Source organism: Siphateles boraxobius, unplaced genomic scaffold, assembly GCF_051911475.1.
Source record: "Siphateles boraxobius isolate OS27281-9 unplaced genomic scaffold, OSU_SipBor_1 52, whole genome shotgun sequence".
Taxonomy (NCBI): Eukaryota; Metazoa; Chordata; class Actinopteri; order Cypriniformes; family Leuciscidae; genus Siphateles; species Siphateles boraxobius.
In genome coordinates, this window is record NW_027509164.1 from 1 (window position 1) to 1,148,531 (window position 1,148,531).

General features: G+C 43.8%; 4 protein-coding genes, 5 long non-coding RNA genes, 193 other non-coding genes and 59 pseudogenes across 204 annotated transcripts; 41 read left to right on the top strand and 220 right to left on the bottom strand.

Moving 5' to 3' along the window:
- Positions 1–187: 187 nt before the first annotated feature.
- LOC143713786 (U2 spliceosomal RNA) lies at positions 188–355 on the bottom strand (annotated as a pseudogene).
- Positions 356–6,317: 5,962 nt separating this feature from the next.
- LOC143713621 (U1 spliceosomal RNA) lies at positions 6,318–6,481 on the bottom strand. The gene has a single exon (XR_013195177.1). It is a non-coding gene; the product is annotated as a U1 spliceosomal RNA (small nuclear RNA).
- A 2,836-nt stretch (positions 6,482–9,317) lies between these two features.
- Positions 9,318–9,481, bottom strand: LOC143713695 (U1 spliceosomal RNA). The gene has a single exon (XR_013195245.1). It is a non-coding gene; the product is annotated as a U1 spliceosomal RNA (small nuclear RNA).
- Positions 9,482–9,886: 405 nt separating this feature from the next.
- Positions 9,887–10,062, bottom strand: LOC143713776 (U2 spliceosomal RNA; annotated as a pseudogene).
- A 6,600-nt stretch (positions 10,063–16,662) lies between these two features.
- Positions 16,663–16,826, bottom strand: LOC143713799 (U1 spliceosomal RNA). Its single transcript, XR_013195289.1, has one exon. It is a non-coding gene; the product is annotated as a U1 spliceosomal RNA (small nuclear RNA).
- Positions 16,827–17,260: 434 nt separating this feature from the next.
- LOC143713715 (U2 spliceosomal RNA) lies at positions 17,261–17,451 on the bottom strand. Its single transcript, XR_013195266.1, has one exon. It is a non-coding gene; the product is annotated as a U2 spliceosomal RNA (small nuclear RNA).
- Positions 17,452–18,579: 1,128 nt separating this feature from the next.
- LOC143713810 (U1 spliceosomal RNA) lies at positions 18,580–18,743 on the bottom strand. The gene has a single exon (XR_013195300.1). It is a non-coding gene; the product is annotated as a U1 spliceosomal RNA (small nuclear RNA).
- Positions 18,744–19,177: 434 nt separating this feature from the next.
- Positions 19,178–19,368, bottom strand: LOC143713717 (U2 spliceosomal RNA). Its single transcript, XR_013195269.1, has one exon. It is a non-coding gene; the product is annotated as a U2 spliceosomal RNA (small nuclear RNA).
- Positions 19,369–20,496: 1,128 nt separating this feature from the next.
- On the bottom strand, positions 20,497–20,660 carry LOC143713822 (U1 spliceosomal RNA). The gene has a single exon (XR_013195312.1). It is a non-coding gene; the product is annotated as a U1 spliceosomal RNA (small nuclear RNA).
- Positions 20,661–21,094: 434 nt separating this feature from the next.
- On the bottom strand, positions 21,095–21,285 carry LOC143713706 (U2 spliceosomal RNA). Its single transcript, XR_013195258.1, has one exon. It is a non-coding gene; the product is annotated as a U2 spliceosomal RNA (small nuclear RNA).
- A 1,128-nt stretch (positions 21,286–22,413) lies between these two features.
- Positions 22,414–22,577, bottom strand: LOC143713584 (U1 spliceosomal RNA). Its single transcript, XR_013195141.1, has one exon. It is a non-coding gene; the product is annotated as a U1 spliceosomal RNA (small nuclear RNA).
- A 434-nt stretch (positions 22,578–23,011) lies between these two features.
- LOC143713721 (U2 spliceosomal RNA) lies at positions 23,012–23,187 on the bottom strand (annotated as a pseudogene).
- Positions 23,188–29,787: 6,600 nt separating this feature from the next.
- LOC143713597 (U1 spliceosomal RNA) lies at positions 29,788–29,951 on the bottom strand. Its single transcript, XR_013195153.1, has one exon. It is a non-coding gene; the product is annotated as a U1 spliceosomal RNA (small nuclear RNA).
- A 434-nt stretch (positions 29,952–30,385) lies between these two features.
- Positions 30,386–30,553, bottom strand: LOC143713789 (U2 spliceosomal RNA; annotated as a pseudogene).
- Positions 30,554–36,513: 5,960 nt separating this feature from the next.
- On the bottom strand, positions 36,514–36,677 carry LOC143713608 (U1 spliceosomal RNA). The gene has a single exon (XR_013195164.1). It is a non-coding gene; the product is annotated as a U1 spliceosomal RNA (small nuclear RNA).
- Positions 36,678–37,111: 434 nt separating this feature from the next.
- Positions 37,112–37,302, bottom strand: LOC143713700 (U2 spliceosomal RNA). The gene has a single exon (XR_013195249.1). It is a non-coding gene; the product is annotated as a U2 spliceosomal RNA (small nuclear RNA).
- A 1,127-nt stretch (positions 37,303–38,429) lies between these two features.
- Positions 38,430–38,593, bottom strand: LOC143713619 (U1 spliceosomal RNA). The gene has a single exon (XR_013195175.1). It is a non-coding gene; the product is annotated as a U1 spliceosomal RNA (small nuclear RNA).
- Positions 38,594–39,027: 434 nt separating this feature from the next.
- On the bottom strand, positions 39,028–39,218 carry LOC143713701 (U2 spliceosomal RNA). The gene has a single exon (XR_013195251.1). It is a non-coding gene; the product is annotated as a U2 spliceosomal RNA (small nuclear RNA).
- Positions 39,219–40,345: 1,127 nt separating this feature from the next.
- Positions 40,346–40,509, bottom strand: LOC143713630 (U1 spliceosomal RNA). Its single transcript, XR_013195186.1, has one exon. It is a non-coding gene; the product is annotated as a U1 spliceosomal RNA (small nuclear RNA).
- A 434-nt stretch (positions 40,510–40,943) lies between these two features.
- On the bottom strand, positions 40,944–41,119 carry LOC143713751 (U2 spliceosomal RNA; annotated as a pseudogene).
- Positions 41,120–47,719: 6,600 nt separating this feature from the next.
- LOC143713651 (U1 spliceosomal RNA) lies at positions 47,720–47,884 on the bottom strand. The gene has a single exon (XR_013195205.1). It is a non-coding gene; the product is annotated as a U1 spliceosomal RNA (small nuclear RNA).
- A 434-nt stretch (positions 47,885–48,318) lies between these two features.
- Positions 48,319–48,495, bottom strand: LOC143713782 (U2 spliceosomal RNA; annotated as a pseudogene).
- Positions 48,496–55,100: 6,605 nt separating this feature from the next.
- On the bottom strand, positions 55,101–55,264 carry LOC143713618 (U1 spliceosomal RNA). The gene has a single exon (XR_013195174.1). It is a non-coding gene; the product is annotated as a U1 spliceosomal RNA (small nuclear RNA).
- Positions 55,265–55,698: 434 nt separating this feature from the next.
- On the bottom strand, positions 55,699–55,875 carry LOC143713754 (U2 spliceosomal RNA; annotated as a pseudogene).
- A 6,599-nt stretch (positions 55,876–62,474) lies between these two features.
- On the bottom strand, positions 62,475–62,638 carry LOC143713642 (U1 spliceosomal RNA). Its single transcript, XR_013195197.1, has one exon. It is a non-coding gene; the product is annotated as a U1 spliceosomal RNA (small nuclear RNA).
- Positions 62,639–63,072: 434 nt separating this feature from the next.
- Positions 63,073–63,263, bottom strand: LOC143713658 (U2 spliceosomal RNA). The gene has a single exon (XR_013195210.1). It is a non-coding gene; the product is annotated as a U2 spliceosomal RNA (small nuclear RNA).
- A 1,127-nt stretch (positions 63,264–64,390) lies between these two features.
- LOC143713654 (U1 spliceosomal RNA) lies at positions 64,391–64,554 on the bottom strand. The gene has a single exon (XR_013195208.1). It is a non-coding gene; the product is annotated as a U1 spliceosomal RNA (small nuclear RNA).
- Positions 64,555–64,988: 434 nt separating this feature from the next.
- LOC143713755 (U2 spliceosomal RNA) lies at positions 64,989–65,165 on the bottom strand (annotated as a pseudogene).
- Positions 65,166–71,764: 6,599 nt separating this feature from the next.
- On the bottom strand, positions 71,765–71,928 carry LOC143713620 (U1 spliceosomal RNA). Its single transcript, XR_013195176.1, has one exon. It is a non-coding gene; the product is annotated as a U1 spliceosomal RNA (small nuclear RNA).
- Positions 71,929–72,362: 434 nt separating this feature from the next.
- LOC143713756 (U2 spliceosomal RNA) lies at positions 72,363–72,539 on the bottom strand (annotated as a pseudogene).
- A 6,599-nt stretch (positions 72,540–79,138) lies between these two features.
- Positions 79,139–79,302, bottom strand: LOC143713637 (U1 spliceosomal RNA). The gene has a single exon (XR_013195192.1). It is a non-coding gene; the product is annotated as a U1 spliceosomal RNA (small nuclear RNA).
- A 36,063-nt stretch (positions 79,303–115,365) lies between these two features.
- LOC143713647 (U1 spliceosomal RNA) lies at positions 115,366–115,529 on the bottom strand. The gene has a single exon (XR_013195202.1). It is a non-coding gene; the product is annotated as a U1 spliceosomal RNA (small nuclear RNA).
- Positions 115,530–115,963: 434 nt separating this feature from the next.
- Positions 115,964–116,154, bottom strand: LOC143713699 (U2 spliceosomal RNA). Its single transcript, XR_013195248.1, has one exon. It is a non-coding gene; the product is annotated as a U2 spliceosomal RNA (small nuclear RNA).
- Positions 116,155–117,280: 1,126 nt separating this feature from the next.
- On the bottom strand, positions 117,281–117,444 carry LOC143713649 (U1 spliceosomal RNA). The gene has a single exon (XR_013195203.1). It is a non-coding gene; the product is annotated as a U1 spliceosomal RNA (small nuclear RNA).
- A 434-nt stretch (positions 117,445–117,878) lies between these two features.
- On the bottom strand, positions 117,879–118,053 carry LOC143713766 (U2 spliceosomal RNA; annotated as a pseudogene).
- A 6,659-nt stretch (positions 118,054–124,712) lies between these two features.
- Positions 124,713–124,876, bottom strand: LOC143713666 (U1 spliceosomal RNA). Its single transcript, XR_013195217.1, has one exon. It is a non-coding gene; the product is annotated as a U1 spliceosomal RNA (small nuclear RNA).
- Positions 124,877–125,302: 426 nt separating this feature from the next.
- LOC143713753 (U2 spliceosomal RNA) lies at positions 125,303–125,475 on the bottom strand (annotated as a pseudogene).
- Positions 125,476–132,073: 6,598 nt separating this feature from the next.
- Positions 132,074–132,237, bottom strand: LOC143713677 (U1 spliceosomal RNA). Its single transcript, XR_013195228.1, has one exon. It is a non-coding gene; the product is annotated as a U1 spliceosomal RNA (small nuclear RNA).
- A 434-nt stretch (positions 132,238–132,671) lies between these two features.
- LOC143713740 (U2 spliceosomal RNA) lies at positions 132,672–132,849 on the bottom strand (annotated as a pseudogene).
- Positions 132,850–139,444: 6,595 nt separating this feature from the next.
- Positions 139,445–139,608, bottom strand: LOC143713689 (U1 spliceosomal RNA). The gene has a single exon (XR_013195239.1). It is a non-coding gene; the product is annotated as a U1 spliceosomal RNA (small nuclear RNA).
- Positions 139,609–140,022: 414 nt separating this feature from the next.
- LOC143713659 (U2 spliceosomal RNA) lies at positions 140,023–140,213 on the bottom strand. Its single transcript, XR_013195211.1, has one exon. It is a non-coding gene; the product is annotated as a U2 spliceosomal RNA (small nuclear RNA).
- Positions 140,214–150,112: 9,899 nt separating this feature from the next.
- LOC143713653 (U1 spliceosomal RNA) lies at positions 150,113–150,268 on the bottom strand. Its single transcript, XR_013195207.1, has one exon. It is a non-coding gene; the product is annotated as a U1 spliceosomal RNA (small nuclear RNA).
- Positions 150,269–150,702: 434 nt separating this feature from the next.
- On the bottom strand, positions 150,703–150,887 carry LOC143713790 (U2 spliceosomal RNA). Its single transcript, XR_013195285.1, has one exon. It is a non-coding gene; the product is annotated as a U2 spliceosomal RNA (small nuclear RNA).
- A 6,254-nt stretch (positions 150,888–157,141) lies between these two features.
- Positions 157,142–157,305, bottom strand: LOC143713702 (U1 spliceosomal RNA). Its single transcript, XR_013195252.1, has one exon. It is a non-coding gene; the product is annotated as a U1 spliceosomal RNA (small nuclear RNA).
- A 434-nt stretch (positions 157,306–157,739) lies between these two features.
- On the bottom strand, positions 157,740–157,916 carry LOC143713757 (U2 spliceosomal RNA; annotated as a pseudogene).
- A 6,600-nt stretch (positions 157,917–164,516) lies between these two features.
- On the bottom strand, positions 164,517–164,680 carry LOC143713714 (U1 spliceosomal RNA). Its single transcript, XR_013195265.1, has one exon. It is a non-coding gene; the product is annotated as a U1 spliceosomal RNA (small nuclear RNA).
- Positions 164,681–165,114: 434 nt separating this feature from the next.
- Positions 165,115–165,291, bottom strand: LOC143713758 (U2 spliceosomal RNA; annotated as a pseudogene).
- A 6,595-nt stretch (positions 165,292–171,886) lies between these two features.
- On the bottom strand, positions 171,887–172,050 carry LOC143713726 (U1 spliceosomal RNA). Its single transcript, XR_013195270.1, has one exon. It is a non-coding gene; the product is annotated as a U1 spliceosomal RNA (small nuclear RNA).
- A 434-nt stretch (positions 172,051–172,484) lies between these two features.
- Positions 172,485–172,675, bottom strand: LOC143713660 (U2 spliceosomal RNA). Its single transcript, XR_013195212.1, has one exon. It is a non-coding gene; the product is annotated as a U2 spliceosomal RNA (small nuclear RNA).
- A 1,129-nt stretch (positions 172,676–173,804) lies between these two features.
- On the bottom strand, positions 173,805–173,968 carry LOC143713737 (U1 spliceosomal RNA). Its single transcript, XR_013195271.1, has one exon. It is a non-coding gene; the product is annotated as a U1 spliceosomal RNA (small nuclear RNA).
- Positions 173,969–174,402: 434 nt separating this feature from the next.
- Positions 174,403–174,579, bottom strand: LOC143713745 (U2 spliceosomal RNA; annotated as a pseudogene).
- Positions 174,580–181,174: 6,595 nt separating this feature from the next.
- Positions 181,175–181,338, bottom strand: LOC143713749 (U1 spliceosomal RNA). Its single transcript, XR_013195273.1, has one exon. It is a non-coding gene; the product is annotated as a U1 spliceosomal RNA (small nuclear RNA).
- A 434-nt stretch (positions 181,339–181,772) lies between these two features.
- LOC143713661 (U2 spliceosomal RNA) lies at positions 181,773–181,963 on the bottom strand. The gene has a single exon (XR_013195213.1). It is a non-coding gene; the product is annotated as a U2 spliceosomal RNA (small nuclear RNA).
- Positions 181,964–183,091: 1,128 nt separating this feature from the next.
- On the bottom strand, positions 183,092–183,255 carry LOC143713763 (U1 spliceosomal RNA). The gene has a single exon (XR_013195275.1). It is a non-coding gene; the product is annotated as a U1 spliceosomal RNA (small nuclear RNA).
- Positions 183,256–183,689: 434 nt separating this feature from the next.
- LOC143713759 (U2 spliceosomal RNA) lies at positions 183,690–183,866 on the bottom strand (annotated as a pseudogene).
- A 6,595-nt stretch (positions 183,867–190,461) lies between these two features.
- Positions 190,462–190,625, bottom strand: LOC143713775 (U1 spliceosomal RNA). The gene has a single exon (XR_013195277.1). It is a non-coding gene; the product is annotated as a U1 spliceosomal RNA (small nuclear RNA).
- Positions 190,626–191,059: 434 nt separating this feature from the next.
- LOC143713662 (U2 spliceosomal RNA) lies at positions 191,060–191,250 on the bottom strand. The gene has a single exon (XR_013195214.1). It is a non-coding gene; the product is annotated as a U2 spliceosomal RNA (small nuclear RNA).
- A 1,128-nt stretch (positions 191,251–192,378) lies between these two features.
- On the bottom strand, positions 192,379–192,542 carry LOC143713787 (U1 spliceosomal RNA). Its single transcript, XR_013195283.1, has one exon. It is a non-coding gene; the product is annotated as a U1 spliceosomal RNA (small nuclear RNA).
- A 434-nt stretch (positions 192,543–192,976) lies between these two features.
- LOC143713663 (U2 spliceosomal RNA) lies at positions 192,977–193,167 on the bottom strand. The gene has a single exon (XR_013195215.1). It is a non-coding gene; the product is annotated as a U2 spliceosomal RNA (small nuclear RNA).
- Positions 193,168–194,296: 1,129 nt separating this feature from the next.
- Positions 194,297–194,460, bottom strand: LOC143713797 (U1 spliceosomal RNA). The gene has a single exon (XR_013195287.1). It is a non-coding gene; the product is annotated as a U1 spliceosomal RNA (small nuclear RNA).
- A 434-nt stretch (positions 194,461–194,894) lies between these two features.
- Positions 194,895–195,085, bottom strand: LOC143713665 (U2 spliceosomal RNA). Its single transcript, XR_013195216.1, has one exon. It is a non-coding gene; the product is annotated as a U2 spliceosomal RNA (small nuclear RNA).
- A 1,128-nt stretch (positions 195,086–196,213) lies between these two features.
- On the bottom strand, positions 196,214–196,377 carry LOC143713798 (U1 spliceosomal RNA). The gene has a single exon (XR_013195288.1). It is a non-coding gene; the product is annotated as a U1 spliceosomal RNA (small nuclear RNA).
- A 434-nt stretch (positions 196,378–196,811) lies between these two features.
- LOC143713760 (U2 spliceosomal RNA) lies at positions 196,812–196,988 on the bottom strand (annotated as a pseudogene).
- Positions 196,989–203,583: 6,595 nt separating this feature from the next.
- LOC143713800 (U1 spliceosomal RNA) lies at positions 203,584–203,747 on the bottom strand. The gene has a single exon (XR_013195290.1). It is a non-coding gene; the product is annotated as a U1 spliceosomal RNA (small nuclear RNA).
- Positions 203,748–204,181: 434 nt separating this feature from the next.
- On the bottom strand, positions 204,182–204,372 carry LOC143713667 (U2 spliceosomal RNA). Its single transcript, XR_013195218.1, has one exon. It is a non-coding gene; the product is annotated as a U2 spliceosomal RNA (small nuclear RNA).
- Positions 204,373–205,501: 1,129 nt separating this feature from the next.
- On the bottom strand, positions 205,502–205,665 carry LOC143713801 (U1 spliceosomal RNA). The gene has a single exon (XR_013195291.1). It is a non-coding gene; the product is annotated as a U1 spliceosomal RNA (small nuclear RNA).
- A 434-nt stretch (positions 205,666–206,099) lies between these two features.
- LOC143713746 (U2 spliceosomal RNA) lies at positions 206,100–206,276 on the bottom strand (annotated as a pseudogene).
- A 6,595-nt stretch (positions 206,277–212,871) lies between these two features.
- On the bottom strand, positions 212,872–213,035 carry LOC143713802 (U1 spliceosomal RNA). The gene has a single exon (XR_013195292.1). It is a non-coding gene; the product is annotated as a U1 spliceosomal RNA (small nuclear RNA).
- Positions 213,036–213,470: 435 nt separating this feature from the next.
- LOC143713722 (U2 spliceosomal RNA) lies at positions 213,471–213,646 on the bottom strand (annotated as a pseudogene).
- An 825-nt stretch (positions 213,647–214,471) lies between these two features.
- LOC143713803 (U1 spliceosomal RNA) lies at positions 214,472–214,635 on the bottom strand. The gene has a single exon (XR_013195293.1). It is a non-coding gene; the product is annotated as a U1 spliceosomal RNA (small nuclear RNA).
- Positions 214,636–215,069: 434 nt separating this feature from the next.
- LOC143713724 (U2 spliceosomal RNA) lies at positions 215,070–215,245 on the bottom strand (annotated as a pseudogene).
- Positions 215,246–216,070: 825 nt separating this feature from the next.
- LOC143713804 (U1 spliceosomal RNA) lies at positions 216,071–216,234 on the bottom strand. The gene has a single exon (XR_013195294.1). It is a non-coding gene; the product is annotated as a U1 spliceosomal RNA (small nuclear RNA).
- A 434-nt stretch (positions 216,235–216,668) lies between these two features.
- LOC143713747 (U2 spliceosomal RNA) lies at positions 216,669–216,845 on the bottom strand (annotated as a pseudogene).
- A 6,595-nt stretch (positions 216,846–223,440) lies between these two features.
- On the bottom strand, positions 223,441–223,604 carry LOC143713805 (U1 spliceosomal RNA). The gene has a single exon (XR_013195295.1). It is a non-coding gene; the product is annotated as a U1 spliceosomal RNA (small nuclear RNA).
- A 435-nt stretch (positions 223,605–224,039) lies between these two features.
- LOC143713725 (U2 spliceosomal RNA) lies at positions 224,040–224,215 on the bottom strand (annotated as a pseudogene).
- An 825-nt stretch (positions 224,216–225,040) lies between these two features.
- Positions 225,041–225,204, bottom strand: LOC143713806 (U1 spliceosomal RNA). Its single transcript, XR_013195296.1, has one exon. It is a non-coding gene; the product is annotated as a U1 spliceosomal RNA (small nuclear RNA).
- A 434-nt stretch (positions 225,205–225,638) lies between these two features.
- On the bottom strand, positions 225,639–225,814 carry LOC143713727 (U2 spliceosomal RNA; annotated as a pseudogene).
- A 6,599-nt stretch (positions 225,815–232,413) lies between these two features.
- LOC143713807 (U1 spliceosomal RNA) lies at positions 232,414–232,577 on the bottom strand. The gene has a single exon (XR_013195297.1). It is a non-coding gene; the product is annotated as a U1 spliceosomal RNA (small nuclear RNA).
- A 434-nt stretch (positions 232,578–233,011) lies between these two features.
- LOC143713668 (U2 spliceosomal RNA) lies at positions 233,012–233,202 on the bottom strand. Its single transcript, XR_013195219.1, has one exon. It is a non-coding gene; the product is annotated as a U2 spliceosomal RNA (small nuclear RNA).
- Positions 233,203–234,331: 1,129 nt separating this feature from the next.
- On the bottom strand, positions 234,332–234,495 carry LOC143713808 (U1 spliceosomal RNA). The gene has a single exon (XR_013195298.1). It is a non-coding gene; the product is annotated as a U1 spliceosomal RNA (small nuclear RNA).
- A 434-nt stretch (positions 234,496–234,929) lies between these two features.
- Positions 234,930–235,120, bottom strand: LOC143713703 (U2 spliceosomal RNA). Its single transcript, XR_013195253.1, has one exon. It is a non-coding gene; the product is annotated as a U2 spliceosomal RNA (small nuclear RNA).
- A 1,105-nt stretch (positions 235,121–236,225) lies between these two features.
- Positions 236,226–236,389, bottom strand: LOC143713809 (U1 spliceosomal RNA). Its single transcript, XR_013195299.1, has one exon. It is a non-coding gene; the product is annotated as a U1 spliceosomal RNA (small nuclear RNA).
- Positions 236,390–236,823: 434 nt separating this feature from the next.
- On the bottom strand, positions 236,824–236,999 carry LOC143713728 (U2 spliceosomal RNA; annotated as a pseudogene).
- A 6,553-nt stretch (positions 237,000–243,552) lies between these two features.
- LOC143713641 (U1 spliceosomal RNA) lies at positions 243,553–243,716 on the bottom strand. The gene has a single exon (XR_013195196.1). It is a non-coding gene; the product is annotated as a U1 spliceosomal RNA (small nuclear RNA).
- A 434-nt stretch (positions 243,717–244,150) lies between these two features.
- Positions 244,151–244,326, bottom strand: LOC143713729 (U2 spliceosomal RNA; annotated as a pseudogene).
- A 6,577-nt stretch (positions 244,327–250,903) lies between these two features.
- LOC143713812 (U1 spliceosomal RNA) lies at positions 250,904–251,067 on the bottom strand. Its single transcript, XR_013195301.1, has one exon. It is a non-coding gene; the product is annotated as a U1 spliceosomal RNA (small nuclear RNA).
- A 434-nt stretch (positions 251,068–251,501) lies between these two features.
- Positions 251,502–251,692, bottom strand: LOC143713669 (U2 spliceosomal RNA). Its single transcript, XR_013195220.1, has one exon. It is a non-coding gene; the product is annotated as a U2 spliceosomal RNA (small nuclear RNA).
- A 1,120-nt stretch (positions 251,693–252,812) lies between these two features.
- Positions 252,813–252,976, bottom strand: LOC143713813 (U1 spliceosomal RNA). Its single transcript, XR_013195302.1, has one exon. It is a non-coding gene; the product is annotated as a U1 spliceosomal RNA (small nuclear RNA).
- A 434-nt stretch (positions 252,977–253,410) lies between these two features.
- On the bottom strand, positions 253,411–253,586 carry LOC143713730 (U2 spliceosomal RNA; annotated as a pseudogene).
- A 6,596-nt stretch (positions 253,587–260,182) lies between these two features.
- Positions 260,183–260,346, bottom strand: LOC143713814 (U1 spliceosomal RNA). Its single transcript, XR_013195303.1, has one exon. It is a non-coding gene; the product is annotated as a U1 spliceosomal RNA (small nuclear RNA).
- Positions 260,347–260,780: 434 nt separating this feature from the next.
- LOC143713670 (U2 spliceosomal RNA) lies at positions 260,781–260,971 on the bottom strand. The gene has a single exon (XR_013195221.1). It is a non-coding gene; the product is annotated as a U2 spliceosomal RNA (small nuclear RNA).
- A 1,120-nt stretch (positions 260,972–262,091) lies between these two features.
- On the bottom strand, positions 262,092–262,255 carry LOC143713815 (U1 spliceosomal RNA). Its single transcript, XR_013195304.1, has one exon. It is a non-coding gene; the product is annotated as a U1 spliceosomal RNA (small nuclear RNA).
- A 434-nt stretch (positions 262,256–262,689) lies between these two features.
- On the bottom strand, positions 262,690–262,880 carry LOC143713671 (U2 spliceosomal RNA). The gene has a single exon (XR_013195222.1). It is a non-coding gene; the product is annotated as a U2 spliceosomal RNA (small nuclear RNA).
- Positions 262,881–264,000: 1,120 nt separating this feature from the next.
- Positions 264,001–264,164, bottom strand: LOC143713816 (U1 spliceosomal RNA). The gene has a single exon (XR_013195306.1). It is a non-coding gene; the product is annotated as a U1 spliceosomal RNA (small nuclear RNA).
- A 434-nt stretch (positions 264,165–264,598) lies between these two features.
- LOC143713672 (U2 spliceosomal RNA) lies at positions 264,599–264,789 on the bottom strand. The gene has a single exon (XR_013195223.1). It is a non-coding gene; the product is annotated as a U2 spliceosomal RNA (small nuclear RNA).
- A 1,120-nt stretch (positions 264,790–265,909) lies between these two features.
- LOC143713817 (U1 spliceosomal RNA) lies at positions 265,910–266,073 on the bottom strand. Its single transcript, XR_013195307.1, has one exon. It is a non-coding gene; the product is annotated as a U1 spliceosomal RNA (small nuclear RNA).
- A 434-nt stretch (positions 266,074–266,507) lies between these two features.
- Positions 266,508–266,698, bottom strand: LOC143713673 (U2 spliceosomal RNA). The gene has a single exon (XR_013195224.1). It is a non-coding gene; the product is annotated as a U2 spliceosomal RNA (small nuclear RNA).
- A 1,120-nt stretch (positions 266,699–267,818) lies between these two features.
- On the bottom strand, positions 267,819–267,982 carry LOC143713818 (U1 spliceosomal RNA). The gene has a single exon (XR_013195308.1). It is a non-coding gene; the product is annotated as a U1 spliceosomal RNA (small nuclear RNA).
- A 434-nt stretch (positions 267,983–268,416) lies between these two features.
- Positions 268,417–268,607, bottom strand: LOC143713674 (U2 spliceosomal RNA). The gene has a single exon (XR_013195225.1). It is a non-coding gene; the product is annotated as a U2 spliceosomal RNA (small nuclear RNA).
- Positions 268,608–269,736: 1,129 nt separating this feature from the next.
- LOC143713819 (U1 spliceosomal RNA) lies at positions 269,737–269,900 on the bottom strand. The gene has a single exon (XR_013195309.1). It is a non-coding gene; the product is annotated as a U1 spliceosomal RNA (small nuclear RNA).
- A 434-nt stretch (positions 269,901–270,334) lies between these two features.
- Positions 270,335–270,520, bottom strand: LOC143713779 (U2 spliceosomal RNA). Its single transcript, XR_013195279.1, has one exon. It is a non-coding gene; the product is annotated as a U2 spliceosomal RNA (small nuclear RNA).
- A 6,652-nt stretch (positions 270,521–277,172) lies between these two features.
- LOC143713820 (U1 spliceosomal RNA) lies at positions 277,173–277,336 on the bottom strand. The gene has a single exon (XR_013195310.1). It is a non-coding gene; the product is annotated as a U1 spliceosomal RNA (small nuclear RNA).
- Positions 277,337–277,770: 434 nt separating this feature from the next.
- LOC143713767 (U2 spliceosomal RNA) lies at positions 277,771–277,944 on the bottom strand (annotated as a pseudogene).
- Positions 277,945–281,940: 3,996 nt separating this feature from the next.
- LOC143713526 (uncharacterized) lies at positions 281,941–295,922 on the bottom strand. The gene is made up of 5 exons (XM_077204858.1): positions 292,577–295,922; positions 286,903–288,255; positions 283,259–283,395; positions 282,577–283,210; positions 281,941–281,993 (listed from the first exon to the last, which is right to left on the bottom strand). The coding sequence occupies exons 1-5, from the start codon at positions 295,920–295,922 to the stop codon at positions 281,941–281,943; spliced, it is 5,523 nt and encodes a 1,840-aa protein (XP_077060973.1).
- Positions 289,409–289,572, bottom strand: LOC143713821 (U1 spliceosomal RNA). Its single transcript, XR_013195311.1, has one exon. It is a non-coding gene; the product is annotated as a U1 spliceosomal RNA (small nuclear RNA).
- On the bottom strand, positions 290,007–290,197 carry LOC143713675 (U2 spliceosomal RNA). The gene has a single exon (XR_013195226.1). It is a non-coding gene; the product is annotated as a U2 spliceosomal RNA (small nuclear RNA).
- LOC143713823 (U1 spliceosomal RNA) lies at positions 291,318–291,481 on the bottom strand. The gene has a single exon (XR_013195313.1). It is a non-coding gene; the product is annotated as a U1 spliceosomal RNA (small nuclear RNA).
- Positions 291,916–292,091, bottom strand: LOC143713731 (U2 spliceosomal RNA; annotated as a pseudogene).
- Positions 295,923–298,686: 2,764 nt separating the features above from the next.
- Positions 298,687–298,850, bottom strand: LOC143713623 (U1 spliceosomal RNA). The gene has a single exon (XR_013195179.1). It is a non-coding gene; the product is annotated as a U1 spliceosomal RNA (small nuclear RNA).
- A 434-nt stretch (positions 298,851–299,284) lies between these two features.
- On the bottom strand, positions 299,285–299,475 carry LOC143713676 (U2 spliceosomal RNA). The gene has a single exon (XR_013195227.1). It is a non-coding gene; the product is annotated as a U2 spliceosomal RNA (small nuclear RNA).
- Positions 299,476–300,594: 1,119 nt separating this feature from the next.
- Positions 300,595–300,758, bottom strand: LOC143713624 (U1 spliceosomal RNA). Its single transcript, XR_013195180.1, has one exon. It is a non-coding gene; the product is annotated as a U1 spliceosomal RNA (small nuclear RNA).
- A 434-nt stretch (positions 300,759–301,192) lies between these two features.
- On the bottom strand, positions 301,193–301,383 carry LOC143713678 (U2 spliceosomal RNA). The gene has a single exon (XR_013195229.1). It is a non-coding gene; the product is annotated as a U2 spliceosomal RNA (small nuclear RNA).
- Positions 301,384–302,512: 1,129 nt separating this feature from the next.
- On the bottom strand, positions 302,513–302,676 carry LOC143713824 (U1 spliceosomal RNA). Its single transcript, XR_013195314.1, has one exon. It is a non-coding gene; the product is annotated as a U1 spliceosomal RNA (small nuclear RNA).
- A 434-nt stretch (positions 302,677–303,110) lies between these two features.
- LOC143713707 (U2 spliceosomal RNA) lies at positions 303,111–303,301 on the bottom strand. Its single transcript, XR_013195259.1, has one exon. It is a non-coding gene; the product is annotated as a U2 spliceosomal RNA (small nuclear RNA).
- A 1,120-nt stretch (positions 303,302–304,421) lies between these two features.
- LOC143713625 (U1 spliceosomal RNA) lies at positions 304,422–304,585 on the bottom strand. The gene has a single exon (XR_013195181.1). It is a non-coding gene; the product is annotated as a U1 spliceosomal RNA (small nuclear RNA).
- A 434-nt stretch (positions 304,586–305,019) lies between these two features.
- On the bottom strand, positions 305,020–305,210 carry LOC143713679 (U2 spliceosomal RNA). Its single transcript, XR_013195230.1, has one exon. It is a non-coding gene; the product is annotated as a U2 spliceosomal RNA (small nuclear RNA).
- Positions 305,211–306,339: 1,129 nt separating this feature from the next.
- Positions 306,340–306,503, bottom strand: LOC143713825 (U1 spliceosomal RNA). Its single transcript, XR_013195315.1, has one exon. It is a non-coding gene; the product is annotated as a U1 spliceosomal RNA (small nuclear RNA).
- A 434-nt stretch (positions 306,504–306,937) lies between these two features.
- Positions 306,938–307,128, bottom strand: LOC143713708 (U2 spliceosomal RNA). Its single transcript, XR_013195260.1, has one exon. It is a non-coding gene; the product is annotated as a U2 spliceosomal RNA (small nuclear RNA).
- A 1,120-nt stretch (positions 307,129–308,248) lies between these two features.
- On the bottom strand, positions 308,249–308,412 carry LOC143713826 (U1 spliceosomal RNA). Its single transcript, XR_013195316.1, has one exon. It is a non-coding gene; the product is annotated as a U1 spliceosomal RNA (small nuclear RNA).
- Positions 308,413–308,846: 434 nt separating this feature from the next.
- On the bottom strand, positions 308,847–309,037 carry LOC143713709 (U2 spliceosomal RNA). Its single transcript, XR_013195261.1, has one exon. It is a non-coding gene; the product is annotated as a U2 spliceosomal RNA (small nuclear RNA).
- A 1,120-nt stretch (positions 309,038–310,157) lies between these two features.
- LOC143713828 (U1 spliceosomal RNA) lies at positions 310,158–310,321 on the bottom strand. Its single transcript, XR_013195317.1, has one exon. It is a non-coding gene; the product is annotated as a U1 spliceosomal RNA (small nuclear RNA).
- A 434-nt stretch (positions 310,322–310,755) lies between these two features.
- LOC143713681 (U2 spliceosomal RNA) lies at positions 310,756–310,946 on the bottom strand. Its single transcript, XR_013195231.1, has one exon. It is a non-coding gene; the product is annotated as a U2 spliceosomal RNA (small nuclear RNA).
- A 1,120-nt stretch (positions 310,947–312,066) lies between these two features.
- On the bottom strand, positions 312,067–312,230 carry LOC143713579 (U1 spliceosomal RNA). The gene has a single exon (XR_013195136.1). It is a non-coding gene; the product is annotated as a U1 spliceosomal RNA (small nuclear RNA).
- Positions 312,231–312,664: 434 nt separating this feature from the next.
- Positions 312,665–312,855, bottom strand: LOC143713682 (U2 spliceosomal RNA). The gene has a single exon (XR_013195232.1). It is a non-coding gene; the product is annotated as a U2 spliceosomal RNA (small nuclear RNA).
- Positions 312,856–313,983: 1,128 nt separating this feature from the next.
- Positions 313,984–314,147, bottom strand: LOC143713626 (U1 spliceosomal RNA). Its single transcript, XR_013195182.1, has one exon. It is a non-coding gene; the product is annotated as a U1 spliceosomal RNA (small nuclear RNA).
- A 434-nt stretch (positions 314,148–314,581) lies between these two features.
- On the bottom strand, positions 314,582–314,772 carry LOC143713683 (U2 spliceosomal RNA). The gene has a single exon (XR_013195233.1). It is a non-coding gene; the product is annotated as a U2 spliceosomal RNA (small nuclear RNA).
- A 1,128-nt stretch (positions 314,773–315,900) lies between these two features.
- LOC143713627 (U1 spliceosomal RNA) lies at positions 315,901–316,064 on the bottom strand. The gene has a single exon (XR_013195183.1). It is a non-coding gene; the product is annotated as a U1 spliceosomal RNA (small nuclear RNA).
- Positions 316,065–316,498: 434 nt separating this feature from the next.
- LOC143713748 (U2 spliceosomal RNA) lies at positions 316,499–316,676 on the bottom strand (annotated as a pseudogene).
- Positions 316,677–323,270: 6,594 nt separating this feature from the next.
- On the bottom strand, positions 323,271–323,434 carry LOC143713580 (U1 spliceosomal RNA). Its single transcript, XR_013195137.1, has one exon. It is a non-coding gene; the product is annotated as a U1 spliceosomal RNA (small nuclear RNA).
- Positions 323,435–323,868: 434 nt separating this feature from the next.
- Positions 323,869–324,059, bottom strand: LOC143713710 (U2 spliceosomal RNA). Its single transcript, XR_013195262.1, has one exon. It is a non-coding gene; the product is annotated as a U2 spliceosomal RNA (small nuclear RNA).
- A 1,120-nt stretch (positions 324,060–325,179) lies between these two features.
- Positions 325,180–325,343, bottom strand: LOC143713581 (U1 spliceosomal RNA). Its single transcript, XR_013195138.1, has one exon. It is a non-coding gene; the product is annotated as a U1 spliceosomal RNA (small nuclear RNA).
- Positions 325,344–325,777: 434 nt separating this feature from the next.
- Positions 325,778–325,968, bottom strand: LOC143713684 (U2 spliceosomal RNA). The gene has a single exon (XR_013195234.1). It is a non-coding gene; the product is annotated as a U2 spliceosomal RNA (small nuclear RNA).
- Positions 325,969–327,088: 1,120 nt separating this feature from the next.
- LOC143713582 (U1 spliceosomal RNA) lies at positions 327,089–327,252 on the bottom strand. The gene has a single exon (XR_013195139.1). It is a non-coding gene; the product is annotated as a U1 spliceosomal RNA (small nuclear RNA).
- Positions 327,253–327,686: 434 nt separating this feature from the next.
- LOC143713764 (U2 spliceosomal RNA) lies at positions 327,687–327,863 on the bottom strand (annotated as a pseudogene).
- Positions 327,864–334,464: 6,601 nt separating this feature from the next.
- On the bottom strand, positions 334,465–334,628 carry LOC143713644 (U1 spliceosomal RNA). The gene has a single exon (XR_013195199.1). It is a non-coding gene; the product is annotated as a U1 spliceosomal RNA (small nuclear RNA).
- A 434-nt stretch (positions 334,629–335,062) lies between these two features.
- LOC143713704 (U2 spliceosomal RNA) lies at positions 335,063–335,253 on the bottom strand. The gene has a single exon (XR_013195254.1). It is a non-coding gene; the product is annotated as a U2 spliceosomal RNA (small nuclear RNA).
- A 1,129-nt stretch (positions 335,254–336,382) lies between these two features.
- Positions 336,383–336,546, bottom strand: LOC143713583 (U1 spliceosomal RNA). Its single transcript, XR_013195140.1, has one exon. It is a non-coding gene; the product is annotated as a U1 spliceosomal RNA (small nuclear RNA).
- A 433-nt stretch (positions 336,547–336,979) lies between these two features.
- LOC143713780 (U2 spliceosomal RNA) lies at positions 336,980–337,165 on the bottom strand. The gene has a single exon (XR_013195280.1). It is a non-coding gene; the product is annotated as a U2 spliceosomal RNA (small nuclear RNA).
- A 6,656-nt stretch (positions 337,166–343,821) lies between these two features.
- LOC143713586 (U1 spliceosomal RNA) lies at positions 343,822–343,985 on the bottom strand. Its single transcript, XR_013195142.1, has one exon. It is a non-coding gene; the product is annotated as a U1 spliceosomal RNA (small nuclear RNA).
- Positions 343,986–344,419: 434 nt separating this feature from the next.
- LOC143713768 (U2 spliceosomal RNA) lies at positions 344,420–344,593 on the bottom strand (annotated as a pseudogene).
- Positions 344,594–349,509: 4,916 nt separating this feature from the next.
- Positions 349,510–369,933, bottom strand: LOC143713527 (uncharacterized). Its single transcript, XM_077204859.1, has 5 exons — positions 366,588–369,933; positions 353,552–354,904; positions 349,908–350,044; positions 349,644–349,859; positions 349,510–349,518 (listed from the first exon to the last, which is right to left on the bottom strand). Exons 1-5 carry the CDS (start codon positions 369,931–369,933, stop codon positions 349,510–349,512), a joined length of 5,061 nt encoding a protein of 1,686 aa, XP_077060974.1.
- LOC143713587 (U1 spliceosomal RNA) lies at positions 356,058–356,221 on the bottom strand. Its single transcript, XR_013195143.1, has one exon. It is a non-coding gene; the product is annotated as a U1 spliceosomal RNA (small nuclear RNA).
- Positions 356,656–356,833, bottom strand: LOC143713741 (U2 spliceosomal RNA; annotated as a pseudogene).
- Positions 363,420–363,583, bottom strand: LOC143713588 (U1 spliceosomal RNA). The gene has a single exon (XR_013195144.1). It is a non-coding gene; the product is annotated as a U1 spliceosomal RNA (small nuclear RNA).
- On the bottom strand, positions 364,018–364,208 carry LOC143713685 (U2 spliceosomal RNA). Its single transcript, XR_013195235.1, has one exon. It is a non-coding gene; the product is annotated as a U2 spliceosomal RNA (small nuclear RNA).
- LOC143713589 (U1 spliceosomal RNA) lies at positions 365,329–365,492 on the bottom strand. The gene has a single exon (XR_013195145.1). It is a non-coding gene; the product is annotated as a U1 spliceosomal RNA (small nuclear RNA).
- On the bottom strand, positions 365,927–366,102 carry LOC143713732 (U2 spliceosomal RNA; annotated as a pseudogene).
- Positions 369,934–372,697: 2,764 nt separating the features above from the next.
- On the bottom strand, positions 372,698–372,861 carry LOC143713628 (U1 spliceosomal RNA). The gene has a single exon (XR_013195184.1). It is a non-coding gene; the product is annotated as a U1 spliceosomal RNA (small nuclear RNA).
- A 434-nt stretch (positions 372,862–373,295) lies between these two features.
- Positions 373,296–373,486, bottom strand: LOC143713686 (U2 spliceosomal RNA). The gene has a single exon (XR_013195236.1). It is a non-coding gene; the product is annotated as a U2 spliceosomal RNA (small nuclear RNA).
- A 1,119-nt stretch (positions 373,487–374,605) lies between these two features.
- On the bottom strand, positions 374,606–374,769 carry LOC143713629 (U1 spliceosomal RNA). The gene has a single exon (XR_013195185.1). It is a non-coding gene; the product is annotated as a U1 spliceosomal RNA (small nuclear RNA).
- A 434-nt stretch (positions 374,770–375,203) lies between these two features.
- LOC143713687 (U2 spliceosomal RNA) lies at positions 375,204–375,394 on the bottom strand. Its single transcript, XR_013195237.1, has one exon. It is a non-coding gene; the product is annotated as a U2 spliceosomal RNA (small nuclear RNA).
- Positions 375,395–376,523: 1,129 nt separating this feature from the next.
- LOC143713631 (U1 spliceosomal RNA) lies at positions 376,524–376,687 on the bottom strand. Its single transcript, XR_013195187.1, has one exon. It is a non-coding gene; the product is annotated as a U1 spliceosomal RNA (small nuclear RNA).
- Positions 376,688–377,121: 434 nt separating this feature from the next.
- On the bottom strand, positions 377,122–377,312 carry LOC143713688 (U2 spliceosomal RNA). Its single transcript, XR_013195238.1, has one exon. It is a non-coding gene; the product is annotated as a U2 spliceosomal RNA (small nuclear RNA).
- Positions 377,313–378,441: 1,129 nt separating this feature from the next.
- LOC143713590 (U1 spliceosomal RNA) lies at positions 378,442–378,605 on the bottom strand. The gene has a single exon (XR_013195147.1). It is a non-coding gene; the product is annotated as a U1 spliceosomal RNA (small nuclear RNA).
- Positions 378,606–379,039: 434 nt separating this feature from the next.
- LOC143713711 (U2 spliceosomal RNA) lies at positions 379,040–379,230 on the bottom strand. Its single transcript, XR_013195263.1, has one exon. It is a non-coding gene; the product is annotated as a U2 spliceosomal RNA (small nuclear RNA).
- A 1,120-nt stretch (positions 379,231–380,350) lies between these two features.
- On the bottom strand, positions 380,351–380,514 carry LOC143713591 (U1 spliceosomal RNA). The gene has a single exon (XR_013195148.1). It is a non-coding gene; the product is annotated as a U1 spliceosomal RNA (small nuclear RNA).
- Positions 380,515–380,948: 434 nt separating this feature from the next.
- Positions 380,949–381,139, bottom strand: LOC143713713 (U2 spliceosomal RNA). Its single transcript, XR_013195264.1, has one exon. It is a non-coding gene; the product is annotated as a U2 spliceosomal RNA (small nuclear RNA).
- Positions 381,140–382,259: 1,120 nt separating this feature from the next.
- Positions 382,260–382,423, bottom strand: LOC143713592 (U1 spliceosomal RNA). The gene has a single exon (XR_013195149.1). It is a non-coding gene; the product is annotated as a U1 spliceosomal RNA (small nuclear RNA).
- A 434-nt stretch (positions 382,424–382,857) lies between these two features.
- On the bottom strand, positions 382,858–383,034 carry LOC143713765 (U2 spliceosomal RNA; annotated as a pseudogene).
- A 6,601-nt stretch (positions 383,035–389,635) lies between these two features.
- Positions 389,636–389,799, bottom strand: LOC143713645 (U1 spliceosomal RNA). The gene has a single exon (XR_013195200.1). It is a non-coding gene; the product is annotated as a U1 spliceosomal RNA (small nuclear RNA).
- A 434-nt stretch (positions 389,800–390,233) lies between these two features.
- Positions 390,234–390,424, bottom strand: LOC143713705 (U2 spliceosomal RNA). The gene has a single exon (XR_013195255.1). It is a non-coding gene; the product is annotated as a U2 spliceosomal RNA (small nuclear RNA).
- A 1,129-nt stretch (positions 390,425–391,553) lies between these two features.
- Positions 391,554–391,717, bottom strand: LOC143713593 (U1 spliceosomal RNA). Its single transcript, XR_013195150.1, has one exon. It is a non-coding gene; the product is annotated as a U1 spliceosomal RNA (small nuclear RNA).
- Positions 391,718–392,150: 433 nt separating this feature from the next.
- On the bottom strand, positions 392,151–392,336 carry LOC143713781 (U2 spliceosomal RNA). The gene has a single exon (XR_013195281.1). It is a non-coding gene; the product is annotated as a U2 spliceosomal RNA (small nuclear RNA).
- A 6,662-nt stretch (positions 392,337–398,998) lies between these two features.
- On the bottom strand, positions 398,999–399,162 carry LOC143713594 (U1 spliceosomal RNA). The gene has a single exon (XR_013195151.1). It is a non-coding gene; the product is annotated as a U1 spliceosomal RNA (small nuclear RNA).
- Positions 399,163–399,596: 434 nt separating this feature from the next.
- LOC143713769 (U2 spliceosomal RNA) lies at positions 399,597–399,770 on the bottom strand (annotated as a pseudogene).
- Positions 399,771–403,766: 3,996 nt separating this feature from the next.
- LOC143713529 (uncharacterized) lies at positions 403,767–428,918 on the bottom strand. Its single transcript, XM_077204860.1, has 5 exons — positions 425,573–428,918; positions 408,729–410,081; positions 405,085–405,221; positions 404,403–405,036; positions 403,767–403,819 (listed from the first exon to the last, which is right to left on the bottom strand). The coding sequence occupies exons 1-5, from the start codon at positions 428,916–428,918 to the stop codon at positions 403,767–403,769; spliced, it is 5,523 nt and encodes a 1,840-aa protein (XP_077060975.1).
- Positions 411,235–411,398, bottom strand: LOC143713595 (U1 spliceosomal RNA). Its single transcript, XR_013195152.1, has one exon. It is a non-coding gene; the product is annotated as a U1 spliceosomal RNA (small nuclear RNA).
- Positions 411,833–412,010, bottom strand: LOC143713742 (U2 spliceosomal RNA; annotated as a pseudogene).
- On the bottom strand, positions 418,598–418,761 carry LOC143713598 (U1 spliceosomal RNA). Its single transcript, XR_013195154.1, has one exon. It is a non-coding gene; the product is annotated as a U1 spliceosomal RNA (small nuclear RNA).
- LOC143713698 (U2 spliceosomal RNA) lies at positions 419,196–419,386 on the bottom strand. The gene has a single exon (XR_013195247.1). It is a non-coding gene; the product is annotated as a U2 spliceosomal RNA (small nuclear RNA).
- On the bottom strand, positions 420,498–420,661 carry LOC143713633 (U1 spliceosomal RNA). The gene has a single exon (XR_013195188.1). It is a non-coding gene; the product is annotated as a U1 spliceosomal RNA (small nuclear RNA).
- On the bottom strand, positions 421,096–421,286 carry LOC143713690 (U2 spliceosomal RNA). Its single transcript, XR_013195240.1, has one exon. It is a non-coding gene; the product is annotated as a U2 spliceosomal RNA (small nuclear RNA).
- On the bottom strand, positions 422,406–422,569 carry LOC143713599 (U1 spliceosomal RNA). The gene has a single exon (XR_013195155.1). It is a non-coding gene; the product is annotated as a U1 spliceosomal RNA (small nuclear RNA).
- Positions 423,004–423,194, bottom strand: LOC143713691 (U2 spliceosomal RNA). The gene has a single exon (XR_013195241.1). It is a non-coding gene; the product is annotated as a U2 spliceosomal RNA (small nuclear RNA).
- LOC143713634 (U1 spliceosomal RNA) lies at positions 424,314–424,477 on the bottom strand. The gene has a single exon (XR_013195189.1). It is a non-coding gene; the product is annotated as a U1 spliceosomal RNA (small nuclear RNA).
- Positions 424,912–425,087, bottom strand: LOC143713733 (U2 spliceosomal RNA; annotated as a pseudogene).
- Positions 428,919–431,682: 2,764 nt separating the features above from the next.
- On the bottom strand, positions 431,683–431,846 carry LOC143713635 (U1 spliceosomal RNA). The gene has a single exon (XR_013195190.1). It is a non-coding gene; the product is annotated as a U1 spliceosomal RNA (small nuclear RNA).
- Positions 431,847–432,280: 434 nt separating this feature from the next.
- On the bottom strand, positions 432,281–432,458 carry LOC143713743 (U2 spliceosomal RNA; annotated as a pseudogene).
- A 6,597-nt stretch (positions 432,459–439,055) lies between these two features.
- LOC143713636 (U1 spliceosomal RNA) lies at positions 439,056–439,219 on the bottom strand. Its single transcript, XR_013195191.1, has one exon. It is a non-coding gene; the product is annotated as a U1 spliceosomal RNA (small nuclear RNA).
- Positions 439,220–439,653: 434 nt separating this feature from the next.
- On the bottom strand, positions 439,654–439,829 carry LOC143713734 (U2 spliceosomal RNA; annotated as a pseudogene).
- A 6,596-nt stretch (positions 439,830–446,425) lies between these two features.
- LOC143713600 (U1 spliceosomal RNA) lies at positions 446,426–446,589 on the bottom strand. The gene has a single exon (XR_013195156.1). It is a non-coding gene; the product is annotated as a U1 spliceosomal RNA (small nuclear RNA).
- Positions 446,590–447,023: 434 nt separating this feature from the next.
- Positions 447,024–447,214, bottom strand: LOC143713692 (U2 spliceosomal RNA). Its single transcript, XR_013195242.1, has one exon. It is a non-coding gene; the product is annotated as a U2 spliceosomal RNA (small nuclear RNA).
- Positions 447,215–448,334: 1,120 nt separating this feature from the next.
- On the bottom strand, positions 448,335–448,498 carry LOC143713601 (U1 spliceosomal RNA). Its single transcript, XR_013195157.1, has one exon. It is a non-coding gene; the product is annotated as a U1 spliceosomal RNA (small nuclear RNA).
- A 434-nt stretch (positions 448,499–448,932) lies between these two features.
- LOC143713770 (U2 spliceosomal RNA) lies at positions 448,933–449,105 on the bottom strand (annotated as a pseudogene).
- Positions 449,106–455,703: 6,598 nt separating this feature from the next.
- LOC143713602 (U1 spliceosomal RNA) lies at positions 455,704–455,867 on the bottom strand. Its single transcript, XR_013195158.1, has one exon. It is a non-coding gene; the product is annotated as a U1 spliceosomal RNA (small nuclear RNA).
- A 434-nt stretch (positions 455,868–456,301) lies between these two features.
- On the bottom strand, positions 456,302–456,492 carry LOC143713693 (U2 spliceosomal RNA). The gene has a single exon (XR_013195243.1). It is a non-coding gene; the product is annotated as a U2 spliceosomal RNA (small nuclear RNA).
- Positions 456,493–457,612: 1,120 nt separating this feature from the next.
- On the bottom strand, positions 457,613–457,776 carry LOC143713603 (U1 spliceosomal RNA). The gene has a single exon (XR_013195159.1). It is a non-coding gene; the product is annotated as a U1 spliceosomal RNA (small nuclear RNA).
- Positions 457,777–458,210: 434 nt separating this feature from the next.
- On the bottom strand, positions 458,211–458,383 carry LOC143713771 (U2 spliceosomal RNA; annotated as a pseudogene).
- Positions 458,384–464,981: 6,598 nt separating this feature from the next.
- Positions 464,982–465,145, bottom strand: LOC143713604 (U1 spliceosomal RNA). Its single transcript, XR_013195160.1, has one exon. It is a non-coding gene; the product is annotated as a U1 spliceosomal RNA (small nuclear RNA).
- A 434-nt stretch (positions 465,146–465,579) lies between these two features.
- Positions 465,580–465,755, bottom strand: LOC143713735 (U2 spliceosomal RNA; annotated as a pseudogene).
- Positions 465,756–472,346: 6,591 nt separating this feature from the next.
- Positions 472,347–472,510, bottom strand: LOC143713605 (U1 spliceosomal RNA). The gene has a single exon (XR_013195161.1). It is a non-coding gene; the product is annotated as a U1 spliceosomal RNA (small nuclear RNA).
- Positions 472,511–472,944: 434 nt separating this feature from the next.
- LOC143713772 (U2 spliceosomal RNA) lies at positions 472,945–473,117 on the bottom strand (annotated as a pseudogene).
- Positions 473,118–479,715: 6,598 nt separating this feature from the next.
- Positions 479,716–479,879, bottom strand: LOC143713606 (U1 spliceosomal RNA). Its single transcript, XR_013195162.1, has one exon. It is a non-coding gene; the product is annotated as a U1 spliceosomal RNA (small nuclear RNA).
- Positions 479,880–480,313: 434 nt separating this feature from the next.
- LOC143713736 (U2 spliceosomal RNA) lies at positions 480,314–480,489 on the bottom strand (annotated as a pseudogene).
- Positions 480,490–487,080: 6,591 nt separating this feature from the next.
- LOC143713607 (U1 spliceosomal RNA) lies at positions 487,081–487,244 on the bottom strand. The gene has a single exon (XR_013195163.1). It is a non-coding gene; the product is annotated as a U1 spliceosomal RNA (small nuclear RNA).
- A 434-nt stretch (positions 487,245–487,678) lies between these two features.
- On the bottom strand, positions 487,679–487,869 carry LOC143713694 (U2 spliceosomal RNA). The gene has a single exon (XR_013195244.1). It is a non-coding gene; the product is annotated as a U2 spliceosomal RNA (small nuclear RNA).
- A 1,129-nt stretch (positions 487,870–488,998) lies between these two features.
- LOC143713609 (U1 spliceosomal RNA) lies at positions 488,999–489,162 on the bottom strand. Its single transcript, XR_013195165.1, has one exon. It is a non-coding gene; the product is annotated as a U1 spliceosomal RNA (small nuclear RNA).
- Positions 489,163–489,596: 434 nt separating this feature from the next.
- LOC143713744 (U2 spliceosomal RNA) lies at positions 489,597–489,773 on the bottom strand (annotated as a pseudogene).
- A 6,638-nt stretch (positions 489,774–496,411) lies between these two features.
- Positions 496,412–496,576, bottom strand: LOC143713640 (U1 spliceosomal RNA). The gene has a single exon (XR_013195195.1). It is a non-coding gene; the product is annotated as a U1 spliceosomal RNA (small nuclear RNA).
- Positions 496,577–497,010: 434 nt separating this feature from the next.
- Positions 497,011–497,183, bottom strand: LOC143713752 (U2 spliceosomal RNA; annotated as a pseudogene).
- A 4,461-nt stretch (positions 497,184–501,644) lies between these two features.
- On the top strand, positions 501,645–501,768 carry LOC143713794 (U2 spliceosomal RNA; annotated as a pseudogene).
- Positions 501,769–502,202: 434 nt separating this feature from the next.
- Positions 502,203–502,366, top strand: LOC143713610 (U1 spliceosomal RNA). The gene has a single exon (XR_013195166.1). It is a non-coding gene; the product is annotated as a U1 spliceosomal RNA (small nuclear RNA).
- A 10,021-nt stretch (positions 502,367–512,387) lies between these two features.
- On the top strand, positions 512,388–512,563 carry LOC143713738 (U2 spliceosomal RNA; annotated as a pseudogene).
- A 434-nt stretch (positions 512,564–512,997) lies between these two features.
- On the top strand, positions 512,998–513,161 carry LOC143713611 (U1 spliceosomal RNA). Its single transcript, XR_013195167.1, has one exon. It is a non-coding gene; the product is annotated as a U1 spliceosomal RNA (small nuclear RNA).
- Positions 513,162–519,815: 6,654 nt separating this feature from the next.
- LOC143713785 (U2 spliceosomal RNA) lies at positions 519,816–519,990 on the top strand (annotated as a pseudogene).
- A 434-nt stretch (positions 519,991–520,424) lies between these two features.
- Positions 520,425–520,588, top strand: LOC143713612 (U1 spliceosomal RNA). Its single transcript, XR_013195168.1, has one exon. It is a non-coding gene; the product is annotated as a U1 spliceosomal RNA (small nuclear RNA).
- Positions 520,589–521,716: 1,128 nt separating this feature from the next.
- On the top strand, positions 521,717–521,907 carry LOC143713716 (U2 spliceosomal RNA). Its single transcript, XR_013195267.1, has one exon. It is a non-coding gene; the product is annotated as a U2 spliceosomal RNA (small nuclear RNA).
- A 434-nt stretch (positions 521,908–522,341) lies between these two features.
- Positions 522,342–522,506, top strand: LOC143713655 (U1 spliceosomal RNA). Its single transcript, XR_013195209.1, has one exon. It is a non-coding gene; the product is annotated as a U1 spliceosomal RNA (small nuclear RNA).
- A 9,896-nt stretch (positions 522,507–532,402) lies between these two features.
- LOC143713697 (U2 spliceosomal RNA) lies at positions 532,403–532,593 on the top strand. Its single transcript, XR_013195246.1, has one exon. It is a non-coding gene; the product is annotated as a U2 spliceosomal RNA (small nuclear RNA).
- A 434-nt stretch (positions 532,594–533,027) lies between these two features.
- On the top strand, positions 533,028–533,191 carry LOC143713613 (U1 spliceosomal RNA). Its single transcript, XR_013195169.1, has one exon. It is a non-coding gene; the product is annotated as a U1 spliceosomal RNA (small nuclear RNA).
- Positions 533,192–539,791: 6,600 nt separating this feature from the next.
- Positions 539,792–539,963, top strand: LOC143713777 (U2 spliceosomal RNA; annotated as a pseudogene).
- Positions 539,964–540,397: 434 nt separating this feature from the next.
- On the top strand, positions 540,398–540,561 carry LOC143713614 (U1 spliceosomal RNA). The gene has a single exon (XR_013195170.1). It is a non-coding gene; the product is annotated as a U1 spliceosomal RNA (small nuclear RNA).
- Positions 540,562–552,178: 11,617 nt separating this feature from the next.
- Positions 552,179–552,367, top strand: LOC143713783 (U2 spliceosomal RNA). Its single transcript, XR_013195282.1, has one exon. It is a non-coding gene; the product is annotated as a U2 spliceosomal RNA (small nuclear RNA).
- Positions 552,368–552,801: 434 nt separating this feature from the next.
- LOC143713639 (U1 spliceosomal RNA) lies at positions 552,802–552,965 on the top strand. Its single transcript, XR_013195194.1, has one exon. It is a non-coding gene; the product is annotated as a U1 spliceosomal RNA (small nuclear RNA).
- A 4,959-nt stretch (positions 552,966–557,924) lies between these two features.
- On the bottom strand, positions 557,925–558,088 carry LOC143713615 (U1 spliceosomal RNA). Its single transcript, XR_013195171.1, has one exon. It is a non-coding gene; the product is annotated as a U1 spliceosomal RNA (small nuclear RNA).
- Positions 558,089–558,522: 434 nt separating this feature from the next.
- LOC143713788 (U2 spliceosomal RNA) lies at positions 558,523–558,695 on the bottom strand (annotated as a pseudogene).
- A 27,372-nt stretch (positions 558,696–586,067) lies between these two features.
- LOC143713656 (U1 spliceosomal RNA) lies at positions 586,068–586,220 on the bottom strand (annotated as a pseudogene).
- A 434-nt stretch (positions 586,221–586,654) lies between these two features.
- On the bottom strand, positions 586,655–586,830 carry LOC143713778 (U2 spliceosomal RNA; annotated as a pseudogene).
- Positions 586,831–594,338: 7,508 nt separating this feature from the next.
- LOC143713720 (U2 spliceosomal RNA) lies at positions 594,339–594,511 on the top strand (annotated as a pseudogene).
- A 22,366-nt stretch (positions 594,512–616,877) lies between these two features.
- Positions 616,878–617,053, top strand: LOC143713718 (U2 spliceosomal RNA; annotated as a pseudogene).
- Positions 617,054–617,486: 433 nt separating this feature from the next.
- Positions 617,487–617,650, top strand: LOC143713616 (U1 spliceosomal RNA). The gene has a single exon (XR_013195172.1). It is a non-coding gene; the product is annotated as a U1 spliceosomal RNA (small nuclear RNA).
- Positions 617,651–632,387: 14,737 nt separating this feature from the next.
- LOC143713792 (U2 spliceosomal RNA) lies at positions 632,388–632,568 on the top strand (annotated as a pseudogene).
- A 444-nt stretch (positions 632,569–633,012) lies between these two features.
- Positions 633,013–633,176, top strand: LOC143713643 (U1 spliceosomal RNA). The gene has a single exon (XR_013195198.1). It is a non-coding gene; the product is annotated as a U1 spliceosomal RNA (small nuclear RNA).
- Positions 633,177–639,888: 6,712 nt separating this feature from the next.
- Positions 639,889–640,052, top strand: LOC143713646 (U1 spliceosomal RNA). Its single transcript, XR_013195201.1, has one exon. It is a non-coding gene; the product is annotated as a U1 spliceosomal RNA (small nuclear RNA).
- A 798-nt stretch (positions 640,053–640,850) lies between these two features.
- LOC143713535 (uncharacterized) lies at positions 640,851–642,719 on the top strand. The gene is made up of 4 exons (XM_077204862.1): positions 640,851–641,300; positions 641,857–642,481; positions 642,599–642,639; positions 642,699–642,719. The coding sequence occupies exons 1-4, from the start codon at positions 640,926–640,928 to the stop codon at positions 642,717–642,719; spliced, it is 1,062 nt and encodes a 353-aa protein (XP_077060977.1). The 5' UTR covers positions 640,851–640,925.
- Positions 642,720–643,381: 662 nt separating this feature from the next.
- On the top strand, positions 643,382–644,774 carry LOC143713563 (uncharacterized). The gene is made up of 3 exons (XR_013195123.1): positions 643,382–643,522; positions 643,907–644,031; positions 644,264–644,774. It is a non-coding gene; the product is annotated as an uncharacterized LOC143713563 (long non-coding RNA).
- A 6,639-nt stretch (positions 644,775–651,413) lies between these two features.
- LOC143713796 (U2 spliceosomal RNA) lies at positions 651,414–651,614 on the bottom strand (annotated as a pseudogene).
- Positions 651,615–652,742: 1,128 nt separating this feature from the next.
- LOC143713617 (U1 spliceosomal RNA) lies at positions 652,743–652,906 on the bottom strand. Its single transcript, XR_013195173.1, has one exon. It is a non-coding gene; the product is annotated as a U1 spliceosomal RNA (small nuclear RNA).
- A 46,597-nt stretch (positions 652,907–699,503) lies between these two features.
- Positions 699,504–756,573, top strand: LOC143713536 (uncharacterized; annotated as a pseudogene).
- Positions 756,574–864,546: 107,973 nt separating this feature from the next.
- On the top strand, positions 864,547–866,946 carry LOC143713564 (uncharacterized). Of its 3 annotated transcripts, none has more exons than XR_013195124.1 (7): positions 864,547–864,619; positions 864,995–865,092; positions 865,169–865,239; positions 865,333–865,431; positions 865,867–865,937; positions 866,373–866,471; positions 866,554–866,946. It is a non-coding gene; the product is annotated as an uncharacterized LOC143713564 (long non-coding RNA). The 3 variants fall into 3 exon arrangements; XR_013195126.1 differs by lacking the exon at positions 864,547–864,619 and adding an exon at positions 864,738–864,850; XR_013195125.1 differs by lacking the exons at positions 866,373–866,471; positions 866,554–866,946 and adding an exon at positions 866,031–866,120.
- Positions 866,947–901,639: 34,693 nt separating this feature from the next.
- On the top strand, positions 901,640–901,712 carry trnar-acg (transfer RNA arginine (anticodon ACG)). Its single transcript has one exon. It is a non-coding gene; the product is annotated as a tRNA-Arg (tRNA).
- Positions 901,713–902,106: 394 nt separating this feature from the next.
- trnae-uuc (transfer RNA glutamic acid (anticodon UUC)) lies at positions 902,107–902,178 on the top strand. Its single transcript has one exon. It is a non-coding gene; the product is annotated as a tRNA-Glu (tRNA).
- A 119-nt stretch (positions 902,179–902,297) lies between these two features.
- Positions 902,298–902,384, top strand: trnay-gua (transfer RNA tyrosine (anticodon GUA)). Its single transcript is given in 2 exon segments — positions 902,298–902,334; positions 902,349–902,384. It is a non-coding gene; the product is annotated as a tRNA-Tyr (tRNA).
- A 4,635-nt stretch (positions 902,385–907,019) lies between these two features.
- trnae-uuc (transfer RNA glutamic acid (anticodon UUC)) lies at positions 907,020–907,091 on the top strand. Its single transcript has one exon. It is a non-coding gene; the product is annotated as a tRNA-Glu (tRNA).
- Positions 907,092–907,557: 466 nt separating this feature from the next.
- trnae-cuc (transfer RNA glutamic acid (anticodon CUC)) lies at positions 907,558–907,629 on the bottom strand. The gene has a single exon. It is a non-coding gene; the product is annotated as a tRNA-Glu (tRNA).
- A 595-nt stretch (positions 907,630–908,224) lies between these two features.
- Positions 908,225–908,296, top strand: trnae-uuc (transfer RNA glutamic acid (anticodon UUC)). Its single transcript has one exon. It is a non-coding gene; the product is annotated as a tRNA-Glu (tRNA).
- Positions 908,297–909,463: 1,167 nt separating this feature from the next.
- On the bottom strand, positions 909,464–909,535 carry trnae-cuc (transfer RNA glutamic acid (anticodon CUC)). Its single transcript has one exon. It is a non-coding gene; the product is annotated as a tRNA-Glu (tRNA).
- Positions 909,536–922,755: 13,220 nt separating this feature from the next.
- On the top strand, positions 922,756–922,842 carry trnay-gua (transfer RNA tyrosine (anticodon GUA)). The gene is given in 2 exon segments: positions 922,756–922,792; positions 922,807–922,842. It is a non-coding gene; the product is annotated as a tRNA-Tyr (tRNA).
- Positions 922,843–922,957: 115 nt separating this feature from the next.
- trnae-cuc (transfer RNA glutamic acid (anticodon CUC)) lies at positions 922,958–923,029 on the bottom strand. Its single transcript has one exon. It is a non-coding gene; the product is annotated as a tRNA-Glu (tRNA).
- Positions 923,030–923,786: 757 nt separating this feature from the next.
- Positions 923,787–923,858, top strand: trnae-uuc (transfer RNA glutamic acid (anticodon UUC)). The gene has a single exon. It is a non-coding gene; the product is annotated as a tRNA-Glu (tRNA).
- Positions 923,859–923,977: 119 nt separating this feature from the next.
- On the top strand, positions 923,978–924,064 carry trnay-gua (transfer RNA tyrosine (anticodon GUA)). Its single transcript is given in 2 exon segments — positions 923,978–924,014; positions 924,029–924,064. It is a non-coding gene; the product is annotated as a tRNA-Tyr (tRNA).
- Positions 924,065–924,323: 259 nt separating this feature from the next.
- Positions 924,324–924,395, bottom strand: trnae-cuc (transfer RNA glutamic acid (anticodon CUC)). Its single transcript has one exon. It is a non-coding gene; the product is annotated as a tRNA-Glu (tRNA).
- A 756-nt stretch (positions 924,396–925,151) lies between these two features.
- On the top strand, positions 925,152–925,223 carry trnae-uuc (transfer RNA glutamic acid (anticodon UUC)). The gene has a single exon. It is a non-coding gene; the product is annotated as a tRNA-Glu (tRNA).
- A 119-nt stretch (positions 925,224–925,342) lies between these two features.
- On the top strand, positions 925,343–925,429 carry trnay-gua (transfer RNA tyrosine (anticodon GUA)). Its single transcript is given in 2 exon segments — positions 925,343–925,379; positions 925,394–925,429. It is a non-coding gene; the product is annotated as a tRNA-Tyr (tRNA).
- A 7,162-nt stretch (positions 925,430–932,591) lies between these two features.
- Positions 932,592–933,936, bottom strand: LOC143713565 (uncharacterized). The gene is made up of 3 exons (XR_013195127.1): positions 933,855–933,936; positions 933,184–933,457; positions 932,592–932,811 (listed from the first exon to the last, which is right to left on the bottom strand). It is a non-coding gene; the product is annotated as an uncharacterized LOC143713565 (long non-coding RNA).
- Positions 933,937–996,923: 62,987 nt separating this feature from the next.
- Positions 996,924–998,000, top strand: LOC143713548 (trace amine-associated receptor 13c-like; annotated as a pseudogene).
- Positions 998,001–1,031,599: 33,599 nt separating this feature from the next.
- Positions 1,031,600–1,033,572, top strand: LOC143713549 (uncharacterized). Its single transcript, XR_013195112.1, has 3 exons — positions 1,031,600–1,031,898; positions 1,033,024–1,033,122; positions 1,033,244–1,033,572. It is a non-coding gene; the product is annotated as an uncharacterized LOC143713549 (long non-coding RNA).
- An 89,139-nt stretch (positions 1,033,573–1,122,711) lies between these two features.
- Positions 1,122,712–1,122,783, top strand: trnae-cuc (transfer RNA glutamic acid (anticodon CUC)). Its single transcript has one exon. It is a non-coding gene; the product is annotated as a tRNA-Glu (tRNA).
- Positions 1,122,784–1,122,898: 115 nt separating this feature from the next.
- Positions 1,122,899–1,122,985, bottom strand: trnay-gua (transfer RNA tyrosine (anticodon GUA)). The gene is given in 2 exon segments: positions 1,122,899–1,122,934; positions 1,122,949–1,122,985. It is a non-coding gene; the product is annotated as a tRNA-Tyr (tRNA).
- Positions 1,122,986–1,129,956: 6,971 nt separating this feature from the next.
- Positions 1,129,957–1,130,028, bottom strand: trnae-uuc (transfer RNA glutamic acid (anticodon UUC)). Its single transcript has one exon. It is a non-coding gene; the product is annotated as a tRNA-Glu (tRNA).
- Positions 1,130,029–1,130,143: 115 nt separating this feature from the next.
- Positions 1,130,144–1,130,216, bottom strand: trnar-acg (transfer RNA arginine (anticodon ACG)). The gene has a single exon. It is a non-coding gene; the product is annotated as a tRNA-Arg (tRNA).
- Positions 1,130,217–1,132,402: 2,186 nt separating this feature from the next.
- trnae-cuc (transfer RNA glutamic acid (anticodon CUC)) lies at positions 1,132,403–1,132,474 on the top strand. The gene has a single exon. It is a non-coding gene; the product is annotated as a tRNA-Glu (tRNA).
- A 115-nt stretch (positions 1,132,475–1,132,589) lies between these two features.
- On the bottom strand, positions 1,132,590–1,132,676 carry trnay-gua (transfer RNA tyrosine (anticodon GUA)). Its single transcript is given in 2 exon segments — positions 1,132,590–1,132,625; positions 1,132,640–1,132,676. It is a non-coding gene; the product is annotated as a tRNA-Tyr (tRNA).
- Positions 1,132,677–1,132,795: 119 nt separating this feature from the next.
- trnae-uuc (transfer RNA glutamic acid (anticodon UUC)) lies at positions 1,132,796–1,132,867 on the bottom strand. Its single transcript has one exon. It is a non-coding gene; the product is annotated as a tRNA-Glu (tRNA).
- Positions 1,132,868–1,133,955: 1,088 nt separating this feature from the next.
- trnay-gua (transfer RNA tyrosine (anticodon GUA)) lies at positions 1,133,956–1,134,042 on the bottom strand. Its single transcript is given in 2 exon segments — positions 1,133,956–1,133,991; positions 1,134,006–1,134,042. It is a non-coding gene; the product is annotated as a tRNA-Tyr (tRNA).
- A 787-nt stretch (positions 1,134,043–1,134,829) lies between these two features.
- Positions 1,134,830–1,134,901, top strand: trnae-cuc (transfer RNA glutamic acid (anticodon CUC)). Its single transcript has one exon. It is a non-coding gene; the product is annotated as a tRNA-Glu (tRNA).
- A 990-nt stretch (positions 1,134,902–1,135,891) lies between these two features.
- On the top strand, positions 1,135,892–1,135,963 carry trnae-cuc (transfer RNA glutamic acid (anticodon CUC)). Its single transcript has one exon. It is a non-coding gene; the product is annotated as a tRNA-Glu (tRNA).
- Positions 1,135,964–1,136,285: 322 nt separating this feature from the next.
- On the bottom strand, positions 1,136,286–1,136,357 carry trnae-uuc (transfer RNA glutamic acid (anticodon UUC)). Its single transcript has one exon. It is a non-coding gene; the product is annotated as a tRNA-Glu (tRNA).
- A 3,831-nt stretch (positions 1,136,358–1,140,188) lies between these two features.
- Positions 1,140,189–1,140,275, bottom strand: trnay-gua (transfer RNA tyrosine (anticodon GUA)). The gene is given in 2 exon segments: positions 1,140,189–1,140,224; positions 1,140,239–1,140,275. It is a non-coding gene; the product is annotated as a tRNA-Tyr (tRNA).
- Positions 1,140,276–1,140,394: 119 nt separating this feature from the next.
- On the bottom strand, positions 1,140,395–1,140,466 carry trnae-uuc (transfer RNA glutamic acid (anticodon UUC)). Its single transcript has one exon. It is a non-coding gene; the product is annotated as a tRNA-Glu (tRNA).
- Positions 1,140,467–1,144,070: 3,604 nt separating this feature from the next.
- On the top strand, positions 1,144,071–1,144,815 carry LOC143713550 (uncharacterized). The gene is made up of 4 exons (XR_013195114.1): positions 1,144,071–1,144,121; positions 1,144,197–1,144,350; positions 1,144,437–1,144,547; positions 1,144,767–1,144,815. It is a non-coding gene; the product is annotated as an uncharacterized LOC143713550 (long non-coding RNA).
- The last annotated feature ends 3,716 nt before the right edge of the window (positions 1,144,816–1,148,531 follow it).

Consider the following 1,148,531-nt stretch of genomic DNA (forward strand, 5'->3'; position numbering starts at 1 on the left):
GAATCAGATGTTAAACGAGATAAGAACAGAGTTGTTGTTTTTTTTTCCCTCTCACACCACCATTACCTGTATAGCATATGATCACCTACAACACCTTTAAAGCACCCATACACAGCAATATACGTTACTTCCATTAACACCTGCTGCCACACAAGACTAAAACATCTCTTTCATTGAACACAGTTTTTGGGGGTGCACCGTTCCCAGAAGTACTGCAATACCGGGTCGATGCGTGGAGTGGACGGAGCAAGCCCCTCTTCCATCTCCCAGTTCCAAAAATCAATTTAATATATGGTGCCCGGGTAGGGCACGTATCAGATATTAAACTGATAAGAACAGATTTTTATTTATTTATTTTTTTATTTTTTTTTTATTATATTATTTCTCATACATTCTACATATATCCATCACATTACAATTCAAACAAATTTTTCCACCTTTCTCTAGCAGCATGTTTGCCCCACCTTTGACAATCCCACCTAATCCTTCCCCTTAATTCAGCCTCCACACCCCGTATTACTCCCTCTGCCGAATTTTTCCCCTTCCCCCTACTTATACATTTCCTTTCTTCCCACAGTCCTTTCTTTATCAAACTCATTATTAACCAAAGCAAAAAGATATCTTTCCCTTCACCCCTCTTGCACCTAATGCCCTCCATTATATTCTCACTAGAAACCTTAAAGCTACCTGAAATCATTCTTAATAACCTCTCTCCCTTTGTCCACACTCTCTGAGCAAAGGCACACTCCCAAAATGCGTGCCTGATAGTCTCTTCTCCAGAACACCCCTCTCTAGGACAACTTCCATCCTTAGCTAACCCATGCCTGTACATAATCTCTTTCACTGGTAGACGCCTCAAAAAACATAACCAATTAAGATCTTTTAAACTATTCTCAAGGTTTTTTGGCTGAATATTCGTCCACACCAACTGCGGAACCCCAACCTGAACTACACTGGACACCCTTTCTCTTACCATCCCATACAACTTCCTCTGCTCCAAACAAACTTCCACCTCCTTACTCTCAGGATATTTACTCATCCACCTAGCGGCATGCTTGTAGTGCCAAGGCTGCACCTCTGCTCTTGGACCATCGTTGGACCACCTCATTACATGCCTCGCCTGATAGGAAAAAAACAACCTAAGAAAAAACCATGATGGATGCTTCAATGGCTCAGCTAACTGTGCTAGAATGGAAGACACAAACAAGCAGTCAAGTTTTAAAGGTATATGAGGCACATCCCGTCCTCCTTTGCTAACAGGGTTGAACATTTCAGACCTCTTCACGTATTCATACCTACCACCCCAAACAAAATTAAATAGTAACCTCATTACCACCTTCCTCATACATGCTGGTAAAGGATAAATGTAAGCTAAATACTGAAACACGGGCAACACATCCATCTTCAATATCAAAACCTTCCCCATCAATGTTAACCTCCGCCCCTTCCATCTAGCCAGCCTCATCTGTACTGATGCAATACGGCCAATCCAGTTCAGAGTTGCTGACCCTTCATTCTGAAAATGTATGCCCAAAATTTTAACAGGGCCCTCACACACCTGCAGACCACCAATTCCATCTAGTCTCTGTTTAAACCTTCCAAAGAACTTGACAGATGACTTTGAAATGTTTAAGCAAGCCCCAGACGCTAAAGAAAACTCCCCAAATAAGTACAAGGCTCTTTCAAGACACTTATCTGACTCCAACAGCAACGTAGTGTCATCCGCATACTGTGATAACTTAACTACAGTACCCTTGCTGCCAGGTATCGTCAAGCCCTTTATCCTACCATCTATTCTGATTGCCTCTGCCACCGGCTCCATATAAAGAATAAAGAGTAATGGTGAGAGAGGACACCCCTGCCTCACTCCCTCCCTTATCTCAAAACCCTGGCCTAACCTCCCATTCACCTGGACCAAACAACTAGCTTCTTTATACAGCGTTCTAATCCATCCTATGAAGACTTCCCCAAATCCCATCCTCTCCATAACCTTGAACATAAACCATCTATTCACCCTATCAAATGCTTTAGCTAGATCTAGACTAACCACCATCAATGGAAGGTCCCTATCTTCAGCCCACGCAATGGCATCCCTAATAAGCTGCAAGTTCCATTTAGTACTGCGACCCACTACCCCACATGTTTGATCGACATGCACTACATGAGGTAGGGCTTTCTTCAGTCTGTCTGCCAAAAGTTTTGCTATGATCTTGTAGTCCACAGTTAGCATTGTAAGCGGCCTATAATTAGCAATATCTGCCCTTTCACCTTTTTTATAAAGAAGGGTCATAACCCCGATTGACATTGAGCCTTTTATTTTTTTGTTCTCCAACACCTCTCTAACCATCTCCACCAAATAAGGGCCTAATATATTGAAAAATCTGACATAAAATTCAACCGGTAAGCCATCAACCCCTGGTACTTTACCTTTACCCATCCGCTTCAATACTCCCTCGACCTCTTCGATTGTTATAGGGGAGCTCAACTCTTCCTTTACATCCTCCGGAACTGTATTTGCCAGAAATTTAACAAACATTTCACTTTTCTCCACAACTATATTTCTCTCACTAAAAAACTGTTTGAAATGCTCTTCTACATATCCACTTATTTTCTCTATTTTCGTCAAAATCACTCCCTCCTTATCTTTTAACTCAACAATTGCTTGCTTCTCTTTACGATCCCTCACAGATCTAAAAAGGGCTGCATTACAACTTTCCCCGTTCTCTCGAGTCTCCTGTCTTCTTTTAAACAAAAACCTTTTAGCTTGGTCTTCATAAATCAACCTTATCTGTCTCTTCAGGGAATGAACCATGTCCCAGTCAAAAGTACCCCCAACATTGTACTCTTCAAACTTCAACTCTAAATCTCTTTGCAAAGTTCCTGCCTGTCTCCAAATCTTCCTCATCCTTCTTTTACAGTATTTAACAATCCATTCCTTTGAGCGACTCTTAACCATTTCCCACCATCCCCCGACATCGCTATACAGGACCTTTAACCCCTCCAACCCCCTAAAAAAGAATACATACTCATCACAAAATTGTTTCTCCTTCAATACCTCAATATTCATCCTCCAGTACCCCTTACCAAACATTAAATTATTCCCTTTAACTACAAACCAAACCATTTCATGATCAGAAAAAAACACAGGCCTTACTCCACCCCTTTCCAAAACAAAAGTCTTAGAAAAAAAAACATAATCTAACCTTTTCTCCACCCCTCTAGAGTTCCTCCACGTTGTTACACAAACCTTTGGATTAACCCCTTGGCCCCCATCTACCAACCCATGCCCTTGCAGAACCCCTTCCAACACCGTCAGACTGCTGTCCTCTATATCTTTCAATTGCAAATTAAAATCCCCTCCCATTATAATTTGCTTATTGGTGGCACAAACTGTTAACAACATTTCAAACATTTCCTTTCTCTCATCAACAGTTTGAGGAGCGTAAACTGAAAGCAATCTATATTCTCCCCCCCTCCACTTTACATCAGCCCCAATCACCCTCCCCGGAGAAACAATGAAATGATTTATGACTTCAATCTCTTTATCCCAAAACAAAATCCCGACCCCTGAAGAATAAACCCCCCCCCCCACACTCCATACTGCTCCACCTCTCCCCCACTCTTTTGTAAATTTCCTAGAATCCTCTAGACTCTTTAAATGAACTTCTTGTAAAAAAAACACATTACACCTATAATTTCCTAAAAAAGAAAAAACAGCTTTACGCTTCACCGAGTCCCTAATACCTCTAACATTTATGGACCCCACAGTCAATTCATCACTGCAGAACATTTATTCTGCCAGTGGAGTACCCTTTGTCTCTTGTCCCTCCAAACTTGTGGACCCAGTGTCACTGACAACCAAATCCGACCAGCGAATAGGAACCTCGCTAAGGCCCACTGAATCATCCATCTGATCCTCATCTTCGCTGCTAACTTTCCCCTCTGTCAGCAGAAATAAGGGCCTAGCATTGTCCATCTCAAGCCCCTCTTGACTGTCTGTGGACGAGGATTCCTCCGAAAAGCTTAACTTTAGCATCTTTTCAGCTCTCGCCCTCTTGCCTGGTCTCTCCTTTATCTTTTCTGCCTTCCTAACCAGCTGACTTTCTTCTCCTCTCGATCCCTCTAGGAGGCCTTGTCCCTCCACCTCTATCACGCTTTCCACGTCATTTGGGCGCTGCTCTGCGACTCTGAAATGTTCCCCGTTCAATGCCTCCAAGAAAGCAACCATCACATCTTCCACTTCCTCAGTCGCATTACCTTCCACCGCCGCTTTGGCCCCCTCCTTTCCCTCCACAACCGCCATCTTCTCCTTTACATGTTGCACCATGACATCTTGTTGGCCAACCTCCTCCATCTGTCTCTCTGTTTCTCCCACACCCCATCCTCTGCCATGCTGCCTCCGACCCACCTTACAATCCTTCATCAAGTGGTCTAATGAGCCGCAGCTGTGGCAAGTCTTAGGAACGCTGCAATCTTTTGCCGTGTGACCTAGCTTGGAACACCGCCGACATCTTTCTTCACCACACCTGCCATCAACGTGCCCGTACCGTCTACACCTCCTACAAAAAGGGGGCTGCCGAGAGTAGAACAGAAAACCTTTATCAGCCCCAATGTTGAAATATGCAGGAGGGTGCATCAACCCCTCAAAACCACTCTCGTCAGTTCTTAGAAGAACTTGGAATTGTCTTTTCCCAGTCCATAAACCAACACCATCTTTTAAATATCTTGCAGGTGTGAGGACTTCAGCATAATTAGCAAGGAACGTCATCAATGCTTCATCAGTAACGTATGGATTGAACATGTGCAAAGTGATGACTCTGAAATTGGGTCTGTCAAGGCTTACCACATTGAATTTCCCCATGATACCTTCTTTGCCAATCTTTCCAACTTTATCCATCACATCTTTGTACATTTCCACAGTACTCAGCGTTACATCAAAGCATTTTTCCATTCTGTTGGTCTGCAAGCAGTACACGTCCTCCACTTTCAACTTCATCTTGTCCAAAAGTATAACCCGTGCAAACACTTCTCTTTCCATCATCTCCATCACAGGCTCCTTCATTTGGAAACGCAACGTATTTCTCAGTCCCGCCCTTGGGACTGAAGGCGCAGCTGCACCTGCCATCATTCCTTCTCCAAAGATCAAAAAGACAACCACTTGATCTTAGCCAAAAGGCCGAGAAGCGATGACACAATGACGCAGAGGCGGGGGAGCCGTCAAAGGCCACGCCCACCTGGGCCGTGGCGAGAGGGTCTAAAGGTCGCCAACAAACAAGCTCAGCTCACAGCAATACAAGCTCAGCTTGACTGTTGACACCGAAAATGGATCACAGCAGAGCGCACAACACGACACTTTGGAGTGCAACCTGGGATTTTGGACCAACAAACATTCTGCCCTAAAAGTGAGCGGGCAGACCAAAGCGTACGTCGTAGAGACTTGAAACTCTTGAGGGATGGTAGTACCCGCCCGGTCTACAACATCACCAAGGCTCGGCCCAATCGGCCCCAAGGTGGCGCTGCAGCGGTCAGAAGTACGAAATGCCTCGTAACTCCTGAACCGTCCGTCGCAGACCCAAGTGTCTTACATCACCGGAATCCTTGGCTCGGGCCGAACAAGACGCAGGCCTCGGATTCGATGGTTGCGCTGGCGAGATTTTCGGGTATTTGGGATTTTGTGAAAAAGCTACTTTTGCACACTAGTCCTAGGTCTTTCGCCCGATCTGACCCAAACCGGTGCAGAAAGATTCCCTGGAGTCTGATTGCCGACAGCGATGGGGAAAAAAGTCGGAATTTCGATTCACGTTGGCGACGGGACGCCAAAACGTTGGGAGTGGGCGAGGCGGGCTTTACTTAAATGGCCATAACTCTCCAACGGAATGAGACAATTACACCCAAGTCGGTACACCTGTGCACGGGCTCAGCCTGTGCTCAGGTGAAAAGGGATGTGGCGACTGGCCACTTGGTGGCGCTGTAAACGGTAAAAACAACAACATGAATACGGCCATAGGCGACTGTATGTCAGGTGATTTTTCACACATGCACAAGGTATTCATACCACATGATAGAACTCCTCATTCGGAACAACTTTGCTTCTAGGACCACTGCTGCCAATAAAAGCGCTGGTTGAATAATGGAGATTATTTGAAGAATGATGAAAAAAAAAAACTAAAAAACAGCCCTACTTTTGCAGACTGGTCCTAGGTTGAGAGTTTTACATCTCTCGATCAACCACTGCAGTTCAATTCTCTGGACTTCCTAGGTCGTTAACTACCAGAAGAAGAGGAACTCGAACAATCTGCTCTTTTAACCAGTGTGTCCAGGGGAGAGCGCGAACGCAGTCCCCCACTACCATAAATTATGCAGTCGAGATTCCCACATTTGGGGAATTCGCAGGGGTCAGCACAACCGGAGTGCAATGGCCGAGCATCGCCCTGGGTGAACCACCTTCCTGATCATGGTGTCTCCCCTGCCAGGTAAGTATGAATTCCCAGGCTTCCCGTCAGAGGCACCGTGTCCCTCTACGCAATCCTCACCAACGGTCGGACAATCAAACACACACCTGATTCAACTCATCAGCTCATTCGTAAAAACTCCAAGAGATAAGAGAGAGACATCAAAGAGTCGGGCTCTTTTGCTGTTGTTGTTGTGGATGATGTTGTTTTCATGCTCCGGATCCAGAAAATGTTAAGATCCTTACCTAAAAAAGTCAGATTTGCTAAAATTGCCCGCCCGTCCCTCACCACAGTGCTGCCCTTCACCAAAAGGTTGGGATTTTTTATTAAAATAGCAACACCGTCATTTTTGTTAAAATTGGACCCACTCCAAATGAAAAAAATCCTGGGGTCCAAATCTCCTCCCACTTCCTGTAATTTGTTAAAAAGGGCAAACCACATTCTTGCAATAAAAACACATCTGACTTAAAAGTTTTTAAAAAGGATAACACACTCTGTGCTCGCAAAGTAGACCTCACACTTCTCACATTGATTGTAGAGATAGTGAGGGCCATGAGCAGTATGGTTAAAAATACAAGCATTAATAGAAGGATAAAACCAAAAGACTGCAGAAAGTTACATTAAAATCATGTTATGTCATGTAGCACTTGCTTCTCCTTTTCCCCAGAAAAACTGGGATCAGGAGGGCAAATGCTCGCCGCCTCAGAGTCCACAGAGAGAACCTCTTGTGGCTCCTTCGGTGACGATGTTCTAAGCTTAACGTGCAAAAAGGAGACTTCATTGGGAGATTCTGCGGGCCACATACGGTCTAGATCTAACGAAGAGGAACTATCTAGCCGATGCGATGCCCGCAGCCTTTTCTCCTCTGTTTGAAGCAGAGGAGATCTCGCAGACCTTTTTTGCACCTGAGCATTGGGGAGTGAACCCTCGGATTCACCCCCACTATCCACCACACTAACCTCCGATACGGTGTAGAGTGAGGAAGCCGTTGCATCCTCCTCCTCCTCCTCCATTTTGTTTTCACTTCTCTCTTGTTGGGGAACGGCTTCCTCACTCTGTTCGCTGTTAAAACTTGACTCCGCCCCTGTGGCCGCCCCACTTCCTTCCTCCTGCCCACTCCCTGAGGCTGGCTGGGAAATAGAATTTCCCGCCAAAACCTCAGGGACCGCCTCCTCCTTCCTTTGCTCTTTTGTTTGTTCCACATGTGGGGCGGCCATTTTGTTGCCTTTCAGTTTGTTGGCAAAACTTTTAGGGCAATCTCTGTAGAGATGGGATGACTCCCCACAGAGGTTGCACCGCCTGCCATTGGTACACTCTTCAAAAGTATGACCAATTTCTCTGCATTTCCCACATATCATTTCCTGGCATGCTTCAGCTAAGTGCCCAAACTTTCCACATTTTCTACATAATTTGGGCATACCCTGGTAGTGAATGTAGCCTCTGTTCTCACCCAACACAATCATAGAAGGCAGATGCTTCAGGCCCTGGTAGCCCCCAGCGTCTTCCCATTGTTTAATGGGAATTCGCCAGGAGCATGTCCAAATAAATAATAAATAAATAGATAAAAAGGTCTTACCTTAAAACAGAACCGGAATAAAAGCAGCTGGATCAATGTACCTCTCAAAAGTTTGGGGCTCAAGTCACTGAAGGACCCAAGCCGGAAAAACCTCCAAGAGGCGATCGCTGTCTCTACCCTAGGACCAGACACTTGATCTTAGCCAAAAGGCCGAGAAGCGATGACACAATGACGCAGAGGCGGGGGAGCCGTCAAAGGCCACGCCCACCTGGGCCGTGGCGAGAGGGTCTAAAGGTCGCCAACAAACAAGCTCAGCTCACAGCAATACAAGCTCAGCTTGACTGTTGACACCGAAAATGGATCACAGCAGAGCGCACAACACGACACTTTGGAGTGCAACCTGGGATTTTGGACCAACAAACATTCTGCCCTAAAAGTGAGCGGGCAGACCAAAGCATACGTCGTAGAGACTTGAAACTCTTGAGGGATGGTAGTACCCGCCCGGTCTACAACATCACCAAGGCTCGGCCCAATCGGCCCCAAGGTGGCGCTGCAGCGATCAGAAGTACGAAATGCCTCGTAACTCCTGAACCGTCCGTCGCAGACCCAAGTGTCTTACATCACCGGAATCCTTGGCTCGGGCCGAACAAGACGCAGGCCTCGGATTCGATGGTTGCGCTGGCGAGATTTTCGGGTATTTGGGATTTTGTGAAAAAGCTACGTTTGCACACTAGTCCTAGGTCTTTCGCCCGATCTGACCCAAACCGGTGCAGAAAGATTCCCTGGAGTCTGATTGCCGACAGCGATGGGGAAAAAAGTCGGAATTTCGATTCACGTTGGCGACGGGACGCCAAAACGTTGGGAGTGGGCGAGGCGGGCTTTACTTAAATGGCCATAACTCTCCAACGGAATGAGACAATTACACCCAAGTCGGTACACCTGTGCACGGGCTCAGCCTGTGCTCAGGTGAAAAGGGATGTGGCGACTGGCCACTTGGTGGCGCTGTAAACGGTAAAAACAACAACATGAATACGGCCATAGGCGACTGTATGTCAGGTGATTTTTCACACATGCACAAGGTATTCATACCACATGATAGAACTCCTCATTCGGAACAACTTTGCTTCTAGGACCACTGCTGCCAATAAAAGCGCTGGTTGAATAATGGAGATTATTTGAAGAATGATGAAAAAAAAACTAAAAAACAGCCCTACTTTTGCAGACTGGTCCTAGGTTGAGAGTTTTACATCTCTCGATCAACCACTGCAGTTCAATTCTCTGGACTTCCTAGGTCGTTAACTACCAGAAGAAGAGGAACTCGAACAATCTGCTCTTTTAACCAGTGTGTCCAGGGGAGAGCGCGAACGCAGTCCCCCACTACCATAAATTATGCAGTCGAGATTCCCACATTTGGGGAATTCGCAGGGGTCAGCACAACCGGAGTGCAATGGCCGAGCCTCGCCCTGGGTGAACCACCTTCCTGATCATGGTGTCTCCCCTGCCAGGTAAGTATGAATTCCCAGGCTTCCCGTCAGAGGGACCGTGTCCCTCTACGCAATCCTCACCAACGGTCGGACAATCAAACACACACCTGATTCAACTCATCAGCTCATTCGTAAAAACTCCAAGAGATAAGAGAGAGACATCAAAGAGTCGGGCTCTTTTGCTGTTGTTGTTGTGGATGATGTTGAGCCAAAAATCAATTTCATACGCGGTCACCGGATAGTGGACAAATCAGATGTTAAACGAGATAAGAACAGAGTTGTTGTTTTTTTTTCCCTCTCACACCACCATTACCTGTATAGCATATGATCACCTACAACACCTTTAAAGCACCCATACACAGCAATATACGTTACTTCCATTAACACCTGCTGCCACACAAGACTAAAACATCTCTTTCATTGAACACAGTTTTTGGGGGTGCACCGTTCCCTGAAGTACTGCAATACCGGGTCGATGCGTGGAGTGGACGGAGCAAGCCCCTCTTCCATCTCCCAGTTCCAAAAATCAATTTAATATATGGTGCCCGGGTAGGGCACGTATCAGATATTAAACTGATAAGAACAGATTTTTCTTTCGAAAAAAGTTTATTGTCACATTGTTTCATTCCATTCTTTCAATATCCATTTTTTCCTTATAAAATCACATTTTTGCACATATCTTAAAACAACAAAAAGGACATAAGTTACAGTTAAAAATCAGTTATGTTGATGTGTTGTGTAAAAGTCCATGTATGTTGTGTGTTGTTTTAAAGTAAAGGTAAAATGGATTAAAATAAAATAGGAATGCAAATATAAAACAATAAAACAATAAAATATGCCAAATAAAACATCTCTTGTACAGGATCGAGGGTGAGTCCCTATCAAGAATGTCCATTCACTCCAGGTCTCCAGAACAGGCCCCAGACTCCTCGCTTCCAGTGCCCAGCGGAGATCCCCTCTCCTCCGGCCCGCTGGCCCGCTGTTCCCGTAGCCAGAGTGGTGAGGGTGCATCTACGGGCGGCCAGGTACGGTGGCGGCCGGGACCTTCTCCGTGTGACCTCGGCCCCCCCATCCGAATAACGACGTGCGGCCCACCCTGCAGCGTTGATGTTATCCTCTGCTCGCACGCGTGGAGGGGGACCGTCACGCGTTTCCCCACCAGCAGGTTTCTGGTGACCCAGATGGCATCCTTGATGTGGTTGAGGGTGAGCCAGAGCGAGGCAAACGTTGGTGGTGTCAACTCCTTCAAGCCCTGACCCACCCCCAGGATGGCGAGCTTATAGTCCACCTGGGCCCCACCCGCTGGCAGGCACGGGAAAAACAGGGGGCCTGTCTTGGCCCACAGGTCCCGCGCAGCGCCGCACTCCCAGAGCAGATGTTGAACGGTCTCCGGGGAACCACATCCGGACCGTGGGCAGGTGGAGTTTTTGGCCATGCCTCTGGAGTGCATGACCGCCCTGACCGGGAGGATCTCATGAGCCACCATCCACGACAGGTCCTTAAGCCTGTTCTGGAGAGCTGGGTGGGCTGCGTTCCTCCAAACGTCTTTGGCCTCACCTAGTGTGAGGCCTGGAACTGGACTCACCGATTCTCGATCCTGCACAAGAGAGACGAGAGACTTGTGATTAGTTAAAACAGTGGCATCATTTGTTTCTAAAAGATATTTCTTTAAAAATTTCTTAATAAAACTATGCTCTTTTGACAAATTAAAAGACACTGGACTTTTAAGATCAATGGGTAAAATTTTCAAACTTCTTAGGTATGACCCCATCCAGAATCGGGTCATGGCTGCTGTCTTGTGTTCTCTGGATGGGGTCAGTGCATACTGGATATGGAGGGCGGCAAAGCGGCTGCCTAAAAACAGGTGGGGGTCTGGGAGGCCTTTCCCGCCATTCTCTTTTTTCTTTTTAACCACCTCCCTCTTGATTCGTTCCCACTTGGACCCCCACAGGAAATAAAATACCGCCCTCTCCAACTTGGCCAGGAATCGTCTTGGGGGACTAAAAACAGAACAGACAAGTAAAATTAGTGGTAAAATCACTGCTTTAAAAATTAAAATCTTGCCTTCTAACGTCAGTTGTCTTAGTCCCCAAAAGCCCAGTCTTTGTCTGACTTTCCCTAACATGTCAGTCCAGTTTCCTGGTCCTCCACCCTCCCTGTCAAATTTTACTCCTAAAATTTTCAAATCCTTTTCTTTAAAATCCAAATCTAGTCCTCCTGTGTCCACGTCGCCCCACGGCCCGAAGAGCAGGGCCTCGGACTTACTCCTGTTAAGCTTGGCGCCCGAGGCCCGACCGTACCAGTCAGTCAAGTCCATTGCTCTTCGTACTGATAAAAAGTCAGTCGCTAAAAGGGTCACGTCATCCATATATAAAACGCAGGTCGCCGTCAGTCCACCAGTTCCTGGGATATCTAGTCCTTTAATCCATTTATCCCTTCTCAAGATCTGTGCCAGTGGCTCAATACAAGCCACATACAGAAGGGGAGATAAAGGACACCCCTGACGGACACCGCTGTGGATATTTACAGCTTTGGAAAGATGCCCATTTGCAAGAAATTTGCTGCTTAAGCCCTCATACAGCAGTCCCACCCAAGCTATAAACCTCTCTGGAAACCCCATTTTTTGCAGTACCTGAAGGAGGTACTGGTGCGAGACCCGATCAAAAGCTTTTTCAAAGTCTAAATTTAGGACTACAAGCCTAATGTTTCTGTCTCTCGCATAACAGATGGCGTCTCTGATCAGTACCAGGCTGTCCGTGATCTTCCTGCCGGGCACAGCGCAAGCTTGATCCAGGTGGATTACGTCCTCTAAAACAGTCGACATGCGTGTAGCTAAAATCTTACTAAAAAGTTTACAATCATAATTTAAAAGAGTGATTGGTCGCCAGTTTCTCAAGTCAGTCTTGTCTCCTTTTTTGTACAGTAATGTAACTATCCCTACTCTAAAGCTGTCTGGAAGTCTGTCAAGAGTCTCAAATTCTTTAAAAACTGTAAGTAAGGCATGTGCTAAAATGTCCCAGAAAGTCAGATAAAACTCAAAGGGGAGTCCGTCCATGCCCGGGGACTTCCCCTTCTTAAAACCCTTTAAAGCTTTTTCCAATTCTAAAAGATTAAAATCCTGGGATAAAAGCACATCTGGACTCTTAACTTTTTTATCTAAAAACCCTAAAACTTCCTCTAAGATGCCATTGTGTACCTCTTTAGTGCCGTATAAATTACTGTAAAAACTTTCAATTTCCCCTAAAATCAGGTCAGTTGTATTTACTTCCCCCCCTCTAAAAGTTTTTAAAATATTGATCGACCCTCCCCGAGCTATTGTCTTTTTAAAAAAATACCTGGTACACTTCTCTCCTTCCTCTAACTCCCTTTCTCTACATCTTAAAATGACACCTTTGCTCTTTGTTTCAGACAGATCTGACATTTCTTTCGTTACTTCTTTTATTTCATTTGTAAAATCCAATCCATTGTTTAAAAGGTTAAAATATCTCTGCAGTCTTTTTTGCAACCCCATCATGCGTCTTTTTTCTTTATTCTTTTTTTCCTTTCCAATTTGTTTAAAAAACCGTCCTGTCCTTTGTTTCACCATCTCCCACCACTGTGCACGTGAGTCGTAAAAGTCCTGGAGGGTCTGCCATTGGCTGAACTGCTCCCTATACTCACTAACCAGTTCCTCGTCCTCTAATAGGGAACAGTTCAGCTTCCACAGCCCTCTCCCTGCAGTCACACCCGTGGGGAGTGAAAGAGTGCAAGACAGCATCATATGGTCGGAAAAAAAGAGGGGGGTCAATGTAGCATCGGTCGGCGGGAGGTCCCTGGTAAAAATATAGTCAATTCGAGAGGCTCTGGCACCGTCACCACTGAACCAGGTGAAGCCTTCCTCTCTTTGATGCATTGTTTTAAAACAGTCAACTAACTTAAAATCTTTGACTATATTTTGTAATAAAACCGATGTCTTGTCGACCTTAAAATCCTCTCCTACCCTCATTCTGTCCTTTTTTGATAATACACAATTAAAATCCCCTGCTACCACTAGGGGAGCCCTGCCTAGCATGTGGGGTTGCAAGTCTTCTAAAAGCTCATACCTGTTATTTTTTTCAGTAAAACCATACATATTTAAAATGTTAAGATCCTTACCTAAAAAAGTCAGATTTGCTAAAATTGCCCGCCCGTCCCTCACCACAGTGCTGCCCTTCACCAAAAGGTTGGGATTTTTTATTAAAATAGCAACACCGTCATTTTTGTTAAAATTGGACCCACTCCAAATGGAAAATCCTGGGGTCCAAATCTCCTCCCACTTCCTGTAATTTGTTAAAAAGGGCAAACCACATTCTTGCAATAAAAACACATCTGACTTAAAAGTTTTTAAAAAGGATAACACACTCTGTGCTGGCAAAGTACACCTCACACTTCTCACATTGATTGTAGAGATAGTGAGGGCCATGAGCAGTATGGTTAAAAATACAAGCATTAATAGAAGGATAAAACCAAAAGACTGCAGAAAGTTACATTAAAACCATGTTATGTCATGTAGCACTTGCTTCTCCTTTTCCCCAGAAAAACTGGGATCAGGAGGGCAAATGCTCGCCGCCTCAGAGTCCACAGAGAGAACCTCTTGTGGCTCCTTCGGTGACGATGTTCTAAGCTTAACGTGCAAAAAGGAGACTTCATTGGGAGATTCTGCGGGCCACATACGGTCTAGATCTAACGAAGAGGAACTATCTAGCCGATGCGATGCCCGCAGCCTTTTCTCCTCTGTTTGAAGCAGAGGAGATCTCGCAGACCTTTTTTGCACCTGAGCATTGGGGAGTGAACCCTCGGATTCACACCCACTATCCACCACACTAACCTCCGATACGGTGTAGAGTGAGGAAGCCGTTGCATCCTCCTCCTCCTCCTCCATTTTGTTTTCACTTCTCTCTTGTTGGGGAACGGCTTCCTCACTCTGTTCGCTGTTAAAACTTGACTCCGCCCCTGTGGCCGCCCCACTTCCTTCCTCCTGCCCACTCCCTGAGGCTGGCTGGGAAATAGAATTTCCCGCCAAAACCTCAGGGACCGCCTCCTCCTTCCTTTGCTCTTTTGTTTGTTCCACATGTGGGGCGGCCATTTTGTTGCCTTTCAGTTTGTTGGCAAAACTTTTAGGGCAATCTCTGTAGAGATGGGATGACTCCCCACAGAGGTTGCACCGCCTGCCATTGGTACACTCTTCAAAAGTATGACCAATTTCTCTGCATTTCCCACATATCATTTCCTGGCATGCTTCAGCTAAGTGCCCAAACTTTCCACATTTTCTACATAATTTGGGCATACCCTGGTAGTGAATGTAGCCTCTGTTCTCACCCAACACAATCATAGAAGGCAGATGCTTCAGGCCCTGGTAGCCCCCAGCGTCTTCCCATTGTTTAATGGGAATTCGCCAGGAGCATGTCCAAATACCATCCTCATCTAAAACCTTGACTGGCTGGCTTCGAACTGTGCAAAATCTGCCCAGCCAGACACAAATGTCCTCCCCAGTCACTGTCTCATTAAACATTCTAACAATCACAGTTTTAAGTGTGTTGTCAGAGAGCTTTTCAACAGTAAACATGGACAGCTGGGATTTAGCTACTTCAAATCTGTGCCAGAAATCATTCAGGTGGGAAACCGCTCTAAAACTAACATCAAATCCTTTGTTCAGGGGCAGAGTCACGATGCAATTCAGATCATCAGGTTTAAAATTTAGAGTTTTTTGGATCAGCTTCCTGGAGAAGTCAAGACGTGACATCCCCAGGAGCTTCACCTCAACTTCTTTGAATAAAAAACGCACGCTGTGGTGCCTCCTCATGCCGGCACGGGCAGCCGACATGGTGGAGACACCAACAGCCTAAAACTTTAAAAAACAATAAATAAATAAATAATAAATAAATAGATAAAAAGGTCTTACCTTAAAACAGAACCGGAATAAAAGCAGCTGGATCAATGTACCTCTCAAAAGTTTGGGGCTCAAGTCACTGAAGGACCCAAGCCGGAAAAACCTCCAAGAGGCGATCGCTGTCTCTACCCTAGGACCAGACACTTGATCTTAGCCAAAAGGCCGAGAAGCGATGACACAATGACGCAGAGGCGGGGGAGCCGTCAAAGGCCACGCCCACCTGGGCCGTGGCGAGAGGGTCTAAAGGTCGCCAACAAACAAGCTCAGCTCACAGCAATACAAGCTCAGCTTGACTGTTGACACCGAAAATGGATCACAGCAGAGCGCACAACACGACACTTTGGAGTGCAACCTGGGATTTTGGACCAACAAACATTCTGCCCTAAAAGTGAGCGGGCAGACCAAAGCGTACGTCGTAGAGACTTGAAACTCTTGAGGGATGGTAGTACCCGCCCGGTCTACAACATCACCAAGGCTCGGCCCAATCGGCCCCAAGGTGGCGCTGCAGCGATCAGAAGTACGAAATGCCTCATAACTCCTGAACCGTCCGTCGCAGACCCAAGTGTCTTACATCACCGGAATCCTTGGCTCGGGCCGAACAAGACGCAGGCCTCGGATTCGATGGTTGCGCTGGCGAGATTTTCGGGTATTTGGGATTTTGTGAAAAAGCTACTTTTGCACACTAGTCCTAGGTCTTTCGCCCGATCTGACCCAAACCGGTGCAGAAAGATTCCCTGGAGTCTGATTGCCGACAGCGATGGGGAAAAAAGTCGGAATTTCGATTCACGTTGGCGACGGGACGCCAAAACGTTGGGAGTGGGCGAGGCGGGCTTTACTTAAATGGCCATAACTCTCCAACGGAATGAGACAATTACACCCAAGTCGGTACACCTGTGCACGGGCTCAGCCTGTGCTCAGGTGAAAAGGGATGTGGCGACTGGCCACTTGGTGGCGCTGTAAACAGTAAAAACAACAACATGAATACGGCCATAGGCGACTGTATGTCAGGTGATTTTTCACACATGCACAAGGTATTCATACCACATGATAGAACTCCTCATTCGGAACAACTTTGCTTCTAGGACCACTGCTGCCAATAAAAGCGCTGGTTGAATAATGGAGATTATTTGAAGAATGATGAAAAAAAAAACTAAAAAACAGCCCTACTTTTGCAGACTGGTCCTAGGTTGAGAGTTTTACATCTCGCGATCAACCACTGCAGTTCAATTCTCTGGACTTCCTAGGTCGTTAACTACCAGAAGAAGAGGAACTCGAACAATCTGCTCTTTTAACCAGTGTGTCCAGGGGAGAGCGCGAACGCAGTCCCCCACTACCATAAATTATGCAGTCGAGATTCCCACATTTGGGGAATTCGCAGGGGTCAGCACAACCGGAGTGCAATGGCCGAGCCTCGCCCTGGGTGAACCACCTTCCTGATCATGGTGTCTCCCCTGCCAGGTAAGTATGAATTCCCAGGCCTCCCGTCAGAGGCACCGTGTCCCTCTCCGCAATCCTCACCAACGGTCGGACAATCAAACACACACCTGATTCAACTCATCAGCTCATTCGTAAAAACTCCAAGAGATAAGAGAGAGACATCAAAAACCTGCAGAGTCGGGCTCTTTTGCTGTTGTTGTTGTGGATGATGTTGTTTTCATGCTCCGGATCCATGAGCCAAAAATCAATTTCATACGCGGTCACCGGATAGTGGACGAATCAGATGTTAAACGAGATAAGAACAGAGTTGTTGTTTTTTTTTCACTCTCACACCACCATTACCTGTATAGCATATGATCACCTACAACACCTTTAAAGCACCCATACACAGCAATATACGTTACTTCCATTAACACCTGCTGCCACACAAGACTAAAACATCTCTTTCATTGAACACAGTTTTTGGGGGTGCACCGTTCCCTGAAGTACTGCAATACCGGGTCGATGCGTGGAGTGGACGGAGCAAGCCCCTCTTCCATCTCCCAGTTCCAAAAATCTATTTAATATATGGTGCCCGGGTAGGGCACGTATCAGATATTAAACTGATAAGAACAGATACTACACATGATCTTAGCCAAAAGGCCGAGAAGCGATGACACAATGACGCAGAGGCGGGGGAGCCGTCAAAGGCCACGCCCACCTGGGCCGTGGCGAGAGGGTCTAAAGGTCGCCAACAAACAAGCTCAGCTCACAGCAATACAAGCTCAGCTTGACTGTTGACACCGAAAATGGATCACAGCAGAGCGCACAACACGACACTTTGGAGTGCAACCTGGGATTTTGGACCAACAAACATTCTGCCCTAAAAGTGAGCGGGCAGACCAAAGCGTACGTCGTAGAGACTTGAAACTCTTGAGGGATGGTAGTACCCGCCCGGTCTACAACATCACCAAGGCTCGGCCCAATCGGCCCCAAGGTGGCGCTGCAGCGATCAGAAGTACGAAATGCCTCGTAACTCCTGAACCGTCCGTCGCAGACCCAAGTGTCTTACATCACCGGAATCCTTGGCTCGGGCCGAACAAGACGCAGGCCTCTGATTCGATGGTTGCTCTGGCGAGATTTTCGGGTATTTGGGATTTTGTGAAAAAGCTACTTTTGCACACTAGTCCTAGGTCTTTCGCCCGATCTGACCCAAACCGGTGCAGAAAGATTCCCTGGAGTCTGATTGCCGACAGCGATGGGGAAAAAAGTCGGAATTTCGATTCACGTTGGCGACGGGACGCCAAAACGTTGGGAGTGGGCGAGGCGGGCTTTACTTAAATGGCCATAACTCTCCAACGGAATGAGACAATTACACCCAAGTCGGTACACCTGTGCACGGGCTCAGCCTGTGCTCAGGTGAAAAGGGATGTGGCGACTGGCCACTTGGTGGCGCTGTAAACAGTAAAAACAACAACATGAATACGGCCATAGGCGACTGTATGTCAGGTGATTTTTCACACATGCACAAGGTATTCATACCACATGATAGAACTCCTCATTCGGAACAACTTTGCTTCTAGGACCACTGCTGCCAATAAAAGCGCTGGTTGAATAATGGAGATTATTTGAAGAATGATGAAAAAAAAAACTAAAAAACAGCCCTACTTTTGCAGACTGGTCCTAGGTTGAGAGTTTTACATCTCGCGATCAACCACTGCAGTTCAATTCTCTGGACTTCCTAGGTCGTTAACTACCAGAAGAAGAGGAACTCGAACAATCTGCTCTTTTAACCAGTGTGTCCAGGGGAGAGCGCGAACGCAGTCCCCCACTACCATAAATTATGCAGTCGAGATTCCCACATTTGGGGAATTCGCAGGGGTCAGCACAACCGGAGTGCAATGGCCGAGCCTCGCCCTGGGTGAACCACCTTCCTGATCATGGTGTCTCCCCTGCCAGGTAAGTATGAATTCCCAGGCCTCCCGTCAGAGGCACCGTGTCCCTCTCCGCAATCCTCACCAACGGTCGGACAATCAAACACACACCTGATTCAACTCATCAGCTCATTCGTAAAAACTCCAAGAGATAAGAGAGAGACATCAAAAACCTGCAGAGTCGGGCTCTTTTGCTGTTGTTGTTGTGGATGATGTTGTTTTCATGCTCCGGATCCATGAGCCAAAAATCTATTTCATACGCGGTCACCGGATAGTGGACGAATCAGATGTTAAACGAGATAAGAACAGAGTTGTTGTTTTTTTTTCACTCTCACACCACCATTACCTGTATAGCATATGATCACCTACAACACCTTTAAAGCACCCATACACAGCAATATACGTTACTTCCATTAACACCTGCTGCCACACAAGACTAAAACATCTCTTTCATTGAACACAGTTTTTGGGGGTGCACCGTTCCCTGAAGTACTGCAATAACGGGTCGATGCGTGGAGTGGACGGAGCAAGCCCCTCTTCCATCTCCCAGTTCCAAAAATCTATTTAATATATGGTGCCCGGGTAGGGCACGTATCAGATATTAAACTGATAAGAACAGATACTACACATGATCTTAGCCAAAAGGCCGAGAAGCGATGACACAATGACGCAGAGGCGGGGGAGCCGTCAAAGGCCACGCCCACCTGGGCCGTGGCGAGAGGGTCTAAAGGTCGCCAACAAACAAGCTCAGCTCACAGCAATACAAGCTCAGCTTGACTGTTGACACCGAAAATGGATCACAGCAGAGCGCACAACACGACACTTTGGAGTGCAACCTGGGATTTTGGACCAACAAACATTCTGCCCTAAAAGTGAGCGGGCAGACCAAAGCGTACGTCGTAGAGACTTGAAACTCTTGAGGGATGGTAGTACCCGCCCGGTCTACAACATCACCAAGGCTCGGCCCAATCGGCCCCAAGGTGGCGCTGCAGCGATCAGAAGTACGAAATGCCTCGTAACTCCTGAACCGTCCGTCGCAGACCCAAGTGTCTTACATCACCGGAATCCTTGGCTCGGGCCGAACAAGACGCAGGCCTCTGATTCGATGGTTGCTCTGGCGAGATTTTCGGGTATTTGGGATTTTGTGAAAAAGCTACTTTTGCACACTAGTCCTAGGTCTTTCGCCCGATCTGACCCAAACCGGTGCAGAAAGATTCCCTGGAGTCTGATTGCCGACAGCGATGGGGAAAAAAGTCGGAATTTCGATTCACGTTGGCGACGGGACGCCAAAACGTTGGGAGTGGGCGAGGCGGGCTTTACTTAAATGGCCATAACTCTCCAACGGAATGAGACAATTACACCCAAGTCGGTACACCTGTGCACGGGCTCAGCCTGTGCTCAGGTGAAAAGGGATGTGGCGACTGGCCACTTGGTGGCGCTGTAAACAGTAAAAACAACAACATGAATACGGCCATAGGCGACTGTATGTCAGGTGATTTTTCACACATGCACAAGGTATTCATACCACATGATAGAACTCCTCATTCGGAACAACTTTGCTTCTAGGACCACTGCTGCCAATAAAAGCGCTGGTTGAATAATGGAGATTATTTGAAGAATGATGAAAAAAAAAACTAAAAAACAGCCCTACTTTTGCAGACTGGTCCTAGGTTGAGAGTTTTACATCTCGCGATCAACCACTGCAGTTCAATTCTCTGGACTTCCTAGGTCGTTAACTACCAGAAGAAGAGGAACTCGAACAATCTGCTCTTTTAACCAGTGTGTCCAGGGGAGAGCGCGAACGCAGTCCCCCACTACCATAAATTATGCAGTCGAGATTCCCACATTTGGGGAATTCGCAGGGGTCAGCACAACCGGAGTGCAATGGCCGAGCCTCGCCCTGGGTGAACCACCTTCCTGATCATGGTGTCTCCCCTGCCAGGTAAGTATGAATTCCCAGGCCTCCCGTCAGAGCCACCGTGTCCCTCTCCGCAATCCTCACCAACGGTCGGACAATCAAACACACACCTGATTCAACTCATCAGCTCATTCGTAAAAACTCCAAGAGATAAGAGAGAGACATCAAAAACCTGCAGAGTCGGGCTCTTTTGCTGTTGTTGTTGTGGATGATGTTGTTTTCATGCTCCGGATCCATGAGCCAAAAATCAATTTCATACGCGGTCACCGGATAGTGGACGAATCAGATGTTAAACGAGATAAGAACAGAGTTGTTGTTTTTTTTTCCCTCTCACACCACCATTACCTGTATAGCATATGATCACCTACAACACCTTTAAAGCACCCATACACAGCAATATACGTTACTTCCATTAACACCTGCTGCCACACAAGACTAAAACATCTCTTTCATTGAACACAGTTTTTGGGGGTGCACCGTTCCCAGAAGTACTGCAATACCGGGTCGATGCGTGGAGTGGACGGAGCAAGCCCCTCTTCCATCTCCCAGTTCCAAAAAACAATTTAATATATGGTGCCCGGGTAGGGCACGTATCAGATATTAAACTGATAAGAACAGATACTACACATGATCTTAGCCAAAAGGCCGAGAAGCGATGACACAATGACGCAGAGGCGGGGGAGCCGTCAAAGGCCACGCCCACCTGGGCCGTGGCGAGAGGGTCTAAAGGTCGCCAACAAACAAGCTCAGCTCACAGCAATACAAGCTCAGCTTGACTGTTGACACCGAAAATGGATCACAGCAGAGCGCACAACACGACACTTTGGAGTGCAACCTGGGATTTTGGACCAACAAACATTCTGCCCTAAAAGTGAGCGGGCAGACCAAAGCGTACGTCGTAGAGACTTGAAACTCTTGAGGGATGGTAGTACCCGCCCGGTCTACAACATCACCAAGGCTCGGCCCAATCGGCCCCAAGGTGGCGCTGCAGCGATCAGAAGTACGAAATGCCTCGTAACTCCTGAACCGTCCGTCGCAGACCCAAGTGTCTTACATCACCGGAATCCTTGGCTCGGGCCGAACAAGACGCAGGCCTCGGATTTGATGGTTGCGCTGGCGAGATTTTCGGGTATTTGGGATTTTGTGAAAAAGCTACTTTTGCACACTAGTCCTAGGTCTTTCGCCCGATCTGACCCAAACCGGTGCAGAAAGATTCCCTGGAGTCTGATTGCCGACAGCGATGGGGAAAAAAGTCGGAATTTCGATTCACGTTGGCGACGGGACGCCAAAACGTTGGGAGTGGGCGAGGCGGGCTTTACTTAAATGGCCATAACTCTCCAACGGAATGAGACAATTACACCCAAGTCGGTACACCTGTGCACGGGCTCAGCCTGTGCTCAGGTGAAAAGGGATGTGGCGACTGGCCACTTGGTGGCGCTGTAAACAGTAAAAACAACAACATGAATACGGCCATAGGCGACTGTATGTCAGGTGATTTTTCACACATGCACAAGGTATTCATACCACATGATAGAACTCCTCATTCGGAACAACTTTGCTTCTAGGACCACTGCTGCCAATAAAAGCGCTGGTTGAATAATGGAGATTATTTGAAGAATGATGAAAAAAAAAACTAAAAAACAGCCCTACTTTTGCAGACTGGTCCTAGGTTGAGAGTTTTACATCTCTCGATCAACCACTGCAGTTCAATTCTCTGGACTTCCTAGGTCGTTAACTACCAGAAGAAGAGGAACTCGAACAATCTGCTCTTTTAACCAGTGTGTCCAGGGGAGAGCGCGAACGCAGTCCCCCACTACCATAAATTATGCAGTCGAGATTCCCACATTTGGGGAATTCGCAGGGGTCAGCACAACCGGAGTGCAATGGCCGAGCCTCGCCCTGGGTGAACCACCTTCCTGATCATGGTGTCTCCCCTGCCAGGTAAGTATGAATTCCCAGGCCTCCCGTCAGAGGCACCGTGTCCCTCTCCGCAATCCTCACCAACGGTCGGACAATCAAACACACACCTGATTCAACTCATCAGCTCATTCGTAAAAACTCCAAGAGATAAGAGAGAGACATCAAAAACCTGCAGAGTCGGGCTCTTTTGCTGTTGTTGTTGTGGATGATGTTGTTTTCATGCTCCGGATCCATGAGCCAAAAATCAATTTCATACGCGGTCACCGGATAGTGGACGAATCAGATGTTAAACGAGATAAGAACAGAGTTGTTGTTTTTTTTTCACTCTCACACCACCATTACCTGTATAGCATATGATCACCTACAACACCTTTAAAGCACCCATACACAGCAATATACGTTACTTCCATTATCACCTGCTGCCACACAAGACTAAAACATCTCTTTCATTGAACACAGTTTTTGGGGGTGCACCGTTCCCAGAAGTACTGCAATACCGGGTCGATGCGTGGAGTGGACGGAGCAAGCCCCTCTTCCATCTCCCAGTTCCAAAAATCAATTTAATATATGGTGCCCGGGTAGGGCACGTATCAGATATTAAACTGATAAGAACAGATTTTTCTTTCGAAAAAAGTTTATTGTCACATTGTTTCATTCCATTCTTTCAATATCCATTTTTTCCTTATAAAATCACATTTTTGCACATATCTTAAAACAACAAAAAGGACATAAGTTACAGTTAAAAATCAGTTATGTTGATGTGTTGTGTAAAAGTCCATGTATGTTGTGTGTTGTTTTAAAGTAAAGGTAAAATGGATTAAAATAAAATAGGAATGCAAATATAAAACAATAAAACAATAAAATATGCCAAATAAAACATCTCTTGTACAGGATCGAGGGTGAGTCCCTATCAAGAATGTCCATTCACTCCAGGTCTCCAGAACAGGCCCCAGACTCCTCGCTTCCAGTGCCCAGCGGAGATCCCCTCTCCTCCGGCCCGCTGGCCCGCTGTTCCCGTAGCCAGAGTGGTGAGGGTGCATCTACGGGCGGCCAGGTACGGTGGCGGCCGGGACCTTCTCCGTGTGACCTCGGCCCCCCCATCCGAATAACGACGTGCGGCCCACCCTGCAGCGTTGATGTTATCCTCTGCTCGCACGCGTGGAGGGGGACCGTCACGCGTTTCCCCACCAGCAGGTTTCTGGTGACCCAGATGGCATCCTTGATGTGGTTGAGGGTGAGCCAGAGCGAGGCAAACGTTGGTGGTGTCAACTCCTTCAAGCCCTGACCCACCCCCAGGATGGCGAGCTTATAGTCCACCTGGGCCCCACCCGCTGGCAGGCACGGGAAAAACAGGGGGCCTGTCTTGGCCCACAGGTCCCGCGCAGCGCCGCACTCCCAGAGCAGATGTTGAACGGTCTCCGGGGAACCACATCCGGACCGTGGGCAGGTGGAGTTTTTGGCCATGCCTCTGGAGTGCATGACCGCCCTGACCGGGAGGATCTCATGAGCCACCATCCACGACAGGTCCTTAAGCCTGTTCTGGAGAGCTGGGTGGGCTGCGTTCCTCCAAACGTCTTTGGCCTCACCTAGTGTGAGGCCTGGAACTGGACTCACCGATTCTCGATCCTGCACAAGAGAGACGAGAGACTTGTGATTAGTTAAAACAGTGGCATCATTTGTTTCTAAAAGATATTTCTTTAAAAATTTCTTAATAAAACTATGCTCTTTTGACAAATTAAAAGACACTGGACTTTTAAGATCAATGGGTAAAATTTTCAAACTTCTTAGGTATGACCCCATCCAGAATCGGGTCATGGCTGCTGTCTTGTGTTCTCTGGATGGGGTCAGTGCATACTGGATATGGAGGGCGGCAAAGCGGCTGCCTAAAAACAGGTGGGGGTCTGGGAGGCCTTTCCCGCCATTCTCTTTTTTCTTTTTAACCACCTCCCTCTTGATTCGTTCCCACTTGGACCCCCACAGGAAATAAAATACCGCCCTCTCCAACTTGGCCAGGAATCGTCTTGGGGGACTAAAAACAGAACAGACAAGTAAAATTAGTGGTAAAATCACTGCTTTAAAAATTAAAATCTTGCCTTCTAACGTCAGTTGTCTTAGTCCCCAAAAGCCCAGTCTTTGTCTGACTTTCCCTAACATGTCAGTCCAGTTTCCTGGTCCTCCACCCTCCCTGTCAAATTTTACTCCTAAAATTTTCAAATCCTTTTCTTTAAAATCCAAATCTAGTCCTCCTGTGTCCACGTCGCCCCACGGCCCGAAGAGCAGGGCCTCGGACTTACTCCTGTTAAGCTTGGCGCCCGAGGCCCGACCGTACCAGTCAGTCAAGTCCATTGCTCTTCGTACTGATAAAAAGTCAGTCGCTAAAAGGGTCACGTCATCCATATATAAAACGCAGGTCGCCGTCAGTCCACCAGTTCCTGGGATATCTAGTCCTTTAATCCATTTATCCCTTCTCAAGATCTGTGCCAGTGGCTCAATACAAGCCACATACAGAAGGGGAGATAAAGGACACCCCTGACGGACACCGCTGTGGATATTTACAGCTTTGGAAAGATGCCCATTTGCAAGAAATTTGCTGCTTAAGCCCTCATACAGCAGTCCCACCCAAGCTATAAACCTCTCTGGAAACCCCATTTTTTGCAGTACCTGAAGGAGGTACTGGTGCGAGACCCGATCAAAAGCTTTTTCAAAGTCTAAATTTAGGACTACAAGCCTAATGTTTCTGTCTCTCGCATAACAGATGGCGTCTCTGATCAGTACCAGGCTGTCCGTGATCTTCCTGCCGGGCACAGCGCAAGCTTGATCCAGGTGGATTACGTCCTCTAAAACAGTCGACATGCGTGTAGCTAAAATCTTACTAAAAAGTTTACAATCATAATTTAAAAGAGTGATTGGTCGCCAGTTTCTCAAGTCAGTCTTGTCTCCTTTTTTGTACAGTAATGTAACTATCCCTACTCTAAAGCTGTCTGGAAGTCTGTCAAGAGTCTCAAATTCTTTAAAAACTGTAAGTAAGGCATGTGCTAAAATGTCCCAGAAAGTCAGATAAAACTCAAAGGGGAGTCCGTCCATGCCCGGGGACTTCCCCTTCTTAAAACCCTTTAAAGCTTTTTCCAATTCTAAAAGATTAAAATCCTGGGATAAAAGCACATCTGGACTCTTAACTTTTTTATCTAAAAACCCTAAAACTTCCTCTAAGATGCCATTGTGTACCTCTTTAGTGCCGTATAAATTACTGTAAAAACTTTCAATTTCCCCTAAAATCAGGTCAGTTGTATTTACTTCCCCCCCTCTAAAAGTTTTTAAAATATTGATCGACCCTCCCCGAGCTATTGTCTTTTTAAAAAAATACCTGGTACACTTCTCTCCTTCCTCTAACTCCCTTTCTCTACATCTTAAAATGACACCTTTGCTCTTTGTTTCAGACAGATCTGACATTTCTTTCTTTACTTCTTTTATTTCATTTGTAAAATCCAATCCATTGTTTAAAAGGTTAAAATATCTCTGCAGTCTTTTTTGCAACCCCATCATGCGTCTTTTTTCTTTATTCTTTATTCTTTTTTTCCTTTCCAATTTGTTTAAAAAACCGTCCTGTCCTTTGTTTCACCATCTCCCACCACTGTGCACGTGAGTCGTAAAAGTCCTGGAGGGTCTGCCATTGGCTGAACTGCTCCCTATACTCACTAACCAGTTCCTCGTCCTCTAATAGGGAACAGTTCAGCTTCCACAGCCCTCCCCCTGCAGTCACACCCGTGGGGAGTGAAAGAGTGCAAGACAGCATCATATGGTCGGAAAAAAAGAGGGGGGTCAATGTAGCATCGGTCGGCGGGAGGTCCCTGGTAAAAATATAGTCAATTCGAGAGGCTCTGGCACCGTCACCACTGAACCAGGTGAAGCCTTCCTCTCTTTGATGCATTGTTTTAAAACAGTCAACTAACTTAAAATCTTTGACTATATTTTGTAATAAAACCGATGTCTTGTCGACCTTAAAATCCTCTCCTACCCTCCTTCTGTCCTTTTTTGATAATACACAATTAAAATCCCCTGCTACCACTAGGGGAGCCCTGCCTAGCATGTGGGGTTGCAAGTCTTCTAAAAGCTCATACCTGTTATTTTTTTCAGTAAAACCATACATATTTAAAATGTTAAGATCCTTACCTAAAAAAGTCAGATTTGCTAAAATTGCCCGCCCGTCCCTCACCACAGTGCTGCCCTTCACCAAAAGGTTGGGATTTTTTATTAAAATAGCAACACCGTCATTTTTGTTAAAATTGGACCCACTCCAAATGGAAAATCCTGGGGTCCAAATCTCCTCCCACTTCCTGTAATTTGTTAAAAAGGGCAAACCACATTCTTGCAATAAAAACACATCTGACTTAAAAGTTTTTAAAAAGGATAACACACTCTGTGCTCGCAAAGTACACCTCACACTTCTCACATTGATTGTAGAGATAGTGAGGGCCATGAGCAGTATGGTTAAAAATACAAGCATTAATAGAAGGATAAAACCAAAAGACTGCAGAAAGTTACATTAAAACCATGTTATGTCATGTAGCACTTGCTTCTCCTTTTCCCCAGAAAAACTGGGATCAGGAGGGCAAATGCTCGCCGCCTCAGAGTCCACAGAGAGAACCTCTTGTGGCTCCTTCGGTGACGATGTTCTAAGCTTAACATGCAAAAAGGAGACTTCATTGGGAGATTCTGCGGGCCACATACGGTCTAGATCTAACGAAGAGGAACTATCTAGCCGATGCGATGCCCGCAGCCTTTTCTCCTCTGTTTGAAGCAGAGGAGATCTCGCAGACCTTTTTTGCACCTGAGCATTGGGGAGTGAACCCTCGGATTCACCCCCACTATCCACCACACTAACCTCCGATACGGTGTAGAGTGAGGAAGCCGTTGCATCCTCCTCCTCCTCCTCCATTTTGTTTTCACTTCTCTCTTGTTGGGGAACGGCTTCCTCACTCTGTTCGCTGTTAAAACTTGACTCCGCCCCTGTGGCCGCCCCACTTCCTTCCTCCTGCCCACTCCCTGAGGCTGGCTGGGAAATAGAATTTCCCGCCAAAACCTCAGGGACCGCCTCCTCCTTCCTTTGCTCTTTTGTTTGTTCCACATGTGGGGCGGCCATTTTGTTGCCTTTCAGTTTGTTGGCAAAACTTTTAGGGCAATCTCTGTAGAGATGGGATGACTCCCCACAGAGGTTGCACCGCCTGCCATTGGTACACTCTTCAAAAGTATGACCAATTTCTCTGCATTTCCCACATATCATTTCCTGGCATGCTTCAGCTAAGTGCCCAAACTTTCCACATTTTCTACATAATTTGGGCATACCCTGGTAGTGAATGTAGCCTCTGTTCTCACCCAACACAATCATAGAAGGCAGATGCTTCAGGCCCTGGTAGCCCCCAGCGTCTTCCCATTGTTTAATGGGAATTCGCCAGGAGCATGTCCAAATACCATCCTCATCTAAAACCTTGACTGGCTGGCTTCGAACTGTGCAAAATCTGCCCAGCCAGACACAAATGTCCTCCCCAGTCACTGTCTCATTAAACATTCTAACAATCACAGTTTTAAGTGTGTTGTCAGAGAGCTTTTCAACAGTAAACATGGACAGCTGGGATTTAGCTACTTCAAATCTGTGCCAGAAATCATTCAGGTGGGAAACCGCTCTAAAACTAACATCAAATCCTTTGTTCAGGGGCAGAGTCACGATGCAATTCAGATCATCAGGTTTAAAATTTAGAGTTTTTTGGATCAGCTTCCTGGAGAAGTCAAGACGTGACATCCCCAGGAGCTTCCCCTCAACTTCTTTGAATAAAAAACGCACGCTGTGGTGCCTCCTCATGCCGGCACGGGCAGCCGACATGGTGGAGACACCAACAGCCTAAAACTTTAAAAAACAATAAATAAATAAATAAATAGATAAAAAGGTCTTACCTTAAAACAGAACCGGAATAAAAGCAGCTGGATCAATGTACCTCTCAAAAGTTTGGGGCTCAAGTCACTGAAGGACCCAAGCCGGAAAAACCTCCAAGAGGCGATCGCTGTCTCTACCCTAGGACCAGACACTTGATCTTAGCCAAAAGGCCGAGAAGCGATGACACAATGACGCAGAGGCGGGGGAGCCGTCAAAGGCCACGCCCACCTGGGCCGTGGCGAGAGGGTCTAAAGGTCGCCAACAAACAAGCTCAGCTCACAGCAATACAAGCTCAGCTTGACTGTTGACACCGAAAATGGATCACAGCAGAGCGCACAACACGACACTTTGGAGGGCAACCTGGGATTTTGGACCAACAAACATTCTGCCCTAAAAGTGAGCGGGCAGACCAAAGCGTACGTCGTAGAGACTTGAAACTCTTGAGGGATGGTAGTACCCGCCCGGTCTACAACATCACCAAGGCTCGGCCCAATCGGCCCCAAGGTGGCGCTGCAGCGATCAGAAGTACGAAATGCCTCGTAACTCCTGAACCGTCCGTCGCAGACCCAAGTGTCTTACATCACCGGAATCCTTGGCTCGGGCCGAACAAGACGCAGGCCTCGGATTCGATGGTTGCGCTGGCGAGATTTTCGGGTATTTGGGATTTTGTGAAAAAGCTACTTTTGCACACTAGTCCTAGGTCTTTCGCCCGATCTGACCCAAACCGGTGCAGAAAGATTCCCTGGAGTCTGATTGCCGACAGCGATGGGGAAAAAAGTCGGAATTTCGATTCACGTTGGCGACGGGACGCCAAAACGTTGGGAGTGGGCGAGGCGGGCTTTACTTAAATGGCCATAACTCTCCAACGGAATGAGACAATTACACCCAAGTCGGTACACCTGTGCACGGGCTCAGCCTGTGCTCAGGTGAAAAGGGATGTGGCGACTGGCCACTTGGTGGCGCTGTAAACAGTAAAAACAACAACATGAATACGGCCATAGGCGACTGTATGTCAGGTGATTTTTCACACATGCACAAGGTATTCATACCACATGATAGAACTCCTCATTCGGAACAACTTTGCTTCTAGGACCACTGCTGCCAATAAAAGCGCTGGTTGAATAATGGAGATTATTTGAAGAATGATGAAAAAAAAAACTAAAAAACAGCCCTACTTTTGCAGACTGGTCCTAGGTTGAGAGTTTTACATCTCTCGATCAACCACTGCAGTTCAATTCTCTGGACTTCCTAGGTCGTTAACTACCAGAAGAAGAGGAACTCGAACAATCTGCTCTTTTAACCAGTGTGTCCAGGGGAGAGCGCGAACGCAGTCCCCCACTACCATAAATTATGCAGTCGAGATTCCCACATTTGGGGAATTCGCAGGGGTCAGCACAACCGGAGTGCAATGGCCGAGCCTCGCCCTGGGTGAACCACCTTCCTGATCATGGTGTCTCCCCTGCCAGGTAAGTATGAATTCCCAGGCCTCCCGTCAGAGCCACCGTGTCCCTCTCCGCAATCCTCACCAACGGTCGGACAATCAAACACACACCTGATTCAACTCATCAGCTCATTCGTAAAAACTCCAAGAGATAAGAGAGAGACATCAAAAACCTGCAGAGTCGGGCTCTTTTGCTGTTGTTGTTGTGGATGATGTTGTTTTCATGCTCCGGATCCATGAGCCAAAAATCAATTTCATACGCGGTCACCGGATAGTGGACGAATCAGATGTTAAACGAGATAAGAACAGAGTTGTTGTTTTTTTTTCCCTCTCACACCACCATTACCTGTATAGCATATGATCACCTACAACACCTTTAAAGCACCCATACACAGCAATATACGTTACTTCCATTAACACCTGCTGCCACACAAGACTAAAACATCTCTTTCATTGAACACAGTTTTTGGGGGTGCACCGTTCCCAGAAGTACTGCAATACCGGGTCGATGCGTGGAGTGGACGGAGCAAGCCCCTCTTCCATCTCCCAGTTCCAAAAATCAATTTAATATATGGTGCCCGGGTAGGGCACGTATCAGATATTAAACTGATAAGAACAGATTTTTTTATTTTTATTTTTTTTATTTTTTTTTATTATATTATTTCTCATACATTCTACATATATCCATCACATTACAATTCAAACAAATTTTTCCACCTTTCTCTAGCAGCATGTTTGCCCCACCTTTGACAATCCCACCTAATCCTTCCCCTTAATTCAGCCTCCACACCCCGTATTACTCCCTCTGCCGAATTTTTCCCCTTCCCCCTACTTATACATTTCCTTTCTTCCCACAGTCCTTTCTTTATCAAACTCATTATTAACCAAAGCAAAAAGATATCTTTCCCTTCACCCCTCTTGCACCTAATGCCCTCCATTATATTCTCACTAGAAACCTTAAAGCTACCTGAAATCATTCTTAATAACCTCTCTCCCTTTGTCCACACTCTCTGAGCAAAGGCACACTCCCAAAATGCGTGCCTGATAGTCTCTTCTCCAGAACACCCCTCTCTAGGACAACTTCCATCCTTAGCTAACCCATGCCTGTACATAATCTCTTTCACTGGTAGACGCCTCAAAAAACATAACCAATTAAGATCTTTTAAACTATTCTCAAGGTTTTTTGGCTGAATATTCGTCCACACCAACTGCGGAACCCCAACCTGAACTACACTGGACACCCTTTCTCTTACCATCCCATACAACTTCCTCTGCTCCAAACAAACTTCCACCTCCTTACTCTCAGGATATTTACTCATCCACCTAGCGGCATGCTTGTAGTGCCAAGGCTGCACCTCTGCTCTTGGACCATCGTTGGACCACCTCATTACATGCCTCGCCTGATAGGAAAAAAACAACCTAAGAAAAAACCATGATGGATGCTTCAATGGCTCAGCTAACTGTGCTAGAATGGAAGACACAAACAAGCAGTCAAGTTTTAAAGGTATATGAGGCACATCCCGTCCTCCTTTGCTAACAGGGTTGAACATTTCAGACCTCTTCACGTATTCATACCTACCACCCCAAACAAAATTAAATAGTAACCTCATTACCACCTTCCTCATACATGCTGGTAAAGGATAAATGTAAGCTAAATACTGAAACACGGGCAACACATCCATCTTCAATATCAAAACCTTCCCCATCAATGTTAACCTCCGCCCCTTCCATCTAGCCAGCCTCATCTGTACTGATGCAATACGGCCAATCCAGTTCAGAGTTGCTGACCCTTCATTCTGAAAATGTATGCCCAAAATTTTAACAGGGCCCTCACACACCTGCAGACCACCAATTCCATCTAGTCTCTGTTTAAACCTTCCAAAGAACTTGACAGATGACTTTGAAATGTTTAAGCAAGCCCCAGACGCTAAAGAAAACTCCCCAAATAAGTACAAGGCTCTTTCAAGACACTTATCTGACTCCAACAGCAACGTAGTGTCATCCGCATACTGTGATAACTTAACTACAGTACCCTTGCTGCCAGGTATCGTCAAGCCCTTTATCCTACCATCTATTCTGATTGCCTCTGCCACCGGCTCCATATAAAGAATAAAGAGTAATGGTGAGAGAGGACACCCCTGCCTCACTCCCTCCCTTATCTCAAAACCCTGGCCTAACCTCCCATTCACCTGGACCAAACAACTAGCTTCTTTATACAGCGTTCTAATCCATCCTATGAAGACTTCCCCAAATCCCATCCTCTCCATAACCTTGAACATAAACCATCTATTCACCCTATCAAATGCTTTAGCTAGATCTAGACTAACCACCATCAATGGAAGGTCCCTATCTTCAGCCCACGCAATGGCATCCCTAATAAGCTGCAAGTTCCATTTAGTACTGCGACCCACTACCCCACATGTTTGATCGACATGCACTACATGAGGTAGGGCTTTCTTCAGTCTGTCTGCCAAAAGTTTTGCTATGATCTTGTAGTCCACAGTTAGCATTGTAAGCGGCCTATAATTAGCAATATCTGCCCTTTCACCTTTTTTATAAAGAAGGGTCATAACCCCGATTGACATTGAGCCTTTTATTTTTTTGTTCTCCAACACCTCTCTAACCATCTCCACCAAATAAGGGCCTAATATATTGAAAAATCTGACATAAAATTCAACCGGTAAGCCATCAACCCCTGGTACTTTACCTTTACCCATCCGCTTCAATACTCCCTCGACCTCTTCGATTGTTATAGGGGAGCTCAACTCTTCCTTTACATCCTCCGGAACTGTATTTGCCAGAAATTTAACAAACATTTCACTTTTCTCCACAACTATATTTCTCTCACTAAAAAACTGTTTGAAATGCTCTTCTACATATCCACTTATTTTCTCTATTTTCGTCAAAATCACTCCCTCCTTATCTTTTAACTCAACAATTGCTTGCTTCTCTTTACGATCCCTCACAGATCTAAAAAGGGCTGCATTACAACTTTCCCCGTTCTCTCGAGTCTCCTGTCTTCTTTTAAACAAAAACCTTTTAGCTTGGTCTTCATAAATCAACCTTATCTGTCTCTTCAGGGAATGAACCATGTCCCAGTCAAAAGTACCCCCAACATTGTACTCTTCAAACTTCAACTCTAAATCTCTTTGCAAAGTTCCTGCCTGTCTCCAAATCTTCCTCATCCTTCTTTTACAGTATTTAACAATCCATTCCTTTGAGCGACTCTTAACCATTTCCCACCATCCCCCGACATCGCTATACAGGACCTTTAACCCCTCCAACCCCCTAAAAAAGAATACATACTCATCACAAAATTGTTTCTCCTTCAATACCTCAATATTCATCCTCCAGTACCCCTTACCAAACATTAAATTATTCCCTTTAACTACAAACCAAACCATTTCATGATCAGAAAAAAACACAGGCCTTACTCCACCCCTTTCCAAAACAAAAGTCTTAGAAAAAAAAACATAATCTAACCTTTTCTCCACCCCTCTAGAGTTCCTCCACGTTGTTACACAAACCTTTGGATTAACCCCTTGGCCCCCATCTACCAACCCATGCCCTTGCAGAACCCCTTCCAACACCGTCAGACTGCTGTCCTCTATATCTTTCAATTGCAAATTAAAATCCCCTCCCATTATAATTTGCTTATTGGTGGCACAAACTGTTAACAACATTTCAAACATTTCCTTTCTCTCATCAACAGTTTGAGGAGCGTAAACTGAAAGCAATCTATATTCTCCCCCCCTCCACTTTACATCAGCCCCAATCACCCTCCCCGGAGAAACAATGAAATGATTTATGACTTCAATCTCTTTATCCCAAAACAAAATCCCAACCCCTGAAGAATAAACCCCCCCCCCCACACTCCATACTGCTCCACCTCTCCCCCACTCTTTTGTAAATTTCCTAGAATCCTCTAGACTCTTTAAATGAACTTCTTGTAAAAAAAACACATTACACCTATAATTTCCTAAAAAAGAAAAAACAGCTTTACGCTTCACCGAGTCCCTAATACCTCTAACATTTATGGACCCCACAGTCAATTCATCACTGCAGAACATTTATTCTGCCAGTGGAGTACCCTTTGTCTCTTGTCCCTCCAAACTTGTGGACCCAGTGTCACTGACAACCAAATCCGACCAGCGAATAGGAACCTCGCTAAGGCCCACTGAATCATCCATCTGATCCTCATCTTCGCTGCTAACTTTCCCCTCTGTCAGCAGAAATAAGGGCCTAGCATTGTCCATCTCAAGCCCCTCTTGACTGTCTGTGGACGAGGATTCCTCCGAAAAGCTTAACTTTAGCATCTTTTCAGCTCTCGCCCTCTTGCCTGGTCTCTCCTTTATCTTTTCTGCCTTCCTAACCAGCTGACTTTCTTCTCCTCTCGATCCCTCTAGGAGGCCTTATCCCTCCACCTCCATCACGCTTTCCACGTCATTTGGGCGCTGCTCTGCGACTCTGAAATGTTCCCCGTTCAATGCCTCCAAGAAAGCAACCATCACATCTTCCACTTCCTCAGTCGCATTACCTTCCACCGCCGCTTTGGCCCCCTCCTTTCCCTCCACAACCGCCATCTTCTCCTTTACATGTTGCACCATGACATCTTGTTGGCCAACCTCCTCCATCTGTCTCTCTGTTTCTCCCACACCCCATCCTCTGCCATGCTGCCTCCGACCCACCTTACAATCCTTCATCAAGTGGTCTAATGAGCCGCAGCTGTGGCAAGTCTTAGGAACGCTGCAATCTTTTGCCGTGTGACCTAGCTTGAAACACCGCCGACATCTTTCTTCACCACACCTGCCATCAACGTGCCCGTACCGTCTACACCTCCTACAAAAAGGGGGCTGCCGAGAGTAGAACAGAAAACCTTTATCAGCCCCAATGTTGAAATATGCAGGAGGGTGCATCAACCCCTCAAAACCACTCTCGTCAGTTCTTAGAAGAACTTGGAATTGTCTTTTCCCAGTCCATAAACCAACACCATCTTTTAAATATCTTGCAGGTGTGAGGACTTCAGCATAATTAGCAAGGAACGTCATCAATGCTTCATCAGTAACGTATGGATTGAACATGTGCAAAGTGATGACTCTGAAATTGGGTCTGTCAAGGCTTACCACATTGAATTTCCCCATGATACCTTCTTTGCCAATCTTTCCAACTTTATCCATCACATCTTTGTACATTTCCACAGTACTCAGCGTTACATCAAAACATTTTTCCATTCTGTTGGTCTGCAAGCAGTACACGTCCTCCACTTTCAACTTCATCTTGTCCAAAAGTATAACCCGTGCAAACACTTCTCTTTCCATCATCTCCATCACAGGCTCCTTCATTTGGAAACGCAACGTATTTCTCAGTCCCGCCCTTGGGACTGAAGGCGCAGCTGCACCTGCCATCATTCCTTCTCCAAAGATCAAAAAGACAACCACTTGATCTTAGCCAAAAGGCCGAGAAGCGATGACACAATGACGCAGAGGCGGGGGAGCCGTCAAAGGCCACGCCCACCTGGGCCCTGGCGAGAGGGTCTAAAGGTCGCCAACAAACAAGCTCAGCTCACAGCAATACAAGCTCAGCTTGACTGTTGACACCGAAAATGGATCACAGCAGAGCGCACAACACGACACTTTGGAGTGCAACCTGGGATTTTGGACCAACAAACATTCTGCCCTAAAAGTGAGCGGGCAGACCAAAGCGTACGTCGTAGAGACTTGAAACTCTTGAGGGATGGTAGTACCCGCCCGGTCTACAACATCACCAAGGCTCGGCCCAATCGGCCCCAAGGTGGCGCTGCAGCGATCAGAAGTACGAAATGCCTCGTAACTCCTGAACCGTCCGTCGCAGACCCAAGTGTCTTACATCACCGGAATCCTTGGCTCGGGCCGAACAAGACGCAGGCCTCGGATTCGATGGTTGCGCTGGCGAGATTTTCGGGTATTTGGGATTTTGTGAAAAAGCTACTTTTGCACACTAGTCTTAGGTCTTTCGCCCGATCTGACCCAAACCGGTGCAGAAAGATTCCCTGGAGTCTGATTGCCGACAGCGATGGGGAAAAAAGTCGGAATTTCGATTCACGTTGGCGACGGGACGCCAAAACGTTGGGAGTGGGCGAGGCGGGCTTTACTTAAATGGCCATAACTCTCCAACGGAATGAGACAATTACACCCAAGTCGGTACACCTGTGCACGGGCTCAGCCTGTGCTCAGGTGAAAAGGGATGTGGCGACTGGCCACTTGGTGGCGCTGTAAACAGTAAAAACAACAACATGAATACGGCCATAGGCGACTGTATGTCAGGTGATTTTTCACACATGCACAAGGTATTCATACCACATGATAGAACTCCTCATTCGGAACAAATTTGCTTCTAGGACCACTGCTGCCAATCAAAGCGCTGGTTGAATAATGGAGATTATTTGAAGAATGATGAAAAAAAAACTAAAAAACAGCCCTACTTTTGCAGACTGGTCCTAGGTTGAGAGTTTTACATGTCTCGATCAACCACTGCAGTTCAATTCTCTGGACTTCCTAGGTCGTTAACTACCAGAAGAAGAGGAACTCGAACAATCTGCTCTTTTAACCAGTGTGTCCAGGGGAGAGCGCGAACGCAGTCCCCCACTACCATAAATTATGCAGTCGAGATTCCCACATTTGGGGAATTCGCAGGGGTCAGCACAACCGGAGTGCAATGGCCGAGCCTCGCCCTGGGTGAACCACCTTCCTGATCATGGTGTCTCCCCTGCCAGGTAAGTATGAATTCCCAGGCCTCCCGTCAGAGGCACCGTGTCCCTCTCCGCAATCCTCACCAACGGTCGGACAATCAAACACACACCTGATTCAACTCATCAGCTCATTCGTAAAAACTCCAAGAGATAAGAGAGAGACATCAAAAACCTGCAGAGTCGGGCTCTTTTGCTGTTGTTGTTGTGGATGATGTTGTTTTCATGCTCCGGATCCATGAGCCAAAAATCAATTTCATACGCGGTCACCGGATAGTGGACGAATCAGATGTTAAACGAGATAAGAACAGAGTTGTTGTTTTTTTTTCCCTCTCACACCACCATTACCTGTATAGCATATGATCACCTACAACACCTTTAAAGCACCCATACACAGCAATATACGTTACTTCCATTAACACCTGCTGCCACACAAGACTAAAACATCTCTTTCATTGAACACAGTTTTTGGGGGTGCACCGTTCCCAGAAGTACTGCAATACCGGGTCGATGCGTGGAGTGGACGAGGCAAGCCCCTCTTCCATCTCCCAGTTCCAAAAATCAATTTAATATATGGTGCCCGGGTAGGGCACGTATCAGATATTAAACTGATAAGAACAGATACTACACTTGATCTTAGCCAAAAGGCCGAGAAGCGATGACACAATGACGCAGAGGCGGGGGAGCCGTCAAAGGCCACGCCCACCTGGGCCGTGGCGAGAGGGTCTAAAGGTCGCCAACAAACAAGCTCAGCTCACAGCAATACAAGCTCAGCATGACTGTTGACACCGAAAATGGATCACAGCAGAGCGCACAACACGACACTTTGGAGTGCAACCTGGGATTTTGGACCAACAAACATTCTGCCCTAAAAGTGAGCGGGCAGACCAAAGCGTACGTCGTAGAGACTTGAAACTCTTGAGGGATGGTAGTACCCGCCCGGTCTACAACATCACCAAGGCTCGGCCCAATCGGCCCCAAGGTGGCGCTGCAGCGATCAGAAGTACGAAATGCCTCGTAACTCCTGAACCGTCCGTCGCAGACCCAAGTGTCTTACATCACCGGAATCCTTGGCTCGGGCCGAACAAGACGCAGGCCTCGGATTCGATGGTTGCGCTGGCGAGATTTTCGGGTATTTGGGATTTTGTGAAAAAGCTACTTTTGCACACTAGTCCTAGGTCTTTCGCCCGATCTGACCCAAACCGGTGCAGAAAGATTCCCTGGAGTCTGATTGCCGACAGCGATGGGGAAAAAAGTCGGAATTTCGATTCACGTTGGCGACGGGACGCCAAAACGTTGGGAGTGGGCGAGGCGGGCTTTACTTAAATGGCCATAACTCTCCAACGGAATGAGACAATTACACCCAAGTCGGTACACCTGTGCACGGGCTCAGCCTGTGCTCAGGTGAAAAGGGATGTGGCGACTGGCCACTTGGTGGCGCTGTAAACAGTAAAAACAACAACATGAATACGGCCATAGGCGACTGTATGTCAGGTGATTTTTCACACATGCACAAGGTATTCATACCACATGATAGAACTCCTCATTCGGAACAAATTTGCTTCTAGGACCACTGCTGCCAATCAAAGCGCTGGTTGAATAATGGAGATTATTTGAAGAATGATGAAAAAAAAACTAAAAAACAGCCCTACTTTTGCAGACTGGTCCTAGGTTGAGAGTTTTACATGTCTCGATCAACCACTGCAGTTCAATTCTCTGGACTTCCTAGGTCGTTAACTACCAGAAGAAGAGGAACTCGAACAATCTGCTCTTTTAACCAGTGTGTCCAGGGGAGAGCGCGAACGCAGTCCCCCACTACCATAAATTATGCAGTCGAGATTCCCACATTTGGGGAATTCGCAGGGGTCAGCACAACCGGAGTGCAATGGCCGAGCCTCGCCCTGGGTGAACCACCTTCCTGATCATGGTGTCTCCCCTGCCAGGTAAGTATGAATTCCCAGGCCTCCCGTCAGAGGCACCGTGTCCCTCTCCGCAATCCTCACCAACGGTCGGACAATCAAACACACACCTGATTCAACTCATCAGCTCATTCGTAAAAACTCCAAGAGATAAGAGAGAGACATCAAAAACCTGCAGAGTCGGGCTCTTTTGCTGTTGTTGTTGTGGATGATGTTGTTTTCATGCTCCGGATCCATGAGCCAAAAATCAATTTCATACGCGGTCACCGGATAGTGGACGAATCAGATGTTAAACGAGATAAGAACAGAGTTGTTGTTTTTTTTTCCCTCTCACACCACCATTACCTGTATAGCATATGATCACCTACAACACCTTTAAAGCACCCATACACAGCAATATACGTTACTTCCATTAACACCTGCTGCCACACAAGACTAAAACATCTCTTTCATTGAACACAGTTTTTGGGGGTGCACCGTTCCCAGAAGTACTGCAATACCGGGTCGATGCGTGGAGTGGACGAGGCAAGCCCCTCTTCCATCTCCCAGTTCCAAAAATCAATTTAATATATGGTGCCCGGGTAGGGCACGTATCAGATATTAAACTGATAAGAACAGATACTACACTTGATCTTAGCCAAAAGGCCGAGAAGCGATGACACAATGACGCAGAGGCGGGGGAGCCGTCAAAGGCCACGCCCACCTGGGCCGTGGCGAGAGGGTCTAAAGGTCGCCAACAAACAAGCTCAGCTCACAGCAATACAAGCTCAGCATGACTGTTGACACCGAAAATGGATCACAGCAGAGCGCACAACACGACACTTTGGAGTGCAACCTGGGATTTTGGACCAACAAACATTCTGCCCTAAAAGTGAGCGGGCAGACCAAAGCGTACGTCGTAGAGACTTGAAACTCTTGAGGGATGGTAGTACCCGCCCGGTCTACAACATCACCAAGGCTCGGCCCAATCGGCCCCAAGGTGGCGCTGCAGCGATCAGAAGTACGAAATGCCTCGTAACTCCTGAACCGTCCGTCGCAGACCCAAGTGTCTTACATCACCGGAATCCTTGGCTCGGGCCGAACAAGACGCAGGCCTCGGATTCGATGGTTGCGCTGGCGAGATTTTCGGGTATTTGGGATTTTGTGAAAAAGCTACTTTTGCACACTAGTCCTAGGTCTTTCGCCCGATCTGACCCAAACCGGTGCAGAAAGATTCCCTGGAGTCTGATTGCCGACAGCGATGGGGAAAAAAGTCGGAATTTCGATTCACGTTGGCGACGGGACGCCAAAACGTTGGGAGTGGGCGAGGCGGGCTTTACTTAAATGGCCATAACTCTCCAACGGAATGAGACAATTACACCCAAGTCGGTACACCTGTGCACGGGCTCAGCCTGTGCTCAGGTGAAAAGGGATGTGGCGACTGGCCACTTGGTGGCGCTGTAAACAGTAAAAACAACAACATGAATACGGCCATAGGCGACTGTATGTCAGGTGATTTTTCACACATGCACAAGGTATTCATACCACATGATAGAACTCCTCATTCGGAACAACTTTGCTTCTAGGACCACTGCTGCCAATCAAAGCGCTGGTTGAATAATGGAGATTATTTGAAGAATGATGAAAAAAAAACTAAAAAACAGCCCTACTTTTGCAGACTGGTCCTAGGTTGAGAGTTTTACATGTCTCGATCAACCACTGCAGTTCAATTCTCTGGACTTCCTAGGTCGTTAACTACCAGAAGAAGAGGAACTCGAACAATCTGCTCTTTTAACCAGTGTGTCCAGGGGAGAGCGCGAACGCAGTCCCCCACTACCATAAATTATGCAGTCGAGATTCCCACATTTGGGGAATTCGCAGGGGTCAGCACAACCGGAGTGCAATGGCCGAGCCTCGCCCTGGGTGAACCACCTTCCTGATCATGGTGTCTCCCCTGCCAGGTAAGTATGAATTCCCAGGCCTCCCGTCAGAGGGACCGTGTCCCTCTCCGCAATCCTCACCAACGGTCGGACAATCAAACACACACCTGATTCAACTCATCAGCTCATTCGTAAAAACTCCAAGAGATAAGAGAGAGACATCAAAAACCTGCAGAGTCGGGCTCTTTTGCTGTTGTTGTTGTGGATGATGTTGTTTTCATGCTCCGGATCCATGAGCCAAAAATCAATTTCATACGCGGTCACCGGATAGTGGACGAATCAGATGTTAAACGAGATAAGAACAGAGTTGTTGTTTTTTTTTCCCTCTCACACCACCATTACCTGTATAGCATATGATCACCTACAACACCTTTAAAGCACCCATACACAGCAATATACCTTACTTCCATTAACACCTGCTGCCACACAAGACTAAAACATCTCTTTCATTGAACACAGTTTTTGGGGGTGCACCGTTCCCAGAAGTACTGCAATACCGGGTCGATGCGTGGAGTGGACGAGGCAAGCCCCTCTTCCATCTCCCAGTTCCAAAAATCAATTTAATATATGGTGCCCGGGTAGGGCACGTATCAGATATTAAACTGATAAGAACAGATTTTTCTTTCGAAAAAAGTTTATTGTCACATTGTTTCATTCCATTCTTTCAATATCCATTTTTTCCTTATAAAATCACATTTTTGCACATATCTTAAAACAACAAAAAGGACATAAGTTACAGTTAAAAATCAGTTATGTTGATGTGTTGTGTAAAAGTCCATGTATGTTGTGTGTTGTTTTAAAGTAAAGGTAAAATGGATTAAAATAAAATAGGAATGCAAATATAAAACAATAAAACAATAAAATATGCCAAATAAAACATCTCTTGTACAGGATCGAGGGTGAGTCCCTATCAAGAATGTCCATTCACTCCAGGTCTCCAGAACAGGCCCCAGACTCCTCGCTTCCAGTGCCCAGCGAAGATCCCCTCTCCTCCGGCCCGCTGGCCCGCTGTTCCCGTAGCCAGAGTGGTGAGGGTGCATCTACGGGCGGCCAGGTACGGTGGCGGCCGGGACCTTCTCCGTGTGACCTCGGCCCCCCCATCCGAATAACGACGTGCGGCCCACCCTGCAGCGTTGATGTTATCCTCTGCTCGCACGCGTGGAGGGGGACCGTCACGCGTTTCCCCACCAGCAGGTTTCTGGTGACCCAGATGGCATCCTTGATGTGGTTGAGGGTGAGCCAGAGCGAGGCAAACGTTGGTGGTGTCAACTCCTTCAAGCCCTGACCCACCCCCAGGATGGCGAGCTTATAGTCCACCTGGGCCCCACCCGCTGGCAGGCACGGGAAAAACAGGGGGCCTGTCTTGGCCCACAGGTCCCGCGCAGCGCCGCACTCCCAGAGCAGATGTTGAACGGTCTCCGGGGAACCACATCCGGACCGTGGGCAGGTGGAGTTTTTGGCCATGCCTCTGGAGTGCATGACCGCCCTGACCGGGAGGATCTCATGAGCCACCATCCACGACAGGTCCTTAAGCCTGTTCTGGAGAGCTGGGTGGGCTGCGTTCCTCCAAACGTCTTTGGCCTCACCTAGTGTGAGGCCTGGAACTGGACTCACCGATTCTCGATCCTGCACAAGAGAGACGAGAGACTTGTGATTAGTTAAAACAGTGGCATCATTTGTTTCTAAAAGATATTTCTTTAAAAATTTCTTAATAAAACTATGCTCTTTTGACAAATTAAAAGACACTGGACTTTTAAGATCAATGGGTAAAATTTTCAAACTTCTTAGGTATGACCCCATCCAGAATCGGGTCATGGCTGCTGTCTTGTGTTCTCTGGATGGGGTCAGTGCATACTGGATATGGAGGGCGGCAAAGCGGCTGCCTAAAAACAGGTGGGGGTCTGGGAGGCCTTTCCCGCCATTCTCTTTTTTCTTTTTAACCACCTCCCTCTTGATTCGTTCCCACTTGGACCCCCACAGGAAATAAAATACCGCCCTCTCCAACTTGGCCAGGAATCGTCTTGGGGGACTAAAAACAGAACAGACAAGTAAAATTAGTGGTAAAATCACTGCTTTAAAAATTAAAATCTTGCCTTCTAACGTCAGTTGTCTTAGTCCCCAAAAGCCCAGTCTTTGTCTGACTTTCCCTAACATGTCAGTCCAGTTTCCTGGTCCTCCACCCTCCCTGTCAAATTTTACTCCTAAAATTTTCAAATCCTTTTCTTTAAAATCCAAATCTAGTCCTCCTGTGTCCACGTCGCCCCACGGCCCGAAGAGCAGGGCCTCGGACTTACTCCTGTTAAGCTTGGCGCCCGAGGCCCGACCGTACCAGTCAGTCAAGTCCATTGCTCTTCGTACTGATAAAAAGTCAGTCGCTAAAAGGGTCACGTCATCCATATATAAAACGCAGGTCGCCGTCAGTCCACCAGTTCCTGGGATATCTAGTCCTTTAATCCATTTATCCCTTCTCAAGATCTGTGCCAGTGGCTCAATACAAGCCACATACAGAAGGGGAGATAAAGGACACCCCTGACGGACACCGCTGTGGATATTTACAGCTTTGGAAAGATGCCCATTTGCAAGAAATTTGCTGCTTAAGCCCTCATACAGCAGTCCCACCCAAGCTATAAACCTCTCTGGAAACCCCATTTTTTGCAGTACCTGAAGGAGGTACTGGTGCGAGACCCGATCAAAAGCTTTTTCAAAGTCTAAATTTAGGACTACAAGCCTAATGTTTCTGTCTCTCGCATAACAGATGGCGTCTCTGATCAGTACCAGGCTGTCCGTGATCTTCCTGCCGGGCACAGCGCAAGCTTGATCCAGGTGGATTACGTCCTCTAAAACAGTCGACATGCGTGTAGCTAAAATCTTACTAAAAAGTTTACAATCATAATTTAAAAGAGTGATTGGTCGCCAGTTTCTCAAGTCAGTCTTGTCTCCTTTTTTGTACAGTAATGTAACTATCCCTACTCTAAAGCTGTCTGGAAGTCTGTCAAGAGTCTCAAATTCTTTAAAAACTGTAAGTAAGTCATGTGCTAAAATGTCCCAGAAAGTCAGATAAAACTCAAAGGGGAGTCCGTCCATGCCCGGGGACTTCCCCTTCTTAAAACCCTTTAAAGCTTTTTCCAATTCTAAAAGATTAAAATCCTGGGATAAAAGCACATCTGGACTCTTAACTTTTTTATCTAAAAACCCTAAAACTTCCTCTAAGATGCCATTGTGTACCTCTTTAGTGCCGTATAAATTACTGTAAAAACTTTCAATTTCCCCTAAAATCAGGTCAGTTGTATTTACTTCCCCCCCTCTAAAAGTTTTTAAAATATTGATCGACCCTCCCCGAGCTATTGTCTTTTTAAAAAAATACCTGGTACACTTCTCTCCTTCCTCTAACTCCCTTTCTCTACATCTTAAAATGACACCTTTGCTCTTTGTTTCAGACAGATCTGACATTTCTTTCTTTACTTCTTTTATTTCATTTGTAAAATCCAATCCATTGTTTAAAAGGTTAAAATATCTCTGCAGTCTTTTTTGCAACCCCATCATGCGTCTTTTTTCTTTATTCTTTTTTTCCTTTCCAATTTGTTTAAAAAACCGTCCTGTCCTTTGTTTCACCATCTCCCACCACTGTGCACGTGAGTCGTAAAAGTCCTGGAGGGTCTGCCATTGGCTGAACTGCTCCCTATACTCACTAACCAGTTCCTCGTCCTCTAATAGGGAACAGTTCAGCTTCCACAGCCCTCTCCCTGCAGTCACACCCGTGGGGAGTGAAAGAGTGCAAGACAGCATCATATGGTCGGAAAAAAAGAGGGGGGTCAATGTAGCATCGGTCGGCGGGAGGTCCCTGGTAAAAATATAGTCAATTCGAGAGGCTCTGGCACCGTCACCACTGAACCAGGTGAAGCCTTCCTCTCTTTGATGCATTGTTTTAAAACAGTCAACTAACTTAAAATCTTTGACTATATTTTGTAATAAAACCGATGTCTTGTCGACCTTAAAATCCTCTCCTACCCTCCTTCTGTCCTTTTTTGATAATACACAATTAAAATCCCCTGCTACCACTAGGGGAGCCCTGCCTAGCATGTGGGGTTGCAAGTCTTCTAAAAGCTCATACCTGTTATTTTTTTCAGTAAAACCATACATATTTAAAATGTTAAGATCCTTACCTAAAAAAGTCAGATTTGCTAAAATTGCCCGCCCGTCCCTCACCACAGTGCTGCCCTTCACCAAAAGGTTGGGATTTTTTATTAAAATAGCAACACCGTCATTTTTGTTAAAATTGGACCCACTCCAAATGGAAAATCCTGGGGTCCAAATCTCCTCCCACTTCCTGTAATTTGTTAAAAAGGGCAAACCACATTCTTGCAATAAAAACACATCTGACTTAAAAGTTTTTAAAAAGGATAACACACTCTGTGCTCGCAAAGTACACCTCACACTTCTCACATTGATTGTAGAGATAGTGAGGGCCATGAGCAGTATGGTTAAAAATACAAGCATTAATAGAAGGATAAAACCAAAAGACTGCAGAAAGTTACATTAAAATCATGTTATGTCATGTAGCACTTGCTTCTCCTTTTCCCCAGAAAAACTGGGATCAGGAGGGCAAATGCTCGCCGCCTCAGAGTCCACAGAGAGAACCTCTTGTGGCTCCTTCGGTGACGATGTTCTAAGCTTAACGTGCAAAAAGGAGACTTCATTGGGAGATTCTGCGGGCCACATACGGTCTAGATCTAACGAAGAGGAACTATCTAGCCGATGCGATGCCCGCAGCCTTTTCTCCTCTGTTTGAAGCAGAGGAGATCTCGCAGACCTTTTTTGCACCTGAGCATTGGGGAGTGAACCCTCGGATTCACCCCCACTATCCACCACACTAACCTCCGATACGGTGTAGAGTGAGGAAGCCGTTGCATCCTCCTCCTCCTCCTCCATTTTGTTTTCACTTCTCTCTTGTTGGGGAACGGCTTCCTCACTCTGTTCGCTGTTAAAACTTGACTCCGCCCCTGTGGCCGCCCCACTTCCTTCCTCCTGCCCACTCCCTGAGGCTGGCTGGGAAATAGAATTTCCCGCCAAAACCTCAGGGACCGCCTCCTCCTTCCTTTGCTCTTTTGTTTGTTCCACATGTGGGGCGGCCATTTTGTTGCCTTTCAGTTTGTTGGCAAAACTTTTAGGGCAATCTCTGTAGAGATGGGATGACTCCCCACAGAGGTTACACCGCCTGCCATTGGTACACTCTTCAAAAGTATGACCAATTTCTCTGCATTTCCCACATATCATTTCCTGGCATGCTTCAGCTAAGTGCCCAAACTTTCCACATTTTCTACATAATTTGGGCATACCCTGGTAGTGAATGTAGCCTCTGTTCTCACCCAACACAATCATAGAAGGCAGATGCTTCAGGCCCTGGTAGCCCCCAGCGTCTTCCCATTGTTTAATGGGAATTCGCCAGGAGCATGTCCAAATACCATCCTCATCTAAAACCTTGACTGGCTGGCTTCGAACTGTGCAAAATCTGCCCAGCCAGACACAAATGTCCTCCCCAGTCACTGTCTCATTAAACATTCTAACAATCACAGTTTTAAGTGTGTTGTCAGAGAGCTTTTCAACAGTAAACATGGACAGCTGGGATTTAGCTACTTCAAATCTGTGCCAGAAATCATTCAGGTGGGAAACCGCTCTAAAACTAACATCAAATCCTTTGTTCAGGGGCAGAGTCACGATGCAATTCAGATCATCAGGTTTAAAATTTAGAGTTTTTTGGATCAGCTTCCTGGAGAAGTCAAGACGTGACATCCCCAGGAGCTTCCCCTCAACTTCTTTGAATAAAAAACGCACGCTGTGGTGCCTCCTCATGCCGGCACGGGCAGCCGACATGGTGGAGACACCAACAGCCTAAAACTTTAAAAAACAATAAATAAATAAATAATAAATAAATAGATAAAAAGGTCTTACCTTAAAACAGAACCGGAATAAAAGCAGCTGGATCAATGTACCTCTCAAAAGTTTGGGGCTCAAGTCACTGAAGGACCCAAGCCGGAAAAACCTCCAAGAGGCGATCGCTGTCTCTACCCTAGGACCAGACACTTGATCTTAGCCAAAAGGCCGAGAAGCGATGACACAATGACGCAGAGGCGGGGGAGCCGTCAAAGGCCACGCCCACCTGGGCCGTGGCGAGAGGGTCTAAAGGTCGCCAACAAACAAGCTCAGCTCACAGCAATACAAGCTCAGCTTGACTGTTGACACCGAAAATGGATCACAGCAGAGCGCACAACACGACACTTTGGAGTGCAACCTGGGATTTTGGACCAACAAACATTCTGCCCTAAAAGTGAGCGGGCAGACCAAAGCGTACGTCGTAGAGACTTGAAACTCTTGAGGGATGGTAGTACCCGCCCGGTCTACAACATCACCAAGGCTCGGCCCAATCGGCCCCAAGGTGGCGCTGCAGCGATCAGAAGTACGAAGTGCCTCGTAACTCCTGAACCGTCCGTCGCAGACCCAAGTGTCTTACATCACCGGAATCCTTGGCTCGGGCCGAACAAGACGCAGGCCTCGGATTCGATGGTTGCGCTGGCGAGATTTTCGGGTATTTGGGATTTTGTGAAAAAGCTACTTTTGCACACTAGTCCTAGGTCTTTCGCCCGATCTGACCCAAACCGGTGCAGAAAGATTCCCTGGAGTCTGATTGCCGACAGCGATGGGGAAAAAAGTCGGAATTTCGATTCACGTTGGCGACGGGACGCCAAAACGTTGGGAGTGGGCGAGGCGGGCTTTACTTAAATGGCCATAACTCTCCAACGGAATGAGACAATTACACCCAAGTCGGTACACCTGTGCACGGGCTCAGCCTGTGCTCAGGTGAAAAGGGATGTGGCGACTGGCCACTTGGTGGCGCTGTAAACAGTAAAAACAACAACATGAATACGGCCATAGGCGACTGTATGTCAGGTGATTTTTCACACATGCACAAGGTATTCATACCACATGATAGAACTCCTCATTCGGAACAACTTTGCTTCTAGGACCACTGCTGCCAATAAAAGCGCTGGTTGAATAATGGAGATTATTTGAAGAATGATGAAAAAAAAAACTAAAAAACAGCCCTACTTTTGCAGACTGGTCCTAGGTTGAGAGTTTTACATCTCTCAATCAACCACTGCAGTTCAATTCTCTGGACTTCCCAGGTCGTTAACTACCAGAAGAAGAGGAACTCGAACAATCTGCTCTTTTAACCAGTGTGTCCAGGGGAGAGCGCGAACGCAGTCCCCCACTACCATAAATTATGCAGTCGAGATTCCCACATTTGGGGAATTCGCAGGGGTCAGCACAACCGGAGTGAAATTGGCCGAGCCTCGCCCTGGGTGAACCACCTTCCTGATCATGGTGTCTCCCCTGCCAGGTAAGTATGAATTCCCAGGCCTCCCGTCAGAGGCACCGTGTCCCTCTCCGCAATCCTCACCAACGGTCGGACAATCAAACACACACCTGATTCAACTCATCAGCTCATTCGTAAAAACTCCAAGAGATAAGAGAGAGACATCAAAAACCTGCAGAGTCGGGCTCTTTTGCTGTTGTTGTTGTGGATGATGTTGTTTTCATGCTCCGGATCCATGAGCCAAAAATCAATTTCATACGCGGCCACCGGATAGTGGACGAATCAGATGTTAAACGAGATAAGAACAGAGTTGTTGTTTTTTTTTCCCTCTCACACCACCATTACCTGTATAGCATATGATCACCTACAACACCTTTAAAGCACCCATACACAGCAATATACATTATTTCCATTAACACCTGCTGCCACACAAGACTAAAACATCTCTTTCATTGAACACAGTTTTTGGGGGTGCACCGTTCCCAGAAGTACTGCAATACCGGGTCGATGCGTGGGGTGGACGGAGCAAGCCCCTCTTCCATCTCCCAGTTCCAAAAATCAATTTAATATATGGTGCCCGGGTAGGGCACGTATCAGATATTAAACTGATAAGAACAGATTTTTTTTCTTTCGAAAAAAGTTTATTGTCACATTGTTTCATTCCATTCTTTCAATATCCATTTTTTCCTTATAAAATCACATTTTTGCACATATCTTAAAACAACAAAAAGGACATAAGTTACAGTTAAAAATCAGTTATGTTGATGTGTTGTGTAAAAGTCCATGTATGTTGTGTGTTGTTTTAAAGTAAAGGTAAAATGGATTAAAATAAAATAGGAATGCAAATATAAAACAATAAAACAATAAAATATGCCAAATAAAACATCTCTTGTACAGGATCGAGGGTGAGTCCCTATCAAGATTGTCCATTCACTCCAGGTCTCCAGAACAGGCCCCAGACTCCCCGCTTCTGGTGCCCAGCGGAGATCCCCTCTCCTCCGGCCCGCTGGCCCGCTGTTCCCGTAGCCGGTGTGGTGAGGGTGCATCTACGGGCGGCCAGGGTCGGTGGCGGCCGGGACCTTCTACGTGTGACCCCGGCCCCCCCATCCGAATAACGACGTGCGGCCCACCCTGCAGCGTTGATCTTATTTTCTGCTCGCACGCGTGGAGGGGGACCGTCACGCGTTTCCCCACCAGCAGATTTCTGGTGACGCAGATGGCATCCTTGATCACGTTTAGGGTGAGCCAGAGCGAGGAAAATTTTGGTTGTGTCAGCTCCTTCAAGCCCTGACCCACCCCCAGGATGGCGAGCTTGTAGTCCACCTGGGCCCCACCCGCTGGCAGGCACGGGAAAAACAGGGGGCCGGTCTTGGCCCACAGGTCCCGCGCTTCGCCGCACTCCCAGAGCAGATGTCGAACGGTCTCCGGGGAACCACATCCGGACCGTGGGCAGGTGGAGTTTTTGGCCATGCCTCTGGAGTGCATAACCGCCCTGACCGGGAGGATCTCATGAGCCACCATCCACGACAAGTCTTTAAGCCTGTTCTGGAGAGCTGGGTGGGCTGCGTTCCTCCAAACATCTTTGGCCTCACCTAGTGTGAGGCCTGGAACCGGGCTCACCGATTCTCGATCCTGCACAAGAGAGATAAGAGACTTATGGTTAGTTAAAATGGTGGCATCATTTGTCTCTAAAAGATATTTCTTTAAAAATTTCTTAATAAAACTATGCTCTTTTGACAAATTAAAAGACACAGGACTTTTAAGATCAATGGGTAAAATTTTCAAAGTTCTTAGGTATGACCCCATCCAGAATCGGGTCATGGCTGCTGTCTTGTGTTCTCTGGATGGGGTCAGTGCGTACTGGATGTGGAGGGCGGCAAAGCGGCTGCCTAAAAACAGGTGGGGGTCTGGGAGGCCTTTCCCGCCATTCTCTTTTTTCTTTTTGACGACCTCCCTCTTTAGTCGTTCCCACTTGGACCCCCACAGGAAATAAAATACCGCCCTCTCCAGGTTGGTCAGGAATCGTCTTGGGGGACTAAAAACAGAACAGACAAGTAAAATCAGTGGTAAAATCACAGCTTTAAAAATTAAAATCTTGCCTTCAAACGTCAATTGTCTCAGTCCCCAAAAGCCCAGTCTTTGCCTGACTTTCCCTAACATGTCAGTCCAGTTTCCTTGTCCTCCACCCTCTCTGTCAAATTTTACACCTAAAATTTTCAAATCATTGTCTTTAAAATCCAAATCTAGTCCAACTGTGTCCACGTTCCCCCACGGCCCGAAGAGCTGGGCCTCGGACTTACTCCTATTGAGCTTGGCGCCCGAGGCCCGACCGTGCCAGTCAGTCAAGTCCATTGCTCTTCGTACTGATAAAAGGTCAGTCGCTAAAAGGGTCACGTCATCCATATATAAAACACAGGTCGCCGTCAGTCCACCAGTCCCTGGGATGTCTAGTCCTTTAATCCATTTATCCCTTCTCAAGATTTGTGCCAGTGGCTCAATACAAGCCACATACAGAAGGGGAGATAAAGGACACCCCTGACGGACGCCGCTGTAGAGTTTTACAGCTTTGGATAAATGCCCGTTAACCAAAATTCTGCTAGACAGATCGTTGTACAGCAGTCCCACCCAGGCTATAAACCTCCCAGGAAACCCCATTTTTTCCAGTACCTGGAACAGGTACTGGTGCGAGACGCGATCAAAGGCTTTTTCGAAATCTAAATTTAGGACTACTAGCCGAATGTTTCTGTCTCTCGCAAAACAGATGGCGTCTCTGATCAGTACCAGGCTGTCCGTGATCTTCCTGCCGGGCACAGCGCATGCTTGATCCAGGTGGATTACGTCCTCTAAAACAGTCGACATACGTGTAGCTAAAATCTTACTAAAAAGTTTACAATCATAATTTAAAAGAGTGATTGGTCGCCAGTTTCTCAGGTCAGTCTTGTCCCCTTTTTTGTATAGTAATGTAACTATCCCTACTCTAAAGCTGTCTGGAAGTCTGTCAAGAGTCTCAAGTTCTTTAAAAACTGTCAATAAGTCGTGTGCTAAAATGTCCCAGAAAGTCAGATAAAACTCAAAGGGGAGTCCATCCAAGCCTGGGGACTTCCCCTTTTTAAAACCTTTTAGCGCTTTGTGCATTTCTAAAAGAGTAAAATCTTGGGATAAAAGCACATCTGGACTCTTTACCTTTTTGTCTAAAAACCCTAAAACTTCCTCTAAGATGCCATTGTGTACCTCTTTAGTGCTGTATAAATTATTGTAAAAACTTTCAATTTCCCCTAAAATCAGATCTGTTGTATTTACCTCCCCACCTGTAAAAGTTTTTAAAGTATTAATTGACCCTCCCCGTGTTATTGTCTTTTTAAAAAAATATCTAGTACACTTTTCCCCTTCTTCTATTTCTCTCTCCTTACATCTTAAAATGACACCTTTAGTCTTTGTTTCGGACAAATCTGACATTTCTTTCTTTACTTCTTTAATTTCTTCTGTAAAATCCAATCCACTGTTTAAAAGGTTAAAATATCTCTGCAGTCTTTTTTGCAGCCCCATCATGCGTCTTTTTTCTTTATTCTTTTTTTCTTTTCCAATTTGTTTAAAAAACCGTCCTGTCCTTTGTTTCACCATCTCCCACCACTGTGCACGTGAGTCGAAAAAGTCTTGGAGGGTCTGCCATTGGCTGAACTGCTCCCTATATTCACTAATCACTTCCTCATCCTCTAATAGGGAGCAGTTCAGCTTCCACAGCCCTCCCCCTACGGTCACACCCGTGGGTAGTGAAAGGGTGCAGGAGAGCATCATGTGATCAGAAAAGAAGAGGGGGCTCAATGTAGCATCGGTCGGCGGGCAGTCCCTTGTAAAAACATAGTCAATTCGAGAGGCTCTGGCGCCATCACCACTGAACCAGGTGAAGCCCTCCTCTCTTTGATGCATTGTTTTAAAGCAGTCAACTAACTTAAAATCTTTGACTATATTTTGTAATAAAACCGATGTCTTGTCGACCTTAAAATCCTCTCCTACCCTCTTTCTATCCTGTCTTGATAAAACACAATTAAAATCCCCTGCTACCACTAGGGGAGCCCTCCCGAGCATGTGGGGCTGCAGGTCTTCTAAAAGCTCATACCTGTTGTTTTTACCTGTAAAACCATACACATTTAAAATGTTAAAATCCTTACCTAAAAAAGTCAGATTAGCTAAAATTGCCCGCCCATCCCTCACCACAGTGCTGCCCTTCACCAAAACATGGGGATTTTTTACTAAAATAGCAACACCGTCATTTTTGTTAAAATTGGACCCACTCCAGATGGAAAGTCCTGGGGTCCAAATCTCCTCCCACTTCCTGTAATTTGTTAAAAAAGGCAGACCACATTCTTGCAATAAAAACACATCTGACTTAAAAGATTTTAAAAAGGATAACACACTCTGTGCTCGTATATTGCTCTTCACACTTCTCACATTGATTGTGGAGATAGTGAGAGCCATGAGCAGTATGGTTAAAAGGGTGTGAGACATTTAAAAGCAACCAAGGGACTACAGAGGTATAATTAAAATCATGTTATTTCTTGTTGCACTTGCCTTCCCTTTTCCCCAGATGAGCTGGGATCAGGGGGGCAAGTGCTTGACGCCTCAGGGCTCGCAGAGAAGGCCTCTTGCGAATCCTTTGGCGATGATGTTCTTAGCTTGAAATGCAGAAAAGAGACTTCATTAGGAGATTCTGCGGGCCACATACGGTCTAGATCTTCCATGGGGGAACTATCTAGCCGATGCGCTACCCGCAGCTTTTTCTCCTCTGTTTGAACCAGAGGAGATCTCGCAGTTCTTTTCTGCACTTGAGCATTGGGGAGCGAAACATCTGTTTCACTCCCACTCGTGGACACACTAACCTCAGACACGGTTACTAGGGAGGAAGCCATTTCCTCCTCTTCATCCTCCATACTGTCTTCTTTTTCAATTTCATTTTGAGGATTGGCTTCCTCCCCCTCACCAACTGCCAGAATTGACTCCGCCCCTGTGGCCGCCCCACTTCCTCCTTCCTGTCCAATCCCTGAGGCTGGCTGGGGGTTTGAATTTCCCGCCGAAACCTCGGGGCCCGCCTCCTCAATTGTTTGTTCTTTGGGTGGGGCGGCCATTTTGTTGCTTTTTAACTTGTTGGCAAAACTTTTAGGGCAGTCTCTGTAGAGATGGGATGATTCTCCACAGAGGTTGCACTTTCTGCCATTTTGGCACTCTTCAAAAATGTGCCCAATTTCTCTGCACTTCCTACACACTACTTCTTGGCATGCCTCGGCGAGATGTCCAAGTTTGCCACACTTGCGGCATAGCTTGGGCATCCCTTGGTAATGGATGTAGCCTCTATTCTCTCCCAACACAATCATAGAAGGTATTTGACTCAGGCCATGGTAGCTGTTGGGATCTGCCCATTGTTTAATGGGCACTCTCCACGCACAGCTCCAGATACCGTCTTCATCTAAAACCTTGACTGGTTGTCCACGAATAGAGCAATATCTTGCCAACCATACAGAAATATCTTCTCCACTAACTGTTTCATTAAACATCCTGACAATCACAACTTTCAGTGAATTATCAGTCAGTTTTTCCACAGTGAACATGGAGAAATTGGCTTTACACATTTCAAATCGAGTCCAAAAAGTACTTAGCAAGGAAGCAGAAGCAAAACTTACATCAAAGCCATGATTCAGGGGCAGAGTCAACAGGCAGTTTATGTCCACAACCTTAAAACCGAGTAACTGTTGGATGCACTTCCTAGAAAAGTCCAGCCTGGACATGACCCGGAGAGTGCCATCCTCTTTTGGTTTAAATTTAAAACGCACGCTGTGGTGCCTCCTCATGCCGGCACGAGCAGCCGACATGTTGGAGGCACCACTAGCCTGCTGCGGCTAAAACCCAACAATAAATATACAATAAATAAATTAAAACCTGCTTACCTTAAAACCAGAAGATTCCTCGTAGAACGAGTCGTCAATTAAAAGCCGCTTGTCAATGTACCTCCTGAAGGGTGTGTGTCCCGTGTGACAAGCAACACACGAGACCAAGTCCAACAAGAGGCGATCGCTGTCTCTACCTTAGGACCAGACACTTGATCTTAGCCAAAAGGCCGAGAAGCGATGACACAATGACGCAGAGGCGGGGGAGCCGTCAAAGGCCACGCCCACCTGGGCCGTGGCGAGAGGGTCTAAAGGTCGCCAACAAACAAGCTCAGCTCACAGCAAACAAGCTCAGCTTGACTGTTGACACCGAAAATGGATCACAGCAGAGCGCACAACACGACACTTTGGAGTGCAAACTGGGATTTTGGACCAACAAACATTCTGCCCTAAAAGTGAGCGGGCAGACCAAAGCGTACGTCGTAGAGACTTGAAACTCTTGAGGGATGGTAGTACCCGCCCGGTCTACAACATCACCAAGGCTCGGCCCAATCGGCCCCAAGGTGGCGCTGCAGCGATCAGAAGTACGAAATGCCTCGTAACTCCTGAACCGTCCGTCGCAGACCCAAGTGTCTTACATCACCGGAATCCTTGGCTCGGGCCGAACAAGACGCATGCCTCGGATTCGATGGTTGCGCTGGCGAGATTTTCGGGTATTTGGGATTTTGTGAAAAAGCTACTTTTGCACACTAGTCCTAGGTCTTTCGCCCGATCTGACCCAAACCGGTGCAGAAAGATTCCCTGGAGTCTGATTGCCGACAGCGATGGGGAAAAAAGTCGGAATTTCGATTCACGTTGGCGACGGGACGCCAAAACGTTGGGAGTGGGCGAGGCGGGCTTTACTTAAATGGCCATAACTCTCCAACGGAATGAGACAATTACACCCAAGTCGGTACACCTGTGCACGGGCTCAGCCTGTGCTCAGGTGAAAAGGGATGTGGCGACTGGCCACTTGGTGGCGCTGTAAACAGTAAAAACAACAACATGAATACGGCCATAGGCGACTGTATGTCAGGTGATTTTTCACACATGCACAAGGTATTCATACCACATGATAGAACTCCTCATTCGGAACAACTTTCCTTCTAGGACCACTGCTGCCAATAAAAGCGCTGGTTGAATAATGGAGATTATTTGAAGAATGATGAAAAAAAAAACTAAAAAACAGCCCTACTTTTGCAGACTGGTCCTAGGTTGAGAGTTTTACATCTCTCGATCAACCACTGCAGTTCAATTCTCTGGACTTCCTAGGTCGTTAACTACCAGAAGAAGAGGAACTCTGACAATCTGCTCTTTTAACCAGTGTGTCCAGGGGAGAGCGCGAACGCAGTCCCCCACTACCATAAATTATGCAGTCGAGATTCCCACATTTTGGGAATTCGCAGGGGTCAGCACAACCGGAGTGCAATGGCCGAGCCTCGCCCTGGGTGAACCACCTTCCTGATCATGGTGTCTCCCCTGCCAGGTAAGTATGAATTCCCAGGCCTCCCGTCAGAGGCACCGTGTCCCTCTCCGCAATCCTCACCAACGGTCGGACAATCAAACACACACCTGATTCAACTCATCAGCTCATTCGTAAAAACTCCAAGAGATAAGAGAGAGACATCAAAAACCTGCAGAGTCGGGCTCTTTTGCTGTTGTTGTTGTGGATGATGTTGTTTTCATGCTCCGGATCCATGAGCCAAAAATCAATTTCATACGCGGTCACCGGATAGTGGACGAATCAGATGTTAAACGAGATAAGAACAGAGTTGTTGTTTTTTTTTCCCTCTCACACCACCATTACCTGTATAGCATATGATCACCTACAACACCTTTAAAGCACCCATACACAGCAATATACGTTACTTCCATTAACACCTGCTGCCACACAAGACTAAAACATCTCTTTCATTGAACACAGTTTTTGGGGGTGCACCGTTCCCAGAAGTACTGCAATACCGGGTCGATGCGTGGAGTGGACGGAGCAAGCCCCTCTTCCATCTCCCAGTTCCAAAAATCAATTTAATATATGGTGCCCGGGTAGGGCACGTATCAGATATTAAACTGATAAGAACAGATTTTTTCTTTCGAAAAAAGTTTATTGTCACATTGTTTCATTCCATTCTTTCAATATCCATTTTTTCCTTATAAAATCACATTTTTGCACATATCTTAAAACAACAAAAAGGACATAAGTTACAGTTAAAAATCAGTTATGTTGATGTGTTGTGTAAAAGTCCATGTATGTTGTGTGTTGTTTTAAAGTAAAGGTAAAATGGATTAAAATAAAATAGGAATGCAAATATAAAACAATAAAACAATAAAATATGCCAAATAAAACATCTCTTGTACAGGATCGAGGGTGAGTCCCTATCAAGAATGTCCATTCACTCCAGGTCTCCAGAACAGGCCCCAGACTCCTCGCTTCCAGTGCCCAGCGGAGATCCCCTCTCCTCCGGCCCGCTGGCCCGCTGTTCCCGTAGCCAGAGTGGTGAGGGTGCATCTACGGGCGGCCAGGTACGGTGGCGGCCGGGACCTTCTCCGTGTGACCTCGGCCCCCCCATCCGAATAACGACGTGCGGCCCACCCTGCAGCGTTGATGTTATCCTCTGCTCGCACGCGTGGAGGGGGACCGTCACGCGTTTCCCCACCAGCAGGTTTCTGGTGACCCAGATGGCATCCTTGATGTGGTTGAGGGTGAGCCAGAGCGAGGCAAACGTTGGTGGTGTCAACTCCTTCAAGCCCTGACCCACCCCCAGGATGGCGAGCTTATAGTCCACCTGGGCCCCACCCGCTGGCAGGCACGGGAAAAACAGGGGGCCTGTCTTGGCCCACAGGTCCCGCGCAGCGCCGCACTCCCAGAGCAGATGTTGAACGGTCTCCGGGGAACCACATCCGGACCGTGGGCAGGTGGAGTTTTTGGCCATGCCTCTGGAGTGCATGACCGCCCTGACCGGGAGGATCTCATGAGCCACCATCCACGACAGGTCCTTAAGCCTGTTCTGGAGAGCTGGGTGGGCTGCGTTCCTCCAAACGTCTTTGGCCTCACCTAGTGTGAGGCCTGGAACTGGACTCACCGATTCTCGATCCTGCACAAGAGAGACGAGAGACTTGTGATTAGTTAAAACAGTGGCATCATTTGTTTCTAAAAGATATTTCTTTAAAAATTTCTTAATAAAACTATGCTCTTTTGACAAATTAAAAGACAATGGACTTTTAAGATCAATGGGTAAAATTTTCAAACTTCTTAGGTATGACCCCATCCAGAATCGGGTCATGGCTGCTGTCTTGTGTTCTCTGGATGGGGTCAGTGCATACTGGATATGGAGGGCGGCAAAGCGGCTGCCTAAAAACAGGTGAAGTCTGGGAGGCCTTTCCCGCCATTCTCTTTTTTCTTTTTAACCACCTCCCTCTTGATTCGTTCCCACTTGGACCCCCACAGGAAATAAAATACCGCCCTCTCCAACTTGGCCAGGAATCGTCTTGGGGGACTAAAAACAGAACAGACAAGTAAAATTAGTGGTAAAATCACTGCTTTAAAAATTAAAATCTTGCCTTCTAACGTCAGTTGTCTTAGTCCCCAAAAGCCCAGTCTTTGTCTGACTTTCCCTAACATGTCAGTCCAGTTTCCTGGTCCTCCACCCTCCCTGTCAAATTTTACTCCTAAAATTTTCAAATCCTTTTCTTTAAAATCCAAATCTAGTCCTCCTGTGTCCACGTCGCCCCACGGCCCGAAGAGCAGGGCCTCGGACTTACTCCTGTTAAGCTTGGCGCCCGAGGCCCGACCGTACCAGTCAGTCAAGTCCATTGCTCTTCGTACTGATAAAAAGTCAGTCGCTAAAAGGGTCACGTCATCCATATATAAAACGCAGGTCGCCGTCAGTCCACCAGTTCCTGGGATATCTAGTCCTTTAATCCATTTATCCCTTCTCAAGATCTGTGCCAGTGGCTCAATACAAGCCACATACAGAAGGGGAGATAAAGGACACCCCTGACGGACACCGCTGTGGATATTTACAGCTTTGGAAAGATGCCCATTTGCAAGAAATTTGCTGCTTAAGCCCTCATACAGCAGTCCCACCCAAGCTATAAACCTCTCTGGAAACCCCATTTTTTGCAGTACCTGAAGGAGGTACTGGTGCGAGACCCGATCAAAAGCTTTTTCAAAGTCTAAATTTAGGACTACAAGCCTAATGTTTCTGTCTCTCGCATAACAGATGGCGTCTCTGATCAGTACCAGGCTGTCCGTGATCTTCCTGCCGGGCACAGCGCAAGCTTGATCCAGGTGGATTACGTCCTCTAAAACAGTCGACATGCGTGTAGCTAAAATCTTACTAAAAAGTTTACAATCATAATTTAAAAGAGTGATTGGTCGCCAGTTTCTCAAGTCAGTCTTGTCTCCTTTTTTGTACAGTAATGTAACTATCCCTACTCTAAAGCTGTCTGGAAGTCTGTCAAGAGTCTCAAATTCTTTAAAAACTGTAAGTAAGTCATGTGCTAAAATGTCCCAGAAAGTCAGATAAAACTCAAAGGGGAGTCCGTCCATGCCCGGGGACTTCCCCTTCTTAAAACCCTTTAAAGCTTTTTCCAATTCTAAAAGATTAAAATCCTGGGATAAAAGCACATCTGGACTCTTAACTTTTTTATCTAAAAACCCTAAAACTTCCTCTAAGATGCCATTGTGTACCTCTTTAGTGCCGTATAAATTACTGTAAAAACTTTCAATTTCCCCTAAAATCAGGTCAGTTGTATTTACTTCCCCCCCTCTAAAAGTTTTTAAAATATTGATCGACCCTCCCCGAGCTATTGTCTTTTTAAAAAAATACCTGGTACACTTCTCTCCTTCCTCTAACTCCCTTTCTCTACATCTTAAAATGACACCTTTGCTCTTTGTTTCAGACAGATCTGACATTTCTTTCTTTACTTCTTTTATTTCATTTGTAAAATCCAATCCATTGTTTAAAAGGTTAAAATATCTCTGCAGTCTTTTTTGCAACCCCATCATGCGTCTTTTTTCTTTATTCTTTTTTTCCTTTCCAATTTGTTTAAAAAACCGTCCTGTCCTTTGTTTCACCATCTCCCACCACTGTGCACGTGAGTCGTAAAAGTCCTGGAGGGTCTGCCATTGGCTGAACTGCTCCCTATACTCACTAACCAGTTCCTCGTCCTCTAATAGGGAACAGTTCAGCTTCCACAGCCCTCTCCCTGCAGTCACACCCGTGGGGAGTGAAAGAGTGCAAGACAGCATCATATGGTCGGAAAAAAAGAGGGGGGTCAATGTAGCATCGGTCGGCGGGAGGTCCCTGGTAAAAATATAGTCAATTCGAGAGGCTCTGGCACCGTCACCACTGAACCAGGTGAAGCCTTCCTCTCTTTGATGCATTGTTTTAAAACAGTCAACTAACTTAAAATCTTTGACTATATTTTGTAATAAAACCGATGTCTTGTCGACCTTAAAATCCTCTCCTACCCTCCTTCTGTCCTTTTTTGATAAAACACAATTAAAATCCCCTGCTACCACTAGGGGAGCCCTGCCTAGCATGTGGGGTTGCAAGTCTTCTAAAAGCTCATACCTGTTATTTTTTTCAGTAAAACCATACATATTTAAAATGTTAAGATCCTTACCTAAAAAAGTCAGATTTGCTAAAATTGCCCGCCCGTCCCTCACCACAGTGCTGCCCTTCACCAAAAGGTTGGGATTTTTTATTAAAATAGCAACACCGTCATTTTTGTTAAAATTGGACCCACTCCAAATGGAAAATCCTGGGGTCCAAATCTCCTCCCACTTCCTGTAATTTGTTAAAAAGGGCAAACCACATTCTTGCAATAAAAACACATCTGACTTAAAAGTTTTTAAAAAGGATAACACACTCTGTGCTCGCAAAGTACACCTCACACTTCTCACATTGATTGTAGAGATAGTGAGGGCCATGAGCAGTATGGTTAAAAATACAAGCATTAATAGAAGGATAAAACCAAAAGACTGCAGAAAGTTACATTAAAATCATGTTATGTCATGTAGCACTTGCTTCTCCTTTTCCCCAGAAAAACTGGGATCAGGAGGGCAAATGCTCGCCGCCTCAGAGTCCACAGAGAGAACCTCTTGTGGCTCCTTCGGTGACGATGTTCTAAGCTTAACGTGCAAAAAGGAGACTTCATTGGGAGATTCTGCGGGCCACATACGGTCTAGATCTAACGAAGAGGAACTATCTAGCCGATGCGATGCCCGCAGCCTTTTCTCCTCTGTTTGAAGCAGAGGAGATCTCGCAGACCTTTTTTGCACCTGAGCATTGGGGAGTGAACCCTCGGATTCACCCCCACTATCCACCACACTAACCTCCGATACGGTGTAGAGTGAGGAAGCCGTTGCATCCTCCTCCTCCTCCTCCATTTTGTTTTCACTTCTCTCTTGTTGGGGAACGGCTTCCTCACTCTGTTCGCTGTTAAAACTTGACTCCGCCCCTGTGGCCGCCCCACTTCCTTCCTCCTGCCCACTCCCTGAGGCTGGCTGGGAAATAGAATTTCCCGCCAAAACCTCAGGGACCGCCTCCTCCTTCCTTTGCTCTTTTGTTTGTTCCACATGTGGGGCGGCCATTTTGTTGCCTTTCAGTTTGTTGGCAAAACTTTTAGGGCAATCTCTGTAGAGATGGGATGACTCCCCACAGAGGTTACACCGCCTGCCATTGGTACACTCTTCAAAAGTATGACCAATTTCTCTGCATTTCCCACATATCATTTCCTGGCATGCTTCAGCTAAGTGCCCAAACTTTCCACATTTTCTACATAATTTGGGCATACCCTGGTAGTGAATGTAGCCTCTGTTCTCACCCAACACAATCATAGAAGGCAGATGCTTCAGGCCCTGGTAGCCCCCAGCGTCTTCCCATTGTTTAATGGGAATTCGCCAGGAGCATGTCCAAATACCATCCTCATCTAAAACCTTGACTGGCTGGCTTCGAACTGTGCAAAATCTGCCCAGCCAGACACAAATGTCCTCCCCAGTCACTGTCTCATTAAACATTCTAACAATCACAGTTTTAAGTGTGTTGTCAGAGAGCTTTTCAACAGTAAACATGGACAGCTGGGATTTAGCTACTTCAAATCTGTGCCAGAAATCATTCAGGTGGGAAACCGCTCTAAAACTAACATCAAATCCTTTGTTCAGGGGCAGAGTCACGATGCAATTCAGATCATCAGGTTTAAAATTTAGAGTTTTTTGGATCAGCTTCCTGGAGAAGTCAAGACGTGACATCCCCAGGAGCTTCCCCTCAACTTCTTTGAATAAAAAACGCACGCTGTGGTGCCTCCTCATGCCGGCACGGGCAGCCGACATGGTGGAGACACCAACAGCCTAAAACTTTAAAAAACAATAAATAAATAAATAATAAATAAATAGATAAAAAGGTCTTACCTTAAAACAGAACCGGAATAAAAGCAGCTGGATCAATGTACCTCTCAAAAGTTTGGGGCTCAAGTCACTGAAGGACCCAAGCCGGAAAAACCTCCAAGAGGCGATCGCTGTCTCTACCCTAGGACCAGACACTTGATCTTAGCCAAAAGGCCGAGAAGCGATGACACAATGACGCAGAGGCGGGGGAGCCGTCAAAGGCCACGCCCACCTGGGCCGTGGCGAGAGGGTCTAAAGGTCGCCAACAAACAAGCTCAGCTCACAGCAATACAAGCTCAGCTTGACTGTTGACACCGAAAATGGATCACAGCAGAGCGCACAACACGACACTTTGGAGTGCAACCTGGGATTTTGGACCAACAAACATTCTGCCCTAAAAGTGAGCGGGCAGACCAAAGCGTACGTCGTAGAGACTTGAAACTCTTGAGGGATGGTAGTACCCGCCCGGTCTACAACATCACCAAGGCTCGGCCCAATCGGCCCCAAGGTGGCGCTGCAGCGATCAGAAGTACGAAGTGCCTCGTAACTCCTGAACCGTCCGTCGCAGACCCAAGTGTCTTACATCACCGGAATCCTTGGCTCGGGCCGAACAAGACGCAGGCCTCGGATTCGATGGTTGCGCTGGCGAGATTTTCGGGTATTTGGGATTTTGTGAAAAAGCTACTTTTGCACACTAGTCCTAGGTCTTTCGCCCGATCTGACCCAAACCGGTGCAGAAAGATTCCCTGGAGTCTGATTGCCGACAGCGATGGGGAAAAAAGTCGGAATTTCGATTCACGTTGGCGACGGGACGCCAAAACGTTGGGAGTGGGCGAGGCGGGCTTTACTTAAATGGCCATAACTCTCCAACGGAATGAGACAATTACACCCAAGTCGGTACACCTGTGCACGGGCTCAGCCTGTGCTCAGGTGAAAAGGGATGTGGCGACTGGCCACTTGGTGGCGCTGTAAACAGTAAAAACAACAACATGAATACGGCCATAGGCGACTGTATGTCAGGTGATTTTTCACACATGCACAAGGTATTCATACCACATGATAGAACTCCTCATTCGGAACAACTTTGCTTCTAGGACCACTGCTGCCAATAAAAGCGCTGGTTGAATAATGGAGATTATTTGAAGAATGATGAAAAAAAAAACTAAAAAACAGCCCTACTTTTGCAGACTGGTCCTAGGTTGAGAGTTTTACATCTCTCAATCAACCACTGCAGTTCAATTCTCTGGACTTCCCAGGTCGTTAACTACCAGAAGAAGAGGAACTCGAACAATCTGCTCTTTTAACCAGTGTGTCCAGGGGAGAGCGCGAACGCAGTCCCCCACTACCATAAATTATGCAGTCGAGATTCCCACATTTGGGGAATTCGCAGGGGTCAGCACAACCGGAGTGCAATGGCCGAGCCTCGCCCTGGGTGAACCACCTTCCTGATCATGGTGTCTCCCCTGCCAGGTAAGTATGAATTCCCAGGCCTCCCGTCAGAGGCACCGTGTCCCTCTCCGCAATCCTCACCAACGGTCGGACAATCAAACACACACCTGATTCAACTCATCAGCTCATTCGTAAAAACTCCAAGAGATAAGAGAGAGACATCAAAAACCTGCAGAGTCGGGCTCTTTTGCTGTTGTTGTTGTGGATGATGTTGTTTTCATGCTCCGGATCCATGAGCCAAAAATCAATTTCATACGCGGCCACCGGATAGTGGACGAATCAGATGTTAAACGAGATAAGAACAGAGTTGTTGTTTTTTTTTCCCTCTCACACCACCATTACCTGTATAGCATATGATCACCTACAACACCTTTAAAGCACCCATACACAGCAATATACGTTACTTCCATTAACACCTGCTGCCACACAAGACTAAAACATCTCTTTCATTGAACACAGTTTTTGGGGGTGCACCGTTCCCAGAAGTACTGCAATACCGGGTCGATGCGTGGAGTGGACGGAGCAAGCCCCTCTTCCATCTCCCAGTTCCAAAAATCAATTTAATATATGGTGCCCGGGTAGGGCACGTATCAGATATTAAACTGATAAGAACAGATACTACACTTGATCTTAGCCAAAAGGCCGAGAAGCGATGACACAATGACGCAGAGGCGGGGTAGCCGTCAAAGGCCACGCCCACCTGGGCCGTGGCGAGGGGGTCTAAAGGTCGCCAACAAACAAGCTCAGCTCATAGCAAACAAGCTCAGCTTGACTGTTGACACCGAAAATGGATCACAGCAGAGCGCACAACACGACACTTTGGAGTGCAAACTGGGATTTTGGACCAACAAACATTCTGCCCTAAAAGTGAGCGGGCAGACCAAAGCGTACGTCGTAGAGACTTGAAACTCTTGAGGGATGGTAGTACCCGCCCGGTCTACAACATCACCAAGGCTCGGCCCAATCGGCCCCAAGGTGGCGCTGCAGCGATCAGAAGTACGAAATGCCTCGTAACTCCTGAACCGTCCGTCGCAGACCCAAGTGTCTTACATCACCGGAATCCTTGGCTCGGGCCGAACAAGACGCATGCCTCGGATTCGATGGTTGCGCTGGCGAGATTTTCGGGTATTTGGGATTTTGTGAAAAAGCTACTTTTGCACACTAGTCCTAGGTCTTTCGCCCGATCTGACCCAAACCGGTGCAGAAAGATTCCCTGGAGTCTGATTGCCGACAGCGATGGGGAAAAAAGTCGGAATTTCGATTCACGTTGGCGACGGGACGCCAAAACGTTGGGAGTGGGCGAGGCGGGCTTTACTTAAATGGCCATAACTCTCCAACGGAATGAGACAATTACACCCAAGTCGGTACACCTGTGCACGGGCTCAGCCTGTGCTCAGGTGAAAAGGGATGTGGCGACTGGCCACTTGGTGGCGCTGTAAACAGTAAAAACAACAACATGAATACGGCCATAGGCGACTGTATGTCAGGTGATTTTTCACACATGCACAAGGTATTCATACCACATGATAGAACTCCTCATTCGGAACAACTTTGCTTCTAGGACCACTGCTGCCAATAAAAGCGCTGGTTGAATAATGGAGATTATTTGAAGAATGATGAAAAAAAAAACTAAAAAACAGCCCTACTTTTGCAGACTGGTCCTAGGTTGAGAGTTTTACATCTCTCAATCAACCACTGCAGTTCAATTCTCTGGACTTCCCAGGTCGTTAACTACCAGAAGAAGAGGAACTCGAACAATCTGCTCTTTTAACCAGTGTGTCCAGGGGAGAGCGCGAACGCAGTCCCCCACTACCATAAATTATGCAGTCGAGATTCCCACATTTGGGGAATTCGCAGGGGTCAGCACAACCGGAGTGCAATGGCCGAGCCTCGCCCTGGGTGAACCACCTTCCTGATCATGGTGTCTCCCCTGCCAGGTAAGTATGAATTCCCAGGCCTCCCGTCAGAGGCACCGTGTCCCTCTCCGCAATCCTCACCAACGGTCGGACAATCAAACACACACCTGATTCAACTCATCAGCTCATTCGTAAAAACTCCAAGAGATAAGAGAGAGACATCAAAAACCTGCAGAGTCGGGCTCTTTTGCTGTTGTTGTTGTGGATGATGTTGTTTTCATGCTCCGGATCCATGAGCCAAAAATCAATTTCATACGCGGCCACCGGATAGTGGACGAATCAGATGTTAAACGAGATAAGAACAGAGTTGTTGTTTTTTTTTCCCTCTCACACCACCATTACCTGTATAGCATATGATCACCTACAACACCTTTAAAGCACCCATACACAGCAATATACGTTACTTCCATTAACACCTGCTGCCACACAAGACTAAAACATCTCTTTCATTGAACACAGTTTTTGGGGGTGCACCGTTCCCAGAAGTACTGCAATACCGGGTCGATGCGTGGAGTGGACGGAGCAAGCCCCTCTTCCATCTCCCAGTTCCAAAAATCAATTTAATATATGGTGCCCGGGTAGGGCACGTATCAGATATTAAACTGATAAGAACAGATTTTTTCTTTCGAAAAAAGTTTATTGTCACATTGTTTCATTCCATTCTTTCAATATCCATTTTTTCCTTATAAAATCACATTTTTGCACATATCTTAAAACAACAAAAAGGACATAAGTTACAGTTAAAAATCAGTTATGTTGATGTGTTGTGTAAAAGTCCATGTATGTTGTGTGTTGTTTTAAAGTAAAGGTAAAATGGATTAAAATAAAATAGGAATGCAAATATAAAACAATAAAACAATAAAATATGCCAAATAAAACATCTCTTGTACAGGATCGAGGGTGAGTCCCTATCAAGAATGTCCATTCACTCCAGGTCTCCAGAACAGGCCCCAGACTCCTCGCTTCCAGTGCCCAGCGGAGATCCCCTCTCCTCCGGCCCGCTGGCCCGCTGTTCCCGTAGCCAGAGTGGTGAGGGTGCATCTACGGGCGGCCAGGTACGGTGGCGGCCGGGACCTTCTCCGTGTGACCTCGGCCCCCCCATCCGAATAACGACGTGCGGCCCACCCTGCAGCGTTGATGTTATCCTCTGCTCGCACGCGTGGAGGGGGACCGTCACGCGTTTCCCCACCAGCAGGTTTCTGGTGACCCAGATGGCATCCTTGATGTGGTTGAGGGTGAGCCAGAGCGAGGCAAACGTTGGTGGTGTCAACTCCTTCAAGCCCTGACCCACCCCCAGGATGGCGAGCTTATAGTCCACCTGAGCCCCACCCGCTGGCAGGCACGGGAAAAACAGGGGGCCTGTCTTGGCCCACAGGTCCCGCGCAGCACCGCACTCCCAGAGCAGATGTTGAACGGTCTCCGGGGAACCACATCCGGACCGTGGGCAGGTGGAGTTTTTGGCCATGCCTCTGGAGTGCATGACCGCCCTGACCGGGAGGATCTCATGAGCCACCATCCACGACAGGTCCTTAAGCCTGTTCTGGAGAGCTGGGTGGGCTGCGTTCCTCCAAACGTCTTTGGCCTCACCTAGTGTGAGGCCTGGAACTGGACTCACCGATTCTCGATCCTGCACAAGAGAGACGAGAGACTTGTGATTAGTTAAAACAGTGGCATCATTTGTTTCTAAAAGATATTTCTTTAAACATTTCTTAATAAAACTATGCTCTTTTGACAAATTAAAAGACACTGGACTTTTAAGATCAATGGGTAAAATTTTCAAACTTCTTAGGTATGACCCCATCCAGAATCGGGTCATGGCTGCTGTCTTGTGTTCTCTGGATGGGGTCAGTGCATACTGGATATGGAGGGCGGCAAAGCGGCTGCCTAAAAACAGGTGGGGGTCTGGGAGGCCTTTCCCGCCATTCTCTTTTTTCTTTTTAACCACCTCCCTCTTGATTCGTTCCCACTTGGACCCCCACAGGAAATAAAATACCGCCCTCTCCAACTTGGCCAGGAATCGTCTTGGGGGACTAAAAACAGAACAGACAAGTAAAATTAGTGGTAAAATCACTGCTTTAAAAATTAAAATCTTGCCTTCTAACGTCAGTTGTCTTAGTCCCCAAAAGCCCAGTCTTTGTCTGACTTTCCCTAACATGTCAGTCCAGTTTCCTGGTCCTCCACCCTCCCTGTCAAATTTTACTCCTAAAATTTTCAAATCCTTTTCTTTAAAATCCAAATCTAGTCCTCCTGTGTCCACGTCGCCCCACGGCCCGAAGAGCAGGGCCTCGGACTTACTCCTGTTAAGCTTGGCGCCCGAGGCCCGACCGTACCAGTCAGTCAAGTCCATTGCTCTTCGTACTGATAAAAAGTCAGTCGCTAAAAGGGTCACGTCATCCATATATAAAACGCAGGTCGCCGTCAGTCCACCAGTTCCTGGGATATCTAGTCCTTTAATCCATTTATCCCTTCTCAAGATCTGTGCCAGTGGCTCAATACAAGCCACATACAGAAGGGGAGATAAAGGACACCCCTGACGGACACCGGTGTGGATATTTACAGCTTTGGAAAGATGCCCATTTGCAAGAAATTTGCTGCTTAAGCCCTCATACAGCAGTCCCACCCAAGCTATAAACCTCTCTGGAAACCCCATTTTTTGCAGTACCTGAAGGAGGTACTGGTGCGAGACCCGATCAAAAGCTTTTTTAAAGTCTAAATTTAGGACTACAAGCCTAATGTTTCTGTCTCTCGCATAACAGATGGCGTCTCTGATCAGTACCAGGCTGTCCGTGATCTTCCTGCCGGGCACAGCGCAAGCTTGATCCAGGTGGATTACGTCCTCTAAAACAGTCGACATGCGTGTAGCTAAAATCTTACTAAAAAGTTTACAATCATAATTTAAAAGAGTGATTGGTCGCCAGTTTCTCAAGTCAGTCTTGTCTCCTTTTTTGTACAGTAATGTAACTATCCCTACTCTAAAGCTGTCTGGAAGTCTGTCAAGAGTCTCAAATTCTTTAAAAACTGTAAGTAAGTCATGTGCTAAAATGTCCCAGAAAGTCAGATAAAACTCAAAGGGGAGTCCGTCCATGCCCGGGGACTTCCCCTTCTTAAAACCCTTTAAAGCTTTTTCCAATTCTAAAAGATTAAAATCCTGGGATAAAAGCACATCTGGACTCTTAACTTTTTTATCTAAAAACCCTAAAACTTCCTCTAAGATGCCATTGTGTACCTCTTTAGTGCCGTATAAATTACTGTAAAAACTTTCAATTTCCCCTAAAATCAGGTCAGTTGTATTTACTTCCCCCCCTCTAAAAGTTTTTAAAATATTGATCGACCCTCCCCGAGCTATTGTCTTTTTAAAAAAATACCTGGTACACTTCTCTCCTTCCTCTAACTCCCTTTCTCTACATCTTAAAATGACACCTTTGCTCTTTGTTTCAGACAGATCTGACATTTCTTTCTTTACTTCTTTTATTTCATTTGTAAAATCCAATCCATTGTTTAAAAGGTTAAAATATCTCTGCAGTCTTTTTTGCAACCCCATCATGCGTCTTTTTTCTTTATTCTTTTTTTCCTTTCCAATTTGTTTAAAAAACCGTCCTGTCCTTTGTTTCACCATCTCCCACCACTGTGCACGTGAGTCGTAAAAGTCCTGGAGGGTCTGCCATTGGCTGAACTGCTCCCTATACTCACTAACCAGTTCCTCGTCCTCTAATAGGGAACAGTTCAGCTTCCACAGCCCTCTCCCTGCAGTCACACCCGTGGGGAGTGAAAGAGTGCAAGACAGCATCATATGGTCGGAAAAAAAGAGGGGGGTCAATGTAGCATCGGTCGGCGGGAGGTCCCTGGTAAAAATATAGTCAATTCGAGAGGCTCTGGCACCGTCACCACTGAACCAGGTGAAGCCTTCCTCTCTTTGATGCATTGTTTTAAAACAGTCAACTAACTTAAAATCTTTGACTATATTTTGTAATAAAACCGATGTCTTGTCGACCTTAAAATCCTCTCCTACCCTCCTTCTGTCCTTTTTTGATAATACACAATTAAAATCCCCTGCTACCACTAGGGGAGCCCTGCCTAGCATGTGGGGTTGCAAGTCTTCTAAAAGCTCATACCTGTTATTTTTTTCAGTAAAACCATACATATTTAAAATGTTAAGATCCTTACCTAAAAAAGTCAGATTTGCTAAAATTGCCCGCCCGTCCCTCACCACAGTGCTGCCCTTCACCAAAAGGTTGGGATTTTTTATTAAAATAGCAACACCGTCATTTTTGTTAAAATTGGACCCACTCCAAATGGAAAATCCTGGGGTCCAAATCTCCTCCCACTTCCTGTAATTTGTTAAAAAGGGCAAACCACATTCTTGCAATAAAAACACATCTGACTTAAAAGTTTTTAAAAAGGATAACACACTCTGTGCTCGCAAAGTACACCTCACACTTCTCACATTGATTGTAGAGATAGTGAGGGCCATGAGCAGTATGGTTAAAAATACAAGCATTAATAGAAGGATAAAACCAAAAGACTGCAGAAAGTTATATTAAAATCATGTTATGTCATGTAGCACTTGCTTCTCCTTTTCCCCAGAAAAACTGGGATCAGGAGGGCAAATGCTCGCCGCCTCAGAGTCCACAGAGAGAACCTCTTGTGGCTCCTTCGGTGACGATGTTCTAAGCTTAACGTGCAAAAAGGAGACTTCATTGGGAGATTCTGCGGGCCACATACGGTCTAGATCTAACGAAGAGGAACTATCTAGCCGATGCGATGCCCGCAGCCTTTTCTCCTCTGTTTGAAGCAGAGGAGATCTCGCAGACCTTTTTTGCACCTGAGCATTGGGGAGTGAACCCTCGGATTCACCCCCACTATCCACCACACTAACCTCCGATACGGTGTAGAGTGAGGAAGCCGTTGCATCCTCCTCCTCCTCCTCCATTTTGTTTTCACTTCTCTCTTGTTGGGGAACGGCTTCCTCACTCTGTTCGCTGTTAAAACTTGACTCCGCCCCTGTGGCCGCCCCACTTCCTTCCTCCTGCCCACTCCCTGAGGCTGGCTGGGAAATAGAATTTCCCGCCAAAACCTCAGGGACCGCCTCCTCCTTCCTTTGCTCTTTTGTTTGTTCCACATGTGGGGCGGCCATTTTGTTGCCTTTCAGTTTGTTGGCAAAACTTTTAGGGCAATCTCTGTAGAGATGGGATGACTCCCCACAGAGGTTGCACCGCCTGCCATTGGTACACTCTTCAAAAGTATGACCAATTTCTCTGCATTTCCCACATATCATTTCCTGGCATGCTTCAGCTAAGTGCCCAAACTTTCCACATTTTCTACATAATTTGGGCATACCCTGGTAGTGAATGTAGCCTCTGTTCTCACCCAACACAATCATAGAAGGCAGATGCTTCAGGCCCTGGTAGCCCCCAGCGTCTTCCCATTGTTTAATGGGAATTCGCCAGGAGCATGTCCAAATACCATCCTCATCTAAAACCTTGACTGGCTGGCTTCGAACTGTGCAAAATCTGCCCAGCCAGACACAAATGTCCTCCCCAGTCACTGTCTCATTAAACATTCTAACAATCACAGTTTTAAGTGTGTTGTCAGAGAGCTTTTCAACAGTAAACATGGACAGCTGGGATTTAGCTACTTCAAATCTGTGCCAGAAATCATTCAGGTGGGAAACCGCTCTAAAACTAACATCAAATCCTTTGTTCAGGGGCAGAGTCACGATGCAATTCAGATCATCAGGTTTAAAATTTAGAGTTTTTTGGATCAGCTTCCTGGAGAAGTCAAGACGTGACATCCCCAGGAGCTTCCCCTCAACTTCTTTGAATAAAAAACGCACGCTGTGGTGCCTCCTCATGCCGGCACGGGCAGCCGACATGGTGGAGACACCAACAGCCTAAAACTTTAAAAAACAATAAATAAATAAATAATAAATAAATAGATAAAAAGGTCTTACCTTAAAACAGAACCGGAATAAAAGCAGCTGGATCAATGTACCTCTCAAAAGTTTGGGGCTCAAGTCACTGAAGGACCCAAGCCGGAAAAACCTCCAAGAGGCGTTCGCTGTCTCTACCCTAGGACCAGACACTTGATCTTAGCCAAAAGGCCGAGAAGCGATGACACAATGACGCAGAGGCGGGGGAGCCGTCAAAGGCCACGCCCACCTGGGCCGTGGCGAGAGGGTCTAAAGGTCGCCAACAAACAAGCTCAGCTCACAGCAAACAAGCTCAGCTTGACTGTTGACACCGAAAATGGATCACAGCAGAGCGCACAACACGACACTTTGGAGTGCAAACTGGGATTTTGGACCAACAAACATTCTGCCCTAAAAGTGAGCGGGCAGACCAAAGCGTACGTCGTAGAGACTTGAAACTCTTGAGGGATGGTAGTACCCGCCCGGTCTACAACATCACCAAGGCTCGGCCCAATCGGCCCCAAGGTGGCGCTGCAGCGATCAGAAGTACGAAATGCCTCGTAACTCCTGAACCGTCCGTCGCAGACCCAAGTGTCTTACATCACCGGAATCCTTGGCTCGGGCCGAACAAGACGCAGGCCTCGGATTCGATGGTTGCGCTGGCGAGATTTTCGGGTATTTGGGATTTTGTGAAAAAGCTACTTTTGCACACTAGTCCTAGGTCTTTCGCCCGATCTGACCCAAACCGGTGCAGAAAGATTCCCTGGAGTCTGATTGCCGACAGCGATGGGGAAAAAAGTCGGAATTTCGATTCACGTTGGCGACGGGACGCCAAAACGTTGGGAGTGGGCGAGGCGGGCTTTACTTAAATGGCCATAACTCTCCAACGGAATGAGACAATTACACCCAAGTCGGTACACCTGTGCACGGGCTCAGCCTGTGCTCAGGTGAAAAGGGATGTGGCGACTGGCCACTTGGTGGCGCTGTAAACAGTAAAAACAACAACATGAATACGGCCATAGGCGACTGTATGTCAGGTGATTTTTCACACATGCACAAGGTATTCATACCACATGATAGAACTCCTCATTCGGAACAACTTTGCTTCTAGGACCACTGCTGCCAATAAAAGCGCTGGTTGAATAATGGAGATTATTTGAAGAATGATGAAAAAAAAAACTAAAAAACAGCCCTACTTTTGCAGACTGGTCCTAGGTTGAGAGTTTTACATCTCTCAATCAACCACTGCAGTTCAATTCTCTGGACTTCCCAGGTCGTTAACTACCAGAAGAAGAGGAACTCGAACAATCTGCTCTTTTAACCAGTGTGTCCAGGGGAGAGCGTGAACGCAGTCCCCCACTACCATAAATTATGCAGTCGAGATTCCCACATTTGGGGAATTCGCAGGGGTCAGCACAACCGGAGTGCAATGGCCGAGCCTCGCCCTGGGTGAACCACCTTCCTGATCATGGTGTCTCCCCTGCCAGGTAAGTATGAATTCCCAGGCCTCCCGTCAGAGGCACCGTGTCCCTCTCCGCAATCCTCACCAACGGTCGGACAATCAAACACACACCTGATTCAACTCATCAGCTCATTCGTAAAAACTCCAAGAGATAAGAGAGAGACATCAAAAACCTGCAGAGTCGGGCTCTTTTGCTGTTGTTGTTGTGGATGATGTTGTTTTCATGCTCCGGATCCATGAGCCAAAAATCAATTTCATACGCGGCCACCGGATAGTGGACGAATCAGATGTTAAACGAGATAAGAACAGAGTTGTTGTTTTTTTTTCCCTCTCACACCACCATTACCTGTATAGCATATGATCACCTACAACACCTTTAAAGCACCCATACACAGCAATATACGTTACTTCCATTAACACCTGCTGCCACACAAGACTAAAACATCTCTTTCATTGAACACAGTTTTTGGGGGTGCACCGTTCCCAGAAGTACTGCAATACCGGGTCGATGCGTGGAGTGGACGGAGCAAGCCCCTCTTCCATCTCCCAGTTCCAAAAATCAATTTAATATATGGTGCCCGGGTAGGGCACGTATCAGATATTAAACTGATAAGAACAGATTTTTTCTTTCGAAAAAAGTTTATTGTCACATTGTTTCATTCCATTCTTTCAATATCCATTTTTTCCTTATAAAATCACATTTTTGCACATATCTTAAAACAACAAAAAGGACATAAGTTACAGTTAAAAATCAGTTATGTTGATGTGTTGTGTAAAAGTCCATGTATGTTGTGTGTTGTTTTAAAGTAAAGGTAAAATGGATTAAAATAAAATAGGAATGCAAATATAAAACAATAAAACAATAAAATATGCCAAATAAAACATCTCTTGTACAGGATCGAGGGTGAGTCCCTATCAAGAATGTCCATTCACTCCAGGTCTCCAGAACAGGCCCCAGACTCCTCGCTTCCAGTGCCCAGCGGAGATCCCCTCTCCTCCGGCCCGCTGGCCCGCTGTTCCCGTAGCCAGAGTGGTGAGGGTGCATCTACGGGCGGCCAGGTACGGTGGCGGCCGGGACCTTCTCCGTGTGACCTCGGCCCCCCCATCCGAATAACGACGTGCGGCCCACCCTGCAGCGTTGATGTTATCCTCTGCTCGCACGCGTGGAGGGGGACCGTCACGCGTTTCCCCACCAGCAGGTTTCTGGTGACCCAGATGGCATCCTTGATGTGGTTGAGGGTGAGCCAGAGCGAGGCAAACGTTGGTGGTGTCAACTCCTTCAAGCCCTGACCCACCCCCAGGATGGCGAGCTTATAGTCCACCTGAGCCCCACCCGCTGGCAGGCACGGGAAAAACAGGGGGCCTGTCTTGGCCCACAGGTCCCGCGCAGCACCGCACTCCCAGAGCAGATGTTGAACGGTCTCCGGGGAACCACATCCGGACCGTGGGCAGGTGGAGTTTTTGGCCATGCCTCTGGAGTGCATGACCGCCCTGACCGGGAGGATCTCATGAGCCACCATCCACGACAGGTCCTTAAGCCTGTTCTGGAGAGCTGGGTGGGCTGCGTTCCTCCAAACGTCTTTGGCCTCACCTAGTGTGAGGCCTGGAACTGGACTCACCGATTCTCGATCCTGCACAAGAGAGACGAGAGACTTGTGATTAGTTAAAACAGTGGCATCATTTGTTTCTAAAAGATATTTCTTTAAACATTTCTTAATAAAACTATGCTCTTTTGACAAATTAAAAGACACTGGACTTTTAAGATCAATGGGTAAAATTTTCAAACTTCTTAGGTATGACCCCATCCAGAATCGGGTCATGGCTGCTGTCTTGTGTTCTCTGGATGGGGTCAGTGCATACTGGATATGGAGGGCGGCAAAGCGGCTGCCTAAAAACAGGTGGGGGTCTGGGAGGCCTTTCCCGCCATTCTCTTTTTTCTTTTTAACCACCTCCCTCTTGATTCGTTCCCACTTGGACCCCCACAGGAAATAAAATACCGCCCTCTCCAACTTGGCCAGGAATCGTCTTGGGGGACTAAAAACAGAACAGACAAGTAAAATTAGTGGTAAAATCACTGCTTTAAAAATTAAAATCTTGCCTTCTAACGTCAGTTGTCTTAGTCCCCAAAAGCCCAGTCTTTGTCTGACTTTCCCTAACATGTCAGTCCAGTTTCCTGGTCCTCCACCCTCCCTGTCAAATTTTACTCCTAAAATTTTCAAATCCTTTTCTTTAAAATCCAAATCTAGTCCTCCTGTGTCCACGTCGCCCCACGGCCCGAAGAGCAGGGCCTCGGACTTACTCCTGTTAAGCTTGGCGCCCGAGGCCCGACCGTACCAGTCAGTCAAGTCCATTGCTCTTCGTACTGATAAAAAGTCAGTCGCTAAAAGGGTCACGTCATCCATATATAAAACGCAGGTCGCCGTCAGTCCACCAGTTCCTGGGATATCTAGTCCTTTAATCCATTTATCCCTTCTCAAGATCTGTGCCAGTGGCTCAATACAAGCCACATACAGAAGGGGAGATAAAGGACACCCCTGACGGACACCGGTGTGGATATTTACAGCTTTGGAAAGATGCCCATTTGCAAGAAATTTGCTGCTTAAGCCCTCATACAGCAGTCCCACCCAAGCTATAAACCTCTCTGGAAACCCCATTTTTTGCAGTACCTGAAGGAGGTACTGGTGCGAGACCCGATCAAAAGCTTTTTTAAAGTCTAAATTTAGGACTACAAGCCTAATGTTTCTGTCTCTCGCATAACAGATGGCGTCTCTGATCAGTACCAGGCTGTCCGTGATCTTCCTGCCGGGCACAGCGCAAGCTTGATCCAGGTGGATTACGTCCTCTAAAACAGTCGACATGCGTGTAGCTAAAATCTTACTAAAAAGTTTACAATCATAATTTAAAAGAGTGATTGGTCGCCAGTTTCTCAAGTCAGTCTTGTCTCCTTTTTTGTACAGTAATGTAACTATCCCTACTCTAAAGCTGTCTGGAAGTCTGTCAAGAGTCTCAAATTCTTTAAAAACTGTAAGTAAGTCATGTGCTAAAATGTCCCAGAAAGTCAGATAAAACTCAAAGGGGAGTCCGTCCATGCCCGGGGACTTCCCCTTCTTAAAACCCTTTAAAGCTTTTTCCAATTCTAAAAGATTAAAATCCTGGGATAAAAGCACATCTGGACTCTTAACTTTTTTATCTAAAAACCCTAAAACTTCCTCTAAGATGCCATTGTGTACCTCTTTAGTGCCGTATAAATTACTGTAAAAACTTTCAATTTCCCCTAAAATCAGGTCAGTTGTATTTACTTCCCCCCCTCTAAAAGTTTTTAAAATATTGATCGACCCTCCCCGAGCTATTGTCTTTTTAAAAAAATACCTGGTACACTTCTCTCCTTCCTCTAACTCCCTTTCTCTACATCTTAAAATGACACCTTTGCTCTTTGTTTCAGACAGATCTGACATTTCTTTCTTTACTTCTTTTATTTCATTTGTAAAATCCAATCCATTGTTTAAAAGGTTAAAATATCTCTGCAGTCTTTTTTGCAACCCCATCATGCGTCTTTTTTCTTTATTCTTTTTTTCCTTTCCAATTTGTTTAAAAAACCGTCCTGTCCTTTGTTTCACCATCTCCCACCACTGTGCACGTGAGTCGTAAAAGTCCTGGAGGGTCTGCCATTGGCTGAACTGCTCCCTATACTCACTAACCAGTTCCTCGTCCTCTAATAGGGAACAGTTCAGCTTCCACAGCCCTCTCCCTGCAGTCACACCCGTGGGGAGTGAAAGAGTGCAAGACAGCATCATATGGTCGGAAAAAAAGAGGGGGGTCAATGTAGCATCGGTCGGCGGGAGGTCCCTGGTAAAAATATAGTCAATTCGAGAGGCTCTGGCACCGTCACCACTGAACCAGGTGAAGCCTTCCTCTCTTTGATGCATTGTTTTAAAACAGTCAACTAACTTAAAATCTTTGACTATATTTTGTAATAAAACCGATGTCTTGTCGACCTTAAAATCCTCTCCTACCCTCCTTCTGTCCTTTTTTGATAATACACAATTAAAATCCCCTGCTACCACTAGGGGAGCCCTGCCTAGCATGTGGGGTTGCAAGTCTTCTAAAAGCTCATACCTGTTATTTTTTTCAGTAAAACCATACATATTTAAAATGTTAAGATCCTTACCTAAAAAAGTCAGATTTGCTAAAATTGCCCGCCCGTCCCTCACCACAGTGCTGCCCTTCACCAAAAGGTTGGGATTTTTTATTAAAATAGCAACACCGTCATTTTTGTTAAAATTGGACCCACTCCAAATGGAAAATCCTGGGGTCCAAATCTCCTCCCACTTCCTGTAATTTGTTAAAAAGGGCAAACCACATTCTTGCAATAAAAACACATCTGACTTAAAAGTTTTTAAAAAGGATAACACACTCTGTGCTCGCAAAGTACACCTCACACTTCTCACATTGATTGTAGAGATAGTGAGGGCCATGAGCAGTATGGTTAAAAATACAAGCATTAATAGAAGGATAAAACCAAAAGACTGCAGAAAGTTATATTAAAATCATGTTATGTCATGTAGCACTTGCTTCTCCTTTTCCCCAGAAAAACTGGGATCAGGAGGGCAAATGCTCGCCGCCTCAGAGTCCACAGAGAGAACCTCTTGTGGCTCCTTCGGTGACGATGTTCTAAGCTTAACGTGCAAAAAGGAGACTTCATTGGGAGATTCTGCGGGCCACATACGGTCTAGATCTAACGAAGAGGAACTATCTAGCCGATGCGATGCCCGCAGCCTTTTCTCCTCTGTTTGAAGCAGAGGAGATCTCGCAGACCTTTTTTGCACCTGAGCATTGGGGAGTGAACCCTCGGATTCACCCCCACTATCCACCACACTAACCTCCGATACGGTGTAGAGTGAGGAAGCCGTTGCATCCTCCTCCTCCTCCTCCATTTTGTTTTCACTTCTCTCTTGTTGGGGAACGGCTTCCTCACTCTGTTCGCTGTTAAAACTTGACTCCGCCCCTGTGGCCGCCCCACTTCCTTCCTCCTGCCCACTCCCTGAGGCTGGCTGGGAAATAGAATTTCCCGCCAAAACCTCAGGGACCGCCTCCTCCTTCCTTTGCTCTTTTGTTTGTTCCACATGTGGGGCGGCCATTTTGTTGCCTTTCAGTTTGTTGGCAAAACTTTTAGGGCAATCTCTGTAGAGATGGGATGACTCCCCACAGAGGTTGCACCGCCTGCCATTGGTACACTCTTCAAAAGTATGACCAATTTCTCTGCATTTCCCACATATCATTTCCTGGCATGCTTCAGCTAAGTGCCCAAACTTTCCACATTTTCTACATAATTTGGGCATACCCTGGTAGTGAATGTAGCCTCTGTTCTCACCCAACACAATCATAGAAGGCAGATGCTTCAGGCCCTGGTAGCCCCCAGCGTCTTCCCATTGTTTAATGGGAATTCGCCAGGAGCATGTCCAAATACCATCCTCATCTAAAACCTTGACTGGCTGGCTTCGAACTGTGCAAAATCTGCCCAGCCAGACACAAATGTCCTCCCCAGTCACTGTCTCATTAAACATTCTAACAATCACAGTTTTAAGTGTGTTGTCAGAGAGCTTTTCAACAGTAAACATGGACAGCTGGGATTTAGCTACTTCAAATCTGTGCCAGAAATCATTCAGGTGGGAAACCGCTCTAAAACTAACATCAAATCCTTTGTTCAGGGGCAGAGTCACGATGCAATTCAGATCATCAGGTTTAAAATTTAGAGTTTTTTGGATCAGCTTCCTGGAGAAGTCAAGACGTGACATCCCCAGGAGCTTCCCCTCAACTTCTTTGAATAAAAAACGCACGCTGTGGTGCCTCCTCATGCCGGCACGGGCAGCCGACATGGTGGAGACACCAACAGCCTAAAACTTTAAAAAACAATAAATAAATAAATAATAAATAAATAGATAAAAAGGTCTTACCTTAAAACAGAACCGGAATAAAAGCAGCTGGATCAATGTACCTCTCAAAAGTTTGGGGCTCAAGTCACTGAAGGACCCAAGCCGGAAAAACCTCCAAGAGGCGTTCGCTGTCTCTACCCTAGGACCAGACACTTGATCTTAGCCAAAAGGCCGAGAAGCGATGACACAATGACGCAGAGGCGGGGGAGCCGTCAAAGGCCACGCCCACCTGGGCCGTGGCGAGAGGGTCTAAAGGTCGCCAACAAACAAGCTCAGCTCACAGCAAACAAGCTCAGCTTGACTGTTGACACCGAAAATGGATCACAGCAGAGCGCACAACACGACACTTTGGAGTGCAAACTGGGATTTTGGACCAACAAACATTCTGCCCTAAAAGTGAGCGGGCAGACCAAAGCGTACGTCGTAGAGACTTGAAACTCTTGAGGGATGGTAGTACCCGCCCGGTCTACAACATCACCAAGGCTCGGCCCAATCGGCCCCAAGGTGGCGCTGCAGCGATCAGAAGTACGAAATGCCTCGTAACTCCTGAACCGTCCGTCGCAGACCCAAGTGTCTTACATCACCGGAATCCTTGGCTCGGGCCGAACAAGACGCAGGCCTCGGATTCGATGGTTGCGCTGGCGAGATTTTCGGGTATTTGGGATTTTGTGAAAAAGCTACTTTTGCACACTAGTCCTAGGTCTTTCGCCCGATCTGACCCAAACCGGTGCAGAAAGATTCCCTGGAGTCTGATTGCCGACAGCGATGGGGAAAAAAGTCGGAATTTCGATTCACGTTGGCGACGGGACGCCAAAACGTTGGGAGTGGGCGAGGCGGGCTTTACTTAAATGGCCATAACTCTCCAACGGAATGAGACAATTACACCCAAGTCGGTACACCTGTGCACGGGCTCAGCCTGTGCTCAGGTGAAAAGGGATGTGGCGACTGGCCACTTGGTGGCGCTGTAAACAGTAAAAACAACAACATGAATACGGCCATAGGCGACTGTATGTCAGGTGATTTTTCACACATGCACAAGGTATTCATACCACATGATAGAACTCCTCATTCGGAACAACTTTGCTTCTAGGACCACTGCTGCCAATAAAAGCGCTGGTTGAATAATGGAGATTATTTGAAGAATGATGAAAAAAAAAACTAAAAAACAGCCCTACTTTTGCAGACTGGTCCTAGGTTGAGAGTTTTACATCTCTCGATCAACCACTGCAGTTCAATTCTCTGGACTTCCTAGGTCGTTAACTACCAGAAGAAGAGGAACTCTGACAATCTGCTCTTTTAACCAGTGTGTCCAGGGGAGAGCGCGAACGCAGTCCCCCACTACCATGAATTATGCAGTCGAGATTCCCACATTTGGGGAATTCGCAGGGGTCAGCACAACCGGAGTGCAATGGCCGAGCCTCGCCCTGGGTGAACCACCTTCCTGATCATGGTGTCTCCCCTGCCAGGTAAGTATGAATTCCCAGGCCTCCCGTCAGAGGCACCGTGTCCCTCTCCGCAATCCTCACCAACGGTCGGACAATCAAACACACACCTGATTCAACTCATCAGCTCATTCGTAAAAACTCCAAGAGATAAGAGAGAGACATCAAAAACCTGCAGAGTCGGGCTCTTTTGCTGTTGTTGTTGTGGATGATGTTGTTTTCATGCTCCGGATCCATGAGCCAAAAATCAATTTCATACGCGGTCACCGGATAGTGGACGAATCAGATGTTAAACGAGATAAGAACAGAGTTGTTGTTTTTTTTTCCCTCTCACACCACCATTACCTGTATAGCATATGATCACCTACAACACCTTTAAAGCACCCATACACAGCAATATACGTTACTTCCATTAACACCTGCTGCCACACAAGACTAAAACATCTCTTTCATTGAACACTTGACACTTGACACTTGAACACACTTTTTTTCTTTTGACATATTTTTATTGTGCCATTTCATTCATTTATACATCATATCATTTTTACAGAATGTTCACATGCTTTTTTGTTCTTTGTTCTTTTGTTTTTGAAGCGATAAAACAGTTCCATTTGCCCATGTACATATATATATATATATATATATACATACACATACACACACATATATATATAAATACATACACGTATACATATATACATATACAGTACATATACTTTTTTTAAGTAAAAGAAAAGCATTCTGTTAAAAATAAAAAATTAAGTAAGGTATGAATAAAAAAGGTAATAAATAGAATAAATATACAGATAAAACAATAAAAAAAATAAAATAAAAAAAAAACAGTTTAAAAGCTCTCTCTTCCATTGTACAGGAGTGGGTATGTCCTTATAACCATTTTAAACCTCCACTCAGCTCTTCAGAACCAGTCCCAAGGACCCGACCCTTCTGGGCCCGGAGGAGATCCTCTTGAACCGAGGCGCCGCTGCTCCACCTAAGATGTTGGGGGGCATCTACGGGCAGTCAGGGCTCGTGGCTATGGGGACCTTTTCCTGTGAAGCTCTGACCCCCACATCCGAATGGCGACATGCGGTGTAATCCTGCAGCCTTGACTTAGCCAGCTGGATGGTGGCGTGGAGGGACACCTGCATGCGCTTCCCTACCAGTAGGTTTCTGGAGGTCCAAATGGCGTCTTTGATACAGAGGATGGTGAGCCATAGCTTTGATGGTGTTTTAGCTGGTGTTTCATCTTGGCTCACCCCTCCTCTCCCCATAGGGTAGTCTGGGACCCCCCCTACTGGCAGGTACGGGAATTGCTGGGGGCCAGCTGTTGCCCACAGGTCCCTCACAGCACTGCACTCCCAGAGGGCGTGCCTCACGGTCTCGGGCGCGCCACACCCGGGCCGCGGGCAGATGGGATTCTCTGACATGCCTCGGGAGTGCATCACGGCCCTGGCCGGGAGGATCTCATGGGCAGCCATCCAAGCCAGGTCTCGGTGTCGGTTATGAAGAGCTGAGTGGGATACATTTCGCCAAACCTTTTGGGCTTCACCTAGAGTGAGCCCGCGCACTGGACACACTTGTTCCCGTTCCTGCACAAGGGAGAGGATAGAGCGGTGGTTGGTTAAAACAGTCACTCTTTCTTTTTCCAAATTAAAATTCTTTAAAAACTTTTTTATATGAGTGTATGCAGGGGGTTGGTCAAATGCAAGTGGTGTTGTCAAGTCTGTTGGTAAAATATTGATGGATCTTAAAAAAGACCCCACCCAGAACCGGGCCATGGCTGCTGTTTTGTCTTGTCTGGATGGGGTCAGGGCATACTTTAGGTGTAGTGCAGTGTATTTGGCTCCTAAAAACAAGTGAGGGTCCGGTACGCCTTTTCCTCCATTTTTTGGTGCTTTCTTCATAATTCCTCTTTTTAGCCTCTCCCACTTGGACCCCCACAGGAAATAAAACATGGACCGGTCCAGAGATACAAGAAAGAATCTAGGGGGGAAAAAACAGAACATAACAATAAGAACAGTGGTAAAATCACCGCTTTTAGAATTAAAACCTTCCCTTCAACTGTCAGCTGTCTCAGTCCCCAGAACCCCAATTTTTTCCTCACTTTTCCCATCACATCATGCCAATTTCCACTCCCTCCCCCGTCTCTGTCAAATTTTATGCCCAGTATTTTTAAGTCTGTCTTTTTAATAGTGATGTCCAGTCCAACAGTCTTGCTAGGTTCCCATGGGCCATAGAACTGTGCCTGGGTCTTTTCTCTGTTCAGTCTAGCTCCAGACGCTTTCCCAAACCAGTCTGTCAAGTCCATGGTCCTCTGTATTGATAAAACGTCAGTGCATAAAAGGTTAACATCATCCATATATAAAACAGTCTTTGCAGTCAGTCCTCCGGTCCCGGGTATGGTCAGTCCCGTTATCCACTTGTCCGTTCTCAAGACCTGCGCTAGGGGTTCGATGCAAGCCACATACAGGAGAGGAGATAACGGACAGCCCTGACGGACACCGCTGCGTATATCTATCGCTTTTGAAAGGTTCCCATTAACTAGGATTCTGCTGGTTATGTCCCTGTACAGCAATCCCACCCAAGCTAAGAATCTCCCAGGAAAGCCCATTTTCCCCAATACTTGAAACAAGTAATGGTGCGAGACTCTGTCAAATGCTTTTTCAAAATCTAGGTTTAAAACTATCAGCCGAATATTTCTGTCTCTCGCATAACAGATGGCATCTCTTATCAGTACGAGGCTGTCCGTGATCTTTCTCCCAGGGACGGCGCAGGCTTGATCCGGGTTGATCAATTCTGCTAAAACTCTTGACATTCGTGTTGATAAAAGTTTACTAAAAAGTTTACAGTCAAAGTTTAAAAGGGTTATAGGACGCCAGTTTTTTAAATCTGTCTTGTCGTCTTTTTTGTGTAAAAGTGTCATTATACCCATTCTAAAACTGTCTGGAAGTCGGTCGAGGTTATCAAAGTAATTAAAAACAGCCAGTAAGTCTTGTCTTAAAATGTCCCAAAAGGTCAGATAAAATTCTAGAGGGAGTCCGTCATCTCCAGGGGATTTCCCCTTTTTAAAATTTTTTAAGCTTTTGTCCATCTCAAGGAGGTTAAAATCATTTGTCAGACCTGCACTATCTTTTACAGTTTTCTCTATAAACGTTAGTGTTTCATTTAAAATACCATCATCAATTACCTTTTTTCCATAGAGTTCCTCATAAAAACTTTCTACTACTGTTAAAATACCATTTGTGTCTGTCATCATTTCTCTTTCTTTGTTTCTCAATTTCACCATTGCTCCACCTCTATTAAGTATTTTCTTAAAAAAGTATCGTGTACATTTCTCTCCCTGCTCTATTTCCTTTTCTTTACTTCTCAGAATAATTCCTCTACTTTTAACTTCTGCCAATTCAGACATTTCCTTTTTGACGTCTTTTATTTCATCCTTAAAGTCGAACCCCTGATTAAAAAGATGAAAGTAGCGTTGTAGCCTCTTTTGCAGTCCCACCATTTGTCTATATTCTTTTCCTTTTTTCTTTTTCCCTGCCCATCTAAAAAAAGTCTTGGTCTTTCCCTTCACCATCTCCCACCACTGTGCTCTTGAATCATAGAAGTCTTGTAGGGTCTGCCAATTGCTGTACTGCTCCCTGTATTCTTTTACTATCTCCAGGTCTTCCAACAGGGAGCAGTTTAGCTTCCACAGACCTCTACCTGTTGTCAAACCGGGAGGAAGTGATAGGGTGCAAGATAGCATAGTGTGATCAGAAAAGAAAAGTGGGGTTAATCTGGCATCCAATAAAGACCAGTCTCTGGTAAAAATATAATCAATGCGGGAAGCTCTGGTGCCATCACCACTGAACCAGGTGTGGCCCACATTGTTGGGATGCATGGATTTGAAAACGTCAGTCAGTCTAAAATCTTTTATTATATTTTGCAGTAAAACTGTAGTCTTGTCCTTTTTAAAATCCTCCCCTGCCCCTTTCCTATCTTTCCTCTGTAAAACACAATTAAAATCTCCTGCGAAAATTAAAGGAGTCTTTCCTAGTAAGTGGGACTGCATATCTATTAAAAGGCTGTATCTGTCATTTTTTTCTGTGTTCCCGTAAAAGTTTAAAACATTAAAATCCCTCCCTAAAAAAGTCAAATTGGCTAAAAGGGCCCGTCCGTCTCTTAATATTGTGCTCCCTTTCACCAATATTTGTGTGTTTTTTATCAGGATGGCTACTCCGTCTGCTTTATTTTGATTTGAACCACTCCATAAGGAGGGTCCTTGCTGCCATTGGTCTTCCCACTTCTTGTAGTCTTTTAAAAAGGGTAAGGCACATTCCTGTAGTAAAAAGACATCAGAGGGTTGTGTACTTAAAAAATTTAAAACTGTTTGTGCTCTCATTTGTGACATCACACTTCTCACGTTTAAAGTGGAGATAGTGATGGTCGTGAGCATTAAAATGAGTATAAAAGAAGACAGATACAACATTTTAAAAATTTAAAAACAACTATCCATTAAAAAACAGATTTCCTTGTAAAACAAACTCTTCCTGCGTTCCCACCAAAGGGGAGGCAGGGGAATGAGTTTCTTTCCCTTCTGAATCACAGGGTGAGCTCCTGGGTGTGGATGATTTCAGCTCAATCGATAAGAAAGAAATCTCATTTGCTGTATGACTTGGGAATAATCTATTCAGGTCGTCTGACGAGGAGGAGTCAGAGAATCTTCCTATTTTATCTTTATCGGTTTCTTTCAAGAGAGGGGAATGTGCCGCTCTCTTTTTATTTATCGATTGAGCACAGGGGAGTTGCTCACTTAATTGACTTTTTGTTTGTAACTCGTCTGTATCCTCCCCTGCATTTTCACTTACCTCTGTGTTGTCTTCATCTGTCCCTTCCATTTGATCTTCCTCACCTTGTTTTACTTCACTCCTTTGCTCCACCCCTTCGTTACCTCTGTCATCTGCTTTCTCTCCACCAATCACAGGGTTTGGCGGGAGATTTGAATCTGGCTCCGCCTCCTCGTTATCCTGTTGCACTCTCTCCTCAACCGCCATTTTGTGTGCTTTAACTTTGTTGGCAAACGATTTGGGGCAATCTCTGTAGAGATGGGAAAAGTCTCCACAAAGATTACACCTTCTGCCATTGGGACATTCGTCAAAAGAGTGTCCAATTTCTCTACACTTGTTACTGTCGTGGAAAAATTATAATAGACAAAGTCAATCATGTCACTAAACATAAAGTTCTGATTTTATATTATAATCAGTAAAGCTAATCATATTACTAACGTTCTGATTTCGTATTTCTATCAGATATCATGATTTCAATATTTCTCTCATGTGACACATCTATCATGCTTCCTACTTCTCTGTCTGAAGACGACTAAAACTTTCCATTTCTTATTCTAACAATAAAACATAATGAGACTTACTTCCTTTATTTCAGGATGTAGCCATCAGGCGTTCTTTCCACATGATCTAACCATCTAACAAATATTTGACCCAAATATAACCTTGGTCAGGTTGAAGTTTGACAATGAACTAAACGTTCTGTTCCTTGAACATATGCTGATGTCACTAACAAAGGAGGGGGGCTTGCTTTAACAAATGTGACAAAATCATGTGGGTAGAGCGGGACAATGATTTTTTGCTTAGTGATGATGATTCTATTTTTGATGTGTCTGGCTTTTCCACTATAAAGCCTGTTGTATTCTTTGATTAATTTTGAGACTTCTCTGAGTACTGCTCGAGAGGACTCCCAGCTGAAATAAAGAGCATCTAAAGGACAATAACTGAAGTCTGTCTGTCATTTAAGCTGCGCAGCATAAGGAGTTGTCAGGTAAAGGAAAAACTCGAAGCTAAGACGTCGATTGGGGACGTAAGAGAGCTTGAGTAGAGTAGTTTAGCAAACTCGAAGCTAAGATGTCGACTGTAGACGCAAGAGAGCTTGAGTAGGGTAGGATTAGAAGAAAAACTCAGCGGTTGTCGATTGTAGACGCAGGGAGCTGGAGTATTACAGAGTGAGCATTTTAGGGAAAGCAGATAGTCAGATTATAGGTTAGCATTAGAAAAGAAAAATTCCACTACAGTTTGGCGAACCAGCCAGGAGCCCAAGGATTGGTCCCTCCATCGGCGAAGGACGTTCCGGAAAAACGGACGACAAGATATAGGTTCTGAAAAAAAGGGAACTTGCATCTCTTATTATTTTGATTTCAAAAATCCTGCCAACTTGCAGCAGATTCAACACCGAAGGAGGGACCACATCTTAGACGGGCGAGAAAAGGAAAAGAACCTAAGGTAGGACACACAGACTTCAGTTTTCTGTTTCTTTTTTTTTTTTGATGCGTAAATTAAAAATTTTTTGTGCGTATGAAAATTTTTTTTAAATAAGAATTTGGAACGTGGTGTTTGTTCTGTTCTGATGATTGTAATTGAAAATTTCCAAATTTGAAAGATCTGAAAGAGGGATTTTGGAAGAGTTAAATTGAATTGGGAAATTATTAACCATTAAAAAAAAAAAAAAAAAAAAAAAAAAAACTGGCTGCACTGGAGGCACCTAGATTTAAACACAGTATCCCGTTATCTTATGGGGAGGATGAAAGACAATTAAATTTGCCACAACGATATAATTTCTATTTGACAAGATATACGTATCTACGACGACGTATAGGATTGAGATTAAGTGGCCAGATAGAACAAATATTTAAGGAAGATCCTGCCGTGTTGGGGATTGGATGCACCAGGGCGTGGCAGCAACCCCAACCAGGACTAGAATTATTAATAGGGCAAACATCTCTTTATTTAATCACCAGGCCTAATTTAAGACCTTACATAGACAGAGCAACAGGTGAATTAGGACTAATTCCTATTGCAAAAAAACTAGGGTATCCACAAATCTGGGCTTGGAGATACACATCTAACATATACCCAGTAAACTGAATTTATAAGATTGTTTCCTTGTGTTTGTAAATTGTTTTCTCTTTTTCTATTTCATTTTGTTTTTGCTTTCTGCAATTGAAGAACTGCTTCTAACAAAAAGATGGGGAATTGTTGTGATAAGGGAAAAACTGAAAAAACTGAAATTCAGGGTGCGTTTAAAGAGTTGATCAGGAAGTGGAAATTGGGAGATGAGCAAATCGCTCAAATCAAACTGTGGTCAAAATTAACAAAGGGGCAGTTTGCTGATTGTGGGACTTTGAGTGTGTCAGTTTTAGGAGAGACACGACGTCTCCTTGAAAATTTGCCCCCAAGGAAACGGAAGAGGATTGACTGGACACTTTTCCGAAGATGGGAACGAGAGGCTGAGGCACGCTTTGAAAGCCAAAAAGAAGGTGAGCGAGCTGCAGATTCTCTGATTGCTTTGCAGACAAAAAAGAGGAAGCAGGAATTGGATGAGATTCGGCCGCCGCCCGTGTCAAGGCCCCCTCCCTACAGAGCAGATGCTGCAAAAGCTGAAGAAGGGGAAGTTCGCCACACGTTAAGAGATGGCGACTCTGCAGAACCACTCCGGAAAGAAGAGGAAGTTGAAACGGAGGATGAAAGTTCGGATGAGGATAAGGGTGAAGCAGGGGGCATCTACAGAGAGGTGAGGAAACTTTTAAATGAAGCAATGACACCAGAACTGAAAACACCACTCAAACGAGTGTTTAAAAGTGTCAAAAGAAAGGCAGCTGGGAAACCACCTCTCCCACACCCAATGAAAACCCGGGCAATTTCTGCAACTGGGGAAGGATCCCAAGAAGCTTATAATCTGCCTATGCTCCAGTTTCCAGGTGCAGACGGTCCGGTGTGGCTGGAAAGGCCATGGGATCTGGAGGAACTACGAAATGTGACAGCTGCCCTTCCGAATCCAGAAAAGGGAGTGGAACGTTTTATTGTCGCAGTAACGAATGTTGATGTGACTTATAAACCCACAGGTCGAGATTGGGCTGCCATTTTCAGTGGAAAAATGGGCCTGAAATGGACTGAAATCCGAGGAGTTCCTCCTGCCCCTACATTCAACCCCGCCCTTCCGCGCTTGGAGGAAGGAGGAACTGAAACTCAAGAATGGAGAGAGCAGTGGACAGCATTGATCGAACGCCTGAGGCTGGCCTTTCCCATTAAACCTGATTGGGCAGCTATCACCAACACAAAGCAATTGAAAGGTGAGACGGTCTCTGCTTATCTTGCACGACTAAAGACTGTTGTTGATGAATGTGCGGGGCTTCCAGAAGGAACGGATAATTCCAGTGTCCTGAAACATCACTTTGTCAACGGCCTCCTTCCAAGCATTCAGGGAGCTGTGCGACTGACCTGCATTGCGTGGGAGGCACAGGATCTTGAAGTGGTGACGCAACACGCGAAGCATGCTGAACAGAATGACGATAAGAAGAACACAGAGAAAGAAAATAAGTTGCAGACTGCTCAGTACATGTTTTACCAAGCTCAATCCAACAACCAGCCGCCAAGAAATGGCATGATGGGATCGAGGTGCAGGAACTGTGGACAAAGAGGACACTGGGCTAAAGATTGTCCCAACAATCTTTCCCAACGACAACAACGTCACCCCCAACAACGCTATCCTCAGCAACAGCAGCAAAGCTACCAGCAGAGAAAGCAGAACTACAGAGAGCAGAGAGCTTCCTCATACCAGCCCCCCCCACCAGCGCCTTATAGGACTGCATAGCATGAGGAGAAAGAGACTCAGACAGCCACTCAACTGAGAAAAGAGACAAACTCGAACCAAACACAACTGCTACAACTGACAAAGGACCCAAACTCAAACCCAATGATGACAATTACTATAAAAGGACTTCCAGTTTCTTTTCTTGTCGATACCGGTGCGATTTTTTCAACTATCACGACTAAGACTGCATCCAGGTTTGACAAATTGCAAATTTCTGATCAAACTCGTACTATTTATGGTATTTCAGGCTTACCACAAATTGATAAACTCTCAGAACCATTGACAGTGATAGATGGAAACAGAACATGTACACACTCATTTTTGATTTCTGAATCATGCCCTTTGAATTTGTTAGGTAGAGATTTGATGGCTAAATTAGAAATGACAATTGATGTTTCATGTGAAGGAATAACAGTAACACCAAAGAATGGAAATTTTGCTCAAATGTCGCCAAATTGGTATTATAACTGGGCTATAACTCCTGCATTTGACCCATATTCAGAGTATGAGTTTTTACCAGCAGACTATGAGAAGCCGCCTCATTTCCATTGTACCTCGCGGTTCGTGGGCCCCGAGAGGGACAGTGAGTATGAGGAAAAATGGTTAAATGAGCAGATGGGTGAGGAATTAGCTCTTGAATACCTTCTAATATCACAACAGTTCTCTGCATTTACTGTAAAATTAACAAACTCTCAATCTGCTTTCTTTCAACAGTTGCAAGTCCAACCTCATGTCTCAGTGGGGAAAAAGGGAAGCTCTTGGGCGGAAGTAGGAGAGTGGCTCACAGAGCAGGTGGAGTCAGGAGGTTGGACTTGGAATGGTGAGGGGTACTATCAAAACGACATAGGGGTAAGAGCATATCCAGCAATGCAAACGGTAATAGTTCACAGGTTGTGCAGTGAGGAGAGAAAATTTATTCCTGATAAGATTGATAATGATTTTGATTTATTATCAGGAATTCCAGAAACCCTTTGGGCTAAAGATAAATTTGACATTGGAAAAATGAAAGATGTAATGCCTCTTCTTATCACACCAAAGACACAATATAGGCCATTTAGGCCTCAATACCCTCTCAGCAAAGAAGCTATAGAAGGAATTTCGAAAGTACACGCTGCGTTGGTTGAAAAGGGTGCTATTGTGCCCTGTCAAAATTCACCCATAAATTCACCTATACTTCCTGTGCGGAAGGCATCAGGTGAATGGCGTTTCGTGCAGGATTTAAGACAGGTAAATGAGGCCATTCAACCGCGCTCGCCGATTGTGCCTAATCCATCGACAATTCTATCGGAAATACCAAACAACGCTACCCATTTTACTGTGATAGATTTGGCAAATGCATTTTTCTCAATTCCAGTACATCCAGATAGTCAATATTGGTTGGCGTTTACGTTCAAAAATAAACGCTGGACCTGGACTGTAATGCCGCAGGGCTATACAGAGTCTCCAAGTGTGTTTACAGAAGAACTTTCTAGAAATTTGGAAAGTTTCGTCCCACCAAAGGGGAGTACATTAATTCAAGATGTCGATGATTTATTAATCTGTTCTCCAGATAAAGCCTCCTGTGAATGTGATACACGTGCATTGTTGAATTTTTTGTCACAGAATGGACACAAAGTGTCTAAAAATAAGCTGCAGTTAGTCAAAGAGGAAGTGAGATATCTGGGCCACCTAATCTCAGCAAATGGCAGAGCATTAGGCCTAGATCGAATTGAGGCGATCCGAAAAATTCCGAAACCAATTACAAAATCACAAACGATGTCATTTCTAGGAATAACGGGATACTGTAGACCATGGATCCAAGATTATGCTGAAATTTCAAATCCTCTCCTCATTGCAGCACATGAGGTTCAGAAAATGACTGATCCAGTAACCTGGACAGAGGAACGTAAAATAGCATTTGAAAAACTAAAATTGTCACTTGCTACTGCACCTAGCCTAGGGTTAGCTGATTATACAAAAATTTTTGAATTATTTGTATCTGAAAAAAAAGGGTTTATGTCTGCTGTTCTAACACAACCTCATGGCGATCGTCGGCGTCCAGTAGCGTACTATTCGAAACGATTGGACACTGTCGCACAAGGAATGCCACAGTGCCTACGATCCGTAGCCTCTGCAGTCGAAGCAGTATTGGCATGTTCAGATTTGGTGGCTTTCCATCAACTAATAGTGCATGTTCCTCACGCAGTACACGCTCTGTTAGTGCAGTCAAGGACAGCTCACCTCAGTGCTGCCCGATCACTGCACTGGCAGAACGTCCTACTCACAATGTCAAATGTCACATTGAAAAGATGCACTGTGTTAAACCCATCTACATTGCTACCGACTGACGAAGACGGGGAACCCCATGATTGTACTCAGGTGGTAGAAATAATGACAAAACCGCGACTTGATTTACTAGACACACCATTGCCAAATCCTGAATTGGTTTATTATGTGGACGGATCGTGTCTCCGAAATCCACATACAGGATTGCTTTCAACTGCATATGCAGTTTGCACAAAATCTGAGATCATTGAGACCGAGTGTTTACCACAAAATCATTCAGCTCAAGCAGCAGAACTTGTAGCACTTGCACGTGCATGCGAATTGGCTAAGGGTCATTCGGTAACTATATATACTGATTCACGTTATGCATTTGGTGCGTGTCATGACCATGGAGCAGTTTGGAAAAATCGGGGTTTCCTCACTGCTAATGGAAAACCGGTGGCACATTCAAAATTGATTGATAAATTACTCGAGAATTTATTAATGCCAAAAGAAATTGCTATTTGCAAATGCGCAGCACATATGAGGACCAACGATGAAGTATCAAAAGGTAACAATTTCGCTGACTCTGTAGCAAAAAACACAGCGCTGACAGGATGTAAACTGACTGACTTTATAGGTTTTGCATCCCTTTCTACCGACAGTACCCCAGTGCCACCATCATTAACTGAAATTCAAAGGCTGGGTACTAATCAGGAATTAAAGTACTGGTCAGTAAAGGGTGTAAAAAATGACGAAGGTGTCTGGATAGATACCAAAACCGACAAACCATTTTTACCCAAACAATTGTATCCTAATTTTGCAAATTGGGCCCACGGATTAGACCATGCCTCAAAAATGGCTATGAATGATCTGATAAGTACATCCTGGGTGGCTCCAGGATTTACATCAGTGGCAGAAAAATTTTGCCGAAATTGCCATATTTGCGCAGCAAATAATGTGGGAAGACAGAGTAAAAAAGCTATTTACTCTGCCCACCCCACACCTGACCTTCCTTTTCAGCATCTACAGATGGATTTCATTGAGTTGACACCATGTCAAGGGTATAAATACTGTCTTGTGATTGTTGATATGTTTTCAAAGTGGGTTGAGTGTTTCCCAAGCAGGAAAGCTGATGCTACGGCTGTAGCGAAAGCTTTGATAAGAGAGGTAATTCCTAGATGGGGAGTACCTGAGAAATTGTCTAGTGACAATGGAACTCATTTTGTAAATAAAGTCATAACTGAATTGGCAAAAGGGCTTCAAATAAATTTGAGAAAACATTGCTCCTATAGGCCGCAATCGGCAGGAGCAGTTGAGAGGTCAAACCAGACAATAAAGAACAAATTATGTAAAGTTATGGCTGAGACTGAAATGACTTGGGTTCAGGCTCTGCCCATTGTCTTAATGGCCACGAGAGCCCGAAAAGGGACGAGGACAACCCTCAGCCCACATGAAATTCTTACAGGTCGTCCCATGCGAGTAGGAATCGAACCTCCTCCCCAGGAGGGTTTGGCGGGGGTAGACGAGCAAATGAGGAAATATATATTGTCACTAACCAAAACTATCAAAACAATTCATTCCCAGGTCAAAGCTGCTTTGCCGGTTCCAGGTACAGAGACACAGCACTCTTACGAGCCAGGACAGTGGGTCTGGATCAAGGATCACAGACGCAAGGCGTGGTACAACCCGAGGTGGCTGGGTCCGTATGAGATCATTCTAACAACGAATACAGCAATCAAAGTTTCCGAGCGTGACGCTTGGGTTCACGTGTCACACTGCAAGCCCCACCAACCGCCATCCAGAGGAAAGTAGGGGAAGAAAAACAAAAGGACGTGCTGGTAACGTACCTCCTCTACCTACGAGGGAAAGACCTTGCTATTGCTCGCAAAGAGCAATCAAGGTGAACATGGAACGTTTCAGACGTCTGTGGGGCCAACGCGACGACCAGCACACCTGGGAACGAATGTGGTCTGAAAAAGTGTTTAAATGCAGCATATGTGTTATTATATCTGCCAGTGTGGTGATGTTGATTATATTGCTGTTCCTGTTTGAATTTCCTCCAGGATGCGACCAGGGTAGAAAGAAAAGGGAAGTTATGCCTGTTCATCATGACTATTCATCCGACACAGAAAGAAATCACTATGAGTTAAATTTGTTCTGGAAATATGCTAATTATGCAGCTAAAAAACTAGCACCCAACAAAGATTGTTATGTCTGTGCACACTCCTCCTTCTCTGCCGCTTATCCATATCCTCTGTTACCAGAGCCAGTAGAGGGTCATCAATTGAAGTGTATTCTGTCTCAGGTCGCTGGGCCAGGGTCATCATGTGCCCGGAAAATTTTCCGTAGGAAATTCCCTCCTGAGTGTTATAACGTAACTGTCCCACCACCGATTCTCTCACTCTCTATCGAGGGGAAGAAAAGGATCTGGCCTTTGCCAGATCAGAAATTTAAAGAGTGTTACAGGTCAAAAAGGGGAACTCAATTTATGGGGATACTTAAGGGATGTGAGACAATCCATAATGTTAGCTGTGATGATCCCACAGGTATGAGTGATCACCTGGCAGGAGGGGCTTACCTCATCCTGGACCACTACTGGTTGTGCGGTCATACTGCATATCCCAGCTTGCCTGTATCATGGCGTGGTCTCTGTACTTTAGTGCAGCTCAGAGCAAGAATTAGAGTTGGTTATGTAGGGAAGAAAAGAAGGGAAACAAGGGCTTTGAGAAAAACTAGTGATGACACTTGGTGGCGACATGACATTTCTGACATCCCTGAGGAGAGCCGTGTAATTGCCAGAACATCTCAGTTTTGGAAGGCTTTCCTCATCCATAATGCTGTAACTGACTCAATGAACTGGATTAATCGAATCCATTATGAATTATTTCGATTTGCAAACGACACCCAATTGGCTTTAGAACTCTTAAAAAATGAAGTGGGGGCTCTTAGACAAATGACTCTGGAAAACAGAATGGTATTGGACGGAATTCTCGCGGAGGAAGGGGGAGTGTGTGTAAAACTTGGAAAAGAATGTTGTACTTTCATTCCAGCTTATGATGAGGATGGGAGTTCCATCCCAAAAGTGCTGGACGATATGACAAGGGTGCGGGATGATCTGTGGCAGGATGAGCAGGCAAAGAACAAACCAATGGGGTGGGACTTAGATTGGATAGCTGATGCCTTCCGCAATGCTTTTGGTAATATCTTCGGACCCATACTTAAGCTCTTGTTACCAGTAATTGCTGCCTTGCTCATGGCAGTAATTATTATTGGGTGTTTGATCAAATGTATCCGAGCTTGTCTAGGAAGGTTCATCAGAAGCATTGTCTGGGGAGGTATTGGAAGTAGGAGAGATGAGGAAGAAGAAGAAGAAGACTCTCACTATGAGCGGTTGCATCCGGCTGTCCGTGGGCCATTGCCCCCGATCGGCCGGATGCGGTTGAGCCCGATTGAGCAATCAGAAATCCAATACCGTAATTTTGCTATTGCACGGGGTCTGCCAGATGTAGTTGTGGCCAATCAGTCTGATAGCGAATCAGTAAATTGATAATTTTTCAAAATCAATAATGTGATGTACTAACCAGATCAGATTTTTGGTCATAGAAATTTATGACCAGAGGGTGGAAATGTCGTGGAAAAATTATAATAGACAAAGTCAATCATGTCACTAAACATAAAGTTCTGATTTTATATTATAATCAGTAAAGTTAATCATATTACTAACGTTCTGATTTCGTATTTCTATCAGATATCATGATTTCAATATTTCTCTCATGTGACACATCTATCATGCTTCCTATTTTCTCTGTCTGAAGACGACTAAAACTTTCCATTTCTTATTCTAACAATAAAACATAATGAGACTTACTTCCTTTATTTCAGGATGTAGCCATCAGGCGTTCTTTCCACATGATCTAACCATCTAACAAATATTTGACCCAAATATAACCTTGGTCAGGTTGAAGTTTGACAATGAACTAAACGTTCTGTTCCTTGAACATATGCTGATGTCACTAACAAAGGAGGGGGGCTTGCTTTAACAAATGTGACAAAATCATGTGGGTAGAGCGGGACAATGATTTTTTGCTTAGTGATGATGATTCTATTTTTGATGTGTCTGGCTTTTCCACTATAAAGCCTGTTGTATTCTTTGATTAATTTTGAGACTTCTCTGAGTACTGCTCGAGAGGACTCCCAGCTGAAATAAAGAGCATCTAAAGGACAATAACTGAAGTCTGTCTGTCATTTAAGCTGCGCAGCATAAGGAGTTGTCAGGTAAAGGAAAAACTCGAAGCTAAGACGTCGATTGGGGACGTAAGAGAGCTTGAGTAGAGTAGTTTAGCAAACTCGAAGCTAAGATGTCGACTGTAGACGCAAGAGAGCTTGAGTAGGGTAGGATTAGAAGAAAAACTCAGCGGTTGTCGATTGTAGACGCAGGGAGCTGGAGTATTACAGAGTGAGCATTTTAGGGAAAGCAGATAGTCAGATTATAGGTTAGCATTAGAAAAGAAAAATTCCACTACAGTTTGGCGAACCAGCCAGGAGCCCAAGGATTGGTCCCTCCATCGGCGAAGGACGTTCCGGAAAAACGGACGAGAAGATATAGGTTCTGAAAAAAAGGGAACTTGCATCTCTTATTATTTTGATTTCAAAAATCCTGCCAACTTGCAGCAGATTCAACACCGAAGGAGGGACCACATCTTAGACGGGCGAGAAAAGGAAAAGAACCTAAGGTAGGACACACAGACTTCAGTTTTCTGTTTCTTTTTTTTTTTTGATGCGTAAATTAAAAAATTTTTGTGCGTATGAAATTTTTTTTTAAATAAGAATTTGGAACGTGGTGTTTGTTCTGTTCTGATGATTGTAATTGAAAATTTCCAAATTTGAAAGATCTGAAAGAGGGATTTTGGAAGAGTTAAATTGAATTGGGAAATTATTAACCATTAAAAAAAAAAAAAAAAAAAAAAAAAAAAAGTGGCTGCACTGGAGGCACCTAGATTTAAACACAGTATCCCGTTATCTTATGGGGAGGATGAAAGACAATTAAATTTGCCACAACGATATAATTTCTATTTGACAAGATATACGTATCTACGACGACGTATAGGATTGAGATTAAGTGGCCAGATAGAACAAATATTTAAGGAAGATCCTGCCGTGTTGGGGATTGGATGCACCAGGGCGTGGCAGCAACCCCAACCAGGACTAGAATTATTAATAGGGCAAACATCTCTTTATTTAATCACCAGGCCTAATTTAAGACCTTACATAGACAGAGCAACAGGTGAATTAGGACTAATTCCTATTGCAAAAAAACTAGGGTATCCACAAATCTGGGCTTGGAGATACACATCTAACATATACCCAGTAAACTGAATTTATAAGATTGTTTCCTTGTGTTTGTAAATTGTTTTCTCTTTTTCTATTTCATTTTGTTTTTGCTTTCTGCAATTGAAGAACTGCTTCTAACAAAAAGATGGGGAATTGTTGTGATAAGGGAAAAACTGAAAAAACTGAAATTCAGGGTGCGTTTAAAGAGTTGATCAGGAAGTGGAAATTGGGAGATGAGCAAATCGCTCAAATCAAACTGTGGTCAAAATTAACAAAGGGGCAGTTTGCTGATTGTGGGACTTTGAGTGTGTCAGTTTTAGGAGAGACACGACGTCTCCTTGAAAATTTGCCCCCAAGGAAACGGAAGAGGATTGACTGGACACTTTTCCGAAGATGGGAACGAGAGGCTGAGGCACGCTTTGAAAGCCAAAAAGAAGGTGAGCGAGCTGCAGATTCTCTGATTGCTTTGCAGACAAAAAAGAGGAAGCAGGAATTGGATGAGATTCGGCCGCCGCCCGTGTCAAGGCCCCCTCCCTACAGAGCAGATGCTGCAAAAGCTGAAGAAGGGGAAGTTCGCCACACGTTAAGAGATGGCGACTCTGCAGAACCACTCCGGAAAGAAGAGGAAGTTGAAACGGAGGATGAAAGTTCGGATGAGGATAAGGGTGAAGCAGGGGGCATCTACAGAGAGGTGAGGAAACTTTTAAATGAAGCAATGACACCAGAACTGAAAACACCACTCAAACGAGTGTTTAAAAGTGTCAAAAGAAAGGCAGCTGGGAAACCACCTCTCCCACACCCAATGAAAACCCGGGCAATTTCTGCAACTGGGGAAGGATCCCAAGAAGCTTATAATCTGCCTATGCTCCAGTTTCCAGGTGCAGACGGTCCGGTGTGGCTGGAAAGGCCATGGGATCTGGAGGAACTACGAAATGTGACAGCTGCCCTTCCGAATCCAGAAAAGGGAGTGGAACGTTTTATTGTCGCAGTAACGAATGTTGATGTGACTTATAAACCCACAGGTCGAGATTGGGCTGCCATTTTCAGTGGAAAAATGGGCCTGAAATGGACTGAAATCCGAGGAGTTCCTCCTGCCCCTGCATTCAACCCCGCCCTTCCGCGCTTGGAGGAAGGAGGAACTGAAACTCAAGAATGGAGAGAGCAGTGGACAGCATTGATCGAACGCCTGAGGCTGGCCTTTCCCATTAAACCTGATTGGGCAGCTATCACCAACACAAAGCAATTGAAAGGTGAGACGGTCTCTGCTTATCTTGCACGACTAAAGACTGTTGTTGATGAATGTGCGGGGCTTCCAGAAGGAACGGATAATTCCAGTGTCCTGAAACATCACTTTGTCAACGGCCTCCTTCCAAGCATTCAGGGAGCTGTGCGACTGACCTGCATTGCGTGGGAGGCACAGGATCTTGAAGTGGTGACGCAACACGCGAAGCATGCTGAACAGAATGACGATAAGAAGAACACAGAGAAAGAAAATAAGTTGCAGACTGCTCAGTACATGTTTTACCAAGCTCAATCCAACAACCAGCCGCCAAGAAATGGCATGATGGGATCGAGGTGCAGGAACTGTGGACAGAGAGGACACTGGGCTAAAGATTGTCCCAACAATCTTTCCCAACGACAACAACGTCACCCCCAACAACGCTATCCTCAGCAACAGCAGCAAAGCTACCAGCAGAGAAAGCAGAACTACAGAGAGCAGAGAGCTTCCTCATACCAGCCCCCCCCACCAGCGCCTTATAGGACTGCATAGCATGAGGAGAAAGAGACTCAGACAGCCACTCAACTGAGAAAAGAGACAAACTCGAACCAAACACAACTGCTACAACTGACAAAGGACCCAAACTCAAACCCAATGATGACAATTACTATAAAAGGACTTCCAGTTTCTTTTCTTGTCGATACCGGTGCGATTTTTTCAACTATCACGACTAAGACTGCATCCAGGTTTGACAAATTGCAAATTTCTGATCAAACTCGTACTATTTATGGTATTTCAGGGTTACCACAAATTGATAAACTCTCAGAACCATTGACAGTGATAGATGGAAACAGAACATGTACACACTCATTTTTGATTTCTGAATCATGCCCTTTGAATTTGTTAGGTAGAGATTTGATGGCTAAATTAGAAATGACAATTGATGTTTCATGTGAAGGAATAACAGTAACACCAAAGAATGGAAATTTTGCTCAAATGTCGCCAAATTGGTATTATAACTGGGCTATAACTCCTGCATTTGACCCATATTCAGAGTATGAGTTTTTACCAGCAGACTATGAGAAGCCGCCTCATTTCCATTGTACCTCGCGGTTCGTGGGCCCCGAGAGGGACAGTGAGTATGAGGAAAAATGGTTAAATGAGCAGATGGGTGAGGAATTAGCTCTTGAATACCTTCTAATATCACAACAGTTCTCTGCATTTACTGTAAAATTAACAAACTCTCAATCTGCTTTCTTTCAACAGTTGCAAGTCCAACCTCATGTCTCAGTGGGGAAAAAGGGAAGCTCTTGGGCGGAAGTAGGAGAGTGGCTCACAGAGCAGGTGGAGTCAGGAGGTTGGACTTGGAATGGTGAGGGGTACTATCAAAACGACATAGGGGTAAGAGCATATCCAGCAATGCAAACGGTAATAGTTCACAGGTTGTGCAGTGAGGAGAGAAAATTTATTCCTGATAAGATTGATAATGATTTTGATTTATTATCAGGAATTCCAGAAACCCTTTGGGCTAAAGATAAATTTGACATTGGAAAAATGAAAGATGTAATGCCTCTTCTTATCACACCAAAGACACAATATAGGCCATTTAGGCCTCAATACCCTCTCAGCAAAGAAGCTATAGAAGGAATTTCGAAAGTACACGCTGCGTTGGTTGAAAAGGGTGCTATTGTGCCCTGTCAAAATTCACCCATAAATTCACCTATACTTCCTGTGCGGAAGGCATCAGGTGAATGGCGTTTCGTGCAGGATTTAAGACAGGTAAATGAGGCCATTCAACCGCGCTCGCCGATTGTGCCTAATCCATCGACAATTCTATCGGAAATACCAAACAACGCTACCCATTTTACTGTGATAGATTTGGCAAATGCATTTTTCTCAATTCCAGTACATCCAGATAGTCAATATTGGTTGGCGTTTACGTTCAAAAATAAACGCTGGACCTGGACTGTAATGCCGCAGGGCTATACAGAGTCTCCAAGTGTGTTTACAGAAGAACTTTCTAGAAATTTGGAAAGTTTCGTCCCACCAAAGGGGAGTACATTAATTCAAGATGTCGATGATTTATTAATCTGTTCTCCAGATAAAGCCTCCTGTGAATGTGATACACGTGCATTGTTGAATTTTTTGTCACAGAATGGACACAAAGTGTCTAAAAATAAGCTGCAGTTAGTCAAAGAGGAAGTGAGATATCTGGGCCACCTAATCTCAGCAAATGGCAGAGCATTAGGCCTAGATCGAATTGAGGCGATCCGAAAAATTCCGAAACCAATTACAAAATCACAAACGATGTCATTTCTAGGAATAACGGGATACTGTAGACCATGGATCCAAGATTATGCTGAAATTTCAAATCCTCTCCTCATTGCAGCACATGAGGTTCAGAAAATGACTGATCCAGTAACCTGGACAGAGGAACGTAAAATAGCATTTGAAAAACTAAAATTGTCACTTGCTACTGCACCTAGCCTAGGGTTAGCTGATTATACAAAAATTTTTGAATTATTTGTATCTGAAAAAAAAGGGTTTATGTCTGCTGTTCTAACACAACCTCATGGCGATCGTCGGCGTCCAGTAGCGTACTATTCGAAACGATTGGACACTGTCGCACAAGGAATGCCACAGTGCCTACGATCCGTAGCCTCTGCAGTCGAAGCAGTATTGGCATGTTCAGATTTGGTGGCTTTCCATCAACTAATAGTGCATGTTCCTCACGCAGTACACGCTCTGTTAGTGCAGTCAAGGACAGCTCACCTCAGTGCTGCCCGATCACTGCACTGGCAGAACGTCCTACTCACAATGTCAAATGTCACATTGAAAAGATGCACTGTGTTAAACCCATCTACATTGCTACCGACTGACGAAGACGGGGAACCCCATGATTGTACTCAGGTGGTAGAAATAATGACAAAACCGCGACTTGATTTACTAGACACACCATTGCCAAATCCTGAATTGGTTTATTATGTGGACGGATCGTGTCTCCGAAATCCACATACAGGATTGCTTTCAACTGCATATGCAGTTTGCACAAAATCTGAGATCATTGAGACCGAGTGTTTACCACAAAATCATTCAGCTCAAGCAGCAGAACTTGTAGCACTTGCACGTGCATGCGAATTGGCTAAGGGTCATTCGGTAACTATATATACTGATTCACGTTATGCATTTGGTGCGTGTCATGACCATGGAGCAGTTTGGAAAAATCGGGGTTTCCTCACTGCTAATGGAAAACCGGTGGCACATTCAAAATTGATTGATAAATTACTCGAGAATTTATTAATGCCAAAAGAAATTGCTATTTGCAAATGCGCAGCACATATGAGGACCAACGATGAAGTATCAAAAGGTAACAATTTCGCTGACTCTGTAGCAAAAAACACAGCGCTGACAGGATGTAAACTGACTGACTTTATAGGTTTTGCATCCCTTTCTACCGACAGTACCCCAGTGCCACCATCATTAACTGAAATTCAAAGGCTGGGTACTAATCAGGAATTAAAGTACTGGTCAGTAAAGGGTGTAAAAAATGACGAAGGTGTCTGGATAGATACCAAAACCGACAAACCATTTTTACCCAAACAATTGTATCCTAATTTTGCAAATTGGGCCCACGGATTAGACCATGCCTCAAAAATGGCTATGAATGATCTGATAAGTACATCCTGGGTGGCTCCAGGATTTACATCAGTGGCAGAAAAATTTTGCCGAAATTGCCATATTTGCGCAGCAAATAATGTGGGAAGACAGAGTAAAAAAGCTATTTACTCTGCCCACCCCACACCTGACCTTCCTTTTCAGCATCTACAGATGGATTTCATTGAGTTGACACCATGTCAAGGGTATAAATACTGTCTTGTGATTGTTGATATGTTTTCAAAGTGGGTTGAGTGTTTCCCAAGCAGGAAAGCTGATGCTACGGCTGTAGCGAAAGCTTTGATAAGAGAGGTAATTCCTAGATGGGGAGTACCTGAGAAATTGTCTAGTGACAATGGAACTCATTTTGTAAATAAAGTCATAACTGAATTGGCAAAAGGGCTTCAAATAAATTTGAGAAAACATTGCTCCTATAGGCCGCAATCGGCAGGAGCAGTTGAGAGGTCAAACCAGACAATAAAGAACAAATTATGTAAAGTTATGGCTGAGACTGAAATGACTTGGGTTCAGGCTCTGCCCATTGTCTTAATGGCCACGAGAGCCCGAAAAGGGACGAGGACAACCCTCAGCCCACATGAAATTCTTACAGGTCGTCCCATGCGAGTAGGAATCGAACCTCCTCCCCAGGAGGGTTTGGCGGGGGTAGACGAGCAAATGAGGAAATATATATTGTCACTAACCAAAACTATCAAAACAATTCATTCCCAGGTCAAAGCTGCTTTGCCGGTTCCAGGTACAGAGACACAGCACTCTTACGAGCCAGGACAGTGGGTCTGGATCAAGGATCACAGACGCAAGGCGTGGTACAACCCGAGGTGGCTGGGTCCGTATGAGATCATTCTAACAACGAATACAGCAATCAAAGTTTCCGAGCGTGACGCTTGGGTTCACGTGTCACACTGCAAGCCCCACCAACCGCCATCCAGAGGAAAGTAGGGGAAGAAAAACAAAAGGACGTGCTGGTAACGTACCTCCTCTACCTACGAGGGAAAGACCTTGCTATTGCTCGCAAAGAGCAATCAAGGTGAACATGGAACGTTTCAGACGTCTGTGGGGCCAACGCGACGACCAGCACACCTGGGAACGAATGTGGTCTGAAAAAGTGTTTAAATGCAGCATATGTGTTATTATATCTGCCAGTGTGGTGATGTTGATTATATTGCTGTTCCTGTTTGAATTTCCTCCAGGATGCGACCAGGGTAGAAAGAAAAGGGAAGTTATGCCTGTTCATCATGACTATTCATCCGACACAGAAAGAAATCACTATGAGTTAAATTTGTTCTGGAAATATGCTAATTATGCAGCTAAAAAACTAGCACCCAACAAAGATTGTTATGTCTGTGCACACTCCTCCTTCTCTGCCGCTTATCCATATCCTCTGTTACCAGAGCCAGTAGAGGGTCATCAATTGAAGTGTATTCTGTCTCAGGTCGCTGGGCCAGGGTCATCATGTGCCCGGAAAATTTTCCGTAGGAAATTCCCTCCTGAGTGTTATAACGTAACTGTCCCACCACCGATTCTCTCACTCTCTATCGAGGGGAAGAAAAGGATCTGGCCTTTGCCAGATCAGAAATTTAAAGAGTGTTACAGGTCAAAAAGGGGAACTCAATTTATGGGGATACTTAAGGGATGTGAGACAATCCATAATGTTAGCTGTGATGATCCCACAGGTATGAGTGATCACCTGGCAGGAGGGGCTTACCTCATCCTGGACCACTACTGGTTGTGCGGTCATACTGCATATCCCAGCTTGCCTGTATCATGGCGTGGTCTCTGTACTTTAGTGCAGCTCAGAGCAAGAATTAGAGTTGGTTATGTAGGGAAGAAAAGAAGGGAAACAAGGGCTTTGAGAAAAACTAGTGATGACACTTGGTGGCGACATGACATTTCTGACATCCCTGAGGAGAGCCGTGTAATTGCCAGAACATCTCAGTTTTGGAAGGCTTTCCTCATCCATAATGCTGTAACTGACTCAATGAACTGGATTAATCGAATCCATTATGAATTATTTCGATTTGCAAACGACACCCAATTGGCTTTAGAACTCTTAAAAAATGAAGTGGGGGCTCTTAGACAAATGACTCTGGAAAACAGAATGGTATTGGACGGAATTCTCGCGGAGGAAGGGGGAGTGTGTGTAAAACTTGGAAAAGAATGTTGTACTTTCATTCCAGCTTATGATGAGGATGGGAGTTCCATCCCAAAAGTGCTGGACGATATGACAAGGGTGCGGGATGATCTGTGGCAGGATGAGCAGGCAAAGAACAAACCAATGGGGTGGGACTTAGATTGGATAGCTGATGCCTTCCGCAATGCTTTTGGTAATATCTTCGGACCCATACTTAAGCTCTTGTTACCAGTAATTGCTGCCTTGCTCATGGCAGTAATTATTATTGGGTGTTTGATCAAATGTATCCGAGCTTGTCTAGGAAGGTTCATCAGAAGCATTGTCTGGGGAGGTATTGGAAGTAGGAGAGATGAGGAAGAAGAAGAAGAAGACTCTCACTATGAGCGGTTGCATCCGGCTGTCCGTGGGCCATTGCCCCCGATCGGCCGGATGCGGTTGAGCCCGATTGAGCAATCAGAAATCCAATACCGTAATTTTGCTATTGCACGGGGTCTGCCAGATGTAGTTGTGGCCAATCAGTCTGATAGCGAATCAGTAAATTGATAATTTTTCAAAATCAATAATGTGATGTACTAACCAGATCAGATTTTTGGTCATAGAAATTTATGACCAGAGGGTGGAAATGTCGTGGAAAAATTATAATAGACAAAGTCAATCATGTCACTAAACATAAAGTTCTGATTTTATATTATAATCAGTAAAGTTAATCATATTACTAACGTTCTGATTTCGTATTTCTATCAGATATCATGATTTCAATATTTCTCTCATGTGACACATCTATCATGCTTCCTATTTTCTCTGTCTGAAGACGACTAAAACTTTCCATTTCTTATTCTAACAATAAAACATAATGAGACTTACTTCCTTTATTTCAGGATGTAGCCATCAGGCGTTCTTTCCACATGATCTAACCATCTAACAAATATTTGACCCAAATATAACCTTGGTCAGGTTGAAGTTTGACAATGAACTAAACGTTCTGTTCCTTGAACATATGCTGATGTCACTAACAAAGGAGGGGGGCTTGCTTTAACAAATGTGACAAAATCATGTGGGTAGAGCGGGACAATGATTTTTTGCTTAGTGATGATGATTCTATTTTTGATGTGTCTGGCTTTTCCACTATAAAGCCTGTTGTATTCTTTGATTAATTTTGAGACTTCTCTGAGTACTGCTCGAGAGGACTCCCAGCTGAAATAAAGAGCATCTAAAGGACAATAACTGAAGTCTGTCTGTCATTTAAGCTGCGCAGCATAAGGAGTTGTCAGGTAAAGGAAAAACTCGAAGCTAAGACGTCGATTGGGGACGTAAGAGAGCTTGAGTAGAGTAGTTTAGCAAACTCGAAGCTAAGATGTCGACTGTAGACGCAAGAGAGCTTGAGTAGGGTAGGATTAGAAGAAAAACTCAGCGGTTGTCGATTGTAGACGCAGGGAGCTGGAGTATTACAGAGTGAGCATTTTAGGGAAAGCAGATAGTCAGATTATAGGTTAGCATTAGAAAAGAAAAATTCCACTACAGTTTGGCGAACCAGCCAGGAGCCCAAGGATTGGTCCCTCCATCGGCGAAGGACGTTCCGGAAAAACGGACGAGAAGATATAGGTTCTGAAAAAAAGGGAACTTGCATCTCTTATTATTTTGATTTCAAAAATCCTGCCAACTTGCAGCAGATTCAACACCGAAGGAGGGACCACATCTTAGACGGGCGAGAAAAGGAAAAGAACCTAAGGTAGGACACACAGACTTCAGTTTTCTGTTTCTTTTTTTTTTTTGATGCGTAAATTAAAAAATTTTTGTGCGTATGAAATTTTTTTTTAAATAAGAATTTGGAACGTGGTGTTTGTTCTGTTCTGATGATTGTAATTGAAAATTTCCAAATTTGAAAGATCTGAAAGAGGGATTTTGGAAGAGTTAAATTGAATTGGGAAATTATTAACCATTAAAAAAAAAAAAAAAAAAAAAAAAAAAAGTGGCTGCACTGGAGGCACCTAGATTTAAACACAGTATCCCGTTATCTTATGGGGAGGATGAAAGACAATTAAATTTGCCACAACGATATAATTTCTATTTGACAAGATATACGTATCTACGACGACGTATAGGATTGAGATTAAGTGGCCAGATAGAACAAATATTTAAGGAAGATCCTGCCGTGTTGGGGATTGGATGCACCAGGGCGTGGCAGCAACCCCAACCAGGACTAGAATTATTAATAGGGCAAACATCTCTTTATTTAATCACCAGGCCTAATTTAAGACCTTACATAGACAGAGCAACAGGTGAATTAGGACTAATTCCTATTGCAAAAAAACTAGGGTATCCACAAATCTGGGCTTGGAGATACACATCTAACATATACCCAGTAAACTGAATTTATAAGATTGTTTCCTTGTGTTTGTAAATTGTTTTCTCTTTTTCTATTTCATTTTGTTTTTGCTTTCTGCAATTGAAGAACTGCTTCTAACAAAAAGATGGGGAATTGTTGTGATAAGGGAAAAACTGAAAAAACTGAAATTCAGGGTGCGTTTAAAGAGTTGATCAGGAAGTGGAAATTGGGAGATGAGCAAATCGCTCAAATCAAACTGTGGTCAAAATTAACAAAGGGGCAGTTTGCTGATTGTGGGACTTTGAGTGTGTCAGTTTTAGGAGAGACACGACGTCTCCTTGAAAATTTGCCCCCAAGGAAACGGAAGAGGATTGACTGGACACTTTTCCGAAGATGGGAACGAGAGGCTGAGGCACGCTTTGAAAGCCAAAAAGAAGGTGAGCGAGCTGCAGATTCTCTGATTGCTTTGCAGACAAAAAAGAGGAAGCAGGAATTGGATGAGATTCGGCCGCCGCCCGTGTCAAGGCCCCCTCCCTACAGAGCAGATGCTGCAAAAGCTGAAGAAGGGGAAGTTCGCCACACGTTAAGAGATGGCGACTCTGCAGAACCACTCCGGAAAGAAGAGGAAGTTGAAACGGAGGATGAAAGTTCGGATGAGGATAAGGGTGAAGCAGGGGGCATCTACAGAGAGGTGAGGAAACTTTTAAATGAAGCAATGACACCAGAACTGAAAACACCACTCAAACGAGTGTTTAAAAGTGTCAAAAGAAAGGCAGCTGGGAAACCACCTCTCCCACACCCAATGAAAACCCGGGCAATTTCTGCAACTGGGGAAGGATCCCAAGAAGCTTATAATCTGCCTATGCTCCAGTTTCCAGGTGCAGACGGTCCGGTGTGGCTGGAAAGGCCATGGGATCTGGAGGAACTACGAAATGTGACAGCTGCCCTTCCGAATCCAGAAAAGGGAGTGGAACGTTTTATTGTCGCAGTAACGAATGTTGATGTGACTTATAAACCCACAGGTCGAGATTGGGCTGCCATTTTCAGTGGAAAAATGGGCCTGAAATGGACTGAAATCCGAGGAGTTCCTCCTGCCCCTGCATTCAACCCCGCCCTTCCGCGCTTGGAGGAAGGAGGAACTGAAACTCAAGAATGGAGAGAGCAGTGGACAGCATTGATCGAACGCCTGAGGCTGGCCTTTCCCATTAAACCTGATTGGGCAGCTATCACCAACACAAAGCAATTGAAAGGTGAGACGGTCTCTGCTTATCTTGCACGACTAAAGACTGTTGTTGATGAATGTGCGGGGCTTCCAGAAGGAACGGATAATTCCAGTGTCCTGAAACATCACTTTGTCAACGGCCTCCTTCCAAGCATTCAGGGAGCTGTGCGACTGACCTGCATTGCGTGGGAGGCACAGGATCTTGAAGTGGTGACGCAACACGCGAAGCATGCTGAACAGAATGACGATAAGAAGAACACAGAGAAAGAAAATAAGTTGCAGACTGCTCAGTACATGTTTTACCAAGCTCAATCCAACAACCAGCCGCCAAGAAATGGCATGATGGGATCGAGGTGCAGGAACTGTGGACAGAGAGGACACTGGGCTAAAGATTGTCCCAACAATCTTTCCCAACGACAACAACGTCACCCCCAACAACGCTATCCTCAGCAACAGCAGCAAAGCTACCAGCAGAGAAAGCAGAACTACAGAGAGCAGAGAGCTTCCTCATACCAGCCCCCCCCACCAGCGCCTTATAGGACTGCATAGCATGAGGAGAAAGAGACTCAGACAGCCACTCAACTGAGAAAAGAGACAAACTCGAACCAAACACAACTGCTACAACTGACAAAGGACCCAAACTCAAACCCAATGATGACAATTACTATAAAAGGACTTCCAGTTTCTTTTCTTGTCGATACCGGTGCGATTTTTTCAACTATCACGACTAAGACTGCATCCAGGTTTGACAAATTGCAAATTTCTGATCAAACTCGTACTATTTATGGTATTTCAGGGTTACCACAAATTGATAAACTCTCAGAACCATTGACAGTGATAGATGGAAACAGAACATGTACACACTCATTTTTGATTTCTGAATCATGCCCTTTGAATTTGTTAGGTAGAGATTTGATGGCTAAATTAGAAATGACAATTGATGTTTCATGTGAAGGAATAACAGTAACACCAAAGAATGGAAATTTTGCTCAAATGTCGCCAAATTGGTATTATAACTGGGCTATAACTCCTGCATTTGACCCATATTCAGAGTATGAGTTTTTACCAGCAGACTATGAGAAGCCGCCTCATTTCCATTGTACCTCGCGGTTCGTGGGCCCCGAGAGGGACAGTGAGTATGAGGAAAAATGGTTAAATGAGCAGATGGGTGAGGAATTAGCTCTTGAATACCTTCTAATATCACAACAGTTCTCTGCATTTACTGTAAAATTAACAAACTCTCAATCTGCTTTCTTTCAACAGTTGCAAGTCCAACCTCATGTCTCAGTGGGGAAAAAGGGAAGCTCTTGGGCGGAAGTAGGAGAGTGGCTCACAGAGCAGGTGGAGTCAGGAGGTTGGACTTGGAATGGTGAGGGGTACTATCAAAACGACATAGGGGTAAGAGCATATCCAGCAATGCAAACGGTAATAGTTCACAGGTTGTGCAGTGAGGAGAGAAAATTTATTCCTGATAAGATTGATAATGATTTTGATTTATTATCAGGAATTCCAGAAACCCTTTGGGCTAAAGATAAATTTGACATTGGAAAAATGAAAGATGTAATGCCTCTTCTTATCACACCAAAGACACAATATAGGCCATTTAGGCCTCAATACCCTCTCAGCAAAGAAGCTATAGAAGGAATTTCGAAAGTACACGCTGCGTTGGTTGAAAAGGGTGCTATTGTGCCCTGTCAAAATTCACCCATAAATTCACCTATACTTCCTGTGCGGAAGGCATCAGGTGAATGGCGTTTCGTGCAGGATTTAAGACAGGTAAATGAGGCCATTCAACCGCGCTCGCCGATTGTGCCTAATCCATCGACAATTCTATCGGAAATACCAAACAACGCTACCCATTTTACTGTGATAGATTTGGCAAATGCATTTTTCTCAATTCCAGTACATCCAGATAGTCAATATTGGTTGGCGTTTACGTTCAAAAATAAACGCTGGACCTGGACTGTAATGCCGCAGGGCTATACAGAGTCTCCAAGTGTGTTTACAGAAGAACTTTCTAGAAATTTGGAAAGTTTCGTCCCACCAAAGGGGAGTACATTAATTCAATATGTCGATGATTTATTAATCTGTTCTCCAGATAAAGCCTCCTGTGAATGTGATACACGTGCATTGTTGAATTTTTTGTCACAGAATGGACACAAAGTGTCTAAAAATAAGCTGCAGTTAGTCAAAGAGGAAGCGAGATATCTGGGCCACCTAATCTCAGCAAATGGCAGAGCATTAGGCCTAGATCGAATTGAGGCGATCCGAAAAATTCCGAAACCAATTACAAAATCACAAACGATGTCATTTCTAGGAATAACGGGATACTGTAGACCATGGATCCAAGATTATGCTGAAATTTCAAATCCTCTCCTCATTGCAGCACATGAGGTTCAGAAAATGACTGATCCAGTAACCTGGACAGAGGAACGTAAAATAGCATTTGAAAAACTAAAATTGTCACTTGCTACTGCACCTAGCCTAGGGTTAGCTGATTATACAAAAATTTTTGAATTATTTGTATCTGAAAAAAAAGGGTTTATGTCTGCTGTTCTAACACAACCTCATGGCGATCGTCGGCGTCCAGTAGCGTACTATTCGAAACGATTGGACACTGTCGCACAAGGAATGCCACAGTGCCTACGATCCGTAGCCTCTGCAGTCGAAGCAGTATTGGCATGTTCAGATTTGGTGGCTTTCCATCAACTAATAGTGCATGTTCCTCACGCAGTACACGCTCTGTTAGTGCAGTCAAGGACAGCTCACCTCAGTGCTGCCCGATCACTGCACTGGCAGAACGTCCTACTCACAATGTCAAATGTCACATTGAAAAGATGCACTGTGTTAAACCCATCTACATTGCTACCGACTGACGAAGACGGGGAACCCCATGATTGTACTCAGGTGGTAGAAATAATGACAAAACCGCGACTTGATTTACTAGACACACCATTGCCAAATCCTGAATTGGTTTATTATGTGGACGGATCGTGTCTCCGAAATCCACATACAGGATTGCTTTCAACTGCATATGCAGTTTGCACAAAATCTGAGATCATTGAGACCGAGTGTTTACCACAAAATCATTCAGCTCAAGCAGCAGAACTTGTAGCACTTGCACGTGCATGCGAATTGGCTAAGGGTCATTCGGTAACTATATATACTGATTCACGTTATGCATTTGGTGCGTGTCATGACCATGGAGCAGTTTGGAAAAATCGGGGTTTCCTCACTGCTAATGGAAAACCGGTGGCACATTCAAAATTGATTGATAAATTACTCGAGAATTTATTAATGCCAAAAGAAATTGCTATTTGCAAATGCGCAGCACATATGAGGACCAACGATGAAGTATCAAAAGGTAACAATTTCGCTGACTCTGTAGCAAAAAACACAGCGCTGACAGGATGTAAACTGACTGACTTTATAGGTTTTGCATCCCTTTCTACCGACAGTACCCCAGTGCCACCATCATTAACTGAAATTCAAAGGCTGGGTACTAATCAGGAATTAAAGTACTGGTCAGTAAAGGGTGTAAAAAATGACGAAGGTGTCTGGATAGATACCAAAACCGACAAACCATTTTTACCCAAACAATTGTATCCTAATTTTGCAAATTGGGCCCACGGATTAGACCATGCCTCAAAAATGGCTATGAATGATCTGATAAGTACATCCTGGGTGGCTCCAGGATTTACATCAGTGGCAGAAAAATTTTGCCGAAATTGCCATATTTGCGCAGCAAATAATGTGGGAAGACAGAGTAAAAAAGCTATTTACTCTGCCCACCCCACACCTGACCTTCCTTTTCAGCATCTACAGATGGATTTCATTGAGTTGACACCATGTCAAGGGTATAAATACTGTCTTGTGATTGTTGATATGTTTTCAAAGTGGGTTGAGTGTTTCCCAAGCAGGAAAGCTGATGCTACGGCTGTAGCGAAAGCTTTGATAAGAGAGGTAATTCCTAGATGGGGAGTACCTGAGAAATTGTCTAGTGACAATGGAACTCATTTTGTAAATAAAGTCATAACTGAATTGGCAAAAGGGCTTCAAATAAATTTGAGAAAACATTGCTCCTATAGGCCGCAATCGGCAGGAGCAGTTGAGAGGTCAAACCAGACAATAAAGAACAAATTATGTAAAGTTATGGCTGAGACTGAAATGACTTGGGTTCAGGCTCTGCCCATTGTCTTAATGGCCACGAGAGCCCGAAAAGGGACGAGGACAACCCTCAGCCCACATGAAATTCTTACAGGTCGTCCCATGCGAGTAGGAATCGAACCTCCTCCCCAGGAGGGTTTGGCGGGGGTAGACGAGCAAATGAGGAAATATATATTGTCACTAACCAAAACTATCAAAACAATTCATTCCCAGGTCAAAGCTGCTTTGCCGGTTCCAGGTACAGAGACACAGCACTCTTACGAGCCAGGACAGTGGGTCTGGATCAAGGATCACAGACGCAAGGCGTGGTACAACCCGAGGTGGCTGGGTCCGTATGAGATCATTCTAACAACGAATACAGCAATCAAAGTTTCCGAGCGTGACGCTTGGGTTCACGTGTCACACTGCAAGCCCCACCAACCGCCATCCAGAGGAAAGTAGGGGAAGAAAAACAAAAGGACGTGCTGGTAACGTACCTCCTCTACCTACGAGGGAAAGACCTTGCTATTGCTCGCAAAGAGCAATCAAGGTGAACATGGAACGTTTCAGACGTCTGTGGGGCCAACGCGACGACCAGCACACCTGGGAACGAATGTGGTCTGAAAAAGTGTTTAAATGCAGCATATGTGTTATTATATCTGCCAGTGTGGTGATGTTGATTATATTGCTGTTCCTGTTTGAATTTCCTCCAGGATGCGACCAGGGTAGAAAGAAAAGGGAAGTTATGCCTGTTCATCATGACTATTCATCCGACACAGAAAGAAATCACTATGAGTTAAATTTGTTCTGGAAATATGCTAATTATGCAGCTAAAAAACTAGCACCCAACAAAGATTGTTATGTCTGTGCACACTCCTCCTTCTCTGCCGCTTATCCATATCCTCTGTTACCAGAGCCAGTAGAGGGTCATCAATTGAAGTGTATTCTGTCTCAGGTCGCTGGGCCAGGGTCATCATGTGCCCGGAAAATTTTCCGTAGGAAATTCCCTCCTGAGTGTTATAACGTAACTGTCCCACCACCGATTCTCTCACTCTCTATCGAGGGGAAGAAAAGGATCTGGCCTTTGCCAGATCAGAAATTTAAAGAGTGTTACAGGTCAAAAAGGGGAACTCAATTTATGGGGATACTTAAGGGATGTGAGACAATCCATAATGTTAGCTGTGATGATCCCACAGGTATGAGTGATCACCTGGCAGGAGGGGCTTACCTCATCCTGGACCACTACTGGTTGTGCGGTCATACTGCATATCCCAGCTTGCCTGTATCATGGCGTGGTCTCTGTACTTTAGTGCAGCTCAGAGCAAGAATTAGAGTGGGTTATGTAGGGAAGAAAAGAAGGGAAACAAGGGCTTTGAGAAAAACTAGTGATGACACTTGGTGGCGACATGACATTTCTGACATCCCTGAGGAGAGCCGTGTAATTGCCAGAACATCTCAGTTTTGGAAGGCTTTCCTCATCCATAATGCTGTAACTGACTCAATGAACTGGATTAATCGAATCCATTATGAATTATTTCGATTTGCAAACGACACCCAATTGGCTTTAGAACTCTTAAAAAATGAAGTGGGGGCTCTTAGACAAATGACTCTGGAAAACAGAATGGTATTGGACGGAATTCTCGCGGAGGAAGGGGGAGTGTGTGTAAAACTTGGAAAAGAATGTTGTACTTTCATTCCAGCTTATGATGAGGATGGGAGTTCCATCCCAAAAGTGCTGGACGATATGACAAGGGTGCGGGATGATCTGTGGCAGGATGAGCAGGCAAAGAACAAACCAATGGGGTGGGACTTAGATTGGATAGCTGATGCCTTCCGCAATGCTTTTGGTAATATCTTCGGACCCATACTTAAGCTCTTGTTACCAGTAATTGCTGCCTTGCTCATGGCAGTAATTATTATTGGGTGTTTGATCAAATGTATCCGAGCTTGTCTAGGAAGGTTCATCAGAAGCATTGTCTGGGGAGGTATTGGAAGTAGGAGAGATGAGGAAGAAGAAGAAGAAGACTCTCACTATGAGCGGTTGCATCCGGCTGTCCGTGGGCCATTGCCCCCGATCGGCCGGATGCGGTTGAGCCCGATTGAGCAATCAGAAATCCAATACCGTAATTTTGCTATTGCACGGGGTCTGCCAGATGTAGTTGTGGCCAATCAGTCTGATAGCGAATCAGTAAATTGATAATTTTTCAAAATCAATAATGTGATGTACTAACCAGATCAGATTTTTGGTCATAGAAATTTATGACCAGAGGGTGGAAATGTCGTGGAAAAATTATAATAGACAAAGTCAATCATGTCACTAAACATAAAGTTCTGATTTTATATTATAATCAGTAAAGTTAATCATATTACTAACGTTCTGATTTCGTATTTCTATCAGATATCATGATTTCAATATTTCTCTCATGTGACACATCTATCATGCTTCCTACTTCTCTGTCTGAAGACGACTAAAACTTTCCATTTCTTATTCTAACAATAAAACATAATGAGACTTACTTCCTTTATTTCAGGATGTAGCCATCAGGCGTTCTTTCCACATGATCTAACCATCTAACAAATATTTGACCCAAATATAACCTTGGTCAGGTTGAAGTTTGACAATGAACTAAACGTTCTGTTCCTTGAACATATGCTGATGTCACTAACAAAGGAGGGGGGCTTGCTTTAACAAATGTGACAAAATCATGTGGGTAGAGTGGGACAATGATTTTTTGCTTAGTGATGATGATTCTATTTTTGATGTGTCTGGCTTTTCCACTATAAAGCCTGTTGTATTCTTTGATTAATTTTGAGACTTCTCTGAGTACTGCTCGAGAGGACTCCCAGCTGAAATAAAGAGCATCTAAAGGACAATAACTGAAGTCTGTCTGTCATTTAAGCTGCGCAGCATAAGGAGTTGTCAGGTAAAGGAAAAACTCGAAGCTAAGACGTCGATTGGGGACGTAAGAGAGCTTGAGTAGAGTAGTTTAGCAAACTCGAAGCTAAGATGTCGACTGTAGACGCAAGAGAGCTTGAGTAGGGTAGGATTAGAAGAAAAACTCAGCGGTTGTCGATTGTAGACGCAGGGAGCTGGAGTATTACAGAGTGAGCATTTTAGGGAAAGCAGATAGTCAGATTATAGGTTAGCATTAGAAAAGAAAAATTCCACTACATTACAAAAGACTTTCTGGCATGCTTCAACAAGGTGCCCCAACTCCCCACATCGCCGGCAGAGTTTGGGCATCCCCTGATAGTGGATGTAGCCCCTGTTTTCTCCCAGAACTATCATTTGTGGCAAATGCCTCAGACCTTGGAAGCCCTGGGGGTCTTCCCATTGCTTAATGGGGACCCTCCAGGCACAATTCCAAATACCGTCTTCATCATAAACCTTCATAGCCTGGCCCCTCACAGTGCAAAATCTTCCCAACCATGTACAAACATCTTCTCCATTTACAGTCTCATTGAACATCCTAACAATAACCACTTTTTGTGTGTTATCAGTTAGTTTCTCCACTTTAAACATGGAGAACTGGGTCTTATGTGTGTCAAAGAGTTGCCAGAAGTCATTTAACAGTGCTGCATTCTTAAAACTCACATCAAAGCCTTTGTTAAAAGGCAGGGTCAGAATGCAATTCAAATCCACGGGGGTAAACCCTAAACATTTCTGCATCAGTTTCCTAGAAAAATCTAGTCTGGACATTTCCAACTTCTTTCCATCTTTTTCTAAAAAACTAAAACGCACGCTGTGGTGCCTCCGCACGCCGGCACGGGCAGCCGACATGTTGGAGGCACCAACAGCCTAAAAATAAACAATAAAATAAAATACAAATAAATAATAATTCAAATAACAATAAATAAATAAATAGATAAAAAATCTTACCTTAATACAGTACAGAAGTAAAAGCAACTGGATCAATGTACCTCCTAAAAGTTGTATGGCTCAGGATACAGGGTGATCTTGAGCCAAGAAACCTCCAAGAGGCGATCGCTGTCTCAACCAGTGACCAGACACTTGATCTTAGCCAAAAGGCCGAGAAGCGATGACACAATGACGCAGAGGCGGGGGAGCCGTCAAAGGCCACGCCCACCTGGGCCGTGGCGAGAGGGTCTAAAGGTCGCCAACAAACAAGCTCAGCTCACAGCAATACAAGCTCAGCTTGACTGTTGACACCGAAAATGGATCACAGCAGAGCGCACAACACGACACTTTGGAGTGCAACCTGGGATTTTGGACCAACAAACATTCTGCCCTAAAAGTGAGCGGGCAGACCAAAGCGTACGTCGTAGAGACTTGAAACTCTTGAGGGATGGTAGTACCCGCCCGGTCTACAACATCACCAAGGCTCGGCCCCAAGGTGGCGCTGCAGCGATCAGAAGTACGAAATGCCTCGTAACTCCTGAACCGTCCGTCGCAGACCCAAGTGTCTTACATCACCGGAATCCTTGGCTCGGGCCGAACAAGACGCAGGCCTCGGATTCGATGGTTGCGCTGGCCAGATTTTCGGGTATTTGGGATTTTGTGAAAAAGCTACGTTTGCACACTAGTCCTAGGTCTTTCGCCCGATCTACCCCAAACCGGTGCAGAAAGATTCCCTGGAGTCTGATTGCCGACAGCGATGGGGAAAAAAGTCGGAATTTCGATTCACGTTGGCGACGGGACGCCAAAACGTTGGGAGTGGGCGAGGCGGGCTTTACTTAAATGGCCATAACTCTCCAACGGAATGAGACAATTACACCCAAGTCGGTACACCTGTGCACGGGCTCAGCCTGTGCTCAGGTGAAAAGGGATGTGGCGACTGGCCACTTGGTGGCGCTGTAAACAGTAAAAACAACAACATGAATACGGCCATAGGCGACTGTATGTCAGGTGATTTTTCACACATGCACAAGGTATTCATACCACATGATAGAACTCCTCATTCGGAACAACTTTGCTTCTAGGACCACTGCTGCCAATAAAAGCGCTGGTTGAATAATGGACATTATTTGAAGAATGATGAAAAAAAAAACTAAAAAACAGCCCTACTTTTGCAGACTGGTCCTAGGTTGAGAGTTTTACATCTCTCGATCAACCACTGCAGTTCAATTCTCTGGACTTCCTAGGTCGTTAACTACCAGAAGAAGAGGAACTCGAACAATCTGCTCTTTTAACCAGTGTGTCCAGGGGAGAGCGCGAACGCAGTCCCCCACTACCATAAATTATGCAGTCGAGATTCCCACATTTGGGGAATTCGCAGGGGTCAGCACAACCGGAGTCCAGTGGCAGAGCCTCGCCCGGGGTGAACCACCTTCCTGATCATGGTGTCTCCCCTGCCAGGTAAGTATGAATTCCCAGGCCTCCCGTCAGAGGCACCGTGTCCCTCTCCGCAATCCTCACCAACGGTCGGACAATCAAACACACACCTGATTCAACTCATCAGCTCATTCGTAAAAACTCCAAGAGATAAGAGAGAGACATCAAAAACCTGCAGAGTCGGGCTCTTTTGCTGTTGTTGTTGTGGATGATGTTGTTTTCATGCTCCGGATCCATGAGCCAAAAATCAATTTCATACGCGGTCACCGGATAGTGGACGAATCAGATGTTAAACGAGATAAGAACAGAGTTGTTGTTTTTTTTTCCCTCTCACACCACCATTACCTGTATAGCATATGATCACCTACAACACCTTTAAAGCACCCATACACAGCAATATACGTTACTTCCATTAACACCTGCTGCCACACAAGACTAAAACATCTCTTTCATTGAACACAGTTTTTGGGGGTGCACCGTTCCCAGAAGTACTGCAATACCGGGTCGATGCGTGGAGTGGACGGAGCAAGCCCCTCTTCCATCTCCCAGTTCCAAAAATCATTTTAATATATGGTGCCCGGGTAGGGCACGTATCAGATATTAAACTGATAAGAACAGATACTACACTTGATCTTAGCCAAAAGGCCGAGAAGCGATGACACAATGACGCAGAGGCGGGGGAGCCGTCAAAGGCCACGCCCACCTGGGCCGTGGCGAGAGGGTCTAAAGGTCGCCAACAAACAAGCTCAGCTCACAGCAATACAAGCTCAGCTTGACTGTTGACACCGAAAATGGATCACAGCAGAGCGCACAACACGACACTTTGGAGTGCAACCTGGGATTTTGGACCAACAAACATTCTGCCCTAAAAGTGAGCGGGCAGACCAAAGCGTACGTCGTAGAGACTTGAAACTCTTGAGGGATGGTAGTACCCGCCCGGTCTACAACATCACCAAGGCTCGGCCCAATCGGCCCCAAGGTGGCGCTGCAGCGATCAGAAGTACGAAATGCCTCGTAACTCCTGAACCGTCCGTCGCAGACCCAAGTGTCTTACATCACCGGAATCCTTGGCTCGGGCCGAACAAGACGCAGGCCTCGGATTCGATGGTTGCGCTGGCGAGATTTTCGGGTATTTGGGATTTTGTGAAAAAGCTACTTTTGCACACTAGTCCTAGGTCTTTCGCCCGATCTGACCCAAACCGGTGCAGAAAGATTCCCTGGAGTCTGATTGCCGACAGCGATGGGGAAAAAAGTCGGAATTTCGATTCACGTTGGCGACGGGACGCCAAAACGTTGGGAGTGGGCGAGGCGGGCTTTACTTAAATGGCCATAACTCTCCAACGGAATGAGACAAGTACACCCAAGTCGGTACACCTGTGCACGCTCAGCCTGTGCTCAGGTGAAAAGGGATGTGGCAACTGGCCACTTGGTGGCGCTGTAAACAGTAAAAACAACAACATGAATACGGCCATAGGCGACTGTATGTCAGGTGATTTTTCACACATGCACAAGGTATTCATACCACATGATAGAACTCCTCATTCGGAACAACTTTGCTTCTAGGACCACTGCTGCCAATAAAAGCGCTGGTTGAATAATGGACATTATTTGAAGAATGATGAAAAAAAAAACTAAAAAACAGCCCTACTTTTGCAGACTGGTCCTAGGTTGAGAGTTTTACATCTCTCGATCAACCACTGCAGTTCAATTCTCTGGACTTCCTAGGTCGTTAACTACCAGAAGAAGAGGAACTCGAACAATCTGCTCTTTTAACCAGTGTGTCCAGGGGAGAGCGCGAACGCAGTCCCCCACTACCATAAATTATGCAGTCGAGATTCCCACATTTGGGGAATTCGCAGGGGTCAGCACAACCGGAGTCCAGTGGCAGAGCCTCGCCCGGGGTGAACCACCTTCCTGATCATGGTGTCTCCCCTGCCAGGTAAGTATGAATTCCCAGGCCTCCCGTCAGAGGCACCGTGTCCCTCTCCGCAATCCTCACCAACGGTCGGACAATCAAACACACACCTGATTCAACTCATCAGCTCATTCGTAAAAACTCCAAGAGATAAGAGAGAGACATCAAAAACCTGCAGAGTCGGGCTCTTTTGCTGTTGTTGTTGTGGATGATGTTGTTTTCATGCTCCGGATCCATGAGCCAAAAATCAATTTCATACGCGGTCACCGGATAGTGGACGAATCAGATGTTAAACGAGATAAGAACAGAGTTGTTGTTTTTTTTTCCCTCTCACACCACCATTACCTGTATAGCATATGATCACCTACAACACCTTTAAAGCACCCATACACAGCAATATACGTTACTTCCATTAACACCTGCTGCCACACAAGACTAAAACATCTCTTTCATTGAACACAGTTTTTGGGGGTGCACCGTTCCCAGAAGTACTGCAATACCGGGTCGATGCGTGGAGTGGACGGAGCAAGCCCCTCTTCCATCTCCCAGTTCCAAAAATCATTTTAATATATGGTGCCCGGGTAGGGCACGTATCAGATATTAAACTGATAAGAACAGATTTTTTCTTTCGAAAAAGTTTTATTGTCACAAGTTTTCATTCCATGTTTTCCATTTACATTTTTTTTTTTTTTTTTTTTTAAATCAAGTATTTATTTACACATCTTAAAACAACAAAACAAACAAATAAAAGGACACACTTTATAGTTAAAAATCAATTATTGATTGTGTGTTGTGTAAAAGTCCATGTATGTTAATATTTGTGTTGTTTTAAAGGAAACGTAAATGGATTAAAATAAATAGGAATAAAACATAAAAACAATAGAACAATAAAACATGCCAAATAAAACATCTCTTGTACAGGATCGAGGGTGAGTCCCTATCAAGATTGTCCATTCACTCCAGGTCTCCAGAACAGGCCCCAGACTCCCCGCTTCTGGTGCCCAGCGGAGATCCCCTCTCCTCCGGCCCGCTGGCCCGCTGTTCCCGTAGCCGGTGTGGTGAGGGTGCATCTACGGGCGGCCAGGGTCGGTGGCGGCCGGGACCTTCTACGTGTGACCCCGGCCCCCCCATCCGAATAACGACGTGCGGCCCACCCTGCAGCGTTGATCTTATTTTCTGCTCGCACGCGTGGAGGGGGACCGTCACGCGTTTCCCCACCAGCAGATTTCTGGTGACCCAGATGGCATCCTTGATCACGTTTAGGGTGAGCCAGAGCGAGGAAAATTTTGGTTGTGTCAGCTCCTTCAAGCCCTGACCCACCCCCAGGATGGCGAGCTTGTAGTCCACCTGGGCCCCACCCGCTGGCAGGCACGGGAAAAACAGGGGGCCGGTCTTGGCCCACAGGTCCCGCGCAGCGCCGCACTCCCAGAGCAGATGTCGAACGGTCTCCGGGGAACCACATCCGGACCGTGGGCAGGTGGAGTTTTTGGCCATGCCTCTGGAGTGCATAACCGCCCTGACCGGGAGGATCTCATGAGCCACCATCCACGACAAGTCTTTAAGCCTGTTCTGGAGAGCTGGGTGGGCTGCGTTCCTCCAAACATCTTTGGCCTCACCTAGTGTGAGGCCTGGAACCGGGCTCACCGATTCTCGATCCTGCACAAGAGAGATAAGAGACTTATGGTTAGTTAAAATGGTGGCATCATTTGTCTCTAAAAGATATTTCTTTAAAAATTTCTTAATAAAACTATGCTCTTTTGACAAATTAAAAGACACAGGACTTTTAAGATCAATGGGTAAAATTTTCAAAGTTCTTAGGTATGACCCCATCCAGAATCGGGTCATGGCTGCTGTCTTGTGTTCTCTGGATGGGGTCAGTGCGTACTGGATGTGGAGGGCGGCAAAGCGGCTGCCTAAAAACAGGTGGGGGTCTGGGAGGCCTTTCCCGCCATTCTCTTTTTTCTTTTTGACGACCTCCCTCTTTAGTCGTTCCCACTTGGACCCCCACAGGAAATAAAATACCGCCCTCTCCAGGTTGGCCAGGAATCGTCTTGGGGGACTAAAAACAGAGCAGACAAGTAAAATCAGTGGTAAAATCACAGCTTTAAAAATTAAAATCTTGCCTTCAAACGTCAATTGTCTCAGTCCCCAAAAGCCCAGTCTTTGCCTGACTTTCCCTAACATGTCAGTCCAGTTTCCTTGTCCTCCACCCTCTCTGTCAAATTTTACACCTAAAATTTTCAAATCATTGTCTTTAAAATCCAAATCTAGTCCAACTGTGTCCACGTTCCCCCACGGCCCGAAGAGCTGGGCCTCGGACTTACTCCTATTGAGCTTGGCGCCCGAGGCCCGACCGTACCAGTCAGTCAAGTCCATTGCTCTTCGTACTGATAAAAGGTCAGTCGCTAAAAGGGTCACGTCATCCATATATAAAACACAGGTCGCCGTCAGTCCACCAGTCCCTGGGATGTCTAGTCCTTTAATCCATTTATCCCTTCTCAAGATTTGTGCCAGTGGCTCAATACAAGCCACATACAGAAGGGGAGATAAAGGACACCCCTGACGGACGCCGCTGTAGAGTTTTACAGCTTTGGATAAATGCCCGTTAACCAAAATTCTGCTAGACAGATCGTTGTACAGCAGTCCCACCCAGGCTATAAACCTCCCAGGAAACCCCATTTTTTCCAGTACCTTAAACAGGAACTGGTGCGAGATACGGTCGAATGCCTTTTCAAAGTCTAAATTTAGGACTACTAGCTGAATGTTTCTGTCTCTCGCAAAACAGATGGCGTCTCTGATCAGTACCAGGCTGTCCGTGATCTTCCTTCCGGGCACGGCGCATGCTTGATCCAAGTGGATTACGTCTGCTAAAACTGTCGACATACGCGTGGCTAAAATTTTGCTAAAAAGTTTGCAGTCAACGTTTAAAAGAGTGATGGGTCGCCAATTCTTTAAGTCAGTCTTGTCGCCTTTCTTATGTAATAGCGTCACTATCCCTATTCTGAAGCTGTCTGGAAGTCTGTTCACATTGTCAAATTCTTTAAAAACAGTCAGTAAGTCATGTGCTAAAATGTCCCCAAAGGTCAAGTAAAATTCAAGTGGTAGTCCGTCTAGTCCTGGGGACTTCCCACGCTTAAAACCTTTCAGAGCTTTTTGTATTTCTAAAATCGTAAAATCCTGTCTTAAAAGTGCACATTGACTCTGGAGCTTTTTGTCTAAAAAATTTAAAACTTCCATTAAGGTATCGTCGTGTACTTGTTTTAGGCCATATAAATCACTATAAAAGTTTTCCACCCCTCTTAAAATCTCTTCTGTTTCATTTACCACCCTCCCATCCGATTTCAAAGTTGTCAAAGCCCCTCCCCGTGTTATAATTTTTTTAAAAAAATATCTTGTACACTTTTCCCCTTCTTCAATATCTTGTTCTCTACTCCTTAAAATGACACCTTTACTTTGAATTTGGGCTAAAACTGACATTTCTTGTTTTACTTCTTTTATTTCTTCACTAAAATCAAACCCAATTTTTAAAAGATTAAAATACCTCTGTAGTCGTTTTTGCAACCCCATCATGCGTCTCTTTTCTTTTTTCTTTTTCTCCTTTCCTATTTTCTTAAAAAACTGTCTCGTCCGTTCCTTTACCATTTCCCACCACTGTGCACGTGAATCATAAAAGTCTTGGAGGGTCTGCCATCGGCTGAACTGCTCCCTGTACTCACTAAATACTTCCTCATCCTCCAACAGGGAGCAGTTCAACTTCCACAGCCCTCCTCCTACTGTCACACCAGAGGCCAGTGAAAGGGTGCAGGATAGCATCATGTGATCAGAAAAAAAGAGGGGGGATAATGTAGCATCGGTTGGCAAGCAGTCCCGTGTAAAAATGTAGTCAATGCGAGAGGCTCTGGTGCCATCACCACTGAACCAGGTGAAGCCCTCCTCTCTCTGATGCATTTTTTTAAAGCAGTCGACTAAATTAAAATCTCTGACTAAATTTTGCAATAAAACCGATGTTTTGTCAAATTTAAAACCTTCTACCCTCTTCCTATCTTTCGGAGTTAAGACACAGTTAAAATCCCCTGCCACCACCAAAGGGGCCCTCCCTAACATGTGGGGCTGCAGGTCTTCTAAAAGCTCATATCTTTCATTCTTATCATTAAAACCATACACATTAAGAACATTAAAATCCTTATCTAAAAAAGTCAAGTTTGCTAAAATTGCTCGCCCATCCCTTACCACCGTGCTGCCCTTCACCAAGATGTTTGGATTGTTGATTAAAATAGCAACACCGTCATTTTTGTTAAAATTGGACCCACTCCAGATAGAATGTCCAGGGGTCCAAAGCTCCTCCCACTTTCTGTAATTGGATAAAAAGGGCAAAGCACATTCTTGCAATAAAAACACATCTGACTTACAGGATTTTAAAAAGGATAAAACGCTCTGTGCTCGTATATCACTTCTCACACTTCTCACATTTATTGTAGAGATTGTGAGGGCCATGAGCAGTATAGTTAAAATGATATGAACTTTTAATAGAAGACTAATAAAAGACATACAGAGGCATCTTTAAAATTATGTTATTTCTTGTTCCTCATGCCTCTCCCTTCTCCCATGGGGGCTGGGTTCAGGAGGGCAAGAGGTTGACACTTCCGAAGCCACAGAGCTGAACTCTTGCGACTCTTTCGGTGTCGATGTTCTTAGCTTAAAATGCAGAAAGGAAACTTCATTAGGGGATTCTGAGGGCCACATGCGGTCTGGATCCTCCGGGGAGAAACTATCCAGCCCTTGTGTAGCCCTCATTCTTTTCTCCACTACTACACACAACGGAGATCCCGCAGTTCTCTTCTGCACTTGAGCATTTGGGAGTGAAAGGTCAGTTTCACTCCCACTGGAGGGCATACTCACCTCCGAGACGGTGTTGAGGGAGGAAACCGTTTCATCCTCTCCGTCTTCTGTTTCCTTTCCTTTATCTTGTCCGGGAGTGGTTTCCTCCCCCTGTTCGGTTTCAAGCTGTGACTCCGCCCCTGTGGCCGCCCCACTTCCTTTTTCCTGACAAATCCCTGAGGCTGGCTGGGAATTTGAAATTCCCGCCAAAATCTCAGGGACCACCTCCTTCTCTCTTTGTTCTTTTGTTTGTTCCACATGTGGGGCGGCCATTTTGTTCCCTTTCAATTTGTTGGCAAAACTTTTAGGGCAATCTCTGTAGAGATGGTCAGTTTCACCACAAAGATTACACCTTCTGCCAATGGTACATTCTTCAAAGATGTGACCAATTCCTCTACACTTCCCACATGTTAATTCCTTGCATGCATCAGCTAAATGCCCCATCCTCCCAAACTTCCTGCACAGTTTGGGCATTCCTTGGTAGTGAATGTAGCCCCTGTTCTCTCCCAACACAATCATTGAAGGCAGATGCTTCAGGCCCTGGTAGCCCCCGGCGTCCTCCCATTGTTTAATGGGAATTCGCCAGGAGCAATTCCAGATACCATCTTCATCTAACACTTTGATTGGTTGACCCCGAACAGTGCAAAATCTGCCCAGCCAGACACAAATGTCCTCCCCATTCACTGTTTCATTAAACATCCTAACAATCACAGTTTTTAATGAATTGTCAGAAAGTTTCTCCACAGTAAACATAGCGAATTGGGCTTTGCATGCATCAAACCTTTGCCAGAATTCAATTAACAGGGAAGCACTTTTGAAACTTAAATCAAAACCTTTGTTCAGGGGGAGAGTTACTAGGCAGTTCAAGTCCTCGGGTCTAAAATTTAGGGCTTTCTGGATCAGCTTCCTGGAGAAGTCAAGACGTGACAACCCCAGGAGCTTACCATCCACCTCTTTAAATAAAAAACGCACGCTGTGGTGCCTCCGCATGCCGGCACGAGCAGCCGACATGGTGGAGACACCAACAGCTATTTAAAACACAACCTTAAAACCGTAATAAATAAATAAATAAATAAATAACTTACCTTAAGAACAAAAGATTCCTTGGAAAACCAAGTCGTCCGGATAAAAAAAAAAAAAAAAAAAAAAAAAAAAAAAGGCACTGCCAATATACCTCTCAGAAGTTTGAGGCTCAAGCCACTGAACGACCCAAGCCGGAAAAACCTCCAAGAGGCGATCGCTGCCTCTACCCTCGGACCAGATACTAGATCTTAGCCAAAAGGCCGAGAAGCGATGACACAATGACGCAGAGGCGGGGGAGCCGTCAAAGGCCACGCCCACCTGGGCCGTGGCGAGAGGGTCTAAAGGTCGCCAACAAACAAGCTCAGCTCACAGCAATACAAGCTCAGCTTGACTGTTGACACCGAAAATGGATCACAGCAGAGCGCACAACACGACACTTTGGAGTGCAACCTGGGATTTTGGACCAACAAACATTCTGCCCTAAAAGTGAGCGGGCAGACCAAAGCGTACGTCGTAGAGACTTGAAACTCTTGAGGGATGGTAGTACCCGCCCGGTCTACAACATCACCAAGGCTCGGCCCAATCGGCCCCAAGGTGGCGCTGCAGCGATCAGAAGTACGAAATGCCTCGTAACTCCTGAACCGTCCGTCGCAGACCCAAGTGTCTTACATCACCGGAATCCTTGGCTCGGGCCGAACAAGACGCAGGCCTCGGATTCGATGGTTGCGCTGGCGAGATTTTCGGGTATTTGGGATTTTGTGAAAAAGCTACTTTTGCACACTAGTCCTAGGTCTTTCGCCCGATCTGACCCAAACCGGTGCAGAAAGATTCCCTGGAGTCTGATTGCCGACAGCGATGGGGAAAAAAGTCGGAATTTCGATTCACGTTGGCGACGGGACGCCAAAACGTTGGGAGTGGGCGAGGCGGGCTTTACTTAAATGGCCATAACTCTCCAACGGAATGAGACAAGTACACCCAAGTCGGTACACCTGTGCACGCTCAGCCTGTGCTCAGGTGAAAAGGGATGTGGCAACTGGCCACTTGGTGGCGCTGTAAACAGTAAAAACAACAACATGAATACGGCCATAGGCGACTGTATGTCAGGTGATTTTTCACACATGCACAAGGTATTCATACCACATGATAGAACTCCTCATTCGGAACAACTTTGCTTCTAGGACCACTACTGCCAATAAAAGCGCTGGTTGAATAATGGAGATTATTTGAAGAATGATGAAAAAAATAAACTAAAAAACAGCCCTACTTTTGCAGACTGGTCCTAGGTTGAGAGTTTTACATCTCTCGATCAACCACTGCAGTTCAATTCTCTGGACTTCCTAGGTCGTTAACTACCAGAAGAAGAGGAACTCGAACAATCTGCTCTTTTAACCAGTGTGTCCAGGGGAGAGCGCGAACGCAGTCCCCCACTACCATAAATTATGCAGTCGAGATTCCCACATTTGGGGAATTCGCAGGGGTCAGCACAACCGGAGTGCAATGGCCGAGCCTCGCCCTGGGTGAACCACCTTCCTGATCATGGTGTCTCCCCTGCCAGGTAAGTATGAATTCCCAGGCCTCCCGTCAGAGTCACCGTGTCCCTCTCCGCAATCCTCACCAACGGTCGGACAATCAAACACACACCTGATTCAACTCATCAGCTCATTCGTAAAAACTCCAAGAGATAAGAGAGAGACATCAAAAACCTGCAGAGTCGGGCTCTTTTGCTGTTGTTGTTGTGGATGATGTTGTTTTCATGCTCCGGATCCATGAGCCAAAAATCAATTTCATACGCGGTCACCGGATAGTGGACGAATCAGATGTTAAAGAACAGAGTTGTTGTTTTTTTTTCCCTCTCACACCACCATTACCTGTATAGCATATGATCACCTACAACACCTTTAAAGCACCCATACACAGCAATATACGTTACTTCCATTAACACCTGCTGCCACACAAGACTAAAACATCTCTTTCATTGAACACAGTTTTTGGGGGTGCACCGTTCCCAGAAGTACTGCAATACCGGGTCGATGCGTGGAGTGGACGGAGCAAGCCCCTCTTCCATCTCCCAGTTCCAAAAATCAATTTAATATATGGTGCCCGGGTAGGGCACGTATCAGATATTAAACTGATAAGAACAGATTTTCTTTCGAAAAAGTTTTATTGTCACAGGTTTTCATTCCATGTTTTCCATTTACATTTTTTTATAAATCAAGTATTTATTTACACATCTTAAAACAACAAAAACAAATAAAAAAGACACACTTTATAGTTAAAAATCAATTATTGATTGTGTGTTGTGTAAAAGTCCATGTATGTTAATATTTGAGTTGTATTAAAGGAAACGTAAATGGATTAAAATAAATAGGAATAAAACATAAAAACAATAAAACAATAAAACTTGCCAAATAAAACATCTCTTGTAAAGGATCGAGGGTGAGTCCCTATCAAGATTGTCCATTCACTCCAGGTCTCCAGAACAGGCCCCAGACTCCCCGCTTCTGGTGCCCAGCGGAGATCCCCTCTCCTCCGGCCCGCTGGCCCGCTGTTCCCGTAGCCGGTGTGGTGAGGGTGCATTCTACGTGTGACCCCGGCCCCCCCATCCGAATAACGACGTGCGGCCCACCCTGCAGCGTTGATCTTATTTTCTGCTCGCACGCGTGGAGGGGGACCGTCACGCGTTTCCCCACCAGCAGATTTCTGGTGACCCAGATGGCATCCTTGATCACGTTTAGGGTGAGCCAGAGCGAGGAAAATTTTGGTTGTGTCAGCTCCTTCAAGCCCTGACCCACCCCCAGGATGGCGAGCTTGTAGTCCACCTGGGCCCCACCCGCTGGCAGGCACGGGAAAAACAGGGGGCCGGTCTTGGCCCACAGGTCCCGCGCAGCGCCGCACTCCCAGAGCAGATGTCGAACGGTCTCCGGGGAACCACATCCGGACCGTGGGCAGGTGGAGTTTTTGGCCATGCCTCTGGAGTGCATAACCGCCCTGACCGGGAGGATCTCATGAGCCACCATCCACGACAAGTCTTTAAGCCTGTTCTGGAGAGCTGGGTGGGCTGCGTTCCTCCAAACATCTTTGGCCTCACCTAGTGTGAGGCCTGGAACCGGGCTCACCGATTCTCGATCCTGCACAAGAGAGATAAGAGACTTATGGTTAGTTAAAATGGTGGCATCATTTGTCTCTAAAAGATATTTCTTTAAAAATTTCTTAATAAAACTATGCTCTTTTGACAAATTAAAAGACACAGGACTTTTAAGATCAATGGGTAAAATTTTCAAAGTTCTTAGGTATGACCCCATCCAGAATCGGGTCATGGCTGCTGTCTTGTGTTCTCTGGATGGGGTCAGTGCGTACTGGATGTGGAGGGCGGCAAAGCGGCTGCCTAAAAACAGGTGGGGGTCTGGGAGGCCTTTCCCGCCATTCTCTTTTTTCTTTTTGACGACCTCCCTCTTTAGTCGTTCCCACTTGGACCCCCACAGGAAATAAAATACCGCCCTCTCCAGGTTTGCCAGGAATCGTCTTGGGGGACTAAAAACAGAACAGACAAGTAAAATCAGTGGTAAAATCACAGCTTTAAAAATTAAAATCTTGCCTTCAAACGTCAATTGTCTCAGTCCCCAAAAGCCCAGTCTTTGCCTGACTTTCCCTAACATGTCAGTCCAGTTTCCTTGTCCTCCACCCTCTCTGTCAAATTTTACACCTAAAATTTTCAAATCATTGTCTTTAAAATCCAAATCTAGTCCAACTGTGTCCACGTTCCCCCACGGCCCGAAGAGCTGGGCCTCGGACTTACTCCTATTGAGCTTGGCGCCCGAGGCCCGACCGTACCAGTCAGTCAAGTCCATTGCTCTTCGTACTGATAAAAGGTCAGTCGCTAAAAGGGTCACGTCATCCATATATAAAACACAGGTCGCCGTCAGTCCACCAGTCCCTGGGATGTCTAGTCCTTTAATCCATTTATCCCTTCTCAAGATTTGTGCCAGTGGCTCAATACAAGCCACATACAGAAGGGGAGATAAAGGACACCCCTGACGGACGCCGCTGTGGAGTTTTACAGCTTTGGATAAATGCCCGTTAACCAAAATTCTGCTAGACAGCTCGTTGTACAGCAGTCCCACCCAGGCTATAAACCTCCCAGGAAACCCCATTTTTTCCAGTACCTTAAACAGGAACTGGTGCGAGATACGGTCGAATGCCTTTTCAAAGTCTAAATTTAGGACTACTAGCTGAATGTTTCTGTCTCTCGCAAAACAGATGGCGTCTCTGATCAGTACCAGGCTGTCCGTGATCTTCCTTCCGGGCACGGCGCATGCTTGATCCAAGTGGATTACGTCTGCTAAAACTGTCGACATACGCGTGGCTAAAATTTTGCTAAAAAGTTTGCAGTCAACGTTTAAAAGAGTGATGGGTCGCCAATTCTTTAAGTCAGTCTTGTCGCCTTTCTTATGTAATAGCGTCACTATCCCTATTCTGAAGCTGTCTGGAAGTCTGTTCACATTGTCAAATTCTTTAAAAACAGTCAGTAAGTCATGTGCTAAAATGTCCCCAAAGGTCAAGTAAAATTCAAGTGGTAGTCCGTCTAGTCCTGGGGACTTCCCACGCTTAAAACCTTTCAGAGCTTTTTGTATTTCTAAAATCGTAAAATCCTGTCTTAAAAGTGCACATTGACTCTGGAGCTTTTTGTCTAAAAAATTTAAAACTTCCATTAAGGTATCGTCGTGTACTTGTTTTAGGCCATATAAATCACTATAAAAGTTTTCCACCCCTCTTAAAATCTCTTCTGTTTCATTTACCACCCTCCCATCCGATTTCAAAGTTGTCAAAGCCCCTCCCCGTGTTATAATTTTTTAAAAAAAATATCTTGTACACTTTTCCCCTTCTTCAATATCTTGTTCTCTACTCCTTAAAATGACACCTTTACTTTGAATTTGGGCTAAAACTGACATTTCTTGTTTTACTTCTTTTATTTCTTCACTAAAATCAAACCCAATTTTTAAAAGATTAAAATACCTCTGTAGTCGTTTTTGCAACCCCATCATGCGTCTCTTTTCTTTTTTCTTTTTCTCCTTTCCTATTTTCTTAAAAAACTGTCTCGTCCGTTCCTTTACCATTTCCCACCACTGTGCACGTGAATCATAAAAGTCTTGGAGGGTCTGCCATCGGCTGAACTGCTCCCTGTACTCACTAAATACTTCCTCATCCTCCAACAGGGAGCAGTTCAACTTCCACAGCCCTCCTCCTACTGTCACACCAGAGGCCAGTGAAAGGGTGCAGGATAGCATCATGTGATCAGAAAAAAAGAGGGGGGATAATGTAGCATCGGTTGGCAAGCAGTCCCGTGTAAAAATGTAGTCAATGCGAGAGGCTCTGGTGCCATCACCACTGAACCAGGTGAAGCCCTCCTCTCTCTGATGCATTTTTTTAAAGCAGTCGACTAAATTAAAATCTCTGACTAAATTTTGCAATAAAACCGATGTTTTGTCAAATTTAAAACCTTCTACCCTCTTCCTATCTTTCGGAGTTAAGACACAGTTAAAATCCCCTGCCACCACCAAAGGGGCCCTCCCTAACATGTGGGGCTGCAGGTCTTCTAAAAGCTCATATCTTTCATTCTTATCATTAAAACCATACACATTAAGAACATTAAAATCCTTATCTAAAAAAGTCAAGTTTGCTAAAATTGCTCGCCCATCCCTTACCACCGTGCTGCCCTTCACCAAGATGTTTGGATTGTTGATTAAAATAGCAACACCGTCATTTTTGTTAAAATTGGACCCACTCCAGATAGAATGTCCAGGGGTCCAAAGCTCCTCCCACTTTCTGTAATTGGATAAAAAGGGCAAAGCACATTCTTGCAATAAAAACACATCTGACTTACAGGATTTTAAAAAGGATAAAACGCTCTGTGCTCGTATATCACTTCTCACACTTCTCACATTTATTGTAGAGATTGTGAGGGCCATGAGCAGTATAGTTAAAATGATATGAACTTTTAAAAGAAGACTAATAAAAGACATACAGAGGCATCTTTAAAATTATGCTATTTCTTGTTCCTCATGCCTCTCCCTTCTCCCATGGGGGCTGGGTTCAGGAGGGCAAGAGGTTGACACTTCCGAAGCCACAGAGCTGAACTCTTGCGACTCTTTCGGTGTTGATGTTCTTAGCTTAAAATGCAGAAAGGAAACTTCATTAGGGGATTCTGAGGGCCACATGCGGTCTGGATCCTCCGGGGAGAAACTATCCAGCCCTTGTGTAGCCCTCATTCTTTTCTCCACTACTACACACAACGGAGATCCCGCAGTTCTCTTCTGCACTTGAGCATTTGGGAGTGAAAGGTCAGTTTCACTCCCACTGGAGGGCATACTCACCTCCGAGACGGTGTTGAGGGAGGAAACCGTTTCATCCTCTCCGTCTTCTGTTTCCTTTCCTTTATCTTGTCCGGGAGTGGTTTCCTCCCCCTGTTCGGTTTCAAGCTGTGACTCCGCCCCTGTGGCCGCCCCACTTCCTTTTTCCTGACAAATCCCTGAGGCTGGCTGGGAATTTGAAATTCCCGCCAAAATCTCAGGGACCACCTCCTTCTCTCTTTGTTCTTTTGTTTGTTCCACATGTGGGGCGGCCATTTTGTTCCCTTTCAATTTGTTGGCAAAACTTTTAGGGCAATCTCTGTAGAGATGGTCAGTTTCACCACAAAGATTACACCTTCTGCCAATGGTACATTCTTCAAAGATGTGACCAATTCCTCTACACTTCCCACATGTTAATTCCTTGCATGCATCAGCTAAATGCCCCATCCTCCCACACTTCCTGCACAGTTTGGGCATTCCTTGGTAGTGAATGTAGCCCCTGTTCTCTCCCAACACAATCATTGAAGGCAGATGCTTCAGGCCCTGGTAGCCCCCGGCGTCCTCCCATTGTTTAATGGGAATTCGCCAGGAGCAATTCCAGATACCATCTTCATCTAACACTTTGGTTGGTTGACCCCGAACAGTGCAAAATCTGCCCAGCCAGACACAAATGTCCTCCCCATTCACTGTTTCATTAAACATCCTAACAATCACAGTTTTTAATGAATTGTCAGAAAGTTTCTCCACAGTAAACATAGCGAATTGGGCTTTGCATGCATCAAACCTTTGCCAGAATTCAATTAACAGGGAAGCACTTTTGAAACTTAAATCAAAACCTTTGTTCAGGGGGAGAGTTACTAGGCAGTTCAAGTCCTCGGGTCTAAAATTTAGGGCTTTCTGGATCAGCTTCCTGGAGAAGTCAAGACGTGACAACCCCAGGAGCTTACCATCCACCTCTTTAAATAAAAAACGCACGCTGTGGTGCCTCCGCATGCCGGCACGAGCAGCCGACATGGTGGAGACACCAACAGCTATTTAAAACACAACCTTAAAACCGTAATAAATAAATAAATAAATAAATAAATAACTTACCTTAAGAACAAAAGATTCCTTGGAAAACCAAGTCGTCCGGATAAAAAAAAAAAAAGGCACTGCCAATATACCTCTCAGAAGTTTGAGGCTCAAGCCACTGAACGACCCAAGCCGGAAAAACCTCCAAGAGGCGATCGCTGCCTCTACCCTCGGACCAGATACTAGATCTTAGCCAAAAGGCCGAGAAGCGATGACACAATGACGCAGAGGCGGGGGAGCCATCAAAGGCCACGCCCACCTGGGCCGTGGCGAGAGGGTCTAAAGGTCGCCAACAAACAAGCTCAGCTCACAGCAATACAAGCTCAGCTTGACTGTTGACACCGAAAATGGATCACAGCAGAGCGCACAACACGACACTTTGGAGTGCAACCTGGGATTTTGGACCAACAAACATTCTGCCCTAAAAGTGAGCGGGCAGACCAAAGCGTACGTCGTAGAGACTTGAAACTCTTGAGGGATGGTAGTACCCGCCCGGTCTACAACATCACCAAGGCTCGGCCCAATCGGCCCCAAGGTGGCGCTGCAGCGATCAGAAGTACGAAATGCCTCGTAACTCCTGAACCGTCCGTCGCAGACCCAAGTGTCTTACATCACCGGAATCCTTGGCTCGGGCCGAACAAGACGCAGGCCTCGGATTCGATGGTTGCGCTGGCGAGATTTTCGGGTATTTGGGATTTTGTGAAAAAGCTACTTTTGCACACTAGTCCTAGGTCTTTCGCCCGATCTGACCCAAACCGGTGCAGAAAGATTCCCTGGAGTCTGATTGCCGACAGCGATGGGGAAAAAAGTCGGAATTTCGATTCACGTTGGCGACGGGACGCCAAAACGTTGGGAGTGGGCGAGGCGGGCTTTACTTAAATGGCCATAACTCTCCAACGGAATGAGACAATTACACCCAAGTCGGTACACCTGTGCACGGGCTCAGCCTGTGCTCAGGTGAAAAGGGATGTGGCGACTGGCCACTTGGTGGCGCTGTAAACAGTAAAAACAACAACATGAATACGGCCATAGGCGACTGTATGTCAGGTGATTTTTCACACATGCACAAGGTATTCATACCACATGATAGAACTCCTCATTCGGAACAACTTTGCTTCTAGGACCACTACTGCCAATAAAAGCGCTGGTTGAATAATGGAGATTATTTGAAGAATGATGAAAAAAATAAACTAAAAAACAGCCCTACTTTTGCAGACTGGTCCTAGGTTGAGAGTTTTACATCTCTCGATCAACCACTGCAGTTCAATTCTCTGGACTTCCTAGGTCGTTAACTACCAGAAGAAGAGGAACTCGAACAATCTGCTCTTTTAACCAGTGTGTCCAGGGGAGAGCGCGAACGCAGTCCCCCACTACCATAAATTATGCAGTCGAGATTCCCACATTTGGGGAATTCGCAGGGGTCAGCACAACCGGAGTGCAATGGCCGAGCCTCGCCCTGGGTGAACCACCTTCCTGATCATGGTGTCTCCCCTGCCAGGTAAGTATGAATTCCCAGGCCTCCCGTCAGAGGCACCGTGTCCCTCTCCGCAATCCTCACCAACGGTCGGACAATCAAACACACACCTGATTCAACTCATCAGCTCATTCGTAAAAACTCCAAGAGATAAGAGAGAGACATCAAAAACCTGCAGAGTCGGGCTCTTTTGCTGTTGTTGTTGTGGATGATGTTGTTTTCATGCTCCGGATCCATGAGCCAAAAATCAATTTCATACGCGGTCACCGGATAGTGGACGAATCAGATGTTAAACGAGATAAGAACAGAGTTGTTGTTTTTTTTTCCCTCTCACACCACCATTACCTGTATAGCATATGATCACCTACAACACCTTTAAAGCACCCATACACAGCAATATACGTTACTTCCATTAACACCTGCTGCCACACAAGACTAAAACATCTCTTTCATTGAACACAGTTTTTGGGGGTGCACCGTTCCCAGAAGTACTGCAATACCGGGTCGATGCGTGGAGTGGACGGAGCAAGCCCCTCTTCCATCTCCCAGTTCCAAAAATCAATTTAATATATGGTGCCCGGGTAGGGCACGTATCAGATATTAAACTGATAAGAACAGATTTTTTTTTCTTTCGAAAAAAGTTTATTGTCACATTGTTTCATTCCATTCTTTCAATATCCATTTTTTCCTTATAAAATCACATTTTTGCACATATCTTAAAACAACAAAAAGGACATAAGTTACAGTTAAAAATCAGTTATGTTGATGTGTTGTGTAAAAGTCCATGTATGTTGTGTGTTGTTTTAAAGTAAAGGTAAAATGGATTAAAATAAAATAGGAATGCAAATATAAAACAATAAAACAATAAAATATGCCAAATAAAACATCTCTTGTACAGGATCGAGGGTGAGTCCCTATCAAGAATGTCCATTCACTCCAGGTCTCCAGAACAGGCCCCAGACTCCTCGCTTCCAGTGCCCAGCGGAGATCCCCTCTCCTCCGGCCCGCTGGCCCGCTGTTCCCGTAGCCAGAGTGGTGAGGGTGCATCTACGGGCGGCCAGGTACGGTGGCGGCCGGGACCTTCTCCGTGTGACCTCGGCCCCCCCATCCGAATAACGACGTGCGGCCCACCCTGCAGCGTTGATGTTATCCTCTGCTCGCACGCGTGGAGGGGGACCGTCACGCGTTTCCCCACCAGCAGGTTTCTGGTGACCCAGATGGCATCCTTGATGTGGTTGAGGGTGAGCCAGAGCGAGGCAAACGTTGGTGGTGTCAACTCCTTCAAGCCCTGACCCACCCCCAGGATGGCGAGCTTATAGTCCACCTGGGCCCCACCCGCTGGCAGGCACGGGAAAAACAGGGGGCCTGTCTTGGCCCACAGGTCCCGCGCAGCGCCGCACTCCCAGAGCAGATGTTGAACGGTCTCCGGGGAACCACATCCGGACCGTGGGCAGGTGGAGTTTTTGGCCATGCCTCTGGAGTGCATGACCGCCCTGACCGGGAGGATCTCATGAGCCACCATCCACGACAGGTCCTTAAGCCTGTTCTGGAGAGCTGGGTGGGCTGCGTTCCTCCAAACGTCTTTGGCCTCACCTAGTGTGAGGCCTGGAACTGGACTCACCGATTCTCGATCCTGCACAAGAGAGACGAGAGACTTGTGATTAGTTAAAACAGTGGCATCATTTGTTTCTAAAAGATATTTCTTTAAAAATTTCTTAATAAAACTATGCTCTTTTGACAAATTAAAAGACACTGGACTTTTAAGATCAATGGGTAAAATTTTCAAACTTCTTAGGTATGACCCCATCCAGAATCGGGTCATGGCTGCTGTCTTGTGTTCTCTGGATGGGGTCAGTGCATACTGGATATGGAGGGCGGCAAAGCGGCTGCCTAAAAACAGGTGGGGGTCTGGGAGGCCTTTCCCGCCATTCTCTTTTTTCTTTTTAACCACCTCCCTCTTGATTCGTTCCCACTTGGACCCCCACAGGAAATAAAATACCGCCCTCTCCAACTTAGCCAGGAATCGTCTTGGGGGACTAAAAACAGAACAGACAAGTAAAATTAGTGGTAAAATCACTGCTTTAAAAATTAAAATCTTGCCTTCTAACGTCAGTTGTCTTAGTCCCCAAAAGCCCAGTCTTTGTCTGACTTTCCCTAACATGTCAGTCCAGTTTCCTGGTCCTCCACCCTCCCTGTCAAATTTTACTCCTAAAATTTTCAAATCCTTTTCTTTAAAATCCAAATCTAGTCCTCCTGTGTCCACGTCGCCCCACGGCCCGAAGAGCAGGGCCTCGGACTTACTCCTGTTAAGCTTGGCGCCCGAGGCCCGACCGTACCAGTCAGTCAAGTCCATTGCTCTTCGTACTGATAAAAAGTCAGTCGCTAAAAGGGTCACGTCATCCATATATAAAACGCAGGTCGCCGTCAGTCCACCAGTTCCTGGGATATCTAGTCCTTTAATCCATTTATCCCTTCTCAAGATCTGTGCCAGTGGCTCAATACAAGCCACATACAGAAGGGGAGATAAAGGACACCCCTGACGGACACCGCTGTGGATATTTACAGCTTTGGAAAGATGCCCATTTGCAAGAAATTTGCTGCTTAAGCCCTCATACAGCAGTCCCACCCAAGCTATAAACCTCTCTGGAAAGCCCATTTTTTGCAGTACCTGAAGGAGGTACTGGTGCGAGACCCGATCAAAAGCTTTTTCAAAGTCTAAATTTAGGACTACAAGCCTAATGTTTCTGTCTCTCGCATAACAGATGGCGTCTCTGATCAGTACCAGGCTGTCCGTGATCTTCCTGCCGGGCACAGCGCAAGCTTGATCCAGGTGGATTACGTCCTCTAAAACAGTCGACATGCGTGTAGCTAAAATCTTACTAAAAAGTTTACAATCATAATTTAAAAGAGTGATTGGTCGCCAGTTTCTCAAGTCAGTCTTGTCTCCTTTTTTGTACAGTAATGTAACTATCCCTACTCTAAAGCTGTCTGGAAGTCTGTCAAGAGTCTCAAATTCTTTAAAAACTGTAAGTAAGTCATGTGCTAAAATGTCCCAGAAAGTCAGATAAAACTCAAAGGGGAGTCCGTCCATGCCCGGGGACTTCCCCTTCTTAAAACCCTTTAAAGCTTTTTCCAATTCTAAAAGATTAAAATCCTGGGATAAAAGCACATCTGGACTCTTAACTTTTTTATCTAAAAACCCTAAAACTTCCTCTAAGATGCCATTGTGTACCTCTTTAGTGCCGTATAAATTACTGTAAAAACTTTCAATTTCCCCTAAAATCAGGTCAGTTGTATTTACTTCCCCCCCTCTAAAAGTTTTTAAAATATTGATCGACCCTCCCCGAGCTATTGTCTTTTTAAAAAAATACCTGGTACACTTCTCTCCTTCCTCTAACTCCCTTTCTCTACATCTTAAAATGACACCTTTGCTCTTTGTTTCAGACAGATCTGACATTTCTTTCTTTACTTCTTTTATTTCATTTGTAAAATCCAATCCATTGTTTAAAAGGTTAAAATATCTCTGCAGTCTTTTTTGCAACCCCATCATGCGTCTTTTTTCTTTATTCTTTTTTTCTTTTCCAATTTGTTTAAAAAACCGTCCTGTCCTTTGTTTCACCATCTCCCACCACTGTGCACGTGAGTCGTAAAAGTCCTGGAGTGTCTGCCATTGGCTGAACTGCTCCCTATACTCACTAACCACTTCCTCGTCCTCTAATAGGGAACAGTTCAGCTTCCACAGCCCTCCCCCTGCAGTCACACCCGTGGGGAGTGAAAGAGTGCAAGACAGCATCATGTGGTCGGAAAAAAAGAGGGGGGTCAATGTAGCATCGGTCGGCGGGAGGTCCCTGGTAAAAATATAGTCAATTCGAGAGGCTCTGGCACCGTCACCACTGAACCAGGTGAAGCCTTCCTCTCTTTGATGCATTGTTTTAAAACAGTCAACTAACTTAAAATCTTTGACTATATTTTGTAATAAAACCGATGTCTTGTCGACCTTAAAATCCTCTCCTACCCTCCTTCTGTCCTTTTTTGATAATACACAATTAAAATCCCCTGCTACCACTAGGGGAGCCCTGCCTAGCATGTGGGGTTGCAAGTCTTCTAAAAGCTCATACCTGTTATTTTTTTCAGTAAAACCATACATATTTAAAATGTTAAGATCCTTACCTAAAAAAGTCAGATTTGCTAAAATTGCCCGCCCGTCCCTCACCACAGTGCTGCCCTTCACCAAAAGGTTGGGATTTTTTATTAAAATAGCAACACCGTCATTTTTGTTAAAATTGGACCCACTCCAAATGGAAAATCCTGGGGTCCAAATCTCCTCCCACTTCCTGTAATTTGTTAAAAAGGGCAAACCACATTCTTGCAATAAAAACACATCTGACTTAAAAGTTTTTAAAAAGGATAACACACTCTGTGCTCGCAAAGTAGACCTCACACTTCTCACATTGATTGTAGAGATAGTGAGGGCCATGAGCAGTATGGTTAAAAATACAAGCATTAATAGAAGGATAAAACCAAAAGACTGCAGAAAGTTACATTAAAATCATGTTATGTCATGTAGCACTTGCTTCTCCCTTTCCCCAGAAAAACTGGGATCAGGAGGGCAAATGCTCGCCGCCTCAGAGTCCACAGAGAGAACCTCTTGTGGCTCCTTCGGTGACGATGTTCTAAGCTTAACGTGCAAAAAGGAGACTTCATTGGGAGATTCTGCGGGCCACATACGGTCTAGATCTAACGAAGAGGAACTATCTAGCCGATGCGATGCCCGCAGCCTTTTCTCCTCTGTTTGAAGCAGAGGAGATCTCGCAGACCTTTTTTGCACCTGAGCATTGGGGAGTGAACCCTCGGATTCACCCCCACTATCCACCACACTAACCTCCGATACGGTGTAGAGTGAGGAAGCCGTTGCATCCTCCTCCTCCTCCTCCATTTTGTTTTCACTTCTCTCTTGTTGGGGAACGGCTTCCTCACTCTGTTCGCTGTTAAAACTTGACTCCGCCCCTGTGGCCGCCCCACTTCCTTCCTCCTGCCCACTCCCTGAGGCTGGCTGGGAAATAGAATTTCCCGCCAAAACCTCAGGGACCGCCTCCTCCTTCCTTTGCTCTTTTGTTTGTTCCACATGTGGGGCGGCCATTTTGTTGCCTTTCAGTTTGTTGGCAAAACTTTTAGGGCAATCTCTGTAGAGATGGGATGACTCCCCACAGAGGTTGCACCGCCTGCCATTGGTACACTCTTCAAAAGTATGACCAATTTCTCTGCATTTCCCACATATCATTTCCTGGCATGCTTCAGCTAAGTGCCCAAACTTTCCACATTTTCTACATAATTTGGGCATACCCTGGTAGTGAATGTAGCCTCTGTTCTCACCCAACACAATCATAGAAGGCAGATGCTTCAGGCCCTGGTAGCCCCCAGCGTCTTCCCATTGTTTAATGGGAATTCGCCAGGAGCATGTCCAAATACCATCCTCATCTAAAACCTTGACTGGCTGGCTTCGAACTGTGCAAAATCTGCCCAGCCAGACACAAATGTCCTCCCCAGTCACTGTCTCATTAAACATTCTAACAATCACAGTTTTAAGTGTGTTGTCAGAGAGGTTTTCAACAGTAAACATGGACAGCTGGGATTTAGCTACTTCAAATCTGTGCCAGAAATCATTCAGGTGGGAAACCGCTCTAAAACTAACATCAAATCCTTTGTTCAGGGGCAGAGTCACGATGCAATTCAGATCATCAGGTTTAAAATTTAGAGTTTTTTGGATCAGCTTCCTGGAGAAGTCAAGACGTGACATCCCCAGGAGCTTCCCCTCAACTTCTTTGAATAAAAAACGCACGCTGTGGTGCCTCCTCATGCCGGCACGGGCAGCCGACATGGTGGAGACACCAACAGCCTAAAACTTTAAAAAACAATAAATAAATAAATAAATAGATAAAAAGGTCTTACCTTAAAACAGAACCGGAATAAAAGCAGCTGGATCAATGTACCTCTCAAAAGTTTGGGGCTCAAGTCACTGAAGGACCCAAGCCGGAAAAACCTCCAAGAGGCGATCGCTGTCTCTACCCTAGGACCAGACACTTGATCTTAGCCAAAAGGCCGAGAAGCGATGACACAATGACGCAGAGGCGGGGGAGCCGTCAAAGGCCACGCCCACCTGGGCCGTGGCGAGAGGGTCTAAAGGTCGCCAACAAACAAGCTCAGCTCACAGCAATACAAGCTCAGCTTGACTGTTGACACCGAAAATGGATCACAGCAGAGCGCACAACACGACACTTTGGAGTGCAACCTGGGATTTTGGACCAACAAACATTCTGCCCTAAAAGTGAGCGGGCAGACCAAAGCGTACGTCGTAGAGACTTGAAACTCTTGAGGGATGGTAGTACCCGCCCGGTCTACAACATCACCAAGGCTCGGCCCAATCGGCCCCAAGGTGGCGCTGCAGCGATCAGAAGTACGAAATGCCTCGTAACTCCTGAACCGTCCGTCGCAGACCCAAGTGTCTTACATCACCGGAATCCTTGGCTCGGGCCAAACAAGACGCAGGCCTCGGATTCGATGGTTGCGCTGGCGAGATTTTCGGGTATTTGGGATTTTGTGAAAAAGCTACGTTTGCACACTAGTCCTAGGTCTTTCGCCCGATCTACCCCAAACCGGTGCAGAAAGATTCCCTGGAGTCTGATTGCCGACAGCGATGGGGAAAAAAGTCGGAATTTCGATTCACGTTGGCGACGGGACGCCAAAACGTTGGGAGTGGGCGAGGCGGGCTTTACTTAAATGGCCATAACTCTCCAACGGAATGAGACAATTACACCCAAGTCGGTACACCTGTGCACGGGCTCAGCCTGTGCTCAGGTGAAAAGGGATGTGGCGACTGGCCACTTGGTGGCGCTGTAAACAGTAAAAACAACAACATGAATACGGCCATAGGCGACTGTATGTCAGGTGATTTTTCACACATGCACAAGGTATTCATACCACATGATAGAACTCCTCATTCGGAACAACTTTGCTTCTAGGACCACTGCTGCCAATAAAAGCGCTGGTTGAATAATGGAGATTATTTGAAGAATGATGAAAAAAAAAACTAAAAAACAGCCCTACTTTTGCAGACTGGTCCTAGGTTGAGAGTTTTACATCTCTCGATCAACCACTGCAGTTCAATTCTCTGGACTTCCTAGGTCGTTAACTACCAGAAGAAGAGGAACTCGAACAATCTGCTCTTTTAACCAGTGTGTCCAGGGGAGAGCGCGAACGCAGTCCCCCACTACCATAAATTATGCAGTCGAGATTCCCACATTTGGGGAATTCGCAGGGGTCAGCACAACCGGAGTGCAATGGCCGAGCCTCGCCCTGGGTGAACCACCTTCCTGATCATGGTGTCTCCCCTGCCAGGTAAGTATGAATTCCCAGGCCTCCCGTCAGAGGCACCGTGTCCCTCTCCGCAATCCTCACCAACGGTCGGACAATCAAACACACACCTGATTCAACTCATCAGCTCATTCGTAAAAACTCCAAGAGATAAGAGAGAGACATCAAAAACCTGCAGAGTCGGGCTCTTTTGCTGTTGTTGTTGTGGATGATGTTGTTTTCATGCTCCGGATCCATGAGCCAAAAATCAATTTCATACGCGGTCACCGGATAGTGGACGAATCAGATGTTAAACGAGATAAGAACAGAGTTGTTGTTTTTTTTTCCCTCTCACACCACCATTACCTGTATAGCATATGATCACCTACAACACCTTTAAAGCACCCATACACAGCAACACAGCTGCCACACAAGACTAAAACATCTCTTTCATTGAACACAGTTTTTGGGGGTGCACCGTTCCCAGAAGTACTGCAATACCGGGTCGATGCGTGGAGTGGACGGAGCAAGCCCCTCTTCCATCTCCCAGTTCCAAAAATCAATTTAATATATGGTGCCCGGGTAGGGCACGTATCAGATATTAAACTGATAAGAACAGATACTACACTTGATCTTAGCCAAAAGGCCGAGAAGCGATGACACAATGACGCAGAGGCGGGGGAGCCGTCAAAGGCCACGCCCACCTGGGCCGTGGCGAGAGGGTCTAAAGGTCGCCAACAAACAAGCTCAGCTCACAGCAATACAAGCTCAGCTTGACTGTTGACACCGAAAATGGATCACAGCAGAGCGCACAACACGACACTTTGGAGTGCAACCTGGGATTTTGGACCAACAAACATTCTGCCCTAAAAGTGAGCGGGCAGACCAAAGCGTACGTCGTAGAGACTTGAAACTCTTGAGGGATGGTAGTACCCGCCCGGTCTACAACATCACCAAGGCTCGGCCCAATCGGCCCCAAGGTGGCGCTGCAGCGATCAGAAGTACGAAATGCCTCGTAACTCCTGAACCGTCCGTCGCAGACCCAAGTGTCTTACATCACCGGAATCCTTGGCTCGGGCCGAACAAGACGCAGGCCTCGGATTTGATGGTTGCGCTGGCGAGATTTTCGGGTATTTGGGATTTTGTGAAAAAGCTACGTTTGCACACTAGTCCTAGGTCTTTCGCCCGATCTACCCCAAACCGGTGCAGAAAGATTCCCTGGAGTCTGATTGCCGACAGCGATGGGGAAAAAAGTCGGAATTTCGATTCACGTTGGCGACGGGACGCCAAAACGTTGGGAGTGGGCGAGGCGGGCTTTACTTAAATGGCCATAACTCTCCAACGGAATGAGACAATTACACCCAAGTCGGTACACCTGTGCACGGGCTCAGCCTGTGCTCAGGTGAAAAGGGATGTGGCGACTGGCCACTTGGTGGCGCTGTAAACAGTAAAAACAACAACATGAATACGGCCATAGGCGACTGTATGTCAGGTGATTTTTCACACATGCACAAGGTATTCATACCACATGATAGAACTCCTCATTCGGAACAACTTTGCTTCTAGGACCACTGCTGCCAATAAAAGCGCTGGTTGAATAATGGAGATTATTTGAAGAATGATGAAAAAAAAAACTAAAAAACAGCCCTACTTTTGCAGACTGGTCCTAGGTTGAGAGTTTTACATCTCTCGATCAACCACTGCAGTTCAATTCTCTGGACTTCCTAGGTCGTTAACTACCAGAAGAAGAGGAACTCGAACAATCTGCTCTTTTAACCAGTGTGTCCAGGGGAGAGCGCGAACGCAGTCCCCCACTACCATAAATTATGCAGTCGAGATTCCCACATTTGGGGAATTCGCAGACGTTCTCTCTAGCGAAGTGCAATGTCTACGTTGAACGTAGACAGTTACGGCCCCTCATTGGCCCAGAGTCTACGTTCACTGTAGACTCTAGGCCAATCAGAGAGCCGATCTGTCTACGTTCAGCCGGCGAACCGTTATTGGCTCAGAGTCTACGTTCACTGTAGACTCTAGGCCAATCAGAGAGCCGAACTGTCTACGTTCAGCCGCGAGCGTAGACTTTCAATCAGAGCGAACAGGTGATGGAGATCGGAATAAACCTTTTCAGAATTTGAAGGTAAGTGACAATGATATATTATCGTGTAAAAAATGATAAATATGATTGTATTATGTGTCAAAGTACAAGCCAAACGTGACGCATGACTATACTTAACTGTTTATTACGTGATGTGTGAGAACGCTAGCATTACCGTTTCATTCAATCTATAATTATGTTAGATTGAAGTCTTTGATTGTATTACTTTGTTATTCATTATATATGTTAGATTGCTGTCTTCGATTGTATTGCTTACTACTGAATTTCCATATATGAACGATTAGCTCACACAAGGTAAACAATAATAAACGCCTGCAAACGATTACACATTTAAGAATATGTTTACGATCTGCTGATCCTTCATGCTTATAAAATATCACGTGAAAAGTTAAGGTGAACTACATTATATTGGGCATTCAAGGTAAGCATGATGTCATCAATTTTGGGGGGTTTATATGTGTGAATGTTTACATACACTTAGTTATTGTGAACAGGTTATGTGTATACAATTGTGGAGGACCATTAATCAAATGATCACAGTATGATTAGATTTAGTATTCATCTCTAAGGCTGTGTGGAGGACCATTATCTTTTTGACTTACTATTTAATGTATCCAACGTCATTTTCCACAATTGTATACACATCACCTGGTCACAATAACTAAGGTTATGTAAACATTCACACATATGAGCCCCAAAAATTGATGACATCATGCTATGGGGTTTATATGTGTGAATGTTTACATACACTTAGTTATTGTGAACAGGTTATGTGTATACAATTGTGGAGGACCATTAATCAAATGATCACAGTATGATTAGATTTAGTTTTCATCTCTAAGGCTGTGTGGAGGACCATTATCTTTTTGACTCAAATGATCACAGTATGATTAGATTTAGTAGTCATCTCTAAGGCTGTGTTAAGGTCAACACTTTTAAGGTCTGCCCACTGAATGTATACCATACCATGTAAGGTTCCCTCAATCAGACTAAATTTGGAAGACTTGCAGCATCAGATAGACACTGGGGTAGGTGAGATGTTGCAAACATTACCTTTCTGGAGTTTTTATAACACTTTGAGTATACTGTTTTTTATTTATTTTTAGACAATTGACCAGACATGGACCCCTTATTGTGTATCCTCGACAAAAGTGTGCCAAAGGAAAGGCAACAATGCCTTCTTAAGGCAACAAAGGAGGCCAAGGCGTATAAACCGTGCCAAACTACGGACGACGGCGACCTGAGGGATGAAAAGAAGGCTTATAACAAAGGTAATACCTTGGGATGTTTTTTCCACCTTATGATTCCAACGCAGTCATGATAACCTACTGTTGTGCACTAGAGAATATGTGCTTGCGTGTTATCAAGGGCCGAACAATTTCTGTTTTCAGCTAAAGAGAGATGCCGGCTGGTCACGTCCACTCCAACGGAGGTGCAGTGTTTGGGTCAGCTAATAATCACGTTTGGGAAATACAACGGGAAAAATTTCAAATGGCTGGTGGAAAACGACGTTGGATACATTAAATAGTAAGCATGTTGCACTAGACAGAATCCAACTATGTTCAGTATGTTTTTCATAAATTAATTATGCTTTGTCACATTTTAGTGTCCTTGATCGCCACGTCAAAGAAAGCCTGCATCCTGATAAAAGAGCCATCAATGACCGGTGGATAAAGGACTACCTCCTGAGGTATGCGCAGCTGCTTCCACAGGTCTCCTGCCACCTCGAGATGAACGTGGACAGGGCCATTTACGGGCAGGGGCGGTTCAGGTCGTTCACGTTCATCGAGATGTGGCAGTGGTACAGTCTGCACAAGCTGCTTCAGGCTGTCCCGCAATCTGGGACCGACTACGAGCGAAAGATGGCTCAGGAGGCGTACTGCTCTGTGCGGCATTGGCTGGTGATGAATGAGGAGGACATCACCACCAAATCCCTGAAGCGCTTCAGGCAGTACATTCTCGATAGAGAGGTAGGTTAAGGTGACTTTTAAACAGCCGTGATTGTTACTACACATGCTATGTTGACAAACTTCAAGAGCACAAAGCTGTAATTCACAGAAGCCTTCATCTGATGCCACTCCTGCTGCCGCCACTTCCAGCTCTTCAAGAAGAGAACCTGAAAGAGCTTTATCGCCAGGTATGTTTTGCACATACAATGAATTTGTTTTGGTGACAGAAGCTTCTACAGCACAAACAGAATAACAGTGACAGGACACAGATAATACAAATAATAAAACTAGAATTAGTATGCAACAATGAAAAACATTTATTACAAAAAAGAAATACACAAAATACAAAAATGTTTTTTTTTAAAGAAAATATACAAAAAAGTAGACAACAGATGGTATGTACAGGTATGCATGTACAAATGCAAGGGAATGTAAATAAAAATAATGTAAATTAGAAGTGTGGTGTGTTAAATCAAGGTTTAATAAATCAAGGTTCCCCAGCAGCAGCTGACACCTCCCACTCGTCGTGGTCCGATGACGTTCTGGACGACTCCGTCTTGGTGGATGCCCTCGACACCTTCGAGAGCCAAGAGGTGCCCATGTCCACCAGCCAGCCAGCAACTGCAGAGCGTCCCGAGCAGTCTCCTCTGTCTACCCGCAAGAAGGCAAAGCACAAGAAGCAGCATAAGGCCATGCTGTACTCGCTTCACTCCACCAGCAAGGCTGCCTCTAATGTGCGTCCCGAGCAGCAGATGCTCCTCCCGTCCTCAGCGCCTGGTCAGTCACCCTCTGATGCTCGCCCCAAGGAACTGCCGTCGACCTCCAACAGCCAGCCTGCGCCTGCCACCCCTTTGCCGCAGAGTGACTCTCCTGTAAGTGTAAAATCATAACATGCACAAGCAATGTTAATGCATTTCAGAAAGTCCCTAACTAAATGTTGAATGTTGTATGTCTTGTGTCTTGCAGGTGGAGCTGGAAGGCTGGGTGCGGCTGTGGGAAGACTCCCATGGCATCCCGTCAGCAGACATCCCCTGGCTGAAGGAGGACAGCGAGAGAGGCCTCTTTACGCCTGTCCAAATCTACAAGGACATCAAGGGCGTCATTAGAAGGCGGCGCGTCCTGAAGTCAGACAGGATGTGGTTTTATCCCCCCGAGCCACCCGGCTTCGTTAGCGGCGGCATCCCCACTCCACAGGCCTTTTTCCGAGGCCGTTTTTTCTTCTGGCGCCCCATCGGAGTGTGGCGGTGCTCCCTGAAGTGTCCGCGTGGAGATAAGTGCCCTGGGGCCGGAGGCAACACACATCTCTCCAAGTCTGGTTACCATACCCGGGTAAGGCTCAGTCTCTTCAGACCTTTGTTTAGAGTAATACATACATAATCATTGACTACTTAACACACATGAATTCTGACTGAGGCATCATGTACCTATTTATTTTTGTTTTTTAAGAGGGGGCACAGTGTCCACAACACACAGAAACATGTGCTCGCACTTACACCATCGGCCTCCTGCCATCCTCCTATATGACTGCTAACTACAGTAACATAAGTAGAAGATAAATTATTAGATAATAGTCATCCATGCATGAAAAAGTCCCATTTGTTTTCATGAGTAAATGCTTTGGGAATTTTAAACAATTAAATATTTTTCTTACAGCATTTACTAACTTTCTTAATGTTATTTACAATTTTCTATTGTTATTGTTAGTTTATGATGCAATAATAATGTTAATATGTATCATGTTATTCTTGAAATACATTTTTAATTTATCAATAATTGTCAATCAAAATGTTAATCTGAAATGTTAATCAAAATGTTGCTGAAAATGAAATGTCCATCAACATGAATTTTAAACTCCTGAGACATTATTATTATTATTATTTTTAATCAAAGCATTCACATTTTACATTCACAATGTAAAATGCTACAAACATTATAATGCTCTGATTTATAGCCTTGAAACCCGCAATATACAAGACGTCTCTGAATGCTGCTCTGTGACTGATGTGTGATCTCGCTCGCTCTCTCTCTCATCCTCTCTCCGATGTGTGTTTTAGGTACGTCACATCTGTGACGTGTCCGGTTGGTACACCATGGCAACAGAGGTGGTCTCCTGTGGACCGTGCCTCAAGGCTGCCAGGGGTGGAGCGAGTTGTCCCATGGGTCGGTGGCTGGCCTGGGACGATGTAATATTGCAGCAGCTGAGCGAGGCTCATCGGGCCATGTTTCCGGCCGTGCTGACCGCAAAGCGTGGGGTGGACAAAACAGTAGTTCGCCTCCTGCGTGACCGCACGGAGGGAAACACCATGATCAAGGTGTGGCGGCAGGTGCAGGAGAACCACATGGAGGACTACCATCAAAGGAAGGATCTCTACACCACGCTCCTCATGGCCTTGGTGGAACCCGGAGGAATCGTCTCTGCGTTGGGCCACGGGGAGTTCCAGGCGGCACCTCTACCCAGAGAGCTACCCTGCGCGCGGCTCCTGCGGCACGCCTTCCTCCTGGCAGAGGCGGACAACGTACAGGACTACCGGAGCCAGATCCTCTCCACGTTCGGCACAGTCCTGAAAATGGATTCCACAAAGAAGGCAAGTGTGTTGACATACAAGTACTCACAGGGAAACGCAACATTATGCAAAACTAAACTAAACTGTTTTGTATTTGTTTGTTTGTTTTGTTGTAGGTGGTGAAGAAATTGTCTGGGGAGGGCAAGGGCTCGGCCGAGTGGTTCACCAGCATCGGCAACGAGTACTCACAGATCGTGTCTTTTGTCCTCACCTGCGAGGAGTCTGTAGAGAAGCTGGGTCCCATGTGCCGTGGCGTGGTGGAGCGGTTTCGGCTCGCCAATCAACCGGCACCCAAGATCCTGTATATCGACCGGGGATGCTGCAAGGCACAGGGTCCGACGGCCCTGGAGACGCTCTTCCAGCCTTGGGTGGACGACGGGATGGTGATGAGGCTGGATATTTTCCATTGGATTCACCGCTTTGATGCTGCTCTGCGTACCGAGGCCCACTCTAAGTACGCCGCCTTCAAGTCTGCGCTGGTCGGGGCAGTGTTGGCCTACAACCGTGAGGACCTCCAGCTCCTCATCACGGCTGTCAGGGCCAGAGACCCGGCCATAATGGAGGTGGTGACGGACGAGGATGTTGTCCGGCGTTACATCTCCCGGGACCAGCTCCAGCATCATGTACGGCGTCTCACCCTCGGTGCCCAGGAGACATTTCGTCTTGTCCACCTGGTAATTGAAGAGCTCAAGGGTCCCGCAGGGCTCGACGAGAGCGGGGTCAGCCTCTTCAAGTCCCCTGGTAAGAAAAAACACCTCACGCACACACACAATATGTGCAAAATGACAAGAGCTCATCATGCATGTCTGTGGATTTTTGTGTTTACAGCAGCAATTGATGAGATGTGGGCCAGCCAGCAGCGACACCTGGAATGCATCCAAGACCCACCAGGCATGGCCATGTATCGGGTTGCCCGCACCACGACCATCAACGGTGTGGACCTCCCGTATTATAAGGGCCTGCGTGGGAGCAACAGCCTGGAGGGGTTCCACAAGTCGCTGCCCCATATGATTCCAGGTAATCTAAGGGAGAAAAATACTTGTTTAACAGCAAACAACACGTGTCCCTTTTGTATCATTCTGATAATACCTGTTGTTGTGATGTTCAGGTCCCCACTGTGCGGCACGCCCTTACCAGGTCTACCTCATCAGTGGGATCGCCAGGTGGAACTCCGACCGCAGCTCGGACGCCGTGTTTGGGGGCAGAGGCCGGCACAACAGAGTATACTCTGCACCGCTCATTGACCGCCTCAACTCCCGCTGCCAGCAGCTGTTTGGTGAGACGGTGGAAGAGAACTTCAGGGCCCCGGCCGCCGTCCAGTCAGACGAGCTGCTTGGCCTTGAATATCTTTTCAGCCAAAGCACGGGGGAGGCCTTCTCTCTTGAGGGCATTGTCAATGACGGTCCTGGGCCGGAGGAGGAGGTCATTCAGCCTGGGCAGGCTGACTCAGACGACGAAGCAGACGAGGCGTACCAAAGCGACGAGGACCATCCTGCTGTCCAGCCCCACATTACTCTTACCAGCAGTGAGACTGCTACTGTCAACCCTCCTGCCTTTGTGAGTAGAGTACCGACTTGTCTCATAGAAGAGAATACAGTAATCAATGTTGAAAAACAAGATATTGTATGCATTGGAACTTACCTAATTTTCTGTGTGTGTGTGTGTCTCTGTGTATGTTTTACAGGAGGATGTCTGCAGTGACAATCCTCTGCCGGGGTTTCAAAAGCTGGAGGCATTCTGTGCTGCACTGGTAGAGGTCGGCTTGACAGACGAGAAGCTGCTCCTCAACACCGCGCAAAGGAACAGGGTCCTCGAGGCCTGGAATGCGGTTGAGGAGCACGACAAGCAGCCACAAAAGTACCACCAGCTGTACCGCACACATTGGGGAAACACGCTGTACTGCCGTACTAAGAGGGATGACCTTGCTGACGCCGCCTTGGTCCAGAAAGTGAAGATGGCAAAAAGGTATGCGCCAGCACAGCAGGACATCAGCCCGCAGCACAACCGCCTCATGTATGTGCTTGTCAAGCTGCTGTGGCTGCGCTCCCCTAAGGCCTCTCGCTCCAACCCCGAGAAGGCCAGCATCCTCAAGGCCTATGACAGGATCCAGCACCGGGTCTTGGTGGATGACCCAATCCTGTGCAAGGCAGGCATCCCTCTCCCCAAAATAAACACCAAAACAGTGAGGGACTTCATCCGGCAGCAGGAGAGGCTGGTGAACCTTCACGCCACCAGGCAGCCAGCCGTCATCTCCAAGACCACCTCGGTGTCGTCTGAAGAGCTGCCTCCTGCACCGCGCCAGCCTGCCGTCCTCCCTCCACCTGACTACCCTGTGATGGAGTACGTCCCCACGCCCAGCACAGCCGGCACAAAGGTGTTGAAGGGACGGGCCAGCATGCTGGTGGCGACGCCACAGCCTCCTCCACAGCTACCTCCTCTGCCACCACTGCCCCTGCCAGTGAGAAGAATCCCCCCCACCTCCACCATCACCAGGCCTGTGCTGCCCCTCGTCTCCCAGTCTGCGGGCCCCTCATCCACGCAACCCATGCCCCCTGCTGGTCAGGCATCCATCCCGGTCACTCCACCTGTACCCATCAGGCCAGCTGTTCAGCCGGCCTCTGGACGGAACCCTGTGCTAGGATCGTCGTGGTCTCGATCCACACAGTATAAGAGGAAGCTGGCAGATTATCCCACGGACCTGGGTGTTAAGCTTACGAGGGTGAAGCATATCCCGACCTGCAGGGTGTGCGGGCAAACAATTCAGGGACACAAAAAGTACAAAAAAAAGACATATTGCCCTTCGATAAACCGTTCAGCCTCCAAGGGACTGGAGAACAGAGTATTTAAAAACTATGAACATTTTGTTTCTGTTGTGGACGGATTAGAGGAGTGAACGGCTGGCCCGTTGTAAATAGTATATATAGTTCTTGTGTACATATATATATAGTGTATATATATATATATATATATATATATATATGTATATGTATATAGTTCTTGTTTATTGTTCTACGTTCTGTGTGTTCTTGTCTTACAATTGCCCTTTAACACGGCACCTTTGGTTCTCTGCACTGTTGCCCTGTTTCATGCACTAAAAATGCACTATTTCATGTGTTTCATGCACTTTATGAGGTGTTGTTCTGGTATTAAAAGTGCACTTTAACACAGCACCTTTGGTTATCTGCACTTTATGACAGAATTAATTTTTGGATGAACCATTCCTTTAATATGTTCTATTTTATGGTGAAAATTTGTTTTATCATTCAAAAGTGTCATGTGTGCAAGTTACATGTGTATATCTCCACAATGTTTACTTAAAACAATTTTCAATAAAATCAATGTAAACCTTTTGATTGATTATTGTAATGTAATGTGTGTGTGTGTGTGTATATATATATATATTCTTGCATAATATATTCTATTCTATGTAACTAAATAAAATGATCATTTGTTTTATTGTTAAAAAGTGTCCTTTTATTTATATGAATGAGGCAACTTTTGAATAATTACATCAGATCAAACTTTCATCATCATTGTAAAGGAACTACATGCTTATATTAAATAATGAACATCCATAGTAAACTTATGTACATACTTAATTGGTGTGGAAAATTGGGGTACATAGAAAATTATTCATAGTATTAGTTTATATAATCTGTACAATAAAGCAATAACAATGAAACATTAAGTTACTTAATATAATTACTTTAAATTAAATTACTTAATGTAAGATGAATACTCAAGTAAAAGAGAGAGATAGTAGTCAATCACATATAAAGAGTATTTCATAATCCGTTGAAATGCTATTATTAGCCATGAATGAATGGATGATGTCATCATAACAAGTTGTATTGGTGATGTCATTGCTCGGGGATTCCATCATTCACGTGTGGACCTAGGAAGTAAACAGAACGATACCATGTGATCAATCATAGAATGACACCCAATCACGTTTACAATCAATTGCACTCCGGTACTGCGCAAAGCCATTCGCAGGGGTCAGCACAACCGGAGTGCAATGGCCGAGCCTCGCCCTGGGTGAACCACCTTCCTGATCATGGTGTCTCCCGTGCCAGGTAAGTATGAATTCCCAGGCCTCCCGTCAGAGGCACCGTGTCCCTCTCCGCAATCCTCACCAACGGTCGGACAATCAAACACACACCTGATTCAACTCATCAGCTCATTCGTAAAAACTCCAAGAGATAAGAGAGAGACATCAAAAACCTGCAGAGTCGGGCTCTTTTGCTGTTGTTGTTGTGGATGATGTTGTTTTCATGCTCCGGATCCATGAGCCAAAAATCAATTTCATACGCGGTCACCGGATAGTGGACGAATCAGATGTTAAACGAGATAAGAACAGAGTTGTTGTTTTTTTTTCCCTCTCACACCACCATTACCTGTATAGCATATGATCACCTACAACACCTTTAAAGCACCCATACACAGCAATATACGTTACTTCCATTAACACCTGCTGCCACACAAGACTAAAACATCTCTTTCATTGAACACAGTTTTTGGGGGTGCACCGTTCCCAGAAGTACTGCAATACCGGGTCGATGCGTGGAGTGGACGGAGCAAGCCCCTCTTCCATCTCCCAGTTCCAAAAATCAATTTAATATATGGTGCCTGGGTAGGGCACGTATCAGATATTAAACTGATAAGAACAGATTTTTTTTTTTTTTTTTTTTTTTTTAATCCATCATTTACATACATATATTACATGATTTTACCACACACTTTTTCAATGTACCATCATTTTACACATAGAACCAATTTTTAAATCCTATCTCCCTCTCCTACTCAGGTATCTTTCTATTTCTTTTTTAATTTTTCCTTCGTCTACATATTTTAGTACTCTTGCTAATACACAACATACAATTAACTTTGAATCCATCCTTGGTTTTTTGACCCTCAACATTGAGGTCCTATGATTCCACACAAATCTCTTCCCTTCGGTTACAATTATCCATACTCCTTTCCTCACATCCGCCCTCTGCCTCTCCAAACCTTCCCCATAAATTACCAGGTTTCTGGTCAATATAGGGCCCCTCCATCCCACCCACCATTGATTCACCTCTTTCCAAAAGGCTGACGCAATTGGACATGACCAAAAGACATGTTCAATTGTCTCTTCCTTCCCACACTCATTTGGGCATAAAGGTGACCTTCCTTGCCTATGACGGTACAGCCTTTCTCTTACAGGCAAGCGCCCCAGGGCCCCCATCCAATGAAGGTCCCTGCCCGCCCCATCTATATATGACGGCTGTATCATCTTCCAATTCACCTTGACCGGCAGAAGTCTTTCTAATCCCTCTTCCCCCCTCTCCCTTTCCCTTAAGCCTCTATACAATTCTTTATGGTTCAAAACTATTCCCTGTTCCAAACCCCAAGAATGTTTGTGCAGAAAATTAGCCAGCCATTGGTATTCCGCCGTCCTATCCATCGACCATGGAACCAACTTGTCCCACATAGTTATTGATCTCAGTAAGAAGGCTGCCCAGAACCTTGCAAAATAATAAGCTTTGTGAACCCTCTCCTGTACAATCAGGCGTGCCGTAAAAGAAACAAAAATAGCTGCAACCCACAAACTAAAAAACGGTACCCCTCTCCCGCCCTGCTTAACATCTTGCCCCACCTGTGCCCTCGATACCATCTCACACCCACCCTTCCACAAAAAAGAAAACACCAGACTATCCAACTCACGGCCCTCATTATAAGGAATAGGGAAAACATAAGCTAAAAAATTAACTGTAGGCAGCAAATCCGCTTTTATCACCAATGCCCTCCCCGATAGAGAAAGTTCTCTTGTTCTCCAAAACCCCACTTTGGAGCGGATTTTCCCAACCAAAACCTTCCAGTTCTCCTTGGCACTATTCTGCCTGAAAAACCGTACCCCCAATATTTTTAGGCCATTTTCACATAAACTATATCCCCCAGTGACGGTTTCCTTCCCAGCCCACTTCCCGACAAACATCACTGCTGACTTTGACATGTTCACTTTTGCCCCCGTAGCCTCCCCAAAGTCCCTAAGGATCTGGGTTGATTCCGCAAAATCCCTCTCAGTCGTCAAGAACAGTGTCATGTCATCTGCATACACGGACACTTTTGCGCACCTACCTCCCGCGCCTGGCATATGCAAGCCACTGAACCTCTGCCAAGTTCTTAAACGGGCTGCCAAAGGCTCTATGAACAGGATATATAAGAGGGGGGACAAGGGACAACCTTGTCTCACCCCTCCCAACTGTTTTACTGACCTCGTCAAAAAGCCATTCACTCTCACCTTACTCTCCGCCCCCTCATACAATAAACGCACCCACGCTCTAATCCCTTCCCCAAATCCTACCCTCTCCAAAACTTTGAACAAAAAAGAAAGCCCGACTCTATCAAAAGCCTTTTCTTGATCGAGGCTTAAGATAGCTAGCGGAAGATTCCTCTGCTCAGCCCACCCTACAGCGTCCCTTATCAGCGTTAGATTCAAACTACTAGTCCGCCCAGGCACCCCGCAGGTTTGGTCCGGATGCACTACCCTCCCTACCACCGACCTCATTCTCACCGCTATCACTTTTGCCAGGATCTTGTAATCTATATTGAGCAAAGTGATGGGTCTCCAATTTGCCAAATCTTCCTTGTCTCCCTTCTTATACAGAAGGGAGACATGCCCTGTCCTCATTGACTCGGGAAGCATTCCAGCCGACAGGCTCTCATTATACACCTCCACCAGGTCCTTCCCAATTTGCTGCCAAAAAGAGCAGTATAACTCAATTGGCAACCCATCACAACCTGGAGCCGTCCCTTTCTTAAGAGTTACCATCGCCTCTCTTGCTTCTTGCCAAGAAACTTCCCCTTCCAGACCATCAGCTTCCTCACTCTCTAAAGATTTCCTTAAGCACTTTAAAAACCCTTCTGCCAAAGAATCTACAGAACCTCTAACACTAAAAAGCTGCTTATAAAAATACTCCACCACACTCAACATCTCATCCGTCGACTTTGTATACCCATTCTCTGTCCTCAAAATCTCTATACCTCTCTTCTGTTGATTTTTCTTTATGGCAGCGAATAAAAATTTTGATGGCCCTTCCTCCAAAACCCTTCTCCTCCTGCCCATCTCTAACATAAACTTTTCCGCCTCTTTCATATAGAAATCCTTTATCTTTCCCTGTAACTCGTAGAACCTGCCTCCTACCCCTGCTACCCCACTCCCTCCATTATTCCACAGAAACTGCATTTCCCTATTCCAACCATTAATTACCTCTCTCCTTTTCACTGCTTTAGCCCTCCCCCACCACCTACAGAAAATTCCTATTCTCTCCTTAACTCCCTCCCACCACAAGGCCCGCGACACATACAACCCCTTCAAATTCTGCCACGCCCTATAAAGATGTCTGAACACCTGGCAGAAAATCTCGTCCTGCAAAAAAAACCTATTCAGCCTCCAGGACCCTCTTCCCCTCTCACATCCCCCCACTTCCACCTCCACCCCTACCATACAATGGTCCGACAACCAGACCGGTAACCTAAAAAACTTCCCCATTTCAATTCCCGCAGGTACAAACACATAATCCAGACGGGAAGCTTCTCCTCTACTGTTTCTCCATGTATATCCCTCTGATGCTCCCCCTACCACCTTGAAGGAATCACGAAACGAAAAACTTCTAATTAAATTGGCTAACTCCCCTCTAGGTTCTCTATCCAGCGACACATTAAAGTCCCCCCCAAGAAAAACCTTCCTATGCGTAAAAAATAAAACTTTCAAACAATTAAAGAAACCCAACCTCTCATCTCTTTTGCTGGGAGCATAAACATTAATAATTCTAACACCCACCCCTCTCCATCTTACATCAATGTATAACACCCTCCCCGGAACAACCATTGCACTCCCTTCAACTAAAAATTCTTCAGAATTGAAAAGTATTCCCACCCCATCAGCCTTAACATTTCCCGCCCCCCACACTGATGGGCCCCTTTCCCATTCCTCTGAAAAAATAACTTCGTCTCTGCTGCCCTCTAGATGGCATTCTTGTAACAACAAAACATCAAAACAACAGGTCTTTAAAGACTCAAAAAAGGCTCTCCTTCGCTCTGCCATCTTCAGACCTCTCACATTGAGAGTAGCTATCCTGAAACCTCTCATCTTGGGCATACAGAAATATCACAAAACCCCCCCAAAAAATATACATAGAACCACAAACAGTTTTGACCTTTTCAAACTGTACCTAAAAGCTGTCCCCTCACCCTCCCTTACATTAAATGTTGCCTTCCTTAAACAAACCATATGGAGAAAAAAAAAACTCTTAGCAAAGAAAAGAACAGGAACCCTTATTTTCCCCACATCCAAAATTCACCTACTGTCCATCTTCCCCAAACGCTTCTTTCCTCTCCCCCCTGATACCTCAATCCAATCCCCCCCTTCCCCTTCCACCCTCTCCCCCTCATCCCCCCCTGTATTCTTTCCCAAAATAGATTTCACCTTTTCAAAAACTCTCGCCCTCCCCTCATTCCCGCATGTCCCCTCCCCCTCAGGAAGCCCCATCTCAACGTCCATCTCGTCTCCATCCTCTCCCCAGTCACTTCCGGCTGTCAGCTCTTGGGCCTGGAACCTGCTGCACTTTCGCTCGACCTCTGCACTCTTGTCCTCCAAAGACCTCCGACGTCTTAATCCTTGACCCGTACCCAGTTTCAGCGTGTCCTGTTGCTGTAGGCCCTCACCATCACCTGAAGGGAGCTGTTTCTCTCTGCCACTTGCCATCTCCACTGCCCCCTGGTCTGTCTCATAGATTCCGCACAGCACCTCTGCCACGTCGAATTCAGACCACACTTGCGATGACGCCGTCTGCTGTTCCACCTCCACCTTCCCGCTCTTTCCCGGCCCCTCTGCATTCCTTGTTTCTCCAGCCTGCTCCTTCGACGCCGGTTTGGCGTTCAAACACGAGGGACCAGCCTCTTGACTGCTCCTCACCGCCTGCACACTCTCCAGTAAGCCAGCAAAATCTTCCTGCAAATCGTGCCCTTCTTTGAACAGGCTGGCGTAAGATTTCTGCCTGCTGGGACACATCCGGAACAAATGATCTTTCTCCCCACACAAGCTGCATCTTTTAGGCTCTGGGCAGTTTGAGGCCACATGCTCAGACGATTCACAAAAGCGACACCGTTGGCCTACACAGTCCGCCTTCACATGGCCTTGAGCGCCACACCTTCTGCAATACAGTGGCTGCCCTGGGTAGTGCAGAAAGCCTCTATTTGACCCGATGAAAAAGGATCCTGGAGGGTGCACAATGCCTCCCTGTGCTGCTGGGTCTACTCGCAGTTTCACCAGATACCTCCGCTTGCCAGTCCAGATTCCAAAGCGGTCTTTCAAACGCTCACCTCCTTTGACTGTCTCACAATATCTAGCCAGAAAAGATAGCACATCACTGTCCTCCACAAAAGGGTTGTAAACGTGGATTGTCAAAGGTAAAAAGTCCTGAGCAAAGGCTGGAATTATTCGCAGGCCTTTCAAACACTGATGGTCTTTCTTCTTTTCCCAAGCTTCAAAAAAAACAACACAATCCCTTAACTGGAAAAAGGTCAAGTCCATAAACCCAGAAGAAGAAGAAAAGTCTTGCAGGCAAAAGACTAGTGAGGCTGAAATTCCAAAAACTTCCCTCAAGAGCTCGGTTACCACGAAGTCCCGTCCAAATCTTCTCTTTACTTCCATATCCGTATCCGCCTTCACTTGTATCCTGACCGTGTTTCTCAACCGCACCATCATGGTCGGCATCTGCATCTCCTCTCTCGGTGCATCCATTTGGCGTACACTTGATCTTAGCCAAAAGGCCGAGAAGCGATGACACAATGACGCAGAGGCGGGGGAGCCGTCAAAGGCCACGCCCACCTGGGCCGTGGCGAGAGGGTCTAAAGGTCGCCAGCAAACAAGCTCAGCTCACAGCAATACAAGCTCAGCTTGACTGTTGACACCGAAAATGGATCACAGCAGAGCGCACAACACGACACTTTGAAGTGCAACCTGGGATTTTGGACCAACAAACATTCTGCCCTAAAAGTGAGCGGGCAGACAAAAGCGTACGTCGTAGAGACTTGAAACACTTGAGGGATGGTAGTACCCGCCCGGTCTACAACATCACCAAGGCTCGGCCCAATCAGCCCCAAGGTGGCGCTGCAGCGATCAGAAGTACGAAATGCCTCGTAACTCCTGAACCGTCCGTCGCAGACCCAAGTGTCTTACATCACCGGAATCCTTGGCTCGGGCCGAACAAGACGCAGGCCTCGGATTCGATGGTTGCGCTGGCGAGATTTTCGGGTATTTGGGATTTTGTGAAAAAGCTACTTTTGCACACTAGTCCTAGGTCTTTCGCCCGATCTGACCCAAACCGGTGCAGAAAGATTCCCTGGAGTCTGATTGCCGACAGCGATGGGGAAAAAAGTCGGAATTTCGATTCACGTTGGCGACGGGACGCCAAAACGTTGGGAGTGGGCGAGGCGGGCTTTACTTAAATGGCCATAACTCTCCAACGGAATGAGACAATTACACCCAAGTCGGTACACCTGTGCACGGGCTCAGCCTGTGCTCAGGTGAAAAGGGATGTGGCGACTGGCCACTTGGTGGCGCTGTAAACAGTAAAAACAACAACATGAATACGGCCATAGGCGACTGTATGTCAGGTGATTTTTCACACATGCACAAGGTATTCATACCACATGATAGAACTCCTCATTCGGAACAACTTTGCTTCTAGGACCACTGCTGCCAATAAAAGCGCTGGTTGAATAATGGAGATTATTTGAAGAATGATGAAAAAAAACCCCTAAAAAACAGCCCTACTTTTGCAGACTGGTCCTAGGTTGAGAGTTTTACATCTCTCAATCAACCACTGCAGTTCAATTCTCTGGACTTCCTAGGTCGTTAACTACCAGAAGAAGAGGAACTCGAACAATCTGCTCTTTTAACCAGTGTGTCCAGGGGAGAGCGCGAACGCAGTCCCCCACTACCATAAATTATGCAGTCGAGATTCCCACATTTGGGGAATTCGCAGGGGTCAGCACAACCGGAGTGCAATGGCCGAGCCTCGCCCTGGGTGAACCACCTTCCTGATCATGGTGTCTCCCCTGCCAGGTAAGTATGAATTCCCAGGCCTCCCGTCAGAGGCACCGTGTCCCTCTCCGCAATCCTCACCAACGGTCGGACAATCAAACACACACCTGATTCAACTCATCAGCTCATTCGTAAAAACTCCAAGAGATAAGAGAGAGACATCAAAAACCTGCAGAGTCGGGCTCTTTTGCTGTTGTTGTTGTGGATGATGTTGTTTTCATGCTCCGGATCCATGAGCCAAAAATCAATTTCATACGCGGCCACCGGATAGTGGACGAATCAGATGTTAAACGAGATAAGAACAGAGTTGTTGTTGTTTTTTCCCTCTCACACCACCATTACCTGTATAGCAAATGATCACCTACAACACCTTTAAAGCACCCATACACAGCAATATACGTTACTTCCATTAACACCTGCTGCCACACAAGACTAAAACATCTCTTTCATTGAACACAGTTTTTGGGGGTGCACCGTTCCCAGAAGTACTGCAATACCGGGTCGATGCGTGGAGTGGACGGAGCAAGCCCCTCTTCCATCTCCCAGTTCCAAAAATCAATTTAATATATGGTGCCCGGGTAGGGCACGTATCAGATATTAAACTGATAAGAACAGATTTTTTCTTTCGAAAAAAGTTTATTGTCACATTGTTTCATTCCATTCTTTCAATATCCATTTTTTCCTTATAAAATCACATTTTTGCACATATCTTAAAACAACAAAAAGGACATAAGTTACAGTTAAAAATCAGTTATGTTGATGTGTTGTGTAAAAGTCCATGTATGTTGTGTGTTGTTTTAAAGTAAAGGTAAAATGGATTAAAATAAAATAGGAATGCAAATATAAAACAATAAAACAATAAAATATGCCAAATAAAACATCTCTTGTACAGGATCGAGGGTGAGTCCCTATCAAGAATGTCCATTCACTCCAGGTCTCCAGAACAGGCCCCAGACTCCTCGCTTCCAGTGCCCAGCGGAGATCCCCTCTCCTCCGGCCCGCTGGCCCGCTGTTCCCGTAGCCAGAGTGGTGAGGGTGCATCTACGGGCGGCCAGGTACGGTGGCGGCCGGGACCTTCTCCGTGTGACCTCGGCCCCCCCATCCGAATAACGACGTGCGGCCCACCCTGCAGCGTTGATGTTATCCTCTGCTCGCACGCGTGGAGGGGGACCGTCACGCGTTTCCCCACCAGCAGGTTTCTGGTGACCCAGATGGCATCCTTGATGTGGTTGAGGTTGAGCCAGAGCGAGGCAAACGTTGGTGGTGTCAACTCCTTCAAGCCCTGACCCACCCCCAGGATGGCGAGCTTATAGTCCACCTGGGCCCCACCCGCTGGCAGGCACGGGAAAAACAGGGGGCCTGTCTTGGCCCACAGGTCCCGCGCAGCGCCGCACTCCCAGAGCAGATGTTGAACGGTCTCCGGGGAACCACATCCGGACCGTGGGCAGGTGGAGTTTTTGGCCATGCCTCTGGAGTGCATGACCGCCCTGACCGGGAGGATCTCATGAGCCACCATCCACGACAGGTCCTTAAGCCTGTTCTGGAGAGCTGGGTGGGCTGCGTTCCTCCAAACGTCTTTGGCCTCACCTAGTGTGAGGCCTGGAACTGGACTCACCGATTCTCGATCCTGCACAAGAGAGACGAGAGACTTGTGATTAGTTAAAACAGTGGCATCATTTGTTTCTAAAAGATATTTCTTTAAAAATTTCTTAATAAAACTATGCTCTTTTGACAAATTAAAAGACACTGGACTTTTAAGATCAATGGGTAAAATTTTCAAACTTCTTAGGTATGACCCAATCCAGAATCGGGTCATGGCTGCTGTCTTGTGTTCTCTGGATGGGGTCAGTGCATACTGGATATGGAGGGCGGCAAAGCGGCTGCCTAAAAACAGGTGGGGGTCTGGGAGGCCTTTCCCGCCATTCTCTTTTTTCTTTTTAACGACCTCCCTCTTGATTCGTTCCCACTTGGACCCCCACAGGAAATAAAATACCGCCCTCTCCAACTTAGCCAGGAATCGTCTTGGGGGACTAAAAACAGAACAGACAAGTAAAATTAGTGGTAAAATCACTGCTTTAAAAATTAAAATCTTGCCTTCTAACGTCAGTTGTCTTAGTCCCCAAAAGCCCAGTCTTTGTCTGACTTTCCCTAACATGTCAGTCCAGTTTCCTGGTCCTCCACCCTCCCTGTCAAATTTTACTCCTAAAATTTTCAAATCCTTTTCTTTAAAATCCAAATCTAGTCCTCCTGTGTCCACGTCGCCCCACGGCCCGAAGAGCAGGGCCTCGGACTTACTCCTGTTAAGCTTGGCGCCCGAGGCCCGACCGTACCAGTCAGTCAAGTCCATTGCTCTTCGTACTGATAAAAAGTCAGTCGCTAAAAGGGTCACGTCATCCATATATAAAACGCAGGTCGCCGTCAGTCCACCAGTTCCTGGGATATCTAGTCCTTTAATCCATTTATCCCTTCTCAAGATCTGTGCCAGTGGCTCAATACAAGCCACATACAGAAGGGGAGATAAAGGACACCCCTGACGGACACCGCTGTGGATATTTACAGCTTTGGAAAGATGCCCATTTGCAAGAAATTTGCTGCTTAAGCCCTCATACAGCAGTCCCACCCAAGCTATAAACCTCTCTGGAAAGCCCATTTTTTGCAGTACCTGAAGGAGGTACTGGTGCGAGACCCGATCAAAAGCTTTTTCAAAGTCTAAATTTAGGACTACAAGCCTAATGTTTCTGTCTCTCGCATAACAGATGGCGTCTCTGATCAGTACCAGGCTGTCCGTGATCTTCCTGCCGGGCACAGCGCAAGCTTGATCCAGGTGGATTACGTCCTCTAAAACAGTCGACATGCGTGTAGCTAAAATCTTACTAAAAAGTTTGCAATCATAATTTAAAAGAGTGATTGGTCGCCAGTTTCTCAAGTCAGTCTTGTCTCCTTTTTTGTACAGTAATGTAACTATCCCTACTCTAAAGCTGTCTGGAAGTCTGTCAAGAGTCTCAAATTCTTTAAAAACTGTAAGTAAGTCATGTGCTAAAATGTCCCAGAAAGTCAGATAAAACTCAAAGGGGAGTCCGTCCATGCCCGGGGACTTCCCCTTCTTAAAACCCTTTAAAGCTTTTTCCAATTCTAAAAGATTAAAATCCTGGGATAAAAGCACATCTGGACTCTTAACTTTTTCATCTAAAAACCCTAAAACTTCCTCTAAGATGCCATTGTGTACCTCTTTAGTGCCGTATAAATTACTGTAAAAACTTTCAATTTCCCCTAAAATCAGGTCAGTTGTATTTACTTCCCCCCCTCTAAAAGTTTTTAAAATATTGATCGACCCTCCCCGAGCTATTGTCTTTTTAAAAAAATACCTGGTACACTTCTCTCCTTCCTCTAACTCCCTTTCTCTACATCTTAAAATGACACCTTTGCTCTTTGTTTCAGACAGATCTGACATTTCTTTCTTTACTTCTTTTATTTCATTTGTAAAATCCAATCCATTGTTTAAAAGGTTAAAATATCTCTGCAGTCTTTTTTGCAACCCCATCATGCGTCTTTTTTCTTTATTCTTTTTTTCTTTTCCAATTTGTTTAAAAAACCGTCCTGTCCTTTGTTTCACCATCTCCCACCACTGTGCACGTGAGTCGTAAAAGTCCTGGAGGGTCTGCCATTGGCTGAACTGCTCCCTATACTCACTAACCACTTCCTCGTCCTCTAATAGGGAACAGTTCAGCTTCCACAGCCCTCCCCCTGCAGTCACACCCGTGGGGAGTGAAAGAGTGCAAGACAGCATCATGTGGTCGGAAAAAAAGAGGGGGGTCAATGTAGCATCGGTCGGCGGGAGGTCCCTGGTAAAAATATAGTCAATTCGAGAGGCTCTGGCACCGTCACCACTGAACCAGGTGAAGCCTTCCTCTCTTTGATGCATTGTTTTAAAACAGTCAACTAACTTAAAATCTTTGACTATATTTTGTAATAAAACCGATGTCTTGTCGACCTTAAAATCCTCTCCTACCCTCCTTCTGTCCTTTTTTGATAATACACAATTAAAATCCCCTGCTACCACTAGGGGAGCCCTGCCTAGCATGTGGGGTTGCAAGTCTTCTAAAAGCTCATACCTGTTATTTTTTTCAGTAAAACCATACATATTTAAAATGTTAAGATCCTTACCTAAAAAAGTCAGATTTGCTAAAATTGCCCGCCCGTCCCTCACCACAGTGCTGCCCTTCACCAAAACATGGGGATTTTTTATTAAAATAGCAACACCGTCATTTTTGTTAAAATTGGACCCACTCCAAATGGAAAATCCTGGGGTCCAAATCTCCTCCCACTTCCTGTAATTTGTTAAAAAGGGCAAACCACATTCTTGCAATAAAAACACATCTGACTTAAAAGTTTTTAAAAAGGATAACACACTCTGTGCTCGCAAAGTAGACCTCACACTTCTCACATTGATTGTAGAGATAGTGAGGGCCATGAGCAGTATGGTTAAAAATACAAGCATTAATAGAAGGATAAAACCAAAAGACTGCAGAAAGTTACATTAAAATCATGTTATGTCATGTAGCACTTGCTTCTCCTTTTCCCCAGAAAAACTGGGATCAGGAGGGCAAATGCTCGCCGCCTCAGAGTCCACAGAGAGAACCTCTTGTGGCTCCTTCGGTGACGATGTTCTAAGCTTAACGTGCAAAAAGGAGACTTCATTGGGAGATTCTGCAGGCCACATACGGTCTAGATCTAACGAAGAGGAACTATCTAGCCGATGCGATGCCCGCAGCCTTTTCTCCTCTGTTTGAAGCAGAGGAGATCTCGCAGACCTTTTTTGCACCTGAGCATTGGGGAGTGAACCCTCGGATTCACCCCCACTATCCACCACACTAACCTCCGATACGGTGTAGAGTGAGGAAGCCGTTGCATCCTCCTCCTCCTCCTCCATTTTGTTTTCACTTCTCTCTTGTTGGGGAACGGCTTCCTCACTCTGTTCGCTGTTAAAACTTGACTCCGCCCCTGTGGCCGCCCCACTTCCTTCCTCCTGCCCACTCCCTGAGGCTGGCTGGGAAATAGAATTTCCCGCCAAAACCTCAGGGACCGCCTCCTCCTTCCTTTGCTCTTTTGTTTGTTCCACATGTGGGGCGGCCATTTTGTTGCCTTTCAGTTTGTTGGCAAAACTTTTAGGGCAATCTCTGTAGAGATGGGATGACTCCCCACAGAGGTTGCACCGCCTGCCATTGGTACACTCTTCAAAAGTATGACCAATTTCTCTGCATTTCCCACATATCATTTCCTGGCATGCTTCAGCTAAGTGCCCAAACTTTCCACATTTTCAACATTATTTGGGCATACCCTGGTAGTGAATGTAGCCTCTGTTCTCACCCAACACAATCATAGAAGGCAGATGCTTCAGGCCCTGGTAGCCCCCAGCGTCTTCCCATTGTTTAATGGGAATTCGCCAGGAGCATGTCCAAATACCATCCTCATCTAAAACCTTGACTGGCTGGCTTCGAACTGTGCAAAATCTGCCCAGCCAGACACAAATGTCCTCCCCAGTCACTGTCTCATTAAACATTCTAACAATCACAGTTTTAAGTGTGTTGTCAGAGAGCTTTTCAACAGTAAACATGGACAGCTGGGATTTAGCTACTTCAAATCTGTGCCAGAAATCATTCAGGTGGGAAACCGCTCTAAAACTAACATCAAATCCTTTGTTCAGGGGCAGAGTCACGATGCAATTCAGATCATCAGGTTTAAAATTTAGAGTTTTTTGGATCAGCTTCCTGGAGAAGTCAAGACGTGACATCCCCAGGAGCTTCCCCTCAACTTCTTTGAATAAAAAACGCACGCTGTGGTGCCTCCTCATGCCGGCACGGGCAGCCGACATGGTGGAGACACCAACAGCCTAAAACTTTAAAAAACAATAAATAAATAAATAATAAATAAATAGATAAAAAGGTCTTACCTTAAAACAGAACCGGAATAAAAGCAGCTGGATCAATGTACCTCTCAAAAGTTTGGGGCTCAAGTCACTGAAGGACCCAAGCCGGAAAAACCTCCAAGAGGCGATCGCTGTCTCTACCCTAGGACCAGACACTTGATCTTAGCCAAAAGGCCGAGAAGCGATGACACAATGACGCAGAGGCGGGGGAGCCGTCAAAGGCCACGCCCACCTGGGCCGTGGCGAGAGGGTCTAAAGGTCGCCAGCAAACAAGCTCAGCTCACAGCAATACAAGCTCAGCTTGACTGTTGACACCGAAAATGGATCACAGCAGAGCGCACAACACGACACTTTGGAGTGCAACCTGGGATTTTGGACCAACAAACATTCTGCCCTAAAAGTGAGCGGGCAGACCAAAGCGTACGTCGTAGAGACTTGAAACTCTTGAGGGATGGTAGTACCCGCCCGGTCTACAACATCACCAAGGCTCGGCCCAATCGGCCCCAAGGTGGCGCTGCAGCGATCAGAAGTACGAAATGCCTCGTAACTCCTGAACCGTCCGTCGCAGACCCAAGTGTCTTACATCACCGGAATCCTTGGCTCGGGCCGAACAAGATGCAGGCCTCGGATTTGATGGTTGCGCTGGCGAGATTTTCGGGTATTTGGGATTTTGTGAAAAAGCTACTTTTGCACACTAGTCCTAGGTCTTTCGCCCGATCTGACCCAAACCGGTGCAGAAAGATTCCCTGGAGTCTGATTGCCGACAGCGATGGGGAAAAAAGTCGGAATTTCGATACACGTTGGCGACGGGACGCCAAAACGTTGGGAGTGGGCGAGGCGGGCTTTACTTAAATGGCCATAACTCTCCAACGGAATGAGACAATTACACCCAAGTCGGTACACCTGTGCACGGGCTCAGCCTGTGCTCAGGTGAAAAGGGATGTGGCGACTGGCCACTTGGTGGCGCTGTAAACAGTAAAAACAACAACATGAATACGGCCATAGGCGACTGTATGTCAGGTGATTTTTCACACATGCACAAGGTATTCATACCACATGATAGAACTCCTCATTCGGAACAACTTTGCTTCTAGGACCACTGCTGCCAATAAAAGCGCTGGTTGAATAATGGAGATTATTTGAAGAATGATGAAAAAAAAAACTAAAAAACAGCCCTACTTTTGCAGACTGGTCCTAGGTTGAGAGTTTTACATCTCTCGATCAACCACTGCAGTTCAATTCCCTGGACTTCCTAGGTCGTTAACTACCAGAAGAAGAGGAACTCGAACAATCTGCTCTTTTAACCAGTGTGTCCAGGGGAGAGCGCGAACGCAGTCCCCCACTACCATAAATTATGCAGTCGAGATTCCCACATTTGGGGAATTCGCAGGGGTCAGCACAACCGGAGTGCAATGGCCGAGCCTCGCCCTGGGTGAACCACCTTCCTGATCATGGTGTCTCCCCTGCCAGGTAAGTATGAATTCCCAGGCCTCCCGTCAGAGGCACCGTGTCCCTCTCCGCAATCCTCACCAACGGTCGGACAATCAAACACACACCTGATTCAACTCATCAGCTCATTCGTAAAAACTCCAAGAGATAAGAGAGAGACATCAAAAACCTGCAGAGTCGGGCTCTTTTGCTGTTGTTGTTGTGGATGATGTTGTTTTCATGCTCCGGATCCATGAGCCAAAAATCAATTTCATACGCGGCCACCGGATAGTGGACGAATCAGATGTTAAACGAGATAAGAACAGAGTTGTTGTTTTTTTTTCCCTCTCACACCACCATTACCTGTATAGCATATGATCACCTACAACACCTTTAAAGCACCCATACACAGCAATATACGTTACTTCCATTAACACCTGCTGCCACACAAGACTAAAACATCTCTTTCATTGAACACAGTTTTTGGGGGTGCACCGTTCCCAGAAGTACTGCAATACCGGGTCGATGCGTGGAGTGGACGGAGCAAGCCCCTCTTCCATCTCCCAGTTCCAAAAATCAATTTAATATATGGTGCCCGGGTAGGGCACGTATCAGATATTAAACTGATAAGAACAGATTTTTTCTTTCGAAAAAAGTTTATTGTCACATTGTTTCATTCCATTCTTTCAATATCCATTTTTTCCTTATAAAATCACATTTTTGCACATATCTTAAAACAACAAAAAGGACATAAGTTACAGTTAAAAATCAGTTATGTTGATGTGTTGTGTAAAAGTCCATGTATGTTGTGTGTTGTTTTAAAGTAAAGGTAAAATGGATTAAAATAAAATAGGAATGCAAATATAAAACAATAAAACAATAAAATATGCCAAATAAAACATCTCTTGTACAGGATCGAGGGTGAGTCCCTATCAAGATTGTCCATTCACTCCAGGTCTCCAGAACAGGCCCCAGACTCCCCGCTTCTGGTGCCCAGCGGAGATCCCCTCTCCTCCGGCCCGCTGGCCCGCTGTTCCCGTAGCCGGTGTGGTGAGGGTGCATCTACGGGCGGCCAGGGTCGGTGGCGGCCGGGACCTTCTACGTGTGACCCCGGCCCCCCCATCCGAATAACGACGTGCGGCCCACCCTGCAGCGTTGATCTTATTTTCTGCTCGCACGCGCGGAGGGGGACCGTCACGCGTTTCCCCACCAGCAGATTTCTGGTGACCCAGATGGCATCCTTAATCACGTTTAGGGTGAGCCAGAGCGAGGAAAATTTTGGTTGTGTCAGCTCCTTCAAGCCCTGACCCACCCCCAGGATGGCGAGCTTGTAGTCCACCTGGGCCCCACCCGCTGGCAGGCACGGGAAAAACAGGGGGCCGGTCTTGGCCCACAGGTCCCGCGCTTCGCCGCACTCCCAGAGCAGATGTCGAACGGTCTCCGGGGAACCACATCCGGACCGTGGGCAGGTGGAGTTTTTGGCCATGCCTCTGGAGTGCATAACCGCCCTGACCGGGAGGATCTCATGAGCCACCATCCACGACAAGTCTTTAAGCCTGTTCTGGAGAGCTGGGTGGGCTGCGTTCCTCCAAACATCTTTGGCCTCACCTAGTGTGAGGCCTGGAACCGGGCTCACCGATTCTCGATCCTGCACAAGAGAGATAAGAGACTTATGGTTAGTTAAAATGGTGGCATCATTTGTCTCTAAAAGATATTTCTTTAAAAATTTCTTAATAAAACTATGCTCTTTTGACAAATTAAAAGACACAGGACTTTTAAGATCAATGGGTAAAATTTTCAAAGTTCTTAGGTATGACCCCATCCAGAATCGGGTCATGGCTGCTGTCTTGTGTTCTCTGGATGGGGTCAGTGCGTACTGGATGTGGAGGGCGGCAAAGCGGCTGCCTAAAAACAGGTGGGGGTCTGGGAGGCCTTTCCCGCCATTCTCTTTTTTCTTTTTGACGACCTCCCTCTTTAGTCGTTCCCACTTGGACCCCCACAGGAAATAAAATACCGCCCTCTCCAGGTTGGCCAGGAATCGTCTTGGGGGACTAAAAACAGAACAGACAAGTAAAATCAGTGGTAAAATCACAGCTTTAAAAATTAAAATCTTGCCTTCAAACGTCAATTGTCTCAGTCCCCAAAAGCCCAGTCTTTGCCTGACTTTCCCTAACATGTCAGTCCAGTTTCCTTGTCCTCCACCCTCTCTGTCAAATTTTACACCTAAAATTTTCAAATCATTGTCTTTAAAATCCAAATCTAGTCCAACTGTGTCCACGTTCCCCCACGGCCCGAAGAGCTGGGCCTCGGACTTACTCCTATTGAGCTTGGCGCCCGAGGCCCGACCGTACCAGTCAGTCAAGTCCATTGCTCTTCGTACTGATAAAAGGTCAGTCGCTAAAAGGGTCACGTCATCCATATATAAAACACAGGTCGCCGTCAGTCCACCAGTCCCTGGGATGTCTAGTCCTTTAATCCATTTATCCCTTCTCAAGATTTGTGCCAGTGGCTCAATACAAGCCACATACAGAAGGGGAGATAAAGGACACCCCTGACGGACGCCGCTGTAGAGTTTTACAGCTTTGGATAAATGCCCGTTAACCAAAATTCTGCTAGACAGATCGTTGTACAGCAGTCCCACCCAGGCTATAAACCTCCCAGGAAACCCCATTTTTTCCAGTACCTGGAACAGGTACTGGTGCGAGACGCGATCAAAGGCTTTTTCGAAATCTAAATTTAGGACTACTAGCCGAATGTTTCTGTCTCTCGCAAAACAGATGGCGTCTCTGATCAGTACCAGGCTGTCCGTGATCTTCCTGCCGGGCACAGCGCATGCTTGATCCAGGTGGATTACGTCCTCTAAAACAGTCGACATACGTGTAGCTAAAATCTTACTAAAAAGTTTACAATCATAATTTAAAAGAGTGATTGGTCGCCAGTTTCTCAGGTCAGTCTTGTCCCCTTTTTTGTATAGTAATGTAACTATCCCTACTCTAAAGCTGTCTGGAAGTCTGTCAAGAGTCTCAAGTTCTTTAAAAACTGTCAATAAGTCGTGTGCTAAAATGTCCCAGAAAGTCAGATAAAACTCAAAGGGGAGTCCATCCAAGCCTGGGGACTTCCCCTTTTTAAAACCTTTTAGCGCTTTGTGCATTTCTAAAAGAGTAAAATCTTGGGATAAAAGCACATCTGGACTCTTTACCTTTTTGTCTAAAAACCCTAAAACTTCCTCTAAGATGCCATTGTGTACCTCTTTAGTGCTGTATAAATTATTGTAAAAACTTTCAATTTCCCCTAAAATCAGATCTGTTGTATTTACCTCCCCACCTGTAAAAGTTTTTAAAGTATTAATTGACCCTCCCCGTGTTATTGTCTTTTTAAAAAAATATCTAGTACACTTTTCCCCTTCTTCTATTTCTCTCTCCTTACATCTTAAAATGACACCTTTAGTCTTTGTTTCGGACAAATCTGACATTTCTTTCTTTACTTCTTTAATTTCTTCTGTAAAATCCAATCCACTGTTTAAAAGATTAAAATATCTCTGCAGTCTTTTTTGCAGCCCCATCATGCGTCTTTTTTCTTTATTCTTTTTTTCTTTTCCAATTTGTTTAAAAAACCGTCCTGTCCTTTGTTTCACCATCTCCCACCACTGTGCACGTGAGTCGAAAAAGTCTTGGAGGGTCTGCCATTGGCTGAACTGCTCCCTATATTCACTAATCACTTCCTCATCCTCTAATAGGGAGCAGTTCAGCTTCCACAGCCCTCCCCCTACGGTCACACCCGTGGGTAGTGAAAGGGTGCAGGAGAGCATCATGTGATCAGAAAAGAAGAGGGGGCTCAATGTAGCATCGGTCGGCGGGCAGTCCCTTGTAAAAACATAGTCAATTCGAGAGGCTCTGGCGCCATCACCACTGAACCAGGTGAAGCCCTCCTCTCTTTGATGCATTGTTTTAAAGCAGTCAACTAACTTAAAATCTTTGACTATATTTTGTAATAAAACCGATGTCTTGTCGACCTTAAAATCCTCTCCTACCCTCTTTCTATCCTGTCTTGATAAAACACAATTAAAATCCCCTGCTACCACTAGGGGAGCCCTCCCGAGCATGTGGGGCTGCAGGTCTTCTAAAAGCTCATACCTGTTGTTTTTACCTGTAAAACCATACACATTTAAAATGTTAAAATCCTTACCTAAAAAAGTCAGATTAGCTAAAATTGCCCGCCCATCCCTCACCACAGTGCTGCCCTTCACCAAAACATGGGGATTTTTTATTAAAATAGCAACACCGTCATTTTTGTTAAAATTGGACCCACTCCAGATGGAAAGTCCTGGGGTCCAAATCGTCTCCCACTTCCTGTAATTTGTTAAAAAAGGCAGACCACATTCTTGCAATAAAAACACATCTGACTTAAAAGATTTTAAAAAGGATAACACACTCTGTGCTCGTATATTGCTCTTCACACTTCTCACATTGATTGTGGAGATAGTGAGAGCCATGAGCAGTATGGTTAAAAGGGTGTGAGACATTTAAAAGCAACCAAGGGACTACAGAGATATAATTAAAATCATGTTATTTCTTGTTGCACTTGCCTTCCCTTTTCCCCAGATGAGCTGGGATCAGGGGGGCAAGTGCTTGACGCCTCAGGGCTCGCAGAGAAGGCCTCTTGCGAATCCTTTGGCGATGATGTTCTTAGCTTGAAATGCAGAAAAGAGACTTCATTAGGAGATTCTGCGGGCCACATACGGTCTAGATCTTCCATGGGGGAACTATCTAGCCGATGCGCTACCCGCAGCTTTTTCTCCTCTGTTTGAACCAGAGGAGATCTCGCAGTTCTTTTCTGCACTTGAGCATTGGGGAGCGAAACATCTGTTTCACTCCCACTCGTGGACACACTAACCTCAGACACGGTTACTAGGGAGGAAGCCATTTCCTCCTCTTCATCCTCCATACTGTCTTCTTTTTCAATTTCATTTTGAGGATTGGCTTCCTCCCCCTCACCAACTGCCAGAATTGACTCCGCCCCTGTGGCCGCCCCACTTCCTCCTTCCTGTCCAATCCCTGAGGCTGGCTGGGGGTTTGAATTTCCCGCCGAAACCTCGGGGCCCGCCTCCTCAATTGTTTGTTCTTTGGGTGGGGCGGCCATTTTGTTGCTTTTTAACTTGTTGGCAAAACTTTTAGGGCAGTCTCTGTAGAGATGGGATGATTCTCCACAGAGGTTGCACTTTCTGCCATTTTGGCACTCTTCAAAAATGTGCCCAATTTCTCTGCACTTCCTACACACTACTTCTTGGCATGCCTCGGCGAGATGTCCAAGTTTGCCACACTTGCGGCATAGCTTGGGCATCCCTTGGTAATGGATGTAGCCTCTATTCTCTCCCAACACAATCATAGAAGGTATTTGACTCAGGCCATGGTAGCTGTTGGGATCTGCCCATTGTTTAATGGGCACTCTCCACGCACAGCTCCAGATACCGTCTTCATCTAAAACCTTGACTGGTTGTCCACGAATAGAGCAATATCTTGCCAACCATACAGAAATATCTTCTCCACTAACTGTTTCATTAAACATCCTGACAATCACAACTTTCAGTGAATTATCAGTCAGTTTTTCCACAGTGAACATGGAGAAATTGGCTTTACACATTTCAAATCGAGTCCAAAAAGTACTTAGCAAGGAAGCAGAAGCAAAACTTACATCAAAGCCATGATTCAGGGGCAGAGTCAACAGGCAGTTTATGTCCACAACCTTAAAACCGAGTAACTGTTGGATGCACTTCCTAGAAAAGTCCAGCCTGGACATGACCCGGAGAGTGCCATCCTCTTTTGGTTTAAATTTAAAACGCACGCTGTGGTGCCTCCTCATGCCGGCACGAGCAGCCGACATGTTGGAGGCACCACTAGCCTGCTGCGGCTAAAACCCAACAATAAATATACAATAAATAAATTAAAACCTGCTTACCTTAAAACCAGAAGATTCCTCGTAGAACGAGTCGTCAATTAAAAGCCGCTTGTCAATGTACCTCCTGAAGGGTGTGTGTCCCGTGTGACAAGCAACACACGAGACCAAGTCCAACAAGAGGCGATCGCTGTCTCTACCTTAGGACCAGACACTTGATCTTAGCCAAAAGGCCGAGAAGCGATGACACAATGACGCAGAGGCGGGGGAGCCGTCAAAGGCCACGCCCACCTGGGCCGTGGCGAGAGGGTCTAAAGGTCGCCAGCAAACAAGCTCAGCTCACAGCAATACAAGCTCAGCTTGACTGTTGACACCGAAAATGGATCACAGCAGAGCGCACAACACGACACTTTGGAGTGCAACCTGGGATTTTGGACCAACAAACATTCTGCCCTAAAAGTGAGCGGGCAGACCAAAGCGTACGTCGAAGAGACTTGAAACTCTTGAGGGATGGTAGTACCCGCCCGGTCTACAACATCACCAAGGCTCGGCCCCAAGGTGGCGCTGCAGCGATCAGAAGTACGAAATGCCTCGTAACTCCTGAACCGTCCGTCGCAGACCCAAGTGTCTTACATCACCGGAATCCTTGGCTCGGGCCGAACAAGACGCAGGCCTCGGATTCGATGGTTGCGCTGGCGAGATTTTCGGGTATTTGGGATTTTGTGAAAAAGCTACTTTTGCACACTAGTCCTAGGTCTTTCGCCCGATCTGACCCAAACCGGTGCAGAAAGATTCCCTGGAGTCTGATTGCCGACAGCGATGGGGAAAAAAGTCGGAATTTCGATTCACGTTGGCGACGGGACGCCAAAACGTTGGGAGTGGGCGAGGCGGGCTTTACTTAAATGGCCATAACTCTCCAACGGAATGAGACAATTACACCCAAGTCGGTACACCTGTGCACGGGCTCAGCCTGTGCTCAGGTGAAAAGGGATGTGGCGACTGGCCACTTGGTGGCGCTGTAAACAGTAAAAACAACAACATGAATACGGCCATAGGCGACTGTATGTCAGGTGATTTTTCACACATGCACAAGGTATTCATACCACATGATAGAACTCCTCATTCGGAACAACTTTGCTTCTAGGACCACTGCTGCCAATAAAAGCGCTGGTTGAATAATGGAGATTATTTGAAGAATGATGAAAAAAAAAACTAAAAAACAGCCCTACTTTTGCAGACTGGTCCTAGGTTGAGAGTTTTACATCTCTCGATCAACCACTGCAGTTCAATTCTCTGGACTTCCTAGGTCGTTAACTACCAGAAGAAGAGGAACTCGAACAATCTGCTCTTTTAACCAGTGTGTCCAGGGGAGAGCGCGAACGCAGTCCCCCACTACCATAAATTATGCAGTCGAGATTCCCACATTTGGGGAATTCGCAGGGGTCAGCACAACCGGAGTGCAATGGCCGAGCCTCGCCCTGGGTGAACCACCTTCCTGATCATGGTGTCTCCCCTGCCAGGTAAGTATGAATTCCCAGGCCTCCCGTCAGAGGCACCGTGTCCCTCTCCGCAATCCTCACCAACGGTCGGACAATCAAACACACACCTGATTCAACTCATCAGCTCATTCGTAAAAACTCCAAGAGATAAGAGAGAGACATCAAAAACCTGCAGAGTCGGGCTCTTTTGCTGTTGTTGTTGTGGATGATGTTGTTTTCATGCTCCGGATCCATGAGCCAAAAATCAATTTCATACGCGGTCACCGGATAGTGGACGAATCAGATGTTAAACGAGATAAGAACAGAGTTGTTGTTTTTTTTTCCCTCTCACACCACCATTACCTGTATAGCATATGATCACCTACAACACCTTTAAAGCACCCATACACAGCAATATACGTTACTTCCATTAACACCTGCTGCCACACAAGACTAAAACATCTCTTTCATTGAACACAGTTTTTGGGGGTGCACCGTTCCCAGAAGTACTGCAATACCGGGTCGATGCGTGGAGTGGACGGAGCAAGCCCCTCTTCCATCTCCCAGTTCCAAAAATCAATTTAATATATGGTGCCCGGGTAGGGCACGTATCAGATATTAAACTGATAAGAACAGATACTACACTTGATCTTAGCCAAAAGGCCGAGAAGCGATGACACAATGACGCAGAGGCGGGGGAGCCGTCAAAGGCCACGCCCACCTGGGCCGTGGCGAGAGGGTCTAAAGGTCGCCAGCAAACAAGCTCAGCTCACAGCAATACAAGCTCAGCTTGACTGTTGACACCGAAAATGGATCACAGCAGAGCGCACAACACGACACTTTGGAGTGCAACCTGGGATTTTGGACCAACAAACATTCTGCCCTAAAAGTGAGCGGGCAGACCAAAGCGTACGTCGAAGAGACTTGAAACTCTTGAGGGATGGTAGTACCCGCCCGGTCTACAACATCACCAAGGCTCGGCCCAATCGGCCCCAAGGTGGCGCTGCAGCGATCAGAAGTACGAAATGCCTCGTAACTCCTGAACCGTCCGTCGCAGACCCAAGTGTCTTACATCACCGGAATCCTTGGCTCGGGCCGAACAAGACGCAGGCCTCGGATTCGATGGTTGCGCTGGCGAGATTTTCGGGTATTTGGGATTTTGTGAAAAAGCTACTTTTGCACACTAGTCCTAGGTCTTTCGCCCGATCTGACCCAAACCGGTGCAGAAAGATTCCCTGGAGTCTGATTGCCGACAGCGATGGGGAAAAAAGTCGGAATTTCGATTCACGTTGGCGACGGGACGCCAAAACGTTGGGAGTGGGCGAGGCGGGCTTTACTTAAATGGCCATAACTCTCCAACGGAATGAGACAATTACACCCAAGTCGGTACACCTGTGCACGGGCTCAGCCTGTGCTCAGGTGAAAAGGGATGTGGCGACTGGCCACTTGGTGGCGCTGTAAACAGTAAAAACAACAACATGAATACGGCCATAGGCGACTGTATGTCAGGTGATTTTTCACACATGCACAAGGTATTCATACCACATGATAGAACTCCTCATTCGGAACAACTTTGCTTCTAGGACCACTGCTGCCAATAAAAGCGCTGGTTGAATAATGGAGATTATTTGAAGAATGATGAAAAAAAACCCCTAAAAAACAGCCCTACTTTTGCAGACTGGTCCTAGGTTGAGAGTTTTACATCTCTCAATCAACCACTGCAGTTCAATTCTCTGGACTTCCTAGGTCGTTAACTACCAGAAGAAGAGGAACTCGAACAATCTGCTCTTTTAACCAGTGTGTCCAGGGGAGAGCGCGAACGCAGTCCCCCACTACCATAAATTATGCAGTCGAGATTCCCACATTTGGGGAATTCGCAGGGGTCAGCACAACCGGAGTGCAATGGCCGAGCCTCGCCCTGGGTGAACCACCTTCCTGATCATGGTGTCTCCCCTGCCAGGTAAGTATGAATTCCCAGGCCTCCCGTCAGAGGCACCGTGTCCCTCTCCGCAATCCTCACCAACGGTCGGACAATCAAACACACACCTGATACAACTCATCAGCTCATTCGTAAAAACTCCAAGAGATAAGAGAGAGACATCAAAAACCTGCAGAGTCGGGCTCTTTTGCTGTTGTTGTTGTGGATGATGTTGTTTTCATGCTCCGGATCCATGAGCCAAAAATCAATTTCATACGCGGCCACCGGATAGTGGACGAATCAGATGTTAAACGAGATAAGAACAGAGTTGTTGTTTTTTTTTCCCTCTCACACCACCATTACCTGTATAGCATATGATCACCTACAACACCTTTAAAGCACCCATACACAGCAATATACGTTACTTCCATTAACACCTGCTGCCACACAAGACTAAAACATCTCTTTCATTGAACACAGTTTTTGGGGGTGCACCGTTCCCAGAAGTACTGCAATACCGGGTCGATGCGTGGAGTGGACGGAGCAAGCCCCTCTTCCATCTCCCAGTTCCAAAAATCAATTTAATATATGGTGCCCGGGTAGGGCACGTATCAGATATTAAACTGATAAGAACAGATTTTTTTTCTTTCGAAAAAAGTTTATTGTCACATTGTTTCATTCCATTCTTTCAATATCCATTTTTTCCTTATAAAATCACATTTTTGCACATATCTTAAAACAACAAAAAGGACATAAGTTACAGTTAAAAATCAGTTATGTTGATGTGTTGTGTAAAAGTCCATGTATGTTGTGTGTTGTTTTAAAGTAAAGGTAAAATGGATTAAAATAAAATAGGAATGCAAATATAAAACAATAAAACAATAAAATATGCCAAATAAAACATCTCTTGTACAGGATCGAGGGTGAGTCCCTATCAAGAATGTCCATTCACTCCAGGTCTCCAGAACAGGCCCCAGACTCCTCGCTTCCAGTGCCCAGCGGAGATCCCCTCTCCTCCGGCCCGCTGGCCCGCTGTTCCCGTAGCCAGAGTGGTGAGGGTGCATCTACGGGCGGCCAGGTACGGTGGCGGCCGGGACCTTCTCCGTGTGACCTCGGCCCCCCCATCCGAATAACGACGTGCGGCCCACCCTGCAGCGTTGATGTTATCCTCTGCTCGCACGCGTGGAGGGGGACCGTCACGCGTTTCCCCACCAGCAGGTTTCTGGTGACCCAGATGGCATCCTTGATGTGGTTGAGGGTGAGCCAGAGCGAGGCAAACGTTGGTGGTGTCAACTCCTTCAAGCCCTGACCCACCCCCAGGATGGCGAGCTTATAGTCCACGTGGGCCCCACCCGCTGGCAGGCACGGGAAAAACAGGGGGCCTGTCTTGGCCCACAGGTCCCGCGCAGCGCCGCACTCCCAGAGCAGATGTTGAACGGTCTCCGGGGAACCACATCCGGACCGTGGGCAGGTGGAGTTTTTGGCCATGCCTCTGGAGTGCATGACCGCCCTGACCGGGAGGATCTCATGAGCCACCATCCACGACAGGTCCTTAAGCCTGTTCTGGAGAGCTGGGTGGGCTGCGTTCCTCCAAACGTCTTTGGCCTCACCTAGTGTGAGGCCTGGAACTGGACTCACCGATTCTCGATCCTGCACAAGAGAGACGAGAGACTTGTGATTAGTTAAAACAGTGGCATCATTTGTTTCTAAAAGATATTTCTTTAAAAATTTCTTAATAAAACTATGCTCTTTTGACAAATTAAAAGACACTGGACTTTTAAGGTCAATGGGTAAAATTTTCAAACTTCTTAGGTATGACCCCATCCAGAATCGGGTCATGGCTGCTGTCTTGTGTTCTCTGGATGGGGTCAGTGCATACTGGATATGGAGGGCGGCAAAGCGGCTGCCTAAAAACAGGTGGGGGTCTGGGAGGCCTTTCCCGCCATTCTCTTTTTTCTTTTTAACGACCTCCCTCTTGATTCGTTCCCACTTGGACCCCCACAGGAAATAAAATACCGCCCTCTCCAACTTAGCCAGGAATCGTCTTGGGGGACTAAAAACAGAACAGACAAGTAAAATTAGTGGTAAAATCACTGCTTTAAAAATTAAAATCTTGCCTTCTAACGTCAGTTGTCTTAGTCCCCAAAAGCCCAGTCTTTGTCTGACTTTCCCTAACATGTCAGTCCAGTTTCCTGGTCCTCCACCCTCCCTGTCAAATTTTACTCCTAAAATTTTCAAATCCTTTTCTTTAAAATCCAAATCTAGTCCTCCTGTGTCCACGTCGCCCCACGGCCCGAAGAGCAGGGCCTCGGACTTACTCCTGTTAAGCTTGGCGCCCGAGGCCCGACCGTACCAGTCAGTCAAGTCCATTGCTCTTCGTACTGATAAAAAGTCAGTCGCTAAAAGGGTCACGTCATCCATATATAAAACGCAGGTCGCCGTCAGTCCACCAGTTCCTGGGATATCTAGTCCTTTAATCCATTTATCCCTTCTCAAGATCTGTGCCAGTGGCTCAATACAAGCCACATACAGAAGGGGAGATAAAGGACACCCCTGACGGACACCGCTGTGGATATTTACAGCTTTGGAAAGATGCCCATTTGCAAGAAATTTGCTGCTTAAGCCCTCATACAGCAGTCCCACCCAAGCTATAAACCTCTCTGGAAAGCCCATTTTTTGCAGTACCTGAAGGAGGTACTGGTGCGAGACCCGATCAAAAGCTTTTTCAAAGTCTAAATTTAGGACTACAAGCCTAATGTTTCTGTCTCTCGCATAACAGATGGCGTCTCTGATCAGTACCAGGCTGTCCGTGATCTTCCTGCCGGGCACAGCGCAAGCTTGATCCAGGTGGATTACGTCCTCTAAAACAGTCGACATGCGTGTAGCTAAAATCTTACTAAAAAGTTTACAATCATAATTTAAAAGAGTGATTGGTCGCCAGTTTCTCAAGTCAGTCTTGTCTCCTTTTTTGTACAGTAATGTAACTATCCCTACTCTAAAGCTGTCTGGAAGTCTGTCAAGAGTCTCAAATTCTTTAAAAACTGTAAGTAAGTCATGTGCTAAAATGTCCCAGAAAGTCAGATAAAACTCAAAGGGGAGTCCGTCCATGCCCGGGGACTTCCCCTTCTTAAAACCCTTTAAAGCTTTTTCCAATTCTAAAAGATTAAAATCCTGGGATAAAAGCACATCTGGACTCTTAACTTTTTCATCTAAAAACCCTAAAACTTCCTCTAAGATGCCATTGTGTACCTCTTTAGTGCCGTATAAATTACTGTAAAAACTTTCAATTTCCCCTAAAATCAGGTCAGTTGTATTTACTTCCCCCCCTCTAAAAGTTTTTAAAATATTGATCGACCCTCCCCGAGCTATTGTCTTTTTAAAAAAATACCTGGTACACTTCTCTCCTTCCTCTAACTCCCTTTCTCTACATCTTAAAATGACACCTTTGCTCTTTGTTTCAGACAGATCTGACATTTCTTTCTTTACTTCTTTTATTTCATTTGTAAAATCCAATCCATTGTTTAAAAGGTTAAAATATCTCTGCAGTCTTTTTTGCAACCCCATCATGCGTCTTTTTTCTTTATTCTTTTTTTCTTTTCCAATTTGTTTAAAAAACCGTCCTGTCCTTTGTTTCACCATCTCCCACCACTGTGCACGTGAGTCGTAAAAGTCCTGGAGGGTCTGCCATTGGCTGAACTGCTCCCTATACTCACTAACCACTTCCTCGTCCTCTAATAGGGAACAGTTCAGCTTCCACAGCCCTCCCCCTGCAGTCACACCCGTGGGGAGTGAAAGAGTGCAAGACAGCATCATGTGGTCGGAAAAAAAGAGGGGGGTCAATGTAGCATCGGTCGGCGGGAGGTCCCTGGTAAAAATATAGTCAATTCGAGAGGCTCTGGCACCGTCACCACTGAACCAGGTGAAGCCTTCCTCTCTTTGATGCATTGTTTTAAAACAGTCAACTAACTTAAAATCTTTGACTATATTTTGTAATAAAACCGATGTCTTGTCGACCTTAAAATCCTCTCCTACCCTCCTTCTGTCCTTTTTTGATAATACACAATTAAAATCCCCTGCTACCACTAGGGGAGCCCTGCCTAGCATGTGGGGTTGCAAGTCTTCTAAAAGCTCATACCTGTTATTTTTTTCAGTAAAACCATACATATTTAAAATGTTAAGATCCTTACCTAAAAAAGTCAGATTTGCTAAAATTGCCCGCCCGTCCCTCACCACAGTGCTGCCCTTCACCAAAACATGGGGATTTTTTATTAAAATAGCAACACCGTCATTTTTGTTAAAATTGGACCCACTCCAAATGGAAAATCCTGGGGTCCAAATCTCCTCCCACTTCCTGTAATTTGTTAAAAAGGGCAAACCACATTCTTGCAATAAAAACACATCTGACTTAAAAGTTTTTAAAAAGGATAACACACTCTGTGCTCGCAAAGTAGACCTCACACTTCTCACATTGATTGTAGAGATAGTGAGGGCCATGAGCAGTATGGTTAAAAATACAAGCATTAATAGAAGGATAAAACCAAAAGACTGCAGAAAGTTACATTAAAATCATGTTATGTCATGTAGCACTTGCTTCTCCTTTTCCCCAGAAAAACTGGGATCAGGAGGGCAAATGCTCGCCGCCTCAGAGTCCACAGAGAGAACCTCTTGTGGCTCCTTCGGTGACGATGTTCTAAGCTTAACGTGCAAAAAGGAGACTTCATTGGGAGATTCTGCAGGCCACATACGGTCTAGATCTAACGAAGAGGAACTATCTAGCCGATGCGATGCCCGCAGCCTTTTCTCCTCTGTTTGATGCAGAGGAGATCTCGCAGACCTTTTTTGCACCTGAGCATTGGGGAGTGAACCCTCGGATTCACCCCCACTATCCACCACACTAACCTCCGATACGGTGTAGAGTGAGGAAGCCGTTGCATCCTCCTCCTCCTCCTCCATTTTGTTTTCACTTCTCTCTTGTTGGGGAACGGCTTCCTCACTCTGTTCGCTGTTAAAACTTGACTCCGCCCCTGTGGCCGCCCCACTTCCTTCCTCCTGCCCACTCCCTGAGGCTGGCTGGGAAATAGAATTTCCCGCCAAAACCTCAGGGACCGCCTCCTCCTTCCTTTGCTCTTTTGTTTGTTCCACATGTGGGGCGGCCATTTTGTTGCCTTTCAGTTTGTTGGCAAAACTTTTAGGGCAATCTCTGTAGAGATGGGATGACTCCCCACAGAGGTTGCACCGCCTGCCATTGGTACACTCTTCAAAAGTATGACCAATTTCTCTGCATTTCCCACATATCATTTACTGGCATGCTTCAGCTAAGTGCCCAAACTTTCCACATTTTCTACATAATTTGGGCATACCCTGGTAGTGAATGTAGCCTCTGTTCTCACCCAACACAATCATAGAAGGCAGATGCTTCAGGCCCTGGTAGCCCCCAGCGTCTTCCCATTGTTTAATGGGAATTCGCCAGGAGCATGTCCAAATACCATCCTCATCTAAAACCTTGACTGGCTGGCTTCGAACTGTGCAAAATCTGCCCAGCCAGACACAAATGTCCTCCCCAGTCACTGTCTCATTAAACATTCTAACAATCACAGTTTTAAGTGTGTTGTCAGAGAGCTTTTCAACAGTAAACATGGACAGCTGGGATTTAGCTACTTCAAATCTGTGCCAGAAATCATTCAGGTGGGAAACCGCTCTAAAACTAACATCAAATCCTTTGTTCAGGGGCAGAGTCACGATGCAATTCAGATCATCAGGTTTAAAATTTAGAGTTTTTTGGATCAGCTTCCTGGAGAAGTCAAGACGTGACATCCCCAGGAGCTTCCCCTCAACTTCTTTGAATAAAAAACGCACGCTGTGGTGCCTCCTCATGCCGGCACGGGCAGCCGACATGGTGGAGACACCAACAGCCTAAAACTTTAAAAAACAATAAATAAATAAATAAATAGATAAAAAGGTCTTACCTTAAAACAGAACCGGAATAAAAGCAGCTGGATCAATGTACCTCTCAAAAGTTTGGGGCTCAAGTCACTGAAGGACCCAAGCCGGAAAAACCTCCAAGAGGCGATCGCTGTCTCTACCCTAGGACCAGACACTTGATCTTAGCCAAAAGGCCGAGAAGCGATGACACAATGACGCAGAGGCGGGGGAGCCGTCAAAGGCCACGCCCACCTGGGCCGTGGCGAGAGGGTCTAAAGGTCGCCAGCAAACAAGCTCAGCTCACAGCAATACAAGCTCAGCTTGACTGTTGACACCGAAAATGGATCACAGCAGAGCGCACAACACGACACTTTGGAGTGCAACCTGGGATTTTGGACCAACAAACATTCTGCCCTAAAAGTGAGCGGGCAGACCAAAGCGTACGTCGTAGAGACTTGAAACTCTTGAGGGATGGTAGTACCCGCCCGGTCTACAACATCACCAAGGCTCGGCCCAATCGGCCCCAAGGTGGCGCTGCAGCGATCAGAAGTACGAAATGCCTCGTAACTCCTGAACCGTCCGTCGCAGACCCAAGTGTCTTACATCACCGGAATCCTTGGCTCGGGCCGAACAAGACGCAGGCCTCGGATTTGATGGTTGCGCTGGCGAGATTTTCGGGTATTTGGGATTTTGTGAAAAAGCTACTTTTGCACACTAGTCCTAGGTCTTTCGCCCGATCTGACCCAAACCGGTGCAGAAAGATTCCCTGGAGTCTGATTGCCGACAGCGATGGGGAAAAAAGTCGGAATTTCGATACACGTTGGCGACGGGACGCCAAAACGTTGGGAGTGGGCGAGGCGGGCTTTACTTAAATGGCCATAACTCTCCAACGGAATGAGACAATTACACCCAAGTCGGTACACCTGTGCACGGGCTCAGCCTGTGCTCAGGTGAAAAGGGATGTGGCGACTGGCCACTTGGTGGCGCTGTAAACAGTAAAAACAACAACATGAATACGGCCATAGGCGACTGTATGTCAGGTGATTTTTCACACATGCACAAGGTATTCATACCACATGATAGAACTCCTCATTCGGAACAACTTTGCTTCTAGGACCACTGCTGCCAATAAAAGCGCTGGTTGAATAATGGAGATTATTTGAAGAATGATGAAAAAAAAAACTAAAAAACAGCCCTACTTTTGCAGACTGGTCCTAGGTTGAGAGTTTTACATCTCTCGATCAACCACTGCAGTTCAATTCTCTGGACTTCCTAGGTCGTTAACTACCAGAAGAAGAGGAACTCGAACAATCTGCTCTTTTAACCAGTGTGTCCAGGGGAGAGCGCGAACGCAGTCCCCCACTACCATAAATTATGCAGTCGAGATTCCCACATTTGGGGAATTCGCAGGGGTCAGCACAACCGGAGTGCAATGGCCGAGCCTCGCCCTGGGTGAACCACCTTCCTGATCATGGTGTCTCCCCTGCCAGGTAAGTATGAATTCCCAGGCCTCCCGTCAGAGGCACCGTGTCCCTCTCCGCAATCCTCACCAACGGTCGGACAATCAAACACACACCTGATTCAACTCATCAGCTCATTCGTAAAAACTCCAAGAGATAAGAGAGAGACATCAAAAACCTGCAGAGTCGGGCTCTTTTGCTGTTGTTGTTGTGGATGATGTTGTTTTCATGCTCCGGATCCATGAGCCAAAAATCAATTTCATACGCGGTCACCGGATAGTGGACGAATCAGATGTTAAACGAGATAAGAACAGAGTTGTTGTTTTTTTTTCCCTCTCACACCACCATTACCTGTATAGCATATGATCACCTACAACACCTTTAAAGCACCCATACACAGCAATATACGTTACTTCCATTAACACCTGCTGCCACACAAGACTAAAACATCTCTTTCATTGAACACAGTTTTTGGGGGTGCACCGTTCCCAGAAGTACTGCAATACCGGGTCGATGCGTGGAGTGGACGGAGCAAGCCCCTCTTCCATCTCCCAGTTCCAAAAATCAATTTAATATATGGTGCCCGGGTAGGGCACGTATCAGATATTAAACTGATAAGAACAGATACTACACTTGATCTTAGCCAAAAGGCCGAGAAGCGATGACACAATGACGCAGAGGCGGGGGAGCCGTCAAAGGCCACGCCCACCTGGGCCGTGGCGAGAGGGTCTAAAGGTCGCCAGCAAACAAGCTCAGCTCACAGCAATACAAGCTCAGCTTGACTGTTGACACCGAAAATGGATCACAGCAGAGCGCACAACACGACACTTTGGAGTGCAACCTGGGATTTTGGACCAACAAACATTCTGCCCTAAAAGTGAGCGGGCAGACCAAAGCGTACGTCGAAGAGACTTGAAACTCTTGAGGGATGGTAGTACCCGCCCGGTCTACAACATCACCAAGGCTCGGCCCAATCGGCCCCAAGGTGGCGCTGCAGCGATCAGAAGTACGAAATGCCTCGTAACTCCTGAACCGTCCGTCGCAGACCCAAGTGTCTTACATCACCGGAATCCTTGGCTCGGGCCGAACAAGACGCAGGCCTCGGATTCGATGGTTGCGCTGGCGAGATTTTCGGGTATTTGGGATTTTGTGAAAAAGCTACTTTTGCACACTAGTCCTAGGTCTTTCGCCCGATCTGACCCAAACCGGTGCAGAAAGATTCCCTGGAGTCTGATTGCCGACAGCGATGGGGAAAAAAGTCGGAATTTCGATTCACGTTGGCGACGGGACGCCAAAACGTTGGGAGTGGGCGAGGCGGGCTTTACTTAAATGGCCATAACTCTCCAACGGAATGAGACAATTACACCCAAGTCGGTACACCTGTGCACGGGCTCAGCCTGTGCTCAGGTGAAAAGGGATGTGGCGACTGGCCACTTGGTGGCGCTGTAAACAGTAAAAACAACAACATGAATACGGCCATAGGCGACTGTATGTCAGGTGATTTTTCACACATGCACAAGGTATTCATACCACATGATAGAACTCCTCATTCGGAACAACTTTGCTTCTAGGACCACTGCTGCCAATAAAAGCGCTGGTTGAATAATGGAGATTATTTGAAGAATGATGAAAAAAAAAACTAAAAAACAGCCCTACTTTTGCAGACTGGTCCTAGGTTGAGAGTTTTACATCTCTCGATCAACCACTGCAGTTCAATTCCCTGGACTTCCTAGGTCGTTAACTACCAGAAGAAGAGGAACTCGAACAATCTGCTCTTTTAACCAGTGTGTCCAGGGGAGAGCGCGAACGCAGTCCCCCACTACCATAAATTATGCAGTCGAGATTCCCACATTTGGGGAATTCGCAGGGGTCAGCACAACCGGAGTGCAATGGCCGAGCCTCGCCCTGGGTGAACCACCTTCCTGATCATGGTGTCTCCCCTGCCAGGTAAGTATGAATTCCCAGGCCTCCCGTCAGAGGCACCGTGTCCCTCTCCGCAATCCTCACCAACGGTCGGACAATCAAACACACACCTGATTCAACTCATCAGCTCATTCGTAAAAACTCCAAGAGATAAGAGAGAGACATCAAAAACCTGCAGAGTCGGGCTCTTTTGCTGTTGTTGTTGTGGATGATGTTGTTTTCATGCTCCGGATCCATGAGCCAAAAATCAATTTCATACGCGGCCACCGGATAGTGGACGAATCAGATGTTAAACGAGATAAGAACAGAGTTGTTGTTTTTTTTTCCCTCTCACACCACCATTACCTGTATAGCATATGATCACCTACAACACCTTTAAAGCACCCATACACAGCAATATACGTTACTTCCATTAACACCTGCTGCCACACAAGACTAAAACATCTCTTTCATTGAACACAGTTTTTGGGGGTGCACCGTTCCCAGAAGTACTGCAATACCGGGTCGATGCGTGGAGTGGACGGAGCAAGCCCCTCTTCCATCTCCCAGTTCCAAAAATCAATTTAATATATGGTGCCCGGGTAGGGCACGTATCAGATATTAAACTGATAAGAACAGATTTTTTCTTTCGAAAAAAGTTTATTGTCACATTGTTTCATTCCATTCTTTCAATATCCATTTTTTCCTTATAAAATCACATTTTTGCACATATCTTAAAACAACAAAAAGGACATAAGTTACAGTTAAAAATCAGTTATGTTGATGTGTTGTGTAAAAGTCCATGTATGTTGTGTGTTGTTTTAAAGTAAAGGTAAAATGGATTAAAATAAAATAGGAATGCAAATATAAAACAATAAAACAATAAAATATGCCAAATAAAACATCTCTTGTACAGGATCGAGGGTGAGTCCCTATCAAGATTGTCCATTCACTCCAGGTCTCCAGAACAGGCCCCAGACTCCCCGCTTCTGGTGCCCAGCGGAGATCCCCTCTCCTCCGGCCCGCTGGCCCGCTGTTCCCGTAGCCGGTGTGGTGAGGGTGCATCTACGGGCGGCCAGGGTCGGTGGCGGCCGGGACCTTCTACGTGTGACCCCGGCCCCCCCATCCGAATAACGACGTGCGGCCCACCCTGCAGCGTTGATCTTATTTTCTGCTCGCACGCGCGGAGGGGGACCGTCACGCGTTTCCCCACCAGCAGATTTCTGGTGACCCAGATGGCATCCTTAATCACGTTTAGGGTGAGCCAGAGCGAGGAAAATTTTGGTTGTGTCAGCTCCTTCAAGCCCTGACCCACCCCCAGGATGGCGAGCTTGTAGTCCACCTGGGCCCCACCCGCTGGCAGGCACGGGAAAAACAGGGGGCCGGTCTTGGCCCACAGGTCCCGCGCTTCGCCGCACTCCCAGAGCAGATGTCGAACGGTCTCCGGGGAACCACATCCGGACCGTGGGCAGGTGGAGTTTTTGGCCATGCCTCTGGAGTGCATAACCGCCCTGACCGGGAGGATCTCATGAGCCACCATCCACGACAAGTCTTTAAGCCTGTTCTGGAGAGCTGGGTGGGCTGCGTTCCTCCAAACATCTTTGGCCTCACCTAGTGTGAGGCCTGGAACCGGGCTCACCGATTCTCGATCCTGCACAAGAGAGATAAGAGACTTATGGTTAGTTAAAATGGTGGCATCATTTGTCTCTAAAAGATATTTCTTTAAAAATTTCTTAATAAAACTATGCTCTTTTGACAAATTAAAAGACACAGGACTTTTAAGATCAATGGGTAAAATTTTCAAAGTTCTTAGGTATGACCCCATCCAGAATCGGGTCATGGCTGCTGTCTTGTGTTCTCTGGATGGGGTCAGTGCGTACTGGATGTGGAGGGCGGCAAAGCGGCTGCCTAAAAACAGGTGGGGGTCTGGGAGGCCTTTCCCGCCATTCTCTTTTTTCTTTTTGACGACCTCCCTCTTTAGTCGTTCCCACTTGGACCCCCACAGGAAATAAAATACCGCCCTCTCCAGGTTGGCCAGGAATCGTCTTGGGGGACTAAAAACAGAACAGACAAGTAAAATCAGTGGTAAAATCACAGCTTTAAAAATTAAAATCTTGCCTTCAAACGTCAATTGTCTCAGTCCCCAAAAGCCCAGTCTTTGCCTGACTTTCCCTAACATGTCAGTCCAGTTTCCTTGTCCTCCACCCTCTCTGTCAAATTTTACACCTAAAATTTTCAAATCATTGTCTTTAAAATCCAAATCTAGTCCAACTGTGTCCACGTTCCCCCACGGCCCGAAGAGCTGGGCCTCGGACTTACTCCTATTGAGCTTGGCGCCCGAGGCCCGACCGTACCAGTCAGTCAAGTCCATTGCTCTTCGTACTGATAAAAGGTCAGTCGCTAAAAGGGTCACGTCATCCATATATAAAACACAGGTCGCCGTCAGTCCACCAGTCCCTGGGATGTCTAGTCCTTTAATCCATTTATCCCTTCTCAAGATTTGTGCCAGTGGCTCAATACAAGCCACATACAGAAGGGGAGATAAAGGACACCCCTGACGGACGCCGCTGTAGAGTTTTACAGCTTTGGATAAATGCCCGTTAACCAAAATTCTGCTAGACAGATCGTTGTACAGCAGTCCCACCCAGGCTATAAACCTCCCAGGAAACCCCATTTTTTCCAGTACCTGGAACAGGTACTGGTGCGAGACGCGATCAAAGGCTTTTTCGAAATCTAAATTTAGGACTACTAGCCGAATGTTTCTGTCTCTCGCAAAACAGATGGCGTCTCTGATCAGTACCAGGCTGTCCGTGATCTTCCTGCCGGGCACAGCGCATGCTTGATCCAGGTGGATTACGTCCTCTAAAACAGTCGACATACGTGTAGCTAAAATCTTACTAAAAAGTTTACAATCATAATTTAAAAGAGTGATTGGTCGCCAGTTTCTCAGGTCAGTCTTGTCCCCTTTTTTGTATAGTAATGTAACTATCCCTACTCTAAAGCTGTCTGGAAGTCTGTCAAGAGTCTCAAGTTCTTTAAAAACTGTCAATAAGTCGTGTGCTAAAATGTCCCAGAAAGTCAGATAAAACTCAAAGGGGAGTCCATCCAAGCCTGGGGACTTCCCCTTTTTAAAACCTTTTAGCGCTTTGTGCATTTCTAAAAGAGTAAAATCTTGGGATAAAAGCACATCTGGACTCTTTACCTTTTTGTCTAAAAACCCTAAAACTTCCTCTAAGATGCCATTGTGTACCTCTTTAGTGCTGTATAAATTATTGTAAAAACTTTCAATTTCCCCTAAAATCAGATCTGTTGTATTTACCTCCCCACCTGTAAAAGTTTTTAAAGTATTAATTGACCCTCCCCGTGTTATTGTCTTTTTAAAAAAATATCTAGTACACTTTTCCCCTTCTTCTATTTCTCTCTCCTTACATCTTAAAATGACACCTTTAGTCTTTGTTTCGGACAAATCTGACATTTCTTTCTTTACTTCTTTAATTTCTTCTGTAAAATCCAATCCACTGTTTAAAAGATTAAAATATCTCTGCAGTCTTTTTTGCAGCCCCATCATGCGTCTTTTTTCTTTATTCTTTTTTTCTTTTCCAATTTGTTTAAAAAACCGTCCTGTCCTTTGTTTCACCATCTCCCACCACTGTGCACGTGAGTCGAAAAAGTCTTGGAGGGTCTGCCATTGGCTGAACTGCTCCCTATATTCACTAATCACTTCCTCATCCTCTAATAGGGAGCAGTTCAGCTTCCACAGCCCTCCCCCTACGGTCACACCCGTGGGTAGTGAAAGGGTGCAGGAGAGCATCATGTGATCAGAAAAGAAGAGGGGGCTCAATGTAGCATCGGTCGGCGGGCAGTCCCTTGTAAAAACATAGTCAATTCGAGAGGCTCTGGCGCCATCACCACTGAACCAGGTGAAGCCCTCCTCTCTTTGATGCATTGTTTTAAAGCAGTCAACTAACTTAAAATCTTTGACTATATTTTGTAATAAAACCGATGTCTTGTCGACCTTAAAATCCTCTCCTACCCTCTTTCTATCCTGTCTTGATAAAACACAATTAAAATCCCCTGCTACCACTAGGGGAGCCCTCCCGAGCATGTGGGGCTGCAGGTCTTCTAAAAGCTCATACCTGTTGTTTTTACCTGTAAAACCATACACATTTAAAATGTTAAAATCCTTACCTAAAAAAGTCAGATTAGCTAAAATTGCCCGCCCATCCCTCACCACAGTGCTGCCCTTCACCAAAACATGGGGATTTTTTATTAAAATAGCAACACCGTCATTTTTGTTAAAATTGGACCCACTCCAGATGGAAAGTCCTGGGGTCCAAATCGTCTCCCACTTCCTGTAATTTGTTAAAAAAGGCAGACCACATTCTTGCAATAAAAACACATCTGACTTAAAAGATTTTAAAAAGGATAACACACTCTGTGCTCGTATATTGCTCTTCACACTTCTCACATTGATTGTGGAGATAGTGAGAGCCATGAGCAGTATGGTTAAAAGGGTGTGAGACATTTAAAAGCAACCAAGGGACTACAGAGATATAATTAAAATCATGTTATTTCTTGTTGCACTTGCCTTCCCTTTTCCCCAGATGAGCTGGGATCAGGGGGGCAAGTGCTTGACGCCTCAGGGCTCGCAGAGAAGGCCTCTTGCGAATCCTTTGGCGATGATGTTCTTAGCTTGAAATGCAGAAAAGAGACTTCATTAGGAGATTCTGCGGGCCACATACGGTCTAGATCTTCCATGGGGGAACTATCTAGCCGATGCGCTACCCGCAGCTTTTTCTCCTCTGTTTGAACCAGAGGAGATCTCGCAGTTCTTTTCTGCACTTGAGCATTGGGGAGCGAAACATCTGTTTCACTCCCACTCGTGGACACACTAACCTCAGACACGGTTACTAGGGAGGAAGCCATTTCCTCCTCTTCATCCTCCATACTGTCTTCTTTTTCAATTTCATTTTGAGGATTGGCTTCCTCCCCCTCACCAACTGCCAGAATTGACTCCGCCCCTGTGGCCGCCCCACTTCCTCCTTCCTGTCCAATCCCTGAGGCTGGCTGGGGGTTTGAATTTCCCGCCGAAACCTCGGGGCCCGCCTCCTCAATTGTTTGTTCTTTGGGTGGGGCGGCCATTTTGTTGCTTTTTAACTTGTTGGCAAAACTTTTAGGGCAGTCTCTGTAGAGATGGGATGATTCTCCACAGAGGTTGCACTTTCTGCCATTTTGGCACTCTTCAAAAATGTGCCCAATTTCTCTGCACTTCCTACACACTACTTCTTGGCATGCCTCGGCGAGATGTCCAAGTTTGCCACACTTGCGGCATAGCTTGGGCATCCCTTGGTAATGGATGTAGCCTCTATTCTCTCCCAACACAATCATAGAAGGTATTTGACTCAGGCCATGGTAGCTGTTGGGATCTGCCCATTGTTTAATGGGCACTCTCCACGCACAGCTCCAGATACCGTCTTCATCTAAAACCTTGACTGGTTGTCCACGAATAGAGCAATATCTTGCCAACCATACAGAAATATCTTCTCCACTAACTGTTTCATTAAACATCCTGACAATCACAACTTTCAGTGAATTATCAGTCAGTTTTTCCACAGTGAACATGGAGAAATTGGCTTTACACATTTCAAATCGAGTCCAAAAAGTACTTAGCAAGGAAGCAGAAGCAAAACTTACATCAAAGCCATGATTCAGGGGCAGAGTCAACAGGCAGTTTATGTCCACAACCTTAAAACCGAGTAACTGTTGGATGCACTTCCTAGAAAAGTCCAGCCTGGACATGACCCGGAGAGTGCCATCCTCTTTTGGTTTAAATTTAAAACGCACGCTGTGGTGCCTCCTCATGCCGGCACGAGCAGCCGACATGTTGGAGGCACCACTAGCCTGCTGCGGCTAAAACCCAACAATAAATATACAATAAATAAATTAAAACCTGCTTACCTTAAAACCAGAAGATTCCTCGTAGAACGAGTCGTCAATTAAAAGCCGCTTGTCAATGTACCTCCTGAAGGGTGTGTGTCCCGTGTGACAAGCAACACACGAGACCAAGTCCAACAAGAGGCGATCGCTGTCTCTACCTTAGGACCAGACACTTGATCTTAGCCAAAAGGCCGAGAAGCGATGACACAATGACGCAGAGGCGGGGGAGCCGTCAAAGGCCACGCCCACCTGGGCCGTGGCGAGAGGGTCTAAAGGTCGCCAGCAAACAAGCTCAGCTCACAGCAATACAAGCTCAGCTTGACTGTTGACACCGAAAATGGATCACAGCAGAGCGCACAACACGACACTTTGGAGTGCAACCTGGGATTTTGGACCAACAAACATTCTGCCCTAAAAGTGAGCGGGCAGACCAAAGCGTACGTCGAAGAGACTTGAAACTCTTGAGGGATGGTAGTACCCGCCCGGTCTACAACATCACCAAGGCTCGGCCCCAAGGTGGCGCTGCAGCGATCAGAAGTACGAAATGCCTCGTAACTCCTGAACCGTCCGTCGCAGACCCAAGTGTCTTACATCACCGGAATCCTTGGCTCGGGCCGAACAAGACGCAGGCCTCGGATTCGATGGTTGCGCTGGCGAGATTTTCGGGTATTTGGGATTTTGTGAAAAAGCTACTTTTGCACACTAGTCCTAGGTCTTTCGCCCGATCTGACCCAAACCGGTGCAGAAAGATTCCCTGGAGTCTGATTGCCGACAGCGATGGGGAAAAAAGTCGGAATTTCGATTCACGTTGGCGACGGGACGCCAAAACGTTGGGAGTGGGCGAGGCGGGCTTTACTTAAATGGCCATAACTCTCCAACGGAATGAGACAATTACACCCAAGTCGGTACACCTGTGCACGGGCTCAGCCTGTGCTCAGGTGAAAAGGGATGTGGCGACTGGCCACTTGGTGGCGCTGTAAACAGTAAAAACAACAACATGAATACGGCCATAGGCGACTGTATGTCAGGTGATTTTTCACACATGCACAAGGTATTCATACCACATGATAGAACTCCTCATTCGGAACAACTTTGCTTCTAGGACCACTGCTGCCAATAAAAGCGCTGGTTGAATAATGGAGATTATTTGAAGAATGATGAAAAAAAAAACTAAAAAACAGCCCTACTTTTGCAGACTGGTCCTAGGTTGAGAGTTTTACATCTCTCGATCAACCACTGCAGTTCAATTCTCTGGACTTCCTAGGTCGTTAACTACCAGAAGAAGAGGAACTCGAACAATCTGCTCTTTTAACCAGTGTGTCCAGGGGAGAGCGCGAACGCAGTCCCCCACTACCATAAATTATGCAGTCGAGATTCCCACATTTGGGGAATTCGCAGGGGTCAGCACAACCGGAGTGCAATGGCCGAGCCTCGCCCTGGGTGAACCACCTTCCTGATCATGGTGTCTCCCCTGCCAGGTAAGTATGAATTCCCAGGCCTCCCGTCAGAGGCACCGTGTCCCTCTCCGCAATCCTCACCAACGGTCGGACAATCAAACACACACCTGATTCAACTCATCAGCTCATTCGTAAAAACTCCAAGAGATAAGAGAGAGACATCAAAAACCTGCAGAGTCGGGCTCTTTTGCTGTTGTTGTTGTGGATGATGTTGTTTTCATGCTCCGGATCCATGAGCCAAAAATCAATTTCATACGCGGTCACCGGATAGTGGACGAATCAGATGTTAAACGAGATAAGAACAGAGTTGTTGTTTTTTTTTCCCTCTCACACCACCATTACCTGTATAGCATATGATCACCTACAACACCTTTAAAGCACCCATACACAGCAATATACGTTACTTCCATTAACACCTGCTGCCACACAAGACTAAAACATCTCTTTCATTGAACACAGTTTTTGGGGGTGCACCGTTCCCAGAAGTACTGCAATACCGGGTCGATGCGTGGAGTGGACGGAGCAAGCCCCTCTTCCATCTCCCAGTTCCAAAAATCAATTTAATATATGGTGCCCGGGTAGGGCACGTATCAGATATTAAACTGATAAGAACAGATACTACACTTGATCTTAGCCAAAAGGCCGAGAAGCGATGACACAATGACGCAGAGGCGGGGGAGCCGTCAAAGGCCACGCCCACCTGGGCCGTGGCGAGAGGGTCTAAAGGTCGCCAGCAAACAAGCTCAGCTCACAGCAATACAAGCTCAGCTTGACTGTTGACACCGAAAATGGATCACAGCAGAGCGCACAACACGACACTTTGGAGTGCAACCTGGGATTTTGGACCAACAAACATTCTGCCCTAAAAGTGAGCGGGCAGACCAAAGCGTACGTCGAAGAGACTTGAAACTCTTGAGGGATGGTAGTACCCGCCCGGTCTACAACATCACCAAGGCTCGGCCCAATCGGCCCCAAGGTGGCGCTGCAGCGATCAGAAGTACGAAATGCCTCGTAACTCCTGAACCGTCCGTCGCAGACCCAAGTGTCTTACATCACCGGAATCCTTGGCTCGGGCCGAACAAGACGCAGGCCTCGGATTCGATGGTTGCGCTGGCGAGATTTTCGGGTATTTGGGATTTTGTGAAAAAGCTACTTTTGCACACTAGTCCTAGGTCTTTCGCCCGATCTGACCCAAACCGGTGCAGAAAGATTCCCTGGAGTCTGATTGCCGACAGCGATGGGGAAAAAAGTCGGAATTTCGATTCACGTTGGCGACGGGACGCCAAAACGTTGGGAGTGGGCGAGGCGGGCTTTACTTAAATGGCCATAACTCTCCAACGGAATGAGACAATTACACCCAAGTCGGTACACCTGTGCACGGGCTCAGCCTGTGCTCAGGTGAAAAGGGATGTGGCGACTGGCCACTTGGTGGCGCTGTAAACAGTAAAAACAACAACATGAATACGGCCATAGGCGACTGTATGTCAGGTGATTTTTCACACATGCACAAGGTATTCATACCACATGATAGAACTCCTCATTCGGAACAACTTTGCTTCTAGGACCACTGCTGCCAATAAAAGCGCTGGTTGAATAATGGAGATTATTTGAAGAATGATGAAAAAAAAAACTAAAAAACAGCCCTACTTTTGCAGACTGGTCCTAGGTTGAGAGTTTTACATCTCTCGATCAACCACTGCAGTTCAATTCTCTGGACTTCCTAGGTCGTTAACTACCAGAAGAAGAGGAACTCGAACAATCTGCTCTTTTAACCAGTGTGTCCAGGGGAGAGCGCGAACGCAGTCCCCCACTACCATAAATTATGCAGTCGAGATTCCCACATTTGGGGAATTCGCAGGGGTCAGCACAACCGGAGTGCAATGGCCGAGCCTCGCCCTGGGTGAACCACCTTCCTGATCATGGTGTCTCCCCTGCCAGGTAAGTATGAATTCCCAGGCCTCCCGTCAGAGGCACCGTGTCCCTCTCCGCAATCCTCACCAACGGTCGGACAATCAAACACACACCTGATTCAACTCATCAGCTCATTCGTAAAAACTCCAAGAGATAAGAGAGAGACATCAAAAACCTGCAGAGTCGGGCTCTTTTGCTGTTGTTGTTGTGGATGATGTTGTTTTCATGCTCCGGATCCATGAGCCAAAAATCAATTTCATACGCGGTCACCGGATAGTGGACGAATCAGATGTTAAACGAGATAAGAACAGAGTTGTTGTTTTTTTTTCCCTCTCACACCACCATTACCTGTATAGCATATGATCACCTACAACACCTTTAAAGCACCCATACACAGCAATATACGTTACTTCCATTAACACCTGCTGCCACACAAGACTAAAACATCTCTTTCATTGAACACAGTTTTTGGGGGTGCACCGTTCCCAGAAGTACTGCAATACCGGGTCGATGCGTGGAGTGGACGGAGCAAGCCCCTCTTCCATCTCCCAGTTCCAAAAATCAATTTAATATATGGTGCCCGGGTAGGGCACGTATCAGATATTAAACTGATAAGAACAGATACTACACTTGATCTTAGCCAAAAGGCCGAGAAGCGATGACACAATGACGCAGAGGCGGGGGAGCCGTCAAAGGCCACGCCCACCTGGGCCGTGGCGAGAGGGTCTAAAGGTCGCCAGCAAACAAGCTCAGCTCACAGCAATACAAGCTCAGCTTGACTGTTGACACCGAAAATGGATCACAGCAGAGCGCACAACACGACACTTTGGAGTGCAACCTGGGATTTTGGACCAACAAACATTCTGCCCTAAAAGTGAGCGGGCAGACCAAAGCGTACGTCGAAGAGACTTGAAACTCTTGAGGGATGGTAGTACCCGCCCGGTCTACAACATCACCAAGGCTCGGCCCAATCGGCCCCAAGGTGGCGCTGCAGCGATCAGAAGTACGAAATGCCTCGTAACTCCTGAACCGTCCGTCGCAGACCCAAGTGTCTTACATCACCGGAATCCTTGGCTCGGGCCGAACAAGACGCAGGCCTCGGATTCGATGGTTGCGCTGGCGAGATTTTCGGGTATTTGGGATTTTGTGAAAAAGCTACTTTTGCACACTAGTCCTAGGTCTTTCGCCCGATCTGACCCAAACCGGTGCAGAAAGATTCCCTGGAGTCTGATTGCCGACAGCGATGGGGAAAAAAGTCGGAATTTCGATTCACGTTGGCGACGGGACGCCAAAACGTTGGGAGTGGGCGAGGCGGGCTTTACTTAAATGGCCATAACTCTCCAACGGAATGAGACAATTACACCCAAGTCGGTACACCTGTGCACGGGCTCAGCCTGTGCTCAGGTGAAAAGGGATGTGGCGACTGGCCACTTGGTGGCGCTGTAAACAGTAAAAACAACAACATGAATACGGCCATAGGCGACTGTATGTCAGGTGATTTTTCACACATGCACAAGGTATTCATACCACATGATAGAACTCCTCATTCGGAACAACTTTGCTTCTAGGACCACTGCTGCCAATAAAAGCGCTGGTTGAATAATGGAGATTATTTGAAGAATGATGAAAAAAAAAACTAAAAAAACAGCCCTACTTTTGCAGACTGGTCCTAGGTTGAGAGTTTTACATCTCTCGATCAACCACTGCAGTTCAATTCTCTGGACTTCCTAGGTCGTTAACTACCAGAAGAAGAGGAACTCGAACAATCTGCTCTTTTAACCAGTGTGTCCAGGGGAGAGCGCGAACGCAGTCCCCCACTACCATAAATTATGCAGTCGAGATTCCCACATTTGGGGAATTCGCAGGGGTCAGCACAACCGGAGTGCAATGGCCGAGCCTCGCCCTGGGTGAACCACCTTCCTGATCATGGTGTCTCCCCTGCCAGGTAAGTATGAATTCCCAGGCCTCCCGTCAGAGGCACCGTGTCCCTCTCCGCAATCCTCACCAACGGTCGGACAATCAAACACACACCTGATTCAACTCATCAGCTCATTCGTAAAAACTCCAAGAGATAAGAGAGAGACATCAAAAACCTGCAGAGTCGGGCTCTTTTGCTGTTGTTGTTGTGGATGATGTTGTTTTCATGCTCCGGATCCATGAGCCAAAAATCAATTTCATACGCGGTCACCGGATAGTGGACGAATCAGATGTTAAACGAGATAAGAACAGAGTTGTTGTTTTTTTTTCCCTCTCACACCACCATTACCTGTATAGCATATGATCACCTACAACACCTTTAAAGCACCCATACACAGCAATATACGTTACTTCCATTAACACCTGCTGCCACACAAGACTAAAACATCTCTTTCATTGAACACAGTTTTTGGGGGTGCACCGTTCCCAGAAGTACTGCAATACCGGGTCGATGCGTGGAGTGGACGGAGCAAGCCCCTCTTCCATCTCCCAGTTCCAAAAATCAATTTAATATATGGTGCCCGGGTAGGGCACGTATCAGATATTAAACTGATAAGAACAGATACTACACTTGATCTTAGCCAAAAGGCCGAGAAGCGATGACACAATGACGCAGAGGCGGGGGAGCCGTCAAAGGCCACGCCCACCTGGGCCGTGGCGAGAGGGTCTAAAGGTCGCCAGCAAACAAGCTCAGCTCACAGCAATACAAGCTCAGCTTGACTGTTGACACCGAAAATGGATCACAGCAGAGCGCACAACACGACACTTTGGAGTGCAACCTGGGATTTTGGACCAACAAACATTCTGCCCTAAAAGTGAGCGGGCAGACCAAAGCGTACGTCGAAGAGACTTGAAACTCTTGAGGGATGGTAGTACCCGCCCGGTCTACAACATCACCAAGGCTCGGCCCAATCGGCCCCAAGGTGGCGCTGCAGCGATCAGAAGTACGAAATGCCTCGTAACTCCTGAACCGTCCGTCGCAGACCCAAGTGTCTTACATCACCGGAATCCTTGGCTCGGGCCGAACAAGACGCAGGCCTCGGATTCGATGGTTGCGCTGGCGAGATTTTCGGGTATTTGGGATTTTGTGAAAAAGCTACTTTTGCACACTAGTCCTAGGTCTTTCGCCCGATCTGACCCAAACCGGTGCAGAAAGATTCCCTGGAGTCTGATTGCCGACAGCGATGGGGAAAAAAGTCGGAATTTCGATTCACGTTGGCGACGGGACGCCAAAACGTTGGGAGTGGGCGAGGCGGGCTTTACTTAAATGGCCATAACTCTCCAACGGAATGAGACAATTACACCCAAGTCGGTACACCTGTGCACGGGCTCAGCCTGTGCTCAGGTGAAAAGGGATGTGGCGACTGGCCACTTGGTGGCGCTGTAAACAGTAAAAACAACAACATGAATACGGCCATAGGCGACTGTATGTCAGGTGATTTTTCACACATGCACAAGGTATTCATACCACATGATAGAACTCCTCATTCGGAACAACTTTGCTTCTAGGACCACTGCTGCCAATAAAAGCGCTGGTTGAATAATGGAGATTATTTGAAGAATGATGAAAAAAAAAACTAAAAAACAGCCCTACTTTTGCAGACTGGTCCTAGGTTGAGAGTTTTACATCTCTCGATCAACCACTGCAGTTCAATTCCCTGGACTTCCTAGGTCGTTAACTACCAGAAGAAGAGGAACTCGAACAATCTGCTCTTTTAACCAGTGTGTCCAGGGGAGAGCGCGAACGCAGTCCCCCACTACCATAAATTATGCAGTCGAGATTCCCACATTTGGGGAATTCGCAGGGGTCAGCACAACCGGAGTGCAATGGCCGAGCCTCGCCCTGGGTGAACCACCTTCCTGATCATGGTGTCTCCCCTGCCAGGTAAGTATGAATTCCCAGGCCTCCCGTCAGAGGCACCGTGTCCCTCTCCGCAATCCTCACCAACGGTCGGACAATCAAACACACACCTGATTCAACTCATCAGCTCATTCGTAAAAACTCCAAGAGATAAGAGAGAGACATCAAAAACCTGCAGAGTCGGGCTCTTTTGCTGTTGTTGTTGTGGATGATGTTGTTTTCATGCTCCGGATCCATGAGCCAAAAATCAATTTCATACGCGGCCACCGGATAGTGGACGAATCAGATGTTAAACGAGATAAGAACAGAGTTGTTGTTTTTTTTTCCCTCTCACACCACCATTACCTGTATAGCATATGATCACCTACAACACCTTTAAAGCACCCATACACAGCAATATACGTTACTTCCATTAACACCTGCTGCCACACAAGACTAAAACATCTCTTTCATTGAACACAGTTTTTGGGGGTGCACCGTTCCCAGAAGTACTGCAATACCGGGTCGATGCGTGGAGTGGACGGAGCAAGCCCCTCTTCCATCTCCCAGTTCCAAAAATCAATTTAATATATGGTGCCCGGGTAGGGCACGTATCAGATATTAAACTGATAAGAACAGATTTTTTCTTTCGAAAAAAGTTTATTGTCACATTGTTTCATTCCATTCTTTCAATATCCATTTTTTCCTTATAAAATCACATTTTTGCACATATCTTAAAACAACAAAAAGGACATAAGTTACAGTTAAAAATCAGTTATGTTGATGTGTTGTGTAAAAGTCCATGTATGTTGTGTGTTGTTTTAAAGTAAAGGTAAAATGGATTAAAATAAAATAGGAATGCAAATATAAAACAATAAAACAATAAAATATGCCAAATAAAACATCTCTTGTACAGGATCGAGGGTGAGTCCCTATCAAGATTGTCCATTCACTCCAGGTCTCCAGAACAGGCCCCAGACTCCCCGCTTCTGGTGCCCAGCGGAGATCCCCTCTCCTCCGGCCCGCTGGCCCGCTGTTCCCGTAGCCGGTGTGGTGAGGGTGCATCTACGGGCGGCCAGGGTCGGTGGCGGCCGGGACCTTCTACGTGTGACCCCGGCCCCCCCATCCGAATAACGACGTGCGGCCCACCCTGCAGCGTTGATCTTATTTTCTGCTCGCACGCGCGGAGGGGGACCGTCACGCGTTTCCCCACCAGCAGATTTCTGGTGACCCAGATGGCATCCTTAATCACGTTTAGGGTGAGCCAGAGCGAGGAAAATTTTGGTTGTGTCAGCTCCTTCAAGCCCTGACCCACCCCCAGGATGGCGAGCTTGTAGTCCACCTGGGCCCCACCCGCTGGCAGGCACGGGAAAAACAGGGGGCCGGTCTTGGCCCACAGGTCCCGCGCTTCGCCGCACTCCCAGAGCAGATGTCGAACGGTCTCCGGGGAACCACATCCGGACCGTGGGCAGGTGGAGTTTTTGGCCATGCCTCTGGAGTGCATAACCGCCCTGACCGGGAGGATCTCATGAGCCACCATCCACGACAAGTCTTTAAGCCTGTTCTGGAGAGCTGGGTGGGCTGCGTTCCTCCAAACATCTTTGGCCTCACCTAGTGTGAGGCCTGGAACCGGGCTCACCGATTCTCGATCCTGCACAAGAGAGATAAGAGACTTATGGTTAGTTAAAATGGTGGCATCATTTGTCTCTAAAAGATATTTCTTTAAAAATTTCTTAATAAAACTATGCTCTTTTGACAAATTAAAAGACACAGGACTTTTAAGATCAATGGGTAAAATTTTCAAAGTTCTTAGGTATGACCCCATCCAGAATCGGGTCATGGCTGCTGTCTTGTGTTCTCTGGATGGGGTCAGTGCGTACTGGATGTGGAGGGCGGCAAAGCGGCTGCCTAAAAACAGGTGGGGGTCTGGGAGGCCTTTCCCGCCATTCTCTTTTTTCTTTTTGACGACCTCCCTCTTTAGTCGTTCCCACTTGGACCCCCACAGGAAATAAAATACCGCCCTCTCCAGGTTGGCCAGGAATCGTCTTGGGGGACTAAAAACAGAACAGACAAGTAAAATCAGTGGTAAAATCACAGCTTTAAAAATTAAAATCTTGCCTTCAAACGTCAATTGTCTCAGTCCCCAAAAGCCCAGTCTTTGCCTGACTTTCCCTAACATGTCAGTCCAGTTTCCTTGTCCTCCACCCTCTCTGTCAAATTTTACACCTAAAATTTTCAAATCATTGTCTTTAAAATCCAAATCTAGTCCAACTGTGTCCACGTTCCCCCACGGCCCGAAGAGCTGGGCCTCGGACTTACTCCTATTGAGCTTGGCGCCCGAGGCCCGACCGTACCAGTCAGTCAAGTCCATTGCTCTTCGTACTGATAAAAGGTCAGTCGCTAAAAGGGTCACGTCATCCATATATAAAACACAGGTCGCCGTCAGTCCACCAGTCCCTGGGATGTCTAGTCCTTTAATCCATTTATCCCTTCTCAAGATTTGTGCCAGTGGCTCAATACAAGCCACATACAGAAGGGGAGATAAAGGACACCCCTGACGGACGCCGCTGTAGAGTTTTACAGCTTTGGATAAATGCCCGTTAACCAAAATTCTGCTAGACAGATCGTTGTACAGCAGTCCCACCCAGGCTATAAACCTCCCAGGAAACCCCATTTTTTCCAGTACCTGGAACAGGTACTGGTGCGAGACGCGATCAAAGGCTTTTTCGAAATCTAAATTTAGGACTACTAGCCGAATGTTTCTGTCTCTCGCAAAACAGATGGCGTCTCTGATCAGTACCAGGCTGTCCGTGATCTTCCTGCCGGGCACAGCGCATGCTTGATCCAGGTGGATTACGTCCTCTAAAACAGTCGACATACGTGTAGCTAAAATCTTACTAAAAAGTTTACAATCATAATTTAAAAGAGTGATTGGTCGCCAGTTTCTCAGGTCAGTCTTGTCCCCTTTTTTGTATAGTAATGTAACTATCCCTACTCTAAAGCTGTCTGGAAGTCTGTCAAGAGTCTCAAGTTCTTTAAAAACTGTCAATAAGTCGTGTGCTAAAATGTCCCAGAAAGTCAGATAAAACTCAAAGGGGAGTCCATCCAAGCCTGGGGACTTCCCCTTTTTAAAACCTTTTAGCGCTTTGTGCATTTCTAAAAGAGTAAAATCTTGGGATAAAAGCACATCTGGACTCTTTACCTTTTTGTCTAAAAACCCTAAAACTTCCTCTAAGATGCCATTGTGTACCTCTTTAGTGCTGTATAAATTATTGTAAAAACTTTCAATTTCCCCTAAAATCAGATCTGTTGTATTTACCTCCCCACCTGTAAAAGTTTTTAAAGTATTAATTGACCCTCCCCGTGTTATTGTCTTTTTAAAAAAATATCTAGTACACTTTTCCCCTTCTTCTATTTCTCTCTCCTTACATCTTAAAATGACACCTTTAGTCTTTGTTTCGGACAAATCTGACATTTCTTTCTTTACTTCTTTAATTTCTTCTGTAAAATCCAATCCACTGTTTAAAAGATTAAAATATCTCTGCAGTCTTTTTTGCAGCCCCATCATGCGTCTTTTTTCTTTATTCTTTTTTTCTTTTCCAATTTGTTTAAAAAACCGTCCTGTCCTTTGTTTCACCATCTCCCACCACTGTGCACGTGAGTCGAAAAAGTCTTGGAGGGTCTGCCATTGGCTGAACTGCTCCCTATATTCACTAATCACTTCCTCATCCTCTAATAGGGAGCAGTTCAGCTTCCACAGCCCTCCCCCTACGGTCACACCCGTGGGTAGTGAAAGGGTGCAGGAGAGCATCATGTGATCAGAAAAGAAGAGGGGGCTCAATGTAGCATCGGTCGGCGGGCAGTCCCTTGTAAAAACATAGTCAATTCGAGAGGCTCTGGCGCCATCACCACTGAACCAGGTGAAGCCCTCCTCTCTTTGATGCATTGTTTTAAAGCAGTCAACTAACTTAAAATCTTTGACTATATTTTGTAATAAAACCGATGTCTTGTCGACCTTAAAATCCTCTCCTACCCTCTTTCTATCCTGTCTTGATAAAACACAATTAAAATCCCCTGCTACCACTAGGGGAGCCCTCCCGAGCATGTGGGGCTGCAGGTCTTCTAAAAGCTCATACCTGTTGTTTTTACCTGTAAAACCATACACATTTAAAATGTTAAAATCCTTACCTAAAAAAGTCAGATTAGCTAAAATTGCCCGCCCATCCCTCACCACAGTGCTGCCCTTCACCAAAACATGGGGATTTTTTATTAAAATAGCAACACCGTCATTTTTGTTAAAATTGGACCCACTCCAGATGGAAAGTCCTGGGGTCCAAATCGTCTCCCACTTCCTGTAATTTGTTAAAAAAGGCAGACCACATTCTTGCAATAAAAACACATCTGACTTAAAAGATTTTAAAAAGGATAACACACTCTGTGCTCGTATATTGCTCTTCACACTTCTCACATTGATTGTGGAGATAGTGAGAGCCATGAGCAGTATGGTTAAAAGGGTGTGAGACATTTAAAAGCAACCAAGGGACTACAGAGATATAATTAAAATCATGTTATTTCTTGTTGCACTTGCCTTCCCTTTTCCCCAGATGAGCTGGGATCAGGGGGGCAAGTGCTTGACGCCTCAGGGCTCGCAGAGAAGGCCTCTTGCGAATCCTTTGGCGATGATGTTCTTAGCTTGAAATGCAGAAAAGAGACTTCATTAGGAGATTCTGCGGGCCACATACGGTCTAGATCTTCCATGGGGGAACTATCTAGCCGATGCGCTACCCGCAGCTTTTTCTCCTCTGTTTGAACCAGAGGAGATCTCGCAGTTCTTTTCTGCACTTGAGCATTGGGGAGCGAAACATCTGTTTCACTCCCACTCGTGGACACACTAACCTCAGACACGGTTACTAGGGAGGAAGCCATTTCCTCCTCTTCATCCTCCATACTGTCTTCTTTTTCAATTTCATTTTGAGGATTGGCTTCCTCCCCCTCACCAACTGCCAGAATTGACTCCGCCCCTGTGGCCGCCCCACTTCCTCCTTCCTGTCCAATCCCTGAGGCTGGCTGGGGGTTTGAATTTCCCGCCGAAACCTCGGGGCCCGCCTCCTCAATTGTTTGTTCTTTGGGTGGGGCGGCCATTTTGTTGCTTTTTAACTTGTTGGCAAAACTTTTAGGGCAGTCTCTGTAGAGATGGGATGATTCTCCACAGAGGTTGCACTTTCTGCCATTTTGGCACTCTTCAAAAATGTGCCCAATTTCTCTGCACTTCCTACACACTACTTCTTGGCATGCCTCGGCGAGATGTCCAAGTTTGCCACACTTGCGGCATAGCTTGGGCATCCCTTGGTAATGGATGTAGCCTCTATTCTCTCCCAACACAATCATAGAAGGTATTTGACTCAGGCCATGGTAGCTGTTGGGATCTGCCCATTGTTTAATGGGCACTCTCCACGCACAGCTCCAGATACCGTCTTCATCTAAAACCTTGACTGGTTGTCCACGAATAGAGCAATATCTTGCCAACCATACAGAAATATCTTCTCCACTAACTGTTTCATTAAACATCCTGACAATCACAACTTTCAGTGAATTATCAGTCAGTTTTTCCACAGTGAACATGGAGAAATTGGCTTTACACATTTCAAATCGAGTCCAAAAAGTACTTAGCAAGGAAGCAGAAGCAAAACTTACATCAAAGCCATGATTCAGGGGCAGAGTCAACAGGCAGTTTATGTCCACAACCTTAAAACCGAGTAACTGTTGGATGCACTTCCTAGAAAAGTCCAGCCTGGACATGACCCGGAGAGTGCCATCCTCTTTTGGTTTAAATTTAAAACGCACGCTGTGGTGCCTCCTCATGCCGGCACGAGCAGCCGACATGTTGGAGGCACCACTAGCCTGCTGCGGCTAAAACCCAACAATAAATATACAATAAATAAATTAAAACCTGCTTACCTTAAAACCAGAAGATTCCTCGTAGAACGAGTCGTCAATTAAAAGCCGCTTGTCAATGTACCTCCTGAAGGGTGTGTGTCCCGTGTGACAAGCAACACACGAGACCAAGTCCAACAAGAGGCGATCGCTGTCTCTACCTTAGGACCAGACACTTGATCTTAGCCAAAAGGCCGAGAAGCGATGACACAATGACGCAGAGGCGGGGGAGCCGTCAAAGGCCACGCCCACCTGGGCCGTGGCGAGAGGGTCTAAAGGTCGCCAGCAAACAAGCTCAGCTCACAGCAATACAAGCTCAGCTTGACTGTTGACACCGAAAATGGATCACAGCAGAGCGCACAACACGACACTTTGGAGTGCAACCTGGGATTTTGGACCAACAAACATTCTGCCCTAAAAGTGAGCGGGCAGACCAAAGCGTACGTCGAAGAGACTTGAAACTCTTGAGGGATGGTAGTACCCGCCCGGTCTACAACATCACCAAGGCTCGGCCCCAAGGTGGCGCTGCAGCGATCAGAAGTACGAAATGCCTCGTAACTCCTGAACCGTCCGTCGCAGACCCAAGTGTCTTACATCACCGGAATCCTTGGCTCGGGCCGAACAAGACGCAGGCCTCGGATTCGATGGTTGCGCTGGCGAGATTTTCGGGTATTTGGGATTTTGTGAAAAAGCTACTTTTGCACACTAGTCCTAGGTCTTTCGCCCGATCTGACCCAAACCGGTGCAGAAAGATTCCCTGGAGTCTGATTGCCGACAGCGATGGGGAAAAAAGTCGGAATTTCGATTCACGTTGGCGACGGGACGCCAAAACGTTGGGAGTGGGCGAGGCGGGCTTTACTTAAATGGCCATAACTCTCCAACGGAATGAGACAATTACACCCAAGTCGGTACACCTGTGCACGGGCTCAGCCTGTGCTCAGGTGAAAAGGGATGTGGCGACTGGCCACTTGGTGGCGCTGTAAACAGTAAAAACAACAACATGAATACGGCCATAGGCGACTGTATGTCAGGTGATTTTTCACACATGCACAAGGTATTCATACCACATGATAGAACTCCTCATTCGGAACAACTTTGCTTCTAGGACCACTGCTGCCAATAAAAGCGCTGGTTGAATAATGGAGATTATTTGAAGAATGATGAAAAAAAAAACTAAAAAACAGCCCTACTTTTGCAGACTGGTCCTAGGTTGAGAGTTTTACATCTCTCGATCAACCACTGCAGTTCAATTCTCTGGACTTCCTAGGTCGTTAACTACCAGAAGAAGAGGAACTCGAACAATCTGCTCTTTTAACCAGTGTGTCCAGGGGAGAGCGCGAACGCAGTCCCCCACTACCATAAATTATGCAGTCGAGATTCCCACATTTGGGGAATTCGCAGGGGTCAGCACAACCGGAGTGCAATGGCCGAGCCTCGCCCTGGGTGAACCACCTTCCTGATCATGGTGTCTCCCCTGCCAGGTAAGTATGAATTCCCAGGCCTCCCGTCAGAGGCACCGTGTCCCTCTCCGCAATCCTCACCAACGGTCGGACAATCAAACACACACCTGATTCAACTCATCAGCTCATTCGTAAAAACTCCAAGAGATAAGAGAGAGACATCAAAAACCTGCAGAGTCGGGCTCTTTTGCTGTTGTTGTTGTGGATGATGTTGTTTTCATGCTCCGGATCCATGAGCCAAAAATCAATTTCATACGCGGTCACCGGATAGTGGACGAATCAGATGTTAAACGAGATAAGAACAGAGTTGTTGTTTTTTTTTCCCTCTCACACCACCATTACCTGTATAGCATATGATCACCTACAACACCTTTAAAGCACCCATACACAGCAATATACGTTACTTCCATTAACACCTGCTGCCACACAAGACTAAAACATCTCTTTCATTGAACACAGTTTTTGGGGGTGCACCGTTCCCAGAAGTACTGCAATACCGGGTCGATGCGTGGAGTGGACGGAGCAAGCCCCTCTTCCATCTCCCAGTTCCAAAAATCAATTTAATATATGGTGCCCGGGTAGGGCACGTATCAGATATTAAACTGATAAGAACAGATACTACACTTGATCTTAGCCAAAAGGCCGAGAAGCGATGACACAATGACGCAGAGGCGGGGGAGCCGTCAAAGGCCACGCCCACCTGGGCCGTGGCGAGAGGGTCTAAAGGTCGCCAGCAAACAAGCTCAGCTCACAGCAATACAAGCTCAGCTTGACTGTTGACACCGAAAATGGATCACAGCAGAGCGCACAACACGACACTTTGGAGTGCAACCTGGGATTTTGGACCAACAAACATTCTGCCCTAAAAGTGAGCGGGCAGACCAAAGCGTACGTCGAAGAGACTTGAAACTCTTGAGGGATGGTAGTACCCGCCCGGTCTACAACATCACCAAGGCTCGGCCCAATCGGCCCCAAGGTGGCGCTGCAGCGATCAGAAGTACGAAATGCCTCGTAACTCCTGAACCGTCCGTCGCAGACCCAAGTGTCTTACATCACCGGAATCCTTGGCTCGGGCCGAACAAGACGCAGGCCTCGGATTCGATGGTTGCGCTGGCGAGATTTTCGGGTATTTGGGATTTTGTGAAAAAGCTACTTTTGCACACTAGTCCTAGGTCTTTCGCCCGATCTGACCCAAACCGGTGCAGAAAGATTCCCTGGAGTCTGATTGCCGACAGCGATGGGGAAAAAAGTCGGAATTTCGATTCACGTTGGCGACGGGACGCCAAAACGTTGGGAGTGGGCGAGGCGGGCTTTACTTAAATGGCCATAACTCTCCAACGGAATGAGACAATTACACCCAAGTCGGTACACCTGTGCACGGGCTCAGCCTGTGCTCAGGTGAAAAGGGATGTGGCGACTGGCCACTTGGTGGCGCTGTAAACAGTAAAAACAACAACATGAATACGGCCATAGGCGACTGTATGTCAGGTGATTTTTCACACATGCACAAGGTATTCATACCACATGATAGAACTCCTCATTCGGAACAACTTTGCTTCTAGGACCACTGCTGCCAATAAAAGCGCTGGTTGAATAATGGAGATTATTTGAAGAATGATGAAAAAAAACCCCTAAAAAACAGCCCTACTTTTGCAGACTGGTCCTAGGTTGAGAGTTTTACATCTCTCAATCAACCACTGCAGTTCAATTCTCTGGACTTCCTAGGTCGTTAACTACCAGAAGAAGAGGAACTCGAACAATCTGCTCTTTTAACCAGTGTGTCCAGGGGAGAGCGCGAACGCAGTCCCCCACTACCATAAATTATGCAGTCGAGATTCCCACATTTGGGGAATTCGCAGGGGTCAGCACAACCGGAGTGCAATGGCCGAGCCTCGCCCTGGGTGAACCACCTTCCTGATCATGGTGTCTCCCCTGCCAGGTAAGTATGAATTCCCAGGCCTCCCGTCAGAGGCACCGTGTCCCTCTCCGCAATCCTCACCAACGGTCGGACAATCAAACACACACCTGATACAACTCATCAGCTCATTCGTAAAAACTCCAAGAGATAAGAGAGAGACATCAAAAACCTGCAGAGTCGGGCTCTTTTGCTGTTGTTGTTGTGGATGATGTTGTTTTCATGCTCCGGATCCATGAGCCAAAAATCAATTTCATACGCGGCCACCGGATAGTGGACGAATCAGATGTTAAACGAGATAAGAACAGAGTTGTTGTTTTTTTTTCCCTCTCACACCACCATTACCTGTATAGCATATGATCACCTACAACACCTTTAAAGCACCCATACACAGCAATATACGTTACTTCCATTAACACCTGCTGCCACACAAGACTAAAACATCTCTTTCATTGAACACAGTTTTTGGGGGTGCACCGTTCCCAGAAGTACTGCAATACCGGGTCGATGCGTGGAGTGGACGGAGCAAGCCCCTCTTCCATCTCCCAGTTCCAAAAATCAATTTAATATATGGTGCCCGGGTAGGGCACGTATCAGATATTAAACTGATAAGAACAGATTTTTTTTCTTTCGAAAAAAGTTTATTGTCACATTGTTTCATTCCATTCTTTCAATATCCATTTTTTCCTTATAAAATCACATTTTTGCACATATCTTAAAACAACAAAAAGGACATAAGTTACAGTTAAAAATCAGTTATGTTGATGTGTTGTGTAAAAGTCCATGTATGTTGTGTGTTGTTTTAAAGTAAAGGTAAAATGGATTAAAATAAAATAGGAATGCAAATATAAAACAATAAAACAATAAAATATGCCAAATAAAACATCTCTTGTACAGGATCGAGGGTGAGTCCCTATCAAGAATGTCCATTCACTCCAGGTCTCCAGAACAGGCCCCAGACTCCTCGCTTCCAGTGCCCAGCGGAGATCCCCTCTCCTCCGGCCCGCTGGCCCGCTGTTCCCGTAGCCAGAGTGGTGAGGGTGCATCTACGGGCGGCCAGGTACGGTGGCGGCCGGGACCTTCTCCGTGTGACCTCGGCCCCCCCATCCGAATAACGACGTGCGGCCCACCCTGCAGCGTTGATGTTATCCTCTGCTCGCACGCGTGGAGGGGGACCGTCACGCGTTTCCCCACCAGCAGGTTTCTGGTGACCCAGATGGCATCCTTGATGTGGTTGAGGGTGAGCCAGAGCGAGGCAAACGTTGGTGGTGTCAACTCCTTCAAGCCCTGACCCACCCCCAGGATGGCGAGCTTATAGTCCACGTGGGCCCCACCCGCTGGCAGGCACGGGAAAAACAGGGGGCCTGTCTTGGCCCACAGGTCCCGCGCAGCGCCGCACTCCCAGAGCAGATGTTGAACGGTCTCCGGGGAACCACATCCGGACCGTGGGCAGGTGGAGTTTTTGGCCATGCCTCTGGAGTGCATGACCGCCCTGACCGGGAGGATCTCATGAGCCACCATCCACGACAGGTCCTTAAGCCTGTTCTGGAGAGCTGGGTGGGCTGCGTTCCTCCAAACGTCTTTGGCCTCACCTAGTGTGAGGCCTGGAACTGGACTCACCGATTCTCGATCCTGCACAAGAGAGACGAGAGACTTGTGATTAGTTAAAACAGTGGCATCATTTGTTTCTAAAAGATATTTCTTTAAAAATTTCTTAATAAAACTATGCTCTTTTGACAAATTAAAAGACACTGGACTTTTAAGGTCAATGGGTAAAATTTTCAAACTTCTTAGGTATGACCCCATCCAGAATCGGGTCATGGCTGCTGTCTTGTGTTCTCTGGATGGGGTCAGTGCATACTGGATATGGAGGGCGGCAAAGCGGCTGCCTAAAAACAGGTGGGGGTCTGGGAGGCCTTTCCCGCCATTCTCTTTTTTCTTTTTAACGACCTCCCTCTTGATTCGTTCCCACTTGGACCCCCACAGGAAATAAAATACCGCCCTCTCCAACTTAGCCAGGAATCGTCTTGGGGGACTAAAAACAGAACAGACAAGTAAAATTAGTGGTAAAATCACTGCTTTAAAAATTAAAATCTTGCCTTCTAACGTCAGTTGTCTTAGTCCCCAAAAGCCCAGTCTTTGTCTGACTTTCCCTAACATGTCAGTCCAGTTTCCTGGTCCTCCACCCTCCCTGTCAAATTTTACTCCTAAAATTTTCAAATCCTTTTCTTTAAAATCCAAATCTAGTCCTCCTGTGTCCACGTCGCCCCACGGCCCGAAGAGCAGGGCCTCGGACTTACTCCTGTTAAGCTTGGCGCCCGAGGCCCGACCGTACCAGTCAGTCAAGTCCATTGCTCTTCGTACTGATAAAAAGTCAGTCGCTAAAAGGGTCACGTCATCCATATATAAAACGCAGGTCGCCGTCAGTCCACCAGTTCCTGGGATATCTAGTCCTTTAATCCATTTATCCCTTCTCAAGATCTGTGCCAGTGGCTCAATACAAGCCACATACAGAAGGGGAGATAAAGGACACCCCTGACGGACACCGCTGTGGATATTTACAGCTTTGGAAAGATGCCCATTTGCAAGAAATTTGCTGCTTAAGCCCTCATACAGCAGTCCCACCCAAGCTATAAACCTCTCTGGAAAGCCCATTTTTTGCAGTACCTGAAGGAGGTACTGGTGCGAGACCCGATCAAAAGCTTTTTCAAAGTCTAAATTTAGGACTACAAGCCTAATGTTTCTGTCTCTCGCATAACAGATGGCGTCTCTGATCAGTACCAGGCTGTCCGTGATCTTCCTGCCGGGCACAGCGCAAGCTTGATCCAGGTGGATTACGTCCTCTAAAACAGTCGACATGCGTGTAGCTAAAATCTTACTAAAAAGTTTACAATCATAATTTAAAAGAGTGATTGGTCGCCAGTTTCTCAAGTCAGTCTTGTCTCCTTTTTTGTACAGTAATGTAACTATCCCTACTCTAAAGCTGTCTGGAAGTCTGTCAAGAGTCTCAAATTCTTTAAAAACTGTAAGTAAGTCATGTGCTAAAATGTCCCAGAAAGTCAGATAAAACTCAAAGGGGAGTCCGTCCATGCCCGGGGACTTCCCCTTCTTAAAACCCTTTAAAGCTTTTTCCAATTCTAAAAGATTAAAATCCTGGGATAAAAGCACATCTGGACTCTTAACTTTTTCATCTAAAAACCCTAAAACTTCCTCTAAGATGCCATTGTGTACCTCTTTAGTGCCGTATAAATTACTGTAAAAACTTTCAATTTCCCCTAAAATCAGGTCAGTTGTATTTACTTCCCCCCCTCTAAAAGTTTTTAAAATATTGATCGACCCTCCCCGAGCTATTGTCTTTTTAAAAAAATACCTGGTACACTTCTCTCCTTCCTCTAACTCCCTTTCTCTACATCTTAAAATGACACCTTTGCTCTTTGTTTCAGACAGATCTGACATTTCTTTCTTTACTTCTTTTATTTCATTTGTAAAATCCAATCCATTGTTTAAAAGGTTAAAATATCTCTGCAGTCTTTTTTGCAACCCCATCATGCGTCTTTTTTCTTTATTCTTTTTTTCTTTTCCAATTTGTTTAAAAAACCGTCCTGTCCTTTGTTTCACCATCTCCCACCACTGTGCACGTGAGTCGTAAAAGTCCTGGAGGGTCTGCCATTGGCTGAACTGCTCCCTATACTCACTAACCACTTCCTCGTCCTCTAATAGGGAACAGTTCAGCTTCCACAGCCCTCCCCCTGCAGTCACACCCGTGGGGAGTGAAAGAGTGCAAGACAGCATCATGTGGTCGGAAAAAAAGAGGGGGGTCAATGTAGCATCGGTCGGCGGGAGGTCCCTGGTAAAAATATAGTCAATTCGAGAGGCTCTGGCACCGTCACCACTGAACCAGGTGAAGCCTTCCTCTCTTTGATGCATTGTTTTAAAACAGTCAACTAACTTAAAATCTTTGACTATATTTTGTAATAAAACCGATGTCTTGTCGACCTTAAAATCCTCTCCTACCCTCCTTCTGTCCTTTTTTGATAATACACAATTAAAATCCCCTGCTACCACTAGGGGAGCCCTGCCTAGCATGTGGGGTTGCAAGTCTTCTAAAAGCTCATACCTGTTATTTTTTTCAGTAAAACCATACATATTTAAAATGTTAAGATCCTTACCTAAAAAAGTCAGATTTGCTAAAATTGCCCGCCCGTCCCTCACCACAGTGCTGCCCTTCACCAAAACATGGGGATTTTTTATTAAAATAGCAACACCGTCATTTTTGTTAAAATTGGACCCACTCCAAATGGAAAATCCTGGGGTCCAAATCTCCTCCCACTTCCTGTAATTTGTTAAAAAGGGCAAACCACATTCTTGCAATAAAAACACATCTGACTTAAAAGTTTTTAAAAAGGATAACACACTCTGTGCTCGCAAAGTAGACCTCACACTTCTCACATTGATTGTAGAGATAGTGAGGGCCATGAGCAGTATGGTTAAAAATACAAGCATTAATAGAAGGATAAAACCAAAAGACTGCAGAAAGTTACATTAAAATCATGTTATGTCATGTAGCACTTGCTTCTCCTTTTCCCCAGAAAAACTGGGATCAGGAGGGCAAATGCTCGCCGCCTCAGAGTCCACAGAGAGAACCTCTTGTGGCTCCTTCGGTGACGATGTTCTAAGCTTAACGTGCAAAAAGGAGACTTCATTGGGAGATTCTGCAGGCCACATACGGTCTAGATCTAACGAAGAGGAACTATCTAGCCGATGCGATGCCCGCAGCCTTTTCTCCTCTGTTTGATGCAGAGGAGATCTCGCAGACCTTTTTTGCACCTGAGCATTGGGGAGTGAACCCTCGGATTCACCCCCACTATCCACCACACTAACCTCCGATACGGTGTAGAGTGAGGAAGCCGTTGCATCCTCCTCCTCCTCCTCCATTTTGTTTTCACTTCTCTCTTGTTGGGGAACGGCTTCCTCACTCTGTTCGCTGTTAAAACTTGACTCCGCCCCTGTGGCCGCCCCACTTCCTTCCTCCTGCCCACTCCCTGAGGCTGGCTGGGAAATAGAATTTCCCGCCAAAACCTCAGGGACCGCCTCCTCCTTCCTTTGCTCTTTTGTTTGTTCCACATGTGGGGCGGCCATTTTGTTGCCTTTCAGTTTGTTGGCAAAACTTTTAGGGCAATCTCTGTAGAGATGGGATGACTCCCCACAGAGGTTGCACCGCCTGCCATTGGTACACTCTTCAAAAGTATGACCAATTTCTCTGCATTTCCCACATATCATTTACTGGCATGCTTCAGCTAAGTGCCCAAACTTTCCACATTTTCTACATAATTTGGGCATACCCTGGTAGTGAATGTAGCCTCTGTTCTCACCCAACACAATCATAGAAGGCAGATGCTTCAGGCCCTGGTAGCCCCCAGCGTCTTCCCATTGTTTAATGGGAATTCGCCAGGAGCATGTCCAAATACCATCCTCATCTAAAACCTTGACTGGCTGGCTTCGAACTGTGCAAAATCTGCCCAGCCAGACACAAATGTCCTCCCCAGTCACTGTCTCATTAAACATTCTAACAATCACAGTTTTAAGTGTGTTGTCAGAGAGCTTTTCAACAGTAAACATGGACAGCTGGGATTTAGCTACTTCAAATCTGTGCCAGAAATCATTCAGGTGGGAAACCGCTCTAAAACTAACATCAAATCCTTTGTTCAGGGGCAGAGTCACGATGCAATTCAGATCATCAGGTTTAAAATTTAGAGTTTTTTGGATCAGCTTCCTGGAGAAGTCAAGACGTGACATCCCCAGGAGCTTCCCCTCAACTTCTTTGAATAAAAAACGCACGCTGTGGTGCCTCCTCATGCCGGCACGGGCAGCCGACATGGTGGAGACACCAACAGCCTAAAACTTTAAAAAACAATAAATAAATAAATAAATAGATAAAAAGGTCTTACCTTAAAACAGAACCGGAATAAAAGCAGCTGGATCAATGTACCTCTCAAAAGTTTGGGGCTCAAGTCACTGAAGGACCCAAGCCGGAAAAACCTCCAAGAGGCGATCGCTGTCTCTACCCTAGGACCAGACACTTGATCTTAGCCAAAAGGCCGAGAAGCGATGACACAATGACGCAGAGGCGGGGGAGCCGTCAAAGGCCACGCCCACCTGGGCCGTGGCGAGAGGGTCTAAAGGTCGCCAGCAAACAAGCTCAGCTCACAGCAATACAAGCTCAGCTTGACTGTTGACACCGAAAATGGATCACAGCAGAGCGCACAACACGACACTTTGGAGTGCAACCTGGGATTTTGGACCAACAAACATTCTGCCCTAAAAGTGAGCGGGCAGACCAAAGCGTACGTCGTAGAGACTTGAAACTCTTGAGGGATGGTAGTACCCGCCCGGTCTACAACATCACCAAGGCTCGGCCCAATCGGCCCCAAGGTGGCGCTGCAGCGATCAGAAGTACGAAATGCCTCGTAACTCCTGAACCGTCCGTCGCAGACCCAAGTGTCTTACATCACCGGAATCCTTGGCTCGGGCCGAACAAGACGCAGGCCTCGGATTTGATGGTTGCGCTGGCGAGATTTTCGGGTATTTGGGATTTTGTGAAAAAGCTACTTTTGCACACTAGTCCTAGGTCTTTCGCCCGATCTGACCCAAACCGGTGCAGAAAGATTCCCTGGAGTCTGATTGCCGACAGCGATGGGGAAAAAAGTCGGAATTTCGATACACGTTGGCGACGGGACGCCAAAACGTTGGGAGTGGGCGAGGCGGGCTTTACTTAAATGGCCATAACTCTCCAACGGAATGAGACAATTACACCCAAGTCGGTACACCTGTGCACGGGCTCAGCTTGTGCTCAGGTGAAAAGGGATGTGGCGACTGGCCACTTGGTGGCGCTGTAAACAGTAAAAACAACAACATGAATACGGCCATAGGCGACTGTATGTCAGGTGATTTTTCACACATGCACAAGGTATTCATACCACATGATAGAACTCCTCATTCGGAACAACTTTGCTTCTAGGACCACTGCTGCCAATAAAAGCGCTGGTTGAATAATGGAGATTATTTGAAGAATGATGAAAAAAAAAACTAAAAAACAGCCCTACTTTTGCAGACTGGTCCTAGGTTGAGAGTTTTACATCTCTCGATCAACCACTGCAGTTCAATTCCCTGGACTTCCTAGGTCGTTAACTACCAGAAGAAGAGGAACTCGAACAATCTGCTCTTTTAACCAGTGTGTCCAGGGGAGAGCGCGAACGCAGTCCCCCACTACCATAAATTATGCAGTCGAGATTCCCACATTTGGGGAATTCGCAGGGGTCAGCACAACCGGAGTGCAATGGCCGAGCCTCGCCCTGGGTGAACCACCTTCCTGATCATGGTGTCTCCCCTGCCAGGTAAGTATGAATTCCCAGGCCTCCCGTCAGAGGCACCGTGTCCCTCTCCGCAATCCTCACCAACGGTCGGACAATCAAACACACACCTGATTCAACTCATCAGCTCATTCGTAAAAACTCCAAGAGATAAGAGAGAGACATCAAAAACCTGCAGAGTCGGGCTCTTTTGCTGTTGTTGTTGTGGATGATGTTGTTTTCATGCTCCGGATCCATGAGCCAAAAATCAATTTCATACGCGGCCACCGGATAGTGGACGAATCAGATGTTAAACGAGATAAGAACAGAGTTGTTGTTTTTTTTTTCCCTCTCACACCACCATTACCTGTATAGCATATGATCACCTACAACACCTTTAAAGCACCCATACACAGCAATATACGTTACTTCCATTAACACCTGCTGCCACACAAGACTAAAACATCTCTTTCATTGAACACAGTTTTTGGGGGTGCACCGTTCCCAGAAGTACTGCAATACCGGGTCGATGCGTGGAGTGGACGGAGCAAGCCCCTCTTCCATCTCCCAGTTCCAAAAATCAATTTAATATATGGTGCCCGGGTAGGGCACGTATCAGATATTAAACTGATAAGAACAGATTTTTCTTTCGAAAAAAGTTTATTGTCACATTGTTTCATTCCATTCTTTCAATATCCATTTTTTCCTTATAAAATCACATTTTTGCACATATCTTAAAACAACAAAAAGGACATAAGTTACAGTTAAAAATCAGTTATGTTGATGTGTTGTGTAAAAGTCCATGTATGTTGTGTGTTGTTTTAAAGTAAAGGTAAAATGGATTAAAATAAAATAGGAATGCAAATATAGAACATTAAAACAATAAAATATGCCAAATAAAACATCTCTTGTACAGGATCGAGGGTGAGTCCCTATCAAGAATGTCCATTCACTCCAGGTCTCCAGAACAGGCCCCAGACTCCTCGCTTCCAGTTCCCAGCGGAGATCCCCTCTCCTCCGGCCCGCTGGCCCGCTGTTCCCGTAACCAGAGTGGTGAGGGTGCATCTACGGGCGGCCAGGTACGGTGGCGGCCGGGACCTTCTCCGTGTGACCTCGGCCCCCCCATCCGAATAACGACGTGCGGCCCACCCTGCAGCGTTGATGTTATCCTCTGCTCGCACGCGTGGAGGGGGACCGTCACGCGTTTCCCCACCAGCAGGTTTCTGGTGACCCAGATGGCATCCTTGATGTGGTTGAGGGTGAGCCAGAGCGAGGCAAACGTTGGTGGTGTCAACTCCTTCAAGCCCTGACCCACCCCCAGGATGGCGAGCTTATAGTCCACCTGGGCCCCACCCGCTGGCAGGCACGGGAAAAACAGGGGGCCTGTCTTGGCCCACAGGTCCCGCGCAGCGCCGCGCTCCCAGAGCAGATGTCGAACGGTCTCCGGGGAACCACATCCGGACCGTGGGCAGGTGGTAACCAGTGTGTCCAGGGGAGAGCGCGAACGCAGTCCCCCACTACCATAAATTATGCAGTCGAGATTCCCACATTTGGGGAATTCGCAGGGGTCAGCACAACCGGAGTGCAATGGCCGAGCCTCGCCCTGGGTGAACCACCTTCCTGATCATGGTGTCTCCCCTGCCAGGTAAGTATGAATTCCCAGGCCTCCCGTCAGAGGCACCGTGTCCCTCTCCGCAATCCTCACCAACGGTCGGACAATCAAACACACACCTGATTCAACTCATCAGCTCATTCGTAAAAACTCCAAGAGATAAGAGAGAGACATCAAAAACCTGCAGAGTCGGGCTCTTTTGCTGTTGTTGTTGTGGATGATGTTGTTTTCATGCTCCGGATCCATGAGCCAAAAATCAATTTCATACGCGGCCACCGGATAGTGGACGAATCAGATGTTAAACGAGATAAGAACAGAGTTGTTGTTTTTTTTTCCCTCTCACACCACCATTACCTGTATAGCATATGATCACCTACAACACCTTTAAAGCACCCATACACAGCAATATACGTTACTTCCATTAACACCTGCTGCCACACAAGACTAAAACATCTCTTTCATTGAACACAGTTTTTGGGGGTGCACCGTTCCCAGAAGTACTGCAATACCGGGTCGATGCGTGGAGTGGACGGAGCAAGCCCCTCTTCCATCTCCCAGTTCCAAAAATCAATTTAATATATGGTGCCCGGGTAGGGCACGTATCAGATATTAAACTGATAAGAACAGATTTTTCTTTCGAAAAAAGTTTATTGTCACATTGTTTCATTCCATTCTTTCAATATCCATTTTTTCCTTATAAAATCACATTTTTGCACATATCTTAAAACAACAAAAAGGACATAAGTTACAGTTAAAAATCAGTTATGTTGATGTGTTGTGTAAAAGTCCATGTATGTTGTGTGTTGTTTTAAAGTAAAGGTAAAATGGATTAAAATAAAATAGGAATGCAAATATAGAACATTAAAACAATAAAATATGCCAAATAAAACATCTCTTGTACAGGATCGAGGGTGAGTCCCTATCAAGAATGTCCATTCACTCCAGGTCTCCAGAACAGGCCCCAGACTCCTCGCTTCCAGTGCCCAGCGGAGATCCCCTCTCCTCCGGCCCGCTGGCCCGCTGTTCCCGTAACCAGAGTGGTGAGGGTGCATCTACGGGCGGCCAGGTACGGTGGCGGCCGGGACCTTCTCCGTGTGACCTCGGCCCCCCCATCCGAATAACGACGTGCGGCCCACCCTGCAGCGTTGATGTTATCCTCTGCTCGCACGCGTGGAGGGGGACCGTCACGCGTTTCCCCACCAGCAGGTTTCTGGTGACCCAGATGGCATCCTTGATGTGGTTGAGGGTGAGCCAGAGCGAGGCAAACGTTGGTGGTGTCAACTCCTTCAAGCCCTGACCCACCCCCAGGATGGCGAGCTTATAGTCCACCTGGGCCCCACCCGCTGGCAGGCACGGGAAAAACAGGGGGCCTGTCTTGGCCCACAGGTCCCGCGCAGCGCCGCGCTCCCAGAGCAGATGTCGAACGGTCTCCGGGGAACCACATCCGGACCGTGGGCAGGTGGTAACCAGTGTGTCCAGGGGAGAGCGCGAACGCAGTCCCCCACTACCATAAATTATGCAGTCGAGATTCCCACATTTGGGGAATTCGCAGGGGTCAGCACAACCGGAGTGCAATGGCCGAGCCTCGCCCTGGGTGAACCACCTTCCTGATCATGGTGTCTCCCCTGCCAGGTAAGTATGAATTCCCAGGCCTCCCGTCAGAGGCACCGTGTCCCTCTCCGCAATCCTCACCAACGGTCGGACAATCAAACACACACCTGATACAACTCATCAGCTCATTCGTAAAAACTCCAAGAGATAAGAGAGAGACATCAAAAACCTGCAGAGTCGGGCTCTTTTGCTGTTGTTGTTGTGGATGATGTTGTTTTCATGCTCCGGATCCATGAGCCAAAAATCAATTTCATACGCGGCCACCGGATAGTGGACGAATCAGATGTTAAACGAGATAAGAACAGAGTTGTTGTTTTTTTTTCCCTCTCACACCACCATTACCTGTATAGCATATGATCACCTACAACACCTTTAAAGCACCCATACACAGCAATATACGTTACTTCCATTAACACCTGCTGCCACACAAGACTAAAACATCTCTTTCATTGAACACAGTTTTTGGGGGTGCACCGTTCCCAGAAGTACTGCAATACCGGGTCGATGCGTGGAGTGGACGGAGCAAGCCCCTCTTCCATCTCCCAGTTCCAAAAATCAATTTAATATATGGTGCCCGGGTAGGGCACGTATCAGATATTAAACTGATAAGAACAGATTTTTTTTCTTTCGAAAAAAGTTTATTGTCACATTGTTTCATTCCATTCTTTCAATATCCATTTTTTCCTTATAAAATCACATTTTTGCACATATCTTAAAACAACAAAAAGGACATAAGTTACAGTTAAAAATCAGTTATGTTGATGTGTTGTGTAAAAGTCCATGTATGTTGTGTGTTGTTTTAAAGTAAAGGTAAAATGGATTAAAATAAAATAGGAATGCAAATATAAAACAATAAAACAATAAAATATGCCAAATAAAACATCTCTTGTACAGGATCGAGGGTGAGTCCCTATCAAGAATGTCCATTCACTCCAGGTCTCCAGAACAGGCCCCAGACTCCTCGCTTCCAGTGCCCAGCGGAGATCCCCTCTCCTCCGGCCCGCTGGCCCGCTGTTCCCGTAGCCAGAGTGGTGAGGGTGCATCTACGGGCGGCCAGGTACGGTGGCGGCCGGGACCTTCTCCGTGTGACCTCGGCCCCCCCATCCGAATAACGACGTGCGGCCCACCCTGCAGCGTTGATGTTATCCTCTGCTCGCACGCGTGGAGGGGGACCGTCACGCGTTTCCCCACCAGCAGGTTTCTGGTGACCCAGATGGCATCCTTGATGTGGTTGAGGGTGAGCCAGAGCGAGGCAAACGTTGGTGGTGTCAACTCCTTCAAGCCCTGACCCACCCCCAGGATGGCGAGCTTATAGTCCACGTGGGCCCCACCCGCTGGCAGGCACGGGAAAAACAGGGGGCCTGTCTTGGCCCACAGGTCCCGCGCAGCGCCGCACTCCCAGAGCAGATGTTGAACGGTCTCCGGGGAACCACATCCGGACCGTGGGCAGGTGGAGTTTTTGGCCATGCCTCTGGAGTGCATGACCGCCCTGACCGGGAGGATCTCATGAGCCACCATCCACGACAGGTCCTTAAGCCTGTTCTGGAGAGCTGGGTGGGCTGCGTTCCTCCAAACGTCTTTGGCCTCACCTAGTGTGAGGCCTGGAACTGGACTCACCGATTCTCGATCCTGCACAAGAGAGACGAGAGACTTGTGATTAGTTAAAACAGTGGCATCATTTGTTTCTAAAAGATATTTCTTTAAAAATTTCTTAATAAAACTATGCTCTTTTGACAAATTAAAAGACACTGGACTTTTAAGGTCAATGGGTAAAATTTTCAAACTTCTTAGGTATGACCCCATCCAGAATCGGGTCATGGCTGCTGTCTTGTGTTCTCTGGATGGGGTCAGTGCATACTGGATATGGAGGGCGGCAAAGCGGCTGCCTAAAAACAGGTGGGGGTCTGGGAGGCCTTTCCCGCCATTCTCTTTTTTCTTTTTAACGACCTCCCTCTTGATTCGTTCCCACTTGGACCCCCACAGGAAATAAAATACCGCCCTCTCCAACTTAGCCAGGAATCGTCTTGGGGGACTAAAAACAGAACAGACAAGTAAAATTAGTGGTAAAATCACTGCTTTAAAAATTAAAATCTTGCCTTCTAACGTCAGTTGTCTTAGTCCCCAAAAGCCCAGTCTTTGTCTGACTTTCCCTAACATGTCAGTCCAGTTTCCTGGTCCTCCACCCTCCCTGTCAAATTTTACTCCTAAAATTTTCAAATCCTTTTCTTTAAAATCCAAATCTAGTCCTCCTGTGTCCACGTCGCCCCACGGCCCAAAGAGCAGGGCCTCGGACTTACTCCTGTTAAGCTTGGCGCCCGAGGCCCGACCGTACCAGTCAGTCAAGTCCATTGCTCTTCGTACTGATAAAAAGTCAGTCGCTAAAAGGGTCACGTCATCCATATATAAAACGCAGGTCGCCGTCAGTCCACCAGTTCCTGGGATATCTAGTCCTTTAATCCATTTATCCCTTCTCAAGATCTGTGCCAGTGGCTCAATACAAGCCACATACAGAAGGGGAGATAAAGGACACCCCTGACGGACACCGCTGTGGATATTTACAGCTTTGGAAAGATGCCCATTTGCAAGAAATTTGCTGCTTAAGCCCTCATACAGCAGTCCCACCCAAGCTATAAACCTCTCTGGAAAGCCCATTTTTTGCAGTACCTGAAGGAGGTACTGGTGCGAGACCCGATCAAAAGCTTTTTCAAAGTCTAAATTTAGGACTACAAGCCTAATGTTTCTGTCTCTCGCATAACAGATGGCGTCTCTGATCAGTACCAGGCTGTCCGTGATCTTCCTGCCGGGCACAGCGCAAGCTTGATCCAGGTGGATTACGTCCTCTAAAACAGTCGACATGCGTGTAGCTAAAATCTTACTAAAAAGTTTACAATCATAATTTAAAAGAGTGATTGGTCGCCAGTTTCTCAAGTCAGTCTTGTCTCCTTTTTTGTACAGTAATGTAACTATCCCTACTCTAAAGCTGTCTGGAAGTCTGTCAAGAGTCTCAAATTCTTTAAAAACTGTAAGTAAGTCATGTGCTAAAATGTCCCAGAAAGTCAGATAAAACTCAAAGGGGAGTCCGTCCATGCCCGGGGACTTCCCCTTCTTAAAACCCTTTAAAGCTTTTTCCAATTCTAAAAGATTAAAATCCTGGGATAAAAGCACATCTGGACTCTTAACTTTTTCATCTAAAAACCCTAAAACTTCCTCTAAGATGCCATTGTGTACCTCTTTAGTGCCGTATAAATTACTGTAAAAACTTTCAATTTCCCCTAAAATCAGGTCAGTTGTATTTACTTCCCCCCCTCTAAAAGTTTTTAAAATATTGATCGACCCTCCCCGAGCTATTGTCTTTTTAAAAAAATACCTGGTACACTTCTCTCCTTCCTCTAACTCCCTTTCTCTACATCTTAAAATGACACCTTTGCTCTTTGTTTCAGACAGATCTGACATTTCTTTCTTTACTTCTTTTATTTCATTTGTAAAATCCAATCCATTGTTTAAAAGGTTAAAATATCTCTGCAGTCTTTTTTGCAACCCCATCATGCGTCTTTTTTCTTTATTCTTTTTTTCTTTTCCAATTTGTTTAAAAAACCGTCCTGTCCTTTGTTTCACCATCTCCCACCACTGTGCACGTGAGTCGTAAAAGTCCTGGAGGGTCTGCCATTGGCTGAACTGCTCCCTATACTCACTAACCACTTCCTCGTCCTCTAATAGGGAACAGTTCAGCTTCCACAGCCCTCCCCCTGCAGTCACACCCGTGGGGAGTGAAAGAGTGCAAGACAGCATCATGTGGTCGGAAAAAAAGAGGGGGGTCAATGTAGCATCGGTCGGCGGGAGGTCCCTGGTAAAAATATAGTCAATTCGAGAGGCTCTGGCACCGTCACCACTGAACCAGGTGAAGCCTTCCTCTCTTTGATGCATTGTTTTAAAACAGTCAACTAACTTAAAATCTTTGACTATATTTTGTAATAAAACCGATGTCTTGTCGACCTTAAAATCCTCTCCTACCCTCCTTCTGTCCTTTTTTGATAATACACAATTAAAATCCCCTGCTACCACTAGGGGAGCCCTGCCTAGCATGTGGGGTTGCAAGTCTTCTAAAAGCTCATACCTGTTATTTTTTTCAGTAAAACCATACATATTTAAAATGTTAAGATCCTTACCTAAAAAAGTCAGATTTGCTAAAATTGCCCGCCCGTCCCTCACCACAGTGCTGCCCTTCACCAAAACATGGGGATTTTTTATTAAAATAGCAACACCGTCATTTTTGTTAAAATTGGACCCACTCCAAATGGAAAATCCTGGGGTCCAAATCTCCTCCCACTTCCTGTAATTTGTTAAAAAGGGCAAACCACATTCTTGCAATAAAAACACATCTGACTTAAAAGTTTTTAAAAAGGATAACACACTCTGTGCTCGCAAAGTAGACCTCACACTTCTCACATTGATTGTAGAGATAGTGAGGGCCATGAGCAGTATGGTTAAAAATACAAGCATTAATAGAAGGATAAAACCAAAAGACTGCAGAAAGTTACATTAAAATCATGTTATGTCATGTAGCACTTGCTTCTCCTTTTCCCCAGAAAAACTGGGATCAGGAGGGCAAATGCTCGCCGCCTCAGAGTCCACAGAGAGAACCTCTTGTGGCTCCTTCGGTGACGATGTTCTAAGCTTAACGTGCAAAAAGGAGACTTCATTGGGAGATTCTGCAGGCCACATACGGTCTAGATCTAACGAAGAGGAACTATCTAGCCGATGCGATGCCCGCAGCCTTTTCTCCTCTGTTTGATGCAGAGGAGATCTCGCAGACCTTTTTTGCACCTGAGCATTGGGGAGTGAACCCTCGGATTCACCCCCACTATCCACCACACTAACCTCCGATACGGTGTAGAGTGAGGAAGCCGTTGCATCCTCCTCCTCCTCCTCCATTTTGTTTTCACTTCTCTCTTGTTGGGGAACGGCTTCCTCACTCTGTTCGCTGTTAAAACTTGACTCCGCCCCTGTGGCCGCCCCACTTCCTTCCTCCTGCCCACTCCCTGAGGCTGGCTGGGAAATAGAATTTCCCGCCAAAACCTCAGGGACCGCCTCCTCCTTCCTTTGCTCTTTTGTTTGTTCCACATGTGGGGCGGCCATTTTGTTGCCTTTCAGTTTGTTGGCAAAACTTTTAGGGCAATCTCTGTAGAGATGGGATGACTCCCCACAGAGGTTGCACCGCCTGCCATTGGTACACTCTTCAAAAGTATGACCAATTTCTCTGCATTTCCCACATATCATTTACTGGCATGCTTCAGCTAAGTGCCCAAACTTTCCACATTTTCTACATAATTTGGGCATACCCTGGTAGTGAATGTAGCCTCTGTTCTCACCCAACACAATCATAGAAGGCAGATGCTTCAGGCCCTGGTAGCCCCCAGCGTCTTCCCATTGTTTAATGGGAATTCGCCAGGAGCATGTCCAAATACCATCCTCATCTAAAACCTTGACTGGCTGGCTTCGAACTGTGCAAAATCTGCCCAGCCAGACACAAATGTCCTCCCCAGTCACTGTCTCATTAAACATTCTAACAATCACAGTTTTAAGTGTGTTGTCAGAGAGCTTTTCAACAGTAAACATGGACAGCTGGGATTTAGCTACTTCAAATCTGTGCCAGAAATCATTCAGGTGGGAAACCGCTCTAAAACTAACATCAAATCCTTTGTTCAGGGGCAGAGTCACGATGCAATTCAGATCATCAGGTTTAAAATTTAGAGTTTTTTGGATCAGCTTCCTGGAGAAGTCAAGACGTGACATCCCCAGGAGCTTCCCCTCAACTTCTTTGAATAAAAAACGCACGCTGTGGTGCCTCCTCATGCCGGCACGGGCAGCCGACATGGTGGAGACACCAACAGCCTAAAACTTTAAAAAACAATAAATAAATAAATAAATAGATAAAAAGGTCTTACCTTAAAACAGAACCGGAATAAAAGCAGCTGGATCAATGTACCTCTCAAAAGTTTGGGGCTCAAGTCACTGAAGGACCCAAGCCGGAAAAACCTCCAAGAGGCGATCGCTGTCTCTACCCTAGGACCAGACACTTGATCTTAGCCAAAAGGCCGAGAAGCGATGACACAATGACGCAGAGGCGGGGGAGCCGTCAAAGGCCACGCCCACCTGGGCCGTGGCGAGAGGGTCTAAAGGTCGCCAGCAAACAAGCTCAGCTCACAGCAATACAAGCTCAGCTTGACTGTTGACACCGAAAATGGATCACAGCAGAGCGCACAACACGACACTTTGGAGTGCAACCTGGGATTTTGGACCAACAAACATTCTGCCCTAAAAGTGAGCGGGCAGACCAAAGCGTACGTCGTAGAGACTTGAAACTCTTGAGGGATGGTAGTACCCGCCCGGTCTACAACATCACCAAGGCTCGGCCCAATCGGCCCCAAGGTGGCGCTGCAGCGATCAGAAGTACGAAATGCCTCGTAACTCCTGAACCGTCCGTCGCAGACCCAAGTGTCTTACATCACCGGAATCCTTGGCTCGGGCCGAACAAGACGCAGGCCTCGGATTTGATGGTTGCGCTGGCGAGATTTTCGGGTATTTGGGATTTTGTGAAAAAGCTACTTTTGCACACTAGTCCTAGGTCTTTCGCCCGATCTGACCCAAACCGGTGCAGAAAGATTCCCTGGAGTCTGATTGCCGACAGCGATGGGGAAAAAAGTCGGAATTTCGATACACGTTGGCGACGGGACGCCAAAACGTTGGGAGTGGGCGAGGCGGGCTTTACTTAAATGGCCATAACTCTCCAACGGAATGAGACAATTACACCCAAGTCGGTACACCTGTGCACGGGCTCAGCTTGTGCTCAGGTGAAAAGGGATGTGGCGACTGGCCACTTGGTGGCGCTGTAAACAGTAAAAACAACAACATGAATACGGCCATAGGCGACTGTATGTCAGGTGATTTTTCACACATGCACAAGGTATTCATACCACATGATAGAACTCCTCATTCGGAACAACTTTGCTTCTAGGACCACTGCTGCCAATAAAAGCGCTGGTTGAATAATGGAGATTATTTGAAGAATGATGAAAAAAAAAACTAAAAAACAGCCCTACTTTTGCAGACTGGTCCTAGGTTGAGAGTTTTACATCTCTCGATCAACCACTGCAGTTCAATTCCCTGGACTTCCTAGGTCGTTAACTACCAGAAGAAGAGGAACTCGAACAATCTGCTCTTTTAACCAGTGTGTCCAGGGGAGAGCGCGAACGCAGTCCCCCACTACCATAAATTATGCAGTCGAGATTCCCACATTTGGGGAATTCGCAGGGGTCAGCACAACCGGAGTGCAATGGCCGAGCCTCGCCCTGGGTGAACCACCTTCCTGATCATGGTGTCTCCCCTGCCAGGTAAGTATGAATTCCCAGGCCTCCCGTCAGAGGCACCGTGTCCCTCTCCGCAATCCTCACCAACGGTCGGACAATCAAACACACACCTGATTCAACTCATCAGCTCATTCGTAAAAACTCCAAGAGATAAGAGAGAGACATCAAAAACCTGCAGAGTCGGGCTCTTTTGCTGTTGTTGTTGTGGATGATGTTGTTTTCATGCTCCGGATCCATGAGCCAAAAATCAATTTCATACGCGGCCACCGGATAGTGGACGAATCAGATGTTAAACGAGATAAGAACAGAGTTGTTGTTTTTTTTTTCCCTCTCACACCACCATTACCTGTATAGCATATGATCACCTACAACACCTTTAAAGCACCCATACACAGCAATATACGTTACTTCCATTAACACCTGCTGCCACACAAGACTAAAACATCTCTTTCATTGAACACAGTTTTTGGGGGTGCACCGTTCCCAGAAGTACTGCAATACCGGGTCGATGCGTGGAGTGGACGGAGCAAGCCCCTCTTCCATCTCCCAGTTCCAAAAATCAATTTAATATATGGTGCCCGGGTAGGGCACGTATCAGATATTAAACTGATAAGAACAGATTTTTCTTTCGAAAAAAGTTTATTGTCACATTGTTTCATTCCATTCTTTCAATATCCATTTTTTCCTTATAAAATCACATTTTTGCACATATCTTAAAACAACAAAAAGGACATAAGTTACAGTTAAAAATCAGTTATGTTGATGTGTTGTGTAAAAGTCCATGTATGTTGTGTGTTGTTTTAAAGTAAAGGTAAAATGGATTAAAATAAAATAGGAATGCAAATATAGAACATTAAAACAATAAAATATGCCAAATAAAACATCTCTTGTACAGGATCGAGGGTGAGTCCCTATCAAGAATGTCCATTCACTCCAGGTCTCCAGAACAGGCCCCAGACTCCTCGCTTCCAGTTCCCAGCGGAGATCCCCTCTCCTCCGGCCCGCTGGCCCGCTGTTCCCGTAACCAGAGTGGTGAGGGTGCATCTACGGGCGGCCAGGTACGGTGGCGGCCGGGACCTTCTCCGTGTGACCTCGGCCCCCCCATCCGAATAACGACGTGCGGCCCACCCTGCAGCGTTGATGTTATCCTCTGCTCGCACGCGTGGAGGGGGACCGTCACGCGTTTCCCCACCAGCAGGTTTCTGGTGACCCAGATGGCATCCTTGATGTGGTTGAGGGTGAGCCAGAGCGAGGCAAACGTTGGTGGTGTCAACTCCTTCAAGCCCTGACCCACCCCCAGGATGGCGAGCTTATAGTCCACCTGGGCCCCACCCGCTGGCAGGCACGGGAAAAACAGGGGGCCTGTCTTGGCCCACAGGTCCCGCGCAGCGCCGCGCTCCCAGAGCAGATGTCGAACGGTCTCCGGGGAACCACATCCGGACCGTGGGCAGGTGGTAACCAGTGTGTCCAGGGGAGAGCGCGAACGCAGTCCCCCACTACCATAAATTATGCAGTCGAGATTCCCACATTTGGGGAATTCGCAGGGGTCAGCACAACCGGAGTGCAATGGCCGAGCCTCGCCCTGGGTGAACCACCTTCCTGATCATGGTGTCTCCCCTGCCAGGTAAGTATGAATTCCCAGGCCTCCCGTCAGAGGCACCGTGTCCCTCTCCGCAATCCTCACCAACGGTCGGACAATCAAACACACACCTGATTCAACTCATCAGCTCATTCGTAAAAACTCCAAGAGATAAGAGAGAGACATCAAAAACCTGCAGAGTCGGGCTCTTTTGCTGTTGTTGTTGTGGATGATGTTGTTTTCATGCTCCGGATCCATGAGCCAAAAATCAATTTCATACGCGGCCACCGGATAGTGGACGAATCAGATGTTAAACGAGATAAGAACAGAGTTGTTGTTTTTTTTTCCCTCTCACACCACCATTACCTGTATAGCATATGATCACCTACAACACCTTTAAAGCACCCATACACAGCAATATACGTTACTTCCATTAACACCTGCTGCCACACAAGACTAAAACATCTCTTTCATTGAACACAGTTTTTGGGGGTGCACCGTTCCCAGAAGTACTGCAATACCGGGTCGATGCGTGGAGTGGACGGAGCAAGCCCCTCTTCCATCTCCCAGTTCCAAAAATCAATTTAATATATGGTGCCCGGGTAGGGCACGTATCAGATATTAAACTGATAAGAACAGATTTTTCTTTCGAAAAAAGTTTATTGTCACATTGTTTCATTCCATTCTTTCAATATCCATTTTTTCCTTATAAAATCACATTTTTGCACATATCTTAAAACAACAAAAAGGACATAAGTTACAGTTAAAAATCAGTTATGTTGATGTGTTGTGTAAAAGTCCATGTATGTTGTGTGTTGTTTTAAAGTAAAGGTAAAATGGATTAAAATAAAATAGGAATGCAAATATAGAACATTAAAACAATAAAATATGCCAAATAAAACATCTCTTGTACAGGATCGAGGGTGAGTCCCTATCAAGAATGTCCATTCACTCCAGGTCTCCAGAACAGGCCCCAGACTCCTCGCTTCCAGTGCCCAGCGGAGATCCCCTCTCCTCCGGCCCGCTGGCCCGCTGTTCCCGTAACCAGAGTGGTGAGGGTGCATCTACGGGCGGCCAGGTACGGTGGCGGCCGGGACCTTCTCCGTGTGACCTCGGCCCCCCCATCCGAATAACGACGTGCGGCCCACCCTGCAGTGTTGATGTTATCCTCTGCTCGCACGCGTGGAGGGGGACCGTCACGCGTTTCCCCACCAGCAGGTTTCTGGTGACCCAGATGGCATCCTTGATGTGGTTGAGGGTGAGCCAGAGCGAGGCAAACGTTGGTGGTGTCAACTCCTTCAAGCCCTGACCCACCCCCAGGATGGCGAGCTTATAGTCCACCTGGGCCCCACCCGCTGGCAGGCACGGGAAAAACAGGGGGCCTGTCTTGGCCCACAGGTCCCGCGCAGCGCCGCACTCCCAGAGCAGATGTTGAACGGTCTCCGGGGAACCACATCCGGACCGTGGGCAGGTGGAGTTTTTGGCCATGCCTCTGGAGTGCATGACCGCCCTGACTGGGAGGATCTCATGAGCCACCATCCACGACAGGTCCTTAAGCCTGTTCTGGAGAGCTGGGTGGGCTGCGTTCCTCCAAACGTCTTTGGCCTCACCTAGTGTGAGGCCTGGAACTGGACTCACCGATTCTCGATCCTGCACAAGAGAGACGAGAGACTTGTGATTAGTTAAAACAGTGGCATCATTTGTTTCTAAAAGATATTTCTTTAAAAATTTCTTAATAAAACTATGCTCTTTTGACAAATTAAAAGACACTGGACTTTTAAGATCAATGGGTAAAATTTTCAAACTTCTTAGGTATGACCCCATCCAGAATCGGGTCATGGCTGCTGTCTTGTGTTCTCTGGATGGGGTCAGTGCATACTGGATATGGAGGGCGGCAAAGCGGCTGCCTAAAAACAGGTGGGGGTCTGGGAGGCCTTTCCCGCCATTCTCTTTTTTCTTTTTAACGACCTCCCTCTTGATTCGTTCCCACTTGGACCCCCACAGGAAATAAAATACCGCCCTCTCCAACTTGGCCAGAAATCGTCTTGGGGGACTAAAAACAGAACAGACAAGTAAAATTAGTGGTAAAATCACTGCTTTAAAAATTAAAATCTTGCCTTCTAACGTCAGTTGTCTTAGTCCCCAAAAGCCCAGTCTTTGTCTGACTTTCCCTAACATGTCAGTCCAGTTTCCTGGTCCTCCACCCTCCCTGTCAAATTTTACTCCTAAAATTTTCAAATCCTTTTCTTTAAAATCCAAATCTAGTCCTCCTGTGTCCACGTCGCCCCACGGCCCGAAGAGCAGGGCCTCGGACTTACTCCTGTTAAGCTTGGCGCCCGAGGCCCGACCGTACCAGTCAGTCAAGTCCATTGCTCTTCGTACTGATAAAAAGTCAGTCGCTAAAAGGGTCACGTCATCCATATATAAAACGCAGGTCGCCGTCAGTCCACCAGTTCCTGGGATATCTAGTCCTTTAATCCATTTATCCCTTCTCAAGATCTGTGCCAGTGGCTCAATACAAGCCACATACAGAAGGGGAGATAAAGGACACCCCTGACGGACACCGCTGTGGATATTTACAGCTTTGGAAAGATGCCCATTTGCAAGAAATTTGCTGCTTAAGCCCTCATACAGCAGTCCCACCCAAGCTATAAACCTCTCTGGAAAGCCCATTTTTTGCAGTACCTGAAGGAGGTACTGGTGCGAGACCCGATCAAAAGCTTTTTCAAAGTCTAAATTTAGGACTACAAGCCTAATGTTTCTGTCTCTCGCATAACAGATGGCGTCTCTGATCAGTACCAGGCTGTCCGTGATCTTCCTGCCGGGCACAGCGCAAGCTTGATCCAGGTGGATTACGTCCTCTAAAACAGTCGACATGCGTGTAGCTAAAATCTTACTAAAAAGTTTACAATCATAATTTAAAAGAGTGATTGGTCGCCAGTTTCTCAAGTCAGTCTTGTCTCCTTTTTTGTACAGTAATGTAACTATCCCTACTCTAAAGCTGTCTGGAAGTCTGTCAAGAGTCTCAAATTCTTTAAAAACTGTAAGTAAGTCATGTGCTAAAATGTCCCAGAAAGTCAGATAAAACTCAAAGGGGAGTCCGTCCATGCCCGGGGACTTCCCCTTCTTAAAACCCTTTAAAGCTTTTTCCAATTCTAAAAGATTAAAATCCTGGGATAAAAGCACATCTGGACTCTTAACTTTTTTATCTAAAAACCCTAAAACTTCCTCTAAGATGCCATTGTGTACCTCTTTAGTGCCGTATAAATTACTGTAAAAACTTTCAATTTCCCCTAAAATCAGGTCAGTTGTATTTACTTCCCCCCCTCTAAAAGTTTTTAAAATATTGATCGACCCTCCCCGAGCTATTGTCTTTTTAAAAAAATACCTGGTACACTTCTCTCCTTCCTCTAACTCCCTTTCTCTACATCTTAAAATGACACCTTTGCTCTTTGTTTCAGACAGATCTGACATTTCTTTCTTTACTTCTTTTATTTCATTTGTAAAATCCAATCCATTGTTTAAAAGGTTAAAATATCTCTGCAGTCTTTTTTGCAACCCCATCATGCGTCTTTTTTCTTTATTCTTTTTTTCTTTTCCAATTTGTTTAAAAAACCGTCCTGTCCTTTGTTTCACCATCTCCCACCACTGTGCACGTGAGTCGTAAAAGTCCTGGAGGGTCTGCCATTGGCTGAACTGCTCCCTATACTCACTAACCACTTCCTCGTCCTCTAATAGGGAACAGTTCAGCTTCCACAGCCCTCCCCCTGCAGTCACACCTGTGGGGAGTGAAAGAGTGCAAGACAGCATCATATGGTCGGAAAAAAAGAGGGGGGTCAATGTAGCATCGGTCGGCGGGAGGTCCCTGGTAAAAATATAGTCAATTCGAGAGGCTCTGGTACCGTCACCACTGAACCAGGTGAAGCCTTCCTCTCTTTGATGCATTGTTTTAAAACAGTCAACTAATTTAAAATCTTTGACTATATTTTGTAATAAAACCGATGTCTTGTCGACCTTAAAATCCTCTCCTACCCTCCTTCTGTCCTTTTTTGATAATACACAATTAAAATCCCCTGCTACCACTAGGGGAGCCCTGCCTAGCATGTGGGGTTGTAAGTCTTCTAAAAGCTCATACCTGTTATTTTTTTCAGTAAAACCATACATATTTAAAATGTTAAGATCCTTACCTAAAAAAGTCAGATTTGCTAAAATTGCCCGCCCGTCCCTCACCACAGTGCTGCCCTTCACCAAAAGGTTGGGATTTTTTATTAAAATAGCAACACCGTCATTTTTGTTAAAATTGGACCCACTCCAAATGGAAAATCCTGGGGTCCAAATCTCCTCCCACTTCCTGTAATTTGTTAAAAAGGGCAAACCACATTCTTGCAATAAAAACACATCTGACTTAAAAGTTTTTAAAAAGGATAACACACTCTGTGCTCGCAAAGTAGACCTCACACTTCTCACATTGATTGTAGAGATAGTGAGGGCCATGAGCAGTATGGTTAAAAATACAAGCATTAATAGAAGGATAAAACCAAAAGACTGCAGAAAGTTACATTAAAATCATGTTATGTCATGTAGCACTTGCTTCTCCTTTTCCCCAGAAAAACTGGGATCAGGAGGGCAAATGCTCGCCGCCTCAGAGTCCACAGAGAGAACCTCTTGTGGCTCCTTCGGTGACGATGTTCTAAGCTTAACGTGCAAAAAGGAGACTTCATTGGGAGATTCTGCGGGCCACATACGGTCTAGATCTAACGAAGAGGAACTATCTAGCCGATGCGATGCCCGCAGCCTTTTCTCCTCTGTTTGAAGCAGAGGAGATCTCGCAGACCTTTTTTGCACCTGAGCATTGGGGAGTGAACCCTCGGATTCATCCCCACTATCCACCACACTAACCTCCGATACGGTGTAGAGTGAGGAAGCCGTTGCATCCTCCTCCTCCTCCTCCATTTTGTTTTCACTTCTCTCTTGTTGGGGAACGGCTTCCTCACTCTGTTCGCTGTTAAAACTTGACTCCGCCCCTGTGGCCGCCCCACTTCCTTCCTCCTGCCCACTCCCTGAGGCTGGCTGGGAATTAGAATTTCCCGCCAAAACCTCAGGGACCGCCTCCTCCTTCCTTTGCTCTTTTGTTTGTTCCACATGTGGGGCGGCCATTTTGTTGCCTTTCAGTTTGTTGGCAAAACTTTTAGGGCAATCTCTGTAGAGATGGGATGACTCCCCACAGAGGTTGCACCGCCTGCCATTGGTACACTCTTCAAAAGTATGACCAATTTCTCTGCATTTCCCACATATCATTTCCTGGCATGCTTCAGCTAAGTGCCCAAACTTTCCACATTTTCTACATAATTTGGGCATACCCTGGTAGTGAATGTAGCCTCTGTTCTCGCCCAACACAATCATAGAAGGCAGATGCTTCAGGCCCTGGTAGCCCCCAGCGTCTTCCCATTGTTTAATGGGAATTCGCCAGGAGCATGTCCAAATACCATCCTCATCTAAAACCTTGACTGGCTGGCTTCGAACTGTGCAAAATCTGCCCAGCCAGACACAAATGTCCTCCCCAGTCACTGTCTCATTAAACATTCTAACAATCACAGTTTTAAGTGTGTTGTCAGAGAGCTTTTCAACAGTAAACATGGACAGCTGGGATTTAGCTACTTCAAATCTGTGCCAGAAATCATTCAGGTGGGAAACCGCTCTAAAACTAACATCAAATCCTTTGTTCAGGGGCAGAGTCACGATGCAATTCAGATCATCAGGTTTAAAATTTAGAGTTTTTTGGATCAGCTTCCTGGAGAAGTCAAGACGTGACATCCCCAGGAGCTTCCCCTCAACTTCTTTGAATAAAAAACGCACGCTGTGGTGCCTCCTCATGCCGGCACGGGCAGCCGACATGGTGGAGACACCAACAGCCTAAAACTTTAAAAAACAATAAATAAATAAATAATAAATAAATAGATAAAAAGGTCTTACCTTAAAACAGAACCGGAATAAAAGCAGCTGGATCAATGTACCTCTCAAAAGTTTGGGGCTCAAGTCACTGAAGGACCCAAGCCGGAAAAACCTCCAAGAGGCGATCGCTGTCTCTACCCTAGGACCAGACACTTGATCTTAGCCAAAAGGCCGAGAAGCGATGACACAATGACGCAGAGGCGGGGGAGCCGTCAAAGGCCACGCCCACCTGGGCCGTGGCGAGAGGGTCTAAAGGTCGCCAGCAAACAAGCTCAGCTCACAGCAATACAAGCTCAGCTTGACTGTTGACACCGAAAATGGATCACAGCAGAGCGCACAACACGACACTTTGGAGTGCAACCTGGGATTTTGGACCAACAAACATTCTGCCCTAAAAGTGAGCGGGCAGACCAAAGCGTACGTCGTAGAGACTTGAAACTCTTGAGGGATGGTAGTACCCGCCCGGTCTACAACATCACCAAGGCTCGGCCCAATCGGCCCCAAGGTGGCGCTGCAGCGATCAGAAGTACGAAATGCCTCGTAACTCCTGAACCGTCCGTCGCAGACCCAAGTGTCTTACATCACCGGAATCCTTGGCTCGGGCCGAACAAGACGCAGGCCTCGGATTTGATGGTTGCGCTGGCGAGATTTTCGGGTATTTGGGATTTTGTGAAAAAGCTACTTTTGCACACTAGTCCTAGGTCTTTCGCCCGATCTGACCCAAACCGGTGCAGAAAGATTCCCTGGAGTCTGATTGCCGACAGCGATGGGGAAAAAAGTCGGAATTTCGATACACGTTGGCGACGGGACGCCAAAACGTTGGGAGTGGGCGAGGCGGGCTTTACTTAAATGGCCATAACTCTCCAACGGAATGAGACAATTACACCCAAGTCGGTACACCTGTGCACGGGCTCAGCCTGTGCTGAGGTGAAAAGGGATGTGGCGACTGGCCACTTGGTGGCGCTGTAAACAGTAAAAACAACAACATGAATACGGCCATAGGCGACTGTATGTCAGGTGATTTTTCACACATGCACAAGGTATTCATACCACATGATAGAACTCCTCATTCGGAACAACTTTGCTTCTAGGACCACTGCTGCCAATAAAAGCGCTGGTTGAATAATGGAGATTATTTGAAGAATGATGAAAAAAAAACTAAAAAACAGCCCTACTTTTGCAGACTGGTCCTAGGTTGAGAGTTTTACATCTCTCGATCAACCACTGCAGTTCAATTCCCTGGACTTCCTAGGTCGTTAACTACCAGAAGAAGAGGAACTCGAACAATCTGCTCTTTTAACCAGTGTGTCCAGGGGAGAGCGCGAACGCAGTCCCCCACTACCATAAATTATGCAGTCGAGATTCCCACATTTGGGGAATTCGCAGGGGTCAGCACAACCGGAGTGCAATGGCCGAGCCTCGCCCTGGGTGAACCACCTTCCTGATCATGGTGTCTCCCCTGCCAGGTAAGTATGAATTCCCAGGCCTCCCGTCAGAGGCACCGTGTCCCTCTCCGCAATCCTCACCAACGGTCGGACAATCAAACACACACCTGATTCAACTCATCAGCTCATTCGTAAAAACTCCAAGAGATAAGAGAGAGACATCAAAAACCTGCAGAGTCGGGCTCTTTTGCTGTTGTTGTTGTGGATGATGTTGTTTTCATGCTCCGGATCCATGAGCCAAAAATCAATTTCATACGCGGCCACCGGATAGTGGACGAATCAGATGTTAAACGAGATAAGAACAGAGTTGTTGTTTTTTTTTCCCTCTCACACCACCATTACCTGTATAGCATATGATCACCTACAACACCTTTAAAGCACCCATACACAGCAATATACGTTACTTCCATTAACACCTGCTGCCACACAAGACTAAAACATCTCTTTCATTGAACACAGTTTTTGGGGGTGCACCGTTCCCAGAAGTACTGCAATACCGGGTCGATGCGTGGAGTGGACGGAGCAAGCCCCTCTTCCATCTCCCAGTTCCAAAAATCAATTTAATATATGGTGCCCGGGTAGGGCACGTATCAGATATTAAACTGATAAGAACAGATACTACACTTGATCTTAGCCAAAAGGCCGAGAAGCGATGACACAATGACGCAGAGGCGGGGGAGCCGTCAAAGGCCACGCCCACCTGGGCCGTGGCGAGAGGGTCTAAAGGTCGCCAGCAAACAAGCTCAGCTCACAGCAATACAAGCTCAGCTTGACTGTTGACACCGAAAATGGATCACAGCAGAGCGCACAACACGACACTTTGGAGTGCAACCTGGGATTTTGGACCAACAAACATTCTGCCCTAAAAGTGAGCGGGCAGACCAAAGCGTACGTCGAAGAGACTTGAAACTCTTGAGGGATGGTAGTACCCGCCCGGTCTACAACATCACCAAGGCTCGGCCCAATCGGCCCCAAGGTGGCGCTGCAGCGATCAGAAGTACGAAATGCCTCGTAACTCCTGAACCGTCCGTCGCAGACCCAAGTGTCTTACATCACCGGAATCCTTGGCTCGGGCCGAACAAGACGCAGGCCTCGGATTCGATGGTTGCGCTGGCGAGATTTTCGGGTATTTGGGATTTTGTGAAAAAGCTACTTTTGCACACTAGTCCTAGGTCTTTCGCCCGATCTGACCCAAACCGGTGCAGAAAGATTCCCTGGAGTCTGATTGCCGACAGCGATGGGGAAAAAAGTCGGAATTTCGATTCACGTTGGCGACGGGACGCCAAAACGTTGGGAGTGGGCGAGGCGGGCTTTACTTAAATGGCCATAACTCTCCAACGGAATGAGACAATTACACCCAAGTCGGTACACCTGTGCACGGGCTCAGCCTGTGCTCAGGTGAAAAGGGATGTGGCGACTGGCCACTTGGTGGCGCTGTAAACAGTAAAAACAACAACATGAATACGGCCATAGGCGACTGTATGTCAGGTGATTTTTCACACATGCACAAGGTATTCATACCACATGATAGAACTCCTCATTCGGAACAACTTTGCTTCTAGGACCACTGCTGCCAATAAAAGCGCTGGTTGAATAATGGAGATTATTTGAAGAATGATGAAAAAAAAAACCTAAAAAACAGCCCTACTTTTGCAGACTGGTCCTAGGTTGAGAGTTTTACATCTCTCAATCAACCACTGCAGTTCAATTCTCTGGACTTCCTAGGTCGTTAACTACCAGAAGAAGAGGAACTCGAACAATCTGCTCTTTTAACCAGTGTGTCCAGGGGAGAGCGCGAACGCAGTCCCCCACTACCATAAATTATGCAGTCGAGATTCCCACATTTGGGGAATTCGCAGGGGTCAGCACAACCGGAGTGCAATGGCCGAGCCTCGCCCTGGGTGAACCACCTTCCTGATCATGGTGTCTCCCCTGCCAGGTAAGTATGAATTCCCAGGCCTCCCGTCAGAGGCACCGTGTCCCTCTCCGCAATCCTCACCAACGGTCGGACAATCAAACACACACCTGATACAACTCATCAGCTCATTCGTAAAAACTCCAAGAGATAAGAGAGAGACATCAAAAACCTGCAGAGTCGGGCTCTTTTGCTGTTGTTGTTGTGGATGATGTTGTTTTCATGCTCCGGATCCATGAGCCAAAAATCAATTTCATACGCGGCCACCGGATAGTGGACGAATCAGATGTTAAACGAGATAAGAACAGAGTTGTTGTTTTTTTTTCCCTCTCACACCACCATTACCTGTATAGCATATGATCACCTACAACACCTTTAAAGCACCCATACACAGCAATATACGTTACTTCCATTAACACCTGCTGCCACACAAGACTAAAACATCTCTTTCATTGAACACAGTTTTTGGGGGTGCACCGTTCCCAGAAGTACTGCAATACCAGGTCGATGCGTGGAGTGGACGGAGCAAGCCCCTCTTCCATCTCCCAGTTCCAAAAATCAATTTAATATATGGTGCCCGGGTAGGGCACGTATCAGATATTAAACTGATAAGAACAGATACTACACTTGATCTTAGCCAAAAGGCCGAGAAGCGATGACATAATGACGCAGAGGCGGGGGAGCCGTCAAAGGCCACGCCCACCTGGGCCGTGGCGAGAGGGTCTAAAGGTCGCCAGCAAACAAGCTCAGCTCACAGCAATACAAGCTCAGCTTGACTGTTGACACCGAAAATGGATCACAGCAGAGCGCACAACACGACACTTTGGAGTGCAACCTGGGATTTTGGACCAACAAACATTCTGCCCTAAAAGTGAGCGGGCAGACCAAAGCGTACGTCGTAGAGACTTGAAACTCTTGAGGGATGGTAGTACCCGCCCGGTCTACAACATCACCAAGGCTCGGCCCAATCGGCCCCAAGGTGGCGCTGCAGCGATCAGAAGTACGAAATGCCTCGTAACTCCTGAACCGTCCGTCGCAGACCCAAGTGTCTTACATCACCGGAATCCTTGGCTCGGGCCGAACAAGACGCAGGCCTCGGATTCGATGGTTGCGCTGGGGAGATTTTCGGGTATTTGGGATTTTGTGAAAAAGCTACTTTTGCACACTAGTCCTAGGTCTTTCGCCCGATCTGACCCAAACCGGTGCAGAAAGATTCCCTGGAGTCTGATTGCCGACAGCGATGGGGAAAAAAGTCGGAATTTCGATTCACGTTGGCGACGGGACGCCAAAACGTTGGGAGTGGGCGAGGCGGGCTTTACTTAAATGGCCATAACTCTCCAACGGAATGAGACAATTACACCCAAGTCGGTACACCTGTGCACGGGCTCAGCCTGTGCTCAGGTGAAAAGGGATGTGGCGACTGGCCACTTGGTGGCGCTGTAAACAGTAAAAACAACAACATGAATACGGCCATAGGCGACTGTATGTCAGGTGATTTTTCACACATGATAGAACTCCTCATTCGGAACAACTTTGCTTCTAGGACCACTGCTGCCAATAAAAGCGCTGGTTGAATAATGGAGATTATTTGAAGAATGATGGAAAAAAAACTAAAAAACAGCCCTACTTTTGCAGACTGGTCCTAGGTTGAGAGTTTTACATCTCTCGATCAACCACTGCAGTTCAATTCCCTGGACTTCCTAGGTCGTTAACTACCAGAAGAAGAGGAACTCGAACAATCTGCTCTTTTAACCAGTGTGTCCAGGGGAGAGCGCGAACGCAGTCCCCCACTACCATAAATTATGCAGTCGAGATTCCCACATTTGGGGAATTCGCAGGGGTCAGCACAACCGGAGTGCAATGGCCGAGCCTCGCCCTGGGTGAACCACCTTCCTGATCATGGTGTCTCCCCTGCCAGGTAAGTATGAATTCCCAGGCCTCCCGTCAGAGGCACCGTGTCCCTCTCCGCAATCCTCACCAACGGTCGGACAATCAAACACACACCTGATTCAACTCATCAGCTCATTCGTAAAAACTCCAAGAGATAAGAGAGAGACATCAAAAACCTGCAGAGTCGGGCTCTTTTGCTGTTGTTGTTGTGGATGATGTTGTTTTCATGCTCCGGATCCATGAGCCAAAAATCAATTTCATACGCGGTCACCGGATAGTGGACGAATCAGATGTTAAACGAGATAAGAACAGAGTTGTTGTTTTTTTTTCCCTCTCACACCACCATTACCTGTATAGCATATGATCACCTACAACACCTTTAAAGCACCCATACACAGCAATATACGTTACTTCCATTAACACCTGCTGCCACACAAGACTAAAACATCTCTTTCATTGAACACAGTTTTTGGGGGTGCACCGTTCCCAGAAGTACTGCAATACCGGGTCGATGCGTGGAGTGGACGGAGCAAGCCCCTCTTCCATCTCCCAGTTCCAAAAATCAATTTAATATATGGTGCCCGGGTAGGGCACGTATCAGATATTAAACTGATAAGAACAGATTTTTCTTTCGAAAAAAGTTTATTGTCACATTGTTTCATTCCATTCTTTCAATATCCATTTTTTCCTTATAAAATCACATTTTTGCACATATCTTAAAACAACAAAAAGGACATAAGTTACAGTTAAAAATCAGTTATGTTGATGTGTTGTGTAAAAGTCCATGTATGTTGTGTGTTGTTTTAAAGTAAAGGTAAAATGGATTAAAATAAAATAGGAATGCAAATATAAAACAATAAAACAATAAAATATGCCAAATAAAACATCTCTTGTACAGGATCGAGGGTGAGTCCCTATCAAGAATGTCCATTCACTCCAGGTCTCCAGAACAGGCCCCAGACTCCTCGCTTCCAGTGCCCAGCGGAGATCCCCTCTCCTCCGGCCCGCTGGCCCGCTGTTCCCGTAGCCAGAGTGGTGAGGGTGCATCTACGGGCGGCCAGGTACGGTGGCGGCCGGGACCTTCTCCGTGTGACCTCGGCCCCCCCATCCGAATAACGACGTGCGGCCCACCCTGCAGCGTTGATGTTATCCTCTGCTCGCACGCGTGGAGGGGGACCGTCACGCGTTTCCCCACCAGCAGGTTTCTGGTGACCCAGATGGCATCCTTGATGTGGTTGAGGGTGAGCCAGAGCGAGGCAAACGTTGGTGGTGTCAACTCCTTCAAGCCCTGACCCACCCCCAGGATGGCGAGCTTATAGTCCACCTGGGCCCCACCCGCTGGCAGGCACGGGAAAAACAGGGGGCCTGTCTTGGCCCACAGGTCCCGCGCAGCGCCGCACTCCCAGAGCAGATGTTGAACGGTCTCCGGGGAACCACATCCGGACCGTGGGCAGGTGGAGTTTTTGGCCATGCCTCTGGAGTGCATGACCGCCCTGACCGGGAGGATCTCATGAGCCACCATCCACGACAGGTCCTTAAGCCTGTTCTGGAGAGCTGGGTGGGCTGCGTTCCTCCAAACGTCTTTGGCCTCACCTAGTGTGAGGCCTGGAACTGGACTCACCGATTCTCGATCCTGCACAAGAGAGACGAGAGACTTGTGATTAGTTAAAACAGTGGCATCATTTGTTTCTAAAAGATATTTCTTTAAAAATTTCTTAATAAAACTATGCTCTTTTGACAAATTAAAAGACACTGGACTTTTAAGATCAATGGGTAAAATTTTCAAACTTCTTAGGTATGACCCCATCCAGAATCGGGTCATGGCTGCTGTCTTGTGTTCTCTGGATGGGGTCAGTGCATACTGGATATGGAGGGCGGCAAAGCGGCTGCCTAAAAACAGGTGGGGGTCTGGGAGGCCTTTCCCGCCATTCTCTTTTTTCTTTTTAACGACCTCCCTCTTGATTCGTTCCCACTTGGACCCCCACAGGAAATAAAATACCGCCCTCTCCAACTTAGCCAGGAATCGTCTTGGGGGACTAAAAACAGAACAGACAAGTAAAATTAGTGGTAAAATCACTGCTTTAAAAATTAAAATCTTGCCTTCTAACGTCAGTTGTCTTAGTCCCCAAAAGCCCAGTCTTTGTCTGACTTTCCCTAACATGTCAGTCCAGTTTCCTGGTCCTCCACCCTCCCTGTCAAATTTTACTCCTAAAATTTTCAAATCCTTTTCTTTAAAATCCAAATCTAGTCCTCCTGTGTCCACGTCGCCCCACGGCCCGAAGAGCAGGGCCTCGGACTTACTCCTGTTAAGCTTGGCGCCCGAGGCCCGACCGTACCAGTCAGTCAAGTCCATTGCTCTTCGTACTGATAAAAAGTCAGTCGCTAAAAGGGTCACGTCATCCATATATAAAACGCAGGTCGCCGTCAGTCCACCAGTTCCTGGGATATCTAGTCCTTTAATCCATTTATCCCTTCTCAAGATCTGTGCCAGTGGCTCAATACAAGCCACATACAGAAGGGGAGATAAAGGACACCCCTGACGGACACCGCTGTGGATATTTACAGCTTTGGAAAGATGCCCATTTGCAAGAAATTTGCTGCTTAAGCCCTCATACAGCAGTCCCACCCAAGCTATAAACCTCTCTGGAAAGCCCATTTTTTGCAGTACCTGAAGGAGGTACTGGTGCGAGACCCGATCAAAAGCTTTTTCAAAGTCTAAATTTAGGACTACAAGCCTAATGTTTCTGTCTCTCGCAGATGGCGTCTCTGATCAGTACCAGGCTGTCTGTGATCTTCCTGCCGGGCACAGCGCAAGCTTGATCCAGGTGGATTACGTCCTCTAAAACAGTCGACATGCGTGTAGCTAAAATCTTACTAAAAAGTTTACAATCATAATTTAAAAGAGTGATTGGTCGCCAGTTTCTCAAGTCAGTCTTGTCTCCTTTTTTGTACAGTAATGTAACTATCCCTACTCTAAAGCTGTCTGGAAGTCTGTCAAGAGTCTCAAATTCTTTAAAAACTGTAAGTAAGTCATGTGCTAAAATGTCCCAGAAAGTCAGATAAAACTCAAAGGGGAGTCCGTCCATGCCCGGGGACTTCCCCTTCTTAAAACCCTTTAAAGCTTTTTCCAATTCTAAAAGATTAAAATCCTGGGATAAAAGCACATCTGGACTCTTAACTTTTTCATCTAAAAACCCTAAAACTTCCTCTAAGATGCCATTGTGTACCTCTTTAGTGCCGTATAAATTACTGTAAAAACTTTCAATTTCCCCTAAAATCAGGTCAGTTGTATTTACTTCCCCCCCTCTAAAAGTTTTTAAAATATTGATCGACCCTCCCCGAGCTATTGTCTTTTTAAAAAAATACCTGGTACACTTCTCTCCTTCCTCTAACTCCCTTTCTCTACATCTTAAAATGACACCTTTGCTCTTTGTTTCAGACAGATCTGACATTTCTTTCTTTACTTCTTTTATTTCATTTGTAAAATCCAATCCATTGTTTAAAAGGTTAAAATATCTCTGCAGTCTTTTTTGCAACCCCATCATGCGTCTTTTTTCTTTATTCTTTTTTTCTTTTCCAATTTGTTTAAAAAACCGTCCTGTCCTTTGTTTCACCATCTCCCACCACTGTGCACGTGAGTCGTAAAAGTCCTGGAGGGTCTGCCATTGGCTGAACTGCTCCCTATACTCACTAACCACTTCCTCGTCCTCTAATAGGGAACAGTTCAGCTTCCACAGCCCTCCCCCTGCAGTCACACCCGTGGGGAGTGAAAGAGTGCAAGACAGCATCATGTGGTCGGAAAAAAAGAGGGGGGTCAATGTAGCATCGGTCGGCGGGAGGTCCCTGGTAAAAATATAGTCAATTCGAGAGGCTCTGGCACCGTCACCACTGAACCAGGTGAAGCCTTCCTCTCTTTGATGCATTGTTTTAAAACAGTCAACTAACTTAAAATCTTTGACTATATTTTGTAATAAAACCGATGTCTTGTCGACCTTAAAATCCTCTCCTACCCTCCTTCTGTCCTTTTTTGATAATACACAATTAAAATCCCCTGCTACCACTAGGGGAGCCCTGCCTAGCATGTGGGGTTGCAAGTCTTCTAAAAGCTCATACCTGTTATTTTTTTCAGTAAAACCATACATATTTAAAATGTTAAGATCCTTACCTAAAAAAGTCAGATTTGCTAAAATTGCCCGCCCGTCCCTCACCACAGTGCTGCCCTTCACCAAAAGGTTGGGATTTTTTATTAAAATAGCAACACCGTCATTTTTGTTAAAATTGGACCCACTCCAAATGGAAAATCCTGGGGTCCAAATCTCCTCCCACTTCCTGTAATTTGTTAAAAAGGGCAAACCACATTCTTGCAATAAAAACACATCTGACTTAAAAGTTTTTAAAAAGGATAACACACTCTGTGCTCGCAAAGTAGACCTCACACTTCTCACATTGATTGTAGAGATAGTGAGGGCCATGAGCAGTATGGTTAAAAATACAAGCATTAATAGAAGGATAAAACCAAAAGACTGCAGAAAGTTACATTAAAATCATGTTATGTCATGTAGCACTTTTTCCTTTTCCCCAGAAAAACTGGGATCAGGAGGGCAAATGCTCGCCGCCTCAGAGTCCACAGAGAGAACCTCTTGTGGCTCCTTCGGTGACGATGTTCTAAGCTTAACGTGCAAAAAGGAGACTTCATTGGGAGATTCTGCGGGCCACATACGGTCTAGATCTAACGAAGAGGAACTATCTAGCCGATGCGATGCCCGCAGCCTTTTCTCCTCTGTTTGAAGCAGAGGAGATCTCGCAGACCTTTTTTGCACCTGAGCATTGGGGAGTGAACCCTCGGATTCACCCCCACTATCCACCACACTAACCTCCGATACGGTGTAGAGTGAGGAAGCCGTTGCATCCTCCTCCTCCTCCTCCATTTTGTTTTCACTTCTCTCTTGTTGGGGAACGGCTTCCTCACTCTGTTCGCTGTTAAAACTTGACTCCGCCCCTGTGGCCGCCCCACTTCCTTCCTCCTGCCCACTCCCTGAGGCTGGCTGGGAAATAGAATTTCCCGCCAAAACCTCAGGGACCGCCTCCTCCTTCCTTTGCTCTTTTGTTTGTTCCACATGTGGGGCGGCCATTTTGTTGCCTTTCAGTTTGTTGGCAAAACTTTTAGGGCAATCTCTGTAGAGATGGGATGACTCCCCACAGAGGTTGCACCGCCTGCCATTGGTACACTCTTCAAAAGTATGACCAATTTCTCTGCATTTCCCACATATCATTTCCTGGCATGCTTCAGCTAAGTGCCCAAACTTTCCACATTTTCTACATAATTTGGGCATACCCTGGTAGTGAATGTAGCCTCTGTTCTCACCCAACACAATCATAGAAGGCAGATGCTTCAGGCCCTGGTAGCCCCCAGCGTCTTCCCATTGTTTAATGGGAATTCGCCAGGAGCATGTCCAAATACCATCCTCATCTAAAACCTTGACTGGCTGGCTTCGAACTGTGCAAAATCTGCCCAGCCAGACACAAATGTCCTCCCCAGTCACTGTCTCATTAAACATTCTAACAATCACAGTTTTAAGTGTGTTGTCAGAGAGCTTTTCAACAGTAAACATGGACAGCTGGGATTTAGCTACTTCAAATCTGTGCCAGAAATCATTCAGGTGGGAAACCGCTCTAAAACTAACATCAAATCCTTTGTTCAGGGGCAGAGTCACGATGCAATTCAGATCATCAGGTTTAAAATTTAGAGTTTTTTGGATCAGCTTCCTGGAGAAGTCAAGACGTGACATCCCCAGGAGCTTCCCCTCAACTTCTTTGAATAAAAAACGCACGCTGTGGTGCCTCCTCATGCCGGCACGGGCAGCCGACATGGTGGAGACACCAACAGCCTAAAACTTTAAAAAACAATAAATAAATAAATAAATAGATAAAAAGGTCTTACCTTAAAACAGAACCGGAATAAAAGCAGCTGGATCAATGTACCTCTCAAAAGTTTGGGGCTCAAGTCACTGAAGGACCCAAGCCGGAAAAACCTCCAAGAGGCGATCGCTGTCTCTACCCTAGGACCAGACACTTGATCTTAGCCAAAAGGCCGAGAAGCGATGACACAATGACGCAGAGGCGGGGGAGCCGTCAAAGGCCACGCCCACCTGGGCCGTGGCGAGAGGGTCTAAAGGTCGCCAACAAACAAGCTCAGCTCACAGCAATACAAGCTCAGCTTGACTGTTGACACCGAAAATGGATCACAGCAGAGCGCACAACACGACACTTTGGAGTGCAACCTGGGATTTTGGACCAACAAACATTCTGCCCTAAAAGTGAGCGGGCAGACCAAAGCGTACGTCGTAGAGACTTGAAACTCTTGAGGGATGGTAGTACCCGCCCGGTCTACAACATCACCAAGGCTCGGCCCCAAGGTGGCGCTGCAGCGATCAGAAGTACGAAATGCCTCGTAACTCCTGAACCGTCCGTCGCAGACCCAAGTGTCTTACATCACCGGAATCCTTGGCTCGGGCCGAACAAGACGCAGGCCTCGGATTCGATGGTTGCGCTGGGGAGATTTTCGGGTATTTGGGATTTTGTGAAAAAGCTACTTTTGCACACTAGTCCTAGGTCTTTCGCCCGATCTGACCCAAACCGGTGCAGAAAGATTCCCTGGAGTCTGATTGCCGACAGCGATGGGGAAAAAAGTCGGAATTTCGATTCACGTTGGCGACGGGACGCCAAAACGTTGGGAGTGGGCGAGGCGGGCTTTACTTAAATGGCCATAACTCTCCAACGGAATGAGACAATTACACCCAAGTCGGTACACCTGTGCACGGGCTCAGCCTGTGCTCAGGTGAAAAGGGATGTGGCGACTGGCCACTTGGTGGCGCTGTAAACAGTAAAAACAACAACATGAATACGGCCATAGGCGACTGTATGTCAGGTGATTTTTCACATATGATAGAACTCCTCATTCGGAACAACTTTGCTTCTAGGACCACTGCTGCCAATAAAAGCGCTGGTTGAATAATGGAGATTATTTGAAGAATGATGGAAAAAAAACTAAAAAACAGCCCTACTTTTGCAGACTGGTCCTAGGTTGAGAGTTTTACATCTCTCGATCAACCACTGCAGTTCAATTCCCTGGACTTCCTAGGTCGTTAACTACCAGAAGAAGAGGAACTCGAACAATCTGCTCTTTTAACCAGTGTGTCCAGGGGAGAGCGCGAACGCAGTCCCCCACTACCATAAATTATGCAGTCGAGATTCCCACATTTGGGGAATTCGCAGGGGTCAGCACAACTGGAGTGCAATGGCCGAGCCTCGCCCTGGGTGAACCACCTTCCTGATCATGGTGTCTCCCCTGCCAGGTAAGTATGAATTCCCAGGCCTCCCGTCAGAGGCACCGTGTCCCTCTCCGCAATCCTCACCAACGGTCGGACAATCAAACACACACCTGATTCAACTCATCAGCTCATTCGTAAAAACTCCAAGAGATAAGAGAGAGACATCAAAAACCTGCAGAGTCGGGCTCTTTTGCTGTTGTTGTTGTGGATGATGTTGTTTTCATGCTCCGGATCCATGAGCCAAAAATCAATTTCATACGCGGTCACCGGATAGTGGACGAATCAGATGTTAAACGAGATAAGAACAGAGTTGTTGTTTTTTTTTCCCTCTCACACCACCATTACCTGTATAGCATATGATCACCTACAACACCTTTAAAGCACCCATACACAGCAATATACGTTACTTCCATTAACACCTGCTGCCACACAAGACTAAAACATCTCTTTCATTGAACACAGTTTTTGGGGGTGCACCGTTCCCAGAAGTACTGCAATACCGGGTCGATGCGTGGAGTGGACGGAGCAAGCCCCTCTTCCATCTCCCAGTTCCAAAAATCAATTTAATATATGGTGCCCGGGTAGGGCACGTATCAGATATTAAACTGATAAGAACAGATTTTTCTTTCGAAAAAAGTTTATTGTCACATTGTTTCATTCCATTCTTTCAATATCCATTTTTTCCTTATAAAATCACATTTTTGCACATATCTTAAAACAACAAAAAGGACATAAGTTACAGTTAAAAATCAGTTATGTTGATGTGTTGTGTAAAAGTCCATGTATGTTGTGTGTTGTTTTAAAGTAAAGGTAAAATGGATTAAAATAAAATAGGAATGCAAATATAAAACAATAAAACAATAAAATATGCCAAATAAAACATCTCTTGTACAGGATCGAGGGTGAGTCCCTATCAAGAATGTCCATTCACTCCAGGTCTCCAGAACAGGCCCCAGACTCCTCGCTTCCAGTGCCCAGCGGAGATCCCCTCTCCTCCGGCCCGCTGGCCCGCTGTTCCCGTAGCCAGAGTGGTGAGGGTGCATCTACGGGCGGCCAGGTACGGTGGCGGCCGGGACCTTCTCCGTGTGACCTCGGCCCCCCCATCCGAATAACGACGTGCGGCCCACCCTGCAGCGTTGATGTTATCCTCTGCTCGCACGCGTGGAGGGGGACCGTCACGCGTTTCCCCACCAGCAGGTTTCTGGTGACCCAGATGGCATCCTTGATGTGGTTGAGGGTGAGCCAGAGCGAGGCAAACGTTGGTGGTGTCAACTCCTTCAAGCCCTGACCCACCCCCAGGATGGCGAGCTTATAGTCCACCTGGGCCCCACCCGCTGGCAGGCACGGGAAAAACAGGGGGCCTGTCTTGGCCCACAGGTCCCGCGCAGCGCCGCACTCCCAGAGCAGATGTTGAACGGTCTCCGGGGAACCACATCCGGACCGTGGGCAGGTGGAGTTTTTGGCCATGCCTCTGGAGTGCATGACCGCCCTGACCGGGAGGATCTCATGAGCCACCATCCACGACAGGTCCTTAAGCCTGTTCTGGAGAGCTGGGTGGGCTGCGTTCCTCCAAACGTCTTTGGCCTCACCTAGTGTGAGGCCTGGAACTGGACTCACCGATTCTCGATCCTGCACAAGAGAGACGAGAGACTTGTGATTAGTTAAAACAGTGGCATCATTTGTTTCTAAAAGATATTTCTTTAAAAATTTCTTAATAAAACTATGCTCTTTTGACAAATTAAAAGACACTGGACTTTTAAGATCAATGGGTAAAATTTTCAAACTTCTTAGGTATGACCCCATCCAGAATCGGGTCATGGCTGCTGTCTTGTGTTCTCTGGATGGGGTCAGTGCATACTGGATATGGAGGGCGGCAAAGCGGCTGCCTAAAAACAGGTGGGGGTCTGGGAGGCCTTTCCCGCCATTCTCTTTTTTCTTTTTAACGACCTCCCTCTTGATTCGTTCCCACTTGGACCCCCACAGGAAATAAAATACCGCCCTCTCCAACTTAGCCAGGAATCGTCTTGGGGGACTAAAAACAGAACAGACAAGTAAAATTAGTGGTAAAATCACTGCTTTAAAAATTAAAATCTTGCCTTCTAACGTCAGTTGTCTTAGTCCCCAAAAGCCCAGTCTTTGTCTGACTTTCCCTAACATGTCAGTCCAGTTTCCTGGTCCTCCACCCTCCCTGTCAAATTTTACTCCTAAAATTTTCAAATCCTTTTCTTTAAAATCCAAATCTAGTCCTCCTGTGTCCACGTCGCCCCACGGCCCGAAGAGCAGGGCCTCGGACTTACTCCTGTTAAGCTTGGCGCCCGAGGCCCGACCGTACCAGTCAGTCAAGTCCATTGCTCTTCGTACTGATAAAAAGTCAGTCGCTAAAAGGGTCACGTCATCCATATATAAAACGCAGGTCGCCGTCAGTCCACCAGTTCCTGGGATATCTAGTCCTTTAATCCATTTATCCCTTCTCAAGATCTGTGCCAGTGGCTCAATACAAGCCACATACAGAAGGGGAGATAAAGGACACCCCTGACGGACACCGCTGTGGATATTTACAGCTTTGGAAAGATGCCCATTTGCAAGAAATTTGCTGCTTAAGCCCTCATACAGCAGTCCCACCCAAGCTATAAACCTCTCTGGAAAGCCCATTTTTTGCAGTACCTGAAGGAGGTACTGGTGCGAGACCCGATCAAAAGCTTTTTCAAAGTCTAAATTTAGGACTACAAGCCTAATGTTTCTGTCTCTCGCAGATGGCGTCTCTGATCAGTACCAGGCTGTCTGTGATCTTCCTGCCGGGCACAGCGCAAGCTTGATCCAGGTGGATTACGTCCTCTAAAACAGTCGACATGCGTGTAGCTAAAATCTTACTAAAAAGTTTACAATCATAATTTAAAAGAGTGATTGGTCGCCAGTTTCTCAAGTCAGTCTTGTCTCCTTTTTTGTACAGTAATGTAACTATCCCTACTCTAAAGCTGTCTGGAAGTCTGTCAAGAGTCTCAAATTCTTTAAAAACTGTAAGTAAGTCATGTGCTAAAATGTCCCAGAAAGTCAGATAAAACTCAAAGGGGAGTCCGTCCATGCCCGGGGACTTCCCCTTCTTAAAACCCTTTAAAGCTTTTTCCAATTCTAAAAGATTAAAATCCTGGGATAAAAGCACATCTGGACTCTTAACTTTTTCATCTAAAAACCCTAAAACTTCCTCTAAGATGCCATTGTGTACCTCTTTAGTGCCGTATAAATTACTGTAAAAACTTTCAATTTCCCCTAAAATCAGGTCAGTTGTATTTACTTCCCCCCCTCTAAAAGTTTTTAAAATATTGATCGACCCTCCCCGAGCTATTGTCTTTTTAAAAAAATACCTGGTACACTTCTCTCCTTCCTCTAACTCCCTTTCTCTACATCTTAAAATGACACCTTTGCTCTTTGTTTCAGACAGATCTGACATTTCTTTCTTTACTTCTTTTATTTCATTTGTAAAATCCAATCCATTGTTTAAAAGGTTAAAATATCTCTGCAGTCTTTTTTGCAACCCCATCATGCGTCTTTTTTCTTTATTCTTTTTTTCTTTTCCAATTTGTTTAAAAAACCGTCCTGTCCTTTGTTTCACCATCTCCCACCACTGTGCACGTGAGTCGTAAAAGTCCTGGAGGGTCTGCCATTGGCTGAACTGCTCCCTATACTCACTAACCACTTCCTCGTCCTCTAATAGGGAACAGTTCAGCTTCCACAGCCCTCCCCCTGCAGTCACACCCGTGGGGAGTGAAAGAGTGCAAGACAGCATCATGTGGTCGGAAAAAAAGAGGGGGGTCAATGTAGCATCGGTCGGCGGGAGGTCCCTGGTAAAAATATAGTCAATTCGAGAGGCTCTGGCACCGTCACCACTGAACCAGGTGAAGCCTTCCTCTCTTTGATGCATTGTTTTAAAACAGTCAACTAACTTAAAATCTTTGACTATATTTTGTAATAAAACCGATGTCTTGTCGACCTTAAAATCCTCTCCTACCCTCCTTCTGTCCTTTTTTGATAATACACAATTAAAATCCCCTGCTACCACTAGGGGAGCCCTGCCTAGCATGTGGGGTTGCAAGTCTTCTAAAAGCTCATACCTGTTATTTTTTTCAGTAAAACCATACATATTTAAAATGTTAAGATCCTTACCTAAAAAAGTCAGATTTGCTAAAATTGCCCGCCCGTCCCTCACCACAGTGCTGCCCTTCACCAAAAGGTTGGGATTTTTTATTAAAATAGCAACACCGTCATTTTTGTTAAAATTGGACCCACTCCAAATGGAAAATCCTGGGGTCCAAATCTCCTCCCACTTCCTGTAATTTGTTAAAAAGGGCAAACCACATTCTTGCAATAAAAACACATCTGACTTAAAAGTTTTTAAAAAGGATAACACACTCTGTGCTCGCAAAGTAGACCTCACACTTCTCACATTGATTGTAGAGATAGTGAGGGCCATGAGCAGTATGGTTAAAAATACAAGCATTAATAGAAGGATAAAACCAAAAGACTGCAGAAAGTTACATTAAAATCATGTTATGTCATGTAGCACTTTTTCCTTTTCCCCAGAAAAACTGGGATCAGGAGGGCAAATGCTCGCCGCCTCAGAGTCCACAGAGAGAACCTCTTGTGGCTCCTTCGGTGACGATGTTCTAAGCTTAACGTGCAAAAAGGAGACTTCATTGGGAGATTCTGCGGGCCACATACGGTCTAGATCTAACGAAGAGGAACTATCTAGCCGATGCGATGCCCGCAGCCTTTTCTCCTCTGTTTGAAGCAGAGGAGATCTCGCAGACCTTTTTTGCACCTGAGCATTGGGGAGTGAACCCTCGGATTCACCCCCACTATCCACCACACTAACCTCCGATACGGTGTAGAGTGAGGAAGCCGTTGCATCCTCCTCCTCCTCCTCCATTTTGTTTTCACTTCTCTCTTGTTGGGGAACGGCTTCCTCACTCTGTTCGCTGTTAAAACTTGACTCCGCCCCTGTGGCCGCCCCACTTCCTTCCTCCTGCCCACTCCCTGAGGCTGGCTGGGAAATAGAATTTCCCGCCAAAACCTCAGGGACCGCCTCCTCCTTCCTTTGCTCTTTTGTTTGTTCCACATGTGGGGCGGCCATTTTGTTGCCTTTCAGTTTGTTGGCAAAACTTTTAGGGCAATCTCTGTAGAGATGGGATGACTCCCCACAGAGGTTGCACCGCCTGCCATTGGTACACTCTTCAAAAGTATGACCAATTTCTCTGCATTTCCCACATATCATTTCCTGGCATGCTTCAGCTAAGTGCCCAAACTTTCCACATTTTCTACATAATTTGGGCATACCCTGGTAGTGAATGTAGCCTCTGTTCTCACCCAACACAATCATAGAAGGCAGATGCTTCAGGCCCTGGTAGCCCCCAGCGTCTTCCCATTGTTTAATGGGAATTCGCCAGGAGCATGTCCAAATACCATCCTCATCTAAAACCTTGACTGGCTGGCTTCGAACTGTGCAAAATCTGCCCAGCCAGACACAAATGTCCTCCCCAGTCACTGTCTCATTAAACATTCTAACAATCACAGTTTTAAGTGTGTTGTCAGAGAGCTTTTCAACAGTAAACATGGACAGCTGGGATTTAGCTACTTCAAATCTGTGCCAGAAATCATTCAGGTGGGAAACCGCTCTAAAACTAACATCAAATCCTTTGTTCAGGGGCAGAGTCACGATGCAATTCAGATCATCAGGTTTAAAATTTAGAGTTTTTTGGATCAGCTTCCTGGAGAAGTCAAGACGTGACATCCCCAGGAGCTTCCCCTCAACTTCTTTGAATAAAAAACGCACGCTGTGGTGCCTCCTCATGCCGGCACGGGCAGCCGACATGGTGGAGACACCAACAGCCTAAAACTTTAAAAAACAATAAATAAATAAATAAATAGATAAAAAGGTCTTACCTTAAAACAGAACCGGAATAAAAGCAGCTGGATCAATGTACCTCTCAAAAGTTTGGGGCTCAAGTCACTGAAGGACCCAAGCCGGAAAAACCTCCAAGAGGCGATCGCTGTCTCTACCCTAGGACCAGACACTTGATCTTAGCCAAAAGGCCGAGAAGCGATGACACAATGACGCAGAGGCGGGGGAGCCGTCAAAGGCCACGCCCACCTGGGCCGTGGCGAGAGGGTCTAAAGGTCGCCAACAAACAAGCTCAGCTCACAGCAATACAAGCTCAGCTTGACTGTTGACACCGAAAATGGATCACAGCAGAGCGCACAACACGACACTTTGGAGTGCAACCTGGGATTTTGGACCAACAAACATTCTGCCCTAAAAGTGAGCGGGCAGACCAAAGCGTACGTCGTAGAGACTTGAAACTCTTGAGGGATGGTAGTACCCGCCCGGTCTACAACATCACCAAGGCTCGGCCCCAAGGTGGCGCTGCAGCGATCAGAAGTACGAAATGCCTCGTAACTCCTGAACCGTCCGTCGCAGACCCAAGTGTCTTACATCACCGGAATCCTTGGCTCGGGCCGAACAAGACGCAGGCCTCGGATTCGATGGTTGCGCTGGGGAGATTTTCGGGTATTTGGGATTTTGTGAAAAAGCTACTTTTGCACAGTAGTCCTAGGTCTTTCGCCCGATCTGACCCAAACCGGTGCAGAAAGATTCCCTGGAGTCTGATTGCCGACAGCGATGGGGAAAAAAGTCGGAATTTCGATTCACGTTGGCGACGGGACGCCAAAACGTTGGGAGTGGGCGAGGCGGGCTTTACTTAAATGGCCATAACTCTCCAACGGAATGAGACAATTACACCCAAGTCGGTACACCTGTGCACGGGCTCAGCCTGTGCTCAGGTGAAAAGGGATGTGGCGACTGGCCACTTGGTGGCGCTGTAAACAGTAAAAACAACAACATGAATACGGCCATAGGCGACTGTATGTCAGGTGATTTTTCACACATGCACAAGGTATTCATACCACATGATAGAACTCCTCATTCGGAACAACTTTGCTTCTAGGACCACTACTGCCAATAAAAGCGCTGGTTGAATAATGGAGATTATTTGAAGAATGATGAAAAAAATAAACTAAAAAACAGCCCTACTTTTGCAGACTGGTCCTAGGTTGAGAGTTTTACATCTCTCGATCAACCACTGCAGTTCAATTCTCTGGACTTCCTAGGTCGTTAACTACCAGAAGAAGAGGAACTCGAACAATCTGCTCTTTTAACCAGTGTGTCCAGGGGAGAGCGCGAACGCAGTCCCCCACTACCATAAATTATGCAGTCGAGATTCCCACATTTGGGGAATTCGCAGGGGTCAGCACAACCGGAGTGCAATGGCCGAGCCTCGCCCTGGGTGAACCACCTTCCTGATCATGGTGTCTCCCCTGCCAGGTAAGTATGAATTCCCAGGCCTCCCGTCAGAGGAACCGTGTCCCTCTCCGCAATCCTCACCAACGGTCGGACAATCAAACACACACCTGATTCAACTCATCAGCTCATTCGTAAAAACTCCAAGAGATAAGAGAGAGACATCAAAAACCTGCAGAGTCGGGCTCTTTTGCTGTTGTTGTTGTGGATGATGTTGTTTTCATGCTCCGGATCCATGAGCCAAAAATCAATTTCATACGCGGTCACCGGATAGTGGACGAATCAGATGTTAAACGAGATAAGAACAGAGTTGTTGTTTTTTTTTCCCTCTCACACCACCATTACCTGTATAGCATATGATCACCTACAACACCTTTAAAGCACCCATACACAGCAATATACGTTACTTCCATTAACACCTGCTGCCACACAAGACTAAAACATCTCTTTCATTGAACACAGTTTTTGGGGGTGCACCGTTCCCAGAAGTACTGCAATACCGGGTCGATGCGTGGAGTGGACGGAGCAAGCCCCTCTTCCATCTCCCAGTTCCAAAAATCAATTTAATATATGGTGCCCGGGTAGGGCACGTATCAGATATTAAACTGATAAGAACAGATACTACACTTGATCTTAGCCAAAAGGCCGAGAAGCGATGACACAATGACGCAGAGGCGGGGGAGCCGTCAAAGGCCACGCCCACCTGGGCCGTGGCGAGAGGGTCTAAAGGTCGCCAACAAACAAGCTCAGCTCACAGCAATACAAGCTCAGCTTGACTGTTGACACCGAAAATGGATCACAGCAGAGCGCACAACACGACACTTTGGAGTGCAACCTGGGATTTTGGACCAACAAACATTCTGCCCTAAAAGTGAGCGGGCAGACCAAAGCGTACGTCGTAGAGACTTGAAACTCTTGAGGGATGGTAGTACCCGCCCGGTCTACAACATCACCAAGGCTCGGCCCCAAGGTGGCGCTGCAGCGATCAGAAGTACGAAATGCCTCGTAACTCCTGAACCGTCCGTCGCAGACCCAAGTGTCTTACATCACCGGAATCCTTGGCTCGGGCCGAACAAGACGCAGGCCTCGGATTCGATGGTTGCGCTGGGGAGATTTTCGGGTATTTGGGATTTTGTGAAAAAGCTACTTTTGCACACTAGTCCTAGGTCTTTCGCCCGATCTGACCCAAACCGGTGCAGAAAGATTCCCTGGAGTCTGATTGCCGACAGCGATGGGGAAAAAAGTCGGAATTTCGATTCACGTTGGCGACGGGACGCCAAAACGTTGGGAGTGGGCGAGGCGGGCTTTACTTAAATGGCCATAACTCTCCAACGGAATGAGACAATTACACCCAAGTCGGTACACCTGTGCACGGGCTCAGCCTGTGCTCAGGTGAAAAGGGATGTGGCGACTGGCCACTTGGTGGCGCTGTAAACAGTAAAAACAACAACATGAATACGGCCATAGGCGACTGTATGTCAGGTGATTTTTCACACATGCACAAGGTATTCATACCACATGATAGAACTCCTCATTCGGAACAACTTTGCTTCTAGGACCACTACTGCCAATAAAAGCGCTGGTTGAATAATGGAGATTATTTGAAGAATGATGAAAAAAATAAACTAAAAAACAGCCCTACTTTTGCAGACTGGTCCTAGGTTGAGAGTTTTACATCTCTCGATCAACCACTGCAGTTCAATTCTCTGGACTTCCTAGGTCGTTAACTACCAGAAGAAGAGGAACTCGAACAATCTGCTCTTTTAACCAGTGTGTCCAGGGGAGAGCGCGAACGCAGTCCCCCACTACCATAAATTATGCAGTCGAGATTCCCACATTTGGGGAATTCGCAGGGGTCAGCACAACCGGAGTGCAATGGCCGAGCCTCGCCCTGGGTGAACCACCTTCCTGATCATGGTGTCTCCCCTGCCAGGTAAGTATGAATTCCCAGGCTTCCCGTCAGAGGCACCGTGTCCCTCTCCGCAATCCTCACCAACGGTCGGACAATCAAACACACACCTGATTCAACTCATCAGCTCATTCGTAAAAACTCCAAGAGATAAGAGAGAGACATCAAAAACCTGCAGAGTCGGGCTCTTTTGCTGTTGTTGTTGTGGATGATGTTGTTTTCATGCTCCGGATCCATGAGCCAAAAATCAATTTCATACGCGGTCACCGGATAGTGGACGAATCAGATGTTAAACGAGATAAGAACAGAGTTATTGTTTTTTTTTCCCTCTCACACCACCATTACCTGTATAGCATATGATCACCTACAACACCTTTAAAGCACCCATACACAGCAATATACGTTACTTCCATTAACACCTGCTGCCACACAAGACTAAAACATCTCTTTCATTGAACACAGTTTTTGGGGGTGCACCGTTCCCAGAAGTACTGCAATACCGGGTCGATGCGTGGAGTGGACGGAGCAAGCCCCTCTTCCATCTCCCAGTTCCAAAAATCAATTTAATATATGGTGCCCGGGTAGGGCACGTATCAGATATTAAACTGATAAGAACAGATTTTTCTTTCGAAAAAAGTTTATTGTCACATTGTTTCATTCCATTCTTTCAATATCCATTTTTTCCTTATAAAATCACATTTTTGCACATATCTTAAAACAACAAAAAGGACATAAGTTACAGTTAAAAATCAGTTATGTTGATGTGTTGTGTAAAAGTCCATGTATGTTGTGTGTTGTTTTAAAGTAAAGGTAAAATGGATTAAAATAAAATAGGAATGCAAATATAAAACAATAAAACAATAAAATATGCCAAATAAAACATCTCTTGTACAGGATCGAGGGTGAGTCCCTATCAAGATTGTCCATTCACTCCAGGTCTCCAGAACAGGCCCCAGACTCCCCGCTTCTGGTGCCCAGCGGAGATCCCCTCTCCTCCGGCCCGCTGGCCCGCTGTTCCCGTAGCCGGTGTGGTGAGGGTGCATCTACGGGCGGCCAGGGTCGGTGGCGGCCGGGACCTTCTACGTGTGACCCCGGCCCCCCCATCCGAATAACGACGTGCGGCCCACCCTGCAGCGTTGATCTTATTTTCTGCTCGCACGCGTGGAGGGGGACCGTCACGCGTTTCCCCACCAGCAGATTTCTGGTGACCCAGATGGCATCCTTGATCACGTTTAGGGTGAGCCAGAGCGAGGAAAATTTTGGTTGTGTCAGCTCCTTCAAGCCCTGACCCACCCCCAGGATGGCGAGCTTGTAGTCCACCTGGGCCCCACCCGCTGGCAGGCACGGGAAAAACAGGGGGCCGGTCTTGGCCCACAGGTCCCGCGCTTCGCCGCACTCCCAGAGCAGATGTCGAACGGTCTCCGGGGAACCACATCCGGACCGTGGGCAGGTGGAGTTTTTGGCCATGCCTCTGGAGTGCATAACCGCCCTGACCGGGAGGATCTCATGAGCCACCATCCACGACAAGTCTTTAAGCCTGTTCTGGAGAGCTGGGTGGGCTGCGTTCCTCCAAACATCTTTGGCCTCACCTAGTGTGAGGCCTGGAACCGGGCTCACCGATTCTCGATCCTGCACAAGAGAGATAAGAGACTTATGGTTAGTTAAAATGGTGGCATCATTTGTCTCTAAAAGATATTTCTTTAAAAATTTCTTAATAAAACTATGCTCTTTTGACAAATTAAAAGACACAGGACTTTTAAGATCAATGGGTAAAATTTTCAAAGTTCTTAGGTATGACCCCATCCAGAATCGGGTCATGGCTGCTGTCTTGTGTTCTCTGGATGGGGTCAGTGCGTACTGGATGTGGAGGGCGGCAAAGCGGCTGCCTAAAAACAGGTGGGGGTCTGGGAGGCCTTTCCCGCCATTCTCTTTTTTCTTTTTGACGACCTCCCTCTTTAGTCGTTCCCACTTGGACCCCCACAGGAAATAAAATACCGCCCTCTCCAGGTTGGCCAGGAATCGTCTTGGGGGACTAAAAACAGAACAGACAAGTAAAATCAGTGGTAAAATCACAGCTTTAAAAATTAAAATCTTGCCTTCAAACGTCAATTGTCTCAGTCCCCAAAAGCCCAGTCTTTGCCTGACTTTCCCTAACATGTCAGTCCAGTTTCCTTGTCCTCCACCCTCTCTGTCAAATTTTACACCTAAAATTTTCAAATCATTGTCTTTAAAATCCAAATCTAGTCCAACTGTGTCCACGTTCCCCCACGGCCCGAAGAGCTGGGCCTCGGACTTACTCCTATTGAGCTTGGCGCCCGAGGCCCAACCGTACCAGTCAGTCAAGTCCATTGCTCTTCGTACTGATAAAAGGTCAGTCGCTAAAAGGGTCACGTCATCCATATATAAAACACAGGTCGCCGTCAGTCCACCAGTCCCTGGGATGTCTAGTCCTTTAATCCATTTATCCCTTCTCAAGATTTGTGCCAGTGGCTCAATACAAGCCACATACAGAAGGGGAGATAAAGGACACCCCTGACGGACGCCGCTGTAGAGTTTTACAGCTTTGGATAAATGCCCGTTAACCAAAATTCTGCTAGACAGATCGTTGTACAGCAGTCCCACCCAGGCTATAAACCTCCCAGGAAACCCCATTTTTTCCAGTACCTGGAACAGGTACTGGTGCGAGACGCGATCAAAGGCTTTTTCGAAATCTAAATTTAGGACTACTAGCCGAATGTTTCTGTCTCTCGCAAAACAGATGGCGTCTCTGATCAGTACCAGGCTGTCCGTGATCTTCCTGCCGGGCACAGCGCATGCTTGATCCAGGTGGATTACGTCCTCTAAAACAGTCGACATACGTGTAGCTAAAATCTTACTAAAAAGTTTACAATCATAATTTAAAAGAGTGATTGGTCGCCAGTTTCTCAGGTCAGTCTTGTCCCCTTTTTTGTATAGTAATGTAACTATCCCTACTCTAAAGCTGTCTGGAAGTCTGTCAAGAGTCTCAAGTTCTTTAAAAACTGTCAATAAGTCGTGTGCTAAAATGTCCCAGAAAGTCAGATAAAACTCAAAGGGGAGTCCATCCAAGCCTGGGGACTTCCCCTTTTTAAAACCTTTTAGCGCTTTGTGCATTTCTAAAAGAGTAAAATCTTGGGATAAAAGCACATCTGGACTCTTTACCTTTTTGTCTAAAAACCCTAAAACTTCCTCTAAGATGCCATTGTGTACCTCTTTAGTGCTGTATAAATTATTGTAAAAACTTTCAATTTCCCCTAAAATCAGATCTGTTGTATTTACCTCCCCACCTGTAAAAGTTTTTAAAGTATTAATTGACCCTCCCCGTGTTATTGTCTTTTTAAAAAAATATCTAGTACACTTTTCCCCTTCTTCTATTTCTCTCTCCTTACATCTTAAAATGACACCTTTAGTCTTTGTTTCGGACAAATCTGACATTTCTTTCTTTACTTCTTTAATTTCTTCTGTAAAATCCAATCCACTGTTTAAAAGGTTAAAATATCTCTGCAGTCTTTTTTGCAGCCCCATCATGCGTCTTTTTTCTTTATTCTTTTTTTCTTTTCCAATTTGTTTAAAAAACCGTCCTGTCCTTTGTTTCACCATCTCCCACCACTGTGCACGTGAGTCGAAAAAGTCTTGGAGGGTCTGCCATTGGCTGAACTGCTCCCTATATTCACTAATCGCTTCCTCATCCTCTAATAGGGAGCAGTTCAGCTTCCACAGCCCTCCCCCTACGGTCACACCCGTGGGTAGTGAAAGGGTGCAGGAGAGCATCATGTGATCAGAAAAGAAGAGGGGGCTCAATGTAGCATCGGTCGGCGGGCAGTCCCTTGTAAAAACATAGTCAATTCGAGAGGCTCTGGCGCCATCACCACTGAACCAGGTGAAGCCCTCCTCTCTTTGATGCATTGTTTTAAAGCAGTCAACTAACTTAAAATCTTTGACTATATTTTGTAATAAAACCGATGTCTTGTCGACCTTAAAATCCTCTCCTACCCTCTTTCTATCCTGTCTTGATAAAACACAATTAAAATCCCCTGCTACCACTAGGGGAGCCCTCCCGAGCATGTGGGGCTGCAGGTCTTCTAAAAGCTCATACCTGTTGTTTTTACCTGTAAAACCATACACATTTAAAATGTTAAAATCCTTACCTAAAAAAGTCAGATTAGCTAAAATTGCCCGCCCATCCCTCACCACAGTGCTGCCCTTCACCAAAACATGGGGATTTTTTACTAAAATAGCAACACCGTCATTTTTGTTAAAATTGGACCCACTCCAGATGGAAAGTCCTGGGGTCCAAATCTCCTCCCACTTCCTGTAATTTGTTAAAAAAGGCAGACCACATTCTTGCAATAAAAACACATCTGACTTAAAAGATTTTAAAAAGGATAACACACTCTGTGCTCGTATATTGCTCTTCACACTTCTCACATTGATTGTGGAGATAGTGAGAGCCATGAGCAGTATGGTTAAAAGGGTGTGAGACATTTAAAAGCAACCAAGGGACTACAGAGGTATAATTAAAATCATGTTATTTCTTGTTGCACTTGCCTTCCCTTTTCCCCAGATGAGCTGGGATCAGGGGGGCAAGTGCTTGACGCCTCAGGGCTCGCAGAGAAGGCCTCTTGCGAATCCTTTGGCGATGATGTTCTTAGCTTGAAATGCAGAAAAGAGACTTCATTAGGAGATTCTGCGGGCCACATACGGTCTAGATCTTCCATGGGGGAACTATCTAGCCGATGCGCTACCCGCAGCTTTTTCTCCTCTGTTTGAACCAGAGGAGATCTCGCAGTTCTTTTCTGCACTTGAGCATTGGGGAGCGAAACATCTGTTTCACTCCCACTCGTGGACACACTAACCTCAGACACGGTTACTAGGGAGGAAGCCATTTCCTCCTCTTCATCCTCCATACTGTCTTCTTTTTCAATTTCATTTTGAGGATTGGCTTCCTCCCCCTCACCAACTGCCAGAATTGACTCCGCCCCTGTGGCCGCCCCACTTCCTCCTTCCTGTCCAATCCCTGAGGCTGGCTGGGGGTTTGAATTTCCCGCCGAAACCTCGGGGCACGCCTCCTCAATTGTTTGTTCTTTGGGTGGGGCGGCCATTTTGTTGCTTTTTAACTTGTTGGCAAAACTTTTAGGGCAGTCTCTGTAGAGATGGGATGATTCTCCACAGAGGTTGCACTTTCTGCCATTTTGGCACTCTTCAAAAATGTGCCCAATTTCTCTGCACTTCCTACACACTACTTCTTGGCATGCCTCGGCGAGATGTCCAAGTTTGCCACACTTGCGGCATAGCTTGGGCATCCCTTGGTAATGGATGTAGCCTCTATTCTCTCCCAACACAATCATAGAAGGTATTTGACTCAGGCCATGGTAGCTGTTGGGATCTGCCCATTGTTTAATGGGCACTCTCCACGCACAGCTCCAGATACCGTCTTCATCTAAAACCTTGACTGGTTGTCCACGAATAGAGCAATATCTTGCCAACCATACAGAAATATCTTCTCCACTAACTGTTTCATTAAACATCCTGACAATCACAACTTTCAGTGAATTATCAGTCAGTTTTTCCACAGTGAACATGGAGAAATTGGCTTTACACATTTCAAATCGAGTCCAAAAAGTACTTAGCAAGGAAGCAGAAGCAAAACTTACATCAAAGCCATGATTCAGGGGCAGAGTCAACAGGCAGTTTATGTCCACAACCTTAAAACCGAGTAACTGTTGGATGCACTTCCTAGAAAAGTCCAGCCTGGACATGACCCGGAGAGTGCCATCCTCTTTTGGTTTAAATTTAAAACGCACGCTGTGGTGCCTCCTCATGCCGGCACGAGCAGCCGACATGTTGGAGGCACCACTAGCCTGCTGCGGCTAAAACCCAACAATAAATATACAATAAATAAATTAAAACCTGCTTACCTTAAAACCAGAAGATTCCTCGTAGAACGAGTCGTCAATTAAAAGCCGCTTGTCAATGTACCTCCTGAAGGGTGTGTGTCCCGTGTGACAAGCAACACACGAGACCAAGTCCAACAAGAGGCGATCGCTGTCTCTACCTTAGGACCAGACACTTGATCTTAGCCAAAAGGCCGAGAAGCGATGACACAATGACGCAGAGGCGGGGGAGCCGTCAAAGGCCACGCCCACCTGGGCCGTGGCGAGAGGGTCTAAAGGTCGCCAACAAACAAGCTCAGCTCACAGCAATACAAGCTCAGCTTGACTGTTGACACCGAAAATGGATCACAGCAGAGCGCACAACACGACACTTTGGAGTGCAACCTGGGATTTTGGACCAACAAACATTCTGCCCTAAAAGTGAGCGGGCAGACCAAAGCGTACGTCGTAGAGACTTGAAACTCTTGAGGGATGGTAGTACCCGCCCGGTCTACAACATCACCAAGGCTCGGCCCCAAGGTGGCGCTGCAGCGATCAGAAGTACGAAATGCCTCGTAACTCCTGAACCGTCCGTCGCAGACCCAAGTGTCTTACATCACCGGAATCCTTGGCTCGGGCCGAACAAGACGCAGGCCTCGGATTCGATGGTTGCGCTGGCGAGATTTTCGGGTATTTGGGATTTTGTGAAAAAGCTACTTTTGCACACTAGTCCTAGGTCTTTCGCCCGATCTGACCCAAACCGGTGCAGAAAGATTCCCTGGAGTCTGATTGCCGACAGCGATGGGGAAAAAAGTCGGAATTTCGATTCACGTTGGCGACGGGACGCCAAAACGTTGGGAGTGGGCGAGGCGGGCTTTACTTAAATGGCCATAACTCTCCAACGGAATGAGACAATTACACCCAAGTCGGTACACCTGTGCACGGGCTCAGCCTGTGCTCAGGTGAAAAGGGATGTGGCGACTGGCCACTTGGTGGCGCTGTAAACAGTAAAAACAACAACATGAATACGGCCATAGGCGACTGTATGTCAGGTGATTTTTCACACATGCACAAGGTATTCATACCACATGATAGAACTCCTCATTCGGAACAACTTTGCTTCTAGGACCACTACTGCCAATAAAAGCGCTGGTTGAATAATGGAGATTATTTGAAGAATGATGAAAAAAATAAACTAAAAAACAGCCCTACTTTTGCAGACTGGTCCTAGGTTGAGAGTTTTACATCTCTCGATCAACCACTGCAGTTCAATTCTCTGGACTTCCTAGGTCGTTAACTACCAGAAGAAGAGGAACTCGAACAATCTGCTCTTTTAACCAGTGTGTCCAGGGGAGAGCGCGAACGCAGTCCCCCACTACCATAAATTATGCAGTCGAGATTCCCACATTTGGGGAATTCGCAGGGGTCAGCACAACCGGAGTGCAATGGCCGAGCCTCGCCCTGGGTGAACCACCTTCCTGATCATGGTGTCTCCCCTGCCAGGTAAGTATGAATTCCCAGGCCTCCCGTCAGAGGAACCGTGTCCCTCTCCGCAATCCTCACCAACGGTCGGACAATCAAACACACACCTGATTCAACTCATCAGCTCATTCGTAAAAACTCCAAGAGATAAGAGAGAGACATCAAAAACCTGCAGAGTCGGGCTCTTTTGCTGTTGTTGTTGTGGATGATGTTGTTTTCATGCTCCGGATCCATGAGCCAAAAATCAATTTCATACGCGGTCACCGGATAGTGGACGAATCAGATGTTAAACGAGATAAGAACAGAGTTGTTGTTTTTTTTTCCCTCTCACACCACCATTACCTGTATAGCATATGATCACCTACAACACCTTTAAAGCACCCATACACAGCAATATACGTTACTTCCATTAACACCTGCTGCCACACAAGACTAAAACATCTCTTTCATTGAACACAGTTTTTGGGGGTGCACCGTTCCCAGAAGTACTGCAATACCGGGTCGATGCGTGGAGTGGACGGAGCAAGCCCCTCTTCCATCTCCCAGTTCCAAAAATCAATTTAATATATGGTGCCCGGGTAGGGCACGTATCAGATATTAAACTGATAAGAACAGATACTACACTTGATCTTAGCCAAAAGGCCGAGAAGCGATGACACAATGACGCAGAGGCGGGGGAGCCGTCAAAGGCCACGCCCACCTGGGCCGTGGCGAGAGGGTCTAAAGGTCGCCAACAAACAAGCTCAGCTCACAGCAATACAAGCTCAGCTTGACTGTTGACACCGAAAATGGATCACAGCAGAGCGCACAACACGACACTTTGGAGTGCAACCTGGGATTTTGGACCAACAAACATTCTGCCCTAAAAGTGAGCGGGCAGACCAAAGCGTACGTCGTAGAGACTTGAAACTCTTGAGGGATGGTAGTACCCGCCCGGTCTACAACATCACCAAGGCTCGGCCCCAAGGTGGCGCTGCAGCGATCAGAAGTACGAAATGCCTCGTAACTCCTGAACCGTCCGTCGCAGACCCAAGTGTCTTACATCACCGGAATCCTTGGCTCGGGCCGAACAAGACGCAGGCCTCGGATTCGATGGTTGCGCTGGGGAGATTTTCGGGTATTTGGGATTTTGTGAAAAAGCTACTTTTGCACACTAGTCCTAGGTCTTTCGCCCGATCTGACCCAAACCGGTGCAGAAAGATTCCCTGGAGTCTGATTGCCGACAGCGATGGGGAAAAAAGTCGGAATTTCGATTCACGTTGGCGACGGGACGCCAAAACGTTGGGAGTGGGCGAGGCGGGCTTTACTTAAATGGCCATAACTCTCCAACGGAATGAGACAATTACACCCAAGTCGGTACACCTGTGCACGGGCTCAGCCTGTGCTCAGGTGAAAAGGGATGTGGCGACTGGCCACTTGGTGGCGCTGTAAACAGTAAAAACAACAACATGAATACGGCCATAGGCGACTGTATGTCAGGTGATTTTTCACACATGCACAAGGTATTCATACCACATGATAGAACTCCTCATTCGGAACAACTTTGCTTCTAGGACCACTACTGCCAATAAAAGCGCTGGTTGAATAATGGAGATTATTTGAAGAATGATGAAAAAAATAAACTAAAAAACAGCCCTACTTTTGCAGACTGGTCCTAGGTTGAGAGTTTTACATCTCTCGATCAACCACTGCAGTTCAATTCTCTGGACTTCCTAGGTCGTTAACTACCAGAAGAAGAGGAACTCGAACAATCTGCTCTTTTAACCAGTGTGTCCAGGGGAGAGCGCGAACGCAGTCCCCCACTACCATAAATTATGCAGTCGAGATTCCCACATTTGGGGAATTCGCAGGGGTCAGCACAACCGGAGTGCAATGGCCGAGCCTCGCCCTGGGTGAACCACCTTCCTGATCATGGTGTCTCCCCTGCCAGGTAAGTATGAATTCCCAGGCTTCCCGTCAGAGGCACCGTGTCCCTCTCCGCAATCCTCACCAACGGTCGGACAATCAAACACACACCTGATTCAACTCATCAGCTCATTCGTAAAAACTCCAAGAGATAAGAGAGAGACATCAAAAACCTGCAGAGTCGGGCTCTTTTGCTGTTGTTGTTGTGGATGATGTTGTTTTCATGCTCCGGATCCATGAGCCAAAAATCAATTTCATACGCGGTCACCGGATAGTGGACGAATCAGATGTTAAACGAGATAAGAACAGAGTTATTGTTTTTTTTTCCCTCTCACACCACCATTACCTGTATAGCATATGATCACCTACAACACCTTTAAAGCACCCATACACAGCAATATACGTTACTTCCATTAACACCTGCTGCCACACAAGACTAAAACATCTCTTTCATTGAACACAGTTTTTGGGGGTGCACCGTTCCCAGAAGTACTGCAATACCGGGTCGATGCGTGGAGTGGACGGAGCAAGCCCCTCTTCCATCTCCCAGTTCCAAAAATCAATTTAATATATGGTGCCCGGGTAGGGCACGTATCAGATATTAAACTGATAAGAACAGATACTACACTTGATCTTAGCCAAAAGGCCGAGAAGCGATGACACAATGACGCAGAGGCGGGGGAGCCGTCAAAGGCCACGCCCACCTGGGCCGTGGCGAGAGGGTCTAAAGGTCGCCAACAAACAAGCTCAGCTCACAGCAATACAAGCTCAGCTTGACTGTTGACACCGAAAATGGATCACAGCAGAGCGCACAACACGACACTTTGGAGTGCAACCTGGGATTTTGGACCAACAAACATTCTGCCCTAAAAGTGAGCGGGCAGACCAAAGCGTACGTCGTAGAGACTTGAAACTCTTGAGGGATGGTAGTACCCGCCCGGTCTACAACATCACCAAGGCTCGGCCCCAAGGTGGCGCTGCAGCGATCAGAAGTACGAAATGCCTCGTAACTCCTGAACCGTCCGTCGCAGACCCAAGTGTCTTACATCACCGGAATCCTTGGCTCGGGCCGAACAAGACGCAGGCCTCGGATTCGATGGTTGCGCTGGCGAGATTTTCGGGTATTTGGGATTTTGTGAAAAAGCTACTTTTGCACACTAGTCCTAGGTCTTTCGCCCGATCTGACCCAAACCGGTGCAGAAAGATTCCCTGGAGTCTGATTGCCGACAGCGATGGGGAAAAAAGTCGGAATTTCGATTCACGTTGGCGACGGGACGCCAAAACGTTGGGAGTGGGCGAGGCGGGCTTTACTTAAATGGCCATAACTCTCCAACGGAATGAGACAATTACACCCAAGTCGGTACACCTGTGCACGGGCTCAGCCTGTGCTCAGGTGAAAAGGGATGTGGCGACTGGCCACTTGGTGGCGCTGTAAACAGTAAAAACAACAACATGAATACGGCCATAGGCGACTGTATGTCAGGTGATTTTTCACACATGCACAAGGTATTCATACCACATGATAGAACTCCTCATTCGGAACAACTTTGCTTCTAGGACCACTACTGCCAATAAAAGCGCTGGTTGAATAATGGAGATTATTTGAAGAATGATGAAAAAAATAAACTAAAAAACAGCCCTACTTTTGCAGACTGGTCCTAGGTTGAGAGTTTTACATCTCTCGATCAACCACTGCAGTTCAATTCTCTGGACTTCCTAGGTCGTTAACTACCAGAAGAAGAGGAACTCGAACAATCTGCTCTTTTAACCAGTGTGTCCAGGGGAGAGCGCGAACGCAGTCCCCCACTACCATAAATTATGCAGTCGAGATTCCCACATTTGGGGAATTCGCAGGGGTCAGCACAACCGGAGTGCAATGGCCGAGCCTCGCCCTGGGTGAACCACCTTCCTGATCATGGTGTCTCCCCTGCCAGGTAAGTATGAATTCCCAGGCCTCCCGTCAGAGGAACCGTGTCCCTCTCCGCAATCCTCACCAACGGTCGGACAATCAAACACACACCTGATTCAACTCATCAGCTCATTCGTAAAAACTCCAAGAGATAAGAGAGAGACATCAAAAACCTGCAGAGTCGGGCTCTTTTGCTGTTGTTGTTGTGGATGATGTTGTTTTCATGCTCCGGATCCATGAGCCAAAAATCAATTTCATACGCGGTCACCGGATAGTGGACGAATCAGATGTTAAACGAGATAAGAACAGAGTTGTTGTTTTTTTTTCCCTCTCACACCACCATTACCTGTATAGCATATGATCACCTACAACACCTTTAAAGCACCCATACACAGCAATATACGTTACTTCCATTAACACCTGCTGCCACACAAGACTAAAACATCTCTTTCATTGAACACAGTTTTTGGGGGTGCACCGTTCCCAGAAGTACTGCAATACCGGGTCGATGCGTGGAGTGGACGGAGCAAGCCCCTCTTCCATCTCCCAGTTCCAAAAATCAATTTAATATATGGTGCCCGGGTAGGGCACGTATCAGATATTAAACTGATAAGAACAGATACTACACTTGATCTTAGCCAAAAGGCCGAGAAGCGATGACACAATGACGCAGAGGCGGGGGAGCCGTCAAAGGCCACGCCCACCTGGGCCGTGGCGAGAGGGTCTAAAGGTCGCCAACAAACAAGCTCAGCTCACAGCAATACAAGCTCAGCTTGACTGTTGACACCGAAAATGGATCACAGCAGAGCGCACAACACGACACTTTGGAGTGCAACCTGGGATTTTGGACCAACAAACATTCTGCCCTAAAAGTGAGCGGGCAGACCAAAGCGTACGTCGTAGAGACTTGAAACTCTTGAGGGATGGTAGTACCCGCCCGGTCTACAACATCACCAAGGCTCGGCCCCAAGGTGGCGCTGCAGCGATCAGAAGTACGAAATGCCTCGTAACTCCTGAACCGTCCGTCGCAGACCCAAGTGTCTTACATCACCGGAATCCTTGGCTCGGGCCGAACAAGACGCAGGCCTCGGATTCGATGGTTGCGCTGGCGAGATTTTCGGGTATTTGGGATTTTGTGAAAAAGCTACTTTTGCACACTAGTCCTAGGTCTTTCGCCCGATCTGACCCAAACCGGTGCAGAAAGATTCCCTGGAGTCTGATTGCCGACAGCGATGGGGAAAAAAGTCGGAATTTCGATTCACGTTGGCGACGGGACGCCAAAACGTTGGGAGTGGGCGAGGCGGGCTTTACTTAAATGGCCATAACTCTCCAACGGAATGAGACAATTACACCCAAGTCGGTACACCTGTGCACGGGCTCAGCCTGTGCTCAGGTGAAAAGGGATGTGGCGACTGGCCACTTGGTGGCGCTGTAAACAGTAAAAACAACAACATGAATACGGCCATAGGCGACTGTATGTCAGGTGATTTTTCACACATGCACAAGGTATTCATACCACATGATAGAACTCCTCATTCGGAACAACTTTGCTTCTAGGACCACTACTGCCAATAAAAGCGCTGGTTGAATAATGGAGATTATTTGAAGAATGATGAAAAAAATAAACTAAAAAACAGCCCTACTTTTGCAGACTGGTCCTAGGTTGAGAGTTTTACATCTCTCGATCAACCACTGCAGTTCAATTCTCTGGACTTCCTAGGTCGTTAACTACCAGAAGAAGAGGAACTCGAACAATCTGCTCTTTTAACCAGTGTGTCCAGGGGAGAGCGCGAACGCAGTCCCCCACTACCATAAATTATGCAGTCGAGATTCCCACATTTGGGGAATTCGCAGGGGTCAGCACAACCGGAGTGCAATGGCCGAGCCTCGCCCTGGGTGAACCACCTTCCTGATCATGGTGTCTCCCCTGCCAGGTAAGTATGAATTCCCAGGCCTCCCGTCAGAGGAACCGTGTCCCTCTCCGCAATCCTCACCAACGGTCGGACAATCAAACACACACCTGATTCAACTCATCAGCTCATTCGTAAAAACTCCAAGAGATAAGAGAGAGACATCAAAAACCTGCAGAGTCGGGCTCTTTTGCTGTTGTTGTTGTGGATGATGTTGTTTTCATGCTCCGGATCCATGAGCCAAAAATCAATTTCATACGCGGTCACCGGATAGTGGACGAATCAGATGTTAAACGAGATAAGAACAGAGTTGTTGTTTTTTTTTCCCTCTCACACCACCATTACCTGTATAGCATATGATCACCTACAACACCTTTAAAGCACCCATACACAGCAATATACGTTACTTCCATTAACACCTGCTGCCACACAAGACTAAAACATCTCTTTCATTGAACACAGTTTTTGGGGGTGCACCGTTCCCAGAAGTACTGCAATACCGGGTCGATGCGTGGAGTGGACGGAGCAAGCCCCTCTTCCATCTCCCAGTTCCAAAAATCAATTTAATATATGGTGCCCGGGTAGGGCACGTATCAGATATTAAACTGATAAGAACAGATACTACACTTGATCTTAGCCAAAAGGCCGAGAAGCGATGACACAATGACGCAGAGGCGGGGGAGCCGTCAAAGGCCACGCCCACCTGGGCCGTGGCGAGAGGGTCTAAAGGTCGCCAACAAACAAGCTCAGCTCACAGCAATACAAGCTCAGCTTGACTGTTGACACCGAAAATGGATCACAGCAGAGCGCACAACACGACACTTTGGAGTGCAACCTGGGATTTTGGACCAACAAACATTCTGCCCTAAAAGTGAGCGGGCAGACCAAAGCGTACGTCGTAGAGACTTGAAACTCTTGAGGGATGGTAGTACCCGCCCGGTCTACAACATCACCAAGGCTCGGCCCCAAGGTGGCGCTGCAGCGATCAGAAGTACGAAATGCCTCGTAACTCCTGAACCGTCCGTCGCAGACCCAAGTGTCTTACATCACCGGAATCCTTGGCTCGGGCCGAACAAGACGCAGGCCTCGGATTCGATGGTTGCGCTGGGGAGATTTTCGGGTATTTGGGATTTTGTGAAAAAGCTACTTTTGCACACTAGTCCTAGGTCTTTCGCCCGATCTGACCCAAACCGGTGCAGAAAGATTCCCTGGAGTCTGATTGCCGACAGCGATGGGGAAAAAAGTCGGAATTTCGATTCACGTTGGCGACGGGACGCCAAAACGTTGGGAGTGGGCGAGGCGGGCTTTACTTAAATGGCCATAACTCTCCAACGGAATGAGACAATTACACCCAAGTCGGTACACCTGTGCACGGGCTCAGCCTGTGCTCAGGTGAAAAGGGATGTGGCGACTGGCCACTTGGTGGCGCTGTAAACAGTAAAAACAACAACATGAATACGGCCATAGGCGACTGTATGTCAGGTGATTTTTCACACATGCACAAGGTATTCATACCACATGATAGAACTCCTCATTCGGAACAACTTTGCTTCTAGGACCACTACTGCCAATAAAAGCGCTGGTTGAATAATGGAGATTATTTGAAGAATGATGAAAAAAATAAACTAAAAAACAGCCCTACTTTTGCAGACTGGTCCTAGGTTGAGAGTTTTACATCTCTCGATCAACCACTGCAGTTCAATTCTCTGGACTTCCTAGGTCGTTAACTACCAGAAGAAGAGGAACTCGAACAATCTGCTCTTTTAACCAGTGTGTCCAGGGGAGAGCGCGAACGCAGTCCCCCACTACCATAAATTATGCAGTCGAGATTCCCACATTTGGGGAATTCGCAGGGGTCAGCACAACCGGAGTGCAATGGCCGAGCCTCGCCCTGGGTGAACCACCTTCCTGATCATGGTGTCTCCCCTGCCAGGTAAGTATGAATTCCCAGGCCTCCCGTCAGAGGAACCGTGTCCCTCTCCGCAATCCTCACCAACGGTCGGACAATCAAACACACACCTGATTCAACTCATCAGCTCATTCGTAAAAACTCCAAGAGATAAGAGAGAGACATCAAAAACCTGCAGAGTCGGGCTCTTTTGCTGTTGTTGTTGTGGATGATGTTGTTTTCATGCTCCGGATCCATGAGCCAAAAATCAATTTCATACGCGGTCACCGGATAGTGGACGAATCAGATGTTAAACGAGATAAGAACAGAGTTGTTGTTTTTTTTTCCCTCTCACACCACCATTACCTGTATAGCATATGATCACCTACAACACCTTTAAAGCACCCATACACAGCAATATACGTTACTTCCATTAACACCTGCTGCCACACAAGACTAAAACATCTCTTTCATTGAACACAGTTTTTGGGGGTGCACCGTTCCCAGAAGTACTGCAATACCGGGTCGATGCGTGGAGTGGACGGAGCAAGCCCCTCTTCCATCTCCCAGTTCCAAAAATCAATTTAATATATGGTGCCCGGGTAGGGCACGTATCAGATATTAAACTGATAAGAACAGATACTACACTTGATCTTAGCCAAAAGGCCGAGAAGCGATGACACAATGACGCAGAGGCGGGGGAGCGGTCAAAGGCCACGCCCACCTGGGCCGTGGCGAGAGGGTCTAAAGGTCGCCAACAAACAAGCTCAGCTCACAGCAATACAAGCTCAGCTTGACTGTTGACACCGAAAATGGATCACAGCAGAGCGCACAACACGACACTTTGGAGTGCAACCTGGGATTTTGGACCAACAAACATTCTGCCCTAAAAGTGAGCGGGCAGACCAAAGCGTACGTCGTAGAGACTTGAAACTCTTGAGGGATGGTAGTACCCGCCCGGTCTACAACATCACCAAGGCTCGGCCCAATCGGCCCCAAGGTGGCGCTGCAGCGATCAGAAGTACGAAATGCCTCGTAACTCCTGAACCGTCCGTCGCAGACCCAAGTGTCTTACATCACTGGAATCCTTGGCTCGGGCCGAACAAGACGCAGGCCTCGGATTCAATGGTTGCGCTGGCGAGATTTTCGGGTATTTGGGATTTTGTGAAAAAGCTACTTTTGCACACTAGTCCTAGGTCTTTCGCCCGATCTGACCCAAACCGGTGCAGAAAGATTCCCTGGAGTCTGATTGCCGACAGCGATGGGGAAAAAAGTCGGAATTTCGATTCACGTTGGCGACGGGACGCCAAAACGTTGGGAGTGGGCGAGGCGGGCTTTACTTAAATGGCCATAACTCTCCAACGGAATGAGACAATTACACCCAAGTCGGTACACCTGTGCACGGGCTCAGCCTGTGCTCAGGTGAAAAGGGATGTGGCGACTGGCCACTTGGTGGCGCTGTAAACAGTAAAAACAACAACATGAATACGGCCATAGGCGACTGTATGTCAGGTGATTTTTCACACATGCACAAGGTATTCATACCACATGATAGAACTCCTCATTCGGAACAACTTTGCTTCTAGGACCACTGCTGCCAATCAAAGCGCTGGTTGAATAATGGAGATTATTTGAAGAATGATGAAAAAAAAAACTAAAAAAACAGCCCTACTTTTGCAGACTGGTCCTAGGTTGAGAGTTTTACATCTCTCGATCAACCACTGCAGTTCAATTCTCTGGACTTCCTAGGTCGTTAACTACCAGAAGAAGAGGAACTCGAACAATCTGCTCTTTTAACCAGTGTGTCCAGGGGAGAGCGCGAACGCAGTCCCCCACTACCATAAATTATGCAGTCGAGATTCCCACATTTGGGGAATTCGCAGGGGTCAGCACAACCGGAGTGCAATGGCCGAGCCTCGCCCTGGGTGAACCACCTTCCTGATCATGGTGTCTCCCCTGCCAGGTAAGTATGAATTCCCAGGCCTCCCGTCAGAGGCACCGTGTCCCTCTCCGCAATCCTCACCAACGGTCGGACAATCAAACACACACCTGATTCAACTCATCAGCTCATTCGCAAAAACTCCAAGAGATAAGAGAGAGACATCAAAAACCTGCAGAGTCGGGCTCTTTTGCTGTTGTTGTTGTGGATGATGTTGTTTTCATGCTCCGGATCCATGAGCCAAAAATCAATTTCATACGCGGTCACCGGATAGTGGACGAATCAGATGTTAAACGAGATAAGAACAGAGTTTTTTTTTTTTTTTTCCTCTCACACCACCATTACCTGTATAGCATATGATCACATACAACACCTTTAAAGCACCCATACACAGCAATATACGTTACTTCCATTAACACCTGCTGCCACACAAGACTAAAACATCTCTTTCATTGAACACAGTTTTTGGGGGTGCACCGTTCCCAGAAGTACTACAATACCGGGTCGATGCGTGGAGTGGACGGAGCAAGCCCCTGTTCCATCTCCCAGTTCCAAAAATCAATTTAATATATGGTGCCCGGGTAGGGCACGTATCAGATATTAAACTGATAAGAACAGATTTTTTTCTTTTGACATATTTTTATTGTGCCATTTCATTCATTTATACATCATATCATTTTTACAGAATGTTCACATGCTTTTTTGTTCTTTGTTCTTTTGTTTTTGAAGCGATAAAACAGTTCCATTTGCCCATGTACATATATATATATATATATATATATATACATACACATACACACACATATATATATAAATACATACACGTATACATATATACATATACAGTACATATACTTTTTTTAAGTAAAAGAAAAGCATTCTGTTAAAAATAAAAAATTAAGTAAGGTATGAATAAAAAAGGTAATAAATAGAATAAATATACAGATAAAACAATAAAAAAAATAAAATAAAAAAAAAAACAGAGTTTAAAAGCTCTCTCTTCCATTGTACAGGAGTGGGTATGTCCTTATAACCATTTTAAACCTCCACTCAGCTCTTCAGAACCAGTCCCAAGGACCCAACCCTTCTGGGCCCGGAGGAGATCCTCTTGAACCGAGGCGCCGCTGCTCCACCTAAGATGTTGGGGGGCATCTACGGGCAGTCAGGGCTCGTGGCTATGGGGACCTTTTCCTGTGAAGCTCTGACCCCCACATCCGAATGGCGACATGCGGTGTAATCCTGCAGCCTTGACTTAGCCAGCTGGATGGTGGCGTGGAGGGACACCTGCATGCGCTTCCCTACCAGTAGGTTTCTGGAGGTCCAAATGGCGTCTTTGATACAGAGGATGGTGAGCCATAGCTTTGATGGTGTTTTAGCTGGTGTTTCATCTTGGCTCACCCCTCCTCTCCCCATAGGGTAGTCTGGGACCCCCCCTACTGGCAGGTACGGGAATTGCTGGGGGCCAGCTGTTGCCCACAGGTCCCTCACAGAACTGCACTCCCAGAGGGCGTGCCTCACGGTCTCGGGCGCGCCACACCCGGGCCGCGGGCAGATGGGATTCTCTGACATGCCTCGGGAGTGCATCACGGCCCTGACCGGGAGGATCTCATGGGCAGCCATCCAAGCCAGGTCTCGGTGTCGGTTATGAAGAGCTGAGTGGGATACATTTCGCCAAACCTTTTGGGCTTCACCTAGAGTGAGCCCGCGCACTGGACACACTTGTTCCCGTTCCTGCACAAGGGAGAGGATAGAGCGGTGGTTGGTTAAAACAGTCACTCTTTCTTTTTCCAAATTAAAATTCTTTAAAAACTTTTTTATATGAGTGTATGCAGGGGGTTGGTCAAATGCAAGTGGTGTTGTCAAGTCTGTTGGTAAAATATTGATGGATCTTAAAAAAGACCCCACCCAGAACCGGGCCATGGCTGCTGTTTTGTCTTGTCTGGATGGGGTCAGGGCATACTTTAGGTGTAGTGCAGTGTATTTGGCTCCTAAAAACAAGTCAGGGTCCGGTACGCCTTTTCCTCCATTTTTTGGTGCTTTCTTCATAATTCCTCTTTTTAGCCTCTCCCACTTGGACCCCCACAGGAAATAAAACATGGACCGGTCCAGAGATACAAGAAAGAATCTAGGGGGGAAAAAAACATAACATAACAATAAGAACAGTGGTAAAATCACCGCTTTTAGAATTAAAACCTTCCCTTCAACTGTCAGCTGTCTCAGTCCCCAGAACCCCAATTTTTTCCTCACTTTTCCCATCACATCATGCCAATTTCCACTCCCTCCCCCGTCTCTGTCAAATTTTATGCCCAGTATTTTTAAGTCTGTCTTTTTAATAGTGATGTCCAGTCCAACAGTCTTGCTAGGTTCCCATGGGCCATAGAACTGTGCCTGGGTCTTTTCTCTGTTCAGTCTAGCTCCAGACGCTTTCCCAAACCAGTCTGTCAAGTCCATGGTCCTCTGTATTGATAAAACGTCAGTGCATAAAAGGTTAACATCATCCATATATAAAACAGTCTTTGCAGTCAGTCCTCCGGTCCCGGGTATGGTCAGTCCCGTTATCCACTTGTCCGTTCTCAAGACCTGCGCTAGGGGTTCGATGCAAGCCACATACAGGAGAGGAGATAACGGACAGCCCTGACGGACACCGCTGCGTATATCTATCGCTTTTGAAAGGTTCCCATTAACTAGGATTCTGCTGGATATGTCCCTGTACAGCAATCCCACCCAAGCTAAGAATCTCCCAGGAAAGCCCATTTTCCCCAATACTTGAAACAAGTAATGGTGCGAGACTCTGTCAAATGCTTTTTCAAAATCTAGGTTTAAAACTATCAGCCGAATATTTCTGTCTCTCGCATAACAGATGGCATCTCTTATCAGTACGAGGCTGTCCGTGATCTTTCTCCCAGGGACGGCGCAGGCTTGATCCGGGTTGATCAATTCTGCTAAAACTCTTGACATTCGTGTTGATAAAAGTTTACTAAAAAGTTTACAGTCAAAGTTTAAAAGGGTTATAGGACGCCAGTTTTTTAAATCTGTCTTGTCGTCTTTTTTGTGTAAAAGTGTCATTATACCCATTCTAAAACTGTCTGGAAGTCGGTCGAGGTTATCAAAGTCATTAAAAACAGCCAGTAAGTCTTGTCTTAAAATGTCCCAAAAGGTCAGATAAAATTCTAGAGGGAGTCCGTCATCTCCAGGGGATTTCCCCTTTTTAAAATTTTTTAAGCTTTTGTCCATCTCAAGGAGGTTAAAATCATTTGTCAGACCTGCACTATCTTTTACAGTTTTCTCTATAAAGGTTAGTGTTTCATTTAAAATACCATCATCAATTACCTTTTTTCCATAGAGTTCCTCATAAAAACTTTCTACTACTGTTAAAATACCATTTGTGTCTGTCATCATTTCTCTTTCTTTGTTTCTCAATTTCACCATTGCTCCACCTCTATTAAGTATTTTCTTAAAAAAGTATCGTGTACATTTCTCTCCCTGCTCTATTTCCTTTTCTTTACTTCTCAGAATAATTCCTCTACTTTTAACTTCTGCCAATTCAGACATTTCCTTTTTGACGTCTTTTATTTCATCCTTAAAGTCGAACCCCTGATTAAAAAGATGAAAGTAGCGTTGTAGCCTCTTTTGCAGTCCCACCATTTGTCTATATTCTTTTCCTTTTTTCTTTTTCCCTGCCCATCTAAAAAAAGTCTTGGTCTTTCCCTTCACCACCTCCCACCACTGTGCTCTTGAATCATAGAAGTCTTGTAGGGTCTGCCAATTGCTGTACTGCTCCCTGTATTCTTTTACTATCTCCAGGTCTTCCAACAGGGAGCAGTTTAGCTTCCACAGACCTCTACCTGTTGTCAAACCGGGAGGAAGTGATAGGGTGCAAGATAGCATAGTGTGATCAGAAAAGAAAAGTGGGGTTAATCTGGCATCCAATAAAGACCAGTCTCTGGTAAAAATATAATCAATGCGGGAAGCTCTGGTGCCATCACCACTGAACCAGGTGTGGCCCACATTGTTGGGATGCATGGATTTGAAAACGTCAGTCAGTCTAAAATCTTTTATTATATTTTGCAGTAAAACTGTAGTCTTGTCCTTTTTAAAATCCTCCCCTGCCCCTTTCCTATCTTTCCTCTGTAAAACACAATTAAAATCTCCTGCGAAAATTAAAGGAGTCTTTCCTAGTAAGTGGAACTGCATATCTATTAAAAGGCTGTATCTGTCATTTTTTTCTGTGTTCCCGTAAAAGTTTAAAACATTAAAATCCCTCCCTAAAAAAGTCAAATTGGCTAAAAGGGCCCGTCCGTCTCTTAATATTGTGCTCCCTTTCACCAATATTTGTGTGTTTTTTATCAGGATGGCTACTCCGTCTGCTTTATTTTGATTTGAACCACTCCATAAGGAGGGTCCTTGCTGCCATTGGTCTTCCCACTTCTTGTAGTCTTTTAAAAAGGGTAAGGCACATTCCTGTAGTAAAAAGACATCAGAGGGTTGTGTACTTAAAAAATTTAAAACTGTTTGTGCTCTCATTTGTGACATCACACTTCTCACGTTTAAAGTGGAGATAGTGATGGTCGTGAGCATTAAAATGAGTATAAAAGAAGACAGATACAACATTTTAAAAAATTTAAAAACAACTATCCATTAAAAAACAGATTTCCTTGTAAAACAAACTCTTCCTGCGTTCCCACCAAAGGGGAGGCAGGGGAATGAGTTTCTTTCCCTTCTGAATCACAGGGTGAGCTCCTGGGTGTGGATGATTTCAGCTCAATCGATAAGAAAGAAATCTCATTTGCTGTATGACTTGGGAATAATCTATTCAGGTCGTCTGACGAGGAGGAGTCAGAGAATCTTCCTATTTTATCTTTATCGGTTTCTTTCAAGAGAGGGGAATGTGCCGCTCTCTTTTTATTTATCGATTGAGCACAGGGGAGTTGCTCACTTAATTGACTTTTTGTTTGTAACTCGTCTGTATCCTCCCCTGCATTTTCACTTACCTCTGTGTTGTCTTCATCTGTCCCTTCCATTTGATCTTCCTCACCTTGTTTTACTTCACTCCTTTGCTCCACCCCTTCGTTACCTCTGTCATCTGCTTTCTCTCCACCAATCACAGGGTTTGGCGGGAGATTTGAATCTGGCTCCGCCTCCTCGTTATCCTGTTGCACTCTCTCCTCAACCGCCATTTTGTGTGCTTTAACTTTGTTGGCAAACGATTTGGGGCAATCTCTGTAGAGATGGGAAAAGTCTCCACAAAGATTACACCTTCTGCCATTGGGACATTCGTCAAAAGAGTGTCCAATTTCTCTACACTTGTTACAAAAGACTTTCTGGCATGCTTCAACAAGGTGCCCCAACTCCCCACATCGCCTGCAGAGTTTGGGCATCCCCTGATAGTGGATGTAGCCCCTGTTTTCTCCCAGAACTATCATTTGTGGCAAATGCCTCAGACCTTGGAAGCCCTGGGGGTCTTCCCATTGCTTAATGGGGACCCTCCAGGCACAATTCCAAATACCGCCTTCATCATAAACCTTCATAGCCTGGCCCCTCACAGTGCAAAATCTTCCCAACCATGTACAAACATCTTCTCCATTTACAGTCTCATTGAACATCCTAACAATAACCACTTTTTGTGTGTTATCAGTTAGTTTCTCCACTTTAAACATGGAGAACTGGGTCTTATGTGTGTCAAAGAGTTGCCAGAAGTCATTTAACAGTGCTGCATTCTTAAAACTCACATCAAAGCCTTTGTTAAAAGGCAGGGTCAGAATGCAATTCAAATCCACGGGGGTAAACCCTAAACATTTCTGCATCAGTTTCCTAGAAAAATCTAGTCTGGACATTTCCAACTTCTTTCCATCTTTTTCTAAAAAACTAAAACGCACGCTGTGGTGCCTCCGCACGCCGGCACGGGCAGCCGACATGTTGGAGGCACCAACAGCCTAAAAATAAACAATAAAATAAAATACAAATAAATAATAATTCAATTAACAATAAATAAATAAATAGATAAAAAATCTTACCTTAATACAGTACAGAAGTAAAAGCAACTGGATCAATGTACCTCCTAAAAGTTGTATGGCTCAGGATACAGGGTGATCTTGAGCCAAGAAACCTCCAAGAGGCGATCGCTGTCTCAACCAGTGACCAGACACTTGATCTTAGCCAAAAGGCCGAGAAGCGATGACACAATGACGCAGAGGCGGGGGAGCCGTCAAAGGCCACGCCCACCTGGGCCGTGGCGAGAGGGTCTAAAGGTCGCCAACAAACAAGCTCAGCTCACAGCAATACAAGCTCAGCTTGACTGTTGACACCGAAAATGGATCACAGCAGAGCGCACAACACGACACTTTGGAGTGCAACCTGGGATTTTGGACCAACAAACATTCTGCCCTAAAAGTGAGCGGGCAGACCAAAGCGTACGTCGTAGAGACTTGAAACTCTTGAGGGATGGTAGTACCCGCCCGGTCTACAACATCACCAAGGCTCGGCCCAATCGGCCCCAAGGTGGCGCTGCAGCGATCAGAAGTACGAAATGCCTCGTAACTCCTGAAGCGTCCGTCGCAGACCCAAGTGTCTTACATCACCGGAATCCTTGGCTCGGGCCGAACAAGACGCAGGCCTCGGATTCGATGGTTGCGCTGGCGATATTTTCGGGTATTTGGGATTTTGTGAAAAAGCTACTTTTGCACACTAGTCCTAGGTCTTTCGCCCGATCTGACCCAAACCGGTGCAGAAAGATTCCCTGGAGTCTGATTGCCGACAGCGATGGGGAAAAAAGTCGGAATTTCGATTCACGTTGGCGACGGGACGCCAAAACGTTGGGAGTGGGCGAGGCGGGCTTTACTTAAATGGCCATAACTCTCCAACGGAATGAGACAATTACACCCAAGTCGGTACACCTGTGCACGGGCTCAGCCTGTGCTCAGGTGAAAAGGGATGTGGCGACTGGCCACCTGGTGGCGCTGTAAACAGTAAAAACAACAACATGAATACGGCCATAGGCGACTGTATGTCAGGTGATTTTTCACACATGCACAAGGTATTCATACCACATGATAGAACTCCTCATTCGGAACAACTTTGCTTCTAGGACCACTGCTGCCAATCAAAGCGCTGGTTGAATAATGGAGATTATTTGAAGAATGATGAAAAAAAATACTAAAAAACAGCCCTACTTTTGCAGACTGGTCCTAGGTTGAGAGTTTTACATCTCTCGATCAACCACTGCAGTTCAATTCTCTGGACTTCCTAGGTCGTTAACTACCAGAAGAAGAGGAACTCGAACAATCTGCTCTTTTAACCAGTGTGTCCAGGGGAGAGCGCGAACGCAGTCCCCCACTACCATAAATTATGCAGTCGAGATTCCCACATTTGGGGAATTCGCAGGGGTCAGCACAACCGGAGTGCAATGGCCGAGCCTCGCCCTGGGTGAACCACCTTCCTGATCATGGTGTCTCCCCTGCCAGGTAAGTATGAATTCCCAGGCCTCCCGTCAGAGGCACCGTGTCCCTCTCCGCAATCCTCACCAACGGTCGGACAATCAAACACACACCTGATTCAACTCATCAGCTCATTCGTAAAAACTCCAAGAGATAAGAGAGAGACATCAAAAACCTGCAGAGTCGGGCTCTTTTGCTGTTGTTGTTGTGGATGATGTTGTTTTCATGCTCCGGATCCATGAGCCAAAAATCAATTTCATACGCGGTCACCGGATAGTGGACGAATCAGATGTTAAACGAGATAAGAACAGAGTTGTTGTTTTTTTTTCCCTCTCACACCACCATTACCTGTATAGCATATGATCACCTACAACACCTTTAAAGCACCCATACACAGCAATATACGTTACTTCCATTAACACCTGCTGCCACACAAGACTAAAACATCTCTTTCATTGAACACAGTTTTTGGGGGTGCACCGTTCCCAGAAGTACTACAATACCGGGTCGATGCGTGGAGTGGACGGAGCAAGCCCCTGTTCCATCTCCCAGTTCCAAAAATCAATTTAATATATGGTGCCCGGGTAGGGCACGTATCAGATATTAAACTGATAAGAACAGATTTTTTTTTCGAAAAAGTTTTATTGTCACAAGTTTTCATTCCATGTTTTCCATTTACATTTTTTTTTTTTTTTTTAAATCAAGTATTTATTTACACATCTTAAAACAACTAAACAAACAAATAAAAGGACACAATTTATAGTTAAAAATCAATTATTGATTGTGTGTTGTGTAAAAGTCCATGTATGTTAATATTTGTGTTGTTTTAAAGGAAACGTAAATGGATTAAAATAAATAGGAATAAAACATAAAAACAATAGAACAATAAAACATGCCAAATAAAACATCTCTTGTACAGGATCGAGGGTGAGTCCCTATCAAGATTGTCCATTCACTCCAGGTCTCCAGAACAGGCCCCAGACTCCCCGCTTCTGGTGCCCAGCGGAGATCCCCTCTCCTCCGGCCCGCTGGCCCGCTGTTCCCGTAGCCGGTGTGGTGAGGGTGCATCTACGGGCGGCCAGGGTCGGTGGCGGCCGGGACCTTCTACGTGTGACCCCGGCCCCCCCATCCGAATAACGACGTGAAGCCCACCCTGCAGCGTTGATCTTATTTTCTGCTCGCACGCGTGGAGGGGGACCGTCACGCGTTTCCCCACCAGCAGATTTCTGGTGAGCCAGATGGCATCCTTGATCACGTTTAGGGTGAGCCAGAGCGAGGAAAATTTTGGTTGTGTCAGCTTCAAGCCCTGACCCACCCCCAGGATGGCGAGCTTGTAGTCCACCTGGGCCCCACCCGCTGGCAGGCACGGGAAAAACAGGGGGCCGGTCTTGGCCCACAGGTCCCGCGCAGCACCGCACTCCCAGAGCAGATGTCGAACGGTCTCCGGGGAACCACATCCGGACCGTGGGCAGGTGGAGTTTTTGGCCATGCCTCTGGAGTGCATAACCGCCCTGACCGGGAGGATCTCATGGGCCACCATCCACGACAAGTCTTTAAGCCTGTTCTGGAGAGCTGGGTGGGCTGTGTTCCTCCAAACATCTTTGGCCTCACCTAGTGTGAGGCCTGGAACCGGGCTCACCGATTCTCGATCCTGCACAAGAGAGATAAGAGATTTGTGATTAGTTAAAACAGTGGCATCATTTGTCTCTAAAAGGTATTTCTTTAAAAATTTCTTAATAAAACTATGCTCTTTTGACAAATTAAAAGACACTGGACTTTTAAGATCAATGGGTAAAATTTTCAAAGTTCTTAGGTATGACCCCATCCAGAATCGGGTCATGGCTGCTGTCTTGTGTTCTCTGGATGGGGTCAGTGCGTACTGGATGTGGAGGGCGGCAAAGCGGCTGCCTAAAAACAGGTGGGGGTCTGGGAGGCCTTTCCCTCCATTTTCTTTTTTCTTTTTGACGACCTCCCTCTTTAGTCGTTCCCACTTGGACCCCCACAGGAAATAAAATACCGCCCTCTCCAGGTTGGCCAGGAATCGTCTTGGGGGACTAAAAACAGAACAGACAAGTAAAATCAGTGGTAAAATCACTGCTTTAAAAATTAAAATCTTGCCTTCAAACGTCAATTGTCTCAGTCCCCAAAAGCCCAGTCTTTGCCTGACTTTCCCTAACATGTCAGTCCAGTTTCCTTGTCCTCCACCCTCTCTGTCAAATTTTACACCTAAAATTTTCAAATCATTGTCTTTAAAATCCAAATCTAATCCAGCTGTGTCTACGTTCCCCCACGGCCCGAAGAGCTGGGCCTCGGACTTACTCCTATTGAGCTTGGCGCCCGAGGCCCGACCGTACCAGTCAGTCAAGTCCATTGCTCTTCGTACTGATAAAAGGTCAGTCGCTAAAAGGGTCACGTCATCCATATATAAAACACAGGTCGCCGTCAGTCCACCAGTCCCTGGGATGTCTAGTCCTTTAATCCATTTATCCCTTCTCAAGATTTGTGCCAGTGGCTCAATACAAGCCACATACAGAAGGGGAGATAAAGGACACCCCTGACGGACGCCGCTGTAGAGATTTACAGCTTTGGATAAATGCCCGTTAACCAAAATTCTGCTAGACAGCTCGTTGTACAGCAGTCCCACCCAGGCTATAAACCTCCCAGGAAAACCCATTTTTTCCAGTACCTGGAACAGGTACTGGTGCGAGACGCGATCAAAGGCTTTTTCGAAATCTAAATTTAGGACTACTAGCCGAATGTTTCTGTCTCTCGCAAAACAGATGGCGTCTCTGATCAGTACCAGGCTGTCCGTGATCTTCCTGCCGGGCACAGCGCATGCTTGATCCAGGTGGATTACGTCCTCTAAAACAGTCGACATACGTGTAGCTAAAATCTTACTAAAAAGTTTACAATCATAATTTAAAAGAGTGATTGGTCGCCAGTTTCTCAGGTCAGTCTTGTCCCCTTTTTTGTATAGTAATGTAACTATCCCTACTCTAAAGCTGTCTGGAAGTCTGTCAAGAGTCTCAAGTTCTTTAAAAACTGTCAATAAGTCGTGTGCTAAAATGTCCCAGAAAGTCAGATAAAACTCAAAGGGGAGTCCATCCAAGCCTGGGGACTTCCCCTTTTTAAAACCTTTTAGCGCTTTGTGCATTTCTAAAAGAGTAAAATCTTGGGATAAAAGCACATCTGGACTCTTTACCTTTTTGTCTAAAAACCCTAAAACTTCCTCTAAGATGCCATTGTGTACCTCTTTAGTGCTGTATAAATTATTGTAAAAACTTTCAATTTCCCCTAAAATCAGATCTGTTGTATTTACCTCCCCACCTGTAAAAGTTTTTAAAGTATTAATTGACCCTCCCCGTGTTATTGTCTTTTTAAAAAAATATCTAGTACACTTTTCCCCTTCTTCTATTTCTCTCTCCTTACATCTTAAAATGACACCTTTAGTCTTTGTTTCGGACAAATCTGACATTTCTTTCTTTACTTCTTTAATTTCTTCTGTAAAATCCAATCCACTGTTTAAAAGGTTAAAATATCTCTGCAGTCTTTTTTGCAGCCCCATCATGCGTCTTTTTTCTTTATTCTTTTTTTCTTTTCCAATTTGTTTAAAAAACCGTCCTGTCCTTTGTTTCACCATCTCCCACCACTGTGCACGTGAGTCGAAAAAGTCTTGGAGGGTCTGCCATTGGCTGAACTGCTCCCTATACTCACTAACCACTTCCTCGTCCTCCAATAGGGAACAGTTCAGCTTCCACAGCCCTCCCCCTACGGTCACACCCGTGGGTAGTGAAAGGGTGCAGGAGAGCATCATGTGATCAGAAAAGAAGAGGGGGCTCAATGTAGCATCGGTCGGCGGGCAGTCCCTTGTAAAAACATAGTCAATTCGAGAGGCTCTGGCGCCATCACCACTGAACCAGGTGAAGCCCTCCTCTCTTTGATGCATTGTTTTAAAGCAGTCAACTAACTTAAAATCTTTGACTATATTTTGTAATAAAACCGATGTCTTGTCGACCTTAAAATCCTCTCCTACCCTCTTTCTATCCTGTCTTGATAAAACACAATTAAAATCCCCTGCTACCACTAGGGGAGCCCTCCCGAGCATGTGGGGCTGCAGGTCTTCTAAAAGCTCATACCTGTTTTTTTTGCCTGTAAAACCATACACATTTAAAATGTTAAAATCCTTACCTAAAAAAGTCAGATTAGCTAAAATTGCCCGCCCATCCCTCACCACAGTGCTGCCCTTCACCAAAACATGGGGATTTTTTATTAAAATAGCAACACCGTCATTTTTGTTAAAATTGGACCCACTCCAGATGGAAAGTCCTGGGGTCCAAATCTCCTCCCACTTCCTGTAATTTGTTAAAAAAGGCAGACCACATTCTTGCAATAAAAACACATCTGACTTAAAAGATTTTAAAAAGGATAACACACTCTGTGCTCGTATATTGCTCTTCACACTTCTCACATTGATTGTGGAGATAGTGAGAGCCATGAGCAGTATGGTTAAAAGGGTGTGTGACATTTAAAAGCAACCAAGGGACTACAGAGATATAATTAAAATCATGTTATTTCTTGTTGCACTTGCCTTCCCTTTTCCCCAGATGAGCTGGGATCAGGGGGGCAAGTGCTTGACGCCTCAGGGCTCGCAGAGAAGGCCTCTTGCGAATCCTTTGGCGATGATGTTCTTAGCTTGAAATGCAGAAAAGAGACTTCATTAGGAGATTCTGCGGGCCACATACGGTCTAGATCTTCCATGGGGGAACTATCTAGCCGATGCGCTACCCGCAGCTTTTTCTCCTCTGTTTGAACCAGAGGAGATCTCGCAGTTCTTTTCTGCACTTGAGCATTGGGGAGCGAAACATCTGTTTCACTCCCACTCGTGGACACACTAACCTCAGACACGGTTACTAGGGAGGAAGCCATTTCCTCCTCTTCATCCTCCATACTGTCTTCTTTTTCAATTTCATTTTGAGGATTGGCTTCCTCCCCCTCACCAACTGCCAGAATTGACTCCGCCCCTGTGGCCGCCCCACTTCCTCCTTCCTGTCCATCCCTGAGGCTGGCTGGGGGTTTGAATTTCCCGCCAAAACCTCGGGGCCCGCCTCCTCAATTGTTTGTTCTTTGGGTGGGGCGGCCATTTTGTTGCTTTTTAACTTGTTGGCAAAACTTTTAGGGCAGTCTCTGTAGAGATGGGATGATTCTCCACAGAGGTTGCACTTTCTGCCATTTTGGCACTCTTCAAAAATGTGCCAAATTTCTCTGCACTTCCTACACACTACTTCTTGGCATGCCTCGGCGAGATGTCCAAGTTTGCCACACTTGCGGCATAGCTTGGGCATCCCTTGGTAATGGATGTAGCCTCTATTCTCTCCCAACACAATCATAGAAGGTATTTGACTCAGGCCATGGTAGCTGTTGGGATCTGCCCATTGTTTAATGGGCACTCTCCACGCACAGCTCCAGATACCGTCTTCATCTAAAACCTTGACTGGTTGTCCACGAATAGAGCAATATCTTGCCAACCATACAGAAATATCTTCTCCACTAACTGTTTCATTAAACATCCTGACAATCACAACTTTCAGTGAATTATCAGTCAGTTTTTCCACAGTGAACATGGAGAAATTGGCTTTACACATTTCAAATCGAGTCCAAAAAGTACTTAGCAAGGAAGCAGAAGCAAAACTTACATCAAAGCCATGATTCAGGGGCAGAGTCAACAGGCAGTTTATGTCCACAACCTTAAAACCGAGTAACTGTTGGATGCACTTCCTAGAAAAGTCCAGCCTGGACATGACCTGGAGAGTGCCATCCTCTTTTGGTTTAAATTTAAAACGCACGCTGTGGTGCCTCCTCATGCCGGCACGAGCAGCCGACATGTTGGAGGCACCACTAGCCTGCTGCGGCTAAAACCCAACAATAAATATACAATAAATAAATTAAAACCTGCTTACCTTAAAACCAGAAGATTCCTCGTAGAACGAGTCGTCAATTAAAAGCCGCTTGTCAATGTACCTCCTGAAGGGTGTGTGTCCCGTGTGACAAGCAACACACGAGACCAAGTCCAACAAGAGGCGATCGCTGTCTCTACCTTAGGACCAGACACTTGATCTTAGCCAAAAGGCAGAGAAGCGATCGATTTTTTTTTTTATTTTTTTTTTTTTTTATATTATTTCTCATACATTCTACATATATCCATCACATTACAATTCAAACAAATTTTTCCACCTTTCTCTAGCAGCATGTTTGCCCCACCTTTGACAATCCCACCTAATCCTTCCCCTTAATTCAGCCTCCACACCCTGTATTACTCCCTCTGCCGAATTTTTCCCCTTCCCCCTACTTATACATTTCCTTTCTTCCCACAGTCCTTTCTTTATCAAACTCATTATTAACCAAAGCAAAAAGATATCTTTCCCTTCACCCCTCTTGCACCTAATGCCCTCCATTATATTCTCACTAGAAACCTTAAAGCTACCTGAAATCATTCTTAATAACCTCTCTCCCTTTGTCCACACTCTCTGAGCAAAGGCACACTCCCAAAATGCGTGCCTGATAGTCTCTTCTCCAGAACACCCCTCTCTAGGACAACTTCCATCCTTAGCTAACCCATGCCTGTACATAATCTCTTTCACTGGTAGACGCCTCAAAAAACATAACCAATTAAGATCTTTTAAACTATTCTCAAGGTTTTTTGGCTGAATATTCGTCCACACCAACTGCGGAACCCCAACCTGAACTACACTGGACACCCTTTCTCTTACCATCCCATACAACTTCCTCTGCTCCAAACAAACTTCCACCTCCTTACTCTCAGGATATTTACTCATCCACCTAGCGGCATGCTTGTAGTGCCAAGGCTGCACCTCTGCTCTTGGACCATCGTTGGACCACCTCATTACATGCCTCGCCTGATAGGAAAAAAACAACCTAAGAAAAAACCATGATGGATGCTTCAATGGCTCAGCTAACTGTGCTAGAATGGAAGACACAAACAAGCAGTCAAGTTTTAAAGGTATATGAGGCACATCCCGTCCTCCTTTGCTAACAGGGTTGAACATTTCAGACCTCTTCACGTATTCATACCTACCACCCCAAACAAAATTAAATAGTAACCTCATTACCACCTTCCTCATACATGCTGGTAAAGGATAAATGTAAGCTAAATACTGAAACACGGGCAACACATCCATCTTCAATATCAAAACCTTCCCCATCAATGTTAACCTCCGCCCCTTCCATCTAGCCAGCCTCATCTGTACTGATGCAATACGGCCAATCCAGTTCAGAGTTGCTGACCCTTCATTCTGAAAATGTATGCCCAAAATTTTAACAGGGCCCTCACACACCTGCAGACCACCAATTCCATCTAGTCTCTGTTTAAACCTTCCAAAGAACTTGACAGATGACTTTGAAATGTTTAAGCAAGCCCCAGACGCTAAAGAAAACTCCCCAAATAAGTACAAGGCTCTTTCAAGACACTTATCTGACTCCAACAGCAACGTAGTGTCATCCGCATACTGTGATAACTTAACTACAGTACCCTTGCTGCCAGGTATCGTCAAGCCCTTTATCCTACCATCTATTCTGATTGCCTCTGCCACCGGCTCCATATAAAGAATAAAGAGTAATGGTGAGAGAGGACACCCTTGCCTCACTCCCTCCCTTATCTCAAAACCCTGGCCTAACCTCCCATTCACCTGGACCAAACAACTAGCTTCTTTATACAGCGTTCTAATCCATCCTATGAAGACTTCCCCAAATCCCATCCTCTCCATAACCTTGAACATAAACCATCTATTCACCCTATCAAATGCTTTAGCTAGATCTAGACTAACCACCATCAATGGAAGGTCCCTATCTTCAGCCCACGCAATGGCATCCCTAATAAGCTGCAAGTTCCATTTAGTACTGCGACCCACTACCCCACATGTTTGATCGACATGCACTACATGAGGTAGGGCTTTCTTCAGTCTGTCTGCCAAAAGTTTTGCTATGATCTTGTAGTCCACAGTTAGCATTGTAAGCGGCCTATAATTAGCAATATCTGCCCTTTCACCTTTTTTATAAAGAAGGGTCATAACCCCGATTGACATTGAGCCTTTTATTTTTTTGTTCTCCAACACCTCTCTAACCATCTCCACCAAATAAGGGCCTAATATATTGAAAAATCTGACATAAAATTCAACCGGTAAGCCATCAACCCCTGGTACTTTACCTTTACCCATCCGCTTCAATACTCCCTCGACCTCTTCGATTGTTATAGGGGAGCTCAACTCTTCCTTTACATCCTCCGGAACTGTATTTGCCAGAAATTTAACAAACATTTCACTTTTCTCCACAACTATATTTCTCTCACTAAAAAACTGTTTGAAATGCTCTTCTACATATCCACTTATTTTCTCTATTTTCGTCAAAATCACTCCCTCCTTATCTTTTAACTCAACAATTGCTTGCTTCTCTTTACGATCCCTCACAGATCTAAAAAGGGCTGCATTACAACTTTCCCCGTTCTCTCGAGTCTCCTGTCTTCTTTTAAACAAAAACCTTTTAGCTTGGTCTTCATAAATCAACCTTATCTGTCTCTTCAGGGAATGAACCATGTCCCAGTCAAAAGTACCCCCAACATTGTACTCTTCAAACTTCAACTCTAAATCTCTTTGCAAAGTTCCTGCCTGTCTCCAAATCTTCCTCATCCTTCTTTTACAGTATTTAACAATCCATTCCTTTGAGCGACTCTTAACCATTTCCCACCATCCCCCGACATCGCTATACAGGACCTTTAACCCCTCCAACCCCCTAAAAAAGAATACATACTCATCACAAAATTGTTTCTCCTTCAATACCTCAATATTCATCCTCCAGTACCCCTTACCAAACATTAAATTATTCCCTTTAACTACAAACCAAACCATTTCATGATCAGAAAAAAACACAGGCCTTACTCCACCCCTTTCCAAAACAAAAGTCTTAGAAAAAAAAACATAATCTAACCTTTTCTCCACCCCTCTAGAGTTCCTCCACGTTGTTACACAAACCTTTGGATTAACCCCTTGGCCCCCATCTACCAACCCATGCCCTTGCAGAACCCCTTCCAACACCGTCAGACTGCTGTCCTCTATATCTTTCAATTGCAAATTAAAATCCCCTCCCATTATAATTTGCTTATTGGTGGCACAAACTGTTAACAACATTTCAAACATTTCCTTTCTCTCATCAACAGTTTGAGGAGCGTAAACTGAAAGCAATCTATATTCTCCCCCCCTCCACTTTACATCAGCCCCAATCACCCTCCCCGGAGAAACAATGAAATGATTTATGACTTCAATCTCTTTATCCCAAAACAAAATCCCGACCCCTGAAGAATAAACCCCCCCCACACTCCATACTGCTCCACCTCTCCCCCACTCTTTTGTAAATTTCCTAGAATCCTCTAGACTCTTTAAATGAACTTCTTGTAAAAAAAACACATTACACCTATAATTTCCTAAAAAAGAAAAAACAGCTTTACGCTTCACCGAGTCCCTAATACCTCTAACATTTATGGACCCCACAGTCAATTCATCACTGCAGAACATTTATTCTGCCAGTGGAGTACCCTTTGTCTCTTGTCCCTCCAAACTTGTGGACCCAGTGTCACTGACAACCAAATCCGACCAGCGAATAGGAACCTCGCTAAGACCCACTGAATCATCCATCTGATCCTCATCTTCGCTGCTAACTTTCCCCTCTGTCAGCAGAAATAAGGGCCTAGCATTGTCCATCTCAAGCCCCTCTTGACTGTCTGTGGACGAGGATTCCTCCGAAAAGCTTAACTTTAGCATCTCTTCAGCTCTCGCCCTCTTGCCTGGTCTCTCCTTTATCTTTTCTGCCTTCCTAACCAGCTGACTTTCTTCTCCTCTCGATCCCTCTAGGAGGCCTTGTCCCTCCACCTCCATCACGCTTTCCACGTCATTTGGGCGCTGCTCTGCGACTCTGAAATGTTCCCCGTTCAATGCCTCCAAGAAAGCAACCATCACATCTTCCACTTCCTCAGTCGCATTACCTTCCACCGCCGCTTTGGCCCCCTCCTTTCCCTCCACAACCGCCATCTTCTCCTTTACATGTTGCACCATGACATCTTGTTGGCCAACCTCCTCCATCTGTCTCTCTGTTTCTCCCACACCCCATCCTCTGCCATGCTGCCTCCGACCCACCTTACAATCCTTCATCAAGTGGTCTAATGAGCCGCAGCTGTGGCAAGTCTTAGGAACGCTGCAATCTTTTGCCGTGTGACCTAGCTTGAAACACCGCCGACATCTTTCTTCACCACACCTGCCATCAACGTGCCCGTACCGTCTACACCTCCTACAAAAAGGGGGCTGCCGAGAGTAGAACAGAAAACCTTTATCAGCCCCAATGTTGAAATATGCAGGAGGGTGCATCAACCCCTCAAAACCACTCTCGTCAGTTTTTAGAAGAACTTGGAATTGTCTTTTCCCAGTCCATAAACCAACACCATCTTTTAAATATCTTGCAGGTGTGAGGACTTCAGCATAATTAGCAAGGAACGTCATCAATGCTTCATCAGTAACGTATGGATTGAACATGTGCAAAGTGATGACTCTGAAATTGGGTCTGTCAAGGCTTACCACATTGAATTTCCCCATGATACCTTCTTTGCCAATCTTTCCAACTTTATCCATCACATCTTTGTACATTTCCACAGTACTCAGCGTTACATCAAAGCATTTTTCCATTCTGTTGGTCTGCAAGCAGTACACGTCCTCCACTTTCAACTTCATCTTGTCCAAAAGTATAACCCGTGCAAACACTTCTCTTTCCATCATCTCCATCACAGGCTCCTTCATTTGGAAACGCAACGTATTTCTCAGTCCCGCCCTTGGGACTGAAGGCGCAGCTGCACCTGCCATCATTCCTTCTCCAAAGATCAAAAAGACAACCACTTGATCTTAACCAAAAGGCCGAGAAGCGATGACACAATGACGCAGAGGCGGGGGAGCCGTCAAAGGCCACGCCCACCTGGGCCGTGGCGAGAGGGTCTAAAGGTCGCCAACAAACAAGCTCAGCTCACAGCAATACAAGCTCAGCTTGACTGTTGACACCGAAAATGGATCACAGCAGAGCGCACAACACGACACTTTGGAGTGCAACCTGGGATTTTGGACCAACAAACATTCTGCCCTAAAAGTGAGCGGGCAGACCAAAGCGTACGTCGTAGAGACTTGAAACTCTTGAGGGATGGTAGTACCCGCCCGGTCTACAACATCACCAAGGCTCGGCCCAATCGGCCCCAAGGTGGCGCTGCAGCGATCAGAAGTACGAAATGCCTCGTAACTCCTGAACCGTCCGTCGCAGACCCAAGTGTCTTACATCACCGGAATCCTTGGCTCGGGCCGAACAAGACGCAGGCCTCGGATTCGATGGTTGCGCTGGCGAGATTTTCGGGTATTTGGGATTTTGTGAAAAAGCTACTTTTGCACACTAGTCCTAGGTCTTTCGCCCGATCTGACCCAAACCGGTGCAGAAAGATTCCCTGGAGTCTGATTGCCGACAGCGATGGGGAAAAAAGTCGGAATTTCGATTCACGTTGGCGACGGGACGCCAAAACGTTGGGAGTGGGCGAGGCGGGCTTTACTTAAATGGCCATAACTCTCCAACGGAATGAGACAATTACACCCAAGTCGGTACACCTGTGCACGGGCTCAGCCTGTGCTCAGGTGAAAAGGGATGTGGCGACTGGCCACTTGGTGGCGCTGTAAACAGTAAAAACAACAACATGAATACGGCCATAGGCGACTGTATGTCAGGTGATTTTTCACACATGCACAAGGTATTCATACCACATGATAGAACTCCTCATTCGGAACAACTTTGCTTCTAGGACCACTGCTGCCAATAAAAGCGCTGGTTGAATAATGGAGATTATTTGAAGAATGATGAAAAAAAAAACTAAAAACCAGCCCTACTTTTGCAGACTGGTCCTAGGTTGAGAGTTTTACATCTCTCGATCAACCACTGCAGTTCAATTCTCTGGACTTCCTAGGTCGTTAACTACCAGAAGAAGAGGAACTCGAACAATCTGCTCTTTTAACCAGTGTGTCCAGGGGAGAGCGCGAACGCAGTCCCCCACTACCATAAATTATGCAGTCGAGATTCCCACATTTGGGGAATTCGCAGGGGTCAGCACAACCGGAGTGCAATGGCCGAGCCTCGCCCTGGGTGAACCACCTTCCTGATCATGGTGTCTCCCCTGCCAGGTAAGTATGAATTCCCAGGCCTCCCGTCAGAGGAACCGTGTCCCTCTCCGCAATCCTCACCAACGGTCGGACAATCAAACACACACCTGATTCAACTCATCAGCTCATTCGTAAAAACTCCAAGAGATAAGAGAGAGACATCAAAAACCTGCAGAGTCGGGCTCTTTTGCTGTTGTTGTTGTGGATGATGTTGTTTTCATGCTCCGGATCCATGAGCCAAAAATCAATTTCATACGCGGTCACCGGATAGTGGACGAATCAGATGTTAAACGAGATAAGAACAGAGTTGTTGTTTTTTTTTCCCTCTCACACCACCATTACCTGTATAGCATATGATCACCTACAACACCTTTAAAGCACCCATACACAGCAATATACGTTACTTCCATTAACACCTGCTGCCACACAAGACTAAAACATCTCTTTCATTGAACACAGTTTTTGGGGGTGCACCGTTCCCAGAAGTACTGCAATACCGGGTCGATGCGTGGAGTGGACGGAGCAAGCCCCTCTTCCATCTCCCAGTTCCAAAAATCAATTTAATATATGGTGCCCGGGTAGGGCACGTATCAGATATTAAACTGATAAGAACAGATACTACACTTGATCTTAGCCAAAAGGCCGAGAAGCGATGACACAATGACGCAGAGGCGGGGGAGCCGTCAAAGGCCACGCCCACCTGGGCCGTGGCGAGAGGGTCTAAAGGTCGCCAGCAAACAAGCTCAGCTCACAGCAATACAAGCTCAGCTTGACTGTTGACACCGAAAATGGATCACAGCAGAGCGCACAACACGACACTTTGGAGTGCAACCTGGGATTTTGGACCAACAAACATTCTGCCCTAAAAGTGAGCGGGCAGACCAAAGCGTACGTCGTAGAGACTTGAAACTCTTGAGGGATGGTAGTACCCGCCCGGTCTACAACATCACCAAGGCTCGGCCCCAAGGTGGCGCTGCAGCGATCAGAAGTACGAAATGCCTCGTAACTCCTGAACCGTCCGTCGCAGACCCAAGTGTCTTACATCACCGGAATCCTTGGCTCGGGCCGAACAAGACGCAGGCCTCGGATTCGATGGTTGCGCTGGCGAGATTTTCGGGTATTTGGGATTTTGTGAAAAAGCTACTTTTGCACACTAGTCCTAGGTCTTTCGCCCGATCTGACCCAAACCGGTGCAGAAAGATTCCCTGGAGTCTGATTGCCGACAGCGATGGGGAAAAAAGTCGGAATTTCGATTCACGTTGGCGACGGGACGCCAAAACGTTGGGAGTGGGCGAGGCGGGCTTTACTTAAATGGCCATAACTCTCCAACGGAATGAGACAATTACACCCAAGTCGGTACACCTGTGCACGGGCTCAGCCTGTGCTCAGGTGAAAAGGGATGTGGCGACTGGCCACTTGGTGGCGCTGTAAACAGTAAAAACAACAACATGAATACGGCCATAGGCGACTGTATGTCAGGTGATTTTTCACACATGCACAAGGTATTCATACCACATGATAGAACTCCTCATTCGGAACAACTTTGCTTCTAGGACCACTACTGCCAATAAAAGCGCTGGTTGAATAATGGAGATTATTTGAAGAATGATGAAAAAAATAAACTAAAAAACAGCCCTACTTTTGCAGACTGGTCCTAGGTTGAGAGTTTTACATCTCTCGATCAACCACTGCAGTTCAATTCTCTGGACTTCCTAGGTCGTTAACTACCAGAAGAAGAGGAACTTGAACAATCTGCTCTTTTAACCAGTGTGTCCAGGGGAGAGCGCGAACGCAGTCCCCCACTACCATAAATTATGCAGTCGAGATTCCCACATTTGGGGAATTCGCAGGGGTCAGCACAACCGGAGTGCAATGGCCGAGCCTCGCCCTGGGTGAACCACCTTCCTGATCATGGTGTCTCCCCTGCCAGGTAAGTATGAATTCCCAGGCCTCCCGTCAGAGGAACCGTGTCCCTCTCCGCAATCCTCACCAACGGTCGGACAATCAAACACACACCTGATTCAACTCATCAGCTCATTCGTAAAAACTCCAAGAGATAAGAGAGAGACATCAAAAACCTGCAGAGTCGGGCTCTTTTGCTGTTGTTGTTGTGGATGATGTTGTTTTCATGCTCCGGATCCATGAGCCAAAAATCAATTTCATACGCGGTCACCGGATAGTGGACGAATCAGATGTTAAACGAGATAAGAACAGAGTTGTTGTTTTTTTTTCCCTCTCACACCACCATTACCTGTATAGCATATGATCACCTACAACACCTTTAAAGCACCCATACACAGCAATATACGTTACTTCCATTAACACCTGCTGCCACACAAGACTAAAACATCTCTTTCATTGAACACAGTTTTTGGGGGTGCACCGTTCCCAGAAGTACTGCAATACCGGGTCGATGCGTGGAGTGGACGGAGCAAGCCCCTCTTCCATCTCCCAGTTCCAAAAATCAATTTAATATATGGTGCCCGGGTAGGGCACGTATCAGATATTAAACTGATAAGAACAGATTTTTCTTTCGAAAAAAGTTTATTGTCACATTGTTTCATTCCATTCTTTCAATATCCATTTTTTCCTTATAAAATCACATTTTTGCACATATCTTAAAACAACAAAAAGGACATAAGTTACAGTTAAAAATCAGTTATGTTGATGTGTTGTGTAAAAGTCCATGTATGTTGTGTGTTGTTTTAAAGTAAAGGTAAAATGGATTAAAATAAAATAGGAATGCAAATATAAAACAATAAAACAATAAAATATGCCAAATAAAACATCTCTTGTACAGGATCGAGGGTGAGTCCCTATCAAGATTGTCCATTCACTCCAGGTCTCCAGAACAGGCCCCAGACTCCCCGCTTCTGGTGCCCAGCGGAGATCCCCTCTCCTCCGGCCCGCTGGCCCGCTGTTCCCGTAGCCGGTGTGGTGAGGGTGCATCTACGGGCGGCCAGGGTCGGTGGCGGCCGGGACCTTCTACGTGTGACCCCGGCCCCCCCATCCGAATAACGACGTGCGGCCCACCCTGCAGCGTTGATCTTATTTTCTGCTCGCACGCGTGGAGGGGGACCGTCACGCGTTTCCCCACCAGCAGATTTCTGGTGACCCAGATGGCATCCTTGATCACGTTTAGGGTGAGCCAGAGCGAGGAAAATTTTGGTTGTGTCAGCTCCTTCAAGCCCTGACCCACCCCCAGGATGGCGAGCTTGTAGTCCACCTGGGCCCCACCCGCTGGCAGGCACGGGAAAAACAGGGGGCCGGTCTTGGCCCACAGGTCCCGCGCTTCGCCGCACTCCCAGAGCAGATGTCGAACGGTCTCCGGGGAACCACATCCGGACCGTGGGCAGGTGGAGTTTTTGGCCATGCCTCTGGAGTGCATAACCGCCCTGACCGGGAGGATCTCATGAGCCACCATCCACGACAAGTCTTTAAGCCTGTTCTGGAGAGCTGGGTGGGCTGCGTTCCTCCAAACATCTTTGGCCTCACCTAGTGTGAGGCCTGGAACCGGGCTCACCGATTCTCGATCCTGCACAAGAGAGATAAGAGACTTATGGTTAGTTAAAATGGTGGCATCATTTGTCTCTAAAAGATATTTCTTTAAAAATTTCTTAATAAAACTATGCTCTTTTGACAAATTAAAAGACACAGGACTTTTAAGATCAATGGGTAAAATTTTCAAAGTTCTTAGGTATGACCCCATCCAGAATCGGGTCATGGCTGCTGTCTTGTGTTCTCTGGATGGGGTCAGTGCGTACTGGATGTGGAGGGCGGCAAAGCGGCTGCCTAAAAACAGGTGGGGGTCTGGGAGGCCTTTCCCGCCATTCTCTTTTTTCTTTTTGACGACCTCCCTCTTTAGTCGTTCCCACTTGGACCCCCACAGGAAATAAAATACCGCCCTCTCCAGGTTGGCCAGGAATCGTCTTGGGGGACTAAAAACAGAACAGACAAGTAAAATCAGTGGTAAAATCACAGCTTTAAAAATTAAAATCTTGCCTTCAAACGTCAATTGTCTCAGTCCCCAAAAGCCCAGTCTTTGCCTGACTTTCCCTAACATGTCAGTCCAGTTTCCTTGTCCTCCACCCTCTCTGTCAAATTTTACACCTAAAATTTTCAAATCATTGTCTTTAAAATCCAAATCTAGTCCAACTGTGTCCACGTTCCCCCACGGCCCGAAGAGCTGGGCCTCGGACTTACTCCTATTGAGCTTGGCGCCCGAGGCCCGACCGTACCAGTCAGTCAAGTCCATTGCTCTTCGTACTGATAAAAGGTCAGTCGCTAAAAGGGTCACGTCATCCATATATAAAACACAGGTCGCCGTCAGTCCACCAGTCCCTGGGATGTCTAGTCCTTTAATCCATTTATCCCTTCTCAAGATTTGTGCCAGTGGCTCAATACAAGCCACATACAGAAGGGGAGATAAAGGACACCCCTGACGGACGCCGCTGTAGAGTTTTACAGCTTTGGATAAATGCCCGTTAACCAAAATTCTGCTAGACAGATCGTTGTACAGCAGTCCCACCCAGGCTATAAACCTCCCAGGAAACCCCATTTTTTCCAGTACCTGGAACAGGTACTGGTGCGAGACGCGATCAAAGGCTTTTTCGAAATCTAAATTTAGGACTACTAGCCGAATGTTTCTGTCTCTCGCAAAACAGATGGCGTCTCTGATCAGTACCAGGCTGTCCGTGATCTTCCTGCCGGGCACAGCGCATGCTTGATCCAGGTGGATTACGTCCTCTAAAACAGTCGACATACGTGTAGCTAAAATCTTACTAAAAAGTTTACAATCATAATTTAAAAGAGTGATTGGTCGCCAGTTTCTCAGGTCAGTCTTGTCCCCTTTTTTGTATAGTAATGTAACTATCCCTACTCTAAAGCTGTCTGGAAGTCTGTCAAGAGTCTCAAGTTCTTTAAAAACTGTCAATAAGTCGTGTGCTAAAATGTCCCAGAAAGTCAGATAAAACTCAAAGGGGAGTCCATCCAAGCCTGGGGACTTCCCCTTTTTAAAACCTTTTAGCGCTTTGTGCATTTCTAAAAGAGTAAAATCTTGGGATAAAAGCACATCTGGACTCTTTACCTTTTTGTCTAAAAACCCTAAAACTTCCTCTAAGATGCCATTGTGTACCTCTTTAGTGCTGTATAAATTATTGTAAAAACTTTCAATTTCCCCTAAAATCAGATCTGTTGTATTTACCTCCCCACCTGTAAAAGTTTTTAAAGTATTAATTGACCCTCCCCGTGTTATTGTCTTTTTAAAAAAATATCTAGTACACTTTTCCCCTTCTTCTATTTCTCTCTCCTTACATCTTAAAATGACACCTTTAGTCTTTGTTTCGGACAAATCTGACATTTCTTTCTTTACTTCTTTAATTTCTTCTGTAAAATCCAATCCACTGTTTAAAAGGTTAAAATATCTCTGCAGTCTTTTTTGCAGCCCCATCATGCGTCTTTTTTCTTTATTCTTTTTTTCTTTTCCAATTTGTTTAAAAAACCGTCCTGTCCTTTGTTTCACCATCTCCCACCACTGTGCACGTGAGTCGAAAAAGTCTTGGAGGGTCTGCCATTGGCTGAACTGCTCCCTATATTCACTAATCACTTCCTCATCCTCTAATAGGGAGCAGTTCAGCTTCCACAGCCCTCCCCCTACGGTCACACCCGTGGGTAGTGAAAGGGTGCAGGAGAGCATCATGTGATCAGAAAAGAAGAGGGGGCTCAATGTAGCATCGGTCGGCGGGCAGTCCCTTGTAAAAACATAGTCAATTCGAGAGGCTCTGGCGCCATCACCACTGAACCAGGTGAAGCCCTCCTCTCTTTGATGCATTGTTTTAAAGCAGTCAACTAACTTAAAATCTTTGACTATATTTTGTAATAAAACCGATGTCTTGTCGACCTTAAAATCCTCTCCTACCCTCTTTCTATCCTGTCTTGATAAAACACAATTAAAATCCCCTGCTACCACTAGGGGAGCCCTCCCGAGCATGTGGGGCTGCAGGTCTTCTAAAAGCTCATACCTGTTGTTTTTACCTGTAAAACCATACACATTTAAAATGTTAAAATCCTTACCTAAAAAAGTCAGATTAGCTAAAATTGCCCGCCCATCCCTCACCACAGTGCTGCCCTTCACCAAAACATGGGGATTTTTTACTAAAATAGCAACACCGTCATTTTTGTTAAAATTGGACCCACTCCAGATGGAAAGTCCTGGGGTCCAAATCTCCTCCCACTTCCTGTAATTTGTTAAAAAAGGCAGACCACATTCTTGCAATAAAAACACATCTGACTTAAAAGATTTTAAAAAGGATAACACACTCTGTGCTCGTATATTGCTCTTCACACTTCTCACATTGATTGTGGAGATAGTGAGAGCCATGAGCAGTATGGTTAAAAGGGTGTGAGACATTTAAAAGCAACCAAGGGACTACAGAGGTATAATTAAAATCATGTTATTTCTTGTTGCACTTGCCTTCCCTTTTCCCCAGATGAGCTGGGATCAGGGGGGCAAGTGCTTGACGCCTCAGGGCTCGCAGAGAAGGCCTCTTGCGAATCCTTTGGCGATGATGTTCTTAGCTTGAAATGCAGAAAAGAGACTTCATTAGGAGATTCTGCGGGCCACATACGGTCTAGATCTTCCATGGGGGAACTATCTAGCCGATGCGCTACCCGCAGCTTTTTCTCCTCTGTTTGAACCAGAGGAGATCTCGCAGTTCTTTTCTGCACTTGAGCATTGGGGAGCGAAACATCTGTTTCACTCCCACTCGTGGACACACTAACCTCAGACACGGTTACTAGGGAGGAAGCCATTTCCTCCTCTTCATCCTCCATACTGTCTTCTTTTTCAATTTCATTTTGAGGATTGGCTTCCTCCCCCTCACCAACTGCCAGAATTGACTCCGCCCCTGTGGCCGCCCCACTTCCTCCTTCCTGTCCAATCCCTGAGGCTGGCTGGGGGTTTGAATTTCCCGCCGAAACCTCGGGGCCCGCCTCCTCAATTGTTTGTTCTTTGGGTGGGGCGGCCATTTTGTTGCTTTTTAACTTGTTGGCAAAACTTTTAGGGCAGTCTCTGTAGAGATGGGATGATTCTCCACAGAGGTTGCACTTTCTGCCATTTTGGCACTCTTCAAAAATGTGCCCAATTTCTCTGCACTTCCTACACACTACTTCTTGGCATGCCTCGGCGAGATGTCCAAGTTTGCCACACTTGCGGCATAGCTTGGGCATCCCTTGGTAATGGATGTAGCCTCTATTCTCTCCCAACACAACCATAGAAGGTATTTGACTCAGGCCATGGTAGCTGTTGGGATCTGCCCATTGTTTAATGGGCACTCTCCACGCACAGCTCCAGATACCGTCTTCATCTAAAACCGTGACTGGTTGTCCACGAATAGAGCAATATCTTGCCAACCATACAGAAATATCTTCTCCACTAACTGTTTCATTAAACATCCTGACAATCACAACTTTCAGTGAATTATCAGTCAGTTTTTCCACAGTGAACATGGAGAAATTGGCTTTACACATTTCAAATCGAGTCCAAAAAGTACTTAGCAAGGAAGCAGAAGCAAAACTTACATCAAAGCCATGATTCAGGGGCAGAGTCAACAGGCAGTTTATGTCCACAACCTTAAAACCGAGTAACTGTTGGATGCACTTCCTAGAAAAGTCCAGCCTGGACATGACCCGGAGAGTGCCATCCTCTTTTGGTTTAAATTTAAAACGCACGCTGTGGTGCCTCCTCATGCCGGCACGAGCAGCCGACATGTTGGAGGCACCACTAGCCTGCTGCGGCTAAAACCCAACAATAAATATACAATAAATAAATTAAAACCTGCTTACCTTAAAACCAGAAGATTCCTCGTAGAACGAGTCGTCAATTAAAAGCCGCTTGTCAATGTACCTCCTGAAGGGTGTGTGTCCCGTGTGACAAGCAACACACGAGACCAAGTCCAACAAGAGGCGATCGCTGTCTCTACCTTAGGACCAGACACTTGATCTTAGCCAAAAGGCCGAGAAGCGATGACACAATGACGCAGAGGCGGGGGAGCCGTCAAAGGCCACGCCCACCTGGGCCGTGGCGAGAAGGTCTAAAGGTCGCCAACAAACAAGCTCAGCTCACAGCAATACAAGCTCAGCTTGACTGTTGACACCGAAAATGGATCACAGCAGAGCGCACAACACGACACTTTGGAGTGCAACCTGGGATTTTGGACCAACAAACATTCTGCCCTAAAAGTGAGCGGGCAGACCAAAGCGTACGTCGTAGAGACTTGAAACTCTTGAGGGATGGTAGTACCCGCCCGGTCTACAACATCACCAAGGCTCGGCCCCAAGGTGGCGCTGCAGCGATCAGAAGTACGAAATGCCTCGTAACTCCTGAACCGTCCGTCGCAGACCCAAGTGTCTTACATCACCGGAATCCTTGGCTCGGGCCGAACAAGACGCAGGCCTCGGATTCGATGGTTGCGCTGGCGAGATTTTCGGGTATTTGGGATTTTGTGAAAAAGCTACTTTTGCACACTAGTCCTAGGTCTTTCGCCCGATCTGACCCAAACCGGTGCAGAAAGATTCCCTGGAGTCTGATTGCCGACAGCGATGGGGAAAAAAGTCGGAATTTCGATTCACGTTGGCGACGGGACGCCAAAACGTTGGGAGTGGGCGAGGCGGGCTTTACTTAAATGGCCATAACTCTCCAACGGAATGAGACAATTACACCCAAGTCGGTACACCTGTGCACGGGCTCAGCCTGTGCTCAGGTGAAAAGGGATGTGGCGACTGGCCACTTGGTGGCGCTGTAAACAGTAAAAACAACAACATGAATACGGCCATAGGCGACTGTATGTCAGGTGATTTTTCACACATGCACAAGGTATTCATACCACATGATAGAACTCCTCATTCGGAACAACTTTGCTTCTAGGACCACTGCTGCCAATAAAAGCGCTGGTTGAATAATGGAGATTATTTGAAGAATGATGAAAAAAAAAACTAAAAAACAGCCCTACTTTTGCAGACTGGTCCTAGGTTGAGAGTTTTACATCTCTCGATCAACCACTGCAGTTCAATTCTCTGGACTTCCTAGGTCGTTAACTACCAGAAGAAGAGGAACTCGAACAATCTGCTCTTTTAACCAGTGTGTCCAGGGGAGAGCGCGAACGCAGTCCCCCACTACCATAAATTATGCAGTCGAGATTCCCACATTTGGGGAATTCGCAGGGGTCAGCACAACCGGAGCGCAATGGCCGAGCCTCGCCCTGGGTGAACCACCTTCCTGATCATGGTGTCTCCCCTGCCAGGTAAGTATGAATTCCCAGGCCTCCCGTCAGAGGCACCGTGTCCCTCTCCGCAATCCTCACCAACGGTCGGACAATCAAACACACACCTGATTCAACTCATCAGCTCATTCGTAAAAACTCCAAGAGATAAGAGAGAGACATCAAAAACCTGCAGAGTCGGGCTCTTTTGCTGTTGTTGTTGTGGATGATGTTGTTTTCATGCTCCGGATCCATGAGCCAAAAATCAATTTCATACGCGGTCACCGGATAGTGGACGAATCAGATGTTAAACGAGATAAGAACAGAGTTGTTGTTTTTTTTTCCCTCTCACACCACCATTACCTGTATAGCATATGATCACCTACAACACCTTTAAAGCACCCATACACAGCAATATACGTTACTTCCATTAACACCTGCTGCCACACAAGACTAAAACATCTCTTTCATTGAACACAGTTTTTGGGGGTGCACCGTTCCCAGAAGTACTGCAATACCGGGTCGATGCGTGGAGTGGACGGAGCAAGCCCCTCTTCCATCTCCCAGTTCCAAAAATCAATTTAATATATGGTGCCCGGGTAGGGCACGTATCAGATATTAAACTGATAAGAACAGATACTACACTTGATCTTAGCCAAAAGGCCGAGAAGCGATGACACAATGACGCAGAGGCGGGGGAGCCGTCAAAGGCCACGCCCACCTGGGCCGTGGCGAGAGGGTCTAAAGGTCGCCAGCAAACAAGCTCAGCTCACAGCAATACAAGCTCAGCTTGACTGTTGACACCGAAAATGGATCACAGCAGAGCGCACAACACGACACTTTGGAGTGCAACCTGGGATTTTGGACCAACAAACATTCTGCCCTAAAAGTGAGCGGGCAGACCAAAGCGTACGTCGTAGAGACTTGAAACTCTTGAGGGATGGTAGTACCCGCCCGGTCTACAACATCACCAAGGCTCGGCCCCAAGGTGGCGCTGCAGCGATCAGAAGTACGAAATGCCTCGTAACTCCTGAACCGTCCGTCGCAGACCCAAGTGTCTTACATCACCGGAATCCTTGGCTCGGGCCGAACAAGACGCAGGCCTCGGATTCGATGGTTGCGCTGGCGAGATTTTCGGGTATTTGGGATTTTGTGAAAAAGCTACTTTTGCACACTAGTCCTAGGTCTTTCGCCCGATCTGACCCAAACCGGTGCAGAAAGATTCCCTGGAGTCTGATTGCCGACAGCGATGGGGAAAAAAGTCGGAATTTCGATTCACGTTGGCGACGGGACGCCAAAACGTTGGGAGTGGGCGAGGCGGGCTTTACTTAAATGGCCATAACTCTCCAACGGAATGAGACAATTACACCCAAGTCGGTACACCTGTGCACGGGCTCAGCCTGTGCTCAGGTGAAAAGGGATGTGGCGACTGGCCACTTGGTGGCGCTGTAAACAGTAAAAACAACAACATGAATACGGCCATAGGCGACTGTATGTCAGGTGATTTTTCACACATGCACAAGGTATTCATACCACATGATAGAACTCCTCATTCGGAACAACTTTGCTTCTAGGACCACTGCTGCCAATAAAAGCGCTGGTTGAATAATGGAGATTATTTGAAGAATGATGAAAAAAAAAACTAAAAAACAGCCCTACTTTTGCAGACTGGTCCTAGGTTGAGAGTTTTACATCTCTCGATCAACCACTGCAGTTCAATTCTCTGGACTTCCTAGGTCGTTAACTACCAGAAGAAGAGGAACTCGAACAATCTGCTCTTTTAACCAGTGTGTCCAGGGGAGAGCGCGAACGCAGTCCCCCACTACCATAAATTATGCAGTCGAGATTCCCACATTTGGGGAATTCGCAGGGGTCAGCACAACCGGAGCGCAATGGCCGAGCCTCGCCCTGGGTGAACCACCTTCCTGATCATGGTGTCTCCCCTGCCAGGTAAGTATGAATTCCCAGGCCTCCCGTCAGAGGCACCGTGTCCCTCTCCGCAATCCTCACCAACGGTCGGACAATCAAACACACACCTGATTCAACTCATCAGCTCATTCGTAAAAACTCCAAGAGATAAGAGAGAGACATCAAAAACCTGCAGAGTCGGGCTCTTTTGCTGTTGTTGTTGTGGATGATGTTGTTTTCATGCTCCGGATCCATGAGCCAAAAATCAATTTCATACGCGGTCACCGGATAGTGGACGAATCAGATGTTAAACGAGATAAGAACAGAGTTGTTGTTTTTTTTTCCCTCTCACACCACCATTACCTGTATAGCATATGATCACCTACAACACCTTTAAAGCACCCATACACAGCAATATACGTTACTTCCATTAACACCTGCTGCCACACAAGACTAAAACATCTCTTTCATTGAACACAGTTTTTGGGGGTGCACCGTTCCCAGAAGTACTGCAATACCGGGTCGATGCGTGGAGTGGACGGAGCAAGCCCCTCTTCCATCTCCCAGTTCCAAAAATCAATTTAATATATGGTGCCCGGGTAGGGCACGTATCAGATATTAAACTGATAAGAACAGATACTACACTTGATCTTAGCCAAAAGGCCGAGAAGCGATGACACAATGACGCAGAGGCGGGGGAGCCGTCAAAGGCCACGCCCACCTGGGCCGTGGCGAGAGGGTCTAAAGGTCGCCAGCAAACAAGCTCAGCTCACAGCAATACAAGCTCAGCTTGACTGTTGACACCGAAAATGGATCACAGCAGAGCGCACAACACGACACTTTGGAGTGCAACCTGGGATTTTGGACCAACAAACATTCTGCCCTAAAAGTGAGCGGGCAGACCAAAGCGTACGTCGTAGAGACTTGAAACTCTTGAGGGATGGTAGTACCCGCCCGGTCTACAACATCACCAAGGCTCGGCCCAATCGGCCCCAAGGTGGCGCTGCAGCGATCAGAAGTACGAAATGCCTCGTAACTCCTGAACCGTCCGTCGCAGACCCAAGTGTCTTACATCACCGGAATCCTTGGCTCGGGCCGAACAAGACGCAGGCCTCGGATTCGATGGTTGCGCTGGCGAGATTTTCGGGTATTTGGGATTTTGTGAAAAAGCTACTCTTGCACACTAGTCCTAGGTCTTTCGCCCGATCTGACCCAAACCGGTGCAGAAAGATTCCCTGGAGTCTGATTGCCGACAGCGATGGGGAAAAAAGTCGGAATTTCGATTCACGTTGGCGACGGGATGCCAAAACGTTGGGAGTGGGCGAGGCGGGCTTTACTTAAATGGCCATAACTCTCCAACGGAATGAGACAATTACACCCAAGTCGGTACACCTGTGCACGGGCTCAGCCTGTGCTCAGGTGAAAAGGGATGTGGCGACTGGCCACTTGTTGGCGCTGTAAACAGTAAAAACAACAACATGAATACGGCCATAGGCGACTGTATGTCAGGTGATTTTTCACACATGCACAAGGTATTCATACCACATGATAGAACTCCTCATTCGGAACAACTTTGCTTCTAGGACCACTACTGCCAATAAAAGCGCTGGTTGAATAATGGAGATTATTTGAAGAATGATGAAAAAAATAAACTAAAAAACAGCCCTACTTTTGCAGACTGGTCCTAGGTTGAGAGTTTTACATCTCTCGATCAACCACTGCAGTTCAATTCTCTGGACTTCCTAGGTCGTTAACTACCAGAAGAAGAGGAACTCGAACAATCTGCTCTTTTAACCAGTGTGTCCAGGGGAGAGCGCGAACGCAGTCCCCCACTACCATAAATTATGCAGTCGAGATTCCCACATTTGGGGAATTCGCAGGGGTCAGCACAACCGGAGTGCAATGGCCGAGCCTCGCCCTGGGTGAACCACCTTCCTGATCATGGTGTCTCCCCTGCCAGGTAAGTATGAATTCCCAGGCCTCCCGTCAGAGGAACCGTGTCCCTCTCCGCAATCCTCACCAACGGTCGGACAATCAAACACACACCTGATTCAACTCATCAGCTCATTCGTAAAAACTCCAAGAGATAAGAGAGAGACATCAAAAACCTGCAGAGTCGGGCTCTTTTGCTGTTGTTGTTGTGGATGATGTTGTTTTCATGCTCCGGATCCATGAGCCAAAAATCAATTTCATACGCGGTCACCGGATAGTGGACGAATCAGATGTTAAACGAGATAAGAACAGAGTTGTTGTTTTTTTTTCCCTCTCACACCACCATTACCTGTATAGCATATGATCACCTACAACACCTTTAAAGCACCCATACACAGCAATATACGTTACTTCCATTAACACCTGCTGCCACACAAGACTAAAACATCTCTTTCATTGAACACAGTTTTTGGGGGTGCACCGTTCCCAGAAGTACTGCAATACCGGGTCGATGCGTGGAGTGGACGGAGCAAGCCCCTCTTCCATCTCCCAGTTCCAAAAATCAATTTAATATATGGTGCCCGGGTACGGCACGTATCAGATATTAAACTGATAAGAACAGATACTACACTTGATCTTAGCCAAAAGGCCGAGAAGCGATGACACAATGACGCAGAGGCGGGGGAGCCGTCAAAGGCCACGCCCACCTGGGCCGTGGCGAGAGGGTCTAAAGGTCGCCAACAAACAAGCTCAGCTCACAGCAATACAAGCTCAGCTTGACTGTTGACACCGAAAATGGATCACAGCAGAGCGCACAACACGACACTTTGGAGTGCAACCTGGGATTTTGGACCAACAAACATTCTGCCCTAAAAGTGAGCGGGCAGACCAAAGCGTACGTCGTAGAGACTTGAAACTCTTGAGGGATGGTAGTACCCGCCCGGTCTACAACATCACCAAGGCTCGGCCCCAAGGTGGCGCTGCAGCGATCAGAAGTACGAAATGCCTCGTAACTCCTGAACCGTCCGTCGCAGACCCAAGTGTCTTACATCACCGGAATCCTTGGCTCGGGCCGAACAAGACGCAGGCCTCGGATTCGATGGTTGCGCTGGGGAGATTTTCGGGTATTTGGGATTTTGTGAAAAAGCTACTTTTGCACACTAGTCCTAGGTCTTTCGCCCGATCTGACCCAAACCGGTGCAGAAAGATTCCCTGGAGTCTGATTGCCGACAGCGATGGGGAAAAAAGTCGGAATTTCGATTCACGTTGGCGACGGGATGCCAAAACGTTGGGAGTGGGCGAGGCGGGCTTTACTTAAATGGCCATAACTCTCCAACGGAATGAGACAATTACACCCAAGTCGGTACACCTGTGCACGGGCTCAGCCTGTGCTCAGGTGAAAAGGGATGTGGCGACTGGCCACTTGGTGGCGCTGTAAACAGTAAAAACAACAACATGAATACGGCCATAGGCGACTGTATGTCAGGTGATTTTTCACACATGCACAAGGTATTCATACCACATGATAGAACTCCTCATTCGGAACAACTTTGCTTCTAGGACCACTGCTGCCAATAAAAGCGCTGGTTGAATAATGGAGATTATTTGAAGAATGATGAAAAAAATAAACTAAAAAACAGCCCTACTTTTGCAGACTGGTCCTAGGTTGAGAGTTTTACATCTCTCGATCAACCACTGCAGTTCAATTCTCTGGACTTCCTAGGTCGTTAACTACCAGAAGAAGAGGAACTCGAACAATCTGCTCTTTTAACCAGTGTGTCCAGGGGAGAGCGCGAACGCAGTCCCCCACTACCATAAATTATGCAGTCGAGATTCCCACATTTGGGGAATTCGCAGGGGTCAGCACAACCGGAGCGCAATGGCCGAGCCTCGCCCTGGGTGAACCACCTTCCTGATCATGGTGTCTCCCCTGCCAGGTAAGTATGAATTCCCAGGCCTCCCGTCAGAGGCACCGTGTCCCTCTCCGCAATCCTCACCAACGGTCGGACAATCAAACACACACCTGATTCAACTCATCAGCTCATTCGTAAAAACTCCAAGAGATAAGAGAGAGACATCAAAAACCTGCAGAGTCGGGCTCTTTTGCTGTTGTTGTTGTGGATGATGTTGTTTTCATGCTCCGGATCCATGAGCCAAAAATCAATTTCATACGCGGTCACCGGATAGTGGACGAATCAGATGTTAAACGAGATAAGAACAGAGTTGTTGTTTTTTTTTCCCTCTCACACCACCATTACCTGTATAGCATATGATCACCTACAACACCTTTAAAGCACCCATACACAGCAATATACGTTACTTCCATTAACACCTGCTGCCACACAAGACTAAAACATCTCTTTCATTGAACACAGTTTTTGGGGGTGCACCGTTCCCAGAAGTACTGCAATACCGGGTCGATGCGTGGAGTGGACGGAGCAAGCCCCTCTTCCATCTCCCAGTTCCAAAAATCAATTTAATATATGGTGCCCGGGTAGGGCACGTATCAGATATTAAACTGATAAGAACAGATACTACACTTGATCTTAGCCAAAAGGCCGAGAAGCGATGACACAATGACGCAGAGGCGGGGGAGCCGTCAAAGGCCACGCCCACCTGGGCCGTGGCGAGAGGGTCTAAAGGTCGCCAGCAAACAAGCTCAGCTCACAGCAATACAAGCTCAGCTTGACTGTTGACACCGAAAATGGATCACAGCAGAGCGCACAACACGACACTTTGGAGTGCAACCTGGGATTTTGGACCAACAAACATTCTGCCCTAAAAGTGAGCGGGCAGACCAAAGCGTACGTCGTAGAGACTTGAAACTCTTGAGGGATGGTAGTACCCGCCCGGTCTACAACATCACCAAGGCTCGGCCCAATCGGCCCCAAGGTGGCGCTGCAGCGATCAGAAGTACGAAATGCCTCGTAACTCCTGAACCGTCCGTCGCAGACCCAAGTGTCTTACATCACCGGAATCCTTGGCTCGGGCCGAACAAGACGCAGGCCTCGGATTCGATGGTTGCGCTGGCGAGATTTTCGGGTATTTGGGATTTTGTGAAAAAGCTACTCTTGCACACTAGTCCTAGGTCTTTCGCCCGATCTGACCCAAACCGGTGCAGAAAGATTCCCTGGAGTCTGATTGCCGACAGCGATGGGGAAAAAAGTCGGAATTTCGATTCACGTTGGCGACGGGATGCCAAAACGTTGGGAGTGGGCGAGGCGGGCTTTACTTAAATGGCCATAACTCTCCAACGGAATGAGACAATTACACCCAAGTCGGTACACCTGTGCACGGGCTCAGCCTGTGCTCAGGTGAAAAGGGATGTGGCGACTGGCCACTTGTTGGCGCTGTAAACAGTAAAAACAACAACATGAATACGGCCATAGGCGACTGTATGTCAGGTGATTTTTCACACATGCACAAGGTATTCATACCACATGATAGAACTCCTCATTCGGAACAACTTTGCTTCTAGGACCACTACTGCCAATAAAAGCGCTGGTTGAATAATGGAGATTATTTGAAGAATGATGAAAAAAATAAACTAAAAAACAGCCCTACTTTTGCAGACTGGTCCTAGGTTGAGAGTTTTACATCTCTCGATCAACCACTGCAGTTCAATTCTCTGGACTTCCTAGGTCGTTAACTACCAGAAGAAGAGGAACTCGAACAATCTGCTCTTTTAACCAGTGTGTCCAGGGGAGAGCGCGAACGCAGTCCCCCACTACCATAAATTATGCAGTCGAGATTCCCACATTTGGGGAATTCGCAGGGGTCAGCACAACCGGAGTGCAATGGCCGAGCCTCGCCCTGGGTGAACCACCTTCCTGATCATGGTGTCTCCCCTGCCAGGTAAGTATGAATTCCCAGGCCTCCCGTCAGAGGAACCGTGTCCCTCTCCGCAATCCTCACCAACGGTCGGACAATCAAACACACACCTGATTCAACTCATCAGCTCATTCGTAAAAACTCCAAGAGATAAGAGAGAGACATCAAAAACCTGCAGAGTCGGGCTCTTTTGCTGTTGTTGTTGTGGATGATGTTGTTTTCATGCTCCGGATCCATGAGCCAAAAATCAATTTCATACGCGGTCACCGGATAGTGGACGAATCAGATGTTAAACGAGATAAGAACAGAGTTGTTGTTTTTTTTTCCCTCTCACACCACCATTACCTGTATAGCATATGATCACCTACAACACCTTTAAAGCACCCATACACAGCAATATACGTTACTTCCATTAACACCTGCTGCCACACAAGACTAAAACATCTCTTTCATTGAACACAGTTTTTGGGGGTGCACCGTTCCCAGAAGTACTGCAATACCGGGTCGATGCGTGGAGTGGACGGAGCAAGCCCCTCTTCCATCTCCCAGTTCCAAAAATCAATTTAATATATGGTGCCCGGGTACGGCACGTATCAGATATTAAACTGATAAGAACAGATACTACACTTGATCTTAGCCAAAAGGCCGAGAAGCGATGACACAATGACGCAGAGGCGGGGGAGCCGTCAAAGGCCACGCCCACCTGGGCCGTGGCGAGAGGGTCTAAAGGTCGCCAACAAACAAGCTCAGCTCACAGCAATACAAGCTCAGCTTGACTGTTGACACCGAAAATGGATCACAGCAGAGCGCACAACACGACACTTTGGAGTGCAACCTGGGATTTTGGACCAACAAACATTCTGCCCTAAAAGTGAGCGGGCAGACCAAAGCGTACGTCGTAGAGACTTGAAACTCTTGAGGGATGGTAGTACCCGCCCGGTCTACAACATCACCAAGGCTCGGCCCCAAGGTGGCGCTGCAGCGATCAGAAGTACGAAATGCCTCGTAACTCCTGAACCGTCCGTCGCAGACCCAAGTGTCTTACATCACCGGAATCCTTGGCTCGGGCCGAACAAGACGCAGGCCTCGGATTCGATGGTTGCGCTGGGGAGATTTTCGGGTATTTGGGATTTTGTGAAAAAGCTACTTTTGCACACTAGTCCTAGGTCTTTCGCCCGATCTGACCCAAACCGGTGCAGAAAGATTCCCTGGAGTCTGATTGCCGACAGCGATGGGGAAAAAAGTCGGAATTTCGATTCACGTTGGCGACGGGATGCCAAAACGTTGGGAGTGGGCGAGGCGGGCTTTACTTAAATGGCCATAACTCTCCAACGGAATGAGACAATTACACCCAAGTCGGTACACCTGTGCACGGGCTCAGCCTGTGCTCAGGTGAAAAGGGATGTGGCGACTGGCCACTTGTTGGCGCTGTAAACAGTAAAAACAACAACATGAATACGGCCATAGGCGACTGTATGTCAGGTGATTTTTCACACATGCACAAGGTATTCATACCACATGATAGAACTCCTCATTCGGAACAACTTTGCTTCTAGGACCACTACTGCCAATAAAAGCGCTGGTTGAATAATGGAGATTATTTGAAGAATGATGAAAAAAATAAACTAAAAAACAGCCCTACTTTTGCAGACTGGTCCTAGGTTGAGAGTTTTACATCTCTCGATCAACCACTGCAGTTCAATTCTCTGGACTTCCTAGGTCGTTAACTACCAGAAGAAGAGGAACTCGAACAATCTGCTCTTTTAACCAGTGTGTCCAGGGGAGAGCGCGAACGCAGTCCCCCACTACCATAAATTATGCAGTCGAGATTCCCACATTTGGGGAATTCGCAGGGGTCAGCACAACCGGAGTGCAATGGCCGAGCCTCGCCCTGGGTGAACCACCTTCCTGATCATGGTGTCTCCCCTGCCAGGTAAGTATGAATTCCCAGGCCTCCCGTCAGAGGAACCGTGTCCCTCTCCGCAATCCTCACCAACGGTCGGACAATCAAACACACACCTGATTCAACTCATCAGCTCATTCGTAAAAACTCCAAGAGATAAGAGAGAGACATCAAAAACCTGCAGAGTCGGGCTCTTTTGCTGTTGTTGTTGTGGATGATGTTGTTTTCATGCTCCGGATCCATGAGCCAAAAATCAATTTCATACGCGGTCACCGGATAGTGGACGAATCAGATGTTAAACGAGATAAGAACAGAGTTGTTGTTTTTTTTCCCCTCTCACACCACCATTACCTGTATAGCATATGATCACCTACAACACCTTTAAAGCACCCATACACAGCAATATACGTTACTTCCATTAACACCTGCTGCCACACAAGACTAAAACATCTCTTTCATTGAACACAGTTTTTGGGGGTGCACCGTTCCCAGAAGTACTGCAATACCGGGTCGATGCGTGGAGTGGACGGAGCAAGCCCCTCTTCCATCTCCCAGTTCCAAAAATCAATTTAATATATGGTGCCCGGGTACGGCACGTATCAGATATTAAACTGATAAGAACAGATACTACACTTGATCTTAGCCAAAAGGCCGAGAAGCGATGACACAATGACGCAGAGGCGGGGGAGCCGTCAAAGGCCACGCCCACCTGGGCCGTGGCGAGAGGGTCTAAAGGTCGCCAACAAACAAGCTCAGCTCACAGCAATACAAGCTCAGCTTGACTGTTGACACCGAAAATGGATCACAGCAGAGCGCACAACACGACACTTTGGAGTGCAACCTGGGATTTTGGACCAACAAACATTCTGCCCTAAAAGTGAGCGGGCAGACCAAAGCGTACGTCGTAGAGACTTGAAACTCTTGAGGGATGGTAGTACCCGCCCGGTCTACAACATCACCAAGGCTCGGCCCCAAGGTGGCGCTGCAGCGATCAGAAGTACGAAATGCCTCGTAACTCCTGAACCGTCCGTCGCAGACCCAAGTGTCTTACATCACCGGAATCCTTGGCTCGGGCCGAACAAGACGCAGGCCTCGGATTCGATGGTTGCGCTGGGGAGATTTTCGGGTATTTGGGATTTTGTGAAAAAGCTACTTTTGCACACTAGTCCTAGGTCTTTCGCCCGATCTGACCCAAACCGGTGCAGAAAGATTCCCTGGAGTCTGATTGCCGACAGCGATGGGGAAAAAAGTCGGAATTTCGATTCACGTTGGCGACGGGACGCCAAAACGTTGGGAGTGGGCGAGGCGGGCTTTACTTAAATGGCCATAACTCTCCAACGGAATGAGACAATTACACCCAAGTCGGTACACCTGTGCACGGGCTCAGCCTGTGCTCAGGTGAAAAGGGATGTGGCGACTGGCCACTTGGTGGCGCTGTAAACAGTAAAAACAACAACATGAATACGGCCATAGGCGACTGTATGTCAGGTGATTTTTCACACATGCACAAGGTATTCATACCACATGATAGAACTCCTCATTCGGAACAACTTTGCTTCTAGGACCACTACTGCCAATAAAAGCGCTGGTTGAATAATGGAGATTATTTGAAGAATGATGAAAAAAATAAACTAAAAAACAGCCCTACTTTTGCAGACTGGTCCTAGGTTGAGAGTTTTACATCTCTCGATCAACCACTGCAGTTCAATTCTCTGGACTTCCTAGGTCGTTAACTACCAGAAGAAGAGGAACTCGAACAATCTGCTCTTTTAACCAGTGTGTCCAGGGGAGAGCGCGAACGCAGTCCCCCACTACCATAAATTATGCAGTCGAGATTCCCACATTTGGGGAATTCGCAGGGGTCAGCACAACCGGAGTGCAATGGCCGAGCCTCGCCCTGGGTGAACCACCTTCCTGATCATGGTGTCTCCCCTGCCAGGTAAGTATGAATTCCCAGGCCTCCCGTCAGAGCCACCGTGTCCCTCTCCGCAATCCTCACCAACGGTCGGACAATCAAACACACACCTGATTCAACTCATCAGCTCATTCGTAAAAACTCCAAGAGATAAGAGAGAGACATCAAAAACCTGCAGAGTCGGGCTCTTTTGCTGTTGTTGTTGTGGATGATGTTGTTTTCATGCTCCGGATCCATGAGCCAAAAATCAATTTCATACGCGGTCACCGGATAGTGGACGAATCAGATGTTAAACGAGATAAGAACAGAGTTGTTGTTTTTTTTTCCCTCTCACACCACCATTACCTGTATAGCATATGATCACCTACAACACCTTTAAAGCACCCATACACAGCAATATACGTTACTTCCATTAACACCTGCTGCCACACAAGACTAAAACATCTCTTTCATTGAACACAGTTTTTGGGGGTGCACCGTTCCCAGAAGTACTGCAATACCGGGTCGATGCGTGGAGTGGACGGAGCAAGCCCCTCTTCCATCTCCCAGTTCCAAAAATCAATTTAATATATGGTGCCCGGGTAGGGCACGTATCAGATATTAAACTGATAAGAACAGATACTACACTTGATCTTAGCCAAAAGGCCGAGAAGCGATGACACAATGACGCAGAGGCGGGGGAGCCGTCAAAGGCCACGCCCACCTGGGCCGTGGCGAGAGGGTCTAAAGGTCGCCAACAAACAAGCTCAGCTCACAGCAATACAAGCTCAGCTTGACTGTTGACACCGAAAATGGATCACAGCAGAGCGCACAACACGACACTTTGGAGTGCAACCTGGGATTTTGGACCAACAAACATTCTGCCCTAAAAGTGAGCGGGCAGACCAAAGCGTACGTCGTAGAGACTTGAAACTCTTGAGGGATGGTAGTACCCGCCCGGTCTACAACATCACCAAGGCTCGGCCCCAAGGTGGCGCTGCAGCGATCAGAAGTACGAAATGCCTCGTAACTCCTGAACCGTCCGTCGCAGACCCAAGTGTCTTACATCACCGGAATCCTTGGCTCGGGCCGAACAAGACGCAGGCCTCGGATTCGATGGTTGCGCTGGGGAGATTTTCGGGTATTTGGGATTTTGTGAAAAAGCTACTTTTGCACACTAGTCCTAGGTCTTTCGCCCGATCTGACCCAAACCGGTGCAGAAAGATTCCCTGGAGTCTGATTGCCGACAGCGATGGGGAAAAAAGTCGGAATTTCGATTCACGTTGGCGACGGGACGCCAAAACGTTGGGAGTGGGCGAGGCGGGCTTTACTTAAATGGCCATAACTCTCCAACGGAATGAGACAATTACACCCAAGTCGGTACACCTGTGCACGGGCTCAGCCTGTGCTCAGGTGAAAAGGGATGTGGCGACTGGCCACTTGGTGGCGCTGTAAACAGTAAAAACAACAACATGAATACGGCCATAGGCGACTGTATGTCAGGTGATTTTTCACACATGCACAAGGTATTCATACCACATGATAGAACTCCTCATTCGGAACAACTTTGCTTCTAGGACCACTACTGCCAATAAAAGCGCTGGTTGAATAATGGAGATTATTTGAAGAATGATGAAAAAAATAAACTAAAAAACAGCCCTACTTTTGCAGACTGGTCCTAGGTTGAGAGTTTTACATCTCTCGATCAACCACTGCAGTTCAATTCTCTGGACTTCCTAGGTCGTTAACTACCAGAAGAAGAGGAACTCGAACAATCTGCTCTTTTAACCAGTGTGTCCAGGGGAGAGCGCGAACGCAGTCCCCCACTACCATAAATTATGCAGTCGAGATTCCCACATTTGGGGAATTCGCAGGGGTCAGCACAACCGGAGTGCAATGGCCGAGCCTCGCCCTGGGTGAACCACCTTCCTGATCATGGTGTCTCCCCTGCCAGGTAAGTATGAATTCCCAGGCCTCCCGTCAGAGGCACCGTGTCCCTCTCCGCAATCCTCACCAACGGTCGGACAATCAAACACACACCTGATTCAACTCATCAGCTCATTCGTAAAAACTCCAAGAGATAAGAGAGAGACATCAAAAACCTGCAGAGTCGGGCTCTTTTGCTGTTGTTGTTGTGGATGATGTTGTTTTCATGCTCCGGATCCATGAGCCAAAAATCAATTTCATACGCGGTCACCGGATAGTGGACGAATCAGATGTTAAACGAGATAAGAACAGAGTTGTTGTTTTTTTTTCCCTCTCACACCACCATTACCTGTATAGCATATGATCACCTACAACACCTTTAAAGCACCCATACACAGCAATATACGTTACTTCCATTAACACCTGCTGCCACACAAGACTAAAACATCTCTTTCATTGAACACAGTTTTTGGGGGTGCACCGTTCCCAGAAGTACTGCAATACCGGGTCGATGCGTGGAGTGGACGGAGCAAGCCCCTCTTCCATCTCCCAGTTCCAAAAATCAATTTAATATATGGTGCCCGGGTAGGGCACGTATCAGATATTAAACTGATAAGAACAGATACTACACTTGATCTTAGCCAAAAGGCCGAGAAGCGATGACACAATGACGCAGAGGCGGGGGAGCCGTCAAAGGCCACGCCCACCTGGGCCGTGGCGAGAGGGTCTAAAGGTCGCCAACAAACAAGCTCAGCTCACAGCAATACAAGCTCAGCTTGACTGTTGACACCGAAAATGGATCACAGCAGAGCGCACAACACGACACTTTGGAGTGCAACCTGGGATTTTGGACCAACAAACATTCTGCCCTAAAAGTGAGCGGGCAGACCAAAGCGTACGTCGTAGAGACTTGAAACTCTTGAGGGATGGTAGTACCCGCCCGGTCTACAACATCACCAAGGCTCGGCCCAATCGGCCCCAAGGTGGCGCTGCAGCGATCAGAAGTACGAAATGCCTCGTAACTCCTGAACCGTCCGTCGCAGACCCAAGTGTCTTACATCACTGGAATCCTTGGCTCGGGCCGAACAAGACGCAGGCCTCGGATTCAATGGTTGCGCTGGCGAGATTTTCGGGTATTTGGGATTTTGTGAAAAAGCTACTTTTGCACACTAGTCCTAGGTCTTTCGCCCGATCTGACCCAAACCGGTGCAGAAAGATTCCCTGGAGTCTGATTGCCGACAGCGATGGGGAAAAAAGTCGGAATTTCGATTCACGTTGGCGACGGGACGCCAAAACGTTGGGAGTGGGCGAGGCGGGCTTTACTTAAATGGCCATAACTCTCCAACGGAATGAGACAATTACACCCAAGTCGGTACACCTGTGCACGGGCTCAGCCTGTGCTCAGGTGAAAAGGGATGTGGCGACTGGCCACTTGGTGGCGCTGTAAACAGTAAAAACAACAACATGAATACGGCCATAGGCGACTGTATGTCAGGTGATTTTTCACACATGCACAAGGTATTCATACCACATGATAGAACTCCTCATTCGGAACAACTTTGCTTCTAGGACCACTGCTGCCAATAAAAGCGCTGGTTGAATAATGGAGATTATTTGAAGAATGATGAAAAAAAAAACTAAAAAACAGCCCTACTTTTGCAGACTGGTCCTAGGTTGAGAGTTTTACATCTCTCGATCAACCACTGCAGTTCAATTCTCTGGACTTCCTAGGTCGTTAACTACCAGAAGAAGAGGAACTCGAACAATCTGCTCTTTTAACCAGTGTGTCCAGGGGAGAGCGCGAACGCAGTCCCCCACTACCATAAATTATGCAGTCGAGATTCCCACATTTGGGGAATTCGCAGGGGTCAGCACAACCGGAGCGCAATGGCCGAGCCTCGCCCTGGGTGAACCACCTTCCTGATCATGGTGTCTCCCCTGCCAGGTAAGTATGAATTCCCAGGCCTCCCGTCAGAGGCACCGTGTCCCTCTCCGCAATCCTCACCAACGGTCGGACAATCAAACACACACCTGATTCAACTCATCAGCTCATTCGTAAAAACTCCAAGAGATAAGAGAGAGACATCAAAAACCTGCAGAGTCGGGCTCTTTTGCTGTTGTTGTTGTGGATGATGTTGTTTTCATGCTCCGGATCCATGAGCCAAAAATCAATTTCATACGCGGTCACCGGATAGTGGACGAATCAGATGTTAAACGAGATAAGAACAGAGTTGTTGTTTTTTTTTCCCTCTCACACCACCATTACCTGTATAGCATATGATCACCTACAACACCTTTAAAGCACCCATACACAGCAATATACGTTACTTCCATTAACACCTGCTGCCACACAAGACTAAAACATCTCTTTCATTGAACACAGTTTTTGGGGGTGCACCGTTCCCAGAAGTACTGCAATACCGGGTCGATGCGTGGAGTGGACGGAGCAAGCCCCTCTTCCATCTCCCAGTTCCAAAAATCAATTTAATATATGGTGCCCGGGTAGGGCACGTATCAGATATTAAACTGATAAGAACAGATACTACACTTGATCTTAGCCAAAAGGCCGAGAAGCGATGACACAATGACGCAGAGGCGGGGGAGCCGTCAAAGGCCACGCCCACCTGGGCCGTGGCGAGAGGGTCTAAAGGTCGCCAACAAACAAGCTCAGCTCACAGCAATACAAGCTCAGCTTGACTGTTGACACCGAAAATGGATCACAGCAGAGCGCACAACACGACACTTTGGAGTGCAACCTGGGATTTTGGACCAACAAACATTCTGCCCTAAAAGTGAGCGGGCAGACCAAAGCGTACGTCGTAGAGACTTGAAACTCTTGAGGGATGGTAGTACCCGCCCGGTCTACAACATCACCAAGGCTCGGCCCAATCGGCCCCAAGGTGGCGCTGCAGCGATCAGAAGTACGAAATGCCTCGTAACTCCTGAACCGTCCGTCGCAGACCCAAGTGTCTTACATCACTGGAATCCTTGGCTCGGGCCGAACAAGACGCAGGCCTCGGATTCAATGGTTGCGCTGGCGAGATTTTCGGGTATTTGGGATTTTGTGAAAAAGCTACTTTTGCACACTAGTCCTAGGTCTTTCGCCCGATCTGACCCAAACCGGTGCAGAAAGATTCCCTGGAGTCTGATTGCCGACAGCGATGGGGAAAAAAGTCGGAATTTCGATTCACGTTGGCGACGGGACGCCAAAACGTTGGGAGTGGGCGAGGCGGGCTTTACTTAAATGGCCATAACTCTCCAACGGAATGAGACAATTACACCCAAGTCGGTACACCTGTGCACGGGCTCAGCCTGTGCTCAGGTGAAAAGGGATGTGGCGACTGGCCACTTGGTGGCGCTGTAAACAGTAAAAACAACAACATGAATACGGCCATAGGCGACTGTATGTCAGGTGATTTTTCACACATGCACAAGGTATTCATACCACATGATAGAACTCCTCATTCGGAACAACTTTGCTTCTAGGACCACTGCTGCCAATAAAAGCGCTGGTTGAATAATGGAGATTATTTGAAGAATGATGAAAAAAAAAACTAAAAAACAGCCCTACTTTTGCAGACTGGTCCTAGGTTGAGAGTTTTACATCTCTCGATCAACCACTGCAGTTCAATTCTCTGGACTTCCTAGGTCGTTAACTACCAGAAGAAGAGGAACTCGAACAATCTGCTCTTTTAACCAGTGTGTCCAGGGGAGAGCGCGAACGCAGTCCCCCACTACCATAAATTATGCAGTCGAGATTCCCACATTTGGGGAATTCGCAGGGGTCAGCACAACCGGAGCGCAATGGCCGAGCCTCGCCCTGGGTGAACCACCTTCCTGATCATGGTGTCTCCCCTGCCAGGTAAGTATGAATTCCCAGGCCTCCCGTCAGAGGCACCGTGTCCCTCTCCGCAATCCTCACCAACGGTCGGACAATCAAACACACACCTGATTCAACTCATCAGCTCATTCGTAAAAACTCCAAGAGATAAGAGAGAGACATCAAAAACCTGCAGAGTCGGGCTCTTTTGCTGTTGTTGTTGTGGATGATGTTGTTTTCATGCTCCGGATCCATGAGCCAAAAATCAATTTCATACGCGGTCACCGGATAGTGGACGAATCAGATGTTAAACGAGATAAGAACAGAGTTGTTGTTTTTTTTTCCCTCTCACACCACCATTACCTGTATAGCATATGATCACCTACAACACCTTTAAAGCACCCATACACAGCAATATACGTTACTTCCATTAACACCTGCTGCCACACAAGACTAAAACATCTCTTTCATTGAACACAGTTTTTGGGGGTGCACCGTTCCCAGAAGTACTGCAATACCGGGTCGATGCGTGGAGTGGACGGAGCAAGCCCCTCTTCCATCTCCCAGTTCCAAAAATCAATTTAATATATGGTGCCCGGGTAGGGCACGTATCAGATATTAAACTGATAAGAACAGATTTTTTTCTTTCGAAAAAAGTTTATTGTCACATTGTTTCATTCCATTCTTTCAATATCCATTTTTTCCTTATAAAATCACATTTTTGCACATATCTTAAAACAACAAAAAGGACATAAGTTACAGTTAAAAATCAGTTATGTTGATGTGTTGTGTAAAAGTCCATGTATGTTGTGTGTTGTTTTAAAGTAAAGGTAAAATGGATTAAAATAAAATAGGAATGCAAATATAAAACAATAAAACAATAAAATATGCCAAATAAAACATCTCTTGTACAGGATCGAGGGTGAGTCCCTATCAAAATTGTCCATTCACTCCAGGTCTCCAGAACAGGCCCCAGACTCCCCGCTTCTGGTGCCCAGCGGAGATCCCCTCTCCTCCGGCCCGCTGGCCCGCTGTTCCCGTAGCCGGTGTGGTGAGGGTGCATCTACGGGCGGCCAGGGTCGGTGGCGGCCGGGACCTTCTACGTGTGACCCCGGCCCCCCCATCCGAATAACGACGTGCGGCCCACCCTGCAGCGTTGATCTTATTTTCTGCTCGCACGCGTGGAGGGGGACCGTCACGCGTTTCCCCACCAGCAGATTTCTGGTGACCCAGATGGCATCCTTGATCACGTTTAGGGTGAGCCAGAGCGAGGAAAATTTTGGTTGTGTCAGCTCCTTCAAGCCCTGACCCACCCCCAGGATGGCGAGCTTGTAGTCCACCTGGGCCCCACCCGCTGGCAGGCACGGGAAAAACAGGGGGCCGGTCTTGGCCCACAGGTCCCGCGCTTCGCCGCACTCCCAGAGCAGATGTCGAACGGTCTCCGGGGAACCACATCCGGACCGTGGGCAGGTGGAGTTTTTGGCCATGCCTCTGGAGTGCATAACCGCCCTGACCGGGAGGATCTCATGAGCCACCATCCACGACAAGTCTTTAAGCCTGTTCTGGAGAGCTGGGTGGGCTGCGTTCCTCCAAACATCTTTGGCCTCACCTAGTGTGAGGCCTGGAACCGGGCTCACCGATTCTCGATCCTGCACAAGAGAGATAAGAGACTTATGGTTAGTTAAAATGGTGGCATCATTTGTCTCTAAAAGATATTTCTTTAAAAATTTCTTAATAAAACTATGCTCTTTTGACAAATTAAAAGACACAGGACTTTTAAGATCAATGGGTAAAATTTTCAAAGTTCTTAGGTATGACCCCATCCAGAATCGGGTCATGGCTGCTGTCTTGTGTTCTCTGGATGGGGTCAGTGCGTACTGGATGTGGAGGGCGGCAAAGCGGCTGCCTAAAAACAGGTGGGGGTCTGGGAGGCCTTTCCCGCCATTCTCTTTTTTCTTTTTGACGACCTCCCTCTTTAGTCGTTCCCACTTGGACCCCCACAGGAAATAAAATACCGCCCTCTCCAGGTTGGCCAGGAATCGTCTTGGGGGACTAAAAACAGAACAGACAAGTAAAATCAGTGGTAAAATCACAGCTTTAAAAATTAAAATCTTGCCTTCAAACGTCAATTGTCTCAGTCCCCAAAAGCCCAGTCTTTGCCTGACTTTCCCTAACATGTCAGTCCAGTTTCCTTGTCCTCCACCCTCTCTGTCAAATTTTACACCTAAAATTTTCAAATCATTGTCTTTAAAATCCAAATCTAGTCCAACTGTGTCCACGTTCCCCCACGGCCCGAAGAGCTGGGCCTCGGACTTACTCCTATTGAGCTTGGCGCCCGAGGCCCGACCGTACCAGTCAGTCAAGTCCATTGCTCTTCGTACTGATAAAAGGTCAGTCGCTAAAAGGGTCACGTCATCCATATATAAAACACAGGTCGCCGTCAGTCCACCAGTCCCTGGGATGTCTAGTCCTTTAATCCATTTATCCCTTCTCAAGATTTGTGCCAGTGGCTCAATACAAGCCACATACAGAAGGGGAGATAAAGGACACCCCTGACGGACGCCGCTGTAGAGTTTTACAGCTTTGGATAAATGCCCGTTAACCAAAATTCTGCTAGACAGATCGTTGTACAGCAGTCCCACCCAGGCTATAAACCTCCCAGGAAACCCCATTTTTTCCAGTACCTGGAACAGGTACTGGTGCGAGACGCGATCAAAGGCTTTTTCGAAATCTAAATTTAGGACTACTAGCCGAATGTTTCTGTCTCTCGCAAAACAGATGGCGTCTCTGATCAGTACCAGGCTGTCCGTGATCTTCCTGCCGGGCACAGCGCATGCTTGATCCAGGTGGATTACGTCCTCTAAAACAGTCGACATACGTGTAGCTAAAATCTTACTAAAAAGTTTACAATCATAATTTAAAAGAGTGATTGGTCGCCAGTTTCTCAGGTCAGTCTTGTCCCCTTTTTTGTATAGTAATGTAACTATCCCTACTCTAAAGCTGTCTGGAAGTCTGTCAAGAGTCTCAAGTTCTTTAAAAACTGTCAATAAGTCGTGTGCTAAAATGTCCCAGAAAGTCAGATAAAACTCAAAGGGGAGTCCATCCAAGCCTGGGGACTTCCCCTTTTTAAAACCTTTTAGCGCTTTGTGCATTTCTAAAAGAGTAAAATCTTGGGATAAAAGCACATCTGGACTCTTTACCTTTTTGTCTAAAAACCCTAAAACTTCCTCTAAGATGCCATTGTGTACCTCTTTAGTGCTGTATAAATTATTGTAAAAACTTTCAATTTCCCCTAAAATCAGATCTGTTGTATTTACCTCCCCACCTGTAAAAGTTTTTAAAGTATTAATTGACCCTCCCCGTGTTATTGTCTTTTTAAAAAAATATCTAGTACACTTTTCCCCTTCTTCTATTTCTCTCTCCTTACATCTTAAAATGACACCTTTAGTCTTTGTTTCGGACAAATCTGACATTTCTTTCTTTACTTCTTTAATTTCTTCTGTAAAATCCAATCCACTGTTTAAAAGGTTAAAATATCTCTGCAGTCTTTTTTGCAGCCCCATCATGCGTCTTTTTTCTTTATTCTTTTTTTCTTTTCCAATTTGTTTAAAAAACCGTCCTGTCCTTTGTTTCACCATCTCCCACCACTGTGCACGTGAGTCGAAAAAGTCTTGGAGGGTCTGCCATTGGCTGAACTGCTCCCTATATTCACTAATCACTTCCTCATCCTCTAATAGGGAGCAGTTCAGCTTCCACAGCCCTCCCCCTACGGTCACACCCGTGGGTAGTGAAAGGGTGCAGGAGAGCATCATGTGATCAGAAAAGAAGAGGGGGCTCAATGTAGCATCGGTCGGCGGGCAGTCCCTTGTAAAAACATAGTCAATTCGAGAGGCTCTGGCGCCATCACCACTGAACCAGGTGAAGCCCTCCTCTCTTTGATGCATTGTTTTAAAGCAGTCAACTAACTTAAAATCTTTGACTATATTTTGTAATAAAACCGATGTCTTGTCGACCTTAAAATCCTCTCCTACCCTCTTTCTATCCTGTCTTGATAAAACACAATTAAAATCCCCTGCTACCACTAGGGGAGCCCTCCCGAGCATGTGGGGCTGCAGGTCTTCTAAAAGCTCATACCTGTTGTTTTTACCTGTAAAACCATACACATTTAAAATGTTAAAATCCTTACCTAAAAAAGTCAGATTTGCTAAAATTGCCCGCCCGTCCCTCACCACAGTGCTGCCCTTCACCAAAAGGTTGGGATTTTTTATTAAAATAGCAACACCGTCATTTTTGTTAAAATTGGACCCACTCCAAATGGAAAATCCTGGGGTCCAAATCTCCTCCCACTTCCTGTAATTTGTTAAAAAGGGCAAACCACATTCTTGCAATAAAAACACATCTGACTTAAAAGTTTTTAAAAAGGATAACACACTCTGTGCTCGCAAAGTAGACCTCACACTTCTCACATTGATTGTAGAGATAGTGAGGGCCATGAGCAGTATGGTTAAAAATACAAGCATTAATAGAAGGATAAAACCAAAAGACTGCAGAAAGTTACATTAAAATCATGTTATGTCATGTAGCACTTGCTTCTCCCTTTCCCCAGAAAAACTGGGATCAGGAGGGCAAATGCTCGCCGCCTCAGAGTCCACAGAGAGAACCTCTTGTGGCTCCTTCGGTGACGATGTTCTAAGCTTAACGTGCAAAAAGGAGACTTCATTGGGAGATTCTGCGGGCCACATACGGTCTAGATCTAACGAAGAGGAACTATCTAGCCGATGCGATGCCCGCAGCCTTTTCTCCTCTGTTTGAAGCAGAGGAGATCTCGCAGACCTTTTTTGCACCTGAGCATTGGGGAGTGAACCCTCGGATTCACCCCCACTATCCACCACACTAACCTCCGATACGGTGTAGAGTGAGGAAGCCGTTGCATCCTCCTCCTCCTCCTCCATTTTGTTTTCACTTCTCTCTTGTTGGGGAACGGCTTCCTCACTCTGTTCGCTGTTAAAACTTGACTCCGCCCCTGTGGCCGCCCCACTTCCTTCCTCCTGCCCACTCCCTGAGGCTGGCTGGGAAATAGAATTTCCCGCCAAAACCTCAGGGACCGCCTCCTCCTTCCTTTGCTCTTTTGTTTGTTCCACATGTGGGGCGGCCATTTTGTTGCCTTTCAGTTTGTTGGCAAAACTTTTAGGGCAATCTCTGTAGAGATGGGATGACTCCCCACAGAGGTTGCACCGCCTGCCATTGGTACACTCTTCAAAAGTATGACCAATTTCTCTGCATTTCCCACATATCATTTCCTGGCATGCTTCAGCTAAGTGCCCAAACTTTCCACATTTTCTACATAATTTGGGCATACCCTGGTAGTGAATGTAGCCTCTGTTCTCACCCAACACAATCATAGAAGGCAGATGCTTCAGGCCCTGGTAGCCCCCAGCGTCTTCCCATTGTTTAATGGGAATTCGCCAGGAGCATGTCCAAATACCATCCTCATCTAAAACCTTGACTGGCTGGCTTCGAACTGTGCAAAATCTGCCCAGCCAGACACAAATGTCCTCCCCAGTCACTGTCTCATTAAACATTCTAACAATCACAGTTTTAAGTGTGTTGTCAGAGAGCTTTTCAACAGTAAACATGGACAGCTGGGATTTAGCTACTTCAAATCTGTGCCAGAAATCATTCAGGTGGGAAACCGCTCTAAAACTAACATCAAATCCTTTGTTCAGGGGCAGAGTCACGATGCAATTCAGATCATCAGGTTTAAAATTTAGAGTTTTTTGGATCAGCTTCCTGGAGAAGTCAAGACGTGACATCCCCAGGAGCTTCCCCTCAACTTCTTTGAATAAAAAACGCACGCTGTGGTGCCTCCTCATGCCGGCACGGGCAGCCGACATGGTGGAGACACCAACAGCCTAAAACTTTAAAAAACAATAAATAAATAAATAAATAGATAAAAAGGTCTTACCTTAAAACAGAACCGGAATAAAAGCAGCTGGATCAATGTACCTCTCAAAAGTTTGGGGCTCAAGTCACTGAAGGACCCAAGCCGGAAAAACCTCCAAGAGGCGATCGCTGTCTCTACCCTAGGACCAGACACTTGATCTTAGCCAAAAGGCCGAGAAGCGATGACACAATGACGCAGAGGCGGGGGAGCCGTCAAAGGCCACGCCCACCTGGGCCGTGGCGAGAGGGTCTAAAGGTCGCCAGCAAACAAGCTCAGCTCACAGCAATACAAGCTCAGCTTGACTGTTGACACCGAAAATGGATCACAGCAGAGCGCACAACACGACACTTTGGAGTGCAACCTGGGATTTTGGACCAACAAACATTCTGCCCTAAAAGTGAGCGGGCAGACCAAAGCGTACGTCGTAGAGACTTGAAACTCTTGAGGGATGGTAGTACCCGCCCGGTCTACAACATCACCAAGGCTCGGCCCAATCGGCCCCAAGGTGGCGCTGCAGCGATCAGAAGTACGAAATGCCTCGTAACTCCTGAACCGTCCGTCGCAGACCCAAGTGTCTTACATCACCGGAATCCTTGGCTCGGGCCGAACAAGACGCAGGCCTCGGATTCGATGGTTGCGCTGGCGAGATTTTCGGGTATTTGGGATTTTGTGAAAAAGCTACTCTTGCACACTAGTCCTAGGTCTTTCGCCCGATCTGACCCAAACCGGTGCAGAAAGATTCCCTGGAGTCTGATTGCCGACAGCGATGGGGAAAAAAGTCGGAATTTCGATTCACGTTGGCGACGGGATGCCAAAACGTTGGGAGTGGGCGAGGCGGGCTTTACTTAAATGGCCATAACTCTCCAACGGAATGAGACAATTACACCCAAGTCGGTACACCTGTGCACGGGCTCAGCCTGTGCTCAGGTGAAAAGGGATGTGGCGACTGGCCACTTGTTGGCGCTGTAAACAGTAAAAACAACAACATGAATACGGCCATAGGCGACTGTATGTCAGGTGATTTTTCACACATGCACAAGGTATTCATACCACATGATAGAACTCCTCATTCGGAACAACTTTGCTTCTAGGACCACTACTGCCAATAAAAGCGCTGGTTGAATAATGGAGATTATTTGAAGAATGATGAAAAAAATAAACTAAAAAACAGCCCTACTTTTGCAGACTGGTCCTAGGTTGAGAGTTTTACATCTCTCGATCAACCACTGCAGTTCAATTCTCTGGACTTCCTAGGTCGTTAACTACCAGAAGAAGAGGAACTCGAACAATCTGCTCTTTTAACCAGTGTGTCCAGGGGAGAGCGCGAACGCAGTCCCCCACTACCATAAATTATGCAGTCGAGATTCCCACATTTGGGGAATTCGCAGGGGTCAGCACAACCGGAGTGCAATGGCCGAGCCTCGCCCTGGGTGAACCACCTTCCTGATCATGGTGTCTCCCCTGCCAGGTAAGTATGAATTCCCAGGCCTCCCGTCAGAGGAACCGTGTCCCTCTCCGCAATCCTCACCAACGGTCGGACAATCAAACACACACCTGATTCAACTCATCAGCTCATTCGTAAAAACTCCAAGAGATAAGAGAGAGACATCAAAAACCTGCAGAGTCGGGCTCTTTTGCTGTTGTTGTTGTGGATGATGTTGTTTTCATGCTCCGGATCCATGAGCCAAAAATCAATTTCATACGCGGTCACCGGATAGTGGACGAATCAGATGTTAAACGAGATAAGAACAGAGTTGTTGTTTTTTTTTCCCTCTCACACCACCATTACCTGTATAGCATATGATCACCTACAACACCTTTAAAGCACCCATACACAGCAATATACGTTACTTCCATTAACACCTGCTGCCACACAAGACTAAAACATCTCTTTCATTGAACACAGTTTTTGGGGGTGCACCGTTCCCAGAAGTACTGCAATACCGGGTCGATGCGTGGAGTGGACGGAGCAAGCCCCTCTTCCATCTCCCAGTTCCAAAAATCAATTTAATATATGGTGCCCGGGTACGGCACGTATCAGATATTAAACTGATAAGAACAGATACTACACTTGATCTTAGCCAAAAGGCCGAGAAGCGATGACACAATGACGCAGAGGCGGGGGAGCCGTCAAAGGCCACGCCCACCTGGGCCGTGGCGAGAGGGTCTAAAGGTCGCCAACAAACAAGCTCAGCTCACAGCAATACAAGCTCAGCTTGACTGTTGACACCGAAAATGGATCACAGCAGAGCGCACAACACGACACTTTGGAGTGCAACCTGGGATTTTGGACCAACAAACATTCTGCCCTAAAAGTGAGCGGGCAGACCAAAGCGTACGTCGTAGAGACTTGAAACTCTTGAGGGATGGTAGTACCCGCCCGGTCTACAACATCACCAAGGCTCGGCCCCAAGGTGGCGCTGCAGCGATCAGAAGTACGAAATGCCTCGTAACTCCTGAACCGTCCGTCGCAGACCCAAGTGTCTTACATCACCGGAATCCTTGGCTCGGGCCGAACAAGACGCAGGCCTCGGATTCGATGGTTGCGCTGGGGAGATTTTCGGGTATTTGGGATTTTGTGAAAAAGCTACTTTTGCACACTAGTCCTAGGTCTTTCGCCCGATCTGACCCAAACCGGTGCAGAAAGATTCCCTGGAGTCTGATTGCCGACAGCGATGGGGAAAAAAGTCGGAATTTCGATTCACGTTGGCGACGGGACGCCAAAACGTTGGGAGTGGGCGAGGCGGGCTTTACTTAAATGGCCATAACTCTCCAACGGAATGAGACAATTACACCCAAGTCGGTACACCTGTGCACGGGCTCAGCCTGTGCTCAGGTGAAAAGGGATGTGGCGACTGGCCACTTGGTGGCGCTGTAAACAGTAAAAACAACAACATGAATACGGCCATAGGCGACTGTATGTCAGGTGATTTTTCACACATGCACAAGGTATTCATACCACATGATAGAACTCCTCATTCGGAACAACTTTGCTTCTAGGACCACTACTGCCAATAAAAGCGCTGGTTGAATAATGGAGATTATTTGAAGAATGATGAAAAAAATAAACTAAAAAACAGCCCTACTTTTGCAGACTGGTCCTAGGTTGAGAGTTTTACATCTCTCGATCAACCACTGCAGTTCAATTCTCTGGACTTCCTAGGTCGTTAACTACCAGAAGAAGAGGAACTCGAACAATCTGCTCTTTTAACCAGTGTGTCCAGGGGAGAGCGCGAACGCAGTCCCCCACTACCATAAATTATGCAGTCGAGATTCCCACATTTGGGGAATTCGCAGGGGTCAGCACAACCGGAGTGCAATGGCCGAGCCTCGCCCTGGGTGAACCACCTTCCTGATCATGGTGTCTCCCCTGCCAGGTAAGTATGAATTCCCAGGCCTCCCGTCAGAGCCACCGTGTCCCTCTCCGCAATCCTCACCAACGGTCGGACAATCAAACACACACCTGATTCAACTCATCAGCTCATTCGTAAAAACTCCAAGAGATAAGAGAGAGACATCAAAAACCTGCAGAGTCGGGCTCTTTTGCTGTTGTTGTTGTGGATGATGTTGTTTTCATGCTCCGGATCCATGAGCCAAAAATCAATTTCATACGCGGTCACCGGATAGTGGACGAATCAGATGTTAAACGAGATAAGAACAGAGTTGTTGTTTTTTTTTCCCTCTCACACCACCATTACCTGTATAGCATATGATCACCTACAACACCTTTAAAGCACCCATACACAGCAATATACGTTACTTCCATTAACACCTGCTGCCACACAAGACTAAAACATCTCTTTCATTGAACACAGTTTTTGGGGGTGCACCGTTCCCAGAAGTACTGCAATACCGGGTCGATGCGTGGAGTGGACGGAGCAAGCCCCTCTTCCATCTCCCAGTTCCAAAAATCAATTTAATATATGGTGCCCGGGTAGGGCACGTATCAGATATTAAACTGATAAGAACAGATACTACACTTGATCTTAGCCAAAAGGCCGAGAAGCGATGACACAATGACGCAGAGGCGGGGGAGCCGTCAAAGGCCACGCCCACCTGGGCCGTGGCGAGAGGGTCTAAAGGTCGCCAACAAACAAGCTCAGCTCACAGCAATACAAGCTCAGCTTGACTGTTGACACCGAAAATGGATCACAGCAGAGCGCACAACACGACACTTTGGAGTGCAACCTGGGATTTTGGACCAACAAACATTCTGCCCTAAAAGTGAGCGGGCAGACCAAAGCGTACGTCGTAGAGACTTGAAACTCTTGAGGGATGGTAGTACCCGCCCGGTCTACAACATCACCAAGGCTCGGCCCCAAGGTGGCGCTGCAGCGATCAGAAGTACGAAATGCCTCGTAACTCCTGAACCGTCCGTCGCAGACCCAAGTGTCTTACATCACCGGAATCCTTGGCTCGGGCCGAACAAGACGCAGGCCTCGGATTCGATGGTTGCGCTGGGGAGATTTTCGGGTATTTGGGATTTTGTGAAAAAGCTACTTTTGCACACTAGTCCTAGGTCTTTCGCCCGATCTGACCCAAACCGGTGCAGAAAGATTCCCTGGAGTCTGATTGCCGACAGCGATGGGGAAAAAAGTCGGAATTTCGATTCACGTTGGCGACGGGACGCCAAAACGTTGGGAGTGGGCGAGGCGGGCTTTACTTAAATGGCCATAACTCTCCAACGGAATGAGACAATTACACCCAAGTCGGTACACCTGTGCACGGGCTCAGCCTGTGCTCAGGTGAAAAGGGATGTGGCGACTGGCCACTTGGTGGCGCTGTAAACAGTAAAAACAACAACATGAATACGGCCATAGGCGACTGTATGTCAGGTGATTTTTCACACATGCATAAGGTATTCATACCACATGATAGAACTCCTCATTCGGAACAACTTTGCTTCTAGGACCACTACTGCCAATAAAAGCGCTGGTTGAATAATGGAGATTATTTGAAGAATGATGAAAAAAATAAACTAAAAAACAGCCCTACTTTTGCAGACTGGTCCTAGGTTGAGAGTTTTACATCTCTCGATCAACCACTGCAGTTCAATTCTCTGGACTTCCTAGGTCGTTAACTACCAGAAGAAGAGGAACTCGAACAATCTGCTCTTTTAACCAGTGTGTCCAGGGGAGAGCGCGAACGCAGTCCCCCACTACCATAAATTATGCAGTCGAGATTCCCACATTTGGGGAATTCGCAGGGGTCAGCACAACCGGAGTGCAATGGCCGAGCCTCGCCCTGGGTGAACCACCTTCCTGATCATGGTGTCTCCCCTGCCAGGTAAGTATGAATTCCCAGGCCTCCCGTCAGAGGCACCGTGTCCCTCTCCGCAATCCTCACCAACGGTCGGACAATCAAACACACACCTGATTCAACTCATCAGCTCATTCGTAAAAACTCCAAGAGATAAGAGAGAGACATCAAAAACCTGCAGAGTCGGGCTCTTTTGCTGTTGTTGTTGTGGATGATGTTGTTTTCATGCTCCGGATCCATGAGCCAAAAATCAATTTCATACGCGGTCACCGGATAGTGGACGAATCAGATGTTAAACGAGATAAGAACAGAGTTGTTGTTTTTTTTTCCCTCTCACACCACCATTACCTGTATAGCATATGATCACCTACAACACCTTTAAAGCACCCATACACAGCAATATACGTTACTTCCATTAACACCTGCTGCCACACAAGACTAAAACATCTCTTTCATTGAACACAGTTTTTGGGGGTGCACCGTTCCCAGAAGTACTGCAATACCGGGTCGATGCGTGGAGTGGACGGAGCAAGCCCCTCTTCCATCTCCCAGTTCCAAAAATCAATTTAATATATGGTGCCCGGGTAGGGCACGTATCAGATATTAAACTGATAAGAACAGATTTTTTCTTTCGAAAAAAGTTTATTGTCACATTGTTTCATTCCATTCTTTCAATATCCATTTTTTCCTTATAAAATCACATTTTTGCACATATCTTAAAACAACAAAAAGGACATAAGTTACAGTTAAAAATCAGTTATGTTGATGTGTTGTGTAAAAGTCCATGTATGTTGTGTGTTGTTTTAAAGTAAAGGTAAAATGGATTAAAATAAAATAGGAATGCAAATATAAAACAATAAAACAATAAAATATGCCAAATAAAACATCTCTTGTACAGGATCGAGGGTGAGTCCCTATCAAGAATGTCCATTCACTCCAGGTCTCCAGAACAGGCCCCAGACTCCTCGCTTCCAGTGCCCAGCGGAGATCCCCTCTCCTCCGGCCCGCTGGCCCGCTGTTCCCGTAGCCAGAGTGGTGAGGGTGCATCTACGGGCGGCCAGGTACGGTGGCGGCCGGGACCTTCTCCGTGTGACCTCGGCCCCCCCATCCGAATAACGACGTGCGGCCCACCCTGCAGCGTTGATGTTATCCTCTGCTCGCACGCGTGGAGGGGGACCGTCACGCGTTTCCCCACCAGCAGGTTTCTGGTGACCCAGATGGCATCCTTGATGTGGTTGAGGGTGAGCCAGAGCGAGGCAAACGTTGGTGGTGTCAACTCCTTCAAGCCCTGACCCACCCCCAGGATGGCGAGCTTATAGTCCACCTGGGCCCCACCCGCTGGCAGGCACGGGAAAAACAGGGGGCCTGTCTTGGCCCACAGGTCCCGCGCAGCGCCGCACTCCCAGAGCAGATGTTGAACGGTCTCCGGGGAACCACATCCGGACCGTGGGCAGGTGGAGTTTTTGGCCATGCCTCTGGAGTGCATGACCGCCCTGACCGGGAGGATCTCATGAGCCACCATCCACGACAGGTCCTTAAGCCTGTTCTGGAGAGCTGGGTGGGCTGCGTTCCTCCAAACGTCTTTGGCCTCACCTAGTGTGAGGCCTGGAACTGGACTCACCGATTCTCGATCCTGCACAAGAGAGACGAGAGACTTGTGATTAGTTAAAACAGTGGCATCATTTGTTTCTAAAAGATATTTCTTTAAAAATTTCTTAATAAAACTATGCTCTTTTGACAAATTAAAAGACACTGGACTTTTAAGATCAATGGGTAAAATTTTCAAACTTCTTAGGTATGACCCCATCCAGAATCGGGTCATGGCTGCTGTCTTGTGTTCTCTGGATGGGGTCAGTGCGTACTGGATGTGGAGGGCGGCAAAGCGGCTGCCTAAAAACAGGTGGGGGTCTGGGAGGCCTTTCCCGCCATTCTCTTTTTTCTTTTTAACGACCTCCCTCTTGATTCGTTCCCACTTGGACCCCCACAGGAAATAAAATACCGCCCTCTCCAACTTAGCCAGGAATCGTCTTGGGGGACTAAAAACAGAACAGACAAGTAAAATTAGTGGTAAAATCACTGCTTTAAAAATTAAAATCTTGCCTTCTAACGTCAGTTGTCTTAGTCCCCAAAAGCCCAGTCTTTGTCTGACTTTCCCTAACATGTCAGTCCAGTTTCCTGGTCCTCCACCCTCCCTGTCAAATTTTACTCCTAAAATTTTCAAATCCTTTTCTTTAAAATCCAAATCTAGTCCTCCTGTGTCCACGTCGCCCCACGGCCCGAAGAGCAGGGCCTCGGACTTACTCCTGTTAAGCTTGGCGCCCGAGGCCCGACCGTACCAGTCAGTCAAGTCCATTGCTCTTCGTACTGATAAAAAGTCAGTCGCTAAAAGGGTCACGTCATCCATATATAAAACGCAGGTCGCCGTCAGTCCACCAGTTCCTGGGATATCTAGTCCTTTAATCCATTTATCCCTTCTCAAGATCTGTGCCAGTGGCTCAATACAAGCCACATACAGAAGGGGAGATAAAGGACACCCCTGACGGACACCGCTGTGGATATTTACAGCTTTGGAAAGATGCCCATTTGCAAGAAATTTGCTGCTTAAGCCCTCATACAGCAGTCCCACCCAAGCTATAAACCTCTCTGGAAAGCCCATTTTTTGCAGTACCTGAAGGAGGTACTGGTGCGAGACCCGATCAAAAGCTTTTTCAAAGTCTAAATTTAGGACTACAAGCCTAATGTTTCTGTCTCTCGCATAACAGATGGCGTCTCTGATCAGTACCAGGCTGTCCGTGATCTTCCTGCCGGGCACAGCGCAAGCTTGATCCAGGTGGATTACGTCCTCTAAAACAGTCGACATGCGTGTAGCTAAAATCTTACTAAAAAGTTTGCAATCATAATTTAAAAGAGTGATTGGTCGCCAGTTTCTCAAGTCAGTCTTGTCTCCTTTTTTGTACAGTAATGTAACTATCCCTACTCTAAAGCTGTCTGGAAGTCTGTCAAGAGTCTCAAATTCTTTAAAAACTGTAAGTAAGTCATGTGCTAAAATGTCCCAGAAAGTCAGATAAAACTCAAAGGGGAGTCCGTCCATGCCCGGGGACTTCCCCTTCTTAAAACCCTTTAAAGCTTTTTCCAATTCTAAAAGATTAAAATCCTGGGATAAAAGCACATCTGGACTCTTAACTTTTTCATCTAAAAACCCTAAAACTTCCTCTAAGATGCCATTGTGTACCTCTTTAGTGCCGTATAAATTACTGTAAAAACTTTCAATTTCCCCTAAAATCAGGTCAGTTGTATTTACTTCCCCCCCTCTAAAAGTTTTTAAAATATTGATCGACCCTCCCCGAGCTATTGTCTTTTTAAAAAAATACCTGGTACACTTCTCTCCTTCCTCTAACTCCCTTTCTCTACATCTTAAAATGACACCTTTGCTCTTTGTTTCAGACAGATCTGACATTTCTTTCTTTACTTCTTTTATTTCATTTGTAAAATCCAATCCATTGTTTAAAAGGTTAAAATATCTCTGCAGTCTTTTTTGCAACCCCATCATGCGTCTTTTTTCTTTATTCTTTTTTTCTTTTCCAATTTGTTTAAAAAACCGTCCTGTCCTTTGTTTCACCATCTCCCACCACTGTGCACGTGAGTCGTAAAAGTCCTGGAGGGTCTGCCATTGGCTGAACTGCTCCCTATACTCACTAACCACTTCCTCGTCCTCTAATAGGGAACAGTTCAGCTTCCACAGCCCTCCCCCTGCAGTCACACCCGTGGGGAGTGAAAGAGTGCAAGACAGCATCATGTGGTCGGAAAAAAAGAGGGGGGTCAATGTAGCATCGGTCGGCGGGAGGTCCCTGGTAAAAATATAGTCAATTCGAGAGGCTCTGGCACCGTCACCACTGAACCAGGTGAAGCCTTCCTCTCTTTGATGCATTGTTTTAAAACAGTCAACTAACTTAAAATCTTTGACTATATTTTGTAATAAAACCGATGTCTTGTCGACCTTAAAATCCTCTCCTACCCTCCTTCTGTCCTTTTTTGATAATACACAATTAAAATCCCCTGCTACCACTAGGGGAGCCCTGCCTAGCATGTGGGGTTGCAAGTCTTCTAAAAGCTCATACCTGTTATTTTTTTCAGTAAAACCATACATATTTAAAATGTTAAGATCCTTACCTAAAAAAGTCAGATTTGCTAAAATTGCCCGCCCGTCCCTCACCACAGTGCTGCCCTTCACCAAAACATGGGGATTTTTTATTAAAATAGCAACACCGTCATTTTTGTTAAAATTGGACCCACTCCAAATGGAAAATCCTGGGGTCCAAATCTCCTCCCACTTCCTGTAATTTGTTAAAAAGGGCAAACCACATTCTTGCAATAAAAACACATCTGACTTAAAAGTTTTTAAAAAGGATAACACACTCTGTGCTCGCAAAGTAGACCTCACACTTCTCACATTGATTGTAGAGATAGTGAGGGCCATGAGCAGTATGGTTAAAAATACAAGCATTAATAGAAGGATAAAACCAAAAGACTGCAGAAAGTTACATTAAAATCATGTTATGTCATGTAGCACTTGCTTCTCCTTTTCCCCAGAAAAACTGGGATCAGGAGGGCAAATGCTCGCCGCCTCAGAGTCCACAGAGAGAACCTCTTGTGGCTCCTTCGGTGACGATGTTCTAAGCTTAACGTGCAAAAAGGAGACTTCATTGGGAGATTCTGCGGGCCACATACGGTCTAGATCTAACGAAGAGGAACTATCTAGCCGATGCGATGCCCGCAGCCTTTTCTCCTCTGTTTGAAGCAGAGGAGATCTCGCAGACCTTTTTTGCACCTGAGCATTGGGGAGTGAACCCTCGGATTCACCCCCACTATCCACCACACTAACCTCCGATACGGTGTAGAGTGAGGAAGCCGTTGCATCCTCCTCCTCCTCCTCCATTTTGTTTTCACTTCTCTCTTGTTGGGGAACGGCTTCCTCACTCTGTTCGCTGTTAAAACTTGACTCCGCCCCTGTGGCCGCCCCACTTCCTTCCTCCTGCCCACTCCCTGAGGCTGGCTGGGAAATAGAATTTCCCGCCAAAACCTCAGGGACCGCCTCCTCCTTCCTTTGCTCTTTTGTTTGTTCCACATGTGGGGCGGCCATTTTGTTGCCTTTCAGTTTGTTGGCAAAACTTTTAGGGCAATCTCTGTAGAGATGGGATGACTCCCCACAGAGGTTGCACCGCCTGCCATTGGTACACTCTTCAAAAGTATGACCAATTTCTCTGCATTTCCCACATATCATTTCCTGGCATGCTTCAGCTAAGTGCCCAAACTTTCCACATTTTCTACATAATTTGGGCATACCCTGGTAGTGAATGTAGCCTCTGTTCTCACCCAACACAATCATAGAAGGCAGATGCTTCAGGCCCTGGTAGCCCCCAGCGTCTTCCCATTGTTTAATGGGAATTCGCCAGGAGCATGTCCAAATACCATCCTCATCTAAAACCTTGACTGGCTGGCTTCGAACTGTGCAAAATCTGCCCAGCCAGACACAAATGTCCTCCCCAGTCACTGTCTCATTAAACATTCTAACAATCACAGTTTTAAGTGTGTTGTCAGAGAGCTTTTCAACAGTAAACATGGACAGCTGGGATTTAGCTACTTCAAATCTGTGCCAGAAATCATTCAGGTGGGAAACCGCTCTAAAACTAACATCAAATCCTTTGTTCAGGGGCAGAGTCACGATGCAATTCAGATCATCAGGTTTAAAATTTAGAGTTTTTTGGATCAGCTTCCTGGAGAAGTCAAGACGTGACATCCCCAGGAGCTTCCCCTCAACTTCTTTGAATAAAAAACGCACGCTGTGGTGCCTCCTCATGCCGGCACGGGCAGCCGACATGGTGGAGACACCAACAGCCTAAAACTTTAAAAAACAATAAATAAATAAATAATAAATAAATAGATAAAAAGGTCTTACCTTAAAACAGAACCGGAATAAAAGCAGCTGGATCAATGTACCTCTCTAAAGTTTGGGGCTCAAGTCACTGAAGGACCCAAGCCGGAAAAACCTCCAAGAGGCGATCGCTGTCTCTACCCTAGGACCAGACACTTGATCTTAGCCAAAAGGCCGAGAAGCGATGACACAATGACGCAGAGGCGGGGGAGCCGTCAAAGGCCACGCCCACCTGGGCCGTGGCGAGAGGGTCTAAAGGTCGCCAACAAACAAGCTCAGCTCACAGCAATACAAGCTCAGCTTGACTGTTGACACCGAAAATGGATCACAGCAGAGCGCACAACACGACACTTTGGAGTGCAACCTGGGATTTTGGACCAACAAACATTCTGCCCTAAAAGTGAGCGGGCAGACCAAAGCGTACGTCGTAGAGACTTGAAACTCTTGAGGGATGGTAGTACCCGCCCGGTCTACAACATCACCAAGGCTCGGCCCAATCGGCCCCAAGGTGGCGCTGCAGCGATCAGAAGTACGAAATGCCTCGTAACTCCTGAACCGTCCGTCGCAGACCCAAGTGTCTTACATCACTGGAATCCTTGGCTCGGGCCGAACAAGACGCAGGCCTCGGATTCAATGGTTGCGCTGGCGAGATTTTCGGGTATTTGGGATTTTGTGAAAAAGCTACTTTTGCACACTAGTCCTAGGTCTTTCGCCCGATCTGACCCAAACCGGTGCAGAAAGATTCCCTGGAGTCTGATTGCCGACAGCGATGGGGAAAAAAGTCGGAATTTCGATTCACGTTGGCGACGGGACGCCAAAACGTTGGGAGTGGGCGAGGCGGGCTTTACTTAAATGGCCATAACTCTCCAACGGAATGAGACAATTACACCCAAGTCGGTACACCTGTGCACGGGCTCAGCCTGTGCTCAGGTGAAAAGGGATGTGGCGACTGGCCACTTGGTGGCGCTGTAAACAGTAAAAACAACAACATGAATACGGCCATAGGCGACTGTATGTCAGGTGATTTTTCACACATGCACAAGGTATTCATACCACATGATAGAAGTCCTCATTCGGAACAACTTTGCTTCTAGGACCACTGCTGCCAATCAAAGCGCTGGTTGAATAATGGAGATTATTTGAAGAATGATGAAAAAAAAAACTAAAAAAACAGCCCTACTTTTGCAGACTGGTCCTAGGTTGAGAGTTTTACATCTCTCGATCAACCACTGCAGTTCAATTCTCTGGACTTCCTAGGTCGTTAACTACCAGAAGAAGAGGAACTCGAACAATCTGCTCTTTTAACCAGTGTGTCCAGGGGAGAGTGCGAACGCAGTCCCCCACTACCATAAATTATGCAGTCGAGATTCCCACATTTGGGGAATTCGCAGGGGTCAGCACAACCGGAGTGCAATGGCCGAGCCTCGCCCTGGGTGAACCACCTTCCTGATCATGGTGTTTCCCCTGCCAGGTAAGTATGAATTCCCAGGCCTCCCATCAGAGGCACCGTGTCCCTCTCCGCAATCCTCACCAACGGTCGGACAATCAAACATACACCTGATTCAACTCATCAGCTCATTCGTAAAAACTCCAAGAGATAAGAGAGAGACATCAAAAACCTGCAGAGTCGGGCTCTTTTGCTGTTGTTGTTGTGGATGATGTTGTTTTCATGCTCCGGATCCATGAGCCAAAAATCAATTTCATACGCGGTCACCGGATAGTGGACGAATCAGATGTTAAACGAGATAAGAACAGAGTTGTTGTTTTTTTTTCCCTCTCACACCACCATTACCTGTATAGCATATGATCACCTACAACACCTTTAAAGCACACATACACAGCAATATACGTTACTTCCATTAACACCTGCTGCCACACAAGACTAAAACATCTCTTTCATTGAACACAGTTTTTGGGGGTGCACCGTTCCCAGAAGTACTACAATACCGGGTCGATGCGTGGAGTGGACGGAGCAAGCCCCTGTTCCATCTCCCAGTTCCAAAAATCAATTTAATATATGGTGCCCGGGTAGGGCACGTATCAGATATTAAACTGATAAGAACAGATACTACACTTGATCTTAGCCAAAAGGCCGAGAAGCGATGACACAATGACGCAGAGGCGGGGGAGCGGTCAAAGGCCACGCCCACCTGGGCCGTGGCGAGAGGGTCTAAAGGTCGCCAACAAACAAGCTCAGCTCACAGCAATACAAGCTCAGCTTGACTGTTGACACCGAAAATGGATCACAGCAGAGCGCACAACACGACACTTTGGAGTGCAACCTGGGATTTTGGACCAACAAACATTCTGCCCTAAAAGTGAGCGGGCAGACCAAAGCGTACGTCGTAGAGACTTGAAACTCTTGAGGGATGGTAGTACCCGCCCGGTCTACAACATCACCAAGGCTCGGCCCAATCGGCCCCAAGGTGGCGCTGCAGCGATCAGAAGTACGAAATGCCTCGTAACTCCTGAACCGTCCGTCGCAGACCCAAGTGTCTTACATCACTGGAATCCTTGGCTCGGGCCGAACAAGACGCAGGCCTCGGATTCAATGGTTGCGCTGGCGAGATTTTCGGGTATTTGGGATTTTGTGAAAAAGCTACTTTTGCACACTAGTCCTAGGTCTTTCGCCCGATCTGACCCAAACCGGTGCAGAAAGATTCCCTGGAGTCTGATTGCCGACAGCGATGGGGAAAAAAGTCGGAATTTCGATTCACGTTGGCGACGGGACGCCAAAACGTTGGGAGTGGGCGAGGCGGGCTTTACTTAAATGGCCATAACTCTCCAACGGAATGAGACAATTACACCCAAGTCGGTACACCTGTGCACGGGCTCAGCCTGTGCTCAGGTGAAAAGGGATGTGGCGACTGGCCACTTGGTGGCGCTGTAAACAGTAAAAACAACAACATGAATACGGCCATAGGCGACTGTATGTCAGGTGATTTTTCACACATGCACAAGGTATTCATACCACATGATAGAACTCCTCATTCGGAACAACTTTGCTTCTAGGACCACTGCTGCCAATCAAAGCGCTGGTTGAATAATGGAGATTATTTGAAGAATGATGAAAAAAAAAACTAAAAAAACAGCCCTACTTTTGCAGACTGGTCCTAGGTTGAGAGTTTTACATCTCTCGATCAACCACTGCAGTTCAATTCTCTGGACTTCCTAGGTCGTTAACTACCAGAAGAAGAGGAACTCGAACAATCTGCTCTTTTAACCAGTGTGTCCAGGGGAGAGCGCGAACGCAGTCCCCCACTACCATAAATTATGCAGTCGAGATTCCCACATTTGGGGAATTCGCAGGGGTCAGCACAACCGGAGTGCAATGGCCGAGCCTCGCCCTGGGTGAACCACCTTCCTGATCATGGTGTCTCCCCTGCCAGGTAAGTATGAATTCCCAGGCCTCCCGTCAGAGGCACCGTGTCCCTCTCCGCAATCCTCACCAACGGTCGGACAATCAAACACACACCTGATTCAACTCATCAGCTCATTCGCAAAAACTCCAAGAGATAAGAGAGAGACATCAAAAACCTGCAGAGTCGGGCTCTTTTGCTGTTGTTGTTGTGGATGATGTTGTTTTCATGCTCCGGATCCATGAGCCAAAAATCAATTTCATACGCGGTCACCGGATAGTGGACGAATCAGATGTTAAACGAGATAAGAACAGAGTTTTTTTTTTTTTTCCCTCTCACACCACCATTACCTGTATAGCATATGATCACATACAACACCTTTAAAGCACCCATACACAGCAATATACGTTACTTCCATTAACACCTGCTGCCACACAAGACTAAAACATCTCTTTCATTGAACACAGTTTTTGGGGGTGCACCGTTCCCAGAAGTACTACAATACCGGGTCGATGCGTGGAGTGGACGGAGCAAGCCCCTGTTCCATCTCCCAGTTCCAAAAATCAATTTAATATATGGTGCCCGGGTAGGGCACGTATCAGATATTAAACTGATAAGAACAGATTTTTTTCTTTTGACATATTTTTATTGTGCCATTTCATTCATTTATACATCATATCATTTTTACAGAATGTTCACATGCTTTTTTGTTCTTTGTTCTTTTGTTTTTGAAGCGATAAAACAGTTCCATTTGCCCATGTACATATATATATATATATATATATATATATATACATACACATACACACACATATATATATAAATACATACACGTATACATATATACATATACAGTACATATACTTTTTTTAAGTAAAAGAAAAGCATTCTGTTAAAAATAAAAAATTAAGTAAGGTATGAATAAAAAAGGTAATAAATAGAATAAATATACAGATAAAACAATAAAAAAAATAAAATAAAAAAAAAAACAGAGTTTAAAAGCTCTCTCTTCCATTGTACAGGAGTGGGTATGTCCTTATAACCATTTTAAACCTCCACTCAGCTCTTCAGAACCAGTCCCAAGGACCCAACCCTTCTGGGCCCGGAGGAGATCCTCTTGAACCGAGGCGCCGCTGCTCCACCTAAGATGTTGGGGGGCATCTACGGGCAGTCAGGGCTCGTGGCTATGGGGACCTTTTCCTGTGAAGCTCTGACCCCCACATCCGAATGGCGACATGCGGTGTAATCCTGCAGCCTTGACTTAGCCAGCTGGATGGTGGCGTGGAGGGACACCTGCATGCGCTTCCCTACCAGTAGGTTTCTGGAGGTCCAAATGGCGTCTTTGATACAGAGGATGGTGAGCCATAGCTTTGATGGTGTTTTAGCTGGTGTTTCATCTTGGCTCACCCCTCCTCTCCCCATAGGGTAGTCTGGGACCCCCCCTACTGGCAGGTACGGGAATTGCTGGGGGCCAGCTGTTGCCCACAGGTCCCTCACAGAACTGCACTCCCAGAGGGCGTGCCTCACGGTCTCGGGCGCGCCACACCCGGGCCGCGGGCAGATGGGATTCTCTGACATGCCTCGGGAGTGCATCACGGCCCTGACCGGGAGGATCTCATGGGCAGCCATCCAAGCCAGGTCTCGGTGTCGGTTATGAAGAGCTGAGTGGGATACATTTCGCCAAACCTTTTGGGCTTCACCTAGAGTGAGCCCGCGCACTGGACACACTTGTTCCCGTTCCTGCACAAGGGAGAGGATAGAGCGGTGGTTGGTTAAAACAGTCACTCTTTCTTTTTCCAAATTAAAATTCTTTAAAAACTTTTTTATATGAGTGTATGCAGGGGGTTGGTCAAATGCAAGTGGTGTTGTCAAGTCTGTTGGTAAAATATTGATGGATCTTAAAAAAGACCCCACCCAGAACCGGGCCATGGCTGCTGTTTTGTCTTGTCTGGATGGGGTCAGGGCATACTTTAGGTGTAGTGCAGTGTATTTGGCTCCTAAAAACAAGTCAGGGTCCGGTACGCCTTTTCCTCCATTTTTTGGTGCTTTCTTCATAATTCCTCTTTTTAGCCTCTCCCACTTGGACCCCCACAGGAAATAAAACATGGACCGGTCCAGAGATACAAGAAAGAATCTAGGGGGGAAAAAAACATAACATAACAATAAGAACAGTGGTAAAATCACCGCTTTTAGAATTAAAACCTTCCCTTCAACTGTCAGCTGTCTCAGTCCCCAGAACCCCAATTTTTTCCTCACTTTTCCCATCACATCATGCCAATTTCCACTCCCTCCCCCGTCTCTGTCAAATTTTATGCCCAGTATTTTTAAGTCTGTCTTTTTAATAGTGATGTCCAGTCCAACAGTCTTGCTAGGTTCCCATGGGCCATAGAACTGTGCCTGGGTCTTTTCTCTGTTCAGTCTAGCTCCAGACGCTTTCCCAAACCAGTCTGTCAAGTCCATGGTCCTCTGTATTGATAAAACGTCAGTGCATAAAAGGTTAACATCATCCATATATAAAACAGTCTTTGCAGTCAGTCCTCCGGTCCCGGGTATGGTCAGTCCCGTTATCCACTTGTCCGTTCTCAAGACCTGCGCTAGGGGTTCGATGCAAGCCACATACAGGAGAGGAGATAACGGACAGCCCTGACGGACACCGCTGCGTATATCTATCGCTTTTGAAAGGTTCCCATTAACTAGGATTCTGCTGGATATGTCCCTGTACAGCAATCCCACCCAAGCTAAGAATCTCCCAGGAAAGCCCATTTTCCCCAATACTTGAAACAAGTAATGGTGCGAGACTCTGTCAAATGCTTTTTCAAAATCTAGGTTTAAAACTATCAGCCGAATATTTCTGTCTCTCGCATAACAGATGGCATCTCTTATCAGTACGAGGCTGTCCGTGATCTTTCTCCCAGGGACGGCGCAGGCTTGATCCGGGTTGATCAATTCTGCTAAAACTCTTGACATTCGTGTTGATAAAAGTTTACTAAAAAGTTTACAGTCAAAGTTTAAAAGGGTTATAGGACGCCAGTTTTTTAAATCTGTCTTGTCGTCTTTTTTGTGTAAAAGTGTCATTATACCCATTCTAAAACTGTCTGGAAGTCGGTCGAGGTTATCAAAGTCATTAAAAACAGCCAGTAAGTCTTGTCTTAAAATGTCCCAAAAGGTCAGATAAAATTCTAGAGGGAGTCCGTCATCTCCAGGGGATTTCCCCTTTTTAAAATTTTTTAAGCTTTTGTCCATCTCAAGGAGGTTAAAATCATTTGTCAGACCTGCACTATCTTTTACAGTTTTCTCTATAAAGGTTAGTGTTTCATTTAAAATACCATCATCAATTACCTTTTTTCCATAGAGTTCCTCATAAAAACTTTCTACTACTGTTAAAATACCATTTGTGTCTGTCATCATTTCTCTTTCTTTGTTTCTCAATTTCACCATTGCTCCACCTCTATTAAGTATTTTCTTAAAAAAGTATCGTGTACATTTCTCTCCCTGCTCTATTTCCTTTTCTTTACTTCTCAGAATAATTCCTCTACTTTTAACTTCTGCCAATTCAGACATTTCCTTTTTGACGTCTTTTATTTCATCCTTAAAGTCGAACCCCTGATTAAAAAGATGAAAGTAGCGTTGTAGCCTCTTTTGCAGTCCCACCATTTGTCTATATTCTTTTCCTTTTTTCTTTTTCCCTGCCCATCTAAAAAAAGTCTTGGTCTTTCCCTTCACCACCTCCCACCACTGTGCTCTTGAATCATAGAAGTCTTGTAGGGTCTGCCAATTGCTGTACTGCTCCCTGTATTCTTTTACTATCTCCAGGTCTTCCAACAGGGAGCAGTTTAGCTTCCACAGACCTCTACCTGTTGTCAAACCGGGAGGAAGTGATAGGGTGCAAGATAGCATAGTGTGATCAGAAAAGAAAAGTGGGGTTAATCTGGCATCCAATAAAGACCAGTCTCTGGTAAAAATATAATCAATGCGGGAAGCTCTGGTGCCATCACCACTGAACCAGGTGTGGCCCACATTGTTGGGATGCATGGATTTGAAAACGTCAGTCAGTCTAAAATCTTTTATTATATTTTGCAGTAAAACTGTAGTCTTGTCCTTTTTAAAATCCTCCCCTGCCCCTTTCCTATCTTTCCTCTGTAAAACACAATTAAAATCTCCTGCGAAAATTAAAGGAGTCTTTCCTAGTAAGTGGAACTGCATATCTATTAAAAGGCTGTATCTGTCATTTTTTTCTGTGTTCCCGTAAAAGTTTAAAACATTAAAATCCCTCCCTAAAAAAGTCAAATTGGCTAAAAGGGCCCGTCCGTCTCTTAATATTGTGCTCCCTTTCACCAATATTTGTGTGTTTTTTATCAGGATGGCTACTCCGTCTGCTTTATTTTGATTTGAACCACTCCATAAGGAGGGTCCTTGCTGCCATTGGTCTTCCCACTTCTTGTAGTCTTTTAAAAAGGGTAAGGCACATTCCTGTAGTAAAAAGACATCAGAGGGTTGTGTACTTAAAAAATTTAAAACTGTTTGTGCTCTCATTTGTGACATCACACTTCTCACGTTTAAAGTGGAGATAGTGATGGTCGTGAGCATTAAAATGAGTATAAAAGAAGACAGATACAACATTTTAAAAAATTTAAAAACAACTATCCATTAAAAAACAGATTTCCTTGTAAAACAAACTCTTCCTGCGTTCCCACCAAAGGGGAGGCAGGGGAATGAGTTTCTTTCCCTTCTGAATCACAGGGTGAGCTCCTGGGTGTGGATGATTTCAGCTCAATCGATAAGAAAGAAATCTCATTTGCTGTATGACTTGGGAATAATCTATTCAGGTCGTCTGACGAGGAGGAGTCAGAGAATCTTCCTATTTTATCTTTATCGGTTTCTTTCAAGAGAGGGGAATGTGCCGCTCTCTTTTTATTTATCGATTGAGCACAGGGGAGTTGCTCACTTAATTGACTTTTTGTTTGTAACTCGTCTGTATCCTCCCCTGCATTTTCACTTACCTCTGTGTTGTCTTCATCTGTCCCTTCCATTTGATCTTCCTCACCTTGTTTTACTTCACTCCTTTGCTCCACCCCTTCGTTACCTCTGTCATCTGCTTTCTCTCCACCAATCACAGGGTTTGGCGGGAGATTTGAATCTGGCTCCGCCTCCTCGTTATCCTGTTGCACTCTCTCCTCAACCGCCATTTTGTGTGCTTTAACTTTGTTGGCAAACGATTTGGGGCAATCTCTGTAGAGATGGGAAAAGTCTCCACAAAGATTACACCTTCTGCCATTGGGACATTCGTCAAAAGAGTGTCCAATTTCTCTACACTTGTTACAAAAGACTTTCTGGCATGCTTCAACAAGGTGCCCCAACTCCCCACATCGCCTGCAGAGTTTGGGCATCCCCTGATAGTGGATGTAGCCCCTGTTTTCTCCCAGAACTATCATTTGTGGCAAATGCCTCAGACCTTGGAAGCCCTGGGGGTCTTCCCATTGCTTAATGGGGACCCTCCAGGCACAATTCCAAATACCGCCTTCATCATAAACCTTCATAGCCTGGCCCCTCACAGTGCAAAATCTTCCCAACCATGTACAAACATCTTCTCCATTTACAGTCTCATTGAACATCCTAACAATAACCACTTTTTGTGTGTTATCAGTTAGTTTCTCCACTTTAAACATGGAGAACTGGGTCTTATGTGTGTCAAAGAGTTGCCAGAAGTCATTTAACAGTGCTGCATTCTTAAAACTCACATCAAAGCCTTTGTTAAAAGGCAGGGTCAGAATGCAATTCAAATCCACGGGGGTAAACCCTAAACATTTCTGCATCAGTTTCCTAGAAAAATCTAGTCTGGACATTTCCAACTTCTTTCCATCTTTTTCTAAAAAACTAAAACGCACGCTGTGGTGCCTCCGCACGCCGGCACGGGCAGCCGACATGTTGGAGGCACCAACAGCCTAAAAATAAACAATAAAATAAAATACAAATAAATAATAATTCAATTAACAATAAATAAATAAATAGATAAAAAATCTTACCTTAATACAGTACAGAAGTAAAAGCAACTGGATCAATGTACCTCCTAAAAGTTGTATGGCTCAGGATACAGGGTGATCTTGAGCCAAGAAACCTCCAAGAGGCGATCGCTGTCTCAACCAGTGACCAGACACTTGATCTTAGCCAAAAGGCCGAGAAGCGATGACACAATGACGCAGAGGCGGGGGAGCCGTCAAAGGCCACGCCCACCTGGGCCGTGGCGAGAGGGTCTAAAGGTCGCCAACAAACAAGCTCAGCTCACAGCAATACAAGCTCAGCTTGACTGTTGACACCGAAAATGGATCACAGCAGAGCGCACAACACGACACTTTGGAGTGCAACCTGGGATTTTGGACCAACAAACATTCTGCCCTAAAAGTGAGCGGGCAGACCAAAGCGTACGTCGTAGAGACTTGAAACTCTTGAGGGATGGTAGTACCCGCCCGGTCTACAACATCACCAAGGCTCGGCCCAATCGGCCCCAAGGTGGCGCTGCAGCGATCAGAAGTACGAAATGCCTCGTAACTCCTGAAGCGTCCGTCGCAGACCCAAGTGTCTTACATCACCGGAATCCTTGGCTCGGGCCGAACAAGACGCAGGCCTCGGATTCGATGGTTGCGCTGGCGATATTTTCGGGTATTTGGGATTTTGTGAAAAAGCTACTTTTGCACACTAGTCCTAGGTCTTTCGCCCGATCTGACCCAAACCGGTGCAGAAAGATTCCCTGGAGTCTGATTGCCGACAGCGATGGGGAAAAAAGTCGGAATTTCGATTCACGTTGGCGACGGGACGCCAAAACGTTGGGAGTGGGCGAGGCGGGCTTTACTTAAATGGCCATAACTCTCCAACGGAATGAGACAATTACACCCAAGTCGGTACACCTGTGCACGGGCTCAGCCTGTGCTCAGGTGAAAAGGGATGTGGCGACTGGCCACCTGGTGGCGCTGTAAACAGTAAAAACAACAACATGAATACGGCCATAGGCGACTGTATGTCAGGTGATTTTTCACACATGCACAAGGTATTCATACCACATGATAGAACTCCTCATTCGGAACAACTTTGCTTCTAGGACCACTGCTGCCAATCAAAGCGCTGGTTGAATAATGGAGATTATTTGAAGAATGATGAAAAAAAATACTAAAAAACAGCCCTACTTTTGCAGACTGGTCCTAGGTTGAGAGTTTTACATCTCTCGATCAACCACTGCAGTTCAATTCTCTGGACTTCCTAGGTCGTTAACTACCAGAAGAAGAGGAACTCGAACAATCTGCTCTTTTAACCAGTGTGTCCAGGGGAGAGCGCGAACGCAGTCCCCCACTACCATAAATTATGCAGTCGAGATTCCCACATTTGGGGAATTCGCAGGGGTCAGCACAACCGGAGTGCAATGGCCGAGCCTCGCCCTGGGTGAACCACCTTCCTGATCATGGTGTCTCCCCTGCCAGGTAAGTATGAATTCCCAGGCCTCCCGTCAGAGGCACCGTGTCCCTCTCCGCAATCCTCACCAACGGTCGGACAATCAAACACACACCTGATTCAACTCATCAGCTCATTCGTAAAAACTCCAAGAGATAAGAGAGAGACATCAAAAACCTGCAGAGTCGGGCTCTTTTGCTGTTGTTGTTGTGGATGATGTTGTTTTCATGCTCCGGATCCATGAGCCAAAAATCAATTTCATACGCGGTCACCGGATAGTGGACGAATCAGATGTTAAACGAGATAAGAACAGAGTTGTTGTTTTTTTTTCCCTCTCACACCACCATTACCTGTATAGCATATGATCACCTACAACACCTTTAAAGCACCCATACACAGCAATATACGTTACTTCCATTAACACCTGCTGCCACACAAGACTAAAACATCTCTTTCATTGAACACAGTTTTTGGGGGTGCACCGTTCCCAGAAGTACTACAATACCGGGTCGATGCGTGGAGTGGACGGAGCAAGCCCCTGTTCCATCTCCCAGTTCCAAAAATCAATTTAATATATGGTGCCCGGGTAGGGCACGTATCAGATATTAAACTGATAAGAACAGATTTTTTTTTCGAAAAAGTTTTATTGTCACAAGTTTTCATTCCATGTTTTCCATTTACATTTTTTTTTTTTTTTTTAAATCAAGTATTTATTTACACATCTTAAAACAACTAAACAAACAAATAAAAGGACACAATTTATAGTTAAAAATCAATTATTGATTGTGTGTTGTGTAAAAGTCCATGTATGTTAATATTTGTGTTGTTTTAAAGGAAACGTAAATGGATTAAAATAAATAGGAATAAAACATAAAAACAATAGAACAATAAAACATGCCAAATAAAACATCTCTTGTACAGGATCGAGGGTGAGTCCCTATCAAGATTGTCCATTCACTCCAGGTCTCCAGAACAGGCCCCAGACTCCCCGCTTCTGGTGCCCAGCGGAGATCCCCTCTCCTCCGGCCCGCTGGCCCGCTGTTCCCGTAGCCGGTGTGGTGAGGGTGCATCTACGGGCGGCCAGGGTCGGTGGCGGCCGGGACCTTCTACGTGTGACCCCGGCCCCCCCATCCGAATAACGACGTGAAGCCCACCCTGCAGCGTTGATCTTATTTTCTGCTCGCACGCGTGGAGGGGGACCGTCACGCGTTTCCCCACCAGCAGATTTCTGGTGAGCCAGATGGCATCCTTGATCACGTTTAGGGTGAGCCAGAGCGAGGAAAATTTTGGTTGTGTCAGCTTCAAGCCCTGACCCACCCCCAGGATGGCGAGCTTGTAGTCCACCTGGGCCCCACCCGCTGGCAGGCACGGGAAAAACAGGGGGCCGGTCTTGGCCCACAGGTCCCGCGCAGCACCGCACTCCCAGAGCAGATGTCGAACGGTCTCCGGGGAACCACATCCGGACCGTGGGCAGGTGGAGTTTTTGGCCATGCCTCTGGAGTGCATAACCGCCCTGACCGGGAGGATCTCATGGGCCACCATCCACGACAAGTCTTTAAGCCTGTTCTGGAGAGCTGGGTGGGCTGTGTTCCTCCAAACATCTTTGGCCTCACCTAGTGTGAGGCCTGGAACCGGGCTCACCGATTCTCGATCCTGCACAAGAGAGATAAGAGATTTGTGATTAGTTAAAACAGTGGCATCATTTGTCTCTAAAAGGTATTTCTTTAAAAATTTCTTAATAAAACTATGCTCTTTTGACAAATTAAAAGACACTGGACTTTTAAGATCAATGGGTAAAATTTTCAAAGTTCTTAGGTATGACCCCATCCAGAATCGGGTCATGGCTGCTGTCTTGTGTTCTCTGGATGGGGTCAGTGCGTACTGGATGTGGAGGGCGGCAAAGCGGCTGCCTAAAAACAGGTGGGGGTCTGGGAGGCCTTTCCCTCCATTTTCTTTTTTCTTTTTGACGACCTCCCTCTTTAGTCGTTCCCACTTGGACCCCCACAGGAAATAAAATACCGCCCTCTCCAGGTTGGCCAGGAATCGTCTTGGGGGACTAAAAACAGAACAGACAAGTAAAATCAGTGGTAAAATCACTGCTTTAAAAATTAAAATCTTGCCTTCAAACGTCAATTGTCTCAGTCCCCAAAAGCCCAGTCTTTGCCTGACTTTCCCTAACATGTCAGTCCAGTTTCCTTGTCCTCCACCCTCTCTGTCAAATTTTACACCTAAAATTTTCAAATCATTGTCTTTAAAATCCAAATCTAATCCAGCTGTGTCTACGTTCCCCCACGGCCCGAAGAGCTGGGCCTCGGACTTACTCCTATTGAGCTTGGCGCCCGAGGCCCGACCGTACCAGTCAGTCAAGTCCATTGCTCTTCGTACTGATAAAAGGTCAGTCGCTAAAAGGGTCACGTCATCCATATATAAAACACAGGTCGCCGTCAGTCCACCAGTCCCTGGGATGTCTAGTCCTTTAATCCATTTATCCCTTCTCAAGATTTGTGCCAGTGGCTCAATACAAGCCACATACAGAAGGGGAGATAAAGGACACCCCTGACGGACGCCGCTGTAGAGATTTACAGCTTTGGATAAATGCCCGTTAACCAAAATTCTGCTAGACAGCTCGTTGTACAGCAGTCCCACCCAGGCTATAAACCTCCCAGGAAAACCCATTTTTTCCAGTACCTGGAACAGGTACTGGTGCGAGACGCGATCAAAGGCTTTTTCGAAATCTAAATTTAGGACTACTAGCCGAATGTTTCTGTCTCTCGCAAAACAGATGGCGTCTCTGATCAGTACCAGGCTGTCCGTGATCTTCCTGCCGGGCACAGCGCATGCTTGATCCAGGTGGATTACGTCCTCTAAAACAGTCGACATACGTGTAGCTAAAATCTTACTAAAAAGTTTACAATCATAATTTAAAAGAGTGATTGGTCGCCAGTTTCTCAGGTCAGTCTTGTCCCCTTTTTTGTATAGTAATGTAACTATCCCTACTCTAAAGCTGTCTGGAAGTCTGTCAAGAGTCTCAAGTTCTTTAAAAACTGTCAATAAGTCGTGTGCTAAAATGTCCCAGAAAGTCAGATAAAACTCAAAGGGGAGTCCATCCAAGCCTGGGGACTTCCCCTTTTTAAAACCTTTTAGCGCTTTGTGCATTTCTAAAAGAGTAAAATCTTGGGATAAAAGCACATCTGGACTCTTTACCTTTTTGTCTAAAAACCCTAAAACTTCCTCTAAGATGCCATTGTGTACCTCTTTAGTGCTGTATAAATTATTGTAAAAACTTTCAATTTCCCCTAAAATCAGATCTGTTGTATTTACCTCCCCACCTGTAAAAGTTTTTAAAGTATTAATTGACCCTCCCCGTGTTATTGTCTTTTTAAAAAAATATCTAGTACACTTTTCCCCTTCTTCTATTTCTCTCTCCTTACATCTTAAAATGACACCTTTAGTCTTTGTTTCGGACAAATCTGACATTTCTTTCTTTACTTCTTTAATTTCTTCTGTAAAATCCAATCCACTGTTTAAAAGGTTAAAATATCTCTGCAGTCTTTTTTGCAGCCCCATCATGCGTCTTTTTTCTTTATTCTTTTTTTCTTTTCCAATTTGTTTAAAAAACCGTCCTGTCCTTTGTTTCACCATCTCCCACCACTGTGCACGTGAGTCGAAAAAGTCTTGGAGGGTCTGCCATTGGCTGAACTGCTCCCTATACTCACTAACCACTTCCTCGTCCTCCAATAGGGAACAGTTCAGCTTCCACAGCCCTCCCCCTACGGTCACACCCGTGGGTAGTGAAAGGGTGCAGGAGAGCATCATGTGATCAGAAAAGAAGAGGGGGCTCAATGTAGCATCGGTCGGCGGGCAGTCCCTTGTAAAAACATAGTCAATTCGAGAGGCTCTGGCGCCATCACCACTGAACCAGGTGAAGCCCTCCTCTCTTTGATGCATTGTTTTAAAGCAGTCAACTAACTTAAAATCTTTGACTATATTTTGTAATAAAACCGATGTCTTGTCGACCTTAAAATCCTCTCCTACCCTCTTTCTATCCTGTCTTGATAAAACACAATTAAAATCCCCTGCTACCACTAGGGGAGCCCTCCCGAGCATGTGGGGCTGCAGGTCTTCTAAAAGCTCATACCTGTTTTTTTTGCCTGTAAAACCATACACATTTAAAATGTTAAAATCCTTACCTAAAAAAGTCAGATTAGCTAAAATTGCCCGCCCATCCCTCACCACAGTGCTGCCCTTCACCAAAACATGGGGATTTTTTATTAAAATAGCAACACCGTCATTTTTGTTAAAATTGGACCCACTCCAGATGGAAAGTCCTGGGGTCCAAATCTCCTCCCACTTCCTGTAATTTGTTAAAAAAGGCAGACCACATTCTTGCAATAAAAACACATCTGACTTAAAAGATTTTAAAAAGGATAACACACTCTGTGCTCGTATATTGCTCTTCACACTTCTCACATTGATTGTGGAGATAGTGAGAGCCATGAGCAGTATGGTTAAAAGGGTGTGTGACATTTAAAAGCAACCAAGGGACTACAGAGATATAATTAAAATCATGTTATTTCTTGTTGCACTTGCCTTCCCTTTTCCCCAGATGAGCTGGGATCAGGGGGGCAAGTGCTTGACGCCTCAGGGCTCGCAGAGAAGGCCTCTTGCGAATCCTTTGGCGATGATGTTCTTAGCTTGAAATGCAGAAAAGAGACTTCATTAGGAGATTCTGCGGGCCACATACGGTCTAGATCTTCCATGGGGGAACTATCTAGCCGATGCGCTACCCGCAGCTTTTTCTCCTCTGTTTGAACCAGAGGAGATCTCGCAGTTCTTTTCTGCACTTGAGCATTGGGGAGCGAAACATCTGTTTCACTCCCACTCGTGGACACACTAACCTCAGACACGGTTACTAGGGAGGAAGCCATTTCCTCCTCTTCATCCTCCATACTGTCTTCTTTTTCAATTTCATTTTGAGGATTGGCTTCCTCCCCCTCACCAACTGCCAGAATTGACTCCGCCCCTGTGGCCGCCCCACTTCCTCCTTCCTGTCCATCCCTGAGGCTGGCTGGGGGTTTGAATTTCCCGCCAAAACCTCGGGGCCCGCCTCCTCAATTGTTTGTTCTTTGGGTGGGGCGGCCATTTTGTTGCTTTTTAACTTGTTGGCAAAACTTTTAGGGCAGTCTCTGTAGAGATGGGATGATTCTCCACAGAGGTTGCACTTTCTGCCATTTTGGCACTCTTCAAAAATGTGCCAAATTTCTCTGCACTTCCTACACACTACTTCTTGGCATGCCTCGGCGAGATGTCCAAGTTTGCCACACTTGCGGCATAGCTTGGGCATCCCTTGGTAATGGATGTAGCCTCTATTCTCTCCCAACACAATCATAGAAGGTATTTGACTCAGGCCATGGTAGCTGTTGGGATCTGCCCATTGTTTAATGGGCACTCTCCACGCACAGCTCCAGATACCGTCTTCATCTAAAACCTTGACTGGTTGTCCACGAATAGAGCAATATCTTGCCAACCATACAGAAATATCTTCTCCACTAACTGTTTCATTAAACATCCTGACAATCACAACTTTCAGTGAATTATCAGTCAGTTTTTCCACAGTGAACATGGAGAAATTGGCTTTACACATTTCAAATCGAGTCCAAAAAGTACTTAGCAAGGAAGCAGAAGCAAAACTTACATCAAAGCCATGATTCAGGGGCAGAGTCAACAGGCAGTTTATGTCCACAACCTTAAAACCGAGTAACTGTTGGATGCACTTCCTAGAAAAGTCCAGCCTGGACATGACCTGGAGAGTGCCATCCTCTTTTGGTTTAAATTTAAAACGCACGCTGTGGTGCCTCCTCATGCCGGCACGAGCAGCCGACATGTTGGAGGCACCACTAGCCTGCTGCGGCTAAAACCCAACAATAAATATACAATAAATAAATTAAAACCTGCTTACCTTAAAACCAGAAGATTCCTCGTAGAACGAGTCGTCAATTAAAAGCCGCTTGTCAATGTACCTCCTGAAGGGTGTGTGTCCCGTGTGACAAGCAACACACGAGACCAAGTCCAACAAGAGGCGATCGCTGTCTCTACCTTAGGACCAGACACTTGATCTTAGCCAAAAGGCAGAGAAGCGATCGATTTTTTTTTTTATTTTTTTTTTTTTTTATATTATTTCTCATACATTCTACATATATCCATCACATTACAATTCAAACAAATTTTTCCACCTTTCTCTAGCAGCATGTTTGCCCCACCTTTGACAATCCCACCTAATCCTTCCCCTTAATTCAGCCTCCACACCCTGTATTACTCCCTCTGCCGAATTTTTCCCCTTCCCCCTACTTATACATTTCCTTTCTTCCCACAGTCCTTTCTTTATCAAACTCATTATTAACCAAAGCAAAAAGATATCTTTCCCTTCACCCCTCTTGCACCTAATGCCCTCCATTATATTCTCACTAGAAACCTTAAAGCTACCTGAAATCATTCTTAATAACCTCTCTCCCTTTGTCCACACTCTCTGAGCAAAGGCACACTCCCAAAATGCGTGCCTGATAGTCTCTTCTCCAGAACACCCCTCTCTAGGACAACTTCCATCCTTAGCTAACCCATGCCTGTACATAATCTCTTTCACTGGTAGACGCCTCAAAAAACATAACCAATTAAGATCTTTTAAACTATTCTCAAGGTTTTTTGGCTGAATATTCGTCCACACCAACTGCGGAACCCCAACCTGAACTACACTGGACACCCTTTCTCTTACCATCCCATACAACTTCCTCTGCTCCAAACAAACTTCCACCTCCTTACTCTCAGGATATTTACTCATCCACCTAGCGGCATGCTTGTAGTGCCAAGGCTGCACCTCTGCTCTTGGACCATCGTTGGACCACCTCATTACATGCCTCGCCTGATAGGAAAAAAACAACCTAAGAAAAAACCATGATGGATGCTTCAATGGCTCAGCTAACTGTGCTAGAATGGAAGACACAAACAAGCAGTCAAGTTTTAAAGGTATATGAGGCACATCCCGTCCTCCTTTGCTAACAGGGTTGAACATTTCAGACCTCTTCACGTATTCATACCTACCACCCCAAACAAAATTAAATAGTAACCTCATTACCACCTTCCTCATACATGCTGGTAAAGGATAAATGTAAGCTAAATACTGAAACACGGGCAACACATCCATCTTCAATATCAAAACCTTCCCCATCAATGTTAACCTCCGCCCCTTCCATCTAGCCAGCCTCATCTGTACTGATGCAATACGGCCAATCCAGTTCAGAGTTGCTGACCCTTCATTCTGAAAATGTATGCCCAAAATTTTAACAGGGCCCTCACACACCTGCAGACCACCAATTCCATCTAGTCTCTGTTTAAACCTTCCAAAGAACTTGACAGATGACTTTGAAATGTTTAAGCAAGCCCCAGACGCTAAAGAAAACTCCCCAAATAAGTACAAGGCTCTTTCAAGACACTTATCTGACTCCAACAGCAACGTAGTGTCATCCGCATACTGTGATAACTTAACTACAGTACCCTTGCTGCCAGGTATCGTCAAGCCCTTTATCCTACCATCTATTCTGATTGCCTCTGCCACCGGCTCCATATAAAGAATAAAGAGTAATGGTGAGAGAGGACACCCTTGCCTCACTCCCTCCCTTATCTCAAAACCCTGGCCTAACCTCCCATTCACCTGGACCAAACAACTAGCTTCTTTATACAGCGTTCTAATCCATCCTATGAAGACTTCCCCAAATCCCATCCTCTCCATAACCTTGAACATAAACCATCTATTCACCCTATCAAATGCTTTAGCTAGATCTAGACTAACCACCATCAATGGAAGGTCCCTATCTTCAGCCCACGCAATGGCATCCCTAATAAGCTGCAAGTTCCATTTAGTACTGCGACCCACTACCCCACATGTTTGATCGACATGCACTACATGAGGTAGGGCTTTCTTCAGTCTGTCTGCCAAAAGTTTTGCTATGATCTTGTAGTCCACAGTTAGCATTGTAAGCGGCCTATAATTAGCAATATCTGCCCTTTCACCTTTTTTATAAAGAAGGGTCATAACCCCGATTGACATTGAGCCTTTTATTTTTTTGTTCTCCAACACCTCTCTAACCATCTCCACCAAATAAGGGCCTAATATATTGAAAAATCTGACATAAAATTCAACCGGTAAGCCATCAACCCCTGGTACTTTACCTTTACCCATCCGCTTCAATACTCCCTCGACCTCTTCGATTGTTATAGGGGAGCTCAACTCTTCCTTTACATCCTCCGGAACTGTATTTGCCAGAAATTTAACAAACATTTCACTTTTCTCCACAACTATATTTCTCTCACTAAAAAACTGTTTGAAATGCTCTTCTACATATCCACTTATTTTCTCTATTTTCGTCAAAATCACTCCCTCCTTATCTTTTAACTCAACAATTGCTTGCTTCTCTTTACGATCCCTCACAGATCTAAAAAGGGCTGCATTACAACTTTCCCCGTTCTCTCGAGTCTCCTGTCTTCTTTTAAACAAAAACCTTTTAGCTTGGTCTTCATAAATCAACCTTATCTGTCTCTTCAGGGAATGAACCATGTCCCAGTCAAAAGTACCCCCAACATTGTACTCTTCAAACTTCAACTCTAAATCTCTTTGCAAAGTTCCTGCCTGTCTCCAAATCTTCCTCATCCTTCTTTTACAGTATTTAACAATCCATTCCTTTGAGCGACTCTTAACCATTTCCCACCATCCCCCGACATCGCTATACAGGACCTTTAACCCCTCCAACCCCCTAAAAAAGAATACATACTCATCACAAAATTGTTTCTCCTTCAATACCTCAATATTCATCCTCCAGTACCCCTTACCAAACATTAAATTATTCCCTTTAACTACAAACCAAACCATTTCATGATCAGAAAAAAACACAGGCCTTACTCCACCCCTTTCCAAAACAAAAGTCTTAGAAAAAAAAACATAATCTAACCTTTTCTCCACCCCTCTAGAGTTCCTCCACGTTGTTACACAAACCTTTGGATTAACCCCTTGGCCCCCATCTACCAACCCATGCCCTTGCAGAACCCCTTCCAACACCGTCAGACTGCTGTCCTCTATATCTTTCAATTGCAAATTAAAATCCCCTCCCATTATAATTTGCTTATTGGTGGCACAAACTGTTAACAACATTTCAAACATTTCCTTTCTCTCATCAACAGTTTGAGGAGCGTAAACTGAAAGCAATCTATATTCTCCCCCCCTCCACTTTACATCAGCCCCAATCACCCTCCCCGGAGAAACAATGAAATGATTTATGACTTCAATCTCTTTATCCCAAAACAAAATCCCGACCCCTGAAGAATAAACCCCCCCCACACTCCATACTGCTCCACCTCTCCCCCACTCTTTTGTAAATTTCCTAGAATCCTCTAGACTCTTTAAATGAACTTCTTGTAAAAAAAACACATTACACCTATAATTTCCTAAAAAAGAAAAAACAGCTTTACGCTTCACCGAGTCCCTAATACCTCTAACATTTATGGACCCCACAGTCAATTCATCACTGCAGAACATTTATTCTGCCAGTGGAGTACCCTTTGTCTCTTGTCCCTCCAAACTTGTGGACCCAGTGTCACTGACAACCAAATCCGACCAGCGAATAGGAACCTCGCTAAGACCCACTGAATCATCCATCTGATCCTCATCTTCGCTGCTAACTTTCCCCTCTGTCAGCAGAAATAAGGGCCTAGCATTGTCCATCTCAAGCCCCTCTTGACTGTCTGTGGACGAGGATTCCTCCGAAAAGCTTAACTTTAGCATCTCTTCAGCTCTCGCCCTCTTGCCTGGTCTCTCCTTTATCTTTTCTGCCTTCCTAACCAGCTGACTTTCTTCTCCTCTCGATCCCTCTAGGAGGCCTTGTCCCTCCACCTCCATCACGCTTTCCACGTCATTTGGGCGCTGCTCTGCGACTCTGAAATGTTCCCCGTTCAATGCCTCCAAGAAAGCAACCATCACATCTTCCACTTCCTCAGTCGCATTACCTTCCACCGCCGCTTTGGCCCCCTCCTTTCCCTCCACAACCGCCATCTTCTCCTTTACATGTTGCACCATGACATCTTGTTGGCCAACCTCCTCCATCTGTCTCTCTGTTTCTCCCACACCCCATCCTCTGCCATGCTGCCTCCGACCCACCTTACAATCCTTCATCAAGTGGTCTAATGAGCCGCAGCTGTGGCAAGTCTTAGGAACGCTGCAATCTTTTGCCGTGTGACCTAGCTTGAAACACCGCCGACATCTTTCTTCACCACACCTGCCATCAACGTGCCCGTACCGTCTACACCTCCTACAAAAAGGGGGCTGCCGAGAGTAGAACAGAAAACCTTTATCAGCCCCAATGTTGAAATATGCAGGAGGGTGCATCAACCCCTCAAAACCACTCTCGTCAGTTTTTAGAAGAACTTGGAATTGTCTTTTCCCAGTCCATAAACCAACACCATCTTTTAAATATCTTGCAGGTGTGAGGACTTCAGCATAATTAGCAAGGAACGTCATCAATGCTTCATCAGTAACGTATGGATTGAACATGTGCAAAGTGATGACTCTGAAATTGGGTCTGTCAAGGCTTACCACATTGAATTTCCCCATGATACCTTCTTTGCCAATCTTTCCAACTTTATCCATCACATCTTTGTACATTTCCACAGTACTCAGCGTTACATCAAAGCATTTTTCCATTCTGTTGGTCTGCAAGCAGTACACGTCCTCCACTTTCAACTTCATCTTGTCCAAAAGTATAACCCGTGCAAACACTTCTCTTTCCATCATCTCCATCACAGGCTCCTTCATTTGGAAACGCAACGTATTTCTCAGTCCCGCCCTTGGGACTGAAGGCGCAGCTGCACCTGCCATCATTCCTTCTCCAAAGATCAAAAAGACAACCACTTGATCTTAACCAAAAGGCCGAGAAGCGATGACACAATGACGCAGAGGCGGGGGAGCCGTCAAAGGCCACGCCCACCTGGGCCGTGGCGAGAGGGTCTAAAGGTCGCCAACAAACAAGCTCAGCTCACAGCAATACAAGCTCAGCTTGACTGTTGACACCGAAAATGGATCACAGCAGAGCGCACAACACGACACTTTGGAGTGCAACCTGGGATTTTGGACCAACAAACATTCTGCCCTAAAAGTGAGCGGGCAGACCAAAGCGTACGTCGTAGAGACTTGAAACTCTTGAGGGATGGTAGTACCCGCCCGGTCTACAACATCACCAAGGCTCGGCCCAATCGGCCCCAAGGTGGCGCTGCAGCGATCAGAAGTACGAAATGCCTCGTAACTCCTGAACCGTCCGTCGCAGACCCAAGTGTCTTACATCACCGGAATCCTTGGCTCGGGCCGAACAAGACGCAGGCCTCGGATTCGATGGTTGCGCTGGCGAGATTTTCGGGTATTTGGGATTTTGTGAAAAAGCTACTTTTGCACACTAGTCCTAGGTCTTTCGCCCGATCTGACCCAAACCGGTGCAGAAAGATTCCCTGGAGTCTGATTGCCGACAGCGATGGGGAAAAAAGTCGGAATTTCGATTCACGTTGGCGACGGGACGCCAAAACGTTGGGAGTGGGCGAGGCGGGCTTTACTTAAATGGCCATAACTCTCCAACGGAATGAGACAATTACACCCAAGTCGGTACACCTGTGCACGGGCTCAGCCTGTGCTCAGGTGAAAAGGGATGTGGCGACTGGCCACTTGGTGGCGCTGTAAACAGTAAAAACAACAACATGAATACGGCCATAGGCGACTGTATGTCAGGTGATTTTTCACACATGCACAAGGTATTCATACCACATGATAGAACTCCTCATTCGGAACAACTTTGCTTCTAGGACCACTGCTGCCAATAAAAGCGCTGGTTGAATAATGGAGATTATTTGAAGAATGATGAAAAAAAAAACTAAAAACCAGCCCTACTTTTGCAGACTGGTCCTAGGTTGAGAGTTTTACATCTCTCGATCAACCACTGCAGTTCAATTCTCTGGACTTCCTAGGTCGTTAACTACCAGAAGAAGAGGAACTCGAACAATCTGCTCTTTTAACCAGTGTGTCCAGGGGAGAGCGCGAACGCAGTCCCCCACTACCATAAATTATGCAGTCGAGATTCCCACATTTGGGGAATTCGCAGGGGTCAGCACAACCGGAGTGCAATGGCCGAGCCTCGCCCTGGGTGAACCACCTTCCTGATCATGGTGTCTCCCCTGCCAGGTAAGTATGAATTCCCAGGCCTCCCGTCAGAGGAACCGTGTCCCTCTCCGCAATCCTCACCAACGGTCGGACAATCAAACACACACCTGATTCAACTCATCAGCTCATTCGTAAAAACTCCAAGAGATAAGAGAGAGACATCAAAAACCTGCAGAGTCGGGCTCTTTTGCTGTTGTTGTTGTGGATGATGTTGTTTTCATGCTCCGGATCCATGAGCCAAAAATCAATTTCATACGCGGTCACCGGATAGTGGACGAATCAGATGTTAAACGAGATAAGAACAGAGTTGTTGTTTTTTTTTCCCTCTCACACCACCATTACCTGTATAGCATATGATCACCTACAACACCTTTAAAGCACCCATACACAGCAATATACGTTACTTCCATTAACACCTGCTGCCACACAAGACTAAAACATCTCTTTCATTGAACACAGTTTTTGGGGGTGCACCGTTCCCAGAAGTACTGCAATACCGGGTCGATGCGTGGAGTGGACGGAGCAAGCCCCTCTTCCATCTCCCAGTTCCAAAAATCAATTTAATATATGGTGCCCGGGTAGGGCACGTATCAGATATTAAACTGATAAGAACAGATTTTTTTTTCTTTCGAAAAAAGTTTATTGTCACATTGTTTCATTCCATTCTTTCAATATCCATTTTTTCCTTATAAAATCACATTTTTGCACATATCTTAAAACAACAAAAAGGACATAAGTTACAGTTAAAAATCAGTTATGTTGATGTGTTGTGTAAAAGTCCATGTATGTTGTGTGTTGTTTTAAAGTAAAGGTAAAATGGATTAAAATAAAATAGGAATGCAAATATAAAACAATAAAACAATAAAATATGCCAAATAAAACATCTCTTGTACAGGATCGAGGGTGAGTCCCTATCAAGAATGTCCATTCACTCCAGGTCTCCAGAACAGGCCCCAGACTCCTCGCTTCCAGTGCCCAGCGGAGATCCCCTCTCCTCCGGCCCGCTGGCCCGCTGTTCCCGTAGCCAGAGTGGTGAGGGTGCATCTACGGGCGGCCAGGTACGGTGGCGGCCGGGACCTTCTCCGTGTGACCTCGGCCCCCCCATCCGAATAACGACGTGCGGCCCACCCTGCAGCGTTGATGTTATCCTCTGCTCGCACGCGTGGAGGGGGACCGTCACGCGTTTCCCCACCAGCAGGTTTCTGGTGACCCAGATGGCATCCTTGATGTGGTTGAGGGTGAGCCAGAGCGAGGCAAACGTTGGTGGTGTCAACTCCTTCAAGCCCTGACCCACCCCCAGGATGGCGAGCTTATAGTCCACCTGGGCCCCACCCGCTGGCAGGCACGGGAAAAACAGGGGGCCTGTCTTGGCCCACAGGTCCCGCGCAGCGCCGCACTCCCAGAGCAGATGTTGAACGGTCTCCGGGGAACCACATCCGGACCGTGGGCAGGTGGAGTTTTTGGCCATGCCTCTGGAGTGCATGACCGCCCTGACCGGGAGGATCTCATGAGCCACCATCCACGACAGGTCCTTAAGCCTGTTCTGGAGAGCTGGGTGGGCTGCGTTCCTCCAAACGTCTTTGGCCTCACCTAGTGTGAGGCCTGGAACTGGACTCACCGATTCTCGATCCTGCACAAGAGAGACGAGAGACTTGTGATTAGTTAAAACAGTGGCATCATTTGTTTCTAAAAGATATTTCTTTAAAAATTTCTTAATAAAACTATGCTCTTTTGACAAATTAAAAGACACTGGACTTTTAAGATCAATGGGTAAAATTTTCAAACTTCTTAGGTATGACCCCATCCAGAATCGGGTCATGGCTGCTGTCTTGTGTTCTCTGGATGGGGTCAGTGCATACTGGATATGGAGGGCGGCAAAGCGGCTGCCTAAAAACAGGTGGGGGTCTGGGAGGCCTTTCCCGCCATTCTCTTTTTTCTTTTTAACGACCTCCCTCTTGATTCGTTCCCACTTGGACCCCCACAGGAAATAAAATACCGCCCTCTCCAACTTAGCCAGGAATCGTCTTGGGGGACTAAAAACAGAACAGACAAGTAAAATTAGTGGTAAAATCACTGCTTTAAAAATTAAAATCTTGCCTTCTAACGTCAGTTGTCTTAGTCCCCAAAAGCCCAGTCTTTGTCTGACTTTCCCTAACATGTCAGTCCAGTTTCCTGGTCCTCCACCCTCCCTGTCAAATTTTACTCCTAAAATTTTCAAATCCTTTTCTTTAAAATCCAAATCTAGTCCTCCTGTGTCCACGTCGCCCCACGGCCCGAAGAGCAGGGCCTCGGACTTACTCCTGTTAAGCTTGGCGCCCGAGGCCCGACCGTACCAGTCAGTCAAGTCCATTGCTCTTCGTACTGATAAAAAGTCAGTCGCTAAAAGGGTCACGTCATCCATATATAAAACGCAGGTCGCCGTCAGTCCACCAGTTCCTGGGATATCTAGTCCTTTAATCCATTTATCCCTTCTCAAGATCTGTGCCAGTGGCTCAATACAAGCCACATACAGAAGGGGAGATAAAGGACACCCCTGACGGACACCGCTGTGGATATTTACAGCTTTGGAAAGATGCCCATTTGCAAGAAATTTGCTGCTTAAGCCCTCATACAGCAGTCCCACCCAAGCTATAAACCTCTCTGGAAAGCCCATTTTTTGCAGTACCTGAAGGAGGTACTGGTGCGAGACCCGATCAAAAGCTTTTTCAAAGTCTAAATTTAGGACTACAAGCCTAATGTTTCTGTCTCTCGCATAACAGATGGCGTCTCTGATCAGTACCAGGCTGTCCGTGATCTTCCTGCCGGGCACAGCGCAAGCTTGATCCAGGTGGATTACGTCCTCTAAAACAGTCGACATGCGTGTAGCTAAAATCTTACTAAAAAGTTTACAATCATAATTTAAAAGAGTGATTGGTCGCCAGTTTCTCAAGTCAGTCTTGTCTCCTTTTTTGTACAGTAATGTAACTATCCCTACTCTAAAGCTGTCTGGAAGTCTGTCAAGAGTCTCAAATTCTTTAAAAACTGTAAGTAAGTCATGTGCTAAAATGTCCCAGAAAGTCAGATAAAACTCAAAGGGGAGTCCGTCCATGCCCGGGGACTTCCCCTTCTTAAAACCCTTTAAAGCTTTTTCCAATTCTAAAAGATTAAAATCCTGGGATAAAAGCACATCTGGACTCTTAACTTTTTCATCTAAAAACCCTAAAACTTCCTCTAAGATGCCATTGTGTACCTCTTTAGTGCCGTATAAATTACTGTAAAAACTTTCAATTTCCCCTAAAATCAGGTCAGTTGTATTTACTTCCCCCCCTCTAAAAGTTTTTAAAATATTGATCGACCCTCCCCGAGCTATTGTCTTTTTAAAAAAATACCTGGTACACTTCTCTCCTTCCTCTAACTCCCTTTCTCTACATCTTAAAATGACACCTTTGCTCTTTGTTTCAGACAGATCTGACATTTCTTTCTTTACTTCTTTTATTTCATTTGTAAAATCCAATCCATTGTTTAAAAGGTTAAAATATCTCTGCAGTCTTTTTTGCAACCCCATCATGCGTCTTTTTTCTTTATTCTTTTTTTCTTTTCCAATTTGTTTAAAAAACCGTCCTGTCCTTTGTTTCACCATCTCCCACCACTGTGCACGTGAGTCGTAAAAGTCCTGGAGGGTCTGCCATTGGCTGAACTGCACCCTATACTCACTAACCACTTCCTCGTCCTCTAATAGGGAACAGTTCAGCTTCCACAGCCCTCCCCCTGCAGTCACACCCGTGGGGAGTGAAAGAGTGCAAGACAGCATCATGTGGTCGGAAAAAAAGAGGGGGGTCAATGTAGCATCGGTCGGCGGGAGGTCCCTGGTAAAAATATAGTCAATTCGAGAGGCTCTGGCACCGTCACCACTGAACCAGGTGAAGCCTTCCTCTCTTTGATGCATTGTTTTAAAACAGTCAACTAACTTAAAATCTTTGACTATATTTTGTAATAAAACCGATGTCTTGTCGACCTTAAAATCCTCTCCTACCCTCCTTCTGTCCTTTTTTGATAATACACAATTAAAATCCCCTGCTACCACTAGGGGAGCCCTGCCTAGCATGTGGGGTTGCAAGTCTTCTAAAAGCTCATACCTGTTATTTTTTTCAGTAAAACCATACATATTTAAAATGTTAAGATCCTTACCTAAAAAAGTCAGATTTGCTAAAATTGCCCGCCCGTCCCTCACCACAGTGCTGCCCTTCACCAAAACATGGGGATTTTTTATTAAAATAGCAACACCGTCATTTTTGTTAAAATTGGACCCACTCCAAATGGAAAATCCTGGGGTCCAAATCTCCTCCCACTTCCTGTAATTTGTTAAAAAGGGCAAACCACATTCTTGCAATAAAAACACATCTGACTTAAAAGTTTTTAAAAAGGATAACACACTCTGTGCTCGCAAAGTAGACCTCACACTTCTCACATTGATTGTAGAGATAGTGAGGGCCATGAGCAGTATAGTTAAAAATACAAGCATTAATAGAAGGATAAAACCAAAAGACTGCAGAAAGTTACATTAAAATCATGTTATGTCATGTAGCACTTGCTTCTCCTTTTCCCCAGAAAAACTGGGATCAGGAGGGCAAATGCTCGCCGCCTCAGAGTCCACAGAGAGAACCTCTTGTGGCTCCTTCGGTGACGATGTTCTAAGCTTAACGTGCAAAAAGGAGACTTCATTGGGAGATTCTGCAGGCCACATACGGTCTAGATCTAACGAAGAGGAACTATCTAGCCGATGCGATGCCCGCAGCCTTTTCTCCTCTGTTTGATGCAGAGGAGATCTCGCAGACCTTTTTTGCACCTGAGCATTGGGGAGTGAACCCTCGGATTCACCCCCACTATCCACCACACTAACCTCCGATACGGTGTAGAGTGAGGAAGCCGTTGCATCCTCCTCCTCCTCCTCCATTTTGTTTTCACTTCTCTCTTGTTGGGGAACGGCTTCCTCACTCTGTTCGCTGTTAAAACTTGACTCCGCCCCTGTGGCCGCCCCACTTCCTTCCTCCTGCCCACTCCCTGAGGCTGGCTGGGAAATAGAATTTCCCGCCAAAACCTCAGGGACCGCCTCCTCCTTCCTTTGCTCTTTTGTTTGTTCCACATGTGGGGCGGCCATTTTGTTGCCTTTCAGTTTGTTGGCAAAACTTTTAGGGCAATCTCTGTAGAGATGGGATGACTCCCCACAGAGGTTGCACCGCCTGCCATTGGTACACTCTTCAAAAGTATGACCAATTTCTCTGCATTTCCCACATATCATTTCCTGGCATGCTTCAGCTAAGTGCCCAAACTTTCCACATTTTCTACATAATTTGGGCATACCCTGGTAGTGAATGTAGCCTCTGTTCTCACCCAACACAATCATAGAAGGCAGATGCTTCAGGCCCTGGTAGCCCCCAGCGTCTTCCCATTGTTTAATGGGAATTCGCCAGGAGCATGTCCAAATACCATCCTCATCTAAAACCTTGACTGGCTGGCTTCGAACTGTGCAAAATCTGCCCAGCCAGACACAAATGTCCTCCCCAGTCACTGTCTCATTAAACATTCTAACAATCACAGTTTTAAGTGTGTTGTCAGAGAGCTTTTCAACAGTAAACATGGACAGCTGGGATTTAGCTACTTCAAATCTGTGCCAGAAATCATTCAGGTGGGAAACCGCTCTAAAACTAACATCAAATCCTTTGTTCAGGGGCAGAGTCACGATGCAATTCAGATCATCAGGTTTAAAATTTAGAGTTTTTTGGATCAGCTTCCTGGAGAAGTCAAGACGTGACATCCCCAGGAGCTTCCCCTCAACTTCTTTGAATAAAAAACGCACGCTGTGGTGCCTCCTCATGCCGGCACGGGCAGCCGACATGGTGGAGACACCAACAGCCTAAAACTTTAAAAAACAATAAATAAATAAATAAATAGATAAAAAGGTCTTACCTTAAAACAGAACCGGAATAAAAGCAGCTGGATCAATGTACCTCTCAAAAGTTTGGGGCTCAAGTCACTGAAGGACCCAAGCCGGAAAAACCTCCAAGAGGCGATCGCTGTCTCTACCCTAGGACCAGACACTTGATCTTAGCCAAAAGGCCGAGAAGCGATGACACAATGACGCAGAGGCGGGGGAGCCGTCAAAGGCCACGCCCACCTGGGCCGTGGCGAGAGGGTCTAAAGGTCGCCAACAAACAAGCTCAGCTCACAGCAATACAAGCTCAGCTTGACTGTTGACACCGAAAATGGATCACAGCAGAGCGCACAACACGACACTTTGGAGTGCAACCTGGGATTTTGGACCAACAAACATTCTGCCCTAAAAGTGAGCGGGCAGACCAAAGCGTACGTCGTAGAGACTTGAAACTCTTGAGGGATGGTAGTACCCGCCCGGTCTACAACATCACCAAGGCTCGGCCCCAAGGTGGCGCTGCAGCGATCAGAAGTACGAAATGCCTCGTAACTCCTGAACCGTCCGTCGCAGACCCAAGTGTCTTACATCACCGGAATCCTTGGCTCGGGCCGAACAAGACGCAGGCCTCGGATTCGATGGTTGCGCTGGCGAGATTTTCGGGTATTTGGGATTTTGTGAAAAAGCTACTTTTGCACACTAGTCCTAGGTCTTTCGCCCGATCTGACCCAAACCGGTGCAGAAAGATTCCCTGGAGTCTGATTGCCGACAGCGATGGGGAAAAAAGTCGGAATTTCGATTCACGTTGGCGACGGGACGCCAAAACGTTGGGAGTGGGCGAGGCGGGCTTTACTTAAATGGCCATAACTCTCCAACGGAATGAGACAATTACACCCAAGTCGGTACACCTGTGCACGGGCTCAGCCTGTGCTCAGGTGAAAAGGGATGTGGCGACTGGCCACTTGGTGGCGCTGTAAACAGTAAAAACAACAACATGAATACGGCCATAGGCGACTGTATGTCAGGTGATTTTTCACACATGCACAAGGTATTCATACCACATGATAGAACTCCTCATTCGGAACAACTTTGCTTCTAGGACCACTGCTGCCAATAAAAGCGCTGGTTGAATAATGGAGATTATTTGAAGAATGATGAAAAAAAAAACTAAAAACCAGCCCTACTTTTGCAGACTGGTCCTAGGTTGAGAGTTTTACATCTCTCGATCAACCACTGCAGTTCAATTCTCTGGACTTCCTAGGTCGTTAACTACCAGAAGAAGAGGAACTCGAACAATCTGCTCTTTTAACCAGTGTGTCCAGGGGAGAGCGCGAACGCAGTCCCCCACTACCATAAATTATGCAGTCGAGATTCCCACATTTGGGGAATTCGCAGGGGTCAGCACAACCGGAGTGCAATGGCCGAGCCTCGCCCTGGGTGAACCACCTTCCTGATCATGGTGTCTCCCCTGCCAGGTAAGTATGAATTCCCAGGCCTCCCGTCAGAGGAACCGTGTCCCTCTCCGCAATCCTCACCAACGGTCGGACAATCAAACACACACCTGATTCAACTCATCAGCTCATTCGTAAAAACTCCAAGAGATAAGAGAGAGACATCAAAAACCTGCAGAGTCGGGCTCTTTTGCTGTTGTTGTTGTGGATGATGTTGTTTTCATGCTCCGGATCCATGAGCCAAAAATCAATTTCATACGCGGTCACCGGATAGTGGACGAATCAGATGTTAAACGAGATAAGAACAGAGTTGTTGTTTTTTTTTCCCTCTCACACCACCATTACCTGTATAGCATATGATCACCTACAACACCTTTAAAGCACCCATACACAGCAATATACGTTACTTCCATTAACACCTGCTGCCACACAAGACTAAAACATCTCTTTCATTGAACACAGTTTTTGGGGGTGCACCGTTCCCAGAAGTACTGCAATACCGGGTCGATGCGTGGAGTGGACGGAGCAAGCCCCTCTTCCATCTCCCAGTTCCAAAAATCAATTTAATATATGGTGCCCGGGTAGGGCACGTATCAGATATTAAACTGATAAGAACAGATACTACACTTGATCTTAGCCAAAAGGCCGAGAAGCGATGACACAATGACGCAGAGGCGGGGGAGCCGTCAAAGGCCACGCCCACCTGGGCCGTGGCGAGAGGGTCTAAAGGTCGCCAGCAAACAAGCTCAGCTCACAGCAATACAAGCTCAGCTTGACTGTTGACACCGAAAATGGATCACAGCAGAGCGCACAACACGACACTTTGGAGTGCAACCTGGGATTTTGGACCAACAAACATTCTGCCCTAAAAGTGAGCGGGCAGACCAAAGCGTACGTCGTAGAGACTTGAAACTCTTGAGGGATGGTAGTACCCGCCCGGTCTACAACATCACCAAGGCTCGGCCCCAAGGTGGCGCTGCAGCGATCAGAAGTACGAAATGCCTCGTAACTCCTGAACCGTCCGTCGCAGACCCAAGTGTCTTACATCACCGGAATCCTTGGCTCGGGCCGAACAAGACGCAGGCCTCGGATTCGATGGTTGCGCTGGCGAGATTTTCGGGTATTTGGGATTTTGTGAAAAAGCTACTTTTGCACACTAGTCCTAGGTCTTTCGCCCGATCTGACCCAAACCGGTGCAGAAAGATTCCCTGGAGTCTGATTGCCGACAGCGATGGGGAAAAAAGTCGGAATTTCGATTCACGTTGGCGACGGGACGCCAAAACGTTGGGAGTGGGCGAGGCGGGCTTTACTTAAATGGCCATAACTCTCCAACGGAATGAGACAATTACACCCAAGTCGGTACACCTGTGCACGGGCTCAGCCTGTGCTCAGGTGAAAAGGGATGTGGCGACTGGCCACTTGGTGGCGCTGTAAACAGTAAAAACAACAACATGAATACGGCCATAGGCGACTGTATGTCAGGTGATTTTTCACACATGCACAAGGTATTCATACCACATGATAGAACTCCTCATTCGGAACAACTTTGCTTCTAGGACCACTACTGCCAATAAAAGCGCTGGTTGAATAATGGAGATTATTTGAAGAATGATGAAAAAAATAAACTAAAAAACAGCCCTACTTTTGCAGACTGGTCCTAGGTTGAGAGTTTTACATCTCTCGATCAACCACTGCAGTTCAATTCTCTGGACTTCCTAGGTCGTTAACTACCAGAAGAAGAGGAACTTGAACAATCTGCTCTTTTAACCAGTGTGTCCAGGGGAGAGCGCGAACGCAGTCCCCCACTACCATAAATTATGCAGTCGAGATTCCCACATTTGGGGAATTCGCAGGGGTCAGCACAACCGGAGTGCAATGGCCGAGCCTCGCCCTGGGTGAACCACCTTCCTGATCATGGTGTCTCCCCTGCCAGGTAAGTATGAATTCCCAGGCCTCCCGTCAGAGGAACCGTGTCCCTCTCCGCAATCCTCACCAACGGTCGGACAATCAAACACACACCTGATTCAACTCATCAGCTCATTCGTAAAAACTCCAAGAGATAAGAGAGAGACATCAAAAACCTGCAGAGTCGGGCTCTTTTGCTGTTGTTGTTGTGGATGATGTTGTTTTCATGCTCCGGATCCATGAGCCAAAAATCAATTTCATACGCGGTCACCGGATAGTGGACGAATCAGATGTTAAACGAGATAAGAACAGAGTTGTTGTTTTTTTTTCCCTCTCACACCACCATTACCTGTATAGCATATGATCACCTACAACACCTTTAAAGCACCCATACACAGCAATATACGTTACTTCCATTAACACCTGCTGCCACACAAGACTAAAACATCTCTTTCATTGAACACAGTTTTTGGGGGTGCACCGTTCCCAGAAGTACTGCAATACCGGGTCGATGCGTGGAGTGGACGGAGCAAGCCCCTCTTCCATCTCCCAGTTCCAAAAATCAATTTAATATATGGTGCCCGGGTAGGGCACGTATCAGATATTAAACTGATAAGAACAGATTTTTCTTTCGAAAAAAGTTTATTGTCACATTGTTTCATTCCATTCTTTCAATATCCATTTTTTCCTTATAAAATCACATTTTTGCACATATCTTAAAACAACAAAAAGGACATAAGTTACAGTTAAAAATCAGTTATGTTGATGTGTTGTGTAAAAGTCCATGTATGTTGTGTGTTGTTTTAAAGTAAAGGTAAAATGGATTAAAATAAAATAGGAATGCAAATATAAAACAATAAAACAATAAAATATGCCAAATAAAACATCTCTTGTACAGGATCGAGGGTGAGTCCCTATCAAGATTGTCCATTCACTCCAGGTCTCCAGAACAGGCCCCAGACTCCCCGCTTCTGGTGCCCAGCGGAGATCCCCTCTCCTCCGGCCCGCTGGCCCGCTGTTCCCGTAGCCGGTGTGGTGAGGGTGCATCTACGGGCGGCCAGGGTCGGTGGCGGCCGGGACCTTCTACGTGTGACCCCGGCCCCCCCATCCGAATAACGACGTGCGGCCCACCCTGCAGCGTTGATCTTATTTTCTGCTCGCACGCGTGGAGGGGGACCGTCACGCGTTTCCCCACCAGCAGATTTCTGGTGACCCAGATGGCATCCTTGATCACGTTTAGGGTGAGCCAGAGCGAGGAAAATTTTGGTTGTGTCAGCTCCTTCAAGCCCTGACCCACCCCCAGGATGGCGAGCTTGTAGTCCACCTGGGCCCCACCCGCTGGCAGGCACGGGAAAAACAGGGGGCCGGTCTTGGCCCACAGGTCCCGCGCTTCGCCGCACTCCCAGAGCAGATGTCGAACGGTCTCCGGGGAACCACATCCGGACCGTGGGCAGGTGGAGTTTTTGGCCATGCCTCTGGAGTGCATAACCGCCCTGACCGGGAGGATCTCATGAGCCACCATCCACGACAAGTCTTTAAGCCTGTTCTGGAGAGCTGGGTGGGCTGCGTTCCTCCAAACATCTTTGGCCTCACCTAGTGTGAGGCCTGGAACCGGGCTCACCGATTCTCGATCCTGCACAAGAGAGATAAGAGACTTATGGTTAGTTAAAATGGTGGCATCATTTGTCTCTAAAAGATATTTCTTTAAAAATTTCTTAATAAAACTATGCTCTTTTGACAAATTAAAAGACACAGGACTTTTAAGATCAATGGGTAAAATTTTCAAAGTTCTTAGGTATGACCCCATCCAGAATCGGGTCATGGCTGCTGTCTTGTGTTCTCTGGATGGGGTCAGTGCGTACTGGATGTGGAGGGCGGCAAAGCGGCTGCCTAAAAACAGGTGGGGGTCTGGGAGGCCTTTCCCGCCATTCTCTTTTTTCTTTTTGACGACCTCCCTCTTTAGTCGTTCCCACTTGGACCCCCACAGGAAATAAAATACCGCCCTCTCCAGGTTGGCCAGGAATCGTCTTGGGGGACTAAAAACAGAACAGACAAGTAAAATCAGTGGTAAAATCACAGCTTTAAAAATTAAAATCTTGCCTTCAAACGTCAATTGTCTCAGTCCCCAAAAGCCCAGTCTTTGCCTGACTTTCCCTAACATGTCAGTCCAGTTTCCTTGTCCTCCACCCTCTCTGTCAAATTTTACACCTAAAATTTTCAAATCATTGTCTTTAAAATCCAAATCTAGTCCAACTGTGTCCACGTTCCCCCACGGCCCGAAGAGCTGGGCCTCGGACTTACTCCTATTGAGCTTGGCGCCCGAGGCCCGACCGTACCAGTCAGTCAAGTCCATTGCTCTTCGTACTGATAAAAGGTCAGTCGCTAAAAGGGTCACGTCATCCATATATAAAACACAGGTCGCCGTCAGTCCACCAGTCCCTGGGATGTCTAGTCCTTTAATCCATTTATCCCTTCTCAAGATTTGTGCCAGTGGCTCAATACAAGCCACATACAGAAGGGGAGATAAAGGACACCCCTGACGGACGCCGCTGTAGAGTTTTACAGCTTTGGATAAATGCCCGTTAACCAAAATTCTGCTAGACAGATCGTTGTACAGCAGTCCCACCCAGGCTATAAACCTCCCAGGAAACCCCATTTTTTCCAGTACCTGGAACAGGTACTGGTGCGAGACGCGATCAAAGGCTTTTTCGAAATCTAAATTTAGGACTACTAGCCGAATGTTTCTGTCTCTCGCAAAACAGATGGCGTCTCTGATCAGTACCAGGCTGTCCGTGATCTTCCTGCCGGGCACAGCGCATGCTTGATCCAGGTGGATTACGTCCTCTAAAACAGTCGACATACGTGTAGCTAAAATCTTACTAAAAAGTTTACAATCATAATTTAAAAGAGTGATTGGTCGCCAGTTTCTCAGGTCAGTCTTGTCCCCTTTTTTGTATAGTAATGTAACTATCCCTACTCTAAAGCTGTCTGGAAGTCTGTCAAGAGTCTCAAGTTCTTTAAAAACTGTCAATAAGTCGTGTGCTAAAATGTCCCAGAAAGTCAGATAAAACTCAAAGGGGAGTCCATCCAAGCCTGGGGACTTCCCCTTTTTAAAACCTTTTAGCGCTTTGTGCATTTCTAAAAGAGTAAAATCTTGGGATAAAAGCACATCTGGACTCTTTACCTTTTTGTCTAAAAACCCTAAAACTTCCTCTAAGATGCCATTGTGTACCTCTTTAGTGCTGTATAAATTATTGTAAAAACTTTCAATTTCCCCTAAAATCAGATCTGTTGTATTTACCTCCCCACCTGTAAAAGTTTTTAAAGTATTAATTGACCCTCCCCGTGTTATTGTCTTTTTAAAAAAATATCTAGTACACTTTTCCCCTTCTTCTATTTCTCTCTCCTTACATCTTAAAATGACACCTTTAGTCTTTGTTTCGGACAAATCTGACATTTCTTTCTTTACTTCTTTAATTTCTTCTGTAAAATCCAATCCACTGTTTAAAAGGTTAAAATATCTCTGCAGTCTTTTTTGCAGCCCCATCATGCGTCTTTTTTCTTTATTCTTTTTTTCTTTTCCAATTTGTTTAAAAAACCGTCCTGTCCTTTGTTTCACCATCTCCCACCACTGTGCACGTGAGTCGAAAAAGTCTTGGAGGGTCTGCCATTGGCTGAACTGCTCCCTATATTCACTAATCACTTCCTCATCCTCTAATAGGGAGCAGTTCAGCTTCCACAGCCCTCCCCCTACGGTCACACCCGTGGGTAGTGAAAGGGTGCAGGAGAGCATCATGTGATCAGAAAAGAAGAGGGGGCTCAATGTAGCATCGGTCGGCGGGCAGTCCCTTGTAAAAACATAGTCAATTCGAGAGGCTCTGGCGCCATCACCACTGAACCAGGTGAAGCCCTCCTCTCTTTGATGCATTGTTTTAAAGCAGTCAACTAACTTAAAATCTTTGACTATATTTTGTAATAAAACCGATGTCTTGTCGACCTTAAAATCCTCTCCTACCCTCTTTCTATCCTGTCTTGATAAAACACAATTAAAATCCCCTGCTACCACTAGGGGAGCCCTCCCGAGCATGTGGGGCTGCAGGTCTTCTAAAAGCTCATACCTGTTGTTTTTACCTGTAAAACCATACACATTTAAAATGTTAAAATCCTTACCTAAAAAAGTCAGATTAGCTAAAATTGCCCGCCCATCCCTCACCACAGTGCTGCCCTTCACCAAAACATGGGGATTTTTTACTAAAATAGCAACACCGTCATTTTTGTTAAAATTGGACCCACTCCAGATGGAAAGTCCTGGGGTCCAAATCTCCTCCCACTTCCTGTAATTTGTTAAAAAAGGCAGACCACATTCTTGCAATAAAAACACATCTGACTTAAAAGATTTTAAAAAGGATAACACACTCTGTGCTCGTATATTGCTCTTCACACTTCTCACATTGATTGTGGAGATAGTGAGAGCCATGAGCAGTATGGTTAAAAGGGTGTGAGACATTTAAAAGCAACCAAGGGACTACAGAGGTATAATTAAAATCATGTTATTTCTTGTTGCACTTGCCTTCCCTTTTCCCCAGATGAGCTGGGATCAGGGGGGCAAGTGCTTGACGCCTCAGGGCTCGCAGAGAAGGCCTCTTGCGAATCCTTTGGCGATGATGTTCTTAGCTTGAAATGCAGAAAAGAGACTTCATTAGGAGATTCTGCGGGCCACATACGGTCTAGATCTTCCATGGGGGAACTATCTAGCCGATGCGCTACCCGCAGCTTTTTCTCCTCTGTTTGAACCAGAGGAGATCTCGCAGTTCTTTTCTGCACTTGAGCATTGGGGAGCGAAACATCTGTTTCACTCCCACTCGTGGACACACTAACCTCAGACACGGTTACTAGGGAGGAAGCCATTTCCTCCTCTTCATCCTCCATACTGTCTTCTTTTTCAATTTCATTTTGAGGATTGGCTTCCTCCCCCTCACCAACTGCCAGAATTGACTCCGCCCCTGTGGCCGCCCCACTTCCTCCTTCCTGTCCAATCCCTGAGGCTGGCTGGGGGTTTGAATTTCCCGCCGAAACCTCGGGGCCCGCCTCCTCAATTGTTTGTTCTTTGGGTGGGGCGGCCATTTTGTTGCTTTTTAACTTGTTGGCAAAACTTTTAGGGCAGTCTCTGTAGAGATGGGATGATTCTCCACAGAGGTTGCACTTTCTGCCATTTTGGCACTCTTCAAAAATGTGCCCAATTTCTCTGCACTTCCTACACACTACTTCTTGGCATGCCTCGGCGAGATGTCCAAGTTTGCCACACTTGCGGCATAGCTTGGGCATCCCTTGGTAATGGATGTAGCCTCTATTCTCTCCCAACACAACCATAGAAGGTATTTGACTCAGGCCATGGTAGCTGTTGGGATCTGCCCATTGTTTAATGGGCACTCTCCACGCACAGCTCCAGATACCGTCTTCATCTAAAACCGTGACTGGTTGTCCACGAATAGAGCAATATCTTGCCAACCATACAGAAATATCTTCTCCACTAACTGTTTCATTAAACATCCTGACAATCACAACTTTCAGTGAATTATCAGTCAGTTTTTCCACAGTGAACATGGAGAAATTGGCTTTACACATTTCAAATCGAGTCCAAAAAGTACTTAGCAAGGAAGCAGAAGCAAAACTTACATCAAAGCCATGATTCAGGGGCAGAGTCAACAGGCAGTTTATGTCCACAACCTTAAAACCGAGTAACTGTTGGATGCACTTCCTAGAAAAGTCCAGCCTGGACATGACCCGGAGAGTGCCATCCTCTTTTGGTTTAAATTTAAAACGCACGCTGTGGTGCCTCCTCATGCCGGCACGAGCAGCCGACATGTTGGAGGCACCACTAGCCTGCTGCGGCTAAAACCCAACAATAAATATACAATAAATAAATTAAAACCTGCTTACCTTAAAACCAGAAGATTCCTCGTAGAACGAGTCGTCAATTAAAAGCCGCTTGTCAATGTACCTCCTGAAGGGTGTGTGTCCCGTGTGACAAGCAACACACGAGACCAAGTCCAACAAGAGGCGATCGCTGTCTCTACCTTAGGACCAGACACTTGATCTTAGCCAAAAGGCCGAGAAGCGATGACACAATGACGCAGAGGCGGGGGAGCCGTCAAAGGCCACGCCCACCTGGGCCGTGGCGAGAAGGTCTAAAGGTCGCCAACAAACAAGCTCAGCTCACAGCAATACAAGCTCAGCTTGACTGTTGACACCGAAAATGGATCACAGCAGAGCGCACAACACGACACTTTGGAGTGCAACCTGGGATTTTGGACCAACAAACATTCTGCCCTAAAAGTGAGCGGGCAGACCAAAGCGTACGTCGTAGAGACTTGAAACTCTTGAGGGATGGTAGTACCCGCCCGGTCTACAACATCACCAAGGCTCGGCCCCAAGGTGGCGCTGCAGCGATCAGAAGTACGAAATGCCTCGTAACTCCTGAACCGTCCGTCGCAGACCCAAGTGTCTTACATCACCGGAATCCTTGGCTCGGGCCGAACAAGACGCAGGCCTCGGATTCGATGGTTGCGCTGGCGAGATTTTCGGGTATTTGGGATTTTGTGAAAAAGCTACTTTTGCACACTAGTCCTAGGTCTTTCGCCCGATCTGACCCAAACCGGTGCAGAAAGATTCCCTGGAGTCTGATTGCCGACAGCGATGGGGAAAAAAGTCGGAATTTCGATTCACGTTGGCGACGGGACGCCAAAACGTTGGGAGTGGGCGAGGCGGGCTTTACTTAAATGGCCATAACTCTCCAACGGAATGAGACAATTACACCCAAGTCGGTACACCTGTGCACGGGCTCAGCCTGTGCTCAGGTGAAAAGGGATGTGGCGACTGGCCACTTGGTGGCGCTGTAAACAGTAAAAACAACAACATGAATACGGCCATAGGCGACTGTATGTCAGGTGATTTTTCACACATGCACAAGGTATTCATACCACATGATAGAACTCCTCATTCGGAACAACTTTGCTTCTAGGACCACTGCTGCCAATAAAAGCGCTGGTTGAATAATGGAGATTATTTGAAGAATGATGAAAAAAAAAACTAAAAAACAGCCCTACTTTTGCAGACTGGTCCTAGGTTGAGAGTTTTACATCTCTCGATCAACCACTGCAGTTCAATTCTCTGGACTTCCTAGGTCGTTAACTACCAGAAGAAGAGGAACTCGAACAATCTGCTCTTTTAACCAGTGTGTCCAGGGGAGAGCGCGAACGCAGTCCCCCACTACCATAAATTATGCAGTCGAGATTCCCACATTTGGGGAATTCGCAGGGGTCAGCACAACCGGAGCGCAATGGCCGAGCCTCGCCCTGGGTGAACCACCTTCCTGATCATGGTGTCTCCCCTGCCAGGTAAGTATGAATTCCCAGGCCTCCCGTCAGAGGCACCGTGTCCCTCTCCGCAATCCTCACCAACGGTCGGACAATCAAACACACACCTGATTCAACTCATCAGCTCATTCGTAAAAACTCCAAGAGATAAGAGAGAGACATCAAAAACCTGCAGAGTCGGGCTCTTTTGCTGTTGTTGTTGTGGATGATGTTGTTTTCATGCTCCGGATCCATGAGCCAAAAATCAATTTCATACGCGGTCACCGGATAGTGGACGAATCAGATGTTAAACGAGATAAGAACAGAGTTGTTGTTTTTTTTCCCCTCTCACACCACCATTACCTGTATAGCATATGATCACCTACAACACCTTTAAAGCACCCATACACAGCAATATACGTTACTTCCATTAACACCTGCTGCCACACAAGACTAAAACATCTCTTTCATTGAACACAGTTTTTGGGGGTGCACCGTTCCCAGAAGTACTGCAATACCGGGTCGATGCGTGGAGTGGACGGAGCAAGCCCCTCTTCCATCTCCCAGTTCCAAAAATCAATTTAATATATGGTGCCCGGGTAGGGCACGTATCAGATATTAAACTGATAAGAACAGATACTACACTTGATCTTAGCCAAAAGGCCGAGAAGCGATGACACAATGACGCAGAGGCGGGGGAGCCGTCAAAGGCCACGCCCACCTGGGCCGTGGCGAGAGGGTCTAAAGGTCGCCAGCAAACAAGCTCAGCTCACAGCAATACAAGCTCAGCTTGACTGTTGACACCGAAAATGGATCACAGCAGAGCGCACAACACGACACTTTGGAGTGCAACCTGGGATTTTGGACCAACAAACATTCTGCCCTAAAAGTGAGCGGGCAGACCAAAGCGTACGTCGTAGAGACTTGAAACTCTTGAGGGATGGTAGTACCCGCCCGGTCTACAACATCACCAAGGCTCGGCCCCAAGGTGGCGCTGCAGCGATCAGAAGTACGAAATGCCTCGTAACTCCTGAACCGTCCGTCGCAGACCCAAGTGTCTTACATCACCGGAATCCTTGGCTCGGGCCGAACAAGACGCAGGCCTCGGATTCGATGGTTGCGCTGGCGAGATTTTCGGGTATTTGGGATTTTGTGAAAAAGCTACTTTTGCACACTAGTCCTAGGTCTTTCGCCCGATCTGACCCAAACCGGTGCAGAAAGATTCCCTGGAGTCTGATTGCCGACAGCGATGGGGAAAAAAGTCGGAATTTCGATTCACGTTGGCGACGGGACGCCAAAACGTTGGGAGTGGGCGAGGCGGGCTTTACTTAAATGGCCATAACTCTCCAACGGAATGAGACAATTACACCCAAGTCGGTACACCTGTGCACGGGCTCAGCCTGTGCTCAGGTGAAAAGGGATGTGGCGACTGGCCACTTGGTGGCGCTGTAAACAGTAAAAACAACAACATGAATACGGCCATAGGCGACTGTATGTCAGGTGATTTTTCACACATGCACAAGGTATTCATACCACATGATAGAACTCCTCATTCGGAACAACTTTGCTTCTAGGACCACTGCTGCCAATAAAAGCGCTGGTTGAATAATGGAGATTATTTGAAGAATGATGAAAAAAAAAACTAAAAAACAGCCCTACTTTTGCAGACTGGTCCTAGGTTGAGAGTTTTACATCTCTCGATCAACCACTGCAGTTCAATTCTCTGGACTTCCTAGGTCGTTAACTACCAGAAGAAGAGGAACTCGAACAATCTGCTCTTTTAACCAGTGTGTCCAGGGGAGAGCGCGAACGCAGTCCCCCACTACCATAAATTATGCAGTCGAGATTCCCACATTTGGGGAATTCGCAGGGGTCAGCACAACCGGAGCGCAATGGCCGAGCCTCGCCCTGGGTGAACCACCTTCCTGATCATGGTGTCTCCCCTGCCAGGTAAGTATGAATTCCCAGGCCTCCCGTCAGAGGCACCGTGTCCCTCTCCGCAATCCTCACCAACGGTCGGACAATCAAACACACACCTGATTCAACTCATCAGCTCATTCGTAAAAACTCCAAGAGATAAGAGAGAGACATCAAAAACCTGCAGAGTCGGGCTCTTTTGCTGTTGTTGTTGTGGATGATGTTGTTTTCATGCTCCGGATCCATGAGCCAAAAATCAATTTCATACGCGGTCACCGGATAGTGGACGAATCAGATGTTAAACGAGATAAGAACAGAGTTGTTGTTTTTTTTTCCCTCTCACACCACCATTACCTGTATAGCATATGATCACCTACAACACCTTTAAAGCACCCATACACAGCAATATACGTTACTTCCATTAACACCTGCTGCCACACAAGACTAAAACATCTCTTTCATTGAACACAGTTTTTGGGGGTGCACCGTTCCCAGAAGTACTGCAATACCGGGTCGATGCGTGGAGTGGACGGAGCAAGCCCCTCTTCCATCTCCCAGTTCCAAAAATCAATTTAATATATGGTGCCCGGGTAGGGCACGTATCAGATATTAAACTGATAAGAACAGATACTACACTTGATCTTAGCCAAAAGGCCGAGAAGCGATGACACAATGACGCAGAGGCGGGGGAGCCGTCAAAGGCCACGCCCACCTGGGCCGTGGCGAGAGGGTCTAAAGGTCGCCAGCAAACAAGCTCAGCTCACAGCAATACAAGCTCAGCTTGACTGTTGACACCGAAAATGGATCACAGCAGAGCGCACAACACGACACTTTGGAGTGCAACCTGGGATTTTGGACCAACAAACATTCTGCCCTAAAAGTGAGCGGGCAGACCAAAGCGTACGTCGTAGAGACTTGAAACTCTTGAGGGATGGTAGTACCCGCCCGGTCTACAACATCACCAAGGCTCGGCCCAATCGGCCCCAAGGTGGCGCTGCAGCGATCAGAAGTACGAAATGCCTCGTAACTCCTGAACCGTCCGTCGCAGACCCAAGTGTCTTACATCACCGGAATCCTTGGCTCGGGCCGAACAAGACGCAGGCCTCGGATTCGATGGTTGCGCTGGCGAGATTTTCGGGTATTTGGGATTTTGTGAAAAAGCTACTCTTGCACACTAGTCCTAGGTCTTTCGCCCGATCTGACCCAAACCGGTGCAGAAAGATTCCCTGGAGTCTGATTGCCGACAGCGATGGGGAAAAAAGTCGGAATTTCGATTCACGTTGGCGACGGGATGCCAAAACGTTGGGAGTGGGCGAGGCGGGCTTTACTTAAATGGCCATAACTCTCCAACGGAATGAGACAATTACACCCAAGTCGGTACACCTGTGCACGGGCTCAGCCTGTGCTCAGGTGAAAAGGGATGTGGCGACTGGCCACTTGTTGGCGCTGTAAACAGTAAAAACAACAACATGAATACGGCCATAGGCGACTGTATGTCAGGTGATTTTTCACACATGCACAAGGTATTCATACCACATGATAGAACTCCTCATTCGGAACAACTTTGCTTCTAGGACCACTACTGCCAATAAAAGCGCTGGTTGAATAATGGAGATTATTTGAAGAATGATGAAAAAAATAAACTAAAAAACAGCCCTACTTTTGCAGACTGGTCCTAGGTTGAGAGTTTTACATCTCTCGATCAACCACTGCAGTTCAATTCTCTGGACTTCCTAGGTCGTTAACTACCAGAAGAAGAGGAACTCGAACAATCTGCTCTTTTAACCAGTGTGTCCAGGGGAGAGCGCGAACGCAGTCCCCCACTACCATAAATTATGCAGTCGAGATTCCCACATTTGGGGAATTCGCAGGGGTCAGCACAACCGGAGCGCAATGGCCGAGCCTCGCCCTGGGTGAACCACCTTCCTGATCATGGTGTCTCCCCTGCCAGGTAAGTATGAATTCCCAGGCCTCCCGTCAGAGGAACCGTGTCCCTCTCCGCAATCCTCACCAACGGTCGGACAATCAAACACACACCTGATTCAACTCATCAGCTCATTCGTAAAAACTCCAAGAGATAAGAGAGAGACATCAAAAACCTGCAGAGTCGGGCTCTTTTGCTGTTGTTGTTGTGGATGATGTTGTTTTCATGCTCCGGATCCATGAGCCAAAAATCAATTTCATACGCGGTCACCGGATAGTGGACGAATCAGATGTTAAACGAGATAAGAACAGAGTTGTTGTTTTTTTTTCCCTCTCACACCACCATTACCTGTATAGCATATGATCACCTACAACACCTTTAAAGCACCCATACACAGCAATATACGTTACTTCCATTAACACCTGCTGCCACACAAGACTAAAACATCTCTTTCATTGAACACAGTTTTTGGGGGTGCACCGTTCCCAGAAGTACTGCAATACCGGGTCGATGCGTGGAGTGGACGGAGCAAGCCCCTCTTCCATCTCCCAGTTCCAAAAATCAATTTAATATATGGTGCCCGGGTAGGGCACGTATCAGATATTAAACTGATAAGAACAGATACTACACTTGATCTTAGCCAAAAGGCCGAGAAGCGATGACACAATGACGCAGAGGCGGGGGAGCCGTCAAAGGCCACGCCCACCTGGGCCGTGGCGAGAGGGTCTAAAGGTCGCCAGCAAACAAGCTCAGCTCACAGCAATACAAGCTCAGCTTGACTGTTGACACCGAAAATGGATCACAGCAGAGCGCACAACACGACACTTTGGAGTGCAACCTGGGATTTTGGACCAACAAACATTCTGCCCTAAAAGTGAGCGGGCAGACCAAAGCGTACGTCGTAGAGACTTGAAACTCTTGAGGGATGGTAGTACCCGCCCGGTCTACAACATCACCAAGGCTCGGCCCAATCGGCCCCAAGGTGGCGCTGCAGCGATCAGAAGTACGAAATGCCTCGTAACTCCTGAACCGTCCGTCGCAGACCCAAGTGTCTTACATCACCGGAATCCTTGGCTCGGGCCGAACAAGACGCAGGCCTCGGATTCGATGGTTGCGCTGGCGAGATTTTCGGGTATTTGGGATTTTGTGAAAAAGCTACTCTTGCACACTAGTCCTAGGTCTTTCGCCCGATCTGACCCAAACCGGTGCAGAAAGATTCCCTGGAGTCTGATTGCCGACAGCGATGGGGAAAAAAGTCGGAATTTCGATTCACGTTGGCGACGGGATGCCAAAACGTTGGGAGTGGGCGAGGCGGGCTTTACTTAAATGGCCATAACTCTCCAACGGAATGAGACAATTACACCCAAGTCGGTACACCTGTGCACGGGCTCAGCCTGTGCTCAGGTGAAAAGGGATGTGGCGACTGGCCACTTGTTGGCGCTGTAAACAGTAAAAACAACAACATGAATACGGCCATAGGCGACTGTATGTCAGGTGATTTTTCACACATGCACAAGGTATTCATACCACATGATAGAACTCCTCATTCGGAACAACTTTGCTTCTAGGACCACTACTGCCAATAAAAGCGCTGGTTGAATAATGGAGATTATTTGAAGAATGATGAAAAAAATAAACTAAAAAACAGCCCTACTTTTGCAGACTGGTCCTAGGTTGAGAGTTTTACATCTCTCGATCAACCACTGCAGTTCAATTCTCTGGACTTCCTAGGTCGTTAACTACCAGAAGAAGAGGAACTCGAACAATCTGCTCTTTTAACCAGTGTGTCCAGGGGAGAGCGCGAACGCAGTCCCCCACTACCATAAATTATGCAGTCGAGATTCCCACATTTGGGGAATTCGCAGGGGTCAGCACAACCGGAGTGCAATGGCCGAGCCTCGCCCTGGGTGAACCACCTTCCTGATCATGGTGTCTCCCCTGCCAGGTAAGTATGAATTCCCAGGCCTCCCGTCAGAGGAACCGTGTCCCTCTCCGCAATCCTCACCAACGGTCGGACAATCAAACACACACCTGATTCAACTCATCAGCTCATTCGTAAAAACTCCAAGAGATAAGAGAGAGACATCAAAAACCTGCAGAGTCGGGCTCTTTTGCTGTTGTTGTTGTGGATGATGTTGTTTTCATGCTCCGGATCCATGAGCCAAAAATCAATTTCATACGCGGTCACCGGATAGTGGACGAATCAGATGTTAAACGAGATAAGAACAGAGTTGTTGTTTTTTTTTCCCTCTCACACCACCATTACCTGTATAGCATATGATCACCTACAACACCTTTAAAGCACCCATACACAGCAATATACGTTACTTCCATTAACACCTGCTGCCACACAAGACTAAAACATCTCTTTCATTGAACACAGTTTTTGGGGGTGCACCGTTCCCAGAAGTACTGCAATACCGGGTCGATGCGTGGAGTGGACGGAGCAAGCCCCTCTTCCATCTCCCAGTTCCAAAAATCAATTTAATATATGGTGCCCGGGTACGGCACGTATCAGATATTAAACTGATAAGAACAGATACTACACTTGATCTTAGCCAAAAGGCCGAGAAGCGATGACACAATGACGCAGAGGCGGGGGAGCCGTCAAAGGCCACGCCCACCTGGGCCGTGGCGAGAGGGTCTAAAGGTCGCCAACAAACAAGCTCAGCTCACAGCAATACAAGCTCAGCTTGACTGTTGACACCGAAAATGGATCACAGCAGAGCGCACAACACGACACTTTGGAGTGCAACCTGGGATTTTGGACCAACAAACATTCTGCCCTAAAAGTGAGCGGGCAGACCAAAGCGTACGTCGTAGAGACTTGAAACTCTTGAGGGATGGTAGTACCCGCCCGGTCTACAACATCACCAAGGCTCGGCCCCAAGGTGGCGCTGCAGCGATCAGAAGTACGAAATGCCTCGTAACTCCTGAACCGTCCGTCGCAGACCCAAGTGTCTTACATCACCGGAATCCTTGGCTCGGGCCGAACAAGACGCAGGCCTCGGATTCGATGGTTGCGCTGGGGAGATTTTCGGGTATTTGGGATTTTGTGAAAAAGCTACTTTTGCACACTAGTCCTAGGTCTTTCGCCCGATCTGACCCAAACCGGTGCAGAAAGATTCCCTGGAGTCTGATTGCCGACAGCGATGGGGAAAAAAGTCGGAATTTCGATTCACGTTGGCGACGGGATGCCAAAACGTTGGGAGTGGGCGAGGCGGGCTTTACTTAAATGGCCATAACTCTCCAACGGAATGAGACAATTACACCCAAGTCGGTACACCTGTGCACGGGCTCAGCCTGTGCTCAGGTGAAAAGGGATGTGGCGACTGGCCACTTGTTGGCGCTGTAAACAGTAAAAACAACAACATGAATACGGCCATAGGCGACTGTATGTCAGGTGATTTTTCACACATGCACAAGGTATTCATACCACATGATAGAACTCCTCATTCGGAACAACTTTGCTTCTAGGACCACTACTGCCAATAAAAGCGCTGGTTGAATAATGGAGATTATTTGAAGAATGATGAAAAAAATAAACTAAAAAACAGCCCTACTTTTGCAGACTGGTCCTAGGTTGAGAGTTTTACATCTCTCGATCAACCACTGCAGTTCAATTCTCTGGACTTCCTAGGTCGTTAACTACCAGAAGAAGAGGAACTCGAACAATCTGCTCTTTTAACCAGTGTGTCCAGGGGAGAGCGCGAACGCAGTCCCCCACTACCATAAATTATGCAGTCGAGATTCCCACATTTGGGGAATTCGCAGGGGTCAGCACAACCGGAGTGCAATGGCCGAGCCTCGCCCTGGGTGAACCACCTTCCTGATCATGGTGTCTCCCCTGCCAGGTAAGTATGAATTCCCAGGCCTCCCGTCAGAGGAACCGTGTCCCTCTCCGCAATCCTCACCAACGGTCGGACAATCAAACACACACCTGATTCAACTCATCAGCTCATTCGTAAAAACTCCAAGAGATAAGAGAGAGACATCAAAAACCTGCAGAGTCGGGCTCTTTTGCTGTTGTTGTTGTGGATGATGTTGTTTTCATGCTCCGGATCCATGAGCCAAAAATCAATTTCATACGCGGTCACCGGATAGTGGACGAATCAGATGTTAAACGAGATAAGAACAGAGTTGTTGTTTTTTTTCCCCTCTCACACCACCATTACCTGTATAGCATATGATCACCTACAACACCTTTAAAGCACCCATACACAGCAATATACGTTACTTCCATTAACACCTGCTGCCACACAAGACTAAAACATCTCTTTCATTGAACACAGTTTTTGGGGGTGCACCGTTCCCAGAAGTACTGCAATACCGGGTCGATGCGTGGAGTGGACGGAGCAAGCCCCTCTTCCATCTCCCAGTTCCAAAAATCAATTTAATATATGGTGCCCGGGTACGGCACGTATCAGATATTAAACTGATAAGAACAGATACTACACTTGATCTTAGCCAAAAGGCCGAGAAGCGATGACACAATGACGCAGAGGCGGGGGAGCCGTCAAAGGCCACGCCCACCTGGGCCGTGGCGAGAGGGTCTAAAGGTCGCCAACAAACAAGCTCAGCTCACAGCAATACAAGCTCAGCTTGACTGTTGACACCGAAAATGGATCACAGCAGAGCGCCCAACACGACACTTTGGAGTGCAACCTGGGATTTTGGACCAACAAACATTCTGCCCTAAAAGTGAGCGGGCAGACCAAAGCGTACGTCGTAGAGACTTGAAACTCTTGAGGGATGGTAGTACCCGCCCGGTCTACAACATCACCAAGGCTCGGCCCCAAGGTGGCGCTGCAGCGATCAGAAGTACGAAATGCCTCGTAACTCCTGAACCGTCCGTCGCAGACCCAAGTGTCTTACATCACCGGAATCCTTGGCTCGGGCCGAACAAGACGCAGGCCTCGGATTCGATGGTTGCGCTGGGGAGATTTTCGGGTATTTGGGATTTTGTGAAAAAGCTACTTTTGCACACTAGTCCTAGGTCTTTCGCCCGATCTGACCCAAACCGGTGCAGAAAGATTCCCTGGAGTCTGATTGCCGACAGCGATGGGGAAAAAAGTCGGAATTTCGATTCACGTTGGCGACGGGACGCCAAAACGTTGGGAGTGGGCGAGGCGGGCTTTACTTAAATGGCCATAACTCTCCAACGGAATGAGACAATTACACCCAAGTCGGTACACCTGTGCACGGGCTCAGCCTGTGCTCAGGTGAAAAGGGATGTGGCGACTGGCCACTTGGTGGCGCTGTAAACAGTAAAAACAACAACATGAATACGGCCATAGGCGACTGTATGTCAGGTGATTTTTCACACATGCACAAGGTATTCATACCACATGATAGAACTCCTCATTCGGAACAACTTTGCTTCTAGGACCACTACTGCCAATAAAAGCGCTGGTTGAATAATGGAGATTATTTGAAGAATGATGAAAAAAATAAACTAAAAAACAGCCCTACTTTTGCAGACTGGTCCTAGGTTGAGAGTTTTACATCTCTCGATCAACCACTGCAGTTCAATTCTCTGGACTTCCTAGGTCGTTAACTACCAGAAGAAGAGGAACTCGAACAATCTGCTCTTTTAACCAGTGTGTCCAGGGGAGAGCGCGAACGCAGTCCCCCACTACCATAAATTATGCAGTCGAGATTCCCACATTTGGGGAATTCGCAGGGGTCAGCACAACCGGAGTGCAATGGCCGAGCCTCGCCCTGGGTGAACCACCTTCCTGATCATGGTGTCTCCCCTGCCAGGTAAGTATGAATTCCCAGGCCTCCCGTCAGAGGCACCGTGTCCCTCTCCGCAATCCTCACCAACGGTCGGACAATCAAACACACACCTGATTCAACTCATCAGCTCATTCGTAAAAACTCCAAGAGATAAGAGAGAGACATCAAAAACCTGCAGAGTCGGGCTCTTTTGCTGTTGTTGTTGTGGATGATGTTGTTTTCATGCTCCGGATCCATGAGCCAAAAATCAATTTCATACGCGGTCACCGGATAGTGGACGAATCAGATGTTAAACGAGATAAGAACAGAGTTGTTGTTTTTTTTTCCCTCTCACACCACCATTACCTGTATAGCATATGATCACCTACAACACCTTTAAAGCACCCATACACAGCAATATACGTTACTTCCATTAACACCTGCTGCCACACAAGACTAAAACATCTCTTTCATTGAACACAGTTTTTGGGGGTGCACCGTTCCCAGAAGTACTGCAATACCGGGTCGATGCGTGGAGTGGACGGAGCAAGCCCCTCTTCCATCTCCCAGTTCCAAAAATCAATTTAATATATGGTGCCCGGGTAGGGCACGTATCAGATATTAAACTGATAAGAACAGATTTTTTCTTTCGAAAAAAGTTTATTGTCACATTGTTTCATTCCATTCTTTCAATATCCATTTTTTCCTTATAAAATCACATTTTTGCACATATCTTAAAACAACAAAAAGGACATAAGTTACAGTTAAAAATCAGTTATGTTGATGTGTTGTGTAAAAGTCCATGTATGTTGTGTGTTGTTTTAAAGTAAAGGTAAAATGGATTAAAATAAAATAGGAATGCAAATATAAAACAATAAAACAATAAAATATGCCAAATAAAACATCTCTTGTACAGGATCGAGGGTGAGTCCCTATCAAGAATGTCCATTCACTCCAGGTCTCCAGAACAGGCCCCAGACTCCTCGCTTCCAGTGCCCAGCGGAGATCCCCTCTCCTCCGGCCCGCTGGCCCGCTGTTCCCGTAGCCAGAGTGGTGAGGGTGCATCTACGGGCGGCCAGGTACGGTGGCGGCCGGGACCTTCTCCGTGTGACCTCGGCCCCCCCATCCGAATAACGACGTGCGGCCCACCCTGCAGCGTTGATGTTATCCTCTGCTCGCACGCGTGGAGGGGGACCGTCACGCGTTTCCCCACCAGCAGGTTTCTGGTGACCCAGATGGCATCCTTGATGTGGTTGAGGGTGAGCCAGAGCGAGGCAAACGTTGGTGGTGTCAACTCCTTCAAGCCCTGACCCACCCCCAGGATGGCGAGCTTATAGTCCACCTGGGCCCCACCCGCTGGCAGGCACGGGAAAAACAGGGGGCCTGTCTTGGCCCACAGGTCCCGCGCAGCGCCGCACTCCCAGAGCAGATGTTGAACGGTCTCCGGGGAACCACATCCGGACCGTGGGCAGGTGGAGTTTTTGGCCATGCCTCTGGAGTGCATGACCGCCCTGACCGGGAGGATCTCATGAGCCACCATCCACGACAGGTCCTTAAGCCTGTTCTGGAGAGCTGGGTGGGCTGCGTTCCTCCAAACGTCTTTGGCCTCACCTAGTGTGAGGCCTGGAACTGGACTCACCGATTCTCGATCCTGCACAAGAGAGACGAGAGACTTGTGATTAGTTAAAACAGTGGCATCATTTGTTTCTAAAAGATATTTCTTTAAAAATTTCTTAATAAAACTATGCTCTTTTGACAAATTAAAAGACACTGGACTTTTAAGATCAATGGGTAAAATTTTCAAACTTCTTAGGTATGACCCCATCCAGAATCGGGTCATGGCTGCTGTCTTGTGTTCTCTGGATGGGGTCAGTGCGTACTGGATGTGGAGGGCGGCAAAGCGGCTGCCTAAAAACAGGTGGGGGTCTGGGAGGCCTTTCCCGCCATTCTCTTTTTTCTTTTTAACGACCTCCCTCTTGATTCGTTCCCACTTGGACCCCCACAGGAAATAAAATACCGCCCTCTCCAACTTAGCCAGGAATCGTCTTGGGGGACTAAAAACAGAACAGACAAGTAAAATTAGTGGTAAAATCACTGCTTTAAAAATTAAAATCTTGCCTTCTAACGTCAGTTGTCTTAGTCCCCAAAAGCCCAGTCTTTGTCTGACTTTCCCTAACATGTCAGTCCAGTTTCCTGGTCCTCCACCCTCCCTGTCAAATTTTACTCCTAAAATTTTCAAATCCTTTTCTTTAAAATCCAAATCTAGTCCTCCTGTGTCCACGTCGCCCCACGGCCCGAAGAGCAGGGCCTCGGACTTACTCCTGTTAAGCTTGGCGCCCGAGGCCCGACCGTACCAGTCAGTCAAGTCCATTGCTCTTCGTACTGATAAAAAGTCAGTCGCTAAAAGGGTCACGTCATCCATATATAAAACGCAGGTCGCCGTCAGTCCACCAGTTCCTGGGATATCTAGTCCTTTAATCCATTTATCCCTTCTCAAGATCTGTGCCAGTGGCTCAATACAAGCCACATACAGAAGGGGAGATAAAGGACACCCCTGACGGACACCGCTGTGGATATTTACAGCTTTGGAAAGATGCCCATTTGCAAGAAATTTGCTGCTTAAGCCCTCATACAGCAGTCCCACCCAAGCTATAAACCTCTCTGGAAAGCCCATTTTTTGCAGTACCTGAAGGAGGTACTGGTGCGAGACCCGATCAAAAGCTTTTTCAAAGTCTAAATTTAGGACTACAAGCCTAATGTTTCTGTCTCTCGCATAACAGATGGCGTCTCTGATCAGTACCAGGCTGTCCGTGATCTTCCTGCCGGGCACAGCGCAAGCTTGATCCAGGTGGATTACGTCCTCTAAAACAGTCGACATGCGTGTAGCTAAAATCTTACTAAAAAGTTTGCAATCATAATTTAAAAGAGTGATTGGTCGCCAGTTTCTCAAGTCAGTCTTGTCTCCTTTTTTGTACAGTAATGTAACTATCCCTACTCTAAAGCTGTCTGGAAGTCTGTCAAGAGTCTCAAATTCTTTAAAAACTGTAAGTAAGTCATGTGCTAAAATGTCCCAGAAAGTCAGATAAAACTCAAAGGGGAGTCCGTCCATGCCCGGGGACTTCCCCTTCTTAAAACCCTTTAAAGCTTTTTCCAATTCTAAAAGATTAAAATCCTGGGATAAAAGCACATCTGGACTCTTAACTTTTTCATCTAAAAACCCTAAAACTTCCTCTAAGATGCCATTGTGTACCTCTTTAGTGCCGTATAAATTACTGTAAAAACTTTCAATTTCCCCTAAAATCAGGTCAGTTGTATTTACTTCCCCCCCTCTAAAAGTTTTTAAAATATTGATCGACCCTCCCCGAGCTATTGTCTTTTTAAAAAAATACCTGGTACACTTCTCTCCTTCCTCTAACTCCCTTTCTCTACATCTTAAAATGACACCTTTGCTCTTTGTTTCAGACAGATCTGACATTTCTTTCTTTACTTCTTTTATTTCATTTGTAAAATCCAATCCATTGTTTAAAAGGTTAAAATATCTCTGCAGTCTTTTTTGCAACCCCATCATGCGTCTTTTTTCTTTATTCTTTTTTTCTTTTCCAATTTGTTTAAAAAACCGTCCTGTCCTTTGTTTCACCATCTCCCACCACTGTGCACGTGAGTCGTAAAAGTCCTGGAGGGTCTGCCATTGGCTGAACTGCTCCCTATACTCACTAACCACTTCCTCGTCCTCTAATAGGGAATAGTTCAGCTTCCACAGCCCTCCCCCTGCAGTCACACCCGTGGGGAGTGAAAGAGTGCAAGACAGCATCATGTGGTCGGAAAAAAAGAGGGGGGTCAATGTAGCATCGGTCGGCGGGAGGTCCCTGGTAAAAATATAGTCAATTCGAGAGGCTCTGGCACCGTCACCACTGAACCAGGTGAAGCCTTCCTCTCTTTGATGCATTGTTTTAAAACAGTCAACTAACTTAAAATCTTTGACTATATTTTGTAATAAAACCGATGTCTTGTCGACCTTAAAATCCTCTCCTACCCTCCTTCTGTCCTTTTTTGATAATACACAATTAAAATCCCCTGCTACCACTAGGGGAGCCCTGCCTAGCATGTGGGGTTGCAAGTCTTCTAAAAGCTCATACCTGTTATTTTTTTCAGTAAAACCATACATATTTAAAATGTTAAGATCCTTACCTAAAAAAGTCAGATTTGCTAAAATTGCCCGCCCGTCCCTCACCACAGTGCTGCCCTTCACCAAAACATGGGGATTTTTTATTAAAATAGCAACACCGTCATTTTTGTTAAAATTGGACCCACTCCAAATGGAAAATCCTGGGGTCCAAATCTCCTCCCACTTCCTGTAATTTGTTAAAAAGGGCAAACCACATTCTTGCAATAAAAACACATCTGACTTAAAAGTTTTTAAAAAGGATAACACACTCTGTGCTCGCAAAGTAGACCTCACACTTCTCACATTGATTGTAGAGATAGTGAGGGCCATGAGCAGTATGGTTAAAAATACAAGCATTAATAGAAGGATAAAACCAAAAGACTGCAGAAAGTTACATTAAAATCATGTTATGTCATGTAGCACTTGCTTCTCCTTTTCCCCAGAAAAACTGGGATCAGGAGGGCAAATGCTCGCCGCCTCAGAGTCCACAGAGAGAACCTCTTGTGGCTCCTTCGGTGACGATGTTCTAAGCTTAACGTGCAAAAAGGAGACTTCATTGGGAGATTCTGCGGGCCACATACGGTCTAGATCTAACGAAGAGGAACTATCTAGCCGATGCGATGCCCGCAGCCTTTTCTCCTCTGTTTGAAGCAGAGGAGATCTCGCAGACCTTTTTTGCACCTGAGCATTGGGGAGTGAACCCTCGGATTCACCCCCACTATCCACCACACTAACCTCCGATACGGTGTAGAGTGAGGAAGCCGTTGCATCCTCCTCCTCCTCCTCCATTTTGTTTTCACTTCTCTCTTGTTGGGGAACGGCTTCCTCACTCTGTTCGCTGTTAAAACTTGACTCCGCCCCTGTGGCCGCCCCACTTCCTTCCTCCTGCCCACTCCCTGAGGCTGGCTGGGAAATAGAATTTCCCGCCAAAACCTCAGGGACCGCCTCCTCCTTCCTTTGCTCTTTTGTTTGTTCCACATGTGGGGCGGCCATTTTGTTGCCTTTCAGTTTGTTGGCAAAACTTTTAGGGCAATCTCTGTAGAGATGGGATGACTCCCCACAGAGGTTGCACCGCCTGCCATTGGTACACTCTTCAAAAGTATGACCAATTTCTCTGCATTTCCCACATATCATTTCCTGGCATGCTTCAGCTAAGTGCCCAAACTTTCCACATTTTCTACATAATTTGGGCATACCCTGGTAGTGAATGTAGCCTCTGTTCTCACCCAACACAATCATAGAAGGCAGATGCTTCAGGCCCTGGTAGCCCCCAGCGTCTTCCCATTGTTTAATGGGAATTCGCCAGGAGCATGTCCAAATACCATCCTCATCTAAAACCTTGACTGGCTGGCTTCGAACTGTGCAAAATCTGCCCAGCCAGACACAAATGTCCTCCCCAGTCACTGTCTCATTAAACATTCTAACAATCACAGTTTTAAGTGTGTTGTCAGAGAGCTTTTCAACAGTAAACATGGACAGCTGGGATTTAGCTACTTCAAATCTGTGCCAGAAATCATTCAGGTGGGAAACCGCTCTAAAACTAACATCAAATCCTTTGTTCAGGGGCAGAGTCACGATGCAATTCAGATCATCAGGTTTAAAATTTAGAGTTTTTTGGATCAGCTTCCTGGAGAAGTCAAGACGTGACATCCCCAGGAGCTTCCCCTCAACTTCTTTGAATAAAAAACGCACGCTGTGGTGCCTCCTCATGCCGGCACGGGCAGCCGACATGGTGGAGACACCAACAGCCTAAAACTTTAAAAAACAATAAATAAATAAATAATAAATAAATAGATAAAAAGGTCTTACCTTAAAACAGAACCGGAATAAAAGCAGCTGGATCAATGTACCTCTCTAAAGTTTGGGGCTCAAGTCACTGAAGGACCCAAGCCGGAAAAACCTCCAAGAGGCGATCGCTGTCTCTACCCTAGGACCAGACACTTGATCTTAGCCAAAAGGCCGAGAAGCGATGACACAATGACGCAGAGGCGGGGGAGCCGTCAAAGGCCACGCCCACCTGGGCCGTGGCGAGAGGGTCTAAAGGTCGCCAACAAACAAGCTCAGCTCACAGCAATACAAGCTCAGCTTGACTGTTGACACCGAAAATGGATCACAGCAGAGCGCACAACACGACACTTTGGAGTGCAACCTGGGATTTTGGACCAACAAACATTCTGCCCTAAAAGTGAGCGGGCAGACCAAAGCGTACGTCGTAGAGACTTGAAACTCTTGAGGGATGGTAGTACCCGCCCGGTCTACAACATCACCAAGGCTCGGCCCAATCGGCCCCAAGGTGGCGCTGCAGCGATCAGAAGTACGAAATGCCTCGTAACTCCTGAACCGTCCGTCGCAGACCCAAGTGTCTTACATCACTGGAATCCTTGGCTCGGGCCGAACAAGACGCAGGCCTCGGATTCAATGGTTGCGCTGGCGAGATTTTCGGGTATTTGGGATTTTGTGAAAAAGCTACTTTTGCACACTAGTCCTAGGTCTTTCGCCCGATCTGACCCAAACCGGTGCAGAAAGATTCCCTGGAGTCTGATTGCCGACAGCGATGGGGAAAAAAGTCGGAATTTCGATTCACGTTGGCGACGGGACGCCAAAACGTTGGGAGTGGGCGAGGCGGGCTTTACTTAAATGGCCATAACTCTCCAACGGAATGAGACAATTACACCCAAGTCGGTACACCTGTGCACGGGCTCAGCCTGTGCTCAGGTGAAAAGGGATGTGGCGACTGGCCACTTGGTGGCGCTGTAAACAGTAAAAACAACAACATGAATACGGCCATAGGCGACTGTATGTCAGGTGATTTTTCACACATGCACAAGGTATTCATACCACATGATAGAAGTCCTCATTCGGAACAACTTTGCTTCTAGGACCACTGCTGCCAATCAAAGCGCTGGTTGAATAATGGAGATTATTTGAAGAATGATGAAAAAAAAAACTAAAAAAACAGCCCTACTTTTGCAGACTGGTCCTAGGTTGAGAGTTTTACATCTCTCGATCAACCACTGCAGTTCAATTCTCTGGACTTCCTAGGTCGTTAACTACCAGAAGAAGAGGAACTCGAACAATCTGCTCTTTTAACCAGTGTGTCCAGGGGAGAGTGCGAACGCAGTCCCCCACTACCATAAATTATGCAGTCGAGATTCCCACATTTGGGGAATTCGCAGGGGTCAGCACAACCGGAGTGCAATGGCCGAGCCTCGCCCTGGGTGAACCACCTTCCTGATCATGGTGTTTCCCCTGCCAGGTAAGTATGAATTCCCAGGCCTCCCATCAGAGGCACCGTGTCCCTCTCCGCAATCCTCACCAACGGTCGGACAATCAAACATACACCTGATTCAACTCATCAGCTCATTCGTAAAAACTCCAAGAGATAAGAGAGAGACATCAAAAACCTGCAGAGTCGGGCTCTTTTGCTGTTGTTGTTGTGGATGATGTTGTTTTCATGCTCCGGATCCATGAGCCAAAAATCAATTTCATACGCGGTCACCGGATAGTGGACGAATCAGATGTTAAACGAGATAAGAACAGAGTTGTTGTTTTTTTTTCCCTCTCACACCACCATTACCTGTATAGCATATGATCACCTACAACACCTTTAAAGCACACATACACAGCAATATACGTTACTTCCATTAACACCTGCTGCCACACAAGACTAAAACATCTCTTTCATTGAACACAGTTTTTGGGGGTGCACCGTTCCCAGAAGTACTACAATACCGGGTCGATGCGTGGAGTGGACGGAGCAAGCCCCTGTTCCATCTCCCAGTTCCAAAAATCAATTTAATATATGGTGCCCGGGTAGGGCACGTATCAGATATTAAACTGATAAGAACAGATACTACACTTGATCTTAGCCAAAAGGCCGAGAAGCGATGACACAATGACGCAGAGGCGGGGGAGCGGTCAAAGGCCACGCCCACCTGGGCCGTGGCGAGAGGGTCTAAAGGTCGCCAACAAACAAGCTCAGCTCACAGCAATACAAGCTCAGCTTGACTGTTGACACCGAAAATGGATCACAGCAGAGCGCACAACACGACACTTTGGAGTGCAACCTGGGATTTTGGACCAACAAACATTCTGCCCTAAAAGTGAGCGGGCAGACCAAAGCGTACGTCGTAGAGACTTGAAACTCTTGAGGGATGGTAGTACCCGCCCGGTCTACAACATCACCAAGGCTCGGCCCAATCGGCCCCAAGGTGGCGCTGCAGCGATCAGAAGTACGAAATGCCTCGTAACTCCTGAACCGTCCGTCGCAGACCCAAGTGTCTTACATCACTGGAATCCTTGGCTCGGGCCGAACAAGACGCAGGCCTCGGATTCAATGGTTGCGCTGGCGAGATTTTCGGGTATTTGGGATTTTGTGAAAAAGCTACTTTTGCACACTAGTCCTAGGTCTTTCGCCCGATCTGACCCAAACCGGTGCAGAAAGATTCCCTGGAGTCTGATTGCCGACAGCGATGGGGAAAAAAGTCGGAATTTCGATTCACGTTGGCGACGGGACGCCAAAACGTTGGGAGTGGGCGAGGCGGGCTTTACTTAAATGGCCATAACTCTCCAACGGAATGAGACAATTACACCCAAGTCGGTACACCTGTGCACGGGCTCAGCCTGTGCTCAGGTGAAAAGGGATGTGGCGACTGGCCACTTGGTGGCGCTGTAAACAGTAAAAACAACAACATGAATACGGCCATAGGCGACTGTATGTCAGGTGATTTTTCACACATGCACAAGGTATTCATACCACATGATAGAACTCCTCATTCGGAACAACTTTGCTTCTAGGACCACTGCTGCCAATCAAAGCGCTGGTTGAATAATGGAGATTATTTGAAGAATGATGAAAAAAAAAACTAAAAAAACAGCCCTACTTTTGCAGACTGGTCCTAGGTTGAGAGTTTTACATCTCTCGATCAACCACTGCAGTTCAATTCTCTGGACTTCCTAGGTCGTTAACTACCAGAAGAAGAGGAACTCGAACAATCTGCTCTTTTAACCAGTGTGTCCAGGGGAGAGCGCGAACGCAGTCCCCCACTACCATAAATTATGCAGTCGAGATTCCCACATTTGGGGAATTCGCAGGGGTCAGCACAACCGGAGTGCAATGGCCGAGCCTCGCCCTGGGTGAACCACCTTCCTGATCATGGTGTCTCCCCTGCCAGGTAAGTATGAATTCCCAGGCCTCCCGTCAGAGGCACCGTGTCCCTCTCCGCAATCCTCACCAACGGTCGGACAATCAAACACACACCTGATTCAACTCATCAGCTCATTCGCAAAAACTCCAAGAGATAAGAGAGAGACATCAAAAACCTGCAGAGTCGGGCTCTTTTGCTGTTGTTGTTGTGGATGATGTTGTTTTCATGCTCCGGATCCATGAGCCAAAAATCAATTTCATACGCGGTCACCGGATAGTGGACGAATCAGATGTTAAACGAGATAAGAACAGAGTTTTTTTTTTTTTTCCCTCTCACACCACCATTACCTGTATAGCATATGATCACATACAACACCTTTAAAGCACCCATACACAGCAATATACGTTACTTCCATTAACACCTGCTGCCACACAAGACTAAAACATCTCTTTCATTGAACACAGTTTTTGGGGGTGCACCGTTCCCAGAAGTACTACAATACCGGGTCGATGCGTGGAGTGGACGGAGCAAGCCCCTGTTCCATCTCCCAGTTCCAAAAATCAATTTAATATATGGTGCCCGGGTAGGGCACGTATCAGATATTAAACTGATAAGAACAGATTTTTTTCTTTTGACATATTTTTATTGTGCCATTTCATTCATTTATACATCATATCATTTTTACAGAATGTTCACATGCTTTTTTGTTCTTTGTTCTTTTGTTTTTGAAGCGATAAAACAGTTCCATTTGCCCATGTACATATATATATATATATATATATATATATATATATATACATACACATACACACACATATATATATAAATACATACACGTATACATATATACATATACAGTACATATACTTTTTTTAAGTAAAAGAAAAGCATTCTGTTAAAAATAAAAAATTAAGTAAGGTATGAATAAAAAAGGTAATAAATAGAATAAATATACAGATAAAACAATAAAAAAAATAAAATAAAAAAAAAAACAGAGTTTAAAAGCTCTCTCTTCCATTGTACAGGAGTGGGTATGTCCTTATAACCATTTTAAACCTCCACTCAGCTCTTCAGAACCAGTCCCAAGGACCCAACCCTTCTGGGCCCGGAGGAGATCCTCTTGAACCGAGGCGCCGCTGCTCCACCTAAGATGTTGGGGGGCATCTACGGGCAGTCAGGGCTCGTGGCTATGGGGACCTTTTCCTGTGAAGCTCTGACCCCCACATCCGAATGGCGACATGCGGTGTAATCCTGCAGCCTTGACTTAGCCAGCTGGATGGTGGCGTGGAGGGACACCTGCATGCGCTTCCCTACCAGTAGGTTTCTGGAGGTCCAAATGGCGTCTTTGATACAGAGGATGGTGAGCCATAGCTTTGATGGTGTTTTAGCTGGTGTTTCATCTTGGCTCACCCCTCCTCTCCCCATAGGGTAGTCTGGGACCCCCCCTACTGGCAGGTACGGGAATTGCTGGGGGCCAGCTGTTGCCCACAGGTCCCTCACAGAACTGCACTCCCAGAGGGCGTGCCTCACGGTCTCGGGCGCGCCACACCCGGGCCGCGGGCAGATGGGATTCTCTGACATGCCTCGGGAGTGCATCACGGCCCTGACCGGGAGGATCTCATGGGCAGCCATCCAAGCCAGGTCTCGGTGTCGGTTATGAAGAGCTGAGTGGGATACATTTCGCCAAACCTTTTGGGCTTCACCTAGAGTGAGCCCGCGCACTGGACACACTTGTTCCCGTTCCTGCACAAGGGAGAGGATAGAGCGGTGGTTGGTTAAAACAGTCACTCTTTCTTTTTCCAAATTAAAATTCTTTAAAAACTTTTTTATATGAGTGTATGCAGGGGGTTGGTCAAATGCAAGTGGTGTTGTCAAGTCTGTTGGTAAAATATTGATGGATCTTAAAAAAGACCCCACCCAGAACCGGGCCATGGCTGCTGTTTTGTCTTGTCTGGATGGGGTCAGGGCATACTTTAGGTGTAGTGCAGTGTATTTGGCTCCTAAAAACAAGTCAGGGTCCGGTACGCCTTTTCCTCCATTTTTTGGTGCTTTCTTCATAATTCCTCTTTTTAGCCTCTCCCACTTGGACCCCCACAGGAAATAAAACATGGACCGGTCCAGAGATACAAGAAAGAATCTAGGGGGGAAAAAAACATAACATAACAATAAGAACAGTGGTAAAATCACCGCTTTTAGAATTAAAACCTTCCCTTCAACTGTCAGCTGTCTCAGTCCCCAGAACCCCAATTTTTTCCTCACTTTTCCCATCACATCATGCCAATTTCCACTCCCTCCCCCGTCTCTGTCAAATTTTATGCCCAGTATTTTTAAGTCTGTCTTTTTAATAGTGATGTCCAGTCCAACAGTCTTGCTAGGTTCCCATGGGCCATAGAACTGTGCCTGGGTCTTTTCTCTGTTCAGTCTAGCTCCAGACGCTTTCCCAAACCAGTCTGTCAAGTCCATGGTCCTCTGTATTGATAAAACGTCAGTGCATAAAAGGTTAACATCATCCATATATAAAACAGTCTTTGCAGTCAGTCCTCCGGTCCCGGGTATGGTCAGTCCCGTTATCCACTTGTCCGTTCTCAAGACCTGCGCTAGGGGTTCGATGCAAGCCACATACAGGAGAGGAGATAACGGACAGCCCTGACGGACACCGCTGCGTATATCTATCGCTTTTGAAAGGTTCCCATTAACTAGGATTCTGCTGGATATGTCCCTGTACAGCAATCCCACCCAAGCTAAGAATCTCCCAGGAAAGCCCATTTTCCCCAATACTTGAAACAAGTAATGGTGCGAGACTCTGTCAAATGCTTTTTCAAAATCTAGGTTTAAAACTATCAGCCGAATATTTCTGTCTCTCGCATAACAGATGGCATCTCTTATCAGTACGAGGCTGTCCGTGATCTTTCTCCCAGGGACGGCGCAGGCTTGATCCGGGTTGATCAATTCTGCTAAAACTCTTGACATTCGTGTTGATAAAAGTTTACTAAAAAGTTTACAGTCAAAGTTTAAAAGGGTTATAGGACGCCAGTTTTTTAAATCTGTCTTGTCGTCTTTTTTGTGTAAAAGTGTCATTATACCCATTCTAAAACTGTCTGGAAGTCGGTCGAGGTTATCAAAGTCATTAAAAACAGCCAGTAAGTCTTGTCTTAAAATGTCCCAAAAGGTCAGATAAAATTCTAGAGGGAGTCCGTCATCTCCAGGGGATTTCCCCTTTTTAAAATTTTTTAAGCTTTTGTCCATCTCAAGGAGGTTAAAATCATTTGTCAGACCTGCACTATCTTTTACAGTTTTCTCTATAAAGGTTAGTGTTTCATTTAAAATACCATCATCAATTACCTTTTTTCCATAGAGTTCCTCATAAAAACTTTCTACTACTGTTAAAATACCATTTGTGTCTGTCATCATTTCTCTTTCTTTGTTTCTCAATTTCACCATTGCTCCACCTCTATTAAGTATTTTCTTAAAAAAGTATCGTGTACATTTCTCTCCCTGCTCTATTTCCTTTTCTTTACTTCTCAGAATAATTCCTCTACTTTTAACTTCTGCCAATTCAGACATTTCCTTTTTGACGTCTTTTATTTCATCCTTAAAGTCGAACCCCTGATTAAAAAGATGAAAGTAGCGTTGTAGCCTCTTTTGCAGTCCCACCATTTGTCTATATTCTTTTCCTTTTTTCTTTTTCCCTGCCCATCTAAAAAAAGTCTTGGTCTTTCCCTTCACCACCTCCCACCACTGTGCTCTTGAATCATAGAAGTCTTGTAGGGTCTGCCAATTGCTGTACTGCTCCCTGTATTCTTTTACTATCTCCAGGTCTTCCAACAGGGAGCAGTTTAGCTTCCACAGACCTCTACCTGTTGTCAAACCGGGAGGAAGTGATAGGGTGCAAGATAGCATAGTGTGATCAGAAAAGAAAAGTGGGGTTAATCTGGCATCCAATAAAGACCAGTCTCTGGTAAAAATATAATCAATGCGGGAAGCTCTGGTGCCATCACCACTGAACCAGGTGTGGCCCACATTGTTGGGATGCATGGATTTGAAAACGTCAGTCAGTCTAAAATCTTTTATTATATTTTGCAGTAAAACTGTAGTCTTGTCCTTTTTAAAATCCTCCCCTGCCCCTTTCCTATCTTTCCTCTGTAAAACACAATTAAAATCTCCTGCGAAAATTAAAGGAGTCTTTCCTAGTAAGTGGAACTGCATATCTATTAAAAGGCTGTATCTGTCATTTTTTTCTGTGTTCCCGTAAAAGTTTAAAACATTAAAATCCCTCCCTAAAAAAGTCAAATTGGCTAAAAGGGCCCGTCCGTCTCTTAATATTGTGCTCCCTTTCACCAATATTTGTGTGTTTTTTATCAGGATGGCTACTCCGTCTGCTTTATTTTGATTTGAACCACTCCATAAGGAGGGTCCTTGCTGCCATTGGTCTTCCCACTTCTTGTAGTCTTTTAAAAAGGGTAAGGCACATTCCTGTAGTAAAAAGACATCAGAGGGTTGTGTACTTAAAAAATTTAAAACTGTTTGTGCTCTCATTTGTGACATCACACTTCTCACGTTTAAAGTGGAGATAGTGATGGTCGTGAGCATTAAAATGAGTATAAAAGAAGACAGATACAACATTTTAAAAAATTTAAAAACAACTATCCATTAAAAAACAGATTTCCTTGTAAAACAAACTCTTCCTGCGTTCCCACCAAAGGGGAGGCAGGGGAATGAGTTTCTTTCCCTTCTGAATCACAGGGTGAGCTCCTGGGTGTGGATGATTTCAGCTCAATCGATAAGAAAGAAATCTCATTTGCTGTATGACTTGGGAATAATCTATTCAGGTCGTCTGACGAGGAGGAGTCAGAGAATCTTCCTATTTTATCTTTATCGGTTTCTTTCAAGAGAGGGGAATGTGCCGCTCTCTTTTTATTTATCGATTGAGCACAGGGGAGTTGCTCACTTAATTGACTTTTTGTTTGTAACTCGTCTGTATCCTCCCCTGCATTTTCACTTACCTCTGTGTTGTCTTCATCTGTCCCTTCCATTTGATCTTCCTCACCTTGTTTTACTTCACTCCTTTGCTCCACCCCTTCGTTACCTCTGTCATCTGCTTTCTCTCCACCAATCACAGGGTTTGGCGGGAGATTTGAATCTGGCTCCGCCTCCTCGTTATCCTGTTGCACTCTCTCCTCAACCGCCATTTTGTGTGCTTTAACTTTGTTGGCAAACGATTTGGGGCAATCTCTGTAGAGATGGGAAAAGTCTCCACAAAGATTACACCTTCTGCCATTGGGACATTCGTCAAAAGAGTGTCCAATTTCTCTACACTTGTTACAAAAGACTTTCTGGCATGCTTCAACAAGGTGCCCCAACTCCCCACATCGCCTGCAGAGTTTGGGCATCCCCTGATAGTGGATGTAGCCCCTGTTTTCTCCCAGAACTATCATTTGTGGCAAATGCCTCAGACCTTGGAAGCCCTGGGGGTCTTCCCATTGCTTAATGGGGACCCTCCAGGCACAATTCCAAATACCGCCTTCATCATAAACCTTCATAGCCTGGCCCCTCACAGTGCAAAATCTTCCCAACCATGTACAAACATCTTCTCCATTTACAGTCTCATTGAACATCCTAACAATAACCACTTTTTGTGTGTTATCAGTTAGTTTCTCCACTTTAAACATGGAGAACTGGGTCTTATGTGTGTCAAAGAGTTGCCAGAAGTCATTTAACAGTGCTGCATTCTTAAAACTCACATCAAAGCCTTTGTTAAAAGGCAGGGTCAGAATGCAATTCAAATCCACGGGGGTAAACCCTAAACATTTCTGCATCAGTTTCCTAGAAAAATCTAGTCTGGACATTTCCAACTTCTTTCCATCTTTTTCTAAAAAACTAAAACGCACGCTGTGGTGCCTCCGCACGCCGGCACGGGCAGCCGACATGTTGGAGGCACCAACAGCCTAAAAATAAACAATAAAATAAAATACAAATAAATAATAATTCAATTAACAATAAATAAATAAATAGATAAAAAATCTTACCTTAATACAGTACAGAAGTAAAAGCAACTGGATCAATGTACCTCCTAAAAGTTGTATGGCTCAGGATACAGGGTGATCTTGAGCCAAGAAACCTCCAAGAGGCGATCGCTGTCTCAACCAGTGACCAGACACTTGATCTTAGCCAAAAGGCCGAGAAGCGATGACACAATGACGCAGAGGCGGGGGAGCCGTCAAAGGCCACGCCCACCTGGGCCGTGGCGAGAGGGTCTAAAGGTCGCCAACAAACAAGCTCAGCTCACAGCAATACAAGCTCAGCTTGACTGTTGACACCGAAAATGGATCACAGCAGAGCGCACAACACGACACTTTGGAGTGCAACCTGGGATTTTGGACCAACAAACATTCTGCCCTAAAAGTGAGCGGGCAGACCAAAGCGTACGTCGTAGAGACTTGAAACTCTTGAGGGATGGTAGTACCCGCCCGGTCTACAACATCACCAAGGCTCGGCCCAATCGGCCCCAAGGTGGCGCTGCAGCGATCAGAAGTACGAAATGCCTCGTAACTCCTGAAGCGTCCGTCGCAGACCCAAGTGTCTTACATCACCGGAATCCTTGGCTCGGGCCGAACAAGACGCAGGCCTCGGATTCGATGGTTGCGCTGGCGATATTTTCGGGTATTTGGGATTTTGTGAAAAAGCTACTTTTGCACACTAGTCCTAGGTCTTTCGCCCGATCTGACCCAAACCGGTGCAGAAAGATTCCCTGGAGTCTGATTGCCGACAGCGATGGGGAAAAAAGTCGGAATTTCGATTCACGTTGGCGACGGGACGCCAAAACGTTGGGAGTGGGCGAGGCGGGCTTTACTTAAATGGCCATAACTCTCCAACGGAATGAGACAATTACACCCAAGTCGGTACACCTGTGCACGGGCTCAGCCTGTGCTCAGGTGAAAAGGGATGTGGCGACTGGCCACCTGGTGGCGCTGTAAACAGTAAAAACAACAACATGAATACGGCCATAGGCGACTGTATGTCAGGTGATTTTTCACACATGCACAAGGTATTCATACCACATGATAGAACTCCTCATTCGGAACAACTTTGCTTCTAGGACCACTGCTGCCAATCAAAGCGCTGGTTGAATAATGGAGATTATTTGAAGAATGATGAAAAAAAATACTAAAAAACAGCCCTACTTTTGCAGACTGGTCCTAGGTTGAGAGTTTTACATCTCTCGATCAACCACTGCAGTTCAATTCTCTGGACTTCCTAGGTCGTTAACTACCAGAAGAAGAGGAACTCGAACAATCTGCTCTTTTAACCAGTGTGTCCAGGGGAGAGCGCGAACGCAGTCCCCCACTACCATAAATTATGCAGTCGAGATTCCCACATTTGGGGAATTCGCAGGGGTCAGCACAACCGGAGTGCAATGGCCGAGCCTCGCCCTGGGTGAACCACCTTCCTGATCATGGTGTCTCCCCTGCCAGGTAAGTATGAATTCCCAGGCCTCCCGTCAGAGGCACCGTGTCCCTCTCCGCAATCCTCACCAACGGTCGGACAATCAAACACACACCTGATTCAACTCATCAGCTCATTCGTAAAAACTCCAAGAGATAAGAGAGAGACATCAAAAACCTGCAGAGTCGGGCTCTTTTGCTGTTGTTGTTGTGGATGATGTTGTTTTCATGCTCCGGATCCATGAGCCAAAAATCAATTTCATACGCGGTCACCGGATAGTGGACGAATCAGATGTTAAACGAGATAAGAACAGAGTTGTTGTTTTTTTTTCCCTCTCACACCACCATTACCTGTATAGCATATGATCACCTACAACACCTTTAAAGCACCCATACACAGCAATATACGTTACTTCCATTAACACCTGCTGCCACACAAGACTAAAACATCTCTTTCATTGAACACAGTTTTTGGGGGTGCACCGTTCCCAGAAGTACTACAATACCGGGTCGATGCGTGGAGTGGACGGAGCAAGCCCCTGTTCCATCTCCCAGTTCCAAAAATCAATTTAATATATGGTGCCCGGGTAGGGCACGTATCAGATATTAAACTGATAAGAACAGATTTTTTTTTCGAAAAAGTTTTATTGTCACAAGTTTTCATTCCATGTTTTCCATTTACATTTTTTTTTTTTTTTTTAAATCAAGTATTTATTTACACATCTTAAAACAACTAAACAAACAAATAAAAGGACACAATTTATAGTTAAAAATCAATTATTGATTGTGTGTTGTGTAAAAGTCCATGTATGTTAATATTTGTGTTGTTTTAAAGGAAACGTAAATGGATTAAAATAAATAGGAATAAAACATAAAAACAATAGAACAATAAAACATGCCAAATAAAACATCTCTTGTACAGGATCGAGGGTGAGTCCCTATCAAGATTGTCCATTCACTCCAGGTCTCCAGAACAGGCCCCAGACTCCCCGCTTCTGGTGCCCAGCGGAGATCCCCTCTCCTCCGGCCCGCTGGCCCGCTGTTCCCGTAGCCGGTGTGGTGAGGGTGCATCTACGGGCGGCCAGGGTCGGTGGCGGCCGGGACCTTCTACGTGTGACCCCGGCCCCCCCATCCGAATAACGACGTGAAGCCCACCCTGCAGCGTTGATCTTATTTTCTGCTCGCACGCGTGGAGGGGGACCGTCACGCGTTTCCCCACCAGCAGATTTCTGGTGAGCCAGATGGCATCCTTGATCACGTTTAGGGTGAGCCAGAGCGAGGAAAATTTTGGTTGTGTCAGCTTCAAGCCCTGACCCACCCCCAGGATGGCGAGCTTGTAGTCCACCTGGGCCCCACCCGCTGGCAGGCACGGGAAAAACAGGGGGCCGGTCTTGGCCCACAGGTCCCGCGCAGCACCGCACTCCCAGAGCAGATGTCGAACGGTCTCCGGGGAACCACATCCGGACCGTGGGCAGGTGGAGTTTTTGGCCATGCCTCTGGAGTGCATAACCGCCCTGACCGGGAGGATCTCATGGGCCACCATCCACGACAAGTCTTTAAGCCTGTTCTGGAGAGCTGGGTGGGCTGTGTTCCTCCAAACATCTTTGGCCTCACCTAGTGTGAGGCCTGGAACCGGGCTCACCGATTCTCGATCCTGCACAAGAGAGATAAGAGATTTGTGATTAGTTAAAACAGTGGCATCATTTGTCTCTAAAAGGTATTTCTTTAAAAATTTCTTAATAAAACTATGCTCTTTTGACAAATTAAAAGACACTGGACTTTTAAGATCAATGGGTAAAATTTTCAAAGTTCTTAGGTATGACCCCATCCAGAATCGGGTCATGGCTGCTGTCTTGTGTTCTCTGGATGGGGTCAGTGCGTACTGGATGTGGAGGGCGGCAAAGCGGCTGCCTAAAAACAGGTGGGGGTCTGGGAGGCCTTTCCCTCCATTTTCTTTTTTCTTTTTGACGACCTCCCTCTTTAGTCGTTCCCACTTGGACCCCCACAGGAAATAAAATACCGCCCTCTCCAGGTTGGCCAGGAATCGTCTTGGGGGACTAAAAACAGAACAGACAAGTAAAATTAGTGGTAAAATCACTGCTTTAAAAATTAAAATCTTGCCTTCAAACGTCAATTGTCTCAGTCCCCAAAAGCCCAGTCTTTGCCTGACTTTCCCTAACATGTCAGTCCAGTTTCCTTGTCCTCCACCCTCTCTGTCAAATTTTACACCTAAAATTTTCAAATCATTGTCTTTAAAATCCAAATCTAATCCAGCTGTGTCTACGTTCCCCCACGGCCCGAAGAGCTGGGCCTCGGACTTACTCCTATTGAGCTTGGCGCCCGAGGCCCGACCGTACCAGTCAGTCAAGTCCATTGCTCTTCGTACTGATAAAAGGTCAGTCGCTAAAAGGGTCACGTCATCCATATATAAAACACAGGTCGCCGTCAGTCCACCAGTCCCTGGGATGTCTAGTCCTTTAATCCATTTATCCCTTCTCAAGATTTGTGCCAGTGGCTCAATACAAGCCACATACAGAAGGGGAGATAAAGGACACCCCTGACGGACGCCGCTGTAGAGATTTACAGCTTTGGATAAATGCCCGTTAACCAAAATTCTGCTAGACAGCTCGTTGTACAGCAGTCCCACCCAGGCTATAAACCTCCCAGGAAAACCCATTTTTTCCAGTACCTGGAACAGGTACTGGTGCGAGACGCGATCAAAGGCTTTTTCGAAATCTAAATTTAGGACTACTAGCCGAATGTTTCTGTCTCTCGCAAAACAGATGGCGTCTCTGATCAGTACCAGGCTGTCCGTGATCTTCCTGCCGGGCACAGCGCATGCTTGATCCAGGTGGATTACGTCCTCTAAAACAGTCGACATACGTGTAGCTAAAATCTTACTAAAAAGTTTACAATCATAATTTAAAAGAGTGATTGGTCGCCAGTTTCTCAGGTCAGTCTTGTCCCCTTTTTTGTATAGTAATGTAACTATCCCTACTCTAAAGCTGTCTGGAAGTCTGTCAAGAGTCTCAAGTTCTTTAAAAACTGTCAATAAGTCGTGTGCTAAAATGTCCCAGAAAGTCAGATAAAACTCAAAGGGGAGTCCATCCAAGCCTGGGGACTTCCCCTTTTTGAAACCTTTTAGCGCTTTGTGCATTTCTAAAAGAGTAAAATCTTGGGATAAAAGCACATCTGGACTCTTTACCTTTTTGTCTAAAAACCCTAAAACTTCCTCTAAGATGCCATTGTGTACCTCTTTAGTGCTGTATAAATTATTGTAAAAACTTTCAATTTCCCCTAAAATCAGATCTGTTGTATTTACCTCCCCACCTGTAAAAGTTTTTAAAGTATTAATTGACCCTCCCCGTGTTATTGTCTTTTTAAAAAAATATCTAGTACACTTTTCCCCTTCTTCTATTTCTCTCTCCTTACATCTTAAAATGACACCTTTAGTCTTTGTTTCGGACAAATCTGACATTTCTTTCTTTACTTCTTTAATTTCTTCTGTAAAATCCAATCCACTGTTTAAAAGGTTAAAATATCTCTGCAGTCTTTTTTGCAGCCCCATCATGCGTCTTTTTTCTTTATTCTTTTTTTCTTTTCCAATTTGTTTAAAAAACCGTCCTGTCCTTTGTTTCACCATCTCCCACCACTGTGCACGTGAGTCGAAAAAGTCTTGGAGGGTCTGCCATTGGCTGAACTGCTCCCTATACTCACTAACCACTTCCTCGTCCTCCAATAGGGAACAGTTCAGCTTCCACAGCCCTCCCCCTACGGTCACACCCGTGGGTAGTGAAAGGGTGCAGGAGAGCATCATGTGATCAGAAAAGAAGAGGGGGCTCAATGTAGCATCGGTCGGCGGGCAGTCCCTTGTAAAAACATAGTCAATTCGAGAGGCTCTGGCGCCATCACCACTGAACCAGGTGAAGCCCTCCTCTCTTTGATGCATTGTTTTAAAGCAGTCAACTAACTTAAAATCTTTGACTATATTTTGTAATAAAACCGATGTCTTGTCGACCTTAAAATCCTCTCCTACCCTCTTTCTATCCTGTCTTGATAAAACACAATTAAAATCCCCTGCTACCACTAGGGGAGCCCTCCCGAGCATGTGGGGCTGCAGGTCTTCTAAAAGCTCATACCTGTTTTTTTTGCCTGTAAAACCATACACATTTAAAATGTTAAAATCCTTACCTAAAAAAGTCAGATTAGCTAAAATTGCCCGCCCATCCCTCACCACAGTGCTGCCCTTCACCAAAACATGGGGATTTTTTATTAAAATAGCAACACCGTCATTTTTGTTAAAATTGGACCCACTCCAGATGGAAAGTCCTGGGGTCCAAATCTCCTCCCACTTCCTGTAATTTGTTAAAAAAGGCAGACCACATTCTTGCAATAAAAACACATCTGACTTAAAAGATTTTAAAAAGGATAACACACTCTGTGCTCGTATATTGCTCTTCACACTTCTCACATTGATTGTGGAGATAGTGAGAGCCATGAGCAGTATGGTTAAAAGGGTGTGTGACATTTAAAAGCAACCAAGGGACTACAGAGATATAATTAAAATCATGTTATTTCTTGTTGCACTTGCCTTCCCTTTTCCCCAGATGAGCTGGGATCAGGGGGGCAAGTGCTTGACGCCTCAGGGCTCGCAGAGAAGGCCTCTTGCGAATCCTTTGGCGATGATGTTCTTAGCTTGAAATGCAGAAAAGAGACTTCATTAGGAGATTCTGCGGGCCACATACGGTCTAGATCTTCCATGGGGGAACTATCTAGCCGATGCGCTACCCGCAGCTTTTTCTCCTCTGTTTGAACCAGAGGAGATCTCGCAGTTCTTTTCTGCACTTGAGCATTGGGGAGCGAAACATCTGTTTCACTCCCACTCGTGGACACACTAACCTCAGACACGGTTACTAGGGAGGAAGCCATTTCCTCCTCTTCATCCTCCATACTGTCTTCTTTTTCAATTTCATTTTGAGGATTGGCTTCCTCCCCCTCACCAACTGCCAGAATTGACTCCGCCCCTGTGGCCGCCCCACTTCCTCCTTCCTGTCCATCCCTGAGGCTGGCTGGGGGTTTGAATTTCCCGCCAAAACCTCGGGGCCCGCCTCCTCAATTGTTTGTTCTTTGGGTGGGGCGGCCATTTTGTTGCTTTTTAACTTGTTGGCAAAACTTTTAGGGCAGTCTCTGTAGAGATGGGATGATTCTCCACAGAGGTTGCACTTTCTGCCATTTTGGCACTCTTCAAAAATGTGCCAAATTTCTCTGCACTTCCTACACACTACTTCTTGGCATGCCTCGGCGAGATGTCCAAGTTTGCCACACTTGCGGCATAGCTTGGGCATCCCTTGGTAATGGATGTAGCCTCTATTCTCTCCCAACACAATCATAGAAGGTATTTGACTCAGGCCATGGTAGCTGTTGGGATCTGCCCATTGTTTAATGGGCACTCTCCACGCACAGCTCCAGATACCGTCTTCATCTAAAACCTTGACTGGTTGTCCACGAATAGAGCAATATCTTGCCAACCATACAGAAATATCTTCTCCACTAACTGTTTCATTAAACATCCTGACAATCACAACTTTCAGTGAATTATCAGTCAGTTTTTCCACAGTGAACATGGAGAAATTGGCTTTACACATTTCAAATCGAGTCCAAAAAGTACTTAGCAAGGAAGCAGAAGCAAAACTTACATCAAAGCCATGATTCAGGGGCAGAGTCAACAGGCAGTTTATGTCCACAACCTTAAAACCGAGTAACTGTTGGATGCACTTCCTAGAAAAGTCCAGCCTGGACATGACCTGGAGAGTGCCATCCTCTTTTGGTTTAAATTTAAAACGCACGCTGTGGTGCCTCCTCATGCCGGCACGAGCAGCCGACATGTTGGAGGCACCACTAGCCTGCTGCGGCTAAAACCCAACAATAAATATACAATAAATAAATTAAAACCTGCTTACCTTAAAACCAGAAGATTCCTCGTAGAACGAGTCGTCAATTAAAAGCCGCTTGTCAATGTACCTCCTGAAGGGTGTGTGTCCCGTGTGACAAGCAACACACGAGACCAAGTCCAACAAGAGGCGATCGCTGTCTCTACCTTAGGACCAGACACTTGATCTTAGCCAAAAGGCAGAGAAGCGATCGATTTTTTTTTTTTTTATTTTTTTTTTTTATATTATTTCTCATACATTCTACATATATCCATCACATTACAATTCAAACAAATTTTTCCACCTTTCTCTAGCAGCATGTTTGCCCCACCTTTGACAATCCCACCTAATCCTTCCCCTTAATTCAGCCTCCACACCCTGTATTACTCCCTCTGCCGAATTTTTCCCCTTCCCCCTACTTATACATTTCCTTTCTTCCCACAGTCCTTTCTTTATCAAACTCATTATTAACCAAAGCAAAAAGATATCTTTCCCTTCACCCCTCTTGCACCTAATGCCCTCCATTATATTCTCACTAGAAACCTTAAAGCTACCTGAAATCATTCTTAATAACCTCTCTCCCTTTGTCCACACTCTCTGAGCAAAGGCACACTCCCAAAATGCGTGCCTGATAGTCTCTTCTCCAGAACACCCCTCTCTAGGACAACTTCCATCCTTAGCTAACCCATGCCTGTACATAATCTCTTTCACTGGTAGACGCCTCAAAAAACATAACCAATTAAGATCTTTTAAACTATTCTCAAGGTTTTTTGGCTGAATATTCGTCCACACCAACTGCGGAACCCCAACCTGAACTACACTGGACACCCTTTCTCTTACCATCCCATACAACTTCCTCTGCTCCAAACAAACTTCCACCTCCTTACTCTCAGGATATTTACTCATCCACCTAGCGGCATGCTTGTAGTGCCAAGGCTGCACCTCTGCTCTTGGACCATCGTTGGACCACCTCATTACATGCCTCGCCTGATAGGAAAAAAACAACCTAAGAAAAAACCATGATGGATGCTTCAATGGCTCAGCTAACTGTGCTAGAATGGAAGACACAAACAAGCAGTCAAGTTTTAAAGGTATATGAGGCACATCCCGTCCTCCTTTGCTAACAGGGTTGAACATTTCAGACCTCTTCACGTATTCATACCTACCACCCCAAACAAAATTAAATAGTAACCTCATTACCACCTTCCTCATACATGCTGGTAAAGGATAAATGTAAGCTAAATACTGAAACACGGGCAACACATCCATCTTCAATATCAAAACCTTCCCCATCAATGTTAACCTCCGCCCCTTCCATCTAGCCAGCCTCATCTGTACTGATGCAATACGGCCAATCCAGTTCAGAGTTGCTGACCCTTCATTCTGAAAATGTATGCCCAAAATTTTAACAGGGCCCTCACACACCTGCAGACCACCAATTCCATCTAGTCTCTGTTTAAACCTTCCAAAGAACTTGACAGATGACTTTGAAATGTTTAAGCAAGCCCCAGACGCTAAAGAAAACTCCCCAAATAAGTACAAGGCTCTTTCAAGACACTTATCTGACTCCAACAGCAACGTAGTGTCATCCGCATACTGTGATAACTTAACTACAGTACCCTTGCTGCCAGGTATCGTCAAGCCCTTTATCCTACCATCTATTCTGATTGCCTCTGCCACCGGCTCCATATAAAGAATAAAGAGTAATGGTGAGAGAGGACACCCTTGCCTCACTCCCTCCCTTATCTCAAAACCCTGGCCTAACCTCCCATTCACCTGGACCAAACAACTAGCTTCTTTATACAGCGTTCTAATCCATCCTATGAAGACTTCCCCAAATCCCATCCTCTCCATAACCTTGAACATAAACCATCTATTCACCCTATCAAATGCTTTAGCTAGATCTAGACTAACCACCATCAATGGAAGGTCCCTATCTTCAGCCCACGCAATGGCATCCCTAATAAGCTGCAAGTTCCATTTAGTACTGCGACCCACTACCCCACATGTTTGATCGACATGCACTACATGAGGTAGGGCTTTCTTCAGTCTGTCTGCCAAAAGTTTTGCTATGATCTTGTAGTCCACAGTTAGCATTGTAAGCGGCCTATAATTAGCAATATCTGCCCTTTCACCTTTTTTATAAAGAAGGGTCATAACCCCGATTGACATTGAGCCTTTTATTTTTTTGTTCTCCAACACCTCTCTAACCATCTCCACCAAATAAGGGCCTAATATATTGAAAAATCTGACATAAAATTCAACCGGTAAGCCATCAACCCCTGGTACTTTACCTTTACCCATCCGCTTCAATACTCCCTCGACCTCTTCGATTGTTATAGGGGAGCTCAACTCTTCCTTTACATCCTCCGGAACTGTATTTGCCAGAAATTTAACAAACATTTCACTTTTCTCCACAACTATATTTCTCTCACTAAAAAACTGTTTGAAATGCTCTTCTACATATCCACTTATTTTCTCTATTTTCGTCAAAATCACTCCCTCCTTATCTTTTAACTCAACAATTGCTTGCTTCTCTTTACGATCCCTCACAGATCTAAAAAGGGCTGCATTACAACTTTCCCCGTTCTCTCGAGTCTCCTGTCTTCTTTTAAACAAAAACCTTTTAGCTTGGTCTTCATAAATCAACCTTATCTGTCTCTTCAGGGAATGAACCATGTCCCAGTCAAAAGTACCCCCAACATTGTACTCTTCAAACTTCAACTCTAAATCTCTTTGCAAAGTTCCTGCCTGTCTCCAAATCTTCCTCATCCTTCTTTTACAGTATTTAACAATCCATTCCTTTGAGCGACTCTTAACCATTTCCCACCATCCCCCGACATCGCTATACAGGACCTTTAACCCCTCCAACCCCCTAAAAAAGAATACATACTCATCACAAAATTGTTTCTCCTTCAATACCTCAATATTCATCCTCCAGTACCCCTTACCAAACATTAAATTATTCCCTTTAACTACAAACCAAACCATTTCATGATCAGAAAAAAACACAGGCCTTACTCCACCCCTTTCCAAAACAAAAGTCTTAGAAAAAAAAACATAATCTAACCTTTTCTCCACCCCTCTAGAGTTCCTCCACGTTGTTACACAAACCTTTGGATTAACCCCTTGGCCCCCATCTACCAACCCATGCCCTTGCAGAACCCCTTCCAACACCGTCAGACTGCTGTCCTCTATATCTTTCAATTGCAAATTAAAATCCCCTCCCATTATAATTTGCTTATTGGTGGCACAAACTGTTAACAACATTTCAAACATTTCCTTTCTCTCATCAACAGTTTGAGGAGCGTAAACTGAAAGCAATCTATATTCTCCCCCCCTCCACTTTACATCAGCCCCAATCACCCTCCCCGGAGAAACAATGAAATGATTTATGACTTCAATCTCTTTATCCCAAAACAAAATCCCGACCCCTGAAGAATAAACCCCCCCCACACTCCATACTGCTCCACCTCTCCCCCACTCTTTTGTAAATTTCCTAGAATCCTCTAGACTCTTTAAATGAACTTCTTGTAAAAAAAACACATTACACCTATAATTTCCTAAAAAAGAAAAAACAGCTTTACGCTTCACCGAGTCCCTAATACCTCTAACATTTATGGACCCCACAGTCAATTCATCACTGCAGAACATTTATTCTGCCAGTGGAGTACCCTTTGTCTCTTGTCCCTCCAAACTTGTGGACCCAGTGTCACTGACAACCAAATCCGACCAGCGAATAGGAACCTCGCTAAGACCCACTGAATCATCCATCTGATCCTCATCTTCGCTGCTAACTTTCCCCTCTGTCAGCAGAAATAAGGGCCTAGCATTGTCCATCTCAAGCCCCTCTTGACTGTCTGTGGACGAGGATTCCTCCGAAAAGCTTAACTTTAGCATCTCTTCAGCTCTCGCCCTCTTGCCTGGTCTCTCCTTTATCTTTTCTGCCTTCCTAACCAGCTGACTTTCTTCTCCTCTCGATCCCTCTAGGAGGCCTTGTCCCTCCACCTCCATCACGCTTTCCACGTCATTTGGGCGCTGCTCTGCGACTCTGAAATGTTCCCCGTTCAATGCCTCCAAGAAAGCAACCATCACATCTTCCACTTCCTCAGTCGCATTACCTTCCACCGCCGCTTTGGCCCCCTCCTTTCCCTCCACAACCGCCATCTTCTCCTTTACATGTTGCACCATGACATCTTGTTGGCCAACCTCCTCCATCTGTCTCTCTGTTTCTCCCACACCCCATCCTCTGCCATGCTGCCTCCGACCCACCTTACAATCCTTCATCAAGTGGTCTAATGAGCCGCAGCTGTGGCAAGTCTTAGGAACGCTGCAATCTTTTGCCGTGTGACCTAGCTTGAAACACCGCCGACATCTTTCTTCACCACACCTGCCATCAACGTGCCCGTACCGTCTACACCTCCTACAAAAAGGGGGCTGCCGAGAGTAGAACAGAAAACCTTTATCAGCCCCAATGTTGAAATATGCAGGAGGGTGCATCAACCCCTCAAAACCACTCTCGTCAGTTTTTAGAAGAACTTGGAATTGTCTTTTCCCAGTCCATAAACCAACACCATCTTTTAAATATCTTGCAGGTGTGAGGACTTCAGCATAATTAGCAAGGAACGTCATCAATGCTTCATCAGTAACGTATGGATTGAACATGTGCAAAGTGATGACTCTGAAATTGGGTCTGTCAAGGCTTACCACATTGAATTTCCCCATGATACCTTCTTTGCCAATCTTTCCAACTTTATCCATCACATCTTTGTACATTTCCACAGTACTCAGCGTTACATCAAAGCATTTTTCCATTCTGTTGGTCTGCAAGCAGTACACGTCCTCCACTTTCAACTTCATCTTGTCCAAAAGTATAACCCGTGCAAACACTTCTCTTTCCATCATCTCCATCACAGGCTCCTTCATTTGGAAACGCAACGTATTTCTCAGTCCCGCCCTTGGGACTGAAGGCGCAGCTGCACCTGCCATCATTCCTTCTCCAAAGATCAAAAAGACAACCACTTGATCTTAACCAAAAGGCCGAGAAGCGATGACACAATGACGCAGAGGCGGGGGAGCCGTCAAAGGCCACGCCCACCTGGGCCGTGGCGAGAGGGTCTAAAGGTCGCCAACAAACAAGCTCAGCTCACAGCAATACAAGCTCAGCTTGACTGTTGACACCGAAAATGGATCACAGCAGAGCGCACAACACGACACTTTGGAGTGCAACCTGGGATTTTGGACCAACAAACATTCTGCCCTAAAAGTGAGCGGGCAGACCAAAGCGTACGTCGTAGAGACTTGAAACTCTTGAGGGATGGTAGTACCCGCCCGGTCTACAACATCACCAAGGCTCGGCCCAATCGGCCCCAAGGTGGCGCTGCAGCGATCAGAAGTACGAAATGCCTCGTAACTCCTGAACCGTCCGTCGCAGACCCAAGTGTCTTACATCACCGGAATCCTTGGCTCGGGCCGAACAAGACGCAGGCCTCGGATTCGATGGTTGCGCTGGCGAGATTTTCGGGTATTTGGGATTTTGTGAAAAAGCTACTTTTGCACACTAGTCCTAGGTCTTTCGCCCGATCTGACCCAAACCGGTGCAGAAAGATTCCCTGGAGTCTGATTGCCGACAGCGATGGGGAAAAAAGTCGGAATTTCGATTCACGTTGGCGACGGGACGCCAAAACGTTGGGAGTGGGCGAGGCGGGCTTTACTTAAATGGCCATAACTCTCCAACGGAATGAGACAATTACACCCAAGTCGGTACACCTGTGCACGGGCTCAGCCTGTGCTCAGGTGAAAAGGGATGTGGCGACTGGCCACTTGGTGGCGCTGTAAACAGTAAAAACAACAACATGAATACGGCCATAGGCGACTGTATGTCAGGTGATTTTTCACACATGCACAAGGTATTCATACCACATGATAGAACTCCTCATTCGGAACAACTTTGCTTCTAGGACCACTGCTGCCAATAAAAGCGCTGGTTGAATAATGGAGATTATTTGAAGAATGATGAAAAAAAAAACTAAAAAACAGCCCTACTTTTGCAGACTGGTCCTAGGTTGAGAGTTTTACATCTCTCGATCAACCACTGCAGTTCAATTCCCTGGACTTCCTAGGTCGTTAACTACCAGAAGAAGAGGAACTCGAACAATCTGCTCTTTTAACCAGTGTGTCCAGGGGAGAGCGCGAACGCAGTCCCCCACTACCATAAATTATGCAGTCGAGATTCCCACATTTGGGGAATTCGCAGGGGTCAGCACAACCGGAGTGCAATGGCCGAGCCTCGCCCTGGGTGAACCACCTTCCTGATCATGGTGTCTCCCCTGCCAGGTAAGTATGAATTCCCAGGCCTCCCGTCAGAGGCACCGTGTCCCTCTCCGCAATCCTCACCAACGGTCGGACAATCAAACACACACCTGATTCAACTCATCAGCTCATTCGTAAAAACTCCAAGAGATAAGAGAGAGACATCAAAAACCTGCAGAGTCGGGCTCTTTTGCTGTTGTTGTTGTGGATGATGTTGTTTTCATGCTCCGGATCCATGAGCCAAAAATCAATTTCATACGCGGTCACCGGATAGTGGACGAATCAGATGTTAAACGAGATAAGAACAGAGTTGTTGTTTTTTTTTCCCTCTCACACCACCATTACCTGTATAGCATATGATCACCTACAACACCTTTAAAGCACCCATACACAGCAATATACGTTACTTCCATTAACACCTGCTGCCACACAAGACTAAAACATCTCTTTCATTGAACACAGTTTTTGGGGGTGCACCGTTCCCAGAAGTACTGCAATACCGGGTCGATGCGTGGAGTGGACGGAGCAAGCCCCTCTTCCATCTCCCAGTTCCAAAAATCAATTTAATATATGGTGCCCGGGTAGGGCACGTATCAGATATTAAACTGATAAGAACAGATTTTTTTTTCTTTCGAAAAAAGTTTATTGTCACATTGTTTCATTCCATTCTTTCAATATCCATTTTTTCCTTATAAAATCACATTTTTGCACATATCTTAAAACAACAAAAAGGACATAAGTTACAGTTAAAAATCAGTTATGTTGATGTGTTGTGTAAAAGTCCATGTATGTTGTGTGTTGTTTTAAAGTAAAGGTAAAATGGATTAAAATAAAATAGGAATGCAAATATAAAACAATAAAACAATAAAATATGCCAAATAAAACATCTCTTGTACAGGATCGAGGGTGAGTCCCTATCAAGAATGTCCATTCACTCCAGGTCTCCAGAACAGGCCCCAGACTCCTCGCTTCCAGTGCCCAGCGGAGATCCCCTCTCCTCCGGCCCGCTGGCCCGCTGTTCCCGTAGCCAGAGTGGTGAGGGTGCATCTACGGGCGGCCAGGTACGGTGGCGGCCGGGACCTTCTCCGTGTGACCTCGGCCCCCCCATCCGAATAACGACGTGCGGCCCACCCTGCAGCGTTGATGTTATCCTCTGCTCGCACGCGTGGAGGGGGACCGTCACGCGTTTCCCCACCAGCAGGTTTCTGGTGACCCAGATGGCATCCTTGATGTGGTTGAGGGTGAGCCAGAGCGAGGCAAACGTTGGTGGTGTCAACTCCTTCAAGCCCTGACCCACCCCCAGGATGGCGAGCTTATAGTCCACCTGGGCCCCACCCGCTGGCAGGCACGGGAAAAACAGGGGGCCTGTCTTGGCCCACAGGTCCCGCGCAGCGCCGCACTCCCAGAGCAGATGTTGAACGGTCTCCGGGGAACCACATCCGGACCGTGGGCAGGTGGAGTTTTTGGCCATGCCTCTGGAGTGCATGACCGCCCTGACCGGGAGGATCTCATGAGCCACCATCCACGACAGGTCCTTAAGCCTGTTCTGGAGAGCTGGGTGGGCTGCGTTCCTCCAAACGTCTTTGGCCTCACCTAGTGTGAGGCCTGGAACTGGACTCACCGATTCTCGATCCTGCACAAGAGAGACGAGAGACTTGTGATTAGTTAAAACAGTGGCATCATTTGTTTCTAAAAGATATTTCTTTAAAAATTTCTTAATAAAACTATGCTCTTTTGACAAATTAAAAGACATTGGACTTTTAAGATCAATGGGTAAAATTTTCAAACTTCTTAGGTATGACCCCATCCAGAATCGGGTCATGGCTGCTGTCTTGTGTTCTCTGGATGGGGTCAGTGCATACTGGATATGGAGGGCGGCAAAGCGGCTGCCTAAAAACAGGTGGGGGTCTGGGAGGCCTTTCCCGCCATTCTCTTTTTTCTTTTTAACCACCTCCCTCTTGATTCGTTCCCACTTGGACCCCCACAGGAAATAAAATACCGCCCTCTCCAACTTAGCCAGGAATCGTCTTGGGGGACTAAAAACAGAACAGACAAGTAAAATTAGTGGTAAAATCACTGCTTTAAAAATTAAAATCTTGCCTTCTAACGTCAGTTGTCTTAGTCCCCAAAAGCCCAGTCTTTGTCTGACTTTCCCTAACATGTCAGTCCAGTTTCCTGGTCCTCCACCCTCCCTGTCAAATTTTACTCCTAAAATTTTCAAATCCTTTTCTTTAAAATCCAAATCTAGTCCTCCTGTGTCCACTTCGCCCCACGGCCCGAAGAGCAGGGCCTCGGACTTACTCCTGTTAAGCTTGGCGCCCGAGGCCCGACCGTACCAGTCAGTCAAGTCCATTGCTCTTCGTACTGATAAAAAGTCAGTCGCTAAAAGGGTCACGTCATCCATATATAAAACGCAGGTCGCCGTCAGTCCACCAGTTCCTGGGATATCTAGTCCTTTAATCCATTTATCCCTTCTCAAGATCTGTGCCAGTGGCTCAATACAAGCCACATACAGAAGGGGAGATAAAGGACACCCCTGACGGACACCGCTGTGGATATTTACAGCTTTGGAAAGATGCCCATTTGCAAGAAATTTGCTGCTTAAGCCCTCATACAGCAGTCCCACCCAAGCTATAAACCTCTCTGGAAAGCCCATTTTTTGCAGTACCTGAAGGAGGTACTGGTGCGAGACCCGATCAAAAGCTTTTTCAAAGTCTAAATTTAGGACTACAAGCCTAATGTTTCTGTCTCTCGCATAACAGATGGCGTCTCTGATCAGTACCAGGCTGTCCGTGATCTTCCTGCCGGGCACAGCGCAAGCTTGATCCAGGTGGATTACGTCCTCTAAAACAGTCGACATGCGTGTAGCTAAAATCTTACTAAAAAGTTTACAATCATAATTTAAAAGAGTGATTGGTCGCCAGTTTCTCAAGTCAGTCTTGTCTCCTTTTTTGTACAGTAATGTAACTATCCCTACTCTAAAGCTGTCTGGAAGTCTGTCAAGAGTCTCAAATTCTTTAAAAACTGTAAGTAAGTCATGTGCTAAAATGTCCCAGAAAGTCAGATAAAACTCAAAGGGGAGTCCGTCCATGCCCGGGGACTTCCCCTTCTTAAAACCCTTTAAAGCTTTTTCCAATTCTAAAAGATTAAAATCCTGGGATAAAAGCACATCTGGACTCTTAACTTTTTCATCTAAAAACCCTAAAACTTCCTCTAAGATGCCATTGTGTACCTCTTTAGTGCCGTATAAATTACTGTAAAAACTTTCAATTTCCCCTAAAATCAGGTCAGTTGTATTTACTTCCCCCCCTCTAAAAGTTTTTAAAATATTGATCGACCCTCCCCGAGCTATTGTCTTTTTAAAAAAATACCTGGTACACTTCTCTCCTTCCTCTAACTCCCTTTCTCTACATCTTAAAATGACACCTTTGCTCTTTGTTTCAGACAGATCTGACATTTCTTTCTTTACTTCTTTTATTTCATTTGTAAAATCCAATCCATTGTTTAAAAGGTTAAAATATCTCTGCAGTCTTTTTTGCAACCCCATCATGCGTCTTTTTTCTTTATTCTTTTTTTCTTTTCCAATTTGTTTAAAAAACCGTCCTGTCCTTTGTTTCACCATCTCCCACCACTGTGCACGTGAGTCGTAAAAGTCCTGGAGGGTCTGCCATTGGCTGAACTGCACCCTATACTCACTAACCACTTCCTCGTCCTCTAATAGGGAACAGTTCAGCTTCCACAGCCCTCCCCCTGCAGTCACACCCGTGGGGAGTGAAAGAGTGCAAGACAGCATCATGTGGTCGGAAAAAAAGAGGGGGGTCAATGTAGCATCGGTCGGCGGGAGGTCCCTGGTAAAAATATAGTCAATTCGAGAGGCTCTGGCACCGTCACCACTGAACCAGGTGAAGCCTTCCTCTCTTTGATGCATTGTTTTAAAACAGTCAACTAACTTAAAATCTTTGACTATATTTTGTAATAAAACCGATGTCTTGTCGACCTTAAAATCCTCTCCTACCCTCCTTCTGTCCTTTTTTGATAATACACAATTAAAATCCCCTGCTACCACTAGGGGAGCCCTGCCTAGCATGTGGGGTTGCAAGTCTTCTAAAAGCTCATACCTGTTATTTTTTTCAGTAAAACCATACATATTTAAAATGTTAAGATCCTTACCTAAAAAAGTCAGATTTGCTAAAATTGCCCGCCCGTCCCTCACCACAGTGCTGCCCTTCACCAAAACATGGGGATTTTTTATTAAAATAGCAACACCGTCATTTTTGTTAAAATTGGACCCACTCCAAATGGAAAATCCTGGGGTCCAAATCTCCTCCCACTTCCTGTAATTTGTTAAAAAGGGCAAACCACATTCTTGCAATAAAAACACATCTGACTTAAAAGTTTTTAAAAAGGATAACACACTCTGTGCTCGCAAAGTAGACCTCACACTTCTCACATTGATTGTAGAGATAGTGAGGGCCATGAGCAGTATAGTTAAAAATACAAGCATTAATAGAAGGATAAAACCAAAAGACTGCAGAAAGTTACATTAAAATCATGTTATGTCATGTAGCACTTGCTTCTCCTTTTCCCCAGAAAAACTGGGATCAGGAGGGCAAATGCTCGCCGCCTCAGAGTCCACAGAGAGAACCTCTTGTGGCTCCTTCGGTGACGATGTTCTAAGCTTAACGTGCAAAAAGGAGACTTCATTGGGAGATTCTGCAGGCCACATACGGTCTAGATCTAACGAAGAGGAACTATCTAGCCGATGCGATGCCCGCAGCCTTTTCTCCTCTGTTTGATGCAGAGGAGATCTCGCAGACCTTTTTTGCACCTGAGCATTGGGGAGTGAACCCTCGGATTCACCCCCACTATCCACCACACTAACCTCCGATACGGTGTAGAGTGAGGAAGCCGTTGCATCCTCCTCCTCCTCCTCCATTTTGTTTTCACTTCTCTCTTGTTGGGGAACGGCTTCCTCACTCTGTTCGCTGTTAAAACTTGACTCCGCCCCTGTGGCCGCCCCACTTCCTTCCTCCTGCCCACTCCCTGAGGCTGGCTGGGAAATAGAATTTCCCGCCAAAACCTCAGGGACCGCCTCCTCCTTCCTTTGCTCTTTTGTTTGTTCCACATGTGGGGCGGCCATTTTGTTGCCTTTCAGTTTGTTGGCAAAACTTTTAGGGCAATCTCTGTAGAGATGGGATGACTCCCCACAGAGGTTGCACCGCCTGCCATTGGTACACTCTTCAAAAGTATGACCAATTTCTCTGCATTTCCCACATATCATTTCCTGGCATGCTTCAGCTAAGTGCCCAAACTTTCCACATTTTCTACATAATTTGGGCATACCCTGGTAGTGAATGTAGCCTCTGTTCTCACCCAACACAATCATAGAAGGCAGATGCTTCAGGCCCTGGTAGCCCCCAGCGTCTTCCCATTGTTTAATGGGAATTCGCCAGGAGCATGTCCAAATACCATCCTCATCTAAAACCTTGACTGGCTGGCTTCGAACTGTGCAAAATCTGCCCAGCCAGACACAAATGTCCTCCCCAGTCACTGTCTCATTAAACATTCTAACAATCACAGTTTTAAGTGTGTTGTCAGAGAGCTTTTCAACAGTAAACATGGACAGCTGGGATTTAGCTACTTCAAATCTGTGCCAGAAATCATTCAGGTGGGAAACCGCTCTAAAACTAACATCAAATCCTTTGTTCAGGGGCAGAGTCACGATGCAATTCAGATCATCAGGTTTAAAATTTAGAGTTTTTTGGATCAGCTTCCTGGAGAAGTCAAGACGTGACATCCCCAGGAGCTTCCCCTCAACTTCTTTGAATAAAAAACGCACGCTGTGGTGCCTCCTCATGCCGGCACGGGCAGCCGACATGGTGGAGACACCAACAGCCTAAAACTTTAAAAAACAATAAATAAATAAATAAATAGATAAAAAGGTCTTACCTTAAAACAGAACCGGAATAAAAGCAGCTGGATCAATGTACCTCTCAAAAGTTTGGGGCTCAAGTCACTGAAGGACCCAAGCCGGAAAAACCTCCAAGAGGCGATCGCTGTCTCTACCCTAGGACCAGACACTTGATCTTAGCCAAAAGGCCGAGAAGCGATGACACAATGACGCAGAGGCGGGGGAGCCGTCAAAGGCCACGCCCACCTGGGCCGTGGCGAGAGGGTCTAAAGGTCGCCAACAAACAAGCTCAGCTCACAGCAATACAAGCTCAGCTTGACTGTTGACACCGAAAATGGATCACAGCAGAGCGCACAACACGACACTTTGGAGTGCAACCTGGGATTTTGGACCAACAAACATTCTGCCCTAAAAGTGAGCGGGCAGACCAAAGCGTACGTCGTAGAGACTTGAAACTCTTGAGGGATGGTAGTACCCGCCCGGTCTACAACATCACCAAGGCTCGGCCCCAAGGTGGCGCTGCAGCGATCAGAAGTACGAAATGCCTCGTAACTCCTGAACCGTCCGTCGCAGACCCAAGTGTCTTACATCACCGGAATCCTTGGCTCGGGCCGAACAAGACGCAGGCCTCGGATTCGATGGTTGCGCTGGCGAGATTTTCGGGTATTTGGGATTTTGTGAAAAAGCTACTTTTGCACACTAGTCCTAGGTCTTTCGCCCGATCTGACCCAAACCGGTGCAGAAAGATTCCCTGGAGTCTGATTGCCGACAGCGATGGGGAAAAAAGTCGGAATTTCGATTCACGTTGGCGACGGGACGCCAAAACGTTGGGAGTGGGCGAGGCGGGCTTTACTTAAATGGCCATAACTCTCCAACGGAATGAGACAATTACACCCAAGTCGGTACACCTGTGCACGGGCTCAGCCTGTGCTCAGGTGAAAAGGGATGTGGCGACTGGCCACTTGGTGGCGCTGTAAACAGTAAAAACAACAACATGAATACGGCCATAGGCGACTGTATGTCAGGTGATTTTTCACACATGCACAAGGTATTCATACCACATGATAGAACTCCTCATTCGGAACAACTTTGCTTCTAGGACCACTACTGCCAATAAAAGCGCTGGTTGAATAATGGAGATTATTTGAAGAATGATGAAAAAAATAAACTAAAAAACAGCCCTACTTTTGCAGACTGGTCCTAGGTTGAGAGTTTTACATCTCTCGATCAACCACTGCAGTTCAATTCTCTGGACTTCCTAGGTCGTTAACTACCAGAAGAAGAGGAACTTGAACAATCTGCTCTTTTAACCAGTGTGTCCAGGGGAGAGCGCGAACGCAGTCCCCCACTACCATAAATTATGCAGTCGAGATTCCCACATTTGGGGAATTCGCAGGGGTCAGCACAACCGGAGTGCAATGGCCGAGCCTCGCCCTGGGTGAACCACCTTCCTGATCATGGTGTCTCCCCTGCCAGGTAAGTATGAATTCCCAGGCCTCCCGTCAGAGGAACCGTGTCCCTCTCCGCAATCCTCACCAACGGTCGGACAATCAAACACACACCTGATTCAACTCATCAGCTCATTCGTAAAAACTCCAAGAGATAAGAGAGAGACATCAAAAACCTGCAGAGTCGGGCTCTTTTGCTGTTGTTGTTGTGGATGATGTTGTTTTCATGCTCCGGATCCATGAGCCAAAAATCAATTTCATACGCGGTCACCGGATAGTGGACGAATCAGATGTTAAACGAGATAAGAACAGAGTTGTTGTTTTTTTTTCCCTCTCACACCACCATTACCTGTATAGCATATGATCACCTACAACACCTTTAAAGCACCCATACACAGCAATATACGTTACTTCCATTAACACCTGCTGCCACACAAGACTAAAACATCTCTTTCATTGAACACAGTTTTTGGGGGTGCACCGTTCCCAGAAGTACTGCAATACCGGGTCGATGCGTGGAGTGGACGGAGCAAGCCCCTCTTCCATCTCCCAGTTCCAAAAATCAATTTAATATTTGGTGCCCGGGTAGGGCACGTATCAGATATTAAACTGATAAGAACAGATACTACACTTGATCTTAGCCAAAAGGCCGAGAAGCGATGACACAATGACGCAGAGGCGGGGGAGCCGTCAAAGGCCACGCCCACCTGGGCCGTGGCGAGAAGGTCTAAAGGTCGCCAACAAACAAGCTCAGCTCACAGCAATACAAGCTCAGCTTGACTGTTGACACCGAAAATGGATCACAGCAGAGCGCACAACACGACACTTTGGAGTGCAACCTGGGATTTTGGACCAACAAACATTCTGCCCTAAAAGTGAGCGGGCAGACCAAAGCGTACGTCGTAGAGACTTGAAACTCTTGAGGGATGGTAGTACCCGCCCGGTCTACAACATCACCAAGGCTCGGCCCCAAGGTGGCGCTGCAGCGATCAGAAGTACGAAATGCCTCGTAACTCCTGAACCGTCCGTCGCAGACCCAAGTGTCTTACATCACCGGAATCCTTGGCTCGGGCCGAACAAGACGCAGGCCTCGGATTCGATGGTTGCGCTGGCGAGATTTTCGGGTATTTGGGATTTTGTGAAAAAGCTACTTTTGCACACTAGTCCTAGGTCTTTCGCCCGATCTGACCCAAACCGGTGCAGAAAGATTCCCTGGAGTCTGATTGCCGACAGCGATGGGGAAAAAAGTCGGAATTTCGATTCACGTTGGCGACGGGACGCCAAAACGTTGGGAGTGGGCGAGGCGGGCTTTACTTAAATGGCCATAACTCTCCAACGGAATGAGACAATTACACCCAAGTCGGTACACCTGTGCACGGGCTCAGCCTGTGCTCAGGTGAAAAGGGATGTGGCGACTGGCCACTTGGTGGCGCTGTAAACAGTAAAAACAACAACATGAATACGGCCATAGGCGACTGTATGTCAGGTGATTTTTCACACATGCACAAGGTATTCATACCACATGATAGAACTCCTCATTCGGAACAACTTTGCTTCTAGGACCACTGCTGCCAATAAAAGCGCTGGTTGAATAATGGAGATTATTTGAAGAATGATGAAAAAAAAAACAGCCCTACTTTTGCAGACTGGTCCTAGGTTGAGAGTTTTACATCTCTCGATCAACCACTGCAGTTCAATTCTCTGGACTTCCTAGGTCGTTAACTACCAGAAGAAGAGGAACTCGAACAATCTGCTCTTTTAACCAGTGTGTCCAGGGGAGAGCGCGAACGCAGTCCCCCACTACCATAAATTATGCAGTCGAGATTCCCACATTTGGGGAATTCGCAGGGGTCAGCACAACCGGAGCGCAATGGCCGAGCCTCGCCCTGGGTGAACCACCTTCCTGATCATGGTGTCTCCCCTGCCAGGTAAGTATGAATTCCCAGGCCTCCCGTCAGAGGCACCGTGTCCCTCTCCGCAATCCTCACCAACGGTCGGACAATCAAACACACACCTGATTCAACTCATCAGCTCATTCGTAAAAACTCCAAGAGATAAGAGAGAGACATCAAAAACCTGCAGAGTCGGGCTCTTTTGCTGTTGTTGTTGTGGATGATGTTGTTTTCATGCTCCGGATCCATGAGCCAAAAATCAATTTCATACGCGGTCACCGGATAGTGGACGAATCAGATGTTAAACGAGATAAGAACAGAGTTGTTGTTTTTTTTTCCCTCTCACACCACCATTACCTGTATAGCATATGATCACCTACAACACCTTTAAAGCACCCATACACAGCAATATACGTTACTTCCATTAACACCTGCTGCCACACAAGACTAAAACATCTCTTTCATTGAACACAGTTTTTGGGGGTGCACCGTTCCCAGAAGTACTGCAATACCGGGTCGATGCGTGGAGTGGACGGAGCAAGCCCCTCTTCCATCTCCCAGTTCCAAAAATCAATTTAATATATGGTGCCCGGGTAGGGCACGTATCAGATATTAAACTGATAAGAACAGATACTACACTTGATCTTAGCCAAAAGGCCGAGAAGCGATGACACAATGACGCAGAGGCGGGGGAGCCGTCAAAGGCCACGCCCACCTGGGCCGTGGCGAGAGGGTCTAAAGGTCGCCAGCAAACAAGCTCAGCTCACAGCAATACAAGCTCAGCTTGACTGTTGACACCGAAAATGGATCACAGCAGAGCGCACAACACGACACTTTGGAGTGCAACCTGGGATTTTGGACCAACAAACATTCTGCCCTAAAAGTGAGCGGGCAGACCAAAGCGTACGTCGTAGAGACTTGAAACTCTTGAGGGATGGTAGTACCCGCCCGGTCTACAACATCACCAAGGCTCGGCCCCAAGGTGGCGCTGCAGCGATCAGAAGTACGAAATGCCTCGTAACTCCTGAACCGTCCGTCGCAGACCCAAGTGTCTTACATCACCGGAATCCTTGGCTCGGGCCGAACAAGACGCAGGCCTCGGATTCGATGGTTGCGCTGGCGAGATTTTCGGGTATTTGGGATTTTGTGAAAAAGCTACTTTTGCACACTAGTCCTAGGTCTTTCGCCCGATCTGACCCAAACCGGTGCAGAAAGATTCCCTGGAGTCTGATTGCCGACAGCGATGGGGAAAAAAGTCGGAATTTCGATTCACGTTGGCGACGGGACGCCAAAACGTTGGGAGTGGGCGAGGCGGGCTTTACTTAAATGGCCATAACTCTCCAACGGAATGAGACAATTACACCCAAGTCGGTACACCTGTGCACGGGCTCAGCCTGTGCTCAGGTGAAAAGGGATGTGGCGACTGGCCACTTGGTGGCGCTGTAAACAGTAAAAACAACAACATGAATACGGCCATAGGCGACTGTATGTCAGGTGATTTTTCACACATGCACAAGGTATTCATACCACATGATAGAACTCCTCATTCGGAACAACTTTGCTTCTAGGACCACTGCTGCCAATAAAAGCGCTGGTTGAATAATGGAGATTATTTGAAGAATGATGAAAAAAAAAACTAAAAACCAGCCCTACTTTTGCAGACTGGTCCTAGGTTGAGAGTTTTACATCTCTCGATCAACCACTGCAGTTCAATTCTCTGGACTTCCTAGGTCGTTAACTACCAGAAGAAGAGGAACTCGAACAATCTGCTCTTTTAACCAGTGTGTCCAGGGGAGAGCGCGAACGCAGTCCCCCACTACCATAAATTATGCAGTCGAGATTCCCACATTTGGGGAATTCGCAGGGGTCAGCACAACCGGAGTGCAATGGCCGAGCCTCGCCCTGGGTGAACCACCTTCCTGATCATGGTGTCTCCCCTGCCAGGTAAGTATGAATTCCCAGGCCTCCCGTCAGAGGAACCGTGTCCCTCTCCGCAATCCTCACCAACGGTCGGACAATCAAACACACACCTGATTCAACTCATCAGCTCATTCGTAAAAACTCCAAGAGATAAGAGAGAGACATCAAAAACCTGCAGAGTCGGGCTCTTTTGCTGTTGTTGTTGTGGATGATGTTGTTTTCATGCTCCGGATCCATGAGCCAAAAATCAATTTCATACGCGGTCACCGGATAGTGGACGAATCAGATGTTAAACGAGATAAGAACAGAGTTGTTGTTTTTTTTTCCCTCTCACACCACCATTACCTGTATAGCATATGATCACCTACAACACCTTTAAAGCACCCATACACAGCAATATACGTTACTTCCATTAACACCTGCTGCCACACAAGACTAAAACATCTCTTTCATTGAACACAGTTTTTGGGGGTGCACCGTTCCCAGAAGTACTGCAATACCGGGTCGATGCGTGGAGTGGACGGAGCAAGCCCCTCTTCCATCTCCCAGTTCCAAAAATCAATTTAATATATGGTGCCCGGGTAGGGCACGTATCAGATATTAAACTGATAAGAACAGATACTACACTTGATCTTAGCCAAAAGGCCGAGAAGCGATGACACAATGACGCAGAGGCGGGGGAGCCGTCAAAGGCCACGCCCACCTGGGCCGTGGCGAGAAGGTCTAAAGGTCGCCAACAAACAAGCTCAGCTCACAGCAATACAAGCTCAGCTTGACTGTTGACACCGAAAATGGATCACAGCAGAGCGCACAACACGACACTTTGGAGTGCAACCTGGGATTTTGGACCAACAAACATTCTGCCCTAAAAGTGAGCGGGCAGACCAAAGCGTACGTCGTAGAGACTTGAAACTCTTGAGGGATGGTAGTACCCGCCCGGTCTACAACATCACCAAGGCTCGGCCCCAAGGTGGCGCTGCAGCGATCAGAAGTACGAAATGCCTCGTAACTCCTGAACCGTCCGTCGCAGACCCAAGTGTCTTACATCACCGGAATCCTTGGCTCGGGCCGAACAAGACGCAGGCCTCGGATTCGATGGTTGCGCTGGCGAGATTTTCGGGTATTTGGGATTTTGTGAAAAAGCTACTTTTGCACACTAGTCCTAGGTCTTTCGCCCGATCTGACCCAAACCGGTGCAGAAAGATTCCCTGGAGTCTGATTGCCGACAGCGATGGGGAAAAAAGTCGGAATTTCGATTCACGTTGGCGACGGGACGCCAAAACGTTGGGAGTGGGCGAGGCGGGCTTTACTTAAATGGCCATAACTCTCCAACGGAATGAGACAATTACACCCAAGTCGGTACACCTGTGCACGGGCTCAGCCTGTGCTCAGGTGAAAAGGGATGTGGCGACTGGCCACTTGGTGGCGCTGTAAACAGTAAAAACAACAACATGAATACGGCCATAGGCGACTGTATGTCAGGTGATTTTTCACACATGCACAAGGTATTCATACCACATGATAGAACTCCTCATTCGGAACAACTTTGCTTCTAGGACCACTGCTGCCAATAAAAGCGCTGGTTGAATAATGGAGATTATTTGAAGAATGATGAAAAAAAAAACTAAAAAACAGCCCTACTTTTGCAGACTGGTCCTAGGTTGAGAGTTTTACATCTCTCGATCAACCACTGCAGTTCAATTCTCTGGACTTCCTAGGTCGTTAACTACCAGAAGAAGAGGAACTCGAACAATCTGCTCTTTTAACCAGTGTGTCCAGGGGAGAGCGCGAACGCAGTCCCCCACTACCATAAATTATGCAGTCGAGATTCCCACATTTGGGGAATTCGCAGGGGTCAGCACAACCGGAGCGCAATGGCCGAGCCTCGCCCTGGGTGAACCACCTTCCTGATCATGGTGTCTCCCCTGCCAGGTAAGTATGAATTCCCAGGCCTCCCGTCAGAGGCACCGTGTCCCTCTCCGCAATCCTCACCAACGGTCGGACAATCAAACACACACCTGATTCAACTCATCAGCTCATTCGTAAAAACTCCAAGAGATAAGAGAGAGACATCAAAAACCTGCAGAGTCGGGCTCTTTTGCTGTTGTTGTTGTGGATGATGTTGTTTTCATGCTCCGGATCCATGAGCCAAAAATCAATTTCATACGCGGTCACCGGATAGTGGACGAATCAGATGTTAAACGAGATAAGAACAGAGTTGTTGTTTTTTTTTCCCTCTCACACCACCATTACCTGTATAGCATATGATCACCTACAACACCTTTAAAGCACCCATACACAGCAATATACGTTACTTCCATTAACACCTGCTGCCACACAAGACTAAAACATCTCTTTCATTGAACACAGTTTTTGGGGGTGCACCGTTCCCAGAAGTACTGCAATACCGGGTCGATGCGTGGAGTGGACGGAGCAAGCCCCTCTTCCATCTCCCAGTTCCAAAAATCAATTTAATATATGGTGCCCGGGTAGGGCACGTATCAGATATTAAACTGATAAGAACAGATTTTTCTTTCGAAAAAAGTTTATTGTCACATTGTTTCATTCCATTCTTTCAATATCCATTTTTTCCTTATAAAATCACATTTTTGCACATATCTTAAAACAACAAAAAGGACATAAGTTACAGTTAAAAATCAGTTATGTTGATGTGTTGTGTAAAAGTCCATGTATGTTGTGTGTTGTTTTAAAGTAAAGGTAAAATGGATTAAAATAAAATAGGAATGCAAATATAAAACAATAAAACAATAAAATATGCCAAATAAAACATCTCTTGTACAGGATCGAGGGTGAGTCCCTATCAAGATTGTCCATTCACTCCAGGTCTCCAGAACAGGCCCCAGACTCCCCGCTTCTGGTGCCCAGCGGAGATCCCCTCTCCTCCGGCCCGCTGGCCCGCTGTTCCCGTAGCCGGTGTGGTGAGGGTGCATCTACGGGCGGCCAGGGTCGGTGGCGGCCGGGACCTTCTACGTGTGACCCCGGCCCCCCCATCCGAATAACGACGTGCGGCCCACCCTGCAGCGTTGATCTTATTTTCTGCTCGCACGCGTGGAGGGGGACCGTCACGCGTTTCCCCACCAGCAGATTTCTGGTGACCCAGATGGCATCCTTGATCACGTTTAGGGTGAGCCAGAGCGAGGAAAATTTTGGTTGTGTCAGCTCTTTCAAGCCCTGACCCACCCCCAGGATGGCGAGCTTGTAGTCCACCTGGGCCCCACCCGCTGGCAGGCACGGGAAAAACAGGGGGCCGGTCTTGGCCCACAGGTCCCGCGCTTCGCCGCACTCCCAGAGCAGATGTCGAACGGTCTCCGGGGAACCACATCCGGACCGTGGGCAGGTGGAGTTTTTGGCCATGCCTCTGGAGTGCATAACCGCCCTGACCGGGAGGATCTCATGAGCCACCATCCACGACAAGTCTTTAAGCCTGTTCTGGAGAGCTGGGTGGGCTGCGTTCCTCCAAACATCTTTGGCCTCACCTAGTGTGAGGCCTGGAACCGGGCTCACCGATTCTCGATCCTGCACAAGAGAGATAAGAGACTTATGGTTAGTTAAAATGGTGGCATCATTTGTCTCTAAAAGATATTTCTTTAAAAATTTCTTAATAAAACTATGCTCTTTTGACAAATTAAAAGACACAGGACTTTTAAGATCAATGGGTAAAATTTTCAAAGTTCTTAGGTATGACCCCATCCAGAATCGGGTCATGGCTGCTGTCTTGTGTTCTCTGGATGGGGTCAGTGCGTACTGGATGTGGAGGGCGGCAAAGCGGCTGCCTAAAAACAGGTGGGGGTCTGGGAGGCCTTTCCCGCCATTCTCTTTTTTCTTTTTGACGACCTCCCTCTTTAGTCGTTCCCACTTGGACCCCCACAGGAAATAAAATACCGCCCTCTCCAGGTTGGCCAGGAATCGTCTTGGGGGACTAAAAACAGAACAGACAAGTAAAATCAGTGGTAAAATCACAGCTTTAAAAATTAAAATCTTGCCTTCAAACGTCAATTGTCTCAGTCCCCAAAAGCCCAGTCTTTGCCTGACTTTCCCTAACATGTCAGTCCAGTTTCCTTGTCCTCCACCCTCTCTGTCAAATTTTACACCTAAAATTTTCAAATCATTGTCTTTAAAATCCAAATCTAGTCCAACTGTGTCCACGTTCCCCCACGGCCCGAAGAGCTGGGCCTCGGACTTACTCCTATTGAGCTTGGCGCCCGAGGCCCGACCGTACCAGTCAGTCAAGTCCATTGCTCTTCGTACTGATAAAAGGTCAGTCGCTAAAAGGGTCACGTCATCCATATATAAAACACAGGTCGCCGTCAGTCCACCAGTCCCTGGGATGTCTAGTCCTTTAATCCATTTATCCCTTCTCAAGATTTGTGCCAGTGGCTCAATACAAGCCACATACAGAAGGGGAGATAAAGGACACCCCTGACGGACGCCGCTGTAGAGTTTTACAGCTTTGGATAAATGCCCGTTAACCAAAATTCTGCTAGACAGATCGTTGTACAGCAGTCCCACCCAGGCTATAAACCTCCCAGGAAACCCCATTTTTTCCAGTACCTGGAACAGGTACTGGTGCGAGACGCGATCAAAGGCTTTTTCGAAATCTAAATTTAGGACTACTAGCCGAATGTTTCTGTCTCTCGCAAAACAGATGGCGTCTCTGATCAGTACCAGGCTGTCCGTGATCTTCCTGCCGGGCACAGCGCATGCTTGATCCAGGTGGATTACGTCCTCTAAAACAGTCGACATACGTGTAGCTAAAATCTTACTAAAAAGTTTACAATCATAATTTAAAAGAGTGATTGGTCGCCAGTTTCTCAGGTCAGTCTTGTCCCCTTTTTTGTATAGTAATGTAACTATCCCTACTCTAAAGCTGTCTGGAAGTCTGTCAAGAGTCTCAAGTTCTTTAAAAACTGTCAATAAGTCGTGTGCTAAAATGTCCCAGAAAGTCAGATAAAACTCAAAGGGGAGTCCATCCAAGCCTGGGGACTTCCCCTTTTTAAAACCTTTTAGCGCTTTGTGCATTTCTAAAAGAGTAAAATCTTGGGATAAAAGCACATCTGGACTCTTTACCTTTTTGTCTAAAAACCCTAAAACTTCCTCTAAGATGCCATTGTGTACCTCTTTAGTGCTGTATAAATTATTGTAAAAACTTTCAATTTCCCCTAAAATCAGATCTGTTGTATTTACCTCCCCACCTGTAAAAGTTTTTAAAGTATTAATTGACCCTCCCCGTGTTATTGTCTTTTTAAAAAAATATCTAGTACACTTTTCCCCTTCTTCTATTTCTCTCTCCTTACATCTTAAAATGACACCTTTAGTCTTTGTTTCGGACAAATCTGACATTTCTTTCTTTACTTCTTTAATTTCTTCTGTGAAATCCAATCCACTGTTTAAAAGGTTAAAATATCTCTGCAGTCTTTTTTGCAGCCCCATCATGCGTCTTTTTTCTTTATTCTTTTTTTCTTTTCCAATTTGTTTAAAAAACCGTCCTGTCCTTTGTTTCACCATCTCCCACCACTGTGCACGTGAGTCGAAAAAGTCTTGGAGGGTCTGCCATTGGCTGAACTGCTCCCTATATTCACTAATCACTTCCTCATCCTCTAATAGGGAGCAGTTCAGCTTCCACAGCCCTCCCCCTACGGTCACACCCGTGGGTAGTGAAAGGGTGCAGGAGAGCATCATGTGATCAGAAAAGAAGAGGGGGCTCAATGTAGCATCGGTCGGTGGGCAGTCCCTTGTAAAAACATAGTCAATTCGAGAGGCTCTGGCGCCATCACCACTGAACCAGGTGAAGCCCTCCTCTCTTTGATGCATTGTTTTAAAGCAGTCAACTAACTTAAAATCTTTGACTATATTTTGTAATAAAACCGATGTCTTGTCGACCTTAAAATCCTCTCCTACCCTCTTTCTATCCTGTCTTGATAAAACACAATTAAAATCCCCTGCTACCACTAGGGGAGCCCTCCCGAGCATGTGGGGCTGCAGGTCTTCTAAAAGCTCATACCTGTTGTTTTTACCTGTAAAACCATACACATTTAAAATGTTAAAATCCTTACCTAAAAAAGTCAGATTAGCTAAAATTGCCCGCCCATCCCTCACCACAGTGCTGCCCTTCACCAAAACATGGGGATTTTTTACTAAAATAGCAACACCGTCATTTTTGTTAAAATTGGACCCACTCCAGATGGAAAGTCCTGGGGTCCAAATCTCCTCCCACTTCCTGTAATTTGTTAAAAAAGGCAGACCACATTCTTGCAATAAAAACACATCTGACTTAAAAGATTTTAAAAAGGATAACACACTCTGTGCTCGTATATTGCTCTTCACACTTCTCACATTGATTGTGGAGATAGTGAGAGCCATGAGCAGTATGGTTAAAAGGGTGTGAGACATTTAAAAGCAACCAAGGGACTACAGAGGTATAATTAAAATCATGTTATTTCTTGTTGCACTTGCCTTCCCTTTTCCCCAGATGAGCTGGGATCAGGGGGGCAAGTGCTTGACGCCTCAGGGCTCGCAGAGAAGGCCTCTTGCGAATCCTTTGGCGATGATGTTCTTAGCTTGAAATGCAGAAAAGAGACTTCATTAGGAGATTCTGCGGGCCACATACGGTCTAGATCTTCCATGGGGGAACTATCTAGCCGATGCGCTACCCGCAGCTTTTTCTCCTCTGTTTGAACCAGAGGAGATCTCGCAGTTCTTTTCTGCACTTGAGCATTGGGGAGCGAAACATCTGTTTCACTCCCACTCGTGGACACACTAACCTCAGACACGGTTACTAGGGAGGAAGCCATTTCCTCCTCTTCATCCTCCATACTGTCTTCTTTTTCAATTTCATTTTGAGGATTGGCTTCCTCCCCCTCACCAACTGCCAGAATTGACTCCGCCCCTGTGGCCGCCCCACTTCCTCCTTCCTGTCCAATCCCTGAGGCTGGCTGGGGGTTTGAATTTCCCGCCGAAACCTCGGGGCCCGCCTCCTCAATTGTTTGTTCTTTGGGTGGGGCGGCCATTTTGTTGCTTTTTAACTTGTTGGCAAAACTTTTAGGGCAGTCTCTGTAGAGATGGGATGATTCTCCACAGAGGTTGCACTTTCTGCCATTTTGGCACTCTTCAAAAATGTGCCCAATTTCTCTGCACTTCCTACACACTACTTCTTGGCATGCCTCGGCGAGATGTCCAAGTTTGCCACACTTGCGGCATAGCTTGGGCATCCCTTGGTAATGGATGTAGCCTCTATTCTCTCCCAACACAATCATAGAAGGTATTTGACTCAGGCCATGGTAGCTGTTGGGATCTGCCCATTGTTTAATGGGCACTCTCCACGCACAGCTCCAGATACCGTCTTCATCTAAAACCTTGACTGGTTGTCCACGAATAGAGCAATATCTTGCCAACCATACAGAAATATCTTCTCCACTAACTGTTTCATTAAACATCCTGACAATCACAACTTTCAGTGAATTATCAGTCAGTTTTTCCACAGTGAACATGGAGAAATTGGCTTTACACATTTCAAATCGAGTCCAAAAAGTACTTAGCAAGGAAGCAGAAGATAAACTTACATCAAAGCCATGATTCAGGGGCAGAGTCAACAGGCAGTTTATGTCCACAACCTTAAAACCGAGTAACTGTTGGATGCACTTCCTAGAAAAGTCCAGCCTGGACATGACCCGGAGAGTGCCATCCTCTTTTGGTTTAAATTTAAAACGCACGCTGTGGTGCCTCCTCATGCCGGCACGAGCAGCCGACATGTTGGAGGCACCACTAGCCTGCTGCGGCTAAAACCCAACAATAAATATACAATAAATAAATTAAAACCTGCTTACCTTAAAACCAGAAGATTCCTCGTAGAACGAGTCGTCAATTAAAAGCCGCTTGTCAATGTACCTCCTGAAGGGTGTGTGTCCCGTGTGACAAGCAACACACGAGACCAAGTCCAACAAGAGGCGATCGCTGTCTCTACCTTAGGACCAGACACTTGATCTTAGCCAAAAGGCCGAGAAGCGATGACACAATGACGCAGAGGCGGGGGAGCCGTCAAAGGCCACGCCCACCTGGGCCGTGGCGAGAAGGTCTAAAGGTCGCCAACAAACAAGCTCAGCTCACAGCAATACAAGCTCAGCTTGACTGTTGACACCGAAAATGGATCACAGCAGAGCGCACAACACGACACTTTGGAGTGCAACCTGGGATTTTGGACCAACAAACATTCTGCCCTAAAAGTGAGCGGGCAGACCAAAGCGTACGTCGTAGAGACTTGAAACTCTTGAGGGATGGTAGTACCCGCCCGGTCTACAACATCACCAAGGCTCGGCCCCAAGGTGGCGCTGCAGCGATCAGAAGTACGAAATGCCTCGTAACTCCTGAACCGTCCGTCGCAGACCCAAGTGTCTTACATCACCGGAATCCTTGGCTCGGGCCGAACAAGACGCAGGCCTCGGATTCGATGGTTGCGCTGGCGAGATTTTCGGGTATTTGGGATTTTGTGAAAAAGCTACTTTTGCACACTAGTCCTAGGTCTTTCGCCCGATCTGACCCAAACCGGTGCAGAAAGATTCCCTGGAGTCTGATTGCCGACAGCGATGGGGAAAAAAGTCGGAATTTCGATTCACGTTGGCGACGGGACGCCAAAACGTTGGGAGTGGGCGAGGCGGGCTTTACTTAAATGGCCATAACTCTCCAACGGAATGAGACAATTACACCCAAGTCGGTACACCTGTGCACGGGCTCAGCCTGTGCTCAGGTGAAAAGGGATGTGGCGACTGGCCACTTGGTGGCGCTGTAAACAGTAAAAACAACAACATGAATACGGCCATAGGCGACTGTATGTCAGGTGATTTTTCACACATGCACAAGGTATTCATACCACATGATAGAACTCCTCATTCGGAACAACTTTGCTTCTAGGACCACTGCTGCCAATAAAAGCGCTGGTTGAATAATGGAGATTATTTGAAGAATGATGAAAAAAAAAACTAAAAAACAGCCCTACTTTTGCAGACTGGTCCTAGGTTGAGAGTTTTACATCTCTCGATCAACCACTGCAGTTCAATTCTCTGGACTTCCTAGGTCGTTAACTACCAGAAGAAGAGGAACTCGAACAATCTGCTCTTTTAACCAGTGTGTCCAGGGGAGAGCGCGAACGCAGTCCCCCACTACCATAAATTATGCAGTCGAGATTCCCACATTTGGGGAATTCGCAGGGGTCAGCACAACCGGAGCGCAATGGCCGAGCCTCGCCCTGGGTGAACCACCTTCCTGATCATGGTGTCTCCCCTGCCAGGTAAGTATGAATTCCCAGGCCTCCCGTCAGAGGCACCGTGTCCCTCTCCGCAATCCTCACCAACGGTCGGACAATCAAACACACACCTGATTCAACTCATCAGCTCATTCGTAAAAACTCAAAGAGATAAGAGAGAGACATCAAAAACCTGCAGAGTCGGGCTCTTTTGCTGTTGTTGTTGTGGATGATGTTGTTTTCATGCTCCGGATCCATGAGCCAAAAATCAATTTCATACGCGGTCACCGGATAGTGGACGAATCAGATGTTAAACGAGATAAGAACAGAGTTGTTGTTTTTTTTTCCCTCTCACACCACCATTACCTGTATAGCATATGATCACCTACAACACCTTTAAAGCACCCATACACAGCAATATACGTTACTTCCATTAACACCTGCTGCCACACAAGACTAAAACATCTCTTTCATTGAACACAGTTTTTGGGGGTGCACCGTTCCCAGAAGTACTGCAATACCGGGTCGATGCGTGGAGTGGACGGAGCAAGCCCCTCTTCCATCTCCCAGTTCCAAAAATCAATTTAATATATGGTGCCCGGGTAGGGCACGTATCAGATATTAAACTGATAAGAACAGATTTTTTTTTCTTTCGAAAAAAGTTTATTGTCACATTGTTTCATTCCATTCTTTCAATATCCATTTTTTCCTTATAAAATCACATTTTTGCACATATCTTAAAACAACAAAAAGGACATAAGTTACAGTTAAAAATCAGTTATGTTGATGTGTTGTGTAAAAGTCCATGTATGTTGTGTGTTGTTTTAAAGTAAAGGTAAAATGGATTAAAATAAAATAGGAATGCAAATATAAAACAATAAAACAATAAAATATGCCAAATAAAACATCTCTTGTACAGGATCGAGGGTGAGTCCCTATCAAGATTGTCCATTCACTCCAGGTCTCCAGAACAGGCCCCAGACTCCCCGCTTCTGGTGCCCAGCGGAGATCCCCTCTCCTCCGGCCCGCTGGCCCGCTGTTCCCGTAGCCGGTGTGGTGAGGGTGCATCTACGGGCGGCCAGGGTCGGTGGCGGCCGGGACCTTCTACGTGTGACCCCGGCCCCCCCATCCGAATAACGACGTGCGGCCCACCCTGCAGCGTTGATCTTATTTTCTGCTCGCACGCGTGGAGGGGGACCGTCACGCGTTTCCCCACCAGCAGATTTCTGGTGACCCAGATGGCATCCTTAATCACGTTTAGGGTGAGCCAGAGCGAGGAAAATTTTGGTTGTGTCAGCTCCTTCAAGCCCTGACCCACCCCCAGGATGGCGAGCTTGTAGTCCACCTGGGCCCCACCCGCTGGCAGGCACGGGAAAAACAGGGGGCCGGTCTTGGCCCACAGGTCCCGCGCTTCGCCGCACTCCCAGAGCAGATGTCGAACGGTCTCCGGGGAACCACATCCGGACCGTGGGCAGGTGGAGTTTTTGGCCATGCCTCTGGAGTGCATAACCGCCCTGACCGGGAGGATCTCATGAGCCACCATCCACGACAAGTCTTTAAGCCTGTTCTGGAGAGCTGGGTGGGCTGCGTTCCTCCAAACATCTTTGGCCTCACCTAGTGTGAGGCCTGGAACCGGGCTCACCGATTCTCGATCCTGCACAAGAGAGATAAGAGACTTATGGTTAGTTAAAATGGTGGCATCATTTGTCTCTAAAAGATATTTCTTTAAAAATTTCTTAATAAAACTATGCTCTTTTGACAAATTAAAAGACACAGGACTTTTAAGATCAATGGGTAAAATTTTCAAAGTTCTTAGGTATGACCCCATCCAGAATCGGGTCATGGCTGCTGTCTTGTGTTCTCTGGATGGGGTCAGTGCGTACTGGATGTGGAGGGCGGCAAAGCGGCTGCCTAAAAACAGGTGGGGGTCTGGGAGGCCTTTCCCGCCATTCTCTTTTTTCTTTTTGACGACCTCCCTCTTTAGTCGTTCCCACTTGGACCCCCACAGGAAATAAAATACCGCCCTCTCCAGGTTGGCCAGGAATCGTCTTGGGGGACTAAAAACAGAACAGACAAGTAAAATCAGTGGTAAAATCACAGCTTTAAAAATTAAAATCTTGCCTTCAAACGTCAATTGTCTCAGTCCCCAAAAGCCCAGTCTTTGCCTGACTTTCCCTAACATGTCAGTCCAGTTTCCTTGTCCTCCACCCTCTCTGTCAAATTTTACACCTAAAATTTTCAAATCATTGTCTTTAAAATCCAAATCTAGTCCAACTGTGTCCACGTTCCCCCACGGCCCGAAGAGCTGGGCCTCGGACTTACTCCTATTGAGCTTGGCGCCCGAGGCCCGACCGTACCAGTCAGTCAAGTCCATTGCTCTTCGTACTGATAAAAGGTCAGTCGCTAAAAGGGTCACGTCATCCATATATAAAACACAGGTCGCCGTCAGTCCACCAGTCCCTGGGATGTCTAGTCCTTTAATCCATTTATCCCTTCTCAAGATTTGTGCCAGTGGCTCAATACAAGCCACATACAGAAGGGGAGATAAAGGACACCCCTGACGGACGCCGCTGTAGAGTTTTACAGCTTTGGATAAATGCCCGTTAACCAAAATTCTGCTAGACAGATCGTTGTACAGCAGTCCCACCCAGGCTATAAACCTCCCAGGAAACCCCATTTTTTCCAGTACCTGGAACAGGTACTGGTGCGAGACGCGATCAAAGGCTTTTTCGAAATCTAAATTTAGGACTACTAGCCGAATGTTTCTGTCTCTCGCAAAACAGATGGCGTCTCTGATCAGTACCAGGCTGTCCGTGATCTTCCTGCCGGGCACAGCGCATGCTTGATCCAGGTGGATTACGTCCTCTAAAACAGTCGACATACGTGTAGCTAAAATCTTACTAAAAAGTTTACAATCATAATTTAAAAGAGTGATTGGTCGCCAGTTTCTCAGGTCAGTCTTGTCCCCTTTTTTGTATAGTAATGTAACTATCCCTACTCTAAAGCTGTCTGGAAGTCTGTCAAGAGTCTCAAGTTCTTTAAAAACTGTCAATAAGTCGTGTGCTAAAATGTCCCAGAAAGTCAGATAAAACTCAAAGGGGAGTCCATCCAAGCCTGGGGACTTCCCCTTTTTAAAACCTTTTAGCGCTTTGTGCATTTCTAAAAGAGTAAAATCTTGGGATAAAAGCACATCTGGACTCTTTACCTTTTTGTCTAAAAACCCTAAAACTTCCTCTAAGATGCCATTGTGTACCTCTTTAGTGCTGTATAAATTATTGTAAAAACTTTCAATTTCCCCTAAAATCAGATCTGTTGTATTTACCTCCCCACCTGTAAAAGTTTTTAAAGTATTAATTGACCCTCCCCGTGTTATTGTCTTTTTAAAAAAATATCTAGTACACTTTTCCCCTTCTTCTATTTCTCTCTCCTTACATCTTAAAATGACACCTTTAGTCTTTGTTTCGGACAAATCTGACATTTCTTTCTTTACTTCTTTAATTTCTTCTGTAAAATCCAATCCACTGTTTAAAAGATTAAAATATCTCTGCAGTCTTTTTTGCAGCCCCATCATGCGTCTTTTTTCTTTATTCTTTTTTTCTTTTCCAATTTGTTTAAAAAACCGTCCTGTCCTTTGTTTCACCATCTCCCACCACTGTGCACGTGAGTCGAAAAAGTCTTGGAGGGTCTGCCATTGGCTGAACTGCTCCCTATATTCACTAATCACTTCCTCATCCTCTAATAGGGAGCAGTTCAGCTTCCACAGCCCTCCCCCTACGGTCACACCCGTGGGTAGTGAAAGGGTGCAGGAGAGCATCATGTGATCAGAAAAGAAGAGGGGGCTCAATGTAGCATCGGTCGGCGGGCAGTCCCTTGTAAAAACATAGTCAATTCGAGAGGCTCTGGCGCCATCACCACTGAACCAGGTGAAGCCCTCCTCTCTTTGATGCATTGTTTTAAAGCAGTCAACTAACTTAAAATCTTTGACTATATTTTGTAATAAAACCGATGTCTTGTCGACCTTAAAATCCTCTCCTACCCTCTTTCTATCCTGTCTTGATAAAACACAATTAAAATCCCCTGCTACCACTAGGGGAGCCCTCCCGAGCATGTGGGGCTGCAGGTCTTCTAAAAGCTCATACCTGTTGTTTTTACCTGTAAAACCATACACATTTAAAATGTTAAAATCCTTACCTAAAAAAGTCAGATTAGCTAAAATTGCCCGCCCATCCCTCACCACAGTGCTGCCCTTCACCAAAACATGGGGATTTTTTATTAAAATAGCAACACCGTCATTTTTGTTAAAATTGGACCCACTCCAGATGGAAAGTCCTGGGGTCCAAATCGTCTCCCACTTCCTGTAATTTGTTAAAAAAGGCAGACCACATTCTTGCAATAAAAACACATCTGACTTAAAAGATTTTAAAAAGGATAACACACTCTGTGCTCGTATATTGCTCTTCACACTTCTCACATTGATTGTGGAGATAGTGAGAGCCATGAGCAGTATGGTTAAAAGGGTGTGAGACATTTAAAAGCAACCAAGGGACTACAGAGATATAATTAAAATCATGTTATTTCTTGTTGCACTTGCCTTCCCTTTTCCCCAGATGAGCTGGGATCAGGGGGGCAAGTGCTTGACGCCTCAGGGCTCGCAGAGAAGGCCTCTTGCGAATCCTTTGGCGATGATGTTCTTAGCTTGAAATGCAGAAAAGAGACTTCATTAGGAGATTCTGCGGGCCACATACGGTCTAGATCTTCCATGGGGGAACTATCTAGCCGATGCGCTACCCGCAGCTTTTTCTCCTCTGTTTGAACCAGAGGAGATCTCGCAGTTCTTTTCTGCACTTGAGCATTGGGGAGCGAAACATCTGTTTCACTCCCACTCGTGGACACACTAACCTCAGACACGGTTACTAGGGAGGAAGCCATTTCCTCCTCTTCATCCTCCATACTGTCTTCTTTTTCAATTTCATTTTGAGGATTGGCTTCCTCCCCCTCACCAACTGCCAGAATTGACTCCGCCCCTGTGGCCGCCCCACTTCCTCCTTCCTGTCCAATCCCTGAGGCTGGCTGGGGGTTTGAATTTCCCGCCGAAACCTCGGGGCCCGCCTCCTCAATTGTTTGTTCTTTGGGTGGGGCGGCCATTTTGTTGCTTTTTAACTTGTTGGCAAAACTTTTAGGGCAGTCTCTGTAGAGATGGGATGATTCTCCACAGAGGTTGCACTTTCTGCCATTTTGGCACTCTTCAAAAATGTGCCCAATTTCTCTGCACTTCCTACACACTACTTCTTGGCATGCCTCGGCGAGATGTCCAAGTTTGCCACACTTGCGGCATAGCTTGGGCATCCCTTGGTAATGGATGTAGCCTCTATTCTCTCCCAACACAATCATAGAAGGTATTTGACTCAGGCCATGGTAGCTGTTGGGATCTGCCCATTGTTTAATGGGCACTCTCCACGCACAGCTCCAGATACCGTCTTCATCTAAAACCTTGACTGGTTGTCCACGAATAGAGCAATATCTTGCCAACCATACAGAAATATCTTCTCCACTAACTGTTTCATTAAACATCCTGACAATCACAACTTTCAGTGAATTATCAGTCAGTTTTTCCACAGTGAACATGGAGAAATTGGCTTTACACATTTCAAATCGAGTCCAAAAAGTACTTAGCAAGGAAGCAGAAGCAAAACTTACATCAAAGCCATGATTCAGGGGCAGAGTCAACAGGCAGTTTATGTCCACAACCTTAAAACCGAGTAACTGTTGGATGCACTTCCTAGAAAAGTCCAGCCTGGACATGACCCGGAGAGTGCCATCCTCTTTTGGTTTAAATTTAAAACGCACGCTGTGGTGCCTCCTCATGCCGGCACGAGCAGCCGACATGTTGGAGGCACCACTAGCCTGCTGCGGCTAAAACCCAACAATAAATATACAATAAATAAATTAAAACCTGCTTACCTTAAAACCAGAAGATTCCTCGTAGAACGAGTCGTCAATTAAAAGCCGCTTGTCAATGTACCTCCTGAAGGGTGTGTGTCCCGTGTGACAAGCAACACACGAGACCAAGTCCAACAAGAGGCGATCGCTGTCTCTACCTTAGGACCAGACACTTGATCTTAGCCAAAAGGCCGAGAAGCGATGACACAATGACGCAGAGGCGGGGGAGCCGTCAAAGGCCACGCCCACCTGGGCCGTGGCGAGAGGGTCTAAAGGTCGCCAGCAAACAAGCTCAGCTCACAGCAATACAAGCTCAGCTTGACTGTTGACACCGAAAATGGATCACAGCAGAGCGCACAACACGACACTTTGGAGTGCAACCTGGGATTTTGGACCAACAAACATTCTGCCCTAAAAGTGAGCGGGCAGACCAAAGCGTACGTCGTAGAGACTTGAAACTCTTGAGGGATGGTAGTACCCGCCCGGTCTACAACATCACCAAGGCTCGGCCCCAAGGTGGCGCTGCAGCGATCAGAAGTACGAAATGCCTCGTAACTCCTGAACCGTCCGTCGCAGACCCAAGTGTCTTACATCACCGGAATCCTTGGCTCGGGCCGAACAAGACGCAGGCCTCGGATTCGATGGTTGCGCTGGCGAGATTTTCGGGTATTTGGGATTTTGTGAAAAAGCTACTTTTGCACACTAGTCCTAGGTCTTTCGCCCGATCTGACCCAAACCGGTGCAGAAAGATTCCCTGGAGTCTGATTGCCGACAGCGATGGGGAAAAAAGTCGGAATTTCGATTCACGTTGGCGACGGGACGCCAAAACGTTGGGAGTGGGCGAGGCGGGCTTTACTTAAATGGCCATAACTCTCCAACGGAATGAGACAATTACACCCAAGTCGGTACACCTGTGCACGGGCTCAGCCTGTGCTCAGGTGAAAAGGGATGTGGCGACTGGCCACTTGGTGGCGCTGTAAACAGTAAAAACAACAACATGAATACGGCCATAGGCGACTGTATGTCAGGTGATTTTTCACACATGCACAAGGTATTCATACCACATGATAGAACTCCTCATTCGGAACAACTTTGCTTCTAGGACCACTGCTGCCAATAAAAGCGCTGGTTGAATAATGGAGATTATTTGAAGAATGATGAAAAAAAAAACTAAAAAACAGCCCTACTTTTGCAGACTGGTCCTAGGTTGAGAGTTTTACATCTCTCGATCAACCACTGCAGTTCAATTCTCTGGACTTCCTAGGTCGTTAACTACCAGAAGAAGAGGAACTCGAACAATCTGCTGTTTTAACCAGTGTGTCCAGGGGAGAGCGCGAACGCAGTCCCCCACTACCATAAATTATGCAGTCGAGATTCCCACATTTGGGGAATTCGCAGGGGTCAGCACAACCGGAGCGCAATGGCCGAGCCTCGCCCTGGGTGAACCACCTTCCTGATCATGGTGTCTCCCCTGCCAGGTAAGTATGAATTCCCAGGCCTCCCGTCAGAGGCACCGTGTCCCTCTCCGCAATCCTCACCAACGGTCGGACAATCAAACACACACCTGATTCAACTCATCAGCTCATTCGTAAAAACTCCAAGAGATAAGAGAGAGACATCAAAAACCTGCAGAGTCGGGCTCTTTTGCTGTTGTTGTTGTGGATGATGTTGTTTTCATGCTCCGGATCCATGAGCCAAAAATCAATTTCATACGCGGTCACCGGATAGTGGACGAATCAGATGTTAAACGAGATAAGAACAGAGTTGTTGTTTTTTTTTCCCTCTCACACCACCATTACCTGTATAGCATATGATCACCTACAACACCTTTAAAGCACCCATACACAGCAATATACGTTACTTCCATTAACACCTGCTGCCACACAAGACTAAAACATCTCTTTCATTGAACACAGTTTTTGGGGGTGCACCGTTCCCAGAAGTACTGCAATACCGGGTCGATGCGTGGAGTGGACGGAGCAAGCCCCTCTTCCATCTCCCAGTTCCAAAAATCAATTTAATATATGGTGCCCGGGTAGGGCACGTATCAGATATTAAACTGATAAGAACAGATTTTTCTTTCGAAAAAAGTTTATTGTCACATTGTTTCATTCCATTCTTTCAATATCCATTTTTTCCTTATAAAATCACATTTTTGCACATATCTTAAAACAACAAAAAGGACATAAGTTACAGTTAAAAATCAGTTATGTTGATGTGTTGTGTAAAAGTCCATGTATGTTGTGTGTTGTTTTAAAGTAAAGGTAAAATGGATTAAAATAAAATAGGAATGCAAATATAAAACAATAAAACAATAAAATATGCCAAATAAAACATCTCTTGTACAGGATCGAGGGTGAGTCCCTATCAAGATTGTCCATTCACTCCAGGTCTCCAGAACAGGCCCCAGACTCCCCGCTTCTGGTGCCCAGCGGAGATCCCCTCTCCTCCGGCCCGCTGGCCCGCTGTTCCCGTAGCCGGTGTGGTGAGGGTGCATCTACGGGCGGCCAGGGTCGGTGGCGGCCGGGACCTTCTACGTGTGACCCCGGCCCCCCCATCCGAATAACGACGTGCGGCCCACCCTGCAGCGTTGATCTTATTTTCTGCTCGCACGCGCGGAGGGGGACCGTCACGCGTTTCCCCACCAGCAGATTTCTGGTGACCCAGATGGCATCCTTAATCACGTTTAGGGTGAGCCAGAGCGAGGAAAATTTTGGTTGTGTCAGCTCCTTCAAGCCCTGACCCACCCCCAGGATGGCGAGCTTGTAGTCCACCTGGGCCCCACCCGCTGGCAGGCACGGGAAAAACAGGGGGCCGGTCTTGGCCCACAGGTCCCGCGCTTCGCCGCACTCCCAGAGCAGATGTCGAACGGTCTCCGGGGAACCACATCCGGACCGTGGGCAGGTGGAGTTTTTGGCCATGCCTCTGGAGTGCATAACCGCCCTGACCGGGAGGATCTCATGAGCCACCATCCACGACAAGTCTTTAAGCCTGTTCTGGAGAGCTGGGTGGGCTGCGTTCCTCCAAACATCTTTGGCCTCACCTAGTGTGAGGCCTGGAACCGGGCTCACCGATTCTCGATCCTGCACAAGAGAGATAAGAGACTTATGGTTAGTTAAAATGGTGGCATCATTTGTCTCTAAAAGATATTTCTTTAAAAATTTCTTAATAAAACTATGCTCTTTTGACAAATTAAAAGACACAGGACTTTTAAGATCAATGGGTAAAATTTTCAAAGTTCTTAGGTATGACCCCATCCAGAATCGGGTCATGGCTGCTGTCTTGTGTTCTCTGGATGGGGTCAGTGCGTACTGGATGTGGAGGGCGGCAAAGCGGCTGCCTAAAAACAGGTGGGGGTCTGGGAGGCCTTTCCCGCCATTCTCTTTTTTCTTTTTGACGACCTCCCTCTTTAGTCGTTCCCACTTGGACCCCCACAGGAAATAAAATACCGCCCTCTCCAGGTTGGCCAGGAATCGTCTTGGGGGACTAAAAACAGAACAGACAAGTAAAATCAGTGGTAAAATCACAGCTTTAAAAATTAAAATCTTGCCTTCAAACGTCAATTGTCTCAGTCCCCAAAAGCCCAGTCTTTGCCTGACTTTCCCTAACATGTCAGTCCAGTTTCCTTGTCCTCCACCCTCTCTGTCAAATTTTACACCTAAAATTTTCAAATCATTGTCTTTAAAATCCAAATCTAGTCCAACTGTGTCCACGTTCCCCCACGGCCCGAAGAGCTGGGCCTCGGACTTACTCCTATTGAGCTTGGCGCCCGAGGCCCGACCGTACCAGTCAGTCAAGTCCATTGCTCTTCGTACTGATAAAAGGTCAGTCGCTAAAAGGGTCACGTCATCCATATATAAAACACAGGTCGCCGTCAGTCCACCAGTCCCTGGGATGTCTAGTCCTTTAATCCATTTATCCCTTCTCAAGATTTGTGCCAGTGGCTCAATACAAGCCACATACAGAAGGGGAGATAAAGGACACCCCTGACGGACGCCGCTGTAGAGTTTTACAGCTTTGGATAAATGCCCGTTAACCAAAATTCTGCTAGACAGATCGTTGTACAGCAGTCCCACCCAGGCTATAAACCTCCCAGGAAACCCCATTTTTTCCAGTACCTGGAACAGGTACTGGTGCGAGACGCGATCAAAGGCTTTTTCGAAATCTAAATTTAGGACTACTAGCCGAATGTTTCTGTCTCTCGCAAAACAGATGGCGTCTCTGATCAGTACCAGGCTGTCCGTGATCTTCCTGCCGGGCACAGCGCATGCTTGATCCAGGTGGATTACGTCCTCTAAAACAGTCGACATACGTGTAGCTAAAATCTTACTAAAAAGTTTACAATCATAATTTAAAAGAGTGATTGGTCGCCAGTTTCTCAGGTCAGTCTTGTCCCCTTTTTTGTATAGTAATGTAACTATCCCTACTCTAAAGCTGTCTGGAAGTCTGTCAAGAGTCTCAAGTTCTTTAAAAACTGTCAATAAGTCGTGTGCTAAAATGTCCCAGAAAGTCAGATAAAACTCAAAGGGGAGTCCATCCAAGCCTGGGGACTTCCCCTTTTTAAAACCTTTTAGCGCTTTGTGCATTTCTAAAAGAGTAAAATCTTGGGATAAAAGCACATCTGGACTCTTTACCTTTTTGTCTAAAAACCCTAAAACTTCCTCTAAGATGCCATTGTGTACCTCTTTAGTGCTGTATAAATTATTGTAAAAACTTTCAATTTCCCCTAAAATCAGATCTGTTGTATTTACCTCCCCACCTGTAAAAGTTTTTAAAGTATTAATTGACCCTCCCCGTGTTATTGTCTTTTTAAAAAAATATCTAGTACACTTTTCCCCTTCTTCTATTTCTCTCTCCTTACATCTTAAAATGACACCTTTAGTCTTTGTTTCGGACAAATCTGACATTTCTTTCTTTACTTCTTTAATTTCTTCTGTAAAATCCAATCCACTGTTTAAAAGATTAAAATATCTCTGCAGTCTTTTTTGCAGCCCCATCATGCGTCTTTTTTCTTTATTCTTTTTTTCTTTTCCAATTTGTTTAAAAAACCGTCCTGTCCTTTGTTTCACCATCTCCCACCACTGTGCACGTGAGTCGAAAAAGTCTTGGAGGGTCTGCCATTGGCTGAACTGCTCCCTATATTCACTAATCACTTCCTCATCCTCTAATAGGGAGCAGTTCAGCTTCCACAGCCCTCCCCCTACGGTCACACCCGTGGGTAGTGAAAGGGTGCAGGAGAGCATCATGTGATCAGAAAAGAAGAGGGGGCTCAATGTAGCATCGGTCGGCGGGCAGTCCCTTGTAAAAACATAGTCAATTCGAGAGGCTCTGGCGCCATCACCACTGAACCAGGTGAAGCCCTCCTCTCTTTGATGCATTGTTTTAAAGCAGTCAACTAACTTAAAATCTTTGACTATATTTTGTAATAAAACCGATGTCTTGTCGACCTTAAAATCCTCTCCTACCCTCTTTCTATCCTGTCTTGATAAAACACAATTAAAATCCCCTGCTACCACTAGGGGAGCCCTCCCGAGCATGTGGGGCTGCAGGTCTTCTAAAAGCTCATACCTGTTGTTTTTACCTGTAAAACCATACACATTTAAAATGTTAAAATCCTTACCTAAAAAAGTCAGATTAGCTAAAATTGCCCGCCCATCCCTCACCACAGTGCTGCCCTTCACCAAAACATGGGGATTTTTTATTAAAATAGCAACACCGTCATTTTTGTTAAAATTGGACCCACTCCAGATGGAAAGTCCTGGGGTCCAAATCGTCTCCCACTTCCTGTAATTTGTTAAAAAAGGCAGACCACATTCTTGCAATAAAAACACATCTGACTTAAAAGATTTTAAAAAGGATAACACACTCTGTGCTCGTATATTGCTCTTCACACTTCTCACATTGATTGTGGAGATAGTGAGAGCCATGAGCAGTATGGTTAAAAGGGTGTGAGACATTTAAAAGCAACCAAGGGACTACAGAGATATAATTAAAATCATGTTATTTCTTGTTGCACTTGCCTTCCCTTTTCCCCAGATGAGCTGGGATCAGGGGGGCAAGTGCTTGACGCCTCAGGGCTCGCAGAGAAGGCCTCTTGCGAATCCTTTGGCGATGATGTTCTTAGCTTGAAATGCAGAAAAGAGACTTCATTAGGAGATTCTGCGGGCCACATACGGTCTAGATCTTCCATGGGGGAACTATCTAGCCGATGCGCTACCCGCAGCTTTTTCTCCTCTGTTTGAACCAGAGGAGATCTCGCAGTTCTTTTCTGCACTTGAGCATTGGGGAGCGAAACATCTGTTTCACTCCCACTCGTGGACACACTAACCTCAGACACGGTTACTAGGGAGGAAGCCATTTCCTCCTCTTCATCCTCCATACTGTCTTCTTTTTCAATTTCATTTTGAGGATTGGCTTCCTCCCCCTCACCAACTGCCAGAATTGACTCCGCCCCTGTGGCCGCCCCACTTCCTCCTTCCTGTCCAATCCCTGAGGCTGGCTGGGGGTTTGAATTTCCCGCCGAAACCTCGGGGCCCGCCTCCTCAATTGTTTGTTCTTTGGGTGGGGCGGCCATTTTGTTGCTTTTTAACTTGTTGGCAAAACTTTTAGGGCAGTCTCTGTAGAGATGGGATGATTCTCCACAGAGGTTGCACTTTCTGCCATTTTGGCACTCTTCAAAAATGTGCCCAATTTCTCTGCACTTCCTACACACTACTTCTTGGCATGCCTCGGCGAGATGTCCAAGTTTGCCACACTTGCGGCATAGCTTGGGCATCCCTTGGTAATGGATGTAGCCTCTATTCTCTCCCAACACAATCATAGAAGGTATTTGACTCAGGCCATGGTAGCTGTTGGGATCTGCCCATTGTTTAATGGGCACTCTCCACGCACAGCTCCAGATACCGTCTTCATCTAAAACCTTGACTGGTTGTCCACGAATAGAGCAATATCTTGCCAACCATACAGAAATATCTTCTCCACTAACTGTTTCATTAAACATCCTGACAATCACAACTTTCAGTGAATTATCAGTCAGTTTTTCCACAGTGAACATGGAGAAATTGGCTTTACACATTTCAAATCGAGTCCAAAAAGTACTTAGCAAGGAAGCAGAAGCAAAACTTACATCAAAGCCATGATTCAGGGGCAGAGTCAACAGGCAGTTTATGTCCACAACCTTAAAACCGAGTAACTGTTGGATGCACTTCCTAGAAAAGTCCAGCCTGGACATGACCCGGAGAGTGCCATCCTCTTTTGGTTTAAATTTAAAACGCACGCTGTGGTGCCTCCTCATGCCGGCACGAGCAGCCGACATGTTGGAGGCACCACTAGCCTGCTGCGGCTAAAACCCAACAATAAATATACAATAAATAAATTAAAACCTGCTTACCTTAAAACCAGAAGATTCCTCGTAGAACGAGTCGTCAATTAAAAGCCGCTTGTCAATGTACCTCCTGAAGGGTGTGTGTCCCGTGTGACAAGCAACACACGAGACCAAGTCCAACAAGAGGCGATCGCTGTCTCTACCTTAGGACCAGACACTTGATCTTAGCCAAAAGGCCGAGAAGCGATGACACAATGACGCAGAGGCGGGGGAGCCGTCAAAGGCCACGCCCACCTGGGCCGTGGCGAGAGGGTCTAAAGGTCGCCAGCAAACAAGCTCAGCTCACAGCAATACAAGCTCAGCTTGACTGTTGACACCGAAAATGGATCACAGCAGAGCGCACAACACGACACTTTGGAGTGCAACCTGGGATTTTGGACCAACAAACATTCTGCCCTAAAAGTGAGCGGGCAGACCAAAGCGTACGTCGTAGAGACTTGAAACTCTTGAGGGATGGTAGTACCCGCCCGGTCTACAACATCACCAAGGCTCGGCCCCAAGGTGGCGCTGCAGCGATCAGAAGTACGAAATGCCTCGTAACTCCTGAACCGTCCGTCGCAGACCCAAGTGTCTTACATCACCGGAATCCTTGGCTCGGGCCGAACAAGACGCAGGCCTCGGATTCGATGGTTGCGCTGGGGAGATTTTCGGGTATTTGGGATTTTGTGAAAAAGCTACTTTTGCACACTAGTCCTAGGTCTTTCGCCCGATCTGACCCAAACCGGTGCAGAAAGATTCCCTGGAGTCTGATTGCCGACAGCGATGGGGAAAAAAGTCGGAATTTCGATTCACGTTGGCGACGGGACGCCAAAACGTTGGGAGTGGGCGAGGCGGGCTTTACTTAAATGGCCATAACTCTCCAACGGAATGAGACAATTACACCCAAGTCGGTACACCTGTGCACGGGCTCAACCTGTGCTCAGGTGAAAAGGGATGTGGCGACTGGCCACTTGGTGGCGCTGTAAACAGTAAAAACAACAACATGAATACGGCCATAGGCGACTGTATGTCAGGTGATTTTTCACACATGCACAAGGTATTCATACCACATGATAGAACTCCTCATTCGGAACAACTTTGCTTCTAGGACCACTACTGCCAATAAAAGCGCTGGTTGAATAATGGAGATTATTTGAAGAATGATGAAAAAAATAAACTAAAAAACAGCCCTACTTTTGCAGACTGGTCCTAGGTTGAGAGTTTTACATCTCTCGATCAACCACTGCAGTTCAATTCTCTGGACTTCCTAGGTCGTTAACTACCAGAAGAAGAGGAACTCGAACAATCTGCTCTTTTAACCAGTGTGTCCAGGGGAGAGCGCGAACGCAGTCCCCCACTACCATAAATTATGCAGTCGAGATTCCCACATTTGGGGAATTCGCAGGGGTCAGCACAACCGGAGTGCAATGGCCGAGCCTCGCCCTGGGTGAACCACCTTCCTGATCATGGTGTCTCCCCTGCCAGGTAAGTATGAATTCCCAGGCCTCCCGTCAGAGCCACCGTGTCCCTCTCCGCAATCCTCACCAACGGTCGGACAATCAAACACACACCTGATTCAACTCATCAGCTCATTCGTAAAAACTCCAAGAGATAAGAGAGAGACATCAAAAACCTGCAGAGTCGGGCTCTTTTGCTGTTGTTGTTGTGGATGATGTTGTTTTCATGCTCCGGATCCATGAGCCAAAAATCAATTTCATACGCGGTCACCGGATAGTGGACGAATCAGATGTTAAACGAGATAAGAACAGAGTTGTTGTTTTTTTTTCCCTCTCACACCACCATTACCTGTATAGCATATGATCACCTACAACACCTTTAAAGCACCCATACACAGCAATATACGTTACTTCCATTAACACCTGCTGCCACACAAGACTAAAACATCTCTTTCATTGAACACAGTTTTTGGGGGTGCACCGTTCCCAGAAGTACTGCAATACCGGGTCGATGCGTGGAGTGGACGGAGCAAGCCCCTCTTCCATCTCCCAGTTCCAAAAATCAATTTAATATATGGTGCCCGGGTAGGGCACGTATCAGATATTAAACTGATAAGAACAGATACTACACTTGATCTTAGCCAAAAGGCCGAGAAGCGATGACACAATGACGCAGAGGCGGGGGAGCCGTCAAAGGCCACGCCCACCTGGGCCGTGGCGAGAGGGTCTAAAGGTCGCCAACAAACAAGCTCAGCTCACAGCAATACAAGCTCAGCTTGACTGTTGACACCGAAAATGGATCACAGCAGAGCGCACAACACGACACTTTGGAGTGCAACCTGGGATTTTGGACCAACAAACATTCTGCCCTAAAAGTGAGCGGGCAGACCAAAGCGTACGTCGTAGAGACTTGAAACTCTTGAGGGATGGTAGTACCCGCCCGGTCTACAACATCACCAAGGCTCGGCCCCAAGGTGGCGCTGCAGCGATCAGAAGTACGAAATGCCTCGTAACTCCTGAACCGTCCGTCGCAGACCCAAGTGTCTTACATCACCGGAATCCTTGGCTCGGGCCGAACAAGACGCAGGCCTCGGATTCGATGGTTGCGCTGGCGAGATTTTCGGGTATTTGGGATTTTGTGAAAAAGCTACTTTTGCACACTAGTCCTAGGTCTTTCGCCCGATCTGACCCAAACCGGTGCAGAAAGATTCCCTGGAGTCTGATTGCCGACAGCGATGGGGAAAAAAGTCGGAATTTCGATTCACGTTGGCGACGGGACGCCAAAACGTTGGGAGTGGGCGAGGCGGGCTTTACTTAAATGGCCATAACTCTCCAACGGAATGAGACAATTACACCCAAGTCGGTACACCTGTGCACGGGCTCAGCCTGTGCTCAGGTGAAAAGGGATGTGGCGACTGGCCACTTGGTGGCGCTGTAAACAGTAAAAACAACAACATGAATACGGCCATAGGCGACTGTATGTCAGGTGATTTTTCACACATGCACAAGGTATTCATACCACATGATAGAACTCCTCATTCGGAACAACTTTGCTTCTAGGACCACTACTGCCAATAAAAGCGCTGGTTGAATAATGGAGATTATTTGAAGAATGATGAAAAAAATAAACTAAAAAACAGCCCTACTTTTGCAGACTGGTCCTAGGTTGAGAGTTTTACATCTCTCGATCAACCACTGCAGTTCAATTCTCTGGACTTCCTAGGTCGTTAACTACCAGAAGAAGAGGAACTCGAACAATCTGCTCTTTTAACCAGTGTGTCCAGGGGAGAGCGCGAACGCAGTCCCCCACTACCATAAATTATGCAGTCGAGATTCCCACATTTGGGGAATTCGCAGGGGTCAGCACAACCGGAGTGCAATGGCCGAGCCTCGCCCTGGGTGAACCACCTTCCTGATCATGGTGTCTCCCCTGCCAGGTAAGTATGAATTCCCAGGCCTCCCGTCAGAGGCACCGTGTCCCTCTCCGCAATCCTCACCAACGGTCGGACAATCAAACACACACCTGATTCAACTCATCAGCTCATTCGTAAAAACTCCAAGAGATAAGAGAGAGACATCAAAAACCTGCAGAGTCGGGCTCTTTTGCTGTTGTTGTTGTGGATGATGTTGTTTTCATGCTCCGGATCCATGAGCCAAAAATCAATTTCATACGCGGTCACCGGATAGTGGACGAATCAGATGTTAAACGAGATAAGAACAGAGTTGTTGTTTTTTTTTCCCTCTCACACCACCATTACCTGTATAGCATATGATCACCTACAACACCTTTAAAGCACCCATACACAGCAATATACGTTACTTCCATTAACACCTGCTGCCACACAAGACTAAAACATCTCTTTCATTGAACACAGTTTTTGGGGGTGCACCGTTCCCAGAAGTACTGCAATACCGGGTCGATGCGTGGAGTGGACGGAGCAAGCCCCTCTTCCATCTCCCAGTTCCAAAAATCAATTTAATATATGGTGCCCGGGTAGGGCACGTATCAGATATTAAACTGATAAGAACAGATTTTCTTTCGAAAAAAGTTTATTGTCACATTGTTTCATTCCATTCTTTCAATATCCATTTTTTCCTTATAAAATCACATTTTTGCACATATCTTAAAACAACAAAAAGGACATAAGTTACAGTTAAAAATCAGTTATGTTGATGTGTTGTGTAAAAGTCCATGTATGTTGTGTGTTGTTTTAAAGTAAAGGTAAAATGGATTAAAATAAAATAGGAATGCAAATATAAAACAATAAAACAATAAAATATGCCAAATAAAACATCTCTTGTACAGGATCGAGGGTGAGTCCCTATCAAGATTGTCCATTCACTCCAGGTCTCCAGAACAGGCCCCAGACTCCCCGCTTCTGGTGCCCAGCGGAGATCCCCTCTCCTCCGGCCCGCTGGCCCGCTGTTCCCGTAGCCGGTGTGGTGAGGGTGCATCTACGGGCGGCCAGGGTCGGTGGCGGCCGGGACCTTCTACGTGTGACCCCGGCCCCCCCATCCGAATAACGACGTGCGGCCCACCCTGCAGCGTTGATCTTATTTTCTGCTCGCACGCGTGGAGGGGGACCGTCACGCGTTTCCCCACCAGCAGATTTCTGGTGACCCAGATGGCATCCTTAATCACGTTTAGGGTGAGCCAGAGCGAGGAAAATTTTGGTTGTGTCAGCTCCTTCAAGCCCTGACCCACCCCCAGGATGGCGAGCTTGTAGTCCACCTGGGCCCCACCCGCTGGCAGGCACGGGAAAAACAGGGGGCCGGTCTTGGCCCACAGGTCCCGCGCTTCGCCGCACTCCCAGAGCAGATGTCGAACGGTCTCCGGGGAACCACATCCGGACCGTGGGCAGGTGGAGTTTTTGGCCATGCCTCTGGAGTGCATAACCGCCCTGACCGGGAGGATCTCATGAGCCACCATCCACGACAAGTCTTTAAGCCTGTTCTGGAGAGCTGGGTGGGCTGCGTTCCTCCAAACATCTTTGGCCTCACCTAGTGTGAGGCCTGGAACCGGGCTCACCGATTCTCGATCCTGCACAAGAGAGATAAGAGACTTATGGTTAGTTAAAATGGTGGCATCATTTGTCTCTAAAAGATATTTCTTTAAAAATTTCTTAATAAAACTATGCTCTTTTGACAAATTAAAAGACACAGGACTTTTAAGATCAATGGGTAAAATTTTCAAAGTTCTTAGGTATGACCCCATCCAGAATCGGGTCATGGCTGCTGTCTTGTGTTCTCTGGATGGGGTCAGTGCGTACTGGATGTGGAGGGCGGCAAAGCGGCTGCCTAAAAACAGGTGGGGGTCTGGGAGGCCTTTCCCGCCATTCTCTTTTTTCTTTTTGACGACCTCCCTCTTTAGTCGTTCCCACTTGGACCCCCACAGGAAATAAAATACCGCCCTCTCCAGGTTGGCCAGGAATCGTCTTGGGGGACTAAAAACAGAACAGACAAGTAAAATCAGTGGTAAAATCACAGCTTTAAAAATTAAAATCTTGCCTTCAAACGTCAATTGTCTCAGTCCCCAAAAGCCCAGTCTTTGCCTGACTTTCCCTAACATGTCAGTCCAGTTTCCTTGTCCTCCACCCTCTCTGTCAAATTTTACACCTAAAATTTTCAAATCATTGTCTTTAAAATCCAAATCTAGTCCAACTGTGTCCACGTTCCCCCACGGCCCGAAGAGCTGGGCCTCGGACTTACTCCTATTGAGCTTGGCGCCCGAGGCCCGACCGTACCAGTCAGTCAAGTCCATTGCTCTTCGTACTGATAAAAGGTCAGTCGCTAAAAGGGTCACGTCATCCATATATAAAACACAGGTCGCCGTCAGTCCACCAGTCCCTGGGATGTCTAGTCCTTTAATCCATTTATCCCTTCTCAAGATTTGTGCCAGTGGCTCAATACAAGCCACATACAGAAGGGGAGATAAAGGACACCCCTGACGGACGCCGCTGTAGAGTTTTACAGCTTTGGATAAATGCCCGTTAACCAAAATTCTGCTAGACAGATCGTTGTACAGCAGTCCCACCCAGGCTATAAACCTCCCAGGAAACCCCATTTTTTCCAGTACCTGGAACAGGTACTGGTGCGAGACGCGATCAAAGGCTTTTTCGAAATCTAAATTTAGGACTACTAGCCGAATGTTTCTGTCTCTCGCAAAACAGATGGCGTCTCTGATCAGTACCAGGCTGTCCGTGATCTTCCTGCCGGGCACAGCGCATGCTTGATCCAGGTGGATTACGTCCTCTAAAACAGTCGACATACGTGTAGCTAAAATCTTACTAAAAAGTTTACAATCCTAATTTAAAAGAGTGATTGGTCGCCAGTTTCTCAGGTCAGTCTTGTCCCCTTTTTTGTATAGTAATGTAACTATCCCTACTCTAAAGCTGTCTGGAAGTCTGTCAAGAGTCTCAAGTTCTTTAAAAACTGTCAATAAGTCGTGTGCTAAAATGTCCCAGAAAGTCAGATAAAACTCAAAGGGGAGTCCATCCAAGCCTGGGGACTTCCCCTTTTTAAAACCTTTTAGCGCTTTGTGCATTTCTAAAAGAGTAAAATCTTGGGATAAAAGCACATCTGGACTCTTTACCTTTTTGTCTAAAAACCCTAAAACTTCCTCTAAGATGCCATTGTGTACCTCTTTAGTGCTGTATAAATTATTGTAAAAACTTTCAATTTCCCCTAAAATCAGATCTGTTGTATTTACCTCCCCACCTGTAAAAGTTTTTAAAGTATTAATTGACCCTCCCCGTGTTATTGTCTTTTTAAAAAAATATCTAGTACACTTTTCCCCTTCTTCTATTTCTCTCTCCTTACATCTTAAAATGACACCTTTAGTCTTTGTTTCGGACAAATCTGACATTTCTTTCTTTACTTCTTTAATTTCTTCTGTAAAATCCAATCCACTGTTTAAAAGATTAAAATATCTCTGCAGTCTTTTTTGCAGCCCCATCATGCGTCTTTTTTCTTTATTCTTTTTTTCTTTTCCAATTTGTTTAAAAAAACGTCCTGTCCTTTGTTTCACCATCTCCCACCACTGTGCACGTGAGTCGAAAAAGTCTTGGAGGGTCTGCCATTGGCTGAACTGCTCCCTATATTCACTAATCACTTCCTCATCCTCTAATAGGGAGCAGTTCAGCTTCCACAGCCCTCCCCCTACGGTCACACCCGTGGGTAGTGAAAGGGTGCAGGAGAGCATCATGTGATCAGAAAAGAAGAGGGGGCTCAATGTAGCATCGGTCGGCGGGCAGTCCCTTGTAAAAACATAGTCAATTCGAGAGGCTCTGGCGCCATCACCACTGAACCAGGTGAAGCCCTCCTCTCTTTGATGCATTGTTTTAAAGCAGTCAACTAACTTAAAATCTTTGACTATATTTTGTAATAAAACCGATGTCTTGTCGACCTTAAAATCCTCTCCTACCCTCTTTCTATCCTGTCTTGATAAAACACAATTAAAATCCCCTGCTACCACTAGGGGAGCCCTCCCGAGCATGTGGGGCTGCAGGTCTTCTAAAAGCTCATACCTGTTGTTTTTACCTGTAAAACCATACACATTTAAAATGTTAAAATCCTTACCTAAAAAAGTCAGATTAGCTAAAATTGCCCGCCCATCCCTCACCACAGTGCTGCCCTTCACCAAAACATGGGGATTTTTTATTAAAATAGCAACACCGTCATTTTTGTTAAAATTGGACCCACTCCAGATGGAAAGTCCTGGGGTCCAAATCGTCTCCCACTTCCTGTAATTTGTTAAAAAAGGCAGACCACATTCTTGCAATAAAAACACATCTGACTTAAAAGATTTTAAAAAGGATAACACACTCTGTGCTCGTATATTGCTCTTCACACTTCTCACATTGATTGTGGAGATAGTGAGAGCCATGAGCAGTATGGTTAAAAGGGTGTGAGACATTTAAAAGCAACCAAGGGACTACAGAGATATAATTAAAATCATGTTATTTCTTGTTGCACTTGCCTTCCCTTTTCCCCAGATGAGCTGGGATCAGGGGGGCAAGTGCTTGACGCCTCAGGGCTCGCAGAGAAGGCCTCTTGCGAATCCTTTGGCGATGATGTTCTTAGCTTGAAATGCAGAAAAGAGACTTCATTAGGAGATTCTGCGGGCCACATACGGTCTAGATCTTCCATGGGGGAACTATCTAGCCGATGCGCTACCCGCAGCTTTTTCTCCTCTGTTTGAACCAGAGGAGATCTCGCAGTTCTTTTCTGCACTTGAGCATTGGGGAGCGAAACATCTGTTTCACTCCCACTCGTGGACACACTAACCTCAGACACGGTTACTAGGGAGGAAGCCATTTCCTCCTCTTCATCCTCCATACTGTCTTCTTTTTCAATTTCATTTTGAGGATTGGCTTCCTCCCCCTCACCAACTGCCAGAATTGACTCCGCCCCTGTGGCCGCCCCACTTCCTCCTTCCTGTCCAATCCCTGAGGCTGGCTGGGGGTTTGAATTTCCCGCCGAAACCTCGGGGCCCGCCTCCTCAATTGTTTGTTCTTTGGGTGGGGCGGCCATTTTGTTGCTTTTTAACTTGTTGGCAAAACTTTTAGGGCAGTCTCTGTAGAGATGGGATGATTCTCCACAGAGGTTGCACTTTCTGCCATTTTGGCACTCTTCAAAAATGTGCCCAATTTCTCTGCACTTCCTACACACTACTTCTTGGCATGCCTCGGCGAGATGTCCAAGTTTGCCACACTTGCGGCATAGCTTGGGCATCCCTTGGTAATGGATGTAGCCTCTATTCTCTCCCAACACAATCATAGAAGGTATTTGACTCAGGCCATGGTAGCTGTTGGGATCTGCCCATTGTTTAATGGGCACTCTCCACGCACAGCTCCAGATACCGTCTTCATCTAAAACCTTGACTGGTTGTCCACGAATAGAGCAATATCTTGCCAACCATACAGAAATATCTTCTCCACTAACTGTTTCATTAAACATCCTGACAATCACAACTTTCAGTGAATTATCAGTCAGTTTTTCCACAGTGAACATGGAGAAATTGGCTTTACACATTTCAAATCGAGTCCAAAAAGTACTTAGCAAGGAAGCAGAAGCAAAACTTACATCAAAGCCATGATTCAGGGGCAGAGTCAACAGGCAGTTTATGTCCACAACCTTAAAACCGAGTAACTGTTGGATGCACTTCCTAGAAAAGTCCAGCCTGGACATGACCCGGAGAGTGCCATCCTCTTTTGGTTTAAATTTAAAACGCACGCTGTGGTGCCTCCTCATGCCGGCACGAGCAGCCGACATGTTGGAGGCACCACTAGCCTGCTGCGGCTAAAACCCAACAATAAATATACAATAAATAAATTAAAACCTGCTTACCTTAAAACCAGAAGATTCCTCGTAGAACGAGTCGTCAATTAAAAGCCGCTTGTCAATGTACCTCCTGAAGGGTGTGTGTCCCGTGTGACAAGCAACACACGAGACCAAGTCCAACAAGAGGCGATCGCTGTCTCTACCTTAGGACCAGACACTTGATCTTAGCCAAAAGGCCGAGAAGCGATGACACAATGACGCAGAGGCGGGGGAGCCGTCAAAGGCCACGCCCACCTGGGCCGTGGCGAGAGGGTCTAAAGGTCGCCAGCAAACAAGCTCAGCTCACAGCAATACAAGCTCAGCTTGACTGTTGACACCGAAAATGGATCACAGCAGAGCGCACAACACGACACTTTGGAGTGCAACCTGGGATTTTGGACCAACAAACATTCTGCCCTAAAAGTGAGCGGGCAGACCAAAGCGTACGTCGTAGAGACTTGAAACTCTTGAGGGATGGTAGTACCCGCCCGGTCTACAACATCACCAAGGCTCGGCCCCAAGGTGGCGCTGCAGCGATCAGAAGTACGAAATGCCTCGTAACTCCTGAACCGTCCGTCGCAGACCCAAGTGTCTTACATCACCGGAATCCTTGGCTCGGGCCGAACAAGACGCAGGCCTCGGATTCGATGGTTGCGCTGGGGAGATTTTCGGGTATTTGGGATTTTGTGAAAAAGCTACTTTTGCACACTAGTCCTAGGTCTTTCGCCCGATCTGACCCAAACCGGTGCAGAAAGATTCCCTGGAGTCTGATTGCCGACAGCGATGGGGAAAAAAGTCGGAATTTCGATTCACGTTGGCGACGGGACGCCAAAACGTTGGGAGTGGGCGAGGCGGGCTTTACTTAAATGGCCATAACTCTCCAACGGAATGAGACAATTACACCCAAGTCGGTACACCTGTGCACGGGCTCAACCTGTGCTCAGGTGAAAAGGGATGTGGCGACTGGCCACTTGGTGGCGCTGTAAACAGTAAAAACAACAACATGAATACGGCCATAGGCGACTGTATGTCAGGTGATTTTTCACACATGCACAAGGTATTCATACCACATGATAGAACTCCTCATTCGGAACAACTTTGCTTCTAGGACCACTACTGCCAATAAAAGCGCTGGTTGAATAATGGAGATTATTTGAAGAATGATGAAAAAAATAAACTAAAAAACAGCCCTACTTTTGCAGACTGGTCCTAGGTTGAGAGTTTTACATCTCTCGATCAACCACTGCAGTTCAATTCTCTGGACTTCCTAGGTCGTTAACTACCAGAAGAAGAGGAACTCGAACAATCTGCTCTTTTAACCAGTGTGTCCAGGGGAGAGCGCGAACGCAGTCCCCCACTACCATAAATTATGCAGTCGAGATTCCCACATTTGGGGAATTCGCAGGGGTCAGCACAACCGGAGTGCAATGGCCGAGCCTCGCCCTGGGTGAACCACCTTCCTGATCATGGTGTCTCCCCTGCCAGGTAAGTATGAATTCCCAGGCCTCCCGTCAGAGCCACCGTGTCCCTCTCCGCAATCCTCACCAACGGTCGGACAATCAAACACACACCTGATTCAACTCATCAGCTCATTCGTAAAAACTCCAAGAGATAAGAGAGAGACATCAAAAACCTGCAGAGTCGGGCTCTTTTGCTGTTGTTGTTGTGGATGATGTTGTTTTCATGCTCCGGATCCATGAGCCAAAAATCAATTTCATACGCGGTCACCGGATAGTGGACGAATCAGATGTTAAACGAGATAAGAACAGAGTTGTTGTTTTTTTTTCCCTCTCACACCACCATTACCTGTATAGCATATGATCACCTACAACACCTTTAAAGCACCCATACACAGCAATATACGTTACTTCCATTAACACCTGCTGCCACACAAGACTAAAACATCTCTTTCATTGAACACAGTTTTTGGGGGTGCACCGTTCCCAGAAGTACTGCAATACCGGGTCGATGCGTGGAGTGGACGGAGCAAGCCCCTCTTCCATCTCCCAGTTCCAAAAATCAATTTAATATATGGTGCCCGGGTAGGGCACGTATCAGATATTAAACTGATAAGAACAGATACTACACTTGATCTTAGCCAAAAGGCCGAGAAGCGATGACACAATGACGCAGAGGCGGGGGAGCCGTCAAAGGCCACGCCCACCTGGGCCGTGGCGAGAGGGTCTAAAGGTCGCCAACAAACAAGCTCAGCTCACAGCAATACAAGCTCAGCTTGACTGTTGACACCGAAAATGGATCACAGCAGAGCGCACAACACGACACTTTGGAGTGCAACCTGGGATTTTGGACCAACAAACATTCTGCCCTAAAAGTGAGCGGGCAGACCAAAGCGTACGTCGTAGAGACTTGAAACTCTTGAGGGATGGTAGTACCCGCCCGGTCTACAACATCACCAAGGCTCGGCCCCAAGGTGGCGCTGCAGCGATCAGAAGTACGAAATGCCTCGTAACTCCTGAACCGTCCGTCGCAGACCCAAGTGTCTTACATCACCGGAATCCTTGGCTCGGGCCGAACAAGACGCAGGCCTCGGATTCGATGGTTGCGCTGGGGAGATTTTCGGGTATTTGGGATTTTGTGAAAAAGCTACTTTTGCACACTAGTCCTAGGTCTTTCGCCCGATCTGACCCAAACCGGTGCAGAAAGATTCCCTGGAGTCTGATTGCCGACAGCGATGGGGAAAAAAGTCGGAATTTCGATTCACGTTGGCGACGGGACGCCAAAACGTTGGGAGTGGGCGAGGCGGGCTTTACTTAAATGGCCATAACTCTCCAACGGAATGAGACAATTACACCCAAGTCGGTACACCTGTGCACGGGCTCAGCCTGTGCTCAGGTGAAAAGGGATGTGGCGACTGGCCACTTGGTGGCGCTGTAAACAGTAAAAACAACAACATGAATACGGCCATAGGCGACTGTATGTCAGGTGATTTTTCACACATGCACAAGGTATTCATACCACATGATAGAACTCCTCATTCGGAACAACTTTGCTTCTAGGACCACTACTGCCAATAAAAGCGCTGGTTGAATAATGGAGATTATTTGAAGAATGATGAAAAAAATAAACTAAAAAACAGCCCTACTTTTGCAGACTGGTCCTAGGTTGAGAGTTTTACATCTCTCGATCAACCACTGCAGTTCAATTCTCTGGACTTCCTAGGTCGTTAACTACCAGAAGAAGAGGAACTCGAACAATCTGCTCTTTTAACCAGTGTGTCCAGGGGAGAGCGCGAACGCAGTCCCCCACTACCATAAATTATGCAGTCGAGATTCCCACATTTGGGGAATTCGCAGGGGTCAGCACAACCGGAGTGCAATGGCCGAGCCTCGCCCTGGGTGAACCACCTTCCTGATCATGGTGTCTCCCCTGCCAGGTAAGTATGAATTCCCAGGCCTCCCGTCAGAGGCACCGTGTCCCTCTCCGCAATCCTCACCAACGGTCGGACAATCAAACACACACCTGATTCAACTCATCAGCTCATTCGTAAAAACTCCAAGAGATAAGAGAGAGACATCAAAAACCTGCAGAGTCGGGCTCTTTTGCTGTTGTTGTTGTGGATGATGTTGTTTTCATGCTCCGGATCCATGAGCCAAAAATCAATTTCATACGCGGTCACCGGATAGTGGACGAATCAGATGTTAAACGAGATAAGAACAGAGTTGTTGTTTTTTTTTCCCTCTCACACCACCATTACCTGTATAGCATATGATCACCTACAACACCTTTAAAGCACCCATACACAGCAATATACGTTACTTCCATTAACACCTGCTGCCACACAAGACTAAAACATCTCTTTCATTGAACACAGTTTTTGGGGGTGCACCGTTCCCAGAAGTACTGCAATACCGGGTCGATGCGTGGAGTGGACGGAGCAAGCCCCTCTTCCATCTCCCAGTTCCAAAAATCAATTTAATATATGGTGCCCGGGTAGGGCACGTATCAGATATTAAACTGATAAGAACAGATTTTCTTTCGAAAAAAGTTTATTGTCACATTGTTTCATTCCATTCTTTCAATATCCATTTTTTCCTTATAAAATCACATTTTTGCACATATCTTAAAACAACAAAAAGGACATAAGTTACAGTTAAAAATCAGTTATGTTGATGTGTTGTGTAAAAGTCCATGTATGTTGTGTGTTGTTTTAAAGTAAAGGTAAAATGGATTAAAATAAAATAGGAATGCAAATATAAAACAATAAAACAATAAAATATGCCAAATAAAACATCTCTTGTACAGGATCGAGGGTGAGTCCCTATCAAGATTGTCCATTCACTCCAGGTCTCCAGAACAGGCCCCAGACTCCCCGCTTCTGGTGCCCAGCGGAGATCCCCTCTCCTCCGGCCCGCTGGCCCGCTGTTCCCGTAGCCGGTGTGGTGAGGGTGCATCTACGGGCGGCCAGGGTCGGTGGCGGCCGGGACCTTCTACGTGTGACCCCGGCCCCCCCATCCGAATAACGACGTGCGGCCCACCCTGCAGCGTTGATCTTATTTTCTGCTCGCACGCGTGGAGGGGGACCGTCACGCGTTTCCCCACCAGCAGATTTCTGGTGACCCAGATGGCATCCTTAATCACGTTTAGGGTGAGCCAGAGCGAGGAAAATTTTGGTTGTGTCAGCTCCTTCAAGCCCTGACCCACCCCCAGGATGGCGAGCTTGTAGTCCACCTGGGCCCCACCCGCTGGCAGGCACGGGAAAAACAGGGGGCCGGTCTTGGCCCACAGGTCCCGCGCTTCGCCGCACTCCCAGAGCAGATGTCGAACGGTCTCCGGGGAACCACATCCGGACCGTGGGCAGGTGGAGTTTTTGGCCATGCCTCTGGAGTGCATAACCGCCCTGACCGGGAGGATCTCATGAGCCACCATCCACGACAAGTCTTTAAGCCTGTTCTGGAGAGCTGGGTGGGCTGCGTTCCTCCAAACATCTTTGGCCTCACCTAGTGTGAGGCCTGGAACCGGGCTCACCGATTCTCGATCCTGCACAAGAGAGATAAGAGACTTATGGTTAGTTAAAATGGTGGCATCATTTGTCTCTAAAAGATATTTCTTTAAAAATTTCTTAATAAAACTATGCTCTTTTGACAAATTAAAAGACACAGGACTTTTAAGATCAATGGGTAAAATTTTCAAAGTTCTTAGGTATGACCCCATCCAGAATCGGGTCATGGCTGCTGTCTTGTGTTCTCTGGATGGGGTCAGTGCGTACTGGATGTGGAGGGCGGCAAAGCGGCTGCCTAAAAACAGGTGGGGGTCTGGGAGGCCTTTCCCGCCATTCTCTTTTTTCTTTTTGACGACCTCCCTCTTTAGTCGTTCCCACTTGGACCCCCACAGGAAATAAAATACCGCCCTCTCCAGGTTGGCCAGGAATCGTCTTGGGGGACTAAAAACAGAACAGACAAGTAAAATCAGTGGTAAAATCACAGCTTTAAAAATTAAAATCTTGCCTTCAAACGTCAATTGTCTCAGTCCCCAAAAGCCCAGTCTTTGCCTGACTTTCCCTAACATGTCAGTCCAGTTTCCTTGTCCTCCACCCTCTCTGTCAAATTTTACACCTAAAATTTTCAAATCATTGTCTTTAAAATCCAAATCTAGTCCAACTGTGTCCACGTTCCCCCACGGCCCGAAGAGCTGGGCCTCGGACTTACTCCTATTGAGCTTGGCGCCCGAGGCCCGACCGTACCAGTCAGTCAAGTCCATTGCTCTTCGTACTGATAAAAGGTCAGTCGCTAAAAGGGTCACGTCATCCATATATAAAACACAGGTCGCCGTCAGTCCACCAGTCCCTGGGATGTCTAGTCCTTTAATCCATTTATCCCTTCTCAAGATTTGTGCCAGTGGCTCAATACAAGCCACATACAGAAGGGGAGATAAAGGACACCCCTGACGGACGCCGCTGTAGAGTTTTACAGCTTTGGATAAATGCCCGTTAACCAAAATTCTGCTAGACAGATCGTTGTACAGCAGTCCCACCCAGGCTATAAACCTCCCAGGAAACCCCATTTTTTCCAGTACCTGGAACAGGTACTGGTGCGAGACGCGATCAAAGGCTTTTTCGAAATCTAAATTTAGGACTACTAGCCGAATGTTTCTGTCTCTCGCAAAACAGATGGCGTCTCTGATCAGTACCAGGCTGTCCGTGATCTTCCTGCCGGGCACAGCGCATGCTTGATCCAGGTGGATTACGTCCTCTAAAACAGTCGACATACGTGTAGCTAAAATCTTACTAAAAAGTTTACAATCCTAATTTAAAAGAGTGATTGGTCGCCAGTTTCTCAGGTCAGTCTTGTCCCCTTTTTTGTATAGTAATGTAACTATCCCTACTCTAAAGCTGTCTGGAAGTCTGTCAAGAGTCTCAAGTTCTTTAAAAACTGTCAATAAGTCGTGTGCTAAAATGTCCCAGAAAGTCAGATAAAACTCAAAGGGGAGTCCATCCAAGCCTGGGGACTTCCCCTTTTTAAAACCTTTTAGCGCTTTGTGCATTTCTAAAAGAGTAAAATCTTGGGATAAAAGCACATCTGGACTCTTTACCTTTTTGTCTAAAAACCCTAAAACTTCCTCTAAGATGCCATTGTGTACCTCTTTAGTGCTGTATAAATTATTGTAAAAACTTTCAATTTCCCCTAAAATCAGATCTGTTGTATTTACCTCCCCACCTGTAAAAGTTTTTAAAGTATTAATTGACCCTCCCCGTGTTATTGTCTTTTTAAAAAAATATCTAGTACACTTTTCCCCTTCTTCTATTTCTCTCTCCTTACATCTTAAAATGACACCTTTAGTCTTTGTTTCGGACAAATCTGACATTTCTTTCTTTACTTCTTTAATTTCTTCTGTAAAATCCAATCCACTGTTTAAAAGATTAAAATATCTCTGCAGTCTTTTTTGCAGCCCCATCATGCGTCTTTTTTCTTTATTCTTTTTTTCTTTTCCAATTTGTTTAAAAAAACGTCCTGTCCTTTGTTTCACCATCTCCCACCACTGTGCACGTGAGTCGAAAAAGTCTTGGAGGGTCTGCCATTGGCTGAACTGCTCCCTATATTCACTAATCACTTCCTCATCCTCTAATAGGGAGCAGTTCAGCTTCCACAGCCCTCCCCCTACGGTCACACCCGTGGGTAGTGAAAGGGTGCAGGAGAGCATCATGTGATCAGAAAAGAAGAGGGGGCTCAATGTAGCATCGGTCGGCGGGCAGTCCCTTGTAAAAACATAGTCAATTCGAGAGGCTCTGGCGCCATCACCACTGAACCAGGTGAAGCCCTCCTCTCTTTGATGCATTGTTTTAAAGCAGTCAACTAACTTAAAATCTTTGACTATATTTTGTAATAAAACCGATGTCTTGTCGACCTTAAAATCCTCTCCTACCCTCTTTCTATCCTGTCTTGATAAAACACAATTAAAATCCCCTGCTACCACTAGGGGAGCCCTCCCGAGCATGTGGGGCTGCAGGTCTTCTAAAAGCTCATACCTGTTGTTTTTACCTGTAAAACCATACACATTTAAAATGTTAAAATCCTTACCTAAAAAAGTCAGATTAGCTAAAATTGCCCGCCCATCCCTCACCACAGTGCTGCCCTTCACCAAAACATGGGGATTTTTTATTAAAATAGCAACACCGTCATTTTTGTTAAAATTGGACCCACTCCAGATGGAAAGTCCTGGGGTCCAAATCGTCTCCCACTTCCTGTAATTTGTTAAAAAAGGCAGACCACATTCTTGCAATAAAAACACATCTGACTTAAAAGATTTTAAAAAGGATAACACACTCTGTGCTCGTATATTGCTCTTCACACTTCTCACATTGATTGTGGAGATAGTGAGAGCCATGAGCAGTATGGTTAAAAGGGTGTGAGACATTTAAAAGCAACCAAGGGACTACAGAGATATAATTAAAATCATGTTATTTCTTGTTGCACTTGCCTTCCCTTTTCCCCAGATGAGCTGGGATCAGGGGGGCAAGTGCTTGACGCCTCAGGGCTCGCAGAGAAGGCCTCTTGCGAATCCTTTGGCGATGATGTTCTTAGCTTGAAATGCAGAAAAGAGACTTCATTAGGAGATTCTGCGGGCCACATACGGTCTAGATCTTCCATGGGGGAACTATCTAGCCGATGCGCTACCCGCAGCTTTTTCTCCTCTGTTTGAACCAGAGGAGATCTCGCAGTTCTTTTCTGCACTTGAGCATTGGGGAGCGAAACATCTGTTTCACTCCCACTCGTGGACACACTAACCTCAGACACGGTTACTAGGGAGGAAGCCATTTCCTCCTCTTCATCCTCCATACTGTCTTCTTTTTCAATTTCATTTTGAGGATTGGCTTCCTCCCCCTCACCAACTGCCAGAATTGACTCCGCCCCTGTGGCCGCCCCACTTCCTCCTTCCTGTCCAATCCCTGAGGCTGGCTGGGGGTTTGAATTTCCCGCCGAAACCTCGGGGCCCGCCTCCTCAATTGTTTGTTCTTTGGGTGGGGCGGCCATTTTGTTGCTTTTTAACTTGTTGGCAAAACTTTTAGGGCAGTCTCTGTAGAGATGGGATGATTCTCCACAGAGGTTGCACTTTCTGCCATTTTGGCACTCTTCAAAAATGTGCCCAATTTCTCTGCACTTCCTACACACTACTTCTTGGCATGCCTCGGCGAGATGTCCAAGTTTGCCACACTTGCGGCATAGCTTGGGCATCCCTTGGTAATGGATGTAGCCTCTATTCTCTCCCAACACAATCATAGAAGGTATTTGACTCAGGCCATGGTAGCTGTTGGGATCTGCCCATTGTTTAATGGGCACTCTCCACGCACAGCTCCAGATACCGTCTTCATCTAAAACCTTGACTGGTTGTCCACGAATAGAGCAATATCTTGCCAACCATACAGAAATATCTTCTCCACTAACTGTTTCATTAAACATCCTGACAATCACAACTTTCAGTGAATTATCAGTCAGTTTTTCCACAGTGAACATGGAGAAATTGGCTTTACACATTTCAAATCGAGTCCAAAAAGTACTTAGCAAGGAAGCAGAAGCAAAACTTACATCAAAGCCATGATTCAGGGGCAGAGTCAACAGGCAGTTTATGTCCACAACCTTAAAACCGAGTAACTGTTGGATGCACTTCCTAGAAAAGTCCAGCCTGGACATGACCCGGAGAGTGCCATCCTCTTTTGGTTTAAATTTAAAACGCACGCTGTGGTGCCTCCTCATGCCGGCACGAGCAGCCGACATGTTGGAGGCACCACTAGCCTGCTGCGGCTAAAACCCAACAATAAATATACAATAAATAAATTAAAACCTGCTTACCTTAAAACCAGAAGATTCCTCGTAGAACGAGTCGTCAATTAAAAGCCGCTTGTCAATGTACCTCCTGAAGGGTGTGTGTCCCGTGTGACAAGCAACACACGAGACCAAGTCCAACAAGAGGCGATCGCTGTCTCTACCTTAGGACCAGACACTTGATCTTAGCCAAAAGGCCGAGAAGCGATGACACAATGACGCAGAGGCGGGGGAGCCGTCAAAGGCCACGCCCACCTGGGCCGTGGCGAGAGGGTCTAAAGGTCGCCAACAAACAAGCTCAGCTCACAGCAATACAAGCTCAGCTTGACTGTTGACACCGAAAATGGATCACAGCAGAGCGCACAACACGACACTTTGGAGTGCAACCTGGGATTTTGGACCAACAAACATTCTGCCCTAAAAGTGAGGGGGCAGACCAAAGCGTACGTCGTAGAGACTTGAAACTCTTGAGGGATGGTAGTACCCGCCCGGTCTACAACATCACCAAGGCTCGGCCCCAAGGTGGCGCTGCAGCGATCAGAAGTACGAAATGCCTCGTAACTCCTGAACCGTCCGTCGCAGACCCAAGTGTCTTACATCACCGGAATCCTTGGCTCGGGCCGAACAAGACGCAGGCCTCGGATTCGATGGTTGCGCTGGCGAGATTTTCGGGTATTTGGGATTTTGTGAAAAAGCTACTTTTGCACACTAGTCCTAGGTCTTTCGCCCGATCTGACCCAAACCGGTGCAGAAAGATTCCCTGGAGTCTGATTGCCGACAGCGATGGGGAAAAAAGTCGGAATTTCGATTCACGTTGGCGACGGGACGCCAAAACGTTGGGAGTGGGCGAGGCGGGCTTTACTTAAATGGCCATAACTCTCCAACGGAATGAGACAATTACACCCAAGTCGGTACACCTGTGCACGGGCTCAGCCTGTGCTCAGGTGAAAAGGGATGTGGCGACTGGCCACTTGGTGGCGCTGTAAACAGTAAAAACAACAACATGAATACGGCCATAGGCGACTGTATGTCAGGTGATTTTTCACACATGCACAAGGTATTCATACCACATGATAGAACTCCTCATTCGGAACAACTTTGCTTCTAGGACCACTACTGCCAATAAAAGCGCTGGTTGAATAATGGAGATTATTTGAAGAATGATGAAAAAAATAAACTAAAAAACAGCCCTACTTTTGCAGACTGGTCCTAGGTTGAGAGTTTTACATCTCTCGATCAACCACTGCAGTTCAATTCTCTGGACTTCCTAGGTCGTTAACTACCAGAAGAAGAGGAACTCGAACAATCTGCTCTTTTAACCAGTGTGTCCAGGGGAGAGCGCGAACGCAGTCCCCCACTACCATAAATTATGCAGTCGAGATTCCCACATTTGGGGAATTCGCAGGGGTCAGCACAACCGGAGTGCAATGGCCGAGCCTCGCCCTGGGTGAACCACCTTCCTGATCATGGTGTCTCCCCTGCCAGGTAAGTATGAATTCCCAGGCCTCCCGTCAGAGGAACCGTGTCCCTCTCCGCAATCCTCACCAACGGTCGGACAATCAAACACACACCTGATTCAACTCATCAGCTCATTCGTAAAAACTCCAAGAGATAAGAGAGAGACATCAAAAACCTGCAGAGTCGGGCTCTTTTGCTGTTGTTGTTGTGGATGATGTTGTTTTCATGCTCCGGATCCATGAGCCAAAAATCAATTTCATACGCGGTCACCGGATAGTGGACGAATCAGATGTTAAACGAGATAAGAACAGAGTTGTTGTTTTTTTTTCCCTCTCACACCACCATTACCTGTATAGCATATGATCACCTACAACACCTTTAAAGCACCCATACACAGCAATATACGTTACTTCCATTAACACCTGCTGCCACACAAGACTAAAACATCTCTTTCATTGAACACAGTTTTTGGGGGTGCACCGTTCCCAGAAGTACTGCAATACCGGGTCGATGCGTGGAGTGGACGGAGCAAGCCCCTCTTCCATCTCCCAGTTCCAAAAATCAATTTAATATATGGTGCCCGGGTAGGGCACGTATCAGATATTAAACTGATAAGAACAGATTTTTCTTTCGAAAAAAGTTTATTGTCACATTGTTTCATTCCATTCTTTCAATATCCATTTTTTCCTTATAAAATCACATTTTTGCACATATCTTAAAACAACAAAAAGGACATAAGTTACAGTTAAAAATCAGTTATGTTGATGTGTTGTGTAAAAGTCCATGTATGTTGTGTGTTGTTTTAAAGTAAAGGTAAAATGGATTAAAATAAAATAGGAATGCAAATATAAAACAATAAAACAATAAAATATGCCAAATAAAACATCTCTTGTACAGGATCGAGGGTGAGTCCCTATCAAGAATGTCCATTCACTCCAGGTCTCCAGAACAGGCCCCAGACTCCTCGCTTCCAGTGCCCAGCGGAGATCCCCTCTCCTCCGGCCCGCTGGCCCGCTGTTCCCGTAGCCAGAGTGGTGAGGGTGCATCTACGGGCGGCCAGGTACGGTGGCGGCCGGGACCTTCTCCGTGTGACCTCGGCCCCCCCATCCGAATAACGACGTGCGGCCCACCCTGCAGCGTTGATGTTATCCTCTGCTCGCACGCGTGGAGGGGGACCGTCACGCGTTTCCCCACCAGCAGGTTTCTGGTGACCCAGATGGCATCCTTGATGTGGTTGAGGGTGAGCCAGAGCGAGGCAAACGTTGGTGGTGTCAACTCCTTCAAGCCCTGACCCACCCCCAGGATGGCGAGCTTATAGTCCACCTGGGCCCCACCCGCTGGCAGGCACGGGAAAAACAGGGGGCCTGTCTTGGCCCACAGGTCCCGCGCAGCGCCGCACTCCCAGAGCAGATGTTGAACGGTCTCCGGGGAACCACATCCGGACCGTGGGCAGGTGGAGTTTTTGGCCATGCCTCTGGAGTGCATGACCGCCCTGACCGGGAGGATCTCATGAGCCACCATCCACGACAGGTCCTTAAGCCTGTTCTGGAGAGCTGGGTGGGCTGCGTTCCTCCAAACGTCTTTGGCCTCACCTAGTGTGAGGCCTGGAACTGGACTCACCGATTCTCGATCCTGCACAAGAGAGACGAGAGACTTGTGATTAGTTAAAACAGTGGCATCATTTGTTTCTAAAAGATATTTCTTTAAAAATTTCTTAATAAAACTATGCTCTTTTGACAAATTAAAAGACACTGGACTTTTAAGATCAATGGGTAAAATTTTCAAACTTCTTAGGTATGACCCCATCCAGAATCGGGTCATGGCTGCTGTCTTGTGTTCTCTGGATGGGGTCAGTGCATACTGGATATGGAGGGCGGCAAAGCGGCTGCCTAAAAACAGGTGGGGGTCTGGGAGGCCTTTCCCGCCATTCTCTTTTTTCTTTTTAACGACCTCCCTCTTGATTCGTTCCCACTTGGACCCCCACAGGAAATAAAATACCGCCCTCTCCAACTTAGCCAGGAATCGTCTTGGGGGACTAAAAACAGAACAGACAAGTAAAATTAGTGGTAAAATCACTGCTTTAAAAATTAAAATCTTGCCTTCTAACGTCAGTTGTCTTAGTCCCCAAAAGCCCAGTCTTTGTCTGACTTTCCCTAACATGTCAGTCCAGTTTCCTGGTCCTCCACCCTCCCTGTCAAATTTTACTCCTAAAATTTTCAAATCCTTTTCTTTAAAATCCAAATCTAGTCCTCCTGTGTCCACGTCGCCCCACGGCCCGAAGAGCAGGGCCTCGGACTTACTCCTGTTAAGCTTGGCGCCCGAGGCCCGACCGTACCAGTCAGTCAAGTCCATTGCTCTTCGTACTGATAAAAAGTCAGTCGCTAAAAGGGTCACGTCATCCATATATAAAACGCAGGTCGCCGTCAGTCCACCAGTTCCTGGGATATCTAGTCCTTTAATCCATTTATCCCTTCTCAAGATCTGTGCCAGTGGCTCAATACAAGCCACATACAGAAGGGGAGATAAAGGACACCCCTGACGGACACCGCTGTGGATATTTACAGCTTTGGAAAGATGCCCATTTGCAAGAAATTTGCTGCTTAAGCCCTCATACAGCAGTCCCACCCAAGCTATAAACCTCTCTGGAAAGCCCATTTTTTGCAGTACCTGAAGGAGGTACTGGTGCGAGACCCGATCAAAAGCTTTTTCAAAGTCTAAATTTAGGACTACAAGCCTAATGTTTCTGTCTCTCGCATAACAGATGGCGTCTCTGATCAGTACCAGGCTGTCCGTGATCTTCCTGCCGGGCACAGCGCAAGCTTGATCCAGGTGGATTACGTCCTCTAAAACAGTCGACATGCGTGTAGCTAAAATCTTACTAAAAAGTTTACAATCATAATTTAAAAGAGTGATTGGTCGCCAGTTTCTCAAGTCAGTCTTGTCTCCTTTTTTGTACAGTAATGTAACTATCCCTACTCTAAAGCTGTCTGGAAGTCTGTCAAGAGTCTCAAATTCTTTAAAAACTGTAAGTAAGTCATGTGCTAAAATGTCCCAGAAAGTCAGATAAAACTCAAAGGGGAGTCCGTCCATGCCCGGGGACTTCCCCTTCTTAAAACCCTTTAAAGCTTTTTCCAATTCTAAAAGATTAAAATCCTGGGATAAAAGCACATTTGGACTCTTAACTTTTTTATCTAAAAACCCTAAAACTTCCTCTAAGATGCCATTGTGTACCTCTTTAGTGCCGTATAAATTACTGTAAAAACTTTCAATTTCCCCTAAAATCAGGTCAGTTGTATTTACTTCCCCCCCTCTAAACGTTTTTAAAATATTGATCGACCCTCCCCGAGCTATTGTCTTTTTAAAAAAATACCTGGTACACTTCTCTCCTTCCTCTAACTCCCTTTCTCTACATCTTAAAATGACACCTTTGCTCTTTGTTTCAGACAGATCTGACATTTCTTTCTTTACTTCTTTTATTTCATTTGTAAAATCCAATCCATTGTTTAAAAGGTTAAAATATCTCTGCAGTCTTTTTTGCAACCCCATCATGCGTCTTTTTTCTTTATTCTTTTTTTCTTTTCCAATTTGTTTAAAAAACCGTCCTGTCCTTTGTTTCACCATCTCCCACCACTGTGCACGTGAGTCGTAAAAGTCCTGGAGGGTCTGCCATTGGCTGAACTGCTCCCTATACTCACTAACCACTTCCTCGTCCTCTAATAGGGAACAGTTCAGCTTCCACAGCCCTCCCCCTGCAGTCACACCCGTGGGGAGTGAAAGAGTGCAAGACAGCATCATGTGGTCGGAAAAAAAGAGGGGGGTCAATGTAGCATCGGTCGGCGGGAGGTCCCTGGTAAAAATATAGTCAATTCGAGAGGCTCTGGCACCGTCACCACTGAACCAGGTGAAGCCTTCCTCTCTTTGATGCATTGTTTTAAAACAGTCAACTAACTTAAAATCTTTGACTATATTTTGTAATAAAACCGATGTCTTGTCGACCTTAAAATCCTCTCCTACCCTCCTTCTGTCCTTTTTTGATAATACACAATTAAAATCCCCTGCTACCACTAGGGGAGCCCTGCCTAGCATGTGGGGTTGCAAGTCTTCTAAAAGCTCATACCTGTTATTTTTTTCAGTAAAACCATACATATTTAAAATGTTAAGATCCTTACCTAAAAAAGTCAGATTTGCTAAAATTGCCCGCCCGTCCCTCACCACAGTGCTGCCCTTCACCAAAAGGTTGGGATTTTTTATTAAAATAGCAACACCGTCATTTTTGTTAAAATTGGACCCACTCCAAATGGAAAATCCTGGGGTCCAAATCTCCTCCCACTTCCTGTAATTTGTTAAAAAGGGCAAACCACATTCTTGCAATAAAAACACATCTGACTTAAAAGTTTTTAAAAAGGATAACACACTCTGTGCTCGCAAAGTAGACCTCACACTTCTCACATTGATTGTAGAGATAGTGAGGGCCATGAGCAGTATGGTTAAAAATACAAGCATTAATAGAAGGATAAAACCAAAAGACTGCAGAAAGTTACATTAAAATCATGTTATGTCATGTAGCACTTTTTCCTTTTCCCCAGAAAAACTGGGATCAGGAGGGCAAATGCTCGCCGCCTCAGAGTCCACAGAGAGAACCTCTTGTGGCTCCTTCGGTGACGATGTTCTAAGCTTAACGTGCAAAAAGGAGACTTCATTGGGAGATTCTGCGGGCCACATACGGTCTAGATCTAACGAAGAGGAACTATCTAGCCGATGCGATGCCCGCAGCCTTTTCTCCTCTGTTTGAAGCAGAGGAGATCTCGCAGACCTTTTTTGCACCTGAGCATTGGGGAGTGAACCCTCGGATTCACCCCCACTATCCACCACACTAACCTCCGATACGGTGTAGAGTGAGGAAGCCGTTGCATCCTCCTCCTCCTCCTCCATTTTGTTTTCACTTCTCTCTTGTTGGGGAACGGCTTCCTCACTCTGTTCGCTGTTAAAACTTGACTCCGCCCCTGTGGCCGCCCCACTTCCTTCCTCCTGCCCACTCCCTGAGGCTGGCTGGGAAATAGAATTTCCCGCCAAAACCTCAGGGACCGCCTCCTCCTTCCTTTGCTCTTTTGTTTGTTCCACATGTGGGGCGGCCATTTTGTTGCCTTTCAGTTTGTTGGCAAAACTTTTAGGGCAATCTCTGTAGAGATGGGATGACTCCCCACAGAGGTTGCACCGCCTGCCATTGGTACACTCTTCAAAAGTATGACCAATTTCTCTGCATTTCCCACATATCATTTCCTGGCATGCTTCAGCTAAGTGCCCAAACTTTCCACATTTTCTACATAATTTGGGCATACCCTGGTAGTGAATGTAGCCTCTGTTCTCACCCAACACAATCATAGAAGGCAGATGCTTCAGGCCCTGGTAGCCCCCAGCGTCTTCCCATTGTTTAATGGGAATTCGCCAGGAGCATGTCCAAATACCATCCTCATCTAAAACCTTGACTGGCTGGCTTCGAACTGTGCAAAATCTGCCCAGCCAGACACAAATGTCCTCCCCAGTCACTGTCTCATTAAACATTCTAACAATCACAGTTTTAAGTGTGTTGTCAGAGAGCTTTTCAACAGTAAACATGGACAGCTGGGATTTAGCTACTTCAAATCTGTGCCAGAAATCATTCAGGTGGGAAACCGCTCTAAAACTAACATCAAATCCTTTGTTCAGGGGCAGAGTCACGATGCAATTCAGATCATCAGGTTTAAAATTTAGAGTTTTTTGGATCAGCTTCCTGGAGAAGTCAAGACGTGACATCCCCAGGAGCTTCCCCTCAACTTCTTTGAATAAAAAACGCACGCTGTGGTGCCTCCTCATGCCGGCACGGGCAGCCGACATGGTGGAGACACCAACAGCCTAAAACTTTAAAAAACAATAAATAAATAAATAAATAGATAAAAAGGTCTTACCTTAAAACAGAACCGGAATAAAAGCAGCTGGATCAATGTACCTCTCAAAAGTTTGGGGCTCAAGTCACTGAAGGACCCAAGCCGGAAAAACCTCCAAGAGGCGATCGCTGTCTCTACCCTAGGACCAGACACTTGATCTTAGCCAAAAGGCCGAGAAGCGATGACACAATGACGCAGAGGCGGGGGAGCCGTCAAAGGCCACGCCCACCTGGGCCGTGGCGAGAGGGTCTAAAGGTCGCCAACAAACAAGCTCAGCTCACAGCAATACAAGCTCAGCTTGACTGTTGACACCGAAAATGGATCACAGCAGAGCGCACAACACGACACTTTGGAGTGCAACCTGGGATTTTGGACCAACAAACATTCTGCCCTAAAAGTGAGCGGGCAGACCAAAGCGTACGTCGTAGAGACTTGAAACTCTTGAGGGATGGTAGTACCCGCCCGGTCTACAACATCACCAAGGCTCGGCCCAATCGGCCCCAAGGTGGCGCTGCAGCGATCAGAAGTACGAAATGCCTCGTAACTCCTGAACCGTCCGTCGCAGACCCAAGTGTCTTACATCACCGGAATCCTTGGCTCGGGCCGAACAAGACGCAGGCCTCGGATTCGATGGTTGCGCTGGGGAGATTTTCGGGTATTTGGGATTTTGTGAAAAAGCTACTTTTGCACACTAGTCCTAGGTCTTTCGCCCGATCTGACCCAAACCGGTGCAGAAAGATTCCCTGGAGTCTGATTGCCGACAGCGATGGGGAAAAAAGTCGGAATTTCGATTCACGTTGGCGACGGGACGCCAAAACGTTGGGAGTGGGCGAGGCGGGCTTTACTTAAATGGCCATAACTCTCCAACGGAATGAGACAATTACACCCAAGTCGGTACACCTGTGCACGGGCTCAGCCTGTGCTCAGGTGAAAAGGGATGTGGCGACTGGCCACTTGGTGGCGCTGTAAACAGTAAAAACAACAACATGAATACGGCCATAGGCGACTGTATGTCAGGTGATTTTTCACACATGCACAAGGTATTCATACCACATGATAGAACTCCTCATTCGGAACAACTTTGCTTCTAGGACCACTACTGCCAATAAAAGCGCTGGTTGAATAATGGAGATTATTTGAAGAATGATGAAAAAAATAAACTAAAAAACAGCCCTACTTTTGCAGACTGGTCCTAGGTTGAGAGTTTTACATCTCTCGATCAACCACTGCAGTTCAATTCTCTGGACTTCCTAGGTCGTTAACTACCAGAAGAAGAGGAACTCGAACAATCTGCTCTTTTAACCAGTGTGTCCAGGGGAGAGCGCGAACGCAGTCCCCCACTACCATAAATTATGCAGTCGAGATTCCCACATTTGGGGAATTCGCAGGGGTCAGCACAACCGGAGTGCAATGGCCGAGCCTCGCCCTGGGTGAACCACCTTCCTGATCATGGTGTCTCCCCTGCCAGGTAAGTATGAATTCCCAGGCCTCCCGTCAGAGGCACCGTGTCCCTCTCCGCAATCCTCACCAACGGTCGGACAATCAAACACACACCTGATTCAACTCATCAGCTCATTCGTAAAAACTCCAAGAGATAAGAGAGAGACATCAAAAACCTGCAGAGTCGGGCTCTTTTGCTGTTGTTGTTGTGGATGATGTTGTTTTCATGCTCCGGATCCATGAGCCAAAAATCAATTTCATACGCGGTCACCGGATAGTGGACGAATCAGATGTTAAACGAGATAAGAACAGAGTTGTTGTTTTTTTTTCCCTCTCACACCACCATTACCTGTATAGCATATGATCACCTACAACACCTTTAAAGCACCCATACACAGCAATATACGTTACTTCCATTAACACCTGCTGCCACACAAGACTAAAACATCTCTTTCATTGAACACAGTTTTTGGGGGTGCACCGTTCCCAGAAGTACTGCAATACCGGGTCGATGCGTGGAGTGGACGGAGCAAGCCCCTCTTCCATCTCCCAGTTCCAAAAATCAATTTAATATATGGTGCCCGGGTAGGGCACGTATCAGATATTAAACTGATAAGAACAGATTTTCTTTCGAAAAAAGTTTATTGTCACATTGTTTCATTCCATTCTTTCAATATCCATTTTTTCCTTATAAAATCACATTTTTGCACATATCTTAAAACAACAAAAAGGACATAAGTTACAGTTAAAAATCAGTTATGTTGATGTGTTGTGTAAAAGTCCATGTATGTTGTGTGTTGTTTTAAAGTAAAGGTAAAATGGATTAAAATAAAATAGGAATGCAAATATAAAACAATAAAACAATAAAATATGCCAAATAAAACATCTCTTGTACAGGATCGAGGGTGAGTCCCTATCAAGATTGTCCATTCACTCCAGGTCTCCAGAACAGGCCCCAGACTCCCCGCTTCTGGTGCCCAGCGGAGATCCCCTCTCCTCCGGCCCGCTGGCCCGCTGTTCCCGTAGCCGGTGTGGTGAGGGTGCATCTACGGGCGGCCAGGGTCGGTGGCGGCCGGGACCTTCTACGTGTGACCCCGGCCCCCCCATCCGAATAACGACGTGCGGCCCACCCTGCAGCGTTGATCTTATTTTCTGCTCGCACGCGTGGAGGGGGACCGTCACGCGTTTCCCCACCAGCAGATTTCTGGTGACCCAGATGGCATCCTTAATCACGTTTAGGGTGAGCCAGAGCGAGGAAAATTTTGGTTGTGTCAGCTCCTTCAAGCCCTGACCCACCCCCAGGATGGCGAGCTTGTAGTCCACCTGGGCCCCACCCGCTGGCAGGCACGGGAAAAACAGGGGGCCGGTCTTGGCCCACAGGTCCCGCGCTTCGCCGCACTCCCAGAGCAGATGTCGAACGGTCTCCGGGGAACCACATCCGGACCGTGGGCAGGTGGAGTTTTTGGCCATGCCTCTGGAGTGCATAACCGCCCTGACCGGGAGGATCTCATGAGCCACCATCCACGACAAGTCTTTAAGCCTGTTCTGGAGAGCTGGGTGGGCTGCGTTCCTCCAAACATCTTTGGCCTCACCTAGTGTGAGGCCTGGAACCGGGCTCACCGATTCTCGATCCTGCACAAGAGAGATAAGAGACTTATGGTTAGTTAAAATGGTGGCATCATTTGTCTCTAAAAGATATTTCTTTAAAAATTTCTTAATAAAACTATGCTCTTTTGACAAATTAAAAGACACAGGACTTTTAAGATCAATGGGTAAAATTTTCAAAGTTCTTAGGTATGACCCCATCCAGAATCGGGTCATGGCTGCTGTCTTGTGTTCTCTGGATGGGGTCAGTGCGTACTGGATGTGGAGGGCGGCAAAGCGGCTGCCTAAAAACAGGTGGGGGTCTGGGAGGCCTTTCCCGCCATTCTCTTTTTTCTTTTTGACGACCTCCCTCTTTAGTCGTTCCCACTTGGACCCCCACAGGAAATAAAATACCGCCCTCTCCAGGTTGGCCAGGAATCGTCTTGGGGGACTAAAAACAGAACAGACAAGTAAAATCAGTGGTAAAATCACAGCTTTAAAAATTAAAATCTTGCCTTCAAACGTCAATTGTCTCAGTCCCCAAAAGCCCAGTCTTTGCCTGACTTTCCCTAACATGTCAGTCCAGTTTCCTTGTCCTCCACCCTCTCTGTCAAATTTTACACCTAAAATTTTCAAATCATTGTCTTTAAAATCCAAATCTAGTCCAACTGTGTCCACGTTCCCCCACGGCCCGAAGAGCTGGGCCTCGGACTTACTCCTATTGAGCTTGGCGCCCGAGGCCCGACCGTACCAGTCAGTCAAGTCCATTGCTCTTCGTACTGATAAAAGGTCAGTCGCTAAAAGGGTCACGTCATCCATATATAAAACACAGGTCGCCGTCAGTCCACCAGTCCCTGGGATGTCTAGTCCTTTAATCCATTTATCCCTTCTCAAGATTTGTGCCAGTGGCTCAATACAAGCCACATACAGAAGGGGAGATAAAGGACACCCCTGACGGACGCCGCTGTAGAGTTTTACAGCTTTGGATAAATGCCCGTTAACCAAAATTCTGCTAGACAGATCGTTGTACAGCAGTCCCACCCAGGCTATAAACCTCCCAGGAAACCCCATTTTTTCCAGTACCTGGAACAGGTACTGGTGCGAGACGCGATCAAAGGCTTTTTCGAAATCTAAATTTAGGACTACTAGCCGAATGTTTCTGTCTCTCGCAAAACAGATGGCGTCTCTGATCAGTACCAGGCTGTCCGTGATCTTCCTGCCGGGCACAGCGCATGCTTGATCCAGGTGGATTACGTCCTCTAAAACAGTCGACATACGTGTAGCTAAAATCTTACTAAAAAGTTTACAATCCTAATTTAAAAGAGTGATTGGTCGCCAGTTTCTCAGGTCAGTCTTGTCCCCTTTTTTGTATAGTAATGTAACTATCCCTACTCTAAAGCTGTCTGGAAGTCTGTCAAGAGTCTCAAGTTCTTTAAAAACTGTCAATAAGTCGTGTGCTAAAATGTCCCAGAAAGTCAGATAAAACTCAAAGGGGAGTCCATCCAAGCCTGGGGACTTCCCCTTTTTAAAACCTTTTAGCGCTTTGTGCATTTCTAAAAGAGTAAAATCTTGGGATAAAAGCACATCTGGACTCTTTACCTTTTTGTCTAAAAACCCTAAAACTTCCTCTAAGATGCCATTGTGTACCTCTTTAGTGCTGTATAAATTATTGTAAAAACTTTCAATTTCCCCTAAAATCAGATCTGTTGTATTTACCTCCCCACCTGTAAAAGTTTTTAAAGTATTAATTGACCCTCCCCGTGTTATTGTCTTTTTAAAAAAATATCTAGTACACTTTTCCCCTTCTTCTATTTCTCTCTCCTTACATCTTAAAATGACACCTTTAGTCTTTGTTTCGGACAAATCTGACATTTCTTTCTTTACTTCTTTAATTTCTTCTGTAAAATCCAATCCACTGTTTAAAAGATTAAAATATCTCTGCAGTCTTTTTTGCAGCCCCATCATGCGTCTTTTTTCTTTATTCTTTTTTTCTTTTCCAATTTGTTTAAAAAAACGTCCTGTCCTTTGTTTCACCATCTCCCACCACTGTGCACGTGAGTCGAAAAAGTCTTGGAGGGTCTGCCATTGGCTGAACTGCTCCCTATATTCACTAATCACTTCCTCATCCTCTAATAGGGAGCAGTTCAGCTTCCACAGCCCTCCCCCTACGGTCACACCCGTGGGTAGTGAAAGGGTGCAGGAGAGCATCATGTGATCAGAAAAGAAGAGGGGGCTCAATGTAGCATCGGTCGGCGGGCAGTCCCTTGTAAAAACATAGTCAATTCGAGAGGCTCTGGCGCCATCACCACTGAACCAGGTGAAGCCCTCCTCTCTTTGATGCATTGTTTTAAAGCAGTCAACTAACTTAAAATCTTTGACTATATTTTGTAATAAAACCGATGTCTTGTCGACCTTAAAATCCTCTCCTACCCTCTTTCTATCCTGTCTTGATAAAACACAATTAAAATCCCCTGCTACCACTAGGGGAGCCCTCCCGAGCATGTGGGGCTGCAGGTCTTCTAAAAGCTCATACCTGTTGTTTTTACCTGTAAAACCATACACATTTAAAATGTTAAAATCCTTACCTAAAAAAGTCAGATTAGCTAAAATTGCCCGCCCATCCCTCACCACAGTGCTGCCCTTCACCAAAACATGGGGATTTTTTATTAAAATAGCAACACCGTCATTTTTGTTAAAATTGGACCCACTCCAGATGGAAAGTCCTGGGGTCCAAATCGTCTCCCACTTCCTGTAATTTGTTAAAAAAGGCAGACCACATTCTTGCAATAAAAACACATCTGACTTAAAAGATTTTAAAAAGGATAACACACTCTGTGCTCGTATATTGCTCTTCACACTTCTCACATTGATTGTGGAGATAGTGAGAGCCATGAGCAGTATGGTTAAAAGGGTGTGAGACATTTAAAAGCAACCAAGGGACTACAGAGATATAATTAAAATCATGTTATTTCTTGTTGCACTTGCCTTCCCTTTTCCCCAGATGAGCTGGGATCAGGGGGGCAAGTGCTTGACGCCTCAGGGCTCGCAGAGAAGGCCTCTTGCGAATCCTTTGGCGATGATGTTCTTAGCTTGAAATGCAGAAAAGAGACTTCATTAGGAGATTCTGCGGGCCACATACGGTCTAGATCTTCCATGGGGGAACTATCTAGCCGATGCGCTACCCGCAGCTTTTTCTCCTCTGTTTGAACCAGAGGAGATCTCGCAGTTCTTTTCTGCACTTGAGCATTGGGGAGCGAAACATCTGTTTCACTCCCACTCGTGGACACACTAACCTCAGACACGGTTACTAGGGAGGAAGCCATTTCCTCCTCTTCATCCTCCATACTGTCTTCTTTTTCAATTTCATTTTGAGGATTGGCTTCCTCCCCCTCACCAACTGCCAGAATTGACTCCGCCCCTGTGGCCGCCCCACTTCCTCCTTCCTGTCCAATCCCTGAGGCTGGCTGGGGGTTTGAATTTCCCGCCGAAACCTCGGGGCCCGCCTCCTCAATTGTTTGTTCTTTGGGTGGGGCGGCCATTTTGTTGCTTTTTAACTTGTTGGCAAAACTTTTAGGGCAGTCTCTGTAGAGATGGGATGATTCTCCACAGAGGTTGCACTTTCTGCCATTTTGGCACTCTTCAAAAATGTGCCCAATTTCTCTGCACTTCCTACACACTACTTCTTGGCATGCCTCGGCGAGATGTCCAAGTTTGCCACACTTGCGGCATAGCTTGGGCATCCCTTGGTAATGGATGTAGCCTCTATTCTCTCCCAACACAATCATAGAAGGTATTTGACTCAGGCCATGGTAGCTGTTGGGATCTGCCCATTGTTTAATGGGCACTCTCCACGCACAGCTCCAGATACCGTCTTCATCTAAAACCTTGACTGGTTGTCCACGAATAGAGCAATATCTTGCCAACCATACAGAAATATCTTCTCCACTAACTGTTTCATTAAACATCCTGACAATCACAACTTTCAGTGAATTATCAGTCAGTTTTTCCACAGTGAACATGGAGAAATTGGCTTTACACATTTCAAATCGAGTCCAAAAAGTACTTAGCAAGGAAGCAGAAGCAAAACTTACATCAAAGCCATGATTCAGGGGCAGAGTCAACAGGCAGTTTATGTCCACAACCTTAAAACCGAGTAACTGTTGGATGCACTTCCTAGAAAAGTCCAGCCTGGACATGACCCGGAGAGTGCCATCCTCTTTTGGTTTAAATTTAAAACGCACGCTGTGGTGCCTCCTCATGCCGGCACGAGCAGCCGACATGTTGGAGGCACCACTAGCCTGCTGCGGCTAAAACCCAACAATAAATATACAATAAATAAATTAAAACCTGCTTACCTTAAAACCAGAAGATTCCTCGTAGAACGAGTCGTCAATTAAAAGCCGCTTGTCAATGTACCTCCTGAAGGGTGTGTGTCCCGTGTGACAAGCAACACACGAGACCAAGTCCAACAAGAGGCGATCGCTGTCTCTACCTTAGGACCAGACACTTGATCTTAGCCAAAAGGCCGAGAAGCGATGACACAATGACGCAGAGGCGGGGGAGCCGTCAAAGGCCACGCCCACCTGGGCCGTGGCGAGAGGGTCTAAAGGTCGCCAACAAACAAGCTCAGCTCACAGCAATACAAGCTCAGCTTGACTGTTGACACCGAAAATGGATCACAGCAGAGCGCACAACACGACACTTTGGAGTGCAACCTGGGATTTTGGACCAACAAACATTCTGCCCTAAAAGTGAGGGGGCAGACCAAAGCGTACGTCGTAGAGACTTGAAACTCTTGAGGGATGGTAGTACCCGCCCGGTCTACAACATCACCAAGGCTCGGCCCCAAGGTGGCGCTGCAGCGATCAGAAGTACGAAATGCCTCGTAACTCCTGAACCGTCCGTCGCAGACCCAAGTGTCTTACATCACCGGAATCCTTGGCTCGGGCCGAACAAGACGCAGGCCTCGGATTCGATGGTTGCGCTGGCGAGATTTTCGGGTATTTGGGATTTTGTGAAAAAGCTACTTTTGCACACTAGTCCTAGGTCTTTCGCCCGATCTGACCCAAACCGGTGCAGAAAGATTCCCTGGAGTCTGATTGCCGACAGCGATGGGGAAAAAAGTCGGAATTTCGATTCACGTTGGCGACGGGACGCCAAAACGTTGGGAGTGGGCGAGGCGGGCTTTACTTAAATGGCCATAACTCTCCAACGGAATGAGACAATTACACCCAAGTCGGTACACCTGTGCACGGGCTCAGCCTGTGCTCAGGTGAAAAGGGATGTGGCGACTGGCCACTTGGTGGCGCTGTAAACAGTAAAAACAACAACATGAATACGGCCATAGGCGACTGTATGTCAGGTGATTTTTCACACATGCACAAGGTATTCATACCACATGATAGAACTCCTCATTCGGAACAACTTTGCTTCTAGGACCACTACTGCCAATAAAAGCGCTGGTTGAATAATGGAGATTATTTGAAGAATGATGAAAACAATAAACTAAAAAACAGCCCTACTTTTGCAGACTGGTCCTAGGTTGAGAGTTTTACATCTCTCGATCAACCACTGCAGTTCAATTCTCTGGACTTCCTAGGTCGTTAACTACCAGAAGAAGAGGAACTCGAACAATCTGCTCTTTTAACCAGTGTGTCCAGGGGAGAGCGCGAACGCAGTCCCCCACTACCATAAATTATGCAGTCGAGATTCCCACATTTGGGGAATTCGCAGGGGTCAGCACAACCGGAGTGCAATGGCCGAGCCTCGCCCTGGGTGAACCACCTTCCTGATCATGGTGTCTCCCCTGCCAGGTAAGTATGAATTCCCAGGCCTCCCGTCAGAGGAACCGTGTCCCTCTCCGCAATCCTCACCAACGGTCGGACAATCAAACACACACCTGATTCAACTCATCAGCTCATTCGTAAAAACTCCAAGAGATAAGAGAGAGACATCAAAAACCTGCAGAGTCGGGCTCTTTTGCTGTTGTTGTTGTGGATGATGTTGTTTTCATGCTCCGGATCCATGAGCCAAAAATCAATTTCATACGCGGTCACCGGATAGTGGACGAATCAGATGTTAAACGAGATAAGAACAGAGTTGTTGTTTTTTTTTCCCTCTCACACCACCATTACCTGTATAGCATATGATCACCTACAACACCTTTAAAGCACCCATACACAGCAATATACGTTACTTCCATTAACACCTGCTGCCACACAAGACTAAAACATCTCTTTCATTGAACACAGTTTTTGGGGGTGCACCGTTCCCAGAAGTACTGCAATACCGGGTCGATGCGTGGAGTGGACGGAGCAAGCCCCTCTTCCATCTCCCAGTTCCAAAAATCAATTTAATATATGGTGCCCGGGTAGGGCACGTATCAGATATTAAACTGATAAGAACAGATTTTTCTTTCGAAAAAAGTTTATTGTCACATTGTTTCATTCCATTCTTTCAATATCCATTTTTTCCTTATAAAATCACATTTTTGCACATATCTTAAAACAACAAAAAGGACATAAGTTACAGTTAAAAATCAGTTATGTTGATGTGTTGTGTAAAAGTCCATGTATGTTGTGTGTTGTTTTAAAGTAAAGGTAAAATGGATTAAAATAAAATAGGAATGCAAATATAAAACAATAAAACAATAAAATATGCCAAATAAAACATCTCTTGTACAGGATCGAGGGTGAGTCCCTATCAAGAATGTCCATTCACTCCAGGTCTCCAGAACAGGCCCCAGACTCCTCGCTTCCAGTGCCCAGCGGAGATCCCCTCTCCTCCGGCCCGCTGGCCCGCTGTTCCCGTAGCCAGAGTGGTGAGGGTGCATCTACGGGCGGCCAGGTACGGTGGCGGCCGGGACCTTCTCCGTGTGACCTCGGCCCCCCCATCCGAATAACGACGTGCGGCCCACCCTGCAGCGTTGATGTTATCCTCTGCTCGCACGCGTGGAGGGGGACCGTCACGCGTTTCCCCACCAGCAGGTTTCTGGTGACCCAGATGGCATCCTTGATGTGGTTGAGGGTGAGCCAGAGCGAGGCAAACGTTGGTGGTGTCAACTCCTTCAAGCCCTGACCCACCCCCAGGATGGCGAGCTTATAGTCCACCTGGGCCCCACCCGCTGGCAGGCACGGGAAAAACAGGGGGCCTGTCTTGGCCCACAGGTCCCGCGCAGCGCCGCACTCCCAGAGCAGATGTTGAACGGTCTCCGGGGAACCACATCCGGACCGTGGGCAGGTGGAGTTTTTGGCCATGCCTCTGGAGTGCATGACCGCCCTGACCGGGAGGATCTCATGAGCCACCATCCACGACAGGTCCTTAAGCCTGTTCTGGAGAGCTGGGTGGGCTGCGTTCCTCCAAACGTCTTTGGCCTCACCTAGTGTGAGGCCTGGAACTGGACTCACCGATTCTCGATCCTGCACAAGAGAGACGAGAGACTTGTGATTAGTTAAAACAGTGGCATCATTTGTTTCTAAAAGATATTTCTTTAAAAATTTCTTAATAAAACTATGCTCTTTTGACAAATTAAAAGACACTGGACTTTTAAGATCAATGGGTAAAATTTTCAAACTTCTTAGGTATGACCCCATCCAGAATCGGGTCATGGCTGCTGTCTTGTGTTCTCTGGATGGGGTCAGTGCATACTGGATATGGAGGGCGGCAAAGCGGCTGCCTAAAAACAGGTGGGGGTCTGGGAGGCCTTTCCCGCCATTCTCTTTTTTCTTTTTAACGACCTCCCTCTTGATTCGTTCCCACTTGGACCCCCACAGGAAATAAAATACCGCCCTCTCCAACTTAGCCAGGAATCGTCTTGGGGGACTAAAAACAGAACAGACAAGTAAAATTAGTGGTAAAATCACTGCTTTAAAAATTAAAATCTTGCCTTCTAACGTCAGTTGTCTTAGTCCCCAAAAGCCCAGTCTTTGTCTGACTTTCCCTAACATGTCAGTCCAGTTTCCTGGTCCTCCACCCTCCCTGTCAAATTTTACTCCTAAAATTTTCAAATCCTTTTCTTTAAAATCCAAATCTAGTCCTCCTGTGTCCACGTCGCCCCACGGCCCGAAGAGCAGGGCCTCGGACTTACTCCTGTTAAGCTTGGCGCCCGAGGCCCGACCGTACCAGTCAGTCAAGTCCATTGCTCTTCGTACTGATAAAAAGTCAGTCGCTAAAAGGGTCACGTCATCCATATATAAAACGCAGGTCGCCGTCAGTCCACCAGTTCCTGGGATATCTAGTCCTTTAATCCATTTATCCCTTCTCAAGATCTGTGCCAGTGGCTCAATACAAGCCACATACAGAAGGGGAGATAAAGGACACCCCTGACGGACACCGCTGTGGATATTTACAGCTTTGGAAAGATGCCCATTTGCAAGAAATTTGCTGCTTAAGCCCTCATACAGCAGTCCCACCCAAGCTATAAACCTCTCTGGAAAGCCCATTTTTTGCAGTACCTGAAGGAGGTACTGGTGCGAGACCCGATCAAAAGCTTTTTCAAAGTCTAAATTTAGGACTACAAGCCTAATGTTTCTGTCTCTCGCATAACAGATGGCGTCTCTGATCAGTACCAGGCTGTCCGTGATCTTCCTGCCGGGCACAGCGCAAGCTTGATCCAGGTGGATTACGTCCTCTAAAACAGTCGACATGCGTGTAGCTAAAATCTTACTAAAAAGTTTACAATCATAATTTAAAAGAGTGATTGGTCGCCAGTTTCTCAAGTCAGTCTTGTCTCCTTTTTTGTACAGTAATGTAACTATCCCTACTCTAAAGCTGTCTGGAAGTCTGTCAAGAGTCTCAAATTCTTTAAAAACTGTAAGTAAGTCATGTGCTAAAATGTCCCAGAAAGTCAGATAAAACTCAAAGGGGAGTCCGTCCATGCCCGGGGACTTCCCCTTCTTAAAACCCTTTAAAGCTTTTTCCAATTCTAAAAGATTAAAATCCTGGGATAAAAGCACATTTGGACTCTTAACTTTTTTATCTAAAAACCCTAAAACTTCCTCTAAGATGCCATTGTGTACCTCTTTAGTGCCGTATAAATTACTGTAAAAACTTTCAATTTCCCCTAAAATCAGGTCAGTTGTATTTACTTCCCCCCCTCTAAACGTTTTTAAAATATTGATCGACCCTCCCCGAGCTATTGTCTTTTTAAAAAAATACCTGGTACACTTCTCTCCTTCCTCTAACTCCCTTTCTCTACATCTTAAAATGACACCTTTGCTCTTTGTTTCAGACAGATCTGACATTTCTTTCTTTACTTCTTTTATTTCATTTGTAAAATCCAATCCATTGTTTAAAAGGTTAAAATATCTCTGCAGTCTTTTTTGCAACCCCATCATGCGTCTTTTTTCTTTATTCTTTTTTTCTTTTCCAATTTGTTTAAAAAACCGTCCTGTCCTTTGTTTCACCATCTCCCACCACTGTGCACGTGAGTCGTAAAAGTCCTGGAGGGTCTGCCATTGGCTGAACTGCTCCCTATACTCACTAACCACTTCCTCGTCCTCTAATAGGGAACAGTTCAGCTTCCACAGCCCTCCCCCTGCAGTCACACCCGTGGGGAGTGAAAGAGTGCAAGACAGCATCATGTGGTCGGAAAAAAAGAGGGGGGTCAATGTAGCATCGGTCGGCGGGAGGTCCCTGGTAAAAATATAGTCAATTCGAGAGGCTCTGGCACCGTCACCACTGAACCAGGTGAAGCCTTCCTCTCTTTGATGCATTGTTTTAAAACAGTCAACTAACTTAAAATCTTTGACTATATTTTGTAATAAAACCGATGTCTTGTCGACCTTAAAATCCTCTCCTACCCTCCTTCTGTCCTTTTTTGATAATACACAATTAAAATCCCCTGCTACCACTAGGGGAGCCCTGCCTAGCATGTGGGGTTGCAAGTCTTCTAAAAGCTCATACCTGTTATTTTTTTCAGTAAAACCATACATATTTAAAATGTTAAGATCCTTACCTAAAAAAGTCAGATTTGCTAAAATTGCCCGCCCGTCCCTCACCACAGTGCTGCCCTTCACCAAAAGGTTGGGATTTTTTATTAAAATAGCAACACCGTCATTTTTGTTAAAATTGGACCCACTCCAAATGGAAAATCCTGGGGTCCAAATCTCCTCCCACTTCCTGTAATTTGTTAAAAAGGGCAAACCACATTCTTGCAATAAAAACACATCTGACTTAAAAGTTTTTAAAAAGGATAACACACTCTGTGCTCGCAAAGTAGACCTCACACTTCTCACATTGATTGTAGAGATAGTGAGGGCCATGAGCAGTATGGTTAAAAATACAAGCATTAATAGAAGGATAAAACCAAAAGACTGCAGAAAGTTACATTAAAATCATGTTATGTCATGTAGCACTTTTTCCTTTTCCCCAGAAAAACTGGGATCAGGAGGGCAAATGCTCGCCGCCTCAGAGTCCACAGAGAGAACCTCTTGTGGCTCCTTCGGTGACGATGTTCTAAGCTTAACGTGCAAAAAGGAGACTTCATTGGGAGATTCTGCGGGCCACATACGGTCTAGATCTAACGAAGAGGAACTATCTAGCCGATGCGATGCCCGCAGCCTTTTCTCCTCTGTTTGAAGCAGAGGAGATCTCGCAGACCTTTTTTGCACCTGAGCATTGGGGAGTGAACCCTCGGATTCACCCCCACTATCCACCACACTAACCTCCGATACGGTGTAGAGTGAGGAAGCCGTTGCATCCTCCTCCTCCTCCTCCATTTTGTTTTCACTTCTCTCTTGTTGGGGAACGGCTTCCTCACTCTGTTCGCTGTTAAAACTTGACTCCGCCCCTGTGGCCGCCCCACTTCCTTCCTCCTGCCCACTCCCTGAGGCTGGCTGGGAAATAGAATTTCCCGCCAAAACCTCAGGGACCGCCTCCTCCTTCCTTTGCTCTTTTGTTTGTTCCACATGTGGGGCGGCCATTTTGTTGCCTTTCAGTTTGTTGGCAAAACTTTTAGGGCAATCTCTGTAGAGATGGGATGACTCCCCACAGAGGTTGCACCGCCTGCCATTGGTACACTCTTCAAAAGTATGACCAATTTCTCTGCATTTCCCACATATCATTTCCTGGCATGCTTCAGCTAAGTGCCCAAACTTTCCACATTTTCTACATAATTTGGGCATACCCTGGTAGTGAATGTAGCCTCTGTTCTCACCCAACACAATCATAGAAGGCAGATGCTTCAGGCCCTGGTAGCCCCCAGCGTCTTCCCATTGTTTAATGGGAATTCGCCAGGAGCATGTCCAAATACCATCCTCATCTAAAACCTTGACTGGCTGGCTTCGAACTGTGCAAAATCTGCCCAGCCAGACACAAATGTCCTCCCCAGTCACTGTCTCATTAAACATTCTAACAATCACAGTTTTAAGTGTGTTGTCAGAGAGCTTTTCAACAGTAAACATGGACAGCTGGGATTTAGCTACTTCAAATCTGTGCCAGAAATCATTCAGGTGGGAAACCGCTCTAAAACTAACATCAAATCCTTTGTTCAGGGGCAGAGTCACGATGCAATTCAGATCATCAGGTTTAAAATTTAGAGTTTTTTGGATCAGCTTCCTGGAGAAGTCAAGACGTGACATCCCCAGGAGCTTCCCCTCAACTTCTTTGAATAAAAAACGCACGCTGTGGTGCCTCCTCATGCCGGCACGGGCAGCCGACATGGTGGAGACACCAACAGCCTAAAACTTTAAAAAACAATAAATAAATAAATAAATAGATAAAAAGGTCTTACCTTAAAACAGAACCGGAATAAAAGCAGCTGGATCAATGTACCTCTCAAAAGTTTGGGGCTCAAGTCACTGAAGGACCCAAGCCGGAAAAACCTCCAAGAGGCGATCGCTGTCTCTACCCTAGGACCAGACACTTGATCTTAGCCAAAAGGCCGAGAAGCGATGACACAATGACGCAGAGGCGGGGGAGCCGTCAAAGGCCACGCCCACCTGGGCCGTGGCGAGAGGGTCTAAAGGTCGCCAACAAACAAGCTCAGCTCACAGCAATACAAGCTCAGCTTGACTGTTGACACCGAAAATGGATCACAGCAGAGCGCACAACACGACACTTTGGAGTGCAACCTGGGATTTTGGACCAACAAACATTCTGCCCTAAAAGTGAGCGGGCAGACCAAAGCGTACGTCGTAGAGACTTGAAACTCTTGAGGGATGGTAGTACCCGCCCGGTCTACAACATCACCAAGGCTCGGCCCAATCGGCCCCAAGGTGGCGCTGCAGCGATCAGAAGTACGAAATGCCTCGTAACTCCTGAACCGTCCGTCGCAGACCCAAGTGTCTTACATCACCGGAATCCTTGGCTCGGGCCGAACAAGACGCAGGCCTCGGATTCGATGGTTGCGCTGGCGAGATTTTCGGGTATTTGGGATTTTGTGAAAAAGCTACTTTTGCACACTAGTCCTAGGTCTTTCGCCCGATCTGACCCAAACCGGTGCAGAAAGATTCCCTGGAGTCTGATTGCCGACAGCGATGGGGAAAAAAGTCGGAATTTCGATTCACGTTGGCGACGGGACGCCAAAACGTTGGGAGTGGGCGAGGCGGGCTTTACTTAAATGGCCATAACTCTCCAACGGAATGAGACAATTACACCCAAGTCGGTACACCTGTGCACGGGCTCAGCCTGTGCTCAGGTGAAAAGGGATGTGGCGACTGGCCACTTGGTGGCGCTGTAAACAGTAAAAACAACAACATGAATACGGCCATAGGCGACTGTATGTCAGGTGATTTTTCACACATGCACAAGGTATTCATACCACATGATAGAACTCCTCATTCGGAACAACTTTGCTTCTAGGACCACTACTGCCAATAAAAGCGCTGGTTGAATAATGGAGATTATTTGAAGAATGATGAAAAAAATAAACTAAAAAACAGCCCTACTTTTGCAGACTGGTCCTAGGTTGAGAGTTTTACATCTCTCGATCAACCACTGCAGTTCAATTCTCTGGACTTCCTATGTCGTTAACTACCAGAAGAAGAGGAACTCGAACAATCTGCTCTTTTAACCAGTGTGTCCAGGGGAGAGCGCGAACGCAGTCCCCCACTACCATAAATTATGCAGTCGAGATTCCCACATTTGGGGAATTCGCAGGGGTCAGCACAACCGGAGTGCAATGGCCGAGCCTCGCCCTGGGTGAACCACCTTCCTGATCATGGTGTCTCCCCTGCCAGGTAAGTATGAATTCCCAGGCCTCCCGTCAGAGGAACCGTGTCCCTCTCCGCAATCCTCACCAACGGTCGGACAATCAAACACACACCTGATTCAACTCATCAGCTCATTCGTAAAAACTCCAAGAGATAAGAGAGAGACATCAAAAACCTGCAGAGTCGGGCTCTTTTGCTGTTGTTGTTGTGGATGATGTTGTTTTCATGCTCCGGATCCATGAGCCAAAAATCAATTTCATACGCGGTCACCGGATAGTGGACGAATCAGATGTTAAACGAGATAAGAACAGAGTTGTTGTTTTTTTTTCCCTCTCACACCACCATTACCTGTATAGCATATGATCACCTACAACACCTTTAAAGCACCCATACACAGCAATATACGTTACTTCCATTAACACCTGCTGCCACACAAGACTAAAACATCTCTTTCATTGAACACAGTTTTTGGGGGTGCACCGTTCCCAGAAGTACTGCAATACCGGGTCGATGCGTGGAGTGGACGGAGCAAGCCCCTCTTCCATCTCCCAGTTCCAAAAATCAATTTAATATATGGTGCCCGGGTAGGGCACGTATCAGATATTAAACTGATAAGAACAGATACTACACTTGATCTTAGCCAAAAGGCCGAGAAGCGATGACACAATGACGCAGAGGCGGGGGAGCCGTCAAAGGCCACGCCCACCTGGGCCGTGGCGAGAGGGTCTAAAGGTCGCCAACAAACAAGCTCAGCTCACAGCAATACAAGCTCAGCTTGACTGTTGACACCGAAAATGGATCACAGCAGAGCGCACAACACGACACTTTGGAGTGCAACCTGGGATTTTGGACCAACAAACATTCTGCCCTAAAAGTGAGCGGGCAGACCAAAGCGTACGTCGTAGAGACTTGAAACTCTTGAGGGATGGTAGTACCCGCCCGGTCTACAACATCACCAAGGCTCGGCCCAATCGGCCCCAAGGTAGCGCTGCAGCGATCAGAAGTACGAAATGCCTCGTAACTCCTGAACCGTCCGTCGCAGACCCAAGTGTCTTACATCACCGGAATCCTTGGCTCGGGCCGAACAAGACGCAGGCCTCGGATTCGATGGTTGCGCTGGCGAGATTTTCGGGTATTTGGGATTTTGTGAAAAAGCTACTTTTGCACACTAGTCCTAGGTCTTTCGCCCGATCTGACCCAAACCGGTGCAGAAAGATTCCCTGGAGTCTGATTGCCGACAGCGATGGGGAAAAAAGTCGGAATTTCGATTCACGTTGGCGACGGGACGCCAAAACGTTGGGAGTGGGCGAGGCGGGCTTTACTTAAATGGCCATAACTCTCCAACGGAATGAGACAATTACACCCAAGTCGGTACACCTGTGCACGGGCTCAGCCTGTGCTCAGGTGAAAAGGGATGTGGCGACTGGCCACTTGGTGGCGCTGTAAACAGTAAAAACAACAACATGAATACGGCCATAGGCGACTGTATGTCAGGTGATTTTTCACACATGCACAAGGTATTCATACCACATGATAGAACTCCTCATTCGGAACAACTTTGCTTCTAGGACCACTACTGCCAATAAAAGCGCTGGTTGAATAATGGAGATTATTTGAAGAATGATGAAAAAAATAAACTAAAAAACAGCCCTACTTTTGCAGACTGGTCCTAGGTTGAGAGTTTTACATCTCTCGATCAACCACTGCAGTTCAATTCTCTGGACTTCCTAGGTCGTTAGCTACCAGAAGAAGAGGAACTCGAACAATCTGCTCTTTTAACCAGTGTGTCCAGGGGAGAGCGCGAACGCAGTCCCCCACTACCATAAATTATGCAGTCGAGATTCCCACATTTGGGGAATTCGCAGGGGTCAGCACAACCGGAGTGCAATGGCCGAGCCTCGCCCTGGGTGAACCACCTTCCTGATCATGGTGTCTCCCCTGCCAGGTAAGTATGAATTCCCAGGCCTCCCGTCAGAGGAACCGTGTCCCTCTCCGCAATCCTCACCAACGGTCGGACAATCAAACACACACCTGATTCAACTCATCAGCTCATTCGTAAAAACTCCAAGAGATAAGAGAGAGACATCAAAAACCTGCAGAGTCGGGCTCTTTTGCTGTTGTTGTTGTGGATGATGTTGTTTTCATGCTCCGGATCCATGAGCCAAAAATCAATTTCATACGCGGTCACCGGATAGTGGACGAATCAGATGTTAAACGAGATAAGAACAGAGTTGTTGTTTTTTTTTCCCTCTCACACCACCATTACCTGTATAGCATATGATCACCTACAACACCTTTAAAGCACCCATACACAGCAATATACGTTACTTCCATTAACACCTGCTGCCACACAAGACTAAAACATCTCTTTCATTGAACACAGTTTTTGGGGGTGCACCGTTCCCAGAAGTACTGCAATACCGGGTCGATGCGTGGAGTGGACGGAGCAAGCCCCTCTTCCATCTCCCAGTTCCAAAAATCAATTTAATATATGGTGCCCGGGTAGGGCACGTATCAGATATTAAACTGATAAGAACAGATTTTTTTCCTTTCGAAAAAGTTTTATTGTCACAGGGTTTCATTCCATGTTTTCCATTTACATTTTTTTATAAATCAAGTATTTATTTACACATCTTAAAACAACAAAAACAAATAAAAAAGACACACTTTATAGTTAAAAATCAATTATTGATTGTGTGTTGTGTAAAAGTCCATGTATGTTAATATTTGAGTTGTATTAAAGGAAACGTAAATGGATTAAAATAAATAGGAATAAAACATAAAAACAATAAAACAATAAAACTTGCCAAATAAAACATCTCTTGTAAAGGATCGAGGGTGAGTCCCTATCAAGATTGTCCATTCACTCCAGGTCTCCAGAACAGGCCCCAGACTCCCCGCTTCTGGTGCCCAGCGGAGATCCCCTCTCCTCCGGCCCGCTGGCCCGCTGTTCCCGTAGCCGGTGTGGTGAGGGTGCATCTACGGGCGGCCAGGGTCGGTGGCGGCCGGGACCTTCTACGTGTGACCCCGGCCCCCCCATCCGAATAACGACGTGCGGCCCACCCTGCAGCGTTGATCTTATTTTCTGCTCGCACGCGTGGAGGGGGACCGTCACGCGTTTCCCCACCAGCAGATTTCTGGTGACCCAGATGGCATCCTTGATCACGTTTAGGGTGAGCCAGAGCGAGGAAAATTTTGGTTGTGTCAGCTCCTTCAAGCCCTGACCCACCCCCAGGATGGCGAGCTTGTAGTCCACCTGGGCCCCACCCGCTGGCAGGCACGGGAAAAACAGGGGGCCGGTCTTGGCCCACAGGTCCCGCGCAGCGCCGCACTCCCAGAGCAGATGTCGAACGGTCTCCGGGGAACCACATCCGGACCGTGGGCAGGTGGAGTTTTTGGCCATGCCTCTGGAGTGCATAACCGCCCTGACCGGGAGGATCTCATGAGCCACCATCCACGACAAGTCTTTAAGCCTGTTCTGGAGAGCTGGGTGGGCTGCGTTCCTCCAAACATCTTTGGCCTCACCTAGTGTGAGGCCTGGAACCGGGCTCACAGATTCTCGATCCTGCACAAGAGAGATAAGAGACTTATGGTTAGTTAAAATGGTGGCATCATTTGTCTCTAAAAGATATTTCTTTAAAAATTTCTTAATAAAACTATGCTCTTTTGACAAATTAAAAGACACTGGACTTTTAAGATCAATGGGTAAAATTTTCAAAGTTCTTAGGTATGACCCCATCCAGAATCGGGTCATGGCTGCTGTCTTGTGTTCTCTGGATGGGGTCAGTGCGTACTGGATGTGGAGGGCGGCAAAGCGGCTGCCTAAAAACAGGTGGGGGTCTGGGAGGCCTTTCCCGCCATTCTCTTTTTTCTTTTTGACGACCTCCCTCTTTAGTCGTTCCCACTTGGACCCCCACAGGAAATAAAATACCGCCCTCTCCAGGTTGGCCAGGAATCGTCTTGGGGGACTAAAAACAGAACAGACAAGTAAAATCAGTGGTAAAATCACAGCTTTAAAAATTAAAATCTTGCCTTCAAACGTCAATTGTCTCAGTCCCCAAAAGCCCAGTCTTTGCCTGACTTTCCCTAACATGTCAGTCCAGTTTCCTTGTCCTCCACCCTCTCTGTCAAATTTTACACCTAAAATTTTCAAATCATTGTCTTTAAAATCCAAATCTAGTCCAACTGTGTCCACGTTCCCCCACGGCCCGAAGAGCTGGGCCTCGGACTTACTCCTATTGAGCTTGGCGCCCGAGGCCCGACCGTACCAGTCAGTCAAGTCCATTGCTCTTCGTACTGATAAAAGGTCAGTCGCTAAAAGGGTCACGTCATCCATATATAAAACACAGGTCGCCGTCAGTCCACCAGTCCCTGGGATGTCTAGTCCTTTAATCCATTTATCCCTTCTCAAGATTTGTGCCAGTGGCTCAATACAAGCCACATACAGAAGGGGAGATAAAGGACACCCCTGACGGACGCCGCTGTAGAGTTTTACAGCTTTGGATAAATGCCCGTTAACCAAAATTCTGCTAGACAGATCGTTGTACAGCAGTCCCACCCAGGCTATAAACCTCCCAGGAAAACCCATTTTTTCCAGTACCTTAAACAGGAACTGGTGCGAGATACGGTCGAATGCCTTTTCAAAGTCTAAATTTAGGACTACTAGCTGAATGTTTCTGTCTCTCGCAAAACAGATGGCGTCTCTGATCAGTACCAGGCTGTCCGTGATCTTCCTTCCGGGCACGGTGCATGCTTGATCCAAGTGGATTACGTCTGCTAAAACTGTCGACATACGCGTGGCTAAAATTTTGCTAAAAAGTTTGCAGTCAACGTTTAAAAGAGTGATGGGTCGCCAATTCTTTAAGTCAGTCTTGTCGCCTTTCTTATGTAATAGCGTCACTATCCCTATTCTGAAGCTGTCTGGAAGTCTGTTCACATTGTCAAATTCTTTAAAAACAGTCAGTAAGTCATGTGCTAAAATGTCCCCAAAGGTCAAGTAAAATTCAAGTGGTAGTCCGTCTAGTCCTGGGGACTTCCCACGCTTAAAACCTTTCAGAGCTTTTTGTATTTCTAAAATCGTAAAATCCTGTCTTAAAAGTGCACATTGACTCTGGAGCTTTTTGTCTAAAAAATTTAAAACTTCCATTAAGGTATCGTCGTGTACTTGTTTTAGGCCATATAAATCACTATAAAAGTTTTCCACCCCTCTTAAAATCTCTTCTGTTTCATTTACCACCCTCCCATCCGATTTCAAAGTTGTCAAAGCCCCTCCCCGTGTTATAATTTTTTTAAAAAAATATCTTGTACACTTTTCCCCTTCTTCAATATCTTGTTCTCTACTCCTTAAAATGACACCTTTACTTTGAATTTGGGCTAAAACTGACATTTCTTGTTTTACTTCTTTTATTTCTTCACTAAAATCAAACCCAATTTTTAAAAGATTAAAATACCTCTGTAGTCGTTTTTGCAACCCCATCATGCGTCTCTTTTCTTTTTTCTTTTTCTCCTTTCCTATTTTCTTAAAAAACTGTCTCGTCCGTTCCTTTACCATTTCCCACCACTGTGCACGTGAATCATAAAAGTCTTGGAGGGTCTGCCATCGGCTGAACTGCTCCCTGTACTCACTAAATACTTCCTCATCCTCCAACAGGGAGCAGTTCAACTTCCACAGCCCTCCTCCTACTGTCACACCAGAGGCCAGTGAAAGGGTGCAGGATAGCATCATGTGATCAGAAAAAAAGAGGGGGGATAATGTAGCATCGGTTGGCAAGCAGTCCCGTGTAAAAATGTAGTCAATGCGAGAGGCTCTGGTGCCATCACCACTGAACCAGGTGAAGCCCTCCTCTCTCTGATGCATTTTTTTAAAGCAGTCGACTAAATTAAAATCTCTGACTAAATTTTGCAATAAAACCGATGTTTTGTCAAATTTAAAACCTTCTACCCTCTTCCTATCTTTCGGAGTTAAGACACAGTTAAAATCCCCTGCCACCACCAAAGGGGCCCTCCCTAACATGTGGGGCTGCAGGTCTTCTAAAAGCTCATATCTTTCATTCTTATCATTAAAGCCATACACATTAAGAACATTAAAATCCTTATCTAAAAAAGTCAAGTTTGCTAAAATTGCTCGCCCATCCCTTACCACCGTGCTGCCCTTCACCAAGATGTTTGGATTGTTGATTAAAATAGCAACACCGTCATTTTTGTTAAAATTGGACCCACTCCAGATAGAATGTCCAGGGGTCCAAAGCTCCTCCCACTTTCTGTAATTGGATAAAAAGGGCAAAGCACATTCTTGCAATAAAAACACATCTGACTTACAGGATTTTAAAAAGGATAAAACGCTCTGTGCTCGTATATCACTTCTCACACTTCTCACATTTATTGTAGAGATTGTGAGGGCCATGAGCAGTATAGTTAAAATGATATGAACTTTTAAAAGAAGACTAATAAAAGACATACAGAGGCATCTTTAAAATTATGTTATTTCTTGTTCCTCATGCCTCTCCCTTCTCCCATGGGGGCTGGGTTCAGGAGGGCAAGAGGTTGACACTTCCGAAGCCACAGAGCTGAACTCTTGCGACTCTTTCGGTGTTGATGTTCTTAGCTTAAAATGCAGAAAGGAAACTTCATTAGGGGATTCTGAGGGCCACATGCGGTCTGGATCCTCCGGGGAGAAACTATCCAGCCCTTGTGTAGCCCTCATTCTTTTCTCCACTACTACACACAACGGAGATCCCGCAGTTCTCTTCTGCACTTGAGCATTTGGGAGTGAAAGGTCAGTTTCACTCCCACTGGAGGGCATACTCACCTCCGAGACGGTGTTGAGGGAGGAAACCGTTTCATCCTCTCCGTCTTCTGTTTCCTTTCCTTTATCTTGTCCGGGAGTGGTTTCCTCCCCCTGTTCGGTTTCAAGCTGTGACTCCGCCCCTGTGGCCGCCCCACTTCCTTTTTCCTGACAAATCCCTGAGGCTGGCTGGGAATTTGAAATTCCCGCCAAAATCTCAGGGACCACCTCCTTCTCTCTTTGTTCTTTTGTTTGTTCCACATGTGGGGCGGCCATTTTGTTCCCTTTCAATTTGTTGGCAAAACTTTTAGGGCAATCTCTGTAGAGATGGTCAGTTTCACCACAAAGATTACACCTTCTGCCAATGGTACATTCTTCAAAGATGTGACCAATTCCTCTACACTTCCCACATGTTAATTCCTTGCATGCATCAGCTAAATGCCCCATCCTCCCACACTTCCTGCACAGTTTGGGCATTCCTTGGTAGTGAATGTAGCCCCTGTTCTCTCCCAACACAATCATTGAAGGCAGATGCTTCAGGCCCTGGTAGCCCCCGGCGTCCTCCCATTGTTTAATGGGAATTCGCCAGGAGCAATTCCAGATACCATCTTCATCTAACACTTTGGTTGGTTGACCCCGAACAGTGCAAAATCTGCCCAGCCAGACACAAATGTCCTCCCCATTCACTGTTTCATTAAACATCCTAACAATCACAGTTTTTAATGAATTGTCAGAAAGTTTCTCCACAGTAAACATAGCGAATTGGGCTTTGCATGCATCAAACCTTTGCCAGAATTCAATTAACAGGGAAGCACTTTTGAAACTTAAATCAAAACCTTTGTTCAGGGGGAGAGTTACTAGGCAGTTCAAGTCCTCGGGTCTAAAATTTAGGGCTTTCTGGATCAGCTTCCTGGAGAAGTCAAGACGTGACAACCCCAGGAGCTTACCATCCACCTCTTTAAATAAAAAACGCACGCTGTGGTGCCTCCGCATGCCGGCACGAGCAGCCGACATGGTGGAGACACCAACAGCTATTTAAAACACAACCTTAAAACCGTAATAAATAAATAAATAAATAAATAAATAAATAACTTACCTTAAGAACAAAAGATTCCTTGGAAAACCAAGTCGTCCGGATAAAAAAAAAAAAAAGGCACTGCCAATATACCTCTCAGAAGTTTGAGGCTCAAGCCACTGAACGACCCAAGCCGGAAAAACCTCCAAGAGGCGATCGCTGCCTCTACCCTCGGACCAGATACTAGATCTTAGCCAAAAGGCCGAGAAGCGATGACACAATGACGCAGAGGCGGGGGAGCCGTCAAAGGCCACGCCCACCTGGGCCGTGGCGAGAGGGTCTAAAGGTCGCCAGCAAACAAGCTCAGCTCACAGCAATACAAGCTCAGCTTGACTGTTGACACCGAAAATGGATCACAGCAGAGCGCACAACACGACACTTTGGAGTGCAACCTGGGATTTTGGACCAACAAACATTCTGCCCTAAAAGTGAGCGGGCAGACCAAAGCGTACGTCGTAGAGACTTGAAACTCTTGAGGGATGGTAGTACCCGCCCGGTCTACAACATCACCAAGGCTCGGCCCAATCGGCCCCAAGGTGGCGCTGCAGCGATCAGAAGTACGAAATGCCTCGTAACTCCTGAACCGTCCGTCGCAGACCCAAGTGTCTTACATCACCGGAATCCTTGGCTCGGGCCGAACAAGACGCAGGCCTCGGATTCGATGGTTGCGCTGGCGAGATTTTCGGGTATTTGGGATTTTGTGAAAAAGCTACTCTTGCACACTAGTCCTAGGTCTTTCGCCCGATCTGACCCAAACCGGTGCAGAAAGATTCCCTGGAGTCTGATTGCCGACAGCGATGGGGAAAAAAGTCGGAATTTCGATTCACGTTGGCGACGGAACGCCAAAACGTTGGGAGTGGGCGAGGCGGGCTTTACTTAAATGGCCATAACTCTCCAACGGAATGAGACAATTACACCCAAGTCGGTACACCTGTGCACGGGCTCAGCCTGTGCTCAGGTGAAAAGGGATGTGGCGACTGGCCACTTGTTGGCGCTGTAAACAGTAAAAACAACAACATGAATACGGCCATAGGCGACTGTATGTCAGGTGATTTTTCACACATGCACAAGGTATTCATACCACATGATAGAACTCCTCATTCGGAACAACTTTGCTTCTAGGACCACTGCTGCCAATAAAAGCGCTGGTTGAATAATGGAGATTATTTGAAGAATGATGAAAAAAATAAACTAAAAAACAGCCCTACTTTTGCAGACTGGTCCTAGGTTGAGAGTTTTACATCTCTCGATCAACCACTGCAGTTCAATTCTCTGGACTTCCTAGGTCGTTAACTACCAGAAGAAGAGGAACTCGAACAATCTGCTCTTTTAACCAGTGTGTCAAGGGGAGAGCGCGAACGCAGTCCCCCACTAACATAAATTATGCAGTCGAGATTCCCACATTTGGGGAATTTCGCAGGGGTCAGCACAACCGGAGTGCAATGGCCGAGCCTCGCCCTGGGTGAACCACCTTCCTGATCATGGTGTCTCCCCTGCCAGGTAAGTATGAATTCCCAGGCCTCCCGTCAGAGGAACCGTGTCCCTCTCCGCAATCCTCACCAACGGTCGGACAATCAAACACACACCTGATTCAACTCATCAGCTCATTCGTAAAAACTCCAAGAGATAAGAGAGAGACATCAAAAACCTGCAGAGTCGGGCTCTTTTGCTGTTGTTGTTGTGGATGATGTTGTTTTCATGCTCCGGATCCATGAGCCAAAAATCAATTTCATACGCGGTCACCGGATAGTGGACGAATCAGATGTTAAACGAGATAAGAACAGAGTTGTTGTTTTTTTTTCCCTCTCACACCACCATTACCTGTATAGCATATGATCACCTACAACACCTTTAAAGCACCCATACACAGCAATATACGTTACTTCCATTAACACCTGCTGCCACACAAGACTAAAACATCTCTTTCATTGAACACAGTTTTTGGGGGTGCACCGTTCCCAGAAGTACTGCAATACCGGGTCGATGCGTGGAGTGGACGGAGCAAGCCCCTCTTCCATCTCCCAGTTCCAAAAATCAATTTAATATATGGTGCCCGGGTAGGGCACGTATCAGATATTAAACTGATAAGAACAGATTTTCTTTCGAAAAAGTTTTATTGTCACAAGTTTTCATTCCATGTTTTCCATTTACATTTTTTTTTTTTTTTTTTTTTTTTAAATCAAGTATTTATTTACACATCTTAAAACAACAAAACAAACAAATAAAAGGACACACTTTATAGTTAAAAATCAATTATTGATTGTGTGTTGTGTAACAGTCCATGTATGTTAATATTTGTGTTGTTTTAAAGGAAACGTAAATGGATTAAAATAAATAGGAATAAAACATAAAAACAATAGAACAATAAAACATGCCAAATAAAACATCTCTTGTACAGGATCGAGGGTGAGTCCCTATCAAGATTGTCCATTCACTCCAGGTCTCCAGAACAGGCCCCAGACTCCCCGCTTCTGGTGCCCAGCGGAGATCCCCTCTCCTCCGGCCCGCTGTTCCCGTAGCCGGTGTGGTGAGGGTGCATCTACGGGCGGCCAGGGTCGGTGGCGGCCGGGACCTTCTACGTGTGACCCCGGCCCCCCCATCCGAATAACGACGTGCGGCCCACCCTGCAGCGTTGATCTTATTTTCTGCTCGCACGCGTGGAGGGGGACCGTCACGCGTTTCCCCACCAGCAGATTTCTGGTGACCCAGATGGCATCCTTGATCACGTTTAGGGTGAGCCAGAGCGAGGAAAATTTTGGTTGTGTCAGCTCCTTCAAGCCCTGACCCACCCCCAGGATGGCGAGCTTGTAGTCCACCTGGGCCCCACCCGCTGGCAGGCACGGGAAAACAAGGGGGCCGGTCTTGGCCCACAGGTCCCGCGCAGCGCCGCACTCCCAGAGCAGATGTCGAACGGTCTCCGGGGAACCACATCCGGACCGTGGGCAGGTGGAGTTTTTGGCCATGCCTCTGGAGTGCATAACCGCCCTGACCGGGAGGATCTCATGAGCCACCATCCACGACAAGTCTTTAAGCCTGTTCTGGAGAGCTGGGTGGGCTGCGTTCCTCCAAACATCTTTGGCCTCACCTAGTGTGAGGCCTGGAACCGGGCTCACCGATTCTCGATCCTGCACAAGAGAGATAAGAGACTTATGGTTAGTTAAAATGGTGGCATCATTTGTCTCTAAAAGATATTTCTTTAAAAATTTCTTAATAAAACTATGCTCTTTTGACAAATTAAAAGACACAGGACTTTTAAGATCAATGGGTAAAATTTTCAAAGTTCTTAGGTATGACCCCATCCAGAATCGGGTCATGGCTGCTGTCTTGTGTTCTCTGGATGGGGTCAGTGCGTACTGGATGTGGAGGGCGGCAAAGCGGCTGCCTAAAAACAGGTGGGGGTCTGGGAGGCCTTTCCCGCCATTCTCTTTTTTCTTTTTGACGACCTCCCTCTTTAGTCGTTCCCACTTGGACCCCCACAGGAAATAAAATACCGCCCTCTCCAGGTTGGCCAGGAATCGTCTTGGGGGACTAAAAACAGAGCAGACAAGTAAAATCAGTGGTAAAATCACAGCTTTAAAAATTAAAATCTTGCCTTCAAACGTCAATTGTCTCAGTCCCCAAAAGCCCAGTCTTTGCCTGACTTTCCTTAACATGTCAGTCCAGTTTCCTTGTCCTCCACCCTCTCTGTCAAATTTTACACCTAAAATTTTCAAATCATTGTCTTTAAAATCCAAATCTAGTCCAACTGTGTCCACGTTCCCCCACGGCCCGAAGAGCTGGGCCTCGGACTTACTCCTATTGAGCTTGGCGCCCGAGGCCCGACCGTACCAGTCAGTCAAGTCCATTGCTCTTCGTACTGATAAAAGGTCAGTCGCTAAAAGGGTCACGTCATCCATATATAAAACACAGGTCGCCGTCAGTCCACCAGTCCCTGGGATGTCTAGTCCTTTAATCCATTTATCCCTTCTCAAGATTTGTGCCAGTGGCTCAATACAAGCCACATACAGAAGGGGAGATAAAGGACACCCCTGACGGACGCCGCTGTAGAGTTTTACAGCTTTGGATAAATGCCCGTTAACCAAAATTCTGCTAGACAGATCGTTGTACAGCAGTCCCACCCAGGCTATAAACCTCCCAGGAAAACCCATTTTTTCCAGTACCTTAAACAGGAACTGGTGCGAGATACGGTCGAATGCCTTTTCAAAGTCTAAATTTAGGACTACTAGCTGAATGTTTCTGTCTCTCGCAAAACAGATGGCGTCTCTGATCAGTACCAGGCTGTCCGTGATCTTCCTTCCGGGCACGGCGCATGCTTGATCCAAGTGGATTACGTCTGCTAAAACTGTCGACATACGCGTGGCTAAAATTTTGCTAAAAAGTTTGCAGTCAACGTTTAAAAGAGTGATGGGTCGCCAATTCTTTAAGTCAGTCTTGTCGCCTTTCTTATGTAATAGCGTCACTATCCCTATTCTGAAGCTGTCTGGAAGTCTGTTCACATTGTCAAATTCTTTAAAAACAGTCAGTAAGTCATGTGCTAAAATGTCCCCAAAGGTCAAGTAAAATTCAAGTGGTAGTCCGTCTAGTCCTGGGGACTTCCCACGCTTAAAACCTTTCAGAGCTTTTTGTATTTCTAAAATCGTAAAATCCTGTCTTAAAAGTGCACATTGACTCTGGAGCTTTTTGTCTAAAAAATTTAAAACTTCCATTAAGGTATCGTCGTGTACTTGTTTTAGGCCATATAAATCACTATAAAAGTTTTCCACCCCTCTTAAAATCTCTTCTGTTTCATTTACCACCCTCCCATCCGATTTCAAAGTTGTCAAAGCCCCTCCCCGTGTTATAATTTTTTTAAAAAAATATCTTGTACACTTTTCCCCTTCTTCAATATCTTGTTCTCTACTCCTTAAAATGACACCTTTACTTTGAATTTGGGCTAAAACTGACATTTCTTGTTTTACTTCTTTAATTTCTTCACTAAAATCAAACCCAATTTTTAAAAGATTAAAATACCTCTGTAGTCGTTTTTGCAACCCCATCATGCGTCTCTTTTCTTTTTTCTTTTTCTCCTTTCCTATTTTCTTAAAAAACTGTCTCGTCCGTTCCTTTACCATTTCCCACCACTGTGCACGTGAATCATAAAAGTCTTGGAGGGTCTGCCATCGGCTGAACTGCTCCCTGTACTCACTAAATACTTCCTCATCCTCCAACAGGGAGCAGTTCAACTTCCACAGCCCTCCTCCTACTGTCACACCAGAGGCCAGTGAAAGGGTGCAGGATAGCATCATGTGATCAGAAAAAAAGAGGGGGGATAATGTAGCATCGGTTGGCAAGCAGTCCCGTGTAAAAATGTAGTCAATGCGAGAGGCTCTGGTGCCATCACCACTGAACCAGGTGAAGCCCTCCTCTCTCTGATGCATTTTTTTAAAGCAGTCGACTAAATTAAAATCTCTGACTAAATTTTGCAATAAAACCGATGTTTTGTCAAATTTAAAACCTTCTACCCTCTTCCTATCTTTCGGAGTTAAGACACAGTTAAAATCCCCTGCCACCACCAAAGGGGCCCTCCCTAACATGTGGGGCTGCAGGTCTTCTAAAAGCTCATATCTTTCATTCTTATCATTAAAACCATACACATTAAGAACATTAAAATCCTTATCTAAAAAAGTCAAGTTTGCTAAAATTGCTCGCCCATCCCTTACCACCGTGCTGCCCTTCACCAAGATGTTTGGATTGTTGATTAAAATAGCAACACCGTCATTTTTGTTAAAATTGGACCCACTCCAGATAGAATGTCCAGGGGTCCAAAGCTCCTCCCACTTTCTGTAATTGGATAAAAAGGGCAAAGCACATTCTTGCAATAAAAACACATCTGACTTACAGGATTTTAAAAAGGATAAAACGCTCTGTGCTCGTATATCACTTCTCACACTTCTCACATTTATTGTAGAGATTGTGAGGGCCATGAGCAGTATAGTTAAAATGATATGAACTTTTAAAAGAACACTAATAAAAGACATACAGAGGCGTCTTTAAAATTATGTTATTTCTTGTTCCTCATGCCTCTCCCTTCTCCCATGGGGGCTGGGTTCAGGAGGGCAAGAGGTTGACACTTCCGAAGCCACAGAGCTGAACTCTTGCGACTCTTTCGGTGTCGATGTTCTTAGCTTAAAATGCAGAAAGGAAACTTCATTAGGGGATTCTGAGGGCCACATGCGGTCTGGATCCTCCGGGGAGAAACTATCCAGCCCTTGTGTAGCCCTCATTCTTTTCTCCACTACTACACACAACGGAGATCCCGCAGTTCTCTTCTGCACTTGAGCATTTGGGAGTGAAAGGTCAGTTTCACTCCCACTGGAGGGCATACTCACCTCCGAGACGGTGTTGAGGGAGGAAACCGTTTCATCCTCTCCGTCTTCTGTTTCCTTTCCTTTATCTTGTCCGGGAGTGGTTTCCTCCCCCTGTTCGGTTTCAAGCTGTGACTCCGCCCCTGTGGCCGCCCCACTTCCTTTTTCCTGACAAATCCCTGAGGCTGGCTGGGAATTTGAAATTCCCGCCAAAATCTCAGGGACCACCTCCTTCTCTCTTTGTTCTTTTGTATATTAAATTGATTTTTGGAACTGGGAGATAGAAGAGGGGCTTGCTCCGTCCACTCCACGCATCGACCCGGTATTGCAGTACTTCTGGGAACGGTGCACCTCCAAAAACTGTGTTCAATGAAAGAGATGTTTTAGTCTTGTGTGGCAGCAGGTGTTAATGGAAGTAACGTATATTGCTGTGTATGGGTGCTTTAAAGGTGTTGTAGGTGATCATATGCTATACAGGTAATGGTGGTGTGAGAGGGAAAAAAAAACAACAACTCTGTTCTTATCTCGTTTAACATCTGATTCGTCCACTATCCGGTGACCGCGTATGAAATTGATTTTTGGCTCATGGATCCGGAGCATGAAAACAACATCATCCACAACAACAACAGCAAAAGAGCCCGACTCTGCAGGTTTTTGATGTCTCTCTCTTATCTCTTGGAGTTTTTACGAATGAGCTGATGAGTTGAATCAGGTGTGTGTTTGATTGTCCGACCGTTGGTGAGGATTGCGGAGAGGGACACGGTGCCTCTGACGGGAGGCCTGGGAATTCATACTTACCTGGCAGGGGAGACACCATGATCAGGAAGGTGGTTCACCCAGGGCGAGGCTCGGCCATTGCACTCCGGTTGTGCTGACCCCTGCGAATTCCCCAAATGTGGGAATCTCGACTGCATAATTTATGGTAGTGGGGGACTGCGTTCGCGCTCTCCCCTGGACACACTGGTTAAAAGAGCAGATTGTTCGAGTTCCTCTTCTTCTGGTAGTTAACGACCTAGGAAGTCCAGGGAATTGAACTGCAGTGGTTGATCGAGAGATGTAAAACTCTCAACCTAGGACCAGTCTGCAAAAGTAGGGCTGTTTTTTAGTTTTTTTTTTCATCATTCTTCAAATAATCTCCATTATTCAACCAGCGCTTTTATTGGCAGCAGTGGTCCTAGAAGCAAAGTTGTTCCGAATGAGGAGTTCTATCATGTGGTATGAACCATGGGTGCATGTGTGAAAAATCACCTGACATACAGTCGCCTATGGCCGTATTCATGTTGTTGTTTTTACTGTTTACAGCGCCACCAAGTGGCCAGTCGCCACATCCCTTTTCACCTGAGCACAGGCTGAGCCCGTGCACAGGTGTACCGACTTGGGTGTAATTGTCTCATTCCGTTGGAGAGTTATGGCCATTTAAGTAAAGCCCGCCTCGCCCACTCCCAACGTTTTGGCGTCCCGTCGCCAACGTGAATCGAAATTCCGACTTTTTTCCCCATCGCTGTTGGCAATCAGACTCCAGGGAATCTTTCTGGACCGGTTTGGGTCAGATCGGGCGAAAGACCTAGGACTAGTGTGCAAAAGTAGCTTTTTCACAAAATCCCAAATACCCGAAAATCTCGCCAGCGCAACCATCGAATCCGAGGCCTGTGTCTTGTTCGGCCCGAGCCAAGGATTCCGGTGATGTAAGACACTTGGGTCTGCGACGGACGGTTCAGGAGTTACGAGGCATTTCGTACTTCTGATCGCTGCAGCGCCACCTTGGGGCCGATTGGGCCGAGCCTTGGTGATGTTGTAGACCGGGCGGGTACTACCATCCCTCAAGAGTTTCAAGTCTCTACGACGTACGCTTTGGTCTGCCCGCTCACTTTTAGGGCAGAATGTTTGTTGGTCCAAAATCCCAGGTTGCACTCCAAAGTGTCGTGTTGTGCGCTCTGCTGTGATCCATTTTCGGTGTCAACAGTCAAGCTGAGCTTGTATTGCTGTGAGCTGAGCTTGTTTGCTGGCGACCTTTAGACCCTCTCGCCACGGCCCAGGTGGGCGTGGCCTTTGACGGCTCCCCCGCCTCTGCGTCATTGTGTCATCGCTTCTCGGCCTTTTGGCTAAGATCAAGTGTCTGGTCCTAAGGTAGAGACAGCGATTGCCTCTTGTTGGGCTTGGTCTCGTGTGTTGCTTGTCACACGGGACACACACCCTTCAGGAGGTACATTGACAAGCGGCTTTTAATTGACGACTCGTTCTACGAGGAATCTTCTGGTTTTAAGGTAAGCAGGTTTTAATTTATTTATTGTATATTTATTGTTGGGTTTTAGCCGCAGCAGGCTAGTGGTGCCTCCAACATGTCGGCTGCTCGTGCCGGCATGAGGAGGCACCACAGCGTGCGTTTTAAATTTAAACCAAAAGAGGATGGCACTCTCCAGGTCATGTCTAGGCTGGACTTTTCTAGGAAGTGCATCCAACAGTTACTCGGTTTTAAGGTTGTGGACATAAACTGCCTGTTGACTCTGCCCCTGAATCATGGCTTTGATGTAAGTTTTGCTTCTGCTTCCTTGCTAAGTACTTTTTGGACTCGATTTGAAATGTGTAAAGCCAATTTCTCCATGTTCACTGTGGAAAAACTGACTGATAATTCACTGAAAGTTGTGATTGTCAGGATGTTTAATGAAACAGTTAGTGGAGAAGATATTTCTGTATGGTTGGCAAGATATTGCTCTATTCGTGGACAACCAGTCAAGGTTTTAGATGAAGACGGTATCTGGAGCTGTGCGTGGAGAGTGCCCATTAAACAATGGGCAGATCCCAACAGCTACCATGGCCTGAGTCAAATACCTTCTATGATTGTGTTGGGAGAGAATAGAGGCTACATCCATTACCAAGGGATGCCCAAGCTATGCCGCAAGTGTGGCAAACTTGGACATCTCGCCGAGGCATGCCAAGAAGTAGTGTGTAGGAAGTGCAGAGAAATTGGGCACATTTTTGAAGAGTGCCAAAATGGCAGAAAGTGCAACCTCTGTGGAGAATCATCCCATCTCTACAGAGACTGCCCTAAAAGTTTTGCCAACAAGTTAAAAAGCAACAAAATGGCCGCCCCACCCAAAGAACAAACAATTGAGGAGGCGGGCCCCGAGGTTTTGGCGGGAAATTCAAACCCCCAGCCAGCCTCAGGGATTGGACAGGAAGGAGGAAGTGGGGCGGCCACAGGGGCGGAGTCAATTCTGGCAGTTGGTGAGGGGGAGGAAGCCAATCCTCAAAATGAAATTGAAAAAGAAGACAGTATGGAGGATGAAGAGGAGGAAATGGCTTCCTCCCTAGTAACCGTGTCTGAGGTTAGTGTGTCCACGAGTGGGAGTGAAACAGATGTTTCGCTCCCCAATGCTCAAGTGCAGAAAAGAACTGCGAGATCTCCTCTGGTTCAAACAGAGGAGAAAAAGCTGCGGGTAGCGCATCGGCTAGATAGTTCCCCCATGGAAGATCTAGACCGTATGTGGCCCGCAGAATCTCCTAATGAAGTCTCTTTTCTGCATTTCAAGCTAAGAACATCATCGCCAAAGGATTCGCAAGAGGCCTTCTCTGCGAGCCCTGAGGCGTCAAGCACTTGCCCCCCTGATCCCAGCTCATATTATATCTCTGTAGCTGTCTAGCAGAATTTTGGTTAACGGGCATTTATCCAAAGCTGTAAATCTCTACAGCGGCGTCCGTCAGGGGTGTCCTTTATCTCCCCTTCTGTATGTGGCTTGTATTGAGCCACTGGCACAAATCTTGAGAAGGGATAAATGGATTAAAGGACTAGACATCCCAGGGACTGGTGGACTGACGGCGACCTGTGTTTTATATATGGATGACGTGACCCTTTTAGCGACTGACCTTTTATCAGTACGAAGAGCAATGGACTTGACTGACTGGTACGGTCGGGCCTCGGGCGCCAAGCTCAATAGGAGTAAGTCCGAGGCCCAGCTCTTCGGGCCGTGGGGGAACGTAGACACCGCTGGATTAGATTTGGATTTTAAAGACAATGATTTGAAAATTTTAGGTGTAAAATTTGACAGAGAGGGTGGAGGACAAGGAAACTGGACTGACATGTTAGGGAAAGTCAGGCAAAGACTGGGCTTTTGGGGACTGAGACAATTGACGTTTGAAGGCAAGATTTTAATTTTTAAAGCAGTGATTTTACCACTAATTTTACTTGTCTGTTCTGTTTTTAGTCCCCCAAGACGATTCCTGGCCAACCTGGAGAGGGCGGTATTTTATTTCCTGTGGGGGTCCAAGTGGGAACGACTAAAGAGGGAGGTCGTCAAAAAGAAAAAAGAAAATGGAGGGAAAGGCCTCCCAGACCCCCACCTGTTTTTAGGCAGCCGCTTTGCCGCCCTCCACATCCAGTACGCACTGACCCCATCCAGAGAACACAAGACAGCAGCCATGACCCGATTCTGGATGGGGTCATACCTAAGAACTTTGAAAATTTTACCCATTGATCTTAAAAGTCCAGTGTCTTTTAATTTGTCAAAAGAGCATAGTTTTATTAAGAAATTTTTAAAGAAATACCTTTTAGAGACAAATGATGCCACTGTTTTAACTAATCACAAATCTCTTATCTCTCTTGTGCAGGATCGAGAATCGGTGAGCCCGGTTCCAGGCCTCACACTAGGTGAGGCCAAAGATGTTTGGAGGAACGCAGCCCACCCAGCTCTCCAGAACAGGCTTAAAGACTTGTCGTGGATGGTGGCCCATGAGATCCTCCCGGTCAGGGCGGTTATGCACTCCAGAGGCATGGCCAAAAACTCCACCTGCCCACGGTCCGGATGTGGTTCCCCGGAGACCGTTCGACATCTGCTCTGGGAGTGCGGCGCTGCGCGGGACCTGTGGGCCAAGACCGGCCCCCTGTTTTTCCCGTGCCTGCCAGCGGGTGGGGCCCAGGTGGACTACAAGCTCGCCATCCTGGGGGTGGGTCAGGGCTTGAAGGAGCTGACACAACCAAAATTTTCCTCGCTCTGGCTCACCCTAAACGTGATCAAGGATGCCATCTGGGTCACCAGAAATCTGCTGGTGGGGAAACGCGTGACGGTCCCCCTCCACGCGTGCGAGCAGAAAATAAGATCAACGCTGCAGGGTGGGCCGCACGTCGTTATTCGGATGGGGGGGCCGGGGTCACACGTAGAAGGTCCCGGCCGCCACCGACCCTGGCCGCCCGTAGATGCACCCTCACCACACCGGCTACGGGAACAGCGGGCCAGCGGGCCGGAGGAGAGGGGATCTCCGCTGGGCACCAGAAGCGGGGAGTCTGGGGCCTGTTCTGGAGACCTGGAGTGAATGGACAATCTTGATAGGGACTCACCCTCGATCCTGTACAAGAGATGTTTTATTTGGCATGTTTTATTGTTCTATTGTTTTTATGTTTTATTCCTATTTATTTTAATCCATTTACGTTTCCTTTAAAACAACACAAATATTAACATACATGGACTTTTACACAACACACAATCAAAATCTGTTCTTATCAGAAGAGATCGCTTCTCGGCCTTTTGGCTAAGATCAAGTGTCTGGTCCTAGGGTAGAGACAGCGATCGCCTCTTGGAGGTTTTTCCGGCTTGGGTCCTTCAGTGACTTGAGCCCCAAACTTTTGAGAGGTACATTGATCCAGCTGCTTTTATTCCGGTTCTGTTTTAAGGTAAGACCTTTTTATCTATTTATTTATTATTTATTTATTTATTGTTTTTTAAAGTTTTAGGCTGTTGGTGTCTCCACCATGTCGGCTGCCCGTGCCGGCATGAGGAGGCACCACAGCGTGCGTTTTTTATTCAAAGAAGTTGAGGGGAAGCTCCTGGGGATGTCACGTCTTGACTTCTCCAGGAAGCTGATCCAAAAAACTCTAAATTTTAAACCTGATGATCTGAATTGCATCGTGACTCTGCCCCTGAACAAAGGATTTGATGTTAGTTTTAGAGCGGTTTCCCACCTGAATGATTTCTGGCACAGATTTGAAGTAGCTAAATCCCAGCTGTCCATGTTTACTGTTGAAAAGCTCTCTGACAACACACTTAAAACTGTGATTGTTAGAATGTTTAATGAGACAGTGACTGGGGAGGACATTTGTGTCTGGCTGGGCAGATTTTGCACAGTTCGAAGCCAGCCAGTCAAGGTTTTAGATGAGGATGGTATTTGGACATGCTCCTGGCGAATTCCCATTAAACAATGGGAAGACGCTGGGGGCTACCAGGGCCTGAAGCATCTGCCTTCTATGATTGTGTTGGGTGAGAACAGAGGCTACATTCACTACCAGGGTATGCCCAAATTATGTAGAAAATGTGGAAAGTTTGGGCACTTAGCTGAAGCATGCCAGGAAATGATATGTGGGAAATGCAGAGAAATTGGTCATACTTTTGAAGAGTGTACCAATGGCAGGCGGTGCAACCTCTGTGGGGAGTCATCCCATCTCTACAGAGATTGCCCTAAAAGTTTTGCCAACAAACTGAAAGGCTACAAAATGGCCGCCCCACATGTGGAACAAACAAAAGAGCAAAGGAAGGAGGAGGCGGTCCCTGAGGTTTTGGCGGGAAATTCTATTTCCCAGCCAGCCTCAGGGAGTGGGCAGGAGGAAGGAAGTGGGGCGGCCACAGGGGCGGAGTCAAGTTTTAACAGCGAACAGAGTGAGGAAGCCGTTCCCCAACAAGAGAGAAGTGAAAACAAAATGGAGGAGGAGGAGGAGGATGCAACGGCTTCCTCACTCTACACCGTATCGGAGGTTAGTGTGGTGGATAGTGGGGGTGAATCCGAGGGTTCACTCCCCAATGCTCAGGTGCAAAAAAGGTCTGCGAGATCTCCTCTGCTTCAAACAGAGGAGAAAAGGCTGCGGGCATCGCATCGGCTAGATAGTTCCTCTTCGTTAGATCTAGACCGTATGTGGCCCGCAGAATCTCCCAATGAAGTCTCCTTTTTGCACGTTAAGCTTAGAACATCGTCACCGAAGGAGCCACAAGAGGTTCTCTCTGTGGACTCTGAGGCGGCGAGCATTTGCCCTCCTGATCCCAGTTTTTCTGGGGAAAAGGAGAAGCAAGTGCTACATGACATAACATGATTTTAATGTAACTTTCTGCAGTCTTTTGGTTTTATCCTTCTATTAATGCTTGTATTTTTAACCATACTGCTCATGGCCCTCACTATCTCTACAATCAATGTGAGAAGTGTGAGGTGTACTTTGCGAGCACAGAGTGTGTTATCCTTTTTAAAAACTTTTAAGTCAGATGTGTTTTTATTGCAAGAATGTGGTTTGCCCTTTTTAACAAATTACAGGAAGTGGGAGGAGATTTGGACCCCAGGATTTTCCATTTGGAGTGGGTCCAATTTTAACAAAAATGACGGTGTTGCTATTTTAATAAAAAATCCCAACCTTTTGGTGAAGGGCAGCACTGTGGTGAGGGACGGGCGGGCAATTTTAGCAAATCTGACTTTTTTAGGTAAGGATCTTAACATTTTAAATATGTATGGTTTTACTGAAAAAAATAACAGGTATGAGCTTTTAGAAGACTTGCAACCCCACATGCTAGGCAGGGCTCCCCTAGTGGTAGCAGGGGATTTTAATTGTGTATTATCAAAAAAGGACAGAAGGAGGGTAGGAGAGGATTTTAAGGTCGACAAGACATCGGTTTTATTACAAAATATAGTCAAAGATTTTAAGTTAGTTGACTGTTTTAAAACAATGCATCAAAGAGAGGAAGGCTTCACCTGGTTCAGTGGTGACGGTGCCAGAGCCTCTCGAATTGACTATATTTTTACCAGGGACCTCCCGCCGACCGATGCTACATTGACCCCCCTCTTTTTTTCCGACCATATGATGCTGTCTTGCACTCTTTCACTCCCCACGGGTGTGACTGCAGGGAGAGGGCTGTGGAAGCTGAACTGTTCCCTATTAGAGGACGAGGAAGTGGTTAGTGAGTATAGGGAGCAGTTCAGCCAATGGCAGACGCTCCAGGACTTTTACGACTCACGTGCACAGTGGTGGGAGATGGTGAAACAAAGGACAGGACGGTTTTTTAAACAAATTGGAAAGGAAAAAAAGAATAAAGAAAAAATACGCATGATGGGGTTGCAAAAAAGACTGCAGAGATATTTTAACCTTTTAAACAATGGATTGGATTTTACAAATGAAATAAAAGAAGTAAAGAAAGAAATGTCAGATCTGTCTGAAACAAAGAGCAAAGGTGTCATTTTAAGATGTAGAGAAAGGGAGTTAGAGGAAGGAGAGAAGTGTACCAGGTATTTTTTTAAAAAGACAATAGCTCGGGGAGGGTCGATCAATATTTTAAAAACTTTTAGAGGGGGGGAAGTAAATACAACTGACCTGATTTTAGGGGAAATTGAAAGTTTTTACAGTAATTTATACGGCACTAAAGAGGTACACAATGGCATCTTAGAGGAAGTTTTAGGGTTTTTAGATAAAAAAGTTAAGAGTCCAGATGTGCTTTTATCCCAGGATTTTAATCTTTTAGAATTGGAAAAAGCTTTAAAGGGTTTTAAGAAGGGGAAGTCCCCGGGCATGGACGGACTCCCCTTTGAGTTTTATCTGACTTTCTGGGACATTTTAGCACATGACTTACTTACAGTTTTTAAAGAATTTGAGACTCTTGACAGACTTCCAGACAGCTTTAGAGTAGGGATAGTTACATTACTGTACAAAAAAGGAGACAAGACTGACTTGAGAAACTGGCGACCAATCACTCTTTTAAATTATGATTGTAAACTTTTTAGTAAGATTTTAGCTACACGCATGTCGACTGTTTTAGAGGACGTAATCCACCTGGATCAAGCTTGCGCTGTGCCCGGCAGGAAGATCACGGACAGCCTGGTACTGATCAAAGACGCCATCTGTTATGCGAGAGACAGAAACATTAGGCTTGTAGTCCTAAATTTAGACTTTGAAAAAGCTTTTGATCGGGTCTCGCACCAGTACCTCCTTCAGGTACTGCAAAAAATGGGGTTTCCAGAGAGGTTTATAGCTTGGGTGGGACTGCTGTATGAGGGCTTAAGCAGCAAATTTCTTGCAAATGGGCATCTTTCCAAAGCTGTAAATATCCACAGCGGTGTCCGTCAGGGGTGTCCTTTATCTCCCCTTCTGTATGTGGCTTGTATTGAGCCACTGGCACAGATCTTGAGAAGGGATAAATGGATTAAAGGACTAGATATCCCAGGAACTGGTGGACTGACGGCGACCTGCGTTTTATATATGGATGACGTGACCCTTTTAGCGACTGACTTTTTATCAGTACGAAGAGCAATGGACTTGACTGACTGGTACGGTCGGGCCTCGGGCGCCAAGCTTAACAGGAGTAAGTCCGAGGCCCTGCTCTTCGGGCCGTGGGGCGACGTGGACACAGGAGGACTAGATTTGGATTTTAAAGAAAAGGATTTGAAAATTTTAGGAGTAAAATTTGACAGGGAGGGTGGAGGACCAGGAAACTGGACTGACATGTTAGGGAAAGTCAGACAAAGACTGGGCTTTTGGGGACTAAGACAACTGACGTTAGAAGGCAAGATTTTAATTTTTAAAGCAGTGATTTTACCACTAATTTTACTTGTCTGTTCTGTTTTTAGTCCCCCAAGACGATTCCTGGCCAAGTTGGAGAGGGCGGTATTTTATTTCCTGTGGGGGTCCAAGTGGGAACGAATCAAGAGGGAGGTGGTTAAAAAGAAAAAAGAGAATGGCGGGAAAGGCCTCCCAGACCCCCACCTGTTTTTAGGCAGCCGCTTTGCCGCCCTCCATATCCAGTATGCACTGACCCCATCCAGAGAACACAAGACAGCAGCCATGACCCGATTCTGGATGGGGTCATACCTAAGAACTTTGAAAATTTTACCCATTGATCTTAAAAGTCCAGTGTCTTTTAATTTGTCAAAAGAGCATAGTTTTATTAAGAATTTTTTAAAGAAATATCTTTTAGAAACAAATGATGCCACTGTTTTAACTAATCACAAGTCTCTCGTCTCTCTTGTGCAGGATCGAGAATCGGTGAGTCCAGTTCCAGGCCTCACACTAGGTGAGGCCAAAGACGTTTGGAGGAACGCAGCCCACCCAGCTCTCCAGAACAGGCTTAAGGACCTGTCGTGGATGGTGGCTCATGAGATCCTCCCGGTCAGGGCGGTCATGCACTCCAGAGGCATGGCCAAAAACTCCACCTGCCCACGGTCCGGATGTGGTTCCCCGGAGACCGTTCAACATCTGCTCTGGGAGTGCGGCGCTGCGCGGGACCTGTGGGCCAAGACAGGCCCCCTGTTTTTCCCGTGCCTGCCAGCGGGTGGGGCCCAGGTGGACTATAAGCTCGCCATCCTGGGGGTGGGTCAGGGCTTGAAGGAGTTGACACCACCAACGTTTGCCTCGCTCTGGCTCACCCTCAACCACATCAAGGATGCCATCTGGGTCACCAGAAACCTGCTGGTGGGGAAACGCGTGACGGTCCCCCTCCACGCGTGCGAGCAGAGGATAACATCAACGCTGCAGGGTGGGCCGCACGTCGTTATTCGGATGGGGGGGCCGAGGTCACACGGAGAAGGTCCCGGCCGCCACCGTACCTGGCCGCCCGTAGATGCACCCTCACCACTCTGGCTACGGGAACAGCGGGCCAGCGGGCCGGAGGAGAGGGGATCTCCGCTGGGCACTGGAAGCGAGGAGTCTGGGGCCTGTTCTGGAGACCTGGAGTGAATGGACATTCTTGATAGGGACTCACCCTCGATCCTGTACAAGAGATGTTTTATTTGGCATATTTTATTGTTTTATTGTTTTATATTTGCATTCCTATTTTATTTTAATCCATTTTACCTTTACTTTAAAACAACACACAACATACATGGACTTTTACACAACACATCAACATAACTGATTTTTAACTGTAACTTATGTCCTTTTTGTTGTTTTAAGATATGTGCAAAAATGTGATTTTAAATGGAAAAAATGGATATTGAAAGAATGGAATGAAACAATGTGACAATAAACTTTTTTCGAAAGAAAAATCTGTTCTTATCAGTTTAATATCTGATACGTGCCCTACCCGGGCACCATATATTAAATTGATTTTTGGAACTGGGAGATGGAAGAGGGGCTTGCTCCGTCCACTCCACGCATCGACCCGGTATTGCAGTACTTCTGGGAACGGTGCACCCCCAAAAACTGTGTTCAATGAAAGAGATGTTTTAGTCTTGTGTGGCAGCAGGTGTTAATGGAAGTAACGTATATTGCTGTGTATGGGTGCTTTAAAGGTGTTGTAGGTGATCATATGCTATACAGGTAATGGTGGTGTGAGAGGGAAAAAAAAACAACAACTCTGTTCTTATCTCGTTTAACATCTGATTCGTCCACTATCCGGTGACCGCGTATGAAATTGATTTTTGGCTCATGGATCCGGAGCATGAAAACAACATCATCCACAACAACAACAGCAAAAGAGCCCGACTCTGCAGGTTTTTGATGTCTCTCTCTTATCTCTTGGAGTTTTTACGAATGAGCTGATGAGTTGAATCAGGTGTGTGTTTGATTGTCCGACCGTTGGTGAGGATTGCGGAGAGGGACACGGTGCCTCTGACGGGAGGCCTGGGAATTCATACTTACCTGGCAGGGGAGACACCATGATCAGGAAGGTGGTTCACCCAGGGCGAGGCTCGGCCATTGCACTCCGGTTGTGCTGACCCCTGCGAATTCCCCAAATGTGGGAATCTCGACTGCATAATTTATGGTAGTGGGGGACTGCGTTCGCGCTCTCCCCTGGACACACTGGTTAAAAGAGCAGATTGTTCGAGTTCCTCTTCTTCTGGTAGTTAACGACCTAGGAAGTCCAGGGAATTGAACTGCAGTGGTTGATCGAGAGATGTAAAACTCTCAACCTAGGACCAGTCTGCAAAAGTAGGGCTGTTTTTTAGTTTTTTTTTTCATCATTCTTCAAATAATCTCCATTATTCAACCAGCGCTTTTATTGGCAGCAGTGGTCCTAGAAGCAAAGTTGTTCCGAATGAGGAGTTCTATCATGTGGTATGAATACCTTGTGCATGTGTGAAAAATCACCTGACATACAGTCGCCTATGGCCGTATTCATGTTGTTGTTTTTACTGTTTACAGCGCCACCAAGTGGCCAGTCGCCACATCCCTTTTCACCTGAGCACAGGCTGAGCCCGTGCACAGGTGTACCGACTTGGGTGTAATTGTCTCATTCCGTTGGAGAGTTATGGCCATTTAAGTAAAGCCCGCCTCGCCCACTCCCAACGTTTTGGCGTCCCGTCGCCAACGTGAATCGAAATTCCGACTTTTTTCCCCATCGCTGTTGGCAATCAGACTCCAGGGAATCTTTCTGCACCGGTTTGGGTCAGATCGGGCGAAAGACCTAGGACTAGTGTGCAAAAGTAGCTTTTTCACAAAATCCCAAATACCCGAAAATCTCGCCAGCGCAACCATCGAATCCGAGGCCTGCGTCTTGTTCGGCCCGAGCCAAGGATTCCGGTGATGTAAGACACTTGGGTCTGCGACGGACGGTTCAGGAGTTACGAGGCATTTCGTACTTCTGATCGCTGCAGCGCCACCTTGGGGCCGATTGGGCCGAGCCTTGGTGATGTTGTAGACCGGGCGGGTACTACCATCCCTCAAGAGTTTCAAGTCTCTACGACGTACGCTTTGGTCTGCCCGCTCACTTTTAGGGCAGAATGTTTGTTGGTCCAAAATCCCAGGTTGCACTCCAAAGTGTCGTGTTGTGCGCTCTGCTGTGATCCATTTTCGGTGTCAACAGTCAAGCTGAGCTTGTATTGCTGTGAGCTGAGCTTGTTTGTTGGCGACCTTTAGACCCTCTCGCCACGGCCCAGGTGGGCGTGGCCTTTGACGGCTCCCCCGCCTCTGCGTCATTGTGTCATCGCTTCTCGGCCTTTTGGCTAAGATCTAGTATCTGGTCCGAGGGTAGAGGCAGCGATCGCCTCTTGGAGGTTTTTCCGGCTTGGGTCGTTCAGTGGCTTGAGCCTCAAACTTCTGAGAGGTATATTGGCAGTGCCTTTTTTTTTTTTTTTTTTTTTTTTTTTCCGGACGACTTGGTTTTCCAAGGAATCTTTTGTTCTTAAGGTAAGTTATTTATTTATTTATTTATTTATTACGGTTTTAAGGTTGTGTTTTAAATAGCTGTTGGTGTCTCCACCATGTCGGCTGCTCGTGCCGGCATGCGGAGGCACCACAGCGTGCGTTTTTTATTTAAAGAGGTGGATGGTAAGCTCCTGGGGTTGTCACGTCTTGACTTCTCCAGGAAGCTGATCCAGAAAGCCCTAAATTTTAGACCCGAGGACTTGAACTGCCTAGTAACTCTCCCCCTGAACAAAGGTTTTGATTTAAGTTTCAAAAGTGCTTCCCTGTTAATTGAATTCTGGCAAAGGTTTGATGCATGCAAAGCCCAATTCGCTATGTTTACTGTGGAGAAACTTTCTGACAATTCATTAAAAACTGTGATTGTTAGGATGTTTAATGAAACAGTGAATGGGGAGGACATTTGTGTCTGGCTGGGCAGATTTTGCACTGTTCGGGGTCAACCAATCAAAGTGTTAGATGAAGATGGTATCTGGAATTGCTCCTGGCGAATTCCCATTAAACAATGGCAGGACGCCGGGGGCTACCAGGGCCTGAAGCATCTGCCTTCAATGATTGTGTTGGGAGAGAACAGGGGCTACATTCACTACCAAGGAATGCCCAAACTGTGCAGGAAGTGTGGGAGGATGGGGCATTTAGCTGATGCATGCAAGGAATTAACATGTGGGAAGTGTAGAGGAATTGGTCACATCTTTGAAGAATGTACCATTGGCAGAAGGTGTAATCTTTGTGGTGAAACTGACCATCTCTACAGAGATTGCCCTAAAAGTTTTGCCAACAAATTGAAAGGGAACAAAATGGCCGCCCCACATGTGGAACAAACAAAAGAACAAAGAGAGAAGGAGGTGGTCCCTGAGATTTTGGCGGGAATTTCAAATTCCCAGCCAGCCTCAGGGATTTGTCAGGAAAAAGGAAGTGGGGCGGCCACAGGGGCGGAGTCACAGCTTGAAACCGAACAGGGGGAGGAAACCACTCCCGGACAAGATAAAGGAAAGGAAACAGAAGACGGAGAGGATGAAACGGTTTCCTCCCTCAACACCGTCTCGGAGGTGAGTATGCCCTCCAGTGGGAGTGAAACTGACCTTTCACTCCCAAATGCTCAAGTGCAGAAGAGAACTGCGGGATCTCCGTTGTGTGTAGTAGTGGAGAAAAGAATGAGGGCTACACAAGGGCTGGATAGTTTCTCCCCGGAGGATCCAGACCGCATGTGGCCCTCAGAATCCCCTAATGAAGTTTCCTTTCTGCATTTTAAGCTAAGAACATCGACACCGAAAGAGTCGCAAGAGTTCAGCTCTGTGGCTTCGGAAGTGTCAACCTCTTGCCCTCCTGAACCCAGCCCCCATGGGAGAAGGGAGAGGCATGAGGAACAAGAAATAACATAATTTTAAAGACGCCTCTGTATGTCTTTTATTAGTGTTCTTTTAAAAGTTCATATCATTTTAACTATACTGCTCATGGCCCTCACAATCTCTACAATAAATGTGAGAAGTGTGAGAAGTGATATACGAGCACAGAGCGTTTTATCCTTTTTAAAATCCTGTAAGTCAGATGTGTTTTTATTGCAAGAATGTGCTTTGCCCTTTTTATCCAATTACAGAAAGTGGGAGGAGCTTTGGACCCCTGGACATTCTATCTGGAGTGGGTCCAATTTTAACAAAAATGACGGTGTTGCTATTTTAATCAACAATCCAAACATCTTGGTGAAGGGCAGCACGGTGGTAAGGGATGGGCGAGCAATTTTAGCAAACTTGACTTTTTTAGATAAGGATTTTAATGTTCTTAATGTGTATGGTTTTAATGATAAGAATGAAAGATATGAGCTTTTAGAAGACCTGCAGCCCCACATGTTAGGGAGGGCCCCTTTGGTGGTGGCAGGGGATTTTAACTGTGTCTTAACTCCGAAAGATAGGAAGAGGGTAGAAGGTTTTAAATTTGACAAAACATCGGTTTTATTGCAAAATTTAGTCAGAGATTTTAATTTAGTCGACTGCTTTAAAAAAATGCATCAGAGAGAGGAGGGCTTCACCTGGTTCAGTGGTGATGGCACCAGAGCCTCTCGCATTGACTACATTTTTACACGGGACTGCTTGCCAACCGATGCTACATTATCCCCCCTCTTTTTTTCTGATCACATGATGCTATCCTGCACCCTTTCACTGGCCTCTGGTGTGACAGTAGGAGGAGGGCTGTGGAAGTTGAACTGCTCCCTGTTGGAGGATGAGGAAGTATTTAGTGAGTACAGGGAGCAGTTCAGCCGATGGCAGACCCTCCAAGACTTTTATGATTCACGTGCACAGTGGTGGGAAATGGTAAAGGAACGGACGAGACAGTTTTTTAAGAAAATAGGAAAGGAGAAAAAGAAAAAAGAAAAGAGACGCATGATGGGGTTGCAAAAACGACTACAGAGGTATTTTAATCTTTTAAAAATTGGGTTTGATTTTAGTGAAGAAATTAAAGAAGTAAAACAAGAAATGTCAGTTTTAGCCCAAATTCAAAGTAAAGGTGTCATTTTAAGGAGTAGAGAACAAGATATTGAAGAAGGGGAAAAGTGTACAAGATATTTTTTAAAAAAAATTATAACACGGGGAGGGGCTATGACAACTTTGAAATCGGATGGGAGGGTGGTAAATGAAACAGAAGAGATTTTAAGAGGGGTGGATAACTTTTATAGTGATTTATATGGCCTAAAACAAGTACACGACGATACCTTAATGGAAGTTTTAAATTTTTTAGACAAAAAGCTCCAGAGTCAATGTGCACTTTTAAGACAGGATTTTACGATTTTAGAAATACAAAAAGCTCTGAAAGGTTTTAAGCGTGGGAAGTCCCCAGGACTAGACGGACTACCACTTGAATTTTACTTGACCTTTGGGGACATTTTAGCACATGACTTACTGACTGTTTTTAAAGAATTTGACAATGTGAACAGACTTCCAGACAGCTTCAGAATAGGGATAGTGACGCTATTACATAAGAAAGGCGACAAGACTGACTTAAAGAATTGGCGACCCATCACTCTTTTAAACGTTGACTGCAAACTTTTTAGCAAAATTTTAGCCACGCGTATGTCGACAGTTTTAGCAGACGTAATCCACTTGGATCAAGCATGCGCCGTGCCCGGAAGGAAGATCACGGACAGCCTGGTACTGATCAGAGACGCCATCTGTTTTGCGAGAGACAGAAACATTCAGCTAGTAGTCCTAAATTTAGACTTTGAAAAGGCATTCGACCGTATCTCGCACCAGTTCCTGTTTAAGGTACTGGAAAAAATGGGTTTTCCTGGGAGGTTTATAGCCTGGGTGGGACTGCTGTACAACGATCTGTCTAGCAGAATTTTGGTTAACGGGCATTTATCCAAAGCTGTAAAACTCTACAGCGGCGTCCGTCAGGGGTGTCCTTTATCTCCCCTTCTGTATGTGGCTTGTATTGAGCCACTGGCACAAATCTTGAGAAGGGATAAATGGATTAAAGGACTAGACATCCCAGGGACTGGTGGACTGACGGCGACCTGTGTTTTATATATGGATGACGTGACCCTTTTAGCGACTGACCTTTTATCAGTACGAAGAGCAATGGACTTGACTGACTGGTACGGTCGGGCCTCGGGCGCCAAGCTCAATAGGAGTAAGTCCGAGGCCCAGCTCTTCTGGCCGTGGGGGAACGTGGACACAGTTGGACTAGATTTGGATTTTAAAGACAATGATTTGAAAATTTTAGGTGTAAAATTTGACAGAGAGGGTGGAGGACAAGGAAACTGGACTGACATGTTAGGGAAAGTCAGGCAAAGACTGGGCTTTTGGGGACTGAGACAATTGACGTTTGAAGGCAAGATTTTAATTTTTAAAGCTGTGATTTTACCACTGATTTTACTTGTCTGCTCTGTTTTTAGTCCCCCAAGACGATTCCTGGCCAACCTGGAGAGGGCGGTATTTTATTTCCTGTGGGGGTCCAAGTGGGAACGACTAAAGAGGGAGGTCGTCAAAAAGAAAAAAGAGAATGGCGGGAAAGGCCTCCCAGACCCCCACCTGTTTTTAGGCAGCCGCTTTGCCGCCCTCCACATCCAGTACGCACTGACCCCATCCAGAGAACACAAGACAGCAGCCATGACCCGATTCTGGATGGGGTCATACCTAAGAACTTTGAAAATTTTACCCATTGATCTTAAAAGTCCTGTGTCTTTTAATTTGTCAAAAGAGCATAGTTTTATTAAGAAATTTTTAAAGAAATATCTTTTAGAGACAAATGATGCCACCATTTTAACTAACCATAAGTCTCTTATCTCTCTTGTGCAGGATCGAGAATCGGTGAGCCCGGTTCCAGGCCTCACACTAGGTGAGGCCAAAGATGTTTGGAGGAACGCAGCCCACCCAGCTCTCCAGAACAGGCTTAAAGACTTGTCGTGGATGGTGGCTCATGAGATCCTCCCGGTCAGGGCGGTTATGCACTCCAGAGGCATGGCCAAAAACTCCACCTGCCCACGGTCCGGATGTGGTTCCCCGGAGACCGTTCGACATCTGCTCTGGGAGTGCGGCGCTGCGCGGGACCTGTGGGCCAAGACCGGCCCCCTGTTTTTCCCGTGCCTGCCAGCGGGTGGGGCCCAGGTGGACTACAAGCTCGCCATCCTGGGGGTGGGTCAGGGCTTGAAGGAGCTGACACAACCAAAATTTTCCTCGCTCTGGCTCACCCTAAACGTGATCAAGGATGCCATCTGGGTCACCAGAAATCTGCTGGTGGGGAAACGCGTGACGGTCCCCCTCCACGCGTGCGAGCAGAAAATAAGATCAACGCTGCAGGGTGGGCCGCACGTCGTTATTCGGATGGGGGGGCCGGGGTCACACGTAGAAGGTCCCGGCCGCCACCGACCCTGGCCGCCCGTAGATGCACCCTCACCACACCGGCTACGGGAACAGCGGGCCAGCGGGCCGGAGGAGAGGGGATCTCCGCTGGGCACCAGAAGCGGGGAGTCTGGGGCCTGTTCTGGAGACCTGGAGTGAATGGACAATCTTGATAGGGACTCACCCTCGATCCTGTACAAGAGATGTTTTATTTGGCATGTTTTATTGTTCTATTGTTTTTATGTTTTATTCCTATTTATTTTAATCCATTTACGTTTCCTTTAAAACAACACAAATATTAACATACATGGACTGTTACACAACACACAATCAATAATTGATTTTTAACTATAAAGTGTGTCCTTTTATTTGTTTGTTTTGTTGTTTTAAGATGTGTAAATAAATACTTGGATTAAAAAAAAAAAAAAAAAAAAATGTAAATGGAAAACATGGAATGAAAACTTGTGACAATAAAACTTTTTCGAAAGAAAAAATCTGTTCTTATCAGTTTAATATCTGATACGTGCCCTACCCGGGCACCATATATTAAATTGATTTTTGGAACTGGGAGATGGAAGAGGGGCTTGCTCCGTCCACTCCACGCATCGACCCGGTATTACAGTACTTCAGGGAACGGTGCACCCCCAAAAACTGTGTTCAATGAAAGAGATGTTTTAGTCTTGTGTGGCAGCAGGTGTTAATGGAAGTAACGTATATTGCTGTGTATGGGTGCTTTAAAGGTGTTGTAGGTGATCATATGCTATACAGGTAATGGTGGTGTGAGAGTGAAAAAAAAACAACAACTCTGTTCTTATCTCGTTTAACATCTGATTCGTCCACTATCCGGTGACCGCGTATGAAATTGATTTTTGGCTCATGGATCCGGAGCATGAAAACAACATCATCCACAACAACAACAGCAAAAGAGCCCGACTCTGCAGGTTTTTGATGTCTCTCTCTTATCTCTTGGAGTTTTTACGAATGAGCTGATGAGTTGAATCAGGTGTGTGTTTGATTGTCCGACCGTTGGTGAGGATTGCGGAGAGGGACACGGTGCCTCTGACGGGAGGCCTGGGAATTCATACTTACCTGGCAGGGGAGACACCATGATCAGGAAGGTGGTTCACCCAGGGCGAGGCTCGGCCATTGCACTCCGGTTGTGCTGACCCCTGCGAATTCCCCAAATGTGGGAATCTCGACTGCATAATTTATGGTAGTGGGGGACTGCGTTCGCGCTCTCCCCTGGACACACTGGTTAAAAGAGCAGATTGTTCGAGTTCCTCTTCTTCTGGTAGTTAACGACCTAGGAAGTCCAGAGAATTGAACTGCAGTGGTTGATCGAGAGATGTAAAACTCTCAACCTAGGACCAGTCTGCAAAAGTAGGGCTGTTTTTTAGTTTTTTTTTTCATCATTCTTCAAATAATCTCCATTATTCAACCAGCGCTTTTATTGGCAGCAGTGGTCCTAGAAGCAAAGTTGTTCCGAATGAGGAGTTCTATCATGTGGTATGAATACCTTGTGCATGTGTGAAAAATCACCTGACATACAGTCGCCTATGGCCGTATTCATGTTGTTGTTTTTACTGTTTACAGCGCCACCAAGTGGCCAGTCGCCACATCCCTTTTCACCTGAGCACAGGCTGAGCCCGTGCACAGGTGTACCGACTTGGGTGTAATTGTCTCATTCCGTTGGAGAGTTATGGCCATTTAAGTAAAGCCCGCCTCGCCCACTCCCAACGTTTTGGCGTCCCGTCGCCAACGTGAATCGAAATTCCGACTTTTTTCCCCATCGCTGTCGGCAATCAGACTCCAGGGAATCTTTCTGCACCGGTTTGGGTCAGATCGGGCGAAAGACCTAGGACTAGCGTGCAAAAGTAGCTTTTTCACAAAATCCCAAATACCCGAAAATCTCGCCAGCGCAACCATCGAATCCGAGGCCTGCGTCTTGTTCGGCCCGAGCCAAGGATTCCGGTGATGTAAGACACTTGGGTCTGCGACGGACGGTTCAGGAGTTACGAGGCATTTCGTACTTCTGATCGCTGCAGCGCCACCTTGGGGCCGATTGGGCCGAGCCTTGGTGATGTTGTAGACCGGGCGGGTACTACCATCCCTCAAGAGTTTCAAGTCTCTACGACGTACGCTTTGGTCTGCCCGCTCACTTTTAGGGCAGAATGTTTGTTGGTCCAAAATCCCAGGTTGCACTCCAAAGTGTCGTGTTGTGCGCTCTGCTGTGATCCATTTTCGGTGTCAACAGTCAAGCTGAGCTTGTATTGCTGTGAGCTGAGCTTGTTTGTTGGCGACCTTTAGACCCTCTCGCCACGGCCCAGGTGGGCGTGGCCTTTGACGGCTCCCCCGCCTCTGCGTCATTGTGTCATCGCTTCTCGGCCTTTTGGCTAAGATCATGTGTAGTATCTGTTCTTATCAGTTTAATATCTGATACGTGCCCTACCCGGGCACCATATATTAAATTGATTTTTGGAACTGGGAGATGGAAGAGGGGCTTGCTCCGTCCACTCCACGCATCGACCCGGTATTACAGTACTTCAGGGAACGGTGCACCCCCAAAAACTGTGTTCAATGAAAGAGATGTTTTAGTCTTGTGTGGCAGCAGGTGTTAATGGAAGTAACGTATATTGCTGTGTATGGGTGCTTTAAAGGTGTTGTAGGTGATCATATGCTATACAGGTAATGGTGGTGTGAGAGTGAAAAAAAAACAACAACTCTGTTCTTATCTCGTTTAACATCTGATTCGTCCACTATCCGGTGACCGCGTATGAAATTGATTTTTGGCTCATGGATCCGGAGCATGAAAACAACATCATCCACAACAACAACAGCAAAAGAGCCCGACTCTGCAGGTTTTTGATGTCTCTCTCTTATCTCTTGGAGTTTTTACGAATGAGCTGATGAGTTGAATCAGGTGTGTGTTTGATTGTCCGACCGTTGGTGAGGATTGCGGAGAGGGACACGGTGCCTCTGACGGGAGGCCTGGGAATTCATACTTACCTGGCAGGGGAGACACCATGATCAGGAAGGTGGTTCACCCAGGGCGAGGCTCGGCCATTGCACTCCGGTTGTGCTGACCCCTGCGAATGGCTTTGCGCAGTACCGGAGTGCAATTGATTGTAAACGTGATTGGGTGTCATTCTATGATTGATCACATGGTATCGTTCTGTTTACTTCCTAGGTCCACACGTGAATGATGGAATCCCCGAGCAATGACATCACCAATACAACTTGTTATGATGACATCATCCATTCATTCATGGCTAATAATAGCATTTCAACATACTGTTTATATGTGATTGACTACTATCTCTCTCTTTTACTTGAGTATTCATCTTACATTAAGTAATTTAATTTAAAGTAATTATATTAAGTAACTTAATGTTTCATTGTTATTGCTTTATTGTACAGATTATATAAACTAGTACTATGAATAATTTTCTATGTACCCCAATTTTCCACACCAATTAAGTATGTACATAAGTTTACTATGGATGTTCATTATTTAATATAAGCATGTAGTTCCTTTACAATGATGATGAAAGTTTGATCTGATGTAATTATTCAAAAGTTGCCTCATTCATATAAATAAAAGGACACTTTTTAACAATAAAACAAATGATCATTTTATTTAGTTACATAGAATAGAATATATTATGCAAGAATATATATATATATACACACACACACACACATTACATTACAATAATCAATCAAAAGGTTTACATTGATTTTATTGAAAATTGTTTTAAGTAAACATTGTGGAGATATACACATGTAACTTGCACACATGACACTTTTGAATGATAAAACAAATTTTCACCATAAAATAGAACATATTAAAGGAATGGTTCATCCAAAAATTAATTCTGTCATAAAGTGCAGATAACCAAAGGTGCTGTGTTAAAGTGCACTTTTAATACCAGAACAACACCTCATAAAGTGCATGAAACACATGAAATAGTGCATTTTTAGTGCATGAAACAGGGCAACAGTGCAGAGAACCAAAGGTGCCGTGTTAAAGGGCAATTGTAAGACAAGAACACACAGAACGTAGAACAATAAACAAGAACTATATACATATACATATATATATATATATATATATATATATATATATATATATGTACACAAGAACTATATACACTATTTACAACGGGCCAGCCGTTCACTCCTCTAATCCGTCCACAACAGAAACAAAATGTTCATAGTTTTTAAATACTCTGTTCTCCAGTCCCTTGGAGGCTGAACGGTTTATCGAAGGGCAATATGTCTTTTTTTTGTACTTTTTGTGTCCCTGAATTGTTTGCCCGCACACCCTGCAGGTCGGGATATGCTTCACCCTCGTAAGCTTAACACCCAGGTCCGTGGGATAATCTGCCAGCTTCCTCTTATACTGTGTGGATCGAGACCACGACGATCCTAGCACAGGGTTCCGTCCAGAGGCCGGCTGAACAGCTGGCCTGATGGGTACAGGTGGAGTGACCGGGATGGATGCCTGACCAGCAGGGGGCATGGGTTGCGTGGATGAGGGGCCCGCAGACTGGGAGACGAGGGGCAGCACAGGCCTGGTGATGGTGGAGGTGGGGGGGATTCTTCTCACTGGCAGGGGCAGTGGTGGCAGAGGAGGTAGCTGTGGAGGAGGCTGTGGCGTCGTCACCAGCATGCTGGCCCGTCCCTTCAACACCTTTGTGCCGGCTGTGCTGGGCGTGGGGACGTACTCCATCACAGGGTAGTCAGGTGGAGGGAGGACGGCAGGCTGGCGCGGTGCAGGAGGCAGCTCTTCAGACGACACCGAGGTGGTCTTGGAGATGACGGCTGGCTGCCTGGTGGCGTGAAGGTTCACCAGCCTCTCCTGCTGCCGGATGAAGTCCCTCACTGTTTTGGTGTTTATTTTGGGGAGAGGGATGCCTGCCTTGCACAGGATTGGGTCATCCACCAAGACCCGGTGCTGGATCCTGTCATAGGCCTTGAGGATGCTGGCCTTCTCGGGGTTGGAGCGAGAGGCCTTAGGGGAGCGCAGCCACAGCAGCTTGACAAGCACATACATGAGGCGGTTGTGCTGCGGGCTGATGTCCTGCTGTGCTGGCGCATACCTTTTTGCCATCTTCACTTTCTGGACCAAGGCGGCGTCAGCAAGGTCATCCCTCTTAGTACGGCAGTACAGCGTGTTTCCCCAATGTGTGCGGTACAGCTGGTGGTACTTTTGTGGCTGCTTGTCGTGCTCCTCAACCGCATTCCAGGCCTCGAGGACCCTGTTCCTTTGCGCGGTGTTGAGGAGCAGCTTCTCGTCTGTCAAGCCGACCTCTACCAGTGCAGCACAGAATGCCTCCAGCTTTTGAAACCCCGGCAGAGGATTGTCACTGCAGACATCCTCCTGTAAAACATACACAGAGACACACACACACACAGAAAATTAGGTAAGTTCCAATGCATACAATATCTTGTTTTTCAACATTGATTACTGTATTCTCTTCTATGAGACAAGTCGGTACTCTACTCACAAAGGCAGGAGGGTTGACAGTAGCAGTCTCACTGCTGGTAAGAGTAATGTGGGGCTGGACAGCAGGATGGTCCTCGTCGCTTTGGTACGCCTCGTCTGCTTCGTCGTCTGAGTCAGCCTGCCCAGGCTGAATGACCTCCTCCTCCGGCCCAGGACCGTCATTGACAATGCCCTCAAGAGAGAAGGCCTCCCCCGTGCTTTGGCTGAAAAGATATTCAAGGCCAAGCAGCTCGTCTGACTGGATGGCGGCCGGGGCCCTGAAGTTCTCTTCCACCGTCTCACCAAACAGCTGCTGGCAGCGGGAGTTGAGGCGGTCAATGAGCGGTGCAGAGTATACTCTGTTGTGCCGGCCTCTGCCCCCAAACACGGCGTCCGAGCTGCGGTCGGAGTTCCACCTGGCGATCCCACTGATGAGGTAGACCTGGTAAGGGCGTGCCGCACAGTGGGGACCTGAACATCACAACAACAGGTATTATCAGAATGATACAAAAGGGACACGTGTTGTTTGCTGTTAAACAAGTATTTTTCTCCCTTAGATTACCTGGAATCATATGGGGCAGCGACTTGTGGAACCCCTCCAGGCTGTTGCTCCCACGCAGGCCCTTATAATACGGGAGGTCCACACCGTTGATGGTCGTGGTGCGGGCAACCCGATACATGGCCATGCCTGGTGGGTCTTGGATGCATTCCAGGTGTCGCTGCTGGCTGGCCCACATCTCATCAATTGCTGCTGTAAACACAAAAATCCACAGACATGCATGATGAGCTCTTGTCATTTTGCACATATTGTGTGTGTGCGTGAGGTGTTTTTTCTTACCAGGGGACTTGAAGAGGCTGACCCCGCTCTCGTCGAGCCCTGCTGGACCCTTGAGCTCTTCAATTACCAGGTGGACAAGACGAAATGTCTCCTGGGCACCGAGGGTGAGACGCCGTACATGATGCTGGAGCTGGTCCCGGGAGATGTAACGCCGGACAACATCCTCGTCCGTCACCACCTCCATTATGGCCGGGTCTCTGGCCCTGACAGCCGTGATGAGGAGCTGGAGGTCCTCACGGTTGTAGGCCAACACTGCCCCGACCAGCGCAGACTTGAAGGCGGCGTACTTAGAGTGGGCCTCGGTACGCAGAGCAGCATCAAAGCGGTGAATCCAATGGAAAATATCCAGCCTCATCACCATCCCGTCATCCACCCAAGGCTGGAAGAGCGTCTCCAGGGCCGTCGGACCCTGTGCCTTGCAGCATCCCCGGTCGATATACAGGATCTTGGGTGCCGGTTGATTGGCGAGCCGAAACCGCTCCACCACGCCACGGCACATGGGACCCAGCTTCTCTACAGACTCCTCGCAGGTGAGGACAAAAGACACGATCTGTGAGTACTCGTTGCCGATGCTGGTGAACCACTCGGCCGAGCCCTTGCCCTCCCCAGACAATTTCTTCACCACCTACAACAAAACAAACAAACAAATACAAAACAGTTTAGTTTAGTTTTGCATAATGTTGCGTTTCCCTTTGAGTACTTGTATGTCAACACACTTGCCTTCTTTGTGGAATCCATTTTCAGGACTGTGCCGAACGTGGAGAGGATCTGGCTCCGGTAGTCCTGTACGTTGTCCGCCTCTGCCAGGAGGAAGGCGTGCCGCAGGAGCCGCGCGCAGGGTAGCTCTCTGGGTAGAGGTGCCGCCTGGAACTCCCCGTGGCCCAACGCAGAGACGATTCCTCCGGGTTCCACCAAGGCCATGAGGAGCGTGGTGTAGAGATCCTTCCTTTGATGGTAGTCCTCCATGTGGTTCTCCTGCACCTGCCGCCACACCTTGATCATGGTGTTTCCCTCCGTGCGGTCACGCAGGAGGCGAACTACTGTTTTGTCCACCCCACGCTTTGCGGTCAGCACGGCCGGAAACATGGCCCGATGAGCCTCGCTCAGCTGCTGCAATATTACATCGTCCCAGGCCAGCCACCGACCCATGGGACCACTCGCTCCACCCCTGGCAGCCTTGAGGCACGGTCCACAGGAGACCACCTCTGTTGCCATGGTGTACCAACCGGACACGTCACAGATGTGACGTACCTAAAACACACATCGGAGAGAGGATGAGAGAGAGAGCGAGCGAGATCACACATCAGTCACAGAGCAGCATTCAGAGACGTCTTGTATATTGCGGGTTTCAAGGCTATAAATCAGAGCATTATAATGTTTGTAGCATTTTACATTGTGAATGTAAAATGTGAATGCTTTGATTAAAAATAATAATAATAATAATGTCTCAGGAGTTTAAAATTCATGTTGATGGACATTTCATTTTCAGCAACATTTTGATTAACATTTCAGATTAACATTTTGATTGACAATTATTGATAAATTAAAAATGTATTTCAAGAATAACATGATACATATTAACATTATTATTGCATCATAAACTAACAATAACAATAGAAAATTGTAAATAACATTAAGAAAGTTAGTAAATGCTGTAAGAAAGTTAGTAAATGCTGTAACAAAAATATTTAATTGTTTAAAATTCCCAAAGCATTTACTCATGAAAACAAATGGGACTTTTTCATGCATGGATGACTATTATCTAATAATTTATCTTCTACTTATGTTACTGTAGTTAGCAGTCATATAGGAGGATGGCAGGAGGCCGATGGTGTAAGTGCGAGCACATGTTTCTGTGTGTTGTGGACACTGTGCCCCCTCTTAAAAAACAAAAATAAATAGGTACATGATGCCTCAGTCAGAATTCATGTGTGTTAAGTAGTCAATGATTATGTATGTATTACTCTAAACAAAGGTCTGAAGAGACTGAGCCTTACCCGGGTATGGTAACCAGACTTGGAGAGATGTGTGTTGCCTCCGGCCCCAGGGCACTTATCTCCACGCGGACACTTCAGGGAGCACCGCCACACTCCGATGGGGCGCCAGAAGAAAAAACGGCCTCGGAAAAAGGCCTGTGGAGTGGGGATGCCGCTGCTAACGAAGCCGGGTGGCTCGGGGGGATAAAACAACATCCTGTCTGACTTCAGGACGCGCCGCCTTCTAATGACGCCCTTGATGTCCTTGTAGATTTGGACAGGCGTAAAGAGGCCTCTCTCGCTGTCCTCCTTCAGCCAGGGGATGTCTGCTGACGGGATGCCATGGGAGTCTTCCCACAGCCGCACCCAGCCTTCCAGCTCCACCTGCAAGACACAAGACATACAACATTCAACATTTAGTTAGGGACTTTCTGAAATGCATTAACATTGCTTGTGCATGTTATGATTTTACACTTACAGGAGAGTCACTCTGCGGCAAAGGGGTGGCAGGCGCAGGCTGGCTGTTGGAGGTCGACGGCAGTTCCTTGGGGCGAGCATCAGAGGGTGACTGACCAGGCGCTGAGGACGGGAGGAGCATCTGCTGCTCGGGACGCACATTAGAGGCAGCCTTCCTGGTGGAGTGAAGCGAGTACAGCATGGCCTAATGCTGCTTCTTGTGCTTTGCCTTCTTGCGGGTAGACAGAGGAGACTGCTCGGGACGCTCTGCAGTTGCTGGCTGGCTGGTGGACATGGGCACCTCTTGGCTCTCGAAGGTGTCGAGGGCATCCACCAAGACGGAGTCGTCCAGAACGTCATCGGACCACGACGAGTGGGAGGTGTCAGCTGCTGCTGGGGAACCTTGATTTATTAAACCTTGATTTAACACACCACACTTCTAATTTACATTATTTTTATTTACATTCCCTTGCATTTGTACATGCATACCTGTACATACCATCTGTTGTCTACTTTTTTGTATATTTTCTTTAAAAAAAAACATTTTTGTATTTTGTGTATTTCTTTTTTGTAATAAATGTTTTTCATTGTTGCATACTAATTCTAGTTTTATTATTTGTATTATCTGTGTCCTGTCACTGTTATTCTGTTTGTGCTGTAGAAGCTTCTGTCACCAAAACAAATTCATTGTATGTGCAAAACATACCTGGCGATAAAGCTCTTTCAGGTTCTCTTCTTGAAGAGCTGGAAGTGGCGGCAGCAGGAGTGGCATCAGATGAAGGCTTCTGTGAATTACAGCTTTGTGCTCTTGAAGTTTGTCAACATAGCATGTGTAGTAACAATCACGGCTGTTTAAAAGTCACCTTAACCTACCTCTCTATCGAGAATGTACTGCCTGAAGCGCTTCAGGGATTTGGTGGTGATGTCCTCCTCATTCATCACCAGCCAATGCCGCACAGAGCAGTACGCCTCCTGAGCCATCTTTCGCTCGTAGTCGGTCCCAGATTGCGGGACAGCCTGAAGCAGCTTGTGCAGACTGTACCACTGCCACATCTCGATGAACGTGAACGACCTGAACCGCCCCTGCCCGTAAATGGCCCTGTCCACGTTCATCTCGAGGTGGCAGGAGACCTGTGGAAGCAGCTGCGCATACCTCAGGAGGTAGTCCTTTATCCACCGGTCATTGATGGCTCTTTTATCAGGATGCAGGCTTTCTTTGACGTGGCGATCAAGGACACTAAAATGTGACAAAGCATAATTAATTTATGAAAAACATACTGAACATAGTTGGATTCTGTCTAGTGCAACATGCTTACTATTTAATGTATCCAACGTCGTTTTCCACCAGCCATTTGAAATTTTTCCCGTTGTATTTCCCAAACGTGATTATTAGCTGACCCAAACACTGCACCTCCGTTGGAGTGGACGTGACCAGCCGGCATCTCTCTTTAGCTGAAAACAGAAATTGTTCGGCCCTTGATAACACGCAAGCACATATTCTCTAGTGCACAACAGTAGGTTATCATGACTGCGTTGGAATCATAAGGTGGAAAAAACATCCCAAGGTATTACCTTTGTTATAAGCCTTCTTTTCATCCCTCAGGTCGCCGTCGTCCGTAGTTTGGCACGGTTTATACGCCTTGGCCTCCTTTGTTGCCTTAAGAAGGCATTGTTGCCTTTCCTTTGGCACACTTTTGTCGAGGATACACAATAAGGGGTCCATGTCTGGTCAATTGTCTAAAAATAAATAAAAAACAGTATACTCAAAGTGTTATAAAAACTCCAGAAAGGTAATGTTTTCAACATCTCACCTACCCCAGTGTCTATCTGATGCTGCAAGTCTTCCAAATTTAGTCTGATTGAGGGAACCTTACATGGTATGGTATACATTCAGTGGGCAGACCTTAAAAGTGTTGACCTTAACACAGCCTTAGAGATGACTACTAAATCTAATCATACTGTGATCATTTGAGTCAAAAAGATAATGGTCCTCCACACAGCCTTAGAGATGAAAACTAAATCTAATCATACTGTGATCATTTGATTAATGGTCCTCCACAATTGTATACACATAACCTGTTCACAATAACTAAGTGTATGTAAACATTCACACATATAAACCCCATAGCATGATGTCATCAATTGTTGGGGCTCATATGTGTGAATGTTTACATAACCTTAGTTATTGTGACCAGGTGATGTGTATACAATTGTGGAAAATGACGTTGGATACATTAAATAGTAAGTCAAAAAGATAATGGTCCTCCACACAGCCTTAGAGATGAATACTAAATCTAATCATACTGTGATCATTTGATTAATGGTCCTCCACAATTGTATACACATAACCTGTTCACAATAACTAAGTGTATGTAAACATTCACACATATAAACCCCCCAAAATTGATGACATCATGCTTACCTTGAATGCCCAATATAATGTAGTTCACCTTAACTTTTCACGTGATATTTTATAAGCATCAAGGATCAGCAGATCGTAAACATATTCTTAAATGTGTAATCGTTTGCAGGCGTTTATTATTGTTTACCTTGTGTGAGCTAATCGTTCATATATGGAAATTCAGTAGTAAGCAATACAATCGAAGACAGCAATCTAACATATATAATGAATAACAAAGTAATACAATCAAAGACTTCAATCTAACATAATTATAGATTGAATGAAACGGTAATGCTAGCGTTCTCACACATCACGTAATAAACAGTTAAGTATAGTCATGCGTCACGTTTGGCTTGTACTTTGACACATAATACAATCATATTTATCATTTTTTACACGATAATATATCATTGTCACTTACCTTCAAATTCTGAAAAGGTTTATTCCGATCTCCATCACCTGTTCGCTCTGATTGAAAGTCTACGCTCGCGGCTGAACGTAGACAGTTCGGCTCTCTGATTGGCCTAGAGTCTACAGTGAACGTAGACTCTGAGCCAATAACGGTTCGCCGGCTGAACGTAGACAGATCGGCTCTCTGATTGGCCTAGAGTCTACAGTGAACGTAGACTCTGGGCCAATGAGGGGCCGTAACTGTCTACGTTCAACGTAGACATTGCACTTCGCTAGAGAGAACGTCTGCGAATTCCCCAAATGTGGGAATCTCGACTGCATAATTTATGGTAGTGGGGGACTGCGTTCGCGCTCTCCCCTGGACACACTGGTTAAAAGAGCAGATTGTTCGAGTTCCTCTTCTTCTGGTAGTTAACGACCTAGGAAGTCCAGAGAATTGAACTGCAGTGGTTGATCGAGAGATGTAAAACTCTCAACCTAGGACCAGTCTGCAAAAGTAGGGCTGTTTTTTAGTTTTTTTTTTCATCATTCTTCAAATAATCTCCATTATTCAACCAGCGCTTTTATTGGCAGCAGTGGTCCTAGAAGCAAAGTTGTTCCGAATGAGGAGTTCTATCATGTGGTATGAATACCTTGTGCATGTGTGAAAAATCACCTGACATACAGTCGCCTATGGCCGTATTCATGTTGTTGTTTTTACTGTTTACAGCGCCACCAAGTGGCCAGTCGCCACATCCCTTTTCACCTGAGCACAGGCTGAGCCCGTGCACAGGTGTACCGACTTGGGTGTAATTGTCTCATTCCGTTGGAGAGTTATGGCCATTTAAGTAAAGCCCGCCTCGCCCACTCCCAACGTTTTGGCGTCCCGTCGCCAACGTGAATCGAAATTCCGACTTTTTTCCCCATCGCTGTCGGCAATCAGACTCCAGGGAATCTTTCTGCACCGGTTTGGGTCAGATCGGGCGAAAGACCTAGGACTAGTGTGCAAAAGTAGCTTTTTCACAAAATCCCAAATACCCGAAAATCTCGCCAGCGCAACCATCGAATCCGAGGCCTGCGTCTTGTTCGGCCCGAGCCAAGGATTCCGGTGATGTAAGACACTTGGGTCTGCGACGGACGGTTCAGGAGTTACGAGGCATTTCGTACTTCTGATCGCTGCAGCGCCACCTTGGGGCCGATTGGGCCGAGCCTTGGTGATGTTGTAGACCGGGCGGGTACTACCATCCCTCAAGAGTTTCAAGTCTCTACGACGTACGCTTTGGTCTGCCCGCTCACTTTTAGGGCAGAATGTTTGTTGGTCCAAAATCCCAGGTTGCACTCCAAAGTGTCGTGTTGTGCGCTCTGCTGTGATCCATTTTCGGTGTCAACAGTCAAGCTGAGCTTGTATTGCTGTGAGCTGAGCTTGTTTGTTGGCGACCTTTAGACCCTCTCGCCACAGCCCAGGTGGGCGTGGCCTTTGACGGCTCCCCCGCCTCTGCGTCATTGTGTCATCGCTTCTCGGCCTTTTGGCTAAGATCAAGTGTAGTATCTGTTCTTATCAGTTTAATATCTGATACGTGCCCTACCCGGGCACCATATATTAAATTGATTTTTGGAACTGGGAGATGGAAGAGGGGCTTGCTCCGTCCACTCCACGCATCGACCCGGTATTGCAGTACTTCTGGGAACGGTGCACCCCCAAAAACTGTGTTCAATGAAAGAGATGTTTTAGTCTTGTGTGGCAGCAGGTGTTAATGGAAGTAACGTATATTGCTGTGTATGGGTGCTTTAAAGGTGTTGTAGGTGATCATATGCTATACAGGTAATGGTGGTGTGAGAGGGAAAAAAAAACAACAACTCTGTTCTTATCTCGTTTAACATCTGATTCGTCCACTATCCGGTGGCCGCGTATGAAATTGATTTTTGGCTCATGGATCCGGAGCATGAAAACAACATCATCCACAACAACAACAGCAAAAGAGCCCGACTCTGCAGGTTTTTGATGTCTCTCTCTTATCTCTTGGAGTTTTTACGAATGAGCTGATGAGTTGAATCAGGTGTGTGTTTGATTGTCCGACCGTTGGTGAGGATTGCGGAGAGGGACACGGTGCCTCTGACAGGAGGCCTGGGAATTCATACTTACCTGGCAGGGGAGACACCATGATCAGGAAGGTGGTTCACCCAGGGCGAGGCTCGGCCATTGCACTCCGGTTGTGCTGACCCCTGCGAATTCCCCAAATGTGGGAATCTCGACTGCATAATTTATGGTAGTGGGGGACTGCGTTCGCGCTCTCCCCTGGACACACTGGTTAAAAGAGCAGATTGTTCTAGTTCCTCTTCTTCTGGTAGTTAACGACCTAGGAAGTCCAGAGAATTGAACTGCAGTGGTTGATCGAGAGATGTAAAACTCTCAACCTAGGACCAGTCTGCAAAAGTAGGGCTGTTTTTTAGTTTTTTTTTTCATCATTCTTCAAATAATCTCCATTATTCAACCAGCGCTTTTATTGGCAGCAGTGGTCCTAGAAGCAAAGTTGTTCCGAATGAGGAGTTCTATCATGTGGTATGAATACCTTGTGCATGTGTGAAAAATCACCTGACATACAGTCGCCTATGGCCGTATTCATGTTGTTGTTTTTACTGTTTACAGCGCCACCAAGTGGCCAGTCGCCACATCCCTTTTCACCTGAGCACAGGCTGAGCCCGTGCACAGGTGTACCGACTTGGGTGTAATTGTCTCATTCCGTTGGAGAGTTATGGCCATTTAAGTAAAGCCCGCCTCGCCCACTCCCAACGTTTTGGCGTCCCGTCGCCAACGTGAATCGAAATTCCGACTTTTTTCCCCATCGCTGTCGGCAATCAGACTCCAGGGAATCTTTCTGCACCGGTTTGGGTCAGATCGGGCGAAAGACCTAGGACTAGTGTGCAAAAGTAGCTTTTTCACAAAATCCCAAATACCCGAAAATCTCGCCAGCGCAACCATCGAATCCGAGGCCTGCGTCTTGTTCGGCCCGAGCCAAGGATTCCGGTGATGTAAGACACTTGGGTCTGCGACGGACGGTTCAGGAGTTATGAGGCATTTCGTACTTCTGATCGCTGCAGCGCCACCTTGGGGCCGATTGGGCCGAGCCTTGGTGATGTTGTAGACCGGGCGGGTACTACCATCCCTCAAGAGTTTCAAGTCTCTACGACGTACGCTTATGTCTGCCCGCTTACTTTTAGGGCAGAATGTTTGTTGGTCCAAAATCCCAGGTTGCACTCCAAAGTGTCGTGTTGTGCGCTCTGCTGTGATCCATTTTCGGTGTCAACAGTCAAGCTGAGCTTGTATTGCTGTGAGCTGAGCTTGTTTGTTGGCGACCTTTAGACCCTCTCGCCACGGCCCAGGTGGGCGTGGCCTTTGACGGCTCCCCCGCCTCTGCGTCATTGTGTCATCGCTTCTCGGCCTTTTGGCTAAGATCAAGTGTCTGGTCCTAGGGTAGAGACAGCGATCGCCTCTTGGAGGTTTTTCCGGCTTGGGTCCTTCAGTGACTTGAGCCCCAAACTTTTGAGAGGTACATTGATCCAGCTGCTTTTATTCCGGTTCTGTTTTAAGGTAAGACCTTTTTATCTATTTATTTATTATTTATTTATTTATTGTTTTTTAAAGTTTTAGGCTGTTGGTGTCTCCACCATGTCGGCTGCCCGTGCCGGCATGAGGAGGCACCACAGCGTGCGTTTTTTATTCAAAGAAGTTGAGGGGATGCTCCTGGGGATGTCACGTCTTGACTTCTCCAGGAAGCTGATCCAAAAAACTCTAAATTTTAAACCTGATGATCTGAATTGCATCGTGACTCTGCCCCTGAACAAAGGATTTGATGTTAGTTTTAGAGCGGTTTCCCACCTGAATGATTTCTGGCACAGATTTGAAGTAGCTAAATCCCAGCTGTCCATGTTTACTGTTGAAAAGCTCTCTGACAACACACTTAAAACTGTGATTGTTAGAATGTTTAATGAGACAGTGACTGGGGAGGACATTTGTGTCTGGCTGGGCAGATTTTGCACAGTTCGAAGCCAGCCAGTCAAGGTTTTAGATGAGGATGGTATTTGGACATGCTCCTGGCGAATTCCCATTAAACAATGGGAAGACGCTGGGGGCTACCAGGGCCTGAAGCATCTGCCTTCTATGATTGTGTTGGGTGAGAACAGAGGCTACATTCACTACCAGGGTATGCCCAAATTATGTAGAAAATGTGGAAAGTTTGGGCACTTAGCTGAAGCATGCCAGGAAATGATATGTGGGAAATGCAGAGAAATTGGTCATACTTTTGAAGAGTGTACCAATGGCAGGCGGTGCAACCTCTGTGGGGAGTCATCCCATCTCTACAGAGATTGCCCTAAAAGTTTTGCCAACAAACTGAAAGGCAACAAAATGGCCGCCCCACATGTGGAACAAACAAAAGAGCAAAGGAAGGAGGAGGCGGTCCCTGAGGTTTTGGCGGGAAATTCTATTTCCCAGCCAGCCTCAGGGAGTGGGCAGGAGGAAGGAAGTGGGGCGGCCACAGGGGCGGAGTCAAGTTTTAACAGCGAACAGAGTGAGGAAGCCGTTCCCCAACAAGAGAGAAGTGAAAACAAAATGGAGGAGGAGGAGGAGGATGCAACGGCTTCCTCACTCTACACCGTATCGGAGGTTAGTGTTGTGGATAGTGGGGGTGAATCCGAGGGTTCACTCCCCAATGCTCAGGTGCAAAAAAGGTCTGCGAGATCTCCTCTGCTTCAAACAGAGGAGAAAAGGCTGCGGGCATCGCATCGGCTAGATAGTTCCTCTTCGTTAGATCTAGACCGTATGTGGCCCGCAGAATCTCCCAATGAAGTCTCCTTTTTGCACGTTAAGCTTAGAACATCGTCACCGAAGGAGCCACAAGAGGTTCTCTCTGTGGACTCTGAGGCGGCGAGCATTTGCCCTCCTGATCCCAGTTTTTCTGGGGAAAAGGAGAAGCAAGTGCTACATGACATAACATGATTTTAATGTAACTTTCTGCAGTCTTTTGGTTTTATCCTTCTATTAATGCTTGTATTTTTAACCATACTGCTCATGGCCCTCCCTATCTCTACAATCAATGTGAGAAGTGTGAGGTGTACTTTGCGAGCACAGAGTGTGTTATCCTTTTTAAAAACTTTTAAGTCAGATGTGTTTTTATTGCAAGAATGTGGTTTGCCCTTTTTAACAAATTACAGGAAGTAGGAGGAGATTTGGACCCCAGGATTTTCCATTTGGAGTGGGTCCAATTTTAACAAAAATGACGGTGTTGCTATTTTAATAAAAAATCCCAACCTTTTGGTGAAGGGCAGCACTGTGGTGAGGGACGGGCGGGCAATTTTAGCAAATCTGACTTTTTTAGGTAAGGATCTTAACATTTTAAATATGTATGGTTTTACTGAAAAAAATAACAGGTATGAGCTTTTAGAAGACTTGCAACCCCACATGCTAGGCAGGGCTCCCCTAGTGGTAGCAGGGGATTTTAATTGTGTATTATCAAAAAAGGACAGAAGGAGGGTAGGAGAGGATTTTAAGGTCGACAAGACATCGGTTTTATTACAAAATATAGTCAAAGATTTTAAGTTAGTTGACTGTTTTAAAACAATGCATCAAAGAGAGGAAGGCTTCACCTGGTTCAGTGGTGACGGTGCCAGAGCCTCTCGAATTGACTATATTTTTACCAGGGACCTCCCGCCGACCGATGCTACATTGACCCCCCTCTTTTTTTCCGACCATATGATGCTGTCTTGCACTCTTTCACTCCCCACGGGTGTGACTGCAGGGAGAGGGCTGTGGAAGCTGAACTGTTCCCTATTAGAGGACGAGGAACTGGTTAGTGAGTATAGGGAGCAGTTCAGCCAATGGCAGACCCTCCAGGACTTTTACGACTCACGTGCACAGTGGTGGGAGATGGTGAAACAAAGGACAGGACTGTTTTTTAAACAAATTGGAAAGGAAAAAAAGAATAAAGAAAAAAGACGCATGATGGGGTTGCAAAAAAGACTGCAGAGATATTTTAACCTTTTAAACAATGGATTGGATTTTACAAATGAAATAAAAGAAGTAAAGAAAGAAATGTCAGATCTGTCTGAAACAAAGAGCAAAGGTGTCATTTTAAGATGTAGAGAAAGGGAGTTAGAGGAAGGAGAGAAGTGTACCAGGTATTTTTTTAAAAAGACAATAGCTCGGGGAGGGTCGATCAATATTTTAAAAACTTTTAGAGGGGGGGAAATAAATACAACTGACCTGATTTTAGGGGAAATTGAAAGTTTTTACAGTAATTTATACGGCACTAAAGAGGTACACAATGGCATCTTAGAGGAAGTTTTAGGGTTTTTAGATAAAAAAGTTAAGAGTCCAGATGTGCTTTTATCCCAGGATTTTAATCTTTTAGAATTGGAAAAAGCTTTAAAGGGTTTTAAGAAGGGGAAGTCCCCGGGCATGGACGGACTCCCCTTTGAGTTTTATCTGACTTTCTGGGACATTTTAGCACATGACTTACTTACAGTTTTTAAAGAATTTGAGACTCTTGACAGACTTCCAGACAGCTTTAGAGTAGGGATAGTTACATTACTGTACAAAAAAGGAGACAAGACTGACTTGAGAAACTGGCGACCAATCACTCTTTTAAATTATGATTGTAAACTTTTTAGTAAGATTTTAGCTACACGCATGTCGACTGTTTTAGAGGACGTAATCCACCTGGATCAAGCTTGCGCTGTGCCCGGCAGGAAGATCACGGACAGCCTGGTACTGATCAGAGACGCCATCTGTTATGCGAGAGACAGAAACATTAGGCTTGTAGTCCTAAATTTAGACTTTGAAAAAGCTTTTGATCGGGTCTCGCACCAGTACCTCCTTCAGGTACTGCAAAAAATGGGGTTTCCAGAGAGGTTTATAGCTTGGGTGGGACTGCTGTATGAGGGCTTAAGCAGCAAATTTCTTGCAAATGGGCATCTTTCCAAAGCTGTAAATATCCACAGCGGTGTCCGTCAGGGGTGTCCTTTATTTCCCCTTCTGTATGTGGCTTGTATTGAGCCACTGGCACAGATCTTGAGAAGGGATAAATGGATTAAAGGACTAGATATCCCAGGAACTGGTGGACTGACGGCGACCTGCGTTTTATATATGGATGACGTGACCCTTTTAGCGACTGACTTTTTATCAGTACGAAGAGCAATGGACTTGACTGACTGGTACGGTCGGGCCTCGGGCGCCAAGCTTAACAGGAGTAAGTCCGAGGCCCTGCTCTTCGGGCCGTGGGGCGACGTGGACACAGGAGGACTAGATTTGGATTTTAAAGAAAAGGATTTGAAAATTTTAGGAGTAAAATTTGACAGGGAGGGTGGAGGACCAGGAAACTGGACTGACATGTTAGGGAAAGTCAGACAAAGACTGGGCTTTTGGGGACTAAGACAACTGACGTTAGAAGGCAAGATTTTAATTTTTAAAGCAGTGATTTTACCACTAATTTTACTTGTCTGTTCTGTTTTTAGTCCCCCAAGACGATTCCTGGCCAAGTTGGAGAGGGCGGTATTTTATTTCCTGTGGGGGTCCAAGTGGGAACGAATCAAGAGGGAGGTGGTTAAAAAGAAAAAAGAGAATGGCGGGAAAGGCCTCCCAGACCCCCACCTGTTTTTAGGCAGCCGCTTTGCCGCCCTCCATATCCAGTATGCACTGACCCCATCCAGAGAACACAAGACAGCAGCCATGACCCGATTCTGGATGGGGTCATACCTAAGAAGTTTGAAAATTTTACCCATTGATCTTAAAAGTCCAGTGTCTTTTAATTTGTCAAAAGAGCATAGTTTTATTAAGAATTTTTTAAAGAAATATCTTTTAGAAACAAATGATGCCACTGTTTTAACTAATCACAAGTCTCTCGTCTCTCTTGTACAGGATCGAGAATCGGTGAGTCCAGTTCCAGGCCTCACACTAGGTGAGGCCAAAGACGTTTGGAGGAACGCAGCCCACCCAGCTCTCCAGAACAGGCTTAAGGACCTGTCGTGGATGGTGGCTCATGAGATCCTCCCGGTCAGGGCGGTCATGCACTCCAGAGGCATGGCCAAAAACTCCACCTGCCCACGGTCCGGATGTGGTTCCCCGGAGACCGTTCAACATCTGCTCTGGGAGTGCGGCGCTGCGCGGGACCTGTGGGCCAAGACAGGCCCCCTGTTTTTCCCGTGCCTGCCAGCGGGTGGGGCCCAGGTGGACTATAAGCTCGCCATCCTGGGGGTGGGTCAGGGCTTGAAGGAGTTGACACCACCAACGTTTGCCTCGCTCTGGCTCACCCTCAACCACATCAAGGATGCCATCTGGGTCACCAGAAACCTGCTGGTGGGGAAACGCGTGACGGTCCCCCTCCACGCGTGCGAGCAGAGGATAACATCAACGCTGCAGGGTGGGCCGCACGTCGTTATTCGGATGGGGGGGCCGAGGTCACACGGAGAAGGTCCCGGCCGCCACCGTACCTGGCCGCCCGTAGATGCACCCTCACCACTCTGGCTACGGGAACAGCGGGCCAGCGGGCCGGAGGAGAGGGGATCTCCGCTGGGCACTGGAAGCGAGGAGTCTGGGGCCTGTTCTGGAGACCTGGAGTGAATGGACATTCTTGATAGGGACTCACCCTCGATCCTGTACAAGAGATGTTTTATTTGGCATATTTTATTGTTTTATTGTTTTATATTTGCATTCCTATTTTATTTTAATCCATTTTACCTTTACTTTAAAACAACACACAACATACATGGACTTTTACACAACACATCAACATAACTGATTTTTAACTGTAACTTATGTCCTTTTTGTTGTTTTAAGATATGTGCAAAAATGTGATTTTAAATGGAAAAAATGGATATTGAAAGAATGGAATGAAACAATGTGACAATAAACTTTTTTCGAAAGATCTGTTCTTATCAGTTTAATATCTGATACGTGCCCTACCCGGGCACCATATATTAAATTGATTTTTGGAACTGGGAGATGGAAGAGGGGCTTGCTCCGTCCACTCCACGCATCGACCCGGTATTGCAGTACTTCTGGGAACGGTGCACCCCCAAAAACTGTGTTCAATGAAAGAGATGTTTTAGTCTTGTGTGGCAGCAGGTGTTAATGGAAGTAACGTATATTGCTGTGTATGGGTGCTTTAAAGGTGTTGTAGGTGATCATATGCTATACAGGTAATGGTGGTGTGAGAGGGAAAAAAAAACAACAACTCTGTTCTTATCTCGTTTAACATCTGATTCGTCCACTATCCGGTGACCGCGTATGAAATTGATTTTTGGCTCATGGATCCGGAGCATGAAAACAACATCATCCACAACAACAACAGCAAAAGAGCCCGACTCTGCAGGTTTTTGATGTCTCTCTCTTATCTCTTGGAGTTTTTACGAATGAGCTGATGAGTTGAATCAGGTGTGTGTTTGATTGTCCGACCGTTGGTGAGGATTGCGGAGAGGGACACGGTGCCTCTGACGGGAGGCCTGGGAATTCATACTTACCTGGCAGGGGAGACACCATGATCAGGAAGGTGGTTCACCCAGGGCGAGGCTCGGCCATTGCACTCCGGTTGTGCTGACCCCTGCGAATTCCCCAAATGTGGGAATCTCGACTGCATAATTTATGGTAGTGGGGGACTGCGTTCGCGCTCTCCCCTGGACACACTGGTTAAAAGAGCAGATTGTTCGAGTTCCTCTTCTTCTGGTAGTTAACGACCTAGGAAGTCCAGAGAATTGAACTGCAGTGGTTGATCGAGAGATGTAAAACTCTCAACCTAGGACCAGTCTGCAAAAGTAGGGCTGTTTTTTAGTTTTTTTTTTCATCATTCTTCAAATAATCTCCATTATTCAACCAGCGCTTTTATTGGCAGCAGTGGTCCTAGAAGCAAAGTTGTTCCGAATGAGGAGTTCTATCATGTGGTATGAATACCTTGTGCATGTGTGAAAAATCACCTGACATACAGTCGCCTATGGCCGTATTCATGTTGTTGTTTTTACCGTTTACAGCGCCACCAAGTGGCCAGTCGCCACATCCCTTTTCACCTGAGCACAGGCTGAGCCCGTGCACAGGTGTACCGACTTGGGTGTAATTGTCTCATTCCGTTGGAGAGTTATGGCCATTTAAGTAAAGCCCGCCTCGCCCACTCCCAACGTTTTGGCGTCCCGTCGCCAACGTGAATCGAAATTCCGACTTTTTTCCCCATCGCTGTCGGCAATCAGACTCCAGGGAATCTTTCTGCACCGGTTTGGGTCAGATCGGGCGAAAGACCTAGGACTAGTGTGCAAAAGTAGCTTTTTCACAAAATCCCAAATACCCGAAAATCTCGCCAGCGCAACCATCGAATCCGAGGCCTGCGTCTTGTTCGGCCCGAGCCAAGGATTCCGGTGATGTAAGACACTTGGGTCTGCGACGGACGGTTCAGGAGTTACGAGGCATTTCGTACTTCTGATCGCTGCAGCGCCACCTTGGGGCCGATTGGGCCGAGCCTTGGTGATGTTGTAGACCGGGCGGGTACTACCATCCCTCAAGAGTTTCAAGTCTCTACGACGTACGCTTTGGTCTGCCCGCTCACTTTTAGGGCAGAATGTTTGTTGGTCCAAAATCCCAGGTTGCACTCCAAAGTGTCGTGTTGTGCGCTCTGCTGTGATCCATTTTCGGTGTCAACAGTCAAGCTGAGCTTGTATTGCTGTGAGCTGAGCTTGTTTGTTGGCGACCTTTAGACCCTCTCGCCACGGCCCAGGTGGGCGTGGCCTTTGACGGCTCCCCCGCCTCTGCGTCATTGTGTCATCGCTTCTCGGCCTTTTGGCTAAGATCAAGTGGTTGTCTTTTTGATCTTTGGAGAAGGAATGATGGCAGGTGCAGCTGCGCCTTCAGTCCCAAGGGCGGGACTGAGAAATACGTTGCGTTTCCAAATGAAGGAGCCTGTGATGGAGATGATGGAAAGAGAAGTGTTTGCACGGGTTATACTTTTGGACAAGATGAAGTTGAAAGTGGAGGACGTGTACTGCTTGCAGACCAACAGAATGGAAAAATGCTTTGATGTAACGCTGAGTACTGTGGAAATGTACAAAGATGTGATGGATAAAGTTGGAAAGATTGGCAAAGAAGGTATCATGGGGAAATTCAATGTGGTAAGCCTTGACAGACCCAATTTCAGAGTCATCACTTTGCACATGTTCAATCCATACGTTACTGATGAAGCGTTGATGACGTTCCTTGCTAATTATGCTGAAGTCCTCACACCTGCAAGATATTTAAAAGATGGTGTTGGTTTATGGACTGGGAAAAGACAATTTCAAGTTCTTCTAAGAACTGACGAGAGTGGTTTTGAGGGGTTGATGCACCCTCCTGCATATTTCAACATTGGGGCTGATAAAGGTTTTCTGTTCTACTCTCGGCAGCCCCCTTTTTGTAGGAGGTGTAGACGGTACGGGCACGTTGATGGCAGGTGTGGTGAAGAAAGATGTCGGCGGTGTTCCAAGCTAGGTCACACGGCAAAAGATTGCAGCGTTCCTAAGACTTGCCACAGCTGCGGCTCATTAGACCACTTGATGAAGGATTGTAAGGTGGGTCGGAGGCAGCATGGCAGAGGATGGGGTGTGGGAGAAACAGAGAGACAGATGGAGGAGGTTGGCCAACAAGATGTCATGGTGCAACATGTAAAGGAGAAGATGGCGGTTGTGGAGGGAAAGGAGGGGGCCAAAGCGGCGGTGGAAGGTAATGCGACTGAGGAAGTGGAAGATGTGATGGTTGCTTTCTTGGAGGCATTGAACGGGGAACATTTCAGAGTCGCAGAGCAGCGCCCAAATGACGTGGAAAGCGTGATAGAGGTGGAGGGACAAGGCCTCCTAGAGGGATCGAGAGGAGAAGAAAGTCAGCTGGTTAGGAAGGCAGAAAAGATAAAGGAGAGACCAGGCAAGAGGGCGAGAGCTGAAAAGATGCTAAAGTTAAGCTTTTCGGAGGAATCCTCGTCCACAGACAGTCAAGAGGGGCTTGAGATGGACAATGCTAGGCCCTTATTTCTGCTGACAGAGGGGAAAGTTAGCAGCGAAGATGAGGATCAGATGGATGATTCAGTGGGCCTTAGCGAGGTTCCTATTCGCTGGTCGGATTTGGTTGTCAGTGACACTGGGTCCACAAGTTTGGAGGGACAAGAGACAAAGGGTACTCCACTGGCAGAATAAATGTTCTGCAGTGATGAATTGACTGTGGGGTCCATAAATGTTAGAGGTATTAGGGACTCGGTGAAGCGTAAAGCTGTTTTTTCTTTTTTAGGAAATTATAGGTGTAATGTGTTTTTTTTACAAGAAGTTCATTTAAAGTAGCGTTTCTCAACGGGGGCGGTACCGCCCCCTTGGGGGCGTTTGGACAGTGTCGGGGGGCGTTGGGAACGAGGCAGCTGAGAGGGGGGCGCTCAGGCACAAATGGGGGGCGTTATGTCTGAATGTGGCACTATATACTCACTGTTATTATCACAACTTTTTTAAGCCTCTGACAACACATACAATGTTAATTTGAATGCATGGGCGTTTTAGGTACAGCATTGATTTCCACGCTGCTGCTCAAATCCATTCCACCTTCATTCGGAGTCCCACCAGGCCAGACGATCCAATACGCACGTGCAGTCCCAAGCGCGAGTCTCAGGTTCCTATGAGAATATTAATATAAAATATCATATCGTAGAACATGTAGCCTACCGGTATATGAAATAGTAGCCTAGGCGTCATTTAGCCTACAGGGCGGTTTTGAAACACTTTTAAAACATCTCGCGGCACGGATGTACCAATACAAATAAAACATATCCAGTTAACTAGCAGCATTCGTTTCATTCGTTTGTTAAATAAGAGACGATCTAGCGCTGAAATGTGTTGTCTTCACTCGGACGCACACTTCAGTCCGTTACGGAAAGTGAAAGTCTCCCTAAAAGATGTAAGAAATAAAAAAGCGAAACGCATGTATACTATTTTTGAATCCCTTTCTTTTTGGAATTTTTTGTAATGTTTCCCCTTATAGTTTTTTTTTTCTTTCTGTCTATTGTTTCTTTGATGCTATTATGAATGTAATAGATATAATACTATGTGATCCTCCGTATGTGTATGTTATATATTGTTCTTGTTATGCAATAAAAAAAAAGAGAAAAAAAAAAGAAAGTGAATCAGGACATCATCACATCTTTGTATACATTTTTATTTATTTACATCAGTAAGCTAACGTTACAAGACATCGTCTTTCAAAACATTACCTGCGCAAAAGAAAAAAAAAGAATGAATGAGTCATTCGCACTTTTGAAAATGCCCTTCCGAATGCGTCTCTGTCCGACATAATTCCATAGCGTCCATGTTTTAATGTAAAATAAAATTATGTCTGTGTTAATTAATTAATATTTAAATGTTGTTAGTAGCCCACTCAGACTTGTCCCGGCTAGTTACCGGCAAATTATCTCCATGGCAACGCTTAAAAACAAATGCCGCAGCCGGCAGAGTGGTAGAAAGAATGGGTCCAATCAAAATGTACACAAGCTTCGCGGTTTAAGATTAATGTGTCCAATCAAAATGCACACAATCACGTAAACTAAAACAATTTTGACATCAAAACACATTTAAACATCATGGCGGAAAACAAGAAGAAGTGCAGACAGTATAGTGTCGAGTATATTAAATATGGATTTATTCCCTCACCCACGAACATCCAGCTCCCTATGTGCCTGCTTTGCCAGCAGGTTTTTTCTAACGAGGCAATGAAACCGTCCCGTCTTAAGGAGCACCTTACTAAAATTCACCCGGATAAGGCATCCAAGGATGCTGCGTTTTTCCAGAACATCAAGGAGCAGCTTTCGAAACAGTCCATCTCCAAGATGTTCGCTAGGAAGGTAAACCAGACAGACAGTGGGTTAGTGGCCTCCTATAACATCTCTCTTATGATAGCGAAGTCCGGGTTGCCATTTACAGTGGGGGAGAAGCTGGTTATCCCAGCGATTAAAGAGGCCATTTCCACTGTCATGGAGAGAGACCCATCGCCAGTGATGCAGGCCATCCCGCTCAGCAATGACAGTGTGGCTCGGAGAATAAAGGAGATGGCTCTGGATACTGAGCAGCAGTTGTGTGCCACACTACGTGAACATCCATTCAGTATCCAGCTAGATGAAACCACGACCATGGATAATAATGTTCTGCTGATGGCATATGTGCGTTATATGTCTGAGAGGGATGTGGCCGAGGATGTTTTGTTTGCCAAATATCTCTCCACTGACACACGAGGGGAGACGATCTTCAGGGCTCTGAGTGACTACCTGCTGGAGAACTGTATTCCCATCGCCAACATCCTCGCCTGTGCCACAGATGGAGCTCCCGCTATGGTTGGCAGGTACCGTGGCTTCGCAACTTTGTTAAAGGAGCGTGTGCCGCAGGTGTTAACAGTGCACTGCATGTTGCACCGTCACAATTTAGTGGCCAAAAATGTAAGTCCTTCTCTCCACCAGTCTCTGAACATCGCTGTCAGGGCCATAAACAAAATTAAGGCCCATGCTCTGAACGACCGGATCTTCAGGCAGCTGTGCGGGGAGAACGATGAAGCGTTTCAGCGCTTGCTGCTCCACACCGAGGTACGCTGGCTATCCAAGGGCAACTGTCTGGCTAGGCTGTGTGAGTTGTTCACAAGTGTCCTGGAGTTCCTTGCCGGTGCCGACGCAGGTCTAAGGGACACGCTGTGGTCGTGTCGCGCTGACATATTTTACCTGGCAGATTTTTTCGGGAAGATGAATGAAGTGTCACTCAAGCTCCAGGGAGATGCCGTGACACTGGTCCATTCAAAAGCCACCATCTGCAGTTTCCTCGCCAAGCTGGAGCTGTACAAACTAAATTTGAGCAGGCGTCAGTTCAGTAATTTTCCTCAGCTGGCCAAGGTAGCCTATTATTAGCTATTATTAGTAGTAGGAGTATTAGTTATATTTAAATTTACAAAGGCAGCCTAAAAATAAAATCAATAACGTTAACTGCCTTTCTGTACTTACATTCAGGTGGTTGATGAGCTGACCGATAACCACCTGCTGCGTTACACCGATCACTTGAGGGCAGTGAAGGCGGACATGGAGATCCTTTCAGGGACCTCGAACAATTGGATGTCCCTGAGTGGGTGATGGAGCCATTTGAAGGGGATGTGTCCAGGAGTGAGGCCGAAATTCAAGAAACTCTAATCGACCTCCAAAATGATGAGGAGGCCAAGGCAACCTTTCGTGCCTGTGGCTGGCGCGTCATGTGGGCCACGCATGGTCAGCGTTTCCCTCTTTTGTGGAAGAGGATTCGTCTTCTGCTCCTTGCTTTTCCGACGTCATACCTTGTCGAGCAGGGGTTCAGTCAAGCTTTGCACATGCAGACCAAGTACCGCAGCCGTCTGAATTTGGTTACCTCAGGCGCACTCCGGCTCAAGCTGACATCCTTGTGTCCTGATGTGAAAAAGTTGGCTGCCAGTCACCAAGCTCAGGGCTCACACTAATGACCGTAATTAATGTTGACTGTTTTGGATGCCTTTGTCTTTTTTCTTTGGTTCAGTTCTGGTGTCTTCTTTGTTCGTCATTTGAAATCAACTGGCTGTTTGGCTATTCAAATTTGAAGCCTATATATTGCCTAATTAAGTGCGCGAACGACGCTGCCTTTTCATTGGCCATTTAGGTTATTGTTCATGTGATTGGTTAATTTAAAAAAAAAATTTAAATCACTTTTAAACGAACAAATTCAAATCGAAAGCTAATACAGTCTGATGTAACCCGTATGAAAGGTGCATTTCTCTCTAAAGGCGCATCCGCTTTACAGCAGAGATGGAGATTTGCTTGCAGCCAACACTAATTTATAAAACACTAGTTTACTAATAAACTATACATTTAAAATTACAAACTCGTTATTTTTTCAGACACATTTATTATCATTAGCCAGTAAATAAATCAGATCTCTGTATGGTTCCAGAGACATGGCTCTTCTCATTCAGCACTGCGGGGAAAATATAATTTCCAGGTTCTAATTTGGCCTTAGAAAAACAGTAAAATCTAAATTTAGTATTTTAAATGTTTAATAAAGGGGCACAATGTCAAACAAAAATATGTAAATATGTCAATTGCATTTTATACAACAACCAAAAAACCAACAAAAGCAAAATACAACAACCGTTAATTTTTCGTTTTTCAATTACGGGTTAAAAAGGAAAAACGAATGGATAGTAAAAGTAAAAGGACCTTATATTATTAAAACATTTCAAATAATGCATTTGTAGAAAAAGTTTGATAGAATTGGGTCCGTGTACTTTTGTGTCCATTCCTTTTTCCTTTTTAACCTGTAATTGAAAAATGAAAAATTAAAGGTTGTTTTATTTTTTTAAATGCAAATTTGCATACCAAAATTTGAATTTGAAATGTAGGCTACACAATGCTACGCAAATATATATATATATATATATATATATATATATATAATGTATTTTCATATTTTTGTTTATGACTTTTTGCCCCTTTATTAAACATTTAAAATATTCACAAATTAATATGGAAACAATTTCTAAGGCCAAATTAGAACCTGGAAATTATATTTTTCCCGCAGTGCTGAATGAGAAGAGCCTCTAACCATAACTGATTTATAGATGTTTTATAAGTTAATATGATAATAAATGTGTCTTCACATTGACCCATTTTAATTGTTTATTAATAAACTAGTGTTTTATAAATCAGTGTCGCTGTCGGCTGAAAACCTCTCCATCTCCGCTGTAAAGCGGATGCGCCTTTAGAGAGAAATGCACCTTTCATACGGGTATTTGCTTTCGATCAGATTTTTTTAGTTTAAAAGTGGACATTTCAATATAGGTAGGCTATATTTTGTTTGTTCATATTTGAGACGCGCTCCAGTTCATCAAAGTGCGCCTGATAGTTTGATTTTATTTACAAAAGCACATTTTCTTGTTATTGTGAGTTTAAATAAAAGTTGCAAATTATGTTGTTGTTGTTTTTTGTATGACCAGAAATTATATAGCTAGTATTTTCAGTTGTTTCCACTGTTGATAGGAAAATGCACGTGATCGTGCCTGCATGCAGCAAGCGCCACACTCCGCACACACTTGGATATGCGTAAACATCTTGTGTTTATTTGTGATAATCTTACTACTAACTACTAACTTGTATTGTGAGAGACATTTGAAGAATTGCTTTGTTGTTCTTCTTTTTTTTTTGGATAAAAGCGTCTTCTACATAGCCCAAATGTAATAATAATAATGGTAATAATGGTAATTATTATTATTTGCGTTTATAACTATAAATTAGTTAACTGAAGACATAATATGTTAACCGACGCCTCGGTTGAAAACATCTCAACTTTTCAGAATGCCGCAAGTGCACAGCAAGTCATAATGACAAAACCCATCTGATCAGCTTCGGCCTTTCCGTAACAACATCGAACGCTCGGCCGGACAGCTGATCATAGCTGTACAGGGCAGGTTTTTTTTTTCTCATCTCCATAAATATATCTACTAGTAAAGCTAATGCAAGGGCTAGAAATCAATCAATCCTTTGTATCAAATGCAATGAATCCTCGTCATCATGTCATGGAGAGCGCAGTTCATGCTTTCTTAGCAACAACAGACGGGAGCGCAAGCGCTTGTGGAAAGGAGAAAACGATGCGGCCCTTATGTACACTTATTAGGTGTACTTTAGTAATTCAGAATAAGACAAAAGCACGGTTTTGAAAATGGATATACTGACTCAATACATAAATGTTTCACAATTTAAATACTTAAAGTTACGGATTTCATAATAATAATAATGATAATTATAATTTTAAGAAGAAAATAAGGACGTCAATCATACACATTATTATTGTTTTTATTATTATTATTATAACAGAATGATAATCAGCATACATTCAATAAAGACATTTAGCCCTTTTTTGGTGGTGGTGGGGGGCGGTCAGGGTTCTGGATCTTGGAAAGGGGGCGCTGGGCCAAAAAAGGTTGAGAACCACTGATTTAAAGAGTCTAGAGGATTCTAGGAAATTTACAAAAGAGTGGGGGAGAGGTGGAGCAGTATGGAGTGTGGGGGGGGTTTATTCTTCAGGGGTCGGGATTTTGTTTTGGGATAAAGAGATTGAAGTCATAAATCATTTCATTGTTTCTCCGGGGAGGGTGATTGGGGCTGATGTAAAGTGGAGGGGGGGAGAATATAGATTGCTTTCAGTTTACGCTCCTCAAACTGTTGATGAGAGAAAGGAAATGTTTGAAATGTTGTTAACAGTTTGTGCCACCAATAAGCAAATTATAATGGGAGGGGATTTTAATTTGCAATTGAAAGATATAGAGGACAGCAGTCTGACGGTGTTGGAAGGGGTTCTGCAAGGGCATGGGTTGGTAGATGGGGGCCAAGGGGTTAATCCAAAGGTTTGTGTAACAACGTGGAGGAACTCTAGAGGGGTGGAGAAAAGGTTAGATTATGTTTTTTTTTCTAAGACTTTTGTTTTGGAAAGGGGTGGAGTAAGGCCTGTGTTTTTTTCTGATCATGAAATGGTTTGGTTTGTAGTTAAAGGGAATAATTTAATGTTTGGTAAGGGGTACTGGAGGATGAATATTGAGGTATTGAAGGAGAAACAATTTTGTGATGAGTATGTATTCTTTTTTAGGGGGTTGGAGGGGTTAAAGGTCCTGTATAGCGATGTCGGGGGATGGTGGGAAATGGTTAAGAGTCGCTCAAAGGAATGGATTGTTAAATACTGTAAAAGAAGGATGAGGAAGATTTGGAGACAGGCAGGAACTTTGCAAAGAGATTTAGAGTTGAAGTTTGAAGAGTACAATGTTGGGGGTACTTTTGACTGGGACATGGTTCATTCCCTGAAGAGACAGATAAGGTTGATTTATGAAGACCAAGCTAAAAGGTTTTTGTTTAAAAGAAGACAGGAGACTCGAGAGAACGGGGAAAGTTGTAATGCAGCCCTTTTTAGATCTGTGAGGGATCGTAAAGAGAAGCAAGCAATTGTTGAGTTAAAAGATAAGGAGGGAGTGATTTTGACGAAAATAGAGAAAATAAGTGGATATGTAGAAGAGCATTTCAAACAGTTTTTTAGTGAGAGAAATATAGTTGTGGAGAAAAGTGAAATGTTTGTTAAATTTCTGGCAAATACAGTTCCGGAGGATGTAAAGGAAGAGTTGAGCTCCCCTATAACAATCGAAGAGGTCGAGGGAGTATTGAAGCGGATGGGTAAAGGTAAAGTACCAGGGGTTGATGGCTTACCGGTTGAATTTTATGTCAGATTTTTCAATATATTAGGCCCTTATTTGGTGGAGATGGTTAGAGAGGTGTTGGAGAACAAAAAAATAAAAGGCTCAATGTCAATCGGGGTTATGACCCTTCTTTATAAAAAAGGTGAAAGGGCAGATATTGCTAATTATAGGCCGCTTACAATGCTAACTGTGGACTACAAGATCATAGCAAAACTTTTGGCAGACAGACTGAAGAAAGCCCTACCTCATGTAGTGCATGTCGATCAAACATGTGGGGTAGTGGGTCGCAGTACTAAATGGAACTTGCAGCTTATTAGGGATGCCATTGCGTGGGCTGAAGATAGGGACCTTCCATTGATGGTGGTTAGTCTAGATCTAGCTAAAGCATTTGATAGGGTGAATAGATGGTTTATGTTCAAGGTTATGGAGAGGATGGGATTTGGGGAAGTCTTCATAGGATGGATTAGAACGCTGTATAAAGAAGCTAGTTGTTTGGTCCAGGTGAATGGGAGGTTAGGCCAGGGTTTTGAGATAAGGGAGGGAGTGAGGCAAGGGTGTCCTCTCTCACCATTACTCTTTATTCTTTATATGGAGCCGGTGGCAGAGGCAATCAGAATAGATGGTAGGATAAAGGGCTTGACGATACCTGGCAGCAAGGGTACTGTAGTTAAGTTATCACAGTATGCGGATGACACTACGTTGCTGTTGGAGTCAGATAAGTGTCTTGAAAGAGCCTTGTACTTATTTGGGGAGTTTTCTTTAGCGTCTGGGGCTTGCTTAAACATTTCAAAGTCATCTGTCAAGTTCTTTGGAAGGTTTAAACAGAGACTAGATGGAATTGGTGGTCTGCAGGTGTGTGAGGGCCCTGTTAAAATTTTGGGCATACATTTTCAGAATGAAGGGTCAGCAACTCTGAACTGGATTGGCCGTATTGCATCAGTACAGATGAGGCTGGCTAGATGGAAGGGGCGGAGGTTAACATTGATGGGGAAGGTTTTGATATTGAAGATGGATGTGTTGCCCGTGTTTCAGTATTTAGCTTACATTTATCCTTTACCAGCATGTATGAGGAAGGTGGTAATGAGGTTACTATTTAATTTTGTTTGGGGTGGTAGGTATGAATACGTGAAGAGGTCTGAAATGTTCAACCCTGTTAGCAAAGGAGGACGGGATGTGCCTCATATACCTTTAAAACTTGACTGCTTGTTTGTGTCTTCCATTCTAGCACAGTTAGCTGAGCCATTGAAGCATCCATCATGGTTTTTTCTTAGGTTGTTTTTTTCCTATCAGGCGAGGCATGTAATGAGGTGGTCCAACGATGGTCCAAGAGCAGAGGTGCAGCCTTGGCACTACAAGCATGCCGCTAGGTGGATGAGTAAATATCCTGAGAGTAAGGAGGTGGAAGTTTGTTTGGAGCAGAGGAAGTTGTATGGGATGGTAAGAGAAAGGGTGTCCAGTGTAGTTCAGGTTGGGGTTCCGCAGTTGGTGTGGACGAATATTCAGCCAAAAAACCTTGAGAATAGTTTAAAAGATCTTAATTGGTTATGTTTTTTGAGGCGTCTACCAGTGAAAGAGATTATGTACAGGCATGGGTTAGCTAAGGATGGAAGTTGTCCTAGAGAGGGGTGTTCTGGAGAAGAGACTATCAGGCACGCATTTTGGGAGTGTGCCTTTGCTCAGAGAGTGTGGACAAAGGGAGAGAGGTTATTAAGAATGATTTCAGGTAGCTTTAAGGTTTCTAGTGAGAATATAATGGAGGGCATTAGGTGCAAGAGGGGTGAAGGGAAAGATATCTTTTTGCTTTGGTTAATAATGAGTTTGATAAAGAAAGGACTGTGGGAAGAAAGGAAATGTATAAGTAGGGGGAAGGGGAAAAATTCGGCAGAGGGAGTAATACGGGGTGTGGAGGCTGAATTAAGGGGAAGGATTAGGTGGGATTGTCAAAGGTGGGGCAAACATGCTGCTAGAGAAAGGTGGAAAAATTTGTTTGAATTGTAATGTGATGGATATATGTAGAATGTATGAGAAATAATATAATAAAAAAAATAAAAAAAATAAATAAAAAAATCTGTTCTTATCAGTTTAATATCTGATACGTGCCCTACCCGGGCACCATATATTAAATTGATTTTTGGAACTGGGAGATGGAAGAGGGGCTTGCTCCGTCCACTCCACGCATCGACCCGGTATTGCAGTACTTCTGGGAACGGTGCACCCCCAAAAACTGTGTTCAATGAAAGAGATGTTTTAGTCTTGTGTGGCAGCAGGTGTTAATGGAAGTAACGTATATTGCTGTGTATGGGTGCTTTAAAGGTGTTGTAGGTGATCATATGCTATACAGGTAATGGTGGTGTGAGAGGGAAAAAAAAACAACAACTCTGTTCTTATCTCGTTTAACATCTGATTCGTCCACTATCCGGTGACCGCGTATGAAATTGATTTTTGGCTCATGGATCCGGAGCATGAAAACAACATCATCCACAACAACAACAGCAAAAGAGCCCGACTCTGCAGGTTTTTGATGTCTCTCTCTTATCTCTTGGAGTTTTTACGAATGAGCTGATGAGTTGAATCAGGTGTGTGTTTGATTGTCCGACCGTTGGTGAGGATTGCGGAGAGGGACACGGTGCCTCTGACGGGAGGCCTGGGAATTCATACTTACCTGGCAGGGGAGACACCATGATCAGGAAGGTGGTTCACCCAGGGCGAGGCTCGGCCATTGCACTCCGGTTGTGCTGACCCCTGCGAATTCCCCAAATGTGAGAATCTCGACTGCATAATTTATGGTAGTGGGGGACTGCGTTTGCGCTCTCCCCTGGACACACTGGTTAAAAGAGCAGATTGTTCGAGTTCCTCTTCTTCTGGTAGTTAACGACCTAGGAAGTCCAGAGAATTGAACTGCAGTGCTTGATCGAGAGATGTATCACTTTCGCCCCTGTAGCCTTCCCAAAATCCCTTAAAATCCTATTTGATACCAAAAAATCCTGCTCTGTTGTTAAAAACAGTGTCATGTCATCTGCGTACATTGATACCTTTGCTCGCCTACCTCCAGCACCCGGCATGTGCAGGCCTGTGAACCCCTGCCATGCTCTTAACCGGGACGCCAGGGGCTCTAAAAACAAAATGTAAAGAAGAGGGGAGAGGGGACAACCCTGTCTTACTCCTCCCAACTGCTTTACAGCCTCAGTCAGGAAACCATTAACTTTGAATTTACTCATGGCCCCCTCATACAATAGTCGCACCCACGCTCTAATGCTTGCCCCAAAACCTACCCTCTCAAGGATTTCGAACAAAAAGGAGAGACAAACTCTATCAAAGGCCTTTTCTTGGTCAAGGCTCAAGATCGCTAACGGAAGTTGTCGTTGCTCAGCCCACCCTATAGCATCCCTTATTACAGTTAGATTCAAACTAATAGCACGTCCTGGTATCCCACAGGTCTGATCCGGATGCACTACCCTCCCCACCACAGACTTCATTCGCAGGGCTATGACTTTCGCAAGGATCTTATAATCTGTAGTGAGCAGAGTGATGGGCCTCCAGTTTGCCAGATCTTCCTTGTCCCCCTTCTTATAAAGAAGGGAGACATGCCCTGTCCTCATTGAAACTGGGAGCAACCCAGCCGCCAGGCTCTCATTGTAGACCTCAACCAGGTCCTGTCCAATAAGTTGCCAAAAAGAGCAATATAGCTCAATTGGCAGCCCATCGCCACCTGGAGCAGTCCCTTTCCTAAGTGTTAACATTGCCTTCTCTACTTCCTGCCGTGACACCTCCCCTTCCAAAGCCGCAGCTTCCTCACTCTCCAAAGAATTCTCTAAACATTCCAAAAACACTCTTGCCCATGAATCTAAAGAACCCCGAGGGCTAAAAAGCTGTTTATAATAATCTTCTACAGTACTCAACATCTCAGCTGTCGATGTTACATCTCCATTCTCTGTCCTCAAGGTCTCCATACATTTCGTCTGCTGCTGTTTCTTTACAGCAGCAAAAAAATATTTCGATGGCCCTTCCTCTAAATTCCGTCTCCTTACACCCATTTCTAGCATAAATTTCTCTGCTTCTTTCATATAAAAGTCTTTAACTTTTCCCTGAATGTCATGGAGCTTGCCCCCTACCTCTGCTACCTCCCTACCCTCCCGATTCCATAAAGACTGCATCTCGCTAAACCAACCACTAATGAGCCCTCGCCTTTTCGCTGCCTTAGCCCTCCCCCACCACCTACAGAAGTTTGCTATTCTCTCTTTAACTCCCTCCCACCACAGGGCCTGCGTTGCAAACAAACCCTTCAAATTCTGCCAGGCCCTGTATAGGTGCCTAAACACTTGACAGAACCACTCATCCTGAAGATAAGACCTATTCAACCTCCAAGACCCTCTTCCCCTCTGTGAGCCCCCAACATCCACCTCAACCCTTATCATACAATGATCAGACAACCAAACGGGCAACGTAGCAAATTGTTCCACCTTAACTCCCGCTGACAAAAACACATAATCCAAACGAGATGCATCCCCTCTACTATTCCTCCAAGTGAAGCCCTCCGACCCTCCCCCTGCTGCCTTGAAGGAATCACGAAAGGAAAAATGTTTAATTAAGTGAGCCAAATCCCCTTTTGGTTCTTTATCCAAAGAGACATTAAAGTCTCCCCCCAGAACAACCTTCCGGTTTGTATAAAATAAAGGTTTCAAAAAATTAAAGAAACCCACCCTTTCTTCTCTTTTACTAGGAGCATAGACATTAATCAATCTAACACTAACACCCCTCCATCTTACATCAGCATATAGCACCCTCCCAGGAACTACCATTCCACTCCCTTCTATGGTACATTCTTGGGAGTTGAAAAGTATACCCACCCCATCTGCCTTAACATTTCCCGTCCCCCACACTGATGGACCTCTTTCCCACTCCTCTGAAAAATTACATTCGTCTCTGCTGCCTTCTAAATGACATTCTTGTAGAAACATAATATCAAAACAAACCGAATTCAAAGACTCAAAAAAAGCTCTCCTTCGCTTTGCCATCTTTAAACCTTTTACATTGAGAGTGGCGACCCTTAGTCCCCTTTTTACAGGCATGCAGGAGAAAAAAAGAAATTTAATTAAAATGACAGTCTTTATTCCTTCCAGTCTGTACCCAAGGGCTGCCCACCCAAAACTCCTTCCCCTCCCCCCCTAGAACTTCCCTTCGCCCTTCTAGATACCACCTCCGACCACCCCTGAGAATCATCTCTAGTCTCCTCATACTCTCCCCACTCCATCCCCCCTCCCCCTTCATCTCCCTTCTCTAGAACTTCCTCCTCAAAACCTTTATCCCCTCCCACCCCCTTCCCAGAGTCATGCGACGATACCAAATCTTCTAAAGACACAAAGGCCTTTTCCAACTTTGAGCATTTTCTTTCCCTTTCCTCTTCTCCTCCACCATCTTCTTCCACCTCCCGCCGACGTCCTCTTCCCCCTGATGTTCCCATCGTACTGTCATCACCTCTGCTTTGCTCGGTTGTTATAATGTCTAGTGCATCAAGTTGTGTCCATGTGAACCTGACAGGGTCTTCTGAAAGTGACTTCTCCTGGGTGGCACTATTACTGGACCCTGCAGCCGTCCCGGAAAAGACTTCAGTAATATCGATGTCTGGCCAGGTTTGTCCAATACCTTGTGACTGTTCTCTTTCCTGAGATGCTCCTGAATACAACAGTTGATTCTCTTCTGCAGCAGCTGGTCTTTTATCCTGGCGCCCTACAAAGCTTTCCTCTGCCTCTTGCACCTCGTTTGTTTTCTTTTCATTCGCCATTTGGTTGACCGATGAAATGGATGGCCTGCTAAGAAGTGATTCCAGGTCTACTTGCAAGTCTTCCCCCTCCTTAAATAAACTGGCATAGCTCTTCTTTCTGGCTGGGCATCCTCGATATAAATGATCTTCGCTCCCACACAGACTACAATGTTTAGGCGCTGTACATGCCGCAGCCACATGATCCGCCTTCCCACAGAATCTGCATCTCTCTCCCTTGCAATCCACTTTCATATGACCCTGCCCTCCACACCTTCGGCAATACAAAGGCTGTCCCGGGTAGTGCAGGAAACCTCTGTTCGGTCCTATTGAAAAACTACCAGGAGGGTGCACCACGCTGCCAGCTGAAGAGGGGTCCAATCTCAACTTTACCAAGTACCTCCTCTTCCCATTCCATATTCCATGTCGATCTCTCAAACGCTCCCCTCCTCTCACATTCTCACAATACCTTGCAATAAAGGCCAGGACATCCCCATCCTCCACGAAGGGGTTATAGATGTGGATGGTAAGCGGGATAAATTCCTGAGTAAAGACTGGCTGAAGCTGCAGGCCTTCCAACATAATGTGTCCCTCTTTCTTTTTCCAGGCCTCAAAAAAAACAACGCAGTCTTTCAGAACAAAAAAAGTTAAATCCATAAAGCCAGAAGCAACAAAATCCTGCAGGCAAAACACTTCAGAGGGCTGGATGTTGAACAGACCTTTCAAAATTTCTTTAACAAAGAAATCTCTGCCGAAGCGCTGTTTCACCGTATCTCCCGTATCCTTCTTCAACTCCACACGCACTGTATTCCTCAACCGCACCATCATGGCCGGCTCTCTTCCTTCGTTTTCCGGCATCACTTGATCTTAGCCAAAAGGCCGAGAAGCGATGACACAATGACGCAGAGGCGGGGGAGCCGTCAAAGGCCACGCCCACCTGGGCCGTGGCGAGAGGGTCTAAAGGTCGCCAACAAACAAGCTCAGCTCACAGCAATACAAGCTCGGCTTGACTGTTGACACCGAAAATGGATCACAGCAGAGCGCACAACACGACACTTTGGAGTGCACCCTCGGATTTTGGACCAACAAACATTCTGCCCTAAAAGTGAGCGGGCAGACCAAAGCGTACGTCGTAGAGACTTGAAACTCTTGAGGGATGGTAGTACCCGCCCGGTCTACAACATCACCAAGGCTCGGCCCAATCGGCCCCAAGGTGGCGCTGCAGCGATCAGAAGTACGAAATGCCTCGTAACTCCTGAACCGTCCGTCCCAGACCCAAGTGTCTTACATCACCGGAATCCTTGGCTCGGGCCGAACAAGACGCGGGCCTCGGATTCGATGGTTGCGCTGGCGAGATTTTCGGGTATTTGGGATTTTGTGAAAAAGCTACTTTTGCACACTAGTCCTAGGTCTTTCGCCCGATCTGACCCAAACCGGTGCAGAAAGATTCCCTGGAGTCTGATTGCCGACAGCGATGGGGAAAAAAGTCGGAATTTCGATTCACGTTGGCGACGGGACGCCAAAACGTTGGGAGTGGGCGAGGCGGGCTTTACTTAAATGGCCATAACTCTCCAACGGAATGAGACAATTACACCCAAGTCGGTACACCTGTGCACGGGCTCAGCCTGTGCTCAGGTGAAAAGGGATGTGGCGACTGGCCACTTGGTGGCGCTGTAAACAGTAAAAACAACAACATGAATACGGCCATAGGCGACTGTATGTCAGGTGATTTTTCACACATGCACAAGGTATTCATACCACATGATAGAACTCCTCATTCGGAACAACTTTGCTTCTAGGACCACTGCTGCCAATCAAAGCGCTGGTTGAATAATGGAGATTATTTGAAGAATGATGAAAAAAAAACCTAAAAAACAGCCCTACTTTTGCAGACTGGTCCTAGGTTGAGAGTTTTACATCTCTCGATCAACCACTGCAGTTCAATTCTCTGGACTTCCTAGGTCGTTAACTACCAGAAGAAGAGGAACTCGAACAATCTGCTCTTTTAACCAGTGTGTCCAGGGGAGAGCGCGAACGCAGTCCCCCACTACCATAAATTATGCAGTCGAGATTCCCACATTTGGGGAATTCGCAGGGGTCAGCACAACCGGAGTGCAATGGCCGAGCCTCGCCCTGGGTGAACCACCTTCCTGATCATGGTGTCTCCCCTGCCAGGTAAGTATGAATTCCCAGGCCTCCCGTCAGAGGCACCGTGTCCCTCTCCGCAATCCTCACCAACGGTCGGACAATCAAACACACACCTGATTCAACTCATCAGCTCATTCGTAAAAACTCCAAGAGATAAGAGAGAGACATCAAAAACCTGCAGAGTCGGGCTCTTTTGCTGTTGTTGTTGTGGATGATGTTGTTTTCATGCTCCGGATCCATGAGCCAAAAATCAATTTCATACGCGGTCACCGGATAGTGGACGAATCAGATGTTAAACGAGATAAGAACAGAGTTGTTGTTTTTTTCCCCCTCTCACACCACCATTACCTGTATAGCATATGATCACCTACAACACCTTTAAAGCACCCATACACAGCAATATACGTTACTTCCATTAACACCTGCTGCCACACAAGACTAAAACATCTCTTTCATTGAACACAGTTTTTGGGGGTGCACCGTTCCCAGAAGTACTGCAATACCGGGTCGATGCGTGGAGTGGACGGAGCAAGCCCCTGTTCCATCTCCCAGTTCCAAAAATCAATTTAATATATGGTGCCCGGGTAGGGCACGTATCAGATATTAAACTGTTAAGAACAGATTTTCTTTCGAAAAAAGTTTATTGTTACAAATTCATTCTTTACACTTCCATATTAACTTTTAAACATTCCACATGTCTTTAAAACAAAATAACACAATTAAAGGTTAAAAATAAGTGTTGGATAGTGTGTCGTATAAAAGTCCATGTGTGTAAAATGTTGGTTTTTAAAAGAAAGGTAAAAGGTATGAAAATACAAAAGCAATAAATCAAATAAAACAATAAAACATGCCAACTAAAACATTGTCTCTTGTGCAGGATCGCGGTTGAGTCCCTATCAAGATTGTCCATTCACTCCAGGTCTCCAGAACAGGCCCCAGACTCCTCGTTTCCGATGCCCAGCGGAGATCCCCTCTCCTCCGGCCCGCTGGCCCGCTGTTCCCATAGCCGGTGTGGTGAGGGTGCATCTACGGGCGACCAGGGTCGGTGGTGGCCGGGACCTCGTTGGTGTGACCCCAGCCCCCCCATCCGAATGACGACATCCGGCGCCTCCTGCAGCGTAGATCTAACTATTTGCTCGCACGCGTGGAGGGGCACCGTAACGCGTTTCCCCACCAGCAGGTTTCTGGTGGCCCAGATGGCATCCTTGATGTGGTTGAGGGTGAGCCAGAGTGAGGTGAATTGCTTTGATGTTAGCTCCTTCAAGCCCTGACCCACCCCCAGGATGGCGAGCCTGTATTCCATCTAGTCCCACCCGCTGGCAGGCACGGGAATACCAGGGTGCTGGTCTTGGCCCACAGGTCCCGCGCAGCACCGCACTCCCAGAGCAGATGGTAGACGGTGTCCGGGGAACCACATCCGGACCGTGGGCAGATGGAGTTTTTGGCCATGCCTCTGGAGTGCATGACCGCCCTGACCGGGAGGATCTCATGGGCCCCCATCCACGACAAATCCTTAAGCCTGTTCTGGAGAGCTGGGTGGGCTGCGTTCCTCCAAACGTCTTTGGCCTCACCTAGTGTGAGGCCTGGAACAGGACACACCGATTCCCGATCCTGCACAAGAGAGATGAGAGACTTATGATTTGTTAAAACAGTGACATCTTGATTCTCTAAATCATGTCTTTTTAAAAAGGTTTTAATAAAACAATATTCTTGTGGAAGGTAATATCTTTCCCTCCATTTTCTTTCCTCTTCTTCACCACTTCTCTTTTCAGGCGCTCCCATTTTGACCCCCAGAAGAAATAAAACACTGCCCTCTCGACTGTCAGGAGGAAGAACCTTGGTGGCCTAAAAACAGAGCAAAGCAATAAAAACAAGGGTAAGATCACAGCTTTATAAATTAAAATCTTCCCTTCCAATGTCAGCGTCCATAATCTCCAAAAGCCCAGTCTTTGTCTAACTTTCCCTACCATTTCTGTCCAATTTCCTTGTCCACCCCCCTCTTTGTCAAACTTTACTCCTAAAATCCTAATGTCAGTTTCCTTAAAATTCACGTCTAGTCCTGTCGTGTCTATGTCACCCCATGGTCCAAAAAGCTGGGCCTCGGACTTGTTTCTGTTGAGTTTTGCTCCAGAGGCTCGCCCGTATTGGTCAGTCAGGTCGAGTGCTCTCTGTACTGATAAAAGGTCAGTTGTTAAAATTTTCACATCGTCCATGTATAAAACACATTTTAAGTCCGTCAGTCCTTTTGTACCTGGAATTCTCAGTCCTTTGATCCATTGGTCCCTTCTCAAGAGCTGTGCCAGTGGTTCGATGCAAACCACATACAAGAGCGGAGATAACGGACACCCTTGACGGACGCCACTGCATACAGTTACTGCTTTTGTCAAGTGCCCATTTATAAGAATTCTGCTGGTTATGTCTTTATACAGCATCCCCACCCACTTTAGAACCCTCCCTGGCAGCCCCAATTTTTCCAGTACCTGAAACAGGTACTGGTGCGAGACTCGGTCAAATGCTTTCTCAAAGTCTAAGTTTAGAACTATAAGCCGATTGTTTCTGTCTCTCGCAAAACAGATTGTGTCTCTTATCAAAATCAGGCTGTCCGTGATCTTCCTCCCTGGCACAGCGCACGCTTGATCTGGGTGGATCACGTCCTCTAAAATTCTTGACATACGACTAGCTAAAAGTTTACTAAAAATTTTACAGTCAACATTTAAAAGGGTGATTGGTCTCCAATTTTTTAAGTCTGCTTTGTCTCCTTTCTTGTGTAAAAGTGATACTATCCCTGATCTAAAACTGTCGGGTAATATGTCCAGTCTGTCAAACTCTTTAAAAACGGTCAATAGATTGTGTGCTAAAATGTACCAGAATGTTTCATAAAATTCCAGGGGAAGCCCATCCATCCCTGGGGACTTCCCCTTTTTAAAACCCTTTCTACATTCTGTCAACTCGAGAACCGTAAAATCCTGTGTTAAAAAGGCACACTCCTTATTAATTTGTGTTTCTAAGAGGCTTAGCATTTCTCTTACTGCATCATCTTGCACTATTTTTTCATTGTATAACTCTGAGAAGAAATGTTCCACTTGCTTTAAAATTCCCTCTGTGTCTTTCACTTCTTCCCCACCTGTTTTTAATTGTGTTATTCCCCCACCTTTTGTTATAATCTTTTTAAAAAAATAGCGTGTACATTTTTCACCTTCTTCCATCTCTTGTTCTTTACTTCTAAGTATTACTCCTTTACTTTTTTCTTGTTCATAAGCAGACATTACTCTTTTGATTTAATTTACTTCTTTACTAAAATCAAGACCATTGTTTAAAAGATTAAAATATCGTTGTAACCTCTTTTGCAGCCCTACGATGCACCTCTTTTCCTTTTTTCTCTTCTCTTTGCCCTTCTTTCTAAAAAACGTCTGAGTCCTACCCTTCACCATTTCCCACCACAGTGCTTGTGAGTCAAAGAAATCTTGAAGAGTCTGCCATTGGCTAAACTGCTCCCTGTATTCTTTGACTATCTCCTCATCCTGCAACAGGGAGCAGTTTAGTTTCCACATCCCTCTGCCTACTGTCACGTCCGTGGGTGGTGCGAGGGTGCAGGATAGCATTGCGTGATCGGAAAAGTAAACGGGAGTCAATCTAGCATCAGTTGGCGGGCATTCACGTGTAAAAACATAGTCAATGCGAGAGGCTTTGGTGCCATCACCACTGATCCAGGTGAAGCCCTACTCTCTTGGATGCAGACTTTTAAAACAGTCAACTAGTTTAAAATCTCTGACTACGCTTTGCAGTAAAACTGATGTTTTGTCCACTCTAAAATCATCCCCCGTTCTTTTCCTATCTGCTCTAGTTAAAACACAGTTAAAATCCCCTGCTACTACCAGAGGAGCCCTCCCCAGCATGTGGGGCTGCAAGTCCTCTAAAAGCTCATACCTTTCATTTTTTTCCGTAAAACCATATACATTGCACACTTTAAAATCCCTTCCTAAAAAAGTCATGTTTGCTAAAAGTGCCCGTCCGTCCCTCACCACTGTGCTGCCCTTTACCAAGATATTTGGATTTTTAATCAGTATAGCGACTCCATCGTTTCGATTAAAATTTGACCCACTCCATATTGAGGGTCCAGAGGTCCACATCTCTTCCCATTTCCTGTACTGGGTTAAAAAGGGCAAAGCACACTCTTGTAATAAAAACATATCTGAATTACATGATTTTAGGAAGGTAAAAATGCTCTGTGCTCGAGACGTGGACCTCACACTTCTCACATTGATGGTCGAGATTGTGAGGGCCATGAGCAGTATTAAATAGAAAGGCATGAAGCTTAAAACATACGTTTTGTAAAAGGTTACAGTTTTAAACAAATAAAATCAAAGAATTCCCTGTGCCTCCTGCCTCTCCCTTCTCCCATGGGGACTGGGTTCAGGGGGGCAAGAGTTTGACACCTCCGGATCCACAGAGCTGAACTCTTGTGACTCTTTCGGTGTTGATGTTCTCAGCTTGAAGTGCAGAAAAGAAACTTCATTGGGGGATTCTGAGGGCCACATGCGGCCCAGATCTTCCGGGGAGGAACTATCTAGCCGATGTGTGGCCCTCGGCCTTTTCTCCACTGTTATGCACAGAGGAGATCCCGCAGTTCTCTTCTGCACTTGAGCATTTGGGAGTGAAGATTCAACTTCAGATTGGGAGTGAAGATTCAACTTCACTCCCACTGGAGGGCATACTCACCTCCGAGACGGTATTGAGGGAGGAAACCGTTTCGTCCTCTCCGTTTTCTATTTCTTTGCCTTTGTCTTGCCCGGGAGTTGTTCCCTCCCCCTGTTCCGTTTCCATTTGTGACTCCGCCCCTGTGGCCGCCCCACTTTCTCTTTCCTGACCAATCCCTGAGGCTGGCTGGGAATTTGAAATTCCCGCCAAAACCTCAGGGATCACCTCCTCCTTCCTTTGTTCTTTCCTTTGATCTGTTTGTGGGGCGGCCATTTTGTTGCTTTTCAGTTTGTTGGCAAAACTTTTCGGGCAATCTCTGTAGAGATGGGATGACTCCCCACAAAGGTTGCACTTTCTGCCATTGTGGCACTCTTCAAAGGTGTGCCCAATCTCTCTACACTTTCTGCAAATTATTTCCTGACATGCCTCGGCGAGATGTCCAAGTTTACCACATTTACGGCATAGCTTGGGCATCCCTTGGTAGTGAATGTAGCCTCTATTCTCCCCCAACACAATCAATGATGGTATTTGACTCAGGCCATGGTAGCTGTTGGGATCTGCCCGTTGTTGTATGGGCACTCTCCACGCACAGCTCCAGATACCGTCTTCGTCTAAAACCTTGACTGGTTGTCCGCGAATAGAGCAATATCTTGCCAACCACACTACAATGTCTTCTCCACTCACAGTTTCATTAAACATCCTGACAATCGCAACTTTCCACTGCGTGCGTTTTAATTTCAAGCCAAAAGAGGATGGTACTCTCCTGACTTGTTCTAGATTGGATTTTTCACGGAAGTACATCCAACAGACTCTAGGTTTTAAAGCAATGGATATAAACTGTTTGTTGATTCTGCCCCAAAATCGGGGTTTTGATGTAAGTTTTGCATCCGCTACTCTGCTGAATACTTTCTGGTCTCGTTTTGAAACATGCAAAGCCAATTTCTCCATGTTCACAGTGGAAAAACTGACTGATAATTCATTCATTCAACTTTCTGATAAGAACAGATTTTTTTTTCTTTCGAAAAGTTTTATTGTCACAGTTTTCCATTCCACTATTTCCATTTACATCCATTAATATTTTCTTTTAAATCACATTTATTTACACATATTAAACAAAAAAGAAAACAATTTACTGTTAAAAATTTGTTATGTTTGTGTATTGTGTAAAAAGTCCATGTATGTTTTTAAAAGAAAGGTAAATGGGTTAAAATAAATAGGAATAAAACAATAAAACATGCCAAATAAAACATCTCTTGTACAGGATCGAGGGTGAGTCCCTATCAAGATTGTCCATTCACTCCAGGTCTCCAGGACAGGCCTCAGACTCCCCGCTTCTGGTGCCCAGCGGAGATCCCCTCTCCTCCGGCCCGCTGGCCCGCTGTTCCCGTTGCCAGAGTGGTGAGGGTGCATCTACGGGCGGCCAGGTACGGTGGCGGCCGGGACCCTCTCCTATTGACTCCGGCCCCCCCATCCGAATAACGACGTGCGGCCCACCCTGCAGCGTTGTTCTTATTCTTTGCTCGCACGCGTGGAGGGGGACCGTCACGCGTTTCCCCACCAGCAGGTTTCTGGTGACCCAGATGGCATCCTTGATCACGTTTAGGGTGAGCCAGAGCGAGGCAAATGTTGGTGGTGTCAACTCCTTCAAGCCCTGACCCACCCCCAGGATGGCGAGCTTATAGTCCACCTGGGCCCCACCCGCTGGCAGGCACGGGAAAAACAGGGGGCCGGTCTTGGCCCACAGGTCCCGCGCAGCGCCGCACTCCCAGAGCAGATGTTGAACGGTCTCCGGGGAACCACATCCGGACCGTGGGCAGGTGGAGTTTTTGGCCATGCCTCTGGAGTGCATAACCGCCCTGACCGGGAGGATCTCATGAGCCACCATCCACGACAAGTCCTTAAGCCTGTTCTGGAGAGCTGGGTGGGCTGCGTTCCTCCAAACGTCTTTGGCCTCACCTAGTGTGAGGCCTGGAACCGGACTGTCCGTAAAACCATAAACATTAAGAACGTTAAAATCCTTATCTAAGAAAGTCAAGTTTGCTAAAATTGCTCGCCCATCCCTTACCACAGTGCTGCCCTTCACCAAGATGTTTGGATTGTTAATTAAAATAGCAACACCGTCATTTTTGTTAAAATTGGACCCACTCCAGATAGAAAGTCCTGGGGTCCAAAGCTCCTCCCACTTCCTGTAATTCAATAAAAACGGCAAGGCACATTCTTGCAATAAACACACATCTGACTTAAAGGATTTTAAAAAGGATAAAACGCTCTGTGCTCGTAAATTGCTCCTCACACTTCTCACATTTATTGTAGAGATAGTGAGGGCCATGAGCAGTGTAGTTAAAAGAATATGAACTTTTAAAAGAAGACTAATAAAAGACATACAGAGGTATCTCTAAAATTATGTTACATCTTGTTTCTCATGCCTCTCCTTTCTCCCATGGGGACTGGGTTCAGGAGGGCAAGAGCTTGACACTTCCGGAACCACAGACCTGAACTCTTGCGGCTCTTTTGGTGTCGATGTTCTTAGCTTAAAATGCAGAAAGGAAACTTCATTAGGGGATTCTGAGGGCCACATCCGGTCTAGATCTTCCAGGGAGGAACTATCTAGCCGATGCGTTGCCCTCAGTCTTTTCTCCACTGCTACACACAGGGGAGATCCCGCAGTTCTCTTCTGCACCTGAGCATTTGGGAGTGAAAAGTCAATTTCACTCCCACTGGAGGACATACTCACCTCCGAGACGGTGTTGAGGGAGGAAACCGTTTCCTCCTCTTCCTCTTCGATTTCATTTTCATTGTCTTGTCTGGGAGTGGTTTCCTCCCCCTGTTCCTTTTCAATCTGTGACTCCGCCCCTATGGCCGCCCCACTTCCTATTTCCTGGCCAATCCCTGAGGCTGGCTGGGAATTTGAAATTCCCACCAAAACCTCAGGGATCGCCTCCTCCTCCCTTTGTTCTTTTGTTTGCGCTACTTGTGGGGCGGCCATTTTGTTGCCTTTGAGTTTGTTGGCAAAACTTTTTGGGCAATCTCTGTAGAGATGGGAGGACTCCCCACAGAGGTTGCACCGCCTGCCATTGGTACACTCTTCAAAATTATGACCAATTTCTCTGCATTTCCCACATATAATTTCCTGGCATGCTTCAGCTAAGTGCCCAAACTTTCCACATTTTCTACATAATTTGGGCATTCCCTGGTAATGAATGTAGCCTCTGTTCTCACCCAACACAATCATAGAAGGCAGATGTTTCAAGCCCTGGTAGCCCCCAGCGTCTTCCCATTGTTTAATGGGAATTCGCCAGGAGCATGTCCAGATGCCATCCTCATCTAAAACCTTGACTGAATGGCTTCGAACTGTGCAAAATCTACCCAGCCAGACACAAATGTCCTCCCCAGTCACTGTCTCATTAAACATTCTGACAATCACAGTTTTAAGTGTGTTGTCAGAGAGCTTTTCAACAGTAAACATGGAGAACTGGGATCTGCTTCAAATCTGTGCCAGAAATCGTTCAGGTGGGAAACCGCTCTAAAGCTAACATCATAACATTTGTTCAGGGGCAGAGTTACAATACAGTTAAGATCCTCGGGTTTAAAATTTAGAGTTTTTTGGATCAGCTTCCTGGAGAAGTCAAGACGTGACATCCCCAGGAGCTTCCCCTCAACTTCTTTAAATAAAAAACGTACGCTGTGGTGCCTCCGCACGCCGGCACGTGCAGCCGACATGGTGGAGGCACCAACAGCCTAAAACTTTAAAATACCAATAAATAAATAAATAAATAAATAGATAAAAAGGTCTTACCTTAAAACTGAACAGAAGTGAAAGCAGCTGAATCAATATACCTCTCAAAAGTTTGGGGCTCAAGCCACTGAACGACCCAAGCCGGGAAAACCTCCAAGAGGCGATCGCTGTCTCTACCTTCAGACCAGACACTTGATCTTAGCCAAAAGGCCGAGAAGCGATGACACAATGACGCAGAGGCGGGGGAGCCGTCAAAGGCCACGCCCACCTGGGACGTGGCGAGAGGGTCTAAAGGTCGCCAACAAACAAGCTCAGCTCACAGCAATACAAGCTCAGCTTGACTGTTGACACCGAAAATGGATCACAGCAGAGCGCACAACACGACACTTTGGAGTGCAACCTGGGATTTTGTACCAACAAACATTCTGCCCTAAAAGTGAGCGGGCAGACCAAAGCGTACGTCGTAGAGACTTGAAACTCTTGAGGGATGGTAGTACCCGCCCGGTCTACAACATCACCAAGGCTCGGCCCAATCGGCCCCAAGGTGGCACTGCAGCGATCAGAAGTACGAAATGCCTCGTAACTCCTGAACCGTCCGTCGCAGACCCAAGTGTCTTACATCACCGGAATCCTTGGCTCGGGCCGAACAAGACGCAGGCCTCGGATTCGATGGTTGCGCTGGCGAGATTTTCGGGTATTTGGGATTTTGTGAAAAAGCTACTTTTTCACACTAGTCCTAGGTCTTTCGACCGATCTGACCCAAACCGGTGCAGAAAGATTCCCTGGAGTCTGATTGCCGACAGCGATGGGGAAAAAAGTCGGAATTTCGATTCACGTTGGCGACGGGACGCCAAAACTTTGGGAGTGGGCGAGGCGGGCTTTACTTAAATGGCCATAACTCTCCAACGGAATGAGACAATTACACCCAAGTCGGTACACCTGTGCACGGGCTCAGCCTGTGCTCAGGTGAAAAGGGATGTGGCGACTGGCCACTTGGTGGCGCTGTAAACAGTAAAAACAACAACATGAATACGGCCATAGGCGACTGTATGTCAGGTGATTTTTCACACATGCACAAGGTATTCATACCACATGATAGAACTCCTCATTCGGAACAACTTTGCTTCTAGGACCACTGCTGCCAATCAAAGCGCTGGTTGAATAATGGAGATTATTTGAAGAATGATGAAAAAAAAAACTAAAAAACAGCCCTACTTTTGCAGACTGGTCCTAGGTTGAGAGTTTTACATCTCTCGATCAACCACTGCAGGTAAATTCTCTGGACTTCCTAGGTCGTTAACTACCAGAAGAAGAGGAACTCGAACAATCTGCTCTTTTAACCAGTGTGTCCAGGGGAGAGCGCGAACGCAGTCCCCCACTACCATAAATTATGCAGTCGAGATTCCCACATTTGGGGAATTCGCAGACGTTCTCTCTAGCGAAGTGCAATGTCTACGTTGAACGTAGACAGTTACGGCCCCTCATTGGCCCAGAGTCTACGTTCACTGTAGACTCTAGGCCAATCAGAGAGCCGATCTGTCTACGTTCAGCCGGCGAACCGTTATTGGCTCAGAGTCTACGTTCACTGTAGACTCTAGGCCAATCAGAGAGCCGAACTGTCTACGTTCAGCCGCGAGCGTAGACTTTCAATCAGAGCGAACAGGTGATGGAGATCGGAATAAACCTTTTCAGAATTTGAAGGTAAGTGACAATGATATATTATTGTGTAAAAAATTATAAATATGATTGTATTATGTGTCAAACTACAAGCCAAACGTGACGCATGACTATACTTAACTGTTTATTACGTGATGTGTGAGAACGCTAGCATTACCGTTTCATTCAATCTATAATTATGTTAGATTGAAGTCTTTGATTGAATTACTTTGTTATTCATTATATATGTTAGATTGCTGTCTTCGATTGTATTGCTTACTACTGAATTTCCATATATGAACGATTAGCTCACACAAGGTAAACAATAATAAACGCCTGCAAACGATTACACATTTAAGAATATGTTTACGATCTGCTGATCCTTCATGCTTATAAAATATCACGTGAAAAGTTAAGGTGAACTACACTATATTGGGCATTCAAGGTAAGCATGATGTCATCAATTTTGGGGGGTTTATATGTGTGAATGTTTACATACACTTAGTTATTGTGAACAGGTTATGTGTATACAATTGTGGAGGACCATTAATCAAATGATCACAGTATGATTAGATTTAGTATTCATCTCTAAGGCTGTGTGGAGGACCATTATCTTTTTGACTTACTATTTAATGTATCCAACATCATTTTCCACAATTGTATACACATCACCTGGTCACAATAACTAAGGTTATGTAAACATTCACACATATTAGCCCCAAAAATTGATGACATCATGCTATGTCATCAATTTTTGGGGTTTATATGTGTGAATGTTTACATAACCCAGAATCAGAATCAGAATCAGAATCAGAAAGAGCTTTATTGCCAAGTGTGCTTGCACACACAAGGAATTTGTTTTGGTACTGAGGCTTCCAGTGGACATATACAAATACAACATGAAACATAATACTACAAATTATAAGAATAAAAAATAAAAATATAAATATATGAGAGTAAAACTATCACAGTTGGGTTTAGTCAGAATAGACATTTTCAGATTTACAGATAATGAACCTATTTACAGTGTTTTGAATATTATAAATAAATCTACATATAAGTATCACCTGAGTTGTGGGATATTGCACTAAACAGTGGGAGTATTGCACTTACAGGCATATGCCTTGGGAGGAGTGTTAACTGTTCAGGAGGGAAATGGCCTGTGGGAAGAAACTGTTCCTGTGCCGAGATGTTGCACACTCGGCGCGCGCGCAAGGCAGATCTGGTCGCGCTGCTCGTATCATCTCACTCATGATCTGTGCCTTGCCGTGGCGAGTGAGCGTTTGAACTAAACCGGTCTTGTCTACTTGTGTTTGTATGTCATATGAATAATATATATGTGCACCATACATGGAATCAGAGTGCCTACTGTATTTAGTAAATGGAAAATCTCTACAGCAAAAGTCCAATCACTACATGTATTCGGTTTGTTTCTACCATTTATTAGTAATGATTTACAGTTTGTTTACTACTTACTATATACCTGGGCATTCAGTATTGTGCAATATAGCATACAGAAGGTGATGGACATTTTGGGGGGAAAGAAGGGCTGCATTTTATCATTTAAACGTGACTTTTCATGAAAATTCTATAATCCAAGATTGCCGCCACCATATGACCTCATAATATGCAAATTAGATGGGAAAATGTAATCCCTACATAAACTTTGGGTCATCCTTAATATTTCTCTAATTTACAGAAAGTCTCTATCTTTTATCACTTTTAATATATAGACTTTTGAAATTAAGATGTCAAAATTGGACGTTTTAGGAAAAAACCTTTGGCGCCTAAAGGGTTAACTACACTGCTCATGGCCCTCACTATCTCTACAATAAATATGAGAAGTGTGAGGAGCAATTTACGAGCACAGAGCGTTTTATCCTTTTTAAAATTCATTAAGTCGGATGTGTTTTTATTGCAAGAATGTGCCTTGCCGTTTTTACTGAATTACAGGAAGTGGGAGGAGCTTTGGACCCCAGGACCTTCTATCTGGAGTGGGTCCAATTTTAACAAAAATTACGGTGTTGCTATTTTAATTAACAATCAAAACATCTTGGTGAAGGGCAGCACGGTGGTAAGGGATGGGCGAGCAATTTTAGCAAACTTGACTTTCTTAGATAAGGATTTTAACGTTGTTAATGTCTATGGTTTTACGGAAAAAAATGAAAGATATGAGCTTTTAGAGGACTTGCAACCCCACATGCTGGGTAGGATTCCCCTTGTGGTTGCAGGGGATTTTAACTGTGTCTTAACTCAGAGAGATAGGAAGAGGGTAGAAGATTTTAAAATTGACAAAACATCAGTTTTATTGCAAAATTTAGTCCGAGATTTTAACCTAGTCGACTGTTTTAAAACATTGCATCATAGGGAGGAGGGCTTCACCTGGTTCAGTGGTGACGGCACCAGGGCCTCTCGGATCGACTACATTTTTACAAGGGACTGCTCGCCAACCGATGCTACATTATCCCCCCTCTTCTTTTCTGACCACATGATGCTATCCTGCACCCTTTCACTGCCCTCGAGTGTGACAGTAGGAGGAGGGCTGTGGAAGTTGAACTGCTCTCTGTTGGAGGATGAGGAGGTTGTTAGAGAATACAGAGAGCAGTTCAACCGATGGCAGACCCTCCAAGACTTATATGATTCACGTGCACAGTGGTGGGAAATGGTGAAGGAAAGGACGAGACTGTTTTTAAGAAAATAGGAAAAGAGAAAAAGAAAATAGATGCATGATGGGGTTGCAAAAACGACTGCAGAGGTATTTTAACCTTTTAAATATTGGGTTTGACTTTAGTGAAGAAATAAAAGCAGTAAAACAAGAAATGTCAATTTTAGCTCAAATTCAAAGTAAAGGTGTCATTTTAAGGAGTAGAGAACAAGAGATTGAAGAAGGTGAAAAGTGTACAAGATATTTTTTTAAGAAGATTATAACGAGGGGAGGGGCTATGACAAATTTGAAATCAGGTGGGAGGGTAGTAAATGAAACGGAAAAGATTTTAAGAGGGGTGGAAAACTTTTACAGGGACTTATATGACCAAAAAGAAGTACCAGAAGACAGCTTGATGTAAGTTTTAAATTTTTTAGACAAAAAGCTCCAGAGTCAATGTGCACTTTTAAGACAGGATTTTACAATTTTAGAAATACAAAAAGCTCTCAAAGGTTTTAAGCGGGGAAAGTCCCCAGGACTAGATGGACTTCCACTTGAATTTTACTTGACCTTTTGGGACGTTTTAGCACATGACTTACTGACCGTTTTTAAAGAATTTGACACCCTGAACAGACTTCCAGACAGCTTTAGAATAGGGATAGTGACACTACTACACAAGAAGGGCGACAAGACTGACTTAAAAAATTGGTGACCCATTACTCTTTTAAACGTTGATTGCAAACTTTTTAGCAAAACTTTAGCCACACGTATGTCGACAGTTTTACCAGACGTAATCCACCCGGATCAAACATGCGCCGTGCCCGGAAGGAAGATCACGGACAGCCTGGTACTGATTAGAGATGCCATCTGTTACGCGAGAGACAGAAACATTCAGCTAGTAGTCCTAAATTTAGACTTTGAAAAGGCATTCGACCGCATCTCGCACCAGTTCCTTTTTAAGGTACTGGAAAAAATGGGGTTTCCAGGGAGGTTTATAGCCTGGGTGGGACTGCTGTACAACAGTCTGGTCAGTAGAATTGTAGTTAACGGGCATCTTACCAAAGCTGTAAATATCCACAGCGGCGTCCGTCAGGGGTGTCCTTTATCTCCCCTCCTGTATGTGGCCTGCATTGAGCCACTGGCACAAATCTTGAGAAGGGACAAATGGATTAAAGGAGTGAGCTTGTTTGTTGGCGACCTTTAGACCCTCTCGCCACGGCCCAGGTGGGCGTGGCCTTTGACGGCTCCCCCGCCTCTGCGTCATTGAGTCATCGCTTCTCGGTCTTTTGGCTAAGATCAAGTGGTCTGGCCGGACGTTTTGAGACAGCGATCGCCTCTTGTTGGACCTTTTGGTCTCGTGTGTTGCTTGTCACACGGGACCCACACCCTTCAGGAGGTATATTGACAAGCGGCTTTTAGGTGATGACTCGTTTTACGAGGAATCTTCTGGTTTTTAAGGTAAGCAGGTTTTAACTTATTTATTGTATATTTATTGTTGAGTTTTTAGCCGCAGCGGGCTGGTGGTGCCTCCAACATGTCGGATGCTCGTGCCGGCGTGAGGAGGCACCACAGCGTGCGTTTTAATTTCAAGACTAAAGAGGATGGTACTCTCCTGACTTGTTCCAGATTGGACTTTTCACGGAAGCACATCCAACAGGCTCTAGGTTTCAAGGCATCCGACATAAACTGTTTACTGACTCTGCCCCAAAATCGGGGTTTTGATGTAAGTTTTGCATCCGCTTCTCTGCTGAATACTTTCTGGTCTCGTTTTGAAAAATGCAAAGCCAATTTCTCCATGTTCACAGTGGAAAAACTGACTGATAATTCACTGAAAGTTGTGATTGTCAGGATGTTTAATGAAACTGTGAGTGGAGAAGATATTGTAGTATGGTTGGCAAGATACTGCTCTATTCGCGGACAACCGGTCAAGGTTTTAGACGAAGACGGTATCTGGAGCTGTGCGTGGAGAGTGCCCATTAAACAATGGGCAGATCCCAACAGTTACCATGGCCTGAGTCAAATACCATCAATGATTGTGTTGGGGGAGAATAGAGGCTACATTCATTACCAAGGGATGCCCAAGCTATGCCGCAAGTGTGGTAAACTTGGACACCTCGCCCGAGGCATGTCAGGAAATAATTTGCAGAAAGTGTAGAGAGATTGGGCACAACTTTGAAGAGTGCCAAAATGGCAGAAAGTGCAACCTCTGTGGGGAGTCATCCCATCTCTACAGAGATTGTCCAAAAATTTTGCCAACAAGCTTAAAGGCAACAAAATGCCCGCCCCACAAACAGAACAAAGAAAAGAACAAAGGGAGGAGGTGATCCCTGAGGTTTTGGCGGGAATTTCAAATTCCCAGCCAGCCTCAGGGATTGGTCAGGAAGGAGGAAGTGGGGCGGCCAAAGGGGCGGAGTCACGGATGGAAACAGAAAAGGGGCAGGAAACCACTCCCGGGCAAGTCAAAGGAAAGGAAACAGAAGACGGAGAGGACGAAACGGTTTCCTCCCTCAAAACTGTCTCGGAGGTGAGTATGCCCGCCAGTGGGAGTGAAGTTGAATCTTCACTCAATGAAACGTCAAATGCTCAAGTGCAGAAAAGAACTGCGGGATCTCCCGTGTGTATAGCAGTGGAGAAAAGATTGAGGGCTACGTATCGGCTAGATAGTTCCTCCACCGAAGATCTTGACCGTGTGTGGCCCTCAGAATCCCCAAATGAAGTTTCTTTTCTGCATTTTAAGCTAAGAACATCGACACCGAAAGAGTCACAAGAGTTCAACTCTGTGCTTCCGGAGGTGTCAAGCTCTTGCCCTCCTGAACCCAGTCCCCATGGGAGAAGGGAGAGGCATGAGGCACAGGAAATTTTATGATTTTTAAAAAAAAAGTTGTAACCTTTTAAAATGTATATTTTAAGTTTCATGCCTTTCCTTTTTATACTGCTCATGGCCCTCACAATCTCGACTATAAATGTGAGAAGTGTGAGGTCCACGTCTCGAGCACAGAGCATTTTTACCTTCCTAAAATCATGCAACTCAGACACGTTTTTATTACAAGAGTGTACTTTGCCTTTTTTAACTCAGTATAGGAAATGGGAAGAGATGTGGACCTCTGGACCCTCAATGTGGAGTGGGTCAAATTTTAATCGGAATGATGGGGTCGCTATACTGATTAAAAATCCAAATATCTTGGTAAAGGGCAGCACAGTGGTGAGGGATGGACGGGCACTTTTAGTAAACATGACTTTTTTAGGACGAGATTTTAAAGTGTGTAATGTGTATGGTTTTACAGGGAAAAACGAAAGGTATGAGCTTTTAGAGGATTTGCAGCCCCACATGCGCGGGAGGGTTCCTCTGGTAGTAGCAGGGGATTTTAACTGTGTTTTAACTAGAGCAGATAGGAAAAGAGCAGGGGATGATTTTAGAGTGGAGAAAACGTCAGTTTTACTGCAACGCTTAGTTAGAGATTTTAAACTAGTTGACTGTTTTAAAAGTCTGCATCCAAGAGAGGAGGGCTTCACCTGGATCAGTGGTGATGGCACCAAAGCCTCGCGCATTGATTATATGTTTACACGTGACTGCCCGCCAACTGATGCTAGATTGACTCCCCTTTATTTTTCAGATCACGCAATGCTATCCTGCACCCTTTCACTAACCACGGACGTGACAGTAGGCAGAGGGATTTGGAAACTAAACTGCTCCCTGTTGCAGGATGAGGAGATAGTCAAAGAATACAGGGAGCAGTTTAGCCAATGGCAGACTCTCCAAGATTTCTTTGACTCACAAGCACTGTGGTGGGAAATGGTGAAGGGTAGGACACAGTTGTTTTTTAGAAAGAAGGGCAAAGAGAAGAAACAAAAGGAAAAGAGGCACATCGTGGGGCTGCAAAAGAGGTTACAACGATATTTTAATTTTTTAAATTATGGTCTTGATTTTAGCCAAGAAATAAACGAAATTAAAAGAGAAATGTCTGCTTATGAACAAGAAATAAATAAAGGAGTAATACTTAGAAGTAGAGAACAAGAGTTGGAAGAAGGTGAAAAATGTACACGGTATTTTTTCAAGAAGGTTATAGCAAAAGGTGGGGGAATAACAAAATTAAAAACAGGTGGGGAAGAAGTGAAAGATACAGAGGGAATTTTAAAGGAAAGCGAACATTTCTTTTCAGAATTATACAATGAAAAAGTAGTACAAGATGATGCAGTAAGAGAAATGTTAAGCCTTTTAGAAAGAAAAATCAGTACAAGATCAGAATCAGAATCAGAAAGAGCTTTATTGCCAAGTGTGCTTGCACACACAAGGAATTTGTTTTGGTACTGAGGCTTCCAGTGGACATATACAAATACAACATGAAACATAATACTACAAATTATAAGAATAAAAAAGAAAAATATAAATATATGAGAATAAAACTATCACAGTTGGGTTTAGTCAGAATAGACATTTTCAGATTTACAGATTATGAACCTATTTACAGTGTTTTGAATATTATAAATAAATAAATCTACATATAAGTATCACCTGAGTTGTGGGATATTGCACTAAACAGTGGGAGTATTGCACTTACAGGCATATGCCTTGGGAGGAGTGTTAACTGTTCAGGAGGGAAATGGCCTGTGGGAAGAAACTGTTCCTGTGCCGAGATGTTCTTGTGGCCAGTGATCTGAGTCTCCGTCTTGACGGTAACAGTTCAAACAGGTGGTGTCCAGGGTGAGTGGAGTCTGTGATGATTTTACCTGCTCTTTTCCTCACTCTGGAAGAGTACAGGTCCTGGAGGTTTGGCAGGGGGGCACCAATAATCCTCTCCGCAGTCCGGACTGTCCGTTGTAGTCTCCTGATGTCTGATTTGGTAGCTGAACCAAACCAGACAGTGATGGAAGCGCACAAGACAGACTCAATGACGGCTGAGTAGAACTGAATCAGCAGATCCTGTGGCAGGTTGAACTTCCTCAGCTGGCGAAGGAAGTACAGTCTCTGCTGGGCCTTTTTCACAGTGGAGTCAATGTGATTGTCCCACTTCAGGTCCTGAGAGATGATAGTGCCCAGGAACCTGAATGACTCCACTGCTTCCACAGTGCTGTTCATGATGGTGAGTGGGAGGAGTGCTGAGCTGTTCCTCCTGAAGTCCACGATCATCTCCACTGTTTTGAGCGTGTTCAGCTCAAGGTTGTTATAACTGCACCAGGCAGCCAGCTGTTCAACCTCCAGTCTGTAAGCAGACTCGTCACCGTTTCGGATGAGACCGATGACAGTGGTGTCGTCTGCAAATTTCAGGAGCTTGACAGTGGGGTCTTTAGAAGTGCAGTCATTAGTGTACAGGGAGAAGAGCAGTGGGGAGAGAACGCACCCTTGGGGAGCACCAGTGCTGATTGTGAGTGTCTTGGATGTGTGTTTCCCCAGTCTCACTCGCTGCTGCCGGTCCGTCAGGAAGCTGGTGATCCACTGACAGATCGAGGATGGTATGGAGAGCTGGGTCAGTTTGGCTGTGAGAAGACCAGGCATGATGGTATTGAAGGCCGAACTGAAGTCCACAAAGAGGATCCTTGCATAAGTCCCTGGTCTGTCGAGATGTTGCAGGATATAATGCAGTCCCATGTTGACTGCATCATCCACAGACCTGTTTGCTCTGTAAGCAAACTGAAAGGGATCCAGCAGGGGTCCAGTGATGTCCTTCAGGTGGGCCAGCACCAGTCTTTCAAACGACTTCATGACCACAGACGTGAGAGCGACAGGTCTGTAGTCATTAAGTCCAGTGATTTTGGGTTTTTTGGGGACAGGAATGATAGTGGAGCGTTTGAAGCAGCAGGGAACTTCACACTGCTCCAATGATCTGTTGAAGATCTGCGTGAAGACCGGGGCCAGTTGGTCAGCGCAGGCTTTTAAACAAGCAGATGAGATGCCGTCTGGGCCTGAGGCTTTCCTAGTCTTCTGTTTTTTGAAGACTCGGCTCACGTCCTCCACACAGACCTTAAGCTCAGGTTGGATGGCAGGAGGGGGGAGTGATAATTGGAGAACAGGAGGTGATGCTGAATGTGTGAAGTGCAGATCAGACCGGGAGTGTGGTGTGAATGAGGGCTTTTCAAACCGGCAGTAAAATGAATTTAAATCGTCAGCCAGGTGTTGATTGTCCACAGATCGAGGGGATGGTGACTTGTAGTTGGTAATGTTCCTCAGGCCATTCCAGACTGATGATGGGTCGTTGGATGAAAACTGTTTTTTCAGTTTATCAGAGTAGTTCCTTTTAGCAACTCTGATCTCCTTTGTCAATCTGTTCCTGGCCTGGTTATACAAGATTTTATCCCCACTTCTGTAAGCATCCTCTTTGGCATGACGAAGGTGTTTGAGGTTCCCAGTAAACCATGGTTTATCATTAGTGAATGATAAGAATGTCCTGGTAGGAATGCATGTATCCTCACAGAAACTTATATATGATGTTACAGTATCTGTGAGCTCATCCAGATCATTGGTAGCAGCTTCAAAAACAGTCCAATCAGTGCAATCAAAGCAGGCCTGTAGATTCTGCTCTGCTTCATTAGTCCATCTTTTCACAGTCCTTATTCCAGGTTTAGCTGATTTCAGTTTCTGCCTGTAGGTCGGTATGAGATGAACCAAACAGTGATCAGAGAGCCCCAAAGCTGCCCGTGGGACGGAGTGATACGCATTTCTTATTGTGGTGTAACAGTGGTCCAGTATATTACTGTCTCTGGTGGGACATGTAACGTGCTGTCTGTATTTTGGTAGTTCACGGGAAAGATTTGCTTTGTTAAAATCCCCAAGAATGATTAAAAGAGAGTCTGGGTACCTTTGTTCCGTTTCAGATATTTGTTCAGCCAGCTGTTGTAGCGCCGCGCTCGCGCACGCGTCTGGAGGGATGTAAACATTCACGAGAATGAAAGAGGAAAATTCCCGAGGCGAGTAGAAGGGTTTACAGTTTATGAAATGTGCCTCTAAATTAGGAGAGCACATCTTCTTCAGTGTTGTTACATCTGAACACCAACTTTCGTTAATGTAGAAACACAATCCACCACCTCTCGTTTTCCCCGTTAGCTCCGCGATGCGATCCGCTCGGAACAGCTGTAAGCCCGGCAGATGTATTGCGTTGTCCGGTATGGCTTCACTCAGCCAGGTTTCAGTGAAGCACAAAGCAGCAGAGTTTAAAAAATCCTTGTTAGTGTGGGTGAGGAGAAGAAGTTCATCCATTTTGTTAGGAAGGGATCGGAGATTCGCGAGATGAATGCTGGGGAGTGCAGTACGCAGGCCGCGCTCGCGGAGTTTAACCAGCGCGCCGGCTCGCTTCCCGCGTTTGCGTCTGAACGCGCGTTTGAACAACAACGCTGCACCTCCGACGAGAATGTCCAGCAAAACGTCCGAATAATCAAAAACTGTAGAAAAGGTCTCTGGTGTGTGTTTCCTAATGTCCAGTAGTTCGTCTTTGGTGAAACTTATAGGAAAAGAATGACTAAACGCAGAACAAACGAACAAAAACAACACAATAGCTGGAGAGCTCCACACCGAGGCAGCCATCCGCGGCGCCATCTTGGATCCAATAACCTTAGTTATTGTGACCAGGTGATGTGTATACAATTGTGGAGGACCATTAATCAAATGATCACAGTATGATTAGATTTAGTTTTCATCTCTAAGGCTGTGTGGAGGACCATTATCTTTTTGACTCAAATGATCACAGTATGATTAGATTTAGTAGTCATCTCTAAGGCTGTGTTAAGGTCAACACTTTTAAGGACTGCCAACTGAATGTATATACCATACCATGTAAGGTTCCCTCAATCAGACTAAATTTGGAAGACTTGCAGCATCAGATAGACACTGGGGTAGGTGAGATGTTGCAAACATTACCCTTCTGGAGTTTTTATAAAACTTTGAGTATACTGTTTTTTATTTATTTTTAGACAATTGACCAGACATGGACCCCTTATTGTGTATCCTCGACACAAGTGTGCCAAAGGAAAGGCAACAATGCCTTCTTAAGGCAACAAAGGAGGCCAAGGCGTATAAACCGCGCCAAACTACGGACGACGGCGACCTGAGGGATGCAAAGAAGACTTATAACAAAGGTAATACCTTGGGATGTTTTTTCCACCTTATGATTCCAACGCAGTCATGATAACCTACTGTTGTGCACTAGAGAATATGTGCTTGCGTGTTATCAAGGGCCGAACAATTTCTGTTTTCAGCTAAAGAGAGATGCCGGCTGGTCACGTCCACTCCAACGGAGGTGCAGTGTTTGGGTCAGCTAATAATCACGTTTAGGAAATACAACGGGAAAACTTTCAAATGGCTGGTAGAAAACGACGTTGGATACGTTAAATAGTAATCCAACTATGTTCAGTATGTTTTTCATAAATTAATTATGCTTTGTCACATTTTAGTGTCCTTGATCGCCACGTCAAAGAAAGCCGGCATCCTGATAAAAGAGCCATCAATGATCGGTGGATAAAGGACTACCTCCTGAGGTATGCGCAGCTGCTTCCACAGGTCTCCTGCCACCTCGAGATGAACGTGGACAGGGCCATTTACGGGCAGGGGCGGTTCAGGTCGTTCACGTTCATCTAGATGTGGCAGTGGTACAGTCTGCACAAGCTGCTTCAGGCTGTCCCGCAATCTGGGACCGACTACGAGCGAAAAATGGCTCAGGAGGCGTACTGCTCTGTGCGGCATTGGCTGGTGATGAATGAGGAGGACATCACCACCAAATCCCTGAAGCGCTTCAGGCAGTACATTCTCGATAGAGAGGTAGGTTAAGGTGACTTTTAAACAGCCGTGATTGTTACTACACATGCTATGTTGACAAACTTCAAGAGCACAAAGCTGTAATTCACAGAAGCCTTCATCTGATGCCACTCCTGCTGCCGAAACTTCCAGCTCTTCAAGAAGAGAACCTGAAAGAGCTTTATCGCCAGGTATGTTTTGCACATACAAGGAATTTGTTTTGGTGACAGAAGCTTCTACAGCACAAACAGAATAACAGTGACAGGACACAGATAATACAAATAATAAAACTAGAATTAGTATGCAACAATGAAAAACATTTATTACAAAAAAGAAATACACAAAATACAAAAATGTATTTTTTTTTTAAAGAAAATATACAAAAAAGTAGACAACAGATGGTATGTACAGGTATGCATGTACAAATGCAAGGGAATGTAAATAAAAATAATGTAAATTAGAAGTGTGGTGTGTTAAATCAAGGTTTAATAAATCAAGGTTCCCCAGCAGCAGCTGACACCTCCCACTCGTCGTGGTCCGATGGCGTTCTGGACGACTCCGTCTTGGTGGATGCCCTCGACACCTTTGAGAGCCAAGAGGTGCCCATGTCCACCAGCCAGCCTGTGTCGGCCGGGGGTCCCGAACAGCCGCTGCCCTCCACCAGCGTGCCAGCAACTGCAGAGCGTCCCGAGCAGCCTCCTCTGTCTACTCGCAAGAAGGCAAAGCACAAGAAGCAGCATAAGGCCATGCTGTCCTCGCTTCACTCCACCAGCAAGGCTGCCTCTAGTGAGCGTCCCGAGCAGCAGATGCTCCTCCCGTCCTCAGCGCCTGGTCAGTCACCCTCTGATGCTCGCCCCAAGGAACTGCCGTCGACCTCCAACAGCCAGCCTGCGCCTGCCACCTCTTTGCCGCAGAGTGACTCTCCTGTAAGTGTAAAATCATAACATGCACAAGCAATTTTTAGAAAATCCCTAACTAAATGTTGTATGTCTTGTGTCTTGCAGGTGGAGCTGGAAGGCTGGGTGCGGCTGTGGGAAGACTCCCATGGCATCCCGTCAGCAGACATCCCCTGGCTGAAGGAGGACAGCGAGAGAGGCCTCTTTACGCCTGTCCAAATCTACAAGGACATCAAGGGCGTCATTAGAAGGCGGCGCGTCCTGAAGTCAGACAGGATGTGGTTTTATCCCCCCGAGCCACCCGGCTTCGTTAGCGGCGGCATCCCCACTCCACAGGCCTTTTTCCGAGGCCGTTTTTTCTTCTGGCGCCCCATCGGAGTGTGGCGGTGCTCCCTGAAGTGTCCGCGTGGAGATAAGTGCCCTGGGGCCGGAGGCAACACACACCTCTCCAAGTCTGGTTACCATACCCGGGTAAGGCTCAGTCTCTTCAGACCTTTGTTTAGAGTAATACATACATAATTATTGACTACTTAACACACATGAATTCTGACTGAGGCATCATGTACCTATTTATTTTTGTTTTTTAAGAGGGGGCACAGTGTCCACAACACACAGAAACATGTGCTCGCACTTACACCATCGGCCTCCTGCCATCCTCCTATATGACTGCTAACTACAGCAACATAAGTAGAAGATAAATTATTAGATAATAGTCATCCATGCATGAAAAAGTCCCCTTTGTTTTCATGAGTAAATGCTTTGGGAATTTTAAACAATTAAATATTTTTGTTACAGCATTTACTAACTTTCTTACAGCATTTACTAACTTTCTTAATGTTATTTACAATTTTCTATTGTTATTGTTAGTTTATGATGCAATAATAATGTTAATATGTATCATGTTAGTCTTGAAATACATTTTTAATTTATCAATAATTGTCAATCAAAATGTTAATCTGAAATGTTAATCAAAATGTTGCTGAAAATGAAATGTCCATCAACATGAATTTTAAATTCCTGAGACATTGTTATTATTATTTTTAATCAAAGCATGCACATTTTACATTCACAATGTAAAATGCTACAAACATTATAATGCTCTGATTTATAGCCTTGAAACCCGCAATATACAAGACGCCTCTGAATGCTGCTCTGTGACTGATGTGTGATCTCGCTCGCTCTCTCTCTCCCTCTCTCCGATGTGTGTTTTAGGTACGTCACATCTGTGACGTGTCCGGTTGGTACACCATGGCAACAGAGGTGGTCTCCTGTGGACCGTGCCTCAAGGCTGCCAGGGGTGGAGCGAGTGGTCCCATGGGTCGGTGGCTGGCCTGGGACGATGTAATATTGCAGCAGCTGAGCGAGGCTCATCGGGCCATGTTTCCGGCCGTGCTGACCGCAAAGCGTGGGGTGGACAAAACAGTAGTTCGCCTCATGCGTGACCGCACGGAGGGAAACACCATGATCAAGGTGTGGCGGCAGGTGCAGGAGAACCACATGGAGGACTACCATCAAAGGAAGGATCTCAACACCACGCTCCTCATGGCCTTGGTGGAACCCGGAGGAATCGTCTCTGCGTTGGGCCACGGGGAGTTCCAGGCGGCACCTCTACCCAGAGAGCTACCCTGCACGCGGCTCCTGCGGCACGCCTTCCTCCTGGCAGAGGCGGACAACGTACAGGACTACCGGAGCCAGATCCTCTCCACGTTCGGCACAGTCCTGAAAATGGATTCCACAAAGAAGGCAAGTGTGTTGACATACAAGTACTCACAGGGAAACGCAACATTATGCAAAACTAAACTAAACTGTTTTGTATTTGTTTGTTTGTTTTGTTGTAGGTGGTGAAGAAATTGTCTGGGGAGGGCAAGGGCTCGGCCGAGTGGTTCACCAGCATCGGCAACGAGTACTCACAGATCGTGTCTTTTGTCCTCACCTGCGAGGAGTCTGTAGAGAAGCTGGGTCCCATGTGCCGTGGCGTGGTGGAGCGGTTTCGGCTCGCCAATCAACCGGCACCCAAGATCCTGTATATCGACCGGGGATGCTGCAAGGCACAGGGTCCGACGGCCCTGGAGACGCTCTTCCAGCCTTGGGTGGACGACGGGATGGTGGTGAGGCTGGATATTTTCCATTGGATTCACCGCTTTGATGCTGCTCTGCGTACCGAGGCCCACTCTAAGTATGCCGCCTTCAAGTCTGCGCTGGTCGGGGCAGTGTTGGCCTTCAACCGTGAGGACCTCCAGCTCCTCATCACGGCTGTCAGGGCCAGAGACCCGGCCACAATGGAGGTGGTGACGGACGAGGATGTTGTCCGGCGTTACATCTCCCGGGACCAGCTCCAGCATCATGTCCGGCGTCTCACCCTCGGTGCCCAGGAGACATTTCGTCTTGTCCACCTGGTAATTGAAGAGCTCAAGGGTCCAGCAGGGCTCGACGAGAGCGGGGTCAGCCTCTTCAAGTCCCCTGGTAAGAAAAAACACCTCACGCACACACACAATATGTGCAAAATGACAAGAGCCCATCATGCATGTCTGTGGGTTTTTGTGTTTACAGCAGCAATTGATGAGATGTGGGCCAGCCAGCAGCGACACCTGGAATGCATCCAAGACCCACCAGGCATGGCCATGTATCGGGTTGCCCGCACCACGACCATCAACGGTGTGGACCTCCCGTATTATAAGGGCCTGCGTGGGAGCAACAGCCTGGAGGGGTTCCACAAGTCGCTGCCCCATATGATTCCAGGTAATCTAAGGGAGAAAAATACTTGTTTAACAGCAAACAACACGTGTCCCTTTTGTATCATTCTGATAATACCTGTTGTTGTGATGTTCAGGTCCCCACTGTGCGGCACGCCCTTACCAGGTCTACCTCATCAGTGGGATCGCCAGGTGGAACTCCGACCGCAGCTCGGACGCCGTGTTTGGGGGCAGAGGCCGGCACAACAGAGTATACTCTGCACCGCTCATTGACCGCCTCAACTCCCGCTGCAAGCAGCTGTTTGGTGAGACGGTGGAAGAGAACTTCAGGGCCCCGGCCGCCGTCCAGTCAGACGAGCTGCTTGGCCTTGAATATCTTTTCAGCCAAAGCACGGGGGAGGCCTTCTCTCTTGAGGGCATTGTCAATGACGGTCCTGGGCCGGAGGAGGAGGTCATTCAGCCTGGGCAGGCTGACTCAGACGACGAAGCAGACGAGGCGTACCAAAGCGACGAGGACCATCCTGCTGTCCAGCCCCACATTACTCTTACCAGCAGTGAGACTGCTACTGTCAACCCTCCTGCCTTTGTGAGTAGAGTACCGACTTGTCTCATAGAAGAGAATACAGTAATCAATGTTGAAAAACAAGATATTGTATGCATTGGAACTTACCTAATTTTCTGTGTGTGTGTGTGTCTCTGTGTATGTTTTACAGGAGGATGTCTGCAGTGACAATCCTCTGCCGGGGTTTCAAAAGCTGGAGGCATTCTGTGCTGCGCTGGTAGAGGTCGGCTTGACAGACGAGAAGCTGCTCCTCAACACCGCGCAAAGGAACAGGGTCCTCGAGGCCTGGAATGCGGTTGAGGAGCACGACAAGCAGCCACAAAAGTACCACCAGCTGTACCGCACACATTGGGGAAACACGCTGTACTGCCGTACTAAGAGGGATGACCTTGCTGACGCCGCCTTGGTCCAGAAAGTGAAGATGGCAAAAAGGTATGCGCCAGCACAGCAGGACATCAGCCCGCAGCACAACCGCCTCATGTATGTGCTTGTCAAGCTGCTGTGGCTGCGCTCCCCTAAGGCCTCTCGCTCCAACCCCGAGAAGGCCAGCATCCTCAAGGCCTATGACAGGATCCAGCACCGGGTCTTGGTGGATGACCCAATCCTGTGCAAGGCAGGCATCCCTCTCCCCAAAATAAACACCAAAACAGTGAGGGACTTCATCCGGCAGCAGGAGAGGCTGGTGAACCTTCACGCCACCAGGCAGCCAGCCGTCATCTCCAAGACCACCTCGGTGTCGTCTGAAGAGCTGCCTCCTGCACCGCGCCAGCCTGCCGTCCTCCCTCCACCTGACTACCCTGTGATGGAGTACGTCCCCACGCCCTGCACAGCCGGCACAAAGGTGTTGAAGGGACGGGCCAGCATGGTGGTGACGACGCCACAGCCTCCTCCACAGCTTCCTCCTCAGCCACCACTGCCCCTGCCAGTGAGAAGAATCCCCCCCACCTCCACCATCACCAGGCCTGTGCTGCCCCTCGTCTCCCAGTCTGCGGGCCCCTCATCCACGCAACCCATGCCGCCTGCTGGTCAGGCATCCATCCCGGTCACTCCACCTGTACCCATCAGGCCAGCTGTTCAGCCGGCCTCTGGACGGAACCCTGTGCTAGGATCGTCGTGGTCTCGATCCACACAGTATAAGAGGAAGCTGGCAGATCATCCCACGGACCTGGGTGTTAAGCTTACGAGGGTGAAGCATATCTCGACCTGCAGGGTGTGCGGGCAAACAATTCAGGGACACAAAAAGTACAAAAAAAAGACATATTGCCCTTCGATAAACCGTTCAGCCTCCAAGGGACTGGAGAACAGAGTATTTAAAAACTATGAACATTTTGTTTCTGTTGTGGACGGATTAGAGGAGTGAACGGCTGGCCCGTTGTAAATAGTGTATATAGTTCTTGTGTACATATATATATAGTGTATATATATATATATATATATATATATATATATATGTATATGTATATAGTTCTTGTTTATTGTTCTACGTTCTGTGTGTTCTTGTCTTACAATTGCCCTTTAACACGGCACCTTTGGTTCTCTGCACTGTTGCCCTGTTTCATGCACTAAAAATGCACTATTTCATGTGTTTCATGCACTTTATGAGGTGTTGTTCTGGTATTAAAAGTGCACTTTAACACAGCACCTTTGGTTATCTGCACTTTATGACAGAATTAATTTTTGGATGAACCATTCCTTTAATATGTTCTATTTTATGGTGAAAATTTGTTTTATCATTCAAAAGTGTCATGTGTGCAAGTTACATGTGTATATCTCCACAATGTTTACTTAAAACAATTTTCAATAAAATCAATGTAAACCTTTTGATTGATTATTGTAATGTAATGTGTGTGTGTGTATATATATATATATATATATATTCTTGCATAATATATTCTATTCTATGTAACTAAATAAAATGATCATTTGTTTTATTGTTAAAAAAGTGTCCTTTTATTTATATGAATGAGGCAACTTTTGAATAATTACATCAGATCAAACTTTCATCATCATTGTAAAGGAACTACATGCTTATATTAAATAATGAACATCCATAGTAAACTTATGTACATACTTAATTGTTGTGGAAAATTGGGGTACATAGAAAATTATTCATAGTACTAGTTTATATAATCTGTACAATAAAGCAATAACAATGAAACATTAAGTTACTTAATATAATTACTTTAAATTAAATTACTTAATGTAAGATGAATACTCAAGTAAAAGAGAGAGATAGTAGTCAATCACATATAAACAGTATTTCATAATCCGTTGAAATGCTATTATTAGCCATGAATGAATGGATGATGTCATCATAACAAGTTGTATTGGTGATGTCATTGCTCGGGGATTCCATCGCTCACGTGTGGACCTAGGAAGTAAACAGAACGATACCATGTGATCAATCATAGAATGACACCCAAACACGTTTACAATCAATTGCACTCCGGTACTGCGCAAAGCCATTCGCAGGGGTCAGCACAACCGGAGTGCAATGGCCGAGCCTCGCCCTGGGTGAACCACCTTCCTGATCATGGTGTCTCCCCTGCCAGGTAAGTATGAATTCCCAGGCCTCCCGTCAGAGGCACCGTGTCCCTCTCCGCAATCCTCACCAACGGTCGGACAATCAAACACACACCTGATTCAACTCATCAGCTCATTCGTAAAAACTCCAAGAGATAAGAGAGAGACATCAAAAACCTGCAGAGTCGGGCTCTTTTGCTGTTGTTGTTGTGGATGATGTTGTTTTCATGCTCCGGATCCATGAGCCAAAAATCAATTTCATACGCGGTCACCGGATAGTGGACGAATCAGATGTTAAACGAGATAAGAACAGAGTTGTTGTTTTTTTTTCCCTCTCACACCACCATTACCTGTATAGCATATGATCACCTACAACACCTTTAAAGCACCCATACACAGCAATATACGTTACTTCCATTAACACCTGCTGCCACACAAGACTAAAACATCTCTTTCATTGAACACAGTTTTTGGGGGTGCACCGTTCCCAGAAGTACTGCAATACCGGGTCGATGCGTGGAGTGGACGGAGCAAGCCCCTCTTCCATCTCCCAGTTCCAAAAATCAATTTAATATATGGTGCCCGGGTAGGGCACGTATCAGATATTAAACTGATAAGAACAGATTTTTTTTCTTTTGAACAGTTTTATTGTCACAGTTTTCACAACATACAACTTACAAAGACATTACATTTTTTTCATTAAAAACCACAGTGGAATCATTTAAAAAAACAAAATTTGTGTATGTATGTATGTATGTTTGTTAAAAGTCTTTGTGCTTGTGTTTTGTTTGTAAAGTCCATGTGTGTTTTCAAGAGTCTTGTTGGTGCTGTTGTTGTTAGAATGTTTCAAAAACCATCTTTAGAAGATAAAAATCAATCATAAAATAAATATAAAATGCTAAAAAAGGAAGTCATCTTTTGTGCAGGACCGGGTTGAGTCCTTATCAAGATTTCCCTTCACTCCTCTCTCCGGAACAGGCAACCGGCCCAGCGCTTCCAGTGCCCAGCGGAGGTCCCCTCCCTCCGGCCCGCTGGCCCGCTGTTCCCGTAGCCGGCGTTGATGAGGGTGCATCTACGGGCGGCCAGGTACGGCGGTGGCCGGGACCTCTTTCGTGCGACCGCAGCCCCCCCATCCGAATAACGACGTCCGGCGCCTCCTGCAGCGTTGATCTTACAAGTTGCTCGCACGCGTGGAGGGGCACCGTAACGCGTTTCCCCACCAGCAGGTTTCTGGTGGTCCAGATGGCATCCTTGATATGGTTGAGGGTGAGCCAGAGCGAGGTAAATTGTTTCGATGTCATCTCCTTCAAGCCCTGACCCACCCCCAGGATGGCGAGCTTGTATTCCATCCGGACCCCACCCGCTGGCAGGCACGGGAAAACCAGGGGGCTGGTCCTGGTCCACAGGTCCCGCGCAGCACGGCACTCCCAGAGCAATGCCGCACGGTCTCCGGGCAATTACACCCGGACCGTGGGCAGGTTGAGTCTTTGGCCATGCCTCTGGAGTGCATAACCGCCCTGACCGGGAGGATCTCATGGGCCACCATCCACGCTAAGTCCTTATGCCCGTTCCGGAGAGCAGGGTGGGCCGCGTTTTTCCATGTTTGATTTGCCTCACAAAGGGTGAGGCCTGGGATTGGACTCACTGATTCCCGGTCCTGCACAGAAGAGACAAGAGCCTTGTGATTAGTTAAAACTGTGACATCTAAATCCTCTAAAACATGCTTCTTTAAAAACTTCTTAATAAAACTGTATTCTTTTGGAAGGTTAAAAGACACAGGGGTCGTCAAATCAACTGGTAAAAGTTTTAAAAATCTTAAATAAGACCCCATCCAAAATCGTGCAAAGGCTGCGGTCTTGTTTTCTTTGGATGGGGTCACGGCATATCTCAGGTGCAGGGCGGTAAAACGGCTGCCTAAAAACAGGTGGGGGTCTGGGAGGCCTTTTCCACCATTTTCTGGTCTTTTCTTGACCACCTCCCTCTTCAATCTTTCCCACTTGGACCCCCACAGGAAATAAAACACCGCTCTCTCTAGGTTCCTCAGGAATTTCCTAGGTGGGATAAAAACAGAACAAACAAGTGACATTAGAGGTAAAATGACGGCTTTAAAAATTAAAACTTTACCTTCCAAAGTCATCTGTCGTAGTCCCCAGAACCCCAGTCTTTTCCTAACTTTCCCTAGCAAGTCAGTCCAGTTTTCACGTCCACCCCCTTCCTTGTCAAATTTAACTCCTAAAATCTTGAAATCCGTGTCTTTAAAATCTATATCGAGTCCATCTGTGTCGGTCTCGTCCACGGTCCGAAGAGCAGGGCCTCGGACTTGCTTCTGTTGAGTTTAGCGCCCGAGGCCCGACTGTACCAGTCAGTCAAGTCCATTGCTCTTCGTATGGATAAAATGTCCGTGGCTAAAAGAGTGATGTCGTCCATATATAAAACACACGTTGCTGTCAGTCCACCGGTCCCAGGTATGTCTAGTCCTTTTATCCATGTATCCCTTCTCAAGATCTGTGCCAGTGGCTCAATACAAGCCACATACAGAAGGGGAGATAAAGGACACCCCTGACGGACGCCGCTGTGGATATTTACAGCTTTGGAAAGATGCCCATTTACAAGAATTTTGCTGACCAAGCCCTTATACAGCAGTCCCACCCAAGCTATAAACCTCTCTGGAAAACCCATTTTTTGCAGTACCTGAAAGAGGTACTGGTGCGAGACCCGGTCAAAAGCTTTTTCGAAATCTAAATTTAGGGCTACAAGCCGAATGTTTCTGTCTCTCGCATAACAGATGGCATCTCTAATCAGAACTAGGCTGTCTGTTATCTTTCTTCTGGGCACAGCACAAGCTTGATCCGGGTGGATTACGTCCTCTAAAACGGTCGACATGCGTGTAGTTAAAACTTTACTAAAAAGTTTGCAATCAAAATTTAAAAGCGTAATAGGTCTCCAATTTTTTAAGTCAGTCCGGTCACCTTTTTTGTAAAGTAAAGAGACTATCCCTGTTCTAAAACTGTCCGGAAGTCTGTCAAGGGTCTCAAAGTCTTTAAAAATAGTCAGTAATTCGTGAGCTAAAATATCCCAAAAGGTAAGATAAAACTCCAGGGGGAGTCCATCTGCCCCTGGGGATTTACCCCTCTTAAAACCTTTGAGTGCTTTTTGTGTTTCTAAAATGGTAAAATCTTGGGTTAAAAGCTCATTGGGGCTATTTACTTTCTTGACTAAAAAATTTAAAACTTCCTTTAGAGTGGTTTCATGTACTTCTTTTGGACTATATAACTCCTGGTAAAAATGCTCAACCCCTTTTAAAATTTTATGTGTTGTTTTTACTTCCCTCCCTTCTACTTTTACACTGGTCATAGCCCCTCCCCTTGTTAATATCTTTTTTTTAAAATACCTAGTACATTTTTCACCTTCTTCTATATCTCTCTCTTTACTTCTTAAAATAACCCCTTTACTTTGAAAACTGGATAAAACTGACATTTCTTTTTTGACCTCTTTCATTTCATCATTAAAATCAAAGCCATTGTTAAAAAGATTAAAATATCTTTGTAGTCTTTTTTGCAGCCCCATCATGTATCTCTTTTCCCTATTCTTCTTGTCCCTTCCTACTTTCATAAAAAACTGTCTTGTCCGGTCCTTTACCATCTCCCACCACTGTGCATGTGTATCGTAAAAGTCTTGGAGGGTCTGCCATTGGCTGAACTGCTCCCTATATTCCTTTACTACATCCTCGTCTTCTAAAAGGGAGCAGTTCAGCTTCCACAGCCCTCCCCCTACCGTCACACCCGTGGGCAGTGAAAGGGTGGAAGACAGCATTAAGTGGTCAGAAAAGAAGAGGGGGGTCACTGTAGCATAGGTTGGCGGGCAATCTCTTGTAAAAATATAGTCGATGCGAGAGGCTCTGGAGCCGTCACTACTGAACCAAGTGTAGCCCTCCTCTCTTTGATGCACATTTTTAAAACAGTCGACTAATTTAAAATCTCTCACTAGGCCCTGTAATAAAACCGTTGTCTTATCGACCTTAAAATCCTCTCCTACCCTCTTCCTATCTTTTTTTGATAAAACACAGTTAAAATCCCCTGCCACCTCTAGGGGAACCCTACCTAACATGTGGGACTGCAAGTCTTCTAGAAGCTCATCCCTTTCATTTTTACCTGTAAAACCATACACATTAAGAACATTTAAATCTCTACCTAAAAAAGTCAGATTCGCTAAAAGAGCCCGCCCTTCCCTCACCACTGTGCTGCCCTTCACCAAGATATTGGGATTTTTAATTAAAATAGCAACACCGTCATTTTTATTTTGGTTTGATCCACTCCATATGGAGGGACCAGGGGGCCACAGTTCTTCCATCTTGGTGTACCTATTTAAAAAGGGCAAAGCACACTCTTGTATTAAAAACACATCTGATTTACAAGTATTTAAAAAGGATAAAATGCTCTGTGCTCGTATGGTGGACCTCACACTTCTTACATTGATGGTTGAGATGGTGAGGGCCATGAGCAGTAAGGTTAAAAAGGTATGAGACATTTAAAACAGAAGAAAATAAAAGACTACAATAAAATCATTAAAATCATGTGATCTCTTGTTGCAATTGCCTTTCCCTCCTCCCAGATGGACTGGGGTCAGGAAGGCAAATGCTTACCACCTCCGGGGCTACAGAGAAAGCCTCTTGCAGCTCTTTCGGTGTCATTGTTCTTAGCTTTACGTGCAAAAAGGATACCGCATTTGGGGAATCTAGGGGCCACATACGTTCCGGATCTTCCGGATCGGAACTATCCGAACGATGTGCTGCCCTAGGCTTTTTCTCCTCTGTATCAAACAGAGGAGATCCCGCAGGCCTTTTTTGCACCTGAGCATTTGGGAGTGAAAGCTCAGTTTCACTCCCACTGGTTTCTGAAAACGCATCCGGAACTGTTTCTAAAGAGGACACCGTTTCTTCCTCTGTCTCCTCTCCTTCGTTATCTTTCACAATTATGGTGGCTTTCAATTCATTCGTGGTGGCTTTCCTTTCAGTTTGGATGTTTGACTCCGCCCCTGTGGCCGCCCCACTTGCTCCCTCTAGCCCAATCCCTGAGGTTGGCAGGAGATTTGAAATTCCCGCCAAAACCTCAGGGACCACCTCCTCCTTCCTTTGTTCTTTTGTTTGGTGTGCTTGTGGGGCGGCCATTTTTAGCTTGTTGGCAAAACTTTTAGGGCAGTCTCTGTAGAGATGGGTTGATTCTCCACAAAGATTGCAACGCCTGCCGTTGGTACATATTTCAAAACTGTGACCAATTTCTTTACACTTCCCACATACTAATTCTTGGCATGCCTCGGCAAGATGCCCAACTCTTCCACATTTCCTACACAGCTTGGGCATCCCTTGATAGTGTATGTAGCCTCTGCCAGACACAAATATCATCTCCAGTCACTGTTTCGTTAAACATCCTGACAATCACAGTTTTAAGTGTGTTAGCAGAAAGTTTCTCCACCGTGAACATGGAGAACTGGGCCATAACAGTTTCAAACCTTTGCCAAAAATCATTAAGAAGGGAAGCAGTCTTGAAGCTCAAATCAAATCCCTTGTTTAGGGGCAGAGTCATCAAACAATTCAAGTCGTCTGGCTTAAAATGTAACGTCCTTTGGATCAGCTTCCTGGAAAAATCCATACGGGACATACCCAGGAGCTTCCCCTCAACCTCTCTGAATATAAAACGCACGCTGTGGTGCCTCCGCACGCCGGCACGGGCAGCCGACATGATGGAGGCACCGACAGCCTAAAAGGTTTAAAACTATACAATGAATAAATAAATAAATAAATAACAAGATAAAAGGATAAAAAAGGTCTTACCTTAAATCTGTAAAATAGAAAGCAGCAAGTTCAATTTACCTCCCGAAAGGTGTAGGGCCCGGGACACAAGCGATCTCGAGCCAGGAAACCTCCAAGAGGCGATCGCAACTCCACCTGACGACCAGATACTTGATCTTAGCCAAAAGGCCGAGAAGCGATGACACAATGACGCAGAGGCGGGGGAGCCGTCAAAGGCCACGCCCACCTGGGCCGTGGCGAGAGGGTCTAAAGGTCGCCAACAAACAAGCTCAGCTCACAGCAATACAAGCTCAGCTTGACTGTTGACACCGAAAATGGATCACAGCAGAGCGCACAACACGACACTTTGGAGTGCAACCTGGGATTTTGGACCAACAAACATTCTGCCCTAAAAGTGAGCGGGCAGACCAAAGCATACGTCGTAGAGACTTGAAACTCTTGAGGGATGGTAGTACCCGCCCGGTCTACAACATCACCAAGGCTCGGCCCAATCGGCCCCAAGGTGGCGCTGCAGCGATCAGAAGTACGAAATGCCTCGTAACTCCTGAACCGTCCGTCGCAGACCCAAGTGTCTTACATCACCGGAATCCTTGGCTCGGGCCGAACAAGACGCAGGCCTCGGTTTTGATGGTTGCGCTGGCGGGATTTTGTGAAAAAGCTACTTTTGCACACTAGTCCTAGCTCTTTCGCCCGATCTGACCCAAACCGGTGCAGAAAGATTCCCTGGAGTCTGATTGCCGACAGCGATGGGGAAAAAAGTCGGAATTTCGATTCACGTTGGCGACGGGACGCCGGAACGTTGGGAGTGGGCGAGGCGGGCTTTACTTAAATGGCCATATCTCTCCAACGGAATGAGACAATTACACCCAAGTCGGTACACCTGTGCACGGGCTCAGCACGGGCTCAGCCTTTAATTTTTAAAGCAGTGATTTTACCACTAATTTTACTTGTCTGTTCTGTTTTTAGTCCCCCAAGACGATTCCTGGCCAACCTGGAGAGGGCGGTATTTTATTTCCTGTGGGGGTCCAAGTGGGAACGACTAAAGAGGGAGGTCGTCAAAAAGAAAAAAGAAAATGGAGGGAAAGGCCTCCCAGACCCCCACCTGTTTTTAGGCAGCCGCTTTGCCGCCCTCCACATCCAGTACGCACTGACCCCATCCAGAGAACACAAGACAGCAGCCATGACCCGATTCTGGATGGGGTCATACCTAAGAACTTTGAAAATTTTACCCATTAATCTTAAAAGTCCAGTGTCTTTTAATTTGTCAAAAGAGCATAGTTTTATTAAGAAATTTTTAAAGAAATACCTTTTAGAGACAAATGATGCCACTGTTTTAACTAATCACAAGTCTCTTACCTCTCTTGTGCAGGATCGAGAATCGGTGAGCCCGGTTCACGTTTGGAGGAACGCAGCCCACCCAGCTCTCCAGAACAGGCTTACAGACTTGTCGTGGATGGTGGCTCATGAGATCCTCCCGGTCAGGGCGGTTATGCACTCCAGAGGCATGGCCAAAAACTCCACCTGCCCACGGTCCGGATGTGGTTCCCCGGAGACCGTTCGACATCTGCTCTGGGAGTGCGGCGCTGCGCAGGACCTGTGGGCCAAGACCGGCCCCCTGTTTTTCCCGTGCCTGCCAGCGGGTGGGGCCCAGGTGGACTACAAGCTCGCCATCCTGGGGGTGGGTCAGGGCTTGAAGGAGCTGACACAACCAAAATTTTCCTCGCTCTGGCTCACCCTAAACGTGATCAAGGATGCCATCTGGGTTACCAGAAATCTGCTGGTGGGGAAACGCGTGACGGTCCCCCTCCACGCGTGCGAGCAGAAAATAAGATCAACGCTGCAGGGTGGGCCGCACGTCGTTATTCGGATGGGGGGGCCGGGGTCACACGTAGAAGGTCCCGGCCGCCACCGACCCTGGCCGCCCGTAGATGCACCCTCACCACACCGGCTACGGGAACAGCGGGCCAGCGGGCCGGAGGAGAGGGGATCTCCGCTGGGCACCAGAAGCGGGGAGTCTGGGGCCTGTTCTGGAGACCTGGAGTGAATGGACAATCTTGATAGGGACTCACCCTCGATCCTGTACAAGAGATGTTTTATTTGGCATGTTTTATTGTTCTATTGTTTTTATGTTTTATTCCTATTTATTTTAATCCATTTACGTTTCCTTTAAAACAACACAAATATTAACATACATGGACTTTTACACAACACACAATCAATAATTGATTTTTAACTATAAATTGTGTCCTCTTATTTGTTTGTTTTGTTGTTTTAAGATGTGTAAATAAATACTTGATTTAAAAAAAAAATGTAAATGGAAAACATGGAATGAAAACTTGTGACAACATTTTTTCGAAAGAAAAAAATCTGTTCTTATCAGTTTAATATCTGATACGTGCCCTACCCGGGCACCATATATTAAATTGATTTTTGGAACTGGGAGATGGAACAGGGGCTTGCTCCGTCCACTCCACGCATCGACCCGGTATTGCAGTACTTCTGGGAACGGTGCACCCCCAAAACTGTGTTCAATGAAAGAGATGTTTTAGTCTTGTGTGGCAGCAGGTGTTAACTCTCTGGGGTCGAGAAACGCGCCGGCGCGTTTTGCTGTTTTTTTTCCACATAGCAGCAACATAGACTTAAAATACTCCGTCATTTTTGGTCATATAAATAAAATCAACACTTGATTATAAACTATAGAGGGTCTTCTTTTTTTTTGTGTACACTCACATTAACATCAAAACCGTGTGCTTTTGTAAAATGAAGAAAATAAACAGGGTGTGCTTTCTGCCTCTCTGTCTCCGTTAAATTTTTTTCTGGTGCACGTCTCTAAACTTAAACAAAGCTCAGCGAATACTATTCACACAAGCACGAGCAATATATCTTTATAATCATTTAAATTTGTACTTTTAAAATATCTAATTCAAAACTAAAATAAATATTCTCTGTTTATGTAATCTATTAAAAAAGAGAGAGGTGTCAGCCGATCTCATTATCGTTCTCTCAGCTCATTATTCTGCTAATCTGACACGCCCACGGAGAGCGCGCGGTATTCAAACGCAAATGATCTGAAGCAACACATGCAAAGTGTCAACGCCCCTCATAAACGCGATAACACAACAAATGTAATCATCAGATTAATGTAGCCTACTATTTCTTCTTGCGAGGCTGTGTGAGGAATAATCCTGGGACATTTACCTCAGAACATGTACTGTTTTTTTTCATTTCGAGGAGCAACGGATCCATCTGATAAGTAAGTTTTTTTTTTATTATTGTTCTAATCGCGATATCATAGTGTATGTAAACCGCAAAAAGACTGTTTAAATATGAATCGCGTCTGTGTGTGAATGAATGAACTGAACAGTTTTTACCAAACCCTATTGCTATACTGAGATGAGTGAAAATCTACTGAAATATGTTGAAATAACGTTAAAATGTCTTTGTATTAGCAACGTATTAAACTGCAAATTAATATGTATGCCCTAATATAGGCTCATAAAAAAACGACATGCCTATGTTACAGACGAAATATGAAAAACTAGACTACTGCCACATTGAATAAGCTTTTGTTCACCAATTTCTGCTCAAATGTTATATATTAGGCTATGTTTGTTTTGTCAAAAATAAAGTCATCAACTAGGATGTTATTATAGTCTTTGTTCCAATGTAGGCTTTATTCAAACTAATGAATCCTTAACTTTGAAATATGTATGATAAAATGTATACTTTAGTTTTTACAAAGAAATATGAAATATCCATCTGAGAAGTAAGTTTTTGTATTAGTGTTCTAATTGCGATATCATGAATGAATGAACTGAACAGTTTTTACCAAACCCTATTGCTATACTGAGATGAGTGAAAATCGACTGAAATATGTTGATATAACGTTAAAATGTCTTTGTATTAGCAACGTATTAAACTGCAAATTAATATTTATATGCCCTAATATAGGCTATCATAAAAACAACAAACGATATGCCTATGTTACAGAAGAAATATGAAAGACAACATTTCGTTGACTAGTTTTTGGATAGATTATTAACTGTTTACTGTAGCCTAAACTATAGACTACTGCCACATTGAATAAGCTTTTGTTCACCAATTTCTGCTCAAATGTTAAATATATTAGGCTATGTTTGTTTTGTCGAAAATAAAGTCATCAACTAGGATGCTATTATAGTGTTTGTTCCAATGTAGGCTTTATTCAAACTAATGAATCCTTAACTTTGAAATATGTATGATAAAATGTATACTTTAGTTTTTACAAAGAAATATTACACTTGAAATATTGTTATTTTAATTGTTGCTGTAATTGTAACCTTTTTAATAAAATAGCAAATAATATATTTACAAGGTAGATTTAAACAAAATCTTAAAAGGTCAATATAAGCCTTCTCTTCAAATTATTTGTATTGTGTTTTATTAGTGACAAATTTGGGGAGAGGATACATATCCAAAACTTTCTGAAAATACAGTATGAGAATTAACTACACAATTACTAGAAATGTTCACCTTGGATATTATACAATTTGCAAGCAAAAATACAAGTGGAAAAATACTATTTTTTTATAGATGTTTCCAACTGTGAACCAATTTTGTAGTATATATACACATTTCTTTTCTTGTGTCCTTGTATTCTTTCTTGTGGCTCAGTGACACACCTGTGAAAAGCTCATTATGCAGGCTCATTAAGCAGGTCTTTTGTCTTCACAGGTGTGAATCAGACCATTATACATGAGTCACGCCCATTTCGCATATTGCCTTTCCAAACAAAAAGTGTTTTACTAAATTTAAATCAATGTATTGTTTTATGTGAATGATTTGGAAGGATGATTTTCAGATCATTTTGAAGCAAAAATCCTAGGCGAGAACATCCATTAGTCAAAAGTCTTGTGGACACATATTTAGTATGTGTTTTGTGGCCTTATTTCAGAGACTTTAAGTTTTAGTTTTTTCAATAACCATGCATAAACAATATTCTCTCAAAAATACAAACATGTACATACATCTTGCTAACATATAATGGTAGCCCTGTTTGTGCTATATAGAGTGAATTTACACCTTTGCCATTAACATGTTTATAAATAACTGAAAAAAGCACAAATGTTAGAGCATGTCAGAACACCTCCAGGACCCCAAAACACATAGGACCCCAGAGGGTTAATGGAAGTAACGTATATTGCTGTGTATGGGTGCTTTAAAGGTGTTGTAGGTGATCATATGCTATACAGGTAATGGTGGTGTGAGAGGAAAAAAAAACAACAACTCTGTTCTTATCTCGTTTAACATCTGATTCGTCCACTATCCGGTGACCGCGTATGAAATTGATTTTTGGCTCATGGATCCGGAGCATGAAAACAACATCATCCACAACAACAACAACAGCAAAAGAGATTTTTGATGTCTCTCTCTTATCTCTTGGAGTTTTTACGAATGAGCTGATGAGTTGAATCAGGTGTGTGTTTGATTGTCCGACCGTTGGTGAGGATTGCGGAGAGGGACAGGGTGCCTCTGACGGGAGGCCTGGGAATTCATACTTACCTGGCAGGGGAGACACCATGATCAGGAAGGTGGTTCACCCAGGGACTGTTTCCTTGGTTCAGATTTCTTTTCTGATTATTTGGCTTCGCCCCTTGGGTTTGGAGTGAGAAAATGGCGGCTCAAGTACCACGAAGGAATACAGCAAGATTTGTGCTGCTGGAAGATCTAGAAATGGATCGGCTGACTTTCAGCAGAAGGATATTGCAAACAGAATTGGGTTTTAGTGCTTCTCAACTGGACTTCATTTTTGCCTTACCGGGTAGGAAAACTTTTGAAGTTATTTTTGCAACGCTATTGCTATACGAACAGTGCTTAGAAAGATTTCAAACAAAAAAGAAGGAAGCTGCTTGCTTCCAAAAGATTGAATTGATTCCATTGGCTGAGAGAGAACTCAGAACTGTGACTGTGATGATGTACTCAGAGAGGATTAAAATTGAGGACTTATCTACTTGGTTTTCAATGCATTGCTCAGTTACAAAAGCCTTTCAAATCAAAGATGAAGATGGAATTAAGACGGGAGCATCTAAATTTCATGTTCGTTTGAGAACTAACGAGAAAGGAGAGCTTCTCCACTTGCCATCCATCATCCAATTAGGCACAATTAGAGGTTTTGTTTTCTACAACGTACAACCCAAAGAATGCAGAAAATGTGGCTCTCTGAACCATTTAGCAGCCCAATGTGAATCTGTTTTTTGTAGAAACTGCAAAAACCACGGCCATTTGTCAAAAAATTGCCCGGTACCTATGAAGTGTAATCTGTGTGGTGCAGATAATCATAGATTTCGTGATTGTCCTTCTGCATATGCAAATAAAGTTCGACAACAACCTGGGATGATTTGGAAAAGGAAACCAATCCTCCGGAAACAACTGAAACGGATGATATCCCTTTCAGCAACCAACATTCTTCAGCAATCAACTCCACAACAGATCAGAGTGAAGATGCTACTCCGAGAGCCCTTCTTCCTCTGTCTTTCGGCGAGGAGGACCCTGTTCGGGCAGGAAGGAACTACATCACAAAAGATGGAGGAAATGTTACTCTACAAACGCAAGAGATTAATTTAGAAATGAATACGCCAAAATCACTCACAGATTTTCCTCTTCTGGGCTCCTCCACTCCCACACAGAAACCCCAGTCCTGCAATGGAAACGTACTTCTTGATGTTTTGGGGACTCTCCCTGCATCCTTTCCACTTCTTTCAGACTCCTCATCATCAGGCGATCAAATGGCAGAAGGGATAGATTCCTCTCCATCGACTAATGTATCATCGGGAATCCAAGATCAAGAGGACTCTCCCAATTGGGCATCCCTGTCATCTAATTCGACTCCCTTTCTTGATTCCAATGAAATAACTTCTCTTTCTTGTACCATGCATATTAATAAACAACCGCTCCCAAAAAGAACGGAAATGCAAGACAAAAAGAAAAAGAGGAAAAGGCTGAAAAGCAAAACAGAACTGTCTTAACGTTATTTGCCTGTCCTCCTTTCCCATCTCCCCATAATGGTTCCTCTATCTGTTTCTACTATTAACACTAGAGGTATCATGGATCCAGTGAAATGTACTTCAGTGTTTTCCTACTTATATAATGCAGATCATGATATTTGTTTGCTTCAGGAATGTAATATCCCCTTTAAACCAGATTATAAATATCTAGAAGACAGATGGACTTATGGTCCGTCTGTGTGGTCTGGAGACAACAACAACAGATCTTCTGGTGTAGCTATCCTCTTCAAAGGGAATGATTTAAAAATCTGTAAAACACAAGAAGTTGTAAATGGGAGATTGATATATGTTGACGTAAACTTGACAATATTTATTTTCGTGTGATTAATGTATATTGCCCCACAGACTTACAAAGTCGAAAAGAAGTCTTGAAAGCAATACCATCTCTACTAATTTGTGGTAAAGAAGTTATTTTAGGAGGAGACTTCAATTGTCATTTAAGTCAGAAGGATAGAAAGTCTTCCTCTACAGCTAATTTGGACTCAAGTTCCCAAGAATTAATTAAATTAGTTAAAGACTTCGGACTAGTTGATGCCTTTAGAACCAAAAACCCAGATAGCCTTGGGTACAGTTGGTCTAATGGCCGGAGTTGTTCCAGGATTGATTTTCTTTTTACCTCATCGCAGATAACAGTATTGTATTCAGGAGTAAACCCAACCTTTTTTTCGGACCATGCTAAATTGGATGCTGAATTAGAACTTGGAGGGATAAGAGCGAAAGGTATGGGATATTGGAAACTGAATATCACCTTACTAGATCACCAGGAAGTGGTGCGTCGATACAGAGGAAAGTTGAGTCAATGGAAAAGTTTGCAGTCATTATATAATTCTATGGGTGAATGGTGGGAAGATTGTAAAATTAGAACAAAAAAATTCTTTATGAATGAGGGTAGAAAAATCAAGAGGAAAAAAGCAATGGCTTGTAAATCATACCAAAAGGAATTACAACAATTTTATACTATGGCTCATTCTGGGTTCGACGTTATGGATGATATTAGGAGATTGAAAAAAAGAATCTTAGACATTTATGCGGATCAGAGTAAGAGTTTGATGATAAGAAGTAGACTACAACATATAGAATCTAATGAGAAATGTACACGCTACTTCTTTAAAAAAGTGCTCCGGTCAAAATCGGTTATAAATGAATTAAAAAATCAAGACAATGAATCTATAACTGAAACAAAAGAACTAATTTCATACATTCACTCCTTTTATCAAGATCTCTTTTCTGAAAAGAAAATAGATGAAGAAATAATGGATAGGCTTCTTCCAAAAATTCTTATTGAAGAAGAGTCACTGATCGATAGGGAAAAAGATTTCACAATTGACGATCTGACAAGAGCACTTAAAAGTATGAAAGGTAATAAATGTCCGGGAATGGATGGTTTACCCAAAGAATTTTATGTAAAATTCTGGGAAGAGTTGAAAGATACAATGCTGTCAATGTTCAAAGAAAGTCTGGTTCTGGGCAAACTTCCCCCGACATTGAGAGAGGGTACCATTTCTATGTTATTTAAGAAAGGGGATAAAACCGATCTAAAGAATTGGCGCCCTTTAACATTGCTGGGAACTGATGTAAAGATACTGTCTAAAGCAATATTTTTTCGTCTTCAACCTATCATGACAAGTTTAATAGGGAATGAGCAAACAAGTGGAGTTAAGGGTAGATCCTTGCATCAAAATTTGGCTTTGATACGCGATTCTCTTCTCTATGCACAAGATCGCAAAATACCCTTATGTGTTTTAGGATTAGATTTAGAAAAGGCCTTTGATAGCATAGACCATTGTTTTTTGCGTAAAGCATTAGATGGCTTTGGGCTCGGGGAATCAATACGCAGATGGATTAATCTGTTATATACAGAGTGTCAAAGTCGCATATTGGTTAATGGCCATCTGTCCCCCCCTGTTATAGTTCGTTCAGGAGTGTGCCAGGGTTGTGGCTTATCTCCACTGCTTTTTGTGTTAGCTATAGAACCATTAGCTCAAGCTATTAGGCAAAATCCAGAATTGAAAGGGTTAGTAATTCCAGGGAGCTTGGGCAAAGAAGCAAAGTTATCGCTGTATATGGATGACCTCACCCAGCTACTTACAAATAATCATTCAGTAGAAATAGCACTACTGGTATGCGATCGTTTTAGGTTAGCAACGGGTATGAAGATCAAAAGGAAGTAAAAGTGAGACTCTATATTTTAATTGGACAGAACCTCAATACAATTTTGGGTTAAAGAACCAAGACAAAACCATTAAATTACTAGGAATGGTATGGTGTAAGGATATGGAGGAAAGGAATTGGAATTCTAGATTACATCAAATAGAGTGGAAAATAAACCAGTGGGAAGAAAGAGATCTCACTCTTAGAGGTAAAGTGTTATTAATCAATGCAGAGATCATAGCATCACTCACATATGTAGCGGCAACTTTCCCTGCCCCAAGACGGTTTTTAAACTCCGTAAAGAAAATGATGTTTCGTTTCTTATGGAGTTCTAATCAAGAGAAATTGAAACGCGAAATATTATGTAAAAAATTTGAGAAAGGTGGATTAGCAGTTCCAGATATTGAAACCAAATTGGATGCTATGTTTTCTCTTCCTATAAATAAAAGCCTGTTTAAAAGACGAAGAAACAAACCTTAGTAGTTATTTTGCGAAGTTTTGGGTAGGCCAAGAAATAATGAGAATATGGAAAAAGAGATCGCCACAAAACACTCCACATGCAGAAACTAGACCAGCTATATACGATAGATTATTATGATTACTTAAAAAATCGTCGTGGTCCAATATTTCAATCGATAATTTAAATAGACGGATAATAGAAGAAAAGTTATCCCCTTTCTTATTTAGAATGACCCCCGTGGGTAGGCTGACGGAAGCAGAATGTGTTGTAAGGGGTGTACAGTTAAAGACCCAGAACCAGATATGAAAAATGAAGACCCAGAGTCAGAATTATAAAAAATTAAAGAAAATATTTACTGAAGATAGTTTGCAGTTTCATCAGCAGTAGTCAGCTTCAATACTCGCACAGGAGTTCGTAGGCCGCCCCGCTTACAGTTACAAAGATCACAGCAGTTATACGATTTCCAAGGTCTAAGCTACGTCATTGCTTACAGGATGAATGATTCTCATTGGCTATGAAATAGATAAACACAGTAATTTTCCACACATATACAGATAGACTGAAGCATATCTCCATCGATTATGCAGCTGAAGTTAGGCACGTCATGACCTTCCAGGTCGCAGATTTGGGTTGCTGGGCGCCAGCATGTCCAGAACAACAACTCAGTCAATCTCCAATAATGCCAGTGGTTCCTTAACCTGTAACCAAGAAGACTAACAGACACACCGACACACAGCTTGTCCAAGGTTGGATTTGGCCAGGCTCTCACTATAAACAGGAGAGTCCTCTCCAAACATCAAGATAATGCGTTCTTTCTCTGAAGGATAGCTAAACTTTAGTCTAACTGGAAAGAAAGGCTTTAACAAAGAAATGGCCCCTTAAACTATTGGCTTCAATGACCCCTATATGTTTAAACACATTGAAGACCTTTCTCAAACACAAAACAAGTCCCTATTTCATTTCTGGAAGCTGGGTTAAATAAGCAAGCGCTGCATTCAGATATCAAATACAGACATTAAAGAATACATGAAAAGAACATTTCAGTAATCACAATGGTAACTTATATAAATAAAGTAAAATCTCCAGAGAAGTCATTCAACTCATTTGATATTTAGAAGGAAAAATATTGATTAATACCTTAATTATAATCAATCATTACATATACATTGAAGCAGCAGTGGATTCCAATCCACCCCCTTCAGTCCCCCGTTTTAGACCAATGTGGAGTCCTAAACACCACATCTGGTCTATCCATAAAGAGGCTGCTTCAAAATGTTAGGTTTCTGACCCATGCTCCTCTGTCAGGTTAATTTTTATAAAACAAACAATATATTTTTCCTTCAATGACTTAATATCAACAAAATATCCCACATACTATAATATTGATCTCCAGAACCTTTGGACATAGCTGTCTTTACATGTCTTACACAGCTATTATTCATCTAGGCTAATTTGGTTTCATCATCAAATTAACTGATACAATACAAGTACATATTTATTCTCTGGAAGCCGGCTAAATAAGCAAGCACTGTTGCTGTATTCCTAGCATGGGCTAGACCCGCAGTCACTACTCAGATCCCAAATACAGACATTGTCTATAATCATAAATACCAGGATATATGCACTAGTTTTTATAATTTCCAATTCATTTTATAATAAACTAAGAAGAATAGTTAATCCATTCTTTTCACTACTCCCATTTATAGACCCAAAAGGTTCAAACACTGGTTGAAAACAAAAAGGTTGTCAAACTGAAAATAAACAACAATAAAAAAAATAAGACCCATAATAATCCACTTTAAGTCTCTCCATGAATTCATCCTTCAGTTTACAGTCACCATCTTAATTATATAACATCTTATACTTTTTTTTACTCTTTTCAAAAATAGAAATAAAATAAAACAAATTCACATCATCATTTCGGTCATTATTTTACCACTAAAATATAGGATCGTTCCCCATTCTGCTTAATAAAGCTTTTGTTCATTCCTTATCCTTATATCACTTGAATCCCTGTCAATCATACAATGTCTTATTATTTTTATTTTGAAACTCACCATTTAAACTTAATTTGACTTCCATAAATTCTATCAGAAATTGTATTTTCATAACATACATTTTTTTTTCTACTATATTTCTTCCATCTTGCCCTACATGCCAGTTCCTTCTGCATCCGAGTCTCTCACCACTGTCAGCCTAGTGACACTTAAAGTTCCCTCGTTAGGGAAATCATGGTATTTTATTAATTCTTCAATACTCTTGTTTTCTTATCATTAACTTCAACTTTATTTTTCATTATAACTACTTCTCACAGTATTTGTCTCAGTTCCACTTATCTTTACAGTTTTACAGAAACCAAAATATTATGTTACTCAGATCCCAGCCCACAGCCATATAGCTGCTTTCTCTTTTTACCTTTATTAAATTGTAGTTTTCTTAGACATCTAATGTCATACATACATTTAATGGATGGAGAAATAAAACCTTTTCTTTTTAGAAGTTATATTCACTCCTCCTTTGTTCGCCCTCCGGCCTTTCAATAAAAATGAGGGAGCTCACTCTGGATAATTTGGATAGTGACTTAGCCAATGTGTCACTTTGTCTCTCTGCCGTCAAGTCTATATATATATATATATATATTTATTTATTTTTTCCTACGTTTATCCTTATGATCCCACCTAGTTGTCTATTTAAATTTATACCCTCAGTTGAATTTAGACAAGAGTTTTACCCCAGAATGGACGGCAATCTTCTTTACAATTCCAATTTATATAAAATACTAATCCAGAGAGTAATTCAGTTCAATATCATAAATGACAAAAGCATTCATAATTACCAATAGCAGACAGAGCTGGAGAACCACTCCAATTAAAGCTCGTCCCATGTTCTGCATTGTCTTTTCATCAGATTGACTTAGAATTATCAACTTTTTTAAAGTTGGTCATTTCACTTAACCCATCTGTAATGATAAAACACTAATTCCAGAGGTTAATGACAAAATATCCTCAAAATCAGGAAATAATAGTACCCCAAACTAATACATACATGACATAAAGTGCTGTCACCATCACACGCACTCATACTAGACACACATATGTTAACTGTTCATTTTCAATGTTCATTTTTCTTTATATTATTGCTAAAATATTTAAATTTTAAATAAGATTTTAACTTCCCATTTTCCTGTAGCTTCTACCTAATTTTACATGGTCTCTTAACCAGTTTCAAAGCATGCCTGTTCATTATTCATTAGAATTTAACGAGGTCAGCTGGGTTGTTTTGTTTCATTATCATTATTTTGCTTCAGCTTGCTCTAGCAGGCCGATAACAGAAAGACAGACACAGTTACCAACCCTTCCTCCACTCAGACAGTCTCTCTCTCTCTAAACAAATAATCTTTTCAACAGCCTCCTAAGACTGTAATTTAGACAAAATGTAATATTAAATCCATTACATTAACCTTTTACCATTCAGCTTTATTATCCAGACTTTTCTCAAATCTACAAAGCTGTCTTCATCTTTAGCCACCACCATGCCTAACGACCTTCAGGAGTTAAAACTATGTTATAGACATATTAGCTCAACATTATCTCTTCTATACATTTTACTTGCCCATATGGCAACCAACATCATGTCCCTCATATAATTAAGTTTTGTTACTGTCTCCGCAGCAAATAATGGCAATCACCTCATGGAATCAGCTGGCTCCTGAAAGCCCACTCCCGTTATCTCTTTATCTTTAATTTTCTTCTCTTCAGGGTGTCTTCCCCTGGCATAGTTGCAGACACTTGTCACAATGAAAAACAAGCCATACAATCAATGCGGTTTCTGGTGTGGTATAGAGGAACTCACATTTCTGGGTCAGACTGCCGTAACATTAATTTTCACCTCACAGCCCATCTCACCTCTCAATGCTCTGCTGACCCCGGTGGCCTCCAGTAATCAGCGCTCAACTCTCATACCTTTCTCACAAATAACACCTCCATCCGGAGTTGCCCAGTGTTCGTGACCCCCTGCGTTGGGCTGTCCCCTGGCCAGGAAGATCATCCCGTCATTGAGTAGCCACTCGTACACACGTACACACTGGTGACCGCTCATTCCCAATACAATCAGTTTTCTTCAACAGAACTCAGCTGTTTTCTGGAGCTTAGGAAAGGCACGTTCAAGAGTCACCAGAGCCATTCCGATTGCCTAATAGTGTTCACAGGGAGACAGGTTAATAACAACAGTATTTAATCACTTAAATCCATTAACTATCTTAAAAGCAGCAACCTAGCTACTTAGACTATAGTCAGTGAATTTAGATCACAACCGTACATTCAGTGTACTTCATCTGTAGCCGGAGCCATCGGTCCTGAATGGTGGAGACTAAAATGAGACAAAGTTGTTACTGGTCCTAAAATACGCTAATCAAAATGTCACCTCTATCGTTTAAGGTCTGTATTATTATTTTAAAGACTTCTTTAAAGTCATTCAGTTTTACATTTAAAACATTTTTAACATTTAAATACAAATTGCCCTCTGAATGGTAATGATTTCTTTTAACATCTCTGTGTCTCTGGTTTTCAACTGAAACACTGTGCTTTACTATAAATAGCTTATTATCACTTATGACACAGGCTCAGATAACAGCTTTTAGCTGACATTGAATGAGAGAGAGACTCTGAGGCATTCAGGACTGGTACACTGCATTGTCATAAAACTTTTAACATTAGACTTTATCTACCATCTTTTAACTCTAGCCCAGCTTAAGGCATCTTTGCCAGAAATTACATGTGTTTTCAAATAAACATAGTTTTACAGTCTTTTGCCCACGTCAGGGAATCTAGACATTACAAATTTCCATTCAGATTGAGTCTCTGTCGCACTGGCTGTTTCAGCCACAGCACACATCAGATTTAGATAAGCGAACTGTTTCATTACAGCCAATAGCAGACTTATCTTTTGAAAGCAAAACATCAGCTTCTAGCTCTTTCATGGTCAACTTTTCAAGCTGTTTGTTTAATCAAATGCCTTTCAACACATTTTACATTTAGCAACTGTTAATTCAGTAGCCTACTACTTCTGCTTATTTGTTCTTACATAAAAATAATTATTCTAGTTCTCAATAACGTTTCATATTTCTCAATCTCAATTTTAATTGTCAAGTTCTCAACCATAGTTTAATATTTGACTTTAGTTTTCTCTTGGAGTTTATCAATCTCCAATTAGGATTCACACTATAAGTTTGACGAGGCAAGCACTCTCTGCTTGTGATACTTTTGCAGTTATTGTAAATCATCTGTGAGATTAGTCTCTCTATATCATCTAAAACCTTTTTAAAATGTTTAATTACAACACAATCATCCTTTTAGTTACTTTGATATATTTTGCAACTCACATCTGTTGGAGTCATTCATTTTACATCAACCTGTATTCATCAATTCACTTATAAAAATTACTATTATAGAAATTACTATTATAGATATTTTCTTCAAAAGGATTCACTTTAAGACTTCAATCTTTTGACCTTTTTATCTCTTATTTCTCAGACGAAAAATGTCACTGTCATCATTTAAACACTGATCTACTTTCAAACCAATATTATTACCAAAAATGTGTTGTCATTTTATCACATTTTAAACACCTTCTCGGTGGGCATTTACAGTTACGTATTAAATGGTCCTGATGACCACCATTAAAACACTCTCGGCTCCAACTTACTGCACACCCTTGAAGCAGTGTGTCCCAAACAGGAATGCAAACAGAGCTGATAAGCAGTTCTCTGTATTCTTTTACAGTCCACCAGTGGCGGGTTCAATCACAATAGCCGAATCATAAACTTCATCATTATTATTGGCAGAACATTAATTTTCATAAGCTGCAAAATATTCTAAGTTGTTTTCACAAAGTGTCTGTTTAACTTTAGTCACACTTGTCCAAGGAAATGATCTTCGACCCATAATTTAATATACTTGCTTTTTGTAATCATCGTAAGCAATACAAGGCTAAACATTTTAATTTTTCAGTTTCTTTGTTTGTTTGTAGCCAGTCAAGTTGTTGTTTAAATTTCCAAACAGAAGCAAAACTTATCAAGACAACCATTTACTTAATAATTTCTGCAAATTTCTCTGAAGTGAGGGCTTCAGAGCACAGCTGCTTACAGCGTTCGCTCTTTTCTGTCTCACTATTAGTTTCAGGACTGTTCAGGTTACTGATCAAGTTACTCAGTTTGTCTGCCATATCTTAATAACAGTTCAAACTCACCTGAAGTCATTGCAGAAATGGAGGCGGCGATCTTTGAACAACACAGCTTGGCTTCTCCGTGATGAAACTGCAGAGTATACTCCAAAATCACAGTTCAGGGTTCCCACTCTAAACCAAATGTCAAATTCCCTGACTTTTCCCTGACTTTCACTGACTAAAAAGATGAATTTCCATGACCTATAATATGAAAGTAAAATAATGCCAAATGTTTTTTAAACAAAAAGCCTGTTGAATTGCAGATGGAAATTAGCCTAAGGCTATAATCTGACATATTTACATTTGTGAAAATGTTCATTAATATGTATTGTCCCTTTTGTTTTTTCAAAAAAAAATTTAAAAAAAATTGTACTACTTGAAAAAATATGTATTGCATTAACCCTGCTTGTATTTTAATGCTTTGTATTTTTAGGGTTTGCATTTTTATGGGCTGAAATTTAGCATGGTTGAATATTTAAGCTGTGAATATTTAAATTCAAAACATTTCAAACACACTTTCATTAGTCAAATTTCAATAATCCATATTCACCTTTCATATTTCACTTCCAAAATATTCAAACTGATTATAAATACAACCTATAATATTCAACAGGCGGATTGAACAAATTCAGTGGTTCAAATTCGACAGTAAATTCAACATTGACGTCCAGGAACTGCAGGAAACGCAGTAGATTACTCAGCATAATCTCCTTCTGCTGTCTGTCGACCTCACCAGCAGGGGGTGAAAGCGCGTGTTGTTGACGAAGACCGAGCAACAGTTAGTTAGAGCAAGCCATTCATTCATAAAAACTCATTTACAACAATGTAAGTGTATCTGTGACTATTATGTTTTATGTGAAATTCAGTGTCTTCACGATTACTTTTCCTGTGTAGCCTACATGCATCTCTACCGTGAACGAGATTATAATGTTATTCCACCGATACGGATGTATACAGATCCAATGTTACATTTGAGTTTGACATGTTTAGTTGCCTCAACCTTATATTGCGGCAATTGTGCTTCATGCAGTAGCTACTAGGGTTTCCCTCAATACGTCAGGATTCCCCTGCTGGACATATAAAGCGCTTAACGTAGCTTAATGGACTAATACAGTGATATAAAAGACCAAACTCGCAGGCAAGCAGAAGCACTCAGAATATGAACTTAACGCCCAAAGTTTAAAGCTGCGCGTTTCTCAGTGATACAGGCATAAGTTGGCTTGACATTGGACATTCGCACATTTAAGGACCGTCTCTAAAGTAACACACGACATTGGTAAACACGTTTCTAACTTCAATAGCATTTGAAGAGAACAACTTGCAAACCAACTGTTAAGTGTTCATGTAGGAGTCAGGCATAATGCGCAATTTATTCAAATAAATTGAAGTTTGCTATTGAAGTTAGAAACGTTTAGGCCTATAGGACTACCAATGTTACTTTAGAGACGGTCCCTACATGTGCGAATGTCAAGCCAATTTTACATTTAGTCTTTTAGCAGACGCTTTTATCCAAAGCGACGTAAGTTTCAGTTAAACTAACAATATAGGACAACAATATGAAAGTGGTATGACCCTTCCCAGATTAACGTGTACGTAGGAATATTAACATGTATGTGGGCATACTTATACATACATCCCAATAAGGTGCGAGTTTGGTATTTTATATCACTGTATTAATCCATTAAGCTACGTTAAGTGTTTTGTCCTGATGGAATGGGAATCCTTGAGTATGATCAGGTATTGAGGGAAACCGATTATAATCCCGTTCATGTTAGAAAAAGTTGATAACATGTAGCCTAATTCACACCGGACGCGAATAGCGCGTCAAATTCGCGCCTACCACGTCTAGTTATACGCTTGACCATTTTGAATCCATTCAGGGGTTTCGATTGTGACGTTTTTACGCGCGTCAATTTCGCTCTTGACGCGCGTAAAAAAACAAAAGTTTGAAGCGAAATTTACGCGCGTCACAATCGAAACCCGTTGGCGGCCATCTTTTTTATGTTGATCGAGCATTCACCGAGAGAGTGACAGCTCTGTATTTGCCATGGAGAGCAGAACGGCGGCGTAGGGGTCATCGTCGCCGTATTTGTGTCCACCTGACCCTTTGACCCAGTGTGGCGAGTTTCACCATTTGCTCGCTCCAGGAGCTGCGCCTGGATGACAGCCGCTTTCAGCGGTACTTCCGCCGGTCCCGCGCCCAGCTTGATGACCTGTTGTCCCGCATCGGAGCGAGGATCACCCTCGCCCTCATCCACCTAATCTGTCATTTATTTTTGTTTTGATGATGGAGCCAGCCTCCAAAAGTGATTAATCTGTCCTGTGATTTTTTTCTCTCTCACACACAACACTGTCCAGACATGAACGTATAATGCAGTATGTTTGTCTTCACATTATAATAATATTTAATATAATCTAGATATGGAATAAATAGCATTCAATACAAAATGAATGTCTATATATTGAAATCAAGTTTTATGTGATAAAATAGTTGCTTTGTTGTGCATTAGAACCATTACAAAATAATGTATTGAAGCATCCAGATACTTCACCACGTGACAGCAGCAAGCAGCTAGGCTTCTGATTGGTAAACGCGGCGCGAATTGACGCCAAAGTTCAGATTTTTCAACTTGGGCGGCAGACGCGAATTCGCGTCAAATGCGTGAATGCACAAAATGCACCATTCGCGCATAACGCGCCAGACGCTCAATTCGCGCCATTCGCGCGAACTCGACGCGCGAATGAGGCGTATTCGCGTCTACCGCGCCGCGCTACACGCCTCATTCGCGCCGCAGGAATTTTTTACGAGCGTAACGCGTCTTTGCATTGACTTAACACTGAAATCACTCGCGCCTGACGCGCTATTCGCGTCCGGTGTGAACGCAGCATAAGGCTACACAGGGAAAGTAATAATGAAGTTAATGAATGAAACATAAAAAACAGCTTTTGTGCCTTTATCATCTTTTCCGCATATATACTGACCCAGATAATCATCACAAAAAACTTAATGCATGCTCAATTGTTGTAAATGAGTATTTATGAATGAATGTCTTGCTCTAACTGTTGCTATGTTCTTCGTCAACAACACGCGCTTGCACCCCCTGGTGGTGAGAATTGGTATAGAAAAATTACATTTTGATAAATGGAAACTAAAATTTAAAGCAACAAACTAAATTCCCTGATATTCCATGACTTGGACAAAAAATATATAAAATTCCCTGACTTTCAATGTCTGGAATAGACCTTTTAAAATTCCATGACATTCCAGAAATTCCATGACCCCTGACAGTTACATATACTGGTCCATGCCAATTTGGGTCACAACTTTTTTTTTTCTCTCTCGGGATCGTTCCTGATGCATCCCTGGCAAACAACCCTATTTTTGTTAGTATCCCTAACTGCCTGATTCACTAAATTCGGGGATCCCCTATCTGAGATGGAAGAGATTGAGCAGGTTTACGGTGCCACTGGACCTCCCGTCCAGGGACGTACTCTGCTGGGGTGGTGCTACACCATTAATGCCCAGCGGGGCCCACACAGAGCACGCTTCGCTTGCGCTGTCTGCTGCCGTTACCCTTAACGACGCTCTCAGCGACTTCTTATCCTCTTAGCAGTAGGCCTACAACTTACTCCTTCACTCGCCTCATCGGAGTGAAGGCTACTTACTCCTTCACTCGCCTCATCGGAGTGAAGGCTCTCCCGCTCTCCTTCAAAATCTCTTCCAGTCAGACAGCCCTAACAATTAATAAAAGCTTACTACCTTGTGTGTTGATTTGCCAGAGATGTCACCACGGAATGATTGCCCGCATTCTCAGCATGTCCAGAACAACAACTCAGTCAATGTCCAATAATGCCAGTGGTTCCTTAACCTGTAACCAAGAAGACTAACACACACACCGACACACAGCTTTTCCAAGGTTGGATTTGGCCAGGCTCTCACTATAAACAGGAGAGTCCTCTCCAAACATCAAGATAATGCGTTCTTTCTCTCAAGGATAGCTAAACTTTAGTCTAACTGGAAAGAAAGGCTTTAACAAAGAAATGGCCCCTTAAACTATTGGCTTCAATGACCCCTATATGTTTAAACACATTGAAGACCTTTCTCAAACACAAAACAAGTCCCTATTTCATTTCTGGAAGCTGGGTTAAATAAGCAAGCGCTGCATTCAGATATCAAATACAGACATTAAAGAATACATGAAAAGAACATTTCAGTAATCACAATGGTAACTTATATAAATAAAGTAAAATCTCCAGAGAAGTCATTCAACTCATTTGATATTTAGAAGGAAAAATATTGATTAATACCTTAATTATAATCAATCATTACATATACATTGAAGCAGCAGTGGATTCCAATCCACCCCCTTCAGTGTTAAGGTTTGGAGGAATGTGAATGATGATTTTTTATTTAACTGTCATAAAGATATCGCTTGGCAGGTTGTACAAAATTGTTTACCCACTCGGGTTTTTTTGAAGAAAAGAAACTGTAACCGCACCACGCTGTGTCCTAGAATGAATTGTGGTGAAGAAGAGAAAATTAGACATCGTTTGTGGGAATGTTCATATGCCCAAAATGCATGGAATTTAATTCGTCTATGGTTGTTAAATCTTTATAGAGTGCCAAGTGAGGGAGATATTTGGTAAGGAGAGCTAAAGGAGACTCATTTGAATAAATGGATTCGTTGGTGGACAATTTTAAACCTCTTTAAGGAAGCGTTATGGAAATCTAGAAATATTTGTGTTTTCCAGAATTATGAGATCCCGGCTAAATCAGTGGTAAAATCAAGCTTAAGATGTATTGGGGACCATATTTTAAGAGATATGCAGACACTTAAGACCCATGTGACAAAAATGTTATGGAACATACCAAATGTCCCCCCCTTTGACAAGATATTGAAGATCGGTTGATTTCTTCAATGCTGCATGGAACTTAAACAGTATTTTATTAACATTACAACAGGAATTTGTAGATATTTTGTATTTTGGTTTTGTTTTTTTGTATTTGAACTGTGATGAATTATAAATAAATAAATAAATAAAAAATAAATAAATAAAAAAAGGACAAGGAAGTTTTGCTTCTGCTTCCTTGCTAAGTACTTTTTGGACTCGGTTTGAAATGTGTAAAGCCAATTTCTCCATGTTCACTGTGGAAAAACTGACTGATAATTCACTGAAAGTTGTGATTGTCAGGATGTTTAATGAAACAGTTAGTGGAGAAGATATTTCTGTATGGTTGGCAAGATATTGCTCTATTCGTGGACAACCAGTGAAGGTTTTAGATGAAGACGGTATCTGGAGCTGTGCGTGGAGAGTGCCCATTAAACAATGGGCAGATCCCAACAGCTACCATGGCCTGAGTCAAATACCTTCTATGATTGTGTTGGGAGAGAATAGAGGCTACATCCATTACCAAGGGATGCCCAAGCTATGCCGCAAGTGTGGCAAACTTGGACATCTCGCCGAGGCATGCCAAGAAGTAGTGTGTAGGAAGTGCAGAGAAATTGGGCACATTTTTGAAGAGTGCCAAAATGGCAGAAAGTGCAACCTCTGTGGAGAATCATCCCATCTCTACAGAGACTGCCCTAAAAGTTTTGCCAACAAGTTAAAAAGCAACAAAATGGCCGCCCCACCCAAAGAACAAACAATTGAGGAGGCGGGCCCCGAGGTTTTGGCGGGAAATTCAAACCCCCAGCCAGCCTCAGGGATTGGACAGGAAGGAGGAAGTGGGGCGGCCACAGGGGCGGAGTCAATTCTGGCAGTTGGTGAGGGGGAGGAAGCCAATCCTCAAAATGAAATTGAAAAAGAAGACAGTATGGAGGATGAAGAGGAGGAAATGGCTTCCTCCCTAGTAACCGTGTCTGAGGTTAGTGTGTCCACGAGTGGGAGTGAAACAGATGTTTCGCTCCCCAATGCTCAAGTGCAGAAAAGAACTGTGGAAGCTGAACTGCTCCCTTTTTGAAGATAAAGACGTAGTTAGTGAGTATAGGGAGCAGTTCAGCCAATGGCAGACCCTCCAAGACTTTTACGACTCACGTGCACAGTGTTGGGAGATGGTAAAAGAACGGACGAGACAATTTTTTAGAGAGATAGGGAAAATAAAAAAGAACAGATTAAATCGAATCATGATGGGGCTGCAAAAACGACTACAGAGATATTTGAATCTTTTAAACGATGGGATCGATTTTAGTGAAGAAATTAAAGAAATAAAGCAAGAAATGTCAGTTTTATCCGAAATTCAAAGCAAAGGTGTCATTTTAAGGAGCAGGGAGAGGGAGATTGAGGAAGGTGAAAGGTGTACCAGGTATTTCTTTAAAAAAATTATTTCACGGGGTGGGGCAATCACTGCTTTGAAAAGTGGAGGGAGGGAGGTTTACACCACAAAAGAAATTTTAAAGGAAACTTACTTCAAAGAAGTTCACAATGACACGTTAAGGGAAGTTTTAGAGTTTTTAGAAAAGAAAGTTTATTGCGAATGTAAAATTTTATCTCAAGATTTCAACATTTTAGAAATTCACAAAGCTCTTAAAAGTTTTAAACGAGGAAAGTCCCCTGGCACAGATGGACTTCCTCTGGAGTTTTATTTGACTTTTTGGGATATTTTAGCTTTTGACTTACTGACTGTTTTTAAAGAATGAGACTCTTGAAAGAGTTCCTGACAGCTTTAGAATAGGGATAGTTTCACTTTTACATAAGAAAGGGGACAAGACGGACTTACGGAACTGGCGACCCATTACTCTTTTAAACGTTGACTGTAAACTTTTTAGCAAAAATTTAGCCACACGCATGTCGACAGTTTTAGAGGACGTAATCCACCCGGATCAAGCATGCGCTGTGCCAGGAAGGAAGATCACGGACAGCCTGGTGCTGATCAGAGATGCCATCTGTTATGCGAGAGACAGAAACCTTCGGCTAGTAGTCCTAAATTTAGACTTTGAAAAAGCATTCGACCGCATCTCGCACCAGTTCCTTTTTAAGGTACTGGGTAAAATGGGGTTTCCAGGGCGGTTCATAGCCTGGGTGGGACTGCTGTACAACAGTCTGGTCAGCAGAATTGTAGTTAACGGGCATTTATCCAAAGCTGTCAATATCCACAGCGGCGTCCGTCAGGGGTGTCCCTTATCTCCCCTCCTGTATGTGACTTGCATAGAGCCACTGGCACAAATCTTGAGAAGGGACAAATGGATTAAAGGACTAGGCATTCCAGGGACTAGTGGACTGACGACAACCTGCGTTTTATATATGGACGACGTGACCCTTTTAGCAACGGACGTTTTATCGGTACGAAGAGCAATGGACTTGACTGACTGGTACGGTCGGGCCTCAGGCGCCAAGCTCAATAGGAGCAAGTCTGAGGCCCAGCTCTTCGGGCCGTGGGGGAACGTTGACACAGGTGGACTAGATTTGGATTTTAAAGACAATAATTTGAAAATTTTAGGTGTAAAATTTGACAGAGAGGGTGGAGGACAGGGAAACTGGACTGACATGTTAGGGAAAGTTAGGCAAAGACTGGGCTTTTGGGGACTAAGAAATCTGACGTTTGAAGGCAAGATCTTAATTTTTAAAGCCGTGATTTTACCACTGATTTTACTTGTCTGTTCTGTTTTTAGTCCCCCACGAAGTTTCCTGATCTACCTGGAGAGGGCAGTGTTTTATTTCCTGTGGGGGTCCAAGTGGGAGCGACTCAAAAGAGAAGTGGTGAAGAAAAAAAGAGAGAATGGCGGAAAAGGGCTCCCAGACCCCCACCTGTTTTTAGGCAGCCGCTTCACCGCCCTCCACATTAAATACGCCCTGACCCCATCCAGAGAACACAAGACAGCAGCCATGACCCGATTCTGGATGGGGTCGAACCTAAGATCTTTGAAAATTTTACCAGTTGATCTTAAATGTCCAGTGTCTTTTAATCTGTCAAAAGAACATCTTTTTATTAAGAAATTTTTAAAGAAATATCTTTTAGAAACAAATGATGCCACTATTTTAACTAATCACAAGTCTCTCATCTCTCTTGTGCAGGATCGAGAATCGGTGAGTCCGGTTCCAGGCCTCACACTAGGTGAGGCCAAAGACGTTTGGAGGAACGCAGCCCACCCAGCTCTCCAGAACAGGCTTAAGGACTTGTCGTGGATGGTGGCTCATGAGATCCTCCCGGCCAGGGCGGTTATGCACTCCAGAGGCATGGCCAAAAACTCCACCTGCCCACGGTCCGGATGTGGTTCCCCGGAGACCGTTCAACATCTGCTCTGGGAGTGCGGCGCTGCGCGGGACCTGTGGGCCAAGACCGGCCCCCTGTTTTTCCCGTGCCTGCCAGCGGGTGGGTTCCAGGTGGACTATAAGCTCGCCATCCTGGGGGTGGGTCAGGAGTTGACACCACCAACATTTGCCTCACTCTGGCTCACCCTAAACGTGATCAAGGATGCCATCTGGGTCACCAGAAACCTGCTGGTGGGGAAACGCGTGACGGTCCCCCTCCACGCGTGCGAGCAGTGAATAAGAACAACGCTGCAGGGTGGGCCGCACGTCGTTATTCGGATGGGGGGGCCGGGGTCACACGGAGAGGGTCCCGGCCGCCACCGTACCTGGCCGCCCGTAGATGCACCCTCACCACTCTGGCTATGGGAACAGCGGGCCAGCGGGCCGGAGGAGAGGGGATCTCCGCTGGGCACCAGAAGCGGGGAGTCTGGGGCCTGTTCTGGAGACCTGGAGAGAATGGACAATCTTGATAGGGACTCACCCTCGATCCTTTACAAGAGATGTTTTATTTGGCATGTTTTATTGTTTTATTGTTTTTATGTTTTATTCCTATTTATTTTAATCCATTTACATTTCCTTTAAAACAACACAAATATTAACATACATAGACTTTTACACAACACACAATCAATAATTGATTTTTAACTATAAATTGTGTCTTTTTTATTTGTTTGTTTTTGTTGTTTTAAGATGTGTAAATAAATACTTGATTTATAAAAAAATGTAAATGGAAAACATGGAATGAAAACTTGTGACAATAAAACTTTTTCGAAAGAAAAAAATCTGTTCTTATCAGTTTAATATCTGATACGTGCCCTACCCGGGCACCATATATTAAATTGATTTTTGGAACTGGGAGATGGAACAGGGGCTTGCTCCGTCCACTCCACGCATCGACCCGGTATTGCAGTACTTCTGGGAACGGTGCACCCCCCAAAACTGTGTTAAATGAAAGAGATGTTTTAGTCTTGTGTGGCAGCAGGTGTTAATGGAAGTAACGTATATTGCTGTGTATGGGTGCTTTAAAGGTGTTGTAGGTGATCATATGCTATACAGGTAATGGTGGTGTGAGAGGGAAAAAAAACAACAACTCTGTTCTTATCTCGTTTAACATCTGATTCGTCCACTATCCGGTGACCGCGTATGAAATTGATTTTTGGCTCATGGATCCGGAGCATGAAAACAACATCATCCACAACAACAACAGCAAAAGAGCCCGACGCTGCAGATTTTTGATGTCTCTCTCTTATCTCTTGGAGTTTTTACGAATGAGCTGATGAGTTGAATCAGGTGTGTGTTTGATTGTCCGACCGTTGGTGAGGATTGCGGAGAGGGACAGGGTGCCTCTGACGGGAGGCCTGGGAATTCATACTTACCTGGCAGGGGAGACACCATGATCAGGAAGGTGGTTCACCCAGGGCGAGGCTCGGCCATTGCACTCCGGTTGTGCTGACCCCTGCGAATTCCCCAAATGTGGGAATCTCGACTGCATAATTTATGGTAGTGGGGGACTGCGTTCGCGCTCTCCCCTGGACACACTGGTTAAAAGAGCAGATTGTTCGAGTTCCTCTTCTTCTGGTAGTTAACGACCTAGGAAGTCCAGAGAATTGAACTGCAGTGGTTGATCGAGAGATGTAAAACTCTCAACCTAGGACCAGTCTGCAAAAGTAGGGCTGTTTTTTAGGTTTTTTTTCATCATTCTTCAAATAATCTCCATTATTCAACCAGCGCTTTGATTGGCAGCAGTGGTCCTAGAAGCAAAGTTGTTCCGAATGAGGAGTTCTATCATGTGGTATGAATATCTTGTGCATGTGTGAAAAATCACCTGACATATGGCCGTATTCATGTTGTTGTTTTTACTGTTTACAGCGCCACCAAGTGGCCAGTCGCCACATCCCTTTTCACCTGAGCACAGGCTGATCCCGTGCACAGGTGTACCGACTTGGGTGTAATTGTCTCATTCTGTTGGAGAGTTATGGCCATTTAAGTAAAGCCCCCTCGCCCACTCCCAACGTTTTGGCGTCCCTTCGCCAACGTGAATCGAAATTCCGACTTTTTTCCCCATCGCTGTCGGCAATCAGACTCCAGGGAATCTTTCTGCACCGGTTTGGGTCAGATCGGGCGAAAGACCTGACTTTTGACCAGATGGCAAAAGTAGCTTTTTCACAAAATCCCAAATACCCGAAAATCTCGCCAGCGCAACCATCGAATCCGAGGCCTGCGTCTTCTTCGGCCCGAGCCAAGGATTCCGGTGATGTAAGACACTTGGGTCTGCGACGGACGGTTCAGGAGTTACGAGGCATTTCGTACTTCTGATCGCTGCAGCGCCACCTTGGGGCCGATTGGGCCGAGCCTTGGTGATGTTGTAGACCGGGCGGGTACTACCATCCCTCAAGAGTTTCAAGTCTCTACGACGTACGCTTTGGTCTGCCCGCTCACTTTTAGGGCAGAATGTTTGTTGGTCCAAAATCCCATGTTGCACTCCAAAGGGTCGTGTTGTGCGCTTTGCTGTGATCCATTTTCGGTGTCAACAGTCAAGCTGAGCTTGTATTGCTGTGAGCTGAGCTTGTTTGTTGGCGACCTTTAGACCCTCTCGCCACGGCCCAGGTGGGCGTGGCCTTTGACGGCTCCCCCGCCTCTGCATCATTGTGTCATCGCTTCTCGGCCTTTTGGCTAAGATCAAGTGTGCGATCGACCAGAATGGGCGTTTCCAGAGAGGATGCTCCACTGCCGACCATGTTGGTGCGGCTAAAGAACACAGTGCGCTTTCAGGTCAAGAAAGATGCACCGATGGATGTTAAGAAACGATTTGGAAGAGATTTTGTGGTGACTGAGCTGTTAAGGGAAGTTTTTGTGATTTCAGCGTCTTTAATTTTCTGTTTGCAAGATTTTTCGACTTCTGGTTTCATGGATTTGACTTTTTTTCAATTGAGAGACTGCCTTTTATGAAGCTTGGGAGAAGAAAAAAGATCATCAGCGTTTGAGTGGCATACAGCTTTTCCCGGCTTTTGCTCAAGATTTTCTGCCCTTAACGATCCACCTCTACAATCCTTTTGTGGAAGATGGTGATGTTTTGACCTTCTTGGCCAGGTACTGTGAGACTGTGAAAGGTGGTGAGCGGTTGAAAGATCGTTTTGGTATATGGACAGGGAAGAGAAGATACCTGGTGAAGTTGCGTGCAGACCCAGCTGTTGAAGGAGGATTAGTGCATCCGCCCGGTTCCTTCTTCATTGGTTCAAACAGGGGCTTTTTGCACTATCCAGCTCAGCCGGTGTACTGTAGGAGGTGTGGCGCACAGGGTCATGTGAAAGCAGAATGCGCAGGCCAGGGATGCCGCTTTTGTGGATCGACAGACCACATGGCAATAGCTTGTCCGGAACCTAAGAAATGCAGTTTATGTGGAGGATTGGACCACCTGTTCCGGGTATGCCCTAAGCGGAAAAAAACATATGCCAGCCTGTTCAAAGAGGGACAAGATCTACAGGCTGATTTTGATGGTCTATTATCAAGTGTTCCTGTGGCGAGAGACAGCCAGGAGGCGGGCCCTTCAAATGCGGGTGTTGGTGAAGCTACTGTGAGAGTGCAGGCAGCTGAAGTAAGGAATGGAGATGAGGTGGAAAAGAAAAGGATTGAAGAAGAGGTGGAGCTTCAGATTGGTTCTTCGCAAGTATGGTCAGAGTTCGATGTGGCAGAAGTCCTGTGTGGCATTTATGAGGAGAATGGACAGGGGTTGGGGGAGTCAGCGGGGGATGAAAAGGAGCTCCAGCCAATGGAAGTTACTGGACAGGGGCAACACGACACAATGAAGCTGGGACAAGGCATGAGAAGACAGAAGCTTTTCGATCACATGACTGGTGATAGAGAGAGAAAATGCAGTAAGGTCCAGGCTCAGGATCTGGAATTCAACCGAGCCCAGGGAGATGAGGGTGGAGGTGAGATGGACATTGTGGAGGGTTTTATAGAAGAAAGTAGGATTGCTACTAAGAAGAAGTGGAGGGGTGTTGGAAAAAGTAATGTCGATTTTGCAGGAGGATGAGGGAAGAGGGAGGGAAGATGTCAATGTGGAAGGTACTGAATGGACTGAAGTTTTTGGGAAGGGGAAAGGTAGGGGGAAAAAATGTTCTGAGCAAAAGGGGAGCTTGTGACATTGGGATGGGAAGCAGTCTGGTTTTCTTTTTTCCTATTAGGTGTTTTTTTAAATGATATGTTTAAAGATGGCTACCTTGAATGTAAGGGGTTTAAAAATGACACAAAGAAGGACTGCAATTTTCCTTTCTTTATAAATGTTACCTCTAGATGTTTGTTTTTTTGCAAGAATGCCATCTAAAGGACAAAAATGATATTACTGTTTTTTCTGCAGAGTGGGATATGGGGCCTTCTTTTTGGGGAGTGGGGAACGTCAATGCGGATGAGGTGGGTATTTTATTTTATTTTACTCATGGGATTTTGTTATTGAGTCTGCTATTGTAATCATCCCAGGGAGGATAGTAGTTGTGGATGTGAGGTGGAGAGGGATTGCTTTTCGCTTTATCAATGTTTATGCACCGAGTAATTTGGGTGACAGGGAGGGGATTTTAATGTGTCTTTGGACAATGGTTCAGGTAGTTTGCTGGCTCTTTTGACATCAGGGTTCTCGCTACGTGACTCCTTCCGAGGGGCGGGGGGGCGGGATCCCATTTTCACTTGGCAAAACAGCAGACAGGTGGGGGCACGTTTGGATTATATTTTTGTGCCGTCACACATTAAGGTGTTTAATTACACGCAAGCACCAATGTGGTGTTCAGACCACTGTATGGTGGGAGTATGGTTGGAAGCAGGAGGGGAGGAGCGGGGGAGGGGTGTGTGGAGGTTTTAATACTTCCTTTTTGAGTGAAGTTTTTTGTACTGCGCTCTTTAATTTGGTGGCTGGATGGAAAAATTTGCAAGGTTTGTTTCAGTCACAAGGGGATTGGTGGGAGGGGTTCAAAGAGAGAGTAGCCTTTTTCTGCCGTAATTGGGGAAGGGAGAAGGCTAGAAGAAAGCGGGGAAAAATAAGCAAGTGGTCAGAAGAGCTTCAAGCTCTTTGGACAGAAGGTGCATTAGGGTCAGCTGAGGGATGGGCCAGGGCTAGAGATTTGCAGGATGACTTAAAAAACATTTTTGGGAAGAGGCTAAGTCTTTCTTGCAATGGTCAAGTGTCCGAAAACGACTCTATGATGAAAAGCCAATCAGTTTTTTCTTTGCCACAGTGCGAGCCAGACAAAGGAAAAGTTACATAGAGGGTCTGAGGGGTCAAGGGGAGGTGCAAACTTCGGTAAAGGGGATGCTGGATGTAACGGAGGGTTTTTATAGGAATTTATTTAGTAACAGAACTCCTTCAGTTACAGCATATGAGGAGTTTTTTGGAGGTCTTGGAAGGGGGTTTAGAGGAAGAAGAGAGAGCCGCGCTAGAAGGGCCTCTGACTTTACAAGAAGTTGGCTCGGCGGTGTCTTCTCTTAAAAAGGGCACGTCTCCGGGATGTGATGGCCTTCCGGCTGCTTTTTATGAGATGGTTTTGCCGTGGATAGGAAATGAACTTGTGGGAGTGTACGAGGAATGCCTTAGAAGAGGTGAGATGGTAGCGACAATGAGAACAGGGCTGGTGTCGTTACTGTATAAGAAAGGGTTGAAGGAAGAATTGGGGAATTGGAGGCCAATTACCTTACTAACTACTGATTACAAAATTCTGGCCAAAGTTCTGACAGTAAGGTTGAAAAGGGTTATAGGGTCGGTTGTTCAGGCAGATCAGACATGTGGGGTCCCAGGCAGGTCAATATCTTTGAATTTGGCTCTAGTCAGAGACATAATTAGTTGGGCAGAACAACGTCAGCTTCCTTTAGCTATCTTGAGTTTAGACCAGGAGAAGGCTTTTGACAGGGTTAGTCATACCTTCCTTGAAGCCATGTTGAAGCGGTTGGGGTTTGGGACAGTCTTCAGGGCTTGGGTTAAATTGCTCTACAGTAAGGCTTTTAGTAGAATAGGGATAAATGGTCATTTTTCAGAAAAGGTGGAGCAGCTAGGGGGAGTAAGGCAGGGGTGCCCTTTGTCTCCCCTGCTTTATGTTTTGTCTTTGGAACCTCTGCTGGCGGCACTGAGAACAGCGCCTTCTTTCAGAGGCGTTCATTTGCCTGGAGGAGGGGGAATATGTGCCAAAGTGGCTGCTTATGCAGATGATACAACCCTGTTTCTGTCTTCTGGTTCAGATTTTGAGGTGGTTGGCAGAATTCTAGAGGGGTTTTGCAAGGTGTCTGGGGCACGTGTTAACGTGGGTAAGTCCTCAGTTATGTTTTTTGGACTGTGGGATGATAAAACAAAGGCAAAAGGAGGTTATAATATTTGTGCAGACGGGCTGATAATCCTAGGGGTCAGATTCTTGAGAGGGAATAGTGCAAAGGAGAATTGGGAGGCAAGATTGAAGGTAGTCCAGGCGAAGATAGTGAGGTGGAACTCAAGGGGGCTATCCTTGTGGGGTAGGTTAGAGGTGGTGAAGGCTGACCTTCTCCCTAGCTTGAATTACTTGTGTAGGGTACACCTCTAAAGGTGTAGAGAAATCAGTTTCACCATATGGAGTGAGTTGGACTTTGTTGCAACCATCATATCTAACTGGTTTTTGTAAAGATCTAAACTGGTTAACAGTACTGGGCCGGTTACCAGTGTTGTGAACTTCTTCTTCTCAAGTGTAGAAAAGATAGAGTTGCAGACCAGGAGATTGTTGAGGTATAAGTTCTTTATTTCGTCGCTGTAGTCATCTCAATCAAGTCTAACTAAGGGAACTTTACATTGTAGTTTATATACATTTCAAGGGGGAGGGATTGCATATAGGTGGAGACTTCTCTGAAAACAAAGCAAATGTAAATAAGGTATACAGATTGTGGAACCTGCTCAGCATGAGACACGAGAACAGGAAAGACATAGACTTCTCGTACTGAGATGAGAACTCCGAGACACGAGAACAGGAAAGACATAGACTTCTCGTACTGAGATGAGACAAATGGTCTCAGTAATAAAATAACAGGTGTTCAAACTTGCTCAGCATGACTCTTCACCCCGTAAAACAATGAGAACAGGAAAAGCCTAGCCTTCTCGTAATGAGATGGGACAGTCAGGAATATCCTGCTGGGAACCCCTACCATTTGCAGAGATTTCCTGGTCTCATCATTTATAAACTTTCTCAATATAAAATACTATTGTATTGGAAATCTAAATTAAACATTTAAATAAATTTGTAATCCTACATTTCCCCCTTTGAGAGTTCTAAATAACTCTCACAAAATACAAATTTAGACACTTAAAAGTTAAATTCTTGTAACTTGTGATCATTACAGGCTCATGCTTCTGTGTTGCTGTTTCTGCAATTGCATGCTGACACAGAAACAAACATGCAAATTTAGGGTCCGTGAAGTTCTTAAGGGTAATAGTCTTTTCTGTTTGGAACTGTCATTTCTTTGTGAGGGGCGTGAGTCATTTGTTGAATGAAACACTTGATACTGTGGACGCATAGATAGTATGCTATTAGAAGAAATAACAGCAGAATTGCTATTTCCTTTATCCACAGCCAGGGTTTCCCAATCAAGTTTCCGAACCATGAAAAATTAACTTCAGTCATCTGGTGTAATTTTGCTGAAAGATCAAGAATGTCTTGTTGGATTTTGTTCAAGTTCTCTGTTGGATCCATTAACCCGGTGCAGCACTCAGGTCCGATGATGGTGCAGGCTCCTCCTTGCGTTGCTAGAATGTAATCCAAGGCCACTCTGTTCTGTAAGATCATTATCTTGTGCGAAGCGAGAGTGTCCGTGATGTTACCAAGGGCCCAAGCCGTATCATTGGCCAATTTCTGTACAGAATTCGATAAGCTTCTGACTTGATCAAGGGCTTGCATGACACCATAAGATGGTATTAATGCTCCAAGAGTTCTTGACCACCATGTTTGTGCACAAGTGAGTCCTGGAATGCAGCCATCTGCTTCGTTAGTGGTAGAAGCTGAATTTTGTAGCTGTGGGGAGCTTGGGGTGGAGTGTGTATTTTCTCTGATAGCTGGTAGAATATAAACCAGGGTGCACCTTCCGTTAAATTGGCTGTGGAGGATGCTGTAGACAGAAGTTCCACATAACCAAAAAGTGTCAGTTGGTGGAGAGATCATACACAACTGATTTATTTCAAAAAAAATTGGTAGGGATGGGTTTCTGGAGAAACACTCTGTTAAGTCATTTTCCTCTTTCTTATCTGTTGTAGTAACATACACGTGGGATTCTGCTCCTCTTTCAATCACAAAGCTGCAACGTTCACAAGGAATTTCCCCCAGTGGAGTCGATGCTGGAGCATAATTTTCCATGCACCAATAGAACATCATTGGCAGGAGTAGATCTGTCATGATGGGAGTAGCTGAAGTTAGGTTGCAGGATGGTAGTCCTGGAATGCAACACGGAGAAGCTGGAGGAATTGTTGTATTGTGACATGTATCCTTGTTGTATAATTCACTGGTATGATGATTGAATAAGGTACACGTGTCACATTTGGAGATAGGGTGTGCCACCCAGGGGATTCCTGCTCCTACTGAAGGTGCGTGTGGCATGCAAACGTCCTTTCCAGCAAACAAGGCATTTCTTGACATATTCATTAGCTCTAAGAATATGTTGTTTCTGGAGTCCACACTTTGTGCGATGTCCATGATGCTTAGTAGAACGACAATCTTGATCATGTTGATGGATGATTGAAGGTTTCGTATGTGAGTCTCTGCGTTGTGTATTTTTTTTTTTCTTTCTTTCGTGATAGTTGGTTCGCCAGTGAGTCTAGTTGTTTTCTGGAGGTTGTGGCTTCATACGCAGGTGAGGAGGTTGGTGCGTATGGGTCCCGGACTGTCATCAAGTGGTGTCTGCACAGAATAAGAAAGAAAAAAAAACAAAAGACAGTAGAGCAGTATTTGTTCAAACACTAGGATTGTGAACTTTTTCTGAGTCTGCTATTGTTGATTTCCTCTTTCCCTATTTCTTAAACCTTTGACACCTAAAGAACAGTGAGGTAAGGATGGACTAGGATAGGGCCTATGAGGGAAGTCTTCACCCCAGGGTTAACCCCCGAAGCCTACTGCATTCGGTTCTTCCCGGGGCTCCTCACTGGTTCTGTGTCCTAACCTATCCCTGTTGGTGGGGGAACAACCTTACAGTGTGTACAATGAGTCCAGGTTTTCCTTCCCTCACACAATACTGCAGCGGCTGTAATCAACATCACTTGATGTGGCCCATGCCACTTTGGTTCTAATGGCTTATTTCTGAATGACTTTATCATGACCCATTGACCTGGGATGATTGTGTGTCCCCCTTCTGGTGAAGTCTGCCAACATGACTCAACTCTCCCTCTGGCACTCTGTACCGCCTTTGTTAGGTTTTCACAGTAAGCAATCAGGGCATCTGAGGTAATGTGTACATCAGCATTTCTAAGATCAATCACACCTGGCATCTGCATGGGGCGTCCAGTAATAATCTCATGAGGGCTCAGTCCTACTGTTCTGTTAGGTGATGCTCTCATACTACACAGTACTGCTGGCAACGCTTCAACCCATGGTACTCCTTCCTGATGCATTTTGCTTAGCCTGATTTTGATTGTTCTGTTTGCACGTTCAACCTGTCCTGATGCTTGTGGCCTATAGGGGCAGTGGAGGTTCCACTTAATCTGCAACATTCTAGACACTTCCTTGACTATCTGTCCTGTGAAGTGTGTACCTTGATCTGAGTCAATCCAATCTGGTAATCCCCATCTGGGAATGAAATCAGTGACAAGACATTTAGCAGTATGTGCAGCTGTAGCACGCCCTGTTGGATAAGCTTCTACCCATCTTGAGAACTTGTCTATTACTACCAAAACATCAGTTTTTCCCTTACAACGAGGCAATGATATGTAATCAACTTGCAGGTGACGAAATGGTCCTGGTGGAGCTGGGGTATGTGCTGCTGGTGTAGTGGCTGCTGGTATATCATTATTTTTCTGACATGTAACACACCTCTTGGCTGTTTCTGTGGCTACATTTCTGAATTTTGGATTCCACCACTGATTTGAGAACCTGTGATTCATCGTTGCTGGACCACTGTGACCTAAACTGTGTATTTGTTGAGCCAAATATGGCAGCAGTGATTCGGGAGCGACATACTTTCCCCCTTTGGTCCAGCAACCAGATGAATCCACTGTGGCTCCTTTGTCTAACCATGTCCATGCTTCATACAGAGGAACGTCTTTGTACAGATCAATTATTGATTCAGGAGGCATAATTGTCTTCTGTGCTGCACTACCTGAACACACTTGTACAGTTGCATAGAAACATGCCTGTTTAGCTGCCATATCAGCAAGAGCATTACCTTTAGCTTCCGTAGTATTAGTTGTGAGATGTGCTTTCACTTTGATCACTGCTAATTTCTTTGGAAGTTTCATGGAAAACATTAGATCTTTCACTAATTCAGCATGCTTAATGGGGGATCCAGCAGAAGTTAGAAACTGTCTGGTTTGCCAAATGACACCAAAATCATGAATTACCCCAAAAGCATATCTGGAATCTGTGTAGATATTAGCAACTGATCCTGAAGCTAGCGTGCATGCTCTTGTTAGGGCTACTAGTTCTGCAGCTTGAGCTGAAAAATGATCTGGAAGACGTCCTGAAGCTAACACTTCCGTGGTGGACGTTACTGCATAACCTGCTCGTCTGTTACCTTCAATTACTTGAGCTGAACCGTCAACAAACAACTCAAATTCTGAATTCTCTGTGGGAGTTTCTTTTATTTCACTCATAGGTGTATATGTAAGCGTAACACAATCGTGTGTCATTTCTCCTTCATCCTCTAACAAAACTTCAGTCATAGCAGACATCATACATGAGGACGGATTCGTGACAGGTGCACGCTGTAAGACAATATTCGGGGCTGTGAGAGTTGCTAACCAATTTCCCCAGCGAGAGGAAGTGACAGAAGTGACTTTTGCTTGATTCATTAATGCGGACACTGCATGCGGACATCTTACGTTTACAGACTGTCCTAACACCATTCCTAATGAAGCCTGAAGCGCTAGATGCACTGCCTGTACTGCTCTGAGGCATGGGCCCATACCTTGAGCTACTATGTCAAGTTTACCAGAATAGTAATGAATTGGGCGTAAACTGCCCCCATGATCTTGCATTAGACATGCAGTCATGAAGCTTAAATGTTCATGGACATAAAGCACAAATGGTCTATCAGTTTGGGCAATTCCTAATGCTGGTGCTTGACATAGTGCTCTCTTCAAATCATTGAATGCTTTGAGGTGACATTCTTCCATACAAACAGTATCAGAATCTTTACCATGGCCTTTCAACAAGTCATAGAGCGGCTGTGCAATTGAGGCATAGTCTTCAATCCAAGGTCTACAGTAACCTGCTGTTCCTAAAAATGATCGGAGTGTTTTAATGGTAGTAGGCGGGGGTATGGCTTTGACTGAAGCCGCTCGATCCTGTGTAATGGATCTATTTCCTGCACCAATTGTTTGACCCAGAAATGTGACTTGCTTTTTAGCAATTTGAGCTTTGTGAAAGCTGCATTTGTGTCCTTTCTTATGCAAATAGTCCAACAATGATGCCAATTCAGTTTGATGTACTTCGTGATCTGTTGAGGAAATCAAAATATCATCGACATATTGGATCATAGTGGACTGTTTTACCGGACATTCTGGGTCACACAAATCACGTCTGACAGCCTGATGGTATATGGTTGGGGAGTTTTGAAATCCCTGTGGCAAACGTGTCCACTGGTATTGCTCATAGTCAACTGTGAAAGCTAACCATGGCTGGCTGTCAGAGTGCAACGGTACAGAAAAGAATCCATTAGACATATCAATTACTGAAAAAATCTTACTCTCTAATGGTATGCCATTACAAATTGTGGAAGGATCTGCCACTAGAGGGGTGATTTTATCAATATTTTTATTGGCTACTCTGTAGTCTATTGTAAGTCTCCATGTCCCATTGGATTTCTTGATGGGCCAAATGGGTGAGTTACAGGGACTGTTGGTTTTAACTAGCACTCCTTGCGTCAGCAACTTTTCTACAATAGGTTTGATCCCCTGTATAGCTTCCTTATTGATCGGATATTGTTTGGTGACCGGAGGTGGAGTCCCCGTCAATTTTATTGGTTCTACACCTGTCAACAAACCACAATCATCCTTGTCTTTAGCCCAAATTGGATGATTCTGTAAGAAAGCATACTCTGGAGGGATTACATTATTGGTAGAAACTTGTGCTGAGGAAATTTGAATGCTAGCAGATTCTGAGGACACGTCTAAAGTTAGATGTATTTGTCTCAGGAGATCCATGCCTAAAATTGCACCTGTATTTAATGGAGCACATAACAATTTTGTAGTCAGAGTTTTTGGGCCAAATTGTACATCTATGGGCGGGGTTTCATACAAATCAGAATCTTCACCTATTACGCCAGTTAAAGAAAATTTGGTTTTCTTGTACGGAATGTCTAAACCTTTAGCCAATTTTGTAGGAATTATGGTAATTTCTGCACCTGTATCAAGCAAAAAATCAATTTCTTTCTCTTGTATGCTACCTTTCACAAAAATTCTTGTGTCATTATGATGTATTACAGGGGTAAGGTAGCTACTCACAGCCCCAACAATTAGTTTTTTTCCTGGTCTTTTTGTGCTCTTAAAAGAGCCTGAACAAGCTGTCCTAAAGTTTCAGTGGACACTTGCGGAACTGCTTCCGGGTTGTAAGCAGGCTGAGAAGGAGCAGAATTATGCATAGCATTTCTTTTTGTATCTTGCAATTTCTTCCTACACTCTTTCTCCCAATGTCCTAATCTTCCACAATAGTGGCAGCTCCCTTATTTTTTAGACCACCTGTTTTCTTGTTTTGCTGTGCTAAATGTAGCTGCTGCTGCTACTCTCACTTTGGTTTTAACATCAGCATCTCTTTCCCATGCAGCTAACCTGTCAACGTTACTTCTGAGAGTTCTGTTAGACCAAGTTAGATCTAGGAATGGCAAAGCTCTTCTGTATTCGGCTACAAGGCCATCTGACCAGATACGAATTAGTGGTCCTTTGTCATCGAGCACACTTTCGGAATCATCCACTATTCCACTGTAAGTTATGGCTGACTGACAAAACCGTTCAGTATATTCATTTACCGTTTCTTCTTTCTTTTGTACACAGCTAGTAACTCTAGACCAGTCTATTTTGGGTCCTAAGATAGTCTTTAGGATTTTCAAAACACCTTCTCTCATATCGCCTCTACTGGCATGTTGTAGTTCAGAAGTCACTGCAGATTCAAAACTGTTGAATTCAGAATCAGTTAAAATTTGTGACATTAACTGTGTGACTTCTGTTAACGACATGTCATATAGACGAATTTTGCTGATCAATGCCCTTCTAAATTCAGAAAACTGTTTACGTGGTGAGGGTAAACTCTCAGAGAGTCGTTCTATATCCTTAGGTCCAAGGGCTTTTGCGACAGTTTGTATTCGGACTACAGAAGGGTGGGTAGAAACACTTTCATTTTTCCTCAATTCCCTGTGATCTTTTTCTAGCTCCACACACATAAACTGAATTAACAGGCCTGATTGGACGGCTACATCTGTTTCAAAGAACGTTCGTAAATCAGGGTAAATGTTATCAGGATGACTTACTTCTTCCCCATCAGTTTTTTCTGCATCTTTGTTGCGGTTCAATTTCTTGGTTAAAGAGGAAACTTTAGCCCGGAGCTCATTAATCTGTTTCTCTAGCTCTGAGTTGCGTTTAGACTGTTCTGTAGCTAGTGCTAAACCAAATTCTCTATGGCAACATATTATGCCTTTCACATTGTTCTTGCGAATACTTGCTCCTAGTACTTTTTTACACTCATCTACCGACCAAGTTTTGTCTGGATGAATCTCATATTTCTGCGTTAGTTCTTTTCTAACTTTCTCAGTGACTATTAGGTTCATTTGTTCTCCTAACAGTGTTTTAAATTCACTATCTGACCACAAAGGAGTCGCAAGACCAAATTTTTCAGTTGTTGGAACCAGCCTAGCATTCGTTCTAACCATTTTGTGGATTTCTTTATCACACAATCAAAAACACTAAAACTTCTCTGATCAAAAGAGTCTACACTTATGTCACAGATCAAACTGTTGATAAACCTTCCTTGTTACCAACACATCACATTTAACTTCCCTGCCAGAAACAGAGGATGAAACACAAAATATTAGCACGTTACGCTAATCTTCCCTGAAAGAAACGGAAAGGATCTTTCACCTTCCTAACTTTTTAGAGGATAAAACAAAATTACTAGCATGTATTGCTAACTCTTCCCTGCCTGAAACAGAGGATCAAACTTTCCTCTCTAAAAGAAAAACTTTTAAAAGGGTAACCAAAATAAATAGCCTGTAAGACTACCTCTTCTCTGCTTGCACAGAGGCTAACAATATTTTAACTTGAATGCTAAAATCTTCCCTGTCTGCACAGAGGATACCAACAACTTCCCTGACTATTCAGAGGATCAAACTCTCTTCTCTAAAAGACATTTTTTAGAGGGTAACACCACAAGGTAACAAACAACAAAACAAATAATTAGCAAAATACTACTAATCTTCCCTGCCTGACACAGAGGATATCTTTTTAACATGTGATGTTAAAAACGTCCCTGCCTGAACAGAGGATATATTTTAATCTTTAAAAGACAACTTCTAAAGGATAACTTTGGGTAATCAAACACTACAGCTGTCTGATAACTCTTTCTCTGACGGCACAGAGGATAATTTTTACTGGTTTTTCAACGGTTCTTTGAATGGAGTGAAACTCACCAAATTATTGTTGTATGGAAAAAATTCCGTCTGGAAACTCAGTCAGAGATCTTTGTTGAGCTTGGTTCTGGAACTCAGTTAGCTTTGTTGAGATCTTTGTTGAGATTCAGTTCTGGAACACAGTCAGCTTTGTTGAGATCTTTGTTGAGATTCAGTTCGCGAACTCAGGCAGCTTTGTTGAGATCTTTCTGGATTCAAAAGATTCAGTCTGGAACTGGAAAGTCAGATCTTTGTTGAGATCTTTGAGCTTTGAAGTTTCAAAAGTTCATTCTTTGTTGAGTTTCAGTTTCTCCATCCGGGTCACAGGGCACCATCTGTTGTGAACTTCTTCTTCTCAAGTGTAGAAAAGATAGAGTTGCAGACCAGGAGATTGTTGAGGTATAAGTTCTTTATTTCGTCGCTGTAGTCATCTCAATCAAGTCTAACTAAGGGAACTTTACATTGTAGTTTATATAAATTTCAAGGGGGAGGGATTGCATATAGGTGGAGACTTCTCTGAAAACAAAGCAAATGTAAATAAGGTATACAGATTGTGGAACCTGCTCAGCATGAGACACGAGAACAGGAAAGACATAGACTTCTCGTACTGAGATGAGAACTCCGAGACACGAGAACAGGAAAGACATAGACTTCTCGTACTGAGATGAGACAAATGGTCTCAGTAATAAAATAACAGGTGTTCAAACTTGCTCAGCATGACTCTTCACCCCGTAAAACAATGAGAACAGGAAAAGCCTAGCCTTCTCGTAATGAGATGGGACAGTCAGGAATATCCTGCTGGGAACCCCTACCATTTGCAGAGATTTCCTGGTCTCATCATTTATAAACTTTCTCAATATAAAATACTATTGTATTGGAAATCTAAATTAAACATTTAAATAAATTTGTAATCCTACACCAGTAAGAGAAAGATTATATAGACATGGTTCAGGTAGGTCTCCGAAGTGCCCAATTGGTTGTAGTCAAGATGAGACTGTTGAGCACGTCTTTTGGACATGTCCTGGGGCCGGTGCGTTTTGGAGGTTAGTAATGCGATGGTGGGATAGATGGGGAGGGCCGATTGTTTCAAGGAATCTGGTGATATATGGGGTGGGTTTAGAAGGTTTTGTAAAAGAAAGTAGGAGAATAATTTGGAGTACGATTTCTGAGGGAAAACAGGTTCTTTGGGAATCGAGAACTGTGTGTTTGAGGAAGCAGATTCCTCGGATGGAGTCAAAGAGGTTATTTTTAAGTTTACTTGGGAAAATGTCAGCAGAGGTTAAAGCTTACAAAGTGTGTTATGGGGAAGAGGAGACTAAGAGGGTATGGAGAGGGTTGCAGAGGGTTGGAGTGGGGTAAAGGGAGAGTTTTTCTGTTTTTTTGTTCTTTGCTTTTCAATAGTCTTTACATCATGGAATGTAAAAAAGAGAAATTATGCTGTATTAATATTGAGTGATATTGCTGTGACATATGGTTTTGGTGTAAAAAAGAAAAAAAATCTGTTCTTATCAGTTTAATATCTGGTACGTGCCTTACCCGGGCACCATATATTAAATTGATATTTGGAACTGGGAGATGGAACAGGGGCTTGCTCCGTCCACTCCACGCATCGACCCGGTATTGCAGTACTTCTGGGAACGGTGCAGCCCCCAAAACTGTGTTCAATGAAAGAGATGTTTTAGTCTTGTGTGGCAGCAGGTGTTAATGGAAGTAACGTATATTGCTGTGTATGGGTGCTTTAAAGGTGTTGTAGGTGATCATATGCTATACAGGTAATGGTGGTGTGAGAGGGAAAAAAACGGGGAAAAACACAACAACTCTGTTCTTATCTCGTTTAACATCTGATTCGTCCACTATCCGGTGACCGCGTATGAAATTGATTTTTGGCTCATGGATCCGGAGCATGAAAACAACATCATCCACAACAACAACAGCAAAAGAGCCCGACGCTGCAGATTTTTGATGTCTCTCTCTTATCTCTTGGAGTTTTTACGAATGAGCTAATGAGTTGAATCAGGTGTGTGTTTGATTGTCCGACCATTGGTGAGGATTGCGGAGAGGGACACGGTCCCTCTGACGGGAGGCCTGGGAATTCATACTTACCTGGCAGGGGAGACACCATGATCAGGAAGAAGGTTCACCCAGGGCGAGGCTCGGCCATTGCACTCCGGTTGTGCTGACCCCTGTGAATTCCCCAAATGTGGGAATCTCGACTGCATAATTTATGGTAGTGGGGGACTGCGTTCGCGCTCTCCCCTGGACACACTGGTTAAAAGAGCAGATTGTTTGAGTTCCTCTTCTTCTGGTAGTTAACGACCTAGGAAGTCCAGAGAATTGAACTGCAGTGGTTGATCGAGAGATGTAAAACTCTCAACCTAGGACCAGTCTGCAAAAGTAGGGCTGTTTTTTAGTTTTTTTTTCATCATTCTTCAAATAATCTCCATTATTCAACCAGCGCTTTGATTGGCAGCAGTGGTCCTAGAAGCAAAGTTGTTCCGAATGAGGAGTTCTATCATGTGGTATGAATACCTTGTGCATGTGTGAAAAATCACCTGACATACAGTTGCCTATGGCCATATTCATGTTGTTGTTTTTACTGTTTACAGCGCCACCAAGTGGCCAGTCGCCACATCCCTTTTCACCTGAGCACAGGCTGAGCCCGTGCACAGGTGTACCGACTTGGGTGTAATTGTCTCATTCCGTTGGAGAGTTATGGCCATTTAAGTAAAGCCCGCCTCGCCCACTCCCAAATGTTTTGGCGTCCCGTCGCCAACGTGAATCGAAATTCCGACTTTTTCCCCCATCGCTGTCGGCAATCAGACTCCAGGGAATCTTTCTGCACCGGTTTGGGTCAGATCGGGCGAAAGACCTAGGACTAGTGTGCAAAAGTAGCTTTTTCACAAAATCCCAAATACCCGAAAATCTCGCTTGCGCAACCATCGAATCCGAGGCCTGCGTCTTGTTCGGCCCGAGCCAAGGATTCCGGTGATGTAAGACACTTGGGTCTGCGACGGACGGTTCAGGAGTTACGAGGTATTTCGTACTTCTGATCGCTGCAGACCCACCTCGGGGCCGATTGGGCCGAGCCTTGGTGATGTTGTAGACCGGGCAGGTACTACCATCCCTCAAGAGTTTCAAGTCTCTACGACGTACGCTTTGGTCTGCCCGCTCACTTTTAGGGCAGACTGTTTGTTGGTCCAAAATCCCAGGTTGCACTCCAAAGTGTCGTGTTGTGCGCTCTGCTGTGATCCATTTTCGGTGTCAACAGTCAAGCTGAGCTTGTATTGCTGTGAGCTGAGCTTGTTTGTTGGCGACCTTTAGACCCTCTCGCCACGGCCCAGGTGGGCGTGGCCTTTGACGGCTCCCCCGCCTCTGCGTCATTGTGTCATCGCTTCTCGGCCTTTTGGCTAAGATCAAGTATCTGGTCGTCAGGTGGAGTTGCGATCGCCTCTTGGAGGTTTCCTGGCTCGAGATCGCTTGTGTTCCGGGCCCTACACCTTTCGGGAGGTAAATTGAACTTGCTGCTTTCTATTTTACAGATTTAAGGTAAGACCTATTTTATCCTTTTATCTTGTTATTTATTTATTTATTTATTTATTCATTGTATAGTTTTAAACCTTTTAGGCTGTCGTTGCCTCCATCATGTCGGCTGCCCGTGCCGGCGTGCGGAGGCACCACAGCGTGCGTTTTATATTCCGAGAGGTTGAGGGGAAGCTCCTGGGTATGTCCCGTATGGATTTTTCCAGGAAGCTGATCCAAAAGACCTTACATTTTAAGCCAGACAACTTGAATTGTTTGATGACTCTGCCCCTAAACAAGGGATTTGATTTGAGCTTCAAGACTGCTTCCCTTCTTAATGATTTTTGGCAAAGGTTTGAAACTGTTAAGGCCCAGTTCTCCATGTTCACGGTGGAGAAGCTTTCTGATAACACACTTAAAACTGTGATTGTCAGGATGTTTAACGAAACAGTGACTGGAGATGATATTTGTGTCTGGCTGGGTAGATTTTGCACTGTTAGAAATCAGCCTGTCAAAGTGCTAGATGAGGATGGCATTTGGAATTGCTCCTGGCGGATTCCCATCAAACAATGGGAAGACGCTGGGGGCTACCAGGGCCTGAAACATCTGCCTTCTATGATTGTGCTGGGAGAAAACAGAGGCTACATACACTATCGAGGGATGCCCAAGCTGTGTAGTAAATGTGGAAGAGTTGGGCATCTTGCCGAGGCATGCCAAGAATTAGTATGTGGGAAGTGTAAAGAAATTGGTCACAGTTTTGAAAAATGTACCAATGGCAGGCGGTGCAATCTTTGTGGAGAATCAACCCATCTCTACAGAGACTGCCCTAAAAGTTTTGCCAACAAGCTAAAAATGGCCGCCCCACAAGCACACCAAACAAAAGAACAAAGGAAGGAGGAGGCGGTCCCTGGGGTTTTGGCGGGAATTTCAAATCTCCTGCCAACCTCAGGGATTGGGCTAGAGGGAGCAAGTGGGGCGGCCACAGGGGCGGAGTCAAACATTCAAACTGAAAGGAAAGCCACCACCAATGAATTGAAAGCCACCATAATTGTGAAAGATAAGGAAGGAGAGGAGACAGAGGAAGAAACAGTGTCCTCTTTAGAAACTGTCCGGATGCGTTTTCAGAAACCAGTGGGAGTGAAACTGAGCTTTCACTCCCAAATACTCAGGTGCAAAAAAGGCCTGCGGGATCTCCTCTGTTTGATACAGAGGAGAAAAAGCCTAGGGCAGCACATCGTTCGGATAGTTCTGATACGGAAGATCCGGAACGTATGTGGCCCCTAGATTCCCCAAATGAGGTATCCTTTTTGCACGTAAAGCTAAGAACATCATCACCGAAAGAGCCGCAAGAGGTTTCCTCGGTAGCCCCGGAGGTGGTAAGCATTTGCCTTCCTGACGCCAGTCCATCTGGGAGGAGGGAAAGGCAATTGCAACAAGAGATCACATGATTTTAATGATTTTATTGTAGTCTTTTATTTTCTTCTGTTTTAAATGTCTCATACCTTTTTAACCTTACTGCTCATGGCCCTCACCATCTCAACCATCAATGTAAGAAGTGTGAGGTCCACCATACGAGCACAGAGCATTTTATCCTTTTTAAATACTTGTAAATCAGATGTGTTTTTAATACAAGAGTGTGCTTTGCCCTTTTTAAATAGGTACACCAAGATGGAAGAACTGTGGCCCCCTGGTCCCTCCATATGGAGTGGATCAAACCAAAATAAAAATGACGGTGTTGCTATTTTAATTAAAAATCCCAATATCTTGGTGAAGGGCAGCACAGTGGTGAGGGAAGGGCGGGCTCTTTTAGCGAATCTGACTTTTTTAGGTAGAGATTTAAATCTTCTTAATGTGTATGGTTTTACAGGTAAAAATGAAAGGTATGAGCTTCTAGAAGACTTGCAGTCCCACATGTTAGGTAGGGTTCGCCTAGTGGTGGCAGGGGATTTTAACTGTGTTTTATCAAAAAAAGATAGGAAGAGGGTAGGAGAGGATTTTAAGGTCGATAAGACAACGGTTTTATTACAGGGCCTAGTGAGAGATTTTAAATTAGTCGACTGTTTTAAAAATGTGCATCAAAGAGAGGAGGGCTACACTTGGTTCAGTAGTGACGGCTCCAGAGCCTCTCGCATCGACTATATTTTTACAAGAGATTGCCCGCCAACCGATGCCACAGTGACCCCCCTCTTCTTTTCTGACCACTTAATGCTGTCTTCCACCCTTTCACTGCCCACGGGTGTGACGGTAGGGGGAGGGCTGTGGAAGCTGAACTGCTCCCTTTTTGAAGACGAGGATGTAGTTCAGCCAATGGCAGACCCTCCAAGACTTTTACGATACACATGCACAGTGGTGGGAGATGGTAAAGGATCGGACAAGACAGTTTTTTATGAAAGTAGGAAGGGACAAGAAGAATAGGGAAAAGAGATACATGATGGGGCTGCAAAAAAGACTACAAAGATATTTAATCTTTTTAACAATGGCTTTGATTTTAATGATGAAATGAAAGAGGTCAAAAAAGAAATGTCAGTTTTATCCAGTTTTCAAAGTAAATGGGTTATTTTAAGTAAAGAGAGAGATATAGAAGAAGGTGAAAAATGTACTAGGTATTTTTAAAAAAAGATATTAACAAGGGGAGGCGCTATGACCAGTGTAAAAGTAGAAGGGAGGGAAGTAAAAACAACACATGAAATTTTAAAAGGGGTTGAGCATTTTTACCAGGAGTTATATAGTCCAAAAGAAGTACATGAAACCACTCTAAAGGAAGTTTTAAATTTTTTAGTCAAGAAAGTAAATAGTCCAAATGAGCTTTTAACCCAAGATTTTACCATTTTAGAAACACAAAAAGCACTCAAAGGTTTTAAGAGGGGACTCCCCCTGGAGTTTTATCTTACCTTTTGGGATATTTTAGCTCACGAATTACTGACTATTTTTAAAGACTTTGAGACCCTTGACAGACTTCCGGACAGTTTTAGAACAGGGATAGTCTCTTTACTTTACAAAAAAGGTGACCGAACTGACCTAAAAAATTGGAGACCCATTACGCTTTTAAATTTTGATTGCAAACTTTTTAGTAAAGTTTTAACTACACGTATGTCGACCGTTTTAGAGGACGTAATCCACCCGGATCAAGCTTGTGCTGTGCCCAGAAGAAAGATAACAGACAGCCTAGTTCTGATTAGAGATGCCATCTGTTATGCGAGAGACAGAAACATTCGGCTTGTAGCCCTAAATTTAGATTTCGAAAAAGCTTTTGACCGGGTCTCGCACCAGTACCTCTTTCAGGTACTGCAAAAAATGGGTTTTCCAGAGAGGTTTATAGCTTGGGTGGGACTGCTGTATGAGGGTTTAGTAAGCAAAATTCTTGTAAATGGGCATCTTTCCAAAGCTGTAAATATCCACAGCGGCGTCCGTCAGGGGTGTCCTTTATCTCCCCTTCTGTATGTGGCTTGTATTGAGCCACTGGCACAGATCTTGAGATGGGATACATGGATAAAAGGACTAGACATACCTGGGACCGGTGGACTGACAGCAACGTGTGTTTTATATATGGACGACATCACTCTTTTAGCCACGGACATTTTATCCATACGAAGAGCAATGGACTTGACTGACTGGTACAGTCGGGCCTCGGGCGCAAAACTCAACAGAAGCAAGTCCGAGACCCTGCACTTCGGACCATGGGATGAGACAGACACAGATGGACTCGATATAGATTTTAAAGAGACAGATTTTAAGATTTTATGAGTTAAATTTGACAAGGAAGGGGGTGGACGTAAAAACTGGACTGACTTGCTAGGGAAAGTTAGGAAAAGCCTGGGGTTCTGGGGACTACGACAGATGACTTTGGAAGGTAAAGTTTTAATTTTTAAAGCCGTCATTTTACCTCTAATGTCACTTGTTTGTTCTGTTTTTATCCCACCTAGGAAATTCCTGAGGAACCTAGAGAGGGCGATGTTTTACTTCCTGTGGGGGTCCAAGTGGGAAAGATTGAAGAGGGAGGTGGTCAAGAAAAGACCAGAAAATGGTGGAAAAGGCCTCCCAGACCCCCACCTGTTTTTAGGCAGCCGTTTTACCGCCCTGCACCTGAGATACGCCGTGACCCCATCCAAAGAAAACAAGACCGCAGCCTTTGCACGATTTTGGATGGGGTCTTATTTAAGATTTTTAAAACTTTTACCAGTTGATTTGACGACCCCTGTGTCTTTTAACCTTCCAAAAGAATACAGTTTTATTAAGAAGTTTTTAAAGAAGCATGTTTTAGAGGATTTAGATGTCACAGTTTTAACTAATCACAAGGCTCTTGTCTCTTCTGTGCAGGACCGGGAATCAGTGAGTCCAATCCCAGGCCTCACCCTTTGTGAGGCAAATCAAACATGGAAAAACGCGGCCCACCCTGCTCTCCGGAACGGGCATAAGGACTTAGCGTGGATGGTGGCCCATGATATCCTCCCGGTCAGGGCGGTTATGCACTCCAGAGGCATGGCCAAAGACTCAACCTGCCCACGGTCCGGGTGTAATTGCCCGGAGACCGTGCGGCATCTGCTCTGGGAGTGCCGTGCTGCGCGGGACCTGTGGACCAGGACCAGCCTCCTAGTTTTCCCGTGCCTGCCAGCGGGTGGGGTCCGGATGGAATACAAGCTCGCCATCCTGGGTGTGGGTCAGGGCTTGAAGGAGATGACATCGAAACAATTTACCTCGCTCTGGCTCACCCTCAACCATATCAAGGATGCCATCTGGACCACCAGAAACCTGCTGATGGGGAAACGCGTTACGGTGCCCCTCCACGCGTGCGAGCAACTTGTAAGATCAACGCTGCAGGAGGCGCCGGACGTCGTTATTCGGATGGGGGGGCTGCGGTCGCACAAAAGAGGACCCGGCCACCGCCGTACCTGGCCGCCCGTAGATGCACCCTCACCAACGCCGGCTACGGGAACAACGGGCCGGAGGGAGGGGACCTCCGCTGGGCACTGGAAGTGCTGGGCCGGTTGCCTGTTCCGGAGAGAGGAGTGATGGGAAATCTTCAGGGAACTACACTACACCCCACACGAGTCTTGTGTGGCAGCAGGTGTTAATGGAAGTAACGTATATTGCTGTGTATGGGTGCTTTAAAGGTGTTGTAGGTGATCATATGCTATACAGGTAATGGTGGTGTGAGAGGGGAAAAAAAACAACAACTCTGTTCTTATCTCGTTTAACATCTGATTCGTCCACTATCCGGTGACCGCGTATGAAATTGATTTTTGGCTCATAGATCCGGAGCATGAAAACAACATCATCCACAACAACAACAGCAAAAGAGCCCGACGCTGCAGGTTTTTGATGTCTCTCTCTTATCTCTTGGAGTTTTTACGAATGAGCTGATGAGTTGAATCAGGTGTGTGTTTGATTGTCCGACCGTTGGTGAGGATTGCGGAGAGGGACACGGTGCCTCTGACGGGAGGCCTGGGAATTCATACTTACCTGGAAGGGGAGACACCATGATCAGGAAGGTGGTTCACCCAGGGCGAGGCTCGGCCATTGCACTCCGGTTGTGCTGACCCCTGCGAATTCCCCAAATGTGGGAATCTCGACTGCATAATTCATGGTAGTGGGGGACTGCGTTCGCGCTCTCCCCTGGACACACTGGTTAAAAGAGCAGATTGTCCGAGTTCCTCTTCTTCTGGTAGTTAACGACCTAGGAAGTCCAGAGAATTGAACTGCAGTGGTTGATCGAGAGATGTAAAACTCTCAACCTAGGACCAGTCTGCAAAAGTAGGGCTGTTTTTTAGTTTTTTTTTTCATCATTCTTCAAATAATCTCCATTATTCAACCAGCGCTTTTATTGGCAGCAGTGGTCCTAGAAGCAAAGTTGTTCCGAATGAGGAGTTCTATCATGTGGTATGAATACCTTGTGCATGTGTGAAAAATCACCTGACATACAGTCGCCTATGGCCGTATTCATGTTGTTGTTTTTACTGTTTACAGCGCCACCAAGTGGCCAGTCGCCACATCCCTTTTCACCTGAGCACAGGCTGAGCCCGTGCACAGGTGTACCGACTTGGGTGTAATTGTCTCATTCCGTTGGAGAGTTATGGCCATTTAAGTAAAGCCCGCCTCGCCCACTCCCAACGTTTTGGCGTCCCGTCGCCAACGTGAATCGAAATTCCGACTTTTTTCCCCATCGCTGTCGGCAATCAGACTCCAGGGAATCTTTCTGCACCGGTTTGGGTCAGATCGGGTGAAAGACCTAGGACTAGTGTGCAAAAGTAGCCTAGCTAACGCCAGACCCAATCTCGTAGAGAATTGGGTCTGGGAACCACATGCGCAATTTCTAGTATTTGAGGCGTGGTTTCAGAATGCCCGTCGCAGTTTATTGGGTGCTAAGAATGTCTATCAAATATGCCTGTACGTAGCTCATAGCCAATCGTTTCGATTATACCAGATGACGTATGTAGAGCGACAGAAATTAGACAAGGAAGAAGACGATGGGAAAGATCTTTTTTGTAAACAATGACGTTAAGCGATTATTGCCGTTTGTGCAAGATAAATATGAGGGTAGAAGGTATATATGGACACTCCACAGACATGTTTTCATCCAAAAAACCACCAAGTTTATCCGAGAGGTTAACAATATTAGGGGTGACAGTCGCACCGGAGTCAGGGGCATCGCGAAGATCCTGCCAGCGTTGCTCAAACAGAATTTCCAAGCTGGAAAGAGACTTGCCCACATTCAGACAATGGGAAGAAGAGTTCCGAAACACGGACAGCAACATAGCCAAAAGGCAACGCGAGCCTACACCATTGAAGACCCCGAGGGCTTTGAAAAAGACCTGCCCAAACCCACCGAGTCCACGAGACATCTCCACCAGGAAAACCACAACCCAGGTATCATACGTTTATTTGTATTTTCAGTCGTTTCAGCTTCTTAAATAACATGCACTTAAATAACTATTGTAACAGCTCATTAAAATCTTACGATAAGCAACCTATTAGTTCTTGCTTGGCGCTGCCTGAACTTTTTTTTTGAATTCAGTAGAAAGGGAAAAAAAAAATATGTTTTGTTATTTATTTACTTGTCCCAGACAATCTAGAAAGGGGAGAGCATTTGACTTCCATGTTCCCCAAGCACTGTTAGAAAAGGTTGACAGAGGTTTGCTCCTACTATCTGGTTTATGTATGTTTATTGCCAAATGCGGCCTGGCTCATCTTTAAATCTTCTCTGTAATCTACCTGCAAACAGTCTGCCTGGCTGTGGCTTATCTTAACTTGGCTCTGAGCATATAGTAGTTTCAACAGATGTGTTTGATTACTGATTAGTGAGTATCAAACTATCAAAAATGATTCTAAGATTTGAAATTTATCATTTAAAAAAAGATAAAAGCACATCAATGATGAAACTATTGTGTATAACTGATGAAATTAAGTGTACTTTTTATTTCAGGTTACCATCACATATCCGTCGCAAACACTATCAAGGGTGTGCAATCCTGAGGAAGATCCAATCATAAAATTCATAATTCTAAAAAGATGGAAAGAGGCTGCCAGTCATGCATTAAAACATAAACACCTGCAAGAGGAACTCAAATCTGGAATCATTCAGTTAATTTTTGAAGAATGTGAGAAACTGTGCTCTCAAAGAAATGACTTCATTTTATGGAGGTCTAAACCAGCAGACCTTAAGTCATTCTCTTTCCACAGTTTAAGAGATGACCTCCATCGGCTTGCACCCTTTATGCTATCGATTTTCAATTGCATCACCAACAATAACAACTTGTCAACATGTACTGCTGCAGCAATTGCAATCAGAGGACGACAACCCCGTCTGGCTGCATTATCATATTACATCAACACCATTCTCCAGTATGGTGGAGCAAAAAAGTCAGTTTTCAAACGATTGAGCCAGTTATCAATAACCACATCACACGGCAGAGCCATAAAGAAGCAACATGAGTTGGCACTTGGCTGTGGGGCTGACTTCCAAAAACTCAAACTAAGCTTCAAAGATACAGACAATGATGAAGAATTCCAAGAAGCATTCCGAAGCATGGAGGACCTTCATCTGTCAGGTGAGGGAGAAATGAAACCAAAATAAAACACACTTACAGTTAATTTTTTTTTATTGTTAAGTTCATGATGAGATCTAATTTTTTTTTTTTTTTTTTACAAATTATGCTTTTATAAAGATGAAAACAGCGCACCTTCCACCAGACAGAAAGACAGCCATGTGACCTGCCCATCATCATATTCAATTATCATGGACAATCTGGATCTCTTTGTACACAGACACCACCAGTCAATCGATAACAGCAACAGAAGTCTACACTGGATACACCATATAGCCGTCAAAGAACGAATACCCACCCACCACATCTCCAATATCAAACCCACAACAGACATTCAACGATACAATCTTGCCTTATCACTTCCACAGAGGAACACCCAGGCTTTAATGCGGCGCGAATTAATGGTTCTTGGGACCAGAATGCTGAACAAACACCTGACCGTATTTGAAAGCTTTGGAGACATTGTGGTGCATCACATTCCTCACGAATATTCCAGTGAAATGTCTACACGCTCAACCGATGTAAGATGTTACAATGACATTCTAATGTGGCTATATGTTATAAAAATGTTTGGAATTTAAATACCTTTTTATTTTTACTTTTTCTCGTTCTGGAGTACCCCTTAGGCCTCTATTTCAAGGACGAGAACAAAAGAAATGACTTGGTGGAAGTTATGAGACATATACAACAGCAGTGAGTATTGATCATGATATATGTTACAATCTCTTGTGACCAAGTCTATGACAATCATATACCAATTCAGTTACTCTGTAAAATTTTTATTTGCATTCAAGTATGTTATTGTGTCTCTTTTTGCTTAGGTATATGCCCAAGGATCCTGATGGGGCACAACACCTACTAATTGGAGGGGACCGTCTCACAGAGGCTAACTGCCGCAATGCTTCCCACAGTTCATGATGACTCTAAATCCACGGCTAACATGTCTGGATAATGTTCTTTACTGTGGGATGGGAAAAACAGTCCTGACATCATGACCTAAGCTGTGCTATTCCCGGGGAGGTGGTTAATGCAATTGTTATGGTGGTATGATTTCATCTATGAACTGTATGAATGTTTGTTTTTTTATTATCTAACATTATAACAAACTATAACATAATAGAGTGAGTGAATGTGAGTTTGTGTTACTGCGCTTCATAGCGATCTGAAAAGACTTCAGAGAGAATAACTGTTGTGAACAGCAATAATAATTTATTATGTCAGTGAGTGAATGAGTCACTTCACTTGCATGGGATGTGAAGCGGCTACAGAGAGACTAACTGTTGTGTGCGGCATAAGTGATTGTGAGTTATTGAATGTGTCATATAACTTACAAGTTATGTGAAGCAGCTCCAGAGTGACTGATTGTTTTTTGACATAAGACAATAATGTGTAAGGCCAACACTACATTGAAATATTTTCTCATCCCAGGTGCAGCAATGCCAAGAGTGGACCCCATGCTGCGTTCAATGCTTACAGGGACTTTGTGATAAAGGACACGACTGCTCTATTCCTAGCTGCGGCGATTGAGCATCTTGGTTTTAATCATGTAACAGGTAAACCATCAATTAACATCAACACATTTTGTTGTCACAATAAATGAAACTGATGATTATATATTGTAAAAATGTAGCTGGTGTGTATAACAAACTTTTAACTCGCACATTGGTCTTGATACCTTCGAGATGGCTGATTCAATATTGAAGCTGGCAAATATCTGCATGTGTGGGGTTGGAATACTACCTCTATTAATTGGTCCCTGTTTTGTTTTTGTTTGTCCTTTTACAGATTGTCCTGAGTCCCTTATACCAGAACACATCAAAGAGGCCTCTCCAGAAGCAAGGAGGACATGGTTCAACAACTTAACTGCCTCAATCGTGGACAAATATGTTCTTCTTCCTGACATCACTGATGCTGCAGAGGCTGCAAGTAAAACATCTGCCACACCAATTCAAAAGAATAAGTTCCATTGTCGTATGGAGGGTTGTTCAAGAATGTTCACTTATTGCAAAAGAAGACAAAGCAACAAAATAAAGACACACAACCTGGTTGTGCCAACAGACTCGATACCAATCATCCCCACTCACTGTGACCACAAGTATGAACACACCGTTGCCAGACTGGGCTTCAGCTTTATTCTTTTGGACATTTTAGATGCAGTAAAGGAAGGAGATGGTGAAAGACCGATGCGTCTCTACACAGTAGCCATGTTGTTCTACAAAGCTTACGGACACACTAGCTACGCATACAGTACTTTCCTGCTTACTGTACAAATTAATGCCACGTTGTCTCCACAAGTTGCTCAGTCTAAAGTGGAACAGATTCTGGAGCACAAGGGGAGGCAAGGGAAGAAACATTCCACTAGATTTACATCTGGAGCACTTAAATGGATTCCTGAAATCTTTCCTGAGCGGCCTGGGGCCTAACCTGAATGAGACTTCAGCAGCAAGAATAAGCAGGTCTATAGGAGTCATGAAAGAAATGATGGCAGGCACTGATATTGAGCTGGGCATATCTGGGCAAACGGGTGCTCACCATGTGGACATGACCAAAGACATCCTCACCTTGGTGGACACTGCAAGAGGCAGAGCTTTTTAAACAACAACCAGGTCGAGTGTAGGCTGCCTTCCCTGGCTTCCGAAAAATCCTATTGGCAAAGCTGGATCATAAAGCACTGTGGAAATGGATGATGAGCAAACTAAATGAATGACGCAGTGTCCCTTTGTAAACCTTGAGAACATGACCACATTGTGTTAATTGTGCTGTGTGTTTATGTAAACACATTTTTTTGTTTCCTCATGCTCATTGATATTATTAAAGCTGTATGTTTACAAACCTTGTTGTAAATTTGCTTATTCATGAATTTAAACACATTGGATACATTACTGAAGTGTAAATAGAAATATTTATTCAGAATCAAACATATATACAACTGTGTAGTTATTTACAGTGGCTCAGTAATTAGTCTGATATTGGAAGCACAGATAAGCCTGACTCAATGCTGCTTAATGAGTTTTCATCATCCTCATCCTCCAAATTAAAGTCCCCCTTGAAGTTAATATCAGGCTGCAAATATGGTTCTTCTGTAGTCTCTGGGTACTTGCATAAATCAAAGTCTTCAAAAACTTTGTGCACAAGTTTTAGGATTTCCAGGCCATGGTTTATGTCTAATACAGGTAGATTCTGCATGACATAGGTGATGTCAAATATTTCACATACATTTTCAACTACTGATTCAATTAGTACATTGCTGAAACCTGTGCAGAATGATGCATGTGTGTACAGGTGTTCATCTGGTGAAATTAGACTTTCTCTATATTTCTCTAAAAGCTCTCTGACCAATCCCTGCTCATCTAATGTGACTTGTCTGCAATTGTCAGGTGATGGAATCTGTTTTGACATCTCGTAATTTGGTGTTTCTACAGAGCAACTGTCAGAGCTACACTTGCATATTGAATGGCAATAGGTGCAGCAAGAATGTCCAGGCTCAACACTAGACGTGTCTTTCTCAAAATGAGAGTATAGGGCCTTCCTAAAACAGCCATTTAAGCTTTTTTGAAGAACATCCTTTACTGCCTTGTCAGTCTTGGCAAGCTGATTGTTTGCTTAGAGAACAGCATGAGTTGGAGAGCCATCTCTGCCTGCTCTTCCAACCTGCTGGAGAGTGGCCTCTGGGTCCTCTGGTAACCCATACATGACCACATGGGAGACCTTTGGGAAATTTAGGCCAACTCCAAGTGCTGTAGTTGCCACAGTCACTCTGCAGCTGCCTTCTCCATTAAATGAAGAAAGTACCCTGCTATTGTTTACAGGTAGAGTCTGGCTGTGGAACATCCCAATCAATAGGTTTTTACCTATTTACTCTTCACCGACCCAGGCGCTATCCCCAAGTTCAGCCTTGAGGTGGCAGAAAACTCGTGTAACAGTGTTTATTGTCCGGCAGTATATGTAGAACTCCGTGGCTAACATGTCTTGCCACGTTGCGCTCATCCAGGCCTCGGGACTGCCGAACAGAAGTTGGTATCGACCATTTTTAATCGCATTTTCTTTATCAGGACTCAGCTGAGTGGCAGAAATTCCAAGCTTAACAGCCTCCTGTACCTGGTCATCCATTAAGGCGATTAATGGCGAAACAACTATGACAACTGGGGTCTCGCGAAGCCCCATTGCCTTAGCCACTAACGGGGCTAGTTGATATATCAGACTTTTTCCAAAGCCTGTTGGTAGCAGGGCAAAAACATCATTCTTGTTTAAGAAATGGTTTAACGCCGAAAGGTGTTCTTTTTTCAAAATGAACTTGCATTCTAAACTACTTAGACATTGTTCTAAGGCTGCATCAAAGAGTAGCCTCGCGTCTTCAGCCATGTTAAATCGATATAAACAAACTGTTTCCGTGTGTCGCATAGATGTCGTCATCGTCTAGCTGCTCCCTCCCCGTTCTGTGATTGGTTCCCTAAATGAGGCGAAAAATCTGGCCATGGTATCCAGACTGCCTTTCAGCGTGAATTGAATCGCGCTGCGGTAAGGCAGTATGGGGAAACCCAGGCTAGTGCAAAAGTAGCTTTTTCACAAAATCCCAAATATCCGAAAATCTCGCAAGCGCAACCATCGAATCCGAGGCCTGCGTCTTGTTCGGCCCGAGCCAAGGATTCCGGTGATGTAAGACACTTGGGTCTGCGACGGACGGTTCAGGAGTTAAGAGGCATTTCGTACTTCTGATCGCTGCAGCGCCACCTTGGGGCCGATTGGGCCGAGCCTTGGTGATGTTGTAGACCGGGCGGGTACTACCATCCCTCAAGAGTTTCAAGTCTCTACGACGTACGCTTTGGTCTGCCCGCTCACTTTTAGGGCAGAATGTTTGTTGGTCCAAAATCCCAGGTTGCACTCCAAAGTGTCGTGTTGTGCGCTCTGCTGTGATCCATTTTCGGTGTCAACAGTCAAGCTGAGCTTGTTTTGCTGTGAGCTGAGCTTGTTTGTTGGCGACCTTTAGACCCTCTCGCCACGGCCCAGGTGGGCGTGGCCTTTGACGGCTCCCCCGCCTCTGCGTCATTGTGTCATCGCTTCTCGGCCTTTTGGCTAAGATCAAGTGGTCTGGTCAGACGTCTGAGACAGCGATCGCCTCTTGTGGGACCTTGGTCTCGTGTGTTGCTTGTCACACGGGACACACACCCCTCAGGAGGTACATTGACAAGCGGCTTTTATTGACGACTCGTTCTACGAGGAATCTACTTGTTTTAAGGTAAGCAGTTTTTAACTTATTTATTGTATATTTATTGTTGGGTTTTAGCCGCAGTGTGCTGGTGGTGCCTCCAACATGTCGGCTGCTCGTGCCGGCACGAGGAGGCACCACAGCGTGCGTTTTAAATTTAAACCAAAAGAGGATGGCACTCTCCCGGTCATGTCTAGATTGCACTTTTCTAGGAAGTGCATCCAACAGTTACTCGGTTTTAAGGTTGTGGACATAAACTGCCTGTTGACTCTGCCCCTGAATCATGGTTTTGATGTGAGTTTTGCTTCTGCTTCCTTGCTAAGTACTTTTTGGACTCGATTTGAAATGTGTAAAGCCAATTTCTCCATGTTCACTGTGGAAAAACTGACTGATAATTCACTGAAAGTTGTGATTGTCAGGTGGTTTAATGAAACAGTTAGTGGAGAAGATATTTCTGTATGGTTGGCGAGATATTGCTCTATTCGTGGATAACCAGTCAAGGTTTTAGATGAAGACGGTATCTGGAGCTGTGCGTGGAGAGTGCCCATTAAACAATGGGCAGATCCCATTGCCATGGCTGCCATGGCCTGAGTCAAATAACTACTATGATTGTGTTGGGAGAGAATAGAGGCTACATCCATTACCAAGGGATGCCCAAACTATGCCGCAAGTGTGGCAAACTTGGACATCTCACCGAGGCATGCCAAGAAGTAGTGTGTAGGAAGTGTAGAGAAATTGGGCACATTTTTGAAGAGTGCCAAAATGGCAGAAAGTGCAACCTCTGTGGAGAATCATCCCATCTCTACAGAGACTGCCCTAAAAGCTTTGCCAACCAGTTAAAAAGCAACAAAATGGCCGCCCCACCCAAAGAACAAACAATTGAGGAGACGGGCCCCGAGGTTTTGGCAGGAAATTCAAACCCTCAGCCAGCCTCAGGGATTGGACAGGAAGGAGGAAGTGGGGCGGCCACCGGGGCGGAGTCAATCCTGGCAGTTGGTGAGGGGGAGGAAGCCAATCCTCTAAATGAAATTGAAAAAGAAGACAGTATGGAGGATGAAGAGGAGGAAATGGCTTCCTCCCTAGTAACCGTGTCTGAGGTTAGTGTGTCCACGAGTGGGAGTGAAACAGATGTTTCGCTCCCCAATGCTCAAGTGCAGAAAAGAACTGCGAGATCTACTCTGGTTCAAACAGAGGAGAAAAAGCTGCAGATAGCGCATCGGCTAGATAGTTCCCCCATGGAAGATCTAGACCGTATTTGGCCCGCAGAATCTCCTAATGAAGTCGCTTTTCTGCATTTCAAGCTAAGAACATCGTCGCCAAAGGATTCGCAAGGGGCCTTCTCTGCGAGCCCTGAAGCGTCAAGCACTTGCCCCCCTGATCCCAGCTCATCTGGGGAAAAGGGAAGGCAAGTGCAACAAGAAATAACATGATTTTAATTATATCTCTGTAGTCCTTTGGTTGCTTTTAAATGTCTCACACCCTTTTAACCATATTGCTCATGGCTCTCACTATCTCCACAATCAATGTGAGAAGTGTGAAGAGCAATATACGAGCACAGAGTGTGTTATTTTTTTTTAAATCCTTTAAGTCAGATGTGTCTTTATTGCAAGAATGAGGTCTGCCTTTTTTAACAAATTTACAGGAAGTGGGAGGAGATTTGGACCCCAGGACTTTCCATCTGGAGTGGGTCCAATTTTAACAAAAATGACGGTGTTGCTATTTTAATAAAAAATCCCCATGTTTTGGTGAAGGGCAGCACTGTGGTGAGGGATGGGCGGGCAATTTTAGCTAATCTGACTTTTTTAGGTAAGGATTTTAACATTTTAAATGTGTATGGCTTTACAGATAAAAACAACAGGTTTGAGCTTTTAGAAGACCTGCAGCCCCACATACTCGGGAGGGCTCATCTAGTGGTAGCAGGGGATTTTAATTGTGTTTTATCAAGACAGGATAGAAAGAGGGTAGGAGAGGATTTTAAGGTCGACAAGACATCGGTTTTATTACAAAATATAGTCAAAGATTTTAAGTTAGTTGACTGCTTTAAAACAATGCATCAAAGAGAGGAGGGCTTCACCTGTTTCAGTGGTGATGGCTCCAGAGCCTCTCGAATTGACTATGTTTTTACAAGGAACTGCCCGCCGACCGATGCTACATTGAGTCCCCTCTTTTTTTCTGATCACATGATGCTCTCCTGCACCCTTTCACTACCCACGGGTGTGACCGTAGGGGGAGGGCTGTGGAAGCTGAACTGCTCCCTATTAGAGGATGAGGAAGTGATTAGTGAATATAGGGAGCAGTTCAGCCAATGGCAGACCCTCCAAGACTTTTTCGACTCACATGCACTGTGGTGGGAGATGGTGAAACAAAGGACAGGACGGTTTTTTAAACAAATTGGAAAAGAAAAAAGAATAAAGAAAAAAGACGCATGATGGGGCTTCAAAAAAGACTGCAGAGATATTTTAACCTTTTAAACAGTGGATTGGATTTACAGAAGAAATTAAAGTAAAGAAAGAAATGTCAGATTTGTCCGAAACAAAGACTAAAGGTGTCATTTTAAGATGTAAGGAGAGAGAAATAGAAGAAGGGGAAAAGTGTACTAGATATTTTTTTTAAAAGACAATAGCACGGGGAGGGTCAATTAATACTTTAAAAACTTTTACAGGTGGGGAGGTAAATACAACAGATCTGATTTTAGGGGAAATTGAAAGTTTTTACAATAATTTATACAGCACTAAAGAGGTACACAATGGCATCTTAGAGGAAGTTTTAAGGTTTTTAGACAAAAAGGTAAAGAGTCCAGATGTGCTTTTATCCCAAGATTTTACTCTTTTAGAAATGCACAAAGCGCTAAAACGTTTTAAAAAGGGGAAGTCCCCAGGCTTGGATGGACTCCCCTTTGAGTTTTATCTGACTTTCTGGGACATTTTAGCGCACGACTTATTGACAGTTTTTAAAGAACTTGAGACTCTTGACAGACTTCCAGACAGCTTTAGAGTAGGGATAGTTACATTACTATACACAAAAGGGGACAAGACTGACTTGAGAAACTGGCGACCAATCACTCTTTTAAATTATGATTGTAAACTTTTTAGTAAGATTCTAGCTACACGTATGTGGACTGTTTTAGAGGACGTAATCCACCTGGATCAAGCATGCGCTGTGCCCGGCAGGAAGATCATGGACAGCCTGGTACTGATCAGAGACGCCATCTGTTTTGCGAGAGACAGAAACATTCGGCTAGTAGTCCTAAATTTAGATTTCGAAAAAGCCTTTGACCGCGTCTCGCACAACTACCTGTTCCAGGTACTGGAAAAAATGGGTTTTCCAGGGAGGTTTATAGCCTGGGTGGGACTGCTGTACAACGATCTGTCTAGCAGAATTTTGGTAAACAGGCATTTATCCAAAAATGTAAAACTTTACAGCGGCGTCCGTCAGGGGTGTCCTTTATCTCCCCTTCTGTATGTGGCTTGTATTGAGCCACTGGCACAAATCTTGAGAAGGGATAAATGGATTAAAGGACTAGACATCCCAGGGACTGGTGGACTGACGGCGACCTGTGTTTTATATATGGATGACGTGACCCTTTTAGCGACTGACCTTTTATCAGTACGAAGAGCAATGTACTTGACTGACTGGTACGGTCGGGCCTCGGGCACCAAGCTCAATAGGAGTAAGTCCGAGGCCCAGCTCTTCGGGCCGTTGGGGAACGTAGACACAGTTGGACTAGATTTGGATTTTAAAGACAATGATTTGAAAATTTTAGGTGTAAAATTTGACAGAGAGGGTGGAGGACAAGGAAACTGGACTGACATGTTAGGGAAAGTTAGGCAAAGACTGGGCTTTTGGGGACTGAGACAATTGCAGTGTGGGGGCGCACACTGATAAGAACAGATACTACACTTGATCTTAGCCAAAAGGCCGAGAAGCGATGACACAATGACGCAGAGGCGGGGGAGCCGTCAAAGGCCACGCCCACCTGGGCCGTGGAGAGAGGGTCTAAAGGTCGCCAACAAACAAGCTCAGCTCACAGCAATACAAGCTCAGCTTGACTGTTGACACCGAAAATGGATCACAGCAGAGCGCACAACACGACACTTTGGAGTGCAACCTGGGATTTTGGACCAACAAACATTCTGCCCTAAAAGTGAGCGGGCAGACCAAAGCGTACGTCGTAGAGACTTGAAACTCTTGAGGGATGGTAGTACCCGCCCGGTCTACAACATCACCAAGGCTCGGCCCAATCGGCCCCAAGGTGGCGCTGCAGCGATCAGAAGTACGAAATGCCTCGTAACTCCTGAACCGTCCGTCGCAGACCCAAGTGTCTTACATCACCGGAATCCTTGGCTCGGGCCGAACAAGACGCAGGCCTCGGATTCGATGGTTGCGCTGGCGAGATTTTCGGGTATTTGGGATTTTGTGAAAAAGCTACTTTTGCACACTAGTCCTAGGTCTTTCGCCCGATCTGACCCAAACCGGTGCAGAAAGATTCCCTGGAGTCTGATTGCCGACAGCGATGGGGAAAAAAGTCGGAATTTCGATTCACGTTGGCGACGGGATGCCAAAACGTTGGGAGTGGGCGAGGCGGGCTTTACTTAAATGGCCATAACTCTCCAACGGAATGAGACAATTACACCCAAGTCGGTACACCTGTGCAGGGGCTCAGCCTGTGCTCAGGTGAAAAGGGATGTGGCGACTGGCCACTTGGTGGCGCTGTAAACAGTAAAAACAACAACATGAATACGGCCATAGGCGACTGTATGTCAGGTGATTTTTCACACATGCACAAGGTATTCATACCACATGATAGAACTCCTCATTCGGAACAACTTTGCTTCTAGGACCACTGCTGCCAATCAAATTGCTGGTTGAATAATGGAGATTATTTGAAGAATGATGAAAAAAAAAACTAAAAAACAGCCCTACTTTTGCAGACTGGTCCTAGGTTGAGAGTTTTACATCTCTCGATCAACCACTGCAGTTCAATTCTCTGGACTTCCTAGGTCGTTAACTACCAGAAGAAGAGGAACTCGAACAATCTGCTCTTTTAACCAGTGTGTCCAGGGGAGAGCGCGAACGCAGTCCCCCACTACCATAAATTATGCAGTCGAGATTCCCACATTTGGGGAATTCGCAGGGGTCAGCACAACCGGAGTGCAATGGCCGAGCCTCGCCCTGGGTGAACCACCTTCCTGATCATGGTGTCTCCCCTGCCAGGTAAGTATGAATTCCCAGGCCTCCCGTCAGAGGCACCGTGTCCCTCTCCGCAATCCTCACCAACGGTCGGACAATCAAACACACACCTGATTCAACTCATCAGCTCATTCGTAAAAACTCCAAGAGATAAGAGAGAGACATCAAAAATCTGCAGGTTGCACTCCAAAGTGTCGTGTTGTGCGCGCTGTGCTGTGATCCATCCAAAAATAGTTTTTTTTTGTCAGTTCAGTGTTTTTATTTCGATCGGATTAATGGTTTCGAAGATAATCACAAGTTTTTTAAGCACTAAATGACACCATTACACAAACCATAAGGCGAAACCTGGCATGTTTGGCATCGTTGGACTCGGCAATGATTCAGGAGTCTAAGGAGGTCACTCCCGTGAAAAACGGTGGCTTGAATCTTCTCAGGATCCTTCAGGGCATACTGAGTTTTTGGAGATATGCCAATGTTCTCATAGACTATCATAGCACCCTTGACAAAGACACTGCATGCCAATTTTCATCGGACTAACGGTTGGGTGCGGTTATAGCCATTTTCATGATTTTTTACCCTGTTATAGCACCACCAAGTGGCCAATCGTCGCAATGTTTTTTTTTATGTGACCTCACATTGAGCTCATGAACATGCGTCCTGAGTTTAGAGAAAATATCTCTTTCCGTTCACAAGTTATAGCCGTTCTAGTAAAAGTGGCCCTGGACACATTGAATATTTTGATTCCCCTTAGCGATCGTGAATTGAAATTATTATTTATAGTCACTGTCCAGAGAATATTTCTGCAGTGGTTTGGCTCCGATCAGGCAAAAAAACTAGTAGTTCGCAAAAGTATGTTTTTTGAAAAACCATAATTTTCTCAGAACTGGAGCCTGAAATGCGAGCAAATCCGAGGCACGTGTGTTGTCTGCCTTGAGCCAAGGATTTCAACGATTTAAGACACTTGAGCCTACGCCCAACGGTTTAGGAGTTATGAGCCATTTTACACTTTTGACCGCTGTAGCGCCCCCGTCAGGCCGATCGGGCCTTTGTGACGTTGTAGGCGGATTGAGTACTATCCGCCCTCAAAGTTTCAAGTCTCTACGACTTACTGTTCGGTCTGCCCGATCAGTTTTAGATGGAGAATGTTGCATCATGGGAAAATTAACAATAACAATAGGGTTTCAGCACCACGTGCTTGAACCCCTAAAAATCAGTCAGCAGGGGATGCTGCAAAAATAAATTAACTACATGTCAAAAATTAAGAACTCAAACAAAAACATTGCATTTTTACTAACCAGTCAACTTTGTGACATAGAAGTAAAAGCAGACACGTCCATCTTTTACCATTCCTGTTGTTGCCTTTTTTAAAATTTCCTGGTCAGTTTTTGTCAGTATTTGACCACGTCACATGGAGACATAACATCGCTAAGTTCCAAACCATCATTGATCATCTTCAACATTTCATACCTTTCCTTACACCTCACCTGCACAATATATATCTCCTTCTCGCTACTGATGCTCAGCCTGGCCTTTTTGCTGTCCTCAGGTAGATGAAGATTAAGATGGAAAAAGATTACGGTTTTTGTATCAGACATGATCACATCGGCGCTGAAAGGCGCCAAAATCATACCTGGTTTCCCTGGGCGAATGGCTTTCCTGGATCATAGGAATTAGTTTACCCTTTTAGCATTTCAAAACGCCCTTTCTGACAGACCTGTACAAAGTAGATCTCATCATAATGAGCCAGTGAGTTTAAAAATAAAAAAAATAATAAGTCATACCTACTTTCCCTGGGCAATTGGCTTTTCTGCCTTCAGGATGTGGCAGCATACCGTAATAAAAACCACAGTGACGGTCCATCACCATTGAGCAGAGAGTGCTCTCAAATTCCTGTACAAAAACTTTAGCATAAACATATTTGACAATGGTACGTACAGTAAGGGAGGTATCGTCAATTTCACCTGTAGTTAGTCAGTCTGGTCACTGGGAAAGCACTACAGCCTTTGGAACACGAAAAAACAGCTTAGGTGAATTACAGTAATTTTTTCATAAACATATTTGACAATTGTACGTACAGTCTCCTCTCCACCAGTAAGCTGGTGTGTGGTGGGCGTTCTGGCGCAATATGGCTGCCGTCGCATCATCCAGGTGGATGCTGCACATTGGTGGTGGTTGAGAGAGATCCCCCCTTCTATGTAAAGTGCTTTGAGTACCCAGAAAAGCGCAATATAAATGTAACGAATTATTATTATTACAGTAAGGGAGGTATTGTCAAGATTTCACCTGTATTAAGTCAGTCTGGTGAATAGGAACATGCTACAAACTTTGGATAATAAAAAAATCACTTTGGTAAATTGATGTAATTTGATTCTAAAAAATATTTGTGTACAGTGAGGCAGGTTTCCTAAACACAATAATTATAATGCACTTTTTATTGTTGCTAAAGGTCAATCAACAGCATTAGAACACATTATGTGAGAGATATTTGCTGGTACATCTGTAGTTGGCTAAAATGTAGTTGTCTATTTGCACACCATGAAAAAAAAATACAACTTTTTAGACGGTCCCTATCTTGTTTAACACGCTACATTGGACATTCGCAAGTAAGTATGCCATTAAAACAATACTTGCCCATTTTGATCGATTGTGGAAAATGTAGTAGTTGACCATATTTTTTGTCAACATCATGTAGTTGCTTAGAATTTGCAACAAAAAAAAATTATTGCACACACTATTGAAAAAGTGTTTAAACAACCTGCACTTGTGTAGCGATGTTGTCCAACAGATCAACCATTAGGTTGTCAGCCTCATTAAAAGCCAGTGATTGCTCCTCCTCCTGGCTCATCTGGGACTGTGCCAAGTTGATCAGGTTTTAGGCTCCCATTCTAAACATCCATGTTGTACCCAGTGTGACGATGTCATCATGAAATAAATAAATAAATTGCAATGAAAAGTTTTTGTCCTACATTTATCAGTCATCATTCATCTGTAATATAACTCTGAGATCATTATCTACAAATATCAAAACATCTCTATATTATATGAATCTACAATCATCATAACATAAGTGCCAGAATCAAGATGGCGACGTCTTTAGTCCAGCCCCTAGTTACCTTTATCTGGATGACGTGCATCGCTTATAAAAAGATGGCGGTGGCTATCGGGAGGCATTGAGTGTACCTCGCGGAGCTCCTCTAGAAGACTCCCGCGGCGGTTTATTGTTTTATCCGCGGCAAGAGTGTTTATCGTCGGCGTTCTAAGCGGATCGCGCTCTGGATCACTAAAAGGAAAGTATCCTCGTCATTCTGTGGCTAGCTGATTGTCGTTGAGACACTGAAGGGGAAGCAGAACGAGTGGGTAGTTCCAAAACCTGAACTGGATTGACGGATGGGGAGTCTAGAGCCTATATATTCACGTCTGAGAAGTCCTGGAAAATGTGGACCAGATTCTTAAAAGGAAAAGGAGTCGTGAGTACAAATTAGCCAGTACTGGATGACTGTTTGACTTGACTTAACATTTGACTGTTTTTGAGTGGGGAAGTTATTCTTTTTTCCCCTACTGACTATGTGAACTATTTTTGCTGTGGATTACAGTGGGGATTACTGATGGTTTTTTGAACTGGACTAATTTTGTTTCTTTTTTTGTAGCCTGTTTTATGGCTGGACAATTTATGAACTGTTTTTTGTTTTTCTTCTTTCTTCTTCCAAGTCAATTTTGAAACACTTGAAAATGTGGATTTGGTGAATATACTTCTTTGAATGCAATTCTATGTGTCCTGTCGTATTGAATGGTTGGTGGTCTATTTAAGAGTTATTATTATGGGTATTACTATATTGATTACTGGTGTAAAATCTTTATCTCATTAAGTGACGGGTTTTGTGAAAGAACAATCAGACTGCACAAGATCTTTGTACATTTTCCTAAACTGAAACTTAAATTACTGACAGAAGTCCTGTCTGGCACCCCAGCATGTAAAAAACCCAAACAAAAGAGAGTGGGAAAACTTTACACCATGGCAATGATATTTGGGTAAATGTATGTCAGGTCCAAGTCGAAGCCATCTTTCCTGGTTCCTTTTTTTTAATTTGCAACAACAGTTTTTATTATTAAATTACAATTTAAATTATTAAGTGAATCAGCCACTGGATCCCTGCGTAATGTCGCTGTGTTCGTCAGTAACAATAACACTCACCAGCCACAAATCAAGGAATCGCACCACATCAATGCTGTTTCTGTAGACACCCTCCAGTCGTCTGGAACAGGAGCTTCTGTACGGATTATAAGTGCCTGTTGGAATAATTATTGACACAATCAAAGAAAACATCTGGAATATATTTCCCAAACTATGAGCAGTGGAGAGACTGACCGAATCCCGAACGAGAAACCGTTCCTGCGGGCTTCTTATCAGACACTCTCTTCTCCGACTCACTGAAAAGCAGACATTGTGTCATTAACATGATATGCCGATTTGTTGGGCTGATCGCTCTCTTGATCATATAGCCCTGGCAAGAGGAGAGTGTTTAAAAAATAAATTTAAAAAAAGGTAGAAAAATAAAAATAGTGATGAGCTGGTGAATAAAAAAGTAGGCTTAATTTCTTAAAAAAAAAAAATATATATATATATATTTTTTTTTTTACTTTTTATATATACACTTTTCAAAACTTTTTTAAAAATATTTTGTCTTTGTTTCCCATTGATCTCTTTGTTCTTATGTTTCTTCGAAGAGTCTTTATGCTTTGTTTCCTTTTTGTTCTTATAATCTCAGAAATTTCAACCAATCCGTTTCCATGGTCCAGTGGATGTTATCTGCTACCATTCTGAATGATTTTGTCGGCAAGAGTGGAATGTGCTGTGTCTTGTCCTTTAAAATTTGTTTTAAAATTCTAGATTCTCTCTAATATGCGTGGGCAGTTTTTTGTCGTAGTTGATGAATTGAAAAAGTATCATTAACGATGGAAATGTTTGTTTGGCCGCTCCCAACAGTCTCTCAGCTATTTTGTTGAAGATTGTGACATTTCCCTGTTCGCGGTTATTTATTCCATAATTAAGGATGACAATTTGGACCTCCGGAGTTATTTCTGTTTTGTTTTTTAAGATGTGCTAGGCATGTTCTAACTTTGATCCAGGGTAACTAACTACCTGAATTTTCTCATTATTCAGTTTGGGCAGGTCAGAGAGGTTTGATGCCCCCAGAAACAGAATTGTTTTTTTTTGGACTTGGGGACCAATTGGCATACTTGTTTTGTGCATGTTCCTGGCGTTCGAAAATACCAAAGACCTGGGTCCTTGTCTCTACTGGAGTTTAGGGGTTGGTAGTTCAGTAGGTTCTGTTGAGCTACCACCGGGTTTGGCTTTTCTTAAAGGCCCTCGTGGGACTGAGATTTTCTATATTTTATATTTTTTGAGACAATGCAAGACACAATCAAACACGTGCCTATCTTCATAATTGTAGTTTTGACTTCTAAAGTTTTAAACTTAATTTTAAAGTTTTTTAAAATTTAGCTAGCAATTTAGCAATTGCGGTAAAAGTCCAAAATACTGCTCGAAACCATTTTTTAGTAATGATTAATATTGCATTGCATACAATGTGTATTGGTCAACTACTCTAAAATTAAGAAACCCCTAGAAACTGTGAAAAACAACAATAAATAGATGTGTACATTTAAGATAGGCTACCTAATTTATTATTCCAATATCCAAATATGATACTAAATCGCACAGAAAAAAGGACTTTTATTTGTGACGTGCTGTCTTTGCATTTGAACATTGCACATTTTAAACAGGACACGCATTAGCTGAATAAATGTTAGCCAATACAAACATATTTATAGAAAATAGTTGACAATGAATAGACAGGAGTCCAATAATAGCAAAACGAATCACTTATTCTAAAAAGAATATCAAGTATAGGTTTAGAGATTAATCCGAAATATGGGGCTGTGTTAATAGTAAAACGTCTATCTTTTAACGAATTTTAAAAACACGGATGGATAATACAAACTGCTTTCTGACATTGACAGAAAAAAACACAACCAAGAACAAAATTTAAACTTAGCCCGTCAATTTACAATTATCTTCTCTCTCTGTGTGCGCGCGGTCTGTGTTTGTGAGAGAAAGCTCGCGCAGCACTGATACAACGGTACTTTTTAATCCATAACTAATGCGCTAGTTTTCATACAAAATAATTATGTAACATAATTAGGTACTTTAGTTATTATTAACACAATAACGTTACACATGCAGACTACGTTTCCCATTTTAAACATCCATGTTGTACCCATGGCAATGATATTTGGGTAAATGTATGTCAGGTCCAAGTCGAAGCCATCTTTCTGGTTCCTGCTTTTTAATTTGCAAAAACAGTTTTTATTATTCGCAAGTCCAACTAGAACAACCGCTAATCTCCAATATGGTGACCTTAAACGAACCTCAATAAATCATCACCTTCTAAACCTCTGTCACTTCTTGTGTCTCTCCATCTATGTCTGACTCCGGTTTGACAATAAAAGGCTAAACATTTTTGAAATTTTCAGTGCATGTTTGTTTGAGGTAAAAGGACAGAACATCTTGAGCTCCGCCCCCTGTGCTGGGAGCAGCAGCTCATTTGCATTTAAAGTTTTTCTTTCCTTCAGTGATTTTGCTTGGTAACAGCAGGTGTTCATCACTAATGCTCAATCATCACTTCATTAGTCACTTAATTAATCGCTTAACTTCTTGACTGCAATGTGTATCTTCTTTTAGTTTTTTAAATTCAATTAAGGTAATCGGTGTCCTCAAATGTAATGAGTTAGCTTAACTTAAAGGATTTGACTTTGTGTGTGATAATGTGTGCTAGCAGTAAATACAAGCACTTAGAAGTTCATTTAAAGTTTGTAATTTCACTCTTTTTCTCAAATCTCCACCTACGAACTCAAAAGAAATAACACACACACTAATGGTTCAATATACCCACACGTAACAAAACTTAATTGAATTGAGGTAATAGGTCTCAAATGAAATGAGTTAACTTATTGGGTTTTACAGTGCACCTCTCAGATATTCAATACATACATTAGAGAATACATGAAATAACGTTTTCGATAATCACACTATACTTTGTTATAGAAATTACCAATCTCATAAGACTATAGAAGTCATTCAACTCATTTGATATTTAGAAGGAAAATATTGATTAATACCTTGATTATAATTACTCATTAGATATACATTCAAGCAGCAATGGATTCCAGATTTAAATCATTACAATAAGATTGTCGCTTATTTATAATGTTAAAAATATGATTAACCTTTAGTAAGTTAGTCCGATCACTAGGAACATTTTCCAACCTTTGAAACAGGAAAAGAATGCTTTAGGGAAATTAGTTACTTTTTTCATAAACCTATTTGATAATAGTACGTACAGTAAGGGAGGTATTGTAAAAAGTATATATATATGCAACATTTTTTTATTTTACATGATTAAACATGTCCCCCACACAACAGCTTTACTATTTATGAAACGCATCTTCCACTGTTTGTTTGAACATGTCATTTCATGAGGCTTTCTGAAAAAAAAATCCTCTCAACCTGCTGCGTCTGAACTACCTGGTGCATCCACTTCTCTCTCTTCATTATCAATCTCTTCCACTAATGTTACCACTTATTAAAGTCAGAAACACTGCGTACATATGACAATACCCAAACTATGAGCTGGAGTGTCTTTTGGAGGTGCTTAATAATGTTCAAGTTGTTTGGGGTTCATTTGTGTAACCAGTAAAAAGTTATTGAAAATTTCAAAGTGCGGGTAGGAGATTTTACATATCCTCTTAATTTCAATCCAGGCATAAAGTATTGAAATATAAATGTTGACTCATTAAATATTGCCAATACCTCCCTTACTGTAAGTACAGTACGTACAAATTTTTATGAAAAAATTTCTGTAATTCACCTTAAGTGTTTCTTTATATTCCAAAGGTTATAGTATGTTCCTAGTGATCGCTCTACTCAATTAATTTTGATGAATGTATTAGCTAAAAGTATGTATTAGAACTGCTGTTCCTGGTACAACACATTTCGTTCATTGATTAAAAACTGTAAAAATTTTAGCTTAAAAGGAAATCAAAACATTTAATAGTTATTGCAATACATTTGCGCAAAGCAGAACTGTGTGCCTTTAGCACCACACACGGACAGCGACATGTCATACAACCACTGACAAGTCATCCTGAAAATGAAAATTGCCATGTTTATTTGAGGGTGACCTTACTGAATACTACAGTTAAATGTTTAAAGAAAGACAATACAGACATTACATTTTAAAACAGCCAGTACACTCCTTTAAAATATTGAGCTCTACATGCTATAGCATATCAAAGTCAAGTGAACTCAGTAGTATGACTATACCCAAACTATGAGGTGTAGTGAGTTTAAGGGTGCTTCATCATTTAAAAGTTATTCAAGGGCAATATGCATAACCACTGAAAATATATTGAAGTTATTGCAGTCAGAGAGGGTTAGGATTCTCAGGCATCTCAAAAAATATCAAATAAAACGATGTAAAAAATTATAAAATAGTGCTAAATTGCCATGGGTTGTGCTAATGTGGGCTTTGAACAAAGAAACGAGTGGAAAGTTTTAGAGATGCACCGATTACAATTTTCTAGGCTGATTCAGATTTCTGATTTTTCATTGAGTTTGAGCTGCCGATGCCGATTTTAGCCGATTCCGGTTTCACTTTTTCTAACCGCTTTACAGCACACACAAATATTTATTTTCCATCTTCTCTTTAATAGAACATTTTACGTAGAACATTTTTAGAACAACAGATAATGGCTATAAAATATAACTATATAAATTACTCCTGGTGTGGGAAATTCACACACATCTACAGAGCAGTGTGTTATGAAAGAACCATTTCCGTTTCACATCCAATATCCAAACCAAAATATTTTTAAAAAAATATATTTTTCAAATGAAGCTTCTATGTGAAAACAGGTAATGGCAATAAAATATATAAATAACACAAAAATAAAATAAATATAGCCTTGCCGTATACAACTATTTCTCAAAACAAACACACACACACACACAAACACACACACCCACGCAGGCCTTTTGCAATCACTTGTACATCAATGGCAAGTGTTATTTCACAAACAGTTCTTCTCTCTCTGCCACATGTCCAGCCGGGATAAACAAGCGCTAAGCTCGAGGAAGTGCTGGAAAACGATTGGGAAATAATAAAAACAAGTTTGAATGGGTAAATTTTCTATAAATATTTTTGAGTCTTCATTTTCTTTTCTGACAAAGCCTACTCCAGTTATTGTTAAAACACTGTATTTTTTTTGTCTCCCACGACCTCTTAAGACATCCATCCTTCAAGTGCACTGAGAAATAATATTATGAGTGAAAAATAAAAATAAATGATCAAACAATTCAATAGCCATGTTTCAGTATACAATATCTTCTTCAGGCAGGTTTAAAAGAAAAAGAGATTATATTTTATATGTATATTATGATTATATAATGGTTTTTGAGTTGTAAAGCAGCAGAGCGATTTTCGTGTCAGCGCGTTCTCCAAACTGAAGTGTGATTGAGCGCGCGCGCCCCCTTAAGTAGACCGTGTTGGAAAAAAAAAAAACTTTTTTCTTTAAGTCTGCAAATGAGCTTAAAACATTCAAATCCAAAAATGTAAATCAGCGAATTGTGAGTAAATGTGATCAGTAACAGATGTATAAAAGATTTTTTGTGGAAATAAATGTATTATTGAAGTTGCATGAGCTTTTGTGTAAGTAGGTCACTCTCTCCTCATGCACTGGTAGAGCGACGAGTGGAGAGACGATGAAACAACACATCACACGAGGGAATATTGTAATATAAAATCGATTATTGGCTATGACTGTGAAATAATGATCTATATATGTACTTATGACTGTGTTGAACAATATTTGTCTGGAAAAGAGTGTATATTTTACTTTTAAGTGCTGTTTTGAATTTAATATCTACTATCCTCGTGGCGACGACATCGGATGACGTCACGATCATCGTTCGTCGTGTGGAAAGCTGTTTTCCGATGGAAGTTCCTCACGAGGGAAAATGGTGATTTAAAATGTACCCTTTTGCAGAGGTGGAAGTAACGAATTACAACTACTCACGTTACTGTAATTAAGTAGTTTTTTCATGTACTTGTACTTTTATGAGTATATTTTTAAGTCTGTAATTTTCCTTGTACTTAAGTACAAATTAAGTGAAGTAATGCACTCTGCTACTTTAAAAATCACATTCGTTACTAAGTACTTGTACAATTTGAATTAAATTAATATTCAAATCTTTGACCAGCATTTGGGTATCCAATAGAAATAAGTGATCTCGGGCGGGCCAATAAAAACCCATGTATTTGGACCGGGAAAAAAGCCCGGTTTCTGGAGAGCTATTCGTCCTCGCACGTCCTTCACTGTGAAGGTGTATAGTGTTATCAAAGAACTTTGGCGTTATAGACATGGAGATTCGAGACGCTGAATTCATTGAAAATTCCGAAGAAATACCGGATGACGAGTGCCCATGGCCGCACCTGGAAGAGTTGTTCACATACAGAGGAAGGAAAGGAGACAGCGTGCAAATGCAATGCAAACTTTGTTTGCCATCTGCAGTGATTTCGGCTTACAAGACTTCAGCCTCTAATCTCAAAAAACACATTACGGTAAGAAGACGTATAACTATATTTATGTGATAGTTGTTTTCGTTTTTAATGTTGGGTAGACCTCACGGATAATTTGACTAAAAACATCACTTGAAACATGAGCTTCAGCGTTACCTAGGTGACGAGCACATAGACCGTAAAAAAAAATGATTTAGCATTGTAAAGTGGCGCTCAAAGTTAAATTGTATGTCATTGTCAACAGCAACACATTGTTTTATTCATATTGAATCCGTGTTTTAAGCTTATAATGAAGGGTTTAATAATTACTCTTTCATAAATACAGTCTCTTGCCGCGACCCACTGCTTCAGCGTTACCTAGGTGACGAGCACATAGACCGTAAAAAAAAAAGATTTAGCATTGTAAAGTGGCGCTCAAAGTAAAATTTTATGTCATTGTCAACAAATTGATTTTTCATATTGAAACTGTATTTTAAGCTTATAATAAACTCTCTAATAATGACTCTTTTATAAAAACAGTCTCTTGCCGCGACCCACTGGCGTAACAGTGTAACTGCACTGATTGACAGCCTGTCTAGATTGCGCATGTGTCAGTGCTAAATGCTGATCACTTTTGAAATATTAGTAGGGTGCTTTTGGAAAGCTTTCTTGTCAAGTCAGTTTTTTTGTAAAAAACAAAAAAAAAAACTGTTTATAAATAAAATAACCCAACAAGCTTATTTATGTTGCATTATAATTCATTAATAATAGACCATTTTTCTAACTTGATTCCCATAAAAAAATTTATGAATAAATTAAATAATATTAAATATATATAATTTCCTTTGTATACTTCCTGTTATATTTTCAGAGGAAACATCCATCAAAGATTGATCAGTACGATGACATTGTGACAGCAGCAGCACGTAGTCAACGTAAGACCACAGCCACACCAAACAAGCTCTCATCAAGCAAGCAATCCAAGTTACCAGATGTGATGTTAGCAGCTGCAAGCAAACGTGTCCCTCAAACAACTGTTGACAAGCTTATCATCAATTTTATATGTGAAAGTGTACAGCCATTTACAGTGGTAGAACAGCCAGCTTTCAAAGAATTAATTACCACACTGCAACCTCAAGCCAAAGTCATCTCCAGATCCACCGTCCGTACCAGAATCTGTGATGCTGCTGATGACATGAAGAAGACTTTGATTGCAGAATTGGGTAAAGCCAAATTTGTTGCAACCACCACAGATTGTTGGTCAGCTCATCAGAAAAGTTACCTTGGTGTAACTTGCCACTGGATTGATGAGGAGACCTTAGAAAGAAGATCTGCAGCACTAGCATGCAAAAGATTAAGGGGGTCTCACACATTTGACGTGATTGCTGGTGCTCTTGATGATGTCCATTGTCAATATAAGATTAGAGACAAAGTTGTAAGGACCACAACCGATAGTGGATCCAACTTCCTCAAAGCTTTCCATGTGTTTGGAATGCAGAAAGATGCAGAGGTAGATGACGATGAAGAAGACATGGATGCTCTTGACGTAAGTGACCATATTGAGTATCATGATGCAAGTACAATCCTTGATGAAGACTCTGGTATGGAATATCAACTACCCCCTCATCAACGATGTGCATGTCACTTGCTAAATCTTGTGGCAACAACTGATGCTTCCCTTGCAGAGGCCATGAATGACACCTACAAGAGGCTTTTCCGTGCAACATTTGCAAAATGCCAGGCCATTTGGAACAAAACTGGGCGATCTCATTTGGCTAGTGAAGTGGTAGAGGACCAGTGTGGGCTACAGATCATTCGCCCCAATGCAACACGGTGGAATTCCACCTGTCTTATCACTGAAAGAATTATACGCATCATTGATGAGAAAGGTGAAGATTCCATTAGGGGTGTATGTGACGAGCTCAAGGTGAAAATGTGAGTAATATTAGTTACCATGTATGCGGTCTTTCCCTATAGTCATGATGTGGCTTAGTTGTTTGCCATAAACATGTATTATCTTCCAGGTTGAGTCCTGCAGAAGTTGCATTCCTCCGGGAGTATAGCATCACCATGAAGCCACTGATGAAAGCGTCAAACATCCTCCAGTCAGAGTCCAGTGTTTACATGGGATGGCTGCTGCCAGTAATTCACCAGCTTCTATCCAAACTCAACAGGCTAGAGACATCAAGCAAGACCTGCACAACACTCATCAGAGCCCTGCAAAATGGCCTGCATAAGCGTTTTGGACAGATGATGGAGGATCCAGAATTGGCTGCTGCTGCAGTCCTCTTACCCAAGTTCAAGACCTCCTGGACTGACAGAGCAGATGTTATAGAAGCTGGTAATTTCAAATTTATATTATCTCATTTGTGTCTATAACTGCACGCCTGTATAAGCATGTAAAAGGTTGTTATTAAAGTATCATTTGTTTTGATTTAGATAATTTAAGTGTGGGTTTACAAAAATACTCCCATAAATTGAAGTAGTTGTTTTCAAATTACAGCCTTGACATACTTGAAACAACATCTTGAAACTTCAGAGAATGAGGGTGAACTTCAGAGAGAGTCATCTGATGACGACGATTTCTTCTCCAGACCACTCTCCAAAATGACAAAAAGTCCATTTGAGCTTGATGGTTACCTTGCATGTGCCTCGGACAACATGGAGCTGCTTCACTCCTTCCCAGCCATCAAGAAGCTGTCTCTGAAGTTAAACACAGCTCTGCCTGCCTCTGCTGCATGTGAACGGCTTTTTAGCTGTGCTGGTCTACTTTTTACATCCAAACGAAGCCGGATAGACTCTGTGAACTTTGAAAATCAGCTTCTGCTGAAACTGAACAAAAGGTTCAGAAAGTGAAATACCCTAGAGTTTAAGGCCTTTGCCCAGTTGTTGGTTTGCAGTGAAAAGTTTATGCTGTTTATACATGTTTAAAAATCATTAATTCCTGTACTATGTGTTTATTCGTATAAAACACAAATTGCCTGTGTTTGATCCATTCATATTTCTGATTTGATTCAATGGATTTGATGTTTATTCAATAAATATCACAGGCTAAAAAGTAATTAGTACTTGAGTAGTTTTTGAGAGGGGTACTTTGTACTTTTACTTAAGTAAATTTTTTAACACCAGTACTTTTACTTGTAATTGAGTATTATTTTAGCAACTACTTGTACTTGTACTTGAGTACAAATTTTCAGTACTCTTTCCACCTCTGCCCTTTTGGTATAAATGTATATAATCGGCCTGAATGTGTAGTCAAGATCCTATTGGAGTGTTATCTGAGTGAAAACGATTTTATTTTTGCTTCTGAATGTAGTTTAAAAATTAAAACGTGTGTCTATATTTTTATATTTGTTCATGAAATTGTGTTATCTATATTTATATTAAAATTATAATGCACACTGTTGTAGTTGCTATACCCATATATACTTCTAATTCATAATCAGAATATCCTAAAAGTGAGAAAATAGATAAAAGATAGAAGCAAGTTTGAAAGTTCTGTCTTATCCGTCTTTCTGGATCCTCATTTTAGTGGTGAAGGTGCAAATGAAGCGTGAGAGGACGCGCGCCGCAACCAAGGCCCGTCCCGAGCCCGCCCGAAGCTCAGAGATGGAGGCACGAGCTGGTAAGTGAATAACAAACCCAAAGCCCAGATCCATAGAGTCCATCCGTCCACGAGCAATCGAGGACCAGGCCAAGGTCACAGACGCACACACTCCCGCACTCTTCCATGGCCGACTACCAGCAACCGCTGGAGACACATCTACTACCCATATTTACTTTAGTAATATTTATTAGTTATGTTTAATAATTGTATTTATTATATTTATAAATGCACCCGAGGCGTGCTCAAATCCTGTCTATCCCAATGTGGCTGTATGGCGACAAGGGGCTTTTTGCCCAGATATAATGCTTATAAAATGTGTATGTTATGTATATATAAATAAATATATAAAAGAGAATGGGGCTAATAGTGCCCGGGCTGTCACATGGCGGGCTGTGTGACCCTGGGTAAGCCAGCCTCGGGTACTCGTGGTTAGGCCAACACTTGCATGAAGAAAGCCAACACCAGTCCAAAACATTCTTTAATGTGCTGAAAAAATCCCAGACTCGGGCTATTTCAGCAAAGCTAGGAGTTTGTGTAAAACTGAGGGGTTTTAGTGCAGATTATGGTGGGAGCATAAATACAATAATCGTAACAACTCAACATCGTTTTGGACAGAGGGAAATATTATTTTCGGTTCTCTACATTACTACACTCAAATAATGGAGACCATTTCTGTCGCTCAGGCCTATCGCCTAACCCAAACCCTGACCCCAAATGTAATACTAACCATTTAACACTCTTTCCCTTTATTAACCCTCTGGGAACGGATTGAAACGTCAATCAATTGAAACGTACACAAGGTTCCCCACAGCATAGACAGGCCCGGATTAAGAGGACTTTGGGCCCTGGGGCTATAGCAACACCAAGGGCCCCCTTTCATCTGATTGCCACACCACAGTCTTCTACCGCAATAAATATTTTTTTATTATTATTAAAGCTGCAGTCCGTAGCTTTTCCTTTTTGTCACCATCTCGGTTCGAAAACCGCAATTGCAGTTATTTGCAGAATTATCAACTTTACGTGAGTTGTACATCGGCATGAAACAGCGCGGATGAATCCAATGTTTTGAGGTGAATGTGCGGCTTTCAATCACTGTGCCGGTGTGGATACGGGCATTCGGAATCACACATTATACTTTTTGGAAGTATGACCAATATTAGAATTTTCAACAGAAAATAACGTCTGAACAAGTAAGTAACATCCACTTTTGTTCTAATCAACTAAGGGGGGGGAAAGCATTGCAGTAAATCATATTTTGTATAAACAAATAACAATCATAGTACTATGAAATAAACAGTGTATGAACGGAATCCCTGTTATGCATAAACATGTTATAATATAACATAATATAAACATCTTATGACAGGAAAATTATTTTTTTCTTATTATTTTTGCACACTAAATAGTCCAGGCTATTTAACATATTAACCCTCTACTGCACAGATTTTGATGGAATATTATGATAAAAATTACTCCACATAATTTCTTGGTTCATTTTGGGAACATTTTATTGATACATTTATTGACATTTTTACCCCCACCCCTTCCATAAGTGCATTTACTCCAGATATGAACTCAAAAACATAAAGGTTGCCAAAATCAGCAAAAACATGTCTTAACCATGAATAATTTAAAGGGAGAGTTCAACAACATCACCCTCATGTTGTTCAAAACCTGTATGAATTTATTTCTTCTGCTGAACACAAAAGAAGATACTTTAAAGAATGTTGGTAACCAGACAGTTGACGGCACCCGTTGACTTCCATAGTAGGAAAAATATATATTAAGTCAATGACTACCGTAAACTGTCTGGTTACTAACTCTAAATAAAATATCTTCTTTTGTGTTCAGCATAAGAAAGAAATTCTTTCAGTTTGAACAACATGAGGGTGAGTAAATTATGACAGAATTTCCATTTTTGGGTGAACTTTCCTTTTACATAGGGTCTAGTCTCAGCCTCAGACGTCACGCCCACGGAACGTTGGCTAAACGTCTGATGCATATGGTACACTATACTGGAAACACTTCAGGAATGTCGAAGTCGTCATCTGATTGGTTGAATTTTATCGGATTTCCGGGGGGCGCGAGTGTTTATTTTCGGTCCGCCGGGAAACAAAGCGCAGACGTGTGATTGGGGAAGAAAAACTGTTGTGTTTACATGAGTGACAATGAGCATTTATCAAGATCAGCTAAACGTAGGATTCTCAAAGGTATGCGAGGTTCACGGCATAGACTCTTTAAGAGATGTCCAGGAGTTTTGTTTGAGGCACTTAGTGGAGACAAAAAGAGATATTTTAGCCTGTTTGCCGACGGGATTTGGGAAGAGTATTATTTTCCAAGCCTGGCCGACCCTTTGTCAGCATTTAGAAGGATTCCCAGCAGATCCAATTTTACTAGTTGTGTGTCCCCTCCTATCTATTATGGAAGATCAAGTGAATTACCTAACTGCGAAGGGGATATCAGCCGCGTTTGCAGGCAAACATGAAACAACAGACGCTGACATCGCAGCTGGCCGATTCAGTATTGTGTTCGGTTCTCCAGAATTGCTTGTGGGTGTTAAAAAGTGGAGAGATATGCTTCAAACAGATGTTTACCGCGAGCGTCTCATCGGTATGGATGTTGATGAAGTGCACACCATTGTTCTATGGTAAGTAATGGTATTCTTTATTTAAATCCTATTTGGTTGTAGTGGAAATGTGTGCATACTTAAACAAAACCCCTCTTGATTACTGTTGTCATTACATTTGTAGCTACTTGTAAACTTTGTCAGTTATTTATTGTGGGTATCCATTCAACTACAGCTGTATTACATACAATGTCCTTTTTATTAATTATATTGTATTATAAAATGTCAGTGGTTATGACATTATTTTATAAAAAAATTACATGACAGATAAATTATAAAAGGAAAACTGCATTGAATAAATACATGTTCATAATGAAATACATTATACTCACAACAACAAATATAATAGCAAATGTTCTGTGTGTCTGTGTTGCAGGGGGGAACGCCATGGCAGTGATGCTCCATTCAGAAAGTGTTGTGGTTTGGTTGGTGAGCTCAGATCACTCCTGCCTATCTCCTTACCAGTGCTGGCCCTAACTGCTACAGCATCTTTGACAACACGCAAGAAAATAATGAAGCACTTAGGACTACAGAAGTGCTTAGAAGTTGTCAGAAGCCCTGATCGGAGCAACATCAGACTTGCAGTTAAAAAAACTGTCTTCTGATGTAACTAATAAATTTTCTTGGCTTATCAACGAACTCACGGTAAAGGGCCCACAGACTGCACGTACTGTCATTTACTGCAAATCTATATCTGACTGTTCAATGCTGTTCCATGATGTGTTCCTTGCCTCTCTTGGACAAAGATCAGTTCACCCACCTGGCACTAGCAATGTGTCATCTAACAGAGTTGTTGACATGTTTCATTCAATGACATCAGACAGTGTCAAAAACAACATAATTCAGACTCTCAGAGACCCTCAGTCTGTCCTCAGAGTGGTGATAGCAACGTCAGCTTTGGGCATGGGAGTTGATTTGAAAAATGTACAACACGTAGTTCAGTATGGGCCACCAAAAGACATCGAATCATACATGCAAGCATTTGGGAGAGCAGGGAGAGATGGCTCTATGTCCCATTCCCTCATTCTTTACCATGGAAAGCAGCTTATAGGCATTTCAGAGAAAATGCGTGAGTATGTCAGTAATGTCGCTTCTTGCAGAAGAACACAACTAATGAACTTGTTTGATGGGGAGGTTGTACAGCCACTTGCAGTAAAGCATGCTTGTTGTGACAATTGTGCGAAAATGTGTCAGTGCAAGGAAAGTTGTGATGGTAATGCCAGTGACCTGGAACTTCATGCTGCAAAGCCAATTGCACACAAAGTGAGAACTGTCAGCAATCATCAAAGGGAATCTCTCCGTCAGATGTTGATGGACAGGCTTGAGGGAGACGTGGATCATGGACTATGTGGAAAGATCTCAGTTTACCACACATTGCAGGAACACTACTCAACAAAAGACCCAATGATTAATGAGACACTACAGTCATGTGAGACACTGTTTTGCATTGATGACATAATTTGCCAAGTTCATGTGTACGATTTCAATCATGCCAAGATCATTCTTGAAACTGTGATGGAGGTTTTTGGAGACTGTGAATCAGACATGGACAGTAACACTTTTGATGACAGTGTCAATGTCTTTGAATTTGAAGTGATGTCATTACATGACTGAATTAAGTCTCAGTTATATGGCACATTTAAGAGACATTTGATTTCTTTAATGTTTATGTAAATATGACCTGCTTTATTTCATAACTGAATGTGTTGTGCTACTTGTAATTGTCAACATGCTTTTTTTTTGGTCAAAGTACAAACAATAAATATTCTTTGAATTACTGCATGGGTTGTTGAGAAAATGTCTTCAAGCATGAAACTGCACTACATTAATAGTTCAATATAAAAGTAAAGCTTAAAACATCAGTGTATATAAACATCTTTAATAAAATTCTGGACACGTTATATATTTGTGTATAAGTATTTATTACTTGTAAACATATCAATCAGAATTTGTATCAAAAATGTATTTGTATCATAAGTTAAGATTCAGCAACTTAAAAAAACAAACAAAAACTATTTACAATACACTTGCTTTTTGTTTACAGTTCTTTTTTTATATTTACTGTACATGTACAGCATGCTGCTCTTTACTCTTAAAGTACCCAGAAGCTAAACTGCCCACTCAAAGAAAATAAAATGCAAAAACACAAACCAAAAAAATTCTATGTGACCAGATCCAAAGTCTAGGTAACCTTTAATTGCTCTTAACATGATGTCTATGTCACGGCTGGTGTATGGCAGGAAGCACGAGGAATTCAAATAAACAATAAACTTTACTATAAGTCAAAACAACAAACAGGTACAGGCAGACAGAGCGGATGCAAACACCAGTTAACATAGACGAGAACCGACAAAGACAGACTGAACAGAAGAAACTAAATACAGAGACAAATGAACCATAATGATGTGAAGACAGGTGACACAGATGATGATAACGAGGAACAGGCTGGTAAGTGAGGGAGTGAGTTCAGGTGTGGAGACAAGGAGGATTCTGGGTAGTGTAGTGCAGACAAGGACAGACAGGTGCAGACGAGGACTGTGACATTACTCCCCCCTCCCGGTAGGCGTGACCTCACGCCTTAAAACAGGGGTGGGAGGGTGGGCATCCTGGAGTCTGTAACGGGAAGGCGGACCGGGTGCAGGAGGATGGACTCCAGGATGGACCAGGCAGCCATGGCGGAGCAGGACGTGGGCGTGGCCATGGCGGAGCAGGACGTGGGCGTGGCCATGGCGGAGCAGGACTTGGGCGTGGCCAGGGCGGAGCAGGACTTGGGCGTGGCGAGGGCGGAGCAGGACTTGGGCGTGGCCAGGGCGGAGCAGGACTTGGGCGTGGCCAGGGCGGAGCAGGACGTGGGCGTGGCCAGGGCGGAGCAGGACGTGGGCGTGGCTGAGCAGACGAAACCTCGGGCGTCCAGGGTGGAGCTGTCGGACCCTCGGGCATCCAGGGCGGTGGGGACCCTTCGGGCGGCCATGGCGGTGAGGACCCTTCGGGCGGCCATGGCGGTGAGGACCCTTCGGGCGGCCATGGCGGTGAGGACCCTTCGGGCGGCCATGGCGGTGAGGACCCTTCGGGCGGCCATGGCGGTGAGGATCCTTCGGGCGGCCATGGCGGTGAGGATCCTTCGGGCGGCCATGGCGGTGAGGACCCTTCGGGCGACCACGGCGGTGAGGACCCTTCGGGCGACCACGGCGGTGAGGACCCTTCGGGCGACCACGGCGAGGGCCTTTGGGCCCCCCCCCAAAAAATTACTGGAGAGCGTGACAGATTTCGACCCCGACTCCAGAATAGAGTCGGGGACAGGACGTGAAGCTCTGGTTGGACGTGGCTGACGTGAAGCTCTGGCTGGACGTGGCTGCCGTGAAGCTCTGGCTGGACGTGGCTGACGTGAAGCTCTGGCTGGACGTGGCTGACGTGAAGCTCTGGCTGGACGTGGCTGACGTGAACAGTCTCTGTGTGGCTGACGGGCACCAGCGGTGAAGGCTCGGCTGGGCTGTACGGAACCAGCGGTGAAGGCTCGGCTGGGCTGTACGGAACCAGCGGCGAAGAGGGCTTTGAGTTGGGCGGAACCAGCGGCGAAGAGGGCTTTGAGCTGGGCGGAACCAGCGGCGAAGAGGGCTTTGAGCTGGGCGGAACCAGCGGCGAAGAGGGCTTTGAGCTTGGCGGAACCAGCGGCGAAGAGGGCTTTGAGCTGGGCGGAACCAGCGGCGAAGAGGGCTTTGAGCTGGGCGGAACCAGCGGCGAAGAGGGCTTTGAGCTGGGCGGAACCAGCGGCGAAGAGGGCCTTGGGCTGGACGGGACCAGCGGCGAAGAGGGCTTTGGACTGGACGAATGAGCCATGATCGTTGTGTGTGTAGCCCACACACACAAGATCGCCGTAATCAGCACTGTATCTTCCAGAGCTGGCTGGACGGTCTCGGGCTGGACGGTCTCGGGCTGGACGGTCTCGGGCTGGACGGTCTCGGGCTGGACGGTCTCGGGCTGGACGGTCTCGGGCTGGACGGTCTCTGGCTGGACGGTCTCTGGGACTATGGCCTTCCTGGCAGCACGTGCTGATATAAGTGGGGGATCGGCTATGCAGGAAACCAGTCCAGGACGTCCATATACTGATCCGGAGGCTGGTTTGATGGTAGGCGTGGTGGAGATGGCTGGAGACGGTGGTTGAGTGGCGATGTCATCAACCTCGCCTACGGTGAGGGTTGAGCCACTCAACCACAGCACAAGATCCAGGTACCACTCAATGGTCTCACCGGGATTTCTGGGCGGGATCCACGAGTAGAAGTGTGAATCGAGTCCACTCCAAAATAGATCCCCCAACTGCTGATCAGAGAGCGAGGTTTGATGGCTGTACTTAATGAACTCCTCTACGTAAGATTCTATCCCACGGCCATTCTGGGTAATAGAACACAAAATTGATCCAGCTTCGTCCATCTTTTGTCTTGGTCGGTTCTTCTGTCACGGGTGGTGTATGGCAGGAAGCACGAGGAGACGAGGAATTCAAATAAACAATAAACTTTACTATAAGTCAAAACAACAAACAGGTACAGGCAGACAGAGCGGATGCAAACACCAGTTAACATAGACGAGAACCGACAAAGACAGACTGAACAGAAGAAACTAAATACAGAGACAAATGAACCATAATGATGTGAAGACAGGTGACACAGATGATGATAACGAGGAACAGGCTGGTAAGTGAGGGAGTGAGTTCAGGTGTGGAGACAAGGAGGATTCTGGGTAGTGTAGTGCAGACAAGGACAGACAGGTGCAGACGAGGACTGTGACAGTCTACATGTTCTAGGTCAGGATTTTTTTTTTGGACCAATTGAAAGCGATGACATTTTCTCATGTGTTCCCATATCCAGCCAGTTAAATGTTTGGACGTGAGATTGTGAAGTGGATTGCCATTAAATGATGGGAATGCAGCATAACATCTACCAGGTGTGATTTTGTAGATTTCTTGTTGTTTTAGTACAGCGACCATTGCATCGATGTCTTCTTCCTTGGATGCCATTGTGTGTTTCCCAGACTCTGGACTTAGTTGAACATCAGCATCAAAGTTATCCATTAACTGTCTCTGCCTTTGAAGTGTTTGTACTGATTTGCTGCGCAGTTTGAAAATTCACATTCGCAACCAAATGTGAGATGGCATCCTTTGTGTAACGAACATAATGCTCGCAATTCAGATCCAATGCCACATTTTTGCCAGCACCCCCAGTAACATTTACAGTTCTGTTCCACATCATTCTGTGGGCCACTCGTGGACTCTGCATTGCTTGAATGTCAAATTGTAATTTCAGTGCCTCCAAGCTGTACTTGTGTCTCTGGGCGTCTTTAAAATGAAGCATTTTAAATTTCCAAAGGCGGCAGGTCCTTTTTCCATCACCCTCTCTCACAGAGTCTAGGAAGTCACGCTCCAAAAGCCCCATCTTTAGAAAGGCACTGTGATAATTGAAAACACAATCTTCTTCTTGGTGCTGTTCTACAGCACTGGCACCATTTTTGTCTTTGTGATCACACACAGAAATGCCATGGTCCTTCTTGAAATGTTCCGTTAGATCATGTTGTCTTTTAAAAGGTGGATGGCTGCACCATGGCATGTGACATGGTTGAGGTACAACTGTACTCTGTGGAGGACTCTGGAGATTTCCTTTCAACATGTTATGAAATTCTGGAGATTCATTGAGAATGTATGTGTCAACAATGTTTAGGATTTGTTCATCAAACCAATCTTGCTTCTCCTCATTTGACAGAAAAGAGGTCGGCATGGATACTGGCATGTCATCCTGTGTGTGTAAAGAGAAATGATGGAGAACAACGGCAATGATCGATGCGTCCAGCACATCTTGAATGAAAGTGTTGCATGGCCTATAGTTGTCCCCCAAGGCTGATTTAGTCACATTGGTCCTGTGGACAACATTTCTCAGGTGGAAAAAAGAACCAAAATCACACTGTGAACTGGGACTGTAGAATCTTTTAAAAATCACATCATTGAAGTTCATGGAACAATGAAAATCCGCAATAACTGGAACAAGTCCTTCCAATCTTTCAAATGATGAGTCTTCATTTGCTTTAGCTCTGATGGCTGCATCAGCATTCTGCTTGGTCAGTTGATCACCAGCCAAAATCACATGTACTACAGGCTTTGAGATAATAATAATAATAATAATAATAATAATTTTTATTTGTAATGCACTTTACACATGAAGGAACATATCTCAAAGTGCTACAAGTACACAGATAAAACAATAAAATAGATTAAAACACTTAATAACAAAATTAAGAACAGTTGGTGACAACAAGAACAAGATATGTTTTAAGAAAAAGCAGTTAAAAATAAGTGGGTCTTTAATTTATTTTTGAAGACCTCTATAGACTGTGGCGCCCTCAGGTGATTAGGGAGAGCGTTCCACATTCGAGGTGCAGCTACCTGGAAGGCCCTATCTCCCATAGTACGGAGTTTATGACTTAGGAACCTGAAGTTTGTGGCTGTCAGAAGAGCGGAGATGTCGGGGTGGATTGTGCAAAGTAATGAGGTCTTTGAGGTACACTGGTGCACTACCGTAGACACACTGATAGGTCAGGAGACAGATCTTGTAATCAATCCTGAATCTAACAGGGAGCCAGTGAAGTTTTTGGAGAATGGGTGTGATGTGCTCAAATTTGCGAACCCCCGTCAGGACCCTGGCAGCGCAGTTCTGAATGTATTGCAATCTTTGCATGCTCCTGCCAGGGATCCCAACAAGGAGTGAATTGCAGTAGTCAAGCCTGGAGGAGACGAAGGCATGCACCAGCATCTCTGCATCAGAAAAAGAGAGGGAGGGGCGGAGTTTGGAAATGTTCCGGAGATGAAAAAGTGCGGTTTTACAGGTGTGTTGGATGTGAGTGTTAAATGATAGATGGGCGTCAAATCGAACCCCCAAGTTGGTTATAGAGGATGTCAAAGAAATATCATGGCCAGCAAATGAGTAGACTGTCAGGGGGGAAGATCGGAGTTGGTGTGGGGTCCCAATGAGGAGACCTTCAGTTTTGGTGTCGTTTAACTGGAGGAAATTATCCGTCATCCATGCCCTCGTCTCCTCCAGACAGGCATTTAGAGTGGAGAGTGAAGTTGTAGATGAAGTGGGGTCCAGCCTGACATAGAGCTGAGTATCATCAGCATAGCAATGGAAAGCAACGCCATGCTTGCTGATGATGTGGCCCAGTGGGAGCATATAAATGGAGAAGAGAGTAGGGCCGAGAACGGAGCCCTGGGGCAGTCCACAAGTAACTGTGAAGGGCCTCGACCTGGCTCCTCCCAGGGCCACATACTCAACTCTATCAGTCAGGTAGGATTGAAACCATTGAATTGCTGTATGTGAGATGCCAATGAAGTGTTGCAGACGATGGAGTAGGATAGTATGGTCAACAGTGTCGAAGGCGGCTGTGAGGTCCAAGAGAATAAGGAGAGATGGAGAGCCCTGGTCAGCAGCCACAAGAAGATCATTTGTGACTCTGACCAGGGCTGACTCTACGCTGTGGCCGGAGCGGAAACCAGACTGAAATTTTTCATAGAGACCATGTAGATGAAGATGATTATGAATTTGAGTTGAGACAACTTTTTCAATGACTTTGGAGAGAAATGGAAGGTTGGAAATGGGCCGATAATTTGAGAAGATATCCGGATCGAGGGATGGTTTCTTAAGCCGAGGGTTGATACGGGCAGTTTTAAGCGAGATTGGAAAATGACCCGATTGCAGGGAAGAGTTAACGATAGTAGTGATGAGAGGACTTAAAGAATTAGTATTTGATTTGATCATGTCAGTGGGAAAAGGGTCCAATGAGCAGGTTGAGGGTCTCATACTGTGTATGAGAGTCTCAACCTGTCTATGTGTAGGAAGAGTGAAATGAAAGAGTGTTGGTGCAGAGGTTGGGGTGGTGGATGGAATGACATTGCTTTGTATTAGGTCAGCGCGGATGGTAGTTATTTTTGTTGTGAAAAAATCAAGGAATTTATTACACTGGTCGTCAGTATTGTTTTTATGCGTCAGGGCAGGTGGACTGAGAGATGTTGTTTCCATTTTCTAGATCAGAAGTGTAAGGAACATATCGCTGACTGATGTACTGCATTGGTTTCACCATATCTGCAGAAACCTTCTCATCCACCTCAAGAAGTCTCAGGGGAGTGATTTCAGTTTTTTGGGCCATAACGTCACTGTACATATAAGGAATGTGCCACAGTAAAACGTTTGAAAACTGCTTGAATGCGGTGAAACGCTGAACCACTACACGACCCACCAGTTCTTTAAATTCAGAGGGAAGCATCTGTCTGTCCTCCAAGTTTGGTAAAAGTTCCAACAGTGGCACATCCATTATAGACACAAATCTCTCTCTGGGTAAGAACTCAGCAGTCACTCGTTCATGGTTCCCCACCATTAGCAACCAATGGTAGTCCAGACGTTGGTGGCTGATGGTCATTGTATGTGGTGTCACTGTGAGATCCAAATTATCAATTGTGATCTGCACTGGTGCTCTTGGTGTGTGTTTCTGTGAGAGAAAGTGAAAACAAATTAAAGTTAGAATGCAAAAATGTCCCTTTAATTGTTACATTAATTTGGATATACATTTTTAAAATATAATTTCATGGTCTACTAAACAGCATTAAATTAAGATTACAACATAAACTTAACTTTAACTTAACACAGATGAGACAGAACACTATGTCAACCTTCATTATATGGTTTCAATTACATAATGCCATTTAAAAAAAAAAATATGACTTCAGTGTTTTGGGCCAGTGATGTGACTGTTTATCCCAGACTAGATGCATTTATTGTATATTCTTTTCCAAAAATTGATGGTTTGTCTTTTAAAAAACAACAACAAGAGAACATGCAACATATAATCAGGGACTCTAAATGAATACTATAAATGAATATAAATTAAATAAGTGCAAATGCATGAAATATATAAAAGCCAAACAAAATAAATAGTAAAATAAACTAAATAGTACAAATAAAATAAATATATCCAATGTCACGTTCCAATATTGTCCACCACATAAAACAAATTTAAAGATAATACACATACATATACCAGTCCTTAAATACAACAATGTTAAAAATGCATTCAAATCAAATATTTCGGGGGGAGACATGGTCAGACATGATTTTGGCCACTTAATTAAGTTTTGTTTTGTAGAAAGCCTTTCTTTAAAGTGAATTTCGTTTTGTATAAATTGTATCTTAATTTTAATATTTTTTTCATCAACCAATTGCCTGGATTTAATAAATAGGAAGCAAATAGACAATATAATCATAACATGGAGGCGCTGGCGCGGTCCCTTGCATTGCACGTGAACTGGAGCGCATCTCATCATAAATTAACCGAAACTCAGCGTATTCCTCACACATGAGAAATATATCTATATAGAAAGCTTGAAATGTCTTTAAACGAAACAATTAAAAACGAAAAGAAATAGGTTAGGCCTACTCTCTGATTATGTAATCCATTACATGCATTTCTCTCTAGGTGAGATGGTGATAGTCAATTTCATCTTTGAATGAATCGGACGTTCATGTTTTTTTCTGTCTATTTTGAAAGTTTGGCTAATAAAAATGTTGCATTCTATACGGCCTGATTATGTCATTTTTTAAGTTACATAGCCTGCCTCCAGTTTTCCTCAGCCTGACTAATTAAGAGGCGATATTTGACCGGCATACCATCAAAATGTCCGTAAAACGAAACCTCTGCCGGTCACTTTGACCGGCACAATTTTTTTCTAGCGGAAACTCTGATGTATACATTGTTAAATATTGTTATCTGACTATTATTTTTGTCCCTGTGCGCCGATCGGAAGCCGGAGTTCACTGCTGATATTCTGAGAGCTTTCTAGTCTCGCGGCTGTCATCAGCAGCGCCTTGTATCGCCCAATCAGCGGATGGCGGGCGGGTGCGGTTTTGAAAATTGGTCAAAAACGTTGGTGCGGATGGATGGCGGACGGATGATGAGTTTTGTGATGCGGTTGCGGATGAAATAATAGCCCATCCGCGCATCTCTAACGCACGCCTGCAAACAAACGCCGACACACACAAAACTGTGATGACGCTCTTTATCCGCTCGGGCTAATTTAAGCTTTTGTCGTTTCCCCCTGTGGCTCAGTGGCGAAACCCAAAGGCTTCGCACGGGAGACCCGTGTTTGATCCCAGCTCTCGCAGCAGATAAAATCTAGTCTCGCCACGGCCAGACTTGCATCCAAACTTTTCACTCGTTCAATTCCAAGAAAATGCGACTGTTCCAGTGTATTTTGCAGTAAACAAGCCGGCACCATGGCCCGCTTGCCTGCACGCAAATGCCGTTTCCACAGCGACCCAGAAAAATCATATGAGCAGTGTATTTTCTGGTATTCCGGCCACAGCCGATGGTGTTATGAGTGTATTAAAAATGCCACAGCCCATAGAACACAGGACCACATTACTCGAGCATCTCGAGAATCTGGGTCTCACAGTCAATTGGGTGAAGAGTTCGCTGTCTCCCAGCCAGAAAATTTCTTTTCTGGGAACAGTGCTGGACTCGCTATCCATGACAGCGCGTCTGTCGCCGGAGCGCGGACTGGACATTCAGCGCGCCGCGAAATCCTTCCGCTGCGGCTCGATAGTCCCGCTCAAAAGGTTTCAGAATACGCTGGGCCTCATGGCCTCAGCAGCTTCAGTACTCCAGCTGGGTCTGCTTCGCATGCGCCCACTCCAGCTGTGGCTGAGAGCACGAGTTCCGCCCCGGGCATGGACCGCTGGTCGGTTTCGCCTCCGGGTCGATCTAAAATGCGTTTCAGCTTTGGAATCTTGGAAATTAACTGACTGGTATCAGTCAGGTGTGAGTCTGGGGACTCCCTCGAGTGTGAAGGCGGTGTCCACGGACGCCTCCACCTCAGGATGGGGAGCGCTGCTCGAGGGCAGACCGTTCTTTGGCCAGTGGTCGGAACGGGAAAAGCTCCTGCACATAAACTGTCTGGAAATAATGGCAGTTGACAACGCGCTACGGCGATTCTGTCCCCAGATAAAGGGTCACCACGTCTTGGTCCAGTCGGACAACATGTCAGTGGTTGCATACATAAATCACCAGGGCGGCATCAGGTCCCGAAACCTTTACAGGCTAACGGAACGCCTCCTGGTCTGGGCTCAGCACAACCTGCTTTCACTGAGAGCGGCGCATGTGCCTGGTCACCTGAATCTGGGACCAGACATACTGTCCAGAAACAATGTCCCAGCAGGGGAATGGTCGCTGCACCCGCAGACGATCCGACTGCTGTGGGAGACATTCGGCAGAGCGCGGGTGGACCTGTTCGAGTCCCACGAGAACGCTCACTGTCCGAAATATTTCTCCAAAAGCAAGGATGCACTGGCCCACGTCTGGCCCCGCTGTCCCCTCTATGCTTTTCCCCCTGACTCGCTCCTGCCTCAAGTGCTGGAACGAATCAGGGAAAACGGATGCCCAGTGCTGCTCGTGGCTCCGCTCTGGACAAACCAGACTTGGTTCCCAGTCCTGATGCAGCTGACCAGCACTGCGCCGTGGCCAATACCGTTGAGGAAAGACCTCCTCTCTCAGGCCAAGGGCTCGATTTGGCATCCTCGCCCAGAACTATGGTCCCTACATGCATGGGCCATCAACGGGTACCCGCTAACCTCCCGGGGGGAGTGTTAAACACGATCACGCAGGCGAGGGCCCCGTCTACTAGACGGCTCTATTCCTCGAAATGGTCTGTGTTCTCTGCCTGGTGTAAAGCTCAGGGCTTTTCACCCGTAGACTGCGGGGTCACGGAAGTACTCTCCTTCCTTCAAGAGCTGCTGGATAAGGGCAGGACACCATCCACGCTCAAAGTATACGTGGCGGCCATAGCAACGTTTGCAAAACCTGTCTGGCCAGTCACTGGGGAAAAATGACCTAGTCGTGCGATTCCTCAGGGGAGCTCGGAGGCTGAACCCTCCCAGACCTCCTTCAGTCCCAGTATGGGACCTTTCTACGATTTTGGAAGCCATGAAAGGTGCACCATTCGAGCCAATCCATTTGTCAGACATGAAGCATCTGTCTTTCAAAACGGTGTTTCTTTTGGCTCTCGCTTCAGTGAAGCGCATAGGGGACATTTTGGCAACATTTTTTTAAAAGTTTAAATAAAAGTTATTATTCCCCAACCAAACAGGAAATCTGAGAGGCATTCCCACTTTTCCCAATAAAATTAACAAGGTTGCGAAATGCTCCTGTGCAATGTTGGAGAAAGCTTGTCCACACTGCTTTTTATTGACTCCACAGCATTAAACATTTCATAGGGAAATATGGGAATGCTTCCTAGATTTCCTGTGGTCAGGCAATATTCATAATAACCACTTAACATGCACATTCACCATACAATTGAATATGCAGATTTTTCAGGTAATGTGTATAATTACTGCCAAATTGATTTACTGGGACATTGTATAATCACCTTCCCACATGGACCGTAACAGTTATATGCATGTGCAGTAGTTACCATATCATCAGACAACACTTGAGGAGAAACGCATGCAGAAACTGGTAAGTCGTTGGTAACAGAGGTTGTTTCACAGGTGGATGCAGGAGGTGAGGTCTGAAGAGTGATTTGTCCAATGACTTTTTTCAAACTTTGTCACTACTGCAGAAAACTCTGTTAAAAGAATGGAGATATAAATGATTATAAGACAATTGTGAAAAAGCTTCATAACTGCCAAAAATAAATCACAAATCGCTCGCAACAAAATTATTTTTTTTTTAAACCATTTAAATTGTATTCAAAATAAATACTCAGTGACTGATTCAATCGTTGCCATGCAACACTTGTTTATGCTTTATATAATATTAAAAAGGTTTAATTTGAGTTACGTCTGGTAAGGACACTGTTAGTTGCAGCGGTTACTTTGCTAAAGCAGTCAAACATGCTGCACTGCTTCAGATTTATAGAATGTTGTAATTGTAAGCGTTTCATGAGGTTGCAGGTGTTTACCCCAACACACAGTATACCGTTTTTAATGTATTGCTTTTAGCTGCATTTTCATTAAGTTAAGTAAAGTAAAAGCCAACACTTTCTGTAGTTTTGCTCTGTCAGCCATGACTGGAGAGTGTGTGTGTGTGTGTGTGTGTGTGTGTGTGTGTGTGTGTGTGTGTGTGTGTGTGTGTGTGTGTGTGTGTGTGTGTGTGTGTGTGTGTGTGTGTGTGTGTGTGTGTGTGTGTGTGTGTGTGTGTGTGTGAGAGTGTGTGAGTGTGTTCTTGTCTTCAAACGGGCAGAGTATTATTTTATTTTTTATTATTTATATAATTACCTCTCATGGCATCAAGTATCTCTTTAACATTGTCTTCTTTTAGCCTCTTGTTCTCTCTTTTAAGTTCCTTCATTTTCAGCTGTACCTTACTCCAGTTCTTGGCAAGTAGATCCTCATCTGATGATGACTCATTTTCGATAGTTGACTTGAACACAATGAGCAAGAAAATTCAAACAAGTCAAACAAGATTAAATAGTCTGCATTCTATTCTGCAGCAATAAAGTTATACTTTCAACTCAAAATATATATATATATATATATTCCTTTATTTAACCAGAAGAAAACTCATTGAGATTACAATCTCTTTTCCAAGAGTGTCCTGGCCAAGACAGGCAGCAGCACAATTAACAAAGTTGCTGACATAAAAAACATATAACATAAACATAAAACATATTAAAAAAAGGTTTGTAAGAAATATTGAGTTATAAGTCACAAATGATAAACAACAGCAAGGATCATCCAAATAATTAATCATAACAACTACAGCCAGTATGTGTAGCCTCTATGTCATTTAAAAGAAATTTAAAGCAACCAGTGATATCAGTTCCTGAAGATTCAGGACATTTTGGAGTTGATTCCAAGCGCTGGGGGCCGCATACATAAACGACCCTTTTCCCAGTTCAGTCCGGACATGAGGGACAGATAACAACAATAAGTCCTCAGAACGAAGACAATATCTACCTGTGCCTTTCTTTTTAATATAAGATTGGAGGTATGGGGGGAAGCAGACCAAGAATAGCTTTATGAATAAGAATGTGCCAGTGATTAAGCCTACGGGTGGACAATGCAGACCAACCAACCCGATCATACAGAGAGCAGTGATGGGTAAGTGCTCTAAAGTTTGTGATGAACCTAAGGGCTCCGTGGTAAACAGTATCCAGAGCCATATATAGTGAGAGTTGCGACAACTCCATTGACTTCAATGGAACGTTTTTTTTACTGCAATGGCGGCTCGTGGAGCCTCTCAATAGTTCCCGGAGGTAGCAGCAGCGCGGTAGAGTTACAGCAGAACAGACCGTTTGTGATGCACTTTTAAAAGGTAAGACGTTTAAAGAATAAGATTGTGTATTATCAGTACATCTGAATCAAATTAACTTATGTATTAAAGCATGCTAGTTGATTATTGCTCTCTAAATTAGTAGTTTTAGGGGACGTTATCAGGTAAAATAAAGGTCATTGGATAAAGTTAATACCGCATAACAAACCACGAAGAGCCTATTAATGGTTAAACCCGTTCTATTAATGCATGTTTATCCTTTGTTGTGTAATAAGAGGGAAAGACTTCTAAACAGGGGTTAAATATAACGTTGGGGAGTGTGATAGTTGTAATTGATAAAATGAGAATAGCGGTTTCATTCCATATTAAGCGTGCAATAACGGGAAAAAAATCCTTATTTTAGATTTCATATTTGAGTAAGCAAAAACGTATGGTTAGACTTTTTTATTTATTGTGTTTCTGTTGACTATTACCTGTCTATTATGTTTCAGCTCAGCTGATTTGTATTGATGGGAAAGGGAGATGGAAGTTTATAAGTAAGATTAAAAACCATGCTTAAAACGGCAGCAAGCCATTTTCTAGATCAAATCACACTAGGCTAAATGGGGTGTTATAAATACCATAACTGTATTATATACCGACTACTATATACAAATTATCCCGTTTTTGTATCCTTTCCTTTGTTTCTCTTTCAACACAAGAAGCACAAAGGGGATTCAGTGGATCCGGAAGACTCCTGCACTGACGCTGTACCTCACCTTCAGTCTCAGATCCTTGGATTTTGCAAGACTTTACTTGCTCCTTATTTTTAATAAACATTAAACTTCCCAGTGTTGGTCTTTGTGAAAAAGTGCAGATACACCTAAGTATGATTAGCACAAAATGTTTAGTTCTATTTAGATTGCTCCTGACTTGAGCATATTTCCCTCTTGGCTCTCAACGAAGGCGGTCGCATTTTCTCTCCCTCTCCCTCCCCTCACCTCTCCTGCTTTGCTTCTCTCGTCACGTCTACTGTCTTGTACTTTGAGAGACTCTCGCTGCACTGCTCTCCAAAACCAAGAAATTATGGATTTGATCAACTGGTCTCTCAACGCAATTGACACCATCTTCTCGACGAGAAGCTTGGGTTCGGGGGAACCTGACTGCCCTGCCGGGACGTTCGCAGCTGGCTACACGATGGACGCGTGGGAGAGGTGGTTGGTCGTGTGTCTGGCGGCTCTTTCCGTGGAGGACGTTGAAGATATCTACCTATTCGGCACCATGATAACAGGTCTTCTGCCGATTGGATTAGGCATTGCCCTGGTTTATCGAGGAACTATGCAGACGGTGACAGCTGTCAAAAGCCCCGCAAGGCTGCCCGTGATGATTGAAGCGGTGGGCAGAGCTGTCAGCACTCAGACTGGGTCTATGAACCACAATATGGATAACATCATGGAGAAGCTCACAGCTTTGCAAAGGCAAATGGATCGTTTCAGAGACCAAAACGGACCAGGAGAATAGCCTGTATAAATTGGATGCGGCTACTCGCCCGAAGACCAAACAATCCCAATCTTATCTGTTTCGGCACCCCCCTACCAGCACTGGCCTTGGCCAAGGCCGCTGCTGGAACAACAACTCTCCCGGAAGAGCACTGCAGTGAGCCGCTCTTGCATTCCTTCCCCGACTCCTCAGACACCTGCTGATTGTTGACTCTGCCTGGGACATGATCAAGGTTGTCTCCATGGCAACTTGCTGTGTATCGCTATGACAATCCTGCGGACTGTGGCTCCTAGATTATGGTGCTGGCTTAGCGACTCTCTCCAGGCCTACACACACATGAACTTACACATACACAGATATGCACCTAACCCACACCCCATCCCACGCCTTCGCCGCTTCGTACCCCCAGTCTGACAGGCGGGTCTGTGACCAGCGCCATAATGGCTGCAGGACCGGATGCTGCTTGCCTGGGCTGGACTACCTCCATCCCCCACTCCCCACCATGTTGCAATGTCTTGTTTGTAGAGTGTACTGTTTATGTGCTAATGTTGCTGAGGTGTTTTTTCCTGTTCCCAGACTGTTCTCCTTACAGGAGCCTTTTTTTCTCCTCACCTCTCCTCATGTCATGCTGTATTTTTTTCTCAAGTTGGCGCTGATATAGCAGCCTCGGTAACATCTTATTACCAAAGCAAATTCCTTTTACGTGCACAACACTACTTGGCAATAAAATTGATTCTGATTCTGATTCTGATTCTGATATTTCTGCTCTCTGTGTCGGACAGTACAAGAACAACATAGAGGAAAGGACAGACAACATGCTTGACGTGCAGTTTATTAGACATTTATAAATCCCTTTGTGCTAAATCAGTGCAAAAGTGTGTGTGTGTGTATATATATATATATATATATATACACACATATATATAAAGGTCATTGACAAATAAATGTTTTTTTAAATATTTTCAAAACTGATGTAATGTATATTTTTGTGTCATGAACAATGTATTTAAACAAGTTTAAGTTGTGAACATTTCTAAGTGTTTTAATTCACCTGAAAGTGTACCAACCTACTCATACTTGAAAGCAGTTTTTACCAGTATTTGATAGAGATCTACAAGGATCATTAAGGCTCCTCTGGACAATGCTTTATCACGCATACAGTAATTACCATAATAAGAGAGCCATGTTTGCAGTTGTGCCATTCTGACATGCAAATTGCTTGAGAAAAGGTTTTCAATTATCTTAACAGCTATAAATCTACTGAAATGTATAACATTTGTTTATATGAACGGTGAAAATGATACCATAGAATTTCATTTTTATTTTTTTATTCTTAAAACACCATTTAAATTAGTATTTTAGTCATAAAAATTAGTATTTTAGTAGTAAAGTTAGCCAGAAAATATGTTAACAAAGGCAGGCAACGCTGGTTGACCACAATAAACATTAAATATTAGCAGATTTGTATCTTTTAAAAACAATATTGCTGTAACTACATACACATACTACATCCAAATGTCAATGTATTATATACATATTGTAAACCAACGCATTTATTGACTACAAACTACCAAAAATCACAGTTCTGCTCTCTAACTCAATTGATTTGAATTGGCGCCGAAGCACTTCCTGGAACTATCTGAGGTCTACGCGAATCACGTGACAACCAAGCATTTAGAACTTCCGTTGTCGCAACTCTCTCTCTATATGGCTCTGACAGTATCCAATGATTTCAAGCATTGAATGGATGCATGCATGTATATAACATCACCATAGTCTAGCACTGACATGAAAGTGGCAGAAACAAGCCTTCTTTTTGCCTCAAAGGAGAAACATGACTTGTTTCTAAAATAAAAAAACAGTCTCAGCTTCAGTTTTTTAATCATCCATTAGAATACCAAGGTACTTGTATTGGGACACAGTCTCAATCTCGAAGCCCTGAGAAGTAGTAATGCGTAGAAGGTTTTGTGGCTTTGATTTCGCATTTGAAAACAACATAAGTTTAGTTTTGTCGTTATTCAAAACAAGTTTTAAATCAAACAAGTTACATTGTACAGTATCAAAAGCAAGTTGTAGCTGACAAAGAGCTTGGTTTGGTGTTGCAGCAGAGCAGATTAGAATACCAAGGTACTTGTATTGGGACACAGTCTCAATCTCGAAGCCCTGAGAAGTAGTAATGCGTAGAAGGTTTTGTGGCTTTGATTTCGCATTTGAAAACAACATAAGTTTAGTTTTGTCGTTATTCAAAACAAGTTTTAAATCAAACAAGTTACATTGTACAGTATCAAAAGCAAGTTGTAGCTGACAAAGAGCTTGGTTTGGTGTTGCAGCAGAGCAGTATATCACAGTGTCATCGGCATAGAAATGAAAATTTGCGTTGGAGACATTTTGATCAAGAATGTTGATGTATAATATAAATAGGAGTGGTCCCAGCACTGACCCCTGGGGCACACCCTTGGATATACTAAGAGGGCTGGAGGTGAGACCATCCACCCATACGCTTTGCGATCTACCTGATAGATAATTTTCAAACCAGCAAACTGTTTGTTCTGACAACCCGACACTGAGAAGTCTTTGTTTTAATATTTTGTGATCCACAGTATCAAAAGCTTTAGATAGATCGATAAAAAGAGCTGCGCACTTGGCCATGAAGTCTCAGTGAAATGTCCAAACGTTTGTGTGTTCGCTCACATGAGCGAGAAAACATTTTATCGTTAGCCTATTGTAGACCTTTACAGTTTTAAAAGATGATATCTTATCTGTATGACTGTAATGGAAATTTCTTTTGAATGTATCTTTTGAAACTTATATCTGCTTGTGTGTTTTACAAAACATAGATGTGTTGAGGAAGTTGCAGGATGCATTAATATTCTTTGCAAATAGTTCAATAGTGTCTTCTTTGCAAAGAGGTCAAAGGGACAGTGCAAGGGGACAGAATGATTAGTTTTTCTTAGCAATAGATAATTTAGAGTTCATCAAGAGCGAGACATGTTTGGTTAGGTGTTTCTTAAAGTGACATTTGTGCTGACTGTGGAGATGCATTGATAAGGGTAGGGGAACTGAAAACTGTCCACGTGCAGGGGCCTTAGTCCAAAGATCTTCAGAGGAGGGGTGATCTTTTGGGTATATAAACTCTGTGAAAAGAGAACACTTTTGCCCTTCTCATGTCAGACTCTGTCTGTGTGTGAACTGCCTTTCTTGCAAGAAATAAATACGTATACTTATAACTTTCGAGATCTTCATTTGTTCTTCAACTGTTGTATAAGGTGTTGAAAGAATTTCCACAACAATCTGGCGACGAGGATGGGGTCGCAAAACTGATGACCTCCGTGGGAGAAACAATTGACTGATCACCCCAAAGACAAAAAGTCTATGGCTCCAAACCCCCAACTTTGAGGGACGGGAGAATTGTGGACACCACGGAAGGCCTAGGTGGACGCGATCTTGATTAAAAGAAATCACGCTGCAAAAAGCACGGTGAGAAACATTTTTTACATTAATACGATATTTCTAAAAGGGCCAGTGAGACGTGCACATTTCCCAAAAGGGCCAGTGAGACGTGGGAGTCTCAGTAAAGACCAATAGTGACGATTATTGGCGGGGTGCGGTGGCCGCACTGGGAAAGTCTCAAAGTAAAGACCAAGTAGTGACGGACTACTAGGCAGGGTGTGGTGGCCACACCGGAAAATTTCCGGAACGGTATACTCTGGAAAAAGGCTAATTAATGTAAAAAATGGGTAGTAGTAATAGTAAAAAGTCGTTGGAGACAGTGAATTTCTCGAAAGGAAATTATAGTTCTATGACAAAGAAAAATGGAACATGGTGGCATCACAGGATACCACAAATGATTAAAAAATATGGGTTTAATGGGGGTTTGAGTGTAAGCCATCTGCAAAAGACTAAAGAAAATTGGACAAAAACAAGTCCAAAAAGAAAAGAAAAAGATGATTATGACCTCGATGGTCAAATTATAGATATATGGTTAAATGAGGCAATTATCAGACAAAGAAAACAGATAAATGCAGCATTAGCACCATTAGGAAATGCAGATAATAAAAATGAAAAGGCAGAAGAGGTCAGAAAAACTTTACTAAACTCTGTTTCTTATTCTTCCGAGGAAATGAGATGCATGAAAACCCGCCTGGCTGAGGATGACCGCTGTCCGGCTCACCGCTCCCCCTTCCAACCGCAACTGCCAGTCGACAATGAACCGCAAAGACAGCCAGAGGCGGCTGGAGGACAAGACCCTGACGAAGATGACAAAGAAGAGGACAAGTCAACACCCGTATATCCAAACCTGACAGCTTCAGGTACTTTTCCCTCTGCCCCTCCTGCCTATGCTCCTCCAACACAAAGTTTTGCTGATTCTAAATCACCGACAAAAGGAGGACTCAAAAGAGGGCTCCAGGAAAAACCACCAAGGACAGGTCGAGGTAAAGGAGTTATTAGACCCCAAACCAAATCATTGACAAGAGGTGATTCAGGAAAAAGATTCCTGATCCTGAATGCGGAGGACGATTGGAACACAGCGGAGGAGGAAGATGAGGAGTATGAGGAGATGATGATCAGAGCACCCATGATCGAAGTCGCGGGACACGAAGGTCCAATCCTGATCCACAGACCATGGACACAGGCGGACGTCAAAGAAGCAGCCTGTCATTTGTCTGAACTGGACGCAGGAGGAAAACAACTGGGTGAGGAAATTGAAGCATTCTGCAAAGAATTCAGACCAACCATTGATAAACTGATAAGACTTTTGAAACTGAAACATGGTCCTACCAAGCTGTCAAAAATGACTGGGCGCTGGCCCACAAACGCACGCTTGGTGAACCCAATCTGGGAGGACGCGGGCAACGCTGCCTATGTGGGCAAAATCAACGCGCTAAAAACCTCACTTGCAACAGCTTTTCCAACTCACGTCCACACCGACAAGATCAGAGCGTGTAAGCAGAAAGACGGAGAGGACACCGAAGATTTTTTTCAAAGACTGAAAGCAGTATTTGACCAGTGCAGTGGTTTGACTGAACCAGGTCCACCAGCCGAGGGAGCTGTGGTCCCGCCCGGCATAAGTACGTATGAAGAATATTTAAAAACTGTTTTCCTAGATGGCCTGGACCCTGAAATAGGGAAAAAGGTGAAAACATCTTGTGTGGGCTATCATCAAGCGCGCCTGGAAGAAATCCGACGACACGCAACCCATCAACAACAGCTGCTAAGAGATCAAGCCAAGACTAAGCAGAAAAAGACTGACAAAGACACTCAACTTGCTCTGCTGAAAATGGGAAGTTTGATGATGGAAAATCATCCGAGAAGAGGTGGAGATGGAGGTAAAAGAGGAAGAAGGCGAGGAGGAAAAGGACGAGGAGTGGGTAACAGACCCGCAATAGACTCTGAAGCCTGTTTTAACTGCGGACAACAGGGACATTGGAAAAATGACTGTCCATATCCTCCAAGGCAAAAAGGAGTTCAGCAACATCAACAACCAGAGAAGCAAGGAGATTGAGAGGGGGAGGGGAGCGACGGTGAGAGGTCTGACTCCCAGGTGGTAAATATGTCTAATCTCATTTCTATTTCTGCTTCTTGCAATGAAGAAATCTTGCTTGCAAACACTGTACAAATGTATAAAGCATCTGCTAGATTACCAATGATTGAAGTAAAGGTTGAGGGCAGAAAAGTTAAGTTTTTAATTGATTCAGGAGCAACAAACTCCGTAATTAAGCATACAGAATTGCCTGATTTAACTGTATTATCTGGTAAATGGGCAACCTCCAGGAGTGCCACAGGGCATCTGGTGAGGGAACCATATACTACAGATTTATCTTGTCAGATTGGTGATCACTTATTTGCGCACGCTTTTCTTGTGACAAAAACTTGTCCGTGTAATCTGCTGGGCAGAGATTTAATGTGTAAGCTGAAGTTGAATTTGTACTGTGATGACAATGGCCTCACTGCTGATATGACTATGATACAAATGCCTGCTGAAATATTGTATGTGTTTGAATGGAGCACTCCTCAAAGTGGGCTAAAAATCAAAGCCACAAATAGAATGTCTCCTAACCATGATTTCATGGAAGAAAGTGATTTGCATTGTACATGTCACGTCAGCAGTGAGCCAGATGAAATTTTTGCTGAAAAATTGACTGAAATAGAGATTGAGGAACTGCAGTCCTCAGAGCTATTCTGGTCAGATAAGTGGTGTGTTGTAAAGATTGAATTGACTGATAGTCAGCTTGCACTGTATGATGTGGTGGGGGCCGTCCCACACATCTCTCTTGCAAAACCACACACTGCTGAGTGGCAAGATTTGGGGCCTTTTGTGAAACAGTGTGACTCATTAACAGACTGGTTTCCAACCACTGACAAGAATGTGTGGCAATCTGAGAGCACAGGGTTTTACAAACAGCCACTAAGAAAACAAATAAAGGGGATTAGGACTGTTGAAGTGTTGTGTGATAATACAATGACCAAAAATGAGGAAATGTCTATTCCTGAGGGTTTAGAAGCAGTTCCACAGGGACTCTGGGCACGTGACAAATACGACGTAGGTCTGATTAAAGGGTGTGACCCTGTTAAAATCACTCCAAAAAGTGATTACAGACCTAAGAAGATGCAATATGCTCTAAAACAAGAGGCTATTGATGGTATCACTCCAGTATTTAATTCATTACTGGAAAAGGGCGTGATTGTGCCGTGTCCAGATTCACCTGTCAGAACACCTATTTTCCCAGTAAAGAAAATCAGGGATAGCGGGAAGCCGACTGAATGGAGATTCGTCCAGGATCTCCAAGCGGTCAACAGCGCTGTACAGGCCAGAGCTCCGAACGTGCCAAATCCGTATAAAATACTGTCTCAAATTCCGCCCAAGACAGTCTGTTACACTGTGGTAGACATTTCAAATGCCTTCTTCAGTGTACCAGTTGATAAAGACTCTCAATTCTGGTTCGCTTTCAATTTCAATGGAAAACCGTATACGTTTACAAGATTGTGTCAAGGGTATTGCGAAAGCCCAACATTTTATAACGAAGCGCTGAAACGAAGCTTAGAGCCATTATACCTGCCGGAAGGCATCGCTTTGTTGCAATACGTCGACGATATTTTGCTATGCTGTCCGTCAGTGGAAGTATGCAAAGTTGCAACAATGGCTCTGTTGACACATTTGGCTGAGCAGGGTCACAAGGTTAACCCTTGCAAAGTGTCTGTGGCACAGACATCTGTCGTATTTTTAGGACACGTCCTGTCAGCTGAAGGGAAGTCACTCTCAGACATAAGAGTGACAGCCATTCAGAATATTCCAAAACCTATAACAAAGAAACAAATGATGTCTTTTTTGGGTATGACATCATATTGTAGAACGTTCATCTCAGGTTATACTGATAAAGAGGCACCATTAACAAAAATGATTTATGGTAACAGTATGGCTGCAAAAGATACGTTGACATGGACTCCTGAGGCTGAGCAGGCTTTTGTTGATTTGAAACATGCTTTGCAAACTGCCCCTACTCTTGGGATACCGGACCCAAGCCGACCTTTCACACAAACTGTGGATGAAAGAAAAGGGCATATGGTTTCAGTCTTATTACAGGAGCATGGAGGAAAACTGCGCCCAGTGGCCTATTTCTCCTCCAGACTGGACAGTGTTGCACAGGGACTTCCTCCCTGTCTGAGAGCAGTAGCTGCTGCTGAAAAAGCTGTCATGGCTTCAAATGAGTTTGTGGGGTTTGGGGAATTGACTTTATTAGTCCCTCACGCTGTGGCCATGATTTTGCTAGAACAAAAGACATCACATCTATCAACAGCACGATAGTTGAGGTACAATTTTGTGTTGCTAGAAATGCCAAATGTTCATGTCAAACGATGCACAGTGCTAAATCCAGCTACACTTCTCCCCATTGAGGGGGAGGGGGAGCCCCATTGTTGTATTAGTGTTCTGGAGGAAGTTTGCAACCCCAGAGTGGATTTGCAGAGTGAGGCTTTGATGAACCCCGATCTCATCCTATTCGTGGATGGCTCATCGAGTCGGGACGAGTTTGGCAAAAATAGAGCTGGGTTTGCTGTGGTCTCATCTACTGATATTCTGGCTCAGGAAGCTTTGCCTCCTTCCTTTTCAGCTCAGGGGGCGGAGTTGGTAGCACTCACAACTGCATGTACCCTGGCTGAGGACAAACGTGTCACCATTTACACGGACTCCAGGTATGCTTTTGGTGTTGTGCATGATTTTGGGGCATTATGGAAACACAGGAAGTTCATGAAAGCTGATGGTCAGCCGATCCTGAATCATTCCTTGGTAAAATATTTGTTGGATGCTCTTCTACTCCCCTCTGCCATTGCTGTTTGCAAATGCCAGGCTCACACTACAGGCCGAGACGAGGTCTCAGAGGGTAACAGAAAAGCTGATTTAGCTGCAAAAGCTGCAGTCCTGCTTCCTCTTTCTGTGACTCGTGCAGTTAAATTGGCTGTGCGCCCAGAACCTCTGGGTACAGTTCAAGCCATGCAACAATTTAGCTCTGATATTGACAAGAAACAATGGAAGCAGGCAGGGGCTACTTACATTGCAGGTATCTGGAGGGGACCTGATGACAAACCATGTTTACCTAAACATTTCTTTTAAGCTTTTGCTAAGTTGACGCATGGATTGGACCACACGTCAAAAGGAGGGATGCTGAAATGTATGCAAAATAACTGGTTTACAAAAGGTTTTTCCACAGTGGCCCAGGAGTATTGCAGCAGATGCATGATTTGTGCAACAAATAATGTGGGTAAGGGTCAGGCAATGAAACTAGTGGGGCATCCCAGCCCAGACAAACCTTTTAGTCACGTCATGATTGACTACATTGAATTAACACCAAGTGAAGGGAAAAAATACTGTGTGGTCGCAGTAGACATGTTTTCCAAATGGGTCGAAGCAATGCCAACAAAGCACCCAGACAGCAAAGGGGTGGCTAAGCTTCTACTACAAGAAATTGTTCCCAGGTGGGGAATACCAGGTAAAATTTCTAGTGATAATGGAACACATTTTGTGAATCAGGCCATTTCCGCAGTAGAAAAATATTTAGGGGTGTCATGGAAGTACCATACTTCCTACCATCCGGAATCAGCGGGAGCTATAGAGAGGGAGAACCAGACCCTCAAGACAAAATTGTCTAAAATATGTGAAGAAACGAATTTGTCATGGACAAAAGCACTGCCCATAGCACTCACACACATGAGAATGAGACACAGAGGGAGGGTAAATCTCTCCCCGTTTGAAATCCTCTTTGGGAGACCACCACATATGGGCTGGGAACCACACGATCAAAGAACATTGCCTGACACTGCTTTGTGTGAAAAAGATATGCTGAATTATTGTGTTGAACTGGATAAGGTTTTCTCTGATATATCTCGACAGGTAAAGGCAGCTGTACCGGAGGTGGCAGACGGACCTCTGCATTCCATCCGGCCTGGAGATTTCGTGGTCATAAAGGACTTTAGAAGGAAGCACTGGAAACAAAAGAGGTGGCAAGGGCCATACCAGGTGCTACTGGTCACTCACATTGCTGTGAAGGTCGCAGAGAAGGTGCCGTGGATCCATGGGACGCACTGTCGAAAAGTGCCAGCTCCTGCGGTAGCTGCAACGGTGCCAGCTCATGCGGTAGCTGCAACGGAAGGAGGATCCCATTCACAGCTGACGAGTACGAAACAGGTGCCAGACTAACCAAAGTTGCTTGTCAGCCTGTCGGTTACTCACTAGAAGACCATCGTCATTGGAGAGAGGACGAATCAATAGTACAGGACGATTCTGCAATTTTAGGAGTAGTACGTACCGCGTCAAGAACTCTGTGGTGTTTTGACGGAGTGGGCATTGCAGTTAACTGTCTAATAATATCTACTAGACCTGCCCTGAGACCAACGATACATAGGGAAACAGGACTCATAGCATTTTCACAAGAACATTTCTTGGCCTGGCGTGGTAATACCAGGTGGCAATATGTTACTAAAAGTTATCCTCTTAATTAGTGGGTGCCTCCAGGTATTTCGGACAGGAAGGTGTCCAATTGGGTATGACAAAATGGAAAGGATCTAAACTCACAATAATATGTGACCCCATCTCAGCATCAGGGTATGCACATGAAGAAGCTATTAGAGAGTGGGGAAAGGCTATGTATTTTTGTAAGAAGCCATGTGCCTGGAAAGATGTTTATGGGGGTAACCAAGAAGCCATAAAGAACGGGCTGTTAAAAAATGCAGGGAAAAGTGAAAATCCTGAATATACCTCTAAATTTGGTCATGGTGATCCCCAGATGGTTTATAAATGAAATTTCTGTTTTGTTTTTATTTTCAAGATATGAAAAAGGGGTGGAATGTAATGGAAATTTCTTTTGAATGTATCTTTTGAAACTTATATCTGCTTGTGTGTTTTACAAAACATAGATGTGTTGAGGAAGTTGCAGGATGCATTAATATTCTTTGCAAATAGTTCAATAGTGTCTTCTTTGCAAAGAGGTCAAAGGGACAGTGCAAGGGGACAGAATGATTAGTTTTTATTAGCAATAGATAATTTAGAGTGCATCAAGAGTGAGACATGTTTGGTTAGGTGTTTCTTAAAGTGACATTTGTGCTGACTGTGGAGATGCATTGATAAGGGTAGGGGAACTGAAAACTGTCCACGTGCAGGGGCCTTAGTCCAAAGATCTTCAGAGGAGGGGTGATCTTTTGGGTATATAAACTCTGTGAAAAGAGAACACTTTTGCCCTTCTCATGTCAGACTCTGTCTGTGTGTGAACTGCCTTTCTTGCAAGAAATAAATACGTATACTTATAACTTTCGTGATCTTCATTTGTTCTTCAACTGTTGTATAAGGTGTTGAAAGAATTTCCACAACAATGACCAAAAATTAAGGAGTAGGCTATAGCCTATTAAGTTCTTTTAGCTGTTATGAGAAAAATAAATTAAAGTGAACGCGCCGCCGCGTTTGTCGAACTCTAATGCCCCTTTGCGCCACCTGGCGGTCATTTCGCGAACGACTTTGAAATGAGACTGGATTATTTTTGCCGCGGTGGATTTGCCGCGGTACAAGTCGCGGCGGTAATAGGCATTCTGGTTGAGTACCTACTGTAGAACAGGGGCGTGGCAAAATACACTCAAAAGCCTATAAATCATAAATAAAAAGTCAGAACTTCACAAAAAATTGGTGTGCATATGTAACATAACATCATGAACAAGCATGCAAAGTTTCATGGAGATCGGACCATAGGTGGCGCTATAACTGTAAAAAAGCTTTAAACCCATATATTTCCTATGGTAAATTGCCTGTATTGGCTGTAAATTGTGTTTTCCATCTATGATCATATAATGTTAATATCATAATGTTCAAAATCAGTGCAGTACAATACTCTGGACTCTCTAGATCAATAATTATCAGAAAAAGTTGAACTTCTGCATTTGGATGACTTTAATAGGGTCACTTCAAAATGTGGCCTTGACCAAGTGTCCCTGAAAGCCTATATCTCTTCAATGAATGCTCCGATCTTCTTAAAAACAAGTCAGAACATGTAACTAAATAAGCATGACAATTTTCAGACAAATTGGAGCAAATATGCCTCTATAACAGTTAAAAAGGTGAAAATGATATGAACATAATGGCATATTAAGCCAATAAGTGGTATTCTACTGCCCCCTGCTGTTTAAAATAGTCATTTCGTCATGCTACTAACTAATATAATTCTATAATTCTTATTTAGACTTTATAAAATCACTGTTTTAACATTTACACTCACATTTAGTCAAAATCCATCTATTGAAGTATTGCTACTGACTATTGTGGCACATTGAGAAATGTGAATCCTGAAGGAGACTTGCAGTAAAAAAAAATTCCATCACATAGTTCAAATGTCTGTGTGTAGTTCTATATTTCTGAATAAATGCTGAATAATCGGATTAATAGATTACAAAGACATTATGTGAAATGCTTATAGACCATTAAAGTATATTTTCATAATGACACATCCCAATAGCATTGGAAAAATCAGCAACAACATTTGTCTGTGTGTGTGTGTGTGTGTGTGTGTGTGTGTGTGTGTGTGTGTGTGTGTGTGTGTGTGTGTGTGTGTGTGTGTGTGTAAGCATATGTCTAAATAAGAGACCTGTGAAAACACTTTATTAATAAGTATAATGGCCAGCAGAGGGCAGTAGAAGACCACTTATTGGCTCAGTTTCATTTTGACAGACTTGATTTTCACCAGTATTCTGCACTGAAGCAAACCTGTTTTTCCATGTTAACTATTATAAGACAATAATAATTTTGTCAGTTTATCACTTCATTGCTATTGACACTTCACATCAATGTTAGCAATGTGGTGAAACATGGTAAATCAAAGTAAATAATACTATTACATGGTGTATCATGGCAAATCATGCTAGCAATGTGATGAATCATGGTAAATCATGCAACAATCCTGGTAAATCATTCTACAATGTGGTATATTATGGTAAATCATTCTATAACATGGTAAATCATTGTAGAATCTGAATAGTTACTGTAGTTACATATTATCCACTACATTATCTACTGTACAGTTTAAAACAATTAAAGTATAAATCTCACCCAAACAGCATTCACAGTTTTTGGCACGTCTTTATTCCCACAGAAGGAACAGAAGTCGATGTTTGGAACTGACAAAATAAATGTTGATGAAGCAATGTGATGAATCATGGTAAATCATGCAACAATCCTGGTAAATCATTCTACAATGTGGTATATTATGGTAATGTCACGGTTGATCAATTCACTGTCTCTCTCTCGTCCGGCGTGCTGTTGCGTGTGTGTGGGTGTGGCCGCTGATTATCCTTGATTAGCGGCGTCAGCTGGTTCCACTTGTTTGTCCCTTTATATGTCAGTAACTGCTGTCTCATGTTGTCAGATCGTTGTATGGTTTCCCTGGCGTGTTCCTGGTCCTGTTCCCGTGTCTGTCTTCCTGGATTGTGGAATTCCCCGTGTCTCTCGTCGTGTCGGATCGTTGGATTGTCTTCACCTTCACTGAACCACAGAGCACCGCATTGGGATTTCCACTGGATCACAGAGCACTACCGTTGGATCACAGAGCACTACTATTGGATCACAGAACACCACCTCCTGTTGCCCACCGAGGTCCCTGCGTCACCTCCCATCCAGCGCTGGTGACCGCTCGACCAGTCCTCTGTGTTGCGTCCTGTGTGTGTGTGTGTACCTTGATACAGTTTTGAGATATTAAACAGCGTTCTTTGCAATTGCATCCTTCTTCTGTCATTCCTTAACAGAACGATCTGGATGCAGCAGGCGCTACGAGCTGGGATGACTTTGCCGCCAGGAGCATCACAAGAATGGATCAACAGCAAGAGTCGATCGCCAACACAAGTCGAGCGGTCCAAGCGCTTGTGACGCAGGTGTCCGAGCTCACCCAACAGCTTCAACAACTAAGAGTTTCCCACTGCGCCACCCACACCGCCCGTTCAACCCATTCCACCGGAGCCGCACCATCAGCAAGAGCCACGACTTCCTACACCAGAGGGATATGCAGGTGAACCTGAATATTGCAGAGCTTTCCTGACTCGTTGTGCTATGCATTTTGCCTTACAGCCCCAGACGTTCAGTCAAGAACAATCTAAAGTGGCGTTTGTTATCACTCTGCTCTCTGGCAAGGCGGCTCTTTGGGGAACGGCGGTGTGGGAGAATCAAGACCCATGCTGCGCCTCGTTCCAGGCACTCTCCGAGGAGATGAAGAGGGTTTTCGATCGCGCGGTAGCGGGTAGGGAGGCAGCCAGACTACTCGCTGACCTCCGCCAAGGAAACGGCTCGGTGTTCGGAATATTCTATCCAGTTCCGCACCCTGGCTGCAGAGTGCCGATGGAACGAGGAGGCGCAGTGGGATAGATTCCTGCATGGGTTGGCTGACCGTGTCCAAAGGGAGATTTATATGCTGGACTTGCCACCTCGGCTGAATGGACTCATTGAACTGGCATTGAGAGTGGATGCCCGCCTGAGTAGAATGGGTCGCTTCCAGCAGAACCAGCCTATTCGCGGCGCGGAGGGTACGCGCACTGATTACTTGGACACGGTCAGTCCCATCTCCGATCCCGAGCCCATGCAGGTGGGTAGAGCTCGGCTTTCCCGAGAGGAGAGAGAACGGCGGAGATCCCATGGACTGTGTTTATACTGCGGGAAGACGGGTCACTTTATCCACTCGTGCCCAGTAAAAGATCAAGCCCGGTAGTAACAGTGAGGCTACTATCGGGTGGGATCTCCGCCAAGAAGACCTCATCACCATCATCATCTACTCTCCTCCCGGTAAGACTTAGGTGGGCAACCCATACGCACGACACTAAGGCTTTACTGGACTCGGGGGCAGAAGGTAATTTTATGGACTCTGGACTGGCACAACGTCTTCACATTCCTGTTTCTAATCTCACGCACAAGATCGCTGTCAATGCTCTCAATGTACAACAACTTCCTAACATTTCACATGCCACTGAACCCATCACTCTCACTACATCTGGCAATCACACTGAGACAATAACATTCCTCCTCATGGACTCCCCACTTACACCCATTGTACTTGGTCACCCGTGGCTCACACAACACAATCCCAGAGTCGATTGGGGTCACAATTCTGTGTCTATGTGGAGTAATATGTGTCATGAGTCATGTCTACTGTCCACCTGTTCGTCTGTACCAGTCTCTGTGTTCCAGGAGGAGGCGGTGAATTTGTCGAACGTGCCCGAGGAGTACAAGGACCTGAGGGAAGTGTTCAGTAAGTCTCGTGCTGCCTCTCTTCCTCCGCATCGTCCCTATGACTGTGCCATAGACTTAGTGCCGGGTAAGTCTCCGCCAAGAGGCAAGTTATATTCACTTTCTGTTCCAGAGAGGGAGGCTATGGAGAAATATATTTCTGATTCTCTAGCATCCAGGTTCATTCGTCCTTCCTCATCTCCTGCGGGGGCGGGATTCTTTTTTGTGGGGAAGAAGGATGGATCTCTGCGACCGTGTATTGATTACCGGGGGTTGAACAACATCACGGTAAAGAATACTTATCCTTTACCGTTGATGTCTTCAGCCTTCGAGCGGTTACAGGGGGCATCCGTCTTCACAAAACTGGATTTACGTAACGCTTATCATTTGGTTCGCACAAGGAAGGGCGATGAATGGAAGACCGCGTTCAATACCCCTAGGGGGCACTTTGAATACTTGGTCATGCCGTTCGGGCTGTCCAACTCCCCGGCGGTCTTCCAGGCACTCGTCAATGACGTGTTGAGAGATATGGTCGACCAATTCATATATGTTTACCTGGATGACATATTGATTTTTTCATCTTCTCTCCAGGAACACGTTCAGCACGTCAGACGAGTGCTTCAGAGGTTGTTAGAGAATGGGCTTTTTGTCAAGGCGGAGAAATGCGTTTTTCATGCACAGTCTGTTCCTTTTCTAGGATACATCGTCTCGTCTGAGGGAATGCGTATGGATCCTGACAAGGTTAAGGCTGTGATTGATTGGCCAAGTCCAGATTCCCGTAAGGCCCTACAGAGGTTCCTGGGGTTCGCCAATTTTTATCGGCGTTTTATTCGCAACTTCAGCCAACTAGCCGCACCTCTGACTGCCTTGACCTCCCCCAGAACGACGTTCAGGTGGTCCGATACAGCTGAGACTGTATTCGCTAAACTTAAGAGCCGCTTTGTTTCGGCACCCATCCTCGTTGCCCCTGATCCATCACGTCAGTTCGTGGTGGAGGTCGACGCGTCAGAGGTGGGGGTAGGAGCAGTTCTTTCCCAACGTTCTTCCACAGACGACAAGGTGCATCCCTGCGCGTTTTTGTCCCATCGTTTATCACCTGCTGAGCGTAACTATGACATTGGTAACAGAGAGTTGTTGGCAGTCAAGTTAGCACTGGAAGAATGGCGTCACTGGTTAGAAGGGTCAGGGGTACCTTTTATCGTATGGACCGATCACAAGAACCTTGAGTATATTAGAACCGCCAAAAGACTCAACTCTAGGCAGGCTCGATGGGCACTTTTTTTCGGACGTTTTGACTTTTCTCTTTCGTACCGCCCGGGTTCCAAGAACATCAAACCCGATTCTTTATCTCGTATTTTTGACCAATCCGAACGCCTGTCTACTCCCGAGTGTATTTTACCCGAGACTTTAGTCGTCTCCACTCTCAGGTGGGAGGTCGAATCGAAGGTCATGAAGGCCTTAGAAGGGGTAACGCCTCCGCCCGATTGCCCACCGAATCGCTTATTTGTGCCAGAGGAGTGTCGGTCCGACGTGATTCAGTGGGGGCATTGTTCTAGTGTGGCCTGTCATCCAGGAGCTAATCGCACCAGTTTTTTGGTAAGGCAACGATTCTGGTGGCCACTTATGGCTCGTGACATCCGCAGTTTTGTCTTGGCTTGCTCGGTTTGTGCCACTGGTAAATCCTCCAATCGACCCCCAGATGGGTTACTCCAACCGCTGTCTGTCCCTTCGAGACCCTGGTCCCACATTGCGCTAGATTTTATCACCGCCCTCCTGCCCTCCCAGGGCAAGACGGTCGTTTTGACCGTCGTGGACCGGTTCTCGAAGGCGGCTCACTTTATTCCCTTGCCCAAATTACCCTCCGCCAAGGAGACAGCGGTAACTGTCATTGATCACGTATTTCGCTTACATGGCCTCCCGATAGACGTGGTTTCTGACAGAGGTCCCCAATTTGTGTCCAAATTTTGGCAAGAGTTTTGTAAGTTACTGGGGGCGACTGTCAGTCTTTCTTTGGGGTTTCATCCCCAAAGCAATGGTCAAACCGAGAGAACCAACCAAGATTTGGAGAGAGTGTTGCGATGTTTGGTTTCCAAGAATCCTTCCTCCTGGAGCCAACAACTTTCTATGGTGGAGTACGCACACAACTCGTTACCAGTGTCATCCACGGGCCTTACGCCGTTTGAAGGTAGCTTAGGTTACCAGCCACCAGTTTTTGCCAGTACGGAATCCGAGGTCGCGGTCCCCTCTGCTCACGCCTTCGTCCAGAGGTGCCGCCACACTTGGACTAGAGCCCGTGAGACTCTTCTCCAAGTGCGGGCGCGCACCAAGGCTAAGGCTGATCGCCACCGGTCGAAGCCTCCGATATACGTCGTTGGTCAAAAAGTGTGGCTTTCTACTAAGAACATCCCTCTCCGATCCGTTTCTAACAAGCTTGCTCCTAAATTTATTGGCCCATTCCCTGTCACCAAGATCATTAGTCCGGTGACAGTCCAACTCAAACTTCCTCCTGCGTACAGGAGAATTCATCCCGCCTTCCATGTGTCCAAAATTAAACCTGTGTTTTATGCACCCATTAATCCGCCGGTCCCGGTTCCCCCCCCCGCCGCGACTCGTAGATGGGGAACCATCTTATTCGGTGAATCGCATTCTGGACTCGAGAAGGAGGGGACGCGGATTCCAGTACCTGGTGGATTGGGAAGGTTACGGTCCGGAGGAGAGAAGTTGGGTCCCTGCTAGGGACATTCTGGATCACTCCCTGATCGATGATTACAATCGCCAGGTAAGTCCATCTGGGAATGCCAGGAGGCATTCCTAGGGGAGGGGGTACTGTCACGGTTGATCAATTCACTGTCTCTCTCTCGTCCGGCGTGCTGTTGCGTGAGTGTGGGTGTGGCCGCTGATTAACCTTGATTAGCGGCGCCAGCTGGTTCCACTTGTTTGTCCCTTTATATGTCAGTAACTGCTGTCTCATGTTGTCAGATCGTTGTATGGTTTCCCTGGCGTGTTCCTGGTCCTGTTCCCGTGTCTGTCTTCCTGGATTGTGGATTCCCCGTGTCTCTCGTCGTGTCGGATCGTTGGATTGTCTTCACCTTCACTGAACCACAGAGCCCCGCATTGGGATTTCCACTGGATCACAGAGCACTACCGTTGGATCACAGAGCACTACTATTGGATCACAGAACACCACCTCCTGTTGCCCACCGAGGTCCCTGCGTCACCTCCCATCCAGCGCTGGTGACCGCTCGACCAGTCCTCTGTGTTGCGTCCTGTGTGTGTGTGTGTGTGTGTGTGTGTACCTTGATACAGTTTTGAGATATTAAACAGCGTTCTTTGCAATTGCATCCTTCTTCTGTCATTCCTTAACAGGTAAATCATTCTATAACATGGTAAATCATTGTAGAATCTAAATAGTTACTGTAGTTACATATTATCCACTACATTATCTACTGTACAGTTTAAAACAATTAAAGTATAAATCTCACCCAAACAGCATCCACAGTTTTTGGCACGTCTTTATTCCCACAGAAGGAACAGAAGTCGATGTTTGGAACTGACAAAATAAATGTTATATATATATATATATATACATATATATATATATATACATACATACATATGAACTGTAAGTTTGAAAGAAGTATACATAAATGTAATATATACAATGATACCTGATCCTTTTAGAATGTCTTCAGCCATTTCTCTTCTTAGATTTTGAAGAGATTGCCTTGATGAGTCAATCTCAAACATCTGTGGAACGTTTGGAAATTCCATCACTGTCATCTCGGCCATCTGTACGGATGGCATAAGAACATGTATTGTGTCTTATACAGTAAAAATACAGTACGTGTTATCACATCTATCCTAATGTTAATATGTTTCATAGAATTACCTGCATCACAAAGATCCCACAACTGGTAGCATCTTTTTGGAAAGTGTGGGTTATCTTTCCAGGCTGGCACTTGATGTTAACCCAGTCCTCCTTTCCAAGTCTATTCCGTCGCATCTTGAAATACTCTCTAAAAAGAAAAATTATAGTGATTTGCATTTCCATTTTTAATAACTTTCCAATAGTTTCCATAATCCATCTTATATTACCCAAATTTGTAGCAGGCCTTTTTGGAGTCCTTCACTTCGTTTGACCCATGCATAGGGTCAACCACAAAAATGTGGTTTGAAAGGGCATGAAGATACTGTTGAAAAAAAAATTACATATCATTATACCATTCCATTAAGACTCAAATCTTTAAATGAATAGGGACCATTAATCCAAAGGTGTCAAAGCTGATTTTCTACAGCTCAAGACACACTGTCAACACACTCTCAACAGGTAAATAAGTTCTTTCTTAAAATGTCTGTATAATTTAAATGTATAATTGTTACAATTTTCTCTGTAATCCTACCAATTATTATTTTTTTTTAACAGAACATGTGTGATCAGCTCTGTTCAGCTGAGGATACTTATCTTCACTTCTCTACTAAGTAACAAATATTGTTTTTGTTGATTTATGATACATAATTCATTTTCAAGGTACCTTTATGCATAAAGTAATAATTAAAATGTTATAATTAAAATGTTTAAGTTATCCCATGACTTATTATCATTTGGTCCTTTTAACATAGTAAAGGGCTCACATACTGTCAATTTTTGATAGTTTCGGCCTCCATTAACATAACTGTTTTCACATAAATTAATAAGACATTAATAAGGAAAAATGCCAAGATAGTTGTCAAAAAGGACATCAACAATGCCTGGGCAGAAGTACGCATTTTCTTCGTCATTTGTAGGAATCCTCTTTTTCAAGCTCTTCCTGTACCTCCTTCAAGACATTCTTGAATTCGTATGTGAAGGGAGATCTACCAACAATTGTGCGGGCATTTGTTCTGTCCACATCATTTTCTTCCTGAGTTAAGGGGCTGTTCTGTAAATTGTCAGTCTCTTCCATGTCGGGAATCTTGCCTTCTTTTATTAAGTCCTGCATGGCCTTCAGATTGATTCTGACAGTACTGGTGTTGTGTTTCCCAATTAATAGAGTGCACAGTGACCGGAAGATTTTGAGGGCTGTGGTCATTGAGGTAATGTTTTGCAACCTGGCAAATGCAGATGTTGCAAAATCCTTCAAACCTTTGTCTGCCGTTTTTCTCCCAAATGACTGAGAGACAGCTTTCAGCACACGTGCAGAACAAATGTGTAGCACTGTAAATGCTCTGAAATCCTTCCATGTCTTCAGTTTTGAACAAATGTCAAAAGCCCTGTCCAAGTAGCTGACAATGCTCTCCCGGTTGAATGCCAGAAGAACACTTTGGAGTAGTGTCCAGCTATAGTCTGTTTCTATCTGATGAACTCTTAGTTTTGTGTACTGTGACAGTTTTCAATCCAGAATGTGATTGGTGGTATAGAGTGTTCATTTGTCAGCATTTCACAGACGGTGAGGAAAGGTGCATTTTGACCACATCCAGGCAGAGTGAGAGAGTAGTAAAGGACTCTTTTGGTCTGACCAGTAACTTTTGATGCAACATTTCCTGTAGCATCTAGGTATAAGGCCAGTGGAGTCTTCCTTCTTAGGTCTTGCACAACTATGCTTACTCCTGTTTCAGTGTACATGTGCACACCGAAGGGGTCTACTTGAAAGTGTACCCAGGCATTTTGTGAAATTTGATGTCACATTCCTTCATGATATTTTGAGTGAGGTACATCTCAATGAACATGTCGTCATGAATTCTATTACTCTTTCTAAACTCCTAGCTTATCACTTTTAGGACATTTTTGTTCAGACTTCGGGTTATGTTTCCTGAAATTAGTTCAGGAACGGGTGTTTTTTGAAGTTTTCTGTAGAAGAATTGGCTAACTCCTTTGTGTAGGGCTCTTGCAATTCTCCCTCTTCTTGTGTTTGATGCTGGTCTGAATTTTCTTTCACTTTTTTTGTGTGCAATTTTTCCTCTTTGTAGCACAGATATCTTCACTGGGTTGTCTCCCACTGGCTCCTTTTTCTTTTTAAAGAAGTATTTTGCACTGCAGGATGGAAATGTACAAACTGCTGTAATTAAATATGGACTATTAATTTTCCGGCTCTGATGAGTTATAATATGCTTGCTCTTGAAGGCAAGGGTACAACAGGGATTTTTCTGTCTGAAACTGTTGTACAATATATGGGTCCACGGTTGTCTCAGTTTCGTTGAACCGTGCAGTGGAACAATTTTTTGCCATTTCTTTTTGTTCACTGTAATTATGAACCTTTTTGAAACCACTGTCATCTTTCTCGATTGTTTTTTGTTCCCTGTTTTTCCACATTCAGATAGGACTCTGCTTTCTAATGACACATTCTGCTGTTCATCTTCTGTATCAGTTTTGTCTGATACTTCCTCAACATCTGTGACTGCTTCCTTTCTTCCGTCCCACTGTCTGGAGTACATGCTTCTGTAACATGTCTCTCTTCATTAGTTTTGTCGGTGTTGCATACTGATGGCTCCTCAGTTTTACAATCAGTTGCTTTTTGATCCATTACCTGAGCATCATTCATCTGTGTTTTACTAACTAAATCTCTTACTCCATTTCGATTTGTGGTCCACATGACCCATAGCCAATGACGGTTTTTATTATGATCTTGACCAAACAGAGTCTGAGAGAGTTCAGACCAGATTTCTGAGGAATAACTTGTATCTCTCTTTGAAATGTTAATACTCTTCATTATTCTGACCAAAGCATCCATTCCACCAGCCATTGCACACAAGTTTTTCCTCTGAACTCTCTGTCCTTTTTTAACTCGACCCATTTTGTTTCAAATTGCCTTTCGGAGCTAGGACAAAGGGAACAGACCTTCAACCTTTCGTCAAGATACAGTCAGTTTGTGCTGTAAAATATTTTGCCAATAAGACAAGTAGGCCCTATGTATGTAAAGATACAGTAGGCACTTTAAAAAAAAAATCTTTAAATGATTTAGGGCTGTCCATCGATTTAAATCATTCATCAGATAAAGTACATATCTTTTTATTAATTCATGTTGATTACTCAGTAGTCAACATGATTACATTACATGATGACAATTGCATATTGATATTTGCTGAAAGAACGTCCCAAAATACGTTACATTGCCTTATTGTTGCAGACAGAATCATTTAGATACCACAAAAAAGCCTTTTATTAATTTAATACCAAATGTTATAATAATAAATCATAACTGTGCAAGGACCTGTTCATACATAGGGTGATCATATGTCCCTTTTTATATAGCCTACATATAAATGCACGTTTATTTATCAATATGCAGAGCAAAAAAAAATGGTGATCCATTTTGAGAATCCAGTTATTTATTAATATTTTGAAAATGCATTTTCAACATTAAATTACACTATTTAATTATGAATGCATTCATGCTTTTTTTATGGTGCACCTGTTTTGTTTGTTTTTTTGTATTCTTTTTTTATTTGAACTGCTTTTGATTGTTTAATATCTCATTTATTAACCCATTTTAAATTTACTCTTTTTTTATTATCAATTAAAATATCCAAACATAAATTACTTTGTCACTTAGTACATTTACTAGTAAACAGCTTTTAAATTCCTATTTTTACTGTACAATTAGTTATTTATGAAATGCCTATTTACAAGACACTGCCTTGCAAATTGTTGCTATTAATTCAACTGAATTAAAAACAACTGCTTTCTAACTAAGTTTTTTACGCTTGTTTTTCAACAAGACAAATGCGCGGCAGGAATTTGTGTTACGCTAGGGTCGCTGTCCCTGTTCACGAAGTGCTGAAACGTCAATCACTTACTGGTACTCCTGTTCATGAAGTGCTAATATCAATGAAAATGTCAAGCACTCGTCATTAACTCGTTAAGAGCCTGCAAATGACAATAGATAATTTACCTTTAAATATAATATTCACACTCCCTCTGAATTGAAAAACGCATTCATTTTTTTAGCGAGTTATTTTGTTAATTGTGTTATTTTCTAACTAAATTAACATTAGATGGGCAGCCCCAATTCAAGTATATAATTTGATTAATGACTAAAGATAGACAAAAGATAGTTAGACAAAACTTGTGTCTAAGTCTGAACCGGTATATAAGAGTAATTCAACTAACTACATTAATACATAGGCTACAAAAACAAAAGATTACTTACATGTACCGATGGAACTTGACCGAAGAAAAAAATGTCAGACGATTCAAAATGTATGAAAAGATTCGAACGTAGTTTTTACAGACAAAAAAAATTGTCCATCTCTACCAGACTTCACTAGCCAATCAGGAGCAATATTGATGTATTGATCTCTACAGATAGAGATTAATTGAAAGTTGCTAAAAGGTTTAGTCACCCCCTACAACTATCATTTGATTGGCTTATAGGCAGTAGCCATGAGACAAGCATGCACACTTAAAAAAAAAAGTAGTTCCCTTTCAAGGGAACTCGAGCTGCGTTGAGACGCGGTGGGAACGCTCTGCGTGATTGCGTCGTGAAGCACGTGTATAATCAGTCCAATGGAAGAGCGAGACGTCATAGGCGGTGACGTCATAGACCAGGAAGCTATAAAGCACACCAGAAAACAGACCGCGACAGCTTCTGTTGCCTTCAGCAAGCGATCTGTGTATTCTGTCCTTGTCATATTTATTGTTGTCTGTCAAGTTGCAATATATATATATATTATGGCGAAAGAGAGCAAGCAGCTTTTGTGTTGTTCCCTGCCCACGTTATATCACGGGTGGGGACACACACATCAGCTTTTTGTTACTATTTGGGAGTGGAGCATGCCACAGTCAGTTCTCGAGGGCGCTGACTGTGAGCATTGCGAGAAGCTGTCCATGAGGACGCTCCGCTCCCGCCGGGCGTTCTTCGAGGAGGACGGCTCGGTTCGCGCTCCCCGCGCGGGTCCCGCTGTTGCCGATGCACGGCGGCGACTCGCATTTTGGGGTTCGCAAACGGATCTGACAGCGGGGGTTGGGACGGGCTCTGCCCTATCTCAGCTTTCACCTGCCAGATCCAGTGCTGGCGATTTCCAGTTCCGAGGAATTGGTATCGTTAGTGTTTTGTTTAGAAAAAGAGAACAAAACAAATAAAGATATTAAGAAAAGGCAGATGTTTGAGTTTTCAATAAATGAATAAATAAGTCAGCTCATAACTCTGTTGAATAAAGAGGAGCTTTAAAAGGAGGTTTATCTAGTGTTGTTGCTAGTTAAATATTTTCTGGCCAGCTGAACTTTATGAGAGTGAAAATAAGGAGTTTATTAGATGAAATAAATCTAAAAACAGAAAAACTCTGTATCTCAGCCTCCTCGTCGGGGACTGCCGTTTTTCCCTATCTCCACACCACACTGAGGTGTCAAGATCGTGGAATAACTCGGTTTCTATTTTATGTGTTTAATGCCCTACGTCTAACTATAGTAATGCTATGGGTATTAAGTATCATGGTATGACAGTGCCTCGGGTTAAAGAGACGCTTGCTAGCTTTCTCTCTCCCGAGTCGGCGTCATAATTTTTGACCCCGACGTTACCCACCAGCCATCTAAATAAAAAAATTTTTAGGCAACGCTGGTGGGTAAATTATAAAGACATGGATGAATGTGAGGTTGTCAGCACTGACGCTATTCGAGAATTGCGTCGTGCAAAAACAGATAAACTATACTGGGGAGGGACGGTTTCGAGAAATCGTTTCTCCTCTGCGTCCTCTGGGTGGCGACTCTCTGAGGAGGGTCGCACACGGCCAGTTCGGTTGTTTTCCTGCTGGTGGCCACGGACTGTTATATATATATATATATATATATATATATATATATATATATACGTTTTTCTGATTTAAAAGTAAAGAGAAATAAGATAAAATTATGTCTGTTCTTCTGGATGCTCCGCTTTCAAGAAACTAAGAATAAACCGTTCAGCGGTGTTCCAGAGGTTTCTTCCTCACCAATCTATGTTCCTGAGACTGCTGGGCGGAGCAGTCTCAGTCTACTAAGCTCCTCGCAGCACAGCGAGCATCGCCATTTGGGCTCCTCCACAATCAAAGGGGACTTGGGTGGCGGTAGCAGTCTAGCCAGTTAGAGATATGCAAGATCTGAGGACTATTTTATCTCTAAAAAAGCTTGGACAATAGGAAGCCCTGATGCCAAGGCTATCAGGCTTCTAAAGGGTGGTCCCCTCCGGGGTAGGGATGGTTTTTGAGAAAATCGTTTCTCCTCGGCGCCCTCTGGGGTGCGACTCTCTGAGGAGGGTCGCAGCGCTGCCAGTTCGGTTGTTCCCTGCCGGTTCGCCGTTCAGGGCACCGAGGTGTCAGTGTCCCCAAACGATCCTCCGAGGAGGGTCGTAGAACGGTCAGTTCGGTTGTTCCCTGCCGGTTCGCCGCTTCAGGGCACCGTACTGACTGTTCAACCAAATCCAGAGGCCAGTCTTGAGAGACTGGTTCCCCTAGTAGAATTTCTGGCAGCGTGGTAACTACTGCCACATATTTCTCGGTGGGTCCTGCACACTATAGGAAAGGGTTCAGAATTCGGTTCTTGTCCGCCCAGATTTCTAGGGGTCCTCCCCACTGTGGTTGACCCCGAGCAGGCTTTGGTTATGGAGCAGGAAGTACTGACACTTCTGCAAAAGGAGCTGTAGAAGGGGTTCCTCCTCCCGGCAGACAGTCAGGGTTTTACTGCCATTACTTCATTGTTCCGAAAGAGGATGAGGGGTTGCGTCCTACTCTAGACCTGCGTCAATTAAACAGCATATTATGCTTACGCTAAATATGATTGTGTCACAGATTCAGTCCGAGGACTGGTTTGTCACAATAGACTTAAAGGACGCTTACTTATCTATCCATCCTCATCACAGGAAGTTCCTGAGGTTTGCTTTCAGGGGCGAAGCATACCAGTATCGGGTTCTTCCATTCGGCCTAGGTTATCACCCCACACCTTTTACAATATGCGTGGATGCAGCTCTGGCTCCTCTGAGATTCCAGGGCATTCGCGTATTAAATTATATCGACGATTGGTTGATTTTTAGCTCAGTCCGAGCTTTTGGCAGTTCAACATCGAGATGTCGTTCTGTCCCACATAAGGAGGTTGGGGTTGCGCCTCAACACCAAAAAGAGTGTACTCCTCCCAGCTTGAGGACCACTTTCTAGGTGTATTATGGGATTCGAGTATTATGCACGTATTTCTGCGATTCTCACAGCCGTAAAGAATGTAAAACTAGGTCAGTCACTCACTGCAAACAGTCTCTGAGACTGTTGGGGCTCATGGTAGTTGCGTCTAACGTAGTTACTTTTGGCCTTCTGTACATGAGACCCCTGCAGTGGTGGCTCGGGACCAAGGGGTTTTCTCCGAGGGGAAATCCGTTTTTCGCATGATCAAGGTCACGCGGCTATGCCTTCGTGCCTCGGTCATGTGGAAGAAACCTTGGTTCCTCGCCCAGGGCCCAGTGCTGGGTGCTTCTTGTCGACGCATCACGCTATCGACGGATGCTTCCCTCACAGGATGGGGGGCGGTCATGAGTGGCCGCTCGGTGAACGGTCTTTGGCTGGGGCTCATGGCAGTTGCGTCCAACGTAGTTACTTTTGGCCTTCTGTACATGAGACCCCTGCAGTGGTGGCTCGGGACCAAGGGGTTTTCTCCGAGGGGAAATCCGTTTTCGCATGATCAAGGTCACGCGGCTATGCCTTCGTGCCTCGGTCATGTGGAAGAACCTTGGTTCCTTGCCCAGGCCCAGTGTTGGGGGCTTCTTGTCGACGCATAATGCTATCGACGGATGTTTCCCTCACAAGTCGGGGGCAATCATGAGTGGTTGGTCGGCGAAGGGTCCGGACAACACACTGATGGTCTCGTATATCAGAGTAGATATCCTGTTGAGGCAGGGGCTGTGGCCCGGGGAATGGAGACTTCACCCCGAGGTGGTGGAGCTTCTTAGGGAGAACTTCGGTCAAACTACAAGTCGACCTTTCGCATCGCTTGTACAATGCATTGCCCTTGTGTTTCTCCCTCACGCATCCAGCTCCGCTTGGACTGGATGTAATGTAATAGGTGTGGTTGCCACTACACCTATACGCTTTTCCCGATATCTTAGCTCCTGGGAGCTCTGGAGTTGTGGATACTGTGGGCTCGGCCTCTGAGGGGGCCCAGCTCATAGATTCAGGTTTCTCGACCGAGGTCGTGGAGACCATACTCCAGTCTAGAGCTCCCTCCACGAGAAGACTAATATGCTGTTCTCTGCCTGGTGCAGAGAACGCCTTCTGAATCTCGTTTCTGCCCTTTTGGTACAGTACTTGATTTCTGTAATGAATGTTTCTTTGCTGGGCTATCTCTGAGGAGAGATCCTTAATTTTGTCTTCTCCGTGGTACATGAGGCTGAGGCCTGCACGTACTTGGATTTCCACCTGGTTGGTGGTAGTATTTCTTCACCCCAGATCGGGTTGTATTTCTAGGTCCCTACTAAATGTGCGGGTCATTTGTGCTCCAGGCCTTCTGTCCTCCACCTTTAATACCCCAGATCAGGAAAATCTTAAATCTGTTATGCCCTGTCCGGGCTTTGGATGCTTAGGTCCACAGAGCTGCTCAGTGGCGTTTATCAGAACAATTATTTGTCTGCTTCGGGTAACCTAAGATAGGTTGCCCTGCATCTAAACAGATAATGAGCAAGTGGGTAGTTGAGGCTATCTCACTTGCTTATGAAGCGGCCGGACAGCGTTCACCTGTGGCTGTTCAGGCCCATTCTACTAGGAGTATGGCTGCCTCTAGGCTTTAATTTCGGGTGTTTCCCTTCAGGATATTTGTAATGCGGCAGGCTGGTCCTCACCTCATACATTTGTCAGATTTTATGACCTACACCTCACCACGCCCGGGGCTAGGTTGCTTGCTTCTAGTGTGCGCAAGGACTTCACACAGAACGGGCATTTGTCTTATGGCGTAGTGGGTATGGGGTTCCCACCGCGTCTCAACGCAGCTCGAGTTCCCTTGAAAGAGAACGTCTCAGGTTACGTATGTAACCCTGGTTCCCTGAGAGGGAACGAGACGCTGCGTTCTCCCGCCATACTTCCTGCATGCCCTGATCGACTTGCTTCAGGCTTTTTCAGAAGCTGTCGCGGTCTGTTTTCTGGTGTGCTTTATAGCTTCCTGGTCTATGACGTCACCGCCTATGACGTCTTGCTCTTCCATTGGACTGATTATACACGTGCTTCACGACGCAATCACGCAGAGCGTTCCCACCGCGTCTCAACGCAGCGTCTCGTTCCCTCTCAGGGAACCAGGGTTACATACGTAACCTGAGACGTTTTTACAATTTTGGAAAATATAGAAAAATACAGAAAATGTAAGGTTTTGTATTCATAGATTTTCATGTTTGTATAAACAATGAATAAACATTACTGAAAAATTAAGCTCTTTTATGATGCATTTCAAAAAAAAAGAAAAAAAAAGAATGTGTTTCTTGCAAAAGCAATAACTTGAACTTTGTCTCCAACAAAGATCAAGTTACTGTCCATCAGTGATGTATTTGAATAAGGCATTAATGCAGTGCGTAACACTGAAGTTATTGAATATTTGTAATAATAAAAAATCTAATAAAAACATAAGTGTTGTAGTATAACCATCAGGACAGCAGTGATGTGTGAACTGAATTTGGCAACAATACAGTGAATTACAGTGAAGTTATTGAATATTTTTCCTAATCAAAAGCATTAAAATGATACATTTACAATTGTATATACAATTAAAAATATTTTTCCCCCGAAAATAAGTGTTGTAGTATAACCAACAGGACAGCAAGGATGTGTAAACTGGATTTGGCAACAATACAGTGAATTACAGTGAAGTTATTGAATATTTGTCATAATAAAAATCATTAAAATTATACATTTACAATAGTATATACAATTAAAAATATTTTTTTCCCCGAAAATAAGTCTTGTAGTATAACCAAGAGGACAGCAAGGATGTGTAAACTGGATTTGGCAACAATACAGTGAATTACAGTGAAGTTATTGAATATTTGTCATAATAAAAATCATTAAAATTATACATTTACAATAGTATATTCAATTACAAATATTTTTTCCCTAAAATAAGTGTTGTGTGTAAACTGAATTTGGTGACACTATAGTGTGTGACAGTGAAGTTATTGACTGTTTTCGTAGTAACGCTTTTCGGGGTTTGCACTTTGCAGACGGTCCCTTCGGATCTGTCTCTCAGCTGCATGCGCATATAGAGAACAATGTATTTTATCCATTGCGAAGGAAAGCTCGTTTCGAGGAAAATTAGGTTGTAGCTGCTTATCTACGTTACTACGATTAAATAGAGGGGTTATTTGTGTAGTAACAACGTTTAGCTCACGAGTTATTGACCCGGGAATTTCGAATCTGTGAATTTATCGCCAACTTTACTCAACTAGACGAGTTCCAGTTCACACGCAGGCGCCTCCGCGTCGTGATTAGATCTATTGTCTGATATTTACTTCTTATTTATTAAATCCAGGCAATTGGTTGATGAAACATTTATTAAAATTAAAATACAATTAGTACAAATCGAAATTCACTTTAAAGAAAGGCTTTGTGTCTTCTGTTTGAGGTCTCTGTGAAAGTTTTAAAACAGTATTTTAGTGCCGCTTCAGAGCGGTCGCGTCCGTAACGGAGAACTGTCACGTCCTTACATTGTTTTTTCCTCATAAATGCGAACACGAAAAATAAAATAAAATGAATATTTTATGTTCTGTGGAGGGCCAACCCTTCTTCATCCGGTGGGTAGTATTACTTTTGATTTGCGCAGTGTAATTCACAGAATTACAAAAAAATATATTATATATTTATTATATATATTATATTTTTTTTGTCACACATGGATGCGTGTGTATTTCCCTCATATTAAATATAAAACGCATGTGTAGACTGATATTTTTCTAATGTCTGGACTCTTTTAAGGGGGTAGCCTATGAATAAACAGACGTTTCAATATTATTGGTATTAAATGCATTTTCTGAGAATTTATATCGTTACAGCCTTAGAATGTTAAGTTCTACTACTGTATAGCTATTTTGGTGAAAGTAGCTAAAAAAAAACGCATTACAATTCTGAGACAGTAATATTGTATGGTAATGAATTACTTTTAAATAACAGTAACAAGTAATGTATAATGTATTACAGTTTGGAAGTAACTTGCACAACACTGATAATATATTCCAGATGAATATAGATATATTTGTGGACTTACATCGATGCATAAAAGCAGTACACAGAGCAGCACGTACAAACATTTGCAGACTTGTCTTCCCGTGTGCAACACTGAATTCAGGATGCATGGAAAAAGTAATTTTGGTTCCTGTGACAATCGCGATTAACTTATCTGTATAATAAACTGTTGAAGCGTGCATTCCCCTGAACAATGTTGAGTATTTATATGGTATTTATTTTCCTCCATGAAGTTTCGAAATTTGAAACAAAATGAAACAAAATTTCATTCTTTTTATTTTTAATTAACTTTAATGACTTCCTCAACGATTCCATCTCTGTTAAGAATATATTACATTTGGGTATGCATTTTGCTAATTTTTGTTTATGGATGTACTGAGGGGTGAAGGGGCATCTGTGTGTGGACAGGTCTTTGCTGGCATGTGATACGATAACACACTTCCTTCTTGCACTTTTCCGAACACCGAGTCAACCAGAGGTACATTATTGGCTATCGCCATTGTTGTTATCAGTGGAGCCACGTCACTGGGAAGGTCATGGTAGACTTCATGCACCCTGAGGTGAACTGACTCCCTTATACAAGTTGCTCCTATGCAAAAAATTGCTCCTATGCTTATTGTTTATATAAAGTAGGTTAAGCATATGTTTAAATGAACAAACATTAATGTGAAAAGCCTGAAGAGGTATTGATTTGGGCTTTTGCTTTATCATCTAACAGAATAAATACTAAAAATGAATAGTAAAATACAATGTATCCTATAATTTAGCACATGATTATTTCATTTGAGTTCTCACAGAAAATGACTAATAATAATAATAATAACAACAACAATAATAACCTGTAATGCCGGGGTATTATGTGGGGGTGCAGGACCACCACCGGTTTGTTTTTTTCTTTTCTTTTTTTCTCAGCCTTTTTCTTGGTTGCTTTTATAAACAGGCAAACATTTATTAACAATGATAATTTGTACTACTCCTAGTCTCTTTTAAAAAGTCACTATGTAGAACATTATAGTACTTCACTTTTAGTTGTTCTAGTAGTGGGTGGTGACTCTGACATTATAATGAAAAAAGTTATTAATTATTTAGAAATGATTAAAATACAAAAATATATACTGTAATAATTGATAAAAACATTTAACTTGGTCACTACAAACTATTTTGTCTGCTACTTTTTGCCAGCCCTCTCTCCTGGCTTTTGCACACTTTGAGGAGTTCCCTGGGGTTTAATTAAAGGGCATCTTGCAGGTAAAAAAAAAAACTAAATTAATTCATAGCCTTGTATGAAAATACCATATGAAAAGTTAATGCAGGATTTAAAATGTTTTAAAACAACATAAGGGCACCAATTTAGTAGATAAAGTGAGCATTTCTTTGACTGCTCGTAAAAAACGCTTTTTTTCAGCATCGCGTCATTTTACGTCACACGAGGGAGTTGTATGTGTGCTCTGCGTCAGCTCAGCTCAGTGCTGAGTAGGTTGGTATTCAGCGGTCGTGAGTCAGTGTTTTCGGTAGTTTTTGTATTTTAATTTATCATCGGGGTGAGGTCCTCAACCAGCGACCAAAACGCGCTCACCTCCCTACAACAGAAGCTCTCCACCACAGTTTCCATGGGACGACACCGCCCACACAGACACCTGCCAAACACAGCGACACAGACGCTTACTACTCACTCCTTCTCCCGGTAAGCCTGACTGTGTCAATGACAATCAATCACGAGGAAAACGAGTTGGCACAATCAACAATAATCACACTGAAGACATGACCAGCCTACTCGGCGTCGGCTACGTTTGCAAACAACATTTTCACCGGAGAAAAAGGTAAAAGCTTAGAAATAAACACTAGGGGTTCACAGGTGGGACTGTCGAGCTAGCCCATAGCTAGCATAATATACCTTCTATTTATAGATCTTCTGACTAAGTTTAGGGTACTTATCTGAGCCAACGACATAATCACTGTTACTAGATATAAAGAAAATGTTGACTTTCACTCGATGCTATTCACTGACAGTAAAAACAAAAGTTGTTATTGAATGCACTGCTGTTCATAGACTACTAGCTCCAGCGGTCATTGCTGCGTTTCTAAATGGTAGCAACTCACCAGGAGACTTCACCAACTCTCCAGTCATTCTCCTCTGACGATGCATTTATTTATTCGCACGGGATAAGTATTACCTAGTGACCTCTAGTCATTTGTAATAATTGCGGAGTTTGTCTGAGATCTTAATCCCGTGCGAATCGGCCATGTCTGTAATTTGTAAAGTAAAAATTCCCCCGCAAATTACCTACTATATTTTGCCGAATACCAAGGTCCAGTGATAATATTAGTCCCGTGCGAATCGGCATCTCTGTGATTTGGGCGGATCCGTATATTTTTTCAAGGTTTTTGTTTCATGTGCGCCTTTTTATCCATCTTTCGCGAAGAATGGAAGCTGTGTTGGAGTGTTTTGATAGTATTTTGGGTGCTGGGTCATATCGCTATACACAACTACACAATTTACAGAAAGTGAAAGCTGAAAATCATCAGAAGAGCAAAAACAAAACGAAAGGCTGAGGCTACCTTCCACCACGTCTACCTTATGTGACGTCATCGCCGAGTTGCGTAAAAAATAACCGTCACTTACCAAAAACTACAAAAACTGTAGTTAATGTACCCATTAATCGACAGTGGTGTTTAACCTGCACCATGGCCTTTAAGCTTTCAAATTCAGAATAACCTTCAAGCAATAACTCTTGCTCTGCTGCGTAGAAAAACTCACAGGTATATCTATGAGAAAAACTGAGCGCGCTCTTTGGCCACGGTGAGCAGCCAATAGCAGCATTGCTGATCAATGTTTCTACTATCATACATATCCCCTTTTAAACCAGCGCATGAACGCGCAATTTGATCTCGGATGTTTTAAGCAACGTACAAAGAACGGGACCCTGATCATTGAATCCTGTGAATCAATCCAGGGAAAGTGCAAAATGGACAACAAACCACAAGCAGACCCAGAAGACAATCAGTAACAATAAGTAAGTATAACCCACACCTAACATACATAATTGAATAATAACAATACAACAATATTGTGTTTTTGCAATAATAATAATAAGTAGAATTTTTAATACTTTTTTCACATGTAATTTCAACAATACAATAACAAACACCTTGATTTTACAACAGGCTTCAAGGAGAAAGACGACTTCGATGTCCAATGTGTTAAGCAGACCACCATTGAAGTAACAAAAATACCATTCCCTCACAAGCCTCCCAAAGACACTGCTTCGCTAACCATACTTGAAATAAAGCCCACGAACTCCAAGCAGTCGGTAAGTACAATACTAACATTTCTAATAAATGTTTTTACACACCATATAGAACAGTTCATGTAATTGTATTACTTTTTAAAATATCTGCATTATTTAAATTGTGTCATAGGCCAACATATACACAATTTGACAATAAAGGCCCAGCTCAGTGCAATGCCAGGCGCAACACAAATGTTTTTACTTCAGGACAACGCAGTTTTCATTTTCTCGTCCTATACACCACATTGTTTAAATGGCAAATTCCTCTGTGCGCCCTTAGGCTGCTGCTCTGAAAACGAGGTGTGATCAGGCGAATTGCTGGAGCGTTGGTATTTTGAGGAACTGAAATAATCTGCGCCATTTACCAACTGAAACCTGACCTAAAGTCAAATGCGCAATTTTTTTGTTTTTGTTATTTAAACAGCGTATTAGTAATGTGTGCATACTGTATAGGCAGGTCCAACACGCACGTACAATCTGCTTATTACTAGGGTTGGGTACCAAAACCCGGTACTGATATGTATCCAATTACCTAAGAAACCAATATGTACCCGGACCAAATCAAAATACAAATCTCAATGCCTCATTTCAGTGAAACTAATGCGTTAGCTGGTGGTTGAAATATTTCTCTCTGGATCTTTGAAACAAACGTAAAAGCATCATCACCGCATGTGATTGCTAGTTAACCCTTCAATGCACACAATCGTTCACACCAGTGTGATTAAAACGTTCAGATTGATCATCAACTGTTAAATTCAAATCTGCGTTCACATGTTGGCTGGCACTGAGCCAAAGACAGACGCGCATGCTCAATAACAATCCTTTCATTTGTGTAAATAACTAAATTCTTCTACTCTATTCTTCTGAACTGCAATACAGACTAACATAGTGCACATTGTGCTTTAGATCAACTAGCATGAATCATGATCATTATAAATGATCCTGATTATTTCTTAAATGACAAACCACATTCACTTACATATATTTAAGAATAAAAATATCAGCCAAGCACTGACTGACATGTCAGAAAAAATAATTGCTGAAATGTAAAGCTGGTTTGTAGCATACCAAGAATACAGACTACTTTGCTGTTATTAGTACTGTAACTGTGATTTAGTGTTTAATTATTGTAGTTGAGTTAGGTGGCTTAGGTGTTATTGTGAATTTGTTCTGTTTTCTTTTTTTTAGGCTACTCCTATTTATATAGGCTACTTCTATTTATATATTTCAGTAGACTTTAAAAGTTTAATATATTGTTGTTTTCAATAAAAAGCAGTTTTTTTTTATCTCATTACCCATTGTTTTCAGGCTCTTTTTTCAAGTATCGGTTCAAACACTGTTTAGGTACCAATACCGTTTTAAAACTTTCGTTTTGGCACCAGTATTGAAAAAAAACCAAAGAATACCCGACCCTACTATTACGCACACACACACACACACACACACACACACACACACACACACACACACACACACACACACACACACACACACACACACACACACACACACACACACACACACACACACACACAAGGATGCACAGCAGCACACAAACCAATCAAATATTAAAAATAAAAGGATGACAATGTAAAATAGTATTATTGTGAACATAAAAATATGGTGGAATCCTGCTTGTCTCGTACAGTAGATGGTCTGCTTGCGCACTATCCTCACGCATGAGTAAATCCGTTTGCACTTTGGAGACACGTTCAATCTTTCCACTAACCAATTCTGTCATGTTTGTAGAGAATCCGCCATGGCACAAGCGCAACTTGCATTTAAGGGGAATGGGAGATGAGACTCTGATTTTTGCACGTAATGCTCAAAACACACCCATCATCTAAAACATGTTTTGAGCCTTATCTCAAGAATCAGTGATATGCTTTTTCCAAAAGCTGCTGATAAAACCCAGTTATTTTGATAACACATTGAGAACTGCACTTACCACCACCTATTATTCTGTTTATATATTTAATTTTATTATGTTAAATCTCACTTTCTTTTTTTTTCAAATATCTGCAACAAAACAAAAACAGCTTCCGTACCATACATGCACATCACTTACTGTTGGTAACATCAATCATCAAGCTTTCTAACCTATCTAGTTATTTTTTTTATATTTTTAATATTCAAAAATATGAATATTAAAATAAAATTTAAAATAAAATAAACCTCCCAATTAATTTGCTTATCCAAATGTTTTTTCCCTTTATTAACTAATTATGACATATTTTCTTCATTGCAGATCACCAAACTGGAAGCATCTGTCCACACAATGGACATTTCCAACACTACAGTCACAGTAAATGACAACGGCTGTGAGCTGAAGACCTGCTGCCTGGCAGACGCGACAGGAACGATCTCACTGTCCTTATGGGACTCACAAATCGATCTTGTGGAAGTAGGCAAGTCACACTGCTTCACAAATTTGTCTACCAGGAGATTCAATGAAAACGCCACACTGACCACTACACGTACATCCACTATCACACCAATACACAAAAAAAATCAGTACCTACTACTCCGCCCACACTACACACAAGAGATCACAGGTGCAGCAATCACAATTAAAAAACAATGTCCAAAATGCCATACCTTGTCCTCAAAGGACAACTTCCTGTGCAGTACCTGTAAATACTACGTAAAGGTACCAGTTACATAACAAGATGTAGTGGATTTGTAACCATTGAACAGAAACAACAAGAAACATCTCCATCCATCACAAATTCCCTTCTAACACACTTTGTGAACAAAAAAAATAAAAATGATGTGAGCACCATGGACAACCAAGATATTGAGGAATACTTCATGACATTTGGTCCGCTAGCGCTCACATTCACTGACAACAATCAAATAATAGATATTCAAACACAACAGCAAAACACAGCAGAACTCTATAACAGTGATGAGGAACTATGTGCCGTAATAATAGATGTCCCTGAAGATCGACATGGTCCTCACTGCAGAACATGAAATCCACGGGAAGGAGTGGGATCCAGATCCACCACCAGATGAACCAGCATTTTGGTGAAGGTGGTCGCCATTGTTTACTCTCATCAATGTAAGTCTACATTTTGATTACTAATATGTGACCCTGGACCACAAAACCAGTCTTAAGTCGCACGGGTATATTTTTAGAAATAGCCAACAATACATTGTATGGGTCAAAATTATCGATTTTTCTTTTATGCCTGTCACGGTTGGTAAATCCTATGTCTGCTCCTTGTCTCGTGGTTCTGTTATTGTATGTGTGTGTGCTGTTTAGAGGGGCGTGCCGCTCATCAGCGCTCGTCAGCAATCACCCATCACCAGCTGCAGTCTATCATTCATGTGTATATATTCTCATCAACTTCTCATCTCCTTTGTCAGATCGTTGTTTGTGGTTCCCGGTGTGTGTGTGTTCCCAGTCTCGTTCAGTCGTGTGCTTCTCTTGTTCCGGTTCTTGTTCGTTGGATGTTGGATTACTGTTCGTTGTTGGATTTTCACCACCACTACCACTGCACCCTGCACTGTCATCTGACCATCGGAGTCCCTGCGCTACTAACCTGTTTGCCTGGACTTTGGACTGCCTTTCTATTTCACCATTTAAATAAAGAGTTAACTGCAAATGCTTCCGTTTGATCACTCATGACAGAACGATCAGACCAAAGCATGGAAGCAGCGGGAAACTCCTCTGGAAACTCCTCCTCCAGCGGGAAGCTCACTGGATGATTTTGTGAGTAGCAGTATTCAACGAATGGACACTCAAGAAAATAATCTCCACGATACTGCTCGCGCTGTCCAGGCGTTAGTGGCGCAGGTGTCCGGGCTCACCCAAAAGCTTCAACATCTTCGTGTTCCCACCGCGCCACCCCCGCCGCTGATTCCCCCATCACCACCAGCGGACCCATCCCAGTCAGAGCCTCGTCTTCCGGTCCCCGAGCCATACTCAGGTGAAGCAAAATTCTGTCGAGCATTCTTAACCAGATGTGCTATGCATTTCTCCCTGCAACCCAGGACGTTTCACGAGGAACAGACCAAGGTGGCATTCGTGCTGACGCTTCTGACTGGGAAAGCGGCGCTATGGGGAACAGCGGTGTTGGAGAACCAAGACGAATGCTGTTCCTCGTTCCAGAGGCTCTCCGAAGAGATGCGGCGAGTCTTTGACCGGGCCGCGTCAGGAAGAGAGGCTGCCAGGGTATTGGCGGAACTTCGCCAAGGAGAGAGGTCCGTATCTGACTTTTCCATTGAATTCCGAACCCTGGCAGCCGAGAGCCGATGGAACGAGGAGGCGCAGTGGGACATGTTCCTGCATGGGCTGGCTGACCGCGTCCAGAAGGAAATCTACGCCCTGGACCTGCCCACCGGACTTAACGATCTCATCGCGCTGGCTCTGAGAGTGGATGCACGGCTGTCTCGAGTCAGCAAACGTTTTCACCCTGATCGTTTTCCTGGAGGGATCGAGGGGCAGCGTCCAGGAGGCGAGGGCGCGGTCAGCCCCATCCACGATCACGGGCCCATGCAGGTGGCTCGAGCCCGGCTTTTCCGGGAGGAGAAGGAGAGGCGGAGATCCCTGGGCCTTTGTCTGTACTGTGGTGGAGCGGGACATTTCGCTTTCAATTGTCCGTTAAAAGGGCCCAGCCCGGCAGTAAATATGAGGCTACTGTCGGGTGGGATCTCTGCCGAGAAGACCTCATCGACATCTACCTTCCTCCCGGTAAGGCTCCGATGGTCAACTCACCTCCACGATTGTCGGGCACTACTGGACTCAGGGGCGGAGGGTAATTTCATGGACCATTCATTTGCACTAAGATTTCAAATTCCCCTCAAACCCCTTTCACACCCGATCGACGTTCACGCCCTCAATGGACAAAAACTCCCCACGATTTCACTGATCACTGAAGACATCACACTCATCACATCCGGCAATCATTCGGAGACTATTTCCTTTTACATTCTGGACACTCCACTAGCACCCATCGTTCTTGGTCACCCATGGCTCACCTGTCACAACCCCAAAATAGACTGGCAAATCAAATCGGTGGCATCATGGAGCAGTTTTTGTCATAAGTCTTGTCTTGTGACTGCCTGTCCGTCTGATCCTGTTCATGTGTTACAGGAGGAGACAGTGGATTTATCAAACGTGCCCACGGAGTATCGGGATCTGAAGGAGGTGTTCAGTAAGTCTCGGGCTGATTCTCTTCCTCCGCATCGTCCCTATGACTGTGCTATAGACTTATAAGGGCAAGTTATATTCACTCTCTGTCCCAGAGAGAGAGGTCATGGAGAAATACATTTCTGATTCCCTAGCAACGGGATTCATCCGCCCTTCCTCTTCTCCAGCGGGGGCGGGGTTCTTTTTTGTGGGGAAGAAAGATGGATCGTTGCGACCTTGTATTGATTACCGGGGGTTGAACAACATCACGGTAAAGAATACTTATCCTTTGCCGTTGATGTCTTCAGCTTTCGAGAGGTTGCAAGGAGCATCTATCTTCACAAAACTGGACTTAAGGAATGCTTATCATTTGGTCCGCATCAGGGAGGGGGATGAATGGAAGACCGCTTTTAACACCCCTAGGGGGCACTTTGAATATTTGGTTATGCCGTTCGGCCTTTCCAACTCCCCAGCGGTCTTCCAAGCACTTGTCAATGACGTGTTGCGAGACATGATCGATCAGTTCATATATGTCTACCTGGATGATATATAGATTTTTTCTTCGTCTCTCCAGGAACACGTGCAACACGTTCGACAAGTGCTTCAGAGGTTGCTAGAGAATGGGCTTTTTGTCAAGGCGGAGAAATGCGTTTTTCATGCACAGTCTGTTCCTTTTCTAGGTCACATCATCTCGGTTGAGGGAATGCGCATGGATCCTGACAAGGTTAAGGCTGTGGTGAATTGGCCAAGTCCAGATTCCCGTAAGGCCCTACTGAGGTTTCTGGGGTTCGCCAATTTTTACCGGCGTTTTATTCGCAATTTCAGCCGACTAGCCGCGCCTCTGACCGCCTTGACCTCCCCCAGAACGACGTTCAGGTGGTCAGACGCAGCAGAAGCTGCGTTTGTCAAACTGAAGGGTTGCTTCGTTTCAGCCCCCATCCTGATAACCCCTGATCCATCACGTCAGTTCATAGTGGAGGTCGACGCGTCAGAGGTGGGGGTAGGTGCAGTGTTATCCCAGCGCTCTCCTTCAGACGACAAGATGCACCCTTGCGCGTTTTTTCGCATTGTTTATCCCCTGCCGAAAGCAATTATGACATTGGCAACAGAGAGTTGTTGGTGGTCAAGTTAGCTTTGGAGGAGTGGCGCCACTGGTTAGAAGGGTCAGGGGTACCTTTTATCGTCTGGACCGACCACAAGAATCTGGAATACATTCGTACTGCTAAAAGACTTAATTCCAGGCAGGCTCGGTGGGCACTTTTTTTCGGACGTTTTGACTTTACTCTCTCGTACCGCCCGGGTTCCAAAAACATCAAACCCGATTCTTTATCGCGCATTTTTGACCGTTCCGATCGCCCGTCTACTCCCGAGTACATTTTACCAGAGAATCTATTCATCTCTACACTCACATGGGAGGTCGAATCGAAGGTCAAGAAGGCCTTAGAAGGGGTAACGCCTCCGACTCGTTGCCCACCGAACCATTTGTTTGTGCCGGAGAGTTTACGGTCCAGCGTCATTCAGTGGGGTCATTGTTCCAATGTGGCTTGTCATCCAGGAGTCAATCGTACTATGTTTTTGGTTAAGCAACGATTCTGGTGGCCTCTCATGGCTCGTGACGTTCGCAGTTTTGTATTGGCTTGCTCAGTTTGTGCCACGGGTAAAACTTCCAATCAACCTCCAGATGGGTTACTCCAACCGCTGCCGGTGCCTTCGAGACCCTGGTCCCATATCGCGCTAGATTTTATCACCACCCTCCCAGGGTCACACGGTAGTTTTGACCGTGGTGGACCGGTTCTCGAAGGCAGCCCATTTCATTCCCTTGCCCAAATTACCTTCAGCCAAGGAGACAGCGTTGGTTGTCGTTGACCACGTCTTTCGGCTTCATGGCCTCCCGACAGACGTGGTTTCTGACAGAGGACCCCAATTTGTGTCCAAATTTTGGCGAGAGTTTTGTAAACTTCTGGGGGCGACTGTCAGTCTGTCCTCTGGGTTCCATCCCCAGAGCAATGGTCAAACTGAGCGAGCCAACCAAGATTTGGAGAGAACGTTGCGATGTTTAGTGTCCAAGAATCCTTCCTCCTGGAGTCAGCAATTGTCTATGGTGGAGTACGCCCATAACACGTTGCCAGTGTCATCCACGGGCCTATCACCATTTGAGTGTAGTGTAGGTTACCAGCCACCAATTTTTCCTAGTCTGGAATCCGAAGTCGCGGTCCCCTCCGCCCACGCCTTCGTCCAGAGGTGTCACCGCACTTGGACTAGAGCCCGTGAGACTCTACTCCAAGTGGGGGCACGCACCAAGGCCAAAGCCGATCGCCACCGGCGGAGGCCTCCCGCATACGTCGTCGGTTCTAAAGTGTGGCTTTCTACCAAGGACATTCCTCTCCGCTCCATTTCAAATAAGCTTGCACCTAAATTTATTGGCCCGTTCTCTGTCACCAAAATCATTAGTCCGGTGACAGTCCGCCTTAATCTTCCTCCAGTGTACAGGAGGATTCCTCCCGTCTTTCACGTTTCCAAAATTAAGCCCGTATTTTTTGCTCGTATTAATCCGCCTGTCCCGGTCCCAACTCCCCCCCCCCCCCCCCCCCGGAGGGGGCGCGGATTCCAGTACTTGGTGGACTGGGAAGGTTACGGTCCGGAGGAGATGGTTGGGTACCGGCTAGAGACATCCTGGATCACTCCCTTATCGATGATTACAATCGGCAGGTAAGGGCGTCTGGGAACGCCAGGAGGCGTTCCTAGGGAAGGGGGTACTGTCACGGTTGGTAAATCCTATGTCTGCTCCTTGTCTCGTGGTTCTGTTATTGTATGTGTGTGTGCTGATTAGAGGGGCGTGCCGCTCATCAGCGCTCGTCAGCAATCACCCATCACCAGCTGCAGTCTATCATTCATGTGTATATATTCTCATCAACTTCTCATCTCCTTTGTCAGATCGTTGTTTGTGGTTCCCGGTGTGTGTGTGTTCCCAGTCTCGTTCAGTCGTGTGCTTCTCTTGTTCCGGTTCTTGTTCGTTGGATGTTGGATTACTGTTCGTTGTTGGATTTTCACCACCACCACCACTGCACCCTGCACTGTCATCTGACCATCGGAGTCCCTGCGCTACTAAACTGTTTGCCTGGACTTTGGACTGCCTTTCTATTTCACCATTTAAATAAAGAGTTAACTGCAATTGCTTCCGTTTGATCACTCATGACAATGCCAAAATCATTAGTATATTCAGTAAAGATCATGTTCCATTAAGATATTTTGTAAATTTCCTACCGTAAATATATATAAAAAATATTTTTGTGAATGGATGCAGCAAAATCGCGGAAAAAAAAGTCAGAAAACACGCCTACAAACTTCGCTCGCTGCTGCCGGCTCTTTGGGAATTACCCACTCAAGTTTGGTATCTATGTCAAGCTTAGATTTCCCCCTTTCGGTTTCATAACTCTCCACAACGTCATTAGAGCAGTAAGCCAATAGAGAGCGTTAAAACAAACCCTTCTCGTGTAAAAAAAATAAAAATCTTCTTAGCAACGGTCTGCTACAGCGCCTCTCATTGGCTGGCGACTTCTTCGCGTGCACAGTGTACACAATCCGCAATGGTTACGGTGCAAGCCATGGATTCTGAGATAGCGCGTTTGCTCAATTTAAACTTTAATTACAGCAATAATTTAACGAACATAGTAAATTATTTTTTCGCAAATGATTGGGAAGATGATACAGAATGTCCAGAGACTGGCTTGGCAAAGGAGGATAACCTGAAAGACGACGAATTCGATCAATGTGTGGAACAGTTTTGTAACAACACACACACACACAGACAAACACATACGGGCATGTACGCATATTCATACACACACACACACACACACACAAACACACACACACACACACACACACACACACACACACAAACTTGAATTTAGTGGTGGGAAACTCACAATGGTGTAAATTTCATTTATTTCCTTTCATTAGTAATGCGTAGCTAAGGACTTCATTTGGAGAACTTTAAAGTTGATTTTCTCAATATTTAGATTTTTTCCCCATCAGATTCCAGATTTTCAAAAGGTTGTATCTCGGCCAAATATTGTCATATCCTAACAAACCATAGATCAATGGAAAGCTTATTTATTCAGCTTTCATGTGATGTATAAATCTCAATTTAAAGAAAATGACCCATAAGACTGGTTTTGTTGTCCAGGGTCACATATAGTCGAGATAGAGACTAATATAGTCGCGCAAAAGCATACTAATAAAATGTAAAGATGTGAATTAAGTGGAAAACCAATTTTTTGTCAAATAGGCCTAGATAGTTTTAAGCTGTGAATGGGATATTCACTATGAATAACAACGTTTATTACATTGTACTAAATAATTACATTTTACCAGAGAGAGACAGGTGATGTCACACCACCTGGAATTTATTCGCTAACCCTTGGAACACATCATATATGACTTGGATTTGGAAAACGTCATTTCGTCTATTTTTAATAAATTTTTGAAATACGCAAATCTATATAACTTCCTGGTCATGTGACCTGATGATGTCACACCACCTAGAATTTATTCGCTAACCCTTTGAACACATCATACACGACTTGGATTTGGAAAACGTCATTTCGTCTATTTTTAATAAATTTTTGAAATATGCAAATCTAAATAACTTCCTGGTCATGTGACCTGATGGTGTCACACCACCTAGAATTTATTCGCTGAGACCTGGAACATTTGTTCAGGTTTTTTACAGTTTTTAATTTTTTTAATTGATATTAAAAGAGGAATTTTACAAAGCTGTCAAATTAGTCCATTATTTAATTGGTTGATTTCACAAGTAATGACCATTCACATTAAGAAATACATGTTTTGTGATTTTTTTCATAGAGAAAAAAATTAATTAAGGGCACACTTTAGCTCATGACATCCCTTTATTGGAGAAAACATACAAAAGTTAAACAATCAAAAGTTTGATTTAATGTTCATCCTGTTTTTTTACTATAATAACAATTGTGAACTTGGTCTTGGGATTTTGTAATATCATCGTTATACAGTGAAATAAGTAGTTACAGTCTTATAACTGTAAAGCCAAATGCTATATTTCAAAAGGCACCAGAGTTTTTACTAAAATGCAATTTTGATGTTAATAACATATCAATTACACTTGTACACTCATAAATAGGTTTTAGTTTGTACAAAAATAATTTATTCCTCCTCAAGGATTAATGCACAATTTGGAATAGTAAATAAATCAAGGATAGAAACAAAAATGTTTTTTTAATGACAATTGGTTTGGGAATTTTTATTGAGGAATTGATTAAAGATTGATGTTATCTTTAGTTTTATAGAACTTAAAAATGTTTAGCCAATATTTAATTGTATGCAATTCCCAGAGAACTTTAGAGACACTTGAAGTGCTACTTCCCAATTTAGGCTGGATAAAAATAAAAATATTAAGTTATGGATGTAATAATGTAGGATTACAAATTTATTTAAATGTTTAATTTAGATTGCCAATACAATAGTATTTTATATTGAGAAAGTTTAGAAATGATGAGACCAGGAAATCTCTGCAAACGGTAGGGGTTCTCAGCGGGATATTCCTGACTGTCCCATCTCAGTACGAGAAGGCTAGGCTTTTCCTGTTCTCGTTGTTTACCGGGGGAAGAGTCATGCTGAGCAAGTTTGAACACCTGTTATTTTATTACTGAGACCATTTGTCTCATCTCAGTACGAGAAGTCTATGCCTTTTCCTGTTCTCGTTGTCTCAGCTCATTTACATCACAATGTAATCCCTCCCCCTTGAAATGTATATATGAACTCAATGTATACTGCCTTTGACTAGACTTCACTTGACTTGATTGAGATGACTACAGCGACGAAATAAAGAACTTATACCTCAACAATCTCCTGGTCTGCAACTCTATCTTTTCTACACTTGAGAAGAAGAAGTTCACAACAGATGGTGCCCTGTGACCCGGATGGAGAAACTGAAACTCAACAAAGAATGAACTTTTGAAACTTCAAAGCTCAAAGATCTAAACAAAGATCTGACTTTCCAGTTCCAGACTGAATCTTTTGAATCCAGAAAGATCTCAACAAAGCTGCCTGAGTTCGCGAACTGAATCTCAACAAAAGATCTCAACAAAGCTGACTGTGTTCCAGAACTGAATCTCAACAAAGATCTCAACAAAGCTAACTGAGTTCCAGAACCAAGCTCAACAAAGATCTCTGACTGAGTTTCCAGACGGAATTTTTTCCATACAACAATAATTTGGTGAGTTTCACTCCATTCAAAGAACCGTTGAAAAACCAGTAAAAATTATCCTCTGTGCCGTCAGAGAAAGAGTTATCAGACAGCTGTAGTGTTTGATTACCTAAAGTTATCCTTTAAAAGTTGTCTTTTAAAGATGAAAATATATCCTCTGTTCAGGCAGGGACGTTTTTAACATCACATGTTAAAAAGATATCCTCTGTGTCAGGCAGGGAAGATTAGTATTGTTTTGCTAATTATTTGTTTTGTTGTTTGTTACCTTGTGGTGTTACCCTCTAAAAAATTTCTTTTAGAGAAGAGAGTTTGATCCTCTGAATAGTCAGGGAAGTTGTTGGTATCCTCTGTGCAGACAGGGAAGATTTTAGCATTCAAGTTAAAATATTGTTAGCCTCTGTGCAAGCAGAGAAGAGGTAGTCTTACAGGCTATTTATTTTGGTTACCCTTTTAAAAGTTTTTCTTTTAGAGAGGAAAGTTTGATCCTCTGTTTCAGGCAGGGAAGAGTTAGCAATACATGCTAGTAATTTTGTTTTATCCTCTAAAAAGTTAGGAAGGTGAAAGATCCTTTCCGTTTCCTTCAGGGAAGATTAGCGTAACGTGCTAATATTTTGTGTTTCATCCTCTGTTTCTGGCAGGGAAGTTAAATGTGATGTGTTGGTAACAAGAAAGTTTAACAATAGTTGATTTGTGTTAACAAGCGTACCCTCTGTAATCAGAGAAGTTTAGTGTTTGTTTGTGTGGTAACAAAGAAATCCACAAAATGATTAAGAAAAGTGCTAGACTAATCTCCACAACTAAAAAAGGTGGTCTTGCTAATCCTTTGTGGTCAGATAGCGAATTTAAAACACTGTTAGGAGAACAGATGGATCTAATAGTCACTGAAAAAGGTAGACAAGAACTAACACAGAAATATGAGATTCATCCAGATAAGATTTGGTCTATTGAAGAATGCAAGAAGGTGTTAGGTGCATGTATCAGAAAGAAAAACATGAAAGGCATAATCTGTTGCCATAGGGAATTTAGCTTATCCATTGCACAAGAACAATCTAGGTGTATAGCTAAATTAAAAGAACAGAACAAACAAATGCACACTAAGGTGGGCCATAACAAGGCCTCAACCAAATGTGACTCAGAAGACCAACAGTCAGATGAAACTTATCCTGACTTAAAAGCATTCTTTGAAACAGATGTAGACATCCCAACAGTAACTGATAAGCCTGTAGATTCAGTAAAGGTTTGTGTTGCAAGAAGATCTCAGGGAATTGAGGGAACTGAAAGTGTTCCTACCAACTCTTCTGTTGTCCAAAACCAAACTGTTGCCAAAGTACTCGGACCTAGAGACATAGAAAGACTATCCCAAAGCTTACCTTCAGTACGCACTGATGTTTCTGAATTTAGAAGGGCATTGATCAGTCAAATGCGTCTTTACGACATGTCGTTGGCAGAAGTCACACAGCTGATGTCACAAATTCTAACTGAATCTGAATTCAACAGTTTTGAGTCTGCTGTTACTTCTGAACTACAACATGCCAGAAAAGATGAATTGAGAGAGGGAGTTCTGAAAGCGTTGAAGAACATTGTTGGACCTAAAATTGACTGGTCGAAGATCACTAGTTCTTTACAGAAGAAGGGTGAAACTGTTAGTGAGTACACTCAAAGATTTTGCCAGTCAGCAGCAGCATACAGTGGTATAGCTGACACTTCAGAGAAGGTGCTAGAAGATAATGGTCCCCTAGTTCGCACATGGTTTGATGGTCTGTTGTCAGAACATAGAAAAGCATTGCCTTTCTTAGACTTAACATGGTCCACTAGAACCATACAAAACAACTTGGAGAGGTTAGCTACTTGGGAAAGAGACTCTGATGTCAAGGCAAGAGTAAAAATTGCAGCAGCATCCTTTAAGGTCAACACAGAGAATCAACAGAAACGCAAATGTCCTAAGAGAGAGGGCAGTAGTTGTGATTATTGTGGTAAACATGGACATGGGGGAAAAGAATGTAGGAAAAACAAAAAGAACTTTAAACAAGTTAACAATGTTACTCAGCTCCTACTCAGTCTGCTTGCTACTCTGAAGCAGCCCGTCCCCTCGTCATTAAACTGGGGCAGCTGGTTGACGCGTTAACCATTTGGGCTGTGAGTGCTTTATTTCCCCACTAACTTGCAACAGAGATAAAAAACTTCTGTTTTTGTTTAATAGAACAAAAGGAAAGTGACTATCTCAGTTTTTTTCTTTGGGGGACACTGGTTAAAGTAGACTCACAGCCTTAAATGTTATTTTACAGCACAGGCCTTTCATCATTAATAGTGTTAGGTCAGACTGTAAACGTAAAAAAAGCCCTCATGCAGTGTCCACAATAATGCCGAATATTGTTTTACAACGTGCACCTGTCACGAATCCGTCCTCATGTATGATGTCTGCTATGACTGAAGTTTTGTTAGAGGATGAAGGACAAAATACTCACGATTGTGTTACGCTTACATATACACCTATGAGTGAAGTAAAAGAAAAAGGTAACAGACGAGCAGGTTATGCAGTAACGTCCACCACGGAAGTGTTAGCTTCAGGACGTCTTCCAGATCATTTTTCAGCTCAAGCTGCAGAACTAGTAGCCCTAACAAGAGCATGCACGCTAGCTTCAGGATCAGTTGCTAATATCTACACAGATTCCAGATATGCTTTTGGGGTAATTCATGATTTTGGTGTCATTTGGCAAACCAGACAGTTTCTAACTTCTGCTGGATCCCCCATTAAGCATGCTGAATTAGTGAAAGATCTAATGTTTTCCATGAAACTTCCAAAGAAATTAGCAGTGATCAAACTGAAAGCACATCTCACAACTAATACTACAGAAGCTAAAGGTAATGCTCTTGCTGATATGGCAGCTAAACAGTCTTGTTTCTATGCAACTGTACAAGTGTGTTCAGGTAGTGCAGCACAGAAGACAATTATGCCTCCTGAATCAATAATTGATCTGTACAAAGACGTTTCCTCCATTAGAACCAAAGTGACATGGGCCACATCAAGTGATGTTGATTACAGCAGCTGCAGTATTGTGTCAGGGAAGAAAAACCTAGACTCATGTGTCACACTGTAAGGTTGTTCCTGCACCAACAGGGATAGGTTAGGACACAGAACCAGTGAGGAGCCCCGGGAAGAACCGAATGCAATAGGCTTCGGGGGTTAACCCTGGGGTGAAGACTTCCCTCATAGGCCCTATCCTAGTCCATCCTTACCTCACTGTTCTTTAGGTGTCAAAGGAATTAAGAAATAGGGAGAGATGGAACGACAATAGCAGACCCAGAAAAAGTTTACAACCCTAGTGTTTGAACAAATACTGCTCTACTGCTTAGCAGACTCGGAAAAGTTTACAACCCTAGTGTTTGAACAAATACTGCTCTCCTGTCTTTTGTTTTCTTTCTTACTCTGTGCAGATACCACTGATGACTTCCCGAGACCCATACGCACTGACCTCGTCATCTGCGTATGAAGCCACAAGAAAACCTCAAGAAACAACTTGACCCTCTTCCGAGCCAAACTATCACAAAAGGATAAAGAAAAGAAAAAGAAAAAAATACACAACGCAGAGACTCACATACGAAACCTTCAGTCATCCATCAACATGATCAAGATTGTCGTACCAGTAACATCACAGACACTCTCGCTTCGCACAAGATAATGATCTTACAGAACAGAGTGGCCTTATATTACATTCTAGCTACGGAAGGAGCCTGCACCATCATCGGACCTGAGTGCTGCACCAGGTTTTAATGGATCCAACAGAGAACTTGAACAAAATCCAACAAGACATTCTTGATCTTTCAGCAAAATTACACCAGATGACTGAAGTACATTTTTCATGGTTCGGAAACTTGATTGGGAAACCCTGGCTGTGGATAAAGGAAATAGCAATTCTGCTGTTATTTCTTCTAATAGCGTACTATCTATGCGTCCACAGTATCAAGTGTTTCATTCAACAAATGACTCACGCCCCTCACAAAGAAATGACAGTCCCAAACAGAAAAGACTATTACCCTTAAGAACTTAACGGACCCTAAATTTGCATGTTTGTTTCTGTGTCAGCATGCAATTGCAGAAACAGCAACACAGAAGCATGAGCCTGTAATGATCACAAGTTACAAGAATTTAACTTTTAAGTGTCTAAATTAGTATTTTGTGAGAGTTATTTAGAACTCTCAAGGGGGGAAATGTAGGATTACAAATTTATTTAAATGTTTAATTTAGATTGCCAATACAATAGTATTTTATATTGAGAAAGTTTAGAAATGATGAGACCAGGAAATCTCTGCAAACGGTAGGGGTTCTCAGCGGGATATTCCTGACTGTCCCATCTCAGTACGAGAAGGCTAGGCTTTTCCTGTTCTCGTTGTTTACCGGGGGAAGAGTCATGCTGAGCAAGTTTGAACACCTGTTATTTTATTACTGAGACCATTTGTCTCATCTCAGTACGAGAAGTCTATGCCTTTTCCTGTTCTCGTTGTCTCAGCTCATTTACATCACAATGTAATCCCTCCCCCTTGAAATGTATATATGAACTCAATGTATACTGCCTTAGTTAGACTTCACTTGACTTGGGTACGGAGCAGACTACAGCAAATAAAGAATCCTGCTTAAATAAGTCTCCTGGTTTTCGCTTCTGAGTTTTTCTACACTGAAGAAGGAAGAAGTTTACAACAATAATAACAAAATATATTCTTGCTGTTACAAATACATTGAACTTTCTGTTCAATAAACATATTTTAGATTGGAGTAAATTGTAGATGACACCTCATGAATATTCTATAACAAACAAATTTAAGGAGTTTTCATATAAGATAAATAACATTGAGTAGGCCTACACTCATTAAAGACACTTGTGCTTTAAAGTTAAAGGGATAGTTCACTTTAAATTTCTTTCTTCTGCTGAACACAAAGGAAGATATTTTGAAGAATGTCAGTAACCAAACAGTTAACTGGAGCTATTGAGTTCCATAGCAGAAAAAAAAAATACTATGGAAGTCAATGGCTCCAGTTAACTGTTTGGTAATGTATATGTATATCTTTAATGGCATGGTTGGCTGACATTCATATTCTTTTATATATTTTTGTTGTAATGTAGTTCTAATAAGTCCTCTAAGTCCATATAATAAAAAGCCATTGCCTATTTTTTGGAGTATCTTTTCCAAATATTTGTTTGGATAGTGTGTGCCAGAGATAGGGGATTTCTGAGTAGTGTCTTCATTTACTATATTTTCAGCTATGAATTTTTTTATCTCCTCTGTTCCTCCAGCAGCTTCCCACAAGTCTTTCCTCAATGCTCCCTTACCTCTTTTAGATCTTGCCATTGTTCATCATTGATTTCATTTGTCTTTTTATGGACAACTTTGTTTTTTGTAATGGTAAGACTGGAATTCTATGTAGGCCTTTTATATATTTCTGTTAGCAGTAGAAGCTTCTAATCATAGTTAGCAATTAGCAAAGGTATGTGGCTGGTTTTTGTGCATCACAGCTGACCATTTTTGTGATGTGAGCAAACTAATTCGAAATTTTAGAACTATGTTAAAGCAATGATATATATATATATATATATATATATATATATATATATATATATATATATATATATATATATACATATACTTTCACATACATGCACATGGCTATAAAAATGTATTACCTACAGTAGGTGGACAACCAGAATGCCTATTACCGCCCCGACAGCCACCGCGGCAAAAATAAAATAGTCGCATTTCAAAGTCGTTCGCGAAATGACCACCAGGTGGCGCAAAGGGACATTGTGCAAAACAGAATATTTTTTTATAAATAGGCCTATTTGGCTACTACAGCAGAATAGAACAAAAGATAGAATACATTTTAGAAATGAAAAATAGAATCAAAAGTTAAAAATAAAGACGATAACAATAAGCCTATTCCTCGGGGGACCAGCTTTGACAAACAAACAAAAAATACACCAAAAGACCGTCATATCTGCAGTCAGTGAAAATAAATTAAGTGCAATGACGCTGAATATTTTTACAACTTTTCCAATTCTATTGAGGAATTGAGGAATGAGAATGAAACGAATGAAGAAAGCTTCTCTCTCGTGAGCGATATAATTTCATAGTAATTTCAAAAGCAGTTCTGTTAAAAAATGTTTTGACTACATGGGGTAGGCCTATACCATATAGCCTACAGAAATAATTATTTTTGAGAAATAACATGGAGCGCGTTTCATTTAAGATCCTGGTTTAAATGCCCTTAATGTAGGCCTATCCTACTGCTTTTAAAATAATGTCACAAAGCGTTTTGAGATTGAAATACTGAAGTTTAAAATTAAGTGATTTGGCACACCAGGTCGAGTGGCGTTACGCATTGTTCAAAAATCGGGTTTTATTCTGGCATGTTTAATTAGCGTTTGACAAAGGCGCCGGCGCGTTCACTTGGCTTTTTTTTTTCTCATAACAGCTAAAATAACTTAAACCTTAACTGTAAACCTTGTTCTTCTTAAGTGTAGAAAAACTCAGAAGCGAAGACCAGGAGACTTGGGGGTATCTTTTAAGCAGGACTCTTTATTTGCTGTAGTCTGCTTCATCCAAAATCTTACCCAAGTCTGCTGGTCTTCGCTTCTGAGTTTTTCTACATTTAAGAACAAGGTTTACAACAAAGAACTCTGCTTAAAAGATACCCCAAAGTCTCCTGGTCTTCGCTTCTGAGTTTTCTACACTAAGAAGAACAAGGTTTACAACAGATGGTGCCCTGTGACCCGGATAGATCTACTCACCAGAATCCAGATTGAAGCAACAAAAGATCTCAACAAAGAATGAACTTTCTGACTGAGTTCCAGACGGAATCTTGAAAACCTCAAGCTCAACAAAGATCTCAACAAAGATCTGACTTTCCAGTTCCAGACTGAATCTTGAAACTTCAAGCTCAACAAAGATCTCAAAGAATGAACTTTTCTGACTGAGTTTCCAGACGGAATCTTTCCGTACAACAAACGATTTGGTGAGTTTCACTCTATTCAAAGAACCGCTGAAGACCAGTACAAATTTGTTATTCCTCTGCGCCATCAGAAGAAGAGTTAACAAAGCGATATCAAAGCAATCCGATTGTTTTTAATAAGGAATAGTATCGAAGATAAGTTCACATGCTGTAAAATAGAGAGTGCTTGTTTATAAATGAGTGGTAAAGAAGAAAATCAAGGATTTATGAATCAATTCGACGGAGCTCCAAACACAAACCGCACGCGCATCAAATAAGAGGTTTGTGTGTTACTGGTATGAGTCCAGTCTGCTGGTGCGGGTTCTACGATAACCTCTGCCTGATGGTAACGGTGAGAGCAGTCCATGGCTCGGCTGTCTGGATTCTCCGTGCTTTCCTCACACACACACCTGTAGGAAGGGAAGTTTCCTCACACACTCCCTTGTCCTGGAGGGAGGGAAGCTCACCTCCAACAGTGTTCTGTGTTAACTAAAGGCGGGCGTATACGGTGCGAATTCCGAAGGTCGGAAGATCATATGTCCACGCACACTTTACGAGTGAGTTTATCCGAAAATCGTACGGAGGCAGTGACATACGACACGATTTTACGACCTGCTGACTTCCGAAGAAATCGCACGAAGTTCCGCGCCAAAAACTCTCTCATAACTGCATATAAAATATTGATACAAAGCCTGATTTGTTTTGCTACATATATAGGCTTGTTTTCAGCACCGGGAAACGGACGTCCGGTCACCCTTGTGTGTGTGTGTGTGTGTGTGTGTGTGTGTGTGTGTGAATGAGTTAAAAAATGTAGTTACGGTAGGCTACACATTCACAAATAAAATTTCAAGCTCTCTGAATGATTAATTAGCCCTTTTAAACCACCTCATGTGAGTGTTTGCAATTCATTGTGCTGCGAGAAGCTAGCGCAGTGAACGGGGCTTGAGTGAGCTTGAGCGCGTTGTGAGTGAGGGCGCGGGTGCCAGATCCCGTGTTGCCAGATCCACATAATGGAAAGGTGACAGTAGTATTCTGGACTTGTTTTTTGGATTAATGTCACAGTTTAGGACGTTATTAAAGTGGTTCATGATATATTAATCTTATTTCCAAAACACAAGCTTTTAACTTATTTCAGATTTTTATATAATTTCTTTGTTTTTGTTAGTCTTTGCTTGTTTTTTGTAGCAATATCTGGCAACATTGTTCTGTCGGCAGTAATAATAGAAAAAAGCTTAGGCTGTAGACAAACTGTAATTGCTTTTAGGAAGATACAAACGTAATGATCATCGTGACGTGTAAGAAATGTATAACACTATCAAAAACAATAGCATAATACAGATCTGTATGTTACAGAATGAAATATGCCAAATACTGGCCAGCAGGAACACGGCAGATGCTGTTTAGTTAACCTTTCACAAAGTCATCATAAAAACTTTAATTGAAGCAGTGTTTCTAGTAGTCCACACCATTTTCGTCTTTCTTCTGTGGATTTCCTCAGCTCCTGATTGGTCAAATTCAGATAGATCGACAAAATAATAGATTGACAAATCGGCTCATTCAACCGCACACACCTCACGAATGCAAGTCGACAGCTCCCGAACTTTTTCGACATGCTTAAAAATTATCGGGAGGTCGAGAGGTGCTCGGCTCGGCTTGTATTTCGCAGCGCGATACGAGCCGCGACATGCGATCATAACCGATTTACACGCGATTTCTCCCGAGTGAAAAAAATCATCTGCGAGCTCGTAAAACAGCAAAAAAAAAAGAAGTTTATCCTCTAAAGTTTTCTGTTAGAAATGAAAGTTTTCCTCTGTCCAGGCAGGGAAGATTAGCATTACTTGCGAAATACAGTAATGAGATTTGAGAAAGAAAGTAATGAGATTTGAGAAAGAAATTTGGTATTCACCCAGAAAAGGTATGGTCTATTGAGGAATGCAAGAAGGTGTTGGGTGCATGTATCAGGAAGAGAAACATAACTGGTGTTATCCTCTAAAATTTTCTTTTAGAGATGAAAGTTGATCCTCTGTTGTCAGGCAGGGAAGATTAGCATTACATGTTAAAATTTGGTGATCCTCTGTTCACAGAGAAGGTTAGCATTACATGCTAATTTTTTTGTTTTATCCTCTGTTTTCAGCAGAGAAGAATTGTTTATCTCCTGTTCTTATAAGCAGGAAAGATTAGCGTAAAGTGCTAGTAATTTGAAGGAAGGTTAACGATAGTTGATCATTTTTGAATGTACCTTCTGTTTGATCAGAGAAGTTTTAGTGTTTGTTTGTGTGGTAACAAAGAAATCCACAAAATGTTTATGAAAAGTGCTATACTAATCCCAACTACTGAGAAAGGTGGACTAGCTACCCCTTTATGGACAGACAGTGAGTTCAAGTCATTGTTAGGGGAGCTGATGGACTCCATAGTGACTGAGTCAGTCAGATTGGATTTGAGAAAGAAATTTGGTATTCACCCAGAAAAAGTATGGTTTATTGAAGAATGCAAGAAGGTGTTAGGGGCATGTATCAGGAAGAGAAAAATAAAAGGAATTATCTGCTGCCACCAATAATTTAGCTTATCCATTGCACAAGAACAAGCTAGGTGTATTGCTAAGTTAAAAGAACAGAACAAACAATTGTTCACTCAAGTTTTCTGTCTCACGAAAAAGGTGGGCCATAACAAGGCCGCAACCAAATTTGACTCAGAAGACCAACAGTCAGATGAGATTCATCCTGATTTAAAAGCTTTCTTTGAACCAGATTAGCCATCCAATCAGTAACTGATAAGCCTGTAGATTCAGTAATGGTATGTGTCGCAAGAAGATCTCAGGGAATTGAGGGAACTGAAAGTGTTCGTCCCAACTCTTCTGTTGTCCAAAACCAAACTGTTGCCAAAGCACTCGTACCTAAAGACATAGAAAGACTATCCCAAAGCTTACCTTCAGTACGCACAGATTTTTCTGAATTTAGAAGGGCATTGATCAGTAAAATGCGTCTCTACGACATGTCGTTGGCAGAAGACTCACAGCTGATGTCACAAATTCTAACTGAATCTGAATTCAACAGTTTTGAGTCTGCTGTTACTTCTGAACTACAACATGCCAGAAAAGATGAATTGAGAGAGGGAGTTCTGAAAGCATTAAAGAACATTGTTGGACCGAACATGGACTGGTCAAAGATCACAAGTTGTGTACAGAAGAAGGATGAAACTGTGAGTGAGTACACTGAAAAATTTTGACAGTCAGCGGCCGCACACAGCGGGATAGCTGACCCTTCAGAGAAGGTGCTACACTCAAAAAAATGAAAATTGGTAGTTGTTGGTCCTAAGAATCTAATTATGTTTAAATTAAATAATGCTCTTACGTTTGTGCATTAAAATTAAAACAGTTGTGTTGACAAAATTAGAAAAAGTGATATTTCCCATTTACACAGCTCACTTGTGTTAAATGAATGAAATGCAGTTGTGTTCATACCTGTCAAGTATCCCGTTTTGGCCGGGAAAGTCCCGTATTTAACCCTTCTTTCCCGCCGTCCTCCCGTATTAGTATTTTCCCGTAAATCTCCCGTATTTTAACCTGCGCTATTAAAAAATAATAATGGCGGATTAAAAAAAAAAAAACATTCCCAATCTGAGCTCTGTCACTAGCCACGCGATAACTGCCAACTGCAGTAGCCTACTACAGGTACTGTGGGTACTGTAGGTGGCAGTTGTCGCGAGGTTAGTGTGTGAGGTCAGATGATGAGTGACAACGCGGGGGGAAAAAAGAAAAAAAAACGGAGACCGATGATGGACGCTACGACAGAGACGGAAGGCACTCCTGCCACAAAACCAAAACCCTCATATAAATACCGCGATCAATGGGACAGCGAATTTCCTTTTCTGAAGAGGAGAAGGGTATGGGACAGTCACGCGTTTTGTAACTGCGACTTTAGCATCTTAAAACATGTTAACCGTTGCCAGTGATCCGACGCACTGAAGCGTTTTTTTGTTTGTTTAAATAGTTCAAAGTTACTATCAGATTTAATGTTATTACCTTGACAAACTATACATCATTAAAAAGATATAACACTCAAGTTTCAGTATTTGACCACTATTGTATTCTCAGAAACTTTCAAGATGTTTCAAAATAAATTTCTAATAACTTTACAAAACTTTGTAGCTATTAATAACTATTTTTTCATTATGACAATAATTAATTCTACATTTACAATAAACTGCCAGGTGTCAGCTTTCAAATGAGATCATACTTGTGATTTTAGTGCAAAGTGTTTATGAACTGTAGGCTATCTGTTTCAGTTTGGGTACGCCATTTCTGAGGATTTTTTCTAAAGTGGGGTTGCAGCCTAACAGGTTAAAGAATGCAAAGTCTGCAACAAATTTGAACAATAACTCACTAAAAGAGTAAAGAAAAGTTATGTGACATGTAAAGAAAAACTGTAAAAGAAAAGCAATATGAAATGAAAAGAATGTGTGGAAATAAAATAAAATGTAAATGTAGAGACAAGCAATGTTAAATGAACAGAAAATATGCAAGCCTTTAAAATAAATGCTTTTCATATATACCCTTTTGTGTTTTCATTTAAGCTATAACACTTGTCTTAAAATGTAAGGGATAACGTTACTGGAGCTCGGTTGCGGTGGTGGGACTGCTCGTGGTGGACGCCGGAAAATTTCCCTTATTTTCAAATCCAAAACTTGACAGGTATGGTTGTGTTGCTTCTGCAGTACCGCACTTTGGTCAGCAGGTGGAGCTGTATTTGCACATGCGCAGATGGAAAGCACATCCAACGATCCTTCAGCTCACTCAAATTCCCTCATCGCCATTTTGTGCAGTCAAATGCAACATTTCACAATCAACGTTTTGTCTTTGTGGACAGAGATATTTTACTTTTATGCATTTATATAAGCTAGAAGCTGTCAGTAGATTATCGCGGATATCGTGTTTTGTATGTTAGGCTATTTTAATGAAGTTGCCGCGTTCCTCGTCTGGTTTTCGCATTTTTCTTAGTTCCCTTTCAAGGGAACTTCGAGCTGCGTCAAACGCTGCGGGAACGCCCCTGCGTTGTGCGTCATGAAGCACGTATGGAATCAGCCCAATGGAGAGATGAAACGTCATAGGCGGGTGACGTCATCGACCAGGAAACTATAAAGCACCCCAAAAACACAAGCGCATTAGCTTCTGTGCTTTCAGTCGCGCTACATGTGAATCTGTCCCTGTGTGATATTGTCTGTCTTACATACCCTGCACCACACAAACAATTTATCCCTATATATATATATATATTGAGAGATTATGGCGGACGAACAGCAGTTTAGAAAGTGTGTTCCTCCCTGCTCGCGTTATTTAACGAGCGGGGATACACATGATCTTTGTGTTGTTTGTTTGGGAGTTCAGCATGCCCAGTTTGCTCTCGAGGGAGCAGACTGTGAGCATTGCGAGCGTTTGCCGTTAAGGACGCTCCGCTCCCGCCGATCGCTCTTTGAGGAGAGCGGTTCGGTGCGCGCTCCCCGCGGTTCGGGTCCCGCTTCTGCCGAGGCAGAGCGGCGGCGCTTATCGTGGGGATCGCAGATGGATCTCACAGCGGGGTTTGAGACGGGCTCTGCCTTATCTCTCCCTTCACCTGTGAGATCCAGTGCCTCAGTCCCGGGTTCGGAAGCACGCGCTGCGGTTTCTTCCGCTCGGGCTGAGGCACCAATGCTGCAGCTATCCAGTTCTGAGGAACTTGATGTTGTTAGTGTTGAGGGAGATGTGGAGGATTCGCCACCCCACACTCCTGAGAGTGATGAGCTTATGGAGGTGTTAACAAGAGCTGTTGAAAAACTTAATATTGAATGGCCAGTGACTAGTCAGGAGTCTGTTTCTAAATCAAAGTTGGATGAGAGATTTTTGCCGTCACGTGTGCAGCCTCCACGCCGGTGCCTGCCGTTTTTCCATGATCTCCACACCGAGGTGTCGAAATCATGGAGAAAACCGGTGTCATATAGAGTGTTTAGTCCCCAGACTTCAACATACGCTAATATTATGGGAGCCAAGGCTCATGGTTATGGTGCTTTGCCTCGTGTGGAAGAGACGCTTGCGAGCCATCTCTCCCCCGAAGCAGCATCATCTTTTAAGGCACCGGCATTACCCACCAAGCCTTTAAGAAACACTTCGGCTTTGGTGGGTAAAGCATATTCGGCAGCAGGTCAGGCTGCGTCATGTCTGCATACTATGTCAATCTTGCAGGCATACCAGGCTGATCTGCTAAGGGACATGAGTGAGAGTGAGGAGGTCAGTACTGACGTGGTTCGCGAACTGCGTCAGGCTGCTGATTTATCCCTGCGTGCCACCAGAGAATCGGCCAAATTAATGGGTCGTTCTATGGCAGCTCTGGTGGCCGCAGAAAGACATTTGTGGTTAAATCAGACTAATATTAAAGAGAGAGAAAAAGCTTTTCTTTTAGATGCTCCTCTTTCTCCCATGGGGTTGTTTGGTGATGCTGTGAATTCAGTTATCGATAAATTCCAAGAAGAAAAGAAACAAACTGCAGCTTTTAAAAAGTTTCTTCCCCTTAAAGTTCATGTCCCTGGGGCTGCTGGGCGGGAGCAGCCCCGGCCGTCTTCGAGCTCATCACATAGAGCGCAGCAGAGGCAGAGTGTCGCGTCTCGTGCTCCCCCTGCTGGACAGTGGGCTCAGCCGCGACACTCTCAGCCGAAGCCTTCTCCCAGTAGAACTGATCTGAGGACAGTTATATTGGCTAAGAAGGCTTCGGCTAAGAAGAAGTCCTGACGCCAAGCCGTTCAGGATGCTGAGGCTGGTCCCCACCGAGGCGGAAAGGTGTTCACCTCTTTTTACGGTGCCCATTCCTCCTCGGTGCCCTCAGGGGCTCGTTCTGCCAACCCCGCCTTTATGCCGGGGCACAGACGATCCCAGCGAGCGCTTTCCCGAGGGACGCTCGCTCCCTCTGAGGAGGGTCTCAGAGTGGTCAGACCAGTTGTTCCCTGCCGGTGCGCCGTTACAGGGCGCTGCGTCTGCTGCTCAAGTTACACCAGAGGCCAGTCTCGAGAGGCTGGTACCCTTAGTAGAATTTCTGGCAGAGTGGAAAAGCCTTCCAAAAATATCTCATTGGGTCCTGCAGATAGTAGAAAAGGGTTATGCTATCCAGTTCAGGTGTCGTCCACCAAAATTCAGAGGGGTTCTGCACACAGTGGTGGGCCCCGAGCAGGCTCTGGTATTGGAACAAGAGGTGAAAACGCTCCTTCAAAAAGAGGCTATAGAACGGGTTCCTCCTCCCAGTTTGGAGTCAGGTTATTACAGCCGATATTTCATCGTTCCAAAGAAGGATGGGGGGTTGCGTCCAATTTTAGACCTGCGCATATTGAATCGCTCGGTAGGGAAGCTAAAATTCAAGATGCTCACTATCAAGCAGATCGTGTCTCAAATCAGGTCCGAGGACTGGTTTGTCACGATAGATCTGAAGGACGCATACTTCCATGTGTCCATCCTTCCACAACACAGGAAGTTCCTGAGGTTCGCCTTCGGGGGCGAGGCGTACCAGTACAGGGTTCTTCCGTTTGGCCTAGCTTTATCTCCCCGCACTTTCACGAAATGCATGGATGCAGCACTAGTGCCTCTGAGGCTTCAGGGCATTCGTATTCTCAATTACATCGACGATTGGTTGATTTTAGCTCAGACCGAGCAGATGGCGGTTCGGCATCGAGATGTCGTCCTCGCTCATATCAGAAAGTTGGGGTTGAGGCTGAACGCAAAGAAAAGTGTATTATCTCCTTCCCAGAAGACCACTTTTCTGGGTGTCGTTTGGGATTCGGTATCGATGCGGGCGCGACTCTCTCCGACCCGCATCGCTTCGATTCTCTCAGCTGTGAAACAAGTGAAGCTAGGCCAGCTACTCACTGTCAAGCAGTTTCAGAGACTGTTGGGTCTGATGGCAGCAGCGTCCAACGTTATACCTTGCGGCCTGTTGTACATGAGACCGCTACAGTGGTGGCTCAGGACCAAGGGATTCTCCCCGAGGGGAAATCCGCTCCGCACGTTCAAAGTCACGCGGCGCTGCCTTCGTGCTCTGGTCATGTGGAGAGAAACTTGGTTCCTATCCAAAGGTCCTGTGCTGGGGGCTCTTTGTCGTCGCATAACGCTAACGACGGATGCTTCCCTCACAGGGTGGGGGGCGGTCATGAGTGGTCGCCCAGCCCAAGGTCTGTGGCAGGATCATCATCTTTCGTGGCACATAAATTGTCTAGAGATGTTGGCTGTGTTTCAGGCTCTGAAACACTTCCTAACAGACCTGAGAGGCCATCATGTGTTAGTTCAATCAAACAACACGTCGGTGGTCTCTTATATAAATCATCAGGGGGGCCTGCGGTCTCGCCGGCTTTACAAGTTGGCCCGTCAGATCCTCCTGTGGTCCCAAGGGAAGCTACTATCTCTGAGAGCAATGTATCTCCCTGGGTTTTTGAATGTGGTAGCAGACTCCCTGTCGAGGCAGGGGCCGAGGCCAGGGGAATGGAGACTCCACCCCGAGGTGGTGGAGCTCCTTTGGTTGAGTTTCAGTCGCGCCGAGGTGGACCTATTCGCTTCCAAGGAGACCACTCATTGTCATCGGTGGTTCTCCATCACTCTTCCAGCCCCCCTGGGGTTGGATGCTATGGTGCAGCCGTGGCCGAGGTCACGTCTGTACGCCTTTCCCCCGATTGCTCTGTTACCAGGAGTTCTGGAGAGGGTCCGCCGGGACGGGGTCAGTCTACTACTAGTAGCCCCGTTCTGGCCGGCCCGAGTATGGTTTGCGGACCTGATTTCTCTCCTGGACGGTTCTCCTTTGGAGCTCCCGGTCAGGAGGGATCTACTCTCCCAGGCGGGGGGCACGATACTTCACCCCCGCCCAGAATTGTGGAAACTGTGGGCTTGGCCTCTGAGGGGGCCCAGCTCATAGACTCCGGTCTCTCAACCGAGGTTGTTGAGACCATTCTTAACTCCAGAGCTCCATCCACGAGGAAGCTTTATGCCTTGAAGTGGAAACTTTTCACTTCTTGGTGTGGAGAACACCTGCAGGACCCAGTTAACTGCCCAGTGGGTGCAGTGCTGGAATTCCTGCAGGAGCGCTTCTCCACAGGGTTATCCCCCTCCACACTAAAGGTGTATGTGGCGGCACTAGCTGCTTACCACGTCCCTTTCAGTGGAGTTTCTCTTGGGAGACACCCGCTTATAACTCGTTTCCTCCGTGGCACTTTGAGGCTGAGGCCAGCAGTTCGTACGAGGGTGCCGACTTGGGATCTGGCCATTGTATTAGAAGGTCTTTCCCTAGCTCCTTTTGAACCTATCGAAGAAGTTCCCGAGAAGTTTCTCACTTTTAAGACTATCTTTTTGCTTGCTATCTCTTCACTAAAAAGAATCGGAGATTTGCAGGCTCTGTCGGTTTCACCCTTGTGCCTGGAATTTGCACCTGGCATGGTTAAAGCTTTTCTGCATCCTAGACCAGGTTACGTTCCTAAGGTTCCTACTAATATTGTTAGACCTACGGTTCTGCAGGCTTTCTGTCCTCCTCCATTTATGTCATCGGACCAGGAGAAACTTAATTCACTCTGCCCTGTTAGGGCATTAGACGCTTATGTCCACAGAGCTGCCCTGTGGAGGAAATCAGAACAACTTTTTGTATGTTTCGGGCCACCCAGGAAAGGGTGTCCGGCGTCTAAACAGAGAATGAGCAAGTGGGTGGTTGAGGCTATCTCACTTGCTTATGAGTCGGCTGGCCAGCCTTCACCTTTGGTTGTCCGAGCTCACTCTACCAGGAGTATGGCTGCTTCTAAAGCTCTTTTGTCGGGGGTTTCCCTGAGTGATGTTTGTGATGCGGCTGGATGGTCTTCACCGCATACTTTTATTAAGTTCTATGACCTAGACTTAAGCTCTACCCCTGGGGCACAGGTGCTCTCGTCCTCTGTGCGCTAGTCTCACATGACGGTCATTTGGTCCTATGGCGACGTGGGTATTCGCGTTCCCGCAGCGTTTGACGCAGCTCGAAGTTCCCTTGAAAGGGAACGTCTCGGTTACGTATGTAACCCTAGTTCCCTGATAGGGAACGAGACGCTGCGTCGCTCCGCCATACTCCCGGCACTCCCGTTAGCGCTTCCTTCAAGCCTATCAGAAGCTAATGCGCTTGTGTTTTTGGGGTGCTTTATAGTTTCCTGGTCGATGACGTCACCCGCCTATGACGTTTCATCTCTCCATTGGGCTGATTCCATACGTGCTTCATGACGCACAACGCAGGGGCGTTCCCGCAGCGTTTGACGCAGCGTCTCGTTCCCTATCAGGGAACTAGGGTTACATACGTAACCGAGACGTTAACGTTAGCCATAACGTTACATTCGTGTTTCGATCTTTTATAATATGCATACTTGTTAACTTTGATGTGAATTTCCTCACACAAAGACACAAATAACTTATTAAATTGTTAGTTAATAAGAGTTTCTCCATTTATGTGTTGACAGAGATTGTTGTGTGTACGTTACTGTATAAAGCAAAGCACTTTAACATTTTAGTAATGTTATCAGTTTTAATAACTGTCTCAAATAATGGTGTTGAGCATTTTTATTTAATGTCAAATGTTAACTCTCAAACTTTGGAAGACCCAAATAACAGCTTTAACACATTTGACATGTGAATAAGATGGCATCTGATGTTAGCTAACGTTAAGTAATACAAGCTTGGTGGTTAGGCCTAATCTAAAGTGTAAACTATTTATAATGGATATACAGATTTTTACTGTATAGCATACCACTTATTAATAATTTATAAACCTGTATTAACTAATAATTTATAAATTACTTATATCTGAATTAACAAAACAATAAAAAAAATTGCATACCACTTATTAGTCATTTATGAATGTAGTCATGTTTTGTAAATGATTAGTTCATCATTAACTAATAACCTTATTAGTGACTTATAACTAATTTAACAAAACATTCATAAAATGTTAGCACAGCACTTATTAATCATATGTGAATATAGACATGTTTTGTAAATTATTAGTTTATCATTAACTAATAACTTTTAAGTCACTTATAACTGAACGTTATTATAAAGTGTCACAGTGTTGTTTATATCATTATTATTCTTTGGTGACTTACATCTTGTTTTTTTTCTCACAGAGTTTTGGAGTTCTAGAGTCCTACATGTGGCTGTGCAGAGATTGTGGCTCGTCTCACACATCAAGATCAAAGCTTTTAAAACACTTCAGGTTGGTACATGGACACTATGGCCGCAGACAAGCATATCCATGCGCATATTCTTACTGTCCATGCACTTTTAAAACCTGGAATGCACTGCGGTCCCACTTATGCAGATCACATGGTAGTGAGCAGCAACCTCAAAAGCAAAATTCTAGCAAAAGTACAAAGATAAATTGTCATGTTTGTGGTGTTACTGACATTCCTTCAGTAAATGATTACTTTCTCCACATAAATAAGCATTTGCGCAGTCATGAGACAGTAAGTTGTATGTTTAAGGACTGCTTGTTTAAATCAAATGTGTATAGCACATTTAATTCACATAAGAGGCGAAAACATTGTCAGTGTTCGTTGACTGATTTTAAGGAAGGAATAGTGAAAACACAAGAAGTAAGAGGAATATCTGATGACACTCTTTCAAACGAAGAAATCAATACATCTACGTTAGAGGAGGATTCCGATTGTATTGATACAGGAGAGGTTCCAGAGAACTTGCCAAAGTTGGTAGAGCTAAAATTTGCTTCCTTGCTGTTGAAGCTTGAGAATCACTATCATGTCCCAGGCACAGCTGTCGATGAGTTGTTGGAGGACTTGCATTATTTACTGAGTGATGCTTCTTTCCCTTTGTCATACAGAATTATTGTAGACACCTTACAAAAGCACAGGATTGACAATGATGAGTTTCTAGTCAAAGACCTTGTTACATCTTTAAGTACAACAAATCCTTTACTCACAGCAATAAAGCATGGTGGTCCACTAGCCTCTGCATTTAAGCGTAAAGAATATTACAGGGAAAATTTTAAAGTTGTAGACTCCGTGGAGTATGTTCTTGAGGCCAAGAGAAACAGAACCCCAAAAAATGGTTTTAAGCCAGGTATTTAAATCTTTTACTGCAGTGTGTCTGTACAAAATGTCGGTTTACATTTCCAAACATTCTTTTTGCCATTAATTGTAATAATCCAGTGACATCTTTATATGCACAAGGAGTCTGACAATAGCCAATATGATCCACACAGAGATTGGATCTCATCATCATCAAGTCTGTCTATGATTACATGAAGAAACAGAAACACTGAGAAAGATTCAATCCAGAAGATCTGCGTCAACATCTCTAAGACACCTGAAGAAACCTTCCTGCGAAGCTACAGTAATTTTTGTACTGTTTTAAAACATAATGCCATAAATAGATTTTATTTACTTAACTTCTATTAACTACATAAAACCAATACTTGGTGTGACCAGCCTTTGCTTTTGTCCAGGTACACTTGCTCATAGTGTTTCAGTTAGCTTTGCAGGAAGGTTTCTTCAGGTGTCTTGGAGATGTTGACGCAGCTCTTCTAGATTTAATCTTTCTCAGTTTTTCTGTTTCTTCATGTAATCACAAGAATGACAAACTTGACTTGAATGAAAACATCACAGTGGAATAATCTGTATAATGCTACTTAAAATGTTACAGGTACAGTAACAAGTCTAAAAAGCAAAAGTGCTAACTAATGCTCATTTCAAATTTTTTCAGAATGACACCATCGAAAAAAAACGGGAATGCATCTTGAAAGCCCTTACGGTTTACATGAACGAAGACCCCACAAACCTTGTGAAGGAGTACTTGGTAAGTTATTTACTTAAAAAAAACCTATTGTATGTTTCTTTACAACCAACTCCCACTTTCACCCCAGATCTGTTATTAATTATTTCTATTTGTGTTTTACTTTTTTAGGATGTTGAACATGATGAAGCCCAAACTTCAGTGCGCAACACCACCCTAGGCATTTATGTCATCGTACATGAAGGGGCAGATGCTACAGACGCTTATGAAGATGTCGGCATTATCATTGAAGGCGTCCAAATACTCGAAAACCTGAACAATGTGGCTAATGTTTGTTCTGTGATGCTTGGTCTAATTTACACTTTAAACTTGGCTTACCCACAGGACCTGAGGTACACTTTTGAAGTATTTCAAAAGATTTTTATGGAGCTAGATGCACACAAGCTTTCAAACAAGGTCCAGGTCCTGAAAAATAAACTCCTTTCGTAAACGCTGTAACTTGATGTCAGGAGTAACTTGATGTCAGGACCAAGAGCCAGGAAGGCGTAATGGAGTTTGTTTTCTCCATAATGTTGCATACTGTTGCATACAGTACATACATAATACTGTTGTTTTTTTGTTTGTTTTGTTTTTATGCAATTAAAAGGAGGCAAAAGAAGACTGCTATTATTTTTCAAGTATAACACATGTATGTGAATATTTTATAAATCCTTTAATTTAAAGACAACATGCTTTTATTTATTTTTATTTTCTTGTAATAAGCAGATTCTTTACATTTTGAAAAGTAAAGTTAGTCTTTTGAGATTACATATTTTGTACAAGTTATTCTTGTTGGAATTTTGGTTGAAAGTTTTCAGAATTGTTATTGAATGGATTCAATAAAAAACTGGAACAGAATGAAAATGGATTATTTATTTTGGATGAATTTAAAAAAATTAATTTTAGGATAATTGTAGTTAATTAACTTTATTGTTTAAAACAAAACCAAGACTGGTAAGTTGATTCAACTAAACAACATTGCATTTACCTTAAGTAATTCACTTACGTTTACCGAAATAAATAATGTTACTTAAATCCAACATAACCCAGTTATGTGCATTCTGTTGACATAAAAAAGTTAAGTTAGTCCAACATATCATTTTTTTGAGTGTAGATGAAAATGGTCCCCTAGTGCGCACATGGTTTGATGGTCTTTTGTCAGAGCATAGAAAAGCATTGCCTTTCTTAGAAGTCACATGGTCCACTAGAACCCTGCAAAGTAACCTAGACAGGTTAGCTACTTGGGAAAGAGATTCTGATGTCAAGGCAAGAGTAAAAATTGCAGCAGCATCCTTTAAGGTCAACACAGAGAATCGACAGAAACGCAAATGTCCTAAGAGAGAGGGCAGCAGTTGTTATTATTGTGGTAAACATGGACATTGGGGAAAAGAGTGTAGGAAAAACAAAAAGAACTTTAAACCAGTTAACAATGTTACTCAGCTCCTACTCAGTCTGCTTGCTACTCTGAAGCAGCCCGTCCCCTCGTCATTAAACTGGGGCAGCTAGTTGATGTGTTAACCATTTGGGCTGTGAGTGCTTAATTTCCCCAGTAACTTACAACAAAGATGAAAGACTTATTTTTGTTTAATAGAACAAAAGGAAAGTGACAGTCTCATCCTTCCTTTGGGGGACACTAGTTAAGTAAACTCACAGCCTTAAATGTTATGCTACAGCACAGGCCCTTCATCAGTAATGATGTTAGGTCAGATTGTAAATGTAAAATGCCTTCATGCAGTGTCCACACTGATGAATGAAGAAAAAGTCACTTCTGTAACCTCCTCCCGTTGGGGAAATTGGCTTACTACCTCCAGAGTCCCGAACATTGTTTTACAGCGTGTACCTGTCACAAACCCATCCTCATGTATGATGTCTGGAATGACTGAATTTGTGTTAGAGGCTGAAGGAGAAATGACTCATGATTGTGTTACGCTTACATACACACCTTCGAGGGAAGTAAAATAAACTCCCATAGAGAATTCAGAATTTGAGTTGTTTGTTGACGGTTCAGCTCAAGTAATTGAAAGTAATTCCTATGTGGCATGGACCACATTAACTGATGTTGATTACAGCAGCTGCAGTATTGTGTCAGGGAAGGAGAAACCTGGACTAATGTGTCACAGTGTAAAGTTGTTTCCCCATCTAAAAGGATAGGATATAGGACACGGAACAAAGTGAGGAGCCCAGAAAAGAACCGAATGCAACAGTCTTCGGAGGTCAAACTCTGCGGTGAAGACTTCCCTCATAGGCCTTCCCTATCCTAGTCCACCCTTACCTCACTGTTTCTTAGGTGTCAAAGGATTTAAGAAATAGGGAAAGATGGAACAACAATAGCAGACTCGGAAAAGTTTACAACCCTAGTGTGTGAACAAATACTGCTCTCCTGTCTTTTGTTTTCTTTCTTACTCTGTGCAGATACCACTGATGACTGTCCCGGGACCCATACGCACCGACCCCGTCATCTGCGTATGAAGCCACAAGAAAACCTCAAGAAAACGACTAGACCCACTGCCGACGCAACTATCACGAAAGAAAAAAGAAAAAAATACACAACGCAGAGACTCACATACGAAACCTTCAGCAATCCATCAACATGATCAAGATTGTCGTACCAGTAACATGACGGACACTCGAATTTTTCATGGTTCGGAAACTTGATTGGTAAACCCTGGCTGTGGATAAAGGAAATAGCAATTATGTTGTTGTTTGTTCTACTGGTGTACTATCTATGCGTCCACAGTATCAAGTGTTTCATTCAGCCATTTCATTCATTCAGTGTTTCATTGAATACAGCCTCTTATTTGATGTTTGATATCGCTACTTAGATCCAACTTTCCGAATCTCCGCTACTAGCCTTTAGCCCGCTAGCATTGCACGCGTGGCCTCTCGCCTACCGATCGTCTCATTTACACACTTTTCACTGAAAGGATACGGGTTATATCCAGGAATTCAGTCCTAAATTAGTAGTGATATTGGTAGTATCACTACTTATTTACTGTTCATCTGTTATAATGGCGAATATATCGGATGTGTGTCTAACGTTACCTCTGAGTGCAGGTGAGGACACATTCGAGCTGCATTCGGTGCTGTTGGAGCTGGAGTCCGTGGAGAAACAGATCCGTGGTCTGCTAGAGAGGCAAGCCGAGCTGCGAGATCGGCGATCAGCGCTTGAAACATCACGCGCCGATACTCACAAGTCAGTGGTTAGTAACTTTTTGACTCCGACCTCGTCTACTCCGTGTGTTTCTCTGCACAGGACGCATGCTCCGAGGACGCGATCATCCCTGGCTTCATTCACTCCGGCACCGACACAACACCATGGACCCTGGGTGATCCCACAGCGGAAGACACGAGCCAGGACCAGACCAAGAACCTCTCCGCCACTCCTGGTCTTCGAGATCTCCACCCGGAACCGCTTTTCCCCTCTTCGCGAGTCGGAACGCGACGACGCCGTGATCATCGGCAGTTCCATCGTTCGTCATGTCCGCACTACCTCAGGTAAAGGTAAGGTGCGCACTCACTGCTTTCCTGGTGCTCGTGTTCTAGATGTCGCTGCGCAGGTTCCCAAGATCCTGAACGGTGACGAGCGCGTCGGAGCTGTTGTGCTGCACGCGGGAGTGAACGACATCAGGCTGCGGCAGACGGAGGTTCTGAAGAAGGACTACAGGAGCCTGATCGAGACGGTACGCAGCACATCGCCTGAGGCAACGATCATCGTGTCTGGACCGCTTCCCACGTACCGACAAGGACAAGAAAGGTTCAGTAGATTATTTGCACTAAATGAATGGTTAATGTCATTGTGTAATGAACAGAAACTGCTCTTTGTAAATATTTGGAATCTGTTCTGGGAGCGACCTAGGCTCTACCGTGCTGATGGCCTGCACCCCAGCAGAATCAGAGCGGCTGTTCTGTCGGACAACATCTCCAAGACGTTACACACCGTATGACTATTAAGTCCAAATCACAGTCTTTGCTGTTCCAACTTTATTGATATAAGTAGTGTAGAACATTATATAGAAACTGTGTCTATTCCTCGTTTAGTGAGGCCAAACAATAAATCTACTGTAGGATCTAGGAAAAATCTTATTGTAATTAAACCAGAAAATCTCAATATCAGTGAACAAAAACAATTTCTAAACCTAGGTCTTCTAAACATTAGATCGCTCACATCTAAGGCGGTTATTGTAAATGAAATGGTTACAGATAATAGTTTCGATGTATTTTGCCTTACTGAAACCTGGCTTAAACCAAATGATTATTTCGGTCTAAATGAGTCCACTCCACCAGGATACTGTTATAAGCATGAGCCCCGTCTGATCGGTCGTGGTGGCAGTGTTGCAACAATCTATAGAGATATTCTAAATGTTACTCAGAAAACAGGTCACAGGTTTAATTCGTTTGAAGTACTTGTGCTAAATGTTACGCTCTTAGATGTAAGAAAGAAATCCCTATTATCTCTAGCCTTGGCTACTGTATATAGACCTCCAGGGCCCTATGCTGATTTCCTAAAAGAGTTTGCAGACTTTCTCTCAGATCTATTGGTCAATGTCGATAAAGCAATAATTGTTGGAGATTTTAACATACACGTAGATAACACAAATGATTCGTTAGGGGCTGCGTTTACAGATTTATTAAACTCCTTTGGGGTCAAGCAAAACATCAGTGGTCCCACTCATCGTCTAAATCATACACTAGATTTAATTATATCATATGGAACCCATCCAACCGATATAGATATTACACCGCAAAGTGATGATGTCACTGATCTTTACATGATAACTTGCATAATACGTACTGCTGACATTTGTCATGTTGCGCCACGTTATCAACCAGGCAGAACAATCCTTCCAACCACTATAGATAGATTCTCAAATAGCTTACCTGATCTATCTCAGCTGCTCAGTGATCCCAAACAAACAGATGAACTAGAGGAAATGACTAGCAGTTTGAACACCATTTTCTCTAGTACACTAGAAATTGTTGCACCAATTAGATTAAAAAAGGTTAGAGAGAAAACTAAAGCACCATGGTACAACAGTGCTACGCATGTTATCAAGAGAGAAACTCGTAACTTAGAGCGTAAATGGAAACAAACTAATTTAGAGGTCTTTAGAATCGCGTGGAAAGACAGTATGTCACGTTATAAAAAGGCTCTAAAAGGAGCCAGGGCTGAGCATCTCCGCAAACTAATAGAAAATCACCAAAATAATCCAAGGTTTTTATTCAACACCGTAGCTAGACTAACAAATAAACAGACATCACCAGAGCAAAATATTCCGTTACAGTATAGTGGTAATGATTTTATGAATTTCTTCAATGAGGAAATAGAAAGCATCAGAAACACAATTGTAAATGTACAATCTTTTATGGTGTCTTATGATTCAGCCTCAATTATCGCCCCATTACAGACCCATTTCAAATCTTCCATTTATGTCTAAAATTCTAGAAAAAGATGTGTCCGCTCAATTGTGCTCTTTCTTGCAAGAAAATGATATCTATGAAGAATTTCAGTCAGGATTCAGACCGCATCATAGCACAGAAACTGCGCTAGTTAAAATTACAAATGATTTACTTTTAGCTTCTGACCAAGGCTGTATCTCAATACTAGTTCTACTCGATCTTAGCGCTGCGTTCGACACTATAGATCATAAAATACTCTTGGATTGACTACAAAACTACACTGGTGTTCAGGGACAGGCATTAAGCTGGTTTAGATCGTACTTATCAGACCGTTATCATTTTGTCTGTTTAAATGGGAAAAATCGAAGATAACGTCAGTAGACTATGGAGTGCCGCAAGGATCGGTGTTAGGCCCTCTGCTATTCTCAATATATATGCTGCCACTTGGTAATATTATAAGAAAACATGGAATTAATTTCCACTGTTATGCTGATGACACTCAATTATATATTTCGTCACGACCAGATGAAAACACTAACTTATCTAAATTGACAGAGTAACTTAAAGATATAAAATGCTGGATGACGTGTAATTTCCTGCTATTAAATTCAGATAAAACGGAGGTATTACTTATTGGTCCAAAAAACTACCCACAAAACCTCGTACAATACAACTTTAATTTAGAAGGATGTCCTGTTACTTTATCCACTACAGTAAAAGACCTGGGTGTTATACTAGACCGCAACTTGTCTTTCGAAAATCATATTTCATATATTACAAGAACAGCCTTTTTCCACCTTAGAAACATTGCTAAGCTACGTAACATGCTATCTGTTTCTGATGCAGAAAAGTTAGTTCATGCATTCATGACCTCGAGACTAGATTACTGTAATGCTTTATTAGCTGGCTGTCCTGCATCCTCAATAAACAAGCTACAGTTAGTGCAAAATGCAGCTGCTAGAGTTCTTACTAGGTCAAGAAAATATGATCATATAACACCAATTTTATCATCTCTACACTGGTTACATATTAAGTTCCGTATCAATTACAAAGTATTACTACTGACCTATAAAGCCCTAAATGGTTTAGCTCCTGTGTATTTAATGGACCTTCTATCGCCCTACAATCCATCGCGCTCTTTAAGATCACTAAATTCGAGGCTTCTGGTCATTCCTAGGATATCTAAGTCCACCTAAGGAGGGAGGGCGTTCTTGCATTTAGCTCCTAAACTCTGGAACAGCCTTCCTGATATTGTTCGAGGCTCAGACTCGCTGCCCCACTTTAAAACTAGATTAAAGACGCATCTCTTTAACCAAGCATTCACTTAATCCTTAACCTTTAATACTACTGCTGAATCAGATCGAATGCATTAACATTATGAACAGCAGCTATGCTAATTATTTCCCATCTGCTCTTCTGCTGTTATCTCGGGACGCTAGTCCCGAGGTAAATAGCGTTCGTCAGCTCCAGTTTGTATCCAGCCTCTCACGGAGACTTCAGATCCCCAACAAATGGGATGAGATGACTAAACGCCTGTGAAGAGACGACTCAACGCCGGCGATATGTTATGCCCTACATTACTACATGATTAACTAACTGTATTTTTTTCTATGTACATTTCTGAAATGCACTTTCTGTAAAGCTGCTTTGAAACAATATGTATTGTGAAAAGCGCTATACAAATAAACTTGAATTGAATTGAATTGAAATACTATAAAACCTATACAAATAAACCAACAGACTCTTCAAGTTTCAAGAATTCTACGAAACCGTAGCATGGCGGCCTGTACTCAGCCAGCTAGAATCTTTCCGTCTCAACCACAGCCAGTTGCTGCTCCTTTCTGCTGCTTCAGATAAGTTCTTTACTGTGCGACGCAACTCTTGGCCACTGAATCCGACGTCTCTGAGGAACCGGGTGTCACGGTGCGTGGTGTGGAATAAATCTGTGGATTCAAGTGCAGAGTAAGAAGTATTTAATGAAGACAAAAACATAAAAATAAACAAAAGAAAACTACAACGTACAAACTTAATCCAGAACAAACAAGGCAGGGCAGGAACAGAACTCAACACGACGAATACACGTAACAAATACAACGAACGAGCACAGGACAGCAAAGACAGGAAGACTAATATGGGGGGGCAAACAAAGGAGGGTAACGAGACAGACAGGTGGAGCAATTAAACCAATAATCAGATAACAAGGGGGAGGGATTAAACAATGACAAGAGCACATGGCTCAAAATAACAAAACACCCATGTGCATAACAAGACAGGACAGACATGTGACATAACCCCCTCCCTACAGAGCGGCTACCAGACGCTCCATCCGACCCGGGTGGTACAGGAGGGACAGGCCAGGGGGGAAACAGGAGAGACAGACCAGGGCAAAACACACAACACGAGAGTTCAGGAGGGAGGTGGAATGGTGGAGGATCAGGGGGAGGGATGGGGGGCCAGGTCCATGAAAGGGAACAGAAACCGGGGGTGATGGTTTAGCCGGGGGCCAGGGCGAAGCAGACGACCCATCGGGCGGCCACAGCGAAGCAGACGACCCATCGGGCGGCCAGGGCGAAGCAGACGTCCCATCGGGCGGCCACGGCGAAGCAGACGACCCATCGGGCGGCCAGGGCTAAGCAGACGACCCATCGGGCGGCCAGGGCGAAGCAGACGACCCATCGGGCGGCCAGGGGGGTGAAGACCCTTCGGGCGGCCAGGGCGGTGAAGACCCCTCGGGCGGCCAGGGCGGTGAAGACCCCTCGGGCGGCCAGGGCGGTGAAGACCCCTTGGGCGGCCAGGGCGGTGACGACCCCTCGGGCGGCCAGGGCGGTGACGACCAGGGCGAGGGCGACCATGGCACAGGAACAGCAACAGACACCGGCTCATGAACAGACCCCGGCTCATGCACTGGAACAGTCACTGGCTTTGGAACAGACATTGGCTCCGGCTCTGGAACAGACACTGGTTCTGCCTCCGGCTCTGGAACAGGCACCGGCTCAGGAACAGACACCGGCTCAGGAACAGACACCGGCTCAGGAACAGATACCGGCTCAGGAACAGACAACGGCTCAGGAACAGACACCAAAACTGTAACAGCCACAAGAACAGCCACAAACACAGAAACAAACACTGGCTCTGGCACTGGAACAGGCACTGGCTCTGGAACAGACATTGCCTCCGGCTCTGGAACGGGCACTGGCTCTGCCTCCGGCTCTGGAACGGGCACTGGCTCTGCCTCCGGCTCAGGAACGGGCACTGGCCCTGCCTCCGGCTCAGGAACGGGCACTGGCTCTGCCTCCGGCTCAGGAACGGGCACTGGCTCTGCCTCCGGCTCTGGAACGGGCACTGGCTCTGCCTCCGGCTCAGGAACGGGCACTTGCTCTGCCTCCGGCTCAGGAACGGGCACTGGCTCTGCCTCCGGCTCTGGAACGGGCACTGGCTCTGCCTCCGGCTCAGGAACGGGCACTGGCTCTGCCTCCGGCTCAGGAACGGGCACTGGCTCTGCCTCCGGCTCAGGAACGGGCACTGGCTCTGCCTCCAGCTCAGGAACGGGCACTGGCTCTGCCTCCGGCTCAGGAACGGGCACTTGCTCTGCCTCCGGCTCAGGAACGGGCACTGGCTCTGCCTCCGGCTCAGGAACGGGCACTGGCTCTGCCTCCGGCTCAGGAACGGGCACTGGCTCTGCCTCCGGCTCTGGAACAGCAGACACGGGCATGTCCAGGATCTGAGCCAGACGCTCCAGATAGTCCGTAACTGCCTTGGCGGCCACACAAATGGGCATTTCCAGATCTATTTCAGACTGGGCAGACTGGACGTGCTCAGTCTCTGACTGGGCAGACAGAGCATGTACTGTCTCTCGCTGGGCAGACGTGACGTGAACTGTCTCTCGCTGGGCAGACGTGACGTGAACTGTCTCTCGCTGGGCAGACATGACGTGAACTGTCTCTCGCTGGGCAGACGTGACGTGAACTGTCTCTCGCTGGGCAGACGTGACGTGAACAGTCTCTCGCTGGGCAGACGTGACGTGAACAGTCTCTCGCTGGGCAGACGGGTCGTGAACAGTCTCTCGCTGGGCAGACGGGGCGTGAACAGTCTCTCGCTGGGCAGACGGGGCGTGAACAGTCTCTCGCTGAGCAGACGTGACGTGAACAGTCTCTGACTGGGCAGACGGGACGTGAACAATCTCTGACTGGGCAGACGGGACGTGAACAGTCTCTGACTGGGCAGACGGGACGTGAACAGTCTCTGACTGGGCAGACGGGACGTGAACAGTCTCCGAATGGACAGGCGCAGGTCTCCTCCTCCTCCTCCGTCCCTTCTGACGGATATGCGCAGACTGGCTTAAACCATCGACAGGGCTGGCTAAAACCATCGACGGAGTACCAACACTGGACGGATCCAGTGACGATGATTCTCTTACCGAAGAGACCAGTGGAGAAGACTCTGCTGCCCTCCTCTCCTCATTCCTTTGAGCGCACAGGGAGAAATATTTTAAAAGAGAAATCCCATTCTCCCTTTCTGCAGGACAAAGTTCGCTCCGCTGAATCCACATAATGGCTCGTTCGTTCTGTCACGGTGCGTGGTGTGGAATAAATCCGTGGATTCAAGTGCAGAGTAAGAAGTATTTAATCAAGACAAAAACATAAAAATAAACAAAAGAAAACTCCAACGTACAAACTTAATCCAGAACAAACAAGGCAGGGCAGGAACAGAACTCAACACGACGAATACACGTAACAAATACAACGAACGAGCACAGGACAGCAAACACAGGAAGACTAAATAGGGAGGCAAACAAAGGAGGGTAACGAGACAGAACGGTGGAGCAATTAAACCAATAATCAGATAACAAGGGGGAGGGATTAAACAATGACAAGAGCACATGGCTCAAAATAACAAAACACCCATGTGCATAACAAGACAGGACAGACATGTGACACCGGGTTGTAGAGTGTGCTACAAAACCTCGACAACCCACTTCCACTGGATAAACCTGGACTCTCTGTTCTGCTTCAGTAGCCAGATGAGCATACCGCAGTTTCTTCCTCTCATATGCCTCATCTACCGCATCCTCCCATGGCACTGTTAACTCTATCAGTTGAACAATGCGTGCTGATCCAGACCACAAAACAATATCTGGTCGTAGGTTAGTGGTGGCAATCTCATGTGGAAAAATGAGCCGTTGATCAAGATCAGCCAGCATCTTCCAGTCCCTAGCAGCTTCCAGTTGTCCTGGGCGAGAATTGGTGTTAGCACCTTTTCTTGGCGGTTGCTCGCCTGGGCGGAGGAATATTGTCTTCTGCGTGTAATGTTTAGCTAGAACAGGCGGCAACTTTTTGGTCATACTACGCTTGCCTTCCAATGCTAAAGCCAAACATCGCAATACTTGGTCATGGCACCAAGTAAACCGACCGCTAAGAGTCACCTTACATCCTGTCAAAATGTGCCTTAATGTGGCAGGTGATGAACACAAAGGACAAGAGGCATCCTCTCCTACCCAGAGGTTTAGGTTCTGCGGTGATGGGAGAACATCATATGTTGACCTGATAAGGAAACTGATCCTACTCTCTTCCATTGACCAAAGATCTTGCCAGCCCATTTCTCGTTGTTCCACACTCTCCCATCTCATCCACTCTCCCTGCTTGGCCTGGGAAATGGCCTTTATACATCTCATCCTCTCCTCCTGCTTTCGCACCTCGTTGACTACCAGCTTCCTCCTTTGAGCTGGGCCTGCCTTGTGCCATTTAGGAGGAGCTAAACTGAGCCCAAAACCCCCTCTTCCATGCTGTACCTGTCCTACGATATCTCCAATTTGAAGGTCAGCCTTTGCCTCTACTACAGATTTCTTTGCTGACCACTTTCTACCAGTTTTTACCACAGGTGCTGCCTCCCTTAGACATTTGTGGCGTGACTCTGCTAAAGTCATTTCCAGTCTGACCTTGGCACACTTAAACTCCTCGGTTAAGGCAGAGACTGGCAGCTGCAATACTCCTTTACTATAAAGTCCCACTCTGCGTGAGGCAGCGTGGAACTCCAAACCTTTTCCTGATGTATGAACTTATTAACGCTTCCAGCTTATCCACTGTTGTCAAAGAATCCTCGTACACAGTCAGTGGCCACAGCAACCTTGGCAGTAGACCAAACTGAAAACACCAGAGTTTTAGTTTGCCTGGTAGAGCACAGCTGTTTATGCTCTTCAACCCTTCCACTGCTTGTCGTCTAACTTCTCCCACTCGAACTGTGTCCTTTAGATCCCCATCATACCATCTCCATAGACTCTTCACTGGCTTCTGAGAAACTGTTGGTATTGCCTCACCATTATTGAAGAATGTTTTATCTACTACCTTGCCTTTAATTATTGAAATGCTCCTTGATTTAGGGGGCTTAAATTGCATTCGTGCCCATTCAATATTATCTGTTAACTTCCCCAATAACCGATTAGTGCAGGCTACCGTTGTAGTCATGGTTGTCATGTCATCCATGTATGCTCTGATTGGTGGTAGTCGCATCCCAGAAGCCAAGCGCTCTCCTCCTACTACCCATTTTGATGCCCTAATGATTACTTCCATTGCCATGATAAAAGCCAGTGGAGAAATGGTGCATCCTGCCATTATTCCAACCTCTAAGCATTGCCATGTAGTGGTGAATTCTGGAGTTGAGAAACTAAATTGCAAATCTCCAAAATAGGCTTTCACTAAATTTGTTATCGACATCGGTACCCTGAAAAAATCAAATGATGCCCAAAGAAGCTCATGTGGCACTGAACCATATGCATTAGCCAAATCCAGGAATGTCACGTGGAGCTCCTTCCTCTCCTTTTTAGCTGATTGAATTCGTTGCCAGATAACACTGATGTGTTCTTAGCATCCTGGGAATCCTGGAATGCCCGCTTTTCGAACTGAAGTGTCAATGAAGCCATTCTTTACTAGGTAGGTTGACAATCTCTGAGCAATAATGCTGAAGAAAATCTTGCCTTCGACGTTTAATAGTGAAATAGGGCGAAACTGACTGATGCTTGTAGCATCTTTTTCTTTGGGTATAAAGACTCCTCCTGCTCGGCGCCATGCTCTAGGTACAACCTGCTTTTCCCAAGCCACTTTCATCAATTTCCACAGAATTCGTAGAACCTGTAGCGACTGACCGAATCCTGTTTTCCTTTCACTACTGAACAAATATGAACACATATATGTTTAATTCACAAAACCTTGAATCATGTGAAATGGTGCCCCTATGTCTGCCAGCAGGTCATTGATTAACTCCATTTATGACGCATTGCGCAATCAAGAAACAGGTCCCCGTTGTTCTCGAAACCCTCACGTGGTGCACACCACATGGACAATATGCCCTAAGGATACACACACACACACCACACATACCCGCACACAAACGTCCTTTGTGTGCAACTTAGGATAGGAATGTCCTTAATGTATATAACACAGAATTGTATCTAACCTTCCTGTATGCATGCATATCTAATTAGTTTTGTCTTATTCTATAGATGTAATTGGAGACTGGTCTGTAACTTCAAATCTTAAGTGTATTTCTAAAGAAAGATTACCTAACAGTATCATCTTCTGTAAACTCTCCCTCTTGCTAGGTCATAAAACTTTATGACCCCCAAAAGGAATTCCCAGGGAATCACAGCTCCCACTTGAATTCTGATAAAGAAAGAGGAATAGACTCTGCAATTATATATTGTCTATAAGTATAACCACTTAAGAAATGTATAAACATGAATTTGATCTTTCCTAGGCCATGGTAGCCGGTATTATGGCTTTATAGTCGTGTGAGTGAACATTAAATGTGTGTAATTCTGCATATGAATGTAACTTTATGTTTCTTCTACTCTTTCCGGCCATTCTTGGTACCTGTTTGACCGTCTTGTTTTGACTAAACCAGTCATACATAGGATATTACAGTAAAATGTATTGTTCTGTGTGTACAATCTTTCTGGCTAGAAATGACAAAATTTTATAGCATCATCAATTATCCTGACAAGACAAAGAAGAACTTTTCCCGCTCGAGATGCTCTAAGATGATCGGTTCACATACGCGAAGCAGGCGTGAACCCCTCCTCTCTATAAGAAACTGACACAGGAGTTTCTCGAAGAAGAAAGCACTTTCCCTGTGAGAGGTGTCCGGTCCCATGGCTCCTTAGGGAGCATTACACCGCGTTTCTTTTCTTTTCCTTTCTTTACTAAGTTTTATTTTCATTCTTCGCCTCTCCCTCCCGAGGGAGATGAACGTCCTGGTTGCGTATGCAACCCACCGTTCCCTGAAGGAGGGAACGGAGGACGTAGTCGACGCCGACTGAAATGGGATCTCGCTAGAGAGCCTGTCTTCTTCGAGTACTATTGAACGAGCCAATGTAATTGGCGTGCGTGATTCGCATCACACACTCCGCCCCCGCGGCGCGGGTATAAATACGGAAGTGGATGCACGCACTAGTTGCTTTTCGCTGAGGAGCCGAGAGTAACCCGGGGTCAGCGGTGGTCCAGCGGTAGTGGCAAGGGGACTATGTCCTCCGTTCCCTCCTTCAGGGAACGGTGGGTTGCATACGCAACCAGGACGTTCCCTTTCAGTCGATAACGTCGGACGTAGTCGACGCCGACTGAAATGGGATCAACCATTGAACACGCCACTAACGCTGCCACCTTCCAGTGCCTAAACCAAAGCCTCCTGATGCCCCCGCAAACTTAAGGCGGGGAAGGACAGGGCTTAGGCCAGGGAAGTCACTGCTGTTCCTACAGGACCACTGGGAAAGCGTTCCCCGTACGTTGGAAGGAAGGGACGCTGCGGAAGCCACATCCAACCCAGAGGGAGGTAATGTGGAGAATACACATATGAACTGGGCGGAAACCGGGCAGTCTAACATATGGAATGTCACTGGGGTGGCTCCAGCCTAAGACGGGGGGAGACACACCGGACAGTGACGGCAGAGAGACTCTGCCGAGGGAAGACACGGGCTCACCGCCGGGAGCCGTATCGTGGAAGAATACACATATGGGGTCACCGAAGGGACCGCAACATATGGACCCAGCCTAACACAGGTTCCACACTGCTTACGAGTGGTAGGCCTAACACCAGACGTTCCGCACGTCCGACGTCGGAGGGGTGTGGAGGAACTCAACAGGGTTCAATTTTAAGGGGACTCAACTGGAGTAGAAAGGCGCACGTATCCAGTCCATAGGAGGGGAATGGCGCAGCAAGCCGACACTTGAACCGGGCTCACGGTGAAACTGGCTTCATGAGAAGGGAGCCCACGTGAGGCAGCGGTTCAACTAGGTGTCGTCCAGCCCCCAACTCTAGAATCTGTTTTAGCAAAGCATATCGTCAACGCCCAGGCGGAGCACTTTACACTCATCATAGAGGAGCTCAACACCTAAGTGGACATGTTGCATCTCGGATCTTTGCCGAAATGAAGGCAAGCACTAAGTGCAACTTTGCATGGAAACAGCCTTCCCTCTCTGCTGAATTCCAACAGATATTTGAAGAGCTGGTCTGAGGTCTATGACTTGCATTCTGTACACGTCCAAGCGAACGGACAGAGAAGCCAGGGCTGGATCTGCCTCCTCCAGGGCAGCGCTTGCAGGCTCACCACCTGCTCCTATTACGGGAGAGGTAGGAACCTTGGGCACAATCCGAGCCGGGGTCTCAGCTTGTGAGAGTTAGCCGGCCCAGACTCCAGGCACAATACGTTGACCGAAAGCGAGCAAGTCCCTACCCTCTAGTAGAGACCACGCGAGCAGGAGAACTGATATAACAGAATTTTTAACTCACTGCCTGCAGTGGCTCAGGGGCGGTCTCTGCAGTGCAGTCGCACCAGGGACAAGGCCCAAGAGGATAAAGAGGGACACAAGGATTTACAAGACCTTGCTCCTCAGGAACCTGACGATCAGAACGTGCTTCTGCACACTTCTGCAACACGATGAGCGTCGTTTAAACACCGAGGCAACATCATTTTGCGGGTGAAGGAAAACAGCCTACTGCAACCCATTTTGCAGGAAAGAGAGCACTGAAGTGATCGAAAGCTTTCAGGATCTCCTCTGGAGAGAAGACGCACTCAACGACTAGGTTCCACTTCTAAAGGCGTAAGCACGCTACCCCATTCTAGGGGGTGCTCGCAGAAGTGATGGTAACTATCACACATTCTTGTGATAGCCACCTGAACCTCCGCATTCAGATGTAAGACCGCCCGGAATCCCCGGGGGAAGAACGCGTGTGCCATCGTGCCCCGCCCCCGAAGAGTTTTCCGGGGAAGTCAGGAAGGCTGTTGACGGGAGCCAGGTCTAGTTGGGCCAATAAGGGGCAACTATGAAGACCTGTTCCTCTCCTGACTTGGCACGTAGGTGCAAGTGACGGGCGCAAAAGACAGGAGCATTGCTCAACACAACATGTGAAGATCACTGGGCTTCAGGAGCATTTTCTGCTCAGCACTTGGGTGTGACAAGTTCACTGAGCTTCAGGAGCATTCCTGCTCAACACCTGAGTGTGATAAACTCACCGAGCTTCAGGAGCATTTCTGCTCAACACTTGAGTGCGAAGAATTTCACTGAACGACAGGAGCATTTCTGCTCAGCACTTGAGTGTGACAAGTTCACTGAGCTTCAGGAGCATTACTGCTCAACACCTGAGTGTGATAAACTCACTGAGCTTCAGGAGCATTTCTGCTCAACACTTGAGTGCGAGGAACTTCACTGAGCACCAGGAGCATTTCTGCTCAGCACTGCGTGTGATGAATTCACTGAGCTACCTGTGATGGACTCACTGAGCTACAGGAGCATTGCTGCTCAACACCTGAGTGCGATGAACTTCACTGAGTTTCAGGAGCAATTCTGCTCAACATGAAGAGTGATGATTTCACTGACTTGCTGGCGCAAGGCGACCATGAGTCGCAGTCACTTTTAGAAGGCTCACTGGGGTTAAACGCATTTCTGCGGGCCCCTGGGGCAGCTGAGTCCCAGTGTTTGTCCAAGGGTAGTCCGCTCGGTTTACCCAAACACTGGCGGAAAAATAAAACCGGGGGGGCAACTGAGCGGCCCCGGAATGGTCATGACCCAGCCGGACCCAGGGGATGGAGTCTCCACTTGCCCTGGCTATAACTGTCGTGAGGCTCGATGGCGGCACGATTGAGTAAGCGGGAGGAGTGGAACAAGGCGCCTCAGAAGCGTCTGACTCCAAGGAGGAGAGCATACCGCATGAGCGCACGGTCTGGATTACCCTCGTGCATGCCATGGGTGCCCTAGCCTGCAGCAACGCCATGGCACGCAAGAGGAAGGGGCTTGCCCACAGGCTTTGTAAGCTCTGCCCGTCGGAACAGACGAAACTCACAGGCCTTAGGGGGGAGACGAGGATCCCCCCAAAAGGCAGCGGCCGCCGGACACAGGTGCACCTGTGTCGACAGACCGCTCCAATGGAGGGACACCTCGCAACCCTTCACCGTTCCTCCATCAAGGGCAATGAGGGGGAAAAGCTAGTCAGGCAGTTTCTGGCAGAGAAAGATGCTGTTCACCACCTGACAAGCTCTCCATGCATTTCGGGAAAGAAAGGCACTGGGGCGGCGAGCTGAGAACCAGCGCGGCCCGCCCCAAGATACCAAACTCCAGATTCCAACCGAGACTGAACGGGACACGGTGGAGGTTCCACTCGAGCCCGGCAGCCTCGGCGGCCCGTTTCAGCATAGCTGATAATTCTGGATCCGGCACGGGCAACATTGAACTCCCGGAGGGAGACAATGCAGCCGAGTCATCATCTCTAGAAGTCAGCTCACCCTCCGATGCTGCAATCGGCGTCCTGTCCTCCAGGGGAGCCCCGAGTGAAACCGCTGGCCCACCCATTACAGACGGACCAGCAGACAACACAGGAGGCTCCAGTGGTTGCAGTGGAAGGGAGGAGTGAGGAGCCCACAGGGAATGGTTACCGGGCGGGACATCCAACACTATCCTCCGGTCACCCATCCCACACAGCACCCGAGGGTGGGGCATGGTAATGGGGACTCGCTCTCCGCGAACGAAGGCGAGTCTCGCCCTCAACACTGCGACAGTCATGTTCCCATAGAGAAAACATGAGCTGTCCACAAAAGCTGTCTCAGCGTGCTGTAAGCCAAACACGTGACACAACAGTTGTGACCATCAGAGAGAGACAGGGAACGACCGCACCCAGAAACGCACAGGCGGAATGACATCTTGAAAAAGACGCAAACGCACCCGTGTTGCTCTTTCAGAAAATAGGACCGTCACCAGTGCCGGAGCACACAGGGGAATGACCGCGGCAACACTGAACAGAGAACTGAAACAGTGAAGCACTCACTTTTCCGCCCTCTAACCAGCCATCAACACACACAAACATTTAGAAATTTGTTGCTGTTAAAACAGCAGTTGAGAGCTTAAAGCTCGCGATCACCGCTGCACTCGCGCTGTAGAACACCAGCACTGGGAGAGTCTTCCTGAAGAACACCGACACACTCGCTCGTTGTAGACAACAGCACTCTCAGAGACATCAAACGATCGGCTCCGAAGCGAAAGGCAACTAGTGCGTGCATCCACTTCCGTATTTATACCCGCGCCGCGGGGGCGGAGTGTGTGATGCGAATCACGCACGCCAATTACATTGGCTCGTTCAATAGTACTCGAAGAAGACAGGCTCTCTAGCGAGATCCCATTTCAGTCGGCGTCGACTACGTCCGACGTTATCGACTGAAAGGGAACTGTGAACTATTTCCTTGGTAACTTCACGTTCGGTGAACCTTTAAAACTTCCCGCGAGTCTGCTCGCCCCGGAAGACACGAGAGAACAAGCCTATAGCGCCGAAGGACAAACACGCACACGACTCTGCGTTCTTCAGCTCACACAAAGAGAACCATATACGCAAGTATAGGTTATTGATTTGATTTGATTTGATTGATGTGATTTCTTGTTGCCTCTCTAAGGGTTATTGTCTGTGATTTTTGCGATGCTGCGATCACCCCGGTGATCTCTCTCATCCTGACCGTTAGTTTCACTTTCTCATCCTCTATCTTTCTCTCTCTCTATATATATAGAAATATATATATATATATTTCACTCTCTCTCTCTCTCACTCAATCTCTCTCTCTCTCACTCCCGTTGTTATTCGTTTGTCTCGTTAGTTTTACTGTTTATTGTACATACATGTATCCCGGGTTTAAATGTAGAATTCTGTATCCGTAGTTTCATTTTATTAAAACCATTATATTCTTGATTGCTAATTGTCTAAAGTTCTCATTTTTACAAAGTCAATGAAGTGTTCGACCCTTTTGCTACAAAGCTTTACAATTCGTTACTATTTCAGTAACCTAAATTTTATAATAACAAGAAGGTGATTTTTCATGGCCAGAAAATTGCTTTTTTTGGAATTATAAGAAAGAGATAATTTTTGTTGAAAATTGATAAGTTAATCTTACGGCCGTTTGCTGGACAAACAGATTGTTCGATAACTAAATTAATTCCATTTAAGGTTATCTCATATAATCGATCTGTAATAAGACTATTGATATATTAATGACGAACCATAACCCATTATGGTGATCATTCATATATACAATCGATCTATTTTCAGCTTCGATAATTTAACTGTAATATGCAATATATTAATCATTCATGATTAATTATTAAATTCCCTATATATAATTTGAGCTAATTTAAAGTAAGACTCATTGTCGCTACAGTTTGGTGGAGAATGCGGGCATATTGAACTTTGTTTTATGAGCAAATTCAGTTTCAATCTATGAGTATATTGTGTATTAATATATATATATTTTTTTTTTATGCGCGCTCCAGTGAAAGTCGCGCAACGCAGTTCATATTATACCTGTCCCTGTAAAGACGAAGCAAACTCTTTGCAGCTGGTACATGTTAATATTATTTAAACGCCTGGTTAAGACGAGAATCTCTTTCTCAGAGCAAGACGTAAATCTGATCGAGAGCGAGTTTCCTCTCTTCAGTGGTAAAAGGCCTTCCATAATGTCGTTATTGAATTCGTGGTTAACCCCGTGATATTCAACAAAAACGGTAAACTCCTGGTCAAAATTGGTTTAGCTACCCAATTAAAGATCTGATACATTTAAATATAAATCTAATACATAAAAATGTTTATGTGAGTAACAACAGACGGAAATTCCTGTTGTTTCACATCTGCGTGTTTTCACAGCGAAAAAATCCTGTTTCACGCTCTTGTGCAGTACAGCACCGAAAGATCCACAGAGATCTGCTTGTTTATTTGTGATTTATTGCAGGAATTCAGCGCACGACGCGAACTGAAAGCTCTTAGTTTGAATCACATTAAAGTCGGTTGTAATTCCGCTTGCTAAACACCAGAGGGCGGCCTTTAAGTGTTTAGGAGTCTCGAATTACGCCCCGCCTTCTGACTTCAGCCTGCATGAGCGCAATTACGCCATCTTGTGGCCGTTTCAGATAATGCTCTCTTTACTGCTGAATTCATTTCCCTGTGAATTAAGGGAATTCATTTCCCTGTCTAAATTCTCAAGAATTATTTGCATTTAGACCTTTGCTCGTGCGAATATTATTTTGTGTTAGACAAATTTTTACTTTACTTTACTGTTGTTGTTAATTATTATAAAATTTTATCCTGATTTCTCAATCTCTTTTCACGCTTATTTTAATTTGGTTTTAAACCAGTTTAAATTTACATCGTGTTTGCCTGTCAGTCACTGATATCCATGTGGAGGAAACAGCGCCACCCTGTGGCCTTTCCCCCTAAGTCGGTATCACGTTTTTCCTCCTTTCACTCTGTTTTGAATTGTGCATCTATCTCATCTTCCCCTTTTTGATTATTTTATAGTTATTAATGATACTTTACGGTGTTATTAGCTATTATAGGATATCATTCTGATTTCCCTTTTAATTCTTTCCTGCTTGTTTTAAGTTTTAAATTTAAATAAGTTTTGAATTTTGAATTTGAATCAAGTGTTCTGTTTACCCAGGCAAAGCACAGAGAAGGAATACGCCCCCTCGTGGTGAAAACCCACTACTGCGGCCTGCTTCTTCTATCTACAGTGTTTCAATCCTGTCTCTTTATATTTTGATTTTAATTATTTTTCCTCTCTTTTGGGTTAGGTTATTTTGATAATTACCAACATTATCATAATTCCCTCTTTTTATTATTATTTAGTAAAACCTTCGACTCTTATTGCTACATAAATAATTACTCAATTTGGTTTAAACAAACAAGCCTTAATTCACTTTAAGCTTCCCTTGTTCATCCTTTTGTGTATCTATTGTAGTACTCCCTTGGTGATTTGAAGTCATCTCTGGTGGTGTTCCGGCCAGCAGGGTTGTCCGACCAGCGTTACCAACACCCTACTGTGCGTGAATCTCGGTTTCTTTTATCTCTGTCCGTCGTTGCGGCCCGCAGTGCTGACATCAGCAATTTGGCACTCCAAAGGTAGTTAACCAATCCAGCCGACACAAAAAGGCAATTTCTGGGACCAGTACCTAAACCGGGGCCTAAAAAGAGGCCACTCCTCCGGGAGGGTTCTGGGGAACAGCCCAATTTTGTAGTGTTGTCTGGCGGTTGACATCTTGGCTTTGCCGAGTTGTGTTTAAAGTCACAAAGGCTGTTTGGGAGGGCGCAACGCGACACAGAGTAACGGAGGGCCGAGGACACCGCGGTTGAGTGTTTGGGAAGCGCCAGGGAGGTTGACCATGCCACTGGTTCTCACCGGAGTGGATTCAATTCACCGCAGGTAAACTAAATTTTAATAAAAACCCATTCCACCTACTATGAGCCACAAAATACTAGATATCTCCCGGATATTTTAAGTGTTTGGCCCATCTCTTCTCCAAGCCAAACTTTCTTAGGTTGCTATCTCGACAACCCCACTCATCCGTAGGCCCTATCTTAAACCCTATCAGCGGTAGTCGGCTTAGGCCTCCTTATTCTCCCTAACACTTCCGGTGTTAGTATTTATTCCAGTTCATTTCAGACCTATTCATTTTCATTGTTTCCTTTCACTCTGATCTCTTCTATCTCTGTGTTCTGTTGTGATTTGTTTCTTTCATTTCACTTAGAGACAGTAACCTGTGAGAGCCACCAAGGAAGCTAAATAATAGAATAGAGTGACAATTACGCAGCCGGTGTCATCACGTGACCCGCTAGGCTACTGCCTGTCAAATCTCTAGTTCGGGTCCTTCGTCGACCCAAATCAATTGGCTTCGCTAACTGTTTACATCAGTTAGCCCCAAAATTCTCATGAACGGCATAGCCCGTATGAGAATAGCTTGTTAAGCTTAGAAGGGACTTGCATTGGTCTCTTTGTTTGTGTATGTTGTGTTCCTCTCGCCCGCAGTGAGCCAGTATGTTCCTGTCCTACAGTCATGGTCGAGAGCCATGACGACCCCCTTCCTGCCCAAGGACGCCAGTGACCTGCAGCATCTGAGCCAAACGCAGCTGGACACCGCGCTGGGCAAGCTGATAGCCCTGGATCCAACCCTGAGCTACAACTACAAAGACTGGGCCAGAATCGTCGGAGGCATCGCACACAACCTCGTCCCCCATGCAAGGCTCAGCGAACGGAGTAACATCGACCTGGAGCAACAAGCAGCAGCGCTTCTGCTTCAAGCGGAGGAGGCACGGAAGGACCAGGCCCGAACCCAGAGTCGCCTTGATCAGCTCCTCCTCGAGACCCAGAACCAGCGCGAGAAAGAGGACGACACAGATCCAGAGCTACAGAAAGAAGTAGAAAGACTTCAATATGCCCTGCAAGATCTTCGCCTCTTCACAGACTACCAAGAACAGTTGGAAAGAGAAGCCAGAGTGGAACTCGAGGCAAAACTCCAACAAAATGACGCCCTCCTAGAGAGAGCAGAGACTGAACTCAAAGAAAGTGGCATTAAAGCCAGTGCCTGCGAAAAACACTTGCAAGCGGCCCGAGCTAAAATCCATGAGCTTACTCAGCAGAGACACGATCTAAAAAAACGAACTTGACATCGTTCACAGAGAACTGAAACACTCTTATAGACTGCAGAATGACCGGGAAGGGGAAACGCACACCACAAAGTTTCCCCTAACCAGCCGGTCCGTACCTTTCAGCCACAAACTCAAAGCTGAAAGGGGGGTTAAAAGCCCATTGCTCAAGATGTCACCAGCCAGCTTCCAGACAACCCCTGCCGCTAACCACGGCATGGCCCCCAAAGAACTCACAAGCTGGCCAGAAACATCCCTACGTTCAATCCAGACCCTGCAGGAGGTGATGACATTCACTCTTATCTACAGGACATTGACTTTCACTTGCAAACTGTCGCCAACTTGACAGCTTGGGACAATTTGTATCTGTTAAGAATCACATCCAGCGGTGATGTGCGCAGCTTCCTAGACCGTCAAACAAAGACTGTCAAAACTGACTACCAGCAGCTGCGACAAGCTTTGATCCGAGCATTCTCTGATCCAGAATCAGACCAAGCCATCGCCATGGACCTCAAGCAGACAAGACTTGAAACAAGCCAGGTATGGAAGAGGATTTCAACTTCGGAACTCTGTTTCTCCGAAATCTGCATCCCACAGTGAGTCATCACCTGGCCTGTTCACGGACCATGTCTGCCCAACAGCTACGAGACTTGGCCCACAAAGCTTATGTCAAGCAAAAGACTGTGTCCAACCAGACTGTAAAAAACCACAGATCTATGTCTAAGCATAAGAACCGAAACCAACGCCCGGTCTGACTACCAACTGACTGAGCCAAGCACCCCGAACACTGCTCGTCAGCCAAAGACCACAGAGCTAACTGTCACATCACAAAGTGACAGCATCACCCAAGCTCCACAGCTGACAGCTGCACACCCTGAATGAGACAGCACACTTCCTCATATCAGGTACCACTATCCCAAGGTACCAGAAAATGCTGTTTTGGCTATCTGCACCCGCAGACAGCCACACAAAACCGGTCCTAACCACCCATTGATCGTCAGACCTGCCCCAATGACAACATTCCTGGGCAACCTGGTCGAAAAGGGGGTGGGCCGGTAACTCCTCCTGAACATCACGTTGGAAAAGGAAGTGAGCAGGGAACACACAGCATCACATCTTACGGTGATCTCATCTCACCTTTTCAAAAAGACTCCAATTTCAAGCTAAGAGACAAGATCGAACTCTTACACCTCAAACTTGTGAACTGAACGTGCAATCCCACAGCCAGAACGACATCCGGCTCAAAAAGGTAGCTCCCATCCACCTGACAATTGATTCTATGAGTCTGATCCACCCAGTGCACACCTAAAAAATGAACACTTACCCACTTCTAATTGGCAAAGACGTGCTAGATCGCTTTGAACCGTTACTGGACTTGAAACAGCTCAAAGTCTGGGCTCAAGTACGAGAACTTGACCCCCTCCAGACACAGCCAGACGGTCGATCACAAAGGTCACGGGAACTCCAGCAAAACCAGACTTTCAAGTCACAGAGTTCACGGAAACTCCCACAGCCAGCCATGAAGACACAGACTCAACACCAACTGTAGGTTCGAATGCGCTACCATGCACCTTACAGCTCACCAAAGACTCTGATTCCTTCTGCCCCAAGGTCACAACTGACCTGCAGTTGAATGATGTAACCACTACTGACTTTGTACTTGCACTATGGGCAGACAACTCAGCCATCAGTGTCTCACTATTCAATGCTCTCAGTAAGACACACCAGACCTTCCTTCTGCCAGCAAGCGCACCCGTTTTCCTTTAAACACGTACCCATCAACCATGATGACGGCCAAAGGTGTCTTCGCTTTGAACCTGAACTGGAACCACCGGTGTCTGACCCATTACTTCCTGGTCCTTCCGGACCCGCCCCATGATTTCTACATTGAGGTAGACATCCTGACTCACCTCAAGGCTCATGTGGACATCATTAATGAGTTAGTGTGGGCCCCATTGACTTTACAGCCCCCTGTTGTTCCAACCAACACTGAGAACCTCCTGTCAGGTCAAACCATTCCTGAGGTTGGCACCCTAATCAACGAATAGGACACTGAATACCAGCTTACACCAAAGGGGTCGCCGTCCGGCTCAACATGCGTTGTGGTCAAACCCTAAAACCACACGCTGGGCTTCTTTCAACCTTCACCCGAATGTGTTGAACTTGGACTCACGCTGGAAGCCACACCCCTTACTGAAGTGTCATCGCGTGTAGTCTACATCCTTTTCAACAACTGTGTGGCGATGGACACCACCATTCCAAAAGTCTATCGGGTGGGATGGCTAGTGAGCCACGACTTCCATGACTTTGAACTCACACTACCAATCATTGGGCCCATCCCATCTTCAATGATACCCGAAGGGAGCACAAACCACACAGTGTTCACAGCACCCTTCAAACTCATCTCCATCACTTCGGTCATGCCAATGGACAAAGACCAGGTAGGCAGAACAGCACTGACAGAGGACCAATACCTTGCAGTATACAAAGTCTCCAGACAGCTTGCTTGCGAGACTGACGACACTGCTGCACCTCTGCCTGCCAACACGACAGACGACACACCAACAGAGGAGCCGTACCCAGGATTTGAGTCTCAAGTTCAGCAAATTCTAAAAGACGCTGATGCAATTAAAAATGATGCAGATCTACAAAGACTCAGACAAGTCCTTTACAAGTTCAAAGCATCCTTTGCCAAAGACTCTTTAGATTGTGGTCTCACTGAACCCCACACTGTGCGCATCCCAACGCACCCTAATGCTCCTCCCACTTTTGTCAGGCAGTCAGGCAAGATCCCCATCGCTTCACACGAACCGGTGCGAGAGATCATCGAATCCAGGCTTGAAAAAGGTGTCATCCGTCCATGCAACAGCACCCATTCTGCCCCCATCTGGCCCGTCCTCAAACAAAACGGCAAGTGGCGACCCACCATTGACTGCAGGAAACTGAATCAACAGGTGCCACTGTCCCGATGGCCCATGACCCAGCTGGAGCAAGAAATACCCAGAATCAGAAAAGCCACAATCTTCTCAACACTTGATGAGGCCTCTGGATTCTGGACCATACCTGTGCATCCAGAAGACCAGCACAAGCCAGCATTCACGTTCGGCAACAGACAATTCACTTTCACCAGGTACCCATTGGGCTATGCCAACTCACCTGCTGAGTTCAACATCTTCCTGAACAAGGCATGCCCAGATGCCAGAATGAGAGGTAACCTTATGTGCGTTGATGATATTCTCATGAAAAGCACAACAGTGGCTGACCACCTGAAAGAGCTAGACTATGTTTTCAACCAATTATCCACTGCCGGTGCCAAGAACGCCCTCCACAAAGGACAGTGGTGTCGAACCAAAGTCAACTATGTGGCCCCACTCATCGGATCTGAAGGCATCAAACCGCAGTCCAGCCGTATTCAAGCTGTTCAAAACATCAAGCCACCCACCAACATCTCAAGCTACAAGCTTTCTATGGGTGCGCAATTACTCACGGCAGTTCAGCGAAAGCTACTCAGACATTGCGAAACCTCTAACTGCCCTTCTGAAAACAGACTGCCCATTTGTATGGACAGAAGTTAAAGACAATGCCTTGAATGAGCTAAAACGACACTTATGCACAGCTCCATGTCTGGCTTACTCTGACCAACAAAAAGAGTTCTATCTTGAAGCTGGGTTCTCCAACCACTGTCTCAGTGCTGGCCTGTACCAAAGGCATGATCAAGACAAAGGAATCGTTACATATGTCAGCAGGACACTTCTCCCACCAGAGACTAAATTCTCAGACTGTGAAAAAGCCCTGCTCTGCACTGTATGGGCCATCCAGAGATTCTCCAACTACATTGGAGCCAGTGCATCCGAGATGGCGTGGTCACCAATTCACGCATAGCCACATGGTTAATGGCCCTCCAGGGGCGCAATGTTGAGGCACTTATGCTCAAAATCACAAGTGTGCGCTAGGCCACGGCCTGGCAGCCTGCCAAAACTGCTCTGATAACACACCAGCTGCGACGGTGAATGTAGAAGAACCCCAACAACAACAACTGACCTGTCACAGGTACTTTAAAGAGAATGCGTGTCAAGGTATGCCCACACCCTACATCGATGGATATTCCTACCACCATGAGGGCACCCGTCAATCAGGTGCGGGCATGCTGTAGGTAAATGACATACCGTGCCCACCACAATACTTCAAGTTGGGCCCGCAGTCATCACAATATGCTGAGGTAGCAGCCATCCTCATAACGCTGCACATCGCGTTGACGCATAACATCAAAGAACTCCTTATGGGCACAGACTTTAACTATGCCAGACTCAGTTTCCCATACCAACTTCCAGGCTGGAAACAAAATGGCTGTAAGCCAAACCACATGCCTGTCACACACCAACACCGGTTCCAGGCATGCGATGACATCACAAGAACAAACAACATGATTGTCTACTGGAAAAAGGTGAAAGGACACTCAAGGCAACCGGGCCTTGACAAAGACTTGAATGACCAAACCCATACCCTCACCAAGCCTGGCGCACTTAACGACTAGCTGTGGTCACTTCAAACCCGCCCACCCACCCTGAAGTTTGAAGTGATTACACACAGCATAAGAACTTTACAACCTAAACTGTCTACCTCACAGCAGTTTACGCTAGCTCCGCTGTTTACGAACACAAACATAACGAACATGCGGGCTTCTGACACAATAAAGACTTTTGCTTCACCACCTCTCAGACCCCTCCAACCAACCCTTGACTGCCGTCTACACTCACTGACAACCAGTTATTCAGAACAACATGACACCTAGCACATGCTGCGTGCACAGAGCTACATTCTATGTGTGCACCGTCTGACACCACAACGCAAAGACGTGTAATGCAACGGCGCAAAGGGGGGATAAGGCCAATGTACGTCCATGACGCATCATGCGCTGCAAACCACAGCACCAGAGCCACTGACAATACACTGAAGCAAGCGACATGCCAGCAGCAAGATGTGGCAAAACATGGGCCAAGGCAAGCTAAACCTAGTTGCCACCCATGAAATAAAAAGACTGCCCAGTCCAACCAAAGACAACCCTCGCTGTTTTTTTTTCCTCCCCTTTCTTTCTCTCTCTCCCTGTTGTCTGTACCAGGTTGCTGCTGTGGTTTGCCATGCCGTGCTGTCAGCCATCCAGAGGTGCCACCGAGATAACGACTGAGACTCCTGATCACCGACTGCAGGACCTACACCCATCAAGCGCATGTTCGACTCATCCAGCCCCACAAGGCCTACAGAGCACACTACCCCAGCACCGTAGCCAAATACAGCTGGGCAAGTGCCCGATGGACAGAGGACTCCCTCTCTCACGCCAAGGCCAAGGTCGAACACATGTCCAACCAACTTGGGAAAGTGACTGTTACACAATCAGGACTCTAAAGCACCAACTAACACTCAAAACGGTTCCTGGGAGCGTTGCTCGGAGCCGTAGCTGCCGCCAGAACTCTGTTCGACACTGGTATGCCAAGTGTCCAGACAGCAAACATAGCCACTGTGAAACAGCATGTGGTTGAAATCCAGACTGAACTTTCACAGCTAAAAGAGCAACTCACCACGCAGAGTGCATCTTTCCAAACCATCGGCAAGACATTGAGAAGAACATGGTCATTCTCAACATTCACAGCGTCCTGCTGAATCAGACCATGAACTGCATGAAACCGCTGTTTACTGTCTTCCAGAATGACTTTGCCCAAACTCAGCTGGTTACAGCCCTGATAACAGACATGCTTGGGAGGTTAACTCCTCAAATGACAGCCCAACCACGGGTAGAATCCCACCGTACTTGAAACCCTTAAGCCTTGTGTTAACTATGCTGGTTTCCGCCATCACCAGGCCAACTGATCCTCTACAAATACACCTGGCCTACTCTCTGGGTAGCGCCATCCTACTCTACGTCGATCACGAGCAGAGGGAAGTGGATGTGCTCTTGAACCAATCCATCAGCGAGTCAAACCAAGTCTACAGACTTAAAGACATTGCCAATGTCGGGTTTTTGAAAAGCAACACCCACAACAAGGCACACATTCCAGATGTGGTGGCCTACCACGACAGCTGCACCTGGCCCCAAACCTGCACATGTGTACCTCACCAAATTCATTCACTATCTCTGCCCTAGCAAACCCTTCCTCAGACACAACACTTAAGGAACCTGCGGTTGCAACCCCTGGTCAGCGACACACGCTGCCCAGCCAAAGCTAAGCCTCGAGCAAAAGTCACAGAGACGCAAGCAGAGATTGTAGGTGACAGGTGGCTCGTTAACACACCTGTGCGTACAGCTACTCTCACTTACGACCAGCATGACACAACCAGCCGTGTCAACATGCTCAACCACAGTACGTGGATTCAAGCCCCGAAGGTGCCATATTCCACCGGAATGATCTGGCATTGTACCATCTTCCGAGCAAAGAGTACCAGACAGCACTGGAACTCCCATCCTTCAAGAACTACAACTTCACCTTAGATCCAGAACTGGAACTTATCGAGGAAAGGGGGGCCCAATTCATTGACATTTCTCCGGTCAACACAGCCATCCAAGCACTGTCTCGACTGCCCGTTCTGAACACTTCATCTGCGGTCCTAGGCTGGACCTCAGCCGACATTGTGCTGTGCATCTCTACAGGTAATCAGCCACACTCTGACACTATGCGTGGCATGCATTCTGTACAGAAGACTCCACCAGATGTGACACAGCCGAGCTCACGAAAGCCGTGCCTGAAGGTCTCAGACGGAATCCCCGGAAAGGGGGTGCCAAGTCAGAGACCACGCCAAACCTCATCGAGCTGAATCCTCAGCTTTAAGATCCACCTGCCATCCTACCGTCAGGTTCCACCTGCTACCCTACTACCATGGTCCACCTGCTACATGACCATCAGGATTCACCTATCAGTCGGCCATTGTGATGATTGTCGTCCGATGATGTTCACACAGGGACTTCATCCGACGAAAAGGGGGAATATGTAGCGACTGACCGAATCCTGTTTTCCTTTCACTACTGAACAAATATGAACACATATATGTTTAATTCACAAAACCTTGAATCATGTGAAATGGTGCCCCAATGTCTGCCAGCAGGTCATTGATTAACTCCATTTATGACGCATTGCGCAATCAAGAAACAGGTCCCCGTTGTTCTCGAAACCCTCACGTGGTGCACACCACATGGACAATATGCCCTAAGGATACACACACACACACCACACATACCCGCACACAAACGTCCTTTTTGTGCAACTTAGGATAGGAATGTCCTTAATGTATATAACACAGAATTGTATCTAACCTTCCTGTATGCATGCATATCTAATTAGTTTTGTCTTATTCTATAGATGTAATTGGAGACTGGTCTGTAACTTCAAATCTTAAGTGTATTTCTAAAGAAAGATTACCTAACAGTATCATCTTCTGTAACTCGCCCTCTTGCTAGGTCATAAAACTTTATGACCCCCAAAAGGAATTCCAAGGGAATCACAGCTCCCACTTGAATTCTGATAAAGAAAGAGGAATAGACTCTGCAATTATATATTTTCTATAAGTATAACCACTTAAGAAATGTATAAACATGAATTTGATCTTTCCTAGGTCATGGTAGCCGGTATTATGGCTTTATAGTCGTGTGAGTGAACATTAAATGTGTGTAATTCTGCATATGAATGTAACTTTATGTTTCTTCTACTCTTTCCGGCCATTCTTGGTACCTGTTTGACCGTCTTGTTTTGACTAAACCAGTCATACATAGGATATTACAGTAAAATGTATTGTTCTGTGTGTACAATCTTTCTGGCTAGAAATGACAAAATTTTATAGCATCATCAATTATCCTGACAAGACAAAGAAGAACTTTTCCCGCTCGAGATGCTCTAAGATGATTGGTTCACATACGCGAAGCAGGCGTGAACCCCTCCTCTCTATAAGAAACTGACACAGGAGTTTCTCGAAGAAGAGAGCACTTTCCCTGTGAGAGGTGTCCGGTCCCATGGCTCCTTAGGGAGCATTACACCGCGTTTCTTTTCCTTTCTTTACTAAGTTTTATTTTCATTCTTCGCCTCTCCCTCCCGAGGGAGATGAACTCTGAACTATTTCCTTGGTAACTTCACGTTCGGTGAACCTTTAAAACTTCCCGCGAGTCTGCTCGCCCCGAAAGACACGAGAGAACAAGCCTATAGCGCCGAAGGACAAACACGCACACGACTCTGCGTTCTTCAGCTCACACAAAGAGAACCATATACGCAAGTATAGGTTATTGATTTGATTTGATTTGATTGATGTGATTTCTTGTTGCCTCTCTAAGGGTTATTGTCTGTGATTTTTGCCATGCTGCGATCACCCCCGTGATCTCTCTCATCCTGACCGTTAGTTTCACTTTCTCATCCTCTATCTCTCTCTCTCTATATATATATATAGAAATATATATATATATTTCACTCTCTCTCTCACTCAATCTCTCTCTCTCTCACTCCCGTTGTTATTCGTTTGTCTCGTTAGTTTTACTGTTTATTGTACATACATGTATCCCGGGTTTAAATGTAGAATTCTGTATCCGTAGATTCATTTTATTAAAACCATTATATTCTTGATTGCTAATTGTCTAAAGTTCTCATTTTTACAAAGTCAATTAAGTGTTCGACCCTTTTGCTACAAAGCTTTACAATTCGTTACTATTTCAGTAACCTAAATTTTATAATAACAAGAAGGTGATTTTTCATGGCCAGAAAATAGCTTTTTTGGAATTATAAGAAAAAGAGATAATTTTTGTTGAAAATTGATAAGTTAATTCTTACGGCCGTTTGCTGGACAAACAGATTGTTCGATAACTAAATTAATTCCATTTAAGGTTATCTCATATAATCGATCTGTAATAAGACTATTGATATATTAATGACGAACCATAACCCATTATGGTGATCATTCATATATACAATCAATCTATTTTCAGCTTCGATAATTTAACTGTAATATGCAATATATTAATCATTCATCATTCTTGTCAAGTCAGAATCTTGTTTGTCATCGTGTCTTAGTTTAGTCGTTCTCTGCTCCTGTCTTGTTTTGCCCCATCGTGGGTTTTGTTTTCTGTTTTGTCTTCAATAAACCCCTGTTTGTATCATCTGCTGTCTGCGCCTGGGTTCTCCATTCCATCCACATGACAGAATGTACCGACCAGAAAAGAACCCAGCAGACGTTCAGTCCTTCTCCGCTGATCTTCAGCCTTCTGACCCGGAACTGTGGTGGCGCGTGGCTATCTCTGACAGTTCCAATGGCAAGCTTCCTTTCCCTCCCCAGGGTGAGTTGACCCTGAAGAGGTACGCCCAGGTTGTTGCGGAGAGGAGGTTCTTCCTGCCGGAGACCCTGGTCAACCGCTACCTCGTCGCGGGTCTCAAAGTCCTCCCTCCCCTTGCTGAACGAGAGAGTTTGGTCCGCCGTCCGTTTCGCAACATGGTGGACTACTTGTCTCGGAAGGAGCAGCCAGGTCCCCCTGGTTTTTCACCTCCTGCCACACTTCCAGTCATCCCTGAGGGTCGCATGTTAGCCGTCGTGACACAGGAGGACCAAGCGTCTTCCACCCTGACTCCCGATCCATCACCCGTGTCCGTCAGTCCCCGTGGAAAGCGTGGAAGACGTTTGTCGTGGGAGTCAGCGTCTGAGTCGTCCTCCACGGAATCCCCCTTGCCTGCGGTGGAGTCGCCAGCACCTGCTTCGTCTCCCTCTTCGCCCCCCTTACCGGTCTCAAGCCTGGCTACGGACTCAGCTCCGCGACCCAGAAGGAAGAAGAGGAGGAAGGGAGCCTCTTGTCCTCCGTCTCTGTCTCCCCCTGAGCCCGCTTCAGCAAGCGCTGCCCCAGAGCCCGCTACTTCAAGCGCCGTCCATGAGCCCGCTCCAGCAAGCGCCGTCCATGAGCCCGCTCCAGCAAGCGCCGTCCATGAGCCCGCTCCAGCAAGCGCCGTCCATGAGCCCGCTCCAGCAAGCGCCGTCCATGAGCCCGCTCCAGCAAGCGCCGTCCATGAGCCCGCTCCAGCTAGCGCCGTCCATGAGCCCGCTCCAGCTAGCGCCGTCCATGAGCCCGCTCCAGCTAGCGCCGTCCATGAGCCCGCTCCAGCTAGCGCCGTCCATGAGCCCGCTCCAGCTAGCGCCGTCCATGAGCCCGCTCCAGCTAGCGCCGTCCATGAGCCCGCTCCAGCTAGCGCCGTCCCAGAATCTACTGAGAGACTTGCGGCCGATCTAGCTGCAAAAGAGGTTCTGAAATCGGTTTCTGCTCGTCAGGAGATGCCCATCTTCCTTGCTGCCAAGACCCTCTCTGATTATTTGTTGTGTCTAGCTAAAATCCTCGAAGTCCCTGTTTGTCCTGTCTTGTCTCCAGCCCCCGAGCCTGCCGCTGTGATCGCTGCACCCAGTCCTGCCCCTTCGCCTGCTATGTCCGCCGTCAGGAGTCCCGTTTCCTCACCCTCTGTCTCTGAATCTGTTGCTGCTACCACTGAAGCAGTATCCCAGTCTGTCTCCACCAGCCCCCGGACTGTTTCTCCGTTCGTCCCTGTCTCCACCAGCCCCCGGACTGTTTCTCCGTTCGTCCCTGTCTCCACCAGCCCCGGGACTGTTTCCCCGTTTGTCCCTGTTACCACTAGTCCCCGGACTGTTTCCCCGTTTGTCCCTGTCACCACCAGCCCCCGGACTGTTTCTCCGTTCGTCCCTGTCTCCACCAGCCCCCGGACTGTTTCTCCGTTCGTCCCTGTCTCCACCAGCCCCGGGACTGTTTCCCCGTTTGTCCCTGTTACCACTAGTTCCTGGACTGTTTCCCCGTTTGTCCCTGTCACCACTAGTTCCCGGACTGTTTTCCCTGTCGCCACTAAACCCCGTACTGTTTTGTCCAAGTCCCCCCCTCGTGTGTCCCCCTCCAAGCCAGCCCGGATTCCTCGTTCCCCATCCTCATCCCGTGGACCTAAGACCCCCAGCACACCCATTCACCCTGGACCACCCCCCATGAACTCTGTGTTTCCTCCACCACCTCTTCCTTGTTTTTTATTTTTAATGTTTCATCCTAACCCGGTTGTTGTGTTTTCGTGTTTGCCATTACTGTTATTTGTCATGTTATGTTGGTTTGTGTCGATGTCTCAGTCTGTCATGTCCCGTGTTTGATGTCCCCTTGAGGAGCGTCTGGTAGCCGCTCCTTAAGGTGGGGGTTCTGTCATGATTCTGCCCTCGTGTCCTTGATTTTCTCTAGTCTTGAGGCAGGATCATGACAGAATCATGTTTTGTGTGCAAGCACATGGTCTTGTGTTTTGAGCCATGTGCTTGTGTTGTCTCGTCACGTCACCCCACCCCCTTGTTATCCTCGTCTCGTCATTATTGTCTAGTTAGCTTCACCTGTCTTTGTCATTAGTGTCTCCCTATTTAATCCCCTTGTGTTTGCTGTCCTGGGTCGGTACATTGTCTAACTTTGCGTGTATTTCCCTGTGAGTATTTAACCTGAAAACCCGTTCAATTAATTGAGAGTTTGCTTCTTGTCAAGTCAGAATCTTGTTTGTCATCTTGTCTTAGTTTAGTCGTTCTCTGCTCCTGTCTTGTTTTGCCCCATCGTGGGTTTTGTTTTCTGTTTTGTCTACAATAAACCCCTGTTTGTATCATCTGCTGTCTGCGCCTGGGTTCTCCATTCCATCCACATGACACATAGGCTCATGCCTTTTTGCATCTGTATGCGTTTCCTCCAAATATCTCTCTAGCTCAACCCTAGATGCTTTTAAAGTGCCATTCTTCTCACTGGTGAATAACTTCTTTACGAATTTGAATGGGTCTTTATAGAAATTAGTCCTCGCACGCTCCTTCTTTTTGTAGCGTTTCTGTAGGCGCTCAGCTCTGCGTAACGTTGCAAGCTTATCTTTTATGGCCCTTTGTAAGAGATTGAGTCCCTCCTTCTGACTTTGTTCCGCTCTTTTCCATTGCTTCCTCAGCTGTCTCCTTTCTCTAACTAACCCTTCAATTTTCTGCTGCGGTCTAGACATTCCAGGAGTAGTTTGTACTTTTTCCTTCCTTTTTTCCACACCAAATCTCTCACTTCCATATGCGTAAATGATGTTTACGATGTCCTCCTCCTCCGTCCCTTCTGACGGATATGCGCAGACTGGCTAAAACCATCAACAGGGCTGGCTAAAACCATCGACGGAGTACCAACACTGGACGGATCCAGTGACGATGATTCTCTTCCCGAAGAGACCAGTGGAGAAGACTCTGCTGCCCTCCTCTCCTCGTTCCTTTGAGCGCACAGGGAGAAATATTTTAAAAGAGAAATCCCATTCTCCCTTTCTGCAGGACGAAGTTCGCTCCGCTGAATCCACATAATGGCTCGTTCGTTCTGTCACGGTGCGTGGTGTGGAATAAATCCGTGGATTCAAGTGCAGAGTAAGAAGTATTTAATGAAGACAAAAACATAAAAATAAACAAAAGAAAACTCCAACGTACAAACTTAATCCAGAACAAACAAGGCAGGGCAGGAACAGAACTCAACACGACGAATACACGTAACAAATACAACGAACAGGCACAGGACAGCAAACACAGGAAGACTAAATAGGGAGGCAAACAAAGGAGGGTAACGAGACAGACAGGTGGAGCAATTAAACCAATAATCAGATAACAAGGGGGAGGGATTAAACAATGACAAGAGCACATGGCTCAAAATAACAAAACACCCATGTGCATAACAAGACAGGACAGACATGTGACACCGGGTTGTAGAGTGTGCTACAAAACCTCGACAACCCACTTCTACTGGATAAACCTGGACTCTCCATCCTCGCTGTTCTGCTTCAGTAGCCAGATGAGCATACCGCAGTTTCTTCCTCTCATATGCTTAATCTACCGCATCCTCCCATGGCACTGTTAACTCTTTCAGTTGAACAATGCGTGCTGATCCAGACCACAAAACAATATCTGGTCGTAGGTTAGTGGTGGCAATCTCAGGTGGAAAAATGAGCCGTTGATCAAGATCAGCCAGCATCTTCCAGTCCCTAGCAGCTTCCAGTTGTCCTGGGCGAGAATTGGTGTTAGCACCTTTTCTTGGTGGTTGCTCGCCTGGGCGGAGGAATATTGTCTTCTGCGTGAAATGTTTAGCTAGAACAGGCGGCAACTTATTGGTCATACTACGCTTGCCTTCCAATGCTAAAGCCAAACATCGCAATACTTGGTCATGGCGCCAAGTAAACCGACCCTGGCTAAAAGCCACCTTACATCCTGTCAAAATGTGCCTCAATGTGGCAGGTGATGAACACAAAGGACAAGAGGCATCCTCTCCTACCCAGAGGTTTAGGTTCTGCGGTGATGGGAGAACATCATATGTTGACCTGATAAGGAAACTGATCCTACTCTCTTCCATTGACCAAAGATCTTGCCAGCCCATTTTGCGTTGTTCCACACTCTCCCATCTCATCCACTCTCCCTGCTTGGCCTGGGAAATGGCCTTTATACATCTCATCCTCTCCTCCTGCTTTCGCACCTCGTTGACTACAAGCTTCCTCCTTTGAGCTGGGCCTGCCTTGTGCCATTTAGGAGGAGCTAAGAGCCCAAAACCCCCTCTTCCATGCTGTATCTGTCCTACGATATCTCCAATTTGAAGGTCAGCCTTTGCCTCTACTACAGATTTCTTTGCTGACCACTTTCTACCAGTTTTTACCACAGGTGCTGCCTCCCTTAGACATTTGTGGCGTGACTCTGCTAAAATCATTTCCAGTCTGACCTTGGCACACTTAAACTCCTCGGTTAAGGCAGAGACTGGCAGCTGCAATACTCCTTTACTATAAAGTCCCACTCTGCTGAGGCAGCGTGGAACTCCCAACCATTTCCTGATGTATGAACTTATTAACGCTTCCAGCTTATCCACTGTTGTCAAAGAATCCTCGTACACAGTCAGTGGCCACAGCAACCTTGGCAGTAGACCAAACTGAAAACACCAGAGTTTGAGTTTGCCTGGTAGAGCACAGCTGTTTATGCTCTTCAACCCTTCCACTGCTTGTCGTCTAACTTCTCCCACTCGAACTGTGTCCTTTAGATCCCCATCGTACCATCTCCCTAGACTCTTCACTGGCTTCTGAGAAACTGTTGGTATTGCCTCACCATTAATGAAGAATGTTTTATCTACTACCTTTATCTTAATTATTGAAATGCTCCTTGATTTAGGGGGCTTAAATTGCATTTGTGCCCGTTCAATATTATCTGTTAACTTCCCCAATAACCGATTAGTGCAGGCTACCGTTGTAGTCATGGTTGTCATGTCATCCATGTATGCTCTGATTGGTGGTAGTCGCATCCCAGAAGCCAAGCGCTCTCCTCCTACTACCCATTTTGATGCCCTAATGATTACTTCCATTGCCATGGTAAAAGCCAGTGGAGAAATGGTGCATCCTGCCATTATTACAACCTCTAAGCATTGCCATGTAGTGGTGAATTCTGGAGTTGAGAAACTAACTAAATTGCAAATCTCCAAAATAGGCTTTCACTAAATGTGTTATCGACATCGGTACCCTGAAAAAATCAAATGATGCCCAAAGAAGCTCATGTGGCACTGAACCATATGCATTAGCCAAATCCAGGAATGTCACGTGGAGCTCCTTCCTCTCCTTTTTAGCTGATTGAATTCGTTGCCAGATAACACTGATGTGTTCTAAGCATCCTGGGAATCCTGGAATGCCCGCTTTTCGAACTGAAGTGTCAATGATGCCATTCTTTACTAGGTAGGTTGACAATCTCTGAGCAATAATGCTGAAGAAAATCTTGCCTTCGACGTTTAATAGTGAAATAGGGCGAAACTGACTGATGCTTGTAGCATCTTTTTCTTTGGGTATAAAGACTCCTCCTGCTCGGCGCCATGCTATAGGTACAACCTGCTTTTCCCAAGCCACTTTCATCAATTTCCACAGAATTCGTAGAACCCCTGACGCACTCTTGTACACTCTGTACGGAACTCCATTACGCCCTGGAGATGATGAAGCCCTTGCCTTTCTCACAGCCTGTTCTATCTCTTTCCACTTAGGTGCATAGACCTCCATTTGGTATTCTGGTGGATTGACAGGTGGGATGTCTGACGGAATTGACATAGGCTCATGCTTTTTTGCATCTGTATGCGTTTCCTCCAAATATCTCTCTAGCTCAACCCTAGATGCTTTTAAAGTGCCATTCTTCTCACTGGTGAATAACTTCTTTACGAATTTGAATGGATCTTTATAGAAATTAGTCCTCGCACGCTCCTTCTTTTTGTAGCGTTTCCATAGGCGCTCAGCTCTGCGTAACGTTGCAAGCTTATCTTTTATGGCCCTTTGTAAGAGATTGAGTCCCTCCTTCTGACTTTGTTCCGCTCTTTTCCATTGCTTCCTCAGCTGTCTCCTTTCTCTAACTAACCCTTCAATTTTCTGCTGCGGTCTAGACATTCCAGGAGTAGTTTGTACTTTTTCCTTCCTTTTTTCCACACCAAATCTCTCACTTCCATATGCGTAAATGATGTTTACGATGTCCTCCTCCTCCGTCCCTTCTGACGGATATGCGCAGACTGGCTAAAACCATCGACAGGGCTGGCTAAAACCATCGACGGAGTACCAACACTGGACGGATCCAGTGACGATGATTCTCTTCCCGAAGAGACCAGTGGAGAAGACTCTGCTGCCCTCCTCTCCTCGTTCCTTTGAGAGCACAGGGAGAAATATTTTAAAAGAGAAATCCCATTCTCCCTTTCTGCAGGACGAAGTTCGCTCCGCTGAATCCACATAATGGCTCGTTCGTTCTGTCACGGTGCGTGGTGTGGAATAAATCCGTGGATTCAAGTGCAGAGTAAGAAGTATTTAAGGAAGACAAAAACATAAAAATAAACAAAAGAAAACTCCAACGTACAAACTTAATCCAGAACAAACAAGGCAGGGCAGGAACAGAACTCAACACGACGAATACACGTAACAAATACAACGAACAGGCACAGGACAGCAAACACAGGAAGACTAAATAGGGAGGCAAACAAAGGAGGGTAACGAGACAGACAGGTGGAGCAATTAAACCAATAATCAGATAACAAGGGGGAGGGATTAAACAATGACAAGAGCACATGGCTCAAAATAACAAAACACCCATGTGCATAACAAGACAGGACAGACATGTGACACCGGGTTGTAGAGTGTGCTACAAAACCTCGACAACCCACTTCTACTGGATAAACCTGGACTCTCCATCCTCGCTGTTCTGCTTCAGTAGCCAGATGAGCATACCGCAGTTTCTTCCTCTCATATGCTTCATCTACCGCATCCTCCCATGGCACTGTTAACTCTTTCAGTTGAACAATGCGTGCTGATCCAGACCACAAAACAATATCTGGTCGTAGGTTAGTGGTGGCAATCTCAGGTGGAAAAATGAGCCGTTGATCAAGATCAGCCAGCATCTTCCAGTCCCTAGCAGCTTCCAGTTGTCCTGGGCGAGAATTGGTGTTAGCACCTTTTCTTGGTGGTTGCTCGCCTGGGCGGAGGAATATTGTCTTCTGCGTGAAATGTTTAGCTAGAACAGGCGGCAACTTATTGGTCATACTACGCTTGCCTTCCAATGCTAAAGCCAAACATCGCAATACTTGGTCATGGCGCCAAGTAAACCGACCCTGGCTAAAAGCCACCTTACATCCTGTCAAAATGTGCCTTAATGTGGCAGGTGATGAACACAAAGGACAAGAGGCATCCTCTCCTACCCAGAGGTTTAGGTTCTGCGGTGATGGGAGAACATCATATGTTGACCTGATAAGGAAACTGATCCTACTCTCTTCCATTGACCAAAGATCTTGCCAGCCCATTTTGCGTTGTTCCACACTCTCCCATCTCATCCACTCTCCCTGCTTGGCCTGGGAAATGGCCTTTATACATCTCATCCTCTCCTCCTGCTTTCGCACCTCGTTGACTACCAGCTTCCTCCTTTGAGCTGGGCCTGCCTTGTGCCATTTAGGAGGAGCTAAGAGCCCAAAACCCCCTCTTCCATGCTGTACCTGTCCTACGATATCTCCAATTTGAAGGTCAGCCTTTGCCTCTACTACAGATTTCTTTGCTGACCACTTTCTACCAGTTTTTACCACAGGTGCTGCCTCCCTTAGACATTTGTGGCGTGACTCTGCTAAAATCATTTCCAGTCTGACCTTGGCACACTTAAACTCCTCGTTTAAGGCAGAGACTGGCAGCTGCAATACTCCTTTACTATAAAGTCCCACTCTGCTGAGGCAGCGTGGAACTCCCAACCATTTCCTGATGTATGAACTTATTAACGCTTCCAGCTTATCCACTGTTGTCAAAGAATCCTCGTACACAGTCAGTGGCCACAGCAACCTTGGCAGTAGACCAAACTGAAAACACCAGAGTTTGAGTTTGCCTGGTAGAGCACAGCTGTTTATGCTCTTCAACCCTTCCACTGCTTGTCGTCTAACTTCTCCCACTCGAACTGTGTCCTTTAGATCCCCATCGTACCATCTCCCTAGACTCTTCACTGGCTTCTCAGAAACTGTTGGTATTGCCTCACCATTAATGAAGAATGTTTTATCTACTTCCTTTATCTTAATTATTGAAATGCTCCTTGATTTAGGGGGCTTAAATTGCATTTGTGCCCGTTCAATATTATCTGTTAACTTCCCCAATAACCGATTAGTGCAGGCTACCGTTGTAGTCATGGTTGTCATGTCATCCATGTATGCTCTGATTGGTGGTAGTCGCATCCCAGAAGCCAAGCGCTCTCCTCCTACTACCCATTTTGATGCCCTAATGATTACTTCCATTGCCATGGTAAAAGCCAGTGGAGAAATGGTGCATCCTGCCATTATTACAACCTCTAAGCATTGCCATGTAGTGGTGAATTCTGGAGTTGAGAAACTAACTAAATTGCAAATCTCCAAAATAGGCTTTCACTAAATTTGTTATCGACATCGGTACCCTGAAAAAATCAAATGATGCCCAAAGAAGCTCATGTGGCACTGAACCATATGCATTAGCCAAATCCAGGAATGTCACGTGGAGCTCCTTCCTCTCCTTTTTAGCTGATTGAATTCGTTGCCAGATAACACTGATGTGTTCTAAGCATCCTGGGAATCCTGGAATGCCCGCTTTTCGAACTGAAGTGTCAATGAAGCCATTCTTTACTAGGTAGGTTGACAATCTCTGAGCAATAATGCTGAAGAAAATCTTGCCTTCGACGTTTAATAGTGAAATAGGGCGAAACTGACTGATGCTTGTAGCATCTTTTTCTTTGGGTATAAAGACTCCTCCTGCTCGGCGCCATGCTCTAGGTACAACCTGCTTTTCCCAAGCCACTTTCATCAATTTCCACAGAATTCGTAGAACCCCTGACGCACTCTTGTACACTCTGTACGGAACTCCATTACGCCCTGGAGATGATGAAGCCCTTGCCTTTCTCACAGCCTGTTCTATCTCTTTCCACTTAGGTGCATAGACCTCCATTTGGTATTCTGGTGGATTGACAGGTGGGATGTCTGACGGAATTGACATAGGCTCATGCTTTTTTGCATCTGTATGCGTTTCCTCCAAATATCTCTCTAGCTCAACCCTAGATGCTTTTAAAGTGCCATTCTTCTCACTGGTGAATAACTTCTTTACGAATTTGAATGGATCTTTATAGAAATTAGCCCTCGCACGCTCCTTCTTTTTGTAGCGTTTCCGTAGGCGCTCAGCTCTGCGTAACGTTGCAAGCTTATCTTTTATGGCCCTTTGTAAGAGATTGAGTCCCTCCTTCTGACTTTGTTCCGCTCTTTTCCATTGCTTCCTCAGCTGTCTCCTTTCTCTAACTAACCCTTCAATTTTCTGCTGCCGTCTAGACATTCCAGGAGTAGTTTGTACTTTTTCCTTCCTTTTTTCCACACCAAATCTCTCACTTCCATATGCGTAAATGATGTCCCAGAATTTATCCAGCTTCTTTTCAACTGTACCAGTTAATCTTTCCAATGCAAAGCATAGATCTGTGTTTACCGTGTCCCATGCATAAAAAATATTGTGAGTACAGTTTATAAACTGAAGAGACGGATTGCACAACCGTCGCCACGGATTGTTTTTTTTTTTCCCAGAGATGAAGGGTTTTTTCACTCATAATACGGGGTTGAAATATATATTATTTACCATATTCATATTCATCATTTTATATTGTCCATTTATGCTACATAATAAAAAGAATACACTAGCCTACAAAATCGCATCAAGGTAAGCTTTAAACTGTTCACGTATTGGGTGTTAACTTACGATTACCGGCTTATTCTGGGAATTCAGGAAGCAGCTTCTGAATTGGGACGCAGCAAACCAGCTCTGGCCATTATCTGGCTATTAAAGCCGAAAATACATGACTGAAACATCCTCACCATGTCCTCCAGTAAAATATAAAACAAAAAAATGACAATAGCCAATTCTGGATCCATAGCTGTTTATTCAATTATAACAAATGAATGATCAGGATGGCAGCTGTACTCTCGCACCGTTGCTAGGCGCCAGGAGCGGTAATCGAGAACACCTGGATGCGCAATTAGGAAATCCTACGAAGGCTACATGGTGCGTCCTTGGAAGGACGAATAGGCTGCATCCTTCAAAGTCCGCGGCCTTTGGAGGATGCAGCCTTCACATTGGGACACAGCTACAGTGTTCTGTTGTGACTCGCGCACAGTCTTCACACGGACGCGCGCTTCAATCCGTTGTGGAGACTCTCCATTCGTTCCGGTGAAATCACAAAACATAATGCAGAAAAAAACGTGACCCTGCTTGATATACAACCACTAATGTTCTGCCACTGGACCATTAAACTACATGTGGACATTAGTCGGATCTATGTATTTATTCATTTTCAGAACATTTCAGTTCATTGAAAGGAGGGTTTCATTTGTCTATCCAAAATAATAATTTGTCCACTGCATACATCACAGGAAAGTTAAGAAACAATCGTATTGTTTGCTTTGTTCATTCATTATTTTATTGCATTAACAGTTAAGCTGACCGAATTCCAACTAAATAAATAAATAAGTGGGACCGTACTTTCAATTAAATGAAATGTTCTCATTAATTTATAATTTATTCATTGATTATATTGTTTAATTTATGAATTGATGTCTTCAGTTTTCTGTACTTGTGACTTGGAAACACCTTACATGGTTAAATAATTGGGAAAAATTCTAAATGTATTGGCTGTGTGTGTGTAAAAAGTGTGTGTAACACTGAATAAATGCTGATTAATAAACAAATGCAGTGCGTTCTTGGCCATAAAAACAATACAATTTACTTTAACCATTTGAATTTAGAGGGTTTATTTGTTTTGCAACATAGAATAAAAATAAAAAAAAGAATAAAAGCCCAAATTCAATTTGTTCATTATATAAAGTTATCGAGTCTCTTCTGAGAATTTGGGTGAATGAGTTTCAATGGACGGACAGACATCTCTCAGATTTCGTTTAAAATATCTTTATTTGTGTCCCGAAGATGATTGAAAGTCTTACAGGTTTGGAACGACATGAGGATGAGTAAATTATAACATTATTTTTTTCTCTACATTTTGGGGTGAACTATCCCTTTAATTATGCGTGCTCGAGCGCTTGCAGAGCAGCAGCTGTGACGTGACGGGCAGCGCGAGTTCGATGCGACGTCACAGAACGAGTTCAACAGCCGTTATCAGACTCAAGATTCACTAACGGACAAAGTGTTACAAACGCAGTTTACCGCTTTAAACAACAGGCACACAGTGTCTACACGGCTCGTTGAGATTCAGAATCTGACAGAATACGGTGTCATTCAATATATATTATACAATATAAATTGAGTTACTTTGACGGAATCTTCTGATCATAACAGTAGTTCAGTCCGGACGAAGTTTGCAAATGCAGTTCACGGCTATAAACAACAGGCAGAGACAGTGTCAATCCGACATCATGTTGTCCGCAAACTTCCCACTGGATCTGGAGATCTTGTCCGAGGTGTTCGCTGGGAGACAGCTGAACACAACTGTGGCTTGTGTGGACAACACAACAGGTACTGAGTTATACACATCAGAACTGACACACACAGACATAAATGGCAGACTTAGGTAAAGTTGGTTTTATATTCGCACATTCGCGTTAAAGAACTTTTTCAATTAAATAGTCAATAAAGCAATTTTTTTCCAGATTCGAAGCAGCTACATGATATTGACAACAAAGATTGTGAACTACAACATTTTCTACAATCGATCAAAATGGGCAAGTATATTTTTAATGCATACATACTTAGGAGAATATTCAATGTAGTGTGGTAACCAAGATAGGGACCGTCTAAAAAGTGAATATTGTTTTTCATCGTGTGCAAACAGGTACATTTTAGCCAACTGCAGATGAAGCCTACTGGCAAATATCTCTCACATTATGTGTTCTGATGCTATAGAATGTCCTTTAGCAACAACACCTGAATTATAATGATGGTGTTTAAAAAGGTGTTTATGAAATAATAATGAATGAACCTGTACATGAACTGTAATTTGGTAACAATCCAGACTGTAGAAAGTGGAAAATCATGTTTAATCTCCTGAACATAGTTAATCGCTTCATTTTACAACCGTTTATATTTATTTGTTTATTTATTTGAGAAAAAAAATGAAAAAGAACTAAGTGTGGTGGTTTTAATAATGAAATATGATTTATTTCAAAAGGATTTGAAAAGCATCAAGATGACTGCTACAAAGCAAGTTGGATCATCTTGTCTGGACCCTACAGAACATACTACAGCCCATGTCTTGCTGTTTTATTCACCTCTGTTTTTCTGTTTTTATCTGTGATAAAGACTGTGTAACAGTGTTCTCCAGGTTTTGAATAAAAAGAATGGCTAAACTATCTTTATGTTTTCCTGTTGTATCACATCTGTGTTTAACATGGAACTCTAACAATAACACAATTCATGTACATGATGTTTACAGTCCTGCAGAAATATTACTGTCCATGGCACTGAATCCATCAGATTATTGACAAGCACTCAGAAAACATGACAGCAAACACGATGTTTATTTTGGGTGTGAAGGGTGTGGATTTTGGAATAAACTGCTGCTTCAATGTATATGTAATGAGTGATTATAATCAAGGTTTTCTTTCTAAATATTACATGAGTTAATACTTGTGAGATTTTACTTTGTTATAGAAGTTACCAGTGTGATTACTGAAATGTTCTTTTGATGTATTCTCTAATGTCTGTATTTGATATCTGAATGCAGTAACAGTGCTTGCTCATTTAGCCCGGCTTCCAGAAATGAAATATGGAAAGATGTTTTGTTTTATTAAGAAAGGCCTTCAACATGTGTCAATAGATAAATCTGGGAGTCACAGGGGTCATTGAAGTCTATCGTTTAAGGGAACTTTTCTCAGTTAAAGCCTTACTTTCCAGTTAGACTAAAGTGTAGCTCTTCTTGAGAGAAAGAACGCATAATCCTGATGTTTTGAGAATACTCTCCTGTTTATAGTTAGAGCCTGGCCAAATCCAACCTTGAAAAAGCTTTGTGTCAGTGTGTGTGTTAGTCGTCTTGGTTACACAGGTTAAGAAACCACTGGCATTATTGGAGATTGACTGAGTGTTGTTCGGGACATGCTGGCACCCAGCAACCCAAATCTGAGACCTGGAAGATCACGACGTTCCTAACTTCAGGGTCCGAGTTTCAGCTGCATAATCCATGGAGAAATGCTTCAGTTTATCTGTATATGTGTGGAAAATTGTTTAGATTTTATGTGTACTTAGCCAATCAGAAGTAGCTAACCTGTAAGCAATGATGTAATCAATGCCCTTGGAAATGGTAGAACAGCTGTGATCTTTGTAACTGCAAGCGGTGCGGCCTACAAACTCCTGTGTGAGTCAGTCTTGAAGCTGACTTCTGCTGATGAAACTGAAAACTATCTTCAGTAAATCTTTTCTTAAATGTATTATAATTCTGACTCCTGCTCTTCATTCATCATATCTGGTTCTGGGTCTTTGACTGTGCGCCCCTAACAGGTGAACATTTAAAAAACTAGCAAAACTCCTATGGGGTTCTTCAATGGCACACCTTCCATCAAAATATATTACATTATCTAAATTTATTTATTACTGTAATGGCTGAAAACAGTAACTTCTTTACTTCATGGATGTATTTATAGAGGAATGATTTGCTTTAAAAGAACATTGAAACCATTATAAACAAAGTACAGTTTTGACAATAACTTGACTCCCATAATGTACGTACAATTATCAAATGTTTATTTAAAAAATTACTGTATTTCCCCTAAAGTATTTTTTTCGTGTTTCAAATGGTGTAGTACTTTCCTAGTGACCGGACTGACTTACGACAGGTGAAATTTTGACAATAACTCCCATACTGTACGTGCCATTGTCAAATATGTTTATGAAAAATTAACTGTAAATGACCGTAACTATTTTTTCATGTTCCAAAGGCTGTAGTGCTTTCCCAGTGACCAGACTGACTTACTACAGGTGAAATCTTGACAATACCTCCCTTACTGTACGTACAATAAACTAATAAGTTCAAGAAAAAATTACTGTAATTCCCCTAAAGTATTTTTTCGTGTTCCAAAGGCTGAAGTGCTTTCCTAGTGATCAGACTGACTTACTACAGGTGAAATTTTGACAATAACTCCCTTACTGTACGTACAATAAACTGATAAGTTCAAGAAAAAATTACTGTAATTCCCCTAAAGTATTTTTTCCTGTTCCAAAGGCTGTAGTGCTTTCCCAGTGACCAGACTGACTTACTACAGATGAAATTTTGACAATAACTCCCTTACTGTACGTACAATAAACTGATAAGTTCAAGAAAAAATGACTGTAATTCCCCTAAAGTATTTTTTCCTGTTCCAAAGGCTGTAGTGCTTTCCTAGTGATCAGACTGACTTACTACAGATGAAATTTTGACAATGTCTACCTTACTGTACGTACAATAAACTGATAAGTTCAAGAAAAAATTACTGTAATTCCCCTAAAGTATTTTTTCCTGTTCCAAAGGCTGTAGTGCTTTCCCAGTGACCAGACTGACTTACTACAGATGAAATTTTGACAATAACTCCCTTACTGTACGCACAATAAACTGATAAGTTCAAGAAAAAATTACTGTAATTCCCCTAAAGTATTTTTTCGTGTTCCAAAGGCTGTAGTGCTTTCCTAGTGACCAGACTGACTTACTACAGGTGAAATTTTGACAATATCTCCCTTACTGTACGTACAATAAACTGATAAGTTCAAGAAAAAATTACTGTAATTCCCCTAAAGTATTTTTTCGTGTTCCAAAGGCTGTAGTGCTTTCCCAGCAACCAGACTGACTTACTACAGGTGAAATCTTGACAATATCTCCCTTACTGTACATACTATTGTCAAATATGTTTAAGAAAAAAATACTGTAAATCACCTAAAGTATTTTTTCGTGTTCCAAAGGCTGTAGTGCTTTCCCAGTGACCAGACTGACTTACTACAGGTGAAATCTTGACAATACCTCCCTTACTGTACGTACTATTGACAAATGAGTTTTTCAAAAAATGACTGTAAATCACCTAAAGTATTTTTTCGTGTTCCAAAGGCTGTAGTGCTTTCCCAGTGACCAGACTGACTTACTACAGGTGAAATCTTGACAATATCTCCATTACTGTACGTACTATTGACAAATTAGTTTTTCAAAAAATTACTGTAAATCACTGTAAGTATTTTTTCGTGCTCCAAAGGCTGTAGTGCTTTCCCAGTGACCAGACTGACTTACTACAATTGAAATCTTGACAATACCTCCCTTACTGTACGTACTATTGACAAATGAGTTTTTCAAAAAATTACTGTAAATCACCCAAAGTATTTTTTCGTGTTCTGTAGGCTGTAGTGCTTTCCCATTGACCACACTGACTTACTACAGGTGAAATTTTGACAATATCTCCCTTACTGTACATACTATTGTCAAATATGTTTTTAAAAAAATTACTGTAAATCACCTAAAATATTTTTTCGTGTTCCAAAGGCTGTAGTGCTTTCCCAGTGACCAGACTGACTTACTACAGGTGAAATTTTGACAATATCTCCCTTACTGTACGTTCTATTGTCAAATGAGTTTTTCAAAAAATTACTGTAAATCACATTAACTATTTTTTTGTGTTCAAAAGGCTGTAGTGCTTTCCCAGCGACCAGACTGACTTACTACAGGTGAAATCTTGACAATACCTCCCTTACTGTACGTACTATTGACAAATGATTTTTTCAAAAAATTACTGTAAATCACCGTAAGTATTTTTTCGTGTTCCAAAGGCTGTAGTGCTTTCCCAGCGACCAGACTGACTTACTACAGGTAAAATTTTGACAATAACTCCCATACTGTACATACTATTGTCAAATATGTTTAGGAAAAAATTACTGTAAATCACCTAAAGTATTTTTTCGTGTTCCAAAGGCTGTAGTGCTTTCCCAGTGACCAGACTGACTTACTACAGGTGAAATCTTGACAATACCTCCCTTACTGTACTTACTATTGACAAATGAGTTTTTCAAAAAATTACTGTAAATCACTGTAAGTATTTTTTTCGTGTTCTAAAGGCTGTAGTGCTTTCCCAGTGACCAGACTGACTTCTACAGGTGAAATCTTGACAATACCTCCCTTACTGTACGTACTATTCTCAAATGAGTTTTTCAAAAAATTACTGTAATTCACCGTAAGTATTTTTTCGTGTTCCAAAGTCCGTAGTGCTTTCCCAGCGACCAGACTGACTTACTACAGGTGAAATTTCCACCATAACTCGGATACTGTACAATTATATATGTATATATATATATATCAATATATGTATATATATATATATATATATACATATATTATTACATATGTTTATTACCTATGTTTATGTAATAAACTGTAATATATGAAGATTATTAATCGGCGATCGACTGATATTCCTGCCTTCCTGGATGTTAGATGTTGAAATTTCTGTGGAATTTCAACCACTGAATTTATGGAAGTGAATTTGTAAAGCGAAATAAAATGGACTGAACATTTCCTGTCTAGTATTATAGGTTGTATTTTTAAACAGAATGAACATTGGAAGTGAAATCTGAAAGGTGAATATGGATTATTGAATTTTTAATAATGAAGACGTGTGTAAAATGTTTTGAATTGAAATATTCACAGCTTAAATGTATAACCATGTTGAATTTCAGCCAATAAAAATGCAAGCCCTTAAAATACAATGCAGTACTGTAAAATACAATGCAGTACGAAGTACTGCACAACATGTCCCTTCTGCAAGATGTTTAGCTAAGATAACATTTGTTTGTCACTTTATTCTCAGACATTTGAGCATTTGTGGTCTGAGACATTTGAGCATTTGTGGTCTGTCTATGGAAACTTACTGAATTTTTACATCATCTAAACCACAAGTACAAAACTTCACCCTCAAGTTCACAAAAAGTTCAAAAGTTTAGTCAATCAGCTGCATTTGAGGCATACAGAAAGAAAAGCATCAAACATACATTTCAAATGAGGATAATGGTAAACACATCAAAATGATAGTAATGAGAAACACATCAACCTGATAGTAATGTTTCTTAGAATATGATTTATTACATTTGGTTAAATGATATTTAAGATCCAGATGATAAAATGATAAAACATTTATTTTCTGCTTCATAAAATACATACATATTTCTTACAATTGAAACACTTTTAGCATGAGCTCCTCTAACTGAATAGCTTACAAACACAAAGCACAAATCCATGGTTCTTCTTCTGCTGGCAGATTCATTTTGAGGCACTGGACATGAAAACACCTCTGCATAATTCACATTGAACCTGGAAGGAAAATAGGACATGTTGTTAGATGTATTCAGAAACTAAGAAGAAGAATAAGAAAGAAATTTATTTGGGAAAACCCATGTCTTCACTTTCAACAAATAGACAAGAATGGCATAGTGAATACCCAGGTGCAGAGCTTCTCTTCTTGGTCCCTTTTGCCATTTGTCTTTGTGTCTTTTTGTCCACATACTGAGCAATACTCCTCTCTTGACACTGTAATTATGATAATGTAGATAATTATACTCCATCACTCTGTCTCTGGAAATAAACTCTTCTTTCAAAATAGTTTACCAATACCTGATGCCTGCGAAATTACTTTGGCCACATTTTTCCTGGTGTGGCACATCTCATCCTTGCTGGGTGTTATATTGATGCTCTCAAGAGTTGCTGGGTGTTATATTGATGCTCTCAGGAATTGCTGGGTGTTATATTGATGCTCTCGGGAGTTGCTGGTGTTATATTGATGCTCTCAAGAGTTGCTGGGTGTTATATTGATGCTCTCAGGAATTGCTGGGTGTTATATTAATGCTCTCAGGAATTGCTGGTGTTATATTGATGATCTCAGGAATTGCTGGGTGTTATATTGATACTCTCAAGAGTTGCTGGGTGTTATATTGATGCTCTCAGGAATTGCTGGGTGTTATATTGATGCTCTCAGGAATTGCTGGGTGTTATATTGATACTCTTAGGAGTTTTTGGAAAAGTGTTCCACCTTGGCCATCTAGAAGGAGATTAGTGAACATTAATAGTCTCATACGGGAAAAGGTGAGAACAGTGTTTATGTAAAGTACACTTACAGTTATTTTTATTAGCTTTGGTACTATTTTCAGAAGTAAGGTGTAGATTTTCAAAACTCTTAGAGCTAAAATCACAACAGATCATCAACAGTGCTAGCCTGGCTAACGTCGTCTGGGAACCACATGTTAATTTTCTCGTATTTGAGGTGTGGTTTACGAATGCCCAGAGCCGTTTATTGGGTGCTATGAATGTCTATCAAAAGCGCCTGTACGTAGCTCATAGCGAATCGTTTCAATTATACCAGATGACGTATGTAGAGCGACAGATATTATTTCATCGTTTTCAATTGTGTTAGTACAATACTCAAAATCACAAATTACCCTTTTCACAACACAAAATAAATGTCACCTATATAAATGTTTCATTCACAGCAGCTGCCTTTCATAATACCATTACTAACAAACTTTTGATTTGCATCTCTTCTTGTTTAGTTTAATACATTTGTCTAAACAATCTTCTGATTATTCACATGCACAGCAATATTTGAAGATACTCAAACATGCTGTTGACACAATTTTTTTTCTCACAGTGTCATACACACACATACAAAACACCATCATGGTGACACACACACAACTTCATTAATATTCAATAAACAATATATAATGTAATATAAACCCCAAATGTACATAACTGATAGCAAAAACTAAGAAGAAACATAATTATTGAAATAAAATAACATCAAATGTGAAGTGTCACGCAGGGAATTCTGGGAATGTCAATTTAGAGAAACAACAAGAACAGAAAAAAGAGAAGCGACGAGCAGAAACACGAGAAATACAACTGACTTCAGCCACAGCCTTAGATCAGCTGAAGATAAAAACATTAAATCTGTGATCTCAGCAGAGGAGGATTAAACAACTCCACAAACAGCATTACCAGCTTCACTTATTACTAACCAGATTTACTTTATTTCTGTCATACATTTACAGTTCTGTCTGAGGATTAACAGAAGTTTAGATGTTGATGATTTATTGTTTCATTTGAAGTTACCATGAAAGTGATCAGTGTTGTCTTTATTTGAGATCTAGACCGTTGACAATTAGGATGATGTGTGGTTTTGTCTTGATGATTATTTAATCATCATGTTTTCACTGAGCTCATTTAGGGTCTCATGTTTCATTATGTAGGTCATTTGTTTTATGCTATTGATTGAAGTAATCCTTTCATTCAACAACATGTGATCAATCAGTTTAGTGATTATATGAAGAATTGTAAAACAATGGGTGCTAAAAAGGTTAGAACTACTGAATCTTTCATGCATCAAGAGTCATCATATGAATCTCAACAACGGTGATGGTATAAGTGCAATGCATGATGGGAGCCATCAATCAAAACTCATCAATATTTCCCAGAATGCATTGCAGCATGAATAAATTATGCTGAATTGCCTTAGTATTTTCATTTATTATTATCTGCTTTTATTTTTGCTGTTGTTTTTGTTGCAGCCTTTTAGTAGCTTGTTTTGTGATGTTCAGAGTTTTATCTGATTATTTTGTTGATTGTCACCGTTGTTGAGATTCATACGCTGATTCTTGATTTGTGTGTTGGACTGTTTGTTCAGTCCAATGAAAATATGACTGTTGTGCATGTGTTGCACTGACTTGTTGCAAGTCAAATTATAAATTACAAATATTGCTGTGCATGAGAACAATCTGAAGAATTTTTTACAACTTGAACTATTTTAGTATTGTGGCAAAGCATACTAAAGATGAGAGTGCTTTTCATTATGCCCAACAGTGTGTAGTTGGTTAGACAAAAATCTGGTAATATGAATGAAGTGTGTACCATTTTGTGTAAAACTTTGATTTTGATAATGCGATATGGAGTTTTGGTTGCAGTGCTTCATTTTGCAGGATGTATGAGGTATTTTGCAGTTTGGGTGTGTGGTTTTGTGAACTGTGTTAAGTATTTTGATAAAACCAGCCTAGTTTGCTAAATTATAGCAATTGAAAAAAACTGTATAGCTCATGATTAAACCAAATGTTCTCATTACATATTACAATAATCTTGTGTTTGAAACAATGATTATGTGGACTGAAATTGGTATTACTGTAATGAAAGCATGATATCATGTTTTGAAAGAATGACAAGCTCTGTTAAAAATGTACTTGTTTAAAAATTTTGTCATGGGAAAGTTTTGAGATGTTTGAGAAACATTTTACCCTATCTTGTGAAAACACAGCACCCAGTCAAAGATTTAACAACAATCATAAAATTGAGGAAAAACAGAACAACTGTAATCAAACAATTCTCTGTAATCCTTAGTTCCACTATTACCCCCTCTCCGACGCCTCTGCATAAATGTACTGTATATGTATATGTATACAGGTGCTGGTCATATAATTAGAATATCATCAAAAAATGTATTTATTTAGGTAATTCCATTCAAAAAGTGAAATTTGGATATTATATTCATTCATTACACACAGACTGATATATTTCAAGTGTTCATTCCTTTTAATTTTGATGATTATAACTATAACTTATAACTAATGAAAACCCCAAAATCAGTATCTCAGAAAATTAGAATATTGTGAAAACGTTCAATATTGAAGACACCTGGTGCCACACTCTAATCAGCTAATTCACTCAAAACACCTGCAAAGGCCTTTAAATGGTCTCTCAGTCTAGTTCTGTAGGCTACACAATCATGGGGAAGACTGCTGACTTGACAGCTGTCCAAAAGACGACCATTGACATCTTGCACAAGGAGGGCAAGACACAAAAGGTCATTGCTAAAGAGGCTGGCTGTTCACAGAGCTCTGTGTCCAAGCACATTAATAGAGAGGCGAAGGGAAGGAAAAGATGTGGTAGAAAAAAGTGTACAAGCAATAGGGATAACAGCACCCTGGAGAGGATTGTGAAACAAAACCCATTCATAAATGTGGGGGAGATTCACAAAGAGTGGACTGCAGCTGGAGTCAGTGCTTCAAGAACCACCACGCACAGACGTATGCAAGACATGGGTTTCAGCTGTCACATTCCTTGTGTCAAGCCACTCTTGAACAAGACACAGCGTCAGAAGCATCTCGCCTGGGCTAAAGACAAAAAGGACTGGACTGCTGCTGAGTGGTCCAAAGTTATGTTCTCTGATGGAAGTAAATTTTGCATTTCCTTTGGAAATCAAGGTCCCAGAGTCTGGAGAAAGAGAGGAGAGGCACAGAATCCACGTTGCTTGAAGTCCAGTGTAAAGTTTCCACAGTCAGTGATGGTTTGGGGTGCCATGTCATCTGCTGGTGTTGGTCCACTGTGTTTTCTGAGGTCCAAGGTCAACACAGCCGTCTACCAGGAAGTTTTAGAGCACTTCATGCTTCCTGCTGCTGACCAACTTTATGGAGATGCAGATTTTATTTTCCAACAGGACTTGGCACCTGCACACAGTGCCAAAGCTACCAGTACCTGGTTTAAGGACCATGGTATCCCTGTTCTTAATTGGCCAGCAAACTCGCCTGACCTTAACCCTATAGAAAATCTATGGGGTATTGTGAAGAGGAAGATGCGATACGCCAGACCCAACAATGCAGAAGAGCTGAAGGCCACTATCAGAGCAACCTGTGCTCTCATAACACCTGAGCAGTGCCACAGACTGATCGACTCCATGCCACGCCGCATTGCTGCAGTAATTCAGGCAAAAGGAGCCCCAACTAAGTATTGAGTGCTGTACATGCTCATACATTTCATGTTCATACTTTTCAGTTGGCCAACATTTCTAAAAATCCTTTTTTTGTATTGGTCTTAAGTAATATTCATTAATATTTTATTTCATTAATTGTCAGTTTTAATCATCACAATTAAATGAAATAAACATTTGAAATATATCAGTCTGTGTGTAATGAATGAATATAATATCCAAATTAGATTGTTTCACAGGAGCTTCACAATTGTAACAAATTCAAAATCACCTGAGAAGCAACTTGGCCAACAAGCAAAAAGTGTCTATATTCAGCTCAAGTCACTTCAGTGTTGATTCAGTTCAGTTCAATAACTGTAACATTCATAAATTGTGCAAACATACTGTATATACAGTGTGCAAGAGGTACAGGTAACCAGGTATGAACTGATTTCTTTCATAACCACGAAAAAAATTATGATGGAAGGCATCAAGGAGGAGCTGAGAGGACTGAGACTCACGGCTTTGCACAATGGTTTAGTTTTAGACCAGCTGACGGCATCACAAGCTGGAGTTTGTGTGTGGGAGAAACTGCTGCACATACATTACAGATAATGATGAGAAAGGCCATATCATTGAAGAAGGGATGAAGAATTTGACCTTCGTGGCAAAGACTCTGACAGATTGGGAAACTAATTCATTGTCTTTTGGATGGGGATGGTTTAAAGGTATTTTTACTAATGTGACAAATGTGATGATGATGGTAATTTGGATCATTTGTTCGGTCTCGTTGATCTTGTGTTTGTGGCCCTGTATAATGAAATTGATTAGAAATGCTGTGTCATCTACGTTCCAACACCAAACGCGTCATAATGATTTGCCTTTCTTAAATCAAAGACCACACGTGTTCCTAAGCCTGTGGAATATGACACTGTAAATGTTTCCAGCGATAGTGGCCGTGAAGATGACACTGAAACTTAATTACCTTTAGGGTGACAAGGTAATGATTAGAAGGATAAGAGCAGAGGTTATCTGTGGATAACTGTCGTAAGAGTCATACGTGTCAATTACTGTCTTAAGAGTTAAGAAGAAGGGTTTATATTAGCTTGCTTAAATGTAAGAGATGTCTATGTCTCGCAAAAAAATTGCTAATTGCTTTGTTGCCTGAAAAATGATGGTGAGTTTTGAATCAATGTGAATTAACATGCTTGATGTACTGTTGTAATTTAAATACTGTTGTACTGTTGAATGTAAATACTATGTGTGATCAAAATTATTGAGTTCATGTATGCATGTGCTTTACTGAGTTTTTAGTTTCATATTCTGAATTATATTTTGTGCCGACATTAAAAACTGTCATCCCCCGTTTTCTGCATAGACATTTGAAAAAAGACATTTTACAGATTATTTCTAAAGTGTTATAATTGTGCCTGAAAAAATATTACAAATAATGACGTTTAAGTTGAATTTTATTGTTATGAAATTGTAGAGAAATAGTATGTTTTGCTGTTCTAAAAAAAAAGAAAACGTTTCAGCAAAAAAAAATTAAAAATAATGTAAAGTCAAAGCCACTAGTTTAAACAAGTAGTGTGCAAAAATGCCCTTTCTGGGAGCTGCTGCTGGTGAATTACAGTATGTTTTCATAAAATTATGTGTGTACTGTATGTAGAGTAAAGTCAGTGTGGTCACTATGAACATACTACAACATTTGGAAGATGGAAAACCCATTTTGGTGAATTACTGTAATTTGATTGTGAACATATTTGTGTACTGTACATACAGTAAGGGAGGTATTGTCAAAATTTCACCTGTAGTAAGTCAGTCTGATCACTAGGAAAGCACTACAGCCTTTGGAACAGGAAAAAATACTTTAGGGGAATTACAGTAATTTTTTTCTTGAACTTATTAGTTTATTGTAGGTACAGTAAGGGAGATATTGTCAAAATTTCACCTGTAGTAAGTCAGTGTGGTCACTGGGAAAGCACTACAGCCTTTGGAACAGGAAAAAATACTTTAGGGGATTTACAGTAATTTTTTCTTGAACTTATTAGTTTATTGTACGTACAGTAAGGGAGTTATTGTCAAAACTTCACCTGTAGTAAGTCAGTCTGATCACTAGGAAAACACTACAGCCTTTGGAATATAAATATGAAAAAACACTATAGATGAATTACAGTTTATTACATAAACATATGTAATAAACACATGTAATAATGTTTATTACATAAATATATTTGATAATTGTACAGTAAGGGAGTTATTGTCAAAATTTCACCTGTAGTAAGTCAGTCTGATCACTAGGAAAGCACTACAGCCTTTGGAACAGGAAAAAATACTTTAGGGGAATTACAGTAATTTTTTCTTGAACTTATTAGTTTATTGTACTAATAAGTACAATAACTTCACCTGTAGTAAGCCTTTGGAACACTAAAAAATACTTTAGGGGGATTACAGTAATTTTTTCTTGAACTTATTAGTTTATTGTACGTACAGTAAGGGAGTTATTGTCAAAATTTCACCTGTAGTAAGTCAGTCTGATCACTAGGAAAGCACTACAGCCTTTGGAACACGAAAAAATACTTTAGGGGGATTACAGTAATTTTTTCTTGAACTTATTAGTTTATTGTACGTACAGTAAGGGAGTTATTGTCAAAATTTCACCTGTAGTAAGTCAGTCTGATCAATAGGAAAGCACTACAGCCTTTGGAACAGGAAAAAATACTTTAGGGGAATTACAGTAATTTTTCCTTGAACTTATTAGTTTATTGTTCGTACAGTAAGGGAGATATTGTCAAAATTTCACCTGTAGTAAGTCAGTGTGGTCACTAGGAAAGCACTACAGCCTTTGGAACAGGAAAAAATACTTTAGGGGATTTACAGTAATTTTTTCTTGAACTTATTAGTTTATTGTACGTACAGTAAGGGAGTTATTGTCAAAATTTCACCTTTAGTAAGTCAGTGTGGTCACTAGGAAAGCACTACAGCCTTTGGAACAGGAAAAAATACTTTAGGGGAATTACAGTAATTTTTTCTTGAACTTATTAGTTTATTGTAGGTACAGTAAGGGAGATATTGTCAAAATTTCACCTGTAGTAAGTCAGTGAGGTCACTAGGAAAGCACTACAGCCTTTGGAACAGGAAAAAATACTTTAGGGGATTTACAGTAATTTTTTCTTGAACTTATTAGTTTATTGTACGTACAGTAAGGGAGTTATTGTCAAAATTTCACCTGTAGTAAGTCAGTGTGGTCACTAGGAAAGCACTACAGCCTTTGGAACAGGAAAAAATACTTTAGGGGAATTACAGTAATTTTTCCTTGAACTTATTAGTTTATTGTTCGTACAGTAAGGGAGTTATTGTCAAAATTTCACCTGTAGTAAGTCAGTCTGGTCACTAGGAAAGCACTACAGCCTTTGGAACAGGAAAAAATACTTTAGGGGAATTACAGTAATTTTTTCTTGAACTTATTAGTTTATTGTATGTACAGTAAGGGAGTTATTGTCAAAATTTCACCTGTAGTAAGTCAGTCTGATCACTAGGAAAGCACTACAGCCTTTGGAACATGAAAAAATACTTTAGGGGAATTACAGTCATTTTTCCTTGAACGTATTAGTTTATTGTTCGTACAGTAAGGGAGCTATTGTCAAAATTTCACCTGTAGTAAGTCAGTGTGGTCACTAGGAAAGCACTACAGCCTTTGGAACAGGAAAAAATACTTTAGGGGATTTACAGTAATTTTTTCTTGAACTTATTAGTTTATTGTACGTACAGTAAGGGAGTTATTGTCAAAATTTCACCTGTAGTAAGTCAGTATGGTCACTAGGAAAGCACTACAGCCTTTGGAACAGGAAAAAATACTTTAGGGGAATTACAGTAATTTTTCCTTGAACTTATTAGTTTATTGTTCGTACAGTAAGGGAGTTATTGTCAAAATTTCACCTGTAGTAAGTCAGTCTGGTCACTAGGAAAGCACTACAGCCTTTGGAACAGGAAAAAATACTTTAGGGGATTTACAGTAATTTTTTCTTGAACTTATTAGTTTATTGTACGTACAGTAAGGGAGTTATTGTCAAAATGTTACCTGTAGTAAGTCAGTCTGATCACTAGGAAAGCACTACAGCCTTTGGAACATGAAAAAATACTTTAGGGGAATTACAGTATTTTTTTCTTGAACTTATTAGTTTATTGTAGGTACAGTAAGGGAGTTATTGTCAAAATGTCACCTGTAGTAAGTCAGTCTGGTCACTACGAAAGCACTACATCCTTTGGAACATGAAAAAATACTTTAGGGGAATTACAGTAATTTTTCCTTGAACTTATTAGTTTATTGTACGTACAGTAAGGGAGTTATTGTCAAAATGTTACCTGTAGTAAGTCAGTCTGATCACTAGGAAAGCACTACAGCCTTTGGAACAGGAAAAAATACTTTAGGGGAATTACAGTATTTTCTTCTTGAACTTATTAGTTTATTGTACGTACAGTAAGGGAGTTATTGTCAAAATGTTACCTGTAGTAAGTCAGTCTGATCACTAGGAAAGCACTACAGCCTTTGGAACAGGAAAAAATACTTTAGGGGAATTACAGTATTTTTTTCTTGAACTTATTAGTTTATTGTAGGTACAGTAAGGGAGTTATTGTCAAAATTTCACCTGTAGTAAGTCAGTGTGGTCACTGGGAAAGCACTACAGCCTTTGGAACATGAAAAAATACTTTAGGGGAATTACAGTATTTTTTTCTTGAACTTATTAGTTTATTGTACGTACAGTAAGGGAGTTATTGTCAAAATTTCACCTGTAGTAAGTCAGTCTGGTCACTGGGAAAGCACTACAGCCTTTGGAACATGAAAAAATACTTTAGGGGAATTACAGTAATTTTTTCTTGAACTTATTAGTTTATTGTACATACAGTAAGGGAGTTATTGTCAAAATTTCACCTGTAGTAAGTCAGTCTGGTCACTAGGAAAGCACTACAGCCTTTGGAACAGGAAAAAATACTTTAGGGGAATTACAGTAATTTTTTCTTGAACTTATTAGTTTATTGTACATACAGTAAGGGAGTTATTGTCAAAATTTCACCTGTAGTAAGTCAGTCTGATCACTAGGAAAGCACTACAGCCTTTGGAACAGGAAAAAAAACTTTAGGGGAATTACAGTAATTTTTTCTTGAACTTATTAGTTTATTGGAGGTACAGTAAGGGAGTTATTGTCAAAATGTTACCTGTAGTAAGTCAGTCTGGTCACTAGGAAAGCACTACAGCCTTGGAACAGGAAAAAATACTTTAGGGGATTTACAGTAATTTTTTCTTGAACTTATTAGTTTATTGGAGGTACAGTAAGGGAGATATTGTCAAAATTTCACCTGTAGTAAGTCAGTGTGGTCACTAGGAAAGCACTACAGCCTTTGGAACAGGAAAAAATACTTTAGGGGATTTACAGTAATTTTTTCTTGAACTTATTAGTTTATTGTACGTACAGTAAGGGAGTTATTGTCAAAATTTCACCTGTAGTAAGTCAGTCTGATCACTAGGAAATCACTACAGCCTTTGGAACAGAAAAAAATTATTTGATTATTGTACTGTTTGGGGGGGGGGGTTGTACAAGTGTAAGACCCAGGACCAGATAATATGATGAAAGAAGACCAGGAGTCGTGAAATTCAATCAAATAAGTAAAATTTTACGGAAGAATAGTTTGCAGTTAAATTGGTAGAGCCAGTGTCAAAGTCACGAGGAGGTCGCAAGCCAACTCTACCTTACACAAAAATCTCACACAATTATACCTTTACCAAGGACATGCATTACATAATCGTTTACTTCTGATTGGCTAAGACAACATAAAGTCTAAACAATAATACATTTCTGATAGATAAGTGGGTATATCGCCGTTAATCAGAATATTTGTCGTCCATTTCCGAGATTTAAGTCCGTGGTGACCTTCTTCCAGGGTCCGAGAATGTTGTATATCACAAAGTTCAGAACCTGCAAAGAATATCAATCGCACACACACACACAGAACACTGACAAACAACAGTTCTCTTCAAGGCTGAAGAAGGCCTGAGCTCATTCTCAGAAGAGCAGTCCACCTTAACAGGCTGATAAAACATTTCACTCCAGGAAAGCAGGAACGATAATATGCCCCTTTACTCCACTCCCTAAAGAAATACACATGAGATGTTCACTTAATGAAATAAGGTGAAATTATGTATAAATTGACCCTCAAACTTAAACAAGTCAACTAAGACAGATATATAGATGCAGATATGTGGATATTGTTATGAAATATGCAATTATTCTATTCTAATCATGGCTTTTGGTATATGAAGTATTTATGGGTCATAATAAGCCACAATTGTAACTAATAAAAAGTGCTTTTATAATGAAAGGTACCATAAGTAGTTGTTAAACAATTTATTAAGAAAGTGTTTACTGTAAAACACTTGTATTAATAATCATTGTAACCATATATTGAGAAAATAGATTATTAAGAAAAACACCTCAACTTGTTTTATAAAGATTTTTATTGTGAAGCTGGTTTATTAAGGAAAACACTGTAACTTGTTTTATAAATATTTTTATTATGAAAATGGTTTATAAAGAAAAACATACCACACTGAATGTTGTAAGCATTTATTAAGCAGATGATGGTGACAGAGTAGAGAGGAATTGAAAATGTATTAGAAAGAGCTTTGCAAAAGAAAGGAGAAAAATGCCATCATTACGTCTATGTGTTGCGGACTAGATACAGAAGATACAGCGATGATGGAAAGGTCCAGAAAAAGAGGACAAAGGGACGAAGAGTTTTATATGCAAAAGTCCTAAGGGGTCTTCCAGAAATAATGACAGTTCAAGATTTTATGTTTGACCAATTGGCTGTAAAAGACTGAATGTATGCAGAGGGAGTTTCCAGGAGGGGATTTCTGAACATGTCAAAAAGTTGATGGACTTTAAAAAGGACTGTAAAGGAATGTCCAGCCAGACGCACATTCACCAATGACCTCTCCGGTGTTAGATACCTTGCCATTGCACCTCATGAAGTTAAAAGCTTGTAAATGATTTGGTTTTGATTTACTTACAATATATATAATATATATGTAATACATGAGTACAGAGTCTCTCTCACTGCTCTCTGAATCCCAAGACAATTATCATCAAAAGGCCCCTTGAATGTGAACACAACCCAAGGACACACACTGGAATGCACCTAAAAGAAAATGAATATAGAAATGATTAGGATACATACTTGATTGTTGAATTTTTAATAAGAATAAAGTAATCATTCAAAAGGATATATATATATATATATATATAAAGGATATATATATATATATATATATATATATATATATATATATATATATATATAAATTGAAGAGACAGGGGATTCTGACCCCAACCTTCAGTATGTACAGTAAGGGAGGTATTGTCAAAATTTCACCTGTAGTAAGTCAGTCTGATCACTAGGAAAGCACTACAGCCTTTGGAACAGGAAAAAATACTTTAGGGGAATTACTGTAATTTTTTTAAATTAATATTTGTATACTGAATGTACAGTAAGGGAGGTACTGTCAAAATTCCACCTGTAGTAAGTCAGTCTGGTCAGTAGGAACACACTACAACCTTTGGAACATGAAAAAATCCCTTTGGTGAATTACTGTAACGTATACATAAAACATTTTTGCGTACTGTATGTACAATAGCCTACACAAAAATACACTAAAGCAGTCTAGGTGAATACGCAGCAAATATCAAACCTGAAACTATTTTTAAACTTGACTATGTTCATGGTGCTGTCCACGTATGTGGTCCTGAAGGTCCTACATGATCAAGTCTGCAACTTGGGTACAGTTGCTTTTTATATTCGCTTCGCATATTTGCCGAGTTCCGCGTTCAATATCTCGTGAGCTGAATATTGTTACTACACAAATAACATTGTTTTTTAATCTCCTCAAAACGAGCTTTCCTTCGGGTTTGCACTTTGCAGATGGTCCCTTCTTAGCAGCCTGCGCATAGAGATCAATGTATTTTGTCCAGTGCGAAGGAAAGATCGTTTTGAGGAAATGTATGTTGTAGCTTCTGGTGTTTTATCTGTAGTTATATGTGATAGGTGTTGTGTGTAGCAACAACGTTTAGTTCACGAGTTATTGAACGCGGAAGTCCGCGAATGTGCGAATATGCGAATATAAAACCAACTTTACCTAAGTAAATGGCAGGACTTGTGTGTGGCACAGCATTAGTGCTGCCACCCGTCCCGGTTTGTCCTGGATTGTCCTGGGAAATGTGACTCTCCTGGGACACTGAATGTCCCGGTTTTCGAAAGTCTTCGTGAATATGTCCCGGTTTTCGAAAGTCTACGTGAATATGTCCCGGTTTTCGAAAGTCTATGTGAATATGTATGTTGAAACAGCGCGCGCGCACGGCAGAGAGGGAGAGAGCGAGAGACCTTGACAACTCTCCCTTTGTATAACTCTATTTTTACTTAAATAATACAAGCAAAATTATACTTGCAAGGATATGTACACAGAGGACATGTTTAGCAGAGTGTTTTATTGTGCTGTAGCTGGGATGTTTAGGACTGCTGACTCCTCAAGTGTGTGATATTCTTCATACTCTGTGTGTTGGTCAGTTCACAGCAGTGACAGAAATTAATTTTTCCCAACACGTTTCAATTGATTGTTTACATTTTATGGGCAGTTTTACCTTTATAAATTTATTTAAACCTAATTTTAAGCATGCGCCACCTTTTGTATGAATTTCATACATTTAATCAAATTAAATTATAATAATAAGACACATTAGGGCTTCTACCAATAAAATTCTATCAACAAAATCTTTGCAATGGAGAGGAAACACAGAATCTGCATCTGAAGTGGCATTTAAATGCATTTACACAGACTGTTTAATGACAAATGAAGAACCTGCAGTCATGCATAAATAATGTTTTGATGTTTTAAACATAAAACGTTAAATATTGATATTTGAAATGATGTAAAACATGAAAAGGTACTTTAAATGTAAGATTAAAACCGCCAGTATGAGGCAGCAAGTCACTGTTAATGAGTGAGTCATTGAGATTTAAACTGATTCTTCAAAAAGCTGATTCATTCAGTGAGGAAACGCCTCGCTGTGTTTCTCATAGACTAATACAGCGCTGTGGCTTCGGTTTCAACTGCTTTAGTTGGCGAAATAGAGCTAAAACTGGCAATATGGTGTCTTAAATGTACTTATCTTAATATTAACTTCTTGTTTATTAAACTTGTATAAAATCAAAATCACATTTTGTTATCATGCTATATCCGGGGAAAACTGCACTCTTTGTGTGATATTATATTAGATGAACTAGCCTATATTAAATGATATAAACCGACTAAGTCACACAATACACGACTTCATCACGTAGTGTACACTCTATGGGTGTGTGAGGACAAAGCGATGGAGAAAGTATTGGTTTGAGTCTGGAACCAATAAAGGGATATAACTCTAATATAATGAGCTCAGCGTGATCATATTCTCTGATGATTTCTCCTGTGTTTTCAGACTCTTCTCTGGATCTGATCATCCCTCTGGTTCTGGTTCCTCTGGGTCTGATCTACGCAGGACTCTTATTACGGTTTCTCTGGAAGGAGCTTCAATCTCAAGGTAAAACTCCTTAAATACTTTACATGGAGAAACTCTCCATTTATACCGAGTTTAAAACCGATAGATTTCTTTGACCTGTTTCCCACTTTCTGGCACCACCTATAGGCTGCAATGAGACATGAGCAAAATAGATACTTGATGTGTATTTATTTATGCATTTATTTATTTATTATATCGGCAGCTTTGACATTCCATAGTGGAAAACGTGTTTATTTAAGTGAAGAATATGTCGTTTTACATACTTACTGTTATATACGGTTCAAAAAGGACAAACTAGTTGTACATTCAGTCCTATTCAAACGCAACTGATGCGCACACGCAAGACTAGATCGTTATTTAAATGTTTAGCATAAATGTACAAAGTGAAACCTAGAAACCGGTTTGATTTTATAGTGGCAAACATTTTTAAATCACTGAATAAGAGACAGACATGTGCCAGTTGTCTTTAGAGATTATTTATTCCCTTGCAAGGAAAGGTCAGCGGCGATCATACAGTCACACAGAGAAGGAGGGCATCCTGTCTTCTTTATAGTGGACTCCCTCTATGCCATCATGAACAACATGTCCCATAACTAACACACTGTTGATCTACTACCCTTGAGTAAAGGCCCTTTGTCTCAGTCATACATTAGTCACACATTTCTTATTGTCCAGTCACGATTTCTAACATTCTATGAATATAAGAAAAAGCAAACGTATAGAACATATTACATTTCTTCCACATTTTTTTACACTTATACTTTATACCCATTTTATACTTATAAAATAGTATTACTGACATTATAACAAAATAAATGAGTATGAGAACATGTAAAAACTAAATTAAACATCAATCTCTTAAATATTTTCTAATTTCATGAACATTTTTATTAAACATGGACCTTTATGTTCATGAAATGTCATTATCTGTTGGAACCGGAGTGGGGCAATAATGCGTACAGAGCCAGAGAATAAACGTTGCATGGAGACAGAACAGGTTTAGTTTAGTTTAATTACGGTTATAGCTTATTGTAACCTAGCACACTTAAAGAGCTCACAGGTAAATCATGTATTGATGTATAACATGAACCAGCAGTCAGGATTTTGATAAATGCTTTTACACAGCAGTTTTATTTAACAAAGCCCCGTCCATATGGGCACATAAAAGAAACATAATAATCAAAAAGAACAAAATAACTCAACCCAGGCAGTACTGCGGTACAATTGGAGTGAAGAAATGAATAGTACTCCAAACAAGCTATTAATTCTCCACAGCTTTCACCTAGGGCTGGCCGATATGTCAAAAAAAATGATCACGATATTTTTTTTTATATCAGTCGATATCGATTATCACGATAAATGTCAAATCTTTATTTATTTCAAGTTTAAAGGCAGATTTTTGCTCCTAAGTGAAAGTTGTAGAAACCAGAGCATTAATTGTGGTTTTAAACTACTCTTTATTGTCAGAAGTTCATGACAAACACTTGCCAAACACGGGAACATTTCACAAATCTGAGGTATAACAGCCAAACATTTGTAATTTTTCCTTAAAATAAATATCTGAATAGAAAAATATATTTCTTAGTTTCTGCATGTGCTAATGAGGGATATTGTTTCAAGTCTTGAAACAGGTTTGTGTTGCCTGACTTTGATGGCACGAATCTTCAGCACAGTTTGCAGTGCAGGCTGCAATATTAATATTACATGTTTTGTCTCGAAACGCATATTTGACAGAGAGTTAACAGTAAATCTGCATCCTAACTCAAGCTAATACTACTATGTTAAATTTATGTTCATTAACAAAAACAGTAACATCTGTTAAAAAAAATGTCACAACCACATTTTTATTTGGTAAAATGTAATAATCTGACTGTTTGAGTTTATAAAAATTAACCATTGGTCATCCAGTATCATGCATTTAGATCATGATAACCACAGATAAAAGCAGGCATAGCCTATAACGTTAGCACCTCACTAGCATGGCAAAATGTAACTTTATGGTTTCTATGGTATTTATGAAAAACAGTAGCCTAAATACATTATTAAATACAGTAATTACATTCCATTAGTCATTTAATACATTGTCTACATTAATAATATAATACAATTCAGTATGTATATCCCACATTTCATGGTGCAGTTGATATTACTAGGCTAACGTTACAGTAAATCCATGGTAAATGGATTCAGTATCAATTCAGATTCTGACAGTATCGTTGCGCACAGTGTTTCTCCTGTTTGTCAGCGCTGTTTCATCTGTCTTTAAACTGGTTTAAATCAGTGAGATATTTGTGTTCTTCGTTGAATTCAAGCGCTTCTCACTGGATCTCGTGACCGAGGCCGATCAGAGTAACGCGTCTGCTCTAGTGAGCTCGCGCTGCGCTGCCGTTTAGACTTTGAGCCGCGCGGATAAATGGTCCGTGTGGCGCGCGGTTCAAATTAGTTTCTTTCCACTTTTGCCTTGTGCAAGTCAATGCACAGACTTCTTTTGCTCAATTTGCAACCTGAACATGGGTTGGAGCTCTTAATTTTGAACTTTCAAAGACAAGTGCTCTAGATTAATGAATTTATCTCTAAAATGTAGAAAATTGTCTTAAGGGGGGCATGGTACCCCAGAGGTACCACGGTCCACCAATGCAAATACTGTGGAGAAGAAAATATATGATAGCCTTCCAGATTAAAAAAATGAACTGTCTTACTATTAAAATACCATCAGTAAATGAACGCCGATTTACCACCTCCGCCTTCTTTCGAGCCAGGAAAAACCCTGCATGGCCTAATTTTCATTTGAAAGTGAACTACTCCTATAAGGGCTTTTATTAGGAGAACATTATTTAAGACGTTTCAAGATGAGGACTCGCCGAGACCACCTGTCATCATAACATCGTAATATACATCATATACATAATTAGGGATGCACCGATATGAACATTTTGGCCGATACCGATAACCGATAATTCTTTACATTTGTAAGCCGATAACCGATATATTGGCCGATAAATCTAAATTAAAATTTTGATATACTTTGATAGCCTGTATACAATATCAAAAGGCTCACCATTAAAAGCCTTGTCTCAAACACTTTTATATATACAAGTACAACATATACAATACAGTTTAGTTTGAACAAGATTCCTTAACTTTTAAAATTAATTTTACACTCCTATGGGCAACTTTCTTCATTAAAAAATGGTAAAACTTTATAATAAGGTTTAATTTTGTTAGCATTAGTTAGCATGAACCAACAATTAATGAACACTTCTACAACATTTAGTAATCTTAGTTAATGTTAAGCTCAACATTTTATAAGACATATTTAAAAAGTTGTATCTGTTAACATTAGTCAATGCACTGAACTAACATGAACACACATATTTTATTAACTAACAATAACAAAGGCTATTGCTCTCTGTTAGTTCATGTTAGTTAATGCATTAACAAATGAGACCTTATTGTAAAGTGTTGTAAAAAAAACTAAAAAAACTAAATAATGCAAACAAGTCATTGGATAACATTGGGATGCATATAGCCTAAAGAAACAAAATGCTTGTGCCATCGATCAATAAAATAAATGGAATCGCCTCCGCAAGGACAATAAGGAAATGATTTTAATCAAACCATATCGTTGATGAAAATAATACGAGAACAAAATAATGTTAGTTATTAATTATAATGCAATATTTTTGAAAAAAATTAAACATTTTTGATATTACAGTAATAGTAAACATCTTTAATAGCATGCTTAGTTACTGTTTCAAATGACATTGATGTATGAGCTGCGCGCGCTGAAGCTGAAGAGAACGAACGTTATCGAATCGCTTTGCTAGAAGGTTAATCAACTCAACGGTTGCTGAAGAATGCAAACCCAAAGAATTTACAAATTTATTAAAATAGTGAATACAATTATAATCATATGACAGTCCCAATCATAGCTTTTAATATGTTGCATTGTTGTTTTATCTGCGCGCGCTGAAGCTGAAGAGAACGAGCACCGGGAGACTGAAGAACTTTTCATGCAGGTTGTTTAAATCCACGAAACGCATCATATGTGAGATTAATCAGATATTTATATTACATCAGCTTTATATTACGACTTATCTGCACAAAATGACTTGAATGCACAATCGAACTTGTGCTGGTCATAATGTGTAGGTTAATCTCCCTGTTCTGGACGCGCTATTCCACAACAACGCGCTGAAACGGCAACTAAACCCAGAGAAATCACAACGTTTTATTACAATAGTGTTCTCATTATAATGGCATATATATGACAGTCCAAATTATAGTTAGAAATGTGCATTGCTGTTTGAGCTGCGCACGCTAAAGATAAAGATGATCACAATGAAGCGCTACTGCATCGTTTATTAACTCAACCAAACGCATCCTATATATAAATGTATATATACATACACACACAAAATAAACATATTACAACTTACAATGGCACAGAATGCTGCGAATGCTCAAGAGAACTTGACTGTGCTCGTCATGAAGGCTTAACTCCATAGACGCGCTCTTTCCGACACAACGCGCTCGCGCTGAAACACTGGCGAACAAGAATTCACAACATTCTTTTGCAGGCGTGCTCTTATTATAATGTTATGAAGCTTATGTGACAGATTTGTGCTGCACATGTTACACTGAACTGTATTCTTCCTTTTCGAAGTGAATCCAATCATTCAGAACCATCATGGCGAACAGCGGCATCTCTCAACTGAAGTAAATAATCTATTATTTATCGGCTTTGATATATCTGCCCAATTTTCTTATCGGATCGATAACGATAACATCAAAAAAGACCATTTATCGGCCGATATCGATATGTGGTCGATATATCGTGCATCCCTATACATAATTCACCTGTTGTATTGCTAAAAGTACCCAATTTTTCATATCAACATAAAAATAGTTTTGACTGCAAATGTCACGTCCATAATGTTTTGGGCTCAGTTTAGCTCCTCCTAAATGGCACAAGGCAGGCCCAGCTCAAAGGAGGAAGCTGGTAGTCAACGAGGTGCGAAAGCAGGAGGAGAGGATGAGATGTATAAAGGCCATTTCCCAGGCCAAGCAGGGAGAGTGGATGAGATGGGAGAGTGTGGAACAACGCAAAATGGGCTGGCAAGACCTTTGGTCAATGGAAGAGAGTAGGATCAGTTTCCTTATTAGGTCAACATATGATGTTCTCCCATCTCCGCAGAACCTAAACCTCTGGGTAGGAGAGGATGCCTCTTGTCCTTTGTGTTCATCACCTGCCACATTAAGGCACATTTTGACAGGATGTAAGGTGGCTCTTAGCGGTCGGTTTACTTGGCGCCATGACCAAGTATTGCGATGTTTGGCTTTAGCATTGGAAGGCAAGCGTAGTATGACCAATAAGTTGCCGCCTGTTCTAGCTAAACATTACACGCAGAAGACAATATTCCTCCGCCCAGGCGAGCAACCACCAAGAAAAGGTGCTAACACCAATTCTCGCCCAGGACAACTGGAAGCTGCTAGGGACTGGAAGATGCTGGGAGATCTTGATCAACGGCTTATTTTTCCACCTGAGATTGCCACCACTAACCTACGACCAGATATTGTTTTGTGGTCTGGATCAGCACGCATTGTTCAACTGATGCCATGGGAGGATGCGGTAGATGAGGCATATGAGAGGAAGAAACTGCGGTATGCTCATCTGGCCACTGAAGCAGAACAGCGAGGATGGAGAGTCCAGGTTTATCCAGTGGAAGTAGGTTGTCGTGGTTTTGTGGCACACTCTACAACCCGGTTCCTCAGAGACGTCGGATTCAGTGGCCAAGAGTTGCGTCGTACAGTAAAGAACTTATCTGAAGCAGCAGAAAGGAGCAGCAACTGGCTGTGGTTGAGACGGAAAGATTCTAGCTGGCTGTGTACAGGCCGCCATGCTACGGTTTCGTAGAATTCTTGAAACTTGAAGAGTCTGTTGGTTTATTTGTATAGGTTTTATAGTATTTACAGTCATTACGTTCTTGTGTATATTGCGTGAATGACGGGTGGTTGGGCAGATATTGTGTTTTGCGGTAGGTGGTATGCCATACGGAACCATTGCCACTGAAACTGCATATTAACTAGGGCTGCAACAACGAATCGATTAAATCGATTAAAATCGATTATTAAAATAGTTGGCAACGAATTTCATTATCGATTCGTTGTGTCGCACGACTATCAATAAGTCGCGGAGATGTTTGAGTATAAAAAAATGTGTTGGGCGCGGAGCAGAGCTATGAGGCACTGGACTGGACGCTGCGCGCGAGAGAGACCGGGTGTGTCAGCGCGCGAGCGACAGTGTGCGAAACATACCGAGTGTGTCTGCACGCGAGAGAGACCGAGTGTGTCAGCGTGCGAGAGAGACCGAGTTTTTCAGCGCGCGAGCGACAGTGTGGAAAAGACACCGAGTGTGTCTGCGCGCGAGAGAGACCGAGTGTGTCAGCGTGCGAGAGAGACCGAGTTTTTCAGCGCGCGAGCGACAGTGTGGAAAAGACACCGAGTGTGTCTGCGCGCGAGAGAGACCGAGTGTGTCTGCGCGCGAGAGAGACCGAGTGTGTCAGCGCGCGAGGGACAGTGTCCAAAAGATACCGAGTGTGTCTGCGCGCGAGAGAGACCGAGTGTGTTTGCGCGCGAGCGACATTGTGCGAAAGACACCGCGTGTGTCTGCGCGCGAGAGAGACCGAGTGTGTCAGCGCGCGAGAGAGACCGAGTTTTTCAGCGCGCGAGCGACAGTGTCCAAAAGATACCGAGTGTGTCTGCGCGCGAGAGAGACCGAGTGTGTTTGCGCGCGAGCGACATTGAGCGAAAGATACCAAGTGTGTCTGCGCACGAGAGATACAGAGTGTGTTTGCGCGCGAGAGAGACCGAGTGTGTCAGCGCGCGAGCGACAGTGTGCGAAAGATACCGAGTGTGTCTGCGCGCGAGAGATACAGAGTGTGTCAGCGCGTGAGAGAGACCGAGTGTGTCAGCGCGCGAGCGACAGTGTGCGAAAGATACCAAGTGTGTCTGCGCACGAGAGATACAGAGTGTGTCTGCGCGCGAGAGAGACCGAGTGTGTTTGCGCGTGAGAGAGACCGAGTGTGTCTGCGCGCGAGAGAGACCGAGTTTTTCAGCGCGCGAGGGACAGTGTCCAAAAGATACCGAGTGTGTCTGCGCGCGAGCGACATTGTGCGAAAGATACCAAGTGTGTCTGCGCACGAGAGATACAGAGTGTGTCTGCGCGCGAGAGAGACCGAGTGTGTTTGCGCGCGAGAGAGACCGAGTGTGTCAGCGCGCGAGCGACAGTGTGCGAAAGATACCAAGTGTGTCTGCGCACGAGAGATACAGAGTGTGTCTGCGCGCAAGAGAGACCGAGTGTGTTTGCGCGCGAGAGAGACCGAGTGTGTCAGCGTGCGAGCGACAGTGTGCAAAAGATACCGAGTGTGTCTGCGCGCGAGAGATACAGAGTGTGTCAGACCGCGAGAGAGACAGAGTGTGTCAGCGCGCGAGCGACAGTGTGCGAAAGATACCGAGTGTGTTTGCGCGCGAGAGAGACCGAGTGTGTCAGCGCGTGAGAGAGACCGAGTGTGTCAGCGCGCGAGCGACAGTGTGCGAAAGATACCAAGTGTGTCGGGGCACGAGAGATACAGAGTGTGTCTGCGCGCGAGAGAGACCGAGTGTGTTTGCGCGCGAGAGATACAGAGTGTGTCAGACCGCGAGAGAGACAGAGTGTGTTTGCGCGCGAGCGACATTGTGAGAAAGATACCAAGTGTGTCTGCGCGCGAGAGATACAGAGTGTGTCAGACCACGAGAGAGACCGAGTGTGTTTGCGCGCGAGCGACATTGTGCGAAAGATACCAAGTGTGTCTGCGCACGAGAGATACAGAGTGTGTCTGCGCGCAAGAGAGACCGAGTGTGTTTGCGCGCGAGAGAGACCGAGTGTGTCAGCGTGCGAGCGACAGTGTGCAAAAGATACCGAGTGTGTCTGCGCGCGAGAGATACAGAGTGTGTCAGACCGCGAGAGAGACAGAGTGTGTCAGCGCGCGAGCGACAGTGTGCGAAAGATACCGAGTGTGTTTGCGCGCGAGAGAGACCGAGTGTGTCAGCGCGTGAGAGAGACCGAGTGTGTCAGCGCGCGAGCGACAGTGTGCGAAAGATACCAAGTGTGTCGGGGCACGAGAGATACAGAGTGTGTCTGCGCGCGAGAGAGACCGAGTGTGTTTGCGCGCGAGAGATACAGAGTGTGTCAGACCGCGAGAGAGACAGAGTGTGTTTGCGCGCGAGCGACATTGTGAGAAAGATACCAAGTGTGTCTGCGCGCGAGAGATACAGAGTGTGTCAGACCACGAGAGAGACCGAGTGTGTTTGCGCGCGAGCGACATTGTGCGAAAGATACCAAGTGTGTCTGCGCGCGAGAGAGACCGAGTGTGTTTGCGCGCGAGCGACATTGTCTGTGAGTGTGAGAGTTTGTGAGTGTGTGCGTCTGTGAGTTTGAGAGTTTGTGAATGTGTGCGTCTGTGAGTGTGAGACTTTGTGAGTGTGTGCGTCTGTGAGTGTGTGCGTCTGTGAGTGTGAGAGTTTGTGAGTGTGAGAGTTTGTGAGTGTGTGCGTCTGTGAGTGTGTGCGTCTGTGAGTTTGAGAGTTTGTGAATGTGTGCGTCTGTGAGTGTGAGACTTTGTGAGTGTGTGCGTCTGTGAGTGTGTGCGTCTGTGAGTGTGAGAGTTTGTGAGTGTGAGAGTTTGTGAGTGTGTGCGTCTGTGAGTGTGTGCGTCTGTGAGTGTGAGAGTTTGTGAGTGTGTGGGTCTGTGAGTGTGAGAGTTTGTGAGTGTGAGAGTTTGTGAGTGTGTGCATCTGTGAGTGTGAGAGTTTGTGAGTGTGAGAGTTTGTGAGTGTGGGTTTGTGAGTGTGCGTTTGTGAGTGTGTGCATCTGTGAGTGTGAGAGTTTGTGAGTGTGAGAGTTTGTGAGTGTGCGTTTGTGAGTGTGTGCGTCTGTGAGTGTGAGAGTTTGTGAGTGTGTGCGTTTGTGAGCGTGAGAGTTTGTGAGTGTGTGCGTCTGTGAGTGTGAGAGTTTGTGAGTGTGAGTGTGTGCGTCTGTGACTGTGAAAGTTTGTGAGTGTGAGAGTTTGTGAGTGTGTGCGTTTGTGAGTGTGTGCGTCTGTGAGTGTGTGCGTCTGTGAGCGTGAGAGTTTGTGAGTGTGTGCGTCTGTGAGTGTGAGAGTTTGTGAGTGTGAGTGTGTGCGTCTGTGAGTGTGAGAGTTTGTGAGTGTGAGAGTTTGTGAGTGTGTGCGTCTGTGAGTGTGAGAGTTTGTGAGTGTGTGCGTTTGTGAGTGTGTGCGTTTGTGAGTGTGTGCGTTTGTGAGTGTGAGAGTTTGTGAGTGTGAGAGTTTGTGAGTGTGTGCATCTGTGAGTGTGAGAGTTTGTGAGTGTGTGCGTCTGTGAGTGTGTGCGTCTGTGAGTGTGAGACTTTGTGAGTGTGAGAGTTTGTGAGTGTGTGCGTCTGCGAGTGTGTGCGTCTGTGAGTGTGAGAGTTTGTGAGTGTGAGAGTTTGTGAGTGTGAGAGTTTGTGAGTGTGTGCGTTTGTGAGTGTGTGCGTCTGTGAGTGTGAGAGTTTGTGAGTGTGTGCGTTTGTGAGTGTCTGCGTCTGTGAGTGTGAGAGTTTGTGAGTGTGTGCGTCTGTGAGAGTTTGTGAGTGTGAGAGTTTGTGAGTGTGTGTGTCTGTGAGTGTGAGAGTTTGTGAGTGTGTGCGTTTGTGAGTGTGTGCGTCTGTGAGTGTGAGAGAGTGTGAGTGTGAGAGTTTGTGTGTGCGTTTGTGAGTGTGTGCGTCTGTGAGTGTGTGCGTTTGTGAGTGTGTGCGTCTGTGAGTGTGAGAGTCTGTGAGTGTGAGAGTTTGTGAGTGTGTGCGTCTGTGAGTTTGAGAGTTTGTGAATGTGTGCGTCTGTGAGTGTGAGACTTTGTGAGTGTGTGCGTCTGTGAGTGTGTGCGTCTGTGAGTGTGTGCGTCTGTGAGTGTGACTTTGTGAGTGTGAGAGTTTGTGAGTGTGTGCGTCTGTGAGTGTGAGAGTTTGTGAGTGTGTGCATCTGTGAGTGTGAGAGTTTGTGAGTGTGAGAGTTTGTGAGTGTGCGTTTGTGAGTGTGTGCGTCTGTGAGTGTGAGAGTTTGTGAGTGTGTGCGTCTGTGAGCGTGAGAGTTTGTGAGTGTGTGCGTCTGTGAGTGTGAGAGTTTGTGAGTGTGAGTGTGTGCGTCTGTGAGTGTGAGAGTTTGTGAGTGTGAGAGTTTATGAGTGTGTGCGTTTGTGAGCGTGTGCGTCTGTGAGTGTGTGCGTCTGTTAGCGTGAGAGTTTGTGAGTGTGTGCGTCTGTGAGCGTGAGAGTTTGTGAGTGTGTGCGTCTGTGAGTGTGAGAGTTTGTGAGTGTGAGTGTGTGCGTCTGTGAGTGTGAGAGTTTGTGAGTGTGATAGTTTATGAGTGTGTGCGTTTGTGAGCGTGTGCGTCTGTGAGTGTGTGCGTCTGTTAGCGTGAGAGTTTGTGAGTGTGTGCGTCTGTGAGTGTGAGAGTGTGAGTGTGTGCGTCTGTGAGTGTGAGAGTTTGTGAGTGTGAGAGTTTGTGAGTGTGTGCGTTTGTGAGTGTGTGCGTCTGTGAGTGTGAGTTTGTGAGTGTGAGAGTTTGTGAGTGTGTGCGTCTGTGAGTGTGAGTTTGTGAGTGTGAGAGTTTGTGAGTGTGTGCGTCTGTGAGTGTGAGAGTCTGTGAGTGTGAGACTTTGTGAGTGTGAGAGTTTGTGAGTGTGTGCGTCTGTGAGTGTGAGAGTTTGTGAGTGTGTGCGTTTGTGAGTGTGTGCGTTTGTGAGTGTGTGCGTCTGTGAGTGTGAGAGTTTGAGTGTGTGCGTTTGTGAGTGTGTGCGTCTGTGAGTGTGAGAGTTTGTGAGTGTGTGCGTTTGTGAGTGTGTGCGTTTGTGAGTGTGTGCGTCTGTGAGTGTGAGAGTTTGTGAGTGTGTGCGTTTGTGAGTGTGTGCGTCTGTGAGTGTGAGAGTTTGTGAGTGTGTGCGTTTGTGAGTGTGTGCGTCTGTGAGTGTGAGAGTTTGTGAGTGTGTGCGTTTGTGAGTGTGTGCGTTTGTGAGTGTGTGCGTCTGTGAGTGTGAGAGTTTGTGAGTGTGTGCGTTTGTGAGTGTGTGCGTCTGTGAGTGTGAGAGTTTGTGAGTGTGTGCGTTTGTGAGTGTGTGCGTTTGTGAGTGTGTGCGTTTGTGAGTGTGTGCGTCTGTGAGTGTGAGAGTTTGTGAGTGTGTGCGTTTGTGAGTGTGTGCGTTTGTGAGTGTGAGAGTTTGTGAGTGTGTGCGTTTGTGAGTGTGTGCGTCTGTGAGTGTGTGCGTCTGTGAGTGTGAGAGTTTGTGAGTGTGTGCGTTTGTGAGTGTGTGCGTCTGTGAGTGTGAGAGTTTGTGAGTGTGTGCGTCTGTGAGCGTGAGAGTTTGTGAGTGTGTGCGTCTGTGAGTGTGCGTCTGTGAGTGTGAGAGTTTGTGAGTGTGAGAGTTTGTGAGTGTGTGCGTCTGTGAGTGTGTGCGTCTGTGAGTGTGAGAGTTTGTGAGTGTGTGCGTCTGTGAGCGTGAGAGTTTGTGAGTGTGAGAGTTTGTGAGTGTGTGTGTCTGTGAGTGTGAGAGTTTGTGAGTGTGTGCGTTTGTGAGTGTGTGCGTCTGTGAGTGTGAGAGAGTGTGAGTGTGAGAGTTTGTGTGTGCGTTTGTGAGTGTGTGCGTCTGTGAGTGTGTGCGTTTGTGAGTGTGTGCGTCTGTGAGTGTGAGAGTCTGTGAGTGTGAGAGTTTGTGAGTGTGTGCGTCTGTGAGTGTGAGAGTCTGTGAGTGTGAGAGTTTGTGAGTGTGTGCGTCTGTGAGTGTGAGAGTCTGTGAGTGTGAGAGTTTGTGAGTGTGTGCGTCTGTGAGTTTGAGAGTTTGTGAATGTGTGCGTCTGTGAGTCTGAGACTTTGTGAGTGTGTGCGTCTGTGAGTGTGTGCGTCTGTGAGTGTGTGCGTCTGTGAGTGTGACTTTGTGAGTGTGAGAGTTTGTGAGTGTGTGCGTCTGTGAGTGTGAGAGTTTGTGAGTGTGTGCATCTGTGAGTGTGAGAGTTTGTGAGTGTGAGAGTTTGTGAGTGTGTGCGTCTGTGAGTGTGTGCGTCTGTGAGCGTGAGAGTTTGTGAGTGTGTGCGTCTGTGAGTGTGAGAGTTTGTGAGTGTGAGTGTGTGCGTCTGTGAGTGTGAGAGTTTGTGAGTGTGAGAGTTTATGAGTGTGTGCGTTTGTGAGCGTGTGCGTCTGTGAGTGTGTGCGTCTGTTAGCGTGAGAGTTTGTGAGTGTGTGCGTCTGTGAGTGTGAGAGTGTGAGTGTGTGCGTCTGTGAGTGTGAGAGTTTGTGAGTGTGAGAGTTTGTGAGTGTGTGCGTTTGTGAGTGTGTGCGTCTGTGAGTGTGAGTTTGTGAGTGTGAGAGTTTGTGAGTGTGTGCGTCTGTGAGTGTGAGAGTCTGTGAGTGTGAGAGTTTGTGAGTGTGTGCGTCTGTGAGTGTGAGAGTTTGTGAGTGTGTGCGTTCTGTGAGTGTGAGAGTTTGTGAATGTGTGCGTCTGTGAGTGTGAGAGTTTGTGAGTGTGTGCGTCTGTGAGTGTGTGCGTCTGTGAGTGTGAGAGTTTGTGAGTGTGTGCGTTTGTGAGTGTGTGGGTTTGTGAGTGTGTGCGTCTGTGAGCGTGAGAGTTTGTGAGTGTGTGCGTCTGTGAGTGTGAGAGTTTGTGAGTGTGAGAGTTTGTGAGTGTGTGCGTTTGTGAGTGTGTGCGTCTGTGAGTGTGAGAGTTTGTGAGTGTGTGCGTCTGTGAGCGTGAGAGTTTGTGAGTGTGTGCGTCTGTGAGTGTGAGAGTTTGTGAGTGTGAGAGTTTGTGAGTGTGTGCGTTTGTGAGTGTGTGCGTCTGTGAGTGTGTGCGTCTGTGAGTGTGAGAGTTTGTGAGTGTGTGTGTCTGTGAGTGTGAGAGTTTGTGAGTGTGTGCGTTTGTGAGTGTGTGCGTCTGTGAGTGAGAGTTTGTGAGTGTGAGTTTGTGAGTGTGAGAGTTTGTGTGTGCGTTTGTGAGTGTGTGCGTCTGTGAGTGTGTGCGTCTGTGAGTGTGAGACTATGTGAGTGTGTGCGTCTGTGAGTGTGTGCGTCTGTGAGTGTGAGACTTTGTGAGTGTGAGAGTTTGTGAGTGTGTGCGTCTGTGAGTGTGAGAGTTTGTGAGTGTGTGCGTTTGTGAGTGTGTGCGTTTGTGAGTGTGTGCGTCTGAGTGTGAGAGTTTGTGAGTGTGTGCGTTTGTGAGTGTGTGCGTCTGTGAGTGTGAGAGTTTGTGAGTGTGTGCGTTTGTGAGTGTGTGCGTCTGTGAGTGTGAGAGTTTGTGAGCGTGTGCGTTTGTGAGTGTGTGCGTTTGTGAGTGTGTGCGTCTGTGAGTGTGAGAGTTTGTGAGTGTGTGCGTTTGTGAGTGTGTGCGTCTGTGAGTGTGAGAGTTTGTGAGTGTGTGCGTTTGTGAGTGTGTGCGTTTGTGAGTGTGTGCGTTTGTGAGTGTGTGCGTCTGTGAGTGTGAGAGTTTGTGAGTGTGTGCGTTTGTGAGTGTGTGCGTTTGTGAGTGTGAGAGTTTGTGAGTGTGTGCGTTTGTGAGTGTGTGCGTTTGTGAGTGTGTGCGTCTGTGAGTGTGTGCGTCTGTGAGTGTGTGCGTTTGTGAGTGTGTGCGTCTGTGAGTGTGAGAGTTTGTGAGTGTGTGCGTCTGTGAGTGTGAGAGTTTGTGAGTGTGTGCGTCTGTGAGTGTGCGTCTGTGAGTGTGAGAGTTTGTGAGTGTGAGAGTTTGTGAGTGTGTGCGTCTGTGAGTGTGTGCGTCTGTGAGTGTGAGAGTTTGTGAGTGTGTGCGTCTGTGAGTGTGTGCGTCTGTGAGTGAGAGTTTGTGAGTGTGAGAGTTTGTGTGTGCGTTTGTGAGTGTGTGCGTCTGTGAGTGTGTGCGTCTGTGAGTGTGTGCGTCTGTGAGTGTGAGAGTTTGTGAATGTGTGCGTCTGTGAGTGAGAGGAAGACCATCACACCAGAGTTGTCATCACTGGGTACATCTCTCTCTCTCTCTCTCTCTCTCTCTCTCTCTCTCTCTGAGTTGTGTTAGATGTGTGTTGATTGTGTGTGTGTGTTTCGTCAGGCTCTGGCACTGAGGAAGAAGAAGGTGAGGAGAATGAAGAGGAAGAGTCCAGCAGCCAGAGTGAGGGCGAGTCAGGATCAGAGTCTGAGGGGCCAGAACACAGCGGAGGTTCACACACACACACACACACACACACACACACACACACACACACACACACACACACACACACACACACACACACACACACACACACACACACACACACACACACACACACCGCGGGGGAATGGCGGCATATTCTGGTTTAGTACCAACTGTATGCAGAAATAACAGTGGGACACATGGGGGTGTGCGATATCACAGTATTTGATCGTCTCCACGATCTGCTTCTGAAGAAATGTCGTAGTGTCGCGTTATTGCGCTCATTCTATTGCAGGAATTCTTGAGGAAATTCAGGAAGAAACGGATGAGGTTTTGGGAATGGAATGCACGGCTCTATTCGCTATGGTACTACACAACATAGACCCGTCCTGGGGTAAGATCGATAACAAGAACAAAGTGGAACTAACATTGCTTGGAAAACACATAAAGCTCTGAAACATAAAGTGACAGTAAAATGATAAGTGTCAAACCTTGATGACGAATGAGCAAAGTGTAAAACACGGGGGACTGATAATGAATGTTAGCAGTGATTAGATGTTCATGTCATAGTAACAGCAACAAATGCTTTGTATGTCATGGTAACATTCACCTTACGTGTACACGCCTATTACAGAAAGGCCAAACGTGATTAATCCGCTCTCTTCACAGCCATTTCCCCAGAACATGTGCCTGATGCAAAATACTACTTGACAACAGAGAACATGGCGGATCATCCCTGGTTTGCAGAAGATTTGGACAGAGAATGAAGAAGAAAGAAGACAAAAAAGTAAGAAAAAGAAATTTTTTGTTTTGTCTCTTTTTGATTTTTTTGTTTTGATTTTTGTTTTTTGTTCAATTCAGGTCTTTAAATCAAAAAGACATTATTTGAGATAGAACAGACTCGGACCTAGTCACCCTGAACAATATAATCTAAATAAACTTGAAATCGCTATGGCTTTATGAAAGTGCTCAGACTTGTGGGTGACTGACAACTGCGAGTCTGGAGAAACAAGCATTTATTTATTCATTCTCAGTGTTGAGAAATGTAGCATTAAGAATGTGTAATGTTCTTGTGCTAAAAATAACTAAAGTACCTAATTATGTTACATATTCATTCAGTATGAAAACTAGCGTGTTAATTACTTCTGGATTTAAAAGTACCGTTGTCTCAGTGCTGCGCGAGCTCTCTCACAGACGCGACACAGAGAGAAGACGGGTTACTGTACGTCTAAAGTTTGTTCTTGCTTGTGTTTTTCTGTCAAAATATCAGAAAGCATCATATCTAGTAGCCTATATAATGAGGGGTTTTGTTTACCGTATTTTAACGATTTTTAAAAATGGAGAATACAAAACCCCTCATTATATAGGCCTACTTCATATTCTTTCTTGAATAAGTGATTAGTTTTGCTACTATTGGTCCTATCTATTCATTTTCAACAGTTTTCTATACAGTATATGTTTGTATTGGCTAACGTTTATTCCGCTAACGCGTGTCCTGTTTATAATGTGCAAGACAGCTCAAATATAAAACCTTTCTCTGTGGGATTTAGTATCATATTTGGATATTGGAATAATAAATTAAGTGGCCTATTTTAAAACTAATCATGAATAAAAATAGTTTTGAGCTGTATTGAAACTTTAAACTTTCACTTTATTATAATGTAGTGTACATTATAATGTAACCCATTCAGTGCGGTGCAAGTGAACTTTTTGATTTGGGTCAAATTCAAAAAACGTTATAAGTATAAACTAGAATAATGAAGATAGGCGTGTGTTTGTGTATATCTTGCATTCTCAAAACTGTGAGAATATATGAGCCCACCCAAACCCCGTGTCCCGTCCCACTGATGCTACTCAGAAAAAATGTCAAGGTTGGCCGGTCTGCAGAGTAATAAATAACTAGAATTGTTTAATAGATGAAATTACTGTCACACAACAGCCAGTTCTTCAGTCGAGCAGTTTTAAGGACTATTACTATTTTAAACAATATTTAATTGTCTATAGTAGTGAGATACAGGTTACAAACGCAGTCTATAGACACAGTAGTGAGATACAGTTCACAAACACAGTCTATAGACACAGTAGTGAGATACAGTTTACAAACACAGTCTATAGACACAGTAGTGAGATACAGGTTACAAACGCAGTCTATAGACACAGTAGTGAGATACAGGTTACAAACGCAGTCTATAGACACAGTAGGCAGTCTATAGACACAGTAGTGAGATACAGTTTACAAACGCAGTCTATAGACACAGTAGTGAGATACAGTTTACAAACGCAGTCTATAGACACAGTAGTGAGATACAGTTCACAAACGCAGTCTATAGACACAGTAGTGAGATACAGGTTACAAACGCAGTCTATAGACACAGTAGTGAGATACAGTTTACAAACGCAGTCTATAGACACAGTAGTGAGATACAGGTTACAAACGCAGTCTATAGACACAGTAGTGAGATACAGGTTACAAACGCAGTCTATAGACACAGTAGTGAGATACAGTTTACAAACGCAGTCTATAGACACAGTAGTGAGATACAGGTTACAAACGCAGTCTATAGACACAGTAGTGAGATACAGGTTACAAACGCAGTCTATAGACACAGTAGTGAGATACAGTTTACAAACGCAGTCTATAGACACAGTAGTGAGATACAGGTTACAAACGCAGTCTATAGACACAGTAGTGAGATACAGGTTACAAACGCAGTCTATAGACACAGTAGTGAGATACAGTTTACAAACGCAGTCTATAGACACAGTAGTGAGATACAGGTTACAAACGCAGTCTATAGACACAGTAGTGAGATAGAGGTTACAAACGCAGTCTATAGACACAGTAGTGAGATACAGGTTACAAACGCAGTCTATAGACACAGTAGTGAGATACAGGTTACAAACGCAGTCTATAGACACAGTAGTGAGATACAGGTTACAAACGCAGTCTATAGACACAGTAGTGAGATACAGTTTACAAACGCAGTCTATAGACACAGTAGTGAGATACAGGTTACAAACGCAGTCTATAGACACAGTAGTGAGATACAGGTTACAAACGCAGTCTATAGACACAGTAGTGAGATACAGGTTACAAACGCAGTCTATAGACACAGTAGTGAGATACAGTTCACAAACGCAGTCTATAGACACAGTAGTGAGATACAGGTTACAAACGCAGTCTATAGACACAGTAGTGAGATACAGGTTACAAACGCAGTCTATAGACACAGTAGTGAGATACAGGTTACAAACGCAGTCTATAGACACAGTAGTGAGATACAGTTTACAAACGCAGTCTATAGACACAGTAGTGAGATACAGGTTACAAACGCAGTCTATAGACACAGTAGTGAGATACAGGGTACAAACGCAGTCTATAGACACAGTAGTGAGATACAGTTCACAAACGCAGTCTATAGACACAGTAGTGAGATACAGGTTACAAACGCAGTCTATAGACACAGTAGTGAGATACAGTTCACAAACGCAGTCTATAGACACAGTAGTGAGATACAGGTTACAAACGCAGTCTATAGACACAGTAGTGAGATACAGGTTACAAACGCAGTCTATAGACACAATAGTGAGATACAGGTTACAAACGCAGTCTATAGACACAGTAGTGAGATACAGTTTACAAATGCAGTCTATAGACACAGTAGTGAGATACAGGTTACAAACACAGTCTATACACACAGTAGTGAGATAGAGGTTACAAACACAGTCTATAGACACAGTAGTGAGATACAGGTTACAAACGCAGTCTATAGACACAGTAGTGAGATACAGTTTACAAACGCAGTCTATAGACACAGTAGTGAGATACAGGTTACAAACGCAGTCTATAGACAGTAGTGAGATACAGTTTACAAACGCAGTCTATAGACACAGTAGTGAGATACAGGTTACAAACACAGTCTATAGACAGTAGTGAGATACAGTTTACAAACGCAGTCTATAGACACAGTAGTGAGATACAGTTTACAAACGCAGTCTATAGACACAGTAGTGAGATACAGGTTACAAACGCAGTCTATAGACACAGTAGTGAGATACAGGTTACAAACGCAGTCTATAGACACAGTAGTGAGATACAGTTCACAAACGCAGTCTATAGACACAGTAGTGAGATACAGGTTACAAACGCAGTCTATAGACACAGTAGTGAGATACAGGTTACAAACGCAGTCTATAGACACAGTAGTGAGATACAGGTTACAAACGCAGTCTATAGACACAGTAGTGAGATACAGGTTACAAACGCAGTCTATAGACACAGTAGTGAGATACAGGTTACAAACGCAGTCTATAGACACAGTAGTGAGATACAGTTTACAAACGCAGTCTATAGACACAGTAGTGAGATACAGGTTACAAACACAGTCTATAGACACAGTAGTGAGATACATGTTACAAACACAGTCTATAGACACAGTAGTGAGATACAGGTTACAAACGCAGTCTATAGACACAGTAGTGAGATACAGTTTACAAACGCAGTCTATAGACACAGTAGTGAGATACAGGTTACAAACACAGTCTATAGACACAGTAGTGAGATACAGGTTACAAACACAGTCTATAGACACAGTAGTGAGATACAGGTTACAAACGCAGTCTATAGACACAGTAGTGAGATACAGGTTACAAACACATTCTATAGACACAGTAGTGAGATACAGGTTACAAACACAGTCTATAGACACAGTAGTGAGATACAGGTTACAAACACAGTCTATAGACACAGTAGTGAGATACAGGTTACAAACGCAGTCTCGAGATTCTCCGTCAATAGGCAACATGGAGCCATTGTTGGATTACGCTCAGCCCAGCAGTAACCCAACAGATGCTGTTTGAGGACATTAATACAAGCCAAAACTCACATGTGTGCAGAAATAACAGTCGCACATGATTACTGGGGGACTTCTCACTCAACTCAAGCTTGCTAACTTTATGAATGAGAACGTAAGAATACAGATTTGTCATTTTAACTGAAATTAGGACTGGTATTGCTTAAGATATTGTCGGTCAGTGTTTCTGTAAAAAAAAGAAGAAGAAAAAAGAATAACACTGATAGGATATAATACTACTACGAATTCTGCTACTAATTAGAATATAAACCGCACTAAGGATTGATGAGCTGCCGGGTTCGTGAATATTAATCACTGCATTCGCTCAAACTGATTTGCTGAAATCAAAACGATGAGATTGCCGTTTGCGCATTAGTTTCTTGCTCATAAAGGCTGAATAGTTGAAATGAACTACATTATTTTTACAGGACAGTACAAATAATATCATTCACATGTAGCACATCAATGGACTACTTGCACAACTACTTCCGCGTTCTAGTTAGTGTATATCGGGAGTTCAGAGCACCTCCACACATGCAGATTATTATCAGTTTAATTGCTGCCATTGATTAAAACAGTGAATAATGATCTCTGTATTCATTATCTTGAGCCTGCTGAAATGTTCCTACAAATATATTTTCTTTCCAACTGTGCATTCTGAATTCTGGTGTTTATCCAGTCTTTTAAAATGGGGTGCCGAGGTGCCTGTAACCATGTTAAATAGGCTAGGCTATTTAATCAATAACGCACACAGCGTAGAGGAGAATGACACTCAACTACTTGGAATATTATAGCATTTTGGGCATAAACATGTAAATAGTGAAAAGATTGACATTGAAAAATGACACAGAATGGTTAAAATATTTAATCCCAATAAACAAATATTGGTGGTTCGCACTGATGTTATTCCTCTGTTCTCACACACTTCAGCGTCGCGGTCGCTAGTTTAGACGAACACTGACATCTCATTGATCACAGTACATTGAAAGTAAACATAACCAGAAATCAGTGAGGCGTACTATATCATTCAAATATTATAAAGTTGTTGTTGTAATTTTTGTCCAGGTGCAGGTCCACCATCTGATCTGGATACGGCCGGGATCCGGCTGACTTCAGTAACAGGGAAGGGACTGCTTGACATTTCAGGACTGCTGTGTCGTCATGTCCAGGCGCAAGACCTTCATCAGATCTGGATTCGGCCTGGATCCGGCGGACTGCGGCAAACCTCGGATAATCGGAGAGAGTAGTATTAGCGTAGACGCCATCCTTCTTACGATGTAACGAGTAGATCAGGATTTATGGGGAGTGTTCCCGGTTCCGGCTGACCTAAACTATGCAGCCTAACATTGAATTATACACACACACACACACACACTCACTCATTCAATCTCTCACACACACACACACACACACTCACACACTCACACTCACACTCAATCTCACAGACACACACACTCACTCAATCTCTCTCACTCACACATACACACACACACACTATCTCACTCTCTCTCACACACACTCCCTCACTCTCTCTCTCACACACACACACACTCAATCTCTCTCAAACACACGCACACACTCACTCACTCAGGCCGATCTCGATTGCTCCTGTCTACCTCGCTGCTCTGCTGAGTTGGTTTGCGTCTGTAGCTTCTAGGGATGGGAATCGAGAACCGGTTCTTCTTCAGAACCAGTGCCCAGTGAACCAATTCCTTGGAACCGTTAGTATGCCTGCTTAACGATTACGCTTATCGGTTCCGCGTTGCAAATGTGTCATGACGTGACGCGCTGCCTTGTTTTGGTTCAGAACGCAGCAAACATGGCATCGAGGCAGAAGCGCTCTAAAGTTTGGTTATATTTTACGCGAAAAGACAACAATATGAGGCGCCGTCTAGGGCTTAAATCAAATTTCATTCACGCACACATATATGAAACACTTGCATATACGTATACTAGTCAAACATACATGTACACTGCTGAATGCTCAAACAAATACATATGAAATGCACAACGACACACCCTAAAGTCGCTCACGCACATACACGCAAACTCTACACACACGAGATGCGAGATACGAGATACCGGTACTCACTCATATGAGACGCGCGCGCGCACACACAATATCTCCACGCACATACTCATATGAGACGCGAGCACACACACACACTCAAACTCGCGCACATACTCAATGAGAGTATGACGGCGCCTCATAACAATACGGTCACTTGCAACACTTGTAAAATTTCCAATTTGTCAAAGGGGAGAGGGGGGGGGGGGTTGGTTTCACGAACAGGCGAACACGCGCACGCACACATCACTTTTGAAGTAAAATTGAAAATTGAGGAGGCAGTGCATGTAATGCGTCGAGATATTGAATTGAACTGAATCGATGACATGATAATCGTAATCGAACCGAGCAGTGAGACCAGTGTAGGTTCACACCCCTAATACTCTGTGCTGTGTCAGCTAGTTAATAATAATTAACAAACAAATAAATTATAAGTTCAATAAGTTAATACAAACAGACAAATTTGTACTTATTCCCTCACCCAATGAGAATCGATAAGAGAATCGATAAGGAATCGAATCGTTAAGCAATATCGATAATGGAATCAGAATCGTTAAATTCTTATCAATTCCCATCCCTAGTAGCTTTGTATATCTTTCCGTTTTGAATCATTATTTACTATCATTCTCTGTTGTTTATATTGCTAAAATATAACTTACTCAACATCACATATTAACCCGACATCACTAGCTTCAATCTAAATCGTTACTAGTACAACACGCTAGTAATTCGCTAGCCTGTTGGCGTGCCATCCGTGCGCTCTTTATTTGTTTATTTATTTATTTATTTATTTCGCTCATGCCTTTTACAAATCCATCAAAGCTGTGGTAAGTAGAATCAGTCAACAAACACGGTAAGTCATGTCTTCTCCTCTTATTGTCACTTGCACTTCATGTAACATGTATAGTATAGCCTTCTCCGTCTGCATAGGATTTACATGTGATAAATGCAGGGAGATAGTCAGGCTGACGGAGAAGATTTCAGAACTAGATACACGCATCCAAACTTAATTGAGGATTGTAAGAGTGCAAGGGCTTTAGATACTGCTTTGGATGCGATTAGCTTAGAGAACACTGTACATTGTTCGGTTCCGGCTGAAGTAGAGCCAGTGCAGCAGGGCAATTGGGTGACGGTGAGCCGCTGTAGTTGCGGGACAAAACACCGCTCTTCCGTTCCGATTACAACATCAAACAGATTCTCCCCTCTCAGTGAAACACCCACTGAGAATCCTGTTGAAAGTGCCCTAGTTATTGGCGATTCTATTACACGGAACGTGAAAATAGAGACACCAGCCACCATAGTCACATGTTTGTCGGGAGCCAGAGCGCTTGACATCAAAGCAAATTTAAAAGTGCTGACTAATGCTAATCGTAAATTTTCTAAGATTATTATTCACGTCGGCACTGATGATGTTCGACTTCGTCAGTCGGAGATCACTAAAATTAATGTTAAAGAGGTGTGTGAACTCGCAAGTACGATGTCAGGCTCTGTAATTTGCTCTGGCCCCCTTCCTGTTCGCAGGAGTGATGAGATGGTTAGCAGATTGTCATCACTCAATGTCTGGCTGTCTAAGTGGTGTCCGCAAAATAATATAGAATTCATAGACAATTGGAAAAGTTTTTGGGGCAGACCTGACCTGTTGAAAAGAGATCTTCTCTCCTCTCTTCTCTCTTCTCTGCTCTTCTCTCTAGTAATTTGGCACATAGTCTTAGAGCTCAAACATGACAATCTGGGGCTCAGGTCAGGAAGCAGACAAACTGGCTAAACCGACCGTCTGCCAGGTCAGATCAATCCCATCATATAGAGCCTCTTTCACCAAGATATCATCATATAGAGACTGTGTCTGTTCCCCGAATTAGGAAATACAAAAAACTTTCAAACCCATCTAAGGTTACAAATTTAATTGATGTTCAACAAATAAAAAACAGATTTAATACAAATGAACAAATGATAAAGCTTGGGTTGCTGAATATCCGATCCCTTACTTCAAAAACACTTATTGTTAATGATATGATTACAGACTATAACCTAGATGTGCTGTGTTTGACAGAAACCAAACAATAACATTACTTTAAATGAGTCCACCCCCCAAGATTACGGTTATAAACATGAACCTCGTCTGAAAGGCAAAGGGGGAGGTGTTGCTGTAATTTATAGTAATACTTTCAAAATTAGTCTAGTTTCAAATATAATTCTTTAGAAGTGTTGGTGCTTCATGTAAAAATATATAATGTAAATTATAAATCCCGTTTGAGATTTGTGCTGGCTACTGTATACAGGCCACCAGGGCACCATACAGACTTTATCAAATAATTTGCTGACTTTCTATCAGAGTTAGTACTGGCTGGAGATAAAGTCCTAATTGTTGGTGATTTTAATATACATGTAGATAATGAAAAAGATGCATTGAGATTGGCATTTAAAGACATTCTTAACTCTATTGGAGTTAGACAACACGTGTCGGGACCTACTCATTGTCGTAATCATACTCTAGATTTAATATTATCACATGGAATAGATGTTGATGCTGTTGAAATTCTGCAGCAGAGCGATGACATCTCAGATCATTATCTAGTCTCGTGTAAACTTCATTTAGCCAAGGCTGCAAAGCCAACTCCGTGTTACAAATATTTTAGACCTATCACTTCTGCCACTAAAGATTGCTTTATCAATAATATTCCTAATCAGTTTCATCATCTCAGCATCCCAGATAGCTTAGAAGAACTCGATATTGCGACAGAAACTTTTAACTCTCTCCTTTCCAGCACTTTAGACACAGTTGCTCCGTTGCGCTTAAAGAAGATTAAAGAAAATAGTCCAACGCCGTGGTACAATGAGCACACTCAGGCCCTTAAGAGAGCAGCCAGAAAAATGGAGCGAAACTGGAAGAAAACTAAACTAGAGATATTTCGGATTTCATGGAAGGAGAGCTCGATTGCTTACTGAGAGGCTTTAAAAGCTGCTAGATCTGCTTATTTTTCAACCCTATTAGAAGAAAATAAACATAATCCTAGGTATTTATTCGAAACAGTGACTAAATAAAGAAAATAAAGCTTCAAGCCCAGAAATTTTCAAGCGGCACAGCAGTAATGACTTTATGAACTTCTTTACTTACAAGATTGATAATATCAGGGAGAAAATTATAATTATGCAACCGTCTACTACAGTATCGCATCAGACAGTGCAGTGTAGTCTCCCTGAGGAAAAATTCGATTCATCCATTGCTACAGGAGAGGAAGAATTTTCTAAACTCGTTAAATCATCTAAATCGACAACATGTATGCTAGACCCTATACCGACTAAACTATTGAAAGAGATGCTTCCAGAGGTCATAGATCCTCTTCTTAATATCATTAATTCATTTTTGTCATTAGGATACATACCAAAAACTTTTAAGCTGGCTATGATTAAACCGCTTGTTAAAGAAACGCAACTTGATCCTACAGATTTAGTCAATTACAGGCCGATCTCGAATCAACCTTTTCTGTCAAAGATAAAAGAAAAGGCAGTTTTTTCACAACTATGTTCCTTTTTAATGCTTAGTTCTGCATTTGACACTATCAACCACAACATTCTTTTAAATAGACTAGAACATTATGTTGGCGTTAGTGGAATTGCACTAGCATGGTTTAAATCATACTTATCTGGCTGTTATCAGTTTGTAGCAGTAAATGAAGAGATGTCTTATCGGTCACAAGTTCAGTATGGTGTACCACAAGGCTCAGGTCTAGGACCGTTAACATAACACACTATTGACATCTATAATTCAATGTTAGGCTGCATAGTTTAGATCAGCCGGAACCGGGAACACTCCCCATATTTCCTGATGTACTCGTTACATCATAAGAAGGATGGCGTCTACGCTAATACTAGTCTCTCTGTTTTTCTGAGGTTTGCCGCAGTCCGCCGGATCCAGGCCGTATCCAGATCTGATGAAGGACCTTCGCCTGGAGACGACGACAACGCAGTCCTGAAGTGTCAACCAGTCCCTTCCCTGTTACTGAAGTCAGCCGGATCCCGGCCGTATCCAGATCAGATGGTGGACCTGCACCTGGACCTATCCATGACGCATCCTTCATCAGCCCTGTGAAGGCCTCATCGACACGACAGCCATCGGCACTGATCCTCAACAATCTCGTCTCTATACCGGCGGGATGACTCCGACTTCCAACCAGATGAACTGCATAATATAATGTTCTGATCCAATCTGACCTCTGACCTGTAATGCTGCCTGGATCATAAACAGACACTGTTCACTCGTTGGCCAGAGGAGGACTGGCCCCCCGACTGAGCCTGGGTTCTCCCAAGGTTTTTTTCTCCATCCTTTCACTGATGGAGTTTTGGTTCCTTGCCACTGTCGCCTTGGCTTTTGGCTTGCTTAGTTGGGGACATTTAATATTCGACAATATTATTGATCCGCCTCACTTAAGATGGACGATGATGCACTTTTCTTCTAGAAATAAACTTTGTTGTATTATTTTCACGTTATCACTGTGAAGCTGCATTGATACAATCTGTATTGTAATTAAAGCTGCAAGCAGCCTTACGGGGCCAAGCCCTTATGGTTGTTTGGCTTGTTTGGATACATGATTTATTAAGTTGGCTTGTGAGTTACTGAACTTACTGAAATATTATTTAAACTTCTTCTTTTTCTTCTTAACATAAAATGGCTGACTCTAACTCCAAACTCGGCTCAGACACTCAGACTGTTCTGACTCGAGTTGCTATATCTTTTCTAACTAATTTGACTTTCAGATTTCTTAAAAATTAATATTAAAAACCTTAAAAATCCCATAGACTTTCATTGCAGAATGTTCAAATTGAGCCAAGGCTACGGTGGCCCAGTAGTGCACAAAAACTCAAATCGAAACTGACTGAAGCCCTAGACTCAATTAAACTACCATTCAATAATAATAATAATAATACATTTTATTTGTAATGCGCCTTTCTCAGTCTCAAAGCGCTACAACATGAACAGAACAAAATAATCAAACAGGAAAATAAAAATATATATATAAAAGGATCAAAATACATAAAAATAATACAATTATAAATTAAAAGCTTTACCAAAAAGATGTGTTTTAAGAAGTTTCTTAAAACAACCCACAGAGACAGCATCCCTAATAGATGTGGGTAGTGTGTTCCATAACTTGGCTGCGTTATAGAAAATTTCAGTTTTGGACAGTTTAGTTTTAGAAAGTTGAGTTTCATCCACGCTTTAATTTCCAACTAGGCATGTGCCGGTATCAAATTTTCATGCTGCGGTTAATTGATTGAGATTTTATCACGGTATACGGTATTATCACGATATTTTAATTGCTCAAGAGAAACAGATGGATTGTGGGTATCTAAAAAAAAAAAACTTGCATCACAATGTGTAATTGTGATTTTCAAAACATATGGTAACTAAACAGAATTTTATCAAGTTTAGTGACAACATGTTACAATGTTTACATGGTACAATGACTGGTAGGCTACTGTTTGTATTATTCAATTAAATTTTGAACAGAGAAATTAAATATAATGTGGTTTTCATTATAATAACAATTATGTAATGACAAGTAAACATATAATAAATGTAATACAGTGCACATGTTTAGCTAAATACTCCTCGCTATTTTTTCTAGTCAACTAACGTGCTGGTCATTAAATGGCTTTCCTGAGGTAAATGTAAATGTTTATAAATGTAAATGTGTAAATGTTCTGTGACATAACTGTTCTCCTGCAGTTTTATTGACCTCTTTCCGTGTTTGAAAAACACTGATTGATCGATATTATGTATGAGGCATTTACCTTTCGGTAAGCTGTACTGTATCTTTAAATAAAAAGTAACAGATGATCGGTTTACTTGAACTGAGGCGCAGTGATCTGTCATAATGTACAGAACCTAAGAGCTGATTTTTATTTATTTTTTTCATATCAAAAGTAACCTGCGCTGTCTAGTCTGTCGGTGTCAGTGTCCTCTTTGCTCCGCGATTTTTCTCTGCGTGAGAGCGTGTGAAAAGTGTCAATTGCGTAAAGCGCCTTTCAGACAGGACGCGGAATGCGCGCCGCTGGTCACTGGGTTCAAGGTTGCCCTTCAGATACAACGCGATTTGCTATTTTGCAAATAAAAAGTTGAACTATTTTGAACTTTGACCCAGGTGTGCTTTGGTCGACGCAGCAACGAAACGTCCCCGCGTGTGTTCTGCGTCCTGTCTGAAAGGCGCTTGAGTCTCAAGCTGAATGCCTGAGAGTTGGCAGCCCTGCGGAGGATAAATCGTCGGCAGCGTTCCTCCTTCCGCCATGCTTCTACTCCATGTGAGGATTGTTTACATTAGACAAGAGTGCACACTGCGCCGCATGCACACAGTGCTTATACATGTGGGGATTGTTTACATCAGTGTGCGCACGTGTTTATTGTTTAAGCGGTATTTTGAAGTGCCCGCGATAACAATATTGTGCATATTCATTACCGCGATTTATCGCATTACCGAATACCGGCATATGTCTATTTCCAACAGACAGTCAGAAAGTTTAGAAGAGGCAGAATTAAGATCGGGCTGAGAGCTGATATAAATCTGCGTGTCATCCGCATAACAGTGATAGCTCAGGCCATACTTCTGAATGATCTGCCCAAGAGGCAACATATAAACACTAAATAAAACAGGACCCAAAACTGACCCCTGAGGGACACCCTGACTCAGGGGCACAGTCTGAGATCTGTTAGAACCCAGGCAGACAAATTGGGAACGATCTGAGAGGTAGGATTTAAACCAGTTTAACACAGTGCCAGACAGACCTATCCACGTATGCAATCTGTCCAATAATATGCTGTGGGATATGGTATCGAATGCAGCATTAAGGTCTAACAAAACCAGAATGCCACAAGCCCCAGAGTCGGCTATAACGAGGAGGTCGTTCAGGACCCTGACTAGAGCAGTCTCTGTACTGTGTCCTGATCTAAACCCGGATTGAAAAGTTTCTAATAGGCTATTCGTACAGAGATGAGTATGGAGTTGGCCAACAACCACACGCTCAAGCACTTTTGCCATGAAAGGTAAATTGGAGATGAGTCGATAATTTGACATATCGGTGATATCACTCCCAGGCTTTTTAAGAAATGGCGTAACTGCAACCATTTTTAGAGCAGAAGAGACATTCCCTGTATTGAGTGAAGCATTTACAATAGCAGTGATGTGGGGCACAATGACAGGCAGACAGTTTTTCAGAATAGTTGTAGGTAGGGGATCAAGTATGCAAGTTGTAGAATCCATTGACAAAACAAGTTTAGAAATGAAATCAAAATCAACAGAACCAAAACTTGAAAAAGCATGACCAGAAAGATTAGGAGAATGCACCTCAACAAACTCAGAAGCATCCTCACAGGCAATGGCGTTATAAATATTCTCAATCTTAGATGAAAAGTAGTTGAGAAATGCATTACAGTGCTCGTTGGTAGAACAGTTAAAGCCACTGGGAGATTTAATTAGATTGTTGACTGTTCTAAAGAGAACTCTGGGATTCGAGATGTTACTGCTAATGATAGTAGAATAATATGCCACTTTTGCAGCTTTGAGAGCATTATAATACTCAATCTGATGCTGATCAAACATTGATCTATGAACTGTTAGGCCAGATTTTTTATATTTTCGTTCCAACTGCCTGCCTATCACCTTCAATTTGCGCAACTCAGATGTATACCAAGGGGATGATCTTTTAAAAGAAACAACACGTTTTTTCAAAGGGGCAAACTCCTACAGAATAGATGTGAAAGCAGCATTATACTGATCAATAGAGGCCGCAACTGGTAAATCACCCATAGTATGACTAAGCAGATCAAGATCCATCTCACTGATTTTCCTAAAACAAATAACACGTTCTTTCACTGTCTGCAAAGAAGAAAGAGTTAAATTGAACGTGAGGAGCTTGTGATCACTTATACATACCTCAGTACACTCAAGTTGTTCAATAAGTAGGCCTACTCCTGAAGTGCAGATCAGATCTAATATATGACCGTGTTTGTGTGTCGAAAAGTTAACATGCTGTGTGAAGTTAAAACATTCTAGTGTATCCATGAAACCCACAGCATTATTGCAAGCCATATTGTCAACATGAATATTAAAATCACCAGTTAAAAGAGTAACTGGACAGAGTGCACTGGCAAGTGTCAAACACTCAGTAAATTCAGAAAAAAAGTCAGAGTTAAGCTTGGGAGGACGATAGATGTTTAACACAATAACTGATGAGAGACCAGTCAGCTTAAAGGCCAAGCATTCAAATGATGAAAAGCACGGCAATGAAACCTCAGTTACTGCAACATCAGATCTGTAGATGACAGCAAGACCGCCACCTCTACCGGTGTAGCGCGGCCGGTAAAGATAAGTGTAGCCAGGCAAAGCACACGTATTTAGATTGAAATAGTCATTTGGCTGATGCCACGTTTCACACAGGCAGAAAAAGTCCAGTTTTTTGTCCAAAACAATGTCGCAGAGTATAGCCGCTTTATTATTTATAGAGCGAGTGTTCAGATGTGCAAACCTGATTGTGTCAAGGCGGACACCACAGCTGGATGGAGTAGACTTCTGGAGGTAGGAGAAGTTAGCCACCATAAACATTCTAACTGTCAACACAGCACAACATAACCTACTGCATTTACATAATATATATATATATATATATATATATATATATATATATTTGCACCTTACGAGTATCTACTCTATGTATAATTACCTCTTTTTGTATTTTTGTATACTGTTGTATATGTAAATTGTTGTATATTGTATATTGTTGTATATTGTAAACTGTTGTATATTGTACATTGTATATTATTATTGTTCTGTTAGTGTATATGGTACTGTAAATCTGATGTTTGCTGTAATTGTTTTCGTCACATCGTGTCATACTGCTATGTTGCTCGGAACTGCACCTAAGAATTTCACCCACTGTTGCACTTGTGTATATGGTTGTGTGACAATAAAAGGATTTGATTTGATTTGATTTTGATTTGATTTAGCAGGGCAGACATGACAGATAGGTAAATAGCGGCGATCCAAACGCCTTTGCGACCAAACTGAGTTAATACCGTCTCCGCTTGAATGCAAATTCCGGTGGGAGCCACGATGAACGTATTTAGGCCGACGGAGAATTTGTAGCGATCGCAGTTTTTCCCAAACACCAGTCGCAGGGGGCGCAAGATGACCAAGCTGTAAAAATTCCATGGCAGAGTATTTCAGCATAGTGCAGTCCGGGAGGTCGAAATAAATCTTGCCGTAAACTCCAAAAAATGGCAGTATAAAAACAAATAAAAACCAGCAAGGCCGCATATTAGCAGCAGGTAACATCAGCCGATAAAACCAATCAACAGCACCATAAATTAAACAACTTAACGCGCTGAAGGAGAAGCGGCAGCCAGAATTGCGCCAGCGTCCTCACACTTCCGGGCACCAATCTATCTATAACTAATCTATCTTTCTAACAAATATTTCTTTCTTTCCTTCTAACTATTCTTTCTTTTTTCTTTCTAACTAATCTTTTTTTTTAACTATAAACTTTTTAAAACTTTAAACTACTTCAAACTACTTTAAACTACTTTAAACTTCAAACTACTTTAACCTTCTTCAAACTTTCTGGTCCAAACTTTCACAAGCCAACTTAAAGGTTGTCTCGACAAACTTTTCAATCTAGTTTTTTACTAGGAATCTTTTGAACATTGCACAATTCACATGTTTTAACGCTTGCTATACATTGGATTTGATTAAACAATCTTCAAAGTTATAGCCTTTTGCTTTGCTCAGCATTTGCTTTATACTCATACACTGTGGTTTGCTTAATTTTACAGAGACTTAAGTTGTTGAAGGTAGAACTGCAGCAACTGGCTCCAAATTACACAATCATCTAAAGTTGTATAACATGGAGCTCGAACCCACTATCTCTGTGTCAGAAGCCTGTCACTCATCTCATTGCGCCACTGTGAAGTTGTGTTTTTGCTAAGATGCAGAAGGTCCATAGTTCAAGTGCATAAACCAAGAAATATAATGACATAAAGCAATCAAATTTTTAACTATGATTTCAAAAGTTATAAGCGTTTTGGCAAAAAAAAACGTATATCTCTGGAACACTAGGTGGCGCTCTGTTCAAACTTCTCATGTACCTTCAGGACATGGTGTTGATGATCCATACTAAATTCTGGTATCTGTAAAAATCGGTATCTGCGGATTCGAAATGACACAAGGAATGCATTGATACCACATTTATGATTTTCTGACAAACTGTTCAAAAGTTATTGGCCAAAATAGCCATTTTTACCAGATCTCATGACCTGTAGGTGGCGCTGTTCCCAACTTTGGCATGGACACTCAGATCATGGTTCTGATGAAGCGTACCAATTTTCTTTTCGATTGATCAAAGTTTGGCCGAGATACAGCCTCTTAGCCAATTTTGGGTGGACCTCGTTCAGTTTGCGACACCATAACTTTTTTTTTTCCAGTAAAACAAAAGAATCGGGAACAGTACTTCTATGCGGCTCAGTCCGAAGATCATTTCAGCACATGTTTGGAGAAAATTGGACAAAATTTGAAGGAGGAGTAGCGAAAAAACTGTTTTACATTCGCTCTAATATGGCGGACAGACACATTGTTGGAAAATTACAAATGAGATGTTGTCTGAATCGGCATAAACCAAGGAACATAATGACATAAAGTAATCAAAATTTGATCAATTTTTTCAAAAGTTATAAGCGTTTTTGCAAAAAAACTTATATCTCAGGAACACTAGGTGGCGTTGTTCAAAATTTGCATGTCCCTTCAAGACATTTTGTCGATCATCCCTACCAAATTTTGTGCTAATATGTCAAATAATTTAAAAGATATTGCAATTGATGACAAAATTCAAAATGGAGGACACGTGGTACATCCAATCCTGGAAAAAATTATATCCACAGAATCGACATGACACAAGGAATCCATAGATACATTTATGATTTTCTGACAAACTGTTCAAAAGTTATTGGCCAAAACATCCATTTTTCATATATCATGACCAATAGGTGGCGCTATTCCCAACTTTGGCATGGAACCTCAACACATGCTTCCGATGAAGTGTACCAATTTTCGTTTCGATTGATCAAACTTTGGCCGAGATACAGCCTCTTAGCCAATTTCTGGTGGACCTCGTTAAGTTTGCGACACCATAAGTTTTTTTTCCCAGTATATCAAAAAAATCGGGAACAGTACTTTTATGCGGCTCAGTCCGAAGATCATTTGAGCACATGTTTGGACAAAATTGGACAAAATTTGAAGGAGGAGTAGCAAAAAAATTGAGTACTATACATTTCAAAATGGCCTCTACTGTCATGGACGGGGTCTTAATGTAAAGCATTGGTTGTGATCAGCATGATGAGTGGAATCAGGTGTACTATGTCAGTTTCATGTCTCTAGATCAAAGGGTTCAAAAGTTATAACCATTTCAAGGTTGCATTTTTGAACTGGTGGTGGCGCTATAGAGTTGGTTCTAGAGACTCAAAATTTGGCTCAATTACTTTTCATGACCATCCCTATAACCATGCCAAATTTCATCATTTTCCTACTTACGGTTCTTAGGGCTGCCATAAACTCCCAATTGCAGAATAATAATAATAATAAATATAGCTGCAAGCAGCAATTGCGGGGCCAAGCCGCTGAAAGGCCTGTAGCACAATGCGGAGCCAGAAGAGCAAAAACAGCAGAAATTGAATGTACATGAAGAACATATATGTCCAGAAGTACAGATGAAATCAAAATGAACAGAAGGTCTGATGAGAATGAACACAGAATGAAGTAAAAAAAAAAAGAAGCTTATTTCTAATCCAAGAGTAAGAAAGATTAGTACAGCTTTTACCTGGATATTAAAGGACTTAAAATGACAAGTTTATACACAATTTTAAAGTTGTCCCACATAGGACTCAAACCCACTATCTATGAGTCAGGTGTCTGTCACTCATCTCACTAGGTCAAATTCGGAGACAAATATCTCAGGAACGGTAGCGAATATAAAAAATCTGTTAAGTCATTTCTGTGCGGCTCGGTCCAAATAACATCTGATCAAATTTTGGACAAAATTGAGCAAGATTTGAAGGAAGAGTAGTGAAAAAACGGTTTTTCATTTGCTCCAATATGGTGGACAGTCACATTGTTGGAAAATGACAAATGAGTTATCATATAACACTAGTTGGCGCTGTGTTCAATCTTCTCATGTACCTTCAGGACATTGTGTCAATGATCCATACTAAATTTTGTGAAGATAGGTCAAATAGTTTAAAAGTTATTGCAAATTATGACAAAATTATAGAAGTATACAGACAATTATACAGAAGTAAAGATAGGATGAAATCAAAATAAACAGAAGTTCTGATGAGAATGAACAAAGGATGTAGAAAAACACACTTTTTTCTAATTCCAATTCAGTGTAAGAAACATTAGTACAGTTTTTACCCAGATAATGAAGGAATTAAAATGACAACTTTATACAAAACTTTCCCCTTTGGGGACAATAAAGTGCATTTCATTGATTTCATTTACACAGCTGCCAAAATTCAATAGTTCAAGTGAGAATGAACTCAAAATGAAGATTGTGTTTAAAGATGCACCACGTGTTGGATTTAAGTTCTCAGAAAGACAAAATGTTTTGAACAGAAGCAACTTTTGCATCACTTCTGGTCACAGTACCACTTCCAGACTTCATGTGCCACACAGGATTCAAGTGGAATGATGTGGGGCTTATGGCAAGTGGTTTTTCAGATTGTTTACAGATTGCTAAACTAACCAACAGAAGTCTTATTAAGCTTTGTTTTCTTTTCTTTTTTATGTATGGTGATGAATTGGTTAAAGACTGCAAGTTGAGGCAAGTCAAAAAAAGTTTTTTTTAAATTAAAAATCAAAGTGTATATATTGGTTAAATGTTAGAAATTAAAGTTTTTAAACATGGATGGCTAACAAGATTTATTTTTCATGTGTGCTGGTGCATTGGTAAAAGTCGCATTGAGGGAAGTTTGTTGGTTGGAAATTTTCATTTGATATGATCATTTTTCGTATTTGAATGCCAATTGTTATCTGCTTGTGTTGTCTTAAGAAACAACTTCAGTCTCTTATTTACATGTACATTTCTTTTTACAGATGCCACGTTCAAAGAAGAGGTCGGCAATAGCCAAGAGGCTAAATGCACTAACGATGTGCAGCAGAGGCTGCACTGCTTCCTCTTAAAATAAGTCAAGCAGAGGCTGCACAGCTCCCTCTTAAAACAAGTGGAGCCGAGGTTTTGCTGCTTCCTCGTAAAAAACTGGCCGATTTTCCTGACCCTGTCACGCAGTCAAAAACGCAGTCAAAAACGTAGTCAAAAACGCAGTTACCCCCACAGAACTCTGAACAAAACTTTGAAATTGACAGAACTTTACATGAAAATGCTTTGAATACTTTACCTGCATGTGTTGAATTTCTACAGAAACCATTACTGAAAGGTTCCTTTCATCAAGGTGATGCCCGCTTTGGAAATTCACGTGGCAGACAGTGTGGTGCCATCAGTCTGATAGCAGTGTTGACGAGCAAGATGAAGAACGTGTTGACCTGGACAACACAAGATCTCAATTGTGTATTGGTGGCAGGAACACGCCTTTATGAATCTTTACGAAACCAGGGTAACATAAATGACCGGGAAGTCATGGGTAGGCATTACATTGCAGTCCATGAATTACCACGGAGACATGTGCTGGGTAACACTGTATTTTCCATAGAGTATGCAGAGTCTCTCACTGGATTTGTTAATGTTGATGACTATGATGAATCCTTAAGGAATGTGGCCATGCCAGTTGATGTAGCTCTTCAGCGAGCTCTACTGAGTGCTGATGCTTTCCTTTTATGTATTTGTGCCAACACATGTGCAGTTATTAAGGAGGGTTCATGGTATGCCTTTGTTGATTCTCATGCTAACATGACAGAGACAAGTTGTGTTGCTTATCACAGCACCATAGAATCTTTGTATGACTACATTAATGAGATGGCACAGTCATTTGGGGTAATTGCGCCACGATTTGAGATAACTGGAGTTTTTGCCCATGCAGATGCTGAACTTTCTCACTTGCTGGAGGTAGACCGCAGCGGTTTTCCATGCTCTTCCGGTAAAGCACTTTACAGTGAAGTCTTAAAACGCAAGCCCAAGGTATGCAAATCTGTGACGACTGAGGTAAGGTCACCTGACTTTCAATTACCTGAGGTTGAAGTTCAAAATACAAGCACTGATGTTCCCATGCCACAACCAGTGTATAATGTGTTGCCGAGTAAAGGAAAAAGGGGGACAAGTAAAAATCAGGATGAACTATCAGAGAAATGGGTTACGAAGTCCCTCTCGCTGGAGGCAGACCACAGCAGTTGTCCACAGTCCTCTGGTAAAGCACTGTTGTAAACTTCTTCCTTCTTCAGTGTAGAAAAACTAATAAAGTAATAAAAAACTCAGAAGCGAAAACCAGGAGACTTATTTAAGCAGGATTCTTTATTTGCTGTAGTCTGCTCCGTACCCAAGTCAAGTGAAGTCTAGTCTAAGGCAGTATACATTGAGTTCATATATACATTTCAAGGGGGAGGGATTACATTGTGATGAACAAAGCATGTAAATGAGCTGAGACAACGAGAACAGGAAAGGCATAGACTTCTCGTACTGAGATGAGACAAATGGTCTCAGTAATAAAATAACAGGTGTTCAAACTTGCTCAGCATGACTCTTCACCCGGTAAACAACGAGAACAGGAAAAGCCTAGCCTTCTCGTACTGAGATGGGACAGTCAGGAATATCCAGCTGGGAACCCCTACCGTTTGCAGAGATTTCCTGGTCTCATCATTTCTAAACTTTCTCAATATAAAATACTATTGTATTGGAAATCTAAATTAAACATTTAAATAAATTTGTAATCCTACAGCACTTTACAGCGAAGTCTTAAAACGCACACCCAAGGTATGCAAATCTGTGACAACTGAGGTAAGATCATCTGACATCCAATTACCTAAAGTTGAAGTTCAAAATTCAAGCAGCACTAACCTTTCAATGTCGCAACCAGTGTGTAATGTGTTGCCAAGTGAAGGAAAAAGGGGGAGAAGAAAAAAGCAGGATGAGCAGGTCTCTGAGAAACGGGTTAAAAAATCTCATGTTGAAGATGTTGTAGTAGATGACATAATTATTACTGAGGTTTCAATTCCAGAAGTGTTTTTTTCTCCCTTGACTCTTAGAGATCAGCAAGCTTTATGTGAACTCTTGCTTCTGAAAAATGATAACAGTGACTGTGATGTTACAACAAACTTTGGTCCCATTGCAGGTCCGTGTCAGACAAAGAGTATCAAACCAGATGGTAGCTGCTTTTTCAGGTCACTGGCATATGCAATTTGTGGAAGTGAGGACAAGCATTTGAAGATTCGCCGTGCAGTTGTCAAACACCTGAAAATGAACGCTTCAATATTTGAGAGGTATGTGAGAAGTGAGTATACTTCAGTAGAGGACTACTTGACACAATCTAGAGTCTATTATTCTGGGTCATGGGTCTGTTGTGAACTTTTTCTTCTCAAGTGTAGAAAAGATAGAGTTGCAGACCAGGAGATTGTTGAGGTATAAGTTCTTTATTTCGTCGCTGTAGTCATCTCAATCAAGTCTAGTCTAAGGCAGTATACATTTAGTTAATATACCCTTTCAGGGGGAGGAGTTACATAAAGGTGGAAACAAAAGCATGTAAATGAGGCATCTGGGTTAAGGAATGTGCCCTAGACTGAGAGTGTTACCAATCCTAATCCAATCAGCATAACAGTGTAATGTAAATATCCTAATCCAATCAGCCAGACTCTTCACCGATACCTTCACATTATCTTAATGGCCAGGCAGTGCATAAAGACAAAAGGTGATAGTCTCAGTGCTCTGACCAATTTAACTTACAATAGAGAGCTGGACAGACAGGAACAGGCAGGTTTGTGACATCATTTACCTTAGATACAAAATTCACACTAATAAACTTTCTCAGTTTCTATGCTATTGAATTGGAAGCTCAATTATACATTTAAAATAAAATTTGTAATCCTACATTTCCCCCTTTGAGAGTTCTAAATAACTCTCACAAAATACAAATTTAAAGACTTAAAAGTTCATTCTTGTAACTTGTGATCGTTACAGGCACATAATGCGTGTTCTATGTTTGCTTTTCTGCAATTGCATGCTGACACAGAAACAAACATGCAAATTTAGGGTCCGTGAAGTTCTTAAGGGTAATAGTCTTTTCTGTTTGGAACTGTCATTTCTTTGTGAGGGGCGTGAGTCATTTGTTGAATGAAACACTTGATACTGTGGACGCATAGATAGTACGCTATTAGAAGAAATAACAGCAGAATTGCTATTTCCTTTATCCACAGCCAGGGTTTCCCAATCAAGTTTCCGAACCATGAAAAATTTACTTCAGTCATCTGGTGTAATTTTGCTGAAAGATCAAGAATGTCTTGTTGGATTTTGTTCAAGTTCTCTGTTGGATCCATTAAAACCCGGTGCAGCACTCAGGTCCGATGATGGTGCAGGCTCCTTCCGTTGCTAGAATGTAATCTAAGGCCACTCTGTTCTGTAAGATCATTATCTTGTGCGAAGCGAGAGTGTCTGTGATGTTACTGGTACGACAATCTTGATCATGTTGATGGATGATTGAAGGTTTCGTATGTGAGTCTCTGCGTTGTGTATTTTTTTCTTTTTCTTTTCTTTATACTTTTGTTATAGTTGGCTCGGAAGAGGGTCAAGTTGTTTCTTGAGGTTTTCTTGTGGCTTCATACGCAGATGACGAGGTCAGTGCGTATGGGTCTCGGGAAGTCATCAGTGGTATCTGCACAGAGTAAGAAAGAAAACAAAAGACAGGAGAGCAGTATTTGTTCAAACACTAGGGTTGTAAACTTCCGAGTCTGCTAAGCAGTAGAGCAGTATTTGTTCAAACACTAGGGTTGTAAACTTTTTCTGGGTCTGCTATTGTCGTTCCATCTCTCCCTATTTCTTAATTCCTTTGACACCTAAAGAACAGTGAGGTAAGGATGGACTAGGATAGGGCCTATGAGGGAAGTCTTCACCCCAGGGTTAACCCCCGAAGCCTATTGCATTCGGTTCTTCCCGGGGCTCCTCACTGGTTCTGTGTCCTAACCTATCCCTGTTGGTGGGGGAACAACCTTACAGTGTGTACAATGAGTCCAGGTTTTCCTTCCCTGACACAATACTGCAGCGGCTGTAATCAACATAACTTGATGTGGCCCATGCCACTTTGGTTCTAATGGCTTATTTCTGAATGACTTTATCATGACCCATTGACCTGGGATGATTGTGTGTCCCCCTTCTGGTGAAGTCTGCCAACATGACTCAACTCTCCCTCTGGCACTCTGTACCGCCTTTGTTAGGTTTTCACAGTAAGCAATCAGGGCATCTGAGGTAATGTGTACATCAGCATTTCTAAGATCAATCACACCTGGCATCTGCATGGGGCGTCCAGTAATAATCTCATGAGGGCTCAGTCCTACTGTTCTGTTAGGTGATGCTCTCATACTACACAGTACTGCTGGCAACGCTTCAACCCATGGTACTCCTTCCTGATGCATTTTGCTTAGCCTGATTTTGATTGTTCTGTTTGCACGTTCAACCTGTCCTGATGCTTGTGGCCTATAGGGGCAGTGAAGGTTCCACTTAATCTGCAACATTCTAGACACTTCCTTGACTATCTGTCCTGTGAAGTGTGTACCTTGATCTGAGTCAATCCAATATGGTAATCCCCATCTGGGAATGAAATCAGTGACAAGACATTTAGCAGTATGTGCAGCTGTAGCACGCCCTGTTGGATAAGCTTCTACCCATCTTGAGAACTTGTCTATTACTACCAAAACATCAGTTTTTCCCTTACAACGAGGCAATGATATGTAATCAACTTGCAGGTGACGAAATGGTCCTGGTGGAGCTGGGGTATGTGCTGCTGGTGTAGTGGCTGCTGGTATATCATTATTTTTCTGACATGTAACACACCTCTTGGCTGTTTCTGTGGCTACATTTCTGAATTTTGGATTCCACCACTGATTTGAGAACCTGTGATTCATCGTTGCTGGACCACTGTGACCTAAACTGTGTATTTGTTGAGCCAAATATGGCAGCAGTGATTCGGGAGCGACATACTTTCCCCCTTTGGTCCAGCAACCAGATGAATCAACTGTGGCTCCTTTGTCTAACCATGTCCATGCTTCATACAGAGGAACGTCTTTGTACAGATCAATTATTGATTCAGGAGGCATAATTGTCTTCTGTGCTGCACTACCTGAACACACTTGTACAGTTGCATAGAAACAAGCCTGTTTAGCTGCCATATCAGCAAGAGCATTACCTTTAGCTTCCGTAGTATTAGTTGTGAGATGTGCTTTCACTTTGATCACTGCTAATTTCTTTGGAAGTTTCATGGAAAACATTAGATCTTTCACTAATTCAGCATGCTTAATGGGGGATCCAGCAGAAGTTAGAAACTGTCTGGTTTGCCAAATGACACCAAAATCATGAATTACCCCAAAAGCATATCTGGAATCTGTGTAGATATTAGCAACTGATCCTGAAGCTAGCGTGCATGCTCTTGTTAGGGCTACTAGTTCTGCAGCTTGAGCTGAAAAATGATCTGGAAGACGTCCTGAAGCTAACACTTCCGTGGTGGACGTTACTGCATAACCTGCTCGTCTGTTACCTTCAATTACTTGAGCTGAACCGTCAACAAACAACTCAAATTCTGAATTCTCTGTGGGAGTTTCTTTTATTTCACTCATAGGTGTATATGTAAGCGTAACACAATCGTGTGTCATTTCTCCTTCATCCTCTAACAAAACTTCAGTCATAGCAGACATCATACATGAGGACGGATTCGTGACAGGTGCACGCTGTAAGACAATATTCGGGGCTGTGAGAGTTGCTAACCAATTTCCCCAGCGAGAGGAAGTGACAGAAGTGACTTTTGCTTGATTCATTAATGCGGACACTGCATGCGGACATCTTACGTTTACAGACTGTCCTAACACCATTCCTGATGAAGCCTGAAGCGCTAGATGCACTGCCTGTACTGCTCTGAGGCATGGGCCCATACCTTGAGCTACTATGTCAAGTTTACCAGAATAGTAATGAATTGGGCGTAAACTGCCCCCATGATCTTGCATTAGACATGCAGTCATGAAGCTTAAATGTTCATGGACATAAAGCACAAATGGTCTATCAGTTTGGGCAATTCCTAATGCTGGTGCTTGACATAGTGCTCTCTTCAAATCATTGAACGCTTTGAGGTGACATTCTTCCATACAAACAGTATCAGAATCTTTACCATGGCCTTTCAACAAGTCATAGAGCGGCTGTGCAATTGAGGCATAGTCTTCAATCCAAGGTCTACAGTAACCTGCTGTTCCTAAAAATGATCGGAGTGTTTTAATGGTAGTAGGCGGGGGTATGGCTTTGACTGAAGCCGCTCGATCCTGTGTAATGGATCTATTTCCTGCACCAATTGTTTGACCCAGAAATGTGACTTGCTTTTTAGCAATTTGAGCTTTGTGAAAGCTGCATTTGTGTCCTTTCTTATGCAAATAGTCCAACAATGATGCCAATTCAGTTTGATGTACCTCGTGATCTGTTGAGGAAATCAAAATATCATCGACATATTGGATCATAGTGGACTGTTTTACCGGACATTCTGGGTCACACAAATCACGTCTGACAGCCTGATGGTATATGGTTGGGGAGTTTTGAAATCCCTGTGGCAAACGTGTCCACTGGTATTGCTCATAGTCAACTGTGAAAGCTAACCATGGCTGGCTGTCAGAGTGCAACGGTACAGAAAAGAATCCATTAGACATATCAATTACTGAAAAAATCTTACTCTCTAATGGTATGCCATTACAAATTGTGGAAGGATCTGCCACTAGAGGGGTGATTTTATCAATATTTTTATTGGCTACTCTGTAGTCTATTGTAAGTCTCCATGTCCCATTGGATTTCTTGATGGGCCAAATGGGTGAGTTACAGGGACTGTTGGTTTTAACTAGCACTCCTTGCGTCAGCAACTTTTCTACAATAGGTTTGATCCCCTGTATAGCTTCCTTATTGATCGGATATTGTTTGGTGACCGGAGGTGGAGTCCCCGTCAATTTTATTGGTTCTACACCTGTCAACAAACCACAATCATCCTTGTCTTTAGCCCAAATTGGATGATTCTGTAAGAAAGCATACTCTGGAGGGATTACATTATTGGTAGAAACTTGTGCTGAGGAAATTTGAATGCTAGCAGATTCTGAGGACACGTCTAAAGTTAGATGTATTTGTCTCAGGAGATCCATGCCTAAAATTGCACCTGTATTTAATGGAGCACATAACAATTTTGTAGTCAGAGTTTTTGGGCCAAATTGTACATCTATGGGCGGGGTTTCATACAAATCGGAATCTTCACCTATTACGCCAGTTAAAGAAAATTTGGTTTTCTTGTACGGAATGTCTAAACCTTTAGCCAATTTTGTAGGAATTATGGTAATTTCTGCACCTGTATCAAGCAAAAAATCAATTTCTTTCTCTTGTATGCTACCTTTCACAAAAATTCTTGTGTCATTATGATGTATTACAGGGGTAAGGTAGCTACTCACAGCCCCAACAATTAGTTTTTTTCCTGGTCTTTTTGTGCTCTTAAAAGAGCCTGAACAAGCTGTCCTAAAGTTTCAGTGGACACTTGCGGAACTGCTTCCGGGTTGTAAGCAGGCTGAGAAGGAGCAGAATTATGCATAGCATTTCTTTTTGTATCTTGCAATTTCTTCCTACACTCTTTCTCCCAATGTCCTAATCTTCCACAATAGTGGCAGCTCCCTTCTTTTTTAGACCACCTGTTTTCTTGTTTTGCTGTGCTAAATGTAGCTGCTGCTGCTACTCTCACTTTGGTTTTAACATCAGCATCTCTTTCCCATGCAGCTAACCTGTCAACGTTACTTCTGAGAGTTCTGTTAGACCAAGTTAGATCTAGGAATGGCAAAGCTCTTCTGTATTCGGCTACAAGGCCATCTGACCAGATACGAATTAGTGGTCCTTTGTCATCGAGCACACTTTCGGAATCATCCACTATTCCACTGTAAGTTATGGCTGACTGACAAAACCGTTCAGTATATTCATTTACCGTTTCTTCTTTCTTTTGTACACAGCTAGTAACTCTAGACCAGTCTATTTTGGGTCCTAAGATAGTCTTTAGGATTTTCAAAACACCTTCTCTCATATCGCCTCTACTGGCATGTTGTAGTTCAGAAGTCACTGCAGATTCAAAACTGTTGAATTCAGAATCAGTTAAAATTTGTGACATTAACTGTGTGACTTCTGTTAACGACATGTCATATAGACGAATTTTGCTGATCAATGCCCTTCTAAATTCAGAAAACTGTTTACGTGGTGAGGGTAAACTCTCAGAGAGTCGTTCTATATCCTTAGGTCCAAGGGCTTTTGCGACAGTTTGTATTCGGACTACAGAAGGGTGGGTAGAAACACTTTCATTTTCCTCAATTCCCTGTGATTTTTTTCTAGCTCCACACACATAAACTGAATTAACAGGCTTATCAGTGACTGATTGGACGGCTACATCTGTTTCAAAGAACGTTCGTAAATCAGGGTAAATGTTATCAGGCTGACTTACTTCTTCCCCATCAGTTTTTTCTGCATCTTTGTTGCGGTTCAATTTCTTGGTTAAAGAGGAAACTTTAGCCCGGAGCTCATTAATCTGTTTCTCTAGCTCTGAGTTGCGTTTAGACTGTTCTGTAGCTAGTGCTAAACCAAATTCTCTATGGCAACATATTATGCCTTTCACATTGTTCTTGCGAATACTTGCTCCTAGTACTTTTTTACACTCATCTACCGACTAAGTTTTGTCTGGATGAATCTCATATTTCTGCGTTAGTTCTTTTCTAACTTTCTCAGTGACTATTAGGTTCATTTGTTCTCCTAACAGTGTTTTAAATTCACTATCTGACCACAAAGGAGTCGCAAGACCAAATTTTTCAGTTGTTGGAACCAGCCTAGCATTCGTTCTAACCATTTTGTGGATTTCTTTATCACACAATCAAAAACACTAAAACTTCTCTGATCAAAAGAGTCTACACTTATGTCACAGATCAAACTGTTGATAAACCTTCCTTGTTACCAACACATCACATTTAACTTCCCTGCCAGAAACAGAGGATGAAACACAAAATATTAGCACGTTACGCTAATCTTCCCTGAAAGAAACGGAAAGGATCTTTCACCTTCCTAACTTTTTAGAGGATAAAACAAAATTACTAGCATGTATTGCTAACTCTTCCCTGCCTGAAACAGAGGATCAAACTTTCCTCTCTAAAAGAAAAACTTTTAAAAGGGTAGCCAAAATAAATAGCCTGTAAGACTACCTCTTCTCTGCTTGCACAGAGGCTAACAATATTTTAACTTGAATGCTAAAATCTTCCCTGTCTGCACAGAGGATACCAACAACTTCCCTGACAATTCAGAGGATCAAACTCTCTTCTCTAAAATAATTTTTTTTTAGAGGGTAACACCACAAGGTAACAAACAACAAAACAAATAATTAGCAAAATAATACTAATCTTCCCTGCCTGACACAGAGGATATCTTTTTAACATGTGATGTTAAAAACGTCCCTGCCTGAACAGAGGATATATTTTCATCTTTAAAAGACAACTTTTAAAGGATAACTTTGGGTAATCAAACACTACAGCTGTCTGATAACTCTTTCTCTGACGGCACAGAGGATAATTTTTACTGGTTTTTCAACGGTTCTTTGAATGGAGTGAAACTCACCAAATTATTGTTGTATGGAAAAAATTCCGTCTGGAAACTCAGTCAGAGATCTTTGTTGAGCTTGGTTCTGGAACTCAGTTAGCTTTGTTGAGATCTTTGTTGAGATTCAGTTCTGGAACACAGTCAGCTTTGTTGAGATCTTTGTTGAGATTCAGTTCGCGAACTCAGGCAGCTTTGTTGAGATCTTTCTGGATTCAAAAGATTCAGTCTGGAACTGGAAAGTAAGATCTTTGTTGAGATCTTTGAGCTTTGAAGTTTCAAAAGTTCATTCTTTGTTGAGTTTCAGTTTCTCCATCCGGGTCACGGCACCATCTGTTGTGAACTTCTTCTTCTCAAGTGTAGAAAAGATAGAGTTGCAGACCAGGAGATTGTTGAGGTATAAGTTCTTTATTTCGTCGCTGTAGTCATCTCAATCAAGTCTAGTCTAAGGCAGTATACATTTAGTTAATATACCCTTTCAGGGGGAGGAGTTACATAAAGGTGGAAACAAAAGCATGTAAATGAGGCATCTGGGTTAAGGAATGTGCCCTAGACTGAGAGTGTTACCAATCCTAATCCAATCAGCATAACAGTGTAATGTAAATATCCTAATCCAATCAGCCAGACTCTTCACCGATACCTTCACATTATCTTAATGGCCAGGCAGTGCATAAAGACAAAAGGTGATAGTCTCAGTGCTCTGACCAATTTAACTTACAATAGAGAGCTGGACAGACAGGAACAGGCAGGTTTGTGACATCATTTACCTTAGATACAAAATTCACACTAATAAACTTTCTCAGTTTCTATGCTATTGAATTGGAAGCTCAATTATACATTTAAAATGAAATTTGTAATCCTACAGGTCACTGAAATTGACATCTTTGCTTCTGCTGATCTATTTAAAACAACCATAATGACTTTTAATGATGGCCGGTGGAATTCACACAAACCTACCGGAGAGGTAATTGCAAACAATGCAATATATTTGAAAAACTGTAATGGTAATCATTATGAAGTTGTGACATGTGTCAAGCACAGAGATCAAGACATTTGCGCAGGAAAGTGTGGGAATGCTACTTCAAATGAGGTGAGAATGCCATGTCTGCGTAAAAGGAAGGTAAGCGAAGCTGCAGAATGTGATCAAGAGACAGAAAAAATGGAAGTATGAGAAGTCCAATGTCATTATCATACTTGATTTCAGACAGAATAAAATTGCCCATGCCAAAACAAAATACCGTGATGTTCAGTTTCAGAAACATGTTTGCCAGTATTCTCAGATGAAATATAAAAATAATGTCTCATTTCAGGCAACTGTACGTGAGTATTCCGAGAAGAAATATCTTCAAAACCTGGCCTTTAACGCAAGAGTGCGTGAGTATTCCAAGAAGAAATATCTTCAAAACCTGGCCTTTAACGCCAGAGTGCGTGAGTATTCCAAGAAGAAATATCTTCAAAACCTGGCCTTTAACGCAAGAGTGCGTGAGTATTCCAAGCAGAAATATGTTCAGAACTTGGTCTTTAAAGCAAGACTGCGTGAGTATTCCAAGAAGAAATATCTTCAAAATCTGGACTTTAAAGTAAGAGTGCGTGAGTATTCTAAGACAAAATATCACAAAGATGTAAACTTTCATTTCAGTAAAATACAAAAAGGCTGTGAGGTATATGCAAAAAAAAGGGAAAAACAGAAAGACATTGGTGTTGCCATTGCTGGTTTTCGTCAAGAAGTGAGTAGAGGTCCAGAGTTTATGTGCTGTGTCTGTCACCGTTTACTTTTCAGAAAGCAGGTTATTGAATGCAAACCAGAATGCTATGAAGACAAAGGAGACAAAATTGCTGCTTTGACGAGAAGATGCATCACCCTGAGGTATGTGCATGTTTGTGATGAAAAATGTCATAATACTTCTGTTTTTTCTCCAAGGTGCAAATTGTGGATTTGTCCAACCTGTCATTGAAAAATCATCAGTGGAAAACTGCCTGAAGAGAGTGTTGCTAACAATATGCATTTGGTGGACATTCCAAATCAACTAAAGTGTCTTAACTCTTTGGAACAACATCTTGTGGCACGTAATATTCCTTTTTTGAAGTTACTCTGTCTTCCACGTGGAAAACAAAATGGCTGCCATGGACCTGTCATGTGTGTTCCTGTAAATACTGCAGATGTGTCAAATATTCTTCCACGAAATGAATGTGATGACAAGATGATAAGGATAAAACTGAAGCGCAAGTTAACCTACAAAGGGCATTATGAGTACAAGCATGTACACACTGATCGTGTTAGAAATGCTCTGAGATGTTTGATCAGGTGCAATAAATAGTACAAGGATGTGGAGATTAATGAACAATGGATCAACTCTTTGAATGAACCAGAAGAGAATGTTGCTGACGAAATGGAGGAACAAGCTGAAGGTGAAAAGAGTGAAGAGGAAAATGATACAGAAGAACAGCCAGAGGAAGACTCGACTTGCATCAAAGAGCAGAGTGGTCTTTTGTCAGACACGTGTTTACAACTTGTCGATCTTGGTTCAGAAGTAATTGATCAGCATTTTCAAGATGTATTAAATGTGGCACCAGCTGAAGGTAACAGTCCTGTTAAATTACTGTCAGATAAAAGCAATGAAGCAAAATGTTTTCCTGTTCTCTTTCCAACTGGTGGTCCAACATTCCATGATGAGAGGGAAAAAAAGATCACACTGTCACGATACTTAAATGCAAGAATCCTCAACGCAGATGGACGTTTTGCACGGAGCACAGACTTTATTTTCTATGCACAATACATGTCGGAGTTGGATCAAATTGTATCTAATGTTTCTATTGCTTTGCGAAAAGGGTCAGACAAGAGGTTGTTGCAAGGAGTAACCTCGGATATGCTGACAAACCCAGAGTCATTAGCTAAAATATTGAATTATGATGAAGGATACAAGTTTTTGAGACCAGTCCGTGGAACGCCACCCTATTGGCAATCGACTCAAAAAGACCTTTTTGCACTCATAAGACAACTAGGTATTCCAACTTTCTTTGCATCCTTTAGCTCTGCTGATCTCAGATGGCCTGAAATGATCAACACCATCCTGGAGCAAGAACAGAAAAATATCAGTGTTGATGAGCTTGACTGGTCTGAGAAATGTGGACTAATTAGACGAAACCCAGTCACTGCTGCAAGGATGTTTGATTATAGATGGCATTGTTTTTTGAAAGATGTCATTATGTCACCCGCTCAACCTATTGGAAAGATCAAAGACTACTTTTATTGTGTAGAGTTTCAACAGCATGGATCTCCTCATGTTCATTGTCTGTTTTGGGTTGAAAATGCTCCAAAGTTAAATGAAGACAATGAAGACAATGATGCTTTGGTTGCTGCTTTCATAGATCATTACATCACTTGTGAGACACCAGGAGATGATGACACTGAACTGTATGAGACTGTGAACAGTGTTCAAAAGCACAGCAGCAGACATTCCAAGACATGCCGGAAGAAAAACACTGTGTGTTGATTTAATTTTCCACGACCTCCATCTAGCCGCACCTTTATAACTAGAGCCATACGAGATGACTTGAAAGGCAATGATGGAAATGACACTGCAAGTGCAATTCTGAAGAAAATCAAAACTGCGTTAACAGAATCTGAATTCAATTTTGATTCAACAGATGCCTTTTTCCAATCCATTGGAATCAATCAAGCTGTGTTTGAGAAGGCGTACAAGAAATGTTCTAAAAAGAAGAGTGTCGTCTTGAAACGAAGTCCAAAAGATGTTTGGGTAAATCAATATAACCCTTGTTTATTGCGCGCATGGCAAGGCAACATGGATATCCAGTATGTCACAGATGCTTACTCTGTAGTGGTTTATATTATTAGTTACATCACAAAAGCAGAACAAGAAATGGGACTGTTGTTGCAGCGTGCACAAGATGAAGCTATGAATGGAAATCTTGAAGCAAGATCATCATTAAAAATGTTGGGAAGTGTATATCTACACAACAGAGAAGTTTAAGCACAAGAGGCTATGTATCGCCTAACAGGTATGCACCTGAAAGAATGCTCTTGCAAAGTCCAGTTTATTCCAATTGGAACCGATCCTGTGAAGATGAGTTTGCCTTTGCGTGTTCTCCAAAACAAAGATGACCATTCTGGTGAAGAAAACTGTTTTTGGATGAATAGTTTGGTTGACCGATACAAGAGTAGACCAAAAACAGAACATTTTGAGATTCTATGTCTGGGCAGTTTTTGTTCAGAATACAGGATATTGTCAACATCTGAGCTATCTTCACAAAACAAAGAAAATGTGATCAAGCTTGACAACAATTGTGGTTATATGGTAAGAATTACTCGAACTGAACCTGCAGTAATAAGGTATCCAAGATTTTCACCAACAAAAGATCCTGAGAAGTACTACCATTCACTGCTACAACTTTTTTAACCACATTATGAAGATTGCCAGCTGAAGCCTGAGAAGTTCCACACTTATGATGATTTCTACAACAATGGTGCTGTGAAATGTGGAAGTAATGTGACTGAAGTAAAATCTATTGTTGATTCTAATAGAGCACTGTTTGAAAAGGACAGCGATGAAATGGACAGAGCTCAACAGGTTTTGGAGCTGGGTGTTGATTTGGAAGATGCTTGGGCTGCATTGTGTCCTGAAACAGAGAAGGAGCGCCATGAATGTATTGAGCTAAAGAAGAATAACGTACTTCCTGAAGAAGATGATTCTGACACACTTATTCCAGATCTTGTAGTGAACCCTCGAACTGCATTCACAATTGAGAACAGTAATGCTACAATGTCTCGAGATGAAGCATTGGGTTTACTAAGATCATTAAATGCTAAACAGTCTGCAATATTTCACAAAGTTCACGACTGGTGTTTACAAAAACTGCATGGAGAAAACCCTGAACCGTTTCGGTTGTTTGTTTCTGGTGGAGCAGGCACAGGAAAAAGCCATTTAATTAAAGCAATATGCTATGAATCTTCTAGACTCTTGTCTCAGCTGTCTGACAACCCTGATGATTGGAGTGTGATTTTATGTGCATCAACTGGAGTAGCCGCATACAACATTGGCGCTGCTACCATACACCACACTTTTTCAATTGGTGCTAATGTCAAACTGCCATATCAACCACTAAGTGATGACAAAATCAATTCTCTGCGTTCCAAACTTGGATGTTTGCAGATTTTGATTATTGATGAAGTATCCATGGTTGACCATCACCTTTTGTCATATGTTCATGGGAGATTGAGACAAATCAAACAAACTGGTGATTACTCCCTCTTTGGAAAAGTAAGTCTTGTAGCTGTAGGAGATTTTTATCAGCTGCCGCCTGTCAAAGGAACTCCACTCTATGCTGATACAAAAGGAGTGAACCTTTGGGAAAACAACTTTGAAATTGCTGAATTAAATGAAGTTGTTCGGCAACAAGATGTAACTTTTGCTGAAACCTTAAATCGTCTGAGAGTTCGTAAAAAAAATGAACCTCTAAGCTCAAGTGACATCAACATGTTGAAGCAACGCGAAACAGGAGAAGAATGCGGGGATGTTCATATATTTCCTACAAATAAAGAGGTTGATGAATACAATATTCAGAGACTAAATGAGGTTTGTCCTGAGGCAATCAGTATTCGAGCTCAAGATTTTGTGAGAAATCCAAAAACTGAAAGGATTGAAAAAAAAAGTTGGATTTCATTTAACCGTTTTCAACTCATGTTTGGCTAAATGTGTTTCCTTGGGTGTTGGAGCAAGAGTTATGTTAAAGAAAAATATTGATGTTTCGGATGGACTTGTGAATGGAGCCTTTGGTACAGTTGTCCATATTAGCAGAAGTCAAAAACAGGACGATGATTATGATGATGACTTTCCATCAGCCATTCATGTGGAATTTGATGATCCAAATGTGGGAAAAATTCAGAGATCAAACCAACGACATAGATTTTCCCAAAATTCTACAGTAATTGAAGTTCAAGAAGATCAAGTCACAACCAACGGTGGATTAAGACGCCAATTTCCACTTAGACTGGCATGGGCATGCACTGTTCACAAAGTCCAAGGGCTCACAGTAGATAAAGCTGTCATATCCCTTGACAAGATCTTTACTTCAGGACAAGCATATGTTGCATTGAGTCGTGTGAGAACTCTCAATGGACTAATAATTCAAAACTTCAAGGAGTCTGTAATCTACTGTAATGATCAAATTGACTTGGCAATGAAAAATATACCAAAATTTCCATTAGAAAGTCACACTTTCTCAAAGACACCTGGTATATTTACAATTGCTCTTCACAATGTGCAAAGTCTTCAAGCTCATGTTCAAGATATTCAAGCTCACAGACAACTTATGAATGCAGATTGTATTTGTTTAACTGAAACATGGCTAAAAGTTGAAGACCAAGTACAAATACCAGGATTTATGTTCAAGCATAATCCAAGAGCTAAGTGCTATGACAACAGCACTCCACTTTTCAGTAATTTAAAACTACAGCGAGGAGGTGGAGTTGCTATTTACTGTTGTGAAAACATGTTTTTTAAAGTCATCATTCCAGAACCTTGCAATTTGGAATGTTTGTACTTCTCAGTTCCACATTTCAGTTTGAATGCTGCTCTGCTTTACAGGCCTAATTCATATCAAATTGATGTGTTTCGACAAAATCTGTTACATGTCATTACTGAGCTGGAAAAACATCCAGGAAAGAAAGTAATTATGGGTGACTTCAATGAGGACCTCTTAACATCATCTTCAATTGGGAAACTAATGGAAGTCCATGGATACAGTCAACATGTGCAATGTCCTACAACTGAAAAGGGTACGTTAATAGACCATGTCTATATTAAAGATGCAGAAAATGTTACAATTGAAATTGTTTCAACTTATTATAGTTACCATGAAGCAATACTAGTTTCAGTAAGGTAATTGACATTTATGACACATAATGAAGACTGTATAACTGCATTTTTCTTTTCTGTGCCCCTACCACGCTACAATTAATCTGAGATTGAGGTCCATGAAGGTCTGTTCAAGTTCACAAGTGAAAACGGTATGTTATTAGACCATTTATTTCAAATCATTTCAATAAGAAAATGATTCATCTGTTGTAATTTCTGCAAGTCCACTAGTATGCTATCAAGAAAGGTTTACTCATGTAAGGTAATATGTCTGATTTAAGCAGCACGCTGAACTAAGAAATGTATATAACTACACCGTCTATTCTGTTTTTGTTCGTACAATGTGACGCACATCTTGAGATTCCAAGGTCTATACAGTCCTGACCATTCCATACCAAGTTCCATCCATTGTTCATCGGGCACAAACCAGCACCTCCCATAATTGCTCTTCTTTCTGGCGCTCCAAAGCTACATCCAGTCAAGGTTTTTGTAGTGTTTATGCATTCAATTTGTTAAATTTGTGTTTTTGATTTTTCTTCATTTTAGACAATGGTTTTGGTTTTTAGCTGAATTTGTTTTTGATCTAATTTCTGCCAGTCTAAGCCATCCAAACAACACTGGATGCTTCCAATCTGCATAGGAAGCATCCACAAAGACTGCCTGGAATTGTCTTATAAAATGCAATTAAATTAATAGGATTACAAGAAAACATCTAAAAATGATCTAGAAAACTTCACATATAAAGGTAAGTTGGCATGATTGTGTACATTTTAATAGTTTAAAAAGAAAATATTTAAGGCACTATCAACTAACAATATAATTTCAGATTTATAAACTGTGTTATCTTACCTTTTTGTCAGTAATTTTTTTTTTTTTAGATTTCTGAAACACTGAAGTCATAATTCCTCCATATACCCATCACAAGATTTTCTGCTCCATGAACTCCTCTACAGAAGCACAAAGCTGATCAAAAAAGGTTTTTTTGATTTTATGTCTGCAAAGCTTGAATGAAAGCATGTCAATTTCAGTTAACAGATTATCTACATTAATGGCAATATGTCTTTGTGTAAACCGCTTCACATTCATCAAGCAGTTTGTTATATGCATGTAATCTCTGCAGATTTCTGAACGAACTGAAGTTATAATTTCCTCCATATGTCCATCACAAGATTATCTGCACCATGAAGTTTTATAAAGAATCGCACAACTTTTAAGACGGTAAGTTTTATTGAAGAAAATCTAAGTTGTGGACATTTATACAAGCACTGATAATCTACTAATGGTACGCTTTCAGATTTGTGCAGCAACTCTAACTACTGTTGATATTTTGAAGTCCACATATCCCTATACAAATGTCCACAAAAGGTAAGCTAACAGACCATGTCTATATTAGTTGTGAAATGTTTAATGTGAAGAATTCACTTATAGCATTTTGTTGAATGAATGTAATATTTTCAGATTTCTGAAATTCACCAAAGTCCTAACTTCCTCCATATATCCATCACAAGATTATCTGCACCATGAACTTTTATAAAGAATCACACAACTATTAAGACGGTAAGTTTTATTGAAGTAAATTTTAAGTTGTGGACATTTATACAAGCACTGATTAATCTACTAATTTAACGCTATAATAACGCTTTCAGATTTGTGCAGCAATGTTGATATTTTGAAGTCCACATATTCCTATACAAATGTCCACAAAAAGGTAAGCTAACAGACCATGTTCATGTTAGTTATGAAATATTTAATGTTAAGATTTCACATATAGCACTTTGATTAATGAATGTAATATTTTCAGATTTCTGAAATTCTGAAATTCTGAATGACTTCTGAAAGTCATAATTTCCTCCATATACCCATCACAAGATTCTCTGCTCCATAAACTTTTATAAAGAAGCACACAACTAATAAAACGGTGAGTTTTATTGAAGTAAATTTAAGTTGTGGACATTTATACAAGCACTGATTAATCTAATTGTACACTTCCAGATTTGTGCAGCAACTCTAACTACTGTTGATATTTTGAAGTCCACATATCCCTATACAAATGTCCACAAAAGGTAAGCTAACAGACTATGTCTATATTAGTTGTGAAATGTTTAATGTGAAGACTTCACTTATAGCATTTTGTTGAATGAATGTATTAATTTCAGATTTCTGAAATTCACCAAAGTCCTAACTTCCTCCATATATCCATCACAAGATTATCTGCACCATGGACTTTTATAAAGAATCACACAACTATTAAGACGGTAAGTTTTATTGAAGTAAATTTTAAGTTGTGGACATTTATACAAGCACTGATTAATCTACTAATTTAACGCTATAATAACGCTTTCAGATTTGTGCAGCAATGTTGATATTTTGAAGTCCACATATTCCTATACAAATGTCCACAAAAGGTAAGCTAACAGACCATGTCCATGTTATTTATGAAATGTTTAATGTTAAGATTTCACTTATAGCACTTTGTTGAATGAATGTAATATTTTCAGATTTCTGAAATTCACCGAAGTCATAATTTCCCCACATATACCAATCAAAAGATTGTATGCGGTATGAACTTCTCTAAAGTGTACAACTGATTAAAAAAGGTAATGTACAATGCATATATTGAAACTTGTTACTGAAAACGTATCATTTTTGTGATTTGGTTTATTTCTTTTCCCCTTCTAGAAATAGTGACAACATTCTTCTCAACTATCAATTCAAAAAATGTTCTGAAAAAGCTTTAAACATATGCAGGCAGTCAATAGTCAATTATGTTATTTAACAACTGAGTACATAATCTCCACAGTAACAATGTTGAATGGATGGCTTGTATTACATTTGGCCTATGTATAGTTACTTTAATATGTGCCAGCCAAAAGAGGATGGCCTGCCCCTGCTGAGTCTGGTTCCTCTCAAGGTTTCTTCCTTTGCCACTACGCTGATTATGCTCCAGCCCTTGGTCCATGATGTTCCACACTGCTATCTCAGGGAGTTTTTCCTTGCCACTGTCGCCTTTTGGCTTGCTCACTGGGTTATTAAGGCACAACATGTTTAAAATAAAGTTGTTGTTTTTTTTAATAAAATTATTGAAATATACTTTGTCCCTGTAGCCATATACTTCATTTTAATGTCTTTGATTTTCTACTTGTACTAAATGGATATAGACACTATATTTATTATATGAATTGATTCTACACAAACTTTTGGTGTCTTTTACAAAGTGCATCATAAAAAAGCTTAGTGGATAGAGCATTTACATAATTTTCATTTATTTTTTAGTATGCTGTTATTTAACAGTTGTTTTTATTATTTTCAAATATTAAAATTAGTAAGTGACTGTCTGCAGGACAACAGTTAAAACATTGTCCAACCTGAATGTTAATTTTAACTAACTTTGCCCATTGACAATATTTAAACTGCACTTGTTTGATTTAAAGCTTTATGTAGTTAACTTGAAATTTATAAAAGCCAGCATAATTAAATAAAAATAGGTTTAATTAGACCATGAAAAACATCAAATCGAACACAGAATGAATAATGAAGTAATAAAATAAAAAAAAAACATGTTTACTTCTAATTCAAGAGTAAGAAAGATTAGTACAGCTCTTACATGGATAATAAAGGAATTGAAATGACAACTTATATATGATTTTAAAGTTGACGCACACAGGACTCGAACCCACTATCTATAGGTCAGGTGCCTGTCACTCATCACATTGCGCCACTTGGCCAACACACATTTACACAGCTGTTGAAATTCAATAGTTTCAGGAGAGAATCAGGTCAAAATGAAGTATTTTGAAGAAAATGCAGAGCATATTGTATTTAAAAAGTTTGATTAAATCATCCAAAATTGGTCAGATTACTACTCATTACCATTACATGTGTGCACATTTTCCTACTTGTGGTTCATTTGGCTGCCACTGACAACCATTCTGGGTGAAGAAGAACAATTTTACGTAAAAGAATTGCATGTTGTATGTGACAGCTTCAGATGAGATCATTCTTAGGCACAATGCCTGGAACCGACGCAACTTCCACATCTTTTCCTGCCACAGTACCTCATGCGGTCTGGGCACGTGTCACACTGAGTTGCGAACCCACAATGCTAAGCATCGAGATCCGTGGTGTAACACGTTGAGCTAATCACTCATGCGTGTTCACCAGCCTGCTGAGGAGGGGGTTCAGTGTGAGAATGAGTTCACAAAAAAGTTCCATGACATGTTAACCAGATTAGCATGCTAAGCTAATTAATGCTAATTTAGCTTATGACTTGGTACATCCAATCCTGGTAAAATAGATATCCTCTGAATCGACATGGCGCAAGGAATCGATAGAGCACATGTTTGGAGAAAATTTGACAAAATTTGAAGGAGGAGTAGCGAAAAAAACTGAATACTGTACATTTCAAAATGGCCACTACTGTAAAGGGCGGGGTCTTAATATAAGGGATTGGTTTTGATCAGCATGATGACTGGAATCAGGTGGACTAAGTTTCATGTCTCTAGATCAAAGGGTTCAAAAGTTATAACCATTTCAATGTTGAATTTTAGAACTGGTGGTGGCGCTATAGAGTTGGTTCTAGAGGGTCAAAAATTGGTCCAATTACTATTCATTAGCATCACTACAAGTGTGCCAAATTTCATAATTTTCCTACTTACGGTTCATAGGGCTGCCATAGACTCCCATTTGCGGAATAATAATAATAAGATTAAAGCTGCAAGCAGCCTTACAGGGCCAAGCCTTCAATGGTTCCATGAGTTCAAAAAGTACTTAAAAATACTTTGCTTTCAAAACTTTAAAAGAAACTTTAATAACCAAAGTATTCTTACTTATTAACTTCTTACCTCACAGAAGAAATGAGTTCATCCAGCTGCTGAGGTTCAGTAGTTAAAAAGAGAATGAACTCAAAATAAAGACTTTGCATATAAATGAAACACACGTTATATTTAATAGGAAGAAAGAATATTACAATTCTTTGCAGTATTGTAACAGTCACTGCCTGTCACTTGTTTGTTTGTTTTCATTTTCAGTGCTATGTCCATCCCATCCATTAGGGGGCACCAGTAGCACTTCAACCTTATAGATAAAAGAGGAAGTAGGAGAGTAAGAGGGAGATTCGCCGACACACGAGGTTCCGGAGGTGGTTCCGGGGCGGTTGGCAACACTGGACTGTGACTGGAGCACTGATGGCAGGAAATGACGGTAGCTCTGGTAGCGACCCGGAAATGGAGGATGAATCATGTAGCGGGAGTGTTGGAGGGAATGAATGGAGTAGAATAGCAAAGCGGAAAAGAAAGAAAACCTATAGCCAAGGATCATTTACGGATAGTGGAAAGGAGGATCATGTGAGTAGGATTGAGGTGGAAGAATTTAAAGTAATGATGACATTCGGGGAAACCGGAATGACATTAAATCCAATTAAACTGACCAAAGCTTTGAAAAGGGTGTTAGGAGAAATAAAGAATGCAAAGACCCTGAGAGATGGAAAGGTGATTATTATGTGTAAAGATGAAAAACAACAAAAGAAGGCGCTGGATATTAATTCAATGCTTGGATATTCGGTAACAAGCACAATGATGACTAGGAAACCATGGTTAAGAGGTGTCATTTATGGAATCCCAACTGATGTTCCTGTTGATAAAATTAAAAGCGCCATTGAAGGGAGCAAGGTCGTTGGAGCAAAAAGGCTCCAATATGGTAAAAATAAAGAAAGGAAGGATAGTCTGTCTGTGATGCTTCAGTTTGATGAAGAAAGAATGCCAGAGAGGATTAAAATAGGATATGTAAGTTATCAAGTAAGACCTTACGTTCCTCCCCCACTAAGATGCTTCAAGTGTCAGAAGTATGGACATGTAAGTGCGGTTTGCAGAGGTAATTTACGATGTGCGAGGTGTGGGGGCGAACATGAATATGGTAAATGTGACATAGGAGCGAAGGCAAAATGCTGCAATTGCGGTGATGAGCATAGTGCTGGATTTGGGGGATGCAGGGTACACAAACATGCGGTGAAAATTCAGAATGTGAGAATTACGGAGGAGGTGACTTATGCTGAAGCCGCAAAGAAAGCAAAACGACATGAACAGAGACAGGGAGAGGTGGTTAGTAAGGAGGGCAATGGAATTGAAATGGTTCAGGTAAAGACAAATGAGGATAAATTGGTGATTGGAAAAATGGAATTCGTGTCATTTATGGTCGAAGTGATAAATTGTTCGGCTCAAACGGAAAGTAGAACAGAAAGAATTAAAATCATTATAAGGGCAGCAGAGAGATACTTGAATGTAGCCGGAGTAACTTCGGAAAAAATAAATGACACGCTTATGGCTAAATCAAGTGTTCAAACTTCATGTGGAAGTACATAATAATTATGGTTTTAACGGTTTTGCAATGGAATGCTAGAAGTATTATTGCAAATGGACCAGAATTTAAGAGGTATGTAGATCAACAAGATAAGAAACCTAATATAATTTGTATTCAAGAAACGTGGTTAAAACCTCACCTAAAATTTGTATTGCAAGGATATAATATAGTAAGGAGAGATAGAGGGGCAGGAAATGGAGGTGGGGTGGCCACTTTTATTAAAAATGATATAGAATATAGAGTCATTAATGAGATCGAAGCATATGAGTTGGTGGTGATAGAAGTATTTGCAGGGAATCAAACTATTCGAATAATAAATTATTATAATCCTTGTAGTAAACTTAGTAAAGAGTTAGACAAGGTTATTGGGTCAGGAAATCATAAAGTAATTTGGTGTGGAGATTTTAATGCACATAGCACTTTATGGGGAAGTAGTAGTGATGATTATAATGGGGGGGGGTAGTAGAAGAAATTTTAGACAATAATGGGTTAGTATGTTTAAATGACGGGAGAAACACGAGAATAGATTTGGTTCGTGGAGTTGGGTCAGCAATTGATTTAACATTGGTTTCTGAAGAGATAGCAAATAAATGTATATGGGATGTGTGGGAAGAAAATATTATGGGTAGTGATCACTATATAATTTTAAGTAAGGTAGGGATGAGTGTATTGGAGCATAATGTGTTTTTAGCACCAAGATGGAGATTTAAAAAAGCAAATTGGGAAGTGTATGAGTATTTAAGCGAGGTAGAAATAACAGCATTAGATCTAAATGCGATAGAGGATATAGAGGAGTATAATGAGAAAATATGTAAAGTATTGTTTGAGGTAACAGATAGAGTAATAGGTAAAAAGGGATTATGTAAAAAAAGAAAAGCAGTTCCGTGGTGGACAGAAGAATGTAGTATCGCAGTTAGAAATAGGAATAAAGCATTTAAAAAAACTAATTTATTTGGAGATTTTATCTATTATAAGAGAGCACTAGCTGAGGTGAGAAGAAAAGTAAGAATAGCTAAAAAGAAGTACTGGAGAGATTGGTGTAACTCAATAGGAGGAGATGTTGACATAAGTGAAATGTGGGGATCAATTAGAAAAATGGGAGGAATATATAGAAATCAGGTTATACCAGTTTTAAAAAATGATGTAGGGAAAATGGCTGTGGCAGATAAAGAAAAGGCTGAAATGCTGGCTAAAGTTTTTGTTAAAGTCCATAGTGATGATAATGTAACAGAGGATATTAAAAAGAACAGAATTAAGAATAAGAGTCAGCATCCAGACGTGTTGATGAAAAGGAAACCTACTGGAGACACCTTAGATGCAGATTTTAGTATTTATGAATTAAAGATGGCTTTAGGGGGAGTCAAACATACATCTCCTGGAAGAGACGATATATGTTATGTAATGATTCAACATTTGTCAGATAGATCATTGAAAGTGATTCTAAATTTATTCAATAAGATCTGGAATACAGGAAAGCTTCCTTCTTCATGGAAACATGGAATAATAATACCCATAGGCAAACCTGGAAAGGATAAATCCAATCCAATTAATTATAGGCCAATTGCACTAACCGCTAATTTATGTAAATTGATGGAAAAAATGATTGTACGTAGATTAAATTATATATTGGAAGTTAAAGGACTTATGTCACCATATCAAAGTGGATTTAGGGCAGGTCGAAATTCTTTGGATGCTGTGGTAAGCCTGAAAGCAGATATCAGGAAAGCTCAGGTTAATAAAGAAGTAATGGTAGAGGTGTTATTCGACATCGAGAAAGCTTATGATATGCTTTGGAAAGAGGGACTTTTAATAAAAATTAAATGTATGGGAATTGGAGGAAAGATGTATAATTGGATTATGGACTTTCTTCTTGAAAGAACAATTCAAGTTAGGATAGGAGTAGAGTATTCAGAGATATATAAGATAGAGAACGGAACTTCTCAAGGAAGTGTATGCAGCCCAGTTTTATTTAATATTATGATAAATGATGTTTTTTGTAATATAAAAGGTGATGTAGGGAGAGCATTATTTGCGGATGACGGGGCAATTTGGAAAAGAGGTCGTAATATTGCATGTGTAACACAAAGTATTCAAAAAGCAGTGGATGAAGTAGAGGGGTGGGCAAATAATTGGAGCTTTAGATTATCTGTGGCTAAAACTCAGGTTATATGTTTTACTAATAGGAAAAAAATACCAGAGGTTAAATTAAAGTTGTATAAGCAGGAAATGGAGCAAGTGCCTGTAGTCAAATATCTTGGTGTATGGATGGATTCCAGGATGACTTTTGCTATACATGCTAAAAATCTGATTAAGAAATGTAAAAAAGGAATAAATATATTAAGGTGTTTAACAGGGGTGGAATGGGGAGCTTGTAGGTTATCGTTGAAAAGAATATATAATACTTTAATTAGATCAAGTTTAGATTACGGAAGTATAGTTTACGGATTTGCAAACGAGACTACACTCAAAAAGATTGAAGCGATACAAAATCAAGCTCTAAGAATATGTTGTGGTGCAGTTAGAACATCCCCCATAGCAGCTCTACAGGTAGAAGTTGGTGTTGCTCCGTTAAAACTACGAAGACATAAAATAAGACTGAATTATTGGGTCAATATAAAAGGTCATGAAAAGAATCATCCAGTGAAGGGGGTATTAGAAGAATGCTGGGAACATGGGAACAAAAATATTAAAAGCTTGGGATGGAGTGTTCATAGAGAAGCACAAGAAGCGGGTATTGAAGATTGTGATGTAAGCCCTACAGTGATATTATCCAGAATACCACCATGGTTGTTTCCAAGGCCAATAATTGACCTTCAAATTCAGATGAAAATTCAAAATAAGAAAGACATCCTAAAGAATATTATAGCACAGCAGTATTTAGATCAGACGTACTCATCATGGGTGCAAATATTTACTGATGGGTCTAAGGATCCTAGCTCTGGAAGAACAGCAGCTGCTGTATATATTCCTAAGTTTCAAATAAGTATCAAGAAAAGAATAACTGACCATATTTCTGTATTTGCAGCTGAATTAGTTGCAATAATGGTTGCACTCCATTGGGTAGAGGACGTAAAACCGAGAGTAGTAGCTATATGTTCTGATTCGATTGCAGCAATCACAAGTCTCGTAAGTGGAAAAAAAGTATTAAGGCAAGACATTATATATGAGATACTTGATAGTTTGCTAAGAATTAGTAGTGTAAGCTTAATAGTGTTTGTATGGGTTCCTGCTCATGTGGGACTGGAGGCAAATGAAGTGGTAGATAGATTAGCAAAGCAAGCAGTAAAACATAATGAGGTAAATGTGCAAGTGACGTTGAGCAAAAATGAAGTTAAAAGTAAAATAAAAGAATTCATAAAAAATAAATGGCAAGAACAATGGGATAATGAGGAGAAGGGAAGAAAGTTGTATAGTATTCAGAAGCAAGTAGGAAATGAAAGAAGTGTTTTTGGGAATAGGAAAGAGGATACAATGGTGTCTCGTATTAGAATAGGGCACACACGATTAAATCATTCAATGTTAAAGATAGGAAAACATGATACGGGAAATGTAAGTATTGTGATCAGGCAGAAACAATTGAACATGTATTAATAAAATGTGTAAAATATGGAAAAGAAAGGGAAGTACTTAAGAGGATAGTAAGGAAATTGGGTGTGGTAGTATTCAGTATGGAAAGTTTATTGGGAAAGCAAGTAGAACAAGTTAAAATATATAGTGCGATAATGAAGTATATCAAAGAAATAGGAATAGATTGGAGAATTTGAAGGTTTTTTTTTTTTTTTTTTTTTTTTTTGATTATTGTTTTCATTTTTTAAATGCTTCACACTCCAGTCCAGTTGGTGGCGGTAATGCACCGAAAGTTGGTTTGCCAACCGCCATAAAACACCAAACGAAGAAGAAGAAGAAGAAGAAGAGGGAGATTCAGTTTGGTAACCACATGGTATCTGCTGTCCTCAATGGTAATCCTGGTTTGAGAAACGTTAAGCTTGCTGCTCAACCGTGAGTTTAGAGTTCGTATTTCATCTTGTGTATGCTTTGGTAAAAGAACTTGTAAAGATGTTAATGAGTTGTTTTCTGTTATAGAGGATTTTTGTATTACCCGTGACTTACATAGCCCTTGAGACTTAGGTAAAGTTGGTTTTATATTCGCACATTCGCGGACTTCCGCGTTCAATAACTCGTGAACTAAACGTTGTTGCTACACACAACACCTATCACATATAACTACAGATAAAACACCAGAAGCTACAACATACATTTCCTCAAAACGATCTTTCCTTCGCACTGGACAAAATACATTGATCTCTATGCGCAGGCTGCTAAGAAGGGACCATCTGCAAAGTGCAAACCCGAAGGAAAGCTCGTTTTGAGGAGATTAAAAAACAATGTTATTTGTGTAGTAACAATATTCAGCTCACGAGATATTGAACGCGGAACTCGGCAAATATGCGAAGCGAATATAAAAAGCAACTGTACCCAAGTTGCAGACTTGATCATGTAGGACCTTCAGGACCACATACGTGGACAGCACCATGAACATAGTCAAGTTTAAAAATAGTTTCAGGTTTGATATTTGCTGCGTATTCACCTAGACTGCTTTAGTGTACTTTTGTGTAGGCTATTGTACATACAGTACGCAAAAATGTTTTATGTATACGTTACAGTAATTCACCAAAGGGATTTTTTCATGTTCCAAAGGTTGTAGTGTGTTCCTACTGACCAGACTGACTTACTACAGGTGGAATTTTGACAGTACCTCCCTTACTGTACATTCAGTATACAAATATTAATTTAAAAAAATTACAGTAATTCCCCTAAAGTATTTTTTCCTGTTCCAAAGGCTGTAGTGCTTTCCTAGTGATCAGACTGACTTACTACAGGTGAAATTTTGACAATACCTCCCTTACTGTACATACTGAAGGTTGGGGTCAGAATCCCCTGTCTCTTCAATTTATATATATATATATATATATATATATATATATATATATATATATATATATATATATATCCTTTATATATATATATATATATCCTTTTGAATGATTACTTTATTCTTATTAAAAATTCAACAATCAAGTATGTATCCTAATCATTTCTATATTCATTTTCTTTTAGGTGCATTCCAGTGTGTGTCCTTGGGTTGTGTTCACATTCAAGGGGCCTTTTGATGATAATTGTCTTGGGATTCAGAGAGCAGTGAGAGAGACTCTGTACTCATGTATTACATATATATTATATATATTGTAAGTAAATCAAAACCAAATCATTTACAAGCTTTTAACTTCATGAGGTGCAATGGCAAGGTATCTAACACCGGAGAGGTCATTGGTGAATGTGCGTCTGGCTGGACATTCCTTTACAGTCCTTTTTAAAGTCCATCAACTTTTTGACATGTTCAGAAATCCCCTCCTGGAAACTCCCTCTGCATACATTCAGTCTTTTACAGCCAATTGGTCAAACATAAAATCTTGAACTGTCATTATTTCTGGAAGACCCCTTAGGACTTTTGCATATAAAACTCTTCGTCCCTTTGTCCTCTTTTTCTGGACCTTTCCATCATCGCTGTATCTTCTGTATCTAGTCCGCAACACATAGACGTAATGATGGCATTTTTCTCCTTTCTTTTGCAAAGCTCTTTCTAATACATTTTCAATTCCTCTCTACTCTGTCACCATCATCTGCTTAATAAATGCTTACAACATTCAGTGTGGTATGTTTTTCTTTATAAACCATTTTCATAATAAAAATATTTATAAAACAAGTTACAGTGTTTTCCTTAATAAACCAGCTTCACAATAAAAATCTTTATAAAACAAGTTGAGGTGTTTTTCTTAATAATCTATTTTCTCAATATATGGTTACAATGATTATTAATACAAGTGTTTTACAGTAAACACTTTCTTAATAAATTGTTTAACAACTACTTATGGTACCTTTCATTATAAAAGCACTTTTTATTAGTTACAATTGTGGCTTATTATGACCCATAAATACTTCATATACCAAAAGCCATGATTAGAATAGAATAATTGCATATTTCATAACAATATCCACATATCTGCATCTATATATCTGTCTTAGTTGACTTGTTTAAGTTTGAGGGTCAATTTATACATAATTTCACCTTATTTCATTAAGTGAACATCTCATGTGTATTTCTTTAGGGAGTGGAGTAAAGGGGCATATTATCGTTCCTGCTTTCCTGGAGTGAAATGTTTTATCAGCCTGTTAAGGTGGACTGCTCTTCTGAGAATGAGCTCAGGCCTTCTTCAGCCTTGAAGAGAACTGTTGTTTGTCAGTGTTCTGTGTGTGTGTGTGCGATTGATATTCTTTGCAGGTTCTGAACTTTGTGATATACAACATTCTCGGACCCTGGAAGAAGGTCACCACGGACTTAAATCTCGGAAATGGACGACAAATATTCTGATTAACGGCGATATACCCACTTATCTATCAAAAATGTATTATTGTTTAGACTTTATGTTGTCTTAGCCAATCAGAAGTAAACGATTATGTAATGCATGTCCTTGGTAAAGGTATAATTGTGTGAGATTTTTGTGTAAGGTAGAGTTGGCTTGCGACCTCCTCGTGACTTTGACACTGGCTCTACCAATTTAACTGCAAACTATTCTTCCGTAAAATTTTACTTATTTGATTGAATTTCACGACTCCTGGTCTTCTTTCATCATATTATCTGGTCCTGGGTCTTACACTTGTACAACCCCCCCCCCCAAACAGTACAATAATCAAATAATTTTTTTCTGTTCCAAAGGCTGTAGTGATTTCCTAGTGATCAGACTGACTTACTACAGGTGAAATTTTGACAATAACTCCCTCACTGTACGTACAATAAACTAATAAGTTCAAGAAAAAATTACTGTAAATCCCCTAAAGTATTTTTTCCTGTTCCAAAGGCTGTAGTGCTTTCCTAGTGACCACACTGACTTACTACAGGTGAAATTTTGACAATAACTCCCTTACTGTACGAACAATAAACTAATAAGTTCAAAGAAAAATTACTGTAATTCCCCTAAAGTATTTTTTCCTGTTCCAAAGGCTGTAGTGCTTTCCTAGTGATCAGACTGACTTACTACAGGTGACATTTTGACAATAACTCCCTTACTGTACGTACAATAAACTAATAAGTTCAAGAAAAAATTACTGTAATTGCCCTAAAGTATTTTTTCCTGTTCCAAAGGCTGAAGTGCTTTCCTAGTGATCAGACTGACTTACTACAGGTGACATTTTGACAATAACTCCCTTACTGTACGTACAATAAACTAATAAGTTCAAGAAAAAATTACTGTAATTCCCCTAAAGTATTTTTTCCTGTTCCAAAGGCTGTAGTGCTTTCCTAGTGATCAGACTGACTTACTACAGGTGACATTTTGACAATAACTCCCTTACTGTACGTACAATAAACTAATAAGTTCAAGAAAAAATTACTGTAATTGCCCTAAAGTATTTTTTCCTGTTCCAAAGGCTGTAGTGCTTTCCTAGTGATCAGACTGACTTACTACAGGTGACATTTTGACAATAACTCCCTTACTGTACGTACAATAAACTAATAAGTTCAAGAAAAAATTACTGTAATTGCCCTAAAGTATTTTTTCCTGTTCCAAAGGCTGAAGTGCTTTCCTAGTGATCAGACTGACTTACTACAGGTGACATTTTGACAATAACTCCCTTACTGTACGTACAATAAACTAATAAGTTCAAGAAAAAATTACTGTAATTCCCCTAAAGTATTTTTTCCTGTTCCAAAGGCTGTAGTGTTTTCCTAGTGATCAGACTGACTTACTACAGGTGAAATTTTGACAATATCTCCCTTACTGTACCTCCAATAAACTAATAAGTTCAAGAAAAAATTACTGTAAATCCCCTAAAGTATTTTTTCCTGTTCCAAAGGCTGTAGTGCGTTCCTAGTGACCACACTGACTTACTACAGGTGAAATTTTGACAATAACTCCCTTACTGTACGTACAATAAACTAATAAGTTCAAGAAAAAATTACTGTAAATCCCCTAAAGTATTTTTTCCTGTTCCAAAGGCTGTAGTGCTTTCCCAGTGACCAGACTGACTTACTACAGGTGAAATTTTGACAATAACTCCCTTACTGTACGAACAATAAACTAATAAGTTCAAAGAAAAATTACTGTAATTCCCCTAAAGTATTTTTTCCTGTTCCAAAGGCTGTAGTGCTTTCCTAGTGATCAGACTGACTTACTACAGGTGACATTTTGACAATAACTCCCTTACTGTACGTACAATAAACTAATAAGTTCAAGAAAAAATTACTGTAATTGCCCTAAAGTATTTTTTCCTGTTCCAAAGGCTGAAGTGCTTTCCTAGTGATCAGACTGACTTACTACAGGTGAAATTTTGACAATACCTCCCTTACTGTACGTACAATAAACTAATAAGTTCAAGAAAAAATTACTGTAAATCCCCTAAAGTATTTTTTCCTGTTCCAAAGGCTGTAGTGCTTTCCTAGTGATCAGACTGACTTACTACAGGTGAAATTTTGACAATAACTCCCTTACTGTACGTACAATAAACTAATAAGTTCAAGAAAAAAATTACTGTAATTCCCCTAAAGTATTTTTTCGTGTTCCAAAGGCTGTAGTGTTTTCCCAGTGATCAGACTGACTTACTACAGGTGAAATTTTGACAATAACTCCCTTACTGTACGTACAATAAACTAATAAGTTCAAGAAAAAATTACTGTAATTCCCCTAAAGTATTTTTTCATGTTCCAAAGGCTGTAGTGCTTTCCTAGTGATCAGACTGACTTACTACAGGTGAAATTTTGACAATAACTCCCTTACTGTATGTACAATAAACTAATAAGTTCAAGAAAAAATTACTGTAATTCCCCTAAAGTATTTTTTCCTGTTCCAAAGGCTGTAGTGCTTTCCCAGTGACCAGACTGACTTACTACAGGTGAAATTTTGACAATATCTCCCTTACTGTACGTACAATAAACTAATAAGTTCAAGAAAAAATTACTGTAATTCCCCTAAAGTATTTTTTCCTGTTCCAAAGGCTGTAGTGTTTTCCTAGTGATCAGACTGACTTACTACAGGTGAAATTTTGACAATAACTCCCTTACTGTACGTACAATAAACTAATAAGTTCAAGAAAAAATTACTGTAAATCCCCTAAAGTATTTTTTCCTGTTCCAAAGGCTGTAGTGCTTTCCTAGTGACCACACTGACTTACTACAGGTGAAATTTTGACAATAACTCCCTTACTGTACGTACAATAAACTAATAAGTACAAGAAAAAATTACTGTAAATCCCCTAAAGTATTTTTTCCTGTTCCAAAGGCTGTAGTGCTTTCCCAGTGACCAGAATGACTTACTACAGGTCAAATTTTGACAATAGCTCCCTTACTGTACGAACAATAAACTAATAAGTTCAAGGAAAAATTACTGTAATTCCCCTAAAGTATTTTTTCATGTTCCAAAGGCTATAGTGCTTTCCTAGTGATCAGACTGACTTACTACAGGTGAAATTTTGACAATAACTCCCTTACTGTACGTACAATAAACTAATAAGTTCAAGAAAAAATTACTGTAAATCCCCTAAAGTATTTTTTCCTGTTCCAAAGGCTGTAGTGCTTTCCTAGTGACCAGACTGACTTACTACAGGTGGAATTTTGACAATATCTCCCTTACTGTACCTCCAATAAACTAATAAGTTCAAGAAAAAATTACTGTAAATCCCCTAAAGTATTTTTTCCTGTTCCAAAGGCTGTAGTGCGTTCCTAGTGACCACACTGACTTACTACAGGTGAAATTTTGACAATAACTCCCTTACTGTACGTACAATAAACTAATAAGTTCAAGAAAAAATTACTGTAAATCCCCTAAAGTATTTTTTCCTGTTCCAAAGGCTGTAGTGCTTTCCCAGTGACCACACTGACTTACTACAGGTGAAATTTTGACAATAACTCCCTTACTGTACGAACAATAAACTAATAAGTTCAAAGAAAAATTACTGTAATTCCCCTAAAGTATTTTTTCCTGTTCCAAAGGCTGTAGTGCTTTCCTAGTGATCAGACTGACTTACTACAGGTGACATTTTGACAATAACTCCCTTACTGTACGTACAATAAACTAATAAGTTCAAGAAAAAATTACTGTAATTCCCCTAAAGTATTTTTTCCTGTTCCAAAGGCTGAAGTGCTTTCCTAGTGATCAGACTGACTTACTACAGGTGAAATTTTGACAATACCTCCCTTACTGTACGTACAATAAACTAATAAGTTCAAGAAAAAATTACTGTAAATCCCCTAAAGTATTTTTTCCTGTTCCAAAGGCTGTAGTGCTTTCCTAGTGATCAGACTGACTTACTACAGGTGAAATTTTGACAATAACTCCCTTACTGTACGTACAATAAACTAATAAGTTCAAGAAAAAATTACTGTAATTCCCCTAAAGTATTTTTTCCTGTTCCAAAGGCTGTAGTGTTTTCCTAGTGATCAGACTGACTTACTACAGGTGAAATTTTGACAATAACTCCCTTACTGTACGTACAATAAACTAATAAGTTCAAGAAAAAATTACTGTAATTCCCCTAAAGTATTTTTTCATGTTCCAAAGGCTGTAGTGCTTTCCTAGTGATCAGACTGACTTACTACAGGTGAAATTTTGACAATAACTCCCTTACTGTATGTACAATAAACTAATAAGTTCAAGAAAAAATTACTGTAATTCCCCTAAAGTATTTTTTCCTGTTCCAAAGGCTGTAGTGCTTTCCCAGTGACCAGACTGACTTACTACAGGTGAAATTTTGACAATATCTCCCTTACTGTACGTACAATAAACTAATAAGTTCAAGAAAAAATTACTGTAATTCCCCTAAAGTATTTTTTCCTGTTCCAAAGGCTGTAGTGTTTTCCTAGTGATCAGACTGACTTACTACAGGTGAAATTTTGACAATAACTCCCTTACTGTACGTACAATAAACTAATAAGTTCAAGAAAAAAATACTGTAATTCCCCTAAAGTATTTTTCCTGTTCCAAAGGCTGTAGTGCTTTCCTAGTGATCAGACTGACTTACTACAGGTGAAATTTTGACAATAACTCCCTTACTGTACGTACAATAAACTAATAAGTTCAAGAAAAAATTACTGTAAATCCCCTAAAGTATTTTTTCCTGTTCCAAAGGCTGTAGTGCTTTCCTAGTGACCACACTGACTTACTACAGGTGAAATTTTGACAATAACTCCCTTACTGTACGTACAATAAACTAATAAGTACAAGAAAAAATTACTGTAAATCCCCTAAAGTATTTTTTCCTGTTCCAAAGGCTGTAGTGCTTTCCCAGTGACCAGAATGACTTACTACAGGTCAAATTTTGACAATAGCTCCCTTACTGTACGAACAATAAACTAATAAGTTCAAGGAAAAATTACTGTAATTCCCCTAAAGTATTTTTTCATGTTCCAAAGGCTGTAGTGCTTTCCTAGTGATCAGACTGACTTACTACAGGTGAAATTTTGACAATAACTCCCTTACTGTACGTACAATAAACTAATAAGTTCAAGAAAAAATTACTGTAAATCCCCTAAAGTATTTTTTCCTGTTCCAAAGGCTGTAGTGCTTTCCTAGTGACCAGACTGACTTACTACAGGTGAAATTTTGACAATATCTCCCTTACTGTACCTACAATAAACTAATAAGTTCAAGAAAAAATTACTGTAATTCCCCTAAAGTATTTTTTCCTGTTCCAAAGGCTGTAGTGCTTTCCCAGTGATCAGACTGACTTACTACAGGTGAAATTTTGACAATAACTCCCTTACTGTACGTACAATAAACTAATAAGTTCAAGGAAAAATTACTGTAATTCCCCTAAAGTATTTTTTCCTGTTCCAAAGGCTGTAGTGCTTTCCCAGTGACCAGACTGACTTACTACAATTGAAATTTTGACAATAACTCCCTTACTGTACGTACAATAAACTAATAAGTTCAAGAAAAAATTACTGTAAATCCCCTAAAGTATTTTTTCCTGTTCCAAAGGCTGTAGTGCTTTCCTAGTGACCACACTGACTTACTACAGGTGAAATTTTGACAATAACTTCCTTACTGTACCTACAATAAACTAATAAGTTCAAGAAAAAATTACTTTAATTCCCCTAAAGTATTTTTTCCTGTTCCAAAGGCTGTAGAGCTTTCCTAGTGATCAGACTGACTTCATACGGGTGAAATTTTTACAATAACTCCCTTACTGTACAATTATCAAATATATTTATGTAATAAACATTATTACATGTGTTTATTACATATGTTTATGTAATAAACTGTAATTCATCTATAGTGTTTTTTCATATTTATATTCCAAAGGCTGTAGTGTTTTCCTAGTGATCAGACTGACTTACTACAGGTGAAGTTTTGACAATAACTCCCTTACTGTACGTACAATAAACTAATAAGTTCAAGAAAAAATTACTGTAATCCCCCTAAAGTATTTTTTCCTGTTTCAAAGGCTGTAGTGCTTGCCCAGTGACCACACTGACTTACTACAGGTGAAATTTTGACAAAATCTCCCTTACTGTACCTACAATAAACTAATAAGTTCAAGAAAAAAATTACTGTAATTCCCCTAAAGTATTTTTTCCTGTTCCAAAGGCTGTAGCGCTTTCCTAGTGATCAGACTGACTTACTACAGGTGAAATTTTGACAATACCTCCCTTACTGTATGTACAGTACACAAATATGTTCACAATCAAATTACAGTAATTCACCAAAATGGGTTTTCCATCTTCCAAATGTTGTAGTATGTTCATAGTGACCACACTGACTTTACTCTACATACAGTACACACATAATTTTATGAAAACATACTGTAATTCACCAGCAGCAGCTCCCAGAAAGGGCATTTTTGCACACTACTTGTTTAAACTAGTGGCTTTGACTTTACATTATTTTTAAATTTTTTTTGCTGAAACGTTTTCTTTTTTTTTAGAACAGCAAAACATACTATTTCTCTACAATTTCATAACAATAAAATTCAACTTAAACGTCATTATTTGTAATATTTTTTCAGGCACAATTATAACACTTTAGAAATAATCTGTAAAATGTCTTTTTTCAAATGTCTATGCAGAAAACGGGGGATGACAGTTTTTAATGTCGGCACAAAATATAATTCAGAATATGAAACTAAAAACTCAGTAAAGCACAATGCATACATGAACTCAATAATTTTGATCACACATAGTATTTACATTCAACAGTACAACAGTATTTAAATTACAACAGTACATCAAGCATGTTAATTCACATTGATTCAAAACTCACCATCATTTTTCAGGCAACAAAGCAATTAGCAATTTTTTTGCGAGACATAGACATCTCTTACATTTAAGCAAGCTAATATAAACCCTTCTTCTTAACTCTTAAGACAGTAATTGACACGTATGACTCTTACGACAGTTATCCACAGATAACCTCTGCTCTTATCCTTCTAATCATTACCTTGTCACCCTAAAGCTAATTAAGTTTCAGTGTCATCTTCACGGCCACTATCGCTGGAAACATTTACAGTGTCATATTCCACAGGCTTAGGAACACGTGTGGTCTTTAATTTAAGAAAGGCAAATCATTATGACGCGTTTGGTGTTGGAACGTAGATGACACAGCATTTCTAATCAATTTCATTATACAGGGCCACAAACACAAGATCAATGAGACCGAACAAATGATCCAAATTACCATCATCATCACATTTGTCACATTAGTAAAAATACCTTTAAACCATCCCCATCCAAAAGACAATGAATTAGTTTCCCAATCTGTCAGAGTCTTTGCCACGAAGGTCAAATTCTTCATCCCTTCTTCAATGATATGGCCTTTCTCATCATTATCTGTAATGTATGTGCAGCAGTTTCTCCCACACACAAACTCCAGCTTGTGATGCCGTCAGCTGGTCTAAAACTAAACCATTGTGCAAAGCCGTGAGTCTCAGTCCTCTCAGCTCCTCCTTGATGCCTTCCATCATAATTTTTTTCGTGGTTATGAAAGAAATCAGTTCATACCTGGTTACCTGTACCTCTTGCACACTGTATATACAGTATGTTTGCACAATTTATGAATGTTACAGTTATTGAACTGAACTGAATCAACACTGAAGTGACTTGAGCTGAATATAGACACTTTTTGCTTGTTGGCCAAGTTGCTTCTCAGGTGATTTTGAATTTGTTACAATTGTGAAGCTCCTGTGAAACAATCTAATTTGGATATTATATTCATTCATTACACACAGACTGATATATTTCTAATGTTTATTTCATTTAATTGTGATGATTAAAACTGACAATTAATGAAATAAAATATTAATGAATATTACTTAAGACCAATACAAAAAAAGGATTTTTAGAAATGTTGGCCAACTGAAAAGTATGAACATGAAATGTATGAGCATGTACAGCACTCAATACTTAGTTGGGGCTCCTTTTGCCTGAATTACTGCAGCAATGCGGCGTGGCATGGAGTCGATCAGTCTGTGGCACTGCTCAGGTGTTATGAGAGCACAGGTTGCTCTGATAGTGGCCTTCAGCTCTTCTGCATTGTTGGGTCTGGCATATCACATCTTCCTCTTCACAATACCCCATAGTTTTTCTATAGGGTTAAGGTCAGGCGAGTTTGCTGGCCAATTAAGAACAGGGATACCATGGTCCTTAAACCAGGTACTGGTAGCTTTGGCACTGTGTGCAGGTGCCAAGTCCTGTTGGAAAATAAAATCTGCATCTCCATAAAGTTGGTCAGCAGCAGGAAGCATGAAGTGCTCTAAAACTTCCTGGTAGACGGCTGTGTTGACCTTGGACCTCAGAAAACACAGTGGACCAACACCAGCAGATGAAATGGCACCCCAAACCATCACTGACTGTGGAAACTTTACACTGGACTTCAAGCAACGTGGATTCTGTGCCTCTCCTCTCTTTCTCCAGACTCTGGGACCTTGATTTCCAAAGGAAATGCAAAATTTACTTCCATCAGAGAACATAACTTTGGACCACTCAGCAGCAGTCCAGTCCTTTTTGTCTTTAGCCCAGGCGAGACGCTTCTGACGCTGTGTCTTGTTCAAGAGTGGCTTGACACAAGGAATGTGACAGCTGAAACCCATGTCTTGCATACGTCTGTGCGTGGTGGTTCTTGAAGCACTGACTCCAGCTGCAGTCCACTCTTTGTGAATCTCCCCCACATTTATGAATGGGTTTTGTTTCACAATCCTCTCCAGGGTGCGGTTATCCCTATTGCTTGTACACTTTTTTCTACCACATCTTTTCCTTCCCTTCGCCTCTCTATTAATGTGCTTGGACACAGAGCTCTGTGAACAGCCAGCCTCTTTAGCAATGACCTTTTGTGTCTTGCCCTCCTTGTGCAAGATGTCAATGGTCGTCTTTTGGACAGCTGTCAAGTCAGCAGTCTTCCCCATGATTGTGTAGCCTACAGAACTAGACTGAGAGACCATTTAAAGGCCTTTGCAGGTGTTTTGAGTGAATTAGCTGATTAGAGTGTGGCACCAGGTGTCTTCAATATTGAACGTTTTCACAATATTCTAATTTTCTGAGATACTGATTTTGGGGTTTTCATTAGTTATAAGTTATAGTTATAATCATCAAAATTAAAAGGAATGAACACTTGAAATATATCAGTCTGTGTGTAATGAATGAATATAATATCCAAATTTCACTTTTTGAATGGAATTACCTAAATAAATACATTTTTTGATGATATTCTAATTATATGACTAGCACCTGTATACATATACATATACAGTACATATATGCAGAGGCGTCGGAGAGGGGGTAATAGTGGAACTAAGGATTACAGAGAATTGTTTGATTACAGTTGTTCCGTTTTTCCTCAATTTTATGATTGTTGTTAAATCTTTGACTGGGTGCTGTGTTTTCACAAGATAGGGTAAAATGTTTCTCAAACATCTCAAAACTTTCCCATGACAAAATTTTTAAACAAGTTATGACTATCTCTGTGCTGGTCAGATATAGTCAGAAAGACTAAGTCAGTGAGATGGAGAGAAGGACAGAAGTTTAGTGAGACCTTATTGAATATGTAGGGAAGTGGACCTGAACCTGGACTAGGATCAGCATAGTCAGACTTGGATCTCTCACACTGTAGAATGGGGAGGTATAAAAAAGGCATACAAATTGTAAGATCAGATATATGAGAAAAGGCAGGAGGGATTGATTCTATGATAAAGAAGCTGCATAAAGCTGATATTTTGAATATAAACACAGAATATTCCACAGAGATATGGTCCCAGCTTGCCATAGATTTATTTAATGAAGACACAAAAAATGGCCACTGATTATGGGTCGTCTGGAAGCATAACCACAGAGAGAAAGACATCTCGCTGCAGAAGCTCCTGCACAATCCCCACACAATCACAACAGGACCCGCAGATCAAGGTCAAATAATGAAATCACAATACTAAAATAAATAAAAGGTTTTTTACAGTGTGCTTACTTATTGAAATATTTTTTAATATTTGTTTAAGATAAAAAAGTATAAAAAATTTGTATTCACTTTGTTACTATTTTCACAAGTCTTAATAAAAAAAAATTCAAACTGATAACACTTGTAACAGAGCTTGTCATTCTTTCAAAACATGATATCATGCTTTCATTACAGTAATACACATTTCAGTCCACATAATCATTGTTTCAAACAAAAGATTATTGTAATATGTAATGAGAACATTTGGTTTAATCGTGAGCTATACAGTTTTTTTCAATTGCTATAATTTTGCAAACTAGGCTGGTTTTATCAAAATACTTAACACAGTTCACAAAACCACACACCCAAACTGCAAAATACCTCATACATCCTGCAAAATGAAGCACTGCAACCAAAACTCCATATCGCATTATCAAAATCAAAGTTTTACACAAAATGGTACACACTTCATTCATATTACCAGATTTTTGTTTAACCAACTACACACTGTTGGGCATAATGAAAAGCACTCTCATCTTTAGTATGCTTTGCCACAATACTAAAATAGTTCAAGTTGTAAAAAATTCTTCAGATTGTTCTCATGCAAAGCAACATTTGCAGATACACAAACATGCTGTTGAAACATTTCTTTTTCTATTTTTCAACCAACAAGTCAGTGCAACACATGCACAACAGTCATATTTTCATTGGACTGAACAAACAGTCCAACACACAAATCAAGAATCAGCGTATGAATCTCAACAACGGTGACAATCAACAAAATAATCAGATAAAACTCTGAACATCACAAAACAAGCTACTAAAAGGCTGCAACAAAAACAACAGCAAAAATAAAAGCAGATAATAATAAATGAAAATACTAAGGCAATTCAGCATAATTTATTCATGCTGCAATGCATTCTGGGAAATATTGATGAGTTTTGATTGATGGCTCCCATCATGCATTGCACTTATACCATCACCGTTGTTGAGATTCATATGATGACTCTTGATGTATGAAAGATTCAGTAGTTCTAACCTTTTTAGCACCCATTGTTTTACAATTCTTCATATAATCACTAAACTGATTGATCACATGTTGTTGAATGAAAGGATTACTTCAATCAATAGCATAAAATGAATGATCTACATAATGAAACATGAGACCCTAAATGAGCTCAGTGAATACATGATGATTAAATAATCATCAAGACAAAACCACACATCATCCTAATTGTCAACGGTCTAGATCTCAACTAAAGACAACACTGATCACTTTCATGGTAACTTCAAATGAAACAATAAATCATCAACATCTAAACTTCTGTTAATTCTCAGACAGAACTGTAAATGTATGACAGAAATAAAGTAAATCTGGTTAGTAATAAGTGAAGCTGGTAATGCTGTTTGTGGAGTTGTTTAATCCTCCTCTGCTGAGATCACAGATTTAATGTTTTTATCTTCAGCTGATCTAAGGCTGTGGCTGAAGTCAGTTGTATTTCTCGTGTTTCTGCTCGTCGCTTCTCTTTTTTCTGTTCTTGTTGTTTCTCTAAATTGACATTCCCAGAATTCCCTGCGTGACACTTCACATTTGATGTTATTTTATTTCAATAATTATGTTTCTTCTTAGTTTTTGCTATCAGTTATGTACATTTGGGGTTTATATTACATTATATATTGTTTATTGAATATTAATGAAGTTGTGTGTGTGTCACCATGATGGTGTTTTGTATGTGTGTGTATGACACTGTGAGAAAAAAAATTGTGTCAACAGCATGTTTGAGTATCTTCAAATATTGCTGTGCATGTGAATAATCAGAAGATTGTTTAGACAAATTTATTAAACTAAACAAGAAGAGATGCAAATCAAAAGTTTGTTAGTAATGGTATTATGAAAGGCAGCTGCTGTGAATGAAACATTTATATAGGTGACATTTATTTTGTGTTGTGAAAAGGGTAATTTGTGATTTTGAGTATTGTACTAACACAATTGAAAACGATGAAATGTTTGGGAAAAAATGCACTGTTGTTGCCTGAGTTTCTCCATGCTGCTTTGCGTGCAGCGAGATTTTATTCCATGGACCAGATTTTCGCCTCAGCGAGGGGACCAATCACAGAACGGGGAGGGAGTAGCAAGATGATGACGAAGCAGTTTGTTTATACCTATGGATCCAACATGGCAGCAGACGCGAAGTTACCTTTCGATGCAGCCTTAGATATTGTTCTTGCACAAATGGCAATACTCGCTGAACGCCATCGTGTACACATAAATCTCTGACCCATCGTCTTCTTCCTCGTCTAATTTCTGTCGCTCTACATACGTCATCTGGTATAATTGAAACGATTCGCTATGAGCTACGTACAGGCGCTTTTGATAGACATTCATAGCACCCAATAAACGGCTCTGGGCATTCGTAAACCACACCTCAAATACGAGAAAATTAACATGTGGTTCCCAGACGACGTTAGCCAGGCTTGCACTATTGATGATCTGTTGTGATATTAGCTCTAAGAGTTTTGAAAATCTACACCTTACTTCTGAAAATAGTACCAAAGCTAATAAAAATAACTGTAAGTGTACTTTACATAAACACTGTTCTCACCTTTTCCCGTATGAGACTATTAATGTTCACTAATCTCCTTCTAGATGGCCAAGGTGGAACACTTTTCCAAAAACTCCTAAGAGTATCAATATAACACCCAGCAATTCCTGAGAGCATCAATATAACACCCAGCAACTCTTGAGAGTATCAATGTAACACCCAGCAATTCCTGAGATCATCAGTATAACACCACCAATTCCTGAGAGCATTAATATAACACCCAGCAATTCCTGAGAGCATCAATATAACACCCAGCAACTCTTGAGAGTATCAATATAACACCCAGCAATTCCTGAGATCATCAATATAACACCCAGCAATTCCTGAGAGCATTAATATAATACCCAGCAATTCCTGAGAGCATTAATATAACACCAGCAATTCCTGAGAGCATTAATATAACACCCAGCAACTCTTGAGAGCATCAATATAACACCCAGCAATTCCTGAGAGCATTAATATAATACCCAGCAATTCCTGAGAGCATTAATATAACACCAGCAATTCCTGAGAGCATTAATATAACACCCAGCAACTCTTGAGAGCATCAATATAACACCCAGCAATTCCTGAGAGCATCAATATAACACCCAGCAATTCCTGAGAGCATCAATATAACACCCAGCAACTCTTGAGAGCATCAATATAACACCCAGCAATTCCTGAGAGCATCAATATAACACCAGCAATTCCTGAGAGCATTAATATAACACCCAGCAACTCTTGAGAGCATCAATATAACACCCAGCAACTCTTGAGAGCATCAATATAACACCCAGCAAGGATGAGATGTGCCACACCAGGAAAAATGTGGCCAAAGTAATTTTGCAGGCATCAGGTATTGGTAAACTATTTTGAAAGAAGAGTTTATTTCCAGAGACAGAGTGATGGAGTATAATTATCTACATTATCATAATTACAGTGTCAAGAGAGGAGTATTGCTCAGTATGTGGACAAAAAGACACAAAGACAAATGGCAAAAGGGACCAAGAAGAGAAGCTCTGCACCTGGGTATTCACTATGCCATTCTTGTCTATTTGTTGAAAGTGAAGACATGGGTTTTCCCAAATAAATTTCTTTCTTATTCTTCTTCTTAGTTTCTGAATACATCTAACAACATGTCCTATTTTCCTTCCAGGTTCAATGTGAATTATGCAGAGGTGTTTTCATGTCCAGTGCCTCAAAATGAATCTGCCAGCAGAAGAAGAACCATGGATTTGTGCTTTGTGTTTGTAAGCTATTCAGTTAGAGGAGCTCATGCTAAAAGTGTTTCAATTGTAAGAAATATGTATGTATTTTATGAAGCAGAAAATAAATGTTTTATCATTTTATCATCTGGATCTTAAATATCATTTAACCAAATGTAATAAATCATATTCTAAGAAACATTACTATCAGGTTGATGTGTTTCTCATTACTATCATTTTGATGTGTTTACCATTATCATCATTTGAAATGTATGTTTGATGCTTTTCTTTCTGTATGCCTCAAATGCAGCTGATTGACTAAACTTTTGAACTTTTTGTGAACTTGAGGGTGAAGTTTTGTACTTGTGGTTTAGATGATGTAAAAATTCAGCAAGTTTCCATAGACAGACCACAAATGCTCAAATGTCTGAGAATAAAGTGACAAACAAATGTTATCTTAGCTAAACATCTTGCAGAAGGGACATGTTGTGCAGTACTTCTGTATTGTGTATTGTATTAAGATGAACATAAGATAAACAACTTTCTGACACTTTTTGGGTACCAGACAATATGCATTTATGTGTATGCATGCAACTTTTGATCCTGATTATGAATTAATTAATTTTACTCTTCGTTTTTATTTGATTGTCTGCTGTTAAGAAATAAAAAAATGTTTTACTTAATCATCTGTCTTGGTCACCTCCATTCAACAACAAAAAAAGCTCAATTTATTATAAGGGGTTTTTACTAAAAAGTTTCTGTTTAACTTTAGTCACACTTGTCCAATCAAATTATCCCAACCCATTATTTCCTTTATAAAACAGACAATATATTTTCCCTTCAATTCCTTAATATCAACAAAATATCCCACATTGTACATTATTTATTTCCAAAACCTTTGGACATAGCTGTCTTTACATGTAATTAAATACTGAATGCATTGTATTTTAAGGGCTTGCATTTTTATTGGCTGAAATTCAACATGGTTATACATTTAAGCTGTGAATATTTCAATTCAAAACATTTTACACACGTCTTCATTATTAAAAATTCAATAATCCATATTCACCTTACAGATTTCACTTCCAATGTTCATTCTGTTTAAAAATACAACCTATAATACTAGACAGGAAATTTTCAGTCCATTTTATTTCGCTTTACAAATTCACTTCCATAAATTCAGTGGTTGAAATTCCACAGAAATTTCAACATTTAACATCCAGGAAGGCAGGAATATCAGTCGATCGCCGATTAATAATCTTCATATATTACAGTTTATTACATAAACATAGGTAATAAACATATGTAATAATATATGTATATATATATATATATATATATATAATTGTACAGTATGCGAGTTATGGTGGAAATTTCACCTGTAGTAAGTCAGTCTGGTCGCTGGGAAAGCACTACGGACTTTGGAACACGAAAAAATACTTACGGTGAATTACAGTAATTTTTTGAAAAACTCATTTGACAATAGTACGTACAGTAAGGGAGGTATTGTCAAGATTTCACCTGTAGAAGTCAGTCTGGTCACTGGGAAAGCACTACAGCCTTTAGAACACGAAAAAAATACTTACAGTGATTTACAGTAATTTTTTGAAAAACTCATTTGTCAATAGTAAGTACAGTAAGGGAGGTATTGTCAAGATTTCACCTGTAGTAAGTCAGTCTGGTCGCTGGGAAAGCACTACAGCCTTTGGAACAGGAAAAAATACTTTAGGTGATTTACAGTAATTTTTTCTTAAACATATTTGACAATAGTATGTACAGTATGGGAGTTATTGTCAAAATTTTACCTGTAGTAAGTCAGTCTGGTCGCTGGGAAAGCACTACAGCCTTTGGAACACGAAAAAATACTTACGGTGATTTACAGTAATTTTTTCTTAAACATATTTGACAATAGTATGTACAGTATGGGAGTTATTGTCAAAATTTTACCTGTAGTAAGTCAGTCTGGTCGCTGGGAAAGCACTACAGCCTTTGGAACACGAAAAAATACTTACGGTGATTTACAGTAATTTTTTGAAAAAATCATTTGTCAATAGTACGTACAGTAAGGGAGGTATTGTCAAGATTTCACCTGTAGTAAGTCAGTCTGGTCACTGGGAAAGCACTACAGCCTTTGGAACACGAAAAAATACTTTAGGTGATTTACAGTAATTTTTTCTTAAACATATTTGACAATAGTATGTACAGTATGGGAGTTATTGTCAAAATTTTACCTGTAGTAAGTCAGTCTGGTCGCTGGGAAAGCACTACAGCCTTTGGAACACGAAAAAATACTTACGGTGATTTACAGTAATTTTTTCTTAAACATATTCGACAATAGTATGTACAGTATGGGAGTTATTGTCAAAATTTTACCTGTAGTAAGTCAGTCTGGTCGCTGGGAAAGCACTACAGCCTTTGGAACACGAAAAAATACTTACGGTGATTTACAGTAATTTTTTGAAAAAATCATTTGTCAATAGTACGTACAGTAAGGGAGGTATTGTCAAGATTTCACCTGTAGTAAGTCAGTCTGGTCGCTGGGAAAGCACTACAGCCTTTTGAACACAAAAAAATAGTTACGGTGATTTACAGTAATTTTTTGAAAAACTCATTTGACAATAAAACGTACAGTAAGGGAGATATTGTCAAAATTTCACCTGTAGTAAGTCAGTCTGGTCACTGGGAAAGCACTACAGCCTTTGGAACACGAAAAAATATTTTAGGTGATTTACAGTAATTTTTTTAAAAACTAATTTGTCAATAGTACGTACAGTAATGGAGATATTGTCAAGATTTCACCTGTAGTAAGTCAGTCTGGTCACTGGGAAAGCACTACAGCCTTTGGAACACGAAAAAATACTTTAGGTGATTTACAGTCATTTTTTGAAAAACTCATTTGTCAATAGTACGTACAGTAAGGGAGGTATTGTCAAGATTTCACCTGTAGTAAGTCAGTCTGGTCACTGGGAAAGCACTACAGCCTTTGGAACACGAAAAAATACTTTAGGTGATTTACAGTAATTTTTTCTTAAACATATTTGACAATAGTATGTACAGTAAGGGAGATATTGTCAAGATTTCACCTGTAGTAAGTCAGTCTGGTCGCTGGGAAAGCACTACAGCCTTTGGAACACGAAAAAATACTTACGGTGATTTACAGTAATTTTTTGAAAAACACATTTGACAATAGTACGTACAGTAAGGGAGATATTGTCAAGATTTCACCTGTAGTAAGTCAGTCTGGTTGCTGGGAAAGCACTACAGCCTTTGGAACACGAAAAAATACTTACGGTGATTTACAGTAATTTTTTGAAAAACTCATTTGTCAATAGTACGAACAGTAAGGGAGGTATTGTCAAGATTTCAATTGTAGTAAGTCAGTGTGGTCACTGGGAAAGCACTACAGCCTTTGGAACACGAAAAAATACTTTAGGGGAATTACAGTAATTTTTTCTTTAACTTATCAGTTTATTGTGCGTACAGTAAGGGAGTTAATGTCAAAATTTCATCTGTAGTAAGTCAGTCTGGTCACTGGGAAAGCACTACAGCCTTTGGAACAGGAAAAAATACTTTAGGGGAATTACAGTAATTTTTTCTTGAACTTATCAGTTTATTGTACGTACAGTAAGGGAGATATTGTCAAAATTTCATCTGTAGTAAGTCAGTCTGATCACTAGGAAAGCACTACAGCCTTTGGAACACACAAAAATACTTTAGGGGAATTACAGTAATTTTTTCTTGAACTTATCAGTTTATTGTACGTACAGTAAGAGAGATATTGTCAAAATTTCATCTGTAGTAAGTCAGTCTGATCACTAGGAAAGCACTACAGCCTTTGGAACAGGAAAAAATACTTTAGGGGAATTACAGTCATTTTTTCTTGAACTTATCAGTTTATTGTACGTACAGTAAGGGAGATATTGTCAAAATTTCCACCTGTAGTAAGTCAGTCTGATCACTGGGAAAGCACTACAGCCTTTGGAACAGGAAAAAATACTTTAGGGGAATTACAGTAATTTTTTCTTGAACTTATCAGTTTATTGTACGTACAGTAAGGGAGTTATTGTCAAAATTTCACCTGTAGTAAGTCAGTCTGATCACTAGGAAAGCACTATAGCCTTTGGAACACGAAAAAATACTTTAGGGGAATTACAGTAATTTTTTCTTGAACTTATCAGTTTATTGTACGTACAGTAAGGGAGATATTGTCAAAATTTCAATTGTAGTAAGTAAGTCTGGTCACTGGGAAAGCACTACAGCCTTTGGAACACGAAAAAATACTTTAGGGGAATTACAGTAATTTTTTCTTGAACTTATCAGTTTATTGTATGTACAGTAAGGGAGTTATTGTCAAAATTTCACCTGTAGTAAGTCAGTCTGGTCACTGGGAAAGCACTACAGCCTTTGGAACACGAAAAATACTTACGGCGATTTACAGTAATTTTTTGAAAAACTCATTTGTCAATAGGACGTACAGTAAGGGAGGTATTGTCAAGATTTCAATTGTAGTAAGTCAGTGTGGTCACTGGGAAAGCACTACAGCCTTTGGAACACAAAAAAATACTTTAGGGGAATTACAGTAATTTTTTTCTTGAACTTATTAGTTTATTGTACGTACAGTAAGGGAGATATTGTCAAAATTTCAATTGTAGTAAGTCAGTCTGGTCACTGGGAAAGCACTACAGCCTTTGGAACACGAAAAAATACTTTAGGGGAATTACAGTAATTTTTTCTTGAACTTATTAGTTTATTGTACGTACAGTAAGGGAGATATTGTCAAAATTTCATCTGTAGTAAGTCAGTCTGGTCACTGGGAAAGCACTACAGCCTTTGGAACACGAAAAAATACTTTAGGGGAATTACAGTAATTTTTTCTTGAACTTATCAGTTTATTGTACGTACAGTAAGGGAGTTATTGTCAAAATTTCACCTGTAGTAAGTCAGTCTGGTCACTGGGAAAGCACTACAGCTTTTGGAACACGAAAAAATACTTTAGGGGAATTACAGTAATTTTTTCTTGAACTTATTAGTTTATTGTACTACAGTAAGGGAGATATTGTCAAAATTTCTATTGTAGTATGTCAGTCTGGTCACTGGGAAAGCACTACAGCCTTTGGAACACGAAAAAATACTTTAGGGGAATTACAGTAATTTTTTCTTGAACTTATTAGTTTATTGTACGTACAGTAAGGGAGATATTGTCAAAATTTCAATTGTAGTAAGTCAGTCTGGTCACTGGGAAAGCACTACAGCCTTTGGAACAGGAAAAAGTACTTTAGGGGAATTACAGTAATTTTCCCTTGAACTTATCAGTTTATTGTACGTACAGTAAGGGAGATATTGTCAAAATTTCACCTGTAGTAAGTCAGTCTGATCACTAGGAAAGCACTACAGCCTTTGGAACACAAAAAAATACTTTAGGGGAATTACAGTAATTTTTCCTTGAACTTATCAGTTTATTGTACGTACAGTAAGGGAGGTATTGTCAAGATTTCACCTGTAGTAAGTCAGTCTGGTCACTGGGAAAGCACTACAGCCTTTGGAACATGAAAAAATAGTTACGGTCATTTACAGTTAATTTTTCATAAACATATTTGACAATGGCACGTACAGTATGGGAGTTATTGTGAAAATTTCACCTGTAGTAAGTCAGTCAGGTCACTAGGAAAGTACTACACCCTTTGAAACACGAAAAAAATACTTTAGGGGAAATACAGTAATTTTTTAAATAAACATATGATAATTGTACGTACATTATGGGAGTCAAGTTATTGTCAAAACTGTACTTTGTTTATAATGGTTTCAATGTTCTTTTAAAAAAAATTATTCCTCTATAAATACATCCATGAAGTAAAGAAGTTACTGTTTTCAGCCATTACAGTAATAAATAAATTTAGATAATGTAATATATTTTGATGGAAGGTGTGCCATTGAAGAACCCCATAGGAGTTTTGCTAGTTTTTTAACTGTTCACCTGTTAGGGGCGCACAGTCAAAGACCCAGAACCAGATATGATGAATAAAGAGCAGGAGTCAGAATTATAATAAATTTAAGAAAAGATTTACTGAAGATAGTTTTCAGTTTCATCAGCAGAAGTCTGCTTCAAGACTGACTCACACAGGAGTTTGTAGGCCGCACCGCTAGCAGTTACAAAGATCACAGCTGTTCTACCATTTCCAAGGGCATTGATTACATCATTGCTTACAGGTTAGCTATTTCTGATTGGCTAAGTACACATAAAATCTAAACAATTTTCCACACATATACAGATAAACTGAAGCATTTCTCCATGGATTATGCAGCTGAAACTCGGACCCTTAAGTTAGGCACGTCGTGATCTTCCAGGTCGCAGATTTGGGTTGCTGGGCGCCAGCATGTCCCGAACAACACTCAGTCAATCTCCAATAATGCCAGTGGTTTCTTAACCTGTAACCAAGAAGACTAACACACACACTGACACACAGCTTTTTCAAGGTTGGATTTGGCCAGGCTCTAACTATAAACAGGAGAGTATTCTCAAAACATCAGGATTATGCGTTCTTTCTCTCAAGAAGAGCTACACTTTAGTCTAACTGGAAAGTAAGGCTTTAACTGAGAAAAGTTCCCTTAAACGATAGACTTCAATGACCCCTGTGACTCCCAGATTTATCTATTGACACATGTTGAAGGCCTTTCTTAATAAAACAAAACATCTTTCCATATTTCATTTCTGGAAGCCGGGCTAAATGAGCAAGCACTGTTACTGCATTCAGATATCAAATACAGACATTAGAGAATACATCAAAAGAACATTTCAGTAATCACACTGGTAACTTCTATAACAAAGTAAAATCTCACAAGTATTAACTCATGTAATATTTAGAAAGAAAACCTTGATTATAATCACTCATTACATATACATTGAAGCAGCAGTTTATTCCAAAATCCACACCCTTCACACCCAAAATAAACATCGTGTTTGCTGTCATGTTTTCTGAGTACTTGTCAATAATCTGATGGATTCAGTATGGACAGTAATATTTCTGCAGGACTGTAAACATCAATCAATGTACATGAATTGTGTTATTGTTAGAGTTCCATGTTAAACACAGATGTCATACAACAGGAAAACATAAAATAGAGTTTAGCCATTCTTTTTATTCAAAACCTGGAGAACACTGTTACACAGTCTTTATCACAGATAAAAACAGAAAAACAGAGGTGAATAAAACAGCAAGACATGGGCTGTAGTATGTTCTGTAGGGTCCAGACAAGATGATCCAACTTGCTTTGTAGCAGTCATCTTGATGCTTTTCAAATCCTTTTGAAATAAATCATATTTCATTATTAAAACCACCACACTTAGTTCTTTTTCATTTTTTTCTCTCAAATAAATAAATAAATATAAACGGTTGTAAAATGAAGCGATTAACTATGTTCAGGAGATTAAACATGATTTTCCACTTTCTACAGTCTGGATTGTTACCAAATTACAGTTCATGTACAGGTTCATTCATTATTATTTCATAAACACCTTTTTAAACAGCATCATTATAATGCAGGTTTGCACACGATGAAAAACAATATTCACTTTTTAGACGGTCCCTATCTTGGTTACCACACTACATTGAATATTCTCCTAAGTATGTATGCATTAAAAATATACTTGCCCATTTTGATCGATTGTAGAAAATGTTGTAGTTCACAATCTTTGTTGTCAATATCATGTAGCTGCTTCGAATCTGGAAAAAAATTGCTTTATTGACTATTTAATTGAAAAAGTTCTTTAACGCGAATGTGCGAATGTGCGAATATAAAACCAACTTTACCTAAGTGCCCTTGAGTGCTGGATTGGAGTTTACTTGGGTGCATTAGGGCAACTGCTCAAGGACTTTATTCAAAGAATCCCGGGCTGCAACCAGAAGGACAAATACTTCATTTCATCAGTTCCAGATAAGACTGTTAATTCTAAAGACTGCTCACTTCATCTACATTTATCCATCAACATCTTTTATGGGCCATTTCACATTCATCCATTCCCACCAGGACTTTTCTTCTGTGATATTTTGTTTTTTTAGGGGTATGATAAAGTGTTTTGTGTAAAATTCAATATAGTTGAAGAGAGAAGATTTTCATTTAGTTGTCTTTTGTTGATTCATGCATACCCTGAACACAGTATCTGATGCAAGGCTGATTTCCCCCTCCTTCTACTGTAGCGAGCTTGGTTTAAAATAGCCAAGATAGTTATAGTATGATAAAGGAATTGAAATGACACAACTTTATAAAGTTGTAAGACAAAGGACTTGAACCCACACTCTCTGGGTCATATGCCTGTCACTCATCTCACTGAGCCCCTGGGAAGACATGTGTTTCCATAGATGTAGAAGTTCCATAGTTCAAATGAGAATCAACTCAAAATGAAGATTTAGTATTTAAATGGACAGCATGTTATGTTTAATGAGTTTAGTTGATATTATTGTGATTCACTGTTAGGTGGTTGTCCTGCACCTTTAATAAATAAAGTTAGTCCAAGATGCAGGGTATAGATTAATAAAATATTATATTACAACCAATTTTCATTTTTACAATTATTACTTAAGTTCTGTATTGATTACGAAGTTTTGTCATCATCTAAAGGTTCTAAATGGTTTAGATTTAGTGTATTTAACTGATTTTGTACTGATGTTCCTCATCTCTATTAAGATTAACAGGTTCTGGTAGGAATCTTACAATTCTGGACTTTTGGTACTACTTAGGATATTGAACTGCACTAAAGGAGAGAATGTTTTGTTTTTGCATGTGGGTCCTAAAGTCTGGAACAGGTTTCCTGATAATGTTCACTATTCTGACAAACATTCCTAGTTTAATTGTAGATTAAACACATCTCTTTAAACAAGAATTCACGCAATGCATTTTATAATTTTGTCATTTTGTTATATTAGATCTAATACATATTTTTATGTTCTATTTTCAGTTTCTAAATTGTCATGGGCATATTAGATATTATGTCATCTCCAATTTGGATCCAGCTTCATATGAGGATTTCAGATGATGCTAACTTCTGTGAAGAGATGATGCCAACTCTGTTTTAAAGTTGACATGAAATCAAAATTGACCTTATTAACTTTGTTAGCACATATAACTTGTCTTGTGGTGAACAATTAATCTGTGGAAGTTAATACTCAGAAAAAATACAAGTACTCCACATCGACTCTAGGGGTCACTGTTTGACAAATGGAAATTTTGCATAGTGTGCCTTTAATGTAATACAACACTATTAACTAAAGCTTAAAACAATTATTGAACCTGGTCTTTAAACTGTAGAAGTTTGTCAGTTTATAGGTTTACAGGTAAATTTACTTGTATAATGCCTGCTAGGGATGGAGAAATGAAGCCTCTTGAATTTAATTAAGCTTTACTCTGATTGTTTTGGGAAAATATTCAAAGCATCAGGAGCAGCAATAAACCTGCAGTGCAGCTCTGTGTATTATGATAGTGTATTGTTTGATGTGTAATGACATTTTGTTGCTTATTTGAGAATAAATAATTGTATACATTATGTAAATTGATTTAGGTTAGCTTTTAGTCTTTTGGCAATATACCTAAAATAATTTAAATAGTCTGTTGATCCAAATAATTTACTGTTACAATAGTAACTATTTGTAATTTAACATTCATGTAGTAACTAATTAACTTCTATTTACAATTACAATTTATTTTTTAAAACAATTCTTAATGTTAAATAATACAAAAATGTTCAAGTATTTTAATGTGATTTTATGGTTTACTATTATGATAAAATAACTTTTATTTATTGTCCACATGACGAGAAGGAAAAACTGATATTCAAGTCACTAAGTAAATCTAATGTTTATGGGACTTAAAATAATTAAAAGATATGCATATGTACACATTCAAATGTTTAATGTCAGATCAGTTGGCCGCACAATGTTGTCTATTATCTAGAGCAGTAATTAAATCATTAGTGACTAATGAAGTAGCTGTTATCGTACTATGGCCCGCTCTAAATCCTGACTGAAATGCGTTCAAAATATTATGACTAAGTAGATATTCTTTCAATTGATCATTTATAATAGATTCAAAAACTTTTGCTAAAACCGGTAATTTAGAAATTGGACGATAATTATTCAAATCGGAAGGATCGCCTCCTTTTAATAAAGGCATAACCATAGCCGATTTCCAAGATGGCGGAATTACATTAGTGGATAGACTCAAATTAAAAATCGATGCAATATGTTCGGCAATAATATCTGCTGACAATTTTTAAAAAATTGGTTGAATTTGGTCAGACCCACCTGATTTCTTACAGTCTAAATTTCGGAGTAGTTTATAAACTTGGGACGGCAATACAGGGGCAAAAGAAAATAAATCTGATTCACTATTAGTCAACTCATCAGTTCTCTGTTCATCAAGGACCAACGAATTGTCTGTTATCAAACCAGCTGAAATAAAATGACTATTAAACGTATTAACAATAATAGCCTTGTCTGTAATCAATCTTTGATTCAATTTTAAAACTTTTGGAAGATTAGTGGATGTATTTGATCCTATAAAAGATTTCATTAATTTCCAAAATTTAGAAGGACAATTCATGTTATCATTAATCAGGTTTAAATAATACTGACTCTTCGAACTCTTTATTAATTTTGTACACTTATTTCGTAATAATCTATATTGAGACCAGTACTCCTCACCATTTGTTTTCTTTGCTTTAGACCAAGCCACGTTTCTTTGCTTAATAAGATTAGAGACGAATTCATTGAACCAAGGATTATTTCTACCTCTCACCCGAAATCTACGTAAAGGAGCATGTTTATCACAAATTTCTAGAAAGATAGATTTGAAATAATCCCAAGCATCAACCACATCAGGTATAATTGAAACCAACTGTAAATCACTATTATATACATCATGCAAAAAAGCCTGTACATTAAAATTTTTAAATTGACGTTTAAGATTTGAATTGAGAATTGAGATCCCCAACATGTGAGGCCTCCATCTTGAAGGTTTTTGTAGCAGGCCCCTCATCTGACCCTTTCCTGATGTTGGCGCCAGGTCTGTTAATAGCATGAGAAAAAGTAGATGTCATCACAGGCCTCTGCCCAGTCGAACACCAACAGCTGCCGTGTAAGCTCAAGGATAACTGATCAGTGGGCCAGTGGCGCAATGGATAACGCGTCTGACTACGGATCAGAAGATTCTAGGTTCGACTCCTGGCTGGCTCGCTCTGCCTCATTTACTATGCTCTTAGCCGTTTTATTATCCCATAGTTTTTGTTATTATTATTATTTGATTGGTTGAGAAATATTAGAAATTGACAGTCCAACAATAGGCTGCTTTGTCAGTAGGATAACGGTTACCATACAATACTATGCTTCTTTTAAAATCATTGCATGAGTACTGTCACAAGGACCTTGCTTTACGACCAGTTTGTAGTGTCTATTATGCCATCGCAAGAATGGGAGGAAACTGAACCCCCTCGTGAGGCAAATGAGAGTTCCCTCTGTTGAGCCTGATGAAATTGAATTCAGTAAACAATCCCTTCGGATCATTCCCATGTTCTTAAAGGGGACGTTCACACACTAAAACTAAAAGGGTCTGCTCCAGGCAGAAGGAAGATGCCATATGGTCTAGCGGTCAGGATTCCTGGTTTTCACCCAGGCGGCCCGGGTTCGACTCCCGGTATGGGAAGATCGGGTTGTCTTTGCATCACTTAATCGAAACAACCAGCATGTATGTCTGTAGCAGTTTTAGCCGGTGGCGGAGATTCAGCAACCGGATATGTTGAGGTTCTGTCCTCAATCAGTGTGCCTTCGATAGCTCAGCTGGAAGAGGGGAGGACTGTAGGTGGCAAGTTGGCAATCCTTAGGTCGCCGGTTCAACTCCGGCTCGAAGGAGTTCTTTTTCACACATAAACATTTCCTTGGCCCTGCTTCTCGACGAGGGCGTCAGCGCTTGAGTTCGTAGTAAGGGAAGTCAAGCTGTTCGTGGTATTTTCCCCATTCATTTAAGTTGCCATTGTCAGCACCGACACTTCGAGGTCTGCATGCTCGAAATGGACGACACAAGCTGCTTATTCAGTGGTGCTCTGTCACTTTTCCAAAATCGCATATAAAGTGGCCGAGATTAGCATATATTAGCATAGGCGCCTCTGGGGGTGCCATTGCACCACGTGGGAGTCCACCAAGTGCTTTTGGGGTCCGCCAACTACCTACTCTTCACCATAGTCCTCCTCAGTACCACGAAGTGCCTATTTTGACCCCTAACCACCTATTTTCTTCTTCATTGCCATGAAGTGCCTATGGGGTCCCCTAACCACCTAAACTTCACCATAGTCTTCCTCAGTACCACGAAGTGCCTATTTTGACCCCTAACCACCTATTTTCTTCTTCATTGCCACGAAGTGCCTATGGGGTCCCCTAACCACCTAAACTTCCCCATAGTCTTCCTCAGTACCACGAAGCGCCTATTTTGACCCCTAACCACCTATTTTCTTCTTCATTGCCACGAAGTGCCTATGTGGTCCCCTAACCACCTAAACTTCACCATAGTCTTCCTCAGTACCACGAAGTGCCTATTTTGACCCCTAACCACCTATTTTCTTCTCCATTGCCACGAAGTGCCTATGGGGTCCCCTAACCACCTAAACTTCACTGTAGTCTTCCTCAGTACCACGAAGTGCCTATTTTGACCCCTAACCACCTATTTTCTTCTCCATTGCCACGAAGTGCCTATGGGGTCCCCCGACCACCTAAACTTCACCATAGTCTTCCTCAGTACCACGAAGTGCCTATTTTGACCCCTGACCACCTGTTTTTTGTCTCAAGTCACTGTGTCTTTAACTCTGAGCCGAAAAGTGACAGGGCCTCGAAATTCGGCGTGAGGGTAGCCCAGCGGGCCCCCGGGGCGAGATCCTTAGTTTCAAGGTTCTACGTGGTTCCCAAGTGTGCGTTTCGGCGGTTCGGCCTGATCCACACATGGTTCAGCTTTCTCCATCCCCCAGGGTCTTTCTGGGACCCAGTGACAGCAGGCAGATCAAGTTTGGGGCCGCCAGGGCCCCCGGGGGCCAAACGGCAAATCGTCCCACGTACAACTTATCCCATTGATTTTCATAGGTGTTCTGTGGACATTGGGCAACAAGTGGTTTTTTTGTGTGACTAGACGTTCCCCTATCTGTGTGCTTTCCGGGCCCGAGTGACGCAGCTTTCCAAGAAGTTTCGGGCCCCTAGCACCTCCAGGGGCCGAACGAGGTTCAGTGACAAGTGCAACTTATTCAATGCGATTTCACAGGTACTTGGTGGACGGTGGTCCGATTGGCCCGAAATTGACACGTACGTCCCGTCACGGACCCCTGGGACGGGTTCTAGAGTTCCGCGTCCCTCTGACCTTTTTTCGCGCTAATTGGCCACCAACAGCCCCATGGAATAAGTTGCACGTGGGACGTCAAAAAAACAGGGGCCAAAAGGGGTCGAAAGGTCGCAGCGGCCCCAAATTCGGCACGGCGGTGGTCCGGGGGCCCCCGGTTCTAGATCGTTTCCAAGTATGTGTTTCAGCAAAACGGTTCGAAGGAAACGCCCGATCGGCCCGAAACTGACGTATGCGTCCCGTCACGGGCCCCTGGGACGGGTTCTAGAGTTCCGCGTCCAAAACTGCTCGTTTGGTCAAAAAACACCCCCTTGACCTGGAAGCGCCTGTGAAGTTTGATCTGAACAAGTTGCACGTGGGCGGCCGGAAATACAGGGGTCGAAAGGTCGCACCGCCTCCAAATTCGCCGCCCTGGTAGTCGAGGGGCCCCCGGTTCTAGATCCCGGATCGCAGGGTTCTAGATCGGTTCCAAGTGTATCATTTTTTTTGTGCAAAAATCTCCCCGCTTTGGTTCTACTGAGCCTATGTCTTTCTGTGTGTGCAAGAGGGCTGCCATTAATTGGACCATGTGTTCGGTGAAGGGTGGACAGAAAGGTCAGATCGGCCCGAAACTGACGTATGCGTCTCGTCACGGGCCCCTGGGACGGGTTCTAGAGTTCCGTGTCCCTCTGACCTTTTTTCGCGCTAATTGGCCACCAACAGCCCCATGGAATAAGTTGCACGTGGGACGTCAAAAAAACAGGGGCCAAAAGGGGTCGAAAGGTCGCAGCGGCCCCAAATTCGGCACGGCGGTGGTTGGGGCCCCCGGTTCTAGATCACGGGTTTGGTGGTTCTAGATCGGTTCCAAATATGTGTTTCAGCAAAACAGTTCGAAGGAAACGCCCGATCGGCCCGAAACTGACGTATGCGTCCCGTCACGGGCCCCTGGGACGGGTTCTAGAGTTCCGTGTCCAAAGCTGCTCGTTTGGCCAAAAAACACCCCCTTGACCTGGAAGCGCCTGTGAAGTTTGAACTGAACAAGTTGCACGTGGGCGGCCGGAAATACAGGGGTCGAAAGGTCGCACCGCCTCCAAATTCGCCGCCCTGGTAGTCGAGGGGCCCCCGGTTCTAGATCCCGGATCGCAGGGTTCTAGATCGGTTCCAAGTGTATCATTTTTTTTGTGCAAAAATCTCCCCGCTTTGGTTCTACTGAGCCTATGTCTTTCTGTGTGTGCAAGAGGGCTGCCATTAATTGGACCATGTGTTCGGTGAAGGGTGGACAGAAAGGTCAGATCGGCCCGAAACTGACGTATGCGTCTCGTCACGGGTCCCTGGGACGGGTTCTAGAGTTCCGTGTCCCTCTGACCTTTTTTCGCGCTAATTGGCCACCAACAGCCCCATGGAATAAGTTGCACGTGGGACGTCAAAAAAACAGGGGCCAAAAGGGGTCGAAAGGTCGCAGCGGCCCCAAATTCGGCACGGCGGTGGTTGGGGCCCCCGGTTCTAGATCACGGGTTTGGTGGTTCTAGATCGGTTCCAAATATGTGTTTCAGCAAAACAGTTCGAAGGAAACGCCCGATCGGCCCGAAACTGACGTATGCGTCCCGTCACGGGCCCCTGGGACGGGTTCTAGAGTTCCGTGTCCAAAGCTGCTCGTTTGGCCAAAAAACACCCCCTTGACCTGGAAGCGCCTGTGAAGTTTGAACTGAACAAGTTGCACGTGGGCGGCCGGAAATACAGGGGTCGAAAGGTCGCACCGCCTCCAAATTCGCCGCCCTGGTAGTCGAGGGGCCCCCGGTTCTAGATCCCGGATCGCAGGGTTCTAGATCGGTACCAAGTGTATCATTTTTTGTGCAAAAATCTCCTCGCTTTGGTTCTACTGAGCATATGTCTTTCTGTGTGTGCAAGAGGGCTGCCATTAATTGGACCATGTGCTCGGTGAAGGGTGGACAGAAAGGTCCGATCGGCCCGAAACTGACGTATGCGTCTCGTCACGGGCCCCTGGGACGGGTTCTAGAGTTCCGCGTCCCTCTGACCTTTTTTCGCGCTAATTGGCCACCAACAACCCCATGGAATAAGTTGCACGTGGGACGTCAAAAAAACAGGGGCCAAAAGGGGTCGAAAGGTCGCAGCGGCCCCAAATTCGGCATGGCGGTGGTCCGGGGGCCCCCAGTTCTAGATCACGAGTTTGGTGGTTCTAGATCGGTTCCAAATATGTGTTTCAGCAAAACGGTTCGAAGGAAACGCCCGATCGGCCCGAAACTGACGTATGCGTCCCGTCACGGGCCCCTGGGACGGGTACTAGAGTTCCGCGTCCCTCTGACCTTTTTTCGCGCTATTTGGCCACCAACAGCCCCATGGAATAAGTTGCACGTGGGACGTCAAAAAAACAGGGGCCAAAAGGGGTCGAAAGGTCGCAGCGGCCCCAAACTCGACGCGGTGGGTGTTCGGGGGCCCCCGGTTCTAGATCCCGGGTTTGGTGGTTCTAGATCGGTTCGAGTGTGTTTTCAGTTTGACTCTTCAAGAGGGAATGCCAGTCTATGAGCTGACTATGAGTGCAAGTGGCCTTTGAAGAGAAACTTGAACAAATTTGGAAAAAAAATTAGCCCTGAGTTCTAGAGACTCGTCCTCCTGATATGTCGTTCGGGGGCCCGAGGGGGCCCGGCACGCAGTGTTTGGGGCCCGTGGGACCTCCGGGGGCCGAACAGGGGCCACTGACACGTGTGACTTATCCCATTCATTTTCACAGGTGTTTGGTGGACGTGTGACAGAAAGGTCCGATCGGCCCGAAACTGACGTATGCGTCCCGTCACGGGCCCCTGGGACGGGTTCTAGAGTTCCGAGTCCCTCTGACCTTTTTTCGCGCTAATTGGCCACCAACAGCCCCATGGAATAAGTTGCACGTGGGACGTCAAATAAACAGGGGCCAAAAGGGTATTGTTACCATACAATACTATGCTTCTTTTAAAATGCATTGCATGAGTACTGTCACAAGGACCTTGCTTTATGACCAGTTTGTAGTGTCTATTATGCCATCGCAAGAATGGGAGGAAACTGAACCCCCTCGTGAGGCAAATGAGAGCTCCCTCTGATGAGCCTGATGAAATTGAATTCAGTAAACAATCCCTTCGGATCATTCCCATTTTCTTAAAGGGACGGTCACACCTGGTCTCCAGGCAGAAGGAAGATCCCATATGGTCTAGCGGTCAGGATTCCTGGTTTTCACCCAGGCGGCCCGGGTTCGACTCCCGGTATGGGAAGATCGGGTTGTCTTTGCATCACTTAATCGAAACAACCAGCATGTATGTCTGTAGCAGTTTTAGCCGGTGGCGGAGATTCAGCAACCTGATATGTTGAGGTTCTGTCCCCAATCAGTGTGCCTTCGATAGCTCAGCTGGAAGAGCAGAGGACTGTAGGTGGCAAGTTGGCAATTCTTAGGTCGCTGGTTCAACTCCGGCTCGAATGAGTTCTTTTTCACACATAAACATTTCCTTGGCCCTGCTTCTCGACGAGGGCGTCAGCGCTTGAGTTTCGTAGTTCGCCATTTTACAATCACGACCGCAGGTGATGGGCAAAAGCTTAGGTCGCTGGTTCAACTCCGGCTTGAAGGAGTTCTTTTTCACACATAAACATTTCCTTGGCCCTGCTTCTCGACGAGGGCGTCAGCGCTTGAGTTCGTAGTTCGCCATTTTACAATCATGACCGCCGGTGGTGGACAAAAGCTCATTCCCTGACCGGGAATCGAACCCGGGCCGCGGCGGTGAGATCGCCGAATCCTAACCACTAGACCACCAGGGAAGGTCAGCTGATGACTTGCCCTCAAGCCTGCGTGTGGCCTCTACCAGATTTTGCAGCAAGACCACTAATACTTGTATTTTCCTCCAGGAGAGGAGACGTCACTGACCCTGGCAAACTGACAAACTGTCACAGACTCTGTAGGATTATCTTAACAACACCACAACTTGCCATGAAAACAAAGCAACCGAGATCCCCAACATGTGAGGCCTCCATCTCGAAGGATTTTTACGCAGTTTTTGCAGACGTCCCTGTTATTATTATTATTGGATTGGTTGAGAAATATTAAAAATTGACAGTCCAACAATAGGCTGCTTTGTCAGTAGGATAACGGTTACCATACAATACTATGCTTCTTTTAAAATGCATTGAATGAGTACTGTCACAAGGACCTTGCTTTGCGACCAGTTTGTATTGTCTATTATGCCATCGCAAGAATGGGAGGAAACTGAACCCCCTCGTGAGGCAAATGAGAGCTCCCTCTGATGAGCCTGATGAAATTGAATTCAGTAAACAATCCCTTCGGATCATTCCCATGTTCTTGAAGGGGACGGTCACACACTAAAAGTAAAAGGGTCTGCTCCAGGCGGAAGAAAGATCCCATATGGTCTAGCGGTCAGTATTCCTGGTTTTCACCCAGGCGGCCTGGGTTCGACTCCCAGTATGGGAAGATCAGGTTGTCTTTGCATCACTTAATCGAAACAACCAGCATGAATGTCTGTATCAGTTTTAGCCGGTGGCGGAGATTCAGCAACCTGATATGTTGAGGTTCTGTCCCCAATCAGTGTGCCTTCGATAGCTCAGCTGGAAGAGCGGAGGACTGTAGGCTGACAAACTGTCACAGACTCTGTAAGAATATCCTAACAACACCACAACTTGCCATGAAAACAAACCAACCGAGATCCCCAACATGTAATGCCTCCATCTCGAAGGATTTTAACGCAGTTTTTTGCAGACGTCTCTTACCCTGGATCCTGGTTCATCCGCTGAGAAACTGTCACAGACTCTGTAGGAATATCCTAACAACACCACAACTTGCCATGAAAACAAAGCAACCGAGATCCCCAACATGTGATGCCTCCATCTCAAAGGATTTTAACGCAGTTTTTTGCAGACGTCTCTTACCCTGGATCCCCGTTCTTCCGCTGAGAAACTGTCACAGACTCTGTAGGAATATCCTAACAACACCACAAACTTGCCATAAAAACAAAAAATTTGAGATCCCCAACATGTGAGACCTCCATCTCTAAGGTTTTTTTCAGCAGCTTTTTGCAGACGTCTCTGTTATTATTATTATTGGATTGGTTGAGAAAAATATTAAAAATTGACAGTCCAACAATAGGCTAATTTGTCAGTAGGATAACGGTTACCATACAATACTATGCTTCTTTTAAAATGCATTGCGCATGAGTACTGTCACAAGGACCTTACTTTACGACCATTTTGTAGTGTCTATTATGCCATCGCAAGAATGGGAGGAAACTGAACCCCCTCGTGAGGCAAATGAGAGCTCCCTCTGATGAGCCTGATGAAATTGAATTCAGTGAACAATCCCTTCGGATCATTCCCATGTTCTTAAAGGGGACGGTCACACACTAAAAGTAAAAGGGTCTGCTCCAGGCAGAAGGAAGCTTGCTTGAGTTTGTAGTTCGCCATTTTACAATCACGACCGCCGGTGGTGGGCAAAAGCTTAGGTCGCTGGTTCAACTCCAGCTCGAAGGAGTTCTTTTTCACACATAAACATTTCCTTGGCCCTGCTTCTCGACGAGGGCGTCAGCGCTTGAGTTCGTAGTTCGCCATTTTACAATCACGACCGCCGGTGGTGGGCAAAAGCTCATTCCCTGACCGGGAATCGAACCCGGGCCGCAGCGGTGAGAGCACCGAATCCTAACCACTAGACCACCAGGGAAGGTCTGCTGATGACTTGCCCTCAAGCCTGGCTGTGGCCTCTACCAGATTTTGCAGCAAGACCACTAATACTTGTATTTTCCTCCAGGAGAGGAGACGTCACACACCCTGGCAAACTGACAAACTGTCATAGACTCTGTAGGAATATCCTAACAACACCACAACTTGCCATGAAAACAAAGCCACCGAGATCCCCAACATGTGAGGCCTCAATCTCGAAGGATTTTAACCCAGTTTTTTGCAGACGTCTCTTACCCTGGATCCCGGTTCTTCCGCTGAGAAACTGTCACAGACTCTGTAGGAATATCCTAACAACACCACAAACTTGCCATAAAAACAAAAAAATTGAGATCCCCAACATGTGAGACCTCCATCTCTAAGGTTTTTTTAGCAATTTTTTGCAGACGTCTCTGTTATTATTATTATTGGATTGGTTGAGAAATATTAAAAATTGACAGTCCAACAATAGGCTGCTTTGTCAGTAGGATAACGGTTACCATACAATACTATGCTTCTTTTAAAATGCATTGAATGAGTACTGTCACAAGGACCTTGCTTTACGACCAGTTTGTAGTGTCTATTATGCCATCGCAAGAATGGGAGGAAACTGAACCCCCTCGTGAGGCAAATGAGAGCTCCCTCTGATGAGCCTGATTTAGCCATGATTTAGCATCATGGCACACTTACACACACACCCATGATCTTAGTAATTTGAATGAGTTTGGAACAACAAACTGACGGTTACCAACGGTTACCAACGGATTTTGAAGCTGCTCATCATTGTCTGTGGGAAGTGACAGTTAGTTTAGTGAATACCGGTAGGTCTGCCCCAGCGTTTTGCGAAAATAATGGTATGGTTATTGTAATGGTAATTAATTGAAAGGACTAGTATAGAAGTATATTTCTGATGATTCCTCATCCCAAACGTATCCCTGTAGCATCAGCATTCATTCTCTACTAGTTTACTTAGCTAGCTTTAGCTGTTTTAGCTAATTTCAGTGGTTTCTTTAAAGGGCCATTACTCCTCACAGGAATGGGGTAGAGACTGACTTTTTTTTTTAAATGCTCAGAATCCTATGCTCTGCGACAGGCATGTGTCATATATGTCTATTTTGCTTCGACCGGAAGTTGAGAAATTCAACAATTTCAACTTGACTTGCTAGTTAAAGAAATAGACATGAGCATAAATGCTGCTACAGGGATACTTTTGGAGCGAGGAATCATTAGAAACACACTTGTATGAAGGCTGGTGTGGACCTTGAAGTGTTTTTCATGTCAGACAGATAGTACGCTAGTAAGGATAACTAAAGGCTGCACTAAATGTTAACTACTGTTAGCAATTAGCTACATGGCCGGTGGATACGTTCAGGTTCAGAAAAATTTTAGCTAGTTAGCTTGTGGCATGACTGGCCACACAAAAATGATATGTAGCAATATTGGATATCAGACTGTACACAATAATGAAAAATACAAATGTTATGTAAGATCTAAACATACTATATATTATGCATAGTTTGTTTTTGCATATAGTATTGTACAGTATATAGTGAGTGATTTGTCAAAAGCTAGTTAGCTAGTAGTGTCAAACATCTAGATTTCTTTCACCTGAATGCACAATATTTCCCATTTGCAGATTTGGTTCTGATCTTATTGAGTTTGTTGTGGAGGAAAAGTTAGCGAGAAGAGAAGGCAGCAGAGGATTGAAAAGGACAGTGAAGAGGAGTGGAGTGGAGAGGAGAGTGGAGGATTAAACAGAAGAGAAGAGTGAAGAGGACAGGGGTGGACTGAACAACAGATGTAGATCAAGATTGCGGCGTGAATACATCGCGAGGCTCGTGGTCTCTCCAGATTCTGCAATTTTGCTTTATTTTTCTTGCTCATTTCGGGTCTGTTCGTGCAGAACAGTTGTGCCTTCACATCGTACACCCGATGCGAGCTTTTGGATATTGGTTCGCGAACTTCCAACAGTTTTATGGACAACCTTCGACTGCTTCCTGAGATCGCCAGATCACCCGAGGCTATGCACCCTGCCCGGCCGGGCGGAAGTGCTCGCAGGCGGCGTCGAGATCGTAAACAAAGGCGGGGGAAGCGCGGAGGACTAAGAGCTAAGCTAAAGCTAACACCACATAGGCTCTCGTTACCCAGCATTTTCCTTGCCAATGTACAGTCGCTGTTGAACAAAATGGACGAGATTCGACTCAACATCACATGCAACAAGAGACTTTTGAACTGTAATGTCCTAATTTTCACAGAAACATGGTTAAACAGCGGAATACCGGACAACGCTATTGAGCTAGCGGGACGCCATACATTCCGGGCGGATAGAACATTAGATGGCTCTGGTAAGACCAGAGGTGGTGGATTGTGCATTTACATTAACAAAGCTTGGTGCACAAACTCTGCTATTGTTGGGAGACATTGTTCAGCTAACCTTGAGTTTCTCATGGTTAAATGTAGACCGTTTTATCTACCGCGGGAGTTCACTTCCACTATTATCACTGCAGCCTATATTCCCCCGGATGCTGATGCCAAGTTTGCTATGAAAGAACTTCACGCAACCATCAGTAAACAACAGACCGTCCACCCGGAAGCTGCGTTTATTGTTGCGGGTGATTTTAATCATTCAAACTTAAAGTCAGTGCTACCGAAATTTCACCAGCATGTTTCCTGTCACACCAGAGGAAACAAAACTTTAGACCATGTTTACACAAGCATGGCTGGAGCTTACGTCGCGACACCCCTCCCCCACCTGGGACAGTCAGACCACCTTTCTTTGTTCCTTACGCCCAAGTATGCACCTCTCATCAATCGCGTGAAGCCATCAGTGAAGACCATCAAGGTGTGGCCTGCGGGGGCAGATTTCTCACTCCAGGAAAGGTTTCTACACACTGACTGGAGTATGTCTGCCTTCCTGAACGAGCTAAATGACTTTTATGCTCGCTTTGAAAGAGACAACAGTGAAACTGCCACCAAGCTCAAATCCCCAGCAGACCACCCGCCAATCACACTCTCCTCCACAGATGTCTGCAAGGCACTGAGCAGGATCAGCGGGCACAAGGCTGCTGGACCAGACAACATCCCTGGACGCGTACTCAGGGCATGTGCGGAGCAGCTCGCTGGGGTTTTTACAGACATTTTCAACCTGTCTCTTGCCCAAGCAGCAGTACCAACATGCTTTAAATGCACTTCCATTGTGCCAGTGCCAAAACACTCCAGCCCGAAGTGCCTTAACGACTACCGCCCAGTAGCACTCACACCCATCGTAATGAAGTGCTTTGAGCGGCTGGTCCTGGCACACCTAAAAGACTCTCTACCATCCACATTGGACTCACATCAGTTTGCCTACCGTAGCAATAGGAGCACAGATGATGCTGTTTCCATGGCACTGCACTCTGTGCTCACACATCTGGACAAAAAGAACACCTATGCACGCATGCTGTTTGTTGACTTCAGTTCAGCATTCAACACTGTCATCCCAACTAAGCTAATAGCCAAACTTGGAGACCTGGGCATCAACACCTCCATGTGCAACTGGATTTTGGACTTTTTGACCAACAGACCCCAGAATGTTCGATCTGGCTCCACCTGCTCCACGTCCATTACACTCAACACTGGTGTACCACAGGGCTGTGTGCTAAGCCCGTTTCTCTACTCCCTCTTCACCTCCGACTGCAAGCCTGTGTACGGATCTAATTCCATCGTCAAGTTTGCAGACGACACTACGGTGATTGGTCTCATCAGCAACAACGATGAGACTGCCTATAGGGAGGAGATCAAGCACCTGGCCACATGGTGCACTGAAAATAACCAGCTCCTCAACACCACCAAAACGAAGGAGCTCATCGTGGACTTCAGAAAAGAGTCAAGAGGCACACATGACACCATCCACATCAATGGAATGGCTGTTGAGCGTGTCTCCAGTTTCAAGTTCTTGGGAATCCACATCTCGGCGGACATGTCCTGGACAACCAACACCTCCTGCCTGGTCAGGAAGGCTCACCAGCGCCTTTTCTTCCTGAGGGCACTGAGGAAGAATCAGCTTTCCTCGACTATCCTGGTGAACTTCTATCGCTGTGCAATAGAAAGCATCCTGACCAACTGTGCTACAGTGTGGTATGGGAGCTGTTCTGTTGCAGAGCGCAAGGCACTGCAGCGGGTGGTGAAAACCGCCCAGCGCATCACTGGGACTCAACTACCTGCCATCGAGCACATCCAGAGGAAACGCTGTCTGCACCGAGCTCGCAGCATCCTTAAGGACTCCTCTCACCCAGCCCACAGACTGTTTTCTCTACTGCCCTCCGGCAGGCGTTTCAGGTGCCTCCGGACCAGGACCAGCAGACTAAAGAACAGCTTTTTCCCCAGAGCTGTCTCTTTACTGAACTCTAACCCTCACTGATCCCACTCCCCTCATATACTGATAATCTCTCCTCTCCCTCCTCACACCTAACTCCATTATGTTATTGGTTATTTGTTATTTGCAATGCTATAATGTTAATTTGCACTGCTGACTATTATCATAGTAACAACTGTTTACATATGCATCTTGCACTACTCACCTGACTAGAATATCAATTTGCACTGCCGACTGTTTATTTACAGTACCAATTGTTTACATATACATTTGCAATACCGTACTTTAACTGTAATATGCAATTACTTTCCATTGCACTTTTACTCGGATAGCTTCTGTCCAACTTAATTTGCACTACTTTAAATCCATTGTTATAATGCTCATTTAGCCTTACTTATTACATATATCTATCTGAAAATCCTGTTTATAGTAATAACCATCTGTTTATTATGCTCACATTCTGTATATTATCACATTCTATATATATCACATTAGTATACTAAGCTCACATTCTGTTTATAGTAATAGCCATCTGTATATATATTCATAGTACACATTCACCTGTAAACTCTGTTTATAGTAATAATCATCTGTATATTATGTTCATTGTACATATCTGTAAAAATTCTGTTTATAGTAATAGCCATCTGATTATTATATTCAGTACATATCTAGCTATATTTATTCAGTACATATCCATGTACTGCACTTACGGAACCATTGTATATCCTGCACTTGCTGCTATTGCACTTCTGGTTAGACCCAAACTGCATATCGTTGCCTTGTACCTGTACTTGTGTAATGACAATAAAGTTGAATCTAATCTAATCTAATCTAATCTAATAGTAGAGGAAAAAAGAGGAGTGAATTGACCAGGAAAGAAGAGTGGAGTGGAGAGGTATGGAGAGGAGTTGATTGAATTGGAGAGAAGAAGAGGGAAGAGGAGAATAGTGTAGAAAAGTAGAAGAGGAGAAGAGTAGAGAGGATAGGAGAGGAGAGAAGAGTGGAGAGGAGTGGATGGAATAGAAGAGATTAGGAGTGGAGAGGGGAGAAGAGTGAAGAGGAGAGGATTAAACAAGAGAGGAGAAGCGTGGAGGAGAAAGGAGAGGAGGAGAAGGGAGAGGAGTGAACTGAACAGGAGAGGATAAGAGTGACGAGGAGAGAACAGGAGAGGAGTGATGTGAATTGGAGAAGTATGAAGGATGGAGGCTGAGTTCTCAACCAAGAAGCTGGAGAGAAAGCTGCTCAGTAACAACTATACTGCTTGCATAATATGTCAGAAAACAAACAGTGACGCTGGTCCTCATCAGAAACTGACAAATCAAGGCTACCCTTCCCTCCTATATGCTGTAACCAATAGAAAGGATGCTGTCTCATATAGACTTGACAATGAGATGAAACCTCAATGTGACTTTCTGGGGAGGAATCCTTTGTGGCACACACAATGTCGTGCAAAGTACACAAATCGTAAAACTGTTGACCAGAAGAGGAACAAAGGTGAAAAGCCAGAAGGCACTTCATTTGAAGCAGAACTTAATCCTGAGCCAGACAGCAGCAGGCCTACTAAAAAAACACGGATATCAATGCCACAGCCCATCAAACACAGGGAAGAGTGCTTCATTTGTGGAAGAGCACGCACGACCGGGGGGAATAGATCCCTCGTTTTGATTGCCACATATGACAGACAGAATGCAGTATGGGAAAAAGCAAACAAACTTGAAGATGAAGAGATACTACACACGATTCGTGGTCCTGATGAAAACAAGTGTACTGATATGATTGCTGAGGACTTCCGGTACCACAAGGAATGGCATTTGGTGCATAGCTGCCCTACTGTACTATTGGAGGACCTGAAACCAAGTTGCGCTGCTCCAACATGGAGTTCATTCCAAGCATTTCTCATACCAGATACCATCCCTGCAACTGTGATCAGCTATGGTCCCTTCTTCCCCAAGTCACCAACAAACCCAGATGTGGTTGAACAGTCTGTTCAGTACTGCATGGATGTGTCGAGAAAACAAGGTCAAGAGTATGCCATCATCACATGTGACCAAGCAATATATGACACTGCGTCAAAAGGGGTGTATACGGGAGAATTCAGACAATGAATACGCCCGCTAAATCTGCTGTTTGGCAGGGATCTTTGGAACTTTGTTACGCGTACCTGTAAATGCCCGTAAAGGCCCGAAAACAGGAACTTGTCTGACCACATGCTGTTAGTTGATGGCTTGGCTTTGTAAATGCTAATTTGTGTTGGGACTGGCAGCTCAAGATTGCCCCTATTCTCCTGCCCCCCTCATTAGTATTCAGGAAAGGTGGGCTGATAAGTGCTTTACATTGTGTCAATCTACAACAAAGTCTGTAGCCCCTGAAAAGCAGTTTGTATCTGGGTGTCCTCTGCTCTTCAAGATGGCTTGCAAAAGATCGCTGGAGTTTTAGGGAGAGCAGAGTAGAGATGTTACTCCTTTACGTCGGGACAATGTGGCTATTTAAACTCCGAGTCCGAACAAAAACAGACTGGTGTATATGGTAAATGCAAGTTTGAAGAGGATATTTGAAAAGCTGGAGACGATGGACAAGAGGTTGGATAAGATGGAGGCTGACATCAATGAGCTCAAAGAGGCAAAAGAGGAGCCTGCTTCAAAGAAATTAAAGAGAGCTGGAAATAATTCTGTTGCGGTAAGTTATTTTCTGACCGTCACAAACATTTGGCGGTGTCCGCTTAACTTCGTGTGCTTTATTTAGTAATGTATTTGAATTGAGCCCTCATACTATGTTGGATGTTTACAGGAAGCTGTACGGAGATTGCACAATGGGGAAAACAACATACACAAATATGACCCACAGACAAGGTATATCTTTAAAACTATTGTTTCATAACAGTCCTTTCTTCTAAATTATATTTTTAATCAACCTTCTTTAATTACTGCTCCACAGTCTATCCTCCCCCCACAACCTCGAGGTCACAACCTATCTTTATAATGGCGTCTCCATGGCTGTGATGGACGTAGATCCTGCTGTTTTTAAAGGTAAGTCACAAGAGAATGTCCCAAGGCTACAACTATTTATCTGTATAGATTAGTTAGTTATAAATAAACACATTCTCCCCACTCACTATCTTCCTCTCTCTAGCATCCTGAAGACGTATTTTGAAACTGTTAGAAGGGGTTTCAGGATGGCCCAAGATGAGAACAAAGACAAGATGGAGGACAGCAGGATCATTGTGCGCATGAGACAAAGAAAAAGAAGAGTAAGTGTAAATAAATATAAATCTCAGTAAAAGACTCAGCCTGGGAGAGGCTCCCATCCCAACCAATTTGATATTTTCAGTGGTTTAATTACTTTTTTCCCTCCTATTTTGCAGCTGCTGAGCAGCAGGACTGGCGTTCTCCAGACAGAGGAAGAGGCAGCTATCTGGAAGACTACAACAGTTGACCACATGTCTGAAGAGGAGGATGCTATCTTGGATGGAAAGTCGGTGTGGGTTGTTCGGGCTCCAACCCGCAGTACAGTTTTGTCTGCGCTGTGTGGGGTGCTACAAAAAAGACTGGAAGCAGACCAGAAGTACTTGGGAACTAATCATGCACGAGTTGGTGCAGATCGAGTCGCGGTGGAGACCATAGAAGCTGGCCTGTGAATTATTTTAGTATTACGCATAAAAATATTATTCTATAGTATAATTTGAATATTCTGTTGTTTTTTTATATATAGTATTATTTATATTATAAAGTATTATTTATAGATTGTATTATATATAATTCTATATAGTTTTCTATATATATACTGCATTTATATGTTCTATACAATTCCATATTGTTATCTATTTATAAATTGTATTATTTATATATTGTACTATTTATATATTCTAAAGTATTTATATTATATTGTTTTCTATATATTATAAACAGGCCTTATATATTATATGGGGTTATATATTGTATGACTAATAGTAAAGTGTATTCTGTGCTAATGTATTTTTATTTATAGAATTTTGACTTTGTGTATATATATATGTCATGTGCCCAGTGTCATTTACAAATAATAAAAATAACAAACTCAACTTTGTCTATCTGATTGTCTTGACATTATAACCATGAACACCAATGATAATAAATATTAATAATGAGTAATAATAAACCCAAATGAGGCCATAAACTGGACCAATAGTGTGGGGGTTTAGAGGAGGGACAAAGCATTGAGCAGCCAATCCTATGTAAGACCTCTGACCAATTGAAGGAGGCCACTGCCTTGTGTCCCAAAGGTGTGAAATGCTAATGTTCCCTTGCATTGACCCCGACCGGGGGATTATTCACCATGGTAACTGATGGCCCTTAGTGGCTCCCTGCTGTGCCCCAAACTTGGTACATATCCAGGAGTATTGTGTGACGGGACAGCAAACTCCCGTACACACACGTTTATTTGTGGAGTACACAGGAGTAATCAGGAGTTTTACATGCCCGATTACAGCTCTTTTCACGCAGTGTGAGGTGGTTCTAAGTCTGCAAAAGAAGAACAAAGACAAGTATGCCAAAATTATCTTACGCATGGGTGGCTTCCATATTGCTCAGAATTTCCTTGGAGCCATTGGGCATTTGATGCAGTCCACTGGAATCGAAGACATCATGGTCGAAGCTGATGTATGTCTCCGTGGAACAGCAAACAAAATCATCAGTGGGAAAGACTACTATGCAATGCTGCACGCCCACACTATGGTGTATGCAGCCATGTTTGCCCTACACTGGGAAGCATTTGCCAGATGGTTGGTCGATGAAGAGAAGGACCTGGAGTATATATATCCAGCTACTCCTAGATGCCCTGTCAGAAGAGGATGTATAGAAGGCAACTTCTGTGTGTGCTGATGCAACTGACCAACTGAAAAAGTTGTCATGTTTGATGGCTGAGTTTAATGAAGCACGTACCTCACCTACCACAAAGCTATGGCTAATGTACATGGATATGGTGATGATTCTTAGACGGTTCATCCATGCTGAGCGTGCAGGTCTGTGGGAGGAACACCTGGCTGAAGTGGAAAAGATGTTACCATACCTTATAGCTGCTGGCCACTACAAGTACGTATCCTGCCTGCCCCACTATCTAGAAGCTATGAGAAGCTTGCCTACACTAGCTCCAAACATCTATAGGGAATTCAAGGATGGGAAGTTCACTGTACGTCAAACAGAAGGGCGGTTCAATGGTGTCTGGACAGACATGGCACTTGAAAAAACCTACAATCGTGATGCCAAGACAAAACTCTTCACTGGCATCAGTCAGCAGCCAGCAGCCATGGAGAAATACTTGAAAGCTCTTCCAGTTCTGACAGCTGTGTCAGAGCAGACAAATGCTATGGCACACCTGGATGCGGATGACACCAAACACCACAAGGACAAGGACAGCCAAGGTGCAAATGAGGCAGAAGGAAAATAACGGATGTCATCAACAAACAGATGATCAATCCTTTCACATCTGAAGAACAGGAGCTGATCAACATTTCAACAGGCCACAAAGCCACATCTGCTGACTTGATCTGTGCTTGTGAAAAAGGACTGGAGGCATTGGCTGCAGCAAGAAGAACAGGCAGTGAGAAAGTAGCCCAAATTAAACTTTCAACCTTCGCAGCAAAGCCAAAGAAGTCAATGTCCATGGCATTCAAAGCCAAAAAGGTCTATGAGGAGGAGAGTGCAGTTGTACGTAACCTGTACTTTGTTCAGGACTTAGAGGAAGACAGGAAGGTGGAAGTGTTTGGCCATGAATGGACAAGTTGCCCAGCCTCCCTGTTTGAGCCAGATCCGTCCCTTGACCAAAGTTATGCAATGCGTAAAGGAAACAAGGCAGACTACCTGGCTGCAATCAAGACAGCCCTTGGCAGCTCATGGGGGGAAGTGGACAAACTACCGCCGTCTGACAAGCCTGTTATAATGGTAGTAGATGCCATGGCGTTCATTCAACATTACCAACATCTTGGGAGCCGCACCTTCCATGAACTGCAAGGAAAGTACCAGCTCCTTGGAATCCTACCAGAAAAGTGTGACTGCATCCACTTTGTTGGTGATCGATATGATGTCTCCCCTAATGAAAGTCTGAAAGGGGAGGAACGAGAGAAGAGGATGAAGACCTGCCCCAGCAAAATGAAGGAGTACAAGCCACATGATACTCTCCCTATACCTGAATGGAAAGGCTTCATTCACAATCCAGTGAATAAAGCTAATCTGTTGAACTACATGGGGGAAGCATGGGCAGCTCAGAACAAGTCACTTCCTGCAGGATGCACACTTATTCTTGGTGGAATCTTTTGTGATCCTGGTCGCACTGTACTCTTGTCAGCGGATCGTCAGGTTGAGCTTCCAGAACTTTCCTGTGAGAAACATGAGGAGGCAGATACCAGGATGTTTGCTCACATTGCCTACTCAGTTCAAATTCTGCACCTCAAACGGGCTGTCGTGGTTGCGACTGACACATATGTGATCATGATGTGCATGTACTACATCACACACATGGATGGGCTGCAGGAGCTGTGGGTGAAGACGATGGATAACTTCCTGCCTGTTCATGCCATCACAGCAGCTCTGGCGAGGAAGTATGATGTTGCAGCTTCAGATCTTACATCCCTTCTCCTCAGCACCTACATACTTACTGGATGTGACACAGTGAGCTATCTGTACAGAAGAGGAAAAAGGCGGGCCTACACAACTGCTATTAAACACCTGACAGACCTTCTACCGCTGTGCAGGTACGGTGACCCTGAGGAAAGCCTGGATGTTCAGGAAGAGGTTATAACAGCAGCACGGAAATACATGGTGTCAATCTATGACAGGAGTGACTTTGGTGGTACTCTAGATGCACTGCGAGCCCATCTCTTTGTGAGCATCAAAGGAGACATGCGTTGCCTTCCACCAACTGAAGATGCCTTCCTATTACATCTTCGCCGAGCCCTGCATCAGTTGGCTGTGTGTAAGCGGGCACACATGGTTCAGCCAACCTACCCAGCTGCCTCTGATTTTGGGAGACAACTTGTCAATGGAAAATTGGTGGCAACCATGATGCTGAAAGAGGCAAAACCTTCCGAACTCAAACACCGCAAATACTGCCGCTGCAAGAAAAGCATGTGTGCCCGAGGATGCTCCTGTGCAAGAGCCAATGTGAAGTGTGGCATTGCATGTCTCTGCACCGGGGACCCCAACAGATGTTCAAGGATTGAACTTGCGCTTGAAGACAGGGACACGTAAGTAGGCCACGTGTGTGTGTGTGTGTGTGTTAGAGAGAGAGAAGGGGGGGGGGGTGCATCTTTTATCGCGCAGCTGTATAACCCACCCTGCCGGTCTTGTTTGCTGTCTCCTCAGTTGGTGAGGGTGAAGGTCTGTCCCCAGAGCAGTATCTGCAGTGTGCCACCCTCCTGATTATCCCACCTCACAGGGACCTGCACCTAGTTAATTAAATTATGTTAAATTATTTTGTTCTGTTAAAGTTGTAATAGTTGTCATCTGAGGCAATAAAATAATGAAAGTCATTTTGCTGTATTATATTTCTTGTGTGACATATTTCCATAGGGAGAACAGGGTTATGTTGAAATTAAAAAGATGCCTAGGTCATGATGTTTAATAATGTGGACATTAACAACCATGTTAAAGTCATCATGAAATCAAATTTTACCATTCTTATTTTTATATGTAATATTGTAGTGTTTATTATAAAGGATTTATCTGTGCACTTCATTATTTTTTTTTAATTCATGTACCCTTATAATCTTTAATCAAATACGTTACCCTTCCCTCCCCCCTTGAAACGACTTCTCTTCTCTTCTGGTCAAAATCTATTACTAGAGGTCATGACTATCAGCCGCCTCATCTTGGTTCACAGGAGGCTCATATAAATATGGGGTGATTCCTTACGGAAAATTTGGCTGCTCGTCCTCGTTCTCATCGTCGGTTTCCTCAATTAAAAATGCTTCATGGTAGGGTAACGGTGGTGAGTCCGGTGGAGAGAAATCCTCCACAACAGACTGTAAACTGGCATTCAAATCTGCCTCCATTTTGTTAGCAACGCCCAACCTCCAACGATCCAATTAATTCCAGAAGGACGAAATCAAGCCCCACCCTACATTTTTTTTCCAATTTCAGAAGCCGTTTCACTCGGATATACGTCACAATAAGGAAAAAAGGACAATCTCAACTTCCGTTTCATGACGATTTTAAATATCCAGTATGTCTTTCAAAATTTTGAGAGTAGCCTAAAATTCTATTGAGATTCTGAGGCTGTTGATCGCCAACTAGTAGTAAAATCATCACAGATCTATTGATTTTGGTTGGATTTTTATAATTTTTTCTGTGGAATGAGTATACTGTTTGGAGAAAAGAATGGCATATTGACTGATGTCATAACTTAGGGTAAAAGTTGATTGCTAATGAAGTAAAGATGAAAATATTGGAAAAAAGGGAGAAAACGCCTACTTTTTTGCATTAAATTGATGCAAAATAAGTATAAATGTGTTTTAAGAGTTATTTATTCAGTGGATGTTGTCAGCACATGTGTTCTGTGTATCTGGAATGCATTTATTGACAGCCTACCCAATCCACTGAGGATTTAAGGAAAAAAATCATTTTTCACATTTTTCTGATAAAAAATAAAGGGGGCATACACTAAAATGGCCAAATAAAATTTTCGCGATATTTCCGGCAGAGCAGACCCTCCAATTATTGGTTCTTAGGGTCAAAGTTAAACGAAAAAACACAAATAAAAAGTATGGCAGACCATGTCAGGTTCAACCCATTTTATTGAGCTTTTGAGACTTTGGCTCCCCGACTACTGTAGCAGTTTTAGCCAGTGGCGGAGATTCAGCAACCTGATATGTTGAGGTTCTGTCCCCAATCAGTGTGCCTTCGATAGCTGAGCTGGAAGAGCGGAGGACTGTAGGTGGCAAATTGGCAATCCTTAGGTCGCTGGTTCAACTCCGGCTCGAAGGAGTTCTTTTTCACACATAAACATTTCCTTGGCCCTGCTTCTCGACGAAGGCGTCAGCGCTTGAGTTCGTAGTTCCCCATTTTACAATCACGACCGCCGGTGGTGGGCAAAATCTCATTCCCTGACCGGGAATCGAACCCGGGCCGCGGCGGTGAGAGCGCCGAATCCTAACCACTAGACCACCAGGGAAGGTCTGCTAACGACTTGCCCTCAAGCCTGTCTGTGGCCTCTACCAGATTTTGCAGCAAGACCACTAATACTTGTATTTTCCTCCAGGAGAGGAGACGTCACTGACCCTGGCAAACTGACAAACTGTCACAGACTCTGTAAGAATATCCTAACAACACCACAACTTGCCATGAAAACAAAGCAACCGAGATCCCCAACATGTGAGGCCTCCATCTCGAAGGATTTTAACGCAGTTTTTTGCAGACGTCTCTTACCCTGGATCCCAGTTCTTCCGCTGAGAAACTGTCACAGACTCTGTAGGAATATCCTACCAACACCACAAACTTGCCATAAAAACAAAAAATTTGAGATCCCCAACATGTGAGACCTCCATCTCTAAGGTTTTTTTTAGCAGTCTTTTGCAGACGTCTCTGTTATTATTATTATTGGATTGGTTGAGAAATATTAAAAATTGACAGTCCAACAATAGGCTGCTTTGTCAGTAGGATAACGGTTACCATACAATACTATGCTTCTTTTAAAATGCATTGCATGAGTACTGTCACAAGGACCTTGCTTTACGACCAGTTTGTAGTGTCTATTATGCCATCGCAAGAATGGGAGGAAACCGAACCCCCTCGTGAGGCAAATGAGAGCTCCCTCTGATGAGTCTGATGAAATTGAATTCAGTAAACAATCCCTTCGGATCATTCCCATGTTCTTAAAGGGGACGGTCACACACTGAAAGTAAAGTGGTCTGCTGCAGGCAGAAAGAAGATCCCATATGGTCTAGCGGTCAGGATTCCTGGTTTTCACCCAGGCGGCCCGGGTTCGACTCCCGTTATGGGAAGATCGGGTTGTCTTTGCATCACTTAATCGAAACAACCAGCATGTATGGCTGTAGCAGTTTTAGCCGGTGGCGGAGATTCAGCAACCTGATATGTTGAGGTTCTGTCCCGAATCAGTGTGCCTTCGATAGCTCAGCTGGTAGAGCGGAGGACTGTAGGTGGCAAGTTGGCAATCCTTAGGTAGCTGGTTCAACTCCGGCTCGAAGGAGTTCTTTTTCACACATAAACATTTCCTTGGCCCTGCTTCTCGACGAGGGCGTCAGCGCTTGAGTTCGTAGTTCGCCATTTTACAATCACGACCGCCGGTGGTGGGCAAAAGCTTAGGTCGCTGGTTCAACTCCGGCTCGAAGGAGTTCTTTTTCACACATAAACATTTCCTTGGCCCTGCTTCTCGACGAGGGCGTCAGCGCTTGAGTTCGTAGTTCACCATTTTACAATCACGACCGCCGGTGGTGGGCAAAAGCTAATTCCCTGACCGGGAATCGAACCCGGGCCGCGGCGGTGAGAGCGCCGAATCCTAACCACTAGACCACCAGGGAAGGTCTGCTAACGACCTGCCCTCAAGCCTCGCTGTGGCCTCTACTAGATTTTGCAGCAAGACCACTAATACTTGTATTTTCCTCCAGGAGAGGAGACGTCACTGACCCTGGCAAACTGACAAACTGTCACAGACTCTGTAAGAATATCCTAACACCACCACAACTTGCCATGAAAACAAAGCAACCGAGATCCCCAACATGTGAGGCCTCCATCTCGAAGGATTTTAACGCAGTTTTTGCAGACGTCTCTTACCCTGGATGCCGGTTCTTCCGCTGAGAAACTGTCACAGACTCTGTAGGAATATCCTAACAACACCACAAACTTGCCATAAAAACAAAAAATTTGAGATCCCCAACATGTGAGACCTCCATCTCTAAGGTTTTTTTTTGCAGTTTTTTGCAGACGTCTCTGTTATTATTATTATTGGATTGGTTGAGAAATATTAAAATTTGACAGTCCAACAATAGGCTGCTTTGTCAGTAGGATAACGGTTACCATACAATACTATGCTTCTTTTAAAATGCATTGCATGAATACTGTCACAAGGACCTTGCTTTACGACCAGTTTGTAGTGTCTATTATGCCAATGCAAGAATGGGAGGAAACTGAACCCCCTCGTGAGGCAAATGAGAGCTCCCTCTGATGAGCCTGATGAAATTGAATTCAGTAAACAATCCCTTCGGATCATTCCCATGTTCTTAAAGCGGACGGTCACACACTAAAAGTAAAATGGTCTGCTCAAGGCAGAAGGAAGATCCCATATGGTCTAGCGGTCAGGATTCCTGGTTTTCACCCAGGCGGCCCGGGTTCGACTCCTGGTATGGGAAGATCGGGTTGTCTTTGCATCACTTAATCGAAACAACCAGCATGTATGTCTGTAGCAGTTTTAGCCGGTGGCGGAGATTCAGCAACCTGATATGTTGAGGTTCTGTCCCCAATGAGTGTGCCTTCGATAGCTCAGCTGGAAGAGCGGAGGACTGTAGGTGGCAAGTTGGCAATCCTTAGGTCGCTGGTTCAACTCCGGCTCGAAGGAGTTCTTTTTCACACATAAACATTTCCTTGGCCCTGCTTCTCGACGAGGGCGTCAGCGCTTGAGTTCGTAGTTCGCCATTTTACAATCACGACCGCCGGTGGTGGGCAAAAGCTTAGGTCGCTGGTTCAACTCCGGCTCGAAGGAGTTCTTTTTCACACATAAACATTTCCTTGGCCCTGCTTCTTCGACGAGGGCGTCAGCGCTTGAGTTCGTAGTTCGCCATTTTACAATCACGACCGCCGGTGGTGGGCAAAAGCTTAGGTCGCTGGTTCAACTCCGGCTCGAAGGAGTTCTTTTTCACACATAAACATTTCCTTGGCCCTGCTTCTCGACGAGGGCGTCAGCGCTTGAGTTTGTAGTTCGCCATTTTACAATCACGACCGCCAGTGGTGGGCAAAAGCTCATTCCCTGGATTATATAACAACACTGATATTGTCATCAAACCTGCTGATAAGGGCAACGCGACGGTCATCTTAGACAGAGCACAATATGTGGGTGAGGGATTGAGACAGCTGTCTGTCACAGAGCATTATCGTCCACTTGAGGGACTAATCTACATGGAAACGGCGAAGGAAATAGAGGTTATTCTGGAAGATATGCTAGACAAAAAAATCATTAACGCCAAACAAAAAGAGTACCTCACTAGTGATGGACCGCCACGTCCTAGACGATTGTGACTCCTTCCAAAAATCCATAAGGATCCGGAGAAGTGGAGTGTACCTTTTGAGGTCCCACCCGGCCGACCTATTGTATCAGATTGCAATAGTGAGACGTATTTCACGGCCGAATATGTGGAACATTTTCTGAATCCTCTTTCCACATGACACCCCAGTTACCTGAAGGATACATATCATTTTATCTCTAAGATTAGCAAGCTTCACATTCCAGAAAACTCATTCCTATTTACTATCGATATTGATAGTTTATATACAAACATTGACACCACAATTGGCCTACAGGCAATAAAAAAATGTATGTTAAAATACCCTGACCCTCACAGACCTGATGAACATATTCTTAAATTCCTAGAGATCAATTTGACCCGGAACGATTTTGAGTTCGATTCTAAATTTTATTTACAGGTCAAGGGCACGGCCATGGGCAAGAAGTTTGCCCCGTCGTATACGAACATTTTCATGGCAGATTGGGAGCAAACGGCTCTTGAAACTTCTGCCAGGAAACCATTCGCATATGACCGTTTTCTAGATGATATTTGGGGTGTCTGGACTCATTCTATGGATGACTTTCTTGCCTTTGTCACTCACCTTAATACTCACCAGGAGTCCATTGGTGTTAAATACAGTGTGGACAGGTCAGAGGTAAACTTCCTTGATGTAGTCTCGTACAAAGGACCCAAATTTGCTGAAACGGGACAATTAGATTTTAGGGTCTACTTTAAGGAAACCGACACCCATTCACTATTACACAAGAGTAGCTTTCACCCAAATCATACCTTTAAAGGCATTGTTAAGTCGCAACTCTTGAGATTTAAGAGAATCTGCTCACAGCCCTCGTCCTTGCTTGAGGCCACTGGTACTCTGTTCCAAGCCCTCCGGAAACGAGGTTACTCCAGATCCTTCCTGAGGAACATATTAAAAACATATGACAAACCCAAGAGTCAACCGGCGACTGATGTTCAAAACAGTCATAAAATTATTCCACTCACGGCCCTCTACTCTAAACAAAGCGTTGCTCTTAATTTGGCCATTAGGAAAACTTTTTAAAGTTTTTGACACACACAAAGTTTTTGCAACACCACAGGCCTATAGCGGCCTACAAACGCAATAGGAATCTGAAGGATATCCTCGTTCATAGCAAATTGCGCGTACCCACTTCAGTGGGACGGGTCGGTCATTGCAAATACTTTGTGCCATCTAGATGGGTTATGAGTAGATTCAATAAAAAAATCTTTAAAATTCCTCGACCTTTGACCCACGAAACCACCAACTGTGTTTACCTGGCGTTTTGTTCCAGATGTCGCAGGCAGTACGTGGGCCAGACCAAAAACAAGCTCAGAACCAGAGCCTATCAGCATGCACACAATATCGTCCATAAACTATGTAAAGACTCTGGGGCGGATCTAATCCGTGGGGAATTTGCATATCATAATTAATAATTGGTAATTAATAATTATTCATACATGTTTGGATTAGATCAGTCTTACATGTTAATAAAACTCCCGATAAGGGATGATATGTCATTTTACCTGCATGCATGCCTGTGTATCCTTGCACTTAACCACAAGTTGATTGCAATTACCTGCACGGACCACGTCTTACAAAACAGGCTAAATTAATTAGCTCAATTGTCAGACTAATATTTGTGGGAATCCACAATATCATCTTACTTTATAGGATTTCAGGAAAAGCAATTCTGTGGGCACAAGAATTGGGTTTCCTGCCCTATAAACACATACTCTTTAAAGTATCTTTAATTTGTAAGCTTGTTGCTATAAGATCTTTTGGCACTTAAGGGACTTAAATGAGCAAAAAGGCAGTACATCAATCAGATGAATATAATGAATTTAATAAGGCAGAACTACTTATGTATTTACTACGGTTACATGGGATATATGTATTTACAAACATAATAAACAACAATACACGTTATGAACGAGAAATGCATAGAGTGTGGACAATGGAAACACGTGTGAGAGGGGAAGGGACAGAGAGAGAGAGAGAGAGAGAGCATTGGCAACATTCCCCTGACAGTCCCCTGCCTGTGACAACACGAAAACATCATCTTAATGCTTCTTAGAAGCTCTATAAAGAGATATACTTAAGTTTCTGGGTCTCTCTGTGTCGCGGCATTCCTGCGCGTGCGTGAGCGGAGTCCTTTAGGAAGCGTCACTGGGTGCTGCTTGGCGCGCGTTGAACGGAGTTTCCAAGTCTTTGGGGTAACATTACCAAAGGAAAATAGTTTGGCTAAGTTTGTTTCACTTTGTGGAAGTGAACAGAGTCGACTACGGAAAACAAAACTTTGACTAACAAAGAAAAGAAATAAAGATCTCTACGGGGAAATCACGCGGAGTTAACGTCACATCTTCGCATGGCTGGTGAAGACGCGTGTGTGCGTCTCTCGCCACGTGGTCACGTGCGCGTGTTTCTCCTTCAAAACGAGCGCGCGCTCGTTTAAAGGTCCCTTGTAGATGGGTTTGCTGAAGAGATATGTCACGCGGTGTTCTTTTCACTCGTCGATTGGAATTAAACACGGAGACTTATCTAAGACTGAAAAACACAAACTAAACTAGAAACAAATAAAAGAAAGGCGAAGAGCTCGCCCGGAGGCGAGACCTTACATTTTGACAGTCAAAGTAACAGAGCGCGAGCGGAGGGGGGAAGCGTCATTTATCACCTTGGAGAAATCCGGCCTCTTCCTGTTGACTTGGCCAATTAGAGGGTTGGAATTTCGAAGGCGGGACTTTGGTTTTTATTGCTCTTTGTCTAAGAGAGAGACATTTGAAACCGACGAAATTAGGGTGTTTAAGAGCAGAATCTTCACAATCCTTATAATACTAATGTGTCACAAGTTTAGCAAAATGTAATGTCAATTAACAAATGGGGAATGAAGATTGGAGTTTATCAAGACCAAACTTGCCACAAATGGATTTGGTTAAACATTAGTTGGCCAAGTTTAAAACATTATCGCATTAGAGTTGTCGAGAAACATAGACCAAACCACAAAAAGGCAACTCATGAAATAGGGAACTTAGATACATTGTTCATACAATTCTCAAGTGGATATATAATAGCATATACTGTATATATATGAATACAGGATTCATTTCTCCTCCTTGGTTAGAATTCAGAGAGGGTGGCAGTTCTGTGAACATTCCTTTGGGTCGTAAACGCCGTTATCTAAGAACAGCAGTGATGTTAGTTTTGGTCTCTTTTCACTCCAAAGATGGAAAACATAGTAAACTATATTTTACTGGATATTACTGTACGTATTCTGATTGATCACACCGAAAGCATTCTGGAGGTGTCCAGAACTATGTGTACAAGTTATGGGAATAGACAGTTATATTTAAAATGCATAATGAAGGTATTTATAATTCACTTTAAGCTACGATAAAATCATAGTCATTCCAATGTGACATGGGCAAATGGACACACATAAAAACACATTGAATATATCTGGTTGAATGTCTTTTAAAGAAAAGAAGTTTCTTTTCGCTTTGGAATCCACTTCCTTTGGGACATTCCGATCAGTCATAAAATGTCTTGTAATCGGACACCACGCTCTGTCCTGAGTGTGGTTTTCATTGGTGGGGGAATGTGTGTGCGTGTGTGTGTTTGTGTGTGTGTGTTTGGGTTAATTTACATTCAGAGATTTTTGGTCTTTAGCCGGATGTATTTTGTTATTCAGATTCACCCACTTAGCCCAGTCCCTACAACTGGATAAGAGAAGACGTCTGGTTCAGCACTTCCTGGCTCACGGCTTACCTGCTTTCAGGATCACCTATCTCCAGACGAATCCTACATGGTCCCTGAGGGAAAGACTCCGAGCAGAAAGTGTATGGATCAAACGTCTGGACACAGTATTTCCCAGAGGCCTAAATGAGGCCTAAAACCCTTCGGGATTAATGTTAGAGCCTGATAAAATCACTCTACGGCTACTCACACTTCTTCCCTAAAACCTACCCGTCTATAACCCTCTTGCAATTAGACCTGATTCTATAACACACCCTAAATTTATATAGCCCTAACCCTTCTCCACTAAAACCTACCCACTTACCTGGAGTCCTGGACAGCCCTCTGCGGGGCACCCCGACTTCTCACAGCCCGATTCAGACCTAGGAGAACAGGGAGAAAAATACAAAATTAGAAATTATTACACACATATTTTTACTCAACAAAAATACAAGATTAGAAGTTACACACTATCTGTACACCACTTACCTGGATCCTGGGCCCGGTTTACACTTAGTCGTGTAGCCCGACCTGTTGAAAGTCCTCTTCGACTCAGAGCTGGGAGAAAAGGGAGAAAAAAACAGGTTATAAATGGAGGCATCGGGGCATTGCATTGTCTACGAGCTTGGGCCTGGGGTGACCTTTAGTGGTCAGCAGAAGGTAGGCCAATGCACAGCCATTTCTGGAGCCTTAGGGCTTCAGATCTTGGAATTTCAATTTCCTAACCCTAACCCTCGCCTGCCTCAGAGGGTGCGTTAAATTGGATATGAGCCCATTATAGTAGAGCTACTCCTCTAACATAATCCACATTTTGAGCAATTATTACTGTGGAATTATTTTTTTATGAAGCTTTGAACTTGACACATTACACAATGCACAATGAGCCGTCTATTGCATTTCCTGCCCATTGCGTGGCGCTGTTTCTCGCCTGCCTCAGAGGGTGCGTTAAATTGGACATGAGCCCATTATAGTAGAGCTACTCCTCTAACGAAACCCACATTTTGAGTAATTATTACTGTGAATATTTTTTTTATGAAGCTTTGAACTTGGCACATTACACAATGAGTGTAGTTGGACATAGTGGTGTATTAGAGGTAAAAAAAAATGATATACATACTGTTCGGTTTCTCGCACAAACCAATCGTTTCATGTCTTAGGACATCAATGTGTCGTCACGAGCCGCAGGGTTTAATTTGGATTTGTCTGTGCATGTTTTTTTTACTCTTATAGATTGAGTTCCCATTGCCGTGCATTATACAACTGACAGACTGCAACGGTTGGAGTTAAAAATCATCATTTGTGTTCTACTGAAGAAACAGTCACCTATATCTGATGCCCTTGGGGGCAAGCAGATAAACATCACATTTAATTTTTGGGTGAACTATCCCTTTAAATCTATTCTTCAAACAATGTAAACAATAATTATTAGATTGTAAAACAATGTTTGTTTCTGTTCTAAAAGAGCATGGCGCTGCTCGAAGAACTCTTATGCTTCAGCAGCTCCGTGAGGGCCTCCATCTTTACAATCTAGTGGACAAAGAACAAAGAAGTGTGCCGTGGCCTCTTTGTTTTTGAAGGTGGCAATGATCAGGTAAGGTGCATAGCTTTTGTAAAAATCGTTAGAGCAGTGGTTCTCAACTCAAGTCCTGAGGAACCACTGATTTGGGCTGTTTCTCCCAAAACCATTGTTAGCCTAAGTTGATGGGAGAACCATTGTCACCAGTGAAGCTATGATCAACTTAGGGTTATAATGCTTTTGGGATGTCTTTTTTTTTTTTACGCACCCGATTCAGATCTTGTAAGAGACCTGATTCAGATTGTAAAGTTGGAGCTTGTTATGAGACAGCTCCATGAACTAAACAGTTTGTGTCAGATAAAAGAGACATACAGAATGTGCAGAGCAGTGGGTCCCCAGAACTGGAATTGAGAACCACTGTGTTAGAGAAACTCTTTTTTGAACTCCTATTTTTTGAATACTGCATACAGAATTTTTTTTAGATGATATTTGGCTTTTTATTTTCTCTCTGGAATGTTTTTCGAGGTGGACTATGATTACATTGTGTCACATCTTGACCCACAAATGAGTGAGAGTGGCACTCTAAAGCACAGCAAAGAAATGCAAATCTTGTATAACTTCCAGGATTTTTTAAAGGAACTTGAAGGTAAGTTTGTTGTTACTCAAGTGTTAAGGCAATGTCTATTTTTAGATACTTCAAATACATGTATGTTTACTGCCCTAGATGGAGATTCTGAGGATGAGGAGGCACTTTCTGTGTCAAAAGTAATGCAGTGGCTGTCTGGTCAAGCACATAGACATCTGCTCCTTTCAGAGAGACAAGCTTTTAAAATCACGGTTCTATTTGACCACACATGCATGGAACGTATGCCAGACCACAGAATGTGCTACCCTGTGGTCAGTGTATGCACCCAGACAATCACATTTCCCACTGCACATTTAACAAGTTTAAATGAATTTAAAGAAAATATGAAAATTGCAGTGCAACAGGGAGCTTGCTTTTACAGGTTTTAGAACAGATTTGTTACTGCACTCTTACATCCTTTTAATTGTTTAATTTCACCTCTTTAAAAAAACGCACACACTACTTTATCATTTATCAAAAGAGTGGCTAACAAAGTTTTAAATTTGCACAACATTGTTATGAAGTTAGTTTTCCCAAAACGTTGTTACATGTGATGTTCTTGTGAATTACATTTCTGATGTAACTACATATGTTTTTGTGAGTTTTTTTATTATGTTAGAAGTCAAATGTTAGTAAAGCACAATCTTTGAATAATATCAAGTGACTGGACATAGAGCTCTCGATAGTTCAGTGATGATGGCAGGAGATCAATTAATCCCTGCAGAACAGCTAGGCTCTGTTCAGATAAAGGGCAGTGGATCTCTGGAACCACCACACCATCTTCTGGGTCAGTATCAGACGTTTGCTGTTGACACAGTTGCTCGATTATCTGCAAAATCAAAGAAACATTAAGTAGGTCAAAATGCCAACTGTTCTGAAATATTGTCAATGACTTGTATCCACGTTGTTACAAACTCATGTAACTTTGTTCATGTTCAGATCTATTATTAAAATGCACTTTAAATTATACAAATCAAAAGTGGTCAAGTAAGGCACATTTACAAAGGGGTCTGCTAACATGCTCCTAAGGAGCTATTATTGTAACAAAGACATTAGGCAAAATGTGAAAAATAGCTAAATATTACGCCAAAAACTTTAAGATCCAGAAATAATTCACAGGTTTTTAATTAAATAAGGGTGAGGACATTAAGAAATCTATAGGTTAAATACAGATAGCATTAAATAGATGATTAAAGAATACCTCTACATCTGGATCAGCTACTGGAGTCTGCAGCATTCCGATGTGCCAAAGCTGATCTGGTGTAAGATTTGCTTCTGTTCTGATTGGGTGGTTGTTCCAGCTCCCAGTGAAGCACTTCAGGTCCAGTTTCAGGCGTGGAAGAATTGTGTAGTCCACACAAAAGAGGTGTAGATGATTTGACAGATCAAGCACTCCATCTTCTACAATTGCATGCAGGATTTTGTAGTATTTTGATGTGACGGCTGACCACACATCACGCCACAGGCGCTCAATTCTTTAAAAACAACAACAACAGACCTATGTTCAGTAGGCCTACTAAACAAAATATTATCTTATGTTTTTTTACTTATCTCAGAATTTGATTTTCTGCTATAGCTTCATGAGAGATTGCAACACAGACTTGAAAACCTCCGTGTGCGATTGTAAAGGAAGCCTGAGGAAACTGAAACTGTCACATGACTCCTATCTGATCCCTGATTGGTGGAATTGATAGTGTTACAACTAGCCCCGTGTTACAACCGTCCCCGGTCTCCCCTATGCCTACAGAACAGCAAACAGACTGAGGGGTATTGTAATGCCACACATTAACATGCCTAATAACGATGTCATCAAGTCAGGCAAGTGATTTTTTGGGGCCCCACCAGAAATAAACAACAAAACAGAATTTGCACCTTTGATTGTGAACACTTTTTCCGACAATGAAGCTACCTCGACCAGTTCCTCGCACTGAGAACGTGCAATATCCCATTTTCAACTCCCTGGTCACCACGTACTCTGGAAAAGATTTAGGGAATATTCATGCAAAGTTAAGTTTCATACTTCAACAAATATTTGCAACTGGACTTTAACGTCATTAGCTTTCAAAAATTATAACACGGTACCCCCAGGATCCTCCAACTTAAATTCAAGGCTTTTTAAGACCTTTTTAATACCATTTCAAATAAAATTCAATGCCAACTTTGTACCCATTCCGAAAGACGTATGAGGGGAAAATGTCAAATCTGTATACATTTTAAACCCTAGAAATAATTATGTACAATTAGGCTACTTGAATTAAATAAAATATTTTACTTAAATTATCAGTCATTTTTAATACACATACACAACAGCGTTGTAGCGCGCACGTGTGTAGGCCAGTGTTAATTTTGGCAGCCATTTTTGATTTAGTCTTCATCTTCACATGAAAATGCTTATTGGTCTTAAATCACATTTGAGTCATTCTGTTTTTTTTTATAGTTTTAGTTGACCGTTACTTTTGGTAGTTATTTTATATGTAGCCTTTAGACAGAAAATGTCAATTATTCTCTCTAGGCCAATTCAATTAAGCTTATGAGAAATGATTGACATTGCAGTCTTTAGCAGTAGCACTTGTGCAGTTCTACATATATCTCCCTTTTCCTAAGTCCCGTGGTTCTCCAGTGTTTTAGAGTGCCGTACCCCTGAACCCCCTCTCTTCCACTTAGACTGCACTCGCACCTTTTCCATTAAGTGACAATATTTGCCCCCTTTGATCAATTTTCCATGTCATTTTTTACCTTTAAAAAAATAATAATGCTTTAAATAAAACAATGTTCATTAAATATGCAATGTTAAAAACATTAAAATCGCCAGTAGGTGGTAACTTGCTATCTTTATGAGTGAGTCTTTGAGTCATTCATTCATTGAATCTCACGATTCGTTCAAAGCCACATATTTCCGAGCAAAATAGAGCAATAAGCCCGACAATGCTGTTTTAAATGTAGTTAATCACTTAATGTTACATTGTTAAATGTTAATGTTTTTTTTACAGTTGTATAAAATCAATGTCACATTTGAAATCGTGTGGATATTCGGGGAACATTGCATTCTTGCTCGTATAATATGATCAATATTAAAAACACTGCTGGATATCAGCCTTCATTTTGATCGCAGATTTAGGCTGCGCTCACATATAGCGTCTAAAAACGCGTAGAAAACGGACGCGCTTGGAAAAAACGAGCGCGTCGCACCGCGACCGCGTCGCTTCCATTATGAGCGCGCATACCGCGTTGCCTACATTTGAAATAACGAACTTGAGCGCACAAAAGACGCGATATGTGAACAGGCCCTTAGTCGCACAAACAGCGCAAGCGGCTCGTGACAGAACACAGGCCGACTGAATGACACTTTAATCAATAAATCTTTTTAACCTATAAAATGTTGAATTCCACCTTGTGGCCACATCCTGTTTTAAGCGCAGCTGCTCTTGACCCATCTGTTTTTGCGTGGCCTTCAGCTTATCTGAAGCAACTGTGCTTCTATGGAAGAACTCAACAGTTGTCTTGACCTTTTGCAATATTGCTTGGACCTCTTTCAGTGCAGCTCTCACAATGAGGTTCAATAAATGTGCAAAACAAGGTACGTGATCCCAGTGGAGGTGGTCTTTCAGGGCTGAAACAATGTTGCTGGCATTGTCTGTGACACAGGCTACAATTTTGTCAACCACACCCCATTCATTTGTAACCCTGGTCAGCTCACTTGCCAGGTAAGCAGCAGTGTGTCTGTCTGTCAAGACAAAGCAGTCCAGGAGATAAGAGGTCATCTGAAAGTCCTCTATGAAATGGCAAGTCACAGCCATGTAACTTGTGGTAGTCACAGAGGTCCAGCAGTCTGTTGTAAGACATACAGCAGATGCACTCTTGATTGTGTCCATGATGTCAGCTCTTAACTTCTCAAACAGCCTAGGCATTACAGTTTTTGTTAGAGTTTTTATGCTATGTAGGCTGTATGATGGGTCCAGAAGATGTGAGTATTCCTTAAAGCCCTTATCCTCCACTATAGAAAAGGGCTGAAAGTCACAAGCAATCATTTTGACCAGAGCCTCATCTAGTTTGCTCTGTCTTAACGGATCCATTGGATGCATTATGAAACTACTCATAGATGTTTGCTGCTGTGGCCTCCTTGACCTAACTGCTCCTTGGATGGAGGTGGGTGCTGCTGGTATACTGGATTCTGCAGATGAGGTGCCAGCCAAAGAAGTTGAATATCCAGCATAAGAGGTGCTGGTGGTGGACACAGCTCCAGCTGCTGCAGGGCCACCATCTTCAATCTCTGTTCTAACTTGTGCTAACAGCACAGTTGGATGTGAGCTTTTCAAGTGTCTTCTCAAATTTGAAGTGCTTCCTCCTTTAGTGGAAAAGTTTTTCTTGCAGATGTTGCATTTTGCCTCAGTGGCCGAAGTTGCAACAAAATGAGTCCAAACATCACTCCTTTTTCTAGAGCTCAACATTGTCCTGATCTGTCTCTTCTCTGCTCCTCACCTTGTGCAAAACAATGGGGGATGGGTGTGAAAGGGTCACTGTCTCCTTGGTGACAGCCTTGAGTGACAGTTGCAATTCAACTCAACCATTGGATAACTCTGTGTGTGTGTGTGTGTGTGTGTGTGTGTGTGTGTGTGTGTGTGTGTGTGTGTGTGTGTGTGTGTGTGTGTGTGTGTGTGTGTGTGTATGTATGTATATATATATATATATATATGTATATATATATTTATTTATTTATTTATATACACACACACGTTTATATAAATATATATCCTAATAACAACAATAATAATAATAAAAACTAAAAACACATTAACAATAAAAAAAAGAGATGGACAGGGACAATAATAAGATGGACCTTTTTTATTTTTCCAGATGATGTTTATTGTACATATATTTTGATAATTGTAGCCTATATTAATTCCCAACATATAAAACAATGTACATTCAGACGCAGTCAATAATACGAATCTAATGTTTTAATTGATGCGAGAGATACCAGCTGTCACGTGACAAAAGAACGAAGGACTCAGACTCGAAAGATGAACTAATCATTTTTGTCTCTGCATAGTGCTATGGGGTTGTGAGTCTGACTTGAAGAACGAACGACTCGAAACCGAAGAGATGAACTAATCATTTCTCTTTCCGGTACTGACAGCATAGTCTCTATGGGACTGACAGGAAGAACGAAAGACTCGGACCCGGCCGAACCCGAGCCAGACGAACTAATCATTTCTCTTTCCGGTACTGACAGCATAGTCTCTAATGGGACTGACAGGAAGAACGAAAGACTCGGACCCGGCCGAACCCGAAGACTCGCGAAAGATGAACTAATCATTTATGACTTCATGTACCTTATGCGATGTTGCGCGCATGCGCGATCAACACAAAATGAATGAATCACTCTCTGAGACAACTCGGGAGTCCCGAGTCATATTAAAGATTCAAATGAAAATGAAAATGAACGAATCGTTCATGAACGACACATCACTAGCGCGCTTCACTTCGGAGAACGCGCTGACACGAAAAGATCGCTCTGCTGTTTGAGAAACAGAAAAGAACATGTTGGTTATTAAATTCATATATAAACATATAGTTTAAGATATATATTATATTAGTATTATATAGAGAGATAGATTTAGACTTCAGTATAGGTATTTGATAGATTAAAGATAGAAAAGTTCTCCTCAAAAAAGAGACTTTTTCAATATTTATTTTTAATTTTTTTATTGCTAGTTTTTTTTTTTTCTTTTTTTTTTTTCCTTTTTCACATACAAGCCTGTCTGAGGAAGGTACAAGACCGAAACGTCGCAAATAGGCTTGTTTACTTAGGCTAGTCCATCTTTTGCCTCACTTTTTTTCAGTATAGTTACAGGACGGATGTCTTTAGAGGCCGTGAGAGACAAAGAAGTGCTCCACGTTATAGATTCAGACTCTCCAGTAATTATCCAGTCATTAATAGACACAATTGTTCACCTTCTAACCCACACGTACGCTTCCGTACAGACGAGCTGGATGAAGAGAGAGGGGGAAAGACAGAGGAAGATCCACACGCAGATATGACCAAAGAGATAGTCGTGACATGCGTGGGCCAACAAGTGTTTATAGATGACCCTGGAGACTCACTGCTTTCTCCAATGATCAGTATAGACTTCTAGCATAAGACTGACCTGCTGACCGGGGATCGCTGGTCTGACTGTGTTTGTGAGTAATTGTGTGAGTCTACGAAAAGTGATGGGCTGATTGTCATTTACTTTTGTAGTCACTTTACTCAGATGATGTTTAACGATGTCATTGTCCACAGGACTTAACCCTTTAGGCGCCAGAGGTTTTTTCCTAAAACGTTCGATTTTGACATCTTAATTTCAAAAGGCTATATCTTAAAAGTGATAAAAGATAGACTTTCTGTAAATTAGAGAAATATTAGGATGACCCAACATTTTATGTAGGGATTACATTTTCCCATCTAATTTGCCTATGACGTCATATGGTGGCGGCCATCTTGGATTATAGAATTTTCAAGAAAAGTCACGTTTAAATGATAAAATGCAGAACTTCTTTCCCCCAAAAATGTCCCTCACCTTCTGTATGCTATATTGCACAATACTGAATGCTCAGGTAAATAGTAAGTAGTGAACAAACTGTGTAAATCAGTACTAATAAATGGCAGAAACAAACCATTTGCATGTAGCGGTTGGCCTTTTGCTGTAGAGATTTTCCATTTACTAGATACAGTAGGCACTCTGATTCCACATATGGGGCACATATATATTATTCATATGCTTGTGATGCTCCTGCTACGAGCAGCGCGGCCAGATCTGCCTCGCGCGCGCCGAGTGTGCACAGCTCGGACTATTGTCATTATCATCACGACACCCTGCCTCCACGTTGCCCCTAACTGTCCTATGAATACTTCGACCTCGTCTAACACACCCAGTGGCATTAGACAAAGTCTCCACCACAATACTGTCGCCGCGATTGCGGAGAGGCACACGGTCAGAAGACAAATCTACGTGGCTAGCGCGGTAAAAATCTCCCGCCTCGTTCCCCACAACACTAACACGCCTGCTAACTTCGCAATGAGCACTCAGACCCCGGGAAACATTGTTCCCACCACTGACATTGGGCAAAGGATTCACCGTTTGTGCTTTGTGTAGGGCTATACTTTCACTTTCAGAATCACCGTCATAGGCAGATATTCCCCTTCAGAATCAGGGTCCGTGATAAGACCCAACACTTCATTGCTTTATTGATGCCATTAGATAATTATTATAATAATAATGTAATGCAAATATTCGCTGACGTTGACAATATTGCTCTGATAAAATGGCTCACTCGCACACTAGCACCGCTTTTGTTCACACTGATTCAATGGGCTCTAGCTCGAAGATTTTGTATAGAAGCATGACGTTTTTTTGAGTCAGGGATGAAGTATGACATGTCTGCCATCTAGTAGAGGGGAGGTCGAACGAAATTTGACACCCTATTTGACAAAATCGGCCGTTTTATTCAGTGCCGCATCTTGTTGAGTAAACTCGACCGTGGCGCCATAAGGGTTAATAGTTTCAGCAGATGGAAGCATGAAGTGCTCCAAAATCTCCTGATAGCTAGCTACATTGACCCTGCCCTTGATAAAACACAGTGGACCAACACCAGCAGCTGACATGGCACCTCAGACCATCACTGACTGTGCGTACTCCAGTGCTGCTTCTCTGTAGCCCAGGTCAGGCGCTTCTGCCGCTGTTTCTGGTTCAAAAGTGGCTTGACCTGGGGAATGCGGCACCTGTAGCCCATTTCCTGCACACGCCTGTGCACGGTGGCTCTGGATGTTTCTACTCCAGACTCAGTCCACTGCTTCCGCAGGTCCCCAAGGTCTGGAATCGGTCCTTCTCCACAATCTTACTCAGGGTCCGGTCACCTCTTCTCGTTGTGCAGCGTTTTTTGCCACACTTTTTCCTTCCCACAGACTTCCCACTGAGGTGCCTTGATACAGCACTCTGGGAACAGCCTATTTGTTCAGAAATTTCTTTGTGTGTCTTATCCTCTTGCTTGAGGGTGTCAATGATGGCCTTCTGGACAGCAGTCAGGTCGCCAGTCTTACCCATGATTGCGGTTTTGAGTAATGAAACAGGCTGGGAGTTTTTAAAAGCCTCAGGAATCTTTTGCAGGTGTTTAGAGTTAATTAGTTGATTCAGATGATTAGGTTAATAGCTCGTTTAGAGAACCTTTTCATGATATGCTAATTTTTTGAGATAGGAATTTTGGGTTTTCATGAACTGTATACCAAAATCATCAGTATTAAAACAATAAAAGACCTGAAATATTTCAGTTGGTGTGCAATGAATCTAAAATATATGAAAGTTTAATTTGTATCATTACATTATGGAAAATAATGAACTTTATCACAATATGCTAATTTTTTGAGAAGGACCTGTACTTGTGTAAATAATCAACTGAGGAAGTTTCTTGGTGATATCTATTATTTTAAAATGTTACCCTATTCACCTGTAGTGTCTCGCCTTACATAATACCAGCTGATAGGGCTCTTATGTTTACAGCATTAGGTGAGTTTTTGTTTCTTGAGAAAAATTAACGCCTATCTTGTGTACCTAATATTTATCCAAATGAGTCAATATTGAATCAAATCACAACAATTGAATTGAAATCGTCAAATTTGTGTCAAGCAATAATACAAAAACGCAGCTTATCAGAAATTGTACCATGTAGGCCCAAACATTGTTACATGTTGTCAGTAAACCTAATAAAAATCTGTGTAGTTACTAAAATGTTTTGACAATCACAATTTACTTATTGTGATGCAAGATTTTTTTTTTTACATCCCCCCCAATCCAACCCATTCAGTTTTGTAAACATTCAGTTTACAAACTGAGATAAAATAAATACATTAGTTTGTGCTTTATCAAATGGAGAAGAAAAAAAAAACATTCCTCCTCTACAAGAATCATGAATAATTTGTAAATATTTCTAAGAGAGAGGATGCTGGCTTCAATATTTTAAGAGTTAAGATGTGTTTAACTGATATTTTAAACCCGCGGTAAAATAAAGCATAGACAATAGGATTCTGGCCTGAGTTAGCATATATAGCCCATAATAGAAATGTCATTGTAGCAGAAGAGATTATTGTAGTACTTGTTAAAGACAAGCACAGCAAATAAGCTGTCACAATAATTCCTAATGTCAGAGCAGCTTTACTCTCAGATTTAAAGTAATAAGAAAGAAAAGAATTGGTCGATTCACACTCTTCATAGCATGTGTCAGTTCCTTGTGAACGTTCAGAGAATATCTGCCACTAACCACATAGGAAATATTGTAGGCTGAGGAGAAAAACCAGCAGAGACAGATGCTTATTAAGGTTTTAGTTGTGGTTATTTTCTGTGGGTACAGTAAAGGGTGACACACAGCTGTTTAGTTTTAATTGCTGTTGATCGTTATGTGGCTATTTAGAACTAAATTACAAATAGATTAAATTTAGGCAAATGCTATTTGCCCAAATTCGCATAAAATAGGTGGATGGAAATATGGCTAATGATAAGCATCACAATGTCTCTGTAAATGTGTGCAAGGCCCACTGTAATCTATATATTGTGGTCATGTCCATTGATTCACCTACAGAAGCCATGACTTCATGTGTGTCAATGACAGTGGCACATTCTGGGAATTTTAAAATGGTAAACATCTTTAATAGTGAATTACTGTAATTCTGTAATATAGTAATGCACTAAGTAAACTTGTTTCACTGGTCAATACCTCAATGTTCCTACTTTATACTGAAACCTGTAATCATTGTTATAGCATCACATAAAAGTAGAATTTTCTGAATTCATGCATCTCATTTTTGTTGTCAAACAAACTCACAGACCTCTGAGCACAATGCAGCCTCAGTGTATTGCGTGTGTTTGTTTGTCTATGTTTGCTTCACACCCTTAATGAACAGATCACTAGAGGATTGTCACTGCAGCAGAACTTTGAATACAGAACAAGGGTTAACAGGGCCCAAAGGATTATTTACCTATGTGAAATACCAAATAGACACAAAAGTGGATTTCCTTAGTTGATTAGTTTCTGTCTTAAGTTAGTAAATGAATTGGTCAAACTAACAAAGATGCATAGTCACTGTTTAAATGAGGTCAGTGGCCAGGGGTACACCGCCTAAGCCAACTTATACCAATTAAGCTAATGAAAGAGATGCTTCCAGAGTTCACAGATCCTCTTCTTAATATCAATAATTCATCTTTGTCACTAGGATACGTCTACGCTTGGCATCTATACATGGCATCAACGCTAATGTTGGTCTTTCTATTTATTCCGAGGTTTACTGAACTCAGCCGTATCCGGGCCGTATCCAGATCAGACGGTGAACCTGCGCCTGGACCCATCCACAACGCATCCCTGAAGTGCCAGCCTCATCAACACTGTGAAGGCCTCATGGACACCTCAACAAACTCATCTCCATACTGGCGTGATGAAACCAGATGAACTGGATAAATATTGTAAAAGTTCTGATCCCGTCTGACTTCAGACCTATTATGCTGCCTAAATCATAATCATACGATTAAGCGAAACCGGACTCTACTTAGCATATAAACCACCGGGTTTTTATGGGTAGGATTAGGGAAGGAGTCGATATTGGCCTAGATCGAAATTAATTAAGTGAAACCAGATTTTACTTGGCGTATAAACCATATGGCTACTATGGGTAGGATTAGGGAAGGAGTCGGTTTAGCCTTCAATCGAAATTGGTTAAGTGAACCCGGACCCTACTCGGCGTGCCAATTACAGGGCTACTATGGGTAGGGTTAGGGAAGGGACAGGTATAGGCTTCGATAGATATAGATTAAGCGAACCCGGACTCTATTCTGTGTGCGAACCACTGGGCTACTCTTGGTAGGATTAGGGAAGGAGCAAGTATAGGCCTAGACTAAATCTAATTAAGTGAATCCGGACTCTACTTGACGTACTACCTAATGGGCTACTTTGGGTAGGATTTAGGGAAAGAGCACATGTATGCCTAGATTGAAGTGATTAAGCGAAATTGGACTCGGTGTACCACCCGTAGGATTGTAATGGGTAGGATTAGGGAAGGAGAAGGTATAGGCCTAAATACAAATTGATTAAGTGAAACCAGACTCTATTCGGCGTACAAGTGGTTTTGTTTTAGGTTTCAAACGGGTAAAGTGATTGTGTTTTTCGTAAAGGTGGGTTCTAGTGTAAAATTGAATAATTTCCTTAAACTTTTTTTGGGGGAGGGATTCAGATCTGGAAAGACACATTAAGCCAAGGTTCTATTGTCTTATTCCTTGATCATCATGTTCCCTTTCCCCCTATAAAAGAACTGAATAATAATAGTGTTAACAGAAATTGTATTGTTTTTTTGTAACATAACAGTAGTGGTTAACAAAATATAACAATTGTGGTGTAACAATCTATAACATTACCACATGTCTATACATTTTGAACAGTTTGAAACAGTAACTGTTGAGCCAGTGCTCCGCCATTGCTATCCCGGTTGGTTCGGTCCAGTGTATTTTATCTGCGGTGGTTCTGAATTTGGTGTTTAGCAAGAGGGCGATGTATGATGTTTTATCTTTGATTATCTGGTTCAGGATGTCCAGGTTCTCTTTTGTGCGTGGAGGTAGTGTATGGTTGTAGTTGATCAGAGGGAAAAGTATTTCTGCTGTCTCAAAGTGTGCTCCGGCTACTCCCTTTAGTCTGGACACTAGTTTTTGCAGTATGGTGGCGTTTCCTTCTTCTCTATTATTCATCCCGAAGTGTAGGATTACGAGATGAACTTCTGGGGCGTAAGTGGTGTTATGTTTAAGCACTTGGCAGATATGCTCTAATTTGGCCCCTGGGTAGCAAATAACTTGAACTTTCTCATTCGGAATTAGGGGTAGACGGGAAAAGTTAGAGTCTCCCAGGAAAACGATCTTTTTTTTTGCTGTACAAGACCAATTTTTCCACTTGTTCTGGTGGTGTTCTTGTTTTTCATAGATTCCGAATTTTGGGATCACTTCTTTAGTCTGGGGATCGTTTGTGGACTTGCCGGTCGTTGGGATCGTAATTATGGGTTCTAGTTCTTGTTCTGGCGTGCATATTTTTCCATTTTCCCATTTGTCTACCCTGGTGGGGAATAAAATTTCGTCATCGGAATCTCTCGTGGCTCCCAATGAGAATCCCCACTCTTTTAGTTTAGGTTTTTTGGGGATATTATCGGTAGCTACGTCAGGTTTTTCTTCTGCGTTTTGTGGAAGTGCCCGTTTAGGGCTCTGTGTTTTTGTTTTCTTATCCTTTTTTGGTATGGTTGACGTGTTGGAGCTAATTGCGGGTATCGTTTCTTGTTCTGGTTTGTGTGGTTCTTCCTGTGGTGTTTCGAGGTCAGCTGTGGTTTGGGTTGTGTTTTTTGGATTTTCTGCTTTCTCGTTCATAAAAGTTTCTATCACTTGAGAAGCTAATTGGATGTTGACTTCTTTCAGGGTTTTTAGGTTCTTTCTTCCCCATTTTTGGGCCACTTGCCATGCTTACTGCCATCTAACCTTGGATGTCGTGAGGATTGCGTTTTGGGTGTTCTCGAGAGTGCCCTCGTAGTGTTCTTTCAAGATTTGCAGGCCTGTGTGCAACCAGTTACTGGCGTTCGAATATATTCAAATCTTGGTGGTTGGATTGGCATCCAAAAGGGCTGGTTTAATGGCCAGGTTCAAGTTCTCTGCCACTTTGTTTAGTCTGCGTGGTATCGTATTTTGCTGGGACTTTTCCTCTAGCGTTTTGGCATGGTGGAAAGCCCTTAAGTAATTATACAGTTACTTAAGGGCTTTCCACTTACTTACAGTTACTTAAACCAGTAGCTTAAATTGATCATCCGCCGACATGTCTGCCGACATGTCTGCTGAAACGAGAAATAGAGTTGGGTTCAATAATAGCGTGCAAATACAACTTACACATACTTTGTGTCTACATAGCAGTAGAAGAGTTAATTTTGTAGTTAATTTGGACCTGGTTTAGACATAACCCTCTGATGAGGTGATTGTATTTTGAAATGTTAATTAGTGTGTTTTTTTGTTTTGTTTTCGAAGTTCTTTATTTCCGATCTTTCATTTAGTCCCTTAAGGAAATTGGTATCCAGTTTTTCGATCCATTGCCATTCAGTTTTCCTTCTATCATGTTCCGTCCAATTGGGATTATGTTCTAGGCCCTGGATTCAAATATTTTGGATCCCATGTCTCTGGAAATGTTTAATTAGAGTAACGTTCCTTGAGTTCCTTGGGGAAGTACGGATATTGTACTTTTGCTGATGTAATCTGCTCCTAATGGAGTTTTTGGTTTGCCCTACATACTGTCCCTTGCATTAATTGCACGTAATTACGTAAATGCAATTGGTGTGGTTAAGAGGTATGTAGGGTATTGTATACGCTCTTTGTTTTCCTTTTTGTTTGACTAGTTTGGGTCTGGAAAATTTGGGTCTGTGAAACCATTGTTTGAGTTTCATTGAGGGGAGGCGGCTCTTAACTAACATATCCCTAAGGTTAGGGTTTCTTTTGTAAGCTGATAAGATGTTGAGACCTGTCGCGTTATTGAAGATTTTTGTGAAGTTGTCTTTAATTTTTTTGTTTAGTCTTGTTGTAGTGGCGTAAAGGTAAAGGCCGCTGGAATTCGTGTTTGTTGGTCTGGTGTTTGTTGTGACCTTGGGTTTGCTTTTTTCGTTTGGTAGTTTTTGTATATTCTTTTGAGTTTGGATTTGGTATATCCCCTGTTTCGGAGAGCCCTAAATAGGGTTTGCTGGGCCCTTTCCAAATCCGTTCTTCTAGAACACATTCTCGAGAATCTGAACAGTTGTGCTCTAACTATTCCTTCGAATGTGTGTTTTGGGTGGTAACTGTCGTGGTGGAGTAGCGCATGCATGTCCGTGTCTTTAAAGAAGACTTTAGTATCTAGTCTTTGTGTGGAATTACATTCCGGTCCTTTGAAAACCGTGGTATCTAGGGAGTTGACCTCGGTGGGGTTTATTGTCGCTTTGACCTTAATTAGCTTGTGGTGGTCGTTGAGGTGTTGCAGAAATTCTTGGAAGTCGTTCCTACTGTGTTCCCATATTCCCCAAATATCATCTAAGTACCTAAAGTATTTAAGTGGTAATTTGTTGCATTTGGGGAAGACTGTTTCTTCCCAGTGTGCCATGTATATATGTTGGCGTATGAGGGAGCGAATCTTTTACCCATTGCTGTACCTTTTGTTTGGAGGTAATATTCCCCTGCAAATTCGAAGTCATTGCGTGTTAAGTTGATTTCTAATAGTTGAAGAATGGCCTCATCTGGTCTTGTGATGTCTTGGTGTTTTTTGAATTTCTCCCTTACTGCTTGTAATCCCGATTGAGTTTCGATGTTTGTATATAAGCTAACTACATCCATTGTAAAGAGAACGGCTCCTATTGGGATTTTTATCTCTTTGAGTTTGTTGATAAAGTCGTATGTATCTTTAATGTAGCTATCGTGTTGGGTTGATAGTGGATTTAGATAGTGTTCAATTAATTCCGCCGTTCTGTAAGACTCGCTTCCGCAATCCGATACGATTGGGCGTCCCGGGGGCATGTAAGGGGTTGGCCATTCTTCTTTGGGTTTGTGAATTTTGGGCAATAGGTAGAATCTTCTTGTTCTAGGGTTATGTTCTCCTAATAAGTGTTTAACTTGTTTTGGTTCGAGGATGCCTTCTCTACCCATTTTTTCAATTATCTGTTTGATTTGGGGGATAGTTTCTGCGTGAATTGGCTTTGAAATCTTGACGTAAAATTTTTGTCTTGTAGTTGTCGTTGTCCTTCTAGTATATATTCTGTTCTGTCCATTTACTACTATCGAGTTACCCTTGTCTGCTGGTTTTAGAACTATGTTTTTCCTAGTGGTTAGTCCTTCTAAGGCTCGTATTTCTGAAGAAGAAAGGTTAGGCTTAGGTAGTTGTGGGTGGGAGGTGAAGTGTTTTAACTGTTTTTCATTTTCCTCAAAAAAGTCCCAAATTTTATTCGGTAATTTTTGTGGTGGGGGTCTCCAATTTGAACGTTCGCTGAAGGGAATTTTTTGTTTAACGTCCCTCTCTCCCCCAAAGAATATTGCTCTTTCCATATTTTGGTGGAATTTGCTTAGTTCTGTGCATATTAGGTTTCTATCCTGTGCTTTTGTCTGGTGATAGGGAATGAAGGATAGGCCTTTATTCAGTAGTGATAGTTCTGCCGGTGATAAGGTGTAAATTTGGGAGAGGTTTATGACCGTGTTGTCTTTCTCCATTGGTTCCGGTTCCTTTTCTTTTGTAACTGTTTTTTGTATAGTTGGGGGTCTCCGATTTGTGGGTTGTATATTTATGAAGGTTTAAATTTTTTCGGTAGCTTGTTTAACGGTATGTTCTTGTAATGTTTTTAAGTTCCGGTTTCCCCATTTAATCGCTGTGTTCCAAGCTTCACTCCATTCATCTCTGGATATGGCCATGATGTCTGTTTGTATTGATGTTAAATCTCTTTGATAGCCGATTTTTTGTAAATGTACAGTTTTTAGGTAGCTGTATAGCTTTCTGGTGAGTAATTTGAAGTCCGGATTTGTGGTGTTATGGCCCAGCTCAAAAGCCACAACAAATAGAGGAAACCACACTCAAGGGAATACCAAAAAAAAGAATATTTATTAACAAAAGTATAGACTAACTTAACAAATAATAAATCATTAGAAAAGAATCAACAAATGCAACTGGCAAAACATAATGCCAGTTATTCAAACAAACGGAAGACGGCAAAAACAAAAGGGAACGCCATGCTGGGGACAAGCAACAGATCAAACAGTCCAGCCCGCGACAATCAGGAAGGGGCGGGTTTTATGCCATCTAGAGACAGTGGCCAGCTGACTCCGATTTGCGTGATGGCCTCAGCTCCACTCCACCAGGAAGTTCACCCTGCAAACACAAAGACACACCCAAACATCCTGACAGACATAAAGACAGGGTCCCCACTGGAACCCTGGCCAACAACCACTATAAAGGCATAACATTTTAGCTTTTTTTTTTTTACTGGACAGGTCTTAAAGCTCCAGTCGGCAAGTCTGCAGATTGAGTGGATTTAGGCAAAATTTTGAATGTTTACAACTCTCATGCCCCTCCCCCACTATCAACGAATACCCTCCCACCGAGTTCGTGGCTTCGTGCTCGTCAGTGCCAGTGCACCAGATTTTCTGTGAACGCGCCCGTCTCATCAGCATCCATCAACGCCATGAAGTATTTTGTTATTGTTGTTTTGTCATTTTGGAGTAGATTGTTACGAAATGGATTACCCACCAATTAAACGTAAATAAACACCATCGTCTGTCTGAAACGCTATTATTGCTGTATGTGGCAGACATGGTCATTGTACATTTTTCTACTGCTCATAACGTTATATCAGAGCTAGTAATATAGCACATACAATAACAGTAGCTTTACTACTGTTCTTACTCTCGTAAGAAAGACAGAGTAGCATTGATTCTTCCTAAAAGCCGAACTTTCATCTGGACATGTTTATCCACCTAACGTTTCATTTACACGGATTTCAGTTCAAACAAACCTGCCCAACAAGTGCTAACGTTAGCTATCCATACCAACACATTAGGGCAAACATACATTACTAACATAACACTAAGAAATAAAGGTACTGGTTGATAAAGCACAATTACCTGTGGAATTACTATAACACTAAGAAATAAAGTAACTGGTTGATCAAGCACAATTACCTGTGGAGAAGAAATGTTGCAAGCTCTGCATCCAGCTTGAACCCAATTAAATCACGTAAATCTCTCCACCTTTCAAATGCCGATCCGATGTTGATCCTGGTTTATTTACGCACTTTCTTTCTTTACTTCTTTATTTTTTCAGCAGGTGTTCTCTTTTCCTGTGTTGTTTTTGACCTCCTAGCTCTTGACGTTAACCGAAGAATTGGAATCTTTTCCGCCATCACTCTTCATTACTGCGCGAACTTCAGGCGTGTGCATGTGATTGTAACGTGCGCGAGGGGTGGCGTGTGCACAACCTGTGATTGACAGTCAGATCTCACACCCCCCTGCGCTGATTGGACCCGATGATCCGGGATGGGTGGATTTTTCCAAAACAAATAACACGCTCCAGGTGGAGTTAGAAGCTCGGTCTTTTTTCTAAAACCACTTTATTTATGTTGTTCTGTCGGATTATAGTGTCGATTTCACTGAATATGATCAAAAAATTGTTGCCGACGGGAGCTTTAACTTATTTCTCAAAGTTATACTTACACAACTGTCGATACACTCAATACAAAGTCTTTTGAACAGTACTTGCTCAGGCATGCTCCATCCTGTAGCCTCACAACTCATCCCTGCAACTGGTACCTGGAAGCGATTTAAGAGTGAGATAGAGACACCAGAACGAAGAATTATAGAACAATCACTGACATGGGGCTCTGGACAAAGCATCCGCATTAATGTTATCTCTACCCCTTACATGACTTACATCCAAGTTATATGACTGAAGAAATAACGACCATCTAATAAGCCTCTGATTTGGGCAGCGCAACGAGTTCAAAAATGTCAGTGGATTGTGGTCTGTATAAATGATCACTGGGCCTGAACCAACATACACCTCGAAGTGTTGTAAAGACAAAATCAGAGCCAACGCTTCTTTTTCAATTACTGAATAATTCAACTGATGTTTGTTGAATTTTTTCGAATAAAAACCCACAGGTCGGTCAATACCAAACTCATCTTGCTGTAACAACACCCCCCCTGCTCCCACATGACTAGCATCCACCTGAAGTTTAAATGGTCTGTCCATTAAAGGAGCAGCCAAAACAGGAGCATTGCACAAAATTGCCTTCACATTCTCAAAAGCTGTCTGGCAGGCAGGAGACCAGATGTATTTTACCTTACCCTTCAAAATTTCCGTCAAAAGTGCCACCACATTTGAAAAATTTCTACAGAAACCTCTGTAGTAACCCACCAAACCCAGAAATCTCATAAGATCTTTTTTCGTAGCTGGAGGAGGATAACACTCAACTGCCTGTACTTTTGCCTGCAATAGACGCACTGTACCCTGCCCAACCTGCCGACCAAGGTATGTCACTGTCACTCGTGCAAACTCACACTTCGCTAAGTTTATCGTGAGGCGTGCCTCAGCCAAACGTTTAAACAGTGCTTTCACACGCTGCACATGAGAAGACCAAGTATCAGAATAAATAACCACATCATCCAAGTACACTGCACAGCCATGCAAATTTCCAACAACTTTATTCATCAACCGTTGAAAAGTTGCAGGTGAATTTCGCAACCCAAAAGGCATAACTGAATAAGAATATAGCCCAGTTGGCGTGATAAAGGCTGCGATCTCTCGTGCTCTTTGAGAAAGAGGGACCTGCCAATAACCTTTCAACAGGTCAAATTTGCTGATAAATTTCGCAGCACCAACTTGGTCAATACAGTCGTCTATTCGTGGCAGAGGATAAGAATCTGGCTTAGTGACACTGTTGACCTTCCTAAAATCAGAACAAAACCGAGGGGTATTATCTGATTTCGGAACCAGTAAGCAAGGTGACGCCCAACTTGATGATGACGGTTCAGCAATACCATTTTTCAACATATAATCAACTTCAGCATCCAAAACTTTACGCTTTTCCGGGCTCAATCGATAAAAACGCTGTTTAATCGGCTTTACATCTCCCACCACTTCGATGTCATGCTCCAAAACATGTGTACGAGATGGAACATCTCCAAACAGACTGGAATACTCCTGTATAACCTCTATTAATTCTGTACGCTGAAGCTCTGACAAGTTAGACAATACACTGTTTAACTCTGTAAGTACCTTAGAGTTTTTAAGCCGACCAGTTAACAAAGGTGAGTCATGTCTAGGTAAATCATCCTCACAAACAGTTTCACTACCAGACATCAGTGTGTTACAAACACACACTGGATGAGCGTCATCTGCCGGTGGACTCAGTTCCTGAGATACCCGGACATGATATGCCTTTAACAAGTTGACATGACAAAGTTGATGGTTTTTCCTACGTTCTGGAGTGGCAATCAGATAGTTTAGCTCTGACAATTTCTTCACTACTGTGTACGGGCCTAAAAACTTTGCTTGCAATGGTGAACCCACAATAGGTAATAATGCCAAAACCTGGTCACCCTCACAAAAGCTACGCTGCTCTGCTCTACGGTCATAAAGACGTTTCATCTTCTCCTGTGCCGAAGTCTGCTTTTCCCTGGCTAACTCCGTAGCACAGTAAAGTCGATGTCTAAAACCATTGACATAATCAATCAAATTTTGAGGTGGCTGAGACTCTTTCCACTCATTTTGCAGAGCAGCTAAAGGTCCCCGAACAGTATGACCGAAAACCAAATCGTTTGGACAGAAATGTGTACTCTCCTGCACAACCTCTCTTGCTGCCAGCAACAACCATGGTAATCCATCCTCCCAATCAGCATCCATCTGCACACAGTATGCCCTCATCATTGATTTTAAGGTCTGATGGAACCGTTACAGCGCTCCTTGGCTTTGCGCATGATACGCAGACGACTGGTTGTGTTGCACATGCAACAGTTTTAATACCTGTGCAAACAAATGAGAGGAGAAATTCGACCCTTGGTCACTCTGAATAGTTTTAGGTATGCCAAAGATGGAAATAAACTGACCCAGAGCCCGCACAACTGCTTTTGCTGTTAGCGTACGTAATGTATATGCTGCTGGATATCTGGTACTACGGCACATAACAGTTAACAAATACATCGCACCTGACCTTGAACGAGAGAGAGGACCAACACAATCAACAATCAGGTGCTCAAATGGCTGGCTTACCACAGGGATCGGATACAGGGGAGCAACTTTAATTCCCTGATTTGGCTTGCCAGTTAACTGACAAGTGTGGCACGTTTTGATGTAACTCGCAACACTTTTCTTAACCCGCGGCCAAAAAAAATGTCTGAGAACACGATCATACGTTTTCCCAACCCCCATGTGCCCGACTCATCATGAGCAACCCGCAAAACCAAATCACGAAATTTGGAGGGCACAACAATCTGATACACAGGATCTCCAACAAAACCCTCACAATGTGGCAGCCAATTCCGAACTAGTACCTCATTTTGTAAGAAGTAACCATGTGCACGATTTTTCACCTCATCCACCTCTAGAACAGACTGGAACAGCTCCCTCAGCGTTACGTCAGCTCTTTGCTCACGTGCCAGTTCGCTATGGGAGACCGACAAGGGAGTGTTAGACAAAGTCATTTCAAACAACTCGGATTCCTCACCCTCTGTGTTTTCCACCTCTACCGAATCTGCAATGTCAGTGGTCCGCTTCATGGTGCGCGTCACAGCGCAAGCCGTGAACACTTCAGGAAACTGCTTTTCATTCTCATCAGGGCCGTTACTACCCAGCGGTACTGGAACCACCACTGGATGTACTGGGCTGCTTCCCCAAACACGTGCACCTGCCACATCATTTCCCAGAATCACGGTGACACCATCTATAGGCAAAGCCGGAAGCACTCCCATTTTAACTTCTCCCTCAAACAACTCTGAATAGAGCACAAGTTTATGTACAGGAACATGAAAAATAGACATACCCATGCCCAAAACAGGTACAAAAGATCTAGTATCTGTTTCCTCAGAAAACGGCAAAACAGACCCTAGGACAAATGAATCAAATGCTCCTGTGTCCCTTAAAATAGTCACTGGCACTCTCTCGTTATTTCCAACCAAAGACACATGTCCTTTTGAAATAAACGGCAAGTATGAGCCTAAATCAGGCTTTGACGACACAGATGGTAACTCGACACTCGATTGATCTAGGAGCACATTATAACCTGGCGCCGCACAAGCCACCGGTTTTACATGATTCATATCTTGCCTATTCCGCGACTTAAACGCCACGCATTCTCTCTTCCAATGACCATATTTATGACAGAAATGACACTCAGAGTCACAGAGTCCATGATCAACTCTCTGTTCCCGAGGAAAATCTCCACCTGACCGCTTAGAAAAAAACATCCCCCCAGCAGGCGCAACGTCTCTCCCAGCACCAGGACGCGTAAGGACATCCACATCACCCCTACACTTGTGGGTCAAAAAATAATCATCCGCAAGGGCAGCAGCCTCCCCTGCTGTCCTTACCTTTTGTTCACTTATGTACATGGCAATTCGTTCTGGAACTGAATTTTTAAACTGTTCAAGTACCATCAAATTACACAAGTCATCAAAATCTTTCACCCCTAATGCCGAACAACATCGACTAAAGTGAGTCACCAAATCACGGGCAAACTCAAGATATGGTTTATCTCCCTTTTTCCAACTCCTAAAACTGAGTGTATGCTTCAGGGACTAATTCATACACTTTCAGTACAGCCGTTTTAACCTTGTCATAATCACCGCTGTCTTCCAGAGACAACGAGGAGAAAACCTCCTGAGCACGCCCAGTTAACACACATTGTAGTAAAACGATACGGTCTGAATCGACCCAGCCCCTCGCGTCTGCAATACGCTCAAACCAAGTGAAAAACACATCAACGTCCTTCTCATTAAATTTAGGCACCAAGCGCAAACAGTTCAAAATATCACGTGAACTATCGCTGTCTCGAGGCAACTCTTCATTCCCTGAGAAGTCATATAATTTACCTTCTTTAATCAATCTCAGTTTTTCACTTTGTAAATCTAATTTTGCCATCTCTGTTTGCTGCCTCATTCTTTCTAGTGCCAATACTTTATCAACTTCTGATCGCTGGCGCATCTGTTCCAACTCTATTTCCTTCTCATTCTATAACTTCATACGCAATATCAATATTTCTTTTTGCTGTTCAAAACTTAAAGCTACACCAGGAGATACATTCTGAGAAAACTCATCCAAAGCCAACTTATTAGGACTATGTGCTTTTCGAACAGGCGTTAAAACGTATAATAAATCTAACATTTTCTTTTAACCTCCTGTCACCCACACTGATTTTATAATGATCAGCTATCTTTAACAACTGATCCCTAGTACACTGATCCAAAAATCCCTCCGAGGGAACAGCAATAAAATCATCGACACCTGCCATGATTAATACCTGAACAATACAGCAATCAGTCCCCGGTAAACAAAAGAACGTATAGTATTGACCTAACTAATGCGCAACACAAACCAAAGTAACCTCATAAACTGAGCTTCCCTCTAAACTACCTAACCCAATCTACATAACTCAACCCTAGTCTTCAGGGGTTACTTGCGGCGGGTATTTATGCACTAAAACCCAGAAGTTTGGTTAACTCTTCGGAGTCGCCGATCACGCCGGCGTGATCAAGTTACATGACCAGTTTAAGACGTCGAAGCATAAAAACAAAGTCGCGTTGAGCGCTGCCGTCCACTTCTGTCGAAAGTGCTGGCTTGAAATTCTATTTTACTTTTTGTTTTGTGTTGATAGACCAAATAAAAACGGAGATATGATCATTTAAACTTTATATAAAAAAATACTGACGCGTTCGTAAAAGAACGCAAGATGGGATGCGACAGGCGTTGCATTTATTCTAATAACTTCGTCGGTTTTTGTCATAAAACAAAACGGAGAAAAATGTGTGAATCTGCTGACTCTGCTCTTCAGGCTGCACATTTTAGGGAATGGAGGAGGAGCCAACTGAGCTAAGACGCAAAATTGAAAGGCAGAGGATTTTACGGAGTTGATAAAGAGAGACATATATACGTTATATATATAGAGAGAGATTATTGCTAGTTTTTGGAAGAGTTTGAGTAGATTTTGAGAGTAGTTTAGGAGTAGTGTAGATAGTTTAGGTAGTTTAGGAGTAGATTTAGATAAACTGTTTTGAGGAGAGGCACAGATAAAAAATAAAAATAAAAAACACCTGATATTTGTTGTAAATAGTTGTATGTATAATTTGATTATGTGTTCATTTTACCTTATGTATGGTATATTTGCACTATTGAGGAACCCCTCTTACTCAAGGAATGAAATCCCTGTAATGTAGCTATCTGTGTAATTGTACATGAAGTGTTTTGTAGAGTTTCTAAGCAAAAAGGAAAAGAAAAAACGCCTATTGCCACACCTGCTTTTTGCTGCATATAGTTTAATTTTATCTCAATTTTACATTTTTGATGTTGTATTTGCACTATTTGCGAACCCTCATACTCTGGGAACGCAAGGCCTTAAATATAGCTCTCTGTATAATTGTGTGCACAACATTTTTTAAAAAGTGGCTGAGCTAAAAAGAAAGAAAAAAAGCCTATGGCTACACCCGCTTTTTTTTGTAAATCATATTTTTTTTGTATATAGGTTGATTATATCTGATTTGTACCTGTATATGTTGACATTTACAACTTGTGTTTACATTTTAAACCTTTTAAAATGCTTCATTGAGCATGTTTGTGTTTTTTGTAGTAGAAAAGCTATAATTTTTCTATTCGGATTTTGGGTTTTTTGTGTGATTTTGGGTCCAGTATGTTGATAGAGTACATCAAAGTGAAAAACTAATTGTCTGATCATATAGGTGATGTTGTGCTGAAAAAAATTATACCAAACATTGGTATGCTAAACATTTGTTTATGTTGCAAAATTAAAAAAAAATAAAAGTACTCAAAAACGGCCAAAATAGCCCAAGACTCCGAAGGGTTAAGCGACCAGCAAGCTGGCAACTTCGCCACAACAACGGACGTGCTCCCGAGACAACCGCTCCAACCACTTTCACCCCGCACTACATTCAGATGCACACGAATCCCAAACAGGAAAACGCGCTATACCTACAAGGGAACTAGCTCAATTTACACATTTGCGCAAAAAAAGGTCAACACTTACCTTCCTTGTCCCGGGACTATTCTGCAGACAGAAAAAAACTTGGACCAACGATTCCATCACCTGGTTAATTCCCTTACGCCGGTTTCCAAAAAAAAAAAATTCCAGACTAGACGTCACCAACTGGGAAAACCCACATTTAGCGCGTCCTCTTCCCGCAGTCAGACATCCAGTTAAGGTACTAATTTACAAAAACGCGCTCCTACTCACGGTTTTAACGGCCCAAAGAAACCCAGAAAAAAAACGTACATAAATTACTCCCTGTTAACAGCATAAATTCCAAATTGGACGAGCCCCCAATTTGTTATGGCCCAGCCCAAAAGCCACAACAAATAGAGGAAACCACACTCAAGGGAATACCAAAAAAAAAAATTTATTAACAAAAGTATAGACTAACTTAACAAATAATAAATCATTAGAAAAGAATCAACAAATGCAACTGGCAAATCATAATGCCAGTTATTCAAACAAACGGAAGACGACAAAAACAAAAAGGAACGCCATGCTGGGGACAAGCAACAGATCAAACAGTCCAGCCCGCGATAATCAGGAAGGGGCGGGTTTTATGCCATCTAGAGACAGTGGCCAGCTGACTCCGATTTGCGTGATGGCCTCAGCTCCACTCCACCAGGAAGTTCACCCTGCAAACACAAAGACACACCCAAACATCCTGACAGAAACAAGAAACCCATGGGCCGTCAAAGTGGTCATGTTTTGGTTTTATTATTGCGTTCTAGAAAGGGTGAAAGAGAAAGAGAAAAATAGGTTAGTTAACCGCGTTTTACTGAATTATCTAGTATTATCTTCAAGTGGCTTGTTAATTTTATGAAAAATCCTTATTGTTATGTTTTTTTTTTAAATATTATTTATATTTCTTAGCCGAGGTCCTGACCAAATGTTGATATATTCGTTTTTAATGAACCTGAAAACGTTAGACTTGTCTGGGTGCTCCATTTTCATGCCTGTCTGGGCGTTTGGTTCATTCCCTAGTCTCCATCCTCCTTTTCCTTTTGGGAATTGGGGGTGAGAAAGGGAGGTTATGTGATATGTTTGTGCGGTGTGGCGTGAAACAAAATATCTATATATATTGTTTGTCTATTGGTTAGTTAACTCGAGTTATTGTTGGTGTTAAAGGTTCTTAATATTTTAATTTGTTTTTTTTAAAGATTTATACTCCTCTGATAAAATAATTAATATTTTTATTTTTATTTTTATTATCATTTAGTATCTATTATTTTCTTATATTTTTAAAAAAATATATATTATTATTTTTTTTATTTCTTATATTATTTTGCTATATTATATTGTCTTCTTTCAATTTTGCGATGCTTATTTAACCTGTTCAGGTAACTCGTTCCTTCCGATCGGGGCTATTTCTCAGTGGGTAATTAGTTATATTAATGAAAGTTTGTTCTTCTAATTAAGATTCCGAATTAGTTGTATAGGATGTTCAAGACCTTTCGTAATCCCTTGGTGTGAGTTGGGTAGTTCATGCCCGATGGCTCTGACTAGGGTTCGGTTCTGAGGAAGTTACAACGACTCCCCCCTACTTAAACATTTGTTCAAGGAGGTTTGGAATAGGGAGACAGAGGAAGTGCACGGGCCTACGCATGTTTGATCTCTACCTGCACCTGCGGGTGACGCTTTTTTGGGCGTCCTATTCAACCATGTTTTGGCGTGAGGTCTCTCTTGGTTTAAGGTGTTACATATGCTGTAGGTTTTCGATCCTGGTTTGTTTTATTCTTTTGTGGATTCGAGGACCGTGTTATTTCGTGGTGGTCCGTTTGCGATTTATTTCCTGAGTATCGTCGGAATTATTTGTTTTTTTATATCATTTTATTGTTATTTATTATTATTAATATTATAATAATGATTTTATTTTTATATTTTTTATTATTATTATTAATATTGTTATTCATTATTACTATTGTTGTTATTATTATTACTTCCTTATTATTTATTATTAATTCTTTTTGTTTTAGAACCCGACTGCATTAGATCTGTTTGGGTCGCCTACTTTGTCGTTTGTTTAGGCGCTCTGTTCACTCCCTATTTTCCTTCATTCTATTTTTTGTTGTTCTGATTTAGATGAACTTGGAAGTGTTAGACCTGTCTGGGCCATCCACTTTACCGCCTGTCTGGACGTTTGGTTCATTCCCTACTCTCATCTGTTATGTCTGATTAAAATGAACTGAAAAGTGTTAAGACCTGTCTGGGCCACCCACCTTATCGCCTGTCTGGGCGTTCAGTTCATTTCCTATCCTAGTCCAACGGTTTTTAAAGACTTGTGTCAGTTCTAGTAAGATGAACCTAAAAGTGTTAGGCCTGTCTGGGCCGCCCACTTTATCGCCTGTCTGGGTGTTCAGTTCATGTCTTATCCTAGTTCCCCGTTTATAGACTTGTTTATTTTTATTTTTAGTTCTAGTAAGATGAACCTGAAAGTATTAGGCCTGTCTGGGCCAGCCACTTTCTCGCCTGTCTGGGCATTCAGTTCCTACCCTAATCCACCGGTATTTAACCACTTGTTTTAGTTCTAGTAAGATGGGTTCTCCCAAGGTTTTATTCTCCATTCTGTCACTGATGGAGTTTTGGTTCCTTGCCACTGTTGCTTTTTCGCCTTTGTCGCCATTGGCTTTTGGCTTGCTTAACAATGAGAACTAAAATTTATGGATGAATTATGAATACAGTAAGCTGAGCCTTGAATAAAACATACTATTTCTTTTAAATCATATAATTTGCATTAATGATACAAAGAAACTTGCATGAATGAGAAAAGGCCTGGGACATGCTTGATATTACAAAGAGGTTTAAAGCCACAAAAGACAACTCAATGCAGAAAATCGTATGTTTGATTAAATGAGATGGCAAAATGAACTACATTGTTTAATATTTTATTGTGAAAAATTACTTGTGAAATAAGATTTTGGTCATATTCACCACTTCTAGTAGGCAGATCAGTGAAGCAGCCTGATGAATACTTCACTGAATGAACTCCAAATCCAAAGCAGCTAATGAATCAACATATGACAAATTGCATGTCAATGCATCATAATTGAGCTCTAAGGCTGCTCTTACATGCTGGCCAGAAAGAAAGGAAAATATATATTATCTCTTTATGCCACTAGTGTTACCCTCTAAATAAATAAGGAGGATATTACACGGTTTAAGTATAAACCTCCTATTTACTAGTTGTAGCTGAAACTTTGTGTGTTTATGCACACAGAAACATTCACAAAGTCTTGTTTTCTGACAAATATTCCAAAAGTTTAAACCATACATTAAAGTGACACTTTTGTTTGTATTGTACAAAGTTTGATAAAGTTCAAAGTGTTTTGGTATAATAACGATGGAATAACGATCTCAGGTACAATCTCTATGATAGCTCTGGTTGCATCAGCTCAAGTCTGTTTACCTGTTACGCCTGCCTGTTTGCCTAACACCTTTGATTGTTAGGCTTCAACAGCATGTTTAGTAAGACTACAGATGACAATTGTCAGAGACAAGTGCAAACAGAATCTCAAGAGAATTACATAGTTTGTGTTAATTGGTCATTAGGTTAATTGGTTAAGTGTTCACATAATTATTGCATCATAAGTCAAGCACGGAGACACCCGAGACTCTGCTGAACTAAATTTTACACTTAAATTAAAATTGAGGGAGGAGACATCATTACAGATACAAAAATGTGTGATATGTGCTAGAAGCCTCTCTAGAGCATAGCACTGTCAGATAAATAACATGGTCAAAAAAAAGTGTTAATTGGTCACAAAAGTCATTGTCTCATAAGTGCGGAGAACACTGAAGCTTGATGAACTTTGACTCTTTCCTTTAAACACGTACCTTCATGATGGAGTAATTTGACAGTATTACTCAAATTAAATTTTTGTCCTTATCTTCTTAGGGATGATGAATCTGCTGTTCACACATCTACTGACCAATCATTTGCAATGAAACACTTTTCTAGTTCTAGATTTAGAATATAATGACAGTATGTACATTTTACAGAATTTTTAGTTCCAAATCTATATGATCAAATATTTTACAGCTGAAATGATTGAATATTTAAGAGCATACATAGAAGCATGAATATTTAAGAGCATACTTAGAAGCATGTATATTTACTATGAACCATTTTAATATTTTATGAATTTTCCAATTATTTAAAAGACTAAATAATGATTTTAAAAACGATTTTCAAAAAGAGTATATATAGGATTTAATATATATATATATATATATATATATATATATTAGGGCTTTGACTCCGAACTTCGTTATTCGAATAGAATTCGAATATTTAAAAAAAGAATGATATTCGAACGAATATTAGGCAGCCTTTAATATTCGAACCTGTTATGGGCATTATTTTTTGTAAATGTGTCTGCTTATAACCGTTGTTTTCAATTCAGATTCCGAGGCTTTTTCACGCTGGTGAAGTTGTGAATCACGAGCTCATTAGCAAGGCAATTATTGGTCATCTGGGCTCCTGTAGGTGACTGGTTGGCGCAGCGCCTATTTTGTTTATCAAAACAATGGCCGCGCCAACGCTTACAACAACAACAACTCCTGACGAGGAGTTCGAAATCTACACTCCTGACAATTTGAAAAGCAACGTGTGGCGCTACTTAGATTTTACCAGGTATTCGTTCACTGTTAACATCTTTCTGTGAACGGTAAGCCACGGCTTCTTTAATCATTTTGACATCGATGAGCTAACGTTAGACCGCTGAACTTTTAGTCATCATGAAAACAAACAGAGCGGTGCGTAATGGAGTGCATCAGAGCAGCACAAAAATATCAAATACATTGCCGAGAATCTCTTATTTGCATCTTAAGTTTATTGCCAATAATAATGACAGGTTTGCGAAAAGTGTAGAACTCGGTGAGCTCGCGCACAACACATCTTCAGCACAGGAACTCATTTAAACGCATCTGATTGGTCGATGCGTTCAACAGACATGTCTGTGATTGGCTACAATTCTCTCAACGCTGCAAAACCACGTTGCAAGTTCCTTTAATGCAGAGGTAAAAATATAAATAAAACTGTAATAGCCTATGCACTTTTCATGATTAGTAAGTTAATCGCGGCAGCTGTAATCTAATTCACATTTGTTTTTCTGATTAATTGTTTTGCTCTATGAGAAAGACAAGGTAACAAAATATTCGGGGCTTTACTTAAAACATTCTGGGGTTAAGCCCCCTTAGCCCTAGCGCCGCAGCATTTAATGGTCAAAATATTAATAATTAATATTTGAATATATTTGAATATTAATAAACAAACGAACTTCGAATATGATTTTTGGGAAAAAGTCAAAGCCCTAATATATATATATTTTTACAACTGAGCATATGAAGCAGCATGTCACAGTCTTCGTCTGCACCTGTCTGTCTTAGTCTGCACTACACTCCCCAGAATCCTCCTTGTCTCCACACCTGTACTCACTCCCTCATTTTCCAGCCTGTTCATCTTTATCTTCATCTGTGTCACCTGTCTTCACCTTGTTATGATTGATTTGTGCTTGTATTTAGTTTGCTTCTGTTCAGTCTGTCCTTGTCGATGTTACGATTTTGTCCTCACCAGTATGTATCTTCTGCCTGTTTGTATCCTGAGTATTTATTATTATAAGTAAAAGTTTATTGTTCTTGGAATTTAGATTTCTCGTCTGCATACACCACCCGTGACAGAAGGACCGACCTAAAAAATGAACATTCCTGCTGTGGTTCTTCTCTGCCTGGAACAGAAGGACCGCTCACTGGAATCCCACACCAGGGATTTTCTGGAGCTGGCGTGCCTCACTCTCTATCCTGACCGCTCGCTGTGTGTATTCTACATCGCCAGCCTCAGCGAGCGGTCCCGGGCATGCCTCCCAGGGAGCGGTCCTCGCCACGATTTTGCCGCATGTGTTGAGTGGGTGCTGGTAAATAATGAATCTACTTTTACCATCAATCTCTTAGAGCCTGCCAGCACACCTCAACGCATTCCAGAGCCTTCACCGCTGGTCCCATCCAGCCCAGAGCCTTCACCGCTGGTCCCGTCCAGCCCAGAGCCTTCACCGCTGGTCCCGTCCAGCCCAGAGCCTTCACCGCTGGTCCCGTCCAGCACAGAGCACTCATCGCTGGTCCCGTCCAGTCCCGAGCTTTCACCTCTGGTCCTCGTCCAGAGTCCGGACGAGAAGGACTTAATTGACTTTTTTACTGAGCCTTCACCGCTGGTCCCGTCCAGCCCAGAGCTTTCACCGCTGGTCCCGTCCAGCCCAGATCCTTCAGCTCTGGTCCCGTCCAGCCCAGAGCTCTCGCCGCTGACACCGTCCAGCCCAGAGCCCTCGCCGCTGACGCCGTCCAGCCCAGAGCCCTCGCCGCTGACGCCGTCCAGCCCAGAGCCCTCGCCGCTGACGCCGTCCAGCCCAGAGCCCTCGTATACACCACCCGTGACACAGCATGCATATCATAACTATAAAAATGAATTACTACCGTCTGGTAAGCGCTACAGGAGTATGCGTTGCAGGACTACCAGACTTGGCAATAGTTTTTTTTCCACAAGCCATCAGACTACTCAACTCACTCATGTAAACTGGACTTTAACACCCCTCCCTCCCCTCCCTCCCCTCCCTCCCCCATTATCCACACACACTAAGACCTGTAAACTATGGAAAAGGCATACTCAAATGTCAGCAAAATACTCATATGCTCATATGCCAATATCCCCTTGCACAAGAATGTAATAAGTTTACAATATTTATATATCTTCATGCTGCTACTTGCACCTTACCATATTGCACTTTATATTGCACGACATATCACGTGAAATATCTTAACCCGACTATATTTTGTAACTTTGTGATAGTCTGGAAACTGTATGCTCACGGTAGGCCACATGCTATGTGGATCTGCCTATCTGTGTTATATCTATCTGCACTTGTTTAGGGGTGTTCTATGTTTAGTTTGTTTAGTATGTGTTAAAATTTTGTTTTAATATTGCACATTGGAGTATGGGAGAAACGCAATTTCAGTCTGCTGCGTAATGTACTATTGCATGGTTTGATTGACAATAAAGTTAACTACTACTACTTATACAGGCCTGGAAACCAGAATATTAAAATAATAGGCCTACATCCAGGTAACTGTGAGAACCCTAGCATTAAAGTTGAAGAGTGTAATTTTCTGGTGGTAATATATACAAATATATCGTCGCTGTCCGATGAAAACCGCGTATGTCCATTTTGCCGATTTTGAGATTTTTCGACGGATAGAATGTCCAGGTTCATTTCCGTATACAGTATGCTTCACATTATCTAAATGACCAATGAAAAGTTGTGAAATCATCGCATCGCATCGCATCGCATCGCAATATATCCATTTGGTGTCAAAGCTGTCAATCACGCCGCGTATCTCCCAGCCTGTGCGGCATCTCGCCGGTCTCGTGAAGTTTTATCTTATTCGGCGATCCAATGCTGAGCTTCCAGAGCTTTAACACTGTGAGGTAAACTATCAGCAAACGTTTGTTTCTGACAACTGTTCACAAGTTTATTATATATTCACAAAATTACGGTAGGACTGTGCAAACAAAGTATCAGTCTAGCATTGCCATGTCAGTGTATTGATTCACTGTCCCTTCATAGTTTGCAAGAGACATTTAATAAACTGAGCGTATTTAATAAACTGGGACGTAGGCTATTTAATAAACTGAGCGTATTTAATAAACTGAGACGTAGGCTGACATACGTGAGTTTCATCGGGCAGCGACGATATACAATATAAATTAGCACCAGACAGAAGATTCACGTCACCAGATGGAAAGAAGCGTAAATGGATGGAGAAGCATAGGTTACTGTAAAGCTACGTCTTAGTTGGTGATTATCTTGGCGAAAGCCGAGTACAAATCAGCATGAAGTTTTAACATCTACTCTCGTGTAATGGAAATCATTAGCCATTCATGAGTAAACACTGTGGCTGCATGGTCCTCTTAAACACGGTTTGATTTAGAAGTTGACATGCCAAATAGCAATAGCGTCTGACAGTAGCAGTGTTTAGCAATAATTTAGGAACGATCATTATTTTTGCAATATCATTTTAGTCGCCAGTTGCACAGAAATTACACACTTCACCATACTACTTAAAGTGATAAGAGAAAATTCATAAAAAGTTATTTCTTCTGTGGAGAACAAAATTAAATATTTGTAATAATTAACTTTTATCCTATAGACAAAAATCATGGGATAGGTTTCATAATTTCAAATTTTTGTCCTTTTTTTTTTTTTTGCCGGGGGTGAACTATCCCTTCGACTTTTTAAATTGTCCTTACTTGATTCTTTGGTTTACACATTGGTATAGGTCCCTCTCTGGGGTACTGTGTGCTGTTCTTCAAGACCACGGTCATGTAGGGTGAAGCTCATTAAGGCCTGTGGCTAGAGCCCTAAAAGAGGAAAGAAGATAATTGAATAATTATAGAAATAGGAATAGAAAGGTTGAATAATAAGCAAGGGGTTCCTTAACAAAAGCCTTGTTGCATATCCACCTTTTACTTGACGAGCCTACTTCTTTTTGAACAATGGGATGTACTTTCAGTCTGAGGAACTTCCACTGAAGACTGAAACTAATAATTTCAAATTATATGGTTGCTCTACAATTAATCCTTTTCTGTCAGATTGATTGAACGAACTGTCAATTTTCCTTCATGCTTTATTTTTAGACGTCAGAAGAATAATGTAAAACTTGGTATTTTAATGGGACATGGTATCACAAGAATTTTCTCCTAAAATCTTCTGAAATTCCGAAAGGTCTTTCAAGCTGAAAGCCGAACCTGCATCCGCCATGTTCAGCACTAAATGAATGAAAGGATCCCCCCTGTAACAACGCGCAAGGTAAAAAAGAGGATACCATCTAGTGGAGAAGACTAGTAATAAGATTAACCCTCTGGGGTCGGCTATCAAGCCAGCGCGATTGCCTCGATTTTTTTCACATAGCAGCAAAATAGACTTAAAATACTCTGTCATTTTTGGTCATACAGACTTAAGAAATATATTAAAAAAAAACTGTTAAATGTCTAATTTTAATGTGTCCACTTACAATCGAAATAAAACATTGTGCTATTGTAAAATAAAGAAAATAAACAGGGTGTGCTTTCTGGCTCTCCGTCTCCGTTAACCTTTTTTCTGGAGCACGTCTCTAAACTTAAAGCTCAGCGAATACTATTCACCCAGGCATGAGCTATATATCTTTATAATCGTATAAACTTTTAAATGATCTAATTCAAAACTAAAATAAATATTCTCTGTCTATGTAATCTATATAAAGAGAGAGAGATGTCAGCTGTTCTCATTATCGTTCTCGCAGCTCATTATTCTGCTAATGTGACACGCCCATGGAGAGCGCGCGCTATTCAAACGCAAATGATCTGAGGCAACACATGCAAACGTGTCAACGCCCCTCATAAACGCGATAAGACACACTAAGTTTAATCAGATTAATAATTAACGTCTTGCAAGGCTGTGAGGAATAATCCTGGGACATTTACCTCAGAACATGTGCTGGTTTATTTTCATTTCGAGGAGCAACAAATCTAGCCGAGAATTATTAATAGTAAGTTTTTTATTCTTGTGCTTTGTTCTAATCGCGATATGGAATAGTGTCTGCAAGCGCAAAAAGACTGTTAAAATTTGAATCGGGGGTTTGTGTGTGTCTAAATACACACACATCTAAATACGACTAACAACCAACCAAGACTGAATGAACTGAAGGAAACTAAATACAAATACAAATGAGAATGAACCAGGGGTGTATTCCAAAAAGCAGGTTATGTGACTTACCCGGGTAAGTTTAGGAGTAAGTAAGCGGATAACCTCTGCTTTCAGTTCCAAAAACGTAGGTAACTTTCGGGTTATGTAAGTAACCATAGCAACTGACTCTCTGAGGATAACCTGCTCCGGAGCCGGTTATGTTGCAGGGTTAGTTTATTTCAGAGAGGTTTCCAAGCATGGCGTGCCCTTTTGATGAGACCCTGTGGACGTAGAGGCACAGATTATACGGGGTATTTTTCACCGTGAGAGGGTGATAAGACCAGGTATCGATGTCTTTTCTTATCCGAACGAATATTTGCAGGAGCGCTATAGTTTTTCTAGGGAGTCGTTAATTTATTTAACAAACCTACTAAAACCACACATCTCAAACTTGACAAACCGCGGGTCAGCGCTTAGCGCCGCTTAGCGCCGAACAAATTCTTTGTATTGCTCTGCGCTTTTTTGCTACGGGGAGTTTTCTCTACAATATGGGTGATGCAGAGCATGTGGGAAAGGCAACTGTGTGTAGGGCTGTTCGTACAGAATGCATTGCACTCAAACGGTTCCTACACACTTCTGTGCAGTTCCCTGGCTATAAACCACTGAGGGTCAGGTCAAGTCAAGTCACCATTATTTATTTAGCGCTTTTTACAATACAAATTGTTTCAAAGCAGCTTTACAGAGATAACAGGAAAGTAAAGTTGTAATAGTATTGTTAAATTCAAAATTAAATGTTAAATGTCCCCAACTAAGCAAGCCAAAAGCCAATGGTGAATAAAGGCGAAAAAAGGCGACAGTGGCAAGGAACCAAAACTCCATCAGTGACAGAATGGAGAAAAAAACCTTGGGAGGACCCAGGCTCAGTCAGGGGTCCAGTCCTCCTTTGGCCAACAAACGAACAGTGTATGATTATGATTTAGGCAGCATAATAGGTCAGAAGTCAGATTGGATCAGAACTTTCACAATATTTGTCCAGTTCATCTGGTTAGGGGTCGGAGTCATCACGCCGGTATGGAGATGAGTTTGTTGAGGTGTCCATGAGGCCTTCACAGTGTTGATGAGGCTGGCACTTCAGGGATGCGTAGTCTACATGTCCATGTGATGGTCCTTCCTCAGATCTGGATATGACCTGGATCCGGCGGTTTGCGGTAAACCTCGGGATAAACAGAGAGACTGATATTAGCGTAGACGCCATCCTTCTTATGATGTACAAAGTACATCAGGATTTAAGGGAAGTGTTCCCGGTTCCGGCTGATCTAAACTATGCAGCCTAACATTGAATTATAGCAATCTATAATGCGTTATGTGTATGCTAAGCCAAAGAGATGTGTTTTTAGTCTAGATTTGAACTGACAGACTGTGTCTGCTTCCCGGACCATGTTAGGAAGATTGTTCCAAAGTTTTGGTGCCTTTTTTTTAGGAAAAGGATCTACCGCCATTATCAAATGGCCAGAATTTTGAGATCGCAATAGACGTGAAGGACTATAATGGGTTAAGAGCTCGCTCAAGTACTGCGGAGCTAAACCATTTAGTGCTTTGTAAGTAATCAGCAATATTTTAAAATGTATACGATGTTTAATAGGGAGCCAATGCAGTGTTGACAGAACCGGGCTAATATGGTCATACTTCCTGGTTCTGGTAAGAACTCTAGCGGCTGTGTTTTGAACTAGCTGTAGTTTGTTTATTAAGCGTGCAGGGTAACCACCCAGTAGAGCATTACAATAATCTAGCCTTGATATCATGAACGCATGAACTAGTTGTTCCGCATTTGTCAATGAGAGCATATGACGTAATTTAGATATATTTTTAAGATGGATAAATGCGCTTTTACAGATACTAGACACGTGACTTTCAAATGAGAGATTGGTATCAAAGAGCACACCCAGGTTCCTAACTGACGACGAAGACTTAACAGAGCAGCCATCAAGTGTTAAACAGTATTCTAGGTTATTGCGTGTGGAAGTTTTTTGTCCAATAATTAGAATCTCTGTTTTTTCAGAATTTAGTAGTAGGAAATGACTAGTCATCCATTTTTTTATATCAGCTATGCATTCCGTTAATTTTGTGAATTGGTAAGTTTCGTTAGGTTTTGAGGAAATATAGAGCTGAGTATCATCAGCATAACAGTGAAAACTAATTCCATGTTTCCTAATGATATCTCCAAACGGTAGCATGTACAGAGTGAACAGCAGTGGTCCTAGTACTGAGCCTTGTGGTACACCATACTGAACTTGTGATCGATAAGACATCTCTTCATTTACTGCTACAAACTGATAACGGTCAGATAAGTATGATTTAAACCATGCTAGTGCAATTCCACTAATGCCAACATAGTTTTCTAGTCTATCTAATAGAATGTTGTGGTCAATAGTATCAAATGCAGCACTAAGATCAAGTAACACTAATAGAGAGATACAACCACGATCGGATGATAAGAGCAAATCATTTGTGACTTTAATGAGAGCAGTCTCAGTACTATTGTACTGTCTAAATCCAGACTGAAAATCCTCGCAGATATCATTTCCTTCAAGAAAGGAACAAGTGGTTTAATCATAGCCAGCTTAAAGGGTTTTGGTACATATCCTAGAGACAAAGACGAATTAATGATGTTAAGAAGAGGATCTATTACTTCTGGAAGCATCTCTTTCAGTAGTTTAGTCGGTATAGGGTCTAACAATCTAACGATTTAGATGAGTTAACAATTTTGCAAAATTCTTCTCCTATAGCAACAAATGAATCAAAATTTTCCTCAGGAAGACTACAAAGCACTCCCTGATGCGATACTGTAGTAGACGGTTGCATAGTTATAATTTTGTCCCTGATATTATCGATCTTATAAGTGAAGAAGTTCATATAGTCATTACTGCTGAGTTTCTTGGAAACTTCTGGGCTTGAAGCTTTCTTTTTCTTTAGTTTAGCCACTTTTTCAAATAAATACCTAGGATTATGTTTATTTTCTTCTGATAGGGTTGAAAAATAAGCAGATCTAGCAGCTTTTAAAGCCTCTCTGTAAGCAATCGAGCTCTCCTTCCATGCAATCCGTAATACCTCTAGTTTTGTTTTCTTCCAGTTGTGCTCCATTTTTCTGGCTGCTCTCTTAAGGGCCCGGTTGTGCTCGTTGTACCACGACGTTGGACTATTTTCTTTAATCTTCTTTAAGCGCAGCGGAGCAACTGTGTCTAAAGTGCTGGAAAAGAGAGAGTTAAAAGTTTCTGTTGCAATATCAAGTTCTTCTAAGCTATCTGGGATTCTGAGATGATGAAACTGATCAGGAAGATGATTGATAAAGCAATCTAATGAAAGAGGCTGTATGTGATGGGATTTATTATTGATAAAGCAATTTTTAGTGGCAGAATTGATAAGTCTTACATATTTATAACACGGAGTCGGCTTTGCAGCCTTGGCTAAATGTACTTTACATGAGACTAGACAATGATTTGAGATGTCGTCGCTCTGCTGCAGAATTTCAACAGCATCAACATTGATTCCATGTGATAATTTTAGATCTAGAGTATGATTACGACAATGAGTAGGTCCTGACACGTGTTGTCTAACTCCAATAGAGTTAAGAATGTCTTTAAATGCCAATCCCAATGCATCTTTTTCATTAACTACATGTATATTAAAATCACCAACAATTAGGACTTTATCTGCAGCCAGATAAAGTGAGATGTCTACTTTTGTATGTGTCCACTTACAATAAAAACAAAACATTGTGCTTTTGTAAAGTAAAGAAAATAAACAGGGTATGCTTTCTGCCTCTTCCTCTCTGTGAACTTTTTTTTTCTTTAGTTTAGCCACTTTTTCAAATAAATACCTAGGATTATGTTTATTTTCTTCTGATAGGGTTGAAAAATAAGCAGATCTAGCAGCTTTTAAAGCCTCTCTGTAAGCAATCAAGCTCTCCTTCCATGCAATCCGTAATACCTCTAGTTTTGTTTTCTTCCAGTTGTGCTCCATTTTTCTGGCTGCTCTCTTAAGGGCCCGGTTGTGCTCGTTGTACCACGACGTTGGACTATTTTCTTTAATCTTCTTTAAGCGCAGCGGAGCAACTGTGTCTAAAGTGCTGGAAAAGAGAGAGTTAAAAGTTTCTGTTGCAATATCAAGTTCTTCTAAGCTATCTGGGATGCTGAGATGATGAAACTGATCAGGAAGATGATTGATAAAGCAATCTAATGAAAGAGGCTGTATGTGATGGGATTTATTATTGATAAAGCAATTTTTAGTGGCAGAATTGATAAGTCTTACATATTTATAACACGGAGTCGGCTTTGCAGCCTTGGCTAAATGTACTTTACATGAGACTAGACAATGATTTGAGATGTCGTCGCTCTGCTGCAGAATTTCAACGGCATCAACATCTATTCCATGTGATAATATTAGATCTAGAGTATGATTACAACAATGAGTAGGTCCTGACACGTGTTGTCTAACTCCAATTGAGTTTACAATGTCTTTAAATGCCAATCCCAATGCATCTTTTCCATTATCTACATGTATATTAAAATCACCAACAATTAGTACTTTATCTGCAGCCAATACTAATTCTGATAGAAAGTCAGCAAATTCTTTGATAAAGTCTTTATGGTGCCCTGGTGGCCTGTATACAGTAGCCAGCAGAATTCTCAAAAGTGATTTATCGTTTACACTATATATTTTTACATTAAGCACCAACACTTCAAAAGAAGTATATTTAAAAGTAGATTTCTTAGTGGTTTTGAAAATATTACTATAAATTACAGCAACACCTCCCCCTTTGCCTTTCGGACGAGGTTCATGTTTATAACAGTAATCTTGCGGGGTGGACTCATTTAAAGTAATGTAATCGTCTGGTTTTAGCCAGGTTTCTGTCAAACACAGCACATCTAGGTTATAACCTGAAATCATATCATTAACTATGAGCGCTTTTGAAGTAAGGGATTGAATATTCAGCAACCCAAGTTTTATCGTTTGCTCATCTGTATTATATCTGTTTTTTATTTGTTGAACATCAATTAAATGTTTAACCTTAGATAGGTTTGGAAGTTTTTTGTATTTCCGAATTCGGGGAACAGACACAGTCTCTATATGATGATATCTAGGTGAAAGAGGCTCTATGTGATGGGATTTATTATTGATAAAGCAATTTTTAGTGGCAGAAGTGATAGGTCTAACATATTTATAACACGGAGTTGGCTTTGCAGCCTTGACTAAATGTAGTTTACACAAGACTAGATAATGATCTGAGATGTCGTCGCTCTGCTGCAGAATTTCAACAGCATCAACATTGATTCCATGTGATAATTTTAGATCTAGAGTATGATTACGACAATGAGTAGGTCCTGACACGTGTTGTCTAACTCCAATAGAGTTAAGAATGTCTTTAAATGCCAATCCCAATGCATCTTTTTCATTAACTACATGTATATTAAAATCACCAACAATTAGGACTTTATCTGCAGCCAGATAAAGTGAGATGTCTACTTTTGTATGTGTCCACTTACAATAAAAACAAAACATTGTGCTTTTGTAAAGTAAAGAAAATAAACAGGGTATGCTTTCAGCCTCTTCCTCTCTGTGAACTTTTTTTTCTTGAGCACGTCTATAAATTGAAACAAAGCTCAGCGAATACTTGTCACACATTTATGAGCCATGTATCTTTATAAACATTTAAGTGTGTACTTTTAAATGATCTGATTCAAAACAAAAACAAATATTCTCTGTTTAAGTAATTTGTATAAAACCAACAAGATGTTCAGTTTCTAAACCCCTTGCTCATTAGGTTTGGGTGTACAGTAGTACATATAAAAGCGCTATATAAATGCCTTATTCATTCATTCATTCATTCAAATAAAAATAATATTGTAAGGATAATATATGAATGTTTATTTAATATTTTCTCTCTACATAACGAGAACATTCATCAAAAACAAATTACATGTAAGAAAGTTCCATGAATTTTGCACTTTTATGATAACATTATGAAAACATTCAGCAAATAATAAAAACTTCATAAGGAAGTTCCAAGAATGCGTAAGAAAATGTGAGGACAGTTTGAGTATCTTGAGTATTTCTATAAGTTTGAGTTTATGATTAATAAAGATTGATACATGTAGATCCTGCTTCCTCTTTTCTGCAACCAGACCTGGATGATGTTATTTTTACTTGATGGACCTTCTCATAGCATTGAGAGAAATTTTTTTTTAACAACATTCTTGGAATGTCTTTATGATGTTATAATAATTTTCTTTCAACATTTTTAGAACATTCATCAAGTACATGTCACGGGTCTGGTTGCAGATAAGAGAATGCAGGATCTATATGCAGCAGTCTTTATTAATCATTATCTTACACAAATACTCAAGATACTCAGGAAATCTCTAACACACGGGACAGAACAACCAGGTTAACAGCAATGATGACAGACAACTTGACAACACTAAACTCAGACTTAAATACACAGGCAACAGAGAGGAACTAATTAGAATTATTAAAAAAGACACACCTTACCTCAACTAGCACAATCAGAAACCATACAGGTAAATACAAACAGAGAGAGAACGAAGGAGAACTGAAGTAATTAACAGAATAGAAGACTAACTGAGGAACTTGTGACAAAAATACACAGAACTCAAAACGTTACAGTACCCTCCCCCTCTCCCGGAAGGCGCATCCCCGAGCCGTAACACATCATAGGAGTGGGAGGGTGGGTGCAGGGAAAGGTGGTTCAGGGGACTAGGGCGGCGCTGGTTCTGGAGGCCAGGGCGGTGTCGGCAGTTAAGGGAAGGCCATGGACAGGGTGTCTGGAGCAGACTCAGGGGCTGGAGTCAATTTTGAACTCTGGACGAGGATGGGAGTCGGCTCAGGGCTCTGGACCGGAGTCTTCTCTGGACACTGGACGGAGACTGGAGTTTTCTCTGGACTCTAGATGAGGACGGGGACTAGAGTCACATCAGGACTCTGGATGAGGACTGGAGATACAAGCGCGCCAACAGCCATCTTGGCTGCAGGGTCAGGCACGGCGGCGGCCATCTTAGCAGAGGGCTCAGGCGTGGCGGTGGCCATGACGGGACAAGACTCTGGAATGGACTCGAGTTCACCGTCGCTGGAAAGGCAGATGGTGAACTGGGACCCACAGGTAGCCAGCACCCACTCCAAAAATGCCGCAAAATTCCATAGAATTCCACACAAGACCTCAGATGGGTGTCTCAGATAAGATACATCCAAAATGTGTGTTGGGGGTCCTCCAGTAAAGGTCAAATGTATTACCATAGTGGTTTAGATGTGCCTCATAGGGTTAAAACACCTATACTTATAAACAGTTACTTAGAATTCAACCAAAATGCACTTAAAGGATGGAGCTACATTTATAGGTAATGTGTTTCTCTGTACTGTTGGCACCTGCACCGAGATATTTTTTTTGTATATCTACTTGTTGAATAAAAGTTCTACTTCACTTACTTTTAAAATACATCAAAACTAAATATTATGTAATTGATCCCTGAATAATGAGCAGCAGTGCATTCACTGTGTGTTTAGATGTGTTGCTTTCACAACTCTAATGAATAGATCATCTCTGCATTCAGCACAGGCCTTTAACAGCACTCTCAGGTGCACATTTACTCAACAACAAACCATAATGGCTATTATTGGTCTTCAGAGTCTACTGTAGCTGTAATGAATAACCTCAGATGACTTATTATGAGGACTAAATGAGAAACTTGCTATTGCATATTTGACAAATCAACAGCTTCAAAGAAACTGGTAGCCAGGCAACAGACAAGTGACCAATCCTGAGTGGCGACTTCACTGCATGCATTCAACCAGCACTGCTTCCTACTGTTTCCTTCCTTTTTCTGCTGTGTAACAACAAAAGGTATATGTGCCACCCAATGCTCAAAGTTGACGCAATGAACCTTAGATGGCACGAGCAGAAAAAAATATATTGTTACAACCCTGCAACAAAAAAGGGAGACTACATGCAAAAATTGTAAATTAAACATTTATTTTAATGACATATGCGCATGAGGTCAAACGTAAAAAAATGTGTTTATTCATTGCAATAGGAGAGGAAGAATTGTCCAAACTCGTTAAATCATCTACCTCCCTGAAATTACTTTTTGCAGGTTGGGATGTCTGTTTTAGACCCTCTACAGACTAAGCTACTGAAAGAGATGCTTCCAGAGGTCATAGATCCTCTCCTTAATGTCATTATTTCTTCTTTGTCACTAGAATATGTACCAAAAACGTGTAAGCTGGCTATTATTAACCCTCTGGGGTCGGCTATCGCGCCAGGAATAGTGTCTGTAAACCACGCGTGTCTGTCATTCATTCACTCTCGCACCTACATTAGTAAACATGTTATTTTTACATGAACTCGTCCAAACTATACTGCTATAGCCTACTGAGATGAGTAAAAATAGACTGAAATATGTTGAAATAAAATGTCTGTATAAGCAACAAACCGCAAATGAACATGTATATGCCAATATATCATAAATATGAATGTTTAGACAAGATCTTGTTGATTAGTTTTGGATAGATTATAAAGTTTTGACTGTAGAAAAAAGACTACTGCCACATTAAATAGCTTTTGTTCGCCAATTTCTGCTCATATGTTAGATATACTATAGTATGATTTTTGTCAAAAATAAAGTAGGTATATTGAATTATCAACTAAGATGTAATTATAGTGTTTGTTCCAATATTTAAACTAATGAATCCTTACCTTTTTAAATACGTATGATAAAATGTATACTTTTAACAAAGAAAGAATACACTTGAAATATTGTTAAAACTGTAATTGTTGTTGTAATTGGTTACAATTTCTAATTGTAAAAAAAAAAATATATATATATATATATATATATATATATATATATAAATTATTTTGTCCTTGCATGTTTTGGTACCCAGTGACACAGCTGTGTGAAAGGCTAATTAATATGCAGCTCATTATGTATGTGGCACATTATCCGGCCTTTGTCTTCTCAGGTGCGAACACGCCTCCACGCATATTGCCTTTCCAAACAAGAAGTGTCTAATAAAATTTAAATCAATGTATTGTTTATGTTAATGATTAGGCAGCATGATTTTCAGATCATTTTGAAGCAAAAATTCTAGGCGACAACATTCATTAGTCAAAAGTATTGTGGACACATATTTAGTATGTGTTTTGTGGACTTATTTCAGAGGCTTTAAGTTTTAGTTTTTTCAATAACCATGCATAAACAATATTCCTTCAAAAATACAAACGTGTACATACATGTTGCTCACATATTATGGTAGCCCTGTTTGTGCTAAATAGAGTGCAATGACAACTTTGCCAATAATATGTTTATAAGCAACTGAAAAAAGCACAAATGTCAGGGCATGTCAAAACATCTCAAGGACCCCAAAAACACCTCAGACCCCAGAGGGTTAAAGGTGGGATCAGCAGTTTTTGAAATATGATGTTGGCCAATTTTGATATCTGAAATCAACCCAAACAAACACACCCCTTCATTGCTCCGCCTCCAAAACTCACAATCCTAAGAGCCCTTTTCCAAGTTGGTCTCGGACCCCGATCCCCCGCAAGCAAGTCGAGTGCACTACCAATGACGATAAACACCGCATTCTCAAGTAATTGTGAGCATGACTTTCACTAACTGGCCTCCGCTACACATGCAATCCAAGAGTGGATGTCGCGCAACAGAATAATGCTTCACGACAAAAAAGCGTGGATGATGAACGAATGATAAGGAAGCATAAAACATAATGTGAAGTACACAATAGTAATAACAAACAAGAGCCAAATGCACAAATGCACAGCAGCTCCAGACACACAATAACACTCAAACCCAGTCACATGTGGACCCGAATTAAAGCAACATCCATGTCTGTTTTCAGGCCTTCCTGCTTCTCTCTCTCCAGCGCTGGAAAGCTTTTCTAATAATTACACAGGTTCTAAAGCTCTTGCCCAGACATTACTCTTTATTTTCCAGTAATTTTGTCTGAGCTTTTCTCTTGTGTATTGTGTCTCATCTCTATTTCTGCAGTCTTTCTTCAGTTCAAATCTCCCTCTTGCTCATTCTCTCTCCTCTGCCGTCATACGCCCACTAATGCTGATTGGCTGACATATTTGTTGTTGTGTCCGACCGACTAACACCTGTCGGGTGTGGATTTTGGAATCCACTGGTGCTTCAATATGTAATGAATGAGTGATTATAATTAAGGTATTAATCAATATGCTTCCTTCTAAATATCACATGAGTTGAATGTCTTCTATAGGCTTGTCAAGTCAAGTCAAGTCACCTTTATTTATATAACGCTTTTTTAAAATAGAGATTGTTTCAAAACAGCTTTACAGAGATAACAGGAAAATAATGTTGTATTAGTATTGTTAAATACAAAATTAAATGTCCACAACTAAGCAAGCAAAAAGCCAATGGCGACAAAGGCGAAGAAAGGAGAAAAGGCGACAGTGGCAAGGAACCAAAACTCCATCAGGTGACAGAATGGAGAAAAAAACCTTGGGAGAACCCAGTCTCAGTCGGGGGGCCATTCCTCCTTTGGCCAACAAATGAACAGTGTATGATTATGATTCAGGCAGCATAATAGGTCAGAAGTCAGATGGGATCAGAACTTTCACAATATTTATCCAATTCATCTGGTTGGGGACGGAGTCATCACGCCTGTATGGAGTTTGTTTGTTGAGGTGTCCATGAGGCCTTCACAGGGTTGATGAGGCTGGCACTTCAGGGATGCGTTGTCGTCATGTCCATGCGACGGTCCTTCATCAGATCTGGATATGGCCTGGATCCGGCGGACTGCGGTAAACCTCGGGATAAACAGAGAGACTAATATTAGCGTAATCGCCATCCTTCTTATGATGTACAAAGTACATCAGGATTTATGGGAAGTGTTCCCGGTTCCGGCTGATCTAAACTATGCAGCCTAACATTGAATTATAGAAGTCTATAATGTGTTATGTGTATGCTAAGCCAAAGAGATGTGTTTTTAGTCTAGATTTGAACTGACAGACTGTGTCTGTTTCCCGGACCATGTTAGGAAGATTGTTCCAAAGTTTTGGTGCTAAATAGGAAAATATATTAGATATTCTAGGTATTATCAACTGGCCAGAATTTTGAGATCACAATAGACGTGAAGGACTATAATGCGTTAAGAGCTCGCTCAAGTACAGGGGAGCTAAACCATTTAGTGCTTTTTAAGTAAGTAAACTATAGCTGGTCCAAAACGCAGCAGCTAGAGTTCTTACTAGAACCAGGAAGTATGACCATATTATCCCAATTCTGTCAACACTGCATTGGCTCCCTAACACGTAACCTTTCCTGGTAACCTAGATTTTAATCTCTGATATGTTTTAGAACTTTAAAAAAGGGTTAAAATTTTGTCCAAAATGATCTAACTGGCCTGGTTGATTCACTGCCGTTCATAAGTTGGGGTCTGCAGGACTATGTGAGTATGTTTATCAGTTTATGCTCACTGAATTTTGTTCAAACACAGTAAACAGTAATATTCGGAAATATTACATTTAAATACAGTATATATATTAAAGATTGTATCTAAGCGAGATATTCCTCAAGGCAGGGTATTTATCTCTCATCTGTTAACGATGGCCAGCTCCGTGCCTAATTTAAGCGACCCGATCCAGCTAAATGAAGGGCGTACGTCTGATCTCAGATTTTGGATACTTGTAATGGCAAGGCCAAATCAATTTCCCAAGCTAGCTTAGGCTTCGTTTCCTCCGCACTTCACGAAAATGATCCTATAGCGGTCGCTAGCATCCTTTGGGGTTTGACGTGGTCACAAAACATATTATATTGTTTGTGCTAACGAAGCATGGTTATCATCATTAAGGCAGATCTTATTGTCAGGTGATCATGCCATTCCTGAGTCGTCATAGCCAAGTCCTCTAGTAAACCTTCGATAAACGCCTTCCAATCACATTGCATTACAAAGGTAAAAAGGTGTCATTGTGCCCCTTTTCGCAGGATGTGTGGCGGGTCTCCGGTGTCCCCAGGGTGTATATGTGGGGTCTGGCTCGGAATGCCCCCAGATATTTATGTATAGTATGCTGGAATTGTCATTTTGAGGGTGAGTAAAGCGCTAAGTTTTTGTCTGTCCCTTTGGATGCGGGCGGGCTGCTGCTCCCGGCACAGGGGCGGAGTTTCAACAGATAGTTTTTGCAGCTTTGGTTACCTCTCACTGACAAAATTCAAACTTGAGTCCGACAAAGATGGGAGAGACTCAAGAAGTGTCAACATGTAGTCAACATTTCCAAATGGTTAGTTGATGAATTATGTAGCTTATGCGTAGTTATTTTCTACACTGTAAAAAAAATGTTTGTTGACCTAATTCATTATTTTGTGTTATCTTTTTGCATGTTTTTTTTAGTTTAAATAACTTATTTTGAAAAGTGTACCTGACAAATTTGTTACGGTTTACCTGACAAATTATAAAGGACAATGAACTGATATAATTTAGTTAGGTACATTTTTAATCTAAGTTTGGCCAACTAAAGTTAAGTTTTCTAAACTACATCCAATAAGTTCGGGCCAACTAAAGTTAAGTTTTCTAAACTACATCCGATAAGTTCAGCCAACTAAAGTGGTGTTTTGAAATCTTATTTTTAAGCCACCATTATGGTGATTAGTGTTTGCTATAGTTGGGCTCGTGAGCTTAAACTGTTATCGTTAGATTTTGTTTGGCAGTTGTATCTGAGTTATAACTGCCAGATGATCAAAGAGAAAGGTTATGTTTTGACATAATCATCACTTGGGAGTTTATTAGTGATTCTATAGCAAACGATTTTCAGCATTTTCAATATAGTCCAAAATATTTCTTAAAAGTTTTTCTGATCAAAACACTCTGAAAAATGATTTTATTTAGACCCACTGACATCAATAATCAGCCTGTGAATCTCAACAATGGTGACAATAATAAAGCATGTTGCAGTGCATTCTGGGTGCCACCAATCAAAACTCATTCATGGCTCCCATCATGCATTGCGGTATGAATAAATTATGATCTGAAATGTCTTAGTAATATCCTTTTCCTATCTGAGTATTCTGTTTGTCACCATTGTTGAGATTCATACACTGATTCTTTATGTCTGTGCCTTTTTTTTATCAGAACAACTTTTAAGAAATCCTTTTAAGAAATCTCTAGACCTTGCACTGTAAAATCACTGTGATGTTGTAATCAACATTGGACATTTAAAATCTGAGATTAAAAATGAGATTAAAAACTCTAAATGAGTTTTGTGATGCAAGTCAAGTGATGATTATGTCAAAACATAACCAACACCATCAGATCACCTTTTCGCTTTGATCATCTGGCAGTTATAACTCAAATACAACAGCCGAAACAAAATATAATGTTAACAGTTTAAGGGTCACAAGACCAACTAAAGCAAACACTAATCACCATAATGGTGGCTTAAAAATTTTGATTTTCTTCTTTGGTGATTCTGCTTGTTAACATCAGGTTTCTTCAATAATGGTCAACCATCACTCAATGAATCACTTAATTAGCTCTTTAACTGTAACACTCCCAACTTTAACAAGCCATATAAACTCCCAGGAGAGTTCATTTAACACTGGAGTTTTTGCTGTAAATAATTCTGAAAAAAATGCTTTTACTAATGTTCATTTGCACTTATGAATTTAATGTATGATGTATTATTGTATTATTTGTTAACACAAGACTATAAAATGCTTATTACAAACTAAAAACTTGCAACAATCACTTTCTCAATATAAAATGTCACACTTACTCTGTATCAGTCTATGTCTTCCGAAGACACGTGTAAGGTCCAACATTAGAAAATCATCCGGTTTCCACTGGCTTCTCTCGACAATTCTCAGAGAAAAAAAATGATTCAGCGAATCATCTTGAGCGTTTCATTTTAATGAATCGCTCAAATCCGCCTATGATGGATTGGATCTGACCATGAATAAAAACGTCTCAGGTTACGACTGTAACCTATGTTCCCTGAGAACAGGGAACGAGGCGTCAAGCGCTATGGGGAACGTCTCAGCGTGACTGATGTCTGAAACACTGTAGAATCACGACAATCCTATTGGCCGGCGTCAGCCATGACGTCATGCTCTAGCGTGACCAGGAAGTATAAGAGGAGCGCCTAGAGAACATGTCATCCACTACTTCGTCTGAAGGGACTGTAAAAGCAGGCTGGAGGCATGGCGACGAGGCGCAGTGTCTCGTTCCCTGTTCTCAGGGAACATAGGTTACAGTCGTAACCTGAGACGTTCCCTTTCGAAGGGAACTCGAACTGCTTCAAGCGCTATGGGAAACGAGATACCCACGCTGCCATGCTGAGGGGATGCTTTAGCAACTGTGGCTACAAGCAAAAACACATTAACTCAAAGTTAAAGCCCTCTACTGCTTACACGTCAGGCTAACTGTAGCACTACTCCCTACGGCCACTGCCCGAGCTCCATGCTAAGCGAGGGGAACTCTGTGAATCACACAGAGTGCTTGCCAGCTCGAGGGCATGGTAACCACAGCCCAACTTTCAGAGGGGGGTTTCTTTAAGGAAGTATAGCCCGGAGCCTATGGGCCCTAGCCTGCTACTTTCGGGGGGACAGTGTCAACCCCCATACCAGGGAGGCTATCATGCTTAACGCTGAAGCCAACAACCTGTTTGGGTTTACATTTCAACCACAGTCTCTAGCCAGAGACGATAGCTCCTTCACAGTGCTATGGGAAGCGGAGGCCTCAGCAGGATGACTCTGAGATTAGAGGAGGCCTGCCACACTTACACCACTGTGGTCTAGAGCTTTTCCTCATAGGGTGAATAAAGTTCATGATGCAGAACTCAGGCAGTGAGGGGCCAACTCTCTGTTGGTGAGATGGCCCTTTTCCTACTACCTGCAAAGCTTGTTTGCATGGAGGCCTCAGCAGGATGACTCTCGAAGGAGAGGAGGCCTGATACATGCTATAGAACAGATCAACACAGCCAAATTGTATATATGGAGGCCTCAGCAGGATGACTCAAAGGAGAGGAGGCATGACACATATTTTAGGAGAGCTAGCTCGACAATCAACGGAGGTCAGGGAGCGAAGGGCCTAAAGCACCTCCTCAGATAGAGAGGGGCCACTTCTCAAGCTCCACCTGGAATGCTGTTTGCATGGAAGCCTCAGCAGGAGACTCTCGAAGGAGAAGAGGCCTGACATGCTATAAACAGATAACACAGCCTAACTGAATATATGGAGGCCTCAGCAGGATGACTCTCGAAGGAGAAGAGGCCTGACACATGCTAGAGTACCGCTACAGCGCTCAGGGAGCGAGGGGGCCTAGGTGCTCTCCCTCCACGCTTTACTGAGCTGTATATATGGAGGCCTCAACAAGATGACTCTCAAGGAGAGGAAGCCTGACGCATATATTTCGGAGAGGTAGCTCGATGACCATCAGAGCTCAGGGAGAGAAAAAGGGCCTGAAGCTCCTCCTCAGAGAGGAAGGGGCCACTTCTCAAGCTCTACCTGCAATTGAAGTTAAGAGAGAGCTCGACTACCACCAGAGCTCAGAGAGCAGGGGTCTAACAACTACTCAAGAAGTGAGGAAGAACCCCTTCCGTGCTCTACCAAGCTGTATATAATGAGGCTTTAGCAGGATGACTCTCGAAGAAGAGGAGGCCTGACACATAATTAGGAGAGCTAGCTCGACCACAATCAGAGCTCAGGGAGCAAAGGCAAGGCAAGTTTATTTATATAGCACATTTCATACACAATGGTAATTCAAAGTGCTTTACATTGAAGGAATTAAAATAATCAAAAGAAATCAGAATAATTAAAACAGTTTAGAATAAAAGATAAAATACAGAAATAATCAAATGAAATCTGAATAGTTAAGACATAAAATGAAATACAGTACAAACAGTCGGACGAGCAGTGGTACGGTGCTCATTCAGTAAATGCACAGCTAAACAGATGTGTTTTGAGTTTGGATTTGAATGTGACTACTGTAGGAGCACATCTGATCTCCTCTGGAAGCTGGTTCCAGCTGCGGCTGGCATAGTAGCTAAAAGTGGACTCGCCATGCTTAGAGTGAACCCTTGGTATTTCAAGCTGATGTGATCCTAGTGATCTGAGTGATCTGTTGGGTTTATATTCAGTGAGCATATCTGCAATGTATTGAGGTCCTAGGCCATTGAATGATTTATATACCAGTAATAATACTTTAAAATCAATCCTATATGTAACTGGCAGCCAGTGTAAAGACATGAGGACTGGTGTGATGTGTTCATATTTTCTGGTTCTGCTCAGAATTCTAGCAGCAGCGTTCTGTATGAGCTGCAACTGTCTTATGGTCTTTTTGGGAAGGCCAGTGAGGAGTCCATTACAATAATCCACTCTGCTGGTGATGAAAGTATGCACAAGTTTCTCTAAATCTTGACTGGAAACAAAGCATCTAATTCTTGCAATATTTTTCAGGTGATAGTATGCTGATTTAGTTATTGCTTTGACATGACTACTGAAACTAAGGTCTGACTCTAGAGTCACACCAAGATTCCTGACTTGATTTTTAGTTGTTTGACCCCTAGACTGAAGGTATGCGTTCACCGTGAAACTTCATCTTTGTTTCCAAACGCAATGACTTCAGTTTTGTCTTTGTTTAACTGAAGAAAGTTTTGGCACATCCAATTGTTTACTTCATCAATGCATTGGCAAAGGGAGTCAATGGGGCTGTAGTCATTAGGCGATAGGGCTAAGTAGAGCTGTGTATCGTCTGCATAGCTGTGGTAAGCGATTTGGTTTCTTTCTCATTATTTGGCTCATTGGGAGCATGTACAGGTTGAATAGGAGTGGCGCAAGAATTAAGCCTTGAGGGACTCCGCATGTCATGGGTGTCCACTCAGACTTATGGTCTCCTATACTCACATAATAACCTCTCCCTACCAAGTATGACCTGAACCATTTTAGGACTATCCCAGAAAGCCCGACCCAGTTTTCCAGCCTGTCAAGAAGTATGTTGTGATCGACAGTGTCAAATGCAGCACTGAGGTCGAGTAGTACCAGCACTGATAATTTGCTTGTATCAGTATTTAAGTGAATATCGTTTATTATCTTTATGTGCGCTGTCTCTGTGTTGTGATGGGGACGGAAACCAGATTGAAAATTGTCAAAGTATCCATTCGAGCTTAAGAATTTGTTCAGCTGATTGAAGACAACTTTTTCAATGATCTTGCCTATGAAAGGAAGATTTGAGATCGGTCTATAGTTGTTTAATATGGTCTTATCCAGATTGCTCTTTTTCAGGAGGGGCTTGACAACTGCAGTTTTCAGGAAAACTCCCAGAGAGAAGTGAGGCATTTACCACTTCTAGGAGATCTGCTTCGAAGCTGTGTAACACAATTTTGAATAAAGATGTGGGAAGTGCGTCAAGGGTGCAGGTTGATGTTTTAAGGTGCTGTACAGTATCTTCCAAAATTTTGCCATCAATTTCTTCGAAATCAGACATAGTGACTACTTTCTCAGGCTGTTGTCTGATCTGCCTGACCCCAGCGCAACTTAAGGATGAGCTGATCACCTTTCTGATATTATTGATTTTCTCAGAGAAGAAAGAAGCAAACTCACTGCACTTGCTGTCTGAGAGCATTTCACTGGGAATCTGGCTTGGGGGGTTTGTCAGTCTCTCTACAGTAGCAAAAAGAGTGTGTGTGTTGTTTATATTGCTGTTTATAATATTCGAGAAGAAAGTCTGTCTAGCTTTGCCTAGTTCCTTATTGAAAGCATGGATGCTGTCTTTGTAGATGTTATAATGGACTACAAGTTTTGTCTTTCGCCACATGCGCTCTGCTTTTCTGCATTGTCTTTTCATATTTTGCACTGCTGTTGAGTTTCTCCAAGGTGCTTTTTGTCCGCCATTCTTCTTCCTGACTTTCACAGGAGCAATATCATCAATTACACTCTTAACTTTTGAGTTAAAAGAATCAAGGAGAAAATCAACAGAGTCAGCAGATATGCTTGGTGTTAAAGATATAGCCTTCATAAATAGCACACTAGTGTTCTCATTTAAGCATCTCTTCTTGACAGACACAGATCTAGCTTCAATGGCAGGAGAGATCAATATATCAAAGAAAATACAAAAATGATCATACAGTGGTACATCCTTAATAACAATCGATGAAATGGGGCAGTCATGGCCTAATGGTAACAGAGTTGGACTGGTGACCCAAAGGTTGCTGGTTCGATTCCAGTACCGGCAGGAATATGACTGAGGTGTCCTTGAGCAAGGCACCTAACCCCCAATCGCTCCCCGGGCGCCACTCAAGGCTGCCCGCTGCTCCGGGTGTGTGTATCCACGTTTGCAGTGTGTGTGTCTTCACTACTCACTACTCTGCTCCTAATGTGTGTGCACTTACTTGGATGGGTTAAATGCAGAGGTCAAATTCCAAGTATGGGTTACCATACTTGGACATCACGTGTAACTTTCACTTTCAGGCTTTGGTGGTTGCAGGGCCTGCTGTTTTTTAGTTGGTATCTGGGGGCTTGCAGCAAAAGAGTGGGATAGTCTAGTTCCAGCATACAACAGTTGTTCCATTTTCTTTGAGAAGCACAGAAGTGGAGATGCTGGAGAGAGGGATAACGTCTCTGGTGAGAGGGGCTGTTGCTCTGGTGTTATTGGAGGCTGTAATATGCTGTCCTGGTTTCCCTGGCTGTTTTCCAGAAAGTCGTCCTTGGGTGCTGAATCTTGGAGCAGTGCTAGTATGTCACAGTCTGTTTGTGGTGAGCTCTGTGGGCAGGGCTCAGCTGAGATTTTGTCCGTGAGCAGAGGTTGTTGTGGCTGAGTGGTGTTATCATTGTCCTTGTGTGATGTGTCAACCGTATGTCCGTTCAGGTGATGAAGTGAAGTCCTGTGGTCATTCATACTGTATCCAGGTGTGTGTGTGCCATTCAGGTTGAGTGGATTGGCACACACTGCAGAAGGATGACGGAGGGAGAAGTAGATATTGTCCTTTAGCACTCTTGAACCAAGTTTGTTCGGGTGGTGGCCATTCTGTTGAAACAGTTGCCTCTGACTCCAGAAAAGATTAAAGTTGTCAATGAAGTTCACTCCATTTATATTGCAGGTTTTTTGCAGCCATGTGTTAAGCCCAAGCAATCGTGAAAACCTGTTTGTTCCTCTTACTGGGAGTGGTCCACTGATGAATGTTTGAACTTTCAGTCTTTTAAGTGTTTCAAAAAGTTCATTGAAATCCTTCTTAAGGAGTTCCGACTGCTCTTTATGAATATCATTCTTCCCCACATGAATGATGAGTCGATTTGCAGTCTTATGTTTCATCAGAATTTTCTGAAGTTCCCTGTTTACATCAGAAGTTGTTGCTTGTGGAAGGCAGCACGTAGTTGTATACTGATGTTTCTGATTATGGAGTCACCCACTATCAGAGTCCTGGGCCCGGCTGCGCTCTGAGCTGAGTGCCGCTGTCTGCTCGACCTTGAGCCCCAGTTAGCATCAGTGTTAGCTACTGGCTGATTCAGTCTGTGTTCAATCACACTCATCAAATTTGGGGGTTCCTCATTCATTAATACTTCAAATCTGTTCTCAAGATGTATAGGCGGTGGTAGGAGACCAGTGTTTGCAATCCTTGTCAGAGCCGTATCTGGGGTAGAGGATGCTACTGCGGCAATATGTGATGCTCGTGACAATCTGATGTCTCGAGTGCCTTTGGGTCTCGCTCCCTGTTTGTGCCATCGATTTGTAAGTCGATTGCCTTGTTTCTCTACACTCAGTATGGCCTGTCGAGGAGCACCAGATTCATGGGACTCACTGGCTGTATGCTGAAGGTGTCCATGACGAAGCTCTGTTGTGTGTTTCGTCTGGTTTGGTGGTCCCGCAATTAACTTTGTTTCAAGAACTGCAATCCTTTGTAAAAGTCTGTGGCAGTTGGAGCAGCAAGTAGATTCCAGAGGAGGCATTTTCTTATCCTTATGAATGTAGGCAGTTGTGTTTTCTCTTCCCCGGAATGTAAGCTTTCAGTGGGAGGCTGGTCGAATAAAATAATTCTGTTTTTTTTTTGTAGTAATCCAAGCGTTTGAGCACTGTGCTGATTTGCTGAAGTTAAAAATTAGGTGATAAAAGGAGATAAAATATAAAAGCTATAGAGCAAAGTGCGGAGCAGTAAGCGAGAGCGTCCGAACAGTAGCTGAGCAGGAAGTGAATCTCCTCAGGAAGCAAAGGGCCTGAAGCACCTCCTCAGAAAGGGAGGGGCCACTTCTCAAGCTCCACCTGCAACGTCTGTTTGCATGGAGGCCTCAGCAGGATGACTCTCAAAGTAGAGGAGGCCTGACACCTATTTAGGGGAGCTAGCTCGACGATCATCAGAGCTCAGGGAGCGAAGGGCCTAAAGCACCTCCTCAGAGAGAGAGGGGCCACTTCTCAAGCTCCACCTGAAATGCTGTTTGCATGGAAGCCTCAGCAGGATGACTCTCGAAGGAGAGGAGGCCTGACACATGCTATAAACAGATAACACAGCCTAACTGAATATATGGAGGCCTCAGCAGGATGACTCTCAAAGGAGAGGATGCCTGACACATAGTTAGGAGAGCTAGCTCGACTATCACCAAAGCTCCGGGAGCAAAGGGCCTGAAGCACCTTCTCAGAAAGGGAGGGGCCACTTCTCAAGCTCCACCTGCAACATCTGTTTGCATGGAGACCTCAGCAGGATGACTCTCGAAGGAGAGGAGGCCTGACACATGCTATAAAACAGATCAATCACAGCAAAATGTATATATGGAGGCCTCAGCAGGATGACTCTCAAAGGAGAGGAGGCCTGACACATATTTATTTATTTATTTATTTCTGTTTTTATTTGACAGGGACAGCGCACAATTTAAAACAATTGCACCAGAGTTAGCTAACAGCTAATATGCATCTGTTGTCCCTAGGCAGGTAGACAAAACATAACAAAAGACACAAAGCAACCACTAAACAACAAATGCACTACATCAATTTACAAATGACATTTTATCCATCAATTTAAAATTGATAAAAAAACAATTTGATAAATACACCAGATACAGAATATAGAAAATGCAATGCAACAATTAATGGCGACACTCTTGTGCTGATTTTAGATAAATTTTGAGGCTAGCTTTAAATACTGCAAAACTTCCTGAGTTTCTAATGTTGGTGGGTATTGAATTCCACTTCCCCACTACTTTAACGGAGTAGGCGGATTGACCAAAGGTTGACTTTCTAAAATGCGGCACCAAATCACCCCTAGTTGATGCTCTAGTTCTACCGGCTCTGCCACTGCCTGAAAAAACTATGCATCCTCTAAGAGGAGGGGGTGCAAGTTCATGAACAACTTTAAACATTAGACATGTGTCTGAATAAAATAAAAAAAATTCAAAATTGAGAAGATTATATTTTTTCAAAATATTACAATGATGATAATCCTTATGTTTTTTGTCTAATACTTTTAAAATGTGTTTGTAAAGTGAATACATGGGCTTGAGCGTAGTCACACCTGCCTGTGACCAGGTTGTTATGCAGTAAGACAAATGGGGAAAAATCATTGTGTGTACAAAAAGTTTTGCTGCAGACAGTGACAAATGATGTCTGATACTCTTAAAGTTGTTCAGATTAAATTTAACAGTCTTGATTACCTTACTAACTTGTTTTTTGAAAGTCAGATTTGCATCAATTATAATGCCCAAATATTTAACATGTGTCACGGATGTAATAACTTCATCGTTAATTAAAATATCAGGATTAACTGAATTATTGATCCTGGCTGTAAAATACATACAAACTGTTTTACTTAAATTAAGGGTCAAACATGAATTTGCCAGCCAATCCGATACCTTATTCATCGAGGCTGTCAGTTTGGCTGCAACGTATTCTTTAGATCTTGCATGGGTAAAAATCACAATGTCATCAGCATACATTTGGATGTTAACATCCGGACATGCTTGAGGGAGGTCATTTATATATATACTAAATAAAAGAGGTCCTAAAATAGACCCTTGAGGGACCCCTGAAATACAGTTAGCAAATGAGGAACACTTATCACCCACTCTTGTGCATTGTTTTCTGTTATTCAAATAGGATTCCATCCAGGTCATGGTATTAGCAGATAAATTAAATTTAGAAAGTTTCAAAAGTAAAACGTTATGATTAACGGTATCTAATGCCTTCTTAAAATCTAAAAACACCGCTCCGACGACACCGCCTTTATCAAGTTGACTTTTGATTTGTTCCACAAAAAAACAATTTGCTGTTTCTGTCGAGTGATGCTTTCGGAAGCCAAACTGCATCGGGTGCAAAGTAAATTCACCTTCATTTAGATGAGAGACTAGCTGGTCACAAACGACCCTTTCTGTAATTTTAGAAACTATTGGGAGTATACTAATGGGCCTATAGTTGGATTTGTTTGTTCTATCACCGGATTTTAAGATAGGGGTCACTACTGCAGCCTTCCAGGATGAGGGAAAATAGGATTGTGTTATTGACAAATTTATCAGGTAAGTTAAAGGCTTACATAGTATTAATTTGTAATTTTTTAAGAATTTTTCATCAAAATCAAAAACATCCTTAGACTTGGACCCTTTTAAACAATCGAGTGTTTTCATCACTGTATATTCCGAGACATTTTTGATTGTGAAAACAGGGAAGTCAGTATTTGCCAATTCAAGTACTCTTGGTCTTATACCAAAATTCTTGACCAGACACTGTACTGAGTCTACAAAGAATGAATTAAAGATCGTAGCTATTTTTCCTTTATCTTCTATTACTTTTGATTGTTCGTTTATTACCCAATTTTGAACAGATTTACACTCCTTCTTTGTAATTTTATTAATATTTTCCCAAATTAATTTACTATTTCCCTTAGAGTCATTGATTAATTTAATAAAGTAATCAGCTTTAGCCTGCCTTAGTTCTTTTACTACTTTATTTCGCAATTCTTGGAATTTTCTCCTGTCATGTGGTAGTCCGGATTTAAGAGCTGCCTTCAGCGCTAAGTCTCTTTGCTTCATTAACTTCCAAAGCTGCTCATTTAACCATGGCAAATTATATTTTTTTCGTGAATGTAAGACCTTTTTGCAAAACTCATTTTTAGTCTCACTAACTCTGGCCATCATAGTGTTAGATGCCTTTTCTATATCATCAGACTGCAGAACATCATTCCAGTCCAAGCGCTTTAACTTATCCTCAAATGGACTGACTAGGGTTTTGGGTATAACATTAAAGTAACTTTTACCCTCTTTTCTATATAAAAATCTTTGTTTAGTCAATTTTCTAACAATTAAGGTCAGATTATGATCTGACATGCCAGTTATCAAATTAAAATATTGTGTAATTCTCTCAGGTTTACTGCTAAAAATAAGATCTATTTGTGTTTGTGATGATTGAGTAACCCTAGTTGGGCCTTGAATCATTTGAGCAAGATTATACTGATCTGATATAATTTTGAGTTTTTTCCTGCTTGCTTTCTCAGCCCAGTTTATGTTAAAATCACCTAATACTATTAATTCAGTATTAGTACCAATTTCCTTTAATAAGGATTTGAATCTTTCATAAAAAGTATTATTAGAATTTGGGGGTCGGTATATACCTGTAACAGTAAAGGACATATGAGGGGACAACATAATAGAAACAGTAATGCATTCAAGTTCTTTCGAGGAATTATGATGCACTTCAACACATTTAAGGTGATTTCGAACATAGAAAATAACTCCTCCTCCTCTGCCTAATGTTCTGTCTTTCCTAAAGACTTGATACCCAGGTATAGCAAAAACAGTCCTTGGTGATGATTCAGTTAACCATGACTCTGAAATAAAAAGAAAGTCCAAATTGGAGTCTGTCAACAAACCTTCAAGTTGCTCAGTTTTTGACACAATGCTCCTGATATTCAGATGTCCGCCAAGCAGTCCTTTGGGTTTAAGTCGTTTGTCCCACAAGGCTTTAGCCTGATTTACTGGTTGAAAGAGTTCAAACTTCCTTTTAACCACCATTCTATTTAGATGTTTTTTATGGGTACAGTCACTCGGATTAAATATTGCGTTTTGCAGGGATGCGTTTGAGCTTACATGTAGATCGCTTCCTTGATATATATCAGAAACGTTTGCAGACTCAATTTTATCCGACAACAGCGGCTTTCCTTCGATGTTGCAGACTGGGCCCGGATTTGAATGGACGTCACCTGCGAGTAGAAGCGTAATCATCATATAGCCGATCAGTCTGCGGTATGGACGTGAAGATCTCGATGTTGAACGCGCCCGAGTAGGAGTTGGTACACCAGCCTCTCCGTCGTTCAGTATCTTGGAATATACTGCTTGATGACTCCATTGAGTGAACGTAAAAAAGTCAACTTGCCGCCGGGCGCTGTCAGTTTGGAAGGACCAGCAACAGCGCAACGAGATCAGAAAAAGAGCAAATGCGTAAGTAAACAAACAGCCTCTGTACGCCAGTTTGCCAATACATTTCCTTAATCCGGCACCAAGTGTAGGGCTAGTTTTGTAACAAAAACCGTTCTTATTGAAGTAAGTCTTGTACTTGTAATTGACTTTAGCTGTGCAGACTGCAGCACCTGCCTTGCTGCTCGTCCGCACCGCCATCTTCCAGCCATTTAGGAGAGCTAGCTCGACGATCATCAGAGCGAAGGGCCTAAAGCACCTCCTCAGAGAGAGAGGGGCCACTTCTCAAGCTCCACCTGAAATGTTGTTATCATGGAGGCCTCAGCAGGATGACTCTCGAAGGAGAGGAGGCCTGACATGCTATAAACAGATAACACAGTCTAACTGTACACATGGAGACCTCAGCAGGATGACTCTCAAAGGAGAGGAGGCCTGATACATATAGTTAGGAGAGCTAGCTCGTTACTAAGCACTCTACAGAAACACCCTGCTAACTAGGGGAGTACTACGTCATCCTACTCTAGAGGAACGACTTGACCACCGTCTCAAATTCAGAGACGCAAACTGCCTTCACAGGGTTATGGGGAGCAGGGGCCTAGCAGAAAGACTCTAAGAAGAGGAGGCCTGCCATACTCGCACCCAAGCGGTCTTAAAGTAGTCTTTTTTATTAGTGGAAACAACTATATTAATTAAATCCAGCTCAGAGCCCGAGAGGGCGGAGGGCCAGAAAAACCTCTCTGCTGTTTTTTTTTTTTTTTTTACCTAAGAGAGTGATCCCTAGTCAACCTCTACCTGCAGCAGCCGCCTGCATGGGGCTCCAGGGCCAGAGGTCTCAGCATGATGACTCTCGCATGAGAGGAGACCTAGATCTGGGCTACCCGAATCTTAGTGAAAAGGAAGCGACAGAGTCCCTATAGCAATCTCACCACACCGTAAGGGAAACCCATCCTATCCAGGAGGGGAACGGAGGCCGTAAATTACAGCCTGTCTACGTTCATTTTAACTGGAGGAGGCATGTAGTGCCAACTACTCTGTTAATGGTGTCTGGTAGGTGTGGCCAGAGAGAAAGCGCTCATCAAGAGTTCTCTTCTTTTGTCTTTTTTTTTCTTTCTTTTTTTCTTGAGCACTTCCACTCTGACGCGCTGCCATGGCATTACTCAAGCCTGGCGGTCGCGTTCAGTAGAGCACTGACTGTTGGACCAGAGGATGTGTCAGAGTGCGCATCCCCGCCCAACAGTTCGTTCTCGTCACCCGCCGATGAGTCCGAGAGATTTACTCCTCTCTCAAACTCGTCAACGAGCTCCCTCTGAGATCCCCGCAATCTTAGTCTCCTCTCAGCCTTGGCACGAGCGAGACCCGAGGCAAAGATGACTGTCAATCCTTCCTCGACTCTATCCCCTCGAGAACAGAGCGCGCGTGCTCTTCACCCAGACAAAGCCCACAAAGGTAGTGAGTGCCACCAGGTGTGAGAAACCTCTCACATGGGTCGGGACACTTCCCTTTTTTGCCATAGTTTCGTTTTACTCACAGTGTCAGTGAAACAGTCCCTGAAGACGAAAAGAGGATGACATGTTCTCTAGGCGCTCCTCTTATACTTCCTGGTCGCGCTAGAGCATGACGTCATGGCTGACGCTGGCCAATAGGATTGTCGTGATTCTACAGTGTTTCAGTCATCAGTCACGCTGAGGCGTTCCCCATAGCACTTGACGCAGTTCAAATTCCCTTCGAAAGGGAACTAAAGCAGCTAGAATTTTTTTGGGTGTAATTATGATAATCAATCTTGAATTATATAATATAATAATAAATTATAATAATGTATAATAATGATATTATTATACATTATTATAATAATGAATCTGTGCACATAATTGTAAAATCATTGTTGAAGTTGAATATTTATTTTTGAAGCAGTTTTAAAAGCTTGAAGTTTAGGTTTTAAGACCATACAGTCTACCAGACAGTAAGATAGATAGATCAATTATGTTTAGTTTACTATCAAAGCATTAGAGTATAATTGAAGTAAAACCTGCAGAAAATGTAGTGCAGTTGTTTCAACTTACATTTATAAGTTAAAATAACAAGTATACTTGTTAATTCAACAGAAAATCTAGTGCAGTTGTTTAAACATAAATTTTTTAGTTAAAATAACAATTTTATTTGTTCATTCAACTTTCAGTCTAGTTGAGGACAAGAAAACTTAAAATTTCTTGTTGTCAGGACAATCTAGTTATCTCTACTCAAAAAAATAAGTTGAAATAACTAAATTGCTAAAATATCAGTGATTATAGTCACTGATTAGCTTATTCTGTCTTGATATTCTATAAATCATGTTCCGGGGGCAGGATTCATGTAAATTTTAGGGTTTGTGGTGCCACTAGCCCAGGAGGAATTTCGTGCAGTCCCTCTCAGCATTTGTTGTAGACACTAAAAAGCAATTTCTTTAAATTAAACTCTCCCATTGCTTGAACTTTGAGAGTTGTAACTTTGCAGATGTTGGTTATGCTTAAACCGCAACATTACACACTAAGAAAGTAAAGCGAAATCCATTCAACCACCCTTTTAATTTTCTCCTGTCCGCAATGGTCTCTTTTCCTATTTTCATACTCAGATTGTAGCCATGTTTTTAACAGCATTTCATGGCTCATGCATCCAGGGGAATTTACTTAAGTATCTAAATACTCTGATATTGCCCGTGGTCTTTCTTTTTCTGATTTACGTTCTCACCTAATTTCTTTACTCTCTTTGTTAAGCACTTATAGAATGACTCTCATGGATCTGGCATCTCATTAACAATTTCTAAAAATAATAATAGTACTGTCCCTTCTCATCTATGTTTAAATTTCTTAAGATCCGTCCTAGATCTCAGATCACTCCCCCCAATTATCCTACCTAATGGAGCACCTCTCTCTAAAGCCTGGTTCACGACTCATCTAGTTTATGTCCTCAAAAGCTGCAGTTTATCTCCCTCCCAGTATACTGGTCATTCCTTCAGGATCGGGGCAGCCACTAGAGCAGCTGAATGTGGCATTTCTACTTCAGCTATCAAGATCCCGGGCAGATGGTCTTCCTCTGCATTCAAGTCATATATAAGACCTGATTCAAAAATCATCCTCGAAGCTCAGCAAGCTCTCCAGTATCAGTTCAGATAAATCCACATGCAACTACTGGTGGTGGTGTCATGCTCTATCTATCCTGATGATAGTTTTAGCTTGAAAAACTCTGAGTTTCCAACATGTCATTGTCTATATGTGGCTTGTGGCTGTTATCTCTGTGTATTCTTGTCTTTGTGTGGCCTTGTGGCATATCGTTGCCTTGTCCTTCGTGCCTATTGCTGTCTGTATGGTCCTTCCGGGCTTAGGTTCTGTGTGGCCTAGTGGCCTTGTCTATGAGTGTCCGTTTTGTGTGGCATTAGCAGCCTTGTGGCTCAGCTGGGCCTTTGGGCTCGTGGCCTTTAGTGGCTCGGTTCAGTTTGGCCTAGTGGTCGTTGTCTCTGTCAAACTCATCTCAGTGTGGCCTTAGTGGCCTTGTGGCATATTGTTGCCTTGTCCTTTGTGCCTTCGTGCCAGTGTGGCCCTCCGGGGCATAGGTTTTGTGTGGTCTTCCATGGCCTTGTGGCATATTGTTGCCTTGTCCTTTGTGCCTATTGCTGGCATTATGGTCCTTCTGGGCTTTGGTTTTGTGTGGCCTAGTGGCCTTGTCTATGAGTGTTTTTGTTTCTGTGTAGCATTAGTAGCCTTGTGGCTCAGCTGGGCATTGTGTTTGTGTGGATCTTCGAGGCCTTGTGGCATAACGTTGCCTTGTCTATATGTAAGAAATGGCTAGTGGTCTCGTAGCTCTTTGTGACACTGGTTCTATGTGGCCTAGTGGCCGTTGTTCTGTGTGGTTTGTTCTGTGTGGCTTTGTGGCATATCATTGCCTTGTCCTGTATGTAAAAAATGGCCAGTGGTCTCGTGGCCCTTACCGGCATTGGTTCTATTTGGCCTAGTGGCCGTTGTCTGTGTGGCCAAGCGGCCTTGAAGCATCGTTGCCTTGCAAAAAAAAACAAAAAAAAACTTGGGGTCCTTGCGGTCTCGGTTTCGTGTGGCCTCGCGACCTTGTCCAGTCTTACTTCGTCTTCTATGTGACATTAGAGGCTGTTGTGGCTGATCGCCAGCTTTGTCTATGTGGTCTACTAAGGCCGTGTGGCCATGCACCCTTGTCTCTGTGGTCTAGCAAGGCCATGTGGCCCAGCATGGCTCCACTCTGTGGTCACTATGGCTGGTTCTGTGTGGCCCATTTGCCTGGCTCTGTGTGGCCCAAGGTGGCCTAGCTCTGTGTGGTCCATCGCGGCCTTGTCTCTGTGGTCTATAACTTCCAATAACCTGTCTCTATGTTCTAAGTTAGCCTTAGTTCATGTTCACTATTACCCAATGCTTGCTTCCCTTCAACTCGTTCCTGTAACTCAATCAGTAGAGCATTGGAGATTACAAGCTTAGGTCACAGGTTCATCTACAGGGAAACTGGTATTGTTTAGTGTGTCTTGAATGTAATATAAGTCGCTTTGGATGAAAGTGTCACTGTTCACAGACTCACTGTCTCGCCGCTGTCGTTTGTCTGTGTTCAATGTGCGTTGATTGTGGGCGTGACTCGTTTGAGTGCTGATGAGCGGATCAGCGCCAGCTGTCTCTCATTTAGTCAGCTATTTATTGTGTGTGTTTGCGTCTTGTCTTTGTCAGATTGTTGTCGAAGTTTTTCTTGGGCTTGAGCTCTCAGGTTCTCTGTTTTCCTCAGTTCCTGTTTCCGTGTCTCTGGTTCCTGGGATTCGGTTGCCGTCTGGACGCTGCCTGGTTCCTACTGCCCATTGCGTTGCCAGTGACCCCCCCCGCTCTGCTCCCTTCAGCTCTACATCATTCTGTTCTCTGTGTTTCCTAAATAAACGACTGTTACTTAGCAATTGGATTCTATTGCCTTCTTCGACACTGACAGAAAGCGTCAGCAATGGATAATGCTTCATGTATATACAGCAGCAGAATATTAAATGCATTAGCGCATTATTCACGTCTTCACATAGTACCTTTCAGGCTCACTTTCTCACTATGATGAAATTGCCTCTTACCAATTAGCTATTGGCTATGAGGCATTCCATGTTCATGCTTATTATTAACTCTCTTTTCTTTCTATGTCTTAGGCACTACAGGATACACGACTGGTGGGTATACTGTTGTAAACCTTCTTCTTCTTAAGTGTAGGAGACTTAGAAGCGAAAACCAGGAGACTCGGGGTTGTATCGTTTAAGCAGGATTCTTAATTTGCTGTAGTCTGCTTCGTCCAAAATCGTACCCAAGTCTAACTAAAAGCAGTAAACAGTAGTTCATATACCCTTTAAGGGGGAGGATTTACATAAAGGTGGAGACACTCTGAAACAAAAGCATGTAAATGAGGCATACAGGTTCAGGAACGTGCCCTAGACTGAGAGTGTTACCACTCCTAATCCAATCAGCATAACAGTGTAATGTAAATATCCTAATCCAATCACCCAGACTCTTCACCGATACCTTCACATTATCTTAATGGCCAGGCAGTGCATAAAGACAAAAGGTGATAGTCTCAGTGCTCTGATCAATTTAACTTACAATAGAGAGCAGGACAGACAGGAACAGGCAGGTCTGTGACATAAGATGAGAAGTAACGGTTAATGTCCTATGCCTCAAAATGGTAACTTTCTCAGTTAAAATACTGTTGAACCTAAATTAAAACATTTTAATAAATTTGTAACACTACAATACTTTTCTTTACCGTTCTTTGGGGGTGGGCTCCGTCCCGGTGGAATTATTCTTCCACCTCTTTTGTGGGTCGGCTGCGCCCCTACCTTCATCTTCAGGCAGGAAATGCAGTGTCCGGACCCTCGCATTGCGAGCTACGCCAAAGAACTTTATATCATAATATTGCTTGCTGGGCTGTTAATAAATGGTTCATTGTTACAGTATTATTCCCCCAAATCTTTCTGGTAGAACTTACTTAAGATGGACTGTGATGCTATTTTCTTCTGGAAACAAACTTTGTTGCATTATTTTCCTGTTATCTCTGTAAAGTTGCTTCTGTATTGCTATCTGTATTGTATGAAGCGCTATATAAATAAAGGTGACTTGACTTAACTATACATATAAATAACTGTAACATAGCCCTACGAAACCTTTTAAGCAAACATTCTACAATCAAACTTATTAATCAAACTTAAAAACTTAAACTTTTATTAGTGTATACCCCCAAGATGTATAACGTATGAAACAACATCAACAAGGTCACCCTCGCATGAGGTCTAGAGGTCTAGAGGTCTAAACCGGTAAGATATATTTTGTAGAATGTGGGCAACCAAACAGTTTCGCTCCCTACTGACTTTTATTTTATTTTTTTGTCCATATAATGGATTTCATTGGGAACTGAAACCTTTTTATTACACATGTTCAATTCAATAGCTTTTTCACTGTACAGTATAAAGATAATTTCACCATTTTTGATAATGTGTTCTGTATACGAGACAGTTGTTGCCCACCTATTACATTGCAATAGATATTTTACAGGGTAAACTGGGAGGATTATGGACAGCTCAAGCATTCTTGAGTTCCAATGGATGACATAACCCCTCTATTTCTGGACCCCATTCCTAATTCACAGAAATCACCTTAACCACACCAAGGGACCCATCAGATGAGTTCCAGAGTCGCTCAAAGGAAGGGTGATCTAAAGTGCTGATTACTGATTAAAGCAAAAGCCACCACACCTGTGTTCAGTTCAGTTACCCCTGTGCATTGCTTTCATGTGGAAATACTGAACAATAACAAGACAGTGAATAAATTAAGCAAAAAAAAAAAAAAAAGCATTAACTTTTGAACAATATAAGAGAATTCTAATCCGGTCTGATGAAATTAATTGCATTTCAAAGCTAATGTTAAAAAAAAAAGTTAATAAAAAAAAAAACCTTTTTTATGTTACATCATCAGTGGGCAGTAGATGGGTGGGGCGTCTGATCCAGACACTGTATAAATGAAAGGACAATAAGACGAGCAGATCAAACTCCTAACCGGAGGAGACTCATTCATGGCCTATGAGACAGAGGACCATGAGACTCAATACTGCTTTCCTGCCATCAACTCATCATGTATCAAGGGAAAACGCTCTGGATATGAATACAAGATCATGTATGTGTTTGTATCATTGCTGTCAGTATGGACTGTGTTTCTGAACCTGCTGGTGATCATCTCTATCTCTCACTTCAAGAAGCTTCACACTCCAACAAACCTGATTATTCTCTCTCTGGCTGTGGCCGACCTGCTTATGGGACTTTTGATACCCATAGAGGCCACTAGGCAGATTGAGATGTGTTGGTACTTTGGAGACACTTTCTGTAGACTGTTTATGATAATACTTGCATTGCCCTTCTCAGGATCTCTCAGTAATTTAGTTTTAGTTGCTGTGGATCGTTATGTGGCTGTGTGTCACCCTTTACTGTACCCACAGAAAATAACCACAACTAAAACTTTAGTGAGCATCTGTCTGTGCTGGATTTGTTTTTCAACTTATACCACTATCCTTGTAATTATTAATAATGGATATTTTGACACTTCACACAGAACAGACATGTGTTATGGAGAGTGTTCTGCTAAGATTAGTTTTGCCTGGGGAGTTACTGATCTGTTCGTGTCTTTTATTTTTCCTTGTACTCTAATCATAATATTATATTTGAGGATTTTCTATGTAGTGCATCAGCAAGTGAAAGTTATAAACTCTCTGATGAAGGGTGGTAAATGTGTAACGGAAGGTTCATTGAGGAGGAAATCTGAGAATAAAGCTGCTCTGACATTAGGAATCATTGTGATAGTTTTTATGCTTTGCTTTATTCCATACTATATCTGTTCTTTATCAGTAATCTCTTCCACAATCATAAATGTTTTGATATGGGTCTTGTACACAAATTCAGGTCTAAATCCTCTGGTCTATGCTTTATTTTATCCCTGGTTCAAAAAGACAGTTAAACACATCTTAACTCTGAAAATATTTAAGCCAGCATCCTCTCTGGTTGATATTTTTACAGAGCATCAATTGTAATTAAACTGGTGAAGCTGTAACTCATAAAGGATTTGATTATCTTTGTAGGATTTGTATGTGTAAGTTACACTACATGTATCTTAGTATGTAGCTTATTTCAGAGAGTATGTTTTCTGCATTTGATGTTCAATTTTAACAATTAGTTAAACTTCTTTCCACACACATTGAAATAAATCGACACAATGCTCATACATTGTATTAAATTAGCTCATTAAATAAACTGAGCAAGCAGAATAAATCCTCATTGTACTGGTAAATGTAGATATTATGTGCTTTATGCTTAATCACTTTCATCAGTCATTTTGCACTTGTGTTATCGAAAACATAATGACAAAAAAGACAGTCATAAAGAACTAAACTCAGTAAAAATAAGTGATGTCCTCTAACTTTCAACTGCTATTATTTCCAGAAAATGTCCTAATGTGTAAATATTGGTATGAACATAAAAAGATTCAACAACTGGAACATAAACTAAACAAGTTACGCAGACATTTGATGAAAAGATATGGAACAATGAGCCCCTGAACAATATCAAAATAAGCAGTCATATCTGGTGTAGCCAGTAGCTGTTTTGAGTTCCACAGAGCATCTCATCCTCATGGACTGTAGCAGACTGGCCATTTCCTCCTGTGAGATGTTACCTCACAGAGCATCTGATCTACATGGACTGTAGCAGACTGGCCATTTCCTCCTGTGAGATGTTACCTCACAGAGCATCTGATCTACATGGACTGTAGCAGACTGGCCATTTCCTCCTGTGAGATGTTACCTCACAGAGCATCTGATCTACATGGACTGTAGCAGACTGGCCATTTCCTCCTGTGAGATGTTACCTCACAGAGCATCTGATCTACATGGACTGTAGCAGACAGGCCATTTCCTCCTGTGAGATGTTACCCCACTCTGCCACCAAGGATTAGAAATCATAGTTTGTGTGTCCTGATAAACCCAAACGTCCCCACAAAGATAGTAATATCAGAAATGTCTGTCCTTGTGGGAAACTTTTTTTAAGGCCCCCATGAATAAAATATGTTACAAATTATACTAAATTATGTTTTTTGAAAATGTAGAAATGGATCAAGTTTTCTGTGAGGGTTGTGTTCAGAGGTAAGGTTAGATTCAGGGGATATAGTTACAATATAGATATAGATATAGTACAATATAAAAATCATTATGTATATGTCCACATAAACCATGGACACCCAACATGTGATGTGAGTGTGTATATACAGTGTTCATTCATTTACACACACACACACACACACACACACACACACACACACACACACACACACACACTACAGGCAACTACATTTTTGGTTACATTTTATTTTAAGGTGTCATTGTTACATTGTAATTATATATTTAAGTACTGAGCAATATTAATTAACAACATGTACTTTACCCACTAAACATTGGACATCGGATAGACGTGCAGAGCATGTCTATATTGGGTCCGTTAGTCCATGACCAATTCTGGACCTCTATTCGACGTCAAAACTAGGTCCACTATTTGGACGTCCAACCATGACCAAACTTGGACGTCATCTTGACGTTCAACATTTGACCTGAACTGGGTAATTTTTTTGGATGTCATTTGGACGTCTATGACAGGTGCAGTAAATTTACATCATTAATATGTAATAATTTTTTTTGTTTTCTAGAAATATCAATATTGTTGTTATCAACATGATTAATACATATGCATACAGATATAAACACCTGTTGTAACGTTTTTCCTTCTCAAGTGTTGAAAACTTAGAAGTGCAGACCAGGAGACTTTAAGAGGTATCTTTCGAGCAGAAGTTCTTTATTGCGTCGCTGTAGTCATCTCAATCAAGTCTAAATAAGAGAACTTTACATTGCAGTTTATATACATTTCAAGGGGGTGGAATTAATTTCATAGAGGAGGGGACTCTTGATTCAGCTGGTTACCTGATTTCATCAAGTAACAGTGTAACTCAGAGTCTTGAGATGATTAGATCAACAAAAGGCCCAGCTGACCTTTGAGATGTGACAAGAGGTTAATGTCTGAATCCTTGATTGCCTCAAAATTGAAAACAGTGTGTGCATCTTTCTCAGTTAAAATACTATAGTATTGGAAGCTCAATAAAACATTTAAATACAATTTGTAATCCTACATTTCCCCCTTTGAGAGTTCTAAATAACTCTCACAAAACACAAATTTAGACACTTAAAAATTCATTCTTGTAACTTGTGTAAGTTACAGGCACATAGCAAGTTCATTCTTGTAACTTTTTTTAAATTACAGGCACATAACGTGATCTGTGTTGTTCATCTTTTTCCGAACCTTGAAAAGTTATCTTCAGTCATCTGGTGTAATTTTGTTGAAAGATCAAGAATGTCTTCTTGTATGTTCTCTGATGGATGACTGAAGTTCCCATAGGTTAGTCTCTGCGTTGTGTATTTTTTTCTTTTGTGATTGGCTCGTTCAGTAGTGCGTCTAGTTGTCTTCTTATGGTTGTGGCTTCATAGGCAGATGAGGTCGTTGCCTATGGATCCCAGAACAGCCATCAAGTGGTATCTGCACAGAGGAAGACAGAAAACAAAAGAAAGTAGGGCAGTATTTGTTCAAACACTATGGTTGTAAACTTTTTCTGAGTCTGCTAAACAGTAGAGCAGTATTGGTTCAAACACTAGGGTGGTAAATTTTCCGAGTCTGCTATTGTTGTTCCTTCTTTCCCTATTTCTTAATTATGACACCTAAAGAACGCAGTGAGGTGAGGATGGATTAATGGATGGGAAGGCCAATGAGGGATTCTTCACCGAAGGGTTGGCCCCCGACACCTGTTGCAATCGGTTCTTCCCTCGGCTCCCCACTGGTTCGTGTCCTATCCTATCCCTGTTGGAGGGGGAACAACTTTACAGTGTGATACGTGAGTCCAGGTTTTCCTTCCCTGACACAATACTGCAGCTGCTGTAATCAACATCACTCTATGTGGTCCATGCCACTTAGGTTCTAATGGCTTTTTCCTGAATGACTTTATCATGACCCATTGACCTGGGATGATTGTGTGTCCACCTTCTGGTGGAGTCTGCCAACATGACTCAACTCTCCCTCTGGCACTCTGTACCGCCTTTGTTAGGTTTTCACAGTAAGCAATCAGGGCATCTGAGGCAATGTGTACATCAGCATTTCTAAGATCAATCACACCTGGCATCTGCATGGGGCGTCCAGTAATAATCTTATGAGGGCTCAGTCCTACTGTTTTGTTAGGTGATGCTCTCATACTACACAGTACTGCTGGCAGCGCTTCCACCCATGGTACCCCTTCCTGATGCATTTTGCTTAGTCTGGTTTTGATTGTTCTGTTCGATCGTTCAACCTGTCCTGATGCTTGTGGCCTATAGGGGCAGTGAAGATTCCACTTAATCTTCAAAATTCTAGACACTTCCTTGACTACCTGTCTTGTGAAGTGTGTACCTTGATCTGAGTCAAAGCAATCTGGTAATCCCCATCTGGGAATGAAATCAGTGACAAGACATTTAGCAGTATGTGCAGCTGTAGCACGCCCTGTTGGATAAGCTTCTACCCATCTTGAGAACTTATCTATTACTACCAAAACATCAGTTTTTCCCTTACAACGAGGCAATGATATGTAATCAACTTGCAGGTGACGAAATGGTCCTGGTGGAGCTGGGGTATGTGATGCTGGTGTAGTGGCTGCTGGTACATCATTATTTTTCTGACATGTAACACACCTTTTGGATGTTTCTGTGGCTACATTTCAGAATTTTGGATTCCACCACTGATTTGAGAACCTGTGATTCATCGTTGCTGGACCACTGTGACCCAAATTGTGTATTTGTTGAGCCAAATATGGCAACAGTGATTCGGGAGCGACATACTTTCCCCCTTTGGTCCAGCACCCGGATGAATCCACTGTGGCTCCTTTGTCTAACCATGTCCATGCTTCATACAGAGGAACGTCTTTGTACAGATCAATTATTGATTCAGGAGGCATAATTGTCTTCTGTGCTGCACTACCTGAGCACACTTGTACAGTTGCATAGAAACAAGCCTGTTTAGCTGCTATATCAGCAAGAGCATTACCTTTAGCTTCCGTAGTATTAGTTGTGAGATGTGCTTTCACTTTTATCACTGCTAATTTCTTTGGAAGTTTCATGGAAAACATTAGATCTTTCACTAATTCAGCATGCTTAATGGGGGATCCAGCAGAAGTTAGAAACTGTCTGGTTTGCCAAATGACACCAAAATCATGAATTACCCCAAAAGCATATCTGGAATCTGTGTAGATATTAGCAACTGATCCTGAAGCTAGTGTGCATGCTCTTGTTAGGGCTACTAGTTCTGCAGCTTGAGCTGAAAAATGATCTGGAAGACGTCCTGAAGCTAACACTTCCGTGGTGGACGTTACCGCATAACCTGCTCGTCTGTTACCTTCAATTACTTGAGCTGACCCGTCAACAAACAACTCAAATTCTGAATTCTCTATGGGAGTTTCTCTTACTACACTCGTAGGTGTATATGTAAGCGTAACACAATCGTGAGTCATTTCTCCTTCATCCTCTAACAAATTCTCAGTCATTGCAGACATCATACATGAGGATGGGTTCGTGACAGGTGCACGCTGTAAGACAATATTCGGGGCTGTGAGAGTTGCTAACCAATTTCCCCAGCGAGAGGAAGTGACAGAAGTGACGTTTGCTTGATTCATTAATGCGGACACAGCGTGCGGACATCTTACGTTTACAGACTGTCCTAACACCATTCCTGATGAAGCCTGTAGCGCTAGATGCACTGCCTGTACTGCTCTGAGGCATGGCCCCATAACTTGAGCTACTATGTCAAGTTTACCAGAATAGTAATGAATTGGGCGTAAACTGCCCCCATGATCTTGCATTAGACATGCAGTCATGAAGCTTAAATGTTCATGGACATAAAGCACAAATGGTCTATCAGTTTGGGCAATTCCTAATGCTGGTGCTTGACATAGTGCTCTCTTCAAATCATTGAACGCTTTGAGGTGACATTCTTCCATACAAACTAGGGATGGCCCGATACCGATACTGGCATCGGGGATCGGGTCGATACTGTCCTCATATACTCGTACTCGTACTCATAAAAATTCGCAGATACCACGCCCCGATACCACGTACATTTTGCGAAACGAAACTGGCCGCCGCGAGTGCTTTGTCGAGGTGAACTGAGGCATAGGGACGTGCACTCCCAACGCAAAAGAGTGCGGCGCGGCACTAGATCTGATGGCCGAGCGCGAGCGCGGGCGCGGGCGGTAATGCACTCACTCTGTGTGTGCGGGTTCCGGGAGAATAAAACGATTCGCGGGACTCCCGCAAACTAGACATATCTATGAATACAACATATTAAAACTAATAGATTTTCATTCATCTGTTGCAGAAAAGCAAGAAGAACAACTAAAACAAAATAGAAACGATTTACAGGCCAGAGTTTCTATTCATAACATGTTTGCAGCGTTGAGCGATGTAGCCAATCACAGACATGTGTGTTGATTTCTTGAACGCAATGGCCAATCAGAAGCATTTAAGATAGACTCCCCTCACTGCTCAAAACTTTTTTGTTCAGTGCTGAATTCTGTATGCTGGCAAATCCTCTAATTATAACAAACAAAGTGTGGATATTATGAAAGATTCATTGTGCAGTCAGCTTCATTGATAATAACAGATGTGTGAGATCGCGATGAACTGTCAGCTTTTTAGGAATTAGACTATTAAGGGAGCGCACTTTGGGCGCATTCAGTCATGTCAGACCATGCACGCAGTAACTGCTTGCTTTTATGTTAAATTAACAGTGGTTTGTGTGTTAATACATTTATTATTTTACTCATTATTATTTATTTTTAGACTTGTTAAAACAAGCAGAGAAGAAAATAAAAACAGTTTTCTAACCTGTGTTCTAAAATAGTCTTCTGTCTTCTTTTCTGGGAGCCTATAGTTACTTTTGCGGTAGAAATATCGGTACTCGATATCGGCAAATACACAAATGTAAATACTCGTACTCGTATCGGTTTGAAAAAAAATGGTATCGGGCCATCCCTAATACAAACAGTATCAGAATCTTTACCATGGCCTTTCAACAAGTCATAGAGCGGCTGTGCAATTGAGGCATAGTCTTCAATCCAAGGTCTACAGTAACCTGCTGTTCCTAAAAATGATCGGAGTGTTTTAATGGTAGTAGGCGGGGGTATGGCTTTGACTGAAGCCGCTCGATCCTGTGTAATGGATCTATTTCCTGCACCAATTGTTTGAACCAGAAATGTGACTTGCTTTTTAGCAATTTGAGCTTTGTGAAAGCTGCATTTGTGTCCTTTCTTATGCAAATAGTCCAACAATGATGCCAATTCAGTTTGATGTACCTCGTGATCTGTTGAGGCAATCAAAATATCATCGACATATTTGATCATAGTGGACTGTTTTACCGGACATTCTGGGTCACACAAATCACGTCTGACAGCCTGATGGTATATGGTTGGGGAGTTTTGAAATCCCTGTGGCAAACGTGTCCACTGGTATTGCTCATAGTCAACTGTGAAAGCTAACCATGGCTGGCTGTCAGAGTGCAATGGTACAGAAAAGAATCCATTAGACATATCAATTACTGAAAAAATCTTACTCTCTAATGGTATGCCATTACAAATTGTGGAAGGATCTTCCACTAGAGGGGTGATTTTATCAATATTTTTATTGGCTACTCTGTAGTCTATGGTGAGTCTCCATGTCCCATTGGATTTCTTGATGGGCCATATGGGCGAGTTACAGGGACTATTGGTTTTAACTAGCACTCCCTGCATCAGCAACTTTTCTACAATAGGTTTGATCCCCTGTATAGCTTCCTTATTGATCGGATATTGTTTGGTGACCGGGGGTGGAATCCCCGTCAATTTAATTGGTTCTACACCTGTCAACAAACCACAATCATCCATGTCTTTAGCCCAAATTGGATGATTCTGTAAGAAAGCATACTCAGCACAAGTTTCTACCAATAATGTGATCCCTTCTGAGGAAATTTGAATGCTAGCAGATTCTGAGGACACGTCTAAAGTTAGATGTACCTGTCTCAGGAGATCCATGCCTAAAATTGCACCTGTGTTTAATGGAGCACATAACAATTTTGTAGTCAGAGTTTTCGGGCCAAATTGTACATCTATGGGCGGGGTTTCATACAAATCAGAATCTTCACCTATTACGCCAGTTAAAGAAAATTTGGTTTTCTTGTACGGAATGTCTAAACCTTTAGCCAATTTTGTAGGAAGTATGGTAATTTCTGCACCGTATCAAGCAAAAAAATCAATTTCTTTCTCTTGTATGCTACCTTTCACAAAAATTCTTGTGTCATTATGATGGATTACAGGGGTAAGGTAGCTACTCACAGCCCCAACAATTAGTTTTTTTCCTGGTCTTTTTGTGCTCTTAAAAGAGCCTGAACAAGCTGTCCTAAAGTTTCAGTGGACACGTTTGGAACTGCTTCCGGGTTGTAAACAGGCTGAGAAGGAGCAGAATTATGCATAGCATTTCTTTTTGTATCTTGCAATTTCTTCCTACACTCTTTCTCCCAATGTCCTAATCTTCCACAATAGTGGCAGCTGCCTTCTTTTTTAGACCACCTGTTTTCTTGTTTTGCTGTGCTAAATGTAGCTGCTGCTGCTACTCTCACTTTGGTATTAACATCAGCATCTCTTTCCCATGCAGCTAACCTGTCAACGTTACTTCTGAGAGTTCTCTTAGACCAAGTTAGATCTAGGAATGGCAAAGCTCTTCTGTATTCGGCTACAAGGCCATCTGACCAGATACGAATTAGTGGTCCTTTGTCATCGAGCACACTTTCAGAATCATCCACTATTCCACTGTAAGTTATGGCTGACTGACAAAACCGTTCAGTATATTCATTTACCGTTTCTTCTTTCTTTTGTACACAGCTAGTAACTCTAGACCAGTCTATTTTGGGTCCTAAGATAGTCTTTAGGATTTTCAAAACACCTTCTCTCATATCGCCTCTACTGGCATGTTGTAGTTCCGAAGTCACTGCAGATTCAAAACTGTTGAATTCAGAATCAGTTAAAATTTGTGACATTAACTGTGTGACATCTGTTAACGACATGTCATATAGACGAATTTTGCTGATCAATGCCCTTCTAAATTCAGAAAACAGTTTACGTGGTGAGGGTAAACTCTCAGAGAGTCGTTCTATATCCTTAGGTCCAAGGGCTTTTGCGACAGTTTGTATTCGGACTACAGAAGGGTGGGTAGAAACACTTTCATTTTCCTCAATTCCCTGTGATCTTTTTCTAGCTCCACATACATAAACTGAATTTACAGGCTTATCAGTGACTGATTAGACGGCTACATCTGTTTCAAAGAACGCTCGTAAATCAGGGTAAATGTTATCAGGCTGACTTACTTCTTCCACATCAGTTTTTTCTGCATCTTTGTTGTGGTTCAATTTCTTGGTCAATGCGGAAACTCTAGCACGTAGCTCTTTGTTCTCTTTCTCTATCTCTGCGTTATGCTGAGACTGTTCTGTAGCTTTTGCTAAAAGAAATTCTCTATGGCAACAAATTATGGCTTTCACATTGTTCTTGCGAATACTTGCTCCTAGTACTTTTTTACACTCTTCTACAGACCAAATCTTATCTGGATGAATCTCATATTTCTGTGTTAGTTCTTGTCTAACTTTTTCAGTGACTATTAGATCCATCTGTTCTCCTAACAGTGTTTTAAATTCGCTATCTGACCACAAAGGAGTAGCAACACCACCTTTTGTAGTTGTGGAGATTAGTCTAGCACTTTTCTTAATCATTTTGTGGATTTCTTTGTTACCACACAAACAAACACTAAAACTTCTCTGATCAGAAGAGGTTACACTCGTTAACACAGACTTGTTACCAACACATCACAAACTATTAGCAGATTACGCTAATCTTCCCTGCCTGAAACAGAGGGTCAAACTTTTCTTCTCTAAAATAATTTTTTTAGAGGGTAACAACACAAAATAACAAAAAAACAAACAAATAATTAGCAAATGATACTAATCTTCCCTGCCTGACAAACAGAGGATATCTTTTTAACACGTGATGTTAAAAACTTCCCTGCCTGAACAGAGGTTCAAACTCTCTTCTCTAAAAGATTTTTTTTAGAGGGTAACACCACAAGGTAACAAACAACAAAACAAATAATTAGCAAAATAATACTAATCTTCCCTGCCTGACACAGAGGATATCTTTTTAACATGTGATGTTAAAAACGTCCCTGCCTGAACAGAGGACAGTGTTGTGCAAGTTACTTCCAAACGGTAATACATTATATATTACTTGTTACTGTTATTTAAAAGTAATTCATTACCTTACAATATTACTGTCTCAGAATTGTAATGTGTTACATTACTCCTGTATTACTTTTGAGTTACTTTCACCAAAATAACTATACAGAAGTAGAACTTAACGTTCTAAAATGACTAGGGCTGTAACGATATGCGATATGAAACCGAAATCGCGACACTCAGATCCACGAACCTGCAGAATGGCGACACACCCCTTCCAACTCCCAGCGTTATCCATACCGTCCAGATCCAATGCTACCACATCTTTAAATTACTTTTAGTATTATTTGAAGTTAACTTAACATTATAAAATATGTAGACCTACACCACAAAACTAGTTGAGGATAAATTATTTAAAATTTGGGAATTCTAGCCTTATGGACATTACATTTGCAGACTTGCAGTCAAAACTTATATAATTATATAAATTCTCAGAAAATGCATTAATACCAAAATATTGAAACGTCTGTTTATCCATAGGCTCCTCCCAGAAAGGAGTCCAGACATTAGAAAAATATCAGTCTACACATGCGTTTTTTTTTTAATATAGGGAAATCGACAGTCATGCGTGACAAAAAAAAATCTTTAACTTTTAGGAGGCAACGACTTTTGTTGTTGTAATTCTGTGAATTACACTGCGCAAATCTAATGAAGAAGGGTTGGCTCTCCACAGAACATAAAATATTCATTTTATTTTATTTTTCGTGTTCGCATTTATGAGGAAAAAACAATGTTACAGACGTGACAGTTCTGCGTTACGGACGCGACCGCTCTGAAGCGGCACTAAAAGACTGCTTTAAAACTTTCACAGACACCTTACACAGAAGACACGAAGCCTTTCTTTAAAGTGAATTTCGTTTTGTATTAATTGTCCGGACCTGAAAAATATATCTATATTGAAATCTACTTGTAAACAGAACAATTAAAAACGAAAGAAAACAGACTGCTCTCTGCTTATGAAATGAAATGTGCATTTCTCTCTGGTGCATTCACTAGCCTACTGCGAAGATCGCGAGTCAGCATCGTCAACTTCATCTTGACCTTATTAATAAACAATCAACATGTCTCTTTGCTATATTTGACATATTCATAATCATTGCTTTTGCCGGTTCTTTGTGACAGCTTTTAGATGCTTTATCGGCAGCGCAGCCGCCCTTACATGAACGCATCACCACAGCATTAAAAACATGATTGCGTGATGAAAACATGAAAAATACCACATAAACATAGCCTAACTGTTTAGAAAGAAAACACAAAACGAATAGCCTAATGCTCATACGTCCATCTCGCGAATGTATAGTCTTCTTCATGCCATCTTCACCATTAGCCGCTTTTCCTCTGGCCAGCGTGAGCACAGAGGCCGAAATTATACCTCACGGCACTCTTATACAAAATAAATCGCTATACAAATATATCAGACGCTGCCATTTAGTCTTTAATTACAGACTTGGACACCACACGCGGCTATTGACTGACCACGAACAGGTAATTTAGCCTACTTGCATCTTTCATTCGTTAATGTCTGGCGGTCTTGCTGTTTTTTTTTTTGTTTGTTTGTTTGTTTTACAATTAAAACTAAAAGTCTGTTGTAACGCAAGCCTTACCGAACATGTACCGAGTAAAATATTACTGAAAATTGATTAGTAATGCCTTACACTACTGCGTTACAGCAAAACGTAATATGTTACTGTAATGCATTACTTTTGTAACGCGTTACTCCCAACACTGACGGAGGATATATTTTCATCTTTAAAAGACAACTTTTAAAGGATAACTTTAGGTAATCAAACACTACAGCTGTCTGATAACTCTTTCTCTGACGGCACAGAGGCACAAAAATCGTACTGGTCTGGTTCTTTGAATAGAGTGAAACTCACCGAATCGTTGTTTGAATGAAAAGATTCAGTCTGGAAAACTCAGTCAGCTTTGTTGAGGTCCAGTTGAGATTCAGTTCTGGAACTCAGTCAGAAAGTTCATTCTTTGTTGAGATCTTTGTTGAGCTTGAGGTTTTCAAGATTCCGTCTGGAACTCAGTCAGAAAGTTCATTCTTCGTTGAGATCTTTTGTTGATTCAATCTGGATTCTGGTGAGTAGCTCTATCCGGGTCGCGGCAGCATCTGTTGTAACGTTTTTCCTTCTCAAGTGTTGAAAACTTAGAAGTGCAGACCAGGAGACTTTAAGAGGTATCTTTCGAGCAGAAGTTTTTTATTGTGTCGCTGTAGTCATCTCAATCAAGTCTAAATAAGAGAACTTTACATTGCAGTTTATATACATTTCAAGGGGGTGGAATTAATTTCATAGAGGAGGGGACTCTTGATTCAGCTGGTTACCTGATTTCATCAAGTAACAGTGTAACTCAGAGTCTTGAGATGATTAGATCAACAAAAGGCCCAGCTGACCTTTGAGATGTGACAAGAGGTTAATGTCTGAAACCTTGATTGCCTCAAAATGGAAAACAGTGTGTGCATCTTTCTCAGTTAAAATACTATAGTATTGGAAGCTCAATAAAACATTTAAATACAATTTGTAATCCTACACACCTCAGATATTATTTATTAACAAACACGATTTATTATGTGTATGCCTATTTATTTATTCAGAGGCCATGTTTTTTTTTTTTTTTTTTTTTTTTTTCCTGTTTTTCTTTAACTGGTTTATTTATTTTAGCCTAATCAAGTTATTTATTCTTGCATATATGTATTTTTGCATATATCAGTTTATTTATTTGGAAATGCAATTTGTGGGAAATTATAGTTCAGAAAATAATTTCATGGTAGGGTTAGGCCTATCCACCGCATTCCTAACTTAAAAAGAACCAACAGCAGCAGAAAAGTCAAGGACAGCCGAGGACAGGTCTATCAATGGCAAAATATGTCTTATTGGTTGGAATCAAAGATTCATTCACTGCCCACTTTTGCTAGGAAACATATTATGTTTGGAATGCTGTTTTAAGAAATGCATTTCTTATTAATGTAATGTTGACTCTGGGCAAATTTTTTATTCATCAATGCAAATTTATGAAGACGAAACCTTATTTTTTTGTATTTAAAAGAGACTTGATTTGTAATTTTGTAATCCATCGTTGGAATGAATGAAAAGTAAAAAGGCCCAGAAATTGGCTGGAATAATAAGAGACCTTGATCTCTTAAAAGAGGAATAAAGAGACCCCTTTGTAGTTTTTTTAATTTTTTTTTAATTTAACTGATATGTGCCTTGCTTAATACTAATTTACCTGTATTTACCAATGCCATTGTAGATGTATATTCTGTTTTTGTTCTGTTCTTGGTGTTAAATAATAAAAAATAAAAAATAAAAAATAAAAGCTCTATTAAGGGCTTTGGATTTTAACCAAAGATTCAAAAACCAGTCAATGTCACTCTGATTGGCTGAGGCAGCACATCATCATAACCCAACCAGTAAACGCAATCTGATTTGCCGAGGCGACACGTCAGGCATTTGGCGTGATTATTCAACGTGTTCAAGCCTTTTTTTACAGTCTATGGTTCAAGCATTGCAAAATGGCGGCACTGCTTTTCAGCTTGCATCGCTGGTGAACCCATCGTTTCCTGTAAATTGAAGGTAAGTTCGGTCAGCCTAGTGAATTCTATGGTTATGTGTACGTATAGTGTTAGGTAGTTTAGCGTTATTGTCTTAAACTTCACAAACTTGCTGTGGTTACAGCCGCGAATGGTCAAGGGCGTTGACCAAAAATACAAAAGTATTTTTTGTTTTGCTTGCTGCTCTTGGTTCATGTTCAGTTTCGATGTTATTTTTGCTGTCAACGAGAGAACATGTCAATTTGAACATTTTGGGACTCTAAACTGCACTTATACCGCTAGCAGCATGGCATGGAGTTTTGACTGACTAGCTCGTTGTTAACTAGCTAGCATCCGTATACGGAGACATATAAGAACATGTACAAATATGTACCACGGTCAGGGTCATACAAACTCAAAGCGAGTAATGTGCTTGTATGCTCTAGGATATCTTAGTTTGTAACACAATAACTCTTAAAGGATTAGTTCACTTTCAAATAAAAATTTCCTGATAATTTACTCACCCCCATGTCATCCAAGATGTCCATGTCTTTCTTTCTTCAGTCGAAAAGAAATTAAGGTTTATGAGGAAAACATTCCAGGATTTTTCTCCATATAATGGACTTCAATGGCAACCAACTATTAAAATGTTCCAAGAAGGTTCAAATGTCAGTCTCAATGCAGCTTCAAAGTCTACACGATTCCAGTCGAGAAATAAGGGTCTTATCCAGCGAAACGATCTGTCATTTTAAATGATACATTATTTACAATAAATTATCAGGATTTTTTTTTTGAAAGTGAAATAATCATTTAACTGTTGTGTGATAGAGAATGAAAACTTTAAGGTGTTTAACCCATTTTTTTGTCTCTCAGGTGCTCTAAGGAGTGAGGTGTCCTTCCCTGTTAGGAGATAAATCACCTAAACAAGGTACATGTTCTGATCTCATCCTCTTTTCTTTTGTACAGGCCCCAGTCAAATAAACAGTAGAACTAAACTAATTTGGATTAACGACTGTGTTTACAGATGACTGAGAGTAAGACAGTGGCGAAAACACCATAGAGAACTGGATCAACTGCTACGTTATTCTGACAGTGATGAAGAGGGCATTGAAAATAATTGCAACAGTGTGTAGTTGTAGCAGTGACGGTGTGCCTGGGAACCCACATAGTTTAATGAGTGACAGTGTTCTTGGGACATCAGATGATTTTGACTTTGACACTGATGTGGACTATTGCTCTGCTGACTGGGAACAGGAACCAAATGAAGCTGAAGTGACCAGCTTTGAGGATAAACTGAGACAGTGGGCCTTAGAGTACAGATTGACACACAGAGCGCTTAATGGTCTATTGTCCATATTAAGAAAGCAAGGGCACCTATTGCCTGTGGATTGGCGGACACTTCTTGCTACACCACGGCATAACACAACAGAGCCTAAATGTGGTGGGCAGTACAAGTACTACGACTTAGAAAAGGGTATCTGTCGTTATTCAAGTCAGATGGAGAGTAATGATGTGCACCTCAGCGTAAACGTTGATGGAATCCCACTTTTCAGAAGTAGTGGTGTCCAATTCTGGCCAATACTGGTGAAGTGTGGCCATTTTTATCCATTTATTGTAGCCATGTTTAGTGGACAAAGTAAGGGAACCTAGGCTGTTCGTGGGAATTTTCCCATTCATTTAAGTTGCCACTGTCAGCGCAGGCACTCCGAGGTCCGTGTGAACGAAATGGACGACACAAGCTGCTTATTCTGATGGAGAATGGGACGTTTTCCAAAATCGCATATTAAGTGGGCAAAATGGCCACAGGCTGTGTGTGGACACCTCTGGGGGTGCCAGTGCACTGCGGGACGGTCCACCAAGTGCTTATGGAGCCCCCAAACCACCTATTCTTCACCATAGTCCTCCTCATTGTCCACGAAGTGCCTATTGTGCCCCCTAACCACCTAAACTTCACCATAGTCTTCCTCATTGTCCACGAAGTGCCTATTCTGACCCCTAACCACCTGTGCCTTTATCACATACACTGTGCCCAGACGACTGTCTGGTCATGACCACAAGGTGCCTGTGGTGCCACTAAACTGCTCGTTTTTTGTCACAAGTCACCGTATCTCTAACTCGGTGCTGAAAAGTCACAGGGCCTCGAAATTTGGTATGAGGGTAGCCCAGCGGCCCCAAAGGCGAGATCCTTGGTTTCAAGGTTCTACGTTGTTCCCACGTGTGTGTTTCAGCAGTTCGGCCTGATCCACACGTCGTTCGGCTTTCTCCATCCACAAGGGTGGACATCCACTCCATTTTTAGACTAATTATGCATAATTAATAGCTTTAATGTACATCAGCGTGTTGTATTGTGGCCCCTGTATGGTGTACAGTAGGTTTCACCTCATAAATTACAAGTTTCAGAAAATGCAACTAAAGGTTTCTGAGAATGCAACTAAAGGTTTCTGAGAATTCACACGCTCCAAAAAACTAAGTCGAAAGCAGCATCCCACCTGTAACTTATTCGACAGGGTCCAAATAGGCTGTCTGTGGACAGTCCATTTTTAGGCTAATAATACATAATTTATGGCTGTAATCTACATCAGCGTGTTGTTTTGTGTCCCCTGTGTGGTGTACAGTAGGTTTTACCACACAAACCCACTCTAATTATGAATTATGACATATTAATGCATTGACCACGGACAGCCTACAGGGACCCTGTCAAATAAGTTACAGGTGGGCCCTTACTTTGCCCAGCTGTAACTTATTCGACAGGGTCCAAATAGGCTGTCTGAGGACAGTTCATTTTAAGGCTAATCATACATAATTAATGGCTGTAATGTACATTTCTGTGTTGTATTGTGTCCCCTGTGTGGTGTATAGTAGGTTTTACCTCATACAATGACTGTAGTTATGAAATATGACCCATTAATATACTGTCCGGGAGAAGCCTATAGGGGTTCTGTCGAATAAGTTGCAGGTGGGCCTTCACCACATTGTGTGAAATCCCCAAATCTTTACAGGAATTGACCCGCTGAAGTCAAAAACAGCTTCCCACCTGTAACCTATTTGACGGGTGCCCTATAGGCTGTCTGTGGACAGTTGAATATTATGCAAATTGTGCATAATTAATAGCTTTAATGTACATCAGTGTGTTGTATTGTGGCCCCTGTGTGGTGTACAGTAGTTTTTACCTAATAAAACCACTGTAAATATGAATTATGACCTATTAATGCATTGACCACGGACAGCCTACAGGGACCCTGTCAAATAAGTTACAGGTGGGCCCTTACTTTGCCCAGCTGTAACTTATTCGACAGGGTCCAAATAGGCTGTCTGAGGACAGTTCATTTTAAGGCTAATCATACATAATTAATGGCTGTAATGTGCATTTCTGTGTTGTATTGTGTCCCCTGTGTGGTGTATAGTAGGTTTTACCTCATACAATGACTGTAGTTATGAAATATGACCCATTAATATACTGTCCGGGAGAAGCCTATAGGGGTTCTGTCGAATAAGTTGCAGGTGGGCCTTCACCACATTGTGTGAAATCCCCAAATCTTTACAGGAATTGACCCGCTGAAGTCAAAAACAGCTTCCCACCTGTAACCTATTTGACGGGTGCCCTATAGGCTGTCTGTGGACAGTTGAATATTATGCAAATTGGGCATAATTAATAGCTTTAATGTACATCAGTGTGTTGTATTGTGGCCCCTGTGTGGTGTACAGTAGTCATTACCTAATAAAACCACTGTAAATATGAATTATGACCTATTAATGCATTGACCACAGACAGCCTATTTGGACCCTGTCAAATAAGTTACAGGTGGGCCCTTCCTGTGATTATTACAATAAGTGCCCACCTGTAACTTATTCTACAGGGTTCCTGTAGGCTGTTCGTGGACATGTTATTTTTAAGCCAATTATGCATAATTATGAGCTGTAAAGTACCCCAACATGCTTGACTGTCTTTCCTGTGCACTCTAATGCATGGTTTGAGTAATAAAACATGAATAATTATGTAATACGACCTATTAATTCATTGACCACTGACAGTCTATTTGGACCCCGTCAAATAAGTTACAGGTGGGCCCTTACTTTGCCCACCTGTAACTTATTGAAAGATGGCTGATGGTACTAGACACCGTAAGAAAGACGCCGATAGCGACCACGCGGCTTTAATGAATGAACTACGTGCGCTTAGCGCAAAAATGGACACTATGCAGACTACAATTGAAAAACAAATGAATGATAAAATGGAAAGTCTATGTGACTCCATGGAAAAATTTATTAGTGAGAGTAAAGAAGTATTCAAGCGCAAGGTGGCTAAAGCAATTAAGGAGATGCAACACGCATTGGATCTGGAAGTGGGAATTCTCTGTTGCAGAATGGATCAGATGGAAACTAAAATGAATGAGAAAAAAGCTAAGGGCAAGCAGTTTGATCCTGACGTGTCGTTGGTAATTATGGGACTTTCGCAAGCGGAGGGAGAAGATTGTGGCCGTGGAGCGCATGAGGGCGCAAGGGCAAAATCCGGGACTCATCATAGTGGAACTCGAGACAACGCTGGAGAAGGTGGCGGTGCTTCGGCGGCGGTTTAAACTCAAGGACAATGAAAGCTACCCAAGGGTGTAGGTTTCGACAGCGAAATCACACGCTGACCGTCTCATGGAATTCAATCTTAGGACTCTCCTTAGAGAGATCCCAGCTGCTAAAGATTACTATTTGGCCAACAATGGACGACCAGTAAAGCGTGGTCAAGCCAGGTGCACGGCGGGATCGACACCACAGTCTTCGGATTGAAGACTTCATGCCCAGCCTGTAAGTACGGATTATATTGCTTTAGTTCATTGGAACGTTAATGGATGGACACTTGCAAATAGTAAGATAAGAGCGCAACTGCTTCTTTCGTTTGAGCCAGGAATTATTTCATTAAATGAGACTCATTTGTCCGCTCTTATACCTGAGCTTCATGGATACAGTTGGATTGGACATAATCGTGTGGCTCATAAAAGAGCTGTCAAAGCCTCTGGGGGTGTGGGTGTATTTATCAAAAAAACGATTTTGGACAATTTTTCTGTAACGATTGAGGACAAGACTTATGATGGAATTCTGTGTTTGCGGTTTGAGCACACGAGCTCACAATTTTCATTTATTTTGATTTCATGTTATTTGTCTCCTGAAACTTCGACATGGGGCCGTAATGCTGACCTTTTTTATGCACACTTACTGTTTTTGATTTTTATTGCTGAGGCTGATTCTGTTTATATTTGTGGGGATCTGAATAGTCGTATTGCGCACCACAGAGACTATGTAGATGAGGATGATATTAGTCCTAGAGTGGTGTTGGACTCGGGCTTGAACAAGCATGGGGAAAGTTTGATTGATTTCCTTAAAGAGTCGAAATGCTGTGTGGTTAATGGAAGAATAAACCCGGAGTATGATCATTTCACAACTATTTCTGTTAGGGGTAAGGCGGTAGTTGATTATATTGTGACGAGACATGAAGATTTAAGAACATGTAGTGAATTTAAAGTATTCACTCCATTTGAATTATTGGAAAGAACTGGGTCCCGAGGGCTAATAGATGAGAGGAGTAGACCCCCTGATCACTCTATGCTTTATTTACGTTTTCAAACAGCAGAGATGTGTATAAATAGTGCTGATATTACATCACTTTGTAAACTACCAATAAGAAACATCAAGGACAATTTTCTTACTTCTGAAACTTCTGATGAAGCCCTAAAAAATGTTATAGTACAATTAGACAAGGGCAGGGAAGCACAGGATAATGTTGATTGTTGTTATGAACTTTTATATGGGGTTTTGTATGGGGAAATGAGTCAATATGAGTCAAAACTGCATGGAAAACGGACCCACAAGAAATGGTATCGAGTTAAACAACCGTTTTGAAATAATGAATTACATAATATTTGGTCAAATCTTCGTGTGGCAGAGAAAAGATATTTAAAATGCAAAGAGCCTGTTTTAAGGAAGAACTTGCACAATATATTTAAAACCTGTCAATATGATTTTGATAAAAAAAACTTAGAATGTATAAAAGGCGTAATAGGAGAGGTAAAGCTTTTGAAATAAAGATTTTTCAAAATACTAATCCACAGCATTTTTGGAAAGAAATAAACAAGCTTGGCACAAAGAGAAATAAATTAATTCCACTTGAAATAGTCACGGAAAGTGGGGGGTCAGTATTCGAGACAGATAAAATATTGGACAGATGGGAGAAAGATTACAGAGATTTGTACACTTGTTCTAGCTCTCACCAGTTCAATGATGCATTTCTAGCTGAGATTTTTAAATTGAAAAATCTAATTGAAGTTGGATCTGTTATGTTGGAAACACCCTATTTTAGTAATGTGCTAAACAATGATATTTCCTTAGAAGAAGTTCAGAAGTTAATTGATAGAACCAAACCTTATAAAGCTGTTGGTGTGGATGAGCTTTCTAATGAGGTTCTTAAATGCCCCAAGCTGTTAAAGGGTCATTCAACCTCTGGAAAGATGAATGTGTATTTAAAATGGGTAAGGTGTGGATGAGCTTTCTAATGAGGTTCTTAAATGCCCCAAGCTGTTAAAGGGTCAATCCACCTCTGGAAAGATGAATGTGTATTTAAAATGGGTAATATATGTAGAAGAAATGTGAAATTGTTTTTGAATTTGGAGCTTTCTAGACTGAGAAAAGACAGAAACTGTATTTTTGGCTTATGTGGATTAAAGACAACAACTCCCAGAATGCACTTCGCTTCGCTGCCCTAGGAGGCCACGCCTACCGGTAACAGAGCGCAGTAGAACAACAAGTCTAGGCTACTAGTGAGTCTCCGTAAGTCTACCCGAAAATGTGTTTCGCGATCGACCAAAATGTCCGAGATTCGGCTTTTGCGTTCTACAGTCGCCATTCATCATGTTTACTGTGGCAAGCAGGACGAGTGAAGGCCGTGTGGAGAACAACGCGAGGCCGGTGTCGTGATTACTGATGAGCGACACTTGTGAGATGCACCGGTCTCGTATCTCTCACGGAGGAGCGGGAATTTTCTTAGCAATGTTAAAACGCACATCAACCGTTCACTTGTTTAGCGTTCATGTAAACACTACATTCAGATTCACCAATCAGAATGAATTCAGTTAGATTGAAACAAAAGCTGTGCATGTAAACAATGAAGGGCGACCGCAGAAAGCAAAAGCTGAATCCCGGACATTGACGGCCGGACATGTCTGGGAAAAAGAGGACGGTAACCCCTAAAGTTACTACTCAGCTTTCTCCACAGAACAAGAGCCTGCTAGCTTACCTTCCAAAAAAGATGGCTGACACTATGTGTAATCCCAATCCTCCATAATGCATCCGTCTGCGTATTCAGTACCTTCGTCCATATTTTCAAAAAGTTTCTGCCGGTGAAATCAAACGCACTGGCACTGATCTGTGATTGGTCTGTTAGCGCATTAGGTCCAGCCCCCTATGGGCGGGTTTGAAAGGGTGAGATCTAGTGCTTGTAGTCTTTACATAAATCCCCCTGTCTTACACTTCCTCCTACAATGACGTAAAATGACGATTTTTGCGTCATTGTAGGAGGGAGTGAAAAAGGTAAATAGAGGATTTCTCTCGTCTCAGGGGAAAATGAGAGAGTGTTGCACGACCATTCAATAGTATGACTGGATTGCTAACAATGGAAAGCTTAATGCAAATGGGTGGAGTGACCCTTTAAATACTCTCCACATGTTATTCCAATATTGTTTTAAGAGTGGGACTGTTCCCTCGGTTTGGTATAGTTCGATCATTAAGCCTATTCCAAAGACCACACAGGCTGACCCAAGAGTACCTTTGAATTATAGAGGAAAAAGTTTGCTAAGTACAGCATGTAAAGTGTTTTCTGGTATTCTTAATAATCGACTAAGTGAATACATTGAAACTATTGGAATTTTGGTGGATGAACAGAATGGGTTTAGAAAACACAGAGCATGTATTGACCATATATATGTTTTATCATCTGTCAGAGCAAGGTTGCAGGAAAACAAAAGTACTTTTGTTTGTTTTGTTGATTTTAAAAAAGCTTTTGATTGGGTTAATAGAGATTTGTTGAAATATAAGTTACTTTCTATTGGTATTACAGGTCACCTGTATAATTCCATCAGAGCTCTGTACAAGGCTCCAGTGGCCTGTGTGCAGATTAATGACATGAGGACAGGCTCAGCATTTTATTATATGCAGATGATATTGTTGTTTGCGCAGATGAAGAAACTAAACTACAAAGAATGTTGGGCATTATGAAGGATTGGTGTAATAAATGGAGACTTTCTATAAATGGGGATAAAACACAAGTTGTCCATTTTAGGAAAACATCTGTGTTACGTAGTGAATTTGAGTTCTTTTTTGGACAAACACAGCTTATGTACTCCAGCACTTATAAATATCTTGGTTTCCTTTTTCATGAAAATATGACATTCTTAGAAGGGAGAAGGGTTTTGTCTGAGTCTGCAGGGAGGGCCCTGGGAGCTGTTATTAATAGGATGAAGCTTTGCTCAGAAATAAGTTATGCAACATTTACCCAGCTGTTTGACAGTATGGTGGGTTCTATTTTGTTTTATGCAGCTGGGGTCTGGGGCTTCGAAGAAGGCCATGAGGTGTTTCCTTGGAGTGCACAGGTTCACTACTAGAGCTGCGCTAGAGGGAGATATGGGTTGGGAGCCTTGTATGGTGAAACAAAAAGTGGAAGTAATAAGATTATGGAATCATTTTATAAGATTACCTGAAGATAGACTTACTCGGAAAGTTTTTGATTGGGATAAAGCTCACAATTATCCTTGGTCAATGGAGGTCCTTGGAATACTTTCATCAGTGAAAGCACAGTATATATTTACAAATACTTTACAATGTGATATATCTCAGGTCAGGCAGGTTTTGTTTAATTCTTATAAAGAGCAATGGCAACGGCAGGTGTTAAATATGCCCAAATTGAGAAGTTATGTTCACTTTAAAAATGAATACTTCACAGAGCCTTATGTCAAATGCTGGTTAACTAGATTACAGAGGTCTTTGTGTGCCCAGCTTAGAGCTGGGGTGTTGCCCTTGCAGATCGAGGTGGGGCGCTATAAAGGTGTCCCAGAAGAGGATAGATTATGTGTTTTGTGTGAATTAATGGTTGTTTAGGATGAATGGCATTTTTTTTTTTTGTCCTTTATATCATGGATTAAGAATGGGTATGTTTGAGAGAATTCAATATAAAAAGCCTGATTTGTTTTGGATGACGGATGGGGATATGTTGAATTGGCTCTTTGAAAATGAAATTTATAGCTTGGCTAGATATGTGGAAAGGCGTGGAAACTTAGGCAAAGGAATTTATATCCTGACCTAAATTGACGGTGTCTTGTCTTGTTTTGTTTGTTTATATTGTGAAAATGATGGTAATGTATCTTTTATGATGGTCATCTTCTTATGTGATTTGTATGATCATCTTTTTGTATTATGTTTGTTTTATGTTGTTAGTGTCTTTTAAGCCTATGTGGGCTGGGCATGTAAGTGCAAGACACTTTAATAAATAAAATAATAAAAAAGAAAATATTCAACTCGGTCCAAATAGGCTCTCCGTGAACAGTCCATTTTTAGGCTAATTATGCATAATTAATGGCTGTAATGTACATTTATGAGTTGTATTGTGTGCCCTGTGTGGTGTACACTAGGTTTCACCTCATAAAACCACTGTAATTATGAAATATGACCTGTTAATGTAGTGTCCACGGACAGCCTACAGGGACCCTGTGAAATAAGTTACAGATGGGCCCTTACTTTGCCCACCTGTAACTTTTTCGACAGGGTCAAAATAGGCTGTCTGTGGACAGTCCATTTTTAGGCTAATGATGCAAAGTTATAAGCTGTAAAGTAGCCCAACATGATTGTCTGTCTTCCCTGTTCACTTTAATGCATGTTTTAAGCAATAAAACATTTTTAATTATGAATTATGACCTATTAATGCATTAACCACGGACAGCCTACAGAGGCCCCATCAAATAAGTTATAGGTGGCCGGATAGGCTGTTTGTGGTCACATAGGCGGTCAGGGTGATGAATAGGCTGATCGTGGTCAGTGGGCAGGGCCACTGTCTGTCACTTAGATTATAGGTGGACGCATGGTCGCATAGGTAGTCAGGGGGACGGATAGGCTGTTCGTGGTCACATAGGTGGTCAGGGGGACGAATAGGCTGTTCATGGTCACATAGGCGGTCAGGGGGATGAATAGGCTGTTCGTGGTCAGTGGGCAGGGCCACTGGCTGTCACTTAGATTGGCGGTGGACGGATAGGCCGTTCGTGGTCACATAGGCGGTCAGGGGGACGAATAGGCTGTTCGTGGTCACATAGGCGGTCAGGGGGATGAATAGGCTGTTTGTGGTCACATAGGCGGTCAGGGGGATGAATAGGCTGTTCGTGGTCAGTGGGCAGGGCCACTGGCTGTCACTTAGATTGGCGGTGGACGGATAGGCCGTTTGTGGTCACATAGGCGGTCAGGGGGACGAATAGGCCGTCCGTGGCCACACAGGCGGTCAGGGGGACGAACAGGCTGTTCGTGTCATTGGGTGTGGTCAGAGGGCTTCGACAGGCGGTCAGGGGGGCGAACAGGCCGTTCGTGGTCGGTGGGAGTGGTCAGGGAAGTTTGCGAAGGCAGTCAGGGGGATGAACAGGTTGCCGGTGGTCGGTGAGTCGCCCCCCTGTGGCTGCGGCCCAGATCGCAAGAGAAGGGGCCGAATTTGGTCGGGGTCCCCTGGGGCCCCTGGGTCCGAGGCGTCGTCTCCGGCCCGCACCGTCGCCATATGATATGTGATGCGCCAGCAAGGACATATTTGAAATGTATTAAGGGTCATATTGCCTATGAGAGTTGTGAAAGATGCTTAATCAGAGGTACTCGTGTTGAGAGAAGAATGGTGTAGCAATGTTCAGGGAAGAAAGAGGCGGGAACCGGCGAACAATCAAAATATACTTTATTTAAAATAAATTAAACAAACCAAAATACCGCCAGCAGCCCCTCGCGGACGACTGCTGGCTACCGAAAATAAACATAACTGCCAGCAGCCCCTCGCGGACGACTGCTGGCTAAAATAAAATACAAATACAAAAACCAAACACAACTAAAACACAGGCCTGTTCCTCTCTCGATCATCAACGTCGTCGCTCCCCCTTTATGCTTCCGCTCCTCCGTGAGAGATGCGAGACCGGTGCGTCTCACAGGTGTTGCTCATTAGCAATCGCACCACCGGCCTCGCGCTGTTCTCTCACGTCCCTCGGCCGTCATTCGCCACAAATGGATTTCAGTGGAAAGGAATGCACTTCTCGAACAGATGACAGTTTCTCCAGAGTGGAGTACAGTAACCACCAAACTGGTATCAGCCCCTTCATTGCTGCAGGCATTCCTTGTGTTAGCTCCTTTGTCCTAGATTATATGAATATCGTCTGCTTGGGAGTAGTTAATTTACTTGACTCGTGGCCCAAAAGTCTGTCGGTTATCTGTGAGGCAAAAGGATGCAATTTCTCAAAAACGAATTGCACTGAGAGGGAAGATGCCAAGTGAATTTGCTCGACAACCGCAGGGTTTGCATGACATTGATAGGTTGAAAGCCACTGAACTAAGGCAGTTTTTGCTGTACACAGGTCCTGTGGTTTGGTGAGAGTCAGATGAGCGAATTCGAAATGCCTATCTCCAATATTCTCAAGAACTAATCAAACATTTTGTCATGTGCTGTGCTGACCTGTATGGCAGGACCTTTCCTGTATATAATGTACATGGACTAATTCATCTCCAAGAGGATGCCAGCCACTTCAACTGTTCGTTAAATGACATTTCCTGTTTTCCATTTGAAAAATACCTGCAACAAGTCAAGAAACACGTGAGGAGCAGGAGAAGTCCCTTGGAACAAGTGACTAGGCATTTGTCTTAAATCGAGCAATCAGAAGTGGACAATAGCCAAAGACACCCTAAAGTGTTTGCATTTGTTAAAGAAAAGGACAGTTGTTTTCTTTTGAGGGACAACAGCTTTGCTTTTGTTCGACAGAAAAATGCAGACAGGACTTTTGCGTCAACGTCAGACTTCACCATTATTTCAACAACCGTGTGGCTCTGGATTTCTGAATATAGTATGAATAGGAAATGGTCGTGTCAGGATGAAAAATGTACTACTGCAAGAAAGGGATCTGTTCCGGAAGGTGGCCTGCCTCCCTCAAGGAGCTGGTGGTTTTGTCCTCATACCCCTTCGCCATGGACTGGAACACACATATTAAGGTTCAATTTTCTTATTATTTTATCTAGAGTCCCATCAGGGATCATCAAAGCTGATCACCTGTTTCCATCCGTTTGTTTTCTGTATCTTCCTCGGTGACTCCTGCATGTCCTTTCTCACTGCATCCATAAACCTCCCCGGGCCTCTCTCTGTCCTCTTGCCACAATATCCTACTCCCAATGTAACCCTCATCGCTCTTCCATTCATGTCCAAACCCTCTCAACCTCAGAACATTGAACTAAAATGTTAAAAACTTCTCCTTTCCAGGTCATGTACACGAGGGCTGTTTGGAGGGAGGGTACCCGAGAGGAGGAGGGTGTAGTTCCTGAAGTTTGGATCAACTGAGAAATGAAAACCGTCAGATGGCCACGTAAAATTAGCGTCACAAAAACAGAAAAAACTATAAAGGACAAAATGAACCCCCAGGATGACATTCTCATTAATCAAAATAAAAATTACTTCAGGCAAGTTTTGCGTAGATTAATAGAAAACTAAATACATTACCATGTCAAAATATTGTTGATTTGTTTTTGTTTAAGGTGAATGGTCTAATTTCTAGATAAGCGTTGTGAATGTGACACCTACAACCTGACCAGTCAGGCAGAGGAGGAGGAAGATGAGGTGATTAGATCGACAAGGAAGCACACTAAAACAGGAATTCCGGGGGGTTTCGTTAGAAATGGTATGTTTCTCATTCTCAAAAAATTTATACATTTGAAATATACAATTGGTTGATACAAACTGGGCCTGAAATTTGAGACATCAATGTTTATGATTTTTTTTTTCGGATTCGGATGAGAGTGTCAGAGGTAATGGTTTTCTATTAATGAATTTATAATTCCAGTTTCAAAATGAATCAAATTCTTTAAGCATTTCCATCTCCAAAAATATATAATCTTAGTTTTACATTATTACCTCTGTATAGGCGTCAAGCTAACCCCCTTCGCTACTGCACCAAGGAAGCTGCAGCCCATTGAGGACACCAACATGTTGCACGATACTTGTGAGTACTGATGACAAATTAAGAAGCATGATAATACAGGTCCTTCTCAAAAATTAGCATATTGTGATAAAGTTCCTTATTTTCCATAATGTAATGATAAAAATTAAACTTTCATATATTTTAGATTCATTGCACACCAACTGAAATATTTCAGGTCTTTTATTGTTTTAATACTGATGATTTTGGCATACAGCTCATGAAAACCCAAAATTCCTGTCTAAAAAAATTAGCATATTTCATCCGACCAATAAAATAAGTGTTTTTAATACAAAAAAAAAAGTCAACCTTCAAATAATTATGTTCAGTTATGCACTCAATAGTCAATACTTGGTCGGGAATCCTTTTGCAGAAATGACTGCTTCAATGCGGCGTGGCATGGAGGCAATCAGCCTGTGGCACTGCTGAGGTGTTATGGAGGCCCAGGATGCTTTGATAGCGGACTTAAGCTCATCCAGAGTTTTGGGTCTTGCGTCTCTCAACTTTCTCTTCTCAATATCCCACAGATTCTCTATGGGGTTCAGGTCAGGAGAGTTGGCAGGCCAATTGAGCACAGTAATACCATGGTCAGTAAACCATTTACCAGTGGTTTTGGCACTGTGAGTAGGTGCCAGGTCGTGCTGAAAAATGAAATCTTCATCTCCATAAAGCTTTTCAGCAGATGGAAGCATGAAGTGCTCCAAAATCTCCTGATAGCTAGCTGCATTGACCCTGCCCTTGATAAAACACAGTGGACCAACACCAGCAGCTGACATGGCACCCCAGACCATCACTGACTGTGGGTACTTGACACTGGACTTCAGGCATTTTGGCATTTCCTTCTCCCCAGTCTTCCTCCAGACTCTGGCAGCTTGATTTCCGAATGACATGCAAAACTGAGCAACAGTCCAGTGCTGCTTCTCTGTAGCCCAGGTCAGGCGCTTCTGCCGCTGTTTCTGGTTCAAAAGTGGCTTGACCTGGGGAATGCGGCACCTGTAGCCCATTTCCTGCACACGCCTGTGCACGGTGGCTCTGGATGTTTCTACTCCAGACTCAGTCCACTGCTTCCGCAGGTCCCCAAGGTCTGGAATCGGTCCTTCTCCACAATCTTCCTCAGGGTCCGGTCACCTCTTCTCGTTGTGCAGCGTTTTTTGCCACACTTTTTCCTTCCCACAGACTTCCCACTGAGGTGCCTTGATACAGCACTCTGGGAACAGCCTATTTGTTCAGAAATTTCTTTGTGTGTCTTATCCTCTTGCTTGAGGGTGTCAATGATGGCCTTCTGGACAGCAGTCAGGTCGCCAGTCTTACCCATGATTGCGGTTTTGAGTAATGAAACAGGCTGGGAGTTTTTAAAAGCCTCAGGAATCTTTTGCAGGTGTTTAGAGTTAATTAGTTGATTCAGATGATTAGGTTAATAGCTCGTTTAGAGACCCCTTTTCATGATATGCAAATTTTTTGAGACAGGAATTTTGGGTTTTCATGAGCTGTATGCCAAAATCATCAGTATTAAATCAATAAAAGACATGAAATGTTTCAGTTGGTGTGCAATGAATCTAAAATATATGAAAGTTTAATTTTTATCATTACATTATGGAAAATAATGAACTTTATCACAATATGCTAATTTTTTGAGAAGGACCTGTATGTTGTGTACAACATGAGCTCATTCATGTGTTTCAGTCCATGAAGATGGAGCCATGTCTGGCCAAGTGGAGCGTCCGGACAGTACCCGGGGCAGTGAAATGTCCACTCCTAGTGAGTATTTACTTTTCCCCTCGCACCAACCATCACACTGCACATGTCGTAGTCCATTCAAGACGAGTAGTTTCTCACTGCTTGTTAATTAAGCATAGTAATGACTCAAGTATTTCATTATTAATTTAGTATATGCAACATGACCATACTTACAGGGTGACTCATGTGTTTCAGGCTTTGTAAGTCAAACCATTGATGGCCTTGTGGAAGCCTTCTCTGGCCCGGAGAAATGCGCTGCCAGATCTCGGCACAAGGAAATGTCCAGTGAGTATTCACTTTATCCGTTGCACCAACCAAAAGTCTATTCAGGACAAAGTGTTACTCACTGCTTGAGAATCAAGTTTGGGAATGATTTCTTTTACAGGCTTAATGACATGTTTCAGACTTGTCTGGCTTAGAGGAGCGATTTCTTACCTTTTTGTTTCATTTCAATAATTATACATCTTTGAATATACTTTGTTTTCTTCTTTCTCAAGATGCAAGCACAGCACATCGGAGAAGAGACCTGTCGACACCCAGAGAGTATTTATCGCATCACACTTTAAACAGTCACTTTTGTATTTTGTCAGGCCTTGTGAAATGTGAAAATATTCAGTGTTTTTCAGGATCTCGTCATGCAGCAAGAGGTCATGCGAGGGTTGGCCATCGCTCCAGGTAAAGAAGCAGGACAGAGCACAGCGTTAGTAGTGGCTGGCTTCTACTGGTTGGTCTCTAGGGGTGTAGAAATTAATCGTTTCTACGATGCATCGCGATGCAGACGAGGACGATTCGGTATCGGTTCAGTAATAGACCATAACCGATTATAATGTACTGACGCTTTTCTGACGTCATTTATCGCAGATGTGCTTTGTAGCGGTAGCATACACTGGCAGAGGGAGGAATTTTTAATTTAATTAAAAATGCTCCAACTACTTTAAAAGCCTACATCCGGGCACATTTCGGCTCTTATGAACAACCTAGTAAGCACGACCTGGAGAAGATGCGCTGTGTGCGCTCATGTCACGCACAAATAGAATATGCAGGAGGTAATACCACTAACTTGATAAACCACGTTAGCCGTTTTCACCCCGAGCTGTTAACACCTGGCAGAGTCTGACTGCTTTCGAGTAAGCGGATGAGCTCCAACGTCACCTGAATCCACAGCCAAAAACACATCATCCTCCCGCCACAATGATGCTCTCTGATTTAAGTATCCGCACCCGATGGTCAAATTACAATTATTCTGTATTGTTACGCGTGATTATAAATGGATGATCGTCACCTTCAACAGCGGACTCGGCGACGGTTGATGCGCGCATCTCTAGGGTAACATTATACACTGATGAATGAGCGCTACTTTTAAATGAACATTTCTTTAAAACAAAATTGATTTGACAGAACTTAATTTTCTTAATGGCATAAACAGGCTTTACTCCCTTGAAACTTAAACTGGAATGTCACTGTTTCTGTCACTGCAACTTCCCGAACAGGCGAGCGAGTGCACGCATACATCACTTTTGAAGTAAAATTGAAAATTGAGGATGCAGTGCATCGTAATGCATTGCAATATCGAATTGAACTGAATTGGTGACATGATAATCGTAATCGAACCGAACCGTGAGACCAGTGTAGGTTCACACCCCTATTGGTCTCCAGCCCTTATTTTTGATCAACCAGTAGGGGTTAGTCTGTTTCAGTGTTAAAACATGGCATGTTATTGTCAGTTATAAATGTATGGCCAAGTGATTCAATTTAAATGTTACAAGGTCCAGCAGTAGATCCACCATCAGGTCCTGGCACAGTGATTGTGCGAGTAACAAAGTCTTCATATCACTGCTATATTACTGTAATGGTAAACAGGCTGGAAGCAATAGCAAGTGCAAATGAGTTTATTAACAATGGTTCACTCAGGAATCTCAGGACAGTCAAAATGTCAGAAAGTAGAACTCAGCGCAAGCAGGCAGTCACTCAAAGGCTGAGAGAGGCAGACCAGGAACACAGACAGCAGGAGAGTGTGACGCAGGGGCTGAGATGGGCAATCCGGAGATGATGATGGTGAACCAGAGGTGAGAACGGGAGTGAGGTAATCCGTATCCAGTGAAACAGCAAACACGAGGAACACAGGAACAGGCATGAACACGGCAGAACCTCGAACAACGATCTGACAAACAAGAGATGAAAGACAGGGCATTAAATAGGCTGGTAGATGATATGCAGCTGCCGCTGATAATGACAATCAGCGGTAACGCCCACATGAAACAATCAGCGTAACGAGACCCACACACATAGGCTGCGTTCCAAACCGCATACTTCCCTACTATTTAGTTTGAGAAAAAGAGTAGGCGAGCGAAAAAGTATGTATGAATCCAAAAGATTAGGCGAGAATTACCTGGGTGACATACTAATTATCGCGAGATTCGGACTTAAGTGCGTTCGAATATGCCTACTTTCCTACTATATAGTAGGCGAAAACAGTAAGTGAAGGAAGCAGTACGTTGGAAACATCAGTATTCATAAAAGAGTAGGGGAGAAGTTCCCGGATGGCTTACTGCTTCCGGCCCGATTTTTGAGTGCTCAACCGATGGATACTCTTCTATCCCAGGAGGCCACGCGAGAGGATACGTCATAAATCCTATCTCACCGACAGGCAACAATATGTCACCTTCAAGGGGACTTGCTCTAAATTGGCGCCAGTCCTGCATGGCGTGCCACAAGGATCTGTACTTGGCCCACTGCTATTTGATATTTACATGTTGCCACTTGGGATGATTGTCCGGAAGCATGGATTACACTTCCACTGCTATGCTGACGACACTCAGCTCTACATCAGTACCAAGCCTTCTACTTCTCTTCCACCAGTGGCACTTATCAACTGCCTGAAGGACATAAAGCACTGGTTGGACAGTAACCTTCTCAAACTGAACAAAGACAAAACAGAACTCATGGTGTTTGCCCCGCTGTCACTTCTTAAAAAAGTTGATGACATCATACTGGATGTGGATGGCTGCTCAATCTCTGCATCTCCTCAAGTACGCAACCTGGGCGTCATCATGGACTCCACTCTCTCCTTCCAACAACACATCAAAAACGTCACTAAAATTGCTTTCTATCATCTCAAGAACATCTCCAGACTCCGACAGTGCCTCTCCAACTCTGTAGCTGAGGCCCTCATCCACTCATTCATCACCTCCAGACTTGACTATTGCAATGGCATCCTGTTCGGTCTACCCAGCAAAGCCACTGACAGACTACAGTATGTGCAGAACTCTGCGGCTAGGATGCTCACACACACAAAACTTGGTCTTCACATTACTCCCATCCTGATGAAGCTTCATTGGCTGCCAGTTAAGTCCCGCATCAAATATAAAATCCTCCTCCTGACGTACAAGTCCCTTCATGGACTTGCACCCCAGTACATTACTGATCTTCTCCATCCCTACACTCAGTCACGGTCCCTGCGTTCCTCTGACAAGGATCTGCTTGCTGTTCCTAAGTCCAGGCTTAAGACATTTGGTGATAGAGCTTTCTGTGTTGGTGCTCCGTCACTTTGGAACAAGCTTCCCCATGAGATCCGCTCTGCCTCCTCACTTTTAACCTTTAAATGCCAGCTCAAAACACACCTTTTCAATGAGGCCTATGGACTCTAGCTCCCCTGGCCTTTGCCCCTATCTTAATTCTACCCTTCCCTTTCTCATGTTGATTGTTAAGCGTCCTTGGGTACTTTGAAAGGCGCTATATAAATTGAAGTTATTATTATTATTATTATTATTATAAAAAAGAAGAAGAAGGATAGGTCATACTCGAACATGACGCAAATGTTGACGGACGAGAGCGTTTTCAAATGTGAGTATTAGATATTACAAATCAAATGATCGCATGTGTTGAACTACTGTACAGTAAACTGTTGAATTGTTGAAGGTGTAAAGACGCTATATAGTATGGTAAATTTGTGATTTTGCTGTAAATCACATTTTATTATGTTTTTAAAATTGGTTTCTTCATCAGAAGTTTCGCAGTCAGACATGTTGTCAGCGAGTCGCGCTATCAACAGCTGATCGGAACGTGCGCACTGTTTACGTTGACAGCAGCGCGGATTGATAGAAATGGAAAGAAAATAGTGCCTATTAAAACTGAGGTATGAATTTTGTCTGGCGTGTTTTTTGTGTGGTAAATTAATCAAGCTTTAAAACGCAAATATTTTTTTCACGTAAAAACGCACAGTTTTGAGGCCCCGGAAAGTAACCGGGAGTACTTTCTTGAAAAACTTCCAGCGGCCAGAACTCTGACCAGGGAGGTGACTACAGAGTGGGTCAGTGTGTATGCACTATAGTGCTGGTAAGGATTGCATACAACTTCATGTCTTAAATGGGCGAACTAACCCTTTAAGGCAACTGAAACCATGAACCTAGCCTACTGAAACGTTGGTTTTGATTTTATTGTTTGTCATTTAAACGTGCCTGTTGCATATCTTTATTTTATATATTTTATATGGTCTATTGGTGAAGTAGCCTATAGCATTGATTACTGTGGAGGGGGGGGGGGTTAAAATAATTCAGCAGAAGAGGGGATGTTTAGACCAGAAGGAAATCCCCGCCCCCCCCTGCAAATCGCACTTTGCTTAAAACCATGTTTTTAAAAACTCTATGTAGGCTATAGGGAATCAAAAAAAATATATATAGGCTATATATATATAGGCATATATATAGGCTATATATATATATATATATTTTTTTTTTTTTTTACAGAACTGCTTTTGAAATTACGATTGGTATTATTATACAGATGTAATGTAAAGTCATTCTGTTGGATAGGCTACTATTTGTTCCAGTCTAAAATGGAAATGCATGGTGCAAAAAACTAGGCTATATGGTGTAACAGAGTTTTAGAACTAGACAAATCTCTCTGCATTAATAATATGATATAAATGCATTAATAGGCTAATATAAAATTTACAATAGTCCATGTTTGTTCGGGATTTGAACCCGTGTCATCTAAATGATCGAACTGTAAGTTCTACCACTTGGCCATGAAGTCTCAGTGAAATGTCCAAACGTTTGTTTCTCCGGTGTGTGTTCGCTCACATGAGCGAGCAAACATTTTATCGTTAGCCTATTGTAGACCTTTACAGTTTTAAAAGATGATATCTTATTTGTATGACCAAAAATTACGGAGTAGGCTATAGCCTATTAAGTTCTTTTAGCTGTTATGAGAAAAATAAATTAAAGTGAACGCGCCGCCGCGTTTGTCAAACTCTAATTCAACAAGACAGAATAAAAAACGATTTTAGAATAATGTGTAGTGCCATGGCGTGGTGTGCCAAAACACTTAATTATAAACTTCAATATTTCGTTCAAAACGCTTTGTTACGTGAAAAGCCGTGAATGTATTAAGGCCACTGGAACCCCCACCGGCAAATCGCACCTTGTTACAACCATATTTTTAAAAACTCTTTCATAGCCTACGGGTATATGAAACCCCAAAAAAAAAGTTTTTTTTATTTTTATTATTAACAGAACTGCTTTTGAAATTATTTGGAAATTACCATGTAGTATTTCATCCTTACTGTTAATTGACATTAGCCCCGCACTTACGTTTCAAAATGCGGTAATTTCGGCTGTTTTGCTAAATGCCCCTTTGCGCCACCTGTCGGTCATTTCGTGAACGACTTTGAAATGAGACTGGATTATTTTTGCCGCTGTGGATTTGCCGCGGTACAAGTCGCGGCGGTAATAGGCATTCTGGTTGAGTACCTACTGTACACTGCCATGGATAAGGCAATTGGGGGAAGACCCTCCATCACTCCTCCTTCCCTCGTTGCCTCATGTGGGCCGGATGTTGCTGTGGCCTCTTCATCCTCTTCATCCTCAGTGAGGCCAGAGCCAGCAAGAGCCAGGAAAAGGGTGAAAGATCTGAAGGACCTGATCCAGGAGATGGAGGAGAGGGAAGAGGAGAGAGAGAGGAAAGCAGCTGAGAGGGAGGAGAGACTGTGGAGAGAAATGGAGGAGAAGGAGGACAGAAGAGAGCGGGAGAGACGATAGAGACGAAAGACAAGAAAGAGAAGTAAGAGAAAGAGAAGAGAGATGGCACCGGGAGGCAAGCGAGAGAGAGGAAAGGAGAGATAAAGAAACAAAAGAAAGGGATGAAAAATTCCTTTCTGTCCTTGAAATCCTTGCGAAAAAATAAATTCAATGACAAAAAACATCTTATGATCATTTACACATTTGGGTTAAAATGAATTAAATTATATATATATACATACACACACAGTACTGTGCAACAACAACAAATGGTGGCCTAAGACTTTTGTACAATACTATGTATATAAAACAAACAATTTCTAGGCATTCACAGTAGCCTACATTATAGACTTCTAGGAATTTATTGATACTTTAAGATTGTGATAAATTCATAAATTAAATATTTATGAAGTGATGAATAATTAGTGAATGTGTGGTGTAATGTAAAAAAAAAACTTTAAAACAACTGTTTTATTGGAGTGTATTATATGACTTCTAAATGCACACAAAGCTCATGCAGGGATTTTCAAGGCAGGTCATGGAGGGTTCAGTTCTTGCACACCTGTCTGTAATTTTCAAGTAGTCAGTTATTAATTGGTTTAAATTGATTTAGGTGTGTATAATTAGGGTTGGACAATAGCCCCCCATGACCTAAGCTGAACTTGAGACTGTTTACACAAACTACCTTAAGTTTTGCATTAACTAGGGTTAGTGAACCCAAGCAAATAATTCAGGCATTATTTACTCCCCTTCATGTTTTTTGATCAATAGACTTTCAGAAGCTTCAAAAGCATCATCAAAATGCCAGGAAGCTTCTGAAAGTTGGGCTCCATTGATATTGACTGAGATTGTATGAAACCAACAGAATAAATTTTACAAAAATCCCCTTTTGTATTTAAACAATAAAAAACAGAGGGATCTAACAGCATAAAAGCACATAAATAATGGCTGTATTTATATGTTGAGGTGAACTAACCCTTTCACCCACCAAATAGAAATTGTAGTAAATGTATGTATGCATTTTGTATTATAGTAATACCTTGACGAAATAAGCAGCTTTGAGCGTTTATGCCTGAGACCGTTTAAAAAAAAAGCTTTACAAAAATCAATCACATTTATGCATTTGCCAGATGTTTTTATCCAAAGTGACTAAATGCATTTATTACAGGGACAATGACCCTGGACAAACCTGGAGTAAAGAGCCTTGCTGATCGACCAGCAATCGTCTGCTAACCAGTTCAGTGGTTTAGCCCACTAGACTACAAAGGTAGTAAAGCTCTAACAAATATTTGCATGTAATTGTAAACCTATAAAATTACATTTGGCAAGAAACGGAATGCTGACAACATGATTTGTAAAACATTTTAATCTTCTTAAATGTTTTAAAGGTAGTCATGCTCATGGAGAGCCGGCACAGGGATGTTTGGAGCAGACACTGCAGCAGCCAGATTGTCCCGCACATGTTCTCCCTCTCTTGCTTCAAGGTTGTGGGGATCAGGGAGGCCGTCATCAAGGTCTTCCTCATCCTCTGGCTCAACGATGTCCCCATTGAGTAGAGCGAGATTGTGAAGCACAGCGCAGCACGCAACAACCTCAGGCACGAAGGCAGGGCTCACCTCCAAGGCCTTGAAGAAAATGCAGCGCCAGCGTGTCTTCAGCATCCCAAAAGCTCTCTCCACGATGTTGCGGCACGGGAGTGCTTGCTGTTGAAACGCGCCTGCACAGGGTTCTGCACCGGCTCTCTGTATGGGGTGATCAGGCAGATGGGTGTACTCAGGCAAGGATAGCCTCCATCCCCGAGGATGCACTCTCCTGCAGGTGGATAAAGGCTGCAAGCATACACTGGACTGTTCCTCAGCACCCTGGCATCGTGCACAGACCCAGGATATCCCACAAATACATCAAGGAATTTCTCCCGGTGATCAGTGATGGCCTGGAGTTGGATGGAGTGAAACAGCTTTCTGTTGAAGTAGCAGTGGGAGTTATTTGCTGGAGGTTTGATACGGATATGACAGCCGTCTATTGCACCAACTGCTCTGCTGAAAGCTGGTGAGCCAGACAGCTGTGCAAATCCTGCTCCCACTGCCTCCAGGTCATCTCCGGTCGGAAACCAAATCACCCTCCTCAAAATTCCCATGATGGCCTTGCTCATTCTGTGCACAATGTTATACACAGAGGTCTTTGGGATGTCGAAGGCCTGCGACACCACCCTGTAGGATGCTGCATGGGCCAGCCAGTGCAGGAACACAAGGACCTCAATCTCCCGTTCCCATCCATGGTCCGATTCCAGTCTGACTGCAGCAATCAGGGACCTGATGGACGGCAGAGACAGGCGAAGGTGGGCACGGTGGTCAGCTGCGTCATCAGAATAAAGCCGCAGAATGGGAACCGCTCTATTGAGATGGCAGTATGATGTGGGGTTAACCGCCTGTAAATACATCATAGTTTGTTAGAACAAAAAGCTTGAATAAAGCAATGTTTCATATGGTATTGACTTGTATATGTATTTATTTATTGTGATGATATGATATCTTTTATTCATTCATTTACTTATTTTTATTCATGTTTCATATTAAATATTTATTCATGTTTCAATAAAATATTCATTTCATGAATTCTTGCATTAATCATTGCTTGAATGAAATTGTATGTATTCACATCAGCTGCATTTGTCTAGTGTGTATTCATACATCTATGTCATATGACAATACAACAGTTTGCTTGTTTTACCAAAATCTATTAATTTTAATTAAGAAAATGTTATATAATTAAGTGCTGGTCAGCATTTGTCATTATTGTGCATAAGTGTTGGGGTGGGCTAGTAGTGCAATTCATTCTGGGGTAATCTTATTTTTTTAAGTAGTAATACTTGCTTTGTTTGAGTATAAAATCATCAGTCTTCTCCAAAGGCGAGATCTCCGAGCAGCAGACCGACGTCTCCTTTGTGCACACATTCGTCTAACTATTGCAGACATGCCAACCATTTCAGACGCTGATGAAAACCGTTCTAGTTAGGCTGTACTGATGCAGTGAGATGTCGGTGCACCTGTTGCTCATAACTTTTAAATTGTTGCGCTTGTGATAACGTCATAGGTCACATGATAACACCAACATGGCGGATGATGTCCGGATCGCATTCATACTCAACGAGATTTGGCTATGAAGTACCTACTCTTTTAGCGCTCGATAACTAAGTACTTATTGAAATTAAGTACCTACTCATTGAGTATGCGGTTTGGAACGCAGCCATACACAAACACATCAGACCAGGGGTGTGTTTCCCAAAGCCAACTATGGTCGCAAGTTCCGTCATTACCAATAGAGTTCAATGGAAATTGCGATCATAGTTGGCCATTGATGCTTTTGGGAAACGCACCCAGAAGGAGACAGCGGATTTACCAACCGTGACAATTACATTTACATTTAATCATTTAGCTGACGCTTTTATCCAAAGCGACTTACAATTGCTATATATGTCAGAGGTCGCACACCTCTGGAGCAACTAGGGGTTAAGTGTCTTGCTCAGGGACACATTGGTGTCTCACAGTGGATTCGAACCCGGGTCTCTCACACCAAAGGCATGTGTCTTATCCACTGCGCCATCACCAATTACTTTGTATAACCGAATGTGACTAATAGATCGATCTTGTACAGTCAGGTCCAGACATGACGGGTCACGGCACAGGTCCAGACATGATGACATGATTTACGTGGCCATGGGATCATGATGATCCCATAGTGATGACCCCAGTCCCCCGGCCAGGTCCAGACATGATAATAGAGCACAGCGATGTGACGACTGATCCCGTAGTGATGAACGATCCCGTAGTGATGAACGATCCCGTAGTGATGAACGATCCCGTAGTGATGCCCCCAGTCGCCTGGCCAGGTCCAGACATGTCCTATGACAGGCATGGTTAGTTGTCCGCTGCGTTCACACTGCGCTCAATTAGGATTATTATTCTATTCAGGTGGTGATCCTATCACCCTGGCTGCCTGTGTTGAAGATTTTATTATTTAGAAACTAAGTAATTTAGCTATATATTTGGACACAATTATTTCTTGTCTGAGTTTCCTCTAATAGGACTCTTGTCTAGGTGACTTTGAAAGCTGCAAGACCTTCTGTAAAAATTCTATTCTGAGAAGTCACATGGTATGAGATATTTACCCAAAACTATCTATAGGGTCTGTTACCTTCTTTGGAAGAAGATGTATGTATTGTTGTAGAAATTTTAATATTCAGTGATCCCAAACAGGTATCATAAGAGAAAGAACCTATTCAATGTATAAAAGTATATGTGTGTATGTGCTTGTGCGTGACTTTTCAGGAACATATGGGACAGGACCTCTGACCTTAGGGACGGTCAGTTTTGGCCAGTTTATTTCAGTACCAGTTTGTAGAAACTGAACAGCAGTAAGGACCTTATCTGAGTGGGTGAAAGGTACAGCGGGTGAGGAGGAACCTTGAAAACAGTATAAAGGCTGTCTCATATCTTCCTGTTGTGTGTCACTCTCTTGCACAGCGTAACTTCTGTGTACTAGACTGAACCTATTCTTGCAAAAATAAAAACTTTTCTTTTTATTAATTTGACTCTGAGTGTCTCTTACGCAGTGATGATGTTTAACAGAATTTTTGCCACAACAATTTTGGTGTCAGAGTGGGGTTCCTTGGAAGTGCCTTCTGGACCTGAGAGCGGACGGTGTTTGGCCACCTGGACTGAGCAGTTCCAGCTCTACCTCGTAAGCTTGAGAGAGAGGGGCCGACCGCTGTCGGGTCCGGGAGGGGCTCCACTGGAATCAAAAGAAAGCGAACCCGTGGCAACCAACATATCTCTGGTAAGAGACGTCTAAAATATTTTCTTTTGGGGAAAAGTATTTTGTTTCGGGTATGAAATGTGAGTGAACCATATTGGCTGAGGGCTGTTTCTGTGGTACGTAATCTGAGATTAATTGAGATCTATATTAGAGCCCGACCGATATGGATTTTTGGGGGCCGATGCCGATACCGATATTAGGGAGTAAAAAAAGCCCGATACCGATATATCGGCCGATATTATTTATGTGTATATTATAATACAGTAGCAATATTATTTATGTGTATTATAGTACAGTATACCAGTCAAAAGTTTGGACACTTTCCTATTGGTGTGTACAAACTTTTGATGGGTACTTTACACAGTAGCTATAAACAGAATAAATATATTTTATAAACACGTTTTGCAATGATCACTCAAATGTGGTAATCAAACACTTGTGTGACACAGATATGTAATGGAGGCAGGGGGAATGATAGAATGAGAATTATACAGCTGAGCTGTAACCAAACTAGTTTGCATTGCATGTTATATTATATTATATTATATTCTAAATACTGTTGCATAATCTTCACTAACGACGACTTTGTCTTTTAATTTAGTCATAACTTGTATCAATAAATATATAAAAAGTGTCACTGACAAAACCTTATTATCTTCTATTTTTACTCTTAATTCCTCTAATCTCTACCAGTGGAGGAAGAACTCAGATCTTTTTACTAAAGTAAAATGAATAATATCATAATGAAAACGTTTTTAATTACATATGTACAGTACTTTTATACTATTTTAAATAATTAGTAAGCAAAATGTACTAAACGTGAAACTAGGCTACTCTTAATGCAAAATGCCCCTATATAAAGTGTTATAATTATATACATTTTTGGAATATTGCTTGATGTTGTAACGTAGCGTTATCAGGCAGAATGAGCTTTAACACTGTGTCTACACCGGACGCGGCCGTTACTGCTCGCGTCGCAACAGCTGTTTACCCTAGACAAAGCAGAATCAGTTTACTGTCGGAGATCGCTCGCGCCACGCATTTTAATCAATGTTTCATCAACCAATTGCCTTAATAAATAAGAAGAAGGCCTAAATAAATATAGCAGACAATATAATCAGGACTTCTCAGCTGCGCGCTTGCAATAGTCACAAGCTCACACAATACGTGACAGAGGCTTGTAGCAGAGAAATCAATTCAGTGAATTACACCGCGCAAATCACAAGTAGGCTACTACCCACCGGATGAAGAAGGGTTGGCTCTCAGTCTCCACAGGCTACATAAAATATTCATTTTATTTTATTTTATTTTTCGTGTTTGCATTTATGAGGAAAAAACAATGTTACAAACGCGACAGTTCAGCACTACGGACGTGAGCGCTCTGAAAGCGGCACTAATGCTTTGAAACTTTCACATAGACATCAAACAGAAAGCACAAAACCTTTCGTTTCAAAGTGAATTTCGGTTTGTATTAATTGTATCTTAATTTTAATCAATGTTTCATCAGCCATTTGCCTGGATTTAATTTATAAGAAGTAAATTTAGCAGACGATAGATAATCTCGACACGGAGGCACCTGCGGGTGAACTGGAGCTCGTCTCATGAACCGAAACTCAGCGTATAGACCTGAGAATTGAAATATATCTATATTGAAATGTCTACTTTTAAACAGAACAATTCAAAACGAAAGACAGACAGACTCATGTAATCGTATGAAATGTGCATTTCTCTCTGGCGCGCGTTCACTGAAGATCGCGAGTCAGCATCGTCAACTTCATCTTTGGCTGACACTGACTGAAAACACTTGTTTATTAATAAACAATTAAAATGTCTCCTTGCTATATTTGTTGTATTCATAATCATTATTTTTGCCAGTTCTTGTGACAGCTTTTAGGTGCTTTATTGGCAGCGCCACCCTTACATGAATCACCGTACCGCATTTTTTAAAATATTCATTTATCGGCCATTATAAATGCCGATACCGATAGTTAGGAAAATGCCTAAAATCGGCCGATAATATCGGCCCGCCGATATATCGGTCGGGCTCTAATCTATATATAGATCAAGAGGTTTCAAACAGATACGAGAGAAAATTATCTGAGATTAATTGAGGTCTGTAACAGATCAAGAGATTTCAAACAGATAGGTAACCTGAAAATTAGTTGTTCCACGACGGAGCAAATTGTTTTTAGGTACTGAGGCTAATTAGGGGGAACCAGAACAGTTTTTGGTAAACCTTAATTAGGAGGGCACTAATAGTGCAACCCGACCGATTTGGGTTAAAAGAAAAAATCGGGTCTGTTGGGGACGCCTAACAGATCAGGAAAACGCGCGTTGAAGAGAAATCCACAGAGAACAGAGAAGCAGCCAATATGGGGAAGTCTCAAGGTAAGCATGCAAAATTTGATACACCGGTTTTTCTATCAAATGAGAAAATTATGGGGGAAAATTTATGTTTTAGATATTGAAAAAACTGAGAAAATACCATGATTTCCCCAGGAAACACTGAGCACAACTAGACTGAAAGTAGTGCGAGAATCAGTTGAACAGGGCAGTGAGAAACAAAAAAGGTTGTTATGGCTGTGTTCAACATGTGTAAGCAATGTGGACAAACAATGGATTGTTGTCTTAAAGGGGCAGATAAAAAGAACTGTCGAGAGAAATAAAGCTTTTACTTCTTCATCCAGTAAATGGAAGCATGACATTAGATGTCTAGAGAACTTAAATTTACATGATACGGATTGAAGTTGCAAGCAGCAATAAGGCTGTCTGTGTGAAATAGAGGGAACTGTAAGTGAGAGACTTGATGGAAGAGGGAAGTGAAAAACAAAAAGGTTGGTGTGTGAGATATATGTGTGGGGATTGTAAGCAAACAATCATGTACTGGTTAGATAATGAAGGAACTGGCATGTAGAGAAAAGAAAGAATTAGCATGTAGAACAGAGGATGCAGAAGGAACTGGCATGTAGGGAAAGATGGAAGAAATATAGTAGAAAACTATATGTGATGAAAATAAAATGTCTGACAGAATTTATGGAAGTCAAATTAACTGTTTAAATGGTATGAAAAATGAGTTTCAGGATAAAATAAGGCATTGAGTATGATTAACGGGGATTAATGTGATATAAAGATAAGGAATGTTTCATTAAGCAAAATGGGGAAAATTCTATATTTTAATGGTAAAATAATGATTGAAATTAGGTTTAGTTTTAGTTCGATAACCATTGTGTTTCGAACCTAGGGTCCAGCTATGCTGGGGGTACAGAAACAGGGTTTGCTTATTCACCTCGGTTTCCGGATGTTAGATATGTACTTGTTCTGTAATTAGGGTTGTTGATGATAATACCAAATTAGTAAAATGTAAAGACAACTTTGACCAAAAATTCTGGAAATCAATAATGTATAATGTTGGATATTTGTTGATATTAAGTAATTGAAGCAAAATATATTGTCTGTTTTATAAATGAAATTATGGGTCGGGGATAATTTCCCTGGACAAGTATGACTAAAGTTAAACGAAAACTTTGTGAAAACAACTTAGAATATTTTGAGCATTTCGATGCAGCTTATGAAAATTAATGTTCGGCCAATAATAATGATAAAGATTATGATTCGGCTATTGGGATTGAATCCGCCACTGGTGGACTGTAAAAGAATACAGAGAACTGCTTATCAGCTCTGTTTGCATTCCTGAATGGGACACACTGCTTCAAGAGTGTGCAGTAAGTTGGAGCCGACAGAGAGTGTTTTGATTGTGGTCAGCAGGACCATTTAACACGTAACTGTAAATGCCCACCGAGAAGGTGTAAAAAACAAAGTGTAATTAAGTGATATACATTTCTGGTGTTAATGTGGGCTTGAAAGTAGATCTGTGTTTAATATGATGATATTAACATTTTTCGTCTGAGAAGGAACAAGAGATAAAAACAATGTCAAGAGATTGAAGTCTTAAAGTGAATCCTTTTGAAGAAAAGATCTATAATAGTAATTTTTATAAGTGAATTGATGAATAAAGGTTGAGGTAAAATTACAGATAATGACTCCAACAAATGTGAGTTGCAAAATATATCAAAGTAACTAAAAAGGATGATTGTGTTGTAATTAAACATTAAAAAAAAAAAGATTTTAGAGTATATAGAGAGACTAATCTCACAGATGATTTACAATAACTGCAAAAGTATCACAAGCAGAGAGTGCTTGCCTCGTCAAAATTAAATCCGATTGGAGATTGATAAACACCAAGAGAAAACTTAAGTCAAATATTAAACTATGGTAATTGAGATTGAGAAATGTGAAACGTTATTGAGAACTAGAATAATTATTTTTATGTAAGAACAAATAAGCAGAAGTAGTAGGCTACTGAATTAACAGTTGCTAAATGTAAAATGTGTTGAAAGGCATTTGATTAAACAAACAGCTTGAAAAGTTGACCATGAAAGAGCTAGAAGCTGATGTTTTGCTTTCAAAAGATAAGTCTGCTATTGGCTGTAATGAAACAGTTCGCTTATCTAAATCTGATGTGTGCTGTGGCTGAAACAGCCAGTGCGACAGAGACTCAATCTGAATGGAAATTTGTAATGTCTAGATTCCCTGACGTGGGCAAAAGACAACTGTAAAACTATGTTTATTTGAAAACACATGTAATTTCTGGCAAAGAGGCCTTACGCTGGGATAGAGTTAAAATATGGTAGATAAAGTTTGATGTTAGAAGTATATGAGAGAGCAGTGTACCAGTCTTGGATGCCTCAGAGTCTCTCTCTCATTCAATGTCAGCTAAAAGCTGTTATCTGAGCCTGTGTCATAAGTGATAATAAGCTATTTATAGTAAAGCACAGTGTTTCAGTTGAAAACCATAGACACAGAGATGTTAAAAGAAATCATTACCATTCAGAGGGCAATTTGTATTTAAATGTTAAAAATGTTAAAAGTAAAACTGAATGACTTTAAAGAAGTCTTCAAAATAATGCAGACCTTACAAGATAGAGGTGACATTTTGATTAGCGTATTTTAGGACCAGTAACTTTTTGTCTCATTTTAGTGTCCACCATGGAACAGGACCGATGGCTCCGGCTACAGATGAAGTACACTGAATGTACGGTTGTGATCTAAATTCACTGAGTATAGTCTAAGTAGCTAGGTTGCTGCTTTTAAGATAGTTAATGGATTTAAGTGATTAAATACTGTTGTTATTGACCTGTCTCCCTGTGAACACTATTAGGCAATCGGAATGGCTCTGGTGACTCTTGAACGTGCCTTTCCTAAGCTCCAGAAAACAGCTGAGTTCTGTTGAAGAAAACTGATTGTATTGGGAATGAGCGGTCACCAGTGTGTACGTGTGTAGGAGTGGCTACTCAATGACGGGATGATCTTCCTGGCCAGGGGACAGCCCAACGCAGGGGGTCACGAACACTGGGCAACTCCGGATGGAGGTGTTATTTGTGAGAAAGGTATGAGAGTTGAGCGCTGATTACTGGAGGCCACCGGGGTCAGCAGAGCATTGAGAGGTGAGATGGGCTGTGAGGTTAAAATTAATGTTACGGCAGTCTGACCCAGAAATGTGAGTTCCTCTATACCACTCACCAGAAACCGCATTGATTGTATGGCTTGTTTTTCATTGTGACAAGTGTCTGCAACTATGCCAGGGGACGACACCCTGAAGAGAAGAAAATTAAAGATAAAGAGATAACGGGAGTGGGCTTTCAGGAGCCAGCTGATTCCATGAGGTGATTGCCATTATTTGCTGCGGAGACAGTAACAAAACTTAATTATATGAGGGACATGATGTTGGTTGCCATATGGGCAAGTAAAATGTATAGAAGAGTTAATTTTGAGCTAATATGTCTATAACATAGTTTTAACTCCTGAAGGTCGTTAGGCATGGTGGTGGCTAAAGGTGAAGACAGGCTTTTGTAGATTTGAGAAGAGTCTGGATAATAAAGCTGAATGGTAAAAGGTTAATGTAATGACTTTAATATTACATTTTGTCTAAATTACAGTCTTAGGAGGCTGTTGAAAAGATTATTTGTTTAGAGAGAGAGAGACTGTCTGAGTGGAGGCAGGGATGGTAACTGTGTCTGTCTTTTTGTTATCGGCCTGCTAAAGAACAAAATAGGGATAATGAACCAAAACAACCCAGCTGACTTTTCTAAGATGAAATGAATAATGAACAGACATGCTTTGTAACTGGTTAAGAGACCATGTAAAATTAGGTAAAAGCTACGGTAAAATGTGAAGTTTAAAATCTTACTTAAAACTTAAATCTTTTTAGAGATGATATAATGAAAAGCGAACATTAAAAATGAACAGTTAAAATATGTGTCTAATATGAGTGTGTGTGATGGTGACTGCACTCTATGTCTTGTATGTGTTAGTTTGAAGTACGAATACTGCGCCTGAATAGTGTGTATATTGTGTCATTAACCTCTGGAATGAGGGTTTTATCATTACAGATGGGTTAAGGCAAATGACAAGTTTTAAGGAAGCTAATAGTTTTGAGTCAATCTGATGACAAAATGATGCAAAAAATGGGACGAGCTTTAAATGGATTAGTTATCCAGCTCTGTCTGCTACTGGTAATTATGAATCAATCTATGGATTAAAAGCATTTATGTAAATTGGATTTGTGAAGTGGTAGATCGTCGTTCATAATGGGTTGAGATAAACTAAAATGTTATAGATTTGAAGGCAACAACAAAAGTGACATATTGGCTAAGTCAATATCAAATTATCCAGAGAGTCCTTCACATTTATGAATATTGTGAACAAAAGGGGGAAAATGTTGTTTGACTGACATTGACCAAGTCTGTACAGCACGACCTGACCTGACAGAAACAATTGAAACAGAATTTTCAGAAACATTGTTTGTAGATGACGGGATTAAGAGACCAAACAACAGGCCTGAAAAGCAGGATACACTGTAAGACTGAGGGCCGTTGCCCTCCAAATACTCTGATAAGAAGATGTGTTTGTGGCTTTAAGTAATATTTTTGTTTCAGAGGCAGAGAAAGATGTCTGGAGGAATTTTGGCTTTGGGACAACGTTTGGGTTAGTGTTGATGGCAAACTTTATCCAAACACCATTATGTTAGATTGATGCACGAGATGATTCATGCATCAAAAGGGGGGATGGTAACAATTTTGATAACAATTGACAAAATTTAGTTTATTAAGGGACGGTATATGTTGGGAGGACAAGGGGCTTAATAGGGTAAAAGCCTGGCAAGAAGCCATTCTTCTCCCTAACAAAATTGCTGTCTGTAAGTGTGCCGCACACGCTGATAACAAAATTGCAGGACTGTTTCAACAGGAGACGCCAGGGCAGATGCAACAGCGAAGGCCGTGGCAGCACAGCAGACAAATGAAACTACGTGTTATTTACTATCTGAAAATAACCTCGACATTTGTTTTTCTTTACAGAGCATGCAGACTTTTGATGCAGGGCAGAATGTGCCCAATAAAATAATGGTTATGGATGAATTTGACTTACTATCCTGGCCTAGATTGTTATTGTGGCAGAAAGAAACAAGGCCACACCTGCGCAGCGCATAACTTAAGATTTTCCTTTTGCAGAATGTCAGGAAGGATTGCAGAAAACAGAACTAATTCTGTTCCAAATGTATAAATATTGTGTTGTGGACATGAGCAAAGTGGGTTGAGTGTTTTTCAGGGTAAAAGGACCCCGAGTGCTATTAAGTGAGGAAGAAATTATTTAGTGATAAGATGATTTGTAAAATGAGAAGAAACAGAGTTGAATTGGACAAGTGTTGAGAATAAACTTGAAATTCTTTATGCATATCATCAGCAAGGTGAACAAATGGTGAAAATTCCACAGGTCACACCAATAGGCACGAGCGGCAAGACAAGCGGTCACTAACAAAATACTTAAGGTCTCCATTCACAGGTGAAAGCAGGCAAGAAATGGTTCACTCCAGTGGGGGTGCGGTCGTGATTTAAGGGAAAACCTTATAAGGATCAGAAAATGGTTGGAGAGTGTGACACCGACTACACCGACAGGCCTCAACAATCAAATATGAGGACAACGTGAGGGATTCAAGGACGTGCTAGTAACGTACCTCCCGAACCAGCGATGGAAGACCATGGCTACGGCACGCAAAGTGTCACCCTGGTGAAGACGGAATGTCCATGGGGCAAACGAGATGACCAACACACCTGGAGGAAGATGCACCAACTAATGGTTTGAGTTTAGCAAAAGAATCTGGTTTTCTGATGATTTTGAAGATTTTATTTGATTGAATCAAAATAGGGCTTAGATCAAATGATTTGATTGGTTAAGGATTCATTAGAAAATATTTCAGGTAAATTATAGGGATTATTATTGAAGAAACTTGATTAGGCTGTCCATTAAGGGTAAGAAAGGCCGATCATGGGAGAATATGTATGGTAATAAGCTAAAAGATGGTCCGTATTTGAAATATTAGAGTTAGTTTTGAACAACTACATTGGTTAAAAGAATGGATAAAAAAATATAAAACCTTTTCAGGATAGATTTTATTAAATATGGTGTTAAAAGTTAAGAAAATATGGTTAGGAAAATGGAGGTGATGTATGGAAATGGGCGTGGACTGATGGTAAATGGATAAGATTGGTTAATCTTTGGGGGGTTGGGGGTACTGTACTACCAATTTCAGCGATAGGATTATCAATATTGTTATGTTTACCATTCATTATAATGTGTTTCCAGCTCAGTACAGAGACTGGTTAAAGCTGGGAGTCTGTTCAATTGGATGAACAAAATATGATACAAGTAGTGGGAGCTACTGTGACATGTGTTAAAGTGTATGTTTCCTTTTCTTTTTCTTTCTTTCTATGTATGTTTTTGATATGAACAGAAGGTTAAAAGCTGTGGTTATCCGCTATGTGATGACGTACAAGGAGAGGGGTCGAAATGAGGGATTTTATTCTACTTTTATTTCTTCGTATTTCTTAGCCTGTTGAAATGCCATGTGGGTTTCAAGATGTGTAATGATAACCAGGGTGTTAAATTGATGTGTTTCCTACTTAAATTATACACTATTTCTTGTTTATACTGAGGTGACTGAGGGTCCGACCTAGGTCGGGAGTGCAATAACAGTGCTTATTCATTCAGCCCGGCCGCAGATAAAGTCTTTACTTGCTTGCTAATACTTAAGGGACTATCCCCACAAAAACAGCCTAAGCTTTTTACTTTTCCAAATGTTATTTCACAAATGTTTAAGAGAGTGGTCAGTTATGTGAAAACCAGAGATGAAGAGTATAAGTGTGATGAAATGACTTAAAATTTGTTCTATTATTTTTATTATTATGATCCCAAACAGGTATCATAAGAGAAAGAACCTATTCAATGTATAAAAGTATATGTGTGTACATGCTTGTGCGTGACTTTTCAGGAACATATGGGACAGGACCTCTGACCTTAGGGACGGTCAGTTTTGGCCAGTTTATTTCAGTACCAGTTTGTGTCTTTAAGTAGAAACTGAACAGCAGTAAGGACCTTATCTGAGTGGGTGAAAGGTACAGCGGGTGAGGAGGAACCTTGAAAACAGTATAAAGGCTGTCTCATATCTTCCTGTTGGGTGTCACTCTCTTGCACAGCGTAACTTCTGTGTACTAGACTGAACCTATTCTTGCAAGAATAAATACTTTCCTTTTTGTTAATTTGACTCTGAGTGTCTCTTACGCAGTGATGATGTTTAACAGAATTTTTGCCACAACATCAGGTAATCACATCAATGGGCGTTTATGAAGTCTCACACAAACACGTCCTCTCAAATCAGAGGTTAAAATCAAGGTTGAAATAATGCATTTTAATTCTAAATGATGACGATTTTTGATGTAAAAATCATAGTAACATTATAAGGGCACCTTAGGAGACATAAAATAATAAAATCCTGTTCATGACCCCTTTAATTTTAAATCGCTATATCAAAACTTTATTTACATTAGCTATACTTACTGATTGGTTCTTTGGCATGTTGTTTATTTCAGCTACGTTTATCTGAGTGTCCTGAGGTGGTCTGTAGCTGAAGTCCAGTTGACTTGCTACGTCCACAGTCGTGTCTCTGTTGACCTGAATGTCATAATTGTCTTTGTATCCTGAAAAGTAGAGTAAGATGTATTGTTAATTTATATGGGAACAATAAGAAAACAGTAGCAATTTGGTACATTTATTCAATGGTTTAACAGTGTGAAATATTTAATAAAGTTTTTGATAAACCACAGTTATATTAATAAAATGCAGTTGTTTTCCCGTCTTTATTTAAAAGCTTATTTAAAGTAGTTAGATGCTAGAGTAAAAATGTATGGATACCCGAAAGACGAATGCATTCGGAGTTGGCGCTCTATTTGAATGTGATTCACTCAATGTGTGTGTGCGCTACCAATTTCAAAATCAAACCTGGCGCTTTGGGTGCGGTTGTAAGCAAGTGAAGTTAACTGGTAATCTATGTAGCTCTTCTAGAACTAGACTTGTTTAAAATCTATTAAATAGGTAAACGACCAAGAAAAAAAAGTGTATATGATATCGTTTCTCGAATCACAGTGCTGAACCGCGGCTGGTCGTTCACGGATCAAAGATAAGTTTAACCCCTTATTGAAAATGGTATACCGGTAGTTTGCAGATACTTGCTGTCTAGTGACGAAGAGAAAATGTAAATTATTGGATAAAATCGTTGGTTTCTTGATAAAGAAAAAAAATTGTATGACCTTCTCAACGCCTAAATAGGCTATAGCCTAGCCTACATGCTTTTAATGGGGTAATTATAACGTAACTTTTTAATAGCTTTACAAAATATGAATTTATTGTAACCCATGTGTATTCAGGTAACAGATTAAAAGGTACTGTTTTGGTATATCAATACATTTGTAATAGTTCGCATAGAATAAAATTTTACATAATGTTGATAAATAGTCTATAAAAAATATGTTTCTATTGTAAAGTTATAGAACACATAGCATACTTACCAATTGTCTTTCTTGCATTTTTCAGCTTCACCGGAGTCTTGTTTTTTTCAGCTCTCAGAATGCTGCTGTGTTTTTCAGGTGTAAAGATTACAGCCTGGTGGTACTCCTCCCTCGATGTTTGAACAGTTGCATTACAATATCTATTGTTTTTTTTTTTGATGTTTTTATTGGAGACACTGAATGAAAATATCCAGATATTGTGTCATCTGACTTGTCCATTTTGCTGCTTTGATTTGAATCGTTGTCTTGGCAGGCTGATGTTTTGAGGGCATCTGAAGCTGTGTTTGAAAATCCCGCTGTTTTTTTTCTCGTATTTTTGAAATTGAGATGGGCGTATTCAACTGCTTGTTTCTGATTCGCTGAAATCTAGTTAATATTTTTTGTAAAGAAAGGGTAGCCTATCACATTAACTGTGTTAGTTTGAATATAGCATAATGAGATTAACGATCGAAATCAAGTTTAAAAAATGGATACAATTTTTACAGATTATATTAGTTCAAGAATTGTTAGGGAATGACAGAAGCAGGATGCAAATGCAAAGAACGCTGTTTAATATCTCAAAACTGTATCAAGGTACACACACACACACACACACACAGGACGCAACACAGAGGTAGTAAATGATCAAGAATAATATGTTAACTACGTTTTTTTTTTCAATGTAAATTTAAAAAAGGTAGTGTACATGTTTGATTTAGGCTATTTGATTAGTCATCAGATGAAATGATGTATTGTTTACAAATAAGTTTTACATTTATTGGTGATGGTTGTAAGATAGACATATAGGGTAGGACAAATATTTGTATTATAAGTTAACAATATGAGATTCCTTATTGTGTGAATATAAAAAGTTAATAGTATACTATTTTAGTATTATTTTTTAAATCTGAAATATGTGAGTGAGGTATTGTCTAGGAGGACCACTCATTGTTTGTTTAATTGTAAGCAATTTGGGGTTTCCATCAGTAGGTTAGCCTAATTTCCACAAACGAATGACACATTTCCATGTTAACTCCATAATGCTACATGCACATAAACGCACATACACAGCACACACAGAGACAAACTTTATATAATGACATTCCATGTGTGTAATGGTTTTATGATAAGGTAATGACATTTTCCAGCCCCTAACTCTTACTACCTACCCCAGAAAATCTTTCTGCATTTGTAAATTTTTTATAAAAATTATAAAATAAAAAATTTCTAACTGTTTGTGGCTTGGTAATAAGGTGTTAACGTTATCATAATGTAGGTAAAACTAAAGCTGTTTATAATTTTTCTTTCTTAATGGCAGTGGGTCAAACCTGTACACAAATACGTTAAAAAAAGCAAAAGTTGTGCAAATAAAACTATTACGATATTTAGATTGGAAGTGTTTATGCATCATACTAATTTGATTCAACAAATTCGTTTATTTAAACATTAAAAATGTTTTGTTGATCGGAGTAAATGGTTTGTTTTGATTTAAGTTTGCTCTTGCGCATGCGCAGTTTGAACTCGGAACGAATGCTCAGTTTTAAACTTCAGCTACTTTTATCTACGGCGGATTCCAAGTGTTGCTGTTGGTGAGAAATTTGGTAGCTGTGTGCTACCTTCATTTCAGTGTTTTTGCAGAATAACTGGTATGCATTAGCCATTTTTATAATCGACTGTGTGTTATTTGTCATATAATATATTGTATATGCTGTTTCCAAACTGATGGCCTGATTTGATTTAACAGTGTTGCCAATTTCGGTGCTTTTCAATGCTGATGTTAATGAACGGTGTCTTGTTTATTCAATCAAGCGTTTCTTCTGAGTCATTGCTATGTATTAACGACACATTGATGGGAATTGTGATGTTTGTGCTTACAGCAATACTTGTTTGGGATCTGTTACCGCCGGCGCTCACTGGAAGACTACATTAACTATCTATCACCGGTTTAGAACTACAGCAAACTACGGCAAGTCATATAGTTCAAAATACACAGCACGTTTTTTTTCTCGTGGTGGTTGTCTCTGCATTACGAATGGTATAGTTATGAAGTTTAAGTTTTTGTTTCTTTTTCATTTATTATTGCGAAAAAATTAATTAATGATTTAAGTTATACTTTGCTAAATTAGATTATATGATTATATAGATTATATAGAAAATGTGTAATATAACAGTGTTGCTGATTTAATGTGCTTTTTTTGTGGGGGAAAACCAGGAAAATACATTTAATGAAATTGAGAAATTGCAAAAATAATGTAGAGGGTATTAAATGAAACATTTCCTCATATGTATTGACAGATTTATCTCACCATCTACAATGTCTTCAGCCACTAGTTGAGGAGATCAGAGAGAGGGATGGCCTGCTCTTATTATAAAGGATGAGGTAAACCATTTAATATCAACTGTTATTATCTGTGTCCTGTTTGTTTTATTAGAGTCAATATTACTTATTTATATAGATTTGAAACATTTTAGTAATGATTAAAATGATAAATGATATCCCTTAATATATTCAAAATAGTGCAGTATTGAATATGAGGCCATTAATGGAAGTTTACAAATATATATTTTAAATATATTGGGTTTAACATATAATAGAATTGAATTGAACATGCTACTTTTAGTAATAATTATATTGTACAATTATAATTCCTATATAATTACATTTGCTGTCCAATTGTTGAAGGTTTAGTTCACCTAGAGTAATTTTTTTTAACCATATGTTCTAAACTATTGAGTTATTTTATCCTGCAGAACACAAAAGCATTAATTTGGAAGATGGAACAAATTTCATTCATTTACATAGTGGCATTTGATATGTTTAAGGCCTTTTTGTATTCATTTAAAATGGTATCTCAAAACATGCAGGAAAGGCGTTTTGCAGTACCTCAGAGGTTAAGCAATAATCAATTGTTTTTTCAAGCAATTAGCCATGAGATACTTTTTTTGAACACATACAGAGTAAAATAGTCAGTAAAAAACGTTATTATATCAGTTATCAATATCATAAACATCATGAAAACTCTAAAAGTGTACTCCATGTGTGTAGTAAATTATTTTTACACCCTATTTCCATGTCATATTTTAAACAATGTGTTTATTACATGTATTCTGTTTATTTAAACTACAATAATAATAATTATATTAATAACCCCCTCCAATCAATTATTCTCACAGGATACTGATCATGCAGATCACCGCACCAAAAGTGTAAAGATAGGAATCGTTTCTCTGGTCGAAGATTGTTGCTCCTGTTACATCACTACTAATTGTCACCAACTTATCCATTATCCTGAAAAATACCATTGTTCTTAAGGACATTACATATCATCCAGCAGAAATGCTTCATTTTCAGACTTATGCAATGAATACGGAGTATCCAAAATTACTGAAGTAATTTAGTAGATTTTTGTGGATCTAGATAGTAAGAGTGCAGACACTGAAGTGTTAATTGTTAAATGGACAAAGCCATTTTGCAAATTTTGCCCTGGGCACTTTGTTTTATACTATTATAGTTCATGATTTAAAAAAATTTGCTTTGTTTATGTATTGATTTAATGTTAGGTATTAATTTGTCTCAACCTTTGCTTTAAAAGGGATAGTTAACCCAAAAATCTAAATTCTGTTATTTACTCATCTTCAAGTTGTTTCAACCTGTATGAATTTCTTTCTTCTGATGAACACACAAAATATTGTGAAGAATGTTACTAATGAAATAGTTGACAGTAGCCATTGACTGCTGTAGTATTTTATGGTTATCGTCAACTTTTTGGTTACTATAATACTTCGAAAGATATTCTTTTTAACGGTAAATAAATGATAACTGGCTGTTAATTTTTGGTTGAACTAAACCTTCAGACTTGTTCTATAACATGTATTGGTATGTACAATGGATTGAGTTAATAGATTAATGAAATTGCTGTGCATTGGAAACAAACTGTTTAAATAAAGTTATTAAACTATATTATGGGTGCTGTTTTATTTAATTAGACTATTTAAATAATATATAATGAATCCATTTGTTCTATAGATAATAGGTGTATTTGTGTTCAACCAACATAAAATATAATTCTGTAATTCATTAGGTAAACATGACTTGTCACAATTTATTGTTTTAACGTAATCTTTCAAGTTTGATTAAGTTCAGTCAATGTTTGTGGAGGTAACTTAGAGTTTGTGATATGTTGCATTATTATTTTAAGATGAACTTTAAAGTTGTTACAGGTCAAATTGTTAATTGTTACAGGTTAAAAATGAAAGGGGTTAAAGATGTGTGCACACATCTTCTGTTCAACATTCATATATGCTGGTACAGTCATGAGAACATTTCATATGTGTAATGGTTTTTAATCTAAGCTAATGATGACATTTTCTAGCCTCTGAAAAGTGCACATCCCAGAAAACTTTGCATTTTTACTTTTTTAATAATAAAAATGGTTTAATATATATTTATATAGCGTTCTGGTTTTTTGAACACATACAGAGTAAAATAGTAAGTAAAAAACGTTATTATATCAGTTATCAATAGCATAAACATCATATTTAGTTACTTCAACTGCGAAGTGAATTACACATTAAAATCAATAAAGACTTTTTTGAACATATATGACTCTTAAATTGACTCGTTTGAAACAGTTCTCCTTTTGTTTAATTAATTCTAATGCTTTCTTTTTTCTTCTGTTTTATTTGTTATCTCTTTATAAAAAATGTATACAATTCGTCCTATTTTTAGTTTAACTGCTTCTATTGCTCTTTTGATTTACAGTCGCTTTGGATAAAAGTGTCTGCTAAATGTTTAAATGTAAATGAATCTTAAATTGACTCAGTTGTAATCAGATGACTCTAAAATGCACTTGTTCCAAACAAAATAATCCTTAAACTGAGTCATTTAAAACAAAATAACTTATACAAAGACTTGTTTGTAATCAAAAGACTGAAATATCCTTGTATGTAATCAAATGACTCTTAAATTGACTCGTTCGAAACAAAATACCTGTTAAAATGACTCGCTTGTATCCAAAATACTCAAATGTCCTTGTATTGAATCAAATTACTCTTAAATTGAATTGTTCGGAACAAAATGACTCTTAAAATGAGTCATTTGAAACTGATTCACTTGTAACCAAAAGACTCTTGTTTGAATCAAATGACTGCGTGCTCTATTGTATTTCCGTTTTGACAGGAAGTGACACCATTTTGTCTACCTTCTGCAAAGGTAAGAAATGCGGTCGTGATTCTCTGTGTGTAATCTCAGTCATCTGTGTATTAATCGTATTCAACTGTACAATTTTTAGCCCTGTTTAAATTGTTTTTTGTCTATTTGAATGTTCTGTGGTTGTATTTTGTGATTAATTGCATAAAGACACCGTTTGGGTACAGTATTAAATTCATGAAAATTATCTGACCAGCGTTTTGATTAGAAGAACAAATAAGTTATTTAAAACATTTTTGGTGTTATGATTGTTCTTATTAGTTTAATAGTAAATGCATACAATAGTATTGACTGGTTTATTGATACACGTATTTTTCCTTAGCTTGTAAATATCCTAACCTTTACATTTTAAACTATAGTTAACAAAACTATGCTGAATAATATTTTTGCCATGTATTTACTCTCTTTTATATTATGATGATAATGTAAATTCTATAGATTTAGAGGTTAATGTGTTTGTACAGCGCATGGCTGCTAACGTTTTTAACATGAGTGATGAAAACTGCATTACCGATGTGGGACGTGCTTGGTGTTAAAGTGAGTTATTAACCTGGGGAAAAGAAGTCGATATATGTGCTCGTAATGATTATATTCATCACGTGATTCTGAATTCAGTTGAGTTTGCAACCTATCGAAGTTGAGTGGTCTGAAACATTGCTGGTGAAATAAAGGTTCTCTTACGAGAGGTTCTCTCGTATTGCGTAAGTTTAGCTTACGCTACGGGAAAGATTCATCTTCTCGAGATACTGAAACCAAAAATTATCCTTAATTTTGTATAACTTGTCAACGCAGTGCAGCAGCTAGCAGACCTAGAGCAGGCCATCTCGCGTGCTCATTGGCTGCCCTGCGGGCAACTGCTGCAGCCTACCAGTGCGCCCGGCGTGACGTCACGCCCAATGAGGGGCGCCCGCGCCTTTATAGCGTCACAGCCCGCCAGATAGGCGTGGCTTAGCATATAAAATAGGGGCTGTAGGCTGAATTCTCTGATTTTTCGACTCTTCAGCAAGCTCTTCGCATCGCTGGATTTGAGAGAAGCCACCGCCGCCGTCGAACAGCGAACAGCCAGCCTAGGACAGCGCTGAGGAAGCCGGCCGTCTTCGCCACCTTCAGCCATCCGTGCGAGCTACGCTATCCGGCGACGTATCCTTTTTTGCTATTATTCTAAAAGAGCAGCGAGCGTCTTTTTAAAGATGCCTCGCACTTCCTGCGGCTCGTGTAAAGCCCCGCTCAGCGCCGAAGACCGCCACCTGATCTGCGCTCTCTGCCTGGGCCTGGAACACGCAGAGCTCGCCCTCGCGTCCGGGGGCTGCGAGCTCTGTGAGGAGCTTCCGCTGTCGACCCTGCGGGCTCGACTCGAAGCATTCAACACCACAGCGGTCACTCCGCCTCCTGTGGGACCGCGCAGAAAGAAGCGCCGTTCCCTGAGACAGCCGGAACCTGTGGCCACAGCGACGCGCTCGCCGGAGAACCTCCCTCGAGCCTCGCTCTCGCCTTCCCCACCTCTCCTCACCAACGCGCAGCTGCCGCTTACGAGCCTCACTGCCGTCACTTCGGAGGATGAGTCCGTGGGACATGTCACAAAAGACTGCTGCTCTATCCTGGCATCAGACAGCGAGGAATGGTCGCTTCACTCCGCCTCCTCGTCAATCCAGGAATCCGCCCGTACCCGCGCTGGAGCTGACGCGGAACTTATGCGCCTGCTGACGCAAGCGGTTGACCGTCTCGGGCTCGAGTGGTCGCTGCCGAAGGAACCCGCGCCGACCAGGCTCGACGGCTGCTTCCTTCAAAGTCGCCGCCGCGCAGTTTCAGAAACCAGGCCCGCTCCATTCCTGCCGGAACTTCATGCGGAGCTGACGAAGTCGTGGAATTCACCGTTTTCTGCTAGACTTCAGTCACAGGCCTCCGCGTCGCTCTCCCGTGTGGACGGCGCAGCCGAGAAAGGGTACACAGCGATTCCCCCTGTGGAAGAGGCGGTCGCAGCACGCCTTCGCAGCGACGTCAGGGCGGCCGCCCTAGATCGCGCTCAGACAGCCGTCGCAGACCGCCGCCCCCCAGAGGGCCTCGGCAGAGACTCACGCTGAAGTCTGAGCACGCGAAGCCCTCCTAACAGCGAGAGAGAAAAGACGCGCGTGTCCCGCTGCGGCCGGACCGCCGTCAAAGTTCATTTCCCTGTCAGTCCCCTTCGAACAGGCTACTGCAGTGGTTCAACCAGCAGCCAACGAGCCGGTTTATTCACCCTCTCGCCTGCACACAAACGCCGTTTTCACGGCGACCCAGAGAATTCTCAAAAAGAGTAGAATGCCGTCAGTGTTTTAAGTGTAGTGAATGTGCCCACGCCCCAGTGTTCACCCCTACACATAAGCACTCCAAACCCCGTTTCACTCACAGAGCACACTCTCATAAAGCGCATAAAAGCCGCTCGAGTGTTGAATGTAAGAAATGTGTCCACAGGTCTGTGCCCACTATCTGCCCGCTCTGTTACACGATCAAAGAAGCAGGTTATGAACGTAAGTCTCGTGCCCGCCAGAGAGCGCTCTCGCTTGCTAACACAAACCTCCCCCCGGGCCCCGCCTGTGCGTTTAAGTGTTATCACAAAACACAGGGCGTTAATAAAGCGCTCCCCATCTACTATGATCGGGGCGTCAGATACAGTTGTAAGTCTCGTGCCCGCGTGCGCGCGCTCACGCTTACAGAGAGCTCTCCCGCCCAGAGCGCTGCTCGCGCGTCAAAGTGTGGTAAAAGTATGTTCCCCATCCCTTATGATCGGGACATCTCACATAAGTCAGCCAGTCTCGGCGGTCAGCGAGCGCGCGCTCTCGGCTCCGGTTCAGTTTCACAAGCCCGCAAATGGCGGCGGTCTGAACCCGGAGGCCATTCGCCCCCTGGCGGCTCACATAGCTGCGTGGGAAACTATCCCAGGGATTTCAGAATGGGTGTTGAGCACAATAAAGCAGGGCTATGCACTTCAATTCATTCGCCGTCCCCCGCGCTTTCAAGCCCGGACCGCGACGATAGTGAATGCGGAAGTAGCACACCTACTTCACGCAGAAATAGCAAAGCTGCTGTGCAAACTGCAAAGGGGCTATAGAAAAGGTGCCGCCTTCTCTGAGCGAGTCAGGCTTTTACAGCCGATATTTTCTCGTACCCAAGAAGGACGGAGCCTTCAGACCTATCCTAGATCTGAGATATTTGAACAAAGTGCTTGCAAAAAGACCGTTCAAAATGCTTACGACCAGGAAAATCCTCGCGCACGTTCGCCCGAGGGACTGGTTTATCTCTCTAGATCTGAAGGAAGCCTATTTTCAGATTCAGATAGTACCCCGTCACAGGCAATTTTTGAGATTCGCCTTCGACGGTCAGGCATATCAATACACCGTCCTGCCGTTCGGCCTGTCCCTGGCACCCCGTACATTTACAAAGTGCATGGACGCGGCCTCGCCCCCCTGAGAAGTCAGGGGCTGCGCATAATGAACTATCTGGACGATTGGCTGATATTGGCACAATCAGAGACAGAACTACTATCTCACAGAACAGTGCTTCTCAGTCATCTGGAAAGCTTGGGTCTCACGGTCAACTGGACCAAGAGCTCATTACTGCCCAGCCAGTCAATTTCCTTTTTTGGAATAGAACTGGACTCTGTGACCATGACGGCTCGTTTATCGACACAGCGCGCGCGCCGTGCTCGCCACATAGCCGCATCTTTCCAGAAGGGCAGCTTTCTCCCTTTGAAAACATTTCAAAGGATGTTGGGCTGTATGGCATCAGCTGCAGTGGTGCTCCAGCTGGGCCTACTGCGCATGCGCCCGCTCCAACGCTGGTTGAACGCTCGCGCGCCTCGCCAAGCCTGGGTGTCTGGCGGCCAGAAAATCAGAGTGACTCAGACCTGCATAACAGCTCTGCAGCCCTGGTTAGTGGCCGACTGGTACCAGCAGGGAGTAATGATGGGAACCATCTCTTATCGGAAGGTCATCTCGACAGACGCGTCCAACTCGGGTTGGGGCGCGCTGTTCGAGGGCAGACCGGCCTTTGGCCAGTGGTCAGACCAGGAGAAGGGTTTCACATAAACTGTCTGGAAATGATAGCGGTCGAGAACGAGCTGAAGTGCTTCCTCCCGTTCATACAGGACCAGCATGTTCTTGTCCGCTCGGACAACACATCTGTGGTATCCTATGTAAACCGTCAGGGCGGTGTCAGATCCAGAAATCTCTGCAATCTGACGGAACGCCTCCTTATTTGGTCACAGACGAACCTGCGCTCGCTGAGGGCGGCGCATGTGCCTGGCCATTTGAACGACGGCCCAGACAGACTGTCCAGGGACAATGTTCCCCCAGGGGAATGGTCCCTGCACCCCCAAACGGTCCAGAAACTGTGGCGCCTATTCGGCAGAGCGGAAGTCGACCTGTTTGCGTCAAAAGACAACGCTCAATGCCCGATGTTCTTCTCGAAGGACGAGGACGCGCTGGCCCAGGTTTGGCCCAGCCTCCCGCTATATGCTTTCCCTCCGGTCTCTCTGTTGCCACAGGTGATCAAGAGGATCAGGGAAACGCGCCACTCGGTGCTCCTCATAGCCCCGCGTTGGGAGAATCAGACTTGGTTCCCGGAACTGGCACGGCTGTCACATACAGCTCCGTGGCCGATTCCGGTGAGGGCAGATCTCCTCTCTCAAGCTCGCGGCTCGATCTGGCATCCCCATCCAGAGCGCTGGTCTCTGCATGCATGGTTGATCAACGGGTACTCGTTGCCCTGCCAGAAGGAGTGATGAACACGATCACGCAGTCTAGAGCCCCTTCCACGAGAAGGCTCTATGCGTCTAAATGGTCGGTGTTCTCTGGATGGTGCACCGACAGAGGTCTGGACCCGCGGACATGCGGGGTGGCGCATCTGCTCACCTTCCTACAAGAGCTGTTGGATAAGGGAAGATCCCCATCCACGCTCAAAGTATACGTGGCGGCCGTAGCAGCATTCGCGGAATCGACGCACGGCCAGTCACTGGGAAGACATGAGTTGGTCATCCGCTTCCTTAGAGGAGCTAGAAGGATGAATCCGCCGCGCCCCCCGTCGGTTCCCATGTGGGATCTTTCACTGGTCCTCGAGGCCCTGAAAGCTTTTCCATTTGAACCACTAGACTCCGTGGAGTTGAAATATCTATCACTAAAGACCGTTTTTCTGACTGCACTGTCGTCAGTGAAACGTGTGGGGGATCTGCACGCGCTGTCTGTCAGCGCGTCGTGTCTTGAGTTCGGACCAAATGACTCTAAAGTCATCCTCAGACCTAGACATGGTTATGTCCCTAAAGTGATGGGCACTCCATTCAGAGCGCAAGTTATTTCGCTGTCAGCTCTCCCAGCATCTGACAGCGAAAGTGATGTGAATCTCCTCTGCCCTGTCAGAGCGCTGAGGTTTTATATTACGCGCTCCGCCTCCTTCAGGCGTTCGGAACAGCTTTTCGTTTCGTTTGGTGGGCGCGCCAAGGGGCTTGCCTCCTCGAAACAGAGCCTGTCCAGATGGATAGTGGACGCTATAGCGGCAGCTTACGCGTCAAAAGGTCTGCAATGCCCTCTGGGCATCAGGGCTCATTCCACGAGAGGCTTGGCCTCGTCGTGGGCATGGTCCAGTGGAATTTCTATCCATGACATATGTGTAGCGGCGGGCTGGGGCTCCCCGTCTACATTTGTCAGGTTTTATAACCTAGAAGTTCCTGCCTTGCAGGCTAAACTGTTGTCAGTCTGAAGGAGAGGTGTATTCTGCCCAGATCTCCTGCTCAGATCAAGTTCATGACTCAGCTCTCCTGGTTGAGCTGCACTAGTAGGGTATGTGCCATATGACTATACAGACCGGCGCGCTGCTCTGTATTCCCTATGTGTGCTTATGTACAAGTGATGGCCCGCGTGGCTGGCCACCTTATTTTTTCCACTTGTGGGGTTCCCCTCAAGCTCGGGGTTCTCATGTGGATGCTTGGCGCGCACGGCGTTGACAAAGTGTTCCCGTAGCGTAAGCTAAACTTACGCAATACGAGAGAACCTCTCGTAAGAGAACGATACTCGGTTACTAACGTAACCTCGGTTCTCTCTAGAGAGGGAACGAGTATTGCGTAACCGGCCGTGCTCGCGCCACGAGCGACTTCACTTCAGTCGTCGAAAAACCAGAGAATTCAGCCTACAGCCCCTATTTTATATGCTAAGCCACGCCTATCTGGCGGGCTGTGACGCTATAAAGGCGCGGGCGCCCCTCATTGGGCGTGACGTCACGCCGGGCGCACTGGTAGGCTGCAGCAGTTGCCCGCAGGGCAGCCAATGAGCACGCGAGATGGCCTGCTCTAGGTCTGCTAGCTGCTGCACTGCGTTGACAAGTTCTACCAGAAAGACTCGGGAGAATAAATACTGTAACAATAAATACATTTATTGATAGCCCAGCAAGCAATAAAGTTCTTTGGCGTAGGCCCCGTCCATAGCTCGCAATCCGAGGGTCCGGACTCTGCATTTCCTGCCTGAAGACGAAGGCAGGGGCGCAGCCGACCCCCCGTGAGGTATAGGAAGGGGCCATCCTGGTGGTGGTGGGGAGGATGGAGGATGGAGGGGAAGGGACCATCCTGGTGGTGGTGGGGAGGATGGAGGTGCATGAAAGCGTCAGCATCTGTGAACTCAGACATGTGTAAGTACTGGTCTTTTATACCACAAGTCTTAGACACGATTGGATAGATGAGAAGGTAATAAGTGACGTAGCAATTGAGTCTTCCTGGCAGAACTTAACGCTAGAGCTTCCATTTCTACCAGAAAGACTCGGGAGAATAAATACTGTAATAATAAATACATTTATTGATAGCCCAGCAAACAATAAAGTTCTTTGGCGTAGGCCCCGTCCATAGCTCGCAATCCGAGGGTCCGGACTCTGCATTTCCTGCCTGAAGACGAAGGCAGGGGCGCAGCCGACCCCCAAAAATAGGTGGAATAATAATCCACCGGGACGGAGCCCACCCCCAAAGAACGGTAGAGGAAGTAAACCCACCGGTCGTGAATCCTGGAGATCCTAAAATAGAAAAGAAATTAGAATTAGTGTGTTTTTTTTTTTATTTTTTATTATTTTTATTATATATTTTATATAGCCATCTTTGAAGAGTCACGTGGCCACGGGCTATCTTTTGATAGGACACATGGGCCACAGGCCATCTTTTGATAGAACACATGGGCCACAGGCCATCTTTTGATAGGACACATGGGCCACAGGCCATCTTTTGATAGGACACATGGCCACAGGCCATCTTTTGGAAGAACACGTGGGCCACAGGCCATCTAGATGGGACACATGGCCACGGGCCGTCTAGAACTATAGTGTGAAACGCCGTTAAAGCAGACACTTAGCCCGCAGGCCATCTTGGTTTAGTAGCTAAACCATGCTATCATAAAAAGTGCCAGCCACTTTGGCAAAAACACCACCACCAGTAGATAAATAAGAATTTACCTAGATCATGACTGGAGAGCTTGCTGAGCTTCGAGAATAGATTTTGAATCTGGTCTTATGTAGGATTCAAATGCCGAGGAGGACCACCTGCCCAGGATTTTAATAGCAGCTGGAGAGATGCCACGCTCGGCTGCTGTAGTAGCGGCTCCAATCCTGAAGGAATGTCCAGTGAACTGAGAGGGGGATAAGCTGCAGCTTTTGAGAACAGAATTGAGGTAGAACCTGAACCGGTTTTGAGAGAGAGGTGCTCCGTTGGGTAGAATGAAGAGGGGAGAGATACCGGAATGTCTGGGACGGATTTTAAGGAATTTAGCCATAGAAGAGAAGGGGCAAAATTCGCTACTGGTTTTAGAGATCGTTAAAGTAACGCCTGAACCTTTGGAGTCGTTCTTAGAATGTTTAAGAAAGAGTGTGAAAAAATTAGGGAAAAAAAATAAATCTGAAAAGGAAAGACCGCGGGCTGGATCGAATGTATTGGTAGGTGAAGTAAATTCTCCTGGACGCATGAAACCGTAAAAAGCTGTTAGAAAAACTGCTTCTAGCAGAGTGTTAATATAAGTGGAAAACAGGCCGTTGCGAACTGAAACTATTAACCTATGGATTAAAGGTAACGTCAAAGGCAGCCTTTTGTCGGAGGACGCAGTAGACGTTTTGGCTATGCCTTTGAGCATAAGGCGAATAGGAGTGGCGGTGAAAAGGCTGGGAGAATCGGGATTGAAATATTTGGCGTAGAATTGAACGCCTGCGAGTAGTTTACGAATAGAAGAGATTTTTAAATTACGTTTGTCGAAATTGAACACGAGAAAGGAGCAAACGGTCGAAATCAAAATAGGAAAGAGAGGAAGTTGGAAGGCAAAACAAAACATTGAAAACGAATACCAGGCGGAAGCATAAGCTTTGAGAGTGGATGGAGCAACGCCTTTAGATATGTAGAGTCTAGCTGAGCAGAGCAAATCTTCTAATATAGCGTTGTGGCGAGCATGGGAGGGCATGGTGTTGGATCCTTGTTGGCTGCGGGGCAGAGCCGTCTGAAGGTCTGAAAACGAAAGCGAGAGAGAGCGTCAGCGACAACATTGAAGTGGCCAGGAATGTGAGCAGCTTTGATGATAAAGTTGTAAATGACAGATTGCCAGATTAGCCGACGCAAAAAAGGCATGATCATCGGGCAAGATGATCTGCCTTTATTAATGATAGCTACGGTAGCTTCATTATCACAAAACATAAGAATTCGTTTCCTAGACCACTCGGGACCCCAGATTACACTAGCTACAACTAGGGGATATAGTTCGTATAGCGGTGAAGAGAGAGGATTGGATGTTGATTTGGGGAAATCGTCCGGCCATCTCTCTGCGAACCAGTGCCCTTGAAAATATCCCCCGAACCCGACAGACGGAGCCGCATCGGTGAATAGATGTAAATCTGCGGACGATTCGAAAGCCTCGTTATAGAAAAAAGAAATGCCGTTCCAATCGTTTAGTAAGCGAGACCAAAATGTGATGTCAGATCGGCAGCCCTCGTCTAACTGGACCGGATTACTGAGTTCAGGCACGGAATGAGCCGCTGTTAGAAGACGCGATATGAAAGCCCTGCCTTGCGGGATGATGCTCATGGCGAAATTTAGATGGCCCAGCAGGGACAATAAATCGCGCTTCGAAACGACATGAAGAGAAGAAAATTTTTCCAAAAAGGATCTGATTCTTATGAGCTTTTCTGGGGGAAGAGAGGCTTGCATTTTAACCGTATCGAGGGAGATACCTAAAAATTCTAGGATAGTGGAGGGGCCCAGAGTTTTCTCTGAAGAGAGGGGAACACCGACGTCGCTGAAAACCTGCTTTAAGATATCAAGAATGGAAGAACGTGGAGAGGGGAAATCGATTAGCAAGAAATCATCGAGTAGATGCAAAACGAACGGAAGTTTACAGACGTTCAGCAGGATCCAACACAAAGCTTCCGAGAGACTGTTGAAGATATGAGGGCTGCTCCTACACCCAAAAGTAAGCCTTACTGCAAAATAGAACTTTGAATCCCATTTAACGCCGAAGAGTGGCCAGTCAGCAGGGTGTATGGGCATGATTTTAAAAGCGTCTGTTATGTCTGCTTTAGCCAGCCAAGCGCCATGACCAGCTAGCTTGATTAACTGTATTGCGTTGTCCACCGAAGCATAGTGAAGGGAGAATGGTTCTAGCGGAATGCATTCGTTAACGCTTGGTATTATGCTGGAATGAGGGGAAGACATGTCGAAAATGAGACGTTTTTTGCCGGAGTATTTACGGGTAGCGACGCCAATAGAGTTAATACTGAAAGGGAAAAAAGGAGGAGAGGCGTATGGGCCGATAACATAGCCTTTATTGACTTCTTTCTCGAGCAGAGTAAAGACGACGCCGGGCTCGTTCATAGCTGATTGCAAGTTTTTTGCTGAAAAAGATGCGGTGAGAGGTGAGAGTATCCCCACCCTAAACCCTTGGGACAAACCAGTGATGAGATAGTCAACAAATGATGGATCGGGGTGAGAAGAAAGGTAGCTAGAGAGGTTTTGGATGTTGATGGGTGTGGATGGATGTTTTCTCAGAATTTCTTCTGAAAAGGGGCTTTCTTTTTGGTTTGAGGTTTGTATCGCCGTGGGCAGACAGATCTTGGGTGCGGGTCCTTGCACAGGCTACAAATATGAGCAAAACGACAATTATTCAATGAACACACAGATTCGTTAAACAAATTGCAAATGGGATTGTCATAAAATGTTTCAGCAGGGCGACCTCTGCTGTAGGAGCTGCGTCTTACATTTACAGAACCACGGACAGCGTCCGAATCAAGGTTGGTAAAAGCTTTCGGGCAGAGAGCAGCTGAGTGTCCGTGAGCGCTGCAGATAGAACACGACAAACTTCTTTGACCGCCGAAGTGACGAACTAGCAGTTCAGTGTCAGTGATCGACCAGTCAAGTCTTGAATTGTAGAGTGAAATGCAAGACGCGGATTTAGCAGAAAATGATTTATGGTACTCGTAAAATAAAGTGCCTCCGTACCTTTGGTTAAAGTCTGCCATCATCGAAAGATAAAGGTCAAGCTCTTCCCTTCTATTTGGGTAAACTTGGCATAGGGTGTCCCTGTAAATGCTAAAGGCGATTACGAACTCTCCGAACGATAAATTGCGTTGCAAACGCGGGTCTGAAGTTTTGAGGAGCACTGCCACGTCACCACAGTCCACCATTTTTCTGTCAGCAGCTGGCGAAGGGAGAAGTAAGGAAGCCAAGTTGATATCCTTACCTTGGATAATATTTGACCTGAGATGTGGAGATACTGTAGCAGCAGCGGGAGGAACGAAACTCCTACCAAAAGCTTGAGCTGGTATAGATGAGGAGAGATTAAAGCTGGGAGAAGCCGGTGGAGCTGAGACATTTTGAGATGACGACTGAATCCCGAGGAGAGGAGCGGGCAGAGAGGCCGATGTAGAAGGTATGTTTGTTGAGATGCTACCGGAAAATGAAGGCCGGGTTGTAATGGGATCTGGGCTGTGGTCAGGGATGCCGAAAGAGTTTTCAAAAACCGACATCTTAGACTGTAACCCTTTAACCGTTTGGGATAAATCGTGAACGGCAGAAAGAAGCAGCTGATTAGTATCGAGAGAGACAGCTGAATGCGGAGGAGATATCTCTTGTGCCGGTAGAGCTGGGCGTTTAGCTGAGCGAGATGTGGAGTTTGCTGATCTTTTACCACTGGCTTTTTTCGGCTGGGCGGTGGTCACAGCGGCATCTGGATGAGGAGTAGATGCAGGTGGATAGCCCAGAGCATTCTGGGCTAAGAGCAGAAGATCTTCTCTTGAAATTCCTTCGCTAACAGGGATGCCGGCGTCCTCGAGAGCGTTAAGGATGAGTTCGGAAGACCAACTCGCCCATAGAGAGGTGCGGCATTGAATACGGGTACTGCGACGTGAAGCAGAAGGAGATGGCTGAACGAAATCCTCTGAATCGGAATAATCACAAATTGATTGCGTGTCCTGAGACATGGTTTGGTTCTACTACTGAGCTTAACAGCTGAATCTGCATGAAAGCGTCAGCTTCTGTGAACTCAGACATGTGTAAGTACTGGTCTTTTATACCACAAGTCTTAGACACGATTGGATAGATGAGAAGGTAATAAGTGACGTAGCAATTGAGTCTTCCTGGCAGAACTTAACGCTAGAGCTTCCATTTATACAAAATTAAGGATAATTTTTGGCTTCAGTATCTTGAGAAGATGAATCTTTCCCGTAGCGTAAGCTAAACTTACGCAATACTCGTTCCCTCTCTAGAGAGAACCGAGGTTACGTTAGTAACCGAGTATCGTTTTAGCTATTCTTGTAAATGCGGTCGCTCATGTTTTAAGTGAACACATGCAATCAATATTATATCCGTGCATGAGGTCTTAAAGTGACAGTGTAATTAAAATAACAAAAAAAATGAATGTATATTTAAATTATATATGCAGATTTTTTAAATATTTTTATTACATTTTGTTAAATGAACAAGCTGAAAGTAGGGTGTTTTTTGTTTTATTGTATACAATTAACTGTGTGTGGGTATGTATACTATATATTTATATATGTGTGTTTATCTATCTATATATATATATATATATATATATATATATATATATATATACATGCACTCAAGCAATAAAATATATATTTCTATATTATTAGTGTGAAATAAACTCCCTCGTAATGTGAAAGATTTATTTTGGTCATATTGACAAGTGTTTTCAGGACACAAATAAAAATATATAATTTAATATAATATAAAATAAAAAAAGTATAATATACTGTGTTTTGTTTGAGCACACTGACTGAAGATGCATGTACATTTATAGTTTATAATGGCTACAATTTATTAATTGGCATGATATCAAACGATGTGTGCTAAAGTGTTTTTTTCACGGCAGCCTGCATGAGTGTGATGTCTATATATGATATTGTTCTTAAATGTAATTGCTTTTGTTTTATAAACTTTTTTTTTTACTCTTATGTTGCAGAAGACGGTGTAACCTGATTTGAGGTAAGAATATTACTTTTTCATAATATATTGTGATAATATAGGTAATAGTGTACAAGAAAACATTTGGGAAAGTTGTGAATGTGAGAGGCGGTATTAACATTAAGTGACATGGCATCTGACGCACAGAGGCCAATGGCATGTCACTATGCTTATTGGCACATCCAGTCTTCATTGGGATGTGCCAGTGGATAGTGATATGTCACTGACATTATTGCGGAACATGTCACCGTATGTCGTCACACCTCCAGTAGTGACTGACAGATGAATTGAACAGCTATACTGACATAATTGTGACAAAAAATCCTAAATAAATAGCCCAATTTTGTGATATTTTAAATATCAATTAAACGCATTAAAGTCAGTAATATTATTTTCCAAACATGTTACTTGTGTCACGTCTGTATTTGATTGGCATGCCACTGAATGTTTTACAATACCAGTGTTACTTTATATTGTTTATCTCACAAGTCACAAACTGTCCATTCTAGGAAAGACACGAAATCTATCATGGGTCACTATTAATAACGCATTAATAGTCATGTTTGTTACTGTAAACCTTTAGCCTATTTTTGCATGATGCTGCACAGACACACGCCAGTAGGTGTCAGTATAAGTGAGTGTAACACTGTACAGCGCAAGATTTTCGTCTGTAGCTTTAATATGTCAAGTCCTTTCGAAAAGTGTAAAAAAAAAATTTGTTAGGCCATGTATCTGAACAAGATTACATATCAAGCTAGCAATCTTCTTTATTTATGCAAGTGCAAAAAAGTGATGAGTGCATTTTAAAATTATCTTTAGTAGCTTTAATATTTAAAAAAAATATTGTATGGAATTATTCAATAAATAAAATCCATATTTGTTGTACAAATTAACTATGTGCATATGTTACATAATCTACATTATACTCAGGCAGACAGCCGCAGGTGTCACTACTGTAGCTGCCACAACATAAAGAGACACGTCAGTTTTAGTGAGACAGGCCAACTGGCATCACTAAAACATGTGATGTGCCAATTGATTGTGTCATATGCCACTTGCATAACAATTTGCCTTATGCTGTCATCATATGATTTTTTTGTATCTCATTGAGTTAATGTGTACAACATTATTATACTTAATTTAATTATTTTGGAAATATTAAAGCCACAGATTAAAGCCCTGCGCTGGACAGTGTTACACTAAAGGCTACTTATAGTGATGCCTAGTGGTGTGTGTCAATGCAGCATCATGCAAAAAATAAAGGTTTACAGTAACAGACTGTTAATGCGTTATTCGTAGTGACCCATGATATATTTATTTTGTCTCTTTCATACAGAGTGGGCAACTTTGCGAGATAAACAACATAGAGTAGCACTGGTATTACAAAATATTCAGTGCCAATCAAATAGATGTGACAAGTAACATGTGTGGGGGAAAAAACAGTACTGACTTTAAAGCGTTTAATTGATACTTAAAATATCACAAAATTATGTTTACATGTCACAACATATGGTGACATGTTCTGCGATAATGTCAGTGGCGCATGTCACTATCCACATGGTACAACCTATGGTTTTACATGGCTTGCCCTGTTAGATATTTTGCGTGTGGTGTTTAATGTGTGAAATGGGTTTCTTCAGTGCAAAATGTTCATTGTACAGTTAGATCCTTGATGTAAATGTTACAAATTCCCCAAAGTTTTTCCATTTTGCATTAATGTGTGCCTGCATTAAACTTCAAATATCACCAGTTCAATTTCGGTTTAAAAGTCAACATGTAATTCAAGTATTTTATGAGAATAGTAACTGTAAAGATATAATAGTGTGTAATTGAATATAAGTGTAATAGATTTCTTACAGGATAAAGAAATACAAGTAAAACTGTGTCCCTGTAGAACATTCCTATTATCTATCAACACTGAGTTTTCTTCTTTATTATCTTCGTTTTGAATGTGGAGATTTACTTGTATAATGTTTAACTTAGATATATTCACTATATATTTTTTTCTTAGAATTCGATTGGAATGTTTGTTTAAAAGACCATATTGGGCAGGATGTGGCATACTGTGTTTTGTCAAGAATTGAGAATTGGGAAAATGTATTTAAATAAGGGGGGGGGGGGGGGGAATCAGTCTTCATTGTTATAAATATAATATAAAATAAAAAACATAGTTTTACCACTAGATGTCAGTATAACCAAGTAAAACAGGGTTCCCCTTCAGGGACTACCGCTGCGTGTAATCGCAGTGGGAACGCCCCCCAGCGTAGCGCGTCTGAAGCATGAATGAAATCAGTCAATGGAGCGTCACAGCGGGGTGACGTCACCGACCAGGAAGCTATAAATATCCCCTGAATACACAAGCCACCAGCTTCTGTTACTTCAGCAGCGCTCTGTGTGTGTCTGATATCTTTCGATTGTGTTTGTCTGATTTTGTCAGGAGTTTTCACTATATATATATATATATATAAAAAAACCAAAATGAGCGAGCAGTATAGAAAGTGTGTTCCCCCCTGTACACGTTACATCACGGGTAGGGATTCTCACGAGTTATGTGTAGCTTGTTTGGGAGTTCAGCATGCCCAGTCGGCTCTCGAGGGAGTCGATTGTGAGCATTGCGAGCGTTTTCCTTTGAGAACTCTGCGCTCGCGGCGATCGCTCTTTGAGGAGAGTGGTTTGTTGCGAGCTCCCCAGGGCTCGGGTCCCGCTTCTGTTGAGGCAGAGCGGCGGCGCTTGACTTGGGGTTCGCAGATGGATCTCACCGGCGACGCTGAGACGGGCCCCGCCCTATCTCAGCTTTCTCCGGCGGGATCCAGTGCCTCTCACCCGGCTCTGGAAGCACGCGCTGCGGCGGTTACTTCTGCCCGGGTGGAGGCACGCGATGATGTGGAACTTAGATTATCCAGTTCTGAGGATCTGGATGTCGAAAGTTTGGCATCAGAGGAAACTAGCTCACTTCATTTTACTGCTGAAGAAGGTTTAATGGATGTGTTATCTCGGGCTGTTGAAAAACTCAGTATTGAATGGCCAACTGATAAACAAGAATCTAGAAATAAAAGCAAACTAGATGATAGATTTCTCTCTGCACGTCCTCAGCCTTCTCGCCGGTGCTTACCGTTCTTCCCAGACCTTCATGCTGAGGTTTCAAAGACCTGGGTTAGACCGGTTTCGAGCAGAATATATACCAATCAATCCAATGCTTATGGTAATATTTTTGGTGCAAAGTCTGCTGGATATGTGACGATGCCGAAGGCGGAGGAGACGCTCGCGAGCTATCTCTCTCCTGCCTCGGCATCTTCGCTTAAAGCACCGGCTCTTCCTTCTAGACCACTGAAAAATAGTTCTGTGCTGGTGGGGAAGGCTTACTCGGCGGCTGGGCAGGCGGCTGCATGTTTGTATACAATGGCCATTATGCAGGCTTATCAGGCTGACCTGCTCAAAGATGTGTGTGAGGGGGGAGAAATTTCGGCAGATATGATCAATGAGCTCAGGCAGACTGCTGATCTCACTCTCCGGGCCACCAGGGAAACAGCTAAATCTGTTGGCCGGTCTATGGCAGCCATGGTGGCCACAGAAAGGCATTTATGGTTGAGTCAAACCTCTATGAAAGAAAAAGATAAATCTCTCCTATTAAATGCTCCTGTTTCGCCTGCGGGCCTCTTCGGTGACGCTCTTCACTCTGTCACTGAGAGGTTCCAGGAAGAGAAAAAACAGGCGGCTGCTTTTCATAAGTTTATCCCTCTCAAAGTGCGCGTCACTGGGGCTGCTGAGCGAGGGCAGTCCCAGCCGTCGAGTTCGTCTTCTAAAAGAGCACAGCACAAGCGGAGTGTCGCGTCTCGTGCCCCCCCGCAGACAAACTGGAGGGACGAGGCGGGGCGCTCTCCGGCGCGGCCTTCTCGGGGCAGGACTGATCTGAGGTCAGTCATTGTCGCCAGGAAGGCCGCGTCGAAAAAGTCCTGACGGGCTGAACGTCAGGACTCTGAGAGTGGTCCCCATCGGGAAAGACTTGAGTTCGCCGCTCAAAAACACGGCGCCCTGTCTTTCTCGATGCCCTCAGGGGTCTGTTCTACTAACCCTGCCTATACAGGGCGTAGAGAGACTCGGCGAGCGATTTCCCGAGGGACGCTCGCCCCCTCCGAGGAGGGTTGTGGAGTGCTCAGACCAGCTGTTTCCTGCCAGTATGTTACAGGGCGCTGTGTCTGTCACTCGGGATGTTCATCCAGAGGCCAGCCTCGAGAGGCTGGTTCCCTTAGTAGAGTTCCTGGCGGAATGGGAAATGCTTCCCAATGTTTCTCAGTGGGTCCTGAATATTATAAAGAACGGGTACGCTATTCAGTTCAGAACGCGTCCACCTCGGTTCAGAGGGGTTCTGCCCACGGTGGTGGGCCCCGAGCAGGCTCTGGTATTAGAACAGGAGGTAGAAACTCTGCTGCACAAAGGGGCTATAGAACGGGTTCCTCCGCCCAGCAGGGAGTTAGGATACTACAGCCGGTACTTCATCGTTCCGAAAAAAGATGGAGGGCTGCGTCCCATTCTAGATCTGCGTCTCTTAAATCGCACTGTAGGGAAGCTCAAATTCAAGATGCTCACTCTCAAACAGATCGTGTCACAAATCAGATCCGAGGACTGGTTTGTCACGATAGACCTAAAGGACGCCTACTTCCATGTATCCATCCTCCCTCAACACAGGAAGTTCCTGTAGTTCGCTTTCGGGGGCGAAGCGTACCAATATCGGGTTCTTCCGTTTGGCCTAGCACTGTCACCCCGCACGTTCACGAAGTGTATGGATGCAGCTATAGCCCCGCTGAGGCTGCAGGGCATTCGTATTCTGAATTATATAGACGATTGGTTAATTCTAGCTCAATCAGAACAGCAGGCGGTTCGGCACCGAGATGTCGTTCTTGCTCACATCAAGAGGTTGGGGTTGAGGCTCAACACCAAGAAGAGTGTTCTTTCTCCATTACAGAGAACCACTTTTCTCGGTGTAGTGTGGGATTCGACGACGATGCAGGCACAGTTGTCACCTGCTCGTGTTGCTTCGATTCTCGCCGCAGTAGATCAGGTCAAGCTAGGCCAGTCGTCCACTGTAAAACAGTTCCAGAGACTGTTAGGTTTCATGGCAGCTGCGTCCAACGTGATACCTTTTGGCCTCCTGCACATGAGACCGTTACAGTGGTGGCTCAGAACCAGGGGATTCTCCCCGAGGGGAAATCCGTTTCGCATGATCATGAGTTCGCGACGATGTCTTCGCGCCCTGGTTATGTGGAAAGATCCTCGGTTTCTGTCCCAAGGCCCGGTGTTGGGAGCTCCTTGTCGTCGCGTTATGCTAACGACAGATGCCTCTCTCACGGGGTGGGGGGCGATCATGAGTGGTCGCCCAGCTCGGGGTCTGTGGGGGGACCATCACCGTCTATGGCACATAAATTGTCTAGAGATGTTGGCAGTGTTTCAGGCTCTGAAACACTTCCTCCCAGACCTAAGGGGCCACCATGTTCTTGTTCGAACAGACAACACATCGGTGGTCTCTTATATCAACCATCAGGGGGGTCTGCGTTCTCGCCCACTTTACAAACTGGCACGTCAGATTATCCTATGGTCCCAGGGGAGAATTCTTTCTTTGAGAGCTATTTATCTCCCAGGGTACTTAAATCAGGGGGCAGACATCCTGTCGAGGCAGGGGCCGAGGCCCGGGGAATGGAGTCTTCACCCCGAGGTGGTGGAGCTCCTATGGGAACATTTCGGTCGTGCCGAGGTAGATCTATTTGCTTCCAGAGAGACATCACATTGTCCACTGTGGTTCTCTCTCAGCCTGCCAGCCCCACTGGGGTTGGACGCGATGGTACATCCGTGGCCGAGGTCACGTCTGTACGCTTTTCCCCCGATCGCTCTGCTCCCGGGAGTTCTGGAGAGGGTTCGCCGGGACGGGCACAGTCTTCTGCTAATAGCCCCGTTCTGGCCGGCCCGAGTATGGTTTGCGGACCTAGTGTCTCTCCTCGACGGCTCTCCCCTAGAGATACCGATCAGGAGAGATCTACTCTCTCAGGCGAGTGGGTCGATCTTTCACCCCCGCCCAGAACTATGGAGGCTGTGGGCTTGGCCTCTGAGGGGGCCCAGCTCATAGATTCTGGTCTCTCGACTGAGGTCGTTGAGACCATCCTCCAATCCAGAGCTCCCGCCACAAGGAAGTTATATGCCACGAGGTGGAAACTTTTCACCTCTTGGTGTGGAGAGCGCCAGCAGGACCCAGTTAACTGCCCGGTTGGTACAGTGCTGGATTTCCTGCAGGACCGGCTCTCCACAGGGTTATCTCACTCCACACTGAAGGTGTATGTGGCGGCCTTAGCTGCTTACTAAGCCACCTTCGAGTGGAGGTTCTCTCGGGAGACACCCACTTGTATCTCGCTTCCTTCGTGGCGCCTTGAGGCTGAGGCCTGCAGTCCGCACGAGGGTACCAGCTTGGGATCTGGCCATCGTCTTGGAAGGTCTCTCCCTAGCTCCTTTCGAGCCCATCGAGGAAGTTTCGGAAAAGTTCCTTACACTAAAGACTATCCTTCTTCTTGCTATCTCGTCTCTAAAAAGAATTGGAGATATTCAAGCACTTTCGGTGGCTCCCTCGTGCCTGGAATTTGCTCCTGGTATGGTAAAAGCTTTTCTCTGTCCGAGACCAGGGTATGTTCCTAAGGTACCAACCACTTCGGTTAGACCTATAGTTCTGCAGGCTTTCTGTCCTCCGCCTTTTTTGACGTCAGACCAGGAGAAACTTAATTTGCTGTGTCCTGTTAGGGCTTTAGATGCGTATGTCCACAGAGCTGCCCTGTGGAGGAAATCAGAACAATTGTTTGTCTGTTTTGGGTCACCTAAGAAGGGGTGTCCAGCATCTAAGCAAAGGATGAGCCAGTGGGTGGTCGAGGCCATCTCGCTTGCTTACGGTTCGGCCCATCAGCCTTCACCTTTGGCTGTAAGGGCTCATTCCACCCGGAGTATGGCTGCTTCTACAGCTCTTCTTTCAGGAGCTTCTCTTCAAGATGTTTGTGATGCGGCAGGCTGGTCCTCACCGCACACTTTCGTCAGATTTTATTCCCTTGACCTTAGCTCCTCTCCCGGGGCTCAGGTTCTCTCGTCGGCTTGTGTCTCCTTATGACACACGACGGGGATTTGGTCGTATGGGGATGTGGGTATTGCGTTCCCACTGCGATTACACGGACAGACGCTGCGTGTCCTGCCATACTCTCGGCATCCCCTTGGATCGCTTGCTTCAGTAACATTAGAAGCTGGTGGCTTGTGTATTCAGGGGATATTTATAGCTTCCTGGTCGGTGACGTCACCCGCTGTGACGCTCCATTGACTGATTTCATTCATGCTTCAGACGCGCTACGCTGGGGGGCGTTCCCACTCCGATTACACGCAGCGTCCGTCCCTTCGGGGAACTAGGGTTACATACGTAACCCGGGACGTTGTGCAATCTGTAGTTGGTTTGAGAAGTGTTTTCTGATGTATGGTTATTTTTGGGGATTCAAAGCATGATTCATTGCTAACTATCTTTGGTTTTTAGTGCATTTCCATTTTTATCTATTAAACAATGTTTATTTTAAAGCATAAATACCAAATAGGTAAATGCTATTGTCTTTGTTTGCAGAATTAATTCTGTTCTGTTTGGGTATTATGATCAGCTGGGGTGTCCTATCTAAATAGTTTAGAAACAAAAAATAAATAATACAGTTATGTAGTTTTAACATTGAAACATTTGACAATCAAATTAACTTAATGATTGTATATTTATTTAATACTTTGCATATGATATCATCTGTATCTGCAAAATAAAACACTTTTACTATTATCATAAATGACTTTGTTGTAATGTGATTTAACACTAATTGATGTTTTTTTTTAATTTTTTTTTATGATGTTTATTTACTAGAATGCAGTAATTTAAGTAACATTTTCTTGTGTTTTTGTGTGTGCAGATGCCACGCACAAAGCAAGCTCGGCGCTCCCAGGCAGCGAAGAAGAGGATGGCGGAACGGATGTTTGCTGATCCTGAAGAGGCTCTGCCACCTCTTAAAAAAATGGCAGAAATAACTGAATGTTGATCACAACGTGTTCATCACAACGGGGCTGAACTGTGTGGTTTAACAAGTGGTCTAACAACTGGTCTAACAACTGGTCTAAACAATGATGATAAAAACACCGATCCTAATAGTTGTGTTAACATGACCATGAATGATGTTTCTGATTTGTGTCCACAGAAATCTTTCATCAGAGGCTCTTTACATCAGGCAGCCAATTTTTTTTGGTTTCAATAGTGGCAGGCAATGTGCAGCAAACAGTTTAACTGCAATTTTGATGTGTAAGGTTAAAAGTGTGTTGCGATGGACTCCGAGTCACCTGAATGATGTTCTGATGCTTGGAGATAATCTGTACAGTGCCATGAGAGATGCCGGGAAAATCCATGATCATTTGCACGGCTTCATACAAGTTGCTGAGCTGCCTGACACACACACACTGAATAATTGTTGTTTTTCAATAAAGTATGGACAATCATTTTCAGGGTTGTTTGGTCTCAATGAATATGATGAAGCTCTGCAAGGCTTTGCCATGTCACTTGATGAAGCAGTAAGTCAAGCATTCCAGATGTATGATGCGTGTTTGGTAAACATTAGGCAGACCATGTGTGCAGCTGTCAGACAAGGTTCGTGGTATGCAGTGATTGATCCACATTCACGACACTGTGATGGAACGGTTTCAGGTCGTGGTAAGAGTGTAGTGGTTTTTCATCCCAGTATAGACTCTTTGCTCATTCATTTCAGGAGACTTGGTGCGTCCTTAAAAGCAAATAATCATCCTTTTGAGGTAACTGGAGTCCAGGCAAATATGATTGACAAACGCAGTCAGCATGATCGATTGGTGTGCCATGCAGTGAAGCCGGAAAATACTGATGCAGAAAGAGTGAGTAAAGGTGTAAACTCAGAAAGGGCAAGTTGCAGTCACTCTTTGACAGATTTCATCAGCACAGATCAAATACTTGCAAATGAAACATGTACACAAACGAACACAGGAACGTTGTTTATCTGTACAAGCAATGGAAATGCAACTGATGTTCAATTTATTTCACAAAAAGACAGTGTTTCTTTGACTGATTCCATAAGCACAGATCAAATAAAGAAAACAGGAATCATTTCTGTCTGCTCAAGTAATGAAGATGCAGCTGATGTTGAATTCATTTCTCAAACTGACAGTGTATCTTTTCAGTTTAGTCCATTAACAGAACAACAACAAAAAAGTATTTGCTTGAAGCTGAACATTGTACACGTTGTAAAAGAACAAAATTATCCGAATGAGATTGTGGAAATGGCTGAACTTTGTGAAACCAAAGATATTGTAGGTGATGGTAACTGCTTTTTCAGATCGGTATCTTATGCTGTAAGTGGAAGTGAACGAGAACACAGAAAACTGAGACGCGCTGTTGTAACACACATACTCCAGAATGAAGGAAGGTACAGTCAGTATCTCAGACAAGGACACAGTTCTGTTGGAAACTACATTGACAGTTCAAGAATGAAATATGTCGGAACTTGGGCAACAGAGCTGGAAATACAAGCAGCCAGTGATTTAATTGGTGTGGACATATTTACATTCAGTCAAGATAAATGGCTTAAATATTCTGCCTCGAATGTGTCATCAAATAGACAGCGCTGTCAACACAAGGGAATTTATTTGAAACATGTTAATATCTGTCAGTATGAAGTTGTTGTATGTGTAAAAAGAAAAGATGGTAGCTGTACTTCCATTTGTAAATCACCATTTGAAGCTTCAGCATTCAATGCATCGTTAAATGCTAACTCAGACCCACGTACACTTTATAGAAAGAAAGTGCTATACAGCAATAATCAGGACTTTAAGCAGAATGTAAAAATCAATACAAACAAAAGATATCACGAAGATGAAAGTTACAAAGAGAAATTAATGACATCCATCACTGAAAAGTACAAGTGCAATGAACAACATCAAATGAAAGTAAAAAAATATAGTACAGAAAAATACGAATCTAATGATTTGCATCATGCGGCTTTGAAAAAATACAGTATACAGAAATATACATCAAATAAAGCACACAAGGAGGCAGTCAAAAAGTACAGTGTTGACAAATATAGTGACAATATCGCTCACAAGGAGGCAGTTTAAAAGTACAGTGTTGACAAATATATTGACAATATCGCTCACAAGGAGGCAGTCAAGAAGTACAGTGTTGACAAATATAAGGAAAATGAGATACACAAATCTAAGGTGATTGATTACAACGAGATTAAAGAGAAATATAAAAATGATATTAGTTTTGCCAATAGTATTAAAATGAGAAATGCTGTAAATCGGTGTGAGGCAGAGATCAAAAGAAAAGAGATTGACTATGTGATTGAACAATTCAAAGAAAAAATATCAACAGGTCCTGATTACGTGTGTTCAGTGTGTCATCGATGCTGCTTCAAAATGCAAGTAAAAAATTGCAATAAAAATAAATATTTTCACAAATCAGTTCATGCTGGGTATATTGCAGAAAAATGTATAACACTGAATTATTTGCACGAGTGTAATAGAAACTGCAGTAAAGATTGTGTTTATAAAAATACTCCAGCTGATTGTCTGTGGATTTGTCACACATGTGATAGAAAAATAAGTGAAGGTAAAATGCCTGCTGAAAGTGTAGCAAACAATCTCGCTCTGGATCCAATTCCTGTTGAATTGAGCTGTTTAAACTCTCTTGAAGAACATCTAATAGCAAAGCATATTCCCTTCATGAAGATGTTGGCATTACCACGAGGAGGACAGAATGGTGTTCATGGACCAGTGACTTGTGTTCCATCTAATGTTACAGATGTAGTAAATGTTCTACCAAGATCAGAAAATGATGATTTAATGATACGAGTAAAACTTAAGAGGAAATTAACGTACAAAGGACATTATGAATATAAATTTGTGCACACTGATCATGTCAAAACTGATTTTAGAATATTTAAAAGAAAATAACAAATGGTATAGAGATGTAGAGTATAATGAAACCTGGATTAATCCTCTGAGTAAAACAGAAGAACAGGTCAATGATACAAGTAACAACAATGAACAAGATTTGGATGGATGTCAGGACATGTGTGTTGATAAAGGGCACAATATTGAGAATGAAGAGGAAGAGATCACTGATGAAACACTTCATGATCGACAGCAACACGGTTTGTTTATGGATTCATGTTTACAGCCAGTGGATATTGCACAAGAGGTGTTAGATCAACATTTTGATGGAATTATGTCACTTGCACCAGCAGAGGGCAATAATCCAGTGAGAATGTTAATGGATGAAAGTAACGAAGCCAAATGTTTTCCAGTTCTCTTCCCAAAAGGATCAGGAACATTTCATGATCAACGACCTGAAAAACTAACACTCTCTAGATACTTAAATAATAGAATCCTAAATGCAGATGGACGTTTTGCTCAAAACCTAGACTACATCTTTTATGGACAATATTTGTCTGAACTTAATCAAGTTATCTCAAATGTATCTATTGCTTTGAGGAAAGGCCATGACACAAGGAACAAAACAAAAATTACTGCAGAAATGCTGACAAATAAAGAGTCACTGCAAAAGATTTTAAATTTTGATCAGGGTTATAAATTCTTGAAGCCAGTGAGAGGGAGTCCTGTTTTTTGGCAAAGTGTTCAAAAATATTTGTTTGCAATGGTGAGACAATTAGGTATCCCAACATGGTTTTGCTCATTTTCATCATTAGACTTGCGATGGCCAGAGCTAATGCAAACTATTGTGAAACAAGAGGGCTGTGAAACTCCTATTGATGAACTGGACTGGTCTGATAGATGTGGGATGCTCCAACGCAATCCTGTAACTGCTGCCAGAATGTTTGATCATCGATTTCATTGCTTTCTAAAAGATGTGATCATGTCGCCAGCCCAGCCAATCGTAAAAATTATAGATTATTTCTATCGAATAGAATTTCAGCAGCGTGGATCCCCTCACACACATTGTCTCTTTTGGGTTGAAAATGCACCTCAAGTGGACAGAGATGATGATGATGAAGTTGTAGCATTTCTTGATCAATATGTCAGTTGTGAAATGCCACCTGAACAGCAGGAAGAAATGCATGAAATTGTGAGCACTGTCCAACAACACAGCAAAAGACATTCAAAAACATGTAAGAAGAAAGGAACTGTGTGTAGATTTAACTTTCCACGTCCGCCAAGCAAAAATACTTTCATTACAAGAAGCAGCAAGACTGATAAGGATGAAAAAGAAACTGATGATGAAAAAAATGAAGGTAAATGCAAAAAGGCAGACAACTGTCAACAAATATCAAAAGAGTTAGCCGAAGCTAAAATGAAAAGAGTGAGAGAATGTTTGTTGAATAGTGATGCTGTTTTTGACTCAGTTGACTCTATGTTTCAATCTATTGGTATAAATCAACAGATATTTGAAAAGGCTTACAATAAAATGACGAAGAAAACCAGTGTTGTGTTGAAAAGAAAGCCAAATGATGTATGGGTGAATCAATATAACCCAGATCTTTTACGATGCTGGAATGCAAACATGGACATACAGTTTGTTGTTGACGCTTACTCAATCATAGTATATATCATTTCTTATATTTCCAAAGCAGAGAGAGAAATGGGATTGCTGCTGGCTAACGCTCAAAAAGAAGCACACAATCAAGGTAATATGGATGCTAAACAGGCTTTAAGAAAACTAGGAAGTGTGTTTTTACATAATCGAGAGGTCTCAGCTCAAGAGAGTGTGTATCGACTGACTAACATGAAACTAAAAGAAGGATCAAGGAAAGTGGTGTTTATTCCGACTGGTACTAATCAAATAAGAATGAGTTTACCCTTAAACACTATACATAAAAAAGCTGAATGTGGAGAAGATGACGGTGATGGCATATGGATGAAAAGCATCTCAGACAGATACAGAGCCCGTCCACATACAACAGAATTCAGTGGAATGTGTTTAGCAAGCTTTGCATCAGACTACAGAGTTTTGACTGCTTCTGAAAAATGTTCAGACAGAGTAAGACTGGAAAATGACATGGGATTTGTGAGAAAAATAACTCGTACAGACTCTGCCATTGTGCGATCTGCTCGTTTTTCACCCACTAAAAATTCAGAAAATTATCATCAAAGTATTTTAGAATTATTTTTGCCTCATTTTGTGCGAGATCAGTTGAAACCAACAAATTTCACTTCATATAAGGATTTTTATGAGACTGGATTTGTAACAATTTTAAATGATGAGCTTGAGTCAGTGAAAATGATAGTGGACACTAACATGGGAAAATTTGAGAAAGAAGCAGACACAATACAAAGAGCTCAAGATGATTTAGAACAACATGGACCAATGGAAGATGCTTGGGCCCAAATCTGTCCAGAAGCAGAACTTGAACGTCTCGAATGTCTGGAGAGTAAGAAAGACCAAATAGATACAGGAGAAGGTGATGATATCATACCTGATCTATTACCAAATGTGGGGACTTCCAAGATAGAAAACAATCCATCTGCTATGACAAAGCAAGATGCCATGAATTTACCGCAATCTTTGAATGAAAAGCAATCAGAAATCTTTTACAAAGTGCGGCAATGGTGTTTAGCAAAAGTGCATGGTGAAAACCCAGATCCATTTCATGTGTTCATATCTGGTCCAGGAGGTGTTGGAAAGTCAGTACTAATTAAAGCCATCTATTATGAAGCCTCTCGCATACTTTCAAAGTTAACAGACAACCCAGATGAGACACAAGTGCTATTAACTGCTCCTACCGGCGTCTCCGCCTACCAGATAAATGGGTCTACTGTACATTCCAGTCTCTGCATCGGAATAAATGCTTCACTGCCATATCAGCCACTTGGAGATGAAAAAATTAATTCCTTGAGAGCTAAATTTCGAAAACTGCAAATATTAATAATTGATGAAATTTCAATGGTTGACCATAAACTTCTAGCATATATTCATGGAAGATTGAGACAAATCAAACAAACAGGGGATTACTCTGCATTTGGAAAAGTCTCTGACATAGCAGTTGGAGATTTTTATCAGCTGTCTCCTGTGGAAGGAAAACCACTTTACACCGAACCAGTGAACAGTGTGAATCTTTGGGAAACTAACTTCAGGTTTGTTGAACTTACAGAGATTATGCGCAAGAAGGACAAACAGTTTGCAGAATTATTAAATTGTTTAAGGCAACGTAAGAAAGATGAAGCAATGCTTGAAGAACATATCGCTATGCTTAAAACATGTGACACAGGTGATGGTGATGAGAGTACAGATATCCATATTTATGCAACTAATAGTGAGGTTGATCAACATAACCTAAAAATGGTGCACAAAATATGCTCTGACACGGTTACTGTGAACGCCCAAGATTTTGAGAGAAATGCTAATACTGGCCGAATGGAGAAAAAGGATGGGTTTCATCTCAGAGTTCACAACAGTTCTTTGGAAAAATCCCTTGAATTAGCGATCGATGCTCGAGTAATGCTACTGAAAAATATCAATTTATCGGATGGTTTAGTGAACGGAATGTTTGGAACACTTAAACATTTCTGTTATGAAAATGATGAAATATTTCCATCAAAAATATACATTGAATTTGATGATGAACGAGCTGGTAAAGAAGCTAGAGGTAAAAATCCATGTTTAAAACCTGGCCTGGAGAAAAGCACACCAATCGAGCCTGAAGAAGAGAAAGTACAAGCAGTGGTGGTGTCAGAAGACAGTTTCCTTTGAAATTAGCATGGGCTTCCACAGTCCACAGTTCACAAACTACAAGGTCTGACAGTGAACAAAGCTTCTTCAGCTATCATGAATGTTTTATGCTAAAGTGTGTGTGTCTGTGTGTGTGTGTGGGGGGGGGGGGGGGGATACAGAGGTGGATGCTGAACACTGGATGGCCTCTGTGGGAATGCATGCTGCCTTCACGTGCTATCGGAATTATTGTAAATAATTTTTTGCTTAGTTGGAAATTTAACAAACATAATATTTAGTAAAAATCTTCAACAAAATATTGATGAAAAAGATTACAAAAGAAATGGGTAAGAATCACCCTGTGTTCTGTCAAAAGTCATATTTTTCTGGACAACAAAATGAACATGTCAAACTCGTGTTAAATAGGACATTTCCAATAGCGTGTGAAGGCAGCATTAGTCATTGGGATTGTCATTGGGTGTTAAGGCCACGTACACTATATTTCCATATTCCCTTTTGAATTATCATAATGAACTGTTAATACTTTATTATTAAAACATGCATCTTAATAAATAAACAAAACATTTTTCAATGGCCTTAACACCCACACAAACATTCTATTAGTTTTCCTTTTCATTAATTAATTATTTCATTCTCTTTCTTTATTTTATGCGTTTTATTGTTTAAAATGTCTGTGTAATGTCCTTTTACAATGAATTTGTATGGTGTGCAGCTCCTTTCTCTATAAAAGTCTGAAGTCGCCTGGCGGCTCGACTCCACTCGTCTGTCTGATGGAGGGATGAACACGTCCATCAGTCGCACGTGTGTGTGTGTATCCAGAATACACACCTGGGTTTAATGCTTTTTCTTGGTTATGTGAACATTCCATTTTATCATTTTGCAAACATTGTTTAAAGGTTACTTTTGAATGTTTTCAAGCATTCTGAAACGGGTAGCAACATTTTAAACGTTAGACGAACATCCAACTAAAATGTTTAGAAAAACATTCCATGAACAATGTATAGATGTTTTTGTTCTAATGTTTTTAGAACATTATTAAAGACCAGATAACTTTGAATGTACATTCTATTAAGGTTACATGATGAACGTTTGTTGACAACTTTTAGAGAGCGTTAGTTACAGTTCTGAGAACGTTCCCCGTTAGCTGCGCATGAACATGTTCCTATTTACACATTTCATTTTTTATTGCATTGAATTCTGCATAAACACCTTCTGTTACAATTCCATCCTGAATATTTTATTTTCTTGCTTTGTTGTATACGATTAAAAATTTAAGAAATTTTCACAAACCCGTTTGTCGAGTGTGTTTCATCAGATATTGAGCTTGGATGGTGGTGAGAGGTCAAAGGTCAGGAGTCATCAAATCTGTGATCGAAGGTACTTAACGGCACATGAAACACCTTCATGTGCCGGTCAGAGAAGATCATGCTGTTCTCTGTGGGAGAGAGAGAACAAGATTAGATGTGGATCTGTGTTGAATAAAAGTGTCCTAAACTTGCCAGAATGAAGGACTCCAATTATCCTCAACACATCACATACACTTCAAACTGACATAAAATAAAAATGCAGAAAAATCTCACTTTTTCCTGCGATCAGCTGTGTGTGTGTGTGCGTGTGTTTGTGTGTGTGTGTGTGTGTGTGTGTGTGTGTGTGTGTGTGTGTGTGTGTGCGTGTGCGTGTGTGGTACACGAGTGTGGCCACTAGAGAGCAGCAGCTCTGTTACATTCTGAGTCAGTGACATCTCTGTATTTGTGTCACAAGTAACATACTGTATGTGGCTGAACTGTATTCAAATGTTATAAATATAAAAACACCACATTTTGAAATTTAACTGCAGTATGTCAATTTCATTTATTTGTGTGTGCTGCGCTCATAGACTTTAGAAAACGGCGCTCATTTGTTTGATTTCTCCTCGAGAAGCTGCGCAAGCCTCAAAAGTCCGAAACTGTCGTATTCGTTTTTTCATATCCGTCATTAGGTGGCTTTCAATTGTCAAAACCCCCCAAAATATTTGCGAAAAACCAGAAAATCGAACCATCCGAATTAATTTTTATGACGGACGTAAGTTTCAGAGGCTGCAAACGTATTAACTTGAGGTCGTATTTAGTTTATATATATATATATATAACGAACAAACTAGTCAGAATATAGGCTACAGTTAAAGCTTTCCTTTAGTTTTTGTGAAACGCTCACCCGCAGCCAAGCACAGACAAACATGTTTAAATACATTTATGTTGTTAATAAATAAATAAAAATAAATTGTTGTAACAGCAATATCTCCAAGTTTTGTTTTTCACTGTAAAAATGTCATGATTTGTCAATGCAAAGAGATAGCCGCCACCTTTTTCCCCCACTTCAAGCACTGATTATAACACAAACAAATCATCCTCCTGATGACTTTTTTTTGGTCAAAAGCGACAAATCCAGCGACTTTTACTGGTGTTTTTGGAGACTTTTGTGGTGTTTGGAGACTCGAAAGCACGAAATACTCTGCAGTTAGGCCTACTGTGCTCAACGAGCAGCGGGTGCTGCCGTGAGCCCCTCTCCCGTCCAAAAGCACTCACAGGAGGTCAGTCTCTCAGTAGCCTCGTGCAGCAGTCAGAGCAGAGAGGAGACACACACCCCTCCGCGTCCAGGCTGCAAATGAATCACGCATGCGCATGGCCGCCGCCGTTCCCGCCCTGGCATACAGAACGGGGTGTAAATGTTCACTCACTCTCACACAAAAATAAATCACTGCATTTAAATTGACTCAAGACATAGCTCTCCATTCACTCTAGTCTAGTCTCTTGCCAAGTTCGCTTGTGCCAGCTGTCGCTAGTCTGTTATCAATCTCGATTTACATAGGCCTTTACTACAAAACCCCAACATTCTTTTTTAAGATTAGATCAAATCTCAGCCCTAGCCAGTATTTTTTTTAACTGCTAGGCAGTAGCTACACTTAGCTAACTACCCACACGACTCAAACTACCCACACGACTAAGACACACACACACTGACCAGAACTACAATCGTTAAGTATTAAAATAAAATCTAAATTGTCTGCAAAATAATTATTTTGTTCGTTTAATTAAAGATCGTGCCTAAGTCCAGACTGATTAACCCCTGATACGTCTCTCAACATACACCACACACACAGTTACATATTGCTGAAACTTTATTGAAAACATTAAAATGTAGAAATTTCTTGTGAGGACCAACAAGCCAATCGACGCACCACCAGCTGCAAAAAAGCTTCGAAGGTGCGATGAAGCATACCTGCAGTTTGGGTTTACAGTCACGGCTGATCTGAGACCTCAGTGTGCCGTGTGTGCCGAGGTGCTGGCAAACGACAGTATGAAGCCCTGCAAATTAAAAAGGCACCTCGAAACAAAGCATGCTGGCATTAAAAATAAACCGGCTGAATATTTAAGGCGAGACACTACAGGTGAATAGGGTAAAATTTTTAAATAATAGATATCACCATGAAACCTCCTCAGTTGATTACTTGCATAAGTATATAAAAAAAATGTATTACAAGTTTTTAAATTTTTTATGTTTGATTATGCAAATTAGGCATTATCTCATTAAATATGCGCGATTTTGCATATATTTTCGGTAGATAGATCTGAACATATGATAAAGCCAGGTGCAAAATTCGTTTTTCATTTTGTTTACACACAAGATGAAAACAAAATTTCAGAGGGATTTCAGGATATATACTTTCATTACATAGGAAATCAAAATATACTGTTCATAGCCTTAAAAAATCGATTTTCGCCTTATTTTTTTTATTAAAATGTCACATAAATCAGGCCAGGAATGATTTATTAACAAATCCCTCTGAAAATATCTCCAGAATACTGCTAAGTGTATAACTGGAAAGTTTGGTGTACATAGGTGTTACACAGGCTGAGAAGTTTCTACTGGAGAATGACAAAAAACTCATTTTGAGAAAACGGCATTTAAAGATTTAAATAGGGGAATTTAATACATTTCTATTGGAAAACATTTTTCAAAAACAGAATAAATGCTCAGGCCCTTAGTAATAATAATATATAATATTTCAAGCTCATGAAAACTGATTATTTAATAACATGGCATGCATATAAGGCCTACAACGGCAGTAACTCAATTAATTAACATTGGTGTATCATGCACAAACTTGCCGACAAAACCCACGCTGGACAGTTATGGACACAGAACAATACCAACAGTAGCTGTCACAGCTTTCTAAAGTCTAATGATCCATTCCAGCACCATATGTAGGTCCCTCTGACATCTCTTGCTGGTGCCTTTTCACTTTCTTGTCTGTGCTCACAAGTTTTCGTTTGCGTTTTGCACTTGCGGACTGAATGGCGTTTGCTTTGGACACCCTGAGCAGGTCTGCCTGCTTGATGGTGTTCACTGTAATAAGTGTGCTCTCCAGCCATAAGTTTGCCATCACATTAAGCATAGCTGAGGCACCCTCATTAAAAGTGGAGATGGCCATGCTTGCCGCTGCCTCGACCCTGTTCTTGCCTACAAAAACTGTTTTTGGGCAGCGGGCCCATATCACAGAATTGAGGCACTCATTTGCATTTTGTGTGCCACCATGCTGCATTCTTTGCAGCAAGCTATCACTTGACATGCGGTGATAAATGGGGAGAAGTTTCTGGCCCACCTCGTGGGATAGGTAGTTTGCAGTATGTCGTGTGTGGCTTTCGGGGGTCTCATTTTTGTCTTCTGCCCTCCGATACCAACACCAAGATGGATTGCACCTAGTATGTAATGGTGTTTCATTTGTTGACATGCAGTGGAGAAGGCCTGCCCATATCTCTGCTTTCATTGTTTCCAGTGACCCCTGGTTATTCAAAATTGCCCCCCTGTAATAATTTTGCAGTGTTTTGCATTTCTTTGCAGTCAGTTTCCCCAAACCCTTGCCTCCCAATTTGCGTTCGCCACTAAATTTTCTGAGCGCTGTGCCCATTCGCTTGTGAGCATGGTTTATACATTCCAGCTTTACAATCTCATGCCCAGGGTATGGGTTTAGTGACAGTACTTCCTTAAAAGCAGAGCTATCCCCATCTGAGAGCATCTCAGTGTACCGCAGCTGGTGGCGACTGACTGATCTAGCCCACATCCTCTTTGCTGCCTCTTGCTCCATTGCCTTACTAGACCCTGTGAAATTCTTTGCACAGTCAGTGTGCGTCTCCCTCCAGCTGTCAAATTCCTCCACAGTGATCTTCCCTTCATTCTTGGCACTTTGCTTTAGGACACAAGCATGACAGTAAGAGGATAAGACCTCAAAGTCAATGACAAGTCCTGTAAGAATGTCGATACAAACACCAATGCCATAATGGGAAGTGAAGCCTCTTTTTTGCCAGGTGCCATCAAAAGAGACACCAATGTTAATTACAGCATCAGCATCCTCCCTCAGCAACTCTGCCAACTCTGGATCAACGTCTGCATAGGCCTGTCTGATCTGCTCCCTAGTCTTGTGCAGTGACTCCAGTCCTCTCTCAATTTCCGCCACTAAGATTAAAATGCATGTTGTGTCAAGAACTGTTCCTTTTTTGTTGAGTTTATTGAAACAGTACATTTGAGTGGCAAATTTTTTTTTGAAAGGACCAGGGAGTAGACCATGCAGTCATAGCAGCCAATTGGACAAGCAAACAGTAAATGACTAAAGAATAAGGCCATCCTATGTTATACTATTATAACAGATTCATAATTGTGCGTGTATGTGATGCAGCCTACTGTTAATGTGTATGTGTATGTATGCGTGCGTGCGTGTGTGTGTGTGTGTGTGTGTGTGTGTGTGTTCCATCCAATAAAATATGTTCACTGTTACAACAACACTATGATAAATGTAACAGGTCATTAGACCTCCAAAATCAACATCCCTGTCCTATCCCTATTTCGAAAGCCTACCTGTGACTCTCTTGTCATGCCTCTGGTATGTTTTCAGGTGAAGGGAAGGGATCCCCAACACCTTGCTGACCTTCCTCAGTGCTGCATATCCCATCCCTAATTCATGGGCTAAAAGCACCATGCGGACGTTCACGTCAAAAGCGACATCACCTCTCGTTTCGCTTTGCAGCCGTGTGGATGTGTAGATGCTTCGCCTATACACATTCTCCCCTTTGCAATTACTGCACTCTAGAAGCAAACTGCTACAAAATCCATGGTTCACTGGATCAATGTTAATAAATAGACTTGATGCAGCACAATTAGGGCACAAGAGATCATTTATTAATTCGTTCAGACGTGCGACATGCATAATCAGCCACTGCTGTGTCCCACAGTCAGCGGCACTGTCATTAAACCCACCCCGGTTTCCCAACGTCAGCTTATGGGCAGATGTGCTGCTTCCTGGTGTTTTTTCACCTAACCCATCTGATTGCTTTCCCTTTCCACATCTTGCAAAGCGCAATTGCCGTTTTTTTTTCCTTGAGATTTGCGGTGTTAGCGGCATTTTCGAAAGTCTCGCGGCAAGCTAAACACGGAAGTGTCAGAGTACACCACGTGATGCGTCTGAGCGAATCACGTTAGCAGAAACCAGCAGTAGCCAATGAGATTTCGTCATTAGCTTTAAATCCCCCTTTGGACATTCATGATTGGTTACTGATAGAAAGGAAATGCCCATATATGGGTTACACAGCGTTGTGCATGAGACCCAGAGCTTTCCAACGATACCGGTCATGACAGACTTCAGTAAACAGACGGAGCGCTGCATGTCGCGTTAGAATGCTAACTTCTTGGTGAATTCGGGAGAAACTTACTGGCGCAAGTAAACAAAATGTAATAAAATAAACATCTTAATGTATATTTTCAATGTTTTCTTTATAGCAGTTTGAAAGAACACACATTGAAGAAGTAAACTAGCCCAAAATCTCAAAACTGACCACTGCATAAAAAATCGATGTTTTTGCCTGCCGTGTCTCGCCTTAAAAAGAAAGCTTGATGGCCTCCAACAGTGTTTGGAGGCATCGTATGTAGTGGCCAAAAGGATCGGTAAACTGGGTAAACCGCATTCAATCGCCGAGACTCTCATTTTGCCGGCAGCGCAAGACGTGCAGAATAATGATAGGCGATAGTGCAGCAGCCAAACTCAGGAGAAGCAATCTTCAATGTCCTTGATATTTTTATCCGTGAAAATAATAAACTTCATCAAATCACGGCCGCTAAACTCTCGCTTGTTTGGGGTCCTCTGCCAGGACATGGGGTCAGGGCACGAACAGCTGCTTCTGCACACTGAAGTTCGCTGGCTGTCCAGGGGGCGGGTGTCACAGCGGTTGTATGAGCTGCGAGAGGAGGTGAAGTGGTTTTTGACAGATCAAATCAGATCTGGCGAAGCATCTGGATGACACTATATGGCTTGCGTCTCTGTCCTATTTGGTCGATATATTTGACCGCTTGAATGGCCTCAACCTGTCTTCGCAAGGCCGCGAAACTCATATTTTGCTCCTTCTAGACAAAGTGCACGCCTTCACACAAAAACTAGACCTCTGGCATGGCCGCATCAGTCGAGGGAACTGCGACATGTTCCTCATCCTTGCAGACTTCATCACTGATGCAGGCACGTCACACGATTTCTCCTCCCTATTTCAATCAGCGTCTGAGCACCTGTCAGCAATGAGAAAACAATTTGCGACGTACTTTAAAGAGGATTATCGCTCTTTTGCGTGGGTCGAGATCCGTTTGTGTGCACAGCAAACGAGATATCAATTGATATGTAGGAACAGCTTATTGAGCTGAAGAGTGACAGTACAGGTCCTTCTCAAAAAATTAGCATATTGTGATAAAGTTCATTATTTTCCATAATGTAATGATAAAAATTAAACTTTCATATATTTTAGATTCATTGCACACCAACTGAAATATTTCAGGTCTTTTATTGTTTTAATACTGATGATTTTGGCATACAGCTAATGAAGACCAAAAATTCCTATCTCAAAAAATTAGCATATCATGAAAAGGGTCTCTAAATGAGCTATTAACCTAATCATCTGAATCAACTAATTAACTCTAAACACCTGCAAAAGATTCCTGAGGCTTTTAAAAACTCCCAGCCTGTTTCATTACTCAAAACCGCAATCATGGGTAAGACTGCCGACCTGACTGCTGTCCAGAAGCCCATCATTGACACCCTCAAGCAAGAGGGTAAGACACAGAAAGACATTTCTGAACAAATAGGCTGTTCCCAGAGTGCTGTATCAAGGCACCTCAGTGGGAAGGAAAAAGTGTGGCAAAAAACGCTGCACAACGAGAAGAGGTGACCGGACCCTGAGGAAGATTGTGGAGAAGGACCGATTCCAGACCTTGGGGGACCTGCGGAAGCAGTGGACTGAGTCTGGAGTAGAAACATCCAGAGCCACCGTGCACAGGCGTGTGCAGGAAATGGGCTACAGGTGCCGCATTCCCCAGGTCAAGCCACTTTTGAACCAGAAACAGCGGCAGAAGCGCCTGACCTGGGCTACAGAGAAGCAGCACTGGACTGTTGCTCAGTGGTCCAAAGTACTTTTTTCGGATGAAAGCAAATTTTGCATGTCATTCGGAAATCAAGGTGCCAGAGTCTGGACGAAGACTGGGGAGAAGGAAATGCCAAAATGCCTGAAGTCCAGTGTCAAGTACCCACAGTCAGTGATGGTCTGAGGTGCCATGTCAGCTGCTGGTGTTGGTCCACTGTGTTTTATCAAGGGCAGGGTCAATGCAGCTAGTTATCAGGAGATTTTGGAGCACTTCATGCTTCCATCTGCTGAAAAGCTTTATGGAGATAAAGATTTCATTTTTCAGCACGACCTGGCACCTGCTCACAGTGCCAAAACCACTGGTAAATGGTTTACTGACCATGGTATTACTGTGTTCAATTGGCCTGCCAACTCTCCTGACCTGAACCCCATAGAGAATCTGTGGGATATTGTGAAGAGAAAGTTGAGAGACGCAAGACCCAACACTCTGGATGAGCTTAACCCTTTAAGACCTAAGGGCATTTTTACAATTCATTTTCCTTCTGGTTTTATTTACTAAAAAAGCTTGTAAAACATCAACCCTGTTGTGCACAGACAATTGACACACCTCTTTTTTTTCAAGACAAATTGGACTTTCAGCATATTTGTTGCATTGATGTCACCTGGATGTAAAATAAGTTATGGGACCATAAAGACAAATGAAAAAATAAAACGGAAATTGAATCACTCAAATATTTATTGAAATCACACACAAATAAATAAAAGCTAAGCAAATTTCCTCTGGAAAACACTTTGTTCATGTCTTTGGAGTCCTGGAGCACAAGAATAAACATTGTAACTTCTACAGAACCAAAACTATTTACATTTTTCCAAAATAAGTCCAGGCGTTTTTTTCCTCATTCACTGGTGCCAAGCCTCAAAACAGTTCCTATCAGCAATCACACAGAGGGCCACATCACAGGCTTTGCATTTCCAGGGGGTGGCCTGTTTGACCTGCCTTGTCTGCTTGCAGTTCACACATTGCCTTCTACCATAGGAGGCCTTCTTGCTGGTTTCAGTTTGGTCTGATGTTGGCACAGGTACATGGTCACTTTGTTGCTGGGTGGGGGGTACAGCAACTGTAACACCACAGAGTTGGGCTGTCAGCTCCTCCAGAAAAGCCTTGTGGGTCATGGGCTGTTGCTGCTTCTCTGCACAAACTTCCTTGTGAAGTAAGTAACTGTTGGTTGCAGCAATGTCCAAAAAATGGAAAAACAATGTCCTGTACCATCTCATAGTTTTATGGTGAACTGAGTAGTATTGGATGAGTTGATCAGAAAGATCAACACCTCCCATATTCTTGTTGTATTCAGTGACAGGGGTTGGGCATGGAATGGATTTGGTGTTCCAGCCTCCATCCTGAGTTCTTACCCTTCTCTGAACTGTGTTGCCAGAGAAGGCCGGGTGAATTGTGGAGCAGACAGAGACTTCCTGAGTGTCCATCCACTTTACAAAAACCAGAGGGCTGTCACGGATCCACCTGATGGAGCCCCTAGGATCCTTTTTGGTCATGGCATTTGTGGTTGTGCGTGGGCATCCTCGTCTGTTGTCCCTGTAGGTGCCACATGCTCCAAAGTTCATGCTGTAGAGATTAGGCATGTGCCGGTATCAAATTTTCATGCTGCGATTAATTGATTGAGCTTTTATCACGGTATACGGTATTATCACGATATTTTAATTGCACAAGAGAAACAGACGGATTGGGGGTATCTAAAAAAAACTTGCATCACAATGTGTAATTGTGATTGTCAAAACATTAATTTTATTTTTTAGTGACAACATGTTATAATGTTTACATGGTACAGTTACTGAGGCTACTGTTTGTATTATTGCTTAACACAATTTTCATGATTTCAATTAAATTCTTGGATTTAATTTCAATCTTGATTCAATATTGACTCATTTGGATAAATATTAGGTAGGCTACAGTAGATAGCCTGCATTTAATTTTTTCTCAAGAAAAAATATATCTCACATAATGCTGTAAACATACAGAGAGAAATTAAATATAATGCATACAATATAAATATAATAATAATATAAATATAAAAATGTAATATGCCGTAATTTTCATTATAATAACAATTATATAATGACAAGTAAACATATATTAAAATATGTAATATAGTGCACATATTTAGCAAAATACTCCTCTCTATAGCTATTTTCTTATAGTCAACTAACATTAAATGGCTTTCCTGAGGTAAATGTAACGTTCTGTGACATAATTGTTCTCCTGCAGTGTTATTGACCTCTTTCCGTGGTTGAACAACACTGATTGATCGAAAGTACGTATACCTTTCGGTGGGTTGTACTGTATCTTTAATAAAAAGTAACAGATGATCTGTTTACTTGAACTGAGGCGCGCAATCTGTCACGTCATTTACAAGCACCAAAATAGTAGGGCTGTAACGATACGCGATATAAAATCGAAATCGCGATACTCAGGTCCACGATCCTGTATCGCGATGTGAGAAGGCAGAATCGCGATCACACCCCTTCCAACTCCCAGAGTTATCCTTCCTGTCCAGAACCAGGGCTCGAATTTCGGCGCGGGTATTGCGCATAATTCTAATCATTCCCGCAGGTCTCCCATTTATAATATGGGAAATTCCCGCAATCGTAATCCACACAGATAATAAAATAAAATCATTCTTTTAACAACTATCTTCCAGACGCAATTTCACAAACAGCGTGAGTGTTCAGCGGTGCCGCGCGTCTTCTATCTCTTCTCATAATGTTTTGTGCAAGGCAGGCATCAAGCGCTGCGGCGATAATACACACTCGCGTTTTGGAGTCGGGACCATAGACTGTAAGGTCGGGACATGACGGAATATTCACTTGCACAATCGGGCCAGCAGTGCATCGTGACTGAAGTCTTTTTAAGTCTTACCAGTTTAAACATTCAAGCGATTTTAAACTAATCAGTGCTCGCGCGCTCTCTGAGATTATTTTCTATGCGCACATTCATAGAAAATAGGCCTCGAAAACAGCTGGCTAGTAACTATTTTTCGCGGATTATATTGCTTTAACACGCAAAATTGTCAATGTCGGTCTTTGTGAGTAGGCTATACTCTAAATAGGCTATAGTCGGTTTTGTCTTTAATAAACATAAAACGCATGCCAGTATAATGAACACAGGATCCGTGCACTAGCTCTTAAAGTGACGGCAGCCATATGTGTCTGTCATTAATTTTGTTGTCAAAACAACAAAAGATGGCTTTAAGTTAAAGGAATCAGGATTAATAGCCTATGTATTTAATTTATTCAGGACTAAAATACTACCCAGTGTTATTTTCCATTTGATTACTTTATTCAGTATCTGTATATAAATACTAGTGTTAGACCTATTCAAAAACTTTTCTCTTTAATTGTCTTTATTTGTATCTTTATTCTATTGTATTTATTTGTGCTACTTTTTTCAATTTAATTAAACAATTTAAATCAAGCTTCCTTGTGATGTGTAAATTCTTAACAACAATAGGCTATTACCCCATTGTAAAAATGCAATGAGCGCAAACATTTAGGCAAGATAAATGTAATAATTTTGTTTGGAAAAAATGCCCCCCCTTTCTCCCCTCAAACAAAAAAAATCCCCCCCATGAGAATCATCTAAAGGGGGGATCCCCCCCCCCCCTCCCCTCCCCTCAGGCCCATGAGAACTACCACATCTTTAAATTACTATTAGTATTATTTGAAGTTAACATTATAAAATAGCCTACGTAGACCTACACCACAAAACTAGTTGAGGATAAATTATTTAAAGTTTGGCAATTTCAGCATTATGGACGTGAAATTTGCAGCCAAAACTTGAAATATAAATTCTCAGAAAGTGCATTAAATTAATCCTCAATTGACCGGCAACACGTCCAACATGCAGATGCATATTACGGCACCATCCCGAAATCAATTTAGTTGGAGTACAGAACACAGCCCAAAAGCAGCAGCCTACACTGCCGTATAGTATAATAATTTGCATAGTTATTATTGTTCTTTGGTGTTTAGATTATACAGGTTTTTCCTAATGTTATTTAATAAAAATACCGGTATTTTTTTTCTTCTCTCAAAATCTCTTTTTTTCACCACAAGCCCCGCCCCCTCAAGCCCCGCCCCCGTGATAGAATCGCGATACGAATCGAATCGTGGGTCAAAAATCGTGATACGAATCGAATCGTGGGTTTGGTGTATTGTTACAGCCCTACAAAATAGTATTTATTGTCTGAATTTCGTTATAAAACCTGAGAGCTGATATTTTTTTCATATCAAAAGTAACCTGCTCTGTCTAGTCTGTCGGTGTCAGTGTCCTCTTTGCTCCGCGATTTTTCTCTGCGTGAGAAAATGGATGTGTGGCGCGGGACCGTGTGAAAGTGTCAATTGCGTGAGTCTCAAGCTGCTGAATGCGTGAGAGTTGGCAGCCATGCGGGGGATAAATAGTCGGCAGCGTTCCTCCTTCCGCCGTGCTTCTTTTCCATGTGAGGATTGTTTACATTAGACTAGAGTGCACACTGCATTCACACAGTGCTTATACATGTGATGTGGGGATTGTTTACATCAAAGTGCGGACGTGTTTTGCGCAGCATATACGCATTGTTTTTTTAAGCGGTTGATGGAAAATAAGCTGATGCGCATTCTAAAAATCTAAATTCGGATCTATTATTTTTCACGGTATTTCGAAGTCCCCGCGATAACAATATCGTGCATATTCATTTACGTGATTTATCGCATTACCGAATACCGGCACATGTCTAGTAGAGATCCATGAATAGCTTTGGACTTGTGTAGAAGTTGTCTACATACACATTGTAGCCACTCCCTAGGGATGATTTGTTCATGAGGGACATAACCGAGTCGTATACCAGTCCTACACCAGAAGCAAAAACAGACTTCCCCGTGTATACAGCAAAGTCTAAAGTGTACCCAATGCTGCTGTCTGCCAGCACAAAAAGTTTGAAGCCCCACTTAGTTGGCTTCGCCTTCATATACTGGGTCATGCCAGTGTGAGCCTTTGTTGCCACCATCCTCTCGTCCACTGAAAGGTTCAGCCGTGGGTGATAAAATGCTCTGCATGCATGTTTGATGTCATCTAAAAGGGGCTTCAGACGAAACAGCCGGTCATAAGCTGGTGTCCCTCTCTTCCGGTCGTTGTGGACATCTTCATCAGGGTCGCTCATGTGGATGTTCCAGGAAATGACCCGATACCTGTCACGTGCCATCACTGAGTGGGGAAACTGTTGGCTGAAAATGGTATTTGTCCTCCAGTAGTCACGGATATTTGTCAGTCTCACCAGTGCAAAAAAGAAAGTCAGTCCTAAATATTTGAAAAATTCTTCAACAGTGAAGTTTTTCCAGGAATATTTTTTGCCACTGGCAATGTTTTTTGCAGCGTTTGTGTTTGTGTTATTACACAAAGTGGTTGCCGCACTGTCACTGACAAAAAGTTTGAAAAGGTCCAATGGTGTGTATATGGATGTGGGGCTAAGCTGATGTCCTGGCTTTCTTGTTGGGACAAACCTTTTGGGCACTGGAGGGATGTCTGGCTGACTCTTACTGTTCCATGATGGAGTTGGAGCTGCTGGCTGTGGTGATCTAGATCTCGACCTAGTGGATTCAAGACTCTGTCGACCCCTCAAGCTGCCGGATCTGGATGCTCTCCCTCGTGACTGCAGTCGTCCATGACTTCCTGGCAGCTGCTGGGATTCTGCAGCAGAAGTGGAAGGCTGGGATGCTGCAGCAGAAGTGGAAGGCTGGGATGCTGCAGCAGAAGTGGAACGGCCATCCTCAGCGGAAGAATGGGAACTTTCATATCTGACTTGGGTGGGTGGGCTGGTGTCCTCTTCATTATCACGACTGTAAAACAAATAAATAAAGCAAAATATTAGATCATACATATCAGATCAATGAGTGTTTTTGTATTTTATTTCTCACATAAGATAAACGCCCTAAACCTCAGACAAAAAATGGCTGAGAGACAAAGTGTAATCCACAACTCTAACTACTCTGTAGTAAAAGCAAGAAAAACAAAATACTACTTTTACAGAACTTATTTTTACATCTTTAGAAAACGCTACTGTGCGCATTTCTATTTTATCGTATTACTTTTTTTTTTATATACTTTTACTGTAAATAAATAAATGGCACTTACTCTTCAGCGGGGTCTAGACCATCCTGGTAATCTAGTTCCTCATCTGTCAAAAAGCTCTCTTCTCCTGAATATCCATCATCCTGCATGGCATCAAAAAAGGCCAGCGCTTGATTTACATCCATGTTTCTCTGACGATCCATTTTTCTCCGTGTTTCTCTGTGTATCCTTCAAAACAACTTTGCCGTGCGTCTCTCTCTCTCCTCAAAACTACTTCGCCCACTCTCCTCAAAACTATTACCTCAAAACTATTACCTCAAAACTATTACCTCTCCTCAAAACTATTATCTCTCCTCAAAACTATTTTGCCGCGCATCTCTCTCTCTCCTCAAAACTACTTTGCCGCGAGTCTCTCTCTCTCTCTCTCCTCAAAACTACTTTGCCGTGCGTTTCTCTCTCCACAATATCAGAGCTTGGTTCATGCATAATGACACACACCAACGTGGAAGACGGATCAGCCTGTCATTGGTCAACAACATCACGCAAAGCATCATGTGATATCCAAGATGGCAGCTAGCATCGAGCTAGCGGCAAAAATGGGGGAGAATTGATAAATTATGGACATCAAGTGGATAAATCTTGGATGTAAGTGTTTGGATTTATTGCTGAAAAACTCCGAAAAGAGGCACAAGTTCCGGGCTGGATAGAAAACCTTCTGTAAAGGCTACAAAGACACCAAAGACACCCCCGTGATGGCTAGCTCGTTAGCTTTCTATTGGAAAAAACGGTAAGAAAATCGATAAAACTTTCATCAAATTATATAAATATTTATCGGAGGTGCCGTGTGACGTCGTGGACGATGCCGTCGGGCTCTGAGGGTTAAGGCCGCTATCGAAGCATCCTGGGCCTCCATAACACCTCAGCAGTGCCACAGGCTGATTGCCTCCATGCCACGCCGCATTGAAGCAGTCATTTCTGCAAAAGGATTCCCGACCAAGTATTGAGTGCCTAACTGAACATAATTATTTGAAGGTTGACTTTTTTTGTATTAAAACACTTCTTTTATTGGTCGGATGAAATATGCTAATTTTTTGAGATAGGAATTTTGGGTTTTCATGAGCTGTATGCCAAAATCATCAGTTTTAAAACAATAAAAGACCTGAAATATTTCAGTTGGTGTGCAATGAATCTAAAATATATGAAAGTTTAATTTTTATCATTACATTATGGAAAATAATGAACTTTATCACAATATGATAATTTTTTGAGAAGGACCTGTATTTACTTGTTAAGTAGAAACAAGTGAAGTCTTTATGAGTGAGTCATTCATGCAAACTTTTTTTTTTAGAATAGTTTAACTTTTTTAAACAGACTGCAGCAATAAACTATTTGTCAGAACCTCAAGTAAATTACTAGTTTTTTTGTTTGTTTAATTGTCTGTTCAGAATTGTGTGAGAATTGTGATATATTTGAAACAAAAAAAAATCCTATTCTAAATTTATCCAGAATCGTGCAGCTCTACTAAGTACTTGAAGGAAAGAGTTTATAATCATAAATATTTCTCATCACTTGACAGGCGGAGATGCAGCTCCAATTTCTCTCCCAGATGTTTTAATTTTTGCCACAGGTTTGGAGAGGGTTCCTGCAATTGGGTTTCAACCCCAGCCAGAGCAGTCCTTCCTCCACGAAGATAATGACCAACTGGCAATGTTCCCCACTGCAAATACCTGTTTGTTAATTTTACGAATTCCTGTTAAAAACACATATAGTGAATTTAAAAGCGCCATGGAAACAGGAATTGGCTGTTCAGACCAGTTTGGTTTTCAATAAATGTTTTATTTTTTGTAAATAGACTTTGTATTATTTTATTTTATTTGAGTTCCTGTCAAGTTTTGGTTTTGTTTCATGTTCTTGTTCCATGTCTGTCCTGTTGTAGTCATGTGATCGTGCCATGTGTTCCCCATGTGAATGTGTCATGTTGTCATTGGTTGATTGTCTTGATTATAGGTGGCCCTTGTCTAGTCATTAGTCATGTGTATTTAAGCCCTCATGTTTGCCATGTGTCTTTGTCAAGTATTGTTCTTGTATCCACTGTTTGTAACTCTTTATGTTCACATTTTTGTTTTGAGATTCATGCCACACCATGTCTTTTTTATTTTTGATCTTGTTCAAATGTTTTATGTTAAATGATCTTATGTTTGAATAAATGCTGCACTTGGGTTTTTCAAACTTGCCTTCTGTGGATATTACTTGCATTTGGAACACTTACATTTGTTTCTTTCTATATTCAATTTTTTTACTAAACTGTTTCCCTGTTCACTATTTCACACAATAGGCTGAAATTGTTTATATTGTTACAGTTTTATTGACTTTAACACATGAAAGAATTGTCTTATAAATGTTGCCGATATCAAGTAAACTGCATGTGAAACGAAATATCTAAACTACATTGATTGGATAATAACTAGGATTCTGAAGGAGCCATATTATGAATATTTCAAGGAAAACCTGAATGCATAAAGAAAAAACAAAACTTAGTGAGGTGAGTGATAGAAATGGGGAAAGAGAGAGGTACTATACATAAATACAATGTAAAAATACACACGTTGGAGTCACACGTTAGTCTGTGGTGCGACGTACCCCTTCTCTCACGTAAAAGTGCACGACTGTCTACTTTGGAAGGTTATCCGTGGCACAATCCACCCGCTATAGATGAGTGTCATCGTCATTAAGGTAACTTAATCGTGTTTAACACGACTTCTTAATCATGCATGTTAACAAATAGTGTGTGTCCATAATGACCATCATGTTTAGTGCTTGTGTAACCGTGCACGCTAGTATTATCCGGGTCACTCTCCCCCTCGTGCACACATCGTCCCTACATTGGGCCAGTAATGGTGCTTTTCCACTGCATGGTACAGTATGGCTCACTTAATTCATAGTTAATTCAGAGGAGTGAAGGAAAACAAATTAGCGATTTCGGACAGCCGTTGAGTGAGTGATTTTACACTCGATAACGTCCACTAAGGTTTCGGAAACCAGTGTTAAGTAGAACAGAGCTTCACGTTTGCACGTTAACTTCTCTTTTCGTCTAACCAGGGGCGTCCAATGTTGCTCCTGTTGAGCCAATGTCCTGAAGAAATCAGCTCCAACGCCAATTAACCACCTGAACCAGCTTATCAAGCTTATATTAGGTGTGTTGAGACAAGTTGGAGCTAAACTCTACGGGACAGGGGCTTTTCAGGACCGAGTTTGGACGCCCTGGTCTAAACCAATCAGAGCAGCTTTTTTTTCCCGCTCCGTGTTGTCATCACTCACAGCTATTTCGTGAAGAAAGGAAAACGCACACTAATCTTTTCCGGTGTTTTTTCCTGTTTGTAACGTTATTTGTGGTTTATTGTGTCTGTGTGTTATATTAATGTATAATAATTCTTTATAACAAACTTCAAGATATCAAAAGGCTGCTTAATTCATATTACCAACAACTTGACGAACTGACGACAAATAAACTTAAAGCCGGCTAATAATGAATGAATAAAACAACAGTAGTAGAAACACGTATAACAAATGAACAGATACAAAATATATACAGTTAATTGCTAATTAAAGGTTATTAATGTGGGATAATTGATCAAACTGTTGAGGGTACAGTAGGCTGAGGAAATAATAACGGTCATCTGATAAAAATTATAACGTCATCGTGTATATATAGTCTAAGGTCACGTGAAATGGATTAATTTTATTTATTTTTATTTATTTTTCTGAGCTAGATACAGGGAATCCAATGTGCTCATGATTAGTGTTTATTAATTTTGCTAAATTGTAATGTATTGCTTAGTAGGGAATTAAAATAAATTGTTTTATTTTTGTCCTTGCTTATAGGGAATGTGGAGGTACGTCACGCGTGTTGCATTATGGGACGTGGGCACGACCTCTGTTTACCTTTAGTATAATAGTGGGTGTTTGGCTAAAACGAGGTAAAATTGAAGAAGAACAGATGAAATGGAGATGTTTAAAGAAAAAGAGAAAGGACCCTACCGGGAGAAACTAAACGCCACTGCCAAAAAACGTTATTTGGACAAACTATCTGCGATAAACAACGTTGATATAGTTTTGGTGTTCGTAGCCTATGCTAAGTTGATTACCATTGTACATAATGTCCTAGCTATTTGACCTGAGAAGCAGCTCTCATAGTTAATGTTAGTTTGCTATTTTCAGCATATGTTAAGTTTTCATAGGTTGTGCAAGAAAAAATGGTTGTACATTACTTTATAATGCCACAAGATGGGGTAACTTGTTAAATACAACTGTGCCTTATTGTCATCAGTTAATGTTGACACATGTACAAATTTGTTAGTTTATTTTAAAATAGTTTGGTGTATCTTTGCCCATCCCAGTTTATGTGTACTTAGAGGGTCTTTGTGGATGCAATCAGTACAGAAACAGAAACGTCACTTAATGTATTTATTAAGCGGTTATATAAAAACTTGATTCACAAACATTTTAAAAAGGCATGTGTAGGATTACAAATTTTATTTAAATGTATAATTGAGCTTCCAATACAATAGCATAGAAACTGAGAAAGTTTATTAGTGTGAATTTTGTATCTAAGTTAAATGATGTCACAAACCTGCCTGTTCCTGTCTGTCCAGCTCTCTATTGTAAGTTAAATTGGTCAGAGCACTGAGACCATCACCTTTTGTCTTTATGCACTGCCTGGCCATTAAGATAATGTGAAGGTATCGGTGAAGAGTCTGGCTGATTGGATTAGGATACTTACATTACACTGTTATGCTGATTGGATTAGGATTGGTAACACTCTCAGTCTAGGGCACATTCCTTAACCCAGATGCCTCATTTACATGCTTTTGTTTCCACCTTTATGTAACTCCTCCCCCTGAAAGGGTATATGAACTAAATGTATACTGCCTTAGTTAGACTTGATTTGATTTGGGTACGAAGCAGACTACAGCGAATAAAGAATCCTGCTTAAATAAGTCTCCTGGTTTTCGCTTCTGAGTTTTTCTACACTGAAGAAGGAAGAAGTTTACAACAGATGGTGCCGTGACCCGGATGGAGAAACTGAAACTCAACAAAGAATGAACTTTTGAAACTTCAAAGCTCAAAGATCTCAACAAAGATCTGACTTTCGAGTTCCAGACTGAATCTTTTGAATCCAGAAAAATCTCAACAAAGCTGCCTGAGTTCGCGAACCGAATCTCAACAAAGATCTCAACAAAGCGGACTGTGTTCCAGAACTGAATCTCAACAAAGATCTCAACAAAGCTAACTGAGTTCCAGAACCAAGCTCAACAAAGATCTCTGACTGAGTTTCCAGACGGAATTTTTTCCATACAACAATAATTTGGTGAGTTTCACTCCATTCAAAGAACCGTTGAAAAACCAGTAAAAATTATCCTCTGTGCCGTCAGAGAAAGAGTTATCAGACAGCTGTAGTGTTTGATTACCTAAAGTTATCCTTTAAAAGTTGTCTTTTAAAGATGAAAATATTTCCTCTGTTCAGGCAGGGACGTTTTTAACATCACATGTTAAAAAGATATCCTCTGTGTCAGGCAGGGAAGATTAGTATTATTTTGCTAATTATTTGTTTTGTTGTTTGTTACCTTGTGGTGTTACCCTCTAAAAAATTTCTTTTAGAGAAGAGAGTTTGATCCTCTGAATAGTCAGGGAAGTTGTTGGTATCCTCTGTGCAGACAGGGAAGATTTTAGCATTCAAGTTAAAATATTGTTAGGCTCTGTGCAAGCAGAGAAGAGGTAGTCTTACAGGCTATTTATTTTGGTTACCCTTTTAAAAGTTTTTCTTTTAGAGAGGAAAGTTTGATCCTCTGCTTTGCCAGGGAAGTGGCAAATGTTTTTTTTCAGGCAGGGAAGATTTTAGCATAAATTGCTAGTAATTTGTGTATCCTTTGCTTTAGGCAGAGAAGGTTAGCATTAACAACAGTAATCTGTGTTAACGAGTGTACCCTTCTGTGGATCAGAGAACTTTTAGTGTTTGTTTGTGTGGTAACAAAGAAATCCACAAAATGATTAAGAAAAGTGCTAGACTAATTTCCACAACTAAAAAAGGTGGTCTTGCTAATCCTTTGTGGTCAGATAGCGAATTTAAAACACTGTTATGAGAACAGATGGATCTAATAGTCACTGAAAAAGTTAGACAAGAACTAACACAGAAATATGAGATTCATCCAGATAAGATTTGGTCTATTGAAGAATGCAAGAAGGTGTTAGGTGCATGTATCAGAAAGAAAAACATGAAAGGCATAATCTCTTGCCATAGGGAATTTAGCTCATCCATTGCACAAGAACAATCTAGGTGTATAGCTAAATTAACCCTCTGGGGTCCTATGTGTTTTGGGGTCCTAGAGGTGTTCTGACATGCTCTAACATTTGTGCTTTTTTCAGTTATTTATAAACATGTTAATGGCAAAGGTGTAAATTCACTCTATATAGCACAAACAGGGCTACCATAATATGTTAGCAAGATGTATGTACATGTTTGTATTTTTGAGAGAATATTGTTTATGCATGGTTATTGAAAAAACTAAAACTTAAAGTCTCTGAAATAAGGCCACAAAACACATACTAAATATGTGTCCACAAGACTTTTGACTAATGGATGTTCTCGCCTAGGATTTTTGCTTCAAAATGATCTGAAAATCATCCTTCCAAATCATTCACATAAAACAATACATTGATTTAAATTTAGTAAAACACTTTTTGTTTGGAAAGGCAATATGCGAAATGGGCGTGACTCATGTATAATGGTCTGATTCACATCTGTGAAGACAAAAGACCTGCTTAATGAGCCTGCATAATGAGCTTTTCACAGGTGTGTCACTGAGCCACAAGAAAGAATACAAGGACACAAGAAAAGAAATGTGTTGTCACGGTTCCTCTGGTTTTCTGGTCCTGTCCCGCACTACATTTCCCAGCATTCCCCTGGATCCTCACCTGCACTCGATTCCCTCATCACCACACCTGATCTCTATCACGTCATAATCATCTCATCACCAGCCTTTATATTCTGTTTGCTCTCACTCCCCCACTGCTGGGTATTATATGTTACACATTATTCTGTTCCCTTGTGCCTTTTAAAGTTCTTGTGCAGGGCTAGTGTCTGTTGTGTTGCTAGCGAGGTGGATCCTTGTGTTATCAATAAGACATTATGAGGATCGTCCGAGAGAGGACTTCACTCTTCTTCTGTGAGTTATATGATGAGTATCGTCCGAGAGAGGACTTCACTCTTCTTCTGTGAGTTATATGATGAGGATCGTCCGAGAGAGGACATCACTCTTCTTCTGTGAGTTATATGATGAGGATCGTCCGAGAGAGGACATCACTCTTCTTATGTGAGTTATATTCAGTGGATCGTTTGAGAGAGGACTTCACTCTTCTTCTGTGAGTTATATGATGAGGATCGTCCGAGAGAGGACTTCACTCTTCTTCTGTGAGTTAAATGATGAGGATCGTCCGAGAGAGGACATCACTCTTCTTCTGTGAGTTATATTCAGTGGATCGTTTGAGAGAGGACTTCACTCTTCTTCTGTGAGTTATATGATGAGTATCGTCCGAGAGAGGACTTCACTCTTCTTCTGTGGGTTATATGATGAGGATCGTCCGAGAGAGGACTTCACTCTTCTTCTGTGAGTTATATGATGAGTATCGTCCGAGAGAGGACTTCACTCTTCTTCTGTGGGTTATATGATGAGGATCGTCCGAGAGAGGACTTCACTCTACTTCTGTGAGTTATATTCAGTGGATCGTTTGAGAGGACTTCACTCTTCTTCTGTGAATCAATTATCTTCAGTGAGTTATGTTCTGTTGACTGTCCGAGAAAGAGGACCTCTTGTATCTTCTGTGAGTTATCCTTAAGAGACATTTCAAGAATGGACTTCCTGCGTTCTATTATAGTTTAAGGTGATATTTCTGTCTGAAGACTTTTCCTAAGTTCCTGAACTTCTATTAGTCTGTGGAATTGCCTTAAATAAACTCTGTGAATTGTATCCTGGTCTTCAGCCTGGTTATATTGTGACAGAATACCCAGCCACCTCAAGGCAAGCTCCACCCACTTCCTCTACTTGCGCTACCAACGCTTTTCAGTCAATTATGGATACTGCTGCTTCCACCGTGGCACCTCAGTTGATGCAAGACATCGTCACTAGTGTTCTTCCTTCTGCTTACATCAGTCCCATGGCATTACCGGCTACATATTCGGGGGAAGATGATAGCAGGGACTTCCTCTTCTATTGTGAACTTTACTTTGTGGTAAACTCAACTCATTTCACTTCTGACACAAGTAAGATTGCCTTCATTCTCTCCCTTCTTACTGGCCACGCCCAGAGGTGGGCACAAAATCTGTTGGTTTCAGATGCTTCTATTTTCCAGAATTTGAGTTACTTTACCAAAAGTTTCCATGCCGAGTTTGCTCAGTCGCTTAAAGCACAGCCCTTTGAGCAAGAACCCCTAATTCGTCCTGGACTCAGTGCATGGCCCCGAGCACGTAATCTCGTTTCAAATAGTGCCAACATGATGTCCAAGTTATCTGACCCCGCTTTGATGTCCGTCCGTGGAGCTCTCAGGCCTGCACTTCTTGCCAGTCCAGAGCCAGAGACCGTCCATGCTTCTCTGGAAGATACTGTGCTCATTGTGGGGTCCATGGCTGTTTTGTGTGTATGGGCAGCACACACATCCGATACAGCCCATGAACCCAGCTCAAAGCCCACTTCCATGCTGGTTCCGCCCAGTCCAGCCGAGCCTGCCCTGCTGGTTACGTCCAGCCACGTCAGCCACGTCCAGCCAGAGCTTCACGTCAGCCACGTCCAGCCAGAGCTTCACGTCAGCCACGTCCAGCCAGAGCCTCACGTCAGCCACGTCCAGCCAGAGCTTCACGTCAGCCACGTCCAGCCAGAGCTTCACGTCGGCCACGTCCAGCCAGAGCTTCACGTCGGCCACGTCCAGCCAGAGCTTCGCGTCGGCCACGTCCAGCCAGAGACCGTCCAGCCGGGGACCGTCCAGCCAAAGACCTGTTCACCGCTGGTTCCGTCCAGCCCAGCCGAGCCCTCTTCACCGCTGGTCCCGCCCATCTCGGAACTCTCTTCGCCGCTGGTCCCACCAAGCTCGGAGCTCTCTTCGCCGTTGGTTCCGCCCACCTCAGGTCCCTCTTCGCCGCTGCTCTCGTCCAGTCCTGAGCCGCCTTCGCCGCTGGTCCAGTCCAGTACAGAGCCCGTCTCCGAGCAAGAGCCAGAGCCCGTCTTCGAACCAGAGCTATTCGTATGCTCAGTCAGTCAAGGTCCAAGCCTAGTCCACATTAAAGTCATCGTCTGCTCCGATGAACAGGCTCAATGTATTAGCCCCGTCGTATCAGTTCAATTCTTTTGCACAGAAGAGCCAGTTCAATTAATTTGCCCAGTCAAGTTGAGTCGTTTGTCTACCCAGTCGAATACGAGTCAAGTCCGACCGAATGCTAAGAGTTGCCCAGACGAGTCTGTGACGACGGTCTACCAAGGCAAACTCGTGCCAACTGTCAGTCCAGTCGAAATCAAACTCAAGACTGTCCTCTGCACAGTTAAACTATTACCTCTCGTCGGCCCAGCCAAGTCGGAGCAAATCTTCTGCCCAGCCAAGTCGGAGCAAATCATCGACCCTGACCAACCCTATTTAGAACCTGCTCCTCCGTGGGCGGTCACTCGGCCTACTCCACCATGGCTGACCACTCGACTCTCTCCGCCCTGGCCTTCCGAAATAGGGTCTCCACCCGAGAGAAAGCCTCCACCCCGGTCACCTGAAAGTCACGTCCGCCCTGGTCGACCACACAATCTACTCCTCTCTGGCTTCTCCCCGGCTCCATCCTGGTTCCACCCTAGTTTTCACTATGACCTCTCCCTGACTCTCCCTGACTCTCTCCTCCCTTCTGTTGTTTAGGCGCGAGGACGCGCCTCCGGGGAGGGGGGAGTTCTGTCACGGTTCCTCTGGTTTTCTGGTCCTGTCCCGCACTACATTTCCCAGCATTCCCCTGGATCCTCACCTGCACTCGATTCCCTCATCACCACACCTGATCTCTATCACGTCATAATCATCTCATCACCAGCCTTTATATTCTGTTTGCTCTCACTCCCCCACTGCTGGGTATTATATGTTACACATTATTCTGTTCCCTTGTGCCTTTTAAAGTTCTTGTGCAGGGCTAGTGTCTGTTGTGCTGCTAGCGAGGTGGATCCTTGTGTTATCAATAAGACATTATGAGGATCGTCCGAGAGACGACTTCACTCTTCTTCTGTGAGTTATATGATGAGTATCGTCCGAGAGAGGACTTCACTCTTCTTCTGTGAGTTATATGATGAGGATCGTCCGAGAGAGGACATCACTCTTCTTCTGTGAGTTATATTCAGTGGATCGTTTGAAAGAGGACTTCACTCTTCTTCTGTGAGTTATATGATGAGGATCGTCCGAGAGAGGACTTCACTCTTCTTCTGTGAGTTATATGATGAGGATCGTCCGAGAGAGGACATCACTCTTCTTCTGTGAGTTATATTCAGTGGATCGTTTGAGAGAGGACTTCACTCTTCTTCTGTGAGTTATATGATGAGTATCGTCCGAGAGAGGACTTCACTCTTCTTCTGTGGGTTATATGATGAGGATCGTTTGAGAGAGGACTTCACTCTTCTTCTGTGAGTTATATGATGAGGATCGTCCGAGAGAGGACTTCACTCTTCTTCTGTGGGTTATATGATGAGGATCGTCCGAGAGAGGACTTCACTCTTCTTCTGTGAGTTATATGATGAGGATCGTCCGAGAGAGGACATCACTCTTCTTCTGTGAGTTATATTCAGTGGATCGTTTGAGAGAGGACTTCACTCTACTTCTGTGAGTTATATTCAGTGGATCGTTTGAGAGGACTTCACTCTTCTTCTGTGAATCAATTATCTTCAGTGAGTTATGTTCTGTTGACTGTCCGAGAAAGAGGACCTCTTGTATCTTCTGTGAGTTATCCTTAAGAGACATTTCAAGAATGGACTTCCTGCGTTCTATTATAGTTTAAGGTGATATTTCTGTCTGAAGACTTTTCCTAAGTTCCTGAACTTCTATTAGTCTGTGGAATTGCCTTAAATAAACTCTGTGAATTGTATCCTGGTCTTCAGCCTGGTTATATTGTGACATGTGTATACTACAAAATTGGTTCACAGTTGGAAACATCTATAAAAAAATAGTATTTTTCCACTTGTATTTTTGCTTGCAAATTGTATAATATCCAAGGTGAACATTTCTAGTAATTGTGTAGTTAATTCTCATACTGTATTTTCAGAAAGTTTTGGATATGTATCCTCTCCCCAAATTTGTCACTAATAAAACACAATACAAATAATTTGAAGAGAAGGCTTATATTGACCTTTTAAGATTTTGTTTAAGTCTACCTTGTAAATATATTATTTGCTATTTTATTAAAAAGGTTACAATTACAGCAACAATAAAAATAACAATATTTCAAGTGTAATATTTCTTTGTAAAAAGTAAAGTATACATTTTATCATACATATTTCAAAGTTAAGGATTCATTAATTTGAATAAAGCCTACATTGGAACAAACACTATAATAGCATCCTAGTTGATGACTTTATTTTTGACAAAACAAACATAGCCTAATATATTTAACATTTGAGCAGAAATTGGTGAACAAAAGCTTATTCAATGTGGCAGTAGTCTATAGTTTAGGCTACAGTAAACAGTTAATAATCTATCCAAAAACTAGTCAACGAAATGTTGTCTTTCATATTTCTTCTGTAACATAGGCATATCGTTTGTTGTTTTTATGATAGCCTATATTAGGGCATATAAATATTAATTTGCAGTTTAATACGTTGCTAATACAAAGACATTTTAACGTTATTTCAACATATTTCAGTCGATTTTCACTCATCTCAGTATAGCAATAGGGTTTGGTAAAAACTGTTCAGTTCATTCATTCACACACAGACGCGATTCATATTTAAACAGTCTTTTTGCGGTTTACATACACTATGATATCGCAATTAGAACACTAATAAAAAAACTTACTTCTCAGATGGATATTTCATATTTCTTTGTAAAAACTAAAGTATACATTTTATCATACATATTTCAAAGTTAAGGATTCATTAGTTTGAATAAAGCCTACATTGGAACAAAGACTATAATAGCATCCTAGTTGATTACTTTATTTTTGACAAAACAAACATAGCCTAATATATAACATTTGAGCAGAAATTGGTGAACAGAAGCTTATTCAATGTGGCAGTAGTCTAGTTTACAGTAAACAGTTAATAATCTATCCAAAACTAGTCGACGAAATGTTGTCTTTCATATTTCGTCTGTAACATAGACATGTCGTTTTTTTATGAGCCTATATTAGGGCATACATATTAATTTGCAGTTTAATACGTTGCTAATACAAAGACATTTTAACGTTATTTCAACATATTTCAGTAGATTTTCACTCATCTCAGTATAGCAATAGGGTTTGGTAAAAACTGTTCAGTTCATTCATTCACACACAGACGCAATTCATATTTAAACAGTCTTTTTGCGGTTTACATACACTATGATATCGCAATTAGAACAATAATAATAAAGAACTTACTTATCAGATGGATCCGTTGCTCCTCGAAATGAAAAAAAAACAGTACATGTTCTGAGGTAAATGTCCCAGGATTATTCCTCACACAGCCTCGCAAGAAGAAATAGTAGGCTACATTAATCTGATGATTACATTTATTGTGTTATCGCGTTTATGAGGGGCGTTGACACTTTGCATGTGTTGCTTCAGATCATTTGCGTTTGAATACCGCGCGCTCTCCGTGGGCGTGTCAGATTAGCAGAATAATGAGCTGAGAGAACGATAATGAGATCGGCTGACACCTCTCTCTTTTTTAATAGATTACATAAACAGAGAATATTTATTTTAGTTTTGAATTAGATATTTTAAAAGTACAAATTTAAATGATTATAAAGATATATTGCTCGTGCTTGTGTGAATAGTATTCGCTGAGCTTTGTTTAAGTTTAGAGACGTGCACCAGAAAAAAATTTAACGGAGACAGAGAGGCAGAAAGCACACCCTGTTTATTTTCTTCATTTTACAAAAGGTTTACACGGTTTTGATGTTAATGTGAGTGTACACAAAAAAAGAAGACCCTCTATAGTTTATAATCATGTGTTGATTTTATTTATATGACCAAAAATGACGGAGTATTTTAAGTCTATGTTGCTGCTATGTGGAAAAAAAACAGCAAAACGCGCCGGCGCGTTTCTCGACCCCAGAGAGTTAAAAGAACAGAACAAACAAATGCACACTAAGGTGGGCCATAACAAGGCCTCAACCAAACGTGACTCAGAAGACCAACAGTCAGATGAAACTTATCCTGACTTAAAAGCATTCTTTGAAACAGATGTAGACATCCCATCAGTAACTGATAAGCCTGTAGATTCAGTAAAGGTTTGTGTTGCAAGAAGATCTCAGGGAATTGAGGGAACTGAAAGTGTTACTCCCAACTCTTCTGTTGTCCAAAACCAAACTGTTGCCAAAGCACTCGGACCTAGAGACATAGAAAGACTATCCCAAAGCTTACCTTCAGTACGCACTGATGTTTCTGAATCTAGAAGGGCATTGATCAGTAAAATGCGTCTTTACGACATGTCGTTGGCAGAAGTCACACAGCTGATGTCACAAATGCTAACTGAATCTGAATTCAACAGTTTTGAGTCTGCTGTTACTTCTGAACTACAACATGCCAGAAAAGATGAATTGAGAGAGGGAGTTCTGAAAGCGTTGAAGAACATTGTTGGACCTAAAATTGACTGGTCGAAGATCACTAGTTGTTTACAGAAGAAGGGTGAAACTGTTAGTGAGTACACTCAAAGATTTTGCCAGTCAGCAGCAGCATACAGTGGTATAGCTGACACTTCAGAGAAGGTGCTAGAAGATAATGGTCCCCTAGTTCGCACATGGTTTGATGGTCTGTTGTCAGAACATAGAAAAGCATTGCCTTTCTTAGACTTAACATGGTCCACTAGAACCATACAAAACAACTTAGACAGTTTGGCTGCATGGGAAAGAGACTCTGATGTCAAGGAAAGAGTAAAAATTGCTACAGCATCCTTTAAGGTCAACACAGACAATCAACAGAAACGCAAATGTCCTAAGAGAGAGGGCAGTAGTTGTTATTATTGTGGTAAACATGGACATTGGGGAAAAGAGTGTAGGAAAAACAAAAAGAACTTTAAACAAGTTAACAATGTTACTCAGCTCCTACTCAGTCTGCTTGCTACTCTGAAGCAGCCCGTCCCCTCGTCATTAAACTGGGGCAGCTGGTTGACGTGTTAACCATTTGGGCTGTGAGTGCTTTATTTCCCCACTAACTTGCAACAGAGATAAAAAAAACTTCTGTTTTTGTTTAATAGAACAAAAGGAAAGTGAGTATCTCAGTTTTTTCCTTTGGGGGACACTGGTTAAAGTAGACTCACAGCCTTAAATGTTATTTTACAGCACAGGCCTTTCATCATTAATAGTGTTAGGTCAGACTGTAAACGTAAAAAAAGCCCTCATGCAGTGTCCACAATAATGTCGAATATTGTTTTACAGCGTGCACCTGTCACGAATCCGTCCTCATGTATGATGTCTGCTATGACTGAAGTTTTGTTAGAGGATGAAGGAGAAATTACTCACGATTGTGTTACGCTTACATATAGACCTATGAGTGAAGTAAAAGAAAAAGGTAACAGACGAGCAGGTTATGCAGTAACGTCCACCACGGAAGTGTTAGCTTCAGGACGTCTTCCAGATCATTTTTCAGCTCAAGCTGCAGAACTAGTAGCCCTAACGAGAGCATACACGCTAGCTTCAGGATCAGTTGCTAATATCTACACAGATTCCAGATATGCTTTTGGGGTAATTCATGATTTTGGTGTCATTTGGCAAACCAGACCGTTTCTAAATTCTGATGGATCCCCCATTAAGCATGCTGAATTAGTGAAAGATCTAATGTTTTCCATGAAACTTCCAAAGAAATTAGCAGTGATCAAAGTGAAAGCACATCTCACTACTAATACTACGGAAGCTAAAGGTAATGCTCTTGCTGATATGGCAGCTAAACAGGCTTGTTTCTATGCAACTGTACAAGTGTGTTCAGGTAGTGCAGCACAGAAGAAAATGATGCCTCCTGAATCAATAATTGATCTGTACAAAGACGTTTCCTCCATTAGAACCAAAGTGACATGGGCCACATCAAGTGATGTTGATTACAGCAGCTGCAGTCTTGTGTCAGGGAAGGAAAACCTGGACTCATTGTACACACTGTAAGGTTGTTCCCCCACCAACAGGGATAGGTTAGGACACGGAACCAGTGAGGAGCCCCGGGAAGAACCGAAACGCAACAGGCTTCGGGGGTTAACCCTGGGGCGAAGACTTCCCTCATAGGCCTTCCCATCCATTAATCCATCCTCACCTCACTGCGTTCTTTAGGTGTCAAAGGAATTAAGAAATAGGGAAAGATGGAACGACAATAGCAGACCCAGAAAAAAATGTACAACCCTAGCGTTTGAACAAATACTGCTCTACTGCTTAGCAGACTCGGAAAAGTTTACAACCCTAGTGTTTGAACAAATACTGCTCTCCTGTCTTTTGTTTTCTTTCTTACTCTGTGCAGATACCACTGATGACTTCCCGAGACCCATACGCACTGACCTCGTCATCTGCGTATGAAGCCACAAGAAAACCTCAAGAAACAACTTGACCCTCTTCCGAGCCAACTATAACAAAAGGATAAAGAAAAGAAAAAGAAAAAAATACACAACGCAGAGACTCACATACGAAACCTTCAATCATCCATCAACATGATCAAGATTGTCGTTCTACTAAGCATCATGGACATCGCACAAAGTGTGGACTCCAGAAACAACATATTCTTAGAGCTAATGAATATGTCAAGAAATGCCTTGTTTGCTGGAAAGGACGTTTGCATGCCACACGCACCTTCAGTAGGAGCAGGAATCCCCTGGGTGGCACACCCTATCTCCAAATGTGACACGTGTACCTTATTCAATCATCATACCAGTGAATTATACAACAAGGATAAATGTCACAATACAACAATTCCTCCAGCTTCTCCGTGTTGCATTCCAGGACTACCATCCTGCAACCTAACTTCAGCTACTCCCATCATGACAGATCTACTCCTGCCAATGGTGTTCTATTGGTGCATAGAAAATTATGCTCCAGCATCGACTCCACTGGGTGAAATTCCTTGTGAACGTTGCAGCTTTGTGATTGAAAGAGGAGCAGAATCCCACGTGTATGTTACTACAACAGATAAGAAAGAGGAAAATGACTAAACAGAGTGTTTCTCCAGAAACCCATCCCTACCAAATTTTTTTGAAATAAATCAGTTGTGTATGCCCATACAGAAATTTAATATATGTCAATATATGTAAATTACATATATAATGTCAGTGCCCATGTATGTCTGCTGCCTATATGAGAATATATGCAAAAATTCATATATATAAAACACATAGACATATATGAAACATATATTTCAAAATATAGCAAAAATGGCCGTTTTCATGTAAGTGCCATATATTTTCCAGTATATGCACATAAATGTTAAATATATGTAAGACGCATATATGTTTATATGCATATATGTACTTATTTCAATGCATCAGTATCATATGCATGTATGTTTACATACATGTATTAAATATGTGGGAAACAAATATGTATGTCACATATTTTTACTTAATGTTGTCCATATATGCGAGAAACCAATACTATACTGTAATATATGCAGATATATGGTATCATATATGGATGAACTCAAACATTTTCTTCACATGTTTGGACACATAAATGTTCATATATGTTGCAGCCATATATTGTGTTCTCAGGTAAGTCAAATATATGTAAAGATATATGTCATGCTATTTAAAATATAAGTACATATATGGCCATATATTACATTTTTGTATGTGTGATCTCTCCACCAACTGACACTTTTTGGTTATGTGGAACTTCTGTCTACAGCATCCTCCCCAGCCAATTTAACGGAAGGTGCACCCTGGTTTATATTCTACCAGCTATCAGAGAAAATACACACTCCACCCCAAGCTCCCCACAGCTACAAAATTCAGCTCCTACCACTAACGAAGCAGATGGCTGCATTCCAGGACTCACTTGTGCACAAACATGGTGGTCAAGAACTCTTGGAGCATTAATACCATCTTATGGTGTCATGCAAGCCCTTGATCAAGTCAGAAGCTTATCGAATTCTGTACAGAAATTGGCCAATGATACGGCTTTGGCCCTTGGTAACATCACGGACACTCTCGCTTCGCACAAGATAATGATCTTACAGAACAGAGTGGCCTTGGATTACATTCTAGCAACGCAAGGAGGAGCCTGCACCATCATCGGACCTGAGTGCTGCACCGGGTTAATGGATCCAACAGAGAACTTGAACAAAATCCAACAAGACATTCTTGATCTTTCAGCAAAATTACACCAGATGACTGAAGTTAATTTTTCATGGTTCGGAAACTTGATTGGGAAACCCTGGCTGTGGATAAAGGAAATAGCAATTCTGCTGTTATTTCTTCTAATAGCGTACTATCTATGCGTCCACAGTATCAAGTGTTTCATTCAACAAATGACTCACGCCCCTCACAAAGAAATGACAGTCCCAAACAGAAAAGACTATTACCCTTAAGAACTTCACGGACCCTAAATTTGCATGTTTGTTTCTGTGTCAGCATGCAATTGCAGAAAAGCAAACATAGAACACGCATTATGTGCCTGTAACGATCACAAGTTACAAGAATGAACTTTTAAGTCTTTAATTCTCTGGGGTCGAGAAACCTGTTTTTTTTGCTGTTTTTTTTCCACATAGCAGCAACATAGACTTAAAATACTCCGTCATTTTTGGTCATATAAATAAAATCAACACATGATTATAAACTATAGAGGGTCTTCTTTTTTTTGTGTACACTCACATTAACATCAAAACCGTGTGCTTTTGTAAAATGAAGAAAATAAACAGGGTGTGCTTTCTGCCTCTCTGTCTCCGTTAAATTTTTTTCTGGTGCACGTCTCTAAACTTAAACAAAGCTCAGCGAATACTATTCACACAAGCACGAGCAATATATCTTTATAATCATTTAAATTTGTACTTTTAAAATATCTAATTCAAAACTAAAATAAATATTCTCTGTTTTGTACCGAGTTTCATATTATTACATGCAAGCGTGTTTGATTTATGGACCAAGTTTTCGGACCCCGTTCCAGGGGGCGCTGTCGAGCCCCCCTGCCACGCCCGGGTACCACCTTCAGCCCGGCCCTGATGGCCGCGGGTTCTGACCTGTGTGCAAAGTTTCAAGAGTTTTCGTGCACGTTAAGAGCCCCAAAAGTGCCCGAATAGTCGTTAGAATAATAATAATAATAATAATAATAATAATAATAATAAATATAGCTGCGAGCAGCGATTACGGGCCCAAGCCGGTGGCACCGCATTCCCGGTGCCTTTAGTTACCTAAAGGCACCGGAGTGGCGGTGCCGCCGGCTTAGGCCCTTCATCGCTGCTCGCAGCAATATTTATATATATATATATATATATATAAACAAGCCGGTGGCACCGCCACCCCGGTGCCTTTGGGGTTACTGTGCATGACGGGCAATAACGTAACCCCGCTTTGAGCTTTGAGAAGATGTGTGCTGTAGAGCTTGCATTGGTGTGGGCTCTGCAAAAGTGTGCATTGAGGGCACATATCAACCACAAAGTATGCGTGAGCAACCTTCTGAAACCTAAAATGAAAAATGAGACACCCTACTTAATGTAGGTGGACTCAATGGACACATGAAATAAGTACACAAGTTTGAAAGTTATATGGAGTGTGCCAAGACAGAATATTTGCCTGATCTGATTAGAAAAATAGTTTGTGTGTGTGTGTGTGTGTGTGTGTGTGTGTGTGTGTGTGTGTGTGTGTGTGTGTGTGTGTGTGAGGCGTGATTGAACAATGTAGACAAAAAAACATACTCCGTCCTTTTGTTCATACAGGACATTATTCAAACTGCAAAGTGTTTACTTATATTTGTGTACAATCGCAATAAAACACAACATTGTGCTTTTGTCAAACTGTACTGCTAAACTACAACTGTCACCCAACCAAAATCTCTTACACACATACACACACACACACACACACACACACACACACACACACACACACACACACACACACACACACATAGTTTAAAAGCAAAAAAATCTTTTGGACATTCATCATATTGCATTGGTTTTCATTTATTGTTCTCGAACAGAGCCCTAATCTGTTTATTTTTTCAGTTACACATTCTACATTGATTAAAAAAGAAAAATCAAATGTGTTTTTATTTTATACATAAATAAATAATCTATCATTCAGATGAGAATAAAGTTAGTGTTAGTTCAAATTTTAAGGAAAACAAATATATGATCTGAAATATAGCACATTCATTTAAAATTCATTCAGGTTCAATTACCAAACATACAAATCTCAATGTAATTTAAAGCAAACAATACATTTAAAATATATGGGTTGTATGCTATTTTTTTATATAAAAAGATATATATCCAAAAAGACAAGGCCTAAACTTTAACAAGGGTTAAACAATCACTGTAACAGACACAATCACACACACACACACACACACACACACACACACACACACACGTCAAATCACTTACATTTTAGATGCAATATTGACTTTTTTTCTGTTTCAGCAGCGAAAATAGTTAAACAAAGATCACAGCAGAACCATCGAGGATCTCACAGCAACGCGTTCTCATTACTGAATGATTCAGCATTTTGAACGAATCGGTTGACTCAAAGATTCAACGACCAATCCATAATCTGTCTCATTCATGAATGACTCAGTTGTTCGAACGAATCGTTTGAACGAATGAATCAATGACTCGCTCATTAAGACGGTCGCCTGGCGACACCTAATGACGGTTTAGTGATATGTTTAAAAGTATCATTCTTTCCAACGATTGTTAATTGACTCATATTTGAAACATAAGCTATATATATATATACACACATGTATACACAAAAATAAAATAAAAACACATTTGAAGCGTGTTTGCTTACTAAATTGTGAGCTGAACGAAAGTTGCAGCAAAGATCAGCAACAGGAGTCAAAATTCATTAATCACGAGAGTGAAGAGCTGACTGAAAAAAATGATGACGGAATATTTTGTGTAAAAGCGCCTATTTAAGCGAATCTGTCATTTACTCATTTGTTGTTGTGTTTTACCTGAAAACCGGAAACAATCGGCCCCCGATATGGTGCTAATTTTAAAGTGACACTAAAAAGTATGCGGCTGCACTGGCATTCATAACGGTGCGCGTCCATGGCGACGAGCGAGCAGAACAGAGCGAACGTTTTTTCATTTCTACTTCCATAGAAATTCATTCGAGCGCACTGCGAGCGCCACCACTATAAATGTCCGTGCGGACGTCCTTATACTTTACTTTCACTTTTATATTAGCGATCTAAAAGCCCTCGCTGGTGTCTAACGTCGATTAACCGGTGGGAAAAGATCCTCACAGCCACATACCGAATATATTTATATTTAATTACAATAGCCATACCTGATAAAAAAAGTTTTATGTACTGAGTTGATATCATTTTGGACACAAGAGGGCAGTATAGCCCTTTGTATTACTTGATGTATTTATTTTTTAACTGAATAGCACATTCTGGCTGTTTTTAAACTTGTACATTATTCTTAAATTGAAAACAAGAATAAAATGGGTTTAGTTCTGATATTTGTGTAATTTTATCTAGAAATAAATGGTGTATAATTAATTTTTTAGAAGATATGAGGCTTTCAGTGTTTACTTTTTTGACATTACTTTAATCCCTCGCCATAGCAAAACAATTTGAGATATTCAATAGCCATTCACAATTTAGCTTCTTTAATGTATTTTCATCATGTTGAAAAAGTTTGGTGGGAATTGAATAAACCACTTAAGAGGAGTGGGTAAAAAATCAGAGGCTGATTTTGCCAAAAATCCACATTAAGACCAAAATAGCCCACTTCCTGTTGGGCTGGCTTAAAGTTGTTTGGCCCGATGAGATCTATATGTGTACCGAGTTTCATAATATTACATGCAAGTGTGTTTAATTTATGGACCAAATTTTCTGACCAAGTTTATGGACCAAGTTAATTTAATTAATAAACTAATTATATAAAACTATTTTCAATGCACTACAATTCAACTGGTTATATGCCTTTACTTATTAATACAACTTATTTAAAAAATACAAGGCGTAAGACATTTATTTTCTTTTTTAATGCAGGCCAGACCAAACAGCAGTGAAATGGTTAATCTAGCCCCCCTCCCCCTCCCCCTCCCCACACTCACAGACACACACACACACAGAGACGTAGTCTCAGAGAGAGAGAGACATAAAATGACTATTTTCAAACCAAAATATCTGACTTCCTGTTGGTTGGAGCTATTGAGTGTAAATTAGAAAGTTGTCTGGCTGGAGGAGAACAATACACATACCGATTTTTATTACTGTAGATAAAATTAATCCCCCCACTTTTGACAAAAGGTGGCGCTACTGAGCCCCTCACCACGCCCGTTTCTGAAACTTTGCACATGTCTACTGGCTAATAAATGTGATGCGTCTGTCGAGTTTCATGCAATTTCAAGTATGCTAAGAGTCTCAAAAGCATAAAAAAAGAATATTAAAGTTTGATGCGTTGCCACGACAACAGTATCTAAGATATCAAGAATCCATTCACAGGTCTACATCTGCCGTGTGTTTACATTATAGTAGTGAAGTTTGAAGCAAATCGGGTTAAAATAAGAGGGTGATTTCAAAGCATTTTGAAAGTGACACACTTCCTTCTGCCAGTTGGTGGCGCTATAACTTTGACTCACAAGAGTCACATCCATGTGATCGGCCTCTTACAACGAACACACTACTGAAGTTTCATCAAGATCAGTTAATGTATGAAGAAGTTATAACACACTTCCTGTTTCCATTATTCGCCATAATTTCGTTTCCTCGCCACGGCCAAACCGTTCGAGATATCAAAAATCCGCTGGCAATTTTTCATCCTCAATTGCTTGACTTCATGCACACCGAGTTTGGTGGTGATTGGACGAATTTCCTAGGAGAACTGTTTCGAATTCCATTGCATGCGTTTCCAAACAAACCATAATAGCCGACTTCCTGTTGGGCTGGGGTAAAAAGTAAAAGTACAAAGGATATATAAACCGATGAGATCTATATGTGTACCGAGTTTCATATTATTACATGCAAGCGTGTTTGATTTATGGACCAAGTTTTCGGACCCCGTTCCAGGGGGCGCTGTCGAGCCCCCCTGCCACGCCCGGGTACCACCTTCAGCCTGGCCCTGATGGCCGCGGGTTCTGACCTGTGTGCAAAGTTTCAAGAGTTTTCGTGCACGTTAAGAGCCCCAAAAGTGCCCGAATAATAATAATAATAATAATAATAATAATAATAATAATAATAATAATCCTTAGGAAAACAATAGGGCCTTCGCCTCATCAAGGCTTGGGCCCTAATAATAATCCTTAGGAAAACAATAGGGCCTTCGCCTCATCAAGGCTTGGGCCCTAATAATAATCCTTAGGAAAACAATAGGGCCTTCGCCTCATCAAGGCTTGGGCCCTAATAATAATCCTTAGGAAAACAATAGGGCCTTCGCCTTTTCAAGGCTTGGGCCCTAATAAAATAAAATAAATTTTAAGTTGTGGTGTTGTTAGGATATTACTACAGAGCCTGTGACAGTTTCTCAGTGGAAGAACTGGGATCCAGGCCCACAGACGTCTGCAAAAAACTGCTTTAAAAACCTTCGAGATGCAAGCAAGCAAGCAAATTTTATTTATATAGCACTTTTCCAAACAATTGAATGCAGTTCAAAGTGCTTTACAGGCACAAAAATTAAAAGCAAATACAAAATACAAGTAAAAAATGATTGACATTAAATTACAAACATCATAAAATATTATAGAAAGGCCAAACTGAAAAGATAAGTTTTTAATTTAGACTTAAAACTATTTTTATTTTCGGCACGTCTTACTTCTTCTGGAAGATTATTCCAGAGACGAGGAGCATAGCGGCTAAAAGCAGCATCACCAAATCTTTTACTTCTACTGTGTGGTACTGTTAAAAGCAAAGAATCTGATGATCTGAGGGTCCTTACAGGTTTATAAACTGTAAGCATTTTTAAAAGATAGTTTGGAGCAAGTCCATGCAGTGCATTATAAGCTAATAAAAGACTTTTAAAATCGACACGAAAACTAACAGGTAACCAATGTAGTGATTTTAGTATAGGTGTAATGTGTTCTCTCTTTTTGGTCTTTGTCAATACTCGAGCAGCAGAGTTTTGTATTAATTGTAGTTGATTAATTGTAGTCTTTGGTAGACCAGAGAGGAGGGCATTACAATAGTCAAGCCTGCTAGTTATAAATGTATGCATTAATTTTTCTGTATTGCACAGGGAGAGAAATGGTCTTATTTTTGCAATGTTCTTTAAATGATAAAAAGCTATTTTAGTAACATTACATACATGCGCTTTAAAATTAAAATCAGAGTCAAAGATCACACCTAAATTCTTTGCCACTTTACTTGGGTTTAATCCCAGGATATTTAGTTTAGGGATTATTTTTTTTGATCCAATTATCAAAACTTCTGTTTTATCTTGATTGAGTTGTAAGAAATTTTGCGACATCCAATCATTTATGTCTTGGATGCAATATGCAAGTGAATCAATTTGCCCTGCAGTGTCATCTGGAGATACGGCTACATATAACTGTGTATCATCAGCATAACTATGAAAAGAGATACTATGTCTCCTGATGATACGTCCGAGAGGTAACATATAAAGATTAAAAAGTAGTGGTCCTAAAATTGATCCCTGAGGAACTCCACAATGTACCTCATAATGTTCAGACAAGGTATTATTGATAGATACTGCAGATGTTCTACCACTAAGATATGATAAAAAACAATTTAAAACGGTTTCAGATAAGCCAACATATTCGCGTAGTCTATTTAAAAGAATCTGGTGATCCACTGTATCAAACGCAGCGCTCAAGTCCAGCAGCACCAGAACTGAAGGCCAATTTCTATCTAAGTTTATTCTTATATCATTTACTACTTTAATAAGAGCGGTCTCTGTGCTATGAAGTTTTCTGAAACCTGACTGAAACATCTCTAATTTTGAATGTGTATTTAAGAATATACTTAACTGATTAAAAACTATTTTCTCTAATATTTTACCCAAAAATGCAAGATTTGAGATGGGTCTATAATTACTAGGAGTTAAGATATCTGAATTTCCTTTTTTTAGTACAGGTTTCACTAGGGCCAATTTAAGATCACACGGAAAAATGCCAAGCTGTAGAGAGTGATTTACTATCTCAAGAGTATCATTAGATATTACATTAAAGATAGATTTAAAAAGAGAGGTAGGAATTGGATCAAGAGAACAAGTGGATGGTTTTAGTTCTGTTACTACCTTTCTCAAGGTCTCAACATCAACCAAAGTAAACCTTTCCATCTGGATAGTATTATATGCGCTAGGTAAAGGAGGGAACATCTTGTTTTTATTTTTGTTTGCAGAGCAGATTCCTGATCTAATATTTATAGCTTTATCTCTGAAGTAGCCAGCAAGCTCTTCACATTTGGAACTTGGTAACCAGTGTTGGGGGTAACTTATTACAAGTAACTTGAGTTACGTAATCAGATTACTTTTTCAAGTAACTAGTAAAGTAACGCATTACTTTTTCAATTTACAACAAAATATCTGAGTTACTTTTTCAAATAAGTAACGCTAGTTACTTTTTCACATTTATTGACTGACAGCTCCCTGTCCCCATGTTGAGAGAAATACAGTGAGGTGTTGTGTGCATTTGCATTGAACATGCATTTACTCATCTCACTTGCACAAAAACATTAAGTATTCCTCAAAATGAATAAAAACAGTCAAATGCAATCTCAGAATTTTGTGCAAAAGTTTTATAATTAACTATGTTAAATTACACATATACTTTATGTATTTAATCTCACTTTATTAACCAATGTCTTTGCTGCTGACCTACAATGATCTAATTCAACCATACTAAGCAAAAATGACTTTAGATTAGGTTTAGAAATAAGAGTGTTGAACTTCCTTGTCCTGTATCCTATTGTTATTTAATCAAGAACAGCAGCAGCTGAAAGGTTTGTGTGAGCGGCGCCCTCTACTGTACAGTAGTAAATATGCATTTCCTTCAGCCTTAGGCTTATTCATTTAACTTTTGATGTGAAAGGGCCTTAACAATTGGCAAAAATAGATTATTTTAGCTGTTATTAAAAAACAAACAAACAAGCCCATGCAGATGAGAAAAAGTAACGCAAAAGTAATGTAACGCATTACGTTCCATAAAAAGTAACTAAGTAACGTACTTAGTTACTTTTTTGGGGAGTAACGCAATATTGTAATGCATTACTTTTAAAAGTAATTTCCCCAACACTGTTGGTAACGCAGAACTGCAATCAATTTTGTGATTTATTAGTGAATCTATGGTACTAAATAAGAATCGCGGGTTATTAATATTTTCATTTATAAGGTTTGAAAAGTAAGCTTGCCGTGATTTTTGAACTTCTCTGTTATAGTTTTTAAGATTTTCAGTGAGTATATTTAGGTGTATTTCTAATTTAGTTTTTCGCCATCTTCGTTCAGCACTTCTACAGTTTCTTTTCATTTTCATGGTCAAATCTGTCTTCCAAGGAATGACCTTATTATTAGTGTCCTTTTTTGTTTTAAGTGGAGCAACTGCATCAAGGGCTGTTCTCAATTTTTTATTAAACTCATCAACTAAGACATCACAGGATGATGGTAAAATATTATTGCATTGTAAAATTTTCTGCTACTTCAGAGGTAATAAAACGTTTTTTAACAATACGTTCAGTTGTATTAGGCACAGAAGGATCAATACTATTAAAGAAAACACAAAAATGATCGGATAGTGCAAGATCAACAACAGAAGTTATATTGATATTTAATCAATATGCTATGACTAAATCCAATGTGTGACCATGCTTGTGGGTCGGTATGTTTACATGTTGTTTAAACGACATACATTCTAGCAGTTCCAAGAATTCATTTGCTCTGATATCTGACAAATTATCAACATGTATATTAAAATCCCCAGTTAAAATACAGTTGTCATAATTCATATGAATAACAGATAGCATGTCAGAGAAATCCTTTATGAAAGGAGATATAAGTAATTTTGGTAATCTGTATAGTGTCACTGCAAGAAGGCGTGGCTGGAAGTTTAAAATAATAGCATTATATTCAAAGGTAGAAAATGTACCAAGGTCTATATCCCTTCCCTTTAGGGATTCTCTGTAGATTGCTGCAGTCCCTCCCCCTCTTTTTCCATTTCTAGTTGAAAATGAATAAGTAAAGTCGGGAGGACAGGTCTCAATCAGTGTGGCCGGTGCATCTGTGCTAAGCCATGTCTCAGTAAGAAACAAACAGTCCAGGTTATAATCACTAATGAGATCATTAATACAAAATGATTTGTTTGTTAATGCCCTTACATTAAAAAGAGCCATGTTAATTTCTGTTTGTTTTGTTTCCGTAAGTGATGATATGCTGGAAGTGGGAATTTTCAGTAGATTGTTCATATTTATTCCCACTGTGTTTTTCTTAGCAGTAGTGTAACGAACTGATATAATAGGTTTTATACAATTTACAGAAGTGTATTGGATAGGTAGTCACATTAAAATATGTTGTTCGATATGATGTGCAAGCATGTGAGAGCCCCTGTGATTTGGGTGCAGGCCATCCCACCTAAAAAGTGCTGGACGTCCCCAAAACAGATCAAAATTATCTATAAAAATTACATTGAAATTTTCGCATGTCATTTTTAACCATGAGTTCAAGGAAAGCAGACGACTAAATTTTTCAATACCCCTTTTATAGGCAGGAAGTGGACCTGAGATAGCTATATTTTTCCCAGTATTAGTGAGAGAAACTAGCAGCGTTTTAAAATGTTCCTTTAAAATCTCAGATTCACAACATGAAGTGTCATTGCTACCAATGTGCACTATCACTGTGTTTGCATTTACGTGTTTCCCAAGCACGTCAGAGAGTTGTGTGTTTATGTCCAGTACCTTAGCTCCGGGAAAACAGTGTACTGCTGCTTTACTTCCGTGGGAAGGGAACGAAAGTCCCCGGATGATAGAATCCCCAATCACCACAGTAGAGACAGGCGATGGCAGTGAAAGTGCAGGAGATGTAGGGATTTGGTCATGAACAGGAGGTGAGTCATGAATCAACACCTCAAAACGATTCGCTAGTTTTAAGTCCTGAAGTGGCCGCGTTCCACATATTCCTCGTTTTCCTCCGCCATTCACCCGTTTCCATTTATATTCCCTTGAGCATGGTGTTGAGCAGGAATCTGTTGAGCTTCTCACTGCCGGCACAGTGGCGTTGGAGATCAGTGGTGGTAAAAGTTCCTCTGCCTGCAGGCCTCACATGTTGGGGATCTTATTGTTTTTGTTTTCATGGCAAGTTGTGGTGTTGTTAGGATATTCCTCCAGAGCCTGTGACAGTTTCTCAGCGGAAGAACTGGGAACTGGGATCCAGGGCCAGAGACGTCTGCAAAAAACTGCTAGAAAAACCTTAGAGATGGAGGCCTCACATGTTGGGGATCTCAAATTTTTTGTTTTTATGGCAAGTTTGTGGTGTTGTTAGGATATTCCTACAGAGTCTGTGACAGTTTCTCAGCGGAAGAACCAGGATCCAGGGTAAGAGACGTCTGCAAAAAACTGCGTTAAAATCCTTCGAGATGGAGGCCTCACATGTTGGGGATCTCGGTTGCTTTGTTTTCATGGCAAGTTGTGGTGTTGTTAGGATATTCCTACAGAGTCTGTGACAGTTTGTCAGTTTGCCAGGGTCAGTGACGTCTCCTCTCCTGGAGGAAAATACAAGTATTAGTGGTCTTGCTGCAAAATCTCGTAGAGGCCAGTCCCAGGCTTGAGGGCAAGTCATCAGCAGACCTTCCCTGGTGGTCTAGTGGTTAGGATTCGGCGCTCTCACCGCCGCGGACCGGGTTCGATTCCCGGTCAGGGAATGAGCTTTTGCCCACCACCGGCGGTCGTGATTGTAAAATGTCGAACTACGAACCCAAGCGCTGACGCCCTCGTCGAGAAGCAGGGCCGAGGAAATGTTTATATGTGAAAAAGAACTCCTTCGAGCCGGAGTTGAACCAGCGACCAAAGGATTGCCAATTTGCCACCTACAGTCCTCCGCTCTTCCAGCTGAGCTATCGAAGGCACACTGATTGGGGACAGGACCTCAACATATCAGGTTGCTGAAATTTTTTTTTGGCCATTTTAGTGTATGCACCTCTTATTTTTTATCAGAAAAATGAGAAAAATGATTTTTTTCCTTAAATCCTCAGTGGATTGGGTAGGCTGTCAATAAATGCATTCCATACTCTTAAAACACATTTATACTTGATTTTGCATCAATTTAATGCAAAAAAGTAGGCGTTTTCTCACTTTTTTCCAATATTTTCATCTTTACTTCATTAGCAATCAACTAAGTTATAACATCAGTCAATATGCCATTCTTTTCTCCAAACAGTGTACTCATTCCACAGAAAAAATTATAAAAATCCAACCAAAATCAATAGATCTGTGATGATTTTACTACTAGTTGGCGATGAACAGGCTCAGAATCTCAATAGAATTTTAGGCTACTCTCAAAATTTTGAAAGACATACTGGATATTTAAAATCGTCATGAAACGGAAGTTGAGATTGTCCTTTTTTCCTTATTGTGACGTATATCCGAGTGAAACGGCTTCTGAAATTGGAAAAAAAAATGTAGGGCGGGGCTTGATTTCGTCCTTCTGGAATTAATTGGATCGTTGGAGGTTGGGCGTTGCTAACAAAATGGAGGCAGATTTGAATGCCAGTTTACAGTCTGTTGTGGAGGATTTCTCTCCACCGGACTCACCACCGTTACCCTACCATGAAGCATTTTTAATTGAGGAAACCGACGATGAGAACGAGGACGAGCAGCCAAATTTTCCGTAAGGAATCACCCCATATTTATATGAGCCTCCTGTGAACCAAGATGAGGCGGCTGATAGTCATGCCCTCTAGTAATAGATTTTGACCGGAAGAGAAGAGAAGTCGTTTCAAGGGGGGAGGGAAGGGTAACGTATTTGATTAAAGATTATAAGGGTACATGCATTAAAAAAAAATGATGAAGTGCACAGATAAATCCTTTATTATAAACACTACAATATTACATATAAAAATACGAATGGTAAAATTTGATTTCATGATGACTTTAACATGGTTGTTAATGTCCACATTATTAAACATCATGACCTAGGCATCTTTTTAATTTCAACATAACCCTGTTCTCCCTATGGAAATGTGTCACACAAGAAATATAATACAGCAAAATGACTTTCATTATTTTATTGCCTCAGATGACAACTATTACAACTTTAACAGAACAAAATAATTTAACATAACTTAATTAACTAGGTGCAGGTCCCTGTGAGGTGGGATAATCAGGAGGGTGGCACACTGCAGATACTGCTCTGGGGACAGACCTTCACCCTCACCAACTGAGGAGACAGCAAACAAGACCGGCAGGGTGGGTTATACAGCTGCGCGATAAAAGATGCACCCCCCCCCCCCCCCTTCTCTCTCTCTAACACACACACACACACACGTGGCCTACTTACGTGTCCCTGTCTTCAAGCGCAAGTTCAATCCTTGAACATCTGTTGGGGTCCCCGGTGCAGAGACATGCAATGCCACACTTCACATTGGCTCTTGCACAGGAGCATCCTCGGGCACACATGCTTTTCTTGCAGCGGCAGTATTTGCTGTGTCTAAGTTCGGAAGGTTTTGCCTCTTTCAGCATCATGGTTGCCACCAATTTTCCATTGACAAGTTGTCTCCCAAAATCAGAGGCAGCTGGGTAGGTTGGCTGAACCATGTGTGCCCGCTTACACACAGCCAACTGATGCAGGGCTCGGCGAAGATGTAATAGGAAGGCATCTTCAGTTGGTGGAAGGCAACGCATGTCTCCTTTGATGCTCACAAAGAGATGGGCTCGCAGTGCATCTAGAGTACCACCAAAGTCACTCCTGTCATAGAGTGACACCATGTATTGCCGTGCTGCTGTTATAACCTCTTCCTGAACATCCAGGCTTTCCTCAGGGTCACCGTACCTGCACAGCGGTAGAAGGTCTGTCAGGTGTTTAATAGCAGTTGTGTAGCCCCGCCTTTTTCCTCTTCTGTACAGATAGCTCACTGTGTCACATCCAGTAAGTATGTAGGTGCTGAGGAGAAGGGATGTAAGATCTGAAGCTGCAACATCATACTTCCTCGCCAGAGCTTCTGTGATGGCATGAACAGGCAGGAAGTTATCCATCGTCTTCACCCACAGCTCCTGCAGCCCATCCATGTGTGTGATGTAGTACATGCACATCATGATCACATCTGTGTCAGTCGCAACCACTACAGCCTGTTTGAGGTGCAGAATTTGAACTGAGTAGGCAATGTGAGCAAACATCCTGGTATCTGCCTCCTCATGTTTCTCACAGGAAAGTTCTGGAAGCTCAACCTGACAATCCGCTGACAAGAGGACAGTGCGACCAGGATCACAAAAGATTCCACCAAGAATAAGTGTGCATCCTGCAGGAAGTGACTTGTTCTGAGCTGCCCATTCTTCCCCCATGTAGTTCAACAGATTAGCTTTATTCACTGGATTGTGAATGAAGCCTTTCCATTCAGGTATAGGGAGAGTATCATGTGGCTTGTACTCCTTCATTTTGCTGGGGCAGGTCTTCATCCTCTTCTCTCGTTCCTCCCCTTTCAGACTTTCAGCAGGGGAGACATCATATCGATCACCAACAAAGTGGATGCAGTCACACTTGTCTGGTAGGATTCCAAGGAGCTGGCTCAGGTACTTTCCTTGCAGTTCATGGAAGGTGCTGCTCCCAAGATGTTGGTAATGTTGAATGAACGCCATGGCATCTACTACCATTACAACAGGCTTGTCAGACGGCGGTAGTTTGTCCACTTCCCCCCATGAGCTGCCAAGGGCTGTCTTGATTGCAGCCAGGTAGTCTGCCTTGTTTCCTTTACGCATTGCATAACTTTGGTCAAGGGACGGATCTGGCTCAAACAGGGAGGCTGGGCAACTTGTCCATTCATGGCCAAACACTTCCACCTTCCTGTCTTCCTCTAAGTCCTGAACAAAGTACAGGTTACGTACAACTGCACTCTCCTCCTCATAGACCTTTTTGACTTTGAATGCCATGGACATTGACTTCTTTGGCTTTGCTGCGAAGGTTGAAAGTTTAATTTGGGCTACTTTCTCACTGCCTGTTCTTCTTGCTGCAGCCAATGCCTCCAGTCCTTTTTCACAAGCACAGGTCAAGTCAGCAGATGTGGCTTTGTGGCCTGTTGAAATGTTGATCAGCTCCTGTTCTTCAGATGTGAAAGGATTGATCATCTGTTTGTTGATGACATCTGTTATTTTCCTTCTGCCTCATTTGCACCTTGGCTGTCCTTGTCCTTGTGGTGTTTGGTGTCATCCGCATCCAGGTGTGCCATAGCCTTTGTCTGCTCTGACACAGCTGTCAGAACTGGAAGAGCTTTCAAGTATTTCTCCATGGATGCTGGCTGCTGACTGATGCCAGTGAAGAGTTTTGTCTTGGCATCACGATTGTAGGTTTTTTCAAGTGCCATGTCTGTCCAGACACCATTGAACCGCCCTTCTGTTAGACGTACAGTGAACTTCCCATCCTTGAATTCCATATAGATGTTTGGAGCTAGTGTAGGCAAGCTTCTCATAGCTTCTAGATAGTGGGGCAGGCTGGATACGTACTTGTAGTGGCCAGCAGCTACAAGGTATGGTAACATCTTTTCCACTTCAGCCAGGTGTTCCTCCCACAGACCTGCACGCTCAGCATGGATGAACCGTCTAAGAATCATCACCATATCCATGTACATTAGCCATAGCTTTGAGGTAGGTGAGGTACGTGCTTCATTAAACTCAGCCATCAAACATGACAGCTTTTTCAGTTGGTCAGTTGCATCAGCACACACAGAAGTTGCCTTCTCTAAATCCTTTTCTGACAGGGCATCTAGGAGTAGCTGGATATTGTTGCCAAGCACACTCATGTACTCCAGGTCCTTCTCTTCATCGACCAACCATCTGGCAAATGCTTCCCAGTGTAGGGCAAACATGGCTGCATACACCATAGTGTGGGCGTGAAGCATTGCATAGTAGTCTTTCCCACTGATGATTTTGTTTGCTGTTCCACGGAGACATACATCAGCTTCGACCATGATGTCTTCGATTCCAGTGGACTGCATCAAATGCCCAATGGCTCCAAGGAAATTCTGAGCAATATGGAAGCCACCCATGCGCAAGATAAGTTTGGCATACTTCTCTTTGTTCTTCTTTTGCAGACTTAGAACCACCTCATATATTGCTTGGTCACATGTGATGATGGCATACTCTTGACCATGTTTTCTCGACACATCCATGCAGTACTGAACAGACTGTTAAACCATTTCTGGGTTTGTTGGTGACTTGGGGAAGAAGGGACCATAGCTGATCACAGTTGCAGGGATGGTATCTGGTATGAGAAATGCTTGGAATGAACTCCATGTTGGAGCAGCGCAACTTGGTTTCAGGTCCTCCAATAGTACAGTAGGGCAGCTATGCACCAAATGCCATTCCTTGTGGTACCGGAAGTCCTCAGCAATCATATCAGTACACTTGTTTTCATCAGGACCACGAATCGTGTGTAGCATCTCTTCATCTTCAAGTTTGTTTGCTTTTTCCCATACTGCATTCTGTCTGTCATACGTGGCAATCAAAACGAGGGATCTATTCCCCCCGGTCGTGCGTGCTCTTCCACAAATGAAGCACTCTTCCCTGTGTTTGATGGGCTGTGGCATTGACATCCGTGTTTTTTTAGTAGGCCTGCTGCTGTCTGGCTCAGGATTAAGTTCTGCTTCAAATGAAGTGCCTTCTGGCTTTTCACCTTTGTTCCTCTTCTGGTCAACCGTTTTACGATTTGTGTACTTTGCACGACATTGTGTGTGCCACAAAGGATTCCTCCCCAGAAAGTCACATTGAGGTTTCATCTCATTGTCAAGTCTGTATGAGACAGCATCCTTTCTATTGGTTACAGCATATAGGAGGGAAGGGTAGCCTTGATTTGTCAGTTTCTGATGAGGACCAGCGTCACTGTCTGTTTTCTGACATATTATGCAAGCAGTATAGTTGGTACTGAGCAGCTTTCTCTCCAGCTTCTTGGTTGAGAACTCAGGCTCCATCCTTCATACTTCTCCAATTCACATCACTCCTCTCCTGTTCTCTCCTCGTCACTCTTATCCTCTCCTGTTCAGTTCACTCCTCTCCCTTCTCCTCCTCTCCTTTCTCCTCCACGCTTCTCCTCTCTTGTTTAATCCTCTCCTCTTCACTCTTCTCCCCTCTCCACTCCTAATCTCTTCTATTCCATCCACTCCTCTCCACTCTTCTCTCCTCTCCTATCCTCTATACTCTTCTCCTCTTCTACTCCTCTACACTATTCTCCTCTTCTCTCTTCTTCTCTCCAATTCAATCAACTCCTCTCCATACCTCTCCACTCCACTCTTCTTTCCTGGTCAATTCACTCCTCTTTTTTCCTCTACTATTCTTCTCTGTTGTTCAGTCCACCCCTGTCCTCTTCACTCTTCTCTTCTGTTTAATCATCCACTCTCCTCTCCACTCCACTCCTCTTTACTGTCCTTTTCAATCCTCTGCTGCCTTCTCTTCTCGCTAACTTTTCCTCCACAACAAACTCAATAAGATCTGAACCAAATCTGCAAATGGGAAATATTGTGCATTCAGGTGAAAGAAATCTAGATGTTTGACACTGATAGCTAACTAGCTTTTGACAAATCACTCACTATATACTGTACAATACTATATTTTTCTGAACCTGAACGTATCAACTGGCCATGTAGCTAATTGCTAAGAGTAGTTAACATTTAGTGCAGCCTTTAGTTATCCTTACTAGCGTACTATCTGTCTGACATGAAAAACACTTCAAGGGCCACACCAGCCTTCATACAAGTGTATTTCTAATGATTCCTCGCTCCAAACGTTTCCCTGTAGCAGCATTTATGCTCATGTCTATTTCTTTAACTAGCAAGTCAAGTTGAAATTGTTGAATTTCTCAACTTCCGGTCGAAGCAAAATAGACATATATGACACATACCTCTCGCAGAGCATAGGATTCTGAGCATTTAAAAAAAAAAGTCAGTCTCTACCCCATTCCTGTGAGGAGTAATGGCCCTTTAAAGAAACCACTGAAATTAGCTAAAACAGCTAAAGCTAGCTAAGTAAACTAGTAGAGAATGAATGCTGATGCTACAGGGATACGTTTGGGATGAGGAATCATCAGAAATATACTTGTTTGCAGACTGGCGTGGTCCTTTCAATTAATTACCATTACAATAACCATACCATTATTTTCGCAAAACGCTGGGGCAGACCTACCGGTATTCACTAAACTAACTGTCACTTCCCACAGACAATGATGAGCAGCTTCAAAATCCGTTGGTAACCGTTAGTTTGTTGTTCCAAACTCATTCAAATTACTAAGATCATGGGTGTGTGTGTAAGTGTGCCATGATGCTAAATATGCAGCATGTTTTTTAGAATTTTGAGTTCTGAGCCTGTTGATAGCCAACTAGTAGTGAAATCATCACAGATTCATTGATTTTGGTTGGATTTTTATAATTTTTTTCTGTGGAATGAGTATACTGTTTAGTGAAAAGAATGGCATATCGACTGATGTCATAACTTAAGGTAATAGTTGATTGCTAATGAAGTAAAAATCATGTATAAATGTGTTTTAAGAGTTATTTTTTCAGTGGATGTTGTCAGCACATGTGTTCTGTGTATCTGGAATGCATTTATTGACAGCCTACCCATTCCACTGAGGATTTAAGGAAAAAAATCATTTTTCACATTTTTCTGATAAAAAATAAAGGGTGCATACACTAAAATGGCCAGAATTTTTTTTCGCGATATTTCCGGCAGAGCAGACCCTCCAATTATTGGTTCTTAGGGTCAAAGTTAACAGAAAAAACACAAATAAAAAGTATGGCAGACCATGTCAGGTTCAACCCATTTTTGAGACTTTGGCTCCCCGACTACAGACATACATGCTGGTTGTTTCGATTAAGTGATGCAAAGACAACCCGATCTTCCCATACCGGGAGTCGAACCCGGGCCGCCTGGGTGAAAACCAGGAATCCTGACCGCTAGACCATATGGGATCTTCCTTCTGCCTGGAGAGTTTTTATACTTCTCAACCAATCCAATAATAATAATAACAAAAACTATGGGATAATAAAATGGCTAAGGGCTGACAGCATAATAAAAGAGGCAGAGCGAGCCAGCCAGGAGTGGAACCTAGAATCTTCTGATCCGTAGTCAGACGCGTTATCCATTGCGCCACTGGCCCACTGATCAGGTATCCTTGAGCTTACACGCCACCTGTTGGTGTTCGACTGGGCAGAGGCCTGTGATGACATCTACTTTTTCTCATGCTATTAACAGACCTGGAGCCAACATCAGGCAGGGGTCAGATGAGGGGCCTGCTACAAAAACCTTCAAGATGGAGGCCTCACAGGTTGGGGATCTCAATTCTCAATTCAAATCTTAAATATAATTTAAAAATTTTAATGTACAGGCTTTTTTGCATGATGTATATAATAGTGATTTACAGTTGGTTTCAATTATACCTGATGTGGTTGATGCTTGGGATTATTTCAAATCTATCTTTCTAGAAATTTGTGATAAACATGCTCCTTTACGTAGATTTCGGGTGAGAGGTAGAAATAATCCTTGGTTCAATGAATCCGTCTCTAATCTTATTAAGCAAAGAAACGTGGCTTGGTCTAAAGCAAAGAAAACAAATGGTGAGGAGGACTGGTCTCAATATAGATTATTACGAAATAAGTGTACAAAATTAATAAAAAGTTCGAAGAGTCAGTATTATTTAAACCTGATTAATGATAACATGAATTGTCCTTCTAAATTTTTGAAATTAATGAAATCTTTTATAGGATCAAATACATCCACTAATCTTCCAAAAGTTTTAAAATTGAATCAAAGATCGATTACAGACAAGACTGATATTGTTAATACGTTTAATAGTCATTTTATTTCAGCTGGTTTGATAACAGACAATTCGTTGGTCCTTGATGAACAGAGAACTGATGAGTTGACTAATAGTGAATCAGATTTATTTTCTTTTGCCCCTGTCTTGCCGTCCCAAGTTCATAAACTACTCCGAAATTTAGACTGTAAGAAATCAGGTGGGTCTGACCAAATTGAACCAATTTTTTAAAAATTGTCAGCAGATAATATTGCCGAACCTATTGCCTATCGATTTTTTATTTGAGTCTATCCACTAATGTAATTCCGCCATCTTGGAAATCGGCTATGGTTATGCCTTTATTAAAAGGAGGCGATCCTTCTGATTTGAATAATTATCGTCCGATTTCTAAATTACCGGTTTTAGCAAAAGTTTTTGAATCTATTATAAATGATCAATTGAAAGAATATCTACTTAGTCATAATATTTTGAACGCATTTCAGTCAGGATTTAGAGCGGGCCATAGTACGATAACAGCTACTACATTAGTCACTAATGATTTAATTACTGCTCTCGATAATAGACAACATTGTGCGGCCTTATTTTTTGATTTGACAAAAGCGTTTGACTTAGTGGATCATGTTTTACTGTTACGGAGGCTTAAAAGTGTTGGCCTCGATAATTCGGCTGTGAGTTGGTTTAAAAATTATTATTCGGATAGAACTCAATGTGTTGCTGTAGATAATTACACCTCATCCTGGCACCACTTTTTTTTTCTATTTTTATTAATGAATTGGGGCAGGGAATACAATCGGCAAAGCTAAATTTTTATGCTGACGATACAATTATTTACTCCACTGCATCCTCTGTGTCTCAGGCTATTGAAATTCTTAAGGATTCTTTTTATACTTGTCAGCTTACTTTGTTGAAACTAAAATTAGTTTTAAATGTAAATAAAACGAAGTATATTCTTTTTACACGTAGCCGTTCTATGTCTACTGTTATGCCTATTCTGACTATTGAGGGTTTAAATATAGAAAGGGTACCAACTTATAAATATTTAGGAATATGGAATGTTTCTGGAATGTTTTATATGTGTTGTGTGTTTGTGTGTGATTTGTAGTGTGGCCATCTTGGCCAGGACTCCCTGGAGGAAGAGATTTTTTTTAATCTCAATGGGACCTTCCTGGAAAAATAAAGGAAATAAAATAAAATAAATGTTAAGTTGTGGTGTTGTTAGGATATTACTACAGAGCCTGTGACAGTTTCTCAGTGGAAGAACTGGGATCCAGGCCCACAGGCGTCTGCAAAAAAACTGCTAAAAAAAACCTTAGAGATGGAGGTCTCACATGTTGGGGATCTCAATTTTTTTGTTTTTATGGCAAGTTTGTGGTGTTGTTAGGATATTCCTACAGAGTCTGTGACAGTTTGTCAGTTTGCCAGGGTCAGTGACGTCTCCTCTCCTGGAGGAAAATACAAGTATTTGTGGTCTTGCTACAAAATCTGGTAAAGGCCACACGCAAGCTTGAGGGCAAGTCGTAAGCAGACCTTCCCTGATGGTCTAGTGGTTAGGATTCGGCGCTCTCACCACCGCGGCTCGGGTTTGATTCCCGGTCAGGGAATGAGCTTTTGCCCACCACCGGCGGTCGTGATTGTAAAATGGCGAACTACGAACTCAAGCCCTGACGCCCTTGTCGAGAAGCAGGGCCAAGGAAATGTTTATCTGTGAAAAAGAACTCCTTCGAGCCGGAGTTGAACCAGCGACCTAAGGATTGCCAACTTGCCACCTACAGTCCTCCGCTCTTCCAGCTGAGCTATCGAAGGCACACTGATTGGGGACAGAACCTCAACATATCAGGTTGCTGAATCTCCGCCACCGGCTAAAACTGCTACAGACATACATGCTGGTTGTTTCGATTAAGTGATGCAAAGACAACCCGATCTTCCCATACCGGGAGTCGAACCCGGGCCGCCTGGGTGAAAACCAGAAATCCTGACCGCTAGACCATATGGGATCTTCTTTCTGCCTGGAGCAGACCCTTTTACTTTTAGTGTGTGACCGTCCCCTTTAAGAACATGGGAATGATCCGAAGGGATTGTTTACTGAATTCAATTTCATCAGGCTCATCAGAGGGAGCTCTCATTTGCCTCACGTGGGGGTTCAGTTTCCTCCGATTCTTGCGATGGCATAATAGACACTACAAACTGGTCGTAAAGCAAGGTCCTTGTGACAGTACTCATGCAATGCATTTTAAAAGAAGCATAGTATTGTATGGTAACCGTTATCCTACTGACAAAGCAGCCTATTGTTGGACTGTCATTTTTAATATTTCTCAACCAATCCAATAATAATAATAACAGAGACGTCTGCAAACAAACTGCTATAAAAAACCTTAGAGATGGAGGTCTCACATGTTGGGGATCTCAAATTTTTTGTTTTTATGGCAAGTTTGTGGTGTTGTTAGGATATTCCTACAGAGTCTGTGACAGTTTCTCAGCGGAAGAACTGGGATCCAGGGTAAGAGACGTCTGCAAAAAACTGCGTTAAAATCCTTCGAGATGGAGGCCTCACATGTTGGGGATCTCGGTTGCTTTGTTTTCATGGCAAGTTGTGGTGTTGTTAGGATATTGTTACAGAGTCTGTGACAGTTTGTCAGTTTGCCAGGGTCAGTGACGTCTCCTCTCCTGGAGGAAAATACAAGTATTAGTGGTCTTGCTGCAAAATCTGGTAGAGGCAACAGCCAGGCTTGAGGGCAAGTCGTCAGCAGACCTTCCCTGGTGGTCTAGTGGTTAGGATTCGGCCCTCTCACCACCGCGGCCAGGGTTCGATTCCCGGTCAGGGAATGAGCTTTTGCCCACCACCGGCGGTCGTGATTGTAAAATGTTGAACTACGAACTCAAGCACTGACGCCCTCGTCGAGAAGCAGGGCCAAGGAAAGGTTTATGTGTGAAAAAGAACTCCTTCGAGCCGGAGTTGAACCAGCGACCTAAGCTTTTGCCCACCACCGGCGGTCGTGATTGTAAAATGGCGAACTACGAACTCAAGCGCTGACGCCCTCGTCGAGAAGCAGGGCCAAGGAAATGTTTATGTGTGAAAAAGAACTCCTTCGAGCCGGAGTTGAACCAGCGACCTAAGGATTGCCAACTTGCCACCTACAGTCCTCCGCTCTTCCAGCTGAGCTATCGAAGGCACACTGATTGGGGACAGAACCTCAACATATCAGGTTGCTGAATCTCCGCCACCGGCTAAAACTGCTACAGACATACATGCTGGTTGTTTCGATTAAGTGATGCAAAGACAAACCGATCTTCCCATACCAGGAGTTGAACCCCGGCCGCCTGGGTGAAAACCAGGAATCCTGACCGCTAGACCATATGGGGTCTTCTTTCTGCCTGGAGCAGACCATTTTACTTTTAGTGTGTGACCGTCCGCTTTAAGAACATGGGAATGATCCGAAGGGATTGTTTACTGAATTCAATTTCATCAGGCTCATCAGAGGGAGCTCTCATTTGCCTCACGAGGGGGTTCAGTTACCTCCCATTCTTGCGATGGCATAATAGACACTACAAACTGGTCGTAAAGCAAGGTCCTTGTGACAGTACTCATGCAATGCATTTTAAAAGAAGCATAGTATTGTATGGTAACCGTTATCCTACTGACAAAGCAGCCTATTGTTGGACTGTGAATTTTTAATATTTCTCAACCAATCCAATAATAATAATAACAGAGACGTCTGCAAAAAACTGCTAAAAAAAACCTTAGAGATGGAGGTCTCACATGTTGGGGATCTCAAATTTTTTGTTTTATGGCAAGTTGTGGTGGTGTTAGGATATTCCTACAGAGTCTGTGACAGTTTCTCAGTTTGCCAGGGTCAGTGACGTCTCCTCTCCTGGAGGAAAATACAACTATTAGTGGTCTTGCTGCAAAATCTGGTAAAGGCCACAAGTAGGCTTGAGGGCAAGTCATCAGCAGACCTTCCCTGGTGGTCTAGTGGTTAGGATTCGGCGCTCTCACCGCCGCGGCCTGGGTTCGATTCCCGGTCAGGGAAATGAGTTTTTGCCCACCACCGGCGGCCGTGATTGTAAAATGGCGAACTACGAACTCAAGCGCTGACGCCCTCGTCGAGAAGCAGGGCCAAGGAAATGTTTATGTGTGAAAAAGAACTCCTTCGAGCCGGAATTGAACCAGCGACCTAAGGATTGCCAACTTGCCACCTACAGTCCTCCCCTCTTCCAGCTGAGCTATTGAAGGCACATTGATTGAGGACAGAACCTCAACATATCACGTTGCTGAATCTCCGCCACCGGCTAAAACTGCTACAGACATACATGCTGGTTGTTTCGATTAAGTGATGCAAAGACAAACCGATCTTCCCATACCAGGAGTTGAACCCCGGCCGCCTGGGTGAAAACCAGGAATCCTGACCGCTAGACCATATGGGGTCTTCTTTCTGCCTGGAGCAGACCATTTTACTTTTAGTGTGTGACCGTCCGCTTTAAGAACATGGGAATGATCCGAAGGGATTGTTTACTGAATTCAATTTCATCAGGCTCATCAGAGGGAGCTCTCATTTGCCTCACGAGGGGGTTCAGTTACCTCCCATTCTTGCGATGGCATAATAGACACTACAAACTGGTCGTAAAGCAAGGTCCTTGTGACAGTACTCATGCAATGCATTTTAAAAGAAGCATAGTATTGTATGGTAACCGTTATCCTACTGACAAAGCAGCCTATTGTTGGACTGTGAATTTTTAATATTTCTCAACCAATCCAATAATAATAATAACAGAGACGTCTGCAAAAAACTGCTAAAAAAAACCTTAGAGATGGAGGTCTCACATGTTGGGGATCTCAAATTTTTTGTTTTATGGCAAGTTGTGGTGGTGTTAGGATATTCCTACAGAGTCTGTGACAGTTTCTCAGTTTGCCAGGGTCAGTGACGTCTCCTCTCCTGGAGGAAAATACAACTATTAGTGGTCTTGCTGCAAAATCTGGTAAAGGCCACAAGTAGGCTTGAGGGCAAGTCATCAGCAGACCTTCCCTGGTGGTCTAGTGGTTAGGATTCGGCGCTCTCACCGCCGCGGCCTGGGTTCGATTCCCGGTCAGGGAAATGAGTTTTTGCCCACCACCGGCGGCCGTGATTGTAAAATGGCGAACTACGAACTCAAGCGCTGACGCCCTCGTCGAGAAGCAGGGCCAAGGAAATGTTTATGTGTGAAAAAGAACTCCTTCGAGCCGGAATTGAACCAGCGACCTAAGGATTGCCAACTTGCCACCTACAGTCCTCCCCTCTTCCAGCTGAGCTATTGAAGGCACATTGATTGAGGACAGAACCTCAACATATCACGTTGCTGAATCTCCGCCACCGGCTAAAACTGCTACAGACATACATGCTGGTTGTTTCGATTAAGTGATGCAAAGAAAACCCGATCTTCCCATACCGGGAGTCGAACCCGGGCCGCCTGGGTGAAAACCAGGAATCCTGAATGCTAGACCATATGGGATCTTCCTTCTGCCTGGAGCAGACCCTTTTACTTTTAGTGTGTGACCGTCCCCTTTAAGAACATGGGAATGATCCGAAGGGATTGTTTACTGAATTCAATTTCATCAGGCTCAACAGAGGGAGCTCTCATTTGCCTCACGAGGGGGTTCAGTTTCCTCCCATTCTTGCGATGGCATAATAGACACTACAAACTGGTCGTAAAGCAAGGTCCTTGTGATAGTACTCATGCAATGCATTTTAAAAGAAACATAGTATTGTATGGTAACCGTTATCCTACTGACAAAGCAGCCTATTGTTGGACTGTCAATTTCTAATATTTCTCAACCAATCAAATAATAATAATAACAAAAACTATGGGATAATAAAACGGCTAAGGGCTGACAGCATAATAAATGAGGCAGAGCGAGACAGCCAGGAGTCGAACCTAGAATCTTCTGATCCGTAGTCAGACGCGTTATCCATTGCACCACTGGCTCACTGATCAGGTATCCTTGAGCTTACACGGCACCTGTTGGTGTTCGACTGGGCAGAGGCCTGTGAAGACATCTACTTTTTCTCATGCTATTAACAGACCTGGAGCCAACATCAGGAAGGGGTCAGATGAGGGGCCTGCTACAAAAACCTTCAAGATGGAGGCCTCACATGTTGGGGATCTCAATTCTCAATTCAAATCTTAAACGTCAATTTAAAATTTTTAATGTACAGGCTTTTTTGCAAGATGTATATAATAGTGATTTACAGTTGGTTTCAATTATACCTGATGTGGTTGATGCTTGGGATTATTTCAAATCTATCTTTCTAGAAATTTGTGATAAACATGCTCCTTTACGTAGATTTCGGGTGAGAGGTAGAAATAATCCTTGGTTCAATGAATCCGTCTCTAATCTTATTAAGCAAAGAAACGTGGCTTGGTCTAAAGCAAAGAAAACAAATGGTGAGGAGGACTGGTCTCAATATAGATTATTACGAAATAAGTGTACAAAATTAATAAAAAGTTCGAAGAGTCAGTATTATTTAAACCTGATTAATGATAACATGAATTGTCCTTCTAAATTTTGGAAATTAACGAAATCTTTTATAGGATCAAATACATCCACTAATCTTCCAAAAGTTTTAAAATTGAATCAAAGATTGATTACAGACAAGGCTATTATTGTTAATACGTTTAATAGTCATTTTATTTCAGCTGGTTTGATAACAGACAATTCGTTGGTCCTTGATGAACAGAGAACTGATGAGTTGACTAATAGTGAATCAGATTTATTTTCTTTTGCCCCTGTATTGCCGTCCCAAGTTCATTAACTACTCCGAAATTTAGACTGTAAGAAATCAGGTGGGTCTGACCAAATTGAACCAATTTTTAAAAAATTGTCAGCAGATATTATTGCCGAACATATTGCATCGATTTTTAATTTGAGTCTATCCACTAATGTAATTCCGCCATCTTGGAAATCGGATATGGTTATGCCTTTATTAAAAGGAGGCGATCCTTCCGATTTGAATAATTATCGTCCGATTTCTAAATTACCGGTTTTAGCAAAAGTTTTTGAATCTATTATAAATGATCAATTGAAAGAATATCTACTTAGTCATAATATTTTGAACGCATTTCAGTCAGGATTTAGAGCGGGCCATAGTAAGATAACAGCTACTACATTAGTCACTAATGATTTAATTACTGCTCTCGATAATAGACAACATTGTGCGGCCTTATTTTTTGATTTGACAAAAGCGTTTGACTTAGTGGATCAAGTTTTACTGTTACGGAGGCTTAAAAGTGTTGGCCTCGATAATTCGGCTGTGAGTTGGTTTAAAAATTATTTATCGGATAGAACTCAATGTGTTGCTGTAGATAATTACACCTCATCCATGGTAATAGTCAGGAAGGGTGTCCCGCAAGGTTCTTTATTGGCACCACTTCTTTTTTCTATTTTTATTAATGAATTGGGGCAGGGAATACAATCGGCAAAGCTAAATTTTTATGCTGACGATACAATTATTTACCCCACTGCATCCTCTGTGTCTAAGGCTATTGAAATTCTTAAGGATTCTATTTATACTTTTCAGCTTACTTTGTTGAAACTAAAATTAGTTTTAAATGTAAATAAAACGAAGTATATTCTTTTTACACGTAGCCGTTCTATGTCTACTGTTATGCCTATTCTGACTATTGAGGGTTTACATATAGAAAGAGTACCAACTTATAAATATTTAGGAATATGGCTCGATGAGAAGTTAGCCTTTGATGTTCACATTAATCACTTGGTGAAAAGGCTTGAACCAAGACTGGGTTTTCTTTTTGGGGAAAAAAAAAAGTTTTTTCTTTATAGCTAGAAAGAGAATAACACAGAGTACTATTTTACCTATTTTAGACTATGGTGATGTTGTTTACATGCATGCGTCTACATATTTATTGAAAAGGCTGGATGGCGTTTATCATGCTGCACTGCGTTTTATAACAAATTCTTGTTCACGTACTCATCATTGTTTGCTGCACAACTATTTGGGTTGGTCCTCTTTATATCAAAGAAGGAAATCCCATATGTTAGAATTTATTGTAAAGACATTGATGGGTAGACTTCCAAATTACATTACTAGTCTTCTATGTTTATGTAGAAAGAACTATAGCACTAGATCATCTAATGGGATTAAATTAGTAGTACCTAGGGTACATTCAGAGCATGGTAAATCATCTTTCTCCTACTATGCTCCATGGCTGTGGAATGAATTTCAAGCTACTGTCCCTCCTGAAACAATTCCTCCTTTGAATGTATTTAAAAGTTTACTGCAGTATACAATGATTGAATCATGCTGTTGTTTTACTTGATTTATGATGAATGTTGTGCTCTGACTTTCTGGAATGTTTTATATGTGTTGTGTGTTTGTGTGTGATTTGTAGTGTGGCCATGTTGGCCAGGACTCCCTGGTGGAAGAGATATCTTTTAATCTCAATGGGACCTTCCTGGAAAAATAAAGAAAATAAAATAAATTTTAAGTTGTGGTGTTGTTAGGATATTACTACAGAGCCTGTGACAGTTTCTCAGTGGAAGAACTGGGATCCAGGCCCACAGACGTCTGCAAAAAACTGCTTTAAAAACCTTTGAGATGCATGCCTCACATGTTGGGGATCTTATTGTTTTTGTTTTCATGGCAAGTTGTGGTGTTGTTAGGATATTCCTCCAGAGCCTGTGACAGTTTCTCAGCGGAAAAACTGGGAACTGGGATCCAGGGCCAGAGACGTCTGCAAAAAATTGCTAAAAAAAACCTTAGAGATGGAGGTCTCACATGTTGGGGATCTCAAATTTTTTGTTTTTATGGCAAGTTTGTGGTGTTGTTAGGATATTCCTACAGAGTCTGTGACAGTTTCTCAGCGGAAGAACCGGGATCCAGGGTAAGAGACGTCTGCAAAAAACTGCGTTAAAATTCTCCGAGATGGAGGCCTCACATGTTGGGGATCTCGGTTGCTTTGTTTTCATGGCAAGTTGTGGTGTTGTTAGGATATTCCTACAGAGTCTGTGACAGTTTGTCAGTTTGCCAGGGTCAGTGACGTCTCCTCTCCTGGAGGAAAATACAAGTATTAGTGGTCTTGCTGCAAAATATGGTAAAGGCCAAAACAAGGCTTGAGGGCAAGTCGTCAGCAGACCTTCCCTGGTGGTCTAGTGGTTAGGATTCGGCGCTCTATCCGCCGCGGCCAGGGTTCGATTCCCGGCCAGGGAATGAGTTTTTGCCCACCACCGGCGGCCGTGAATGTAAAATGGCAAACTACGAACTCAAGCGCTGACGCCCTCGTCGAGAAGCAGGGCCAAGGAAATGTTTATGTGTGAAAAAGAACTCCTTCGAGCCAGAGTTGAACCAGCGACCTAAGGATTGCCAACTTGCCACCTACAGTCCTCCGCTCTTCCAGCTGAGCTATCGAAGGCACACTGATTGAGGACAGAACCTCAACATATCAGGTTGCTGAATCTCCGCCACTGGCTAAAACTGCTACAGACATACATGCTGGTTGTTTCGATTAAGTGATGCAAAGACAACCCGTTCTTCCCATACCGGGAGTCGAACCCGGACCGCCTGGGTGAAAACCAGGAATCCTGACCGCTAGACCATATGGGATCTTCCTTCTACCTGGAGAAGACCCTTTTACTTTTAGTGTGTGACCGTCCCCTTTAAGAACATGGGAATGATCCGAAGGGATTGTTTACTGAATTCAATTTCATCAGGCTCAACAGAGGGAGCTCTCATTTGCCTCACGAGGGGGTTCAGTTTCCTCCCATTCTTGCGATGGTATAATAGACACTACAAACTGGTCGTAAAGCAAGGTCCTTGTGACAGTACTCATGCAATGCATTTTAAAAGACGCATAGTATTGTATGGTAACCGTTATCCTACTGACAAAGCAGCCTATTGTTGGACTGTCAATTTTTAATATTTCTCAACCAATCCAATAATAATAATAACAAAAACTATAGGATATTAAAACGGCTAAGGGCTGACAGCATAGTAAAAGAGGCAGAGCGAGCCAGCAGTCGAACCTAGAATCTTCTGATCCGTAGTCAGACGCGTTATCCATTGCGCCACTGGCCCACTGATCAGGTGTCCTTGAGCTTACACGGGAGCTGTTGGTGTTCGACTGGGCAGAGGCCTGTGATGACATCTACTTTTTCTCATGCTATTAACAGACCTGGAGCCAACATCAGGAAGGGGTCAGATGAGGGGCCTGCTACAAAAACCTTCAAGATGGAGGCCTCACATGTTGGGAATCTCGTTTTTTTTTTCATGTTAAGTTGTGGTGTTGTTAGGATATTCCTACAGAGCCTGTGACAGTTTCTCAGTGGAAGAACAGGGATCCTGTTCCACAGACCTCTGCAAAAAACTGCTTTAAAAACCTTCGAGATGCAGGCCTCACATGTTGGGGATCTTATTGTTTTTGTTTTCATGACAAGTTGTGGTGTTGTTAGGATATTCCTACAGAGCCTGTGACAGTTTCTCAGCGGAAGAAGGAAGGAGGAAAGAAGGGGAAGGAGAAGAGAAAAAAAGAGGGGAAAAAGGCGAAAATCGTTGGTTCGAATCCCGATTGGAACATGCATCAACTATTGCAAACTCTTACAAAGTGCTATGAATCTATCAAATATAGCTTAAAAACTGATACATATAGAATTGGTTATTGTTGCAATAACAATAATAAAAATAAGAATATGATACTACTACTACTACTGCTTATAATAATAATAATAATAATAAACCTTTATATCATTCTGACAATCACTTCTCACATCCTGTGGACCTGTCCATACAATTCTGTCCCTTTCTTGTAAGTTTAATGCTTTGTTGCAATACAAATACTTAAAATAAGAATATGATACCACTACTGCTTATAATAAATAATAATAAACCTTTATATCAAAGAAATGTTTCTGACATTCACTTCAGTTCTCACACACTGTGGATTTGTCTTCACTACCATTCTGTCCCTTTCTTGTAATTTTAATGCTTTGTTGCAATAAGAATAATAAATATAGCTGCAAGCAGCCATTCCGGGGCCAAGCGCAAACGCAGACGACAAGACATGCCAACATGGCTGGAAGTTTCAGACCGACAGCAGCAAGGAGCAATTAAAGACATTTAAAGATGAATTTAGGCAAAATGGCTTAAATTATATATACAGTAACTTATAAAATGATTTAATGGTTTATCACTTTTGACCATTAGGTGGCGCAGTTATGAAATCAATGCATTGTGATCAGAGTGAGGTGACAATGAAACATACAAAGTTTGGTGTCAAAATATCAAGGCATTGCAGAGATAAAGACTTAATAGTCATTTTGGCAGCATGTCTCAACTTTGCTGCTGCGGTATACGAAAACGGTTTCGTCTATCGTCACGAAATCCATAACTTTTAGTCGGCACGGTCTGGAGATGACACGATTCGATTTTGGTGAAAATCGGACCAACGGTCTAGGAGAAGTTCGAAAAAGAAGGTTTAAAAAAATAATAAAGATGGCGGACAGGAAGTTTGTTTGATTATGGCAAACCTGGTATATATGTTTTCGGCATAACCCAAGGAATCTATTAAGATCAGTGCCTATTACAATAGGCAAATGTATTCAAAAGTTACTAGCATTTTCGGAAATTAATCATAACTTTTGACCAAAAGGTGGTGCTGTCTCAAAATCTTTTGAGTACCTTCAGGGCATGCTGCTTATGGCACACACTGAGTTTCGTAATGTTACACCAATGCATTTGTTAAGTATAGCATTTAAATCAGAAAACTGTATTGAATTCAATGGCAATTTTACGTTTTGTTCTATTATAGTGCCACCAAGAGGCTCAGTCATGTTATTGTCTTTTAGGTTCACTTATCAGTGAAAGATGTGCAGGACACTCTTGAGGCATACCAGTGACTCAAGTGCACAAAATTTCACTGTCCGCTTTGTCCTAAGGACAATATAAAATTTGATGAGAACTTCCAGGCAACAGGCCATCTTCAGTCCCATTTATCTTGGGTGGTAGTACATGGGTGTAAGTTGACCAAAATATTATTGTTATATTCACTATGAATAGGAGATCGTATCCAATCGTAATCAATTGCTGTTACCGATTTAACTTTTTTTGTGTTTCGTTGCATATTATAATATGCACCGTATGTTGTTCTGGGACTAAAGTTTGATTTCACTGAAGTAAGTATTTATTTTTTGTAGCTATATGCATTTTAATATAATTGAGAATTATACTAATTCATTGCTTTATGTATACAACTAAACATGAAGAACATAAGAAAATGGTGGTGTGCCATCTTGCTTGAAAATTTGTCTTTAGAGTAAGTGTGAAAAAATTAGCTGTAGTTTTAACACGTGGTGTTTTTAAGAAAGTCTTAAAGAAGTGAAGAAATCTTGTTCACTCTGTAAACTGTTTTGGGAAGTCATGGAACGGAATGATTTAGTGACTCGCTCATAACACTATTTCAGTAATAATATATTCTGCAGTCCCTTTGAGTGAAAAGTAGTAGCAAAGTGTTTCAGTGATGATGAAAATCAGTAAACACTACTTGCTCTATCAAACTCCTTTAATATCTTTATTAATACTATTAGGGGTTTGCAAGATTTTGAAATGTTGTATTCATTGGTGAATAAGTTTTTTTTTTTAATATTTAAAATTGGACCATTAATTAGATATTTTTTTGTCTTTACACAATTCTTTACTGTAATTTGTGATTAATGTAATGCATCCTTGCATTCAATTAAGTTTGATATTGTACTTGTTCTATTGCTTACTTTATTTGTTTTTGTTGCTTGACATTCAAATTGTGGAAGATATGGGAGAAAGAGAAAATGAGCTGTTGTTGCTGGTATTGTCAGCTTTTTATATTTTGCTGATATTTTTTTGTAAAAATTAAAAATGAATGGATAATTTTTATCACTTTTTTTGTTTTTAATCCTCTTTCAGAAGAAGAAGAATGCTCTGCAATCCCTGAAACCTATGGGAAGAAAAAAACTGAACTTGCATATAAAAGAAAGAACTTTGATATGAAACAAAATACATATACTATGCTGGGTTTTATGTAACTATAATATTGGTCAGCTAATTTTAAATTACTTCATTTTAGCAGACCAAATCCCAGTTGTGCCCTCTGTTTTTAGTAAGGTATGCATAATTAATTTTAATGATGATTTATATGTGTATCATAGAACAATTTGAATCCACTTATATTTTTTTCTTTAAGGATGAGCTGTTAAAAGACGATGACCCTCCATCATGCTTAATCTTCAAGGTAGTTGAATAATGTTATATATTGTGCTTTTTAACATTTTTTAACGGTCTGTGCTAACTGTTGCTATCTTTTGAGTTATCAGGAGCGTTGCTGATGAACATACTTCTTGAAGTTGTTTTTCAAGAAGGAGATGCTGCCTACATGCCCCTGTCATTGGCTTGCTCAAGGTTCAGGGACATAGTTGGGGATGACAATTTTAAGAATCAGGCACACTTCTTATGGCTAGAAAGTAAATATTGACATTAAAAAGTAAAACGCATAACAAGAACATCATTGATAATGTTAAATGTTATGTTAATTTTTTTTTCACCTCAGGTGTTGCATGCTGGAAAAATGAGTCGTCTCACTACAAACAGCTCTTCTGGAGGATGTACTCAATGTCCACTTGTTTGGAGTGTGGGTTTGAGTACAAATGCTGCACACGTGGTACTTTTTGTGTAAATTGGTGATAAATAAACTAGTTGTTAGTCTAAAGGAAACATAAAAATCTAATTTACTTATGTCATCCCTTGAAGTTTAAAAGTTCTGGAGACCATTCACTTGCGTGGCATGGACCTACAGAGCTGAGAAATTATTTGTAATGTTTGTAAATCTTCAATGTCAACTATACCCTAGTTCTTATTGTGCTTCTTGTGTATCCACCAGGTTATGCTGGGAAGGGAAAGCGAGGTGAGCTCCAGGGCATTTATTCAGAAACATTGCACCCTGGATTTTGTAGTTTTCACTGCATGCAGATCAGTTCTAATGAGCTGATATAGTGTCCTTACAAATAACCAAAAAATACTAAAAATAATAAAACAAAATAAACACTTTTGCAATCACTTCTGAGTGACTTGTACTTGATTTTATTCATTGAAAAAAAATAATTTATCCACCCTGAGATTTAAATGTAATATATCTGTAACACGTTCAGAAGAACATTAGTCTGCTATCATAAAAAAAAAATGCAGTAAAGATGGATGGTAACTTTTTTGTTTTTTTACATTAGCCAAATGTTTTTCATGTATTTACACATTCACTTCACTGAGTCCAATTGCATCACATTTTAATATGTTAATTTACTTGATACTGTAGAATATGTAGCTAATATTCAGAAATATGCTTGAATAAGGCCTACAGCGTGATAAATTTTAAACACCATCACTTTAAGTATGGTAAATGGTGTAAAGACGTGACTTCATCATTGACAGTGAGTGGTATTGGACACACACAATAATAACAAAGCTGTAAGAAATCAGACTGATTAGGAACGTAATGTTTGATCATTTATTTTCATTACTGTCGCAATTTCCTGCCATACTCATTCACCGCCATCCTCGGCAATGACAGCTTGGGGATTTTCGCATAAGCTCCTACCATTTGCGGGTTAAAGTCCTCCTACTTGCACATTTTTAAAATCCCTCCTACTTGCGGCATAAGCCCCTCCCACTTGCGGCGTAAGCTCCTACCACCTGCAGGTTTCCGGGCTGCGGCGATACATACATGTGCAAGGTGCCGACGCAGTTTGGGCATTCTGCCAGCTAGATGAATGGGTGTTTCAACTAGGTCCGATACCCGAGTTGGGGAGGCGGGGCGTTTTATCTTTGCCGTATTCACTTGGTATGGCATGTGTATTGTGTTCATGATAGATATTGCACGTTTGTCGATGGAGAGGGATCATACAGTGTTTTTGACCGGGTTTGTGCAGGACACAACTATCCCTCTGAGGACCTTTGATTTCAGAGGTTAGGGACTGATGGCAGCTGTGCACACAGGCTACTCCGTAATTTACATGCGGCAAATTATAATGGACAGGACAGTTAAACAGAAGCAGAACACCGTCCTACAATTGCATTGTTTTGGTAAATTCATATTGACGTATAGATAAACAAAGGCAGAGTATACCATAACTTAATTTAAGTACGTTCCTTTGCATTGAGGCTTTGCTTTTCTCTAGATAATCCTTTTAATTTTGCCTTTAGTAAAGTAAAGCGTTTTCACTTGTGTTGACTAATGCCCCATCGCGTGCGTGTGTAGAGACGGTAGTCAGCTCTATAGAGCTGTATAATCAGAAAGCCTGTCTCCATGGGCGGTTGTTGAGTCTGCCTTCGAATTGGGAAAGTATAGGCCTATAAAATGTGGGCTATAGGGTTATATTGTTTCAGTGACTTTAATAAAACACACAGACACACTAGTCCAGAGTTTTAGACCCTCAAGCAATTTGACGCGACCCATAACGCAATTTGACACGTTATGTCAACGACACCTCAGGCTGACAGAAATGTAAAAATAAATCAAATTATCATTAATAATTGATTATAATGAAATGCATTTTGTTGTAATGGCCACAATAATATCATTGATATTTGTTTGAGAAGGGCACTTTTTGATTAATTTTAGTACAGGACAGGGGCTCCAGCACCCAAATCTACCCTCCAGTAGGCTACGTGCTTTATTAAGGAGTGTATGAAATTGTAGAAAGAGACATTGAGATGAACTTTTTATATTACTTTGCGGAGGGAATGCAAAAAGTCTTTATTCCTTTGAATTTACGAGAAATAGGCTAATTAGTCGTTTTCGTGAGTTACAGTGATTGTAGTTTTATCCGTTTTTTGTGTAGTACAGTAGCCTATAGTACTAAGGTACTATAGTATCAGGTTTAAAGGCAAACAGTTTACCTTTTAAGTAAATGTTTTAATGGCATTGAATGATCGAAATGATTGTGCTCGCCCCTCGCTAGAAGAGCCAATCATCAGTCTAAGCTTAATTTGCATATCATAGGTATAACTAGGCGTTATCTGGTGGCATATTTAGTCAATTGTCTGAGACAGCAAAATTGGTGTTCCAAGATAACATTGCATCTGACATCAATAAAGAAGAAGGGATGGCGAGTCCTGCAAAGGTCCTAAAGGAGGCTGAAGACGCGGTCGAAGGATTCATATACAACGTGTCACCTAGAAGGCAGAGCCGGAACAGTTCTCCGTTCTTCACCGCCGTTATTCAGAGCGCCAGGCAGGAGTACCACAAAGTGGTCGTTTTCTCCATGGAGAAGCAAGCCACCTTCGGTCAAGCCGAAAAGAACGGCAATGCAGTGAGGCTGCTATGTTGCTCGGAACTGCACCTAAGAATTTCACCCACTGTTGCACTTGTGTATATGGTTGTGTGACAATAAAAGGATTTGATTTGATTTGATTTGATTTTGCTGTCAAAACAAAGGCAGAGTATAGTAGGCTAACTTTAAAATAGTGGTGAAAAGTCAAGTTTGAGCTAAAAATGTTGTTATGTAGATAGTTTTCATTACTTAAACATCTAATTGCCAGATTTTCAGTGTCCTACCATGTGGTGAGCACCATACTGGCCCCACTAACACCTCTTAGTAGTAGCCTACTTTACTATTATATTATTGCTGCATTATAATGAAAAATGTCCTTACCTCACCATTTGGCGCGTTGTTGTTCGCCTACATTTCACACAAGGCCAATTATGATGGATTGATCCAATGGTAAACGGTGTATCAATATAGTCTACATCAGACTGAATAAAAAGTGATTTTAATTTTACTTATCAAAGCCACTTTTGGTGCTAGTTTTTTTTGCAGTGCTCAATTTGCATCAACTGTTCCAAAGAAATTTGAACTTGTGTCAGATAACAATGTCGGTATGACAATAAATTATGTAATATTTTGAAATATGTGGATTTTTTTATTGAATCAACACAAAACCATTGAAAAAAAAACCGTTTAAAATGTGTTTTATTCCTTCCTGCCGTGGAGCATCACTGAAATAGCTAGCTTGAGAGCATCGGTTGTCGAGCAGACTGTGAAATAGGCTGCCTGTGTTTACAATAGTGCAATTTAATTTCAAAACGCAACTTTTGCTACGGTTACGCCTGCCGTCCACACAGAAACACACACACACACAGACACACTAGTCCAGAGTTTTAGACCCTCAAGCAATTTGACGCGACCCATAACGCAATTTGACACGTTATGTCAACGACACCTCAGGCTGACAGAAATGTAAAAATAAATCAAATTATCATTAATAATTGATTATAATGAAATGCATTTTGTTGTAATGGCCACAATAATATCATTGATATTTGTTTGAGAAGGGCACTTTTTGATTAATTTTAGTACAGGACAGGGGCTCCAGCACCCAAATCTACCCTCCAGTAGGCTACGTGCTTTATTAAGGAGTGTATGAAATTGTAGAAAGAGACATTGAGATGAACTTTTTATATTACTTTGCGGAGGGAATGCAAAAAGTCTTTATTCCTTTGAATTTACGAGAAATAGGCTAATTAGTCGTTTTCGTGAGTTACAGTGATTGTAGTTTTATCCGTTTTTTGTGTAGTACAGTAGCCTATAGTACTAATGTACTATAGTATCAGGTTTAAAGGCAAACAGTTTACCTTTTAAGTAAATGTTTT

Coding starts and splice junctions, on each gene's coding strand:
- LOC143713527 (XM_077204859.1), bottom strand. CDS start 369,933: ATGGCTCTCACTATCTCCACAATCAATGTGAGAAGTGTGAAGAGCAAT. Junction 354,905..366,587: donor AATAAGATCAACGCTGCAGG/GTGGGCCGCACG, acceptor CTTTTGGTTAAG/ATCAAGTGGTTGTCTTTTTG. Junction 349,860..349,907: donor AGGAATCTTCTGGTTTTAAG/GTAAGCAGGTTT, acceptor GTTGGGTTTTAG/CCGCAGCAGGCTAGTGGTGC.
- LOC143713526 (XM_077204858.1), bottom strand. CDS start 295,922: ATGGCTCTCACTATCTCCACAATCAATGTGAGAAGTGTGAAGAGCAAT. Junction 283,211..283,258: donor AGGAATCTTCTGGTTTTAAG/GTAAGCAGGTTT, acceptor GTTGGGTTTTAG/CCGCAGCAGGCTAGTGGTGC. Junction 281,994..282,576: donor GGCATGCCAAGAAGTAGTGT/GTAGGAAGTGCA, acceptor CTGCATTTCAAG/CTAAGAACATCATCGCCAAA.
- LOC143713535 (XM_077204862.1), top strand. CDS start 640,926: ATGACGTTAAGCGATTATTGCCGTTTGTGCAAGATAAATATGAGGGTA. Junction 642,482..642,598: donor GGAGGACCTTCATCTGTCAG/GTGAGGGAGAAA, acceptor GCTTTTATAAAG/ATGAAAACAGCGCACCTTCC. Junction 642,640..642,698: donor CCAGACAGAAAGACAGCCAT/GTGACCTGCCCA, acceptor CTTTGTACACAG/ACACCACCAGTCAATCGATA.
- LOC143713529 (XM_077204860.1), bottom strand. CDS start 428,918: ATGGCTCTCACTATCTCCACAATCAATGTGAGAAGTGTGAAGAGCAAT. Junction 410,082..425,572: donor AATAAGATCAACGCTGCAGG/GTGGGCCGCACG, acceptor CTTTTGGTTAAG/ATCAAGTGGTTGTCTTTTTG. Junction 405,222..408,728: donor GGAGGGACAAGAGACAAAGG/GTACTCCACTGG, acceptor TCTGGTCCTAAG/GTAGAGACAGCGATCGCCTC.